The following is a 1076932-nucleotide window of genomic DNA, read 5'->3' on the forward strand; positions in this document are numbered from 1 at the left end:
AGAAAAGCCTAAGTGATTCCAACAGTTAAAGAGAATAGGTCTTAAACAGACCTAACAAAGAGGAAACGTTGCCAGTAAACATACAACAAAAAAGCTCAACAATGGTAGTTGTTAAAATAATGAAAATCGTTAACAGTGAGGTAGTAACATCTTTTAGCTACTAAATTAGCTCCCCAAACCTAAGAAAAATGGTGGGGAGAGGGATTCCAACTGCTCATGAGGAGCCGTGAACCCCGTGAGCAGTGAAGGGTTCTGTCAACCGAAACAATGCTTTTAGAGAGCAATGAGGCAGGCGCCGGCTATCAGGAGCCACAGGAGTATTCACACCTGACCTGGTGAATCCACTCTGAGCATCCATGAGGATATCATAAAACTATGAGAAAAGTCATACACAGCTGCCCTCCATACCCAGAGGTTCCCCATTCAGATTCAACCAACTGTGCATGGAAAAAATTGGGGGTCAAAAAACCAATACAGAATAATACAAATGAAAAAACAATACAGTGTAACAACCATCTACATTGCCTTTACGTTGTATTAGGTATTATAAGTAATGTGGAGATGATTTAAAGTACACTGGAGGATGTGCAGAGGTTATATGCAAATACTACCCCATTTAATATCAGGGACTTGAGCATCCAGGGCTTTGGTATCCGTGGGGGTCCAGGAACCAATCCCCTGCGGATGCTGAGGGATGACCGTCATAATAACTTGCTCTCATTTACTGACACTAACAACATGCCCGACACTGTGCTAAGCACTGGCTGCATGAAGTCTTCACAGTTCCGTGAGACAGGTAATACCAAAGACATGTCGCCATATGGAAAACACTTAGAAAAGAGAAAACAATGTATCTTTTTATATGATTGTGGGGTATGTGATATATGTATATAAAGATATATAAGATATACATCTAAAGATAGGTAAGATGTGTATCTTTTTAATGACCAGATTTGCAGTCAGAAAAAAACTATTAGTTGTATTCATGGAATTGTGGGCAATTTTTCTTCTCTCTTGTCCAGAATTTCTATAATGACATTATTTTTATAATAAAGATATAAATATATATTTTTTAAAAAAATGGGTAGTGAGGGACAGAGAGTAATCTTTCCACAGAATTACTTTTTTTGTTTGTTTGGAGACAGAGTCTCGCTCTGTCACCCAGGCTGGAGTGCAATGGCACGATCTGAGCTCACTGCAACCTCCACCTCCCGGGTCCAAGGGATTATCCTGCCTCAGCCTCTGAAGTAGCTGGGATTACAAGCCCCTGCCATCACGTCTGGCTAATTTTTTTATTTTTAGTAGAGATGGGGGTTTCACCATGTTGGCCAGGCTGGTCTCGAACTCCTGACCTCAGATGATCCACCCACCTCACCCTCCCAAAATGCTGAGATTACAGGAGTGAGCCACCACACCTGGCCCTTTCCCCAGAATTTCAGTCTGAGATTCTCTTTTGTGAAGATCATCTCCTATTCTGGGTACCATAAGCAATGGAGAAGTTAGAGAGGGTTCACTATCAAGTAACAAAGACAATTACAAATAAAAAATATGCTACCATGTATTCGTGCTAAAACTCTGGAATGGGTTATTAAGATCCCTGTACATGTCTCCTCTAATTGAACCTTAATATATGTATACAACATAATTACACACATTAACTCATTCTATCCTCTCAACTACCCTAAAAGGCATAGGGCCTCATCTTCACCCTTTAAGAAGAGGAAACAGTCTCAGAAAAGTGGCTTGCCCGGTTATAGTCAGGCCATGCCCCAAGTGCTCTATGTACACTGTTGAGTTTCATGCTCATTACAGTCCTGCACAGGATGGTTATCCCCACTGCAGGAGTGAGGCCGCGGGGCCCTGAGACCTTAAGCAGAGAGCAGGTTTACAGCATCTAAGCCTTCAAACCTGGCTCAGTGAGACTCGAGGAGCTCACGCTACACAGCCCCTCCAAGTCTGCCTGGAGTCTTTAAGGTACAATCCTCCTCCCCAGGCTACCTCAAAAATCCGTAATAAGCAAACAGAGAACTCTGTGAATGGGATAGACATTCAGCTCTGTTAAAAATAGTCCTCTTTAGAAGTGGTTTTAAAAACACCTGGTAAGAGTCTCCGCAACATAATGAAGGCTTTGGCTTTAAACAGAAAACCTGGGACTGGGGTAAGGAAAGAGTCCACTCAATGAGATGTGAGACCATCCACTGCCGCCTCATTAGAAACTCCTGCTGTGAGCCTGCACTGTGTGATGGACTCTCAAGGAGTTCCTCACATTCTTGTGGAACCATAGCCTCGGCCTGGGAGAGCAGAGGAGAGGGGAGAACAGCATACACGCTGACCGCAGCAGCCTTGGCCCCAAAGGGAATATCATGACCTTGGTATCCAAGGATACAGAAAGTTTTCACAGCTGGGTCAAGGAGCTGAATAACATAAGGACTCAACTCCAAGAGCCTGCTGTTTTCACATGATGGTAAAAAGACTGAGATGTGCTGTTGGGAGTAGACACAAAGAGGAATCCCATGGATCTCTTTACGAAAAAAAAATAAGACTCGAAGAATGTGTGTTCACCATCCAAACTTGCCATGCATGCACTCTGCTGCCCACTCTAGAACATATGCAGGTTATTTGGGTGTGTTTCCTCCTAGAAAATGAGGACAGCCTTTGAGTGCCTCATACTAGGTCGGTAAGACTGCCTTCTCCACCTCCCACCGTGGGCTGCCTCGCCCTGGTGCGCAGCGCCAGCCAGATTACCCCAACTCCACTGGCAACAGCACATGAAAAAGTATAAGCAAGTATGCTGCTGTAGCCAGCCCTGCAGCCTACAGATGACTGAAGAAGTATTAGGTTGGTGCACAAGTAATGGCAGTTTTTGCCATTAGAAGTTTTAGTTAAAGGGTTTTCATTCACTATGTGTACAGAATTCTTTCATTCTCGGTGAAGCCGGCCACTGCTCAAGTACAAACCTGGGCACCAGAGGACCCATGAGCACTGTCTCCTTAGGGTGTTAGCCCTGGGCCTTTACGTTCCTGTTGGTACAAATCAGCCACTGAGGCTCTTCAATTCACTCCCTAAATTCTCCAGTCCCTTTCTATCACCACTGCCTTATTTTTAAACCCTTATCACTTCTTGCCCTAATTGTTGCTATAGCCCTTTTTTATGGAGGTTTTTTTTCAAAGTAACAGCTTTATTGACATACAATTCACATACCATACACTTCACCCTTTTAAAGTGGTTTTTCAGTATATTCACGAATTGAGCAACAATAACCACTAATTGCAGAACACTTTCATCACCCCAAAAAGAAACCTGTACCCATTAGCATACTCCCCATTCTCCCCAACCCCTAACCCCAGGCAACCACTAATCTATTTTCTATCTCTGTGGATTGCCTATTGCGAACGTCTCATAAAAACAGAATCATACAACACTTGGCCTTGTGTTTCCGGCTTCTTTCACTTAACAAAGTGTTCTCAAGGTTCATCCATGCTGGAGCGTGTGTCAGCACTTCATTCTTTTATGGCTCCATATTATTCCATTATACAGATACACACAATGGATATATACAAAAATGAATATATTTTGTTTATCCAATCATTAGTTACTGGACATGTGGGTTATTTCCACATTTCAGGTATTATTAATAATGCTGCTATGAACAGTGATATACAAGGTTTTGAGATTAAATAAATTTGGGAAATGCTGGGTTTATCAAGGTTAAAGAGGTTTCTTTACTACAGATTTCTCAGAATCAAAAACAGACTAACATTCATTCTAATTTTACTAAACTGGATACAAAAGGCAGAGTTTTCCCAATGTATTTGGCCATTACCCCCAACCCCAAATTTCCTTCTCTTCTAAATTATGACACAAGCTCAAATAATCATATGGAATTCTGAGGTCAACACATTCTGCCCTCATTCCTGAAAGAAGTACAACAGAAAGTAATTGTAATCTTGTGAAGACTCACAAGCAAATTCTAATTTAGAATTCTCAAAATACTTTTTTTTTTTTTTTTTTTTTTTTTTTTTTGAGACAGAGTCTTGCTCTGTCGCCCAGACTGGAGTGCAGTGGCGCCATCTCTGCTCACTGCAAGCTCCGCCTCCTGGGTTCACGCCATTCTCCTGCCTCAGCCTCCTGAGTAGCTGGGACTACAGGCACCCACCACCACGCCCGGCTAATTTTTTTTTTTTTTTTTTTTGTATTTTTAGTAGAGACGGGGTTTCACCGTGTTAGCCAGGATGGTCTCCATCTCCTGACCTCGTGATCCGCCCGCCTTGGCCTCCCGGGATTACAGGCGTGAGCCACCATGCCTGGCCCTCAAAATATTTCTTATGAAAAATCAATATAGGGGCCAGGCGCAGTGGCTCACGCCTGTAATCCCAGCACTTTGGGAGGTCAAGGCAGGTGAATCACTTGAGGTCAGGAGTTTAAGACCAGCTTGGCCAACATGGTGAAACCCTGTCTCTACTAAAAATACAAATATTAGCTGGGCATAGTGGTATATGCTTGTAATCCCAGCTGCTCGGGAGGCTGAGGCAGGAGAATCACTTGAACCCAGGAGGTGGAGGCTGCAGTGAGCCAAGATCGCACCACTGCACTCCAGCCTGAGTGACAGAGCAAGACTGTCTCCAAAAAAAAGGAAAAATGTATGTATTTTTATATGGTAGCAGAAGAAATAAGATTGATATTCTCTGAAGTTGATAAAATCCTTTCCTGAATGCAGCAAAATGTTTCATAGGAATCATCTGTCCAGAAGACTTCAGTCTCTCTCTACTCGTATTATAATATTTTTAATTGAAAAAAATCCAATAAACACACCTACAATAACTACTCTACATATAAACTAAAACAACCAATCCACATATCCAATGACAGCTGCAAAAGTGTGACCTGACAACTTCTGGAAAAGGCTCCTAGACATTTTATACTTTGTTAATTTTGAACAACATGACAATCTTTTTAAGTCACCTGCAGCAAAGAATAATCAGTCATTTGTCCCACCTATATTTAAAAATTGAAAACTTTCACATTAATTCTAGTATTGTCATTAAAATATCATATTAAAGGCCAGGCGTGGTGGCTCATGCTTGTAATCCCAACACTTTGGGAGGCCAGGCGGGTGGATCACAAGGTCAGGAGATCGAGACCATCCTGGCCAACATGGTGAAATCCTGTCTCTACTAAAAATACAAAAAAATTGGCCGGGCGTGATGGCAGGCACCTGTAGTCCCAGCTACTTGGGAGGCTGAGGCAGGAGAATGGTGTGAACCTGGGAGGCGGAGTTTGCAGTGAGCAGAGATGGCACAACCGCACTCCAGCCTGGGTGACAGAGCAAGACTCCATCTCAAAAAAAAATATATATATATATATTAAAGCATAAAAAGATTTTTTAGTATTTGTATTTAGATTAACATTGGTATTAATAGACAGCCAAAGTTGCATCCAATTCTAGCCATAAAATCTTGAGAACATAGGGTTGCTTTTCTGTTTCTGTGGTTAAATACTGAAGCTCAAACAATGTGGAAATTAGTGTAAAGAAACATTCCAAAGATTTGTAACTGATTTTTTACAGTGTGATAGGCAATTACTCCTTTCTTTGCTCTATTTTAAACATAATCTGTTAAATTTCTTTATTAAAGTATGATAAACTACAGAGCTGACAGCTTACTGATGTTTCCATTAAATATGTGACATAAGTTGAGACTCCCCACCACAAATAGCCTTTATTTCAGTAACGTACTAAGTCTAATGTTACTGTGGATTGTCACATTTCTTTCTAAAGGGATGTTCTGTTTGCAAAGTCTTGTTAAAATACTTTGCACTCATTAAAATGCTAAAATAGAAATTTGTAATTAATTTCCAACACTTTCTCAAGAAATATTCAGCTATAAGAGTAACCATACACAATGTTTAGAAAGACTATTATCTCATATCAAAATTAACTTTGCTTTGTTGCCACAGTGAAAATGTTAGAAAAGCTCTGTGCTCTATGTAGATACCATATTATAGACACATGACTAGAGCTATTTATGTATTTTTAGGAATACTTGCAAAGTTTCTTGAGCCTGTGATCTTTGTGGCTCTTAAACTGCTGTGATAATATACAGCAAGGTTTACTGATTTACCATTTGTTGAGAAATTGGAAATTCCAGGGCATCTAATAATTTATAGAGATCAGGTATATTAGCCTGCACCTAACGTGGGACGTTTCATTGTTGTTGTTGTTACCTGGATCTGCTCTACCCATGAAATCTCTGGCAGGCCTCCATCCAGCACATTCACATGGTCTACTACTACATTTGCTCTTTAGTTTCATTAGAGACATTCAGTTTCTTGATCCTTTCCATTGCCTCCCAATTTAGCAGCCCCACCCTGGTTTCACTTCCCAAGAATGGAATTCTTCTCCCCCAAATTATCTGACTTCCCTAACATTGTCATCTTTCTGTTGGATAAACAAGACAAAACTGCAATCCTAACTTAATTCAACTATCAGCCTCCTCTGATGCTTTATTTGGGGTGACAGCTGCAAGCAGGGGGAAAAGCCCACATTGACACAGACTGGTGCTGGTGCCACTGTGAATACGTGGACCCCACCTCCAACTGTGCCCTCACCTTACTCTCAGACAGCTCTCTTTCCTATTTCCATCAGTGACTGTGCTAAATCTTCACTTCTCTCCTGTGAGTTTCCTACCTAGAACCTGTGCTTGGCAGAAGAACACGCCTTTTCACCAAAATAACTTAGGAGGATGGAGGCAGTGGCCACGCAGTGCTTTTAATCATCCAGAATTGCCCACTAAAAACAGAGAAACCAGGATGAAAAGTCTAAAGATTCCTGGACAACATCGAAAATAAAGTTAAATAGTAAAGACTCCCTGGAACTCCAAATGCCAAGTGAGTAGGAACACGCCATTAATACCTATGAGACTCTGTGGTACACCTGTGTGAGGAAGAAAGTAGAAAAAAGTAATTGGCATGGAATGGAACTGAGAACCCAACAGAGACTCACGGGAATGCACAGGGGCCACGCTGAGGACAGCAGCAGGCAGTGAGAGGAGCTTTGTGCCCCAGCTCTCGGGGTAGTGCAAGGGTTCCATGGCAAGGATGAGCCTTGTGAATCCTCGAAACTAACCAGCCCAAGCCTTCTTCCAGGACAGAGCCCAGATTAAGGAAAAAGTACCAGGGAGAGAATCTGAATCAAACAACGCAGGGACAAAAGAAACAAAGAAAAAAGAGGTCCAAATAGAAGGAGGTGAGGGGAGCAAAGTGAGATTTCAGAAAGTCAGCAGCCATTTATTTCAACACTTCACAAAAGTAACAGAAGAGAGAGCTCCAGAGCCATGAAATCCAGGCTTCCTTCTAAAAGTTCAAGAAACATAATTCCATGTAAAAATAACAAAATGATTGAGAGGAAATACTATATAAATATAAGAAAAGACTTCAAAAGGAGAAGGCTACCCCATAGGCAATAAAAGCACTGCAGAAAGACATGGCTACAAAAGAAAATGACAACCTAATATCTTCAACACAAGCAAAAGGGCATGTGACAATAATATAGGAAATGAAAGAACAATATAACCCCAAAATTGGAAAAACTCACAAATGAAGTAAAATAACTCAGGGAGAATTAGCAAAAAATTATTTTAGAAATGCAGGCTAAACTAGAAAGGATATAACAGTGAATAAAAAACGAATAATGCCTTAAGACAAACAGAAGGGGAAAAAGAAGGGCAGGAATTTTTTTTAAGTAACAAAGAAATGAAGAAACTTCTGGCTCTGGTTAGGATGGTGTAGGTACATTCTACTGCATCTTTCCCATTGATTACAGCTAAAAATCTTGAACAGGAGACAGAAAACAATTATTAATGGGCTCCGAGAAAATTTTTTTTAAAAAGCCAGTAAACTGGGTAGGAAAAGGAAGTCAAAGAATTACCCACATGGTGGGTTTGCCTTTTACTCCTTATCTCCTAGTTTATTCTCTAGGGCAGCCAGAACCCCAGAAGAAAAACCCTCTCTCATTACACTCTCCAGACCCAGACCCAAGTGAGCCCTAGGAAAGCATTAGCCTCCTCACGGCAACAGTGGCCATGATAGCAGAAGTACCCGTAAGGGTTCTTGTCTCTCTGGCCAAACCACCAGGAAAGGGGTCTCTTAGGAGCCTGAGAGTCGGGGGAAGATCACAGAGAGTAAGGAGATGGAGAAAGAGGTCCTTTCAATTATTGCACAAAATCCTGAGCTGCCCATGTGTAGAACTGACCAGGACCAAGAGGGAAAAGGCTGTGAGATCTGAACTATGATGTAGGCCACCACCAGGTTCTTAGACTTGCCCCTGCGTGGTGCACATGGAGAACTATATTAGTGTCCTAGGACTGTTATAAAAAATCACTGCAGACTTAGTGGCTTTAAGACAACAAATTTATTATCTTATGATCTGGGAGGTCAGAAGTCTAAAACGGGTCTTAGGAGCTAAAACCAAGGTGTTGGCAGACCTGTGTTCTGGAGGCTCTAGGGAAGAATCCACTTCCTTGCCTTTTCTAACTTCCAGAGGCCGCGTGTACTTCATGGCTCCTGGCCCCTTCTTCCATCTTCAGATCACATCACGCCAGCCTCTGCTTTGGCCATCACAGCTCCTTTTCCTGATTCTCCTGTCTCTCTCCCATGAGGATCCTTATGATTACATTGGGCCCACACACTAATCCACAATAATCTCCCATCTTAAGATCCTTTATCACATCTGCAAAGTCCCGTTTACCACATAAGACAACATATTCACAGGTTCTGGGGATTCGGCCATGGGCATCTTTGGGGAGCCATTATTCAGCCTAACACAGAGATTGAATATAAAGGCACTACAGAGCTTTGGAAACTAAACTGACAATGGAAACACAGCCCACAGGAACTAGGCCAGGACTTTTGGTCTGAACCTAGCCGAGTTGACTGTCTGCTAAAACAAAAAAGGTTAGCTTTCTCCCCAAGACTGTAACAAGGCCCAGAACAGCATAAAGAATATTCAAAATGTTCAGGACGCAATCCAAAATGACTTGACATACAAGGAACTAGGAATACATTAAACAACCCTAAGGAGGAAAAGCAATCAAGAAAGCCAACCACAAGACTGCTCAGATGCTGAAATAATTAAAAACTTTAAAAGAAATTCTCAGCTCCAAAATGGCAGCATAGAAGCAAGCTTGTTTCACTTCCCCCACTCCATCCAGAAAACCAAAAACAAATATACAGTGCCAAGACCATCACCAGAAATATCCCAGAACTCATATATGAAAATGAGACAGTTCTCAGGATTGCAGAGAAGTGAAAAAACTCCAAGCAGATGGTAAGAGAATAGGACTTCCACATCCATGACACCCTTTCCCCCATTCTGCCTGGCACCAAGCACATGGAAAACTTCCCCCCAACTCACTGTTTCTACACCAGGAAAAGTGAGATTAAGGTGGACAACCAGCTTCCCCACCATCTTGGGTTCCTGGCAGGAGTCCTGTCCTTATCTTAACCCACAGAAAGCATCACAAGTACCTAAAAGGAGAAATATCCCTGAGGACTGGCAGAGACAAAGTGGGAAGGCAGGACATCCCCAACCCTGGAAACCGCTCTGTAACTCTGCCAAATGAGACACCAAAGCAAATGTCTGTTAAGCAGCACCATGCTGTAGGAGGTTCGTCCCACACGTCCCCTGGGCACGAGTCCTTAGCCAACCTTCCCACATGTCCTGGATATCCCCTTTGGGACCTCCCTCATTTGAAAGGGCAGCTCTCCAATCATTTACTAGGGCTGAGGTAAACCTGGGCTTAAGGTGCCACTAAAAGCCAGAAAGGAGGAAGTGACCTAGCAGCAAAAAAACCTCTGAGCTCAGGAGCAAGATGACTGACTAGAGATACCTGGCATTCATTCTTCCCACAACAAAGGGCAAAAACAACAAATAAACAGCTAAGAATTGACTGGAGTGTCAAAGGGAGAGTGCTGGAGTACAGCAGAGGAGTGTAGACCTACCTATGGTGATCTGAAGTCCAGGAGGACAGGCCAGGCGTGGTAGCCCACACCTGTAATCCCAGCACTTTGGGAGGCTGAGGCGAGTGGATCAGTGGAGGTCAGGACTTTGAGACCAGCCTGGCCAACATAGTAAAACCCTATCTCTATTAAAAGTACAAAAATTAGCTGGACATGATGGCATATGCCTGTAATCCCAGCTACTCAGGAGGCTGAAGCAGGAGAATCACTGGAACCCAGGAGACAGAAGTTGCAAGATCTCTACAAGAGATTGCACCACTGCACTCCAGCCTGGGTGACAGAGCAAGACTCCGTCTCAAAAAAAAAAAAAAAAAAGTTAAGAGGGCAGTGTGGAGGCACCCAGTGTCTGCAGCCCTGTCTCCCCTGCCCAAATCAGATCTGCCTGGAGTCAGGAGGGACTTCCCATCACAGGGAAAAGGTAAGCAGAAGATCCCCATCAACCCCACTACCACTGCTGATGCCTGCAGTCCTTACAAAAAGAGAATCCCACAGTCTCCCAGTTTGGAGAGCTGCCTGGAATTCATCCAGTAGCATTGCCCCAGATTAGGAACACAAAGGGTGCCCTCCATACCCCCACCCCCACCCACTGTGAGCCAAGCTACTGCAGCACTCCACCATCTTGAGACCAGAGCCACCTCTGAAGTGCACCCTCCTCTGCAGGCCAGTAGCCACTGCACCTCTCCAGCACCAGGGCTCCATCTTCATTCCACCACATCCCAGCAGCATAAAGCCCCAGCATCAGCTCTAACACTGGTCCTGCACAATAGGAGACTGACTCCCACCATCCTCACTTCCAGCCAGAGGAACAGTGTGGGAGTCCTTCCCAGGATGAACATGCTCTTGAGCCAGCCAAACTGCTATGTGCCCTACCCCTCAAGCCTCCAAGCAACTGACACATTTCCAGGCCAGCAGAGCAGCTAAACGCCTGCACCCAGGGCCAACATAATAGCCCTGAGGTATCCCACCCCATGCAGACAAGTCCCTGACCTGCTTAATGGCCCTATGCCCACAATCAGAGCATGACAAGCAACTCCACGGACTGCCCCTGGCAGAAATGGCCCCAGGCCAGCTGATCAGCTATGTGCCCATACCGGGGACTGAAAAACAGCTCCATAGGCTGCCCCTGGAGGTTAAGCCCCAAGGCCAGCCAAGTAGCTGTGCACCAATGTCCGTGGCATAAGAAACAGCCCAATGGGTCACCCCCTGCAGACACATCCCCAGGCCAGCTGAACAGCTGTGTGCCTACATCCCAGGCCTAAGAAACAGCCCCATGAGCTGCCCCAGGCAGACATACTCCCAGGTCAGCCTGTGTGTGCTGACCCCAGGTCAGCAGCTGTGCAACAATATCCTACCATATCCTAGACCTGAGAAGCAGCCCTCTGGGCCACCACCCAGAAGACACACTCCAGGCCAACCAAGCAGCTATATGCCCACATGCTAAGCCAGAGAAACAGTCCCATGGGCCACGCTCAGCAGACATGTCTCCAGGCCAACTGAGTAGTCATGCAGCTGTGTCCCAAGCCTGAAAAACAGCCTTGTGGGCCTGCCCCCAGGCCAGCCAAGTGACCAACCACAGGGAGCCTGAACCCAAGCTGGCTGACCCACTATGTGCACACACACACACCCTCAATCTGAGAAACAGGCTGGTGAGCCCATCCCTGGCAAGGCTGGGCCACTATTGCCACAAATTCTCAGCCTAGGCCACTGAGAAATTTGCAAACACCACTAGTGTGGATTGCAGCTGAAGAAACTATATGAGGACTACACTACTGTGTCCACCTAGAACCAAGGCCAATGACCCCCACCAAACTGATACGACCCATTCATATGAATAAATCTTTCCCTATGAAACCTACTCCATAAAATTGGAAGAGGCAACTTGTCTACCAGATCCACAGAAATCAGCATAAGGACACATCAACCATGAAAATGCAAGGAAACATGTAACCTCCAAAGAAAACAATAAGTCTATAGGAACAGATCCCAATTATAAGGAAATATATATATATGAAATGCCAGAAAAAGAATTCAAAATAATCTTAAGGAAACTCAGTGAGATACAAGAAAATAAAGATAGATAACAAAATCAGAAAAACAATTCATTATTTGAATGAGAAGTTTAATAAAGAGGTAGTTAACACAAAGAACCAAACAGAAATCCTAGAGCTGAAGATTTCAGTGAATGAAAAAATACAACTGAGAGCTTTAACAACAAACTAGACCAAGCAGAATTTCTGAACTCGAAGACAGGTCTTTTGAAATAACACAGACAAAATAAATAATAAAGAACAAAAAAGAATGAAGAAGATTTATAGGACACCATTAAGCAAACAAATATTCATATTATGGGCATTTCAGGAGATGAAAAGGAAAAAGTTGAGTAAAATGTATCTAATGAAATAATAGCAGAAAACTTCCCAAGTCTTGGGAGAAAGATGGACATCTAGGCCCAGGAAGCTCAAAGAACCTCAAACAGATTCAACCTAAACAGGTCCTCTCCAAGACACATTATAATAAAATTGACAAAAGTTAAAAAAGAAGAAAAAAATTTTAAAAGAGGCAAGAGAAAACTGTCAAGTCACATATAAGGGTATCTCCATTAGACTAACAACAGATTTCTTAGAAGAAAGCTTACAGGCTTTGCAAACTACTCATCTGACAGGGGATTAATATCTAGAATATACAAGGAACTGGAAACATCTTAACAGGAAAAAAACAAACCATCTGATTTAAAAATGGGCAAATAGCCAGGTACAGTGGCTCACATCTGTAATCTCATCACTTTGGGAGGCCAAGGTGGGAGGACCACTTGAGACCAGGAGTTTGAGACAAGCCTGGGCAACATGGCAAAACCCCATCTCTACAAAAAGTACAAAAAATTAGCCAAACATGGTGGCATGTGCCTATAGTCCCAGCTACCCACAGGGCTGAGGTGGGACAATCACCTGAGGCCAGGAAGTCGAGACTGTGGTGAGCTATGATTGCACCACTGCATTCCAGCCTGGGTGACAGAGTGAGATCCTGTCTCAACCAAAAAACAACAACAACAACAAACGAAAGAGAAGAAAAGAAAGGAAGGGGAAGGGAGGGGCAGAGAGAGGAGAGGTGAGGGGAGGCAGGGAGAGGAGGGGAGAGGAGGAAAGAAAGGAGGAAGGAGGGAAGGAGAAAGGGAGGGAGGGAAGGAGGGAAGGAAGGGAGGAAATGGAGGAAGGGAGGGAGGGAGGCAGGGAATCTGAACAGATGTTTTTCAAAAGAACACATACAAATGGCCAACAAATATATGAAAAAATGCTCAACATCCCTAATCCTCAGGAAAATACAAATCAAAACCACAATGAGGATGTAGAGAAAAGGGAATTCTTATACATCATTGGTGGGAATGCAAACTAGTACAGTCACTATGGAGAATAGTATGGAGGGTCCTCACAAAACTGAAAATGAACTACCATATGATCCAGGAGTCCCACTACTGGGAATTTACCCAAAGGAAAGGAAATCATTATATTGGAAAGACATCTGCACTCCCATATTTGTTGCAGCACTATTCACAATAACCAAGATACAGAATCAGATACAGAAACAACCCAAGTGTCCAACAACAGAGGAACAAATAAAGAAAATGTGGTATATACACCATGGAATACTATTCAGCCATAATAAAGAATGAAATCCTGCCATTTGCAGCAACGTGGATGGAATTTGAGGACATTATGTTAAGTGAAGCCTGGAACAGAAAGTTAAACACCACATATTCTCTTGTATCCGTGGAAGTTAAAGTTTATCTCATGAAAACGAAAAGTAGAATAGCAGATACTAGAGATGGGGAAGGGTAGAGGGAAGGGAGGAATAGGGAGAGATTTGTTAAGGATTCAAAATCACAGCTAAATAGGAGGAATAGGTTCTAGTGTTCTATACCAGTTCAGAATGACTACAGTTAACAATAATATATAGTTTCAAATAGCTAGAAGAATATTGAATGTTCCCAAAAAAAAGATAAATGTTTGATATGATGAATATATTAATTACCCTGATCTGATCACCATATATTGTATGTGTTGAAACATCCCTATGTACCCAATGAATATGTACAATTATTGTCAATTAAAAAAAAACAAAAAATAAAAGTAAAAAGAAAATTCTCTATTCTGAATAACAGAGAAAGATATCTATTTTTTTAAATTGAAAAGAGCCTCAGAGACCTGCAAGACAATACTGTAAGGTCTAACATTCATGTCACTGAAATCACAACAGGAAAGGAGAAAGATATTGGTGCAGACAGAGGATTTAAAGAAATTATTATTGAAAACTTCCCAAACTTGGCAGAATATATTAACTTACAGATATACAAAGATCAGCAAATCCGAAACAGGTTAAACTCAAATAAATCTATGCCTAGATACATCATAACCAAGTGGCTGAGTATCAAGACAGAAAAAAAAAATCTTTAACAGCAGCCAGAGAAAAACAATGCATTATATATAAATCATAATTCAAATGACTGTGAATTTCTCATTAGAAACCATGGAGGCTAGAAGGCCATGAAATAACAATTTAAAGAGCTGAAAGGGCAGAACTGTCAACCCATAATTCTAGATCCAGTGAACATATTCTTCAGAAATAAAGGCAAAATAAAGAAATTCTCAAATGAAGGAAAACTAAGAATTTGTCACTACTAGACCTTCTCCAAAAGAAATGCTAAAGGAAATTCTTTAGGTGGAAGGAAAATAAAACCTGGACTTCAGCAACAAAGGAAGAGCAACACAAACCATAAATATCTGTGTAAATATAATAGATTATGTCTTACCCTTTAAGTTCTTAAAAATATTTGTGGCTATTGGAAGCAAAAATTATAACCTTGTCTAGTAGAGTTTTCAATGTATCTAAATGTAATTCATACGTCAATTATAACATATGGCTGGAAGATTTCCATATATTACTTAAGGTAGAAAAATACTAACTTTAGGTACATTGTGAAAAGTTAGGTATGTATATTGTAAGCCCCAGAGAAACCCCTAAAAGCTGTATGAAGAAATATAGCCAAGAAGCTAATAAAGAAATAAAAGGAAATACTAAAACTTTAAATAATCTGAAAGAATCCAGAAGAATAAGAAACAGAAGAGACAAACAGAAAACCTACAATACAATGGTAGAGTTAAATCCAAACATATAAATAATTACATTAAATGTAAAAATGTAAACCACCTAACAACCATTAGGATGGCTGCTATATGAAACACACACACAAACAAAACCCCAGAAAATAAGTATCAGTGAGATTATGGAGAAATTAGAACCCTGTGCACTGTTGGTGGGAAAGTAAAATGATACAGCTGCTATGGAAAACAGTATGACAATTTCCTTAAGAAAATAAAATGGGAGTGACACTACACACACACACCCAAAAAAACTAAAAATGGAATTACTATATGATCCATACAAATGGAATTCCACTTCTGGGATATACACACAAAAGAAATGAAAGCGGGTACTTCACACTCATGCACACTCATGTTATATTTGTATACTCATGTTCATAGCATTATTTGCAACAGCCAAAAACTGGAAGCAACCCGAGTGTCCATCAAAGGATGAGTGGATAAACAAAATTTGTTATATACAGCTGACCCTTCCACAACATGAGGTTTAAGGGTGCTGACTCATGTGTAGTCAAAAATCTATGTGTAACTTCTGACTCCCCAAAAACTTAACTACTAATAGCCTGCTGTTGACTAACAGCCTTACTGATAACACAAACAGTTGATTAATACATTTTGTGTGTTAACATGTGAATATACTGTATTCTTACAGTAAAGTAAGCTAGAGAAAAGAAAGTACTATTAAGAAAATAATAATGAAGAGAAAATGTATTTACTTTTCATTAGGTGGAAGTATCATCCTTGTCATCTTCATGTTGAGCAGGCTGAGGGAGAGAGGCAGGAGGAAGGGGTTGGTCTTGCTGTCTCAGGGGTGGCAGTGGTGAAAGAAACTCCAAATAAGTGGAACTGCATGATTCAAACCCATGTTGTTCAAGGGTCAACTATACATAAAATGAAATATTATTCAACCTTAAAAAGGAAGGAAATTCTGACATGTGCTACAACATAGATGAAACCTAAGGACGCTATGCTAAATTAAATAAGCCAGACACAAAAGGAAAAATACTACCTGAGTCCACTTATATGAAGGCGGTCAAATGGGGAGTTTTTGTGTAATGAGTACAAAGCTTCAGTTTTGCAAGATGAAAAGTGCTCTGGAGATGGATGCCGCGGATGGCTGCACAACAATGTGAATGTCCTTAATGCCACTGAACTATACATTTAAAAATGGTTAAGAGGGCAAATTTTATGCTATGTGTATTTTACCAAAAACTTTTAAAAATACATTAAATGTAAATTATCTAAACACCAATTAAAAAAACATTGTTAGATTAGATTTTTAAAAAAACAAAGAAGATCAAAGTTTCTTTCTAAAAGCAATCTACTTGAAATATAATAATATAGATAAGTTAAAAAGTAAAATGATGAAGACTGCAAAGAGAATGAAAAGACAAGCCCCAGACTGGGAGAAAGTATCTGCAAAATACATACATGATAAAAAGACTGGTATCCAAAACAAAGAACTCTAAAAACTCAACAAACATCACAATTTAAAAATAGGCAAAAGATCTAACCAGACACCTTACCATCTACAGACAGCAAGTAAGCATATGACAAAATGCTCAACATCATATGTCATTAGGGAATTACAAATTAAAACAACAAAACACCACTTCACACCTATTAGAATGGCCAAAATCCAAACCACACATAGCACTAACTGCTGACAAACTGTCGGACAAACAAGAACACTGTTGGTGGGAATGCAAAATGACACAGCAACTTTGGAAGACAGTTTGGCTCTTCTTATGAAACTAAGCGTACCCTTTCCAAATAATCCAGCAATCATGATGATTTTATATATATATATATCCAATGAGTTGAAAACATGCCCACAAAAAAAAACCTGCACATGAATATGTGTAGCAGCTTTATTCATAATTGACAAAACTTGGAAGCAACCAAGATATGCTTCAACAGGTGAATGGATAACAGACTCTGGCATATCCATACAATGGAATATTACTCAGTGCTAAAAAGAAATGAGCTATCAAGCCACAAAAAGACATGAAGGAGCCTTAAATGCATATTGCTAAGTGAATGAACAAATCTGAAAAGGCTACATACTCTATGATTCTAACTATATAACATCCTAGAAAGACAAAACTATGATGACAGTAAAAATATTAGTGGTTGTCAGAGGCAGGAAGGGAGGAATGAATAAGTGGAACATAAGGGATTTTTAGGGCAGCAAAACTATTCTGAATGATACTGCAATAACGGATACATGGTATTAAACATTTGTCAAAGCCCATAGAATGTAAAACACAAAGTGAGCCCTAATGCAAACTATGGGCCTTAGTTAATAATGATGTATGAATATTTGCTTATCAATTGTAACAAATGCATCACACTAATGCAAGATGTTAATAATAGGGGAAATAGGGCAGGGGGTGGAGTGGGAGACGAGATGTAAGGGAACTTTCAGTATGTTATGTTCAATTTTTCTGTAAATCTAAAACTGCTTTAAAAAAAAGGTCTATTAAGTTTTTTTGAAACTATGCAAAGGAGTATCTATATAATAGTTCCCTTTTGTATAAACAAAGAGGGGAAATAAAATACGCATGTACAACACTTATTTTGGCAAAAGAAACACCAGGTAGATAAACTAATGAGATTGGTACATGGTAGAGGGGTTGGGGCACTGACACTTCTCTGGATCTAACTTGTTGGCATAGTTATGACTTTTGTGACTATGTTAATATTTTACATACTACAAAAAAATCAACAAAGATAGGAGGAACCTTAAAACCTAACATGAACTAAAACCAAAAGAAACTAACTAAATTTTGTTTCAAAAAATAACATAATCAGAGTAAATGGTGTTGGAAAGGGAGATTAAGCCAACTAACTTTTGAAAACAATATTTACACTATATGTCCTCAGCCTAAAGACAAAAAACACTACAATCAAATTTTGAACTCTAGTTAGTAGGGGGTGTTTTTTGTTTGTTTTGGTGATATGGGTTAATTCTTATTTAGCTACTTCATATGTATTTGGGGAATTAAAAAATTCCAAAATATATATGAAGGATAATAAGAGACATAATTCTCCTTGTTGAAGAAGGAAATTGTATTAGTTCATTCTCACACTGCTATAAAGAAATACCTGAGACTGGGTAATTTATAAAGAAAAGAGGCTTAATTGGCTCATGGTTCTGCAAGCATGGCTGGGGAGGCCTCAGGAAACTTACAATCATGGCGGAAGGGGAAGCAGGCATGTCTTACATGGCAGGAGCAGGAGGAAGATAAAGCAAGGGGAGGTGCTACACACTTTTAAACAACCAAATATTGTGAGAACTCACTGTCACAAGAACAATGAGGGGGATGTCTGTTCCCATGATCCAATCACGTCCTATCAGGTCCCTTCTCCAACACTGGGGATTACAATTCAACATGAGATTTGGGTGGGGACACAAATCCAAACCATATCAGAAATTAAATATGCTAAATGAATTTTGTGGGAGGCTATTGTTTTGGACTGAGCTCCTTCCTAAGATCAGACCAAACCAGAATGGAGTCATTCATATTAAGTGCAAGGTAATCACAGTGAACTTTGAAATGAGCCAATTAAAACAAAATGAAACAGGAGATTCACAGCAACTAACCAGAAGGGGACTCGGCTTGTCTGAACTAGCATAAGGAAGTCCCCCTCTGTTTTAACCGTGTAAGGAAGTAACCTGAACTAACTGATGCTAATAATTCCCTTTTGTTCCATTTCTGCTTTCTGCAGCCCTTTTCTGCTTGTAAAGCCAGCCTCCTCTGCGCAACTCATCAGAATATCCATTCTGTTTTATGGAATAAGATGTTGCCCCATCCTAGAATTGCCAATAAAAGCAAATTAAGTATTTGCACTAAATTTGTTGTAATTTTGACTTTTGACACATCTATGGAAAGAAGAAAGTCTAGAGGGGAAAAAAGTAAAATGATGGGAAAAGCTATATCATCCAAATATTTATTGTTTAAAAAAGAATGAAGTAGCTATATTAGTAACAAAGTAGAATCTGAACAAGGACAATTACCAGGGATAAAGAAGAATATTACATGCTAATAAAATGTTCAATTCACCAAGAACTCATAACAATCCAAAATGTGATACAACTAACAATAGAGCTTCAAGATATATGAAGCAAAAACTGATAGAACTGAAAACAGAAACAGACAAATCCACAATTATACTTGGAGATGTCAACACTCCTCTCTCAGTAACTGGTATAAGTAGACAGAAAATCAGCAAGGATATGGAAGACTTGAACAACATGAGCAATCAATGTGATATAACTGCTACTAATAGAACACTCTACTCAATGACAACAGAATACACAGTTTTTTTTCAGGTGCATGTAAAACATTCACCAAGATAGATTGCATTCTGGGTAACAAAACAAACCAGAATAAATTTAAATGAATTAAAATAATACATAGTATATTCTTTGACTATCACATAATTAAATGAGAAATTGTTAACACAAAATCTGAGAAATCCCAAATATTTAAAAATTAAACAATATACATTTAAATTATTCAGGGGTCAAAGAAGAAATCTCAAGGGAAAGTAGAAGATATTCCAAACTGAATGAAAATGAAAATACAACATGTCAGGCTGGGCGCAGTGGCTCACGCCTGTAATCTCAGCACTTTGGGAGGCCAAGGCAGGCGGATCACAAGGTCAGGAGATCGAGACCATCCTGGATAACACGGTGAAACCCCATCTCTACTAAAAATACAAAAAATTAGCCGGGTGTGGTGGCGGGCACCTGTAGTCCTAGCTACTCAGGAGGCTGAGGCAAGAGAATGGTGTGAACCCGGGAGGTGGAGCTTGTAGTGAGCAGAGATCACACCACTGCACTCCAGCCTGGGTGACAGAGCAAGACTCCGTTTCAAAAAAAAAAAAAAGGAAAGAAAAATACAACATGTCAAAATGTATGGAATACAGCTAAAGCAGTGCTTAGAAATTTTCAACATTAAATGTTTATATTAGAAAAGAAAGTTCTCAAACCAATAATCTAATCTTTCAACTTAAGAATCTAAGCACAAAGCAAGCAGAAGTGTAGAAATCAGAAAATGAAAGAAACAATAACAAAAAAATCCATGAAATCAAACACTAGTTTTTTTGAAAAGATAAATAAAAAGAAACTGATCAAGAAAAAACAAAAAGAGAAAAGATACAAATTGCCAATATCAGGAACAAAAGAGGGGATATCACTACAGATGAAACAGAGATTACAAACTTACAAAGATTGCTAGAGTTGTGTCAATAGGACTCAGGGGGCAATTTGAAAAGACTCTGACAGGACAAAAATGGGACCATTTTAGCAGTAATAAGCATCATAATAGCAATGCATTGTAATACGTCAAATATATTTAAATCTATGAATTTGCAATAATACCAAATTAACTCATCACCTTTGGATTGGTAAGGAAATAATTCATTAAATTCATTGAAAACTAGTTACTAAAGGCAAAGAATCTATCATTAATCCTACCTTTCCTATGTGACTTGCACTGTTGGATAGGCAGATAATAGACAAATATTTCTCTTTATAGCATTTTCCACTAATAAATGAATAAGGAATAAGATTACGTTAGAACTCACCATTCTGCAGGCTCTAATGAATTTAGGCATCAAATATCAGTCACTGATGACATCACAATAAGGAGGATAACCAGACTCTATGTGCCTCCTAATGAGAACACACAACCACTTATGAAGTAGTCTTGCAAAAACCAATAATAAATAAAACCAGAGTTAAGTCTCTAGATCAGTGCTGTCCAATAGAAATACAATGCCAGCCACACATATATTTAAATCTTCTAGTAGCTGCATTATCAATAGTAAAAATAACAAGGTGGAAATTATTTTTAATAAATGTAACCCAATATATCCAAAATATTATTTCAATGCAATCAATAAAGAAACTATTAAGGGCAGGATGCAGTGGTTCATGCCTATAATCTTTTTGGGCTCAAGCACTTTGGGATTGAGGCCAGAAGTTCAAGACCAGCTTGGGCAATACAGTAAGACCCCACCTCTGTGAAAAATAAAAAAATTAGCTGGGCATTGGTGGCATGTGCCTTTAATCCTAGCTACTCGGGAGGCTGAGACAGGAAAATCATTTGAGCCCAGAAGTTGGAGGTTACAGTGAGATATGACTGTATAACTACACTCCAGTCTGGGTGACAAAGCAAGACTGTCTCCTAGGGGGAAAAAAAAAAAACTATTAATGAGATATTTCATATTATTTTTTGTAATGAATCTTCAAAATTAGTGTGCATTTTGACACAGCACATCTCAATTTGTACTAGCCACATTTCGAGTGCTCAATAGCTACCATATTGAATGGCACAGCTCTAGATCCAAGTACCAATTTATGAGAAATACAAAAGATAAATGAACATAGCCTCACCATAGGGATTCAATTGGCAAAATCCAGACTGCAGGAAATTCAATAGGTCAAAACCTGGTTTCTTCAACAAATTAATGGCAAAGAAAAAGGAGAGATTGAGGAGGAATTTGTAGATTAAGAGATTTAAATGACAAAGGAGAAAAAAACTTAAATGTGGTATTTAAAAATGCACACAGGTGATAAAACTATAAGAAAAGCAAAAAAGTCATTACCATAAACGTTAGGATGGTGGTTACATTTGGAGGAAAAAGGATTTCAACTGGAGTAGAGCACAGGCAGCACTTTTGGATTGTCTAACAATGTTATTTTCTGTACCTGAGTAGTGGTTACATCTTATAAATTCATGATTAACCTATATATTTGTTTCAAGCAGTTTTCCATGTATGCGTTATATTTTATAATAAAAAGGTGTTAATTCATAAATATTTGATGGAAAAAATTGATGTTATTAGATACTAATTTCCTAAACTTCCCAACAGCCCACTCTACCCCCGAAACTTACCATCTCTATTTATACCCTCAGTTTCTGATCTTCTGGAATAAAATACTCTTATTCAAGACCAACACTTCTTCTAGTCTCTTTTGGAATCTTGACCCATTAATATCACTCCTCTTACCCATCTTCAATCTCCATCTTTCTATCAAGGCAATATAGGACAGTGGTAAATAACTAGGCTCTTTTGTCAGAATCCCAGGGATCAAATCCTGGTTATGCTATTTAATTAGCTGTCTCATCTTCAGCAAGTAAAAATCTCTCTGTGACTAGCTCTCCTCATTAGCAGAAAGGTGATAATAATAGTATCTAATTCATAGGGCCGATATCAAAATTAAAGGAGTTAACAGATGCAAAGCCCTTTAAAGGAGGCCTGGACATTTTCACTAAGGGTTAGACGCTATCATTATTCTCACCACCCCTACCCTCTCCATTCTCTCAGTGTATGAACATGCTCAGTTTTTTCACTTTTATCAAAATCCTTTCCTCAACCCTGTGTCCCTGTCTAGTTATGTTCTCACTCCTTCCCTTTTTCCTCAAAGCAACAAAGATCACCCAATTGCCACATCTCCTGGCAGCATTTTAGTACCTATAATATCTTACTGACCTGCACTGGAGCATTTGATACTGTTGTCCATTTTGAACATAAAATCATCTCCTCAAGTTCTGTGACCCCACTGTTTTGGCTGTCCCACTTTTGAGAAGGTATGATTAGTCTCAATTGTTAGACATCCTCTACCTGCTGCTTAAACTTTGCTGTTTCTCTATCTGCCATTTTCATTTCACTTCAAAAGCTGCCTAAGTGATCTGATTCGTGCTCATGGTTTGAACAATCATTTATAGGTAGCTAACCTTTAAAGTCTCCAGTTCTGAACCCTCTTCAAGCTTTAGATATATTTATCTAAATGTGTGCTGCACCTGGATGCCAAAATGTCCAATACTGTATTCACTACAGATTGGGTCCTCCCTCTCATTCATTCTCAGTTAACATCTGATCACCCAGGCAGAAACCTAAGAGCAATTCCAGGTCCCTTCTTTATCCTCATCCCAACATCCAATCACTGAGTCCTACTGATTCTACCTCTAAATTTCCTAGAAATGATCTCTTTCTCACCATCCCTACTATACCTTCCCCAGTTCCGGCCTATAGCATCTCTCACCTGGAATATAGGAACAATATCTAAAGTCTTTACTGACCTCTAATGCTACTTTCTTCCTTACTTTGCTTTATTCTAAAGTACACTAGAAACACCCATAGTTGCCTAAACTTGTTTGCCTGTTTCTATGCCTTTCTTCTGTTTCCCCTGCCTGGGGTGTTCTTTCCTGATTTTTATTGCATTCTTTCATTTTTTGAGATGCTGTTAAGATAACTTATCCACAGGGGGGAAAAAAGCCTTCCATGCATTACTAGGTTGGGTCAAGTTCCTGTATTAGTCCGTTTTCACATTGGTATAAGATAATTACCTGATACTGGGTAACTTATTTATTTATTTTTGAGACACAGTCTCGCTCGTCACCCAGGCTGGATTGCAGTGGCGCGATCTCAGCTCACTGCAACCTCCACCTCCCAGGTTCAAGTGATTCTCCTGCCTCAGTCTCCCGAGTAGCTGGGACTACAGGCACGTGTCACCACGCCTGGCTAATTTTGTTGTATTTTTTAGTAGAGATGGGGTTTCACCATGTTGGCCAGGCTGGTCTCGAACTCCTGACCTCAAGTGATCTGCCCACCTTGGCCTCCCAAAGTGCTGGGATTACACGTGTGAGCCACCGTACCCAGTCAATACTGGGTAATTTATAAAGAAAAGAGGTTTGACTGACTCACAGTTCTGCAGGCTGTACAGGAAGCATCATGGCTGGGGAGGCCTCATGAAACTTACAATCATGGCAAAGATGCAGGGGAAGCAGGCATGTCTTACATGGCCAGAGAAAGAGGAAGAGAGAGAGAGAAGTGGGAAGTGCTACATGCTTTTAAACAACCAGATCTTGTGGGAATTCATTCACTATCATGAGAACAGCAAGGGGGAAGTCTGCCTCCATGTTCCAATCACCTCCCACCAGGTCCCTCCTCCAACACTGGGGATTACAATTCAACATGAGATGTGGGTGGGGACACGAACCCAAACCATATCAGTTCCTCTCCTCTATCTCCCACAGCACCTCAACTAAACCATTATCATTGTATTTAACCAATTGTATTCTTAATTTTCTTAATATGTCTTTTACTGAACAGTTATTTCCAAGCGCAGACACTGTGTTTTACTTAGCTTTGTAACTTCAGTGTCTATCGTACTTGGCAAATGGTAGGTAGTTACTATATCTCGTTGAAAGGAAGTCATTACTTTCCATTTCATATATTACTGCCAAATTAATATTTCTAAAATTCTATTTTCATGTCATGGTGCTGTTCAAAAACATTGTCACATGATAAAGTACAAATATCTTTACACTTGTCCTCCATAATAAGACCCCAAACTACCTATACAGCATTATCTTCCACCATACTCCCTTGTATTTACCCTTGATTCTAAACTGGTCTACTCAAGTTTTCCAAACTTACTCTTTGACCTCTAACTCTTCAAACCATTACAACTCATAAAAATGTTGGCCCTTTAAATTCAATACTTACTTAGCAACTTACCAGCAATTAATCTATGATGCTATATGATATTAAAAGCATTGTTGTGATGCACGCCTGAATGGAATGGTCACTAATAACTTCCATATCATCAGCACATGAGTGGTAGAAAAAAGGCCTAGATAACTTTTCTTTCAACTTATAAAAGATATCACAAATGCAAGAAAAATATTAATTTTCCATTTTACCCACCTCTTTTTCCTCCACTCTCACCTTCCTTTACCTTCCATGGCTTGAAGCTCATCAAGGAGGAGAAGAAAAGGACTAGCTGGCACAGAATTTCTTTCCCTGAAGCTGTGCTTCATCTGTTAATCAAAATACTAACTTGAAAAGATTCTAGACAACCAGAATTCCAGTAAGAAGGAGAAATTTCAGTAGGAAAATCAGGATGTCTTATGACCCAAGTGGTCCTACACAGACCAATCATTTGTTTCTGGAACAAGAGGTGCTGTCAGGAAAACAGCTGGCATTAAGTCAAGGAAAGGTGAAAGAAAGCCCAACTCCATCACCTCCAAGCACTCTGAAGGTAACTCTTGCTCCTGTAGAGGAGGGGACCATCTGTGCAAAATCTTGCAAAGAACTCTTTAATTCCCTCTGAGTTCTTGTATCTAATATACTGGCCTAATGGAAGGAAAATAAGGGTAGGAGGGCAAAGGTAGGAGAAAACAAAAGGATTACATCTAAGTATTCAAAAATCTCTAAATCATTTGTAAAAATAACACAACACTAAGCATTCCCACTGAGAGGCTTCTATTGTGATAATCAAGCAAACTACAAAGTTTCAGGGTCAGTTCTTAAAACAGAGAATACTATTAAAGTAGCCAATATTTATGCAACTTTGCATTAATTATTTCTCATCTATACAACTCTGTCAGCTGATCTAGCTGAACAGTTCCATAAAGGAACCCCCCAATGTTACCATTTTCAGCATTCTTCTCTTGGGCTGGTTTTATTTCCCAGGGAAGACTCTGCTTTCTCCTAACGGGAGATTTTTGCCTTCTGAAAGCAGCTTTTTAGTCCCCCACTCTTAAATAGGAGCAGATAGCAAGGAATTACCAAATATTTGAGGAAAACTTGTAATGCTAAATGGGAACCAAAACAAACAGGAAAAGCAACTTGGAGGAAAAAGAGACTATGCAAGGAAAAGAAAAACAAAGAAAAAATCATCATGAATACCCTCAGAGAGATGAGCTGATCTTGTACCCATGAAACAAAAACAAAATGCTACTTAAAAAATCAAGAGAACTCCAAATGGCTCTTAAAAACTAAATACCAAAGTAAAAATTAGGAAGGAATAACAGAACATTGTAGAAGGGCCAAGATCTGAATAACAGTAGTTCTAGAAGTGAAAAATTCACTCAAGAAAATTTCTCAGAATAAAAGGACATGATTTTCCACAGTAGAGAGGCCTAAGAAAAGTGTAACATTTAGACACACACCCAGACAGGTCTGTGAAATTCCAGAGCAACAGAGGAAAACTGAAAATTACGAAAGCTTTAGGAGAAGGAAACAAAATCAGGAAAACAAAACAATAAGCAGAAAAGCACCGACTTCTCAGCAGCAATATAGGATATAAATGAGAAAAGTCCAGATATAAGACTCAGTGCAAGAGAAAGGTGAAGGATGTTAGCCCCCCCCCAAAAAAAAATGGCTATGCAAGACCTTGGCGTACACCAATGCAAAATTGGAAAAGGTTAGAATGTTCCACGAGAAATTTTCTCAAGAAAATGAAATGCTAGAATACCTTACATGTTTGGTGATACTAACAAGAGAGTTGGGGCCAGGCACAGCAGCTCATGCCTGTAATCCCAGCACTTTGGGAGGCTGAGGCAGATGGATCATTTGAGGTCAGGAGTTCGAGACCAGCCTGACCAACATGGTGAAACCCCATCTCTACGAAATAAAAATAAATAATGCATGGTGGCGCATGCCTGTAATCCCAGCTACTTGGGAGACTGAGGCAGGAGAAGCGCTCGAACCCGGGAGGTGGAGGTTACAGTGAGCCGACATTACACCACTGCACTCCAGCCTGGGCAATAGAGCAAAAACCCATCTCAAAAAAAAGACAGAGAGAGAGAGTTGGATTTCTGGGGATGAACTGAGGAACAAACTAGTTTTTAAAATTGTTTTTTTGAGACAGGGTCTCACTCTGTCACTCAGGCTGGAGTGCAGGTGCTGCGATCTTGGGTCACTGAAGCCTCAAACTCCCAGGCTCAAGTGATCCTCCCATCTCAGCCTCCTGAGTGGCTGAGACTACGGTGCATGCCACCAAGCCTGGCTAATTTTTTAATTTTTCTGTACAGACAGGGTCTCATTATGTTACTCAGGCTGGTCTTGAACTCTGGGCTCAAGGATCCTTCTGCCTCAGCCTCCCAAAATGCTGGGAATAAAGGCGTGCTGAGTTCAAACTCATGATTATACATAAAAAAACAGGTAAATAAATACAACGAAGACTATTATTAACAAAAAGGTATACAAGAAAGGAAACATCATCATAGTATACTAAATAGTTCCACTGTCAATAATTTTTACATAGACAGAATAATGCAAATACTGAATAATGATCTGACCAAAATTATTAACAACTGGGAGGATGAGAGGACAAGAAGTGTGAAATGTGTGGTGAGGGCAGATATTACTATAATTTAAATGGTGGGAAATCAAAAGAAAATGACTAAAACTGGAAAATAAAAAGTAGCCATCTAAGAATAGTATTTAGAAACATCAAATAATCAGCTACAGGTGTTGAAAACAATTGGCTCCTGGGAGAATTTTTTTTTTTTTTTTTTTTTTTTTTTTTTTTTTTTGAGAAGGAGGGTTCCAGAATCAGGGAACTGCTGGTTTTTATAACAAGCCTTCTAGAACTACTTCATTCTTTAAACTACATACATGTGTTTCTGACTTTAAAATATATAAATTTTAAAGATGTTAATCCCATTTATAGACATTTTTAAACCCACAAAACAATGTTTATAGACACATACAAATGTTTAGAATGACTGAAATTTCTTGAACACTTACTATGTGCCTGGTACTGTTCTAAGTGCTTTACGTATATTCACTGAAATATGTAATCATTGCAGTAACCACCATGGGGTTGGTGCTATCACTGTGGCCCATCTTATGGATAAGTACACTGACCTGCAAAGGGGTGAAATAATTTGTCACATGTTGCATAGCCAAGAAGGTACATAACTAGGATTCAAATTCAGACAGTCTGGCTCCAGTCGCATACTATTACCTTCTCAAATAAAATAATTTAAAACACAGACAGGATATTCGTCAAAATCATCACAGTGGCTGCCACCAGTAAAGAAAGAAAACGAATGGATTGCTCACACAAAGCCTGTTTGGTGGTCTCTTAACACGGACGTGCATGAAATTTGGTGCCGTGACTCGGATCGGGGGACCTCCCTTGGGAGATCAATCCCCTGTCCTCCTGCTCTTTGCTCCGTGAAAAAGATCCACCTATGACCTCGGGTCCTCAGACCCACCAGCCCAAGGAACATCTCACCAATTTTAAATTGGGTAAGCGGCCTCTTTTTACTCTCTTCTCCAACCTCCCTCACTATCCCTCAACCTCTTTCTCCTTTCCATCTTGGTGCCACACTTCAATCTCTCCCTTCTCTTAATTTCAATTCCTTTCATTTTCTGGTAGAGACAAAGGAGACACTTTTTATCCGTGGACCCAAAACTCTGGCGCTGGTCACAGACTAGGGAAGGCAGCCTTCCCTTGGTGTTTAATCATTGCAGGGACGCCTCTCTGATTATTCACCCAGGTTTCAGAGGTGTCAGACCACACAGGGACGCCTGCCTTGGTCCTTCATCCTTAGTGGCAAGTCCTGCTTTTCCGGGGGAGGGGCAAGTACCCCAACCCCTTCTCTCTGTGTCTCTACCCCTTCTCCGCTTTTCTGGGGCAGAGGCAAGAACCCCTCAACCCCTTCTCCTTCAACCTTAGTGGCAAGTCCTGCTTTTCTAGGGGGAAAGAACCCCCAATCCCTTATTTCCACACCCCCTCTTATCTCTGTGCCCCATCCCTTATTTCCGCACCCTGACCTCTTATCTCTATGCCCTGATCCCCTATTTCCACACCCTGACCTCTTATCTCTGTGCCCCAACCCCTTATTTCTGCACCCCAACTCCTTTCCTGCTTTCCTGGAAGGTAAGAACCCCCGAACCTCTTCCCTCCATGTCTCTACTCTCTCTTTTCTCTGGGCTTGCCTCCTTCACTATGGGCAACCTTCCACCCTCCATTCCTCCTTCTTCTCCCTTAGCCTGTGTTCTCATGAACTTAAAACCTCTTCAACTCACACCTGATCCAAAACCTAAATGCCTTATCTTCTTCTGCAATGCCGTTTGACCCCAATATAAACTCAACAGTGGTTCCAAATAGCCAGAAAATGACACTTTCAATTTCTCCATCCTACAAGATCTAAATAATTCTTGTCGTAAAATGGGCAAACGGTCTGAGGTGGCTGACGTCCAGGCATTCTTTTATACATTGTTCCCTCCTTAGTCTGTTCCCAATGCGACTCATCCCAGATCCTCCTTCTTTCCCTCCCACCTGTCCCCTCAGTCTCAACCCCAAGTGTCGCTGAGTCTTTCTAATCTTCCTTTTCTACAGACCCATCTGACCTCTCCCTTCCTCGCCAGGCTGAGCCAGGTCCCAATTCTTCCTCAGCCTCTGCTCCCCCACCCTATAATCTTTTTATTACCTCCCCTCCTCACACCTGGTCCAGCTTACAGTTTCATTCCTCGACTAGCCTTCCCCCACCTGCCCAGCAATTTCCTCCTAAAAACGTAGCTGGAGCTAAAGGCATAGTCAAGGTTAATGCTCCTTTTTCTTTATCTGACCTCTCCCAAAATCAGTTAGTGTTTAGGCTCTTTTTCATCAAATATAAAAACCCAGCCCAGTTCACGGCTTGTTTGGCAGCAACCCTGAGACGCTTTACAGCCCTAGACCCTGAAAGGTCAGAAGGCCGTCTTATTCTCAATATGCATTTTATTACCCAGTCAGCTCCCGACATGAAATAAAGCTCCACAAATTAAATTCCGGCCCTCAAACCCCACAACAGGACTTAATTAACCTCACCTTCAAGGTGTACAATAATAGAGGCAGCCAAGTAGCAATGTATTTCTGAGTTGCAATTCCTTGCCTCCACTGTGAGACAAACCCCAGCCACCTCTCCAGCACACAAGAACTCCAAACGCCTGAACCGCAGCTGCCAGGGTTTCCTCCAGAACCTCTTCCCCCAGGAGCTTGCTACAAGTGCCAGAAATCTTGCCACTGGGCCAAGGAATGCCCACAGCCCGGGATCCCTCCTAAGCCATGTCCCATCTGTGCGGGACCCCACTGAAAATCGGACTGTTCAACTCACCTGGCAGCCACTTCCAGGGCCCCCGGAACTCTGGCCCAAGGCTCTCTGACTCCTTCCCAGATCTTCTCGGCTTAGCAGCTGAAGACTGACACTGCCTGATTGCCTCAGACGCCTACAGGACCATCACAGACGCTCTAGATAACTCTCACCGTAGAGGTGTGTCCTCAGAGCATGCTTTTTGACCACGGTCCTTCCTGGGCCTTACTACCTTTCTCTCTGGGAACCAACACAGAAATCTCTTTCTGTGACTTTCTGGTTCAAAGAAGCTGAAGGAGCTTACAAGCCAGAGGAATAGTCCAGCTGGGCTTCATGGAGAACACATGTAGGTGCTACAGCTGAGCTGCATCTACAAGTCATCCCAGCTCCGGAGGCAGACCCGTGAGTGAAGCTGCCTCTGATTCTGGCCCCCACCCACAGAGGCAACTCCAACTGAGGCTTCACAGAAATCCTCCACCATCCCTGTGCCCTGACTGAATTTCTGACCCACAGATTTCATGGACATAACAAAATGGGTATTTTATACCATTAGAACTGGAGTGGTTTGTTATGCTGCAGTAGTAATTGGATAGTAAGTTTCAATATCTGATAAAACCAGGCCTTAATCATTATTCCTTTTTTTCCCAGAAATTTTCTGACTATTCTTATCTTTTCATATACATTTTTGAAACATACTATAGTCTCTGAAGTCCCTTTTCTACCACCACTATCATCATATATATCTATATACGTAATATAATATATGTAATTTATTAGGGTGGCTTAAAAATTGTTTTCTCATAATAATAATGTTAGATTTTCTGTTCAAAAACAGGGTACATATTTCTATTTATTAAATATTCTAAAATGCCCCCATAAAAATTTAAAATTTTCAATGATAGAAGTCTTATACATTATTTGTTAAAGGCATTCTTAAGTATTTTACTTTTTTAAAAATAGACTTTATTTTTAGAGCAGTTTTAGATTCATAGCATAATTGAGTGGAAGGAACAGAGATTTCCCTTTATCCCTTGCCCTAACACATGCATAGCCTCTCCCATTGTCAACTTCCTTCGTCAGAATGTTACACTGGTTACACACAATGAACCTACATTGACACATCCTTATCACCCAGAGTCTATGATTTATATTAGGGTTCACTCTTGGTGTTGTAGATTCTAAGGGTTTGAACAAATGCATAATGACATGTATAATGGTGGGGCCACATATTTTATTTCATTTTTTAAAATTTAATTCTTAATTTATGTGGGTACATGGGTGTATCTATTTATGGGGTACATGAGATTCTTTGATACATGCATGCAATGTGTAATAATCACATCATGGTAAATGGGGTATCCATCCCCTCAAACATTTATCCTTTGCATTACAAACATTCCGATTACACTTTTTTAGTTATTTAAAAATGTACAATTCAATTACTACTGATTGTAGTCACCCTGTTGTGCTGTCAAATATTAGGTCTTATTCATTCTTTGTAACTAGTTTTTTGTACACTCCCCTACACCCCACTCCCCACTCCCCTTCCCAGCTTCTGGTAATCATCTGTCTACTCTCTATTTCCATGAGTTCAGTTGTTTTACCTTTTTGCTTCCACAAATAAGTGAAAACAAGCAAAGTTTATCTTTCTGTGCCTGGCTTATTTCACATAACATAATGACTTCCAGTTCCATCCATGTTGTTGCAAATGACAGAATCTCATTCTTCTTTATGGCTGAATAGTATTCCACTGTGTATATCTATGACATTTCTTTATCCATTCGTCTGTTGATGGGCACTTAGGTTACTTCCAAGTCTTGGCTATTGTGAATAGTGCTACAATAAAAATGGGAGTGCAAATCTCAAAAAAAAAAAAAAAAAGAAAAGAAAGAAAACGAATGGGATTGGGAATGGGTAGAAAGTAGATTTAAATCTTCTCTGAAATTTTTTCTTTTCAAAAAAGAACTAAAACAAGCATGATGAATTGTTAACATTTAATACTGGGTGGTAGGAACATGCATGTTATATTATTCTCTGTGGTATTCTACTATTTAAAAAATGTTTATTCCTAGAAAAACTTGAGGCCAGGCACGGTGGCTCACGCTTGTAATCCCAGCATTTTGGGAGGCCAAGGCGGGCAGATCACCTGAGGTCAGGAGTTCAAGACCAGCCTGGCCAACATGGTGAAACCCCGTCCCTACAAAAAGTACAAAAATTAGCCAGGGGTGGTGGCACATGCCTCTAATCCCAGCTGCCCAGGAGGCTGAGGCAAGAGAATCACTGGAACCCCAGAAGGCAGAGGCTGCAGTGAGCCAAGATCATGCTACTGCACTCCAGTCTGGGCAACACAGCCAGACTCCATAGCAAGCAAGAAAGCAAGCAAGCAAGAGACAGAGAGAGAAAAAGAAAGAAAGAGAGAGAGAAGAAGGAAGGAAGGAAGGAAGGAAGGAAGGAAGGAAGGAAGGAAGGAAGGAAGGAAGGAAGGAAGAAAAACTTGAATACGGGCAAAGGAATGTATCATTCACCTTAATGATTGATGGGTTAAGAATTCAAGCTCTAAAGCCACACCACAAGATAGGACCCCCCAACCTGATGTTAGCTGTGTAACCTTGGGCAAGTCGCCTAAGCATTCTCTATTTCAGTTTCCCCTTCTATTAAATGGGACCAACGACAGTACCTACCTCCCACCGTTGCTGTGATAATTGAATGGTTAATGTTTGTAATAATACCTGGCACTCAGTTGTCTGCTGCTACTAATACTACTGCTGTATTTATTGTCATCCAAGCGTTTACCACTGTTAGGTAACATGTTGTTTGTTTACTCTTTGCTGACTAGATTGTAAGCTCCAAAAAGCAAGGACCTTGCTGTCCTGTCCTCAGCTGTAACACCCTTGCCAAGGACGGTGCTCTGGCAAATGGCAGTTGCTCAAATAAATTTGTGAAACAGATGTTGACCTGTGATGACAGAGAACTGCCTGTACTTTCCCCTGCAGCTGTCATGCTATTTCACTTCTCAGCCTATGCTTCTGTTGTTCCTTCTGCCTGGAAATCCTTTCCCATTCTGATGCCTCAGCTCAGGCAAGGAACCAGAAAGCCTTCCTTGAGGTTAGGCTACATGCTCCTCTGCTGTATACCTACAGTGCCTAATACAAAATTCAATCTTAACACATGCCATATTAGACTGAAATGATGTTTGTGTATCTGTCTACCCCCACAAGAAGCAGTCAAGCATAGTGATTAAAAGCATCAACTCTGGAGCCAAACTGCCTACATCTGAATCCTGGATGTGTGACCTTAAGCAAATTAATTTATAAGTCAGTTTCCTGGTCTGTAAAATGGGGATAATAATAGCACCTATCTCATAAGGTTCTTGTAAAGATGAAAAGAATTTGCATTTGTGTCTCTATAGCACTCAGAATAGTCTCCAGCACCTAGTAAATGTGATGTAAGTATGTTAAATTACATTATAAAAATCTTCTTGAAGACAGACACAATGTCTTGCTCATCCTTATGCTCCCTCAATGCCTAGCACTCTGTAGGCAATGAATAAATGCTTAAATGTTTACTGAACTGACAGCTATTACACTAGTCCAAACAAAAGGATCAGTGCCCAAACTAAGATAACAGCAATGGAGAAAGGGTGATAGGTATGAGACACGCTTAGGGGGAAAATAAATAAACAGAATGTGCTGCATGATTAGAATGAGATGGGTCATAAAGAAGATAAAGTTCAGGTTGACAGCTAGGTTTCTCACCAAGATAGGGAATATAAGGGAAGCAAGAAGGAAAAAGCAGAGTTCCTGGCAAATTTTTAATAACAAAGTGCTTCATTCACTGCTTAATGAAATTTAAAAGTGCTTTAAGAGCTTTTAAGAGCACCACACTTTTAAAAAATAATGGGAACTCTGATCAACCACGACAGAAACCTGACACACAACATCAGAAAGAATTTAAGCTCCATGAAGACACGGACTTTTTTCTGTTTAGTTTGCTGCTTTATTTCTAGCACCTGCAACAGTGCCTGATACATGGTAGGCACTCACTATGTATTTTATAAATGAATGAAAAAATGATTAAGGTAAATTTGAGCCTTCTATGTCATGCAAATCTAAAGGAATTAAATAAGCATCTACTGAATCCTGCACTGCTTCAAATTCCTATAGGGAATACAGAAGAAATATAATGCTTTTCTATCTCCCCTTCCCTCATGAATAAATTACTAAGTTTTATATATTATATTTGCATAGTAACTTACTATGTAATGCAGTACAAAACATAGCTAATTTCTGAAGATCAGCATATGCCATATATATACATATGTGTAATATATATATTACACACACATATATATAATATGTATATTATATATATAATACTATACAGCCCTGAAATATGGGCAGGGTTTAGATTCTGTAACAATACATCTGATGTAATATGAAAGGTCATACACACACAAAAAAACAAGAACAAATTCTGGTAAAGTGGGGATCGACTCTAGAAAAGCCAGATAGAGATGAAGAGCAAATATAATATCAACTTTCTCTGAAGTCTTTCCTTATTTTCCCCATTCCTAAACATAATTGGTTCCCCTCCCAGAACTCTGAACGTTGTGTCCCTTCTGTTAAAGCACTTATTCCACTGAATCATTACTACTGGTATATATACCAATTCCCCTGGCAGACTCTAAGCTACCTGAGAACAGGAATATGTTATTTGTGTATCCCACATGCCTGGCAAAATGCCAGGCACATAACAAACATACGAATGTGGAGGTAAAAGAGGGAATGCATATTTTTAAACAGTCACTAGAGAACTTTGTAGGTGTCAGGGTACAGGGATAACATGAAATATTTAAAGATTTGCCTCAGATTTTACTGTAGTTTTGAGTCTTATGGAAACTAAAACTAGATAAATAAAACTTAACTTCATCTCCAGAGTCCAAAAAACTTGACTAAGCCTCAAATTATAAGCTCTTTATCTAAACATTCAGACAGTGTTAAAAATGTTTTGCAAGTTTATTATTACCAATCTTTTGATACAAAAGTTGAAATTATAGAATCTGAAAAATCAGGCAAAACAAAGTCTTAACTAAAATCCATCTTTTTTACTGTGATTCAAAAAACAAAAGTAAGGATTTATATTGAGGAAGATCAGTGTACTACAGGAACAAGAAAAGGTGTCTCAAGGCACACAGGAAAAATAGGTATTCTGAAGCCAAGAACATTCTATTCACTTGAAGTAAGCCCTTCAAAACTCTGGTATGAAATCTCTGTCCATATTATGTGGTGATACTGTACAAAGTATGCTGATAACAACCCGATAAAAAGGAAAACATTTTAAACTAATGAACCATATGACCTGATCATATGTTATCAGATAGTCTTCCAGCTAGAAAAAGAAATCTCAGAAGTAATCCATTTGCTTCTATGCAACATATTTTAGACAATCTTCAACTAAAACTAAAACCACACTTTTTCAACATAAAAAGCTTTCAGCTAAAAAATCGTGAGGTGTACTTAAAATCTAAAAGGAACATACAACACGACTTTTTGGGTGCTTAATAAACAGCAATATGCCTCTCTCTAAAAGTCTAAATCAGCTAGAAAAGTAGCACTGCATTTGTAGCCAACAGTGATCATAATTAAGCTAAAGAAAGACATGTTTTTCTTGTCATCTTTATTCAAGTATTTCACAGCAGTTATATTACAAATTACAGTAAATGTTCAAATTCCAGAATTCAAAAATTAAATAATTTATTTCAACTAATGTAAAATGAAGTCAAATGCAAAACATCAATTTAACACAATTCTAAATTAAAACTACAAACCCAAAATAGACCATAGTTGATGAAGTCTACTTAAACTACAAAGTAGACACACATGACTGAAACCAAATGGGACTCCCAAAGTCTAAGTAACCAGATGTACAGAATACAAAAGATGCAGGTACAAGCCCAAATTCAAGCTTACAATGTGATTACAAATAATAATTATAATAACAATGGCATTCAGCTACGGGACCTGACACTGAAGATACCTACTGAATAGCACCATAGCTGAACCAACTTAATCAAAAAAGGGAAGAAATTACCCACTCCCTAAAAATAAAATCCAGTAAACCTACAAACACATTGGCTTATGAGAAAAATCAAGTCATGAAACAACACTTAAAAAAAAAAATCACAGGTGAGATTCAAGCTCAAAAACACAATTAACTCCACAGCCATCAGTTTCAACCCTAGTGCGGTTCCATCATCTTCAAAAAGCTCCCAGGGTCCCCACAGCTGAGCATGAACTATTGCTGAGCTATGCTGTGATACATATTTTACTCATCTGAGAGCAAGGTTTTACATAGGAGCTTACCATTTATAATGCTCACAATAGGAAATAAGAACAGAGGTCAATTTGTACATATTTTTGCCAATGCTATACAGCAAAAATGAAAAACTTACAGAAACGTAAACAAAATTGAGTCCACTTAGATAATTTCACAAGCTGCTTTAAACTATAGAAACACCGGATATCTGTAAAATAAGCAAAACTGGTAAGTGTGTTTTTTTAATTGAGGGAAAGAGGGCCAGAGGAGTTGGTACAATTTCAGCTCATTGTTCTCCCCTTGGCATTAGACTGACTTTCTCTTTAAGACCTAAACTGTTCAAAGTGGTAGTTCCTATACTGAGGTTGCCTCCAATTTCCCCATCTACATTACGGTTAAAAAAACAAACAAACAAAAGCAACTTGATCTTTTGGAAGCATTTTAATGCTGAAAATAAATACATTTCCCTTTTCAAACTCACTGATGGCTAAAATCTTAATTAATTGTACAAATTTAGTAACCTACTAAGAAACGTGTGCGTTTTTTTTTTCCTTTCACAAGTGCTGCTGTTACTTGAAAAGAATGCTTCTGAATTAGAATAACTGGAATAAATATTTAAAAAAAAATAGTGCAGCAAGAACCTGAGACTTGCAAAAAACCCTTTTACCAGAAACTTGCTACAAAAAATCTGCTACATCTTATTTCATCAAATCTTTAAATTCTGTAACAATTTCCATCAAAATACAAAATGCTAATGTATTAGACAATAAAATAGTTTGAATCGGTATGATGGTAATAAATACTAAAGAAAGCATGAAAATCCTCCCAATAATCAAATTAGAGGTTTCAAATAACCTCCCCTTTAAAATGGTTCATCGTTAATCGCACTTGCCCACCTTAAAAATACAGTGTGTCTACAGGGGTAGCATCTTGACTTGTATGACTAACTGGATATTACAGAAATTTCACAGACTAGGTACAAAGAAAACATGTGGCATTTAAAAAAAATTAAGCTAGAATTAGAAGGCGTTAGACGTAAATGTAAATGCAAAGAAGCACTTTGGATTACTGCAGTAGGCTATGGCCAAAGTATGCTTTCTGCACACTACAAAGAGCCAGAGACAAGGAGACAAGTACCTTAGCTTCAGGATGTAAACAGTGGCAAAGTGATTACAGGACTCTGTAAACACCGTTGGTAACTAAAATACAAAAAGCTGAGGTAGCTCAGAATCTCTGCAGTAGTCCAAGACCATTTGCCCTAATTAAAACCCAAACTACATGTGTTGCATATATTGGAAAGACACACCTGCAGCTAACGGCTACAATGAATGAAGATACCAAGCCAACTCGTCGGCAAAATTTTCTTTTTGTTTAAAAATCATCTGATAAAAAAAAGTCACTGCATCCTTTGCCTCGTTGCAACTGCCTAGATTGTGTCTCCAAATTTGTAGAAAGTTTTTGTAAAACTAGTAACCCATAATTAATTTCAGATACACACAATTCACAGAAATCACTCAACAAGATTCAAAATGGTTTCCAATCAAAAAGAAGAGTTGTGAAGGTAAGCTTAGGAGATGGGATTTAAACATTAATACTGTTATTCAAGGACCATACCAGAGCTCGTTTGCAATTAAGCATACAGAAAATGAATTTTATGGAGCTTCTGATTAATTCCTCTCTTTTCTGTCCATTTGGCAAGTCCTGGCTTTAAAACAAAATAACAATTTACTACATATGAAAACCATTTCTCTCTGGGAACTCAAACATGAGTAACTATTAAATTGCCACTGACAGAAGAAAAAATGGCCACTATCTATTTATTTTCTAGTCATCATTGTTAGCAATACCAAAACGTGTGGAGTTTTGTTTTTTGTTTTTTTGTGTGTGTGGACTGTGTATTATTCATTGTTGTTATTACATGTTTCTTAAACCAAAACAGACCTTACAAGAAAACTTACCATTTTAGTATATTATGTGGCTTACTGGGTGTCTTGATTGAGCTTTAAGACAGGCATTTCATACCCAAACACTGGTTGTCTCTCAATGACATAGAGTATCAAAACTTATTTTCAAGGTTGTGACCAAAGAAAGATTTCTAATTTACTTGCTTCAAACAGCCCATCCTTTTAGCCTTATCTTCCTCAAATGAATAAAAAGGCACGTTAAAGGCAGTTCTAAAGAGCCTGACCTAATTTCATCCAGTTTCTTCAGCTTCCCACCAGAACAGACCATAGCCAACTCTAAAACAGGTTTCAGTCCATTACCCAGATGGGGGAAAAATATGATTAAAGGGGTAAAATGGAGGAGAAAAAAAAAAAAAAGTTGCCCACTGTTTAAACAATTCAACACAGTTAGAACTGCGCCCATCCAGTTTCCTCCTGTTTGCTGGTCTGCTCCCTAAGAGAGGAGTCTCCAAAAGAGAGTGCACAAAAAGAGGAGCAGAAGTGAGAGCAGTTTCTGTAGCACCAAAATCTCCAAGCTGTGGGGTTGTATTTTTTATTTGTGGAAAATACAACATGTTTCTGAAGTTCTGTTTGGTTCTTGTAGGCTGGTTGGTTTCAGGTACCTGAGACAATAGCACCAAATTCAACAGAGAGAAAGAATGAGTGAGAGAGCACTTTACACCAAGGCTCTGCACATAATTGGTGCAATTTGAAATTGAATGGCTCAGAAGACTGCTCTGTGAGGAGCAGATTGGAGAGGATAAACCACTCATATCTTGAAAAGTTCATAGGAATGTCTCAAACATATGAACTGTTCTTTCCATCTCCTATAAAAGGAAAAAAAATGCATGTTATCTATTAAGGGAAAGATAAAAGTGTTCCTCATTATGGAAGAATTCACTTTAAATTTTTAGGGAATGAATTTGAGATACAGGTTAAACTTTGAATATTTTCCTGATTATAATACCATAGGTAATTAAGACTATCTCCCCTAGATACTTCCAAGTACCTCTTATTTTATATGTAGGCAAATAAGGATGATGATGATGATGGTCACACTCAACAAATAACTAACTTATTATGCCAGTAATACCAGTATGAGGTATGATATGAGTAATATGAATATAAGGATGATGATAGCAACACTTAATGAGTAAGTTATTATGCCAGATATTTACTAAGAGATTTCTATATATAAAATACATAAATATAAGTAAATATTTGTATTTATATGTATGCATATATATATATAATTTATATATATAGTTTTAACTCCCATAACATTGAAGATTGAACAAAGGTATTACTATCAGGCCCATTTTACAGAGAAAAAAACTGAGGCACAGAGGGGATAAATAATTTGACAGCTAACAGGTGACAATCAGGATTTGAATACAGGCAGCCTCACTCCAGAGACTGAGCCCTTCCTTCCTCATTATATTTCACTAACTCCCAAAGTAAAATGAACGCATTCAGTATAGTGAAACTTATGCCAAAAAGCAGAATGCATTGTGTTCCCACTTCTATTCACTCCAACCAGAGCTGAAAAGACAGGATTAAAAAAGAGCCAGAATGAGTGGCTTCCATCACTACCACCATGAAAGCCACTCACTGCTGATTCTGTTATCAATCCCTTCCCTCCCTAAACTAGGCCTCTAGATTATTAGGATTCCACACTGAGATGTTTCATTGGTGAGTATTTAATGCATTCAAGCTAATAAAACTGCAACCATATGAACAAAGAAGTTCTAGAATTAAAAAAAAAAATGTGAATAACTCTACGCTGCACATTTTATTCAGGTAGGCAAATGTCAAATACATCTAAGACACTTGCACCTTTTCCTTCCCTTTAAACAGCTCCAAAGAAATTCTATTCTACATCTCTGCAAAACTAATAGGCTGTATTAACAGATCATCATCTGATCAACAAATTCTTCCATGTGGTCAACAAAAATCACTCCTGCTAAATGTTTTATCATATATTGCCAAATAAGAAAATTACACATGAAAAATAACTATACCCTTTACATATAAATCTTTAATATACTAAAAATATTCCCAGAGACTTTGTCTTACTCATTTTTTGCATTCCAAACACCCAGCACAGCATCTGGCACTGCAGGTACTCAATAAACATTTAATAGATAGACCACCAGATAAACAAACTAACAGGCAAACCAACAAAGAGAGTTGAATTAAGTCATTTAGCCATTTCGTGGGTAGATGAGTGATTACATTTGCTCAGATGACCTGAGAAGGCAGAAGTGTAGTTTAATGATGGAAATTATATAAACAAAGATATAAGCTCATATTTATACAGGAAGAAGTTCCCTTGGTTCAGAGTTGTCTAGAAAGGGAATGTCTCATCTCTAAAAGTATCTAAGCAAAAGGATAGTCACTCCTTCATATGGCTAATTTATAGGACTAGATTTGACTAAAATAAGATGACTTTTGAGTTATCTTCCAACCATTAATGGCAAATAGGTCTCACTGCCCATGCCAACGCCTTTATATCGGCAGTGGCTACCTAGGAAGCAGTGATAAGGAGTGTGGGGCCATGACCACATCCAACAAGCCCAAGTGACAGGCTCAATTGGCACGTCAGTTATAAGCAAGTAGGGAGAGAATTGTGACATACTATTTCTGCATATTTACCACCCTAGAATCATGGATTTCTGTGTTTTGACAAAAAAAAAGGAACCCCAGATTACTTCTTTCCAGAGACACAATGGTACAGAAAGGCTTTATTCTTCAAACTGTAACTCTTAATGATTCGTCTCAAATCTTCAAAACATTCTTCAGTTACTTGGTAAAAGACATAGATGTAGGCAAAACAACTTTTTTTCTCTTTTCTTTGGAACAAGTAAAGTCAAATGTTCGTTTATTCTACAGATAAACTAAACACTTACCTCTACAAGTTCTGATTTGTCATAATCTTTACGATGACGGTAGATACACTGACTAAGAAGAGAATATAATCTCTCAAGCTGATCAACTGCCAGATTGTTGCTTTTATCCACCAACAAATCAAGCAATTTCTAAGGAAAAACAGAAGAGAATAAAATGTAATTTAATTTCACTGGTCAAACTGAAATTGTATATTCAAATGGCTAGTCAATAAACACCATAAAGCTAGGATGTAAAAGATTTGAGGGCTTAAAATTATTCCCTTAGAATATCTTGGACTATTCCCATATCTTTCAACTCCTTAAAATACACATTACTCTTTTTTACTAGGAGCTCTGAGGCATTTATATTTCAGGGTTAAAGCAGTTTTACTCAACTGCCTACAAATACATTCAAATCTCCGTCCATTCATTTAAAACTGACTGGGAATAGCTAAGCTTACCTTCAATCTCTCACGATCAACTATAAGAGGAGGCACAGGCTCAGATGGCTCTTCTGGAACCAGTTCCAGGCTTGTCGTTTTTGCCTGCTCTAAAATTAATTTACGGTATTTCTTTACTTTAGAAGCACCTATAATTGAGACAAAAAAATACACTGCAGCAAGTAAAAGTTAAGAAAAACCAGTCTTGTGCAGTTATAAATTCTTTTACCTACCACACAAATCCCTTTTGGAATGAGGAAGGGTGTATTCTTAAGTGATTTTTTTTAAAGCAACCCAATGTGGTAGATTTTTTATTGGTACGACTAAGTAACCCAAATTAAAGAAAACTAAGCTACAACTTAAAAAAGCCAAGTCATACTAGAGTATCACCTAATAAGCATATCCACTAAAAGGAAGATAAAAGCAATCTTCACCTCTAAGCACTGACTTAACAAACAGCCTTCACTCTGACAGCTATCATTTTACAACTGGGAGCTTTCAGAACCACAAGAAGGGAAGCAACCTAGAAAAGCAGATACTAACAAAAGTGGGGCCCACCTGTCTACATATTTGCCTCCCAACCTAAAATATTCCCTTCAGCATTGCCTGAAATTTCTTACCTGTTACACTGCCTAAAATTCTATTAGAAATTGATCCAGAGTTTAACATTTTTTTCTTAAAAATATAAACCCATTAAAAGTGTAATACGGCTGGTGTTCTTTCCTACCTTAGAGTAAATTAGTATAATCTAATTACTTTCCTCCTCACATTTTGCTGAGACCAGCCACACTAAACAAACAGAAATTTTATGGTGGCTAAGCATAATTTCACGAACCCAGGCACTCTGAGGGGTACAAAGGGTGGGTAGACCATGGAGCCCTGTGCTCCCCTAAGTAGGACTACTCTAAAGAGGAGGGTGAGTGAGGGGAAGGAACACAAAGACAAACTTGGACTGTTTCAGAATTTCATACAGGATGTGGCCATGTCAGGGACACTAAGGAGAACATATTTATTAAGTGTCTCAATGCAGGGACCCGCCTCCATCCTACATCAGCCCTCTTATTTCTTATTCCCAAGTCTTTAAACTCATCCTTCTTCTCAATGCCTGCTTTATAAAACAAACAGCAAAAGAACCAAAGTATTGCCTTCAAAAACATGTATCATGATATATCAGAGAAATTTTATATTTCAGGCTGCTTTTAATGTGAAAGACTTCATAGTTCAATTACCATATGCTAGGAGCTTAGTTAAAATCATATTGATCCTCATTACTACATCCATGGACTTCTAGAGGCCTGAAAACTCAGATTAGGATACTGTCCTGATAATTCCAAATGAAAGCTTCAGGTCAAACTTTTACACAACAACTATCTTTACAGTGTTTAGATCACCAACTGAACACAATGTTAATTTAAGCCTTTTTCAGCACGCTTATGGAAATCTCATAGAAATCAGCATTAAAATAGACTCCTCTATCCCCACCCATTCGGCCTCATACCAGATTCCTTCTCCACTTTTCCCACGCTGTTATATTCATTACTTAACCCTAGCTTTAACATATTTTTAAAGTTCTGTCTATCTGATAGCCCAGAATGAATACTGCTCTGAAAACTATTTTAGCATTAAATATTGAAGAATAAGATAAATGTTTAACAGGTAGCATTTAAGAACAGTAAATTTCTCTTTATCCATAAAGGAATTCTTAAGACTTTGAATAATATTTTCCTGCTTCCTAACTCTGCTAAAGGACTTAAAATACTGGCAGAAAAAAAAAACAAAAAACAAAAAAAACTTTTCCCACATAGCCCAAATCCCAGGCTGAAGCTGTGTACTCCACTCCACACAATTTAGAGAAAATAATATAATTTCAGGATGGCCTCCTATAAGAGTACCTATGCAGGAAGGAAATGTATATTGAGCAGGGTAGATATCAACTCATCCCAGACCCTGCTATGAGCTAAAGAATAATGATAAACAAAGACAGACTGGAAACCCTTAACTCCCTCTTTCTGCTGCTTCTTAAATGAATCATGTAGCCATAAGAAGTCAGAAGCTGGGAGAGTACTCTGATTCCCTGACAACAAGGTAAACTTGACAATGATCACTCTGCTTCTTTCCTCCACTATTGGACTTACAAAGCAATGAAGGCTTTTAGACTGAACAGCCCTTGGATTCAACTAATAATGACTGCCTGGAATGAATATACCTTAGTATGTGCCAGTTACCATGAGAGGCAATTAAAATACACGGTTTATTTAATCCCTGCAACAACACCATTCTGAAGTTGAATTTCCTAGATGAATAAATAGGCTTGGAGAGTGTAAATAATGAGCTCAAAGTCACATGATTATAATGAACAAGAGTGGTAATTTAATCTAGGTCTATATTACTCTTCCGAATATATCATAATGCTATTATCACCAAGTCTTCTCTGCCCACACCCAGCCCATGCCAATAATTCTTCTTGGAATTCCATCTTCTTAACACCTGTGGATTTACTCAGCTTTCAGTCATAAATCCCTGAGGCTAGGGGTGATAATCAGGCAGGAGGCAGAAGAGTAAGTGGCCAGTAAAGCAATGCACTCGAAATGATACACCCTCTGAAACTTACAGCAAAATTTGGTGCATGCCTCTGTGTGTGTGTGTGCTTTTCTAGAGAACGGGATGAAAACTTTAACAGATTCTCAGAGGGGTATAATTATTCACCAACTATTACTACTGGGAACCAGATAAAATACGCAACGAATTAACTCTGGAGTTTAAACCTTCAGAAGATTTTTCAAGTATTAGCTCTACCTTCTTTATCCAGTTCTGCATCTTTAACCTCCACATCAGGGCCAGGTTCTAACTTCTCATTATTGCTACATTCCAGTGCCTCTAGTTTCTCAAGATCATCTCCATGATTTTCAATCGAAGTTTCTGGTTTTTCTTTTGACTGGTCCTCCAGAAGAATCTTCTGTTCAGAACTACATTTATCTCCACTATCACAGAAAGAAATTACTTCAAGCTTGCCATTCTGACATTCCAGAACTGGTATTCCTTCAAAACTGTCAGTGGAAGCCTCACCATTTAGACAATTTCCTTTAAGGAAAGTCTCTTTCCTGGAGGTCTGCTCTGGGTTTAAGGAACTGCTGCTGTTGACCAGTAGAGATTCATTTGAACTTTCCTCCTCAGTAGATGCAAAGTTCTCTTTTGTGCCTGCTCCATTGTTAAGCCTCTGCCCCTGGTCCATGTCCATGATGTCACAGGATGATTCGTCATTGGTCATAGATAAGTCTCCAGTCTCTTCTCCATTTTCCTCATGGCAGTCAGTGCTTACCTCAAACTCTCCATTCTCTAATAATTTCCTGTCCTCCGTATGGTTCTCATAGTCTGCAAATTTGGTGTCTTCTTCATCTTTTTTTAAATTATTAACTTTCCTTTTCTTAATAATTCCTTTACCCCACTGTGATCTCCGCCTTGATTTTCTCCGAACCCGAACTGTTTTACAAGGAAGGAAAAAAGATATGTAGAACTTGGAATGCAATACCAATTTTACATGTTTATTAAACAGGACCCAAAAGAAAGTAAACCCATGCTGATGTAACACACGAACAAAAACTACTTAGCTCTTGACATTCATGCTGACTAATCCTTGCAACCTACAAATGGAATGGATATGAAGTCAGGGATGAACTCTGCAGAATAAAACATTTTTTAATGTATTTCCTGTATGAGTTTATTCAGCACTAATCTTTTCTACTATCCTAGATCCTACTTTACTACTGTTCCTAAATTTTCAACATCCAAAAGCCACGCATATAATACACACATTTAAAGAATGACCACATTACCAGGCTGAGAAAGTTTGGGCCAAAGCCCTGGATTTCCACCAGGAAGGTGGATGTTTTGCTAGCAAAAGGTAGCTCCTAAATCATAAAAGAAAACAAAGACATGATTCAATATAGCATAACAGAACACTTAAGGGTATCCTCACAAAGAAACCTCTCCTTCCAGAAAAAGGAATCACCCAAAGTTAGGTATGACCATGGATAGATGCCTTACAAAGGCTATTTGGACAATTTGGTGAGCCAACTGTTAATCTCTTCTAGCACAAACAGTTCACCTAGCAGCATCAATTTCTTGCAAAGTTATTTGAGAATATGTAGGAAAACTAAGCCCTCTGCTATCAAGGCAACGACAACAACATAAACAAAACACTGAAAATAAATACTTGGTCCCTTATGTGAAAAGGGAGGCCTACAAAAGTTGTAAGGACTATACTCTTAGATGGTAGAAACTATCATGAGCTTTATGAGTAGGCAGCGAGGGCCTCTAGGTATTAATGGACCCTGGAATTTTTAATTTCTCACATATGTATCAAATTGAGGTAGATGGTTAAGCAAGTCTACCTCATTGTCCCTTAAATAAACAAAAAGTTAACTTTTATTTTATAATTTGGGACACTTGCATAATACAGTTAAGTGTTCTTCAGAACACTTAAATACAAAAATTATTAAAGCAAACCACTTATGCTAGAGCTGAATCACTTCTGGTATCTAACCCCAAATTCTAAATACTAGTTTGTTGAAAGTATCAGAGAATAAAAATATTCATTTTTTCTGTGGTTATGAACGTAATAATTTTAACTTAAAAAAAGACAATATATATGTTTAATACATCAAAGCTGAAAAGCTTCCTGGGCAAAGATATCTTTTAAAGAAAATATAAATATGAAATCACTAACTGTAGCCTGTTTAATCTGTAGTTTAAAAATTGCTTTATAGAGACAGAAAGGAATATGGTCTTTTAATGACAACCCTTGTTTCTTATATTCACACTGCTTAATACGAATTTAGAATCTATCAACAGTGTATAGTGTATTTACATACTTATTTAATCCTTTCATCTTTAATCCCTGCTGCATCTCTCTAAATTCACAAGAAATAGATAAATTTAGTTATAAATATTACTCTTCTTTCTTACCTAAGAATATATCTTCTAAAGGTTTCTGAAATCATCTCCAAAATTCAAGTTATTTAGTCATTTGGCTCAACATGTATTTTTCCTTCAAAACTGTAATCCTGTTAGCACTAACTCTTCATTCTTTTCCCCTATTAATTTCTATTTATATAATTTAAAGTTACAGGGTAATTAGCATGGAGAAGAAAATTTCTGTATTAATCTACTGTTAAAATCTGGTACACAGGCTCAGGTGATGGGCATTTGTAAACATCCCATTAGCTATAAGAAAAACTAATCTAGTCCATATGAAAAATAAAAAGCATCCAGCTTGCTCTGACTCTGAAAGTTAGCGCTATTAGGCTTTTACTACCTGACAAGCCATTCCTGACACCATAACCTCTCTTATTCTCCAACCACGTAACTGAAAGTACAATAGGTTCCCTTTTTCTTTCCTAAGCCATGAAACTAGAACAAAATGAAGCTGAACTCTGCTCAATCAAGAGTCACCTCAACTACCTGACATGTAGTACATAAGCAAAGGCTGGGAGCCCTGCTGAAGCAAGTTACTCCAGGACAGACCCGGCTAATACAGTAAGAGAAAATGTTCTTAATCTTTGGGAAGTAGGACTGGAGGTATTTTTCTCTTCCTTATATAATTATTTCTAATGGTTGGTATAATTTTGGCAAAATAAGAGAAACAGATCATATTAGCTCCACAAGAAGAGATTTTTGTTTTAGTCACTGATGTATCTTCACAGTACCTGGCATGTGGCAAGAGTATATATTAGTATTTGTGGACCTAATGCTTAATATACCATTTCCAGCTAGGCATGGTGGCTCACGCCTGTACTTCCAGCGCTTTGGGGGGCCGAGGCAGGCAGATCACTTGAAGTCAGGAGTTCGAAACCTGCCTGACCAACATGGTAAAATCTCATCTCTACTAAAAATACAAAAAATGAGCCAGGCGTGGTGGTGGGCGCCTGTAGTCCCAGTCGCTTGGGAAGCTCAGGTGGGAGAATTGCTTGAACCCAAGGAGACAGAGGTTGCAGTGAGCCAAGATTGAGCCACTGCACTCCAGCCTGGGCAACAGAGAGAGACTCTGTCTCAAGAAAAAATAAATAAATTAATTAATTAATTTATACACACACACACACACACACACACACACACACACACACACCACTTCCTTCATCGGGGTGCTCTGTGTGAAAAGTCCATTAGAGACACGATCTTTAGAGTCAATTTTTATAGCGTCACTGAGTTTGTTTCCAAAACTAAGGCCTTAGGAAAGCAACTATGCCTTAGGGACATTCAGGTTTCTTATTTAAGTTAATGTAAAACAGAAAAATTATGGGTCGCATATGCCATCTACTGGTAAGAGAAAACAAAACTCATATGTGTAGATTCAAAAAGTTTTAAAAATATTTAAAGGCACTTAAAACTTCTTAAAGTGAATATTCAATGCATTTTCATTCATAAATATTTGTAGCAGATGCATAGAATGTAAGGAATTTCAAAGTTTAAATTAGAGTACTACGTTACACAATCCAACTCATGATCTGAAATACAACTAGGCCAAATAGGCTTAATCAGTTTCAAGGCATCGTTAAGTCCTTTCTCAAACTTTCTCATATACAAATGCCACTTACCAAAAGGGGGCAAGCTTTAAAAAGGTGGGTATAGTTTATTCATTCAAATTCAATGCCACTGGTGAAAGAACATATTATAGCTAGCTTTACTGACAGAGTAGTTCAGGTTGAGTATCCAAACTCCAACACTTTTTGAGCACTGACATGTCGTTCAAAGTAACTGCTCATTGGAGCATTTCAGATACCTGATTTTTGGATTAGGGATGCTGAACCACTAAGTACAATGCAAATATTCCAAAATCCAAAAAAAAAAACAAAATCCAAAACACTTCTGGGTCCCAAGCATTTTGGATAAGGGATACTTAACCTGGATTATCATCTTTATACCAGAAAAACAGCATGTATCTTCCAAGGAAGGCTATCTTTAGTGAAACAGAAGGACTCTATTAGAAAGATGCGGTGTTTATTAACATTTGTCTTTTGGAAATGTTATAGATCAACATGAATGAGCACAAAAAAATCTCCGAATTTTCCCTTTAACTACATCTCACAAAAACTACAAAGAAAAGAAGGCTGTGCCAATTTTTCAAACTGAACACAAAATAGTCTCTCAGAAAAATCAACTTCCTGTTGCCAGATCAGACACACCCACACGCGGGAGTGTCCATTTCCCACCCTAAAGAGAACATCCTGCATAGTGCACAAGGAGTGGAGGATAAGGACAGGGACAGATAAAAATTCTACCGGCTCCACATGGCTATCCAAAAACCAAAGTTTAAAACCGAAAATATTCAAGCCTAGTTCAATTGTCATAGGAAATAATATTGAAAAGGGATAGAAAACAACAAATAAAGTTAAAGAAATATATTTCTGATTCAGCATTTACTCCACAAGCTCTTCTTCACCTCTGAAAAGAGATTAAAAGAGCTATGGGAAAACAGCAGCACTTTGTTTTGTACCCAGTTCCTAACATATCTACATCATTCTCAGTTGTTCTCACTACTGGATAACATGAGCTCAAATACTCACATGCACATTTATTTGCAGAGTTGTGCCACACATCCATTGGATTTCTTTGTTTGTGCCGAAATGCCTCTTCGACTCTAGTTTCTGTCTTCCGAGCTCCAGTACTATGAGGATTTATTTGTTCTGATGTTACTGATAAGCCTGCAAGCGGAAGATAAGCAATACCTCTTTAAATATTCCCAGCTACATAAACCAAAAGGTTTAAAAAAAAACCTCAAATACAAAACTGAGTTTTAAAGTCATTAATTATACTTGGGCAGTTTGCAGTTCTAATGAAAGCAGTGTCTTTTATTTTAAGATGGGTAAGAAACTTAGATATAAAATCATAAAAATAAAACAATCTGGCAGGCCATGTTTACACTTAATCCCCAACGGGGCCCTATTTTTATTCATTTTAATTCACAAAGGAGCACATTTTACATTATTATGACTGTGGAACAATAAGATTATATATTATCCAAAAATAATGACCTCTGCCATCTTAGAATGTACAACAGTCTACTGGGCTACTAAACCCCATTCCCGTGAACTATTTCAAAATGCTATTTGCTTCCTGTCGCACCACACTGCAGTCAGTTTGGTTGTCCTGCATTATATTCCTAAGACTAATCATTCTATCTTAATTTTCTTCACTAGAGATTTATTCCTTCTATGTGATCCTTAAGTTGGTTTTTCTCCAGGTTCTCTCTGTAACCACTTTTCTTCTTACTCTAACTTCCCCAGTGAAGTATCATTGTGTTCAGGTTCGATTACTATTATATAATAATTCTCAAATCTGTATCTTTAGCCCAAACATCTCTGATCCAGATATACAACTTCTGATCCATATAAACAACTCCTTACTTCACATCTCCAATTGAATTTCCTAAAGATAGATCAAATTAAAGATAACTGGTTTATCTTTCCCTACAAAACAAAACAGTTCATTCTTATATATTCCCTATCTAGGTTGGGAGTATTAGTATCTACTAAGCCACTCAACCAGTAATATGGCGGCCAGTTTTTATTCTTCCTTCACTTCACAGTGCTCTCCATCCCTGTGGCTACATCTCACTTATATTAATCTCTTCTAACTCCCTTCCTACTTCATTAATTAAAACCCTGGACTATTACAACAGGTTTTTGTTCCCCAACAGCTTTACTGAGATACAATTTATATAACATAAAAATTACCTGTTTTAAGCGTACAATAAACAGTTTTTAGTAGATGTACAGAACTGTAAAATCACCACAGCAATCCAATTTTAGATAACTGTCCCAGGCAATGACTACTCCACTTTTTGTCTCTATAGACTTGCCTTTTCTAGAAATTTTATATAAAAGAAATCATACAATATGTAGTCTTCTGGGTCTGGCTATTTTTACTTAGCATAATGTTTTGGGGTTTTTTTGTTGAGACAACATCTTGCTCTGTCACCCAGGGAGGACTGCAGTGGCATGAACATGGCTCACTGCAGCCTCAACCTTCTGGGCTCAAGCAATCCTCCCAACTCGGCCTTCCAAATGGCTGGGATCACAAGTGTACACCACCACGCCTAGCTAATATTTTTCACTTTTTTGTAGAGATGGTATCTTGCCATGTTGCCCAGGCTGGTCTCAAACTCCTGGGCTCAAGCAATCCTCCAACCTCTGCCACCCAAAATGCTGGGATTACAGGCGTGAGTCACCGTGTTCAGCCAGCATGTTTTTGAAGTTCATCCATGTTGTACTGTGTAACAGTACTTTGTTCCCTTTTATTACTAAGTAGTACGTGCTTATATGGGTATCCTATGTTTTCTTTACCCATTCACCAGCTAACAGACATCTGGGTTGTTTCCAGTTTGTGGTTATTATAATCAATGCTCCTATGAACATACAAGTGTTTATGTGGACATATATTTTCATTTTTCTTGGGTAGATTCCTAAGAGTAGAATCACTGGGTCATACAATAAATCCATGTTTAATTTTTTAGAAATTGCCAAACCATTTTCAAATGGGCTCCAACAGATTTTAAACTGATCCCTCATCTTCCTACCCTGGCACACTGAAACCATGTTACTTCTTCCCGCCAAGGCAATTCGACCAATTCATTTCACTGCTTAAAATCCTTCAATGATTTCTACTGCCTATGGCTATCAAACTTTAGTGTACATAAAAACTCTTGGCCGGGCGCGGTGGCTCACGCTTGTAATCCCAGCAGTTTGGGAGGCCGAGGCGGGCGGATCACGAGGTCAGGAGATCGAGACCACGGTGAAACCCCGTCTCTACTAAAAATATAAAAAAATCAGCCAGGCGTGGTGGCGGGCGCCTGTAGTCCCAGCTACTCGGAGAGGCTGAGGCAGGAGAATGGCGTGAACCCGGGAGGCGGAGCTTGCAGTGAGCCGAGATCGCGCCACTGCACTCCAGCCTGGGCGGCAGAGCGAGACTCCGCCTCAAAAAAAAAAAAAAAAAAAAAAAAAAAAACTCTTGGATAGTTTGTTCAAATAAAGATTTCTTGGTCTTAATATTCTCAGAGAATCTAATTCATAGGTCTAAGCTGAAGTGGGTAATAGGCAGACATTTTTGAAAACACTGATCTACAAGATAAATTACAAGCTCCTTAGCATGGCATTGATTTATTCAAATATTTACCAAAAACCTGTTTTATACCAGACAGGGTTCTAGGGACTGGAGTAGAGATATAAACAAGACATTCAAAGTGCTGATATCCTAAATAAGGAGGACATGACCAAAAAACAAATAATATAATTTCAAATGCTACCAAAGCCTCTATCAGATTAGGTGGTCAGGGAAGAGCTCTCTAAAAAGGTAGAAGAAAAGTTTCTTCATAATTTTTGTGTTCTGGACCCTGCACCTCTTGAGCCCTATTTCCAGCATTCTGTATTTCTTTAGCAATACCAGTTTAACATACATCAAGCTATTTCACACCTCTGTGCCTTTACATATGCTACTGTTTTCTCTGTGAGCAATACACCTCCTCCTCCTCTGTCACTGCCTCCCTAGTCCATTAGAGAGAACACTTCTATATTCACTCCTTACTCTGATCAAAATGCTGGGTTCCCTACTGGGAGGTCTCATCTCTGTGCTCTGAACATGCTTCAACCAGTGCATACAACACACTGTACTTGATTGGTTTTACATTTCTCTCTCTCCTACTAAAATGTGAGTTCCTCAAGGACAAGATTATAAACTGAATCGACAAACTACAATTGCTAATTCTGTGTTTCTAATAACAAAATTGCATATAAATTTCACTAGGGTGGGAAAAACAGTATACCTAAACATGTTTTTAAAGTACCAGAAAGTAAACTGATGAAAAATAAAACCTTTTCATATCTAATATCTAAATCCATTTAGAAATCAATTCTTAAAAAAGAGATACTCCTACAAAACAAATTTCACTAAGAAACACTTTATTTCTGTAATATGCACTATCACACTAAAACTTTCACAGTAGGTAAAGTTGTAAAATATCTTTGAGAGTTTACATAACGCATTAGTATCAGAAATTAAATAAATACATTAAATACATTACTTTCATAATACCAGCAATCCTAAAGAAACATCGTTCAAGGACTCTTGGCCTGAACAGAGCACACTAGGCTTCAGTACCAAGTTTATTTCTACAACTTACCTCTTTTTATTCTTGCTTCCTTAATTTCCTCACAAAGTTTATTAAATTCTGGATCTAATTCAGCTGCAATGATAGCATGTGCAGTGTCCTTCAGGGTACAAGCCCTGTGCCTAATTATTTTATCTGTTAAAAAAGTTGGTATATATTTATTATAGAAACAAATAAAATAACATTAACAAAGGACATCTTAAAAAGTAAAAGAATACAAACAAAATTATAAAAAGCATTGCTAGGTGAGAAAAAGTTCATTTAAAGTATGGATAAAAAAATAAATACACTGAGCTACTCAGTCGAGTTAGTAATTCTCTGAAAATTATACTTTAAGAACCTTGAAGGACTAAACCTATTACCATTTCTGAAGCAGTCTGGAGAATTACAAGAAACAGATACATGGTTTCAAATTTCTGAAAACAGAAATATGTGATTTTCAGTAAAAATTTAAAAAGTATTTACAGGATATTTACCAAATGCCCAGCCCCAGAGTCGTCAGAGATTAATATTAGGAATTCAAAAAAATCTTAAATTTCTCCTAAGTTGACATTGGTCAAAACTATGCTAAAGAATACAATATATCCTAAAGGTGACTTATTTTTTTAAATGTGACAAAAACAGAGAAATACAGAGACTTTCTAAGCTAAAGGGCACAAGATGGTATATACATTGTAGGTAGATCCAGGAGAAAAGCATAAACATGGTTCCAGGTAAACTATACTTAAAATGATACTAAAAGAGGAGCCTCTGCTTCACACTAATCCAGAAGTTCCCATTCATAAACAATACAATATAAACAGTGCCCCCTAGACCAGTGCAACTCAGAAATATGAAAAGGCAAGTAATATATCAAGGTAACTAATATTCTAACAGTATCAAGAGCAGGAATCCAGAGTTGCAAACAACATTTGCTTTTTCCTCTCTAGTAAAGGCAAACAGTATAGACAAAGTTACAGAGATACTTTATAACTTTCTGATTTGAAAGTTATTATGGCTCATTGTGGTAATCTTACAAAACCAAACATGCACCACTCAAAGGCAACCAATGATATATTTACTTCCAACACATTTTCTCTAAACATTCACTCAACAAATGTTGTCCACTGCACCAGGGAAAGCTGGAGGGCGGCCACCCGCAGCAGTGAACAAAACATACATGGTATCAACTTTCAAGGACTTTTTCAGACCACTACAGGAACAAATAATCTCATACATCCAAATTAACACCTCCTCCCTCCAAAAAAGAAAAAGCTCAAAAGCAAAACACCCTGAATAAAGCTATGAAGAAAACCTACAGGGTACTGGTGTGGGTTCCAATTTAGATTGAGCGAGTCAGGAAGAAGCCTCTCTAAAGAACAGGCATTTAAACTGACACTTGAAGCACAGACTGGAGTAGCTACTGAAAGAGTAAGGAAAAAAAAAAAAAAAAAAAAAAAAAAAAACAAACTAGTGCAGGTTCAGAAAATACCATGTGAGAAAATTCTGCAGTAAAGAGTTTGGAGATTTCAAGAAACTGAAATGTAGCCAGTGTAGTGTTATGAGTTCTAAATTTCTTTTCAAAGACTCAATATGTCAGTATGTTCAATTCTTTGCCTTCTACTTTTAAACTTAACTTCCTCATAAAGCAACCTTTTTCGATTACCTGCTCCACCCTGACTCATTCCTATTACCTGCTCTGTCATAACCATTTTTCCCACCAAACCACTTACCTCGTCATTCTCTTCAAATTAGCCAATCGGAATTAGTTTAGCCTGTGTGATCTAATCCTAGCCAACAGGAGGACAACACAGCAACGGGGGCCACATGCATCAGGGATAATAACCCCTTCCCCTCCCTTGTCCAAGTGGGCGCCCACCATTGCTCCATCTGTAAGGGCGCACCCTTCTATAGAAGACCTTGCCTTGATGAGAATTAAAAAGAAAATTTTATATTTGAGTGCTATTTTTTTTTTTGCAGTACTGAAACTTTATTTATAACAGAACATAATAAGCAAGAGGCAAAGCGGAACTGATCATATTGAAAGGATTTCAGATTGTATCCTAAGAGCAATGAAAATCATTGAAAAGATCTGCCGTGGCTGTTTTCTGATCACTGGATTGAGGGGAGTCAAGAATAACACCAGGGAGCATAGTCACTAGGCTTTTTTTTAGTGAGAGAGGATGATGACTTGAACTGGGGTAATGGTGGTGGTGGTGGTGAAAGACGAGATTACAGATTTGAAATGTGCTCTCAATGACACCATTTGGTGATAAAGTAGATAAGAGGGTAACATAAATATCAAAGATGATTTCCTAGCTTCTTGCATAAAAAATGGGGAGATGGACATACTATTTATAAAGATGCAAAAACAAACAAATTAAAAAAAAAAACCCAGAATAGAGAGGAAAGAAGGAAAAGAAGTTAGAGAGTAATTTTAAAGAGTTTAGCTTCAGACATTTCAGTTTGGAGATGCCTAAAAAATATCCCAATGTAGATACCATGTAGGCACATGAATATGTGTCTCAACAATTCTCTTTATGAACAAAAACCACAATGATTTTGTAATCTGCATTATTAACATATTGTACTTCCCTAAGTTTAAAAATAGATCTATTGAAGCATAATAGATATATAATAAGTTGCTCATACTTAAAGTATACAATTTGATACATTTTTACATCAGTACACATCCATAACATTATCACAACAATAAAGATAATGAATGGGCCAGGGGAGGTGATCATGCCTGTAGTCAAAGCACTTTGGGAGGGAAAGGTAGTAGGATTGCTTAAGCCCAGGAGTTTGAGACCAGCCTGGGCAACATGGCGAGCCACCGTGTCTCCACTCTGACTTATTCCAATTACCTGCTCCACCCTGTACAAAAAGTACAAAAATTATGCAAGCATGGTGGTGCATGCCTGTGGTCCCAGCTACTTGAGAGACTGAAGCAGCAGGATCGCTTGAGCCCAAGGAAGTCGAGGCTGCAGTGAGCCATGTTCACACCACTGCACTCCAGCCTGAGCAACAAAGCAAGATCCTGTCTCAAAAAAAAAAAAAAAAAAAAAAAAAAGACCATAAGCATATCTATCATCACCAAAAGTTTCTTGTGACCATTGATTTTCCTCCCTTCACCCTTCCCCACAGCTGTCTATTCCCAAGCAACAAAGGATCTGCTTTCTCTTGCTATAGATCAGTTTATATTTTCTAGAATTATATATACGAGTGGAATCACAAAGAATATTTTTAACCAGGATTCTTTCACTCAGCATATTTAAGCATAAAAATAATTATTTGTCCCTATTTTTGCATGTTATCTGTACTTCGTTATTTGTTAGTGCTGAATACTAATCCATTATATGGGTATAACAGGATTTGTTTATCCATTCACATGCTGGTGGGCATTAGGGATAATTCTGGGTTTTGGCTATTATAAACAAAGTCACTATAAACATTGATGAATAAACCTTTGTATGGAAATATACATGTTAATTTTCCTTGGGTTAATACTAAGGGGTGGAATGGCTAGGTCAAATGATAGGTACAGTTCTTCAGCAACCACAGGGGATTGGTTCTAGGACCCCAACTCCCCTTGGATATCAAATCCCCAGATGCTTACATCTCTCATATAAAATGAGGTAGTGGCCGAGCACGGGAGCTCACGCCTGTAATCCCAGCACTTTGGGAGGCCAAGGTGGGTGGATCACGAGGTCAGGAGTTCAAGACCAGCCTGGCCAACTTGGTGAAAGCCCATCTCTACTAAAAATACAAAAAAATTAGCTGGGCGTGGAGGCAGGTGCCTGTAATCCCAGCTACTCAGGAGGCTGAGGCAGAGAATTGCTTGAACCCGGGAGGCGGAGGTTGCAGTGAGCCGAGATCACGCCAGTGCACTCCAGCCTGGGTGACAGAGCAAGACAGCATCTCAAAATAAATAAATAAATAAATAAATAAATAAAATGAGGTGGTACAGTCAGCCCTTTGTATCCACAGGTTCTGAAGCACACATATGAAGAGACAACTATAATACATATGTTAAACATTCTAAGAAACTTCTAGACTGTTTTCCAAGTCAGCTGTTCCATTTTACATTCCTACCACAGTGCATCATAGTTCCTGTTACTCTACATCCTTGATTACATTTGATATGGTTTTTTCAGTTTTAGACGATTCTTACAAGTGTTTAATGGTGTCTTCACTGTGTTTTTTTTTTTGTTTTTTTTTTTCTTTTGAGACAGGGTCTCATTCTGTCGCCCAGGCTGGAGTGCAGTGGCATAATCTTGGCTCACTGCATCCTCTGCCTCCGGAGTAGCTGGGATTACAGGTGTGTGCCACCCCACCCAGCTGATTTTTGTATATTTAGTAGAGACAGGGATTCACCATGTTGGCCAGGCTGGTCTCGAACTCCTGACCTCAGGTGATCCACCCACCTTGGCCTCCCAAAGTGCTAGGATTAAAGGCGAAAGCAACTGCACCCGGCCTCATTGTGGTCTTAATTTGCATTTCACTACAGATTAATGAGGTTGGCCGGGCACAGTAGCTCACACCTGTAATCCCAGCACTTTGGAAGGCCTAGGCGGGCGGGTAACTTGAGGTCAGGAGTTTGAGACCAGCCTGGCCAAAATGGTGAAACCTCATCGCTACTAAAAATACAAAAAAAATAGCTGGGCATGGTGGTGTGTGCCTACAGTCTCAGCTACTCGGGAGGCTGAGGCAGGAGAATTGCTTGAACCCAGGAGGCAGAGGTTGCAGTGAACTGAGATCATGCCACTGCACTCCAGCCTGGGTGACAGAGCAACTCTGTCTCCAAAAAATAAATAAATAAACAAATAAGTAAATAAAAAGACTAATGAGGTTGAGTATCTTTTCATGTGTGTATTTGTCTTCCGTATACCTTATTTGGTAAAGTGTCTTCAGCTCTTATGTCCATTATTTAAATTGGGTTATTATTAAATTCTGAGACTTAATATTCTGGCTATAGGTTTTAAGCTCTTATATTTAGGTATGTGATCCATTGTGAGTTAACTTCTGTACACAAAGTCTTTTTTTGCATGCTGATATCCAATTGTTCCAACACTGTCTGTTGAAATTAATTTACTTTCTTCATTGAACTGACCTTATATCTTTGTCAAAAAGCAAATGACCCTCTATGTGTGCATCTATTTCAGGACTCTATGCTATTCCATTGACCTATTTGTCAAACTTCATGCCAATATACACTGTCTAGATTACTGTAACTTTTTAAGTCTTACAATAAGATAGTATTAAGTCTTCCAGCTGTTTTTATTTTTCAAAGTTGTTTTGACTATTCTAGGTCCTTTTCATCTTCATATGAATTTTAGAATCAGCTTGTCAATTTATATCAAATGCCTGCTGGAATTCTGATAGGATGGTGTTGAACCTGTGGTTCGATCTGGGGAGAAATTACATTTTCATAATGTTGAGTCTTCCAATCCATAAGCCATGGCATACATCTCCATTTATTTGGGTCTTCTTTAATTTATCTCACCAATATTTTATAGTTTTCAATGTATAAGTCTTACATGCCTTTTGTCAGATTTATCTATATTTCATGTTATTTTTTGATGTTATTTCAATTTCCTGTTTGTTGCTAGTATATAGAAAAACAAGTGTTTTACATGCTGATCCTGTCTCCTGCAACCCTAACTTCACTTATATGTTCTAAAAGCTTCTTTAAGTATTCCATAGGATTTTCTATGTAGACATCATATGTCTACAAACAACAACAGTTTTACTTCTTTCTTTCTGGAAGTAGGGATGCCTTTATTTCTTTTTCTTACCTTACTGCATTGGCTGAAAGCTCCAGTTTAATGTTGACAGAAGTGGTAAGAGCAGACATCCTGGTCATGTTTCTGATCATAGGGAGAAAGTACTTACTCTTTCATCACCAGTATGATGAGAACTGTAGGCTTTTTGTAGACATCATTTATCATTGAACTGAAAAGCGGGGATGGGGGGAATAATTTTGTTCCAGTAAAAAAATTTGACTTACAAAAACAGGCTGTCAGCTTAATGATAGTCTGCTGACCCCTGGTTTAGAGCATTTACTTTTAATGTGATATATGTGATTATTGATATGGTCACTATTTATTTTCTACTTGGCCTATATGTTTTTTGTTCCCTTTTTCCTCTTTTTCTCACTTCTCTTGGAATTACTGTATACCTTTTTATGATTTCATTTTATCTCCTTGTTGGTTTATTAGCTCTAACTCTATTGCGGCCCCTGTGTGAACTTTAAGGAATATTCCCTCTCTTTCTCTGGCCTCAGATAGTTTTCTCACACATATGCACTAACCAGTACTTAGTTAAACACTAGGATAGGACCTCCTGGAGATAGCCACAGTGTTCTCTCTGTGCAGCTTTCTTCTTTCTGGTAATCTGCCCTGCAAACACAAACCACTGTGGCCTCTTCAGATTCCAGGTCTGGCTCCTCAATTCAGAGGACCTCCAGAATACACCTGGGCTGCTCCTCCTGGGGCTGGTATCTGGAAATTGTCTCCAGGCAACCACACTACTCCTCTTATTTGTTTCTGTCTTTTGGGAATCACTGTCCTGTGTTGCCTGGTGTCCAATGCCTTCCAAACAGTTTTTCTTTAAATATATTTTGTTCTTTTTTTTTTTCCATTGTTTCATGTGAGGGGGTAAACAAATCGAGTCCCTTTTACTCCATCTTGGCCAGAAGAAGAAAAGAAGAAGTCTCCTGGTGTCTTTTAAATACTCTTTGAAAACCAAACTTTAATAGTTGTGCAACAATCCAAAGTAGGATGTGCCTTAATTTTTCAAAAGTATTGTTCTCTTTGGGGAAGCTTTAAGTTGCTTCTAATTTTAGCTACTATAAACAAAAAACTACAATGAACATCAACATCCTTAGAAGTAGCTATACTTTCAAGTTGACAATACAATGTTTGTAGCCTATGCAACACCACAACTTTCCACCACTGGCTTTCTACCTCGGCTTGAAGAGAAACTAAAAAAAAGGTAAGATTAAATCTAAAGGCATGGATCTGGCATATTATCTCTAAAATAACTCAATGATTGGTCTTTCTGCTTTTTATAAAGTGTATCTTCTATCCCAACACTACCCTAAATTAAGCAAGAAAAAAGAATAAATGAAGAAAAAAAATTCCATAAAAATTTCCCACTAGTATGGAAGACAAGGAATATATTCTTTTAAAAAAATCTGCATTTGAGAGGGAACATTGCTTTTTTTAGGGGGATGGGGGTGGGGGGACAAGGTCTCACTCTGTCACCCAAGCTAGAATGCAGTGGCACGATCATGTCTTATAGCAGCGTCAACCTCCTGGCCTCAAACAGTCCTCTTTGCCTCAGTGCCCGGAGCAGCTATTAATGGGACCACAAGCATGCGCCACCATGCCTGCCTAATTTTTGTATTTTTTGTAGAGATGGTGTCTTGCCATGTTGCCCAGGTCTCACACTGGTCTCACATTCCTGGGCTCAAGCGATCTGCCCACCTCGGTCTCCCAAAGTGCTGGGATTACAGGTGTGGGCCACTGCACCTGGCCAGGGCATTGCTTTTTCATGTGCCTATCATTACAATTCTTTTCAATCATTGTTTAGAAGATTGTCTAAGATTATACATAGCATATAATCACAAACTTAAAGAATATTCAGAGTAGAAGGGATGTCTATGATAATCCTAGGTTCTTAATCTTTTTGACCTGGATCCGTATAAGAACAGAATATGGTTGGGCATGATGGCTCACATCTGTAATCTCAACACTTTGGGAGACTGAGGCAGTAGGATTGCTTGAGGCCAGAAGTTTGAGACAAGTCTGGGCAACAGAGGGAGACCCCATCTCTACAAAAAATTAAAAAGTTAGCCAGGCTTGGTGGCTCATGTGGTCCCAGCTATTCAGGAGGCTGAAGTGGGAAGATTACTTGAGCCAGGGAGGTCGATGGCTCAAGTCAGCTATGATGGCTACAGTGAGCCATGATCGCACCACTGCACTCCAGACTAGGCAACAGAGTGAGACCCCCTCTTGGGGGAGGGAAAAAAGAATAGAATAAAAGTTGAAAACTGCACATGAATATAATTTTGTTTGCAGATTCAGAGACTCACTCATCACTTAAAACTCTAGGTTTAAAATTGTGTGGGAATAGAAACTACATATTTATGAGTTTTCACTGTCTCATACTTTAAGATTTTAAGATTGTCGAAATCCATGAAATTTGCAAGTTACATAAGCACAGCAAAAAAAACCCCACGTATTGGCTTTGAAGTCGAGACAGCTCTCAATCCATTCAGTTGTACCATATAATATCTGTGGGTTTGCACACAGGTAATTATATAATCTCTCTGAGCCCCAATCTCCTCATCTATAAAATAAAGATATTACCACTTACATTTGTCTTCAGCAAAAAGTAATGGCTACTCAGGACATACAGATGAGTATCTATAAAATTAATAGAAGCACTACTTTAATGAAAGTAACAGCAATTTCACTGTGTTGATGTTTCTTTTGTAATTAGTAAACTTTCACTTTTAGTTCATTATGAAGAAAAAAAAATCCCAGAAGTACATTACCTGAGATTTTGTTCAATAAAATTATTAAGAGTAACCATATTTTTAAGAAAAGCTAATTTTTATGGTATGATTTTTCATCCCAAATAATTTCATAAGTAAGAAATTTGGCTGGGCATGGTGGTTCACACCTGTAATCTCAACACTTTGGGAGGATGCAGCAAGAGGATCACTTGAAGAGTTTGAGACCAGCATAGTCAACATAGCAAGATCCCATCTCTACAAAAAATTTTAAAATTAGCCAGGCATGGTGGTAAGTCCTGTAGCTGTAGTCCTAGCTACTTGGGGGGCTGAGGTGGGAAGATCACTGGTGCCCAGGAGGTCAAGGCTGCAGTGAGCCAAGATCATGCCACTGCACTCAGGTCCAGGCAACAGCGTGAGACCTTGTCTCCAAAGAAAACAAAAAACAAAAAAACATTTTAACTGTATCTACTGGTTCGGGTCATATTTATATATTATTAGTATTTATGCATATTTCCACAGAATGTTACCATGTCTCCATTTTATAATTTCTACTTAATCTGAGATTCCTTGAGTTAGTATCGAAAAATAGAGGCTAGGCACAGTGGCTCACACCTGTAATCCCAACACTTTGGGAGGCCGAGGCGGGTGGATCACCTGAGGACAGGAGTTCGAGACCAGCCTGACCAACATGGTGAAACCCCGTCTCTACTAAAAATACAAAAATTAGCCGGACATGGTGGCGCATGCCTATAATCCCAGCTACTCAGGAGGCTGAGGCAGGAGAATTGCTTGAACCCAGGAGGCGGGGATTGCAGTGAGCTGAGATCGTGCCATTGTGCTCCAGCCTGGGCAACAAGAGCAAAACCCTGTCTGAAAATAAATAAGTAAATAAAATAAAAATAGAATAATAAATAAAATTTACTCATTGGCCACATTTATTAAGAACATGCTTTACACAAGATGCCTATACAGATCCTGTTCTCAATCGGCTTAGAGTCTAAAATAAGGGATAAGGATAAGTAAACAAATAACTATGGGCAAAAAAGTAATAAATGTCTCAGAAAAGTTACATTATGAGATTCAGAGATGAAGGGGTTACTTACAACTGGAAGGAAATCAGAAAAATCTTTCATGAACTTAGCATTTTAGTATTCCCTGAAGGGTAGATAAATTTTTTTTTTTTTTTTTTTTTTGAGACGTTGTCTTGCTCTGTCGCCAGGCTGGAGTGTAGTGGCGCGATCTTGGCTCACCGCACCTCCGCCTCCCGGCAGCGATTCTCCTGCCTCAGCCTCCCAAGTAGCCGCAAATACAGGCACACACCACCATGCCCAGCTAATTTTTGTATTTTTAGTAGAGATGGGGTTTCAACATGTTGGCCACGATGGTCTCAATCTCTTGCCTTCGTGATCCGCCCGCCTTGGCCTCTCAAGGTGCTGGGATTACAGGCATGAGCCACCGTGCCCAGCTGGGTAGATGAAATTTTAAAACTATATGTGATTTTAAAAGTTATGTGCTATTAAAAAGTACATTTTCTTGTATGTTACTTATACCTCAGTAAAACTGATTTAAAAAGAAAAACATGGAAATACTCCCAGTAGAGGCGATACATTTGACAAAGGTCCTGAAACAGTAAGACTGGGACTTACACTGGGCAAGAACTGGGACCCATATTTCCTAGAAAAGGGGCCCTCCTGGGTTCCTCTCTCTTCTCATTCTACACACTGTCTATGAAATCTCATTCACTCCTCTACAATGATGACGCCCAACCATATCTCGTGCCCACTTCTTTCAACCTCCAGAACCAAATATACAACTAGTAATCCCAGCATTTTGGGAAGCCAAGGCAGGCGGATCACAAGGTCAAGAGATCGAGACCATCCTGGCCAACATGGTGAAACCCCGTCTCTACTAAAAATACAAAAATTAGCTGGGTGTGATAGTACGCGCCTGTAATCCCAGCTACTGGGGAGGCTGAGGCAGGAGAATCACTTGAACCCGAGAGGCGGAGGTTGCAGTGAGCCAAGATCACGCCACTGTACTCCAGCCTGGCAACAGAGCAAGACTCCGTCTCAAAAATAAATAAATAAATACATACATACATAAATACATAAATAAATAAATAAAGTCTGCATTTCGTCTGGGTGTACCAAATATGACTCATACTAACATGTCCCAAATTGGATTTGACATCCTGCCCATAAATCTGTTCTTCTATTGGTTTACCTTCCCAGATTCCTCTAACCAGACCAAAACCTCAGGGATCATTCTAGGTTTCTGTCCACCATATTTAAATGGTTGGTCACTAAGACCTCTATATTTAATCCCTGCAGCCACTGCAATTAAATCTTAACTGACGTTCCAACCTCCATCTTACAACTGCCTTGACCTCTACCCCAAATTTGATACTAAAAGGTCAAGGCTGTGTCTTAACCATCTGTGTATCTCTAGCCTTAAATAGGATTTATACACAGAGAATATTTAATAAACAGATGCTCAATAAATGTTGAGTCAGTGAGTAGAGAAGCAAATTAGTTTCCCACTACTCCTCCACGGAGGCACTCTATTCTCCAGACTTGTTTTTTTCATACCTTTGTTTCCTCAGCCTAGAATCAATGCCCTTCCCAATCTTGCTAATCTCCAGGTAGTGTCTTCTCTTCTGTGCTCCACTAACCTGGTAACATATTTCTAATGAAGACCTTATGACACTGTCTTATAATCATCTGCTGGCACCTTAAAACATTATTCATGATTGCCACCTCTATGGTATCCCTTTATCTTAATAATATTTGTTATTACAATCACCAATAATTTGATAACTGTATTTATCACTCTAAAAATTGATGACTTTCTATATAGTAGGGATTGTGTTTCATATAACTGTTACAGGCTGAAATGCATCTCCTCAAAATTTATATGTGGAAGGCTTAACTCCCAGTACCTTAAAATATGACTGTATTTGGAGACAAGGCCTTTAAAAAGATAATTAAAATGAGGACATATGAGTGGGTTCTAATCAAATCTGACTGAAGTCTTTATAAGGAGAGAAAATTTGGACACACCAAGAAACACCAAGGGTACACAGGCATAGGGAAAAAGCCATGTGAGGACACAGAGAGAAGGAGGCCGCCATCTGCAAGCCAAGAAAAGAGGCCTCAGGGGAAACCAACCTGCTGACACTTTTATTTTGAATTGGTAACCTCTAGGACTGTGAGAAAATTAATTTCTGTTATATTTTGTTATGGTAGCACTAGTAAGCTAATACAATTACATATAGAATAATGCCTGCCACATAGTAGGTATCCAGTAGGCATTATGGATCTATCATAATACTCATATATATATAAAATATTATATCTTGGTCTCAAAAAGCAAGAATTGTCAGAGTCATCTTTGTAGTCTAGGCACCTAGCTCAGTAATTAGCAGATAGTACTCATAAACACTAACAGAAAAATGAGTGAGTTTGGTTGAAACAACTCATGAAATACAACTATGGCAGATAAATTTAGAAATGTATTAAGAGCAAAACACAGAGGGCTCCAAAAGTTTGGGTGAATCTGGGGGCTTTAATCCTATACAATTTGTACAACATAGAAGATTTTGAGACAACTAAAAGATTAGGGCCAAAATTTCAGCAAAACTAGTCAAATGATGGTATGTAGCATATGAATAGGCCTGGGGGATACAGGAGGGGTGCACTGCAAGACCGAGAACGGGGATGAGCCAAATGTAATATATCACGTATCTATACTGTAGTAATTAGGGCCAAATATCTGATACTGGTCACATTTAGAACACAGGTCAATTTCTTCTTGTTCTCATCATTTAATTTCTGTTCCCATCATCCTCAAGGGAGAGAATCTGGGTCAACACTTAGGCAACATGTATATCTTTCAAAATGTTGGCTTTTGTCTTCTATGTATATGTTAGTTTTTTCCCCAGATGGCCAAGTGTTCTGCAAAAGAGAACACTGTAGGCTTCCAAATACTCATGGGAACTTGTAAACGTAATACAACATTCATGTAATTTCCACTTGCTACACAACACACCCTGAGGATGTTTTTCTGGAACATAACAAGTGGTTCTGTTGCTAAGAAAAAAAAAAGAGGTTGCTTGATGAAAGATATGAAAAAAATCTAAACACAGCCAAAATAATGCCTTTGAACTATATCACTTTTTGTATCAGAACAAGTGAAGAAAGCAGAGCCATATTCTTTCATTGTAGAACTGCATTTTGTAGTAAAATATTATTATGCACCAGAAACCATTACTTCTTCCTTAAAATATTAATATCAACATGGTTATAATTAATTACTGAGAAGGGAAAAATACGGATTGATCTTCTCAACTGGCTTTTTCTAAGCACTTAAATTCATTTTCACTACCAGCCCTTAGATTTGTTTCAAAATAGAATTACATTTAAAGTATGGTCCAGGGAATGTAATAAGCACAAAGTATAAAGGGTCATTCTAGAGCAAATATGCAGGTACCCACTAAGAAACCAACTTATAAAAAAATTAAAGCACAATTTAAATAATGATCATAAGAATACAAACACCAATAGCTAACCTTTATGGAACTCTTATCATGTCCCAGCTACTCTGCTAAAGGCTTCAGATATTTAGGATGAACCATATGAAAATGGCAATTTCATAAGGTTCAACCTAATATACTTTCTCATTTAATTCTTACAACCACCCCAATTAAAGAATGTTATTATCATCCCCATTTTACAGATGAGGAAACTAAAATTTAGAAGGCTTAATTTGATCAAAGTTAAAGAGCTAGGAAATAGCAGAAATAGGACTAAAGCCTAGGTCTAAATCCAAAGCCCATATTCTCATTACATATTACACAATAACAGCAGTCTCTGTGTCTTGAAAACCAGGCTGAAGGTATAGGCACACATGCACTCTCACATACTGCTCAAAGCCACTACATATACAGTTGTGCAGTTTGTACCCTCACACAGGACCCCAGCAAGGGAAGGGAGTGAAATGGGGCTGACATCCAGACCATGCTTTACTATCCATCCTGTTACAGGATGGCATCCAACTGAAGAAGGTTCTCTTACTTACCAAAAATTGCTATAGTGGCTAACAGTGGCCCTGATGCTGTTGGTATAATTTTTTTTTTTTTTTTTTTTTTTTGAGACAGAGTCTCACTCTTGTCGCCCAGGCTGGAGTGCAGTGGCGTGATCTCAGCTCACTGCAAGCTCCGCCTCCCGGGTTCATGCTATTCTCCTGCCTCAGCCTCCCGAGTAGCTGTGACTATAGGCGCCCACCACCATGCCCGGCTAATTTTTTGTATTTTTAGTAGAGACAGGGTTTCACCATGTTAGCCAGGATGGTCTCGATCTCCTGACCTCGTGATCCACCCGCCTCGGCCTCCCAAAGTGCTGGGATTACAGGCATGAACCACTGCACTCGGCCCGCTGCTGGTATAATTTTTAAAAATTTTTAGAGAAAATTTTAATAGTACAGATTAAAAGTCTTAAAAGATATATATTCTTTGATCCAGAAATTTCACTTTAAGGAACTTATTCTAAGGAAATTAAGAATCAACATAAAATTTGCATTACAAAGGTATTTATCAGCGTTTATAAAAGAGGAAAAAACTAAAAAATCTAATACGTCCAACAATCGGGTATTAACTGTTATATGAGATCTACATATGATTAAAATAATGTTGGAGAAATATATTAACTAATAAGCTTTTCACAAAATATTATAGGAATGACAAAATTTACAAAAATCCTAGTCATTTTAGTAAAACTAAGATGCATGTATATATTCTACATACAGTATATCCGTGGATGGGGAAGGAAACAGAGAAAAAACACTAAGTGATGGAATTATACGTTTTTAATATTCTTCTTTGTTCTACTGTCATATATTTTTCTATAAGATATATATAAGCTGGGTGCACTGGCTCACATGGGTAATACCAGCACTTTGGGAGGCCGAGGTGGGCAGATCACTTGAACCCAGGAGTTTGAGACCAGCCTGGGCAACATGGCAAGACCTCTTCTCTACAAACAAAAATACAAAAGTTAGCCAGGTGTGGTGGCGTGTGTATTACCCAGCTACCGGGAGGCTAGGGTGGGAGGATCGCTTGAGCCCAGGAGGCAGAGGTTGCAGTGAGATGAGGTCACACCGCTGCACTCCAGCCTGAGCAACAGAACAAAATGCTGTCTCCAAAAAAAAAGTATATACGTGTGCGTGTGTGTGTGTTATATAAAATAAAAAGAGGTAAAGCAAACAAACAACAAAAACTACAAGAGGCAAATAACATAAAGCTGAAAAACTGTTACATACAAAATCCAGCCATGCAAAATTTTATTCTGCCTCCTAACTTGGAAATTACTGGGTTAATGCAAAAGCAATTGCAGTTTTTGCAATTATAGAATCTGTGATTTATTATGGTTGAAATTGAAGCAAAAAATACCTAATTTCATGTGAAATTGAGAAATCTAGGTCATTTTACCATATGGCCTGGATTGAGAACCACTGCCTCAAAATACAGATACAAAACAAAGCACAGGCCAGGCGCGGTGGCTCACACCTATGATCCCACCACTCTGGGAGGCCGAGAGGGGCAGATCACCTGGGGTCAGGACTTTAAGACCAGCCTGGCCAACATGACAAAACCCCATCTCTACTAAAAATGCAAAAATTAGCTGGGTGTAGTGGCACGTGCCTGTAGTCCCAGCTACTCGGGAGGGTGAGGCACGAGAATCACTTGAATCCAGGAGGTGGAGGTTATAGTGAACCACTATCGCACCACTGCACTCCAGCCTGGGTGACACAGTGAGACTCTGTCTCAAACAGAAAACAAAACAAAGCACAAATTATACTCTAAATATCTTTAGATAACAAAAACTTAAACGAATGTTTTAAAAATAAGAAGCACTTTTTTTTTAGTATTACCTATAAAATAAATAGAATTCTCAATAGAGTGAAAAAGCAAAAAGTGGCTCCTGACAGCCAGGAGTTGGCCTGGCACTATCAGCTAGGCCTCAGGGTACTACAATTAAACATAAACAATTTCACAGAACACCAGTATCAGACAAGGCCACCCTGTGCTCATGATGGGTCAAGAGAAAAATTAGACCACTCCGTCTAATCATGTCTAAACACAGACAAAACATGAACATTGTCCTGACCACAATAAATAAATAAATAAATAAATAAATAAATAAATAAATAAATAAATAAATAAAAAAAATAATCAGGCTGGGCACAGTGGCTCAGGCCTGTAATCCCAGCACTTTGGGAGACCGAGGCTGGTAGACCACTTGAGGTTACAAGTTTGAGACCAGCCTGGCCAACATGGTGAAACCCCATTTCTACTAAAAATACAAAAATTAGCTGGATGTGGTGGCAGGTGCCTGAAATCCCAGCTACTCAGGAGGCTGAGCCAGGAGAATCACTTGACCCCAGGAGGCAGTGGTTGCAGTAAGCTGAGATCATGCCACTGTACTCCAACCTGGGCAACAGAGGGAGATTCCATCTCAAAAACATAAAAATAAATAATAATAGCCAATGACCAAACATAATCCTGACTAATATGAATGACTGCTGTTTCTTTTTTTTTTCTTTTCTTTCCTTTTTATTTTGAGAAAGGCTGCTGTTTCTTTTTCTTTTCTTTTCTTTCCTTTTTATTTTGAGAAAGGCTATCGCTCTGTTGCCCAGGCTGGAGTACAGTGGCATGATCACAGCTCACTGCAGCCTGAACCTCCAGGGCTCAAGTGATCCTCCCACCTCAGTCTCTCAAGTAGCTAGGACTACAGGTGCGCAACCACCACACACAGCTAATTTTTGTATTTTTTTGGTAGAGGCAGGGTTTTGCCATGTTACTTAGGCTGGCCTGCTAACTCCTGAGGTCAAGTGATCCATTCACCCCAAAGTGCTGGGATTACAGGTGTGAGCCACCACACCCAGCCAACTGCTGTTTCTTTATCAATCACAGCTTTAGCCTTGCTCCATTTTCTTGCCTTCTAGGTTCTTAAAATTATTCCTACTTTCTAACAGCATCTAATCCACTGCAAAGCCCCACTTCCTTATACTCTAACCAAAATTACTTAACACAAGTCCAAATCCTGTATGGTTCCCTATGACACATATTCTTCCTCAGTATAATAAATCCCCACTTTTTGTTTTACTGCAGATATATTCCTGGCAGTCTTCCCTGGAGAGCGATAACAAAAGTTGGGACTATACACTTGAATACAGGATGGATTAGGAGTAAAATAACACAGTTACATAGAAATCCCAACAATCAAAAGAACAGAAGACATTCTACAAAAAGAACAGATAACATTCCACATAAAAGGATCTTTTGACACATAAACTGATCCTATTATGGATTCCCATGAATTCGAAATTCCAAATCTTTATCAGCACTGCAATTGTTGACTAATGTATTTTCAATTAAATTCTCAAATCACAATGTAAATATAAAAAGTAGAAGGTAAATGAAGAAAGGAACCCCTGAAAATAATACCTACAACTATACAATTCTCTACTTTAAACACATTATTTTTATGTAGGCTATTAGCTTCTTATTAAGAAGTTTTGAAAAACAACAGGTCATGAAAGTTATCTATCTAGAACACAGGCATGACTTAGTATTTAAATGGTAAACTGTCTTCCGATTGATTATCAAGGGGAACCTTGCCCTGTGCATCCTTACCTCCTGGATCCTTATCTGGATTATACTCTAAAGCATTGCTACAGATGAGGTCAATATCTTTCAGGAAATCCTTTGCAGTCAGGTAATTATGTTTATCAATTTTAGTTATTACTGTTGATAAGTCCATTGGTTCCTTGATTACTTCAAGATAATCTGAAACCTAAAACAAATAAGATATTTTAATAAAAATTACTTCTGGTTTTTCATATCATCTCAGTTCATAAAAACACAAAATAAAAACAAAGTTCTTTAAAAATTAAATCTAAATATCAAATAAATAATTTATAAAGATAAAATTGCAGTGCTAATATGCTACCAAAGTTACTATCTGCCATACTTTCCATGAAAACTGCAGTTTCCAAGTCATACCTAAATCAACTCTGAAATGTTTCTGCTGTTAAAATTTGAAACCGTGTCAGCTTTTTTTATTTTTTTAATCCTTTGGGCATATCCGGGAAGATAATGTACCCAATGAGCATCAATAAATATGACTTCAAGAAAAAGAAAAGGACAATAAAAAGCAAAGACTTTTCATACTGTAAGTTATTCTGATAAATCTCTTTAAATTTTCAACAAAAATTTTCTTTTTCAGTTTTCTACAGTGAACTATTTCATGGAAAGTATTTTCCACTCCTTTGGAGTCATCACAAACGTTTAGAGTCAATTATATAAGAAAATTAAGTATAGTTTTCCTAACCAGTATGAGATTTGCTGGATTTGTCCCTAAGTATAAAGAAATCTACAAACAAACAAACATGCTGCTTTCTGTGCTGATTTTCTGTGAGATAACCCTCAACAGGAGATATTAAGTCACAATTTGCCCAATAAATTGAGTATCCCTGACCACAAAAAAGTGTTAGCAACTTATGTATCTACTGCCTTCCCCAATGCAAATCTCAAATCAAGTAAATAGGTTTGCTGTAACAGCAGTCTTAGCAGTAATGTCTAAAATTAGTCCAGGAAAGATTTCTGGGGAGATGGTTAAGTTCTGCTCTATGAAGTTTCAGATGGCATCGATACCATTATTTTTAAATTTACACATTCACACACATGCACGCACATATACGTAATTTTTATGTTTTTTAATATTTAGGATTACTTATAAAAAATATTAAGTAGAAGTTTATGTGTGTTTTATTTTTCACCTTTTGGGAGCTGAAAAACCAGTCAATCTCCCTAAAAGGGAGGTAGCAGAGTTATACTGAAACAAACTACCTCAGAAGATATTAACTGGATTCCTGGTTCTGGTATTTGACATAAATGCCTGTGTACAAGTGGAAACTGTTTTATAAACTAGAAAGCACTATAAAATGTATATTATTAAAGACTATAAATGTTACCATCCTATGCTTAATTTTAAATTTAACATTTATTTTCTAAAATTTTGTTTTCTCTGCAGTCTGCTTTGGAATTTGATAAAGTTTTCAGACACTTTAAATTCATTAGTTAAATAAAAACTTTTGTTTTAGGTTATCTTATTTTCCCCTCTCTATCCTTCCCAGAGACTCCTATGTTCTCAGCTTAAGAGCAGAACGAACCTGAGAAGAAAGACAAAGGAGAAAACAAGAGAAATATAACCCTAAATAAAATATTTATCTGATCAACATTTTCTATTCCCTTATACTACCTTACCATCATTTATAAAACTATTACAGATGGCATTTGAAAATCTGACAAATCTTCTCTGATTAGAAAGAAAGGAGTTTTCCTGAGCAAAAGCAAAATTGGTTTACTCTCAGCATGGGAGGTTCAGTTGGGGGCAAGCCCCTATCCTTTAAGAAGTGTTAAGAGTCCAAATATACCAAATAGGGGAGTGGAAGAAAGGGCACACACACATATCACATTTATTTAAAATAATTTTTTAATCGGCTGATAGTTTTAAGATTATTTAAAAACACTACGGGGGGGAATGTCCCAGAAATATAAACTGATATTTATTAATTTAAAAAGCCAATTAGGCATGTCCTGTTATCCCAGTGGAAAGATATAAAGTAGCTATGATAATGAATGTGGGCTTTGAATTTTAAAAAACTTTCAAGTCTTGGCTATGTCACTTGCCAACAAGTCTGTTTCCTCAAGTGCAAAGTAAGAATAATAATAATGATCCTACAAGGGTGAAAAGAGGATCAAATGGAAAAAAACAGTGTATTGTGGATAAAGGTATAAATAAAATTATAGATAGTCTCTTCATTCCAAAAAGGGGAGAAAGTATTTATTTTCAGACTTGCTGGCGGGGAGGAACGTAATGCTAGCTTATTCTTCCCAGTAACAGATGAGGTAATGGTTTCAAAGGAATCCGCTCAGGTCCAAAAGCACAGATTTCACAATTAGGATACAACATCAAACTCTGAATCACTCATAATTCATTTTTTTTTAAAAAAGAAATGAATAAAAAACTAAAAACACCAAAGCTGTTCAAACATGGAGTCTGAACTATAAGAAAGAGGCCAGTAAAGATTACATTGGGCTCATCCACACACTACATTATCCCAGGATAAAACAAAAACCAAAAATGTAGCTGATAGTATTAGATTCCCAAATGGAAAATTTCTTTTCTCATCATCACAAACCATGCTCCCACAAGCACATAAAATAATACACATATAAAGTGAGAAATTTTCCACTGGGAGCAGAGAAAATCCTTAGAAAGAAAAATAATTTAGTTGCACAGGATATGTTTTAACTTCAAACAGCATCCCAGCCACAGGCATTTCCAAAATATGAAAGACAAAGAAATTTCAGGTTTTTAGCTACCTCTTTTGATGAGGTATACATAACTTGGGAAATGCCAGTATTAACTGGTATTGATTGGTTAATACCAATATACTCTTTGAGAGCAGAATTTATCCTGGAATAAAAATAGTCTAGTATGGACATTTGACTAAGGCAACTTTTAATCCTCTTAAATCGAAGAGTAAGAGACCACAAAGGTTAATAATAATTAAGAGGACAATATAAGTTGGTCGCTAATTTTATCCAAAAGTCACCAGATGTTTGCTGATGACATCAGTAGTTATCACATGGATTAAAATTTTATAGGCTAGGGGTAATATTCATCCATGCCTTTGCTTTTTTTTCCTTCCAAAAAAAGATGTCAATATTTTTTTCTTTTAGCCAGTTCAACTTCACTGTTTGCACACTACTGAAACAAGACCTCTTCAATATCCACCGGTTTGCTGAAGATGTTAAAGCGTTTATCTGTGGCCAGCCTCTTGGTTACATCCCTGAGAAACAACCGCAACTCTCTTAAAGTATTTTCCTCCTGGTCCTCCATTCGACTTTTTTCTGATTCTGATAATTGACGAGGTGGAGAAGGTAGTGCAAGAGGAAGCACTTCCATAGCACAAAGAGCTAGAGAAAACAGAAGAAAATGTTAAGATTCCAACATCATGGGCCAGGACCCTTTTTTGGCATGCTCTCAAAATGTTCTTTAAAGAAGAGAATTACAAATACAGTCATGTGTTGCTTAACAACAGGGATACATTCCAAGAAATGTGCAGTTAGGCAATTTTGTCATTGTGTGAACATCATAAGAGTATACCTGCACAAACCTAGATGGTATAGCCCATGACATACCTAGGCTATACGGTAAAGCTTATTGCTCCTAGGCTACAAACCTGGACAGCATGTGACTATACTGAATACTGTAGGCAACTGTAGCACAGTCGTATTTGTGTATCTAAACATAGAAAAGGTATAGTAAAAATACAGTATTATAATTTTATGAGGCCACCATCATATATGCAGTCCATCGTTGACCAAAACGTCATTATGCAGCGCATGACTCTATGTGTGAAACATGCAAATCCGGCAAGTAAAAATTTGCATAGAAACAAAAAGGGAATAGCTTCACTTTATAAAATAACTCACAACAGGACTCCTTTAAAAAACAAAATAATTTGATTTGGAAATATTATTTATATGTAACTTTGAGAAATACTTAAAATCAACACAAATATCTCCAAATAAAATATTACACACTGATTTTCTTAAGTCAACCTTGTTTAAAAACTGCTTCTTAAAATGGTATTGCCTTATATGCATAAAAAGTATAATGGGCAAGTAATATTTGAACCTTCCTATCCCCAAAAGAATTCTGATTTTAGGCAGGTCTCCTGCCCTCAGTACAACAGAGTAGGGATAGTGAATGGCACCTGCAGGGAGGAAAAAAAAAAGGAACTAAAAAAAGAATTCCACAGTCATGAAGGAGATGGAAAACCAGTCCTATGTGTCATATCTAAAATCCATGGTAGTCACTATCTATCCTAAGAAAAACAAAAAATCTTCTTAAAAGGTAAAGTATTAACTTTCCTAATTATAACGTTCTCTAATTTTAAAAGATTTCCCCTGATATCACACTAAAGCTCAGAATTAAAATTCTAAGAATTTTTCACTGATTTCTAAATAGCTCCTAAGATGAAAAGCGAAAGTCAACAGAAGCAAATGAAAAAGAATTATATCAATCATAAACACAGAAAATTCAGATCTATGAGATTAAATATATCTAGAAGCATGAAAGATTGAAATAAATCATTTTCATAATGAAATATTTAGATTAACAGGAAGCAACAAAATAAACATAAATAAGGTATAATTTACATATTCGATTTCCCAAGGTTTTGGGAGGGAAAAAACCATAACTACAGCAATTTGACAGGTGTTCATTTTTAAAATACCAATAAAATTTGGAAAGGAGCCACTAAAGAACAATAAAATTATTAAAATGTTACATAATATAACCAATGAAAAACAAAGTAAAAAGAATATGGAAAAATAAGGACTTGGCAGGGATGGGAAATGTATTGAGTATCCTACCAGAAGGGCTCTAAGAAACATAAAAGATGGAACGAGGGTAAAGAGGCTTAAAAATTTTTACCAAACAGGTTTGCTACTTCCTAGAAGAGGCTGAAAGATTAAGCAAGTAGATCTTATCCTTTACACATCTTTAAGATTAGGAAAAGAAAATCTCTTTTGAATGACTTAGAATGCAGCCCTTACTAGGGCTTAGAATGCAGCCCTTACTAGGAACTGAAATCTGACAAATTCTTGAGGTACCTCTTAAGCTCAATTCTTGAGTCTAAAATTACTGAGTCCAAACCCCAGAAAAATCTAACACTTAAAACAAAGCCAGGATAGATTTTCAAATGGCTAGAATACAACATTAAATGTAATGGGTCCTAAATAAGTATTTGAAAAGTCAATCAATAAATAAACTAGAAATGGCAAATGTTCTAACCAGCTATTAGCCCATCAAATCTACCATGGCCCAAAAAGTAATGAGTACAACACCTGGTGTTCACAACCTGCCAGTTCAACTCCTGGGTACTTACTGTGACTAAAACAGAGGAGAACTGAAGACTTTTTTCTGACTTTTTGAGCCCCATAATGTGAAATCTACCAGAGGATGTGGTTGAAGTCATAAGAAGAAGTCCTGTTTAGTAAAGCTTTAACAAGGCTATACTTCCCAATCTCAAGTCAGGTGAACGCAATGGACACTTCCACATGTCATCTAAAGATAAACAGAACCTGACAAACTGTCCTCACTTCCAAGAAGAAAGGGCTAAAATAAACTGACTCCAAGAAAGGGTATTTCTTAACTCCATCCCTCCCATTTTCCTAAAGGCTTTACAAACTTTACCAGCATGTTTCCTTCGTGGTGGAGCCATTGATGCCTGATTGAGAATCAATTCTTGAAAAAATTTTCTTCTGTCTTCTTCAATAGGCCTTTGAATATACAAGACCTCTTCATACTGTATTCTAAAGATACATTTAACCTACACATATACACACACACAAAGACATTAAATATATAAAGAATTAAAAGCTTACATATCATACCAAATTGCAATGTCTTCATCTTCCAGTATCATGTTCAATATTCATAGACCATTCACATGGGGTTATAGTTAACCTAGTCCTAGGCTATGCTGTTGAAGGGTTCAACCACATGGGCTAAACAGGAATGGAAGAATGTCCAGTTACCCAAGTCATTAATGAATGACACTATTCTAGTAAGGGTCATCAGATAATAGCAAAAAGAACAGCTGGTTGTAACAGATGGCAACAATCTCAAAGCCTTTTACATTAAGGGGGAAAAGTAATTACTTCGAATCTGTAATAGAGAGCTGGAAGAATGTTAACACTGCCATCTCTAATCCTCATATTCTTTGTACTCCCTATCCATTGACTTCCCTTCCTGTGCTCTTTCCCTACCAAGTCTATTTCACTGTAATCTCTGGAATCCTGGTTCCACTGCAAATAAACTATACCTCTGGTCTAGTTTATGCTCCATGACACACTCCAAAAAAATTAAGCCAATTATTCTCATATCCTTCAGCTCCATCCACTTGGTGATTACTCACCTCTTCTGTTTACCTACTCAGACCCCCCAGGTGTCCACCTTCCAAGATATGCTGTTTAAATGCTCTTTACCGCATCCAAATTTGTCTACCATGGCATTAAACACTGTATTTAATTTTTTTTTTTGAGACGGAGTCTCGCTCTGTTGCCCAGGCTGGAGTGCTGTGGCGCAATCTCGGCTCACTGCAAGCTCCGCCTCCCGGGTTCACGCCATTCTCCTGCCTCAGCCTCTCCGAGTAGCTGGGACTACAGGCGCCCGCCACCACGCCCGGCTAATTTTTTTGTATCTTTAGTAGAGACGGGGTTTCACCGTGGTCTCGATCTCCTGACCTCGTGATCCACCCGCCTCGGCCTCCCAAAGTGCTGGGATTACATGCGTGAGCCACCGCGCCCGGCCCTGTATTTAATTTTTATGGTTTTTCTAGAATGTCTACCTTCTACCTTCCAGACACCAAACTCCCTAAGAAGGGAGACCACTTCTTATTCATCTATTTTCCTATACCTATCCCAATGCCTGGTATTTAGCAATGCCTAATAAGCATGTACTGAAAGAGTTAACCTTGTGATTTTGTTATCCAGCCCAAATCAAATAGGAAACTGCAAATAAAAAAAGGGAGAAGGTCACTAGTATGGAAAGATATACCAACCATGACACTGTGAAAATATGGATTAGAATCGAAGACATCATATTCCTGCCCAAATTTAGCCATACATTTGTGGTAAAATCTGAATAATTCATTCAGTTTGTCATTTCTAACCACTTCCTGGATTAAACCTATGAATTGAACCCTTAAAAATTCCATAAATACGATATCATTCTACCTTTATAACAATGAGGTAAGTATTATTTCCTCATTTTACAGATGAGGAAACTGGGGCTTAGAAAGATTTAAGTAATTGGCTTAACGTAATAAAGTGAATAAAAAAGACTATATAAACTCTCAATGCCTTTTCTAGCTCTGAAATCCTAAGAGAAGAAGAAACAATGAAAGGTAAACATCAGAATTCAAAAACTGGATGGGGAATTGTTTATCTCAACCTAAAGTCAAATCATTTAAAAGTTTATACAATTTCACCTTGTGTCGTTCCAGTGCTTTTGTAGACTACCTTCATGCACAGTTCCCTCCAACCCTTTAATCTATGCCTGGCTGGCCTTTCTTTGAAAGTTCTGGAAGTAAATTTACTACTGAACATGTTTTGTATGCCAAACATCATGCCAGACACTGCAGTTATAAAACTGAAGAAAATGTCTTTGTTCTCTGCTGTCAAAGATCTTAGAGTCTCAGAAGAAAAGCATTATGATACTATGCTGGGAGTACTATAACAGAGGTAGCAAAACACAGAGCAGAGACCTTGCAAGGGGTGAAAAGACACTAGGTAAGATGTACCAGAAATCACTTATATCAATTGGGTCTTGAAAAATAAGTAGAACTTAGTATCCTAGATGTACCATGATTTCGTTCAAGAATGGCAAAACATTTCAACTATTCTGATAATTTTCAATACCATGTTAACACTTTATGAATACAAAAGCATACCAAGAACAGGCCTACAATAATCCATGGATATTCTTACCAGGTTACTACCAACACCTTAGAATCTAACATTTTATAAGTGGGATAAATTATACTTCTCTAAGTTCACTCCTAACCTTATCTTCTGACAGTCCTAGCCTCAAACTTCATGGTGTACCAAAGACAAGTCTTCCCTAATTCCCAGAACAAATCATGCACTGTTTCACATTGGTTCACACTGGTTGTGATACATAGTATTCACTCATTCCTGACCCTTTCTTTAATGCACTACTCAAGCTGATGCTTTCTGTGTGATGCCTTCCCTAACTTTCCCAGACGCACTTAGGCACACCTTCCAATATTTCTGAAAAAACAGTTGAATAATGTTCAGTAAATTTTTACAGCGGTGCAGCCATCACAAGCACATTTTAGAACATTTCCATTACCCCAAAAAGTTTCCTCATGCCTATCTGCAGTCAATCCCCACTCCCAATCCCATGTCCCAGCCTAACAACCACTGATAATGCTTTCTGTCCTCTAGAGAATTGCCTCTTCTAGACATTTCGTATCATACAACTGACAGTCTTTTACGCCTGGCTTCTGTCACTTAATACTTCAGGTTTTTCCAAGTTGTAGTATGTATTAATATTTCATTCCATTTATTGCTGAATAGTATTTCATCACATTTTGTTTAGCCATTCACCAATTAAGGAACATTTGGATTGTTTCCACTTTTTGCTAGTATGAGTACAACAACTAGAAACATTCCCATAAAAATGTCTTTCTGTGAAAGTATGTTTTCATTTCTTTTGTGTAGATAACTAGGAGCAGAATTGCTGAGTCATACCATAAATTTATGTTTAACTTTGGAAAGTGGCTGCACCATTTTACAATCCCACCAGCAGTATATAAGGACTCCAGTTTCTATATCCTTGCCAATACTTGGTAATCTGTATTTTTGATTATAGCTATTAGGTTGGTGCAAAAGCACTTTTTTTTTTTTTTGCAGCTTTTAATGGCAAAAAACGCAATTACTCTTGCCCCAACCTATATTTTAGTGGGTTGCAGTGGTATTTCATTCCTGAATGACTGATAATGAGCATCTTTTCATACACTTATCATCCATTTACATATACTCTAAGGAACCTCATATAAAAGGAATTATACAAAATTTGTCCTATGACTAAGCTAGCATAATGTCTTCAAGCTTCATCCATGTTACAACATGCATCAAAATTTCCTCCTTTTTAAGGCTAAATAATGTTCCATTGTATATGCTACATTTTGTTTATCCTTTCAACTATCAATGGACACTGAGGATGTTTCCACCTTTTGGTTACCGTGAATGATGTTGTGAACATGGGTGTGCAAATACCTGTTCAAGTCCCTGCTTTCAATTCTTTTGAGTAAGTACCTAGAACTTGATCTGCTGGATCATATGGCAATTATATATTTAAGATAATGTCATACTGTTTTCCACAGTGGCTATACAATTTTACATTCCCAGCAGCAATGCAAAAAGGTTCTCATTTTTCCACATCCTCATCAATATTTGTTAATTTCTGTTTTTTTAATAACAGCCATCTTTTTTTTTTTTTGAGATGGAGTCTGCCTCTGTCGCCCAGGCTGGAGTGCAGTGGCACGATCTCGGCTCACTGCAAGCTCCGCCTCCTGGGTTCACAACATTCTCCTGCCTCAGTCTCCTGAGTAGCGCGCCACCACGCCCAGCCTAATCTTTGTATTTTTAGTAGAGACAGCGTTTCACCATGTTGGCCAGGATGGTCTCGATCTCCTGACCTCGTGATCCACCAGCCTCAGCCTCCCAAAGTGCTGGGATTACAGGCATGAGCCATGGACCTGGCCAATCTTTTTATCTAATTAATTAACACATTCCTTAGAATTGTTAGTCCCCAGTTTTGAAGGTAGGGTTCCTGCAACCATTGTAATCAGAAAAATTAATGGTTAAGAACTTAAGATCTAAAAAAAAAAGTACTTAAGATCTCAATAACAAAAGGTGTGAAAAAGAGGTCAGAAATAAACCTAAGAAAGCTTTCATAAATAAAATTTGTTTTGCTCAAAATAGGATATCAACTCATTAAATAAAAATAGAAATAGTTTACATATCTCAAAATAGTAACTATGTTTACCCACGATCCTATTTCACTTAGGGAAAAAAAACTTGTGGACGGGCACGGTGGCTCACGCCTGTAATCCCAACACTTTGGGAGGCCAAGGCGGGCGGATCACAAGGTCAGGAGATCGAGACCATCCTGGCTAACACAGTGAAATCCCTTCTCTACTAAAAATACAAAAAATTAGCCGGGCATGATGGCGGGCGCCTTTAGTCCCAGCTACTCAGGAGGCTTAGGCAGAAGAATGGCGTGAACCCAGGAGGTGGAGCTTGCAGTGAGCCGAGACTGTGCCACTGCACTCCAGCCTGGGCAACAGGGCGAGACTCTGTCTCAAAAAAAAAAAAAAAAAAAACACTTGAGAAGATTTCCTCCCTCTTAAATTTTAAGAATCATGTAATTGTTTTATTACCAAAATATTAATATTAAAATAGTTCCCTTGTATCTTATGATCATTAATCTGAGTTTTCAATGCCCTTACTTGATTTTTCTACTTGAAGTTACTGATTTTCCCCTCCCAGGTCCTACCATAAACCTAGAGACAATGACATGAAACACTTAAGATGACAAAATGCTACATGTAATCTTACTTTCATCAGCATAGCTGAGGAATATTTCTTTAAAATTCATTTCCAATATACTGAATTATATAATCTTAAACCTGCTCATAATAATTTAATAACAAAGCAGATAGTGTGACTGTCTTCAGAAACAGAAGTACAATTCTGGCCAAGGTTTACATTCCTTCCTACAAATATCCCTACTTTATCTGCTTCCTCCCTTTAGAGTCTTTTTTCTGTGCTCAACCTTAAATTAACTCTCTTCTCTAATTCTCCATAAATACCTTGCAATTCCCATATATCTCAAATAAAATTCTCCAAGTATCTTCAGAAAGGGTTTATAAAAGTAAATTTACTTACACTACAATTCTGCATGGTTCTTAAGTGGCCAAAAATTTAAAGAAAAAATATTTTAAAAGAAAAAAAAAAGAATTCTGCAGAAAGCGAGTGAGGCTGGGCAATGGTTACTTAAATCCTATGTGATGATTCAACTGTTAGTTCCTTTTTTCATGCAGGAAACTTTTACACAGTAATTCCAATGTGTTATCACTGTGCTAGGAATGGGAGAAATGATGGCCAGTAACACCTGAAAGTGCTAGTGGTCTAGAGACTAGAGGTTCACAAACGTTTTGGTCTCAGGACCCCAAAAAAGCTTTTATGTATGTGAGCTATATGCATCAATATTTACATATTTTAAATAAACCCATTAGATATTAACATTAACATTAAAAGAATAAAACATATACTCTTTTGAAAAATATATTTTTCCAAAATATAGAAAGAACATAAGGCCGGGCGCGGTGGCTCACGCCTGTAATCCCAGCACTTTGGGAGGCCGAGGCGGGCGGATCACGAGGTCAGGAGATCGAGACCACGGTGAAACCCTGTCTCTACTAAAAATACAAAAAAAAATTAGCCGGGCGAGGTGGGGGGTGCCTGTAGTCCCAGCTACGTAGGAGGCTGAGGCAGGAGAATGGCATGAACCCCGGGGGGCGGAGCCTGCAGTGAGCCGAGATCACGCCACTGCACTCCAGCCTGGGTGACACCGAGACTCTGTCTCAAAAAAAAAAAGAAAGAACATAGAACACATAAAACAAAATTTAGTGAGAGAAGTGGCACTGTTTTATCTTATTTTTTTGAGACAGTGTCTCACTCTGTCACCCAGGCTGGAGTGCAGTGGCACGATCTTGGCTCACTGCATCCACCTCCCAGGCTTAAGCGATCCTCCCACCTCAGCCTCCTGAATAGCTGGGACTACAGGCACGCGCCACTATACGCAGCTAATTTTTGCATTTTTTGTAGAGATGGTGTTTCGCCATGTTGCCTAGGCTGGTCTCGTACTCCTAGGCTCAAGTGATCCGCTTGCCTCAGCCTCTCAAAGTGCTAGGATTACAGGCATGAGCCACCACATCCAGCCAGCACTGTTTTAAATGTTTTCAATTCTCTTTTGTGTCTGGCTTAATGGAAGACCACTGGATTCTCATTTCTGCTTCTGTATTCAATCTGTTACAATATGTTGTTTGACTGAAGTATATGATGAAAACCCAGACTCAGCAGATACGTAGTTGGAAATGAAACTTGATAATCCCCTGAAAAAGTCTTGGGGGTTCCTCAGGGGTCCTTGGACCACACTTTGATAACAGCTGGTCTGGTACAATGATTTCCAAACTTTTTTGATCAAACACCTCATCAGTAAAAAATCTGAAAATATTCCCATTACCATATGCATATTTACTTAAATATACTATTTTGCTAATATACTATTCGGAAATAATATATCATAAACCACATACACACGTAATATACTGTACTATTAAATATGCTGTTTTGCTATACTATTATTAAATATACTATTAGAAAATAGTATATTTAATAGTACAGTATATTTCATGTGTATATGGTTTATAGCATTATTTATTATAAACCATATATACATGAAATATTTAATATGAAAAATAAAAATGAACAGAAATGCTAATGTTTTTCCCAGTATCCCAATGCACAAGTACAAACTTATTGTGGGGACTATTGAACTACAAGAGAGGGATATATACAAAGAGACACAAGAGAATGTCAAAGAAGTTCTAAAAGATGAACTTGTCATTTTGTCCCACTAATAAGACACTAATCATGGAAGGACTAATTATTTTGGGGTTTTCTTCTATTTTAAAAATAGAGTAGGGAAACTTCCTTTCTCCTTCATCTGTGAATAATGAGGTTTATTTTCTGATTATAATGATAGTTATTTATTATGGAAGATATAGAAAATAAAGACAATAAAAAACTAAAATGACTATAACCTTTATATCCACAGATAATTACTATTAACATTTCTGTGTATATCCTTCCAGTTATATCTTTAATACACATTGATTTATTACCTGCATTTTTTAAAAACAATACATTTAAGCACATTTTCATGACATTAAATTTTCTCTTTTTTTTTTTTTGAGACAGGGCCTCACTCTGTTGCCCAGGCTGGAGTACAGTAGTACAATTGTAGTAATAGGCCATTTTTTTCTCTGAGAATTGGTTTTGTACTGCCCACTCTCTACTTCATTTCTTCCATAGATCTGGCAACTTGCTAACCTACATCTACTTGGTCTACAACTCTCTGTGCTACTCATTCATTCACCAAATACTTATCAATATGTGCTAAATATTAGAGATTACTATCTTAGTTTGTGACCTAAAGAAAGCAAGCAGGCTAGGCGCGGTGGCTCATGCCTGTAATCCTAGCACTTTGGGAGGCCGAGGTGGGAGATCACCTGAGGTCATGAGTTCAAGACCAGCCTGGCCAACGTGGTGAAACCCCATCTCTACTAAAATACAAAAATTAGCTGGGCATGATGGCAGGTGTCTGTAATCCCAGCTACTCGGGAGGCTGAGACGGGAGAATCACTTGAACCTTGGAGATGGTGGTTGCAGTGAGCCAAGATCACGCCACTGCACTCCAGCCTGGGTGGCTGAGTGAGACTCCGTCTCAAAAAAAGAAAAAAAGAAAGCAAGCATTCTAATGGTAGACCTGAAATTAAAATGTAAGGCTTAGCTGGACGTGGTGGCTCACACCTATAATCCCAGCATTTTGAGAGGCTGAGGCAGGAGGATCGCTTGAGACCAGGAGTCAAGACCAGCCTGGGCAACATAATGAGACTTCGTCTCTACAAAAATAAGTAAACAAATAAAATAAAATGTTAAGACTTGGGAACAGAGGAGAATTTCCTACAAACTGTTAGTATAAAACATGTTATATAATCAAAAGAGAATTCCCATAATCTTCAGCCCACAAATACAATATCCATGATAGCTTTAAAAACTACTTATAAAGACAAAAGCGAGAGGGAAAGGAGCTGAAATTTGAGAATTCAATGCTGGCAAATTTCTAATATTTTAGATAGTAATTAAGGGTATTGGTAAACAAATATTGAAAAAGTTTATACTAATCAGTAGGCTTTCTGAATCCATTAAAAGTTATGACAACAGTATAACACTGAAAATGTATATGATATAATGTTAGCTTTAAAATACTAAACCAACAGTAAAATTACATATGCATATGGGCAACAGAAGTAGGCAAAATAAAAACTGCTTATCAAGAAGTTAGGCTCATCAAACTTTTATTTAGAAATTTTTCAAACAATATAGAGGGAAATTTTCAGGGAATATTCACTATATATTCCCAACTAGAACCCTTATTTATCCCACATTTTAACTCTTCTCTTTCTTTTTATAAAATTATAATAAAACTGAGAAAGAGGATCTCACTTGTAAGGTGGCTCCTAGGTTATATCCAGGTTCAGTCCATTCCTCTAAATCAACTTCAGCTGCATTCCTACTTTATAATACTAATACCAAACATTTAATAGCCTCATGGTTTCAAAAGAAATGCACGTATACTGTCTCACACCAATGACCCTGTCTGTTATTATCCACATGTTATAGATGAAAATGAAGCAATTATACGTTCAAGTATTTATCTAAGATCAAAAGACTAGTGAGTCAATACCCTGGTTTTTCTAACTCTTGCTACATACAGCATTCTATTAAACTTTATTAGCCTCTATGATAAACATTTTGATTAGTGATCTTCATATACTATCAGATATTGAATAATCAAAAATGAATTACTCATTTAATATATTTTCCTTACAAAAAGCAGTAAAGTATACAAATCTATTTTAGCAAGATAACTAATGAAAGCTGAAACACAAAAGAATTCAGTAAACAAACACTTTAATCATAAAATTATACATAATCAAGATTTATATGATAGCACTTAAAACATGTAAATCTTTTATATAAACATCATTCCTACTTTGTCTCCTGGGGAAAATATTTCTAAGCATTTCTAAAGGAGACTATTTCAAGACCTAGTAAGCTCGGGGTACTAAAACAATTTTTAAAAAATCAATTTCACTCAAGTAAGATGATCTACTATTTTTTTCTGAATCAACTATGATTTTACCTTAGATTTGAACTCAAAGTTAGACTTCAGATTTGAAAAATACGTGTATTAGTAATAACATTCAAGTTAACATGGTGCTATCAATGAAAGAGCTGAAAGGTCAAATCGTATCAAATGACCTCACAGATGATAACGATGAAAAGGATATAACTGATAGTGATATAGCCACAATTTTCTTAGAAAGCTGAGTATCCCTTTTCCAAAATGCTTGAGACCAGATGTGTTTCAGATTTCAAACTTTTTCAGATTTTAAAATATGTGCATATATATAAAATAAGATTATCTTGGGACCCAAGTCTAAACAAAATTCATTTAAGTTTTATAAAAAACCTTATACACATAACCTGAAGGTAATTTTATACAATGTTTTTAATAATTTTGTGCATGAAACAAAGTTTCGACTGCAACCCATCACGTGAGGTGTCAAATTTTCCACTTGTGGCTTCATGTCAGCACTCAAAAAAGTTTCAGGTTTTGAATTTTTGAATTAGAGATGCTGAATCTGTATATATATATATGTCAGGTTCTGTTCTAAGCATAAATTATCTCAATCTTTATAACAACACTGTGGAATACCACTATACCAAAAAAGAAACTAAAACTTAAAATAAATAACTTACCTACATCATACAGCTAACAAGCAGTTACACCCAGGATATAAACCCTGACAGTGTTGATTTTATAATAATTAAAAGGTGTCCAATTTACAGAGTCAACTATTTTAGAACAATATAATAAGGAAAAATAAATATTTAATCAGTTCTTACCTCTTCAGGCAGTTCACTGTACATGGTTTCAGAGGTAGACAATAAAAATATAGGTGAAAATGACGGTATATCTTGTAGCAATGTCAGAAAAGTTGCTCTCACAGTTTCACTGACAGCTTCCCACCAATCCCCAATGTGAGGCATGTAAACAATACTAGGTACTGTTCTTCGAGCTTCACGAAAAATCTAATTAAGGAAAAAAACCAACATTAAACAACTCAAATTGATTATTCTAAAGTCTACCCAGTAATCTCCAAATATATGAAATATGTCAGGCCTATTATAGTCATTAGTTTCAGCCTCAAAATTTAAGTTCAAGATATGATGCACAAGCCTTACACAGCTTCAATCTACCCTTGCCCCACCAAAAGAAAAAAAAGTATGTTTCGCCCTACCAAAAAAAAAAGTATGTTTTGCCCTTTAATTATTCCTATTCAATATATATTAACAGTGGAAGGTATCAAATTGCTCCACTTATCTAGCATGTAAAGATAATAAAGCAAAACACCACTGTAAAATATGCTGCAAATAAAGAGATAAATATACACCTATGGCACTCATGTGATATCAGTAAACTTTACACAAAGAACAACAACATAGCTAACATTTTTGAGCACCTTGACTAAAATCATACACTATATAATCATTTTAACCAAGATGTACCACCCTAGAGCTTAAAATTAATGAAGTACCTGCTGAAACAGTCATTCACCTCCTCCCATTATCTTAGTTCAATATTTTATAAAGTAGTCACAAAATACTCTTATCTTTTTTTTTTTTTTTTTTTTTTTGAGACGGAGTCTCGTCTGTTGCCCAGACTGGAGTGCAGTGGCGCGATCTCAGCTCACTGCAAGATCCGCCTCCTGGGTTCACGCCATTCTCTCACCTCAGCCCCCCAGTAGCTGGGACTACAGGTGCCCGCCACCGGGCCTGGCTAATTTTTTGTATTTGTAGTAGAGACAGGGTTTCACCGTGTTAGCCAGGATGGTCTTGATCTCCTGACCTCGTGATCCACCCGCCTCAGCCTCCCAAAGTGCTGGGATTACAGGCGTGAGCCACCACGCCTGGCAAAATACTCTAACTTATCTAAAGAGCAAATGATAGCAAAGAGCTCTGAGACACTTCCATTGTTAGAAAATACAAAATGAATTTTTCCTCAGGTGTTAAAAAGAGTCTTAACCATAGTTTCAATCACGTTCTGCCAACACGCAGCCACAGGGACCAGGCTGGCTATTAGTAAGCTGCCAAGCTGAATTAATGTCCCTTACTTATTAAGTCCACAGTTTAATATCCCACCAACAAATTCTGACATGTTAATAGGACATTTCTCATTATCTTTAACAAGTTTAGTTATAAAAGTCTTTCTTCCATTTTGAGAATTCTATTCCTAAAATGCTCTACTTATTTTCCCTTATTTTTAACACATTTCAATTAGCCTATTACAAATTACAATTGTATATTCAATTGTAATATACAAGATATAGAAATTATTACAAATAGCCAATTACAAATAGCCAATTACAATTGTACATTCAATTGTAATATACAAGATATAGAAATAAGAATTTAGCCAGGCGTGGTGGCTCACACCTGTAATCCCAGCACTTTGGGAGGCTGAGACAGGCAGATCACTTGAGGTCAGGAGTTCAAGACCAGCCTGTCCAACATGGTGAAATTCCACCTCTACTAAAAATCCAAAAATTAGCCAGGTGTGGTGGCACACGCCTGTAGTCCCAGCTACTCAGGAGGCTGAGGCAGGAGAATCACTTGAACCCGGGAGGCAGAGGTTGCAGTGAGCCAAGATCACACCACTATACTCCAGCCTGGGAGACAGTGAGACTCCATCTCAAAAAAAAAAAAAAAAAAAGAAGAAGAAGAATTTAATATTTAAAATAATTGGGATTATCGGAAACTATCCTAAGAATCAAAAGTATTATTTTTCTTTAATGAGTAAGCTTACCACTTGCATACATTTTTTAAATAGTGTATTTTACACAGCTTTCAACCTTCTGTGTAAAATAAAAGGTACTGCCAATTCAATAATAAACCAGATGAAAGAAGCTCAAATAATAATTGGAAAAAATGTAGATGTTATGATCACTCACATCAAAAGTAATATTTGCTCCTTCCCTTCCTTAATATTTGCATATCCACCAATCCAGAACAGTTGTACAGTACAACTCCTTCAGGACTCTCAATTTTGACCTTTTCTGCAAACACGTACCCTCCTATCCTGGATCTTGGAAATCCAAGGATTATTTTTTTCCAAAGTTCTTGTAGAAATTCATAAGAGAAAAACAAGCATAAATATTGGCAAAAGGAAAGAACCATGCAGAAGCACAAAGGCAACTGAGGCACTTATTTAAAAAAAAAAAATTGCATGCCACCCAAATCAGGCATGGTTATATGAAGACAGTGACCAACTCCTTTTGTCACTTTCCAGTTCCCCACTCTGTGCTGGTAAAATGAGAGAGAGTCAGCAAGGAAAGAAAGGTGATCATATGAAAGACTAACCAGCTATAGGTTACTAAGAAACCTCACAAAGCCAATCACTTAATTCAGCCATGCAAGCTACCACATACATGCCCAGGGTATGAAAGAGACAAGAAAACATGCCTTTAAAAAAATGAAATTTTGCCTTTCATTCTAGTACTTCTAGGTTAGATTTTCCAGGAACATGTGTTGAGAACATCTAGCCATTAACAAGTATCAAAGAGGATGAGCAAAGCAACAGAAGATTAAGTGATAATAATTTGACAGAGTCAGAACTACAGGTGTCTTAACTGAATTTGCAAGGGTGAACTACATAAAATCATCACCAGCTCTAAGAGTTGACGTTTTTTTTTTGTTTCTTTTTTCCTCCAATTGTCTCAAAATTAACATGATATTGAACTCAAATTGAACATGATGCTGTATTGATCCCATTAAAAAATTTAGAAATTTTTGCACATTTCCAAAAAATTTCTTATTTTCATCTCATCTTCTCAAAATTAACAAATTGAACATGATATCCTAGTGATCCAATAAAAAAAAAAATCTGGAAGCTTTTTACTTCCAAAGCCTTTAGGAAAACGTCCTTCTTGATAAAAAAAAAAATTTAAACTATATTTGAAAACCTATGGGGGAAAAAAATCAGGTAAGTCTAAGATGAACATGGAAAAATAAAAAGGCTTCACCTTTCTGATCTATGAGTGTATAATTACATGAATTGAGAATTAACCTAACTACATGAAATACCAACATCTATGAAATATTTTTGTAAGTTTTCTCCTAAGCCTTTAGAGGAAAACCATCCTTAATTTCTAGAAAAACTAAAAAGCACTATTAAAACAAGCTTTAATTCCTTATTCTATGTTATCTCAGAATATTAAAATAACTTTTATATTTTCTTTAGATTTATAACCAGTCTGTTCTAATTCCCATTTTGTAATAAAAATTCAAAAAGAACAGAGTTTGAGAATAGCATTTAAAAATTCTTATAGTATAAGCAACAGGAAAAAAAAGTTTAATCCTATTATGATTTTTTTCTGTAATATAAAAACAGCTCTTCAGCAGTTTGCTGGTAACTTTTAAAGTGTGGAGCAAAATACACTCTGTGAAATCAAATACCAGATAATTCAGAGTAGAAAAATATAGCCTAGTTTCAATGAAGCGGCAACTGGCTTGGGAACAAGTGATGCCATTTGAGAACTAGAAAAATACTCACCTATAGGGTGTCTTGGATTGGTGGATGTGCAAGGTGTAGTAGAAAACAGAAAAACTGTTATAGAAAAAAAAAAAGACAGTAGGCCAAATTACTGAACCAACCGTTTCAAAATACCTCTGACATGACCAGCACTCTTGCACAAGTAAAATGAACAAATACCAGCATATGTGAACTGTTCATTTTGATTCTTTATTACAACATTATACTCCATTTCCTTCTGACCTCCTTCTTGCCACAGACATAAGGACCTTAGATAACTAATTTTTTAAAAACTTTCTTTATTAAAAAAATCACAAACTACTTCCTCTAAATATTAAAGATATTAAAGGCAAAAATCAGGCCATTGAAGTTAGAAGTATCCATCCAAGGAAGCACTCATGATATAAACTGCTATAGTTACAAGAGTTCTAATCATCTCAAAAGCTAAACTTTGAAGTCAGCATTTTAGCCAACAAATTAAAATGTTCCATCCATGAAAATTTAGTGTATTTTTAAACTAAGACTTTATAGTCCCACAACAAGCCATTTCCTTTAGAAAGTGAAAACTAGAAAAATTTTAAACCCAAATGTGAATGAAGCAGAAAGCTCAAAGCCAGTATCACTTTTACCTGCCTAAAGAGGGCAATATAGAAAAGAGGGAAACAACTTTATGTCATCAAGAAACTTCCAGAATTTGTCTCAATCACTTAATAGTATTATAAATATATTAAAATTATAAAGCACGGGTAAAAGAAAAATGTTGGGAGCTAAAACATCTTCAATGTTTATAAAAATTAAAAGGCACCAATAAATAAGTTTAATTATTTGTGCTATGCTATCAGAAATTATTAAAATAAATAATATCTGTGCATTGCTAGTGGCTTTATTCCATTTTTATCCCTTTACTCTATTTTATATTCCCTTTACGTAAGATTTATTGAGAATCTCTTGTGAAAAGAAGGCACTGTCAGGATTCAATAAATAAGGTACAAATTTCTTTACATGCACATAAAATCAGCCTGTTATAAAACACATCTGTACTAGTTTCTGAACTATGGTAGTAACACAAATTAGCATTTTATGAAAATTAAATCACTTAAATTCTTTTTCTAATATTTTCATTCCCTAAGCACTTTAAGAATTTCGTAAATGTGACACACTCCAGGTCAGGATAATTTAACTTGTCAACAACTCAAAAAAAAATTTTTTTTAAAGTGTTGCTATGGAAAAAGTCAGATATCCATGTGAACAAACACAAAAGCATTCAAAGTATACACAGACTGCTACAGAGAAATCCAGAAATCTATAAGCACAAACACAAGAGCAACCAAAGTATACACAAGGTAAGTACATTATTAATACCTTCATGCTATTCAACCAAAAAGAAATTCCTCTGTGAAATTCTAGATAACAATTTCTTTCTGGGGAAAGAAATGCATTTAAATTTTCACCAAGAAAAGACCTTATTCACCTTTTGAAATTATTCCCAACACCACACAGTACATAAACTCCAAAGCTTTTCAGACCATATATAAATGTATTAATTGAATGAAACGTCTCTAATAATTAAAAAGATAAAATATAGCACACTTATCAGTCCCTTTTTTCTAAATCAACAATAGAAATATACAGGAGGCAAAAATTATATTTGAGGATGTCAGAAAAGGAGAATCATAGTTTTGTTTTGTTTTTTAAGAGTGTTAATACCAAGGCCGGGCGCGGTGGCTCACGCTTGTAATCCCAGCACTTTGGGAGGCCGAGGCGGGTGGATCACGAGGTCAGGAGATCGAGACTACGGTGAAACCCCGTCTCTACTAAAAATACAAAAAAATTAGCCGGGCGTGGTGGCGGGCGCCTATAGTCCCAGCTACTCGGAGAGGCTGAGGCAGGAGAATGGCGTGAACCTGGGAGGCGGAGCTTGCAGTGAGCCGAGATCGCGCCACTGCACTCCAGCCTGGGCGACAGAGTGAGACTCCGTCTCAAAAAAAAAAAAAAAAAAAAAAGAGTGTTAATACCAAAGGTCTTTTACTACTGATATTAACATCTCCTGCCTTGTTGTAGGACTCAGTAATTACTTGTGAACTTAAGGGGGCAACCATAAATCTTCCAGGCTATACCAAGGGTTCTCATTCTCCTTCCAAAGCCTTCAGAAGACTGTGAAATGCTCAGTAACATATGTGTGTACACACACACACACACACACACACACGCATTTGTTTCAGTAATAAATGTTGGACTAATGTCTAGTGACCAGCTAAAGTACTATAGCTCGAAGTGAGACCTATTGAAAACCTAGAATAGTAATATCTGAGATGCATTTTTACAAAGTACAGATTCCTGGGACCCATTCCAAATTGAATGAATCACAATCTATGGGTGTGGAGCCAGAAAATCAGAAATTTGTATAAGTACACTCGGGTGATTCTTATGCACACTAAATCTTAAGAAACAATAAGAAAAACACTGCTTTTTAATATAGTTGACACTAACTCTGCCATTTTTCACTCCATTGATAATATTAATCAATAGCTGAATCCACCAGAAGGAGAAAAGAAAGTTGTCATGTATATTCTTGTGCATGTATGTTTTAAAGGATAGACATAAAATCAAACATGATCCCCACAGTATAAACAATATCAAGTATGGGTCTCCCACCTTACCACGCATATACATACAGCCCTTTAAAAGTGATTTAAGATTCCCTTTAAGACTGCCTTTCACGTTCATGTTACACTACTAAATACCAAACTTAATTTATATTAAGTATTTTAGAGGCCGGGGAAAAGAGAAAATATGCAAGAATAACTTACCACAGACTAAACCCTTATATTACACATCGATTTAGAGAGATAACTCTGAGTACAGGAGGACTAGCTCCCAAGAAAGATGAAGCAAAAAGGAAGAAACGAAAAGGAATATAGAACAGAAGAAAAGAGAATCTTTTTCAATCTTTCCAGTGTTTCAGCACCTGACTCATGCCCTCTCTTCCCTAGGACTTTTGTACCCACATATAACCTGGTTTGCCAACCTTTACCAATTATTTAAAAATTCCTCTTATATTATATAACAGCTTCTTTTTGCAGAATTTGTTAGCAAAGATAGTGTTATATTTATGAATGTAAAATAATTTTAAATATGCACTTAAGACACATATAATCACAGATTAGCCAAGACATCTGGTCTCTGGCCAGTGTTCAGATAGAGGGTGGGTGTCTGTTATCATGACTGCATTTCATGGCTCGTCCTGGCGGACTGCCTATCCAGGAGGGGTCACTCTAGAGTAAGTTCGACTTCTAACCCAGAAGCTCTTAGGTATAAACTGAGAAGATGAGATGCCTTAATGTACTAGAGAAAGTGAAATACAACCAAAATGATAGTGAGTTTTCATTGTTTTTCACTACCAAGTGACACCTCTCTCCTTCCTACCAAAACAAAAAAGTAGGTAAAAGCCAAGAAGCGTACAAGAGACCAGAGGATGAAGTTAGAATTCAAAGTTGGCCAAGCAGGATTCAGAATGATGCCATGAAAAAAATCAGAGAAAAAAATCAGAAAAAAAAAAAAAAAACAAAACCCTATAACATCAATATATAGTTCACTACAATGCTTCCTAAGTGTTTCCTTACCTTTACTTCAATAACATTAAACCAGTAATGTTTGTGAATATATATACATATTAGCCATAAGGAACAACTATAAACAAAAATAAAAAAACCTTTCTCACTTTGAAAATATTTCTCTTGGCCGGGCGCAGTGGCTCATGACTAGATTACAACCAGCACTTTGGGAGGCAGAGGCGGGTAGATCACCTGAGGTCAGGAGTTCGAGACCAGCCTGGCCAACATGGTGAAACCCCATATCTACTAAAAATACAAAAATTAGCTGGGCGTGGTGGTGGGCGCCTATAATCCCACCTACTGGGGAGGCTTAGGCAGGAGAATCACTTGAACCTGGGAGGCGGAGGTTGCAATGAGCCGAGATCACGCTATTGTACTCCAGCCTGGACAACAAGAGCAAAACTCTGTCTCAAAAAAAAAGAAAAGAAAATATTTCTCTTTCAAAGCGATTTTTTTCATCTTTAGTTTGCTTGATATAGTCAAATAAAAACTTCAAAAAAGAGAATTTTCCAAACAGTATAGCATAAACTAAAAAGGCAAAGTTCACACATTTCCCAAACTTCCAGATTCCTTCTCCCCAAAAACCATATTAACAGTTTTTGGGGATACTTGCTTTTTTCACTAATGTCACCTGCATTTTTCTGTATCAGCCCATGTAAATCTACCTCATTCGTGTTAATGGCTAGACAGTACTCCTTTGTATGTCAAGATACACCGTAACTAATTTTAGCTGGTCCCACGTGAAGGGATATTCAGTTTGTTTGCCTTTATGTTTCGTGTGGCAATTACACACGACACAGTGAAAAATATCCTTGTTCACTCAGCACTGAATACTTGTAGCTAACGTATCTTTAGGAAAAACTCCTAAACATAGAATTCCTGGGTCAAAAGGTATATGTACTTGAAACGTTATTATCTTTTCTCACACTACACCAATGTGGTACTTGAAATTTTAAAAGATGGTGCCAAATTACACTCCAAAAACATCAAATAAATTTACATTTCCACTAAGTATGAGCATTCCACATCTCCAAATGGCATTATGAAGCTTTTTAAAAAAAAAAAAACAAAAAAAACAAATCTGATACTTTATTTTCACTTAAGTGAAGCTTAGAATCTTTTCACATTTTTACTGGTTGCTTTTTCTTTTCCCCCACAAATAGCATGTTTCCATTTTGCCAATTTTTATATTAGATTGCTATTCTTTCTTCTTACCGATTTTAAGGTATTTGTCCATATTTAGGAAACTTGTTCTCAACATATCTGCTACAAATATACTTTTTCACAGACTATATCTATTAATTTAATCTAAAGAATGCTTTTTGCCATGTGTAATTTAAAATTTTACATAATCAAATTCCTTCATATCTTTACGTTTTCTAGTTTTTGTGCATTGCTTAGAAATTACTTTCACACATAAGATAATAAATATACTGACCTTGTGAATTTTTTCAGTACTTTTATAGTTCCACTGCCCATGTAGAGTTTATTTTGGGCTACAGAAAAAGGTAGGAAATCCTAGTTTTATTTGTTTTGCTTTTTCCCCTACTGGAGGAGCTTGCCAGTTTTCTAAGACCATTTGGTAAATAATCAATTTCTTCCATCTACTGATATGAAATGTCATCGCCATTGTGGTCATCACCATCAAATTATACTTCTACAAAAGTCTAAGCATGAATTGTCTCTTCTGTTCTATTACTTTGTCTACTCTTGCACAGGCACACATTCTTTATTACTGTAACTCTATTACACCCTTACAATTTTGGTAGGGCCCCCTAATGACACTTTTTCCTCTAGAATTCTCCTTGCTACTCATATTTATTTTCTAGAAGAAACAGAACTCTTTTTTTAACTTCTCCCTCTAAGTTTTGAGGAGATTATAATTAGAACTGTACTTAATTTATACATTAATTTAGGAAAAAACCTCACAGCCTTTGAATTTAAAGTCTTACCATTCATTAGCTGTAAGCAGTAGCAGTGGCAGCAATGGTAGTAGTAATAAGCATGATTATAACTAATTTTCGTTGAGGACTATATGTCAAGCCTATTTGATAACCTCATGGTGTCATCTCCATTTCACAGATGAGAAAATTAAGGCTCAGAGTGTTAAGCAACTTGCCCAAGGTCACAACCACAACTGAGATTTTAATCTGCATAATTTGACTTGAGTCTACATTCTGAATTAAAGAAGTTTAGCACAGTAATTACAAACAAGGTGTGCTTCTTCCTCTAAAAGCTCCACATGTTAACACAACCTTATCATTAGTATGAAGTCACCATAAGTATTCTAGCCAGGCATGGCTCTCTCTATGCAGATGGCACTGTGAAGTATTCACTGAGATATGCCCATCCCAAATCCCCAGACTTTCTTGTTCCTATATAGTGGTTCACTCCCAATGCAGAGATTTGCAGCAATGATCAGATCATGGGAGCTGAGAGTAAGAGGTGATGAGAATATTGACATTTAATTGATATCTAAAGCAGAAAAAAGTCTAAGCTTTGCTATTTACTAATATAAAGATAGTGTGTACACACACATGCACACACATACACACACTAGAAGTACATTCACATATGGAGTTGAATGCTCAACAGATTAACTGCCCAATCAAATACATTTGAAATTTATTTATGTAGAACATTCCAAACCTCCTGCCTCAAAAGAGTTGATCAGAAGACTAAAATAACAAACAAAATTCTTGGCTTTTGGTTTACAACATAAGCTCCTGAGATCTCAAGGTAGAGATTTTAGTTTGAGACAACCAAATTTTGAGGTCTACAAGCTTGGTTTGAGACCCAAATGCCAAATCTCTAAAGATACTTCTTTGGGAGGCCAAGGCGGGTGGATCACGAAGTCAGGAGATCGAGGCCATCCTGGCTAACATGGTGAAAACACCGTCTCTACTAAAAATACAAAAAATTAGCTGGGCATGGTGGCACACACCTGTAATCCCAGCTACTTGTGAGGCTGAGGCAGGATAATCGCTTGAACCCAGGAGGCGGAGGTTGCAGTGAGCCAAGATTGTGCCACTGTACTCCACCCTGGGCAACAGAGCATGACTCCACCTCAAAAACAAAAACAAACAAACAAACAAAAATATATATATATATATATTTACTTTAGGGATATGGGAAGAATACATGAGACTAGCCCAGCTCTGGCCTCCTTAATAAAGATGGCTTCTTCCCCCAGCCAAGAAGAAGATTGATGACAGTATGAAAGGTAGAGAGCATTCCTGGTGGGAGACTTCTCTGGCCTTCGGGTTTGAAAACAAATAAGGTTTCTCTTTTGTATATTCAACTGTCCCCCTCAGCAACTTTTAGTTTTCGTCTCATAGTCCTTTCATATTGTTTCTGCTAATTCCTAGGGTAAACTTAGTTGCTATTTCAATTGGGACCTCTTCTTCCATTATATTTCTAACTTATTATAGTATTTATAAGAGAAAACTATCATTTTAAAACATTAACTTTGAAAGTGTCCACCTTATGGAATTTCTTTATTGTCTAACGTCAATTTTTAGTTGACACTGTAAGTTTTGCATATAATTAATCACATCATAGGCAAATACTTACAAATTCTTTTTTTTTTTTTTTTTTTTTTTTTTTGAGACGGAGTCTCCCTCTGTCGCCCAGGCTGGAGTGCAGTGGCGCAATCTTGGCTCACTGCAAGCTCCGCCTCCCGGGTTCACGCCATTCTCCTGCCTCAGCCTCTCCGAGTAGCTGGGACTACAGGCGCCCGCCACCACACCCGGCTAATTTTTTTTTTTTTTGTATTTTTAGTAGAGACGGGGTTTCACCGTGGTCTCGATCTCCTGACCTCGTGATCCGCCCGCCTCGGCCTCCCAAAGTGCTGGGATTACAAGCGTGAGCCACCGCGCCCAGCCGGCAAATACTTACAAATTCAATCTATCCTTTCCAATACTTAGATCTCTCAATGTCTAACTGAATTAATGCTGCATGCTTTAGTAATGTTATATTATTCTTTTGATACGCTACTAGATTTCATTTGTAATAGTTTCTTTATAAACATTGCTTAAATGAGATTGCTCTAGTTTTATTTTGAATTTCCCTGAAAGATGTGATATTGTTGGTTTTGCCAATTTCATAGCTTTCCTCCTATTCCTATGCTTTTGGAACAGTTTGACTAGCATCAAAATGATCTTATCCTTTAAGATTAAAATAATTCACCTGTGAAACCATCTATGTTTAGTGGTTTTAAGATACTTGCTGAATTTCTTCTTCCACAGTGATTGTTTAGATTCTCTCTTCTCTGGGGTCAATTTTGTTGATTTATGTTTTTCTACTAATCATTTGTATTTATTTTAAATGGTACTGAGTAATTCTCTTACTTGCATACAACCTGCAGTAATTTTGTCTCTCTAAAAAGAAAATTATGAGCAAACATATAAATCAACATTATTGGAAAACACACCCAGGATGAGTTAAATGTGTCAAACTGGGAGCAAAATACTGGTACATAGCATTTAATTCAGGGGTTTTGGAAAGAAACCTTTAAACAGGGCTTTAAAACTGATGAAGTGCTGGTAGGGTGTTCATATCCAGAGAACTGTGAGTAAAAGAGAAACTAAATCAATACTACTATGAATTGTTTAAAACATGCATATTTCTTGCTACAATGTAGGAAATGGCTTTCAGTTAGATAATTACAGTATATGTGTTAAGTATTCGGAAAATGTAACTGGGAAAAAAACAACAAAATTGTGTGAAATGTTTTAAGTGTTACTACTGCAGTTATTTAACTCTAAAAGTAGGCTAAATATCAAAGTGGCATTCCTCTCTCTAACTTATTTGAAACATTATTATTCAAACATTTAATGACCACTTACTATCAGCTAGACACCTTGTCAGAGTTACAAAAATGGCTTAGATATGGTCCCTTGGCTCAAAAAATGTATTACCCTCATCCCTGGTTTCAATATGACATAATATATCCATGGTTATATATAACAACCTCAAGAAATATAAACAGCCCCACTAGAACTTTGCTTCACAAACCAGTAAATACAAAATAATTGAAAATCAAATGTCAAATACACAACTATCAACACAAATATCTATAATTTTTGAACTGCTATCACTATTCTAATATGAATATTAAATCCTGATTATCTCAAATTGGATATAATTTCCCTTTCTATGATAAGGCTCTAAGAAAAGACAGAAGTCTGAAACTGCTCTGAGACCACAGCTTTGAACAGAGGGTCAGAAAAAGGCAAAATAAACTCCCTTTCTACAATGCATAATGACACAGGGTATTAAAATTTCAGTAAGGAGGATCATGAGAAAGACAATGAGCTCACTTAAAAAACTGTATGCATCAAAAAGATCCTTTACACTAATACTAGAATGCTAACGAATAATCAACAAAGTTAATATTTATATCGTACTCTGAAAAAATCTTATCTGTAAACACTACACACTAGAAATACTACCAAAATATAAGCAATAAGAAAGTTGGAAGTGCTCTGATGTGGAACAAACCTACCTGTGCACATGATTCCTCAGGTGTTTTGGCACTAACTGAATAAAGTGCTGGGAGATCTAGTCTATGCACAGAGAATCTTTCTAGAGTGTGCAAAAGTGCTGGAGCAAGGTGAGAAGTTTGACCTGAGCCCCGTTCTCCAGATAGCAGTAAGCGTGGCCTGTAAGAGGTTGGCTGATGATATGGTGACCTGTAATACATGTAAGACATGATTATTTCAAAGTCATACATTCTGAAGACAAATATGAAATATCAGGCAAAATTTTTACATTAAAACAATTTAACTCCAAATTAACAGAACTTTCCTATAATATTTTAGTATAATGATTTATTTTTTATTAATTATGGTTTTAAAATGTTGGTATCTCTGACCATATTAATAACCAAGATATAAAAGTATAAAATCCACTTTAAGGGCTGGGCGCAGTGGCTCACGCCTGTAATCCTAGCGCTTTGGGAGGCCGAGGCGGGAGGATCACCTGAGGTCAGGTGTTCAAGACCAGCCTGGCCAACATGGTAAAACCCCGTCTCTACTAAAAATACAAAAATTAGCTGGCTGTGGTGGCGGGCATCTGTAATCCTAGCTACTCAGGAGGCTGAGGCAGGAGAATCGCTTGAATCCGGGAGGCGAAGGTTGCAGTGAGCCGAGATCACACCACTGCACTCCAGCCTGGGCAACAAGAGCAAATCTCCATCTCAAAAAACAAACAAACAAACAAACAAACAAATAAATAAATAAATAAATAAAATCCACTTTAAAATAAAATAACCTTGGTATTCCTGCTATCATACCATATATACTAACTTGAAGATGCATTAAACTCCAGTATCATTTAGTTATTAGTTATCCAAGGTTAAATGTTAGGAATCTCACTTTTTGACAAAGAGGTAGATCTGAAGATTATCCAAATGTAGGACTCAATTAACAGGCAGGGCCTTTAGGAGGTGATTAAGTCATGAGTGGTCAGCCCTCATGAATGGATTAGTTTTATTATCAAACTGCTTGATAATAAAACTAGCTAGTCCCTTCAATCCCTTCTGCCATGTGAGGACATTGTTGGTCCCCTCCAGAGGAAGCAGCTTTCAAGGCATCATCTTAGAGGCAGAAACCAAGCTCGCACCAGACACCAAATCTGCCAGAGCCTTCATCTTAGACTTTCAGCCTCCATAACTGTGAGTAATAAATTTATGTTGTTATGTTCTTACTCATAAGTGGGAGTTGAACAATGAGAACACATGGACACAGGGAAGGGAACATCACACACCGGGGCCTGTCCAGGGGTGGGAGGCCAGGGGAGGGATAGCATTAGGAGAAATACCTAATGCAGATGACGGGTTGATAGGTGCTGCAAACCACCATGGCACATGTATACCTATGTAACAAACCTGCACATTCTGCATATGTATCCCAAAACTTAAAGTATAATAAAAGTAAATAAATAAATGTAGGTTGTTTATAAATTAATCTGTTTAAGGTATTTTGTTATAGCAGCAGGAACAAACTAAAACAATCACAATTTTTAAAATAACAAATATATATATATAAACTTCTTCCAACACAAATTTTATTTCTGTAACAACAAATCTAACTGTTCCTACCCTGACAGATGACATCTAAAGCCCCACATTAGAGAAGGAAAACATATTAAACCAAACTTGACTTGTAATTTCGAGATTCTACAGCACCATTAAAATAACAAATGAAACAAAGTTTACTCTCACTGTGGGTAGTACTAGACATTCTAAGGCAATGCAATAAGAATAAAGCAAATTTAAAATGGAACTAATAGAAAGCAATAAGGGAAAAAATTGATACCTGTAAAGGATATCATTATGTAGTAGCAAATCCAAGAAATCAACCAAAAACTGTCAGAATCTACCAGCAAAGTAACAAGACAGAAGAAACTGAAAAATCAATAGATTTCCTAAACACCATCAATAACAATTGTAAAAAAGGAAAGGAGATCCTATTCACTGCAAAAAAAAAAAAAATTAAAAAGGTAAAACAAACATTATCAAACTATAGTCTTAGCAAGAAAAGAGTGAAACTGAGCCTGAACACAAAGACTAAATACATAAAGACATCAATTCTTCCTAACCTAAAACCTAACTAAAAAATTTACTTTTTTATTTTATACACATAGGATTTTCAAGTTGAAATCCCAAAAGAATTTTTGGGAGGAGGGGAGTTTCAACTTATTCACAACTTTAACTGAAAGAATAATCAAGTAAGAACATCAAGAAAACTTTTTAAAAACATGCTACCAGCCGGGCATGGTGGCTCACGCCTGTAATCCCAGCATTTTGGGAGACTGGGGCTAGCGGATCACGAGGTCAGGAGATGGAGGCCATCCTGGCTAACACGGTGAAACCCCGTCTCTACTAAAAATACAAAAAATTAGCTGGGCGTGGTGGCACATGCCTGTAGTCCCAGCTACTCAGAAGGCAGAGGCAGGAGAATCATTTGAAGGGAGGCAGAGGTTGCAGTGAGCCGAGATTGCACCACTGCAACAGAGCGAGACTCAGTCTCAAAAAAAAAAAAAAATGCTACCAATTTTAATGCATTCAAACATGTTTTAGTAACAAGCACTTCATAGAGATTTCTTGTTCAATTTTCTTAACAATTCTGTGAAACACATAGTTTCATTTTATTAAACAGATAAGAAACCAGGGCTCATGGAGGTTAACTACAAAGTTGTATAACCAAGTGGAAGAGTTCAAATTGTCATTCAAGCCCATTTGACTGCAAAGCCCAGGTTCTGAACCCACTATGTTAAGACGTGTCCTACTTTATACTGAAACATATTATAGAATAACAATTAATAGAATGTAGAATATACCAAAGAAACAGACTTAAACATAAAAGGCAGCCTAGGAAATGATTAATCGTAATCATTATATGAAAGAATTTCATATAAAATGAAATAATTTAGATGCATATAAATTTATAAAAATGAATTATAAAATATTTATAATTCATATAAAATATTATTTTGTTATTTTATTATTTAATATAAAATATGAATTATAATAAATACATAAATTTATAAGAATATAAATTTATAAAATTTATAAGAATTTATATTTTCTTAGATGAAACAATTTCATCTAAGAAAAGAATCATAAAAAATAAATGAGGGCAGCACAGTGGCTCACATCTGTAATCCCAGCACTTGGGAGACTGAGGTGGGGGGATCATTTGAGCCCAGGTGTTCTGAGACAAGCCTGGGCACCATGGCAAAACCCCATCTCTACAAAAAATTAAAAAAAAAAAAAATTAGCCAGGTGTGGTGGTGTGCACCTGCAGTCCCAGCCACCAGGAGGCTGAGGTGGGAGGATCACATGTGTCCAGGCCATGATGGTGCCACTGCACCCCAGCCTGGGTGACAGAATGAGATCTTGTCTCAAAAATAAAATAAAATAAAATAAAAGGAACAGAAATGGATAATAAAATAAACGTTTAAAAACGGAGGATTCAGGTTATTTCGCAGCATAAACAAAATGAATTCTAACACAAAATTTAAATTAAAAGATTCATATATTTTTAATTCATAATAATCTAAAAACCTCTGTAACCCAACAATTATAATCTGAACCAAATAGCAAACAACCAAATGGCATAAAGAATTTGCCATACAGCAGGGCACAGTAGAACATGCCTGTAATCCCAGCTACTTGGGAGGCTGAGCTGGGAGGCTTACTTGAGCTCAGGAGTTCAAGACTAGTCTGGGCAACATAGACATCATATCTCAAAAACAAAATTAATTGAAAAAACATAAAAAGAAAATTTAATAAAAAGAATTTGTCATAAACAGGAATGGTTCTTAATGTATAAAGAGTTTATATGCATAGTTTTGAAAAAAAACCTCCATGGGCAAAGGACGTAAAACAAGACAATTCAAAAAGAAAATAGAAATAGGAAACTTTTTTAAATGTTTGTTTAATTATATAACTGTAGAATGCCTCCTATGCTGAATGCCTTAGCCCTAAGTATCAAACAATACCAGTGTTATCATAGAGCTCATAACTGAGTGGTATTTAGTAAAAAAGTTAATACACAAATTACCATAATTCAATGTGATTAATAAGTGGTACTGTTTAAGTACACAGTGCTATGGAAGATACCAATTAGAGACTTATAGAAGGCATTCCTGGAAAAGTGTTACCAAGGCAGAAACCCAACAGATTGGAGGTACAAGAGATGAATTCCAAGACTGCAAACAGGATGTGCAAAGGACCAAAGGTTAAAAAGAACATGGCTCTTTGGGGTAACTAATAGAGTTCATACAGCCAGTTTTGGTTTTGTTTGTTTTGAAGTACTGGGGACAAGTTGTGGAGGGTACAGTAAAGGTACTAGGGTGGGGAGAGAAAAAGGAATGTAAGTTAGACTACGAAGGGCTACAAAGGGTTTTGTAAGCCATGTTAAAAGTTTGGTATGTGGCCTGGTGCGGTGGCTCACGCCTGTAATCCCAGCACTTTGGGAGGCCAAGGCGGGCAGATCATGAGGTCAAGAGATCGAGACCATCCTGGCCAACGTGGTGAAACCCTGCCTCTACCAAAAATACAAAAAAAATTAGCCGGGCGTGGTGGCAGGCACCTCTAATCCCAGCTACTTGGGAGGCTGAAACAGGAGAATCACTTGAACCCGGGAGGTGGAGGTTGCAGTGAGCTGAGATCGCACCATTGCACTCCAGCCTGGGCAAAAAGAACGAAACTCCACCTCAAAAAAAAAAAAAAAGTTTGGAATGTGTACTGAGACAATGGGGAAGCATTAAGATACTTTAGAGGAACAAGACAATCATATACATGTTTAGGGAAGATAACTATCTCAGCATTGTCAGTATGGGAAAGGGTTTTGAAAGAAGGCAAATGAGAGGAAAGATAATCAGGCATCTGCTATAGTAACCCAGGCATGAGATGTGAATGACAGTTCAACAATAATAGTGTTAGAGAAAGAAGGAATAGCCTGTGATGAGACTTACTTAGTAAGAAAAATCAGAAAGACTTGGTCATTGACTAGACAAAGAAAGAAATAAAAGGACAGAAGTTGAGAATGATGTCAAATTCTAGCTGAGACAACTGAATGAATGATGGCTCATAGGAGTCACAGGAAGAGAAGGGGCGTATGATACAGTCCGGCTATGGACAGAAAGATCCATGGTACAACAAAGGGGAGATGGGCCATTGGTCAGGGTCTGAAGCTCAAGAGCAATCTAGGCTTGAGAACGAAATGGTAGTCATTAACACAGAGATAAAAAAAATGAGAAAATATAAATGAAAATAATGATAGACATCTTTTATCTGTTACAGATTAATAAACCAAAAATTAATTGTAATACCCACTATCAGTGAGAGAATAGGAAAACTGATATCCTCACAACTAGTGGAAGAAAAGCACAACTTTTCTGAAATTATATGTGATAGATCTAAATATACCAAAATGTATGCCCAAAAGTATTCAGTAACTCACTCCACTCCTAGGGACTCCCCAACCTCTTACTATCTTCTACATTTTTCCCCATAGTACTTATCTTCTAACAGTTTATCTATCTAGCAAGCTATTACATTTATTATTTTACTGAATGTCTCCTCCATTTAAATATGTAAGTCCAATGAGGGCCAGGATCTTACCCTATTTTGTTCACTGACCTATCCCAACTACCCAGGACAATGTCGGGAACATAATGGGCACTTTCACAAAACATTTGAATGAGTGAATGAATATATGAAAGAACAAATGAACAAGTCAACTAAACAAAAAGATATTATATTCATCTATCTCGTTTGTAAAGATTTTAAAAGACAGCGCTCAGAATTGACAATGGTATAAGAAAAATACCACTCTCATACATTAGTATGAGAAATGTAAACTAGTACAAGCCTTCTGGAAAGCAATTTAACAATCTGTGTCAACATGTTAAATGTATACACTCTTTGACACAGCAATCGCAGTTCTTAAAATTTACCTTACGCTTTGAATCAGATAGTGGTGTAAAGATGTATACTTAGAAACAAGTCTATTGTTTATAAAAGAAGAAACTTGAAAACTTCAAATTTTACCAATAAGGGTCTATAAATTATGGAAAATCCAAAGTGTAAGATAATATGTAGCTACCTTAAAATAGTGATATTAAACATATGCTGACATGAAATAATATTCCCAACATAGTGGATGAAAAAGTAAGTTATATTAACAATTTATAGGAGGATATAATCCAGATAATGTATGGGTCTATACATTATACATGCATAGAGAGGACATGGAAGTGTGGTCACCAAAACTTTAACAAATATTACCTGCAGGTGCTGGGGCTTTAATTTTTACTTTCTTCTTTATGCTCTTCTTTATTACTTGAATTTTCTACAGTGTATATCATCTTTCTAATCAGAAAAAACAAAGCTATTTTCATTTGAAAAACCTCAGAAAATTCTGTTTCTAATCACCCTTATGGTAATATAAAGTAAGAAAGAAAATTTATTTTCCATCATAAAGCTTCTCTACCAGATTGGTAAACCTTAACTATCTTGACTTCTCCTTTATATTAAATGTAAAAAAGAAAAGGTTTCAACATTGTTTCAGGAGACTATTCCCAGAAATCCACCAGCAATACCCGGGCTAGTGTGACTAAAAACCAGCACCAAAGTTATGCTTTCTTCTGGCCGAGCACCTTTTCTTCTGCATTGATCTGTAATGCTAACGTATCTTGCTCAAACAGAAAACTAAACCAACCAAACAAAAAAGACTGTATGTTGTCTATACTAAAGGCCTTAATTCTAAAGTGTATGCTTCTTGGAGAGTGTGAAATATATGGTTCAACTTACCTAAAGAAGCAATGCAATTCCCTAGCTACTTATTAAGCTCAGAAGTAATTTGGAAAAATATGATCTTAGGAAACAAACAGCATAGAGTCTGGCTCTGCCACCTGCTAGCAACATGATCATGGGCAATTTATTTAACTTCTGTGTGCTTCAGTTTCCTCAACTATAAAATGAAGATACCACAAATGTGATATAATTGTTGAGGGGCCTATATATATTACTGAATATGAAGCACAGATCTTTACATACAAAACGAGTATCTAATTTGTAAAAAGCACGCAGATGCAAACTCCCATCCCTTCATAATGAAAAGGATAGCAAATATCACTACTTCTCCTGTGAAACCTTCCCAGACTTCCAGCAGAATTAGTTCTGCTTTCATAACACTTTCGCCATATTGAAATGTTTGTCACCCCCAACAATGAGACCTTCTCCAAAGTAAGAACTATGTTATATCTTATTCATGCTTATGTTTTCAGCATCTCATACAATGCTTGGCATAGAGTAAACAAAGAAAAACTGGATAAATGGGTAGGTGAATAAAGAAATAAGTGAATAAATATTATTAAAACATCTAAAAAATGCTTATTCTAGAATATAGCTGTCTCATTATTTAATCAAAGTCAAATGAATGAACTAGAAAAGCTTACGTAAAGGAAGCTAAAATTAAACCAATTCTTTCAGAAAAGCTAAAACAAAATAAGCCATACCAACGTCTCACATTAAATCAGTGACAGGAAATGTCCTCAATAAAAAGTCAAACTTAACACTGCACATGATACTTTCTAATATCAAAATCTATTTCTGTATTCCTTTATTGACGACAATTATCTTATAAAATTAAACACGTCTTTTGATAGTTTCTTAGTTTCTGCTACTATATAATACAAATCCAAATAACTATAACTGTCAAACACACATACACACACACACATACATGCACACACACACACACAGAGAGAGAGAGAGAAGGAGGGAGGGAAGAAGAGAGGGAGAGGGAGGGAGGGAGGGAGGGAAGAAGAGAGGGAGAGGGAGGGAGGGAAGAAGAGAGGGAGAGGGAGGGAGGGAAGAAGGGAGAGGGAGGGAGGGAAGAAGAGAGGGAGAGGGAAGGAGGGAGGGAAGAAGAGAGGGAGAGGGAGGGAGGGAGGGAGGGAGGGAGGGAGGGAAGAAGAGAGGGAGAGGGAAGGAGGGAGGGAGGGAAGAAGAGAGGGAGAGGGAGGGAGGGAGGGAGGTAAGGAAAGAGGGAGGGAGGGAGGGGGAGAGAGAGAGAGAGAAAGAGAGAGAGACAGAGAGACACAGACACACAGGCTAGCCAGGTGAAAGGCAAAAAAAAAAAAAATTGGCTTTCCCATAACTATCAATAAAACAAATCTGTAAAATGCTGGAATAGCCTATAAAAAAACTTCCCCAAGAGCATAAAAGAAAGGATCTGGAGAAGAAGAAAAAAACTTACAAAGAGTTTGCTATTGAAGAACATATGAAAAAAAAAGAGAAGATGAAAGTAATTTGGCCTCATTTTAAAAAATGAAAAACAAGAAAGGGTTATCAATGCAAATAATCAAATCAACATTTCACCAAAATCTACATGGGAAAACTTCAAGTTGGAGACTTAAAATTGTTCAAAATATTAAAAGTACACACAATCCAGCCTCTTCTAATAGAAGTGCTATTAGATCTACCTGACTGAAGCTTTATGGTCCTTCAACTATGGGGCTAATTATGTAAATGCAAGTAAAGATGCTGTTAGTATTTGAAAACTATTTGGCCTCTTAATTTAAAATTACATTTGCACTAAAAGTGTTTACCTATTATAGTGCACAGCAAAACTTGCTTTAACACAGATAATAAAAGGGTAAATGCAAATTGAAAAACCATAAAATCCAAATTATGAAAGTATAATGTTTCTAGAAAATCAAAAAGTTATTTAATTACTGAACAATTTCTAAATCAAAATCTCTTTAGCAGACTTAGAGACCCAAACGATCATCTAAAGTTTACTACAAATTAAAGTATTCCAGATCATGGCAAATATTTCATTTCTGCCCATTTTAGTTCAAATAAAAAGCAATAAAGTTGGGACTCATGAGTTGACTTTCTAAGGGTAAGCTTTCCTCTGCCTCCATGGGGGAAAAAATTCACACCATTACTTTAAAAAAAAGTAAACTTGGCCAGGTGCAGTGGCGTACACCTATAAATCCAGCACTTTGGGAGGCCAAAGCGGGCAGAGCACCTGAGGTTCGAGACCAGCCTGGACAACATAGTGAAACCCCATCTCTACTAAAAACACAAAAATTAGCTGGGCATGGTAGCACACACCTGTAATCCCAACTACTCAGGAGGCTGAGGCACAAGAATAGCTTAAACTCAGGAGGCAGAGGTTGCAGTGAGCCAAGATCGTGCCACTGCACTCTACCCTGGGTGACAGAGTGAGACTCTGTCTCCAAAAAAAAAAAAAAGCAAAGTAGCAGGAAAGATTCTTCTACTTGGAGAAAAAAACACCTAAGTAGTTAACCAACAAACTAATTATTACCACATGAAAAAGAATACATAGTAAAAGTTTTCCAGAATTGTGTCCAAACAACAGAAAAACAATATCCTCACAGTTATAACCATAAGTAAAAATATACTATAATTCTAATCATAAAGTATCAAAAATCGCTCTAAATACAAAGAAATTTGATATAAATCACTCACATTGTAAAATGAAGGTAGGGTTTATGTATAGCAGCAGATGATGACTGTTTCTTTGGTGATCCTGAGTGACAACTGGTCTCAAAAATTGATAAAGCATTTTCATCTTCACTATCCTCTAAAATTAAAGTTTCTATATCTGTTTAAAAAAATCACAATGGTTATGAGGCTTACAAAATCATTTAATATTAGTGCCCTACCAAAGCTAAGAAAAATTGGGTTAAAAAATCAAATGACATTAATAAGTTATCTACCAAATAACACAGGCGAATTGAGAAACTGCAGCTTTTAAAATAACTTATAAACAAAATTAATATAGCACTTTCACCTTTACAGACTATTTACTTCAGTGTTACGAGATATAATTTGGAAGAACTCACTGACTGGCTTAAAAAAAAAACAAGTCTGGAAAAGATGTGGCACTCTCATAAAATCCCACCTATGTAACCAAAAATCTCCGAGTTAATTTTGACCAAAACCAGTCCATTTCATATTTGGTTTAATTAGTAGGTTAGCTGAGTCAAGGCCAGTTCTTATAAAAGCAACAAGGAACAAATTGACCCTTATTTTTTAAAGAGGATACACCTTTTCAAAGAAGTCTTAGTGTAGTTAAGATGGAGTCAGAAATTCCGTCAAAGCTGATCTTAAAAATACACTCATTCATACAGCATTATTCTCTCTGTGAGCCTTAGGTTACCACTCTGAAAATAACTGGAACTAAAATCTCTACTGAGAATGCAACACTTAAAGCCTTACCTGGACTACCACCTGAAGTATGAACAGCTGTTGCTATACTTCAAACATGTCTAATGAAAAGTGACAATTCATTCAATAAAAAGCAATGCTACATGTGTACGGGATATGAGGGAGAATTAAGATTAAGAGAAATCATATCCTTTCAAAACAAACAAAAAATATACAGATGCATTCTAAAATGAGATGCTAAATTATGCTGGCAGATGGAGATCTCAAGTGGCTTTTAAAAGCTAAATATTTAATCGAGACCATCCTGGCTAACATGGTGAAACCCCGTCTCTACTAAAAATACAAAAAAATTAGCCAGGCGTGGTGGCAGACGCCTATAGTCCCAGCTACTCTGGAGGCTGAGGCAGGAGAATGGTGTGAACCCAGGAAGCGGAGCTTGCAGTGAGCCAAGATCACGCCACTGCACTCCAGCCTTGGTGACAGAGCCAGACTCCGTCTCAAAAAAAGAAAAAAAAAAAAAGCTAAATATTTAGTACAAGTCATATTTTAATCTGGGAAATAACTGAGTCTCTTTTGAGTGATAATTTCATACACAAGGAAATATTTATCTAAGAAAAATATTAAAGGTCAAGCCAGAATAAATAATATGACTAAATAGCTAAAAACCAATTATTGATAATCAAATAAAATTTGGTTGCTCTTCTCCACTGGTTCATGGCAACTAGTTCTACCAACTGCAACTAAAGCATACTTTATATTTACACACAAAAAAGCTGTAAGAAAACATAGATAATAATGTTATAAAACGGTAATTCACAAATGGAGATAAAAAGCTATGATAATCTCTCCAAAGGAAAAATGAGGTTTTTATGATTTTCTAAAGGTGATGTAAGTTTTTTGGGAAGTTTTGGTACATAATATACATATGAAATACATTTCCAGTTATGAAATTCAGAAATAAAAAATGCACAAATCATGGCATGGTGCTGGTTCACAGATATTCAGTAAAATATGCATTCCCCTCTGTCTGCCAAATTTAAGAAATCAGGTATTCCATGTGGTATCTTATGTGAATCTGTCACTAAACAATTAAAGTTTCTGAAAAATATATTTATGACAGAAGAATTCATTGACCAATATTCATAATTTTTACTATATATATTTTTAATGTTAGTATAATTCTCTGAATAATTTTCTATTTGGTGCAGACTGCATTCCAGACAAGGTGCTAGGAACTGCAGAAATTAAGATAATCAAAAGACATTACTTTCCCTTCAAAGTTTATGAGCTTTATACTCTGATTAGAATGTCAATCTAATTTTTAAATGTTTTTCCTGTAAATGAGTGATGTTTTAAATTTTATATATTTATTTATTTATTTATTTAATTTTTTTTTTTTTTTTAAGAGACAGGGTTTCATCATGTTGGCCAGGCTGGTCTCGAACTCCTGACCTCAGGTGATCCACCCTCCTTGGCCTCCCAAAATGTTGGCATTACACAGGTGTGAGCAACCGCACCCAGCCATGAGTGATGTTTTTAAAGGTAGTTTTCTGTTTTTATCTCAGGTGCAAAGTATAATCTGAAGCTTCATAAAACTCAAGACCCTCTAAAACGAGATTCTTATTTACTCCCTTACCAATACCTTACACTCCTATGAGCACTGCACACTGCAGAGTGCCCTACCAATAACAACAAAATGATTAGTTTAATCCAAAGAAGCATTATAGCAACATAGGTAAGAGCAAGGGCTGTCATCAGGCTCCCAGGGTTGAGGCAGGTCCCAGAACTTATTGAACGATCTTATATTAAATTACCAGGCTAGGCGCGATGACTCACATCTCTAATCCCAGCAATTTGGGAGGTCAAGGCGGGTGGATCACCTGAGGTCAGGGGTTGGAGACCAGCCTGACCAATATGGTGAAACCCCATCTCTACTAAACAAACAAACAAATACAAAAATTAGCTGGGCGTGGTGGCACACACCTGTAATCCCAGCTACTTGGGAGGCTGAGGCAGGAGAACTGCTTGAACCTGGGAGGCAGAGGTTGCAGTGAGCCAAGATCAGGCCACTGCATTCCAACCTAGGTGACAGTGAGACTCTGTCTCAAATTTAAGAGGATTAATAGGCCGGGTGCAGTAGCTCACGCCTGTAATCCCAGCACTTTGGGAGGCCAAGGTGGGCGGATCACCTGAGGTCAGAAGTTGGAAACCAGCCTGGCCAACATGGTGAAACCCTATCTCTACTAAAAATACAAAAAAATTAGCTGGGCGTGGTGGCAGGTGCCTGAAATCCCAGCTACTCAGGAGGCTGAGGCAGGAGAATCGCTATACCTGGGAGGCGGAGGTTGCAGTAAGCCAAGACTGCGCCATTACACTCCAGCCTGGGCAACAAGAGCGAAACTCCATCTCAAAAAAAAAACAAAAAAAACGATTAATAAGTGATGATTTAAGGGCTTTAAAGGTTAACCTATTATTATTATTATTACAGTCAACTTTCTAAAGATAGTAATAGCCCTACATTAAGATGATCAGAATGTCCCAAAAGTGAACATTGATTCATCTTAAAAACATTCACCAGGCAACTACCATATGCCAGGCAATATGCCAGGCCTGGAATATATAGTACTGAATAAACAGATATATTACAAAAGTGACACATAAATAATCTTATGAGGAAACTATATTTATTCCTGTATTTGTTTCATCTGAACAATATAAAAGCGTAGTTTAGAGTACCTTCTTTTTTGTCACTCTGGCTAATTTCAGCATGAGGGAACACTTTTTGCAAGACTGCTAGGATGTTGTTGAAGCTTCTTTCCAGCAGTGGTCTTATGATGGGGGATAGCGCATGCCCTGAAGACATCACAGCACGTTGGGAAGCAGGCACGATATTCTGCATTGCATGGTAAAAATCTTGGGCACTAAGCACTATTGAGGAAACATCCAGCTGCAGTTTATGACTGCTAGCATAGATCTGGGGATAACGCCTCCGCAGTGCAATCAGAGCGGCTTCAGTGCACAGGGCCTTGATATCGGCTCCACAGTAGCCTAATACACAAAAGGAGAAGGATAGCAAAGGTACATTCATTATTCCATGCACCAACTATGTTTTGTAAATATACACATCTTTAGCTAAAGTCATAATCAATACTAAATCAATAACTATGTGCAATTTTACCAGCAAAATGAAAACTAGCCATTTAAAATCACCAAACAAAACTGTTGAATAAAGGGCTGAATACTTACATTAAGATTAAAAATGTTTTGAATATTTTTAATTAACAAAAACATAAGCTAACAATATTAAAACAAAACAAGCTATGTATCTTAAGTATGTCCTTGATATGAGCTTTAAAACAAAAGCCATGTATTATGTGATTAACTGATTACAATATACAACTTTTTTTTTTTTAAGAGACAGGGTCTCAAAAAAATAAATAAGAGACGGGGTCTCACTCTGTTGCCCATCCAGGCTGGAGTGCAGTGGCACAATCCGGCTCACTGCAACCTCTACCTCCCAGCCTCAAGTGGTCCTCCCCCTTCAGCCTTCTGACTAGCTAGGACTACAGGCGTGTGCCACCACACTCATATAATTTTTTTCTTCTCTTTTATTTATTTTTGTAGAGATGAGGTCTCACTATATTGCCTAGGCTGGTCTCAAACTCCTGGGCTCAAGTGATCCACCCGCCTTGGCACCCTGAAGTGCTGGGATTACAGGCATGAGCCACCATATCTGGCCTACAACGTATAACTTTCTTTAGAAAAAAGTTTTAAAAGAATAATAGTTTCATTTCAGCCCTTCATCAATATTCCCAATCATTAGGTTAGTCCTCATGACATTATACTCACTTATAAATGACTTTTTCTAATATTATTAACTTCCAAACACATATAAAATAGTATATAAACAGAAACTTCAAAAACAGAGCTATTCTACTACCAACTCTGAGTGCAACCAACTATTAACATTCAGTTACTCCCATAATTATCATTTAAAATTGTAATTCATCTGATAGTTCCAAATATATTAAAGTAAATAAGAACATTAAAAATATTTCCACTGATTTTCCACATTAACTTTCTTTGTTTAGTTTAAAATGACTGATAATCTAATTCTAAGGGTTATATCAACATGAGGTATTATTTATTACCCATGTTTAATGTATGATACAATCAAACAACAGATCAAGCCCTACTGTTTTTAAGTCATTTCATTCATCTGAGTAACAAATACATACAAAAACACATGCTCTGCTGCATCCTTGTCACGAAAAGGAAGAAAAGCTCAAACTAGCCATATTGTTTTTCCTGTTGGCAATTAAACTTGCATTTGGCCACAATTATCAGTTATGCCAGTAGAGGGAACCATTCCAATAGTTATAGAATATTAGACCCCAACTAAGCTTCAACAAACAATACCAGGTTTATTTTTATTTTATTTTTGGGAGACAGCATATCACTCTGTTGCCCAGGCTGAAGTGCACTGGGTGATCATGGCTCACTGCAGCCTTGACTTCCCGGGCTCAAGAAATCCTTCTGCCTCAGCCTGCTGAGTAGCTGAGACTACAGTGTGTGCCACCACATCAGGCTAATTTTTTTCTTTTTTTTTTTTTTTTTGTAGAGATAGGGGTCTCACTTTGTCCAGGCTGGTCTCGAACTCCTAGCCTCAATCCTCCTGCCTCACCCTCCCAAAGTACTGGTATTATAGGCATGAGCCATCACACCTGGCCTATTTATCTTTTTATACCTCACAATGACCTTATAGAACACTTAAATACTGAATTAAAAATGGTGATTACAAAGAAAAACTTATTCGAAGTTAGGGAAAAACTTAATATGACCTAGAAGAGCTTAATTCAGAAGACTATAAGCAGATTACGCATTAACATTGTTCCATGACAGTGATCTGTCTCACAGATAATTCTTCAGATAACCAAATTTACCACTAGTGTCTCGTTTTATTTTCTATTTCTCAAAGAATAAACCTGGAAAAAAATTATCTTTTCCTTTTGCATATACACCCATTTCATTAATTTAATAATGTATAGAACACTAGCTCAAAGTTATAAACAGTTAACAAAGTAATCTAAGGATATGATTATAGAATGTGAATTATGTCTTCCATTTCAGAGGAAATAAGGAATATACTACCATCTTCAAACAATATAAACAATCACATTTCTATTTCTTCTTTAAAAGGATATACACAGTTAATGAACATACTATATGGTCCTATTTTAAGTGCAAAAGCCTAAGTTTAAAAAAATTAAAACTCAGAAACTATTAAGGCAAAACAAATAATTAGCCGCTAGAAGGCATTGTAGGTAGTAAATGTTACCCATAACATTTAAGTTTGCCATAACATGTTAATTACATATATAACAGCAATGTATTATTTATTCATTTATTCCAGACAAAGAAATGATCAACAGACCCCATTTAATGAAGTAGATTTTCACATTAATTATTATAACCAACAGACTTATAAAGGAGGAAATTTTTTTACATTTGCTTATAAGTAAGAATTACCAGTTTATATCTGTGGTTCTCACCTTGATTATCCATCTGAATAAACACTGAAACTGAAACAAAAAAAAACAGATTCCCAAGCCCCACAATAAACCCAGTGAATCAGAATCTCCGGGGGCTTGAAATCATATGTGCATTTCAAGAAAGCTTTAGACGTGATTCTGATACACACAAAATTGAGAACTACTGATTTAACATACTTCCTTCTAAAACTTTAAAACTGCATCATAACCATGGCTAAATGGGTTATACTTAGGGTAACCACATGTGCTGGTTAGGCCTCCTGTCCTGTCATAATAGCACATCTTTTCACTCTCAAAGGGTCCTTGTTTAGAAAATAAATAATATGATGATTCTAGTAATACTGAAAATATACTACAGCCTTTTAGGAGTTAAAAGTTAATATTAAAGAAATTATAAACATCCCTTTCATAACCATACTACATCTACCATTACAATTCTAATACTCTGTGAACACATTTAGATATCAAATAAAGAGCATTCCTGAATACTGCTATTAAGATAGAAATTGTTCTGAAAGACTGAAAATACAGCTACTAAAGAGGTTAGACTAGAAACAAGGTCATAACAAAATTTTATAAAGTTTTAAGTACAGCATCACACATAATGAAGGCCCACAAGATATACACTTCATTGAGACTCTTTCATTGTTTTAGCCCTCTCATTGAAAATGGAATAGAAAAATATGACTAGAATTGAGTGTTTCATTAATCATAAGTTTCCTACTATTTATGCAAATGTTCCTGATATCAATGTATGTTGAGTTTTTCACTATGCAAAAATCACACCCAATATGCATGCAAAAACCTCTAAGAACTTGGGAATTTCAAGGTAAAAGTTACCAAATCCATAACCTCTAACAAAAGGTCAGCTATCTTCACAGCTGTTCATCAAGACTACATACTCTATTAGGCATAAATTTCAATGAACTGAACCTATTCATGTTAAAACATGTTTGGCATACACAGACTAGTGAGTTTGTAATGGAGTTAAAATTACTATTTCACTCCCGTTTGAAGATCTGAATTTGATTTTTTTTTTTTAATGTGAACCGGTTTCTCAGATGGAATGAATGTCATAACAAAGAACAGAAGTCATTTAATTATAATGGATTTTTATGTCACTGTCCAGGAAGAAAATGGTATATAAGCAGAGTCTGCACACATACTACCACCCCACAGAGGGGAGGAAAAAAAGGTTAAGAGAAATTTATCAGTCCTGTAAGAAATTATACCATGAAAACTTAAGAAACCGCCTAAAAGCTAAAAAAAATCACTTGGAAAAATGAGAAGTATTATCTTTGGAAATGCAAAAGGAAACTAAGATTCTAATATTTGGGGTGAAGAATTAAACTAGAGTATGTAATATTTCAGATGGTAGACAGGATAATAGAAAGTAATTTAGAATACCTATCTCTTAGGGAATTTCCAAAATGATCTGACAACTTGACTTCTGCTTATTTCAGTTAAGGATCATTCTGTGACAAATTCACAGAAAAATCTACAAAGATTTCCCAGTCTGATCTGAACTCTAGTAAAATATCATCATAAATAAAAGGGGTCTATTTTCAAAAAGGGAAAAGACTGGATTTTATACCAAATACCACCCTCTCCCATAAAGCAGCACAAGGCTTTGCAAAGGTCAAGCCAAATTTACATGAAATGTGTTTGGCGCATGCTCTCTTATACCAGGCAAAGCTTAAACTGAAGTAGTGCTGGAGAGATTTACGTTTTCTCCTCACCAGAAGATGTCGAGGTCTTTGTGGTTCAAAAGCTGAGGGATGCTGCTTCGGAGATGGAGGTCCCTGTGGATGAAGAGGATAATTTGGATGTAGCTAACTGAATGGACTAATGTTCTATTTAAGTTTTAATTATTTGATGGTGGATCACAATGATTTTTTAAATTAAGTTGTTCTTTTTGGCTTTGGTAACTTTAAAGTTTTCCCAAGTAAGTTGTTGTTAGTGGACTTATTTGGGGGATTTCTTCATAATGCTTAAAAAGTTCATGAAGATTGGGTTTTTTTTTTTCATTTATATTTTTCAGAGTATGAGAGGAAAACAGACAAAAGAGGGGGAAAGAATGAAGGAGAAATACCTATGTGTATATTCAGCTGCCTAACATTGTATTCCTTTTTATTTCAGACCTAATTAGAGCCAAAACCCTGAATTCCATCTCCTATGTGTGATCATCTGTGCAGATAAACACTCTCACCACGTCCTAGAAGGACAGTAGTGTTCATTCACTCTGTGGGGAGATCCTCCACTCTGTGAAAAATTTAAATTGGAAAGTTTTACATTTGGGGAACTACTACCAAATATCATTAACTATTTTCTTTGAAGACCTCTCCCACCCAACTTCTTTCTAGACCACAGGAATGAAAATAAGCCCGTTGTGTAATCTGCAAAGTAGAAGTAAAAGGCTGCAGTCCTGCTTTGACATGGACCTTTCTCTCTCAAGTTTAAGCTTATTTTTCTTAGTAAAATTTCTAAGAGGGAATGATCTTCAAAAGGAGACCCTGTATTAATATTATGGATACCCAGCACTCAATGAAAGGCATGTTATTATTGAGCTTTGTTAACTAAACACCTAATGGCAGTTAAAATTCTAATTTAGAAGTACTCAAACATTAAGTGAAACAGTTAAAATAACTTTAAAACATAAAGGCAGAGACAATCTATTGCACAATCAAAAACATAACTATGCTCATTCACATTCCAAATAAGGGGAAAGGGAGGTTGAGCAGAACAAACAATGACAATCAAAGAATTCAAACAGTAACACTCACCAACACATTTTTCAGCCAATTCACCTAAAAATGCATCTGACAATTTTGGATTCCAGTCCCTGGTATGGATCTGTAAGATGTGTTTTCTTGCCTAAGATGAAAAGCACAGATATATAAAATCTTGCCCAAGAAGAAAAGTACAGATAAAATATTATCAATCCCTCAAATACATTAGGTGGAACAAATTTTGACAAACAATATCTCATTAAAATTTTTATTTTTAAAAAAATTTAAACACCTTAGCATCTATCTACATCAACTCTGATTCCAACAATAAATCTGGGAGATATGTAGTAGAGATTTTGTCTGTGTTTCACAACCTAAGACTTTTAATGTTGTGAAAGGTGAAGAAAATTGACTAGCAGCATATAACAACTAAGTGACTCATCTGGGACTAGAATTCAAAACCATACTTCACTTTTCCACCATACCACTTTTACTATTTGAAAATATATGAACAAAAAACTTTCATGTTATAAAAGTTAGAGTCATAATTTTAAACAAACTTTACATTTCATAGAATTTGTGGTATTATGATCAACAATGAGCAAAATAACAAGTAACTTAAACTTGAAAAAAGTTTTTAATTTGGAAAGTATTCAAGTTTAAGTAAATATCATGCATGCCAGTTGTGGTGGCTCACACCTGCAATCCCCGCAGTTTGGGATGCTGAGGTAGGAGGATCGCTTATGTCCAGGAGTTCAAGACTAGCCTGGACAACATAGTGACACCCTGTCTCTATAAAAAAATTGTTTTTTAATTAATTGGGCATGGTGGCGCACGCCTGTGGTCTCAGGTACTCAGGACGCTGAGGTGGAAGGATCACTTGAGCCTGAGAGGTCGAGGCCTGCAGTGTGCTGTGATCACACCACTGCACTCCAGCCTGAGTGATAAGAGTGAGATCCTGTCTCAAAGGGAGAAAAAAAAATCAAGCATATTATTACTTTGTCAGTGAGTTAATGCTTTGGCATTTAATACAAGGTATTTCAATAAATATCAATTAAATTCATTGAAAGATCAAAGAGTTATCAACAATTTTACATTGATTTCAGCATTCTCTAGCTTAAATCTGACTGCATAGCACAATCAAAATTTTAACGTCTTGCTTCCAAAACAAACAGAAATTTATTTTTCTAAAATAGTTTTTTTGTTTTTGAGACTGAGTCTTGCTCTATCGCCCAGGCTGGAGTGCAGTGGCGTGATCTTACTCACTGTAACCTCAGCCTCCTAGGTTCAAGTGATTCTCGTGCCTCAGCCTCCTGAGTAGCTGGGATTACAGGTACCCACCGCCACACCTGGCTAATTTTTGTATTTTTAGTAGAGACGGAGTTTCACCATGTTGGCCAGGCTGGTCTTGAACTCCTGACCTCAAGTGATCCGCCCGCCTCAGCCTCCCAAAGTGCTGGGATTACAGGCGTGAGCCACCGCGCCCAGCCTAAAATAGTTTTCTTAAAAAAACACTAACATATAAGAATCTATAATCAGCTGATACTAACCACCACCAACAGTAAGATCAGAATTTTGTTTTCACATCTGTCTTCTTTGGAGAAAATTACAACACTTTTTAAAAATTGAGTATGCTTGTTCCCTCAACACTGCTATCTAAGCTTCTTGAGACATGAAAAAGTAAATTATAACCAAGATGATAACATCTTACTGTCTTGATGAGGAATTTGGGGTCCAGCAACAAAACAGAACAACTTCAAAGTCATCAAGATAAATCTTGCTCAAAAAGTTGACAAAATCTGGAATCAATAGCTACAGTTTCAATTCCAAGTTCTAAGTTAGGCATTCAGCTATGAAAGTTAAAGCAATGATATGACACTTATTTTCTTCCAACTTGAAGTATCTGCTTGAACAGATACTAAAAAAAGAAGGTCCAAAAGAAATATCAACCTAACAGCATATATATTCTGTAAGATGACATTAAGAATCTATACAAACTTCATTAGCAGCACAGGTACTGTGCTAAGGGTGATTAGAAGACCCTTCAAAAATAAAGAACATGTAAAAAAAAAATTATGCTGGAAGATATCCCAAAAAGAGATCCATTCTTATCCTCTCATTTCCCTAAAAAGAGGTTTAAAGTAACGAATTATCTAAGGTTAGCAAGTTATCTTCAGGTCCCTAATAATGCTCTTTCCCTATATAACCCAATCAAAGTCACCTTCCTTTTGTCATACTAAAAACAAGACATGGAATGAAGAAAAAATTATTTAAATGTAGAAATCAAGAACTGTTCATTATGAATTTTACTCTATATGGCATACCGAATAGTAAGTCAAAGGGCTTCCTCTAATACCAAGTACCTTCCTCTACTATTAAACGTCAAAGGCAAATTCAAGCCCCTCATTTTTCAGAATCCACAAGTACACATACAAATATATATTACTTATAACAATCATAAAAATGATGATTAAGGAAAATAAGAAATTAAAAAGCATTATTGCATATAGAAGGTGTGTACTATTTTATGCAAATAGTTAACAAAATTATTAAAATTTGAAACCAAGATTTACTTTTATTAATCTTTTACTTAATCAAATAGCAAGAGTCATGATATTCTATTGGACAAACCACAGGACTGAGACACTGACTGGTATCACTTCAAATTAATGACCCAAATGGGTCCTTATTACTACTCTTAATACTTCCGTAGGCCATTCATTATGCCTTTCTCCTAGCAGACTATTTCACAGCACATCTTCACACTCTGCTGATGACCGTGCCTCCCGATTCACTGAGAAAACTGAAGCAATCAGAAAAAAACTTCCACAGACTCCCCACATCCTAATCACCAAAGATGTCCACCCATCAGCATGTGTGCCAACAATATTCTGTCTTCTCTCTGTTGTCACAGATGAACTAGCCAGCTCCTATCTAAAGTCATTCACGCCACTTTTATGCTAAATCCTATCACTTTTTGCCTATTGAGGACATCTCTCAATTTCACATAAAAATTCCCTTTTCTACTAGATACTTCTTCCATCTTGAAAACAATGAAACACATTATCTTGCCCCTGCTTCCTTCAATATCATATCACCTAAATTATTTGCTTCCCTTTGCAGAAAAACTCTTTTTAAAACATATCTATATTCACTCCCTCCAATTCCTTCCCATTTTCTCTTGAACTAACACACTCCAATTAAGCCTTTGCACCCACTACTAACTGAAACTGTTCTCATCAGATTCACTGACAACCTACATAATGATAAATACAATGACCAATTTTCTGTCCTTAGCTGAATGGACTTAGCAACATGTGACATGGTTAATCACATCCTCCTCATTGATACATTCTCTTCACTTGGCTACCAGAACACTCCACTCTCTTAGTTTTCCTCTTACCTTACTGACTGCTCTGTAAGAGAGAAGACTTGGTAATCTCATCTAGTCTCAGGACCTTAAAAACTATTTAAGGGAAAAAGGTAAACAGCCAGCATAGGCCTTTCCACAGACCCAGGCTTGAGAAGAATGATTTAGATTTCAGTCTCACAAAACTGTTTCCTCGAAATGTTAGAAAGGGAAAGTTAACGTGGAAAACTATGTTCAAGATCCATGCTGTGCAATACAGTAAGCCATGAGCCACACAATGCCATTTTATTTAAATTTTAAATTAACTATGACTAAATAAAATTTAAAATGCAGTTCTTTAGTCACACTAGCCACATTTTAAGTGCTCAACAGCCACATGTGGCTAGTGTCTACCACAATGCAGGCTGCTCAAAGAACAATGCCAAAATAGAACATTTCCATCATCACAGAAAATTCTACTAGACAGTGCTGTTCTAAATCTTGTTTACTGTTAAACCCTTGATTTGTGTGAACTGAACCTGGACTGTGAGGGCTATCATTGGCATATAGACTCTGAGGCCTGCTTAGCTAAGATAGTACAGAAGACAATTGGGAAATCAAGGAAATGGCTTTCCTGTGCTGTCTCTCAGAACTAAGCACATTTCCCCATGTACTGAAGAGTATAAAAGCTGTGCTTGGACTGTTGTTAGATTTCCCAAACAAAAAAGCTGATGCTTCCCCATGCGGAAGTAGACTACCTACTTCAGCCCTATCTGCTACAAATAAACACACCAATATGCACTGATACATTCCTGAAGGCTGCACTTGGGCAATGAAAATAATGCTGTATATGCTGTTTCCTGTCCTGACAAAGCTATATAAACCTGGTGCCAATTTAAAGCCTGTAAATTGAATTGTCAATCCAAATCTGAGTCAACTACTGGTGACTGTGGAGACTGATGTCAAACTGAGGTATGAACTGCTCTACACAGGAAGCCATTGCCTTTGTTTCTCTATGGTCTTCCATATAGTCCAAATCACTAAGACTTTCACATCTAGGTATGTAAACCAGGCATTTCACATAGAGGTCCAAAAACAAAGCTATACATATTGACATACAGTACCTCCTTTGCATGTATCTCTTCCTCTCAAATTTGAGTTTCTAATGAAAAGCCAGTCAGATTATACTAGTCAAACCAAGAATAATATTAAAAGTTTCAAGTTGAATTGGAAAAAAAAAAAACTTTGTATTTCATATAACATTTACATAATGATAAACATTGCCCTGTATTATTAATACATTCTTTTAAAAAAAACTTTATACCATAATGGATAAAGTTTGTTGCTTTTAATTAAATATAGCAATTTCTATGAAAATTTGGGTACTGGGTCCTTATTCATAAACCCACTAATACTCTATAAAAACATTATTTTATGAGAATAAAGTTACTTTGGCTAACTAGGGACACATAAACTGCCATACAGGACAGTTACTACAATCTGGAGAACTAAAGTGCAAGTAAGCATCTACAGTGACCTATCAAGAGCTTTCCTCTTGCTGCCTAAAGAATCATAAACTTTCTTATAATTGTTAATAGAAAAAAACTGTTCCATAATTATAGGTTTTTAAAGTATTAGCTAAGATATCCTTAACCACAAAATCTGAACAATGAAAATTCATAAAATATCACCCTCAGAACATATGCCTTATAGTAGAATTACATATAAATGCTAACATATTGAAAACAAAAACTCTTACCTTTTGATCAGGCAGGTTGAAGAGGAATTCTCTGTCAAAACGACCAGGTCTCCTGAGTGCAGGATCTATAGAGTCAAGTCTGTTTGTAGCACCAATAACAACAATTTCACCCCTATTATCTAATCCATCCATAAGAGCAAGGAGGGTTGATACTATAGAGCTGTAAAATAATTTTCAGGCAAAATTTTAAAAAAAAGAATTGTAAACACCGCTGCTTACAATAATTTTATCAGTCTTTCTTTCTTTTTTTTTTTTTTTTTTTTTTTTTGAGACGGAATGTCACCCTGTTGCCCAGGCTGGAGGGCAGTGGTGCGATCTCGGCTCACTGCAATCTCTGCCTCCCGGGTTGAAGCAATTCTCCTGCCTCAGCCTCCCAAGTAGCTGGGACTACAGGCACATGCCACCACGCCCAGCTAATTTTTGTATTTTTAGTAGAGACGGGGTTTCACTATATTGGTCAGGCTGGTCTCGAACTCCTGACCTCAGGCAATCCACCTGCCTCGGCCTCGCAAAGTGCTGGGATTACAGACGTGAGCCACAGTACCCGGCTTATCAGTCTTTAATGCTAACAAAATAACTGTAGCATGATTATATTTTAATGCAGGATGGAGTGATTTACAAAAATTATTTTCAAAGGCATTCAGAAAATATAGTAGACACCTAAACCTTGGCAATCAAAAAAAAATGGACTTCATCAAAATTAAAAACTTTTCTGTTTCAAAGGATACTATCAGGAAAGTAAAAATATAACCTAAGAATATTTGTAAATCATATATTTGATAATATATATAAAATGAACAATTACAACTGAACAACTAAACAATACAAAGACAAATAATAAAATTTAAAAGTAGGCAAAAGGGCCAGGCGCTTTGGGAGGCCGAGGCGGGCAGATTGCTTGAACCTAGGAGTTTGAGATCAGCCTGGGGAACATAGTGAGACCCCATCTCTAAGAACAAAAAATATTTTTAAAAAATTAGGCAAAAAATTTGTATAGACATTTCTCCAAAGACGATATACAAAACCACATCAATAGTCATTAAGCATAAGGAAATTAAACCAAATGAGATGCCACTTCAAAACCACCAGTATGACTATAATCAGACAGACAGATAATTAACAGCTTTTGATGAGGATGTAGAGAAGTTGGAACACTCATACACTGACTGATTGGTGGGAATGTAAAATGATGTCCCTCTTTGGAAAAAGAGTATTGCAGTACCTCTGTTAAACATAAGAGTTGCCAAATGATCCAGCAATGTCCACAAAAAAACTTTTACACTAATGTTCACAGCAGTACTTTTCATAATAGCCAAAAAATGGAAGAAACCCAAATGTCCATCAACTGATAAATAAATAGAATAAATGTGGTATATCCATACAATGGAATAGTATTCCTCAATAAAAATAAATGAAGTACAAACAGCTACAACAACATGGATGAATCTTGGAATCACTTTGCTAAGGAAGCTAGACACAAAAGGCCACATATTATATGATTTCATTTACACAAGATATCCCAAACAGGCAAATCTATAGAAAAAGAAAGTATATTAGAAGTTGCCTGGAGCTTGGAAGGATGAGGGGAAGGTTGGGAGTGATGGCTAAAGGGTTTAAGGTTTCTGGGGTGATGAAAATGTTCTAAAATTGACTGTAGTGATGGTTACACAACTTTGTAAATATACTGAAAGTCACTGAACTATGCAGTTTAAATAAGTGAACTGAGCTGGGCACGGTGGCTCACGCCTGTAATTCCAGCACTTTGGGAGCCTGAGGCGGGTGGATCGTCTGAGGTCAGGAATTCGAGACCAGCCTGGCCAACATCGTGAAACCCCATCTCTACTAAAAACACAAAATTTAGCTAGGCACGGTGGCAGGCGCCTGTAATCCCAGCTACTTGGGAGGCTGAGGCAGGAGAATCGCTTGAACCCAGGAGGTGGAGGCTGCAGTGAGCTGAAGTCGCACCATTGTACTCCAGACTGGGTGACAAGAGCAAAACTCCGTCTTAAAAAAAAAAAACAAAAATGAGTGAACTGTACAGCTGTTATTATGGGGTCCTTGTCAGGGTCGCTTTTCTGGCTGGAAACCTCTGTGGCTGATAGTGCCTCTGCCTCAGTTTTGCTTAGACCTGCTGGGCTCATTCCACCCACTCGACCTGACTGCGCTCGACCTGACTCACACTACCAGCCTGTATCCCGTGCCTGCCAGGGGCAAGCCAGGCATGGGGCAGCAAGGGGTGTTTGAATGAGCAAGTGTGAGGTCCAGCCACTGCGCACAGTCTGGCATGCCGGCTGCTGCACCATGGCGGGCAGCTCCAGGTGCTGGCACAGGTGCTGGCTCTCTGTGAGGCTGTGGCTGGACCAGGCACACTGCAAGCAGCTTCTACAGCTGCCACTGGGGAACATGGTGGTACCTGGAAGCTTGGAGACTCCAGGAACTGCAGGGCCCCAAAGTCACAGCCCTGGCTCGGGGAGCTCCCAGGCCTGGGCTCCCTGAAGGGATGCAGCTCTTCTCTCCACTTCACCCACAAAATGGTGAGCAAGGGGCATGTTTCAGCCCTGTTTGTATTACAGCTCTTTCACCCCTGCCATCTGACAGGTCCCGAGTTCTTGTCCTGCGTCCAGGAAGAACAAGGTATGCAGACAAGTGGAGGGTGAGCAAGGTGAAGAGGAGCTTTATTGAGTGACAGAATAGCTCAGAGGAGATCCTGGAGTGGGCAGCTCCTCTCTACAGGCAGGTAGTCATGTTGAGTGTTCAGCTCTCAGCAGAGAGGAGGTCCTGGAGTGGGTAGCTCCTCTCTGCAGCTGGTCATCCTGACACCTGCAGCTCTCAGCAGAGAGGTGGCCCTGGAGGGGGTAGCTCCTCTCTGAAGTTGGTCCTCCTGATGTCCACTGAGCTCTGGCTGAGCCGGGGCTTTTATGGGACTCAGAGGGAAGGAAGTACACACCAATTGGTCCATGGGGTGGCCATGGGCAGGCCCAGAAAAGGCACCACAAGTTCCCACTCCAGTCTGTGGGACTGGCAGCCCGGCCAACCTTCAGGCCCTCCCTAGCCTGAAGGCGGGTCTCACCAGGGACCCACCCCCTTCTGCCTAGGAGCCTTGTCTGCCTCCTGCTGCCATTTATGGTGCCCAAGGGGCACCTGCAGGCCAGTGGGGCACCTGCAGGCCAGTGCCAAGCTGCCCTCAGCCACCCGCTCAGCTTCCCTCCCATGCTCATCGGCACCCAAAGTCTGGAGGGGGCTGAGGCAGCAGGGGGTTGGCATGTAGCACTAACCCCAAGAGTGAGCACAACCAGCCAGGCTGCAACAACACCCAGGCTTGGCCCCAACCTTGCTCCAAGATCACAGCGGGTGTGGGAGTGGGGAGAGGCCAGGCAGTGGAAGCAGACACCTCTGAGCCTGCGGAGACAGGGGAGGCCTTCCCAGGCCTCCCAGAGTGCAGGAATGCCAGGCTCCACAGCCATGACTTGGGCAGCTGTAGCTGCACCCAGGAGGGCAGGACCCCTGCCTGCTCCCAGGCCCCCGCAAGAGCAGAGGGAGGCCCGGGTCCACAGCCATAACTTGGGTGGCTGCAGCTGCAGCCGGGGAGCTCCCATCCCACCGACTCAAAAGGGATGGGATTCCCACTTGTCCCCGGCTTTCACCAGCTCTGTGGAATGTGCAGCCCCGGCTACACCTCCCTAATACAGCAGGCATGATGACAGTGGCCACTCCACATGGCCTGCCACTGCCATCACTGTGAACTGTATCTCAATAAAGCTGTTTTTCTTAAGAAGAAAAAATACAATAGTTTGTTTTTAATAGACAGCAATCTAGGCGGGTTTTAATGTCTGGAAATGTATATGACGTTCAGTTTCTTTTATATTAGATTTATATTATCGTTATACCTTTGGACAATTCCTTTAGAATGGCTACCACTTTATGTTGAACTCAAAATTATTTTCTGCATATTTTAGAGTAGTTTTTAAAAAATGACTTAAACATTTCTGAATATAAGTGTTTCATGTCTAATTATAACAGAAACTGTAGTTCTAGTAACAATGTTCTTTCTAGTGTTTTCCAACTGCTCTCATTTCTATTCCTTTACTCTTATTGCTAACACTTGCCTAAAATAACTTCTCCAATATGTTCAACATGTTAAAGAAATCATTCTCCTTCCCAAACACACTGCTCTAGCTGTGTTTCCAAAATCTATAAGCGGAATCAAAATGCTAGATACCCAGTGTATGTGTGAAGGAAGGATGTGTGATTCTTCTTTTCAAAATGAATAACTGAAAATTAGTGACCTAGGTTTCTCATTCAAGATATAAAGGTGGTGGGGAGTATAAGTAGCCTCAAATATAAATTCATATTTAACCTCCAATCTTTCCTTAGTATCTTCCAATTACAGATTGTCATTTCAAGTGTTTGTTGGAATTTATCTGCATTTTTAAGTGTCTTGTAACTGAAAAGTCTTCAGATGATAAAGTCTCAGACAGGGCCAGAAACAGAATTAAAATCTAACTTAAATTATACCAAAAGTTGTCTTTAAAAAAAAAAAAGGCCGGGCGCGGTGGCTCACACTTGTAATCCCAGCACTTTGGGAGGCCGAGGCGGGTGGATCACGAAGTCAGGAGATCGAGACTACGGTGAAACCCCGTCTCTACCAAAAATACAAAAAAAAAAAAAAATTAGCCAGGCGTGGTGGCGGGCGCCTGTAGTCCCAGCTACTCGGAGAGGCTGAGGCAGGAGAATGGCGTGAACCCGGGAGGTGGAGGTTGCAGTGAGCCGAGATCGCACCACTGCACTCCAGCCTGGGCGACAGAGCAAGACTCCGTCTCAAAAAAAAAAAAATCTGAATGGCCAACCCTTGGATCAAAATCCTTTAGCAACTCCTATTAATGTAGGGAAATTAAAAGTCCAAACTATTTGACGCAATATTCAAGGCCTACTTGCTTGTCTCAAATTCTCTCTCTTACGTTATCTTCTAAAAGTGTTGTTTCACCTTTCAAATACACATCTAAAATCCAATGAAATGAATTGTTTTGTATGGTGTGTAGAGGAATCCAGGTTTTTTTCCCACCAAAGAGATATCCAATTTTCCCAGCATTATTTATAGAAAAGGTCATCTTTTCCCAACAGCATCTGCACTGCCTGTTTTACCATAAATTAGGCATCCATATGTGTGTGCATTTATTTATGGCTCTGGGCTCCATTCCATTCATCTATTTGTCTAGTCTTCTGCCAATATCAAATTTTCTTAACCCTAAGAGGCCTTAATAACTAGTAGAGCAAGTGCTCCCACCTTATAGAAGAAAAGATAATTGAAAAATATTTCTTTCCATTTATTTAATCTTTAATGTTTGCCAATCAAGTTTTAATATTTTCTGTATAAATGTAACATGAGACTTCTTAGACTTACTCATAGAAACTTTTTGCTAATGAGATTGCAAACAGTAACTTTTCATTTTTACACAATTACTAGCAACAAAAATACAAAATTTATGTTTATATTGATTGGTCTAACCTTCTTAGCATCTATCTACAGATTACTTTGCAATTCCTACATACATAATTGCATCATCTACAAATGATAAGAGTACTGTTTCTTCCTCTTCAATATGTGTATCTTGTATAGCTTTGTCTTACCAGACTACACTGACTGCAATCTATAGAACAGTATTGGTCAGAAGTGTTCATAGCAAAACAAACATGCTTGTCACATTCCCCATATTATAAGAAAAGATTTCACGTTTGAACATTAAGTCTGTTTGTTGTAAGTTTTTCTGTAGCTACCTTTAAGGAAATACTTTATATTCCTTGTTCTGTAAGATGAAGACTTTATTATGACTAAACATTGAATTTTATTAAACATTTCTTCCACATCTATTGAGGTGATCATCTTGATTTTTCTCTAATATGAAAATGTGATAAATTAACATTAACTGACTTCCCTCATATTAAATAAACCTTGTATATTTGAAATAAAATCAATTTAGTCATATTATCCTTTTTATATCTTCCTGATGTAAAGCTCTACCAATCTGTTTAGGATTTTTATACATGTTCACAAGTGAGACTAGTTTCCAATGAATTTTCTCATACCAAGTTTTATGAAGGTATAATTGACATACAAAACCCTGCACATATTTAAAGTATACATTTTGATAAGTTTTGAAGTATGTATACCCTGTGAAACCATCACCACAACTAAAATAAGTTAACATATCCATTATGTTCTTCCTCATACTCCTTAGACCCTCCTTGGCCTCCTTTACCCAACCCCTAGGGAACCATTCATCTGTATTCTGTCACTACAGATTACTTTGCATTACTTAAAATTTTATATACATGGGATCATACAGTAAGTACTCTTTTTATTCCTAGATTCTTGCATTCAGCATATTCTGAGATTCATCCATGTTACTGGTTTGATAATAGTTTATTCTTTTTAACTGCTAAGTAATATTCCATCATTTTTTATCCATTCACATGTTGTTTATCCATTCACATGTTGATGGCCACCTGGATTGTTTTCAGTTCTGGGGTATTACAAAAAACCTGCTATAAACATTAACATACAAGTCATAAAGATTTTCCCCTACGTTTTTTCTAAAAGTTCTCCTTTCACCTCTTAAGCTTAGGCCTTTATGCTCTTAACCTTTGATGTCTAAAAAAACCAAAACATTACATTTTGCTTTCCTAATACTGCTTATCTGTCTTCTTTTTATCATGACCAAGCATGCCAGAGGCTTGTCAGTTTTTTCAAAGAACCAACTTTATTAGTTTTTTTCAAAGAACCAACTTTTGGCCTTCTTGATTTCTACTATATCTTTGTTTTCAGTTCACATATTGTTGGCTATGATTTTTGTCTTTACAACACAGGTCATTTAGACTTTAGAGCTATAGTTCTTAATTATGAACATAAAATTATTTGCTTTTTGTTATTTTTCTGTTTTGTATATCACCAAACTTTAGAAAATTAGTTAAAATGTGCTTTAAGGCACATTATATGATCAATTTTCATAAATATGGTATATGTTTGAAAAGAGTGTCCATTCTACATTTATCTTAGATAAGTATGCCCATTAGATCAGATTCCTGAAATGTGGTGGCTCAAATTAATCTGTAGACCATTAAATGATTTTTTTGCTGAGCCTGATCTATCAATTACTGAGAGATGTACAGGATCTCTCCCACAATGATCAATTTGACTCTTCTACCTCGTAGTTCTGTCAATTTTTGTTTTACATAGTTTGAACTATGGTTATTAGAGAAGTGTAGATTTTAAATTGTTACTTTTAAGACAGGGTCTCACTCTGTCACCCAGGATGGAGTGCAGTGGCACGATCATGGTTCACTGCAGCCTCGACCACCCAGGCTCAAGCAATCCTCCTACTTCAGCCTCCTGAGTACATAAGGGCTACTGATAGTGATAGGACAGTGATAGGACAGGCATGCACTATCACGCATGGCTATTTTTTTTTTTGTGTGTACGGATGGGTTCTCATTATGTTGCCCAGGCTGGTCTTGAACTCCTGGGCTCAAATGATCCTTCTACCTTTAGCCTCCCAGAGTGCTGGGATTACAGGCATGAGCCACCATGCCCGGCCTAATTGTTATATCTTCTAGTAAACTGAATCTTTTATCATTATAAGATTTCTTTTTTATATGCACAGTAATGCTTTCTGACTTATGGTCTATTTTGTCTAAAATTAATGTAGCAATACCAACTGTTAGTATTTACGTGATATAATTTTACACTATTTAATGGATTTAACTATTGTGGACATTTCATATAAACAGAATCATACAATATGTGGCCTTTTGTGTCTGGCTTATTCCTTATAACATAATGTCTTCAAGATTCATCCATGATGTGGCATGTGTCAGAATTTTTCTTTTCTTTTCTTTTCTTTTCTTTGTGGAGGGATGGGGTCTCACTCTGTTGCCCAGGCTGGAGTACAGTAGTATTATCACAACACACTACTGCCTTGACCTCCTAGGCTCAAGCAATCCTCCCATCTCAGCCTCCTGAGTAGGTGGGACCAGAGACACAGGCCATGACACGCAGCTAATTTTTTTATTATTTGTAGAGACAGCTTCTAGTTATGTTGCCCAGGCTGACCTCAAACTCCTAGGCTCAAGCAATTCTCCCACCTTGGCCTCCCAAACTGCTGGAACTACAAGCATGAGGCCACCACACCCATCCAGAAATTCATTCCTTTTTAAGGCTGAATAATATTTCATTGTAAGGATATATCACATTTCATTTACCTATTCATCAGTTGATGGACATTTGGGTTATTTCTACTTTTGGGCTAGTGTGAATAATGCTGCTATGAATGTTTGTTTTTGTGCTATTTCTTTCCACTATTTTACTTTGAACCTTTTTGTATCCTTACATGTAGATGTCTCACTTATAAACAAAACATCATTATATTTTGTTTTTTGCCAATCTGACAATCTTTGTCTTTTAACAAGAACGTTTACTCCCCTTATATTTCAGGTCATTATTGATATATTTGGGTTTAAATCTATAATCATATTTTGTGCTATTTTCCCCATCGGTTATATGATTTCCCTCACTTCTCTTCTTGATTGCTTTTGGATTGACTTTTAAAAATTATTCTATTTTCCCCCACTAATAGTTTAGGAACTACACATTACATTTCTATTTTACTAATGATTACTCTAGAAATTCAAACCTGCATACTGGATAACCAAGAGTTCTACTTGCAGGTTATAATAAAGACCTAATCAGAGCACCCCTCAAAAAACAACTACAAAGCCTATGCATTATAATACATGAATATATACCTGACATTTCTGGTGAGTAAACAGAGACAGATGGGTTCCGGGGGGAGTTCATGGTCACTCAGAGAATGGAAACACGGTGGGAGTTCATGGTCACTTGGAGAAGAAAAAGTAAGTTTCCTTCTCTCTAGCTTTTAGTCTGGGACTAACTGCAGTGATGGGGAGAGAGAATATTCAACAGGGGTTGGGGGGGGTGCCTTATTAACTTTTCAGCACAAGAGTCTAGAAAAGAGAAGGTAGGAAGTTATCAATATTGAAGAATAAGGGGGGCCACAAAAGGGCAAGAGCTAGTAAGGACACCCCAAACAGTCTACCCAGATCTCTAGCTGGTCCTGAACAACAAAGCAGGGAGCAGACTCAAAGGATCTAGCCAAAGACAAAAGGTCTGAAAGGAGATCAAAGCTCCCAGTTAAGAAACTGAATGCATTTCAAGCCTAATTCAGAAAATTGTATCCTAAGAAAAAGGAAATGTGGCTCACAAAATAAAAATAACAGAATCCAGAGTCTCCAAAAACTAACAATAATAATATCCAGGACACAATCCAAAACTGCCCAACAAATTAAGAACCAATAAAAAGAACACATTCTCAAGAGAAAAGAAAACCAAGTGGCTCCAACATGAGATAAACCAAATGTTGAAGCTAACATAACAGAATTTTAAAGCAACTATTATAACGAAGCTCAATTAAATAAAATACAACATGCTTAAATGCATGAAAATCACACTGGAAAAACAGAAACAATGAAAAACAATCAAATGTAAGTCCTAGGACTAAAAAATACAATTTCTGAAATAAAAAAATGTGTTGGATGAACATAACCAAATGGACATGACAAAACAAAAATAAGTGAAGATTGACTAAAGACAGACAAAAATTATCCAAGGTGAAAACAAGACTGAAAAATGACAAATTTGTAGATACAAAATCAGAATAAACACAAAGAAAGCCACACAGAGGCATGTCATGGCTAAACTGCTGAAAGTAAAAGATACAGAGCAAGATACTGAAAGCAGCAAGAGAAAACCCAAATATTACAAAATGTGGGAACAACAATCTAATTAATGGCTCTCCAATTACAGGCTGTGATGCAGGCAGATGGAATCCTGGCAGAGGCCGGCTAACTCACTAAGTGGAAGAGTCGGAGTTGAGATTCCAGGGAGACCAAGACAACTAGAGTCTACAGGAAAGAGTACCACAGAGGAGACTGCTCCACAGAAAGAAAACTCAGGAAATGTGCACAAAACTCCTCAGCTCTTCAATTAAATACCAATCAGTGCATACATGTGATGAAACTACCCAAGGCTTAGGGAAAAAAACACTCAGAAGAACTAGAAATAAGAGTACTCTACACTCACAGAGAGCCAGGAATAGTGCCAGTTCCCACCTGCCGAACTGGTAAACCTCATGATTCAAAGGTCATTGCCCATGAATACACAAAATGATACTGCATCAGTAGCAGGGAATAATTAGTCCTACACTCAGGGCTACTCAAGATCCATATCACAAATCCTTTTTTTTGTTTTTGTTTTTGTTTTTGTTTTTTTGAGACAGAGTCTCACTCTGTCACCCAGGCTGGAGTGCAGTGGCGTCATCTCAGCTCACCGCAACCCCCACTTCCCAGGTTCAAGTGATTCTCTCGCTTCAGCCTCCCAAGTAGGTGGGATTACAGGCACCCACCACCATGCCCAGTTAATTTTTTGTATTTTTAGTAGAGGCAAGGTTTCACCATGTTGGCCAGGCTGGTCTCAAACTCCTGACCTCAGGTGATACACACGCCTCGGCCTCCCAAAGTGCTGGGATTACTGGTGTGAGCCACTGCGCCCAGCTGACAAATTTTCAAAGCAAGATTCCAAAGAATCAAACTGTTTTCAAGTAGACTAACTGTGTCTCAAAAGGAAAAAAACAAAACAAAACACAACAAAACCAGTTCAAGAATATCTACTTACAGTAATACAGCTAGCACTCAACAAGGTAAAATTTACATCTGGCATCCAATAAATATTGCAAAGCATGCAATGAAACAGGAAAACACAATCCGTAATGAGAAAAATCAATAAAATAAAACTAACCCAGAAATACAATATTAGAATTGGCAGACAAAGACATTAAAGTAGGCATTATAACTATATTCCAGATATTGAAAAATTATATATATATATATATATAGAGATAGATGAAAACAAAAACATGAGGCAAAAACATAATGAATAGGATTAATAGCAGATTAGACATTTCAAAAGAAAAGATTAGTGAACTAAAAGTCACAGCAACAGAAACTAACCAAAATGAAACACAGAAAAGATAATTTGAAGCAAAATTAACAAAGTTTCAGCAAACTATGGGACAACATCAAGAAACTTAACATATGTGTAATTAGAGGCCCAAAAGGAAAGAGGAGACAGGAGGTGGGGAGGACAGAAAAAACAATGAAGAAATAGTGGCCAAAAACTTTACAAGTTTGATGAAAAACACACCCAAGAAGCTCAATCCAAGAATGAGAAAAGGGGAGAAAACTCCACCAAGATATATCATTAAATCGCACAAAACCAGTGAAGAAGGAAAAAAAAATTAAATGTACCCAGAAAAAAGATACATTACATACAAAGAAACAAAAATAGAAATAAAAGCAGAATTCATTACTGAAGCAATACAAATAAGAAGAAGGAAGACCAACATCTTTAAAGTATGGAAAGAAAAAGAAAAAAGTGTCAACTTCAAATTCTATACCCAGAGAAAATACTCTTCAAAAACAAAGGCTAAGTTCTCAAACGTTAAACATAAAACTACCATCCTGCCTAGCAGTTTCACTCCTTATCTCTACCCAAGAGCGATAAAAAATATATGTTCTACACAAACACTTGCATTGAGCGTTCATAGTAGTATTCATAATAGCCCAAACTGGAAACAACCTAAATGTCCGTCCAGTGTGTTGTATAGCCATACAATAAGAATACTGTTCAGCAATAAAAAAGAACAAAATACTAACCCGTATTATATCATGGATGTTCCTCAAAACCATTATACTTAGCAAAAAAAGTCAGACACAAGAAACCACATAGTATATGATTTTAATAATACAAAATGTCTAGAAAAGGCCAGTCTATACAGAGATTAGATTAGTGGTTGGCTGTAGGCAGGAAAAGGAATTTACTGTAATTGGGCATGCTGGATTTTTTTTTTTTTTTTTTTTTTTTTTGAAACAGTGTCTCACTCTCTCACCCAGGCTAGAGCGCAGTGGCACAATCAAAGCACACTGCAGCCTTGACCACCCAGGCTCAGGCAATCCTCCCACCTCAACCTCCCGAGTATCTGAGACCACAGGCGTGCACCACCACACCCAGCTAATTTTTGTAGTTTTTGCAGAGACTGGGTTTCACTATGTTGGCCAGGCTGGTCTCAAATTCCTGGGCTCAAGCGATCTGCCTGCCTCAGCCTCTCAAAATGCTGGAATTACAAGCATGAGTAACTGCACCCCACCTCATGCTGGATCTTATTAGGGGTAGAAAGATGTTCTAAAATTGATTTATATCAATAGTTGTACCACTTTGTTGAGGTATTCTAAAAATTACTAAACTATACACTTGAAATGAGCAAATTTTATGACATATAAATATACCTCAATAAAGCTGTTTTGGCCGGACGCAGGAGGGTGAGGTGGGCAGATCGCTTGAGCCCAGGAGTTTGAGACTAGCCTAGGCAACATGGTGAAACCTTATCACTACTAAAAATTCAAAAAGTGGCTGGGCGCGGTGGCTCATGCCTGTAATCCCAGCACTTTGGGAGGCCGAGGCGGGAGGATCACAAGATCAGGAGTTCAAGACCAGCCTGACCAATATGGTGAAACCCTGTCTCTACTAAAAATGAAAAAATTAGCCAGGTGTGGTGGTACACGCCTGTAGTTCCAGCTACTTGGGAGGCTGAGGCAGGAGAATCGCTTGAACCTGGGAGGCGGAGGTTGCCGTGAGCAGAGATTGCACCACTGCACTCCAGCCTGGGCGACAGAGCAAGACTCCATCTCAAAAAAAAAAAGTTAGGTGGGTACAGTGGCACACACACCTGTGGCCCCAGCTAATTGGGAGGCTAAGGAGGGAGGATCAGTCGAGGCTGCAGTGAGCCATGATCACACCACTGCACTACAGCCTTGGTGAAGGGAATGAGATGCTGTCTCAAAAACAAAGCTGTTTTTGTTTTTGTTTAAAAAAAAAAAAAAAAAAATGTGTTTTCAACCAGGTGCAGTGGCTCATGCCTGTAATCCCAGCACTTTGGGAGACCGACGTGGGCGGATCACGAGGTCAGGAGTTCAAGATCAGCCTGGCCAATATGGTAAAACCCCATCTCTACTAAAAAAAAAAAAAAAAAAAAAAAAAAAAAAAACACACACACAAAAATTAGCCAGGCATGGTGGCACGCACCTGTAGCCCCAGCTACTCGGGAGGCTGAGGCAGGAGAATCACTTGAACCCAGGAGGCGGAGGTTGCAAGTGAGCAGAGATCGCACCACTGCACTCTGACCTGGGCAACAGAGTGAGACTTCATCCCAAAAAAAAAAAAAAAAGTGTTTTCAGATATGGAAAAGCCAAAAGAACTTGTCACTTGCAGGCCCACACTGTAAGAAACGTATGCATAAAGAAACTGATACTAACTGGAAATATGAACATCTACAAAAGGATAGAGAGCACCAGAAATGGTAAGTATAAAAAATATTTAAGATATTTTTATTTACAATTCTTCAAAAGTTTTTAAAGTTTTAAAAATAAAATGTATAAGGCCAGGCACAAGGGCTCACACCTATAATCCCAGCACTTTGGTAGGCCAAGGCAGGCGGATCACTTGCGGTCAGGAGCTCGAGACCGTGTCTCTACTAAAAATACAAAAATTAGCCACGCATAGTGGCGTGCACCTGCAATTCCAGCTACGCAGGAGGCTCAGGCAGGAGAACTGCTTGAACCCAGGAAGCAGAGGTTGCAGTGAGCCGAGACTGCGCCACCGCACTCCAGCCTGGGTGACAGAGTGAGACTCTGTCTCAAAAAATAAAAAATGTATGACAATAGCACAAACCTCAGAAGAAAAATGCAAGTATACTATTTCAAGGTTCCCATATTATACGTGAAATGGCCTATCATCAATTGAAGGCAGATGGTTACAAGTTAAAGACATACATCGTAAGCCCTAAAGTTACTATGAAAATAATAAACAGTAATGGCTAATAATCCAGCAATGGAAACAAATTAGAATCATAAAAATTATTCAACTAATCCAAATGAAGGTGGGACAATAGGAAAAGGGAAACAAGAAACAGATACGCTAATAGAAAAACATCTAGATGATAAATTTAAACCTAACCATATCAATAATCACACTAAAGTATAAGTGTCCATTTTGAAGGAAATGGTATTTTCATTGTCTTGATTGTAGTTACGGCTTCACAAGTATATATGTATGTTAAAACCTTCCAAGTTTTACTCTTTATCAATGTCAATATTGTGTACATATATATAGTATATATTTTATGTCAATTATACCTCAATAAAGCTCTTTTTAAAAGTCAATAGCAAAATTGAGACTCTAAAACTTTCAAAGTTTCAAAGTGTTTTTTAAAAAGGCAAAAAAGAAAGAAAAAGAAAGAAGCAGACACAAATAGAAAATGGAAATGAAATGATTCCCAATTCAAATATATCAATAATTACATTAAACATTGACTAAACAGTCAAATTAAAATTAAGAGACAATGCAATTAAGAAAATAAGACCCCAATTTATATAGTCTATGAACAACACAGGTTGAAAGCAAGTTAATGGCAAAAAATATACCACACAAACAGCATGAAGTCTAGAATAGGTGAATTATTATCTGATAAAAATAGATTTCAAAATTAAGTGTATTATGAGATAAACATGGACATTTCATAATATAAGAAAGCAACATCAACATAAAGACACAATAAATGTGTATGAAACTAATATAAAATTTTAAAATGTGAGACAAAAACTGGCAGAATTAAAGGGACAAAGAATTCATCATAGCTGGACATTTTAACATATTTGTCTCTGCCATCAATAGAATTAGACCTAAACATCTGTAAGAAAACAAAAGAGGCCAGGCACGGTGGCTCACGCCTGTAATCCCAGCACTTTGGGAGGTAGAGGCAGGCAGATCACTTGAAGTCAGGAGTTCAAGACCAGCCTGGCCAACATGGTGAAACCCCATCTCTACAAAAATACAAAAATTAGCTGGGTGTGGTGGTGCAGGCCTGTAATCCCAGCTGCTCAGGAGGCTGAAGCAGGAGAATCACTTGAACCCAGGAGGTGGAGGTTGCAGTGAGCCAGACAGAGCCACTGCACTCCAGCCTGGGCGACAGAGTGAAACTCCGTCTCAAAAAAATAAAACCCCACAAAAGAGTCTGCATAACACTATTAATGCCTTGTCTTATTTTATATTTATAGAACACTATACCATAAATAGCAGAATACAAATTCACAGGATACACTGGGACATAAAGGAGAATGCAATAAATTTAAAAATGACTTCAATACAAAAAAAATTAGCTGGGTGTGGTGGCATGCCTCTGTAGTCCCAGCTACTCAGGACGCTGAGGCAGGAGAATGGCCTGAAACTGGAAGGCGGAGCTCGCAGTGAGCTGAGATTGCACCACTGCACTCCAGCCTGGGCAACAGAGCAAGACTCCGTCTCAAAAAAAAAAAAAAAATTACTTCAAGAGTTATGATCTCTAGATCACAATAAAACTAAATTAGAAGTAAATAACAATAAAATAATCAAGAAAAATAACCACAGCTATTTGTAAATTAAATACACATCTAAATTAAATACATAATGATTGTGTCAAAGAAAAAATGACAAGAGAAATTGGAAATTATTTTGAACTGAATGACAGTGAATACATGTCAAAAACTGTGGGATGTAGCTAAAGCATTGCTTAGAGGGAAATTTACAGGAGTCAATGCCTATATTAGAAAAAAATAAAAGTTTCAATCAATTTCTAAGCTTCCATCTTAATCTGAAAAAGGGAGTTAAATTAAAAACAAACAGAAAAGACTCGGGAGACCTGAAATACATACTGCTATATAAAAGAAGCCAATCTGAAAAAACTACATACCGTTTGATTCCAACTATATGACATTCTGGAAAAGGCAAAATTATGGAGATAGTAAAAAGATCAGTGGTTGCTGGGGAGAGAGGGAGGGCTCTGCAGGGCAGAAGAGAACGGGGGATGAATGAATAGAGGATTTGGGAGAAGTGAAAATATTCTGTATGATACTGTAAGAGCAGATACGTGTCATTACACATTTGTTGAAACCCTAAAACTGCCTGCTATGAATGGAATGTTTCTATTCCCCTAAAATTCATACATTGAAACCTAATCACCAATGTAATGTTGTTAAGAGGTATTAAGAGTTAAGAGCTAAGGTGTTAAGAGTGTTAAGAGGTGGAACCTTTGGGAGGTAATTAGGACACAAGGGCAAAACCCTCATAAAGAGGATTCCTGCCTTCATAAGGAGACCTGAACCGGGCGTGGTGGCTCACACTTGTAATCCCAGCACTTTGGGAGGCTGAGGCGGGCGGATCACAAGGTCAGGAGATCGAGACCACAGTGAAACCCCGTCTCTACTAAAAAATACAAAAAAATTAGCCAGGCGTGGTGGCAGGCGCCTGTAGTCCCAGCTACTCGGGAGGCTGAGGCAAGAGAATGGCATGAACCCGGGAGGCGGAGCTTGCAGTGAGCCGAGATTGCGCCACTGCACTCCAGCCTGGGCGACAGAGCAAGACTCCGTCTCAAAAAAAAAAAAAAAAAAAGACAGAGACCTGAAAAAGCTAGCTGGTCTTTTCTACCATTTAAGGACACAAGAGAAGTCATCAGAACCAGAAAGCAGGTCCTTACCAAACACTAAATCTGCTAGCACCCTGATCTTGGACATCCCAGCCTCCAGAAATATGACAAATAATGTTCTGCTATTTCTAAGCTACCCAGTTTACAGAGATTTTTTGTTTTCAGAGACAGGGCCTCACTCTCTCACTTAGGCTGTAGTGCGGTGGCACGATGGTGGCTCACTGCAGCCTTGACCTCCCCAGGCTCAAGTGATCCTCTCACGTCAGCCTCCCAAGTAGCTAGGACCAGAGGCACACCACACCCAACTAATTTTTGTACTTTTAGTAGAGACAGGGTTTTGCCACATTGCCCAGGCTGGTCTCGAACTGCTGAGCTCAAGAGATCCACTGTCCTTGGCCTCCCAAAGTGCTGGGACTACTGGTGTGAGCCACTGTGCCCAGTCATGAATAGTCTATTTTCAAGACCATTTGTTAGAGCAGTTTTAGGTTAACAGCCAAATTGAGAAGGAAATACAGAGACTTTTCATACGTCCCCCACCTGCCCCTTCATATGTATACCCATGCCCCAACAGAGTGGTGCATTTATTCCAACTGATGAACCTACAATGACACATCACAATCTACAAAGTCCATAGTTTACATTAAGGTTCACACTTGATGATATACATTCTATGGGTTTGGACAAACATATAATGACATGGATCCACTCTTACAGTATAACACAGACTATTTTCACTGCCCTAAAAAATCTTTTATACTCTGCCTACAAATTCCCCTCAGTCTACTAATTTTTAAAAACATAAGAAAAAAGGTAGTATAAAATTGGAAACAAAAATAATAGTGGAAAATCTATGAAAACAGAAGCTGTCTCTTTGTGGGAGAAAGGACCAATAAAATTGATAACCCTCTAGCCAGACTAATCAAGAAAAAAAAAAAAGAAAACACAGGTTATCACCATCAGGAATGAAAAGAATATTACTGCAGACTATTTAGGCATTAAGGAGACAACAGAATAGTAGGAAAAAATGTATGTAAATTTCATGACTTAGGTGAAATGAACAAATTCCTTTAAAGATAAACTACCAAACTACCAAAACTGACCTAAGAATAAATAGAAAACTTGAACAGCCCTGTATCAACTGAAGAAATTTAGCTTGCTATCAAAAACCTTTCCATAAACAAAACTCCAGGCCCAGGTATTTTCATGGTGAATTCTCTCAAACACCTAAGAAATGAATAACATCAAACTTACACTAACACTTTCAGAAAATAGAGAAAGAGGGAATGCCATCTCATCTATTTTTTTTTTACGAGACAGGGTCTCACTATGTTGCCCAGGCTGCTCTTGCACTCCTAGACTCAAGACATCCTGCTGCCTCAGCCTCTCAAAGTGGTGGGATTACAGGCATGCACCATCACACTCAGTGTATACCTCATCTAATACACATCAAAAACTGATTCCAAAACCAGATGCAGATATTTTAAGAGTAATTACAGATCAAAATCTCATTAATACAGATAATAAAATACTTTTTATATTAGCAAGTTGAATCCAATAATTTTTTAGAAAGACAATATATTATGAGCAAGTGGGGTTTATTCTAAGAATGCAAAGTTAGTTTAATATCTAAAATTCAGGCCAGGCGCAGTGGCTCACACTTGTAATCCCAGCACTTTGGGAGGCCGAGGCAGGTGGATCACCTGAGGTCAGGAGTTCAAGACAAGCCTGACCAACATGGTGAAACCCTGTCTCTAGTAAAAACACAAAAATCGGCCGGGCACGGTGGCTCACGCTTGTAATCCCAGCACTTTGGGAGGCCGAGGTGGGCGGATCATGAGGTCAGGAGATCGAGACCACGGTGAAACCCTGTCTCTACTAAAAATACAAAAAAATTAGCCAGGCGTGGTGGCGGGCGCCTGTAGTCCCAGCTACTCAGAGAGGCTGAGGCAGGAGAATGGCGTGAACCCGGGAGGCGGAGCTTGCAGTGAGCCGAGATTGCGCCACTGCACTCCAGCCTGGGTGACAGAGCGAGACTCCATCTCAAAAAAATAAAAAATAAAAAATAAAAAAAATTAAAAAAAATAAAAACACAAAAATCAGCCAAGCATGGTGGCAGGCGCCTGTAATGCCAGGTACTCGGGAGGCTGAGGCAAGAGAATCACTTGAACCCAGGAGGTGGAGGTTGCAGTGAGCCGAGATCATGCCATTGCACTCCAGCATGGGCGACAGAGCGAGACTCCATCTCCAAAACAAACAAACAAACAAAAATCTAAAATTCAATCAAAATAATACTCTACCTTAATAGAATACAGGAGAAAAGCCATATGATCAATTCAAGAGAGACAGAAAAAAAAAATATGTTACAAAGTTCGGTACTCTATCCCAGTAAAATAAACTCTCACAGCAAACTAGGAATATAGTGGAAATCCCTCAGTGTAATAAAGGGCACCTATGAAAAACTTAGTTAAAATCACATTCAACGGTAAAAGTCTCAATGTTTTATAGCCAATGAAGAAACCAGGCAGTGAGATTTCCATTATCACCATTATTATTTAATTGTGAATTCTAGCCAAAGAAATAAGAAAAAGAAATAAAAGACATAGATTGGAAAGGAAGAAGTAAAAGTACCTTTATTTGCAGATAAGGTATATGTATAAAACCGTAAGGAAACCACAAAATAGCTAATAGAACTAACAAATGAATTTAGCAAGGTTGTGGATACAAAGTCTATAAACTCAGCTGTATTTTTATAAACCAGCAGTAAGCAATTAGAAAATAAATTTTCTTTTAAAACTCCATTCACATTAAATGAACAATAAAGTATTTAGGGATGCATTAAACAAAAGATGCCTAAGATCCTTATGCTAAAAACCATAAGACACAGGAAAAGGAAATTAAAGAATACCTAAATAAATGAACAGAATTACCATGTTCATAGACTGAAAGACGAATAAGGTGCAATTCTTCCCAAATAGATCGAAGGATTAAATGCAATCCCAAATAAATCCCAACAGTCTTTTCTAAAGAAACTGACAAGAAGCTTTAGAAATGTATATGGAAAGATAATAGATGACTACAACAATTCTGAAAAAGAACAAATTTGGAGGACTTATACTAAAACGAACTAATACAATGCTGCATTAATCAAGACAGTGGTGTGGTATAAGGATAGACCTGTAGATCAATGGAATCAACTAACAAATCTAGGAATAGACACACATTTATATGGTCAATTTTTGTCAAAGATGTGCCAAGAAATTTAACAAAGTAAACTCTTTTTTTTTTTTTTTTTTTTTTGAGACGGAGTCTCGTTCTGTCACCCAGGCTGGAGTGCAGTGGCGCGATCTCGGCTCACTGCAAGCTCCGCCTCCCGGGTTCACGCCATTCTCCTGCCTCAGCCTCTCCGAGTAGCTGGGACTACAGGCGCCCGCCACCACGCCCGGCTAATTTTTTGTATTTTTAGTAGAGACGGGGTTTCACTGTGGTCTCGATCTCCTGACCTCGCGATCCGCCCGCCTCGGCCTCCCAAAGTGCTGGGATTACAAGCGTGAGCCACCGCACCCGGCCAGTAAACTCTTCAATATATGGTTCTGGAACAAATAAGTATCTGTATAAAAAAATATGCTGGGCATGGTGGCTCATGCCTGTAATACCAGCACTTTGGGAGGCCGAGGCAGGAGAATCACCTGAGGTCAGATGTTCGAGACCAGCTTGGCCAACATGGTGAAACATCATCTCTACTAAAAATACAAAAATTCGCCAGGCGTGGTAGCACACACCTGTAATCCCAGCTACTCAGGAGGCTGAGGCACAAGAATCGCTTGAACCGGGGAGGTGGAGGCAACAGTGAGCTGAGATCGCACGACTGTACTCCTGCCTGGGCAACAGAGTGACACTCTGTCTCAAAGAAAAAAAAAAGAATATCTGCATTAAAAAAAATAAATTTCAGTCCATACCTTAAACTATCTACAAAAATTAACTCAAACCCTCACCTCTTACTGATACACAAACATTAACTTAAAATGAATCATTGACTTAAATATTGAGAGCTAACACTGGCTGGGAATGGTGGCTCATGCCTGTAAGCCCAGCACTTTGGGAGGCCGAGGTGGGTGGATCACTTGAGGTCAGGAGTTCTAGACCAGCCTGGCCAATATGGTGAACCCCATTTCTACCAAAAATACAAAAATTAGCTGGGCATGGTGGCAGGTACCTGTAATCCCAGCTACTTGGGGGGCCGAGGCAGGAGTATTGCTTGAACCTGGGAGGCGGAGGTTGCAGTAAGCCAAGATTGTGCCATCGCACTCCAGCCTGGGGCACAAGAGCGAGACTTTATCTCAAAAAAAAAAAAAAAGCTAACGCTACTAATATTTTCAAAGAAAACATCCAAGAAAATTATTGCCACACTTATTTAGGCAACTTTTCTCAAGCAGAACACAAAAGGCACAGATACATTTTTTAAATCTATATGGTGGCTTTATCAAAATTAAAATCCTTGACTCTTCAAAAGTCCTAACTAAGCAAACAAAGATACAAGCCAGAACACTGGAAAAAAATTTCAAAACAAAGACTGGGCCAGGGGTGTTGTCTCATGCCTGTAATCCCAGCACTTTGGGAGGCCACGGTGGGCAGACCACTTGAGGTCAGGAGTTCGAGACCAGTCTGGCCAACATGGCAAAACCCTGTCTCTACTAACAATATAAAATTAGCCGGGTGTGGTGGCGCACACCTGTAATCCCAGCTACTCGAGAGGCTGAGCCAGGAGAATCACTTCAACACGGGATGTGGAGGTTGCAGTGAGCTGAGATCGCACCACTGCACTCCAACAGGGCAACAGAGCAAGATTCTCTCTCAAAAAAAAAAAAAAAAATACAAGGACTACAACACAACAAGATACACAATCTAATTTCTGATTTTAAAAAGTGGGGCAAAAGATTTTAACAGACATTTCACAAATGAAAATATATAAACGGGCAATAAACACAAAGATGCTCAATATTACTGGATTAATATTAAAGCTTAATATTATTTGTATTACTATTAATGCAAATTAAATCCATTACTGTACACCCACCAGGACAGCTAAAGTTAGACAGTTAACACCACCGATTGTTGGCAAGGATGAGGAACAACTCAAATTATCATACATTATAGGAAAATAAAAATGGTAAAACCACTTTGGAAAACAGTACAGTGTTACCTTAGAAACTTAAACACACATTTACCATAGGCTCCAGAAATTCCTCTCTCAGGGATTTACCCAACAGAAAAGAAAACATGTCCACACAAAAACTTGTAGAGACGCTTTGAGAGGCCAAGATGGAGGGCTCGCTTGAGACTAGGTGTCAGAAACCAATCAGGGAAACATAGCGAGACTCCGTCTCTACAAAAAATATAAAAATTAGCCAGGTGGGGAAGTGCATGCCTGTTGTTCTAGCTACTCAGGAGGCTGAGGCAGTAGGATCACTTGGGCCTAGAAGTTTGAGGTTACAGTGAGCTATGATCACACCATTGCACTCCAGCCTAAGTAAGAGAATGAGACCCAGTCTCTTAAAAATGCTTCGGACTGGCCGGGCATGGTGGCTCATGCCTGTAATTCCAGCACTTTGGGAGCCTGAGGGAGTGGATCACAACGTCAGGAGTTCGTGACCAGCCTGGCCAATAGGGTGAAACCCAGTCTCTACTAAAAATAAAAAAAAATACCCAGGTGTGGTGGCGCATGCCTGTAATCCCAGCTACTTGGGAGGCTGAGGCAGGAAAACTGCTTGAACCCGGGAGGCAAAGGTTGTAGTGAGCCAAGATCCCGCCACTGCACTCCAGCCTGGGCGACAGAGTGAGACTCCGTCTCAAAAAAAAAAAAAAAAAAAAAAAAAAAAAAAAAAAAAAAAAAAAATGCTTCAGACCAGAATTATTTTAAATTTGGGATATTTTTCAGATTTTGGAATATTTGCATTATTATATTTACCAGTGGAGCTTCCTGAATCCCAAAATCCAAAACTGAAAAAGCTTTGATGAGCATTTCCTTCGAGTGCCATATGAAAATTCAAAAAGTTTCAAATGTTGGAACATTTCAGATTTCAGATTTTTGGATTTGGGATGCTCAACCTGTAGTAGCATTATCATAATAGCTAAAAATAGATGCAAAACAAATCTCCCATCAGATGGTAGATTGAAAAATAAATAGCAGTATACACACACACATATACATTAAGGAATACTACTGAGGAGTGAAAAAGAATAAAATATTAGCACACATGACACCGAGGCCAGACACAGTAGCTCACACCTATAATCCCAGCACTTTGGGAGGCTGAGGCGGGCGGATCATTTGAGGTCAGGAGTTCAAGACCAGCCTGGCCAACATGGTGAAACCCCATCTCTACTAAAAATACAAAAATTAGCCGGGCGTGGTGGTGGGTGCCTATAGTTCCAGCTACTCAGTAGGCTGAGGCAGGAGAATCACTTGAGCCCAGGAGGCAGAGGTTGCAGTGAGCAGAGACTGACCCACTGCACTTCAGCCTAGGTGACAAAGGGAGACTCCGTCTCAAAAAAAAAAAAAAAAATACATGATATGGAGAAATTTCAAAGTATTATGCTACTGCCATGCACAGTGGCTCAAGCATGTAATCCCAGCACTTTGGGAGGCGGAGGCAGGCAGATCACTTAAGGCCAGGAGTTCAAGACCAGCCTGGCCAATATGGCGAAACCCCATCTCCACGAAAAATACAAAAATTAGCCAGGCATGGCAGCACATGCCTGTAATCCCAGCTACTTGGGAGGCTGAGGCATAAGAATCACTTGAACCGAGGAGGTGGAGGTTGCAGTGAGCCGCGATTACACCACTGCACTCCAGCCTAGGTGACAGGGTGAGACTCTGTCTCTAAAAAAAAAACCAAAAAATTATGCTAAATTAGGATGAGAAAACTTTTTCTGTAAAAGGTCAGATAGGCTGGACACAGTGGCTCACGCCTGTAATCTCAGCACTTTGGGAGGCTGATTGGGGAGGATGGTTTGAGGCCAGGAGTTGAAAACCAGCCTAGGCAAGAGAGCAAGACCTCATCTCTAAAATAAATTAAAAAAAAAAAATTAAAAGCCCACATAGTAAATGTTTTAAACTTTGCAACGCATTCGGTCTCTCTATCACAGCTGCTCAACTCTACTCTTGAAGCACATAAGAAACCACATGCAATGCTTAAGGAATGAACATGGTTGTATTCCAATATAACTTCATTTACAAAAACACACACAGGCCTGGATTTGGCTCACAGGCTGTGGTGTGCTGACCCCTGTACTAAGAGAAAGAAGTAGTCCTCACAGACACAGATTGTTTTAAATGTCTTTGTAAGCCTCACAGCACTTAGCTAAGGGCTAAGGCTAACTACCAAGTCAATGTGTAAAAAAGAAATCAAAATAATCAGATAAGGAAAAATTACCTGTGGATCTGATCTTGTCTGCTAGAGCGAACTGGAGCTAATCCATCTATTTCATCAAAAAATATTATAGAAGGTCTCATCAAATATGCCTAGTAAAAAGAAAACAAATAATATTTATAGTATCTGTTTTCATTTTTAAAATTCATTATACTTTCTTAATAGGTAATAAAAGCAAATGGTACAACATGCAGCAGGTATGAAGGAGTATACAGCAAAGAGGAAATCTTACCACCCAGTCTCCAACAACCACATCTCCTCCAGTAACCAACTACTGTTTCCAGTTTGTTTATTCTTCGATACATACTTATATACAAACCAAAGTGTATTTTTTTTTTTTTTGAGACGGAGTCTCACTCTGTCGCCCAGGCTGAAGTGCAGTGGCGCGATCTCGGCTCACTACGAGCTCCATCTCCCGGATTCATGCCATTCTCCTGCCTCAGCCTCCTGAGTAGCTGGGACTACAGGCACACACCACCACACCCGGCTAATTTTTGTTGTATTTTTTAGTAGAGACAGGGTTTCACCATGTTAGCCAGGATGGTCTCGATCTCCTGACCTCGTGATCTGCCCACCTCAGCCTCCCAAAGTGCTGGGATTACAGGCGTGAGCCACCACACCTGGCCTCAGAGTGTATTTTTTAAACACGCATGACAGCACACTATACACATTTTTTATTCATTTATTTTAGGTTTTATTTATTTATTTATTTATTTATTTATTGTGACAGAGTCTTGCTCTGTCGCCCAGGCTGGAGTACAGTGGTGCAATCTTGGTTCACTGCAACCTCCGCCTCCCGGGTTCAAGTGATTCTCCTGCCTCAGCCTCCCGAGTAGCCGGGATTACAGGCATGCACCACCATACCTAGCTAATTTTTGTATTTTTAGTAGAGATGGGGTTTCATCATTTTGGCCAGGCTGTTCTCAAACTCCTCACCTCAGGTGATCCACCCACCTTGGCCTCCCAACGTGCTGGGATTACAGGCGTGAGCCACCACACTCAGCCTACATATTCTTTTTATATAACAATGTATGGGCCGGGCGCAGTGGCTCATGCCTGTAATTGCAGCACTTTGGGGGGCCGAGACGGGCGGATCACGAGGTCAGGAGATCGAGACCATCCTGGCTAACACGGTGAAACCCCATCTCTACTAAAAATACAAAAAATTAGCCGGCCTGGTGGCGGGCGCCTGTAGTCCCAGCTACTCGGAAGGCTGAGGCAGAAGAATGGCGTGAACCCAGAAGGCGGAGCTTGCAGTGAGCCGAGATTGCGCCACTGCACTCCAGTCTGGGCAAGAGCGAGACTCCGTCTCAAAAAAAAAAAAAAATGTATGTTGTTAAGTAATTTCCGTATAAGTACATAAAGACCTGTCTCATTCTTTTTTTTTTTTTTTTTTCTTCAGACAGGGTCTTACTCTGTCACTCAGGCTTGAGTGCAGTGGCATGATCACATCACAGCTCACTACAACCTCAAATGCAAACAATCCTCTTGCTTCAGCCTCCAGAGTACCTGAGACTACAGGCAGGGACCAACACGCCCAGCTGATTTTTAAGTATTTGGAGAGATGGGTTCTCGCTATGTTCCCCAGGATGGTCTCAAACTCTTGGGCTCAAATGACCCTTCCACCTCAGCCTGCCAATGTGCTGGGATTACACGTCTGAGATACTGTGTCCAGCCTGCCTCATTCTTTTTCAACAGCTACATGATGTCCCACCATATGGATGTGCCATAGTTAAACCTGTCCCCTTCTTATGGATACTTAGGCTGTTTTCAATATTTTCCTATTAGCAACAATATTGTAACAAATAATAGTAAATAAATAACTATCATTTCATATGAGTATAAACATAATAATATAATAAATCCTAAAAGTAGAACTACTGGCTCAAAAGGCATGTGTCATTTCTAATCTAGTTAGATATTTGCAAACTGCCATCCACTGAAGTACCATTTTACCCTCTAACCAGCAATATTTAAGGGTGCTCACCAGCCATGTATTATCAAACTTATTGACCTTTGCTAATTTTTTAGGATAAAGAATGTTATCTCATTTTATTTTCAATTCTTATTTATAAGTAAAGATGAATACATTATATATCCGTAAAAGTCATTTATATTGCTTTTCCTATGCTGCCCATTACTTCACAAGATCACTAGTCTTTTGCTTAGTGAGTTCTAGAAGCTATTTATTAATTTATTTATTTATTTTTAATTTTTGAGACAGGGTCTCACTCTCTCACCCAGGCTGGAGTGCAGTGACATAATCACAGCTCACCTCAGCCTCCACCCACCAGCTCAATCAATTCTCCCGCCTCAGCCTCCTAAGTAGCTAGGACTACAGGTCCATGCCAACACACTTGGCTAATTTTTGTATTTTTATAGAGGCAGGGTTTCACCATGTTGCCCAGGCTTATTTATTTACTTTAAATGTGAATGCTCTGTCTGTAAAAGGAAATGCAAATATTTTTCTGCAAAGAGTATCATTTATCTTTTGAATTAGTATTGCTATGGTTTGAGTTTGTCCCCTCCAAAACTCATGCTGAAATTTAATTGTCAACCGGGCTTGGTGGCTCATGCCTATAATCCCAGCACTTTGGGAGGTTGGGACAGGAGGATCACTTGAGGTCAGAAGTTCGAGACCAGCCTGGTCAACATGGTGAAACCCCGTCTCTACTAAAAACACAAAAATTAGCCACGCGTGGCAGGGGGCGCCTGTAATCCCAGCTACTCGGGAGGCTGAGGCATGAGAATTGCTTGAACCCAGGAGGCAGAAGTTGCAGTGAGCCGAGATTGTGCCACTGCACTCCAGCCCGGGTGATAGAGCGAGACTCAGTCTAAAGAAAGAAATTTAATTGCCATTGTGACAGATATTGGGAGGTGGGACCTTTAAAAAGTGTGTAGGTCTTGAGGCCTCCACCCTCATAAACGGACTAATGTGGCTGACATCTAAGGAGTAGATTATTGTGAGAGTGGGTTCGCCCCCATCTTGTGCATTCTGTCTCTCTCTTTGCCCTTCTGCTACGTGATGCTGTCTTCTGTCATGTTATGACACAGCAATTAGGCACTGACCAGACGCCTTGATTTTGGACTTCCTCGTCTCCAGAACTATGAGTCAATAAATTTCTGTTCACTCTAAATTACACAGTCTGTGATCTTCTGTTCTAACAGCACAAAACAAAAATAGGTATTTTGTTGCCATGCAGAATCTAAAAATTTCTTTTATGTGCTAGATCTTTCCTTACATAGTTAGACCTCTCTACTCTGAGATTATAAACAAAATTCTCCCATGTTTTCATCTGGTACATTTGCAGTGTCATTTTTCTCACTTAAGTATTAGATCTAGAAAGAATTTGATTTAAGATGAATGAATATTAGATAACAAATGAGAAGTTTTTGTCATATAATTTACTCAAATTTATGTGGCTTATGTTTCAAAATTAAAGGAAACTCTCAGTTCACAGGAAGGTCAGTTTACTAAGGAAGAGATATGAATTTTCCATTTCTCCTGACTGATATGCACTAAACTTTAATGTTTCCTAATAATTTGAAATGAAAGACAATTCAGGCTGGGCATGGGAGCTCACGCCTGTAATCCCAGCACTTTGGGAAGCCAAGGCAGGTGGATCGCCTGAGGTCAGGAGCTCCAGACTAGCCTGGAAACATGGTGAAACCCTGTCTGTACTAAAAATACAAAAATTAACTCGGCGTGGTGGCAGGTGCCTATAATCCCAGCTACTTGGGAGGCTAAGGCAGGAGAATCACTTGAACCCAGGAGGTGGAGGTTGCAGTGAGCCAAGATCACGCCATTGCACTCCAGCCCAGGCGACAAGAGCGAAACTCCGTCTCAAAAAAAAAAAAAAAAACAATTCAACCACAAGATGGGGGTTTTGGGGAAAAAAGGTTTAAAAAACTGGAATTATGGCCCAGTGCAGTGGCTCACACCTGTAATCCCCGTGCTTTGGGAGTGTTGATCATTATTTTTACATACATGAAACAAACAGCTGTTGTTGTTTTTCTTTTCCTTTTTTTTTTTTTTTATAGCTACACCTTCACAGAATTGCAAAAAGGAGGTAGGGCATATTACGTGCCAGTCACTGTGATAAATATTTTGTGTCTTCTCAGTGAAATCTCGTAATAGTCTAGTAAGATAGGTATTCTTTCTACCATTGCACAAAAGAGGCTACTAAAGATTAAATGTTTTGATTTACTTAATGTTATATTCAATGGTAAAGATAGACACAAACATTTTTCTGACACAGAAGGCCACTCTCTTAGCCAATACACTGTAGTGCCTTCATTTTGTTTAGTGCATAGACCATATCCTTAACTTACGAATGCAGAATCTTTCATTTAAAAAAAAAAAATCAGGATTACCAGCAATTTTCTTAAAAAATAAAGCAAACATTTCAACTATTCCTACCCACCAACAAAACTATGAAACAGAAATAAAGTAAATTTAGACAAAAGGAATAGCATGATTTATGCTATGGCTTTAAATAAAACCAAGAGGCATCCCTAGCCCCAGTATGAAATGGCTAAAAAGTATAACTTTAAAATTTTTAAATCATTGTATAATATGCCAGCAATGCCAAGCCAATTCTTCATCTATAAATGTTTATATTTTTATTGTTTAATTATTAATGAATTCTCTTGAAGCATTCAGACTGCATGTTTGACTCGCCATTAGACGCTGGACACCTTCAAGGTAAAAATCTTACCTACTCCTTTTTCTAAATCCATTACCTAGCAGTTTTTGATACTATTAATAATTTTAAAATAGTATTGGGCCAGACACAGAGGCTCATGCGTATAATCCCAACACTTTGGGAGGCCAAGGTGGGAGGATAGCTTAAGGCCAGGACTTCAAGACCAGCCTAGGCAACACCTTGAGACCCTGTCTTTCCAAAAAGTTGAAAATTAGGCAAGTGTGGCAGTGCACACCTGTAGTTCTACCTAGAGAGGCCAAGGCCAGAAGACCACTTGAGCCCAGGAGTTTGAGGTTGCAGTGAACTATAATCACATCACCGCACTCCAGCCTGGGTGACAGAGCGTGACCCTTTCAAAAAAGAAATTGTGAGGTACTTTACCAATTACAAAGGACTTTCATACACACCATCTTAGTAATAGGTGCTCAAAGCTTGAAGTTATTTTTTATTTCATATGAATTTCCTCAGACATCAAATATATGCTGCATTGCCAAATATGAATGGCATCCTTCACTAACTCAAACAATTAAAAGTAAATTTATATTTGGACTGATTTTTAATTTTTTTTTTTTTTTTGAGAGACAGAGTCTCACTCTATTGCCCAGACTGTAGTACAGTGGTGTCATAATCACTCACTGCAGCCTTGAACTCTGGGGCTCATGCAATCCATCTGCCTTGGCCTCTTAAAACATCAAGATTACAGGCGTGAGCCACTGTGCCCAGCTGGAATAATTCTTAAAACGTATAGGAAATAACATCTTTAAAGTTTTTGTTACAAATAAATAGTAGACATAGTCCACGATATTTATTCACTCCGCTCTGCCTTTTAAAAGCATTCACTCATGTCTGAATTCTTCTAGTACCGAATTTACAACTCATGAAAATAACACACTGCTTTGTAAGATTTCTTGCACAGATACTTAAGTTTTTATGCCTGTTGTAGTTCCCCAATTGGATTATAATCTAGTAATATATATGTTATATCCTGTGTTGTCTAAAGCGCCTAAGATGGTATTATATACCTCGCACCCACCTCAATAAATGTTTTATGAGCCATCATAGATATTCAAAAGTACTAGTGAAACTGCCATTAAATACCTCTAAGGCAAACAATCACAGATTACTGACCCTGAATATAACATATTGGATGGAAAATATGCTTCCTCATAAACAGTTTGTATTTGCAGATTAAATGTATTAAACAGTCTAAAGAAAATACTCTCAGCAGGCGGATTGCTTGAGCCCAGGAGTTCGAGACCAGCCTGGCCAATGTGGTGAAATCCCACCTCTATAAAAAATACAAAAATCAGCCGGGCGTGGTGATTTACACCTGTAGTTGAGGCTACTGGGGCAGGGACTGATGCAGGAGAATTGCTAGAGCCCTGGATGCCAAGACTGTAGTGAGACGAGATCACACTATTGCACTCAGTCCAGCCCGGGTAACAGAGAGAGGCCCTGTCTCAAAAAAAACAAAGAAAGAAAAGAACAGAACACAACAGAAAAGACTCTTGAATTAGATGATTTCTCTTACCTGATCAAAAAGAAGCCTAAGTTGCCTTTCAGATTCACCAACCCACTTGCTCAAACAATCTGCTCCTTTTCGCATAAAAAAAGCCACTTTTTTGTCTCCTTGGCTGCATTCATTAGCTAATGCTCTGGCAACCAAGGTTTTACCTGTGCCAGGAGGGCCATAAAACAAACAGCCCCTGGAAGAATAAAAAAATCAAGAAGTGTAAATTATATTATCGTCACTGCTGATAACCAATTTTAAAAAATGTCCCTCCCTTCAATTTTGTACTGAAGTATAATTATTAGACATTGATAAAGCTTTTTCCAGTATATAGACAAAAGTTTTACTTTGCTAAGTCCTTAAATCACCAAGCTTTGGCAGACAAGAAATAAAGTACAGAGTAATTTGGCAAGATATGTAGAAATTTTAAATGTTTCCCAGTGACCCAGAAATTTCACATCTTTAGAATAATGTAGAAATACTCAAAAGAAATGATATAGATTTAAATGACTCTTTAATAAGATTTTCCATATCCTTAACGTGAAAAATAAATTAGAACAAAATCTGAATTAAAAGTGCCTCCTTAAAGAAAACAGACATTTATCAGTTTAAATCTAACAGCCTATATGTGTATCTTCAGAATATTCTTTTTTTTTTTTTTTGAGACGGAATCTCACTGTCACCCAGGCGCAATCTCGGCTCACCACAACCTCCGCTTCCTGGGTTCAAGTGATTCTCATGCCTCAGATTTCCGAGTAGCTGGGATTACAGATGCACGACAACACCCCTAGCTAATTTTTGTATTTTCAGTAGAGACGAGGTTTCACCATGTTGGCCAAGCTGGTCTCGAATTCCTGACCTCAGGTGATCCACCCACCTCAGCATCCCAAAGTACTGGGATTACAGGCTTGAGCCACCGTGCCCAGCCAGAATATTCTATTCTGCCCAATCTTCTTTAACATAATTTCTCAGCCTTTTCCAATAGTTCCCCAGCTATCCACCTCATATTCAGGCACAATCTGTTCCTACAAATAAGTTATCAAGCTCACTCTATTTCAAAAATACTCCATCATCAAGTCAAAGAAACACATCAATAAAACTGTGCTTCCAAGAGTAAATAACATATAGCATCAAACTCAATGCATTGGGAGCCAAATTCAGAAAAACCCATCTGGGCAATCTGGTTGTGTATTTAGGGCCCACAGAAAGAATCTTATCAAGTGCCTGACTTAAATCCTGAGATGTAAACTTCAAGAACATACTTAGTTCCATGGCCTCTGGACCCTAAACAATAACATTTCATTTCTAACTGTCATTGCTAGGACACATCAAATAAATATATATCAAATATTTATATTTATAGTAATTTACTCAAATAACATTTGAGAAAGTAACAGTAATAACAATAATAAACATCTATGACATTGCTTACCTTGGAGGCTGAATTTTAAACTTTTCAAAAATTTCTGGATATAAAAGTGGGAATACTACCATTTCCTTTAGTGCATGAATATGATGGCTCAATCCACCTATGCTATCAAACCGTACCTTGGAAAGAAGGGGAAAAATTTGATATAAAACAATTTTATATGTTTTATAGAATTTTTAAAATTTATAAAAGAGTCTTACGATTCAGAAATAACATGCCTTTAGCAGAAGCTTTTGAACATAACTACAAATAAGTGTAGAAAAATAAGGCCAACAATAAAATCCAAGTTTACATTTCAGTTCAGGCAAATTAAGCTACCATTATTTAATCTAGTAACTCAGAACCAGGATTAATCCCCAACCTAAAACTTTAATAGGTATCTATAGGAGATTTTTATATTATACTAACACATATAATTTTTATATTATGCCAAGTTTTAATGGGCCTGGCACAGTGGCTCACACTTGTAATCCCAGCACTTTGGAAGCCCAAGGTGGGTGGATCACCTGAGCTCAGGAGTTCAAGACCAGCCTGACCAACATGGTGAAACCACATCTCTACTAAAAATACAAAAGTTAGCTGGGCATGGTGGCGCACGCCTGTAATCTCAGCTACTTGGGAGGCTGAGGCAGGAGAATAGCTTGATCCTGGGAGGTGGAGGTTGCAGTAAGCTGAGATCGCACCATTGCACTACAGCCTGGGCAACAAGAGTGAAACTCCACCTCAAAAAAAAAAAAAAAAAAAAAAAAAGTTTAAATGGCTTTAAAAATATATAATTATTTTGTACATGTATTCTCAGAAGGGGGCAATATTGTCCTCACGGGCAAAAATTGGTTCAGGGGTAGGGCAAGAAAAAATCTTAGCTATTTACAATAGTCTGTAGACCTTCCAAGGTCAATGTTACCTGACAAAATCTTATTCTTTAATATTTAATTTCTCTAGTCAGAGAGAAATTTACTTTTTTTTTCTTTATGGGACAATGATGAAAAAATGATTTTAGAAACACTGATCTATCACAAGAAGCAGCAAAGATTGTTCCTCCCACCCATAACAGTTTAAATAGCTAGGAGGCTTTGTAAGAAAAAAAGTGTACAGACAAAAAATGCTTGAAGAAAATTTTGCCCAAAATGTTAACTGTGACTGCCTCTTCCCTGCTTCTTCATTCTGTTATGGTACTTGAAAATGAAAGTATTACTATGATAGAAAAAGTGAAAGTAAACTATTAACAGAAAAATAAAAACAAGTTAAATAACAGAAACATTCTAAGAGAAGCTAAATTTTCTTGTATTTGGTATCAAATTTTAAAGAAATAAGTGGCCTGGCACGCTGGCTCATGCCTGTAATCCTAGCATTTTGGGAGGCCAAGGCGGGCAGATCACTGAGCTTGGGAGTTCGAGACCAGCTTGACCAACATGGAGAAATCCCGTCTCTACTAAAAAAATACAAAATTAGCTGGGCGTGGTGGCGCATGCTTGTAATCCCAGCTACTCGGGAGGCTGAGGCAGGAGAATCGCCTGAACCTGGGAGGCGGAGGTTGCGGTTAGCTGAGATCGCGCCATTGTACTCCAGCCTGGGCAACAAGAGTGAAACTCCGTCTCAAAAACAAAAAAAAGAGAAAAAGAATTTAGTCTACTTTGGCAGAGACATCTAAAATTTACTAGATTCATCTGTAAATGGACAGATGAAAATAAATGAAAGGAAAATAAAAACGAAAAAAATTCTTAAAAGACAAAAAAGAAATTAACTAGATTCAAAAGAGTAAAGTGCTGGTAAGCCAAATAAACAAAGATCATTAGGTAAGGTCTTCTGAGAAGATGCGCTATTAGAAATGGGATTCTGGTCATATGCAATACTCTGATATTTTCTTAGGTCCCCATTAATAAAGTAAGATAAGCATTTTCCTCTATGACTTCAGATTAGAGACAGTTAAAATTTCATCTTCAAGTATATATGCAATTCTATTTGATAACTTATTTTAAATCTCTCTATGGAAATCACTTAAATTACATTGTATAGAGAGATTTTTGGGAACAAAGAAAAAATGTATCAAATAAATTCTTGGTTATGCAGTAACCTTATTCCAAAATATCCCCCAAAATAAGACACTACTAACAATGAGAAAGAATCTACCACGTCCTCCAAGTCTTGTGTCTGTTTTTGTGCTACATATCTTCCCCAGCTGTGATCAATCATCCATTTTCCAAAGTGACCCCACTGCTCTTTATATTGATGACCCGTATCTGAATTTCTAGTCCAGATATTTCTCCTTAATGCCAAACCTAAATAACCAATTACCTACAAGGTGCTTCCACTTGTAGTATACCTCAGATACCTAAACATGTATTAGTTAAATACAACTAATTAAATCATCTTCCTGCCTCAAACATTTATTCCTCTTCCTATGTTCCCTACTCAGAGAATCAAGCCATTTTCCATCGAGACCATCCATTATCTATCTAGTCACCTAAGCTAGAAACCTGGGTAATATTCTCAAGTTGTACCTTTCCCTCGTTCCCCAAAAGCAATTAATTCACCAAATTCTGTCATTTCTGAATTCAATCCTTAATTCTTTCAAACCCATTTGCTTCTTCAAAGTTATCCTAGTTTCTACCATGACCACTACTCCAGATTACTAGACTACAGCAACATCCAGTCTCCCTAATGCTAGCCTTGCTTCCCCCAAATTCATTAACTATATTATAGCCAGAGTGATCTACCCAAAATACAAAATCATGAAACTAGGCAATTTCAACAAGAGCCCATTGTTCACCATGGTTTATGAAGCCTTGCCCCTCATAACCTTCTCAGCCTCATTTCCTACCTGTTACATATTCCAGTAACACTGAAATGAAAATACCTGACTAAGCACCACTTGTGGTTAGGGTTCTTAGGTTTCAAAACATATACATCGAAACATTAACACTGTCATATCCGAATTTTCTAGTTCTACTATGATTACAAGCTGCTTTAGAAACAAGAAAAAAACTTTTAAAAAAAAGAAAACTTCTAGAAAAACATTTACAAAACTTACTGATTTATCAATGTTCATTGGATCAACATCAGCCAAGCTTGCACCCACTTTCACTCGTTCTCGGAGAATACCGCTAGCTAAGTCCTCTGCTCTGAAGTTCATAGGCAAACATCTGAAATTTATAAAAGTGTGAGTAAAGCTGCATTAAAAGTTTCACATTTTTAATGTTAAAATAAGTTTACATTCTTTGATGTGTCTTCATCTTTCTCCTTTTTCTCATAACCCAGAAAATAATATCAAAGGATTTCATACTTTTACTCTACTTTTCTTACATTCTTGTCAATGGCCAAAAATTAAGTTACTCACTAGATAAAGCAAACAAGATCATTAATCTATTTGCCCAAAGAGCCCAATCTATTCCATTTTAGGAAAATATCTTAACATACCTAATCATCCCATGTTATACAACTATAAAATAAAAATAAACCTATATGTACTATATGGGATTAAAATAAAATTAAGCTATTGAGTGATTGATTGATTGAGACAAGGTCTCACTCTGTTGCCCAGGATGGAATGCAGTGGTGCAATCACGGCTCACTACAGCCTCAACCTCCTGGGCTCAAGTGATCCTCCCACCTCAGCCTTCCAAATATAGCTGGAACTACAGGCAGGCAACACTACACCTGGCTGATTTTTTATACAGACAAGGTCTTACTATGTTGCCTAGGCTGGTCTCCAATTCCTAGGCTCAGCCTCCCAAAATGCTGAGATTACAGGCGTAAGCCATCAGCCCAACCTTTATTATAATATTTAAATCTATCCTCAGCTATTACATGAATATGTCTACTCAGTTATACGATTGAAAAAATTGTCTTTCCATTTTTTAAAAAAAAAAAACCAATTAGAGATCACATCTTGAACACTAAGCTTCATCTTTTGTGTAACTACCTTAAGAGAGATCTCTACACTACATTACTTAACACATTATTTAATACACTACATTATTTAATTTCTGTAAATTAATATAGTCGACTTCCTCTTTTAACTTTGGGTAAACACCAGTGACATTAACAGCCTCAAAAAAGTCTAGCATCTATAATGAATGTAACTTCATTGATATTTCTGAATCCTAATTTATAAAAATATATTATCAAAGTAGATTATCAGAATAGTTCGGATTAAATAGGCATTAAACTCTTATTTAAACTTAGATTTTTCTCATTTTCTTTCCATCATTCACATGAGAAATTCTTTTTTAGTACACAATCTAACCAATCCAAACTTGTTTCCAAGACCTGCTAACTGAAAACTTGGTATTTCTACAATAAATAATAATTTGACACTTTATTTACTCCTCCACTGAAAATTCTCTGAGGTTTTAGTGAGCCCAACAGTGATCAGTTAGTTACCCTAGTTAGGCAAAGATCACCAGAGGCACTTGTTCAACCGACAACAAAAACAAAGTAATTTTTTCCAATAAAAATCCAAGGTCTCCTGAGATAATTCTATTAGAAACCATGTCTTAATCTGACTGCTATAATACTGTAATCATTATAAGTACCTAAAATCAACCTCATTAAATGGATTTAGATTAGAAAGGAGGTACACAGGAAAAGACAGACACTGCCATATAGGTTGGCCTGTTTCCCTTAGCTCTCTTTACTTTCCCTCTCCACAAATTATTTTATCGTAAGTACCTTCAGACTAAATAATTTTGGGGAAAGGTTAGATTTTTACTGAAAGAAAAGCTAAGTAGAAACCAAGTCAATGTCTTAATCTAGTCTAAAATATGTGTTGAATATCAACGTTAGCAAAGTGCTAGTATAGATAAGAAAATCACTCAAAAAAAAGCCTTATTTTTCCTTTTTTCTACCATGGAAATAACACTAAAAATTTTACTAACCTATTTCTTGCTCTTGCCATGCTCTTTGATTTCCTTCTTTCAAAGCGTTCCTCATCAGAAGAAGTTGTGTCACTACTATGAATGGCATGCTTCTTTCTCCTATTTAAAGTGAGTAAAATCCTTAAAACCATTATAATAGCAAACAACTTTTTAAAACACACTGTAATATCTACAATTAGCTCAGAGGAAATTCAATCAGCAAATATTTATTAAGATTTTTACCCTCATACAGTTTACATGAAGTATAAAGGTAGCAAGTTCTGCAGAGAAAAAGAAAAAAAAAAAAGGCCTGTAATCCCAGCACTTTGGGCAGTCAAGGTGGGCGGATCATGAGGTCAGGAGTTCGAGAAAAGCCTGGCCAACATGGTGAAACTCCAGCTCTACTAAAAATACAAAAATTAGCCAGGTACAGGGTGGGCACCTGTAATCCCAGCTACTCGGGAGGCTGAGGAGGGAGAATTGCTTGAACCCAGGAGGCGGAGGTTGCAGTGAGCTGAGATTGCGCCACTGCACTCCAGCCTGGGTGACAGAGCAAGACTTCTTCTCAAAAAAAAAAAAAAAATAGGAGAATAGAAAGCCTAAAGTTTTTTAAAACAGAATAATTCAGGAAGGGAGTCAGTAATCAACTTTTTTTTTTTTTTTTTTTTTTTTGAGACAGTGTCTCACTCTGTCACCCAGGCTGGAGTGCAGTGGCAAGGTCAGGGCTCACTACAGCCTCAACCTTCGGGGCTCAAGCGATCCTCCCGCCTCAAACCCCCAAGTAACTGGGACTACAGGCACCCGCCACCACACTGGCTAGTTTTTGTACTTTTTGTAAAGAGGGAGTTTCGCCATGTTGCCCAAGGTGGTCTCAAACTCCTGAGCTCAAGTGATCTACCCACCTTGGCCTCCCAAAGTGCTGGGGTTACAGACATAAGCCACTGCACAGGGCCAGCAACCAATTTAAATTACATCCAAATTTAGTGAATATCTGTCACTGTTTGATAAATAACATTAGAATCTCAGGAAAAAAAAGTTTGTTTTTTTTTTAATTTTATCTTTCCCAAATAGTCACAGTCCAGACGTTTAAAGAACAAAGGAAAAATAATACACTGGTTTACAGAGGACAAGGGCTTTAACTTTCCACTTAAGATATTTCCATCCTGTTTGAACTTCTTATAAAATACATAAAATATTTTGAAGAAAAAAACAGTTTATAACCAGAACTACTATGGAGAGATTAGGTAATCTGCCAGGCTAAAGTCATCACAAAGGAAAAATAATACTTAATGAATGCCAGATTATTAGTGTAACTCATGACATCTCTAAGATACCTAAAAAAATACTATAATAAAACCACCACAAAATTGTGTGCTCACAAAGTGTTCAAACTGAGTTCATCATATCCAAATCAAATGCTTCAACCACTTCTTTTAAACTGTATATTCAGTTAGCAGTTCCACTAACCAGTAGTTTGCAAAAAAAAAAAAAAAAAAACCTCAAAAATCATCCTAAATCCCTTTTTGCCCACCACATAATCACTGCCATTGAGTCCTAGCCACACTCCCTGTAAATATCCCTTATATTGTTTTTTTCTCCACCCCTACCTACGTTTCACTTACCACCTGCCTAGCCATTTAACCACCCTCAGCTCTGCCTTACTAAAAAAAAAAATTTGCCATGATCTTACCTCGGATCTTGTTACCACGTGAACTGCTCTCCACCAATGCAATTTTAAAATTTAATGGCCTACTTTTTGAACATAACCTTCTAACATACCAACTTTCAACTCATCAAGGCCTATTATACCTAAGCACCCAATGACTCAGAGTCAACTCCCTTCGTGGCTTAATTTTCTGTCAAGCCTCACAGGAAAAGCTATTACTTCAGTTTTTAATCTTCCTACCTGACTCTGTCTCCTTTTTCTTCCATTACACTTGCTAAATTCCAACCCTGTATCAATCCAAGTAATAAAAGTAGAATGCTGAACACACTAATGAAAATCCACACAACCATACAAGCTGGAATCATTGTCAGTAATTTACTTCAAGCATAAATAGTCTTCAAAGATGTCCCAAAATCTGTGCATCAGTACTCCATTCCAATGCCCACATGTCCCATTAGCAACCCAGATTTTCTCAACTTCTCCTTAAGATCCTTAACCCACCTCCTACTCCTTCTCTACTGATCGGAATCCTTTCATTACCTTCTGCATCCATTTTTGGTGGGGGAAGAGGGAATTGTTTTGGGGTTTTTTGGGGTTTTTTTTTTCTTTTTTTTTTGAGATGGAATCTCGCACTGTTGCCCAGGCTGGAGTGCAATGGCGCAATCTCGGCTCACTGCAACCACTGTCTCCCGGGTTCACGCGATTCTCCTGCCTCAACTTCCCAAGTAGCTGGGATTACAGGTGCACACCAACATGCCCAGCTAATTTTTGTATTTTTAGTAGAGACAGGGTTTCACTATGTTGGCCAGACTGGTCTCGAACTCCTGACCTCATGATTCGCCCATCTCAGCCTCCCAAACTGCTGGGATTACAGGCGTGAGCCACCGTGCCCAGCCTGTTTCTGTTTTCATTTTTGTTTTTAGATAGAAGGTCTCACTCTGTCAACCCAGGCTGGAGTGAAGTGGCATGATCATAGCTAACAGCAGGAAGCCACAGCTTCCACGGCTTTACACACAGTCTCTTCATCCCCCAGGAATTGCATGCACCTGACGGTCTTCAAGTTCTTGTCGAATTCATAGACAATGGGAATACTAGTCGGCAGGTTCAGCTCCATGACAGCCTCTTCAGAGAGATCCTCCAAATGTTTCACAATGCCCCAGAGGCTGTTGCCATGCACCGCAATCAGTACCCATTTCCCCTCCTTTACCAGGTGAACTATTTCTTCATTCCAAAACGGCAGAGCTCTGGCTTTGAGAGTCCTTCAGATTCTCACAGGAGGGTAGCTGATCCTCTGTGAGGTCTGCATACCTGCGATCGTTACTAATGTTGCTGTAGAAAGGATGGTCAGGCTCCATCGGAGGTGGTGGAACATCACAGGAGAGCCTCCAGATCTTCACCTGGTCCTCACCATGCTTTGCAGCAGTCTGCTTTACTGAGACCAGTCAGACCCCCATAGTGCCGCTCATTGAGGCACCAAGTCCTCACTACACATCTGATCAATGGCATCTAGCACTTTCCAGAGGGTCCAGATTTCTCTCTTCTGCACTGAGGTGAAGCAGATGTCAAACTCATAGCCAGCCATCTCACAGTGCCTGCCTGCCACTCTTCATCTCCTCATGGCCCGCCAGGCTCACGTTGGCATTGTACCAGTCGCTGAAGCAGTTCTCCAGGTTCCAGGTGCTCTCACTGGGCCAGATCAGCACCAGTTTGTAGGTGGCCATGGCAGCGTGCTGGGGAGGCCCTGCATCAATTTTTGATACTTCCCAACTCTTCAGGAAGATAGTTGCAAAAATTATCTATTCTTTGCAATTTTGATATTTATCCTCTCCTCTACTTCTTTCTCCCCATCAGGAAAGTTCCCAAGTTTATTTGTGTATTGGGCCTATAATATACAGAAATGTAATAAATTTGCCAATAACAGCACAGAAGGAAGTTGGTGGGAGAAAAGTACTGGTCTAAGAAAATTACTTCAGATAGTAAATTGAATGCATAAAAAATAAAGAGAACCAAAAATGGTAAATCAATTTAAAAGTTAATATAACAATACCTATAAACATATACAGTCATCCCTTAGTATCTACAGGGGAATGGTTCCAGGACCCTTGTGAATACCAAAATTCAAGTATGCTTAAGTCCCTTACATAAAAATGGTATAGTGTTTGCACACTGCATATGGCCTACACACATCCTCCCATACACTGTTATTGAAAATGTATCAAAGACTTAACGTAAGAGTTACCTCCTGTATACTTTAAATCACCTCTAAATTAATTATTATACAACACATATGCTATATAAATAGTCATCAAGCTGTATTTTTTTGTTGTTGTATTGTTGGGGTTTTTTCCCAAATATTTTTGAGGTGTGGTTGGTTGCATTCACAGACGCAGAACCTGTAGCTAAAGAGGACCAACTGTACTTGCTAATGTTTCTTCTCGTAGCTTCAGTAAAAGCCATTAAATCATATAAAGTAATAATTCCAACGATGTATTGTTAGATCTGTAACATTTTTAGGTGTGATACAAATAACAATAATACAACAAAAAGAGTGGTATACATAATTTCCCAGTAAATAACTGAAAAGCCAAAATCCTAGTTGGGGCTGGGCATGGTGGCTCATGCCTGTAATCCCAGCACTTTGGGAGGCTGAGGCAGGCAGATCACTTGAGGTCAGGAGTTCGAGACCAGCCTGGCCAACACGGTGAAACCCCATATCTACTAAAAATACAAAAATTAGCCAGGCGTGGTGGTGTATGCCTGTAATTCCAGCTACCGGGGAGGCTGAGCCAGGAGAATTGCTTCAACCAAGGAGGTGGAGGTTACAGTGAGCCGAGATCGCGTCACTGCACTCCAGCCTTGGCAACCAGGGAAGGCTCCGTCTCAAAAAAAAAAAAAAAAAAAAAAAAAAAAAGAGCTTAAAAGCCAAAGAGTATACAAAACTATACAAAACGAACTCAAACCATATACAAAAATTAACTAAGTAAATCAAAGACCTAAACATAAGAGCTAAAACTATAAACTATTAGAGGAAACCATAGGAACAAATCTTCATGACCTCTGAGTTGGCAATGGATTCTTACACATAACAGTAAAAGCTTAAGCACAAAATAAAAAACAAGTAACTTGAACTTCATAAAAATTAAAAGCTTGGCTGGGCACAGTAGCTCATGCCCGTAATCCCAGCACTTTGGGATCACTTGAGCCCAGGAGTTCAAGACCAGCCTGGGCAACGTGGCAAAACCCCATCTCTACAAACAATATAAAAATTAGCTGAAAATAGTGGTGTATGCCTGTAGTCCCAGCTACTCGGGAGGCTGAGGTGGGAGGATTGTTGAGTCCAGGAGGCTGAGGCTGCAATGAGCCATGATCATGGCACGCCTGGGTGACAGAGCAAGACCCTGTCTCAAAAATAAAAAATAAACTTTTAAAAGTAGAAACTTTCCTTTGTTTCTACTTTCTCCTACATGTAAAAGAAAGGATAATTAGGGCTGGGTGCGGTGGCTCATGACTGTAATCCCAGCACTTTGGGAGGCCAAGGCGGGCAGATCAGGAGGTCAGGAGATGGAGACCATCCTGGCTAACACAGTGAAATCCCGTCTCTACCAAAAATACAAAAAATTAGCCGGGCGTGGTGGCGAATACCTGTACTCCCAGCTACTCGGAAGGCTGAGGCAGGAGAATGGCATGAACCCAGGAGGCAGAGCTTGCAGTGACCCAAGATTGCCCCACTGCACTCCAGCCTGGGTGACAGAGCGAGATTCCATCTCAAAAAAAAAAAAAAAAGAAAGGATAATTAGGGGGAAAAAGTATCAAAGATTAACTTGAATCGATGCTTCAAATGAAACCATTATGGGTCATTTAGATTCAACTCTGCTAAGAGACCAAAGAGCTGTGTAGCTTTAGGGAATAAAAAATAAACTTTAAAAAGTAGAAACTGGTCGGGCGCCATGACTCACGCCTGTAATCCCAACACTTTGGGAGGCCAAGGCAGGCGGGTCACAGGTCAGGAGTTTGAGACCATCCTGGCCAACATGGTAAAACTCTATCTCTACTAAAAATATGAAAATTAGCTGGGCATGGTGGTGCACACCTGTAATCCCAGCTACTCGGGAGGCTGAGACAGGAGAATTGCTTGAACCCAGCAGAAAAGGTTGCAGTGAGCCGAGACTGCGCCACTGCACTCCAGCCTCCAGCCTGGGCGACAAAGCAAGACTCCGCCTCAAAAAAAAAAAGAGTAAAAACCTTCCTTTGTACCTACATGTAAAAGAAAGAATAATTAGGGGGGAAAATATCAAAGATTAACTCTAATCAGTGCTTCAAATGAAAGCAATATGGGTCACTTAGATTCAACTCTGCTAAGAGACCAAAGAGCTGTGTAGCTTTAGTGAATATAACTGTTAAAACAACATATATTCCAGGCAAACTGAATCAGGAAGATAATTGTAGCATGTAGGATGACAACTGTTAGTCACTAATTAATGAAAGAAAGACACAATCAGTCTCTCATTGACAAATGCAAATGTTTCCTTTCAAAACCAAACCTTACCTAATATGGCTTCTTCTTGCTGGAGACCTATGAATATCAAACAGCGTGTTTTCCCTCTTTTTTTGATGAGCTGGTACTAAAAGGGAAGAAAAGGATAATAGAGAAATAACTAATTGATAAATTAATGTATTAAAGGAATAGAAACGACTTCTGCTCACTTTTTTGTTGTTGTTGTTTTTTGAGACAGAGTCTTGCTCTAACGCCAGGCTGGAATGCAGTGGTGCGATCTCGGCTCACTGCAACCTCCCCCTCCTAAGTTCAAGCAATTCTCCTAAATCAGCCTCCCAAGTAGCTGGTACTACATGGGGGTGCCACCACGCCCAGCTAATTTTGTATTTTTAGTAGAGACAGGGTTTCACCATGTTGGCCAGGATGGTCTCGATCTCCTGACCTCATCATCCACCCACCTCAGCCTCCCAAAGTGCTGGGATTACAGGCATGAGCCACCGCGCCCAGCCCTGTTAATTTTTCTTTTTTTTTTGGATACAGAGTCTCACTCTGTTGCCCAGACTGGAGTGCAGCGGCGCAATCTCGGCTCACTGCAACCTCTGCCTCACAGATTCAAGCGATTCTCCTGCCTCAGCCTCCTGAGTAGCTGGGATTACAGGTGCCAGCCGCCACGCCCAGCTAATTTTTGTATTTTTAGTAGAGAAGGGGTTTCACCACGTGGGCCAGGCTGATCTCGAACTCCTGACCTTGTGAGCCGCCTGCCTAAGCCTCCCAAATTACTGGGATTACAGGTGTGAGCCACTGTGCCCGGCCTCCTGTTAACTTTTTAAACAAAACCTAGTCATGTGTCTTCCAAGTGCCAAATGCTGTCTAGAAGCAAAACAAAAATAAAAATTTTGTGGCAATACTATGAAGTTGCAAATAAACATTCTAAACAGATGTTAACTTAATCTTTGTGACTATGAGATTTCTTAGATACATAATCCATTAAAAAAAATTTTAGCTTGGTGCGGTGGCTCACACCTGTAATCCCAGCACTTTGGGAGGCCGAGGCAGGTGGATCACCTGAGGTCAGGAGTTCAAGACCAGCCTGACCAACATGGAGAAACCCTGTCTCTACTAAAAATACAAAATTAGCCGGGCGTGGTGGTACATGCCTGTAATCCCAGCTACTCGGGAGGCTGAGGCAGAAGAATCGCTTGAACCTAGGAGGTGGAGGTTGCAGTGAGCCAAGATCGTGCCACTGAATTCCAGCCTGGGCAAGAAAAGCGAAACTCCACCTCAAAAAAAAAAAAAAAGAAAGAAAGAAATTTAGCACAATCCATTCAAAGAACAATCCATTAAAATTTTTTTTTATAGGCTGGGCACAGTCCCGGGACTTTGGAAGGCCAAGTCAGAGGACTGCTTTGAGCCCAGGAGTTCCAGACCAGCCTAGGCAACGCGGTAAGAACCCAACTCTAGTTTGAGGCGCTGTGGATCACTTAAGGTCAGGAGTTCAAGACCAGCCTGACCAACATGGTGAAACCCTGTCTCTATTAAAAAACATATATACACAAAAATTAGCCAGGCATGGTGGCATGCGCCTGTAATCCCAGCTACTCAAGAGTCTGAGTCAGGAGAATCACTTGATTCCGGGAGACAGAGGTTGCAGTGAGCTGAGATCATGCCACTGCACTCCAGCCTAGGTGACAGAGCAAGAAGGAAGGGAAGGGGAGGGGAAGGGAGGGGAGGGCAGGGGAGGGAGGGAGGGGAGGGCAGGGGAGGGAGGGGGAGGGAGGGGAGGAAGGGCGGGCCGGGCACTGTGGCTCACAACTTGTAATCCCAGCACTTTGGGAGGCTAAGGCGGGTGGATCATGAGAAGTCAGGAGTTCAAGACCAGGCTGGCCAAGATCGTGAAACCCCATCTGTAATAAAAATACAAAAATTAGCCAGGCACAGTGGCAGGTGCCTGTAATCCCAGCTACTTGGGAGGCTGAGGCAGGAGAATCACTTGAACCAGGGCGGTAGAAGCTGCAGTGAGCTGACAGCACCACTGCACTCCAGCCTGGGCGACTGCACTCTAGCCTGGGCGACAGAATGAGACTATCTCTAAAAAATATAAAAGAAAAAAAGAACCCAACTTTACAAAAAAATTTTTTTAAATTAGCCAAGCATGGTGACATGGACCTTAGCAGGCTGAGGCAGAAGAATGCAGTGAGCCATGTTCGCACCAATGCGCTCCAGCCTGGATGACCCTATCTCCAACAAAGAAAAAAAAAAAAGCAAGAAGTATAAATTGGAGTTCATTAAAATTAGAAATGGGCAGGCATGGTGTCTCACACCTGTAATCCCTGTAATCCTAGCACTTTAGGAGGCCAACACAGGTGGATCACCTAAGGACAAGAGTTCAAGACCAGCCTGGCCAACATGCTGAAACCCCATCTCTACTAAAAATACAAAAATTAGCCAGGTGTGGTAGCGCATGCCTGTAGTCCCAGCTACTTGGGAGGCTGCGGCAGGAGAATCGCTTGAACCCAGGAGGTTGCAGTGAGCCAAGACTGCACCACTGCATTCCACCCTGGGCAACAGAGTGAGACTCTGTCTCAAAAAACAAATAGGCCAGGTGCAGTGGCTCACGCCTGTAATCCCAGTACTTTGGGAGGCCGAGGCGGGCGATCATGAGGTCAGGAGATCGAGACCATCCTGGCTAACACAGAGAAACCCCATCTGTACTAAAAATACAAAAAATTGGGCCGGGCGCGGCAGCTCATGCCTGTAATCCCAGCATTTTGGGAGGCCGAGGCAGGCGGATCATGAGGTCAGGAGATTGAGACCATCCTGGCTAACACGGTGAAACCCTGTCTCTACTAAAAATACAAAAAAATTAGCCGGGCGTGGTGGCGTGTGCCTGTAGTCCCAGCTACTCGGGAGGCTGAGGCAGGAGAATGGTGTGAACCCAGGAGGCAGAGCTTGCAGTGAGCCAAGATTGCGCCACTGCACTCCAGCCTGGGCGACAGAGCAAGACTCCGTCTCAAAAAAAAAAAAAAAAAAAAAAAAATGCAAAAAATTAGCCAGGCGTGGTGGCAGGCGCCTGTAGTCCCAGCTACTCAGGAGGCTGAGGCAGGAGAATGGCATGAACCCGGGAGGCGGAGCTTGCAGTGAGCCGAGATCATGCCACTGCACTCCAGCCTGGGGCAACAGAGCAAGACTCCATCTCAAAATAAATAAATAAATAAAATAAAATAAAATTATAAACTTCTGCTCTTCAAAAGATACTATTGAGAGAATAAAAAAGACAAGCAACAGACTGTCTTGTCTTAAAAATATTTGCAAATGACATATCTGTTAAAGGTCTAATATCCAGAACATATAAAGAATCTCAAAACTCAATAATAAGAAAACAAACAACCCAACTGAAAAAATGGCCAGAGATCTGAACAGATATTTTACTCAAGATTTAACACTGTCAAAAACAAAAACAAATGAAAAGATGCTCCAACACCATTAGGGAAATGTAAACTAAAATTATAATAAATACCTGTTAAAATTAATTAAATAATCTGAGTATACCAAGTGCTGGCAAGAATACAGAGCAAGTACAGCTCTGATACACTCTTAGTAAAAATGGTATAACCACTTTAAAAAAGAGTTTGGTAACTTCTTATATCTCATCATAAAACCCAGCCTTTCTACTCCTTGGTATTTGTTAGAAACACAAAAGCATATGTCCACACAAAGACCTATATGTGAATGTTCATCACAACTTTATTTGTAATAGACAAACACTGGAAAGGATCATAATGTCAAGTAACAAATGAATGGATAAACAAATTGTGATATATCCACACCACAGAATGCTATTCAGCAAAAAAAAAAAGGAATACACAGCTGGGTACAGTGGTTCAAGACATCACAGTGCTTTGGGAGGCCAAGGCAGGAGAATCCCTTCAGGCCAGGAGTTCAAGACCAGCCTGGGCAACACAGCAAGATCCTGTTTCTAAAAAAAAAAATTAATTAGCTAGGCATGCTGGTTGTACACCTGTAGTTCTAGCTACACCAGGAATTGAGGTAGGAGGATAGCTTGAGCTCAGGAGTTTGAGGCTGTAGTGTGTTATATTTGTGCTTCTGCACAGCCATTACACTGCACCATGAACAACACAGTGAGATCCCTTCTCTAAAAGATAAACTTTTAACTTTTTCCTTCTGCCAGCAAAAAAAGAAAAAGAAAAAAAGAAAACAACTAAGTTATTGGCCAAGCTGCAGCCGTATACTATTTTTGTGACCTCGGGTAACTCACTTAACCCCTTGAACCATAAAGATACTTTCCCGGCCGGGCGCGGTGGCTCAAACCTGTAATCCCCGCACTTCGGGAGGCCGAGGCAGGCGGATCACGAGGTCAGGAGATCGAGACCATCCTGGCTAACACGGTGAAACCCCATCTCTACTAAAAATACAAAAAATTAGCCGGGCGTGTTGGCGGGCGCCTGTAGTCCCAGCTACTTGGGAGGCTGAGGCAGGAGAATGGCGTGAACCCGGGAGGCGGAGCTTGCAGTGAGCCGAGATCGCGCCACTGCACTCCAGCCTGGGGGACAGAGAAAGACTGTCTCAAAAAAAAAAAAAAAAAGATACTTTCCCTAGGCCGTGCACAGTGGCTCACACCTGTAATCCCAGCACTTTGGGAGGCCGAGGCGGGCCAATCATCTGAGGCCAGGAGTTCGAGACCAGCCTGGCCAGCATGGTGAAACCCTGTCTCTACTGAAAAAAATACAAAAATTAGCCAGGTGTGGTTGCGGGCACCCGTAATCCCAGCTACTCAGGAGGCTGAGGCAGGAGAATTGCTTGAACCCAGGAGGCAGAGGCTGCAGTGCACTGAGATAACGCCACTGTACTCCAGTCTGGGTGACTGCAGACTCTGTCTCAAAAAAAAAAAAAAAAAAAAAAGAGAGATACGTTCCCTAAAGCACTGCTATAAATTAAATTAAAGTGCTCAGTAAACTATACAGTGTAATGCAAAAGCATGAGCCGTATTATTAAACGCAAGCTTCTATAAATAAAATGTACATGCTGTATGTAAATCAATACTGCTACCACGTACTTTGACTTTCTTTCGGTTGCATGTGTGTGCATAGAAGTATATGTAGTAAAAAAATACAGTATATAAAACCTATAAGAGATTTCCTTCTTTTAAATTTGGCAATATTAATTTTTTTAAAAGCAGTGGGGCAATTCTAGTAGAGATGGAGTTTCACCATGTCAGCCAGGATGGTCTCGATCTCCTGACCTCGTGGTGGTGGGCACCTGTAGTCCCAGCTACTCGGGAGGCTGAAGCAGGAGAATGGCGTAAACCCAGGAGGCACAGCTTTCAGTGAGCCAGGATTGCACCACTACACTCCAGCCTGGGCGACAGAATGAGACTCTGTCTCAAAAAAAAAAAAAAAAAAAAAAAAGCAGTGGGGCAGAATAAGTTACTCAACTACCAGAAAGAAAAAAGTTATTTAGAGTTGCCTACCTATTGGAGGTGCTTGGTATCGATCCACTGTTTTTCTCTGTCTCAAATTATATGGTCTATCATTTTCTTCTCCTTCTGCCTCTTCAACTTCTATATCTCCATCCTCCTCTTGAGATTCTAGTTTCCCACACACAAAAAGAAAAGAAAAAAGCATTATTTTAATTCAAAAGGATTGGTCTACACTAGACATTTAAGTGCCAACATATTATGTTAAGCATACATAATTAAAAATCAACCTAAATGGATGTAAAAGAAAATACTTTCCCTGCCAATGATCAATACAATTATCTGCTAAATAAATTAATATGATCATATTTTATCTCTTGATTTACTTAGGAACTTTGATTCTCTTTGGTCATACAATGCAATAATAGAAAACAGACTTAAAATTTCACCCAACTACAGCAAACCTCAATCAATGCTCAACCACTAAATAAGATTAGTATTCAAATACCACTTGGTAATTCAAAAAAATATGCTTATACGTAATTACTAATGTTACAGCAAGATCAACTTTTGTTGGCAGTGTAATGATTTGTTAGGCCTGTTGACCACAGTTAAGCATGGATTAGTTACATTTTGGTAGCAAAGTGCATGTAGGCATTGAGAGGGAGCATGAAACAGACTTCTAGGGTATTTGGTAATAGTTCATTTCTTGACATGAGTGATCATTTTATAAATTTTTTTTTTTTTGAGACAGAGTTTCTGTCGCCAGGCTGGAGTACAGTGGCGCGATCTGGGCTCACTGCAACCTCTGCCTCCTGGGTTCAAGCAATTCTCCTGCCTCAGTCTCCCAAGTAGCTGGGACTACAGGCACGTACCACCACGCCCGGCTCATTTTTTGTATTTTTAGTAGAGACGGGGTTTCACCATATTGGCCAAGATGGTCTCGAACTCCAGACCCGGTGATCAACCCGCCTTGGCCTCCCAACATGCTGGGATTACAGGCATGAGCCACCATGCCCAGCTATAATTCATTTTTTAAGCTGTATACACTTAAAAAATAAATTATAACATACATAAATCCTAAAAGATTTTTTTTTTTTTTTTTTTGGTGAGATGGAGTTTTGCTCTTGTTGCCCAGGCTGGAGTGCAATGGTGCAATCTCAGCGATCTCGGCAACCTCCGCCTCCCAGGTTCAGGGGATTCGCCTGCCTCAGCCTCCCGAGTAGCTGGGACTACAGGCATGTATCACCATGCTTGGCTAATTTTGTATTTTCAGTAGAGACAGGGTTTCACCACATTGACCAAGCTGGTCTTGAACTCCTGACTTAGGTGATCTGCCCGCCTCGGCCTCCCAAAGTGCTGGGATTACAGGCGTGAGCCAAAATATTATTTTTTAAAAATGATTTGGCTATAGCTACGATATAACATCTAAGTACAGTTAAAATAAGAGTCTAGCTGGACGTGGAGGCACCTGCCTGTAGTCCCAAATATTTAGGAGGCTAAGGCAGGAGGATGGCTTGAGCCCAGAAGTTTGAGTTCAGCCTGGGGCAACATAGCAAGATTCCATCTCTATTTTTTTTATTTTTATTTTTTTGAAACAGAATCTCGCTCTGTCACCCAGGCTGGAGTGCATGACCTTGGCTCACTGAAACCTCTGCCTCTCGGGTTCAAGCAATTCTCGTATCTCAGCCTCCCAAGTAGCTGCAATTTACAGGTGTGCACCACAATGCCCAGCTAATTTTTGTATTGTTGGTAGAGACAGGGTTTCACTATGTTGGCCAGGCTGGTCTCAAACTCCTGATCTCAAGTGATCCACCCGCCTCAGCCTCCAAAAGTGCTGGGATTATAGGGGTGAGCCACCACACCCAGCCTCTATTTAAAAAAAAGGCCGGGCGCAGTGGCTCACGCCTGTAGTCCCAGCACTTTGGGAGGCCGAGGCGGGCGGATCACAAGGTCAGGAGATGGACACCATCCTGGCTAACACAGTGAAACCCCGTCTCTACAAAAAACACAAAAAAAAGTAGCCAGGCATGGTGGCGGGCGCCTGTAGTCCCAGCTACTCGGGAGGCTGAGGCAGGAGAATGGCGTGAACCCGGGAGGCAGAGCTTGCAGTGAGCCGAGACTGCGCCACTGCACTCCAGCCTGGGCAACAGAGCAAGACTCCATCTCAACAACAATAACAAAAAAAGATCTGATGAAAATTGTAAGCATATGAACCCCCAAATGCAATATGTAACTTTTTAACCACAAGAACTGTCAATATAACACAATCATATTAAAGCATAGAAAAAAATATAAAGCTGGCAGTGATACTTAGGGAAGTAGAAGACTAAAACTGCAAAGTGCTGGACATCGTGGCTTACGCCTATAAACCCAGCACTTTGTGAGGCTGAGGCAGGAAGACTATTTGAGCTCAGGAGATCAAGACCAGCCTGGGCAACAAACGTATCGAGACCCCATCTCTATAAAAATTACAAAAGATTTAGCCGAGCATGATGGCATGTGCTTATGGTCCCAGCTACTCAGGAGGCTGAGGTGGGAGGATCGCTTGAGCCTGGGAGGTCAAGGCTGCAGTGAACTGTGATTGTGACAATGTGCTCCAGCCTGGGTGACAGAGTGAGAAACTGTCTCAAAAAAAAAAAAAAAAAAAACCTGCCAAGGACTTTCTATTTTACTCATGACATCGGAAAGCATTATTTGAAAAATTTTTATTGTTAGGTTGTAGAGAAAAATCAACAAACACAGTATTTATCTAAATAATACTATAAAATACTTGTACCTAAATAAGTTATCTAAATATCCAAAACATTACTTTTTGAAAAATGTCTGTACAGTAACACAGTATTACAGGCAAAAATTCTAAATATGGCATATCTACTTTGGAAACTCTACAAAGATGTTCAGTTAATGAAAAGGCAAAAATCGCATTATAAATCTGTCTCACCTATACTGATTTTCTCCAAAGGAAGCAATTTAGAGGTTCTAGCTGTAACAACAATAATATTTGCTCAATAAAGTACCTTCATTAGAGATATCACCTCTTCAAAACTGGCTAATAAAATATTAACTACAGAATTTTTAAAAAACACAGTCTTCTCAATCTAAACTACACAAATAATGGGAACTAGTAAGATTCCCCTATAAAGTACTACTATTCTGCATTTACAATCTTCTGAATCTTCTGAATCTTCTGAAAATCCATTTCAATAAAGATTAATGCCAGGCCGGGTGCGGTGGCTCACACCTGTAATGCTAGCACTTTGGGAGGCCGAAGCGGGCGGATCACCTGAGGTCAGGAGTTCAACACAAGCCTGGCCAACAAGGCAAAACCCCTCTCTACTAAAAATACAAAAATTAGCCAGACATGGTGGTGCACGCCTGTAATACCAAGTACTCGAAAGGCTGAGGCAGGAGAATCGCTTGAACCCGGGAGGTGGAGGTTGCAGTGAGCCGAGATTGCATCACTGTACTCCAGCCTGGGCAACAAGAACAAGACTCTGTCTCAAAAAAAAAAAAAAAAAAAAAAAAGATTAATGCCTCAGAATTAAATCCTATAGGTGTACCGTTCATCAATTTATAATCCATGGGGCCAATGTACTGCTGTCATGTTCCCAACTCCAGCCCTACAAGTTCAGTCTGGGTTCTTCAGTTCAGAACCCACAAAGGCCTCAGAAAAGAACAGTATAGTCCCTTTCCACTGGTATTAGAAGTCTCTCTCTAAACTTTACTCTTTATTCCTCAGACCATACCTAAATTTGTGATCCACATAATCAGAGATTTAGAGGCCACGGATAGCAAAGTAACCATCCAGTTAGAAGGTGCCTAAGTACAAAAAACGCCTCATCTAAGAAGCAAATGAGCCCAAAGCAAATCCCAATCACTGAAGGACTACCAATGGCTACTAATAAAATACATTACATAATGTATAATGTACACTTAAAAGTATTTTTCCAAATGAAGGAAATGAAACTCAGATTCCCAACTGAATTTAAACTATTTCAAATTATACAATATAGACCTCAAAATCCAAAAACCACCTACTCAGCAATATTCTACATATATTACTTGTATATTTTATTTTTCTTCCCTCCCACCTGAACTTTCTCGAATTTCAAAAAGTGCTTTACAAACCTTCTTCTTCACCCTCAGTAGAAACTTCATGATGATTTTGTATCCCATAACTATTTCTTCTTAGTGACTTTCTTCGCCTTTTCACTCTTGAATACATATCCATGTTTTCCTTTTAAAGAAAGAAATCTGTCAAATAGTAACATGACACTTATTCTCCACTACAAAAAAGCAACCCAATGGGACATACCTGCTCAACAAAATTTATTGAGCACCTATTTGCATGCCATAGATTCGTGAAAATGGAGCTTCCTAAATTCAATAAATGTAAGAAATAAAAGGGAAAAAACTTATAATAAATCTATAAAAGTGTAAAACACATAATACCAGCAACATACTTTCTCCCTCAAGCAAATTACAGCCTAGTAGGAGGGAAATAAGGCAATCACAGGTAATTATAAAAGAAAGTAAAATAAGTTAAATGCCATAAAGAGAGGCACAAAGTACTCCAGAATTCAAAGAGAAGACCCTCCTTTTGTTATGGGGTAAAGGGAAGGGAGGCAGTATCTGAAATGAATCTTGAAACAAAGGTAGAACTGCATCAGTCACTAATTAGAAATATTAACGAGAGTAAAAGTTATGGGAACAAGAATGATTTGTTTACACTTAGGCAATGGTGTGTGAGAAAACACAGTTGAAGCCAGATCATCAACATCAAGGTGTTTTTAATTTTCAGTGCACAACAAAAAACCACTAATGGTTCAAATCAGAAGAATAACAGAATCACAGTTGCACTTTAAGGTGACTCATCCAGCAAAAGTGAAGAGGGTCTTCTTGGGAAGGTTGTAGCAAGAGGAGAATGAAGAAAAGAAATAAGCAAGCAATAAAATCCCAAACTAAGTTGGAAATGAAGACGAAGGAACACTGGTGCTAATTCAAAAACATCCAACTGTTGCATTCTCCCTTTAAATTCCTCAATTAAAATAAAAAATATTTACAAAGATTGCTACAGCTAATATACTCACAAATTCTGTATCTGTCCACATTCGAAGTCGTTCTACTTCTCCTGATCGACGATTCCGTCGGATGTTAATGTTGTCCATTTCCTGTAGTACAGCTTCAGCAGTGCTACAATCATATAATAAAATCAGGATTTAAACAATGGTGGCACCATATACATAAAAGAGCTCTTTGTGAAAGTGTAATCAAATCATCTCTGATGTGTAACTATACACAACTTTTTTTTCTTTTTTGTTTTTTTTTAGATAGAGTGTCCCTCTCTCACCCAGGCTGGAGTGCAGTAGCCTGTTCATGGCTCACTGCAGCCTCAACCTCCTGGGCTCAAGTGATCCTCCCACCTCAGCCTCCCAAGTATATGAGACTACAGGCATGCACTATCATGCCCAGCTAACTTTTATATTTTTTTGTGGAGATGGGGTTTCACCATGTTGCCCAGGCTATTCTTGAACTCCTGGGCTCAAGCGATTCATTCATCTCAGCCTCCCAAAGCGCTGCAACTACAGTGGTGTGCCCCACCACATCCCAATTAAATACCTCTTTCATAACCAGCATCCATCATCAGAATACAGTGCCCAATAAGAAAAGCAAAACCAGGACATCTTCTACCTTTATACATTAAAATAAAACTTTTTAAATATAAGGCTTTTGTTAATAAGGTCCCAATAAAAAATCCATAATGCCTCTGTGAATAATTATCAGATATATGACACTGAAAAAATACGAATTCAATCTTTTTATTGAAGATGGTATTAAGAATAACTTGTATAAAGTAATTGTATAAAATTATTTTGTCTTTATTTGTATAAAGATAAGTAATTGTATAAAATAAAACAATTTGTAAAAAGTTTAAAGCCAATATAAGGTTTACTGGAAAGACTCTTTTAGAAATTCAAGTAGAACACTGCCATTCAAGAAATACATGCTAGGCTGGGCGCAGTGGCTCACGCCTGTAATCCCAGCACTTCGGGAGGCAGAGGCAGGTGGATCACGAGGTCAGGAGATAGAGACCATCCTGGCTGACACGGTGAAACCCCATCTCTACTAAAAATACAAAAAATTAGCCAGGCGTGGTGGCGGACGCCTGTAGTACCAGCTACTTGGGAGGCTGAGGCAGGAGAATGGTGTGAACCGAGGAGGCGGAGCTTGCAGTGAGCCGAGATCATGCCACTGCACTCCAGCCTGGGCGACAGAGCGAGACTCCATCTCAAAAAAAAAAAAAGAAAGAAAAAAGAAATACATGCTAACATCTTAGCAATTTTTTTTTTAAGAGATGGGGTGCTGGGCACAGTGGCTCATGCCTGTAATCCCAGCACTTTGGGAGGCCAAGGCAGGCAGATCACAAGGTCAGGAGATCAAGACCATCCTGGCTAACATGGTGAAACCCTGTCTTTACTAAAAATACAAAAAATTAGTCGGGCGTGGTGGCACGCGCCTATAGTCCCAGCTGCTCGGGAGGCTGAGGCAGGAGAATCACTTGAACCCGGGAGGCAGAGCTTGCAGTGAGTCGAGATCGCGTCACTGCACTCCAGCCTGGGCGAGATACTGAGGTCTCACTGTGTTGCCATGACTGCTCTTGAACTCCCAGGCTCAGGATCTTCCCACTTCAGCCTCCTGAGCGGCTATGACTACAGTCTCCAGCCACCACACTTGGCTATCTTAGCAATTTTTACTTTATATTTTAAACAAATACTTACGTAACATTTACTATGCATCTAGATACGGAACAATACTTAAGTTTTAATAATAACTTAAGCCCAAATTTGATGTTATCACTGTAGAATATAATTTCCTCTCTTGCCAAATAGGGACTGTACTGACTACCCTCTCCACGCTGTTGTAAAGATTAAGTAGGATGACATATTATCTGAGAAGAATAAAGTTTTACAGATGCAGACGTTGAACGGATAATCAGCTCACTGACTAGCTAAGAGACTCAATCCCACATACTCAGTCTCAAAACATCTTCAATTCAAAATCTTGAATTGACCCACCACACCCAGCTTCAAGTTAAGTTTTTAAAGAACTGTATTGATTGCTAAGTTGTTGCTTATGTTATTTTTTTAAAATGTAACTGTCTTAAAAAACAAATAATTAAATGAAACTGCTTAACACTTGGCATTCATACCTATTTACTAGTTGATCAAATAACAAACTCTGGTTCACACTTTCAAATCTGTTTTTCCTGGAACGACAACTTTTTCTGACTTCCATGTCACCATTTATACAAGAAAGGTCCCCATCTCCCTTCTTTTCCCCTCGAAGGGGATGGCTTCGAAGGGCTACAAGAAGAAAGATATTTACATTTCAAAGCACAGAATACACAAAGACAGAAAAGAAAAAAATCAAAAAATAACTTTTAAAATACTACAAAAAGTTTAATATAACCTTTTAAATGGCTTTAATATTCAATAATCTAAAATTTCTATAAATTTTACAATCTGTCATAAATAATTTAAATTTCAGGTATGCTGATTTCTCAAAATTTAACAATTACATACTTTTTTTTACTATGACTGAAATTTAGCCATTTCCAACTGTATGCTCAGCACACTATTAAATCACTCTATTTTTCCCCACTTTACTGCTTTCTCTAACATTATAAGAATTTTAATACTAACCAGTTTTATAATAGAATACTCACATAAGCTACTATGTCCGTTTGGTAATGTAGCACCAGGCTGAGAAGTTAACCTAGAACACAATAATATTTAATATGCAAACACATCAACATTTGTTTATATACGCAAGAAATGCAATACTGCTGGAATTAATCTTTAAAATATTATTTTAATCTTTAAAACTTTTTTAAAAGTAAAGATAACTTTTTCTACTGTAAGATTGGTAATATGTCAATTAATAAAATATACTAGCTAGTTAAAAGCCATTTCATTACTTCAAGAAAAGCTTTAATAACAGATTATAAACTAAGTTTACTCTGCCATCAACTCTACAAATCAAAACCCAAAAAAAAGGCTTAAGCTTAATATGCACCATAAAATTAACTGAGACCATGAGTAGCAGGGGTCACAGGCATTAACTATTGGTTTTGGTTGATGAAATAAAATTCAAACAATGATAAATTTATTAACACAATAAACAGTGAGAAAAAAGTGCTTGAATACCAATATCATTTAGTAATTTCTTCAAAGTATTTTATTACACATTTAATCTGACAAATGAAACAGCTGATTTATCAAAAGAGCCATTTTACAATTCTCCCTTTTGGGTGGAAGAAGAGAAATGTAAATCACTGGGAAGTTACTAAAAAGGCCATCAAAACATGAGGACTAGGAAAAAGTCACCGTACTTCTTAGTATAGTCAGAAAGTTCAAAAGTAAAAACTAAATTGCTGCATAATAAAAGAGTTGTCAATGCAAACTAAGATATTTTTGAAATATCCAACAATTATTAGTTTCGAAGATTAAAAAACTAGGGAAAGGACATCCAGAAAATCACAAATATATATGACTGTCTTCTTTTTTTTTCCCCCAAGACAGAGTCTTGCTCTGTCGCCCAGACTGGAGTGCAGTGGCACGATCTCAGCTTACTGCTACCTCCGTCTCCCAGGCTCAAGCGATTCTCCTGCCTCAGCCTCCCAAGTAGCTGGAATTACAGGCACATGCCACCATGCCCGGTAAATTTTTGTATTCTTAGTACAGATGGGGTTTCACCACGTTGGTCAGGCTGGTCTCAAACCCCTGACCTCAGGTGATCTGCCCACCTCGGCCTCCCAAAGTGCTGGGATTACAAGCGTGAGCCACCGCACCCAGGCCCTATGACTGCCTTCTATCTATGTGGTTTGCACAAATTTTTAATTAAAATAATCTAACATTTTTTGTTACTCCAGTACTCTTCATGTTAAATTATAAATATACTGTATATCACAATACCCCTGGCCCAGCAAAGGTCACAGTTAAGATGACTAAAGGGTATAAACAAAAACTCAATCCAGGCGCGATGGCTCACGCCTATAATCCCAGCACTTTGAGAGGCCAAGGCAGGTGGATCACCTGAGGTCAGGAGTTCGAGACCAGCCTGGCCAACATGGTGAAACCCTGTCTCTACCAAAAATACAAAAATTAGCTGGGCGTGGTGGCAGGCACCTGCAATCCCAGCTACTCGGGAGGCTGAGGCAGGAGAATTGCTTGAACCCAGGAGGCAGAAGTTGCAGTGAGTGGAGATCATACCACTGCACTCCAGCCTGGTGACAGAGCAAGGCTCCATCTAAAAAACAAAAAACAGGCCGGGCACGGTGGCTCACGCCTGTAATCCCAGCACTTTGGGAGGCCAAGGCGGGCAGATCACGAGGTTAGGAGATCAAGACTAACCTGGCTAACATGGTGAAACCCCATCTCTACTAAAAATACAAAAAATCAGCCAGGCATGGTGGCAGGAGCCTGTAGTCCCAGCTACTCGGGAGGCTGAGGCACGAGAATCGCGTGAACCTGGCAGATGGAGCTTACAGTGAGCTGAGATCACGCCACTGCACTCCAGCCTGGGCGACAGGGCGAGACTCCGTCTAAAAACAAAAAAATAAATAAATAAATAACAAAAAACAAAACAAAACACCCTCAAACTACTATGCATCTTCAGATTGTCAAAAAACAATTAACAACAAAAATCTAGCCCCCCCCTTTCCTCTACAAAACAACAAAAAAAATACTTTTTCCTAATATACTATCTTGGAGAAAATTTCATTTTTAGCACCACTGTATACAATGCACATGATTCTCCAGGTATATGAGTGTGACTATAAAGTAACTAAATGGATGTAATACAGGTATTCGTACAATGTTGTCATTACACAATGCATTCCTGGAATTCTTGAGAATCACTCTCAAAATCCACTTAAAACCACACAGAAAAACCAACTTTATTACTTCATAAATATACTTTGTCTTTAGACCCAACAAAGCATTAACTCAGCTTGATCAGTTTATTCACAAGTCTTGGCACCAAATGAATTCTGACTATACACAAAGCCAAATGGTTGGAATTTGACATCACTTGAATTGTTCAAAAGAATAAGATGCAGACCCTAAAGTCATTCCACAAAAGAAATCAAAAACTTTTCAGAACAATGGTAACATCATTAGGGAAAAAAGCACAATAAGCTTTTTGTCTACTCTAAAGAAGACAATGCTTACTTGGCTTTTATTACTAATGAAAGATCTGTTTTAAGAAAAAAATTTTTGGCCGGGTGCGGTGGCTCACGCCTGTAATCCCAGCACTTCAGGAGGCCGACGCGGGTGAATCATGAGGTCAGGAGATCCAGATCACGGTGAAACCCCGTCTCTACTAAAAATACAAAAAAAAAAAAAATTAGCTGGGCGCGGTGGCGGGCGCCTGTAGTCCCAGCTACTCAGGATGCTGAGGCAGGAGAATGGCGTGAACCCGGGAGGCGGAGCTTGCAGTGAGCCTAGATTGCGCCACTGCACTCCAGCCTGGGCGACAGAGCGAGACTCTGTCTCAAAAAAAAAAAAAAAGAAATAATTTTTAAAAACTTGTTCTTCAATTGATCCAATTACCTTATAGTCATAGATTATTGTCATCATCTTTATAAAAGGGAGAGAAATTGAAAAAGGAGACACGACATGAAATACATGAGTATATTAAAAGATTTAATATACTGAGGTTTTTTTTTTTTTTTTTTTTGAGATGGAGTCTCGCTCAGCCATCCAGGCTAGAGGGCAGTGGTGCGATATTGGCTCACTGCAACCACCATCTCCCGGGTTCAAGTGATTCTCTCGTCTCAGCCTCCCAAGTAGCTGGGATTACAGGCACCCGCCATTATGCCCAGCTAATTTTTGTATTTTAGTAGAGACAGGGTTTCACCATGTTGGCCAGGCTGATCTTGAACTCCTGACCTCAGGTAATCCGCCCGCCTTGGCCTCCCAAATTGCTAAGATTACAGGCATAAGCCACCGCGCCCAGCCTATACTGAGATTTTGTAAGGGTTAGCCTGCTTAAACGTATGTGCCTAAAAGTTTCTGTATTATATCAATGTTCTCAAAAGTTGGTCACTTAAATTGAGTGGGTATCTATTTTTTGAAAAGAAGGAAGGCGGGTTGGAGATTTTTTCCCTGTATCACTGTTTCCTGAATTTTTATTTATTATTTATTATTTTTTGAGGGGACAGAGCCTCACTCTGTCGCCCAGGGTGGAGTGCAGTGGCTCTATCTTGGCTCACTGCAATCTCCGCCTCCTGGATTCAAGCAATTCTCATGCCTCAGCCTCCCAAGTAGTACAGGCATGCACCACCACACCTGGCTAATTTTTGTGTTTTTAGTGTAAACAGGGTTTCACCATGTTGGCCAGGCTGGTCTCGAACTCCTGAACTCTGACGATACCCCCCAACCCCGACCCCCACCTCAGACTCCCAAAGTGCTGGGATTACAGGCGTGAGCTGCTGCACCTAACCCTGTTTCCTGAATTTTTAAATGGGACCAGTTTCACTTTGCATTAGGTGATTATTACATTAGAATTTTCTACAGCTTTAATTATCTGGGGCACACACTATTGCAATATCAGACTTAAAAATCATACTTATTCTCCCTTTCCCATATAAACTCAAGGCATTTAATGATTTATGAGGGTTATAAACCTCAATTCAAAAAAGCCCAAGTTCTGACATACCTCACTTAACCACTACCACTCCTCAATTCTAATATGCCTCAGCAGTCCACATAGGTGGTTATACTTCTGCCTCACCTCACTACTTCCTCATTACCTAACCACAAAAGAAAACTTTCAAGCATGCTACATTTGAGTATACAATAAATCTTTTTTTTTTTTCTTGAGACGGAGTCTCACTCTGTGGCCCAGGCTGGAGTGCAGTGGCGCGATCTTGGCTCACTGCAAGCTCCGCCTCCTAGGTTCACACCATTCTCCTGCCTCAGCCTCCCAAGTAGCTGGGACTACAGGCGCCCGCCACCACACACCTGGCTAATTTTTTGTATTTTTTAGTAGAGATGGGGTTTCACGGGGTTAGCCAGGATGGTCTCTATCTCCCGACCTCGTGATCCGCTCACCTCGGCCCCCCAAAGTGCTGGGATTACAGGCGTGAGCCACTGCGCCCGGGTTTTTGTTTTTGTTTTTGTTTTTTTTTAAGACAGAGTCTCACTCTGTCATCCAGGCTAGAGTGCAGTGGTACGATCTCAGCTCACTGCAACCTCTGTCTCCCGGGTTCAAGCAATTCTCATGCCTCAGCCTCCCAACTAGCTGGGTACAGGCACGCGCCACTATGCTTGGCTAATTTTTGTATTTTTAGTAGAGATGGGATTTCACCATGTTGGCCAGACTGGTCTCCAACTCCTGGCCTCAAGTGATCCACCACCCTTGGCCTCCCGAAGTGCTGGAATTACAGGTGTGAGCCACCACGCCCAGTCAAGTGTACAGTAAGTCTTATGAAAATTTCAATTTGTCTGTATCTTAGAGTATGCGTATTATTCTAGATATATATCAGGTTAAATGACTAGTAGCTAAATAAATATCTGCTGACCAAAAAAGTCAATAAAATAGCATTCTGTACTCAAAGTATTTGTAAGCTACAACATCTGTCTATATTAGTATGTATATTTGGGAATTTCTATATACAATATAAAAACTATATATTAAAAAATATTTTTGACCAAAAACATCCTATTTTACTAAAAGTATCAATCATTAAAATTCTGTTGGCCGGGCACGGTGGCTCACGCTTGTAATCCCAGCACTTTGGGAGACCGAGGCGGGTGGATCACGAGGTCAGGAGATTGAGGCCACGGTGAAACCTGGTCTCTACTAAAAATACAAAAAAAAAAATTAGCCGGGCATGGTGGCGGGCGCCTGTAGTCCCAGCTACTCGGAGAGGCTGAGGCAGGAGAATGGCGTGAACCCAGGAGGCAGAGCTTGCAGTGAGCCGAGATTGCGCCACTGCACTCTAGCCTGGGCAACAGAGCGAGACTCCGTCTCAAAAAAAAAAAAAAAAAAATTCTGTTGATACACTTGGGCCTTTAAACCCAGGTTTCACCCCAAAAGAAAACTCATAATCTATCTCAAATCACTTATGAAGATTCAGAAGTTCTAGGTCCACTTTTATCTCTATCTTCATCCAATTACCTAACTCTAAAATGGAAATTTATTTTGCCAATTAACAGTAATTTCTTTAACGACCTTAGTGGTCTTTGCAAAGTTCTTTAGAATTCATTATTTTTCATAGCTAATACTAATTCTTATCTGTATTCCATTTTCCTCCATATGAATTATTATTTCTAACAAATTATTTTTTGTGAAAGGACTTCAGTAAGTTTACCTTAGATGCTCATAAGAGTTTAGATTACCAAAATAAAGGAATCAAGATTCTCAGGTTCATGACATAAAAACAAATACGAGCCTTTAAGTAATTCTTAATTTTTTGTATTTATATTATCTCAAAATCTAAAATATTTTTAACTACAAGCTTTCCTTAAAATTAAATTCTATTGAATCTAATAGGTCAAATTGCATTTTATTTTCAGGTCATCTGAAACATCAAAAGATTTTAATTCTAAAAGTTTAACAGTTACTCAGACTCCTAGATGAATAAACTAAAAAAAAAAAAATACTTTGTTTTTTTTTTTTTTTACGAAGACAGGTCTCACTCTGCCGCACGGGGTGGAGTGCAATGGCGTGATCACAGCTCACTGTAGCCTCAAACTGCTGGGCTCATGGCATCCTCCAGCCTTAGCCTTTCAAGTAGATGGCACTACAAGCATGTGCCTGAAGCTAATTTTTTAATATTTCATAGAGATGAGGTCTCACTATGTTGCCCAGGCTGTTCTTGAACTCCTGGGCTCAAGCAATCCTCCCGCCTTGGCCTCCCAAAGTTCTGGGATTACAGGCATGAGCCACCATGCCTGGCCTCAAAAATCTTTTTAAATTGTGTGAGCTACTAAACATTGTCCTTTTGCCAAAACAGAAACAGTAAATGTATTAGTATTCATTATTTAAGTTTTTTACTCAAAATGCATTCAGTATTTTTTTAAAGAAATATCTCACTCTACGGTACCTAAATGATTCCTAAATGGAAGCATATCTTTCACACGCTCTCCCAAAATTTTTGAGGCCTTTTTATATGAAAGACTTCTATACGAAATATCACCCAGGCACAGTGGCTCATGCCTGTAATCCCAGCACATTGGGAGGTCGAGGCAGGTGGATCACCTGAGGTCCAGAGTTCAAGACCAGCCTGACCAACGTGGAGAAACCCTGTCTCTACGAAAAATACAAAATTAGCTGGGAGTGGTGGCGCATGCCTGTAATCCCAAGTACTCGGGAGGCGGAGGCAGGAGAATCACTGGAACCTGGCAGACAGTGGTTGCAGTGAGCCAAGATAGCGCCATTGCACTCCAGCAAAACTCCATCTCAAAAAAAAAAAAAAGAAAAAGAAAGAAAGAAAGAAAAGAAATATCAAGATCAATTTACTAAAGGCCTGCCGGGTGGATAAAATAAGAGAAATCTAGTATATTACTTGCACTTGAATAAACTGTTAAAATCATCTTAAAAGTCCAATTTTAATGCTAAAAGAACATTGTTAGGAATATTTATCTAGAAGATATTTGATTCACTCATTTAATAAATGCAGGATAGAGATTATAACAGGTAGATCAAGTCTAAAAGTGTAATTACATGGCAGTACTAAAGTAACATCATCATAATGATCCAGACCTGTTTCATCTCACAGATGTATGGGTGTGGGAAAGAAAAATAAAAATCAACAGACTATGATTCATGTATTTTTCTACTTAGCCCCATATAATGCAAATTACAAAAACATAAAATAAACTGGCACATCTTATGGAGTATATTTTAGTAAGTACGGAGACCCCTTAGGGACTAATAAATGTACACAGCCTGTCAAAGTCTATATAACCCCAAAGACCTTTTTTCACTAGAGAATAAAAGTATCCAGAGTTTACCTACACATACAAAAATCAAAATATTTTTAAATACTTGAAGAATAAAAACAAAGGACTTCCCTTTTACTTCTGTTCAGTCACACATCATCAGCACTTCTACTTTAAAGAGTTTAAGGCCGGGCGCGGTGGCTCAAGCCTGTAATCCCAGCACTTTGGGAGGCCGAGGCGGGCGGATCACAAGGTCAGGAGATCGAGACCATCCTGGCTAACATGGTGAAACCCCGTCTCTACTAAAAAAATACAAAAAAAAATTAGCCGGGCGTGATGGCAGGCGCCTGTAGTCCCAGCTATGCGGGAGGCTAAGGCAGGAGAATGGCATGAACCCGGGAGGCAGAGCTTGCAGTGAGCCGAGATCGTGCCACTGCACTCCAGCCTGGGCGACAGAGCAAGACTCCGTCTCAAAAAAAAATAAAAAATAAAAAATAAATACTTTAAAGAGTTTAAAGAACCCTTTAGTTCCCAGACCCATGTAAAAAAAAAAAGTTTTTAATTAGAAAAAAATAAAAATAAAGACATATAAAACAGAAGTTAAAGATTCTGATTTCAATGTTTAAATATTTTCTATGTGTGTGCCTAACCTAACTATCATTTGGGAGTAAATTAAACTTAATTTTAGTCAGTTTCGGAGTAAATGTCGGTAATTTACTATGAAACTGACTAAAATTAAGTTTTCCTGATACATACTGAACCAGACACAAAGCAAATTTAAGTTAAAAACAGGATAATAGATGAAAAGATGTCTTTTAAAATTAATTTAAATGTCATTATATCTTAGTATATCGATTCAAGTGAAATAGTCAATAATCTTAAAAAAGGGAGATTTTATTTTCAAATAAAAATAAAAATATAACTCTGACCATAAGTTTTATTTAAATTTTCAGGACTATAAATACATATGCATACTCAAGAGTCATCAAAATCCTTATTGTTTTACTTATGGTAATTTCTGTTACATACCATATATCTTTATAAAACAAATATATTTTAGAGTATATTGGGAGAAAATAAAATTACATACAAAATTATAAAATAAGTTTAATACAATTTACTTAAAAGTATTTACAAGACACTTATTTTATAAGCTAAGAAAATTAGCATTAATATCAACCCTGAATCACATTCAGTAATTTAAGAAAAAACAATCAATGAGTTCTCCTTTCTCACCTGGCCTGTCCAGTTGATAAGTTCCATTCCTCTCGCTGACCAGTACTTCGTGATTTTGATTTGTCTTTGCAAACAGAATCAGGTTGTTTCAAAGTGCGTTTCGCTGGAGGAGATATGTGGCTATCACTTAAACTACCATCAACTTCAACTTTCTGAAAGACAATGTTAAAAATGTATTTATTATTCCTATTAAGATAAATAGAATTGTTAATATTGGGGCCAGGCAGTGGCTCACTCCTGTAATCCCAGCACTTTGGGTGGCCGAGGTGGGCAGATCACTTGAGGTCAGGAGTTCAAGACCAGACTGGCCAACATGGCGAAACCCCACCTCCACCAAAAAAAAAAAAAAATTAACTGGGTGTGGTGGCAGGCGCCTGTAATTCCAGCTACTTGGGAGGCTGAAGCAGGAGAATCGCTTGAACCCAGGAGGCAGAGGCTGCCGTGAGCCGACATCATGCCAGTGCAATCCAGCCTGGATGACAGAGCAAGACTTTGCCTCAAAAAAAAAAAAAAAAAAAAAAAAAAAAAAGAACTGTTAATATTCTTGGATAATCAAGCATTTTGTCAACCAATAAATTTTACTGAATTATACTACAAATATATCAAAATGTATAATCTGTAAATATAAAAACAAGAAAGATTACATTTATAATCAGAAAAATACGTTGTTTCTTGTTTTTATTTTGAAAAATGTTCAAGAAAGGGTGTGTGTTCTTAAATGTTTGGTGTGATATGTATCTTTTTTGTATGACACAATCCCTCACACCCTCCTAAATACTCCAGTATGTACCTCCCAAAACAAGGGCACTTTGCTACATTACCACCATACAACCCCCCAATCAGGAAATGAACATTGGTATAATACAGAGTCAAACCACAGACATATTCAAATTTTACCAAATGTCCCAACAACACCTCTCTTTCAGGTGCAGGATCCTAAACAGAAACACATATTGCATTTAGTTAATGGACCTCCTCAGTCTCCCTCAATCAGTCTTTCCTTCTTTCCCTATCTTTCATGTCTTTGACGGTCAAGAGTACAGGCGAGCCAGGTGCAGTGGCTCATGCATGTAATCCCAACACTTTGGGAGGCCAAGGCGGGGCAGATCACCTGAGGTCAGGGGTTTCAGACAAGCCTGGTGAACCCATTTGTATTAAAAATATTTTTTTTAAAAGCCAGGTGTGGTGGTACACGCCTATAATCCCAGCTACTCGGGAGGCTGAAGCACAAGAATCACTCAAACCCAGGAGGTGGAGGTTGCAGTGAGCAACCACTGCACTCCAGACTCCGTCTCAAAAAAAATTAAAGAGTACAAGCCTTTCATTCTCTAGGACCACCCTCAATCTGGGCCCAGCTGATGTTCCTAATAATCAGATTCAGGCCACATATTCTTAAAAAGAATACACAGAAATGATGCTGTGCGTACTATACCTATCCTTCCCATCCCTAGGGATGTTAACCCTCATCACTTGGTCAACCTGGTGTCTGCCAGGTTTCTTCACTGTAAAGTAACTATGTTTTCCTTTGTATTTGATTTATATATTATGGGGGATTATTTTGATAATTCACCAATATCCTGTTCCTCATCAAATCTCTGCCAACCAGCCTTAGTATTCATTGACTACTCTTGCCATTATCAAATACCACAAAGATGATGATTATCTAATTCCATCGTTCCTTCTACATTTGTAGTTGGCATTTTAACAGAGAGCTTACCCTGTCCCCCCAAATTCATTTATTCATTTATATTTTTATCAGTATCATGGATTCTTATTTTATTCTACAAATTATAATTTCCTACTCTATTTATTTTGTTGCTCAAATTATGTGAGATTTAGCCAGTGTGAGCACCTTCAAGGCAATTCCTGTGTCTTTTGACACATCCTCATCATTTTGAGTACTTCCTTACTTTCTGGCACAACTGAATTCTATAGGCTCATTTTATACTTTCCCTCTCTGGCCCTAGATTAGCATTTCTCCAAGGAGCCTTGGTTCCTCTTAGTCAATGATAGTATTTAGAAACCAAAAGCTGGGCACTACATGTGCACGTGTGCTCACTGTTACTGAGGTTTCACTGCAATTAAGTGCTCTCAGCAGAAAGAGCTAAGGAATATATAAACATATAAACATACACATACATATATACCTAAATCTCTTTTCTTGAGACAGAGTCTCAATCTATGTGATCATGGCTCACTGAGGCCTCTGCCTTCTGGACTCAAGCAATCCTCTAGCCTCAGCCTCCCAAGTAGCTGGGACTACAGGCACCTGCCACCATGCCCAGCTAATTTTTTGTTGTTGTTAAGATGGGACCTCATTATATTGCCCAGACTGGTCTCAAACTCCTGGCCTCAAACTCCTGGTCTCAAACTCCTGCGCCCACCTCAGCCTCTGAAAGTGCTAGGATTATAGGTGTGAGGCACCACACCTCGCCCAGCAACTTTTAAAGGTCTGAACAAAAAATATTTGCCACCTGTTGTCTCTAAGGGAGGCCACTGCATCTATGCAATAAGAATCTTGGTCTCCACAACCCTTTATCTTAACCCAGACACTCCTCTATACTAATTCCAGGTTTTTAGAAAATAACTCTTCCAACAAATTGCCAATTAGAAAATCTTTGAATCCACCTATCAGTTGTAAGCCCTCCATCTTTCCCGTCTTTCCAGAACGAACCGATGTAGACCTCACATGTACTGATTGATGTCATATGTTTTCCTAAAATGTATACAATAAAGCTATAACTCAACCACCTTGGGCACATGTTCTCAGGACCTCTTGAGACTGTGTCTTGGTCCATGGCCACTCACATTTGGCTCAGAATAAATCTCTTTAAATATTTTACAGAGTTTGACTCTTTTTGTCAACAAGTATCTATAATCCTTTTCAATATGCTACCATATAGAAATATCTGTGGCCAGGCACAGTGGCTCACACATGCAATCCCAAAACTTTGGGAGGTCAAGGCAGGACGACTACTTGAGGCCTGGAGTGCCAGACCAGCCTGGGCAATGTAATGAGACCTTATCTCTACAAAAAATTTAAAAATAAAAATTAGTTAAGTCAGGCACAGCTCATGCCTGTAATCCCAGAAATTTGCGAGGCCGAGGCGGGTGGATCACCTGAGGTCAGGAGTTCGAGACCAGCCTGACCAACATGGTGAAACCCCATCTCTACTAAAAATACAAAATTAGCCAGGCATGGTGGCCCATGCCTGTAATCCCAGCTACTTGGGAGGCTAAGGCAGGAGAATTGCTTGAATCCGGGAGGCAGAGGTTTCAGTGAGCTGAGATCATGCCATTGCACTCCAGCCTGGGCAACAAGAGGGAAACTCTGTCTCAAAAGAATAATAATAATTAGTTGGGCATGGTGGTATGCACCAGTGGTCCCAGCTACTCAGCGAGGGTGAGGTGGGAGGATCGCTTGAGCACAGGAGGTCAAGCCTGCAGTGAGCTGTGATCACGCCAAGCCTGGGCGAAAGACCAAGACCCCATCTCAAAAAAAAAAAAAAAAGCCACAAGGCCATACTGGCACTAAAAGGCACAAAAGAAAAAATAATTGAAATTCAAATATGAGAATGTATATAAATAAGATGGTGTATTAGTTTTATAATACACCATCACTTATTAGGTTAAGTTCCCAATAAAAGCTAGCTAGCTACTTCCAAACTATATTCAGTACAGGGTGGAAAATCATTTAAGATATACTTCAATCTTGTAACAATCCTTTGTCAGTCAACATACTATACTCAAATGAGTGTTTTTTTAATTTAGTCCTTTCATTTTTTTTTTTTTTCCTCTGAGATGGAGTCTCACTCTCTCACCCAAGCTGGAGTGCAGTGGCACGATCTCGGCTCACTGCAAGCTCTGCCTCCTGGGTTCAAGCGATTATCCTGCTTCAGCCTCCTGAGTAGCTGGGACTACAGGCACACGCCACCACGCCCAGCTAATTTTTGTATTTTTAGTAGAGACGGGGTTTCACCATGTTGGCCAGGCTGGTCTCGAACTCCTGACCTCGTGATCCGCCCGCCTCAGCCTCCCAAAGTGCTGGGATTACAAGTGTGAGCCACCGCACCCAGTAGTCCTTTCATTTCTAATACAGTTTTCTTACTTTTTTTTTTTTTTTTTTTGAGACAGAGTCTAGCTCTGTCGCCCAGGCTGGATGCAGTGGTCTTGGCTCACTGCAACTTCCACCTCCTGGTTCAAGCAATTCTCCTGCCTCAGCCTCCCAAGTAGCTGGGATTACAGGTACATACCACCACGCCCAGCTAATTTTTATATTTTTAGTAGAGACAGCGTTTCACTGTGTTGGCCAGGCTCGTCTCGAACTCCTGACCTCGTGATCTGCCCGCCTCGACCTCCCAAAGTGCTGGGATTAGAAGCATGAGCCACCGCGCCCGGCCTCTTACTTTTTATTTTATATTTTTATTATTTTATTTTATTTTATTTGAGACAGGGTCTCATTGCCAGGCTGTTCTCAAACTCCTGACCTAAAGAGATCCTCCCGCCTCGGCCCCCCAAAGCGCCGGGATTACAAGCATGAACCACCACGCCTAGCTTTAGTTTTCTTTATACTAGCTCACCCACTCCAACCTGGGATATTTATAGACTCCCAAGGTTAAAGTGTGCATTAAAGGTCATCTGACTGAATTACTAATCCAAGACATTCTTTACTCCAACTCTGGTCTGTGAACCAACAACATGGGCATCATCTATTTGGGAGCTCATTAGAAATGTAGAATCTCAGGCTCCACCCTCAGACCCACTGAATCAGAAACCATTTTTAAAAGATCCCCAGGTGATTCATGTGCACATTAGAGTTTGAAAAGCATTATTATACAACACATTCAAGACGTAGTCACTGGACCACCTGACTGCCACCATCATGAGTTGCATGTGTGCTCCTGGGAAGGGCCTGTCTCAATCGGCTCTGCCCTGTCACTGCAAGATTCCCACTTGGCTGAAGCTGACATCTGATGACATGAAGGAGCAGACTTACAAACTGACCAAGAAGGGTCTGCCTCCCTTACAAATCAGTGTGATCCTGAGGCTCATATGGTGTTGCACAAGTATGTTTTGTAACAGGCAATACAATCTTAAGAATCCTTAAGTCCAAAAGACTTGCGCCTGATCTCCCTGAGGATCTCTACTGTTTAATTAAGCAAGCAGTTGCTATTCGAAAGCATCTTGACAAGAACAGAAAGGATAAGGATGCCAAATTCCATCTGATTCTGATAGACAAATTCACCCACTGGCTCGATATTATTAATATAAGACCAAGCAAATCCTCCCTCCCAATTGGAAATATGAGTCATCCACAGCCTCTGCCCTGGTTGCATAAGTTTGTCTATGTACTCAAGTAATAAAATGATTGTTTATTGACAAAAAAGGAGTCACTGAGGAAGCAACATCATGTGTTTTAAGCTAGACTATATCTGTGATACAGAAACTAGCACCTATAAACTACTATACCAATTTAGATAGCCCAGGCCAGCATTACTCCTTCCAATCAAATTTGGTTTTTTTGTTGTTGTTGTTTGTTTTTGTTTTTTTTTTTTGAGACAGAGTCTCGCTCTGTCGCCCAGGCTGGAGTGCAGTGGCGCGATCTCGACTCACTGCAAGCTCCGCCTCCCGGGTTCACGCCATTCTCCTGCCTCAGCCTCCTGAGTAGCTGGGACTACAGGCGCCCACCACCGCGCCCGGCTAATTTTTTTTTTGTATTTTTAGCAGAGACGGGGTTTCACCATATTAGCCAGGATAGTCTCGATCTCCTGACCTCGTGATCCACCCGCCTCGGCCTCCCAAAGTGCTGGGATTACAGGCGTGAGCCATCACGCCTGGCCTTCTTCCAATCAAATTTGATCACTCACCTTCAAGACCTATCTCAGGACCCATTTTTTTTTTCTTCATGAAATCTCCCTGAAGAATCTAACCTAAATTAAGCTTATCCCCGCTACTAGTTGCAGCCCTACTATACATTTGGGCACTTGATTATTTCAACTTAGCATCATATATTTATCATCTTTAAAGTGCCATGTCCAAGTCTTGAAATTCTAGCAAGATTTTAAGCTCCTGAATTACAAAAACATACCCTATTTTTTAAAATTCCACGATAACAAGGAAAAACAACAAACAAAATTTCTGGAAATTTGTTCACAAATTATTAGTAGAAATTATTAGGGGCAAGAAAGGAGGGCTCATGGTGAATTAAGTTTGGGAAACAATGAGGTCCAAGGCTTTTTGCTGCGAAACTTCTAAGAGTATTATGATAACATGCAAAATAAATCTCTACGGATGGAATAAAGTATATAACATTTCACAAACTTATTTGATCAAGCTCTCTTTTTTCATGGAACATCTGCAGGTACTAGTTTCCCAAACATACTCTGGAAATAAGTACTATGTACCACTGAACTGAAGACAAAAAAAAAAAAAGTAAAATATTTGAATTTTTTAAATAATCCGAGTATATAGTTACTTGAATATCAATTTAAGTGAGTTTTGCACATTTATTTATTGGTCATTTGCATATTCTACTGGCTTTCAATTCCACTCAGAAGTATTTCTCAAACTGTTGTTTACATACTACCTGAATCAAAAATCACCTGCATTACTCATTAAAAATTACAACCTGCTGGACTGGAATCTCTGGAGGTGAAACGTTTTTAACGAGGGCTTCCAAATGGTTCTTAGTACACAAAAGTCTGAGGACCTCTGGCATATAACATACTTCAAGTATAATACAAAGTACATCATCCTAACTGCTACAATGTACTGATATATTTACTTTTTTGTCACGGGAGGGTTTCAATCTTGATTTGGCTCTACGACAGAGACCTCAGAAGAAAGAGGATTACCAAAGACTCCTTCCCTCCAAAGAAATCTGGGGATTTAAATAAAGCAAGCAACCACGATGTAAACAGGTACAAAATAATTACTTCAGAACCATTTAATTAACTTCAAGCTTTGGGAAAGCTTCTACCTACAAACCTGATGCTAACAATTCACCCTTAATAGGATGATCATAACGCTCAATCTTAACTTTTTCATCTTCAAAGCATTTTACTAGCTAATGATAACCTAACCCTTTGAGAGAAGGCGTTACCAGTTTCATGACAAAGATATTTAAAAGATTATGCAATCTACCCACAGCCATTTAGCAATCTGTGTCAGAGTGATTATAATCCATGAGTAGGAAAAGTACCTCAGGCATAAGGGAAATAATTTCAGTTAACTAACGTTTATTGAGGACCTACTATGTACATAAGGCATCAAAGGCAGTGGTAAAAAAGATGAATAAGAACTACCTGAGGCCAAGAACAGTGGCTCACACCTGTAATCCCAACATTTTGGGAGGCGCAGGCGAGAGGATCCTTGCGGCCAGGAGTTTGAAACCAGTCTGAGTAACACAGCAAAACCCGTCTCTTTAAAAAAAAAAAAAAAAAAAAAAAAAAAAACCTATTTGATGTAGACTTTAAAGGATGTTTTCGGCCGGGCATGGTGGCTCACGCCTGTAATCTCAACACTGAGAGGCTGAGGTGGGCGGATTGTTTGAGCTCAGGAGTTCAAGCTCAGCCTGGGCAAAATGGCAAGACCTTGTCTCTACAAAAATATAGAAAAATTAGCCAGGTGTGCTGGTCCACGCCTGCAGTCCCAGCTACTTGGGAGGCTGAAGTGGGAGAATCACCTGAGCCCCAGCAGTTGAGGTTGCAGTGAGCCATAATCGCGTCACTGCACTCCAGTCTGGGCAACAGGGCAAGACTCTGTCTCAAAAATAAATAAATAAATAAATAAATAAATAAATAAATAAATAAATGTTGCTTTCAAGTTTTCTATAGAAGTGGGAACATGTATTCTAACAACTTAATAATGGGACACATAAAATACCAGAACACAATCTAAGGATAACTTCCAGGAGAAGTATAATAATAATAATGTAAAATCCTACAGAAATTAATGAAAAGATATAGTCATCCCCACTTAAGCAACTTTTTTGTTTAATTCTAACCTCTTTGAATAGATAATTTTTTTCAATTTGTAAAAACAATTTTCTTCTTGACTTTTACAGTCCCTTAAACCATACTCATCAGCTACCATAAATAGTGACTATTATTCTGTCATAAATCTTAAAAAGTGAGGCAAAAGAACTTGAGAATAACTAGAAATGAATAGATGTTGCTCTGGTTTTCAAGGAAGGCTTCATGCCCAGATCTAAATTTGTCAGAAATCTCAAAGCTGGATTTTAATCTAAAGACAAAAAGAATGAGGACAAGTATAGCATTTAAAAATGAGAGATGCATGGAAATAAGTGAATTAGCAGATCACGAGATTAAGTCAAAACTTGATGACGGCCTCATTTAGAATTGGGAAAATCAGAAAGCAGAAATTTAGTCCAGAAAACAAAATAACTAGATTAGTGATATCAGTGCTGTATTCAAAATAAATACACTAAGGGCAGGTATAAAAAGTGCTTGTTGTTGTTGGTAGTGGTGATGGTAGTGGTGGTGTGGGGAGCCAGGGAACAGGTGATGACGGGAGAAGTATAATGCTGAATTAGAATTGGAAAGTTAGTTTGGAATTATAGCCAGGAATCTAAGGAGAGGTCTATCAGGCTATGGGAAATACACCTCTGAGATGAAGTGAGTTAAGGAGCAGAGACAGATATGAAACATGGTCATAAAAGAAAATGATCATAGGTAATGTACAGAATATAAAAACAGAAGGGCAGAAGTCAAAACCTTAAAAAAATGCCTAATGAATGAGGATAAGCACAAGAGATGTCGTAAAAATCAGAGACAAATATAGTCTCTCACTAAAACAAGAGGAGTTAAACTGCTCCAAAAAGACTTAACAGAAGAAAGCTGATAAACCTGAGGATGTGTAAGTAAGAGATCATTATAACTTCTGACAGGGCAACGTCTGTGAAATGCAGAGTGGAAAACACTAGGTGAATAATGGAGCAAGTGGTCAGCAAGTACAAGTGATGACTACAGAGCTAGTCTTACAAAAGTGTCAGAATTAAAAAAGAAAGAATAGTTTAGAGTTGGAGGAAAGGATTTTCTTTCTTTTTGTTTTTTTTTAAGAAAAGACAACCTGGCTTCTTACAGAAAAAAGGGAACTGTAAGGGAGAATAAAACAAATTATTTAAAGAGTAAGTAAATGATGAGAGAAAAAGTCTCAAAGAGACAAAGAAAAAACAGAATAGGAACATTTTCCCCCAAGTTAGATCAGAAAATGTATGGGTGCAATCAAATCTTTTCCGATTTCCTTATAGGACAGGCTTTTTGTATACTTTTTTTTTTAACAAGTATTCCTGTTTTCACAAGAAAGCTTAGAAGTGCAGTCAATTTCTTTTTCTTTCATTTATAAAAGGAATGCACGAGGCAGTGGTTACCATGACTGCAAAAAACAAAACTCTGCACTGCTATTTATTTATTTAGGGCCAACACTATTCTACAAAGTCCTGAAATGGCAAGCATATAAAATGTTCTAAATTTTCCTCAAATATTCCAAGAACAAGGGCTTACTAGTTTAGTATTTCTAAGAAATCATCAAGAAAGAATACAGAAAGAGAAAAAAATACATAGAAGTGACCTGTTAGTTCTGGAGATACAGAAAGATTAAAAAACAGTCTATAATAATTTAAAATGCACTTTTCTTCCACATAAAAATTTCTAAAAGGTAGTTTCTAAAAATCTGAAAATATTACATTATTTAAAATAAGAAAGAGACAATGTGGGTACTGAAAAATGCCACATGGTCAGGCATGATAGCTCACATCTATAATCCCAACACTTTGGGAGGCTGAAATAAAAAGATCACTTAAACCCATGAGTTCAAGAACAGCCTGGCCAACGAAGTAGACTCTGAGACTTGTCTCTACAAAAAGTTTAAAAATTAGCCATGCGTAGTGGCACATGCCTGTGGTCCCAGCTACTCAGGAAGCTGAGGTAGGTGGATCGCTTGAGCCAGGGAGGTCCAGGCTGCAGTGAGCCATGATTACACCACTGCACTCCAGCTTGGGTGACAGAGTGAGACCCTGTTTCAAAAAAAGAAAAAGAAAAGAAAAGAAAAATGCCACAGACTTTGAAGTTGTACAGACAGGACCAATCTTACATTGCAGCACTACCACTATAACTCAGAAACTACTATTTACCTCATGAGATTGTTAGAAGAATCAAGGAGGTAGTATAAGTAACAAATTTTATACCTACTGTCTCACAGTAGATACAATCTCAAGTAAGAATACTTGTTTGGCTTTATAGAATTAATGTAACTTCACAAGCTTATTAATTACTTTCAATAATTCATTCCTTTCACAGACAAAATTTATTAAGTGCCTGTTTTTGTGTTAGATACTAAAGATACTTAGCGCTAAGGTAGTCCCTGCCTTTCATGGAAGTTAAAATTTAACACCTTAAATTAGCTGGTAAAGGTATAAGAAAATAGTGCTGATAGTATTGGGGAATGGGGTACAAATTGGTTTAGTCTCAGTGTAAAGCAATTTGAGAAAACCTATGAAAATTTAAAATACGCATTATCGTTTGACCCAGTAATTCCACTTTATCTATAAGAGAAAGGTCGGCTGGGCGCGGTGGCTCACACCTGTAATCCCGATACTTTGGGAAGCAGAGGCGGGCAGATCACTTGAGGTCAGGAGTTCAAGACTAGCCTCGCCAACATGGTGAAACCCTGCCTCTACTAAAAATACAAAAAAAAATTGGCCGGGTTTGGTGGTGGGTGCCTGTAATCCCAGCTACTCAGGAGACTGAGACAGGAGAATCACTTGAACCTGGGAGGCGGAGGTTGCAGTGAGCGGAGATGGCGCCACTGCACTCCAGCCTGGGCAAGAGAGGAAGACTCCGTCTCAAAAAAAAAAAAAAGAAAGGTCATTTTCTGCTACACTATTTATGAAGTGAAAAGTATGGAGAAAACCTGTGTGCTAACCGGTTAAATATGTGGCAGTATAATGATACAAAGAAATATTAGAACTATCAGAAAAGCTCCTGGTCAACAGTGCGAGGAAAAAAAAGAAATATTAACCATCAAGAAAAATGAAATAAGCCAGATGTGGTGGCTCATACCTGTAATCTCGGCATTTTGGGAAACCCAAAGCATGGTGGTACATGCCTGTAGTCCCAGCTACTCAGGAGGCTGAGGTGGGAGATCACTTGAGTCTAGGAGGTGAAGGCTGCAGTGAGCCATGACTGCACCACTGCACTCCAGCCTGGGTGACAAAGTGAGACATTGCCTCCAAATATATATATATACATACATATTATACATACACACATATTGCACATATACCTATGGGTACAACCTATGGGTTGTTTATATATGCATATGTGTGTGTCATATGTGTGTGACACACATATAAACCCATAGTACATGTGCAATGGTCAGAAGGATGTACAACAGCTTTAACAGTGGTTATCCCTCAGAAGAACAAACTGGAGAAATTAGGGGAACAGGGAAAAAGGCCCTTTTCTGTGTATGTACATATTATTTGAAATATTTATTTCATCATAATTTGTGGAAAATAAAACAAAGTAATATTTATTTCATACTTTTTAAGTAAGAATAAAATATTTTTCCAAAGAGCTGAGGTTGAGTCTTGCATAAGTTTGGGGTTTTTTTTTTTTTTTTTTTTTGGTTTTTAAGAGATGAGATATCACCAGGCTGGAGTGCAGTGGTATGATCATAACTCACTACAGCCTCAAACTTCTAGGCTCAAGTGACTCTCTCACCTTAGCTTCCCAAGTAGCTGAGACTACAGGCACACACGACCATACCAGGCTAATTTTTTGTTTTTTTAATAGAGATGAGGTCTCACTTTGCTTCCCAGACTGGTATCAAACTCCTGGCCTCAAGTGATCCTCCGACTTTGGCCTCCCAAAATGCTGGGAATACAGGTGTGAGCCACTGTGTCCACTCTTGCATACTTTTTTTTTTTTTTTTTTTTTAGACAAGAGTTTTGTTCTTGTTGCCCAGGCTGGAGTGCAATGGCGCGATCCCAGCTCACTGCAACCTCCACCTCCTGGGTTCAAGTGATTCTCCTGCCTCAACCTCCCAAGGAGCTGGGATTACAAGCATGCACCACCACGCTCAGCTAATTTTGTATTTTTAGTACAGACGGGGTTTCTCCATGTTGGTCAGGCTGGTCTCAAACTCCCGACCTCAGGTGATCCACCTGCCTAGGCCTCCCAAAGTGCTGAGATTACAGGCGTGAGCCACTGCACCCGGCCTGCATACTCTTTTATCTTCATTGTCTGGTCACTCAATTGCAGCAATTAAAGAAAGGCACTTTCTTTCCAGTTGAATTGCTACGAATTTTTTTAAAAGAGATAGTGTCGGCCGGGTGCAGTGGCTCGCACCTATAATCCCAGCAGTTTGGGAGGCCGAGGCAGGCGGATCACCTGAGGTCAGGAGCTTGAGACCAGCCTGACCAATATGATGAAAGGCTGTCTCTGCTAAAAATACAAAAATTAGCTGGGCGTGGGGGAGCACGCCTGTAGTTCCAGCTACTTGGGAGGCTGAGGTACAATAATCGCTTGAACCTAGGAGGCGGAGGTTGCAGTGAGCCGAGGTCACACCACTGCACTCCAGCCTGGGCAACAGAGCAAGACTCTGTCTCAAAAAAATATATAAGGTAAGAAGAGAGGAAGAACAGTGGAGGAGCATGTTAAAGAGTCTGTAGTAAAAGGTAACATAGGCCGGGCGTGGCAGCTCACACCTGTAATCCCAGCACTTTGGGAGGCCAAGGTGGGCAGATCATCTGAGGTCAGGAGTTCAAGACCAGCCTGACCAACATGGCGAAACCCCATCTCTACTAAAGATACAAAATTAGCCGGTCATAGTGGCGCATGCCTGTAATAGCAGCTACTCGGGAGGCTGAGGCAGGAGAACTGCTTGAACCCAGGAGGCAGAGGTTGCAGTGAGCCCAGATTGTACCACTGCACTCCAGCCTGGGCAAAAAGAGTGAAACTTCGTCTAAAAAAAAAAAAAAAGAGGTAACAATTTTTTTTAAAGAAAAAATGAGAGTTAATTGGCTAGGCACAGTGGCTTACACCTGTAATCCCAGCACTTTGGAAGGCCAAGGTAGGCAGATCACTTGAGCCCAGGAGTTTGAGACCAGCTTGGCATCTGGGTGAAACCCCATCTCTACAAAAAATACAAAAAATTAGCCAGGCGTGACTACGCCTTCCACGTGCACCACTGCCTCTTCCCTTCTCGCTTGGGAACTCTAGTCTCGCCTCGGGTTGCAATGGACTCCAACTGCTCCTGCGCCGCTGGTGTCTCCTGTGCCTGCACTGCCTCCTTGCAAGTGCAAACAGTGCAAATGCACCTCCTGCAAGAAGAGCTGCTGCTCCTGCTGCCCTGTGGGATGTGCCAAGTGTGCCCAGGGCTGCATCTGCAAAGGGGTGTCAGAGAAGTGCAGCTGCTGTGCCTGATGTCGGGACAGCCCTTCTCCCAAGTACAAATAGAGTGACCCGTAAAATTCAGGATTTTTTGTTTTTTGATACAATCTTGACCCATTTGCTACATTCCTTTTTTCTGTGAAATATGTGAACAATAATTAAACACTTAGACTTGAAAAAAAAAAAATTAGCCAGGTGTAGTGGCACATGCTTGTAGTCCCAGCTACCTGGAAGGCTGAGGTGGGAGGATCACCTGAGCCCAGGAGGTCAAGGCTGCTGTGAGCCTTGATCGTGCCTCTTCACTCCAGCCTGGAGGACAGGGTGAGATCTTATTCCAAAAAGAAACGAGAAGAAGAGGAGAAAGAAGAGAGCAGAGGAGGGAGAGGGAGAGAGGGAGAGGGAGAGGGGCGAAGCAAAACTAATAAATACAAGTATAAGTCTGAAGAACAATCACACATACACACACAAAGCAAAACGTATAACTTAAAACCAGCAGAAGGTCCAGGCACAGTGACTCATGCTTGTAATCCCAGCACTTTGGGAGGCCAAGGCAGGTGGATCACCTGAAGTCAGGAGTTCGAGAGCAGCCTGGCCAACATGGTGAAACCTCATCTCTACTAAAAATACAAAAATTAGCCAGGCATGGTGGTGCATGCCTGTAACCCCAGCTACTCGGGAGACTGGGGCAGGAGAATCGCTCGAACCTGGGAGGCGGCGGTTGCAATGAGCCAAGATCACACCATTGCATACTCCAGCCTGGGTGACAGAACAAGACTCCATCTCAAAAAAAAAAAAAAAAAGTAGAAGATGCACAAATTTGACTTAGTGAATAACTATAATCCTACACCCCAACTGCAGAATACATATTCTTTTCCAGTGTTCATGAAACATTTATCAAAATAACCATAAACAATGTGACAAAATAAGTCAGAACAAATTTCAAAAGACTGAAATCATATGCAGTATGTTCTCTGAGCACAATGGAAACAAGCTAGAAGTAATTAACAAAACTATAAACAGAAAATAGGCCGGGTACAGTGACTCATACCTGTGATCCAAGCACTTAGGAAGGCCAAGGTGGGAGGATCGCTTGAGTCTAGGAATTTGAGGCCAGCCTGGGCAACAAAGGGAGATAACAAGACCCTCTCTAACAAAAAAAAATTTTCTAATTACCCAGGCCTGGTGGCACACACCTGTAGTCCTAACTACTTGGGAGGCTGAGACAGAAGGATCACTTGAGTCCAGGAGTTCAAGGCTACAGTGGGCTACGATCATGCCACTGTACTCCAGCCTGGGTGAGAGAGTGAGACCCTATCTCAGAAAAAAACGAAAGGAAAAGAAATGCCCAACTGTTTGGAAAGTAAGCAACATACTTCTAGATAACCAATGGATGAAAGAAGAAAGCAAAAAGGAAATTAAAATCTATTCTAAAATAAAAATTTACTTAAAAAAATACACCAGAATTTGAAAAATAACAAAAATAATTTCAACAACAACAAATATTAGGTAGAATCTTAATATGGGGCCAGGCACAGTGGTTCTCATCTGTAATCCCAGCACTGTGGGAGGCCGAAGTAGATGGATCACCTGAGGTCAAGAGTTTGAGACCAGCCTGGCCAACACAGTGAAACCCCCATCCCTACTAAAAATACAAAAATTAGCCAGGCATGCATGCTGGCCCATGCCTGTAATTTCAGCTACTCGGGAGGCTGAGACAGAAGAATCACTGGAAACCAGGAGACGCAGGTTGCAGTGAGCCGAGATGGAGCCACTGCACTCTAACCTGGGTGACAGAGCAAGAATCTGTCTCAAAAATAAATAAATACATAAAAAATAAAAAGAATCTTAATATGGAACAAGAGATTTTTGAGTATCTGACTAATCAATACGTTCACATTATATCCCATCTCTTAATGTTTTCCATCATACATTTTTATTTTTCTATATCTAACAGAAAATATACATTTTTCCCCAGCACACAATAAACATTTACCAAAACTGACAATATATTAGGCCACAAAGAAAGCATCCAATCCTACAACAGAAATATACAAACTATGTTAAGTGAGAGATGTTCCATGCTGTTAGACACGCTAACAATTTGAAGGTGTCAATTCTCTACAGATTAATCTATGAATTCAATATATTACTAATCAACATTCTAGTTGGGGCCAGGCACGGTGGCTCACTCACGCCTGTAATCCCAGCACTTTGGGAGGCCAAGGCGGGGAGATCACTTGAGGTCAGGAGTTCGAGACCAGCCTGGCCAATATGGTGAAACCCCATCTCTACTAAAAATACAAAAATTAGCTGGGTGTGGGTGCGCATGCCTGTAATCCCAGCTACTTGGGAGGCTGAAGCAGGAGAATCACTTTAACCTGCAAGGTGGAGGCTGCAGTGAGCTGAGATCACGCCACTGCACTCCAGGCTGGGCAACAAAGCGAGACTCTCTCGAGAAAAAAAAAGAAAATTCTAAGGCCGGGCGCGGTGGCTCACGCTTGTAATGCCAGCACTTTGGGAGGCCGAGGCGGGCGGATCACGAGGTCAGGAGATCGAGACCACTGTGAAACCCCGTCTCTACTAAAAATACAAAAAATTAGCCGGGCGTGGTGGCGGGCGCCTGTAGTCCCAGCTACTCAGAGAGGCTGAGGCAGGAGAATGTCGTGAACCCGGGAGGCGGGGCTTGCAGTGAGCCGAGATCGTGCCACTGCACTCCAGCCTGGGCGACAGAGCAAGACTCCGTCTCAAAAAAAAAGAAAATTCTAGTTGGATCTTCTGAGTAACTCTATAATCTCAATTGAAATTAAAATTGAAAAACAACCCCCAAACATCTAAGTCAACCTTGAAAAATAACAAAAAGTAGAAACTTGTCCTTTAAGATATTAAAACATAACTCAAAACCATAGTATGAAAAATAGTATTGGCCTGGTAGAACGGTTCATGCCTGTAATCCCAACACTCTGGGAGGCTGAGGCGAGAGGATTGCTTGAGCCTAGGTGGTCGAGGCTTCAGTGAGCTGTGATCACACCAGGGCACTCAAGCCTGGGTGACAGAGCAGGACCCTGGTCAAAAAAAACCACACCAGTATGGGCCAGGCATGGTGGCTTAAACCTGTAATCTCAACACTTCACGAGGCCAGGGCAGGAGTTCAAGACCACCTGGGCAACACAGCAATAACCCTGTCTCTACAAAAAATTTAAAAAAACAAAAAAAAACTATAGTATTGCCATAAGCAGAAACAGACCAACAGAAAAGAACAGAGAGATCAGAACAACATACATGAGAACTTAATGTATTACAAAGTGGCACCACAAAGGACAGGTTGTCTAGTAGAATGAACAAAATGAATCAAAGACCTAAATAGTAGAACTATATGTGTGTACAAAGTCACAATGTAAACAGTATCCTTTAGTGTGGGACCAAAAAAAGTCAAAAGTCACGAATCTCTAATTACTCTTGAAAAATAGTAATAAAATAGCAACTCCAGTAGAAAATAGTGAAATGGGCAAAAACAAATCTTAACAGGCATTTTAGAGAGGAGGAAAGCAAAAAAAAGTTAGTATGGAAATAAAGAGTTACCCAAACTCATTAGTAGCTAAAGAAAGGCTATTAAAAAGGTAGCTCATGCCAAATACTGGCAGGGAAGTGGAGATACAAGAACTCTCGGCCAGGCGCAGTGGCTCACACCTGTAATCCCAGCACTTTGGGAGGCCGAGGTGGGTGGATCGCGAGGTCAGGAGATCGAGACCATCCTGGCTAACACAGGGAAACCCCGTCTCTACTAAAAATACAAAAAAAAAAAATTAGCCAGGCGAGGTGGCAGGCATCTGTAGTCCCAGCTACTCAGGAGGCTGAGGCAGGAGAATGGAGTGAACCCCGGGGGGCAGAGCCTGCAGTGAGCCGAGATCGCGCCACTGCACTCCAGCCTGGGCGACAGCGAGACTCCGTCTCCCAAAAAAAAAAAGAACTCTCATACACTATACTCCTACGAGTGGAGACTAGAGCAGCACACATAGAGGTAATACTTAAGTACACATATGCTTTTCCACTCTTGGTGTCTATCTCAAAGAAATTCCCACACCAAGTCCATGAGGGACATTGCATCAGGGTATTAACTGCAGCAATATTTGCAGTAGCAGAGAGTAGGAAGCAATTTAGGTACCTATCTCTTGAGGGTGGATAGTTAAAATGCAATAAATTGACCCTACAAAGTACCATGTAGCAGGTGGGAGTAGTGACTGTATGTATACAGAGTTACTACACGGATGAAAATACAATGGTTAAGAGAAAATAATAAAATAAGCTCTATAGCTAAATATCACTTATGAAAACTTAAAAGACATACATATAAACCAACACAGTAACCAAGTATTGTTTCATCTAAGTATTCTATCATCTAAATATATTAAAGAGAGGGTTGAGGGCATTAATAATTCTTTTGGGACAAGCATAAACTGTGCATGTGCCAGGCAGGTCAGTACTATCCTAGGCTAATGGGGACATATAGTCACCCTACCTATTAACTACTATTCTCTGTAACCTAGGAAAACAAAGTCTTGATTAAAAAAAAAAAATCCAACTCACCATTAAAAAAAAAAAAAAAAAAAACAGAGTATTGCTATGTTGTCCAGGCTGGACTCAAACTCCCGGGCTCAAGCCATCCTTCCCTGCTCAGCCTCTTGAGTAGCTGGGATTACAGGTGTAAACAACCACCATGTCTGGCTACCGATTCTTTTTTTTTTTTTTTTCTGAGACGGAGTCTTGCTCTGTCACCAGGCTAGAGTACAGTGGCGTGATCTCAGCTCACTGCAGCCTCTTCCTCCTGGGTTCAAGCGATTCCCCTGCCTCAGCCTCCCAAGTAGCTGGGATTACAGGCACGCATCACCACGCCCAGCTACTTTCTTTGTATTTTAGTAGAGATGGGGTTTCACCATATTGGTCAGGCTGCTCTCGAACTCCTGACCTCATGATCCGCCTGCCTCAGCCTCCCAAAGTGCTGAGATTACAGGCATGAGCCACCGCGCCCAGCCTCAATTCATTATTTCGCTTTTAACTATGCTGACTTCCCACACTTCAGATCATCAGTGAAATATAAACCACAAAAATATGCTAAAAGCCAGGCGCGGTGGCTCACGCCTGTAATCCCACCACTTTGGGAGGCTGAGACGGGCGGATCAAAAGGTCAGGAGATAGAGACCATCTTGGCTAACACGGTGAAACCCTGTCTTTACTAAAAATACAAAAAATTAGCCGGGTGTGGTGGCGGGCACCTGTAGTCCCAGCTACTCGGGAGGCTAAGGCAGGAGAATGGTGTGGACCTGGGAGGCGGAGCTTGCAGTGAGCTGAGATCACACCACTGCACTCCAGCCTGGGCGACAGAGAGAGACTCCGTCTCAAAAAAAAAAAAAAAAAAAAAAGCTAAAACCCTTACATAACTTATTTGGAGGTTATGATTCATCATCATCATGGATACTTATAAACTAATTACATTAATAAGTAAAATTTTAACATAATTTTATACCTTCTGTTACAATCTCAACCTAAGATCTCTTACAGACAAATTCTTCCAAAAGTACATAATGCCCAAACATAAAGAGTTAAAATCCAAAGAGTCAGTATTCCGCACAGTTATAAAATAGGAAATAGTTTTAGGTTAGGCTAAAAGAGTTCACCATTCTTTCATTATCTTTTCAAGGGTCAAATTTATTCCATAACTGATTAATCTTCACCACTTTTAGAGGAAAAAGTTCCCTAACACTAAAAGTTTTAAATAACAAATCAAAGTTTTAATCCAAGAAGCTTAATTTTCCACATTTCTCTGCAATTAGATTCTACCAAAAACAAAACACAATGGTTGACAATTTTTTTAACCAACTTCTAAATTTAAGTCCAAAAATAATGGCTGACAAGTTTTTAAAGTAATTACTAAATTCAAGTCCAAAAATATCAGACCACTCCAATCATCCTCTCTAATACTCCAAACCCTAATCACAAAACCAGATCTTAGTACTGTCACTAACCACATAATACGCAAGAAAGTTGTCTGGCACATAAGAATAATTCCCTCTAACCATAGGTTTCTGCCAAATCTCTAAAATAATATCCTATTTCTTCACTTAATTCTAAATTTGCCACAAAAATGTAGTGTTAGAGACCTTAAAGGCCCAAAAGCAGACAAGAACGGGTATAAACTTCAGATATAATGATTAAACAAAAGTAATTTTAGGGTGCTTTTGGCCCCTCTCTAAAACCCACACGGGAAGTGAGCCTGGAAACAGTAGCCCCTAGGGAGGCTGCTAAATCACCTAAACAAATGTAGATGAAAGGGCACTAGACCTGAGGGAAGGGCTATTTTTTTATGGCATGTATTTTTCTCCTCCACTAGACTTTAAATACATACCATGAACCAGGGACTGTGTTTTATTCTCCACCTGCTTTCACCCCAAACACAATGCTAGATTCTTGGGATTCAGACAAGCATAATGATACAACTCCAGGAGTGCCATTCACATAGACTACAGCGTGAATGGTGCTTCCTGGACTTCTATGATTTTGCAACTCAAAAAGAGCCAAAAATGTTTGCCCACATGGCACTTACATTTTAGTGTAGTAGCTACTTGATATTTACTGAATGAATGAATGAATGAACGAACAAAGGAACAAGCAAGCCTCACCATCAAAAACTAGGCTCTGGATTACCTCCAAATTTCTGTCTGGCAAGACTAGAGAACATACTTTCTGGGTATTTTAAGCACCATTCCTTTCAGGATTCCAATTTGGGTCCTAGAATACAGATATAAACTAACAATGCTAAAGATGTTTAATTTACTAATGCAAATCTTCATATATAAATATGCTATATAATGTCTTTTCAAGAAACATTTTTTCAAATGGAAAACACTTTACTCCCCCTAGAGATAGTTTCCCAGAGCATAAAAGCAAATGTATACACTGTAAATTAATATCACCAAGTAGAGGGAAAGATAGTACAAGTATACCTCTAATAGAGACCACAAGACCCAGACTCTCAGTCTGCTTACAGGGATTTTTTTTTTTTCCCAAAGCCAACTTAAAAATATTGAGAAGGGCCAGGTGCAGTGGTTCATACCTATAATCCCAGCTACTTGGCAGGCTGAGTCAGGAGGACTGCTTGAAGCCAGTAGTTCAAAACCAGCCTGGGAAACATAGTGAGACTCCTGTCTGGAAAAATAAAAATATAGCCAGGTGCAGTGGCTCACGCCTATAATCCCAGCACTTTGGGAGGCCAAGGCGGGGGGATCACCTGAGGTCAGGAGTTCAAGACCAGCCTGACCAACATGGAGAAATCCTGTCTCTACTAAAAATACAAAATTAGCCGGGCATGGTGACACATGCCTGTAATCCCAGCTACTCGGGAGGCTGAGGCAGGAGAATTGCTTGAACGCCAGAGCCAGAGGTTATGGTGAGCCATGGAACTACAGCCTGGGCAACAAGAGCGAAACTCCGTCTCAAAAAAAAAAAGAGAAAAAGAAAGAAAGAGAAAAATATAAGCCAGGAGCAGCAGCTCACTCCTGTAATTCCACACTTTAGGAAGCCAAGGCAGGAGGATTTCTTGAGCCCAGGAGTTTGAGACCAGCTTGGGCAACATAGCAAAACCTTATCTCTACAAAAGAAAAAAAAAAAAAAATAGCCAGGTGTGGTAACACATATCTGTAGTCCCAGTTACTCAGAGACTGTGATGGGAGAATCCACTGAACTCAGGAGGTCAAGGCTGCAGCGAGCTGTGATTGCACTACTGCACTCCAGCCTGAGCAACACAGCAAGATCCTGTCTCAAAAAATACATATATACTACATATATGTCTACTATGTACCCACAAAAAAATTTAAATAAAAAATGAAACAAAAAATATAAATATACACATATATAATAAAATATTAAGGAAAAATATTGCAAAAACGATCTCTGTACAATATGCCTGCTCCTCTCCTTCCACACTGCCTCCTGAAATCAGGCTGCAGGAAATTACTAAAAATTATTGTCCCATATTTCATATCCCTATATGCTACTATTCACACTTTCAGTCCCAATACACTCCTAGACACCACAATTCCAGATAGGCAGGTAAAAGCTGTCTATAAATGGTAGGTATACTTACAGTATACAACAGCTGCAACTTCATTTTTTCAGATTTTGGTGGAACTACTGATTGAACAACATCAAAGAGTAATGATAAGTGAGGTAAAGAACTACAGATGAAACAAGATATACAAGTAGAGAAGACAGAACTAGATTTAAATATTACCTTTAGCCTCCCACAGGCCACTTAACCTCTTAGGCAACTCAGTTTCCTCAGCTATAAAATGGGGGTGTCATCACTTGCCTTATAGAGTTGTTACAAGGATTGAATGAGACAGCATTAAACAACACCTGGCATGTATGAGATGCTAAATAAACCTTGGTTTACTCTTCTCCTTATTAGGGCAAAATGCAACAAGTGAGTATAGCAAAAAAGAAAGATTGTTGGCTAGGCATGGTGGTGCACACGTGTAACCCTAACACTTTGGGAGGCCAAGGTGGGAGGATTGCTTGAGGCCAGTAGTTCAAGACTAGCCTGGGCAACATAAAAAGACCCCATCTCTATTTAAAAAAAAAAAAAAGAGAGAGAGATTGTCAATGTGAAAACAATTTAAAATGAGTCATACTTTCCATTAATTCACTCAAAAAGTATTAACTGGCCAGGCACAGTGGCTGTAATCCCAGCACTCTGGGAGGCCAGGGTGGGTGGATTGCTCAAGCCCAGGAGTTCAAGACCAGCCTGGGCAATGTGGCGAAACCCCATCTCTACAAAAAATACAAAAATTAGCTGACTGTGGTGGCTTGTTCCTGTAGTCCCAGCTATTCGGGAGGTTAAGGTGGGAGGATCACTTGAGCCCAAGAGGCAAAGATTGCAGCAAGCCAAGATCATGCCACTGCACTCCGGCCTGGGAGACAAAGTGAGAGCTTCTCAAAAAAAAAAGTATTAGGGGTCGGGTGCAGTGGCTCACGCCTGTAATCCCAGCACTTTGAGAGGCCAAGGCGGGCAAATCACCTGAGGTCAGGAGTTCCAGACCAGCCTGTTCAACACAGTGAAACCCCATCTCTTCTAAAAATACAAAAATTAGCCAGGTGAGGTGGTGCATGTCTGTAATCCCAGCTGCTCAGGAGGCTGTGGCAGAAGAATCACTTGAACCCAGGAGGCAAAGGTTGCAGTGAGCTGAGGTCGCACCATTGTACTCCAGCCTGGGTAACAAGAGGGAAACTCTGTTTCAAAAAAAAAAAAAAAAAAAGTATTAGGCCAGGCACGATGGCTCACGTCTGTAATCCCAGAACTTTCAGAGGCCGAGGCAGGCAGATCACCTGAGGTCAGGATTTCAAGACCAGCCTGGCTAACATGGCAAAACCTCGTCTCTACTAAAAATACAAAAATTAGCTGGATGTGGTGGCTCACGTCTGTAATCCTGGCTACTCAGGAGGCTAAAGCAGGAGAATCGCTGGAACCCGGGAAGCGGAGGTTGCAGTGAGGCGACATGGAGCCACTGTACTCCAGCCTGGGCAACAGAGAGAGACTCGGCCTCAAAAAAAAAAAAAAAAAGTATTAATTGGGCACTGACTGACACACACTGTTCTAGGCACTCAGGATACAGGTGTCAACATAATAGTCTCTGTCTTTAAAGAACACACAAAAAAAAGAGTTCCACCAAAACATTCGACGAGTAGAGGACCAGAAGTCTTACCACACTAAGTATCCATGCCATTCATTTGGCACCTACTTTGAACCAATTTACCTTGTTAATAACTTCTCATATGCATACCATGTGCACATTTACAGTACTGAGGGTAAAAACTGCGTTTTATTTATCCTCTATTCTCAAAGTCCCATAACCATGATATTCTCAAAATGGGTCAGCTCCTTGAAATGCTATTCATTCATTCATTTAACAGATATTTATTAAGCATTTTCAGCATTGTGTCAGGTGCTGTATTCAGGCCCTGGGAATATGACATTTAGGGGGAAGTAAAATATAATGCCTGCCTTTATGGCACTTATGGCCTACTCTAAGAGTTTAGAGAAGACTTTAGCCAAAGGTATATACCCTACCTCCAGATAAAACTACAAAACTTACTGCTTAAAAAAAAAAAAAATCTAACTTACATTTAAATAAAGTTAACACATACATGATTTCCCCCCAACTCTGTACTTCCATACAACTTTTTATCCAAAAATTCCCAATGTTTTTTACTCAGTAACTCATTGTTCACAGACTCCCCTTCCAGAGAGGAGGCACAAAAGAAGTATAAAATATTCTTATTGCAAGACCAAAAACCTAAGTATAAAGAAATCCACTTGGGCTGGGTGTGGTGGCTCATGCCTGTAACCTCAGCACTTTGGGAGACCGAGGCGGGCGGGTTGCCTGAGGTCAGGAGTTCGAGACCAGCCTGACCAACATGATGAAACCCCATCTTTACCAAAAAATACAAAAATTAACCAGGTGTGGTGGCAGGCGCCTGTAATGCCAGCTACTTGGGAGGCTGAGGCAGGAGAATTGCTTGAACCTGGGAGGCGGAGGTTGCAGTGAGCCGAGATTTTACCACTATACTCCAGCCTGAGCTACAGAGTAAGACTCCATCTCAAAAAAAAAAAAAACAAAAAAAAAACCCAAAGAAATCCACTCGAGTTGATTATGCACTATGCACACAAATGAAACGGATAATGCACACAAACGAAACTTCATTGTGTATGTCCTAAAAGCAATGCCACACATATGATTCAAAGTAATATGGCACTTAAATCCTTGAATAGACAGGATCACTCTACATTCAGGTGCAAACACTGGTTGGGCTTCTCAGTTTTCATAACAGTAGTAATTCTACCACTTGTCCAGCTGGATTTCAGAAGTTATGAGTTTATCTATAATTAGGTATTTAGGAGACATACAATAAAACATCTACCAAAGGATGGTTTAAAAGACTTCTTGCAAGGGAAAATGATTTAAGGAATTAGTATGTATTCATTTCCACAGGCTTTATAAGTTTCATCCATGACCTAAACAACAGAACGTGTGTATATCTGGACTACAGAAATAGCCTGTTAACTGAATTTAAGCTGCATTTTCACTTGGCTACCAGAGACAATCCTATGAACTCCACCACTGCTTTGGTTCGAAATTGTGGCAGGGAACATTGTCACGTTACAATATTACCTATATGGTACTCCATGTGAATCTGATACAGTATAAGGAAAAACTTGCTGTTCTGAGGAACTTATATTTTCCCCTGCTCATCTGGGAGTTATACACATTATGAGATTTCCCTCTCAGACTTCTTTAACCTCTTTAACCCTCAATTTCGACCACTCTGCTTTGTTATGTTGGCAAACGCATGAGTGTTGGAAAAGGAAAAGCACAGGGTGATAAAAGTATACTTAAGAAGGACCTAGGGATTTTTAAAATTAAAATAAAAGTAATACAGCATTTTACTTCTAAAGTTACTCAAAATATTTATTTTGATCTCACAAGATGGGGACTCAGAGTCAATGACTATCTCAAAAAGCCTAAATAGCTAGTGAAAAAGCCAGAAATACCAGCAAACAGACCTAACAAGGAGAGGTAGAAAAAAAGAGTTGAAATAATTTTCAAAGATTGCTGTCCAGTTTTGTGAATACAGTATTAGATTGTTTACTAGGAGTGACACCTAGGTGGAGCAAATAAATGCTAATGACTGAGGGCCAGATTAACTGACCTAAAAGAGGTCAAGCTTTATGAAAGCCTGGAGCAAAAAAAAAGCCACAGTATACAGGAGTAATCACATCTAACTGCATAGCATTAAAAAACAACCTGACATTTTAAAAGTGTGGGCATTGTGGGTAATGATAAGGGAGAAAAAAAAATAAGAAAACTTAAAAGTATGGGCACAAAGGCAATCTACAGATTAAGAGAAAAATCTGCAAACCATATATCTGATAAGCAGTTAATTTCCAAAATACATAGGGTACTCCTACAACTCCAAAGGAAGAAAACATTTTTTAATGGGCAAAGCAGGATTTTAAGGCTGCAGTGAACCACTCCATCCTGGGCATCAGAGTAAGACTCCGTCTCAAAAAAAAAAAGGTCCTAACTAAATAGACACCTCTCAGGTATATAAAAAGGTGCTCAACATTACTAATCATCAGGGAAATGCAAATCAAAACCACAATGAGATATCACCTCACACCTGTCAAAATGGCTCTTGTCAAAAAGACAAGAGACAACAAATATTGGGGAGATGTAGAAAAAAGGGAATCCTGGTACATGTCAGTAGAAATGCAAAATGGTGCAGCCACTATGGAAAACAGTATGAAGGTTCCTCAAAAATTTTAAAATAGAACTACCATATGATCCAGCAATCCCAACTTCTGGGTATTTATCCAAAGGAATTGAAATCAGGATTTCGACGGACATCGGCACTCCCATGTTCGCAGTAGCATTATTAATAGCTAAGATATGAAAACAATCTAAATGTCCAACAAGAGATGAATGTAGAGGCCGGGCGCGGTGGCTCAAGCCTGTAATCCCAGCACTTTGGGAGGCCGAGGCGGGCGGATCACGAGGTCAGGAGATCGAGACCATCCTGGCTAACACGGTGAAACCCCGTCTCTACTAAAAATACAAAAAATTAGCCGGGCGTGTTGGCGGGCGCCTGTAGTCCCAGCTACTCAGGAGGCTGAGGCAGGAGAATGGCGTGAACCCGGGAGGCAGAGCTTGCAGTGAGCCGAGATTGCGCCACTGCACTCCAGCCTGGGGGACAGAGCAAGACTCCATCTCAAAAAAAAAAAAAAAGAGATGAATGTAGAAAACATGGTGCATGTGTGCATGCCCAGTGGAATACTATTAAGCCTAAGAAGGAAATCCTGCTATTTACAACAACACAGATGCACCTAGAGGATATTACACTAAATAATATAAGTCAGTCCCAGAAAGAGAAATACTGAATGAGATCTCAATTATATGTGGAATTTAAACTGGCAAATTCACATAAGCAGAGAGTAGAAGGGTGATTGCCAGGGTCTTGGGGGGAGGCAATCAAGTTTCACTTATGCCAGATAAATAAGTTCTGGAGATCTATATAGCATAGTGCCTACATCTAAGAATACTGTACTGCATACTTAAAATTTTCTAAGAGGGTAGATTTTATATCAAGTGTTCTTACCACAAAAATAATACTAATAATACATTCATAATAAAAGCGACAGGGAAACTTTAGGAATGATGGACATATCTATGGTGTTGATGTGGTGGTGTTTTCACAAATATATACTTATCTCCAAACTCACAGAATTATATACACTAAGTACCACCTTTTACATGTCGAAAAAAAAAAAAAAGGCTTTTCATACTGAAAAAAAGAAAAAGAAAATAATTCCAATAATCTGCAGAATGCATATTTTCCCCCATCCTATGCATATACTACTTGGGAAAAAGACAAAACTATAAGAAAAGCTCATAGCGCTATGACTCTTTAAAGCAAATAAAATGTCTCTGGACACAGTGAATGAAATAATCTAAAAACAGAGGGAAAAGAGGGAAAAACAGGCATCATGTGTAGTTAGTTAAGAACATGACACAAAAGCAGAAAAAGGAGAAACTCCTCAATTACGAACAGGAATATTATGTTACAAACAGGAATATATTTCTTTCTACAAAAATAAGGGTCTGCTAAAGCAACAACATGGGCAACCCCATTTTGCATCAAATGAGACTTTACAGACACTGGCAAATGTCTATTATAGACCCCACAGACATAGAGGGTGTCTTTAAGTACTCCAGAAAGGGTGAACTAGGAGTGCTAAATTCCTACAAAACTGGAGAAGAGCTAACCAGAAATATACAACCTGTTTCATAAATATATAGTCCATAACCTTAATAAATTCAGAATTATAATTTATCCTCTTCTAAAGGTCCAATCGCTATGTAAGAGTAGTTAAGTCTCTAAAAAATCTTTCAGAGAAAGCAATTAGATCACTCCATCATCTCCTAGAGCCATAACATAAATCTTCTTAAGACTGAAAAACAAATATTTCAAAGTAAATCTTTGGTAGCCTGTTATTTATGGTGCTTTAAAACATTTTAAAAGGATCTTTGAAACAAAGTTTCATTAGTACGCTTCTACAAAGAGCTCTCATATCTTTCATTCTTTTAGCAATTTAAAAGCTACCAAATGTTCATTTCCTCATTAGATTATTGATTCCTAGCCTTTTAACATCTCTATAACAGCTGCTTGACAAATTACCTCACCTTATTCCTCAGGGGGTGAGGACAGCATGATATCCATGAATTCAAAAATGGGACCACAAACTGATCAGTGAAGATGAGCTAATTGCTTCAGATGAGTTAGACACTGCTCTAATAGACTAGGCATTCACATAACATGATATAATTAAATGCTTATACCCTAAATATTTTCTTTGTCCTTAAATGTAGAGAAAAGATCTTTTCTTAAATCGAGTTTTATTTTAAAATATGTGATAGCCTCAGTAGGTCAAGAAGCTTGAACATGTTTGGAATAGTTTCTACCGAAAGCCTCGTCTTCAAAGTACTTACTCTCAACAGTTTGCACAACTTTCAGATTTAACCTTATTTCAACCTAAGAGATCTGTAAGCCCCCAAAACAGTCTATTAAATAGGACGTTATAATGCCCAAAATTTTATCAAATAAAAGCCAAAACGATTTTCAAAGATACAATAAAAATATTTCATAGTAGTATGGTAAAATACTCCTGTTGTCTCTGCCCAGATCCATTCTGTTAGTGTCAAAACATTGTAAGACACAAACAGAAAAGCACACACAAACCGCGATCTTGTAGACCCCTAGAACATAAAATATTGCTTCCCCCCAATAAGAACCACAAAATGGTGTGGAATTAAAGGAGCATTTTAAATGAACAGCTTTTTCCAGCTAAATTACTTAGCAAGTCAACCTCTTTTAGACAGAAGCAATACACTCTTCTCTGAATTCAGAAAAAACCTCATAGTAAAACAAACGTGTCAATTCCTTTAAAACAATAAATATCTGTGCTTAGCTTTATACTGTAGGTAATAAAATTTCAGGATCTTTCAATCACTTTTTTAATTCAATCACCAGAGTCTTTAAATGTCATTTTTGCAACTGCTCGACAACAATGGCGTTCATTCACCTTTTGTAATATAGTCCCATAACAAAAATGTAGACACCCAAGAAACCACACAGTTTTGGCATGATAGTGCTGACTATCCGAAACATTCCACTTGTTTCCTTCGACGTGCTCCTTCTGTGACCTGAAAGCTCTGGTTCCTACTAGCGCCTTGGTGAGCTAGCTGGCTGGTTCCCCAGCTATAACATCATGTTTGATCTCTCCTGCCTGGAGAGGCGATAGCGTTGATTTTGTTTTTAAAGTTGGTGTCAGAGCAGCTACAAACTTTTTTCAGCATCCCTGCCTGGCTGCCAACTGGAGCTCTCTGTTCACTTCCTCACCAACTTGAACCACCCCCAAACTGAGAGTAAGCTGGAGTTAGACAGCGGCAGGAACTGACACACTTTCAAGAAGGGTTTGACACCGCAGAAAACTTTCACTTCTCCAACCCTTCCACCCAGGGGCTCTGGCCCTTCGCTCTTGCTTCCCCGCTAGAATTCCCCTCTGGGGCAGGACAAGGACACGGACAGCAGATCGTTCGAATGACCCCGAAAGGGACCCCCAAAGCCCTCTCCCCTAGACTCAAGGGCTCTTCTTTACACAAAAGAGCCAGGCCAGCTTGGAAAGCAAAGGGGCCAGCGTCGCGGCCCTTCTCCTGGGTGCCACCCTCCACCGCGCCCGCAGACCCTGTCTCCAGCCGCCCGAGCGGTCTCCACTGGAGCTTCCTGCCCGCAACCCGGCCAGACAAAGCCCCGGCAGCAGGGCCGGCACTTCCGAGCCTCCGGACTCGGGACGCCGCGCTCTTACCCTGGCCTCATCCAGAGTGACGCCGGCGCCACCGCTTCCCCCGGCCTTGGCGGCGGGGCAGCTGGCGGCGCGGGTCTTGGAGGAGCGGGTCCGAGAGGAGATGAAATGGCTGCTGCCTCCGGTCGCCCCAGGCTCTGCTCCGGCCCCAGGCCCAGGCCCCGGACCAGGAGACTTGGACCCGAGAAGGCGGAGAGAGCTCTTCCGGGTGTTCACCATGGTCCAGCCAGGGGGACGGAGTCCACGCCGCGCCCGGGAGAGCCGAGCAAGGCCGGCCCGCCGGCCAGTCAGTCAGGGCCAGCGGAGCCGAGCCGGGCAATGAGAGACGAGCCGGCCCGGAGCGTGCGGAGCGCAGACGAGCACAAGAGAGAGCCGGGCAGAGGAAGGGAAGTCGGCGTGAGCAGGCGGCGAGCGGGAAGCGGGGGCGGTGCTGCCGACAGGCAGCCCAGACACTCCGCCGGCTTCGCCCTCCTCAGCGGGAGCGGAGCGGAGCCGCCATTTCTACCCCTTTCTCTCCCGTTCTCGCTCTCGAGCTCCGTGCGTCAAGGCTCCAGCGCCGCAGGGCCAACGAGACCGCTTCCAGCCGCAGCCGCGGCGGGGCGCTGCGAGGCCGGCCAGCCCTTCCCGGCTGCTCGCTCCTCTCCCCGCCGCCTCTAGCTGCCCCGCCCCCGGCGCGGCGTCAGCGCTCGGCGGCCGGGGAGCGACGCTCTAGGCTGTCAGCTCGATGGTTTCCAGGTCCCCGCGACCGCAGGGCTGGGGCAACCAGAAAAGCCAGACTAATCAGGACGAGTTCGGGCTTGGAATTGGGCCTGAAGCCCTCGCGCCCAGCCAGGCCTGAATGCCCCAGACCCCACCATCACCCCCGTGGCCTGGATGGAGCAGGAGACGGCCGGCGAAGGCGCGGGGTGGAAGGGGAGCGGCGACGAAGGCGCGAGGAGCTGACTGGGAATCCCCGAGCTACCCGAGACAAGACACTGAACTTGAGTCGCACTTTTCATGCCTGTAAAAATGAGAATGACAGCTGTGATAAAAAAAAAAAAAAAATTCATCTGGGCGATATCTGGAACGTGGTAAGCTTAAGAAGAAAAGGGGGGGGACACCACGCTAGAACCCTGCGTCATTAAACAAAGCGAGGCAGGGTCGTTTTCTATCCCCTTAGCCAGATCTAAGGCGGAGTCAAAGAATGAGTTCCCTCTAAGAGCCGCCTCTATCACCGCCCCCTGCCCCTGGCCAGCTGAAGAATTAAGAATACAAAAAGCTTAACCCACAGATAAAGCATTTGCAATTTAACTTCCAAAGAAAAAAAAATTAAGCCACACAATTCATATGAAAAGCTCTGCTGTAGGCCGGGTGCGGTGGCTCACGCCTATAATCCCGTACTTTGGGAGGCCGGGGTGGGTGGATCACCTGAGGTCAGGAGTTCTAGACCAGCCTGACCAACATGGTGAAACCCTGTCTCCACTAAAAATAGAAAAAATTGACGGGTGTTGTGGCGGGCACCTGTAATCCCAGCTGCTCGGGAAGCTGAGGCATGAGAATCACTTGAACCCAGAAGATGGAGGTTGCAGTGAGCCGAAATCACGCCACTGCACTCCAGCCTGGACGACAGAGCCAGACCCTGTCTCAGAAAAAAAAAAAAGAAAGAAGGAAAGAAAGAAAAGCTCTGCTGTAAAGTAGGAATTAGGTTCATTTCAAAAATTCACAGTACAGGCCGGGCACGGTGGCTTACGCCTGTAATCCCAGCACTTTGGGAGGCCAAGGCGGGCGGATCACTTCAGGTCAGGAGTTCGAGACCATCCTGGCCAACATGGTGAAACCCCATCTCTACTAAAAATACAAAAAATTAGCCAGGTGTCGTGGTGCATGCCTGTAATCCCAGCTACTTGAGAGGCTGAGGCAGGAGAATCGCTTGAACCCGGGAGGCAGAGATTGCAGTGAGCCAAGATCGTGCCACTGCACTCCATCCAGCCTGGGTGACAGAATGAGACTCCATCTCAAAAAAAAAAAAAAAAAATTCACAGTACATTAGACATAGCCTACTGTTTATTGGGAAGGAGTTTATTAAACTAAGAAAAATTGAAGACTCAAGAAAAGTCCTGAAAATAACCAAATGGCATCAAACTTAGAGCATTCTGGCCATCTAAGCTCCCAATCATTCCAAAAAACTGTACGACACTGGGAATGACAATGTTTTTTTGTTTGGCAACCAGTATGGATTCCAGAATAGATAAATCCTTCTGACACAATTTGCATACCACATCCTCTCCTGGACACTTCACCTGCCACTTAGAGCTGGCGTCTTAATGGGTGTGAATTCCTCATAATGGAACCATACCTGGATTTTCCTGGGTCAAGTAGCTATCACATCACTGAGCAGCATAAACAAGTATCAATTCCTGTGGAAAGAGGCTGGTTTGGGCCAGGCACTGTAGCTCACACCTGTATTCTCAGCACTTGGAGGCCAAGGCGGGAGGATGGCTTGAGACCAGGAGTTGGAAACCAGCCTGGGCAACATAGTGAGATCCTCTCCCTACCAAAAAGAAAGAGAGAGAGACAGGGTCTTGCTCTGTCACCCAGGCTGGAGTGCAGTGTCACAACCACAGTTCACTGTAGCCTTGACCTCCCAGGCTCAAGCAATCCCCCTGCCCCAGCCTCCCTGGTAGCTGGAACTACTGGGTGTGGTGCCTGTGGTCCCAGGCACTCCTGAGGCTGAGGCGCCGTCAGTCACTTGAGCCCAGGATGTCCAGGCTGCAGTGAGCCAAGTTCATGCCACTGTACTTTAGCCTGGGTGACAGAGTAACACCCTGTCTCAAAAAATATTTAAAAAAAAAAAAAAAAAAGGGTAGGGTGCAGTGGCTAATGCCTGTAATCTCAGCATTTTGGGAGGCCGAGGTGGGCGGATCACTTGAGGTCAGGAGTTCAAGACCAGCCTGACCAACATGGTGAAACCCCATTTCTACTAAAAATACAAAAAATTAGCCAGGCATGGTGGCAGACACCTGTAATCTCAGCTATTCAGGAGGCTGAGGCAGGAGAATCACTTGAACCGGGGAGGCGGAGGTTGCAGTGAGCTGAGATTGCACCACTGCACTCCAGTCTGGGCAACAATGCAAAATTCCGTCTCAAAAAAAAAAAAAAAAAGGCTAGTGTTCTGCAGAGGTGTGTGGTATGCAAATTATATACAAAGGATTTGTGTGCTTTCCTCATTTGTTTTGTGTGTGTGTGTGTGTGTGTATTTGTTTTTGTAGTCCTAAATTGGGAAGGCCAAGTTACCATAACCTATACCATTTACTATCAACAAATGTTAACTTTATTTATTTATTTATTTGAGATAGAGTCTTGCTCTGTCACTCAGGCTGGAGTACAGTGGTACCATCTGGGCTCACTGCAACCTCCGCCTCCCAGGTTCAAGCGACTCTCCTGCCTCAGCCTCCCAAGTAGCTAGGGCTACAGGCACGTGCCACCACGCCTGGCTAATTTTTTGTAGTTTTAGTAGAGACGAGGTTTCACCGTGTTAGCCAGGATGGTCTTGATCTCCTGACCTCATGATCTGCCTGCCTCGGCCTCCCAAAGTGCTGGGATTACAGGTGTGAGCCACTGCACCTGGAGGTAACAAATGTTAATTTTAAATCCAACTGAGCTTGAGCCCAGGAGTTCAAGACCAGCCTGGGCAACATAGTGAGACCCTGTCTCTAGAAAATATGTAAGTAAATAAATAAATCCAACTGGTATTAGGTACTCTGCTAGGCCAGGAAATATACAGATTTTTAAAAATCAAGAACGTTTAAAAATCCTGAAAGAACACACAGACATAGAGGGAATGAATAAGATAGGGAAGAAACCAGTAAACTACAATACAATGTGATAAGAAGAATGAGGCAGAGACCATTAATTCCAGCAGGGATTTTAGGGAAAACCTCTGAGAGGTAATGACCCCTGAGATATGTGTTGAACCACAAAATTGTAGAAAAAAGAAAGGAAGGCTTGAAAAAGATAAGGCCAAGCAAGGTGGTTCACGCCTATAATCCTAGCACTTTGGGAGGCTGAGGTGGGAGGATGGCTTGAGCTCAGGCATTCAAGACCAGCCTGCGCAACATAGTGAGACCCCATCTCTATAAATTAAAATAAAATTTTAAAAAAGAGAAAAAGGGCTGGTTGCAGTGGCTCATGCCTGTAATCCCAGAATTTTTGGAGGCCAAGGTAGGAGAATCGCTTGAGCTCAGGATTTCAAGACCAGGCTGGGCAACGTAGTGAGACCCCATCTCTATAAATTAAAATAAAATTTTTTTTAAAAAAAGGAGGCCAGGCGTAGTGGCTCACGCCTATAATTCCAGCACTTTGGGAGGTCAAGGTGGGTGGATCACGAGATCAGGAGTTCAAGACCAACCTGGCCAAGATGGTGAAACCCTGTCTCTACTAAAAATACAAAAAAATTAGCTGGGTATGGTGGTGGGCACCGGTAATCTCAGCTACTTGGGAGACTGAGGCAAAGAATTGCCTCAGGTTGCAGTGAGCCTAGATCACGCCACTGCACTCCAGCCTGGGCAACAGAGCGAGATTCCATCTCAAAAAAAAAAAAAAAAGCAGGGGGCTGGGCTCAGTGGTTCTTGCCTGTAACCCCGGCACTTTGGGGGCCAAGGCAGGCAGGTCACTTGAGGCCAAGAGTTCAAGATCAGCCTGGCCAACATGGCGAAACCCCATCTCTACTGAAAATACAAAAATGAGCCTGGTGATGCATACCTATAATGTAATCCCAGATATTTGGAGGCTAAGGCATGAGAATCACTTGAACCTGAAAGGCGGAGGGTGCAGTAAGCCAAGACCTCACCACTGCACTCCAACCTGGGCAACGGAGTGCGACCCTGTCTCAGAAACAAAAATAAGAAAAGAAAAGAGATATGGAAGAGTTGCCTGTTTTCTACAGTACATACTAGAGGAAATAACTAAAGCGTTGGTTAAATATTTTTTGAACTTAAAAAAAAGCCTGCAGTACATGCAAGAGGTGGCAAGATACTAAGGAATGCTCAGATCAAAAGCTAAGTCACAGCAGGAACCCAGAACCAATAAGCAAGGGCTCTGAAGACAGCTTTCATTTCCAATGCATTTGCTCAACCCCAGTGAATTTGACCTATTTTCTCTGCTTGAAGAAATGCAAGGCCGGGCACAGTGGCTCACACCTGTAATCCCAGCACTTTGGGAGGCCAAGGTGGGTGGATCATGAGTTTAGGAATTCAGGACCAGCCTGAGCAACATAGTGAAACCCTGTCTCTACTACAAATACAAAAATTAGCCAGGCGTGATGGCAGGCAACTGTAATCCCAGTTACTCAGGAGGCTGAGGCAGGAGAACCACTTGAACCCGGGAGGCAGAGATTGCAGTGAGCCGAGATCACGCCATTGCACTCCAGCCTGGGTGACAGAGCGAGACTCTGTCTCAAAATCTCAAAAAAAAAAAAAAAAAGGAGGCCAGGTGCAGTGGCTCACACCTGTAATCCCAGAACTTTGGGAGGCTGAGGCAGGCGGATCACGAGGTCAGGAGTTCGAGACCAACCTGGCCAACATGGTGAAACCCCATCTCTCTAAAAATACAAACATTAGCCAGGCATGGTGGTGGGCACCTGTAATCCCAGCTAGTCGAGAGGCTGAGGCAGGAGAATTGCTTGAACTCCAGAGGCAGAGGTTGCGGTGAGCCGAGATCATGCCACTGCACTCTATCCTGGGTGACAGAGCAGGATTTTTCCCCTCTGTCTCAGGGAAAAAAAAAAAGGAAATGCAAAAGACAGTAGTAAGGCCTAAAATCTGCTAAATATATGGAATCTAATGCAAACATCCTACAAAATCCTGCTACAATAAGGATAAAGCTAAGTATGAGTAAATTAGAAATAAACCCACCAACTTTCACTCATCCCCAGGAGACTGCAAGAACTGCCCACCTTTCCCAACACTGACACTAAGAGTGGGGAGCGGGGGGTGGGGGTGGGGGGGGTGGTGGGAGGGTCCCTTGAGAATTCATAACAACACACTGTTCAACAGGTTTACAGCCTGAATTCACCAAGGCTAGGTATGAAGACCCTCAGGACAATGATTTAGGTTAAATAGACTTGAGTCAAAAGTGATCCTAAGCATAAAGCAGAAGCAAACATAAATCATCTCTGACAGAATATACCTTCAACAGAAGGCACAAAAATAAAGTCCCATGAATATGATTCACAGTAAAAACAGAAAATCACAAAAGAATCATGACAACCAGGCACGGTGGCTCACGCCTATAATCCCAGCACTTCGGGAGGCCGAGGCAGGTGGATAGCTGAGGTCAGGAGTTCGAGGCTAGCCTGGCCAACATGCTGAAACCCTGTCTTTACTAAAAATACAAAAATTAGCTGGGTGTGGTGGTGCAAGCCTGTAATCCCAGCTACTCGGGAGGCTGAGGCAGGAGAATCGCTTGAACCCGGGAGGTGGAGGTTGCAGTGAGCCGAGATCGCACCACTGCACTCCAGCCCAAGCAACAAAGCAAGACTCTCTCAAAAAACAAACAAAAAAATGGAGCAAACACCTAAATGTCAGAGATAAAGCTATAAAATATTTAGAAAAAAACAGAAATCTTCATGACATTGGATTTGGCAATAGTTTCTTGGATATGACACCAAAAGTACAGGCAAAACAAGAATAAATTAATTTGACTGAAATTTTAAACTTTGTGTATCAAAGGATACTAACCCCAAAGTGAAAACACAATTCACAGAATCGGAGGAAAGATTTGCAAATCACATATCTGATAAGGGATTACTATCCATAATATGTATTTTTTTAAACCCAAAAACTCCTGTAACTCAACAACAACAACAAAAAAAAACCTATTTGAAAATTCGCAAGGACTTAAACAGGCATTTCTCCAAAGAAAATATACAAATAGCCAATAGGCACATGAAAAGATATTCAACATCACTAGTCATCAGGGAAATGCAAATCAAAACCATAGTGAGATACACTTCATACTCATTAGGGCGGGGTAGGTATAAACACACATACACATACACGCAGAGAGAAAATAACAAGTGTTGGGAGGATGTAGAGAAATTGGAACTCTGGTACATTGCTGGTAGGAATGTAAGATGGTGCTGCTATTTGGAAAACAATATGACTGTTCCTTGAAAAGTTAAACACACAAATACCCTATTCCACTTCTAGGTATATACTCAAAAAAAATTGAAAGGGCCAAGCACGGTGGCCCACACCTGTAATCCCAGCACTTTGGGAAGCCGAGGTGGGTGGATCACCAGAGGTCAGGAGTTCAAGACCAGCCTGGTCAACATGGCAAAAAACCCCATCTCTACTAAAAATACAAAAATTAGCTGGGCATGGTTGGGGGGCACCTTTAATCCCAGCTACTCAGAAAAGCTGAGGTGAAAGAATCCCTTGAACCTGGGAGGGGGAGGCTGCAGTGAGCCAAGATTGCACCACTGCACTCCAGCCTGGGCAACAGAGGGAGGCTGTCTCAAAAGTAAATTAATTAAATAAATAAATATTCTTGCCACAATAAAACAAAAATTTTTTAAAAATTGAAAGTAAGGCCGGGCACGGTGGCTCGCGCCTGTAATCCCAGCACTTTGGGAGGCCGAGGCGGGCGGATCACGAGGTCAGGAGATCGAGACCATCCTGGCTAACATGGTGAAACCCTGTCTCTACTAAAAATACAAAAAATTAGCCAGGCGAGGTGGCGGGTGCCTGTAGTCCCAGCTACACGGGAGGCTGAGGCAGGAGAATGGCGTGAACCCCGGGGGGCGGAGCCTGCAGTGAGCCGAGATCCTGCCACTGCACTCCAGCCTGGGCGACAGCGAGACTCCGTCTCAAAAAAAAAGAAAGTAAGCAGTCAATCAAATACTTGTATACCAAAGTCCATACCAGCATTATTCAAGATAGCAGAAAGGTGGAAGCAACCCAAATGGCCATCAACATATGAATGGATAAACAAAATGTAATATGTAATACATACAATGGAATCTTATTCAACCATAAACGGGAATGATATACTGACACATGCTACAACATGAATTAACTTGAAAATAATTATGCTAAGTGAAATAAGCCGGACACAAAGGAACAAATATTGTAGGAGTCCACGTATATGAGGTATCTAGAATTCATAGAGACAGAAAGTAGAATAGGCTGTGCGTGGTGGCTCAGACCTGTAATCATAGCACTTTGGGAGGCCAAGGTGGGAGGATTGCTTTGAGTCCAGGAGTTTGAGACTAGCCTGGGCAACTTGGTGAAAATCCTATCTCAAAAAAAAAAAAAAAAGAAAGTAGAATAGAGATTACCATGGGCTGCGGAGATGGAGGGAGACTCTGTCTCAAAAAAAAAAAAAAAAAAAACGAAAAAGAAAAACATACAGCTAACATCATACTCAATGGTGAAAGACTGAAAGCCTTTTCTCTAAAATTAGGAACAAGACAAGCCCACTCGTCATTTTTTTGAGGCAGAGTCTTGCTCTGTCACCCAGGCTGGAGTGCAGTGGCGTGATCTCGGCTCACTGCAACCTCTGCCTCCTGGGTTCAAGCAATTCTCCTGCCTCAGCCTCCCAAGTAGCTGGGATTACAGGTGCCTGCCACCATGCCTGGCTAATTTTTGTATTTTTAGTAGAGACAGGGTTTCACCATGTTGCCCAGGCTGGTCTCGAAATCCTGGCCTCAAGTGATTCACCTGCCTAAGCCTCCCAAAGGGCTGGGATTAAAGGCATGAGCCACCATCCCCGGCCTCATCATTTCTTTTCTTTTTTTTTTAAGTCTAGTAACGGAGTCTCGCTATGTTGCCCCAGGTTGGTCTCAAATTCCTGGGCTCAAGCAATTCTCCTGCCTCAGCCTCCCAAAGTGCTGAGATTACAGATGTAAGCCACCACACCCAGCCTCTTCTATTCAACATTGTACTGGAAGTTCTAGCTAGAGCAGTTAGACAATAAAAAGAAATAAAAGGCATCCACATTAGAAAGAAAGAAAACTGAGGCCAAGTGTGGTATCTCATACCTGTAATCCCAGTGCTTTGGGAGGCACAAGCAGGAGGATAGTCTGAGGCCAGGGGTTTGAGACCAGCCTGGGCAACACAGTGAAACTCCATCTCTACAAAAAAAAAAATTTTTTTTAATTGGTTAGGCATGGTAGCACACATCTGTGGTCCTAGCTACTCAGGACACTGTGGTGGAAGGATCACCTGAGCCCAGGAGTTCGATATCAACCCGGGTAATGTAAGGAGACCCTATCTCTAGCAAATGATTAGAGCTAATAAATGAATTCAGCAAAGTTGTTAGATACAAGATCAACACACAAAATCAGTGGTATTTCCAAATACTGGCAATAAAAAATCTAAAAAGGAAATAAATCAACTCCTTTTACAATAGCATCAAAAAGAATAAAATACTTTGAAATGTATTTAACCAAAGAGTATGAGACTTGTACATGGAAAACTATAAAACACTGCTGAAAGAAATGAAAGAAGGTCTAAGTATGGTCATGTATTGCTTAACAATGGGGGCACCTTCTGAGAAATGTGTCGTGTAAGTGATTTCGTCGTTGTGTGAACATCACAGAGTATACTTACACAAACATGGATGGTATAGAGTACTACACATCTAGGCAATATGGCATAGCCTTGCTCCCAGGCTACAAACCTGGACAGCAATGTTACTGTATTGAATACTATAGACAATTGTAACAGTATTTGTGTATCTAAACATAGAAAAGATACAGTAAAAATATGGCCTTATAATCTTATGTGACCACCCTCATATATGCTGTAAGTCATGGACCAAAAGGTTGTTATGTGGCGCACGACTATAAATGGAAAAATATTCATGCTTAAGGATTTGAAGACTATATATATATATATATATATATACACACATACACACGTATATTATATTATATATATTTTTTGAGTCAGAGTCTCCCTTTGTGGCCCAGGCTGGAGTGCAGTGGCGCGATCTCGGCTCACTGCAACCTCTGCCTCCCAAGTTCAAGTGATTCTCCTGCCTCAGCCTCCTGAGTAGCTGGGATTACAGGCACACACCACCATGCCCAGCTAATTTTTTTGTATTTTTAGTAGAGATAGGGTTTCACCATGTTGGTCAGGCTGGTCTCGAACTCCTGACCTTGTGATCCCAACACTTCGGCCTCCCAAAGTGCTGGGATTACAGGTGTGAGTCATTGCACCAGGTAGAAGACTTAATATTGTTAAGATATCAATACTCCAGCTGGGTGTGTTGGCTCACACCTGTAATCCCAGCACTTTGGGAGGCCGAGGCGGGTGGATCATCTAAGGTCAGGAGTTCGAGACCAGCCTGACCAACATGGTGAAACCGTCTCTACTAAAAATACAAAAATTAGCTGGGCTTGGTGGCGCATGCCTGTAATCCCAGCTACTTGGGAGGCTGAGGCAGGAGAATCGCTAGAACCTGGGTGGCGGAGGTTGTGCTGAGCCGAGATCATGCCATTGCACTCCAGCCTGGGCAACAAGAGCGAAACTCCATCTCAAAAAAAAAAAAATTGAAGGTATCAATACTCCTCAAATTGATCTACCAATTCAAAGCAATCCCTGTCAAAATCCCAGTGGCCCCCCTCACTTTTTTTTTTTCTTTAGCAGCAATGGAAAAGCTGAGCTAAAATTCATACAGAATTGCGAGGGACGAAACAATCTTGAAAAAGAAGAGCAAAGTTGGAGGACTCAAACTTCCTGATTTCAAAACCTATTATAAAGCTACAGTAATCAAAATAGTATGGTAATAGCATAAAGATAAGATATATAATCAATGGAATCGAATTGAGGGTACAGAAATAAATTTATACATCCATGGTCAATTGATTTTCGACAAGGGAAGAATCCTCTCTTCATTAAATGGTGCTGGGACCAAAAAATCGGAAGAGCTCTCACAGAAGGGTCAAAGAAAAGTCTCTTTGCCTAACGGGATCAATTTAACTCCTTATTGTGCTTCAGCAGACATGATCTCATGAGCAGTGATATTTGAACTCACCACGGGCTCCCAAAATCGCTGAACAGGAGATGAGGGAGGTGGTGGTGGGGGGAACAGCATGGGTCTGTAGGTGAGGATCAATCTCAATCTGAGTCCCAGCACTAAAGACTTACAAATAAATCCGGATTTAGGCAAACCAAGACTTTATTCGGAAAGGATTATTGCAACAGGGGGGAAAAGGACTATTGCAATAAGGGTGGAGAACTATTGTAATAGGAAGAAGGACTGTTGCAATAGGGAGAATGCTGGACTATAAAATAAAAAGCAAATCTGGATATACTTAAGGAGAGAGTTCAGTGGAAGAGATCCAAGAAAAGGGAAAGAAACTATTGCAACTGAGGGTGGGGATTGGGGGAGTCTACCGCAACCGGGAGAACTCTCCAACCATGAGATCTGCAGCAATCTCCTGGGTCAGGCAGAAAAGGGCTTTCCTTTTACAGAGATGAGTGAACGGGGCTAGAAAGACGCGGGTGTGGGGAAGTGGGGAGAAGAATGGAGGTGGCAGCGATGAGACTACACAGAGACTGTTTCCCTGGGGTCCGTCTGTTTGCAGGCGGTGGATGAGGAGGGCTGCTTGCTGGCTGAGGCTGAGGCTCGGTCACCGTGTAGATAGGCCCAGGGAGTGCTGCTTCACTCAAGTCCTGTCAAGTCAAGGCAGCCGGGATTTGTCCACATCGTGAGTACAGGCAGGTCAACTATTTGTGAGACGAAGAACTGGAATTTAGAGGGTCTGGGCCTGACCTTGTCACAGCTAACGACGGGGGCATCCTTGAGTCCTGACCAAGTCACATGCGGAAGGGCGTTTGCGTGTAGTAAGTCCTTTTACTAAGAACACAAAGGGGCCGGGCGCGGTGGCTCACGCCTGTAATCCCAGCACTTTGGGAGGCCGAGGCGGGCGGATCACCTGAGGTCAGGAGTTCAAGACCAGCCTGGCCAACATGGTGAAACCCCGTCTCTACTAAAAATACAAAAATTAGCCGGGCGTGGTGGCAAGCGCCTGTAATCCCAGCTACTCAAGAGGCTGAGGCAGGAGACTCGCTCGAATCCGGGAGGCGGAGGTTGCGGTGAGCCAAGATCGCGCCATTGCACTCCAGCCTGGGGGACAAGAGCGAGACTTAGTCTCAAAAAAAAAAAAAAAAAAGGTGGGTGGGGGTTTCTTCAACGTCGCTGTCCACAGGGTTCAGGTCAAGTTCAACATTGTCAGAATGCAGGGACGTCTCTCCATGGTTTCTGAGGCTGAGGAGGAACCCAGGTAAGCACACGCTGGGTTCTCTGGTGAGCACACACCGAGCTGCCTGCATCTCCCCTGCCCAAGAAGGCAGCCAGCCGCCCGGCCAGTGGCGGGAAGGGGAGGCGGCCATTAGCGCCGTTCCCGCCGGGACTTGAAGCGCCTGGCCGCCGCAAGCCCCGCCCTCGGCGCGCCCCCGCGTCCGCGCGCGCTCCTCGGGTCTGCGCGGAGCCGGCGTCGGCGCGCGCTAGGGTGCCTGGCGAAGACCGAGAGAAGCTGGCGGGATCTCAGCGGCGCGGCCGCGGAACCTGAGGCGGTCTGGGGCGGCGGCGCTCCGGCTCTGAAGGGCTCCAGCCAAACGGAGCCCGCGGCCAAACGGTGCCTGCGGTGCCTGAGCTGAGTGAGGCCGAGGCCGGGAGGCCGTGCCCGGAGGTGAGCGTCCCGGGGCCGCGCCGCGTTCGGCGGGGTGAGGGCGGGGCGGGGCGGCCGCCTGCGGGTGGGGCTGAGGGGTCGCGGCCTGTGGCCGGGCCGTCGCGGATCGTCGGTGTCTGGGGGAGTCTCGCTCCGGAGGGCCGCGTGTTTGCGACTCAGGAAGGGGCGCCGGCGGCGGAGCCCGGGCCAGGGTCCCGCCCAGCCCAGGTGAGCGGCGACCCCGAGCCCCTGACTGCCTGCGGCTTGACTCCCGAGCTAGCTGAAGGCACAGCTCCTGGTTCTCTCGTAGGGCGTTCCGAAACTTACAGTTATGCGCAGCACAATGTTTCTATTTTCAAAGGCGAACGCTGCACGATCGCAGTCCAGTGATACAAAGTATGCCTATTAGTGACTTCACCCGTCTCCCACCACTCACTTTCTTTGATATTTTGAAGGCCTGGTGTTCGCTGATTTCACATTTCCGTAATTTCTTCTTTGTGACTTTTTTTTCCTTTTCGCTGCCAGTAATAAAAGAGTTTATTACTTGTCAGCAATGGTGAATGTTCGTGTGGCGTCCAGCGTTGGTTCCTATGTACGTAATTTGAGATAAGTAAAGATAGGAAACTGCTGATTTGTTTTGATGCGAATGCAGAAAATAATGTGATAGTATGAAGTCTGGCGGGTTGCAGTTTGTTTTTAGGGGGGAAACTTTAAAAGTTCATGTTGTGTCTTCTGTCTATGCTGAAAGTCGGATTTATTTAAAAGGCAATTCAGTGAATACAGAGTATCTTTGTACAACACTAATGTTAGTGCTAGGCATTGGCGGAGTCCCAAAATGTGTAAAAAATATGTGCAGGAGGGAGTGGTTAAGCACACTAGTGATAGGAGGCTGACTGCAGTCCAGTGTTAATGGAGGCTCACACTTACTGAGCAGTTGTTTTCAGCTGGGCACTGTGGAGGATACTTTACTTGCATTTTAATTTAATAACGTATAATAATTAGCATACACTTGATTGAATTTTTTCATTCAAAAAATTTTAGTACCTACTGTGTACTGAATGCTAAGGATACGATAGTGACAATTACAGACTCTGCCTTTAGACTATACAGTGTCATTGGGCAAAACAGGTATTAAGCAAATAATCAGGGCCCAGAGCGATGGCTGACGCCTGTAATCCCAGCACTTTGAAAGGCTGAGGTGGGCGGATCACCTGAGGTCACGAGTTCTAGAGCAGCCTAGCCAACATGGTGAAACCCCATCTCTCTCTACTAAAAATACAGAAATTAGCTGGGTGTGTTGAGGGGCGCCTGTAATCCCAGCTACTCAGAAAAACTGAGGCAGGAGAATCGCTTGAGCCCGCGAGAGGTGGAGGTTGCAGTGAGCCAAGATGGTGCCACTGCACTCCAGCCTGGGTGACAGAGCGGTACTCCATCTCAAAAAATAAAATAAATAATCACACAAATAAATGTCAATAAGCCAAGACAGAGGCTAAAACAAAGAATGTAAGTTGTTTTTGAGAGAAGGTAACAGGGGGACTTATCCCAGCTGGCAAAGTTTTCCTAAGAAAGTAATCTTTGAGCTCAGATATTAGGGATAAATAGGAATTAGGGGAAGATGACTCCCAAAGGAGAGAAGAAAGGCTCAGGCAAAGGAAATAGATGGCGCGGAGGCTATGGAAGATGGTCATTTCAGGAACTTCAGCAGTTGTTGTGTGGGAAGCAAAAGGGTGCTGTGATAAAGTAGGTTAGGGCCAGAGAGATGATGCAGGGCTTGTTTGTTTGTTTGTTTGTTTTGATACAGAGTCTCGCTCCAATGCTGCACTCCAATGCTGGAGTGCAGTGGCACGATCTCGACTCACTGCAATCTACTCTGGATTCAAGCGATTCTCCTGCCTTAGCCTCCTGAGTAGCTGGGACTATAATGCGTGCCACCATGCCCGGCTAATTTTTGTATTTTTAGTAGAGACGGGGTTTCACCGTGTTGGTCAAACTGGTCTCAAAATCCTGACCTCTGGTGATCCACCCGCCTCGGCCTCCCGGAGTGCTGGGATTACAGACGTGAGCCACCGTGCCTGGCTGATGCAGGGCCTTTTAAGCAATGTTAAGGATTTGGGACCAGCTTTTTTTTTTTTTTTTTGAGACGGAGTCTCGCTCTGTCACCCAGGCTGGAGTGCAGTGGCGCAATCTCGGCTCACTGCAAGCTCCGCCTCCCGGGTTCACGCCTTTCTCCTGCCTGAGGCTCTCCGAGTAGCTGGGACTACAGGCGCCCGCCACCACGCCCGGCTAATTTTGTGTGTGTGTGTGTTTTTACTACAGACGGGGTTTCACCGTGGTCTCGATCTCCTGACCTCTGGTGATCCGCCTGCCTCGGCCTCCCAAAGTGCTGGGATTACAAGCGTGAGCCACCGCTCCCAGCCGGGACCAGCTTTTTCTGTTTCTTTTTCTTTTTTTAACTTTTATAGAAAAATTTTCAAACCACTCAGATGTAGGGAGAGAACAGTACAATGAACTCTCCTGTAATATTACCCAAATGACTTGGACGCTATTTTAACAGTATTAGGAAGTCGTTTAAAGGTTTAACTCCGTCAGAAAAAAAAAAAAGTTTAAAGCAAGGTAAGTCTTACTACAAACAACTTTTTTTTTTTTTTTGTGAGACGGAGTCTCGCACAGGCAGGAGTGCAGTGGTGCAATCTCCGCTCACTGCAACCTCTGCCTCCCGGGTTCAAGCAGTTCTCCTGCCTCAGCCTCCCGGGTAGCTGGGATTACAGGCATGCGCCACCATGCCTGGCTAGTTTTTTGTATTTTTGGTAGAGACAGGGTTTCACTGTGTTGGCCAGGCTGGCCTCGAACTCCAGACCTCGTGATCTGCCCACCTCAGCCTCCCAAAGTGCTGGAATTACAGGCGTGAGCCACCGTGCCTGGCCAACTTTTTATTTCAAAAAGTCATCCTGACTGCTGTGTAGAAACTAGATTGGATGGGGACAAGAATGGAAGTGAGGAGACCACCTAGAGTTGATGGTGGTTGGGACTAGAGTTGTGGCAATGAAGGTGTTGAAAATTTAAGAGTACCTAACTGATCTCTTCTCATGTTAATAATTTTATATTCACACCTATTGGAGGAATCATGGAAGGTTTTCTAAAGGAGATTGTATGTATGTATGTTTTTATTTATTTGAGATGGAGTTTTGTTCTTGCCACCCAGGTTGGAGTGCAGTGACCCAATCTTGGCTCATGGCAACTTCTGCCTCCTGGGTTCAAGCAATTCTCCTGCCTCAGCCTCCCTAGTAGTTGGGATTACAGGTACACACCACCAGGCCTAGCTAATTTTGTATTTTTAGTAGAGAGAGACAGGGTTTCACGATGTTGGTCAGGCTGGTCTCGAACTCCTGACCTCAGGTGATACGCCCGTCTTGGCCTCCCAAAGTGCTGGGATTATAGGCTTAAACCACCATGCCCAGCTAGAGGAGATTGTATTTAAAATGGGCTTTGCACTTCCGTCCAGACCAGAACCCAAGATGGCTGCACTCTTTTTTTTTTTTTTTTTTTTTTTTTTGAGACGGAGTCTCGCTCTGTCGCCCAGGCTGGAGTGCAGTGGCGCAATCTCGGCTCACTGCAAGCTCCACCTCCCGGGTTCACGCCATTCTTCTGCCTCAGCCTTTCTGAGTAGCTGGGACTACAGGCGCCCGCCACCACGCCCGGCTAATTTTTTGTATTTTTAGTAGAGACGGGGTTTCACCGTGGTCTCGATCTCCTGACCTCGTGATCCGCCCGCCTCGGCCTCCCAAAGTGCTGGCATTACAAGCGTGAGCCACCGCGCCCGGCCAACTCTTGCTGAGACATGTTGGAGTGGTCATTGCCTCCGAGCGCGCTTTAGCCCTGAGCTTTGTATCAGAAATGCTGTTTCTTTGGGAACCATGGCCAAAGAAGAGATGGAATGGTTCTGGAATAAGAACACAGGTTCAAACCATCCCTTATCTCACCACGTCGCTATCTACAGTTCGTCTCTTCCCATGGCGATGTCCGTCTGCCAACATGGCACTGCTATTGCTGAGTACAGGGGTCTCTTTTTGGCATGTCAGCCCTGTTACTCCCTGGGAAGTTTGAAACTCATTGGTCCCTATGTCTGGGGCCAGCACTGATGGACACAACTAAGTTTGCACTCGTCTTCCCTCTCATGTATCATACCTGGAATGGGATCCAAAACTTGATGTGGGACCTAGGAAAAGGCCTGAAGATTCTCCAGCTATACCAGTCTGGAGTGTTTGTCCTGGTTCTTACTGGGTTATTTGTAGGGCTGGCAGCCGTGTGAAGAACTGAGGTGACCAGCATCATCTTCCTACACATTATTGTATTCACCCATCTTTCAGTTTGTCAGTCTTATCTCCAGCCTGGGAAAAGTTCTCCTTATTTGTTTGGATCCTTTTGCGCTTTCAGATCCTCTTGGAACAGTACAGTACCTTGTAGACCGTTATAGTGGAAAAGGGTCTAGTTTTCCCCTTATTTCTAAAGATGGGGTGGCTGCAAAAACTCCCCTTTTTTTGCCCACAGCTTGCCTCATCTGGGCCTAGAAGCAGTTATTCTCTCTCCATATTGGGCTTTGATTTGTGCTGAAGGTCAGCTTTTGGCTCCTTCTTCCTGGGATATTGGAAACAATGCCAGCTCTGTGGCTTCTGCTCTGGGGACTGGGGGTGAGGCTTTGGGTGCCACTGCCTGTGAGTTGCTGGCTTAAAGGACAGTTCTGTTCATTGGTGAGAGCCAGGCCATTAACACCTACGCAGTGTTACTGAAAGAAGAGAGGTGGGAGTGGAGCAGAATTAGTCTATCCCAGCTAGAGAGATAAAGAGGACTAGTTAGTTCTTGGAGCAGCTGCTTTGAGGAGAAAATATATAGCTTTTGACCCAAGAGGCAGATCCAGAAAATTATTGAATATATTAAAGTTTTTTTTTCTTGCATTTCTAGAAAAGCCTCTTAATTTTATGCTTTCTCATCCAAGTCATGTGCCATTTTTTTCTGAAACTGAATTAAAATACTTACTAAAGAAAAAAGGGGGGGGTCCTTTGTGACATAACATTTCAGTATGGAGCTCTGGAATGAGAATGTCCTGGAATGAGAATGTCTTGGTCAGCCCTGGAATGACTCAGTAAGTAACCTTGCCAGTCTCTGCTTAAGTGTCACCTTTTCCATAGGGTTTTCTCATTTAAATTACTGTTGTCACTACTACTTTGGTCCTTGGAGTATATAACTATCCCATTAAAAATATATTTTCTTCATTACTATGATTACAGCTAAAATAAGCTGAAACTTTCCAAAAGATTTCATTTTCTATCACTTAGTATGTAGTAAACCAGAATTCACAAAATATACAAATGAACTGTCTTTTAAGTATTTGGTTCTGATGCTATCATAGTTAGTTGCTCTTGGAGGCTTGGGGGCCTAATCACATTCCATAGAAGATCTAAGTAAAAGGAACCCAACATGGAAGTGTGATCCACTGGTTTCTTTTCCCTCGTGTTTAATACCTGGAATGGCCTTATCCTTAAAAAGAAATTTAAGCTTCTATATAAAGATAGCATGTCTGGTTGTATAATACCTTGATACAAATCCATAATCTAAAAAAAAAGTGGCCAGTTTTTTGTTTGTTTTTGCATTTTTTTCTCCTCAAATTCCTTTTGACCATGAAATATATGTTTTAAAAAATAAAACTGTAATGTGCAATTTTTAATTTAATTTTTAATTATGCATTTAATTCTTTTTTTTCCTTCTCTCTCTCTCTCTCTTTTTTTTTTTTTGAGACAGAGTCTCACTCTGTCGCCCAGGCTGAACTGGAGTACAGTGGCATGATCTCAGCTCACTGCAACCTCTGCCTCCCAGGTTCAAGCAATTCTCGTGCCTCAGCCTCCCGAGTAGCTGGGGATTATAAGTGTGTGTTCCCACGTCCGGCTAGTTTTTGTATTTTTAGTAGGCACAGGGTTTTGTCAGGTTGGCCAGCCTGGTCTCAAACTCCTGGCCTCAAGTGATTTGCCCCCCTGGGCCTCCCAAAGTGTGGGGATTACAGGCATGAGCCACTGTGTCCAGCCACATTTAATTCTTTTATTTATTTATTTATTTATTTATTTTAGGCACAGTTTCAATTCGACGTCCAGTCTGGAGTACAGTAGTGCAATCTCAGTTCACTGCAACCTTTGTTTCCGGGTTCAAGCGATTCTCCTGCCTCAGCCTCCTGAGTAGCTGGGACTACAGGCGTGTGCCATCATGCCTGGCTAATTTTTGTTTTTTGTTTGTTTGTTTGTTTGTTTTGTTGTTTTTAGACGTAGTCTCGCTCTGTCACCAGGCTGGAGTGCAGTGGCGCGATCTTGGCTCACTGCAACGTCCGCCTCCCGGGTTCAAGCGATTCCCCTGCCTCAGCCTCCTGAGTAGCTGGGACTACAGGCGTGTGCCACCACACCTGGCTATTTTTTTTTTTGCATTTTAGTAGAGATGGGGTTTCACCATGTTGGCCAGGATGGTCTCCATCTCCTGACCTCGTGATCCACCCACCTCAGCCTCCCGAAGAGCTGGGATTACAGGCATGAGCCACTGTGCCTGGCCAATTTTTGTATTTTTAGTAGAGATGGAGTTTCACCATATTGGCCAGGCTGGTCTTGAACTCCTGACCTCAAGTGATCCACCTGCCTCAGCCTCCCAAAGTGCTGGCATTACAGATGTGAGCCACCACGCCTGGCCCTGTCCTTATCACTCTTTGGGTACCTTTTCTGGGGCAAAACTTTCCATGTTCATCTTTCTCTGCCCCAGTCCTGAAGTTATCCTTTTCTCGAAGGAGTCATTTAAGAAAAACATTCTCCTTACACAGTAGAATATTTAGAAACCAAGACATAGGCACTTGGTGTGCTCATTGCTTCTGGTATGTCATTGCTTCCAGGCCTTCTCAGCAGACCAGTGGTTTGGACTACACCTGTCACTTGGTGTCCCTGGAAGATTGGTTCCAAGACCCCCATAGATACCAAAATCTGCTGATGCTCAAGTCCCTTGCATAAAATAGCATACTATTTGCAGATAACGTATGCACATCCTCCTGTATACTGTAAATCACCTTTAAATTACTTATAATACCTGATACTGTGTAAATAGCTGTTATGTAATTTTAAAATTTGTATTATTTTTTGTTGTATTGTTTTTCTTATTTTTTTTTCCTTGAATATTTTTGATCCATGATTGGTTGAGCCTGCAGATGCATAGGGCTGTTGCCCAGGCTGGAGCACAGTGGCATGATGATGGCCTACTGCAGCCTTGGACTCCTGGGCTCAAGTGATCCTCCCACCTCAGCACCTCAACCTCCTGAGTAGCCGGAACCACAGAGGTGCACCGTAATGCCTGGCTAACTTTTTTTTTCTGAGATGAAGTCTTGTTCTGTTGCCCAGGCTGGAGTGCAGTGGGGTGATTTCAGCACACTGCAACCTCTGCCTCCCAGGTTCAAGTGATTCTCCTGCCTCAACCTCCTGAATAACTGGGACTACAGGTGCATACCACCACACTCGGCTAATTTTTATATTTTTTAGAAGAGACAGGATTTCACCACGTTGGCCAGGCTGGTCTCGAACTCCTGACCTCAAGTGATCCACCCACGGCTGGGCACGGTGGCTCACACCTGTAATCCCAGCACTTTGAGAGGCCGAGGCAGGTGGATCACCTGAGGTCGGGAGTTCGAGACCAGCCTGACCAACATGGAGAAACCCCGACTCTACTAAAAATAAAAAATTAGCCAGGTGTGGTGATGCATGTCCGTAATCCCAGCTACTCGGGAGGTGGAGGTTGTGGTGAGCCGAGATTGTGCCATTGCACTCCAGCCTGGGCAACAAGAGCGAAACTCCATCTCAAAAATAAATAAATAAATAAATACAAGTGATCCACCCACCTCGGCCTCCCAAAGTGCTGGGATTACAGGCATGAGCCACTGCGCCTAGCCATTTTTTGTAGAGACAGTCTCACTATTTTACCCAGGCTGGTCTTGAACTCCTTGGCTTCAGCAATCCTCCTACCCTTTCCTCCCAAAGTGCTGGAATTACAGGTGTGAGCCACATGCCCAGTTCATTTGCTAAGTCAAATGGTATATTACAGTTTTTTCATCATAAGTTTTAAGAAGTCTTTCTTTTGTCAGATTATCAGACTTGAAAATGTATTTTCTATCATTGCTTTATTTTGATGATGAAAATGACAGCTTTGAGTTTGCTCACTTTTTCTTTAGACCCTTTTAAGTAATACTTTAGGACTACATGGTAACTTACATATTAAGCTTTTTACTTACTTTCTTTTTACTTTTACAGTAAGGCAAAAGAGAATGAAAGACATAGATAACCTCAAAAGTATAAAAGAAGAATGGTAAGTTAATTCAAACCGAATTGCTTTGTTAATGCCTTAGTTAATATTGTCCTGTATTTTTATTACATTTCACTGGCAGAGATAGTAGAGTACGTTTTAATTATGTATGACTACTTCATTGTCACCTACTATGTTGAAGTAATTTTTTTTACCAGAGCTGCATTAAACAAATTTTATTGAAGTTACTGAATATTTTTTGTTACTAATTTTAAAAAGTTAAATTATCTGTGTTCATACATTACTTCTGTTATTTGGTAAATTAAATAACTATTTACCTCATTAGCCTCTTGTGATAGATATACTATTTTAGTGTCACAGTGGGAATATGGCTTTGGAGTCAAATAAACCTAGGCTCGAATCCCATCTCTGCCTTGTATTATCTCTCTGGCCTTTGGGCAGCTTAGGTAAATTCTTTGAGCCTCAATATCTCATCTATAAAATGAGGATATAAATACCTACCTATCTGAAAGGTTATATGTATGTATCTCTTTTTCTTTTTTTTTTTCTTTTCTTTTTACAGACAGGGTGTCTGTTGCCCAGGCTAGAGTGCAGTGGTGCAATCATAGCTTATTGGAGCCTTGAATTCCTGGGGACAAGTGATCATCTCACCTTGGCTTCCTGAGTAGCTGGGACTACAGGCTTACACCACTGCCTCCAGTTAATTTTTAAATTTGTAGCAATGAGGTCTCACTATATTGCTCAGAACTCCTGGCTTCAAGTGATCCTCCTGCCACAGCCTCTCAAAATGCTAGGATTATAAGCGTGAGCCACCATGCTTGGCCTATTATTGATTTTTTAACTCAGGTATTTATAGGCTTATATAAATATTTGATGCTAATTATGTAATTGTGAGGTTGTCGGCCGGGCACAGTGGCTCACGCCTGGAATCTCAGCACTTTGGGAGGCCGAGGTAGGCGATCACCTGAGGTCAGGAGTTCGAGACCAGCCTGGACAACATGATGAAATCTCATCTCTATTAAAAATACAAAAATTAGCCAGGTGTGGTGGCAGGCACCAGTAATCCCAGCTACTCGGGAGGCTGAGGCAGGAGAATTGCTTGAACCTTAGAGGCGGAGGTTTCAGTGAGCCAAGACCACACCACTGCACTCCAGCCTGGGTGACAGAGCAAGACTCCTCCGTCTCAAAAAATAAATAAAAATAAATAAATAATTATGAAGTTGTATCAGAGGTCTCCAAGACCACCCCTAGTTTTGATGATTTGCTGGAAGAATTTGTAAGATTTAGCATGTAGTTATACTCATGATTATAATTTATTACAGTGAAGGGTTACAAAGCAAAATCAGCAAAGGGAAAAAGTGCATGGAGAAAACCAGGCACAAGCTTCCAGGGGTCCTCACCCAGTGGAGTCACCCAGGATGTATTTAATTCCCCCAATAACAAGTTGTGACAAATACATGTGAAGTATTATCTACCAGGAAAGCTCACTGGAGATGAGCCTAGAGTTTTTAGTGGGAGCTAGTCACATCCTAAAATTTCAGACTATCATAAGGAAAGCAGGAGTTCAATATAAATCACATTGTTTGTATAAACTGTACATTGAGCCATCCTTATAAATTTAGGGTTATGGGAACCTTCTAGAAATCCAAGTTTGCAGATGCGGCCGGGTGCGGTGGCTCATGCCTGTAATCCCAGCACTTTGGGAGGCCAAGGCGGGTGGATCACGAAGTCAGGAGATCGACACCATCCTGGCTAACACGGTGAAACCCCGTCTCTACTAAAAATACAAAAAAATAATTAACTGGGCATGGTGGTGGGCACCTCTAGTCCCAGCTACTTGGGAGGCTGAGGCAGGAGAATGGCATGAACCCGGAAGGTGGAGCTTGCAGTGAGTCGAGATCGCGCCACTGCTCTCCAGCCTGGGCGACAGAGCGAGACTCTGTCTCAAAAAACAAAACAAAACAGAAATCCAAGTTTGCAGATGCCAGCCCAGGACCAACCTTGTAAGCAAGTCTTTCAAAAGATAGCAATCAGATCTGCTATATTAACTCATTTCTGCACAATAATAGATTGAATGACTGATTTGAAATGGTAAAATTAACTTAGAACAGGCCTGTTTTAAAATGGCTTTATTGAAATATGATTCACGTACCATATAATTCATTCACTTAAAATGTATAGTTCAATAGTTTTTAGTACATTCACAGATTTTTGCAGTCATTAACATAGTCAATTTTCGCGCATTTATATTACCCCAAAGAGAAACCCCATGTCCATTAGCAATCCCACCCATTGTCCTATGCCTTGCCCCTGACAACCATGAAACTGCTTTCTTTTTTTGAGACAGAATCTCACTCTGTTGCCCAGGCTGGAGTGCAGCGGCGTGATCTCGGCTCACTGCAACCTCCGCCTCCCAGGTTCAAGCAATTTTCCTGCCTCAGCCTCCTGAGTAGTTGGGAGTACAGGTGCCCACCACCATGCCTGGCTAATTTTTGTACTTTTAGTAGAGATGGGGTTTCACCATGTTGTCCAGGCTGGTCTTGAACTCCTAACCTCAGGTGATCTGCCCACCTCAGCCTCCCAAAGTGCTAGGATTATAGACATGAGCCACCGCGCCCAGCCAAAAACTGCTTTTCTAAGTGTTTCAGTTGTTCAAAGGTTATAAATGGTGAAGTTCTATGTTTACCATATGTGCTATCTAAACATCCACAGATGCAAATCTTTCACCTATATGAACAACAGCTAATTCATAACCTTATTTATGCAGAACACAGTAGACAATGAGAAAGCGAACAAAAGAGGCTGTTCTGCAGCCCAAATAGTTGTTTCAGAGTCCCTTACCTGAAGCAAAGGAAACAACAGAATGAAAAGACAGCCTATGGAACGGGAAAAAATCTTTGGAAACAATATATTCAATAAGGGATTAGTTACCAAAATATATATCAGATACTGCTACAACTCAGTAGCAAAAAACTAATAATAATAACTATATTAGTCCATTTTCATGCTGCTGATAAAGACGTACGCGAGACTGGGCAGTTTACAAAAGGGAAGGTTTTTTTTTTTTTTTTTTTTTTTTTTTGAGACGGAGTTTTGCTCTTGTTGCCCAGGCTGGAGTCTAGAGTGCAATGATGCAGTCTTGGCTCATGGCAACCTCAGCCTCCTGGGTTCAAGCCATTCTCCTGCCTCAGCCTCCCTAGTAGCTGGAATTACAGGCATGCACAACAACACCTGGCTAGTTTTGTATTTTTTAGTAGAGACAGGGTTTCTCCATGTTGGTCAGGCAGGCTGGTCTCTAACTCCCGACCTCAGGTGATCCACCTGCCTTGGCATCCCAAAGTGCTGGGATTACAGGTGTGAGCCACCGCGTCCGGCAAGGAAGAGGTTTAATTGGACTTACAGTTCCACATGGCTGGGGAAGCCTCACAATCATGGCAGAAGGCAAGGAAGAGCAAGTTACATCTTAACATGGATGGCAGCAGGCAAAGAGAGAGAGTTTGTGCAGGGGAGCTCCTCTTTTTAAAACCATCACATCTCGTGAGACTTATTCATTATCATGAGAACAGCATGGGGAAGACTTGCTCCCATGCTTCAATTACCTCCCACCGGGTCCCTCCCACAACACACGAGAATTCAAGATGAGATTTGAGTGGGGACACAGCCAAACCATATCAATAACCCAATTGAAAAATGGAAGAAAACGCCAGGCTCAGTGGCTCACACCCATAATCCCAGTACTTTGGGAGGCTGAGGCGGGCGGATCACGAGGTCAGGAGTTCGAGACCAGCCTGACCAACATGGTGAAACCCTGTCTCTACTAAAAATACAAAAATTAGCCAGGCGTGGTGGCGCACACCTGTAATCCCAACTACTCGGGAGGCTGAGGCAAGATTGCACCACTGCACTCTGGCCTGAGTGAAAGAATGAGACAGTGTCTCAAAAAAAAAAAAAGAAAAAAGAAAAGTGGAAGAAAATGTCTGAATAGATGTTTCTCCAAATAAGGTATGCAACAGGTATATGTTCAATGTCAATAGTAATCATCAGGGAAATGCAAATCAAAATAAGAGTAATCACCTCACACCTGTCAGGATGGCTGTTATCAAAAAACAAAAGAGCTAGTCCTGGTGAGGGTATGGAGAAAAGAGAACCCTTGAACACTGTTGATGGGGATGTAAAATGGTGCAGCTACTATGGAAAACAGTATGGAGATTCCTCAAAAAATTAAAAATAGAATTGCCACAGAATGGATTGCTGAATAGATCCAGCAATCCCACCTCTGGATATTACCCAAAGGAATTGGAATCAGAATCTTGAAGAGGCTGGGTGCAGTGGCTCACATCTGTAATGCCAACACTTTGGGAAGCCAAGGCAGGAGGATCCCTTGAGGGAAGGAGTTTGAAACCAGCCTGGTTGACATAGTGAGACCTCATCTCTACAAAAGAAAAATTGAAAAACTAGCCAGCCTGGTGACACATACCGGTAGACCCAGCTACTGAGGAGGCTGAGACAGGAGGATTGTTTGAGCCTAGAAGTTCTAGGCTGCAGTGAGCCATGATCATGTCACTGTGCTTCTCCGTTCTGGGTGACAGAGCCAGATCCTGTCTCAAAAAAAAAAAAAAAAAAAAAAACTTGAAAAGAGATGAATGGGTAAAGAATATATAATACATACCCAAAATGGAATATTATCCAATCTTTTTTTTTTTGAGACAGAGTTTTGCTCTTCTTGCCCAGGCTGGAGCACAATGGCACAATCTCGGCTCACCACAACCTCTACCTCCCAGGTTCAAGTGATTCTCCTGCCTCAGCCTCCCGAGTAGCTGGCATTACAGTCGTGTGCCACCACACCTGGCTAATTTTTCTTATTTTTTTATAGAGATGGGGTCTCCCTATGTTGCCCAGGCTGTTCTCAAACTCCTGGGCTCAAGGGATCCTCCCACCTCTGCCTCCTAAAGTGCTGGGATTATAGGCATGAGCCACTGCACCCGGCCTTCTTTCCCATCTGTATACATTTTATTTCCTTTTCTTATCTTACTGGATTAGCTAGGACTTCCAGTACAACACTGATGAGGAATGGTGAGACGCAACATCCTTGTCTTGTTCCTGATCATAGTGGGAAAGCATCTAGTTTCTCATGATTAAATACGATGTTAGATGTAGGCTTTTGCAGACATTGTTTACCAAGTTGAGGAAATTCCCTTTCTATTCCTAGTTGGTGGGGGTTTTATTATGAATGGTTGTTAGATATTGTCTAATGCTTTTTCTGCATATGTTGATATGATTATATTATTTTTCTTCTTCAGGCCGATGATGTGATAGATTACATGAATTGATTTTCAGTGTTAAACCACTGCAGCCTCGCATACCTAGGATAAATCCTACATGGTTGTGGTGTTTACTTTTTTATATACATTGTTGTATTCTATTTGCTAATATTTTGTTGAGTATTTTTGCATATATGTTCATGATAAATTTTCTGTAGCTTTCCTTTCTTGTAATGTCTTTGGTTTTAGTATTAGCATAGTGTTATCCTCATAGAATGAGTTAAAGGTGTTCCCTCTGCTTCTATTTTCTGGAAGAGATTATAGAGAATTGGTATCATTTCTTTCTTAAATGTTTGGTAGAATTCATCAGTGACATCATCCAGACCTGGTGCTTCTGTTTTGGAAGGTTATATATGATTGGTTTAATTCCCTTAGTATGCATAAGCCTATTCATATTATCTGTTCCTTCTCGTGTGTGTTTTGATAAAGTGTGCCTTATAAGAAATTGGTTCATTTCATCTAAGTTATCAATTTTATGGGCATAAAGCAGTTCTTAATGCCTTTGCTACTCTTTTTTCCTGTGCCTATACACTCATCAAAAGTGAAACAAACCCATTACCACCTGTTCAATGGAGCCAGAGTGCCCCATTTTTCTGAACTGTACCTTGTATCTCTTATTGTAGTTATTTTCTTTTTTTTTTTTTTTTTTTTTAAGACAGAGTCTCGCTTTGTCGCCAGGCTGGAGTGCAGTGGCACGATCTTGACTCATTGCAACCTCCGCCTCCCAGGTTCAAGCATTGCTCCTGCCTCAGCTTCCCAAGTAGCTGGGACTACAGGCGCATGCCACCACACCCGGCTAATTTTTGTATTTTTAGTAGAGATGGGGTTTCACCATGTTGGCCAGATGGTCTTGATCTCTTGACCTCGTGATCCGCCCACCTTGGCCTCCCAAAGTGCTGGGATTACAGGTGTGAGCCACCACGCCGGGCCAGTTATTTTTTTTTTCTTTTTTTTTTTTTTTGAGACAGAGTCTCGCTCTGTCGCCAAGGCTGGAGTGCAGTGGCGCGATCTCAGCCCACTGCAAGCTCCGCCTCCCGGGTTCATGCCATTCTCCTGCCTCAGCCTCCCAAGTAGCTGGGGCCACAGGCACCCGCCACCACGCCTGGTTAATTTTTGTATTTTTAGTAGGGACGGGGTTTCACCGTGTTAGCCAGGATAGTCTCGATCTCCTGACTTTGTGATCCACCCACCTTGGCCTCCCAAAGTGCTAGGATTACAGGCGTGAGCCACCGCGCCTGGCCTTTTTTTTTTTTTTTTTTTTAATGTTTTTGTTTTTGTTTTGAGACAGGGTCTTACTCTGTTGCCTAGGCCTGGAGCACATTGACATGATCTCAGCTCACTGCAACCTTGGCCTCCTGGGCTCAGCCTCCCAAGTAGCTGGGGCTACGAGTGTGCACCACCACGCTCAGCTTATTCTTTTCTTTTTTTATAGAGATGGGATTTCGCCATGTTGCCCAGGCTGGTCTCCAATCCGGGGCTCAAGCAATTCTCCCACCTTGGCCTCCCAAAGTGCTGGGATTACAGGCATGAGCCATTGTGCCTGGCTGTATTTTCTATTGTAACTATTTCCTACTATACATCTCCACTCTACTCTACTCTACTCTTACTATACATTTCCACTCCACTCCACTCCACTCTACTCTACTCTGAACCTCTTATAAACATAGACTGTTTCTTTTTCATTTTTTATTTTATTTTATTTATTTTTTTTGAGACGGAGTCTCGCTGTGTCGCCCAGGCTAGAGTGCAGTGGCACAATCTCGGTTCACTGCAAGCTCCGCCTCCCGGGTTCACGCCATTCTCCTGCCTCAGCCTCTCCGAGTAGCTGGGACTACAGGTGCCCACCACCACGCCCGGCTAATTTTTTTTGTATTTTTAGTAGAGACAGGGTTTCACTGTGGTCTCGATCTCCTGACCTCATGATCCGCCCGCCTCGGCCTCCCGAAGTGCTGGGATTACAAGCGTGAGCCACTGCGCCCGGCCATAGACTGTTTCTTACTCATCTTCATATCTCCCTGCCACCGAGCACATAGTAGATACTCAATACATATTTGAGTAATTTGAATTCATATGATGAAGTTTAATAGAATTTACACATTAAATAAATAACATGAAGGAATAAAATTTCAGCTACTCTGGATGCTCAGCTTTATTGGCTTTGTATTTAGTAATTACTAATGGAGCACTAACTACCATCTGAACAGAAGAAACAGTTAAATACCAGAAAGCATAAAATGGTTATAATGATATTACTAATATTTGAGAGTGTACTGTATGCCAGTATGCATACTGGTACTTACTATATACCATGTTCAGGCTTTTTATATATATTTTCATTTAATCTTCACAGCAACCATGTGAAATAAGTGGTGGTATCTGTATTTCACAAATAAGCAAAGCAAATCACATAGAAGTTTCTTACCCATTGTCAGTGTGACTAAACGAAGGCACTTAAATACAAACAGCAACACCCAGACTTTTAGACAATATGCTATACTGCTATGTGACTATGCTGATTAAAGGAAGGGGAAAATCACTAGTGTTATAAGAAACCATCTTAGAGTGTAACTATTTCTGTGTAAGACGTATCGTCATTGCTTTGGAAAAGGCATAATACTTTGTGATAATATGGAGTGTTTTAAGAGTATATACGAGAGGACTACCTAGGGAAGGAAAAAAATGTATACCTAAGTTAAAGCACTGCCCTGAGTATCGGCATTTTAGTAACAATATAGTGATGGCCTTTTTTTTTTTAAGAGATGAGGTCTCACTGTGTTGCCCAGGCTAAAATGCAGTGGTTAGTCACTACATTCTAGTGGGCTCAGTCAGAGCACACTACAGCCTCAAACTCCTGGCCTCAAGTCATGCTCCTCAAGTGACTACAGATGTGCAGCACCACGCCAAGGCTCAGTGATGGCTGTTTTCCACAACAGTCTAGCATAGTGATTAAGAGCAGAGACATTGGTAGCTTGAGTTCAGTTCCTAACACTGCCTCCTAATAGCTTTGTGGTCTCTGGCAAATTTCTTAAGCTTTTTCTTCATCTATTAAATGGGAATAAAAATAATACCTACCTTTTATGGTCATTGTGAGGATTTGAATGAGTTGGCACATGTAAGGTACTTAGAATAGTTCTTTATAAGATGTCATGGTTAGGATCACAGACTTGGGAGACAGAGTAGCAGCATGGTTAGTTAACAGTATCTAACTTTGCTGGGCGCGGTGGCTCACACCTGTAATCCCAGTACTTCGGGAGGCTGAAGCAGGCGGATCACGAGGTCAGGAGATGGAGACAATCCTGGCTAACATGGTGAAACCCCGTCTCTACTAAAAATACAAAAAATTAGCCAGGTGTGGTGGCGGGTGCCTGTAGTTCCAGCTACTCCGGAGGCTGAGGCAGGAGAACGGCGTGAACATGGGAGGCGGAGCTTGCAGTGAGCCGAGATTGTGCCACTGCAGTCTAGCCTGGGGGACAGAGTGAGACTCCGTCTCAGAAAAAAAGAAAAAAACAGTATCTAACATATTTCCTGGCACAGTATAAGAGATATAAAAGTATGATTTATAATACTTTATAAAAGTATTATTTATAGAATTTGAGAAATTGTATTTCTGTACTTTTATAAATTTTCCTGCATGATTTCAAAAGAGAACAACCAGAAATCACCTTTTTCTAGCAAACAGAATCTTAGATAATATTTCTTTTTTTTTCTTTTTTTTTTGAGACGGAGTCTCGCTCTGTCGCCAGGCTGGAGTGCAGTGGCATGATCTTGGCTCACTGCAACCTCCGCCTCCCAGGTTCAAGCGATTCTTCTGCCTCAGCCTCCTGAGTAGCTGGGACTACAGGTACATGCCACCACACCTAGTTAATGTTTACATTTTTAGTAGAGACGAGGTTTCATCATGTTGTCCAGAATGGTCTTGATCTCTTGACCCCGTGATCTGCCTGCCTCAGCCTCCCAAAGTGCTGGGATTACAGGCATGAGCTACCTCACCCAGCCGATATTTCTTATATAAAGAAATAAAAATAGAAAATAAAAACCAGTAAAGTATTAAACTACTATAGGCTGGATACAGTGGCTCACACCTGTAGTCCCAGTACTTTGGGAAACAGACATGAGAGGATTGCTTGAGCCCAGGAGTTTGAGATAAGCCTGGACAGCATAGTGAGACCCTTTTTCTCCAAAACATTTATTTATGTATTTATTTTTTTGGAGACAGAGTCTTACTCTGTTGCCAGGCTGGAGTGCAGTGGCGCGATCTCAGCTCACTGCAACCTCCGCCTCCCAGGTTCAAGCGATTCTCCTGCCTCAGCCTCCTGAGTAGCTGGGAGTACAGGAGCATACCACCATGCCCAGCTAATTTTTGTATTTTTTGTAGAGACAGGGTTGCACCATGTTGGTCAGAATGGTCTCAATCTCTGACTTCATGATCCTCCCGCCTCGGCCTCTCAAAGTGCTGGGATTACAGGCGTGAGCCACTCTGCCCGGCCTCTCCAAAACGTTTTTAAAATTCAGCCAGCTATGGCAATGTATGCCTGTAGAACCAGCTACTTGGGGGAGAATCACTTGAGCCCAGGAGGTTGAGGCAGCAGTGAGCTGTGATCATGCCACTGCACTCCATCCTGGGTGACAGAAGAAACTCTGTCTCAAAAATAAATAAATAAATCACTGTAAATAACGTTTTCAGTGGGAAATATTCTGAAGTGTGCAAAGGAACAAAAATGCAATTGTTACTGATGCATTATCCCCTTTAGTTCAAGAGCGTTTTCTGTTACCAAAAAGATGCATAGTAATCCCTTTTAAAGTCATTTTGAGCCTTTTAAAAATAACACATTTTTGGCCAGGAGCAATGGCTCACACCTGTAATCCCAGCACTTTGGGTGGCCAAGACAGGCACATCACTGGAGCCCAGGAGTTTGAAACCAGCCTGGGCAACACAGTGAAATCCCATCTCTACAAAAAATTATCTGGACATGGTGGTGCGAGCCTGTAGTCCCAGCTACTTGGGGGTCTGAAGTGGGAAGATTGGTTGAGCCCTGGAGGTCGAGACTGTAGTGAGCTGAAATCGCGCCACTCCACTCCAGCCTGCGCAACAGAGAGGGACCTTGTCTCAAAAAAACCTCAAAAAACAAAACAAAAACACCACACATTTTTTACTCCAGACCAGTGGTTTTTAACCTAGAGAGATTTTTGCCCCTAGACGCATTTGGCAATGTGAAGAGATGTTTTTGGTTGTTATAACACTGGGGATTGGGGATGGGGCAGGGATGTGCATCCTACTTGTTGTATCTCATGGGTAAAGGCCAAAGATACTGTTAAACATTCTGCAACAGTGATCCCCAACTTTTTTGGCACCAGGGAGTGGTTTTGTGAAGACAGTTTTTCCACGGACCTGTCGGAGAAGGGGAGATGGTTTTGGGATGATTCAAGCACATTACATTTATTTGCACTTTATTTCTATTATTATTACATTGTAATGTATAATGAAATAATTATACAACTGACCATAATGTAGAATCAGTGGGAATCCTAAGCTTGTTTTCCTGTAACTAGATGGTCCCATTTGGGGGCGATGGGAAACAGCGACAGATCATGAGGCATTAGAGTCTCATAAGGAGCATGCAACCTATATCCCTTGGATGCTCAGTTCACAGGTTCATGCTCCTATGGGAATATAATGCCACCACTGATCTGACAGGAGGCAGAGCTCAAGTGGTAATGTGAGTGATGGGAGCGACAGTAAATACAGATGAAGCTTTGCTTGTTCGCCTGTCACTCACCACCTGCTGTGCGACCTGGTTCCTGACAGGCCATGGGCCTAGGGGTTGGGGATCCCAATCTCCAATGCACAGGACACCTCATACAGCAAAGCATTATTCATTTCTAAATGTTAATAGAGCTAGGTTGAGAAAACCATGCTCTGGACTAAAAAGGGGTTAATGACTTCCCCAAGGTTATATTAACTTAGAAGAGGGCCTGAACTACAGACATGCACGTAGCATCTAAGTCCAATATCCTTAACTAGAACAAAATAAGTAAATTTTTAGAGACCTAATAGTTAATAGTGCCTGTTTTTCTTTATCTCATTTAGGGTTTGTGAAACAGGATCTGATAATCAACCTCTTGGTAATAATCAACAATCAAATTGTGAATATTTTGTTGATAGCCTTTTTGAGGAAGCTCAGAAGGTTAGTTCCAAATGCATGTCTCCCCCTGAACAGAAGAAACAGGTAAATAAATGTCTATTACTTTTCTTTTTCTTCCAGTGTTTCTCAATATATGGACCTGTTAGAGGGTCCCTAAGGTCAAAATTGTTTTGTTTGTTTGAGACAAGGTCTTTCTCTGTCACCCAGACTGGAGTGCAGTGGCTTGATCTTAGCCCACTGCAACCTCAACCTCCTGGGTTCAAGCAGTCCTCCTGCCTCAGCCTTCCCAGGTAGCCTGGACCTCAGCACACACCACCATGCCCAGCTAATTTTTTTATTCTTTTGTAGACACGGGGTCTTGCTTTGTTGCCCAGGCTGGTCTCAAATTCCTGGGCTCAAGTAGTTCTCCTGCCTTGGTTTCCCAAAGTGCTGGGATTATAGGTGTGAGGCCAAAACTGTTTTCGTAATATATATTATTTCTCCTTTTCACTATGTTCACAAGCTAGGCACACCTATAATCCCAGCACTTTAGGAGGCTGAGGCAGGAGGATCACTTGAGCCTAGGAGTTAAAAACCAGTCTGGGCAATAAAGCAAGACCCATCTCTACAAAAGAATAAAAAAATTAACTGGGCATGGTGCCATGTGCCTGTAGTCCCAGCTTCTTGGAAGGCTGAGTTGGGAGGATTGCTTGAACTCAAGAGTTTGAGGCTGCAGTGAGCCATGACTGCACCACTGCACTCCAGCCTGGGTGGCAGAGTGAGACCCTGACTGATAAGGTAAGGTAAGGGTAAGGTAAAAAAATAACTGTGTTCACTTTGCACTGATATTGCAAAAGTAGTGGTGGGTAAAACTGCAACACCTTAGCAGGAATCAAGGCAGTGGCAACAAACTGTGCTAGCAGTTACTGGTTGAACATCCCAAATCCACTGAATCCAAAAATCCAAAATCCAACATGTTTTGAGTGCTGACATGATGCTCAAAGGGATGCTCATTGAGGGCATTTCAGATTTTAAATCTTGAATTTGGAAAGCTCAACCAGCAAATATTTCAGAATCTGAAATTCAAAACCCTCTCGTTGCAAGCATTTCAGATAAGGGATATTCAACCTGTACTTTATTCTTTGCGTATACTTCCAAGGGGAAAAAAAGCTAATTTTAATTAAGAATGTCCTTGATGCAGTAGAATTTATAAATTTTGTTTCTCCGCCGGGCGCGGTGGCTCATGCCTGTAATCCCAGCACTTCAGGGGGCTGAGGCAGGCGGATCACGAGGTCAGGAGTTCAAGATTAGCCTGATCAACATGGTGAAACCCTGTCTCTACTAAAAATACAAAAATTAGCCAGGCGTGGTGGCACATGCCTGTAATCCCAGCTACTCAGGAGGCCGAGGCAGGAGAATGGCGTGAACCTGGGAGGCGGAGGTTGCAGTGAGCTGAGATTGCACCACTGCACTCCAGCCTGGGTGAAAGTGCTAGACTCGGTCACAAAATAAATAAATTAATTAATTTTGTATCTCAAATCTCGAATACACATCTTAATATTCTGTGTGGCAAAATGTGAAGTATACATAAAGTATTTCTACAATATACAGAAGTGTCTCAAGGAAAGGTGCAGTTATTTGAGATCAACAAACTGTCTGCTTTTTCATGGCATATTGTTTCTGCAAGAAATAATGGTTTACATACAGACTATGGATATTCCACCTTGCTCTGTCACCCAGGCTGGAGTGCAATGGCGTGATCTCAGCTCACTGCAAGCTCTGCCTCCCAGGTTCAAGCAATTCTTCTGCCTCAGCCTCCCTAGTAGCTGGGATTACAAGTGCGCACCACCATGCCTGGCTAATTTTTTTGTATTTTTAATAGAGATAGGGTTTCACCATGTTGGTCAGGCTGGTCTCGAACTCCTGACCTTGTGATCTGCCCACCTCAGCCTCCCAAAGTTCTGGGATTACAGGCTTGAGCCACCGCACCTAGCCTGGTAGATATTTTCTTTTTTTCTTCTTTTTTTTTTTTTCTGAAACAGAGTCTTGCTCTGTCACCCAGGCTGGAGTGCAGTGGCACGATCTCTGCTCACTGCAAGCTCTGCCTCCCAGGTTCACGCCATTCTCCTGCCTCAGCCTCCCAAGAAGCTGGGACTAAAGGCGCCCGCCACCACACCTGGCTAATTCTTTGTATTTTTAGTAGAGATAGGGTTTCACAGTGTTAGCCAGGATGGTTTCAATTTCCTGACCTCGTGATCTGCCCGCCTCAGCCTCGGCCTCCCAAAGAGTGCTTGGATTGCAGGCGTGAGCTGCCGTGTCCAGCATTTTTTTTTTTTTTTTGAAATGGAGTCTTGCTCTGTCACCCAGGCTGGAGTGCAGTGGCACAATCGGCTCACTGCAACCTCTGCCTCCTAGATTCAAGCCATTCTCCTGCCTCAGCCTCCCCAGTAGCTGGGATTACAGGCATGCACCACCACGCCTAGCTAATTTTTGTATTTTAGTAGAGACGGGGTTTCACCATGTTGGACAGGCTGGTCTCAAACTTCTGACCTGGTGATCCACCCACCTCAGCCTCCCAAAGTGCTGGGATTACAGGCATGAGCCACTGTGCCCAGCCATGTCTGGTAGATATTTTCTAATAATGAATGAAGTGAGCCTGGCACTTCAAGGAAAACAACTTATAGTAGCTGTTGAAAATAATAAATTTTTTTTTTTTTTTTTTTTTTTTGAGACGGAGTCTCGCTCTGTCGCCCAGGCTGGAGTGCAGTGGCACGATCTCGGCTCACTGCAAGCTCCGCCTCCCGGGTTCACGCCATTCTCCTGCCTCAGCCTCCAGAGTAGTTGGGACTACAGGTGACCACCACCATGCCCTCCTGTTTTTCTTTTTTTGTATTTTTAGTGGAGACGGGGTGTCACCATGTTAGTCAGGATGGTCTTGATCTCCTGACCTCGTGATCCGCCCACCTCAGCCTCCCAAAGTGCTGGGATTACAGACTTGAGCCACAGCGCCCGGCCAAAAAATGATAAATTTTTATTTAACCAACTTTTTTTTTTTTTTTTAAGATGGACTCTCACTCTGTTGCCCAGGCTGGAGTGCAGTGGCGTGATCTCGGCTCACTACAAGCTCTGCCTCCTGGGTTCACACCATTCTCCTGCCTCAGCCTCCTGAGTAGCTGGGACTACAGGCACCCGCCACCACGCCTGGCTAATTTTTTTGTATTTTTAGTAGAGACGGGGTTTCACTGTGTTAGCCAGGATGGTCTCTATCTCTTGACCTCGTGATCTGCCTGCCTCGGCCTCCCAAAGTGCTGGGATTACAGACGCGAGTCACCGCGCCTGGCCTTAACCAACTTTTCAAGTGAAAATAAGACTTTTAGAAAATTGCCACTATAGGCTGGGCTTGGTGGCTTACGCCTGTAATGCCATCACTTTGGGAGGCCAAGGTGGGTGAATCACTTGAGGCCAGGAGTTCAAGACCAGCCTGGCTAACGTGGCGAAACTCTTTCTCTACTAAAAAATACAAAAATTAACTGAGCTTGATGATGCACGCCTGTAATCTCAGCTACTCAGGAGGTTAAGGCATGAGAATCGCTTGAACCAGGGAGGCAGAGGTTTCAGTGAACCAAGATCCTGCCACTGCACTGTAGCCTGGGTAACACAGCAAGACTATCTCAAAAAAAAAAAAGAAAAGAAAAGAAAAAGAAAGCAACCATACCTTGACAGCTTCTCAAAACTTAAGGAATTTCCTAGTGAGATTAGTGTCATTTTGATAAATATAAATTTTTTTATATAATTAAATGTGTCAGCAGTTGGAAGATCTGCATAATCAAGAAAACCAGTATTTTCCAAATGAGCAATATATGATGTTACACAGTGATGCATGAGTAAAAGAGCCAAAGAATCACATATACTAAAAGATTTTAATGTAACAAGTATATGAAAAGATGGTTGGTAAGTTTCAGATTCCACATTCAGATTCTCAACTAACTTTTGAGATACTACTACTACTTATTAAATTTTGAAGAAGTGTCAAAGAAGATTATCCTGGGAAGGCTATTAAAATACTTCTTTTTCTAACTACATAACTGTATGAGGTTTGGTTTTTTAAAAAAAACATTTCAATCAAAATAACATGTCAAAGCAGACTGAGAGCGGTACCAATTATGAGACCCCAGCTGATTTTTTGACGTGAGACATTTTAAAAAGTATTTGTGAAAAATCCTTTCACTCTGATTTGCTTTTTAAATTAAAACTTAATCTATTAGTTGTGAAAGGCTTATGTTGAAAAACAGCAGCCTTATTACTCCTTGACCCTAGCATCTACTTTCTTTTTGTTTGTTTGTTTTTTCAAGATAGCGTTTCACTCCTGTTGCCCAGGCTGGAGTGCAGTGGTGTGATCTCGTCTCCCCGCAGCTTCCGCCTCCTGGGTTCAAGCGATTCTCCTACCTCAGCCTGGGATTACAGGCATGCACCACCACGCCTGGCTAATTTGTATTTTTAGTAGAGACAGGGTTTCTCCATGTTGGTCAGGCTGGTCTTGAACCCCTGACGTCAGGTGATCCACCGGCCTTGGCCTCCCAAAGTGCTGGGATTACAGGCGTGAGCCACCGCATCCAGCCACATCTACTTCCCAGACGCAACAACTTATAACTCTTAGATATTTCTACTGACATGAGCTTTCTGTTTCTGATAATATGCTAATAGTGATAGTTCTTGATTTTTCAGATTTTTGAATTATGTATTCACTTTGTATTATAGATAATAAGGAGTTAGCTCTTTTTCTACCTTCCCCCTCTCCCCAAATCACCTCTTCCCATTCTTCTAACATAGTTATGTCACAATTGGGAATTAAATCAATTGTTATTTATATCTGTAAAAGTGTAAATACTGTACAGCATAAGCGGGAGCTACCGCACCTGGCCCACCAGTTAAAATTTTTCTAAGGGAAGATTGTGGCGAAACCCTCCTTCTTTCAGTGGATTGGTTGTCCAGTAGGGAGCTCTACTGCTCTTGCTCTGGAATCTATGATCCTGAGTATTCTCTTCTCTCCTGATTACTCAATTCTATGCCTTGCCCAACATCGCCTCCCCCTTATATTTTAATGTTTATGAAGCCAGTTGTATTAGTCCATTTTTACACTGCTGATAAAGACATACCCGAGACTGGGAAGAAAGGAAGTTTAATTTGACTTACAGTTCCACATGGCTGGGGCGGTCTCATAATCATGGCACCAGCAGGAGAAAATGAGCAAGAAGCAAAAGTGGAAACTCCTGATAAACCCACCAGATCTCATGAGACTTATTCACTATCACAAGAATTGCATGGGAAACACGGGCCCCCATAATTCAATTACCTCCCCCTTGGTCCCTCCCACAACACACGGGAATTCTGGGAGATACAATTCAACTTGAGATTTTGGTGGGGACACGGCCAAACCATATCAATGATTTTAATTTTTTGTAGAAACTGGGTCTCGCTATGTTTCCAGGGCTGGTCTCCAACTCCTAGGCTCAAGCAGTCCTCCTGTCTTGGCCTCCCGAAGTGCTGGGATTACAGGAGTGAACCACCCCACCCAGCCTGAATAGTGATAGAAGAAATTTTCAAAGGACTTTCAATCCTACTACATTTTATTAACATGATGCATTTTGTTTCCTACTGTTTTGCAGGTAGATGTAAATATAAAATTATGGAAAAACGGATTCACCGTCAACGACGATTTCAGAAGTTATTCCGACGGTGCCAGTCAGCAGTTTTTGAACTCCATCAAAAAGGGGTGAGTAGCCAGGTGTGGTAGCTCTAGCCTGTAATCCCAAAACTTTGGCAGGCTGTGGCGAGAGGATTGCTTGAGCTCAGGAGTTCAAGGCCAGCTGGGGAACATAGCCAGACCTCATCTCTACTTAAAAAAAAAAATTACCAGCCAGCCCAGCTACTCAGGATTGCTTGCACTTGGGAGACTGACGCTACAGTGAGCCATGCTTGCACCACTGCACTTCAGCCTGGGCAACAGCACGAGGCCCTGTCTCCAAAAAAAAAAAAAAGGTAGGGGGGTGGTCAGGGGGTGGGGACGGGCGTGGTGACTCATGCCTGTGATCCCAGCACTTTAGGAGGCTGAGGCAGGCAGATCACCTGAGGTTGGGAGTTCGAGACCAGCCTGACCAACATGGAGAAACCCCGTCTCTACTAAAAATACAAAATTAGCCGAGTGTGGTGGCACATGCCTGTAATCCCACCTACTTGGGAGTCTGAGGCAGGAGAATCGCTTGAACCCAAGAGGCGGATGTTGCGGTGGGCCAAGATTGCACCGTTGCACTCCAGCCTGGACAACAAGAGCAAAACTCCGTCTCAAAACCAAAGCAAAACAAAAAAAAAAAAACGAGGTGGGGTGAGTAATCTTTGCAATCGGAAGATATTTTAGGCTTTTTTTTGGTGAAAGAATCCATTTCAATGTTCACACACTCCCTATACATTCACAGATATACTTTTTCTTTTGTACATTCACATTTTTATAAGATGAATTTTCTTAAGAGAACCACAAGTACAATTTTTTTTTTTTTCTGAGATGGAGTCTTGCTCTTTTGCTCAGGCTGGAATACAGTGACATGATCTCAGCTCACTGCAGCCCCTCCGCCTACTGGGGTCAAGTGATTCTTGTGCCTCAGCCTCCTGAGTAGCTGAGATTACGGGTGCGCACCAGCATGCCCATCTAATTTTTGTATTTTTTTTTTTTTGAGACGGAGTCTCGCTCTGTCCCCCAGGCTGGAGTGCAGTGGTGCGATCTCGGCTCACTGCAAGCTTCGCCTAATGGGTTCATGCCATTCTCCTGCCTCAGCCTCTCCGAGTAGCTGGGACTACAGGCGCCTGCCACCACACCCAGCCAATTTTTTGTATTTTTAGTAGAGATGGGGTTTCACCGTGGTCTCGATCTCCTGACCTCGTGATCCGCCCGCCTCAGCCTCCCAAAGTGCTGGGATTACAAGCGTGAGCCACCATGCCCGGCCTTAATTTTTGTATTTTTTAATAACAGTTTCACCATGTTGGCCAGGCTAGTCTCAAACTCCTGACCTCAAGTGATCTGCCTGCCTCTGCCTCCCAAATTGCTGAGATTACAGGCGTGAGCCACCATGCCTGTCCAACAAATATAATTTTGAAGAAAGTTCAGGAACTTGAATTCTGATCAACCCAAATCTTACTTAAACTAATTTACTTTACTAAGTATTTTCTAATACCTCATTTTCTTTATTATTTAATATTTATGTTTAAATGTTTAAATACCTTTAAAGTCTTTAAAATAGTCATGGTAGAAGTCTCTCTGACCCTACTCTGGCTTGGGAGGCTGCCCGATTCATGAATAAAAATTTTAAAAGAATCTGCCAAGCGTGGTGGCTCACACCTGTAATCCCAGCACTTTAGGAGGCTGAGGCGGGCGGATCACGAGGTCAGGAGATCGAGACCATCCTGGCTAACACAGTGAAACCCTGTCTCTACTAAAAATACAAAAAAATTAGCCAGGTGTGGTGGCGGGCGCCTGTAGTCCCAGCTACTTGGGAGGCTGAGGCAGGAGAATGGCTTGAACCTGGGAGGCGGAGCTTGCAGTGAGCCAAGATCACGCCACTGCACTCCAGCCTGGGCAACAGAGCAAGACTCCGTCTCAAAAAAAAAAAAAAATTTTTTTTTTAAAGAAAAAAATTGTAGCTGGGCATGGGGGCTCACGCCTGTAATCCCAGCACTTTGGGAGGCTGAGGCGGGTGGATCACGAGGTCAGGAGTTCCAAGACCAGCCTGGCCAACATAGTGAAACCCCGTCTCTACTAAAAATACAAAAATTAGCCATGCATGGTGGCGCGTGCCTGTTAGTCCCAGCTACTCAGGAGGCTGAGGCAGGAGAATTGCTTGAACCCAGGAGGCAGAGGCTGTGGTGAGCCAAGATCACAGCACTGCACCCCAGCCTGGGCAACAGAGTCAGATTCCGTCTCAAAAAAGAAAAAATTGCAATGTTTACTATATATTTATGAATCTAAGTATTATATATGCTTGGTCTAGAAAAATTTTTTAAGTATTAAGAACTCGAAAATCAGCCAGGCATGGTGGCTCATGCCTGTAATTCCAGCACTTTGAGTAGCCAAGGTGGGTGGATCACCTGAGGTCAGGAGTTCAAGACCAGCCTGGCCAACATGGCAAAACCCCATCTCTACTAAAAAATACAAAAATTAGCCAGGCATGGTAGCAGGTGCCTGTAATCTCAAGTACTTAGGAGGCTGGGGCAGGGAGAATTGCTTGAACCCAGGAGGCAGAGGTTGCAGTGAGCCGAGATCATGCCACTGCACTCCAGCCTGGGCGACAGAGCGAGACTCTGTCTCAAAAAAAAAAAAAGAACTTAAAAATCACTTATAATTTAACCACTCCAAAGTAACCGCTATTAACATTTTTGTTGAATTTCATTCTATCATTTTCTGTCCATAGATGCATATATACTACGTGTACATTTATTTTTAAAACAATTTTAAATTCATCATTATAAAATATTTGAATATATCTGAGTATTATTTTATCACAACAGTGCCCCATAATTTTTATATATACTTAATTGTTCTTGGCAACATAGAGTTTTTATTTTTATGTTTTTTGAGGCTAGAGTACAGTGGCACGATCATAGCTCATTGCAGCTTCAGCTCCCCGTCTCAAGTGGTCCTCCTACCTCGTCCTCCCAAATAGCTGGAACTATAGGTGTATGTCACCGTGCCCAGCTAATTTTTTTTAATTTTTAGTAAAGATGAGGTCTTGCTGTGTTACCCAGGCTGGTCTCAAACTCCTGATCTCAAGCAATCCTCCTGCCTCGATCTGCCAAATTGCAGGGATTACCAGCGTGAGCCACCACGCCCAGCCAAGTATTTTAAATTTTACCACTATGAAAAATATTTTTGACTATTTTCTTGTATTTATGTAAAAAAAAAAACCCAGCTTTGTTTAGATATAATTAACCTACCATAAAGTTCATCCCTTTGAAGTATATAGTTAAGTATTTTTAATATGTCTACAGAGTTTTACAATCATCAGCATAATCTAATTTCAGAATATCATTATCACTCCCAAAAGCCGAATACATTGCTGAAAGAAAAAAAAATCGGATACTAGAAGTCACTCTCCATTTTCCCCTGCAGCCCTAACATAACCACGAATCCACTTTCTGTCTATCTCTATGGATTTCTGTTACTATGTATTTGCCTGTTTTACTCATTTTCACATTTTGGGCTATTATGAATAATGCTACTATGAACATTTATATACAAGTTTTTGTGTGGTCATATGTTTTCATTTCTCTCAGGTATAAATCTAGGAGTGGAATTGTTAACTCTTTTATTAACTTTATGAAGAATTACCCAAATGTATTCCAAAGTGACTGTACCATTTAACATTCCTACCAACCGTGTATGAGGCTTCCAGTTTTTCCACATCCTAACACATGTTAGCTTCTGTTTTTTTAAATTATAGCCATTTTAGTGGTTGTGAAGGGGTATGTCATTCTGGTTTTGATTTACATTTCTCTAATGACCAGTGATGTTGAGTGTCTTTTCATGTGCTTATTGGCCATTTGTACATCTTCTTTGGAGAAATGCCAGTTCAAATCCTCTGTCCAGTTTTTTAATTTTATTTGTTTTATTTTTTTGAGGCAGAGTCTCGCTCTGTTGGCGAGGCTGGAGTGCAGTGGCATGATCTCGGCTCACTGTAACCTCCTTCTCCCAGGTTCAAGTGATTCTCCTGCCTCAGCCTCCCAAGTAGCTGGAATTACAGGCATGTACCACCACACCCGGCTAATTTTTGTTTTTTAGTAGAGACAGGGTTTTACCATGTTCGCCAGGCTGGTCTTGAACTCCTGACCTCACGTGATCCACCCACCTCGGCCTTTCACAGTGCTGAGATTACAGGCATGAGCCACCATGCTCAGCCTGTTTATATTTTCAGGTGGGTTATTTGCCTTTTTGTTAAGTTATAAGAATTCTTCATTTTTTCTGAATACAAATTCCTTATCAGATACATGATTTGCGAATATTTTCTCTCATTCTTTGAGTGCCTTTTAACTCAAACAGAAAAAATAAAACAATTACCTAGAATTGCTATATGTATACAGTGGTATTTATTCACTAAAATATTTTTTAAACTTTCTTATTGAAGTATGGCTTATATACACAAAAGTACAGGCCAGGTAGGCCAGGTGCAGTGGTTAATGCCTGTAATCTCAGCACTTTCGGAGGCCAAGGCAGGAGGATCCTTTGAGCCCAGGAATTAAACCAGCCCTGGCAACATAGCGAGAACCCGTCTCTACAAAAAAAAAAAAAAAAAAAAAAACCTAAAATAATCACCCGTGGTGGCACACGCCTATAGTCCTGGCTACCTGGGAAGCTAAGATGGGAGAATCGCTTGAGCCCAAGAGGTCGCAGCTGCAGTGAGCCATGTTGGTGCCGCTGGACTCCAGCCTGGGCAACAGAGTGAGCTCCTATCTAAAAAAAAAAAAAAAAAGAAAGAAAAGTGCAGAAATCATAAATAAATACTAAATGACTTTGTATTATTTCTGTTATCAGAATAAATCAACTACTTTATTAGAATTTGTTAAAATTTCTCCTTTGGCCGGGTGTGGTGGCTCACACCTGTAATCCCAACACTTTGGGAGGCTGAGGTGGGCAGATCACTTGAGCCTAGGAGTTCAGGACCAGCCTGGGCAACATGGTGAAACCCCATCTTTACAAAAAATACAAAAGTTAGCTGGGCATAGTGGCCTATAGTCCCAGCTACTCAGGATTCTGAGGCAGGAGGATCGCTTCAGCCCAGGAGGTCAAGGCTGCAGGGAGCCATGATTGCACCACTGTACTCCACCCTGGGCAACAGAATGAGACCATGTCCCAAAAACAAAAAACTCAAATTATTTAGTTAACAGAGATATCCAGTCTTTTGGCTTCCCTGGGCCACATTGGAAGAAGAAGAATGGTCTTGGGGCACACATAAAATACTAAAATACACTAATACTGACGATAGCCGATAAGCTTAAAAAAAATTGCAAAAAAGTCTCATAAATCTCATAATGTTTTAAGAAAGTTTGCCAGGCGTGGTAGCTCACGCCTGTAATCCCAGCACTTTGGGAGGCTGAGGGAGGAAGATTGCTTGAGCCCAGGAGTCCAAGACCAGCCTGGACAAAACCCTGTCTCTACAGAAAATTTAAAAAAATATATGCTTTCACAATAAAAAATAATTAAAACTCATGCTGTTCATGAGCTTATGGTCTTAAAAATTATATTCTTGTGGGTTTTTGGTATTGTTCATATTATTTAACTACTTTGTTTTGAATACATTTAGTTATTTCATTGTATAGAATATTATATATATTATTTCTGTATATTTCTACGTATTCATTTTTTGTATGTACAGAATGTTTTTCAGAGAAATAAAATACACCGGGAGCTTTATCATTTTATTTCTATGTTTTCCAAGGGAATTACCTTCAGAATTACAGGGAATTTTTGATAAGGAAGAGGTGGACGTTAAAGTTGAAGACAAGAAAAATGAAATATGTTTGTCTACGAAGCCTGTGTTCCAGCCCTTTTCAGGACAGGGTCACAGACTAGGAAGGTAAGTATGCTTATTGTCTTGTTTTCCATAGATGAAGGCTTAACTAATATTCTGTCTATCATTATTTTACCCTTGTAGACCATATGAATGGAGCTTATCATTTCTCCCATTGGAAATCAGATTTTTTTTAATGTTAATTTTTATGAGGACACCTAAGTCATAGTTACCTAAGTGTATATTAACAACGCCTGGCCGGGCATAGTGGCTCATGCTTGTAATCCCAGCGCTTTAGGAGGCCAAGGTGGGCGGATCACCTGAGATCGGGAGTTGGAGACCAGCCTGACCAACATGGAGAAACCCCGTCTCTACTAAAAATACAAAAAATTAGCCAGGTGTGGTGGCACGTGTCTGTAATCCCAGCTCCTCGCTGAGGCAGGAGAATCGCTTGAACCTGGGAGGCAGAGGTTGCGGTGAGCTGAGATCGTGCCATTGCTCTCCAGTCTGGGTAACAAGAGTGAAACTCTGTCTCAAAAAAAAAAAAAGAAAGAAAGAAATGAAAAAAAAAAAAAAAAAAAAAAAAAAAAAAAAAAAAAAAAAAAAAAAAAAAAAAAAAAAAAAAAAAAGAAAGAAATGCCAGCAATACAGTAAAAAGTCATGCAGGCTTTTTTGTTTTTTTGTTTTTTTTTTCAAATCAAAAGGGCTTGGCTTATTAAGGACAGGATTCAATAGTTAAGTCCTTTTGTCTCCCTTGCACTCACCACTACAGAGTACATGTACTAGCTTTTGAATATTATTGTTTTCTTTTTTTTTGAGACAGAGCCTCACTCTATTGCCCAGGCTGGAGTGCAGTGGCATGATCTTGGCTCACTGCAACTTCTGCCTCCCTGGTTCAAGCAATCCTCCTGCCTCAGCCCCTCTAGTAGCTGGGATTACAGGCATACACCACCGTGCCCAGCCAATTTTTGTATTTTTAGTAGAGACAGGGTTTCGCCATGTTGGCCAGGCTGGTCTTGAACTCCTGACCTCAGGTGATCCACCCACCTCGACCTCCCAAAGTGCTGGGATTACAGGTGTGAGCCGCCGCACCCAGCCTATTGTTCTGTTTTATGGTTACCACTGCCTGCAACATTTTGTTCTATGATCTATGTATGAATTTTGAGGTAATAAAAATGAAAATCAGTGTCAGTATCAAAGCCTTAAATTAAAGTTTTACAGTTTCCATCCTATCTAACAGAATATGTAGAGAGATTAGATAGATATGGGAGCTGTTTGATTTTTATAAATTCTCATATTTTAAATTATCAAGATTGGTAAGGTGCATATATATTCATCCACACATACAAATATATCTGGATGCATCCTTCAGAATGATCAGGAAGTACTTTAGTTTCTTTTTCATTATAACCTAAGGACTAAGCTCAATAAAGAACTTATAATTTCTTTTAGAAATTTAACCTGGGCAGTAGGTAAAGGTAAAGTCCATAGACCTATGAACCTTCTTTAAAATTATCCATTCTGTAAAGCACTACTCAAATAATACCAGTAATAATATATATAGCTTACAAATTACTTGTATAATTTCATCAGATTCTTAGAACCATCCTATATTGTGGACATAAATAGTATATCTTTCTGCTATTACTGAAGAAACAGATATAACTTACAAAAATCTTCCTTAAAGTTATACTTGCTGTAATATTTTTATAGTAATTATTTAATGATAAAGTTTTATTGAATGGAAAAAACGTCTAACTTTGTTGTCTGGATTTCCTTAGTGCCACACCAAAAATTGTTTCTAAAGCAAAGAATATTGAAGTTGAAAATAAAAATAATTTGTCTGCTGTCCCACTGAACAACTTGGAACCCATTACTAATATACAGATCTGGTTGGCCAATGGGAAAAGGATTGTCCAGAAATTTAACATTTCTCATAGGTGAGTCTTCAATTTCAGTATTTGTTTTTTTTTCACCAAGTTTAAATTTATTTTGTCTTTTCAGTTCAGTCAGCAGTTTATTTTTTAGAGATAGAATCTTTCTTTGTTGCCCAGGCCAGAGTGCAGTGGCACAGTCATAGTTCACTGCAGTCTTGAAGCCCTAGATTCAAGCAATCCTCCCACCTCAGCCTCCTGAGTTGTAGAACTACAGCCACATGCCACCATGCCCAGCTAACTGTTGTGTTTTTTTTAATTTTTATTTATTGCCAGCTAATTTTAAAAATTGTTTCGTAGAAAGGGGGTCTCACTGTGTTGCCCAGACTGGTCTCAAACTCCTGGACTGAATTCATCCTCCTGTCTTAGCCTGCCAAAGTGCTGGGATTACCGGCATGAGCCATCGCATCCTGCCAAGCATTTTATTTATTTATTTATTTTTTGAGTCGGAGTCTCGCTCTGTTGCCCAGGCTGGAGTGTAGTGGCACGATCTCAGCTCACTGCAACCTCTGCCTCCCAGCTTCAAGCGATTCTCCTGCCTCAGCGTCCAGTGTAGCTGGGATTACAGGTTTGCACCACCAAGCCCGGCTAATTTTTGTATTTTTAGTAGAGACGGGGTTTCACCAGGAGTTTGGCCAGGGTGGTCTCAAACTTCTGACCTCAAGTGATCTGCCCGCTTTGGCCTCCCAAAGTGCTAGGATTACAGGAGTGAGCCACCTCGCCCAGCTTGGCCAAGCATTTTAATAAATAGTTCTCTAAACATAATTATGTCTAGACAATTTTTTTTTTTGAGGCAAGGTCTCACTCTGTCACCCAGGCTGGAGTAGAGTGGCGTGAGCTACCGTGCCCAGCTGATAATGGGTATTTTTAAACATTGAATGAGGTAGGCCAGGTGCAATGGCCCATGCCTGTAATCCCAGCACTTTGAGAGGCCAAGGCAGGAGGATCACTTGAGCTCAGGAGTTCAAGATCAGCCTGGGCCATATAGTGAGACCTCGTCTCTACAAAAAAATTTTTTTAAATTAGCTGAACATGTTGGCACACATCCGTAATCCCAGCTACTTGGGAGGAGAATTGCTTGAGCCCAGGACGTAGAGACTGCAGTGAGCCAAATTGCACCATTACACTGCAAGCCTGGGTGACAGACCCTGTCTCAAAAAATAATAATAATAATAACAATAATAGTAATGAAGTTGGCCAGGCGCTGTGGCTTAAGTCTGTAATCCCAGCACTTTGGGAGGCCAAGGCGGGTGGATCACGAGGTCAGGAGATCGAGACCATCCTGCCTAACATGGTGAAACCCCGTCTCTACTAAAAATACAAAAAAAATTAGCCGGGCGTGGTGACGGGCACCTGTAGTCCCAGCTACTCTGGAGGCTAAGGCAGGAGAATGGCATGAACCCGGGAGGTGGAGCTTGCAGTGAGCCCAGATCGCGCCACTGCACTCCAGCCTGGGCGACTGAGCAAGACTCCATCTCAAAAAAAAAAATAATAATAGTAATAATAATGAAGTATTTTCAGTCTGTTTTAGGATTTTCATTCTCATCATTTGATTCATTTTTCTGTTTAACTAGATGCATAATTATAAAAGAATTATTTTTAATGTTTTAAATTAGTCATTAGCATTATATGCATATCCTTCTGTCAATTATAGTGAAAGAATGAAAATACAGAAAAGCATTAAAAGAAATTGAAGTTAATATGAATTCCACCACTCAGAGATAATCAATATTATCAGTTTGATGCATTTTTCTAGTCTTTTATCTCTTCCTAAAAGTTTTTTTTTTTTTTTTTGAGGCGGGGTCTTCTGCCACCCAGGCTGGAGTGCAGTGGCACGATCTCGGCTCATTGCAACCTTCATCCCCCAGGTTCAAGCAATTCTCCTGCCTCAGCCTCCTGAGTAGCTGGGATTACAGGCACGTGCCACCATGCCTGGCTAATTTTTGTACTTTTAGTAGAGATGGGGTTTCGCCATGTTGCCCAGGCTGCTCTCAAACTCCTGACCTCAGGTGATCCACCCACCTCGGCCTCCCAAAATGCTGAGATTACAAGCATGAGCCACCGTGCCCAGCCTTCTTAAAAGGTTTTTTTTGGCTGGGTGTCGTGGCTCATGCTTGTAGTCCCAGCAATTTAGCAGGCTGGGGGCTATTCAGGAAGGAGGCTGAGGTAGGAGAATCACCAGAGCCCAGGACGTTAAGGCTGCAATGAGCCATGATCTCACCACTGTACTCCAGCCTGGATGACAGAGCAAGACCCTGTCTCAAAAGGGAAAAAAAAAAAAAGTTTGTTTTGTTTGAATTAAAAATAGAAACATGCCATATATAGCATATGTAATTTTTCCATTTTAAAAAATTTTTTTCCGGGCGCAGTGGCTCACGCCTGTAATCCCATCACTTTGGGAGGCCGAGGCGGGCAGATCATGTGGTCAGGAGATTGAGACCATCCTGGCTAACACAGTGAAACCCCGTCTCTACTAAAAAAAAAAAATACAAAAAATTAGCTGGGTGAGGTAGCGGGCGCCTGTAGTCCCAGCTACTAGGGAGGCTGAGGCAGGAGAATGGCGTGAACCCCGGGGGGCGGAGCCTGCAGTGAGCCGAGGTCGCGCCACTGCACTCCAGCCTGGTTGACAGCGAGACTCCGTCTCAAAAAAAATAAAAATAAAATAAAATAAATAAATAAAATTTTTTTTCAGGAAATGTGGTACAGATAAATAACAAATATAGGGAGAGAGTTAAAAGAATAAGAATAAAATACATATGTACCACCTACCTCAAAACATAGATTCTTATTAGTATACCTTATGTGTCTTTCTGTGATCATGTCTCTTTTCTTCTGTGGAAGAGATAAATAACCACTGTCCTAAATTTGTGTTGATAATTTGCTGCTTTTATTTATAGCTTTACCTAGTATATACGTATTCCTAAAATAGACTAAATTGTTTTGCTTATTTCCAAATAATTACTCCGAATTTCAAACCGGCAGAAACTTACAGAAAAGGGACCTGGCACGGTGGCTCACGCCTATAATCCCAGTACTTTGGGAGGCCGAGGTGGGCAGATTACGAGGTCAGGAGATCGAGACCATCCTGGCAAGCATGGTGAAACCCCATCTCTACTAAAAATACAAAAAATTAGCCAGGCGTGGTGGCAGGCGCCTGTAGTCCCAGCTACTCTGGAGGCTGAGGCAGGAGAATGGCGTGAACCTGGGAGGTGGAGCTTGCGTTGAGCCGAGATCGCGCCACTGCACTCCAGCCTGGGGGACAGAATGAGACTCCATCTCAAAAAAAAAAAAAAAAAAAAAAACTTACAGAAAATGTTCAAGAACAATATAAAGAACTTTTCTTGGCCAGGTGCAGTGGCTCACGCCTGTAATCCCAGCATTTTAGGAGGCCGAGGCAGGCAGATCACAAGGTCAGGAGTTTGAGACCAGCCTGACCAAAATGGTAAAACCCTGTCTCTACTAAAAATACAAAAATTAGCCGGCCGTGGTGGCGCATGTCTGTAATCTCAGCTACTCAGGAGGCTGAGGCAGGAGAATCGCTTGAACCTGGGAGGCAGAGGTTGTAGTGGGCCGAGATCGTGCCACTGCACTCCAGCCAGGGTGACAGAGTGAGGCTCCATCTCAAAAAAAAAAAAAAAAGAAAAAACTTTTCTCCCTAAGCATTCAAGAGTTAGTGCCAGTCTGATGACCCATCACTTGAAATACTTAGGTATAGATTATTTATAAACAAGGAACTTCTCCCACATAACCACAATACAGCCATTTAAATCAGGAAACTTAACCTTAATACGCTTGTATCGACTAATAGACCCTAATATAAGGTTTTCCATTTTATCTAATACCTTCCTTTATAGCAAAAGGCCATTCAGAATTACAATTGCACTTAGTTGTCATATCTCAGTTTGAAATAGTTCCTTGTCTTCCTTTGATTTTTATAACCTTGACTTTTTAAAATATTACAAGCCAATTTATTTTGTTTGATGCTTCCTCATGATTATATTTAGGTCACTAATTTTGACAGGGGTGTGACAGAACTAATGCTTTGTACCTCTCATTGTATTCCAACAGGTGGCATCATTTACATTTGTCCCATTATGATGGTGTTAAGTTTGACACTCGATTAAAGTGGTGTCTACCAGAGTCCTTTACTGTAAAGTTACTCGTTTTCCCTTTGTAATTAATCTGTATTTTGTGGGAAGGACTTTGAAATAGGATACTTATGTTCCTCACAAGACCTCAGATTGATTGATTGATTGATTTATATCTATACCTACTCACAGTTTGCTATTTTATTCAATAGTTTATGAACTCTTACCATCATTTATTGTGATATGCACATTGTCTCAGGTACAGTTTGTGAGACCTCCTTTAAACTGGTTCCTGTGTTATTTTGAAATGCTCCCATAATTCTTGAACATTTCCTTGTTTTCAGCACAAAATTTTTTTTCAAGTTCATTCTATGCTTTTCCAGGAATCCCTACTTCTTTTTAGTGGACAGTGGTATTGACAATCCAGGATCTGGGTACTAGATATGCTTATTGCGTATCAGGATACCACTGCTTCCAGGCCCTCTGTGTGGAAAGAATTGTTTGTGTGCACATGCACACACACACACCAAAAAGAAAATTGTTTCAAAAATTGAAGAGGGGACACTTCCAGACTCATTCTATGAGGCCAGCATTACCCTGATACCAAAATCAACAAAGACACACACAAAAAACCTATACATACACATACATGTGTGTGTATGTATATATATGCACTTAAGTTTATATCTGTATTTATTCCTTTTTTTTTTTTTTTTTTTTGAGACAGGGTCTCACTCTGTCTTCCAGGTTGGGGTGTAGTGGTATAATTACAGATCACTGCAGCCTCCACCTCCCCAGACTCAGGTGATCCTCCTCAGTTTTTATACTTTTAATAGAGAGGGGGTTTCACCCTGTTGCCCAGGCTGGTCTCAAACTCCTGGACTCAAGCGATCCACCTGCCTCAGCCTCCCAAAGTGCTAGGATTACAGGCATAAGCCACCACACCCGGCCTTATTTCTATATTTTTATATATCAAAAACCATGAGTCCACGTAGATACATCCAATTTCAGTCTGGTAGGGCCAGGTGTGGTGGCTCATAACTGTAATCCCAGCACTTTGGGAGGCCAAGGCAGACAGATCACTTGAGCCTAGCAGTTCAAAACCAGTCTGGGCAACATGGTGAAACTCTATCTCTACAAAAAACACAAAAAATGGCCAGATGTGGTGGTACTCACCTGTGGTCTCAGATACTCGGGAGGCTGAAGTAGGAGGATCACCTGTGCCCTGGGGAGGTCAAGGCTGCAGTAAGCTGTGATGGCACCACTGCACTCCAGCCTGGGCAACAGAACCAGACCTTGTCTGAAAAAAATATATATATAAGGTTTGTTCTAATTTTCTCCTTTCCGTATTTGTAACTGACTTCTACAGTGCAAGGTCTGGGTCCAGTTATAGTTAACACATTTATTTAATCAGTTTTCCTATATGTGACCAATGTCCTTTTTCCACTGCTGCCTCCTACCCCACATGTAAGCCTTCCTCACCCTGCTTGGGCTTTGACTCTCCTTGTTGAATTCCAATATGGATTCTCTCCTCTTCCTACTAGGCTTTCTGACACATCATCATCCCTGGGCACCCCTTCATTGGAATGCCCTCATACACTGCTTGACTTCAGGAATCCATGCCAGTGACCTCCTCCCCTTGGTAGACTGACATTCTGGGCTGCCTCTCAGATGCTCTCCTCACCACTGTCTGGTTCTGACACACTGCAGTCAACTGCTCTTCCATATGAAGGCTTTTTTACTCTGCTTGGGACAACCTGCTCTGTTGTGATTTTTACTGGGCAATAGCTGACTGATACAGCCATGTAAACTTGGACTGTTACCAATAAAGGTAGATTGAATAATTATTTTCATATAATGGAAGACAGTAATCAAAAAATATTTGCAGCTGGGTGTGGTGGCTCAGGCCTGAAATCCCAGCACTTTGGGAGGCCGAAGGGGGCGGATCATTTGAGGTCAGAAGTTCAAGACCAACCTGGCCAACATGGTGAAACCCCGTCTCTACAAAAAATACAAAAATTAGCTGAGTGTGGTGGCCCACTCTTGTAATCCCAGCTACTTGGGAGGCTGAAGCAGGAAAATGGCTTGAACCCAGGAGGTGGAGGTTGCAGTGAGCTGAAATCGCACCACTGCACTCCAGCCTGGGTGATAGAGCGAGACTCCATCTCAAAAAAAAAAAAAGTATTTGCTATGGCTGCACACATCAACATGGATGAGTCCCAAAAACATAATGTAGAGATAAAGCTATAGAACACATACACTATGATTCCATTCATGTCAGGTTTAAAAAAGTAAAACTGCCCTTAAAAGCTACTAAGCCATGACTCTTCTTCTCCTACCCACCAGCTTGGATATTTTCCTCACCCCACTTGGCCTCTGACATCCTACACTAGACAGCTCTTATATGGGCCACCACAACTCCCAGCATTTCTGAAATAGATGCCTCCCATGTTCTGTCCTACTAATGGCTTGGTGGCTTTTGGACTGAATCATTAAAAAATTGCATTTTTCTTCCGTTTTTTCTGCTTATTTTATTAGTTACCAAGAGAGTTGTGCTAAAATCTCCAACTATGATTATGGATTTATCTATTTCCTATTTACTTCTGTCAATGTTTGCTTTATATATTTTAAAGTTATATAATTAAGTCCAGCAGAGATGAAATTGTGTTTTTCTGATTAATTGACTTTGTTGGGGAGAAAAGATTTTCTTCACCCTTTGCCTAGATTCATGGCTGAGACCCCTTTAACAAAAGACAGATTAACAAAAGAAATGCATGTGATTTTATATTTCATTTTATACACACACACACACACACACACACATACACAACATATATATATTTTTTTCTTTCTTTTTTGTTTTGTTTTGTTTTTGAGATGGAGTCTCTCTATGTTGCCTAGGCTGGAGTGCAGTGGTGCGATCTCGGCTCACTGCAACTTCTGCCTCCCAGGTTCAAGCAATTCTCCCTGCCCCAGACTCCTGAGTAACTGGGATCACAGGCACCTACCACCACACCTGGCTAATTTTTTTTTGTATTTTTAGTAGAGAAAGGGTTTGCCATGTTGGCCAGTCTGGTCTCGAACTGCTGACCTCAGGTGGTCCGCTCACCTTGGCCTCCCAAAGTGCTGGGATTACAGGCGTGAGCCACAGTACCTGGCCTTTTTTGGTTTTTGTTTGTTTGTTTTGTTTTTTGTTTTTTTGAGACAGTCTCACTCTGTTGCCTAGGCTGGAGTGCAGTGGCATGATCTTGGCTCATTGAAACCTCTGCCTCCTGGGTTCAAGCGATTCTCGTGCCTCAGCCTCCTAAGTAGCTGGGATTATAGGCACCTGCCACCACGCCTGGCTAATTTTGGGGGTTTTTTGTTTTGTTTTTTTGAGACAGAGTCTTGCTCTGTCGCCAGGCTGGAGTGCAGTGGCACGATCTCAGCTCACTGCAACCTCCGCCCCCCCACCGGTTGAAGCGATTCTCCTGCCTCAGCCTCCCGAGTAGCTGGGACTACAGGTGTGTGCCACCATGCCCAGCTAATTTTTGTATTTTTAGTAGAGATGGGGTTTCACCATGTTGGTCAGGCTGGTCTTGATCTCCTGACCTCATGATCCTCCCGCCTCGGCCTCCCAAAGTGCTGGGATTACAGGCATGAGCCACCACGCCCAGCCTAATTTTGGTATTTTTAGTAGAGACAGGGTTTCGCCATGTTGGCCAGGCTCGTCTTGAACTCCTGGCCTAAGTTTGATGAGGAAGTGGATAGTTTGTGGAGAAGTATGATTGGAGGGCAAAAGGGGTATGATCTAATCGTAATAAATTAAGGGGAACTTAGCTTAGCCTGTTCGTTCGGATTCTTCGTGGCATCTCTGCATCTTCAAGGATGAGGTTGTTCCTTTCCTCTGGGTATACGGACAATACCTCAGGAATGAAGGTTTTATGACCTACTTTAGAGGAAGGACAGATAATTTCTTTTTTGGTCTGCTTTGAGGGGAGAAGGGCAAGGGGAAAATGAGACTGATCTACCTGTTTCTGCTGTTTCCTCAAATGCCAAGGTGCCATATTTTAGGGTAGCATATCTTGAACCCTGTCAACCTTTTTAGCACTGTCACATGTCTCTCTTAATCCTTGGTAATGCTTTTTGGTTAAATCTACTCTGCCTGATATTAATATGGTCATAACAGCTTCCTTCTAATTAGTATTTGCCTGGTATATTTTTCTCCTTACTTTTAATTTCAGCATATCTCTATATAATTATCTGTGTGTGTATTTAAAACTATCTCTTGTAAATAGTTGAGTTTTGTTTTTAAATCTAGGCTAACAGTATTAGTTGTTTCTGGTTTTGTGGGGTTTTTTCCTCCTGCTTTACTCTGCAAGGAGGTTTCTGTTTTGTGGATTTCTTTAGCTACCATCTACCTGGTGCTTTCTATGTGTTTGGCTCTCTTGAAGGCATTTCACTTTTATTTCTGTCAAAACCATTCTAGACAGCTGGAATCACACAACTGATTATCATTATAATAGAAGAAGCACAAGTTTGAAATTATGTCCTGGAATGTTCTTTTGTGACCTAAATTCCTTCCAAATGAAGAGGAGCGCAAACTAAAGATGTAGAAATGGGAATGGGGATTTGTTATTCTGGCCCAAGCTTATTTGTTTATCTTCAGGGAAATAACATTTTAATCTTGACTTGTTTATCTAGATGAATAACAATTAAACATGTAGCTTTTTTTCCCCCTAAATGACTGAAGCATTTAAAAATTTTTGGGCCGGGTGCGGTGGCTCACGCCTGTAATCCCAGCACTTTGGGAGGCCGAGGCAGGTGGATCACGAGGTCAGGAGATCGAGACCATCCTGGCTAACACGGTGAAACCCCGTCTCTACTAAAAATACAAAAAATTAGCCGGGCGAGGTGGCGGGCGCCTGTAGTCCCAGCTACGCGGGAGGCTGAGGCAGGAGAATGGCGTGAACCCCGGGGGGTGGAGCCTGCAGCAGTGAGCCGAGATCATGCCACTGCACTCCAGCCTGGGTGAAACAGCGAGACTCCTTCTCAAAAAAAAAAAAAAAAATTTTTGGCCAACAGCATTTATTTAGTAATGATTAATCAGGCTTTTTCTTTTCTTTTTTTTTTCTTTTTTAAATATATAATATATTTTGTTAGAGAGACAGGGTCTCACCTGCTGGGATTATAAGCTTGAGCCACTGCACCTGGCCAACAATTTTACTCTGTTACTCTCTTCCTTTTTGCTATTTTTGTCTACAAATATGTTACTTCTACGAACATTTTAACAACCCTCAAAATGTTATTACTTGTAAACAATATTCACTTATATATCATTTTATTTTTTCTGTTTTTTACCCAGTTTGATGTGTTTTAGCCTGAACAATTATCCTTAGTATCTCTTAAATTTTTTTAATTTTTTAATTTTTATTTTTTTTTCAAGACAGAGTCTTGCTCTGTCACCTGGGTTGGAGTGCAGCGGCGTGATCTCAGCTCACTGCAACCTCTGCCTCCCTGGTTCAAGCAGTTCTCCTGCCTCAACTTCCCAAGTAGCTGGCATTACAGGCATGCATACCACACCCAGCTAACTTTTGTATTTTTTTGGTAGAGACAGGGTTTCACCATGTTGGCCAGGCTGGTCTCCAACTCCTGACCTTGTGGTCCGCCCACCTCGGCCTCCCAAAGTGCTGGGATTACAGGCGTGAGTCACCGAGCCCTGCCTTTAGTACCTCTTTAATTGCTTATCTACTAATGATGAATTCTCTTAGCTTTGATTTGAACACATCTTCATTTTTAAAGACCATTTTCACTAGGCTAGAACTGTCAGGTTTTTCTAGCACATTAGCTCTTAAGAATGCCCATATGTTGTCTTCTAGCTTCCATTCTCCTACTGAAAAATCAGCTGTCAGCCTTTTTCTTGCTTTTTTGAAAGATATTAAGTCTTTTTTCCTCTCAGTTTAAAATTTTTCTCTTTGTTCTTAGATTTTAATAGTTTGAATATGATGTGCCTAGGTGTTAGTTATCTTTGTATTATATTGCTTAGAATTTGCTGAGTTTCTTGGATCCATAGTTAAGGTTTTTTGTCCGTTTGGGGAGTTTCTTGGCCAGTATTGATGGAAATTTTCTTGTATTTTATTCTCTTTTGTCTTTGGCATTTGTGGCTTTATTTACATGTATGTTAGATGTTTTCAGTGTATCTTATATTCTTTTCTAATTTTTTTCTTCTTTTTCCTTCTGATTCAGTCTGCATATTTTCTATTTGACCTGTCTTCCAGTTCAGTAATCTGTTGTATTGGTCTGGTCTGTTAAATACATGCATTGGAATTCTTACTTTCAAGTCTACTGTCACTTGTAGACTTTTCATTTGAGTCTGTTATTTTTCAGGTGTCTGGTGAAATTCCTCATCTTTTTATTTTATCTGTTGCTTCTTCTGGATTTTAGCATACCTTGTAATTCATCTGGTCATTAGACCTTGTTTATGGAATTGTAGAAGTTTCAGATGACATCATCTTCCTCCAAAGATACCTATGCTTCTATCAGACAGATTCCTAATGGATTATGTTGATTTTATTAAGAGTTAGTTGGATTGACTGTAGACTTTACTGGAGCTAGTTGGTTATCTGTTTTGCTTTTAGAGCATGGACTTGAACCTTAGAGTCTGACCCTTAGAACTGGTGAAAACCTGGGTGTTTACCAAGACTCCACCACATTGGCAGAGCTTAAACTCTATAGTCTGTGTGCCCAGCATTTTGGAGCTGCTGGAATCTCTCCTCAGTTGCTGTTTTCTGTTGGGTTCTTTGCATTCTCATTCTACTAATAGCTGAGGAGTTAGCCAATAACTTGAGAATTTGTTATGATTTTCTGGGCACATTTGTTTGTGGTTCCCTCTGTTCCAGCATTTTGGCTTATAAATCCCAGCTTCTTGTCTCTCCTTGGTGTAGTGAAATGGCTTTTTTGTTGTCCCTAATTCACTGCTACAAATTGGAAAGTGCCCTCAGTGAAAAAACCAGTATGAATGTGGAGCTCACCTTGTGCATTTCCTTCTCACAAGGCTCTCAGATCATTTACATTGGTTGGTCTTCAGTGCTTTCACACAGCTCTTTTATGATAAGACGCTCCTTGACTTACGATGTAATGTCCCAATAAACCCATCCACGTTGAAAATGCATTTACCCAGCACTTTGGGAGGCCGAGGCGGGCAGATCACGAGTTCAGGAGATCGAGACCATCCTGGCTAACATGGTGAAACCCTGGCTCTACTAAAAATACAGAAAAAAAATTAGCCAGGCATGGTAGCGGGTGTCTGTAGTCCCAGCTACTCGGGAGGCTGAGGCAGGAGAATGGCATGAACCCGAGAGGCAGAGCTTGCAGTGAGCCAAGATCACGCCACTGCACTCCAGCCTGGGTGACAGAGCGAGACTCTGTCTCAGAAAAAAAAAAAGAAAATGCATTTAATGCCCTGATGAACCCATTGTAAAGTTGAAAAATAGTTACGTGAAAGCATTTTAAGTCAGAGACCGTCTTTATATTGTCCAGCTTTTATAGCAATATTTTTAGGAGCACTATTTCAATAAAAGCTATTTCATCAATGATCAAAACAAAATCATCTTATTGTCTTTTTATTTTTTTATTTATTTGTTTTTTTGAGATGGAGTCTCGTTCTGTCACCCAAGTTGGACTGCAGTGGTGCAATCTCGGCTCACTGCAACCTGCACCACCTCCCAGGTTCAAGCAATTCTCCTGCCTCAGCCTTCCAAGTAGCTGGGATTACAGGTGTGCGTCACCACGCCTGGCTAATTTTTTTTTTTTTTTTTTTTTTTTTTTTTTTTTTTTTTTGAGTTGGAGTCTCGCTCTGTTGCCGAGGCTGGAGTGCAGTGGCATGATCTCGGCTCACTGCAACCTCTGCCTCCTGGGTTCAAGCGATACTCCTGCCTCAGCCTCCCGAGTAGCTGGGACTACAGGCACATGCCACCATGTTTGGCTAATTTTTTGTATTTTTAGTAGAAACAGGTTCACCATATTGGCCGGGCTGGTCCTGAACTCCTGAACTCAGGTGATCTGTCTGCCTCAGCCTCCTAAAATGCTGGGAGTACAGGCATGAGTCATCATGCCCGGCCCTCTTAATGTCTTTTTACACTCTGCTGAATCTTTAGTTATGCTGCATTTGCATTCCTATTGTTGTTCAATTATGCCTTCTCTTTTTCTGTTTTCTTTTCTTTTTTCTTTTTTTTTTTTTTGAGATAGAGTTTCACTCTTGTTGCCCAGGCTGGAGTGCAGTGGCGCGATCTTGGCTCACTGCAACCTCCACCTTCCAGTTTCAAGAGATTCTCCTGCCTCAGCCTCCCAAGTAGCTGGAACTACAGATGCCTGCCACCACGCCCGGCTAATTTTTGTATTTTTAGTAGAGATAGGGTTTCACCATGTTGGTCAGGCTGGTCTCGAACTCCTGACCTCATGATCTACCCGCTTCAGCCTCTCAAAGTGCTGGGATTACAGGCATGAGCCACTGTGCCCAGACTTTTTTTTTTTTTTTTAATAAGAGATGGGGTCTTGCTATGTTGTCCAGGCTGGATTGGAGGGGATATTCACAGGTGCGAGCCCACTAGGGATCAGCACAGGAGTTTTTACTTGCTCCATTTCTGACCTGGGCTGGTTCACCCCTCCTTAGGGAACCTCTTTCACCTGGAGGTCACCATATTGATTCCAAAGTTAGTGCGGGCACCTCATTGCCATAGCACACTACAGCCCCAGAAATCCTGGGTTCAAGGAATCCTCCCACCTCAGCTTCCCAGGTAGCTGGGACTATACGCATGTGCCAGTGCGCCCAGTGCTATTTTCTTTTTTATTTAGAGATGGGGTCTTGCCATATTGCCTAGATTGATCTGGAATTCCTGGGCTCAAGTGATCCTCCTGCTTTGGCCTCCCAAAGTCCTGGGATTACAAGTGTGAGCCAGCCTATTTTTCTTGATAAATCTTGTCAGATTTGTTCATTTTTATTAGTCTCTTTAAAGACTAACTTTTTGCTTAGTCAGTTCTATTTCTGAAAATATCTTTATACTTTCATTGGATTTATTTTCTTGTTTTGGTAAATTAGATGTTAAGGCTGTGAAAAAATAGCAATTTACATAAGCACATCTGATTTCTTATATCTCTGGATTTAAGAATGTGAACAGTCTAAAGCCTTTATTTATTTTTATTTATTTTTTTTTTTTTGAGACAGAGTCTCGCTCTGTCACCCAGGCTGGAGTGCAGTGGCGCAGTCTCGGCTCACTGCAACCTCTGCCTCCCAGGTTCAAGCGATTCTCCTGCCTCAGCCTCCTGAGTACCTGGGACTACAGGCACTCACCACCACACCCAGCTAATTTTTGTATTTTTAGTAGAGACGGAATTTCACCATGTTGGCCAGGATGGTCTCAATCTCTTGACCTCGTGATTTGCCTGCCTTGGCCTCCCAAAGTGCTGGGATTACAGGCGTGAGCCACCACACCTGGCCTATTTTAATATTTTCTAACTTAATACGTAAATATAGAATATCTCTCAACATTGTTTTTTGTTTCTGTCATTTCCACTTTCTAGTTTTTTGTTGTCATCATCTATATATCACCTTTTTAATTTATTTTTCATTCATCCAATATTTATTGTATCTCTGATAGGTACTTTTCTAGGCACCAAGGATGTATCTATGAACAGAAACAAAAAATACTTGTTTTGTGTAATTTCCAGTCAGGAGAGACAGAAAATAAATAAGCCATATAATATTTGAGAAGACACATTGAAAAATATAAAAGCAGAGAAAAATAATGGGTAAGAATATTGGCTGGGCATGGTGGCTCACACCTGTAATCCCAGCACTTTGGGAGGCTTAGGTGGGTGGATCACCTGAGGTCAGGAGTTCACACAAGCCTGGCCAACATGGCAAAACCCCATCTCTACTAAGAAATACAAAAACTAGCCGGACGTGGTGGCAGGCGCCTATAATCCCAGCTACTAGGGAGGCTGAGGCAGGGAAGTGGAGGTTGCATTGAGCCAAGATCACGCCGCTGCATTCCAGCCCAGGCAACAGAGCTAGACTCCATCTCAAAAAAAAAAAAAAAAAAAAAAAAAAGGAATCTTTTTTTTGAGACAGGGTCTCACCCTTTCATCCAGGTTAGGATACAGTGACATGATCTCAGCTCACTGCAACCTTCGTCTCCCACCTCAGCCTCCCGAGTAGCTGGACCTGTCTTTTAAGTCCACACTCCAATCCTTCCACCTCCAGAAATCTTTCCCCAGTTCTTTTAACCTTTGTTTTCTTGCTTTTTATATTTATGTTCTTTGACATAAGCTTTAACCTTTAGTTATCCAATTTTTGGTACCCAAATGAATACACAGGACTGGGTCTTAGACTTTTTTGGTAGCCCTTACAGGTTTAATAAAGTGGCACGTAGTGAATTTTAGTGAATTGATTGAATGAGAGAATTCTTTCTTAAGTGATAGGCATATTTCATTAATTCTAAGTTGCACGTTTTTTCACATTTTAGCATCTGTGAAATGAGGATGCATTCTATAATCCATGGCTACATGACGATCATGATACAATTGTGACAGCCTCTCTAAAACATAGCCATAATTCTTTTGTCTTACCTAAGATAATTAACAGTGGTAATTCCTTATTGTCATCAAATTTCTGGGAGTCAAACTTTAAAAGATAGCCCAAATAATCAGTTATATCATAAATTCAATTATTCTGTATATTAGCATATCCACAATCTGGGTGTTGCGGCTCATGCCTGTGATCTCAGCACTTTGGGAGGCTGAGGCAGGAGGATCAGTTGAGCCCAGGAGTTATGATGGCACCACTGCACTGCATCCTGGGTGACAAAGCAAGACACTATCTCTAATAATAACATATCCAGATACTTTTATCAGTTGTTATTACTATAAATTAGGTAATTCAAATTTTCATAAAATTATATTAATAGTTTTTGCTGTTTTACAGAGTAAGCCATATCAAAGACTTCATTGAAAAATACCAAGGATCTCAAAGAAGTCCTCCGTTTTCCCTGGCAACAGCTCTTCCTGTCCTCAGGTTGCTAGATGAGACACTCACACTGGAAGAAGCAGATTTACAGAATGCTGTCATCATTCAGAGACTCCAAAAAACTGCATCTTTTAGAGAACTTTCAGAGCACTGATTTTTGATAGACTAAGTGGAAAATTTGCAGAGAAATGATGGTTGTAAGTGGACATGCAAACCAAAATTGGGGACTGGAGAAGTCAGACTCACTAGACTTTTGGTTCGAGTACTATTGAACTCTCCTGATGAGAAGATGTTTAGATAAGTACAAGTTAGGAAAGTAGCATATGACTGGAAACTATATTCAGTGCACTTTCTCCAAAAGACTACCCAGAAAAATAGACTTATTTTCAAATACCAATTATCAAGATATATTAAATAGCTGTATCATTTAGAATCTTAATATGGTATAAATTAGCAAATGTATTTACAATATTCATTCAAACATCATTCCCAGACAGCAGGGATTTATTTAAATATTAGCTGTCTCGGAGTTTTTAAATAGCTAATACGACCGGGTACAGTGGTTCATGCCTGTAATCCCAGCACTTCGGGAGGTGGATACAGGCAGATCATGAGGTCAACAGATTGAGACCATCCTGGCCAACATGGTAAAACTCCATCTCTACTAAAAATACAAAAATTAGCTGGGCATGGTGGTGCGCAACTGTAGTCCCAGCTACCCAGGAGGCTGAGGCAGGAGAATCGCTTGAACCTAGGAGGTGTAGGTTGCAGTGAGCTGAGACTGAGCAACTGCACTCCAGCTTGGCGACAGAGCAAGACCCCCTCTCAAAAATAAAATAAAATAAATATAAATAATTGTGGCCAGGTGCAATGGCTCATGCCTATAATCCCAACACTTTGGGAGGCTGAGATGGGAGGATCACTTGAAGCCAGGAGTTTAAAACCAGAATGGTCAACAGAGTGAGACCCCTGTCTATATATTTTTTTAATTTAAAAAATAAAAGAATAAAATTGTGTAGCTTAGTATTAGTGTCAAGATTAATCTGCCTGGTCACATTTCTACACTTTATAAAAATGTAATAAAAGAAGATTCTCTTTCTAGAAAGCCTATTCCCTTTCCATTTTATTTTCTTTCAAAAATTACGGATTTGTTTTTGGCTAACATTTGGGATTAGCCATTCATTTGCCACGACTCACTTAGAATATAATACCTGTGTGTGTCACATTACTAGTATTTTTTTAAATGCATCGTATAAAGTATGGTTTTCTGTTTCTTTTTTGTTTGTTTGAGACGGAGTTTCGCTCTTGTTGCCCAGGCTGGAGTGCAGTGGCGCAATCTTAGCTCACCACAACCTCCGCCTCCTGGGTTCAAGTGATTTTCCTGCCTCAGCCTCCCAAGTAGCTGGGATTACAGGCATGCACCACCATGCTTGGCTAATTTTGTATTTTTAGTAGACACAGGGTTTCACCATGTTGGTCAGGCTGATCTCGAACTCCTGACCTCAGGGGATCTGCCCGCCTAGGCCTCCCAAAGTGCTGGGATTACAAGTGCGAGCCACCGTGCCCAGCTGGTTTTCTGTTTCATACATCAGAGTCAACTTGTAAATACATTTAAAGATTATTTCATTTGGATATCACGAAGAAAAACAGGCTTTATATTTTAGACTTTTAACTAAATCCAGTTAGACCTCAGTTTTTCACTGTCAAATTAAATCCCCATACCTGAAAATAAGTTTAACATTTTTTTTGCAAATTATCTATTGAATCAGATTTAAAATGAAGCATGCATTGAGTGTGCCAAGGAACTAAGTGGTCCATAGCAGCAGTAATGTTCATAGGGTGCGAGATGCATGCTATGAAACAGCAGTTCTCAAACATTTTTATCTCAAGACCATTTGTTTATGTGAGCTATATATATTATTATATTAAGTTCTTAAAATATTTATTTATGGGCCAGGCATGGTGGCTCACGCTTGTAATCCTAGCACTTTGGGAGGCTGAGGCAGGCAGATCACAAGGTCAGGTGATTGAGACCATCCTGTCCAACATGGTGAAACCCCGTCTCTACTAAAAATACAAAAAAATTAGCTGGGTGTGGTGGCGTGCGCCTGTAGTCCCAGCTACGTGGGAGGCTGAGGCAGGAGAATCGCTCCAACCCAGAGGCAGAGGTTTCAGTGAGCCGAGATTGCGCCACTGCACTCCAGCCTGGTGATGGAGCGAGACTCTGTCTCAAAAAAAAAAAATTATTCATTTAAAAATAATAACTTCTGGCTGGACATGGTGTCTCACGCCTGTAATCCTAGCATTTTGGGAGGCCAAGACAGGTGGATCACTTAAGCCCAGGAGTCTGAGAACAGCCTGGGCAACAAGGCAAAACACCATCTATAAAAATTACAAAAATTAGTCTGGTGCAGTGGCTCACACCTGTAATCCCAGCACTTTGGACACTAAAGCAGGCGGGTCACCTGAGGTCAGGAGTTTGAGACCAGCCCCGTCAATGTGGTGAAACCGTGTCTGTACTAAAAATACAAAAATTAGCCGGGTGTGGTGGCACATGCCTGTAATCTCAGCTACTAGGGAGGCTGAGGGAAGAGAATTGCTTGAACTCAGGAGGCAGAGGTTGCAGTGAGCCGAGATTACGCCACTGCACTCTAGTTTAGGCAACAGAGTAAGACCCTGCCATAAGAATAATAACTTTTTTTTTTTTTTTGAGATAGAGTTTTGCTCTTTCCCCCAGACTGGAGTGCAATGGCGCGATCTCGGCTCACTGCAACTTGCGCCCCCTGGGTTCAAGCGATTCTTTTGCCTCAGCCTCCCAAGTAGCTGGGATTATGGGCGCCCACTACCACGCCTGGCTAATTTTTGTATTTTTAGTAGAGAAAGGGTTTCGCCATGTTGGCCTGGCTGGCCTCTAACTCCTAACCTCAGGTGATCCGCCCACCTTGGCCTCCCAAAGTGCTAGGATTATAGGCATGAGCCACCGTGCCCAGCCAATAAGTTATAAAACATGAAACGATTTAGTAAGAAAAGCAGCCGGTTTTTTGGGGGGAATTACTTTCTGTCATAAAGAAGATAGATGGGTTCTCATGTCTTCTACATTCAGTCTGTTGTGCAGTCACGTATCATGTAGACTCTGGAAAACACCACTGTACACTGGTGAAAGAATGAAAAGAAGCAAATAACGCCTTAGTAAGATTATGAAAAACGTTTTGACCTTCACAGCTCCCTGAATGGGTCTCGGGAATCTCCAGGGATCCCTCAGGCACACTTTGAGAACCAGTCTATGTAAAGTGGTGGTTCACAATGATTCTCGAGCCTTAGTTTCAGAATCATTTGGGGCAGCTTTTCAAAAATGCCATTTGGGCCACCTGCCACAAAGATTCTGATTCATTGTATCTGTGATGGGTCTCAGATCTCTGCATTTTTAATCTCACATGATTCTTAAGTATGTGGTAGAAGTACCTTTCTTCAGGAAATTCTGTCCTAAGCTTTTACCCTGAGAAAATAAAACCTGCATGCTTTCACCATGGACAGTGGGAGACTCCACTGAAAAAGATCTTCTAGGCCACTAAATTTATCCTTGTCACCCAGTTTGCTCTTGAAAAGAGTCTGTTCCCTTTTGTCACTGAACCAATCATGGCATAAATTTGTGCTTTACCTCCTGTAGCACAGCCGAGACAAGGCTGGAACGTTTAATTAAGGTTTTTACTAAGGACTCAGGAATAACAACAGTGAAATATCTATATAACTAGATGACCTGACATAAAATCTATCTTCTGATTGCAGTCTATTGTGAGAATGCTGCTTTTCCTAGCTCCCAGCCTTCCATGGGGCAGAAGGCTGTCTTTTTATTAGGAAGAGAGGGAGGACAAAGGAGAGCCTTTTCCTTTCGTCCGTTACTCTTAGAAATGAGCAGGTACGTAATAGAAAATAAATAATTATTGTTGGTAATGTTTACACAGCAGTGTTACGGAGCCTCTCCGTAGTGAAACAAAAATAATGTTCTTACCAAAAAAAAAAAAAAAAAGAGGCAGTGGTAAAATCAATGAGCTTATCTTTCTGATATAGAAAATAACAGGATGATTGTTAATACATGTTCAGGAATCTAAGAAAATGTTTCTTATAGGCCTATCATGTAGCATTTTTATTTGCATAATTATAGTCAACATATGATTCTCCATATAGGGGTCTCTCATTGAGAGTGTTTCTTGTGTACCTATAGAAAAGCCTCTTTCATAGATTTTCCGGTTTATAATTATTTAACCAGAAGATACACGGGAGGTTCTTTTGTATGTACCTGTAGAATACATCCCAGTAAGGGTCCTATGGAGAAAGACCTGTTGTCAGCAATAACCTTCATTATTCTAACTGTGAAACGTTCATTAATGCGAATAATATTCTCAAAGGTTTTCTACAATGAGAATCATTCAGTAAAGCTTTTTACCTGAAAATGTAAAAGTTGTAAAGTTGTTAGTTAAATGTGTATAATTATCAAAAGAGGTTGACTTTGGAAAACAAACTGAATTTACTAAGGGAAACTTGAAAATAATCATCTTAGATGTGGAATACAATTTGACCTAAGCAATTGTTTCAAAACTGTCTTCAGTTTCTTGAAAATAATTCTTAGGGCTGATATATAGAAATACATATCTAGGCCAGGCACAGTGACTCATGCCTGCAATCCCAGCACTTTGGGAGGCCGAGGCGGATGGATCACAAGGTCAAGAGATTGAGACCATCCTGGTCAACACGGTGAAACCCCGTCTCCACTAAAAATACAAAAATTAGCTGGGCATAGTGGTGTGCACCTGTAGTCCCAGCTACTCAGGAGGCTGAGGCAGGAGAATCACTTGAGCCCCGGAGGCAGAGGTTGCATTGAGCCGAGATTGCGTCACTGCACTCCAGCCTGGGTGACAGAGTGAGACTCTGTCTCAAAAAAAAAAAAAAAAAACATATCTAATGTTACAGATTTTGGTTTATTGGCTAATTACTATGCATTTTTTCAGTTTAAAAAAAATCTTATTTTATATACTTCTCTCAGTATAATTTTTCATGACATTTCAGCATGTTGATAATATGTGTGCATCTATTTCAGTGCCTTAAAGTATTTTGAGAGCAATCTTTTGCTGACAGTTGAAGAACTGTTAAGAATGAAATACTATTCATTAAAACGATCTGTGAAATCATTTACCCTTGTTATAAAATAGTTATATGCAAATACACTTGTCATTTTATTTGGCGAAGTCATTCAGTTTGATAGTCAACAAACATTTATTAGGTGCCTTTGCTTTAACCAACATTACTTTCATTTAATACTCAGAAATGTAAAGATGTGATATTTTTGAATACTAAATGGTGTGTTTAATTTTTCCACTATTCTTTGTGTCATGAGCTGAACTAGCATGAAGACTCTTTAGTAGGGTTTACTCCTTTGTTCTTTTCCTAAGTGCAAACCATTTTATGAAAAAATTGGTCATTGCACTAAATCTTCAAATGGAAATGGCTTCTTCAGTAGACCAATATTTGGCTCTTTGTCATTTGTTTTAATGTATTTTTTGCACAGATAATTTATATTCCTTATAGAAAGCTGTAATATGCAGATATGCTAAAATGATCCTTAAATCACCGATTATTCTGCCTTTTACATATAACCACTGCCGGGTCCTAGTGGTGCATGCCTGTTGTCCCAGCTACTCAGGAGACTGAGGCAGGAGGATCGCTTGAGCTCAGAAGTTCTGGGGTGTAGTGTGCTCTGCCAGTCGGTCAGGTGTCTGCACTAAGTTTGGGATCAATTTGGTGATCTCACTGGAACCAGGGACTACCAGGTTGCCCATTGGAAAAGGAGCAAGAACGAATGCTGATCAGTAGTGGTATTACACCTGTGAATAGTCATTGCATTCCAGCATGAACAACACAGGGAGAACTTGTCTCTTTTAAAAAGGGAAAAAAAAACGGCCAGGCACAGTGGCTCATGCCTGTAATTCCAGCACTTTGTGAGGCCAAGGTGGGCTGATCACAAGATCAGGAATTCCAGACCAGCCTAGCCAACATGGTGAAACCCTGTCTCTACTAAAAATACAAAAATTAGCCAGGCATGGTGGCACACGCCTGTAATTCCTGCTACTTGGGAGGCTGAGGCAGAAGAATCGCTTGAACCCGAGAGGTGGAGGTTGCAGTGAGCTGAGATCATGCCGCTGCGCTCCAGCCTGAGTGACAGAGCAAGACTGTCTCGAAAAAAAGAAAAAGAAAAAAGTAAAAAATAACATTTAGAAATTAAAAACTACTAGTAACATTTTGATGTGCATCCTTTCAGATATTTTTTAGTGTATCAGCTTTTAGTCTTGTTGTAATTAAAAGGCAGCTGCCTTTGTTATTTTAATCCTACTTTATTGAAATCTAATTTGTCTTTTGCATTAAAAATTACATTATGAACTTACCATCACTTTAAATAGAATACTAACTGTTAGAGAGGGAAATGCCTTTTATTATAATTACATTTTTTGCTGTCCAAAAAAGTTATTGCTTAATTTTTTTTTTTTTTTTTTGAGATGGAGTTTCACTATTGTTGCACGATCTCAGCTCACCGCAACCTCCACCTCCCAGGTTCAAGCGATTCTCCTGCCTCAGCCTCCCGAGTAGCTGGGATTACAGGAGTCCACCACCACGCCCGGCTAATTTTGTATTTTTTTAGTAGAGACAGGGTTTCGCCATGTTGGTCAGGCTGGTCTTGAACTCCTGACCTCAGGTGATCCACCCACCTCAGCTTCCCAAAGTGCTGGGATTACAGGTGTGAGCCACTGTGCCCAGTCATTTTTTAATTTTTAAAATTGTTTTTACCTGCTGCCTTTCAAACTTAAAACTGCAGTAGTATAAACAACAAAGTACAAGTGTTGAGAATGCAATATTTCCAAACCTATTAAAAATGCATATCAATAGGATGTACTTGAAAGTAGATTATCTAGCTTAACACAGTGGCTCACGCCTGTAATCCCAACACTTAGGGAGGCAGAGGCAGGAATATAGCTTGAGCCCAAGAGTTCAAGACCAGTCTGAGCAACATAGCAAGATCCTATTCTCCACAAAAAGGAAAAAAAAAAAAAAACACAAATTGTAAAAGTAGATTATCTAAAGAAACTTTGGCTTTAGTTTATGTTTAATTTCAAAGGAATTAAATATTTAGCACATGCATTATCTAATCTATCCTTGTATTTGCAATGAGGGAAACAAAATGTACCCATTTTGTAGATTAAGGAATTAAGACATAAAATGGAATGACTTGCTCTAAACTGGGTAGTGTATCCTTTAGGATTAGATTTAGCTATGACAGAAAATCCAGAATAATAGTTGCTTACAAGGTCAAATTTTATTTCCCATGCAAAAGTCCAGAGGGAAGCAGTTCAGGGCTGGTAGGTCAACCTCATAAAATCATCAGATTCCTGTACTGTTGATCTGCCAATCTCATCACTCTGTAGACTTGGAGTCTCAGGGTAGCTGCACTAGCACCAGCCGACACATTTGTATTTCAGCCAATAGGAAGAAGCAGATTCCTTCCCTTTTAAATTTAAACAGCTGTATTGAGATGTAATTCACATGCTGTGCAATTCACCCATTTAAAATATACAATTCGGGCTAGGCCGATGGCTCACTGTAATCCCAGCACTTTGGGAGGCCGAGGTGGATCACCTGAGGATCAGGAGTTCAAGAGCAGCCTGGCCAACTAATGGTGAAAGCACATCTCTACTACAAATACAAAAATTAGCCAGGCGTGGTGGCGCATGCCTGTAATTCCAGCTACTCGGGAGGGTGAGGCAGGAGGATCACTTGAACCCGGGAGGTGGAGGTTGCAGTGAGCCGAGATCGTGCCCCTGCATTCCAGCCTGGGCAACAAAACAAAACTCTGTCTCAAAAAAATAAATAAAGTATGCAATTCAACGGTTTTTAGTGTATTTATAGGGTTGTGCAACCATCACAATTTAATTTTAGAAAATTTTCATCCATTCTAAAACCTCATACGAATTAGCAGTCACTCCCTAGCCCAGTCCCAGGCAACTACAAATATACATTCTGTCTCTATTTGCCTATTCTAGACATTTGACATAAATGGAATCATACAATTTGTAGTCTTTTGTGACTGGCTTCTTTTACTTAGCATACTGTCATCAAGGTTCATCTGTGTTGTAGCATGCACTGGTCCTTCATTCCTTTTTCTTGCCCAATAGTAGTCCATTATATGGATATACTACATTATATTTATTCATTCATAACCTGATGGACATTGGGTTGTGTCCTCTTTGGCATATATATATATATACACACACACACACACACACACACACACACACACACACGTATATATATATGAATGCTGCTAATGAACATTCATGTTCAAGATTTTATATGAACGTGTTTTCATTTCTGTAGGGTATATACACCTAAGAGTGGAATTGCGGGTCATGTGGTAATTCCACGTTTTACTTTGAGAAGCTGCCAAACTTTTCCAAAGGACCGTCACTAGTTTCCATTCCCACTAGCAGTGTATAGGGGTTCTGATTTCTCCACATCCTCCCCAATACTTGTCTCATTTTAATTACAGCCACCCTGTGGATATGAAATGATGTCTCACTGTAGTTTCTATTTGTATTTCCATGTGCTTACTGTTCATTTGTATATCTTTAGAGAAATATCCAAATTCTTTGCCCATTTTAGAATTGGATTCTCTTCTAATTGTTGAGTTGTGAAAGTTGATTCCAATACAAATCCCTTTTCTCCCATTCCGTGGGTTGTCTTTATACCCACTTGTTGGAATAGTTTACAGCACAAAGGTTTTCATTTTGAAAACTTTTGTAGTTCATCTAGCTTGTGCTTTTGGCGTCCTAAGAAACAATTGTCTGGCCCAATATGATGAAGAGTTGCTCCTGGGTTTTTTGTGTTTGGTTGGATTTGTTTTTGTTTTTGTTTTTGAGATGGAGTCTCCCTCTGTCGCGCAGGCGGGAATGCAGTAGCACGATCTCCGCTCACTGCAATCTCCGCTTCCCGGGTTCAAGCAATTCTCCTGCCTCAGCCTCCCGAGTAGCTGGGACTACAGGCGTGAGCCACCGTGCCTGGCCCTTGCTCCTGTTTTTTCATAAGAGTTTTATATTCTAGGTCTATGATGCATTTTCAGTTAATGTGTGCCCCTGTTACTGGTGGAAGGTATCTGAGTCATGTGGCACCAAAATATGTCAGCAGGAGCGAATCTATATGGGTCTGCAGCAACCTCAGTTCCTGCCTCCTCAGAAGAAAGAATTCCACTGAGGGGCAGAAGGCAGAAGGAGAGACTGAGGCAAGTTTTAGAGCAGGAGTAAAAGTTTATTAAAAAGCTCTACAGCAGATGTAGACGAGGTGGCCGAGTGGTTAAGGCGATGGACTGCTAAAAAGCTCTACAGCAGAAATGAAAGGAAGGAAAGTACACTTGGAGGAGGGCCAAGCGGGTGACCTGAAAGACAAGTGCACAGTTTGACCTTTTGACCTGGGGTCTTATACATTGGCATACTTCTGGGGTCTTGCATCCCTTCTCCCCTGATTCTTCCCTTAGGAGGCCTGTCCGCATGGGCAGTAGCCTGCCAGCACTTGGGAGGGGAGTGTGCACACCGTGATTACTGGAGTTGTACCCATGCTCACTGGAGGCGTTCTTCCCTTACCAGTCCAGTGTCCTTGGAAGGTCACATGTCAGTTAAACTCCGCAATTTGTATAAGTCCTCTTGCCCAGCTCCTGAGATCTTACCGAAATCTCCAGTTTCAGGTTTTCTTTATCTATTGGGAGACTGCCTTTCCGTGGCCCCACTGGATCAATTATCATTTTAGAGGGAGCATAACAACGGCCTGACTGTCGCCTGATGGTTGCCTGACGTTCCTGGTTGGAAGCGTGGCCCTCTCCTCCCCTGTTCGAGTCTGACTAGCTACCTGCTGTCACCCCCTTTCCCTTTTAAGGACTTTTCTGGAATATTGCCTGTGCCACCTGCTTTTATTCGCTGGCCAGAACTTAGTTACTGGCCATCCCCGTGGACTGTACAGGAGACTCGACAATGTGTATTTCAGGCGCTGGGCGTCATGTGTAGCCGGCGGAATCCCTGTTCAGCCATGGTCCAGCCTGAACGAGCGGGCCTCTTGCTTCATTTTGCAGGGGAGCTGCTGCTTGCCCGCGGTCACCCCAGCGGTCTGGCGGAGCCCTTAGCGCGCAGGGCCGCCGTCTGCGGGCGCTCACGCCCCTCGGGGATCCACCCCAAGGAGAACGGTCCTGAGGGCCTGCCGGGCATTTCCCCCGCGGGTTTTGGCTCTTCGCTCTTTCCCTTTGGAGAAGCCAAAGAAACGGTGTCCCTCGCGGTTTCTGCGTTTCCCCCGCGTTGCCAGCGGCCACGCGCGCCGCGCCCCTAGCCCGGAGCCGCCCCTCCCAAGGGCGATAACCCCGAGGGCAACGGCCGCGGGCGGCGCTGCGGTGGCAATGGCGGCGCCCCCTGCACCAGCCGCCGAGGGGTCCTCGCAGCCGGAGCCGCACGCCCCAGAGCCCGGCTCGGGGAGCGCCAAGCGAGGGCGAGAGGTGAGCGGGGCGGCGGGGACCGGGAAGGGGCTGCGTCCCCGGGGAGCTCGAGGGCGTCGCCTCGCAGCCCCTTTTCCAGCTGGGGGCAGCCCGGAGGGGCTCGGCCCAAACCTGCCAGCTCAGGGGCTGCCCTAGCGGGGTTACACGGCTGGGAGCGGGGAGGCTGGGAGGTGCCGGCGCCGGAAAGAGACTAGGACGGGAAGCCTAGCCCTAGCCAAGGAAGTAACTTGGGGATGCGTGGTCTCTGCTGTCCTGATTCCCGGCTTAGGGGTCTTGTCCGTGCCACCACAGGTCCTCCCGGGTTCCCCGAGCTCTGGGCAGGCAGGGCTTTCTGAAGCGCCTGGTGAGGCTGCGTCCTTCCCGACCTCAGGCAGCTGCTGTGGCCTCGGCCTCCCTCCCAGACCCTGGCCTCGCCCAGGCACCAGGCTTCCCTTTGAGGCTGCCTCAGGGAAGGTCCCGGCCGTGGGCTCCGACAAGAAGGGAGGAGGGCAGGTGGGAGCGGCGGGGTCTTCGGGGCCCCTTGTCCCTTGTCCGATGCGGCCGGGCCGTGCTGGCCAGCGGGGCTGTGCTGGACGGAGCAAGGGGCCTGGGGCTTCCTGGGCCTCACTGAATGCGCCTGCTCCCTGCTCGTGCCCAGGGCGTTCTGTGGCCTCCCCTGACCACCTCAGCCCCCAGCCTGGTTCAGGGCGTCCTACGAGGCACCTCGGAGCACAGGATTGCATCCCACAAGAAAGTGAGGTGAGATGAAGGGGGCTCTCCGGGGACTCTCACTTCCCAGGGAAACTTAGAAGTTCAGGGTGAGATTAACAGCAAGAGGGAAACACTCGCATTGCCGGTGAAGTGCCGGCGTGGAATCCTCATACAACTCTCCGAGGGGTGGCAGCCCCAAGTCACTCCAAGGAGACCGAGGTGCCCTGCCCTGGGTCACGCAGCTAGAGATAGCAGGGCTGCGCCCCTCGCCCGGAGCTGCCCCTCCCAAGGGGCTTCTCCTTGTACAGCGAGCTGTACGGGGTTTTTATGATTTTCGGTAAAACTGTCATCCTCAAGACGGCAAGATGAGATCATATCCCTGGCTTCACTTGGAAGTTCTTTCTAAAGTTCTAAAAACTTGTTAGGCCCGTTTTGGGGGATACAAGAGTCCCCATTGGGGGAGAGGGGGACTGTCACGTTGAATTCTGCCCGTTCTTAAAGTTTTCTGGAAGCTGAAATGATGTTCACACAAATGTCAGAAAAGAATCATCCTGCCCCCAGTGTGGTTTTCCCCTGTGGGTAGGAAGAGTGTGCAAAGTGTGATAAACCCTTATCTGGGGAGACCTTTCCCTTCACAAGACCTGCTGGGGTGTCCTGCAAGATGTGGAAATGGGTGAAGCCGTGTTATCTCCACTCCCTCCAGCCCTCAGCAAAGGATGAGAAAAGAGCCCAGCTTCTTCCAAAGAAACAGCACTTTACACAGGGCCTTCATGGCCATTTATTGCTTCAACGGATATATACTGAGCACCTACTGTATACCAAGCTTTGTTCTAGGTACTGGAAACACCATGATAAATAAAAGGTAGAGTTCACACTCTCAGAGGGCTCACATTCCTGTAGGGAGAGGCAGGAACTAAATGAGAATATAGCAGGCGGTAAGTACAACTGAGAGAGGTGAGAGGTTAGGGAATGCCTCTTGGAGGAGGTGACATTTAAGCTGGTGACATCAAACCAGAATGACAAGGAGTCACTTTCCAGGCAGAGCAATGGGAAGGGCAAAGGCCCTGAGGCAGCAACAGACTTGATGATTTTGAGGAATAGGAAGGACCCGGTGTGGCTGAAGAAGAGCTATTTGAGGTGAGGTGGGTAGGGGGCCAACTGGGTGGACTCCTTAGCCATGATCAGGACTTGGAGTTTTATTCTTTTTTTTTTTTTTTTTTTCGAGACGGAGTCATGCTCTGTCCCCCAGGCTGGAGTGCAATGGCGCGATCTCAGCTCACTGCAAGCTCCGCCTCCCGGGTTCACACCATTCTCCTGCCTCAGCCTCCCGAGTAGCTGGGACTACAGGCGCCCGCCAACACGTCCGGCTAATTTTTTGTATTTTTAGTAGAGACGGGGTTTCACCGTGTTAGCCAGGATGGTCTCGATCTCCTGACCTCGTGATCCACCCGCCTCGGCCTCCCAAAGTGCTGGGATTACAGGCTTGAGCCACCCCGCCCGGCCCTTGGAGTTTTATTCAAACTGCAGTGGCATTGACTGAATACCATGGATCTGGAAACAAACAAACAAACAAAACACACACACACACACACACACACACACACACACACACACACACACACAAACCCTGTAATAGCAAGGCATTGGAGAGTTTTAATCAGAGAGGAGATGGGATATGATTATTTATTTATTTATGATTGAGTCTCTGTCACCCAGGCTGGCGTGTAGTGGTGCGATATTGGCTCACTGCAACCTCTGCCTCCCTGGTTCAAGCAATTTTCTTGCCTCAGCCTCTTGAGTAGCTGGGATTACAGGCGGCCACTATGCCTGGCTAATTTTTGTGTTTTTAGTAGAGGTGGGGTTTCGCCATGTTGGGCAGGCTGGTCTTCAACTCCTGGGCTCAAGTGATCCACCTACCTCGGCCTCCCCAAGTGCTGGGTTTATAGGGATGAGCCACTGTGCGATTTATGTTATTACAAGAGCACTGGCTGCTGGGTGGAGTGGATTGTAGGGAGCAAGGGCAGACACAGAGAAGCCACTTAGGAGGCACTCGCTGATAGACAAGAATTGGAAAGAAGAATAAGAGATGACTCCTAAGTTTGTGGCCTGAGCCACTGAGGGGACCAGCGGTGCCATTTGCTAGGAGCTGGATTAGACAATGGGATGGCCATCAGGAGCTGTATGTAGACCATGCTAAACTGAGATGCCTGCCAGGCATCCCTGGAGGGCTGTGGGTTGGCAGGCTATGGGTAAATGAGCTACCGCCTCATTTACTTGTCGAAACAACCTTGTGAAATTGGCAGGGATGTTGCATTTGACAGATGAGGAAAACAGGCTTAGAGAGATGATGTGATTTATTCAAGGTCACATAGAGGGGTAGGTGACAAAGGCAGGCTCAAGCCCAGGTCTCCTGACCTGCAGCTTACACGGCCATGCTGACTCAGTAAATGACGGCGGCTTCAGCAGGAAGCCCAGTGTAAGATGTCGGAAGAACTTCCCCCTGGAGACGTTTAGAGGTCATGGTTTAGGATCTTTTTTCTCTTCTGTCTCACTTCCTCTTAGGATGACATGGGGGCAAAATGGGGCTGAGAGGTTGCTGGAAAAGCCCTGAAGACATCACAGGGACTCAGGATGCTTACTGAAGTCATGGGGGTGTGGGGACCTGTTTTGTGTCCGTTGGGAGAAGGGCTTAGTTCCTGTGTCTCCTCCAGGACAGCAGAGCCGGTCGCCTCTCATTCTGCACGAAGGTGTGCTATGGCATTGGTGGGGTCCCCAACCAGATAGCCTCCAGCGCCACAGCCTTTTACCTGCAGCTCTTCCTGCTTGATATAGCACAGGTAAGTGTGGGCAGCAGCCCGGTCTCTGCTGGCATCTTCCTTGGGGTCTGGTCCTTCCACCCCCACCTCTGCTTCTGCTCCCACCATCCTTGTAGACAGCACTTCTGACACAAGCTCAATAAAAAGCCAGAAGCCAGTGAGGGCAAGGTCCTCAAGGATGTTTACTGCAGCCTGTTTGTAGTGGGAAAATGAGAAACAATGTAGATCCCCGACAATATAGAAGCAGTTGGCTAAGTAAGCTGTATCACAGCCACATAATAGACCAAGCCTGTCCAACCCGTGGCGGGACGGCCTTGAATGCAGCCCCACACAAATTTGTAAACTTTCTTAAAACATTATGAATTTTTTTGTGACTTTTTTTAGCTCATTAGCTATCATTAGTGTTAGTGTACTTTATGTGTTTATATGTGGCCCAAGACGATTTTTTTTTTTTTTTTTTTGAGACAGAGTCTCACTCTGTTGCCCAGGCTGGAGTGCAGTGGTGTGATCTTGGGGCTCACTGCAACCTCTGTCTCCCAGGTTCAAGCGATTCTCATGCCTCAGCCTCCCGAGTAGCTGGGATCACAGGTGCACACCACCACGCTCAGCTAATTTGTTTTATTTTTTATTTATTTATTTATTTTTGAGACGGAGTCTCGCTCTGTCACCCAGGCTGGAGTGCAATGGCACGATCTCGGCTCACTGCAACCTCCGCCTCCCAGGTTTAGCAATTCTCCTGCCTCAGCCTCCAGAGTAGCTGGGATTACAGGTGCGTGCCACCATGCCCGGCTAATTTTTTCTATTTTTAGTAGAGACAGAGTTTCACCATGCTGCCCAGGCTGGTCTTGAACTCCTGACCTCGTGATCCACCCGCCTCAGCCTCCCAAAGTGCTGGGATTACAGGCATGAACCACCGCGCCCGAACTACAGCTAAGTTTTGTATTTTTAGTAGAGACGGGGTTTCGCCATGTTAGCCAGGCCAGTCTCGAACTCCTGACCTCAGGTGACCCATCCACCACAGCTTCCCAAAGTGCTGGGATTACAGGCATGAGCCACCATGCCTGGCCAAGACAATTCTTCCAGTGTGGCCCACAGAAGTAAACAGACTGAAAAGGCCAGGCGTGGTGGCTCACGCTTGTAATCCCAGCACTTTGGGAGGCCGAGGCGGGCGGATCACGAGGTCAGCAGATCGAGACCACGGTGAGACCCCATCTCTACTAAAAATACAAACAAAAATTAGCCGGGCGTGGTGGCGGGCGCCTGCAGTCCCAGCTACTTGGAGAGGCTGAGGCAGGAGAATGGCGGGAACCCGGGAGGCAGAGCTTGCAGTGAGTCGAGACCGCGCCACTGCACTCCAGCCTGGGAGACAGAGCAAGACTCCGTCTCAAAAAAAAAAAAAAAAAAAAAGAAGCAAACAGACTGGACTAACGTCACTATCAAATAGACTGTCATGCAGCCATTCAAAAGAATGATCTATACCAGTTGACTTAGAGTGATTTCCATGATGCTCTGGTGAAAAAGAAAAGTTAGCTTTAGAGAAGAGTATATAAAATGATCCCATTTAAACAAAACAAAGACAGGCTCCATATGTGTGTGCGTGGATGGATATGTATAAATACATGTATCTGTCCATGTTTAAAATGTGAGCATGGAGAAAATTCTAGAAGGATATACACCAACTCGTTAATATTGGCTACAGGAGGGAATGATGGAGAATGTAGGGTAATTAAAACCAAATTTTTAAAATAAGGTATCCAGCCAAGCATGGTGGCTCACAGCTGTAATCCCAGCACTTTGCAAGGCCGAGGAGGGAGGACCACTTGAGGTCAGGAGTTCGAGACCAGCTTGACCAATATGGTGAACCCCATTTCTACTGAATATACAAAAATTAGCCGGGCGTGGTGGCACACGCCTGTAGTTGCAGCTACTCAGGAAGCTGAGGCAGGATAATCGCTTGAACCCAGGAGGTGGAGGTTGCAGTGAGCTGAGATTGTACCACCACATTCCAGCCTGGGCGACAGAGCAAGGCTCCCTCTCAAAAACAAAACAAAAACCAACAACAAAAAAATGAGGCATCCAGCCAGTATGGTGGCTCACACACCCAGCACTTTGGGAGGTAAAGGCGGGAGGACCATTTAAGCTCAGGTGTTCAAGACCAGCCTGGGCAACATGGCAAAACTCCACCTCCACAAAAAAAAAAAAAATTAAAAAATTAAAAAATTATCTGGGTGTAGGGGAACGTGCCTGTGGTCTCAGCTACTTGGGAGGCTGAGGTGGGAGAATCACCTGAGCCCAAGAGGTGGTGGTTGCAGTGAGCCGAGATGGTGCCACTGCACTCCAGCCTGGGCAACAGAGCAAGGCCCTGCCTGTCTCAATTAAAAAATAAAATAAAATAATAAAATGAGGTATCCACGAATGTTTAAGATGATAGTCTGATATGATCCCATTTATATAAACTGATCAATCTCAAGCACACATGAAGAAGCCTATGAAAAGCTGATCATCCAAACGATTCTGGCAGTTGTCCTGGGATGCTGCGATTTCAGATGAGCTTTGCTTAGTATTTTCCTGCATAGTTTGAGTGTTTTTCTAATGAGTGTATTATTTATATAGTCAGAAAAACCAGTGAATCCTTTCCATTGTGAAACACAGTGTCCACCTCTGTCAGCCCAGAGGCACCCTCCTTGCTCTGAGCCAGCCCCAGATGAGGGCCCTGGAGTCCTCTCCACAGTGGCTGACATGAGTAGTAATGGGAGTGTGCAGGACAGCAGCACTCAGCTCCCTCCCCTGGACTCAGCCCTGGGATCAGCGTCCTGTGGAAGGCTGAGGAGCCCTTGACACTGTGGCTCTGCCCCAGCCGGTCCCGGTTCCCAGGACTCCCTCCTGATGGCAAGCAGGCCTGGATGGGCTCTCTGCTGCTGCTGGGCCTCAGCTCTCTATCCCCTCCCCTGTCTGTTTCAGATCCCTGCTGCCCAGGTGTCACTTGTTCTGTTTGGGGGAAAAGTGTCTGGGGCAGCTGCTGACCCTGTGGCTGGGTTCTTCATCAACAGGAGCCAGAGGACAGGGTCTGGACGGCTCATGCCTTGGTGAGCAACCGCTCGGTCCTTAGGATCCAGGCACCTGGTCCTGGCCCTGAGGTCACTGTTTGTCACAGCCCTGTTTCCTAGCAGAAACCCGCTGGGTGGTTAGGAGACAAGACTGGATAATGTTGCAGGTGCACTGGGGACTGACTGTGAGTGATAAGGAGTTCAGAGACATTCTTGGGGACTCTCCCTCCCCAGATGGCCCGGGGCTGGACGAAGCCTCCAAGACTCCCAGGCCTAGCCTGGGGCTCTGAGTGTGGGAAGGCTGGGCTGGAGGCCACGCGAGGCCTCACGGAGGAAGTACAGCTCAGTGTCCCAGTGTCCACACAGGGAAGGGCACCGGCGGCGCCGAGGGTGCAGCCGGAGCTCCCACGAGGAGTGGCCGCCCATTCCCCACTGCCTCCACGACCCATCGGCCACTTCTCCCCTGCTCCTGGCTCCCACCCAGGGAGCCCCAGCCTAGGGATTCTCAAGGGGTAGAGAAGGGGTGGGGTTCCTCCAGGCTGGGCCCTTCGTGTCCCCCTGTCCTGGTCGGGGGGCCGCTCCACCTCAGCTGTGCTTCTGCAGGGTGCTGGGCTGCACCCCCTTCATCGCCCTGGCCTACTTCTTCCTGTGGTTCCTGCCCCCCTTCACCAGCCTGCGAGGCCTCTGGTACACGACCTTCTACTGCCTGTTCCAGGCCCTGGCCACGGTAAGCAGGGCCCCTTCCTGGGCCTGTTCTCTGGCAAAGCCCATTGCTGGCCGTGGCCACTCTGAAATGTGCTGTGGGGGCAGGGCTGCTGCCCTCCCCACCCGCCTGTGCCTGGACCATGCCATTGGCACTTGCTGGCCTTGTGCGGGGCTGGCTGCCCCCTCCTGCCTTTGGGACCCTAGCTCTGACTTCAGGTGGCCAGCTGGGATATGTCACGTTGGCCCGTGGGTGTCGGGATGTGACACCCGGGATGAGGGAGGTTGCCTGCTGTCACCAGGCAAAGCTGGGGGCGGTTGTAAGCTCTGCTGGTGCCCCAGTTCTTCCAGGTGCCCTACACAGCGCTCACCATGCTGCTGACGCCCTGCCCAAGGGAGCGGGACTCGGCCACCGCCTACCGTAAGTGCAGCCATGGGTTTCGGGTTCCGGGGAGGCAACTGCCCCTGGGACCCCACTCCCTCTCAGTCACCTTAAGTGGTGCTCTGTCTCCAGGGATGACTGTGGAGATGGCAGGAACACTGATGGGGGCCACTGTCCATGGGCTCATCGTGTCCGGCGCCCACAGACCCCACAGGTGCGAGGCCACTGCGACCCCGGGGCCAGTCACTGTCTCCCCGAATGCAGTAAGTGCACTGGGTGGCAAGGCCCCCCAACCTGGGGTCCCCTCTGCAGGGTCACCTCCTTCCTCTAGGGCTGGTTCTCCCATCCACACGTCACTTTGCTTTTAGGGGGCTCACTGTGCCCCCTCATTCCTTCCTTCCTGCTCCTCCAGTTGAGCAGATGGCCCCCAAATCTAATGTCCTCTGCTAAACCTGCCTCCTTCTGGGTTCCTTCTAGACATAAAATAGAATAGACACTGGGCCAGCCACCTGGAGCAGAGGAGGCCAGCCCCAGAGGAGGGGCGTGGGTGGGAAAAGCCGCAGGACAGGCTAGGGGAGGGGGCAGCAGAGGGGTCTGGTGTCCTCGCAGAGCCCTGGGTAAAGCCCTTCCTATGACCCATGCCCCCTCCCCCAGCCCTGACCAGGTGAGCCCCCAACCCGCAACGTGAAATGGTGAAATGAGAGGGGGAAGCCCCCTTCCTTCCCTTTCACAGCAGGTCCCTTCAGCATTGAGCAGATACATCTCTATTTTATCCACCACATTTACCTTCTCTTTTTCTATTTCCCCCTCTTTCCTTAAGTAAATGACATTATCATCCTCCAGCACTGTCCTCTTCTTCTCCTCCCCTCTCTCAACCCTCCAACCTATGACCAAATCCTGCCCATTTTTTAGGCCAAAAGTCTTCTGGGATGCATCCAGCCACCCTGCACCCCATTGCCATGCCCTGGCCCGTGCCACCACCTCCCTCCCCACCCCACAACTGCTGCCTCCGCCTCCTACATGGCATCCCTGCCTCCCACCACCTCCCTGTGCGGTCAGGTGCCCTTTGAAAGGAGTTTGAACAATGTTCATCCTCATTGCTTCCTGTTCTGCCCACGATCCCCTCCCCCAAGGTACTGTTTGTGGGGAAGAGGGGCTGGGGCATGGCAGGCTGGGTGGCCGACTGCCCCAGTCCCAGGGAAGGTGGGGCTCTGCCCCTAGGATGCTGCAGCGGAGTGTGCAAGGGGGTCCGAATAGACCATAAAGGGTGTAGGGGCCACCTCCTCCCCCTGTTCTGTTGGGGAGGGGTAGCCATGATTTGTCCCAGCCTGGGGTTCCCCCTCTGGTTTCCTATTTGCAGTTACTTGAATAAAAAAATATATCCTTTTCTGGAAAAAAAAAAAAAAAAAAAAAAGGAGTTTGAGCATGGGTTGCCCTCGCCTTCAGGACTGGGCATGGGCTGCCCTCCGCAGCCTTCATGTAGGCCTTTCCTCTGTGTGCCCTGCACCCTGCTGTGTTGGCCTTTTGTGCTTTCTTTTCTTTTTTTTTTTGAGACGGAATCTTGATCTGTTGCCCAGGCTGGAGTGCAGGGGCACAAACTCAGCTCACTGCAACCTCCGTCTCCTGGATTCAGGCCATTCTCCTGCCTCAGTCTCCTGAGTAGCTGGGATTACAGGCATGCGCCACCATGCCTGGCTAATTTTTGTTATTTTTAGTAGAGATGGGGTTTCGCCATGTTGGCCAGGCTGGTCTCGAACTCCTGACCTCAGGTGATCCGCCCGCCTCAGCCTCCCAAAGTGCTGGGATTACAGGCATGAGCCACCGCGCCTGACCTGTGCTTGTTTTTAAGTTAATATTTCAGATTTACACAAAGGCAGAGAGGCACAGATCTTAGTGTGGTCCCTGGACCAGCAGCATCAGCAACACCTGGGACCTTGTTAGAAAGGTAGATCCTCAGGCCCTACCTCATTCCTCTGATTCACCAATTCTAGGGACCCGGCCCAGCAATCTCTATGTTTACAAGCCCTCCCAGGGATTCCGCCCCCACCAATGTCTCAGCATCAATAGTATGAGAATACCAGTAATATCTGTGGCCCACCACCCATTCAAGAAAACGTTACAGCCAGGTGCGGTGGCTCACGCCTGTAATCCCAGCACTCTGAGAGGCTGAGGCGGGTGGATCACTTGAGGTCAGGAGTTCAAGACCAGCCTGGCCAACATGGTGAAACCCCATCATTACTAAAAATACAAAAATTAGCCGGGCATGGTGGCAGGCACCTGTAATCCCAGCTACTTGGGAGGCTGAGGCAGGAGAATCACTTGAACCCAGGAGGCAGAGGTTGCAGTGAGCAGGGATCACGCCATTGCACTCCAGCCTGGGCAATCACCTTACCTATGTATTCTGCAAAATGAAAATGAAGGGCCTTGGAAAGTCAATCTCCCCTTTCCCAATGCACCTACCGCCCCAGCCAGGGGATTGCAGCCTCCAGCACTGGCACCCTCTAGGTGTCCACTAAGCACCTGGATTGGAATAGGTGAGAGGCCCCCACCCTCCAAATCCACACGTTGCTGCTGGCCAAAGGCCAGAAGGCTGCATCCTAGACTGACTCTCCCTGCACTCACACCTGGGCCCCCATTCAGGCCTCCCTTGCCTCTCTCCAATGCCACATGCTTGGTGGCAATGGCCTAGGGTTGGGGAAGGGAAGGTATCAAGGAGTGGGGAGCAGGAGGCTGAGAACCCATTCCCAGGGGGCAGGGCCTCATGTGAGCAGACACTGGAAGCTCTTGGTGGCTCACAACCCACTGTCCCATCAGATTTCACTTACAAAATTGAAATCCATTATAAAATTATTAAGAATCTCAAGACAGCAACAGCAGAGCATTGAACCCCAGAGGCAGTGCTCTCCAGAGCATGAGGTCCAGGGTGGTTGCACAGGATGAGTGCCCTGCCCCACCCTGCACCCTCCCTCTCCTCCCCTCCCCAGAGGCAGCCTCTGTCCCGAACTGGCTGTGACTCTCATGCATGTCTTTATAGGCATTTTAATACATATGTATTCTTCCCTGAATGACAGGTATCACTGTCCTGCTTCCTATGTATACAGAGGCAGGGTCTTACTCTGCCACCCAGGCTGGAGTGCAATGGTGCAATCACAGCTCACTGCAACCTCGACCTCTCAGACTCAAGCAATTCTGCCGCCTCAGCCTCCCTAGTAGCTGGGACTGCAGGTGCACAACACCACACCTGGCTAATTTTTGTATTTTCTTTGGTAGATATGGGGTTTCGCCATGTTGCCCAGGCTGGTCTTGAACTCCTGGGCTCAAGGGATCCACCTGCCTCAGCTTCCCAAAGAGCTGGAATGACAGGCATGAGCCACCGTGCCCGGCCCTGCTTCCTATATTAATCTTTTATTTCTATTTGTTTTTTTTTTTTGAGATGAGAGTCTCACTCTGTCACTTAGGCTGGAGTGCAGTGGTGTGATCTTGGCTCACTGCAACCTCCATCTCCCCAGTTCAAGTGATTCTCCTGCTTCAGCCTCCTGAGTAGCTAGGATGACAGGTACCCACCACCATACCCAGCTAAATGTTTGTATTTTTAGTAGAGATGGGGTTTCACTATGTTGGCCAGGCTGGTCTGGAACTCCTGACCTCAAATGATCCACCCCCCTTGGCCTCCCAAAGTGCTGGGATGACAGGCATGAGCCACCGCACCCGGCCCTGCCTCCTCCATTAATCTGAGTCACCATGCATCTCACCGTGCTGTAACCACCTGCTCCTGGATCTGTCTTCCTCCCCACACTCTGAGCCCTGTGGATGGACAGGGCTCACTTATTCATCATTGGAGCCTCAGGGCCTGGCATACACAAGGCAGCAGTAGTCAATGTTTGCTTCATAGAATGTGGGAGGGAGCACTCTGGCTCCTGGGGCGTCAGTGTCCTCTTTGCCATGCAGGGAACACAGGGGCAGCAGGGGAGGTGCGTGGAAGGACCAGCCCAGGCCCAGAGAGCATGCTGTCCTGTGGGGTGATTGGGAGGTGGGGGCCCAGCATCCTGGGCTTGGGCTGTGCCTCCCTCTGCTCCCATTGGGAGACAGTACTGCCCTGCCCCTCAGGTGTCACCACCTCCAGGGGTTGAAGACATCACCCACCCCAGTCCTGTCCTGTCCCACAGGCCCGTCTCTACTGCATTGCGGCTGCTGTGGTTGCAGTGACTTACCCCGTGTGCAGCAGTTTACTGTGCCTAGGGGTGAAGGAGCAGCCAGGTATGGGGTGTGGTGAGGAGGGAAGCAGAAGCTGGGGGCAGGGCTCTGCTTGGGGGCGGGTTTTGCAACTCTGCGAAGCCCAGGTGCCACCCTTCTGCGTTGCAGACTCCTCTGCCCCAGCCTCAGGCCCAGGCTTGAGTTTCCTGGCTGGGCTGGGCCTCACTACCCGGCACCCACCCTACCTGAAGCTGGTGATCTCCTTCCTGTTCATCTCTGCTGCTGTTCAGGTACCTCTGGCCAGCTGCCCCCAACAGGCTTGGCGCTGGCCATGCTGACCTTGCATAGGTTACAGGGAGAAACCTGCGGCTCGCACATGGCTCAGAGGGGCTGGTGCTGGGAGGGAGATCCCGGTAGGGCTTGTGGGAATGGAGGGCCAGGGCCTGGGCACTAGGAGGCTGACAGTGTCTGGGCGGTTTCCTCTCACATTACCTGAAGTGTAGTCAAGTCCACCAGATCACAGCTGAGCAGGTGATGAGGGTGGCCTAGGAGTGGTGTTTGTATCTGTGTTGGGGATAACTGTCCTTTGTGGGGGAAGGGACTGTATGATGGTAGCAGCAAGCCAAGGTCCCAATGGAGATGCCAGACTCGAGACCCTGTCCTTGCCCTTCACTTCTGAGCTCCTGCCATGCCCTGCACATACCCACTTCCTGTCCATCTCCTCAGGTGGAGCAGAGCTACCTGGTCCTGTTCTGTACACATGCCTCCCAGCTACACGACCACGTCCAGGGCCTGGTGCTAACTGTCCTGGTGAGGGGACCTGGGGTGATGGAGGCTAGGTCACTTGGGGCCCTGAGTTGGGGACATGTGTGGTCCTTGATGTGACACATATGGCCAGAGTTCTGGTGGTCAACATTTTGGACTTTGCTTTGGTCTTGGTCACCTGCATTCCAGCAGAGGGTAGAATTGGGGCCAGGATTACAACGTTCATAGCCACCGGTTTGAACCGGGGCAAGGCCAAGGTCAGGCATCTTATCTAAAAGCCAAGGCCTTGGGGTCCCGGGCGAAGGCGCTGGCAGCACGGCCCTGGTGTGACGACGCTGTCTGCTCACAGGTCTCAGCTGTGCTGAGCACCCCGCTGTGGGAGTGGGTTCTCCAGCACTTTGGGAAGAAGATGTCAGCCTTCGGGATCTTTGTGAGTGAGGCGGGAATCAAGGATTGGGGGTGGCCGAAGGGGAGAGGCAAGCGAGGTGACCTTGGTGCCTGAGCCTCCTGGGGCCAGCAGGGGTGGATCTGTGTTCCCTTGAGTCTTCAGGGCCTAGCACAGGGCAAGGCATGGGGGTCGTCAGTGGAGTCGTGTGTGAAGGAGCAGGCCCCATGAAGAAGCAGGTGGCAGGACAGCTGGTGTGTGTGTCTCCCCAGGCGATGGTGCCCTTTGCGATCTTGCTGGCTGCTGTGCCCACAGCACCTGTGGCATATGTCGTGGCCTTTGTATCTGGCGTGAGCATTGCTGTGTCCTTGCTGCTACCCTGGTAGGCTGCGTGTGGGGGCCTCACATGTGTCCACAGTGGGTGTCACCTCCTTCATGTCAACCTGCTGTCCCAGGCCCCCTGCGTCCAGCCTGTGCAGGAGATAGAGGCTACCAGCTCCATCCTCAGAGCCCTCCTGAGAGGACACCAGGCAGTAGGAATGGCGGGGGGCCGGCGGGCGGCCGGCGGGGGGTACGAGCACACAGGCCATCTGCTTCTCTGGTGGCCAGTCTGGTCCTGGGCACAGAACTCAGGGATGAATCCACTTTGGCCTCTGTCCCCAGGGAATTCGCAGGCTGCTGGTGGCCAAGGGGCTAGGAGGGCTAACTCAACACCCCCGCCGCAGGTCCATGCTGCCAGACGTGGTGGATGACTTCCAGCTGCAGCACCATCACGGGCCAGGCCTGGAGACCATCTTCTACTCCTCCTACGTCTTCTTCACCAAGCTGTCTGGTGCATGTGCCCTGGGCATCTCCACCCTCAGTCTGGAGTGAGTCCCAGGGTTAGGATACAACAGAGGCACCAAGGACCAGTGGGCAGGAAGAGGGCAAAGCCCCCCACCTACCAAGCTCAGGGCATCCATGAGCCTGGGGCCTAAGCGCTGCTCTTTGGAGAGTGTGGGGAACCACTTCCCCAGGTTTCTCTGTGCATGAGACTGAGAGGTCCTGCTCTCCTATTCTCAGTTCTCTCTAAACTCTCCCAGGTCAGCATGTCCCCTTGACACTCCTCTCCTGATCTGACCAGGAAATGAAGTCCACGTTTCAGGAGGGGGTGGGGTGGGGTGAGGTGTCGAGTCCCTCCACCCAGGGTGCCAGGCTCAGCAGGCTCTGTCCTAATGGCTGGCTGATGTTTCTCCAGGTTCTCGGGGTACAAGGCAGGGGTCTGCAAGCAGGCAGAGGAGGTGGTGGTCACCCTCAAGGTCCTCATCAGTGCCGTGCCCACCTGCATGATCCTTGCTGGGCTCTGCATCCTCATGGTTGGCTCCACTCCAAAGACACCCAGTCAGGACACCTCCAGCCGGCTGAGCCTTCGGAGGTAAGCCCCGCACGCCCCCTGCACCCAGGGAGGCACAGTGTGGGCTGCTGGGGGAATGACTTAACACCAGCCTGCAGATGTCCCTGCTGTGTCACACAGTCCTGCCTCTGGGACACTCTTTCCTTAGCTCAGGGCCACCCTTTTCTCCTAGATTTTCTTCTCCCACCCTGGCCACCCCTTCTCAGTCTTCTTCCTTTGATCACCTGGTAGACAGTGGTATGTGAGGGCTCCCTCCTTGACCTCCTATTGGTTTTGCTCTCCAAAGCCCCTCGGTACCTCTTCTGCTAGCCTGACCCAACTCAGGCACCTCTTGTGCCTGGTGACTGCTAGAGCTGCCCCTCCAGCCTGTGCTTCCCTCAACTTCTGGAGCCGCATATCGCTGGCATGCGGACATTTCCACCTAGTAGCCCACAAGCCTGGCACTCAGTCTCGATGATCCTCAATGGAACTCATCTTGTCCCCCTAACTGGCTCCTCCTTCTGTGTCCCTGTCTTGGTGAATGACACCATCGTTCCCTCTGGGTGGAAGCCTAGGAGTCTTCTGCTCTTCCCTCCCACGGGCAATCCTGAGCAGGTACCTGACCTGGTCCTTCCCCTACCAGAACACCGACCCCACTGACAGGGAGGATCTACTCACTGTCTGACCTTCCGGGGAGGCTATGGGAACCTTGAAGGCTGGGGCTGGCTGTTTTATTCCTTTTTGTATCCCAAGAGCCCAGCACAGAGCCTGAGGCCAAGCAGATACTCAGGAATCACTGCTGCAGCATCACCACGTCTGGTCCAGCAGACGTGCACGAGCACCCAATGTTCACACACGTAAGGTCCACGAGCATGCACACATCATGCAGGCCCACGCGGGACAGGCAGTGGGTGGCCTCGTCATCAGCCACTCCCTACCCAGGGTGACGGCCTTGGGCTCTGCAGCAGAGAGATACCGAGGGCACGCTTCCCGGTCAGGGAAGGCCAGGCGGATGGGGAACTGCTTGATGGCACTTGGAGAAACAGGGTTGTAGCTCATTTACAGGACTTGGGAGGGGAACAGTTGAAGAGGAGTTGCTGGGAAGACAAGGAGCAGCCACCAAACCTTCCGTGGGCTTCTGCAGCAGGACAGAGGGCCCACACCACTTCCATCCTTCTCCTTGGCTTCCTTCCCTTCCCACAGGAGGACCAGCTACAGCCTGGCCTAAAGCTTAGGAGGGCGACTGTGAATGGACACAGGAGCCAGCACCCTCGGGGCCTGACATCACCCTCCCCAGCCCTTCAGCACCCGGCCTGGCAGTTTAGCATGCAGCCTTTTTCCCTGGGATGTGGAGTCTTCAGCAATGTGTCCTGAAGGGACTGGCCTGTGTTCCAGGACCCCACTTGGCATTTCTTGTCTGTTGCCCCTGACTAGCCCAGTAGCACTTGTCTCTAGAAAAAGGAAGCTCCTGCCCAACCTGGCTTGTGGACCCTGGCTTGTGGACCAGTAATATCTGTGGCCCACCACCCATTCAAGAAAACGTTACAGCTGGCTCACTGCAAAGTCCGCCTCCCGGGTTCACACCATTCTCCTGCCTCAGCCTCCCAAGTAGCTGGGACTACAGGTGCCTGCCACCACGCCCGGCTAATTTTTGTATTTTTAGTAGAGACGGGGTTTCACCATGTTAGCCAGAATGGTTTCAATCTCCTGAGCTCGTGATCCGCCCCGCCTCAGCCTCCCAAGGGTGTGAGCCACTGCACCCGGCCTGCCCAGGCTGGTCTTAAACTCCTGGCCTCAGGTGATCCTACTGCCTCAGCCTCCTGAGTAGCTGGGATTACAGACACAAATCCCCGTTCCCAGCTCTAGCATTTCTTAAGGACAAAATTGGTGTATAAGTAACAGGAAATTCACATTATGCTGTACTCATTCTCTAGTATCACAGCCATGTTAGAATAAATTTGGGTTTTCAAAACAAGCGTAACTGAACAGAGTATATATCTGTATGTATATAAATATATAGAAATCCTAAATGGTCCCTGTGACATAAGAAATACACATTTGGTCTCTGCCCCAGGTTCCTGGCACAGAGCTTCTAAAATGCTAGTAACTTACTGAGTGGTAGGGGTGAAGGGAACATCTTTTGTTATACATAATAAGCCCTTTTCAAACAGATCTGAGTTTATGCTAATGATGTGACTCGCAGAGGATGGGGGCTGGTTGCCAGAGAAACCAACCATGTGATTAGAAGGTTGAAACTTTCAGCCTTATCTCCCTACTGGGAGGGGACAGGAGCTGAAGACTGAGTTCATCATCAATGATTTAATCAATCGTGCCCATGTAATGGAGCCTCCACTTCCAAACGAAGGGGTTCAGAGAGCTTCTAGGTTGGTGAACACATCCATGTACCAGGTCTACTCCACTCCACGGGGACAGAAACTCTTGTGTATGGGACCCTTTTAGATTTCATCCTATATACCTCTTCATTTGGCTGTTCATTTTATAATAAACCAATAAATGTTAAGTAAAGTGTTTCTGTGTTCTATGCATTATAGGAAATTATTGAATCTGAGGAGGGTTTTTTTTTTTTTTTTTTTTGAGACGAAGTTTCGCTCCTGTTGCCCAGGCTGGAATGCAATGGCGTGATCTTGGCTCACCGCAACCTCCGCCTCCCAGGTTCAAGCAATTCTCCTGCCTCAGCCTCCCGAGTAGCTGGGACTACAGGCATGCACCACCATGCCCGGCCAATTTTGCATTTTTAGTAGAGACGGGGTTTCTCCATGTTGAGGCTGGTCTCGAACTCCTAACCTCAGGTGATCCGCACACCTCAGCCTCCCAAAGTGCTGGGATTACAGGCGTGAGCCACCATGCCCAGCCCGAGGAGGGTTTTGTGGGAATCCCTTATTTGCAGCCAAGCTGGAGAGAAGTGTGTATTGCCTGGAGACCCACTACTTGCAACTGGTATCAGAAGTGGGGACCAGCCTGTTGGACTGAGCCCATAACCTATTGGGTCTGCACTAACTCTGGGTAGTGTCGGAATTGAATGGAATTGTAGGGTACCCAGTTCATGTCCATAGAGAATTGAAGAATCGGCCGGGCACGGTGGCTCACGCTTGTAATCCCAGCACTTTGGGAGGCCGAGGCGGGTGGATCACGAGGTCAGGAGATCGAGACCACGGTAAAACCCCGTCTCTACTAAAAATACAAAAAAAAATTAGCCGGGCGTGGTGGCGGGCACCTGTAGTCCCAGCTACTCAGAGAGGCTGAGGCAGGAGAATGGCGTGAACCCGGGAGGCAGAGCTTGCAGTGAGCCGAGATTGCGCCACTGCACTCCAGCCTGGGCGACAGAGCAAGACTCTGTCTCAAAAAAAAATGTGAATTAAAAAAAAAAAAAAAAGAGAATTGAAGAATCGCTTGGTGTAGAAAACCCGTACATTTGATGTCAGAAGTGTCCTGTGGTTACAGAAAAAAATAGTTTCTCCTTTTAGTCTATATTAATATTAAAGGACTAAACAAATATTTAAAAATATTCCCACAAAGGGCCAGGTGCGGTGGCTCACGCCTGTAATCCCAGCACTTTGGGAGGCCAAGGCGGGCGGATCACGAGGTCAGGAGATCGAGACCATCCTGGCTAACACGGTGAAGCCCCGTCTCTACTAAAAATACAAAAAATTAGCCAGGCGTGGTGGCAGGCGCCTGTAGTCCCAACTACTCGGGCGGCTGAGGCAGGAGAGTGGCGTGAACCTGGGAGGCAGAGCTTGCAGTGAGCCAAGATTGCGCCACTGTACTCCAGCCTGGGTGAGAGGGCGAGACGCCATCTCAAAAAAAAATAAATAAATAAAAATAATAATAATAATAATAATAATATTCCCACAAAGAAAACACGAGACCAAATGATTTTTCCAAGTTCTAGCAAACTTTCAATCAAGGATCATTCCTACCTCACACAAACTCCTCCACAGAGCAGAAAAAGAAGGCACACTCTGATACTCATGCTATCAGGCCAGAGTAAGCTTCTTACCAAAACCAGCCAAGCACATTAAAGAGGAAAGAGGCCAGGTATGATGGCTCAAGCCTGTAATCCTGGGACATTGGGAGGCCAAGGTGGGAGGATCACTTGAGCCCAGGAGTTCAAGAAAAGCCTGGGCAACAAAGGGAGACCCTATCTCTACAAAAAATTTTTTAAAAATTAGCTGGGTGTGGTGGCACGCACCTGTAGTCCCAGCTACTTGCGGGACTAAGGTGGGAGGACTGCTTGAGGCCAGGAGGTTGAGGCTGCAGTGAGCTGTGATAGTGCCACTCACTGTAGCCTGGGCAACAGAGCAAGCCCCTGTCTCAAAAATAAAAAAATAATTTACAGGCTAATCTTACCCATTAACAGGGAAAGGAAGAATCTTAAACAAAATAATAGCAAAAGTCTAGCAATGTATAAAAAATAAATACACCATGAACATACTGGGTTTATTCCAAGAATGCAAAGTTTAACATTAAAAAACCTATCAGCCGGGCGTGGTGGCTCATGCCTGTAATCCCAGCACCTTGGGAGGCCGCGGCGGGAACATGAGGTCAGGAGTTCAAGACCAGCGTGGCCAAGATGGTGAAACCCCATCTCTACTAAAACTACAAAAATTAGCCAGGCACAGTGGCAGGCGCCTGTAATCCCAGCTACTCAGGAGGCTGAGGCAGGAGAATCGCCTGAACCCGGGTGGCAGAGGTTGCAGTGAGCTGAGATCGCACCATTGCACTCCAGCCTGGGCGACAGAGAGAGACTCTGTCTCAAAAAAAGAACACAAAAAACCTATCAAATGAAATTTACCATGCAGAGCAATGCAGAGCATGAAGTCAGGAGCTCTGCAGAGGGGCCCCTCAATTATCCTGCAGAGGCCGAGCTCAGTGGCTCATGCCTGTAATCCCAGCACTTGGGAGGCTGAGGCAGGCAGATCACTTGAGATCAGGAGTTTGAGACCAGCCTGGCCAATATGGTGAAACCCCATCTCTACTAAAAATACAAAAGTTAGATGGGTGTGGTGGCGGGCACCTGTAATCCGAGCTACTCAGGAGGCTGAGACAGGAGAATGGTTTGAACCCGGGAGGTGGAGGTTGCAGTGGGCCGAGATTGTGCCAATGCACTCCAGCCTGGGTGACAGAGCAAGACTCCGTCTCAAAAAACAACAACAACAAAAAAAACCCCCCACACAAATAAAATTATCCAGCAGAATACTGATTAAAGACATAAATGTGAAGACAAAAGTTCCATAAAAGGGAAGATAGGTAAATGTGTGGCTTCCTTAAAATTAAAATGTTTGTCCAACACACAAGGTATAAAGAAAGAGGAGGCCGGCAGGAGTTCGAGACTACCCTGGCCAACATGATGAAACCCCGTCTCTACTAAAAATACAAACATTAGCCAGGCGAGATGGCGCATGCCTGTAGTCCCAACTACTCAGGAGGCTGAGGCAGGAGAATTTCTTGAACCCGGGAGGTAGAGGTTGCAGTGAGCAGTGATTGTGTCACTGCACTCCAGCCTGTGTGACAGAGCTAGACTAGGTCTCAAAAAAAAAAAAAAAAAAAAAAGAAAGAAAGAAAGGAGGGAAAAGGCCAGGTGCTGTGGCTCAGACCTGTAATCCAAGCACTTTGAAAGGCTGAGGCAGGAGGATGGCTTGAGTCTGGGAGTTCAAGACCAGCCTAAGCAACATAGTGAGACCCTGCCCTCTATTAAAAAAAAAAAAAAAAAAAAGAGAGAGAGAGAGACAAAAGACAAAGATAGGTCCACAAAGTGGACGAAGATAATAGCAACATCTAGATATATAAAGAATCCTAACAACTCAACATGAAAATTAAGCCAATGATATAATCAAGGATTTTGCAAAAGAAAACTTGAACAGCCAATAAACATTGGAAATGATGCTCAAGCTCACTGCTGGTCTGTAAGTAAAACTAAGGGCCCAGGCGCAGTGGCTCAAATCTGTAATCCCAGCACTTTGGGAGGCCGAGGCGGGTGGATCATTTGAGGTCAGGAGTTCCAGACAAGCCTAGCCAATATGGTGAAACCCTGTCTCTACTAAAAATACAGAAATTAGCTAGGTGTAGTGGTGGGTGCCTGTAATCCTAGCTCAGTAGGCTGAGGCAGGAGAATTGCTTGAACCCGGGAAGCAGAGGTTGCAGTGAGCTGAGATCGCGCCATTGCAGTCCAGCCTGGGCAACACAGCGAGACTCTGACTCAAAAAAATAAAATAAAATAAAATAAGGGTCACAGTGAGATAGCATTTAAAACTCCTAGACTGTCCCAAGTTGAGAATGTAGAATAGGAGCTCTGATACGTTGCTGTTGGGAGTGAAAGTGATATAACCATCTTGGAAAATAACTTGTTATTATCTCATCAAGGTGAACTTATACCTTGTGATCCAGCAATTCCATTTCTAGGTAAAAGACCCTAAAGAGGCTTTTCAAACACTTGGATCAGGAGGCATTTACAAGAATATTCAAAGCAATATTGTTTGCAACTTCAAAAATGAATCCGAGGAACAATCCAAATGTCCATGGTAGGAAAATGGATAAATTGTGGCAATTCAAAACAGTGAAAATAACATGCACATAACAAGGATGAATCTTAGTACCAATGCTAATTGAATAAAAAGCAAGTCACCAAAGACTATATATAATATATACCATTTGTATAAAGCTCAAAAACAAGCAAAAATACAAATCATATTGTTTCAGCCAATGTGTATATGTGGTTGTGAAACTCCTTTTATAAAGAAAGAAAACAAATGAAGAACTGATAATTACAACAACCAGGATAGTTACCTCTGAGGCAAAGCTATGGAGACAGGAACAAGGAGGGACAGGAGCTTGAGTGGTTTCTGGTCATGTTCTGGTTCTTCAGTTAGGCCATGGGTGGTTCATTTTATTATTATTTTTATTTTTTATTATTTATTTATTTATTTATTTTTTGAGACGGAGTCTCGCTCTGTCGCCCAGGCTGCAGTGCAGTGGCAGGATCTCGGCTCACTGCAAGCTCCACCTCCCACGTTCACGCCATCCTCCTGCCTCAGCCTCTCCGAGTAGCAGGGACTACAGGCGCCTGCCACCACGCCAGGCTAATTTTTTTTTGTATTTTTAGTAGAGATGGGGTTTCACTGTGGTCTCGATCTCCTGACCTCGTGATCCGCCCGCCTCGACCTCCCAAAGTGCTGGGATTACAAGCGTGAGCCACCGCACCCGGCCTATTTTTAAATTTTATATATATATATGTATATGTGTGTGTGTGTATATATAGATATGTATATGTGTATATATATGTATATGTGTATATATGTATATGTGTATATATATGTGTATATATGTATATGTGTATATATGTATATGTGTGTATATATATGTATATGTGTGTGTGTATATATATATGTGTGTGTGTGTGTATATATATATGTGTGTGTGTATATATATATATATATATTTTTTTTTTTTTTTTTTTCTCGCTCTGTCGCCCAGGCTGGAGTGCAGTGGCGTGACCTCGGCTCACTGCAACCTCCGACTCCCAGGTTCACATGATTCTCCTGCCTCAGCCTCCCAAGTAGCTGAGATTACAGGCGCCTGCCACCACGCCTGGCTAATTTTTTGTATTTTTAGTAGAGACGGGGTTTCACCATGTTAGCCCAGGATGGTCTCGATCTCCTGACCTCATGATCCACCCGCCTCGGCCTCCAAAAGTGCTAGGATTACAGGCATGAGCCACCGCGCCCGGCCTCATTTTATTACTAAGCCTTCCTATAACTTATGTACATATATATGTAATATGTATCCCATAATACCCATTCAGAATTTAGAAAAACTTCAGTGCAAAATGAGATTTGTAAAAATATCTTTATGCAAAATATTTTCAGTAGAACATTAAACAATACTTTGAAGAATTTAGCTCTTCTCTCCCTGCCTCCAAAGCCAGCAAATACGGGACTATTTTCTATTGTTCTAGTGACTGTAATAATAGCAGAGGTCAAGGAAACATCTCTTGTATGGGAGTTGTCATGGAATCAGATTTGTTGTAAAGAACCATTTATATTCTGGACTGTCCACCAGAAGAAGGAATACAGATAACATATGCATATATAACTGCAAGATTATTGCCGGTTCCTCTACAGCAGCAATAATCGCAAAGAAAATACTACCAAAACATCCAAAACAGCCACAATAACCATTAGTGATTTTATTGAAGACTTATTCACAGTATTTTGACCTGAGAAATGGTGATTGTAATATACCCTTTTAGGCGCCCACAGTGATCTTAGTTAACAGTCCTGTAGTCCCCTCTTTAGGCTTCAAGATAATTGTGATTTCATCGCACCCCAGATACTTCCAAGTGGAGCCAGGCCTCAGACTGTTCTCAGTCACCGCTCTCCCACAGCTGATTACAGACATTGCCTCTGCTTCCTACCCCAGCAGCTGTCTAGTGCACTTGAACCACAAAATGGGCCCTCGCTTCTTTCCTAACCCAGCTCCATCTTGGTAAACTGTAACAGACAGACAGGAGTCCCCAAGGGCACAAAATAGTTTCTTTCCAGATGATTTTAAAGGAATGGGGGAAAAGGAAGCATATGTGCTAATGGAGCTTCTATGGCTGAAACAATTTATCTGCAGATGCCTAGCCACTCACTGATCAATTTGTTATGCTGCCGTGACTGAAATCTGTGATTCCATCTGAAGGCAGTGAGACGTGGTGTGTCCATCTGAAGGGGGTCAGGGCTCTTACCTGACTAAGCTGGTACTTTAACCCCTAAGTGAAACAAAATGGCACTTTTTAGAACTACCTCAGATTTGGTTAAATTTCTAACATCCTGAAATACTTTCTCTCACAGATTCTCTGCTGGTCTCTAAGACTTGAAAGGAGAGAAAATAAAAATATCAAATTAAAAGTGACAAGTTAACTAAGGGAGCTGACTACTGGGAGAAAAATAGGGAAGTTGTATGATCCCAAAACTGGATTTAAAAAAAAAAAAGGTATTTCAGGGACACTCATAAGTGGCCACAGCACAAAATCCTGCAGTAGGACTCACCTGGGCTCAACAGTGTGCTAGCAGCATCAGCACAACCTCAAGTGGAGCCCAGAGGGGACAAATTCCCTTGAAATTTCATTTAAAATTTTCCCAGGGCCAGTTTTTAAGAGTACCTGGACCTTTGTCAGCCAGAATTTGTTAAGGAAGCAAGAGGGTTAGGTTTAAATTCTGGGAGGTCCAGGCAACATCAGAGCCACTTCCTGTTCCTGAGAGCAGAAGCCAGTGGGTCTCTGGTCCTCCTTGGAGCTCTGCTAATTCTTGCTGGTTTGAGGTTAATATGCTAGAGCACATGCCCCCCAGCAGACTCCTCATCCTCCTCTTGAAGCCAAGAAAAAGACCTATAACAATGCCAAGGTATCTTTTAAGTGCTCCTAAGACAATTCCAATGCAGCTTTGGACAAGGGACACAAAGCCTCGGAGAAACCATAAAACACAATCCATCTGGCACCATACTATTGTTTTGTTCTGGGAATTCTGCTCTTAGTCAAAACCACACAGTCATGAATACATAAACACCACTTTCGGAGCCATCTAATAAAGACTGAGCTCTGCTACACAGCAGCGAGTCTCAGCCCAGGGGAAACGGGGGGAAACCAGGAGAGCCGACCATGGCAAGTGCTTCGCCTGAGTGCAGTGCAAGTCTCATTGGTGAGTGTCCACAGTGTCAAGCAGGCCTTGTTTGTAATGGTCTCATCTGAAGAGCTACATAGCAAGGACACTGCAGATATCAGGCTATGCCATCTACATGGTTAGAACAGCCAGTGGTATCTAAACTGGGGGCAGCAAGGCCTGTAAAGACTTTAAGAGAAGAAACAGAATCTGGACTGTGAGAAAAAGAGTCTCTGAAGACATCTGACCTGGACAGGTTGCCATCTCTTATGATTATTTCCTGTGTGGCTGTGAAGGTTAACGGGATAAAGCCCTCACTGTCAGCAGAGAGAAGAATCCAGTGGGAATCTGCAAATAAAAATAAATACATAGGCAATTTAGTATATATTATTCTCATGATGAAACATAAGACTACAAATTTTTTTTTTTCTGAGTGAAGGAATACAGTAGTTGATAATATTCAACTCGATCCTTATAAGATTTTACAGAGAATGGGGTATTGGGAAGACTGGGTATTACTTAGGGTCAGGTAGGGGAAAAAGGGGAAAAAACGAAATGATATTTGATGTTCAATGTGGTGGCTACTGTTACAAGAATGAGGCATAAGAAAACAACCATGCTCCACATCTGATGAATCTGGCATGACTCAGTCCCTTGCCACTTAGGAATATCCTTTGAACATCCATGTTTACTCCATATTAGAATGGCAACTCCTCAAAGAAACATTCTGTAGGCTGGGCACGGTGGCTCACGCCTATAATCCCACCACTTTGGGAGGCCGAGGCGGGCAGATCTTGAGGTCAGGAGATCGAGATCATCCTGGCTAACACGGTGAAATCCCATCTCTACTAAAAATACAAAATATTAGCCAGGCATGGTGGCATGTGCCTGTAGTCCCAGCTATTCAGGAGGCTGAGGCAGGAGAATCACTTCAACCCAGGAGGCGGAGGTTGCACTGAGCCGAGATTGTGCCACTGCATTCCAGCCTGGGTGACAGAGTGAGACGCGGTCTCAAAAAAAAAAAAAAAGAAAGAAACATTCTGCAATGCTGCTATGATCTTTACATTTTAGTGCAACAGAAATAAATGAGGCTTTCTGTTACTTCCTTGCAGTTGTTATACACTGCTTTGTAAGTCTTTTCTAATTTTTTCATATGTACATTTAACTTTTCCAGCTAGGCTGTAAGTTCCCTAAGGGCAGGGTGCATATTTTCCATATGTTTTGGCACCTATACTAGGCCTGGGTATATAGTAGGCAATTAATAATATTTGTTAAGGCTGGGTGTGGTGGCTTATGCCAGTAATCATAGCACTTGGGAGGCCAAGGTGGGAGGATCACTTGAGGTCAGGAGTTCAAGACCAGCCTGGGCAACAGAGTGAGATCTCGTTATCTACAAACATTTTTTTTTTAAAACTTGGCCGAGGCTGGGTGCGGTGGCTCACGCCTGTAATCCTAGTACTTTGGGAGGTCGAGGCGGGCAGACTGTCTGAGCTCAGGAGCTCGAGACCAGCCTGGGCAACACAGTGAAACCCCATCTCTACAAAAATACAAAAAATTAGCCAGGCATGGCAGCGTGCGCCTGTAGTCCCAGCTACTCAGGAGGCTGAGACAGGAGAATTGCTTGAACCTGGGAGGCGAAGGTTGCAGTGAGCCGAGACTGTGCCACTATACTCCAGGACTGGGTGGCAGAGCAAGACTCCATCTCCAAAAAACAAACAAACAAAACTTGGCTGGGCATGGTAGTGAACACCTATAGTTCTCGCTAGTTGGGAGTCTGAGATGGGAGGATTGCTTTAGCTCAGGAGTTCGAGGCTGCAGTGAGCTATGATCACACCACGGCACTCTGGCCTGGGCAACAGAGCAAGACCCTGTCTCAATAATAATAATAATAATAATAATAATAATAATAATAATAATAAATTACTTGTTAACTATCCAGTGAATTACTAAATGGTTGGTATCCCTCATTTTCGTTACCGGCGTAGTTAAAATAGATGGTGGGGGAGGCAAGGATGTTAGGTAGGATCAATTTCTGAGCACGACCTACCATGTAGCATTTCAATGAGAGAAAGGCCAAAAGTCTGCTGAACTGTACTGAGCCTTAGTTTACCATCACAGAGAAGCACCGCTCTTTTTTCAACAACAGGACCTAGATAATAAGGTTTCTGCAAATAAAAAATAAAAGTTGTTAAACTGATTGCAGAAGTAATGGAGTTAACATTTCTTAAGAAAGTAATGTGTAAATAGTTTTTTAAAAAATTCTTATCTATTACCACTAATCAACTGGACTTTAGTTTTAAGGAGCTCTTTGCTGCATTATTTAACACAACTAAAAAATGCGAACAAAACAGCCTTAATTTATTTTTCCTTTTGTTCTACTCTTTCCTCAGGGTTCTTCATCACTAGGAACTGGCTCTCCTAGAATACAACTAATAACACTAAAAGGATGATGGACAGCAGCCTGAGAGACACAATCTGACGGTGAGAACACCTGCTTGGCTGTTTCAGATATAGCTAAGACACCTCATGGTTTATTAGGAAAAAAATGCCGAGAGAGTGTCCTAAGTGGTCGAGTAGCAGAGGATTTGCATAAAATAAACAAATTGGTCAAAATTCACATAGCTTAGAAAAAGCACAAATAAAAATAAATGATGTGTAAATTTTTTTTTTTTTTTTTTGAGACGGACAGAGTCCTTCTCTGTTCCCCAGGCTGGAGTGCGGTGGCACGATCTCAGCTCACCGCAACCTCCACCTCCTGGGTTCACGCCATTCTCCTGGCTCAGCCTCCCGAGTAGCTGGGACTACAGGCGCCTGCCAACACACCAGGCTAATTTTTTGTATTTTTAGTAGAGACGGGGTTTCACCATGTTAGCCAGGATGGTCTCGATCTCCTGACCTCGTGATCCACCCGCCTCGGCCTCCCAAAGTGCTGGGATTACAGGCTTGAGCCACCGCGCCCGGCCATGATTTATAAATTTTAAAGTCATTAAAAATTGGCTGGGCACAGTGGCTCACCCCTTAGTACCAAAAGTTTGGGAGGCTAAGATGGACAGATCACTTGAGCTCAGGAGTTCAAGACCAGCCTGGGCAACATGGCAAAACACTATCTTTACAAAAAATAAAAAAGTTAGCCAGGCATGGTGGTGCACACTTGTAGTCCCAGCTACTCGGGAGGCTGAGGTAGGAGAATCACTTGAACTCAGGAGGCAAAGGTTGCAGTGAGCTGAGAAGACGCCACTGTACTCCAGGCTGAGTGAGAGACAGACTCCATCTCCAAATAAATAAATAAATAAATAAAGGACAGTTGTATAAGTTATATGTCTAACTTATTTTGTTGTTAAGTACTTTGGGAGGCCAAAGTGCATGGATTGCTTGAGCTCAGGTGTTGGAGAGCAGCCTGGGCAACATGGCAAGACCCCATCTCATAAAAAGAAAATAAAACTATACATCATTGTGGTAGGATGAACCACTCAAAGAATGTCCACTAATATTTTTAAATGAAGTCACGGGAATAAACTGTAAAAGTCAAAACCAACTAATCATTTACTTCAAGTCTTATGAAATGTAACTTCTGAAATTACAGGGGAAACTATTTCTTGCTTTTGATTATTTTGTAACTTTTACTTTTCTCATTACAAAAGGAATACATGATCAATTTTTTAAAAGTATAATAGGGCCGGGTGTGGTGGCTCACACCTGTAATCCCAGCACTTTGGGAGGCCAAGGCAGGTGGATCACTTGAGGTCAGGAGTTCGAGACCAGCCTGGCCAACATGGTGAAACCCCATCTCTACTATAAATACAAAAATTATCTGGGTGTGGTGGTGCACACCTGTAATCCCAGCTACCTGGGTGGCTGAGGGACGAGAATCGCTTGAACACAGGAGGCGGAGGTTGCAGTGAGCCAAGATCGCGCCACTGCACTCCAGCCTGGGTGACAAAGCGAGGCTCTATCTAAAAATAAATAAATAAAATAAAATAAAATTATAACAGAAATATATAATGCAGACAGTAAAGTCCCCAAAATTCTATCCTCCAGAGATAACTACTGACAACAAATTGGTTGGATTACATAATTATAAACTAAAAAACTGAGGAATTGAAAGGGCAACAAAACTTTTTTTTTTTTTTTTTTTTTTTTTGAGACAGAGTCTTGCTCTGTTTCCCAGGCTGGAGTGCAGTGGCATGATCACAGCTCACTGCAGCCTCAACCTCCTCAGCTTAGGTGATCCTCCTAAGGCTAAGGTCAGCCTCCCAGGTAGCTGGGAATACAGGTGGATGCCATCATGGCTGGCTAATTTTTGTATTTTTCGGTAGAGTCAGGGTTTTGCCATGCTGCCCAGACTGGTCTCAAACTCCTGGACTCAAGCGATCTACCCATCTCGGCCTCCCAAAGTTCTGGGGTTACAGGTTTAAGCCACCGTGTCTGGCCAAACATGGTTGTTTTAACCTTAGTTTTTAAAAATATAAAATTTTACATTTATAAGTATTTTAAAAACAGAAAGATATATTATTGTTTGCAAGTAAAATAGCCTATTTAAAGAAAATTTTAAAAATAATATATTTTTAAAATAAGCAATTAGTTTTTTTTGGATTAGATAAATGTACAGAAAAAATACGGAAATATTTACATCTAACATCTAGTAAAATATTTACCTATATCTGTGATTTTCTCTAAAGGTTGGATTATGGAAAATTTTTACTTTCTGTAATGGTTAAATTTTTTTCCTCAACAAGTATATATTACTTTTGTAATTACGAAAAAAAATACTATGCAGCTGTGGAAAAAAAGATGAAAAAAGAGCTCTGTGTGCTGATATAAAGAGCTCTCTAGAACATACTATTAAATGGACAATGAAAAGGTGTATATATCACCTTCCCTTTTGTGTAACAAAAGGGGAAATAAAAATACATAACTAAAGTCTGCTAGTATCTGCATAAAAAAATAAAAATAAAAATGGTTACCTAAAGGAGGAAAGGAGAACAGGCTGAAGAAACATGGGGTAGGAGTAAGAGTTCTTGGTATACACTTTTTATTAAAATACAGTTTTGCTTTTTAAACCAAATAAATGAATTACCTATTAAAAAAAGAAGAAAAAGAAAATGAATTCTTTAAAAAGTCATAGTAGGAAAGAAATCCAAACCAGTTATCACATTTATAAATAAAACAATTTAAAAAAAAATCAAAACTATGGCTGGGTGCAGTGACTCACGCCTGTAATCCCAGTGCTTTGGGAGGCTGAAGCAGGAGGACTGCTTGAGCCCAGGACTTCCAAAGAAGCCTGGGCAACATAGCAAGACCTTGTCTCTGTAGTTGAAAAAAAAAAAAAGTAAAAAAAAACTTTTTTAATTAAAAAAAAAATTAGGCCGGGCGCAGTGGCTCACACCTGTAATCCCAGCACTTTGGGAGGCCAAGGCAGGCAGATCACGAGGTCAGGAGATTGAGTTTATCCTGGCCAACGTGGTGAAACCCCGCCTCTGCTAAAAATACAAAAATTAGCCAGGTGTGGTGGCACATGCCTGTAATCCCAGCTACTTGGGAGGCTGAGGCAGGAGAATTGCTAGAACCCGGGAGTTGGAGGTTGCAGCGAGCTGAGATCACGCCACTGCACTCCAGCCTGATGACAGAGGGAGACTCCATCTCAAAAATAAATAAATAAATAAATAAAATAAAATGCTCCTCACAGCAAAGCTGTGACTTAAAAAAAAAAAAAATTAAAACTCTATTACTGAAAACTCCATGGAGTTAATGTGGTAAAAATCCTCTTCAAAAAATGTAGGGCTGGGGCCACATGCAGTGGCACACACCTGTAATCCCAGCACTTTGGGAGGCTGAGGCAAGACTATCACTTGAGCCCAGGAGGTCATGATCAGCCTAGGCAACATAGCAAGATCCTGTCTCTGCTTAAAAAGAAAAAAAAAAAATTAGTCAAGTGTGCTGGCATGTGCTTGTAGTCTCAGCTGCTCAGGAGGCTGAAGCAGGAGGATCACTGATCAGATTGGTGACATATGAGGAAAAGGATAGCCTTATACATAGCTGGCGGGCGTGTGATGATGCATTGTTAAGTAAAAATCTTTGACAGGCAATCTGGCAACTCAATTAAAAGTAGAAACACATATACTCTTCAAATTTGCATTTCTACTTCTGGGAACCAATCCAACAGAAATAAAGGTACTAATATGAATGGATACATATAAGAGTACTACTGCAGCATTATTTGGAGTAGCTAAAAACTAAAAACAAAGTGAATGTCAATCAACAAGGGAATGGCTAAATAAAGAGCATACTCTCAGTATGAAGTAGAGTGCACCATATCACCCCATTTTTGTAAAAACAATGACAAATCACTCCCACATACCTATATATATATGTACATAAAGACCTGTGTTAGATCATGTGAGCATGGAGAAAGTCACGAAAGGATCCATATTAAGCTGCCGGTTACAGCGGATTAAAGGGAAGATGGGGCAAGGCCATATTTTATATAGAAGGAAAGTGTCCATGATAAAAACATGTATAATATGATCCTATTTATATAATGTTTGGATATGCATGCATAAAGAAATTCATCAAAACATTTTAAATGAACATAACCTTTTCCTTTTTTTTTTGAGACGGAGTCTTGCTCTGTTGCCCAGGCTGCAGTGCAGTGGCACAGTCTCAGCTCACTGAAAGCTCTGCCTCCCGGGCTCAAGTGATTCTCCTGCCTCAGCTTCCCAAGTAGCTGGGATTACAGGCGCCCATCACCATGCCCAGCTAATTTTTATATTTTTGTTAGAGACACGGTTTCACCACATTGGCCAGGCTGGTCTCGAACTCCTGACCTCGGGTGATCCACTTGCCTCGGCCTCCCAAAGTGCTAGGATTACAGGCGTGAGCCATGGAGCCCGGCAACATAACCATTTTTATAACTGGAGGAGTATCTCTATTATATAAGGAAAAGGTTGTCACAATGAAATAACATGATTAATTTTTTTTCTAAATATAAATTGCCAGAATTAGTGCAGACATTTATTTTTCCATACCATGCACCTGATAAAATCATGATGCAGACTGATATGTGTGCCTATCTGGTTGGCAGGCTAAAAACCAACCAACCTGCAAAGGTGTACCAACTTGCCTGTAACATAACATGCCCAGCTTAGTGAAGTTCAGTTAGAGCACCATCTTCCTCATCAATACGTTTCTTGCAGTACTCACCGGCTGCAGGAGCTTTTACGTATAGTGGTAGTTCCTCAAAGGAGAATTTACCTGGTAAATGATGTGAACATAAGGAAGATCTTGAGACAGTGGATACACTGAAGAGGATTTCTTCTCATTATGCAGTCGGTTTGTAAGTTCAGAAAGACACCGTTGCATTTCAACCAGGTTCCTAGATAAAATTTCCACTTCCTTAGACAGCTGATAAGTTTCCTTTTCACTTTGTAAGTTCTTTCTTTGAGGCAAACAAGGAGGCTCCAGTGTGCTGGTGTGGTCTGGTGTGCTGCTGTGTCTGGGCAGCGATGCTGGCTGGGTAACAGGCTCAGCATCTAGGGCTATGGAGCCATCACAGATACTAGACAGAGGACTCTGGATTTCTTTAGTAAGTGTTCTTCTAGGCCTTCCATTCTGACTACTGGTATTAACTGTCAGCAATAGCCCTTTGCTTTGGTGACAAAAATCTGGGGAAAGACTTTCAATTAACTTTTTTCTATTTGCTTTATTTAACGGAGCACTGAAAGTAGAGTAGGTAGTGTGGCTTTCACTTGATGTTATTGAAGGTTCTTCTTCCAACATTACTTCTCTAACAACCAAGCTAATGGCATACTGAGCAGACTTTGAAGAAGGAAGAAACGTCGTATCAGTGAGTTTTTGTTTTCCTACCAAAATTAGTAATAGTTGGTCTGTCAAGAAACATATCCCTTTTGGTCTTTCAGTGTTCTCTAATCGAATTTGCTGGATGTTTGGGACTGAAGATGGAATGACAGAGTAGATCAAAATTATATTACAAGTGTTGGAAGCCACTGCCACTACGTGTGCTTTAAGATTAAATGCTATCAGATCAGGAACCAGAATGCCTGGAATAGTCACTTTTCTTGTCATGGTAACTGCTTTCTTAAAGGTCACAAGGACCAAATGTGAAGAATCTTGGCCAGTTCCTGTCAAGTAGTCCTTTTTTCTTAGACAAATAAGAGAATTACCATCAGACTTATGTTGATTGAAATGTATGTGAGTTAGATCCAGAGGTTCTAAATAGGAAGAAGAAACTGATACTTCAGAATTTGTTTCAGAATCGGTTGCCTCTTTATCCATAGAGGGTACTTCACCAATAACTGGTAAAGCATACGGAGTCATGTCTTTACTGTTAGGTGGGATATTAAAGGTTTCAGATGCATTTAAGCCACAGATCTTATCCAATGGAAGCTCAGTAGCTATAGCAACCTGTGAGTCCACAGTTGCTGTGATGGAGCAGACATGGCTGTCCACATCAAACACCAGGCAGGAGGAGCACCTGTGAAGAGTCTTCTGAGCACTGTCCCAAATATAAGAATGCAGGCTGCTGCCTACTGCCACCACCAGCCTCAGGCCATCCTGGGTCCAACATGCACAGTGAATGCGGCCCTGGGTGTTGATGTCCGCCTTTACCTGGGAACCGTCAGAGTGAACATTAGGGAAAATGGAGACATCCTGAGCAGTCAACACAGTCAGAATAGCACATTTTGGGTGCCACACACAGCCCTGGGGAAGGATAGGTAGTGATCCTTTAATCTCACAAGTCTGAGACGTCAGCCATTTGCATGACTCCGTAGGGCTGGGACACAGCTGCCACACAGTGACATGCTTCTCATGCTGGACAGCGAGTAGAACAGGTATATCATCTGCAACAGGTGGGGCCCAGGACAACCCACAGACACATTCAAATTGTCCAATGACTTTGGAGTCCCCAAACTTGACCTCTCCACTGTGAAGCTGCAAATCAGTTAGGACAACTTGATTCCCATCGGTCCAGGCAAGGCCATGGATCGGATGCACTGCTTGATGCAACGCATTCAGTCCAGTCCTGAGTAGTTTTCCTTTTCCCAACTCCATCCTTTTGATAAAGGTTACCTGAAATGATTAAGAAGGAAAGTTACACCACGAGAAATCTAGACAAATCTAGAATGTAGGACATTTTATAAGACAACTGGCTTAGCCCCTTCCCAGGTTAATAATGTGGAGAGACAAAAGGACAGGGGGAGTACTGTAAATTAAGAGACTACTGAGCTATCAGGCAAATACAATGTATATACTTTGGATCTTGAAGAAATAAAATCTTCTACCTAATGAAGATTTTTAGAACTGGGGAAATCTGAGTATGGAATGGATATCAGAAAATATTGTAGAGTTATTAATTTTCTTTTCTTTTTTTTTTGAGACGTTGTCTCGCTCTTGTTGCTCAGGCTGAAGTGCAATGGCACAATCTTGGCTCACTGCAACCTCTGACTCCTGGGTTCAAGTGATTCTCCTGCCTCAGCCTCCAGAGTAGCTGGGATTACAGGCGCCCATCACTAAGCCCAGCTATTTTTTTTTTTTTATTTTTAGTAGAGACGGGGTTTCACTATGTTGGCCAGGCTGGTCTCAAACTCCTGACCTCAGGCGATCCACCCGCCTTAGCCTCCCAAAGTGCTGGGATTACAGGCGTGAGCCCCCGCGCCCGGCCAGAGTTATTAATTTTCTTTTTTTTTTTTTTTGAGATGGAGTCTAGCTCTGTCACCCAGGCTGGAGTGCAGTGGCGCAATCTCGGCTCACTGCAAGCTCCGCCTCCCGGGTTCACGCCATTCTCCTGCCTCAGGCTCTCCGAGTAGCTGGGACTACAGGCGCCCACCACCACGCCCAGCTAATTTTTTGTATTTTTAGTAGAGACGGGGTTTCATCGTGGTCTCGATCTCCTGATCTCGTGATCCGCCCGCCTCGGCCTCCCAAAGTGCTGGGATTACCAGCGTGAGCCACCGCGCCCGGCCAGAGTTATTAATTTTCTTAAGTGTGAACATGGTATTGTGGTTATGCAGGACAAGGTCCTTATTATTTAAATATGCATGTTGAAGCACTTGGGTAAAATGTCATGATGCCTACAATGTGCTTTCAAACGGTTTGACAAAAAAAACCCAAATTTTCTATAGACACACAGAAAGAAAACAAATGTAGCAAAACGTTAATAATTGTTGAGTCTAGATTGAGGCTATGTTAGTATTTATGGTACTTTCAACTTTTAAGTTAGAAAATTTTCCAATTAAAAATTTAAGGAAAGTCTCCTCCATCATCTAATTTCTATTCGTCCTTTTACTGCCAAATCAATGAATAACTGATATGCACATCTCTGACTTTATTAGCACTTATTTCAAATCCTTCCAAAGTGGCTTTTATCTCTCTACTGAAATGACACTCAAAAATCACTGTTTCTACTACTTCATCATATTCAACAGCACTTGATAATTTTCAGAACATTTTCACATTCCCTATTGCATTTTATCTTACAACAATCTTTTACAATAATGTAAAGTAGGTTAGGCAAGTATTATCTTCATTTTTTCACCCTGAATGTTTTTTCCCCAGGCATTTGAATCACTAAAGAAGTACATGCTTAGGGCTGGGTGTGGTGGCTCACGCCTATAACCCCAGCACTTTGGGAGGCCAAGACGGGAGGATCACCTGAGGTCGGGAGTTCCATCCCAGCCTGACCAACATGCAGAAACCCCATCTCTACTAAAAATACAAAATTAGCCAGGTGGGGTGGTGCATGCCTATACTCCCAGCTACTTAGAAGGCTGAGGCAGGAGAATCGTTTGAACCGGGGAGGCAGAGGCTGCAGTGAGCTGAGATCGTGCCATTGCACTCCAGCCTGGGCAACAACAGCGAAACTCCACCTCAAAAAAGGAACAAACAAAAAAAACCAGAAAAAACAAGCACATGCTTAGGCTGGGCACAGTGACTCACGCTTGTAATCCCAGCACTTTGGGAGGCTGAGGCGGGTGGATCACCTGAGGTCGGGAGTTTGAGACCAGCCTGGCCAACGTGGTGTAACCCTGTTTCTAATAATAATACAAAAATTAGCCGGGCATGGTGGCACATGCCTGTAATCCCAGCTACTCAGGAGGCTGAGGCAGGAGAATCACTTGAACCCGGGAGGTAGAGGTTACAGTGAGCCAAGATTGCACCATTGCACTTCAGCCTGGGCGACAGGAGCAAAACTCTATCTCCAAAAAAAAAACAAAAACCTGTTCCCTCCTACTCTGTGCCAGCCCCTTTAGCTCCTCCTCCTTTCCAACATTCCGAAGCCTTGATAAAAACATCGTTAACAATTTGGTGTGTAGCCTCTGAAAATGTTAAAGACACAAAGATATATAGGATTTTACATGTTATGGCTTTTCTTTTAAACAGAAAATGGGGTGGCCAGGCATGGTGGCTCATGCCTGTAATCCCAGCACTTTGGGAGGCCCAGGCAGGCAGATCACCTGAGGTCAGGAGTTCGAGACCAGCCTGCCCAACATGGTGAAACCCCATCTCCAGTCAAAATACAAAAATTAGCCGGGCTCGGTGGCAGGTGCCTGTAATCCCAGCTACTCAGGAGGCTGAGGCTGGACAACTGCTTGAACCCGGGAGGGGAGGCGGAGGTTGCAGTGAGCTCACATGGCGCCACTGCACTCCAGCCTGGGCAACAAAAGTGAAACTCTGTCTCAAAAAAATATATATATATATATGTATACACACACACACACACACACACACACAGTCAGTAGAGAGAATAAGGCCATTATTTGGTTAAGCTATAACACCTGAATACTCACTTTGAAATATAAACATAAAAAATACTATTTAATGTAAAATGAAAAACTGCCTCCGGAAAATTGTATTTTGAAATCCTATCAATCAGTGGATACATAAATATACAATAATGGATATAAGAATAAAATGTTGCAATAATAAACACAGACTGAGAAAGACTAATTTTAGTATAAAGGCTGGGTGTGGCGGCTCACGCCTGTAATCCCAGCACTTTGGGAGCCCGAGGAGGGCAGATCACATGAGGTCAGGAGATCAACACCAGCCTGACCAACATGGAGAAACCCCATCTCTACTAAAAATACAAAAAATTGGCCGGGTGCGGTGGCTCACGCCTGTAATCCCAGCACTTTGGGAGGCTGAGGCAGGCAGATCACAAGGTCAGGAGATCGAGACCATCCTGGCTAACACGGTGAAACCCTGTCTCTACTAAAAATACAAAAATTAGCCAGGCGTGGTGGCGGGCGCCTGTAGTCCCAGCTACTCGGAAGGCTGAGGCAGGAGAATGGCGTGAACCCGGGAGGCAGAGGTTGCAGTGAACCCAGATCGCACCACTGTACTCCAGCCTGGGTGGCAGAGCGATACTCCTTCTCAAAAAAAAAAAAAAAAAAAAAAAAAAAATTAGCTGGGCGTGGTGGCGCATGCCTGTAATCCCAGCTACTCAGGAGGCTGAGGCAGGAGAATCGCTTGAACCCAGGAGGTGGAGGTTGCAGTGAACCGAGATCGTGCCATGGCACTCCAGCCTGGGCAACAAGAGTGAAACTCCGTCTCAAAAAAAAAAAAAAATTTAGTACAAAAACAATTACTGGGCCAGAGCCGGGTGCGGTGGCTCACACCTGTAATCCCAGCATTTTGGGAGGCTGAGGCGGGTGGACCACCTGACGTCAGGAGTTCGAGACCAGCCTGACCAACATGGAGAAACCCCGTCTCTACTAAAAATACAAAATTAGCTGGGCGTGGTGGCACACGCCTGTAATCCCAGCTACTCAGGAGGCTGAGGCAGGAGAATCACCTGAACCCGGGAGGCAGAGGTTGCAGTGAGCTGAGATCATGCCATTGCACTCCAGCCTGGGCAAAAAGAGTGAAACTCCATCTCAAAAAAAAAAAAAAAAAAAAAAAAAAAAATTACTGGGCCAGGTGGCTCATGCCTTTAATCCCAGCACTTTGGGAGGCCAGGGCGGGTAAATCTCCTGAGGTCAGGATTTCGAGATCAGCCTGGCTAACATGGCGAAACCTCGTCTCTACTAAAAATACAAAAAAATTAGCCAGGAGTGATGGCACACTCCTGTAATCCCAGCTACTTGGGAGGCTGAGACACGAGAATTGCTTGAACCCAGGAGGCAAATGTTACAGTAAGCCAAGATGGCACCACTGCACTGTAGCCTGGGCAACAGAGTGAGACTCTGTCTCAAAAACAAAACTAAACAAAATGAGTATTGGCCAGGCACAGTAGCTCATGCCTGTAATCCCAACAATTTAGGAGGCCAAGGCATAAGGATCACTTGAGCCCTGGAGTTCGAGACCAGAGACCAGCCTGGACAACACAGCAAGATACTGTCTCTACTTAAAACAAAACAAAACACCCCACAACAATCTACAAACATATATAAAGTGATGTTCAACCTTATTAGTTATCAAATAGTTGTGTAAACTGGCAGTACTCATTTTTTTCACCACTCACTCTCTTCTGAATATACTTAAAATGAATTCCATTCCAATTTCTTCTCCAAAACATCTCTCACCAGGCCACCAGTGCTTCCCTGTCACTGAATCTAAATGACATTTTTCAGCCTTGTTTTACTGAGTGTCAAAGGCAGAACTTGAGAAGTTGTCTTCAGACTCTAAATCCAACGAAATGTATTCTCTACCAACCTGGTGATTTGCTTATCTGTAAATTATTTCGCATATCTGCTTGCTAGCTTTGTCCTTGCTCTTAGGATCTTTCACTTAAAAAAAAAAGAAAGGTCTATTATGCTTTTATATATGTCAGATTAAGTGGTTCTGCAGCGGCTTGCTCAATGGAGAAAAAAGTCCCATCATTACTAATGAAGAAAACTGTGATCTCTATCCCACTGGTCTTATGAAAGATAATAAATGTTTTCCCCCTAATATCTACTTATGTACTTTAAAAAGAATTTTATTGATAAATAATGCATGATACACTTTCACGGGCAGAGAAAATTCCTAATGGGCCAATTACATCCAAGTTGATTTATATATTTTAGGATACCAAATTCAGTCTAATGTCAATGAGGGTGTGTGTGGCCAGGGTAGCACAAGACAAGGATTTGGGAATAAGAGAAAAACAAACATGAGAATAAGTTTACTGAGTTTTTTTTTTTTTTGGGGGGTGGGGGCACGGAGTCTTGCTCCATCACCCAGGCTGGAGTGCAGTGGCATGATCTAGGCTCACTGCAACCTCTGCTTCCTGGGTTCAAGTGATTCTTGTGCCTCAGCCTCCCAAGGAGTTGGGATAGGCACCCACCACCATGCCCAGCTAATTTTTACATTTTTAGTAGAGACGGGGTTTCACCATGTTGGCCAGGCTGGTCTTGAACTCCTGACCTCAAGTGATCCTCCAGCCTTGGCCTCCCAAAGTGCTAGGATTACAGGCGTGAGCCACTGCATGGGCAGTTTACTGAGGTTTTTAGAAGAATGAATTTTAATATTGTCATCTTCAGTAACAAGAAGAAATGTGGCACATTTTTCTCAAAAACGCAGTGATAATTACAAAAATCTGCTCCATTCCTTTCTACTCCTGTGTTAGCCCAGGTTCTGACTTCTCCCTTTTTATTAGGGTAAAACAAGGAGAGGTCCCCTTGATACCAGTCTCTACTTTCCAAATGAGCCTGCATACTATGCGTTGTTGGGTAGAATTATCTTTAAAAAAAAAAAAAAAAAAAAAAGCACAGCTGTGATCATTTTGCTCTTCTGCATAAACAACCGTGATGAATCCCTACATCTACAGTACATATAAAAAAGCCTCAAAATGTCTTAACAAGGCATTTAAAACCTTATATTATCAGATATTGATATATCTTTCTAAGTTTATTCTCTGATCATAAAGGGCATGCTGAGGAATTTGGAATCTTGGGGAAACCAGCATATATTCAAGTAACAATATGCAGAATGGACCTGAGAAGGAAGAAAGTTGACAAGTAATTTGACCCACAAAGTGAAAGTGAAGCAAGTTTGCAACTATTTCAGTAGAGAAAGAAGGCCATATTTAAGAGATGCTTCTAAGGCAGATGGAATAGACAGTGATATCAGATAGGATATAAGTAGTGAGGAGGAAAAAAGAATTAAGGATAACACCGAGATTTTTAGCTTGTGAAACTACTGAACCGTTAACCAGAGCATGTTTCAAAGGCAAGGAAGGCAGGGCAGGCTGGCTGTGGTGCCTCATGCCTGTAATCTCAGCACTTTGGGAGGCTGAGGCAGGTGGATCACCTGAGGTCAGGAGTTCGAGACCAGCCTGGCCAACATGGTGAAATCCTGTCTCTACTAAAAATACAATATTAGCTGGGCGTGGTGGCATGTGCCTGTAGTTCCAGCTACTTGGGAGGCTGCAGCAGGAGAATTGCTTGAACCCGGATGGCGGAGGTTGCAGTGAGCCGAGTTTGCACCACTGCACTCCAGCCTGGGTGACAGAGCAAGACTCCATCTCAAAAAAAAAAAAAAAAAAAAGAAAGAGAGAGAGAGGAAAGAAGGAAGGAAGGGAGAGAGGGAGGGAGGGAAGAAAGGAAAGGGCAGGCACAGTCGCTGATACCTGTAATCCCAGCACTTTGGGAGGCTGAGGTGGGAGGATCACTTGATGCCAGGATTTCAAGACCAGCCTAGGCAACACAGGGAGACCCCAATTCTACAGAAAAATTTTTAAAAATGAGGTGGGTGCTCACTTTGGCAGCACATATACTAAAACTGAAATGATACAGAGCGTAGCATGGCCCCTGCACAGGGAGGACTTGCAAATTTGTGAAGCGTTCCATAAAAAAGGAAAAGAAAAAAATAATAAAAATAAAAATAAAAATTAGCTGGGTGCAGCGTCACACACCTGCAGTCCTAGTTACTATGGAGGCTGAGAGGATTTGAGCTCAGGAATTCAAGGTTACAGTAAGCTATGATCACACCACTGCACTCCAGCCTGGGTGACAGAGTGAGACCCTGTTGAGGAGGCAGGGGCGGGGGCAGTAGGGGAGGAACGTGTGTAGTATGTGACAAATTGAAATTAACATGTGCTTCATGTAAGATGTCTACATGGTACTAATGTACCTTAGGCAGTCAGAGGTAAGGACTTGGAAATCACTGACACAGGGTTAATAATTAAAGTCAAGGCAGTGGAGAACCTCACTGTAAAAGATCAGAGGGCTAGAAGGACCAAGGTTTAAATGATCTTCAGGCATTCCCCGAAGCTACTGATTTTGCCTGAAACTAATTGTATACCTATTGTTTCACAATCTCCAGAGTATAAGTTTTTTGGAAAACATGAAATCAAGAACCCTAGGTGTTTTAGGAGGGAAAAGACCACTGTATTAGTTCAGGTCTCCGGAGAGGCGGTCAGAAAACCAAGAGCCGGTGCTCAGTATATAACCATTTAATTCTGTTTTTCATCTTCTTTAAAGACAACTCATGATGAGAATCAAGGGATTCAGGTGAACCGACATTTCCAGCAGATTTAAACAAAAGTACATCCCTCCCCCAACTTGTTTTCCAAGTTTATTGTATTTCCACTATAAAATGATTTCAAGTTCTTTACACTTATTTGGAAACAAAAATCATACACAAGAAAAAAATTAAGAAGAGTTAACGAAAAAACACTCATCCAAAGAAAATTATGACTACATCCCTCTAGACTCTTCTATGCATAGTTTGGCTGTCAAACTTTTTCAGTTATACTGTGCAACTTTGTATCACGGTTTTCATTTAACATTATATATTAGCATTTCCCTATGTTATTTAAAAGTTTTATAAATTAGTTTTAGAGGCCACTTCACATACACTCAGTGAAATGACATAATGTACTGAACTGCTCCTAGCTGTACCCAACTTTATCCCGCTACCCGCTATAAATAACGCTCGGACCGAGGTCTTAATGCTTAAAGCATTTCCTGACTTTGGATGACTTCCTTGGGACATATTCCCAGGAGTGTTATTCAGGAGTCACGGTCATAATCCCTCGTTTACACCCACCCCTAGCTCGATCCTCATCCCGGGACCCCTCACACGCGGCCCGCCCCATTCTCTTCATCCTCTCTGCACGCCTGAATCTCCTCCTTCCCGCCCCCTACCCACCAAGAGCCGGTCCACTTCCCTCCTGACCCCCTACAGCCTCCCTACACCCGCCAGGCCCGGCAGCAGTAGAGATAAAATACCTTAGGTCTCAGTGCCTCACAAAAACAACGGTCTCCTGGTGGCCACTCAACCTCACGCCGCCGCAGATAAGAACCGCTGAGCAGCCACCGGAAGCACCGGCCCTCAGTCCTCTGATAGGTGGGTGGTGATATCGGGCCTCTGATAGGTGGGTGGTCCTCTGATAGGATAGGCACACTCCGAGATGGCCCCGTCTATTGGCTTTTGAATGTGCACATTAGCAGAGGGTTCGTCCCACTGGCCAATAAGCTCTGGCTTTGCCGCACGGATCGCTGGGAGTTGTAGTCCCCGTGAAACCACCGACCGCAAGGCCGCCACATTTTCCTTCCCTTAAGCACTTGAGCTCTTTCCCCACTTCTCGTCGCTTCTCTTGTCCAAGGAGTCCAGGAGCCCTAGGATCAACACGGCTTTTTAACCTTCTTTAAAATCCGATAAAATCTCTCAGGAAAATGTTCTTATCTGTACAGAAAATACTGTGCATTCAACTGAAGCCGCTTCATGGGCCTGTCCCAGCTACAAATCCCTGTTCTACACCGACCCTAAGCGTGCCTGCTCTGGCCACAGCCTATGGAGTTAGTGCGTCCTTCAGGCTTTAGACTCTACACGCTTAGAAGACTCTGGGCCACATCTCGGAGCAGCCTATGAGGAATTCCAGGTCCTGACCTTCACAGTACAGTTGACCATCATCTTTCTTTAACAACACAGCCAGTCCACCTTCAGGGATGCAGACAACCTCATCTGGGACCTAAGCATCCGGGAGAGTGGGGATGCGGAAATGGAGGAAGAACACCCTTGGGGCTCATTCTGGACCCGTTTGCCAGGCTTTTCTCCCCATGCCTATCTTCCAGTGCCACTTAGGAGAATCATATCTTCACACCAGTTTTTATGTTTTTCTTTTTCTTTTCTTTTCTTTTTTTAAAACTAAAGATGGCATGCCTGTAATCCCAGCACTTTGGGAGGCTGAGGCGGGCGGATAACTGAGGTCGGGAGTTGGAGACCAGCCTGGCCAACATGGTGAAAGCCTGTCTCTACTAAAAATTTAAAAATTAGCCGGACGCTGGTGGCTCACGCCTGTAATCCCAGCTACTTGGGAGGCTGAGGCACGAGAATCGCTAGAACCTGGGAGGCGGAGGTTGCAGTGAGCCGAGATTGTGCTACTGCACTCCATCCTGGCGACAGAGTGAAGATTCTGTCTCAAAAAAAAAAGAGAGAGAGAGAGAGACGGGATCTCGCTATGTTACCCAGGCTGGTCCTGAACTCCTGGGCTCAAGCAATCCTCCTGCCTCGGTCTCCCACAGTGTTGAGATTACAGGTGTGAGCCATTGTTCCAAAAATTGATATGCCCGGCCTCACATCAATTTTTGGAACAATGCAGGTAACAATGAGGGGGAAAAAAGTTTTAAAAGTCCCAATTACCCTTCAAACAAATATTACCTCCTCCAAAAAATATTTTTCTAGATTCCTGAATGTCTTTTTAGGTGGAGGAGGAACTCAAAGTAGAATTCATTTACATATTCATTCATTCATTCCACAGCACTAATCACTCCATGCTGTAACTGTGTGTCCCCGTCCCTCTCAGACTTAGTACCTGGAAGACAGCCAACCTGTCTTCATTCTATTGGTATCCCCAGGGCGCATTTCTTTGCCTTGAAAATTGAGTACTCAATAAATGTGCGTCGAGCAGAACTACACAAGATGGAGAACAGGGGTTTAGGGGTATGGGGGAGAGTCAGCAATTACTGGTGTCCTCCCTCCCTCCCCCAGCTCTGCTCCTACAGATCCAGGACGCCTAGCAAGGGTAGGAACCTCTTCGGTGCTTCCGCAACGCTCTGAACTGCACGGCACTGAGCGCATCTAATTAAAGTGATGGTTTCATTAGATAGCAACACAGCGAGACCCTGTTTCTACAAAAAATAAAAATAAAAAATAAAAAATTAGCTGGGCGTGGTTGCTCGCGCCTCTAGTCCCAGCTACTTGGGAGGCTGAGGAAGAAGGATCGCTTGAGCCTAAGAGTTCGAGGTTGCTGTGAGCTATGATCGCGCCACTGGACTCCAGCCTGGGCGACAGAGCAAGATCCTCTCTCTAAAATAAAAATAAAAGTAAAAATAAAATGATGGTTTAATCGCCGGCCTTTGCCCCTTCTGCCCCCCACCCCCCACAATTCTGTAGGACCGGGTTGACTTCCCAGAGTTTACTACAGATTAGATGCTAAATAAATGTGTCTTGGACGGATGGGCGAATGAATGGATGGATGGAGGATGTGGTTGTGCTTACCACACTCCCCGGTCAGTGGGTTACTGTCGTCAGGCGGGGCCAGGCTTGCTAACAGCCGGGCGGGGTCCCTTCCCCCGGGCCCCGCCCCGGCCGACCCCACCTTTCCGCGCGGCTCCGCCCCGCCGCCCCCTTCCCGGTGGCCCCTCCCCGCGCAGGTCCCGACTCCAGCCGCACCTCCTCTGGCTCTGCAGTGGCGGCGGGGAGGCGAGCCGGAGCTACTGCGGGGCTGGGGCCGGAGCCGAGCCGGGGTCGGGCAGCAGCAGGGACCCCCAGAGGCGGGGCCTGTGGGACCGCTATGGGCGTGGAGATCGAGACCATCTCCCCCGGAGACGGTACCGGGCTCCCTCCGGAGCCGGGGAAGGGGAGGGGTCCCGGGGCGGAGCCCGAAGGGCAGGGGTCTGATTCGGAGGTGGCGTGGAGGGTGCTGAAGGGTCGGGGGGCTGGATGGGGAAGGCAGGCGGAGACCCCGGACGGGATTCTTGGGGGTCTAGGAGACCATCCTCCACCATCCTCTTCCGCGTCACCTAGGGGAATGTAGGCGGCAGCCCGGAGGCGGGGGTCTGCGTCCCGGAGGCGGGGGTCTGCGTCCCGGAGGCGGGGGTCTGCGTCCCGGAGGCGGGGGTCTGCGGCCCGCCACCGCCCCGGGCTTCTCCTGTCGCGGCTGCAGTCGCTCGGTTATCCGCTGCTGCTGATACCCCAGCCTGGGTTTCGGCTTCGCTTTCACTGCCCTGCTCGGCGAGCTCTGGAAAGCAGGACCTGCTCTCGGGTCCCCGCTGCTCGGGGACCTCCTCCTAGCGCGTCCCTCGCCGGGCCTCCCGTCGGTCGCTTCCCTGCGGGCCGGGCTGTGAGCGGCTGTGGGGACAGACCCAGGCTGGGGAAGGGGGAAGCGCTCCCTTGCCCGCTTCCGGATCTCGCTTTATCCTCCCGCCGCATTCAGACTCCCTGGCCACCCTGTCCACTCCCATGGCCTCCACATTGAAGCTTCTAAGCCCAGCCCTGCGACCTACGGCCGGACCTCTCCCTGGACGTCCCAGGGTGCTCCCTAGTCAGCAAGTCCAAAACAGAACTCGCACTTCCCATCTTCTCCCCTAAGTGATCCTCCTTATCCCCCTTCCGTGTCTCACTTTCCCAAGTCCTTGTATTACTGGGTCTGGGTGTGCAAGGAATAGCCATTTCTTTATTTCTTGAAGTTGAATTAATACCAAAGCCCCCATTGTCTGCAGGGTTTGATGGGCAAACTTCATATCAGATATTATTAATATGAACAGCTCCCCTCCCCAGGAAATTGGAGAACTTCTTGGCTCCAGGCCATCTTCCTTGTCCAATCCCAACTACTGCTTCGGATATCCCCTGGAGTACAGGCTCCTTTGCCCACGCAGGAAACATTGGTGCTGGGTCCCAGAAAGCATCTCCCTGAGGCCTTTTCATCCCTCAGCAGCCCCTGAGCTAATCTCCCCATCTTCAGTCTCTCCTCCTTGCTTTCAATCTCGTCCCCAATCTCATATTCACTCCCTTTCTATATCATAGCCTGAAGACTCTTCTTAAAATGCAGTGGCTCACGCCTGTAATCCCAGCACTTTGGGAGGCCTAGGCGGGTGGATCACCTGAGGTCAGGAGTTCGAGACCAGCCTGACCAACATGTTGAAACCCCGTCTCTACTAAAAATACAAAAATTAGCCAGGCATGGTGGTATGCACCTGTAATCCCAGCTACTCAGGAGGCTGGGGCAGGAGAATCACTTGACCCCGGGAGCCAGAGGTTGCAGTGAGCTGAGATTGTGCCATTGCACTCCGGCCTGGGTGACAGAGCGAGACTCCATCTCAAAAGAAAAAGAAAAAGAAAAAAAATGCATGTTTGACCATGCCCCTTGCTCAGGCAGAAGATGTTTTAATGATTCTTCCCTCTCCCCCAGGAGGGGCCTTTTGTGCTGTGGTCTATTCTCATCTTCCACACTAGAGCTTCATCTCTCACCACCTGTCCTAAGCCCACCACCAACTTTTTCTCCAGCTTTCCCAAGCTGCCTGCAAGTTGTCAAACACACCACTCGTTCAGCAAATATTTATTGAACGTGTGTGCTAGGCCCTAAGGTGACAGCATTGAAACAGACAGGGTTTCCACTATTGCTGGACTGAGGGCCTTTGAACATGTTACATGTCGTTCCCTCTTCCCAGATGGTGTTTTTTCACTTCCTCTGGCAAACTCTTACTTGTCTTTCAAGACCTGGCTTCGCCATTCTCTCCTTTATGATGTTTTCCTTGACTTCTGCGGTCAGTTAGCTGCTGCCTCCTCCAGGCTCCCATAGAGTCCTCTAAATATCGGCTCTGTGGTTAGCCTTCCCTCGGCTTTGTTATCCAGCCCCATAGCTTTAAATTCCAGCCAAATTTATACCTCCAGTGCAGACTCTTCATCTGCCTACTTGCAATATAAACTCAGATGTCTAATAGGCATCTCAAGATTGCCACCCGCACAAATCTGTTCCTCCCGTCTTCCCTATCTCAGGAAATAGTTCCACTATTCATCCAGTTGCCCAAAGAGAAAACCCAGGCATCATTCTTGTTGTCTCCTTTGTCCTCATCCTGGACCCCATTTCCAATCTGATTGCATGCCCTGTCAGCTCCGCTTCCAAAATATGTCTCCAATCTATTTCACTCTCTTCTCTGCTGCCACCACCTTAAATCAAGCTATCATTGATTTCTTGTCTGGATTATTGCAACAGACGCCTAACCGTCCATCCTACACACAACAGCCAGAGTGATGTTATAAAATCTTAATTCGGATTATGTCATTCTCTGGCTTAAAACCCTCCAGTGGTTTCCTATTGCACTTAGTATTAAATCCAGCTCTGCAAACCCTGCATGATCCATCTCTTTCCCACCTCTCTCCTCCTTCCCTTCTTTCCAGCACCTAGCCTCCTCGCTCGCTGCAAATGTATTGATTCTGTGCACTTGTTACTCCTTCCCCAAGTGCTATTTCCCAGTATTTTGCTCATCCTTCAAGTCCCAGCTCCAGGGGGCACCTTCTCCAAGAGGCCATCCTGGACCACTCTGTCTGAAATGGCCTGTCCCACTGCATCTCCCTTTAATACATCATTGTGTGTATTTTCTTTAGAGTATTCATTATAATCCATAATCATTTTGTATATTTAAGTATTGTCTCTGTCCATTAGAATATAAACTCCAGGGCGGGTGTGGTGGCTCATGCCTATAATCTCAGCACTTTGGGAGGTTGAGGTGGGAGGATCTCTTGAGCTCAGGAGTTCAAGGCCAGCCTGGACAACATGTCAAGACTCTGTCCCTACAAAATTATTTTAAAAAAATTAGCTGGGCATGGCAGCATGCACTTGCAGTACCAGCTACTCAGAAGGCAGAGGCAGAAAGATTGCTTGAGCCCAGGAGGACAAGGCTGCACAGAGCCGAGATCATGCTATTGCACTCCAGCCTGGGTGACACACTGAGACCCCTACTCTTAAAAAAAAAAAAGTAAACTCTAAAAGAACAGGGATAGAGATCTTGTTTGTAGTGTTCACTGCTGTATCCCTGTGATCAGGCACAGGCTTGGCACACCATAGGTGGTCAGTAAATATTTGTGGTTTTGTTTTGTTTTGTTTGTTTGTTGTGACAGGGTCTTGCTCTGTCACCCAGGGTAGAGTGCAGTAGCATGAACACAGCTCACTGCAGCCTTGACCTCCTGGGCTCAAACAATCCTTCCACTTCAGCCTCTTCAGTAGCTGGGACTATAGGTGTGCAGCACCACACCCAGCTAATTGAAAAGAATTTTTTTTTTTTTTTTTTTTTTTAGAGATGGGGTCTCCCTATGTTACCCAGGGTGATCTAGAACTCCTGAGCTCAAGTGATCCTCCCACCTCAGCCTCCCAAACTGTTGAGATTACAGATGTGAGCCTCCATGCCCAGCCTCAGCAAATATTTGTAAATTATTATGTTTATTCATCCTTGATGGATGGATTATAATCTGCATCGTAGTCTGGTATTTGTGTGTCTGTTTCCCTACCTTCCTCATGAGTTTATACATTGCTCTGCGTGTCTGAAGTCTGGTCCAGGCCTGGCACATAGGAGGCCAACCGTAAATGTCTGTGGAATGGATCATGTGAAGTAAAAGGGGCAATCAAAGAAAGTGGGGGTGGGGTGGTGGGAAAGCCCAGGAGACAGCAGAATTGAGAAAACTAAGGGGGTAAAGTAAATCCAGGCCAGAGAGGTGACGTGATTCATTCTGGCCCAGAGCCAGAACTAGGGCCACAGACATCTCCATGGCATGGAGGGGAATGCAGGCTGGAGCTCTTGGTCAGGATCATACTTAATGTCCCAGGTGTTTTTCCAATACCCTACTCCTTCATCTGCCCTCATGTCTCCCTGCAGGAAGGACATTCCCCAAGAAGGGCCAGACGTGTGTGGTGCACTACACAGGTAAGTCTCACCCCCTCAGCCCCCACACAGTCCTTCCCCTCCCAAGGCAGGGCTGTCCTCTGAGCTTCTCTCCAGAGGTGCCTGTCTCTGGATCAGGCCTAAAGCCCAAGGCAGCAGGGTCTCCCTGTGACCAGCCATCCCCTACTCCTCCCAGCCAGTCTAGTGGGAATGATAAAGGAGGCTTGGAAGGCCAACTCTTTCCCTGTTCTACCAGCAAGGGCCATCCATGGTGCCAGCTTCTAGGTGAGTCAAACACCTTCAGTCCCCTTCCTTCTGTTGCAGGCATGGTGGAGCCCCTGTCCCTGCTGGGTCTCTCTGATATTTGGAAATCCCTCCTAGAGCTCCCAGCAGACTTTCTCTCCATCCTGCAGTATCATTAGAGAAGAAGAGGAGGGGAGAGGACAGACAAGTCACCCAGAGGCTCCGATGCGATTTGAGGGGTGGGGTGATGGCAGTGCTTTTCTCTGGCTACTGAGGGAGCCCAGAGTGGGACTGATCCCAGTTGGATGCTCTTTATCTGCAGGCGAGGTAGAGTGAGTTCTTCAGGACTGCTGGCAGGAAGATCATGAGCAGGTGTTTGTTCCAAGGGAGGTGAACACCCTGCCTTGTGACCTGCTTCCTAAAGTGGCAAACTCGATGACAGCCACTTAGCAGACAGCGAGCCCAGGTTAATTCCTAGGACATACTCGGATGGGGCCATTTTTAGCAGTTCTGTGGGCCAGCGTGAAGCACAAGGTTAATTCTAGGCAGATGGTGTGGATGTTTTCAGTAGTTGTGTTGCTGGTCGCTGACGTCAGTGGGCTGGACCATGTTTTATCTCCTGGTGATGTGGCCTAATTACCATGGGTCCTCTGGGGCCTCTGACCTGTGTAATTGATTTAACAATTTTGCATGTTGTAGACAGACCAGTATTTATCAGGTTACTGAAACCACAACATCCTTTTGCAAAGTCCTTTCACAATATATACATAGGGCAGCAGCTCCTGTCTTGGGAGAGACTGTCTTATCAAACATAGCGGGAGACTATGGGACTTTTGGTAAACTTTTAAGTTAAATATAAATATAATAGAGAACATAATGTAAGATGTCCAGGTCAATGAATTTTTTCAAAGTGATCACACTTATGTAACTACCACCCAGAGAAGCATAGAACATATAAGCATAGAACCAGCATCCCCAAAAGTCCCCCGATACCTTCTCCCAGTCATTTCACCTCCCTAGAGGTAGCTATCATTGTTTTTCTTTTTTTTTTTTTGTCATTGTTGTTGTTGTTTTGAGACAGGGTCTCACTCTGTGACTCAGGCTGACTGCAGTGGTGATCACAGCTCATTGCAGCCTCAACCTCTTGGGCTCAAGTGATCCTCCTGCTTCAGTCTCCTGACTAGCTGGGACCACAGACAAAAGCCACCATGCCTGGCTAATTTTAATTTTTTGCAGAGATGAGGGTCTCACTATGTTGCCCAGCCTGGTCTCGAATGCCTGTAGGCAAGTGATCCTTCCACCTTGGCCTCCTAGTGCTGGGATTACAGTGTGAGCCACTGTGCCTGGCTGGCAACTATTACTCTGACTTTTGTCTCCGTGGATTGGTTTTGCCTATTTTTGAACTTCATCTTAGTGGAACCACAGCGTATGTACTCTTTTGTGTTTGGCTTATTTCACTCACCATTATGTCTGTGAGATATATCCAGAGTGGTTTATTCCTCTGCAGTATTTTAATATATGAGTACGTTGCAATTTATGTATCCTCTCTACCTTTGATGAACATTTGGGTTGTTCATAGTTTTTGTTTATTACAAACAGTGTCACTTTCATCAGTCTTGCAGGCATCTCTTAGTGTACATGTGTACAGACATATGTGCATGTTTCTGTTGGGTATATACCTGGAAGTGGGGTACCTCCTAGGCTCAGCGTTAGCAGTACTGTCCGACAGCTTTCCAAAGTCATTGTGCCAATTTCCACTCCAGGCAGCTGTGTAGGAGACTGCCAGTTACCCTGTGTCTTCCCCAACACTTGGTATTGTCAGGTTTTGGTTTTGTTTTGTTTTTTCTTTTTTTGATACAGAGTCTGTGTTGCCCAGGCTGGAGAGAAATGGCACAATCTTGGCTCACTACAACCTCTGCCTCCTGGGTTCACGCGATTCTCCTGCCTCAGCCTCCCGAGTAGCTGGGATTACAGGCGCCCGCCACCATGCCCGGCCAATTTTTGTGTTTCTAGTAGAGACGGGGTTTCACCATATTGGCCAGGCTGGTCTCAAACTCCTGACCTCAGGTGATCTGCCTGCCTCAGCCTCCCAAAGTGCTGGGATTACAGGAATGAGCCACTACGCGAGACTTTGTTTTGGTTTTGGCCTACTCTGGTGAGCGTTCAGTACTATTTCATTGTGGGTTGTTTTTTTTTTGAGACAAGGTCTCACTCGGTTGCCAAGGCTGGAGTGCAGTGGTGCGATCTCGGCTTACTGCAACCCTGCCTCCTGGGTTCAAGCGATTCTTGTGCCTCAGCCTCCCAAGTAGCTGGGATTACAGGTGCGCACCACCACACCCAGCTAATCTTTGTATTTTTTGTAGAGATGGGATTTCGCCATGTTGGCCAGGATGGTCATTGTGGTTTTGATTTGTGTTTTTGATTTGTGTTTTCCTGATGATGAATGAAGTTGAGCACCTTTTCATGTGCCTACTGGCCATTTGGATATCCTCTTTAGACTGCTCTAATTTTGTCCATTTTAGAAAATTAGATTGTCTTTTTCTTTTTCTTTTTTTGAGACAGAGTTTCACTCTTGTTGCTCAGGCTAGAGTGCAATGGTGCAATCTTTACTCACTGCAACCTGCACTTCCCAGGTTCAAGTGATTCTCCTGCCTCAGCCTCCTAAGTAGCTGGGATTACGGGTGTGTGCCACCAAGCCCGGCTAATTTTGGGGTTTTTAGTAGAGACAGGGTGTCACCATGTTGGCCAGGCTGGTCTCAAACTCCTGACCTCAGGTGATCCACCTGCCTCGGCCTCCCAGAGTACTGGGATTACAGGTGTAAGCCACGGTGCCCGGCCAGTTGTCTTTTTCTTGTTGATTTATAGGAGTTTTGTATATGTTTTGGATATGAGTCTTTTGTTGGTTACATCTATCCCAAACATCTTCTCCCACACTGTGGCTTGCCTTTTTACTCTCTAAATAGTATCTTTTGAACAGAAGTTCTTTTTTTGTAGTTTATTTTTTCTTTTCTTTCTTTCTTAAATTTTTTTTCTTTCTTTTTTATTTTTGAGATAGGATCTCACTCTGTTACCCAGGCTGGAGTTCAGTGGCTCTAGTCTTCAGGGATCATGGCTCACTGTAGCCTTGACCTCCTGGGTTCAAGGACTCCTCCCATGTCAGCCTCCCAAGTAGCTGGGAGTACAGGAACATGCTACCATGCCTGGCTAATTTTTTTTGTGTGTGTGTGACCAAGTTTCGCTATTGTTGCCCAGGCTGGAGTGCAATGGCACGATCTTGGCTCACCACAACCTCTGCCTCCCGGGTTCAAGCAATTCTCCTGCCTCAGCCTCCCGAGTAGCTGGGATTACAGGCATGCGCCACCACGCCTGGACAATTTTGTATTTTTAGTAGATACTGGGTTTCTCCATGTTGGTCAGGCTGGTCTCGAACTCTCTACCTCAGGTGATCCGCTCACCTCGGCCTCCCAAAGTGCTGGGATTACAGGCGTGAGCCATCGGGCCCGGCCATCTGGCTAATTTTTAATTTTTCTTTAGAGAGGAAGATCTCCCTTTGTTGCCCAGGATGGTCTCGAACTCCTGGGCTCAAGTGATCCTCCTACCTTGGCCTCCCAAAGTGCTAGTATTACAGGTGTGAGCCACTGCACCCAGCCTGAACAGAAGTTCATAATTTTGATGAAGTCTGACTTATCAATCTTTTCCTTTATGGTTAGTGCTTTCTGTGTTCAGTTTAAGAAATCTTTGTCTGTCAGGCCGGGTGCGGTGGCTCATGCCTATAATCCCAGCACTTTGGGAGGCCAAGGCAGGTGGATCACCTGAGGTCAGGAGTTCGAGACCAGCCTTGCCAACATCGTGAAACCCTGTCTCTACTAAAAATACAAAAATTAGCCAGGCATGGTGGTGCATGCCTGTAATCCCAGCTACTCGGGAGGCTGAGACAGGAGAATCGCTTGAAAAACCCAGGAGGCGGAGGTTGCAGTGAGCTGAGATTGAGCCGCTGCACTTCAGCCTGGGTGACAGAGATGAGACTCCGTCTCAGAAAAAAAAAAAAGAGAGAGAAATATTTTCCTCTAGGTCATGAAGATATCCTTCTATTTATTATCTTGTAGAAGCTTTATTATTCTGTCTTTCATATTTAGGTTTATGATTCATCTGAATTGATTTTTTTGTATGTGGATTTGGTAGGGGTTAAGGTTCATTTTTTTTCCCATATGAATATACTGTTGATTCAACAATCTTAATGCAAGAAAAAAAAAACCTTTATTTGCTGCATTGCAGTGGTATCTTTGTCCAATCAAATCACCATATAAGTGGGTCTGTTTCTAGACTGCATGGTTTTGGCTGAACTTGTAGTAATAGATAAATGAAGTTATTTATCCAAAGTAGATTAAGTCACATGAAACCTGAAGAAACTAAGGAATGAGAAAGGAAAGTCGGTATATAAATGGAGTGTGTGAATGTGTGCATGTGTGTGTGCATATCTGTGTGCATATTTGTACAAGTATGTATCTGTGTGAATGTATGTAGATCTGTGTATCTAAATATTTTCTTAGCATCTGTTTGGCCACCAGGGCTTTTCTCCTGAGTGTGAGTGCATAAGTGCATGTGAGCATGCACAAATATCTTTGTGTATTTGAATATTTTAGCAACCTTAGCAAATGCATGAGATTGTATTTGATCTTGTTAACATCCATCTGCATGCACCTCTGTGTAGCCAGAAGGGTTTTCTTCTTTGCCTCATTTAGTACCCAGGGCAAAAGCTTAATGAATTCTACTCAGAAAGTAGTTAAATAAGACTGTTTCTCTAATATACATTTTAGTTGTAGGAATTAGGAAGTGGCATCATAGATGCTTCTACACTAAGCTGGCCCTGCTTCCTATGTTAAATATGACACATCTGAGGCCCTGGGAGAGGAAGTGATTTGCCCGGTGTCACACAATGAGTTAGAGCCAGAGTGAAGTCAAAATCTAGTCTCTGGATGTACAAGCAGGGTCTTTTTCTAGTCCCAAATGGCCTTTTGTGGTGGTTCAGGTTCTGCCGGGAGCAGTCGTGGAACTGCATCATTTACAGAAGGTCTGATCTTTGAGTGAGAGTGACAAAAGAATTGAGAATAGCTGTTGGGCCTTGGGCTGCTGGACTGAGATGACATGTGGACATTGGGATGACAAGGCTTCTGAAGCAGAGGCTGGGGGACCCGGAACTGCTGGACCAGCACCTGGGGAGTTCTGGTTTCAAACAGCCCTCTTAGTACAGAGTCTAGAGGCCATCTCTGACCAGCTAGGTCACCTTACACTGTTCCCTGCAGTAGGGGATGATGTAACCTTTGGGTTTTCCCTTTTGGGGGAATCTTAGGAAACCTTAGGAACCTTATGCGAGGACTCAACCTGAGGCTGGAATAGCTGGAAAAACAGAACTTTAGATGGAGGAAGTGGCATAAAAAAGTCGAAAAGTCTGGCTGGGCATGATAGCTCACACCTGTAATCCCAGCACTTTGGGAGGCCAAGGTGAGCGGATCTAGGTCAGGAGTTCAAGACCAGCCTGGCCAACATGGCAAAACCCCGTCTCTACTAAAAATATAAAAAAAATTAGCAGGCATAGTGGCAGGTACCTGTAGTCCCAGCTACTCAGGAAGCTGAGGCAGGAGAATCCCTTGAACCCGGGAGGTGAAGGTTGCAGTGAACCGAGATCACACCACTGCACTCCAGCCTGGACAACAGAGGGAGACTCTGACTCAAAAAAAAAAAAAGTTGAAAAGTGCAGAGGAATTTGAGAAAGGCATGATCTGAATAGGACACAGAGGGAAGGGAAGGAAGGGGAGAACAGAGAGGGTTATAAGCAGGCCAGAGCCGGATTGTGAAGTGCCTGTATGCAAGGTAGGCATTTGGATTCTGCCCTGGGGAGCTATTGAAGTATTTTAAGCAGGGGAGTAATAGAATCAGATTTGTGTTTAAAGAAAAAAAAAAATCAGTCTGGATGCCAAGTGGACAATGAAATGGAGGCGAGTAAAAGAGGATCAAAAAGACCAGTTAGGAGGTTGTTCCTGTGTACAGGTGAGACAAGCTGGTGACTTGGTCGTGGTAATAGAAACAAAGAAAAGGCCAGGCACGGTGGCTCACGCCTGTAATCCCAGCACTTTGGGAGGCTGAGGTGGGTGGATCACCTGCGGTTCAGGAGTTCAAGACCAGCCTGGACAATATGGCAAAACCTTGTTTCTACTAAAAATACAAAAATCAGCCAAGTGTGGTGGCGGGCGCCTGTAATGCCAGCTACCTGGGAGGCTGAGGCAGAAGAATCGATTGAACCCAGGAGATGGAGGTTGCAGTGAGCCGAGATTGCACCACTGCACTCCAGCCTGGGTGACAAAGTGAGATTCCGTCTCAAATAAATAAATAAAAATAGAAATGAAGAAAATAGGTGGATTCCAAAGATATGGAGGACTTAGTGATAGGCAGTATGTGGGGGTGAGGCAGAGGGAAGTGTCCAGATTTCCTGCTTGGGCAACAGGATGGATGGGGAGGATCGGAAGAGGAGCAGGTGTGTGCAGAAAAGGCATTCCATTTTAGACATGTGGAATCTGAATTGGGAGTTTACTCATGACCACAGCTCTATTGTATCTGATTCTTGCTTTGACAGGAATGCTCCAAAATGGGAAGAAATTTGATTCATCCAGAGACAGAAACAAACCTTTCAAGTTCAGAATTGGCAAACAGGAAGTCATCAAAGGTTTTGAAGAGGGCGCAGCCCAGGTAGGATGAGGATTCGCATTAAAGGGGATCTGGGGAGTTGGGGATCTGGGCTCAGCACTCTGCCCTCCACCTCCACCTTTACCCACTAACAGACCTACTGCTTTGACTCTACCACCAGGGCATGGCAACGCCATCTGGTGTCCCCTCCTGGCTTTGTGTCCCCACCCCTCTCCTTGCCAGCATGCCTCTTTTGTGTCCCTGGGGGCTCTCATCCCAAGCACATCCCCCTAGGCTTGCTCAGAACTAGCTGAGAGAGCCAGGCATGGTGGCTCACACCTGTAATCCCAGCACTTTGGGAGGCCGAGTGGGGCGGATCACTTGAGGCCAGGAGTTCAAGACTAGCCTCACCAACATGGTGTAACCACGTCCCTGCTGAAAATACAGGTGTGGTGGTGCACGCCTGTAATCCCAGCTACTTGGGAGGCTGCGACAGTAGAATCACTTGAACCGGGGAGGTGAAGGTTGCAGTGAGCAGAGATTGTGCCACTGTACTCCAGCCCAGGCGACGGAGTGAGACTTTGTCTCAAAAAACAAAACAAAAAAAATAAACTAGCTGAGGTCTACCAGTTGTCTGGGACTGAGGTGGCGGAAGAGCTGGGGTGGAGTAGGCTGAGAAGATTTTTTGTTTTTTTGCTTTTTTGAAAAGAATTTCAGACTTACAAAAATATTACAGAAATAGTACAGAGTTCTTCTATACTCTATCCAGCTTCCCCTTCTTGCATAACCATAGTACAATTATCAAAACCAGGACATTCACACTGATACCAATTACTTATTCAAATTTTTGATTATTCAAAATTCAAAAATAGATTTAAATTTCACCAATTGTCCCACTAATGCTGAGCGGGTTCTCAACAACTGCTGTGATGAGCCCTGGTTAAAGCTGTTCTTCCTTGGTCTGTCTGTGAAGTCCTATGATGCTCCCTTACAATAGGTATTGTTTTTGGTGTTTTTTTTTCAGACAGAGTCTCGCTGTGTCACCGAGGCTGGAGTGCAGTGGCGCAATCTCGGCTCACTGCAAGCTCTGTGTCCCGGGTTCACGCCGTTCTTCCGCCTCAGCCTCCCTAGTAGCTGGGACTACAGGCGCCCGCCACCACGCCCGGCTAATTTTTTTGTATTTTTAGTAGAGACAGGGGTTCACCGTGTTAGCCAAGGTGGTCTCGATCTCCTGACCTCGTGATCTGCCCGCCTCAGCCTCCCAAAGTTGCGTGAGCCACCGCGACTGGCTTGTTTTTTGTTTTTTATTTTTTTTGAAACGTAGTCTCACTCTGTTGCCCAGGCTGGAGTGCAGTGGCACAATCTCGGCTCACTGCAACCTCCGCCTCCCAGGTTCAAGCAGTTCTTCTGCCCCAGCCTCCCGAGTAGCTGGGATTACAGGTGTGCACTATCACCATCACGCCCGGCTAATTTTTTATTTTTAGTACAGGTGGGGTTTCACCATGTTTGCCAGGCTGGTCTCGAACTCCTGACCTCAGGTGATCCACCTGCCTCGGCCCTCCAAAGTGCTGGAATTACAGGCGTGAGCCACCACACCCGGCCTTTTTGTATTTTTTAGTAGAAACAGGGTTTTGCCATATTAGCCAGGCTGGTCTTGAACTTCTGGATTCAAGTGATCCGCCCACCTCAGCCTCCCAAAGTGCTGGGATTACAGGTGTGAGCCACCACAGTTGGCCACAATAGGTCCCCCTTGCCACCTTGCTGGTGACTCTACTCTCTAAACCACTTTAATGAACTGCCCTGTCACCTACTTGAGTATTTACATGTGCTATTCATACACCCTCTTTCCTAAAGAGGCCTATTCTTTGGAAGAGGGTGAACTATGAACAAATGGAAGTGTTTCAGTCATACACAAATTGAATAACCAGTAATGTTTGTCAGATGCATGAATTTGAGACCACTCTGTGAGGGTTACTGCCCCACAGTCGCATCTCTGCTGAGGCAGAATCTGCGTTTGTTACAGCTGTTAGCACAATTTCAATGTATCCCATGTAAAATTCATCTGAGATCTTCAGAGTTAACATTGAGGATGGTTTGGGAAAATGCCATAGTCATCTAACTTTTTTCTTTTAAATCAAGCTGGGTCCTCTTTCTCCTCTCCCCATCTGCCCCCATCCCTGCTAGATGAGCTTGGGGCAGAGGGCGAAGCTGACCTGCACCCCTGATGTGGCATATGGAGCCACAGGCCACCCCGGTGTCATCCCTCCCAATGCCACCCTCATCTTTGACGTGGAGCTGCTCAACTTAGAGTGAAGGCAGGAAGGAACTCAAGGTGGCTGGAGATGGCTGCTGCTCACCCTCCTAGCCTGCTCTGCCACTGGGACGGCTCCTCTTGTTTGGGGCTCTTGATCAGTGTGCTAACCTCACTGCCTCATGGCATCACCCATTCTCTCTGCCCAAGTTGCTCTGTATGTGTTCGTCAGTGTTCATGCGAATCCTTGCTTGAGGAAACTTCGGTTGCAGATTGAAGCATTTCAGGTTGTGCATTTTGTGTGATGCATGTAGTAGCCTTTCCTGATGACAGAACACAGATCTCTTGTTCGCACAATCTACACTGCCTTACCTTCACTTGAGCCACACACACAAGGTGCTCAGACATGAAATGTACATGGCGTACACAGAGGGACTTGAGCCAGTTACCTTTGCTGTCACTTTCTCTCTTATAAATTCTGTTGGCTGCTCACTTAAACAATGTCCTCTTTGGAAAAATGTAAAATAAAGGCTCTGTGCTTGACAAACTCCTGTCCATCGTTATTTTAGGTAGGAAGTGCTCTAAGGACCACACAAGCCAGTTGCCCTTGGGAAAGAGTGGAAAAAAAGGAGGGTTCCAAGTGGCTAGGCAAGTGATAAATATAGTAGCTACAATGTGAGCATTTTACATGCTGGGCCTTGTTCTACATACTTATTTATTTATTTATTTATTTATTTATTTATTTATTTATTTATTGTTTGAGATGGAGTCTCTCTCTGTCACTCAGGCTGGAATGCAGTGGCACCATCTTGGCTCACTGCAACCTCCGCCTCCCGGGTTCAAACGATTCTCATGCTCACCAGCACGCCTGGCTAATTATTGTATTTTTAGTAGAGACAGGGGTTTGTCATATTGGCCAGGCTGGTCTCAAACTCCTGACCTCAATTGATCCACCTGCCTTGGCCTCTCACAGTGATGGGATTACAGGTGTGAGCCACTGTGCCTGGCTGTATACTTTTAAATTATTACCATCGATCCTGTAAGCAACCTGCACAGTAGATATTACCTGCCACTCATCTCAGGCTCAGAATCCTCCTCTGCATAACTGAAGAAATATAGGCTCCAAATCTTGTAGCCTAGCAATCAGATGTGGGATTTGAGCACCTTATGTGCTCTTGCAATCTTTGTTTGGACTGCAGCCAGAGGGATGAGCTCCACTCACCCAGATGGATACAGAACACTTTTTGTGTCTAAACAAATGAAGGTGTGTTAAGGGCTTGAAGTCATACACTAACTCACACTGGGAAGTTCCTTGTGAAAACAATGTGTGATTCTGAGCTTGTTTTCACATACACTGCTTAGTTTCACCTAGATTTGTTCTGACTTACATTGAGGAATTACTTTTGAGAAGAATTTATGATTCTGAACTTGTTTCCACATATAGTGCTTATTTCATCAACATTTATTGTAACTGACCAGAAACACCAGTTAGGTTTTAAAATCAGCCCACTTATTGGTATAGGTTATATATAGGCCATAGGAGCCTGAGGCAATATGCTCAAACATTTTTCTTTCTTTTTCTTTCTTTTTTTGAGGCAGAGTCTCACTCTATTGCCCAGGCTGGAGTGCAGTGGCATGATCTCGGCTCACTGCAAGCTCTGCCTCCTGGGTTCACACCGTTCTCCTGCTTCAGCCTCCCTAGTAGCTGGGACTACAGGCGCCCGCCATCACACCCGGCTAATTTTTTGTATTTTTAGTAGAGACGGGGTTTCACCATGTTAGCCAGGATGGTCTCGATCTCCTGACCTCATGATCCGTCTGCCTCGGCCTTCCAAAATGCTAGGATTACAGGTGTGAGCCATCACGCCCAGCCTCAAACATTTTTCTTTCAGTTGGTATAGGGTGAGAAAAACTCCTGGCCATAGTTGGAGTTATTCTTTTTTTTTTTTTAAATCATTTATTATTTAAAAAAAATAGAGATGGGGGAATCTCACTATGTTGCCCAGGCTGGTCTCAAACTCCTGGCCTCAAGCTATCTTCTCTCCTCAGCCTCCCAAAGTATTGGGATTACGGGTTTAAATCACTGCACTCAGCCAATACGGTTTTCTATCAGTGATGACTTGGAATTGTTTCAAGGTTGAGGACGGAGGGGCTGATAGCAGGTACTGTTAGTGTTCCTCATAGACCCACTGATGCATGTCACATGATGTCATATATATGCTATGAGGCCATGTCATCTTGGCTACATGATCTACCTTTTTTGTCTCCAAGAAATCCTGGCTGTATTCCTTTGCTGAGGGTGGAGGAGCTAATGAAGAAGCAGTGCTTTAGGACGGAGAAAACAAGAGAAAGGAACTGCCTTGCATTTTAGTCACCCAAAGTCCCTGTGCTCACCTCTACTGTGAGACTAGACCAGCCAGAGGGTATTTCCTTCAGAATGTCTTGATTCCTGGCTTTCTTTGATGACCCAAATGCCTACAGTAATTTCTCGGAAGTCAGCCTGCATAAAAGACATATGCATATTTTCTGCTGTGACACCAATAAGATAACAAAAGATGGCATCAAGACTATTTCAGTTGCCCACTATGGGGCATATAAAAGATCTTGGTCTAGAGTATTTACAGCTGAGGTGGGTCAAAGGAGACACCCACTAAAAGAACTCCCCCAAAGTGCAAACACATACTGGCTAGTACCTGGAGAGGACGGGCTAGGCTCTGCAGGTGAACTGGGAAATGAACCGTTTTACTGGAGCTCTTAAAAGGTGATGCAGAAAATTATGATGCAGTATACTAATGAGTTTGCACATTGGCCTGTGAGAGCCACTAAAGTTGTTAAACAGAAGAGCAATAATAAGATCAAGGTCACTCAGTTGTTTTCAAACTTTCAGTCAATGAATTCTCTATTCCTACAAACTTTTTTCTTAGAAACTCAAAAATTTAACCTAGATCAAAGTAAAGCAGCTCTGGCACATGTGTGTGCACATATAAACACAGTTATCTGTTGCACTCTTAAAAGCATTTGAAAAATTGAGCTTTGGATGCCTTGCACAGAGGACTGATCATAATTATATCCTCAGCATCTTGGTACAGTACTGTGTGCAGAGTGGGGGTCAGTGTTTGTCCACTGAGTGCAAGTTCTTGTAACTTAATTGGGACAGGATATGGAATTTCCAAACAATTAGAGGGAAGTTTTAAAAGTCTTAACTTTAGGTCATGAAATTCAGCTAACAGATATATCAATCCAAATGATGGACTGGTCATGATTGCTAATGGAAGGAATTTCTCCTTGTTATTAAAACAACTACACCAGAGGCAAGCTAGCCTGCCACTTAGACAAATCACACTCTAAGTTTTAAAGTCTAATTTCAGTTTTTCTCTTACAACAAAGTCTTTTAGAGAATTCTTTTTACATTACCTAAAGGCACACCATGCATTACAAAAACTAATAATGCATTCATAAAAGCATTCAAAAGAAAATTACAGCTGTGGCTCCTTTCTTATCTGCCCACCCTTAGAAATGACTCTTACACTGCTTTCAAAAAACACTCAGATATAATTAAAAGCAGAATTGATGCTCTTTGTACATTGAAGTGATTCAGTGTATGTACCCTTCAAATTGATTTTAGGTTCCAATCACACATGAAACAATTAGTCCATGTTTTTCCATTTGGTCCATGCCTAAGCAATAAAAAGCAAATTATGGCTATATTCTCCCAAGCTGCCATGATGATGAATGGGGTAATAACCATACTATTTCCATGTCACGGGAACTCATGATAATAAGAATGAGCATTAAGTATTTTATTTATGGCAAAGATATATTATGAGCTAAGGTCCAATATATATACAGATGCTTAATAACTAAAGTCTACATAAATACAATCTTAGACATATAACAACCACACCACTACCCAAGCAGCTTGCTCTCAAATTTCTACCAATGTGACAATTATTATGTACCCGTAATAATTAAAAAAAAATTTAAAGAGGCAAATCTAAGTTTCTAACAATGTATTATCATCTAAATGACCATTTCTATAATAGACCTCTGTTCTAAAGACAAGGGTACCCATATTGACAAAGGTGTTTTGTTAACTATAAAGCAAGCATTATTCAAATGTAAAGGCTTGGTTAATAACTGGTTGTTATCACACCAGCTTTGTATGTTAGCATTTTATTCATTCAACCAACACCATGAGCTTTGGTTTCCTCACCTGCAAAATGCAAATACCTATCTTTACTGAGTTGTTATGAAGATTTCATTATTAATGGACATTCAATAAACAGCAAGTTCCTTCGAGGGCTAAGCACTGCACCGGGCCCTGAAGGCATTAAGAATGTAAAGAAGTCCTGTTCTGAAGAAACTCAGAATCCCTAGGAGCACCTACAATTCTTGGTAAGCTTCAACTGTTTTTTCCTGGTATCAAACAGGAAGGGAAAGTTCAAGAGAAAAGACTGAGGTGTTTCACAAAAAGCTACGTTTATTAACATAATGTATTCTAATATGTATCAAAGTTTCAAGCAGATTATTTTGAACCTCAAATAAGAAATCACAATATTTAGTATTAATTAAAAAGGAAAAAAAGGTGGTAGTTGTCATTCATGGGATTTAGTCCAAAATGAAAATGTAGAAAACATTTATTTTGGTGGATCTGTGTTGATGCCGTATTTCTCCTTGAGAAGCTTCAACTGTTCCTCCTTCTTCTTTGTGTCCATCTTCTGAAATGCCTGGAAATGTGGTAAGCACTAAAATTAAATTACCAATCTACAGCCAAATGAATTTCATCAATAGCATTAGCCAAAAAAGAAAGTCACAGTAGACATATATCATCACAGTACAGTTCTACACTAATTCTCAAATAAGATCACTACACAATGAGTACTTTGCTATACTTACCCTGTTGGCATTATAGTACAAAACCACAAGGTATCTGTTACAAACATTGAATCCCGATAGGTGATCACACGCATTCTTGGCATCAAAGATGTCCTCATAGACCACATAAGCTGTTCCTCTAGTTTCAGGTGTGTTCCCCCTGGAGAGTTAAATCCAACTTAATTAAGATATACATTTACCTGAGCATTGATAGTTGACTTACAGAACTGTCTTTTAAACTGGTAACTGTCTTTTAAAAACAGTAAATTGAAATATGTTTTTAGTTAAGTATTTTGAAATCAACCTGAAACCATTAGAGGAAATAAACACGGGTAGACATACTGGATAAGCTTGTAATTTCTTGAATTAGGTAATTTTGTTCTTTGTTTTTATCTTAAGTAAAATATCTATAGGTCAAGCTGACTGTCACATCAGGAATACTAAGAACACAGCTACTACACAGAGCAGCCTCGCGAGTTGTGGGGACTACAGGTGCTCTTGCCACCCTGACTGGCTCTACATTGTCTTTGTTTTGTTTTGTTTTTGTTTTTGAGATAGAATCTCACTCTGTTGCCTAGGCTGGAGTGCAGTGGCACAATCTCAGCTCATTGCAACCTCTGCCTCTCAAGTTCAAGTGATTCTTGTGCCTCAGCCTCCCAAATAGCTGGGACTGCAAGCATGTGCCACCATGCCCAGCTAATTTTTGTATTTTTAGTAGAAACAGGGTTTCATCATGTTCCCCAGGCTGGTCTCAAACTCCTGACCTCAAGTGATCCGCCTGCCTCAGCCTCCCAAGGTGTTGGAATTACAGGCATGAGCCACCGCACCCAGTCTATATTCATTTTTAATACAACTCAAATGCTAATGCACAATACAGCTGTGTGGCTAGGGAGAAGGGCTAGGCTTCTGCAAAGATGGGAATGGAAGTGTGCTTGTGGATAGGGTTATCTGTGAGCCAGGGCAGAATACTGGAAGGTGGCTGGAAGTGGAAGCTGACCTTACTTATGGATACGAGGTTGCTGTTAGTGTAGGTATTCCTGGCCACTTCCTTCCTTCATCTCACCAACTTCCTCAGGAGAGGTAGAGAAGTTTGAGGAGCAACAGAACGCTAAATTGCAGGCAGCAGATGGCCATGTGACTGTTAGTGGAGACAATGGGTAGAGGTCCCACTCAGTTCAGGCTCTGGGTGACAAGATGGCCCTCTTGCCTCCATCTGGGTTCCAACCACCCAGTGCAACTGTGGAATGAGGTTTAAGACTGTGGGCTGACTCTCCATCTGCCACAGTCCCTACATAGGGTTGAATAAAAGCAGTGGAGCCATGGGAAGAGGAGGTACCTGCCTAGACTTGATCTAGGATAGGACTACAGTCTGGGCCCTGCTCAAGCTTGTGCTTCCTGTAAAATTGAAAAGGAATAGGGTACTGGGGGTGATTGGAGGGTGCCACTGTCAATGAATGCGCTCACTTTGTCAGGTTGTGTGGGCCTGATGAGGGGTTTTAGAATGTTCTTTAGGCTCTGGGAAGTCTTCACAACTTTCAGACTTTTGACTTTTAAAAACTTAACAAGATTTTTAGTTCCTTAAGAGCAAAGGTGATCTTATGCGTACTTCATTTACTCCTTTAGTGCCACGCACAAGGCAGACGCTAATACGCCTTTGAAAAGTGGAGATCTACTTTCTCCTATCAATTCTCTCACACACACTTTGTCCAGGAAGCTCAAAACAAAACAAAACAAAGCAACTCTCTTTCTTCCTCTTATATCTTCTTAGGAACTAGAATAGGGATAGACACTAACCCCACTTTAAAGACTCTCCATCTTAAGTGTCCCAGCCCTAATTATCAACCTCATACCTTGAGAGCCATATTGTAATTTGAACTTTTAAAAGCATGTATCTGTAGCTACCATGTATTGGACACTGAGCTAACATTATTTTCTTATTTTTTTGAGACAGAGTCAAGCAATTCTCGTGCAGGTGTGTGCCACCATGCCCGACTAATTTTTGTATTTTTAGTAGAGATGGGGTTTTGCCATGTTGGCCAGGCAGGTCTCGAACTCCTGGCCTCAAGTGATCCACCTGCCTCAGCCTCTCAAAGTGCTGCAATTTTCTTGACTGGCATTAAAATCTTAGAGTAGGAATAAGAACACCTAAGCATATAACTTAGCCTCTGTGAGCTTCGGCTGCTTCACGTGTCCAGTGCCATCAGGCTCTATCACATGCCCTACCTTCCATATGGGTTTAATAATCAAAAGAGGTAACAAGTATGAAAGAGTTTTAAAAAGCACAAAGTACCAAGTGTCTGCTACATGCCAGGTAGGGTCAAAGCAAATCATCCTGATTTGACTGGGACTGTCCAGGTTTTAGCATTGGAAGTCCAGTGCCCCAGAAAATCTCTCAGTACTGGGCAAACTGGGATGGTTGGTCACCCTAGTGCCAGGTGCCAGGTATACAATAAAGCATGATCATAGTAATGGAACAGAAAAACAGCTGTTCTCAATCTATAATTTAGACCTAAGCTCCTGTACCCTAAACTTCTATTGACCTATTCAACACATACAGACTATGTTCTTTCTGTGACAGGCATTAGAAATACAATAGTGAAAAAGACAAGCATCATCCCTTCCTTCAAGCTTATATTCAGGCAGTAGAAAGACATTAAATAAATATGAAATCATTATAAATCCTTTTTTTTTTTTTTTTTTGAGACGGAGTCTTACTCTGTCGCCCAGGCTGGAGTACAGTGGCGTGATCCTGGCTCACTGTAACCTCCGCCTCCTGGGTTCAAGTGGTTCTCCTGCCTCAGCCTCCTGAGTAGCTGGGATTACAGGCATGCACCACCACACCTGGCTAATTTTTGTATTTTTAGTAGAGACGAGGTTTCACCATGTTGGTCAGGCTGGTCTCGAACTCCTGACCTTGTGATCCGCCCATTTCATCCTTCCAAAGTGCTGGCATTACAGGCGTGAGCCACTGCACCCAGCCCTGAAATAATTATAAATCTTAAGAAATGTTTCGGCTTGGCACGGTGGCTCATGCTTGTAATCCCAGCACTTTGGGAAGCCAAGGTGGGAGGATCACTTGAGGTCAGGAGTTCAAGACCAGCCTGGCCAACGTGGTGAAACCCCATCTCTACTAAAAATACAAAAATTAGCCAGGCATGCTGGTGGGTGCCTGTAATCTCAGCAACTCAGGAGGCTGAGGCTGGAGAACCACCTGAACCTGGGAGGCAGAGTTTGCAGTGAGCCGAGATCGTGCCATTGCACTCCAGCCTGGGCAACAAGAGCGAAACTCCATCTCAAAAAAAGAAATGTGTCGGCCGGGCGCGGTGGCTCACGCCTGTAATCCCAGCACTTTAGGAGGCCGAGGCGGGCGGATCACAAGGTCAGGAGATCGAGACCATCCTGGCTAACACAGTGAAACCCTGTCTCTACTAAAAATACAAAAAATTAGCCGGGCGAGGTGGCAGGCACCTGTAGTCCCAGCTACTCGGGAGGCTGAGGCAGGAGAATGGCGTGAACCCCGGGGAGCAGAGCCTGCAGTGAGCTGAGATCGCGCCACTGCACTCCAGCCTGGGCGACAGCGAGACTCTGTCTCAAAAAAAAAAAAAAAAAAAGAAATGTTTCATAAAAGAAGTAGAAAGCTGTAACAGATAGGGAAACAGGGAGCTACTTCAGCTAGGGTGGTTAGGGAAAACCCCTCTGAAAAGGTGACACTGAAGCTGAGACCTGAAGAATGAGGAGGAGCCAGGCATGAGATGAGCTGGTGAAAACCATTCCAGATACAAGGAAAATAGAAGCACAAAGGTTCTGAGCTGCTCTGCACTCTTCTGAAGATGCCTCTGCTTTATTCCATGTCCTTTCATTTTGGCTTTCTGAAACATTCTCTAACTTCACTGATTTAAGCATCCCTTAATTGAGTACTATCAATAAATTTTATAATGTCCTAATAAACCAATCACAACCACTTTTTATATTATTCTTCTATTTTCGTTTCTTTTGTTGAAACAGGATCTCACTCTGTCGCCCAGACTGGAGTGCAGTGGCGTGATCTCGGCTCACTCACTGCAGCCTCAGCCTCCCAGGTTCAAGTGATTCTCCCACTTGAGCCTCCTGAGTAACTGCATTACAGGCGTGTGCCACCATGCCCAGCTAATTTTTGTATTTTTTTTGGTAGAGATGGGGTTTCACCATGTTGGCCAGGGTGGTCTCGAACTTCTAACCTCTGGTGATCTGCCTGTCTCGGCCTCCCAAAGCGCTGGGATTACAGGTGTGAGCCACCACATCTGGCCTATTCTACTATTTTCTATATTATTCATTTAGTATACATGGGGTGCTTACCATGTATCACACAAGTGCTATCAACACAAAAACAAAAATACATGGTACAAGCCCCGGAGGAACTCACAGCCTGCCCAGGTGACAGATGAGTATAGAGACAACAGCAAAACCATGTGTTAACCTAGGAGAGACACATGGAAATGCTACGGGAGCAGAAGAGTGGCTAATGTACACTGGGAAGGAAAACTGATAAAGTACCTTCACAGACACTGTGTAATTTCACCCAAATTAAAATTCTTTTAAGACAGTAGGTTAGGAAGACTGTATTTCATAGATAATTGAAGCCCAGATAAGGTTAAATATTTTCTCCAGTTTCGTAAGAGTAGGCAAGCCAGTATTTGAACCCAGGCCTTACAACCAATCCATGCTACTTCCACATTAAAAGCTAAAAGGCCACCACCCGGATTATCTCATACATGAAGAGAAAACCAAAAAAGCTAGGCAACTAGTCACACACATGGCTAGTAACAAGGCCTGAAGTAGAATATTGTCTCTTGATCCCCAAGTCAGGGATTAGCCATGTTGGCCAGGCAGGTCTTGAACTCCTGGCCTTGTATACCATTCTATATCTACAGCAGGGTTTCTTAACCTAGAGTTCATGTATCCCCTGAAATATATGCAACATGTGTGTGTTCTTCTGTGGAGGGGGTCTAAAGCTTTTATCAGATGCTCAAAGGACTGAGACCTCCTAAAAAGGACAGCTGGTCTAAAGTGAAAGTGAAAGTGATGATAGGAATCATTTCAGTGGATGAAAACTTGATTGCAGTGGGGTGAAAAGATGGTGGAAGTTGAGAAAATAGAAACAGCAAAGACACTCTGTCTATGAGTTCTCATTTAAATAGGAAGCAGGGAAATTGGATGATAGTTGACTTTTTTTTTTGAGATGGATTCTCACTCTGTCGCCCAGGCTGGAGTGCAGTGGCACAGTCTTGGCACTTTCACTTTCATCCCTATCTGAGTACCAATGATCATGTATTTCCAGCTCTTGGTTTACTCTCTGGAGGGACAGTGTCATTCAAAAGGAGGGTCCTCAAGACCTCATAGTCCTAAAGCCAGGAAGGAGCTCTCAAGTCATACAAGACGGAATTCTGACTAGAAATAAAAGCTTTATATGTAGTCATTACTGTGGTAAAATAATAATTTTTTTAAAATAAAAACTTTAGAAATCCTTTCAGATGGACTCTTAAGTCACTGGCCCTTTCATATGAGTTCGGGTGTCAGAGGCTATGGTACTGTGTAATGGAGAGGTTCAGTTTAGAGTCAGAAGATTTTACCACTAAGCACTGTAAGATAGAAAGGTACTTTACTCTCAGGGCTATAGTTTTGTTGATCCAAATAAAAGCACTTATTATGGTTAATGGTATTCAGTAGATGTCCAGTAAACATCACTTGAAGGTATGAACCCCAATCTTTATATTAAACTAAAACGTGAATGCTTGTAATTAGATGTTTTCCTCTATACTTTAAAATCTTCAACTGAAAGAGCTGTAGTTGAAAATATCATTTTTTTCTGTTACTTTTATACTCTTTTACTTAGTTTATCCAGAAATTCTGGGGTTATTTAAAGAGATAGTGATGATTGTTGAGAAAATTATAGAGCTACTGCATACAAAAAACATAGTGTAACAGCTAGCTTTACAAATAATAGGTATGCAATAAATGTTAGTTCTTTCCCTTCTCAACCGGTTTCCTCAAAGCATTCATTACTATTTCAATGAATGCTTTGAGGAAACTCAAATCCTCTTCTTGGCTCTCATTGAGCTGGATCATTAGGGTCTCAGTAGGTTTTCTCCCCCCTTCAAAAAGATCTCATCTGTCTGATCTCAATCTGCTAGTCTCAAGGCTCTTGGTAAGGGTTGTTGCACTGCACACAGCACAGGGTGGCCTCATCGTCAGCTATAATTCTGAGACTACAGATTATGCTATCATTTTCTTTAAATGACTCAGTAAGACTCACACTCTGATTTGACGAATAGGTCCATATTTCCCAAATATATCATACATTTCTTCAGCTGTGATTTTGTATGGCAAATTTCGTATATACAATATCCGATTTACTTCAGGTGGAAGTCGAATCTAAAATGAGAAATAGGTATTGTTATTATAAGTAGGGGCAGAAGTGCTACCATTTAAAAAAATTCTTAATGATACATAATGATAAAAAGCCAAGAATAAGAGGTATAATTTGATGTTTCTGAAAATGGGAAGATCTTTGAAAAAGCAACAGAGGCTGGGTGCAGTGGCTCGTCCCTATAATCCCAGCACTTTGGGAGGCAAAGTGGGAGGATCACTTGAGCCCAGCAGTTTGAGACCAGCCTGGACAACATAGTGAGACCCCCATCTCTATAAAAATTTAAAAAAATTAGCCAGGCATGGTGGTGGGTACCTGTAGGCCTTCGCAAACCTTACCACCGTCACTCCTGCTAACACCTGAGTTGGGCTGTACCCTCTTCCCTGCCCATCCCAGGAGATGACCCTGATTCTTGTTTCTTGGAGAAAACAGACATGACCAATTGAAATACTTTTCATCTATATCCAACTACTTTCCCTCTATTACTACGCCAACCTTCATCTACTCAAAACCTTCACTTCTGAACTCAACCTATCTTTCTTCCATATCATGTTTCGCACACTCTGCTGGATGGCTCCCACTGGCATAAAAATACACCTATATCACACATCTTTTAAAAAGTCAACTATCTGGCCGGGTGCGGTGGCTTATGCCTGTAATCCCAGCGTTTTGGGAGGCCAAGGCAGGTGGATCACTTGAGGTCAGGAGCTTGAGACCAGCCTGGCCAACATGCAGAAACCCTGTCTCTACTAAAAATACAAAAATTAGCCGGGCATGGTGGTGGGCACCTGTAATCCCAGCTACTCAGGAGGCTGAGGCAGGAGAATTGCTTGAACTCAGGAGACAGAGGTTGCAGTGAGCCAAGACTGTGCCACTGCACTCCAGCCTGGGCGACAGAGTGAGAATCCATCTCAAAAAAAAAAGTCAACTATCATCCAATTTCCCTGCTTCCTATTTAAATGAGAACTCATAGACAGAGTGTCTTTGCTGTTTCTATTTTCTCAACTTCCACCATCTTTTCACCCCACTGCAATCAAGTTTTCATCCACTGAAATGATTCCTATCATCAAGGTCACCAAAAGTCTCCATTTACATAGCCAATGGTCAATTGTCTGTCTTTTCTTTCTTTCTTTCTTTCTTTTTATTTATTTATTTATTTTTTTGAGACGGAGTCTTGCCATGTCGCCCAGGCTGGAATGCAGTGGCACGATCTTGGCTCACTGCAAGCTCTGCCTCCTGGGTTCACGCCATTCTCCTGCCTCAGCCTCCCGAGTAGCTGGGACTACAGGCGCCCGCCACCACGCCCAGCTAATTTTTAATATTTTTAGTAGAGACGGGGTTTCACCGTGTTAGCCAGGATGGTCTCGATCTCCTGACTTCATGATTTGCCCGCCTCGGCCTCCCAAAGTGCTGGGATTACAGGCGTGAGCCACCGCGCCCGGCTGTTTTTTTTTTTTTGAGTCAGGGTCTTGCTCTGTCTCCTGGGCTGAAGTGCTGTGCAGTGGCACAATCGTGGCTCAAGGCAGCCTTGAATTCCTGGGCTCAAGCAATCCTCCCACCTCAGCCTCCCAAAGTGCGGGGATTACAGGCATAAGCCACCTCGCTTGGCCTAACTTCATCTTACACCTCTAAGCGTTTTACAGTTGACTAATCTCTTTTTTGGGTTTTTTTTTTTTTTTTTTTTTAAGTTTCCATAACACTGCACTCTCAAACACTAGAATGTAAGCAGGAGGACTTGTTTTATTCACTGCTGTATTCCCAATACGTAAGACTAGTGTCTGGCACATAGTGGCTGTTCAATAAATATAATTGATGAATTATGTCCCACATGGCAAGCAGAATACATAGTAGGTGCTCAAAAAAATATTGTTTTAATTAATATATTAATGAAGGATCCGAAAAGCACCATGATCTGAGGGGAATCCCAGGCCCTAGTGAACCATTAAGTTAGTTGAGGACTCTTCTGCGCTATCGACTTTAAGTCAAGAGATAATCCTAACGCCAGGTCCTTAGGTGCAGGTCAAGCAAAGAGGCTATAGGGGTAACACTAGCACTGACACAAGGGTACAGACTGAGGAACTCTCAAAAGGGGTGGGGGCAGAAATGTGGCTCAAGGAGCATATCTCTGAGGATGGGGCCAGGATAGTGTCTTCGCTGACAGGATAGGAATTCTGGAGTTCTCCGCTCTGGGGACGGAGGAGGGGCAAGAATGCTCCCGATCCACGCCGCTAAGAAAGTCAAACCCGAAGTTCTCCCACCCTCCGCAGAACACCCGATACTCACGTTCGCCCTCTTGGCCGCTTGCATCGCCATCTTGGCGGGCTGATGAAGTTACCGTAGCAGATACTGAAATTCCTCCGGACACCTCCGGAGCTCGCTCGGCTTCGGGCGTTACACCGCGTTAGATGCAGGACATCAACATCCAGGACCCACCGGAAGCTGTTACAGCGGAATAGCGCCGTCTTACGCTGAGACGCGCTGACGTAGCAGCTCCCTTCGAATAGACTCCGGGGTAAAACCGAGCCTGAGCGAGACTCGAGGCCGGAAGATGGAAAGGCGAGAGACCAAGATACTTCCGGGCTCTGTAGCGTAAAGGGCGGGGCGTAGCCTCCAAAAGGCGAGATGTTCCGGTCGGGGAGGCCCTGAGCAGAGGAACCCGAGTGGAGAGGGCGGGGCCTGAGGAGGGCGGAGAGCTGGGGCGGGGCCCAGGTGAGTAACTGGGGCGCGAAGGAGGCGGGGCTTGAGCAGGGTTATGACAGGTAGGGCGGGACCCAGGTGAGTAGCGGGAGGGGGCGGGGCCTGAGGAGGGTGCTGAGAGCTGGGGCGGGGCCCAAATGAGTATCGGGGAGGGAGCCAGGCCTGAGGAAGGCGGTGAGCTGGGGCGGGACCCAAGTGAGTAGTGGGAGGGGGAAGGGCCTGAGGAGGGTGGTGGCGGCGAGGCGGGGCCCAGATGTGTAGCGGGAGGTGGTGGGGCCTGAGGAGGGCGGTGAGAAGTGGGGTGGGGCCCAGGTGAGTAGCGGGCGAAGGCGGGGCCTGAGGAGGACTGTGAGCTGGGGCGGGACCCAGGTGAGTAGCGGAAGGGACCGGGACCTGAGGAGGGTGGTGGAGGTGCGGCGGGGCCCAGATGTGTCGCGGGAGGTGGTGGGGCCTGAGGAGGGCGGCGAGAGGTGGGGTGGGGCCCAGGCGAGTAGCGGGTGGAGGCGGGGCCCGAGGAGGACTGTGAGCTGGGGCGGGACCCAGGTGAGCAGCGGAAGACACCGGGGCCTGAGGAGGGTGGTGGAGGTGCGGCGGGGCCGAGAAGTGTAGCGGGAGGAGGTTGGGGCTGAGAGTGGTGGAGGTGGGGCGGGACTCAGATGTGTAGCCGGAGGTGGTGGGGCCTGAGGAGGGCGGCGAGAGGTGGGGTGGGGCCCAGGTGAGTAGCGGGCAGGGCCGGGGCCTGCTGTGGTGCCCACTGGTTGCGGGGCGCGCGGGCAGGTGCGGGAGGTGGTGGGCTTGGGCCTCTAGCTGCGCGCAAGGCGGAGTCTGCGGGGTTCTGGCGGCTTGTGTCACGGCTGACGCTGTAACTATACCCAGAATCTCCGTCCCTGGAGGGCCCTCAGGTTGAGCCTCAGCTGATCGGGCCTCTGTAATCCCCCCTGCGACGCCCGTCCGGACTCCCACCTCAACCCCGCCGCAGCGGCCCCAGTCCGCGTGCCACCCTTCCAGTTCACTCTTTATTTCCTTATATCAGCTTTAAACGGCTCTGGAGGAAGCACCGAGTTTCTTGCCTGTCTATTGTGAATCTTCTCCAGGTTTGCTCTGGAAAGGCCTGGGGTGGCCGCGTCCTGTCCTGCCCCATCCTCCTTCACTGGGGCAGTTCCAGGACGATCTTGCCTAGGTTCTTGTTGGCCTCCATGTACTTATGGGCCTCCTGGATTTCGGTCACTGGGTAGATTCTGTCCAGAACCGGCAGCAGACGTTGGGGGCCCTCCGTGGAGAAGTGAGGCAGAATTTGCTCCGTGAAAGCATTCACCAGCATTTGCTTGTACTAAGACAAGGGAAAGGAGATCATCAGCCTGGGGAGAGAGCCTCACCCCGCCCTCCTCATCCTCCTCAGCCTTCTTGCTTTCTCTGAAACCACATATCTGAAAAAGCACACAGGGACACTTAACCCCTCACTTCCTAGCATGTGTGTGAAATACCCTTGAAGGAGTCATGTGCCATCTCAGAATATGTCTGATAGGTATATTGTTTATTTTGAGGTGAAAGCATTGGAGAAATTGTAGTTTCAGAAAAGGCTAGCTGACCTGTATCTTCTTGCATGTAGCAAGTCATAAAGATTCCTCTGGGAGGGGTACCCTCCCCATACTAGGGCAAAAAGCCCTTATCACCAGAGACTGGAAACGGGGCTGCAATGGAACTGAATAAATACACTTAAGGAAGTAACCCTTATCTTCCACTAGTTTTACACCCCCCCACCCCTATATATCTCCTAGTGACTTCCCTAGAAATTTACTATCCCTAGCCAGATTTTGTCTTATTTCTTCTCAAATTTATTGTTCTTTGTCTAAAAATTACAAAAGCATCTTAACTTTGGCCAAATCACTTGAGCCTGGGAGTTTGAGATCAACCTGGGCAACATGGTGAAACCCTGTCTCTACAAAAAATACAAGCCAGGCATGGTGGTATGCCTTTAGTCTTAGCTACACAGGAGGCTGATTGTGCCATTGCACTCCAGCCTGGGTGACAGAGTAAGACCCTGTCTCCATAAAAAAAAAAAAAAAAAAAAAGTACATGCTTTTCTCCTGTCAATCTGCTGGTATCAACTTGGTTTCTAGAGCCAGCCAGAGACCACATAGGAGCTAAAGGGGGGTTACAGGTTATCTCTGGCTCCCTTGTACCTCCAAATGTGTAACTTCTATTCTGTACCAGATAAAGACTGAAGCCTGAAGTAAAATGTTAGTGTCACTGACCACTGACAGCCTAAGAATTGTTTTTAAATAAAGTGTCTTTACCCAGGAGGCAGCCACAGATAGGACTCATATAGGCTTAGTGCAAAAGGGATGCTTAAGCTCTCCTGTCCCTCAGCCAGTGCAAAACCCTATGGTGGAAACATTCCCAAAGCTGGTACCGGCTAGACTGCCAGATGGAATATTTCAGGAGCATATAATCTTTTTTTTTTTTTTTTTGAGATGGGGTTTTGCTATGTTGCCCAGGCTGGGGTACAGTGGCTATGCACAGGTGCAATCATAGTTCACTGCAGCCTTGAAACTCCTGGACTCAAGCAATCCTCCGCCTCAGCCTTCCAAGTAGATGGGACTACAAGCGAGTGCCACTGTGCCTGGCATGGAACCTATAATCTGTTGAAGGCCAAGGCTTACTTATTTTTTACTCACCTAAGAGCCTTTCTTAGCACACTGAGATGAATTCTGCCTTTGAAAACAAAGTCTTGGAACTACCCAAAATACTTCCTAATATGGTCAGTGCTTTGTTCATTCTGTTAGAATGTTCAGATAATGTGTGAAGTATCAGCTACACTTCTTTTCATGATACTGAAGCCTCTACGACCAATCTGAATCAGTTCTCTGAAATCGGGTTCCCTCTTTATCTTCAGAGGGGGAGGTTTCTTCATGGAAACTAACCTCCCTAACCTAAGGTAGAGCTTCCTTTTTCAGGGTAATGTAAATGAACCACACTTTTCTTGGTTAAATCACATGTTTTCTTTTCATTCGTCACTCACCTTATTGTCCCTAGATCTCAGCAAACTGGTGATCAGACTTCCTCGCTTAAAAAGTAGCTTTGAAAACAGGGGCCCATTGATGTCACCTCCTCCCATCAGACCATAGAGAACCCAGCGACCATCAAGAGCCAGGCAGTTGACATTCTTCTCCCAGTAGGATCCGCCTATGCAGTCTAGAATAAGATTAACTCCAGCACCTTCCATAGGAAACAGATTTGTGATGCTAGTCAGATATAGAAAGCTTGGTGCAAAATAAGATACCATAGTATATTCGTGGATTATGGATATAAATAAATACAGATGCAAGTGGTAAATCTATAGGTTGGAATTAGAAACACTGCTTGAAGAACTGTTGTAAATGGAGTTTAGATAGCGGAACTCTATCATAGCATGTGTGAAGTTCACCCTTTATGATGCGTAGCTACAGCAAGAGGGAAATGGGGCACCATGACCTAGAGTCTCCTCTCATGCCAAAATAAGTACAGTCCCACTGACACCCAGGCACGATTGAGAACAGAATACAGGAGGCCCAATCTAGGCTAGTTGTTCACATAGAAGTTAGGAAGTGTCCGCACTGGGTTATTGGAATTATAGGCTTTCTAGCTTTGATTTCATCTCTCCTTTTCTACTCATGAAAAACGGAGGCCAGGCATGGTGGCTCATGCCTGCAATCCCAGTACTTTGGGAGGCTGAGGCAGGCGGATCACCTGAGTTCAGGAGTTCGAGACCAGCCTGGCCAACATAGTGAAACCCCGTCTCTACTAAAAATATAAAAATTAGCTGGGCGTTGTGGCGCGCCTGTGATCTCAGCTACTCAGGAGGCTAAGGCTGGAGAATCGCTTGAACCTGGGAGGCAGAGGTTGCAGTGAGCTGAGATCAAGCCACTGCACTCCATCCTCAGTGACAGAGCGAGACTCCATCTCAAAAAAAAAAAAAAGAAAAAAGGAAAGAAAAATGGAAAGGGATGAGCCAAAAATAGACACGTCTGGCTTTGGAATACAGAGGTGTGCACATCTACTCACTCATTTAGGGTGCTACCACCCAACCCTACCATGGCTGGCTCCAAACTGGTCTCTGCCTCCAAGCCTCCTGTTAACTAAGTGTGGAATGGCTGGTTGGGAAGAAAAGGTGCTGGATAATTCCAGACCAAGTCTGCATGGTCTAAAGTGTGGATGAATCTTATCTCTTGCAAGAATGTACATGGAAACCATCTTAGATCTAAATATGACTGTCTGTCTCCAGTGGTCAAATACCATAGTACTAGAATTTGGCTAGGGCAGCTGTTGTGCACTTAGCAGAGGTAAGACTGATACACAGCACTGGCAACTTTGAGACTGGTGGGGCTTTTATTTAATCATCTCTTAAATTCCTGCTGAACTGTAAAAGCAGTTGTTTACCTTTGGTGAATTTCAGCGTTGCTTCAGAGAAATCCTCTTCTTTGTAATTGAATCCAGCAGCTGCTCCAAGCTTTTCTGCCATTTGAAGCTTCTGCTGGGAGCCAGCTGTGACCAGAGGAATAGCTCCAGCCATCCGGGTGAGTTGGATAGCAGCTGTGCCCACACCACTCAATCCTGCATGGATTAGCACATAGTCTCCAGCCTGAACATTTCCTGTGACAGAAAGTACAGGGTTCTCTTTACTTTGCAATTGCTACACATTCCCCACACAGGCATATTCTATCAAGATCACCTGGTCGTTGCACTAAATGCCAAATCAATCTTTTGCTTTTCCTTTTTTATTTGGTGGGGTGGGTGTGGGCTGGTGGGGGTGGGACGCTGTGACTCAAATACAAACCGTCTTGTTCTTTGGAGAAAGAAAAAGAGCATATTGACAGATCTTTTCTGTCTTATTGCCTCTGGCTAAAATGGAAAACAGCCTTTTGAAACAGGGCTATAAGCAGCCACATCCGTAATCTCTATTTCACCTATAACACCAAAATGCACATCTCTGACCTACACCTGAATAAGTAAGAACAACTACCATTCCCATGGTCACCACCGAAAGCCCGTCCTTCTAGAGTCTGAAACTGGCCTCCAGCTGGTCTTCTTGATCCAGGCAACACACAGCCACCAGGCTCCTCTTCCTAAGATGGCACTTGCATTATGTTACTTCCTCCTCAAAATGTAAAGTGCTTCTCCATTAGCTTTTGCATTGAATCCAGACAGCTTGATATTCAAGGACACCATGATCTGGCCCCAGCCTCATTTTTCACAAATCACAATAGTCATCCTTTACTACTGAGTGCAGTGGCTGGTCTCACCTTGATACTCTTTCTTTTTTTGACAGTCTCGCTCTGTCACCCAGGCTGGAGTGCAGTGGCGCAATCTTGGCTCACTGCAAGCTCTGCCCCTCCCCCGGGTTCATGCCATTCTCCTGCCTCAGCCTCCCGAGTAGCTGGGACTAGAGGCACCCACCACCACGCCCGGCTAATTTTTTGTATTTTTAGTAGAGATGAAGTTTCACCGTGTTAGCCAGGATGGCCTCGATCTCCTGACCTCATGATCCACCCGCCTCAGCCTCCCAAAGTGCTGGGATTACAGGCATGAGCCACCATGCCCAGCCTACTCTTTCTTTTTCTTTGAGACAGAGTCTCACTCTACCGCCCAGGCTGAAGTGCAGTGGCATGATCATGGCTCACTGCAGCCTTGACCTTCCTGGGCTCAGGTGATCCGCCCAACTCAGCCTCCTGAGTAACTGAGACAACAGGCGTGCACCGTCATGCCTGGTTAATTTTTGTATTTTTTGTAGAAACAGGATTTTGCCATGTTGCCTAGGTTGGTCTTGAACTCCAAGGCTCAAGTGATCTGTCTTCCAAAGTGCTACGATTATAGGTGTGAGCCACTTTGCCTGGCTGATACTCTTTTTTTTTGAGACGGAGTCTCGCTCTGTCACCCAGGCTGGAGTGCAGTGGCGCAATCTCGGCTCACTGCAAGCTCCGCCTCCCGGGTTCACGCCATTCTCCTGCCTCAGCCTCTCTGAGTAGCTGGGACTACAGGCGCCTGCCACCACACCCGGCTAATTTTTTGTGTTTTTAGTAGAGACGGGGTTTCACCGTGGTCTCGATCGCCTGACCTCGTGATCCGCCCGCCTCGGCCTCCCAAAGTGCTGGGATTACAAGCGTGAGCCACCGCGCCCGGCCTAGCTGATACTCTTTCTTAGGCCACCTTGGCATGCCTTATGTCCTTCACAAGTTTACCCACCCTTCAAAGCCTTCCAAAAAGCCTTCTGATTACCCTTGTCCACACCATCTTTACCCATCTCCAGCTTCTATTGTCATCTCTGTACCTGCATTAAGTCATAGACCATGTGACTGCCTGTCTCCAGTGGTCAAATATCATAGTACTAGAATTTGGCCAGGGCAGCTGTTGTGCACTTAGCAGAGGTAAGACTGATACGCAGCACTGGCAACTTTGAGACTGGTGGGTCTCAAAGACCCACCAGACCGCATTCATCAGATGAAACTCTATGGTCATCTGATCTTATGCATATGTTGCCTTCTCAGTTACACTGCACTGTCTAAAGGCAAAGACCAAGTCTTAGATTCCCTTATGTGAGTTCTTGACTGGCCTCTGTGGGATTGAGGAGGAATAAATGAGTCAATTGGTCCCTTCTGTTACACTGGGACCCCAGAGAGAAGCTCAGCATGATTTTGAGAAGCTGGGACTGCTGCTGGGCCTCCGGTGTTAACATGTACATAGGCCTCCTATCTAGTGTTATCCAGACCTTCTATCTGCTAACTATGATTCTCAGCCTCAACATTACACCCTTTTAACATGGTTTGAGGACCTGACAGTACAGGTGGTACAGCAAGGCCTGGGAGTGCCCTGGAGGATTGCTGGGATTCAAGGTGGCTGATTTATGAAGGTGTTGAGCCACATTGTGTGGAGTGAGCATGGAGGCCTCCTCACCCACAAGATGTAACAGCTGGAAGGCGGTGAGCCAGGCCTCTGGGATGGCCGCAGCCTGGGGCAGGGTCAGTCCCTCTGGGATAGGCATGAGGAGCCCTTCGGGGACAGTGACATACTGAGCCTGGCCCCCACCAGGAAGCAGAGCCATGGCTGTGTCCCCGATCTTCCAGTGTCCCTGGCAGCCAGGCCCCAGCTCTACCACATGTCCAGATGCCTCAAGTCCCAAAATGTTGCTGGCTCCTGGAGGTGGGTCATACTGGCCTTGTCTCTGCAGAGAAAGAAGTGCACTAAGTGGTGAGCATGATCAGAAATCTGTATGTCACCACCCCTAGCCCCTCTTCCAATATCCCCTCTTTTTTTTTTCAAAAATAAATTTCAGGATAAAGTCAGGTTTTTGTAAGTAAGGAGAAGAAAAAGGAGAGGCCATTAGTTTTATGCAAATAAACTGGAGGTCACATGATCAGTGGATGTTATAACTGGTAGAGTCCTTAGCTATTTACCTCATCTGAACCCCTTGTTTTACAGATGGAGAAACTGAGTCCCAGATGGGAAATAATAGTAGTGGGATTAGGAACCTTGACGATGGTTCCCATGCATCAAGCGCTAGGCTCTGTGCTCACTCACCCCAGTCCTCAGAAGTTGTAAAGCAGAGGGACTTAACCAGGAGTGTGTGGCAGAACCACCTGAGGGGTATTTCAAAGTACAGGTGCCTGGGCCCCCATCACGTTTCTTTTGTGCCCCAGGGGATTCTGATGCACATTTCTGAATGACCCCAACCAATGCAGCTGGCCCAGGTCAGTAAATCAGTAGCAGACAGAAGAAAATTCTTAAGAGTACTGCCCGCTGTCAGCTCTGGGACTCTCAGAATGGAAAGAGTTAAGAGGTCTTTGGAGCCCCAAAGACCTCAGCTTGAATCCCAGCTCTTCTGATTGCTAGTGTCATGGCCTTGGGTGTACTGTTTAACCTCGCTGACCTTAAGTTTCCTTATCTGTAGAATAAAGATGGTGAACAGGGTAGCCTGGGGAGTAAGTGTGCCCACACCCCACAACAATGTTAGTTCCGCCCTCATCTGGAGGCCTGAGTGGCTATGGATTAGCTCGGGGTGGATTCTGCTTTCCAAGTACTCCCTCTTGTTTTGTATGAACAAAGAGGGCGCCCTGGGTTTAGGTCTGGGAAGCCCCAGCGCAGCTGCCTGCTGGGTGTGGAGCGGTGCACGCCTTCACGTCTGGTCAGTGTCCACTGAGTGCTGTTGAGAGGGAGGCTCTGGAGTCCCGCCCGCCCCGGCGCGGCTGAGCCCTGGGTACCTGCATTAAGTCCGCCCGGTTCAGGGCGCTGGCTGCCACCTTCAGGAGGACTTCACCTTCCCCCGGGCTCGGCTTGGCCACCTCCTTCACGTAGAGGTTTTCCGGTCCTCCCGGCTTGTCAAAGTGCACGGCTAACATGTTGTCTGAGGACACAGGGCAGGGCAGGGCAAGGCAGGACAGGGCAGGACAGGGCAGGACAGGGCAGGACAGGGCAGGGCAGGGCAGGGGCCGCTGTATCCTCGCGGAGCAGCCCAGTCTCAGGCTGGCACCGCGGCGCCCCCTGCCGGCCAGCGCCTCGCTGCCCTGGTCTCCCGCGGACCCGGCCTCCGCCCGAGCTCCTGCCTGGGAAGTCCTCGGCCGCCTCCAGACCGATCCCACCCGGAACACAGATGGGAACGGCGGGAAGTGGGATGGCGGTACAGGGCTGGATGCGGCAGAGCAGGACAACGCCGAAGAGGATCAGGCAAATCACACTCCCTCTGAGTTGGAAGCCCCCAGCCCGACCCGGGTCCCCGGCGCCCGTGTGAGTTACTTACTCCTGGCCCGGCTCCCCTCCCATGCACCAGGCGGCGCCGAGCAGTTCTGTCTCCTGCGGGTCCTGGTGGCAAAGCCGGAGCCCCAGAGCCCCAGGACTGCCTCTGCCTCCACCGGAATGGACGGCTGGGCTTGGAGTAGCTGGAGGGGTGGGGCTAAGCAGAACCACCCTCCCTCTCTTTCATTTCCTCCTTCCCCCTTTAAAACGCAAAGTTAGAAGCAAGCAAATCAGATTTTCTTGTCCTTTTAGCCTCTGGAAAAGAGTCTTTCTCTCAGCTTGACAGAAAGTACGATTCTAGCTCTCACTGCAAGGAGAGGAAACTTCCTTCTCTCTAGGGAAGAGACCCAACCTCTTGGCGGGCGGATTGGTCCATTTTCCAGGCATGGCCAGGCTTTTGGCACGTTTATGTAACAGGCTGGCATCCCGCCCATCTTGAGCATGGGTAGGCAAGCTGGGTGCTGCTAAGAGAAGAGAAAGGAACTGTTGGGAGTGGGGGTGGGGAAGAAAGGCAAAACGCAGTCCTGGGATCCTTATCACGCCCCTCCTCCTGATAGTCCTGGGGGAGAGGTTCAGCCCCAGGAGAAGGATGCTGGCGATTTTGACTGGGTAAAAGCTGTATCCGTAAGCAACATGAAGGTTTCTCAACCTCGGCGCTATTGACATTTTGGATTTCGTTGTTGTAGGAGATCGTCCTGTGCATTGCAGGATGTTTAGCAGCATCCCTGGCCTCCTCCCACTACATATCCATAGCACTCCTTGTAAATTCCTGTTTTAGTAAGAACCTCCCATCCTTGATATCTGATCACCCTCAATATGTCATCCTCCACCATCCCCCAAGTGATATCCGACCACCCTGGCCTGTCTTCAGTAAGAATCCTGTTAGGTCAGTTTAGATAGAATCCCCCTTACCCCTGATGCCTCTTACTAATTTTCCAGCCACTGACCCCCCACACTGCTCCTTGGCTATACATTCCCACTTGTCCATGATGCATTCAGAGTTGATCCCAACCTGTCTCCTCCACTGCAAGAACTCATTGCAGTGGTCCCTAAACCTGTAGTGATGGTGCTAAATAAAGTCTTCCTTAATGTGCTTTAACAAGTATCATTGAATAATTACTTCTTTAACACAACAGAGCAAAAGCCTATAGAGATGGAAATAATAAAATGATGGGACTTAAGGAAAAATTCAGGAGACCCTGCTATGAGAATAATAGGAACTTTAGGTCGGGCGTGGTGGCTCATGCCTGTAATCCCAGCACTTTGGGAGGCCGAGGTGGGCGGATCACGAGGTCAGGAGATCGAGACCATCCTGGCTAACACGGTGAAACCCCGTCTCTACTAAAAATACAAAAAATTAGCCGAGCATGGTGGTGGGCGCCTGTAGTCCCAGCTACTCCGGAGGCTGAGGCAGGAGAATGGCGTGAACCCAGGAGGCAGAGCTTGCAGTGAGCCAAGATCGCACCACTGCACTCCAGCCTGGACGACAGAGTGAGACTCCATCTCAAAAAAAAAAAAAAGGGAATTTTAGAAGGAGGAAGAGGAATGGATGAAGAAGATTCAATAGTTAACCAAATAAAAGAGTACAGTTTTCCTAAATTCTACCAGATTATACGGATTGAAAACATTCACTAAAGGATGGATTCATAAGAACAAAAATGCATGCCTATATTTTATAAAATTTCAGGTTCTAACGTGTGGAAAGAATAAGTTACTCACAATTGGTTAAAAAACAAAAATGGCTTCCCTCCCTCCCTCCCTCCTTCCTTCCTTCCCCACCCCCTCTTTCTCTCTCTCTCTTTTTTGTAGTGTAGGGGTCTAATTATGTTGCCCAGGCTGGTCTCAAACTCCTGGGTTCAAGCAATCCTCCTGCCTCAGCCTCACAAAGTGCTAGGATTACAAGTATGAGCCACTGTGCCCACCAAGTTTCTATCTGCAATCTGGAAGCTAGAAGAGAGTAGACTAGCCTCTATTGACTAGAAGAAAAGCACTGTAACTCAATATACCCCATTAATATATAATTCACTTGTTAGGGCAAAAAACATGTCTGAGGATGTATAAGGATTCAGAGACACATCATCCGGATACGCATCTGTCCAAAACTGAGGAAAGGTTTGAACCAAATAATAAATATCCTAGAACAGAGGCAGATGGAAAGGAAATAGTTGTAAATAACAAACTTTGCAAAAATCTACACTAAAGCTGATTGGATTAAGAAAATGGAATGGATTAAGATAGATGGGGAATGTGTAATGTAAGTGCTAAATAAGAACTTTTAAGATGCAAGGAGTTACTTTAAAAAAAAAATCTAATAATACCAACCACTAAATATACTAAAGTATCCCAGCAAAACTAGTAGTTGAAAGTGCCTAAGATTTTATCTTGGTGAGCCCTTGGTTGATGTAATCTTGCAGTGTGTAATAAGAAATACATATTTTTGGTCTTTGTCCTGGGTTCCTGCAATAGCACTCCTAAAACCTTTGTTATTTGCTGAATAGGCATCTCTTTCTTTCTTTTTAATTTTCTTTTGTTTTTAACTAGATATACAGTCTTGCTACGTTGCCCAGGCTGGTCATGAACTCCTGGACTCAAGCAATTCTCCCACCTTAGCCTAAAGTACTGGAATTGTAGGCATGAGCCACTCTGCCTGGCCAATAAGCATCTTTTATTATATTTTGTTCTCGTACAGAGCTCCTAAAACCCTTGGAATTTCGTATGTGATAGAAGTGACTTTTTATATTAATAACAAACCCTTATAAGCACACTGGAGTTTATGCTAATAAAGTGACTTAGGGTGGGGGCCCTAGATAGCTTCAGGATGAGCTGGTCACCAGAAAGACCCTGGGAAGGGGAAGCAGGGACTGGAGATTTCACACTATAAGAACTCTTTTTTGTTGTTGTTGTTGAGACTGAGTCTCACTCTGTTGCCCAGGCTGGAGTGCAGTGGCCTGATCTCAGTTCACTGCAACCTCCACCTCCTAGGTTCAAGTGATTCTCCTGCCTCAGCCTCCCGAGTAGCTGGGACTACAGGTGTGAGCCACCACACCAGGGTAATTTTTTTTTCTTTTTTTTTTTTTTGAGACAGAGTCTCACTCTGTCACCCAGGCTGGAGTCCAATGGCATGATCTCGGCTCACTGCAAGCCTCCCAAGTAGCTGGGACTATAGACGCACGCTGCCACGCCCAGCTAATTTTTTGTATTTTAGTAGAGATGGGGTTTCACCAGCCCAGGGTTTCGCATCAGCCCAGGCTGGTCACAAACTCCCGAGCTGAGGCAATCCACCTGCCTCGGCCTTCCAAAGTGCTGGGATTACAGGTGTGAGCCACTGGGTCCAGCCAATTTTTGTGGTTTTAGTAGAAATGGGATTTCTCCATGTTGGCCAGGCTGGTCTCGAACTCCTTACCTCAGGTTATCCATTTGCCTTGGCCTCCAAAAGTGCTGGGATTAGAGGTGTGAGCCACCGCGCCTGGCCCTAAAACTCTTGAACAAAGGAATGTGGTGAGCTTCGCAGCTGGTGAACACATCCACCATGGGAAGGTGGTGTGGTGTACCCCAGCTCCATGGGTTCGGAAGCTCCTGCACTTGGGATCCTTCTGGACCTCATTCTACATACCTCTTCACCTGGCTGTTCATCCCTTTATTTTATATATCTCTATCTCTATCTCTATCTCTATCTCTATCTCTATCTCTATATCTATATCTATCTTTTTTTGAGGCAGAGTCTGGCTCTGTTGCCTAGGCTGGAATGCAGTGGGGTGATCTCGGCTCACTGCAATCTCTGTCTCCTGGGTTTACATGATTCTCCTGCCTCAGCCTCCCAAGTAGCTGGGATTACAGGCATGCACCACCAAGCCTGGCTAATTTTTGCATTTTTAGTAGAGACAGGGTTTCACCATGTTGTCCAGGCTGGTCTTGAACTTTTGGGCTCAAGTGATCCACCCGCTTCGGCCTCCCAAGGTGTTGCCATTACAGGCGTGAGCCACCGCGCCCGGCCTATAACATTCTTTATAATAAACTAGCAAACCTAAGTGTTTCCTTGAATTTTGTGAACCATTCTAGCAAATTATCAAATCCAAGGAGGGAGTCATGAGAATCCCTGATTTATACAGCCAGTTGGTCAGAAGTGTAGGAGGCTTGGATTTGCAGTTGGCATCTTTAATGGGGGCAACCTTTCGGGACTGAGCCCTTAATCTATGGGATCTGACACTACAGGTGGAGAGTGTTAGAATTGAATTGTGGAACACCCAGCCTGTGTCAGAGAATTGATTGATGTGGGAATAAAACCTGCATATCTAGTGTCAGAAACGAAGTGTTCTGTGTGAGTGTAGAAACAGTGTGGTTTCCCAGATATGGGGAAATAGATTATATTTAGTAGAAATGCATCCAATTATGAAAGTTGGGAAATGGGCTGGGTGCTGTGGCTCATACCTATAATCCCAGCACTTTGGGAGGCTGAGAGGGGTGGATCACTTGAGGTCAGGAGTTCAAGGCCAGCCTGGCCAACATGATGAAACCCCATCTCTACTAAAAATGCAAAAATTAGCTGAGTGTGGTGGTGGGTGCCTGTAGTCCCAGCTTGTTCTTTATAAAAACCAGTAACATGAATGAAATGTATTATGAGTTACAGTTGGGAAACAAGAAATAGCCAAGGTCTGAAAGACTGGGAATGAGAAAGGAGATACAACTACAGATATAGGAGTGATTAAAAGAAGAATAAATTAAATTACGTGAAACTCTACAGCAACAAGTAGTAAAATCTAGAAAACATGGAAGATTTTTTAGCAAAATTATTCCATTCTACCCAATGGGTGGAGTATTTTCGCCTCATTCTGTTGATGTTGGGTTTGGCCCTGTCTCACTTTGGTCAATGATGAGTGAGGAAGGCATGGTCAGTTTCCATCAGTTCCCTTACCTTCCTGCCACCCACAGGTAGCCTCTATTTCAGCTTGTCCCTGAGTGAGAAACACTCAGGGTAGCCCTGAATCCAACCTATTGTCTTGGGACCAGCCTAGCAGAGTCACAACCGAGGAAGAAATAAACATTTGTTGTTGTAAGCTGTTAAGATTTGGGGATAGTTTATTTTTGCAGCAAAGGCTTGTTAATAAAGATAAAAATTTCTTTAAAAAATTAGCAAGGATACAAAATTAGCCAGGTGTGGTGGCGCATCCCTGTAATCCCAGCTACTCAGGAGGCTGAGGCAGGAGAATCGCTCCAGGCAGAGGTTGCGGTGAGCCGAGATTGTGCCATTGCACTCCAGCCTGGGGAACAAGAGCAAAACTCCGTCTAAAAAAAAGAAAAGGCCGGGCGCGGTGGCTCACGCTTGTAATCCCAGCACTTTGGGAGGCCGAGGCGGGTGGATCACGAGGTCAGGAGATCGAGACCACGGTGAAACCCCGTCTCTACTAAAAATACAAAAAAATTAGCTGGGCGTGGTGGCGGGCGCCTGTAGTCCCAGCTACTCGGAGAGGCTGAGGCAGGAGAATGGCGTGAACCCGGGAGGCAGAGCTTGCAGTGAGCCAAGATCGCACCATGCACTCCAGCCTGGGTGTCAGAGCGAGACTCCGTCTCAGAAAAAAAAAAGAAAAAGAAAGAAAGAAAGAAAATGCCCAGCGCAGTGGTTCACGCCTGTAATCCCAGCACTTTGGGAGGCCGAGGTGGCGGATCACGAGGTCAGGAGATGGAGACCATCCTGGCTAACACGGTGAAACCCCATCTCTACTAAAAATACAAAAAATTAGCCGGCAGTGGTAGCTGGGGCCTGTAGTCCCAGCTACTCGGGAGGTTGAAGCAGGACAATGGCATGGACCCAGGAGGCGGGGCTTGCAGTGAGCCGAGATTGCGCCACTGCGCTCCAGCCTGGGCTACAGAGTGAGACTCCGTCTCAAAAACAAACAAACAAATAAACAAAAAATTAGCAAGGACCAGCATGGTGGCTCAACCCTGTAATCCCAGCACTTTGAGAGGCCAAGCGGGGAGCAGAACAGTTGAGGTCAGGAGTTCAAGACCAGCCTGGCCAACATGGTGAAACCCCATCTCTACTAAAAATACAAAAATTAGCCGGGCGTGGTGGTGCACACCTATAGTCCCAGGTACCTGCGAGGCTGAGGCAGGAGGAAGTTGCAGTGAGCTGTGATTGCACCACTGCACTCCAGCCTTGGTGACAGAGAGACTCTCATCTCAAAAAAAAAAAAAAATTAGGAAATGGAGTTCAGCAACTTATATTCCCTATGACTATACAAAATCAATATTGGGAAGTCTATCAATACAACCCCAAAACATCAACAAATTAAAGGAGAAAACACCATATGAGCCAATCAATAGAGGCCAAAAAGGCAATGATTAAACCTGGAAGCCATTCATTATAAAACCTCCAAGCAAAATAAGGATAAAAGGAAAGTATTTATAGTAGACTTTTTTTAAAAGACAAGGTCTCATTCTGTTGCCCATGCTGGAGTGCAGTGTTGTGATCACAGCTCACTGCAGCCTTGATATGGGCTCAATTGAACCTCCCACCTCAGCCTCCCCACTAGCTAGGACTACAGGCTTGAGCCACCACACCCAGATAGTTTTTGTTTGTTTGTTTGTTGTTTGTTTTGTAGATACGAGGTTATGCCATGTTGCCCAGGCTGACATTATTATTTAACATTACTTTGGAAGTTTTAGTCAATACAATAAGATAAAAAACGAGGTAATTGATATAAATACTGGAAAAGTGATAAAACAGTCTCCTTTTGTTGTTGATATGATTGTAGACTTAGAAAACACAAGAGATGCACTGGGTGCCATGGCTCACGCCTATAATCCCAGGCGGGCAGATCACGAGGTCAGGGGATTGAGACCATCCTGGCTAACAGGGTGAAACCCCGTCTCTACTAAAAATACAAAAAAATTAGCTGGGCGTGGTGGCGGGGGCCGGTAGTTCCAGCTACTTGGGAGGCTGAGGCAGGAGAATGGCGTGAACCTGGGAGGCGGAGCTTGCAGTAAGCCGAGATCGCGCCACTGCACTCCAGCCTGGGCGACAGATGAGACTCCGTCTCAAAACAAAAACAAAAACAAAAAACAAACAAACACAAAAAGCCACAAGAGATGCTAATTTTAAAAATGAAGCAAACATTTTTGTTTGAGATAATGAGATAATTTGTAAAGCTGTCCAGATGCAAGCTACATACACCAGAATCAATAGCTTTATTCTACTTCAGCTAAGCAACTAGAAATATTAATAAAAATGGGGAAAATAACCCTTTTACCATAGCAGTACAAGCTGTAAAAGCGTAAGGAATGTGTTTAACAAAGAAGATACAAAAATTATCTAATGAAGACTGTAAAACTATATCAAAGAACAGAAATAAGATCTGAACAAATGAAACAGTACCATGTTTTTAGATGAGAATACAGTACCCAAAATGTCAGTTTTACCAAATTAGTATACAAATTCATTATAAATTTGGTTATAATGCCAACAGTATATTTTTAGATTGGATAAAATTGTGTTAGGGTGTATGTGGAAGAACAAATCCCCCCAAATGGCCAGTAAATATATGAAAAAGAGTAGTAAGATTGGGAGTGTTGGCTCACATCTGTAATCCCTGTTGGCTCACATCTGTAATCCCAGCACTTTGGGAGGCCAAGGTGGGAAGATTACTTGAACTCAGGAGTTCAAGACCAGCCTGGGCAACATAGCAAAACCCCATCCCTACAAAAAATTAGCCAGGCGTGGTGGCATGTGCCTGTAGTTCCAGCTACTTGGGAGGCTGGGAGATGGGAAGATCACATGGGCCTGGCAGGCAGAGTTTGCATTGATCATACCACTGCACTCCAGCCTGGGTGACAGAGTAAGACTCTGTCTCAAAAAAAAAAAAAAAAAAAAAAGTAGGAAAGACCTATATTACCAGATGTCAGAAAATAAATTGGCCAAGCATGGTGGCTCATGCCTGTAATCTCACCACTTTGGGAGGCCAAGGTGTGTGGATTATTTGAGTCAGAAGTTCTAGACCAGCCTGGACAACGTGGTGAAACCCCGTCTCTACTAAAAATACAAAAATTAGCTGGGCAGTGGTGGCACGTGCCTGTAATCCCAGCTATTCGGGAGGCTGGGGCAGGAGACTCGCTTGAGCCTGGGAGGCAGAGGTTGCAGTGAGCCGAGATCGTGCCCTGCACTCCAGCCTGGGTGACAGAGTGAGACTCTGTCTCCAAAAAAAAGAGAAGGAAAGAAAGAAAATAAATCATAGCAATAGTAACAATGACAGTATGAAACTTACTTCTAAGGAGTTTGTCCTGTAGAAATAAAACACACCAATTATACAGATGTATGTACAGAGATGTTTATTGCAGCATTGATCATAGTAACAAAAATTTGGAAACAAAGTAGATCCCATCACTAAAGGAATGGCTGCATAAATTGTGAATTCTATGCATCCACTTGAAAAATGAACTAGAGCTATAGCAGTTGACATCCAGGGATTTCTGTGAAGCGTTTGTTTAATCAGAGTAAAATTGTGGTAAAACAATGACAAAATATCCCTATACACATATACATGATTTTATGCACACACACACACACACACACACACACACACACACACACACCATGTACAGAGGCTACCTGCCTCTGCCATCTTCCTGGCCACCCACCACCATGGCTCAGGGCTCAAGGCATTTCTCCTTACTCCAGGTGGTAGTCTGCACACATTTTTATTCTGAAATAGGCGAAAAGCATGTCCCCAAACTATGTGTCCCCTCTCACTTTTTATTTTTATTTTTATTTTATTTTACTTTAAGTTCTGGGATACATGTGTTGAAGGTGCAGGTTTGTTACATAGGTATACATGTGCCATGGTGGTTTGCTGCACCTATCAGCCTGTCATCTAGGCTTTTAGCCCCACATGCATTAGGTATTTGTCCTAATGCTCTCCCTCCCTTTGCCCCCAGCCCCTCAACAGGCCCCGGTGTGTGATGTTCCCTTCCGTGTGTCCATGTGTTCTCATTGTTCAACTCCCACTTATGAGTGCGCACATGCGCTATTTGGTTTTCTGTTCCTGTGTTAGTTTCCTGAGGATGATAGTTTCCAGCTTCATCCATGTCCCTGCAAAGGACATGAACTCATTCTTTTTTATGGCTGCGTAGTATTCCATGGTGTATATGTATCACATTTTCTTTATCCAGTCTATCATTGATGGACATTTGGGTTGGTTCAGTGTCTTTGCTATTGCAAATAGTGCTGCAATAAACATATGTGTGCATTTTTTTTTTTTTTTTGAGACAGAATCTTGCTGTGTCACCCAGGCTGGAGTGCAGTGGCACAATCTTGGCTCACTGCAACCTCCGCCTTCTGGGTTCAAGCGATTCTCCTGCCTTAGCCTCCCAAGTAGCTTGGACTACAGGTGCCCACCACCAAGCCTGGCTAATTTTTTTTTGTATTTTTAATAGAGACGGGTTTCACCATATTGGCCAGGCTGGTCTTGAACTCCTGACCTTGTGATCTGCCCACCTCAGACTCCCAAAGTGCTGGGATTACAGGTATGAGCCACCGCTCCTGGCTGCATGTGTCTTTATAGTAGAATGATTTATAAACCTTTGGGTATATACCCAGTAATGGGATTGCTGGGTCAAATGGTATTTCTGGTTCTAGATCCCTGAGGAATTGTCGCATACTTTTTTTTTTTTTTTTTAAAGACAGGGTCTTGCTGTGTCACCCAGGCTGGAGTGCAGTGGCACCATCATAGCTTACTGCAGTGTTGACCTCTTGGATTCAAGTGATCCTCCTGCCTCAGCCTCCTGAATAACTAGGCCTTGGCCTCCTGAGTAGTCTCATGTGCCTGGGACTGCAGGCACATGCCACCACACCTGGCTACTTTTTAAAGTTTTGGTAGAGACAAGATCTTTCATGTTGCTCAGGCTGGTCTTCAACTCCTGGGCTTAAGTGATCTTCCTGCCTCTATCTACCAAAGTGCAGGGATTACAGGTGTGAGCCACTGTGCCCAGCTTCCTTTCGCATTTTTAAGTTGATATGTAAAATTATTCACCTGAAATATAAATAGTTCAAAAGATAAGGATTTCTTATTTCTTTAAATACTGACATTTTAAACTCTTACAACAGGCTTTTTCCCCCTCGAAGAGACAGAGTCTTGTTCTGTTGCCCAGGCCGGAGTACAATGGTGTGATCATAACTCACTGTAACCTCAAACTCCTGAGCTCAAGGAATCCTCCCACCTCAGTCTTCCTAGTAGCTAGGATTACAGGTACATGATCCCATGCCTGGCTAATTTTTCTATTTTTCGTAGAGGCAGTCTCACTATGTTGCCTCAGCTGGTCTTGAACTCCTGGCCTCAAGGGATCCTCCTGCCTTGGCCTCTCTAAGTGCTGGGTTTACAGGCATGAGCCACTTAGCCCAGCCTACTTCAGGCTTTTTTTTTTTTTTTTTTTTTTTTAGACGGAGTCTTGCTCTGTCACCCAGGCTGGAGTGCAGTGGCGCAATCTCAGCTCACTGCAAGCTCCGCCTCCCAGGTTCACGCCATTCTCCTGCCTCAGCCTCTCCGAGTAGCTGGGACTACAGGCACCCGCCACCACGCCCGGCTAATTTTACATCAGGCTTTTAAATATATCTATTGGGCCGGGTGCGGTGACTCACGCCTGTAATCCTGGCACTTTAGGAGGCCGAGGTGTGCAGATCACTTGAGTTCAGGAGTTGGAGACCAGCCCGGCCAACATGGTGAAACCCCATCTCTACTAAAAATACCAAAAAAATTAGCCTGGCTTGGTGGCACCCACTTGTAGTCCCAGCTACTCCCGAGGGTGAGGCAGGAGAATCACTTGAACCTGGGAGGCAGAGGTTGCAGTGAGCCAAGATTGCACCACTGCACTCCAGCCTTATATTAGAGCAATTTGATATTTATTAATATAATCATCCACTAAGAAAGACCCAAACTCTTCTTTAACAGTTAAAAGTTTTACAACTGGAACAACTCCGATCTGCAGCTCCCAGCGTGATCGATGCAGAAGACGGGTGATTTCTGCATTTCCGACTGAGGTACCTGATTCACTGGGACTGGTTGGGTGCAGCCTATGGAGGGTGAGCTGAAGCAGGGCAGGGTGTCACCTCACCCTAGAAGTGCAAGGGGTCGGGGGATTTCCCTTTCCTAGCCAAGGGAAGCTGTGACAGACTACCTGGAAAAATGGGACACTCCTGCCCAAATACTGCACTTTTCCCAAGGTCTTAGCAACCGGCAGACAAGGAGATTCTCTCCCATGCCTGGCTCGGTGGGTCCCACACCCACAGAGCCTTGCTCACTGCTAGTGCAGCAGTCTGAGATCAAACTGCGAGGTGGCAGCCTGGCTGGGGGAGGGGCGTCCACCGTTGCTGAGGCTTGAGTAGGTAAACAAAGCAGCTGGGAAGTTCGAACTGGGCAGAGCCCACTGCAGCTCAGTAAGGCCTACTGCCTCTAGACTCCACCTCTGTGGCCAGGGCATAGCTGAACAAAAGGCAGCAGACAACTTTTGCAGACTTACAGGTCCCTGTCTGACAGCTCTGAAGAGAGCACTGGTTCTCCCAGCATGGTGTTTGAGCTCTGAGAACCAACAGACTGCCTCCTCAAGTGGGTCCCTGACGCCCATGTAGCCTAACTAGGAGACACCTCCCAGGAGGGGCTGACAGACACCTCATATAGGCACCTGCCTCTCTGGGACGAAGCTTCCAGAGGAAGGATCAGGCAGTAGTATTTGCTGTTCCACAATATTTGCTGTTCTGCAGCCTCCACTGGTGATACCCAGGAAAACAGGGTCTGGGGTGGACCTCCAGCAAACTCCAACAGACCTGCAGCTGAGGGACCTGACTGTTAGAAGGAAAACTTAAAAACAGAAAGGAATAGCATCAACATCACCAAAAAGTTCATGTACACCAAAACCCCATCTATAGGTCACCAACATCAAAGAACAAAGGTAGATAAAACCACAAAGATGGGGAGAAACCAGAGCAGAAAAGCTGAAAATTCTAAAAATCAGAGTGCCTCTTCTCCTCCAAAGGATTGCAGCTCCTCGCCAGCAAAGAAACAAAACTGGATGGAGAATGACTTTGACGAGTTGACAGAAGTAGGCTTCAGAAGGTTGGTAACAACAAACTTCTCTGAGCTAAAGGAGGATGTTCGAACCCATCGCAAGGAAGTAAAACCCTTGAAAAAAGATTCGACGAATGGCTAACTGGAATAAACAGTGTAGAGAAGACCTTAAATGACCTGATGGAACTGAAAACCATGGCACAAGAATTTCGTGACACATGCACAACCTTCAATAGCCAATTCGATGAAGTGGAAGAAAGGGTGTCAGTGATTGAAGATCAAATTAATGAAATAAAGCAATAAGACAAGGTTAGAGAAAAAAGAGTAAAAAGACACGAACAAAGCCTCCAAGAAAAATGGGTCTATGTGAAAAGACCAAATCTATGTTTGATTGGTGTACCTGAAAGTGATGGTGAAAATGGAACCAACTTGGAAAACACTCTTCAGGATATTATCCAGGAGAACTTCCCCAACCTAGCAAGGCAGGCCAACATTCAAATTCAGAAAATACAGAGAACACCACAAAGATACTCCTTTAGAAGAGCAACCCCAAGACACATAATTGTCAGATTCACCAAGAGTGAAATGAAGGAAAAAGTGTTAAAGGCAGCCAAAGAGAAAGGTTGAGTTATCCACAAAAGGACGCCCATCAGACTAACAGCAGATCTCTCTGCAGAAACCCTACAAAAAGAGAGTGGGGGCCAATATTCAACATTCTTAAAGAAAAGAATTTTCAACCCAGAATTTCATATCCAGCCAAACTAAGCTTCATAAGTGAAGGAAAAATAAAATCCTTTCAGACAAGCAAATGCTGAGAGACTTTGTCACCACCAGGCCTGCCTTACAAGAGCTCCTAAAGGAAGCACTAAACATGGAAAGGAACAACCAGTACCAGCCACTGCAAAAACATGCCAGATTGTAGACCATCAATGCTATGAAGAAACTGCATGAATTAACGGGCAAAATAACCAGTGAACATCATAATGACAGGATCAAATTCACACACAACAATATTAACCTTAAATGTAAATGGGCTAAATGCCCCAATTAAAAGACACAGACTGGCAAATTGGATAAAGAGTCAAGACCCATCAATGTGCTGTATTCAGGAGACCCATCTCATGTGCAAAGACGCACATAGGCTAAAATAAAGGGATGGAGGAAGATATACCAAGCAAATGGAAAGCAAAAAAAAAAAAGCAAGGGTTGCAATCCTAGTCTCTGATAAAACAGACTTTAAACCAACAAAGATCAAAAGAGACAAAGAAGGCCATTACATAATGGTAAAGGGATCAGTTCAACAAGAAGTGCTAACTATCTTAAATATATATGCACCCAATACAGGAGCACCCAGATTCGTAAAGCAAGTCCTTAGAGACCTACAAAGAGACTTAGACTTGCACACAATAATAATGGGAGACTTTAACACCCCACTGTCAATATTAGACAGATCAACGAGACAGAAGGTTAACAAGGATATCCAGGACTTGAACTCAGCTCTGCAACAAGCAGACCTAATAGACATCTACATAACTCTCCACCCCAAATCAACAGAATATACATTCTTCTCAGCATTACATCACACTTATTCTAAAATTCACCACATAATCAGAAGTAAAGCATTCCTCAGCAAATGTAGAAGAACAGAAATCACAACAAACTATCTCTCAGACCACAGTGCAATCAAATTAGAACTCAGGATTAAGAAACTCACTCAAATCCGCACAACTACATGGAAACTGAACAACTTCCTCCTGAATGACTACTGGGTAAATAACGAAATGAAGGCAGAAATAAAGATGTTCTTCAAAACCAATGAGAACAAAGACACAACGTACCAGAATCTCTGGGACACGTTTAAAGCAGTGTGTAGAGGGAAATTTATAGCACTAAATGCCCACAAGAGAAAGCAGGAAAGATCTAAAATTGACACCCTAACATCACAATTAAAAGAACTAAAGAAGCAAGAGCAAACAAATTCAGAAGCTAGCAGAAGGCAAGACATAACTGAGTTCAAAGCAGAGATGAAAGAGATAGAGACACAAAAACGCTTCAAAAAAATCAATGAATCCAGGAGCTGGTTTTTTGAAAAGATCAACAAAATTGATAGACTGCTAGCAAGACTAATTAAGAAGAAAAGATAGAAGAATCAAATAGATGCAATAAAAAATGATAAAGGGGATATCACCACCAATACCACAGAAATACAAACTACCATCAGAGAATACTATAAACACCTCTATGCAAATAAACTAGAAAATCTAGAAGAAATGGATAAATTCCTGGAAACATACACCCTTCCACAACTAAACCAGGAAGAAGTTGAATCTCTGAATAGACCAATAACAGGCTCTGAAATTGAGGCAATAATTAATAGCCTACCAACTAAAAAAAGTCCAGGACCAGATAGATTCATAGCCAAATTCTACCAGAGGTGTATACAAAGAGGAGCTGGTACCATTCCTTCTGAAACTATTCCAATCAATAGAAAAAGAGGGAATCCTCCCTAACTCATTTTATGAGGCCAACATCATCCTGATACCAAAGCCTGGCAGAGACATAACAAAAAAAGAGAATTTTAGACCAATATCCCTGATGAACATCAATGCGAAAATCCTCAATAAAATACTGGCAAACCAAATCCAGCAGCACATCAAAACGCTTATCCACCACGATCAAGTTGGCTTCATCCCTGGGATGCGAGGCTGGTTCAACATACACAAATCAATAAACGTAATTCATCACATAAACAGAACCAATGACAAAAACCATATGATTATCTCAATAGATGCAGAAAAGGCCTTCAACAAAATTCAACAGCACTTCATGCTAAAAACTCTCAATAAACTAGATATTGATGGAGCATATCTCAAAATAATAAGAGCTATTTATGACAAACCCACAGCCAATATCATACTGAATGGGGAAAAACTGGAAGCATTCCCTTTGAAAACTGGCATAAGACAAGGATGCCACTCCCACTCAACATAGTGTTGGAAGTTCTGGCCAGGGCAATCAGGCAAGAGAAGGAAATAAAGGGTATTCAATTAGGAAATGAGGAAGTCAAATTGTCCCTGTTTGCAGATGACATGATTGTATATTTAGAAAACCCCATCATCTCAGCCCAAAATCTCCTTAAGCTGATAAGCAACTTCAGCAAAGTCTCAGGATACAAAATCAATGTGCAAAAGTCACAAGCATTCCTATACACCATTAACAGACAAACAGAGAGCCAAATTATGAGTGAACTCCCATTCACAATTGCTACAAAGAGAATAAAATACCTAGGAATCCAACTTACAAGGGATGTGTAAGTTCTCTTCAAGGAGAACTACAAACCACTGCTTAATGAAATAAAAGAGGACACAAACAAATGGAAGAATATTTCATTCTCATGGATAGGAAGAATCAATATCATGAAAATGGCCACACTGCCCAAAGTATTTATAGATTCAATGCCATCCCCATCAAGCTACCAATTACTTTCTTCACAGAATTGGAAAAAACTACTTTAAAGTTCATATGGAACCAAAAAAGAACCCCCCATTGCCAAGACAATCCTAAGCAAAAAGAACAAAGCTGGAGGCATCAAGCTACCTGACTTCAAACCATACTATAAGGCTACAGTAACCAAAACAGCATGGTACTGGTACCAAAACAGATATATAGACCAATGGAACAGAAAAGAGACCTCAGAAATAACACCACACATCTACAACCATCTGATCTTTGACAAACCTGACAAAAACAAGAAATGGGGAAAGGATTCCCTATTTAATAAATGGTGCTGGGAAAACTGGCTAGCCATATGTAGAAAGCTGAAACTGGATCCCTTCTTTACTCCTTATACAAAAATTAATTCAAGATGGATTAAAGACTTAAATGTTAGACCTAAAACCATAAAAACCCTAGAAGAAAACCTAGGCAATACCACAGGACATAGGCATGGGCAAGGACTTCATGACTAAAACACCAAAAGCAATGGCAACAAAAGCCACAATTGACAAATGGGATCTAATTAAACGAAAGAGCTTCTGCATGGCAAAAGAAACTACCATCAGAGTGAACAAGCAACCTACAGAATGGGAGAAAATTTTTGCAATCTACCCATCTGACAAAGGGCTAATATCCACAATCTACAAATAACTCAAATAAATTTACAAGAAAAAAAAAACCCCATCAAAAAGTGGGCAAAGGATACGAACAGACACTTCCCAAAAGAAGACATCCATGCAGCCAACAGACACATGAAAAAATGCTCATCATCACTGGTCATCAGAGAAATGCAAATCAAAACCACAATGAGATACCATCTCATGCCAGTTAAAATGGCAATCATTAAAAAGTCAGAAAACAACAGATGCTGGAGAGGATGTGGAGAAATAGGAATGCTTTTACACTGTTGGTGGGAGTGTAAATTAGTTCAACCATTGTGGAAGACAGTGTGGCGATTCCTTAAGGATCTAGAACTAGAATTATCATTTGACCCAGTAATCTCATTACTGGGTATATACCCAAAGGATCATAAATCATGCTACTATAAAGACATATGCACATGTATGTTTATTGTGGCACTATTCACAATAGCAAAGACTTGGAACCAACCAAAATGTCCATCAATGATAGACTAGAATAAGAAAATGTGGCACATATACACCATGGAATACTATGCAGCCATAAAAAAGGATGAGTTCATGTCCTTTGCAGGGACATGGATGAAGGTGGAAACCATCATTCTCAGCAAACTATCACAAGGACAGAAAACTAAATAGTGCATGTTTTCACTCATAGGTGGGAATTGTACAATGAGATCACTTGGACACAGGGTGGGGAACATCACACACCAAGGCCTGTCGGGGGGTTGGGGGCTGGTGGAGGGATAGCATTATGAGAAATACCTAATGTAAATGATGAGTTGATGGGTGCAGCAAACCAACATGGCACATGTGTACCTATGTATCAAACCTGCACGTTGTGTACATGCACCCTAGAGCTTAAAGTATAATAATAAAAAAAGTTTTACAACCTTATTTTTCTTCTGCTACTCATATTTTCATTCCACTTTTTTCATTGAATCATATTCTGCTATATTTTATGCTTTACTGATCATTCTTCTCTGCAGGAAAAATATGTATGTATATTGACATTAATTTAAAGAATTATTTTCTGTGACCACAGGGCTACTATAAGTGTTAAATTTCTTTTGGATTTATTATGATGATATTATTAGTCCACAATTGATCAAAACAATATGTATTATTTTAAATAATAATTATTAAACATAAAACGTAATTGGAAATACATTCTTAATGATAGTTGGTAGGGCTGAATTTTTCCCAATAGTTATATATGTGGATGAATATTACTTATTGCTAGAATTGGACTGAGTTCGAAATTAGTTCTCTTCCTAGTTTTTATTATTTTATTTTATTTCATTATTATTTTTTAAGACGGGGTCTCGCACTGTCGCCCAGGATGGAGTGCAGTGGCGTGATCTCAGCTCACTGCAACCTCCGCCTCCCAGATTCACGCCATTCTTCCACCTCAGCCTCTTGAGTAGCTGGGACTACAAGCGCCCGCCACCATGCCCGGCTAATTTTTTGTATTTTTAGTAGAGACGGGGTTTCACCGTGTTAGCCAGGATAGTCTCTATCTCTTGACCTTGTGATCTGCCCACCTTGGCTTCCCAAAGTGCTGGGATTACAAGCGTGAGCTACCGCACCCGGTCCCTATTTTTTATTTTTATAGACAAGCTCTGAGAAATCTAGTTTGCATAAATTAGATGGGAAAGAAATTTCATTATAGGAATGCCCGCCGATTCTTTGAATACCTCTGAATTATATAATAAAAACCATATAATGATCTATCATCAAAAGTTGTTTTCAATGCTCTATTAGCTGACAACTTAATTAGATCTTGCTTCAGTTTTGTTGAAAGTAAAGACTTGGAAGCCACCCAATCTGTTACTCAGTCGTAAGTGTCATTCAAGTTCTCAGTTTCTGGAATTGTACCAACAAAGCTTTCTGAAGACTTATCAAATGCTTATTAATTATATCTGCCATTTTTTCACTTAGAGGCACCTTGTTTAAATTGATATGCTCAGGAAAGATTCAGGAAGTAAAAATGTTAATTTTAATACATTTTTGCTAAATTTTTTGGATCAAATCCTTTTACCCTATCACGTTTTAAATGTATTTTCAGGCCGGGAGTGATGGCTCACGCCTGTAATTCCAGCACTTTGGAAGGCCAAGGCAGGCGGATCAGCTGAAGTCAGGAGTTTAAGACCAGTCTGGCCAACATGGCGAAACCCTGTTTCTATTAGAAATAAAAAAATTAGCCAGGTATGGTGGCAGGTGCCTGTAGTCCCAGCTACTCGGGAGGCTGAGGCAGGAGAATCGCTTGAACCCTGGAGGTTGAGGTTGCAGTGAGCCGAGATCACACCATTGCACTCCACCCTGGGCAACACAGTGAGACTCTGTCTCAAAAAAGAAACCAAAGAACAAAATAAATGTATTTTCATTAACATATTGGAGCTGCAGACTTAACTCATTTATGGAAAACATCTGTGACATTCTTATTGGCAAAGGCAGTCCTCACTGTTAAACTAATCAGCCAAATCAAATTACTTTCTATCAGAAAAAGTTTCTCATTTTTTAATTCAATAATCATATTAATATGTGCCTTGTAACAATCATTTTGCTTCTGAACCTTAAGAAATATAGACGGACAAGGCATGCAGCCTTCCTTTCCTGGATGAATTATGATACGGAAGTGTTCACTGTTTCTCACTGATACTTTTTTTGCTTTACTCTTATGGGACTCTCCTTCACATATGATGCATTTTTGAACAATGGAGGATGAAAGAGGTCATGCAATTTAAAATATTTAGAATTTTCTCTTCCTTTGGCACCTTACAGTTCTTCTGCTCCAAGCCAGGCTCAAAGGCTCTAATGGCTGTGTGAGCATGAGCCCTTTTGTATACTGGGTGAAGGGAGGCTGGGGAGGGAGGCCAGAAAGTAGCTTTGACATCAGTCCTCAACTACAGCAGATCCTTTTCAGGAAAGTAAGTATGGAAGTTGAGAACCTGGGAAAAAGGAACCCCTTAAATCCATTCATGCCTGTGGGCCCCTTCTAATGGCTTTGTGAACCATCAGGACACAAAGTTCTCTCATTTGGAGACCCCTGTTACAAAAGATCTCCTGCTCCCTGGGCACCTCCACATGTGCTGCATAGCTACCACCAAAGGGTCACTTGTGTGGGTCTCTCTGCATAGCTGGACCCAATTGGATGTTTGTAATGAGAATTATAGGAGGCAACTGGAATGCTCTACAGAGGAGGCTCCAGACAGTTGTTGCCTTGAGGAAGTTTATGAAAAAGGCTCCCACTAGGCACCCAGCAATGCAGCGGGTGTGTTTAGAAAAGGCTGGCCGGTCAGGGGGTGAGCTGCCAAGAGGCTTCACCAGGCCTGCAGAACTTCAGAGTATCACTGTAGTCCAGGTCAGACTCCCTGCCTGTCAGTATGTGGAGTGCGGGTCTACAGCTCACAGAACTGAGTTCTCAAATCCAGATGTCAGTGTGCTAATTTGTAAGAAGAAATTATTGGCATGGGGGCTGAACCCCAAAATCTACAGGCAAATCTATGTGGAATGTCAAATGGTAAGCCAGGACTCAGGACAAGATGGGATGATTGAGATGAATTGGGGGTGGGGCCAAGATGGTGGACTAGAGGCGGCTCATGTGTGCTGCTGTTATGGAGAAGAAACAAAAGGATTAGCAAACACTGAGCTGCAGGCCGATCATCTGAAAAACCACTATGGGACCCATCAGGGCAGTAGAGGAACACAGAGTGCAGCAAGGAGTGAAGCCAGGCACCAGCTGTCTGGGCTCAGCATGGAGCCAGGAGAACCTCTCCAACATAGGACAGGGTGAGTGAGTGAGAGCCCTCAGGGGGATTCATCCCACTGGGCCCCATACCCACCCATTATGTTTCTAGACTGAGGCAGAGAGCCACTCAGACGTTTTACGGGGCCAACTGTTGAGTCCAAGGGGACCTCTATAAGCTTTGGGCCCCAGGGCAGACAAGCTAGCGCCATAGCCCCAGTAGAGGCTGCAGTTGCCATGCCTGGGAGCAGTAAGGTTGCTCCACCCACCCATGCTGGGCAGGACTCAACACCAGCCTCTAGCCCAGCAATCTCACTTCAGCCTGAACTTGGCCAGCCACTCCACCTACACCCACCACTGGTAGCCAGGTGGGCAACACCTGCTAGAGCTTCCAGCCCAATGGCCCTGCTTCTGTGTGAACTCAGCTAGAGCGTGCCGCTTTCTGTTGTCCTGGGAAACACCCGAACAGCAGAGTGAGTGACTCTACCTACCCCACCACTGGTAGCCAGGTGGGTAAGAACCACTAGAGCTCCTGGCCCAGCAGCTCTGCTTCTGTGTGGATTCAGCTGGTGGGTGCAGCCTCCTGTTGTCCTAGGAAGAGCACCCAGATGGCAAGGCATATGATCACACCCACCCTTGCCGCTGACAGCCAGGTGGACAATGCCTGCGAGAGCTTCTGGCCCAGCAGTCCTGCTTCTGTGTGAACTCAGCCATCAAGTGCAGCCTTCTGTTGTCCCAGGAAGCACACAGACACCAGAGCAGGCGTTCCCACCAACCCCAGCCACTGGTAGCCAGGCAAACCACACCTGCCAGAGCTTCTGGCCCAGTGGCTCTACTTCTACCTGAATTTGTCAAGGGATGCAGCCTCCTGTTGCACTGGAAACACCCAAACAACAAGGCAGCCAACTGCACCCACCCACCCCCACCTCCTGTAGCCAGATGGGCCACACCCAGCAGTTTCCAATCCAGTGGTCCTGCTTCTGCCTGAACTCTGCAGGCAGGTGCAACCTCGTGTTTCCCCAGGAAGCACACAGACAGCAGATTGGAGCTGACCTGGCAAGGTTACAGCTTGTCTGCCACCTGTGGCCCTTGCCTGAGGGAGCTCCATGGACCGGAACACCCAAAAAAAGAAATGCAAGTAGGGAGACAGTAATTGGAAGGGGCTCCTCCAAGACCTAGGAGTGGACTAGAATTGAAAGCAGTTAACCAAACCCACCTTATACCGTAATCAAACCCCCAAAGGCATCAAAGAAGAAAAAAGCAAAAACAAAAAATTTCATCCAAGGACAGCAACTTCAAAGATTGAAGGAACATCAGCCCACACAAATGAGAAAGAACTGGCACAAAAACTCTGGCAAATCAAAAAGCCAGAGTGTCTTCTTTCCTCCAAATGGCCACACTAGTTCCCCAGCAAGGGTTCTTAACTGGGCTGGAATGACTGAAATAACAGAAATAGAATTCAGAATATGGATAGGAATGAAGATCATCAAGATTCAGGAGAATTCAAAACCCAATCCAAGGAAGCTAACAATCACAATAAAACAATACAGGAGCTGACAGATGAAATAGCCTCTATAAAAAAGAACCCAACTGATCTGATACAGCTGAAAACACACTACAAGAATTGCACATTGTAACTTCAAGTATTAACAGCAGAATAGACCAAGCTGAGTAAAGAATCCCAGAGCTTGAAGACTAGCTCTCTGAAATAACCCATTCAGACAAGAATAAAGAAAAAAGAATAAAAAAGAATGAACAAAACCTCAGAGAAATATGGGATTATGTAATGAGATCAAATCTATGACTCATGGGCATCCCTGAAAGAGACAGGGAGAAAGCAAGCAACTTGGAAAACATATTTTAGGATAATGTTCATGAAAATTTCCTGAACCTTGTTAGAGAGGCCAACATTCAAATCCAGGAAATGCAGAGAATCCCTGAGAGATATTACTCAAGACCATCCCCAAGGCACATAATCATCAGATTCTCCAAAGTTTACATGAAAGAAAAAATGTCAAAGGCAGCTAGAGAGAAAGGGCAGGTTACCTACAAAGGGAACTCCATCAGGCTAACAGCAGATCTTTCAGCAGAAACCCTAAAAGCCAGAAGAGATTGGGGGCCTATATTCAACATTTTTTTTTTTTTTTGAGATAGAGTTTTGCTCTGTTGCCCAGGCTGGAGTGCAGTGGCATGATCTCAGCTCACTGCAACCTCCACCTCCTGGGTTCAAGCAATTCTCCTGTCTCAGCCTCCCAAGTAGCAGGGATTACAGACACCTGCCACCATGACCAGCTAATTTTTGTATTTTTAGTAGAGACAGGGTTTTGCTGTGTTGGCCAGGCTGGTCTCAAACTCCTTACCTCAGGTGATCTGCCTGCCTCAGCCTACCAAAGTGCTGGGATTACAGGTATGAGCCACCTCACCTGGCCTCATTTCATTCTTAAAGAAGAAAATTTCCAACCAAGAATTTCATATCTGGCCAAACTAAGCTTCATATGTGAAGGAGAAATAAGATCATTTTCAGACAAGCAAATGCTGAGGGGATTTTTTTTTTCCACCAGACCTGCCTTATAAGCAGTCCTGAGAGGAGCACCAAATATGGAAGGGAAAGACCATGACTAGCCATTACAAAAATACACTTAAGTAGACAGACAAGTGACACTATAAATCAACCACACAAACAAGTCTGCATAGTAACCAGCAAACAACAAGATGACAGGGTCAAATCTGCACATATCAATACTAACCTTGAATGTAAATGGGCTAAATATCTCAATCAAAAGGCACAGAGTGGCAAGCTGGATAAAAAAGCAAGACCCAATATTATGCTGTCTTCAAGAGACCCATCTCACATGTAATGACATCTGTAGGCTCAAAATAAAAGGATGGAGAAAAATCTACAAAGCAAACAGAAAACAGAAAAAAAGCAGGGGTTGCAATCATAATTTCAGACAAAATGGACTTTAACCTAACAAAGATAAAAAAAGATAAACAGGGCATTATATAATAGTAAAGGGTGCAATTCAACAAGAAGACCTAACTATCCTAAATATATATACACTCAACACAGGAGCACCCAGATCCATAAAGCAAATTCTTAGAGACCTATGAAGAGATTTAGATTCCCACACAATAATAATGGGAGACTTCAACACTCCATTGACAGTATTAGACAGATCATTGAGGCAGAAGATTAACAAAGCTATTCAGGACCTGAACTGAACACTTGACCAAAGTAACCTGATAGACATCTACAGAACGCTCCACCTAAAAACAACAGAATATACATTCTTCTTATCACCACATGGTGTGGGGAAAAGAAAGAGAGATCAGATTGTTACCGTATCTGTGTAGAAAGAAGTAGACATAGGAGACTCCATTTTGTTCTGTACTAAGAGAAATTCTTCTGCCTTGAGATGCTGTTAATCTATAACCTTACCCCCAACCCCGTGCTCTCTGAAACATGTGCTGTGTCAACTCAGGGTTAAATGGATTTTTTTTTTTTTTTTTTTTTTTTTTTTGAGATGGAGTCTTGCTCTGTCCCCCAGGCTGGAGTGCAGTGGCACAATCTCGGCTCACTGCAAGCTCCACCTCCCGGGGTTCACGCCATTCTCCTGCCTCAGCCTCCCGAGTAGCTGGGACTACAGGCGCCCGCCAACACGCCCGGCTAATTTTTTGTATTTTTAGTAGAGACGAGGTTTCACCGTGTTAGCCAGGATGGTCTCGATCTCCTGACCTCGTGATCCGCCCGCCTCGGCCTCCCAAAGTGCTGGGATTACAGGCTTGAGCCACCGCGCCCAGCCTGGTTAAATGGATTAAGGGCTGTGCAAGATGTGCTTTGTTAAACAGATGCTTGAAGGCAGCATGCTCGTTGAGTCATCACCACTCCCTAATCATCACCACTCCCTAATCTCAAGTACCCAGGGACACAAACACTGCGGAAGGCCGCAGGGACCTCTGCCTAGGAAAGCCAGTTATTGTCCAAGGTTTCTCCCCATGTGATAGTCTGAAATATGTCCTCGTGGGAAGGGAAAGACCTGACCGTCTCCCAGCCCGACACCTGTAAAGAGTCTGTGCTGAGGAGGATTAGTATAAGAGGAAGGAATGCCTCTTTGCAGTTGAGACAAGAGGAAGGCATCTGTCTCCTGCCCGTCCCTGGGCAATGGAATGTCTCGGTATAAAACCCGACTATATGTTCCATCTACAGAGATACGGTAAAAACCGCCTTAGGGCTGGAGGTGGGACGTGCGGGCAACAATACTGCTCTGTAAGGCATTGAGATGTTTATGTGTATGCATATCTAAAGCACAGCATTTAATTCTTTACCTTGTCTATGATGCAGAGACCTTTGTTCACGTGTTTATCTGCTGACCTTCTCTCCACTATTATCCCATAACCCTGACACATCCCACTCTCCGAGAAACACCCAAGAATGATCAGTAAATACTAAGGGAACTCAGAGGCAGGCGGGATCCTCCATATGCTGAATGCCGGTCCCCTGGGCCTTTTTTCTTTCTCTATACTTTGTCTCTGTGTCTTTCTTTTCCAAGTCTCTTGTTCCACCTAACGAGAAACACCCACAGGTGTGGAAGGGCAACCCACCCCTTCAACATGGCACATACTCCAAAATCAACCAGACAATCAGACATAAAACAATACTCAGCAAAATAAATAAACCTGAAATCATACCAACCACATTCTCAGACCACAGTGCAATAAAAATAGAAATCAATACTAAGAAAATCATTGAAACCATACAATTACATGGAAATTAAACAACCTGCTCCTAAATGACTTTTGGGTAGATAATGAAATTAAGGCAGAAATAAAAAAATTCTTTGAAACTAATGAGAACAAAGATATGACATACAAGAATCTCTGGGACACAGCTAAGGCAGTGTTAATAGGGCAGTTTATAGCACTAAATGCCCATATCAAACAGACAGATCCCAAATTAACAACCTAATATTACAACTAGAAGACCTAGGGATGCATGAGCAAACCAACCCCAAAGCTATTGGAAGACAAAAAATAACCAAAATCAGAGCTGAACTAAAGGAAATTGAGACACAAAAACCATACAAAAGATCAACAAATCCAGATATCGGTTCTTTGAAAGAAATTAATCAGATAGATAGATCACTAGCTAGACTAATAAAGAAAAAATGAGAGAAGATCCAAATAAATACAATTAGAAATTACAAAGAGGAGGTTACCACTGGCCCCACAGAAATACAAAAAACCTTTAGAGACTACTTTGAATACCTCTATGCACACAAATTAGAAAATCTAGAAGTGGATAAATTCCTGGACACATACAACTTCCTAAGACTGAACCAGGAAGAAACTGAATCCCTGAACAGACCAATAATGAGTTCTGAAATTGAATTAGTAATAAAAAGCCCACCAACCAAAACAAACAAACAAACAAACAAAAAAGGTCCAGGACCAGAGGGATTCACAGCCAAATTCTACCTGATGTATAAAGAAAAGTTGGTACCATTCCAACAGAAACTATTACAAAAAATTGAGGAGGAGGGACTCCTCCCCAACTCATTCTATGAGGCCAGCATCATTCTGATACCAAAACCTGTCAGAGACACAACAACAAAAAAAAAGAAAAAAGAAGAATTCGGGCTGATATTTTTGATGAACATAGATGCACAAATTCTCAACAAAATGCTAGCAAACTGAATCCAACAGCACATGCAAGGTTGGTTCAACATATGCAAATTGGCTGGGCACAGTGGCTCACGCCTGTAATCCCAGCACTTTGGGAGGCCGAGACGGGCAGATCACGAGGCCAAGAGATCAAGATCATCCTGGCTAACATGGTGAAACCCTGTCTCTACTAAAAATACAAAAAATTAGCTGGGCGTGGTGGTGGGCGCCTGTAGTCTCAGCCACTTGGGAGGCTGAGGCAGGAGAATGGCGTGAACCTGGGAGGCAGAGCTTGCAGTGAGCCGAGATTGTGCCACTGCATTCCAACCTGGGCGACAGAGCAAGACTCTGTCTCAAAAAAAAAAAAAAAAGAAAGAAAAAGCTATTTTAAAATTCATATGGAACTGAAAAAGAGCTCGAATAGCTAAGGCAACCCTAAGCAAAGCTGGAGGCATCACCTTACCCAACTTCAAACTATATACTACAGGGCTACAGTAACCAAAACAGCATGGTACTGGTACAAAAACAGACATATAGACCAATGGAACAGTAGAGAGAGCCCAGAAATAATGCCATACACCTATAACCATCTGATCTTCAACAAAGTTGAGAAAAAGAGTAATGGCAAAAAAAAAAAAAAGCAATGGAAAGGACTCCTTATTCAATAAATGGTGCTAGAATAAATGGCTAGCCACATGCAGAAGATTGAAATTTGACCCCTTCCTTACACCATATACAAAATCAACTCAAGATGGATTAAAGACTTATGTGTAAAAACTCAAACTATAAAAACCCTGGAAGATAACCTAGGACATGCCATTCTGGACATAGGACTTGATGAAGATTCCATAATGAAGACACCAAAAGCAATTGCAACAAAACAAAAATTGACAAATGGGATGTAATTAAATTAAAGAGTTTCTGCACAGCAAAAGAAACTATCAACAGAGTAAACAGACAACCTACTGAGAGAAAATATTTGCAAACTATACATCTGACAAAGGTCTAATATCCAGAATCTATAAGGAACTTAAACAAATTTACAAGCAAAAACAGCCCCATCAAAAAGTGGGCAAAGGACACGAACAGACGCTTCTCAAAAGAAGACATATATGCAGCCAAAAAGCATATGAAAAATGCTCAACATCACTAACCATTAAAGAAATGCAAATCAAAACTATGAGATACCATCTCACACCATTCAGAATGGCTATTATTAAAAAGTCAAAAAATAATAGATGTTGGCGAGGTTGTGGAGAAAACAGAATGCTTATACAGTGCTGGTGGGAGTGTAAATTAGTTCAGCCATTGTAGAAATAAGTGTGGCAACTCCTCAGTGAACTTAAAACAGAATTACCATTTGATCCAGCAATCCCATTACTGGGTATATACCCAAAGGAATAAAAATCATTCTACCATAAAGACACATGCATGCATATGTCCACTGCAGCCTATTCACAATAGTAAAGACATGTAATCAACCTAAATGCCTATCAATGGTAGACAGGATAAAGAAAATGTGGTGGCCGGGCGCGGTGGCTCAAGCCTGTAATCCCAGCACTTTGGGAGGCCGAGGCGGGCGGATCACGAGGTCAGGAGATCGAGACCATCCTGGCTAACACAGTGAAACCCCGTCTCTACTAAAAATACAAAAAATTAGCCGGGTGTGTTGGCGGGCGCCTGTAGTCCCAGCTACTCGGGAGGCTGAGGCAGGAGAATGGCGTGAACCCGGGAGGCGGAGCTTGCAGTGAGCCGAGATCGCGCCACTGCACTCCAGCCTGGGGCACAGAGCAAGACTCCGTCTCAAAAAAAAAAAAAAAAAAAAAAAAAAAAAAAGAAAATGTGGTATATATACATCATGGAATACTATGCAGCCATAAAAAGAATGAGATCATGTCCTTTGCAGCAACATGGATAGAGGTAGAGGCATTATCCTTAGCAAACTAACACAGGGACAGAAAACCAAATACCGCCTGTTCTCACTTGTAAGTGGGAGCTAAACAAGGAGAACACGTGGATACTAGGAGGGAAACAACAGACACTGGGGCCTACTTGAGAGTGGAGGGTGGGAGGAGGGAGGGGATCAGAAAAAACACCTATCAGTCACTATGCTTATTGCTCGGGTGTATTTTACAAAGCCCTGTGACATGCAGTTTACCTACGTAACAAACTTGTACATGTACCCCTGAACCTAAAATAGAAGTCAAAAAAGTAAAAAGAGATGAATTGAATGCTTAATAATCTGGCTATCAAGATGTATCAGTCTTGCCATTGAGACCAGATGGGGTGTAGCAAAAATATATTTGGTTTTTGTTCCTTGTTCCTGGCAGAGAGCTCCTAAAACTCTTGGAATTTACTAAGGGATCTGAGCGTCTTTTTTACTCATGCTAATGAGATGACTCATTTCTGGGATGGGAGGTAGGTACTAGACAGCTTCAGGGCAGGGGCTGGTCACCAGAAGAATCAACCCTGTGATTAGAGGGCTGGAACTTTTAGCCTCATCCCCTGACTTCTTGGGAGGAAAAGTGAGTGGGGATTGAGTTCAATCATATAGCCGATGATTCAGTCAATTATGCCTACATAATGGAAGCCCGTATAAAAATCCTGGAACAACAAGGTTTGGAGAGCTTCTGGGCTGGTGAACACATCCATGTGCTGGGAGGCACATGTGTCTGGAGGGGTGTGGAAGTTCTGTGCCCCCGCCCTATACATCCCCATTTGGCTATTCCTGTCTTGCATCCTTTACAAGAAAACTGCAATTGTAAGTGCAGTATAGCCCTTTCATGAGTTCTGTAGTCATTCCAGCAAATTATCGTGAGTCATGGGACTCCTCCCCAAATCTGTAGCCAGGTCAGACAGAAGTGTGGGTAATGCGGGTAGCCTGGGGACCTGGGACTCGTGTTTGGCATCTGTAGTAGGGACAGGCTTGTGGGAACTGAGTTCCTTAACCTGTGGGGTCTGCACTAACTCCAGTTAGCTAGTGTCAAATTGAATCGTAGGACACTTGGTCAAAGAATTATTGTTGGAAACTACCAGGGTACTTAAATTGTTTGCTCAAAGACCCTCCCACTTTGAATGGGCCCAACCAACATTTACTCCAGTGACTCTTATCTGAGCTTCCTGGCTGATCTTTTTTTTTTTTTTTTGAAATAGAGTCTTGCCGTTGTCACCCAGGCTAGAATACAGTGGCATGATCATAGCTCAGTGTAACCTGAAACTCTTGGGTTCAAGCAACCCTTCTGCCTCAGCCTCCTGAGTAGTTGGGACTACAGATGTGTGCCACCATGCCCAGCTATTTTTTCATTTTTTGTAGAGACAAGATCTTGCTATGTTGACCAGGCTGATTTCGAACTCCTGGGCTCAGGCAATCCACCTGCTTTAGCCTCCCAAGTGCTGGGATTACAGGCATGAGCCATCGCACCTGGCCCCACTTCCATTTTTTTTTTTGTGGTTACACATTCCTTCTACACACATATCAATATGTTCACATGTTCAAGTCTTGCAGGCTTGAGAGCCATTCTTTGCATATCTCTCCTCCTCTCCATTCTGTTTTGATGGCACAGCCTAACTTTAGCCTGAAATATTGATAGCTCAGTCTTTGTTTAGCTTGGGCCTTGGCATCCCTGTCCTCTTTTGGAGTTGTGGCTAGAAGTCCTCAAACGTTTCCTGGCTAGTCGTGCAAACCTCACAAGTATCTTTATATTGTACATCTCTGGACTGCAGAGGTGTGACTATCCAACATCACCATGATTTAGCACTAACTGGAATTTAAAGAGTAACCTCCTTCTCCAATCTCTGACTCAGCTAGTTCAAATGTCTGCAGTATTTCCTCTCATTTTCACCCACTGGGACACTAAGACTGTTTCAGACCCAGCCTCAAGCAGAGGGGGCTGATAAATTAGAGCTGAATTACATACAACTCCCATCCGCCAAAAAAACCCCTCAACTGCATGTTACAAGCTATGGTGTAAAATTCCTTCCTTGTAAGAGACAAAACAAAAACTCCAGAGAGCCATAAAGTTGCTCAGATTCTGACCCTGAAATTCCACTTCCAGACCTAAGGAAATAATCAGAGATACAAAGAATTATGTAAAAGTTCTAAACTGTAATATTACTTACGAAGTGAAAAAGTAGAAATAATCTAAATATCTAACAAAGAACAGTATTATGTTTATATGATATGCAGCGATTTAAAATGTTTTTGAAGCAATTTAAAGATATTCAAGTTCTCATAGCATCATGCTAAATGAACATAGTGGAATGTCAACTCTATGCATTAAGGATCTAGGTAAGGTTAAAACGTATATATTACATGCATCAAAAGAGACCTGAAGAAAATCTCAAAACCATCACCAGGAGCTTTCTTTTATCTTTTTTTTTTTTTTTTGAGGTGGAGTTTTGCTCTTGTCACCCAGGGTGGAGTGCCATGGCGTGATCTCAGCTCACTGCAACCTCCGCCTCCCAGGTTCAAGCGATTCTTGTGCCTCAGCCTCCCGAGTAGCTAGGATTACAGGCGCCCACTATGACGCCCAGCTTGTTTTTGTATTTTTTAGTAGAGATGGGGTTTTGCCATGTTGGCCAGGCTGGTCTCAAACTCCTGACCTCAGCTGATCCGCCAGCTTCAGCCTCCCAAAATGCTGGGATTACGGGCATGAGCCACCATGCCGGGCCCAGAAATTTTCACTTAATGTGAAATTATGACTAACTTATTTTCCCAAGTTATAAAAGTGAGTGTGCATTACTTTTGTAATCCTAATTTAATAGTTTTCTAAAAGTACTGTCTACCCCACAGCACTGCTTGATGTCTTTTCAGTCACTCCAAGGAGAGTGGCCTTTTCTATTTTGGCTCTATCCATCTTCCTATTTTCATTGATCACTCTCTCCCACGTACTGCTTTCCAGCCACGTGGAACCTCTCACCATTCTTTCCACACAACAGGCCTTTTCATCACTTTGTGCCTTGGCATTTGGTGCTCCTTCAGCCTGGAATGCTCCTTACTCTCTTCCATACTCACTCTTCTTCCAAATGCACTTCAAATGCTAGTTTCAGGTTCCTGAAGACACAGTTAGTCGCTCCAGGTTCTGTGCTCTGTAGTTGTTTTACACCTGCTCCAGCATTTATCATGTGGTCATGTGACTCATTTACAACTTGCCTTCCCCACTAAATTGTGAGCCTGTCTTGGGGTAGATGTATTGTTTACTGTTGTATCACTACTACCTAGCACAAAGCCGACTATGTGCTAGGTAGTGGTGATACAACAGTAAACAATACATCTGAATACGCTTATTTAGCATTCTTATTACAAAGAATGCTAAATAAGTTAATTTAAAATTTACTGTTATCTCTTTTCAAAAAGAATCAAAGGCCAGATGCAGTGTCTCTCTCTTGTAATCTCAGCACTTTGGGAGGCCGAGGTGGAAGGAGGCTTGAGCCCAGGAGTTCTAGACCAGCCTGTGTAACACAGTGAGACCCCATCTTTACAAAAAATTTAAAAATTAGCTGCACATGGTGGCATGTGCCTATAGTCCTAGCTACTCGGGAGGCTGAAGTGGAAGCATCGCTTGAGCTTAGAGATTGAGGCTGTAGTTAACTGTGATCACACCACTGCGCTCCAGCCTGGGTTATGGAGTGAGACCCTGTTTCAAAACAAAAATAAAAACAAAAAACAGGCCGGGCACAGTGGCTTACACCTGTAATCCCACCACTTTGGGAGGCCGAGGGGGGTGGATCACCTGAGATCAGGAGTTCGAGGCCAGCCTGACCAACATGGCAAAACCCCATCTCTACTAAAAATACAAAAATTAGCCAGGTGTAGTAGTGGGTGCCTGTAATCCCAGCTACTTGGGAGGCTCAGGCAGGAGATTTACTTGAACCCTGGAGGTGGAGGTTGCAGTGAGTGGAGATTGCACCATTGCACTCCAGCCTTGGCAACAAAAGCAAAACTCTGTCTCAAAACAAATAACAACAAAACCCCCAAAAGAATCAAACTACTTGGCCGGGCGCGGTGGCTCACGCTTGTAATCCCAGCACTTTGGGAGGCCGAGGCGGGTGGATCACGAGGTCAGGAGATCGAGACCACGGTGAAACCCCGTCTCTACTAAAAATACAAAAAAAAAAAATTAGCCGGGCGTGGTGGCGGGTGCCTGTAGTCCCAGCTACTCGGAGAGGCTGAGGCAGGAGAATGGCGTGAACCCAGGAGGCGGAGCTTGCAGTGAGCCAAGATCGCGCCACTGCACTCCAGCCTGGGTGACAGAGCGAGACTCCGTCTCAAAAAAAAAAAAAAAAAGAATCAAACTACTGACTAAATAATGGATGAATGGACTAGTGGCAAGGTTGACTACCAAAAAAAAAAAAAATCTGTGGTCCTTGGCATCCAAGCTCAGAAAAGGAATGATGTTGGAAGTAAGCTCTACGAAAGGCTATTATACAGACCTGAAAATGAGATAATTTTGTAAATACCAGCAAAAGATATCCTGCCCTAGATGGCATGTCTTTGGAATTTTGAATTCTGTACCTCGCTGCCTGATCATGTCAGGAACTATAAAGGGCCTAAGATTTGATTTTATTTGATTTACAAAGGCTAGTAAGTTAGGGTTTGCCACAAGGAGGTGCTGAATCTGGGGGACAAAAAGAGCATGAAAGGGCTCCCATGTTCCCCCATCTCCTGAGATGGAATGTGTTCCCTCTCCAGGTGCTAGGGTCTCCATGGCCATGCAGTTGGTGTGTCCCATCCCAGTAGCCATGTCTATACTTTTTCTCCAATCGTGCCCTACTTGCATCCAGACATCTTGTCTGGAAGAGTCAGATGTAAGAGGGACAGGGGCATTTTTGCAAAATTAAAGAGAACCATTATATCCTATCTTGGCCTGTGTAGAACCCTGTAGAGGGATCTAGAGAACAGTGTACTTAACTAAGTAGTCATTATCGTCATGATATAGGACCATGTTAGTCCAATCTAGCTGAACCAGAATTAAATTTGAATTCCCTAGGCTGTCTTTTGGCAAGTAGTCGAAGGTGTTCTCTTGCCAGGGACATCTGAAGGGTATACCAACCAGGCTGGCCTGAGGATGCTGTTAGGGAAAAAAAGATGCATCATGTTTAGCAATAGTCAGTGTAGAATCTTCAATTTTCAAAATAGGTTCTATAGCTCTCCACCCTTATGGTCCAGATTATCACCTAGGAGACCAAGAGGAGATGAACTCTTTCTGGGGAAGGGTGCATTTAGTGACCATACTGCCTTACTAAGGTGTGCAGTGAAAGTTAAGGTTAGAGTCAGAAATCTTTTTGAGTTGATTTTTGAGAAGGCCTTTCTAATGTTCAAAATGATACCAGATACCTGCAAATGGGACTGTGAAATGTCCATTGAATACCTTGACTAGTGGTTTATTGTTGAATGGCCTTTGCAATCCCTTCTCCCAAGTCTCACAGGGGTGATGTGAGCCAGATAGATGTCACACATGCAGGGAGTTGTATTACAGGAGGAGAACACTGAGCTCAGGGACTCCACTGCTTTTATAACAAACAGTAAGCAAGCTTGCTCTTTGTCCTGATGGGAGACATCCCTTCATTTTTCAAGGTTGCTTGCTGCAACCTAGCCCTGAGAAATGTCCTGGATAAAGAGTGGTGAGAGCCTTGCATTCTTGGCATTCTTAGCAAGGTGTGTAGGAGTACAAGAGCCTCACAGAAAGGAGCCTCCCAATAGATATGCTCTGTGAAATGATCAGTGCTCTCTCATTCCATGCCAATGACCAATGCTTATTAAAAAACAGTTGATCAAGTAATTCCAGTGAAAGAAGAGGATCTCTTGAAGAAATAAAAATTGCTCCCTTAATTCATTCTTCTTTTTTAGTGCCTTCTATCTAGTGTTTTTTCAACCATAAAATATTTTTTCTTTAGGCTCTTCAATTTTCTTCTAAAATAATAAAAGTGTCTTTCATGGGCCTCTGATAACTTAACTTCCTTTTTTCTTAGGTAGTCTCCTGAAAGCAAACACAGCATGGTTATTATTTATGAGCTGCAAATTATCACTACAAATGATTCATTCATCCATTTATTATTCCACAAACATTGCCAGGTGACCGCCATGTACTAGGCACTGTACTAGGTACTGGAGATACAAGAGTGACTGGATAGTTGAAACACAGTTTCTGCCCTCATGGAGTTCATTGTCTAGTAGGGGATATAGGCACATACAAACATCAATTCTATTTCATGGTAATAAGTGCCATAGTAGAGGTATCTGAGTTGTCCTGGAGTATGAATTGGGTTCCCATGCAAAAAAAAAAAAAAGGATGAATAATGCATATGCCTGGACAAAGGGGACAGGGTGAGAGAGGGCTCAAGAGAATAAAAGAAACTGCTACCCTCTTCTCCTATATGTATTCTATGACCTAGACTTAAAACTGATTACGGCCGAGTGCGGTGGCTCACATCTGTAATCCCAGCACTTTGGGAGGCCGAGGTGGGCGGATCATGAGGTCAGGAGATCGAGACCATCTTGGCTAACATGGTGAAACCTCATCTCTACTAAAAATACAAAAAATTAGCTGGGCATGGTGGCATGCATCTGTAGTCCCAGCTACTTGGGAGGCTGAGGCAGGAGAATTGCTTGAACCCAGGAGGCAGAGGTTGCAGTGAGCCGACATCCCACCACAGCACTACAGCCTGAGCGACAGAGCGAGACTCCGTCTCAAAAACAAAACAAAACAAAACAAAACCTGATTACAGCACTTGATGTACTTACTTTTTAAAGATGGGGTCTCACTATGTTGCCTACACTGGACTCAAACTCCTGGGCTCAGTTGATCCTCCTGCCTCAGCCTCTTGAGTAGCTGGGGCTACAGGTGCACTCCACCATGCCAGGTAGCACTTCATTTTTTTTAAGACAGAGTCTTGCACAATAAGTCACAATGTGTGCTTAAGATTCTTTTTTTAAACTGAGGACCTGGCCGGGTGCAGTGGCTCATGCCTATAATCCCAGCACTTTGGGAGGCTGAGGTGGGCAGATCACTTGAAGTCAGGAGTTCGAGACCAGCCTGGCTAACATGGTGAAACCCCGTCTCTACTGAAAATACAAAAATTAGCCGGCGTGGTGGCAGACATCTGTAGTCCCAGCTACTCGGGAGGCTGAGGCAGGAGAATCTCTTGAACCTGGAAGGCAGAAGTTGCGGGGAGCCAAGGTCACACCACTGCACTTTAGCCTGGGCAATAGAATGAAACTGTGTCTCAAAAAAAAAAAAAAAAAAAAAAAAAGAAAGAAAGAAGAAGAAACAGAAACACAAAATAAACAAAAAACAACTGAGGACCCAGAATTAAAGATGCTAACATTTTACCAATGTTACAAATGTGACTCTCTAATATATTTATTTTAAAGACAATCCTGTATTTTTTTTTTTTTTTTCTGAGACAGAGTCTCGCTCTGTCACCCAGGCTGGAGTGCAGTGGCACGATCTTGGCTCACCGCAACCTCTGCCTCTCTGTTCAAGTGATTCTCCTGTTTCAGCCTCCCAAGTAGCTGGGATTACAGGCGCCTGCCACCGCACCTGGTCTAATTTATGTATTTTTGGTAGAAATGGGGTTTCACCATGTTTTCCAGGCTGGTCTCAAACTCCTGTCCTCAAATGATCTACCCACATTGGCCTCCCAAAGTGGTGGGATTACAGGTGTGAGCCACTGCACAAACCTGATTAATTTGTGTGACAGAAGTAGCATAGCATCCTTTTCCTAATTACTGTTTAAAGGTTTTCTTTAATTAATAGTCATGCTCCTAGAATCCTTCATAATACAATTTTTAAATGGTCATAATTCTTCTTCTTCTTTTTTTTTTTTCCTGAGACAGAGTCTTGCTGTGACACCCAGGCTGGAGTGCAATGGTGCTATTTTGGATCACTGCAACCTCCACCTCCTGGGTTCAGGTGATTCCCCTGCCTCAGCCTCCTGAGCAGCTGGGATTACAGGTGCCCACCACCACACCTGGCTAATTTTTGTATTTTTAGTAAAGACAGGATTTTGCCAGGTTGGCCAGGCTGGTCCTGAACTCCTGACCTCAAGTGATCCGCCTGCCTCGGCCTCTCAAAGTACTGAGATTACAGGTGTGAGCCACCCCATCCAGCCTGTAATTCTTTACTTCCCAAATTTTCTACAATGATCATGTATAATTTTTTAGATAGAGAAAAATATAATTTTTTTAAAAAGGAGTAAAGGAAACAAAAGTCAGTCATAAGACAACTGGCTCCTGAGTGGATATCAGCCTTGTCCATCCCTCCTGATCATCCAACTATTTCCAAGATAGCTGTCCCTTCCCAGAGCAGTGGGATATTAATGGCGTGATGCCAGCAGTGCACTTCTAACCAGGGCAGATTCTTTGGAGTCTGTGGAGTTTTTTGTGGCCCTAAGCAAGAATACTAACCTTTAGTGCCAGCCACATAATCTACATTACAGTAGTCAGGCAATTTCTCTGGTCTCCTGTGGAGAATTAGCCCTGAGCCCTAGCTGACAGGGTAAGAACCTGGCTTCCTGACAGCCAAATTGCCCATCTTTCTAATCTCATATTCTGGTTATTTTAATTAGATAATTAACCTGGCTCTCTATGTCTCTGTTCTGCTCTCTGCTCCTGCCCTACAATTCTGAAATGGAGCCTCCTTCAAATCCTGACATCTGTTCAGGAAGGGTCCAATAATGCAAAATGCAATAAAATGAGGCATATCTGAAGGGTCCAATAATGCAAAATGCGATAAAATGAGGCATATCTGTACATAGGTATATAGTTTCTGTGATGGTACTTAATTTCTCAATTGGCCCTTTAAGATTCAGCTCTTTGGCACCTTCCCTGACTCTGCTAGGCCCAAGTAATTCATTGATTTATTTATCAAACGTGTACTAATTACCTAGCCAACATCAGATACTGTGTTAGATAATGGAGAAAGAAAATGATTAAGACAAGATTCTTGCCTTCCAGGGATTCACAATCTAGATAAACAAAGAACTGTAATGGGGATAATCATAAAGGTATGCATAAAATACATACTACAGTGGACAGAAGCCTAAGATCTGACTTGGGTCTTTAATGATGATTAGAAATTTGCGGAATAGATGTGAGGGACAGGAGGGAAACTAGAAAATATTTCAGGCAGATAGGACAGCATGTACAGAGGCATGGAAGGCAGAAGCTGTATCTTAACCAGCTCTGCTTCCCTAATTTATCTAGGATAGTGCAGGACACATGGTAAGTACCTCTGAATATTTGTTGAACGAATGAATGAATGAGTGGCTGCTTTTGTTACTAGAGGCTTCTATTTCAAAGGAGTGTTTACACAACTCCAGTAAACTTTTTAAAATTTAAATTTAGATTTTGAAAAATCTAAACACAAACACAATTTACCATTTATTAAGCTCAACTCTCACTGATATAATACTCAAACTAGTTCTCTATGAGATCTTTATTCAACGATGTATAGACACGGAGGGGGAATGCAGTATACACCAACAAAGTGGCTGCCTGACTCACAGTAATTCTTTTTCCTGTAAAATGTCTCTTTATATAGGGTAGACCCCCAACAGCCACATCTCTGCCTTTTTACCCTGCTGTCTCCCCCCTCCCCTATCCTGCCCCACCTACATAGCTGACTGATACAGGGGTAAACCATATGACCTGAAACTTGCCAAATCAGGGTCCTAAGAGAAATTAAGGGGTATTATGGGAGGCTTGGCCATGATATCAGCCAGGAAAGGAAACAGTTTGCTATGAGACAGAACAAAGCTGATTCATTTAGAAGTCAAGACAGAATCCTAGCAGTGTTCCAGTCCCTGAATCTACCTTCCCCATGGCTCAGCTGCACCCTGTCCTTCCAGTGGCTATGTAGATAACCTCAGCATCCTTCCAATAAATTCCTTCTTTCTGCTTAGCTGGTTTGAGCTGGATCTCTGTTACTTGTAGTCGGAAGACCCAACTAACACAGGGAATGAAGACAGGGACTAGGAGGCCAACTTACCCAGGCTCTGTGTGGCTTCCACACAGACACTAGGATACATGCCTTCAGTGTAAGTTGCCACCAGAAGATACAGATGGGTCTTCACGACAACCACACCAGTGTTCTCCTGGATAAAGAATAAAAGAGAATATTCTGCTCTTGGTTCTAATCATAGGACCAGTGGTCATGCTCCAGCTACGTTTTTCACCATTTCCTGATTTCCATATGTTTGGAATATATATGGAATATACATATTCCATATATATTTCCATATATTTATATATCTGTTTTTTGACTGTCCACTCTTTTCCACCAATTTAGTTGCCTTTCCTCAAAAAGTTTCAGACTGTTATAATAATGGTAGATGGATTTTGAAAAAGTTCTGCAATTGATTATCATATACCCCATCCCAATTAGAACAACTGATGTAGGCTGGGTGCGGTGGCTCCTGCCTGTAATCCCAGCAGTTTGGGAGGCCAAGGCAGAAAGATCACCTGAGGTTGGAAGTTTGAGACCAGCCTGGCCAACATGGTGAAACCTCGTCTCTACTAAAAATACAAAAATTAGCCAGGCGTGGTGGCAGGCGCCTGTAATCCCAGCTACTCAGGAAGCTGAGGCAGGAGAATCTCTTGAACCCAGGAGGTGGAGGTTGTAGTGAGCCGAGATCATGCCATTGCACTCCAGCCTGGGCGACAAAAGCGAAACTCATCTCAAAAACAAAAACAAAAACAAAAAACAAAACACAAAAAAACTGATGTAATGGAAAGGTCGCACATTTTGGAACTGGACAGCTCTGGGCTTGAATTCTACTGCCTCCATTTTCTGCTGCATGAGTAAGGGTTATTTAACCTTGTTAAGCCTCAGTGTCCTCATCTGTAAAATGAGATTATTTAGTTTATAATGTGGATGAAGCAGTATGCCTAACCCATAATATAGGGCATCCAATGAATGATTTTCATCTCTTTCATTCCTTATAAGCAACAAAGAGCTGATTTTTTTTTTTTTTTTTTGAGATGGAGTTTCGCTCTTGTTGCCCAAGTCGGAGTGCAATGGCACGATCTCAGCTCACTGCAACCTCTGCCTTCTGGGTTCAAGCAATTCTCCTGCCTCAGCCTCCCAAGTAGCTGGGATTACAAGTGCACACCACCACACCTGGCTAATTTTCTTGTATTTTTAGTAGAAACAGGGTTTCACCATGTTAGCTAGGCTGGTCTCAAACTCCTGACCTCAGGCTATCCACCCACCTCAGCCTCCCAAAGTGCTGGAATTACAGTTGTGAGCCACTGTGCCTGGCCACTGAGAGATGTTTTAAGCGCAGACATGATTATCTTTTTTTTTTTTTTTTTAAAGGAGGATGTAGAGTATGAAGGCCGGACTGTATTGGAAAGAGTTCAGGCAAGGCTCAGTTAATAGATTCTGGAATGAACATTTCTCTTTTTTTTTTTTTTTTTTTTTTGAGACAGAGTCTCGCTCTTTCGCCCAGGCCGAACTGCAGTGGCACTGTCTTGGCTAACTGCAAGCTCCGCCTCCTGGGTTCACGCCATTCTCCTGCCTCAGCCTCCCGAGTAGCTGGGACTACAGGCACCCGCCACCGTGCCCAGCTAATTTTTTGTATTTTTAGTAGAGACGGGGTTTCACCGTGTTAGCCAGGATGGTCTCGATCTCCTGACCTCATGATCCGCCCGACTCGGCCTCCCAAAGTGCTGGGATTACAGGCGTGAGCCACTGCACCCGGCCTTTGAACATTTCTCAAAACGAGGCTCTTGATAGGACTTTCTTTCACATATGTCTTCCTGGCACTAGACTGCTATCTCAAGACAGTGGCTCAAGACATTAATGGATTTAATCTGTTTTACAGAGAGGATCAGGCAGAGCAAGGAAATTTGGAGGCAAATTCTTTTCTTTTACTCAGCTCTCTTCAAATCTTGAGTACTCACATTTTTGGCATAAAGAGAATATTCATCTGCCCGGACACATCTGTAATCTTTTTCCTTGAAATACAGTCCTTCTCTTCGGGCTTGCAAAGGGTTCTTGGCAAATCCATTCACCAGTGTTCGGATATCACTGGGCATTACCTGGAGAGGTTACATGGTTAGAACAGGAGTTAGCCAACTACAGCTGGTGGCCAGTCAAATTTAGCCCACTGCCTGCTTTTTATGGCCTGCAAGCTAAGAATGGTTTTCACGTTTTTAAATGGGTGGGGGAAAAAAATCAAAAGAATAACACTTCGTGACACTTACAAATTATATGAAATTCAAACTTCAGTATCCATAAATATAAAATTTTATTGGAACACAGTCACATTCATTCTTTAATGTATGGCTGTTTTTCCTCCACAATTGCAGAGTTGAGTGGTTGTGACAGAGACTCTATGGCCCTGTGCTATAGTTTGAATCTCATGTTGGAATCTGATCCCCAAGTTTTCGGTGGGGCCTAATGGGAGGTATTTGGATCATGGGGGCAGATCCCTCATGAATAGACTGATGCCCTCCCTGCGAGGTGGGGGAAGCTGTGAGTGAGTTTTCACTGTATTTGTTCCAGGAGAGCTGGCTGTTAGAAAGAGCCTGGCACCTCTCCACTTGCTCTCTCTTGCTTCCTCTCCCCCACTGTGATCTCTGCACATGCTGGCTCCCCTTCACCTCTGCCATAAGTGGAAGCAGCCTGAGGCTTTCACAGAAGACCAGTCTTCCAGGCAGTAGAACTGTGAGCCAAATAAACCTCTTTCCTTTATAAATTACCCATCTTCAGGTATTCCTTTATATCAACAGTAAAAAGACTAAGCCTAGAAACCTAAAATATTTATGTAGCTCTTTACAGAAAAAGTTCATTTAAAAGTCATGTCTGGGCTGGGCTCGGTGGCTCATGCCTGTAATCCCAGCACTTCAGGAGGCTGAGGAAGGTGGATCACCTGAGGTTAGGAGTTTGAGACTAGCCTGACCAACATGGTAAAACACCATCTCTGCTAAAAATACAAAAATTAGCTGGGCCTGGTAGCGCACTCCTGTAATCCCAGCTACTCGGGATGCTGAGGCACAAGAATCGCTTGAGAGGCGGAGGTTGCGGTGAGCTGAGATCGTGCCATTGCATTCTAGCCTAAGCAACAAGAGTGAAATTCCGTCTCAAAAACAAAAAAAAAAAGTCATGTCTGCTCCATTTTTTGGAAGAATAGAAATAGTAAGTAAATCAAGTGTTATGTCCAAACTTGTTTTTTCTTACATTAAAACCTGGTGATGCTACACACAGCCTCTGCTCCTGGATTTTGATGAGGGCTGCACTGTCCACATGCTTGGTTCCCAAGAGGGTGTCTAACAATAAGCTCTGCAAATGGCTCATGTTCCCTCAACTCTGAAAGGGCAAGTGCAGTTGAAGCCATTGACTCTGGCTAGCTTTTGAAAGGCATGTGAATACAAATGTGCGTAAGACACTTCAGACAGTTCTAAGATCAGCAAGTGTACTTTGAAAAGATACAAGGTGAAAACGGTGGTCCATCATTCAGGGCCCACCAATACCCAAAGAGGAAAACAGAATCATAGAAAAATCACAGCTCACACAGAGTAGGTTATGAAGCTGAGTTTGGAAAATCACAGCCTGGTGATTTCCTGGCTATGTCAATGGTTTACATCAGGATTATCTGGGATTTAAAAACAAACATTACACACTGAGAAAAACCCGGTAAAATAAAAAATAAAAACAAACAAAAAACAAAACCCAGCCAGGATGGAGAGCTACCCTGCTAAGTTAAACACGACTAAAAGAGATTATGCGTGGCCATAAACCCACACATTCCCTTCCCGGTGACCTGATCAGCTATGAACGCTGATCAATATCCCAATGGACTAAAAACACCTTGAAGGCACTTAAACCCACATTTCCCGCACAAGTCCCCAAGCCTTCGACCCCCCTCATCAGGACCTCAGGCACAGGCGCCCGTTTCCCGCCACTGCCTTCCAGTGGTTTGGTCCCCGAGCAGGACCGAAAGCGGGGCAGGGGGTGGTGAGCGGTGAATTCCCCGGCACTGAGGACTCGAGGGAGCGGACGCCACCCCTCTCTCTGGTGCTCCGCAAGGGCCCGGCGACCAAGGACCCGCCCGTCAACGGACGCGGTTGCGGGTGGGTGGCGGCGGCACGATTGGCCGGGCCACGTGCCGGTCTCCAAGAAGCAGCGACTCCAGCCCCTTCCGCAAACCAAGACCCGCCAGCTAGAGCCGCTGCCCAATCCCCTTTGGGCCTGAAGCCGTCCTCCGCCGCCCCGGCGCCGCCCGCGCGGACTCTCTGTGGAACCCGCGGCGGAGGGGGCGGAGGGCCCGCGCGGCGCAGCGTTCGGGAGACAGTGGGCGCCAACATTCGCGCGTTCCGCAGAGGTCGGCGGGCTCCCTTCCAGCCGCAGCCAGACGACTCCGGGGCCGTCGGGCCGGACCCGAGTGTGGAGCAGGACGGCCGCGGGCCTGCTGGCCTTGGGAGGGCAGAGAGGTGCCTGTCGCGGCCGGCGACCTCCCCGCCAGGCCAGGCGGTCCCCGCGCACGACGCACCTGCGCAGGAGGCCCCCGGCCCGGGGCTGGCGTGGAGGCCGCAGGCGCCCGGCCTAGCTGGTGGGAGGAAGGGCCGGGAGTGGGCGCGATGGGCGAGAGCGGGTGCGGACGCCGATAACATCTCCGTCGCACCGGGCCTCGGGGAGGACTTCGAGCCGCGCAGAGCTCGAAGACTCGCACAGTATGACCGAAAGCCCCTCCCTGCCTTCTCTAAGCAGCTCAGCCTCTTTCTGTAGCCAGAAAGTTACAGTTCTCCCCATTCGAAGCAACCAAAGTCAGAAAAGTGTTGCAAATGGGACTCCCAGTGGCCAGGCTGAAGCTGCCACACTGGCTGGAATGGGCTACCTTGGAGGGGGACGTGGGAATTCATTCCAAGGGACAGGGGATTCTTTCAAAGAGCATCTCGTCTGCTTATAAAGGAGGCTGGCTCTGAAGCCGTCATCTGGAGTCTGTGGTGAAGGCCTCTTGTTAGGGAAACTGGATGGTTCGTGTTCAAAATCCATTTTGCGTGTGTGCAAGGACACAGGTGGTATTAAACAGATGAGAAAATCAGATGACTGTGAAATTTTCAATACTAAATAAGATGATTTTTAGTTTTTCCAGGGGCACTGTTGTTTGTGACCACAATGAAAAATGTAGACAGTGATGATCTGGTAACTGGCACACTTCCCAAGCTCAAGAGCTCAAAAGAATGGTTGGAGCCCAAGCCCGTTTGTTTTATGGAGGTATATAACAAATAGTGTGGGATTTGGAGATTTTTTTACTTGGATCGTTGCAGTGGGAAGTGGCTTGTGCTAAATATGTTGTTTTTTCTATTGTTTGTTTTTATTTCATTCTGTTTATTATTCCCTTCACTTTACTAACTTTGTATATTCACTTTGCTGTTTTTTTCTAACATCTTAAGGTGGAATCATAGGTCATTGATTATATACCTTTTTAAATGTAACATAGCTATAAGTTTCTCTTGAGGTACTAGCTGCATCACCCAAATTTTGATATGATGTATGTATTTATTTATTTATATTTGAGACAGGGTCTTTCTATATTTCCTCCTGGAATCAAGCCATCCTTCCACTCCCTAGTAGCTGGAACTATAGGCGCACGCCACCATGTCTGCCTAATTTTTGTGTTTTCTGTAGAGATGGAATCTCACCGTGTTGCCTCGACTGGTCTCCAACTCCTGAGCTCAAGCAATCCACCTACCGTGGTGTTCCAAAATGCTGGGATTATAGCTGTGAGCCCTTGCGCCCAGCCGGTTATATTGTTCTTAGATTGCAGTTTCTTTTTTCTGAACAGCTTTATTAAGATATGATTGATATACAGTAAACTGCATATATTTAAAGTGTATGTCTGGCACTGTGGCTCATGCCTGTAATCCCAGCACGCTGGGAGGCTGAGGTGGGAGGATCGCTTGAGCCCAGGAGTTCTATCTAGACCAGGCAGAGCAATATACTGAGATCCTGTCTCCACAAACGAACAAACAATAATAGCCAGGTGTGGTAGCATACACCTATAGTCCCAGCTGCTTGAGAGGCTGAGGCAGGAGGATCGCTTGACCCCAGGAGTTTGAGGCTGCAGTGAGCTATGATTGTGCCACTGCATCCCCGCCTGGGTGACAGAATAAGACCCTGTCTCAAATAAAGTATACAAACTTGGTAAGTTTTGACATGTATACACACAAAAACATCACCACAATCAAGATGGTGAACATATTCTGTACTCCCAAAGCTTCCTTAATATTCTGTTGTAATCCCTCCCTCCCTCACATCCCCCCACCACTGCTTTTCTTTCTTTCTCTCTTTCTCTTTCTTTCATTCTTTCTCTCTCTTTCCTTTTCTTTTTCTTTTCTTTCTTTCACTCTGTCACTCAGCCAGGAAAACACTGGCATGATCTCAGCTCAATGCAACCTCCACCTCCCAGGTTCAAGTGATCCTCCTACCTCAGCCTCCTGGGTAGCTAGGATTACAGGCCTGCGCCACCACACCTGGCTAATATTTTTGGATTTTTAGTAGAGACGGGGTTTCACCACGTTGGCCAGGCTGGTCTCAAACTCCTGACCTCAAGTGATCTGCCCGCCTCAGCCTCCCTAAGTGCTGAGATTATAGGTGTGAGCCACCGCGCCCAGCCTGCTTTGCTTTCTGTCACTCTAGTTTAGTTTACATTTTAAAAATTGTATACAAAAGGAATCTTACAGTGTATATTTCTTTTCCTTCTGTTTGGCTTCTCTCACTCATCATAATTATTTTGCCACTCACCCATGTTGTATGTATCAATACTTCATTCCTTTTTTGGTTGAATGCTATTCCCTTATATGGATATACCCCAATTCGTTCATCCTGTTTATGGACATTTGGGTTGTTTCCAGTTTGGGGCTATTACAAATAAAGCTGTTATGAACATTCATGTGTGTGTCTTTGTATGGACATATGCTTTCATTTCTCTTGGGTAGATATTTACTTGTGGAATGACTGGGTCATATGGTAAATGAATTTTAACTTTATGAAGCTGCCAAACTAATTTCCAAAGTCATTGAATTATATTACATTCCCACTAGTAGTTTGTGAGAGTTCCAGTTGTTTCATAATCTAGCCAACATTTGGAATAGTTTTATTTGTACTTATTTATTGTATGGCCTTTTTAACTCAAGACATTTTAAAAAGATGTATAGTGACATCTTATTGTGTTTTAATTTGCATTTGCTTAATGACTAATTATGAGCATCTTTTCAAGTCTTACTTGCCATTTATCTATCTTCTTTGGCAAAGTGTTTGTTCAAATCTTTTGCCCACTTTAAAATTGGCAATTTTAAGTTGGGTTGTTTGTATTCTTACTGTTGGACTCTTCCTATTGAGATATAATTTACATGCCATAAGATTCACTACTTTTTTTTTTTTGAGACAGTCTTGCTCTGTCGCCCAGACTGGAACGCAGTGGCGCGATCTCAGCTCACTGCAAACTCTGCCTCCTGGGTTCATGCCATTCTCCCGCCTCAGCCTCCCAAGTAGCTGAGACTACAGGCGCCTGCCACCACACCTGGCTAATTTTTGTTTTTGTATTTTTTTAAAGAAAAAGTAGAGAGGGGTTTCACCATGTTAGCCAGGATGGTCTCGATCTCCTGACTTCGTGATCTGCCCGCCTCGGCCTCCCAAAGTGCTGGGATTATAGGCATGAGCCACCGGGTGCCCGGCCAAGGTTCACTAAAGTGTACCATTCAGTGTTTGTTATTTTTTAAAAATTCAGAATTTTTATTTTCACTGTTTTTTAGTATATTCACAAATTCGTGCAACTGTCACCACTATCTAGTTCCAGAACATTTCATCACCCCCAAAAAGAAACCTCACATCTTTTAGCAGTCACTCCCCATTCCCCTCCCTCTCTGGCTGCTGGCAACTCTGATCTACTTCCTGTCTAAACAGATTTGTCTACTCTGGACATTTTATACTAATGGAATCATACAATATGTGGTCCTTAGTGACTGCTTTCACTTAGTATAATGTTTTCAAGGTTTGTCCATGTCATAGCATAAGGAGTACTTTATTCCTTTTGATGACCAAATAATATTCCATTGTCTCAGTATCACATTTTGTTTATCCCTTCGTCAGTGGATGGACATTTGAGTTGTTTCTGTTTTTTTGCTGTTATGAATAATGCTGCTGTGAACATTTGTGTGTAACTTTTTCGGTAACATGATTGCAGTTCTCTTGGGTATGTAACCTAGGAGTGGGTCATATGGTAACTCTATGTTTAACTTTTTGAGGAACTGCTGAACTGTTTCCCACAGCAGTGATACCGTTTTAAATTTTCATAGCAATATATGAAAGTTACAATTTCTCCACTGCTCAGAGTTCATAGAACTTCTTTTATCTGTGGGTTTATAGTTTCTGACAGATCTGGAAAATGTTCAGCCATTCTTTCTTTTTTTTTTTTTTTTCAACTGAGTCTCACTCTATCACCCGGGTTGGAGTGCAGTGGCGTGATCTCAGCTTACTGCAACCTCTGCCTCCCGGGTTCAAGCGATTCTTGTGCCTAAGCCTCCCGAGTAGCTGGGATTACAGATGGGCACCACCATGCCTGGCTAATTTTTGTATTTTTAGAAGAGACGAGGTTTCACCATGTTGGCCAGGCTGGTCTTAAACTCCTGACCACAAGTGATCCGCCTGCCTTGGCCTCCCAAAGTGATGGAATTACGGGCGTGAGCCACCGTGCCTGGCCTATTTCTTAAATTATTTTTTCTATTCCCTCCATCTTTTGGGAAATACAACTATATGTACAATAACCTGCTTGAAGTTGTCCTGTAGCTCACTGATATTCTGGTAATTTTCTTCAGTTTTTCCCCCATGCATTTCATTTTGGAAAGCTTCTGTTGCTATGCTTTTAAGTTCACTAACTTTCTGTAATGTCTAATCTGCTAATAAACCTACCTAGCATATTTTTATCTCAAGTATAATTTGCATCCCTAGAAGTTTTATCTGGATCCTTTTGTTACTGTTTTTTGTTTGTTTGTTGCTGTTGTTGTTGTTGTTGTTGAGACGGGATCTCGCTATGTAGCCCAGGCTGGTCTTGAACTCCTGGCCTCAAGTGATCCTCCTACCTTGGCCTCCCAAAGCACTGGGATTACAGGTGTGAGCCATCATGCCTGGCCCTTAGCTCTTTTTCAAACATTTTCTTCTGTCTCAACATGTCTAGTCTTCCTCTAGCTTCCTTAACTTATGAACTACAGGAATAATAACTTTTAATGTCCTTTTTTAATAATTATAGTGTCTTTGTCATTTTGGGGGCAGTTTTGCTTAATTTTCCTTATTATTATTGGTTAAATTTTCCTATTTCTTTGTATACCTGGTGATTATTGGTTAAATTTTCCTATTTCTTTGTATGCCTGGTGATTTTTGATTGAATGCAAGACTGTGAATTTTAACCATATTGAGTGCTAGATATTTTTTGATTTGCCATAAATACTCTTTTTTTTTTTTAAGTACAAGTGCACAGATTTCCCATAAATATTCTTCATTTTTCCCCTTGGATTCAGTTAAGTTACTTGGACACAGCAGGATTCTTTCAGGTCTTGCCTCCGAGTTTTGCTCGACAGGACCACAGCAGTATCCACTGTAGGGCCAATTTTGTTTCAGTACTGATAGAAAACTTCTCCAAATACTCTATGCACTTCAAACTATGGGATTTTTTTTTTCCTCTGGCTGATGCTAAAGGGAACGAACACTCCTGGGACTGTGTGACCTCTAGGGATTGATTCCCTAATTCTTGCAGGTGTTTCTTTGCCCATTGTTCCTTTGGATGTTTTTCTCACAGGCATATAGTGTTTACGATCAACTGAAGACTCAAGAGGACCTCTGCGGACTTGACCCTTTGCAGATCTCCAGAGCTCCATCTTTCTTGTATCTCTCCTCCCTCTAGTACTCTAACCTATGAACTCCAACTGCTCTGGTCTCTCCAGACTCCCATCCCCACTCCTCAATTCAGGCAGACAGCTGGGCTGTTTGTTTTCTATTTCTCAGGGGCCACTGTTCTTCTTTGCCTGATGTTCGATATTTTGGAAACTGTTGTTTCATCTGTTTTATCTTTTTTTTTTTTTTTTAGTTGTTTCAGGTGGGAGAGTAAGTCTGTTTCCTGCTACTCGGTCTTGTTCAAAAGTGAAAGTTCTCATCCAGACATTATTTTTTCAAACAGTTGTTTTCTGCTCCATTCTTTTACTCCTCACTTATGCAACTCTAATTATCCATTTGTTGAATCGTTTGATATTGTCTCATAGGTCACTATGACTGTGTTCATTATTTTCTAACCTTTCTTCTTTTTTTTCAGATTGGGTAATTTCTAATGGTCTGTCTTCAAGTTCACTGACTATTTTTATGTCATCTCTAATCTGTTGCTAACCCATTGAGGTTTGTTTATTTCTCAAATTTAAGAACTGTATTTTCCACTTGGTTTTTTATCATTTCTGTTCTCTGCTAAGATTTTCTATTCATTAATTATGAGCATATTTTTAAGCATAGCTATCATAACTGTCCTCAAATCCTCGTCTTCTTTTTTTTCAGATTTTCATGTCAATATAATTTTCTTTTTCTTTTTCTTATTTTACTTTAAGTTCTGGGATACAAGTGCAGGATGTGCAGGTTTGTTACATAGGTATACATGTGCCATGGTGGTTTGCTGCACCTATCAACCCATTATCTAGGTTTTAAGCCCTGCATGCATTAGCTATTTGTCCTAATGCTCTCTCTCCCCTCACCCCCAGCCCCCGACTGGCCCTGATGTGTGTTGTTCCCCTCCCTGGGTCCATGTGTTCTCATTGTTCAACTTCCACTTATGAGTGAGAACATGCAGTGTTTGGTTTTCTGGTTCTTGTGTTAGTTTGCTGAGTATGATGGCTTTCAGCTTCATCTATGTCCCTGCAAAGGACATAATCTCATTCCCTTTTATGGCTGCATAGTATTCCATGGTGTATATGTACATTTTCTTTATCCATTCTATCATTGGTGGGCATTTGGGTTGGTTACATATCTTTGCTATTGTAAAGAGTGCTGCAATAAACATACATGTGCAGATGTCTTTATAGTAGAATGATTTATATTCCTTTAGGTACGTACCCAGATATGGGATTGCTGGGTCAAATGCTATTTTTGGTTCTAATATCCTTGAGGAATCGCCACACTGTCTTCCACAATGGTTGAACTAATTTACATTCCCACTAACAGTGTAAAAGTGCTCCTATTTCTCCACAGCCTCACCAGCTTATATTGTTTCTTGACTTTAATAATTGCTATTCTGACTGGCGTGAGATGGTATCTCATTATGGTTTTCATTTGCATTTCTCTAATGATCAGTGATGTTGAGCTTTTTTTCGTGTGTTTGTTGGCCATGTAAATGTCTTCTTTTGAGAAGCATCTGTTCATATCCTTTGCCCACTTTTTGATTTTTTTTTCTTGTAAACTTGTTTGTTTTTTGTAGATTCTGGATATTAGACCTTTGTCAGATGGGTAGATTGCAAAAATTTTCTCCCATTCTGTAGGTTTCCTGTTCATTCCAATGATAGTTTCTTTTGCTGTATAGAAGCTCTTTAGTTTAATTAGATCTCATTTGTCAATTTTGGCTTTTGTTGCAATTGCTTTTGGCATTTTTGTCATGAAGTCTTTGCCCATGCCCTGAATGTTATTGTCTATGTTTTATACTGTTTAAAAAGCACTTGATGGGCTGGGCACGGTGGCTCAGGCCTGTAATCCCAGCACTTTGGGAGGCTGAGGCAGGCAGATCACTTGAGGCCAGGAGTTTGAGACCAGCCAGGCTAACATGGCAAAACCCCGTCTCTACTAAAAATACAAAAATTAGCCAGGCATGTGTTGCACACCTGTAATCCCAGCTACTTGGGAGGCTGAGGCACGAGAATCGCTTGAATCCTGGAAGTGGAGATTGCAGTGAGTCAAGATGGTGCTGCTGCACTCCAGCAGCCTAGGCGACAGAACAAGACCCTGTCTCAAAATAAAAAAAAAGCACTCCATGATATGATTTGGAGGAGACAAACTACATGCATAGAGAACTTTCCAGGGATATGTCTGTCATGCTAAATATAATGATTCCAGATAGCACTAATAGTTTTTAAAGATTTTCTTTTCAAAGTTTAATTCTGTCCTTTCAGGTCTTAGCTAAAGAAGATACTGAGGCAACTATTCAATCAATATTATACAGAGAAAATTACGTAATTAAGGTAAGAATTGGCTACAAAATGCATCTCAGTTAAAAATTGAATGTAGTTTTTCCTTTTTATGTGTAGCATATTCTATAAAAACTATTTAGAAAATATGGAAAAAAGAATTAAAAGAACACTCCCTTGCACCTGGAATTAACCTTAAGGGATCTCTGAGATTGCGTTAATGGACTTCCTCCCTTCCTATACTTTGTGGGAATTCCTTCGCAGAGAGGCACAGAAATTTCCCTCTACTCACTAGTTTCTTTGTCTTAGTGAGTTTCAGCAGTCACTACAAATGAGCTAATCCTTAAGAGCTGTTAGCAGAACACACTGACTGATTATTACTCAGATATACATAGAACAGGGTTTAACTGAGCCAAGATGGGCTTCATGTGACAAGAAGAACATCCATGTGAAGTATACTAAACACCGGGGACACTGGAGTGGGTAGCTTGTTTTTATTTTTAAGAAATTTCTTTAGAGTTGTTTAAAAAGGAAAGGAACTAACATTGGGAATGGCTGAAGTGTGCTATGGCCAGAGGTTAGGGAGGGACTGGACCTAGCAGACCTCTCAGGGTTCTTAATATTTTATTTTTTTCATTTTGAATTTCACGCTCTTGCTGGTAGTCACATGACTTTATTTGCTATATGAAAGGTGGATGAGAAGGTTTGGTGAGAATGAATTAGTTTGTAGCCTAATCAAGCATCTTCTTTGCAGGCTACTTGCCACTTGGATTAAGTTATGCTACACTTGGGGGGGGTGGCCGCTTGTATCCGACTTGGGGGGGGGGGGCGGGGTAGGGATGGACCAGTGAACCCGTCTCTAAAAAAAAAAAATAGCCGGGGTGGGGCGGGGCTGTAGTCCAGCTCGGGAGGCTGAGGCAGGGAATGGCATGACTGGGGCGAGATGCAGTGAGCGAGATTGCGCCACTGCACTCCAGCTGGCGACAGATCAGACTCTGTCTCAAAAAAAAAAAAAAAAAAAAAAAAAAAAAAAAAAAAAAAAAAAAGTTATGCTACACTTTGCCTCTTTACTCTTGCCTTTTTTTTTTTTCTGAAGGTCAGTTGTAGTGAAGAGTTTTTTTTTTGTTTGTCATAGAATGTTTTTCTTCCTCTTTTTCTGCCATCCCTTTTCTTCCTGGATAACTCTTTTTTTTTTTGAGACAGGGTCTCACTCTGTCACCCAGGCTGGAGTGCAGTGGCACAATTACAGCTGTCTGCGGCCTTGGCCTCCTGGGTTCAAGTGATTCTCCTGCCTCAGCCTCCCAATTAGTTGGGATTACAAGTGTGAGCCACGAAGCCTAGCTAAGTTTTAATTTTTTTTTGAAACGGAGTCTTCTTTGCCTAGGCTGGAGTGCAATGGCATGATCTCGGCTCACTGCAACCTCCACCTCCCGGGTTCAAGCAATTCTGCCTCAGCCTCCCAAGTAGCTGGGATTATAGGCACATGCCAGCATGCCCGGCTAACTTTTGTATTTTTAAGAGAGACATGGTTTCACCACATTGGCCGGGCTGGTCTCGCACTCCTTACTTCAAGTGATCTGCCCATTTCGGCCTCCCAAAGTGCTGGGATTACAGCCGTGGGATTGCCACCACGCCCGGCCAGGTTTTAATTTTTTTGTAGAGATGGAGTCCGACTATTTTCCCCAGGCCGGTCTCGAGTTCCTGGGCTCATGCGATCCTCCTGCCTTGGCCTCCTGAAATGCTAGGATTACTGGCGTGAGCCACCACACCTAGCCTAAATCCTCATTCTTAAAGGCCCAGCCCAAATGTCTCCCACTTTGGGAGTCTTGGCTTTGAAAAAAAATTAATCGTTTTTTTCAATGTATGCAATATAAAAGTAAATATACACAATATAAAATTTGCCACTTTAACCATTTTAAGTGTGCCATTCGGTGTCATTAATTACATTCATAATGTTGTGCAACCATCACCACTATTTCCAAAACTTTTTCCTTACTCCAAACTGAAAGTTTGTATTCAATAAACAGTGACTCCTCATTTCTCCCTACCCCAGGCACTCTAATCTACCTTCTGGCTCTATGAATTTTGGCTATTCTGGATAGTTCATATATGTGGAATCCTATACTATTTGTCCATTTGTGTCTGACGTATTTCACTTTGGCATACTGTTTTCAAAGTTCATCCATGTTGTAGCATGTATCAGAACTTCATTCCTTTTTATGGCTGAATAATATTCCATATTACACATATAAATAAACGTGGTTTGTATATACCACATTTTATCTGTTCATCTGTTGATGGATACTTGGATTGTTTCCACCTTTTGGCTATTGTAAATAATGCTGCAATGAATGTTGGTATACAAGTATTTATTTGAGTCCTGGATTTTCATTCATTTGGGTAGGAGTGGAATTGTTGGGTCTTATGGTAGGCCTGTTTAAATTGCTGAGGCCCACCAAACTGGGAATCTTTTAAGAACCTAGGAAATGGTTTTTCTCTCTTCTGTCTTCAGTTATTTTATTTATAGTATGCCATATATATATCCATCATATATAGATATACATCCTGCTATATTCCTCCTCCCACTGTTTGTGATTTTGTTTGTTTCTTAGGGATAGGTTTTCACTGTGTTGCCCAGGCTAGAATGCAGTGTCCCAATCACAGTGTACTGCAGCCTTGAAGTCCAGGGCTCAAGCGATTCTCTAGCTTCAGCCTCCCAGGTAGCTAGAAATATAGGCACGTGCCACCTTGCCTTGCTTTTGATTTGTTCTTTAGTCTTTCTCCCCAGGGAGAGCAGGCATGTTGCCCCAAATACCTGTGTTTTCCTTATTTGCAGCAGAGTGTATGTCACATAGTAAAAGTTAAAGCCAAAGAAATGATTGAATTAATGAATGTCTTTGTGGGTTATTCTTAGGAATAATTTAAACTTACAAAGTTTAAGTTTTGGAAAATTTTAGAACAAGAAAGCTTTAGGATAATATATTTGTCTTTTCTACCACTGTTTACTAGGAACTAGATAAGTATTTACAACATCATGCCTTCTTAAATGCGAGAAGAAAGGAGATGTTATATAAAAGATGGGTTGACTGTGTGGCAGATCCTCTTCAGAAGAAAATTATAGAAAAAGTTTGCTCACATAAGAAGATTAAAAAAAGGAGGCAAGAGGAATTAGATGGCTTTTTAAGACATGTAAATAAAAAGGTACTAAGAGATCATTTGATCCTTTTTTCAGTTGATTTAGACCTAATGTCATCTTTGTTCATTTATAATCATCCAGTCAGTCTGTCCCTGTCCCCCCTCATATGTATCATCTATACCCTGTTATATAATAGCATAAAGTATTCTTAAACCCAGGACATTTGGAAAGGAGAGAAAAGGAAGATTAAATTGTCTACATTATAACCATTTTTCTGTGTTTTCCCCATGTAGTTATTATTATTATTATTTGAGATGGAGTTTCGCTCTTGTCACCCAGACTGGAGTGCAATGGCACAATCTTGGCTCACTGCAAACCTCCACCTCACGGTTTCAAGCAATTCTCCTGCCTCAGCCTCCCAAGTAGCTGGAATTACAGGCATGTGCCACCACACTGGCTGATTTTGTATTTTTAGTAGAGACGGGGTTTCTCCATGTTGGTCAGGCTGGTCTCGAACTCCCAACTTCAGGGAATCTGCCTGCCTCGGCCTCCCAAAGTGCTGGGATTACAGGTGTGAGCCACTGCGCCCAGCCCTCCCCATGTAATTATTAATTTTAATTATCAAGTTAAAAAATTTGGGTGCGTGGCTCACACCTGTAATCCCAGCACTTTGGGAGGCCAAAGCAGGTGGATCACCTGAGGTTGGGAGTTCGAGACCAGCCTGGTGATACCCCGTCTCTCCTAAAAATACAAAATTAGCCAGGCATGGTGGTGGGCGCCTGTAATCCCAGCTACTTGGGAGGCTGAGGCAGGAAAATCGCTTGAACCTGCGAGGTGGAGATTGTAGTGAGCCGAGATCACACCACTGTACTCCAGCCTGGGTGATGGAGCAAGACTGTGTCTCAAAAAAAAAAAAAATTAAAATTACAAAATAAATAAATAAATAATTTGGACTCTGGTTTCAGGACATATTTTTCTTTTGTTCTGGAACTTGATTATTTGCAAAGCTCTAAAATATAGCTGTTCTTCTAGCATTTTTTAAAAATCTGAGATATTTGACTAGTAAGCATTTAAAAACAAATTCCCAAATCTTTTAGTGTTCCAGCATTCTTTATTAAAATCTTACAAATTTTAAGTAGATTCCTTCCTTCACTATACCTTATTGCTTGAATAAATTAAATTTAAAATGTAGCCTTCTCTTTCTTTTGCATTTGTCACTGATGCTGCTTTCAAGCATAAGAATGATACTATGTGTTTGACTCTCAAGTCCTGATATACTCAAAATTAACTGTGCACCTCTTGTTCTTGTATATGGTTTTATTTCCTTGCTATAGGGAAATGCATTTATCGAACATTATGATCCAAAAGAGTATGATCCCTTTTATATGAGCAAGAAGGACCCCAATTTTCTGAAGGTAGGGTAGATTTCTTTGTTTTAACTTTGGTATTATGTGTTTGGTTGTTTTGAGCAGCCCTAATACATGAGCAGTCCTTAAGCGATTCCCTAAAAGTGCAGTAACATTTTAAGCATAGTTTCCCGTCGCCCGATCTTAGAAAGGAACAAAAAGCCAAAGGCCAAAGTAAATTAAATCTCTGTAAAAGTGGAAAATACTGGATAATGATTAGGTAATAGGTAACGTTTAAAAATTCCACAGACTTTTAAATTTGTTACAAAAGTAACACATTTTCATGATAGATAAATGAGAAAATTGATTTTCAAATTAAGAAAATAAAAAAACCAAAATTCTATTACCCAGAATTAACTCATTATAATGTTAACTCATTAACATTTTTCTGTATATCTATCTAGATTTCTTTCTCTATGTGTGTAGATATTCACATTTTTATTTTATAAGAACGGAGTTACATTTGGTTTTATAATGGGCTTCCCCTCCCTCAATAGTTTATTATTTGCTTCTTTGTCAAAATATAAATATATAATTTTCTTCATTGCATGATATTCTGTTACTAATAGCAGAATTAACCTTGCACTGAAGGATTAACCAAGTCTTAGGGTTTTTTTCACATTTATTTCACCTTCGCTGCTACTGTGTGAGGTAAGTCACAGATGAGACAAGTGAGGTTCAGGTCACTTGTCAAAGTCACCCACCTGTAAATAGCAAAGCACAGACGTGGTGTTTTGTTTTGTTTCATTTTTTTCAGACAGAGTCTCAGTCTGTAACCCAGGCTGGAGTGCAGTGGCGTGATCTCTGCTCACTGCAACCTCTGCCTCCCGGGTTCAAGAGATTCTCCCACCTCAGCCTCCTGAGTAGCTGTGATTACAGGCGTGTGCCATCACGCTCGGCTAATTTTTGTATTTTTAGTAGAGATGGGTGCCAGACTGGTCTCAAACTCCTGACCTCAAGCGATTTGTCCTCCTTGGCCTCCCAAAGTGCTGGGATTACAGGCTTGAGCCACTGTGCCTGGCCTTATCTTGTATAAAATGTTGTTTTGAAATATGTACACATTGTGGAATGACTAAACCAATTAACATACATTGCCTCACAAACACCAGTCTTTTCTAAGTGAGAACACTTAAAATCTTTTCTCTCTGCAATTTTCAAGAATATGATACCTTGTTATTAATTATAGCCATCATATTGTACAATAGATCTCTAGAAAAATTTTATGGCAGCCTGGCACAGTGGCTCATGCCTGTAATCCCAGAACTTTGGGAGGCCAAGGTGGGTGGATCACCTGAGGTCAGGAGTTCAAGACCAGCCTGACCAACATGGTGAAATCCTGTCTCTACTAAAAATACAAAAATTAGCCAGGTGTGGTGGCATGCACCTGTAGTCCCAGCTACTCAGGAGGCTGAGGCAGGAGAATCACGTGAACCCGGGAGGTGAAGGCTTCAGTAAGCCAAGATTGAGTGCCACTGCACTCCAGCCTGGGCAACAGTGAGTGAGACTCTGTCTAAAAAAAAAAAAGAAAAATTTTATGGCTGAAAAAATATAATTGCATTGCATTCAAGTGAATTTAGTGACACAAATTATTTGTTAATAAGGTTTCTTGCACATATAAAATAGATACCTTTTTTTTTTTTTGACGGAGTCTCACTCTGTTGCCCAGGCTGCAGTGTAATGGTGCGATCTCGGCTCCTGCAACCTGCCCCTCCCGGGTTCAAGCGATTCTCCTGCCTCAGCCTCCTGGGTAACTGGGATTACAAGCGCACGCCACCAGGCCTGGCTAATTTTTGTTTTGTTTTGTTTTGTTTTGTTTTGTTTTGTTTTGAGACAGAGTCTTGCTCTGTCGCCCAGGTTGGAGTGCAGTGGCGTGATCTCGGCTCACTGCAACCTCCGCCTCCCAGGTTCATGCCATTCTCCTGCCTCAAGCCTCCTGAGTAGCTGGGACTACAGGCGCCCACCACCATGCCCAGCTAATTTTTTTGTATTTTTAGTAGAGACGGGGTTTCACCGTGTTAGCCAGGATGGTCTCGATCTCCTGACCTTGTGATCCGCCCGCCTCAGCCTCCCAAAGTACTGGGATTACAGGCTTGAGACACCACGCCTGGCCTAATTTTTGTATTTTTAGTAGAGACGGGGTTTCACCATGTTGGTCAGGCTGGTCTTGAACTCCTAACCTCGTGATCTGCCCGCCTCGGCCTCCCAAAGTGCTGGGATTACAGGTGTGAGCCGCCATGCCCAACCTAGATACCATTTTTTAAAATGGTATTTAGGGGATAATTTTTACTCTTTTTAGAGAGGTTTTATTAGAACTGGTATTGGCCCTCACGTGTCCAAATCAGTGAGAAGTCCAATATTAATTGTTTTTGGAGGTATCCAACCTTGAGTTGTACCGTCATGCTGTGGGCTTCTGTCATCCTACAAAATGGTCCCGCAGCCTCCCAGTTCTTGGTGGGGCACATCACTGATCCCAGGCCCAGGTTGTACTATGGTTGTTATTCCTTGTGGTCACATGCTGTGGCTCAGGTGCTGGCCCCATTTGTAGACCCAGCATTGGTAATCCGTGTCTTCAGATCCAGGTCCTTGCCCATGTCTGGCAGAGACTCCACCTGAGAGCGTCTCAGGTAGGCTCTGCAGGCTGGGCTCCTAGCGTCCTGCTCTGTACTCTTTATGGACCTGGCACCTCCCAGACCCTGCTCCTGAGCTGCTGCAGAGTCTGTAAGCTTGTCCTTATTCTCAATTCTGGGTTATCAAGTGGAGATATCCAACATTATCTCCTTTCCCCCTTTCAATTTCTCCAGTACAGAAAAGGTTCATCTTGCCTCATCTTTCAACAGTAGGGCTTGAGATGGCCCAGAGCACCTGGCTTCAGACCAACCCAAATGACCCTGTCTGTCTTCCTTTCCTGGGAGTGGGACAGATCTGACTTTAGGAACATAGAGGCTTGATTCCTTCTCTTCAGATGGATCTTCAGCATTTCTTTGCATGTGTTTTGTGCAGCTCTACTTAAAAATTATTACCTTTACTAAGTCTTCCTCCTTCAATACACATCTTTTAGATGTTCTTTGTGATGAAATGGGAGTATGCGTACAGCACTTCTGCTGCATACTGAAATATGGATGATTGCTTGAATTGTGAGCTGAACTGGCTGCTTTTTTTTATTTCTTCCATGAAACACCATTTTTACTTGAAAGAATGACTTACAAACTATGGTTAATAAGTCTTGGGTATTTGGCAGATATTTTCTGGAAAATGAATGAAGTCAGCTTGTCACTTTGAGAAAAACTACCGACAGTATTTGTTGCCAATAATAAAAGGTGAGCTTTCAAGCAAAATATTTGGAATTTTGGAAAACTCATATTCACCATCAGAAGTGTGACAGTATCCCAATACTCAAAAGACCTTACTCATGAAATTGGTACTGATATTAATGAATGTGATTCTTTGATATTCAGTAATGAAATGTACAAACATTTGGAAGATCTTGCATAACTCCATGAACCAATTTTCCCCCAAATGTTACAAAATTACGCATGGGAAAAAAATTCATTCGAAGTGCAAGATAGACTAATGGACTTAGTAGAAGAGTATGAAAAATTCATGGATATGGTTTCAGATTCCACATCATAACTAACCTTTAAGAAACTACCTCTTACTGAGTTTGGGTATAGTATCAAAAACAAATATCCACAATGCTCTAAAAAGGCTGTTAAAATACTCCTACCTTTTTCTTTTCTTTTTTTTTTTTTTTTTGTTTTTGAGACAGAGTCTCGCTCTGTCACCCAGGCTGGAGTGCAGTGGCTCGATCTCAGCTCACTGCAAGCTCCACCTCCCAGGTTCATGCCATTCTCCTGCCTCAGCCTCCCGAGTAGCTGGGACTACAGGCGCCCGCCACCAGGCCCGGCTAATTTTTTTCTTGTTTGTTTTTTCAGTAGAGATGGGGTTTCACCGTGTTAGCCAGGATGGTTTTGATCTCCTGACCTCGTAATCTGCCCGCCTTGGCCTCCCAAAGTGCTGGGATTACAGGCATGAACCACCATGCCCAGCCACTCCTACCTTTTTCGGCTACATATCTCTATATGGATTTTCTTCATATACAACAACTAAAACAACAAATCTCAACAGATTGCTTGCAGAAGCAAATATGAGAATCCACCCGTCTTCTATTAAGCAAGACATAAAGAAGTTTACAAAAATGTAAAACAATGTTACTCTTCTCATTTTTTGTTTCAGGAAATAGAGTTATTTTTCATAGAAAGATATGTTAAACATAATAGGTGTATTATTATTATTTTAAAATTAAGCAATTTAAAATTTTCTGTTTTAATTTCTAATATATTAAATATCAATAGATCTAAGCCATATACACAAAAGTTATTTGGATATAACAACAACAATGTTTTGAAATAAAATAGTTTCAGCTGGGTGTGGTGGCTCACACCTGTAATCCCAGCTACTCGGGAGGCTGAGGCAGGAGAATCGCTTGAACCCAGGAGGCGGAGGTTGCAGTAAGCTGAGATTGTGCCACTGCACTCTAGGCCGCAGTCTCCAAAAAAAAAAAAAAAAAGTTTCAGAACCACTGGGTTACAGTACCTCCATTTATGATGTACAAGTGCTTGTCAGTAGAGATAGGTGTCTCCGGACTTATAATTGTCGATAAAACTTTAGATTGTTCTTTGTTTCTATCTTCAATTTAAAATTTAAAATTTAAAATTTGGTCTGGGCACGGTGGCTCATGCCTGTAATCCTACCACTTTAGAGGCTGAGGTGGGAGGATGGCTTGAACTCAGCATTCAAGACCAGCCTGGGCAACATAGGGAGACTTGTCTCTACAAAAAAAATTAAAAACTAGCTGGACATGGCGCACATCTGTGGTCCCAGCCACTTGGGAGGTGGAGGTGGGAGGATGGCCTGAGCCTAGGAGGTTGAAGCTGCAGTGAGCCACTGCACTCCAGCCTGGATGAGACGACAGAGCGAGACCCTGTCGGAGAGCTTCAAGATGACTGGCTTGAGGCATCTGACATTCACCTCCTCCACAGAAGAACCAAAATAGCGAGTAGAAAATTGTACTTGGAACACGTCATCTAAGAGGAACACTGGAATTCCACAGAGAAGTGACAAGGAAACATCTAAGGTGAGGAAGGAGAGGGAGGTGAGGCAGCCTGCTCGGCCCTGAGACTAACACGGGGGCTGCCCGGAGATGGAGAGGGCTGAGGTGTGAGCAGCTGGCAGCAACCTTGCTGACCTCAGCACGGGGGCCACAGCTCACTTTCTTGTGCCCAGAGGACAGGTCCCACCTGCAGCATCACCTAGGCTGAAACATACACTCCCTAACTGCCTGCCTATGCCTGCTGCCACTGAAAGCAACCCCACCCTCCACAGCAGCAGGGCCACAGCACAGCCACCAGCACCCCCACCCGAGTACTCTGCAGGGGGCTGGGGGATCGCCCTGCCCCATCCACCACCATTGGTGAGAGCCCACAAGCTTGCTGCTACCACCACAGCTGGCACCCTCCGGCACGCGCCAACTGGGGGTCTGGAGACTGGCCCACCCAGCCTGTTGCAGCCACTGCCAACACCCGTGTGGACCACTCTGGAGACAAAGGGTTGTCTCGTCACTGCTACTGCCATTGCCCACGACATGACCACTGCCCAGGGGTTCAAGAACCTGCCCATCCACCTGGCCAACCACGGCCACTGCATGCACCCAAGCAAGCCACCTGGAGACCCAAGAACTGGCCCACCTGAACCCGTAACACCGGTGCCACTGTATACTGCTCTGAGGACCAAGGACAGGCACCCTTAGCCTGCCACTGCTTCCACTGAGGCTGGGGACTGGCCTTCCTAGTGTCCCCATCCGCCTCAAAGCCTCACCACAGCTTCCAACAACTGTACCCTAAGCCACTGAGGAAAACAGACACCACTGACGCTCTTTGCAGCTGAAGAAATACGGAGACTATACTGCTGCACGCACCCAGGATCAAAGCCAAAGTGTCCTACCCATCCAACACCATAGACACATCTCCAGGAAAAAGTCCTCCCCTAAGGAAGCAAATCCAAAAAACAGGAAGAAGCCTCCATTACTCCAGATGCACAGATGTCAATGTAAGGACACAAGAAATGTGAAAAAGCAAGTCTCTGACACCTCCAAAGGAACACAATAACTCTGCAGCAGCAGAGTCCAATGTCATTTAAAATTTGATCTGCTCTTCGTATATGAATAGGTCACATACAAATACCTGAAAATGATAGTACCTTTTTTTGTTCCTCTTTTTTTTTTGAGACGGAGTCTCACTCTGTCGCCCAGGCTGGAGTGCGTGCAGTGGCGCAATCTCGGCTCACTGCAAGCTCCACCTCCCGGGTTCATGCCATTCTCCTGCCTTGGCCTCCCAAGTAGCTGGGACTATAGGTGCCCACCACCACGCCTGGCTAAATTTTTTGTATTTTTAGTAAAGACGGGGTTTCACCGTGTTAGCCAGGATGGTCTCGATCTCCTGACTTTGTGATCCGCCCGCCTCGGCCTCCCAAAGTGCTGGGATTACAGGTGTGAGCCACCGCGCCCTGCGTTTTTGTTCCTTTTTATAGCGAGTTAATATTTTCTTAATATTTTATGAGTAGCACTCTTCATAACTTCTGTAAAAGCAAAATTATACTGGGCAGTCTGATCACCGTTTAATAGTCATGATGTGTATTGTAACTACCCCTGAAAAACTAGCCTGATGAGCATGAGAAAGATACATGGGTGACCTTTTAAGCTTGTGGTAGAATTTCACAGACTAGGCCTAAATGGTGAATGTTGCTGTTCATGAATCCTGTTTTCATATGTAGAACTGTCATTTTGATATTGATAATATTGGCCATTAACATAGATTCAGTGCTTCCATATCTTGGCTCACAAATGGTCTATATTTTGAATAACTTGGTTAAGTTTTGAGTAATGTTAGTTATGTTGTTGATTATCAATGTTAGGGATTAAGATGAATATATGGATATATTTTTTCTTTTGTGCATGGGAAAGGAATTTTTTAAATTTGGGAACATATGATAACAATAAAATAATTTTTGAAGATTGAACTCACACTTTGAAACAAGAGCTAACTTTGTCTCTTTGACTGGAGGGCCTTAAGAGAGGTATTGATATACCCCCATCTCTTTGTAATATATTAAATAAATATAATGGTAAGCCTGCTATTTGTAAATACCATATTATTTACCCTTCTGCATAAGAGCCATCCATATGTGGATGCTTAGAATAGACTGAAAATGTTTACTACTCGGACTTACAACTCAGTGCTTAAACAAGTGCCTCTCTTGTAGGTTACCATCCCACCATTTCGTGACCCTTTGAAAAAAGCACAATATGACAAGGATAATGAAAAAAGAACTCTTCTTCAGTGTGAGACTGGTACTTAGTTCCTAATTGTTATGTGATTTCATAGCCCAAGAGCAATGGCAGATGCATTTAAGGATGTTAATTTAGATTTTTATTCTTCCTACAGGCAAAATATATTCAATAAAGGAATTCAAAGAAGTTGAGAAAGCTCAGCTGCATTACAAATTCCCACAAATTTCTAATTCAAGGCACTTTATGACTCCAAACGAGTGGCTGAAACTGCCTACAAGATACATAGAAAGTGAATTTTGTAAAAGGAGAAGGTAATGGTTAATATACTAGAAATTATAGAACCTTTTGGACTTTGAAAATTCTTGAGACTGATATAAAATTTTTCATAGTTATGATTTTTTTTAATTATCGTTTTTCTTTTTTTTGAGACAGTCTCACTCTGAAAATTTCATTTTTCAGTGAAAAATCTATACTTCTTATCTTTGTTTTTCTGTATGTGATGTTTCTTTTTTCTTGGGTACTTTCAAGATTTTTCTCTTTCTCTTTCATTTTCGTTAGCTAGATTGTGATCTGTTTATATTTGTTTTTTTCTTTCTAAATGTTCTCTGAGGTTCTCGTATGTGTGGTTTTATGTCTTTTATTATTTTAGAGAAATTCTAGACCATTATCACTTCAAATATGTCTTATTTCCTATTCTCTCTGCTTTTTTTCTTCCTTCTGAGACTCCAATTATATGTATATTAGATCACTTGATGTCTCACAGTGCCATAGCTCTTACTCTGTTCTGTTTTTCCACTCTTTTTTTCCTTATTTGTTTTTAAGTTGGATGATTTCTGACTTGTTTTTAAGTTCACTGTCCTTCCTTAGCTGTGTCCTGTCTACTGAAGAGCTCATCAAAGGAACCCTTCATCTTTGATATCATGATTTTCAAATTTCTAGCATTACCATTTGCATTTTTAGATAGTTTTTATTCTGAAATTCTTCATCTGTTCATGCATGTTGTCCACCTTTTCCACTAGATTCTTTACCATATTAATTATTTAAAACTCCCTATCTGGTAGTTCCAACATTAGGGTCATTTATGAATCTAGTTCTCTTGATTGCTTTATCTCTTGCCAATGGCTTGTTTTGCCTTGCTTTTTTTGGCATGTCTTGTAAGTTTTTATTGAGTGCCAGATATTTGATGTAAAAGAATGGTGTATGTGGAGTATTTATGTCTAGAAATGGATATGCCTCTTCTGTCAAGCATTAGTGTGGAGGATTAGCCTTATCTAGTTGGAGTTGAGTTGGGTTTGGGTATCGTTATTGCTATTGTTACCTTTAGTGCATCACAGGCTGGAATACCTCCAGTGGTTAGGCTGCTTTTCCTTGTGCTTAGAGTGGGGGTGGGGTGCCAGAGGGATTTTCTCAAGTGTTTCTGCTCCTTCCTCAGTTTTCAGCTATCCATGCAAGCTGGCATCATAGAAGTAGAGGGGTGCTCTCTCCATGCTCTTCCCTCTCCCATGGGAGTATACTGCTGTTGCATGTTGCTTATTGCAAGGCTCCTAGTGGAGGCAGAGGAATATCCTGTGTTTTTCTCATGGAGCTTCAGTTTTAGACAAGCCCTATGTGCTTAGGCCTCAGGAGCAGGACTTTCCTGAGGTTCCTTTTTCTTATGCTTGTGGCAGCCAAACTTGACCTTGTATCTGTGGTTGTTCTTGGATGGCAGTTTCCTGTCTGTCTTCCAATGACAGCAGATTTCTGCTTACTATAGGAATAGGAGTCTTGATACCTTTTTTTTAATTTTTAAATTTAATTTTTGTAGGTACATAGTAGGTGTATATATATGAGGTACATGAGATGTTTTGATACAGGCATGCAATTCATAATAATCACATAATGTAAAATGAGGTATCCATTCCCTCAATGATTTATTCTTCATGTTACAAAGAATCCAGTTATACGTTTTGGTTATTTTAAAATGTACGTTAAAGTGTTATTGACTATAGTCCCCTTGTTATGCTATCATATACGAGATCTTATTCATTCTTTCTATTTTTTTTTGTCCCCATTAACCCCATCCCTACTTACCCTTTACCCTCCCAATACACTTCCCAGCCTCTGGTAACCATCCTTCTGCTCTCCATCTCCATAAGTTCAATTGTTTTGATTTTTAGATCCCACAAATAAGTGATAACATATGATGTTCGTCTTTCTATGCATGGTTTATTTCACTTAGCACAATAATCTCCAGTTCCATCCATATTGTTGCTAATAACAGGATCTCATTCTTTTATGGCTGAATATTACTCCATTGTGCATTTCTTTATCCATTCATCTGTTGATGGACACTGAGGTTGCTTCCAAATCTTGGCTAATGTGAACAGTGCTGCAACAAACATGGGGGTGCAGATATCTCTTCAATAGACCGATTTCCTTTTTTTTGAGTATGTATGCAACAGCGGGATTGCTGGATCATGTGGTAGGTCTATTTTTAGTTTTTTGAGGCTCCTCTAAACTGTTCTCCATAGTAGTTGTATCCATTTACATTCCCACCAACAGTGTGCAAGCATTCCCTTTTCTCTACATCCTTGCCAGCATTTGTTATTGCCTGACTTTTGGATATAAGCCATTTTAACTGGGACGAGATGATATCTCATTGTAGTTTTTTTTTTTTTCTTTTTTTGAGACAGAGTCTTGCTTTATCGCCCAGGTCAGAGTGCAGTGGCCTCCACCTCCCAGGTTCAAGCAATTCTCCTGTCTCAGCCTCCCGAGTAGCTGTGACTACAGGCACATGCCACCACACCCAGCTGATTTTTGTATTTTTAGTAGAGAAGGGGTTCCACCATATTGGTCAGGCTGGTCTCGAACTGCTGACCTCAGGCGATCCACCCACTTCAGCCTCCCAAAGTGCTGGGATTACAGGTGTGAGCCACTGCGCCCGGCTTGTTGTTTGATTTGTAATAAGGCCTTTCTTCTCTCAAAAATCTAATGCCATAGTATTGGTTTCTGTGTGCATTGGGAGTGTGAGCCACTGTGCCTGGCCTGCTTTCTTTCTTTTTATTTTTTGTAAATCTGTTGTTGGTTTTTTGATTTGCAGTTACCATGAGGCTTGTAAATGCTATCTTGTAACCCATTATTTTTAACTGATGACAACTTAAGACTGATTGCATATACAAACACACAAAAAGAAAACTAGTGAAAACTTTACACTTTGTCTCCCTGCTTTTTAACTTCTTGTTCCTCTTTGTGTTTTATTATACTATCTATTTTTTGAAAAGTTGTAATTATTTTTGATTGGTTCATCATTTAGTCTTTCTATTTAAGATAAGAGTAGTTTGCACACCACCATTGCAGTGTTGTATTATTCTGTGCTTTTCTGTGTGCTTACTATCACCAGTGAGTTTTGTATCTTGAGATGATTTCTTCTTGCTCATTAACATCCCTTTCTTTCAGATTAAAGAACTCCCTTTAGCATTTCATATAGGATAGGTTTGGTGTTGATGAAATCCCTCAGCTTTTTTTGTCTGGAAAGGTCTTTATTTCTCCTTCATGGTTGAAGGATATTTTTTTTTTCTGGATAATACTATTCTAGGGTAAAAGTTTTTTTCTGTCAGCACTTTATTTCTTTATTTTATTTTATTATTATTTTTTGAGACAGAGTCTCACCGTCACCCAGGCTGGAGTGCAGTGGCATAATCTCAGCTCACTGCAACCTCTGCCTCCCAGGTTCCAGTGATTCTTGTGCCTTAGCCTCCCAAGTAGCTGGGATTACAGCTGTGCACCACCATACCCAGCTAATTTTTGTATTTTTAATAGCGATGGGGTTTCTCCACATTGGCCAGGCTGGTCTTGAACTCCTGACCTCAAGTGATCCACCTGCTTCAGCCTCCCAAAATCCTCAGATTACAGGCATGAGCCACCATGTCTGGCCATGTCAGCACTTTAGATATGTCATGCCACTCTCTCCTGGCCTGTAGGGTTTCCACTGCAAAGTCTACCACCAGACATAGTGGAGCCCCATTGTATGTTGTTTCTTTCCTCTTGATGCTTTTAGGATCCTTTCTTTATTCTTGATCTTTAGGAGTTTGATTATTAAATGTCTAGAGGTAGTCTTCTTTGGGTTAAATCTACTTGGTGTTCTACCACGTTCTTCTACTTGAATGTTGATGTCTTTCTCCAGACTTGGAAAGTTCTCTGTTATTATCCCTTTGAATAAACTTTCTACTTCTATCTCTATCTCCCCGTAAGGCCAATAACTCTTAGATTTGCACTTTTGAGGCTATTTCCTGATCTTACAGATGTGCTTCATTGTTTTTTATTTTTTCTTTTGTCTCCTCTGAATATCTATTTTCAAATAGCCTGTCTTCAAGCTCACTAATACTTTTTTTCTGTTTGATCAATTCTGCTATTAGAAGACTCTGATGTATTCTTCAGCATGTCAGTTGCATTTTTCAACTATAGAATTTCTGCTTGATTTTTTTTTTTTTTTTTTTTTTTTTTTTTTGAGACAGGGTCTTGCTCTGTCACCTAGGGTGCAGTGGCGCGATCTTGGCTCACTGCAACCTCTGCCTCTTGGGTTAAGGTGATTCTCATGCCTCAGCCTCCTGAGTAGCTGGGACTACAGGCACCCACCACTACGCCCGGCTAATTTTTTGTATTTTTAGTAGAGATGGGGTTTCACCATGTTGGCGAGGTTGGTCTCAAACTCCTGATGTCAGGTGATTCACCTGCCTCGGGCTCCCAAAGTTCTGGGATTACACGCATGAGCCACTGTACCCGGCCTCATTATGAGATTTTTTGGTGATTTTTTTTTTTTTTTTAGCTCATTAGCCATCATTAATGTTAGCGTATTTTATGTGTTTCTGTGTGGCCCAAGACAATTTTTTTTTTTTTTTTTTTGAGTTGGAGTCTTGCTATGTCCCCCAGGCTGGAGTGCAGTGGTGCAATCTCGGCTCACTGCAACCTCTGCCTCCTGGGTTCAAGCGATTCTCCTGCCGCAGTTCCCTGACTTAGCTGGTATTACAGGCACGCATCATCATATCTGGCTAATTTTTGTATTTTTATTTTTATTTATTTATTTATTTTGAGACAGAGTCTCGCTCTATCAGCCAGGTTAGAGTGCAGTGGCATGATCTCAGCTCACTGCAACCTCCCTCTCCCGGACTCAAGCAGTTCTCCTGCCTCAGCCTCCCAAGTAGCTACGTGTGTGCCACTGTGCCTGGCTAATTTTTATATTTTTAGTAGAGACAGGGTTTCACCATGTTGGCCAGGCTGGTCTCAATCTCCTGACCTCAGGTAATCTGCCTGCCTCAGCCTCCCAAAGTGCTAGGATTATAGGCGTGAGCCACCACGCCCAGCCAATTCTTTGTAATTATTTCAATTTCTTTGTTAAATTTATCTGATAGAATTCTGAATTCCTTCTCTGTGCTATCATGAATTTCTTTGAGTTTCTTCAGAATAGCTATTTTGAATTCTCTGTTTGAAAGGTCATATATCTCTGTTTCTCCAGGATTGGTCCTTAGTGCCTTGCTCAGTTCATTTGGTATGCCTATATTTTCCCGGATGGTGTTGATGCTTATAGATATTCGTCAGTGTCTGAGCACTGAAGAGTTAGGTAATGTAGTCTTTACATTCTGGGTTTGTCCTTCTTGGGAAGGCTTTCCAGGTGTTTGAAGGGATTTGGGCCCCAAGCCCAATAATACTGTGGTTTTTGCAGACTCATAGAGGTATATTGCCTTGGTGGACTTTGATAAGATCCAGAAGAGTTATGTGGTTACTAGGCAGAGACCCCCCACCTTCTCCCAAACAAACAGTCTCTCTCTCTGTGCTGAGCCACCTGGAGCTGGGGGTGTCATGATGCAAGCACCCCTGTGGCCACCATTACTGGTGCCGCACTGGGTCAGACCTGAAGACAGTACAACACCAGGTCTTGCGCAAGGCCCTTCCCTTCAGGGTGTGAGTTCCGCCAGGTCCCAGGCATGTCCAGAGATGCTGTCTGCGAGCCAGGGCTTGAAGTAAAAAAACCTTAGCAGTTTACCTGATGGTCTTTTCTACTGCAGCTAAGCTGGCATTCACACCACAATACAAAATCCTTCCCACTCTTCCCTCCCCTTTCCACAGGCAGAGAATCCTCTCCCTGTGGTCACCACCACCACTGGTCTATGGGGATTCTGCCAGGTCACCACCGATGTTTACTTAAAGCCCAAGAGCTCTTCCTTCAGCTTGTGGTGAATGCTGCCAGGCCTGGGACTCACCCTTCAGGGCAATGGACTCCCATTTGGTCGAGGGCAGGTCCAGAAATGCCGTCCAGGAGCCCAGGCCCAGACTCAGGGACCCAAAATGCCTGCTTGTTGCTCTATCCTACTATGACTGAGCTGGGACCTAAGGTGCAAAACAAAGTTCCCTTTCCTCTTTCCGCTGTTTTTCTCAAACAGAAGGCGTCTTTCACTGTAGCCACCACAGCTGGGAATGTTCTGGGTTACTGCTGAAGCCAGCATATCTCAGAGTCCAGAGCCCCCGGTGTACTCCCTGGGTATCGCTGCTGGTGGTTTTCAGGGCCCAAGGGCTCCTTAGTCAGCAGGTGATGAATCCTGCCAAGGTTGGATCCTTCCCTTCAAGGCAGCAGATTCCCTTTTGGCCCAGGATGTGTCTAGAAATGTCCCAAAGCTAGGGCCTGGAATGGGGACCGCAGGACCCTGTCTGCTATTCTATGCTACTGTGGCTGAGCTGGTATCCAAAATGCAGGACAACGTCCTCTTTACTCTTCACTCTCCTCCCTTTAAGCAGAAGGAAGGTGTCACCTTTGGAGTTGCTGCAAGCTGCACTGCCTGGGGTTGGGGGAGGGATGCAGTAAGCACTCCCTTAGCCATGCCAGCTGGTGTCTCCCTAGGTCACGTGCCACCCTAGTTTTCTGGCTCAGAGCTCAGCCCAACATGAGGAATTGCCTAGGAATTACAGTCCGTGTTCTTAGACTGCCTTTCAAGTTTACTTAGGAGCCCAGGGTACTTCAGCCCACAATGGTGAAGCTTGTAGAGAAACTCAAGTTCCAATCACTGAGATGGGCACTTTCCCTCTGGCTAAGGCTGGTCCAAATGTTCGCTTGCTGCACGGGTGCTGGCTGAGCCCAGCATGGCTTTATTCTCTGTTGTGACAGGGCAGAACCGAATTCAACGTAAGTCCCCTACTCACTGGGCTCACCCTCCCCAAATGCACAAACTCTCTGTACCACACGGCTGTGACTGGGGAATAGGAGAGGGGTGGCATCAGTGATTCAAGACTGTCCCTCCTGCTCTCCTCAATGCCTCTTTTAGTGATATGAAGTTAAAACGAGGTACTGTGATTGCACACCTGATTTTTGGTTTTTGTGATGGTGCCTTTCTGTGTGCAGATAGATGTTCAAATTTGCTGTTCCAGTGTGGGGAATAAAGGGTGTAGGCTTCTATTCTGCCATCTTGCTCTGCCTCCAGCAGCTTTTCATGTGTTTCTTTGCCATATACTATTTTCACATGTTTTTTTGCCATCTGTATATCTTCTTTGGTGAGGTGTCTGTTGTTCAGATCATTTGATCATTTTTAAAATGGGTTGTTTGTTTTCTTATTGTTGAGTGTTAAGAATTCTTCGTATATTTTGAATGTAAGTCCCTTATCAGGTATATATTTTGCAAATAATTTCTCTCAGTCTATGGCTTATCTTTTCATTCTCTTAACAGTGTCTTTTGCAGAGCACATATTTTAAATTTTAATAAAGTCCAGCTAATCATCAATTTTTTTCTTTTTTTGTCTGAGCATGAGAGCATGAGAGGAAAAAGAGAGGAAGCCACCCTTTCCTCTCATGTTCTACCAAAGGCGAAGTGGGTGTTGTGTCCTGCTTCTCGTGGGAGGGACTTGTCTTTGGAATTCAGTTTACTTCTTTGCCTTGAGATCTGATGGGCTCAATAAAAGTTATGTTTTTGTAGATTATCTGGCCTTTTTTTGCCCTTGGGGTGAGAGCACCATTATTTCTAGAGCACCATTATTTCTATTTTAGGATGCTTTCTACATCCTAAATGGCAGCAGAACTAAAATCATTTCATTTGTTATTTTTAAAGAGTGGCCACAAATGGCATTTTGAATGTTACATAAGACAGAAATAAACCTTAAAACAGAATTTTGAAACAATGGCTGTTAGTTCTTTTTCTTTGTCTACTTTGAGCATCATAATCCTAGCTCTAGTAATTAAATAGGTTCCATCCAAACCAGGAGTCTATTTGTAGTAGGTTTAACTCTGATCATATATTAAGATGATGATATTTAGAATATTGATTTTATAGTGAGCAATTAATGGGCATACCGTGATAATAGGTTTAACTCTGATCATGTATTAAGATGATATTTAGAATATTGATTTTATAGTGAGCAAATCACATTAATGGGCATACAGTGAGTTCCAGTCACACTGTTTGTTTCCACCCTTACTAAGGTGCTGGTGGTGATTAATGTGATAAAGAAAATGTCCTTTTTAGATGATTGTCAGATTATCTTCTGTGACCTCATACTTCTCTAGCCTTATGGGGGCTGGCATGTTTGTGGGTGACTGGCTTCTTATATGAGCCCTTTTACTGAATCTTAGTCTTTACACTCTAAGCAAGTGTGTGCCAGAAGTCACTGAAGACCATGCTTATATATATATATATATTTTTTTTTTTTTTTTGAGATGCGTTTTCACTCTTGTTGTTCAGGTTGGATTGCAGTGGCCCGATATTGGCTTACTGCAACCTCTGCCTCCCGGGTTCAAGCAATTCTCCTGCCTCAGCCTCCCGAGTAGCTGGGATTACAGGCATCCATCTGCCACCATGCCCGGCTAATTTTTTGTATTTTTGGTAGAGACAGGGTTTCACCATGTTGGCCAGGCTGGTCTCGAACTCCTGACCTCAGGTGATCCGCCTGCCTTAGCCTCCCAAAGTGCTGGAATTACAGGCATGAGCCACTGCACTCGGCCACCATGCTCGTATTTTTATTTCTTATAGAGGAATTTCCTATATATCCTATAGAGGAACAGCTTCTCTCCAATATATTTTTCAAATTTTGAAGATAATTGTGGTGTCGCTTTTCAGTCTCCAGCCTGAACACTTGGGGTCTACATCCCATACTCTTATGCAGAAGGTGCTGATGGGGCCAGGAGTCTGAGAGTGGGAAGAAGCTCAAGTGCTTAACCACTAAGACAGTTCTGGAATGTCTTTAGAAGACTGTAGTAAGATGAGTGTGCCTTCTGTGTTCCAGTCACAAATGTTCAATTGTCTATTTTCCACACATAAGTCAAATTCAACCTATCCAAAAGTGAGCAAGTCATGCTTGTCATCTTATGCATCTAACTTGCTTTTTTGTGTTCCTGGTTATAGGAAATATCAGGGTTCTTTTTTATTGCTCATTATCCCTTTACTTAATCCAGCACTGGGCTCTGTCATATCCATTCCTAAATCTCCTTCTAATTTGCCCCTTCTGGCCAGGCGTGGTGGCTCACACCTGTAATCCCAGCACTTTGGGAGGCTGAAGCAGGTGGATCACCTGAGGTCGGGACTTTGAGACCAACCTGGCCAACATGGTGAAATCCCATCTCTACTAAAAAAATCAGCCAGACATGGTGGCACAAACCAGTGATCCCAGCTACTCAGGAGGCTGAGGCAGGAGAATCGCTTGAACCCTGGAGGCAGAGGTTGCAGTGAGCCGAGATCGTGCCATTGCACTCCAGCCTGGGCAACAAGAGCAAAACTCCATCTCAAAAATGATAAAAATAATAATAATTTGCCCCTTCCTAAACATTCCCATAAACCAAATTCTCATTCTCATGTCCAATCTATAATAACATTTATTATTTATTGAGCTCCGATGTACCAGACACTGTTATACATTTCTTTTTTTTCCCCCAGCTTTTTGTTTCATTTATCTTTTGTATTTTGTTTGTTTGTTTCAATTTCATTTAGTTCTGCTCTGATCTCGTTATTTCTCTTCTGCTGGGTTTGGGTTTGGATGGTTCTTGTTTCTCAGGTTCTGTAAGGTGTGGCCTTAGATTGTTTGTTTGTGCTCTTTCAGTCTTTGTGATGTAGGCTTTCCTTTTAGCACAACTTTTGCTGTATCCCAGAGGTTATGATAGGTTGTGCCACTATTATCCTTCAGTTCAAATACTTTTTAAATTTCCATCTTGATTTCATTGTTGACCCGATGATTACTCAGGAGCAGGTTATTTAATTTCCATGTATTTGCATGGTTTTGAGGGTTCCTTTTGGAGTTGATTTACAATTTTATTCCACTGTGGTCTGAGAGAGTACTTGATATAATTTTGATTTTCTTAAATTTACTGACACTTGTTTTGTGGCTTATTATATGGTCTATCTTGGAGAACATTTTATGTGCTGATGAATAGAATGAGTTATACACTTCTTAACATGTGCTAATTTTGTTTCATCTTCATAGAAATTTTATTTGGTAGGTGCTGTTACACAGATGACTTAAGGACCTTGTCAATTTTATAGCAGTATTTTTCAGCTTTGGCTTTATATCAGAATATCATGGAAAGTTAAAAAAAAAAAAATTCCGGCCGGGCGTGGTGGCTCACGTCCGTAACCCCAGCACTTTGGGACGCTGAGGCGGGTAGATCACCTGAGGTCAGGAGTTCGAGACCAGCCTAGCAAACATGATGAAACCCGGTCTCTACTAAAAATACAAAAAATAGTCAGACGTGGTAGTGCATGCCTGTAATCCCAGCTACTCAGGAGTCTGGGGCAGGGGAATTGCTTGAACCTGGGAGGTGGAAGTTGCAGTGAGCCGAGATCACACCACTGCACTCCAGCCTGGGCAACAGAGTGAGACTCTGTCTCAAAAAAAAAAAAAAAAAAATTAATATCCAAGCCATACCCTAGACAAATGAAGTCAGAATCTCTGAGGGTGGGACCTAGACATCAGTCTTTTTTTGAGATCCTCAGATGATTCCAACACATACCAGGTTGAAAACCACTTATTTATAGCCATAAGGCAGTAGATTCAGAAACTGAACTAAGGTCTCTGACTCCACAGCCTACATTCTAAAACACAGTGCCACACTTTCCCTTATGTTACGTGGTGCTACCAGAGTGAAATGTGGCATGTCATGTTACTGCCCAACTTAATCTCTTTAGTGATTCCTGTGTCCCTCAGTTAAAATGTGATCTTTTTGGAATGACATAAAAGATTGGGCTGATTTTTCCCTCCCTTCTACTCTGTACTCCAGCAATACCAGGTCTTCCACAACTACCTGAATCAATGGTATTCTTCACACATGCTAGGCTTTCTCTCTGAACCTCCTTTTTTTTTTTTTTTTTGGAAAACATTGTTTCCAAGACTCTATTAAAATGCCACTTTAAAACTTCCTCTCTGCAGTCATTCCAAACCACCTCCTTACACTAGGCCGTACAGATTAGTCTCTCTTTTGTCCCACAATGTACTTTTTCATCGATCACACAGTTTGCACCTGTTTACTTGTCTGTGTAATGAATGAATGGATGACCAGTCACTGATTAAGTCTGTGAATCTAGGTTGTAGCCATTTTGCAAAGAACCTTCAATACTAGCTAAAGAGTTGGGAGTTTATCATGTAGGGAATGAGGAGTCAGTGAGGATAGCTGAGGAGGGGGTGAGATGCTGGAGATGGTGCTTTTAGAAACTTTAATCTGACATGTGAGGTATATGACAGTTTGGATATAGGATAGGACTGGAGGTTGGAGATCACTGAAGAGTTTTTTTAAAAAATAGGAATCCACATTTTTGGTAATAAGAGCCTCAGTCACGATGGTGGCAAGAGGAGTGAAACAGAGATCGATATGATGACACAAGGGAATTCTAGATTTTGGTGACTACATTTGGAGGGCCAGGGGGAACTAAGAGTCAGAGAGGAGCTTGAAGTTTTGAGAATTGTTATTGTATGTATTAGTTTCCTGGGCTTGCCATAACAAAACACTGCAAACTGAGCAGGTTGAAATGACAGGAATCTATTCTCCACAGTACTGGAGGCTGGAAGACTAACATCCAGGTACTGGCAGGGCCACTCTCTCTGAAGGCTCCTTGTCTCTTTCCTGGCTACTGATGGTCGCAGCAATCCTTGGTGTTCCTCAGTTTATAGCCCTATCTCTGCAGTCTCTGTCTCCATCTTCACATGGTCTTCTCTCTGTGTCTGTGTCCAAATTCCCCTCTTCTGATAAGGACACCTATCAGTGGGTTAGGGTCCAACACCCTAATCCAATATTGCCTCATTTTAACCTGATAACATCTGCAAAGACCTTATTTCCAAATAAGGTCAAATTCACAGATGCCAGGGATTAGGATTTGAAGATTTTTTGGGGGTGCACGCAATTCATCCTATAACATTACATTAATTAATTGCATCAAAGAATCATGTATTGAGTTGTAATTGCCTTTAAAACATTCACAATCTAATAGAGAAGACAGATATTTAAGCAGATCATTCTATTACAATGTGATATGCACATATTATTATGGACACACAAAGAAGGGTCATTTAACTTAGCCTAATAGAAAGCAGACAAAGGTAGAACTTGGATGAAAATAGAAAAGGAGGAACAACAGTTTCTTGGGATTTGAATCACTCAATGCTTTGTTTTATAATTTTATTAATTTAATAAATGACCTCTAGTTTGGGTACATCCAAGAGGAAACATCCCATCTGAAGTTACCAATAGGAGTTCGGTACAGTTCTATAGCAGATATAGGTATTGGAGACAGCTACAAAGAGGAAGGAATCCATATGCATCCCGTCCCTCTTTCCATTTTATACCAAATTTCTGGGATCATTTTCCTTTTTTCTGAAGTTTGGCCTTTACAATTCAATGTTTGTTTACCTTTGAAAATAATTTGCCAAGCACACGATTCTAGATTGACAATTATTTCTCTTAATGTTTTAAAGACATAATTCTCTTGTTATTTGGCTTCTATTGTTGTTTTTGAGAAGTCTGCAGTCACTCTGATTTTCTGTCCTTTTTCTGTGGCTGCTGCTAAGATCATCTCTTTGTCTTTAGGTTCCTGCATTCTCACTGCTGGTATCTGGATATGGGTTTCTTTTCTTTTCTTTTCTTTTTTTTTTTTTTTTGAGACAGGGTCTCATTTTGTCACCCAGACTGGTGTGCAGTGGCGCAACCTCGGCTCACTGCAGCCTTGATCTCCTGGGCTCAAGTGATTCCCCATTCCTTGGCTCCCCAAGTAAACGGGACTACAGGCATGCACCACTACACCCAGCTAATTTTTGTATTTTTAGTAGAGATAATGTTTCACCATGTTGACCAGGCTGGTCTCGAACTCCTGGACTCAAGTGGTTTACCCACCTCAGACTCCCAGATTGCTGGGATTACAAGCGTGAGCCACCGCACCCAGCTGGATTTCTTTTTATTTAACCTACTGGTATATGTTGTGCTTCCTGGATCTCTATATTCATGTTTATCATCAGTTCAGAAAAATATACAGCAATTATCATTTTAAATATTGCTTTTTTTCATTCTTTGCATTCTGCTTCTGGGCTCAGATTAGATATATATATTAGGCCTTCTTATTATCTTAATATCTTTTAATATGTCCTTTATATTTTCCATTTTCCTAGGCGATTTCTTTGTATATATTTTCCAGTTTGCTGATTCTTTCTTCACTGTGTTGGATATTAAGATTTTAATTTCTTAAATTTCCATTTTTCCCCCCAATATGCTTGTTCATTCCCGATAGGCTCTTATTGGTTTTTTATCTTGGTGATTGGTTCCTTTTCTTCTTGAAGCATTTCATACATTGCTATACTACATTCTATGTTTTCTCTGTGCCAGCAAAATGTATGTTCTACGCAGGGCCAATATCACCCTTCCAATCAACCCTTGCGTGGGTGCAAAATTGAAGGACTCTAAGGTACCTGTCTGCCACCCCATGGCAAAGGACTGGGAAGTGGAATGTTTGGATTCTCTCTAGGGAAAAGCATTTTATATAATGCTTATAAATGACACAATTTCTGTGACTTCTTCTTACTTTGGAGTTTAAGCTCTTAGTAGATAGGTAGTACTTTAAACTTTGCTTAGCTGATCCTTGGTTCTCAGTGAATAGTAAATCAATCTCCATCATGGTTTCAGAAACTCTAAAACAACTGATTTCATCCAAGAATGTATACCAGTTTGGAGTAATGATGTTTTTGTCTCTATATTTCGCAGTCAGTGTATAATAATACTTCCTATATAAATGTAAGCTAGTATTGTTTTCAAAACATTCTCATACCGCCAAGTGTTGAGGCTCATGCCTATCATCTCAGCACTTTAGGAGGCCGAGGCAGGAGGATCACTTGAGACCAGGAGTTTGAGACCAGCCTGGGCAACATATTGAGACCCCATCTCTACAAAAAATAAAAATAAATCCCTTGGCATGGTGGTGCATGCCTGTAGTCCTAGCTGCTTCGGAGGGTGGCTAAAGTGGGAGGGATCCCTTGAGTCCAGGAGGTTGAGGCTGCAGTGAGCTGTGATCGCACCCCTGCACTGCAGCCTGAGCAACAGAGATCCTGTCTCAAAAAACAACAATAAAAAAGAACAAAAAAACCTTCTCACACTTGTTATCTTGTTAAAGGTTAAAGGTGAAAGTGAATTTTAACGACTGTAGTTTTGATTTGAAACCCTTGGCAAGAGCTCCTTATCTTTTGGAATCCCAGGAAGAAGAAAAATCAGTTATTTACAAGTAAGTCTGTTCTTCCATAGCTTTGTTCTTCTTTTGCTAAGGTGCTAGGCTGTGCTGCCATCCCCTGCCATCCTTTCATGTTGCTGAGACGGTGCTGAGGCACACACAAGGCTCCATTGTGGCAGGACACCGGGCATCTCCTACCACTGTGTCTGGTGAGGTGGCAACACTTCCCAGGCTTTTCTGGTCTTAAAGAACAAGTAGGTTGGGTGCGGTGGCTCATGCCTGTAATCCCAGCACTTTGGAAGGCCAAGGTGGGTGGATCACCTGAGGTCAGGAGTTTGAGACCTGCCTGGCCAACATGGTGAAACCCTGTCGCTACTAAAAATACAAAAATTAGCCAGGCATGGTGGTGGGCAACTATAATCCCAGCTATCTGGAAGGCTGAGGCAGGAGAATTTTTTGAACCTGGGAGGCAGAAGTTGCAGTGAGCCAAGGTTGTGCCACTGCACTCCAGCTTGGGTGACAGAACAAGACTCGATGTCTGAAAAACAAACAAACAAAAACAACAACAACAACAAAACAAGTAGCTAATACAGAAATAACAAACACAGAAATGGAAAAAAAAATGTTAACAACTTGTACTAAAGCTAAAAGTTTAGGAGATTTAAAATTGAATTGGAGTAGTATAAATGGAGTTTGGGACTGGTTTGGGTGGGTAGTAGCTGTTACAATGTTGTACCCAGAGTGAAAGATGTTGTTATAAACAGAGAATGGTACATACTATCAAATACTATGTATATAATGTGGGGAATCATCTCAGCTAACTAGTTTTAGAATTAAGAGATTTCTCTACATAATTACGTAACTTGTAACTATCTGGTTAAAAGTCGTGCTGCCCCTCAGATATTGCTGGAGGGAATGTAAAATGGTGCAGCAACTTTGGAAGACAGCTTGTCAGTTTCTCAAGATGTTAAACATTAAATTATTATGTGACCCAGCAATTCCACTCCTAGGTTTCTACTCAGGAGTAATGAAAACATATCCACATAGAGGCTAGGATACGGATGTTCATAGCAGCATTATTCACAACAGCCAAAAAACTGGAAGCAACCCAACTGTCTATCAGCTGATGAATGGATAAACAAGATGTGGTATATCCATACAATGGAATATTACTTGGCAATTAAAAGGAAAAAAATACTGATACATGCTGCAACATAGACAAACTTCAAAACCATTGTACTCAGTGAAGGAAGCCATAACAAAAAGCTACATATAGTATGTTTTTTTATACAAAACGTTCAGAAAAGGCAAATCTGTAAAGAAAGAAGGTAGATAGTAGTTGCTTAGGGCTGGGGATGGGAGTGGAGAGTGACGTAATGAGCATGGAGCCTTGGGGTTGATGAAAATGTTCTAAAATAAGATTGTCATGGGGGTTGCACAACTCTGTAAATATACTAAAAACCATTGACTTGTACACTTAAAATGGGTGAATTTTACGTCATAAATTATACCTTATTAAAATTGTTGATAATAATAATAAACGAACCTAGCAAGGTGCAAGAAAAGTGAGCTTATATGACTTTCTAGGAGATCGGCTTACAATTCTCTGTTCCTAAAAAGTGCCCGAAGTAAGCTGCAGTAGTTTCCTTTTCCTGAACAGGCTCAGAATTTGTTGAATAAATACAACAGAAGCTGGAGGGCTTTTAGAGATGCTGTAGCAGAAGCTGGAGGGCTTTTAGAGATGCTGGTATGACCAGCAGAGAGAACGACTAATTGTCTCCTGAGGACCTTAGTGTTGTACAGTAGAAACAGATGACAGCTGGGGAGGGCGTTGGCCAACATGAGCTTATTGTCCTTGAGGTGTGGTTTAACCATTTGCTGGGTTGTTTCTTGAATAGGAGCCACAACTGAGGGGAAAAAGGAAGTGTCCAAACTAAGCCCTATTCCCTTGGTAGTTGAAGGCCTTAAAAGATAGAATGATTGATTGAAAAGATAGAATTGAGAATCACTCTTGCATATTAGGGTCCAAAGGAGTAAGTTCCTCTGCAATCCCTAATTGCCAGAGTCTCAAATAGACCTGTTTGGGTAAGATTTTAGGATAATCAGCATCTTAATTCAATTTAATTTTGATAAATGATATAAAAGGAGAGATTTTGTTCTCAAATACATCTAGCAGAGCGAGACCCACATGTGAAGGAGGATATTGCATTGCTGGAGTAGTGGGTTCCTATATTTTAGACTAGAGGCTTAAGTCTAGGCTCACTCTAGAAGAAAGGGGAAGACTGGATTCTCTTCCATGAATAAGGGAAGCATCCCAATTCTGGCAGCAGGGGTGGAGAAGGCATATTTGTCCTTGGCAGAGTTAGACCTTCTCGGGGAGGGCAAACTGGACAACTCTGTGAGGGATCATTCACTCCAAAGGACCCAAAGCTGTTTGATTAAGCAGCACAGAGATTACAGATGAAACTATGACCAGAGCAAGGCAATACTATTTATTTGGGTTTATTTTCACACAAAAAAGGTAAATACGTTTAGTTTCATAAAAATGCACAAATTCACATAGAACTCAACTTCAAATTTAAATAAAAATATTAAGTGCTACAGTTGAGTTGAGAGTTAAGAGAATCCCTTCCTCTCTGGTTCCTTCCTGCAGAAACAAAGGGTCATCCTTTCTAGAAAGAGAATCGCTGTGTTATCAGGAGGGAAAGAATCCAAGTGCCAAAGAGGCCACCTCTGAAGGGTATTTTTCTTCCTTGAGCCTCAGCCAGGAACGGGAGGAAGACCAGGTTGGGTAAGAGCTGGGACTGTCCCATTTCATCATACATAAGGTGGCAATCGCTGATACCAAAATCTGAGCAGCTGGGAACTTTCTTTGTATGGCAGGCTTCCAGGAAGAGAGGAGGCAGTGGAGAATAGGTTAGAAGCAGCTGAGGGGCAGGTGCCCTTTATTCAGAGGGAATGGAGAGGGCTGCCCTGGCCCCCTGGTGGAGCCACACGATGAGGGTGCCCCCGGTGGGTGGGCCACGCCGTCCAGGATTTCCCCACCCCCTCTCTCGTTCCGCCATCTGCACCCTGCCTCTACCATTTACCACTTAGCATAGCCAAGCCAGGCCCCACATTTTGTTAACCTTAAGGCAGTCAAGATAGGTAGAAACTTTTCAAAAGAACCAATACTAAATTCAAGTAGTAAAATTTAGGAAGTGAAAGCCCCCATATTGAGAGATTGCCAGCAGCAGAGAGGAGCACCCACGCTTCCTCACTCGGCACCCTATGACTCCTGGATTGCATTAGGGCTGAGCGAGGGCTTGTTCTCTGTGGACCCTGGAGTAGGCCCTGTGACTGGTGGAAAGGATCCTGGGAGAAAACTCAGGAATAAGAAGGAAGAAAGTGAGACTTCAGACTGAAATTACTAGAAATGCTAGAAAGGAGGAAAATGAAACTGAGGAACCAGAAGAATGCCCAGACTAGTTAATTAAGACCTAGAGTAACCAGGAGATCCAGAGTTTCCTAAAAGAATGGGAATTTCTTGCATTTGAAGAGTTGAGAAGAAGAATAATGAATTATTTAGAGGCATTGCCCAGTGTCTCAAGCAGCGGGGCATAAAGAAGAGGTGGCACCGATGTCTCCAGCTGACAAGTTTGCAAGGCTCATACTGGACTCCTCATGACGCCAACTCAAGGCCAAGGAGCAACCCTGGCCCTATCCTTACAGAGAGGCCCTACACAGTATTCTGGGATACAGATAAAAGGACAATGCCTTTTCAGGTCCTCTCTGTGCAAATATGATCGTCCCTCCAACTCCCAGTACCAGCCCGTCTGCTCTGAGGCTCTGCTGTCAGTCCCCTACGTGATCTCCAAGGATCCTCAGGTCCCAGATGGGAGCCCTCCACGGTCAGCTCCATGCCTGTCGTCTGCTGTTGTCCCTGCAGCCCCCAGCCCCTAGCAGCAGCTGTCAACCTCTTCTGACCCTGATCTGGATTCTGAACTTAAAGACATTTAGAACCTGGGTTCTTGATTCTGTCTGAATGACCATGGAAAAGCACAATTTTATACCCTGGTGCATGACTCCTTCCTCTCCCAGCATGTGCAATAAATGAAGAAAAAAGCCCCAACATTTAAAATGGAAAGTTTATAGCAATATTAGGTGTTGGGCCATGTGCAGTGGCTCATGCCTGTAATCCCAGCACTTTGGGAGGCCGAGGTGGGCAGAGCACCTGAAGTTGGGAGTTCCAGACCAGCCTGACCAACATGGAGAAACCCCGTCTCTACTAAAAACACAAAGTTAGCCAGGCGTGGTGGTGATGGGGTCCTGTAATCCCAGCTATCAGGAGGCTGAGGCAGGAGAATCGCTTGAACCCGGGAGGCGGAGGTTGCGGTGAGCTGAGATCACGCCATTGCACTCTAGTTTGGACAACAAGAGCGGAACTCCGTCTCAAAAAAAATATAGATATAGATATAGATAGATAGATAGATATAGGTGTTTACAGAGCATAGATTTCTCATCCTAAGGTAATGATGGTTAAAGTTGGTGGCCATTTGACTGAGCTAGCCCAGCCTACCATTTCTGAGTCTAGGTGGAACTTCTCCCTCCAGTTCTCTTGTCCAGAGTCAGCCTCTTAGGAGTGTATTCGAGAAGTCATGGCCTTCCTCCCCACTCTCAGTTAGAAATCAGCATGTGAATGGGCTGTCTTCTGAGTATCCTTCAATCTTGCCATCTTCCTTTCTGACTGTCTCTCCATTTCCCCACTCCTACCTCTAAAGGACAGGGGTGCTACTTTTTTTACTCATTTATGAAAATTTACTAACCTTTTCTTTTGTGTGTTTAGCTCCTTTTACTGCCATGTTTTGGTATCTTCCCATGTGCTTGCTTGCTTCCTCAAAATTTTAACAAGCACCAACTCTGAGCCAGGCAGTGTTTTAGGAGCTGGAGACACAGTGGGAAACAAAACAGAGATGGCTCTGATTTCCTGGAGCTTACATTTTGATGGGGAAATAGACAATAGTCAACCAAATAAACACATAACATCACGTGAGTTAGTAATAAGGAAAACAAAGCAGGTAGAGGGGGTGGGGTGGGAGGGTGGGGGATGAATGAAGAGGACTGTTTTAGGTGGAGAAGTCAGAAGAGGCTTCTCTTCTGAGATGACGTTTGTGTAGCAGTCTGAGGAACCCAGGGAGTGAGGCGTGGAGAGATCTGGGGAAAGAGTGTTGCGCAGATGGATGGGCCCAGGCAAAAGCCTGAGATGGGAGTGAGGCTGGTGTGTTCAGGAAACAGCTGGAAAAAGTGGGGAGGCTGAAGATAGTGAGTGCTGAGAGAGGGCAGGAGGTGAAGCTGGAGCAGAGGCAGGAGCCAGGCAGGTTGGGGTTATAGGCCGGGACAGGGAGTTAGAATAAAATTCAAAGTGTGAGGGGAAGCCGTGCGGAGGTTTGGAGTAGGGGGGAAATCATATCTAATCAGCATTGCACAAAGAAGAACATGGCTGCTGCATAAACAACTGCTGATGCTGGAGCGAGGCGGGGCCGTCAGGCAGTGAGGGTTCCAGGCCAGGTGAGAGCGAGGGCTCCAGGCTCCAGCGTGGGTGGAGAGGAGCTGGCAGAGCTCGTTTGTCAGCGTGGAAGTGGGTGAAAGCGAGAAATCAGTGCGGAGGGTCCTGGGTGGATTGTGGTCCTAGTCACTGACCTAGGGAGGTCTAGGGGGAAAGCAGGTTTGCAGGGAGAGAAGTGCAGAAGTGAGGAATAATCGTGTTTGGGGCTGATTTCATTGCAATCATTATAATACCGAAGGAGGATTTGTAGGGTGTGATTTTAGAGCAACTGAACTCTTCCCCTCACTGTCCATTTAAACCTGTTCTGTTGGGGTTGGTTCTTCCCTGCCCTGGGCATTCTCAGATAATAAACAGCCTCTGGTTATGAAGACAGTCTGTTCAGTAACTAACATGGTCAGTCTTATATAACATAATGACCAACGCTTCAATCTTCATTTAAGGTCTCTCTCCCCCCGTTTGGGGCTGCTGAAGCTGGAGCTACAAGAAAGAAGAGGGAGGTAGATGTCTTCTCTCTTTCCCTTGTTACTCTCCTATTCCTTAACCCTGTTTCTTGCCACTGTGATTTCTGATATCTTCAGAGTCCACAGTCGGAGGGAGGAAAGAGAAGCAATGGGTGGGCAGGAAAGTTCTTACCTATTAGTTTTATGATGATCTATTTTAGGGTAAGGCATTCTCTGGGCTTGGCAGGGGTTTGAAGCTAGTGGTTTTTCTCATGGGGCACTTCCAAGTGATCTTCAGAGAAAATTCCTATTGCTTGGAATTTCTCACCGGATTTCTTTTCCAGCTGTTTGCTTAGGACTGTCTCTGGCTCTAAGCATCTGATGGAACTGCCACTACTTCATTCTTCACTTAGGAACATAGCCTCTATCACCTAAAGAGATACTGAGACTAAAATTAGATCCATTTCAGTATCTTTGTAGATGCCCATCCCAGGAGGAGATATACAGTAGGCAGGTGGAGGTACAGGTCTGCAGTTCAGGGGAGACTGGGGGTGGAGACAGGTTTTTGAGAGTCATCCTCATATAGATGCTATGTGAAATCATGCAATCACCTGGGGGTGAGTGTCAAAGAGAAGGCCGAGGGCTAGTCCTGCAGAACGCCAAGATTTAGAGGTTGGGGCAAGGAGGCAGAGCTGGTGAAGGAACATGCATGGAGCGAGAGGCTGGTATGGAAGGAAGCAAAGCAGAAGTATGTGCTGCTGCAGAGGCCCAGTAGAGAAAGGGTTTCAGAAAAGAGGGCACGCCCAGCCATGTGGCAATGCTGCTGAGAGGGAGGTAAAATGAGGACTGGGGGGATATAGGCGTAACTGCTGATTTTCATCAGAGAGGAGCAGTTGAAATGAAAGCTGATTAGAGTGGGTTCAGGAGAGAATTGGGGTGAGGATGTGGAGAGAGAATAAGCAATGCTTTTGTGGGGTTTCGCTATAAAGTGGCTGGAGAAGGTGAGGCAAGGGATGTTTTTATCAGCGATATTGATATTATAACATGTATGTTTCCTGATGGGAATGCTCCCATAGAGAGGGAGATTTGATGATACTGGAGAGAGAGGGGGCATAATAGAAGGGCAGAGTCCTTCCACAGGTGAGGAGGCAGCACCCTGGACTCAGGTGGACAGGACACTCTATCCATTGTATGAAGAGGGAAGGCCGAGTACATGGATGTAGGTCAAACTAGCTCAGTGGATTTTGCAAAGGAAGATTGTTTCCTTCTGTTTACTCATTTTCTCAATGAAGCGAGATCATCAGCTGATAGTGAGGCACAGAATAGAGATTTAGAGGTTTGAAGAGAAAAGGGAAGAAAGGAACCTAGTATTTTCTAAATCACAACAATCCAAGTGGAAATTAGTACTCCAAACATGTTGACATCTGAAAGCTGAGACCACAGGGGTTCCCTCAAATCATGTCACACATCAGTGACCCGCCCCATCTATTTAACCATGTCCCTGAGTCTCTCAGTGCTTCTGACTCCAGACAGCGCAAGGAAATGCTGAGGCAGGAGGCCTAGGTAGAGACCCTGCCTGAGAGATGAGTCACTTGGCTCTGGCAGGACAGGCTTCAGGGGGATCAGCTCAGCTTAGCTGGGGAATGCTTTCTGCTCTTGTAAGCCCCTCATCCCCATACCACACTCAACTCTTCCCTTTTGTCACCTTCAAAAGGTTTCAGCAACCAAGGAGCACACACCCTGATCCTTGATTGGTGAAAGGATACACAAAATCAGGCTGCTTCAGAGGAAGTCATCTGCTCGCAGGAATCAGGGTGAAGGCCAAGGAAGGCACTCAAGAATTGTCCTGTCTCTAAAAAAAAGCATCTGCAACAAACTTCCTTTAATTTTTGAGTTCAGTGTCTGTGATAATTAAGAAATGGCAATACCATGTATTTTCCCCCGAAGTTAAGAAATACTGCTGAACGAACCAATAAAAATAATTACAGCTCCCTCACTAAGTGTCCATCTTTGTATATTTGGTTTGTTCCTCAATTAAGGTATGCTCCCTTTGGTCATGCACCCTTCATGGCCACATCCACATATCCTCCCCAGGTTTTTCCAACATTCTTTAGAAAATTTAAAAATTCATTTGGGGTTGGCCAGGTGAGGTGGGTCATGCCTGTAATCCCAGCACTTTGGGGAGGCTGAGGCATGTTGCCCAGGCTGATCTTGAACTCCTGGGCTCAAGTGATCCATCCACTTCAGCCTCCATCCGAACACCTGACTTGAGGTCAGGAGTTCGAAACCAACCTGGCCAACATGGCAAAACCCTGTCTGCACTAAAAATACAAAAATTAGCCAGGTGTGATGGCACGTACCTGTAATCCCAGCTACTTGGGAGGCTGAGGCATGAGAATTGCTTGAACCCTGGAGGTGGAGGCTGTAGTGAGCCGAGATTGCACCACTGCACTCCAGCCTGGGTGACAGGGCAAGATTCCATCTCAAAAAAAAAAAAAAAAATCATTTAGGGTATAATTACTCACTTGCTGATTCTAAACATTGCCCTCTGGCTCATGTTGAGTTTGAATCTTGGTCACAGGAAGACACAGTAGGACACAGAGCATAGAAGAGTGGAATTCTGTTTTCCTTAGGCAAAGGGACACCATGGTAACCTTTTTAAAAGACTTGGGGGAGTCTGACTTCTTCAGTTCTGTCTGTTCCCCACAATCATATAATTCCAAGATCCCCCCCCTTTCCTAGTCAATGCCCTAGATTTCATATAAAAGACTGGCAGCAATGTTAATTCAACTGGAGTTGCAATTCAGCAACCTACAGGATCAATTTACGAACTTGAGGGCCACAGACGGAATAACATTTATTAAAAATAGTGGCCCTATATTTTAATGCCCTGCACATTCTGGCATCTGAGCTTTATATTGTCTTGCTTTAAATTATCCATTTTTCTCTCATTCCATATTCCTCATCCTCTTTAAATTATTCTACCATGACAGTTATCTAGTCTCCCAATGTCTCACCCCCAATCAACATATGTTTCTAAGTGAAACTAGATTTTCTTTTTTTTTTTTTTTTTTGAAACAGGGTCTCATTCTGTTGCCCAGGCTGGAGTGCAGTGGCATGATCATGGCTCACTGTAGCCTGGACCTCCCAGGCTCAAGCAATTCTCCGCCTTTCAGCCTCCCAAGTAGCTAGGACTGCAGGTGCACGCCATCATGCCTGGCTAATTTTTTGTAGAGATGAGATCTCACCATGTTGCCCAGGCTGATCTTGAACTCCTGGACTCAAGCGATCCACCCACCTCAGCCTCCCAAAGTGCTGGGATTACAAGTGTGAGCCACTGCACCTGGCTGAAAACTAGATTTTTTAAACTTTATACTATGAACAATTTCAGAGAAGTATAGAAAAAATAATAATTGTATAATGAATCCTTATGTATCTGACATCCAGCTTCAATACTGATTACCTCATGGCCAGTCTTGCTTTGTGTATATACATACCTACTTCTCAACCCTAACTGGATGACTTTGAAGCAAATCCCAGATATCGTATCACAAATATAGTTGCTCATTCCACATGGTGAAGAGAAGACGCCTTTCCTTTCCCTGCCCTTTGACATGAATACCAATTCCAAATATCTCACATTTCCTCTGAAGCCTTGTACTATTTCTGTATTATTTGAGATCATTTGTATTGCAAGTAACAAGCTAACCAGAGCTAACATAAGCACAAATGGAATCCATTGGTCCCTGGTGGTCTAGTGGTTGGGATTAAAAAAAAAAAAATTCGTTGGAAGAGTGCCAAAGCATCTGACAGAACCCTGAGAAAAAACTGAATTCCACAGGAATGGCAGGAACCTTGATAGCACTGGCCCCTGAGCAGCAGGCATCTCAGACTCTTCTAGGCTGTTGTCATGAACGTGACTCACACACCTTTCCAAGTCTCTGGTTTGGTTAGAAGTCTATAATCCTAGAAGAAAGCCAGGAGAATTTGATCCTAGACTTGGGTCAGGTGTGCACTCCTTGACCAATTAGCCACAGAGAAGAACAGGGAGGTGCTGCCATCGAGTTCACCTCTGGCCAGGTGAAGTGGCTCACGCCTGTAATCCCAGCACTTTGGGAGGCCGAGGTGGGTGGATCACCTGAGGTTAAACGGAGTTTGAGACCAGCCTGACCAAAATGGCAAAAGCCCATCTCTACTAAAAATACAAAAATTAGCTGGGCATGGTTGGGGGGCACCTGTAATCCCAGCTACTCAGAAAAGCTGAGGCAGGAGAATTGCTTGAAACCCAGGAGTGGGAGGCTGCAGTAAGCCAAGATTGCGCCATTGCACTCCAGCCTGGGCAATAGAGCAAGAGACTCCGTCTCAAAAAAAAAAAAAAAAAAAAAACAAAACTCTACGTCTGTGAGTGGAGTCAGGGATTTGCCAGAGATGGGACCATGCAGGCATCTCTAATCCACCATGTGGAGCAAGGAGGCCAGGAATCACTGAAGAAAGCTGAGCCTGAAAAGGTAGGCAGGAATCTTACAGGTCATGCTAAAGGGTTTGGAATTTATGGGGAGACCATGAAGGATTTTATAATACTCTAGTTTTTGGCATTTTTTCCCTTTTGTATTACCTCATCAGTCAAAACAGACTTCTAGAAATCACATCAGCATTAAAGGGATATTGTTACTTCACCTTGACTTTATATAGAAGGAGAAAAGTTTTGGTAAATCAGTTCTGTTCCATGAATCAGTCATTAATGCCTTCTCCATAGCCTTTCCTCCATTCAAGTAAGTTTAGAAGTTTCCAAAGTTTTCTTTATAAAAGGCAGCCTAAATCTATATCACTTCTAAAATAAAAACCTAGGTGCAAGTTTGTTCTTATGGTTAAGCTTAACATGTACACTTCACAAACACTGAGACTTTTGTTTTCTGAGACAAGGTCTTGTTCTCTCTCCCAGCTGGAGTGGAGTGATACAAGCATGGCTCACTTCAGCCTCAACCTCCCGGACTCAAGCAATCCTCCTGCCTCAGCTTCCTGAGTAGCTGGGACTACAGGTGCCTGCCACCATGCCCAGCTAATTTTTAAACGTTTTGTAGAGATGAGGTCCCATTGTGTTGCCCAGGCTGGTCTTGAACAGCTGGCCTCAAGCGATCCTCCTACCTTGGCCTCCCAAAGTGCTGGGATTACATGCATAAGCCACTATGACTGGCCTAGACTTTTTGATTTAAAGAGACTTTTTGGATAGAAATGCTTTTCTCTGTTGCAGTTATAAATGACTAAAAATACTAGCTATGCCAAAATAGCAACCAGAGGCCAACTGCAAAGCTTCAAAAGGCTTGATGCTCTCCTGGTAGACAAGTCTTCAGTCTCTTAAATGTTTTTTTTCGTATGTTGACATTGAAATTTCATTTTGTGTAGATGTCGAGATTATGTCTCATTCATTTATTCATCATTCACTTAGTAAGTATTTAAGTGCCTGTTTTTCCCAGGTGCTCTGCTGGGTTCTGGGGATATAAGGATGAGCCAACATAGGCCCTCTGCCCTACAGTTAGTGGGAGAAACAGTAACAAAAGATTTTAATACTATGAGATTAACTAACTTAGTTGTGGTATGTAGAAAGAGACACAGAGCCTGCAGCAAGAGCCTAGGTGAAGACTCAGTGAAGCACTACCTATTGAAAGGAGAATCTTTCAAATCCTTAACAGTTATTTTCACCATATAAAAAAGGCAACATTGCCAGGGAACATTAAGTAAAGAGACAAATGCTCAGGTAAGCTTTTAAATCATATGAGATTGAAATAAGTTGATTCAGTAAATCAGGGAAACTTTTATTTTCAAATGAAGTAAGGAAGAAGCTAGGTAGAAATTAAAAATCCTATTTTGTATCACCTTTTGCTTATACTTAATGTAGTTTAAGCCATCAGTGTATTATACTTTTCTGCGTATGTCTACTCAACAGGAATTTTCTGTTTGCCTGCTATTTGGGTCAGTCATAGATGGTCCTATGTTATGAGAAAGATGTAAAGATGAGATAGATTCAGCTCCTTTTCTCGAGAAGATTATACCATATAAGGAAGTAATTTGCTGGATGGTCTCTCAGTTAGCCTGACTAGAATCTCTAAATCATGGTCTACACAGCAGTAATGAGGAACTTTGGCCCCTCAAGTGTCAATGAAGGCCAACTGGGGCACCTGGATTCCTATCTCCACCTGGCAGTAATGAGGTGGTAACCTCATTAACCCTGTTAGATTGGTGTTGGAGAAAGCCAGCTAAAACAAAGTTTAAGATCCAGAGTCTCATAATATAAACTCAAAATGTTCAGACTTCAATAAAAAATAATCATACCAAGAGCCAGGAAGATCTTTAATTGAATGAATAGAGACCAACACTGAGATGACAAAGATGTTAGAATAAGCCCACAAAGACTTTTAAAGTTGCTGTGAGAAAAATGCTTCAATGAGCAAATATGGATACACTTGAAGCAAATGAAAAAATAAAAATGCTGAGCAAACAGGAGATATAAAGAAGAACCAGATGAAAATTGTAGAACTGAAAATTACAATAGCCAAAATAAAAAGCTCAGGAGATAAGCTCAACAGTAGAATAGAGAAGATGGAGGAAAGAATCAGTGAGCTGGAAGATAGAACAATAAAAATTACCCAATCTTAAAAAATGAGAAAATAGACTGGGGGTTGAGGGAAGAACAGAGGCTTAAGTGGCTGTGGGGGCTATAATAATATTCATGTCATCAGAATCCCATAAGGACGAGAGAAACAGGCAGGACTAAAAAACATACTTGAAGAAACATTGGCTGAAAACAGAGTAATCCTTGTAGTGGTGTCCTCATACACCTGATACAAGATAATATCCTGTATCTTGACTGTAGCTATGTCAAATCTTGGTTGTGATAATGTACCATACCTTAACTATTAACAATAATTCTAGAACTCATTAAATATGTAGTCAGAGTTTTCGTATTTTCCTGATTGGCCCAAATGTTTTAAAGTCGGTTTCTTCACATCAGAATCCAAACCAGGTCCACCTGTGGCACCTTCACCCTTCAGTGGGAGTAAGAAGCCGGACGCGTCACTTAAAACCATTCCTCTCACGTTGTCGCCCTTAATCTTACAGGTACATGGCAAATTCTCTTTCGTATTAATGTACATGCCTCGATAAAAGTCCAGAAGGGCGGCGGGGGCCTCGGCGGTTGAAGGCCCGCGTGCCCGCCGGGGCCGCGAGGGGAGGGCGCCCCCGGGACAGCCGTGGAGGGAGGGCGAGGGCCAGGCACTGCCTTCATCACCGCGTTTCCGTTTGCTGTGAAATCAAATGGCGCCCTTCCCTTTCCTGGGACGTCGGTGTCGCCGTCCAGCTGGCGTCGGGGCAGCACCCCGGGACCTGGTGTGGCGCATGCGCCCCGACGCGCGGGTCCGCGGGCTCCTTTCTCCGTCGCCGCTCCAGGACGCGGCCGCGGGGGAGCCCCACCGGGACAGAGCGGCGGGGCCTGCGACTTCCCCTGGAGCTGGCCTGAGGTGGGGCTCGGGGAGGCCTACGGGCCTGGGGGTCGCGGAGCCCAAGGAGGGCTGTGGCAGGGCCAGGGCGGCGCGCCCCGGGGGAAGGGCCCGCTGTGGCCCGAGGACGACACGGGAGCGGGTAGCCGGGCCTGTTGAAGCGCCCAGGGCGCCGAGGATCCCGGTTTGTTGGGTGACTCGGCTCAGCTTTTAGAAAGGGGCCGAGCGGGATTCGAACACTCCCTGAGCCCACAGGCCTGGCTCTCAACGGTAGCCGTCTCCCTCAGCCTCAGTTTACCTTTTCTTCCCTCAGGGATTCTCCTGTCCATGGCTGCCACCAAAACTTCGAGTTATGATGAACATTTCAGGCCAGAAAAGTTAAGAGAATGGCCGGAGCCCGAGTCCGTTTCTTTAATGGAGGTGAGATAACGTGGCGTTTTGAGACGTCATTTTGGCGGTGGGACCCCTGGAGTTTGGGACCTGTTTATCTTAACCTCGATTCTGTTCTCAGGATTGGGACAGTGCCTTTTTTAAAGCAGGCGTTGAAGGGGAATGTTCCGGGCTCAGATTTGGCCGAGAGTGTGGCCAAGAGTGTTTGCAGTCGCCAGCCTGGGGGCTGGTGCACCGACCGGGGTGGGTGGGCGGGTGAAGGCAGCAACCCCAGCTCCCCTGCAGGAGAAGCCAGGTCTGGGCTTGCCAGTCAATTCCGCATACTTCAGGGTCTGGTAATGATTTTCTCATAAAATTTAATTATTTTGTGTCATCCTATGATTTGCCTCGCTGTGAAAAACTCTTGGAAATTTCCTTTATTTTTCCCCTTTTGCCCTAGTGGCGGTTGGAGTAGTGAGATGCTTAATTTTTCTATGTGTGTGCACAGAAAGCTGTGGATTTCGAAAGTGCTGCTGCAAATCATGACCTTTTCCTTATATTTCCTGGCAAAATCATAAAGAAGAGCCATCAAAGACAAAAACTGTTTAATTTTTTTTTTTTTTTTTTTTTTGAGACGGAGTCTCGCTCTGTCGCCCAGGCTGGAGGGCAGTGGCGCAATCTCGGCTCACTGCAAGCTCCGCCTCCCAGGTTCACGCCATTCTCTTGCCTCAGCCTCTCCGAGTAGCTGGGACTACAGGCGCCCGCCACCACGCCCGGCTAATTTTTTCTATTTTTAGTAGAGACGGGGTTTCACCGTGGTCTCGATCTCCTGACCTCGTGATTCGCCCGCCTTGGCCTCCCAAAGTGCTGGGATTACAAGCGTGAGCCACCGCGCCCGGCCTGTTTAATTTCTTTAAAGAAAAAAAGATTATTTCAGAATCTGACTCAAGAATGTACACAACATTTGTGAACAATCTTACTAGGATGTTCTTTAAAAGCTGACTTCCCAAGATGCGTGTCAATATGTTTCTCCTTCTCCAAATAAATAGATTGATTCTAAATTTATATTGTAGTGTCAGGATACATGTTTAATTGTTTTACATACTTTTTCAGTTGCCATATTCATTTTAAAATTAAAAAAAATATTTTAGAGACAGGTTCTTGCTCTGTAGCCCAGGCTGGGGTGCAGTGGCCCAATCATAGCTCTCTGTAATCTCAAACTCCTGGGCTCAAGTAATTCTCCTGCCTGGGCCTTCAAAGCACTAGGATTACAGGCGTGAGCCACCCTGCCTGGCCTGTCTTCTTAAAATAAGTCTGAGAAGGCTTTAAAGCAAGATCCTGTTCCTATTACAAAGAGAACTTTATTTTAGAGAAGACCTGGGTAGCTGTTTGAACATCATTTTAGATCTCATGAGAAGCTATTAAATATGTGGGTAAAAAGAACAACTTTCCTTTTTGAGATTTGTCTTATTCACAGATTTGGTATTTGAGTTTGGGGTTTTGTTGTGATGCATTCACTGTGGCAGAATAGAAGAATCAGAAATTGAGTAACAGTTCTAAGAACCTATATCATTTTTCATCAGCAATAATTTTTAATGTTAACAGTTATTCTCTTCCAGATACTGGATTTTCATTGCCTTTTCATTTGTTCACACTTAGTCCTATAAGAATAAAAGCTAGAGATTAGTTCATAGTGATCCAGCTGAAAAAGCCCTAAAGTGGGGATTAAAATGCATCAGCTTTACGCAAACTCATAATGGAAATAGCAAGTCCCTACATGTGGACGATGTTGTTTGGAGGCCATGAGCTCCCACTAATTAGCTCTGAGATTCTGGACTAGTTGAACTAAAGGGAACTTTCTGTGGTTTTTGACTTATGAAGAGATCTGGCAGAAGGCGGGAAACTTCAAGGGCCCTTTAAGACACACCTACTAGCTGGGTGGGGTGGCTCATGCCTATAATCTCAGCACTTTGGGAGGCCAAGGTGAGTGGATCACTTGAGGTCAGGAGTTCGAGAGCAGCCTGGCCAACATGGTGAAACTCTGTCTCTACTAAAAACACAAAAATTAGCCAGGTGTGGTGTCATGTGCCTGTAATCCCAGCTACTTGGGAGGCTGAGGCAGGAGAATCACTTGAACCCGGAGGGCGGAGGTTACAGTGAGTCAAGATTGTACTACTGCCCTCCAGCCTGGGTGACAGCCAGACTTTGTCTCAAAAAGCAAGCAAACAAAAAACACCTACTGAATGCCTGAAAAGAGGATTCATTTTATAGAGGATTCCTTTAGTAAACTTTTTAGTGCTTTAAAACATAATTTAATAATATGCTATCAGGGATTTGTTTTTAAATAGTCTGGGTTGGGGGGAGCTCAAAAATAAGTAGGGATTTATTAGATGAAATAAGGTTGACTTGGAATTAATCACTCGAGCCTGGTTGACGAGTTCATAGACAATGGGTTTAGAAATTTTCCATATTTTTATGTTACCAAATAAGCCTCAAGATTTACACTAAAACTACTGGGTAAAGTACACGGAGTTTTGTCATTGTAGTTTGTTTCTTCAGGATTCACATCCTAATACTCAATTCTGAAATTTTAGGTATTAGCTAGAGAAGACATTGATGAAGCAGTACGTGCAATATTATTTAGAGAAAATTCTGTTGTGAAGGTAAGAGTTGGCTCCACACTGCATTCTAAGTATGTTCTAGGGGAGCAAGAGTGTGCAGAATAACATGGCCAAAAGTTTATGTCACCATGATCCAAGATACTCATTTTGCAGGGGGAATGAGGATCCTTTAATTTACTTGTTAGCACTACATGGATCTGAGGTCATGCCCCCTTCTTGCAGGATCACTAAAATGTCCCTAATCCACTTGGATCTGTCCTGAAGGGATCTGAGAAATTGTTCTAATTGCTCCTTCTCTTCATCCTGGTACCGAATAGAAATTCTTTCCTACTCACACTTGCCTCTTTCTCATATGTTCCCACATAGCAGTAAAACCACTAGAAACAAAATAAGCTTTTAAGGGTTATGACCAATCAGTAACTGATAGTCACTATGCTTAAGGGGCATTTAATTTCAATGAGAGAGATGGAGTTATAATAATACTTTGGGAGGCTGAAGCAAGAGTATTGCTTGAAACCAGGAGTTTGAGAGTTTGGGACCAGCCTGGGCAACATAGTGAGGCCTTGTCACTACAAAACAGTTAAAAAATTAGCCAGACATAGTGGCACGCACCTGTAGTCCCAGCTACTCAGGAGGCTGAGGCAGGAGGATTGCTTGAGCTCAGGAGGTTGGGGCTGTAGTGAATTGTGATCATGCCACTATACTCCAGCCTGGGCGACAGAGTGAGACGCTGTCTTTTAAACAAAAAAGAATAAAACTTTGACATTTGAATTGTGATTTACAATGTATAAAGAAAGTGCACATAAATTCCCATTTAAGCATTCAAAGAGGTAGATGGGATTACCTCTCTTTCACAGGCCAGAGAGAGGTGTCGAAGTCTAGTGCACTTTCTGCTCTACCAATTTTGTCCCAGACTTTCCTGATGGTGAAGGCTAGACACAGAATGGGTGACCAGGGAATGCTTGGAAATCCTGAAAAAGAAACGAGTTTCGTGAGTCAGGAATAGCTTAATCTGATTCATGAGTTACATGTGGTTTAATCTGAAGGCACAGTTGTGGTTTAGAAGTTTATATGAGTTCTTCTGCTCTGTGTTCCCAGCTTCTCTTAACTGCACTTTATTCTGTGCTTCAGTTATCTTATACTGGGACTTTGCAACCTGAATGTGGCTGAGAGCTTAGTAGTGAGAACAAATGTTTTTTTCCCCCTTACTCAAATGACAGTAAATGAAACATTTCTTTATAATTTATTTTCCTTGTTTGTATCACTTCACTAGAGATTGGATACGTATTTTCAGCATCTGGATACTTTTAATGAAAGAAGAAAAGAGATGTTACATAAAAAATGGGTTGAAAATGTTGCACAGCCTCTTCAGCAGAGAATTATGGAAAAAGTAATTTCATATAAAGGGCTTAAAATGAAACAAGAGAATGTTGAATATTATTTACAGCACAGACATAAAATGGTACTGATGTTTTATTTTTCAAATAAAATATAATTTGAAGAGTTGGTCTAACAATTTCACTGGTTATACAAATAGTTTCCAGCTTATTTTTGTATTTAAGATGAGTTCATTGAATTGTAATACACATATTGCATTCTTAAGCCTGAGGTTGGAGGGGATAGGAGTGTTGATTTGGAACTAGATTTATCAGGAATGATTTTATGTAGACGTTAATGGAGTTACTGTGGCTTAAACCATAAGGGCATTTACTTCACAAGAAATTAAGAGGTAGGTGGTCTCGTGGTGGGTTCTGACAGCATAACAATGTCAGGTTTTTTTCCTATTCTATTCTGCTATCCTTAGTATTTTCAGTTTATCCTCATCATTCTCACATTTGCCCGATGGTTGCTTATAGCTCCAGACATTAGGTCTTCATTCAGGGCAGGAGGAAGGGGTAAGGAATGGTGCCAGGGGCCTCTTCTCTTACCCTACTCCTTTGCAGGAAGCAAAAAGAGCCCCCAGAGGCCCCTAGCCAACTTTCCCTTAGGTCTCATTGGCCAGGACTGGGTCATAAAGCAAGTCTTAGCCATAAGCAGGGCCTGGAAAGCCACTGTGGCTTTCTCACCTCTCTAGTAGGAAGTGGGCAAAGGAGAATGGTATTGCATGGCTGACTTAGCCAACCAGTAGGTATTAGGACTAACAGTTTCTATACTCTGTTCTACAGTTTGGCTTTACAAAAATTTGGTTTCTTAATTTAGAGATATTTTGATTTTGAGGTCAGGACTCTCAATTTAGGTCTCTCTATTTGCAGTACCAAATACAAATCTGTTAGCTTTAGGTGTGCACTACTGGATCTTTCTTACCCCCACATATCTAGTAGATATCTAGAGTAGTAGCTGGGTGCAGTGAGTCACCCTGTATCCCAGTACTTTGGGAGGCTGAGGTGGGTGGATTGCTTGAGTCCAGGAGTTCAAGACCAGCCTGGGCAACATGGCAAAAACCTGTCTGTACAAAAAAAAAAAAAGCCGGGTGTGGTTCTGTGTACTTGTAGTCCCAGCTACTTGGGAGGTTGAGGTGGGAGGATCACTTGAGCCTGGGAGGCGGAGGTTGCAGTGAGCCATGTCACTGCACTCCATCCTGGGTGACAGAGTGAGACCCTAGAGTAGGTTAGCTGAAATATTAGAACATTTAAGTATATTTACTGAGCACAATTTCTGAATATTTACCTTAAATACTTTTTCCTACACACTTTTTTTTTTTTTTTTTTATACTTTAGGTTTCAGGGTACATGTGCACAATGTGCAGGTTTGTTACATATGTATCCATGTGCCATGTTGTTTTGCTGCACCCATTAACTCGTCATTTAGCATTAGGTATATCTCCTAATGCTGTCCCTCCCCCCTCCCCCCAACCCACAACAGTCCCCGGAGTGTGATGTTCCCCTTCTTGTGTCCATGAGTTCTCATAGTTCAATTCCCACCTATGAGTGAGAACATGCAGTGTTTGGTTTTTTGTCATTGTGATAGTTTACTGAGAATGATGTTTTCCAGTTTCATCCATGTCCCTACAAAGGCCATGAACTCATCATTTTTTATGGCTGCATAGAATTCCATGGTGTATATGTGCCACATTTTCTTAATCCAGTCTATCGTTGTTGGACATTTGGGTTGGTTCCAACTCTTTGCTATTGTGAATAGTGCCGCAGTAAACATACGTGTGCATGTGTCTTTATAGCAGCATGATTTATAGTCTTGGGTATGTACCCAGTAATGGGATGGCTGGGTCAAATGGTACTTCTAGTTCTAGATCCCTGAGGAATCGCCACACTGACTTCCACAATGGTTGAACTAGTTTACAGTCCCACCAACAGTGTAAAAGTGTTCCTATTTCTCCACATCCTCTCCAGCATCTGTTGTTTCCTAACTTTTTAATGATGGCCATTCTAACTGGTGTGAGATGGTATCTCACTGTGGTTTTGATTTGCATTTCTCTGATGGCCAGTGATGATGAGCATTTTTTCATGTGTTTTTGGCTGCATAAATGTCTTCTTTTGAGAAGTGTCTGTTCATGTCCTTTGCCCACTTTTTGATGGGGTTGTTTGTTTTTTTCTTGTAAATTTGTTTGAGTTCATTGTAGATTCTGGATATTAGCCCTTTGTCAGATGAGTAGGTTGCAGAAATTTTCTCCCATTCTGTAGGTTGCCTGTTCACTCTGATGGTAGTTTCTTTTGCTGTGCAGAAGCTCTTTAGTTTCATTAGATCCCATTTGTCAATTTTGGCTTTTGTTGCCATTGCTTTTGGTGTTTTAGACATGAAGTCCTTGCCCATGCCTATGTCCTGAATGGTATTGCCTAGGTTTTCTTGTAGGATTTTAATGGTTTTAGGTCTAACATTTAAGTCTTTAATCCATCTTGAATTAATTTTTGTATAAGGTGTAAGGAAGGGATCCAGTTTCAGCTTTCTACATATGGCTAGCTAGTTTTCCCAGCACCATTTATTAAATAGGGAATCCTTTCCCTATTTCTTGTTTTTGTCAGGTTTGTCAAAGATCAGATAGCTGTAGATATGTGGCATCATTTCTGAGGGCTCTGTTCTGTTCCATTGATCTATGTCTTTGTTGTGGTACCAGTACCATGCTGTTTTGGTTACTGTAGCCTTGTAGTATAGTTTGAAGTCAGGTAGCATGATACCTCCAGCTTTGTTCTTTTGGCTTAGGATTGACTTGGCGATTCAGGCTCTTTTTTGGTTCCATATGAACTTTAAAGTAGTTTTTTCCAATTCTGTGAAGAAAGTCATTGGTAGCTTGATGGGGATGGCATTGAATCTATAAATTACCTTGGGCAGTATGGCCATTTTCACGATATTGATTCTTCCAACCCATGGGCATGGAATGTTCTTCCATTTGTTTGTATCCTCTTTTATTTCATTGAGCAGTGGTTTGTAGTTCTCCTTGAAGAGGTCCTTCACATCCCTTGTAAGTTGGATTCCTAGGTATTTTATTCTGTTTGAAGCAATTGTGAATGGGAGTTCACTCATGATTTGGCTCTCTGTCTGTGATTGGTGTATAAGAATGCTTGTGATTTTTGTACATTGATTTTGTATCCTGAGACTTTGCTGAAGTTGCTAATCAGCTTAAGGAGATTTTGGGCTGAGACAATGGGGTTTTCTAGATATACAATCATGTCATCTGCAAACAGGGACAATTTGACTTCCTCTTTTCCTAATTGTTGAATACCCTTTATTTCCTTCTCCTGCCTGATTGCTCTGGCCAGAACTTCCAGCACTATGTTGAATAGGAGTGGTGAGAGAGGGCATCCCTGTCTTGTGCCAGTTTTCAAAGGGAATGCTTCCAGTTTTTGCCCATTCAGTATGATATTGGCTGTGGGTTTGTCATAGATAGCTCTTATTATTTTGAGATACGTCCCATCAATACCTAATTTATTGAGAATTTTTAGCATGAAGGGTTGTTGAATTTTGTCCAAGGCCTTTTCTGCATCTATTGAGATAATCATGTGGTTTTTGTCTTTGGTTCTGTTTATATGCTGGATTACATTTATTGATTTGTGTATGTTGAACCTGCCTTGCATCCTAGGGATGAAGCCAACTTGATCATGGTGTATAAGCTTTTTGATGTGCTGCTGGATTCGGTTTGCCAGTATTTTATTGAGGATTTTTGCATCAATGTTCATCAAGGATATTGGTCTGAAATTCTCTTTTTTGGTTATGTCTCTGCCAGGCTTTGGTATCAGGACGATGCTGGCTTCATAAAATGTGTTAGGGAGGATTCCCTCTTTTTCTATCAATTGGAATAGTTTCAGAAGGAATGGTACCAGTTCCTCCTTGTACCTCTGGTAGAATTCGGCTGTGAATCCATCAGGTCCTGGACTCTTTTTGGTTGGTAAGCTATTGATTATTGCCACAAATTCAGAGATTCAACTTCTTCCTGGTTTAGTCTTGGGAGGGTGTATTTGTCGAGGAATTTATCCATTTCTTCTAGATTTTCTAGTTTATTTGCATAGAGGTGTTTGTAGTATTCTCTGATGGTAGATTGTATTTCTGCGGGATCGGTGGTGATATCCCCTTTTTCATTTTTTATTGCATCTGTTTGATTCTTCTCTCTTTTCTTCTTTATTAGTCTTGCTAGTGGTCTATCAATTTTGTTGATCTTTTCAAAAAACCAGCTCCCGGATTCATTAATTTTTTGAAGGGTTTTTTGTGTCTCTATTTCCTTCAGTTCTGCTCTGATTTTAGTTATTTCTAGCCTTCTGCTAGCTTTTGAATGTGTTTGCTCTTGCTTTTCTAGTTCTTTTAATTGTGATGTTAGGGTATCAATTTTGGATCTTTCCTGCTTTCTCTTGTGGGCATTTAGTGCTATAAATTTCCCTCTACACACTGCTTTGAATGTGTCCCAGAGATTCTGGTATGTTGTGTCTTTGTTCTCGTTGGTTTCAAAGAACATCTTTATTTCTGCCTTCATTTCATTATGTACCCAATAGTCATTCAGGAGCAGGTTGTTCAGTTTCCATGTAGTTGAGCGGTTTTGAGTGAGTTTCTTAATCCTGAGTTCTAGTTTGATTGCACTGTGGTCTGAGAGACAGTTTGTTACAATTTCTGTTCTTTTACCTTTGCTGAGGAGTGCTTTACTTCCAACTATGTGGTCAATTTTGGAATAGGTGTGGTGTGGTGCTGAAAAAAATGTATATTCTGTTGATTTGGGGTAGAGAGTTCTGTAGATGTCTATTAGGTCCGCTTGGTGCAGAGCTGAGTTCAATTCCTGGATATCCTTGTTAACTTTCTGTCTCGTTGATCTGTCTAATGCTGACAGTGGGGTGTTAAAATCTCCCATTATTATTGTGTGGGAGTGTAAGTCCCTTTGTAGGTCACTCAGGACTTGCTTTATGAATCTGGGTGCTCCTGTGTTGGGTGCATATATATTTAGGATAGTTAGCTCTTCTTGTTGAATCGATCCCTTTACCATTATGTAATGGCCTTCTTTGTCTCTTTTGATCTTTGTTGGTTTAAAGTCTATTTTATCAGAGACTAGGATTGCAACCCCTGCCTTTTTTTGTTTTCCATTTGCTTGGTAGATCTTCCTCCATCCCTTTATTTTGAGTCTGTGTGTGTGTCTCTTCATGTGAGATGGGTTTCCTGAATACAGCACACTGATGGGTCTTGACTCCTTATCCAATTTGCCAGTCTTTGTCTTTTAATTGGAGCATTTAGCCCATTTACATTTAAAATTAATATTGTTATGTGTGAATTTGATCCTGTCATTATGATGTTAGCTGGTTATTTTGCTCATTAGTTGATGCAGTTTCTTCGTAGCCTCGATGGTCTTTACAATTTGGCATGTTTTTGCAGTGGCTGGTACCTGTTTTTCCTTTCCATGTTTAGTGCTTCCTTCAGGAGCTCTTTTAGGGCAGGCCTGGTGGTGACAAAATCACTCAGCGTTTGCTTGTCTGTAAGGTATTTTATTTCTCCTTCACTTATGAAGCTTAGTTTGGCTGGATATGAAATTCTGGGTTGAAAATTCTTTTCTTTAAGAATGTTGAATATTGGCCCCCACTCTCTTCTGGCTTGTAGAGTTTCTGCCAAGAGATCAGCTGTTAGTCTGATGGGCTTCCCTTTGTGGGTAACCCAACCTTTCTCTCTGGCTGCCCTTAACATTTTTTCCTTCATTTCAACTTTGGTGAATCTGAAAATTATGTGTCTTGGAGTTGCTCTTCTCGAGGAGTATCTTTGTGGCATTCTCTGTATTTCCTGAATCTGAATGTTGGCCTGCCTTGTTAGATTGGGGAAGTTCTCCTGGATAATATCCTGCAGAGTGTTTTCCAACTTGGTTCCATTCTCCCTGTCACTTTCAGGTACACCAATCAGACGTAGGTTTGGTCTTTTCACATAGTCCCAAATTTCTTGGAGGCTTTGTTCGTTTCTTTTTATTCTTTTTTCTCTAAACTTCCCTCTCGCTTCATTTCATTCATTTCGTCTTCCATCAGCGATACCCTTTCTTCCAGTTGATTGCATCTGCTACCGAGGCTTCTGCAATCTTCGCGTAGTTCTCGATACTTGGCTTTCAGCTCCATTGGCTCCTTTAACCCCTTCTCTCCATTGGTTATTCTAGTTATCCATTCGTCTAATCTTTTTTCAAAGTTTTTAACTTCTTTGCTATTGTTTTGAATTTCCTCCCGTAGCTTGGAGTAGTTTGATCATCTGAAGCCTTCTTCTCTCAACTCGTCAAAGTCATCCTCCGTCCAGCTTTGTTCCGTTGCTGGTGAGGAACTGCGTTCCTTTGGAGGAGGAGAGGTGCTCTGCTTTTTAGAGTTTCCAGTTTTTCTGCTCTGTTTTTTCCCCATCTTTGTGGTTTTATCTACTTTTGGTCTTTGATGATGGTGATGTACAGATGGGTTTTTGCTGTGGATGTCCTTTCTGTTTGTTAGTTTTCCTTCTACCAGACAGGACCCTCAGCTGCAGGTCTGTTGGAGTTTACTAGAGGTCCACTCCAGACCCTGTTTGGCTGGGTGTCAGCAGTGGTGGCTGCAGAGCAGTGGATTTTCCTGAGACCACAAATTCAGCTGTCTGATAGTTCCTCTGGAAGTTTTGTCTCAGAGGAGTACCCGGCCGAGTGAGGTGTCAGTCTGTCCCTACTGGGGGGTGCCTCCCAGTTAGGCTGCTTGGGGGTGAGGGACCCACTTTAGGAGGCAGTCTGTCCATTCTCAGATCTCCAGCTGCGTGCTGGGAGAACCACTACTCTCTTCAAAGCTGTCAGTCAGACAGGGACATTTAAGTCTGCAGAGGTTCCTGCTGAGTTTTTGTTTGTCTGTGCCCTGCCCCCAGAGGTGGAGCCTACAGAGGCAGGCAGGCCTCCATGAGCTGTGGTGGGCTCCACCCAGTTCGAGCTTCCTGGCTGCTTTGTTTACCTAAGCATGCCTGGGCAATGGCGGGTGCCCCTCCCCCAGCCTCGCTGCCACCTTGCAGTTTGAGCTCAGATTGCCGGCTAGCAATCAGCGAGACTCCGTGGGCATAGCACCCTCTGAGCCAGGTACGGGACACGATCTCCTAGTGTGCTGTTTTCCAGGCCCGTTGGAAAAGCGCAGTATTAGGGTGGGACTGACCCAATTTTCCAGGTGCCGTCTGTTACCCCTTTCTTTGACTAGGAAAGGGAACTCCCTGACCCCTTGCGCTTCCCGAGTGAGGCAGTGCCTCGCCCTGCTTCGGCTTGTGCACAGTGCGCTTCACCGACTGTCCTGCACCCACTGTTTGGCACTCCCTAGTGACATGAAACCAGTACCTCAAACAGAAATGCAGAAATCACCCATCTTCTGTGTCGCTCAGGCTGGGAGCTGTAGACCGGAGCTGTTCCTATTCGGCCATCTTGGCTCCACCTCTCCTACACACTCTTAAGGGGCAGAGCTCAAGATTGAATCCAGATGTCCAAAGTGCAAAATCTTGTATTTGTGTCCAGAAATGTGATTTCATGGGTATAGGGAGGAAGATCTTAGAAATGGCATGTGTTGAAGTCCAAGTAATTTTAAATGTCAGTAAAGTCATTGTGAATCAACCATATGAGCTGGGTTCCAAGAAAACATACAGCTCTCAGGGAAGAGAGGCTGTACTTAGAGTGGGAAGCATTAGAGTCTTGGTCTGTCCTGTCCTTAACCTGTCATTCCTGATGTCACATTGTTGAAGGGACACTCATCAGTTGCAAAACCTTTAGAAAAGAGTTGAGTCTTAACACTACTTTATAGGAAGAAAACTGGAAAGAGGTGGGGTATTTGGCCCAAGGAAAAGATGACACGAGGGGGAATGAACCTTTTAAGTATTTTAAAGGCAGACATGAGCCAATGAATTAGATGTGTAGAACTAGTGTCTGTACCCGCAAGTTACAAGGCAGATTTAAACTCAACCTGAGGACAGAGTTTCTTGAGGTTAAAATTACCAAAAAAAGTACCTGCCTCATGGAGCAGAAAGTTCTGAAAGGCCCATGGATGACTTCAGACTAAAGCTAGATGATTACTTCTCCCAGAAGGTGGTGGAGTCTCCTTGCAGTCTAAACTACTTCAGCAGTTTCTTCCAACCCTTTGAAGCTATGCTTTTATATAAAAATGAAATGCAGTATTTGGCTTTTATAATATGAATTTTGCAAAACAGTTTGTATCTAGTGATTTTTCCCTTAAGTATATTTTATATCTGAAGGAAATCATATGTGAAGACCATTATAATCCTGAAGTATACAATCCCTTTTTAAATTTTTTTAAATTTTTCTTTGAGACAGAGTTTCCCTCTTGTTGCCCAGGCTGGAGTACAATGGTGTGATCTTGGCTCACTGCAACTTCTGCCTCTGGGGTTCAAGCAGTTCTCCTGCCTCAGCCTGCCAAGTAGCTGGGATTACAGGCATGGGCCACCACGCCTGGCTAATTGTTTGTATTTTTAGTAGAGACGGGGTTTCGCCATGTTGGTCAGGCTTGTCTTGAGCTCCTGACCTCAGGTGATTTACCTGCCTTGGCTTCCCAAAGTGCTGGGATCACAGGTGTGAGCCACTGTGCCTGGCCTACGATCATTTTATATGAAGAAAAAGAAACCAAATTATGGAAAGGTAGAGCAGGTTTCTTTGGTTTTTTATTCTTAGGAGCTCTGGAGTGGGGAAAAACCTGGTCATTTTAGAAGTCTTGTAGTTATTCTCTATTCATTAAAAAAAAATCTACAAAAGCATTTCCTTTGAGTTTTAGAATAGGAACTCAAAGTAATTTAGACTCCTGTGGAATTTACACTGTGCACAAGGCATGGATACGCGTGATCATTTGTTCATTCATTTACTCACATTCAGCAGACTTGAAGCACAAGAAGGAGAGAGAGAGGTGTGGACAGCTTGTGCAGTGGAGTGTGGCAAGTGTCACAGAAGTCAGCACAGGGATTATGGGACGTGGGAGGGAACACTCCTTTCTACTGGAGATACAGGAAGGATGTCAGCACAGGCTGCCCGGGAGAGCTAATACTTGAGGTTGTAATGAGTCTTCAGATTTTTAAACTGCCAATACAGGAGTTAAAGTGGAGAAATGTAGGTTTCAGTTTTTCGCTCCCATGCAGCAGAAGTAGCCACCTGATATGACTATTAATTTTTTTAAAAATATGTATGGCTCTGAAGATGGAAGTGGTTTCTTTTGCTTCTCCCAGAAAACCAAGCCAGGTCAGTCATATGAAGATGAATAGATTCTTCTGGTTCTGGGTAGAATGTCGTCATCTGGGGTGCTGGAGGCAGTACATGTTATGCTGTCTGGTTTATTCAGTAATTGTTTACCTAGCACTTCAGTCCAGCACTGGGATGAGTGCTGTGGGGGAAATGGAGGGGAAAAATAGTCCCTCTGTCTAAGGCTTATCAGGAGCGGGAAGAAAAAATACTTCTGTATGTCCCTACCCTTTGACACAAACTCATTGCTCTGGTCACCTGACCCTCTGTTCTCACAGGCCCTTACAGATCAGTTGTCAGCTTCCCCAGGAGGCATGCGTCCTCCCAGTTTAGGTTAGGAGCACTGCCCCTGCTCCTACAGGATCCTGAGCCGGCCCCTCTCAGGACTGCATTGTCACTGTGGGTGACTAGGCTGTCCCAGACCAGGAGATCCTTGAAGACAGGATCTAACCTGGATGTGGCACACAATGGCCACACAAATATTTACTGGCTGATGCAATGACACAGAGCGCTTAACGGAAGTGCGTCTCTTCTATCTGGGCGGCCCTCCGTCCCTCCCTTCCCTCCCTCCCTCAGTTCAGCCATTTAAGGCTCTGTGCGACATCCTCATCTGAGGTGTAGATTAGCACATTCTGGGGCCTTTCTTCTCAGCTGCTTTGGTATACAGTAAGGGCATACTTGAATGCTTAGGTCAGATTTTATTTATTTAAATTTCAACTTTTAGATTCGGGGGTACACATACAGGTTTGTTACATGGGTATATTGGGGTGCGAGGTTGGGGTGCTGAGGTTGGGGTGCGATTGAATCTGTCACCCTGGTAGTAAGCAGAGTCCCGAATAGGTCGTTTTTCAACCCTCGCCCCCTCCTGCCCTTCCCACTCTTGTGGTCCTCAGAGTCTGTTGTTCCCATCTTTATGTGGGACACATTTTAAAAGCTTAATACAGACTGCACTCTGGTACTCAAAGAGTCTCATTTCTCTTGTAGGTTACAGTCCCACCATTTGTTGATCCTCTGTTTCAAAGACAGCAAGAGGTGGATGAAGAGAAGAGAACTGGTCTTCAATGTGAGACAGGTGCTTTGTGATCTCTGGGCCTCTTTTTTGAGACTGCTAATTGTCCAGTGATTTCTCACTCCTTGAAGAGCAACTGGAGTTCTTGAAGAGTGCTGATTTCGATTTTTATCTTCCTGTAGGAAAACGACATTCCATAAAGGAACTTAAAGAAATAGAGAAGGCCAGGCTGCATGCCAGCTCGCCCTACTTCACTTTCACTTCACACCGTGTGATTCCAAAAGAGTGGCATAAAGCCTCTGCAAGAGCCAGGAGTAAAACTTACAAACACAGGTACAGAGGAGCAGAACAAACAAATATTTGTTTAACTTGCAACTTACTTTATTTCCTACTGAAGCTCTTGTAACTAGTCACACTTTTGTCTTTTAGTAGTTTATAGTTTTATTATTACTATCATCACCTTTGTATTATGAAATACATGTAGAGGATAGAATAAAACATAAACAGCTTACCGAGTCCCCGAGTCAGTCCTGTGGAATCACCAGCCATTTCAAGAAAGGGAACCTGCCCCCTCCTGAGACAGTCTCCTCCCTGCCCCAGAGCTCCCTTCACTTTATAAGTGTTCACCTCCTTGCTGTCCCTGTGGTGTTATCAACTAACTTTGTATCCTTAAACAATATAGTTTATCTTGCGTATTTTTGAATTTCATACAAACAGAACCTGAAAGCATTTATTCTTTTATGACTGACTCTTTAAAAAACATCTTTATTAAGATGTAGTTTACAGGCCGGGCACGGTGGCTCACACCTGTAATCCCAGCACTTTGGGAGGTCGAGGGGGGCGGACCACCTGAGGTCAGGAGTTTGAGACTAGCCTGGCCAGCATGGTGAAACCCCATCTCTACTAAAAATACAAAAATTAGCTGGGCATCATGGCAGATGCCTATAATCCCAGCTACTCTGGAGACTGAGGCAGGAGAATCGCTTGAACTCGGGAGGCAGAAGTTGCCGTGAGTTGAGATCACGCCACTGCACTCCAGCCTGGGCAACAGAGTGAGACACTGTCAAAGAAAAAAAAAAGATACAGCTTACATACCATGAAAGTAATCTGTTGGGGGTTTGTACATGTACAGTTCATTGTGTGACTGCTTTTGCTCACCATTATGTTTTTCAGATTCCTTTCTGTTGTTGCATATAGCTCCAGTGTGCTAACTTCTGTTTTCTGATTGTATTCCATTGTATTTGACTATGCCATCATTTAAGCAATCCACTGTTGTGGACATTTGGGTTGTTTCCACATTTTGGCTATTATGAACAATCCAGTTTGGTGTTTTGGTTCCCACAATCCACATTTATTATTTATTTATTTATTTATTTTTGAGTTGGAGTCTTGCTCTGTCATCCAGGCTGGAATGCAGTGGCACAATCTCTTAATTTTGATATAATCAAATCTATTTTTCTTTTCCTTTATAACTAGTGCTTTTTATACATTATTTTAAAATGTCTTTTCCAAAAGCTGTATAGCCTTTTTTTTTTTTTTTTGAGATGGAGTCTCACTCTATTGCCAGGCTGGAGTACAGTGGCACGATCTCGGCTCACTACAACCTCTGCCTCCTGGGTTCAAGTGATTCTCCTTCCTCAGCCTCCTGAGTAGCTGGGACTACAGGCGTGCGCCACCACACCCAGCTGACTTTTGTATCTTTAGTAGAGATGGCGTTTCACCATGTTGGCCAGGATGGTCTTGATCTCTTGACCTCATGATCCGCCCACCTTGGCCTCCCAAAGTGCTGGGATTACAGGTGTGAGCCACCGTGCCTGGCCTGCTTTTATAGTTTTGCTTTTCAAATTTAGGCTTATCATCCAGTTAGAATTGCTTTTTGTATATATTTTATGTGGGGCCCAATCGAATTTTTTCCCTTTGATGATGCCCATTTTCCTCAGTACCATTTATTGAAAATATCATTTCCCTGCTGTTCTGCAGTGTGGACTTTCATACAAATTCAGTGCTGTTATGTATACTTAATTTCCAGGTTCTCCATCCTAGCCTATTTGTTTACTATAGCTTTCTTTTTTTTTTTTTTTTTTTTTTTTTTTTTTTTTTGAGACGGAGTCTCGCTTTGTCGCCCAGGCTGGAGTGCAGTGGCGCAATCTCGGCTCACTGCAAGCTCCGCCTCCCTGGTTCACGCCATTCTCCTGCCTCAGCCTCTCCGAGTAGCTGGGACTACAGGCGCCCACCACCACACCCAGCTAATTTTTTGTATTTTTAGTAGAGACAGGGTTTCACCGTGGTCTCGATCTCCTGACCTCGTGATCCGCCCGCCTCGGCCTCCCAAAGTGCTGGGATTACAAGTGTGAGCCACTGCGCCCGGCCTACTATAGCTTTTTAATAAGTTTTGATACCTGATAGAACAAATACACCAATCTATTTTATAATTAGCGCAAGTTTCATGTAGACATACACACATACAAACAAATCCCCAAACAAACAAAAAGTAATGGCAAAAACCACAATTACTTTTGCACCAACCTAATACTTGGGATTTTGATTGGGATTGCACTGAATCTGTAGATCAATTTGGGGAGCATTGACATCTTTACAATTTTGAGTTCTCTAATCCATGAACATGGTATATATCTCTCCATTAGTGTGGGTCTTATTTTATGTAAAGGAGTGGCTCTTAAATTGATTAAGAAGCTGGCAATGTTTGGAGACATTTCTGGTTGTCAGGGGCATGGGTTCTACAGACATCTACTGGACATAGAGCAGGGATGTGGCCAAATATCCTACAACAAAGAATTACTCAGCCCCAAATGTCAGTAAGTACTGTGGATAAGAAACCATGTCTAAAGGTCTTGTAGATCTTTGTTTAGATTTATTCCTACTTATTATTATATATAATTTCATTTTCTAGGTAATTGTAATATATAGAAATAAAAATGATTTCATATATTGAATTTGTATTTGGCAACCTTGCTAAACTTTATTATGAATTCTGACATTTCATCTATAGAGTCTTTTGGATTTTCTATGTACACAATATTCTTTTTATTTTTTTGAGATGGAGTCTTGCTCTGTCACCCAGGCTGGAGTGCAGTGGCATCATCTTGGCTCACTACAACCTCTGCCTCAACCTCCTGAGTAGTTGGGATTATAGATGTGCACCACCACACCTGGCTAATTTTTGTATTTTTAGTAGAGATGAGGTTTCACCATGTTGGCCAGGCTGGTCTCGAACTCCTGACCTCAGGTGATCCACCTGCCTTGGCCTCCCAAAGTACTGGGATTACAGGTGTGAGCCACTGTGCCCAGCCCACAATATTATCTTCTAATGAAGAGAATTTTATTTGTTTTCCATTCCTTATACCTTTGATTTCTTTTCCTTACCTTACAGTACCAGTTAAGATCTCTGGCACAAAGTTGAAGTGGTGAAAATTGGCTTCCTTGTGTTATTCTTAAACTCAAAGGGAAAGCTTTTGGTGTTTTTTGCGTTTTACATTATTTTAAAATTTCCATTAGTAAGTTAAGGAAGTTCATTTTCTTAGTTTGCTATCAGTTTTTTTTAGATAATAGATTTTGATGTATATTAATTTTTATGCATTTATTGATATTTATTTTTTTCTCCTTTGTTAATGTGGACATTTTTATTTTATTTTATTTTATTTTTTGAGACGTAGTCTTGCTCTGTTGCCCAGGCTGGAGTGCAATGGCACGATCTCGGCTCACTGCACCCTCTGCCTCTCAGGTTCAAGTGATTCTCCTGCCTCAGCCTCCTGAGTGGCTGGGATTATAGGCGCACGCCACCACACCTGGCTAATTTTTATATTTTTAGTAGAGAAGGGGTTTCACGTTGGTCAGGCTGGTCTCAAACTCCTGACCTCAAGTGATCCACTCACCTTGGCTTCCCAGAGTACTGGGGACTTACAGACGTGAGCCTGTGTGCCCCGCCTGTGGAAAATTACACTGACTCGTTTTTAAAATATTTTATTACAAACATTTTCAAATGCACTGAATGTAGAGAGTGCAACACATTCCTATGTACCTATCACCCAGGTTCAGCAGCCATCGACATTTTGCCTTTCTCTCTCTCTCTCTCTCACTTTACCCTACTTTCCCTTTTGTGCTCACACTTTTGTGGGAAAATTCTAGGTCTCATGTCATGTCATTTATACCGTACCATGTACCTCATGACAAATAACACAGAAATATTGTTTACAGTTTTCATAAATGTGCATCTTCTCATGAAAAATCTGTTTGCTTTAAGACATCTTTATTTCCCTCCTTTTTTCAACTTAATCAACTTTATTTTTCATAACAAATTTTATGTTCACAGCAGACTTGAGTGGAAAGTACCTAGAGAGTTCTTGTACACCTACTGTCCCCCAACAAACACAACCTCCCCCACTGTTGACATCCTGCACCACAGTGGCACAAACTACATTGACATTATCACCCAAAGTTCGTAGTTTACATTAGGGTTCACTCTTGGTGTTGTACATTCTATGTGTTTTGACAAATGTACAATGACATGTATCCGTCATTCTGTTCCAGTGTCACACAGAATAGTTTCACTGTCCTAAAAATCATCTCTGCCCATTCATCTCTCCTCTCCACTAACCCTTAGCAACCAGTGATTTTTTTTTTTTTAACTGTATCCGTTGTTTTGCCTTTTACAGAATGTCATATGGTTGGAATCATACAACATTTAGCCTTTTCAGACTTCACCTTCATTCTTAAAGGATGTTTTCAGGATTAAGAATGTTAGGTTGGCAGTTATTTTCTTTCAACATATATCTTGTTGTCTTTTACTCTTTCAATTGAGAAGTCACTTGCTAGTCTTACTGTTGTTCCTTTGAAGGTAATCTGTCTTTTCCCTGGATGCTTTTATGATTTTCTCATTGTCTTTGATTTTTTGTAGTTTTACGTGATGTTTCTAGATGTGGATTTCTTTTGATTTATCCTACTTGGAATTCATGGGTCTTCTTGAATCTGTAGGTTAATGTCTTTAGTTAGTTCTAGAAAGTTTTCAGTTATTTTCTCTTTGTTACCTCTGCCATATTCTCCTCTCCTCTCTTTTGGGTACTCTAGTTAAACATATTTTAGATTTTCTCACTGATCCCCTCTCTGTCTCATCATTTTTGTATATTTTCTATCCTTTTTGTTTTTCCATGTTTGGTTCCAGATATTTTATTATCTCTTTTGTTGTGTCTGTTTGTTGTTAAACCCATCCTTTGAATTACTATTTTCAGTTATTTTACAGATCTAGAATTTCTATTTGATTTTTTTAATTTTTATTTTTAGAGCTGGCATACATGTGAAGATTGTGCAGGTTTGTTACACAGGTAAATGTTCGCCTAGGTGATCAACCCATCATCTAAGTATTAAGCCCAGCATGCATTAGCTATTTTTCCTAATGCTGTCCCTTCCCCCTCCGCACCCCTCCTTGATTCTTTTTCAAATAGGTTTTGGGGAATGCTGTCTGTACTCGGGGCCTGGAGAGTTTCTGTCCTCCATTGAGAAACCAAGTGCATTGCTTGACTTGCCTCTTAGTGGGAGGGTGATGTTGAGAACAAGGTTAAATACTCTCCTGCCAGGACATCAACCAGACCCAAAGAGAAAAAATCCACCAGAGATGCTAGAAGCACAGAGAAATCAGTCTCTACCTTGGTACTTAATATTGGTGACCTGGTACTTGAAATGCTCCCACAGAGGAAGGTAAGAGTTGGAGATTGTCAACTCATTCCTGAAGGCTCTCCCCTCTCTGGAATTCTTTTTAAAGCTGTCCAGTGATTTTAAAATTCTTAATTTTGGTAGTAAATTTTCTGCTTTTTCTTCTCTATTTATTTCAGCAGGACTTTTAGCCTGTGTAGACTTCTATACAAACATGGAACTCTGTTATACTCTCTCAATATTTCATTTTCATTCCCCATCCTGAGTTTTGTTGGAATAAACAGAGCTACTTTGTTTATGCTTCCCCTAGTGATTTGGAAGTTTTATGTATTATTTCTGGTTTTATGGTTCCTTTATCATTTTAACAAACATTTTTATTTAAACACCAGTAAGTACACAATCCCCCCACCCCCACAACAAGACAAAGGCTTCTTGTCTCTCCTCTGGCTCCTCTGCTGGTATTCTTCCTTCAGGCTGGTCTCCTCCAATCCATTTTCTGCCCAGCAGCCAGAGTGGTCTTTTTAAAGTGATCAGCACTCCTCCACTGGAAACCCTTCAGTGCCATTCCCCTTACGACAAAGCCCAGGCCCTCAACATGGCACATGAGGCACCATCTGGGCCCTACCACCCTTTCCGGCCTCATCCCAGAAGTCCCATCGACTTAAAGAAAAGGAAGATTGATTAACTACGAAAACCTCTGGGTCAAGTCAGCACATTCATAACTCCCTGACCTGTCAGGCTGTTGCCTGCCTTTGCTCCCTCTGTCTGTCACTGGCCATTCCAGTGCAGGCAAGAGGGCAGTTATCACAGGGATACAGAACTCTCCAGCCCCTTACTGGCCCTTTCCTCCATCAGCAAGCCCCTTGAGAGCAGGGACTGTGTCTTACTATCTTGGTGGTCCCAGCACTTAGCTGGAGCATAGTAGATCATGAATAAGTGGTTGTTGAATTAATTAATGGAGGAAGAAAAGATAAGGCTTATTTCCCTCGATAGGGCTAGGCTTCCTGGGGCAGAAATGGTGGCAGCCCTGGTGAAATTCCTCCGGGAGGACACACCCAGAGGATGCCTCGTGTGGCTATTTGATGAAGTAAGAAAAGGACTTGAGAGCACGTGGCGAGGTGAGGCAGAGACAGTTTGATGACAAAAGCCAGAATCCTCAAAGGAAAGGCAGGAGAGGGGCTCGATATGTTAGCACTGGTATGTCACGGAAGCCAAGCCAGGAAGGGAGCCAGGCTGCTCGGGGGACCGACCGGGAGGCTGGAGCCAGGCGCTTAGGGGACTGACCGGGAGGCGGGTCCCTGCCTCTGTGGGGCTATGTGGCACTCACCATCACTTCTCTTCGTGAACCTGCTCTGTTTCTCTTTCATTGCACATGGGCTTTCCGTGCTTTCCTGTGAGCGCTGCCAAGTGGAGGCGCCGTCCTGCCTGACTTTCTGTTTTGAGCGCTCAGAGGCTGCCTGGAAGCCCCTTTGTCCCAACTACAGCCATAGGGATTGAAGCTCTGGACCTGGTGCCTCAGCCATGGCTGGGGAAGGGTCCCCAAGTCACCACCTCCCTAGGAATTGGGCCAGCAGAGGTATGGACAGGGCAGGCAGATTGAGGGGCAGCCACCAGTGGTGGCCAGTCAGTCGTTCCTTCTCAAAAGTGATGATTGAGTTCATTACATTAATCTTCAGAAACTATTTGATGGTACAATTCCATCTGTGCTGAATCGAGACAATTTTTTCTGCTTTTCTTCACAGTCCTGAAAAGTTCATCTGTGCAGACAAGAAACAGAAAATAAAAGAGAAAAAGACGACCGACCTAAGTCAGGCTGCATTTGAAAGGCAGTTCCTTTCCTCAAAGCTCAGCCGGAAGAACAAGGTGGGTGAAAGGAAGGGTCTGGTGAGCAGAGGCATGGGGCAGGGCTGGCATGCAGAGCTTTGCAGCCCCCGTGAGCAGCACATACTGGTCCCAGAATAAGCCACCGCCACAGCCCTCCCTGTCAGACAGGCACCCAAGGGCGGAGGAGGCATGGCCCAAGAAGAAAGGAGTGAAGAGGAGGGAGAAATGGCGGGTGGCCTCAGACTCAGCACTGCATCTCTGACAGGGCCCCTCGGGCAGGGAAGCCTTGCATGAAGAAACTCAGACAAGTGGTAAATGTGGGACCTGGACCCCACTTTCCAGAGACAGATCCTGTCCTTCCGAGGTGAGGGCCAACCTGGCCACAGGGGCTTTTCCCCCTGAGATTTCTTCAGCGCCTTTGCCTGGGCCTTTGCCCTTCTGCCACTTTCCTGCCATTTTCCACTTACTCCATCCAAACTGCACCAAAAATGGTGTTCTCCTTAGTCCACACACAACAGGTGGGAAGTTTTTGAAATGAAATTTATACCAAAAAATTAGGGCAAGATGAGATTTTTTGATATTTAAAAGGTATTTTTATATGTAGGAATTTTCTGAGTACAGATTTCTTATCTGGAGCTCATGGTTCATTTGACACAGTTTTCAGCTCCTGGTCTATTTCCCCTTTCATTCTCTCTGCCACGCCTTGTACCCACGCCTTGTACCCTGAGGCACAGGACCCTCCCAGGGAAGGCCTAGGGGGCTTGGTGGGCCACCGCTCAGCTCAGGACCTGACAGCATCACTCCCGCCCCTCACCACCACACACACAGGATGGGGGACTGCTGCTGCTTTCCAGCCTGTGAGCCTGGATAGGTATTTTGCGACCCAGCTCCTGCTCAGTCCCATCGCTGTCCCCGGTCTCTCCAGGGAGTAAGGGATTCTCCGTCTGCAGTAAGTTACCTGTGACTCTTCAGCAGTTTCCTCTGAGCATAATTATATCTGAGAGCACAGGGAGCTCCTCATTCTGTATATTTTTCAAATGTTCAAGATGTACAACGTGATGATTTGCTATAGGTATTCATTGTGAAATGTTTGCCACAGTCAAGCTTGTTGACATACCTACCAGCTCACATTTACTGTTTTCGTGTGTGTAGTGAGAATACACACAATCTACTATCTGAGCAAATTGCAAGTATATGTTATTAGTAACTGTAGCATCTGTGTTGTCCATTAGGCCTCTAGAACCTACTGTTACTCGTGGAGAGTCTTCACTATGAGTTGTCCAGGTCCTTGGCATTTTGAACAAAGAATTGACCAAAATGCACAGAGTAGCAGGGGAATGAAACGCGGGAGCGAAGCAGCGAAAGCAGGGATTTATTCAAGACAGAAAGCTCTGCAGGGTGGGAGCGGGCCCAGCAAGGGCTCAAGGGTGTTAAGTTCCCTGTTTGAGGTTCTTATCTGCTACCCCTTATCTGGATGAAGGATTTGGTTCCTGGCTAATTAAAGGCTGAGGTGAATTGGCGCTCTATGCAGATGAAGGGATGGACCCTGTGCTGGCTGCGGCTAATCCAGGGCACTCTCCCTTTCCATCTGAGACGTTGTAGGGAGAGTAGCCTTTGATCTTTTGCTGCTTGGCTTGGGGAGATGGGGTTTTCCTTTTGGTTCTGCTTTCAGAAGTGTGTATTAATTGGCCTCAGGTTCCCTGCCCCCAGACCCAGGTGTTTTCCTTTTGATCCAGCTTTGGGAAGGCAGCTCGAATTGGCCTTGGATTTCCTGCACCCAGACCTTGCTGTTTTCTCAGACCTTGCTGTTGTCCCTGTCTCCAGACCCTGTTCTCCTGCCTCAATAGTTACCACGGAAAGTTTGTACCCTTTGACCAACACCTGTCACCTCACTGCCCCCATGCCCTGACTCTGGTAACTACCCTTCTACTCTCGATGGGTTCGACGTCTTTAGATACCACATATTGTTACAGGAAAGGGGTCCTGATCCAGACCTCAAGAGAGGTTTGTTGGATCTCAAGCAAGAAGGAATTCAAGGCCAGTCCGCAGTGCAAAGTGAAAGCAACTTTATTGAGAAAATAAAGGAATGAAAGAACGACTACTCCATAGAGCAACCCCGAGGGCTGCTGGTTGCCCATTTTGTGGTTATTTCTTGATGATATGCTAAATAAGGGGTGGATTATTCTTGCCTCCCCTTTTAGACCATATAGGGTAACTTTCTGACCTTGCCATGGCATCTATAAACTGTCATGGCACTGGTGGGAGTGTAGCAGTGAGGACGACAAGAGGTCACTGTCGTCACCATCTTGGTTTTGGTGGGTTTTGGCTGGCTCTTTTTTATTAGCCTGTTTTATCAGCAAGGTCTTTATGACCTGTATTTTGTGCTGACCTCCTATCTCATCCTTCACCGTCTGGGAATGCAGCCCAGTAGGCTTCAGCCTTATTTTACCCAGCTCCTATTTAAGATGGAGTTGCCCTGGTTCACACACCTCTGACAATATGAGATCGGGCAGTATTTGTCTTTCTGTGCCTGGCTTCTTTCACTTAGCATAACATCCTCCATGTTCACCTATGTTGTTGCAAATGACAGGACTTCCTTCTCTTCTCAGGTGGGTTAATGGTCCATGGTATGCTTACCATATGCATTTTCTTTACCAGTTCATGTCAGCAGACACTGAGGTTGTTCCCATTTCTTGGCTATTGTGAATAATGCTGCAATGAACACGGGAGTGTAGATACCCTTTCAAGTTAGTGATTTTATTTCCTTTGAATATATGTATATACATCTGGAAGTGGGATTGCTGAATTGTATGGTCATTCTATTTTTAGTTTTTTTTGGAAACCTCCATGCTGTTTTCCGTAATGGCTGTAGTAATCTACATTCCACCAACAGTGTACAAGGGTCCTGTTATATATAAAGTTTCAGTGCCACAAAAGAAATACCACTTGAATATAAGATTTTCTTTTTAATTCTCAGCAAGGCAAGGTACTTCTAGTTATTATTGTTGACCAGCTAAAATTGGTAATGGCTATCTAAATTTACTGTCCCCATTGTACTCTTTGAGATGGAGTCTCACTCTGTCACCCAGGCTGGAGTGCAGTGGCTGATCTCGGCTCACTGCAAGTTCCGTCTCCCAGGTTCACACCATTCTCCTGCCTCAGCCTCCCAAGTAGCTGGGATTACAGGTGCCTGCCACCATGCCTGGCTAATTTTTTTTATTTTTAGTAGAGAGGGGGTTTCACCGTGTTAGCCAGGATGATCTCAATCTCCTGACCTCATGATCCGCCTGCCTTGGCCTCCCAAAGTGCTGGGATTACAGGTGTGAGCCATCGCGCCCGGCCCCAAGGCAAGGTACTTCTAAATAGAAGGGTGCGCCCTTAGAGATGGAGCAATGGTGGGTGCACACTTGGACAAGGGAAGAGAAAGGTTCTTATCCCTGACGCATGTGGCCCCTGCTGCTGTGTCATTCCCCTATTGGCTAGGGTTAGACCGCACAGGCTAAACTAATTCCAATTGGTGAATTTAAAGAGAGTGATGGGTTGAGTGCTTTGGCGGGAGTCAGGGCAGAGCAGGTAGCAGGTAATTGGAATGAGTTAGGGTGGAGCAGGTGATCAGAATGAGTCAGGGTGGAGCAGGTAATGGAAAAAGGTTGCTTTACGAGGAAGTTTAAAAGTAGAAGCCAAAGAATTGAACATACTGACATATCCTTTGAAAATAAATGTAGAACTTTTGCTGGGCGCGGTGGCTCACGCTTGTAATCCCAGCACTTTGGGAGGCGGAGGCGGGCGGATCACGAGGTCAGGAGATCGAGACCACGGTGAAACCCCGTCTCTACTAAAAAAAATTAAAAATATTAGCCGGGCGTGGTGGTGGGCACCTGTAGTCCCAGCTACTTGGAGAGGCTGAGGCAGGAGAATGGCATGAACCCGGGAGGCGGAGCTTGCAGTGAGCCGAGATTGCGCCACTGTACTCCAGCCTGGGTGACAGAGCGAGACTCCGTCTCAAAAACAAAAAAAAAAAAAAAGAAAATAAATGTAGAACTTTTATCTAACAGTCCCACACAAGGGAACACTTCTTATCTTTCGACTTTTTCATAATAGCCAACCTAACAGGTGTGAGGTGACATCTCATTGTGGTTTTGATTTGCATTTCCTTGATGATTAGTGACGTTGAGCACCTTTTTATATACCTGTTGACCATTTGTACATTTTTTGGGGGGCGGGAAGGAGGCTTTGGAAAAATCTCTGTTGAGGCTCTGTCCCCATTTTTAAATTGGGTTACTCACTTTTTTGCTATTGATGTGAATGAGTTCCTTATATATTTTGGATATTAACCCTTTATTTGATACATGGTTTGGAAATATTTTCTCCTTTTCTGTGGGTTGCCTTTTTGTTTTGTTTGCTGTGCAGAAGCTTTTTAGTTTGATATAGTCCCACTTGTTTATATCAGATCTTAATGTGACTGTGGTCAGTTCTACCCTTAATGATTGGGTGGGCTATACTAGTAGACCCAAGTGGACTGAGGTTTAAATGCAGTAGCAGTTAAGTTTTGCTTGTGTCCTGGCACTGTCCCAGTGGGTCAGCAGGCTGTCCCTCACCGTGCGGTCTTTCGGGTCCTGTCTCATGGGCCTGTGTCATCTTCAGCACCTGGCTTCCGAGGTTGCCCTAGGAACTCATTCCTGTCAACCTGTAAAGGGAAGAGATCGTGGATGAGTTCTTCCTGGGAGTCAGGTGTATGTGGGCCAGGCTGGAGGTGGCATGTCATTTCCTCTGATGTTCCCTGGGCTAGGACCCAGTTCCATGTCTGTCCCTAACTGTAGGGTGAAGGGGCATGGAGAAAAGTATTCCGTGGCTGGTCTGCCCACAATGGCAGGAGAGCATTTTGTGGACAGCTGGTCATCTCTGCTGTACATACCACAAAAAGATTAGTTATTTGTGGAGTTCAAAGATACAGACAGCCTTGTCTGAGAGTTGGCAGGAACCAGACAGAGTGAGAGAGAGAGAGGTAAAGCAAGAGGGCCGGCTGGAAACCTGCCTGAAACAGCAGGTCTCAGCTCCAGCAGGAGGGCTGAGTGTGGGGCAGAATCAGCGGGGGTCCTCCCTGCACCTGTAAGCCCCGCATCACTGCACCACACTTAGCCCTTCTCTTCTGTCACTAGGTTTTAGGAAGCAGACAGCAGAGACCCCGCTCCTGGGCTGCTGGGGACAGCCAACAGCACAGGGGTCCCCAGCCTGTGGGAAGAAGAGTGATGACAGCTGAGGTCCTGGGGCAGCACCTGGCCTCCCTGCAGAAGGTGGCCAGGCAGGGACACCCTTGGTACTGAAGCTTTGTGGACTTGACTTGGCAGTGTCTGTACAACAGTTAAAATACTCCAAATATACTTTCTTTCTCCAGAAGTGGAAATAAATTGCAAGAAATACCCAAATCACAGGAGTTCTTATTTATTGAGCTCCTGTTGTGAACCAGGAACCCTGTGAGATACTTTGTTCACTGAAAAGTTTTCGCAGTAAGATACTATTATCCTCTCCCAACACACAACGCTCTGAGGCTTGGTGAGCTGCTCAGAGGTGGCAGTCCCCTAGCTCAGAGGTGGCAGTGTTCTCTCATGCCAGTCCCTCAGGTGCCACACAGCACGTTTATCTCCTCCTCACATGCACTCAGACTTGGTCATCAAATTACTCACAATTTGGGTTGCCTTTTAAGAGAGCGGAGTGCCCCTCGCCGGCCTTGGCACCTGCTCCTGAAGAGCACTGGAGGGACCTGCTGAGGGGGTTTCTCAGCACAGGGGAGATGTCTGGGCACATGAGGCACATATGCCAGGTCCTGCTGGGGTGGAGGTACATAGACTCAGGCGGTACAGATTCGGGGTATGGAGTCTCGGGTTATGGAGACTCAGGGGGGTATGGAGACTCGGGGTGTGGAGACTCGGGGTGTGGAGACTCGGGGTGTGGAGTCTTGAGGTGTGGAGACTCGGGGTGTGGAGACTCGGGGGGTATGGAGATTCGGGGTGTGGAGACTCGGGGTGTGGAGACTCGGGGTGTGGAGTCTTGAGGTGTGGAGACTCGGGGTGTGGAGACTCGGGGGGTATGGAGACTCGGGGTGTGGAGACTCGGGGTGTGGAGTCTCGGGGTGTGGAGTCTCGGGGTGTGGAGACTCAGGGGGTATGGAGACTCGGGGTGTGGAGACTCAGGGGGTATGGAGTCTCGGGGTATGGAGACTCAGGGGGTATGGAAACTCACTCGGGGTATGGAGACTCAGGGGGTATGGAAACTCACTCGGGGTATGGAGACTCGGGGTGTGGAGTCTCGGGGTGTGGGGTCTCGGGGTACGGAGATTCGGGGTACGGAGACTCAGGCACACCCCACATCCTCCCAAAAGTCAGGCTTACATTTGATTTCTCAAGGGGCAGGTGTGCGCTCCTAGGCGTAAGGGGACAGCTGGAGTGGCCGGGTGTGCCAATGCTCCGTGTGGTCCGTGGTTTCATAGAGGTTGTCTGACTCTGGTCCTGAGGCTCCTCTGCTCTAAATCTGACCAAAAAGTCCTGTCGTATCTAGCAGTGGAGAAATGGCACTCGCCACAGTGAGGATTACAGTCCCCGCAGCCCTGGGAACACAGGACGGTTCTGTAGCTCTCGTTCCCAGTAAGCCTAGAGCTGGTTTTGAGTCATCAGGGCAGCCTTGCTGCTGACATCAGCCAGGCTGGCCTTGTGACCAACAAGCCCCAACCTTAGAGACAGCCAGCAGTTCACTCTGCTCCGTGAGACTGGGTCTGACTAGCCAGACTTTCCCACAAGCAAGCAATATGTTCAGTTGTTTTGGTTTCATATATCCAGTGACATCTCTTTACCTTTTTTATGTCTATATTTTAACCAATCAGTGCCCAAGATCTATACCTGAGTGAGTGATGGATTTTTATATCTGAATGTGCCGGTTCTGTTTCCCAGTCCTTTGGCCAGCCATTATGTTTAAACAGAAGCGGGGGCTAGGGTGGAGGCCCAAGCCCTTGGGACATTTGAATCCTTCCTGGTTTCTCTAGCTGCCTGAAGACCTGCTCCCTTAGAAATCAGGGCCCTAGCAATCCAAATGATTCCTTCAAAAGGACTCATCTGGCCCGGCACAGTGGCTCATGCCTGTAATCCCAGCACTTCGGGAGGCTCAGGCAGGCGGATCACTTGAGGTCAGGAGTTTGAGACCAGCCTGGCCAACATGGTGAAACCCCATCTCTACTAAAAACACAAAAATTAGCTGGGTATGGTGGTGGGTGCCTGTAGTCCCAGCTACTCAGGAGGCTGAGGCAGAAGAATTGCTTGAACCCAGGAGGCGGAGGTTGCAGTGAGCCGAGATCAAACCACTGCACTCCAGCCTAGGCGACAGAGTGAGACTGTCTCAAAAAAAAAAAAAAAAAAAAGAAAAAAAACAGATCTTTTCCCAGTTTTTACTCATTAATCAGAGGGTTTAGTGTGTAAGACCTTTGTGCATTTCTTTGCTGTAAGTTACCCTGAGGTTATCACTCGATGAGGCAAGCTGAAGGAGGGTCAGTAGCCCCCACAGAGATCATCCATTTCACCCATTAAAGAAACCCAGCCCCAGAAACACGAGGTAGATTCACCGAAGTCACAGAGCAAATTAGTGGCAGAGTCAAGATGAGGCCCTGGGTCTCCTGACCTCATCCTCAGTCTGTCCTTGGTTTTTCCCACGTACCAGGAAGGAAACTTGGTTTCATTATAGGCAACTTGTGAAGGTACCTTTTAAGAGCCTTTCATCTGGCTGAAAAAATTAAAAAGAAAAAAAGAAGCTTTCATATAGAAAGTAAATCAGTCAGACTTTGACAGAAGTTCCATCCATAAACGTATGTCTTTATTCTCTTTCTGTACATATGGGCAATGATAAAGCTTAAAGATGCATGTCCTAAGAAATATGCAAAAAACAATGAATTTACATAAATAATTTATACTTCAGAAAATTAAAGTTGAAAAATATTTTCCACATTATTAGAGTTCACAGTATTTAAATCAAGCTTTCCCACTTATACTCCAGACTATATTGTCTTAGCAGAGAGTGATAAAATCTAATCAGGAATAAAATGATCAAGTTTCTGTTTTTATTCAGTGCACGAGTAGACGCTATTTCAGTATCAGGCCGCGCAAGCGTCGAGGCTGCAGCCTCTCATCCTGACCCTTCCCCTCCTGAGTGGCTGTGACCCAGCAGAGGTCACTGGCGTGGAATGGTTACAGCGTCACCAAACCACTCCACGGTGGACACATTCAACCGAGCGGTAACATCTGGTGGTCTGATGCCTCATTTCCACGTAATACTTTTTATAGCCCTGAAAATGGAAACCTTGGCATCTAAACAGAGCTGAACATGTTAACACTAGGACAAGGCACTGTACTATGGGGTTTGGTTTCTTTATGGGAAAGGTGTTTGCATAGATTGCTAACTATTTAGTGTGCAGGAAAACAGAGCCCCCAGCATGCGTGGCTTTGTGAGGGGTGAAGCTGCATGGTGCTCCCTCAGCCCCAAGAGAGCGCAGTCTCTCATTCTCCAGCCCCAGCCTTGTGGGCTGTCCCGCTGGTGCTGTCCTACAGGAGAGTTTTTTGCTCAAAAAGCTGCAGGTCAAAGCGGACCCAGACCTCCCCGGTGGGGACCTCGTGCAGCAGCAGTCGGCGGGTCACAGGGCCTTTGCTTTCCTGTTCTGTTTGTATTTTTGCCACTGGAATTTCAGTACGACCCAGGAAATCTGGTGAATAAACACAGGAGAGTCAGAAGTCTTTCTTCTTTATAAAATCATTAAAGAGCTACATCTGGAAGAAATAGGATTCATAAAACCTTCAAATCTGAAACAAGGAACTTCTTTTGGCTCATGGCTGTTGAATATCATGAGTGGGCGTGTGGGGAATGATGGCAGGTTTGTGTGTGAGAAGCTGCCACATGGAATTCAAATCTCCATTCTAAGAATGCTCCAGGAGTGGTGTTCACATCGTGTGTGTAGGTGTGTAGGGAGTGATGGGTCAAAGACCTGAAACACATCTCAGGCCACCTCCCCCCCTGAGGAAGGCCACCCATGTGCTGCCAAAGCGAGATGACACAGGCCTGTGTCACCTCCCCGAAGTGGCATGGGGTCTGCACACAGCTGAGGCCCCTGGATCTGGACTCCAGGATCTAGGAAACTGGGAAAGCCTTTAGATCCCCTGGCTGAGCGACACTTACCATCTGGTGAAAACTGGTCTCTGTCAAACAGGGTGAGACACAGCACATCTTGGTAGAGATCCTTAATAAAGAACTGGCAGTTAAAATTCCACTTGGGATTGAGTGTGTCCTGGATGGTCCTGGTGGTGTAGCTCTGGGAGCCCATGCCGATTTCACAGTATGGGTTGCTCTTTCCTGAACAGAAACAAACCACAGACACATGTGGTGCATGCAGGTAAAACGAAGTGACTGACAGTACCCTCCCTGAGCAGAAGCAGGATCCCAGATAATGGGTCACTGGAGACCATGGCAGCAGGAGCCACTGCCTGGGGCACCATATCCCTGTGGTCTAGTAACAGGGTCTCCAAGTTCCCAGTGCTGACAGCAGCATTAACCGGGGAGTGGCCAAGAGCTCCACCGCCAGGACCGCTCCCCACGGAACAAGCCTGGGCGAGTGTCACTGCAACCTGCTGCATGCTTCCTCGGCGCAGACACACTCGGGAAGGCGGGCACTGGCACTTACTGGGAAAACAGTGATAAGAATATTGGTCCAATATGCGCATTTTAGTGGCACTGGACACACCGTTAGAAAGCATTCCTTTATTCAATGTTCAGAAGAGTCATCAGTGGCTGGGCGCAGTGGCACTTTGTCAGTGACAAAGTACTGTAATCCCAGCACTTTGGGAGGCCAAGGCGGGCGGATCACTTGAGGTCAGGAGTTCGAGACCAGCCTGGCCAACATGGTGAAACCCCGTCTCTACTAAAAATACAAAAATTTGCCAGGCACAGTGGTGCACACCTGTAATCCCAGCTACTCAGGAGGCTAAGCCTTGAGAATCACTTGTACCCCAGAGGCAGAGGTTTCAGTGAGCCAAGGTCGTGCCACTGCACTCCAGCCTAGGTTACAGACTGAGATTGTCTCAAAAAGGCATCAGCAGAAACTGGGGCAGGCAGTTATCATGTCTGTTGAATGAATCAAAGCAGTATTTACCATTTGGTTTGCAGGCTTTTAATTCAGTAGCTTCAATGACATGCACCATCAGGCGCCCGATGCCTGAAGTCTTTTGGGAGCGGGCTACAAAAGAGGAAGACAAGTCCCATTAATCTCTTCTCCAAGGATGCAGACAGCGTGGCGATGATGCTAAGCTGCAGACCCTGTCTTTCAAACCAACCATAACACTACCAGCTCCCTGTCCCCATCTGCCACTGCCCTGGGCCCAACAGCCCAGCATCTGGCTGCCCTGTGCCTTTCCCCAGGCTGTGTCGCCTGCTAGCAAGGCCCTGCTTGCTATTTCTGCCCTGCCTGCTTTCTCTGCCCGTCAGCATCCTACTCACCCTTCAAGATGCAGATGCACATCTACCTCCCAGATCCCTTCCCTCCTCTGCATCCAGTATCCCTCGCTTATGAGCAGCCCACAGCCTGCTGGGTCTGAAATCGTGTGTAATGTCTGTCTGTTCTGCCAGACAGGAGCCAGGGTAGAGCATGGACTGTTTTGATCATCCTTAGATTAACCCCTCAATTGCCTAGCAAACAGTAATATTAATAAAATAACACATGGTATTTGCGCAGCACTTAATAGCAGCTAACATTTACTGGATACTTACTTTGTGTTAGGCATATGCTAGACTTATGTAAATTATATTATTTAAACTGCATAATTACCTGATAATGTAGCTCCCCATTTTACTGATGAGAAACACTGAGGCTTAGAAAGGACTGGAGTGTGATCCACTCAGAGCTGCTAAATGGCAGGATCAACATTTAAACATCAGATACCAAAGTCCAGGCCCAGTTAAGCCTAGCACAGAGCCTGGCACAAAGTAATTGACAAATGTGGGAGGGACTGAACACATGGATGATGCACAGCAACATATGCAGATGCCGATGGGAAGCAAAACAGGCAGAAAAACCGGATTGACATCTTTGGCCAATTAAGAGATCATATGTGTTATGAAATGATCAATCATTGATTTTTCAACAGCAAGCTTTTAAAGTACCATTAAAATAACATTAAATTAGCAAAAGCTGTTTTAAACATACCTTTTAGGAGTATATAACAAAATAGGGGAAACCTGAATAAAAAAACACATAAAGAGCTGCAACTATAGCAGCCAGGAAGCTGGCGGGAGGCCCGGGCAGGAGGGCAGGCTGCGTGGGGGGCCCAGCAGGGAGGAAGGTGGAGATGCAGGGGGGCCGGCGGGGAGGAAGGTGGAGATGCAGCTGGCTCAGAGTACAGGCCCCCTGTGGGGTGGAGGCCACAGACTAGCCTGGCACAGCTGGAGATGCAGCAGGGAGGTTGGGGCCTGGCATTCATGTGGAGGCTGGAGAAGAATGCAGGAGTTCTGGTCTGAAGGCCACAGTGGGGCAGGGTGGGGTGGGGGGGGGTGCTTTACAAAGACCATTGCAGCTCCACTGAGCAGGTGAGTGATCTGTGCCACGAACAGAGAGGACATCACCAATGCAACAAATCTGGAGCCCCGCCGGCATAAGTCATATGCTGGCCCTGATGCGGGAGGGAGTTGCCTTGAGGGAGCTTATGGCCATTAAGTGAGAAAAGCAGGGACTGAGAGGGCGCAAGCAGAGGCAACAGAGGATGAGAGCCCAGAGGATGATCGCAGCCTCAGGACAGTGGGGGCTCCAGGTAGAAGTCACACTGGTTAGGGCAAGAGGGTGTCATGGAGGAGGCTGTGTTTGACGTGGGCCTTGAAGGATGGGAAGAATTTAAGGTGGGGGCAGAGCACTTGAGCTGGAGTGGGAGCTCACATGGGAAGGCCAGGCAGGGCAACAATGGGCTGCTCAACTAGGCAGCTGGATGGGCCAGGCACAGGAAAGAGCTGGGGATGGGGATGGGTGGCAGGTAATAGTGGGGATGGGCCCTGAGTGTGGGCTAAGAAATGTGTCCTTAATTTCGGAGGCAAGAGGGAAGCTACTTCAGCAGGAAGAGGTATAAGAGCAGCTCTGGAAAAAAGAATACTCCAGAAATGAAGAGGATGGGTGGCAGAGAGGAAAGAGAGCCTTGTGCTGCAGCCTGGGTGGGAGATCAGGGGGCCTGTGACACGGGGACAGGAAAGGGCAATGGGAAAGTGGCGAGGGAGGAGGACTGCGGTGCAGCTGACCAGGTGTGAGGTGCCAGGGAGGGGCCTGGGTGGCCAGGGACCACACTACTGTCCAAAGAGGGTCCCAGGAGGAGCTGCTGCTGGAAGGAGGCTGGTGGTCCCTTGGGAAAAGCCGACGTGTGATGCGGCAGCAGTGGGGCAGGTGGTTCTCTGGAGGGCGCTGTTCAGAGGTGCGGGCTTGGGGGAGTGTGGCCAGCCTGACCCTGAAGCTGGGGGTCGGTGGTGTCCCCGAGGGAGAAAGCTACAGAGGCGGGGGAGAGGCCTGGGCAAGGGTAGAAGAAGAGCTGGGAAGGCGGCCATGGGGTCCAGAGGGAAGGCAGAGCCTCAGTGACTGCCATCAGTGCAGGGAGCTGGGGCAGGGAAAGTGAGCTGAGCCACTAACTAGGCCACTGGTGTCACTGGTGGGGACAGGGCGTGGACTGAAGTCTGGTGAGGTGAGAAGGGGGAGGAGGCAGGGGCAGAAGGATGGGGAGAGGGCAGACTTAGGGTCTAGGCCCCTTGGCTGCAAAGGGAGAGGGTGGATGGCAGGCCCTAGAGGAGGGTGAGGAGGAGCAGCGGCTGCTCAGGAGCTGAAGGGAGACAGACCACAGGTGTGGCATGTAATGGCGCAACACGGCCCAAGCAGAGGTGAGGTGAGTCATGGAGAGAAAGGAGTGGAGAAGGTGCAGTGGAGTGGGGGGATAGAGGTGCTGCAGAGAGGGAGGTCCCGGAGCTGGCACTGCCAGCCCGTGTCCGTGTGGGCAGGGGCCCCAGGGAGGTTTGCAGTGGCAGCTTCAAGAGGGGAGGGCTCTCGGGTCTGATCCCACAGCAGGTCTGTTCTTTCAGACCCGTCCCCATTTCATCAGCCTGACTGCAGGAGCAGTGGCCGGCATCCCTAGGGCCCCTGGGGGCTGCGTCCCACCCCCCGGGCACCCCGATACCTTGGTAAGCTCTCTCGCGCTTCTTCTTCTCGGTGTCGATGTACTGCTCAGACGCCGCCTTGATCTTCTGCACCCAGGCGGTCCTGCGGGAGAAGCAGGGGCAGCCGTTGGCCGCATCCCACCCTCACAGGTCAGTGTGGAGCCCCAGAGCTCTGCATATGTTCTTCAGTCTTTTGCTAACCTCAACTTTCACAAGTTTCCTATCAAAGACCTGATATTAGTCAACCGAAAGATGCTTATGCTAATGGAGTATCCAGCTGAGAGCTGGTAGTGACCCTTCTTGACTGACCACAAAATGCCAGGCACTCGCAAGGCGCTGGGACCTGGAGACAGACGATGCATTGGCCCCACGGATGACACCTGGCACGAGGGGTTCTAGCGCACACAGAGGAGCAGCAGCACCCCCTGGGTTGGCACCGCGGAGGCACTGTTGGAGCTGCAGCCTGAAGGAAGCTGGGAACAGCGGGGATGGCACCCACACAAGGGCGCCTGGGGGGCGAAAGTCTGCAGGTGGAGGGACGAGGGCTGAGGCCTGCGGCCCAAGGAGGCCTCGGAAACCAGCAAAGCACAGTGGGCTGTCACCTGCAGGGACTGTAGCAGGGCCTGAAGTGCTGATCTGCCATTTGGGAAGGCTGCTGAGTGGTGTGGGGAGGGACTAGAAGCCGGGAAGCATGTTAGGAGGCAGCTGCAGTGACCAAGGCCTACCATGGGACTAGAGCAGAGGGGACGTGTTAAGAGAGGTTCAGGATACAGAATTAATGGGGCTTGAGCACGGCTGGAGATGGGTTTATGGCAGAGGGAGACGTCCAGGCCTTCTCCCAGAGTTCAAGGCAGGCCACACATGGTCAGGACTGACCTCTCATTAATGTTGTCTGTTCGGAGGGTGTAGACCCGATCAATGTGGGAAATGTGGAAGACAGGCTCATCGCTGGAAGGGTCTGTGGGCAGTTTCACCAAGACTTCATTCAGGAAAATGGGCTGAAAGAATTAGGGCCAAAACACAGGCTGTGAGATGGGCTAGAACACTCCACCCGCCTATGTCCAGAGAGAGTTCTGTTTGTTCTGAAGAGCCTTGTTGAGAAGGAGAAAGGGGTCTAGTGTCTAAGGTCTTCTACACAGAACAAATGAAACCTCCATTTGTAAGAACAATGAAGCCTCCATTTCTGGAAAAGTCATTATCGAGGTGGGTCAGATGTTGGGACTGGGTGGGGACAGGAGCTCCGAGCGCCCACAATGGCTGGTGCAAAAGGCTCTCTCTGCTAGCAACGCTGGTGCTGTGCTGGGGCTCGGCTTACAGAGACCCAATGCTGAATGCACACAGCAGTGAGCCCAGGTGTCACGCTAGCCAGGAGGAAGCCAGAATCTCAGCTGGAGTCTGGCTGACGGCCTGTGGCAGGTGGGGAGAGCCCAGCCGCATGGGGCCCTTCCCGTGGGAAGCAGCAAAGGAAGCATGAGCGATCTGGAACCAGGTGAGGAGGGTCCCATAAGGCCAGCTCAGGGTCTGCCAGGAAGGCCTTAAGATAGAGGCAACATCTCATTAGGCCCCCGATGCTAACGCCAGACGCGCGATACTCACTGTTTTATACATTTTGAATTGAGCGTTGGACTTCGAGCTGAAAACTTTCTCAGAGCCAGAGGAAACCGCAAACTGCTTGACCATGTAGGTAAGAAGCAGGAAGTCATTGAAGAGGAATCCGTGCAGTTCCTTGTTGCTCTTGGTCTTGTATAATTTCCCACTGTGCAAGAGCTTCCGGGGCCCCAGGCAGTTGGTGAGAGAGTTGAAAATAAGTTGCTTAAAGAGAAAGAAAATTTCACTTTTTAAATCCCGGCACAAACCATCCAGTGCCCCTGCGAGGCCAGTGCCCTGGGCCTGAGGATACTGTAGTGGAGTTTTCTAGGTGGGAATGTGGCTAGAATCATTCACTTTGCATGAAAGATCCTTAAATACATTACTCTTCAGAGTCCAAACTGGCCCAGTGAAAATCATTACTTCTAGCCACAGAACACTGATTCTACCAGCTGAATTCAAAGAACTCAAAACAAAAAATCCCAGTGTTCCCTCCTTAGGAGAAAGGAAGATGACAATCCAAGAAGGAATGCCCTTCATGCCTGCAATCCCAGCACTGTGGGAGACAGAGGCGGGAGGATCACTTGACACCAGGAGTTCAAGACCAGCCTGGCCAACGTGGTGAAACCCCAGCTTTACTAAAAATATGAAAATTAGCTGGGCATCGTAGCAGATGCCTGTAGTCCCAGCTACTCAGGAGATGGAGGCCGGAGAATCGCTCCAACCCGGGAGGCAGAGCTTGCAGTGAGCCGAGATGATCTCGCCACTGCACTCCAGCCTGGGCAACAGAGTGAGACTCCGGCTCAAAAAGAAAAAAAAAGAAATGCCTTTGCAGGGGCAGGGTGGTGAGTCCACGCAGGCTGCCTAAGGTGCAGACTGTCCACGCAAGGGAAGGCTTGGAGCTGGTTCCCCACCCAGAGCCTCCCTGGAGGCGCACGGCTTAACCACACAGGCCTGACCTCCGCGAGGCCTTCGCACTGCACATGCGCCTGGATCCACTCCAGGCGGTCCGAGTTTTCCTTCTCCCGAACTCCCTCATTCACTTGAGAGCACAGCTCCTCTGCCCGCTCGAGGGCCAGCTTTAGGGAGGAATGGTCCGCGTGGCTCTCCGGGGTGTTCTCCAGAATCTGGAAAAGAGTGGGCAGCGTCACGTGAGGGAGCTGCATCTCTCACCGGCCCACCTGGACCTTTGCAGGACCACTCCTCCAACCCCATGTTATGGACTGCTTCCATGCCCCGGAAATGCGGCAGTGAACAAGACGACACTTTCCGCCCTTGAGAAACTCATACTCCCACAAGTTCTTGGGGACATAGGGACAGGTAATGCTGCTGCGACAAGGTGACAGTGCTAAATGGATCAAATGCTCTGAACTGTGTGGGTCTCTGGTTGGTCTCCGACTGGCTCCTGGTAATAGGCGGGAGCCTCCCTACTCCTCCCGAAATTTAAGCCATGTAAGGGCGAGCCCTCCTGTATAAACTGGCTGCAGCTGTGGTAAGTGTGAACTTGCTGAATAGCAATGGTTCATAACAATTTTGGGGTCACTGATCCTTTTGAAAAAAATCTGATGAAAGTCATGACTCCCCTGCCACAGGAAAAATACAATAAAATCACATTGTCAGCATGTGGAAGAAATGCATTCTGTTCATTCTGAAGCGATTTCAAACGATGCATGCTGCAACTGTGAACGCACAGAGGCCAGAATACAAACGTGTGTGGTCCCTCCAGAAATTATGGGCCATCACCAGACGCCCCGTCTGGACTCTCTCACTCTAGTCGGATGAGTGCACGGTCCTTCGTTTACAATTCTAAAATGCAGAAAAGCCTGAGAGCCTAAAGTTTTTATTCAGTACCCATTTGGTGGCAAAATCTGACCTAAACAGAAGAGATATATTTACTTATTCTACTTACAGTGATTGTTCTTATGTTTCACTGTAGGAATATTAGTGTGTCTGGTTATAAGTGCTACCCTAAGGCTCAGTTGAGGAGTCATATATGGTATTTGAGCTACATTCTGAACTCTGAAACACATCTGGCCCCAAGTATTTCAATGAAGGGGCTGTGAACCTGCATTATGGTTCAGTTTAGTACAGGCATCTATCACATGAGGTCTATGTTGCGGTCACACAGCTGACAGACCAAAAGTCAAGGAATCATCAATAGAAGTAACAGGCTCATCATATTCCTGCTGCTTTTCTTTGTAAGTTACTGTAATCAATGGTTAATTGCGGGATAATCTTTTGTGAAGTCTGCCTTTTCCTCAGAAGGCTTATGGGCTCAAGAGGGCCCTTCTGCTTATCAAAAAGAAAGCTGGAAGGAATTTTAGAAGGAATGTCGAAGCCAAGTACAGCGAGGGACACAAATGAACTCTATTTAGGACGTGCCGAGTGGAGCCTCCTGGGACATCTAGGAAAGGTGTTCGGGGTGGATGGAGGCAGATCTCAGAGGAAAGACTGGAGTCTAAGGTTACTCTGGTCTTTCTCTGGGTTCAAGATGGGCTCCACAACTGGAGACCTAGAGGGGCCTTTCCCTGCCTGGACAAGTACACTTATGACTTTGAGATGCTGGGGAGTTTCTTGAAAGGTGGATGACAGGTTACCCAAGTGACACTGGATTCCTCTCTAATCTGCCCACTTCAAGGATTCAGCGTGTTTCTGTGCGCACACACACACAGGCATCTGGTCCCCGGGACAGTGGGATCGCTTGTGCGGCGTCACACTATGTGCAGGGTGGGGTGGCATGCTCAGGGCTCCCTGAGGATCTGGCCTCTGCGGACCTCAGCGCGTCCTGCTCCTAACTCAGACCCCAGCGCCCGGCCTGCACACTCACACTTCTGATGAGCAGTGGGTAGCGTGTGATCCTCTGCATGGGTTTCAGCAGGAAGCTGGAGAGGGGCATTCCTTTACACCGCGGGTCAGATGCCAGCTTCTGCAAAACAACGGCGAGGCTCGTGAGGAAATCACAGCTCTGATCACAGGAAGCACTGGTCTTGGATCGCCTTTTATATTTCACATTTCTTTTATTTATGTTTCTCCTTGTCTTACTGTTTTAGAATTTTTTTTAGGTGCGTGTTTTTTATTTTAAAATTTGTATAAATTCACAACATACAAGTGTAATTTTGCTACACTGATATGTCGCACTGTAGTAAAGTGAGGGCCTTCAACTTTCTTTTAAATAACTCAGGATCTAAAATGATACCTATTAGGTTCACAGTAGGAATATCTCAGCTCATGTGCCAAGCCCAGCAGATGCTCCTCAGCTCTTTCTCATGAATGTGCGAGCCTGTGCTGGGACTGTCCCCCGCCCTCTCTTCTCGGGGCTGATTCACACTTGACCCTCAAGACTCGGGTCCGGCTTCCCCTTGTCCAGGCTCTCCCCTGGGACACCTTCCCTCCTTTCCATGACCCTCCCTGGCCACCTTTAGCATACACCACATGTGTACCAGGTGATACAGGGAGAGGCATCGTGTTTCAATGTCTCTATTCCACACCCGACTGTGAATGCCAGGCCCAGGGCCCACATCCTACTTGCCTCTACCCCTAGCACCGGTACACTGCCTGAAGAGAGCAGCTGCTGCTCTAGAATGGCAGCTTTTAATGACTGAAAAGTACACTCACTGTAATCCACCATTTCCCCACTACTGGATATTTAAATTGCCCCCCTTTTGTTTTGGCCATATCTATATATGTTGCTGTCACAAGCATCTTCGTGCTTATTTCCATATTTTCTGAGTCTTTTTAAAAAGTAACATTTTAGAACACAGCTTATTGCTAGATTTTGCTTTTTAAGGTAACCTATAGCAGGCCTTTCATGAGGCAGTATTTTTATTTATTTTGACTTGTTACAATTGTGATGACTTTGAAATCCTATTTACATCATTATTTTAAAACATGCACATATACTAATACTAACAATTCTCAGTTTATCTCATTATTCTTTTTTTTTTTTTTTTGAGACAGAGTCTCGCTCTGTCACCCAGGCTGGAGTGCAGTGGCGCAATCTCGGCTCACTGCAAGCTCTGCCTCCCAGGTTCACGCCATTCTCCTGCCTCAGCCTCTCAAGTAGCTGGGACTACAGGCGCCCGCCACCACGTCCGGCTAATTTTTTTGTATTTTTTAGTAGAGACAGGGTTTCACCATGGTCTCGATCTCCTGACCTCGTGATCTGCCCGCCTTGGCCTCCCAAAGTGCTGGGATTACAAGCGTGAGCCACCGTGCCCGGCCAGTTTATCTCATTATTCTGATGAATGTTTAATTCTATGATCTTGGTTTCCATGTTTCTTCCAGTTCATTTCGAGGCAACTCCCCACCTCCTACCCTTATCACAAATCGAAGGGCGCTGTCCTCAGTACCTTATATTGAATCATTTTTGCATCCCTGAGATCATCGTAAGGAAAAATACGATAATCATTTATTGAATGCTAATAGTAATGTGTTGGTCTCTGAGTTAAAGTCCTTTAAAAGTATTGCATGATAATCTCCTTTTATAGATGAGGGGACTGAAGGCACCCCCATGTTAAATAACTTGCCTCTGGTCACACAATGAGACAGTGACCGGGCCGAGATTCTGAAGCCTGTCTTGTTCTAAGCATAGTATGCTATAGCCTCCTGAGATAATCCTATTTGGTTATGATAGGCTCTTCTTTTCATGTAATGCTTAATTTTATGAACTGTTACTTTAATCAAGAGTTTAACAGCTGTATTTGTAAATGATAGTGGGTTTAACTTAAACAGGTCTTGGAATCATAGCTACTTTTGCTTTATAGAATGAATTACGTGACCTTTCTACTTTTTCCTATGATCTGTAACAGTTTGTATAATATAGAATAATCTATTCCTTTAGAGTTGGAAAGAATTCACTGTTAAATCCATCAAGTGAACCCAGCTCCTTTTTGGGGTAAGTTTCTCAATTTTCTCCTTGGTGTATAATATTGTAATAGTAAGATTTTCTATTTTTAAAAGATTTTCTATTCTTATTGAGCCAGTTTTCAAGTTTTAATAGAAAATTACAAATTTTGTTCATGTTTTCACATTTGTTAGCATGTCTTTTGGAATTACATGCGCTTTAATTTAAGAGATCTCCTTACATCCATTCTGACTGTTACTTGTGTTTTTTCCTCTTTTTCTATTAATCAGTTATATTTTATCACTTCTCTTCAGTATACCAGTTCCTAGATATAATAATATAATTTGTGCTTTTTATCTTTATTACTTCCTCCATTTTCCTTTTCTAATTTCTATTCTCTACCTAAACATCTTTATATTTTATTCTTACTTTCTATTCTTTTCTGATAATGAAAATATTTAAATTATGTACTCTCCCTTAAGTACTGATATGGCTGTTTAATAGATCCCAATATGCAGTATTTCATGAACAAAAAAACCCAACAGGAAATATGAAAAGGAAGTAAGAAAACAGATTTTACTTTCAATTTCCTCACCATTTTAACAGGTATAATAATAGTTTCTACTACTGAACAACATCAATGCAAAATGACTTCTCAAAATATGACTTTCTATTATAATAACCTGTACGAAGGATGTTGTTGACTCATTACATTATACACAGTGTTCTCTCTCTGAGTACAGCTCTAGCTTTACTTCTCATGTTTAACTTGTGACATGGCATCACGGAAGCGATCCTTTCTTCTTCTGCTCATCAGTTTCTGGAAGCTTTGATGACATCTGTGCACACTTCCGGTATATTTACAGGATCACAGATATGCATTTTATATATTATCCTAATTCCTGGTATCACCTTTCTTTCCTACTCTCATTTCCTTTTGTCCCAGTTTATTCATCTAGTTATTTTAAATTTTATCTTGTTGCATTTTATACGTTTGAGTAAGCTATTTTAGGGCCGGGCACGGTGGCTTACACCTGTAATCCCAGCACTTTGGGAGGCCAAGGTGGGCAGATCCCCTGAGGTCAGGAGTTCGAAATCAACCTGGCCAACATGGTGAAACCCCATCTCTACTAAAAATACAAAAACTAGCCAGGCGTGGTGGCACATGCCTGTAATCCCAGCTACTTTGGAGGCTGAGGTAGGAGAATCTCTTGAACTTGGGAGGCAGAGGTTGCAGTGAGCCAAGATCATACCACTGCATTCCAGCATGGGCAACAGAGCGAGATTCTGTTTCAAAAAAAAAAAAAAAAAGAGTAAGCTATTTTATACTCTTTCTGGAATAAGGCAGGTATTAAATGAAGGCAATTTACAAAATTAAGAAAGTGACATTCTGGTTGTTTCTTGGGAGTATAAAGTAGCTGATAAGTAAGTATGCTTAAAAAAAAAAACACTCTGCTATCAGATGGGGAAAAAATGATGGTCCCAGTGCCAGGAAAAAATCAAGTCTACATAAAGGCAACACAAAACAATCGGAAAATTCTCTGCCGTATTGGTGTTTCCTTTGGAAACTGATGGGGATGCCCTTCTCCATTGCTGGGATTCCCTGTTGGGCTATTGTGTGCTGTTGCCTCCAGCCTCAGAAGGAGCCTGACCTGCAAGGCCCAGAATGGAATTACCTTTAAAAATTCCTTGAAATCTGTGTCTTCATCTGTCTTCTGCTGTAACAGAGCTGCTCCATTAAGCTGGCAGCTGCAGAACCTGATGTAAGCCTGCATGTGGGACAGCTCAGCTGCCAGGATGTCCCCAATCATCTGCACCGGCATCTTCTCGCCCCCGGTCTTCTTCCGCACCCGCAAAGCCCTGCCAAGAACACACTCTCATTTTGTGTTTCTAAGTGAATGACTTAGGTAATTGAAGGATGAATCCCATGGCAGACCAATGACAATGATAACCAGTGAGTTACCTAAAAACCTCTGGCACTGGGAAGGAAAACTCAAGAGGAAGAGGAGATAGCTTGGGCCAAAAGCTCTGCTGGTCAAGCCAACTGGGGTGTGATGTTAGCAAAGAAAAAAAAAAGTAAATAAAGTCCCTACAGTTGGGTGGGCTGGGCACGGTGGCTCATGCCTCTAATCCCAGCATTTTGGGAGGCCAAGGCAAGAGGATTGCTTGAGCCCAGGAGTTCGAGACCAGCTTGGGCAACATAGTGAGACCCTGTCTCTACAAAAAATGAAAAATTAGCTGGGCATGGTGGTGCACGCCTGTAGTTCCAGCTACTCCGGAGGCTGAGGTGGGAAGATCGCTTGAATCCAGGAGTTCAAGTTGGGTGCAATGAGCTACGATCACACCACTGCACTGCAGCTTGGGTGACAGAGTGAGACCTTGCCTGTAAAAATAATAAAAATAAAAATAAATTTAAAAAATATACACTTGGGTGGCTGGGCGTGGTAGCTCACGCCTGTAATCCCAGCACTTTGAGAGGCCGAGGCGGGTGGATCACGAGGTCAGGAGATTGAGACCATCCTGGCTGACATGGTGAAACCCCATCTCTACTAAAAATACAAAAAATTAGCCGAGTGTGGTGGTGGGTGCCTGTGGTCCCAGCTACTCGGGAGGCTGAGGCAGGAGAATGACGTGAACCCAGGAGGCGGAGGTTGCAGTGAGCTGAAATTGTACCACTGCACTCCAGCCTGGGCGACAGAGCGAGACTCCGTCTCAAAAAAAAAAAACAAAAAAAAAAACACTTGGGTGTTTCAAGGCCTTTAGAATTGTTTTGGTTTCACCTTAGCTTCTTGGCAAAGTTTCTTTTGAAAGATTCTAACTTGTTCTCGGTTGAACCAAGAAGGAAATTTTCAGTCTGTAAGAGAAAAAAGGGAGCAGGAGCCACAGGGGCCAGGTGTGGAGGCAGAGAGGCACTATCTCCGAGGGAAGCTGGGACTGCTCATCCTCCCTTGGGGGGCCTATCCTCACAGCCACGAAGGATGGAAAATCACCCCAACAATAGAACTTCACATGGGGATAGAGACTTAGGAGGCCACCAAACTAGGCAGTTTGATCTGCGCCATGAGCTGCAGCTCTCCTCTGACTCTTCTGCCCTGCCAGGGTCAAGGGCATCTTATTATCTAGGCATCATAGATTGATATGTTGTTTAATGATTTAATTTTTTCTTTATCAAAATATTTTGTTATATTTCTTTACTTTCTTCAATACTTATGTATTTTACAGTCACAGGATATTTCATAAAATGATAATAAAATAACAAGCCTGAGGACGCAGAAAGCAGTTGAAGTTCCTTTGCTAAGAATCCCTTGCAGAGGGTTTTGTGTGAGTCCTGGTCTGGGGGCTTTGGGGTCAGCGGCAATGACAGGTGATGCTCAGGACTCACTTTAGCAGCTTTGTGTTGGACATGATGAGCTCTTTCCAGTTAACAAAAATCAGGGCCATCTCCCCTTCAGTGAGAAAGCCTGACTCTGCCATGCGTTTCTGAAAAACCTAAAGTCAAAACAGAGAAAAACTAGTTAGCTTAAGTATGGATACACAGCCTACGTGTGGTCTAAATCAAACAATGTCTTCATAAACTGAAACTAATCAGATCAAATAATGTCTTCATAAACTGAAGCTAATCATCCAAATAAGCATACTTATGACACATCTTATACTGCATAATGTTCTTTGTTTTTGCTAGTGCAGCTCTTATCAAGGCTAGTTCTAAGGACTGAATCTAGTAATCTGGTTAAGAGGAGATTTTCAGATTTCTCTCTTAGGGATGTTATGAAGGTTAAATAAAGCCATGGGCATGAACACGTAGGCACTGTACAAGCTTGCAGGATTGAGGAAGCAGGCCATTTTAGGTGGAGCATCGCAGAGTTCTAGACAACAATTTGTGAGACATTCAACGGGAGAACCAGAGTAACAACTTATGCCACCCCTAAGATAACTCGAAGCAGATGTGGGTTTCAGAAGTTGGCTGCTGAGGAACAAATAGTAATACTCTACATCTGTATTACATAGCACGTAAGGATTTACAAAGCACTGATATGTACAAATATGCAGATGCTTGTGTGTGTGTACATGCATGCGTGTGTGTTTGCAGGGTTCTCAATTAGCTTCACGGGTGATGGAGGTGAAGCTGAGTCAGGTATTATTATTCCCAAATGACCTATGAAGAAATAAAGGCTTAGAGGGAGACTTGCTCAAGATCACAAAGACAGAATATGAAAGACCTAGGACTACAATTCAACTCTTTTTGATTCTAAATCTAAGTTTCAACTGCATAACTGAGATTCCTAGGGAATGACTTTAAACACCTTAAGGAAATAGAGAAGTTATCTGAGACACTCTTCTCATATGTCATCTTTCCAAAATGCCCATGACATGCTGCTATTAGAATCACTCAAAGCTCTCCACTGTCTGTGTGATAAGACATAGACTCCTCCTGGAGGTTCCAGGGCCTATGAGACCTGCCCCCTGTTGACCTCACCAGCCTGGCCCTCAGCTACTTCACACTCCAGTCACCCTGGATGGCCTGTAGGCCCCTGACTCCCTCCATACATGCCGTCCCACTTCTGTTTCCTCCTCCTGGAGTAGCAAACTTGTCCTTGTCCAAAACATAACTGGGAAAGTTCTTCCTGGCTGGAGTGGTCACTATCCCCAGGTTTCAGCCTTACTGGCCCCACTGTACCTCTCTCCATCCAACAGGACTCTAAATTCCTGGAGGACAAGAACTTTCTTTCATCTCTGCTCTCTGGCATAGCCCTTTGCACATCGTGGTTTGTAATTCATGTTTACTGAGTTGAGTTGAACATGGATTCACAGAATTCAAGTAAAAGTGCTGGGCACTCTCTAAAGAGAGTTTTACAGTTCCAAATCAGACTGAAGACACTAGGCCACTCCTGTGAGAGCAGCCCTGGAAAGACGGCCGGCCTGCTCGGAGGCTGCTATGGAGGGACAGGGAAGCGTCTGGCTGTCCATCTGTTTGTTTATTCGCTGATTCATTCATGCCCCTCTAGCCATCCATGTAGCTGCTTTGTGCCGGGCTTGGTGAGGTAGGCAGATGGGAATAAGATGGTCAGGCCTCTGGGAACCTTCATGAGGATGGTCATAAGAAGGCCTCACCTGTGAACGGTGCTTTTCACCCTGAATCCTGGATCGAGACCTGATGCTTCACTCCTCAGAGTATGGGGCAAGCAGCTGGTGCCTGCTCACCTCTGTCCTAGTGTTAGGGAGACCTCCATACCTACTTACAGTGCCTTAGGATTGGAATCTGACCAGCAGCAGGGCTGATCCTTGTAGGGGGTTAATCAAAATGATGGGCTTTTCTTCTAGGCCATCTGTCCTGGCGCGAGAGGTGCAGACATAAACACACCCAATTCACTGACTACTTATGGAAAGGCCGAACAAGGGCCAGGCTAAGTTTTGGGAACACAGGATGAAGGCTGCACAGTCCCTGTTCTCAGTGAGCCCACAGATGTGCAGAGAAGATAGGTATCACCAACCGAGAAGTGCCATATAGTTTGCATGGGAGGGGAACAAGTATTCCACGTCTGGATATCCCAGGCATTAGGCCTGCGTTTAAGGTGGAGAGTGAATCCAGGGCAGGGCTTGCTGGGGAACAGACGCAGAAGGACGCAGCCTCTGCTCCATTCTGCTATGAAAGGCATGGCCAGGTATACGTTGCACCTGTTGGGTGTGTGGGGGTGGGGGACGCCTGTTCTTTTCAGGTGGTTTGTTAATGTAACTGGTCTTCTCACCTGAGGGTCTGTACACTGGGAACTGAAAGGCATGGAAACGAAGGTATAGTAGAAATAGAAAGTCTTCTTTTGTTCACTGAAGCACAGATCATTTTAAAGTGCTACTTGAATAAGGATAGCTGTCATCAGCGTAGAGGTCACTGGTATAAACAAACAGTAGCTATACGATATTTGGGAACTATTTTATAATATGCTCCCATTGGGTTTTCCAAACTGATACAACCATGAGGTGAACATTTTCACTGTTTCACAGTTCCTCCAGAGATACCAGTTTATGAAAATGTCAGATGTTAAAACAGATATTAGGCAAATATCCGAGGAAGCTACAGTCTGCCATAGACCCTTCCCATCCACTCTATCCCCATCCTTCCTTGATGGGGCTCCTGCCACATCCAATGAAGCCATGCGAATGCCCTCTTGTTCTCCCGCTTCACTCTAAGCGACCTCATCTGGGGGAAAGAGCTCATCAGAAACTTTCAATCTCAAGCATTATCCAGCAGGCAGAGACAGCATTTGGAGGGTGTGAGAACTTCCGTCACTTTTTGTGAATTCACACATCAAAAGTGATGCCTTGCTTTGACTCTGCGTGGAAGCAGCCCTGAGTCTGATGCCCACCATCTCTCATGAGAGACAGCAGATACCCCGAGAGCTAGCCAGCAGCAGCCTCCTCACCTCGATGACGAGCTGAAGGTCAGCCATGTACCGCTCTTCGGTCTGAATCAGCTCATGAATATAGCCCTGTCTTTTCCTCTCAATTGGCTGCATTGTGTCCAGGGTTTGCAGATCAGCACACCCTGTGGAAAAAACAGGGTAGTTTAAAATATTACTTTAGTTAACTTTGTAGAAAATAGACATTTGTCAGCAGACGTGGTGGGTTTACAAATGCTGCTTTGAAAGAACTAGGCAGCCTTAAAAAGAGCGCTGCTAACTTCTGCAGAGCAGCATGCGTACACGGAGAGCTGGCATTAATGAGCCGGCACTCACAGCTCCAAAGCGGCAAATCGGCAATGTCTGTAATGTTTCAACGTGCTAATTTCTTTTCAGAACTGTGCAGAGCGTGTGAAGAATCTCACCACCTCAAGACATTTTTCGAAGTTACTGAAATGATTAAATGAATCAGATGCTTCAGACCACTCCAAACTGCAGGTCATGAGCCATTAGTGGGTCATTATATCATTTGTTTTTTAAAATGCTGGTCAGGCCCAGGATTAAAAAATAAATAAATAGAAATCACCATGCATATGGCTTTGGTAAATATTGTGAAATGTTTAGTTATGTATGTATTCGAAATGTAAAATATATTTCTCACTGTGAGCTACTGTTAAAAAAATGTTTGAGAAACTTGTCTCTAGATTTCTCAAAGGAAAGTTCCAAGGTTATAAAACCTGAAATGCCCAGAGCCCAGCAATTCCCAGAAGACCACCGCCTCATCTCACCAGAACAAATAACTCCTGGTACACTGCAGATATCCAACCACAAATGACAGGAAAGTCACAAGCAGCCTCGCATCAGGGTGAGAGGTACTGCATTCACTTTGGATCAATTTACAGGCACATCAGAGCTGAACTAGATGTCAAACTATGAAGTGACATAATTCCAGAGTCACTTAAGTGGCTGAGGGCTTGCCTCTACACAGTGACGTGGCAAAATACCTCAGGAAACCCTTCTTAGAAAAAAACCAAAAGCGGCTGGGCACAGTGGCTCACGCCTGTAATCCCAGCACTTTGGGAGGCCGAGGCGGGCGGATCACGAGGTCAGGAGATCGAGACCATCCTGGCTAACACTGTGAAACCCCATCTCTACTTAAATTACAAAAAATTAGCCAGGCACGGTGGCGGGCGCCTGTAGTCACAGCTACTTGAGAGGCCAAGGCAGGAGAATGGCGTGAACCCAGGAGGCAGGGGCTGTAGTGAGCTGAGATCCTGCCACTGTACTCCAGCCTAGGCAAAAGAGCAAGACTCTGTCCCCCCTCCAAAAAAAAAGAAAAGAAAAAAAGAAAGAAAGAAAAGAAAAAAGAAAAAGCAGTGGAAGTTGTCAGAATCAAAATGGAGTCACTTGTGTTAAAAATCCTGACAAAAGGCCAGGGAAGGCCATGAAGAGAGAGTTCTCATCCACAAATGCCTGGTAACTAGAACTATCACAAAAGACTGCAAAACCACAAACTTCCATAAAGGCCATGGTGACCTTACACAAAAAAATAGTCCTGCAAGGTTATCTGCCCAGCAACTGCCTATCCAACCTCGGACTGGTGCCACCCTTGTTATTGATTCTCACGGCCAAGGATAATTATATATATATAAAAATCATGTGATCCCCTTCATTTTTCCTTTAAAAACTTTTGTCCTCCTTTACCTCTCTGAATATGCACCTGTTGGCATGCATATTCCCATTGCAATAACTATTCTTTTTCTTTTTTTGGAGACAGAGTCTCGCTCTGTCACCCAGGCTGGAGTGCAGTGGCGCAATCTCGGCTCACTGCAACCTCTGCCTTCTGGGTGCAAGTGATTCTCCTGCCTCAGCTTCCTGAGTGGCTGGGATTACGGGCGCACACCACCATGCCCAGCTAATTTTTGTATTTTTAGTAGAGATGGGGTTTCACCATATTGGCCAGGCTGGTCATGAACTCCTGATCTCAGGTGAGCCGCCCACCTTGGCCTCCCAAAGTGCTGGGATTACAGGCATGAGCCCCACGCCCGGTGCAATAACTATTCTTAAATAAATATCACTTTCTTCTAGAGAGACTCCCTCTCTGTTATTTAGGTTGACAGCATGTAGGTACCCAGCAAGCTACAACATGAGGCAGCAAGTGGCTTGTGTCAGAAAACTGGGAAAGAGACGAATGAAGTAGGGAAGACCTTCTGTAGCTAAGGCAACCAGGAAGGGCAGCAGAGTGAAGGCGCACCCTGCATCTGCCAGGACACCGTCCATCCAGCGGGGCGTGTTGCTCTTTCCAATTTCCTTTGCATTTGTATATATTTTGTATAGATCTGGGCTTACAGACAGTTCTAAGGAAGACAGCTTTTCTATATTCTACAGATGTTGCCAACAGCTTTAAAGAAATTACTCCCACAGAGAACAACAAAAAAAGAATAAGGCAGGTTATGTTTGGTGTTTCTAAAAAGAAATCATAGACTGGATGTGGTGCCTGTAATCCTAGCACTGTGGGAGGCTGAGGCGGAAGGATCACTTGTGCCTAGGAGTTGAAGACTAGCCTGGGCAAAAAAGTGAGACTCTCATCTCTACCAAATTAAAAAAAAAAAAAAAAGCCAGGCGTGGTGGCATGTGCCTGTAGTCCCAGCTACGTGGGAGGCTAAGGCTGGGAGGACTGCTTGAGTCTGGCAGTTCAAGTTTGCAGTGAGCTGTGACTGCACCACTGTACTCCAGGCTAGACAACAGAGTGAGACCGTGTGTAAAAAAAAAAAAAAAAGGAAAAGAAAAGAACAGGGAGAAGGAAGGAAAAAGTGAATAAAAGTGAATGTAAGGGGGAAGGGAAGGGGAGGGGAGTGAGGGAAGATGGAAGGAAGGAAAGAAGGAAGGGAAGGGAGGAAGGGAAAGAAAAGGAAAGAAAGAAGAAAAAGAAAGAAAGAAAAGAAAAAAAGAAAAAGAAATAAATCATGATGCCACTGTCATGTTCAAAATTGTTAAGCTTTTAGGGGGATAGTATTTTATTATCTTCTGCCAGGGGGAACTGCAGAGGGTAACTGAGTGTTAAAAAAAATCACTGAGGCTAATCCAAGTGTCTGCTTGATGAGGCTGTTGTGGAGCAAGGAGGAGAGGCTTGGTGACCAGACACCTGGTGAAATGGCACTGATCCTGATATGATCCAGTGGTGCTACTTGGTGTGGCCAGGTGATTGATGGAGGGAACTCAGACCAGTTTCCAAGGTTGCCCCACCTCCCACACCAGTGTCTTACAAACTTCATGTTCTGCTTTCAAGACTTTTGCCACATCCACATTCCATCTCTATTATTATTAATATTTTTCTCTAAACATACTTGTGAAGTTAAATGTGCTCATTATGTTTCTTCTAATAATCATTAAAGCAAATATATAGTCATTTAAATAAAACAGGTCCATTTTGTGTACCAGTGCGTTGAGTACCACGAGGATACAACTATCACACTTTGGGAAACAGTGATTTACATTAAAAACCACAAGTATTGGCCACTCTATCTGGAATAATATCTTGGACTAATAGGAAGAACATCAGATATTTGTTTCTAAAACTAGACTATACATTGCATTAGCTTCAGCAGGATAATGTGGGGACACCCCTGGCATGCCATGCCTAGCTGACCCTTTTGCATTTCATCACGACGGCTCTTCAACTTTTTTTTTTTTTTGAGATGGAGTCTCACTGTGTGGCCCAGGCTGGAATGCAGTGGTGCAATCTCGGCTCACTACAACCTCTGCCTCCCGGGTTCAAGCGATTCTCCTGCCTCAGTCTCCGAGTAGCTGGAACTACAGGTGACCACCACACCCAGCTAATTTTTGTATTTTTAGTAGAGACGGGGTTTCGCCATGTTGGCCAGGCTGGTCTGGAACTACTGGCCTCAAGTGCTCTGCCCATCTTGGCCTCTCAAAGTGCTGGGATTACAGGCGTGAGCCACCACGCCTGACCTGCTCTTAAATTTTTACCCTCTGTTTAAGTTTCCAACCCGACTACTACCCTCACTTCCAGATGTTCTTACCTCTGATGTCAGGGAAAAAATAAAGACATGAGGCCCCTCTTCCTCCCCTTCTGTCTGTCCACTTGTCCCTGTGTGTCTTTCCTGAGTCAGGGAAGGAGGGGTCCTGTTTCTTTCTAAAGCCACTGTCTGTAATCAGCCTCACCTCCAGGGTCCCTCCCTTTCCTTCACGCTTCTATGTTCACTCTTCGCCATTTCCTTCTTAGCCTCTAAACATTGCTAAGTGTCCCTCCTATCCCACTGTTTGAAACCAACCAACAAGCACACTTCCTCCAACCCTGCCCCCTCCTCAGCACCACTTTCTTTGGTCTCATTGGCAAATGTCACTAGAGGGGTTTACAACCATGGCCAACTCTCGCCAGCTCTCCTTGTCACATCTCCACTTGGGATTCTGGTTTCTGTCCCACTGCCCCTGACACTGCTCTCAGGAAGGTAACGATGACCTTGGCATTGCCAAGTTCAGTGACCTCTTCTGAGCTTGCATCCTCCCCTGCTGGCCCACAGCACGGGCGCCTTGGATGAGAGGCTTTTTTGGAGACTTGAATCTGCCTCTCTCAGCCCTTGAGCCTCTCCTCTTCTTGGTGTTTCCTTCTGTCTTCTGCCTCTGCCTGCTGCCCGGCTCTCTGCTCCCCCAAGTCCAGCAAATGCCAAAATAGGCTCCTGACACTCCCGTCCTGTACGGTCAGATGAATCCAGACAATGCCGCAGGCTGTGTATCTCGCCCACAGGGCCCCAGTGCACACTAGCCTATTAGGCAGTGAGAAAGTCTGTGCTACAGAAAAATTTGATGAGCTCAGAGTTCCCAACACGTATTTGACCACAGAATCCTCTTTTTTTGAGAGGAGGGAGGGTAACATCTTTTTTGTCCTGAGAAAAGTCCTGATGAACTGAGGAATTCGGGTTTTATGGATAGGATACACCCCTTTGCCACCCTCTATACCTGCATTGTCAATAGAGTAGCCCTTAGCAACCTGTGACCACTGCACACATGCAGTGTGGCTGCTCCAAATAAAGATGTGCTGTCAGTGCCAAATACACACTCAATTCGGAAGGTCTGTTCCAGAAAAACAGAAATGGGAAATGTTGCATTCATAATATATTGATTACATATTGAAAAGATATTTTGGATAAATTGGATGAAGTAAAAATATGAACATTAATTTCATCTGTTCTTTTGACTTTTTTAAGGTGGCCACTGGAAAATTTTCAGTTACACATGGGGCTGCATTTGTGACTCACACTTGATTTCTGTTGAACAGCTCAAGCCAGCCACCACATATTTTGTGTTCCTTCCCTCACAAACGTTCAACAGCTTTCATTATTTGCGAATGAAGTCCTAATTTGGTGGCAGAGGCTCCAGAGTCTCCAGAAGCCAGCCTCACCCCACCTTTCCAGCCTCAGCTTTGACTACGCTGCCCGCTTTTCCTCCCCCAGCCTCATAGGCTGCACACACTTTCCACGGCTCTGCCATTTTTGCTCCTGTTGTATCCTCTGTCCCCACCTCGTTCTCCACAAAGAACCATCCTTCTTTGGGGAAACCTTTCCTGTCCCTCTGACACTCACCCTCAGACTTGCCTCTCCTTTGTGTTTCCATGGTACTGGTTTGTATCTGTATTTTAACAGTACACGTCATCATTACACATCGTCTAACTGGTGCTGTTGTTAATCTGTGTAGTTAGTGTGTCAGTGGCTCTCACTGCAGATCAGGGACTGTGTCTAACACATTTTTGTAATAGCAAGCTAAGCACAGCGTGTTGGCTACCCGCAGTCAGGGAATATTTGTTAAGGGGTAGAATATTGTGTTGGTCCTAGGCCTGTTTGTGCCCAGGTCCATTTCTCACCTTTTCCCTGTTATGCTCTAGGCTGCAAAAAAGCCAACCCTGCAGGCTGTTTTTTCTAAGCTTCTATTCTATTTGGCCTCTGCCTGGGTTTGGCCAATGAGAGGAAACTCTGGCAGGAGACTGAATATTACAGGGTGGAGTAGGAAAAATGTCCTCTCTCCAGAAGAGTGACATGATTAAAAAGTTTTTTGTCTGTTAAGTAATGAATGGAAATGCTGGGCTTGCATCTTACACAAACTTGGAGTTCAAGAATTCAGATGAATTAACACAAAAATTGGTCAGGTATGGTGGCTCACACCTGTAATCCAAGCACTTTGGGAGGCCGAGGTGGGCAGATCACTTGAGGTCAGGAGTTCTATTAGCAGTAAATGTGTTCAGACTTTGTCTGAAAATGTATTTATTTCTCTCTCATCCGTGAATTAGATTTCTAGCTGGACAGTTATTTTTTCTCTGTGTTGTGTGTTATGTGCAGCCAGTCTAATTGCTGTTCATGTGTTTATTCTGGTTTTTCTTGGTGCTCACTTGAGGTCTGAGCACAAAGGAATCAATATTACTGTAGAAAAATGTTTACTGAACAGATTTAACATTATTTTCAGATATTTCACTTTAAAGAAAAAGAACTTCCTAATCTCCCCAGGTAGCCTCCTGTGTTATTTTACTGGACCTATCGCTAACGTTTAGTAGAGATGAAACCCCATCTCTACTAAAAATACAAAAATTAGCCAGGGGTGGTGGCATCCGCCTGTAGTCCCAGCTACTTGGGAGGCTGAGGCAGGAGAATCACTTGAACGTGGGAGGCAGAGGCTGCAGTGAGCCGAGATCGTGTCACTAAACTCCAGCCTGGGCGATACAACAAGACTCCATCTCAAAATAAGAAAAAGAAAAACAAAAAAGAAAACAAAAATTGGTCACTAGCTGGTGATACCCTTAGGGTGACTGGCCAAAGGAATGGTGCAACTGGCCTGGAGGGTCACACTCACAACTCTGGCTCCACGAGATTCCACAGAAAAACCAAGTCTCATTAAAGATGAGCTCAAAGTAAAAAAAAAAAAATTACAAAAAACGGGAAAAATCCACCATAAATTAAAACATGAGGATTAGAACACCAAGAACATATGATAGTAGAACAAAAATACACATGGAGATGTAAAATATATGTGTTTAACATTAACTCAAGACACATAATGAAGGGCTTGACGCCATAGGTAGTTTATTTAAACAAAGAATAAGCCGAGTTGAAAAAGAATGAAAATGGCAAATATTGTCATGGAAATGATAAATTAATAGATTAAACAGCAGATTAAACACATCCTAGGAATTAGTAAACCCAAAAACAGATCGGAAGAATTATTTAGAATGCAGCCCAGAAAGAAACAGAGATGGAAGGCTGGGCATGGTGGCTCACACCTGTAATCTGAGCACTTTGTGAGGCCGAGGCGGATGGATCACCTGAGGTCAGGAACTCAAGACCAGCCTGGCCAACAGGGTGAACCGTCTCTATTAAAAATACAAAAAATTAGCCAGGCATGGTGGCGGGTGCCTGTAATCCCAGCTACTCAGGAGGCTGAGGCAGGAGAATTGCTTGGACCTGGGAGGCAGAGGTTGTTGTGAGCCAAGATCGTGCCATTGCACTCCAGCCTGGGCAATAGAGTGAGACTCTCTCTTAAAAAAAAAAAAAAAAAAAGGTGGAAAACATAAAATGGAGGTTTCAGAGACACAGAGGACAGAATGACAAGGCCCAACATACATCTGACAGGTAGTCCAGGAGAAGGGAATAGAAAGAATTGAGAGAGGTAATATTGAGATTATAATGGCTGAGACTTTTCTAGAATTGAAGAATGATACAATGCCTCAAATTCAGAACAATGGCTTCTGATTAGGACAAAAATAAAAACCAATCCATACCAGAACACCAAGGAGGGAAGAAAAAACATGATTAAACAGTCAGAAAGAAAAACCAGAATAACCACATGAACAGCAATTAGACTGGCTGCACATAACACACAACACAGAGAAAAAAATAACTGTCCAGCTAGAAATCTAACTCACAGATGAGAGAGAAATAAACACATTTTCAGACAAAGTCTGAGCACATTTACCACTAATAGACATGACTGGAAAAACTATTAAAAGATGTATTTCAGGAAGAAGGAAATTACATAAGAAGGAAAAAGAAAAGAGATATGAGAAATGGTGAGCCAAAATACTAGCAAATGTGTAACAAATCAAAATAATCACTGAGTGTATAAAACAACAATAATAATGACTAAGTTGGCAGGTGTAAATACAAGGTGAAGTTAAAACACAAAAATTTAATAACATGAAAGACAGAAGAGAATCATTAGAGATAAATCATCCTCCTTGCATTGATCAGGAGAAGGAAGAGATACTGATCAAAGGCAAACAGGTATGTTAAAAATGGAAAGGTAACCACTCAAAGAACAGACATAGAATACATAATTTCCCAACCAGTAGAGGGCAATAAAACAAAGAAACTTGATCAGTGCAACAGAAGTCCCTATGTCAGCAGAACAAAAAGAGGCAAAGAAAATGCCTGGTAAATAGAAAATACATAATAAAACAGATACAAATAAAAGTATTAAATTGTTTTAATCAATGTAAATGGCTTAAATCTGTCAGTGAAAAGAGAGGCTCTGGATTAAAAATCAGGTCATAGAAATGTTGGAAATAGTGGGCTAGAAAAAGCTATCCAAATAAAAATTCTAAAAGCAACTGGGGAGGTTTTATTACAACAGACAAATTAGGCTTTAAGGACCCGTATGAGATGGTAGAAACATTCACCAGGAACAAGAATAATTCTGATCTTATTTGCAACTAACAGGAAAGTCTCAAAGTGTAAAATGAAAAACTGAGACCCATACCCCACCTCCCTCTAAAAAAAAGAAAAAGAAAAAACTGACATATCTATAATCGTAGTAGAGTTTAATATAGTTTTCTCAATGAAAATTAATGAGAAAATGAAAGATTTGAACACTATTAACAAGGTTAACATATGAACACACATACAAGAGACTATACATTCTTTTTCCATAGAACCAGGCCGGGCGTGCTGGCTCACACCTGTAATCCCAGCACTTTGGGAGGTCGAGGTGGGCAGATCACTTGAGGTCAGGAGATCGAGACCAGCCTGGCCAACATGGTGAAACCCCATCTCTACTAAAAATGCAAAAATTAGCTGGGTGTGGTGATGGGCACCTGTAATCCCAGCTACTCAGGAGGCTGAGGTGCGAGAATCGCTTGAACCCAGGAGGCAGAGGTTGTAGCGAGCCAAGATTGTGCCACTGCACTCTAGCCTGGGTGACAGAGTAAGACACTGTCTCAACAACACAAAGAACCCATAGAACCAATTTCAACAAACGCCAAGGAATCAATATTACTGTAGAAAAATGTTTACTGAATGTAGCTGGAAAATTACACATTTAACATTATTTTCAGATATTTCACTTTAAAGAAAAAGAACTTCCTAATCTTCCCAGGTAGCCTCCTGTGTTATTTTACTTGACCTATCGCTAATGTCTGTGATTGCTGATGACTCCCTCCTCGTGAGATCCTTTTTCACTCGTCTTCCAGGTCACCACCTCTCCTCTCCTCATATCCTCCCACCTCACTGGTCTACCCTTCCACAGCTCCTTTGCTCGTTCCTCAACACTCCAGACTTCTAATGTTGCAGTGCCCTAAGGTTCAGTCCTTGGAACTTTCCTCAACATACTCAGAGCCTTGGTGACCTAGTTCATTCTCATGGCTTATTTATGTACTGATAGGCTCCCAAAATTTATACTCCAGCCTGAACATCTTCTCTGAACTTCTTCACTTGTTCTGCTGCATACTCAGTATCCCCATTCAGATGTCTAAAAGGCACATCAAAGTAACATCAAAAGCCAACCCCTAATCATCTCCCAACCTGCTCCTCTATGATTTTCCACCTCATCCGATGGCAATATCATCTCTCCAGCTGCTCAGGCCACCTGATACTTCTCACGCTTCACATTCAATCCACCTGTGGGCTCCCTCTTCACGATACATCCAGACCACTTCTCACACGTCCTCCATGGCCGTCCTGATCCAAGTTCTCATCATCTTGTGCTTGGATTACTGAACTAGCTTTCCAATGGATCTCCTGGTTTCTGACCCCTTCCCCCTCTTTAATATGGCAAGGCAGAGCAGTACTGTTAAAACACACCAGATCATGTCACTCCTTTAATTAAAACCCTTGGCTGGGTGCGGTGGCTCACGCCTGTAATCCAAGCACTTTGGGAGGCCGAGGTGGGTGGATCACCTGAGGTCAAGAGTTGGACACCAGCCTGGCCAACATGGTGGAACCCCGTCTCTACTAAAAATATAAAAATTAGCTGGGCATGGTGGTGGGCACCTGTAATCCCAGCTACTTGCGAGGCTGAGGCTGGAGAATCGCTTGAACCCAGGAGGCAGAAGTTGCAGTGACCGGAGAGCATGCCATTGCACTCCAGCCTGGGCAACAAGAGTGAAACTCCACCTCAAAAAAAAAAGAAATAAAAATAAAAATAATAAAAATAATGAAAACCCTCCAATGGGTTCTTCTCACTCCAAACAAAAGCCAAAGTTCTTATAAATAGCCCACAAGAACCTAAACAACCTCCCTCATTTCCTAGGTCACATCCAGACCCTCGCTTCCTCCTTCTCTCCTGCTCTTCCCTCTGTTCCCACCACACAGGCCTCCACACTATTCCCCAGGCAACACAGGATGCTCCTGCTGCAGGGATTTTGCAGGCGCTACCCCCTCTGCCCAGAATGATCTTCCAGATATCCACATGGCTCCTTCCAGATATCCCCACACCCCTCCAGTCTCTGCCCCCTGTCACTATCTCAGAGAGGCTTTATCTGAGTATTTTATTCAAAATAAAATCCCTCTGGATCCACCTCCCTTGCAGAACTCCCATTCCCCTTCCCTGCTTTATTTTTCTAAGATGCTACACACTTCACATACTCATTTTGTTCGTTTTCTATTTTAGCCTACTCAAACACCAGCTCCAAGACGGCAGAAATTTTTGTTTGTTTTATAATTTGCCACATCCCCAGTGTCTGACACACAGGAGGGCTTCAATAAGCATTTATGGAATGTGATGTGAAGATAAACTCTGAGCTTCAGGAGACAGTACAGCAGTATTGACCACAGGCAGTCAGAGAAATTGATGAAAACTTCCTGGTAGGTCCTTTCTGGTAGACAGGAAGAGTGGGCAAAGAAGAAAGATGAGAGATCATGGCTACTATCAGGTTGATGTTCCCAGAGGAATAATTAGTAGTGGGCTGGGCCACAAGACCCACCCCCACACTGTGGGAGGATGTGGAGACTGAGCGACAAGTTATGAATCATAGGTATGTTGCACCATAGTTGGGAACCACTATTCCAAGTTACAGCGCAAGCAAGAATAAGAAGCAAACAAGAGATGCCTAAGAAAGGAGAGGGGAAAGATCTGGGCAGATTCCAGGAGGTAAAGGACAAAAGACAATCTGTGATGATGAACACAGAGAGTGCTTGTTCAGATTATGTCACAAGTCCCAGAAAAGTCCTTGCCCATTTGGAGGAGAGCAGTGCCAGTGAACAATGCTATTCTCTGTGTGCCCAATTATGCAGCCAGAGTATCACATAATGGTTTCCAGTTATACTGTAGTTAAGCTCAGTGAAAAGATGAGATTTTAACAGTAAATCTAGATGAATAAACTGCATTTTCTGAAGGCTGCCTTTTTATTGAGGTTTTATCAGGACACTAGAAAATTACAAGATATTTTATTTTGTAAAATAATAGCTTTTCATCCACTTGACAAATATTTATTGAGTACCGGGTAGCATGCTTCCACCACAAAGCCAAAGATATTTGTTTTTACTTTTGGAAATTTAAATAATTACTGGACAAATTTCTAAATTCATGTCTTTTTGAGGCCTGTCAAGTTCTACTCCATTAGGAGCTATGTTGCTCATGTAAGCACAAAAAGGAAAGAAGTTGAAATCATACTCTAATGTTGCAGACCATCAGAAAGCAAACTATTGGCCGGGCGCGGTGGCTCACGCTTGTAATCCCAGCACTTTGGGAGGCCGAGGCGGGCGGATCATGAGGTCAGGAGATCGAGACCACGGTGAAACCCCGTCTCTACTAAAAATACAAAAAAAAAATTAGCCGGGCGTGGTGGCGGGCGCCTGTAGTCCCAGCTACTCGGAGAGGCTGAGGCAGGAGAATGGCGTGAACCCGGGAGGCAGAGCTTGCAGTGAGCTGAGATTGCGCCACTGCACTCCAGCTGGGCGACAGAGCAAGACTCCGTCTCAAAAAAAAAAAAAAAAAAAAAAAAAAAGAAAGCAAACTATTTGGCTATCAGAAAATAGTCATATTCTAGAATTTCCAAAAGCAACTATATTGACAAGTACAACCAGATAAAGACAAATTTTATTGGTTTTATTTTTACTTTTGAATCTACTGTAAAAGGTCGTAAGCCTAAGACAGCAATGACCTCCTAATGATAGACAAAAGGGCAGACCTGGCCTCACAGAGCAGTTAGTTCAGGCTAAAATCTGCATTACCTTCTAACCTGCCAGACTTATACCATGACTCAATTGAAGGAGTTAATGTGAGATGCAGGATATAGAATATTATAAAGAGATATCATGAAATAGTAGTTTCATCATGTTAGAACTTTCAATTCTAACAATAAAAATAACTGTACCAGTATGTGTATGATGATTTGCAACCCCTGATCAATCCTCCAAATAATTGACAACAACTCTGACCCCTGCTCTGTAAGTAAATAGAGAATCTGAAGCTTAGTGGTGAAGAGACTTACCAGAGAAATTAGAGCTACTACACATCTAAATCTAGGTAACTTGATTCAAATCTTATACTTTCTAATGGCAGGCCATTTAAAATGGTGCTTACATTGCAATCACTGGAGATTCCATGTATAAACCTACCAGGTCCTATGCTTGGTGAACTGAATTCTAAAGGCAATAAAGGTTTAGGATAAATATTCTAAATGCCAATTAGCCCAAAGCAATGAAAAAGCAAACAAGGCCCTTACTCTCTTTTTTATGTCTAAGTGACATAATTGTTCCCTTACACACGCTTCTACTCTGTCACACACACAATTAGGACCTTGTATCTAATAGCCAGTTCCAAATAGACTGTTCCATGCACTGTAGCACTTTGTATCCAGTACACCGATTACTATAGTTCTGTCCTTGGGCAGTAGGGGTTTCATATGCACATATATATTTTTTCTTAGTATTACTGAACAGCTTATTACACCATTAATCTCCCCCAATGGTATGTTCATATGACTCATGTTTTCCACTTGTTTATGACTACATACATAATTGAAGACTTTGCCCCAAATCGCTGAGTTTAGGACACACAAATTCTACAGCACTGTCTGACTCTGACTTCAGGTGGCTAATGGATGACCACCGGTGACACAGGGATCCCAGTGGCAGGTTCTTTGGTACCTGGGAATGTAACTTGACCAGCTTGGATTCATTTAAAGCAGTTAATTTTCTTTACCCTCCATCTTGCAATTAACTGATGACTGTTCTGCTTTTGTGGTTGGGAATAAGAGCAGCTCCCAGTTAATGGAAAGCAGCATGTGGGGGTGGCTAGGAGAACGAGTTCTGGAGTCAGATCTGGACTTGAGTTCCAACTCTACTATTTACTCAAACAACCCAATGATTAGTTCATGACTTGGTACACAGCAAATATTTACTAAATGTTATAGCTGTTATTTCTAGTATCTATTATGTGTCAGACATTAAACTTGTGCTTTACAAACCCCTTAAGCTTCATGTGCAATGTGGGTATTATTATTCTCACTTATACAGACCAGGCTAAGGCCCGGAGGGGTGAGCTGGCTAAGATAGGAATCAAAGCAATCCTCCCACTATACTTCCCACTATACTCATTTATCGTTCTCTTTGAAAGAGTAAGTGATTTTTGCCTTTTGACGAGCATTAAAACGTCTCTCTGAAGAATGTCCTTCATAATTTGTTGTTCTTTAAAACAAAGTTAAAAAAGTGATTCTAAAACTGATTCTAAAAGTTTATACGGAGAGGCAAAAGACCCAGAACAGCCAACACAAAATTAAAGGAGAAGAATAAAACTGAAGAACTGACACTACCTGACCTCAAGACTTACTAGAAAGCTGCAGTAATCAAGCCAGTGTGGTACTGGCAAAAGAATACACAAATAGATCAATGAAACAGAATAGAGCCCAGAAACAGACCCATATAAATAGAGTCAACTGACCTTTGACAAAGGAGCAAAGGCAATACTATGGGGCAAAGATACTCTTTTCAACAAACGATGCTGGAACAACTGGCCATCCAAATGCCAAAAACAAAAAAAACAAAAAAAAACTACCTTTAAAATGAAATATAGACACAGGTCTGTACTCTTCACAAAAAATAACTCAAAATGCATCACAAACCTAAATTTGAAACACAAAACTATAAAGCTCCCAGAAAATAATGTAAGAGAAAATCTAGATAACCTTAGGCTTAGTGATGACTCTTTAGATATACCAAGACACAACCCATGAAAGAAAGAGTTGATAAGCGGGACTTCATTAAATGTAAAAACTTTCATTCTGCAAAAGATGTGGTCAAGAGAATGAGAAGACAAGGCACAGACTGAAAAAAAACTTGCAAAAGACATATCTGATAAAGAACTATTATTCAAAATATGGAAAGAACTCTTAAAACTCAACAATAAGAAAACAAATAAAAAAATGGGCCAAAGACCTTAACAGATGCCTCATGAAAAAAGATATGCAGATGGCAAATAAACATATAAAAAGATGCTTTACATCATATGTCATTGGGAAAATGTAAATTAAAACAAAAATGAGATACCACTACACACCTGTTAGAATGGCCAGAATCCATAACACTGACACCACCAAATGCTGGCAAGGATGTGGAACAACAGGAACTTTCATTCATTGCCGGTGGGAATGCAAAATGGTACAGCCACTTTGGAAGACAGTTTGCCATTTACAAAACTAAACATACTCTAAAACCATATGATCCAGCAGCAATCACACACCTTGGTATTGATTCAAAGGAAATGAAAACTTATGTCCACACAAAAGCCTTTACACAGATATTTATAACAGCTTCATTCAGAATTGCCAAAACTTGGAAGGAATCACAGTATCTTTCAGTGAGTGGATAAACTGTGGTACACCCAGACAATGGAATATTGTTTAGCACTAAAACGAAAAGATCAAGCCATGAAAAGATATGGAGGAAACGTACATGCCTATTACTAAGTGAAACAAGCCAATCTGAAAAGGCTATGTACTGAATGATTCCAATCATATGATATTCTGGGAAGGGCAAAACTATGGAGACAGTAAAGAGATCAGTGGTTGCCAGGGGATGGAGGGAGGGAGAGCTGAACAGGTAGAGCACAGAGGATTTTTAGGGTAGTGAAAATACTCTGTATGATACTGTGATGGTAGCTATATGTCATTACCCATTTGTACAATCCCACAGAATGCACAGCACCAAGACTGAACCCTAATGTAAACTACAGACTTTGATAATGACATGATGTAGGTGCATCAGTTGTAACAAATGTACTGCTCTGGTGGGGGGTGTTGTTAATGGGGGAGGCTATGCCTGTTTCGGGGCAAGGGACATATGGGATATCTCTGTGCCTTCCTCTCAATTTTGCTGTGAACCTAAAACTACTCTAAAAAATAAAGTCTTTTAAAAAAGTGATTATGAAGACAAATAATTTTAAAACAGGCAAAGGATCTGAACAGACATATCTCCAAAGAAGGTATACAAATGGCCAACAAGCACATGAAAAGATGCCCAATATCATTAGTCATCAGGGAAATGCAAATCAAAACCACAGTGAGATGTCACTTTATGTCCACTGGATGGCTATAATAAAAGTCAGATAATAACAAGTGCTGGTGAGGATGTGGAGTAACAGAAAGCCCTGTACACTGCTTGTGGAAATAGAAAATGGTGCAGCCAGTGAGGCAGGTCCTCAACAAATTAAACATAGATTTACCATTTGACCTGGGAATTCTACTCCTATATATCCAAAAGAAACATGGACATATGTTCACACAAAAACTTGTACACAAATGTTCACAGCAGTATTATTCACACTAGCCAAATGGATGAAACAACCCAAATGTCCATTAACTAATGAATGGATAAACAAAACGTGGCATATCCACACAATGGGATATTAATTTCGCCATAAAAAGGAATGATGTACATACAGCTACATGCTACTACATGGATGAACCTTGAAAACATTATGCTAAGTGAAATAAGCCGATCACAAAATGCTACACATTTTATGATTCCATACATACGAAATGTTCAGAATAGACAAACATGGAAACAAAAGATTAGTGCCTGCTTAGGGCTGGAGGCTGGAGGGGGCTTAGGGAAATGGGGGTGATAGCTAAATTGTACAGAGATTCATTTTGAGGTGATAAAAATGTTTTATATGTGCCACATTTTCTTAAGAAATGTGGCACATATACACCATGGAATACTATGCAGCCATAAAAAATGATGAGTTCATGTCCTTTGTAGGGACATGGATGAAACTGGAAAACATCATTCTCAGTAAACTATCGCAAGGACAAAAAACCAAACACCGCATGTTCTCACTCATAGGTGGGAATTGAACAATGAGAACTCATGGACACAGGAAGGGGAACATCACACTCCGGGGACTGTTGTGGGGTTGGGGGAGGGGGGAGGGATAGCATTAGGAGATATACCTAATGCTAAATGACGAGTTAATGGGTGTAGGAAATCAACATGGCACATGGATACCTATGTAACAAACCTGCACATTGTGCACATGTACCCTAAAACCTAAAGTATAATAATAAAAAGAAAAAAATGTTTTATAAGTGACTGTGGAAATGGTTGGACAACTTTGTTAATATACTAAAAACCACCAACTGCATGGCAAGTGAATTATATCTCAATGAAGCTGTTAGCAAAAAAAGTGATTACATTCAACTTTATCCTTCTGGATACTATTGTCATAGTCTTGTCCTTGTTTATTATGTTCATGCTTTGACTCCTTGATTCTTCTCTGTGTGTCCTTTTTACATAGAGAAAAGCCTGTACAATCTCTGATTTTTACTGGTTTTTTTTTCCTTTTTTTTTGGACATAGGGTCTCATTCTGTCACTCAGGCTGGAGTGCAGTGGTGTGATCTCAGCTCACTGCAGCCTCGATCTCCCAGGCTCAATTGAACTGCCTGCCTCAGCCTCCTGAGTAGCTAGGACTACAGGCGTGCAGCAGCACCACTCCCAGCTATCTATCTATCTATCTATCTATCTATCTATCTATCTATCTAGCAATCTATCTATCTATCTATATTTTTTAATTTTTTTTTGTAGAGACAGGTTTCACCATGTTGCTCAGGCTGGCCTCAAACTCCTAGGCTCAGGTAATCACTCACCTTGGCCTCTCAAAAGTGCTGGGATTACAGGCATGAGCCACCATCCTGTTTTCATTTCACTGGTATGAGTAACGGTTGTACTGCCAAAGTTCATTATTAGGGGATGGTGGCGATATCAGCACATTAGTGTAGAGGCTAACAGCGTGGACTTGGGAGCCAGACCATGGACAACCTCTATACCACCTACTAGCTGTGGAACCTTGGTCAAATTATCTAATCTGTTTTAATTTCTGTATCTCAAAAAAAGAAAACAATGAAGAGGTAATACATTCAAGGACCTTAGAAAGTATCTAGACTAAGAAGTCCTCAAAAAAGAGCACTTTTCCTCTTTTCTTTTTACTGGTGTGAGAGACGGTTGCAGCGCCAGAATTTCATTATTTTTTAAAAATCGTGAAAATAGCACAATAATCTCTTTCTCATACAACCTGTTTCCCATCTTTATGAGCTCCTTTCACTATCCAACCCTTAACTGCTGATATTCTAGGAGGTCTGATCTTCTTCCCAAGTAATCTCATCTACTTTCACTGGTTCAACAACTACCAATATGTATGTCATTCCACCAGGTGGTGTACATCTGATGTTGTCTATCTTGATTTTATCTGACCACCTGCTCGACAATTCTATGTTGACATCCCATAGGTGCTCCAAATTCCTCTTCTTCCCCCAACTCTAATTCTTCACTGCAGTTGGTGGCACCATTATCCCATCCTGTCCCTCAAGACACAAATCTGGAAATAACTGACTTTTCCACCTACACTCATATTCCATCTATCTCCAGTTCCTGCCAATTTTCCCTCAGAACTCCATTTCATCATTTTTTGCTCCACCTTGGGTGCACATCAGAATCATATGGGAGGCTTTGAAAGATCAGGCTGAACTTCAATCTATTTAAATTAGGACCCCGGCAAGTTTCCCAAGTGATTCCAACATACAGCTGAGCTAGAGAATTTCTGACTTAGCCCCTGGCCTGCCTCTGAAGCCTCAACTTTCATAGTTCCTGGCGCTGTATTTCCATTCTAACAATACTGAAATGCTTATAATTACACTTCCCCACCATGCCATTTCTTGTCTTTATCATACACTCCACCATCCTACCCACCGAATCTGGCTTATTGCTACTTATCTTATGGACCTGGCAGTTGCTTACTCCAGCAAGTCTCTTGTTCACCAATCTATGGCTGAATTTGGTATTCCTTCTCCATAGTCCTTAAGTGCCTGGTAAGTATCTATACTGTGCTGAATATGCTGTTTTATAATTATCTGCATATGGGCCTAATCCCCTCAAAGAACTATGTACCACCTAAGACGATGGCCACTTGACACTCAGTTTTGTATCCCCAGCACCTGCTTAGCCTTATGTAAACACTTAATACATGTTAGTTGAATAACTTTCCGGAGATGAGGAAAGGCTTTTTGGAAAGAGGTTGTTTCTGCTAGACGTTGACGGATGGACTGGATTTAGATCCATATCTTTCTTTCCACCCAAGGGCTTATACAACCACCAACATGATTAACTTTAACACTGCTTAACTTTGATATCTCCAAGCATTCACTGCTATTTCTTTTACATAAACTCTTATTTTGTACTAAAAGTCTTACTCTACATTTGCAATGAGTATTAATTTGTAAGTTCCATCCAATCTTTTTAGAAAAAAGTTGCAGTAAAACTTATAAAAACACAATGGTCTATTACCCTAGATTACGTTTTCCTTACTTTTGTGAGCAACAACATATTAAAATCAAACTTTATTTCACTTTTGAGATACATATGATTATCTCCAATCAAATTATCTTCATCTTGACCACTTAAACATTTCTTTTGCCCCCTATGATATAAAACAATTTGCTGGCCTGTTCTCATGAGACTACGTTAAGGAAAAAGACATTCCAAAGACATTTAATCATGACTAAATAAAAACAATTAAAAGTTTTAAAGAATGTTTCAAAAGAAATACACAATACAACTAATATAGTTTGTGTTCTTTTAATAAACACACTTGCATAGTTATATTACAATTTTGTAAAAATAAAAACAGATTATCTCATGCCAAGCGTGCCCAGCATTTGCACAATCTCAATATCTTTAATACTATAATTTTCAAGACACACAAAATAAAATTTTAAGGCAAAAACAGCACTTTGCAACAATTTAATAATTTATTACATTACAGTAGCATCACAGCAGCATTCCATAATGCCACTTTAGGCAAAAGTCTTTCAGTATTTCCATTATAGATTCTGTTTACAAGAACTCATAAATTGGTAAAAGTCATTCTAAGAAAACTTAGCAAATAAAGCTTTGGACTGGAATTGGCCTTTCTTTCTCTACTTTTCCTTCCTCCAGTTTCTTTCTTTTAAACTACAGTATTTATATTTTGAAATGTTTTATTTCAAAACATTTAAATATCAGTTACATTTTTAATAGTTATATTATTTTAAAATGACTTTAAGATAAAGTTTTAGAGAAACTATATTATGGATAGGGCTGATTTACATTCTCAAATTTTCTAAAAATCAGCTTTGTTTTTAGAACTGATTTTTTTCATTTCTGGAAAACTTAAAAGGTTTAATCAAATAATTTAAAAGTGATTATCATATATTGCAATCTTTAAACAGGTATTTTGATTCTTTACCTCCTACAGAAATCCAAATTTATTCAGTTGAACTCACATTTTAAAATTCTATGTTTCTGATGAACTCTAACCTTCTAACGTTGCCATCTAAGCAAATTGAAAGCTGCCTTATACTGAATGAGGAAGAGAACAAATACTTGGCTGAATGAGGTATTGCAAAAGACTGCATGCACTTTTAAGAAAGACTTAAGTTATTATGTCATATGCTTTCCATTCTTTTTAGCTTTTTCTTAAATATATGACAAAATACCTACACAAAGAGTGGTATTTCAGTTAATATAGTAAATTTATTTTCCAGACTGACATTCAGCTTAAATATGCCAGTATATGATTTAATCCATAGGTACCTGATGAACATATTATTTTCAGATTGGTTACAGATGCTAAACGCTGTCTGAAGGTCATTCCTAGTAATTTATATTTATCAGTGTAAAAGTGAAGTGATTTGAACTATAAAAATACCTTTGAAATAATTAATCAATGTATTAGATAAACTCAGTTTCAGAATTATAAAGAAAAAATGTTAGACCAAATAATGTGGCTAATTAACAGTGGTATGATTTCTACCCCAAGGGTTTAAAAATGGATTTAAGGTAACTGTCTTTGAACTCAAAAGAATGCAAAAGCAGCAAGTTCAGAAAATAAAAGGCAAGAACAGGTAATTAATACAATTTGGGAGAGTCAGTTGAATTCACAAGGACCCAGTCTTTGCACTCTTTCAGTGAATATAGGCAAATCTGTTATTCCATCTGTAAAATGAAATTATTGCTTTCCTATTAATGTCATATTTATAAAAGTATCATGAGGATGCCAAATGCTAAAAATAGAGGTGGTCTAGTAACTAGAAATTGCCACCCTAGGGAGCACACATACTTATCTCCCTACATCCTAATAATGTGATATATTTTGGAACACAGACATTAAAACTTTATGAAGTTTTAACTGTTGATTCTTTCCCAAGCATCATAAAGTTATGATTTAGGCAATGTATGACTGAAATAATTCATTCATAATGTATAGGCACATTAACATAAATATTGCACAAAACATGCCTCTAACTGAAACTGAGAGGTATAAAAACATATTTCACTCTTTGTAAATAACTTTGTGAGGAAATATGACTCTGTGATTGTATATACACTTTTCCTGATACTTTGACATTCACAAACAGTAGATTGCACTGCAGTCTGTAAACATTTTAAGTTGCATAAACTTCTCCTTGATTTTCAAATATAGTATAATACTGTCTACTAAAACTCCTTTTTGTATCAACTAAGCACTCTCACATATATGAGTTTATAATAATGTTTGTTATTATTTTTTAAAGTGTTTTCCATTCCAGGAAAAGAAGTAAATTCTTATGTCAAAGTAGCCAATATGGTTGAAGAACAGGTATTAGTCAGAGAAGTCTGGATGGTAAAATCAATCTTCGAGCCTCAAAGAAGCTCCATGAACACAGAGGAATGCCAGGTGTTACACAGCTTTCTTTCACTCTAATTCATTCTTGACTAGAGCCTGCATGTCTGTTTCGGGGACATTTAAACTCTTAAAGGATTTCTTATGATATTTACTAAATACATTAAGAAGAATGTCAACCAGTGCCCTTTTGTATACTGGGACATGTAGTCACCTGATTAAAACAGGTAACAATGAACTCTGACTTTAAAATGGATTAGAGATATAAATGCTCTAAGCTAGGAAAGGTTTTTCACATCTCACAGTCAAAGATGGGAGCCTTTCATTCCTCAAAAATAATCCCTTTTTAGGTCATCAAAAAAGAATACAAATGCTGCAGCACATGATGCAGTATCTTCATTAGCCCAGAGCACATAAAGATCCTAAGGGAACTACTATAGGACAGTGCTCATTCTTGGGACTGGAACAAATGAAACACTGCACATACCTGCCAGAGCAGGCCACTTTCCTCTTCTCTGAGATTTAAAAAGCTCCCCCAAAATGTTATTATTCCCATCCCAAATACACAGAAAACAGGGCATGGCTGTTTCCAGTTCTTGGCCTTTAAACAAATCTAAATGTCAGTACTCATAGTGGCATATTACAAAGTAATAAACAGTGCGCACTTGAGGGCAAACCACATACTGAGCTAATTAAGAGCTCACTGTGATTAGGATTAGATCAAACATAATAGCAGAACATAAGCAAATTTTATCTGAATTCTGTAAATGAATACACATGTTGCAATAACATTAAAAAAGCATGGCAGCCTATTCCAAACCAGTAAGAACAGTTTGTGCAAATAGTGGGTCTTTGTGTGTTTGAACTCCCACCACATAAGGGCAAACTCAATATGCATGCTAATGACCTACAATTATCAAATTAAAAAAGAAGAAAAATGCTAAAGATGCCAGAGTGAACAGCAGGGAAAGCCACACAAAGACCCACTATCCTTTAACTTTTTACAAATAAATTTAAACTGTAAGTTAGAAACACAAAAAAATAATCACAAGTGGCTCTAACATTCAAACGAAGTAAACGAATTGTGTAGGAGATATTTGATCAGGGCTGCCTGCCCTGCCTCCACGCTAGAGTGAAACTTGGATAGTGGGTCTCTGGGGTGCTTTCACAACTGGAAGACAACATTGGGTCCTAAAAAAAGAAAATGAGGAATAAAATGAACATAATGCAAATTAGGTGGGTGAGATAAAATTTGACTAGTAACAACATGCGACATCAACCAAACAAATTTGAACTGTTAAAATTCTCTATCTTAAAAAAAGTTCTAATTATGTAACAAAATGAAAAATAATACTTGTAAGGGCCAAAGAAACACAAATGGTAATCTATAATTTAACTAGCTTTCATTGACTATTACAAGAACTACAAACAGATGATTCATCTATAAAAAGCTGGGTAGGTACAACAAGGATCTCATATCTATTCCTGACTTTACGGATTAAGCATTTTCTGAACCATATCCTATTAAAATTATAGGTTATATAAACAATGTGAGTGAACTTCATAGCTACCAACACAATTAACATTACTCTTCATCTTCTTTGAAAAAGCAATTATGATTCTTCAATTTCTGATAAATAATTACTTCAAGTAAACAAAATCGGTACTCCTCACTTTCCTAGATAATTTAAACAGTTGTTTTATAGAAACAATAAACCATCTCAGAGGAATCTCTTTGGAAATCATCCTTAGAATTACAGAATTGACAGCCCTTTTATTCCAGGATGGATGACAAGCCTTTAGCCATTCATTTAGGCAAAACAATAAAGTATTCAGTTTTTAGATCTGATTAAACTAAAAAAACCCCACATACACTTGCCAGAAACAAGGTAATAGGTAAGTTACCGGTAATAACTTTATAACAAAGAGAAATTTGAAACTACTCTTATTTTATAAAATAACCTCTTGAACATTTTGTTTTCCCAGCTGTCAGTATGTAAAATGACCAAGAAAATAATGAGTTCCTCCTTGCATCCCCAATATTTGCCCTTCCAGCAAACCATTAGTACTTATCCTTCATGTACCAGCTCAAATATCTTCTGTTATATCTTTCACAACATGCCTTCTTTCTCCACAAAGATTTAGGGGGTCTTTTTCCAAAACATATGTGTATAAATATTCATTACAGCAATTGTTATATTTATCTGAATGTTGTTCCCTACTAACCTCTAAAGCTACTTCAGAGAATGGATTGTCTTTTCTTGTTTGTATTCCCAGTACTCCTAGTCAGTACAGAGTAGACACTCAAGTAATACCAAATGATGAATTTCTTAAATGAACAGTGGGAAGAATGTTAACATAAAATCCAAAACCCCTCAAAAAAGTAAAACCTGAAGCACATAGGAGTTATAAAATCATTGCGTAGGTCAATAATGACCAAAAGACAATTATTGTTTTTCTTCTTATTTTAATCTTTCAATATTTCCTTGTTTGTTTTGAGACAGGGTCTCACTCTGTTACCCAGGCTGGAGCACAGTGGCATGACCATGGCTCACTACAGCCTCCCACCTCAGCCTCCCAGGCTGCTGGGACTATAGGGATGTGCCACCACACTCAGCTAATTTTAAAAATTTTTTCTGTAGAGATGAGGTCTCCCTATACTGACGATCAAACAATCTTCCTACCTCGGCCTCCCAAAGTGTTGGGATTATAGGTGTGCGCCACTGTGCCCAGCCCTGCTATTTCCATGTTTTATTTCAGGGAGGGCTTGCATTACAATTGGTTGTCTTCTAGACGTGCACTGTCTGATACAGGAGCCACAGGCCATGAATGGCTATTTAGCTTAAAATTAAAGTTTAATTAAATTGAGTTTCTCATCATATTAGCCACACTCCGAATAATCAAAAGTGACTAGTGACCACTGTATTGGAGAGTCGAGATATAGACTATTTTCTGTACTGCATAAAATTCTACTGGATAGTGCTGTTTAGATTGGGTATCTCTCTCATCTATAGGCAGACTAAGGCTCTGACAGTTCTACCCATACTAAAATAGTAGATGAAGCATTCTCTGGGCAAAAGTAATTTCCATGACAAATGTGTCCTTGAATAATAACCAACGGATGACATCAATCTATTTTCTGTATCATTAGTGTATTACACATTTACTGACAACCAGAAACTATGCTGCTTCTTTTTGGAATAAAAAATTGTCACTCAACTCTCTGGGAAAGTTACTTTCCTAGGAGATTGTTACTGCCTTGAAGTAGATTTCTCTGGAGTAATATTTAAATTATCTGCAGAGGGGAAACTGAAAGGGCCGTCATAAAATAGGCGGGGGAAAGGTATAAGACCTGGGGCCATGGTCCTGTCCTTCCTTTCAAACAGCTTTTATCTGTTCTTTATATTCCCTATTCTGTGAGACTTAATTGGAAAAAGTGTTTCAAACCACAACAACATATTTGGAAAACCATCACTTTAGATCATAGATGCTATAAAAGCCAAATGTACTGACACACTGGCATGCCTTCAGGGATCACTAGCCAAAGATCTTCCAAACCCAGTAGGTCTGAAAAGTACTTTCCATTCTCAACACCAAGAAAGATGCCACAGCTAATTAGATAAACTGGTTTCTAATTAATCATTGTGAACTGCCAAACCATCAGCAGAGCTTAAAAATGATCATTTATTAGGCAACCCAAGTTACAATTTTCTTTATCACTTCTGAAACCCTGCAATATTATTGGGAATATTCATATCACAAAAAACTGGATTCCTCCCATCTCCAAGTTGGGAAACTTAGTTGCTTTATGTAAAGGGAAGGTTTCTCCCAGGGTCAGAACTATCTTTATAAGCTCTAAAGTGAAAATAATGCCCAAAATTATGGATACGGTATAAATTCATAATCCTTATACTGAATCATAAGTGTATCTGAGTTTTGTTTGGGTTACCATTTATATATTCTCAGCAACTGAACTTAAATGAAAGGCTAAGTATTTTAAATTTCATAAGACATATATCATGAGATATTTTAAAAATAAAACTAAAAATCAAAAGAGTGGGAAAAAGTGATAATCATTTCATAAAGGTAAAAAGTTATTTCCAAGTACTATTTATTCCCTAATTTATTACTAATGCTATATTTACTGTCAACCAAAAGAATGGCTAGGTAAATACAGAGAGATAATTTTATATAATACCAAACTTTACACTTCGAGATCTGGACCCTTGTTCTGAAAATAATGAAATAGACCTCGATTGATACATCCCTTGTGGAAAAAGGCGACTATCTAAAGAATCACCTGACAAGAATTTTGCAACAGTCATAAATATTTACTTTTTAATTTTTTTCCAACATGAATGATATGTAAACAGCGAGAAATAAATGAGAAGGTTAGAAAGGTAATGGCTTCTGTACACTAAAAGACTAATTTTGAATAAGTGAATAGGGTAATTGTTAGCTACTTTTTTTTTTTTTTCTCTTGAGACAGGGTTTCACCTTGTTGCCCAGGCTGGAGTGCAGTGTGTGTGATCATGACTTACTGCAGCCTTAACCTCCCGGGTTCAAGAGATCCTCCCACCTCAGCCTCCCAAGTAGCTGACACTACAAGCACGTGCCACCACACCCAGCCAATTTTGGTATTTTTTGTCGAGATGGGGTTTCGCCATGTTGCCCAGGCTAGTCTCCAACTCCTGGGCTTAAGAGATCTTGCGCGCCTAGGCCTCCCAAAGTGCTGGGATTATGGGTGTGGGCCATTGCGCCCAGCCACTAGCTACTTTTTATTAAACCAAAAAAGAACATGGGACACTGAAAAAGAGGATGATAGTAAAAAGAAGCTGCAGTATAGATGGCAGTCATACCAAAGAACTCGTAGGAAAAATTAGATACTCTTTCAGATTAAGTCTAATGCGAAGGTCTGGAGCTAGCAAGTATTTAAAATAAAGCTATATAACTTCTGACCTTGTAAAAAGTTTCCTTTTGTTTCTTCTCACTTTAAACACTAATCTACATTTGCTGTGAGTGCTGAGTTTAAGATCTAATCCAGAAAAGGAATAAATGCAGTGCTGTATATTAAAGTTTTATACTAGGTGAGAGATAAATAATATTACTCACATTGTTGACTTGGATCTGAGTCTGTCGTCATCTTAACGTAGTTTGAAGGAAAGAGACCAGTCACCCCGTTGATCTCTCCTTGCCACCAATCAGGATCATCTTTGTTCATAACATTAATGAGTTGTCCCTTGGAGAAACTGAGCTCATCTTCATTATTCGCTGCATAGTCATACATAGCAATCACCTGACATACTATCACAAGAATAACAAAATAACACATTAAACAAATTAATTATTCCTGCAAGGGTCAATCATTTGAAATCTCCCTAGGATTTAAATTATTTTAATATTAAATATTAAAATTAGGCTAAAATTTCCCTTGAACTGCTCTTTCTCACCCTCCTTCCCCTATTCCTGGTCTTACAAAAACAAGAATTTCCCAACTGCAGTTAACAATCCAAGTGAAGTACTTCACTTTAAGTATGATGGTGTAACAATTTCACATTGAAAGATTTCAAAGAGTTGAAGTGGTTCAAGTATCAGTGAAAAAGCTGGCTGTTCCTACACTGAACTTTTCAGAAAGGAAATTCTCAGTGGCATGTTACTTTTAAGCAGACATAAGGAAAGAACACATTTTTAATGTTTTCCAAAGAGTGAGCTAATCTAAGAAGTTGCTGAGTTTTAACAAACTCCTCTAAAATGAAATACAAATTAACCCGTTTCCATACCAGGATGAAAGGCAGGTGTGGCTCTTTCACTACTTGGACCCAAAAGTTTAACATGACTGGCAGGAAACCATCCTTTCTGTCGCTTTTTTCCTCTGGCCTATAAAATTAGCAAAAGAAATACACAATTGAAAGATGAGATTAAAAACAATCATTGAGACATAATTTAAAAATTAGAAAAACCATAAATGTGTAGTAAATAATTTAATTTTGCCTAAAGAGAAGTCTGGTCTTTGCCCTCAGCTCCTGGGAAGTAATCTCTAAATCCTTGGACTATCCTGACTGGTCAGAGTGTCTTAGTTTACCTGTGGGTGCTGGGTCATGCCAAATCTAACAATGCGATATATGGTGGGTGCTTTGGGTCATGCAGTATCAGCTCTATCTTGGTAGGGGATGGAGACTGAGTTCAGCCAAACGGGCAATCAACTATATCTATGTGAGGAACCCCAGGCAAAACTCTGTACACCAAGGCTTTGCTGACTGGCAATACTGTGTGTATTGTCACACATCATTGCCAGGAGGAGTTAATACTGTTCATGACTCCACCAGTAGAGGACAACTGAAAGCTCTGTTTTTGGAACTCTACTGCACTCTGCCCCATGTGTCTCTTCCCTTGGCTGACTTTAATCTGTATCCTTTCATTCCAATAAACTGCAACATGAGTGTAATAGCTGTAGTGAGTTCCGTAAAGTCCTTCTAGTGACTTACAGAACTTGAGAGTAGTCTTGAAGACCCCCAAACTTGGAATTGGTTTCAAATATGAGCATGATCTTGGGGGCCTCAAACTCAGCATTAGCCTTTCAAGTCAACATTAAACAACCAGAAGACACACTAAAACATGCAACTCAAACTGCTGCTGAAAACAGCATCTGAAGAAGTCTATGTGGAGGTCTTTCAGGCTCAGAGTTCTCTGAATATTTCACAAAAATATTTATATTCTAAAAAGACATTTCTAGAGTTCTCCTAACCCCCTTAAAATGGTGCAGCTGACTACAAATACTTCTTGGAGCTTTGTTAATCATTAATCAGGAGGTCATAAGTAAAATTTATAGAGTCATGTTTCCCACTTAGTTCGGTCCATCTTCAAAGTAAATCAGAAGGTGGAATTTCAGGGGGTTATTCAAGAAGGTATTAAATTTGAACCCCCATTTTTCTTTCGAATCCTAAGACTCCTGATTTGCAAGAATGAAGCTATGTTTATCCTCCATATTACAATTATATATCACTCATATAAAAATATAGCTATTATATCTCTTGTCATCTTTTAATCCCTAAAATGCTTTTTAGTTTTAACTAGTAAGGAAATATTAGAAGTGAGAGAAGAACTCTTTTCCTGTATCAAAACATATGCAATAACCATCTATTAACGTTTTAGGGAAAAAAAAACAGGTTCATCTATGTCTGTATTGTTTTTAATTGCACTGCTGTTTCAAAAACCTAAGACTACTAGCGGACAGCCCAATTAGTAGTATTTTCTCAGCACACCGTCTAGATTATGTCTTTCTCCTAGAGGCTATACTGCAAGCCTGGGACTATCCCAGGGAAAGATGATGCTGTGCTTTTCTTTAAGAACATGATCTGTGAATTATAAAGGAATGCATTATTGGAAAACAATTATGTCTTGGGAGAAAGTGATTCCTTAAATTGTTACTTATAACATCAACTAAACTGTGCTAAAAATGTACACACAAGAGACTAAAGGAAATATAATGCAGTAAAATATTGATATTGATTACCTCTAAGTGGAATGATTATGGGTGATCTAAAAATTTTTATTAATTTTATCTTTTTTACGGAGCATGCAGTATTTTTATAATAAAATTTACAGATGCTATTTAAAGAATATTACCTGTAACTCTCCTTGCCACCACCCACTTGTATTTTTCTTTAGAATTAATATTAACTGTCCTGGTGCAAGGCTAAGTTGTTCAGAACCAGAAGCAACATATGCTGAAGTTACCTGAGCAATCTCTGAAAAGAAGACAAACAAGAAACTATGAATTCAAGATTGCGACAGAGCAAACACTTTAGTAATTTTTTAAGATCACTACTATACGTACCAGGTTTTTTATTTGATGCTCCAGACTTGCTAGCACTCCCAAAACTCTACAAGGAAAAGATACCGTGTTGTTTTATTATTTCCAACAATCCAGATGTAAAAGTACAAAGGTTAATGGGAATTAGAGATTTCAAATTCCCAGGATTCTTTTCTCTTTACATGAAGATGACAATGACAATGAACTTCATGCAGTATTAACAAATAAGTGAAAAATCCAACACTTATGAGGAGATCTGGTCTGCCAAGGTAATACATTATATACAAGTGGCTGATGTCGTCAACCACTGACTCAACAGGAAGAGCTTGTTTTCTGAAACTTAAATATTAAACATGACCCTCCAGGCCAAATGCACTCCATTCATCAATGGCATTATCACCAATGCCCAATATGCACAACATATGTGTCCTGGATATGTCAAGGTATATGTTATTTTGCTCCTGCTTTCTCTAAGGGATCCTGATTTATCTATGGATCTTGATGAATAGGAGACAATGTTTTATTTTTATTTATTTTACCATGCTCCCCCCAAACTGACTGAATCTGACCTAAGAACAAAAAATCCCTATCCTGTGTAGCAACTATTACTTCTGTTTCACTTTAAAGGATAAACTGGCCTAACCACATTTCCTCTTTATAGGAATTTGAACAACAAAAGGGATGGGATTAAAAAGAATTTTGTTCTGTTAGTGAACATAGCTGCAGTACAAGTATTAAGCAGAGTGGATGGTAGTTAAAAGCTAACATTTTCTGAGTAGTGTGTAACAGACACCGCTCTAAGAGGTTCCATATATCCTCCTATTTAATTTTCACAACAACACTATTAAGTAATTATGATTATCCCCATTTTACAGAGAAGGAAACTGAGGCACAGAAAGGTACAGTAACTTGTCCAAGGTCACCGAGCCTCTAAGTGGTAAGCTAAGAGTCAACCCAGGTAGTCTGATTCTACTACACCAATGGCTCTCAGCATGTGGTTTGTAGAACCTGGAAATAGTCCTTGAGCCTCTTTCAGGGGTCTGTGGGATAAAAACTATTTTCATAAAAATACTAAGACATTATTTGTCTTCTTCATTGTGTTGACATTTACAATGGTGGGTAAAATCATTGGTGCTTTAGTGTGAATCATGGCAGTGGCACCGAATGACACTGAAGTATAGTAGTGTTCTTCACTGCCATGCACTCACAGTAAAACAAAGCCAGTTTCACTTAACAATGTCTTTAATGAAGCAGCAAAAATTTTATTAAATCTTAATCTTCCAGTCCATACCTTTTAAAAATTCTGTGTGACTAAACAGAAGCGTGCCTAAAACATTTGTGCTGCATACTAAAGTATGATGGTTGTCTTAAGGAAAGCATTTGTGTGACTAAATTGTGCACTCAACTAGGTTTTTCATGGAACAACATTTTTACTTCAAAGAACCAATAGAAAAACTATTTAGACTTGGGATTTAGTGAACATTTTCTTAAAAATGAAGTAAGCCTGTCCCTTCAAGGAAAACAGCTGACAGGATTTTTTGCCAATGATAAAATTCAAGATTTCCAGGGAAAATTAAAATTTTAGAAAATGTGTACCTACCACTATGAGTCTGACAGTTTCCTAGTATTTAAAAACTTTTCTGATGAGTGGTGGTATTAACACATGATTTTTTGGATACTGTATAGTGAAATGTGTCCACACAGGGAATATCTGCATAACTCAGTGATTCAATATTTTCCAAATAAACAACAAATAACGTTATCACATCATGCACGGGTAAAAGATCCATTTAACATGCAAAACAGACTAGTGAATTTTAATGTAACAGTAAGAACTGTTCACTGATAAGGCTTCATATTCCATGTTGCAACTAACCTATAATGATTCAGCATTTGTCAAGTTGTGGTGTGGTGGAATAAAAAAGAACATCGGTAGACATCTGCAAATGTTATTAAAATACTTCTTCATTTTCTCTCATGTATGTGTGAGGATGAATTTTTTTATACTTCAACCAAAAAAAAAAAAAATGTCACCGACTGAATACAGAAACAGACATGAGAAAGTAGCTGACTTAATTAAGCCAGACTAAAGAGATTTGCAAAAATATAAAACAGCCTGTAATCCCAGAACTTTGGGAGGCCAAGGCATGTAGATCACTGGAGGTCAGGAGTTCAAGACCAGCCTGGCCAATATGGTGAAACCCCGTCTCTACTGAAAATACAAAAATTAGCTAGGTGTGGTGGCTCATGCCTGTAATTCCAGCACTTTGGGAGGCTGAGGCAGGCGGATGACTTGAGGTTGGGAGTTAGTTCAAGACCAGCCTGACCAACATGGTGAAACCCCGCCTTCACTAAAAATACAAAAATTAGCCAGGCATGGTAGCGTAATCCCAGCTACTCTAGGGGCTAAGGCACGAGAATTGCTTGATCCTGGGAGGCGGAGGTTGTAGTGAGCCGAGATCCAGCTTGGGCGACAGAGCTAGATTCCATCTCAAAAAAAAAAAAAAAAAAAAAAAAAAAAATATATATATATATATATATATATATATACACACACACACACACACACACACATATATGTATGTATATGTATATATATGTGTGTGTGTCTTGCTAAACTTTGTTTTTATGGTAAATACGGCTGTTTTTCATAAAAGTACGTTATTTATGTTACCATGTAATGGATTTAATTATTGTTATTTAAAAATGAATAAATATATAATTTCACTTTTTAAATTTCTGATATGGTAAATATCATTAGCTATACTGCACATACTTTAAAAAAGCCTATGGGGGTCCTCGATAATTTTTAAGACTGTAAAGTTCATGAAACCAAAAAGATAGAGAACTTCTGCACTATACCATACTGATGGTGGATGAAATGAGGCAGGAGCTCATGTAGGCTGAGTCACATTAATGTTAGAGTCTTAAAGTGAAAATTGGCGAACTACTTTAAGGTGGTCCTTTTTGTGTTTCTCTGAATCCAGATCTACTTCCTAGCAGTTATCATGAAGCCCAACCCTACCCTACAGCTCTTGTTCTTAGAATTTCATGAAATCTTGCCCCCTTTATCTCTCTAACTGGAACCATATAATAAACCCTATTTTACTGGAGCTACTGTGAACAGTTTCTTTGTAACCAAAGCAACCTGATCAAAACCATAAACATGATCTCTAAGTATAAATCTTGATTAACAAGAATGGGTTGATTTTATTTTTAATACCAAAATAATTTAAGTATAAACCTGATTAACCAGAATGGGTTGATTTTATTTTAATACCAAAATACCTCCTGATCCTTTGGTTTGACATAGTTTGATGGAAAAATTCCACTTCTATCTCCAATACTTCCTGTCCACCACTCTCCATCTTTCTGGGTCACCAATATTTCTTCACCTTCTGTGAAAGTCAAATCTCCAGGTTCCACACTTGAATATGGATAAAGTGCAATATATTCTGTAGGGAACAAAGCAAAAAGAAGCAGATTCTGGTTTTAAGATTACAGAAGTGAAAAAGAAATTAGGTTATTCTCCAAGACATTGTATAAGTTTGTTGTAAAAGACCTTGTGCCTTCAGGAAACCTAATATAAAAAGATCTAAAGGTAGAAAAAGGAACGAAGCAATTATTTAATAATTCCTTAGAAAAAAGTTAATTGACTTAACATAAAACTTTAGAGTTTCTTTTACTACCAATTGTTTTATTATTTTTTATCACAAACAAGTACCCAAAACTACAAACAGATATTAGTATCTCTATAAATAAAGACACTGAGGCTTAGTGAGATTAAGTCACTCAGTTATTTAGGTAATGGAGTCAAGATAGGAAAATATATTTTTTAACTTTTTTATACAAGAAATAGTTTAATCTGCTATATTATTTTCTCTTTAATTCTTTTAAGTACACAGTTATGGAAACACTCAATATCCAGAAAACAGCAGCACTAGAAGCCAAGCTCCATCCTCATGACCCAGCTCCTAGCAGTGCTTGACTTGGAGTAGATGCTCGATAAATATTTGTTAACAAGTGACCTCGAGGGAAATATCTAAATTTTTATATTGCCTTTGATTTTTGTTTCTGTGATTGTCACTGCTTAGAAGAAAGAGTTGGTGACTTGGTTTTCTAAGTCTTTTTCTTTCTTCCTAGTTTTATTTATATTTGCCAACATGGAATTTGATCTTAATATCATAAACTGGAGATGATCAGAAACACCTTCTACAACCTATTTACTATTCACATTCCCAGTATTACTCAATTAATTTAACAAAATTCAAAGTGATTACAAGGTTTAGGTACGCTGCAATAAAAGTTGGGTCCTTTCCAACATGCTCCTCACTACTTTCCTTAGGCTCACCTCAGAGCACTCATTCCACAGTACACCTATGATTCAGCTTCACTGGTGACATGAGGTTCCCCCGTTCCTTGGCTCATGCCATTCCCTCTGTCTAGAAAGTGCATTCTCATCCTTTGTCACTCTGCTAGATCCTACTCATTGTTTAGGATGATGCAACACTGCCATCTTTGTGGATTCGTATGTCCTACTCTAAACTGGTTTTGTTCACTCATTAAAGAATTTATCATAATTGTATGCTCCATTCTATTGTGAGCACTTTGGAAACTTTTATTCATCCTTTTATTTTCCAGGCTCTAGCATAGAATCTTCAACGTAACAGATACTGAATAAATTGTTTAATTTAACATTAAACTGATATTTTTAGCAAAACATAAAATGTACCTCAACTATTCAACTAACTTTATAATGGACTTATACATTTCATTTATAAATTTATGTAACTATTAAATAAAAATATCATCTGAAATTAGGGTAATCTTTCATTTTTTCAACACATTAACAAAATCAAAATAATTTACTAATCAAACAACCCAAAGGGATATAGAAAAAAATTCTTTGCAATATTTATGATAAAGTATACCTTGGTCCTCCTTAATGGTTCATATGGTACATTGTAATTAAAATGTATACGCAACTAAATGTATTGAAATTTCCTTACCTCCTAAACATCTATAATCAATAATTGTAACACTTTTTATTTCTGATGTTATTCATCAAACCAGTCTATGCTGAATTTTCATAGAACTGCCTTTCTAAAGTGCCAAGTATTTTCACCCATATTTTTTCTATATTCTCAATATTCATGTGAAATAGATAGGGGCAGGTTTTCCTAATCTCACTTTAATACTGAAGATACAGAAATGGGGAGAATAGCAACTATGTGAAGTCAGGTAGTTAGTCAAGAGCTGAATTGATTATCATCTAATTTACAAATTGCCAAAAGCTTACCTTCTCCAACTGAATAGGCTGCCGAGGTAGGTTTCTTATTTACAGCTGCATACAAAGCTTCTGGTCTACCAAATATATAAACAAAATAAAAATAAAACAAACAAATACAAGCAAAAATAAGAAAGGTGCTTTGATGCACAGCAGGTTTTAGTAGTGCATTGTTTAGGGCTTTCTCAAATTAATCTAAATATAGTCTTAGTACACAGAACTGGGAAGACTTATACACAAAATCCTGCAGGATTAATAACAGCCTAATTATAAACTTCTACATTTTTAAATATATTTTTAAAATTTCAATATGATTTATAAATAGTTTTTCAAATGTGAGATATTTTGCCTTTCTAAAGAAACTTAAAAGACACCCACAAATTGTTAAGTGGTAAGCACATATAGGGCTTAGTTTGGTGTAGGAAAAAATAAGGGCAATATATACATTTTATTATTTGTTTAGAATGCACTACATTAAAAAAATAAAAATAATAAAACTTTGTTTTTATCTCAGAACAGCTGTAACATTAATTTCCATTTTAACCCAGGAATGTTTTCAAAAATCTGGAAGACTGTCCTGTTTAACTAGACACCTGTGGGATGCACCAGGGCTCCCCAGGACCTGTGAGTAAATTACACAGTGAGGCAGTTTTTAAATAAACAGAAGGGGAACCTTATTACACCTACTGGTCACAACTGAATGGACTGTCTTGTTTAATGCTAAATTCTCCATTACTGCAGGTTTTCAAGTTATATGCTTTATCTGTTAGAAAACACTGGTAACTGAATGCAAAGTTAGAAGAAATGCCCTCTAAAACACTGAAACAATCTGTTTTTGCTTAAGTTTTCTTCTCTGTAAATGTTATGTACATAAAATAAGACAATTTCTATAAAGGAATTGTCTATAAAGGGCCTAGCACAGTGCATGCATACAAATGCCGGCTATATATGGTTGTTGTTACTGTTACTACATTCTTCTAAATCCAAAATTCGGCCACGTGTGGTGGCTCACACCTGTAATCCCAGCACTTTGGGAGACTGAGGCGGGCAGATCAATTGAGGTCAGGAGTTTGAGACCAGCCTGGCCAACATGGCAAAACCTTGTCTCTACTAAAATACAAAAATTAGCCCAGTGTGGTGGTGCATTCCTGTAATCCCAGTTACTTGGGAGGTTGAGGCAGGAGAATCGCTTGAACCCAGGAGGTAGAAGTTGCAGTGAGCTGAGATTGTGCCACTGCATTCCAGCCTGGGCTACAGAGTGAGACTCTGTCTTGAAAAATAAATAAAAAGGGCTGGGCATGGTGGCTCATGCCTGTAATCCTAGCACTTTGGGAGGCCAAGGCAGGCAGATCACCTGAGGTCAGGAGTTTGAGACCAGCCTGGCCAACATAGTGAAACCCTGTCTCTACTAAAAATACAAAAATTAGTCCAGGCGCAGTGGCTCACGCCTGTAATCCCAGCACTTTGAGAGGCCAAGGTGGACGGATCACCTGAGGTCGGGAGTTCGAGATCAGACTGACCAACATGGAGAAACCCTGTCTCTACTAAAAATACAAAAAAAAATTAGCTGGGCGTGGTTGCGCATGCCAGTAATCCCAGCTACTCAGGAGGCTGAGGCAGCAGAATTGCCTGAACCCAGGAGGTGGAGGTTGTGGTGAACCGAGATCAGGCCATTGCACTCCAGCCTGGGCAACGAGAGCGAAATTCCATCTCAAAAAAAAAAAAAAAAAAAATTAGCCAGGCGTGGTGGTGGATGCCTGTAATCCCAGCTACTTGGGAGGCTGAGGCAGGAGAATTGCTTAAACCCAGGAAGTGGAGGTTGCAATGAGCCATGATTGTGCCACTGCACTCCAGCCTGGCCGAAAGAGGGAGACTCTATCTCAAAATCAATCAATCAATCCAAAATTCCATGTCAGGCTGAAAAGCAAATTTTTAGAAACAGCACTACCTTCCAGAAACATAGAAACTCAGCAGTGAAAGGGTCTTTAAAGATTATTTGGCTTAATCTTTTCATTCAGTCAATTAGAAAACTGAAGATTAAGTAGGTTATTCCTTACAGCCTGGCAAAAATAGCAGAGCCAAAACTCAAGCCTCTTGATTGTGAAAGACCAGCATCTTTTCATCAAATCAGACTGCTTTTCTACCAACTTCCATATAAAACACAAGAGACAGTTACCCATAGCTATATTATAGTACTTATTTCTTTGTACTATTATATTTGACAACCTGACTCCCTACAGAGTAGGAAATAAAGGTCAGAGACCTAACTTATCTAGTTTTCAGCTTTTTTCATTTGAAAATTCATTCAATTGTTCATTCATTCACGCCTCTCCTCATTCACTCAGCTAATATGATTGAGCAGCTACTATGCATTAGGATTAGAACAGGCATGAAGAAACCGAAAAATGAACAAATAAAAAAAAAGACATGCATCCCAACCTCATGGAGCTTATGATCTAATAAGGGACATTGGTTTCAAAAAAAAATCAGTAACTATAATGCAGAGTGCTATAAGCAATAAGAGAAGTTATATTCAAGGAATCTTGGAGACTCAGAAATGGGAATGCCCCCATCTGGCAAAGAGGAGGCCCTCAGTAAAGAGTTACTTAAATATTGACAATTTATAGTAAACGAGGGAGAAATGCTTGAAAGAAAATGAAAAGTAACTTTTCTAACTGATTTATGGTACAAAGAAGTGGCCAGGTGAGGTGGCTCACACCTGTAATTCCAGCACTTTGGGAGGTGGAGGCAGGAAGATCGCTTGAGCCCAGGAGTTTGAGAATAGCCTGGGGTAACACAGCAAAACCCCACCTCTACAAATAATTTAAAAATAAGCCAGGTGTGGTAGCATGCACCTGTGGTCCCAGCTACCCAGGAAGCTGAGGTGGGAGGATCGCTTAAGGCTGGGTGGTCGAGGCTGCAGTGAACCATGATCCACCACTGCACTCTAACCTAGGCAACAGAGTGAGACCCTGTCTCAAAAACAAAAAAAGCAACAGATCTACAATTTTGAGTAGCTTGAAAATTTTATGAAATCTGAAATAAGTAGAATGATATTCTAAACTGAAACAAATACCTGAAGTATACTTTTTTCATCCTAAGAATTACCTTTCTTTTTTCATTTTTTTTTGATACGGGCTATCACTCTGTCACCCAGGCTAGAGTGCAATGGTGTCATCTTGGCTCACTGCAACCTCTGCCTCCTGGGTTCAAGAGATTCTCCTGCCTTAGCCTCCCAAGTAGCTGGGACTACAGGCATGCACCACCAGGCCCGGCTAATTTTTGTATTTTTTGTAGAGACAGGGTTTCACCACTTCACCCAGGCTGGTCTCAAACCCATGGGCTCAAGTGATCCGCCTGCCTTGGCTTCCCAAAATGCTGGGATTACAGGTGTGAGCCACCACGGCTGGCCAGAATTACCTTTCTGATATTCAAACTCAAGTATAAAATTGTTATTTCATTATACACTCAATCAGACCATGGCTGACTCATTAGTGAAAATATCAACATCCACATCTCATGAAAACACATAAAGATGCTTACTCTTCCCGTTTTACTTCACTCCCAGGAATGATCTTGACATAAGATTTGGGAAACCATCCTCTTCCTCCATGCACCTCCCCAAACCACCAATTTTCTTGCTGCTCCAAGACAGTAATAATGTCATGTTTTGAGAAGTTCAAGTGGTTATCTTTCTTTGCAGTCCAGGAACAAAGGGCCTGTGCTTTTAGGTTTTCTACCACTTGTCCCTATGAATACAAAACCACCAAAAATTTTTAAAAGGCAATGGTAACCATGATTTCTGTTTCTGTGTATATAATATACTTACTGTTCAAACAGCAGACCAGTTTGGTGTTGTGGTGACTTAAGATAACCTTAGTCTACTAACTGACTTTAAATTATACATGACAGACAACTATGTGACTAGCCTTCTGTTAAGACAGACTGAAAACCCACCATTCAAAGAAACCTCATCACATCACTGGTAGAGAAGGTAAATAATGTGTACTCAAGAAATGTATTCATACATCCATGAAATATAGATCATGGAACAAATGAAAAAGGAGTGTTACTGTAAATCTTTTTTCTCTTCCAGCTTGCAATGCAATTCCGTTTACTCCACTAGGGAAGGAAATTGGCATGCTTAGCTCTTGTTTCTCTGCTTTTCTCTTAACTTCCTCCTATTCTATTCATTCTTCCTTTCCCTGCTCTCTCAAAGGAAGGAGTGTTTTGTTCCTTTAATAAGGCTAAACTCTTCACTTATTCTCCAAGTCTTCTATTATACCCTTTCATTTTCTAAAAATATTTTATAACATTAAGTCCTCTTCAATCTACTTCTCTACTTGCTTCTACTTCTGAATTCCTTAAATAATAGTCTTAAACTTTTTCCAATTTCACTCCTTGATCACTTCTAATTTAGGTTCAGCACTCATCACACTACTGAACCTCTTCCAGATAAGGTTATTAATAATAACATCAAAGCCAAAAGCTTCTTCCAAACCGTTATTCCTCTTGATCTCTAAACAGCTAACATCAAGCCTTGTAGTTCCTGAAGCTGACTCTCTGGTGATTGATGGCTCCTCTTTTGTCCAACCCTTTTCCCTTACTGTTCCACAGGACTTCCCTAAATACTCTTAATTATGTCTATGACTTCTCAAACCTATATTTTCAGTGTAATTTTATCTCCTGATCTCCAGACTTGTATATCAAACTGCCTACTGGGTGTTTCTACCAAGCTGTCCCTAATACACATAGCTTAAACTTGGCACAGCTGAAACGTAATCATTTTTAGAACCTACCAAACCCATTCCTCCTGCACTGTCTACCAAAGACAAGGATACTACTATCCTTTTGGTCGCTCAAGCTAAAGACTGAAGAACTATCTTTAACTCCTATTTCTTCCTCACTCTCCACATTCAATGGATTCTCTACTTAATATCAATTCCTAATAATCTTCTAAATCTATCTCCTCTTTCTTATATCTTAATTACCATAGAACTTGTTCAAACCATCATCTCTTGTTATTTAGCTATTATAATATCCTTCCTTAACTGGTTGTTTTCTCTGCTAATCCAGCCACTATGTTAGTGCCAGAATTATCTTTTGAAAACATACACAATAACTCCACTCTTAAAAATCTTCAGGGACTTTCCACTGCCAAGTTGCCTAGCATGTATTAAATGCTCCCCAAATAAACCTCAACCTCTCTCTCCAACTTTGCTCAACGCTTTCTCCATGAATCCTGTACTCTAGCCATATTATTAACAATTCTTGTTTCCTACAAATATCTTGTGTTAACATGCCTCGGTGACTTTCCCCAAACTGTTCTTTCATGGGAATAACTTTCCTTCTTTGTTTGGTGAAATCTTATCTTTGAAGACCCTACTCAAATACCTTGCCCTTTGTGAAGGCTGCTCCAATTCTCACCAATTGAGTAAGATGCTCTCTTCTCTATATACCCCCTACAGACCTTGTAGATATCTTTAATACAGCATTTCTCATGCTTTACAGTTATTTATATGTCTGTCATGTTCATTAGATTATGATCTACTGAATGGTGAGTTTCTGGTTTTTAAAAAATTTTTTAGAGACAGGGGCTCCCTCTATTGCCCAGGCTGGAGTACAGTGGTATGATCATAATTAATTGTGCCTCAAACTCCTGGTCTCAAGTAATCCTCCCACCTCAACCTCCCAAGTAGCTAGTACTACAGGCACATGCCACTATGCCCGGCTAATTTTTTAATTTTTGGTAGAGATGGGATCTTGCTATATTGCCCAGGTTGATCTCGAACTTCTGGCCTCAAGCAATCCTCTATCTTGGACTCCCAAAGAGCTGGGATTATAGGCACTGAGTCACTGTGCCTGGTGTCAATGTCAGGTATTTTTTGACTTATTTTTTCCTTAAATTTCTAGCACATAATAAAATGCCTGGAACCTATGGCCATGGCATTTTTTGAGTGAAGGTGAAATCTGGAGGACTTTGGACTTTATTCTGATGAAGTCTGCAATTTTAAAACATAATGTTAATGTAACCCTATTGCAATAGTTATATCTAAATCAGAGGCTAAATATATGTTAAAAAGTTCTAACGTTCCCAAATAACTTTAAGAAAAAAAAAAAAACCCTCAAGCCCAAGTCTCTTATCTTCTTATTATAATAACTACAAATCAAGAACAATATATCATGAGATTTGTAAAACTAACACTTTGAGCTTAGAAACCTTAGCTGCTAGCAACTTGATATTATGGAAAAGAATTGTTGAGAAACCTAGGCCGGGCGCAGTGGCTCACGCCTGTAATCCCAGCACTTTGGGAGGCCAAGGCAGGTGGAGCACCTGAGGTCAGGAGTTCACGACCAGCCTGGCTAACGTGGTGAAACCCCATCTCTACTAAAAATACAAAAATTAGTTGGGCATGGTGGCAGGCACCTGTAATCCCATCTACTCGGGAGGCTGAGGCAGGAGAATCGCTTCAACCGGGGAGCCGGAGGTTGCAGTGAGCCGAGATTGCGCCATTGCACTCCAGCCTGGGCAACAGGGTGAGGCTCCGTCCCCAAAAAAAAAAAAAACATTGTTGAGAAACCTCTAAGTAATAGTCATTTCTTCAACTTCACATCATATGTGAATAAGAAAGAAACTGAATGCTACAAACTCTGGTTAAATGAGTGAATGGTCCCTTGTACATAATTTTCATTCTATTTTATATGAATCAGGAGCAAATTCAAAGAATAAAGCCCACAAAAATAACAGACAACATACCTGTCCATGAATAGGTGACACAGATCCAGGGGACACAGTTCGAGTGAAGGCTGATTTTTTCTGCCATGATGTATTTACAGTTAGGTTTGAAAAAGATACATTTTGATAATCAGTCACTGATGCTGGTTGATTTGAAGTAAGTGGTCTGCAAATATAACACTTTGATATAAGTATACTTGTTTAGAACTTAATGAAGTACTACCAATTTATCAACTTATATATTATATACACTGTGCTTACACACAATTTGTGGGAAAAGAAATAATTATTAACAAACTACTGACCCATGTTTTCACTTACTAAATTTCAGTATTAAATCTCAAACAAAAAGTACTCTTGAAGAGTACAACCTGGATTACACTATGATGAAGTAGTAGGCTGACACCACTATATATTAGGTACTTACACATTTGCAGAACTATATAAACTTTACTGTTAGCTAAAAACTTACTCAGAGGAAGTTGAGGTAGCAGATAAAGAAACTGTAGGAGGAAGTAAGGCCTTCTTTGGAGATACAGCTTTTTCATTTTCACTTGATGGCATTTTTTCTACATAATTGCATGGAAACCAGCCAAAATTTCCTTGAAAACCACCATAAAGCCAACCAGGTTCTCCTATGGTTTTTTCATCAACCTATGGAAATAAAAAGAAGGATTAACAGTGCTTAGAAATTCACACATTTACAATGGAAAGAGACGAAAACTATTGTATAGTATTCTCATTTTCAGAATTAAGCCCATCTAACTAAATAGCTAAGGCATTTTCTACAAATTAACAGCTACTATTTCCAGTGATTGGAAAGTTGTCTTTTTAAATTTTAATTTTATCCAAGTTACATGAAAATATTTTATAAAGACAAATAGCATTATATATGGCTAATGAGGGAAAACAATCCTCCCCTATCTCATGGCTCCTTATGCCCTGATTTTCACTCCTGACCTGCCATTCTTCCTCGTTTCTTCTATATCACCATTTATATCTCTGAATAACATATTTATACTGCTTTTTCTTGAATTTTTTCAATTTTAGACATTATTGGCTTTTGGCTATGGGAAATGAAGATTGACCTCTCTTTCATTGCAGCCTCTTACTCTACCAGTACTGTTATATCTTAATCTTTATTTAAATTTATTTAATGTTTATAATATTATGATTATGTTTAAATATTTCACATCTGAGTCATGCAGCATGCTGCTGATTAAATTTCCTTTTTTGTAAACTTTTTATTTTCCTATAATCATTACTTTTTTTGTTTTTGGCTTAGTTTTTTCTGTTCCTGTTACATAGTTTTTTTTGAACTCTCTAACAGAACAGTAAGATCTTCTCTGAATACTATTTTCCAACTGGTAAACATGTCAGGTGATTTATCAATTTCATTTCTTCTCCCAGACATTTTCATCCTACAGTGTGACAACCTCCATCCTCACAGTGTTTCTCCCTCTGCTTCTTGGTCCTTGTTCCATAAACACTGAGGACAGCCTCAAGTTTCATCACTGGCTTTCTTTCCTCATTCTATACCCTTCCTGAATAGGCCCACTTACTCCTATAGTTTGATCAGTCCTCTGTGCAATAATGAATCCAAAAGCTATGATCTCAGTGCTGACTTCTTCCCGAAGCGACATGCCTATACTTTCAACTACTTGCAAGATATCTTCGAGTGGATGTCCCATGGGAACTTCCAAGTCAAGTTTAAAACTGAACTTTTCTCCTCCATCCCCTCCTTCTCCTAAATTCCTCTATTATTCACACCACCAAAAATTTAGTCATTCTAAATGAAAAATCTTTGGCTCTTACCTCTTTTACACTTCCACATCCAAACTACTGAATTTGTCATTAAAGACTCTTCTAATTTGTCAACCCACCCTCACTGCCCTACTTCAGGCTTTTTTTCATTTCACACTTAAGATTATTATGATTTTTACTCATCCTTCAAGATTCTAACTTCCCCCAACCCAAGCCAGAGTTATCCCATATATAACTGTCATAATTAGCATTATATACATTATATATACATAATGACAATTATGTAGCTAATACATAGTATATGTACTTACTACAGATAAATTATTTATATGTAAATAATGACTTATTTACATATCTCTCTTCCATTTGTCCGTGAGCTTTATTGACCCCCAATGTCTAGCATAGTAGAAATTACTTAACTCACTGAATAAAGGAATATGGTAGCTGTGTCTCTGTTCTCCAATCCATTTTCCATCCCTTTCTAAAACACAGACTTGACAGTGTTATATATCTATTAAAATCATGTTGAATCCATTCATATTTTTAAAAACTGCTTTCTGAGATATCATTAATATAAATTTCATGTTTAGGGTGTTAAATTTGATGTTTTGACATATGTATATACCTGTGAAAAATCACCACAATCAAGATAGCAAACATTTCCATCACCCCCAAAAGTTTCCTCTTGTTCCACCATAAGTCCTCCAGCTTGCCCCTCCCCATGACCTTCCCTGCCATCTCTATGAAAACACTGGCCTGTTTTCTGTCCTATATATTAGTTTACATTTTCTAAAATTGTATATAAATAAAATCATACTATATGTATCCTTTTTGTCTGCCTTTTTCCACTCAAGGCATCCATACAGTAAGAACAGTTTGTTCTTTTTCTATTGCTAAGTAGTATTATATCATATGAATATACCACAATTTGTTTATCCTTTCAAATGTTGGTAGACATTTAAGTTTTTTCTAGTTTTTGGCTATTACAAATAAAGCTGCTATGAACATTTGTCTTCATATGGACTTATGTTTTCAATTCTCTTGTGTAAATACCTAAGAGTGGAATGGCTGAGTCACATGGTAGGTACATGTTTTAACTGTTTTGTTTTTAACAATGGCTGATGGACATATAATTCATATTCCATATAATCCTTCCATTTACAGTACACAATTAAATGGATTTTAGAATATTCAAAGAGTTACAGAATCATTACCACAATAAATTACAGAACTGTTTTCCTCAAAAAGAAACACTAGGCTGGGCGCGGTGGCTCACGCCTGTAATCTCAGCACTTTGGAAGGCCAAGGGGGGGCGGATCACCTGAGGTTGGGAGTTTGAGACCAGACTGACCAACATGGAAAAACCCTGTCTCTACTAAAAATACAAAATTAGCCAGGCATGGTGGTGCATGCCTGTGGTCCCAGCTATTCGGGAGGCGGAGAGGCAGGAGAATCGCTTGAACCAGGAAGGAGGATGTTGCAGTGAGCCGAGATCACGCCATTGCACTCCAGCCTGGGCAACAAGAGCGAAACTCTGTCTCAAAAAAAAAAAAAAAAAGAAACACTATTTATTAGATTCTTTGCCATATCTAAGAAACTAAAAAACTTTGAGTAACCCAAAGTTGTTAAGATTTTCTCTGTTTTCTTCTAGAAATTCTACAGTTATAGATTCACATTTTATATCACATTTTGTCTATTTTGAGTTAATCTGTGTATATGTTGCAAGCAACAAATTGAAATTCATTTTTTTGCATATGAATATCCACTGTTCCAATACCATTTGCTGAAAAGACTGTTCTTTTTCCACTGAGTTGCTTTTGCACCTCTGTCAAAAATCTGTTGTTTATACACACACACACACACACACACACACACACACGTAGCATGAATCTATTTACCTACTCTGTTCCATTGATCTATTTTCCTATCTAGATGCTAATATCACAACTGTTTTGACTACTGTAACTTTTATAATAAGCCTTAAATTCAGGTACTAAAAGATTTCCAACTTTGTTCCTTTTCGAAGTTGTTTTGCTTTTGAATCATCTCGTCATTTGTTACCAAAAAAAACAAACAAACAAAAAAAAACAAAGCCTGCTGAGATTTTTGTTGTTGTTGTTGTAGAGACGAGGTCTTGCTTTGCTGCCCAGGTTGATCTCGAACTCCTGGTCTCACGCAATCCTCCCATTTTGGTCTCCCAAAGTGTTGGGGTTACAGGTGTGGATCACAGCACCTGGCTGACTGTTAAAGTTTTGATTTAAATTGCTTTGAGTCTGTGTAAGAATTTGAGAAGAACTGACTTCTTATCTTTTTCTAAAAAATTTGTTTACACAGGACTTAAGAGAAGAATTGACTTCTTATCAATATTGAATCTTCCAATCCATGAACACTATATATCTCTCCATTTATTTCGGACTTCAATTTTTCTCAATAAAACTTTGTAATTTTCAATAAACAGGTCTTGCAAATCTTGTATCAGTTTTATCTGTATTTCATATTTTTATGCAATTGTAAATGGTATTTTAAATTTCAATTTCTGAATAGTCATCGTTTCTATACAGAACTACAACTGATTTTGTTATATTGATCTTGTATTCTGCAACCTTGCTAAACTCGTTTTAATAGTTCTAGTAGCTTAATAGATTCTATGGGACTTTTTACATAGATTATCATGTCTTCGGCAAATCAATACAGTCTGTCTTCTCCTTTTCCAATCTTGATGCCTTTTACTCTATGGTAAGCCACTTTAGACCCATTAGGATTTTTCTCCTAGCAGATGTTGCCTCTCTAGTTTAAAGCTCTTAAAAGTTCAAACTTCTTAGTGTAGAATTCGAATACTCTGAAATTAGTTTGTCAGGTTTCAACTTACCTTTCTAGCTTCATCTCTTACCATTTGTTTGATATTCTAGGCAACTGGTTTTATGACATTCTTTAAAAACACTTGGTACATGCAAGCCTCAATGTTTTTATTTAAGGTATTCTCTTCTGCCCAGAATATTACATGGTTTAGAAGAAATACTACAGACTTGAGAGTTAAAAGAACCACATTTCGGTCTTAGCCATGCTACCTGGTTATCCCTCGTTAAGATAATGAATGCTATCTAGTGTGCTTTGTCATCTACAAATTTGGGGGGAAATACCTGTGCTGCCCTCCTCTAGGGTATCTTTCAGAATTAAATTGGGTATATTTATGAAGACGCTTTGGAACCTGTATAGCACTAAGCAAATATAAGGCATAATCCTTTAAGGCCTTCCTCCATCCTATCCTTGGGAAAAATGTTCCCTAATTCTATTTGGTTGTTTTTCCTTCATTCTCTGGGTTCCCACAGTACTTACTCATATAAACTAGTATTGAAATTTATCATGTTATATTTTGTATAGTAATATACATTTCTGTTTTTTCCTAGACTGTGGTCTCCTTATTTTTTGTATGTCACCAGAGGCACATGGTTACAAACTCAACAAATGTTAACTTGAATGGATTATTCTAAATTTGATTAACAACAGACTTAAACCTTAATTAATAATAAATGGATTATTAGGGCAACTTCATTTATGTTTATGGTAAACAATTCTCATTTTAATGTTATATGTCTGGCTATTATTACATCATGAATGAAATATTTAGAAAATTCCTAAACCAGAGCTGCTATGGTTAAACTGTATGACATCACGGTAATGTAACTCCCATAAAATGGTGCTCTAAAACAGTTAGAATGAAAGGAAACACTTATGAAATATTATCTTGTAAATCTAGTTTAAGACTAGTTTAAAATAGCCAAGGCTGCCAGGCATGGTGGTTCATGCCTGTAATCACAGCACTTTGGGAAGCCAAGGTAAGAGGGTTGCTTGAGGCCAGGAGTTTGAGACAAGCCTAGGCAACATAGTGAGACTCCATCTCTACAAAAAACAAACAAACAAACAAACAAAAAATTAGCCAGGTGTGGTGGTGTGTGCCTGTAGTCTCCACTACTCAAGAGGCTGAGGTAGGAGGATGGCGTGATCTCGGGTGGTCGAGGCTGTAGTGAGCCGTGATCGCGCCACTGCACTCCAGCCTGGGTAACAGATTGAGACCCAGTTTCAAAAATAAATAAATAAATAAAGTAAAATAGCTAAGCCAGAGCAATATAAATGCAGAGAAGCATACAATAAACCCTGAGGAATTATACAAACCAAAGTATTTCAATGCTGCAAAATGCTCAGCATTGTACCTGATTTAAATGTATGGTCTTGGACATGGATGAAGCTGAAAACCATCATTCCCAGCAAACTAACACAGAAACAGAAAACCAAACACCGCATGTTCTCACTCACAAGTGGGAGCTGAACAAAGAGAACACATGGACACAGGGAGGGGAACATCACAAAGCGGGACCTGTCGGGGGTGGGGGGCTAGGGGAGGAATAGCATTAGGAGAAATACCTAACGTAGATGACAGGCTGATGGGTGCAGCAAATCCCCATGGCACATGTATACCTATGTAACAAACCTGCACGTTCTGCATATGTGTAAGTATAAAAAAAAAGTATGGTCTTAAGGAAAGGAATCACTGTAAGCTATGAGTATTGGCTATATATAGGTACACATACGTACATACATACATACATACACACACACACATTTACCACATTTACTTACATGCCCTTCCTACTTTCCTTTCTACCTCCCTTCACTGACTGACTTGGCTGGCTGGCTGACTTTTGAGACAGGGTCTTACTCTGTCACCCAGGCTGGAGTGCAGTGGTGCAATGACAGCTCACTGTAGCCTTGACCTTCTGGGCTCAAGTGATTCTGCCACCTCAGTCTCCAGAGCAGGTGGGACTACAGGTGCACACCATCAAGCCCCGCTAATTTTTTTTTTTAACTTTTTGTAGAAACAGGGTCTTCCTGTGTTTCCCAGGCTGGTCTCTAACTCCAGTACCTAAGTGATACTTCTGCCTCGGCCTCTCAAAGTGCTGGAATTACAGGTGTGCACCTGCACCTGACCAAAAGCTTTTAAAAGTATTAATTTCTCTAACACTTTTTCCTAGTGTTTTCAACCTAATCAAGAAGAAAAATCTCATTCATTTATTCTGTAGTTAGGCCAAGTTGTTTTAGTAAGAGGTCAATTTTAATCTCTTTCACATCTGTCATTTATAGTTGTAATTAATTTTTAGTTATCAATTTACATACTGAGTTAAACTGAACATTTTACATAAATTCTCACAGGCCTAGCAAAAGTACTTACTACTTCTTCTTAACTACTTATTAATTAATGCTAGCAAAATAGCATTAACAGATTAGAAGGCTAGAAAAACATTTCAGCTTGTCATCGAAAACGTGGCCAAGACTCAGTAGAATTTCTAATCCTTTTCACTTTCAATGAAACCTCCGGTAACACCCCCATCCATTAAGTTAATCAGACCTTGCCTCCTATCTTACCAGGAACTTGGAAGCCCTCGGACCTGACTTCATCTTCTACTTCAGCAAAATTTACTTATAATCCCTCCCACCCTTTCTTCGTGCCCTCTAATCACAAAGGAAAAGGTATTCAATCCTTCTACCACTCTCTTCCAGGGCTCCAGATTCCAGCCTTCTAGCCTTTTCAAGAATCTTCCTCATCTCCATCTATTAGTCAGAACAGGGAGGTTTGACAAGGAACATGAAGTGCCTTCCTGATATTGTGTGTTCTACACACTGATCTGAGGGGGGCTTCACAGATATACAGATGTGTACACATTCTTTGAGCTGTATACTTATGGTTGTACACTTTGCTATATATAAATTATACTTTAATAATAAAAAACAATCTTTATCAGTTATTTATACTCTTTCCATTATCATTAACCTGTTTCCTCTCTGCAGATCCTTTCTACCATTATTTAAACTTGCTCAAGCTTCAGCCAACTTTAAAAAATAAAAAAACTTCCCTCAACCCACATTTCTCATTATTTACTACCTTCTCTCCTTCTCCCTTTCAAAGCCAAGCTCATTCAAAGAGTTTTATATATTCACTGTCTCCTCTTCCTCTCTTCCAATTTATTACAACTCACTGAAATCTGGCTTCTCACCCTACTAGTCCACTGAACTGATACTGCTGTCCTCCAGGTTAACAACACCTGTGCTATTGCTAATCTAATAATTTTTTTAGTCCTTGTTTTATTTCACTTGCAGATCACTCTTCTCAAAGTTCCCTAACATTAAACTCTCCTGTTGTTTTTTTTTTTTCCTACTTTTAGTCACTCCTTTTCAGGCTCCACTTCCTCTAATAATTCCTTCAGTGTCCCTGTTTCTCAGGAACTACATCCTCAATCCTCTTCTCTCTCACGTTACTACTCCCCTGGATGAGCTCCACTACTCTCATGTCTTCCATGACCGTCACATCACACTGGCGACACCCAGATTTACATCCTCAGCCCAGACCGCTGTCTGACATCTCTCTAGGTACCTCTGGAGATCCAACTACTACTGCCTGGACATCTGAAACTCATACAAAACTGAACTCATAATTCTACTTACATATCCCCCCTCTGATTTTTCCTCTTAGGAAATGACACCATCATTAACCAATTTAACCAATTTGTTCAAATCAGGCAACTCATGACTGACAGTAGTAACTCGTGACTAATTCTTTATGTTAATGATTCAGCAGAGTACACAAGCACCCAAGACACACAGCTAACTTTATGTTCCTGCTGTCACTGCCACCAGAATGGCTCTCTGACCATGGGAGAGGTCTGTGCTAAAGCTGGTAGCAGTCTACAACCTTTTCCTTACCTTCCTTCCTCTACTGCTTTAGGTTATCATGCTTTTTCATTAGACTACAAGCTTGTTAAGAGCAGAGATAACGTCTTATTCACTAAATCCCTAGTCTAACACATCAGCCCTCAAAAAATATTTGTTGAAATAAATAAAAAATATAACCAAAAATATAAGTAAACTCTTGACCAAACACACCCAGAGACAGGTTGTATCTCTTCATCCAGACATTATCTCACCATCACCAGCAAGGAGAGGAGGAATGGTAGGGACAGCAGACAGTGGACTTGGGCTGGTTGTAGAACAAACCTCTTCCCCTGCTCGGGCACAGCTCCAGTACTACTAATAGTGGCAATGGCAAGAGCAGGAATGTGTGTTTAGGGTTTATCTTGGGTGTTAGAGTTTTGGTAAATTTTTTTCCCTAGTATCATTAAACATTTGCCACCTAACTGATAAATCACACTAACTGGTGACAGTGCACGGGGAGCAGGGGAAACAGGCACTGGCTAGATACTCTGGTTAATATTACTTTAACAAGAAGAAAACAGAAGCAGAGACTAAAATCCAAGTTTGTGTGCTTCTAAAGCCTGTACTCTTTCCATTATGTCCTACTGGCTCTATCGAACACTATTCCTGGGATCTTCTCTTATTCATCTATTTTATATGGACTGTGATAATACAATAAAGACTTTTGTTCCAAGGAACAAACTGCCTGTATCCAGTTAGGGCTGTGGAATCTAACTCCTTCAATTCTTTTAACAGTTGCTGTATGGCATAGTAGAAACAATGCTGGATTTGGAAATAAAAAAACACATACCTGCATCCCATTCTGGCACTGCAATGCTGACAGTTACAACTTGTGTGAGTTTAAGCTTCTTTGGCTAGAACTTCGTTAGTAATAATAACTGTCCTATGCAGCTCTGAAGTATGTTGTAAAGTCCAAATGAGGTAATGTTTAAGAAATATTTTACAAAGGTAAATATATGAAATTAATGGTCAACATTACTACAGAAACTAATATATTACAATGTATTTAGGTTATTCATGATAAAAAAAAAAGACTTCATTTCCTACCTGAATTATATCCCCAGAATTAAAACTCATCTCATCATGGTTCCTTGCTTCAAAGGGGTATAATGCTCTATAATTCACCAAAACACTAGCTGTCTCACCTAAAGAGAAGACAATTGTCATTATTTGCAACTTACATGTATACATATCTTTGCTATGACTCAATAAAGAGCTCTAAAACCTAAAAGAAAAAATTGAGCACCAAATAGTACAATGAAAATCCACTTGACACAGACTTGTTAGGATTTCAGTATCTTGACTAGTCATCTAACAAAAAAGCAAACAAGGATGCTCATCTTAAGTAAGGTAGGAGGCAGCAAAACAAAGAGATGACTTGCAGGATGAAGCACATACATGGGTAGAAAGGAAAGCGCAGGAGTGGGGGCCAGGCTGAGCTGTACAAAGTGGAAGGAGACCAAGCAAAGAGAGGCTTAGTTTGATCTGTGGAGGTCTGAATATAACAGGGAAGAAAAGGACAAAAAGGGGGGTCTCAAAAGAGAAGATTAGCAAGTTAACAGGGATGGCTGAAGAAAAATCTATAGATCTATCAGAATGGTTCTAAAAGGAAAATAATGGAAGAGTACACAAATATACTGAATTTGCAGCACTATTCACAATAGCAAAGACTTGGAACCAACCCAAATGTCCAACAACGATAGAATGGATTAAGAAGATGTGGCACATATACACCATGGAATACTATGCAGCCATAAAAAATGATGAGTTCATGTCCTTTGTAGGGACATGGATGAAACTGGAAATCATCATTCTCAGTAAACTATCGCAAGGACAAACACCGCATGTTCTCACTCATAGGTGGGAATTGAACAGTGAGAACACATGGACACAGGAAGGGGAACATCACACTCCGGGGACTGTTGTGGGGTTGGGGGAGGAAGGACGGATAGCATTAGGAGATACATCTAATGCTAAATGACGAGTTAATGGGTGCAGCACACCAACATGGCACATGGATACATATGTAACAAACCTGCACATTGTGCACATGTACCCTAAAACTTAAAGTACAATAAAAAATATATATATGATAAATTAAAAAAAACAAAATTGTTTACTTTGTTCATCTTTAGAATAAATGCTTTAACTTATAAAATTTCAACACACTGTATCATTAATAATGATTCAAACGGTTTATGTATCTAAAAGAGATACAATACTACTAAAAGTATTGTAGAAATTGAGGTGTATCAAAATTTTACTGTTGTTTCATTAAAATAAATAGCTTAGTTATAGTGGAGTAAAATTTTAAAATATTTAAAACTATTTTACTTCAATTATGAAAACCATGTCAGAGTCTTTTCACAATCAGTAGTACCTATCTTCTTTTCTCCTGCTGTGCTAAGATTTCTACTGCTGTGTTAAGATTTCAGCCTGTTTTAATAAGCCTACATGCTTTTTATCCAAGTTTAATTTATAAAAAGGTTTTTTCTGACTCTACAATTAGTATCTTTCTAATTTTCTTCCCTTTTTTTGTCTCTTATCAGGTCATTTTTCTCTTGTTGCTTTTGTTCTACTGTCTCAAAGTATCCTTATCCTTACGTTTTTTCTCTTCGGCTTTCAAAGTATCCTTATCCTTACGTTGTTTCTCCTCAGTTTTCCGTCCCTCTTCTTGAATTTTTTCTTGTGTTTTTTCTTCCTGAAGTCGCTTTTGTTTTTCTTCTTCCTCCTTTCTAAGATTTTCTTTCCATAAGTTTTCTTTTCCTTGCTTTGCTTTCCTTTACATAAAAGAAAAAGAGTTTGTATAATGTCCTAGAAATTTTTTACACTAAATAAAAACATACTATAAGATCTGGTTCCTGTCAAGATGAAGAACTAGTAATGAAGTATTAGTACAGGGGTGGGGAGAAACTGCTGAGATCAGAGGTGAAAGGAAAACAAATCAATCAATCAATCAAGAAAAGCTTTGGAAGCTTTGGATTGATTAGTGGATGCACTGGGGTGTATGACTGACAATTTCCCACACCAAAAAATTCCCTCCTGCTAACCAACCTCCAAACTCAAGAAAAAAAGAAAAAGGTTGAAATGGAACCATTTGGCAAATAAATCTAAAAATTATATCTAAGTTTCCTTCCTTTCTCTCCAGATACTTGATAAGAACTGTCTTCCAGCTGTTATTCCCACTGTACTATCTAATCTTTGTTTCAGGGGTTTAGTCGTTGTTGCTGTGGAAATAGGAAACGCTTCTAGAAAAATAACCTACTTTTTTTTTTTTTTTTTTTTTAAAGAGAGAGGGTCTTACTCTATGGCCCAGGCTAGAGCACAGTGGTTCAATCACAGGTCACTGCAGCCTAGATCTCCTGGGCTCAAGTGATCCTCCTGCCTCAGCCTCCAAAGTAGCTAGCACCACAGGCACGTCACTATACCTAGCCAACTTTTTAATTTTTTTTTTGTAGAGACAAGGTCTTGCTATGTTGCCCAGTCTGGTCTGGAACTCCTGGCCTCAAGTAATCTTCCCTCCTTGGCCTCCAAAGTGCTGAGATTACAGGCATGAGCCACTGCGCCCAGTCTACTTTTTATATTATTACTTCAAAAAGTCTTTTTTGTTTGCTTAGATAATACAGCATTTCTCCTCTCTAGGTCCACGTGCTTTGGTAAACATTTCAATGAAATCTAACACAGCTACAGTTTGATTTCCAGCCAGTCAAGGTGATCTGTGATCAATTATTTTAGTATTAGAACTCATGCATCTTATAGTTCTCCTTTGCATGTATTTTCACAACCTTACTCAGAGGTAGAGCTGCCACCACTAAATTTAGCACCTTCTCCAAGCCTCAGCACTATCAGGGCAGTGAAGATTATAGCTGGATACATTCCTGAGATTTGTCAGCATATATACCCTTCCTAAGTGGGAACCTTGGCATAATTCCACATCTCTATTCCTTAATTCCTGAAGGAATCTGGAAATCCTGGATAATTCAAAATATTGTAGGCCCTTAGTCATCAATGCTTTCTCCTTATCTCCCAACTGTTTCAGACTTCATACTGCTGGTTCACTAGCCCATTTACTAGATTCCTTCCAACACTTTCCAAACCTCCTTCATCCTCTATCATGTCACAGAACGCTTCCTCCGGCAACTTTCATAACTGACTTCTGGTTCTCCTGTGAGGAAAATGCTTCTCTTGCAGTCCTCACTCAGTGTCAACTAATATCCCCTTTCTTAGTTCCTCTGTAACTTTCCAGGACACTTTTCCAAGCCTAGTAATTAATACTCAGTTAGTTTTCATTTGAATTTTTACAGCATTATAAATATCACTATCAGAGTACTTAGCACATATTTAACACAAAAAAACCAGAGGGCTCATTAAATTAAAATTTTCTATATATTTTTTAAGCTCTTCATTCTTTCCATCAACTCCTCCTGCCGGGTTATCATGGCCACATAAATATGAGACTAGGACAACCTGGATAAGGCTCCTTGCTTAATTTAAGGAAAGGATGTCAGGCCCCTCTACTCCAGGCTTACTGAGGGGTGGTACTTGGCTGAGCTCACCCTGCAGGAAACCATGCCAGAATTCTGGTAAATGTTATGTAAGAGTTACTGGTTGAGAAATCAGTCCAGTGCCACAGGATGCCTCAGAAGCTGGGCAAAGGGCAAAGAGGCCACATCTAACATGTGAAAACCTATTACCAATACCTTGGGGAAAAGAAGGGAATATACCTGGGCAAATGGCTAATCAAACCAAGATGTGGTACTAAGACCCAGCTTCAGACTGAGTAGGTCCTATATGCACTTCTGCTCTCTTTGATTTCTCTTCTCTACTACCTAAGATAATGTGCAAGGATGATGAATGAAATTAAACGCATATAACTAGTATAATCTTTTGGCCTGAAAGGAATTGTGAACACGATGAAGAAAGATTAAGGTAACTGCATATGTCAATAGAAAGTTCTGACATAAGGATTAGCTGTGGAACCACTGCACAGCTCCCTTATGTAATTAAGTGGCACAAGTTAAGCAGTAAATAAGAGCTATAAGAGCTACTTCGTTTGAACTTTACTTTCTCTACTTCTATCTTATTCTATTATCTCGTTAGGAGGTCACAAAAACAGGGGTCTAGATCACCAGGCGCAGTGGCTCACGCCTATAATCCCGGCACTTCAGAAGGCCAAGGCGGGCAGATTGCTTGAGCCCAGGAGTTTGAGACCGGCCTGGGCAACACAGAGAGGCCTCATTCCTATTAAAATTCAAAAAAAATTAGCAGGGAGTGGTGGTGCATGCCTATATTCCTAGCTACTCAGTGGGAGCTTAGGCGGGAGGATTGCTTGAGCCCAGGAGGTCGAGGCTGCAGTGATCCCTGATCATGCCACTGCAATCCGGCCTGGGTGACAGAGCAAGGACCCTGTCTCAAAATAAATAAATGGGGGTCTAGGAGTAAACAATATTACAGTTATTTGTTTAACTGTCTGAATCTCCTATTAGAATTATGAGGAATAATCCAAAGTCTACCAGCATCACAGCCAACAACAGCCACTCAAAAAAATGTGTTGGAGGTGGCTACTTTGAAACCATTAAGAATAGAGGCCTGCTAAACGGTAATGTGTCTTTCTTGCCTCCCTAGTAACTATTAGCTTTTTCATAGAAATTACTCATCTACTCTTTACCAAGGCAAAAAAATACTGGTTCATCCATATTTGTTAACTAATTATACTACTTTCTGATACTAGAGAACTTGGAAGAAAGAGGAATGTATTAGAAAAAGAATCTTAATGGCAGAAAAATACCATGCAAAGTTTCTAAATGAATAATTCTAGGCTTCGGATACCACAAATGTCTTACTTCTCCTTACTATAAATGGAGGCAATTAATATATCTCAGTGATAAAAAGAAAAATGCATCAATGTGGCATTCTACATTCAGTATTACTATATACAATTAAGTATTCTGCTTTTATGATCTTTCAGGAAACTAATACAGGTTTGACTCCAAAGTCTGTTATTTTTCACTAGTAGAAAATAAAATCAGTTACTGCAAACTTGATCCCTAAAAGGATTGAACTTATGAGATCTAGAATCTGATTAGGATAATCCTTTTATTTTCCTTAAATTTTCATAAACTAAAGACATGAGCAACAAAATTACAATTCTAATGGCAATATAGCACAATAAATATATCAGCTATATTACCTTGCAGCCTCATCTTCTAGTTTCTTTTTCTGTATTAGTTCTAATCTTTTTCTTTCTATTTCCTTCAACTTGTCACGTTTGATCTTATAAAGTTGTTCAAGGGCTAACTGCTGTGTGTTGTAGGTTTCTCTCAGTTCCTAAGGAGAAAAAGAAAATAAGTCAATATGTGAATGATTTAAATATGCTTGTCATATGTATTAATGTGGCATTTGCATTAAAAGATAAAACTCCTACAGCAAGTTGAACTAAATTTAAAAGATTTAAAGTTTTAAAAAATATTTAGATAATAAAAAAAACCTTAAGTATTTAAACCATATAGCTCCTGAGATAAACACATTAAAATAATCTACTTTTCTATCAATTCATTTCTATGGAACACAGAATCGTTAACAAGCCAATGCTTTGATTTGGTACATCATTTTCAATTTAAAAAAGCAATCCATTAAAAATATAGGGGAATAATTTGCTTGTTATAACATCTGAAGAGAAATTTTGTTCAGTCATGCTTTTGACATATGTAGTTTAACCAAGTTATTTTTATCCAATATGATCTTGAACTAAACACAGAATTATTAAATAATTTAGTTCAAAACTAAAAATGGAAAAAGATGTCTGCCTAAAATCATGACTACCATGAGCCAAAATAATGAAAAGTATTCCAAACAGAAGTTGAAATGAACAACTGCTTATTGAACATCTAGTTGTATGCTAAGTGCTATAAAGCATTCCAAGGGGATCCAATACAAGGCTGACTTCCAAGTCTACAGACTTTGCCTTTAAAGAGTTCACAATTTCAGTGTAAAGGCAAGTGTCAACATGCAGGGCAGAGGTAAATTCCTTAGCAGGAACTTGTGATTATCTGTTCAGCATTTTTTTTTCCTCTTCTTCAACAGCACCCTGCCTTCCTCTGGGAAACTGATCTTTCCACCTTCCTCCCAACATCTTATGTGGTTTTAAAAGGTCTGCCAAACTCAGAGCTCCTCCCATTCCCACCAGGCACAATTGTTTATTCCTGACCTAAACAATCACAGCACCTTACTTCCCTGCTCAGAAACGATTGGTCCAAAGGACATAAGCATAATCCAAGCTGGCCCAGAATATTTTCCTGGGATTCACATATGTTGAAGTGGGGAGAACGAAACCTTTCTTCAGCTATTAAACTGGGATAAAGTAAACCTGGAGCTGCCTCACAACCAAATAAGACCTGGGGATAGGAATAAAATCAACTCAGAAAAAAGGGAAATAAAGATTAGAGACTGAGGTGGAGAGAAAGGGTACTATAGAAGCTGAATGTTCAATATCATGGCTCGGAGACCTAGGAACTGCCCCTGTCCAGCAGCCCTTCCATGGATTCAGTTAGTGGTCCTAGGATGCTTCTAATAATCACTCATTAGCTTAACTATTTTGAACTAGATTTCTTTCATTTGGAATCTACAGAATCCTGAACAAGAGAGTAGAAAAAGAAGGCTGGAGGAAAGAAGTGGGGGCAGGGGGACTTAAGAGTAATCAAAAGAAACTTCATGGCAAAGGTGAGAGCTGGACAATATTTGGGTAGAATGTTTCGGTAAAAAATGTTTTTTGGCATCAACCTATACATAATAACACAACTCCAAACTCCATTTCTTTTCAGAGATAACTATTTTATAAGTGAACCTTTTACTTGATTGAAATAGTAGATTTGATCTAAGTACAGCATGCTGTCCAGAGACTATGTCCAACATGTCTGAGCAAAACATTTACAGCTTAAGCCAATAATAATGCATACTGCTTTTTTTTTTGTTTTGGTTGTTTTTTTTTTTTTTTTTTTTGAGACGGAGTCTCGCTCTGTCGCCCAGGCTGGAGTGCAGTGGCGCAATCTCGGCTCACTGCAAGCTCCGCCTCCCGGGTTCACGCCATTCTCCTGCCTCAGCCTCTCCGAGTAGCTGGGACTACAGGCGCCCGCCACCACGCCCAGCTAATTTTTTGTATTTTTAGTAGAGACGGGGTTTCACCGTGGTCTTGATCTCCTGACCTTGTGATCCGCCCGCCTCGGCCTCCCAAAGTGCTGGGATTACAAGCGTGAGCCACCGCGCCCGGCCTGCATACTGCTTTTATAGCGAATTTTCCACAGCTCTCAGCTTCTAGGGTTTTATTTGTTGTACCTTTCTCTAAATTCTATTGAAAAGCAGAAGAATATAGTGGTTACAATACATAGAGAAGCAAGGTGGTTTAGTCATGAGGAGCATGAGTCTGGAATAAGACTAATAAGGCTTGACTCAGGCTCTGTATACTAGCTGTATAACCTTAGGAAAGTTATAGTTTCCTCATCAGTAAAATGAGGTTAATTATAGTGCAAGGGTGTCCAATCTTTTAGCTTCCCTGGGCCACATGGAAAGAGGAAAAACTGTCTTGTGCCACATGTAAAATACACTAATGATAGCTGATAAGCTAAAAATAAATACATAAATAAATAAAATTGCAAAAAAAATCTCATAATGTTTTAAGAAAGTTTACAAATTTGTGTAGGGCTGCATTCAAAGCCGTCCTGGGCCGCATGTGGCCTGTGGACCACGGGTTGGGGAAGCTTGTTATGATACATGCCTCACAGAGTTGTTGTGAGGATAAAATGAGTTAATACATATAAAGTGCTTATTATAGTGCAGAGCACATAGGTTCTCAATAAATATTAGCTATTATTATTGGATGAAGTCAAAAATGAGGAGAGTACTAAGTTTAAAAGGAGAGTAAAAGGGAGCCAAATTAATGTCTGATCTCAACAAGGCTGCAGGCTTAGCCCTCCAACTTGTCCTTTAAAATACAGCTCTAAGTATTCCCTTACTAACCCTATTCCCTCCAGTGTCAGAGTTAATGAGCTTCCTTGTGCCACTCTGTATATTCCTCTATCACAGTGTCTTCCAACTATATGATTGCCTCCTCCATTGAAGTGAGTTTCTTGACAACAAGACTGTCTTTCATCAAGCTGTCTACGGCCAACAGAGTCTAGTACAATATGGATATTTAATAAATATTTATTGGACAAATGAAAAATGCATAAACTATAGTCTATGCAAATTAGTAAGATTTGAAGAGCACCACAAAGCTTGCCAAGTATTTCCTCTATTTGACTATGGTAATGTAAAAATTCCTATCCTTAGACCTATTCCTCTGGGTTAGGTCACTACTTCCAGGAGGTCCTTGTTACACATAATAGTTAAGCAAGAAAAAAATAAACCAATCAGAATTCATTAAGAGTTGTTCTCAATCTTTTTTTTTTTTTTTGAGACGGAGTCTTGCTCTGTTGCCCAGGCTGGTGTGCAGTGGCGCGATCTCAGCTCACTGCAACCTCCACCTCCCGGGTTCAAGCAATTCTCCTGCCTCAGCCTCCCGAGTAGCTGGGATTACAGGCTCATGCCACCACGCCCGGCTAATTTTTGCATTTTTAGTAGAGATGGGGTTTTACCATGTTGGCCAGGCTGGTCGTGAATTGCTGAGCTCAGGCAATCCACCTGCCTCGGCCTTCCAAAGGGCTGGGATTACAGGCGTGAGCCACTGCGCCCAGCCAAGTTGTTCTCAATCTTAATAGAATGACAGATTATCTCTTTTACGTTAAGGAACTTCTATTACTAGTTTGCTAATAAGTTTTACTTTTAAAATCATGAATGGATACTAAGTTTCATCAAAAACCTTTCCTGTATCTAAGAGATGAGCATAATCTTTTTCTCCTTTAGTCTGTTTATATAGTAAATTACATTAAACTTTTCTGTACGTTAAATCATCTTTGTATGGTTGAGGTAAATCCAACTTGGTCAAGGCGGGTTATGCCACCTGGAGGGGTATTACTAATGTAGGTTACTCCAGATCCTTGGAAGCATAGGGTTAAGACCTAACTCCTTGAAGGAAACCACGATTCTACCATTAACAGATTCTACTTTCCCTCTACGGACAAGCATTTCCCCAATCATTATCTCAAGTCAACACTGGTTGACTTTCCAAAATATTAAAGATATTTTGGAGATTCTGACCACCCCTTTCTTAAGAAGAGTGGGGGAAAATAATTTTGTTTTTTCACAAATAACAAAAATATTTGCATATTTGTATATAAGAGTTTTACAAAGCATTTCCATCTATATGCGATCTCATTTAATCATAAGACTTTGCAAAGAAGACAGGCAGATAATGTCAGCATGTTTTGTAAAGGAAGAAAGCAAAATTTGGAGGGTAAATGACAGATCATTACACAACTGGCAAGTGGCATGGATAAGACTAGAGTTCACTTTTTTAGATTCCTAGGCCAGTACAGTTTTCATTGCACTTCACTGCTAAAGATGTGTGAATTTTCTTTTTTAACTTCTTTTTTTATTTTTATTTTTATTTTTTTTGAGACAGAGTCTCGCTCGGTTGCCCAGGCTGGAGTGCAGTGGCACAATCTCACCTCACTGCAACCTCTGCCTCCCAGGTTCAAGTGATTCACCTGCCTCAGCCTCCCAAGTAGCTGGGACTATAGGCGCCTGCCACCATGCCCGGCTAATTTTTTGTATTTTTAGTAGAGATGAGGTTTCACTATGCTGGCCAGGCTGGTCTCGAACTCCTGATCTCATGATCCACCCGCCTCAGCCTCCCAAAGTGCTGGGATTACAGGCATAAGCCACAGCACCTGGCCAGATGTGTGAATTTTCTTAATGGTATAATGGCCTGTCAAATGTCTCACTTTTGAATCCACTGGCTTTTTTATTTGTCTTAGTATAACTTGACCAAAAGAGTAAAAATTATTGATTCTGTACATGCATATTGCAGGTTCCAGTAAAACATAACATTCTAAGATAAATAATTTAAAGTATTTTACTTCTGTTGTCACTACAAGTAGCCTAAAGGAGTGATTAACCCAGGTGCTCTACTATCACAAAGGATCACAGCATTAGAACTAAGTGCCTGTCCTCCTCCAGCACTATCAGGACCAGTTCCATCTCATCTACTGATAAGACATAGCCTTTCTTCTCATTCCTTATCACCTGAATTCTTATCTCTACAGTGCTGTTTATCCCTTAATCTGACCCAATCCCCTACTCATTCTCTCCTCAAACCTCTCCACTCTCCTGGAACTTCCTCTATGTGATCAGGAAACTATCATATAGCTACCAATCTTCTCTGAACGAAAATTCTCTTACCTCTTCACTTTCTTGGCTGATCCCTCGGGATACTACTTTTCCGCTAGTCCTCTCTCAGTTTATTATCATACACTCCACTTACATCAGGGTCAGAGGATAACTACGGTATTTTCTTTGTTCTTCATTGCCACTTTCAGATGGTTATTTCCCCCTCACTCTTACCAACTCCATGCTTTTCTGGGGCTCCTACCATCCAGTAATACCATTCTCTCCTTCCTTTTTATTGTCATCTATTAGTCACCTGGTCATTCGCTCACCTCACTACTCTCTAAGTCTTTGACATCCACATAAATGATGCAATCCAAACCTCAACTCTCAGGCTGATCTCTTCATCAATGACCTTTTTAACTCTACTTAATCCATCATTCCCATTACTACACCCTGAGTCTTACTATAATCAGAAACAGAACTACCATTGATCAAATATCCCATTCTTCAAACGTAAGTTCTTACCCTTCGAACTTTTCTTATACCTGGTACATCTATATCAGTAGGTTTGTTTGTTTTTTCTGAGACAGAGTTTTGCTCTTGTTGCCCTGGTTGGAGTGCAGTGGCATGATCTTGCCTCACTGCAACCTCCACCTCCCAGATTCAAGCAATTCTCTTGCCTCAGCCTCCCGAGTAGCTGGGATTAAAGGCGTGCGCCACCACACCCAGCTAATTTTTTGTATTTTTAGTAGAGACGGGGTTTCATCATGTTGGCCAGGCTGGTCTGGAACTACTGACCTTAGGTGATCAACCCGCCTCAGCCTCTCAAAGTGCACGGATTATAGGCGTGAGCCACCATGCCCAGCCATCAATAGGTTTTCAACCTCACTGAGACCATTCTGTTGACTCCCATCATTCTCTTTCTTTATTAACACCCCTTCCTCTCTTCACATCCTTCATGTCTAGTTCATGTTTCAGAGCTCATCTTGATCATAATGCTTTTGTCAAGATCTGTAACTCTTTTGTCCCTCTCTCTTTGTGCATGTCTATTAAAATCTCAAACCTGTATGAACCATGAACCTATTTCATCAGCTTTCTCTGTGCTTATACCTAAACAGCTGAACATCGTGAGGAAAAATCACACAATTAGGCATACTTTTTTCAATTTAAATACATCACCTCCAACTTCAATAAGACATTCAACATTGCTCAGCACACTTAGGTTTTCCTCTACTAAGCTTGCATATCTGCACTGAGATGTCTATTTCATGCCTATTTCTCTCCTGAAACTTCCTAATCTTCCATCCATTCTCCTCACTACCAGCTATAAACCTTGCCTCATTAGGCCATCAGACTGCAGCTCTCTCATCTTTCCATCTCAAAAAATCAATAGAACTTCCTACATCTCCACCCCTCTTCTTCTGGCCTAGGCTGAGTTATATCATGTCCTCCTCTACCCAGGAAGATTCTTTCTAATGGTCCAACTTACCTCTGATTTTAAGTCTTGAAGCTGTCGATAGGGGAGTGGGCCAGGGAAGTACTGGGTAGAGAAAGGCGGGTCCCTGGCTAGGGCTTCACCCTCAGGCCTATGCCCATGAACCTAGGTGAGGACAGGCACTCCTGCCTTCGCACCCAAATGTTGCATCTTCCAAGACCACCCTGGCCTGCCACGCCACCATCCTGTGCCTATAAAAACCCGAGATCCTAAAAAGGCAGAGACATAAGTGGCCGGACGTCGTGAGGAACACATCGGCAGAAGATGACACAAGCAGCTGGTCATCAAGAGCACGCCGGTGGAAGAGCATGTCAACAGGCACCAGCAGGCCAGCAGGCCATTGAACAGAGGAACAACGCAGAGTTTGGCCAGAGCAGTGAGAAGTCAGGTTGCGGCCCGACTCCAGGGTAAAACCATCTCCCTTCTGGCTCCCCCATCTACTGAGAGCTACTTCTACTCAATAAAACCTTGCATTCATTCTCCAAGCCCACGTGTGATCCAATTCTTCCAGTACACGAAGGCAAGAAACCCTGGGATACAGAAATCCCTCTGTTCTGTCCTTGTGATAAGGAAACGGGTCTAACTGAGCTGGGTAACACAAACCGCCTATAGACGGCAAACTAAAAGAGCACTCTGTAACACACCCCACTGGGGCTTCAGCTGTACACATTCACCCCTAGACACTGCTGTGGGGTCAGAGCCCCACAGCCTGCCCATCTGTATGCTCCCCTAGAGGTTTGAGCAGGGGGGCACTGAAGAAGTGAGCCACACCCCCATCACTTGCTCTTGGAGGGGGACAAGGGAACATTTCCCGTTTCACTGTCAACTTCCTACTCTCTACCAACAAATTTAACTGCATTCATATCCATCTTCTCTCCGTATGTTACACTGAAAGTATTCTTTTTATCTAATCCTTTAATCTGTGCTCTCCATTCCATCTTAATCTGCTTCTTCAGGGACTTTGCTCCATCAATCTTTCTCTCTTTCCCCCTGCCTCCTCCTTTCTTTTCTCTTTACTATTTCCTTCAAGTCTTTCTTAAACCAAAATAAATAAATAAATAAACTTCCTTCGACCCCCATGCTTTTTTCTTTTCATTCTAAGAGTTGTTGCTACTCACTTAACCCTTCCTCAACTCTTACTCATTCCTGATCCACTGCAATCCAGCTTCTGCTTATCACTCAAGTGAAATGGCACTTTTAGCAAGGTCTTCAAAAGTTTCCTTTTTGACAAATTCAATGGATATTTTTCTTTTTCTTTTTCTTTTTTTTTTGAGACGCAGTTTTGCTCTTGTTGACCAAGCTGGAGTGCAATGGTGCAACCTCCGCTCACTGCAACCTCCGCCTCCCGGGTTCAAGCGATTCTCCCGTCTCAGCTTCCTGAGTAGCTGAGATTACAGGCATCCGCCACTATGCCCGGATAATTTTTTGTATTTTTAGTAGAGACGGGGTTTCACCATGTTGGCCACACTGGTCTCGAACTCCTGACCTCAGGTGATCCACCCGCCTTGGCCTCCCAAAGTGCTGGGATTACAGGCGTGAGCCACCGCGCCTGGCCAATATTTTTTAGTATTATGTTAACTAATAACTCTGTATCATTTTCTAGTAACTACAGAAGACCTCTTTTCTTGCTTTCTGTGACAACACAGTCTCCTGACTGCTCTGACAGTATAGATTTCCTATCTATCTCTTTAGTTTCCTAAATTGCTCTGATGAAAGTATCAATAAGCAGTGTAAGTCTGGAAGGCAGGAAGCAGAAGGAACAAAGTAAAACAAGGGACAAGAATAACTGCTGGCCTGTGGAGAATCAAATGCTAACTGAAAGAATCAGACTCTGTGAGGGAGAACAGTCCACAAATCATCATTAAACTTCACTTTACAGATGAAGAAACTTAGTTTAGTTTCTATGCAATCCGTAGCAAAAGTTCTAAAAACCATATAATCTGGCCATTCATGCCATAACCATAAAGGCTAAAATATGGGTCCCCTGCTGCTACCATCTTTCCAATTTGCCCTACTTTGCTCAGGTAACAAATGAACTCTACTTATCATGTTTCTGTCTTCACTGTGGAATATATATGCATATAGGCACCTGCCCTATTGCCATCCATTTTAGTACTGAGTAAAATGTGTAGTCAAAATCTACTGGAGTCAGCCAGCAGTAAACATAAAGCACACTTCTTTAAGCTCTATTAAAATATTTTTAATACTCTACGTTATACATGGCAAAGAGAAATAGTTATTTATATAATTTAAACATTTTTATCTGATGTGCAAGCATGTCTAAATATGAGCCTGGTAACTAGACCTGACTAAAGTTGCCCCTGCATTATTGGTTCTTTAAAATTGTCCTTAAAACAGTATTAGGAAGCAGCTTGGTGCATATATGACATAAACTTGCCCTAGATTTCATAAAGTATTAAGTTTTATTTTAAACACTGATTTTCGGTGATATGGGTAATCTCACATTTTCCTTTGAATTGAGTTAGTAATCATCTTTATCAGCTAACCCACTCACAGGGATGTTGTAAAGGAACCAGGTTATATTTCTAAGTGTCCTGGGCTTCTTTTGAGAAAGGTTACTGTGACAGGCAACCTTACTGACTTCTGGCATTAGACTCAAACAGGCAGTCAGATAGCAGAAGGATATTCAAGCAAGCAGGAAGAAAAAGGCTTATATTGTATATGTTATTTCAAACAAAGATACTCAGATAAAGGCAAAGAATAGTCTAGTTTTAAAAAAATAAAACAGTAAAGTAACTCAAAGAAAAGAAGCTAGATATTAGAAAATAACCTTAAGTAAGAGGAAGAGGTTGTTGAGACAGCTTAGCAGAGACAAAAGGCACTGAAGAACAGAGTCATCCATATTCCCACACTGTAAGATAAGGCAGATAAAAAGCCAATTAAACTATGTACAGATTTTTTTTTTTTTTTTTTTGAGATGGAGTCTCACTCTGTCGCCAGGCTGGAGTGCAGTGGCGCGATCTCAGCTCACTGCAACCTCCACCTCCTGGGTTCAAGCGATTCTCCTGCCTCAGCCTCCCGAGTAGCTGGGACTACAAGTGCATGCCACCACGCCCAGCTAATTTTTGTATTTTTAGTAGAGATGGGGTTTCACCACGTTGGCCAGGCTGGTCTCGATCTCTTGACCTCGTGATCTGCCCACCTCGGCCTCCCAAAGTGCTGGGATTACAGGCATGAGCCACCATGCCCAGTTATGTAGATTTTTTGAAGAAATAATATAGGGAAGATAAGTTGGCTGGCTTGTCTAACCAGCAATGACAAATGATTTGGTTTTCTATAAAATTTTTTTCTACTGAATATATGCTTGTGTAAAGTGTATTATTAACATTGTTCACCTCAAATTCCCTTTCCTTACCTGAAGCCACCATGTCGTCCTTTCTTTAGCATGCTGTTTACTCTATATTTGGTGTTAATGTTATTCTAAATAAGTCAGCATGATAAAAGCCATATGAAGAGAGAGATTTCTTATACAAAAGCTTTAGAAAAGCTTTATTTCTTACAGAGAATACCTTATGCTCTGGAAACTTTATATTGTTAGCAAAGGAATAACTGAGACTATTCCCAAATTTACATTCTATGCCATGAGTCTGGTTTTTAGTTTCTTTCATAGGTATGGCTTCAGTGTACAATGAATACTGTGGTGAATGATATGCAGACAGTCTATATTTTGGACATCTGCTCTGCCACTGCGGCAAACAATGAATCATTAACTTGCTTTTCATGCAAAGTTTATAGTGCCAGATTCTGTTCTAGATTTCACTGATTATTGCATTATTTAACAAAGGTTAATTAAATTACACTTACCAAGGAAAAAAATAAAAACTGTGTTAAAAGAGCCTCTGCGACCTAAACTATTTCAAATTTTCCATATTTCCCATTTTTGAAAATTGCCTAGGATAACATTGGCTGAGACCAGTTCTGTAATACTGACAAAGGCAATTGTTCTGGAAATGTATAGATGCCAAGACAAACAGCACATAGTCATCAAAAACTGGAAACTGATAAAGTATATGTTTAGTTATATGACACTATGTCATATAACTAGAACATTAAAAACAATCTTGGAATTCTTGTATGGTTGAAATTATAAAATAAATTATGAAAATGTAATACATATAATAGCTTTAGCTATTTATTCTATTAAATCAAAATAATGAAGGTAAGAAGGCAGTTACCTAAAAATAAATAGTATCAAAAATAAATACCTTTAGTTGATTGTTAAAAGAATCCATTTCTGATAGCTTAGATGCAGTTTCTTTTTCAAGAGCATCTAACTGTTCTTTAAGTCTTTGGCATAATTCTTCCTTTTCTAATGATTTTTTATGAAGTAAACTGACCCCTGAATCTGAAAAACAAACATCAGACAGTTTACATTTTGCAGAAGTTCGTATGTCATTACCAGCATGCCATTTACTGTTTGGTCACATTGATGTAACTAGACCAATACGAAGGATGTATACACATAATGTAGACCAGTACAAGAGAAAACACTCAGTTGTTATTTCCACTTCCCAGATTATATGCTGGAAAGAGCATCAGAGGAAATGGTTATAAGCCTTGGTTCTGCATTCAAAAGGACTAGGACCTGAAGTGAAATTCTACTTTAGGAAAGATGCTTCACCAATCGAATCCTCAGGCTTTTCATCTATACAATGAGCATAATGCTACATTAAATGAGGTGATGGATATAAAGCCATTGTATACTCTGGTCCACAGTTAATACTCAATTAATATAAATTATAGTTACAGTAGCTTTCCATTTATTCTTAGTGCTCCCAAGAACAGGGAAATATTCACAGCAAAGATTCAATAAGTATTACTAACTGGATTATTTAGTAACATTATTTTAGGAGGTAAGAACAGAAGGTTTCATTTTATATTATCTTTTTTTACATATTCATGCAGTGATGAAGAAACCAGATGGAAACATATAATGCGGAATACATTACAATAAATTAAAATAGCAATATTATCTGTTTAAATGTCTATTTTTAACTATCATATTTTTAAAGTATAGAAGTACAAAATTTAAATGAAATGAAACATACAGAGTAAAAAATTAAAAGGCCTCAATTTCAACTGCAAGTTCATCCCCCTTTTAGGCATTTACATTTAGATGTGTAGATACTCAACTTTTATTTCCATGGGTTTTAATCGAATCATATTGTCTGCATTGCTGCGCAACTTGTTTTGAATTAGTAAGGTATCTTATCAATCAGGACAAACAGATCTCGTTCATTCTTTTAAATTGCTCCATAGTAGTCTACATTATGGCTACTGCATAATTTATATTACTACCTTTCTGACTGGTATGGATAGATGTTGGTCTGTACCCACTAATCAACATCTACCCATTTCCCCCTCCCTCTAACCCCTGATAACCACTCTTCTATTCTCAGTTTCTGTATAGGAGTTCAACTTTTTTTAGATTTTATATCAAAGTGAGGTCACGCAGTATTTGTCTTTCTGTAACTGACTTACTGCATTTAGCATAAGGGAGTGCAAATATCTCTTTGAGACAGTAATTTTGTTTCCTTTGAATATATATTCAGAAGCGAGATTGCTGGATCATACAAGAGTTCTAGCTTATTTTTTTAGAAAACTTCATACTATTTTCCATAACAGCTATACCAATTTACATTCCAACAGTGTACATGGATTCCCTTGTCCCCACATGCTCACTACCACTCGTTATCTCCGATCTTTTTGATAACAGCCATCCTACCAGGTGTGAGATGATATTATATTTCAATGTGGTTTAGATTTGCATTTCCCTGATGATTAATAATGTTGAGTACCTTTTTAAATACCTCTTTATCATTTTTAGGTCTTCTTTGGAGAAATGTCCACTCAGGTCTTTTGCCCATTTTGAAATTGGGTTGTTTTTTGGTATTGAGCTATATATATTCCTTGTATTTTGGATATAAACCACTTATGAGATACATAGCTCACAAGTATTTTCTCCCATTCCATAGACTGCCTTTTCATCTTGTTGATTGTTTCCCTTACTGTGCAGAAGCTTTTTAATTTGATGAAGTCCCACTTGTTTATTTTTGTTTCCTGAACTTTTGGTATAATACCCAAAAAATCATTGCCAAGGCCAATGTCAAAGAGCTTTTGCCAATGTTTTCTTCTAGGAGTTTTACGGTTTCTTGTCTTATGTTTAATCCATTTTGAGCTGATTTTTGAGTCTGGTATAAGGGTCCAATTTCATTCTTTTGCAGGTGGATATCCAGTTTTCCCAATACTATTTATCGAAGAGGCCATCCTTTTCCCATTGTGTCTTCTTGATACCCTTGTCAAAAATTAGTTGACCATATATACTTGGGTTTATTTTTGGACTATTCTATTTCATAAGTCTGTATGTCTTGTAATTGACAAAAAATTATACATATATTGTATGCACGTTGTTTTGAAATATGTATACATTGTAAAATGGCTAAGTTGGGCTGATTAACATATGCATAATTAAGCTAATTAAAATAATGCATATGTTAATTAGCTGGGCTCTATTCTTTTCTGTAAATCTATGTCTTTCGTAATCAACAAATAAAAACTTGTATATATAGTATGCATGTTGTTTTGAAATATGTATACATTGTAAAATGGCTAAATTGAGTTAATTAACATGTGCATTACCTCACATACTTACCACTTTTGTGGTGAGAACACTTAAAATCTATTCTCTTAGCAACTTTCAAGAATACAATGCACTGTTATTAACTACAGTAACCAGGTTGTACAATAGATTTCTTGAACTTACTCCTCCTATCTAACTGAAACGTTGATTTCCTTTGAGCAAACTCTCAGTGATCCCATTTTCTCCCACCAGCCCTGGTAGCCACCATTCTGTTCTCTACTTTTATGGCTATATACACTCTACAAATAAATGAAATCATACTGTACTTGTCTTTCTGTGCCTGGCTTACTTCACTTAATGTAACATCTTGCAAGTTCATCCATGTTGTCCCTATGTCTGTTTTTATGCCAGTACCACACTGTTCTGATTACTATAGCTTCATAATATTTGCAAACAGGCAGTGTGATGCTTCCAACTTTGTTTTCCTTTCTCAAGATTGCTTTGGCTATTTGAAGTCTTCTGTGATTCCATATACATTTTAAAATTGCTTTTTCTATTCCTTTGAAAATGCTATTTGAATTTTAATAGAGATTGTGTTGAATCTGTATATTGCTTTGGGTAGTACAGATAATTTTTAAAATATTAATTCTTCCAATACGTGAACATGAAGTATCTTTCCATTTATTTACGTCTTTTTCAATTTCTCCCATCAACTATAGTTTTCAGTTACAGATCTTTCCCCTCCTTGGTCAAATTTATTCCTAAGTATTTAATTATTTTTGATGCTGTCATGAGTAATATTGTTTACTTGATCTCTTTTTTGAATAGTTATTTGTGTAAAAAATGCAACTGATTTTTGTATGCTGATTTTGTGTCCTACAACTTTACTCAATTCATGTATTAGTTCTAAGTTTTATTGAAGTCTTTAGGGTTTTCAACATATAGGATCATGTCATCCGCAGACAGGGATAATTTTACTACTACTTTTACAATTTGAATGTATTTTATTCCTTTTTCTTGTCTAAGTAGTCTTGCTAGTACTTCCAGCATTATGTTGAACAGAAGTGGTGAAAGTTCGTATCCCTACCTCATACCAGATCTTAGATCAAGCTCATCCAACCTGTAGGCCATGGGCCGCATGCGGCCCAGGATGGCTTTCAATGTGGCCCAACACAAATTCATAAACCTTCTTAAAACATTATGAGATTTTTTTAGCACTCATCAGCTATCATCGGTGTTAGTGGATTTTATGTGTGGCCCAAGACAACTCTTCTTCCAATGTGACCCAGGTAAGCCATAAGATTAGACACCCCTATCTTAGATGAAAAGTCTTCAGTTTCCCCCCATTATGATAGCTGTGAGCTTTTCATAAATGGCCTTTATTATGTTGAAGAAAATTCCTTCTATATCTGTTTTTTTTTAGTGTTTTTATCATGAAAGGATGTTAAACTCTGTCAAATACTCGTTCTGTTATTTATGGAGATGATCACGTGGCTTGTAGATTTTTGTCTTTCATTCTGTTAATGCACACGTTAAATTTTGACAGAAATTGCCAAACTACTATTCCAAAAAAGCTGTTATCAACTTATGACACCAACAATACCTGTTTCTGCAAACCCTCATCTATACTGGATATTATCGATCTTTTTTTCATTTTTGCTAACTGGCAAAAAAGAAACCTGATTGTTATTTTAATTTGTATTTTCTTGATAACCAGTGAAGTCAAAGAAACATCTTTTATGTTTCTGGCCACAGTCTTGAATTGTTAGGTCTTATCCTTTGCCTGTATTTTTCTATTGGGCGGTCTTAATTTTTGATTTGTAGAAGCTCTAAATTATTGTATTACATGTACTTCAAATTTTTTAGTGTTTATGCTGTCTTTCATTATGATGTTTTCATTTTTAATCATCAAATCTGTATTTTTCTTCATGACTATTGTTTAAAGAGACTTTCCTCATGCCAAGATTATAACATATTTTCCTGTTTTATAATAGTTTTTGTTTTTATGTTTAGCCTCCTAATTTATCTAGAATTTATTTCTGTACATAGAGAGCGGTAAAGAGCTCCCCTGCAACTCTTTCAGATAATCCACTGTCCCTCAAATCACTTACTGAAAGCCCATCCTTTCCCCAATAATGTTAAGTGCCAACTTTATCTTATCCTAGGTTACCATACATGCATGGGCTTTTTTCTAGACTCTATTCAATTCCATTGTTCTACTTTTCCATTTCTGACCAATAACACACTATTTTAGGCACTCTAACTTTCATATCTTATGTTTTGATATCTGATAGGGTTAGTCTCCTCCCCCCTACCGAAGTTTTTCTTTTTCAAGTTTTGCCTAACCTTGAACAATTTATTTTCTAGATGAATTTGTCAGTTATCTTGCCAAGTTTCATTTAAAGAAACCCAAAAAGAACTGAATATATGAATTAGGAAAGAACTGACATAGTATTGATATATAGTATAGTATAGCATAATATTAAGCTAGTTCATTTAGGAACACAAAATGTCTCTAATTATTCAGGAATCTTTATTTTTTTATTTTGTTTTGAGACAGAGTCTCACTCTATTGCCCAGGCTGGAGTGCAGTGGCACCATCTCGGCCCACTGCAACCTCTGCCTCCTACGTTCAAGCGATTCTCATGCTTCAGCCTTCCAAGTAGCTGAGACCACAGATGCGTGCCACCACCCCTGCTGATTTTTGTATTTTTAGCAGTGATAGGGTTTCACCGCATTGGCCAGGCTGGTCTCGAACTCCTGGCTTCAACTGATCTGCCCACCTCAGCACCCTAAAGTGCTGGGATTACAGGCATGAGCCACAGTGTCCAGCCTATTCAGGAATCTTTCACATCTATTAGCAAAGTGTTATAGCTGCATATTTCTTCTTCTTCCTTTTTTTTTTTTTTTTTTTTTGAGATGGAGTCTCGCTCTGTCACCAGGCTGGAGGGCAGTGGCGCGATCTCGGCTCACTGCAGCCTCTGCCTCCCAGGTTCAAGTGATTCTCCTGCCTCAGCCTCCTGAGTAGCTGGGACTACAGGCATGCGCCACCATGCTCAGCTAATTTTTGTATTTTTAGTAGAGACGGTGTATCACCGTGTTGGCCAGGATGATCTCGATCTCTTGACCTCGTGATCTGCCTGCCTTGGCCTCCCAAAGTGCTAGGATTGCAGGCGTGAGCCACTGCACCCGGCCCATATTTTTTCTTTATTCGTAACAATGTGTATCACTAATAATGCATGTTTTAATACCAAATTTGATGATATATATGAGCACTATGTTGGGTAACTGGAAAATAAGACAAAGAAACAACATGGTAGTACAGCAGGCTTTACAGTCAGACATGAATTTGAGTACTATGATTGTACCATCCTGGGTAACTACTTAATCTCTCTGAACTTCAGTCTTCCTGAGCTGCACCATGGGAATAATAACTATACCACAGGGTTATTGTAAAGATTAAAGGAAAGAATGCATCAAAACTGACTCACACAGTGCTTGGCACATGGCTGGTAATCTTAAATGGCAATTGTTATAGAGAGAGGAATCTAAGGAATACAAGGTACTTTTCAAAGCCCAAACAAAAGCTTCCTATTTTGAATTGGACTATGGCTAAATAAATAAATAGGTAACAGCTGCACTGGATTACATTCCACAGAGAAAGAACAGCCCCATCACGTCCTCAGTAAGACATATTCTACATTTTACTCACAATTCAAATAGGAACAATGACAACAACGATGACAATAATAAAGATATATTTCTGCCACTGTGCAGATCAGGTGGGTTGGCTCGCCCTGCCTCTGGAATGCCTGTGTAGGGGTGAGGCGGGGGCTAATATACTTTGAACAGAAAAGAACCAAGTATAAGGAACACTGTCTGAGCAGGGACATGGACAGACCACATCAGTGGAAGGCAGGAGACACAATAAAAATAGTTCACAAGAGTGAATTTTATTTCTGATATTTCTTCCATGTGAAGGGCCCTGCACTAGCCCAACAATCCCAGCTTCTTTCCTTCCTTTCATTAACTAGTGAGCTCAAGATAAAGACCTAGGAATGTACAGCCTAGACTTCTCCTAGCCCTCGCTCTCTAGAGACTTAACTGCCCACAGGAAACCTGCGATCTACTTTGTTCATGCATCCAGTGTTTTATAGGTGCAACTATACCACCCACAGATAAACCATGCTGCCTAGAATCAGCTTCATCAATAATGAGGCAGTGATTCGGTTTCTCATTTGTCTTGCTCCTTTGCCTTATTTCTTAATTTGTTCAGAACTTGCACAAAGAAGAGATTACTATTTATTGGACTGCGTAAACAGCCAAAAGTATAATAAAGAGACCTACAATGAAATAACTGACATGATAGAGACTCAATGAGTGACATTTAGGATACTTTAGTCAGTTGTAACACAACATCTGCAGGTTTACTTTTCTTTAAATAAACCTTGTTTCTGCTACGCTTTTATTGGTATGGTATCCAATACAGGGAATTTTTTTCAGTTTTCTCATTGGGACCTGAGCAAAAACAAAAACAGTTACAATCCCATAAATTATCCTGGAGGCCGGGCACGGTGGCTCAAGCCTGTAATCCCAGCACTTTGGGAGGCCGAGGCAGGCGGATCATGAGGTCAGGCGATTGAGACCACGGTGAAATCCCGTCTCTACTAAAAATACAAAAAATTAGCCAGGCACGGTGGCGGGCACCTGTAGTCCCAGCTACTCAGGAGGCTGAGGCAGGAGAATGGCGTGAACCCGGGAGGTGGAGCTTGCAGTGAGCAGAGATTGCGCCACTGCACTCCAGCCTGGGCGACAGAGTGAGACTCTGTCTCAAAAAAAAAAAAAAAAAAAAAATATCCTGGAATGTTTTGTTCCACAGGTGTCAGAGGGCCAAGATGGTAAAATTCTTTGTATGAAGCACAGAGTTAGATAATATAGAGGGTCTGCGCAGGGCATACCATCCTGCTTAAGCCTATGACTGCTGCATGTTAACACCCTAGAATCCCAGGTGCGGCCCCAACCGTAAAGCCTCCTCCTGAACAGTTCTTTAAAATCAGTGCAGGACTTTTCAAAATGCACATGTAGTCTTGTGTTACAGCCAAATTTATATCTTATAGTCTAACACTTTATTTGATATTTCAATTATATACATAAAAATATCATCAAGATATGAAGTCATACCACAATCATTACTATTTTATTTTTATCTACTTTTTATCACTAAAAATGCTCTAACATCTAGGATATTTTTCACATTATTTTGAAACTTTAAACTTATAGGCAAAAAGTGTTATTTATAACAGAATACTTTTTTTAATTTTAAAAAAGTAACAATGTGACTGATACAGTCATTCAGAAAAGGATAAAAGTAATCAAACCTTAAGAGACTTACCAGGTGTGTTACTGAACTGCATGTTTTTAATTCTTTCATTTAATAATTGCTTCTCAGGTACCAGATAGACAAGCTTATTCTGATATTCCTTATAAAAAGAAAAAATAATACCTGATTACAATGTTATAATATTGTCCAAGAGTTTTTTTTTGAAAACTTTAAAACAGGATTTACTCATCTTCGAAACTTATTTTAGAAATAATACATAGTTGTAAACTGCTTACAACTTATGAATCAACTAGAATGGAATTATGCCAAGAAATATTTAAGCCAAAATCAATTTTGAGTGACTGGCTGAAATTAAAACGCAGTGAAGAAAGCCTTTGTAAATGGGGTGTGTCTAGAAGCCTACAATTCTCAGCTTACTGATGAGTGACAGCAGACCTGTGCTAGATGGTATGTGTAAGCATGCCATGACACTTCAGGATGAATATGTGTCTATCAAAGAGGGACTAAACACTGGGTGCGGTGGCTCACGCCTGTAATCTCAGCACTTTGGGAGGCCAAGGCAGGTGGATCACTTGAGGTCAGGAGTTCAAGACCAGCCTGGTCAACATGGTGAAACCCTGTCTCCACTAAAAATACAAAAATTAGCCAGGCGTGGTGGTGGGTGCCTGTAATCCCAGCTACTCAGAAGGCTGAGGCAGAAGAATTGCTTGAGCCTGGGAGGCAAGAAGTTGCAGTGAGCTGAGATCATGCCACTGCACTCCAGCCTGGGTGACAGAGGGAGGAAAAAAAAAAAAGAGGGACTAAAGACTAGGAAAGCAGGTTTAAATCAGACAGAAAATATTTTTGGCTTTTGTTTATCTCTCCTGTAACAAAGCAAAAAGACTGACTGATTAATTGCCAGTCCATGCAGTAAGAGAAATTGGGTAAGAGAACTCCAGAGATGCAGAATGCTTCCACGGCCCCATTCTGCAAATAGTAATTACTGAACCAGACCCTGCTGCACAAGTAAAGAAGAGAATTACCAGGACCCCAAGGGACATATTCAAGTTCTCATCATAATTTTAAAAAGAATAACTTTAAGTCAAAATTTCCTAAAATTAGTAGCAATAACCTTATTTTAATGTATGTTATGGTCTGAATGTTGGTATGTCCCCAACATTCATATGTTGGAACCTAACTCTCAATGCAGTACTATTAAGAAGTAGGGCTTTAGGAGGCTCCACACTCACGAATGAAATGACTGTCCTTATAAAGGAAGTTGAAGGGACTGCCTTACCCTTTCTGCATGTGAAGACGCAGCAAGAAGGCACTAGTTTTAAAGGAGACAGCAAGCCCTCATCAGACATTGAATCTGCTAACACCTTGATCTTGGACTTCTCAGTCTCTAGAACTATGAGTAAATAAATTTCTGTTGTTTATAAATTACCTAGTCTAAGGTCTTTTGTTATAGCAAAAGTAATGAATTAAGAATGCATAAACATTGTTAAAGAGTTAAAACTCAAAGTGATAAATGTCCACTTATGTATATATATTTGGCAAAACTTAACCAGATGTCTAGCAGAGTTTTAGTAGGTCTATGGACTTCCTGATATTGTATACAGGATTATGTGTATTTAGATCACAAGCCTATCAAAGACTCAAAGGTTACTGACCCCCAAAACAAAACTCTATTAGAAAAACTGTTTTTGTTTTTTTTTTTGAGACGGAGTCTCGCTCTGTCGCCCAGGCTGGAGTGCAGTGGTGCAATCTTGGCTCACTGCAAGCTCCGCCTCCTGGGTTCACGCCATTCTCCTGCCTCAGCCACTCCGAGTAGCTGGGACTACAGGCTGTTTTGTTTTGAGATGGAATCTCGCTCTATCGCCCATGCTGGAGTACAGTGGTGTGATCTTGGTTCACTGCAACCTCTGCCTCCTGGATTCAAGCGATTCTCCTGCCTCAGTCTCCCGAGTAGCTAGGATTACAGGCATGTGCCACCACACCCAGCTAATTTTTTTGTATTTTTAGTAGAGACAGGGTTTCGCCCTGTTGACCAGGCTGGTCTCGAACTCCTGACCTCAGGGGATCCACCCGCCTCGGCCTCCCAAAGTGCTAGGATTACAGCCGTGAGCCACCGCGCCCAGCCCAGAAGAACTATTAATTGTACATGTTTAAGAACAATTTAGCAGTGAAGGACTTACCTGAAGTTCCTGTTGAAGTTGCTTGATTTCCATAATTTCCAAGTCACACTGCTTATCCAGAACTTCCAGCTCGGTCTTTTGAGTTTGCTTTTTGAGTCGGACATCCTGAAGTCTGCCTGAGATCTGCTGATGTTTGCCATTCTATAGGAAGATCATATAAATATATAGTAACATAAAATGCTAATAGAAAATGTTTCTACAAGGAGAATAATATTTTTAGTTAAATTTTAAAATCTCAGTTACCATTCATATTCATCCTGAAATAAATGCCTAAAACCAAGTGGAATGTGTTTCAGAGTTGTGTCTGCTAACCCAAGTTATTAGTGGGAAACACATCATTCTGAGTGCAAGAGCCCATGTGTTAGTATGGGAAAGCAGAAACAGAACACATTGAATTTTTTTCTGAATTCCACATTAATTAGACAATATTAATTAACAATATTAATATCAGAGACACTCTCAAAGAATGATGAAGAGGAATAAATGTTTGCATGTGATGCTCAGCATTACCTTCTCTGAACTTCTATTTCTACCCTAAATATTGCCATCTAATTTCCTCTAATTAAATAGTGCCCAGGAGGAACATTTTGGCAACAGTTCTGTTCTATACTAATATTCTTCTCCTTTTTTTCTCTTCTTCTGTGAAGAAATCAAACCAAACAGCAGAGATCCTCAATGGGACCTAAGAAGAAGGGTGACGTGGGGGATTATGGGCTGAACTGTGTCCCCCAAAATTTATACGTTAAAGTCCCAAGCCCCAGTACCTCAGAATGTGACAATATTTGGAGACAGGGACTTTAAAGAGGTGATTAAGGTTAAACAAAGTCATATAGGTGGACCCTAATCCAATCTAACTGGTGTCCTTATTAGAGGTGGAAATCTGAACACAAAAGGCACCAGAGAGAAACACTTTCATAGAAAAGACCATATAAGGACACAATGAAAGATGGCCACCTGCAAGCCACCAAAAGAGGCCTTGCAAGAAACTAAGCCTATGGATACCTTGGTCTTAGATCTTAGGAGCTGTGAAAAAATTAATTTCTGTTGTTTAAGCCACCTAGCCTATCGTATTTTGTTACAACAGCCCTACCAAACTAATACAGTGGAGTGAGGGGAAATGACATCCCAGGTTAAAAATCACTGATGATGAAAAGTTTTACTGAAGACTATGTTTCATATTTGAAATACATACACTGAAAGGAACATGTGTATCGCTGCTGGAGCTCACATTCTTATCCTCAACATGGGATACGTATAGGCTCTGGACCTTTCCAGACTCTGCACATTCACCTGTGTTACTGTGCTTCGTGTGATGCACCAGTTCTTGAGGGAAAAACAATCAATCTTAAGGTCTCTTCCCATTATATATAGTCAAGATGATATATATATATATATATATATATAAAAATAGTGCAAAAGAGTTAAAAGTTTTTTACAACTGTTTTGTAGTACTCTGGCATGATTAATACTTGTGGTATGTATGTCTATCCATTTGAAGGCATAAAATAATATATTTCTGACTAAAGATATTGTGATGATTTAAAAAATAATTTTTTATGTAATTCAAGTCATCAACCAAATAAAATGTTAGACTATGATCACACAAGATCTAAATCTGGCTCTACTACATGACTAGGTATGCATTTTTGCAAAACCCTACTACATGATCAGGGTAGGCTCATGGGATTCTAGGGTTGTGGCAGAATAGTGCCAGATCTTTTATATCTTCTCACCACACATTTCAAACAAAGTCTTTTAACAACTTGACCCTCTAACGTCTGATTGGTAAAAACTGCTTAGTGGCCAGTATTAGCTAAGAACTACAATCCTGCAGAACTGGAACTGTAAGAGATCATTTAGGTCAGCAGTTTCAAATCAGTTGTCTTTTTAATAGTAGAATCTTTTTTTTCTGGAGCAAATCTTGAGTGAAACCCCAAGAAACATAAAGCACATAAATGTCAAGCTTCTCTGTTGTGAAGTGTGGGAAGAGTTGGGGAGAGATCACTGTTCTGCTGCCTGAGCTTCCCCTCTCCTGCCTCTGCTTAGTCCTCCTCAGACCATCTTACAGAGACCAATCTGAAAACTGAAAATCACTCAACTAACACAACTCTTCATTTCATACAAGGGAAAAGAGAGGCACAGAGAAGGGAAATGTCTTGCCCAGGAGTACATGGTTCATCAGTATCTGAACTGATGCTACAACATAATTCTCAGCATTGTGAGTCATTATCCTTTTCTCAGTAAACCATATTGTACAGTCTGTTTATATGAAAATGTGACTATTTAATGACATTAAGACATAAAACTAATTCACGAGAGATTTTAAAACACAATTATATTTTTCTTTTTTTTTTTTTTTGAGATGGCGCCTCACTCTGTTACCTAGGCTGGAGTGCAGTGGCGCGATCTTGGCTCACTGCAACCTCCACCTCCTGGGTTCAAGTGATTCTCCTGCCTCAGCCTCCCGAGTAGCTAGGATTACAGGCACCCGCCACCACCCACCACGGCCAGCTAATTTTTGTTCGTTTGTTTGAGATAGAGTCTCGCTCTGTTGCCCAGGCTTGAGTGCAGTGGCACAATCTCGGCTCACTGCAACCTTCGCCTCCCAGGATCAAGCAATTCTTCTGCCTCAGTGTCCCAAGTAGCTGGGACTACAGGTGCACACCACCACTCCGGGCTAATTTTTGTATTTTTAGTAGAGATGGGATTTCACTATATTGGCCAGGCTGGTCTCGAACTCCTGACCTTGTGATCCACCTGCCTCAGCCTCCCAATGCATTGGGATTACAGTGAGCCACCATGCCCAGCCCACAGCCGGCATTTTTTTTTTTTTTTTTTGGTAGAGATGGGGTTTCAGCATGTTGGCCAGGCTGGTTTTGAACTCCTGAACCCAGCTGATCCACCTGCCTTGGCCTCCCAAAGTGCTAGGATTACAGGTGTGCGCCACCATGCCCGGCCCACAATTACATTTTTCAACAGGTAGCTCTATCATCATTCAGATAGATTTCACTTAAACTTCAGCCATACCAGTGCTTCCAACTCAAGATGAAGACTCTTCTTTTTAGAGTTTAACCTGACAATTTCTTCCTGTTCTCTATTCTTTTGATTGAGAAGCTCCTGTCGCCGAATTCTCTCCCATTCTAAGCGACGTTGTCGTTCAAGTTCCTGTTTTGCTGCCTGAAAAAAAAGGAATTAAACTTAATTTTTAAATTAAAAATTTTGCATGATTCAAAAACTGGGAAGACAATAAAAGTTAGGCAGAGTTTAGCACTTAGTGCCTACAGTGCCTAAGGGTAGCTAGGCAAATCTAGTTTTATTAATGGGCCTAAAGACTTCCAAAAAAGTAGCTTCATCTATCATATTTTCTGATTTCTTCATGAGATCTTTTTTTTTTCCCCCAGACAGCATCTCGCTCTGTCACCCAGGCTAGAGTGCAGTGGCACCACCTTGGCTCATGGCAACCCCTACCACCTGGGCTCAAGTGATTCTCCTGCCTCAGCCCCCTAAGTAGCTGGGATTACAGGCACATGCCACCACGCCTAATTTTTGTACTTTTTGTAGAGACAGGGATTCACCATGTTGCCCAGGTTGGAAGACCATCCTTTTGTTACAGTCATTTTTCTCTTAATAAGTTACAGAATGACTTCATAAATATAAATGTTAACAGGAATAATTTCCCCTCTATGCTGGTATCTGGGAGACAAAATTCTATTTATATTATTTCAGTGTGCAATAACTTTCTGTGCTCCACCCCAGCCCTTTAAAACACAGCCAGTTCTCCTAAGGACCCTTCTTTCCCAGCAACACTATCCCAAAGGCCTGTGCAAGCCCATCCTCTTGATTCCTCTCTAGAGAGACTTTCAATGCCCAACTCTCATCTTTCTGTCTCTCCAATTCCTTGGACTCTTAATCTGGATCTTAAACTTGCTTTCGTCTAATGACTTGCTCAGCTGGCTAACTAACCTTAGCTCCTCACTCAACTTAGCTCTGCAGTCAATCCTCCTTTGATTGAGATATCACCTGCAGAGGATGCTTTCTCTACCACTTACCAGTTCTGAAAACTCCTTATAAGCAAGAAGCCTCTTTCCCTCCTCAAGGGAAGGAAGGATCAGATTTGTATAGGATAAGAATGAAATGATGCAGAGCAAAAGGCAAAACAAAGGTTCAAAAAATAAGCATTTTTTAATCAAATGAAATACAGTCACTTATTAAATGTAATGATTTTCTTAAGAAATAAAAAACTTAAAAATAACCTCTCGTCTTTCTATCTCTTTTCTCCTTTCTTCCTCTCGTTGTCTCTCCAATTCCCGTTGCTTCTCCAAGCGTTTTTCTAATTCAAGTTGTTTCTTCCATTCTTGTTCTTGTAATTCTCTCTGTTTTCGTTCCCACTCTTCCTTTTCTTTCTGGGCTTTACGTTCTGCCTCCCTCTGTTGCTGCTCCATCAAGGCTTGGCGTCGCTTCTCCAGCTCCATGTTCCCCCGCTCATAGTTGGCTTTCCGTTTGTCCTCAAAAGTAACTGAACAAGGTATGCCTATCAGCATCCACACACATGAACAGCCTACAGAACCTGTAATCTAGTTTCTATATACTTATGCCTTGTGATCATTTGAGTGCTATCAGTATTTGAATACTTCTCCTAAGGATAATTTTAACTCAAATCTAAGTGTAAAAATATCTACTTTCTTCAAGGATATTCAATTTTAGAAAAACAAATTTTTAAGTTTGAATCCATTCAAGAGAGAAATAATTTTTATAAACTTGCCAATAAAAATACTTTTTTGGTTGGGTGTGGTGGCTCACGCCTGTAATCCCAACACTTTGGGAGGCTGAGGTGAGCAGATCACCTGAGGTCAGGAGTTCAAGACCAGCCTGGCCAACATGGTGAAACCCCATCTCTACTAAAAATACCAAAAATTAGCCAGGCATAGTGGCAGGCACCTGTAATCCCAGCTACTCAGAGGCTGAGACAGGAGAATTGCTTGAACCCAGGAGGCAGAAGTTGCAGTGAGCCGGGATTGTGCCGTTGCACTCCAGCCTGGGCAACGAGGGAAAAAAAAAAAACAACTTTTTTTTTCTTCTTCAAGGACAATCAAAGCTGTGTGGTTATACATTATTTTTTATGTCATTAACATCCTAATATATTAAAACAGCTACAAATGTATTCTTTCAACCAATATTTAAATTTTAAAGGTAAAGATTTCATTACAAAGTTTGCTCTAGTAACTCAGCCTAAAGTAGGAGAAATACTTTAACTCTGATGTCCATAATCCTGTCAAATACATCTAATTGTCTCTTCTTCCTTCATACTCTTCTCATTTTGACCATCTTAATCAATACCAAAATACATCCCATCTATCAAATAGTTTTTTCTCATATAGCACATAAAATATTAAAAATATAAAAATTCTAAATATTCCGTTACATTTAAAGGTAGAATTTAAAAGAACTCAGTATAAATATACAACTTTGACACTCAGTGATACCTGGTAATTTCTTCTGAGGCTCCTCTTCTTGCATCTTCTGATATGAAGGTAGAGTTCCATTAATGGAATCAATTTGCTTTCCTCCTCTAAAAAAATCAAACAACAAAGTTAGCATCATGTAGTCTGGACATTTTCAGACTAGATTACACAGACTACCAGTGATTACAGCAATTTGATATTGGGGATACAGTATTAAAGATATTTAAAACAGTTTGGTATGTCATCACAAAATACAGTAGTATATGGATATTCAAGACAGAGAAATCTGGATTCAAATCACGGTTCAGCTAATTTTTGTTCTTGGGCAAGTTTTTCTTTATCTCTTTAGTCATTAGCTTCCTTATGTATAACATGATGAAAACACATTCACTTCTTTTTTTTTTTTTTTTGAGGCAGGGTCTCGCTCTGCTGCCCAGGCTAGAGTGCTGTGGCATAATCACAACTTACTGTAGCCTTGAACTCCTATGCTCTAGTGTTCCTCCTGCCCCAGCTTCCAGAGTACCTAGGACTACAGGCACACACCACCACATCTGGCTAATTATTTTTATTTTTGTAGATACGGGGTCTTACTATGTTGTCCATGCTGGTCCTGAACTCCTGGCCTCACGTGATCCTCCCATCTCGGCTCCCAGTGTTATGATTATAGGCGTAATCTGCCATGTCTGGCTCACACCTACTTCTAATATGTACCCTTTTCCAGTATAACTCGTTGAATACTAAAATCAATGGCAGTGCAAATATTTAACTCTCTTCTAAATCACATCTGCCAAGTTATCAAAACCATAGTTCTCCACCTCCAGGCACACTCACCTGAAAGATGGAGGAACAAGCTCAGGAGGTAAAGTCAGTGGTAATGGCTGTCCAGCTTTGGCCATGTCAGTAAGGTGCATTGCAAGAATAAACTCTTCTGCTTTTAGCTGTCCATCACCATCAATGTCAGCCAGAGTCCTAAAGAAAATGTTAAAATTCACAACTTAATAAAGTCTATTTGGAGTAAAATATTGCCTTAAAAGTTCAATTTTTTATTTTATTTTATTTATTTATTTATTTATTTATTTATTTATTTATTTGAGATGGAGTCTAGCTCTGTCGCTCAAGCTGGAGTGCAGTGGCACGATCTCAGCTCACTGCAAGCTCCGCCTCCTGGGTTCATGCCATTTTCCTGCCTCAGTCTCCCGAGTAGCTGGGACTACAGGCGCCCGCCACCACGCCCGGCTAATTTTTTGTATTTTTAGTAGAGACGGGGTTTCACCATGTTAGCCAGGATGGTCTCGATCTCCTGATCTCGTGATCCGCCCGCCTCAGCCTCCCAAAGTGCTGGGATTACAGGCATGAGCCGCCTGTGCCCGGCCAATTTTTTATTTTTAAAAGAAGGATAATGATGGTAAAACTGCTGGGTACGCTTATTTTAGTGAAATGTAAATACGTACATTTACGTAACTCACTATTGAATGTAAGTATGTAAGTATGTACATTCAATAGTGAGTTAATTTTTACCCCTGATTTTCAAGACATAAAAGAGAAGGAAGAAACTTTGAAACAGAAAGAGAACTAACTACCCCTTCTGAGAAAGTGGCTTGTCTTACTCCATGGTTAATTCACCTACCAAATCACATTTACCTATATTAAAAATGAGATATTCTCTGATTCTCCATAGAAGGGATTAAAGAAAACAAGTTTTTCTTGTAAAATATAGTCATGAACTGCATAATGACCTATCGGTCAACAATGGACTGCATTTATAATGGTGGTCCCATAAGATTATAATGGAGCTGAAAAATTCCTACCACCTAAGGACACTGTAGCTGTCATAATGCAATGCATTACCTATGTGTCTGTGGTGATGCTAGTGTGAACAAACATACTGCACTGCCAGCTGTAGAAAAGTACAGCATATACAATTATGTACAGTACATAACACTCAATAACAATAAACATCTGTTAATATGTTACTGGATTATGTATTTACTATACTTTATTTTTATTGTTATTTTAGAGTGTACTCCTTCTACTTACAGAAAAAAAAAATTAACTATAAGACAGCCTCAGGCAGGTCAGGAGAAATTCCAGAAGGCATTGTTATCATAGGAGACAATGGCTCCATGCGTGTTATTGCCCCTGAACACCTTCCAGTGAGACAAGATGTGGAGGTAGAAGATAGTGATACTGATGATCTTGACCCTCTACAGGCCTAAGCTAATGGGTGTCTTTGTGTCTCAGTTTTTACCAAAAGTTTAAAAAGTAAAAATAAATTTTAAAAACAAAAAAAGAGCTTAAAGAATAGGATATCTTTCTGTACAATGTGTTTGTGTTTTAAGCTGTTATTACAAGAGTAAAAAGTTTTAAAAAATTTAAATGTTTATAAAGTTAAAAAGTTATAGTATGCCAAGATTAATCTATTGTTGAAGAAAATATTTTTTGTAAATCTGGTGTAGCTTAAGGGTACAACAACATTCTGCACAATTACATTTGCCTCCAAGCTTAATACTAACTTTCAAATGGCTGCTTTTATAGAGCATCTCTGAGTCACAAACTTTTACAGAAACAGTATCTTTCTTGTAATAGGGGAGGGATAGTTTAATTAATTAATGTATAGTTAAATTAATCAAATGTAATTAAGGGACAAACTTACCAAATAGTAGCTAGCTGAGTTTGAGAAAGATTTGACTGAAGAAGGGCATTTCTAGCTTGAAAACCTGATTAAGTAGGGAAAATCATAAAGGAATTCTTTAGCATCTTTAAAGTTATGCATAACAAATTAGCTGTATCTGTAAAATAACAATGCTACTAGGGTATCCTGGGAACTTTTAACATCAAAATGTTTTTACCACGTGCTAGGTGCTAAGCATTCAGTAGTAATCAAACCCAGTCACTGCCCCAAGGAATTTTAAATCTAGAATTAGCGGTATCAAGTGCTCTCCCCTGTCTTTTCAGCAAGATAATAATACATACAAGTGGCTAACATGAAAGAACAAGACATCAGGCACACAGAGTATTAGAGGCCAAAACTGTGGGCCCTCTTGTACTCCCAGCAGGTGCAGCACTTCCCACTCCTAGGTGACTGAGCTGTAAGTAGCAGAAGAGTCAGGCGCTACTCTGGGTTCAGCCTGAGTCAAGGCCTGTCCAAAACAACTCTTACACAAGAGATTACATCTGCCAACACTGCCTCAGCAACAGCTCCAACTACAACAAAAGCCAGCCAAATGCAGCTAGATTTATTGTCCCACTAGGGTTTCAACATAGGACTTGATAATCAAAGCAACCATGTATTACAACATGCAGCTAAATGTTTATATTATATAACTTTTAAAACATTTTCATTCTATTTTTTTAATCTGGACATTTAACAAAAATCACATAAAAACACTGGAAATTAAACTCACAGCCTCGCCCTATTAATTACTCCTCAGATTTCACTTAGGAAATTTGATTTGAGGAGGTCTTTGTGTTAAAAAGAAGATTCTTCTAAATAAGAGAGATGGAAGGCTATTTCAAACCTGAAAAAAAGTTCAAAACTACTATTTCAGCTTTTGGACCAAAAAAAGATCTTTTTGGACTGAAAGAAGATCCCTTAGCATCAGGCAATAGAGCAAACAGAAGAGAGGAGGAGGAGGAATGTAAATGGTTAAAAATCATACTCGTGGAGGGCTTTATATGTGTGAGGCAAAGTCTGAGTAATACAAAGGGCCATAGAGAGCCAGCAGAGTATCTTACTTACTAAGTAAAACTCATTTGAACATGTACACTTTTAGTCAGCCAAGCCTCTGGATATCCTATATCCTCTGCTTAGAATGCCAGACCCTCCATTCTTTACTTTGTAGTCTATCCTCTAAAATCTGGCTCTAATCTCTTTTCTTCTGTGAAACATTCTCTCTTATATCCTTGGAGTTAGTCACTTTCTCATCTATATTAATCACAGCACTTTTAAACAAGTAACCAAACACCTTGATTACATAAGCTCTTCATTATATGGGCTCTTCAAAGGTATGAACCATGTCTTGCTTCTCTCTGTATACCTAAGAGGAGAGTGCCCAGAAAGTATGTGATTCAGGAAACAGTTATATCAATGACTTAATCTAAATAAATTTTTAAAAACTATGTTTAGTGGGAGAAGAGAAGGAAAAAGGGGAAAAACAGACTAGTGGACAGGCATGGTGGCTCACGTCTGTAATCCCAGAACTTTGGGAGGCCAAGGCGGGTGGATCACCTGAGGTCGGGAGTTCGAGACCAGCCTGGCCAACATGGCAAAACCCCATCTCTACTAAAAAAAATTAGCTGGGCGTGGTGGCGTGTGCCTGTAGGAGGCAGGAGAATCACTGGAACCCAGGAGGCAGAGGCTGCAGTGAGCCAAGATCACACCACTGCACTCCAGCCTGGGCGACAGAGCAAGACTCTGTCTCAAAAAAAAAAAAAAAAAAAAAAACAAACAAAAAAAAACAAAAAACAGATCACCAACTCCTATACTTATTGAACAAAACAAACATATAAGTCCAGGTTAGCCTCATCCTCATGTTCTTGGGGCTCACGCTCAGCTAAAGGACACCAGCAGCAACTACTCTTTTTATAGAAAGCCTTGTCTTTACCTACAGATATATAGCTTTACCCTTGTAGGTCTCAGAATAATAACGACATTCTCTAAAAAAACACCATAATACACAACCTTCGTACAATGTGACATATACTAATGAAGTTACATTAGGGATCATTTCCCCATGGTTGGCTCCCCATTCACTGCCCTTCATATTCCAATGCAAAATCACCTCTGTTTATACTGTTATATTTACAGTACTTATACAAAGTGTACTACTCTTAAGTGTGCTGCCTAATAATTTTTTTTTTTTTTTTGAGACGTAGTCTAGCTCTGTCACCCAGACTGGAGTGCAGTGGCATGATCTCAGCTCACTGCAACCTCTGCCTCCCAGGCACAAATAATTCTCTTGCCTCAGACTCCAGAGAAGCTAGGATTACAGGCATCCACCACCACGCCTGGCTAATTTTTATATTTTTAGTAGCGATGGGGTTTCACCATGTTGACCAGGCTGGTCTCAAACTCCTGACCTCAAGTGATCCGCCCACCTCAGTCTCCCAAAATGTTGGAATTACAGGTGTGAGCCACTGCACTCGCCCTGCCTAATGAATTTTTACACAGGTATGCACATACACACCCGTATCAAGATGCAGAATGTTTCCAGCAACTCAGAAGGTTTGCACATGGCCCCTTCGCCACACAGTAACCACATTATTCTGATTTCTATCACCATTAATTAGGATTCCTGTTCTTCAGCCTCATATAAATGGGTTAAATGGTACGGTCCTTTTGGGCTGCTTTCATTCAATACAATACCTGTGAAAGTCATTCATGCTGTTGCATGTATCAGCAGTTCATTTGGTTTTATCACTTTAAAGTATTCTGTTACGTAAATATACTGTCATTTATCTATTCTCCTGTCGATGAACATTTAGGTTGTGAACATTTTTGTACATGTCTTTTTCATCAACTGTTGTTCAGTTGAAAACAAATAACTTCTTATTAGAGAGATGGGGTCTCACTATGTTGCCCAGGCTGGACTCTTGGGCTCAAGCAATCCCCCTGCCACATCCTCCCAAGTAGCTGGGACTATAGGCACATGCCACTATGCCTAGCAAAGAGAAACTTTTTTTTTTTTTTTGAGACAGAGTCTCATTCTGTTGCCAGGCTGGAGTGCAGTGGCATGATCTCAGCTCACTGCAACCTCCGCCTCCTGGGTTCAAGCAATTATCCTGCCTCAGCCTCCAGAGTAGCTGGGACTACAGGTGTGGACCACCATGCCCAGCTGATTTTTGCATTTTTAGTAGAGATGGGGTTTCACCATGTTGGCCAGGATGGTCTCGATCTCTTGACCTCATGATCTGCCTGCCCCGGCCTCCCAAAGTGCTGGGATTACAGGCGTGAGCCACCGCACCCGGCCAAAATTAACTTTTTAAATGCAAAATGTAGGGCACAAAGAAGTTAATTTTTTCAAAGAATAGGAATTATGACTTTAATCTCCAGTATGGTTCAATACCATATTTCACAGAATCTAAAATTCCGCTGGCTATAAGACATACTATTATTTTATGAATAAGAAAGAAAGCACTGCTAATAAAACTATGACACAGTGCTAAGGCATCACTAATTGTAGCACACATCCTAATTTTAGAGACATTAAAATGTAAAAAAAAAAAAGTGTGTCAAAAAAAGCATACCTTGTTTCATGCAATTTGATAACATTACAGAAAATCTGTTATGTAACATGAAATACATGTAAAAATACAAAGTATATATGTAAGCTAAGAAGTATAATAGGTCACCCATGAACCTACCACCCATCTTAAGAACTAGATTACTACTAAATGCCTTGAATCTATCTGTGTTCCTTGACTTATCTCCATGCTTCCACAAGAGGTAACCACTACCCTGAATTTTGTATGCATAATTCCCTTGCTTTAAAAAAGTTATCACATAGGTATGTACCTTTAAATAAAATACTGTATATTTTTGCTTGTCCAATCAATTCCAAAAGTCTTACTGCCTGTTCCCCTGCCTCTCTGTGTAACTACAGACCCTAGACTCCTATTTCATAGACTACTTTTCATTCTCCAAATAGGCCATGTATTTTTGCTCTTAATTTCTTCTTTGTCACCATCAAATGCCTCCACGTTCAATCTCTGTCGAAATCCTAACTTTTTCATGGAGCTTAAATGCTCCCTTCCTATAAGATACCTCATCTGAACTCTTCAGCTTTAATATATCCCATTCTATGTTCCTTAGCACTTAAAGCTCTATTATTTTTAAACACTTATTTTACTCGGTCCTAAATCATAATTTCTTGCTGAATGAAGAGGGAGTGGGAAAGTTAGAAGGTGGGAACTCCACTTGTAAAGTTAGAAGGTGGGAACTCCTCTGTTTATGTCTCCTTTGCTGTTCTCAATTAGTACAGTTCGGATGACGTTCTGGCCTGGACTCAAATGTTTTACAGTGAACTAAGGCCAAGTTTTACAGTCACATTTGGGTTAGAGCATTAAAGGGTGGGCAATGCTCACTTGAGGTTATATAAACAGAGAAAAAGCCCAATGCAGAGGAGGATTCTCAGGAAAAGTGAGCTGAGGCTAAGTTCCACACACTCTCTCTTGTGACCTGTGGCTCTCCATTCACTGCAAAGCTTAGAGGATGAAGTTTGATCTTAAGAGACAGGTCTTTTGCCAAAAAGTTGGGGGTATATCTGGTGCCTGACTTGACAGTAAGAACTTTGAAGAAAGCAATCAAGTTGAATCCATCTTTAAATCCTTATACAACGTCAGGTATTTGTATTTATCAAATGTCTGCTAAATTTTTTGGATGTTAAAATGTCAGATGAGCTACACAATACAAATTCAAATCAGAGTTCTTCAATGAAAGTCCACATAAAAGACCCTTTTTCATGCTCTTCAGCACTGTACGCTGCTTACCTGAGAGATATCCACTCATGCTTTTGTCAAGACTATTAAATTTTTGCCGATATTTTAATCTTGTAGGCTGAGGAACTGCCCACTCTGAGGTCCCAGTCTTGGGTGAGTTCCCTGAGAGTGAAGCAGTCGAGGAAGTTGAGCTATAAAAAAATTTATTTAAAATTTTTATGTTACTAAATAAAATACATTTAATTAAATTTTATAAGACCAAGGCATTAAGAATCTTATATACCAGGGGTCCTGAACCCCCGGGCCACAGACCTGTTAGGAACCGGGCTGGACAGCAGGGCTTGGTGAGTGGCAGGTGAGTGAACACTACTACCTGAGCTCCAGCTCCTGTCTAGTGAGTAGTGGCATTAGATTCTCATAGGAGTGTGAACCCTATTGTGAATGGCGCATGTGAGGGACCTAGGTTGGATGCTCCCTTTGAGAATCTAATGCCTGATGATCTGAGATGTAACCATTTCATCCTAAAACCATTGCTTCAAGTCTGTGAAAAAACTGTCTTCTATGAAACCAGTCCCTGGTACCAAAAAGGTTGAGGACCACTGTTATATACTATAATGGTGACTGCCTTTTCTCTTTTTTTTGAGGACAGACAGAGTCTCGCTCTGTCGCCAGCCTGGAGTGCAGTGGCACGATCCTGGATCACTGCAACCTCCACCTCCCGGGTTCAAACAATTCTCCTGCCTCAGCCTCCCGAGTAGCTGGGACTACAGTCGCATGCCACCACGCCTGGCTAATTTTTTTGTGTGCATTTTTAGTAGAGACAGGGTTTCACCATGTTGCCAAGGCTGGTCTCAAACTCCTGAGCTCAGGCAATCCGCCCACCTCAGCCTCCCAAAGTGCTGGGATTATAGGCGTGAGCCACTGTGCCTGGCCAATGGTGACTGCTTTTGCATTTTACATTTTTTTAAATTTTAAGCAATTATCACTATTCTTAGTAAAGACCATAAGAAGTATAAAATTCCATGAGACTACCGCATATAAAGAACCTGCTCTGTGCCAGACCTTATATTGTACTAAGGCCTTTACAAATATTTCTAATCCTCCCAACAAACTTAAAAAATATCACAGTCCCCATCTTTTAGATGGGTAAACTATGGCTCAGTGATGTTAAGAAAAAACAAGGCCACAGAATCACTGAGTGTTCAAGCTGGGATATGAATGTTGTTCTTCTGGGTCAAATCTAACACTCTCCGTACACTACCCTGAAGAGTATAATAGTGATTTATATGAAGGGTGATTAATGTAATGAATACTGATGCATTTGTGCTTTGTAAAATTTAAAAGATATCCAATTAGTAGAATCTGCTCAAGAAAGAAATTAACAATGTACAATTAGTATGAGACATCTTGGGAAATAAACACATTGTTTAAAGGAAAAGTACACAGCTTTAGGCAAAAAAAAAAAAAAATTAAAAAATAGAATATTTTTAGTTTACATGAAGTTATTTTTTCAAAAGTAAAATGCCACAGACAATAATTCTAAAAATAAAAAATTTATTTTATGTGAGTTGTAAGTAGTAAATTTACCTTAAGTATTTGTACTTGGTCATTATAAAGTAAAACTTAGGTAAGCTCAAAGCTTTAAAAAAGTCATTTGTTAAATAAAGACTTCTTACTGAAAGCATAAAAAGTTGTCACAGTTAGGTATTCATACCTACTAGATCCTAAATCAATCAGAGACTGCGCTTTCTGTATACTAGCACCTCCAAATCCTCCCATCATCAGAGTGTAAGACGACCCATGAGGCAATGCTAAAAAAGAAAAAGAAGGAAACGTATGAAAGAAATTTGTATCTGTTCAAACATAAATAGTTTCTTTCTTTACATGAAATAATGACTCATTGGAAACAAAGTACTCACTTGAAGAAGAATAAGGAATGGGTAAAGGCTGAATGAGACTGGCGGTTCCATTTGGTAATGATGATGTGCTAACAGAAGGCACTAGGGGAGTGGGCATCATTAAGGGAGGAAGGTTGGTCCCTGAAGTTGCAGAGGACAATGATGTTATAGGTGCAGCTGGAGGCAATGGCTGAGGAATGGACAGATTGGGCATGCTTCCCATTCCTAAAGTCAAAAGAAAACACTTTTTCCAGTGCTAGAAAATCAATTCTAAAACACATGCAAAAAACAAGTTTACAGTACAGTGGGCAGACTCTATGTTTACCGAAACACACAGATAAATTATCCTTAAAAAACTCACTGCTTTGACCCAGCAGTGAGGGAGGTAAACTGATGCTCTTAATACTAATATTCTGATCTGTATGAACTAAGAAAATACCTAGCAAAGAGTTAAATATTCTCCTCTCTTATCATGAATAAAACTAAGCAGCCTTTTCCAATTGAATATGAGTCTCCTCAAGGAAAGAATATATTACCAGATAAAATGAGGTTTTTGTGAAAGGATAATACAGTGCTACTAAGTTACTTGACTAATACACACACACACACACACACACACACACACACACACACACACACACTTCTTCTCTCTCTCACATACTCCCCCCAAACAAAAAGGTTCTAAGTAGTAGATACTTTATGAGGTCCATTTATGAATATGCATTATTTGCAAGAAAGTGTGTCACATATTTTACTTTTCTTGTAAGTAACATTCCTATGAATTCAAGGACTAGTCCTTATAAGGAACAAAGTGATGACTTTTATTCATTTATTAACTGCAGAATACTAATATATAAATATGGTCACACAATGATTTGGTATTTATCTTTAGAATTCACTAAAATAGTGAAATAATTTTGTGGAGTCTGTTGTTTGTTTGAGATGGGGTCTCACTATGTTGCCCCAACTAGAATGAAGTGGCTATTCACAGGTGTGATCATAGCACAGTACAACCTCAAACTCCTGGACTCAAGAAATCCTACCCACAGCCTCCCAAGCAGCCAGAACTACAGGCACACACCCCTATAACCAGCTCTAGAATTCCATATTCTAAGATCTGTAGTGAAGGAACATGTTTCAGATACATAGACATACCTAATTGAATGTTCCATTCAAAATGAGTGCTTCTCACATATAATTATAAGAAATTGCCTGATCAAAATTAACAGAAAACATACCAACTGGTTATCGCTGATGAATACGTGAACTTATTAGCCCAAAGTCTGCAACTTTTGGCCCTAAACTTAGATAGCTAATTAACCTTTAAAAAAATTCAACTTACATAAAATTTTAAATTATCTCCCAAATCGAACCATTTCAAGTGAGTTTAAAACTGCTCAAATTTTTTTCTATATTACTCACATATATATAGAGAGAGAGGAAACTAAGAATAGTATTTGGGATTGGCTATACCTAGGGAGACCATATAATTTACCACGCAACTAGGAGTTGTAAAAGGAGACACTAACTGGACCAGATGCCAGGACAAAAGGCATAAATCAGAACTGTCCCTAGAAAACCAGAACACATGGATCCCCTACCTGTGACAGTGAATTTAATATTTATTATCTCTACCATGAAAATTAACTTGGAATCTGGGGATTGTCATTTTGTGCTAACAAATCCTTTTCTAATACTCAAATATGCCTAGGGATAAAGTTTAAGTAGCAAATACAGGTATTTAAATTAATACATACTTACCAAAACGAGCAGAAATTAATGGAGAAAACATAGGGGGTTGCTTCATAATAGGAGGGAGAACCACAGGCAACTGTTGGCCTTGAAGCTTCAGTTTGATGAGTTTCATAGCTATGGAGAACTCTTGCTGATCCATCTTCCCATCCTTGTTTAGGTCTGATAAAGCCCTAAAAGGAGCATGAGGTAGATAGATTCGTATGTGGTGTGGTGGTGGGAAAACTAACGTTATTTTGGGGGTTGACAAAGTAAAAATGATGATATGGCATTCACGTGTACACCATCACTAAACTTAAAATATCTAATATGTAAAATATATAATAAAAAAAAGATAAAACCTACACTTTAAGAAATACTGACCAGAGATAATAACTAATAAAACACTGCCTGTCTATACAGAATCTAGAGACCTTTGGGCTGAATTCCACCAGTTTAGGTAGAAAAAAATTCAAGATTATAATACTTCTAAATTTAATTTATTCATCTGTCCAAATATTTATTGAATACTTGCTATGTGCCTCGTACTCTGCCAGGCATGAGAATATTCCAAGTGGAAAGATGGGGTAGGGGTTGTTACTTATTGTAAACGTTTTTAAAAAAACAGGTATTATAGAGAATAGTTCCTTTAAAGAAGGAGCACGGGGGCCGGGTGCAGTGGCTCACGCCTGTAATCCCAGCAATTTGGGAGGCCGACGTGGGCAGATCACGAGGTCAGGAGATCGAGACCATCCTGGCTAACATGGTGAAACCCCGTCTCTACTAAAAATACAAAAAAAATTAGCCGGGCGAGGTGGCGGGCGCCTGTAGTCCCAGCTACTCGGGAGGCTGAGGCAGGAGAATGGCGTGAACCCGGGAGGCGGAGCTTGCAGTGAGTCGAGATTGCGCCACTGCATTCCAGGCTGGGTGACAGAGCAAGACTCTGTCTCAAAAAAAAAAAAAGAAAGAGCAGGGGAAGCGAGGACTAATTTGGGGCTTAGAGATTATGAAATAAATGAAACTACAAAATAACAAACAGGATTTTGATATTCTGCCAAATTATAAGGAAATTTTTCTCAATGATAATGTATATATCTTTCCTTAGAAAATTCTAATGAAATTAGAAATTTGTCCTAGAAAACTAAACCCAAATTATTTTCAATCATTTGCTCAATAAAATTTATTTTCCAAAAAACTGAAGAAATACTTTTTTTTTTTTTTTTTAAAGAGACAGAGTCTCATTCTGTCATCCAGGCTAGGGTGCAGTGACACAATTGTAGTTTACTGCAGCACTGAATTCCTGGGCTCAAGCAATCCTTCCATCTTGGCCTCCCTGAGTAGCTGGGGCTAGAGGTGTGGGCCACCACGCACAGCTAATTTTTTTTTTAATTTTCTGTAGAGACAGGGTTCTCATGATGTTGCCCAGGCTGGCCTCAAGCAATCCTCCTACCTCAGACTCCCAAAGTGCTGGCAGAAATATTCTTAATAACCAATAGAATGCAACTAAAAACAATTTTATGTTAAGAGTATATTACAAAAAAAACAAAATACTATCAGAAAATTGGGTTCATCTACAAAAGAAAACACTTTACCATATTTCAGCTAGAACAGGGGCCGGCAGACCTGATTGTAGGAAAAAATTACGTGCTTGATCACCTGGAAGTAATAAAAACAAAACCCAAGCAGCACATTAGTAAATGAAATTATTCCAATGCTTCTGAATAATAATGGGTATGTTAATGATTTATTATAATTTTAATACCAATCATTAAAGATTAAGTGAAACAGAAACACAAATAAAAATTATTTACATAACTTTAATAAGACAGACATTTTAAAACAAAAGTCACATCTGCACTTCTATTGTATATTAATCAGTGATGAAAGGTTATTCATCTCAGTTTTTCCACAATTGGAGTCTTCCTTAAAAATACTTCCACTTAGTAAAATTTTTATTTAAAAACACTATTCCCTAAAAGAGTTTCAATATAAAAAGTACCAGGTGTTAGGAGAGACAGTCCTCCATGAGTTTCTTCACACTCCTGTGTCTTGCTTTGTATACCAATAATATAAGACCCTAATTGCTCTCTGCCTGGGTCACTTCTCAGAATTGGGTTTGTAATGAGCAATCTTCAGGAATCTGGTAATGCCTCCCACTGAGACAAGGGACAAACTTGCTTTACTGTTTGCTACAAAAGGGTGGGTTCCCCAAATTCAGTGTTCCTCTCCTGTAACACAATCACAGCCTATGTACTATTCTTCTGGGCTCTCTGCATTGTCTCTGTGGGACTTAGGAGACACTAAAGGAAACAGAAAGATAGATGCCAATGCTCATTTTGCTAGTTATGCTGTTAGTCATAAGGTTCTTTGTCTCTGACTCAGGAATCTTGGGTCTGCCACCCGTAATAGGCAAAGTTATTAACTTGTAAGCAGGGAAATCAAATCCTGATACCAGGTAAGGTAATTACTATCATAGCAGTACAAATAACATAGTTAAGTAGATGGATTCCAAAGTCAGTCCAAATGGTTTCAAAGCCCAGATTAACACTAACCATCTTTGTAACCTTAGGCAGTTACACAACGTCTCTTAGTCTCAGTTTCACTATTTGTAACTATAGACAACAATAGTGCCTACTTTATAGGGTTGTTGTAAAGGTTAAATAAAATAATGCACTTAGCATAGCATCTGGTATATAGTAAAAATTCAATAAATATCATTGTTCTCATAGTTACTATTATTGTATGTAAAGCACTAAGCTACTTTGGCACAGAAAAAAGTTTAATTAATAGAAAAAAATTTCAAAGGCACACCTAAATTAATCCCATTTTGGCTCTGGTGGTCTTTCTGCAAAACAAGGGCTAGCATCAACAATCAGTGCTTGGTATAGCCTCAAAGACAGAGGGCTAGCATTAGGAAAACAGATTCCAGAAAAAAAAAGTCTAGATTTTCCATGAAATGAATCTAAGAAATAAACTGAAAACTTTCTAGATATAATGTTAAAATGTGAAACTAGACAATTACACAGAAATTCTTGACTATCATTTACGACTCAGGAAAAATCTTCCATATCCCAAATTTAAAACAACAAATTAAGACAGTTCCAGGAAAAATAAGAAAGTTAGCATTTCTTTAATTTCTAGAATTCTGATTGATATGAATTTTATCGTTTATTAACACAAATTTGATGGCAGTCAAATTAAAACTAATTCTTAGATATCACATAAGGACCATAATTCACAAATAAAACTAATTATAAACACAAACCTGTTATGTAACCTCCTGAAGGTTTGAGGTTATCAAACTGCCTGTCATGCTTAGTACGTTCTTCAGAGGTAATAGCCCACATGTTTGGCCCTCCTGAAACATAAGTGGAAGAAGCTATAGCGTATACATGAGAATGCTTAAAATACAATTCTAAAATGTAAATAGAAATCCCAAGTGTTCATTTTATGACAGTATTTAATATTTGAGTGACACAAAGAGTAGAGCTCTATCATAACCATACATAGCACAGCCCTAAGGCTTTTCACTCATTCGCTCAATTAACGTCTATTGAACAAGTGCTATATAACACTCACTGGAAATGGGCATCAAGCTAAATACTGGCAACAAAAAGATGAAGAAAATATTCCCATCCTCAAGGAATTCATGCTCTAGAAAACAACAGTACTTACAGTATTCACCTGTGAAAAATCCTAAGCCGAAATATATACTGACATAGTTTAGACCTGTGTCCCCACCAGAACCTCATCTCAAATTGTAATCCCCACGTGTCAGAGAAGGGGCCTGATGGGAGATGACTGGATCATAGGAGTGGATTTCTCCCTCGTTGTTTTTGTGATAGAGAGTGAGTTCCTCACAATAGCTGATGGTTTTAAAGTGTGGCACTTCCCCCCTTGCTGCTTCTCTCTCTCCTGCTGCCACGTTAAGATGTGCTTTGCGTCCCCTTTGCCTTACACCTTAAGTTTCCTGAGGCCTCTCCAGCCATGTGGAACTGTGAGTCAATTAAACCCTTTTTTTCAATAAATTACTCAGTCTCAGGTAGTTCTTTATAGCAGTGTGAAAACAGACTAATACAGATACCAAAATAGCTGTGCCCAAAATAGCTGTGCCAATTCTGAGTTAGAAGCACCAAGGATGAGATAACAGGAAAGGTAACACTGAGGCAGAGCCTTGAAGCTTGGTTTGAATTTTGCCACGTGAAGAGGAGGGATAAGAACATTTCACACCATAAGGGCACAGCATGAGAAGTCAAGGCATGTGCAAGGTGCTGTTAAGTGCACTGAGCAGACTAATAACTAGAGTTATTAATAATAAACAGGTAGGGTGGAATTAACTGTAAAAAGGTCTTAAATACCATCCTCAAGAGCCTGACCCCATACCCTGGAAGTTATAGAGAGCCATCTAGTAGTTTTTAAATAAGCTTTTAATTTGGAATAATTTAAGATTCACAGAAAATTCACAAAGATAGTACATGGCTCCTATATACCCTTCACCCAATTTCTACTATGTTAACAACTGACACAACCATAGTACATTTGTCAAAATAAAGACATTAACAGTCTGGTATATAACTACTGGCTAAATTAATACCTCCACCTGCAGTGGTAGCTGGTAAACTCCAACAGAATTAAACTGGGTAGTGAAGACAGCACAAGGCACTGTGACTGATGATTCTGCCCATCGGAGCCTCTAGCAAAAGGAAGTAGCCTTCACCTAGAGATAATCCTTGGGATCAGAAGGCTTGACCCATGAAGGCCTAGTGATTCTCTGGCCTGACAGTCCCATTTTCAGGAGGGTCAACTTGAATTCCACAACAAGGTGGGAATAATCTGAAAAGCCTTGCTTGTCAAATAGAAATGGTATATCAAAGAAGATATAGACACTGGCCCCAACAGTATTTTGGCTTAACATTAAAAAGTGGCAGCAGCTGGGCGTGGTGGCTCACGCTTGTAATCCCAGCACTTTGGGAGGCCGAGGCAGGCAGATCACCTGAGGTCAGGAGTTCGAGACCAACCTGGTCAACATGGCGAAACCTCATCTCTACTAAAAATACAAAACAAATTAGCTGGGTGTGATGGTGGGTGCCTGTAGTCCCAGCTACTCGGGAGGCTGAGGCAAGAGGATCACTTGAACCCGGGAGGTGGAGGTTGCAGTGAGCTGAGATCATGCCATAGCACTCCAGCCTGCACCGACAAGAGCAAGACACTATCTCAAAAAAAAAAAAAAAAAAAAAAAAAAAAAAACAGTGGCAACTATCCCTCTGAGGGAAACCTTTATGCACATTCCACTGCTTATAGTAAAGCTACTGGATCAATGAAGCCTCAGAACAGAGAAGCTGCAATTTGCTGGTGTTCACTGGGCTGCAGTGGCTATTCAGCCTCAGAGGCAGCTATGCTGAACTGAAAGGAGACATGGGCAGAACCTGGATTCTTGGGCTGCTGCCAATGACCCAGCTGTTTGGTTTGCCACTTGGAAAATTACAGATGGACAAATTAAAGACACCCTCCTGGGGCTACAAATTGAAAACAAATCTCAACTGCTAATTGAACTGTGTCACCTAAGTAGACACTTACAGTATGGGCCCAGCCTCTGATTTAGACTGAAATCAAGTATGACTAATACAGAGGATACCACTGCATGCCAAACTGTGACTTGGGGATGGTGGGGGAGGTCTCATTGCAGGTGGCATTGTTCCCTTTGACTCCTGGCAGACTGACTATATTGGACCTTTGTTCCCTCTCTCAGGCTATCAGTGGTGCCTCAAACTATTGACCGTATTTTTTTGTTTTTCACATAGACTTTTTAGAGCAGTTTTAGGTTCACAGCAAGATTGAGCAGAAGGTACAAACATTTCTCCTATACCTTCCACCCCACTTATGCATAGTCCCTCCCATTAAAACATTCTCCTGTTGACACTTTTTTAGGTTACCAATCAGCCCATGATGCCCATACTGTTATGGCCCTTGAAACTAATCTGTGTCATGTTTCTTTTTTTTTAAATTTAGAGACAGGGTCTCACTCTGTTGCCCAGGCTGGAGTACAGTGACCCTTGGCTCACTGCAGCCTTGACATCCCAGGCTCAAGTGATTCTCCCACCTCAGCCGCCTGAGTAGCTGGGACTACAGGCACGTGCGACCACAGCTGGCTAATTTTTGTATTTTTTGTAGAGATGGGGTCTCACTATGCTGCCAAGGCTGGTTTCGAACTCCTGGGCTCAAGTGATCCTCCTGCCTTGACCTCCCATAATCTGTGTCATGTTTTTGGTTTTCTGGACCATATGCATTCTGACATGGATGCACTTTTATCATAAAAGCCATTCAACAATGCACTGACAGCCTGATTCTACTTCCATCACCTCCTCCTGGTCCACCTACTTTAAAGTAAGATAGTGTGGTCACTGACTGTAGCTGTCCCCAGAAAGGATTCATTGCTTATTAGCTGCTTCCTCCCTAATGATCAGGGCTAAGGGGTGGGGCATCACAGGAGATATACAGACCTATTGTGAAAATTCAGGATTCTACTCTGACCACTCCTGGACATGATGCATCGTTCTAGCCCCTAACAGCAACTGCAGGCAGGCTTGGTTCATAAACCCTCCAGCTGGGCCACTGAGGTAAAAGGGGATCTAGAGCAGGAATTCCCAACCCACAGGCCACGGACGGGTACTGGTCTGTGGCCTGTTAGGAAACTGGCCGCACAGAAGGAGGTGAGCGGTGGGCAAGCGAGCATTACCACCTGAGCGGCACCTCCTGTCAGATCAGCCGGCAGCATTAGATTCTCATAGGAGCACAAACCCTATTGTGAACTGTGCGTGTGAGGGATCTGGGTTGCATGCTCCTTATGAGAATCTAATGCCTGACGATCTGTGGTGGAGCAGTTTCATCCAAAAACCACCCCCCTCCCACCACCCTACCCCAAATCTGTGGAAAAGTTGTCTGCCATGAAACTGGTCCCTGGTGCCAAAAAGGTTGGGGACCAGTGATCTAGAGGATTCAAAGTTAATTCTGGTTAGGGTTTATGAAAATGTCCCTCTTATATCTAACTCTTCTGGATCACTAGGAAATGGTAAAGTTATGGCTCTGAAATGAGAAATCCAGGTTTAATGGCAGTAGAGCAACAAGAAGGCACCTGAGGAAGAAACGCTTAGACCCCAGGAGGTATGGTATTAAGAGAGGAATTAATGATATTTTCTCTTGTAGAACTGCCCCTGTAGCCTTCTTCTCCAAGAAAAATGCCTTGGTATGGCTCTCCTTTAATTGTTGGAAGCACCTTATGAGTCTGCCATCCCCCATCAGGAGCCTTATCAAGAGTCTATCAGGAACATCAGGAATGACCCCAGCAAATGCATCTCCCGTCCATATCACTTCCAGAGGTCGTCCCCCACCCCCAATCTCAGTAATGGATGAATTCCACCCAGCTGGTGGTTAGGACAAACAAAACAAGTGGACTAATTCGAGCAATCCCTCCAAAAACAAGGACTAGACTCAACTACTCAAACTCCACTGGAAACCCTCAGACTTGCCAGTCATCCAGGAGGCTATGTTAGAGGCACTGTCAACCTGTGTCCCTCTTCTGATGTAGGTCCCACGGCAGTGGGGGTTGCAGGGGGAATAACTGTAACCATTTTCTTTCCAAGCATAACCCATGCGCACCCTTGATCGTCTACTTCTTCTGTGGAAACCATGCATTAACTTGCCTCCCTCCAAAAACACAGTAATGTACATGGAGAGATCTTCAAGTGTTTAAAGAAACACTTCCTCAGTCCTGGAAGGCATTCAGGTCAGCCTCGACTCACTGGCTAGGGTTGTTAAGAGATTTATCCTAGATTTTCTTTTTTGCAGGCCAAGATAACATGTGTGCAATTATGAATACAACCTGCTGTACCCAGATTACTGATTCAGGCCAGGTAGAAAAGCTAAAATAAAATTTAAGGAGAGGCCGGACATGGTGGTGCACACCTAATCCCAGTATTTTGGGAGGCTGAGGCAGGAGGATCCCTTGAGCTCAGGAGTTTGAGACCAGCCTGGGCAACATAGTGAGACCCCATCTCTACAAAAAACTTTAAAAAATTAGCCAGGGGTGGTGGCTCACACCTGTAATCCCAGCTACTTGGGAGGCTGAGGTAGAAGGATTGCTTGAGCCCAGGAGATTGAGGCTGCAGTGAGCAGTGATCACACCACTGTCTGGGTGACAGAACAAGACCCTGTCTCAACAAAAAACAAACAACAACAACAAAAAAAAAACAAAAAAAAATTGTTTTTTAAGGAGAAAGCCACCTGGCTTTCTAAGGGAGACACTGATGATTTATAGGATTTGTTTAGCTGGGACCCTGCAGAGCACAGCTGAGAACATTGCAATCTAAGAACAACCTGCTGCTTGGAGTCCTGTTGATTAGTCTTAATCAAATGCTGCATAAAATAAATCAGACTTAGTCCCAGCCTCTGTTTTGTCAGATTAATCGGAGTGGCCAACTTAGTGGTATGTATACTCATGAGAAAATTTGCTACAAGTCAAGACAATGGAGAAACAAGGGAGAGGAACTCTTCGGAGACACTTCTCCATGAGTTTCTCATGTTTCTGTACGTCTTCTAAAGCAAAGGATTGATAGCTTTTGTTCCAGACTCTTTGAGGATGTCTGCATTGCAAATACAGGGGTTTCTTCCTGAGCTTGGGATTAGCTTTTTGTTGTCCACTCTTCCCATGTGGTTATACCAGCTCTCTGAGGTTTTTGTAAAGCTCTGCACATTCAACATGACTAATCACCATCTATACTTCTGACTACCTTTACAATGTGTTCCATTTCTGCCAATAAGGAACCAAATATGTTTAGGTATATAAACTCATACATAATTCCTGCTTGTATTGTATAAAAATCTGCCTTACAAAGACAATTTTCCAGGAATGTATATCATTGAAAAGTAGGTGCTCACTATAATTTTTAACACTAATATGGATTTAACAAATTATTCTTAGTCCTAAATGACTGGATTAAAAAATCTATAAATATCCTCTCTTAAAGAGAAGTTTTAAGATTATAGTTAAAAATAAAGAAACAGATGTACTGAAGAACTAAGGACCTAAAATAGCTAAACCTACACACTTTCTAAATAAAGAAATACCACATATGTAGTAAAAATCCTACTTGGTTTATCAGTTTATCAGAAAATAAATAAATAAACCTGTCAGGATTCCTGTCACTAGGAAGGCAAGTAGTGTAGCCACAGAACTGATTTTCTATTATATGACTTCAGAAAAATTATGATGCTGATTTTAAAAACAACAAAAATGACAACAACAAAGGATGACAAAGATTGAAGCAGCTCACCTTTATTGAACCCTGACTATTGTCAGGGACTTTATATGCAGTAACTCACTGAGCCCCCAGCATTAACCTATAAATTAAAGTACTATTATTATTCTCATTTTATAGATAAGGAAACCAAAGACCCATGGTGATAAAGTAACTTGCTCAAGGTCATACAGTAAGTGACAGAGCTGAGATTAGAACCTGGGTAGCCTGACTCCAGAGCCTACATGCTGAACTCTGCACTATACTATGTACCAACATATATGGGTAAGAGGCTCATGTTCCTTCTAATTCAGATGCCACCTCTATAAACTAGGAATATTATATAACTCCACAGGCCTGTTGTAAAGATTAGATGTAAATATACCTCCATTATAGCTAACACTTAATGAAACTCACCGTGTGTCAGGTACTTTTCTAAGGGCTTTACATGTATTGCTTCAAGTAAGTCTCATAAGAATCCCATGAGGTGGCCGGGCGCAGTGGCTCACACTTGTAATCCCAGCACTTTGGGAGGCCGAGGCGGGCAGATCACGAGGTCAGGAGATCGAGACCACGGTGAAACCCCGTCTCTACTAAAAATACAAAAAAATTAGCCGGGCGTGGGGGCGGGCGCCTATAGTCCCAGCTACTCCGGAGGCTGAGGCAGGAGAATGGCGTGAACCCGGGAGGCGGAGCTTGCAGTGAGCCGAGATTGCGCCACTGCACTCCAGCCTGGGCGACAGAGCGAGACTCCGTCTCAAAAAAAAAAAAAAAAAAAAAAGAATCCCATGAGGTAACTATCACTGTTTATCAGAGAAGGAAACAGTGGTACAGAGATATTAAATAATTTGCCCAAGGTAATAAAATTGGTAAGTGTTGAAGGCAAGACTAGAGTCTACTCAGGCTTAATTAAACTATCTGTCTTGTTGGTAATTAAAAAGAAATACACTCACAAATATATTGTCCATTGATTTCCAACAAGATGTGGAGATAATTCAAGGTGGAAAACAGTCCTTTCATCAAATGGTGCTGAAAGAACTGGATATCCATATGAAAAAACAACAAAGAACCTCAACCTTCCAGCATATACATGAATTAACTCTCAATGAATCACAGAACTAGATATAAGATAAAACTTCTTGAAGAAAATATGGAAGAAAATGTTTGTGATTTTGGATTATGCGATGACTTTTTGGAACACAAAAGGCAAAAATCATTAAAATATTTTGACAAACTGGACTTTATAAAAATCTAAAATTTCCACTCTCTTAAAGGACACTCTTAAGAAAAGGAAAAGACAAACTACAGGCTGAGAGAAAACATCTGCAAAACATATTCAATAAATATAGGTCAGCATATATACAGGACTATTCAACTCAAAAATTAGAAAATAATCCCCCCCCCACAAAAAAAGGAACAAAAGATTTGAACAGACACATCAAAGATACACAGATGGCAAATAAGCATGTGACAAGATGCTCAATATCACTATCATCAGGGAAATGTAAATTAAAACCACAAAAAGGTATCACTACATGTCTATTAGCATGTCTGAAAATTAAAAAACAAAAACAAAAACACGGAGTGCTGATAAAGATGCCAAACAACCGCAACTCATATATGCTGGTGGGAAAGCAAATGTGACAGTCACTTTGGAAAACAGTTTGGCAATTTCTTATGAAGTTAAATATATATTTCCACATGACCCAACAATAGACTCTTGAGTATTAACAAAAGACTCTTGGGTAAATACCCAAGAGAAATGAAGACCTATTTCCACATAAAAACCTGTTCTCTGATGGTTATAGCAGATTTAGTCATAATCACTAAAACCTGGAAATAATCCAAATGTTCTGCACCTGAACGGCTGAACAGATAAATTGTGGTACACATTTATACAATGGACTACTACTCAGCAGTAAACAGGAGAAATGCATGCAACATTATGACTGAATCACAAAGATATTTTGCTAAGTGACAGAAGCCAGACACCAAAGGCTACATATTGTGTATTCCATTTATATGACATTCTGGAAAATGCAGAACTGTAAGGACAGAAATCTGATCAGTGGTTGCCAATAATACGTGGCTAAAGGTGGAGGTATAAGGGTACAGAGAACTTTTTAGGTGATGCAAATGTTTTATATCCTAATTTATATGACTATACATAGTTTCAGAAACTCACCAAACTGTGTACTTTAAAAGGGTGAATTATACCCCCAATAAACCCAACTTTAAAATAAACTAAAACAAAAATATAAAGCATTTAATACATGCCTGCCATATTAAGAGTGCTCAATAAATTAGTTTCCTTATTCAACCCAATCCCAGGAACAATATAATTAAAAAGAAGTCAGAGCATTCAAATCTTTCTCAGGGAATAGCCTGAAACTAACGCTCTTTAGTTAGAAACCTTAAGACTATTTTAAGTCTGAAGAGTTTGGTTAGGAAGGCTTAAAAGCTGCTCAGCCGGACGCGGTGGCTCACGCCTGTAATCCCAGCACTTTAGGAGGCTGAGGCGGGCAGATCACGAGGTCAGGAGATCGAGATCATCCTGGCTAACATGGTGAAACACCGTCTCTACTAAAAATACAAAAAATTAGCTGGGCGTAGTGGCAGGCGCCTGTAGTCCCAGCTACTCGGGAGGCTGAGGTAGGAGAATGGCGTGAACCCGGGAGGTGGAGCTTGCAGTGAGCAGAGATCACGCCACTGCACTCCAGCCTGGAGACAGGGCGAGACTCCGTCTCAAAAAAATAAAATAAAATTAAATTAAATTAAATTAAAAAAAAAAGCTGCTCTAACATACATGGGTATATATATCCCCAGGCAGTGATGGACTCTACTGCTATCCTAAGACAAAAGAGAGTTCTGCTGCATCAAGATTGATGCACCAATGCTCATCACAGTATAATGCTTTCTTATATATATTACTATCTCCTCACATTTCCTGGGCTACGTGTTTTCACAGGGGCTAAACTCAAGCCATCTGTTTATGTTTACTACTTAGTTCCTCATGTCTCCAAGCAGTAATCTTGACACCTTCACATTCATTCATTCAGTAAACATTTATGGGGCACAAAGATGAATAAAATGAACCACTTGGCTAGGCACAGCCCAGCACTTCAGAAGGCTGAGGCAGGAGGATCACTTGAGCCCAGGAGTTGAGACCAGCCTGGCCAACATAGTGAGATCCCCATCTCTAAAAAAAAATTCTTTTAGGTAGCTGGTCATGGTGGCACATGTCTGTAGTCCCAGTTACTCTGGAAGCTGAGGCAGAAGGAATTGCTTGAGCCTGGAGGTTGAGATTGCAGTGAGCAATGTTCATGCCACGGTACTCCAGGCTGTGTTGACAGAGCAAGACCCGGTCTCAAAAAAAAAAAAAAAAAAAAAAATGAACACCTTAAAGGAACTCACACACTCCAATATTTTAAAGAGACTCCACCAGCCAAGAAAATCACACACAACAATCATGGTTACATATTATCATGATTAATGTAACCAAGAGAATAAAAATGTTCTAAGGCATTTTAACAAGGAATAATTTTTAAGTAGTGTTCAAATAACCTTTTAAAAAATTAATCATATTAAAACATAAAGTATTAATGCACCAAGAATTTTCTAGGAACAAAAAGATAACACTGGTCAGGTGTGATGGCTCATGCCTGTAATCCAAGCACTTTGGGGGGCTAAGGTGGGAGGACTTCTTGAGCCCAAGAGTTCAAGACCAGCTTGGGCAAGATAGTGAGACCCCCATCTCTACAAAAAAATCTAAAAATTAGCTGGGTGTGGTGGCTCACACCTGTGGTCCCAGCTACTCAGGAAGCAGAGGCAGGAGGATTGCTTGAATCTAGCAAGTCGAGGCTGCAGTGAGCTGTGTTCATACCACTACACTCCAATCTGGGCAACACAGTGGAGACCCTGTCTCAAAAAACAAAACACTGAAATAAGAAAACTGGGCAATACATGTAATTCAAAGCCAATTTTAAAATAGCTAATTCAATCCTGGCTTTCTTATTTAAATATATCAACTAATAGAAGCCTTTGAAGAGGCAAAAATTTGTTACTTTGAACTTCAAGTAAAAATCTCCCAATCTTAGTTTATATTTATCTGTAAGCCTTACCCAAGAGGCAGAAAAATCTAAGTTTGGGGGTTGATGTCTAATATTTCCCTAAAAAGCTAACAAACTTTTACAATATGTAATAATCATGTTAGAAATACATTAAAATTCTATCCGCTTCCCCTAACTCATCACTGATATTGAAAATACGAGATTTTCATAAACATTTCTGTTGCTTATTCTCATCTCACCTGCTGGCTCTTTTAAACAAGTTCTTATAGTCAGAGAAGAAAAAAAATTTCACATTTACAGAACATCTACTGTAGGCTAGATCTCATTCAGTAAGTAGTCTCATCTCGGTTTTTACACACACACATATATACATACACACCCACACATATACATTCACAGACAGGCATACTTACAGACAAGTCCCAACAGCAATGGGTATCAAAACAATTTAACAATCTGTCAGGATTACTAGAGGGGCAAAGTTTTGTACTATACATGAATGCTGCTCTCAGTAACATCTTACACCCTGAATTGAACTTAAATTAGATATGTCTAAGTTATCATCAATCTTCTAAGTAGGAAGGTACCACAGTCTACATATGCAATTAATTCTTCAGAAGTTTAAAAAAAATTACTATCTGTATGCCTATATAGCACTTCTAAATGCATTTTCCAACATTTTAGATGATTATTCACATAATCATTCTTTTGTTATTGAATATTCCATTTGTTCTCAATGTTATATTTTATATATAATGCAATGAACTGCAAAGTAGATATATAAATGTTTATGGAATGGAAGAAGCAGAATAAAGAAGGACCGGGACTGTACTGCTTTACGTTCATTTTGCTTATAAACCTGATTAACATGTTGGCTGAAGTTTACAATTCAACTGTTTAATGCAAATTCCTTTGTATGGGGCATAAAAATCCTCAAACTTGAGTAGAGCATGTTACTACTATAATTACTGCTCTAATTTTAAACTTACATGTATCACTCATTATGGAAAAATTATTTATTAAAAATTGTCTGTGGTATCAATGTTTATAATCCCACATCATTTTCCCAATAGGAGCAATACTCACATTAATCCTTAATAGGTTCTGAAAAGGTAAAACATGAAACAACAAAATCTTTACTTCAAGGCTATCCTTAAATGACACAGGACCTTACCAGGCATTAGAATTTGATTCTACTTTTTATACAAATAATTCACTTCTCCAAGATTTTCCTAAATCCTGAGGCATAAAACTTCAGATACACAACATGTATTTTCGTTATTAACAATGTAATGATTTGGTCCTATGTCTGAAAACAAGTTTAAAAAACAACTAATTAACACTAGATGGTAATATCAAAACAGAATTGCTTTGTGAAGATGGTGGAATGGTTATTCTTCCCTCCTTTTTTTAAAAGCTCTTTAATATTACTGTTTTCAATTTAAATAATAAAGAATTATTGAGTTTATTCTCTATTTCCTGATATTTATCTACAATTAGCTAATACAATTTAACATAAAATTAAGAACTCAGTATCTAGATTTATTTAGCGATTTAAAAATATAACGCATGTTTTTCAATTAATTATAAATGACAAACACAGTAACTTAATACCTATTAAGGGTAGTTAATTAGTATTTGGGAAAAGAATTAAAGCTACAATCAGAACAAAACTTTAAAAACTTTTCATTATTGAAATTACCTAAGCATTTTCTTTTTTTTTTTTTTTTTTTTTTTTAAACGGAGTCTCACTCTTTCCCAGGCTGGACTGTAGTGACGCTATCTAGGCTCACTGCAACCGCCACCTCCCGGGTGGTTCAAGTGATTCCCCTGCCTCAACCTCCCAAGCAGCTGGGATTACAGGTGCCCATGGCCACACTCGGCTAGTTTTTGTATTTTTAGTAGAGACTGGGTTTCACCATGTTGACCAGGCTGGTCTCGAACTCCTGACCTCAAGTGATCTCCCTCCTCAGCCTCACAGAGTAATTACAGGCATGAGCCACCACACCCGGCGAGCACTTTCTTTTAAAATGTTTCATATTAAACAATTATGTATGCAGGCATACGTAATCTTATCTAAAAGGAAAACGTAATCTTACATAAATATTACTAAATTAATCTTTATTGGCTTCATTGGTTTACAATCATGTTATCAAAACACCTTTAATATTCACCTTATAGCACTCTGCTTTTTGTCATCCAGTTTTATGCATCAAACACAATATACCTTTTGGTTATTCCTAACTGCTCAATGGCAAACACACGTTCCAGAATATAGTCATGGGATTTACGACATAATATTCTTACAGAAGACATATGCAGTGTTCCAAAATATTTTCCAAGAATACTTCAAGTTTTGTATTTATAAACTTAAGGAAAATTATCTACATGAATATTTTAAACCTCTACCAAAAAAAAAAAAATCCATAACCTCATCTTGCCACAAGCACAAAGCTGCTTACCATTCATAGCTGTGGGAAACTGAGCCATCATGGTCCTGAGTTTTCCTTGCTAGCTCTCAGCCATCTGCAACATAAAAATATTGTGCCGTTGATAATACAACAAGGGCAGATCACAGCTTAGTGCATCCGCTAAGCAGTAGGAATGTCTGTCCCCTTCAGCTCACACTTCCAACAGAAAACAATGCAGAGCTTCTGCTGCTGCTGAACAGGCAGAATTTACATTTGAGGAAGGTTAAGAGACTTTGTTGGGTAATCGTGCTGCCTTAATACAGAAAAACAGTCACATATTTAACAGCAGATACTGAATAAAGAAACCCTTGGCATGAACCAACATTCTTGTAAAATTAATTTGGAAGAGAACGAAATAAATCAACTGTATAAATTAAGTATATAAGAATAACATGGAAATCCATACTTTTTTTTTCTTTTTTTTGGAAACAGTCTCACTGTCACCCAGGCTAGAGTGCAGTGGTGCAATCTCAGCTCACTGCAACCCCTGCCTCCTGCGTTCAAGCAATTCTCATACCTTGGCCACCTGAGTAGCTGGGACTACAGGAATGCTCCACCATGCCTGGCTCATTTTTGTGTTTTTAGTAGGGATAGGGTTTTGCCATGTTGACCAGAATGGTCTCAAACTCCTGGCCTCAAATGACCCGCCCACGTCAGCCTCCCAAAGTGCTGAGATTACAGGTATGAGCCACTGCACCCAGCCCATAGTATCATTTTTTAAAAACTCCCAAACAGAAAAATACTCAAAATAAATGTAGCGCAGCTGTTTAAGTGAGCTCAAGGGGTTTATAAAACAGTCAAAAGGTAATTATTAAAACACACACATAATTATTAAAATACATATATAACATAACTAAATGTGCTGGGCAAGCACTCTAAGAGAAGGAACTTTGGAAATTCACAGCTCTGGGTTCAAACCCAGCTCTGCTATTCTCCCAGTTGTGACCATGGAAAATTTATTTAACCTTTTTTTGAGATTTAGATTACTCATCTATAAAAAATACTTTGCAGAAGTATTTTTTAAAGTGTTAAACATAATCCAGTAAACCGCCTGCCACATAGGGTGTTCAACAAATGGCTATTTTGCAAACATCCAGAAAAGGAGAGTGCAGTATCATTTTGAACCCTGAATTCATTATTCAGCTGTCAATAAATTCAAAATTTGTTCCATGAATCTTTTTGTGGGTCTGTTTTTTTGTTTTGTTTTGTTTTTTTTCTTGAGATGGAGTCACACTCTGTCGCCCAGGCTGGAGTGCAGTGGCGCAATCTCGGCTCACTGCAACCTCACCTCCCGGGTTCAAGCAATTCTCCAGCCTCGGCCTCCTGAGTAGCTGGGCCTACAGGCGCACATCACCATGCCCGGCTAATTTTTGTTTGTTTGTTTGTTTGTTTTAGTAGAGACGAGGTTTTACCATGTTGGCCAGGCTACTCTTGAACTCCTGAGCTCAAGTGATTTGCTTCCCTCAGCCACCCAAAGCGCTGGGACTATATGTCACTGCGTACAGCCTGTTCCACGAATTTTGAGAGTAGGACCAGTTAGGAAGTGAAGGCCTAGCAAATTTACAGCAATGCACTTAGTAATTAAAACCACGGATCATAATATTGCAGGAAAACACTACTATATTAAAAGATCATGCCGTATCTCATCTATTTACCCAAATCATTTAAATATTAATATTTTTAGAAGCCTAAGAAAAATATCTGCACAGCCATTTTAAACAAAGAAGGCATTAAGTAGTATATACATCGTGGTCAACGTTTCTCACCATTTTATAGCTAGCTTAAAAAATGAACACAGAAGGAAGTCCCATAAATCAAGTTATGACTGCAACTTCCTCAAATACAGAAATACTCCAAACAAATATAACATTTTTACTTCTTCAACTTCAAATCATAAGTAATGCTAACCCAAAATAAGCTACATGGCTGAAAACAAACTATCTACTTAACAGATATGCAGTAGCAAGGGCCCTTATTTATTAGTTTTCTGTGGCTGAGACCATTTTAAAACGTGGGAGAAAACCCACTATTGCAAATAATGCATTTTCTAACTCTGCATAATAGCATGTGAATTACTAAAGATGGCTCTAACAACAGAAAACCAATGAGGAATGGGATCCCATGGACACAAGGCCTTAATCAGTTGGGATCTAGGTCTAAAATTTACAAATCATCTGCCTAGAACCATTTGTTGGTCATCACGTATTATGTGAATACAAAAGAATGCCAAATAGAGAGCAGTGTGAAGAAGAAGAGGCGAGAACGACCCCTGGACTGACCAAAGCCTGCACGGCACTGCATCCTGTGCCAAGTGCTTACCTCCCACCACCGTCGCCACCACCATGCCCAAGAGAAAGGGTGAAGGGGATGCTAAAGGAGATAAAGCCAAGGTGAAGAACGAACCACAGAGAAGATCCATGAGGTTGTCTGCTAAACCTGCTCCTCCAACGCCAGAGCCCAACCCTGAAAAGGCCCCTGCAAAGAAGGGAGAGAAGGTACCCAAAGGGAAAAAGGGAAAAGCTGATGCTGGCAAGGAGGGGAATAACCTTGCAGAAAACGGAGATGCCAAAACAGACGGGGCACAGAAAGCTGAAAATGCTGGAGATGCCAAGTGAAGTGTGTGCATTTTTTATAACTGTGTACTTCTGGTGACTGTAGTTTGAAATCTATTTTTTATCAAGTTTTATAAAAATGCAGAATTTTGTTTTACTTTTTTTTTTTTTTTTTTTGAGTTGAATTCTCGCTCTATCGCCCAGGCTGGAATGCAGTGGCGTGATCTTGGCTCACTGCAACCTCCACCTCACGGGTTCAAGCGACTCTCCTGCCTCAGTCTCCAGAGCAGCTGGGATTATAGGCAGGCACCACCACACCTGGCTAATTTTTGTATTTTTAGCAGAGATGGCATTTCACCATGTTGGTCAGGCTTGTCTCAAACTCCTGACCTCAGGTGATCCACCTGCCTCAGCCTCCCAAAGTGCTGAGATTACAGGCATGAGCCACTGCGCCCGGCCACTTTTTCTTTTTTTTTTAGGCACAGTTTCGCTATTGTTGCCCAAGCTGGAGTGCAATGGCGCGATCTCGGCTCACTGCAACCTCCGCCTCCCAGGTTCAAGCAATTCTCCTGCCTCAGCTTCCCAAGTAGCTGGGATTACAGGCGCGCATCATCATGCCCAGCTAATTTTTTGTATTTTTAGTAGAAATGGGGTTTCACTATGTTAGCCAGGCTGGTCTTGAACTCCTGACCTCCGGTGATCCACCTGCCTCAGCCTGCCAAAGTGCTGGGATTACAGGAGTGAGCCACTGCGCCCAGCCTTTTTTTTTTTTTAAGCTATGTTGTTAGCACACAGAACACTTCATTGTTGTTTTTGGGGGAAGGGCCATATGTCACTAATAGAATGTCTCCGAAGCTGGACTAATGTGGGGAAAACACCTTTCCCTTCCAGTTTTGAGAGAGTTCCTCTTGGCTCCCAGGAGGAGGGATTCCCGGACTTTAACACACATGGCCACCTTGGCACAAAAGCCTTGTGGTATGGAAAACAAATTTGTTTTTATGTCCTCTTCTCTCTTTCCATCTTTCAGTAGAGACTTAACTCCCTTAAACCCAGGTATCTGTTGGGACCTGACCCCCAATCATTAGTTACCAGTGTGTCAGGCAATCTGGACTTTCCAGTGATGCCATTGAGATGGCACCTGTCAAAAGAGCAGTGGTTCTTCAGATAAATTCTGCCATTTTCATTTCACTTCCTGAAAGTCAGGGTCGGCTGGGAAAAGTTGTTAAACAATATGCTAAATATGAAATGTCAACCCTCACTCTAAACTTTCCCTGTACACAGCATCAGATGAAGACTTCACTGGGTTTTAGAGTAAAGCTTTCTGATTTTCTGATTTTTGGTCTACTGAAGAAGGGAGTTTGAAAGTTGTTGTGGCCGGGCGCAGTGGCTCACACCTGTAATCCCAGCACTTTGGGAGGCCAAGGTAGGCAGATCACCTGAAGTCAGGAGTTCGAGACCAGCCTGACCAACATGGTGAAACCCCATCGTTACTAAAAATACAAAATTAGCCAGGCGTGGTGGCAGATGCCTGTAATCCCAGCTACTCGGGTGGCTAAGGCAGGAGAATCGCTTGAACCCAGGAGGTGGAGGTTGTAGTGAGCCAAGATCAGGCCATTGCACTCCAGCCTGAGCAACAAGAACAAAACTCTGTCTCAAAAAAAGAAAAAAAAGAAAATTGTTGTATACTGTTAATGATTGTCTGCCCATGTCCTGCCTGAAATACCATGACTGTTTATGGAAAGTATCTTTAATAAAGCTGGATACAGTTTGGCTTGGAAAAAAAAAAAAAGAATGCCACATAGTAGATGCTCAATAATCACAGGCATAATTCTGAAACAAAACCTGAGAATAAACCAAATATTAATAATATTACTGGCAATAAGGGCAAATCCCTTGAGTAAAGCTGAAGGTACTAGTATTACAGAATCTTTATCATCTGGTATGTGGAATTTAGCCACCCATGCACATAGGTACCATATTATATGTAACATTTATGTTGTATGTAACATCTGATTAACTGTGGTAACATCTAAATATGGGAGTATATTTTGTTGGAACCAGTAAGCTTTTAAAACATATCATTTCATATCTATTACATTTCTATTCTCTCTGCCCCACTGTGGAATAATTACCTAATGCTTAACAATTCTACTAGTCTATTTGCAGAGCAGTACTCAAAGAATAATTATAATTGAAATTTTCAAAATGCAAGATACCAAAAACTTTGTTTTACATTTTTCAAAAAGCAATTAATAAATTAACATTTACTGTTTACCATTAATTCAGTACACTTCTGTTGATCACAGTAGATATACTGTGTCATGCTGAATATTCATTGAGAATCCAATATGTTTCAGGTTCTGCAGAAGGAGCTTCAGACACTGACAAGCTTGTAGACTTATCTACCAGGTGCCAGATACTGCTAGGAACCTTTGATAATATGGATACTCCCCTCACAATATCCCCACAAGGCAGATGATACTGTACTCATTTCACAGAAGAAACTGAAGAGGTTAAATTACTTGCCCAAATTCAGTATGTCACGAAGCCAGAATGCAATCCCAAGCCTGACTAATTCTTAAGCCCATGAACTTCCCACGGGCTTTATCTGCCTCTTCCTCTCTTAAATGGAGATAATGCGTCACAGGTTCCTGCAAACAGCAGAACTTACTGTTAGCACATTTGTCCAGAAGAAAAACAAGCCAGAGATGACTCCCAACACACTGGACAGCATCAATCACATACATAAATTAGGGAGTGCTAATTGTTTCTTATCTCTTGGTATAACTCTCTGAAAGGAAGAAAAGGGTAACCAGCATCTCCCCATGTACATGACTGGTGCCTGTTTCAGGCAAGTGCAATTGAAGTCAGCATCCAACAAACACCCCTTTCTACTCTTCACAGGGGATGACATGTAGTGACAGGCAATTTTGGCAAATTTGCAGTCATATTTTGAATACTGTTAGTTATGTATGGTTTTTAGAATGTTGATATGATGTTCCTGCTCATTAAAAATTAATGCAGAACTGGCATTGTTACCTTTGTAGAAACCAAGAAAATATATTGGGTAAATAGTAGGCATAAGTCGAAGAACACTGCTTCAATTTAATATAATTCAGTTGCAATTTGGAGTAATTGCCAAACGTACTTTAGACAATGTAGAAAATATACTCACACTAAGACAGAAAAAAGTAGAAATGCTAGAACAAAAGCAGGAAATCCTGCTTTTACAAAGGGTCAGTAAGACTCAGAAAAAGTCACAGCCATTGTAAGTGAAAAGTTGCTTAATTAAGGTTTAGGGGTTTTTTTGTTTTGTTTTGTTTTTTGAGACAGTCTCATTCTGTCACTCAGACTGGAGTGCACTGGCACAATCTCGGCTCACTGCAACCTCCACTTCCTGGGTTCAAGTGATTCTCCTGCCTCAGCCTCTTAAGTAGCTGGGACTACAAGCGCATGACACCATGCCCGGCTAATTTTTTTTTTTTTTTTTTTTTTTTTTTTTTTTGAGATGGAGTCTCCCTCTGTCACCCAGGCTGAAGTGCAATGGTGTGATCTCGGCTCACTGCAACCTCCGCCTCCCAGGTTCAAGCGATTTTCCTGCCTCAGCCTCCCAAGTAGCTGGGATTACAGGTGCCCGCCACCGTGCCCAGCTAATTTTTGTATTATTAGTAGAGAGGAGGTTTCGCCATGTTGGCCAGGCTGGTTTTGAACTCCTGACCTCAGGTGATCCGCCCGCCTCGGCTTCCCAAAGTGTTGCGATTACAGGCGTGAGCCACTGTGCCCAGCCTAATTTTTGTATTTTTAATAGAGATGGGGTTTCGCCATCTTGGCCAAACCCCAAACCCCTTGGCCCAGTCAAGGTTAAAGTTTTTGTTTGTTAAGAAGCACAGTTAACAGAAAGAATTACAATTACTTTCCACGCCAATAGCGCTCACACAAACATGGTGAACATTCCTAAAACCCACAGGACTTTCTGTAAGAAGTGTGGCAAGCACCAACCCTGCGAAGTGACACAGTACAAGAAGGGCAAGGATTCTCTGTATGCCCAGGGAAAGCGGTGTTATACAGGAAGCAGAGTGGCTATGGTGGGCAAACTAAGCTGATTTTCCAGAAAAAGGCTAAAACTACAAAGAAGATTGTGCTAAGGCTTGAGTGCGTTGAGCCCAACTGCAGATCTAAGAGAATGCTGGCTATTAAAAGATGCAAGTATTTTGAACTGGGAGGAGGTAAGAGCAGAAAGGGCCAAGTGATCCATTTCTAAGTGTCATCTTTTCTTTTATTATGAAGACAATAAAATCTTGAGTTTATGTTAAAAAAATAATAATTACAATTATCATTTAGTCCAAAACCCTCAATTTTCAAGATGGGAAAACTAAGAAACTTGTAAAGATCACAAGTTAGTAGGAAAGGTCCCAGAAACTACATCTCTGATGTACATGTCCAGTGCTCTGATTTTTTAAGACAAAGTATCACCCTGCCATGCAGGCTGGAATGCAGAGGCAAAATCTCAGCTCACTGCAACCTCTGCCATCTGGGCTCGAGCAATCCGCCCACCTCAGCCTCCTGAGGAGCTAGGACTACAGGCGTGTACCACCATGCTCGGCTAATTTTTAAATTTTTTTGTAGAGATGCGGCCTCACTATATTTCCCAGGCTGGTCTCCAACTCCTGGGCTCAAGTGAACCTCCCACCTTGGCCTCCCAAAGTGCTGGGATTACAAGCGAAAGCCACTGCACCCAGCCTTCCAGTGCTGTCGGTTTGTTTGTTTGTTTTTGAGACAGAGTCTCACTCTATCCCCCAGGCTGGAGTGCAGTGCGTCATCTTGGCTCACTGCAACCTCCGCCTCCCGGGTTCAAGTGATTCTCATGCCTCAGCCTCCCAAGTAGCTGGGATTACAGGTGGCTGCGACCACGCCCAGCTAATTTTTGTTATTTTTAATAGGGACGGGGTTTCGCCATGTTGGCCAGGCTGGTCTCGAACTCCTGACCTCAGGTGATCCACCTGCCTCGGCCTCCCAAAGTGCTGGGATTACAGGCGTGAGCAACCACGCCCAGCCCAGTGCTCTGTTTTTAAAAGTTTCCCAACTTGCCCACTCATATCACCTGGGATATTTACTAATTGTACAGTATGAACAGAATCTAAATAAATGTTCTTGCCTTGAGACCCTTCCACACAGCTACTAGTTTTTTCTTAAAGCACTCATTAATGCCCCTTTCCCACTTAGAAAATCTTCCACTGATTACAAGTTAGTCCAAACTTCTTAGTATGAAATACGGCCCTCTTTAGTATCTCACTGTATCACATTCTCCAAGTACTTTCCATTTCCATATGTCCTAAGTATACCAACCTTTTTTGAAACAGTTAACTTTGTTCTCTCCTCTACTCCTTCATAAAGAGGTGCTCCCTTTGTCATGGTCATCACACTTTCTTCTCCTTCTTTGATTCCCAATTCAAATGTCATCTTGTCTTTGAAAGACTTCTATCCTCCCAGGTAGTTAGTCACTATCTCCTATGTGTGTCCATACACTTGTTTACACCACAATAACCTCATTTATCACACTATTTTAATTTCATGATTGCCTGTTTCACATGTCCTGGGGAGAGACCATTTTTATTTACCTCCATATGCCTGGTTTCTAAACCAGATCTTCCAAAGAAAACACTCGATAAATATTTGCTGAACAAATGAATTGGGTAAATAATACGGTTGAGATACCAAAAAAGATGTGAATAAAGCAAGCAGGGAGAGGCAATGATGAACTGAATATACAGAAAGGAAACCAGCAGGAAGCAGAACAGGCTCCAACCTACTTCCATTAAACCCTGCAGAAATCAGAGTTGTGCAACATGGCTCTCCTGTAACTTGGCTTTTCTTTCTTTTGAGCATACTTTTAAATAAAGGTTTATTTCCCATTGAATTCTGAAGGTTTTTTATTGAGAGTGAGGAAGAAGGCTCAGGTTTTTTAATTACTTCATGATTCAATATTTTGAATCATTTTGTTAATTTGACGAATGGTCTGACATTCAAAAGCACAATCATCAGTCATCATGTTCCTGCAGGTGTGTGTGTGTGTCTATATGTATATATGTGTGTGTATCTCTCTCTCTCTCTCTCTCTCTCTCTATATATATATATATATATATATATATACATTTTTTTTTTTTTCAGACAGAGTCTCGCTCTATCACCCAGGCTGGAGTGCAGTTGCATGATCTTGGCTCACTGCAACCTCAGCCTCCTGGGTTCAAGTGATTCTCCTGCCTCAGCCTCCCAAGTAGCTGGGATTACAGGCGCGTACCACCATGCCTGGCTAATTTTTTGTATTTTTAGTAGAGACGAGGTTTCAACATGTTGGCCAGGCTGGTCTTGAACTCCTGACCTCGTGATCTGCCCACCTCAGCCTCCCAAAGTGCTGGGATTACAGGCGCGAGCCACCACGCCTGGCCTTTTTTTTTTTTAGAGACATGGTCTTGCTACATTACCCAGGCTAGACTCAAACTCCTGATCTCAAGAGATCCCCCTGCTGCCTCAGCCTCTCGAATAGCTAGGACTACAAGTGTGCACTATGCCCAGCTTCGTGCAGGTATATTTTATAAAACTTTCTCTAGTGTCTCTGCCACTCCCAGCATGTGCTAGGTACACACAGCCAACTTCCAAACTATACTTGCTGATCAGCTGAGAAAAACGTTCCTGTTTCATTTAGTTCCCAAGGAAATCAAGGTCAGTTCTGTATGAATGTAAACCAAAAATAAAATAAAATTCTAAGGCCCCCCAAACCTTCTTAATGGACTTCCTTCTCATCCAGGGCACTGTTAAAATTTAACCTGAGGCTGGTTCAGGCAGTGATGGGAAGTGGGGTTCAGACATACTCATTAAACCTCACTGGCCTTAACATCAACACAGACTTAGTCTGATAAGAAGCATTTACAATCTATCCTCTCAGAAGCCTGCCACCCAGAGGCTTTATCTGCATAATAAAACTTTAGTCTTTATAACATTCTTATCATCATAACCCAGTCTTTTCCTTTCTATTGATCCCAGGTCTTTAGATAAACTCAGCCAATTGTCAACCAGAAAATTTTTAAATCTACCTGTAAACTGGAATCCCACCCTCCCCTTCGAGTTGTCCCACCTTTCTGGATGGAACCAATGTATTTCTTAAATGTATTTGATTGAAGTCTCTTGTCTCCCTAAAATGTATAAAACCAAGCTGCGCCCCGACCACCTTGGGCACATGTTCTCAGGACCTCCTGAAGGCTGTGTCACGGGCCATGGTCACTCATATTTGGCTCAGAATAAATCTCTTCAAATATTTTAGAGAGTTTGGTTCTTTTCATCAACATGAGAAGAGCTGGAGCAAAATTACCTGCTACTTTATAGTTTCTGCAGTAAGATGAAATTTACAGAATACATATATTCCCCACCTATGCATTCATTCATTCTTTCATTCTACCATTCATTTATTCATCAAACATGAATGGTCATTACAATAAAGGGATTTGGCCAGGTGCACTGGCTCACACCTGTAATCCCAACAACTCAAGAGACTAAGGCAGGAGGATTGATGAGGCCAGGAGTTCAAGACCAGCCCAGGCAACACAGCAAGACCCCATCTCTACAAAAATAATAATAAATAATAAAGGGATTTGGGGAATGCCAAGAGAACCCAGAGAACAAAACGAACACTACTTGAGAGGTAAATCAAAGTAAGGTACATGTAATCAAGGAGGTAATATTTGTGTAAGAATTATCTAACATGAGGTCGGTGGCAAACTGAGTGAACTCCAAGTGTCCTCGGAGTGAATGACATTGTATAGTGTGCGGATAGGCTCTGTTATAAAGAAAGGAAGTTTCTGAACCTGAGAGAAGGACTAATTAAAAGAAGGAAAGCATAAGAGCCAGTGTAAGACTAAAACCACTCCTATTCCTGTTCAAAAACTGTGCGATTTGAGAGTGATGTAATTTCAAAGAAGTCACTTCATCTTAAGAGGTACAAGAGGCCAGGTGTGGTAGCTCACACCTGTAATCCCAGCACTTTAGGAGGCCAAGGCAGGCAGATCATTTGAGTCCTGGGCTATACAAGGAAACCCCATCTCTACAAAAAATACAAAAATTATACAAAATATGAAAATTAGCCGGGTGTGGCAGTGCGTGCCTGTAGTCCCAGCTACTCAGGAAGGTGAGGTGGGAGGGTCACTCGAACTTGGAAGGCGAAGGTTGCAGTGACCTGAGATTGCGCCACTGCACTCCAGCCTGAGTAACAGAGTGAGACGCTGTCTCAAAAAAAAAAAAAAAAAAAAAAAAAGAGTTAAACCTTTAGAAACCCAGTAGTCTTCAAATCACGCCCCTTGGAGTTCTAAAAGTTTCAAGGAGGTACAACAGAGGTGGGGTAGGGAGGAAAGGGGGAAGGTTGGAAGGGATACCAACTTCAGTGAGAGTAGCTCTGTTTTTGTGTTTTATATATTGAAGCTTCTCCGTAAGATTTCGTCTGATTTTTTTTTAAAGATAAATGACAACATACTCTTCATTTCAAAAACAACCAAATAGGTCAGGTGTGGTTCATGGCTCATGTCTGCAATCCCAGCATTTTGGGGGGCCACAGTGGGAGGATCACTTGAGCCCAGGAACTCAAGACTAGCCTGGGCAACACGGAGACTCTTTCTCTACAAAAAATTAAAAACTTAGTTGGGCATGGTGGCACACACCTGTTGTTCTAGCTACTCAGGAGGTAGCTACTCGGGAGGTGAAAGGATCATTTGAGCCCAGGAGTTCAAGGTTACAACGAGCTATGATTATGCCACTGCACTCCAGCTTGGGTAACAAAGTTAGACAGTGTCTCTAAAATAAAATAATGTAAAAAAAAAAAAAAATAGAAGCCAACAAGATTAAGTAATCAAGATCACACAATTTAAGAAAAATAGTAAGGCATGCTATTGATTTTGGACATTGCTGTGCAAGTCATGGAGAGCCAGTATTTAAAACACAGTATAAAGTTGAATGTACTTGGCAGGGCGCGGTGGCTCACCCCTGTAATCCCAGCACTTTGGGAGGCCGAGGTGGCGGATTACCTGAGGTCAGGAGTTTGAGACCACCCTGGCCAAGATGGTGTAACCCCACCTCTACTAAAAATACAAAAATTAGCTGGGTATGGCGGCGCATGCTTATAGTCCCAGCTACTTGGGAGGCTGAGGCAGGAGAATCGCTTGAACCCAGGAGGTGGAGGTTGCAGTGAGCTGAGATGACGCCACTGCACTCCAGCCTGGGTGACAGAACAAAACTCCATCTCAAAAAAAAAAAAAGTTGAAGGTACTTGTTTACCCAGCACCAAGATGAAGAAAGTCAAAATCATCGCAGTCCCCCAAAGCCCCCTCATGCTGCCTTCCAGCCTCTTCCCACCAGGCAAACATGATCCCAACTTCTAATACCACAGATTCGCTCTGTCTGTTAAGGTACTTCATATGAATGGAATTATGTAGCCCGTTGTGTCTCTTTTGTTCAGCATTTGGTCTATAAGTTGTGTCATTATAGACCCTGTGTTCTCAAAAAAGAGAAAAAACACACACACACACACATAGTATATATTCTGGTTAGAGACCCACATTTGGTAGTTATCAGAGATTGGGAATACTTGCAATGTCAGTGAATTACAGTATCCAGGGAAAGTACAAATAAAAAAATATGTAGGAAGACTGGTCTTTTAAGAGGAGAGGAAGACAACTCTGACAAGCAGTATAGGAACAAACTGGATTTTGAGTCTTGAGACAAACACACCAATTATGAAGTGACTGGCATAGTCCAGGCAGTGAGAACTTGAACTTAAGCAATGGAGAAGAGGTATTTCAAAGGCAGAATAGACAGAATTTTCTGATCAGCTAAATGTGGAAGATGAAAGAGGAGCATCACAGATGGGTTTCTATCTTGGGTGACTGCAGAGCAGTAATATTAACCAAGACAGAAGCTCTAAGAAAGTAGGAATCTAGATATTAGATTTGGGGGATGAACAACAAAATGTTCAGTTTTGAGCATACCTAATCCGATCCACCTACAAAGACATCTAGATGGAAGTGTCCAAGAGATAGTGAACACTTTATGTAGAAACCCAGATTTCATAGTCATTAGGGATTGGGAGGAGTTGTAATCATGTGGGTGAATGACACTATCCAGGGAAATCATGTATAAGAAAAAAGAGACAAGAATAGTCAGAAACAGAGGTTCAGAAACAGGAGAAATCGGGATACAGCGTTAAGAGTTTCAAGAAGAAAATGGTATTGTCACAGAAGTTAAGACTCAGCTATTAGTGTTGGCAATCTGGAATGAGTGTAGTTCTATTACAGTGATGGCTGTAAAAGCCAAATTGAAGTAGATTAGGCAATAAATGTTTAAAATAAGGGGAAGAGCCTGGGCGTGGTGGCTCACACCTATAATCCGAGCACTCTGGGAGGCCAAGGCAGGCAGATCGCATGAAGTCAGGAGACCAGTCTCGTAGTCAACATGGTGAAACCCTGTCTCTATTAAAAATACCAAAATGCACCGGGCATGGTGGTGAATGCCTGTGAGGCGGGAGAATAGCTTGAACCTGGGAGGTGGAGGTTGCAGGGGGCCAAGATCACACCACTGCCCTTCAGCCTGGGCGACAGAGCAAGATTTCCTCTCAAAAAATACATAGGAAAAAAGGTAAGATTTAAGAAAGGGAGGCAGAGTTATTACAAGGCTTTAGTTTTTAGGTGACAGAACAAAACTATTTTTAGACAAAAAAAAAAAAAGAAATAAAGATTTAATTTACAAAAAGGAGATGGAAGAGAAGTTACCTAATGGAAGTTAGTGCCAGAAAAAGTAGTAGTAGACAGCTCTAGAACACGAAAATAGAACCTGGGACAGATATTTCTGTCTCTGAGAACGAAGTTCAAGAAGGGCAATAAGAATGAACAAAGGCATACATAAGTTTAGAAGAAGAAGAAAGAGCAGTTGAGAAGGTACAGATTTTCTTCTACCATTTTTCTTTTCTTTTACAGATATATAATCTTTTTGAGACAGTCGATGTTGTCCAGGCTGGAGTGCACTGGCATAATCACAGTGCACTGCAGACTCGACCTCCCAGGCTCACGTGATTCTCCCACCTCAGCTTTTCAAGTGGCTGGGACCACAGGAGTGCGCTGCCAAGCCCAGCTAACTTTTAAAATTTCTTACAGAGGTGCAGTCTCCCTATGTTGCCCAGGCTGGTCTCCAACTCCGAAGCTCAAGTGATCCTCCCGCCTCAGCTTCCCAATGCAAGCTTTCTTTGTCTCTCTTCTTTAGACTCAGACAACACTCCAAAAGGCAGGGCTAAAGATGGACTCCTTGATCTCATAGGCCCTCAAGTGTCTAAGCACAAATTTCTCACCTCTTCAAGCCAAAAAAGAGAAAGATACATGCAAATCAGTTCTCATGACTCAACCAGATATGTGCATTTCAGCTTGCATTCAAATTAGCTTAGGCCCTACACATCAAAACATTTGTTAAAATGAATGAATGTGAAGGAAAACATTCTAGGCAGAGGTTACTCTGCAAAAGCAGAGTAACTAGTGTGGTCTGGAAAAATAGATTACTTATTCACATGAAATAGTGAAGGGCTGGCCTGGCACAGTTGCTCATGCCTGTAATCCTAGCACTTGGGAGGCTGAGGCGGGTGGATCACCTTGAGCTCAGGAGGTCAAGATCAGCCTGGGCAGCATGGCGAAACCCCTCTCTACCAAAAATACAAAAAATTAGCCAGGCAAGGTGGTATGTGCCTGTGGTCCCAACTACTCAGGAGGCTGAGGAGGGAGGACTGCTTGAGTCTGTAAGGTGGTGGTTGCAGTGAGTCAAGATCGTGCCACTGTACTCCAGCCTGAGTAACAGAGTGAGACCCCATCTAAAAAAAAAAAAAAAAAAAAAAATAGTGAAAGGCTAACAACAATGCAAGGAACCATAACAATAGATACAAAAATAAGTACTATGTTAACGCCTAGCTGATATAAATGTCAATTACCACGAGATCCTTAAAACAACCTAAAAAATTAAACGTTAAAAAATATATATATAATAGAAAGTGAAAGTCCCATTACCAAGAAAACAATCATTAGCAGTTTTGAATAGATTGTTCCAGATATTTCCTATTTATATACTAGCAAATACCACTTTTACAAAAATGAAGTCATACTTCATTGTTCTGCTTTTTTCATGTTACCAATTTTTCACAGTGAATAAGTAATCTTCTATTTTTCCAGACCATACTAGTTACTCTGCTTTTCCTCCTACTGTAACCTCTGCCTAGAATGTTTCCCTTCACGTTTGTTCATTTTAACAAATGTTACAATTAATGCTACAATAAACATTCTTCATACATGTGTGTAAATACAGGTCTGTGGACAGATATGTGTTTCCAAAGATAAATTCTAGAAGTGGAAGTAGCAGGTTAGAGAGTATGAACATTCTGATTTTAATAGATAATACCAAACAGCCTAAATTGGACTTTACCTGTAAAGTCTCTTAATACATGCTGATAGCATAATACCAGTAAGATGGGGTTTAGAGACACAACCCTCTAACTCTGACTTAATTCAAAAGACATTTTAGAGTACCTATACCAGTAATATACTGCATTTCCTCTAAGCAATTTTCCACAAACATTATTTCCCTTAACTAAGCTTTCCTCTCCAAACAAATGTGATTTGTTAGCACATGCTCCACAAAAATCTCAAAGTTTTTTGCTTAACAAACCATACTACTTTGAACATCCTCATATATACACTGAGTATTTAGGTAGGCCAATACTTCTAGAAACAGAATTAATGGGTATCAAGTTGCTTTCCAAAATTTATTAATAGTACCATTTTATATTCCCACTGGTATGTAAACATACTTGTTTCTGTATAATCATGCCAATATTTGGTATGAACAATTATTTTATATATTGCCAATCTGAAAGGCCTGTCTCATACCAGGTCTTATACCAGAAAATTGTCCTATATTTTATTCTAGTACTTCTATGATTTAAGGGTTTTATGTATATATTTGATCTACGTGGATTTTATTTTGGAGTGAAGAAATAGATATGAGTCCAAATTGTTTGCGCTACCCTTCTACCACCACCACTTGCAATGTCTAGCAGTGTCTACCATTCTTATCTCTATGACCTCTAAGACTGTATCCCAGCCCATAAAGATGGAAAGGCAGAAGGCTAAGTAGAGTATAGCACAGAAAGGAGAGTGGGGGATTAACTGCAGAGAGGAAAAACTTGACAAACATTACTTCAGCCAGGTGGTCAAGGTCAACATCAACAGTCATAAAGCATGCAGACAGTATGTGCTCTTGATAAGATGAAAGTATCATTTTTGCCTTTGTCATCTTCCTCCTAAAAATTCATTAACTTAGTCCAAGCATGACAAATCATCAAATTCCAATATACCTACAATATATTTATATATCTCCTACAATATCTGTCCAGTAACCTCTCCAAATTATCAAAGTCATCAAAAACAAGGAAAGTCTAAGGAACTGTCACAACCAAGAGGAGCCTAAGGAGTCATGACAGCTAAATGTAATATGGTGACCTGGAACAGAACAAGGACATGAAATAAAAACTACAGAAACTGAAATAATGCATAGACTTCAGTTAATAATAATACAATCAATATTGGTTCATTATTCCTAACAAATGTACCATACTGATATAAGATATTAATAATAGTGGAAACTGTGTGGGGTACATGAAGGGATATATGGGAACTCTGTTCTATTTGCTCCATTTTTCTATAAAATTTAAAACTGTTTAAAAAATAATTAAGCCTATCAATTTTATAAAAAGCAAATACCTCAGAAGTAGAAGAGTATAAGTAAACATGTGCCTCTAATTTTGACCACATTCATTAAAAACAAAATACCCACTTGATCCACACGGAAATTTATCTTTTGTTTTTTTTGAGATGGAGTCTCGCTCTGTTGCCTAGGCTGGAGTGCAGTGGCACGATCTTGGCTCACTGCAACCTCCACCTCCCAGTTTCAAGTGATTCTCCTACCTCAGCCTCCCGAGTAGCTGCTACTACAGGCACCCGCCACCACACTCGGCTAATTTTTTTTGTATTAGTAGAGACAGGGTTTCACCATATTGGCCAGGCTGGTCTTGAACTCCTGACCTTGTGATCTGCCCACCTCAGCCTCCCAAAGTGCTAGGATTACAGGCGTGAGCCATCGCAACCAGCAGAAATTCATCTTCAGAAAAAAATCTAAAGAACGAAAATAGATTGCAAGGATGCATAGTACAGTTTTACCAATATTAGAAAACATACAAATAAGCTAATGTATCCAAAAATAGAGAAAGAAGAGAAAAATTAAAGTTATATTCACTCAGAAGATTATTTACGTATTACAAATGACAATTTCAAGGCTATAGGAGATAGGATATGTTTATTATATAACGTAATTTTTTTTAAAAAAATACAAGTTGTAGGCCAGGCACTGTGGCTCACGCCTGTAATCCCAGCCCTTTGGGAGGCTGAAGCAGGTGGATCACCTGAGGTTGGGAGTTCGAGACCAGCCTGACCAACATGGAGAAAACCCATCCCTACTAAAATACAAAATTAGCCGGGCGTGGTGGCACATGCCCGTAATCCCGGCTACTGGGTAGGCTGAGGCAGGAAAATCACTTGAACCAGGAGGCGCAGGTTGCTGTGAGCTGAGATTGCGCCATTGCACTCCACCCTGGGCAATAAGAGCGAAACGCCATCTCAAAAAAACAGAAAAAAATTGTAGAATATGAATGCAAATTTGGGTTTTTTTTTAATCTTACATGAACCACATATACCAAAATGTTAAGCAATTAAAAACAGACAAGGCTAAACACGGTGGCTAATGTTTGTAATCCTAGCACTTTTGGGAGGCCAACGCGGGAGAATCGTTTGAGGCTGGGAGTTCAAGACCAGCCTAGGAACATAGTGAGACCCCATCTCTACCAATAATTTTAAAATTAGCTGGGTGTGATGAGTGGTGTGCATCTATAGTCCTAGCTACTCAGGAGACTGAGGTGGGAGGATCACTTGAACCCAAGAGTTCGAGATTACAGTGAGCTATGAACATGAGACTGAACTCCAGTTGGACAACAGTGAGACCCTATATCTATAAAAATAAATAAAAATTAAAAGTGAAAAACAAATACTAAGATCTTAGTAAAGATCTTACTCTTCAGTAAAGAGAAGGCTATGGTAAACTTACAACTAGTTTTTCAAATACTATGTTTTTTTTTTTTTTTTTGAGACAGAGTCTCACTCTATTGCCCAAGCTGGAGTGCAGTGGTGTGATATCAGCTCACTGCAACCTCCACCTTCTGGGTTCAAGCGATTCTCCTGCCTCAGCCTCCCAAGTAGCTAGGATTACAGGTGCCTGCCACCACGCCCAACTAATCTTTTGTACTTTTTGTAGAGACATTTTAGTAGACACAAGGTTTCACCATGTTGGCCAGGCTGGTCTCGAACTCCTGACCTCAAGTGATCCGCCCGCCTCAGCCTCCCAAAGTGCTAGGATTACAGGCATGAGCCACAGCGCCCGGCAGCCCTTGTCTACTTTTCAGTCTATTATAAATGATAATAAATAACAAGTCTCTTTTACTAAAAGCATTTAACTGAAATTACCATTTCATCTCAAATCCAGTCATGCTACATCCAGTGCTAAAAACTACAGAGGAAAAGTACACTACAACAAACACACCCTATTGCAGGGGCAGACAGAGCCTGGTATCTAAGCTGATGCCACATCCCATAAGGTCCTGTATGTGAATAACTTTTATCTGTGATTGGTAGTTTCAGATCTCAACCAAAAGGCTAACAGATTAAAAGAGTAAAGAAATTCAAAGTAGCAGCTAATGGGCAGAAAAGCATTCGTCCATTTTCCTATGCTATCAAGCCAATTTGAAGTTTTTTTTAAAAAATTACCAATATACTTCAATTACTACAAATAAAGCATACTATCACTGCGAAAAAAATAGCACTTTTGAATATAATATCAAAAGAATCATCCAAGAAAGCAAACATAAAATAATAATAAATGTGGGCCAGTTGCAGTGGCTCACCCCTGTAATCCCAGCACTGTTGGAGGCCAACGCAGGACGACAGCTTGAGCTCAGGAGTTTGAGATCAGTCTGAGCAACATAGTGAGATTCTGTCTCTACAACATCATCATCATCATCATGATCATCATCATCATCAATATGCAATGAGGATTTTTTTAAAGCAAACTCCAAAATCTAACAGGGAAAAAAACTACCAGGAAAAAATAAAATAGAGATATTGTAACATGGAATTTGTTACACTAAAACCAATAGCATAGCCAGAAAACATCCTTCACTCACACCACCACCTAACCAAAGCAAGGTCTCACTTCCCCCAAATATTTCAAACCACAAATTTACAAATTCTTTTCATCAACCTAAATTCTTTAATTTGGGTGGTCATAGACTTTTTTATTTTAATCTGATAAAACCTATGGTTGTTCTCTCTGGAAAAACACAAATGTACAAAATCTGGCACATAATTCCGAAGGTTTCACACCTCCAAAGCCAACTGTAGACTTTCAGACAATTCATGTATTCCATAGCCTAAATGTTTAATGATAACATACACAAACCCTCATTCTTAAAAAAAGATAATGAAGTGGGAAAGACCCTTCCAATTATGTAATCCATTCATTCCCAAACTATTTTTTTACAGGAATAAAAGAATGGCTACTCCATAGGCAGAGCAGCAGCCTCATTCCCAAACTATTCTAACCATCACCCACCTAAGTAGGACAAGAGATCCAAACTACCTACCTCCTCCTCCCATTTTCTAGTACGAAAATAACTCCCTAATGAAGAATTGTAGCAATGTAACAAGTACACAAGAGCAAACCGGTCCACAAAAATTTAAATGTAACATTAATTCTACCATTGTATTAATCCAAAAATAACAGCAACTGGAACCACAGCCAATCTGAGACAACACCACTGATGTAGTGAAAATAGTATCTTCTGAGTGTGGGCATGCATAGTACTAATTTTCTAGTGCTGCCAAAGCATGGTATAGCTGACAGATTTCTTAGAATAAAACTAAACTAGAGCCCTCGGTAAGTTCCAGAAACCGGCTAATTTTAGTTGTGAATACTAAATTTCAGTAATCCTTAGTAACTCAGATTATTGGTAGGTAGCCTATTCTAATACATAAATATCAGAGGTTATGGGAATGGAATAACAATAGCCCCTGAGAACTGAGGAGACAACTTGTATTTCTGGTTCATTATCCATTAGGAAAAGCTTCTGATCTAGTGAGTGTCTTGGACCATACTGAGGAAGCATTAATCTAAGCCAATAATTTTCAACAATTTTTCCACCGTGATTCTGAGTAACGGCTCACCAATAGTATAAAATTAACCTCCTAAACTGGAACCCACATACATTGCTGGTGGGAATATAAAATAGATCAACTGTTTTGGAAAACAATTCAGAATTTCCTCAAAATGTTAAACATAGGTTACCATGTAAGTCAGCAATTCCAACCCTAAGTATGAACCCAAGATAAATAAAAACCTGTCCCAAAACCTGTACACAAATGTTCACAGCAGCATTATTCACAATAGCCAAAAAGTGGAAGCAACTGAGTGGAAGCAAATGTCCATCAACTACAGGTGGATGAACGAATAAACAATAAACAAAACGTGGTATATCCATATAATCCATAAAATATTGTTTGGCCATAAAAAGGAATGAAGTACTGATTCATGCTATAACATTGATGAATCTTGAAAACACTATGGTAAATAAAAGAAGTGAGTCACAAAAGACCATATATTGTATAATTCCATTTATATGATAGGCAATTTCATAGACACAGAAAGTAGACTAGTGGCTACCTACAGCTAGGGGTGTTGAGGGAGATGGAAAGTGACTGCCATTGGGTATAGGAGGTTCTTTTAAGAACGATGAAAATGTTCTAAAATTAGATAGTGATACTGGTTGCACAAGTCTGTGAATATACTAAAAAACACTGAACTATAAACTTTAAAAGGGTGAATTTTATAATATATATCTCAATAAAGCTGTTTTTTAAAAAATCTATTCACGTGACATACAAGGTGTTTTAGGCTCCATCTTCCACCTACCTTTCCACGTATTTCAACCTCCCCACCTCCACCTCCATTTGATCTTATTCCCATGCCTCCTCTCTTTGCACCTGTGGAACTACCTACCTTCTGAGTGACACTTCCACTAATGATAGCTTCCTTTGCCACAGTCCCATTTTGTCTCGTATTATCTCATTAAACTACATACCATCTAGTATTGTTACTTTTGTTTTCATGCCTGCCCCACTTCTATTAGACTGTGAGCTCCTGAATGGCTCTTTAACTTCATATACCTAGTGCTCAGCAGTCAGTCACATGGTAGGCACTAAAATATTCTTTAATAAGCACAGGTTAGCATTCTTTCAATTGCACAGAAGACAAACCCAGCAACTTGAGTTTGAATCCCAGTGCAAGTACCTCCTAGCTTTGTGGACTTCCACATGACATAGCTTCAATTTCCTAACCAAATAATGTGGATACAGTAGACCCCCTTATCTGCAGTTTCACTTTCTGAAGTTTCAGTTACCTGTGGTCAACCATGGTCTCAAAATACAAAATGGATAATTCCAGAAATAAACAATTCATAAATTTTTAATTGTGCACCATCCTGAGTAGCGTGGTAAAATCTTGCATTGCCCGCCTCTGTCCCAACCAGAATGAAAACCATCCCTTTGTCCAGGGTGTATCCACTGTGTCTATGCTGCCTGCCCATTAGTCACTTAGTAGCTGTCTCAGTTATCAGATCGACTGTCATGGTACCACAGTGCTTGTGTTCAAGTAACCCTTATTTTACTTAATAATGACCCCAAAGTGCAAGAGTAGTGAGGCTGGCAATTCGGATATGCCAAGGAGAAGCCACTTCCTTTAAGTGAAAAGGTGAAAGTTCTCAACTTAATATGGAAAGGAAAAAATTGTATGCTGAGGTTGCTAAGATCTACAGTAAGAACAAGTCTTATATCTGTGAAATTGTTAACAGTATATTGTTATAATCGTTCAATTTTATTATTATTAATCTCTTACTGTGCCTAATTTATAAATTAAACTTTATCATAGGTATGTATATATAGGAAAAAACATAGTGTATATAGGTTTCTGTACCATCCATGGTTTCAGGCATCCACTAGGTGTTTTGGAATGTATTCCTTGCAGATAAGCAAGTACTACTATAATTGTACCTAAATGCCAGGTTATTTTAAGGCTTAGATATCATGTCTGGAAAACATCTGGCACATAGAAGGTGTCCATAAATGATGATTATTACAACAATTATTTCAATATTATTTTAATTATAATCACTAATCAACTTGTTTTACTGAAACAAATTAGAGTTGTACCAATTATTAATAAAAGGACAAAAAGCCTTCAAAAAAATCAACCAATAAGCCAGGAGACATAAAAGAACAGGAATAGTAAACTAATACTGAAGTGGTTAGTACTCAAATTCTATTGAAGATTTAAATCAAAACAATTTTTGAAGAATAGTCAACAACTCTGAACAAGACAATTCATCCACACAAAGGGGGATAAAAATACCTAAGAATAGCTTGTGACTCAGCCTGCATTCCTATAAGGGGTACAAGGGGGGCTGATAATATTTAGCCTATTGTCATCTGTCTCATATCAGAACTAATTATTACGGCAAAACTATTTACTTGACATGAATAAAAAGTACAGAGGGAAAGAAATTCAGACAGATACTTCACTTTCAAGTAAAACATCACCTCTTTGAAACAAAGACCACTTTTAAGTTTTAAAGCCATACAAGAAAACAAAAGAAAGAATAACCAGATTCTATATCATCTATATAACAAATATTTAAAACTTCCTTGAAAACAAACTTAAAAGGTAAACAAATGGGGAAAAATCACAACACATGATAAGCAGTTAATATTTTTAATGTACATAGGGCTATTAAAATAGATAACGAAAACACTAAGACCTCAAATAATCTACGAAAGAAAAAATAGAATAAAAGTAGTTAATAAATGTTAACATCACTAATAATTAAGCAAACGAGGCTACTGACAGTGGCTCATGCCTGTAATCCCAGCACTTTGGGAGGTGGAGTGGGGGCGAATCGTCTGAACTCAGGAGTTCGAGGCCAGCCTGGGAAACATGGTGTAAACCTGCCTCAATAAAAACTACAAAAAAACTCCCACTCAGCGGGAGGCTGAGGTGGGAGGATGGCTTGAGCCCAGGAGAAGGAAGTTGCAGTGAGCTGAGATGGCAGTGAGCTGAGATCCCACCACTGCACTCCAGCCTGGGCAACAGAGCCACTCTGTCTCAAAGACAAAACAAAACAAAACACTGGCCAATACCCAGGTCTAGCAAAGGTGAATTAAACTGGGTGCTTGCAGGTATAGCCCATGGGAGTATATATTGGTATTAACTCTTCGGAAGGCACTCTGAAAACATATATCAAGAGTCCCACCAACATTCGTATCCTATAAAGCAATAATTTCACTTCTGGGAATCTGTGGGAAATGTGGGAAATGCTTTAATTACAAAGATATGGCAGCATTAGTAATTATTGAAAAAAACTAAAAATGAATGTCCAAAAATAAAGGAACATACTAAGCCAAGTATCATGCTTCCACTTAAAATCAAATTCATATGATACGTGAATTAAATCTCAATAAAGCTATTTTGTGATCAAGTTCACATAACATGGAAACTGCTTATGTTCTTACAATTTAAAACTTACATTTTGATATAAATGTGCGTATTTATTATGAAAATAAAAACAGCAGCCATCAATCATCAACATTTACTAAGTGCCAAGTCCTACACTACGAGTCGTTACATGTTATGATGGTTACCTCATTATCACTGATACCATCACCAGGCCCATCCTGGAAGGGTCTCAGGCCCAGGGCCATCACCAACTGTGTGGCTGGCCCAAGATAAACCACACTTTAAAGAAGGCCTCACTAAACATTTTCATAGGCCCCTTGAGAATGTTAAAAACAAATTTGGAAATTGAGCCCAGTGGGATTATGGCTCTGTTCTACCCTACTTTCCAGCATTCTTATATAGATTATTCCGATGGTAAGATTAAAAATTAAGGGCAAAAAGGCTAATTTCCTTTCCAGTCACAGGGTAAAACAAAGACCAAAATAAGAACTATGTTAGGTTAGTTTGAAATTTCTCACTGAACCAAGTTAAAATAACAGGTAACATTAGGCACTTACACTAAGCAGAAGTCACTGTGCTAAGCACTTTATATTACATATAACAATACTAGGAACCATCTAATATTTCCCCATTTCACACATAAGGAAACAGAAGCTGAAGAGAATTAAAGTAACTTGCCCAAGATTATACAGTTATTTGGTGTCAGAGCTGGGAGCAGGAGATCTAACTTCAGAGGCTGTACTCATTCTCTATGGTTATGATGAAAATAAATGAAATTTTTATTAAAATCACATATACTTTATGTAAAATGAATATGCATTCATGAAGAAAATGATCTAAAAAATATGAAATAGTTAGTTAAATAAAACAAGTGTTTACCGTCTGGTAATAGTCCCCTAATCCACTAAATGTCTACCATAATCCACTGCTGAATAGCTCCACAAGTAAATCAATTAATGTCCTGATGTATCTATGAAATTATATTTTAAATGAACCTCTTGAAACAATACTGTACATTCTGTAAATGAAATATGCTGCCCTCTTGTAGCTGTGAAAATACATATTTCTTGATCTATTAACTGTCCAATTCTGCTCAGTTTCCTCCCTTCCTCTCCCACTTCCTCTTTGCTCTCATATCCTTTAAGACCAGTTCAGTTCCTCCTCCTCAAGAATACCTATATTCACACTTTACCTAAGAGAACTCTAACATTAGTTTCTGCACTCTACAGCTGTAGGATGTTACAAAATCCAAAAAATGAACTCAAATAAAAAATACAGTATTTCTGATGTACCTTCAACTTTAGATCTATCCACTTACAGAATTAATTATAAACATTCTTATTTTTCTACTTCACACTTGGAATCCTGTCTTCAAAATCAGCACACAGTAACCAAAACAGCATAGCACTGGTACCAAAACAGACATATAGGCCAATGGAGCAGAACAGAGACCTCAGAAATAACACCACACATCTACAACCATCTGATCTTCAACAAACAAGACAAAAACAAGCAATGGGGAAAGGATCTCCTATTCAGTAAACAGTGCTGGGAAAACTGGCTAGCCATATGCAGAAAACTGAAACTGGACCCCTCCCTTACACCTTATACAAAAATTAACTTGAGATGAATTAAAGACTTAAATATAAAACCCAAAACCATAAAACCCTAGAAGAAAACCTAGGCAATACCATTTAGGACATAGGCATCGGCAAAGACTTCATGACAAAAATGCCAAAAGCAATTGCAACAAAAGCCAAAATTGACAAATAGGATCTAATTAAACTAAAGAGCTTGTGCACAGCAAAAGAAACTATCATCAGGCTGGGTGCCGTGGCTCATGCCTATAATCCCAGCACTATAGGAGGCCGAGGTGGGAGGATCACCTGAGGTCAGGAATTCCAGACCAGCCTGGCCTGCATGGTGAAACCCTGTCTCTATTAAAAAAAAAAAAAAAATACAAAAAGGCCAGGCACGGTGGCTCACGTCTGTAATCTCAGCACTTTGGGAGGCCGAGGCAGGTAGATCACCTGAGGTCAGGAATTTGAGACCAGCCTGGACATGGCAAAACCCTATCTCTACTAAAAATACAAAAATTAGCCGGGCATGGTGGCAGGTGCCTGTAATCCCAGCTATTCGGGAGGCTGAGGCAGGAGAATCACTTGAACCTGGGAAGCTGAGGTTGCAGTGAGCCGAGATCGCACCATTGCACTCCAGCCTGGGGGACAAGAGCGAGACTCCATCTCAAAAAAAGAAAAAAAAAAAAACAGCTGGGTGTGGTGGCACATGCCTATAATCCCAGCTACTTGGGAGGCTGAGGCAAGAGAATCGCTTGAACCTGGTAGGCAGAGATTGTGGTAAGCCAAGATCGCACCACGACACTCCAGCCTGGGAGACAGAGCAAGACTCTACCTCAAAAAGAAACTACATCAGAGTGAACAGGCAACCCACAGAATGGGAGAAAATTTTTGCAATCTACCCATCTGACAAAGGTCTAATATTCATAATTTACAAGGAACTTAAACATATCTACAAGAAAAAAAACAACCCCACCAAAAAGTGGGCAAAGGATATGAATAGACACTTCTCAAAAGAAGACATTTTTGAGGCCAACAAAATTGAAAAAAGGCTCAACATCACTGATCATCAGAGAAATGCAAATCAAAACCACAATGATGGCCGAGTGCAGTGGCTCAGGCCTGTAATCCCAGCACTTTGGGAGGCCGAGGCAGGTGGCTCATCTGAGGTTAGGAGTTCGAGACCAGCCTGGCCAACATAGCAAAACCCTGTCTCTACTAAAAAGACAAAAATTGGCAGGGCATGGTGGCAAGCGCCTGTAATCCCAGCTACTTAGGAGGCTGAGGCAGAAGAATCGCTTGAACCCAGGAGGTGGAGGTTGCAGTGAGTTGGGATCGTGCCATTGCACTCCAGACTGGGCAACAAGAGTGAGACTCCGTCTCAAAAAAAAAAAAAAAAAAAAAAAACAATGAGATACCATTTCATGCCAGTCAGAATGGTGATTATTAAAAAGTCAGGAAACAATAGATGCTGGCAAGTCTGTGGCGAAATGGAACGCTTTTACACTGTTGCTGGGAATGTAAATTGGTTCAACCATAGTGGAAGATAGTATGGTGATTCCTCAAGGATCTAGAACCAGAAATACCATTTGACCCAGCAATCTCACTAATGGGTATATACCCAAAGGAATACAAATCATTCTACTATAAAGACACATGCACACGTATGTTTACTGCAGCACTATTTACAATAGCAAAGACACCAAACCAACCCAAATGCCCATCAATGATAGACTGGATAAAGAAAATGTGATACACATACACCATGGAATACTATGCAGCCATAAAAAGGAATGAGATCATGTCCTTTGCAGGGACATGGATGAAAATGGAAGCCATCATCCTCAGCAAATTAACACAGGAAGAGAAAACCAAACACCCCATGTTCTCACTCATAAGTGGGAGTTGAACATTGAGAACCCATGGACACAAAGAGGGGAACAACACACACCAGGACCTGTTGTGGGGGGGGGGGGGAATAAGGGAAGGGGACTTAGAAGACAGGTCAATAGGTGCAACAAACCACCATGGCACATGTATACCTATGTAACAAACCTGTACGTTCTGCACATATATCCTGTTGTTTTTGTTTTTTTTTAGAATAAAAAAAACAGCACACAAGAAAGTCTGCCTTTCTTCAAAAATAGTTTTTCCACAAATTTTTTCCATAAATAAATAAGGTACTAAAAAAACTTGAATCCAAAAAAAAGAAAAAGAAAAAGAAAATGCACTGTTAGATGGTAATAAATATATCACATTTTTGGTAATGTAATTCGTTTATTCTGAATCATTTCTGGAACTTGTTAATATAAATGTTTTACAAGTAAATACAATATGTAAAAATACTACTTAATGGACTAATACGTACTTTCACTCATTCACTCAACAAATATTTTTTACTGAACGCCCATATAACTTTTTTTTTTCCTTTTTTTGTTTGAGACGGAGTCTCACTCTGTCGCCTAGGCTGGAGTGCAATGGTGCGATCTCGGTTCACTGCAACCTCCGCCTCCCGGGTTCAAGGATTCTCCTGCCTCAGCCTCCTGAGTGCCTGGGACTACAGGCGCACACCACCATGCCGGGCTAATTTTTTGTATTTTTTAGTAGAGACAGGATTTCACCTTATTGGCCGGTCTCAAACTCCTGACCTCGTGATCCGCCCTCCTCGGCCTCCCAAAGTGCTGGGATTACAGGCATGAGCCATGGCACCCGGCACATAGATAACTCTTTTTTAAATGTATGAACCAAGATGACAACACCAGATAAGGCACAGGTGCTGAAGTTAAAAGGATCTTGGTTTGAAACCTGGCTATTGTACTTACTAGCTCAGAGACCTAAAGTAGTCAAACTTCAGGTTAACATTTCACTTATCTTTGTGATGGGAGGATAATAATTACTCCTAGGGCCTTAGTGAGCTTTAAATGATTATGTAAAATACTTAGCACAGCTGAGTCTAACATGCAGTTACGTGCTCGATAAATGACAACCATGGTAAACATATTTTATACTGAAGAAAGTATAGTTGAAGGAGACAGCCAATATGTGATCCTTTTGTCTTACTAAAGATGGAAATTTGTGAAACTCTACATTAAAACTAAAAATCCTAAGGTTACATAAGAAATTTTCTACTTTTTAAAAAAGATATACTAACTACATAAGGTTAAATGATTTTTTTAAATAAGAAAGAAAAAAATAAAAGCTTCTTGAAAGCTGCTGAGTTTGGGTGATGGGTACATGCTATTTTTGTGAAAATACAAATTTTTTAACACTATTAATCCAATCCCCAGAACATGCCTAACACACCTCCTCATATTCAGGAGAGATCAAGATTCTAGCCTTGAGATGTACTGAACAATGGTAACTCCCTGCTTAATAATTCTGTACAGGTCAAGTTTTCTCGGACGAGTTTACCTTTCATTATAAAGGTGGGCACTGGGAATAGTTATCAATGCATGGAAGGGTGAAAAAATGCAAGATTTTCAACTGCTTATTAATATTACATCAAAATAGCAGCAATGCACATTTTTTCCACGTTTTCAAAAACATAAAATACATCCACTTTATTTACTTTTGAAATTACAAGAGAGTCACAGGCACGGCCAAAAAAAGCTAAAGGTAAACACATCAGAATTGTCAGTATCTTTAAATTTGGAAGGACGTCATTATTAATTCGTGTAAATGTTTTATGCGATGTTTCTAGGTAGCTTTCAGGTTTTATCACTGATTAACAATATAACAAACCAGCACAGGGAGAGAGGCAATTTTTCGAAACGCTCAAGAAGCTTTAACCTACAAGAGCTTATGCTACCTAAACTGAGCTGACTAACAACATAAAATTTCAAGTCACACCTTGCCTATTTCTGAGTAAGCAAGCAAACACTAGTGAAACAAACTAGAAGCATGGAGCAAAGCAAGTCATTTCTGTGTTAACCTTAATTCCTACCATAAAGGGGTTGGCTCCATCAAAAAATATTCCTATTTCAGTATTAACACAAGTTTCAAATAAAGCACACTTGCCATTGGTAATTCTGGAGCGACAAAGCGCATAATTAATAAATCCAAATGGAGAATCTTTCTACAGAATGCAAAGCCATCTGCAGTTTCAGCCTCGGTTTACCCAGTCACTATGCATATGCAGACGTCTTTAAAAATAAATAAATAAATAAATAAACTTTATCTGGCCGGAGAGATTACATCTCTCGCTGCTTCCTGTATATCCTGGAAGTCAATAACGCTGAAGGTAAATTTAACATTTCCAACTCCGGAGGAACGCGAGCGGTGGACGCCAAGCATCCGCCCACTGTCCTCTCGTGACTCGGGCTACTTTGACGCATCGGGATGCGGCTCACCTGACATTCCGCACCAACCCTTGCCAGGAAGGAAAACCAACTCCGCCAAAATAAAATGGGTCCCGGAGGAGGCGTGCGGGTGCCCTCAGAGCTCTCTTCTGCTCACACCCCGAAAGCGAGGGGACCACACCACCCCCGACCCTCGCCGGCGTCCGCCACCTGCCAGAGGAGGCCGCGGCCAGGGACCCGGGCTCGGCCGCAAGGAAGGGGCAGCCCAGCCCAGGCCCCCTCGGCGTTTGTCCCGGCCCGGCAGCAGAGGAAGGAACTCGGGGCCGGAGGTTTCCGCCCCGCACGGCCGAGCCAGCCAGGGGCCTAGCTCGGGGGCCGCCCGTGCTCCCGAGGACCCGTCCCCGTCGTGCGGAGCGCGCAGCCGCCTCAGCCCGACCCGCGGAGCCTCCGGGCAGCGGGCGCGGCGCCCGCACCTGCCCCGCGCCTTGCGGCAGCCCCGCTAGCGGCTTCACCCACCTGGCGCCTTCGCCGCGCCTCCCGCACGTCACAGCGCGACTCAGCGCTCCTCAGCACCGGCAGCCTGGGCGCGGGCAGGTGCGGGGAGACCCTGCTCTGCCGCCGTCGCCGCCGCTGCAGCCGGCTTGGTCGTCAGGCCGCCACCCGCGAACCTGTTGCGTAGCCTGTCACGGCCGCTCAGGGCTCCGCGGGCGCCGCCTCAGCCCCACAACAACATGGCGGCCGCGGCCTCCGCAGGAAGCCGGGGGGCGGGGAGGTAGGCGCCGGCCCGGGCAGCTGACTGCCCGCCCGCTGCCGGGCACCTACTCCCCACCCTCCGGAGCCCGAAACTGCCCGGGCGTGGCTCCTCGCCCCCGGAGTTCCGGGGCACTGAACCCTGAAAGTCTGCTCCGAATCGGTCGGGCCCGAAGCGCTCCTCTCTGCCCTCGGGGAGGCCCCGAAGCCCCAGACCTGGCAGTCCTTCCTGGAGCTGCGGAGACCCACCTGGCTCCTCCTCCCCGAGGTGACATGCTGAGCTTGGGTGGTGCTTTTCCTGCCGCGGCAGACCCCGGGGTTTTGGAAAGTCCCAAGCAGTGCCTGCCACATCCCTGTTGCATCCCCCATGGGGCTCTCCCTGGAACCTTCTCACTCGCCAAAGTTTTCTCCACTGATCTGGGGGAACGAATTCTCTGGAATTGGGGGGTGGAAGGTGGGAAGGAGGTTGATCCCACCGTTGCCCATGGGTCTGTTACAGGCCTCTTGAACCCTTCTCAGGGACCTGGAGGACTTAACCATACCCTCGGTCATCCATTCACCATTCCTCGCCCTCCTCCATAACACGCGGAGCGCCCACGAGGAGCACCCTCTACGCTAGTCACACTCCGCCGAGCAGTAGGAAGACTCTGTCCCTATAGAGCATGGCACGACGAAGCTAAACTTTCCTCCCCACCCCTCGCCAACAGACAGGCGAAGCTCAAACTCAGAATTTGTCTCTTTTCTCCCCTTCCGGTTCCTGGTCTAACAAAAGACCAGACTTCAACTCAAGTCGCCACCGTATCCCAAAGGCTTGCCCTTGACAAGAAGCTCCTTCAAGGGGAAAGGCTTTCTTTTGATTGGGGTGAGGGAGGAGTTAGTGTTTCCTAATGAACGTAACCAAATGTCGGCCTGGCACAGTGGCTCACGCTTGTAATCCCGGCACTTTGGGAGACCGAGGCAGGTGGATCATCTGAGGTCAGGAGTTCGAGACCAGCTTGGCCAACATGCAGAAACGCCGTCTCTACTAAAAATACAAAAATTAGCTGGGCGTGGTGGCGGGCGCCTGTAATCCCAGCTACTCGGAAGGCTGAGGCATGAGAATCACTTGAACCTGGGAGGCGGAGGTTGCAGTGAGCAGAGATTGCACTGCTGCACTCCAGCCTGGGTGACAAGAACGAAACTCTGTCTCAAAAAAAAAAAAAAAAAAAAGTAAGACTCAAGATTTTTGGATATAAGACCCAAGATTTCTTTTTTTTTTTTTCCCTAAGACAGAGCCTTACTCCGTTGCCCAGGCTGGAGTGCAGTGGCGCGATCTGTGAGATCTGTGCTCACTGCAACCTCCGCCTCCCAGGTTCAAGCAGTTCTCCTGCCTCAGCCTTCCAAGTACCTGGGATTACAGGCACTCGGCACCATGCCCGGCTAATTTTTGTATTTTTAGTAGACACTGGTTTCACCATGTTGGCCAGGCTGGTCTCAAACTCCTGACCTCAGGTGATCCGCCCACCTCGTCCTCCCAAAGTGCTGGGATTGGAGTGAGCCACCATGCCCGGCCAAGACCCAAGATTTCTTCTGGCTTTTAGAAGTAGGGTGAGGGCTGGTCCAGGGTCCAAAACTCATATCCCTTGATTTGATCTGTGTAGATCAAATAACTCCATGGCATCCTTTCATTCCTTATCTGTTGAGGCAGGTGAAGGTGAGATGGCTCCAAACCCAGGCCTATCTGAACTGGCCAGCCAGCTCAGGAGGAATTTACCAAACATCGATGATGATAAACAGGCTTTTCCCGCTCTCACACTCAGTGTTTTTCCTAATTCTTCGGTTAGAACCTGACCAAGACCTGACAGACAGGTCCTGAGCTTCAGTGACACAGAGAAGCCTGACTCTTATATCAGTCTAGGAGGCCCCTCACTTGCTGGGGACCAGCCAATCTGTCCTTATCTGCAAACAAACCACACAGGCCAAGGATAGCAATCTTGAGCACATGGCCTCATTCCCATTGCACCCTTCACCAGTTAACTGATGTGCCCTTTTGGAGCCCATATTTGAGAGTCAAAGCCCCAGAATCTTTCACAACATAGTGCTCCAGAGGGTTGGTCTGAGAGGTAAAACCTATTTTTTATTCCTGTTAGGCACATAGCTAGCCTTCATTTTTCTCCCATCCTTTGACCAATGTCATTTGTGTTTTGGGGTTCTAGACCTGGTGCAATTCACCCTGAGTCCCGTTTCCTTCTAAAGGAGGTGCCAAATCCTCGGCAGGACAAAAATGGAATTTGTAGAAAGAGATGCTTATAAAGGAATGAAAAAAAATTAAAGCCCCCCTAAAATAAACCAAAAAGCTAACAACCTCTGCTGGAAATCAGGGTCCTGAATGCATGCCTACAGTACCCCAAGTACCAAAACAACTGTGTCCCAGAGTTCCCTTCAGAACTTTGAGGCCAGTTTGTCCATCCTGTCCTACTCTATCACAGCCCAAAATACAAGCACCTCCAGTTATCTATCTTCTCTCTCACACATACCTCCCACCCTGTATGATTCAGGGATAAATTTGGGCAATATTAAGCATTTGGTGACTGGATATAAGAAATGAGAAGAAGGAGTAAAGGGTTCTTGGGTTTTTGGGTAATGGTAGTTCTATTCAACAAGATAAAGAATGGAATACAGGAGGGGAAGCACAGACCTTGGAAGTGGCTGAAGAAACATTTTCATTGCTCCTCGACTGCTTCCAGATCCTAGTTTTCCACTCACACGCAAAAGCCCCTTCTCCTATGAGGCTTATAACACTAGCTACACCCATCCTCTATCCTCATCTTTATCATTTACCATCTTCCAGGGCACTCAATATATTCATTAAGAATTTCTGCACATGGAGCAGCCAGTAATCTCCGCCCAGGACCTTCATCATCTTTAGTGTCTTTCAGTGTTCATGATTCATTTAGATGATGCAGCCGCCATCCCAGTTCCTTGACTTCCTCTTCTTATAGGGTGGCCTTGGAAGTGTATCTGTACATTTCCTCCTTAGTATTCTCCAAATCCCACCACCTTTTCTTTACTTCTGGCACGAGCTGGAAATCAAATACCTGGAGGAGCTAAGTCCTACCATGTTACATTTCTTTTCCTCTGGTTCTGCCACAGTCTAGGCAAGATTCTTAGACTTGTTTCTGGTGACCTAGCTTTTACCCTGGGAGGATTTAGTCTCTGTTTTCTTTTCCATGTATTATTGATCCTTCTCCTCAACCATATGTATCTTATGTTCTATCAATCCCCATTTCTACCATGTTTACCCCCAAAACAAACCCACAGTGTAAGAAGAGTATACAATAGGTAGAAGCAACAGTTCTAGACTCCAGGCATCCCATAAGATAAATACCATTATCATATAGAGTAGGAAGACTGTGAGAACCTGGAGCTCATATTTCATGTTATAGTTTTACCTTCAAAACAATGCTATAACTTTGGGGTTTTTTTGTTTGTTTTTGTTTTGTTTTTTAAGACGGAGTTTCACTCTTGTTGCCTAGGCTGGAGTGCAATGGCGCGATCTCGGCTCTCTGCAACCTCCGCCTCCCAGGTTCAAGCGATTCTCCTGCCTCATCCTTTTGAGTAGCTGGGATTACAGGCTCCCACCACCAAGCTCAGCTAATTTTTTGTATTTTTAGTAGAGACAAGGTCTCACTATATTGGCCAGGCTGGACTCCTGACCTCAGGTGATCCGCCCACCTCAGCTTCCCAAAGTGCTGGGATTACAGGCGTGAGCCAAATTTTAAATAAATAATTTATAAAGAAATTAATAGGATACAGGCAACAAAAATAGTCTTGATTTATCCAGATATTTATTATTTTGGACACTCTTCATTCTTTCCTGAGGATCCGAGTTTCCATATGATAATATTTCCCATCTGCCAAACAAACTAACCCTGAAAATGGATGGCACTGGAGGAGCAGACGAAGGGGGAGGAAAGGGATTGAGCAGATGGCGTCATTCCCCATTTTTCAACCCCCCAACCCCAAGCTCCCAGCCCTGCAGATACTCTGCCCTGAGACTTGAAGCCTGGGGCACAGGCCTGGGTGGAGCCAATGCAGGCGCAGATCTTGGCGTTCATAGCAAATATTCAGATGAGAATTTTGAAGACAGAAGTGGAGAAGAGTTCCATGTGAACAGCAGTAAGTATGAGTTATATATTTTTTAATTAATAATTTTTAAAAGACCCTACCATGTTCTGGCCACTAGAAACAAGAACTTCGCAAGGAATGAGCACTGGTGAGGAGCAGTGGAGACTCAATTCACAGGAATGGTCAATGGGACAAATTTGGTCCTTGGATCTTTTCTTAGCTTCTTGACCTTACAGATCCCCTTCTGGAGTCCGGGGCAGAAGTAAAGCAGAGAAGTGGAAATAGGAGTGACTTCAGGGAAAGAGGAGAGAAGGGAAATTCCCAGCCCTGGCATGGAAGGAAGGAGTGTTCTCATTATTGGGCCACTAATGTTGTGCATAACTTGAGACTCTGGCTTGAGGCCTGATGGTACCGGAAAGGCAGTACCAGGCAAACTGAAGGGGGAAGTTAGCCCAGACTTGGGCCGAGGCCAGCACTGCAGGGTGGAGTCAAAGGCCAGACTGGGCGAGGCCCTAAAGTCCCTAGACAGGACGTGTTCATTCATTACCAAAGCACCAGGGGCTTCCAGTCTGGCAGGTGTAGCTCAGCGAAAGGGAATCCAATCTGTGTTCAAGAGTCAGAAATGCTTCCTGTCTGGCAGATATGCCCAGCTGTCTGCTTATTTCATTGTTGCTGTCTGCAGCACAAACCTGGAGTGATACCAGTTCCCTTCTTATAATAACGTAACTAATATTAATGTAGCATTTTGCACTTGGCAGAGTACTTTTGTTATTTCATTTAATCCTTATAACAATCCTGGGAATTAGGGTAAAGTGCTGTTTGTGATTGTCTCACTTTGGTTGGTATGAAGAAAGAGAAGTAAAATCAGGCTTTTGCCTTGTGTTTGGAGAATTTTCCTATGCCTAGTTGTGATATTCTTTTCCTCATTTAAATAGAGAAACATAGGCCATGCTCTTCTGGGTTTAGATAGCAACAGTTTTTTAATTTAAAATATACAATGGATCAGATCATTTTGTACTGCTTGGCCCAGTGTGGCCAGGCTTTTTTTTTTTTCCTAGTATTGACATTTTCTTCTCCCAGATAATGTCTTGAGCCAATGAAATGTCCCACTGTGGCCTCCCAAAGTGCAGGGGTTACAGACGTGAGCCACCATGCCCAGACCTTAAGCCAATGAAATTTAAGAAAGATAACTGCTTAACTGCCCCTACCCCGGCCCTAGGGAGATGGAAATGGAATAGCAGCCCTTGGTCTAATGCCAGGGGACAGAACAATCTACAAGGGTAAACCACAGGCAAATGCAAGGCCACATTTTGATTGTTTAAATGACACGCTTGACACTTGCCCTGTCTTAACTTCTCTCATGAAAACAAGATGAACATCTAAAACCTAGAGCTACGAAATCACTGCCCAAAGTGGGGCCCTGCATCCTCAAGCTGGTTAACATCCTCAACTGCCCTAGGGAGGAATGGCCAGATCAGGAGAGTTTTCTGCCTTGGGGCTCAGATAGAGATTAGGATTTGGGTGCTTGGTGCCATTTGCCATTTCTGTTTTTGCTTTTTGTGTTGCGTGTATAGAGTGGATATGTTTTTTTCCTTTTCTTGTGCCTATGGTTTAAGGATGTTTAATTTAGTAGAACCATGAAGGAGAGCAAGAAAGAACAAAAAGTACACTCCTTGCAAATTAACCTCAGAAGCCATTCCTCAACAGGATAGTTTTGGCTTTTAATTATTTGTTTATTTTTATATTTATTTATTTATTTATTTATTTTTTGAGACAGAGTCTCACTCTGTTGCCCAGGCTGGAGTGCAGTGGCTCAATCTCAGCTCACTGCAACCTCCACCTCCTGGATTCAAGCAATTCTTCCAGCCTCAGCCTTCCAAGTAGCTGGGACTACAGGCGCCTGCCACCATGCCCGGCTAATTTTTATATTTTTTTAGTGGAGACGAGGTTTTGCCATGTTGGCCAGGCTGGTCTTGGACTCCTGACTTCAGGTGACCCGCCCCCCTCAGCCTCCCAAAATGCTGGGACTACAGGCGTGAGCCACCGCGCCCAGCCTTATTTATTTATATATATATTTTGAGACAGAGTCTCTCTCTGTCACCCAGGCTGGAGTGCAATGGTGCGATCTTGGCTCACTGCAACCTCTGCCTCCCAGGTTCAAGCGATTCTCCTGCCTCAGCCTCCCTAGTAGCTGGGACTACAGGCTGCGCCACAACGCCCAGCTAATTTTTGCATTTTTAGTAGAGATGGAGTTTCACCATGTTGGCCAAGATGGTCTCGATCTCTTGACGTCGTGATCCACCCGCCTCGGCCTCCCAAAGTGCTGGGATTACAGGCATGAGCCACCACGCCCAGCCTCCCTGGGGTCTCTTTTAAAGGGCACCCATCCTATTTGTGGTTAGGTGATCTAGTCACCTCTCAAAGCCCTCACCTCCTAATACTATCACCTAGAGGGTTAGGATTTCAACATGTGAATTTTGGGGGGGACACAACATTGACACCATAGAAGATGGAGAATGTGAACAGTTCACAGAGGAAAATAATTAATTTTATCAATAAAAAAGCCTAGCACTTTTGGGAGGCCGAGGTGGGCGAATCACAAGGTCAGAAGTTCAAGACCAGTCTAATATGGTGAAACACCATCTTTACTAAAAATACAAAAATTAGCCGAGCGTGGCAGCGGGCGCTTGTAGTCCTAACTACTTGGGAGGCTGAGGCAGGAGAATCGCTGGAACCTGGGAGGCAGAGGTTGCAGTGAGCCAAGATCATGCTACTGATTCCAGCCTGGGCAACAGAGCGAGACTCCATCTCAAAAAAAAAAAAAAAAAGTAATTTTGGCCGGCGCAGTGGTTCATGCCTGTAACCTCAGCACTTCGGGAGGCCGAGGCAGGCAGATCATGAGGTCAGGAGATTGAGATCATCCTGGCTAATACGGTGAAAACCCATCTCTACTAAAAATACAGAAAATTAGCAGAGCGTGGTGGCACACCCCTGTAGTCCCAGCTACTCGGGAGGCTGAGGCAGGAGAATCACTTGAACCTGGGTGGTGGAGGTTGCAATGAGCCAAGATTGTGCTGAGGCGGGCTGATCACGAGGTCAGGAGTTTGAGACCAGCCAATAAGGTGAAACCCTGTCTCTACTAAAAAATACAAAAAATTAACCAGTCGTGGTGGCACACACCTGTAGTCTCAGCTACTCAGGAGGCTGAGGCAAGAGAGTCATTGAACTCTGGAGGCAGAGGTTGCAGTGAGCTGAGATTGCACCACTGCACTCCAGCCTGGGTGACAGAGTGAGACTCTGTCTCAAAAAAAAAAAAAAAAAAGGAGACCCCAGGGAGCTACCTGCCCCTTCCACCATGTGAAGACACAGCTAAAAGGCATCATCTGTGAAACAGAAAGTAGGCCAGCACCAGACACTGAATTTACTCGTGCCATGGTCTTGGATTTCCCAGGCTCCAGAACTGTGAGAAATAAGTTTCTGTTGTTTATAAGCTATGCAGTTTATGGCGTTCTATTATGTCAGCCTGAACAGATTAAGACACTATTTATGTTTTATGGTATTCTTATTTTATCAATTCATATAAATTTTTTATATAAAATGTTCAAAAGATGGTTGTTTTTAAATCATTTAGTTATTGTCTCATCACACAAATCGTTTTATTCTCTGCTTACCAGAAAACATGGGTTGAGTCTTATTTATCTTTTGTTATTCATTTGCTCATCAAAAATATTTATTGTGTGCCTTTCATATGCCTAAGACTATGCTAAGCAAAGAGGATATAGGAGTAAACAAGATAGTAACATGGTGCCTGGCTCCATTAAATGTTCACTAAATGTCACTGGATGCTGAAAAAAATAAATATTATGAGATAAGATAATGCCATCTACATTTCAGCAAGATTAATTCTCTGGAGTCTTTCAGGAGATTTTTAAGATTCTCCTACCAGATGAGAATAGTCAGGTGGTTCTTTTCCAAGTTCTGTCTAGTTTCTTCTTTTTCTAAGATATAAGCAATAATAGCATTTTTTTGTAAAAGCTATCTATTACTACTTTGTATGACCTGTTTAAACAAAAGCTGGTGGTGGTATCCTGGGAGAGGCCCAGTTTATTTTCGTTGTGTAATAGAATAGTTCTAGGCAATAGAACTCTTCAAACATAATAAAAATCTCTATTTTTATGATTTTCAGTTCAATGTTTTCTAAGGCTTTTGATACATTCAAAATAAAGTTATTCTGGGCAAAGACAGTGATCAAAGCCTTGCAAAGAACAGCTCCTTCAGTGAAATCTACTGAACAAAGCTTCCTTAAGCCAAAGGCTCACTGTGGTGAGATTTTTTTTCATGTGTTTCAAAAAGGAGTAAGCCTCACTTCCCATTTCAATAATTTCAGCAGGTGCTTTTTTTATGCCTTTGTATAGGGAAACATAAAACTCTTAATTTCATACGTAAGTGACCAGGTATTTGTATCAGTTAAGATGTTTGGTTGCAAATAACAGGGATCAACTCAAAGGGCTTAAGCAAAAAAAGAATTAATTACATACAAGGTAAGAGAAGTGTGCCAGTGTCACTAAGGACAGGAGTGGGGCCAGGCAAAATGGAATTAGGGACTGAACACTGTCCAGGGACCCTCTCTGTCTCATCTCTGCACTTGTGCTTCGTCTTCTCAATAGAGAGAGGGTGGGATGTATAGTGGAGCACAGATTATTTTTTTTTTTTTTGAGACGCCATCTCATTCTGTCTCCCAGCCTCAAGTACAGTAGTGAGATCATGGCTCACAGCAGTCTCAACCTCCCACACTCAAGTGATCCTCCCCCAACCTAGCCTCCCAAGTAGCTGGGACTGCAGGTGAGTGCCACCATGCCTGGCTAATTTTTTTTTTCTACATGTTGCCCAGGCTGGTCTAAAACTCCTACACTCTAGTAACCCTCCTGCCAGCCTCCCAAAGTGCTGGGATTACAGGCATGAGCCATCACGCCTGGCAGATCACTTTTTTTTTTTTTTTTGAGATGGAGTCTCACTGTGTTGCCCAGGCTGGAGTGCAGTGGTGCGATCTCGGCTTACTGCAACCTCCACCTCCTGGGTTCAAGCGATTCTTCTGCCTCAGCCTCCCAAGTAGCTGGGACTACAGGTACGTGCCACCACACCCAGCTAAGATGGATTGATATATTTTAGTTCCTTTAGATGCTTAGGAGGAATCTAGGTGATAGCAAAGGGCTTTCTTTTGCTATTGGATTTTGTCATTTGGAACAACAGGAGAGCGTAACTGAAATTGTATTACAACTCTAGCATTGTCTTCTTAAGTTCAATGTTCTTTCCTGGAACAGCAGCAATGTCATTGTTAGAAGATTAAAAATACAAAATTCTACCCTCAAATCAACAAATTCTCATTAGAATTATAGTAACTTCTTAGGGATTTACAGAAAGAACTGGCCAGGTGCACTAGCTCGCGCCTGTAATCCCAGCACTTCGGGAGGCGGAGGCGGGTGGATTACCTGATGTTGGGAGTTCAAGACCAGCCTGGCCAATATGGTGAAACTCCATTTCTACTAAAAATACAAAAATTAGCCAGGCATGGTGGCCGCTGCCTGTAATCCCAGCTACCTGGGAGGCTGAGGCAGGAGAATCACTTGAACCCGGGAGGCGGAGGTTGCAGTGAGCCGAGATCGCGGCACTGCACTCCAGCCTGGGTGACAGAGGGAGACTCCGTCTCAAAAAAAAAAAAACGAAAGAAAGAAAAAAAGGACCTTGAACTTTGTGCCTTTTGAGTTAGCCTTGCTTTTAATTTGATGTAGCGTGTAGTCTAAATGGATTCAGTTTTGTCATTTATAGGGTAAGCCTTGGGGCAGGGACCAGGTTTTGACATGTACTTATCAGCTTATACTACACTCTCAATATTTAGAAAATAATAATTAATGGTTTGGTATTGAGTGTTTGGCACAAAATCCTGACTCTATGTATAATTAACTTTAAGAGCTATTTTGGTGTCTGATAAACGCTTTTCATAGCTTCTTAAATGAGTCAGGAATGTATCCCACAGCTGAGACATGTTGAAATTTAGAATACACAAATATAAATTGCCTAATGAACATGAACATCTTGTGATTCTAATTTAAAAACTGTAAAAGGCTGGGCACAGTGGCTCACACCTGTAATCCCAGCACTTTGGGAGGCCAAGGCAGGTGGATCACTTGAGCACAGGAATTCAAGACCAGCCTGGACAACCTGGTGAAACCCCATCGCTACAAAAAACAAAAAAATTAGCTGGACATGATGGCATGTGCCTGTAGTCCCAGCCACCTGGAAGGCTGAGGTAGGAGGATGGTTTGAGCTCAGGAGGTGAAGGTTGCAGTGAGCAGTGATCACACCACTGCACTCCAGCCTAACGGACAGAGCCAGACCCTGTCTCAAAAACAAGCAAGTTGTAAAAATACTGGAATTGGTATCATCAAGATTGGATTCAGTGTTTAGAAGCCCTAAATGCTGAAACATCCATGTATGAAATTAAATAAAAAGAAAAACATGAAATAACTTAGCCAGGTGTGGTGATGTGTGCCTGTAGTCCCAGCTACTTGGGAGGCTGAGGCAGGAGAAATTCAAGGTTGCAGTGCGTCATGATCATGCCACTGAACTCCAGCCTGGGCAACAGAGCAAGATGTTGTCTCAAAACCCAAAAACAAAAACAAAAAAATTGCTTGATAACTATTTCAACACTTTTTTTTTTTGAGACAGAGTCTCACTCTGTCACCAGGCTGGAATGCAGTGGTGCAGTCTGGGCTCACTGCAACCTCTGCCTCCCGGGTTCAAGTGATTCTCCTGCCTCAGCCTCCCGAGTAGCTGGGACTACAGGCACATGCCACTACGCCCAGCTAATTTTTGTATTTTTAATAGAGACAGGGTTTCACCATGTTGGCCAGGATCGCCTCGATCTCTTGACCTTGTGATCCACCCGCCTCGGCCTCCCAAAGTTCTGGGATTACAGATGTGAGCCACTGCGCCCAGCTCAACACTTTTTTTTTTTTTTTTTTTGAGACGGATTCTAGCTCTGTCGCCCAGGCTGGAGTGCAGTGGTGTATGTCAGCTCACTGCAAGCTCCACCTCTCGGGTTCAAGCCATTCTCCTGCCTCAGCCTACGAAGTAGCTGGGACTACAGGCGCCCGCCACCACACCTGGCTAATTTTTTGCAATTTTAGTACAGACGGGATTTCACTGTGTTAGCCAGGATGGTCTCAATCTCCTGACCTTGTGATCCATCAGCCTCGGCCTCCCAAAGTGCTGGGATTACAGACGTGAGCCACAGCGCTCGGCCCTCAACACATTTTTAATAAAAATGTGGAATTATTTCTAAATAACTGTGTGTGTGTATATGCAAATGTGCAGACAGGTATGCTCTAGGCCTGCCCTTGCTTGCCCAGGCCCAGGAGAATGTGCTTACTTTCCTTTTCGGGTGCACCTTTTGCAACACTCCTTTTTGGGTGTTCATCAGAACCCAGATGTGGAGTAGACTGTGTGGACTTGGGTTCCTATCATGGAAACTCTAGATGGGTAAGGTGGCAACCGAGAAAGCTACAGCCAAGGGTCAACTACTTTGTGACCATCTCAAGGGAGAGAGCTGTGCCAGGTATCTTCCAATTTATGTGATAGGAGCTTAGTTTTATACTTGTGATGAGAATTTTGCCCAAGCTTGATCCTGACTGAGAAGCAAGTAAGCAGTTCCTGAAGGCCTTATGTGGTTGTTCTCAACTTCTTCACCAAACTCCCACCAGATTTTATTATCCCACCCCCTATTCCTGACTTGGATTTTTTTTCCCCTAATTTTAAAAAACTGCATTTAATATATAAGTTTGTTGCACTGGACATGGTGGCTCATGCCTTGTAATCCCAGCACTTTGGGAGGCCAACGTGAGTAGATCACTTGAGCTCAGGAGTTCAAGACCAGCCTAGGCAACATGGTGAAATTTCGTCTCTACAAACAATACAAAAATTAGCCTGGCATGATGGCACATTCCTGCAGTCCCAGCTACTCCGAAGGCTGAGGGAGGAGGATGGCTTCAGCCTGGGAGGCAGAGGTTGCAGAGAGCTGAGATCTAACCACAGCGTTCAAGCCCGGGTGACAGAGTGAGACCCTGTCTCAAAAAAAAAAAAATCCCTTTTAGGATGGGAAATTAAGAAAATAAGATCATGATCAGTGTTAAACTACCCAAATAAAAAATTGCAGAGAAAAATAGACAAAAATTACTTTAAAGAAACAGAATGGTCGGGGGCAGTGGCTCACCCCTGTAATCCCAACACTTTGGGAGGCTGAGGCGGGTGGATCACCTGAGGTCAGGAGTTAGAAACCAGCCTGGCCAACATGATGAAAACCCGTCTCTACTAAAAATACAAAAATTAGCCGGGCACGGTGGTGGGCGCCTGTAATCCCAGCTACTTGGGAGGCTGAGGCAGGAGAATCGGTTGAACCCGGGAGGCGGAGGTTGCAGTGAGCCGTGATCATGCCATTGCACTCCAGCCTGGGAGACAGAGCAAGACTCCGTCTCAAAAAAAAAAAAAAAGAAAAAAAAAAAAAAAGAAATGTAATGGCTCCAGATCAGAGCAAACTGTGACTGTATGTATTAAGAGTGCAATCTGAAGGAAGCAGGTTTGTTAGCCTGGACAGTTGTTATAAAAGGAGAATCTCTAAGATTCTCCCAGCACTTTGGGAGACCTAAGTGGGAGGATCCCTTGAGGCCAGGAGTTCTAGACCAGCCATGGGCAATGCAGTGAGACACCATCTCTATGAAAATAAATAAATAAATAAATAAATAAATAAATAAATAGCTGAGCATGGTGGCATGCACCTATAGTCCCAGCTACTTGGGAGGCTGAGGTGGGAGGATCACTTGAGCCCAGGAGTTTGAGTTCAAGGTTACAGGGAGCTGTGATTCTACTGCTGCACTCCAGCCTGGGCAACAGAGTGAGACCTTGTCTTTACAAAATCAAAAAATAATAAATTTTGGCAGTGCATATTTGTGATATGGTGAAATATATATTCTGGTCTTTGTCTCAGTTTCCTGACATGCTGCTCCTAAAACCCTTGGAATCTCTGGAGTGATAGGAGTGTCTTTTGTATGCTAATGAGATGACTGGTGGCTGACAGCCCTTAGGTAGGTAGTTTCAGGATGGGCCCTGGTCACCTAAAAGACCAAGGCATGATTAGAGGAATAGGACTTTTGGCCCCATCCCCTAGCATTGGAGGACATGAGTGGGGCTGAAGACTGAGCTGATCACCAATGGCCAATGATTTAATCAATTAAGCCTATGTAATGAAGCCTCCATAAAAACCTAAAGAGACTGAGCTTGGCGAGCTTCCAGATAGCTGCACAGGTAGAAGTTCCTGGAGAGTGGCATGTCCAGAAAGAGCATGGAAGCTCTGTGCCCCCTTTGCCCTTTGCATCTCTTCCATCTGGCTGCCATCTGCATCCTTTGTATTATCCATTATAATAAATGGGTAAACATAAGTAGTTTCCCTGAGCTCTGTGAGCTGCTGTAGCAAATTATTAGAACCTGAAAAGAGTTCGTGACAACTCCATTATAGCCAGTTGTTCAGAAGTGCCAGAGGCTTGAACTTGTGACTGGCATGTGAGTGGGAGGAAGTCCTACGAGACTGAGCCCTCAACCTGTGGGATCTGATTTGGCCTCCAGGTAAACAGTGTAAGAATTGAATTGGATTAGAAAACACACAGCTGGTGTCTGCAGGGGAACCAGCTGCAGAATTAATTGCTTCATGTGCATGGGAAAACTCCCTACACATCTAGGGTCACAGAAGTATTCTGTGTCATTACAGTAGGAAAAAAAATGAGTTTATTTATTTATTTATTTTTATGTATTTATTTGAGACGGAGTCTCGCTCTGTCGCCCAGGCTGGAGTGCAGTGGCGTGATCTCAGCTCACTGCAACCTCTGCCTCCCGAGTTCAAGCGATTCTTCTGCCTCAGCCTCCCGAGTAGCTGGGACTACAGGCACCCGCCACCACACCCGGGTACTTTTGTGTGTGTGTGTATGTATTTTTTTTTAGTAGAGAAGGGATTTCACCATATTGGGCAGGCTGGTTTCGAACTCCTGACCTTGTGTTCCACTTCAGCCTCCCAAAGTGCTGGGATTACAAGCATGAGCTACCGCACCTGGCCAATTTTTTTCTATATCCTCTTTTTTGAGATGATGTCTCACTGTGTTGCCCAGGCTGGAGTGCAGTGGCACGATCTCGGCTCACTGCAGCCTCCGCCTCCCGGGTTCAAGAAATTCTCTGCCTCAGCCTCTTGAGTAGCTGGGATTACAGGCGCCCACTACCACTCTCCGCTAATTTTTGTCTTTTTTAGTAGAGACAGGGTTTCGCCAAGTTGACCAGGCTGGTCTCAAACTCCTGACATCAGGTGATTCGCCTGCCTCAGCCTCCCAAAGTGCTGGGATTACAGGCATGAGCCACTGCACCTAGCCTGATTTTTTTCTACATCCTTATACCATCCAGCCACTTTCCTGGGAAGAGAAAATCTCAAACTGTGGTATTTATGGTTCCACTGGCAAGACTATGTTTATTGAAGGGATACTACCTGTTTATTTTAGCTGGGTTCCATTAAGCTTTTAAGTGACTACCTGCCACTGGTATGATTCCAGGGTGAGCAAGCCACATCCTAATTATAAGTTGGTTCCCTGTGTAGGTCACCTCACAGGGAAAGCGTATGCTGGTCATGCTAAGAGTACTACTCTGGCTACTCAGGAGGCTGAGGCTGGAGAATGGCGTGAACCTGGGAGGCAGAGCTTGCAGTGAGCCAACATCGCGCCACTGCACTCCAGCCTGGGCGACAGAGCGAGACTCCGTCTCACGGAAAAAAAAAAAAAAAAAAGAAAAAAGTACTACTCTGGCCTGTGTAACTGTGATAATTCTCGGTACCAATTAACACACTGTCCCTGTTTGTTCACCAGGCTCTATGAGTTTGGTTAACATGAGAGATTATCTCAAGTGGGCTGACAAAATGGGGTTTTGAAGCCAGCAAGGCGAAGAGCCAAGGAACATCAGCAAGGAATGTGACCTTTAGACTCTTGGAGGGCAGGGTGTGTGCAATTTATCTCTCCCCAGCTTGCTGCACATGGCCTGTCCCCAGTAGAAACTCAGTGTTTATTTATCTGAACTAAACATCTTTAATAGTAAAGCCCATTTTATAAGTGCAATCTTATTTTATAACTAATCAAAGCATATGCTCACCAGAGTTTTTTTTAACCTAAAAAAATTTACTCAGGTAGGTTGGGCACAGTGGCTCATATCTGTAATTCCAGCACTTTGGGAGGCTGAGGAGGGCGGATCACTTGAGCCCAGGAGTTCAAGACCAGCCTAGCCAACATGGGTAAACCCTGTCTCTACTAAAAATACAAAAATTAGCCAGGCATGGTGGCACATGCCTGTAGTCCCAGCTACTTAGGAGGTTGAGGCATGAGAATCGCTCGAACCTGGGAGGTGGTGGTTGCAATAAGCCGAGATCACACCACTGCACTCCAGCCTGGCTGATGGAGTGAGACTCTGTCTAAAAAAAAAAAGAAAAAAAAATTTACTCAGGTAATATATATTTTTAAGAAAAATTATAAAATGGTTATAAGTAAAAAGAAAAAATAACCATACATATTTTTATTACTTAGAGAAAACCATTGTTAACCTTTTGGTATGGCTGGGCATGTGCCTCACACCTGTAATCCCAGCACTTTGGGAGTATGAGGCAGGCAGATCACAAGGTCAGGAGATAGAGACCATCCCTGGCCAACATGGTGAAAACCTGTCTCTACTAAAAATACAAAAATTAGCCGGGTGTGGTGGCGGGTGCCTGTAATCCCAGCTGCTCGGGAGGCTGAGGCAGGAGAATCGCTTGAACCCAGGAGGCAGAGATTGCAGTGAGCTGAGATCATGCCACTGTACTCCAGCCTGGCAACAGAGCAAGACTCCATCTCAAAAAAAACAACAACAAAAAACATTTTGGTATGTACCCTTTCAGATATTTTTGTATGTGTGCAAATGCATATATATTTAAATTTACATATATTCTTACACAAACAGAATCTTACCTTAATGCAGTTTTGTAGCTTGCCTTTTTTTTACTTACATATACAGTGAAAATTTTTCTATGTCAATACAAATAAATAATCTATGAATTTTTTTTTTTTTTGAAACAGAGTCTCACTCCATCACCCAAGCTGGAGTGCAGTGGCTTGATCTCAGCTCACTGCAACCTCTGCCTCCCCGGTTCAAGCGATTCTTGTGCCTTAGTCTCCCGAGAAGCTGGGATTACAGGCGCCCGCCACCACACCAAGCTAATTTTTTTGTACTTTTAGTAGAGACAGGGTTTCGCCATGTTGGCCGGGTTGATCTTCGACTCCTGAGCTCAAGTGATCTGCCCACCTCAGCCTCCCAACATACTGGGATTATAGGTTATATAATCTGGTTATATAATCTGGGATTATAGGTTATATAATCTGGTTAATTATAGGTTATATAATCAGCCTCCCAACATACTAGGATTATAGGTTATAGCCACTGCACCCAGCCTATGAAATAATTTTTAATGACTGCATAGTATTCCTCAATATGTATGTACCATAACTTAAACATTCTTCTCTTATTAACCATTAAGTTGTATCCATTTTTTGTTATTATACACAACACTTTAAATAACACATTTATTACTTTTGCAGAATAAATTCCTGTACAAGATCTTGCTAGGTCAAAGATTATTCATGTTTTATGTATTTTGATATATAGCCAAATTGTGTTCTAGAGGGCCCATTTTTCCACTCTAGACTGTCTGCAGCTTAATATCACCTGACATTGGCCAGGTGCAGTGGCTCATACCTATAATCCCAGCTTTTTGGTAGGCTGAGGTGGGCGGATCACTTGAGGTCAGGAGTTCAAGACCAGCCAGGCCAACATGGCGAGACCCCGTCTCTACTAAAAATACAAAAAAAAAAAAAAAATTAGCCAGGCATGGCGATGTGCACCTGTAATCCCAGCTACTTGGGAGGCTGAGTCAGAGAATTGCTTGAACCCAGGAGGCAGAGGTTGCAGTGAGCCAAGATCGAGCCACTGCACTCCAGCCTGAGTAACAGAGCAAGACTCTGTCTCAAAACAAACAAACAAACAAACAAACAAACAAACAAACCCCAGTATCACTTGACATCCCTGGAGCTTAGGGCCACTACAACCCACAGGATCCTCAGCAACTAATTGGAACTCCAGATTCAGCTTTGTAGTCAGCCTCCCTTTGCTCCTCCAGTCCCAGCCTCATCCCTCCAAACCTGAGCTACAGCATCTCCCTCCCTCCTCTTTTCCTTCCTTCCTTTCTTCCTTCTCTCATTCCTTCCAGGTCTTGCAGTTCCTTTGGGGAAGCTATGAATGCCACTGGAGTAGAAGTGCCCAGTTTAAGTTCAGTTTAAGATTAACAACAAATATTGCATGGGACAATAGTATAAATAATTGTTAGTATAAAAATTATCTGAATTGAAGTTTAGTTGGGTGTTCTATATTTTTATATGCCAAATCTGGCAACTCTGTCTGTGGATTCTTTTTTTTTTTTTTTTTTGAGACAGAGTTTCCCTTTTGGTGCCCAGGCTGGAGTGCAATGGCGCAATCTCAGCTCACTACAACCTCCGCCTCCTGGGTTCAAGCAATTCTCCTGCCTCAGCCTCCCAAGTAGCTGGGATTACAAGTGCCGGCCAGCACGCCTGGCTATATTTTTTTTTTTGGTAGAGTCGGGGTTTCACCAGGTTGGTTAGGCTGGTCTCGAACTCCTGACCTCAGGTGATCCACTCGCCTCAGCCTCCCAAAGTGCTGGGATTACAGGCGTGAGCCACTGTGCCCAGCCTATCTGTGTATTCTTTTTTTAAGACAGTTTCACTCTTTGTCGCTGGAGTGTCGCCCGTCCCTATCTGTATATTCTTTAATTGGATACCATCTGCCCTAAGTCTAGCAAGATTCCTCAAAATGTCTAATATTTGCATACCTCTCTTCTCTATCTTCAGTGCTGATGAAAAGTTTTCCTTGCTTTTCATCTTTAGTCTTTTCATTTTTTTGAATTGGGAGGGAGAGGAATCAACCATGTCTTAAGCTGCTATCTTTTTCTAGAAGTATAAAAATCATTATTTTATTTATTTATTTATTTATTTTTATTTTTATTTTTGAGACAGAGTTTCGCTCTTGTTGCCCAGGCTGGAGTGCAATGGCACAATCTTGGCTCACCACAACCTCTGCCTCCCGGGTTCAAGCGATTCTCCTGCCTCAGCCTCCTGAGTGGCTGGGATTACAGGCATGTGCCACCATGCCCAGCTAATTTTGTATTTTTGGTAGAGACAGGGTTTCTCCATGTTGGTCAGGCTGGTCTCGAACTCCTGACCTCAGGTAATCTGCCCACCTTGGCCTCCCAAAGTGCTGGGATTACAGGCGTGAGCCATCACGCCAGGCCTAAAAATCATTATTTTTAAAAAGATGACGTTGAGGATTATGAGATTGTTCATGACATATTATTTGGAAGCAATAGGTTACAAAGCATGTGTTATGATGCATTTCAGTTTAAAGTATATTACTTTAAAATGATAGGAATAATTTTAGTAAGCTTGTATAGTCAGATCCCAATTAAACTCCTGATTCTGCCTTTCTATCAGTTTTATGTTGGACAATTTGGCCTTTCTAAACCTTTTTCTCATCTTTAAAGGGGGCATACAATCTCTTTTGTAAGTTTATTTCAAGTGAAGAGCTATCAGGCACAGTGCCTGGCACATCCCAGGCCTTCTCTACTTGTACACTGAGTAGGAAAGCACAAGGCAGTCTTAATGCTTGGATTGCTTTGTAGTTTATTCAATTTTTGCTTTTTGGTGACACATTCTAGGGAGTCTTAGATTAAATTTAGAAATATTATTATCCAGGCTTGGTGGCTCACACCTGTAATCCCAGCACTTTAGGAGGCCGAGGCGGGTCGGCCACCTGAGGTCAGGGGTTCGAGACCTGTCTGGCCAACATGGTGAAACCCTATCTCTACTAAAAATACAAAAATTATCAGGGCGTGGTGGCACATGCCTGTAATCCCAGCTACTCAGGAGGCTGAGACAGAAGAATTGCTTGAACTTTGGAGGTGGAAGTTGCAGTGAGCCAAGATCACGCCACTGCACTCCATCCTGGGCAACAGAGCAAGACTGACTCAAAAAAAAAAAATGCAGGCGTATTATTTAATCTATTTTCTAGGTCTAGAAAAGCAAAGGCGCTTTAATATTTAGATACCTACTTTCTAAATCATTATGTGTATGTGTGTGTGTACACTTGGGTGTGTTTGTGTGCCTGTGTTTACTGTTTCAGTCAAATGCTGTATCATCAAAGTTAGTTAGTTGTGTGTGTGAAAGAGAAACTTCGGATCCTAGGTGGACAACCCACTAGATCTTTGAGAAAATATATATAAATGGAGAATAAGAACATTAGTTACTATTTTGCAGGCTGGAAATGTGGCCCCATTCCCTCTCTAATCTTCTACTAAGCCAGGCAGGACTTCAAGATCAAGGCCTAGGTAAAAAGTAGGCCTCCCAGGTACTTTACCCTCAGGGTCACACTTTGATTTTACCCTAGGAAGGGTAAATAAAAAGAAAGGGAAACCAAGAGAAAAAGAGCCCTTTATAAACCCTGACCAAGAGTTTCTCCTCGGCTGAAATTTAGTGAGGCTCCTCTGACGGTCGTCTGCACTAGGCCTTGGCCCCTGTACTTGTTGGGCCTGCATAGCCCAGTTTCAGTGAGAATCCTGCCCAGTCAGTGTAGTGATACCCTCACACCCTTGATAGCTGGGTTCTTCATCCTCCACCCAGTGTCTAAGTCCTTGGGTTGCCTTTAGCAACAATCCTATTAAGTTTGTTTAGCAAGAATCCTCCTATCTCCTGTTAGTAATTTGCTGTCCATTGACCCCCTCACTCTGCTCCTTGGCTAAAAATTCCCACTTGTCCTTGTTGGATAGGGGGTTGAGCCCAACCTCTCTCCCCCCACTGCCAGACTCCACTGTAGCAGTTCCCCAGAATAAAGTCTTACTGTTCTTTAGCACAGGTCAGAATAATTTTTTCTTTTTTTTTGAGACAGAGTGTTGTTTTGTTGCCCAGGCTGGAGTGCAGTGGTGCAGTCTCACCTCACTGCAACCTCTGCTTCCTGGATTCAAGTGGTTCTCCTGCCTCAGCCTCCTGAGTAGCTGGGATTACAGGCACATGCAACCACACCTGGCTAATTTTTGTATTTTTAGTAGAGACAGGGTTTCCCCATGTTGGCCAGGCTGGTCTCGAACTCCTGACCTCAGGTGATCCACCCGCCTCAGCCTCCTAAAGTGTTGGAATTACAGATGTGAGCCACCACACCTGGCCTGAATAATTTTTTCTTTAACAACCCTGACAAATCCACCCCAGGCTATCTCAGGGCTACCTCAGAGAACCATCTTTTTTTTTTTTTTTTTTTTGAGATGGAGTCTCACTCTGTCGCCCAGGCTGTAGTGCAGTGGCGCAGTCTCAGCTCACTGCAACCTCCGCCTCCTGGGTTCAAGTGATTCTTCTGCCTCAGCCTCTCGAATAGCTGGGATTACAGCCGCACGCCACCACGCCCGGCTAATTTTTGTATTTTTGTAGAGACAGGATTTCACCATGGTGGCCAGGCTGGTCTTGAATGAAAGGGATGCCGGCAAACTCAAAACACACCGAGTAGGGCCGAGAAATCTTTATTGGAGAGGTTGAAGTCAGGTCGCGCAGGGGAGAGAGAGAGCGAGAGCTGTTGGGTGGAGTAATTTATAGCCCCCAGGGCTATATGGGCACTGATGATTGGATGGGGGGCGGGCCTGAAGGGAGGAGTAGGAGGTGCCTTCTTTTATTGGGTCTCATTTGGCGGGCCGACTTAGTGCTGGGTGAAGAAGAACCCGGAACCAGCGCCATCTTTTGGCGCCTTGCGTCACCTAACATTGAACTCCAGACCCCAGGTGATCCACCCGCCTCGGCCTCCCAAAGTGCTGGAATTATAGGCATGAGCCACTGCGCCCGGCCAGAGAACCACTCTTTAAAATCCAAAGATTTATTTAATCTTATTTTTGTATTTATGTATTTAAAGACAGGGTCTCTTTCTGTCGCCCAGGCTGGAGTGCAGTGGTGCGATCTGGGCTCACTGCAACCTCTACCTTCTGGGTTCAAGTCATCCTCCTGCCTCAGCCTCCTGAGTAGCTGGGATTACAGGAACCCACCGCCGCGCCTGGCTAATTTTTGTATTTTTAGTAGAGATGGGGGTTTCACCATGTTGGCCAGGCTGGTCTCGAACTCCTGACCTCAAGTGATCCGCCCTCCTCGGCCTCCCAAGGTGCTGGCATTTCAGGCGTGAGCCACTGCGTCCGGCCAAAATCCAAAGATTTAAATAGGAACCAGCAGGAAAGGACAGTCCGTGGGTGAGCAAATGCTTCCAATCTCTTAGCTCCTTACATTCTTGCTAAACTTCACCCTTAGCAATAATTAAGCCTCAAAGTCTCCTGGACGTGTATATTTTTTTCCGCACAGCAAAGGCGTTAGTGTGAGGAAATCCTTGTGCTCCCCCTAGAGGTTAGAGGGTGCATCCAGCACGTCCTGGCAAAGTGTGTGTGGATGGCACGGGGTGGGTGGGGTGGGGGGATGGTTGTTGCTGTTGTTTTACTATTAAAGTCAGGAAATCAAGGGTTTTACATTCTCTTTCCAGGGAGCTTTGCAGAGCACCAGAAATGTCTTGTCTGCACTTTCATGCAGTTTATTTTTCAGTCTTTGCTTGTTCTCCACCTGGGACTCATGAAATAGGTAGTTCTGCCCCTTTACAAGTGTTCCTTTGATGTAATACCCAGGGAGCCAGAGAACTAGGTCAGGACATTCTATCAAGTACAATCCAAGTATTTTTCCAAGTGGACCACCTGCATAAAAATATCCCGAAGAGTTTGTTTGAAATGAAGAATTTGGGTCCCACCCCACAACCTTCTGAATTGGCATTTCTGGAGGTGAGGCAATTCTTACGCACATTAAGGTTTAAGAACCACTGCTATACCCTACTTGAGAAGGAATTTCTCCCTTCTGTATCTCATTTAAAATTATGCTGTAGGATGCTGTAATCAAACCCATCAGACAGGGTTACAGATCTAATGAGCCCAATAGAAAGATAACATAACATGCTAGTCTTTCACTCTGAAAACAGAACCCAGCGGGCGAATCACAAGGTCACGAGTTCGAGACCAGCCTGGCCAACATTGCAAAACCCTGTCCCTACTAAAAAATACAAAAAATTATCTGGGCATGGTGGCGGGCGCCTGTAATCCCAGCTACTTGGGAGGCTAAGGCAAGAGAATCACTCGAACCCGGGAAGCAGAGGTTGCAGTGAGCTGAGATCGCACCACTGCATTCCAGCCTGGGTGGCAGAGCGAGACTGTCTCACACAAAAACAAAAACAACAAAAAACTCTTCCCAATTCAATCCCATGAATCTAAATCCTCAAATATGTAGAAAATGCTTGTCTCTTTTTTTTTCTTTTTAAAAAAATTCCTCCCGTTTCTAAACTGTTTGTATTGCTGTGGGTACTTAGTAGGTATATATTGGGTTACATGAGAATTTTTTTTTTTTTTTTTTTTTTTTTTTTTTTTAAGACAGAGCCTCACTCTGTTGCCCAGGCTGGAGTGCAGTGGCGTGATCTTGGCTCACTGCAACCTCGCCTCCCAAGTAGCTGGGACTACAGGCAGCGCCACCACGCCTGGCTAATTTTTGTATTTTTAGGAGAGACAGGGCTTTGCCATGTTGGCCAGGCTGGCCTCAAGTGATCCACCTGCCTCGGCCTCCCAGGTGCTGGGATTACAGGCGTGAGCCACTGTGCCAGGCCTAAAAATCATTATTTTAAAAAGATGACTGTGCCCAGACTACATGAGATGTTTTGATATAGGCATGCAATGCATAATAATCACATCAGGGTAAATTAAGTATTCATTACCTCAAGCCTTTATCCTTTGTGTTACAAACAATCCAATTACACTCTTTTAGTTTTTTAGATTTTATTTTATTTTTTGAGACGGAGTCTTACTGTGTTACCCGGGCTGGAGTGCAGTGGCACATTCCTCAGCTGCTTGCAACCTCTGCCTCCTGGGTTCAAGTGATTCTCATGCCTCAGTCTCCCGAGTAGCTGGGATCGCAGGCATGATCCACCACACCTGGCTAACTTTTCTATTTTTAGTAGAGACGGGGTTTTATCATGTTGGCAAGGCTGGTCTCAAACTCCTGACCTCAAGCCATCCGCCCACCTTCCAAAGTGCTGGGATTACAGGCATGAGTCATCATGCCCAGCCTCTTTTAGTTATTTTTAAATGTACAATTAAATTATTTTGCGGCTGGGTGCAGGGGCTCATACCTGTAATCCTAGCAGTTTGGGAGGCCAAGGCAGAAGGATCTCTTGAGTCCAGGAGCTCGAGACCAGCCTGGGCAACATAGCAAGACCTCGTCTCTACAAAAAAATAAACACAATTAGCTGGATGTGGTGGTGTGTGCCTGTAGTCCCAGCTACTTGGGAAGCTAAGGTGGGAGGATCACTTGAGCCCAGGAGGTCGAGGCTGCAGTGAGCTATGATCACACACCACTCCACTCCAGCCTGGGTGACAGAGTGAGAAATAATTTTTTTTTTTTTTTTTTTTTACTATAGTCATCCTGTTGTGCCAGCAAATTCTAGCTCATTTATTCTTTCTAAACATTTTTTTTTTTTTTTGAGATGGAGTTTCACTCTTGTTGCCCAGGCTGGAGTGCAAATGGCATGATCTCGGCTCACTGCAATCTCCGCCTCCCAGGTTCGAGCAATTCTCCTGCCTCAGCCTCCCAAGTAGCTGGGATTACAGGCACCTACCATCACACCAGCTAATTTTTTTTTTTTTTTTTTTTTTTTTGGTATTTTTAGTAGAGACGGGGTTTCACCGTGTTGGCCAGGCTGGTCTTGAACTCCTGACCTCAGGTGATCTACCTGCCTCGTCCTCCCATTGCTAGGATTACAGGCATAAGCCACTGCGCCCTACCCTTTCTAAACATTTTTTTTTTTTTTTTTGAGACGGAGTCTCGCTCTGTCACCCAGGCTGGAGTGCAGTGGCGCAATCTCGGCTCACTGCAAGCTCCGCCTCCCGGGTTCACGCCATTCTCCTGCCTCAGCCTCTCCGAGTAGCCGGGACTACAGGTGCCCGCCACCACGCCCGGCTAATTTTTTGTATTTTTAGTAGAGACGGGGTTTCACCGTGGTCTCGATCTCCTGACCTCGTGATCCGCCCACCTCGGCCTCCCAAAGTGCTGGGATTACAAGCGTGAGCCACCACACCCGGCCTCTAAACATTTTTGTACCCCTTAACCATCCTCACTTTCCCTCTGCCCCCCAAACCCCCAGCCTCTGGTAACCATCCTTCTACTCTCTATGTCCATGAGTTCAATTGTGTTGATTTTTAGATCCCACAATTGGTCCCTGATGCCTTATTTAGTTCATTTGGGGAGGTCACATTTTCCTGGATGGTCTTGATGTTTATGGGTGTTCATTTGTGTCTGGCATCGAAGAGTTAGGTATTTATTGTAGTTTTCACAGTCTGGGCTTGTTTGTACCTGTCCTTCTTGGAAAGGCTTTCTAGGTACTTGGAAAGACTTGGGTGTTGTAATCTAAACTGCATTAGGGGACACCCCAAACCCAGTAATGCTGTGGCTCTTGCAGACTCGTAGAGGTACCACCTTGATGTTCTTGGATGAGATCTGGAAGAATTCTCTGGATTACCAGCACAGACACTTCTCTTCCCTTACCTTCTCCCAAAGAGACAGAGTCTCTGTCTCTCTCTGTCTCTGTTCTGAGCCACCTGGAGCTAAGGATGGGGTGACACAAGCACCCCTGTGGCTACCACCACTGGGACTACGCTGGGTCGGACCTGAAGCTAGCACAGAACTGGGTCTCACCTAAGACCCATTGTAACTACGACTTGGCCACCGCCTATGTTCACTCAAGGCCCTTGAGTTCTACACTCAGCAGGTGGCAAGTCCAGCCAGGCCTGTGTCCTTCCCTTCAGGACGGCAAGTTCCCCCAGGCCCTGGACAGGTCCAGAGGTGTCATCCAAGAGCCAGGACCTGGAATAAAAATCCTTAGAAGCCTACCTGATGTTCTATTGTACTGCAGCTGAGCTGGCTCTCAAACCATGAGATGCCGTCTTTCCACCTCTTTCCTCCCCTTTCCACAGGCGGAGAAGCCTCACCCAGTGGCCACTACTACCACAGGCTCATGGGGAGTACTGCCAGGCTATTAAGGCCCAAGGGCTCTTAAGCTCACTGTACTGGCTATAAGTTTTATTTAACACTGTTGTTCACGGAAGACATTTGCTGTTTTCGGATCAGCCCAAACTGGGCCTTAGAATGTGTCATAGGGCCGAGCGGAGTGGCTCATGCCTGTAACCCCAGCACTTTGAGGCGCTGAGGTGGGTGGATTGCTTGAGTCCAGGAGTTCAAGACCAGCCTGGGCAACATGGTAAAACTCCATCTCTACAAAAAATACAAAAATTAAATACAAAGTTTAGCCAGGCATGGTGGCATGTGCCTGTGGTCCCAGCTACTTGGCTGGCTGAGGGGGGAGAATCACCTAAGCCCAGGAGGTCAAGGCTGCAACCTGGGCCACAGTCTTGAACTCCTGGCCTCAAGTGCCCGCCTCGGCCTCCGAAAGTGCTGGAATTACAGGAGTGAGCCACCGCGCCTGGCCTGATCTCTTTTTTTCTATCTCTCTATTATTTCTTTCTAAATCCCTCTAAACTCTGTTCAATACTATTTCTATTTCTATTCCTGTGTAAGTCTCCTGGTGATGAATTATCTTCACTTTTGTTCATACCAAAGTGTCTTAATTTGCCTTCATTCTTTTCCCCAATGTTTTTATCATGGTAAACTACACAAACATAAAATTTACTATCTTAAATGTTTTAAAGTGTGCAGTTCAGTAGGGTTTTTTTGTTTTGTTTTCTTGAGACGGCCTCTCACTCTATTGCCCAGGCTGGAGTGCAGGGGCATGATCTTGGCTCACTGCAACCTTCCCCTCCCAGGTTTAAACGATTCTCTTGTCTCAGCCTCCTGAGTAGCTGGGATTACAGGTGCCCACCACCATACCCAGCTAACTTTTGTATTTTTAGTAGTATTAAGTACATTCCAATTATTGGGCAACCATTGTAATCACCCAATGGGTGCTTCCTGCCTGCTGCACAGGCAAAATCAATCCACTGAGACCATGGCATTGCAGTAAAGAAAGCATGTAATTGATGCAAGGCTAGCTATGCCATGAGCGAGACAGAGTTATTAGTCAAATCAATCTTCCAGAAGTCTCAGAGGCTAGGGTTTTTCAAGGAGTTTGGTGAGCAGGGGGCTAGGGAAGGGGGCATTCTGATTGGTTGGGGATGCAATCATAGGGTGTGGAAAATAGTCCTGTCCTGGTGTGATGAGTCAGGTTCTCGGGGAGGACCACTAGAGGTGTCGCTGGTCTGGGTGGGGCCATCCAGTAGTCAGAAATGCAAAAGCCTGGCCATGCAGGGCGGCTCACACCTGTAATTCCAGCACTTTGGGAGGCTGAGGCAGGAGGATCACTTGAGGTCAGGAGTTCAAGACCAACCTGGCCAACCTGGTGAAACCCCATCTCTACTAAAAATACAAAAATTAGCTGGGCGTGGTGGTGCATGCCTGTAATCCCAGCTACTCAGGAGGGTAAGACATAAGAATTGCTTGAACTCAGGAGGTAGAGGTTACGATGAGCTGAGATCACGCCACTGCACTCCAGCCAGAGTGCAACTCTGTCTCAAAAGAAAGAAAAAAGAAATGCAGAAACCTGAAAAGATATCTCAAAAGGCCAATCTTAGGATCACAATAGTGATGATATTTACAGGAATAATTGAGGAAGTTATACATCTTGGGACCTCCGGAGTAATGGCTGGTAATCATTTAACTATGCACATATCTTAGCAGAATTCAGGACCCTCTTATCCTCCTAACTTGGTGGCCTTTCATTAGTTTTACAAGGGAGGTTTAGTTTTGGGGGAAGGGCTACTACCATTTAAGCTATAAACTAAATTTCTCCCAAACTTAGCTTGGCCTACACCCAGGAATATGCAAAGATAGCCAGCCTATGAGGCTAAAAGCAAGATGGAGTCAGCCATGTCAGATTTCTCTTACTGTCATAATTTTGCAAAGGCAGTTTCACCATCACCACCATCCATCACCAGAACTCTTTTCATGTTGCAAAAACTCTATATCCACTAAACAATAACTCTCATTTCTCCTCCCACCAGCTCCTGGCAACCATGATTCTACTTTCTAAGAATTTGACTGTGATAAGTACCTCATACAAATGGAAGCATACAGTATTTGTCTTTCTGTGACTGGCTTAATTAGCATAATGTCTTCAAGTTTTATCTGTGTTGTAGCATGTGTCAGAACTTTCTTCTTTTTTAAAGCTGAATAGTACTCCATTTTATGTATACATAACATTTTGCTTATCCATTTATCCATTTATCTGCAACTTGAGTTTCTTCCACCTTAGAGCTATTGTGAATAATGCTGGCATGAACATGGGTGTACAAATACCTCTTTAAGACCCTACTTTTTTTTTTTTGAGATGGAGTCTCGCTCTGTTGCGAGACTATATTTATATAGTATGTATGTATGTATGTATGTATGTATGTATGTATTTATTTATTTATATAGTTTTAAAAATGAGATGGAGTTTAGCCATGTTGTTCAGGCTGGTCTTGAACAGGCTGGAGTGCAATGGCGTGATCTCGGCTCACCACAACCTCTGCCTCCCGGGTTCAAGCGATTCTCCTGCCTCAGCCTCTCGAGTAGCTGGGACTACAGGCGCGTGCCACCATGCCTGGCTAATTTTTGTATTTTTAGTAAAGATGGGGTTTCACTCTGTTGGCCAGGCTGGTCTCGAACACCTGACCTCGTGATCCACTTGCCTCGGCCTCCCAAAATGCTGCGATTACAGGCGTGAGCCACCATGCCTGGTCAAGACCCTATTTTCAATTCTTTTGAGAATATACCCAAAAGTGAAATTGATGAATCATATGCAAATTACATTTTTAATTTTTTTTTTTTTTTGAGATGGAGTCTTGCTCTATTGCCAAGGCTGGAGTACAGTGGCATGATCTTGGCTCACTGCAACCTCCACCTCCCGGATTCAAGCAATTCTTGTGCCTCAGCCTCCCGAGTAGCTGGGACTATAGGCATGTGCCATCATGCCCAGCTAATTTTTGTATTTTTGGTAGAGATGGGGTTTTGCCATGTTGGCCAGGCTGGACTTGAACTCCTGGCCTCAAGTGATCGGCCGACCTCGGCCTCCCAAAGTGTTGGCATTACAGGCATGAGCCACCATGCCCAGCCCCATTTTTAATTTTTGAGGAACCACTGTAACTGTTTTCTGCAGCAGCTTCACCATTTCACATTCCCACCAACAGTGCATAAGGATTCCAATTTTTCCACATGCTCGACAATACTTGCTATTTTCTGGAGTTTATTTATTTATATAGTTTTAAAAATGAGATGGAGTTTAGCCATGTTGTTCAGGCTGGTCTCGAACTCTTGAGCTCAAGGGATCTGCCTGCTGCAGCCTCCCAAAATGCTAGGATTACTGGTGTGAGCCACTGTGTCCAATCCTGGAGTTTTTGTTTTGTTTAGAGTAGCCATCCTAATGGTGTGAAGTGGTATCTCACTGTAGTTTTGATTTGCAATCCCCTAATGATTAGTGATGTTCCCCTCCTTTTCTTTTCATTTTGCCTTCTTTTTTTTTTTTGAGACAGAGCCTTGCTGTGTCACCCAGGCTGGAGTGCAGTGGCACTATCTTGGCTCACTGAAACCTCTGTCTCTCGGGTTCAAGTGATTCTCCTGCCTCAGCCTCCCAAGTAGCTGGGATTATAGGCGCCTGCCACCACGCCCAGCTAATTTTTATATTTTTAGTAGAGACGGAGTTTCACCATGTTGGCCAGGCTGGTCTCAAACTCCTGACCTCAGGTGATCCACCTACCTCGGCCTCCTAAAGTGCTGGGTTACAGGCGTGAGCTACCGCACCCGGCTGCCTTCATTCTTAAAGGATGTTTTGCTGGCTATAGAATTCTGGATTGATTGACTTTTTTCTGTTCCTATACTTGAAGATATTGTTTCACTGTCTTCTGATATCTGTTATTTATAAGAAGAAACAGCATTCATCTGTATCATCATTCCCTGCATATAGTGAGTTGTTTTCTCTGGCTTTCAAGATTTTCTCTTTCTCTTTGGTTTTCAGCATTTTTTTTTTTTTTTTTTTTGAGACGGAGTCTCGCTCTGTCGCCTAGGCTGGGGTGCAGTGGCACAATTCGGCTCACTGCAGGCTCCGCCTCCCGGGTTCACGCCATTCTCCTGCCTCAGCCTCTCCGAGTAGCTGGGACTACAGGTGCCCGCCACCACACCTGGCTAATTTTTTGTATTTTTAGTAGAGACAGGGTTTCATCGTGGTCTCGATCTCCTGACCTCGTGATCCGCCCGCCTCGGCCTCCCAAAGTGCTGGGATTACAAGCGTGAGCCACTGCACCTGGCCAGTTTTCAGCATTTTGACTATACTGTGTGCAGATATGGTTTTCGTCATTTTTTTTTTTTTTGGTGGGGAGAGGGTTGCTTAGCTTCTTATATCTATAAATTTATCTTTCAACCTATTTGAAAATTTCAACCTCTTTTTCTTCAAAATAATTTTTCTGTCCCATATTCTCTTCCTTGCTTCTGAGACTCCAGTTACACATATTTTAGCTCTTTTGCTATTTCCCCTCAGTTTCCTGAGAGTCTATTCATTCCCGCCCTCTCCCATCCATTTTCTCTCTGTTACTTAGATTGAGTAATTTTTATTGATTTCTCATCAAGTTTTCTGACTTTTTTCTCCTGCGTTCTTCAATCTGCTTCTAAACCTGTCCAGTAAAACTTTAAATTTCAGATATTAAACTTTTCAATTCTATAATTTACATTTGGTTATTATAGTTTTTATTTCTCTGCTTGTATTTTCTTTCTTTCATTAATTATGAGCAATATTTTCCTTTATATATGTACTCTGTTTGGCACAATTTAATAGCTGCTTTAAAGTATTTGTTATAATTCAACATTTCAGGCATGTCAGTGTCAGCCTCTTGAGTATTGGGGTCACATTTCATTTTTATGTCTAGTAATTTCAGATTGTACCTTGGATATTGTAAAAGATACATTGTAGCAGTTTTGGATTCTGTCATATTTCTCCAAAATGGTTTGTTTGTTTGTTGTTTTAAGTAGGCAATACATATAACCCTTTCTTCTTTTGTTTAAATGTCAATTTTAGTTTTGCCAGTTGGGTGCAGTGGCTCATGCCTGTAATCCCAGCACTTTGGTAGGTGGAGGCAGGAAAATCACTTGGGCCCAGGAGTTTGAGACCAGCCTGGGCAACGTAGACAGACATCATCTCTACAAAAAATAAGAAATTCACTGGATATGGTGGCATGCACCTGTGATCCCAGCTACTTGGGAGGCTGAGGGAGGAGGACCCCTTGAGCCTAGGAGGTCAAAGCTGCAGTGAGCCATGATCATGCCATTGCCCTCCAGCCTGGGCGAGACCCTGTCTGTAAAAAATAATAATAATAATTTTTGTCAAAGTGAGATACATACATAATTTTAAAAAGTCTAACACAATGACAAAGCTTGTAATGACAATAGTAGAACACTATACCACCGTTTCCACCCTGAAACCTGCCCCTCAGGAAGAAAAACTCAATTCTTTCAGCTGTTTCTTCTGTTTACTTCTACATTTCTAAAAATATTTCTAAAAATATATATAGATATACACACATAATTTTCATATGTACATGTATATATGTATATTCGTATATACACACACACTTTTTTTTTTGAGACAGGATCAGTCTCTGTCGCACAGGCTGGAGGGGAGTGTCATGATCATAGTTCACTGTGGCCTTGAACTCCTGGGTTCAAGTGATCTTCCCACCTCAGCCTCCTGAGTAGCTGGGACTGCAATTGTGCACCACTATGCCTGGCTAATTTTTAATTTTTCTTTTGTAAAGACAGGGTCTCACTATGTTAAACAGGCTGGTTTCTAACTCCTGGGCTCAGGTGATCCTCCTGCCTCGGCCTTCCAAAGTGTTGGGATTACAGGCATGAACCACCATGCTTGACCTCTCATATTTTTATTTATATGTTATCTATTGACGTTCTATTATGGAATCACAAAATTTAGCACGCTTAAAAACTCCTTCCCTCCCTTCATACTCCCAATATATTTGTGGTACATTTTTGTTTATATCAGTATTTATACTGTTTATATTATCTCACTATATAACACTTGCTCAATGTTAAGCCAAGTAATATAATACTGATAAATTTTTATTCATATTAGAATTAATAATTGCCCTGCGGGTTGTTTTAGCAGTTTTCTATGTAATAATTACTAGTTCAACCTTAAACTTAGCAAAATAATGGTGATACCCCTCTGCATATTGATAATTCCTATTGCCTTCAGCTGTGCCTGATACTCCTATGTTTAGATGCTGTTTCTTAACACACAGTCAGTCTTCTGCTGGAGTGGGAAAGAAGGTCCATCTGTCTTTGAAAAAGGAGTTCTGGCCGGGCCTGGTGGTTCGTGCCTGTAATCCCAGCACTTTGGGAGGCCGCGGCTGGTGGATTACTTGAGGTCAGGAGTTCGAGACCAGCCTGGCCAACATGGCGAAACTCTGTCCCTACAAAAAATATAAAAAATTAGCCAGGTGTTGTGGTGCACACCTGTAGTCCCAGCTACACAGGAGGCTGAGGCAGGAGAATTGCTTGAACCTGGGAGGCAGAGGTTGCAGTGAGCTGAGATCATACCACTGTACTCTAGCCTGGGCAGGCAACAAAGTAAGACTCTGTCTCAAAAAAGAAAAAGGAAAAGAAAAGAAAAATGGAGTTCTAGGGGTCTGAGTGAGCCATGTAAGGTTTTTCAATGAATCTTTCTCTTTTCATCTGTAACATGAATTTCTGCCTTTAGAGATACCTGGTGCCTCCAAATTCTGAGCATGTCCAAGATTCTCTGGCGATATCAGCTTTCTTCTCATTAGCATACTCTTTTGGTTTTAAGCTTTCATAATTTGAGTAACACTGGTAATTTCTATCTTCCAGAAATCTGCTGATATTGCTTGTCTGCGCCTGTGTTCATTCTGTGTTTTGTCCCTCCACATCCATTAGCCATATTTTTCTGCCCCACTCCATATCCTGAGAAGATAACACCTATGGACTTGGACTCCCTTGATTTTTGGCATCCAGTTCGATTCAGCTAACTGGAGTGACTGGAAGAAGACTGCAGAGTGGGAGGGGATAGAATAATAGATGTAAGTGCATTTATTCCCATTGCTGTGCCCCCTCTTTATGTGCATCTTCCCTGGAGGCTTCTGTGTTGGTAGTGGCAGAAAACTTCTACCTAACTCCATGGCTCCCCTAGGGTGACTTTCTCCTATGCCTAGAGTTCTTAACAGGTTCCAGTAATTATTCTTTCCACTTGCCCCTTGAGGCCTAGGGATGGTGACAGCTTCCCAGTGTTGCTAGTGCCTGGGTACTTTAGCATCTCTTTTTGGTTCTCTTAATCCTGCCCACACCTCTGTAAATAGTTTCCTCATTAAATTTTCTTCATTTCTCCTTTGAGCGTGCCAATCTGTTTCCTGCCAGAACTCTAACTGCTGTGTTGCTGTTCACGTTCCCCCTTTACTATGTTTATTCATTTCAAAAATTTTATTCTCATTTTAGCAGAGTTTCTGGAGCCAACAGAAGTAAGTGTCATATGCTCAATCTGACGTGTTTAATTATTGAATATCCTTTTCTCCACTATCCCTATGCATAAGTATTTGACTCTACTTTCTTTTTCGTTCTTCCTTTCTTTTTCTTTTTTCTTTTCTTTTTTTTTTTTTTTTGAGACAGAATCTGGTTCTGTGCTCAGGCTGGAGTGCAGGGGCATGATCCCAGCTCACTACAACCTCTGCCTCCTGGGATCAAGCCATCATCCCACTTCAGCCTCCCAAGTAGCTGGGAGGGACTATAGGTGCATGCCACCACTCCCGGCTAATTTTTGTACTTTTTTTTTTTTTTTTTTTGGTAGAGACAGGTTTTCACCGTTGTTGCCCAGGCTTCTCTTGAACTCCTGAGCTCAGGCAATCCTCCTGCCTTGGCCTCCCAAAGTGCTGGGATTACAGGCATGTTTTATCTGAGTTCCTTCCTCAGGAAAGAACCTTCAGGCCTCTCAAAAAAAGGGTCAAAGAACTAAAACTCACTAGATCACCACATCCTGACAATGAGATGCTGGACCCCTCATTCATCATAATTGCTTCCGTGTCCCTCCCTAGTTGCGGATTTCTTGCACATTGTTACATTTCTTCCCTCCTATATAAACCCCTAGTTTTAGTCGGTCAGGGAGATGGATTTGAGATTGAGCTGCTGTGTCCTCGGCTGCAGCACCAGGTTAAAGCCTTCTTCCTTGGCAGTACTCGGCATCTCAGTGATTGGCTTTCTGTGCCACGAGCAGCAGGACCTAGACTGCACCCCTGGTGTTTCGGCAACATAAGCAGTATCTCACCAATGTTCTGTGACTTTCTTCTTTTGGTTGCCTTGAAGTTTCTGATCTTGCTCTTCTTTCTTCAGAGGCCAGTTGAAGGCCGCACCCCTGTCTGCTGTTGGCTGTCACTGATTTGTCTAAAGGCTGTGGGTACTTGGGGCCAAATTGTTGATGTTTGTGCTGGTGATGCTACTTCTTTTTTCTTTTCTTTCTTTTTTTATTTTTTTGGAGACGGAGTCTCACTCTTTGCCCAGACTGGAGTGCAGTGGCACCATCTCGGCTCACTGCGACCTCCACCTCACAGGTTCAAGCAATTCTCCTGCCTCAGCCTCTTAAGTAGCTGAAACTATAGAAGCGCATCACCATGCCTGGCTAATTTTTTTGTATTTTTAATAGAGACGGGATTTCGCCAAGTTGGCCAGGCTGGTCTTGAATGCCTGTCCTCAAGGAATACTCCTGCCTTGACCTCCCAAAGTGCTGGGATTACAGGTGTGAGCCACTGTGCCCTGCCAGATGGATGCTATTTCTTGTCACTGCTGAAGCTGCTGGCTCCAACGCTGTTGACATTTCACACCCTCACTGCACCCACACGGGTGTGTTCTTCTACACTGGAAGAAATTTTTCTCAATTCACAGGATCAGAAAATTACATTTTCTCCTACGCTTCTGCTTTTTTATGAATACTGTGGACATGCAACCAACTTTGCTTCTTTCTTTGAGCTGACTGCTAGAAAGCTCGTAGCTAAATTTGCATTGTATTTCCAGAGGGTAGAGAGGGTCTTACAGTTTGTATGTATGTTTGGATAGTGTGTGTGTGTGTGTGTGTGTGTGTGTGTGTGTGTGTGTGTGTCTGTGTGTTTAACTGAGACAAGGTCTTACTCTGTCACCCAGGCTGGAGTGCAGTGGCGTGATCAGGGTCACTGCAGCCTCAACCTGTCAGGCTCACGTGATCCTCCTGCCTCAGCCCCCAAAGTAGCTGGGACTACAGGAATGCACCACCACACCCAGCTAATTAAACAAAAATTATTTTGGTAGAGATGGGGTCTCACTATGTTGTCCAGGCCGGTCTCAAACTCTTCGGCTCAAGTGATCCTCCTGCCTCAGCCTCCCAAAGTGCTGGGATGACAGGTGTGAGCCATTGTGCCTGGCCTTGTATATGTTTTAAGTGAATTTTAGACTTCCTTTGTTTGTTTTACCCTTATGTTTTCACTTGTATTTTATTCATTCAATTGATACTGTATTTATTTTGATAGGGTGACTCAAATTCTTTTAATTTGGAACAAGGGAGGAGCAATGTATTATAAATAATTGAATAAATAAATAATTTAAAAGCTGCCTTTTATTAAAATCCCTCTATCTTAGAACTCAGGACTGAATTCATGGTAGCAATTTTGATTACCATAGCTTTTTTTTTTTTTTTTTGAGACAGAGTCTTTGCTCTGTCGCCCAGGCTGGAGTGCAGTGGCACAATCTCGGCTCACTGCAAGCTCCACCTCCCAGGTTCATGCCATTCTCCTGCCTCAGCCTCCCAAGTAGCTGGGACTACAGGCACCTGCCACCATGCCCTGCTAATTTTTTGTATTTTTTAGTAGAGACGAGGTTTCCCCATGTTAGCCAGGATGATCTCAATCTCCTGACCTTGTGATCCGCCCACCTTGGCCTCCCAAAGTGCTGGGATTACAGGCATGAGCCACCACGCCCAGCCTGATTACTATAGCTTTATACTGAGTCTTAAACATGGATAATATGATTCCTTCAACTTTATTCTTCTGTTTTAAAATTGTTGGCCGGGCGCGGTGGCTCACGCCTGTAATCCCAGCACTTTGGGAGGCCGAGGCAGGTGGATCACTTGAGATCAGGAGTTCGAGACCAGCCTGGCCAACGTGACAAAACCCCGTCTCTACTAAAAATACAAAAAGTAGCCAGGCGTGGTGGTGGGTGCTTGTAATCCCAGCTACTCAGGAGGTTGAGGCAGGAGAATCGCTCGAACCCAGGAGGCAGAGGTTGCAGTGAGCCGAGATTGCGCTACTGCACGCTACTGCACTCCAGCCTGGGCAACAAGAGTGAAACTGTCTCAAAAAAATGTTTTAGCTATTTTGTTGCTTTGCCTTTTCTATAAATTTTAGAATCAGCTTGTCTATATTCATAAACACTACTGCAAGGATTTTTAATAACACTTTTATTGAACTGTACAACTGAAGTCGTAGTTATTTGCATTGTGATAATTCTTTTTTTTTTTTTTTTTGAGACGGGGTCTCACTCTGTCGCCCAGGCTGGAGTGCAGTGGTGCAATCTCGGCTCACTGCAAGCTCCGCCTCCCGGGTTCACACCATTCTCCTGCCTCAGCCTCCTGAGTAGCTGGGACTACAGGCGCCCGCCACCACGCCCGGCTTATTTTTTGTATTTTTAGTAGAGATGGGGTTTCACCGTGGTCTCGATCTCCTGACCTCGTGATCCGCCCACCTCGGCCTCCCAAAGTGCTGGGATTACAAGCGTGAGCCACCGCGCCCGGCCTGCATTGTGATAATTCTATCTTTTATTTGTGTTACTCATTTGTCTAGCTTTAGTAACAATCTTTATCCTGTCTGGCAGGAAAGCAGGTACATGGAGAATACTCCACTTGACAAATTGCTTTCCGATCGTATTCCTCTGTTTTCACCCACAATATTTGGCTTTGTCAGAAGCTTTTCTTCTCTAGCCTTGTTTCTGTCCCACTGTGAACACAGAGCCTTGCATGTGATTCCACATTACTCCCTAGAGTAATGTAGCTCGGTATCAAGGGAGATTTGAAATGGAAAAAAGCAGGAAGCTCTATGGGTTGTCTGGGTAATTTTTAATATCCTGTTTAAAACTTACCTCTTCTGTGTATTTAGAAATGATAACCTAAAAACTTTAGGGAACTCCATACAAATTACTTTTGGTTGGGTGGTGGACTTATATTTGAAGATCATCTTACTGTGGCATATTTTGTTTTAAGAGAATGTGATAGGTTGATATGTAAGTAGTTATGAAAATGAAAACCCAGTAGATAAAAGGGCAAAGACTAGAACAAGGACTTTACAGAAGAGAAAACCCAATGAGACAATAAATACAGGGAAAAATATTCAGCCTCATTAACCTCATGGAAATGATACATCGAGATACAATTTTACACTCACCAGGCTGGCAAAAATAAAATCTAATAATATTGAGTGTTGACAATGTGGAGCAATGCAAATTATAATTATATGCTGGTGGGTGACACAATAACTTTGAAAAATAATTTGGCATTGGCTAGTAAAGTTGAAGAGGTATGTGTCATATAACCGGATGGTCCTACTTATAGGTATGAGTCCTAAAGAAACCCTCAAACATGTACATCAGGGGACATGGACCAATCCAATCAAAGCTGTACAATTTATGATAGCATCACATTAGAAGCAGCACAAATGCCCATCAGCAATGGAATGGATAGATTGCAGCATATCCGTAGAATAGAATACTATACAACAGTGAAAATAAAGCAGTTACGACAACATGGATGAATCTCAGGAATATAATTTTGAATTTTTTGAATGAAAAAAATGCAAGTCACACAATGCATGGAATATAATTTCATTAAATTAAAACCCAAAAGCATGCATCTAAAAGATGTAAGTATACAAACTTGTTAAACCTCTAAGAATTGCAATATTTAGGATAGGATTTCTTTCTTTCTTTCTTTCTTTTTTTTTTCTCCTGAGACAGGGTCTAGTTCTGTCACCCGGGCTGGAGTGGAGTGGCAGGATCTCAGCTCACTACAACCTCCACCTCCCAGGCTCAAGTGATCTTCCCACCTCTCAGCTTCCTGAGTAGCTGGGACTACAGGTGTGCACCACCATGCCTAGCTAATTTTTGTATTTTTTGTAGAGACAGGTTTTCTTCATGTTGTCCAGGCTGGCCTTGAATTCCTGAGCTCAGACGATCCGCATGCCTTGGCATCCCAAAGTGTTAGGATTATAGGCGTGAGCCATCGCGCCTGGCCTTGGGTTTATTTCTAATAAACAAAGGAAATGGGAACAGAGAAGGCCACACAGATGATGATGATAGTCCTTCTTTTCTTTTTTTTTTAGTCATATGAATGTCAGATTATAACCTTATTTTCTTAATTGAGTGATAGACACACAGGTATCTATGCTTTTTTAATGTCATTTTCTGGAGCATATATTATATATATTTATATATAATATATTATTAAAATATTATATATATTTATGTATATATAATATTTATCTTCTTAATAATAAAATTACTTTTAAGTGAAAAGAAAGGTCACCAAAATGTTACTACACGTCTTTAAAGCTACAAAGTTAGTTATCACGTTTATTTCTGACTACTCAAAAAATTGCCCTTGCAGTTTAGGCAAAATGCTACCCCAGATACCACAGCCAACGAAAGTGAGCTGCAAGGGATTTAGGTCATTAGTTTTGGCCATGTATTTTCATCATGTGCTTTCACTTTTAAATAAAATAATGTCTTTATTATTTAAAACATTTGCTTAAGATATTGAAGCAGATAATATTTTTAAATAGTGGCTCTTAGCTCCTGGCTGTACATTAGAATCGCTCAGAGACTTAAATAACATAAAATGTTGATGTCCAACCCCCATCTCAGATTAAATGAGTCAAAATCTCTGTTGATGGGACCTGGGCTTTGGATTTTTCTTGAAAAATTCCCCAGATTATTCTTACTTAAAGGCATAATTGGAAAGTACCATTTTAAAGCAACTTTCTAAGCCAGCATTTCTAAATGTGGTTTACTGTCTACACCACATTGTTGGTGCAAAATTCTTAAGTGGATAGGAAATAAATTTGGTAGGTTTCTAGCATTTTGAAAATACAAGTAATTGGGAATAGAAAATATCAGAGGGGGCCTGGCACCGTGGCTCACACCTGTAATCCCAGCATGTTGTGAGGCCACGGTGGGCAGATCTCAAGGTCAAGAGATCGAGACAATCCTGGCCAACATGGTGAAACCCCATCTCTACTAAAAATACAAAAATTAGTTGGGCGTGGTGGCACATGCCTGTAGTCCCAGCTACTCGGGAGGCTGAGGCAGGAGAATTGCTTGAACCAAGGAGGTGGAGGCTGCAGTGAGCCGAGATTGTGCCACTGCACTCCAGCCTAGCGACAAAGCGAGACTCCATCTTAAAACAAAAAAAAAAAAAAGAGAAAAGGAAGTATCAGATTGTATCATATTTACATTTCTGGAGTGTGTGTGTGGGAGGGGTTATGTTTAATGAGTGGTCATATAAAATACAGGATTTCATACCGTGAGCCACAGTATGTTTGAAAAACAGTTCTAAACAAACCTAAGGTGCTATTAGGTATTCTTTTAAAACATTTTTAATTGACAAGTAAAAATTGTGTACATATTATATATATATATAAAATGTACACCATGATGTTTTGATATATGTACACATTGTGGAATAGCTAAGTCAAGTTAGGTATTTTTCCCTACTGCAAAGTTGATCAAGCAGTAATACTGATACAGGAGTTAAGAAGAAATTACTTAGGCAGATAGTGAGGGCACAGAACTCCTCGGTAAGGTTTTCCTTTTAATGAAAAGCAGCCCCAAATAATTTTCCTTTCTAACAAACAGCAGCCTGTAAAATTGAGCTGCACATGTAGATGCTGGCAGTTATGCCAAGCATGTTAAAAATGGCAGCTCCATCTTCCCTTCTCTGACAGCCACATGCACAGGAAGAAGCAGACAAGATGGCGCTGGCCAAGGGGAAAGTTCATTTGCATAGTATGATTAGGGTGGGTCTGCCAGCCTTCTCCTTGCCCTATGTAAACATCATACCTGATCAAACCAATCTGTGAGTGCTATGTAAATCAGACACCGCCTCCTCAAGCCTGACTATAAAATCTGGCACATCCACTGCCAGCCTTTTCCTCTCCAAAGTCCCCTCTCTCTCACTAGAGGAGCTGTTTTCCTTTCTCTTTCTTTCTTTTGCCTTTTAAAGCTCCACTCCTAAATTCCTCATGTGCGTTTGTGTCCTAACTTTTCTTGGTGTGAGATGATGAACCCTGGGTATTTATCCCAGACATGTAGCTGCTTCAATATCATATGATGGTTGCAATGCCTGTGTCTGAATCCTGGCTTTTTCACTCACCAGCTGTATGACTTCAGGCAAATTACCTAACCTCTTTGTGTCTATTCCCTCATCATAAAAATCTCTTATAGTGCTTGCAGAGGAGTTCAGCAAACTGCACAGTCAGAGGGCACAGTCCTTCAAAGACTGCTCTTCCAACACCAGCTGCAAGTTTGAAGGGCCCCAAGGCCACCCTCAGTACAGTCCAACGGGCTACAAATTCAGAGGTGTCCATGACCACCCTCAGGTTTGGTAATTCTCTAGAAAGACTCACAGAACTCAGAGAGCGATTATACTTACTGTCACATTTATTACAGGTAAAGGATACAAATTAGAACCAGCCAGAGGAAGAGAATGCATATGTCGATCTGGCAAGGCTCCAAATGCAGAGCCGCTGTCATCCTCAGGCTGTGTTCCCCTCCCATCAACGAAGGGGACAATACTGAGAAGGAAACTCACCCAGCTTTTATGTCCAGAATTTTTATTAGGGCTTTGTAACATAGGCACAATTAATTGAATTATTGTCCACGTGGTTGAACCCAACTCCCAGTCTCCCTCCCCTCCCTGGAAGTCAGGGTGAAGTGACGTGGCCCAAATCCCGTCTTTTTTTTTTTTTTTTTAAACTTTTAACTAAAAAGTAAAGTTTAATGTCGAAAATGCAAACTTGGGGAAGACAGAAAAGATCACACACAAGGCTGTCACTTCACACTTCGAAGGTTGCACAGCGGCCGGGCAGAGGTGCTCCTCACTTCCCAGACGGTGGGCAGCCAGGCAGAGGCGCTCCTCACTTCCCAGACGGGGCGGCTAGGCAGAGGCGCTCCTCACTTCCTAGACGGGAAAGCCCCAGTCTTCTAATCACTTGGTCTTCTGTCATGGCCAGCCCCACTTTGAATCATCTTGTTAACATAAACTCTTGTAACGGCCTTGTTACTGATAACTATCAATAACAGAAACATTCCCATACCTGGAAAAAAATCTCAAGAGTTGGCCAGGTGCAGTGGCTCATGCCTGTAATCCCAGCACTTTGGGAGGCTGAGGCAGGCAGATCACTTGAGTCCGGGAGTTTGAGACTAGCCCGGGTAACACAGTGAAACCCTGTCTGTACAAAAAAATACCAACATTAGCTGAGTGTGGTGGCATGAGATGTAGTCCCAGCTACTCGGGAGGGTGAAGTGGGAGGATCGTTTGAACCTGGCAGGTGGAGGTTGCAGTGAGCTGAGATCACACCATTGCATTCCAACCTGGGCAACGAGTGAGACCCTGTCTCAAAAACAAAACAAAACAAAAAATCTCAAGGGTCTAGACATGACGCCCCTGAACTAAGACAAAAGCCAGACCTCACTTTGGAGGTCAAATTCCTTACTAAACAGTGGTTGTGAGGATTAAATGAGCACATGCATATGGGAAACTCTTAGAATATTGCCCGCTATGTGGTAAGTGCTCCTAGATGCTTTTACTGTTGTTTTTAATCTTTGCCCCTTCTATTTTCAGTCCTTGACTTCTCAAAGAGCCTTGTTGCTGTTTTAATTTTCACTTTCATCTAGCCAACAGCCTTCGCTTTCCTCGTTTCTCTCTCTCATCGAGCATAAGGGAGAAATTACTTGGCTGAAAGTGGGAAGGAAAGGGTAGGAGGAAAGCTAGAGGCTTTTTACCTCCCCCTACACACCCTTGTTGCTTCCATTCTCAGCTGTCATCTCCCTTCCCTTCTTCACTTCTCTCACTTCATTCTTAACCACCCCTCCCCTCTCTCCTACCTTTTCTTTTTTTTTTTTTAATTAAAAAAAAAACTTTCAGGTTCAAGGGTCCATGTGCAGTTTTGTTATATAGGTAAATTGTATGTAACGGGGGTTTGGTGTATAAACTTTGTCACCCAGGTAATAACCATACAACGGATAGGTAGTTTTTCAGTCCTTATCCTCCTCCCACCCTCCACCCTCTGGTAGGCCACAGTGTCTGTTGTTCCCTTCTATGTGTCCGCGTGTACTCAATGTTTTGCTCCCATTTCTGAGTGAGAACATGTGGTGTTTGGTTTTCTGTTCTTGCATTAGTTTGCTTATGGCCTCCACTGCAGCTTCATCCATGTTGCTGCAAAGGACATGATCTGATTTTTTTGTTTGTTTTGAGACAGAGTCTTGCTCTTTCGCCCAGGCTGGAGTGTAGTGGCACAATCTCGGCTCACTGCAACCTCCGCCTCCTGGGTTCAAGAAACTCTCCCGCCTCAGCCTCCCGAGTAGCTGGGACTGTAGGTGCTACCACGCCCGGCTACTTTTTGTATTTTTAATAGAGATGGGGTTTTGCCATGTTGTCTGGGGTGGTCTCAAACTCCTGACCTCAAGTGATCCGCCTGCCTTGGCCTCTTAAACTGCGGGATTATAGGTGCGAGCCACCGTGCCTGGCCAGCTCTTCCTATTCTTGATGATCTCCACAACTCCCACATCATTTATGTTACCCAGTTAGACCCTGTAGGATATAATTTTGCAACCACAAGGTTAGAGATTATTACCACTTATCCCTCAATCTCTTACCAATCAACAGAACACAGGAAACATTACTAACAAATTTACCAAAATTCTCTCTCTTACTAAAACTCACACACTCTAAGTTATATGTTTAGAGCAAAGCTTTAATGATGTAAGCACACGTTAATTTGTAAATAAACTGAGCTCACACCCTGCCCTTGTACCAAAGGAACAGTGCTTCCATTCTTTAACTTATGTTGCCTACAAAATAAACATCCTTGGATAGAAATATTGTGTGACGGGGCTGGGTGTGGTGGCCCATGCCTGTGAGAGGTGACAATGTGCTAGCAGCCCTTGCTCACTCTCAGCACCTCCTTGGCCTCGGTGTCCACTCTGGCTGCGCTTGAGAAGCCCTTCAACCTGCCACTGCACTGTGGGAGCCCTTCTCTGGGCTGGCGGACGCCAGAGCGGGCTCTCTCTGCTTGTGGGGAGGTGTAGAGGGAGAGGCACGGGCAGGAACTGGGGCTGCGTGCGTGCTCGCGGGCCAGCGTGAGTTCCTGGTGGGCACGGGCTCAGAAGGCTCCGCACTCCGAGCCACCAGCCAGACCGCCAGCGCTGGGCAGTGAGGGGCTTAGCACCCGAGCCAGCAGCTGCGGAGAGTGTGCCAGGTCCCCCAGCACTGCCAGCCTGCCCGCGCTGCACCTGAATTCTGGCTGGGCCTCAGCCGCCTCCCCGCGGGGCAGGGCTCAGGACCTGCAGCCCGCCCGCCTCCCCCCATCCCCCACAGGCCTCCCCCCAACCCGCCAGGCCTTCCCCCCTACCCCAGGCCTCCCTCTACCCCCCCACTCGGCCTCCCTCCACCCCTCTCCCCAGGCCTCTCTCCACCCCCGCTCCCAGGCCTCCCTCCCCCCCAGGCCTCCCTCTACCACCCCCCAGACCTCCCTCCACCACCCCCCAGGCCTCCCTCCACCACCCCTGCCTCCCTTGCTCCCCCTACACCAGCCTGAGCCTCCCCGATGGGCACCAGCCACTACTCCGCAGACTCTGGTCCCATCCACCGTCCAGGGGCTGAGAAGTGTGGGCACATGGCAGGACTGGCAGGCAGCTCCACCTGTGGCTCTGATGTGAGATCCACTAGGTGAAGCCAGCTAGGCTCCTGAGTGAGGTGGGGTCTTGGAGAACTTTTATGTCTAGCTAGAGGATTGTAAATGCACCAATCAGCACTCTGCGTCTAGGTCAGGGATTGTAAACGGACCAATCAGTACCCTGTCAAAATGGACCAATCGGTTCTGTGTAAAATGGGCCAATCAGCAGGATGTGGGTGGGGCCAAATAAGGGAATAAACGCAGGCTGCCTGAGCCAGCAACAAGCATGGCAGTTGGGATACGTTACACGCTGTGGAGGCTTTGTTCCTTTGCTCTTGGCAATAAATTTTGCTGCTGCTAACTCGCTGGATCCGTGGTGCCTTAAAGAGCTGTAACACTCACCGCAAAGGTCTGCAGCTTCACTCCTGAAGCTAGCGAGACCACGAACCCACCAGAAGGAAAAAACTCCAGACACGTCCGAATATCAGAAGGAGCAAATTCCAGACACACCACCTTTAGGAACTGTAACACTCACCGCGAGCGTCTGCGGATTCATTCTTGAAGTCAGTGAGACCAAGAACCCACCAATTCCGGACACACCTGGAATTCTTTGGAAGACTGAAGTGGGAGGATCATTTGAGGCCAGGAGTTAGAGAAATTCTATGTGATATAAAGCAGGTGCGTAAAATTTGCCCACGTCTCCAACTCACTTATAAAATGTTTTTTTCAAGAGACTGGAACTTCTAGTGCATAAATACAGTTTGGGTTTAAAAACCCAGAATCCTGAAAAAAATGGCTCTACTTAAAGAATGACTGTTTTTGGTAGTTAAACAGTAATTTAAAGGGCTCTTCAGTGGCCATAGAAATCATTCAATCCAATTCCTTCCTTTTAAATGTAAGGAAGCTGTTGAAGAAGAAAAGTCCCATGCTGTGTTTTACGTTTTGAAGCTATCAGAACCTCTCAAAAAATTAACTGCTGTAGCGGGGAGAGAGCAGAGGGTCTGCTTCTTCAAATATTGGCGATCACACAATGGTTTTATATTGTTTTGGAAATAACTTTTAGTTGAAAAACTTCGAGGAGTTCATCGTAAGTTCAATTACAGCTGGAGGGATATAATTTATTGTAATTTATTAGTCGTTGAATATCCATGTGCTCCCCAGACTCCCCAGCTCCCTTGCAGTTAGGAGGGCCTATGCGACTCATTTTGACAAATGAGCCGTGAGTGGAAATGACATCTGTCACTTCTGGGACAAAGCACAAAGAGAAGAGCACTTTTTCGTTCTTGATGCCTCTCTCTTTTCTTGCTGCAGTGACAGCCGAGGCCAAGTGTGGAGATGGCATAACCAGAAGAGAGAACGAACTGGCCTGGATGTGACTCGTACTTGGAAGGGAGCTGTCTGGAAGGGCCACAGTATCTGCAGCCAACTTTGTGTGAGTGAAAAATAAATAGGTTAAACCAATAGAATTGGGGGATTGTTGGCCGGGCGCGGTGGCTCACGCTTGTAATCCCAGCACTTTGGGAGGCCGAGGCGGGCGGATCACGAGGTCAGGAGATCGAGACCACGGTGAAACCCTGTCTCTACTAAAAATACAAAAAATTAGCCGGGCGTGGTGGCGGGCGCCTGTAGTCCCAGCTACTCGGAGAGGCTGAGGCAGGAGAATGGCGTGAACCCGGGAGGCGGAGCTTGCAGTGAGCCGAGATCGCGCCACTGCACTCCAGCCTGGGTGAGAGCGTGAGACTCCGTCTCAAAAAAAAAAAAAAAAAAAGAATTGGGGGATTGTTACTGTAACATAACGTAGTCTATTCCTGGTTAATGCATTAACAATGCCCTCTCTTACAGTAGCCACGTTTTAAACTTCCCCCACTTATCTAAAACATAGCTTATAATATCTAACATTCATACTAATTTAAAAGTTTAATATTCACACAGGGAAGACATCTCGTTTAAAAATGTTGATGGCAAGGGAATTGTTTATTTATTTATTTATTTATTTAGAGACAGAGTCTCACTCTGTTGCCCAGGCTGGACTCAAACTCCTGGGTTCAAGCGATTCTCCTGCTTCAGCCTCCCGAATAGCTGGTACTATAGGTGCATGTCACCATGCCCAGCAGAATCATTATTTTTTCTTTTCTTTTTTTGAGACAGAGTCTTGCTCTGTCACCCAGGCTGGAGTGCAGTGGCGCCGCCTCAGCTCACTGCAATCTCCACCTTCCGGGTTCAAGCGATTTTCCTGCCTCAGCCTCCCGAGTAGCTGGGACTACAGGTGCATGACATCACACCTGGCTAATTGTCGTTTGTTTGTGAGCTAGAGGCTCGCTCTGTCGCCCAGGCTGGAGTGCAGTGGTGCAATCTCAGCTCACTGCAACCTCCGCCTCCTGGGTTCAAGCAATTCTCTGCTTCAGGCTCCTGAGTAGCTGGGATTACAGGCACCTGCCACCATGCCCAGCTAATTTTTTGTATTTTTACTAGAGACAGGGTTTCACCATCTTGGCCAGGCTGGTCTTGAACTGACCTTGTGATCCACCCCCCTCGGCCTCCCAAAGTGCTGGGATTGCAGATATGAGCCACCACACCGGGCCTAATTTTTGTATTTTTAGCAGAGATGGGGTTTCACCATGTTGGCCAGGCTGGTCTCGAACTCCTGGCCTCAAGTCATTCGCCCGCCTCAGCCTCCGAAAGTGCTGGGATTACAGGTGTGAGCCACCGTGCCCGGCCTATTTTTTCATCTTGAGTAAGAAGAGAGCTCAAAGAAAAATATGTCACCTATGATTGATACAAGACATAGTCAAATTTATTCTTAAGATCCTGACTCCATCTGACCAAAATTATTTCTGTTTAATTTATTAGGTTATACTTTTTTTTTTTTTTTTTTGAGTTGGGGTTTTGCACTTGTTGCTGAGGCTGGAGTGCAATGGCACAATCTCGGCTCACTGCAACCTCTACCTCCTGGGTTCAAGCGATTCTCCTGCTGAGTTCAAGCAGTTCTCCTGCCTCAGCCTCCCGAGTAGCTGGGATTATAGGCATGTGCCACCACATCCAGCTAATTTTGTATTTTTAGTAGAGACAAGATTTCTCCATGTTGGTCAGGCTAGTCTCGAACTCCAGACCCCAGGTGATCCACCCACCTTGGCCTCCCAAAGTGCTGGGATTACAGGCATGAGCCACCACGCCCAACCTTATACTTACACTTTTATTATCTTTATCAGCACAGACTAAGACATTTTGGAGGACAGCACAGTTCTTTCAGGATTAAGTGATTTATGTTTTTTCCCTTTAATATTTTCCTTTAATCCATTAATTTCCTTAGAGAGAAGGGGGATCCTGGTGTGGTGATTCACAGCTGTAATCGCAGCATTTTGGGAGGCCGAGACAGGAGGATCACTTGAGCCCAGGAGTTTGAGACCAGCTTGGGCAACATAATGAGACCCCATCTCTACAGAAAATTTTAAAATGAGGCAAGAGGGTGGCTGGAGCCCCAGAGACTGAGGCTGCAATGGACAATGATTGTGCCACTGCATACCTACTTGAGTGAGAAAGCAAGACCCTGCCTCAGAAAAGAAAAAAAGAGAGAATTGGGGTGGGTGGGCGGTTAATTGTAATTTGTTTTCACAAAACTGAGAGTCAAAATTTAGGGAGTTGGTGCTAAACCATGTAACAAATTAACGAAGAAGGCAACGCTGAAACCCAGCTGTCATTGTTTCCTTTGTGTCTGCTTCCTCTAAAAGTTACAGAATAGGCCAGATGTGGTGGCTCACTCCTGTCATCCAACACTTTGGGAGGCCGACAGGGGCAGAATACTTGGGCCCAGGAGTTGGAGACCAGCCTAGGCAAAATGGCAAAACCCCATCTCTACAAAAAGATGCAAAAATTAGCCAATTAGTGGTGTGCACCTGTGGTCTCAGCTACTCAGGAAGCTGAAGTGGGAGGATCACTTGAGCCTGGGAGGCGGAGGTTGCAGTGAGCAGAGATTGTGGCCCTGCACTCCAGCCTGGGCAACAGAGCAAGACCCTGTCTCAAAAAAAAAAAAAAAAAAAAAAAGCTACAGAATAGTAAGGAGGAGGAGAAGAAAAAGTTGAGGTCAGACTTCCATTTCTGGGAATGTGGTCAGCCATTTAGAGAAATGCTCCATGGAAGACAACTATAAGGCTGGACAAAATATAAAACCATTTTCCTAAAAACAGCAGGCACAATAGTAAGGAATTCCTAGGTTAAGATCTGGAGAAGAAAGAAATCCATAGATGAACAGGGTACGGGTGTCACCTTTGTCCTGAGGATATTCGGTGACCCAGATCAAGTAGCTGAGAGACTTAACAGTGCCTTTGCGGTTAGGAGAGCAAAAGTTGAAGTCTGGGGCCCATCCAGGAGGGGTAACCTGCACCTTCAGTTGGCACTAAAAAGACAGACACGGGAAATCAGAATGAATTTGAAAATAAACTAACTGTTCGATGTAGCGCGGTCTGTCTTTGAATCATCTGGGTAGCTCAGAAAATTTCAAGCCTAGAAACTGAATTAAGGTAATCTTGGATGATTAGTTTCCCCTGAATTCCTGGTAGAAGCAATACAAATTCTTTTTGTAGAAAGAGAATATCATAGTAGGCCTGAAATTATTATTGTTATTATTTTTTGAGATAGAGTCTCGCTCTGACACCCAGGCTGGAGCATAATGGCGTGATCTCAGCTCACTGCAACCTCTGCCTCCTGGGTTCAAGCGATTCTCATGCCTCAGCCTCCCAAGAAGCTGGGATTACAGGTGCCTGCCAACATGCCCAGCTAGTTTTTGTATTTTTAGTAGAGACAGGATTTCACCATGTTGGCCAGGCTGGTCTCAAACTCCTGACCTCAAATGATCCGCCTGCCTCAGCCTCCCAAAGTGCTAGGATTACAGGTGTGAGCCACCGTGCCCAGCCTGAAATTATTTTTATAAATAATTAAAAATGTTACAGTCAGGACACAGGAAAAAATAAGGAAGCATACGAAATGATAAAACACCATGAACAAGAAAAAGAAAATACAAGAGACTACAGAAACAGACCCTCACGGATACCAGATACAGATTGTGAAGCAGCTGTGCTTATCAAGTTTAAGTAAATCAAAATGAAACTTGTCTATCTTAGCAGAGAACTGTAAATTATTTTTTTAAAAAATAGAAATTCAGATTTCTGTTTGTTTTTTGAGATAGTCTTGCCCTGTCACCCAGCCTGGAGAGCAGTAGCCTAATCTCAGCTAACTGCAACCTTCACCTCCTGGGTTCAAGCAATTCTCCTGACTCAGCCTCCAGAGTAGCTGAGACTACAGGCATGAACCATCATGCCCGGCTAATTTTTGTATTTTTAGTAGACATGGGTTTTCACCATGTTGGTCAGGTTGGTCTCAAACGCCTGACCTCAAGTGATCTGCCTGCCTTGTGAGTGGATGCTGGGATTACAGGTGTGAGCCACCACACCTGGCCCCCAAGTGGAAATTCTAATAGTGAAAAATAGAGGAACCTAAATTATGAAATCAGTGGATGGATTTCGGAACACATTGGCTACAGTTAAGAAAGAATTTCTGTACATGAGGACAGATCAGAAGAAACCATTTACAATGAAGACAGAAACAAATCAACCAAGAAAAGAGACAGAATAGAATGAAAATATCTAACCTGTTCAACCGAAGTCTTGGAAGAAGTATAAGAGAATGAGACAGAACAACACTTAATGAGATAATAGGTGAGAATTTTTTAACTCTACGCATGAACACGGAAATTTCAGAAACCCAATGAATTACAAAAAGAACATTCAGAAAGAAAGCCACACATAGACACGTCATAGGGAAACAAAGAAACTAAAGACAGAGAAAATAGTAAGAGCAGCCATAGGCAAAAAGACAGTTTAACTTCAAAGAAGCCATAGTTAGGCTGGGCACAGTGGCTCACGCCTGTAATCCCAGAACTTTGGGAGGCCAAGGCGGGTGAATCACTTGAGGCCAGGAGTTTGAGACCAGCCTGGCCAATACAGTGAAACCCCGTCTGTATCAAAAGTACAAAAATTAGCCAGGTGTGGTGGCACACGCCTGTGGTCCCAGCTACTTGGGTGGCTGAGGCATGAGAATTGCTTGAACCTGAGAGGCAGAGGTTACAGTGAGCCAAGATAGAGCCACTACACTTCAGCCTGGTGATAGAGTGAGCCTCTGTCTCAAAAAAAAAGTTATAGTTTGACTGACCACTGTCTCAGTAGCAATTATGGAAGCCAAAAGATTAAGGAGTGATACCTTGAATGTGCTAAAGTAAATAGCTGCCAACCTAGAATTATGTACCCAGTGAAAATATCACTGAAACACCATGTAAAAACAGCTTCAACTCAGTAATTAAATCTTTTCCATTCTGAGACCTGCTGCAGGTACAAATCTGTGTGCACTGCTTTTTTTTCTCACTCTCCTCCTCTTTGACCTACACGCTAAGTGCTCTGTGTTAGTAACTCTGCAGGGAGCCGGGATAGAAGCAAGAGCAGGAGTGGTAGGAAGGCAAGAAGAGGGGTGGAAGAAAGTTCTTACTTGGCTCACATTTTTGTAAGATGGCTTCACATTCTCTAGGAGTAGTGAATGTTTAAAACAAGCTCTCGGCCAGGCTCAAGGGCTCATGCCTGTAATCCCAGCACTTTTGGAGGCCAAGGCAGGCGGATCACCTGAGGTCAGGAGTTCAAGACCAGCCTGACCAACATGGAGAAACCCCATCTCTACTAAACATACAAAATGAGTCAGGCATGGTGGCACATGCCTATAATTCCAGCTACCTGGGAGGCTGAAGCAAGAGAATCACTTGAATCCGAGGGAACAGAGGTTGTGAGTGGAGATTGCGCCATTGCACTCCAGCCTGGGCAACAAGAGCAAAACTCCATCTCAAAAACAAAACAAAACAAAAAAGCTCCGTTGTGGTCATTCCTACATGATTCAAAATTCTTCAAGAATATCTATTGGGTTGTTGCATTTAAAAGATTAATTTGTAAGAGTTCTGACTGGACATGGTGGCTCACGCCTGTAATCCCAGTGCTTTGGAAGGCTGAGGTGGACAGGTCACTTGAGGTCAGGGAAGGAGAACAGCCTGGCCAACATGATGAAACCCCACCTCCACTAAAAAATACAAAAATTAGCCAGGTGTGGTGGCATATGCCTGTGATTCCAGCTACTTGGGCAGCTGAGGTGGGAGAATCGCTTGAACCCAGGAGGTGGAGGTTAGTAAGCTGAGACCACACCACTGCACTCCAGCCTGGGCGATAGAGTGAGACCCTGTCTCAAAAATAAATAAATAAATAAAAATAATTAAAATTAATTTATAAGAGTTCTTTATGTAGTTTAACGTTATTTCTCAAAAATATTTGATATAAATATAATTTTCCATTCCGTGGCTTACCTTTCTACCTTCTTCATGGTGTTTTGTGATGGATAGAAGTTATTAATTTAATTAATTAATTTTTTTTTTTGAGACGGAGTCTTGCTCTGTCACCCAGGCTGGAGTGCAGTGGCGCAATCTTGGCTCACTGCAACCTCCGCCTCCCGGGTTCAAACAATTTTCCTACCTCAGCCTCCCAAGTAGCTGGGATTACAGGCAAGTGCCACCATGCCTGGCTAATTTTATTTTGTATTTTTAGTAGAGACGGGGTTTCACCGTGTTAGCCAGGATGGTGTCCATCTCCTAACCTCGTGATCTGCCCGCCTAGGCCTCCCAAAGGACTGGGATTACAGGCGTGAGCCACCGGGCCAAGCCAAAGTTATTAATTTTAATGTGGCTTAATTTATCATTCTTTTCCTTTATAGTTAGTGATTTTTTTTTTTCACTGAGAAGGAAGTTCCTCTGGTCAGTCTTTAATAACACGAGTCTTTTTTCCTCATTAGTTTAAAAATCCAAATTTAACCGTATAATATTGAACAGATCTTGGCAGCCTAACCAATAGCCGTGACCGACTTTTTCCCTGTTAACAAAGCAGAATTGATGAAAGGGATTAGGAGAAATGTATATCCTAAAAACAGAGTGTTTGGCCAAAGGCACCCCACACTTGATGCACCGAATCAGAATTCTTGGATTGGAACTTAGATGTGTGTAATTTTTTCTTTTTTTCTTTTTTTTTTTTTTTATTATACTTTAGGGTTTTAGGGTACATGTGCACAATGTGCAGGTTTGTTACATATGTATCCATGTGCCATGTTGATTTCCTGCACCCATTAACTCGTCATTTAGCATTAGGTATATCTCCTAATGCTGTCCCTCCCCCCTCCCCCCACCCCACAACAGTCCCCGGAGTGTGATGTTCCCCTTCCTGTGTCCATGAGTTCTCATTGTTCAATTCCCGCCTATGAGAGAGAACATGCGGTGTTTGGTTTTTTGTCCTTGCGATAGTTTACTGAGAATGATGTTTTCCAGTTTCATCCATGTCCCTACAAAGGACACGAACTCATCATTTTTTATGGCTGCATATTATTCCATGGTGTATATGTGCCACATTTTCTTAATCCAGTCTATCGTTGTTGGACATTTGGGTTGGTTCCAACTCTTTGCTATTGTGAATAGTGCCGCAATAAACATACGTGTGCATGTGTCTTTATAGCAGCATGATTTATAGTCCTTTGGGTATATACCCAGTAATGGGATGGCTGGGTCAAATGGTATTTCTAGTTCGAGATCCCTGAGGAATCGCCACACTGACTTCCACAATGGTTGAACTAGTTTACGGTCCCACCAACAGTGTAAAAAGATGTGTGTAATTTTTGTTTTGTTTTGTTTTGTTTTGTTTTGTTTTGTTTGTTTCTGAGATAGAGTCTTGCTCTGTTGCCCAGGCTGGAGTGCAGTGGCTCCATCTCTGCCCACTACATCCTCCACCTCCCGGGTTCAGGAGATTCTCCTGCCTCAGCCTCCTGAGTAGCTGGGATTACAGGCGCACACCACCATGCCTGGCTAAATTTTTTTGTTTTTAGTAGAGACGGGGTTTCAGCATGTTGGTCAGGCTGGTCTTAAACTCCTGACCTCGTGATCCTCCCACCTCGGCCTCCCAAAGTGTTGGGGTTACAGGCCACTGTGCCTGGCCAATTTTTGTATTTTTAATAGTGATGGGGTTTTACCATGTTGGTCAGGCTGTTCTCGAACTCCTGACCTCAGGTGATCCTCCCACCTCAGCCTCCCAAAGTGCTAGGATTACAGGCATGAGCCACTATGCCCGGCCAGATGTGTGTAATTTTTAAATGTTCCCCAGATGATTCAGTTACACCTTTTATTTTAATTTAATTTAAAGACAGGGTCTCACTCTGTAGCCCAGGCTAGAGTGCAGTGGTGTGATCATGGCTCACATGCCGCCTCGACCTCATGGGCTCAAGCGATCCTCCCACCTCAGCCTCCCAAGAAGCTGGGACCACAGGTTGTGCACCACCAGGCCCAGCTACTTAAAGAAAAAACAAACTTGTAAAGATGGAGTCTCACTGTGTTGCCTAGGCTAGTCTCAAACTCTTGGGCTCCAGGGATCTTCCTACTTCAGCCCCCCAAAGTGCTGGGATTACAGGCATAAACCACTGCATCCAGCTTCGGTTATATCTTGATAAAGACTAAGAAAAACAATCAAAACAAAACAAAAACTCAAGTGTCTGGAATGTCACGGAAGGAAGGAGAGAGTTTCAAGCAGAAGTTGGAAAATAGGCTTAGATGTAGCTGAGAGTTCAAGGAGGATAAAGATGATGAAAAATGTGTTGAGTCGGCTTGAATCTTCAAAGTCATTGGTAAAGTAAGAATGCTTTTAGTAGAAAGGTGGGGTATAGAATTTGGGTTACATGATATTAAAGATGGGGAGTAGGCAATTAGAACTGCAGTCCTGAACTTTTTTTTTTTTTTTTTAATTGAGATGGAGTCTTGCTGTGTCGCCCAGGCTGGAGTGCAGTGGCGCTATCTCGGCTCGGGCTCACTGCAAGCTCTGCCTCCTGGGTTCATGCCATTCTCCTGCCTCAGCCTCCTGAGTAGCTGGGACTACAGGTGTCCGCCACCACGCCCAGCTTTTAGTAGAGATGGAGTTTCACCGTGTTAGCCAGGATGGTCTCAATCTTCTGACCTCGTGATCCGTCCGCCTTGGCCTCCCAAAGTGCTGGGATTACGGGCGCGCCCGGCCGGTCCCGAACCTTTTTGGCACCCGAGTCCAGTTTGTGGAAGACAGTTTTTCCACGGAATGGGGGTGGGAGGGTGGGGGTAGTTTCCGGATGAAACTGTTCCACCTCAGATCCTCAGGCGTTAGATTCTCATAAGGAGCGCAACCTAGATCCCTTGCTTGTGCAGATCACAATAAGGGTTTGTGCTCCTATGAGAATCTAATGCCACCACTGATCTGACAGGAGGCAGAGATGGCAAATCCATCTTCAAGGATGGATTTTTGAAAGTTGGTACTTTGTTTTAGGCTTTGTCAGGCATAAAATAGCCTCCAAAGTTAGTATGTGGTATTTCGTATGGCAACCAGAGATCAGAAATTTGAGGAGGAGCTACATCATGTAGGAATGACTTTGGTTGAAAGCAACAGAATATCCAGCTAAAAGTGGCTCAACCCATATGATCCATAATATGCCACTTACCGGTCGATGGCCTGGGGGTTAGGGACGCTTGAGTTAGAAGGCAAAAAAATGTGTATATATCAAATATTTAAGGAGAGTAGATGGCATTAAAAATAGTTTCGCAGGCTGGGCGCAGTGGCTCACACCTGTAATCTCAGCACTTTGGGAGCCCGAGGCAGGCAGATCACTTGAGGTCAGGAGTTCAAGACTAGCCTGGCCAATATGGTGAAACTCTGTCTCTACTAAACAAACAAACAAACAAAAATTAGCTGGGCATGGTGGCGCACGCCTGTAATCCCAGCCACTCAGGAAGCTGAGACAGGAGAATCGCTGGAGCCTAGGAGGCAGAGGTTGCAGTGAGCCAAGATCGCGCCATAGCACTCCAGCCTGGGTGACAGAGCGGGACTCAGTCCCTCTCCCCCCAAAGAAAACAAAAGAAAACAGCAAAAAACCTAAAAAACAGATTTGCAGAATTAAGCACAAAAGATGTTTGTTTTCCAGTTTGAAGAATTGAGATACAAGAACATGCAATCCTTGAACTTCAGAGTTGAGGGGAGGCTTAAAGATGACCTGGTTGGATTTTATGTGATATTTAAGCTTCCTTCACAAAGTCCTGTCGGGCTGTTCATGCCTAGATGCCTCTCACGGTGAGGCCTCCCTCTGCCCTCAGGAGCAGCCTGTTGTGTCTTTGCATGGATTCCAGCGAAAGCTCTTCCTTATCATGAGCTCAACACTTTCCTCCTCAAATTTCACAGATTGTCATAGTTGAAGCAGGAGGACAGGTGTCAGCTGTGTAAGGATGTTATCTTACTAATACATTTATTTAACGGCTTTTTGAAGGAAATGATTAAAGGAATCTGGCTTGATATTTTTGTTTAAAAAAAAAACAAACCACCAGCTCAAATTTAAATGAATAGGATAGTTTAAGAAATAGTTGTTCTTTAAGGATGGATTTTTGAAAGTTGGTCCTTTATTTTAGCCTTTGCAAGGCAAATATATAACCTCCAAAATTAGTATGTGATATTTTTATATACTGAAACTCTGTCACCCAGGCTGGAGTGCAGTGGCACAATCTCGGCTCACAGCAACCTCCATCTCCCGGGTTCAAGCGATTCTCTTGCCTCAGCTATTTTTGTATTTTTCGTAGAGACGGGGTTTCACCATGTTAGCCAGGCTGGTCTCGAACTCCTGACCTCAAGTGATCCGCCTGCTTCGGCCTCCCAAAGTGCTGGGATTACAGCGTGAGCCAGCGCGCCCAGCCAATATGTGGTATTTAGTATGGCAACCACAGATCAGAAATTTGAGAAGGAGCTATATCATGTAGGAATGACTTTGGTTGAAATCAACAGAATATCCAATTCAAAGTGGCTCAACCCATGTGACCCATAATATGCCACTTAGCAAAACGTCTGGAATCCCTGGAGTAGATGTGCTAGGCACAAATTTGAGGTTTCCATGGCTTTCCTCTTCTGACCACAAGATGGAGCAGCTGCTTTAAACATTATATCCTCAGAGGGCCACGTTTAAGAAGGCAGGAAGAAGGCAGGAAGGAGCAAAAGGGCTTTAAGTCCCCCTAAGCAAGAATTTAAACTGGGGCCCCCAAGAGACTTCTTCGGTCAGAATTTAATTACATGTCCATCGCTAGACTGACAAAAGAAAAGTTAGAGAACTACGATTTGCTTAGAACCTAAAGCTGGGCACATGGTTGCCTGGTCAAAATAGGGCTTTTATTTATGTACTTGATTTTTTTAGGCGAGAAAGAAGTGAAGTATAGCCTTCAAGTAGGCTAATAGTGCCTGCCAGAGACACTCAGGAGAGATTATGTGCTATATCCACCAGACCCTTTGTCTAAGGGCAGGACGTCGCTTCTTCAGAAACTGTTTTTCTTCTTGTGGTAATTATTATTATTATTATTTTTTTTTTTTTTTGAGACGGAGTCTCGCTCTGTCGCCCAGGCTGAAGTGCAGTGGTGCGATCTCGGCTCACTGCAAGCTCCGCCTCCCGGGTTCACGCCATTCTCCTGCCTCAGCCTCTCCGAGTAGCTGGGACTACAGGCGCCCGCCACCACACCCGGCTAATTTTTTGTATTTTTAGTAGAGACAGGGTTTCACCGTGGTCTCGATCTGCTGACCTCGTGATCCGCCCGCCTCGGCCTCACAAAGTGCTGGGATCACAAGCGTGAGCCACTGCGCCTGGCCTCTTGTGGTAATTATTAATTCTCTGCAGTGACTTAGAAGAATTCTTGTACTAAATGTCTTGCCATTAAAAGTTTGATGAGTATAGAAACTGACAGTAGAACTATTTTTAAAAGTAATTCTGCTTCTAACCCAAACTTCTTACTCTAGCTATTATTTTACCACGACGTGAGTTGTACGAATCACCTCCAATTTACATATTATGGAAGAGCCTTACATGGAAAAGAAGAAATCATTTTCAAATTAGACATTCCATCTAGAACTGTCAGTAGCTGATTCCCACCACTGTCTTTTATTTCTTCATGCTTTTAGATGAGAGTAATCATATCTGCAGTAATTCCCAGGATAAAGTTTTCTTTTTACAGCTAATTTTATGAGTTTTTTTTTAATTTCAAAGAATAAAGCAATTATTCTTTCTTTTTGAAACTGCATATCGTCCAGAAACATTAATTATTCTCTCTTTTTGAAATTGCATATCAAGTTTAGAAATACTGACTTCTTTAATTTGAAATATTAATGTCAAGTGATAGGTATAAACATCTATATTCTACCCTCTTTCTTTCAGTGTACTTCTTGTTCTTGGCAGCTCCTCATTCCTACTGGATATCTGTTGCACGCCAATTATCTTAGGCTACAGCTGTTTACTGACAGCTGTTCTCTCTACTGCCCACCAGGCATCCACCCTTTTGTGGAAATCCCTGCCTCTGCCTCCCAACTTTGGCTGCTTTGGCCAGGGCTTCATTCTTAGCTCAGGCACAGAGCTTCTGATCTAAATCAATCCAAAGCTTGCATTTCCAGAAAAAGTTTCATTTCTTCTCATTGGCTATGAATGAGGCTTCCATTCATCAGTCATTTTTCCGGGGACTTCTGAGGGAAAGGTTCTTTCTCTGTCCTGCTAGATTTTTACCTGAGGGAATGTGAGGCCCAAAGTTGCTGCAGCCATCTTGACATCTTGAGTGGGAGCCAGTCTGAGAACAGAGGTGTAAGAGAGAGAGAGAGCGAGACAGAGAGAAGCAGACCCTCGTGATACATTTCAGCCTTTAAGCCAAGATAGCAGCAAGCCCTGTTTCCAAACTTTTCAGTTACGTAATCAAGTAAATTTCCTGTTTTGTTTAAGCATCTCTCTTTCCCTCCCACTTTCTGTCATGGAATGATGCAGCAAGAAGGGCCTTGCAAGATGCTGACACCTTGATATTGGACTTCCTAGCCTTCAGAACTGTGAAGAATAAATTTCTTTTCTTTATAAGTTGCCTAGTCGCTGGTATTCCCTTATAGCAGCACAAAATGGACTAAGACGGGCAGGATAGATTGACCTGGCTGTGTGACTGCAATCTCTGGGCTTGGCTGAGGGCCATTTGTGCCTGGAATTGGAGGACACTGTGAAGACATTGTCCATTTCAGAAAGGCTTTGTTCCTAAGCCAGTGCCTCTAGCCTTCTCCACAGTGACCTTTGCCACACTCCACCCCAGGTGTCCACATTCTTGTCAAAGGGTGAGAAATCTTTTGTGACTGGCCATGATGATGCCATTGTAACACAGGTGGCCAACGAGTTTATACATCTGTTTATCCCTTAAAACAGGTTGTTTATTTTCATGCACAATTGAAACTGTAAGTCAAACTCTGCTTCTTTATGGTGGTAAATGGCACGTTGATTTATGCTAAAGAAAGATTATTATCATAAGTGAGCACCTCTGTCTTGTATCACAGTGGTACTACATCAGGGAAACCTGGTGGTCTGTTTTATTTATTTATTTACTTATTTAAGAGACAGGATCTCATTCTGTCACCCAGGCTGGAGTCAGTAGCACAATTGTAGCTCATTGCTCTAACTCCTATGCTCAAACAATCCTCCTGCCTCAATCTCTCAAGTAGCTGGGACTGCAGGTGTATACCATACAGTCAGTTAATTTTTTTTGTTTTTGTTTTTGAGACAGAGTCTCTCGTTCTGTCGCCCAGGCTGGAGTACAGTGACACAATCTTGGCTCACTGCAACCTCCGCCTCCTGGGTTCAAGTGATTCTCCTGTCTCAGCCTCCCGAGTTGCTGGGATTACAGGCATACACCACCACGTCCAGCTAAGTTTTTTGTATTTTTAGTAGAGATGGGGTTTCACCATGTTGGTTAGGCTGGTCTCGAACTCCTGACCTCAAATGATCGCCCGCCTAAGCCTCCCAAAGTGTTGGGATTATAGGCATGAGCCACTGGGCCTAGCCTAATTTTTTTTTTTTTTTTAAATTTTGTAGAGGCAGGGTCTTCCTGTGTTGCCCAGGCTGGTCTTGAACTCTTGGCCTCAAGTAATCCTCCCACTTTGGCCTCCAAAGCACCAGGATTACAGATGGGAGCCACCATGCCTGGCCGTGTTTTATTTTTAATAGGAAATTTGTTCTCATGGCTGAAAGCTCAAAGGGTACAAATAAATGTCTGTGAAAACTTTCCTTCCTGCTCCTGTTTTCAAGGTGCCCAATTCTCTTCCCCAGAGCTAATCCATTTCATGCTTTTGATATAGCCTCCCAGAGTGACTTTATGCATATTTAAGCAAACAATGTATTACATTCCCCCTTTGCCTCAACACTGGTATGTGGGTCTTCTGAGCCTTGCTCTTTTCACTGAAGATATCTTGGATGTACTTGCATGTAGTACATAAAGAGCTTCTTCATTCTTCTTGGTAGCGTCTAAGTATCCCGCAATTTCATAATAGCATGATTTCATTAATGTCTGTTGATGGACATTTCAGTTGCTTTGTATCTTTGGCTCTTAAAAACAATACTACAATAAACAATCTTGTACATATGTCAATCTGCACTTGGGTAAATATATTTTTGCAGTAAATGTCTAGACGTAAAGTTTTTGGGCCAAGGGTGTATGTGTTTGTATATCCTCCCCAACACACACCTTTTTAGTTTAGTTTTTTTTTGTTTGTTTGTTTGTTTTAAGACAGAGTCTTGCTTTGTTGCCGAGGCTGGAATGCAACGGCCCGGTCTCGGCTCATTGCAACCTCCATCTACCGGGCTGAAGCGATTCCCCTCCCTCAGCCTCCCAAGTAGCTGGGATTACAGGCGTGCACCATCATGCCCTGCTAATTTTGTATTTTTAGTAGAGATGGGGTTTCACCATGTTGGCCAGGCTGGTCTTGAACTCCTGACCTCAAATGATCCGCCTGCCTTGGCCTCCCAAAGTGCTGAAATTATGCCAGGCTTAGGTTTTATTATACTCGAAAAAATAATGCCTACCATGGGAAGAAAATCCAAATAGAGTAAAAGTGTATATATATAGGCCGGGGTGGTGACTCACGCCTGTAATCCCAGCACTTTGGGAGGCCGAGGCGGGCGGATCACCTGAGGTCGGGATTTCAAGACCAGCCTGACCAACATGGAGAAACCCTGTCTCTACTAAAAGTACAAAATAAGCTGGGGTGGTGGTGCATGCCTGTAATCCCAGCTACTTGGGAGGCTGAGGCAGGAGAATTGCTTGAACCTGGGAGGCAGAGATTGCGGCGAGCCGAGATTGCACCATTGCATTCCAGCCTGGGCAGCAAGAGTGAAACTCCGCCTCAAAAAAAAAAAAATATATATATATATACACACACACACACAGTAAAAAGTAAGTCCTCTTACTCTTTGGTTTCCAGGCTCCTTCCCTGGAGGTAACCACTGTTTGTGTACTTCTAGAGATATGCATATACAAACATATATATATATGAATAAGTATATGTCATCATTTGCTTTTGCTTAAAAGGTATATACTACACATACTATTCTGCACCTTGAGTTGTTAATTAATATGTCTGGAGTTCATTGCATACCAGTAAGTATAGATCAACTTCATCCTCTTGTTATCTCTTTTTTTTTTTTTTTTTAAGACAGAGTCTCGTTCTGTTGCCAGACTGCAGTGCAGTGGCTCTATCTCAGCTCACTACAACCTCCGCCTCCTGGGTTCAAGCGATTCTCCTGCCTCAGCCTCCCAAGTAGTTGGGACTACAGGCATGCACCACCATGCCTGGCTGTTTTTTGTATTTTTAGTAGAGATGGGGTTTCACTATGTTGGCCAGGCTGCTCTCAAACTCCTGACCTTGTGATCCTCCTGCCTCAGCCTCCCAAAGTGCTGGGATTACAGGCGTAAGCCACCTCGCCCAGCCATCCTCTCCTTATCTTTAAAGTCAATATGGAATTTATTTTGAAGAGACTATTAGTTTTTTCATTAAAAAATTAATATATAGTTTACACAAAATAAAATGTATCATTTTTTACTGTACAATTCTGTAAGCTTTGACAAACATATATATTCAATTTGTAATTGTTTTTTTTTAGAGATAGAGTCTCCCTCTGTCACCCAGGCTGGAGCACAGTGGCGCGATCTTGGCTCACTGCAACCTCCGCCTCCTGGATTCAAGTGATTCTCCTGCCTTAGCCTCCCGAGTAGCTGGGATTACAGGCATGCGCCACCATGCCTAGCTAATTTTTGTATTTTTAGTAGAGACGAGGTTTCACCATGTTGACCAGGGTGGTCTGGAACCGCTGACCTCAAGTGATCCACCTGCCTTGGCCTCCCAAAGTTCTAGGATTACAGGCGTGAGCCACCAAGCCCAGCCTGTATATATTCTATTGTAATTTTGATGGACATTGCAAATTGCTCTCTTGAGAATTTGTATCAGTTCACACTCCCACCAGCAATGCATGAGTACCTGCTTTTCTGCAGTCTTGCCGATTTAGATGTGTCATAAAACTTTTTGATCTTACCAATCTGCAGGTAAAAGTGGAATTGCATCATTTACAATTTCATTTCTCTTAGGATAAAGCTGAGCATCTTTTCATTTGTATAAAATCTGTTTATGGCCAGGAGTGATGGCTCACGCCTTTAATCCCAGCACTTTGGGAGGCCAAGGCAGGCGGATCACCTGAGGTCAGGAGTTCAAGACTAACCTAGCCAATTTGGTGAAACCCTGTCTCTACTAAAAATACAAAAAATTAGCCGGGCACAGTGGCAGATGCCTGTAATCCCAGCTACTCGGGAGACTGAGGCAGGAGAATTGCTTGAACCCAGGAGGCGGAGGTTGCAATGAGCCGAGATCATGCTATTGCACTCCAGCCTGGGCAACAAGAGTGAAAATCCATATAAAAAAAAAAAAAAAAAAAAAAGGCCAGGCGTGGTGGCTCACGCCTGTAATCCCAGCACTTTGGGAGGCCAAGGTGGGTGGATCACAAGGTCAGGAGTGGAGTCTGGCCAACATGGTGAAACCCCGTCTGTACTAAAAATACACACACACAAATTAGCCGGTCATGGTGGTGCAGGCCTGTAATCCCAGCTACTCGGGAGGCTGAGGCAGGAGGATTGCTTGAAACCAGAAAGCAGAGGTTGCAGTGAGCCAAGATCATGCCACTGCACTCCAGCCTGGATGACAGAGTGAGACTCGTTTCGGAAAAAAGAAAAAAAAAATCAGCTTATATTTGCTTTTCTGGAAACTCTCCATACTTTTTTTTTTTGACCTATTTTTCTATTGTGGATTGGTCTTCATTTGTAAGGACTCTCAATAGATTGGGAAATTTGCCCTTGTCTGTGATATGAATTGCAAAAATTTGGGAAACTTGATGTTCATACAAACATCCAAGAATTGTATTCCCTCCACAACTAATACATAAACATTTCAACCATTGGGAGAACACTGCACATGCAAAGTTTCACTTCAAAACTAACTGAGATTTGGCTTAGAAGGTTGTCATGCCTTGCAAAAAAAAAAAAAAAAAAAAAAAAAAAGCAAGTGTACACTATTGTTCTGAAACAAAGGAATGAATCTGTGCATCAATAATATAGTTTTTGGATAACGTTTGAGGATTACAAGTTAATGTTATTATTACAAGTTTATTATAGGTAATATAACCAATTGAGTCTCTCTGATTAAAATGTCCAAATATCCCCTGGTTCATTGCAGGCACATGGAAAGTTGAAAAGTCATCTCTATGTGCTTCCTTCCTGCCATAACTTTCCAAGATTATTACATCACATTAAGATAAAGATCACAGTTTGGGTGATCTATCTTCAAAATGCACACATGATATTCAACAGTGATATCTACATCTCAGAATGTAAAGGAGAAGAGTTGGGACTTAAGAAAATAAAACATCATGGCCAGGCGTGGTGGCTCACACCTGTAATCCCAGCACTTTGGGAGGCCAAGGTGGGAGGATCATCTGAGGTCAGGAGTTAGAGACCAGCCTGGGCAACATGGTGAAATCCTGTCTCTACTAAAAGTACAAAAATCGCCTGTAATCCCAGCTACTTGGGAGGCTGAGGCAGAAGAATTGCTTGAATCCAGGAGGTGGAGGTTGCAGTGAGCCAAGATTGCATCACGGCACTCCAGCCTGGTGGCAGAGCGAGACTCCATCTCAAAAAAAAAAAAAGAAGAAAAACAATATTTTTTCTGTGCATGACATGGAGAAGTAAAAAAATACGTTATTTGGGTTGGGGGTGGTGGCTCAAACCTGTAATCCCAGCACTTTGGGAGGCCAAGGTGGGCGGATCGCCTGAGGTCGGGAATTCGAGATCAGCCTGACCAACATGGAGAAGCCCTGTCTCTATTAAAAATACAAAATTAGCCGGGCGTGGTGGCACATGCCTGTAATCCTAGCTACTCGGGAGGCTGAGGCAGGAGAATCGCTTGAACTCAGGAGACGAAGGTTGCAGTGAGCCGAGATCACACCATTTCAGTCCAACCTGGGCAATAAGAGTGAAACTCCATCTCAACATACATATATATACACATATATATGCACATATATATATACACACACACATATATGCACACACATATATATATATACACACACACATATATATACACACACACACACACACACACACATATATATGTTATTTGGCCTCCAATACAGCAGAAGACAGCTAGTGAACCAAAAACGGGGTGTAGAAAATTTTAGTTGGTTTACTTGGATAAATAAAGTTACATACAGAATACCTATGAGAGGTGCTAGGGATGGGGGTGGAAATAGAGAAGAGTGACTCAGTCCTCCTTATATATGGAATAATGGATGTAAGGATATAATTAAGTCATCCTTTATGAGCTTGAACCAGGTGAGTAGTGATCACTGGCTTTGATCTTAATTAGCCTATTCTTGATATTAAACATTTGCTATACTCTCTCATTATATATGACTTTCTTCAAGCATGGATAATTGATGGCAGTCGTACATATTTAGAGCCTTTTTATTCCTTCTCTTGATGTCTACACACACCTTGATCAGTCTCTACGTGTAATGTCTATTAATAGATGGTCCCAATCATTAATAAGCAATAATTAGAATGAAAAATCATGAAAAAATTCACACACTAAATTCGGGTCTTTGAATTTACTCTGGCTTACCTGATTTTTTTGTGTGTAACTGGCCCATTGAACAGGCAGGACTTGTGTTTTGTGGCCATAGAAGCAACTTTATTTTTATCTCCTACTTTCCCTTTAAAGCTGTTCAGTGCAGGAAGCCCTTGCCTTCCCTTCTGGATGAAAACTCAAGTATTTTCATCACATCTCCGGTCACTCCTGGGTAATAAAAATCCTTACAATCCCTTTAGTTTACATTCACAGGCAGAACCTAGTGATTAACCTTCTCCCTTCCTTCAGCTGGGGCCTGTTGCAGGTGAGAGGCTGTGATCCAGGAAAGGTGGGAGGGGTCAACGGCTGCTCTTTTTTTCACTGTCACCCTGCCTTCCCCAGACTCCCTCCCAGCTAGATCCTGTCTCTTAGGAACTTTTACCAGGAGCTAGGACAGAAAGAACATCATAGGAAGGAGAGGAGAAGTGGGACAAGAAAGTACTTACCGAGCTGGTCCACTCTCTGGGCTAAAGGGACACACACAGGTACAGACTCCTGATTTATAACAAGATTCCAATGAAATTTAGTGGGAAAAGATGTTATTTTCTTTCTTTCTTTTTTTTTTTTTTTAATTTAAGAGATTGGGCTCGGCCGGGCACAGTGGCCGGGCGCAGTGGCTCACGCCTGTAATCCCAGCACTTTGGGAGGCCGAGGTGGGCAGATCATGAGGTCAGGAGATAGAGACCATCCTGGCTGACACGGTGAAACCTCATCTCTACTAAAAAATACAAAAAATTAGCCAGGCATGGTGGCAGGCACGTGTAGTCCCAGCTACTTGGGAGGCTGAGGCAGGAGAATGGCGTGAACCCAGGCGGTGGAGCTTGCAGTGAGCTGAGATTGCACCACTGCACTCCAGCCTGGGCCACAGAGTGAGCCTCCGTCAAAAAAAAAAAAAGAGACTGGGCTCACACCTGTAATCCCAGCACTTTGGGAGGCCAAAGCAGGCAGATCACCTGAGGTCAGGAGTTCAAGACCAGCCTGGCCAACATGGTGAAACCCCCGTCTCTACTAAAAATACAAAAATTAGCTGGGTGTGCTGGCATGTGCCTATACTGCCAGCTACTTGGGAGGCTGAGACATGAGAATCGCTTTAACCGAGGAGGCAGGGGTTGCAGTGAACTGAGATCATGCCGCTGCACTCCAGCCTAGGTGACAAAACAAGACTGTGTCTCACAAAAAAAAAAAAAAAAAAAAAAGATAAATTTAAGAAATGGGTTTTTACTATGTTGCCCAAGCTGGCTCTAAAGTCCCGGGCTCACATCCTCCTACATCAGCCTCTGAAGCAGCTGGGGCACACACAATACCATGCCTGGCTTAGGTGTTATTTTCAATAATGGTGCTAGGTTAACTGGCTACCCATATAGAAAAGAAAATGGACCTTGACTCCTACATCCCTCCATACATCAACATTAATTTGAAATGGATCATAAAAGTAAATGTGAAAGTGGGAGAATATTTTCATGACTTTGAGGTAAGCAACAACTTCTTAAACAGGGAGCACAAATTACCAAATATAAAATAGAATCTTGATAAGTTGGACCTGATTAAAATTAAAAACTTCTTTCCATTAAAAGACATCATTTGAGTGAAAGGCAAGACACAGACGGGAATAAAATATTTGTATTTACATATCTGACGAAAGGCTCCTATCCAGAATATATAAAGAACTCCATATCAGTAAGCAAGACAAACCAATAAAAACTGGCTTAAGACTTGAACTGGTACCTCACAACAAATAAACACATGAAAAGGTTCAAAGCGTCAGGGAAATGTAAGTGGAAAAAACCAATGGGGTGCTGTTCCCAGAATGGCTAAAACTAAAAGGAAAACCAAGTGGAGGCAAAGACATGGAGCATGTGTTCCTGATTTAAATTGGTATAGCCAGGTTGGAAAACTTAATGGTGCCAAAGTGAAATATACATATATTCTATGACCTAAAAATTCCACTCCTTTGTATATTCCTGATGAAAATGAATGCTTATATTCACTAAAAGACATGCACAAGGATGTTCATTGCAGCTTTATTCATAACACAAACGGAAACAACTCAAAAATTCATGCATAAATATATTGTGGCATAGTCATATAATGGAATACCACACAATATTGAAAAAGAATGAACTACTGCTATCCACAACTATGTAAATGACTGTCACAGGCATAAGGTAAAGTGAAAAAACCTAGACATAGAAGAACATCTACTATATGTTTTCATTTATAGGACATTCAACAATAGGCAAAACTAATTTATGGTAGATGATAGAGATCAAAACAGCAATTACTTTTGACTGGGAAGGGGCAGGAAGGAGTCTTCTTGAATGTGGAGAATGTTCCATATCTGTAGCAGAGTGGTAGTTACATGGGTATGGTTACTTGAAAAAAAAATCCATCAGGCTGTACATCTAAGACTTTATGTAATTCTACCTCAAAGAAAACATTAGTGCCAGCTCATTTTTCATCTTCAGTTGCTTTGTCATTTTTTTCCTTGAACTCTTGTATCTCTGCTTTGAGTGCTTGTTATATAGAGTTATTTTTACTTTAGTTCCTAGAGTTTATGGAGATTTATGGTAGTCTCACAGTTTTACTTTTCTCAATTTCAGTTACCAGGGTCCAAAAATAGGTGCAGTACAGAGAGAGAAATCATATTCACATAACTTTTATTATATTACATTATTTAATTTGTCCTATTTTATTAGTAGTTATTGTCATTAATCTCTTACTGTGCCTAATTTTTTATGATGATAATTATTTTTTGAGACGGGGTCTTATTCTGTCACCTAAGCTGGAGTGCAGAGGCTCGATCATGGCTTATTGCAGCCTCAATCTCCTGGGCTTAAGTGATTCTCCCACCTCAGCCTCCCAAGCAGCTTGGACTACACGCATGCACCACAATGCCAACTAATATTATTTTTTATAGAGACAAAGTTTTGCTATGTTGCCCAGGCTGGTCTGGAACTCCTGAGCTTAAGTGATCCTCCTGCCTCAACCTCCCAAAGTGCTGGGATTACAGGTGTGAGCCACTGAGCCCAGCCTTACTGTGCCTAATTTAGAAATTAAACTTTATCAAATAGACATGCACATATAGGGGGCCAGGCACGGTGGCTCACACCTGTAATCCCAGCACTTTGGGAGGCCGGGGAGAGTGAATCACTTGAGCCCAGGTGTTTAAGACCAGCCTGGCCAACATGGTGAAACCCCCTCTCTACTAAAAGTACAAATATTAGCTGGGCATGGTGGTGCATGCCTGTAGTCCCAGCTACTCAGGAGGCTGAGGCAGGAGAATGGCTTGAACCCAGGAGATGGAGGTTACAGTGAGCAGAGTTCATGCCACTGCACTCCAGCCTGGGCAACAAAGCGAGACTCTGTCTCAAAAAAAAAAAAAAAATAAGCACATATAGGAAAAAAAACATAGTATATAGGGTTTGGTACTGAATGTGGTTTTGGGCATCCACTGGGGGTCTTGGAACGTATCCTCTGTGGATAAGGGCAGGGGACTACTGTGTTTGGTCATGATTTTCACCAGTTTTGAGGCAAGATGTTTCTGTGTTCTTTACCTGCCAATTGTTTCCTTATTGATTTCCTCCTTTCTCCTTCTTGTATTTTCCTAAAGATTTGTGTGCTGTTTCTCTTTTAGTTACTTCTCACCTTTGAATGAGGGCACTTTTCCTGCAGGGTTGACACACACTATTTCCAATGGACAACATCCAAATTGTCTTCTCTCCAGGGGGCGCCATTGACGTGGAATACAACATGAATAGTGTCTCCTAGAGCCCCTGCCGCCTAGACAGCCTCTTTGCTGTGGGAAGGCACCAGAGCAGAGTGGCAAACCCCTACCTGAGCCCCCATGATCCCAGCAGGGATTCATATGTGTGCTTGTGTGAGCTGGTCTACCCTTTGCTCCTCTACAGAGAGAAAGGCTAGCATCTGCAGGGCTGCTTATGACTGATAGCTATCCCTCCATGCTGTGTCACTGTGCCAAGATTCTTTCCTCACCCTGCTGCCCCTGCCCCTTCATGGTCTCAAATGGGGTCTAAGGGAGCCTCAATAACTGGCCAGCACAAAAGCTTTTTCTAAGCCAGATATTTTCGTTTTGCATCCCAGAGTATCCACTTGTGTTGGACAGTTTGAGTCCTGCCAGCTCTGCCTGCAATATGCAATCTCTAGCTATTGGTTTGGATCTCCTTCTTACCTTAATTGGATTATCACCATAGAAGACAGCCTTCCTTCACATTAAAGTTCCAGGTAAAAGCAGCTTAGTCATTTCATCAAGATAAAGTTTCTTATTCTTCTTGTTGCTTTCAGGTGATTTAAAATATTTTGTTCTTACACACAATGCTGCAACTGTACATAACTCAACTTCTATATATGCAAGTGTATCTGCAGAACAAATGCCTATAATTGGAATACTGGTCAAAAGGGTAAGTGCCTTTATAATTTAAATAAATACTACCAACATGCCCTTCTAGAAGTTTTACCAATTTATATTCCCATTGGTAACCATGCTCATTTCCCCAGACCCTTGCCTCAGATAACAGAGATATAAATGCACTTAACAGTATAAAGGAAAACCCTAATACTGATACTATAATTAATTACATTGGGTCAGATTCTTGGTTTCAACAATAAAGTTTATATTAAATAGCTTAGGCAGAAAGGGATTTATTAAGTAGCTCATATAAGCATTGAAAGGGCTGGAAGAACAGGCTCTCGGCTAAGCTTCCAGTAACAACTCTCAGAACCATAGTGTGGAACTGGCCTGGTGAGATGGCTGCTGCCATGGCCATATCCAGGGCGATATTCCCTCTAAGCCGCAAGCTGCTCCTCCAACTGCAGAAACGCGTCCTCCTGCTGCACAGAACACTCTTCACTCAGAGAGCTGCGTGGCTCCCTCCCTGGGCCAATTCCCAGTAGGTATTCCTGCCCGAGTCTCAGCCCAGGCCCCACAGTTGGCTAGTCTCTTCTGCCTGAAGTCGATTCAGTTGGGTTTCTCAGACATTGCTGAGTCCAGCTGTGTGGGAGGCTCTGTGCCATACAGCTGGCCTGACCATTGCCCATGGGAAGCCAGCTCAAGGGGGGAAGCCTGAAGGCTTTGAGCACTTATCCCAAAGGTGAGGATGTAGCTCATCAAGGCACCTGGTATAAACAGCCTGATCTTCATGATTTTACTCTCAACGGGTCTTCCGAACCTCCCTCCTGTTTAAATGCCCCAAAGCCACCCACCTGTGAGGCAGTGACATGTGCCAGGGTGTATGCCAAATGCCAGACACACAAAGATGAAACGGAAAGAGGAAAAAAAATCTTACTACCTCTCACCAGAGTAGGTGAAATGAAGCACATTGCCAAAGGTCAGATATTGGTTTAGAGCCAGAGAAAAAATAAGATGGAAAAAGCAAGTGAAATTTCTCCTATCTGGCTGGGAGAGTTGAGTGTGTATGGCAGGGAAACCCCGGATCGTGGAGGGAAATGTGATTGGAATCTGTGATCAGAGAGCAGGGTGCTGGGAGGCCCTGGGGGCTGTAGGAAATGAGTTCTGGGATATTGAGTTGAGCTCTTCAATACGGTACCCACTACCTATGTGCAGCTATTGGGCACTTGAAATGTAGCTGGTGCCGTATGTTGAAATGACAATATTTTAAATATATTAAGTCAAATAAAACACATTAATAAAATGCATTATTAACATTGATTTTATCTATTCTTTTTATACCTTTTTAATGTGATATTAGGGAATTAAAAATTATATATATGGCTTGCATTCTATTTCTGTTGGACAGTGCTGGGCTAGACAATCAAGAGAAAAATCAATGGAATGGAAGCCTTTGCATCTCTTCTTTTGCTCTCTCTGGCCCTTTCCTGCCTTCTCTCTCTCTCTCTCTCTCTTTTTTTGAGATGGAGTTTCACTCTGTTCCCCAGGCTAGAGTGCAGTGGCACAACCTTGGCTCACTGCAACCTCTGCCTCCTGGCTTCAAGCAATTATGCCTCAACCTCCCAGGTAGCTGGGATTACAGGTGTCTGCCACCACACCCAGCTAATTTTTGCATTTTCAGTAGAGACGGTTTCACCATGTTGGCCAGCCTGGTCTTGAACTCCTGACCTCAAATGATCTGCCTGTCTTGGCCTCCCAAAGTGTTGGGATTACAGGCGTGAGTCACTGCGCCTGGCCAAAGTTCACGGATTTAAACGTTAATCTCATTCAAAAAACACCTGCACATAAAACATACAGAATAATGTTTGACAAAGTATCTGAGCACCGTGGCCCACCCAAGCTGGCACATAAAATTAACCACCATGTGGGGATATAAGACAACAGGGAGTGGGGGAACTAGGGCTAACTAGAGACTTCATGCCCCTCCCAGGACACGGAAAAACCAATGTCAAAACCCCACGCATTGGAGCTAATACAAAAACAGAAGCAAAAAAACACTAATGCAGACTAAATTTGGTCCCAAGTCCCTAGAGCCTTAATAATGAATGGCCTTGGGCTTAGAGACTCAGTGTTTAAATACGTCAGTGTTTTCAACCTTCACCTAACACTCAGGCTACCTGCCTGCCCCATGATCATTCCTGGCTTTAATGCTTTTCTACTTTTGAAACAGCTAAGTGTTTTTTTTTCTCCAGGAACTAGGAGAATCATTTTCTGAGAAGGTAGAGTGGGCTCCACCTAATTGTGTTTGGAGTTGACTGTCAAGTCCAGATTCCAACACAGAATCAAAAGATGCTGAGAATATCTTGTGTTGAGCATCCCCTGACTTGTAACTTGCCTTTAGGAGTTAATTTGATTCGAGGGCTAGTATCCATAATATTTGTAAGCACTTGTTATTTAATTGATTCAAATATTGTTTTGTCATGTGGGACAGCCTCTTGATGCTAAGCAAGTCAAAAGCTGCCCCAGTCCATTGTTGATGTCATTCCTTTTCTTCTTTTTTGTTTTTTTTTTGAGATGGAGTCTCGCTCTGTTGCCCAGGCTGGAGTGCAGTGGCGTGATCTTGGCTCACTGTAACCTCTGCCTCCCAGGTTCAAGCAATTCTTCTGCCTCAGCCTCCCAAATAGCTAGGATTACAGGCGCCTGCCACCATGTCTGGTTAATTTTATGTATTTTTAGTAGAGACAGGGTTCCACTCTGTTGGCCAGGCTGGTTTCGAACTCCTGACCTCATGATCCGCCCGCCTTGGCCTCCCAAAGTGCTGGAATTACAGGTGTAATCATACAGACTCCCCAGCGGGTTCATCCTTTTCCCAAATCTGCACACCACGTTAATGCACTCTGTGGAGAGATTATTTTTAGTCATCAAATTCCTTAACATGTTGGAGATGAATTTTCTGCTACAGATTTTTTTTTTTTTTGCATTTAAAAAAATCAAATCACAGCATGGCTTTCATCTGGGAACCACATGTCTAGGAAAGTAATTATTTCAAATCCAAGGACACAACCAACTGTAGCTAAAATGGATTCAGTTTTTGGTTCTGTCATACCTGCTCAGAAAGCACTGTGCTCTCACCAAACTCACTGTGCTACATACACATTGAGCAGTGTCCACCAGCCTCAAAAATGTCTTCCTAAATGACTGATATTGGGGACCAGAAGTTTGAGGGAGTTTGCAGTCTCTGGAAATGGAGAACAGGAACCAGGTAAAGCTGTCAATTTTGCAGGATTCTGAAGTGATGGGATGCAGATGCAAGAAAACGGAACTACAGGAGAATTTTACAAAATCTGCTATCTGTATTGATGTTGACTGTGCTATGAAAGGAAATTAGATGGTAAGTTCCTTCATGGAAAGGAAGTAACTTATCCTTAGCACATACTTGCTTAGAACATGTGATTTCATGATGAAAGGAAATAAAACCTTGACCTCACAAAGAAAAAAAACCTAGTGTCTCCTGTAGCTGCATTTCAATCAATCATCATGGAATGAGGGCAGAGAAGGATAATTATACTCCTTAAAGAGTAATTCAACTAAACTTTGCGTCTGTGTTTATGAACATCATGTAGGTAAGTGTCAGCTTCTTCAGAAAGGCATTTTCCCAGTGGAAAAAGCTGTAGACTGAAGGGGAAGACTTGGATCTTGATTCTGAGATGTGTACATGTTTGACCTTGAATATGCCACCAAATGTCCCCAAGACTCAGTGTATTCTGTAGAAATCATTTGTGAAAATATAATGGGCACATGGACTAGTGCATTCATTCAGGACAGCAATCCAACCTTCCCCAGAGAAGCTGAGTGACAGGAGCCTTTTTGGCCCTGCAACCCCCAAGAGAAGCTCACCTCAGGCCCAAAAGTTCACCTTTATGAGGATGTTCATTGCATGTAATCCCAGCACTCTGGGAGGCTGAGGCAGTTGAACCACTTGAGGCCAGGAGTTCGAGACCAGCCTGGCTAACATGATGAAACCCCGTCTCTACAAAAATTAGCTGGGCGTCATGGCGCACACCTGTAGTCCCAGCTACTCAGGAGGCTGAGGCAGGAGAATCACTTGAACCTGGGAGGCAGAGATTGTAGCGAGCCGAGATTGTACCCACTGCACTCCAGCCTAGGCGACAGAGCAAGACTCCATCTCCAAAAAAAAGAAAAAAAAAGTGCGCCTCAAGCTAGTATCCATCTCTAGGGAAATGAATAACTAAAATATGAAGGGTCCTTATCACAAAACACTCTGTAGTAATTAGAAGTGATGAATTAGAGATATACAGAGCAACATGGATGAACTATAATTCATAGTACGGCGTGAATAAATGAGAGATAGAACAATATGTTGGCTGGTTAAAATCACACATGGAACATAACCCACGTATCGATCAAAGATAAATAACTCTCTCTGAGGACGTACTCCAAACATACTAGAGAGGATGCCTACGGAAGTGAAGACTGAGGAAATGGCAACAGAAAATACGAGAGGGGCACCTTGTCCAGAACCAATGACAAGAATGTGGCAAACAAACACCTCCAGCCTAACGAGAAGCACAGCAAAAACTGTCCTTCCTCACCCCCTCAGAGTAGGAATTGCTTCACCCCTTCTGCTCGCTATCACGGGGTTTCTTGTTTTTAAACTGTTCTCTAGGAGTCTCTACTCTGTTAAGTGATACCGTCGATAAAACTTAGAGCTCATGTACAGTTTGCAAATATTCTTTTGTTCTTTGGATTTTCTTAGTCAAATTAAGTATTAGATGTGGATATAAAGTAATGAGTTTTTAAGCTTCATCCAAATGAATGTTATTTCTTCCAAAGCAGTCATAGTTTCCAGCAGTTCTGCCAAAGCTTGAAACATTTTTGGAACTTTGTGTGTGTGTGTGTGTGTGTGTGTGTGTGTGCATGTTCACATTGTGTGTGCATGTGTGTGTGTGTACAGTGTGCTTAAAGACCAGTCAAACTTTATATTATTTTCTTTTTTTTGAGACAGAGTCTCTGTCGCCCAGGCTGGAGTGCAGTGGTGCCATCTCGGCTCACTGCAAGCTCCGCCTCCCGGGTTCACGCCATTCTCCTGTGTCAGCCTCCCAAGTAGCTGGGACTACAGGCACCCACCACCATGCCTGGCTAATTTTTTGTATTTTCAGTAGAGACGGGGTTTCACTGTGTTAGCCAGGATGGTCTCGATCTCCTGACCTCGTGGTCCGCCCGCCTCGGCCTCCCAAAGTGCTGAGATTACAGGCGTGAGCCACCGCGCCCAGCCTCAAACTTTGTATTATTTTCAAATCTAGTCTTACATTACCTGATCACTGCCCACCTAGCCAATCTCATCTCATCCTGTTCTCCCCATTTTGCCCACAGTATTCCAGGCACTCCTGGCTTCTTTTAGTTTCTCCCATGCGCACAATGCATTCTTGCTGGGGGTAGCTGTTGCATTTGTCTGAGAAGCTCATCTTTCTGGTCTTCCTCCTCAAGGTGGGCTCCTTTCTGTTGCACAGGTCTTAGTTAAATGTCACATCCTTAGAGAAGCTTTCTCTGGCCACCCAAACCAAAGAACCGTCTAAGGACTTGCTATCTCACTATCCTGCTTTTAATTTTTCCGCTGTCACCACTCTCAGATATTTGCTTGTTTAATGACTGTATCCCCAATTTAAATAAAAGTCACATATTCTCATGGGGCTCAGTGGCTCACGCCTATAATCCCAGCACTTTGAGAGGCTGAGGCATGTGGATGACTTGAGACGAGGAGTTGGAGACCAGCCTGCCAACATGGTGAGACCCTGTCTCCACTAAAAGAACTACAAAATTAGCTGGGCATGGTGGCGCCTGTAATCCCAGCTACTCAAGAGGCTGAGGCAGGAGAATCGCTTGAGGTTGCAGTGAGCCGAGATCTTGCGATTGCACTCCAACCTAGGCAACAGAATGAAACTCCGCCTCTTAAAAAAAAAACAAAACACATATTCTCATGGCCAAGAAAGGTGCCTGCCACATAATAGGTGCTATGAGAATGTTTGTTGAACACACTGGAGTATGAGGAACTCAGATCTCTGCCCCTGAGGTCCAAAAAATAAGCAACTTAAGTATAAGAGGTTATTGTAGATTTTCTCCTTTGTTAATTGCCTTATTCTTTTATTACATCACTTCATTGCTAACTTTGCATCACATATCCCTATTTATTTATTTATTTATTTATTTATTTATTTATTTATTTTTTGAGACAGAGTCTCACTCTGTCGCCCAGGCTGGAGTATAATGGCACGATCTCGGCTCACTGCAACCTCCTCCTCCTGGGTTCAAGGGATTCTCCTCCCTCAGCCTCCCGAGAAGATAGGACTACAGGCGCATGCTACCATGCCCAGCTAATTTTTTGTATTTTTAGTAGAGACAGGCTTTCACCGTGTTAGCCAGGATGGTCTCAATCTCCTGACCTCGTGATCTGCCCACCTCAGCCTCCCAAAGTGCTGGGATTACAGGTGTGAGCCACCGTGCCTGGCCTACGTATCCCTATTTATAAATGTATCTGTTTTTCCTACTAAGCTGTGGGCCTCTGGAAAGAACTATGTTATAAATTTTTCATATTCCCTAGAGGATTTAGCATAAAACTTTGATATTCTGAATGCTAGATATATATTGTTATGAGATTGAATGGCATCTGATTGGTATGAATAAGTGTGTTTGTGTAAGTATGTGTGTGTGCATTACAGGTATAGTGAGAGACAGACAAGCAGAGAGAACACATTTGTATGGGCCTGTGTGGGTACATTTTGTGCCAGTGATTTTTATACTGATTTTGAGGGTCTGCTTACATTTAGAAAGTACAAATTTGGACAGAGATCAAGCTTCTGGGCCATGTTGTCATAACAACCTAAGTTCTGCAGGACCTAAAATAACTCAGACAAAACGTGATAAGGTCATGGACTTAAGATGGTCTATACCCAATGTACATGATACTCTGCTCTTTCTCACATGAAGAACAGTGACATAAAGGAGTTAAAGGGGGACAAGGCCACAAAAACCATGGTTACCCCGATATTTAACTGGAGTAGGCTGAACTCCTTGAGGACTGACCCCGTGTCCTGCTGATTTTTCTCTGCAGTGACTAACACAATGCATCATAATGCATAGGGAACACTTAACGAAAGCTTGCTAAGTGATGGACTAAATGAAAAACTGAAGAAATGAAAAGTAATGAGATTGATTCTTTTATATGACTCATGAATTGGCTCAGAAGCCATTGGCTCCGAAGAAACTCAGTTGAAGAGTTCCAAAAACGCAGCATCGTTGACCTAAGTGTGTGGTCTCTATAGAATACATATTCCGCTATAGAATGTGGCATTGCTATCCATCAAGTCGCCATCTTTCAGACTCTCAGGCTAGAAACTTTAGAAGCTGACATGAGTCATCCACCGTTCTTCCCTTCCACATCTAAGCAGTCATTAATTCCTGCCAGGTTTACCTCAGGAATAGCCTCAGCCCACAGTGCCTCATTGTCTAATATCTAGACAATAGACGCCAGTCTCTCCTATTTGCAATCAATCCTTCCCCAACTCCCCAAAGTTATTCCCCTGTAACCAGTATATTAAACGAGATGGATTTGGGATGGCTCAAACAGAAAGCACTTGTCCTGTCTTATAACTGTGCTGTGGTTTGAATGTGTCCCCCGAAATTCACATGTTGGAAATTTAATCCCCAATGCAATGGTGTTGAGAGGTGGGATCTTTAAGCCGTGATTAGGTCATGAGGGCTCTGTTTGCACTGATGGATTAAGGTCATTATTGAGGGAGTGGGTTCCTGATAAAGGGATTATTTCAGCCCTCTCCCCTCCCCTCATTGCCTCCTTCTCCCCTCTCCTCTCTCCCTCCTTCCCCCCTCTCCTCTCTCCCTCCTTCCCTCTCTCCTTCCCTCTTTTCCTCTCTTTCATGTGCATGCATGGGTCCATGCTGTCCTGCCCTTCCACCTTTTGCCATGGGATGATGCAGCAAGAAGGTCCCTGCTAGGCTGGATGTGTTGGTTCACACCTGTAATCCCAGCACTTTGGGAGGATGAGGTGGGAGGATCTCTTAGCCCAAGAGTTTGAGAGCAGCTTGGGCAACAATAGTGAGACCTCATCTCTACAAAAAATAAAAAAATTAGCTGAGTATGGTGGCATGTGCTTGTAGTCTGAGCTACTCTGGAGGCTGAAGTGGAAGAATTGCTTCAGCCCCGGAGTTCAAGGCCACAGAGAGCCATTATTGCACTACCGCACTCCATCCTGGGCAACAGAGCAAGACCCCGTCTCAAAAAAAAAAAAAAAAAAAAAACAAAACAAAACCAAAAGCAAGAGGCTGGGTGTGGTGGCTCACACCTGTAATCCCAGCACTTTGGGAGGCTGAGTTGGGTGGATCACAAGGTCAGGAGTTCAAGATCAGCCTGACCAATATGGTGAAACCCCATCTCTACTAAAAATACAAAAATTAGCCGGATGTGGTAGCAGGGGCCTGTAATTCCAGCTACTCGACTGAGCCTGGAGAATTGCAGATTGTGCCACTGCACTCCAGCCTGGGTGACAGAGTGAGACTGTCTCAAAAAAAGAAAGAAAGAAGAAGGTTATTTGATCAATGTGGGCTCCTTGGACTTAGTGGCCTCCAGAACTGTAAGAAATAAATCTCTGCTCTTTATTAATTACTGTTTCAGGTATTCTGTTATAGTAGCACAAAATGGATTGAGAAAGACTGTCCCTCCTCTCTCAAATCTTTCTTCCCTACCCATCCATGGTTTTCTCTTTTTTCTTTTGAGACAGGGTCTCGCTCTGTCATGCAGGCTGGAGTGCAGTGGTGCAATCACAGCTCACTGTAGCCTTGACCTCCTGGGCTCTGCTGAGCCTCTCACCTCAACCTCCCTGGGACCACAGGCATGCACCATCACACCCAGCTAATTTTTGTAGTTTTCTGTAAAGACAAGGTCTCCTCATTTTACCCAGGCTGGTCTCCAACTCTGCGGCCCAAGTGATCTGCCCACCTCGGCCTCCCAAAGTGCTGGGATTACAGGTGTGAGACATGGCACCCAGCCCCTGCCCATGATTTTCTGTTTATCATCAGGTATTGAAAAGTTCAGCCCAATCTAATATCAAAATTTTAATTTCTTATCCAAATTAAAGTTCTCCCTGTCACTAGTGTGAGCAAACTTAGGCTTGTAAGCATATAGGGAAGAAGGGGGTTCCAGTCATCGTCTTCTCTTTGTTTCGCCTCCTCTTGCATTAGCTGGGCCCAGGAGAGAGGGGATTAAAGAAACAGAGGCCTTCAGTGGCTCTTGAGTTGTAATCACGGCACCCTCGGTAAGTAGCAGATCTAACGGGTATTTCTCTAGTGAGGTGTTTTTGAGAATTTGTTTAGAGACCCTTCCTCCTTTGGCCCTCCTACTAAGCATTCCCTTGGCTTGGACAGTGCCCATTTTAGCTAGGCTCTTCCATTCTCCCCTTTATGACTTGAATTCCAGTTGACCATCCCACATAGTGTTTCTGATGTTGGAATCATCCAGAAGGACCCCTTAGGGTCTGTAAGATGACTCAAGTCCAGCTTTCTTCCTCATGTCCACCTGGCACAAACTTCCCCACTGTTTCTGCAAGTGTGGCTTGTTCCTTCTGGGTCCCCTGGCTTTGCTCTACTGCCACCCACCAGCCTTCCACTGAAGAACTTTTTCCACTGATAGCAGAACGCAGCCTCTCTGTCCCTTCTCTTAGGAAGCCTGGAGATGGGTGAAGGTCTAACCATGGCAGAACTGGCATAAGGCCACTCTCTTTGCAAGTCCTGCCTAGACAGTCTTGTACCTCACTTAGGATGTGGAGGGGGGACTGAAACCTATTGTTCTCAGTTTTGGAGCCTCAGCCAAAACTCTGAGAAAGGAAAAGCTCTATTTTAACATGCTGTTACATTCCTTTAAAAACATCACATATTGTTTTGTTTTGTTTTAATTAACTGTTCCAAGTTTTGTTTTGTTTTGTTTTTTTCTTTTCTTTTTTCTTTTTTTTGAGATGGAGTTTCACTCTTATTGCCCAGGCTGCAATGCAATGGTGCAATATTGGCTCACTACAACCTCCACCTTCCGGGTTCAAGTGATTCTCCTGCCTCAGCCCCCTGAGTAGCTGGGATTACAGGCACGCGCCAACAGGACGTGCGTCTAGCAAATTTTTGTATTTTTAGTAGAGACGGGGTTTCGCCACATTGGCCAGGCTGGTCTCGAACTCCTGACCTCAGGTGATCCACCCACCTCGGCTTCCCAAAGTGCTAGGATTGCAGGCATGAGCCACTGTGCCCAGCCCTAACTGTTCCAAGTTTACAATGTTTGATTTTTGAAGTCCAGACTCAGAACAGACATCTAAGTGGATCACTGGACCCCCAGCATTTTGCAAATGAGGAAGCGAAACCCAAGGAAGTTCACTGACTTACGGAAGATCACACAGCTGGTAATGACTGAAACAGAACTTGGTCCTAGATCGTCGGCTTCTAGATCTTATGTTCTTCTTACCACATTGTCCTGCCTGAAATGCCTCTCCTTTAAAGGTACCAGAGACACTTGCTCCTGATAAAGCTACTTGTATGTAAGGGTCAACTGAAAATAATACAAACGTTTAATGATTTTCAAAAAGCCTAGAGCTGGGTGCAGTGGTGTACGTCTGTAGTCCCAGCTACTCAGGAAGCTGAGCACAGCCCAGGAGTTTGAATCCAGCCTGGGCAACATAGCACAACCCCATCTCTGTTTTTGTTATTTATTTATTAATTTTTTAATTTAAAAAAGCCTATGAACTAGATGCTGTGATTATGGTGATTATGGATGATTTTAATTTTTGGTTTATCTATGTTTTCTAAGCTTTCTATGAAGATTATATATTTCTCTTATTGTAAGGAAACAAAACATATAAAATTACTCTTTTTCTTGTAGGTCTCTGTTTTAGAAAGTAATTCCATATAAATGAAAACAAAACTGCATCTATCCAGCTCTTGGAAAGTCTGTTTGAGTAGAATAATAAGACCTGACGTAGGGTCCTGGCTCTTGTTAACTGTGTAACCTTGAGTTAGTCCCTTGACCTTTGGGATTCATTTTATTAAGTGTAGTATGGGGAGCCTGGATGGTATAAAATCTAAGCTGTTTTCTAATTCTGAAAATAAAAAATTTTTCTTAGAAGGCTTGTAAGGAGCAATTATGAAAACTTACATGAAAAGTCTCCAAATATAAAGCTTCATGTACATTTTATGGCAATAAAGGACCATGATTTCTCATCATTCTCTACCATGAGCCTTCCAGTCAAGTGAGATCAGCTGTGTCATTTTACCCAAGTAAAGCACTTCTGACTTTGAAGACCCTGGAAGTCTTCACTGATGCTCAAGTCCTACCTCCTTGGTGAAGTCTCTTTGACTATTCCAGCCCTCATCGGCCCACCTTCCAGTCCCTACATACTTTGAGCCTACACTACACCGTTTAGGTAATCATTTGATGCTCTTCTGTGTTGTACACTGTGATTTCTTGTGTATTCAACTTTTATTTAAGAGACAGAGTCTTGCTTTGTCACCCAGGCTGGAGTGCAGTGGCATGATCCTAGCTTCCTGTAGCCTCGAACTCCTGGGCTCAAGCAATCCTCCTGCCTCAGCTTCCCGAGTAGCTGGGACTACAGATGCATGTCACCATGACAGGATCTTGCTATGTTGCCCAGACTGGTCTCAAACTCCTGAGCTCAAGCAGTCCTCCTAAAGTGTTGGGATTACAGGCGTGAGCCACTGTGCCCAGCCCATATTTGTTTTTTTTCTCCAAGCCATTGCCTGCAGGCAGCAGCCATGCTCACTGTCTCTGTTTTTCCCCTATCCTTGCTCAACCTAGGCTGAGCCCTCCCAGGGCCCTCTGTGTATGTTTGTTAGTGAGAAGTGTCTGTTAGAAGAAAGGGTCTGGAAGGTTCAAGTAGAGACTCAAGATCTGTGGGGTTCCCAGCTGTCCCTGGAGCAAGGTACCCTTGACAACCAGTCTATGGTCTAGGAGAGAGCGAAGTTGATTCCTTTTCTTCCAGCTTCCTTTGGGTCTTTCCCCAACCTGGCCTTGGGCAAGGCTGACTCTGGGTTGCTTTTCTGTTGCTGTTACTCCCTGGAATTGGACCCATAGTTTGAGCCTCCTCTGGAAAAGGGATCACAAGTCTCTCCTTACACTGCTGGCTCCAGGTCACCTCCTGTAGGCCAGGCCTGGGGGGTGGAGTCAGCCAGAGCACTAAACTATCTGGGGTATGCTCTGGGCCTCTTGGCTGAGAAGGCCAAAACACTCACCATCAGCTCTGCTATTTTCTTTCTCCCCAGGACCTGGGGAGAAAAGAGGAAGAGCCACTTCTCTTATCACTCTCTGGCTGGTCTCATCCATTCCTCTTCCATCCTTCATGCCTCCTTCTCTCTCTATGTCACGGTCCCCATTTTCTTCTCCCTGACCACTGTCCCTCTGACAGTCTTTCCGACTTCCAGAGTTCATTTTCAGGCCTCTCTTCTTCATCTCCTCTCCTTTCCCACCTAGACCGAGCTCTTGTCAGCCCACCTTTCTGTTTCTGGCTGTTTCCACTGTTGTTCCCTGTCCACAGACCAAATGGGGCAGGGAGGTTATGCCACCCTTGTGGGCCCGGCAGGGAGCTGGGTGATTTTTAAGCGTTTTTCTCATTTTAAGGGCTAGGTGACAGAATGGTTGCCTGAGGCCCCACCTCAGAAGCTGGCCTAGGGTCCTGACAGGAGTTGTCTCACACTCCATCCCACAGAACTGGGGCGAGGTGGTGGCAGTGCTGGCATCAGACCACAATGTTAGGGGAGTAGCTGAAGCCCTCCGAAGTAGGCCACGCCTGCGCCATTGCACAGTTCGGAGATCTCCCATCAGCCATCCCGAGCGCACTGCCTCAAGTCGCACATCCAAAGTGAAATGTGGGTGTTTTAATCACTGAAGAGAATCCTTAATGCTGCTCCTTCAGCACATAGCTGTCTCTCCTGTGCCAGGAACCGCAGGGAGCCTATTGCTTTCCATCCTGAACTGGATCCAGAAGCATTAGGTGAGGCTCAGTACAATTTTCAGTTGTTATCATGGGAGGCCCTTAGAGACGCTTCTCAATTCTAGCAATTAGCCACACAGGGGTCAACCAAGTGTTCTCAGCTCTAATTAACAGCTGTGTTGAATCTGGGACACATAGAATTCCTTTGGGGATGCGCTCTTCAAACAGAAACAAAGCCAGAATAGCAAGCTCTTTCCTCCTTATCAGAGGCTATGAAGTATGAAAATGACTGCTGAGGGGGTTCTTAATGAAAATACCGGGAAGCTGAGTGGCCTCTGGGCTGCATGTATGAATTTAAAGGCAAAAAGACAATCTCAGCTCGACTGTGAAGTTATCTACTGGGGCTCAGGAGGCTCCGGGGAGCGCTGGGGGAATTAGGTGCCTCTTAGCTCCACTCCCAGAGCCCGGTACACCCAGCAGGCTACACGATAATCATCACCACACAAATCAAAGGCTTGATCTCTGGCTTCAAAAGGAAAAGGAACAGGAACAGGATACTCTGTGTTGGGACTCCTGCTCTGAGCGGGAACTATGCTGATGCCTGTTCAAGTTGTTCCCTGGGTATTTTGGCTTCTTGCCCTGCCTGACAGCTGCAGGAGTTCTGTAAGAAATCTGAGGGAGAATTTCCTTTGCAACCATGACTGAGGACCCAGGATCAAGAGCTTTGCAGACAGAAAAGACATTACCCTTCGAATATCCCAAGCCATCTATTAGGGTCAGCAAGCAGCCGGCAAAAAGCGGGGCAGCTGGCGGTCCAGCCCTGGGTGGAGAAAGTGGATTCCATCGGGAAACAGCCAGCTGAAGTTTTCTTTACTAACTGAGAGCAAATGCACCGAGGCATTTAAAAATAAGCATATGTTCATACTGGAATATTTCAAATGAACAGAAACGACACCTAAGGCCCAGATCAATAAATATTAACTTTGTGACACATTTACTTCACAACTTTTTCTAAACAATTGGGTATACATTAAAACCTACCCCTTCTTCCCCTGACCCCACTCCCCACTCCCCACTCCCATCCTGAGGTTAGTAGGTATTTTTCTATGTAAACCACAACCAGGAGTTTATATTCTTCTTCTTCTTTTTTTTTTTTTTTTTTGAGACAGAGTCTTGCTGTGTTGCCAGGCTGGAGTGCCGTGGTATAATGTTGGCTCACTGCAACCTCCGCCTCTTGGTTTCAAATGATTCTCCTGCCTCAGCCTCCCAAGTAGTTGGGACCACAGGTGCACACCACCATGGCCAGCTAATTTTTGTATTTTCAGTAGAGACGAGGTTTTACCATGTTGGCCAGGATGGTCTCGATCTCCTGACCTCGTGATCTACCTGCCTTGGCCTCCCAAAGTGCTAGGATTACAGGCGTGAGCCACCGCGCACAGCCTGTGTTCTTACTGCATACTGATGCATCTATAAACAAAGATATCCTTCTCTCTGTTTTTGAAATGTAAGTGGTATCATTTTGTACTTCTCTTTTTGCAAAGTGTTTTTATTTCCCTCACCATGTTTCAGAATCAGCCACATTAATATATGTAAATATTTGAAAATTTATTTATTTTTTGGGACAGAGTCACGCTCTGTTACCCAGGCTGGAGTACAGTGGTGCGATCTCAGCTCACTGCAACCTCCACCTCCTGGGTTCGAGCAATTCTCCTGCCTCAGCCTCCCAAGTAGCTTGGACTACAGGCTCATGCCACCATGCCTGGCTAATTTTTGTATTTTTATTAGAGACAAGGTTTTGCCATGTTGGCCAGGCTGGTCTCGAACTCCTCACCTCAGGCGATCCTCCCACCTTGGCCACCCAACATGCTGGTATTACAGGGGTGAGCCACCACACCCAGCCAATACATGTAAATCGAACACATTTTTAACTTTAAAAATATATTTTATTATGTTATTATATCAAAAGGTATTCATCCATACTCTTACTGAAAGACATTAAGTAATTTAATTTGGGGGGTAATCACAAACATTGTTGCAATGAATAGTCTTGTATGTGTCTCTTGGGGGATGGGGAAGTTTTTGGGGTTTTTTCGAGACAGAGTCTTGCTCTGTCACTCAGGCTGGAGTGCAGTGGCACAATCTCGACTCACTGCAACCTCTGCCTCCTGGGTTCAAGCGATTCTCCTGCCTCAGCCTCCCGAGTATCTGGAATTACAGGCGTGCACCACCAAGCCCAGCTAATTTTTGTATATTTAGTAGAGACGGGGTTTCACCGTGTTACTCAGGCTGGTCTCGAACTTCTGACCTCATGATCTGCCCACCTCGGCCTCCCAAAGTGCTGGGATTATAGGCATGAGCCACCGAGCCCAGCTGGAGATATTTTTCTTGGGGCAATTGTTCTCAAAGTTTTGCTTTTGCGATCGTTTTATACTGTTAAAATTATTAAGGTCCCCAAGTAGCTTTTTTTGACATGGATTATATCCATTGATATTTATAGTGTTCAAAATTAAAACTGAGAAATGTGAAAATATTTATTAATTCATTTAAAAATCATAAGCCCATCATATTTTAACACAAATAACATGCTTTTTAATGAAAAAAAAACAAAACAAAACTATGTTTTACCAAACCAAGAAAATTAATGAGAAGAGGGGCATTGTTTTATATTTTTGTAAATCTCTTTCATGTGTGGCTTAATAGAAGTCAGCTGCAAGTCTCATATCTGCCTCTGCCTTCAATGTGTTTGCAACATGTTGTCTGGTTAAAGTATATGAAGAAATGCAGGCCTTACACAGATATGCAGTTGTGAAAGAGAATAGTAATCTAATAGCCTCAGTAATTTGGGATATTCTTTATCGAAAAAACTAAATCAAAAGTTAGCAAATAATAGTTTCTTAAAGATTAGTTGCGCCGGGCGCGGTGGCTCACGCTTGTAATCCCAGCACTTTGGGAGGCCGAGGCAGGCGGATCACGAGGTCAGGAGATCGAGACCACGGTGAAACCCCGTCTCTACTAAAAATACAAAAAAAAAATTAGCCGGGCGTGGTGGCGGGCGCCTGTAGTCCCCGCTACTCGGAGAGGCTGAGGCAGGAGAATGGCGTGAACCCGGGAGGTGGAGCTTGCAGTGAGCTGAGATTGCGCCACTGCACTCCAGCCTGGTTGACAGAGCAAGACTCTGTCTCAAAAAAAAAAAAAAAAAAAAAGATTAGTTGCAAAGTGGAATCTGAAATCATATCAATGTATTTCTCATACTCTATTATGTTAAAACCTATTGATATTTTGTGGTCATTTCAAAAATATTGGTTTGCTGAATTATGCATGTCTTATGAATGTTGACAGATTTCATTCTACAGTATCAAAAACCCACATTTATTTATAGCACCACTGATTTAACCATAAAAGTTTTTAAAAATTGGGAAACCATCAAGTTCATGGTGGTGGACATAAGTTTTCCAAAAATCTAATTTTTGCTTGAAAGCTCAAAATGTATCGTTAGCAACAGATGCAGTCAGTCGCTTTCTTTGAAGTGACAGGCTCATTTTGTTCTTTTTTTTTTTTTTTTTTTTGAGAAAAAATGCCTGCCAAATTCTCAAGTCTGGATAACTACAGTTTGTCAGTCTTTCTTTCAAGTAAAAATGGTGTTCTGTGAAAAAGTGGCTAGTTCAGCTCATAGCCCAAAACAATACACAAGTGGTTTTCCTTGCGAGAAGTACCATCATTCCTTGGTGTGGAAAAGTGCTTTCTGTGTCTTTGCCATTTAATTACACAGAATATTAATATTAAAAAGACATGGGCCAGGCATAGTGGCTCACGCCTGTAATCCCAGCATTTTGGGAGGCCAAGACAGGCAGATCACTTTAGGTTAGGAGTTTGAGACCAGCCTGGTCAGCATGGTGAAACCCCATCTCTACTAAAAATTAGCTGGGCGTGGTCACTTGTGCCTGTAGTCCCAGCTACTCAGGAGGCTGAGGCAGGAGAATCGCTTGAACCCAGGAGGCAGAAGTTGGAGTGAGCCGAGATTGTGCCCCCGTACTCCAGCCTGGGCAACAGAGGGAGACTCTGTCTCAAAAAAAAAAAAAGAAATTTACTCGAGGCCAGGCGCAGTGGCTCACGCCTGTAATCCCAACACTTTGGGAGGCTGAGCTGGGAGGATCACTTGAGGCCAGGAGTTTGAGACCAGCCTGGTCAACATAGCAAGACCCCATCTCTATTCAATTTATTTATAATAAACTGTAAATAATAAATACAATAAGTGATAATAATTTATTATTATTAATAATAAATAAAAGAAATTTAAAAATAATAAAAACATCTACTTGAGAGTTGAGCTGTCACATGCTTTGCCAGTGATTTTTACTGCTTCATCTGAGTTGTTGGAGGCTCAGTATGGGCACATTTGAGAGTTAAAGGCTCCAGGGGGGTTCAGTCTTGGTGGCCCCCACACTTTTGTGGGTTTTACTTCCAGGAGCCCTCCACAGTCTCATGGTCAACACTGGAGATGAATCCCCTGTCCTTCTGGCAGGTAGAGGGGAAAAGTAACCACTTCGAAATATTCTCAGAACAATTTTATTCTCCTTAACAAGGCCAGCCCTCAAGAGAAACTGTTTTACCAGGACCTAACTGACTGGGGTTTTACCAGAGATTGACTAACCTGAGGGAAGGGAAATACTCAATTCTGGCTCCCTCTAGCCTTTCTGTGTCACCTAAGGGGGGAATAAAAAGAGAACAAAGCTGAGAAGAACATGTGAAGGTCAGGACTCGGGCACAGACTCACTAAAAGCCTGAGAGACCTAATCATAGGTCTATGGAACCCATCCCTTCTTCCAACACCTTACCAGCGCAGCAATAGGGCTCCTGTATGATAACGGGGGAATACAGCTGAAAGAATGGCTTGCCTTAGACACACTTAAGAAGTCTCTAGGGAAACGTAAAGCCAACAGGGGAGAGAGAAACAAAGACACCAGAGGAAATGTTAGCCTCTGACACCTACAGCTGCAGCAAACAGAAAATAAAGCCTGACTCCCAAGCAGATAAACATAAAACCTCACATGAAAGGCCTGTCCACCTCAGTTCCTTTTAATCAATATCACGTCTGGTTTACGACAAAAAATTACAAGGCCTGCTAAGATGCAAAAACACAGTTTGAAGAGACAGAGGAAGCATCAAAACCAGAATTCAGATATGGCAGAGATGTTAGACTTATCAGACAGGGAATTTTGAAATAATTATGATTAATGTGCTATGATAGTTTTATTTCTGTGGTTCTAATTCTGACCCATTTTGTTTGATTCTTGTGCTGGATCGCCAGTACAAAGTTAAATGGAAGTCGGGATAGCAGTCATTTTTGTCTTTTTTTTCCCTGAATTTAAAAATGTTTCCAGAATTTCACTTTTTCCTCCTTTTCTTTCTTTTCTTTTCTTTTTTTTTTTTAGATTGGGTCACAGTCTGTCATGCAGGCTGGAGTGCGGTGGAGCAGACACAGCTCACCACAGCCTTGACTAGCTGGGCTCAAGTAATTCTCCACCAATTTTTTTTTCTTTTTTTTTTTTTTGAGACAGAGTCTCACTCTGTCGCCCAGGCTGGAGTGCAGTGACATGATCTTGGCTCACTGCAACCTCCACACCCTGGGTTCAAGGAGTTCTCCTGCCTCAGCCTCCTGAGTACCTGGGATTATAGGCGTGCATCACCACACTCAGCTAATTTTTTGTATTTTAAGTAGAGACAGGGTTTCACTATGTTGTCCAGGCTAGTCCCAAACTCCCGACCTTAGGTGATCCGCCCATTTCAGCCTCCCAAAGTGCTGGGATTACAGGCGTGAGCCACCGGGTCTGGCCTCTCGGCCACATTTTAAAAATTATTTTGTAGAGATGAGGTCTTGTTATGTTGCCCAGGCTGGTCTCAAACTCCTGGACTCAAGCCATCCTCCTGCCTCGGCCTCCCAAAGTGGCATGAGCCACTGTGCCTGGCCCATCGTTTCACTGTTGAATACAACGTTTGCCAAAGGTTTTGGTAGATACCCCTTTCCGGGTTAGGAAAGTCTTCTATTTCTAGTTAGCTAATTCTAGTTAGAGTTGTGGTTTTTTAAGTTATGAATAGAAGTAGAATTTTACTGACTGATTTTCCTGTATCCTCTGAGATAATGACATGGTTTTCCTTAATTTATTTATGAGTTGAACTGAAATAACAGATTTTTTTCATATGCATTTCATTATTGCATTTGTGTGATAAACCCAAATTGCTCATGATTGAAAAAAATAACCACATTCCTGGATTTGAATTGCTATTATTTTGTTTAGGGTTTTTAAAATTTATATTCATAATCAAAATTGACATAAATTTTCCTTTCTTGTGCAGTCATTGGCTTTGATATCGAGGATATACTAGCCTCATAAAATGAACTTTCCATCTTTGAGCTTGTTTTTCTGGAAATAAATTTTCCTATAAAATCATATGAACCTTATGTTTTCTTTGTGAGAAATTTAACAATTACTCCATTTCTTTTATGATTATAGGTATATAGGTATAGAAATAGTTTCTGTTTCTGATTAAATGTTATAATTTATATTTATCTAAAAAATACATGTCATTTGTCTTCAAATTTATTGGCACTAATTTGGTCAAAGTATTTTTATTGTAATCATAGTTATATCTTTATTTCATTTCCAATATTGTTTATCTGTACCTTCTTTTTTGGTTGTTTTTGTTTTGTTTTGTTGTTTGTTTGTTCATTTTTTGAGATGGAGTCTCTGCCACCCAGGCTGGAATGCAGTAGCACAATCTCGGCTCACCACAACCTTCACTTCCCAGGTTCAAGCAATTCTCCCGCCTCAGCATCCCAAGTAGCTGGGATTACAGGCACCCACCACCACGCTCGGCTTATTTTTGTATTTCATAGAAACAGAGTTTCACCATGTTGGCCAGGCTGGTCTTGAACTCCAGACCTCAGGTGATCTGCCCGCCTCGGCCTCCCAAAGTGCTGGGATGACAGGCGTAAACCACCGCACCCGTCTCATTTTTCTTTCAAAATATATACATAAGACGCAGTAAATTTTCCTTATGTGTTCCTTGTCCTATGAGATTAATATGCGATATTTTCAGTTATTTGTTTTAATGCAGTTTATATTTGTTATTATTTTTCTTTGGAACTGAATTATTAAAACATACTTTTGTTATTTATTTCTGACTTTATCCCATTGTGCTCAGAAAACATGATCTCTATAGAAATTATTTAGTGTTTGTTAAGACTTCCTTTATGTTGTGTTACATAGTCAATATTTGTAAATTTTTTTTTTTTTTTTTTTTTTGAGACAGAGTCTCGCTGTTGCCCAGGCTGGAGTGCAGTGGTATGATCTCAGCTCACTGCAGGCTCCGCCCCCCCGGGGTTCACGCCATTCTCCTGCCTCAGCCTCCCGAGTAGCTGGGACTACAGGTGCCCGCCACCCCGCCCGGCTAATTTTTTTTTTTTGTATTTTTTTTTTTTTAGTAGAGACAGGGTTTCACTGTGTTAGCCAGGATGGTCTCGATCTCCTGACCTCGTGATGCACCCGCCTCGGCCTCCCAAAGTGCTGGGATTACAGGCGTGAGCCATCACGCCTGGCCGTAAATGTTTTCTATGTGATCTTGTAAATGATCTTGAAAAATTACATATTCTCCAATTGTTGGGTGTAAGGTTCTATGTGTGTCCATTGAATTGAATTTGTTAAGTCAGTTATACAAAATAGTCTATATCTTTAACTAAACTTATCTATTTGATATTACTTCCTGTGTGAAGAATGTTAAAAATCTTCCAGGATAATTATGGCTTCTCAATTTTTCTGTAGACATTTGTCAAGTTGTTCTCGATACATTTTGAGGCTATGCTGTTAAGTTTGTATCTTCCTCATGACTTAATCAACCATTAATTTATTGAGCATCTATTATGTCCCAGACATTGAATTAAACAGCATTCAACAAAACATAATTATTATTTTTAGGCTGGGCCTGGTTGCTCACTCCTGTAATCCCAGCACTTTGTGAGGGGAAGGTGGGAGGATCACTTGAGCCTGGAAGGTCCAGGCTGCAGTGAGCTGTGACTGTGCCACTGTGCTGGAGCCTGGATGACAGAGAGTCCCTGTCTCAACAACAAAAAGGAAAAAAAAAAAAAGAATTATTCTCTGGTTTTTTTTGTTTTTTTTTTGAGATTGAGTCTTGCTCTGTCGCCCAGGCTGGAGTGCAGTGGCATGATGTTGGCTCACTGCAACCTCCGCCCCCTGGGTTCAAGCGGTTCTCCTGCCTCAGCCTCCTGAGTATTTGGGACTACAGGGCGCACCGCCACGCCCACAAATTTTTATATTTTTAGTAGAGACTGGGTTTCACCATGTTGGCCAGGATGGTCTTGATCTCTTGACCTCGTGATCCGCCTGCCTCATCCTCCCAAAGTGCTGGGATTACAGGTGTGAGCCACCACACCCGGCCTGTTTTTCTTTTTTAAAAAATTTTTTGACACCAGGTTTTGTTCTTGTTACCCAGGCTGGAGTGCAGTGGCATGATCACACCTCAGTGCAGCCTCAAACTCTTGGGCTCAAGTGATCCTCCTGCCTTGACCTCCTGAGTAGCTGGGACCACAGGCATGTGCCGCCATGTCTGGCTAATTTTTAAATTATTTGTAGAGACGGGGTCTTCCTATGTTGCCCAGGCTGGTCTCAAACTCCTGGGCTCAAGTGATTCTCCTGCCTCGGCCTCCCAAAGTGCTGGGATTACAGTCGTGAGCCACTGAGCCCAACCAAAAGAGTTATTCTTTTTATTATTATTATGTAATAATACTCTTTCCACTAATAATATTTTTTCTTTAATGTTTACTCTGTATAATAATATTGGTGTATCTGATTTTTAAGAGATATATATTTTCCTCATTTTTTCCATCACTTTTTTCTCATAGATAAATGGTAGGGCATTATTGTTTTTAAAATTCAATCTGAGAATTGTAGATTTTTTTTTTTTCAGGACAGTGTCTCAGGTTGGGCACGGTGGCTCATGCCTGTAATCCCACCACTTTGGGAGGCTGAGGCAGGCGAATCATGAGATCAGGAGTTCGAGACCCGCCTGGCCAATATGGTGGAACCCTGTCTCTACTAAAAATACAAAAAAATTATCTGGATGTGGTAGTACGCGCCTGTAGTCCCAGCTACTCAGGAGGCTGAGCAGGAGAATTTCTTGAACCTGGGACGCAGAAGTTGCAGTGAGCCGAGATTGTGCCACTGACTTCAGCCTGGGCAACAGAGCGAGACTCTGCCTCAAAAAAAAAACAAAAACAAAAAAAAACAGTGTCTCGCTCTGTCACCCAGGTTGGAGTGCAGTGGTGCAATCATAGCTCACTGCAACCTTGACCTCCTGGGCTCCAGTGATCTTCCCATCTCAGCCTCCTGAGTAGTTAGGACCACAGGCATATGCCACCACACCTGGCTAATTTTTTTTTTTTTGTAAAGACAGGTCTCACTATGTTACCCAGGCTGGCCTCGAATCCTAACCTCAAACAGTCCTACTACTTTAGCCTCCCAATGTGCTGCAATTACAGGCGTGAGCCACCCTGCCCAGCCTGTATACTTTTAATTGACAGAAATAATCTCTTTTCTTTTACTTTGATCACTGATATACTTGGTATTACTTTTAGCAAGTTATTTTGTATTTTCTGTTTGCCAGATTCATTGTTTGCTTCTCTTTTTCTCTTTTCCTGTCATCTATTATTTTGATTCTTTTAAGTCCTCTTTTCTTCTTTGTTGGCTCAGAAGTTACATATTCTATATCTATATTTTTAGAAGCTTTTTTGCTATTGTTAATATTTAACATGTACATTTGCCATAACAATGCTTAAAGTTACTCAAGAGTTCTATCCTCTTGATAGACCAGCCCGTTGGCCAGGCTGGTCTCGAACTCCTGACCTCAAGTGATCCTCCTCCCTCAGCCTCTCAAAGTGCTAGGGTTACAGGCATGAGCCACCACATCCTTATATTCTTTAAATTTGATCTCCCCTATTTCCCATGTGACAGCTTATTCTTGATTGGTATTTTACTTACCAATCAATAATTTCTGTTGTTTCTATAATTTCAATTATTTCTAACCCCAAATTGTTTTTCAATATTATTACTATAGTTCTTACAATATTTGTATAGATTTAATTTACACGTTTACCGACTTATCTCTTAACCTTTTTTTTGCATCTCGCGTCATCATTTTTGTTTCAATTTCTTTCTTCAGGTACTCCAGGAAGAAACAATTTTCATAGATTTTCATAGATCTCCAGTAATACCCTGTGAATAATAAACTTTTTTATTTCTCTGAAAATATTCTCATTTTTGCCTTATTTTAAAGGATACTTTAGTTATGAATATGATTTTAGCTTAAATAGTTATATATTCTCTTAGTTCTTTGAAGATATTAATCAAGTCTTTTTTTTTTTTTTTTTTTTTTTGAGATAGAGTCTGGCTCTGTAGCCCAGGCTGGAGTGCAGTGGCGCGATCTCAGCTCACTGCAACCTCTGCCTCCCGGGTTCACACCATTCTCCTGCCTCAGCCTCCTGAGTAGCTGGGACTACAGGCGCCTGCCACCAAGCCTGGATAATATTTTGTATTTTTAGTAGAGACGGGGTTTCACCGTATTAACCAGGATGGTCTCGATCTCCTGACCTTGTGATCCACCTGCCTCGGTCTCCCAAAGTGCTGGGATTACAGGGATGAGCCACTGCACCCGGCCTAATCAAGTCTTTAAGATGCTGTTGCTGCTGATGAGAAATCTGCTGTCAGTCTAATAGTTATTATTTTGTAGTCATATGTCTTGTCTCTGGTTGCTTTTGAGACTTTATCTCTGATATTCTATAGTTTTTCATTCGTGTGTGTGTTTTTCAGCTTGTTCCTTCAATGTAAAGACTTAGATCTTTTTTATAAGTATGAAAACATTTGATTTATTATTTCTCTAAACATTGCCTAGCCGTTTGTCTTCTCCTTCAGGAACTCCTATTAGAAGTATATAGTATTTTCTAATTATGTCCTCTGTGTCTCTTAACTTTTCTCATACATTTACCATTCCCTTTAATCCCTTTGTAGTGCATTCTCTGTGATTTATTCAAATCTGTTTTTCAGTTAAGAAATCTCTCTTCAGCTTTGTCTAACCTGCTGCTTAACTTGTTTAAGCTTTTCATTTCAGTGATAGTTGTTTTTATTTCTTAAAGTTATATCTGTATTTTAAAAATCTGCCTAGGTTTTTTTCCTTACTTATCTTTAATCATTTATTTAATTCATACTTCACCAATTTTTTTTTTTTTTTTTTTTTTTTTTTTTTTTTTTTTTTTTTTTTTTGAGACGGAGTCTCGCTCTGTCCCCCAGGCTGGAGTGCAGTGGTGTGATCTCAGCTCACTGCAACCTCTGCCTCCCAGGTTTAAGTGATTCTCCTTCCTCAGCCTCCTGAGTAGCTGGGACTACAGGTGCCCGCCACCACACCTGGCTAATTTTTTGTATTTTTAGTAGAGGCGGTATATCACCGTATTAGCCAGGATTGTCTTGATCTTCTGACCTCATGATCCACCCGCCTTGGCTTCCCAAAGTGCTGGGATTATAGGCATGTTTATGTGTGTATGCGTGTGTGTGCAGTTTTAAGAAATTTTATTGCATATGAGCTGAGATGGCGCCACTGCACTCCAGCCTGGGCAACAGAGTGAGACTCTGTCTCTAAATAAATAAATCTTTGGAGTTTTTAAAATTTTTTTTGAGACAGGGTCTCCCTCTGTCACCCAGGATGGAATGCTGTGGCGTGATCATGGTTCACTGTACCCTCGACCTCCCCAGTTCAAGCAATCCTCCTGCCTTAGCTTCCTGAGTCACCACACCTGGCTAATTATTTTGTGCTTTTTGTAGAGAGAGAGTTTCACCATGTTGCCCTGGCTAGTCTCGAACTCCTGGGCTCAAGACCCACCTCTACCTCCCAAAGGTGAGCCACCAAGCCCGACCACATGTATATTTTTGTGTAACCATCACCACAATCAAGATAAGGAACTGTTCTATCACCACAAGGCTGCCACATGTTGCCTCTTTAGAACCACCAGCACTTGCCTCATGCTTCTGCCTTATCCCCAACCCTTGGCAACCACTAATCTGTTCTCTACTTCTACGATTTTGTTATTTCAAGAATGTTATATGAGTGGAATAATACAGCATATAACCTATGGAGATTGGCTTTTTTCAGTCAGTATAATTCCCTAGAGATCCATTCAAGTTCTATGTATTGATAGTTTACTCTATTTATTTATTTAGAGACGGAGTCTCACTATGTCACCCAGGCTGTAGTGCAGTGGCACCATCTCAGCTCACTGCAACCTCTACCTCCTGGGTTCAAGTGATTCTCCCATCTCAGCCTCCCAAGTAGCTGGGACTACAGGTGCGCACCAACATGGCCAGCTAATTTTTGTATTTTTAGTAGAGACAGGGTTTCACCACTTTGGCCAGGCTGATCTTGAACTCCTGACCTCAGGTGATCCACCCACCTTAGCCTCCCAAAGTGCTGGGATTACAGGCGTGAGCCAGCGCACCCAGCCCTGTATTTATTTTCAAATGAAATATATGGTCATATCTTTTGCCCATTTTAAAATTGGATTTTTATTTTATTTCATTTTATTTTTTTACTGTTTTGAGAGTTCCCACATGTTCTAGATACAAGTCCTTTGTCGGATATGTGGTTTGCAAATATTTTCTCCCAGTCTGTGCCTTATCTTTTATTCATCCTCACAGAAGTTACAGAGTAGAAGTTTTAAAATTTGATGTCAACTCCTTAATAACTGTAACCTAAATACATATTTAGTGTAGTAAGTAGTCTCCTTCTGATTTGCTGTGATAGCTAGTTCTTAGGATACGACTTCTTCCCATTGTTGTACATATGAGCTCTCCCTCGTACTGGTTCATTGATTCATCTCTTTTATATTTTGTGAACTTTTGAAGAAGGTGTTCTTTTTCCTTCATCTTAGTGCCCTGAACTGTGAGTGTCACTCTGCTTTGATGTTTTACATTTTCTCTTGCTAGAGCTTAAGAAATTTTATGGATCTTGGACCAGTTTGGGGATTTCTGTAGCTTCAAGGCACAAAAAATATCCACTTTTCCAGTTTACTACAGCATAATTGGATTTACTGCACTAATTTGGATCACTCTTTGTTTTTGGGATTTGTGGTTTCCTTTTTTTTTTTCTTTTTTCCTTTCTTTCTCTCAATCTTGACATGTAATTAAATTTTTGTATTATTTTATAAAGCATTTTAGTATATTTGTAGTGAGAATTAGTTCACATTAGCTTAATATTCCATGCTGTAAAAACCAAAACAATCCATGTAAGTGTTTTAATCTTGAAGAAAATTATATATAATTTGAGTACAGAGGGTGAAAACTTAAGAATTAAAAAAAAAATAAGATAACAGTGAAGTTAAAATGAAATATTTGACAGGGAAGCCCTTAATATTTCTCTATCCATTCAGGTATAGATTTGGACGGAAAACACCAGATTTTCTTTGATCTTTCTGATTGTTTTTTTTCTCTGATCTCATTTCTACCGCCCTTCCCTTTAATAGATTTTTTTTCCTTTGATTTCCCAGGGTATGCTCAGTGTAAAGTGTTCTGGCCTTCTCCTGAGCTTTGTTTTCTGAATTTTCCTCCTCACACCCTCTCGTCCCCAATCCTGAGTTATAATTTTGGAGCTCTTCTTCTAACTTGACAACTAGTTTCTGATTACCCAGCCACTTCCCATGCTTATCATCTGGCCAGGATAAACCAGGCTTATCTCAACAATTCTAGTGCTAATTTTATATCTTTAATCCACAAATTGCTTGCTGTTCTTAGTACCCAGCATTTTCATGCCAAAAAGTTTGCATAAAGTTAGTCTCTTTATGGGGGGAATTTTGATAAATAGAAGGAATGTGCGCAATTCTCTATTGCCATCATTAAAGTGGAAGTGGAAAGGCCTTGTGTTGTGAAATAAAACCATTTCTTCATTCTCATATTTAGTTTTTTTTCAAGTCCACACACATTTCTACTTCTCTATTTTGTGTAAACAATGGTGCTTCCTTTTTTTCCTTTAAGAGAGAAAATCCCTGTCACCCAGGCAGCCTCACCTTGAACTACTGGGCTCAAGCAATCCTCCTGCCTCATCTTCCCTAGTAACTGGGACTACAGGACAGCACACCATGCCTGGCTATTTTTTTTATTTTTAATTTTTAGAGATTGGGGTCTCACCGTATTGCCCAGGCTGGTGCTTCTGATTGAAGTCCTCCAAAGGGCTTTTATTGCATTTAGATTGAAGTTTAAATTTCTCACAGTGGCCTACAAGGACCTACATGATCTGGCCCTTGCCTAGTCTTCATACTCAACTCTGTATCTTCCTTTCAATGGGTAGATTCAGGTATTCTTTATTTCTAGACATTTTTATTAGATAATTATAATTTTAAATATTAGTTCTGTTTTAGTGTTTTGTTTTCAGTCTTTACAAACTCCAATTTTCCATATGTTGGATCTTCTCTGCTGATCTCTGATATATACTACTCTGAATCAATTTTAAATAAATGGTTATCACTTCAACTCAAGCATGTACTAAGTGCCAAGTATGCTAGAATATACCCTAGTCAGTGATTTTTTAAAAGGGATCACACATGGTTCACTTTGCTGTCTATGGGCTGATAATTATATAGAGGCAGTGTATATGGAGAAAACAGCTTGAGGCTGGGCATGGTGCCTCATGCCTGTAATCCCAGCACTTTGGGAGGCCAAGGTGAGCAGATTGTTTGAGCCCATGAGTTCAAGACCAGCTTACGCAACATAACAAAGCCCTGTCTCTACAAAAAATACCAAAAAAGAAAATTAGCTGGGTGTGGTGGCATGCCTGTAGTCCCAGCTACTTGGGAGGCTGAGGCAGGAGGATCACTTGGGAGGCTGAGGCAGGAGGATCACTTAAGCCTATGAGGTCAAGGGTGTAATGAACCAAGATTGTGCCACTGCAGTCAAGTTTGGGTGGCAGAATGAGATCTCATCTCAAAAAAAAAAAAAAAAAGAGAGAGAAAATAGCTTGATAAAAAGTGAAGGTGTCAGTAATAGATGAATAACTACTAAAACAGGATAAAGGCATTAGATGATATAGAATCGAACTGTGTAGCCAAAAACAGTAAGAAGGCTACTTATAAAATTCAGGTTTAATGGGCTCTATGGAAGAAATCTTATCTTTTCCATTCATTTATTAATGCTCACATTGATTTTTATTTTAACACTTACTGACATTATATTTAGACTTCATTTTTTTTTTTTTTTTTTTTTTTTTTTTTTTTTTTTTTTTTTTTTTGAGACGGAGTCTCGCTCTCTCACCCAGACTGGAGTGCAGTGGCGCGATCTCAGCTCGCTGCAAGCTCCGCCTCCCGGGTTCACGCCATTCTCCTGCCTCAGCCTCTCAAGTAGCTGGGACTACAGGCGCCTGCCACCACGCCCGGCTAATTTTTTTTTGTATTTTTAGTAGAGACGGGGTTTCACCGTGGTCTCGATCTCCTGACCTCGTGATCCGCCCGCCTCGGCCTCCCAAAGTGCTGGGATTACAAGCGTGAGCCACCGCGCCTGGCCAAGACTTCATATTTTCTTATCTTTATGCTACTTTGTGTGCTTTGAACGTTTATGTGCACCCCCCCAACCCAGAATTCATATTTTGAAACTAATACCCAATGTGAGGGTATTTAGAGGTGGGGCCTTTGAGAGGTGATTAGGTCATGAGGGCAGAATGCACATGAGTGGAATTAACGCCCTTATGAAAAAGGCTCCAGAGAGATCCCCACCCCTTCTGCCATGTGAGGTTACAATGAGAAGATGGCCTTTCTATGAGAAAGTGGGTTCTCATCAGATGTAAAATCTGCTAGCACCTTGATCCTGGACTTCCAGCCTCCAGAATTGTGAGCAGTAAATTTCTGTTATTTATAAGCCACTCAGCGTATAGTATTTTGTTATAGCTTCTTGAACAGGCTAAGACATTACTGTATACATGTTCCCCTGGCAGATATTTGATGCTTTTTCTGTGTTCCTTCAGAATTTTGTACCGACTTCTGTTATAGCACTACCTACCTGGGCTGTAAGACAATTTAGCTCAGTGGCCCAGAGTTGTGACTCTAAAGTCAGACAGATGTGACATAGATTCTCAGCTCTGCCACTTACTAGCTTTGTGACCTCAATCAAATTACCTGACCTATAAGCTTCATTTTCTTGATCTGTCAGATGAGGGTAAGAATAGATTGTCATAAATGCTAAATCAGACAATGCACGTAAAGTACTTAGTACAGTATCTGAAACATAGTAAACATCAATTCATCTTTTTTTTTAAGAGATGGAGTTTCGTCATGTTGCGCAGGCTGGTCTCCAACTCCCAGGCTCAAGAAATCCACCCACCTCAGCCTCCCAAACTGCTAGATTTACAAGCATGAGCCACCATACCCAGCCAATTCATCTTTATAGGTACTTGTCTGCCTTACTGTACTACAGTCTCCATGAAGATGTGGACCATGGTATGTTCTTTTTTTGTACTCAAGCACCTGACATGTAGTAAGTCCTAGTAAGTGTCTGTTGGGTGAATTTGCAGCTCTGTATAATAGTCCTTTTTCTTAACAAAAGGTCATAGGCCATGTTGGTTCACTAGGAGACTTTTAAACAGAGAACAGAGAGCCTAGCATGTGCTTATCTGGTAAGGTGTGCTTCAGGGTAAATAGTTATTGATACTTGTAACTCTTTTTAACCTATGATCTGGAAAACTCCATTAGTCTGTCTTTCCCCAAAGTTCTTGTGTCCATTAATTTTTCTGTCCACAAAGTTTTCTACCATCCCCATTGCCTGTGGTTTTCTGGGATGACTAATTATTTTCTTTTAAGTTCACCTCTAAATCTTTATTCCAGAGCATCCTGTATGCAGCTAAAGTTATTAATATTTTGCATTTGGCACCCCTGAGGAATATCAGCATTCAGTTTTGGACCACATTCTCCTCTTTTCTCTAGTTGCTCCAATGTTGCATTTCCCATGAAGTTTATTAAGAATTTAAGGAGGGAGGAAAACAACCCAGCTGTCTTTCCCTTTGACTGATGGCACTAATTTAAATTTTCCCTTTAAAAGTAATGTGTGCTGATATGGTTTGGCTGTGCCCCTCTCCGCCCCACATCTCATCTTGAATTCCCACGTGTTGTGGGAGGAACCTGGTGGGAGGTAATTGCATCATGGAGGCAAGTCTTTTCCCTGCTGTTCTCAGGATAGTGAATAAGTCTCACGAGATCTGATGGTTTTAAAAATGGGAGTTTCCCTGTACAAACTCTCTATTTGCCTGCTGCCATCCATGTAAGACGTTGACTTACTCCTCCTTGCCTTCTGCCATAATTGTGAGGCTTCCTCAGCCATGTAGAACTGTAAGTCCATTAAACCTCTTTCCTGTATAAATTACCCAGTCTTGGGTATGTCTTTATTAGCATCTTGAAAACAGACTAATACATGTGAATATATTGGTTTAGATATAGGTATTATTACGGCTATACTGGAGACATATATGTAGTTTTTTATATGGATGAAAAAGTCTAGAAAAATACATCTCAACAAGTTAACAGTGGTCATCATTGGGTGGTGATGTTATCAGTGTTTAGTTTTTCTTTCTACTTCTCAAAATAAGGCCTTGATGGGTTGGTTTCTTTTCTGCTTTCACTTTAGCTGTAATAATTCTCCGAGACTATTAACTGTTTTCAAAGTCTATTTTCCCGTTCGTTTAGGTAATAGGACCCTTAATTTTTAGCTGAATACAAGATGACCAGAATAAAGACTACATTTTCCAGCCTCCCTTGAAACTAGCAAGAGCCATGTGTCCACCTTCTAGTTAATAGGATGCAATTAGAAATGTCATGTGCAATTTGGGGAAAGTGTCCTTGAATGGAAGATGCACTCTTCTTCCTTTCTTTTCTTCTTGCTGACGACGAGGCAGATTTAATGACTAGAAGTTGAGCAACCCTTTTGGACCAGAAGAATAAAAGTCATACCCTAGGGATGGCAAACTGAAAAGCTGGAAGAGGCCTGGGTCCATGACAATTCTGCAGACCTTGCCAAACTGGCCTTAGACTTCTCATCTCTAGATGTTTTACATGAGAGCAACATATATGTTTAAGGAATGATTAATTTGGGTTTTATGTTATAGACAAATCAAATCCTAACTGATGTGAAATTAGTGTATAATTCATATTTTCCTTTGCTTCAGTAGTGAAGAACTTGTATTATATGCTCTTCCCCAGACACGCTTAACATAATTTCTGTAAGTGAACTGTCAAGCTTTAATTCTTACGCAGTTTTAAGATTGGTGAATCTTGTAAATCTCTAGTTCGATGAAAACATTAGCATATGTTTACCAGAACGCACATAAAAAAATGTTCATGGCACAATCCATTTGTAATAGCAACAATTTATTAAACCACTGATAAACATGGTTAAATAAATCGTGGTACATTCCTGCTATTGAGTGTTACACAATGGTGAAAATGAATAGAGTATGATCACAACATTATTGATCAACCTTAGCAATATAGTATTGAGCTAAAAGAACAAGTCCTAGAAGACAACATATCATACATTCAAAACAAATAAAACTAGTATACTGTTTAGGCCTACGCAAATGTGTAACGAAATTTAAAGAAGAGCAATGTATGATAAAAACAAAATTTAAAAGAATAGTTACTACTGAGAAGAATGTTGGGGGCTGGTATGGGATGGAACAGATAGGTCGATGTATGTCATGGAGAGTTTTTGGCTTTTGGGTTGAGAGGTGGGGTTATGAGTGGTTTCTTGTATTATTATAACACATACAATGTAAATAAACGAAATGAGGTTTATGTAAAAACCAAAGGGCCAGTCATAGCCCTTGATTCATGACACACTATTAACATGAATCAGAGCTGTGATTAATCCAGTTTTGTGCTTCTGAAGTTCATAAAACAATCATACCACTTAGGAAGCTGCCTATTATGCAGGCCTGGTTTTATTTCTATAAACCAGGCAAAAAGGATGGATGTGTTTCTATTTGTGTACCCAACTGTTTCCCTAACCAGGTTTTTAAAAATAAACTTTTAATTTTAGAATACTTTTAGATTTACAGAAAAGTTGCAAAGATAGGACAGAGTTCCTGTAACACCCCCCACCACCACCACTTCCCCCACTGTTAACACCTTGCATTACTGTAGTACATTTGTTCCCACTAATGAACCAATGTTGATACATTATCATTACCCCTAGCCAGATTTCAGGCTTCCTAAGAGCACAGTCCATGCATTTTAGCATTCCCCATTTTGCATCTAGGCAGTATTCTGCATGTGTTGAATTGTTGAGGAAATAAACTTTTTAAACGACCAAATTTTCTGCAACAAGAAGCTCCATATTTTATAATCATTTATAATTCGCTTTAAGCAACTTTAGCTGCTTTGAGATAGAACCCGGAGCTAAGTTGGGTTTAATGTTCTTAAAAGTCATTGTTTCTGAATTATTTACCAGCATTCTCATTAGAATGAGCATGGGAAGCCAAATGCTGAACTGGGTATTTTTTCTTTCCTCCCTAAGTTTATTTTCTAAATCAGGTCACGGAAAATGGATGCTATTTCTTTAAATAATATAACCAAGCTGATCCCTGGATTACAATTAGGTTACGTAACTTGCTTATGAGCTGCTTTTCATTAAAACTTGCAGTGGGCAATGGGGCTTTACGTTTCAGAGCAAAGCCGGGGAGAACAATCCTGCTGAAAGCCAGAACACATGCGGTGTCAGTGGCAGAGACTGCAAGAATTTCGGCACGAGATTGAGTTCAATGCAGGCGACTCCTTTTCTGTTTAAATCCTTAAAACATCCTTTGTCCTACCAAACTTGCTAGTTCCAAATACGTCTAAAACATACATGCTGAGGGCCCACCCCGTGAGGGAAAATCGCATGGCCGGTCACCAGAAGGCTGAGGAATGAGGAGCCCTCCAGGGAGAACATTATCAAGTTTCTGCAGAACCATAGCTCAGTTTTATTTCCTGCAGAACATACATTACTAGGAAACATTTTAAAGATGTGGACTAGGGAGGTAACAAAAACCCTGGTTCCAGCCTATAACAATATATTTGTAAATAAGCATTTCATAGGTACAAAAAACAAAGTTTAAGGTGTCAGATCAGGTAGAAAACAAGAAGCATGGTGTCAAAACCCAAAGAAAAGAAGTCTGGAGAGAGTCAGGATGAGGGTTCATCAAAAAATACAAACATCTGTTCTGAAAAATGGAGAGAAAGTCAGCTTTCCCTAGAAAGGAAGTTGTTCGTTGCTGTTATACAGGATACTCACCACAGGATGAGAGACTTTTTTTTTTTGAGACAGAGTCTTGCTCTTGTCGCCCAGGCTGGAGTGGTGCATTGCACAATCTTGGCCCACTGCAACCTCTGCCTCCTGGGTTCAAGCCATTCTCCTGCCTCAGCCTCCTGAGTAGCTGGGATTACAGGCGTGCGCCACCACACCTGGCTAATTTTTGTATTTTTAGTAGAGATGGGGTTTCACCATGTTGACTAGGCTGATCTTGAACTCCTGACCTTGTGATCCACCCTCCTCGGCCTCCCCAAGTGCTGGGATTACAGGCGTGAGCCACGTTACCTAGCCTTTTTTTTTTTTTGAGACAGAGTCTTGCTCTTGTCGCCCAACCTGGAGTGCAGTGGCGCGATCTCAGCTCATTGCAACCTCTGCCTCCTGGTTCAAGTGACTCTCATGCCTCAGCCTCCCGAGTAGCTGGGATTATAGGCGCACACCACCCTATCTGGCTAATTTTTGTATTTTTAGTAGAGATGTGGGTTTCACCATGTTGGCCAGGCTGGTCTTGAACCCCTGAACTCAAGTGATCCGTCTGCCTCAGCATCCCAAAGTGCTGGGATTACAGGTGTGAGCCACTGTGCCTGGCCAGGATGAGAGCATTTTTGATACTCATATTAAGACTGCCTCCTAGAAGATTATAACTGCTGGAAATAAAAGTTTTGCAATTAGAAGAAGTAATCAGTGAATGAGACAAAACACTCTTTTTTTTTTTTTTTTTTTTTTGAGATGGAGTCTTGCTCTGTTGCCCAGGCTGGAGAGCAGTGGTGTGATCTCGGCTCACTGCAAGCTCTGCCTCCTGGCTTCATGCTATTCTCCTGCCTCAGCCTCCCGAGTAGCTGGGACTACAGGCACCCACCACCATACCTGGCTAATTTTTTGTATTTTTAGCAGAGATGAGGTTTCACCATGTTAGCCAGGATGGTCTCGATCTCCTGACCTTGTGATCCGCCCGAATCGGACTCCCAAAATGCTGGGATTACAGGCTTGAGCTACTGAACCCAGCCGACAAAACACTCTTGACAATAAATAAATGGGGGAGAGTTCTGCTGGAGATTGAGGCAGAACAGGACCATGGGAAGAAAGGACAGTTTAATGCCAAAATTCTACCAAATACAAAATTCTTTTTTGAAACGGAATGATTGCATAGCGATAAAAATAGCAATCAGGAACAATTAAATGAACTTGGAGCCCTTCATGTACTTGAAGAAACACCTGTAATTTACTATATGGGAACAGCCAAAAGGATAATTATTTAAGCAGCTAAATTAAGGCTTGTTTCTTAACTTTTGATAAATGTGATCTCTTACAAATTCTCAAAGTAGAGAAGGATATTTTATTATACTGCTTTCTAAAATATTGGTTAAAGATAACTTTTTTGTTTTAACTTATAGTTAATTTAAAAAAAAATTATGGCTAACTTTTAACTTTCAACTACCAATACTTCTTATTTATAGTTGACTTTTGTAAGTTTTTAAACTGAAAAATAAACTTTTAACTATCAATATGACCAATGTAAATGCGAACTATATGCCTGGATGCAAAGCAGTTCATTAATTCTAATGGTATTGCACATTAATCTTGGCTTCAACACAGTCCAAAACTTGCCTAAGCCCCGTTGGTTGCTGGGGAGTTTTTGATTCTTGTGTATGTGTCTAATTTACTAATGAACCTTGGTGTCATTTAGGGCTGAACCAAGAGCATCTGAACGGGTCTGGCTGATCCCAGGCAGCTGGGGAAGGACACCCCAGTGTACTGAGCAGAGCTGGAAGAACACCAGCGCTGGGATGAGTCAGACGCTCTCAGAGTGTGTAGTGAGTCAGAATCAGTGCCCCCACCCCCCCCAGCTGTAGCAAAAAATCAAAAAATAAAAAGGAAAAGAAAAAAGGAAGGTATTAAAGGACACACCACAAACCCCCTCCCCGTGACCCTTCGTACCCTGAGTGTTGTGGACCTTGCCTATTCCAAGGAAGCACAGACCAGAGGCCATAATGTAAGCGATGGCCAGAGGTGAAACCAGCACATCCAACCTCAACCCTTACTCTAACATGATGGACAGCAAGAAAGGGGACAGGTGGGCCAGCACCTGTCACTGGGGTGTCATCACCAGCGATACATCTTGGGAAATCTGCAAGTGATCTTGGGAGCTGGGAATGCAGCAGAATATGTGAGCTCTGGTGTCTTAGAGACTTTGGTTTAAATGTAAATCCTTACTTTGTCATTAAGTGGGTGTTATTGGGACAAGTCTCTTAAACTCTGAGACATACATCCCTAATCTGAAGGTAATAATGTCCTTTCTCAATAGGTGGTTGGTTTGGTGGGGGTGGGGGGTACAGATTGCTAAACAGGACTTCATGCTTTCACTTAGCTCAACACTGGGCCTGACATGCAAGAGGTACTCCATAAATACTTGCTGAATAAATGTCTAAGTGATGCCACCACTAGATCACCCAGCTGAGGCTGTGCTTGACACCTGGTTGACATGTTTTCCAGGACACGGTCTCTTAAGACCCTGTTGCCTATCCCCTGGAGATCAGGAGCAGAGTCTGTTTCCTAATCTGGGAATTTTCTGTGTCCTATAGAGAAAGCTTATGCAGAAAAGTTACACATGGAAGTATCTCAAGTATTCAAAAGCACTGTTCAATAATCTACAGATGTGCACAGTGTTCATGAAAATGACTCTCCTAGCCAGTACGCCACTGGTGATGATTAATATCTTGGTGATGAGAAACCAGAGGCTTTTCAGGCTTATTTCAGTATTTGTGCTCATTTTTGGGGAAATATCATCCAGCATTCTTTTGACCAAATTTTACTGAAGGCTTCTCTTTTGCAAGGTTTTGTTTTAGGTCCACCCAACAGAAAGAATTACAAGATAAGGCTCAGAAGCCCTATCTAAAGCCTGCAATCTTATAGAGGTAAATGACTGCACGGATGCCTGTAGTCCAGGGGCAAGCTGTGGAACAAGAAGCCTGAAGACAGAGTTGTGAGACTGTCTCATTAATTTTTGTAATTCTCACTGGGTCTATTGTTTTGTCACACAAAAAGTAATGATCATAATCATGATAATGATGATGAGGAGGACGATGATGATAATAATGTAATTGCAAACATCCCGAGTGCTTCCTATATGCCAAACACTGTACTAAGAGCTCCATGCATTTACATGTTGCTTCATTTAAGTTTTACAACTCTGTCAGATAGCTTCTGTTTTAAACTTGATTACAGATAAGAGAATTAAGGCAAAACTTTTCTCTGGAAGATGCAGAAGACATTCATTTGCTTGTTCATCTGAGTTTCAGCATCATATAAAAATTTGGGAAACAAAAATGGAATAAAAAATGTCTTATGTTTCTAGATGGTGCTAGAAAGTAGACGTTGAGGGAAAAGAAGAAGAAAACTAACATTATTTGAATATTATGATGTGCCAAGCACCTTTACACATATGATTTTGTTTAATCTTAATTTTGCAGATGAAAAAAATGGAAGATTAGAGAGTTAACATAAGTTGAGCCCCCACATGCCTGACTCTAAAGTCCGCATTCTTTTCATTCTATCATGGAATTCTGGCTCTGTCACTTACTACCCATCTCTGACTTTTTTTTTTTTTTTTTTTTTTTGAGACAGAGTCTCGCTCTGTGGCCCAGGCTGGAGTGCAGTGGTGAGATCTCGGCTCACTGCAACCTCTGCCTCCTGGGTTCAAGAGATTCTCCTGCTTCAGCCTCCCAAGTGGCTGGGATTACAGGCATGTGCCACCACGCCCAGCTAATTTTTGGATTAGTAGAGACGGGGGTCTCACCATGTTGGCCAAGCTGGTCTTGAACTCCTGACCTCAAGTGATCTGCCCACCTCAGCCTCCCAAAGTGGTGGGATTACAGGTGTGAGCCACCATGCCCGGCCCCATCTCTGACATTTTTAAAACTTTGGGGTTGTAACAGTAAAATGGAGATTAAAAGCCCAACCACCTACCCCCGAGGATGTTTTGATAAATCATGCGAAGTAATAGAGGTGTTTGACAAAAATGAAACAGGCATGGATATTGAGAGCAAATAATCCAAATTTGAATGAAGGAGATATGAGCATAACTATGATACAAAACGTTAGGCATCATTATACTTGTTTGAGCAAAATGCCTGCAGCACAGAAAAGAGTTATTGCTGTTGCCTGGGTGAGCCACGGAAGAGCCCATAGAGAAAGTGACATTTGAGCTAAGCTCAAGTGAGGAGAGTTTCATTAGGTTAAAAAAAGAAAAACAAATAGGGAAGTTGAGGAAGGGCATTGTAAGGAGAGGCCACAGTGGAGGCAAAGGAATGGAGGTGTGAGAGCTTGTGATATGTCCAGGGCACAGTGAGTTGTAGAGAATGCCAGAGGACCATATGCCATGGGATTGGTAGACGACGAGCCTGGAATGACTGGACCAGATTTAGAAGGGCCTTGAATGCCACCCTAAGGCCTTTGCACTTAATTCTGTAGGCAACTGGGAGCCACCAAGGGTGATTACCCAAAGAATCCATAAGGACAAAGAGTCTGAACAGGGCCTTTTGCCATTCTGTTCTTGTGATGATCACAAAGTCCCATGTTCAGAACATCACAGTCTGTTGCCATGGAAATAGTAATGGGCCTCACTATGGGAATAAATTATCCTCATCATTATACCTTTCTTCCAAGGAACTCAAAGTGTTTGTTGTATGTGTTTTCTTTTCTTTCTTTCTTTTTTTTAAATAGAAGCACCAGATGGTGGTTAAGGGAAAGAAGAAAGCCTAAAGACTGTTGAATTAAAGGAGATTTCAAAGGAATGGAAGGAAAAACACAAGTTGAATTTTGAAAGGTTTAATCAAAACAGATGGCAGAATATCTCAGCCTGAGGGAAGGGGAAAACTGTCTCAGAAGCCATCTGATTTAGGAGCTTCTTCGCCCTGGCTTCCTGGGTCCCTGTCTGCTCCCGCCTGCAGGCTGACTGTTCAAACTGGTTAATGAGGAAGGAAGGGTGTGTGTGTGCACACGAATGCATGTGTGTACCAGATAATAGATATGTCAGACACAAGAATTTACATTGTCAAAATGCCCTTTTAATTAAAGTTCTATAAATACTGGTTTATTATGCATGGAATCTTTATTTTCAGATTGATTTTTTTTTAATAATCAACAAAGTTTTATTATCTTCACAAAATTCTATCTGCTGTTTCCACTCTGGGGGTAGAAGAAGGAAACTATTGTTTGTGCTTACCTAATTTGCACACGCTTTCCTGTATCACCTTTTTATTTTTATTTATTTATTTTGAGACAGGGTCTCGCTCTGCTGGAGTGCAGTGGTGCCAACATAGCTGACTGCAGCCTCGAACTCCTGGGCTCAAGCGACCCTCCCACCTCAGCCTTCTGAGTAGCTGGAACTACAGGCATGTGCCACCATGCCCAGATAATTTTTTTTTTTTTTTGAGACAGAGTCTCACTCTGTTGCCCAGGCTGGAGTGCAATGGTGCAATCTCGGCTCACTGCAACCTCTACCTCACAGGTTCAAGCAATTCTCCTGCCTCAGCCTCCCAAGTAGCTGGGACTACAGGGCGTGCACCACCATCTCCAGCTAATTTTTTTGTATTTTTAGTAGAGACAGGGTTTCGCCATGTTGGCTAGGCTGGTCTCAAACTCCTGAACTCAGATGATTAACCCGCCTCGGCCTCCCAAGGTGCTGGGATTACAGGTGTGAGCCACAGCGCCCGGCCTAATTTTTTGTATATTTTGTAGAGACGGGTTTTTGCCATGTTGCCTAGGTTGTTTTTGAACTCCTGGACTCAAGCGATCCACCCACCTCAGCCTCCCAAAATGCTGGGATTACAGGTGTGAGTCACTGTGATTGGCTCAAGTATCATCCCGTTTTAATTCATCACTCAGGATAGAATAATCCTATCATTATTCCTTGTCACAGAGGTAGGCCCACAGAAATTGCAAATATTGCCCACGTTATTTCTAAGTGGCAGATAAGTAGGAGAGTCCTGATCTGAACTGTGGTCAGCTCAGGCTCCTTCCAAAACTCTGAGACTTCTGGACCTGGCACGCCAAACTGAGAGAATCTGAGCAAGTTACTCATTCTGCCTGAGCCTCAGTTTCCTCTATAGGATGGAAAAGCAATGCCTTCTCCAGCATTCTTCCTTTAGGGGTGTGGGCATGGAATGGAACTTGAGTCTGAAGAATGGTAGACAGTTCTGATATCCTGTGCACCTCATTTGAGACCTCTGTGCCCCTGTCTTGCCAGACTGCCCAGGTTATTTTGAGTGGGCAACTCAAGTTCTAAGGATTGAAATAGTTTTTTTTTTTTTAATTATAAAATGCAAAAGGCAGGAAGAAGTTAGGGCATTGGGGTGCCGGAGAGGTTACATTTATATAACAAGTATTTAATGAGTGTCTACTAAGTGCCTTCACTGTGTTAGTTGGTGGGGATACTAAAATAAGCAAAATGCACAGGGCCCAGCTACCCTAGAGGGCTTAGAAAAAGAGCAAGCGTGCAAGGATTTCTACCTGGAAGCTGCATTTGAAATGAGGTTTTAGCCATTATCCTCCACGAAAGACAGCTTCCTAAACTGATATCTTATTCCGTCTTCAAGGAGGGAAGGAAAAGCATGTTTTTCTTAACCTGCTCTAACAATCTTAGGCATCCATCCCCACTCCCTGTTCTCCCCAATACAGATCATCCTTATCACATACAATGCTTTTCAGCCTCCTGAATATTTTTGGTTTAGATATGAGCCTCAAATTAGATGGATCAGAGTAAAAATGCTTGAGGATGAATTCTTTATCATTCTACTGTTTATGGACAGCCCTACTGCATAGAAATGCGCTGCTGGCTGATAACCCAACTGTCTGGCTGCAGATTGTGGTTTTACTGTGAGTAGGAAGGGGAAGAGAGCAGGGCGAGGCAGCTGCTGCAAAAGAGGAGCAGAGTGAGTACACAGAACCCCAGCCCCCAGGGTTCCCGGCTCATCTGCAGCCTGATCTCAAATCCTTCCAACCTGCCACAGCTCAAAAGGGGAACACTTTTCCATAAAAAGCCATGCCTTTCAGTTTGTATGTTTCTCTAACACACGCTGTCTTTAAAGTGCTTGGTTTTCTCTGCTCACCAACTTTGATTCACCTTACACAGCTCTGCGCACGACTACATTTTACTAAAGCTTAAGTGAATTTCTTACCCAATGTCGTTGGGTTTTGGGGTTGGTGGGAACATAAAAGAACCTTTTCTGAAGAGGAGGACTGAGGTTGGAACCAGTGATGCACGTCCCAAACAGGCTACAAAATGCCAAGAAGTCTTTAGAGAACAGAGAAAAACCAAAACCAAACAGGGCTTAGAAAACCTGGAAAGGGCTGGGCGTGGTGGCCCACGCCTGCAATCCCAGGACTTTGGGAAGCCAAGGTGGGCAGATGGCTTGAGCTCAGGAGTTCAAGACCAGCCTGCGCAACATGGCGAAACCTTGTCTCTACTAAAAATACAAAAATTTAGCTGCGTGTGGTGGTGTGTGCCTGTGGTCCCAGCTCAGGAGGCTGAGGCAGCGGTATCACCTTGAGCCCTGGAGGTTGAGGCTGCTGTGAGCCATGATAGCCATGACAGAGTGCTCCTCCACACTCCAGCTTGAGTGACAGAGCGAGACCTCATCTCTAAAAAAAATTTAAAAAAAAGAAAAGAAAAGAAAACCTGGAAAGACAATGATAAGAAGCAGCAGTTGGGAGCAGAGAAGAGAAAGTGATCAGGAGAAATGCAGAAGAGACAGAGACCATTATGAGGTTCTCCTGGATTTTTACGGCCATCCCAGGTTCATTCTAGGGCAAGAATAGATGGACTTCAGTAGAACTGGCCATGGCCATGGAAAGGATTTTGGATTTTATTTTAGGGTTCATTGAATTGGATGTTGGGAGTCAAGGAGAAGGAGGACTCAAGGACGTCAAGTTGAGCAACTGATGGTGCCATTTATGGAGAGGAAGGCCAGGGTCAAGAGAATCTAAAAAATGTCATTTTGCCATTGTAAATTTGAGTTGTGTTTGGATGCAGGAGTCTGAAACTCAGAGGAGAGGTTTGAACTGGAGAAACGAATTTGGGAGTTGCCAACACATAGATTCTTACCGCCATAGGAATGGAGGTAATCATCCAGGAAGACAGTCCTTCTCATAACCTGCGTTTTAAAAGGGAGAAAATTGAAGCTGGGAGAGGTCCAAAAGCTTGTTAAATAGACCCATTTTGCCACCAGTGAATGATGGAACCAAGATTCAAACCAAGGGCCACAGTGTGTATAGAGTAGCTACTATTATTGCTGCTGTTGTTCTTGTTGTCATGGCTATTATTTCTTGCTGAGGTTAAGGGCTTGGTTCCATTACATTTATGTAAAACCAGCTTAGCTCCCTAAACAGCCCCATAAAATTCCTCTGTGATGATACTCCAGTGCCCTGGGAAATCCTAAGGCTCTGCCTCCCACCTGTCATTTGAAATTGCTTGTCCTGTCCTGGGAGCTCCAGTTCCTGTTCCACTGCCCAGCACCTGGTTATTTCTGCTGTGTTTCCCAGATCCTTTGGCCTGACACTTCAGTGGGACTCTCTGTGTGGCATGCATCCAGCTTTGCCCACGGGTGCTATCTTTCCCTTGGCTCCATCAATTACAGCCCATGAGCCAGTTGTGCCTCATCTCTGAGGCCACTCCTGGCTCTCAGATCCCTAAAGCAAGTGTGGTTCCCTGTGTACTTGCCTGTCCAGGAGGAAAGTTCAGGCAGTATCTTGGCTCTGTCCTTCAATCTATTCTTTCCGTTAAAGGCATCCTGGATATTCTTCTTAGGCCTACCTTATTTTTCCAGACTTGAGCTAATCTAATAAGATTTTCCTTCCATCGTCTTGCCTCTTCTGAGCCTTTTCTTGCTTTTCTCTTCCATTCTTCCCTTATAGTCTTTAATGCTTTTTAAGAAAAACCTAGTTTACCTCCTTCTTCTTGTTTTAAGGTGTTCTTGTTTTGTTTTGTTTTTTTTTTTTGAAGACCTTTCACCACTTCGTTCCTAGGTATTGCTTTCTCCCACACCATGCCTGATTATTCCTAGCTTCAACATTAAAAAAAAAAAAAAAAGTTTAATCTTCATTGTTACTTTTTTTTTTTTCGAGACAGAGTCTCACCCTGTTGCCCAGGCCTCAGTGCAGTGGTACTATCTCGGCTCACTGCAGCCTCCACCTCCACCTCAAGCAATTCTCCTGCCTCAGCCTCCCCAGTTGCTGGGACCACAGGTATGCACCACCTTGCCTGGCTAATTTTTGTAGTTTTAGTAGAGATGGGGTTTCACCATTTTGGCCAGGCTGGTCTCAAACTCCTGGCCTCACATGATCTGGCCGCCTTGGCCTCCCAAAGTGCTAGGATTACAGGTGTGAGCCGCCACACCTGGCTACCATTACCATTGAACATTGGCCGATTCTACCTTGCTGTGGGGTATCTTATCAAAATTCATGAGTATTGTTTGGGAGAGGGCTAGGAATTTAATCCTCCACTTTTCCTCCATTGCTAAGAGACCTTCAGGTAGAATGCATCTATTGGTTGTTGATGGTCAACACTCATTTGAATTGTTCAGTAGCCATGCTGACCAGCTATTTAATATTTCTAAGATTCTCTCCCTTCAAATATCAACATTTCTACAATAGAGGCATACAGAGAATGACCAGATTTTATTTATTTATTTATTTATTTTTTGAGATGGAGTCTTGCTCCATCGCCCAGGCTGGAGTGCAGTGGCGCGATCTCGGCTCACTGCAAGCTCCGCCTCCCAGGTTCATGCCATTCTCCAGCCTCAGCCTCCAAGTAGCTGGGACTACAGGCACCCGCCACCATGCTCAGCTAATTTTTTGTATTTTTAGTAGAGACAGGGTTTCACCATGTTAGCCAGGATGGTCTTGATCTCCTGACCTCATGATCCATCTGCCTCAGCCTCCCAAAGTGCTGGGATTACAGGCGTGAGCCACCGCAACTGGCTGAGAATGACAACCTTTTAACTTGAATAATGAGCCTGAGAATTCACAGAACCTAAATATCATTTTGTAAGATTCTTGGGGGCCCACTGACCCCTACATTCTTTCTGGAAATAATATGAAGAAATAAGGTCAGCAAAAACTCAAAACAGAAGGTTTATAGGGCTTCCTTGCCGAGAACTGATGCTGCTATTATCATTCAAAAGGCAAGGGTTCCCTGTGCCTTCATCCAGTAATTCTCAACCAGGGGCATTCTTAACACTTAGGGGAAATATAAGAATTCCCAGGTGCAGGGGAGGGCATAGTTTGAAAAATATTGATTGAACATGTTTTTTCAAAGTATTTTATATATATTATATAGATATATTTTTGTTTTTTTAAACTCCATCTTAACAAATATATATATGTGTATATATATGTATTTTTTTTTTTTTAAGACAGAGTCTTGCTCTGTCGCCCAGGCTGGAGTGTAGTGGTGCGATCTCAGCTCACTGCAACCTCCGCCTCCCCGGTTCAAGCAATTCTCCTGCCTCAGCCTCCTGAGTAGCTGGGATTACAGACATCCACCACCACGTCCAGCTAACTTTTGTATTTTCAATAGAGATGGAGTTTCACCATATTGGCCAGGCTGGCCTCGAACTCCTGACCTTAAGTGATCCACCTGCCTCGGCCTCCCAAAGGGCTGGGATCACAGGCGTGAGCCACTGCGTTCAGACTAGAATATATCTTTTAATATTTGAAAAATAAATGAGGCATTTTGTTTTCATCATGTGAATTAAAGAAAGTAAAACTGAGTCTGGGCAACAAAGTGAGACTCTGTGCAAAAAATTAGAAACAAAAAAGCTAGTCAGGGCAGGGTGCAGTGGCTCATGCCTGTGATCCCAGCACTTTGGGAAGCCAAGGCAGGTGGATCACTTAAGGTCAGGAGTTCGAGACCAGCCTGGCCAACATGGTGAAACCCCGTCTCTAATAAAAATACAAAAATTAGCTGGGCATGGTGGCACACACCTGTAATCCCTGCTACGCAGGAGGCTGAGGCAGAAGAATCGCTTGAACCCAGGAAGCCAAGGTTGCAGTGAGCCGAGATTGTGCCACTGCACTCCAGCCTGGATGACAGAGTGAGACTCCCTCTCAAAAAAAAAAAAAAAGTTAGTCAGGCATGCTGTCGTGTACCTACAGTCCCAGCTACTGGGGAGGCTGAGATGAGAGGATCACCTGAGCCTGGGAGGTCGAGGCTGCAATGAGCTATGAGCAAGCCACTGCAATCCAGCCTGAGTGACAGAGCAAGACTCTGTCTCAAAAAAGAAAAAAAGTAAAACTGGACATATACAGAAAATAAAATAATCTCAATAGAGAGGCCAGGGAGAGGGAAATGTTTTTCTAACTTTTTTGTTGTGAACCACAGTAAGAAATACATCTTACATCTTAACTCAGTACACATTGTGTCTGTGTTTGTGTGTGTGCATGTGTGTGTGTAATTAAAACAACCAAAACATCTTTTTTTAAAAAACAGTATATACTATTCTTTTAAAAAAATGCTGGTCATGACCATCCAAATTGATTTCATGACCTACAGTTTGAAAAACATTGCCCTGAGGTGATAGGTGATAGTGTCAGAATCTTGGGAGGGGGTAAGATTTTTAAGTTTATCAAAAAAGAAGCATTTTTAAAACAGTTGACCACGTCCTTAAGAGTGCAGACTTACTTTTCTTTTTATTTTCTTTAGGGCCTCTGCTATATTTCTTTCTTTTATTCCTACTTACATGGACAATGAGTGAGATTGCAAAGCCAGGTTACTACAGCATGTGGAGATCTTAGATAATATACTACATGAAGTTGGTAAATCACAGGTACATGGTTCCATTGTTTAAACTTAATCTAACAACCTATTAACAGCTTGTTTAATAAATAGTTTATCATGTGGTTTTTAGTTCTATCAGGTCAATTTTACCCCCCATTCTAAATGCAGGTCCAGTTCTTAGCTCATCTGGCTCACAGGGAAGCAAAGTCCTATTTTCCCTACATACTTGAGACTTCATCCTCCCGTACAGGATCGGTCACATTCCACTCAGTCTCTTGAAATCCCAAGCAGTGATATTCTCTTGTCACCTCCACCCATCCATGCATCAACATACCTTGCAACTGGCTTCTCTTGCTGGCCTTCTACTTAAACTGCTTTTAAAGTAAAGTCTTTTCTAAGAGTGACTTTCTAGTCTTTTCTCCTAGATCCTGATCTCACAGCTCCTATATTCTGCTTCTTTCTACAGATCCATTTCCTGTCTATTGGCAGCTTCCTCTGCATTATCATTGTTTCTTGTCTCTTGAATTTTGGTTGGCAACTTGCAATCCTTTTGATTTCAGCCACCACTGCTTTGTTTTTTCCTTAGGCCTAAGCCCTGACAGAGGGAAAGCGACTTGCTTAGCTCCCCTTTTTGCACCAGATGGCCCCAGGTTGGGGGCCCCCTCTTTCTTCAGTCATTCATTTTTTGGTTACTTTTGGAGGGAGATGTGGTGTGGCATCTCCAGGGGACTTACTCAAGAAGAGGTAGTTGGGAGAGAAGGTAGAAAATGGGTTATCTCTAGCTGAACTTCAGGTTCAACGTCATCTTTATTTTGATCTACAGAGTCCTAGTAGATGACAATACAGGTCTATACACAAGTGATAAATTGTGCAATCAACCAATTCATCCATTTCACAAATGGGAGTGATTGTTTGCTTTATGAAGTGAACTCTTACTTTATATGAGGAACCATCATGGGATTCCTTCAAACAGCAAATTCTCTTTTCATATATACAAAATGATTTATTTTACAAAGGGTGATTACCTGTGGCTTTCTCTCAGGAAAAGGAAGTGAGGTTTCTTCCATCACAATCATAAGCCTTACAGTTTTGATACAATACTTAGTCCAGTTCATTGATTTCCATTCTTAAGTATATAAAAATCTTTTTTTCCCCTGGTTTATTTATAGTTACATCCCATGGACAAATGTCCTTTACTCAGCATCTCCTTTCACTTTCTTACTTTTATCTTGGCTTCCTTTTCCTTTTTTCTGTTTACTCCTACACCATTCCCCCCTCCCATTTTAGTCAAATTTGCTTTTGCTATTTTTGTGCACTTCATAGGTGGACATCCAAGGACATTGATGAATGAAGCTCCAGTCAAGGGTCTGTAGTGTTAAGGCAGCCACATCCAGGCTCTCATAGCACAGAAATACCAGTAACGCTATTGCTCAGGTGTGCTGCGTATGCTTATTCTACTATGCAAGTGATTATACGCCTCAGTTCCACAGTTGACCTTATATCCCAAATCAGCTCAATAAATTAGAAGACTTGGCCTCTTTTTTTTTAACTTTTATTTTAGGTTCAGGGGACATGTGCAGGTTTGTTATATAGGTAAACTTGTGTTATGGGGGTTTGTTGTATAGATTATTTTGTCACCCAGGTACTAAGCCTAGTACCCAATAGTTATTTCTTCTGATCCTCTCTCTTCCCACCCTTCACCCTCAACTAGGCACAAGTGTCTGTTGTTTCCCTCTTTATGTCCATGTGTTCTCATCATTTAGCTCCCACTTCTAAGTAAGAACATGTGCTATTTGGTTTCCTGTTCCTGCGTTAGTTTGCTAAGGATAATGGCTTCCAGCTCCATCCATGTTCCCACAAAGGACATGATCTTGTTCTTTTTTATGGCTGCATAGTATTCCATGGGATGTTTATACACTGTTAGTGGGAGTGTAGCTCAACTGTTGTGGAAAGCAGTGTGGCAGTTCCTCAAAGAGCTAAAAACAGAACTACCATTCAACCCAGCAATCCCATTACTGGGTATATACCCAAAGGAATACAAATTATTCTACCATAAAGACACATGCATATGTATGTTCATTACAGCACTATTCACAATAGCAAAGACATGGAATCAACCTAAATGCCCGTCAATGACAGATTAGACTTGGCCTCTTATGGAAACATATTTTGTTGTTGTTGTTGTTGTTGTATATAATGGCCCTGACTCATTAACTCCTTAAGTCATTCCCCACGTTAGCTAGTTTTCTGTAATCTTCACTTTGATGTTAAGCCAACATCTTAGCATATTTAAAATTGAATTTCCCATACTCTTAGTCACATTATATTCCCTTTCCAGCTTCCTTACTGATAATGATGATGATGAACATTACTGCCTTTCACTTGTCCAGCACATTGCAGCTTTCCTGCACATCATCTTATCTGTGCCTTACACTTTACAAATGTGTAAGCACGTTTGTAAATGCAGAGACACTTTACAAATGTAAAAGCAGAGACACTTCACAAATGAGAAGAGTGGGCTAAGAGGGGTTAAGTCACTTGTTCAAAGTGGTAGGGACAGGTCTTCTCACTCTCGGTCCTACGCTTTAAGCTCAGAGGCAATACCCTGCTCCTCAAGCTAATAACCTTATGGTTCTTTCTGTTCCTTTTTCTCTTGCATGTCCCGTGTCTAACTCACCAAAAACTTATCCTAATTTTTTCTTCTACAATGTCTCATACTTGCCATTATCAAAGCAGTTAAACAACTGCCTTCTTGGTCCAGGCCCTCATCTGCTCATTTGTGAGTCACTGCAAGCATCTTCTGTTTTCCACATTTCTGTTCTTTTCTGCTCTAATTCATCCAAAAGACATTTGTTAGAATATTATTTATTTTGCATATTTTCTCTCTTTCACATCTTCTTCCCTTTTTATTGGAATGAAGGGTCCACATAGCAGTGGTTGGGACAGCTAGTAATTACCTTAGTAATTCCCACGCCCCACTTGAATAGTAAATATCTGTGGATAATTGGAAAAATAATGTATAAAGATGCTGCTCTCATGGTATCACTCCCTTGTGGCCCACATCAGCTTTCTATTTCCTGTTCTGGAAAATGCAATCCCTGCAGGTCCTATATCCAAGACTGTCTATTAACTGAATTTGCAGACCCTGCCCTAAGTACCAAGGTAATGTTTAGTGTTTATGCCATCTGTCCCAAATTCAAGGGTGCTTGTAGCCAGGGGGCTCCCTTCAGGGGAATAAATGATGTATAGCTATAAATTTTGGGGATGCCAGAAGTAGCCCAAATAATATGAAAAGAAGCAACATGTACTGTGTACCTTTTTGATGCCACCAACAACTCTGGTATTTTACCTACTTTATCTAATTGAATGCCAACATCAAGCCTGCAAAGCAGAAAAGCACAGGGGTGGGTGCAGGGAATCCCAGCTAGGCCGACAATCCTAGGTTCAGTCCAGAGTTCTGACAGATCTATAAATGTCTGGAAGTCTGGTGGGAGGGGATCTATTTGCTTGAAGAATCAAGGAAGTCCAGAGAAAGAGCTCATTCTAAGGACAATGGGGCAAATTTGGGTGAAAGTGGGAGGGATGTCATGAATATTGTAAGCTGCTTGTCGCTAACATTATATGCTGTCTCTGCTCCGGGGATTTCTGCCTTAGTCTAGTGAGATTGAATAAAAGAACAGAAGCAAACAAACAAAGCCACTGCAATTGAAAGCTATTAAGGCAAGATAGTATGACCTGGTGCACCCTTGCTGGGCAGCGTACGTGGCAGAGCCATGGGGCTCTGGAAGGAACTGAGAGCACGTAGTGATCTCAGAGCATGAAGGCATTGGGAACCTGCAGCCTCAGCCCAAGCCTTGACCATCTGGCCACTCCAGGGTGCCAGAGACAGAAAACAGGGAAATGCAGACTCTATTGGCTGCTTGGAGAAATATAGCGCTTTAAGAATACATTTAAGGGGGCGGTGGTAGCTGTATAGCACTTGGGAGGCGAGGCAGGGATCACGAGTCAGGATCGAAACAGTGAAACCGTCTATAAAAATAAAAAATAGCAGCTTTGGGGCCTGAGTATATCGAGAGCTGAAAAGAATGGAACCGAGCGAGCTACAGTGAGAGATGGCCACTGACTCCAGCTGGCGAAGAAGACTCAAAAAAAAAAAAAAAAAAAAAAAAAAAAAAAAAAAAAAAAAAAAATACATTTTAAAAAAGAAGAAGAGGCCAGGTGTGGTGGCTCACGCCTGTAATCCCAGCACTTTGGGAGGCCAAGGCTGGTAGATCATGAGATCAGGAGATTGAGACCATCCTGGCTAACACGGTGAAACCCCGTCTCTACTAAAAATACAAAAAAAATTGGCCGGGTGTGGTGGCGGGTGCCCGTAGTCCCAGCTACTCGGGAGGCTGAGGCAGGAGAATGGCGTGAACCCGGGAGGCGGAGCTTGCAGTGAGCCCAGATCGCACCACTGCACTCCAGCCTGGGCGACAAAGCGAGACTCCTTCTCAAAAAAAAAAATAATAATAATAATAAAATTAAAAAAGAAAAGAATATATATGAGAGAACCACTGTCTCCATGTTACATGCCCCTTCCTCACTCCCAGAGTAATTTGGGAGGAAATCAGAGACCTATTTCACAAATATTAGTGAGGAAGCAGGACCAGGGAAATGATAACTATTAAAAATATATATTTTTTAAATAATATATAGAGACAGGCTCTTGTTATGTTGCCCAGCCTGGTCTTGAACTTCTGGACTCAAGCAATCCTCCTGCCTCAGCCTCCCAAGTAGCTGGGACTACAGATGCAGGCCACCACACCCAGCTAATTTTTAAATTTTCTGTGGCTATGGGGGTCTCACTATGATGCCCAGGCAGGTCTTGAACTCCTGGGCTCAAGCAATCCTTCTGCCTCAGTCTGCCAAAGTTCTGGGATTACAGGCATGAACCACTGAGCCCAGCCACTATTATTATTTTTGTCGGCATAAGTTTAGCTACTACCTATTCTCACATCTCGCGAGTATGGCCTGGGAAGCAGATCACAAATATATTTTCATGTCCATTATACATGACAAATTGAGGCTTGAGAAATTTAAGTAACTTGTCTAAATTAATAAAATTACGAAGTGGCAGAGCTCGGGTTAGGATTCCGGTCTTTTTGGTTTCAAAGCCCATGTTCTTCCCACTATATTATTTATTCAACAAACATTTATCGAATGCCCACCATGAGTCACTCACAAGAGGCGATAAAGAACAAAAAAGCCCCTGCCCACATGAACCTTACATCCAGTGGCAGAGACAGCTGTTCACCAAAATTTGTAGTCTCCTCTTCTTCCTGCACTCATAGCTAGACTACATTTCCCAGCTTCCCTTGCAGTTAGGTCTCTAGCCAGTCGAACATGAGTGGAAATGAGTGGCACTTCCAGGCCTGGCCCATAAGAACCTCCCTCCCATGTTTCTGTATACTGAGAGGACTAGTGCAACCTGGGAAGTCAAGTGTGGAAAATGGCAGAGCTGCCTCCCTGATGAGGAACAGGTGACTTGGCCTGTTATATCATCAATAACTCAATTTATATTGTGGTTGAGACATCATAAATTTAGGAGTTTTTTTTTTTTTTTGAAACGGAGTTTTGCTCTTGTTGCACAGGCTGGAGTGCGATGGCGTGATCTCGGCTCACCGCAACCTCTGCCTCCCAGGTTCAAGTGATTCTCCTGCCTCAGCCTTCCTAGTAGCTGGGTTTACAGGCACGTGCCACCATGCCCAGCTAATTTTGTATTTTTAGTAGAGATGGGGTTTCTCCACGTTGGTCAGACTGGTCTCAAACTCCAGACCTCAGGTGATCTGCCCGCCTTGCCCTCCCAAAGTGCTGGGATTACAGGCATGAGCCACTGTGCCTGGCCAGCTAATAGCATTAGCTACATCTTAATTAAAACATACTCCTAAAATAGATCAGTATACCAAAAAGACACATGTGCTTGTATGTATATTGCCACATTTCACACATAGTAAAGGCATGGGATCAACCTAGGGGCCCATCAGTGGTGGGTTGGATAAAAAAAAAAGTGGTAGAGATACATGATGGAATACTATGCAGCCATAAAGAAGAATGAGATCATGTCCTTTGCAGCAGCATAGATGGAGCTGGTGGCCATAATCCTAAGCAAATTAATGCAAGAACAGAAAACCAAATACTGCATGTTCTCACTTACAAGTGGGAGCTAAACATTGAGCTCCCACAGACATAAACATGGGAGCAATAGACACTGCAGGCTACTAAAGGGGGAGGGGAGGCAGTGTGGCATGAGTTGAAAAACTACCCACTGGGTACTATGCTCCTATCTTGGTTCCATATACCCACGTAACAAACCTGTACGTGTACCCCCTCGTATCTAAAATGAAAGCTGAAATAAAAAAAATACTCCTACATGAATACCTGCCTAGAGTGATTTTCATTTTACCAGAAGAATTATAGATAAAGTTTCTTCCTTTTCAAACTAAACTACTCCCTTGAAAATCTAGTGGTGTTGGATGTCAAACAATCATCTGCTGGCCCAAAGGGGCTCCTGCCGGCTGCATGGGCACCACGAAGGACTCGTGTGAGAAAGCCCGCCTTGATCCGGCATGGCCTGTGTGACTGAGGGGGTAATTCCATCTATGTCTGGTTTTGTCTTAACCATCTCACTTTGCAAAAACACTTGATGTCACACTCTGCAACTCGGCCTCTAATCGATTATAATAAAGGTGACATTTAACCTCTCTCTGCCACTCTTTTGTATTATATTTCCATTTGTTCAGAACTCAGGTTGGGAAAATGGTTGTTACTTACTGGGCCCCCACAGAGGCCTCAAAAAGTTATAATTTTTGGATAAATCAGTAGTCAAGGATTGTATTATAATTGTGTAAATAATTGTCACTGTTGAACCAAGTGGTATATTGTGATTATGTCTTGTTTCTAGTTTGATTTTTTTCTTGAAGTTAATGAATGCCATGTTTTTTGTTCTTAATTTATTTTTAGTTTTGTATGAACCTATACTATTTTTCCAACTACTATAATTTCTCTGTCAAAAATTTTTCAAGCGGTACACTAAGAGCACTAAGCCTAAAGGAAAAGCCATGCCGGGCACGGTGGCTCACACCTGTAATCACAGAACATTGGGAGGCTTAGGTGGGGGGATTGTTTGAGCCCAGCCTGGGCAATGTAGTGAGTAGTGAGATCCCCATCTCTACAAAAAAATTCTAAAATTAGCTGGATGTGGTGGTGCATGACTATAGTCCCAGCTACTTGGAAGGCTGAAGCAGGAGGATTGCTTGAGCCAAGACGTTCAAGGCTGCAGGGAGCTATGATTATGTCACTGTATTATGTCACTGTACTCCAGCCTGGGCAACAGAGCAAGGCCGCGCCAAAAAAAAGAAGAAAAGAAAAGCCAACAAAATGAAAAAACATTAATTTTAAGAACTTAAGATCATCAAATGATAAGATTAAGAGAGTAAAAAGGAAAACCACATAATGGGAGAAGACATATGTAATATATATATCCCAAGAAGGATTTTTGTCCAGAATATATAAAGAACCCCTACAGATCAGTAAGAAAAAGAGACAATACAATCAGAAGGTGGGCAAAAGATTTTGACAGGCACCTCAAAAAAGAGCATTTCAAATGTCCCTTAAACATATGAAAAGATAATCCACTTCATGAGTCATCTGAGGAATCTAAATTAACATCACAATAAGATATTGCACACCTACCAGACTGGTTAAAATTAATAATTGTCAAGGATGTGGAACAACTGGAATTTGTATGCACTGCTATTAAAAACGTAAATCTGGGCCGGGCTCGGTGGCTCATGCCTGGTAATCCCAGCACTTTAGGAGGCTGAGGCAGACGGATCACAAGGTCAGGAGTTCGAGACCAGCCTGGCTAATATGGTGAAACCCTGTCTCTACTAAAAATACAAAAATTAGCTGGGCGTGGTGGCAGACGCCTGTAGTCTCAGCTACTCAGGAGGCTGAGGCAGGAGAATCACTTGAACCCAGGAGGCTGAGATCGTGCCACTGCACTCCAGCACTTTGGGAGGCTGAGGCGGGTGGATCAGTTGAGGTCAAGAGTTCAAGACCAGCCTGGCCAACATGGCGAAACCCTGTCTCTACTAAAAATACAAAAAAAAAAAAAGAAAAAGAAAAAGAAAAATTAGCTGGGTGTGGTAGCTCACACCTGTAGTCCCAGCTACTCAGGCAGTTGAGGCAGGAGAATCGCTTGAACCCAGGAGACAGAGGTTGCAGTGAGCCGAGATCGTACCACTGCACTCTAACCTGGGCGACAGAGATTGACTCTGTCTCAAAAATAATAATAATAAAATAAAAATAAATAAATAAATAAAAACACAAACCCCTACAACCACTTTGAATAACTGTTAGTACTACCTATTAATGCTGAACTTGTATAACACATACTCTTTGAACTAGCAATTCCACTCCTTGATGTATACCCAGGCTTGATATATATCTAGCAGAAATGAGTGGATATATTCACAAAAAAACATGTGTCAGAATGTTCATAGCAGCACTATTAGTAACAGTCAAAAACAGGAAAGAATGTTCATCAACAGTGGAATGGATAAACAGCACTGTACTCATAAAATAAAATGCCACACAGCAAAGAGAAAAAACAAATTACTTGTAGCATCATGGGTGAATCTCATAAAACATAATGTTGAATGAAAGAAACCAGGCACAAAGGAGCACAAAATATACAATTCAACTTATATAAAGCCCCAAACCAGGCAAAACTTACTGATGGAGATAGAAGTTAGTTTAGCAGTTACCTTTGTTGGGGGAAGTGGGGGCATCAGGGGATGTTCTAGGTTGCTGGTTAGATTTTATTTCTCAATCTGGGTTCTGATTACACATATTGTTCACTTTGTGACAATTCTTTGAGCTGCGCACTTATGATCTGTGTATTTTTCTATATGTATTCTAAATTCTATACTATTTTAAGCTGTAATCAGAAAAATTGAAATCACCAGATCATGCAGACATATTGAAAAAATATTGAAAACTTCTAGGAAATGAGACCCATGTAGATAAGCTCCAAGTCCACAAATTCATCTTTATCTGTAGGATTTGGTCTCTGGAATGATAAATGTCAATTCTAATGTGTAGACTTCTCAGAGGTAGAAAGGCCCTTATGCAGCATCTTGTCTAATCACCTGTTCATCCTCCTTTGAGGGTAAATATTTAAATGGAAATGTCCAGAATGCATATCAATTATTTTTTGTCTTCCTAGAATTCCTTCCTTGGAGGCTGCCCCTGGACATCCAATACGTGGTTTTGACAGGTTTGTCAACCACAAAACCGTGTTGTCTACTCCCAACATAGAGGTTGATGTTTGATCTTTGTTCGGCCAATAACACTTTTTTCCCCCAGGAATTTAAGTTTCCTGTTGGTTGCTGAAACCAGTTGAAACACTGACACAGAAGGTGATGAAGCTACATTATCTGACAGCAGTGCCATAGAAAGACAGTTACAAGTCCCTGCTGCTACGATCCTTGAAGCTTCTTTGGGTCTGGCCTCTTGAGGCCAAATTATCCAACAAATCTTTTTATTCTCTGACCTGTCCTATATCCTTTTAATAAATTAATTTTTGCATCATAGCAAGGATCTATTTCTATTGCTTTCAAGCAAATAATTAATCCAGCATCAGACCGTCAACCTGGAAAGTTTGGAAACCCAGTGCTATTAGTTCATCCAAGAATTATTAGGTTGCAAAGAAGTGACACATATTGGCCAAACTCATAGAAATTTGATGTATAAACCACAATATTTATGGATTACTTTATTCTAGACAATATTCTTGGTGTTAGAACAAAAGCAATCACTTTGCAGAGGCCATTCATTTCACATTTAACATTAACTAATATTAACTAAGAACTGCCTGTTAGGTATTATGGTGAGCAAAAAAAAGCCAAACTTGGTGTTTTCAAATTGATTTTTATAACTTTAAAAATCATGTCAGCTGGGCACGGTGGCTCACGCCTGTAATCCCAGCACTTTGGGAAGCCGTGGCGGGTGGATCACTAGTTCAGGAGATAAAGACCACCCTGGCTAACACGGGCACAAAATTTGCCAGTCTTGGGACGCGCCTGTAGTCCCAGCTACTCAGGAGGCTGAGGCAGGAGAATCACTTGAACCCAGGAGGCAAAGGTTGCAGTGAGCCGAGATGGCACCACTGCACTCCAGCCTGGGCGACAGACTGAGACTCTGTCACAAAAAAGAAAAAAAAAAAAAAGGCTTGGGCCAGGCAAGATGGCTCACGCCTGTAATCCCAGCACTTTGGGAGGCTGAGGCAGGCAGGTCATCTGAGGTCAGGAGTTTGAGACCAGCCTGGCTAACATAGTGAAACCCTGTTTCTACTAAAAATACAAAAAATTAGCCAGGCGTGGTGGCGCAGGCCTGTAATCCCAGCTACTCGGGAGGCTGAGGCAGGATAATTGCTTGAACCCAGGAGGCGGAGGTTGCAGTGAGCTGAGATCAAGCCATTGCACTCCAGCCTGGGCAACAGGAGCGAAACTTCGTCTCAAAAAAAAAAAAAAAAAATCATGTCTGGATACGTTATCCTTTCTAACTCTGCTCCTACAGTGCTACTTAACTCATTTTTCTAAAATACCATTCTGTTGGCTTCTGGTCTACAACCTTCACAGTGATGACCCCGTGCCATCTATATATTGCCCAAAATGCTTTCATTCTCTTAATGGCACCCTCCCTGTACCCAGACAAGGCTTTTAGAAAGCTCTTGTACTGCATTCTGGGGCCTTAGGGAGTTGCTACAGGTGCTGCTTCCTACTTCTCTTTCAAAGCCTGCTCTGCCCCAGCCTCTAAGTCAGCCTGCTTACCTCATAACTAGTTCTGCCTCTCTGATTAGTTTATCTTGATTCTAGCCACGCCCCAGTTCACTGTCTCTTGATCTCCCTCCACCCTACACTTTGCAATCCCATGTGTCAATCTTTCGTTACTTCTTTTCCTGCCTCAGCTCCCAGATCCAGCCTGGAATAGCACAGGAGTTACAACATGGACCGTGTCTTGAGAACCCTCCAAATGCTGGGTGCAGTGGCTCACACCTATAATCCCAGCACTTTGGGAGGCCAAGGTGGGCGTATCACCTGAGGTCAGGAGTTCGAGACCAGCCTGACCAATATGATGAAACCGCGTCTCTACTAAAAATACAAAAATTAGCCGGACATGGTGGCATGCGCCTGTAATCCCATCTACCTGGAAGGCTGAGACAGGAGACTTGCTTGAACCCAGGAAGCGGAGGTTGCAGTGAGCTGAGATCGCACCATTACACTCCAGCCTGGGCAACAAGAGCAAAACTCCATCTCAAAACAAAAACCAAACAAACAAAAAAACAAAAAGCAAAACCCTCCAAAATGCAGTGCACTTTCTTTACACAAACGTACTTCTCTACCTGGAACAAGTATCTACTCTCTCGTTAACAGAAAATAAAGCATTTCCAACCCTCTGCTTTTGTTTACATTGTTCTCTCTTCTAGGAGTGCCCCCTACTTCTTCCCTTCTTTTCTGAATCGTAGCCATCTTTTAAGACCTGCTCCTGAAGCACCCCACAAATCCTCTCACAGATCCCTCAGTGCTCAAGGGATTATAATCTTATCTCCTAGTATAATTATCAGTCTGCAACTTCTTGAAGATAAGTTTTCTACCATCAGTCCTTAATGTCATAAAATTTTCTTTGAATATTTTCTGTGATTAAGTCTTGTCAGGAACCTGGCCTGTTAGATACATGATGAGAGTGGGTGGCAGATACTGGGGATAGTTGCAGGATAGTGAAGGTAATCAGCATACGGATTAAGGAAGGGCAGGTCTTATACAGGTGCTGCCAGTTCACGAACTAGATTAGTCAAGGATGACAGATATCAAGGCAAGTGGCCTGTATGAGGGGTTGCTGAAGTTTGGAGGACAAAGGTGAAGGAATAGTGAGTAAGGCCTTGCTCTACTGGACAGAGAAGCATCAGGCTAAGAATTTGTGGGGAAGAGGTTGCTTCTGTAGCATGCGACATTGCTTTGCACACTCTCTCTTCCACTCAGCAAAAGAGCCTTTTAAAAACTTAGCACGTTGGTGTCTGAGCATCAATATAAGCAATAGCCATGTGCAGTGCTGATAGTTAATATGGACAGGTGCAGCCACACTGGTGGCTTAGGGTTGGTCTGTTGGTCAGCTTCTAAGTCATACCCATTGTTAAAAATTTTTAATATCCCCCTTGTATATACGTATAATGTCTCTATTTGTTTTGTTAAATTTCTATCAAAGGCACCAGCTACTCTGCTATTCACATCAAGATTTACATGATAAATTTCATTTGGCATTGAAAACTCAGGATGATGAATAACTTTATGCTGTAGTGTATAGTTCCAATTAACATCAGCACTGAAGTCCCCAGAACTGTCAGTTTCTCTATGGCAGTGACTACTGAAAATTTGTCTGGGTTTCTTGGATATCATCCAATATATTGGCCAAAGAAGGCATCTGTTTGGTATGTCAATCTCCTTCTTGCCTCTTTTTTTCCCCCTTCTTTAATTTGGACTTAAACTTTTGCTGAGTACATAAGTAAACCACTGGAAGGTTCCCTTATCATTTGTTCATTCATTTATTTTTCCAACAGATATTACAGAGTTCCTACTATGTGCCAAGTACTGGATGACACGTGGTAAGCAAAACCTGATGTGGTCCTTGTCCTCATGGAGTTCAGTGTCAAGTAGATAGTTAATGGCAGAACAGAATAAGCCAAGAAGTCATGTCACCACTTGTGGCTTTAATCTCATCCTCTAAACCTTGTTTGGTCAATTTTTTTCCTTTCTTTCAACTTCAATCTTTTCCTTTCCTTTCCTTTTTTTTTTTTGAGACAGAGTCTCATTCTGTCGTCCAGGCTGAAGTGCAGTGGCAGGATCTTGGCTCACCATAGCCTCCACCTTCCAGGTTCAAGTGATTCTCCTGCCTCAGCCTCCTGAGTAGCTGGGATTACAGGCACCCACCACCGTGCCTGGTTAATCTTTGTACTTTTAGTAGAGATGAAGTTTCACCATGTTGGCCAGACTGGTCGTGAACTCTTGACCTCTGACCTTAGATGATCCACTCACTTCAGCCTCCCAAAGTGCTGGGATTACAAGTGTGAGCCACCGTGCCTGGCCTCTCAACTTCAATCTTTTCTAATAAATGATCTTCTCCCTCTGCCCACCAGCATGTTTATGTCTCCCTTTTCCTGAAATGATAATCTTCTTTACTTTTTTTTCTAACTTTTATTTTAGGTTCAGGGTACATGTCCAGGTTTGGGGTTTTTAAAAATTATTTTATTTTATTTTATTTTATTTATTTTAAGACGGAGTCTCGCTCTGTCGTCCAGGCTGGAGTGCAGTGGCGCGATCTCAGCTCACTGCAAGCTCCGCCTCCTGGGCTCACGCCATTCTCCTGCCTCAGCCTCCCGAGTAGCTGGGACTACAGGCGCCTGCCACCACACCTGGCTAATTTTTCTGTATTTTTAGTAGAGACAGGGTTTCACTGTGTTAGCCAGAATGGTCTCGATCTCCTGACCTCGTGATCCACCTGCCTCAGTCTCCCAAAGTGCTGGGATTGCAGGCATGAGCCGCTGCGCCCGGCCCCAGGTTTGCTTTATAGGTAAACTTGTGTCATGGGGGTTTGTTGTACAGATTATTTTGTTATCTAGGTACCAAGCCTAGCAACCAATAGTTCTTTTTTCTCATCCTCTCTCTCCTCACACCCTCGGCCCCAGTGTGTGTTGTTCTCCTCTTTGTGTCCACATATTCTCATCACTTAGCTCCCGCCTCTAAGTGAGAATGTGTGGCATTTGGTCTCTCGTTCCTGCATTACTGTGCTATGGATAATGGCCCCCAGCTCCATCCATGTTCCTGCAAAGGACATGATCTCATTCCTTTTTCATGGCTGCATAGTATTCCATAGTGTATCCATATCACATTTTCTTCATCCACTCTGCCATTAATGGGCATTTAGGTTGATTCCGTGTCCTTGCTATTGTGAATAGTGCTGCAGTGAACATATATGTCCATGTGTCTTTATGGTAGAAGGATTTATATTCCTTTGGATATACACCCAGTAATGGGATTGCTGGGTTGAATGGTAGTTCTATTTTTATCTCTTTGAGGAATCACCACACTGCTTTCCACAATGGTTGCACTAATTTACACTCCCACCAACAGTGTATAAGCATTCCCCTTTCTCTGCAACCTGTCCAGCATCTGTTGTTTTTGACTTTTTAATAATGGCTGTTCTAACTAGTGGGAGACGGTATCTCATTGTGGTTCTGATTTGCATTTCTGTAATAAGAATCCTCTTTTCTTCATTTAAATTTCTTTTTTTTTTTTTTTTTTTTTTGAGAAGGAATCTTGCTCTGTCGCCCAGGCTAGAGTGCAATGGCACAATCTCGGCTCACTGCAACCTCCGCCTCCTGGGTCCAAGCGATTCTCCTGCCTCAGCCTCCCAAGTAGCTGGGATTACGGGAGTCTGCCACCACACCTGGCTAATTTTTGTATTTTTAGTAGAGATGGGGTTTCACCATGTTGGTCAGGCTGGTCTTGAACTCCTGGCCTCAGGTGACCCACCCATCTCGGCCTCCCAAAGTGTTGGGATTACAGGCGTGAGCCACGGCGCCCAGCCCATTTAAGTTATTGATTACCATCCTCTCTCCCCATCAACAGGCTTCACAAGGGAGTCGGCCTTGACCCCTCACTGCCCACTTAACTTCTTGACCACTAGTAATCCTGCTCCTACTCCTACATCTCCAGGTGGCCAGGTGATTTTAGTGCTCTGTGCATTACCTGCATTTGGTTAACTGAGGGTTCTTCTTCATTTCTATGCTAACAGGGAGCAGCAGGCAAGCAAAACCCTTTAAGTCTGTGAAACTCTCTCTCTGAAAACCTTTCCCTAGACTCACTCAAGCAAAAACGCCTCCTGTAGGAAGCAAGTAAGCATTTGACCTTGGATAAGTCACTTAATTTCTCTGGACCTCAATTGTTTGACCTGTAGCATGAGTACATTGTACGAAGAATTCTTTCCTGCCTTAGGAGTTTGTGGATGTAGGAAACTCAATCCAATTAGATGAGGAAAGCACCAAGACAGTGTCGCCAGTGTCTCCTGACCCTAGGAACAATAGGAATGCAAGGAGATGGCAGTCTCTGATGGCTCGGGGAGAAAAAGTAGTTAGGGAAATGGGAAGCAAGCAGAGGTTAGGAAGTGTGGAAGAGAGGAGGGGTGAAATGAACTCTTTCTTAGAATCATAGCTATACACATGCTTTGAATGAGAAGCTAGGTGCAGGTTCTTGTGGACCCAGGATCTGCTGGCTCCATGAATGGAAGTACATAAGTCTCCCCTCCCTAAATGAAGATATGTAGTACAACCACTGACTATGGTGATTAGTTGAATACATTAAACTTCCGAATTAGAAGATGAATGTCTGGAGGGCAGGGAGCCTCTTTTCGGTCTTTACAGTTTTCATTTTTTTTTTTTCTTTTTTCTTTTTTTTGAGACGGAGTCTCGCTCTGTCACCCAGGTTGGAGTGCAGTGGTGCGATCTCGGCTCACCGCAAGCTCCGCCTCCCGGGTTCACGCCATTCTCCTGCCTCAGCCTCTCCGAGTAGCTGGGACTACAGGCGCCCGCCACCACACCTGGCTAATTTTTTGTATTTTTAGTAGAGACGGGGTTTCACTGTGGTCTCGATCTCCTGACTTTGTGATCCGCCTGCCTCGGCCTCCCAAAGTGCTGGGATTACAAGCGTGAGCCACAGTGCCCGGCCAGGTCTTTACAGTTTTCAAGCCCACTGTAGGAAGTAGGCACTCAGTTTGTTAAATTGAACTGAAGAATATTCTTAGATTTTATGCAGCTTGGTACTGAAGAGAAATTCTGGGCATGAATCAGAGTGATTAATAAATTTGAATTATTTTAGCATTAATGTTTGTACTTTATATGTTCTACTTACATAAAAACCATCCTCATTTATTTACTTGTTTATTTATGTATCTTTTTTCCTGCATTGTTAACTTTTGAGGACAGAAATTTTCCACTGCACCCCCAACACTTAGAATAATGCTTGGCCCATAGTGGGCTTTTAATAAATGTTTATTGAATGATTGCCTGAGTGAATCTCTGATTCCTGTATTTGAAAGCTTGTGGCTTGCCAGCTTGCCTCTGGGATTGAAGAAGTAGAGCTGGGAATTTCCCCTTTCTGATTTCTCATGCCTTCCCTCTGCCTAAGTGGCAGAATTTGGATAGCCCCCGGAAGGTGAGACGGAAAGAGAAATGTGCCCCCTCATCTCCTACCAAGCTGAGAGAGTGGCCCTTTCTCACCACCTAGCCACCCAGGAGGTTCAACTACTACCTGCTTGAACCTGGTGCTGTCTGCAGCTTAGTGGTGTCATGGGAGTGTGGAGGTTTGGCCAGGGGATGGCCAGCCCTCCATGAGTTGTCTAAGGGCTCCCCAGAAAGGACCCCTTCAGAAAGGCTTGCCTGGGGACTCTTCAGAGGGCACTAGTGGGCACCCCCATGAGCTCTCACCCATGTATCAGCTGCCTTGCTAGATCCTGTTTCTCAGTACCAGCAGTGGGGAGGGTCATCTTCATGAGAAAGTTCACAGTCATCATTGGTCAGCAGAGATAGGGAGGAATGAATTGGTGTGTCAAAAGCTGTTTAGCTGCATCAGCACATGAAGTGCACAAGTGTGGGTTCTTTTGAAAGCCAAATCTAATAAAAAATAAGGCTGTTGGCATTATGCTGGACGCAGAGGCCCCACCCTCGGGGAGCTCAAAAGCTGGTGGAATCCACTATCTAATGAAGGTGGAAAGAACATCATCTTAGCAACTATTTCCGTTGTTCTCAGACAGGCTGGCTGAGCAAGAAAAAGGATAACGTTTCTCTTCAGTGGCCTCTGCCTTCCTTTCTGTGATACTTACTTCCTCCAATGTCCTTACCTTCCCCAAATGGGAAGAAAACCATCAGCTTGATTGAATCCATGAGAGGCATAAGGCACAAGTAATTTGCTCCTCCTTTTACAAGTATTTGAATTCTTGATAGTGATAGCTGATAGTGATATGAACAATAAGGTCCAGGCTGAGGTGGTATCAGATGGAGATGAGGAACTTGTTGAGAACTGGAGCAAAGGTGACTCCTGTTATGTTTTAGCAAAGAGAGTGGCAGCATTTTGCCCTTGCCCCAGAGATGTGTGGAACTTTGACTTGAGAGAGATGATTTACAGTATTTGGTGGAAGAAATTTCTGAGCAGCAAAGCATTCAAGAGGTGACTTGGGTGCTGTTAAAGGCCTTCTGTTTTAAAAGGGAAACAGAACATAAAAATTCAGAAAATTTGCAGCTTGACTGTATGATAGAAAAGAAAAACCCATTTTCTGGGGAGAAATTCAAGCTGGCTGCAGAAATTTGCATAAGTAGCAAGGAACCTAATGTTAATCTCCAAGACCATGTGGAAAATGTCTCCAGGGCATGTCAGAGACCTTCATGGCAGCCCTTCCCATCACAGGCCTGGAGGCCCAGGAGGAAAATGTGGTTTTGTGGGCTGGGCCCAGAGTGCCTGTGCTGTGTGCAGCCTAGGGACTTGGTGCCTTGTGTCCTAGCCGCTCCAGTCGTGGCTGAAAGGGAAAAATGTACGGCTTGGGCTGTGGCTTCAGAGGGTAGAAGCCCCAAGACTTGGCAGCTTCCAAGTGGTGTTGAGCCTGTGGGTGCACAGAAGTCAAAAATTGAGGTTTGGGAACTTCTGCCTAGATTTCAGATGTATGGAAATGCCTGGATGCCCAGGCAGAAGTTTGGTGCAGGGGCAGGGCCCTCATTGGGAACCTCTGCTAGGGCAGGGTGGAAGGGAAATGTGGGGTCAGAGCCCGCATATAGAGTCCCTACTGGGCCACTGCCTAGTGGAGCTGTGAGAAGAGGACTGCTGTCCTCCAGACCCCAGAATGGTAGATCCACCGACAGCTTGCACCATGCGCCTGGAAAAGCTGCAGACACTCAATGCCAGCCCATGAAAGCATACAGGAGGGAGGCTGTACCTGGTAAAGCCACAGGGGCGGAGCTGCCCAAGACCATGGGAACATACCTCTTGCATGACCTGGATGTAAGACCTGCAATCAAAGGAGATAATTTTGGAGCTTTAAAATTTGACTGCCCTGTTGGATTTCAGACTTCCATGTGCCCTGTAACTCTTTTGTTTTGGCCAATTTCTCCCATTTGGAATGGGTGTATTTACCCAATACCTGTACCCCCATTGTACCTAGGAAGTAACTAGCTTGCTTTTGATTTTACAGGCTCATAGACGGAAGGGACTTGTCTCAGATAAGACTTTGGACCGTGGACTTTTGGGTTAGTGCTGAAATGAGTTAAGACTTTGGGGGACTGTTGGGAAGGCATGATTGGTTTTGAAATGTGAGGACATGAGATTTGGAGAGGCCGGGGGCAGGATGATATGGTTTGACTCTGTCCCCACCCAAATCTCAACTTGAACTGTATCTCCCAGAATTCCCATGTGTTGTGGGAGGCACCCAAGGGGAGGTAATTGAATCATGGGGGCTGGTCTTTCCCATGCTATTCTTGTGATAGCAAATAAGTCTCATGAGACCTGATGGGTTTATCAGGGGTTTCCGCTTTTGCTTCCTACTCATTCTGTCTTGCTGCCGCCATGTAAGAAGTGCCTTTCATCTTCCGCCATGATTGTTGGACCTTTGCCATGTAAGAAATGCCTTTCGTCTTCCGCCATAATCGTTGAACCTTCCCCAGCCACGTGGAACTGTAAGTCCAATTAAACCTCTTTCTTTTGTAAATTCCCTTGTCTTGAGTATGCCTTTATTAGCAGAGTGAAAACGGACTAATACAATCAACTTTTCAATTTCATGTATGGGTAAGGAAAACAAAATACCAAAATGTTAACAGTAGTGGTTTTTGAGTTGTGAGCTACAGGTAATTTCTATTTTCATTTATTAACTTCTCTGTATGTTCTGAATTTTCTACAATAACCATAATTAAGGATGAATGATTTGTTTAAAGGATTACCCTGAGATAGCAAATTATAAACCCAAAGGAATGAATCTTTGTTGTTGAAATTGTAGGCACTATGGTAATCTTGGGGGTGGGGATATGTCTGGCATCTCTCAAAGCACACAACACAGGCCACTGCCAATCCAATCCTCCTACATGTACAACTGGCTTTGGTATCCAGACTTCAAAACTGAGATGCAGCTGCTACAGCAAGTCTGATTGAAGCCTACATATGTTAGGGAGGCATGCCTGTGTTTTACCCCATTAATGCTCAGAAAATAGATTATCTTTTAATCTCAGGAGGGTGCAAGGAAAGTGTTCATTGCAGTGTGCTTTTAATAGTGAAAGATTTAAAATAACCAAAATGTCAATCATAAAGAATATAATCTCAAAAATTTAGATCTAAAAAACAAAGAAATTGTATGGTACCTTCATCTTCTTAGTTAAGATTAATGTGCATGAATAATGTACACCTTAGGAGAAACAAGGCAGTTGTTGAAACTAAAAGATGTGAAGTGGTCATTCAGGAAAGGAAGACTAATACTTGCACATGTTCACACCTACCTTGCTATTGGGTCCAAGACCCAATAGGTATGAACATGTTCAAATATCATTCTTGGAACTGAATATAACACTGGAGAATTCACCACCAAGCATGAAGCAAGATAATATTGCTAAGTAGTTAGTTCCGAAAAGTGAATTAACTAACATAGAATCTAAGAATATTCTAAAAAATAACTGCTGCATAATGTATGGAAATAAAGTTATAGTAACTAATCAACAAGATCTGCTGAAGAGATCAGAGATCCTATTTTTTGATAATGGAACACTGACTAATGTTTTTTATTTGACTTTTAAAAATCAGGCCGGGTGCGGTGGCTCATGCCTGTAATCCCGGTATTTTGGGAGGCTAAGGTGGGTGGATCACTTGAGGTCAGGAGTTCGAGACCAGCCTGGCCAACATGGTGAAACTCCGTCTCTACTAAAAATACAAAAATTAGCTGGTCGTGGTGGCAGGCGCCTGTAATCCCAGTAATCCCAGCTACTAGGGAGACTGAAGCAGGAGAATAACTTGAACCTGGGAAGCGGAGGTTGCAGTGAGCCAAGGTCGTGCCGCTGTACTCTAGCCTCGGTGACAGAGTGAGACTCAGTCTCAAAAACAAACAAACAAACAAACAAACAAAAAAACCCCAGCTTCCTGGGCAATAAGTTTTATCACCCAAATAACTGTTTAGGGGGGTACTAGAACTGAAAGAAACTCTAAGAAACTTAATCCCAGACCAGTTTCACATGGAGGCAAAAACCATTCAATTTGCTTAACTGTAGCTAACTTCACAAATATCATTTTTTAATTGTTAAAAAGAAATTTATAAGATGCTCCAAATGGAACTCTATGAATATGTAATACGTACTTCTACTTAATAACACATGCTGGAAGATAGTAACCTTTAGCAGAGCCAAGATACAGTTTAAATACAGCAGAATTTTGATAGACTCAAAGTAAAGCTTAGCTGTGTGTAAAGGGGTCAATGTCCAGCCTGGACTGGTCAATGTCCAGCCTGGACTGCAAAGTAGACTGAGAATCCTGTTGTTCGGAAACAATAAAGTTAAGATAGATATACAATGCTATGTCCAGAAATCCCCCATCCAAAGCACTGCACCTGGGTGGTAAATTGGGGCTGCTTCATTTTTACTGATATAATTGCAAACACCAAAGTTTGTGATGTCTATGATTTTAAAGAACAATGTTTCTGAGTGAGTAGGAAAGCTGTAGTCACTTGAAGAAGGGGGTTATTATGATACTTTACAGCTGCAGCACGTCCTTAGGAGACATTGCATCCTGTTAACTTTGCAGCTGGCTTTATCTGTGCCTATTTTTCTAGCCTGATGAACAGTTGAGCAGACTTTTTACCTTCTCAGTGTGAGCTAATATTTATTTTCGCATGGGCAATCCTAAATGTCAAATACTGTATTGAGTGCTTTACATACATTATTTCATTTAATCTTAGCAACAATCCTTTGAGGCAAGTGCTAGCATCCTGTTTTACAGATGGGAACATTGAGTCTTGGAGATGTTGAAGTGGTTTGGCCCAGGTTTCACACAACTAGTAAGTGACAAACCCATTTCAAACCTGGGTCTCCCTAAGTCTAAACCTAGTCTTCTTAACGTCTATCCTTTAAGCAGATGTAGAAATTAAAGATTATTCAAAGTGAAATGGGTAAAATCCAGAGCTGGTTATGGTCAAGTGGCAGGCTCATGCACTATAGCTAGGACCACAGATTCAAACAATTCTCTGGAGGCCAGTTTGGTAAATAATGTAGTAAAAAAATTAACATGCACCCTTTGAGCCAACAATTAATCTTCTAGAAATTTAAGAAAATAATTTCTAAACTGCACAGAGGCGTGTATTAGAATTATAGCATGATTTACAAAAATAAACATACAAACAAAAATAGAGACAATGTAAACATTTTTAGTAAGGAATTAAATAGCTAAACAGATATACAATGCAAGAGTATTCAACTATTAGGATGAAAATACATTGCCCAGTAAAAGGCACCAGATTACTGATGAGCATTTATCATGTGATTTTATTTTATTTATTTTTGAGATGGAGTCTCACTCTGTTGCCCAGGCTGGAGTGCAGTGGGGCCATCTCGGCTCACTGCAACCTCCACCTCCTGGGTTCAAGTGATTCTCCTGCCTTAGCCTCCCGAGTAGTTGGGATTACAGGCACCCACCACCACACCGAGTAGAGACGGGGTTTCACAATGTTGGTCAGGCTGGTCTTGAACTCCTGACCTCAGGTGATTCGCCTGTCTCAGCCTCCCAAAGTGCTGGGATTACAGGCGTGATTTTATTTTTATGTAAAATTGACTACATATAGTGTATTTATATGTGCAAATATATATAGAGAAAGGTGTGGAAACATGTTTACCATGTTTCTCTCCGGCTTGAAAAAGTTTATTTTTAAACTTTTTGTACTGTTCTTTATTGATTGAATATTTTGTGAGTCTGTATCACTATTACAAAACAAAAAACTATTTGAAAAAAAAGAATGTCAAAGTTAAATCAATTCTTGCCTCAGTAACTGGAGTAATTTCATGCACACTAGCCATATATTTTTATAGAACTGGAAATCTATTATGCTTCGGAGAAAATCCAACAGGTATGTTCTAGATTTTGCCTGGAGAACTAGGCTGTTTCTAGTCCACCAAAGGATTATTATTAATTTATGGAAACAATAGGGTTTGGACTAAAACCAGTTCTATCTGGGTTATAAGAGTTAAATGTTGTCTTACATTTTCATTTATAAATATCTTCAAAGCATTTTCATTTAATTGGAGTTAGTCTTCCTTGTTGATTGGCACTGTATTTTGGAAGTAAAGAAATTTTAAACAGCTAAAGTAAATGGATTTTAGAGAGGCTACTTGTACAGTCACAAAGTAAATCTAATGAATCTTTTGGCCCTGTATTTAGGGTTGCTCAGGTGGATTAGTAAAATGGGCCTGTTTAGTAAAAGTAGATGGAGTCTGAGAGAAGTTGAGTATGACCAGAGAAAAGATTACCAATTGGAGACATAAAAGGGTGTTATAACTGCTTTGACAAGTGATTATGACTTGTAGAGGAAGGAAAAAAGTCAAAGGGTTATTATTTAAGAAACATTACCAGGCGCGGTGGCTCACGACTGTAATCCCAGCACTTTGGGAGGCCGAGGCGGGTGGATAACCTGAGGTCAGGAGTTCAAGACCAGCCTGGCCAACACAGCGAAACCCCGTCTCTACTAAAAATACAAAAAATTAGCCGGGCATAGTGGCGGGTGCCTGTAATCCCAGCTACTCGGGAGGCTGAGGCAGGAGAATCACTTGAACCCAGGAGGCAGAGGCTGCAGTGAGCCGAGATCGCACCACTGCACTCCAACCTGGGCGACAAGAGTGAGAGACTGTTTCAACATCAACAAAAAAGAAACTACCATTCTAGAAAAGAACCCTCTCTTTAGCATACATGGATGGCTATGGCAATATAAATTAACACCTAAATAACTTGTCATTCAACAAAATCTTAGCACTGTGTGTCTTGAGGATATTTTAAAGTTAATTACGACCCTGGGCTGCAGAGTGGGAGATTGAAAGAAGGAAATGCAGGAGTTGTTAACAGTTGAAGCTGTGGAAATAAACAGTCAACCGAAGCCAGAGGAAAGGAAGGAAAAAAATAAAACCTTGAGGATACCAACATTTTTTATGGCCCTGTAAAAAAGGAGCAGCCCAAGAAAAGTGCAAACGAAGGGAAGTTCAGAAATCAGGTACAGAGACTGATATTGAAGACAGGGGAGGAGAGTTTCAAAAAGGAGGAGTTAGCAGTATCACGTGCTGTAGAAAGGCCACACGACAGTAGGACTGAAGTGGCCACTAGATTTGGCCTTCAGCACCTTACTAGAGTCTAGTGGAGACAGGAGTACCTTGCACAAGTGGCTCATTTGTTGGCACCAGAGGCCAGAACAAGGCACTTTCACACAGTCTGCAGTGGACTAGATTGGGAAGTAGGCCCTACATTAGGGGACGAAACTGGTGAGTGCCCAGGTATTTTCAGCTATTACTGGGGATAGGGACTCTGCGGATGGCTAGAGGTACTGCTAAGCCAGAGCTCAGGAGATGCACCTAGGGCCCCAGTAGTAGGACTCCGATAAGAATCAGGGGAATGAATATATAAATGAATGAATATATGAATGCATGTGGGGGTGTGGTCTAGCGATTGCTTTATGAGCGTGACCAGGACAGGAAGAGGATGGTGAAAGCATACAGTAGTACCTGCCTGTGGAAGAAGCTGCCCGTTGACTCAGAGAGGTGCCAGGGAGATTGGTGTTTTCAAGGCTGTCAGGTTCCCCAGTTGGGAGAAGGGTGGGAAGGGCTTAAGGATTTACAGAGATTGATTTAGGGGAGAACACACAGGAAGCGAAACAGCAGGAAACGCCGGGAGACAGCAGCAGCAGGACAGGATTGAGGAAGGGTAAGAGCGCGAAATGGGGTAAGAATGCAAGAAAGGAATGGACAGATGTATGCTTTACAAGGCATTTCCACGGCGAGTGACTCATTCATCCTTAGGACAACCCAGGGAGAGAGATAGGTATGTATTGCATTGCCAGCCTTTGGAATGCGGGATGCGGTCCAGATAAGGCCATCGCAGCTCAGACAGGCTGTTCAGCCGCTGTTCGATTCCTGTGGTGACAAGGAACACTCTACTTTTGGAACTAGCACTTCTACTAGAGAAGTAAAAAAAAAAAAAAAAAAAAAAAAGTGGGGAGATAAGAAGAAAGGTGTGGGCACCTTGAGGGGAAAGATCTGTGAATGACAGACATTTTAGATAATTCATGGAATTGCAGAGCCAGAACGTGTCAGGCAGATCTTTTCATCTGTAAAACGAAGGGGGCAGACGATCTTCCTTTTCTCTTGTCTAATAGCCTGTGAAATCATCTAGGCAACCACCTCCCAATTTTACAGAATAAAAAACGAGGCCCGCGGGATATGTCTAGCCCAAAGTAACAGAACGCCCGAGTGGAGGGACAGGCCCGGAGCCGACTCCGCCCCGTCCGCAGGGCCGCTCGCCGCTCCGACACCTTCCCAGAAAGATAAAGAACAGCGGGAGGCGGCATGCCCGGCGGCCTAGCTGCGAGCGCCCTGGGGTTCGAGGCCGCTTCCCGGCAGCAGTGGGAGGAACGCCCCGAGGGGAGGGCAGGAGAGGGGCGGGGAGGAGTTGAGACGGGCGGGGAAGAGTTCGGGCCTCCTTTCCCACACTTCGTCAGGACGCGGGCTGGGGCGGGCCTGCAGCCGGCAGAGGGCGCGGGGCGGTTCCTCGCTCGGCGGGCCCGGCAGGCCCGGCGGGCTGGGGGCGCGCTGTCCCGGGCGCACTGTCGGAGCTCGCGGACACCGGGTCGCGGCGGCCCGGGCGGCCGGAGCCGGGAGGGGAAGTGCGGCGGGCGGGCAGGCAGGCGGCCGGGAACGGGCGGGGCGGGGCGGGGCGGGGCGCGAAGGGGGCGGTGCCGCGAGCGGGGGGCGGTGGCGGCGGCGGCGGCCGAGGAGGAGAACATGGCGGCCGCGGAGAGCGGCTGAAATGCCTGTTCTTCAGGACGGGCGAGCGGGAGTCTGACGCGATTTGCTGAGCTCTGTCCCCCGACGGCTGCCCCGCGGCCTTGAGGGCCTCCGCCGCCTGTTCGCTGCTGCTCCCTCGAGCGGAGCCTGCGTCAGGTTCCTTCTGCATCCCCCTGCGGGGGGACCCCTGCTCCGGAGGAGGGGGCCGGAGAGCCGCGGCGGCGGCGGCGGGCGCCTGGGCCCAGGGGGCCGGGCGCCGGGCCCGGGGAGCGGCGGAGGCCGCGGCGCCGCCACCGCTACGGTCGCGGACGAGTGCGGCGCCGGTGAGCGCGGCCCAGAGGCGGCGGCGGCAGGTGAGTGGCGGGCGGCGGGTGCGGAACCTCCCGGTGGGTGCAGCTGTCACGAGCCGCGCGGCCGCGGAGGCCCTAGGGGGCGGGGAGCAGCTGGCGCCCCTCCGCCCCCTGCTCTCCTTTCTCCCGCTCCATCCCCCTCCCACTTCCCCGAGTTCCCCTCGCGGCCCGGCGCGGCTGGAGGGGGCGGAGGTCGCAGCTGTCACGGGCACCAGCTGGGGGCTGCTCCCCGCCGAGGGAAATCGCTGCAGCAGCGACTTCTCTCCGCCTCTTTTCCAGTTGCCCTAGTTAGCGCGGAGAGGGCGAGCATCCGCGGAGGGGGCGCGAGCTGCGCGGCCGCCTGCCCGGCGTGGGGAGCGGGCGCCCTGGGCCGCCGCCGAGAGGGGGAGCCGGAAGTCGGCGCGGGCGCCCCTCGGCCCCGACGACGCTGTGACCTTGGCCAGCCCGCTCACCTCTCGGAGTCTCGCCTGCCCGGACCGCGAAATGGGGGCGACCGCGGCGTCCCCCTCCGTCGGCGCAGCCCTCGACGGCGCCTGGGTTTGACCCCGGCGCGCTTGCTCGCCCCTTCTCCCGAGAAGGGGTTTCGGAGGTAGACATGGGATGGATACTGGACATGTGCCTGTCGCGGCCCGGGTTTGGTCCCCTTCCTGGGATTCAGCCGAAAGGGCCGAGGAAGGGAAGCAAACATGTTGACGAGGCGATTGGGAGGTGGGGTTGGTTAGTGGCCAGTGACAGAATTCGGGCCGCTCTCTAGTCCCTTGAAAAAGACCTGAAGAAATTGGACACCAGGGTCTCCAGTCCTTACTACCCAGCTGTGGTGGCTGCTTTTTTATTTTATTTAAAAGCAGTTACCCCCATGGGTAGACACTGCCCAGTCTGACGACGTTAGAGGGAGACGGAGGGGTTGACAATACAGCCTGTGTGTGTGTGTGTGTGTGTGTGTGTGTGTGTGTGTGATAAGGACAGGCCACGGTGTTGTGGCCAGAGAGTTTCGTGGGGAGGAAAACTTTAAGCTGGAGGATCTGTTAGCCTCTCATGCTTGGCCCTCCTCGTTTCTTGTAGAGGTGTTGAACAGGCAGGTGTCCTTGTGGAGAAGGTGACATTTTTTTTTCGGAGACAGTGAATTTTTAATGTCGAGTGTGATGTTGGTGAGTGAAGGGTTCTTGAGTGAATTGCAGCCCCAGCACCCTCTGTGGATGCCAAGAGGAATCTCTGTGGCGATGATTTGTGAGGGCTGGTGCTTACATTTCAGTGATTAAGAAATCAAGTGTCTGCTTAAAACATTACTGCCGTGAAGCGTAGATTATATGGTACAGTTGAGGGATGGATCTCAAGGGTTAAATTTGTTTGAGGTTTGTCTCCTCTTCTGGAATTGGTTGGAGGCTAGTCTAAAAACAAACAAACAAACAAACAACAACAATAACAACGAAAGTTGGCCAGAGGGGCCTCAGCTTGTTTCACAGAAGCTATGATGTAGGAAGGGGGTCGGATTTCTTCATGTTGAGAATAATGTGAAAAGAAAGTATTTGCTTTGGTCTCTTGGCTCTTCAACTAGAAATAGTTTTGGGTTAAAGGTAGCAGTGGGGTTTGATTCAGCTTAACAAATAGGCATTCCTTGAACTATTTGCCATAAATTAGATAAAATTGAATTGTTTCTGTTTTATCTCCTGTACTTTGTGGAAAGGTCTAATTTGGTTTTGTGAACGAATGGCCGAAATGTTTTCTATTTCTTCTTCAGACTCCATGCTTTGGGAACAGTGGGTCACAGAGAGGGTCTCAGTTGGGAATATATGGTTTAGAGAGAAAATAGAGGACTGCTGCTTACAAGAACAGGTGTTTAGTTTGATTTTTGTAGATATTTTCTATTGGTTATTTAACAACATTGAAGTTTGCTTTATAAGGTGCAAAACGTGAATTTTACATAGCTTATACTTGATCTCTTCCTTATTTCTCTCAGAAAACCTGTAGGATTGTGCCCATTAAATTGCTTTTTGTGTGGTTTAAACCAAGGGAGTATTTTAGATCTGCAGTGGTTTTATTGGAAAAAAAAAAAGTGCTTGATGGAGCTAATGGTGATTGTTTCACTTAAACTAGGATTATATAGACAATGCTTTTTCCTCCCTCTTTCTGCGAACGTTTGTTTTTGTTTCTCCCTCAATTCCAGGGTTTCATTTCTAGAAATCTGGGCTGGAAACAGAAGCAGCAGTTTGTATAATCCCAAGAACTTGCTTATGCCAGGAAGCTGTAAGGGTAGCATGAAGTGGGTGTGATGTAAAGACACTGCTACTACTTAAGACATTTAACTGTTGAGGGAGTCTAAGGTCAAACTTTAATTTTTGTTGAATTTCCTGTTTTCTACTTATGTGTTAATCTTTTGGTGGGCAGAAGATTGGGTTGCTATGGTGCTAACTGGTGTATATTGTGAAAGTGCTGGCGACATTTCATGCTTTTACTCTATAGGGAAGGGTGGTAAACAAGCCTAAATAATTTAAAGATGTTCTCAGAATGGAATGTTCTGTGCATGTCCTCTTGATCCTGCTAATCCAGTGAGCGGTCTTCACAGGACTAAATGTTGAGTAAGTGATGAGGGTGGTATAGAGGTGCTGAAAGGTGGAGTGGTGGAGAGAGGGTATTGGGCATTTCTTGAAATTCTTTTCCCTGTATCTGTATAGGGAATCTGTATAACAGACTGTGATTTATAATTGTTTTTCAAGGACGTTTTAGTTCTCCCTGCTTGGTTGTCATCAATTTCATATACCTTCTCTTAGATACTACCTCTGTTCCGTACTTTAGTTTGTCTTTTTTGCTGCGTCTCCCAAGGACTCCACATTGTTCGAATGTTATGTTGCATATCTTATGGAGTTGGTTGGCCTTAAGCCATGTGGCTTAACATAGTTTTCATTTTAGGGCAGGTGTGGGAGGTCAATACAAGCGCACAACACGGAGTAGAATCTAAGTCATGGGGCATAGGAGATCCCCGGGACGCTCATGATTGTTTTGGCATTGATTTTTGCCTTTTAAATATGATTATAACAGAAATTCTCAGAGGACCATCAGCTGCTTTCCTGGCAGAGGTCCAAAAATGTTTTGGAGGGTTCCGTTTTGCATTACTTGCAAATATTGGATGCTATGGTGGGTGTGGGCTTGGGTGAAGTCCATGTGTTTCAGGAGGTGGATGTCAGAACGCTGTATCTGATCTGGGCTGCAGAACCGTATAAATTTCTCCCTATCTTAGATTAACTTTCCTACCCATTTGGGAAGACTAGACTGTAGGAAAGGACTTTTTAAAATTGCTTCTTTCCCAGACTAGCAGTAGTTTAGCCGCTGGTGATTGGCAACTAAGGATAGGCCTCGTGTTCTATTCTTAACATTGAAGATGAGGCCTAGTCATTTAAAACCTTCCCTTTTCTCTTCTTTGTATTTTAGTTAGACCTGTGCCTTTCAACATTTGGTGTCAGAGGTCATAAAATGGCCTAGTGGCAACTAGGTACTAATCTTGGTTGCTTCATTTCATAAGGAGATGAAGGTTTTTTTTTTTTTTTTTTTTAATAGCTTAGTTCTGGAAAATGGTTTGTGGGCATATAGTATTTGGATTAATGTATAGAAATGATTATTATATATTTCTGCAGGCTACATGGCAGAATAAGGGGAATTATTATAAAACACTGATACCAACATATAAGTCCAATTCCATAAGTTTAAGTAAAGTGAGTTGTATCCATGCTTCTTCCCCCATAACCCCATCTGCAACACAGAATTTTCGAGGCTCCTTGGAGTGATAGGCTTTTAGAAAAGCTTAGTATGGTTATCATATTTAAAAGATAAGTAGCTTATGCCAAAATAGAAGCTCTAGTCACTCGAGGAGTTCATAGAAGACTCACCCTCATCTTAGATATATTTTGTTCTTACCACTCCCCGAGAGTATGTTTTAGTGTGTGGAGGGCAGGGATGTTTTGTTTTACTGAGTAGCCCTGACCTGACCATTAGGCACAGACAGGCCAGACTCATAAAAATAGATGCAAGCACGGAAGCAAAATGCACCCATTATCAGGACCAGAATTCTAATTGCACTGGATTATCCAGTTTTTCCAGAGTGATGCTTCATTTTTGCCCTTTCAGCTTATAGTTGTGGGGCAATTTTAAAGCATCTTTTAGAGAAGGAACTCTGACCAGACACACAGAGGTGTCCTAGCTCTTCCAGATACTTAGGTTGATGTAGCCTTGAGCTATTTAACCACACTAAACTTCAGTTTTTATATTTAAAATTGAAGTAATGTACTTGTCCTCATATTGTAATCTTTAAAATAAATTATTAAATGTGTTTAGCATACATTGGCACATAGACATTAATGACTAACAAACGGGTATTTCATTAGCGAATTCATCACCAAATTTTCGCATTCCTTTCTTTGTAATTTCTCAAATTTTTTCCTTTATTTCTGGTTCTGCAATCTGGTCCTCCTGTCATTTGCACATGGAGTAATGGGAGTCACATTGACTCTGTGGGCCTGAGTTTCTTTATCATTAAATGAGCATGTTGGTCTAATTTCACATTTCTTCTTGTTTTAAAATTCTATGATTTGTAGGTTTATAGCTGTTTGCTTGCATGCATTTACCTCTCTAATTTATCCTACACATAAAGCTGAAGAAATTCCGTTCTGAAAAATTTTTTTTATGTTACTGTTTTCAGAGGAGACTTTCTGTGGGCAAATTTATCGAATGTAAATCATTTAAACTGATTCTTTCATTTCCCATTCCAGAAAATTTGCTGTAGATGGCATATGCAGAAATGCTTTGCAAACTGTAAAGTGCTACGCAATGAAGAAAGTATTGCTATAATCATAGATATCTTGCGTCTTTGCTTTTACATGTTCCATTTTCATTTAAATTGGATTTCCTTTATGTTCTCGTGACCTTCAAAAACAGCATCAAAGCTGGTATGTTTTCAAGAAAGCTTGATTTTTATCACTCCCTTAGCATTAGTTACTCTGTTCTATATAATAAACTTCTCTTTCTCTCTCCTTCTTTTGAGAGAGATTCTCTTTTTAGTGTGTGTTGATTGGTTTTCCTAAACAGATTGGAAAATGCTTGAGATGCCAGGAACTACAACATTTAAAGAAGCTTAAATGATCATTTAGGATAGCCTTCTTAATATTACAGCTGAGCAGACTAAGTCCATGCAGATGTAGTTGGGAATAGGGTTTCTTTATGAGAGTTACTTTTTGTATTGAAAGTTACAATATTACAAAGATATTTTAAATTATAAGAATTCTTGTAAGGTTTTGAGTAATGTGTAAGCTAGCAGGAAAGGAGCATTTTTATTTTTTGACCAAAAGATGACTCTCAAATATTGTAAAAAGGTATTAATTAGGAATTAATTAAGACCGTTCTCTCAAAAACTACAAAAGTACCTGTAGAAAAACATCTGCTTTTCTTGTAAGGCCCTCATTCATAGTCAGCAAATATTTATTGAGTGTTGTCCCTGAGCCAGGTACTGTGCTAGCTCTACGTATTACATTTTATAAATGAGGAAACAAGGCTCAGGGAAGTTAAGTGGCTGGCGTAAGATTGCACAGCTTATAGGTGTTAGGGATGGCATTTGAGTTCAAGCCTACTGCGCGGAAATCATATTCATACCTTTCAATTGGCTTCTCTTCAAGCATGTTCGTCACACTTGGCCACATTATACTTTTTTTTTTTCTTTCTGGACTTTCTTTCTCTTGAATACATGTGTTGTGGAGACTCCTGCAGTCTTGTTCCTTTCTGATGACCCGGGAGCCATATATACCAGTTACTTGATGAAAATGTCACTTTAAGATTCTCGTGGGCTGGGTGTGGTGGCTCACGTCTGTAATCCCAGCACTTTCAGAGACTGAGGCGGGCAGATCATGAGGTAAGGAGTTTGAGACCTGGCCAATATGGTGACACCCCATCTCTACTAAAAATACAAAAAATAGCCGGGTGTGGTGGCGCAAGCCTGTAATCCCAGCTACTCAGGAGGCTGAGGCAGAAGAATTGCTTGAACCAGGGAGGCGGAGGTTGCAGTGAGCCAAGATCGCGCCATTGCACTCCAGCCTGGGTGACAGAGCGAGACTCCATCTCAAAAAAAAAAAAAAAAAGAAAAAGAAAAAGATTCTTGTGCTGTTTCTGGTCTCACCTTTGTACTTCAGTAATGTTGATTCTTTGGTGCTTCTATCCAGGTAAGCTTATCTTTGGTTGGTTTTGGATTCTTAGCCATAAAATTCTGCCTCTCAAGTTTTGTTGGTATTTAAATAGCTAAAGCTTAGCATGGTTTTGTTTTGTTTTTATTTTTTTGGAACAGATTGCTTGGTCATTCTCTGTGTTTCCACTTGTAATTTGAATGGTTGATTTTATCTTAAAATTTCAGTTTGCCTATATGATTAAAACATTTACACACTTCTATTATCGAGCATAGATTTGATTATTTAACAGAAGATATTCTATTGTGAATGTGTGTATGTATATAAACATATCACATCATATTTGACCAGAGAGTTGAAGGATGAAATGTCCTTGAGTTTTGAAAACATCTGTATGTGTGATATTGACTTGACTTTGGTGAATTTGTTTGGAAGAAACAAAAAGTTATTTGTTCTGCAACGTCTAATATCTCCCTCTCCATTCTAAATGGTACAGGTAGTCTGTAATTGAATTTCTAAGTAGCTACTCAATCATTCATTCAAGACGTAGTTATATGAGTACATACTTTGTTCAAGGTACTGTGCTGTAAAAAGATAGCGGTTATTGGGAAATTAACCGATAAGATATATATCCTGTTCTTAAGCAGATTATGACCTGAGGGAGGTGATAAGACAAACAGACAAATACCTATAATAGTAATTGAATGTGATGAGTGCTATGAGAGAGGTCCTGAAACAGTACTTTGAACATTCAGGGAGAGGGAATGATTATTGTATTTTCATTTGAGAAAAATCAGGGCAAGTTTTATGGAGGACTTGGTGGTAGACAAAAGCATTGAGGGCAGGGGATGATTTCTTTAAGAATAGGGACAAGGAAAACAGTATATTCAGGAAGATTAAATAGCAAAGATGAAAAGACAGAGTAATGCAGGGGAAAGTGCAAGGAGTGTGGCATCAGCTGAAGTGGGAGAGGGAAGCATATCGTCTAGGTGTAGTAACAAAACATGGGTGGATTTTAATGGAGGGAGGTGGTGGGGAGCAGTATGTAGTAAGTATGTAGATATGGATGAAAATGAGAAATGTCAATTTTCCAAATTTACGTGGATCTTTTCTTGGCAGGTTTTATACCCCAAATTTTATATTTTTGGTTTTTGAAATGATTCCATATGTAAGGCTTACCCACATTGGGAACTTATTCACTCATTTTTATGTATATTTAAATACAGATTGTATTTTTTTTTTTGAATAGAAGTTGGTACAAAATCTTTTTCACTGCCTTATACTTTTTTCAAATTAACTTTTTTATTTTTTACTTTTGATGATGAATTATGTCTTAACCTACATGTGATGTGAGATAAGCATATTGCATACTTGCCCAAGAGTTAGCCAGTTGATCCAACATGATTTATTAACGTATTCATTTTAATAATTCCCTACTATTTTGAAGTCTATATTTTGATGTTTCTATACTCCCTTTTTTCTGATTCTGCATTCTTTATTCCAAAAATAGATACATCTATTAAATATGTGGCAGTTCCTTACTGTTCTATATATTGTTACTGATAAGGCAAATCCTGCCATCAACTTTAAAAAAATATTTTAACCTCCCAGTGATTCTTAGATGTTGATTTGAGTTTATTAAATATATAGATGAATTTTGGACCAACCAGGATTGCAATATTCTGACATTCCTCCAGCATCGTTCTCTGGCCCTTTGTTTATCAGGTCTAATTTCATGCCCTCTAAATGTGCTTTATATTGTTCTTAGTGTACTTCTTTTCCATTTTATCTTCTATTTCATACCATTGACTTTTTTTTTAAGCAGCAAATATTCTTTTAAACTGTGTATTATCACTTGGCATTTTTAAAGATGATGCAGTGGACTTGTTTGTTCAGTGTAAAAATGTCTCTTTGTAAAAATATAAGTGTATCTGACTGTATAAATGAGATTGGTCATACAAGTTGGAAGCCCCTGGCTCTCATTTATAGTTCATGATTTATTTTACTGATTTATTTATGCCTTGCCATGTTCCAAAAAGGATTTAAGGCAGGATGTGTCATGAGGAGTCTTGGACCTTGTTCCAGCCCTGTCTATTATTTGACTGATGCCCCTAGCCAATGTTACTCGTTACATGGAGGGAACAGTGTTGAAGACAACTAGTGTCACTGAATGTGCTGTGGTGTGTCTTTTGCCAAACTGGTAGTAATTCAGAGATGATACAATGTAATTGGGGTGCCTTTAAAGATAAGTCCTTTAAACCTTGATAGCATACAACAGAAATTGGCTGGAAGTATCCCTTCAAGTATCCCTGCTGGGTAGGCTGATAAAGAGCCTTAACTCTCGGGACCCCAGGCACTTTTAGCCCGGTAGTTTCTTTTTTTCTTTCTTTTTTTTTGAGACGGAGTGTCACTCTTGTCGCCCAGGCTGGAGTGCAATGGCGCGATCTCGGCTCACTGCAACCTCCACCTCCCAGGTTCAAGTGATTCTCCTGCCTCAGACTCCCTAGTAGCTGGGATTACAGGCATGTGCCACCATGCCTGGCTAATTTTGTATTTTTAGTAGAGACAGGGTTTCTCCATGTTGGTCAGGCTGGTCTTGAACTCCCAACCTCAGGTGATCCGCCTGCCTTGGCCTCCCAAAGTGCTGGGATTACAGGCATGAGCCACTGCACTTGGCCAGTAGTTTCTTAACATTAAATTATCCGCGAAATGGAAGAAATACTAGAGGTCTGTGAGGATGTTTCTTCTCTTTCAGTCTGTTGTGGTGGTTTGTAGTTTACAGGGGCTTGGGTAACTGGATTTTTAGATTTATTATTTTAAATAGTAGACTGAACACTATTTTGTATTGCAGTAGAGATCACTTATGCAGATCTTTTTTATACTATTTCATAGAGATTAACTGGTCACCTTGAGGCAGAGGAGTTAAGAATGATCTAACTTAAAGATGATTGCTCAGTATTTTTTCACAAAAAGACAAATATCCCAAGTTTGTTGGTACCTTCTGTGAAACGTGGCTATAAGTGGTATGTTACCTAGCAAATAAACACACTTAATCTGCCCCTTTGAGATAATAGGGTAAGTTCTTAACAGTGATTCAAAAAGTAACTACCTTTCAGAACAATAACAAAAAATTTAATGCTGCAGAGAAAGGATATTGAAAATAGATATTTAGAATTATTTCTATGGTGGAATTTAATTGTTGAAAATTATGTGTGTTAACTTTAAGAGCTTTTTTATATGTATACTTGAACTTGGAAACAGAATTTTCTAACCTGTATAAAAATCTTGTAAAAGAGGTGTTTAGTGGTTTTGAGCTCATCCGCTGAAAACACAAAAAGGCAATACCATCTGATTAGTTTACAAGAACAACTGATTGCCATCAGAAGGTATGGAAATGCACTAGCTGAATTTTAGCAAAAACCTTTGCATAAATGGTGAATGGGATTGGAAATTGAATATCATGTTTTATTCAGTGCACCCAGTAATGGAGTTCTTTTGGTTTTATTCATCTTTGTGAGGTAACATTTTTCAGCTATGATAACCGTTAAAACCAAATAAAATAGTTATATCTCATAAAAATGAACCGAATATAGAACTAGACCTTCAAGTTGTTATATTACAAAGTATGCAAGCAAGATATAAAAATAACAAACCATGTTCATTTACATTGCTGTCACCAAAAGTAGTGAGTGGTATTAATATAATAACAATATTAGGAAAAGCACAAAGTTTTTGTGTCATCAATAAGAAAAGTAAATGTTTAAAAATGTGTTTACTTGCTATAATATTCTTTTTAATTTCCATTTTTGTGTATGCCATATCTACATAATTTATTGATTTGGTGTGCAATATATACAAATTATAAATAAGTATAATGGCTTCCTATTCATAAACTTTTAAACCATGAGATACGTGATAAAAATGGCTATCATGATTCTATACCAAAAGTTCTTAACCTGGGGTTCATAGAATAAGAGCCCCTAGATAGGCTTTAGGGGATCTGTAAGCACTTTGAAATTGTATGTAAAATTTTGTGAGTCTATATATTTATCTGGGGAGAGGGTCTAGAGCTTTCACCAAATTCCTGAAAGGGTCCATGACCTCCCCCAGTGGTTTAGGATCTCTGTTTTTGAGGACTGGGACCTCAGTAACTCCATTCATCCAGTTGTACCCTCTTGCCAAATTTGATGAATATATCTGATGTCATTACTCAAGCCCACGGTATGACTAGATGTGCAGTCTGTTTTTCCACTTCGCAACAGATGTGATTGCAGTGCCTTTGGCTTTTACAGGTGTTTGAGTTCTGTTTATTGCACAACTACCTGGCCCTCCATCCCTTGGCTACTTTTATATATGGTATTTTCCAGCTATATCCCCCTAACCCCCAATTAAAAAGAGTGGACCTATTGTATGGGTGTAGAGACAGGAATATATATAAAGAGCCCAGTTTCAATTCACTTCGCTTCAAGTATCCCTGCTGGATAGGCTGGGATTCGCAGTTGTTGTGCTTTTGACCTATCTTTAGCATCTGAATTTCAGCTTTCTAGAATCCTTAGGGTCTGATTTGACATATGCTAAAAACACTTTGCAAGTTCTGTAGGCTCTTTTCTCCTCACTGACATCATTCTAATTCAGGCTTAATTATTCTTTTTTTTTCTTTTGGGGCATAATTATTGGTCAAACAATTAATTAATTGGTCAAGCAAAGTGGTCCCACTCCCCAGTGAGTTCCTTCTTCATATGTGCCACATTTTGATTCGGAATGATTATCCTAATTTTTACTTTAATGGTACTATTTTGCTCAAAAACCTTCAGTGGTTCCTCATTACTGTCAAGATAAAGTTGTTCCTTAGGCTGATATTTAAAGCTTTCCAGTGTTTGGCACCAGCTTTCTTTTCTGGGTTCATTTCCCACTAGTCTGCCCCAATAAATTGTGTTTTTAAATAAAATTGTCAGTTTTTTGTCCTCTAACCATCTCTTGAGCTTTTCTCTTTTTACCTCTTTATATGTTATTTTCCAAGGAATGTTCTCCCTTAATCTAGTCTATGCCTCTTGAAATTCTACCTATCCTTTACAGCCCAACTCAGATTTCACCTTGCTTATTAAGTGTTCAGACCATAAAATTTAAAAGTAATCAATTCCTTCTGTGAACTCTCAGTATTTATTTTCCTTGTTATTCGCTTGATACTTTATATGTACAACCTTGTATCTTATGAAATTTTTTGTTTTTGTGTGTCCTGTCTCCTATATTAGGGTATGAGAATGGCAAATGGGGATTATGTCTTATATTTTGTCCTCTGCAGTGTCTTACACATGTAGATATTACAATATTTGCCAAGTCATATTGATTAAATCATAATGCTACTTATGAATGTACTTAGAGAAATAGACCTTCTGTGGGTGTGAATGTTTGCGTGTGTGCACACATGTGCGTGTTCCTGGAATACTCACAGGTAAACTAGGGATTTTCTTGACTAGTTTCAGGGAATTAAATTGGAAATCTGGTATTGCTTGGAGAACATGTTGTTCTACAACATAAGAAGTTGGCTGTAAAGGGATATCTCAAAAGTCTGTAGTAGCTTGGTGAATAATTGTTCTCCAGTGTAGAGCTCTACCTGTCCTGGGTGACAGAAAAACTTGTGTTCTTTCCTTTGTCTTCTTAACAGTGATGGGAACACAAATTCCTCATGTATTGAGGATTACTACATTTCTGTTTTAATTTTTCAACACAGTCTTCACAATAAAATACAAATTTTAATTGGATACCTGTTGTTTGATAATATGGGGCACCATAAAGTAGTTATATTTTAGGATTCTTGCCTTTCAAGGAGATTATAACCCTTATAAGGGAGTCTCATTTGCTATAAATCATACATGAATTTAAAAATAATATACAACAATACAAAATATGTCACATGAGAGAATATGGCTTAGTTTTTAACTGAGATATATGGAAACTTATCTAGCACTTAACTATTTCTTCACTCACTTGAAATTTTTTATCATGTATACTTGTCTCTGTTTTTTTTTTTTTTTTTTAAGACAGAGTCTTGCTCTGTTGTCCAGGCTGGATGTTGTGGCGTGATCTTGGCTCACTGCAACCTCTGCCTCCTGGGTTCAAGCGATTCTCCTGTCTCAGCCTCCCAAGTAGCTGGGATTTCAGATGTATACTACCACACCCAGCTAATTTTTGTGTTTTTAGTAGAGACGGGGTTTCACCATGTTGGCCAGGCTGGTCTTGAACTCCTGACCTCAGGTAATCCGCCTGCCTCAGCCTCCCAAAGTGCTGGGATTACAGGCGTGAGCCACCGCGCCTGGCTACTTGTCTCTGTTTTTACGTGTATCCTTCACTTCCAGATTGTAAATTATAGTAGATGGAGACTATTTATTGTACTTGTTTGTACCACAGTGCTTTCATAATGCTCTACCCACAGTATACATACATAAGTTTGTTACCGATGATACTAGGAGCCTAGTACGATCTGGGTAGGCTTTCTAGAGGAAGTGGATTTGAATTCAATTTGTGGGCTTTGGAATGTTGCTTGTGGGACTACATGGAACAATGTAGTCCCATGGAACATGAAAAAAGCGTTTTTAGTTAATAAAATAGGTTTGGTGTACCATCTAGAACATGAAGCCTCCTTGGTTACTGTGGCTTTGGCCCTCAGGTGTCCCACATCAATTTTTCTTATAGACTATTGGCTAAAAGTAGTCATAGGGTACTACTTAAGTGGCTAGGAAGTGTGGGTAAGAACATGAATATTTGGTGAGGAGTAAATGATTTTGCCTTACTATAACAGAATTGATTTTCTTTAGTGTTGAATACCAAGATTGGTAGACCCTGCTTGGAGTTATTGAAGAAAAGAAGAATTGCTTTTATTTGTCAACCTAAATGGAATTTTTATTATTAAATTTATTTGTGAAAAGAACTTACAAGCACTGAATGGTAGCCTTTGGGACGATTAAAGGAGAAATTTTACTAGTGTGTCTGTTTTAGGGGTAAGTATTATGAATTGTTTTAGTTTGCTACCATCTTTAGGGTGGATATTTGAAACAGAAAGTGAATATTTGGCTTCAGTATACCTGATCCAGGACTTTCCTACATATATGGTTTAACTGGTAAGATTACAGGTAAGAAAAGTGAGAGAGGGAGTAAAGGGCTTAGATACTTTTGGAGACTTTTGTTGTCTGAGGAGTTCACAAAATTTCTCTAGTATCCTTGGAGGTCATTTTCCCCCTGTTATCAACATATTGCTAATTAATTAAAACCTGTTTTCTCTGTTTTTTGTTTGCCTTTCTAATGCTTGGTTTGTTAAGGACTATTGGGTGGTGGTTAAAATAGTTGGCCAACTATTGGTGTTGGCCAAGTGTGCAGAACTACTAGGAAGCTTAGATCCTTACTTGTCCATGAGGCTTGTTTTTTCCCTGTTTTATTCCTAAAGTCATCAATCCTGAACTTTTTAAACCTTAGACTTTCTGGCTGTATTCCAATATTTTTTTTTCTTTTTTTTTTGGAGATGGAGTTTTGGCCTTGTTGCTGAGGCTGGAGTGCAATGGGGCAATCTCGGCTCACTGCAACCTCCGCCTCCTGGGTTCAAGGGATTCTCCTGCCTTAGCCTCCTGAGTAGCTGGGATTACAGGCATGCGCCACCATACCTGTTTCATTTTGTATTTTTAGTAGAGATGGGGTTTCTCCATGTTGGTCAGGCTGGTCTTGAACTCTCAACCTCAGGTGATCCACCTGCCTCGGTCTCCCGAAGTGCTGGGATTACAGGCCACTGTGCTCGGCTATTTTTTCCTTTTTAAAATTAAATAATGAACCATATAAAATACATGATGACATTTTAATAACAAATTCAAAGAAATGGAAGTATATAGAGTTAAAAAGTGAAAGTCTCTGTCTTGAAGACTTTTTTTTATGGTAGCTGTTAATTTAGGCTGTCTAGTAAACACCCCTCCCCCCATTCTTTTTAATTTTTTTAGGTCATAGCATCCTTGCCTTTGGCCCAAGGGATGGGCATGTGACTCAGGCTTGGTCTGTCATAACACTTCATTCTCTTGGACACAGTGACTGCTGCCGGATGGCCATGTGACGACCTGAGCATGTTGAGTCCCTCCTTGAGATTGAAAAACATATTGGATGAAGGACAGGTTCATCCCATTGGAGTTTCTAAGTCTAGTTAACGTAGAGAGTGCCTTGAAGGAAGCCCATCTGCCATAGGAAAGAATGAGGCCAACATACAGAGTAAAGCAGAGCTGATGGAGACAGACAGACAGACTCACTCACACACACCCTCACTCTCACATGCTTGGATGCGTGAGCATTGGGAGCCATTGGAGCCTTTGGATCTAGTTGCACTCTGTGTTAGATCCACCCAATATTTCCCAGTTAAATGAACTCATCAGTTGCCCAGTTTGCTTGTGCTAGTTTGCATTGTGTTCTTGTCTTTTGTAACTGAAAGAGTCCTTGCTAATCCAGACCCCTGTTGGCATCATCATCATCATCATTAGAATCTATGTAGTAAATTTTTTTCCAGGTCTTGGTACCAGGAAAAGCTGTGTTTCCTTTGACCAGCTGGTTCGCTTGTATTAACGTCATCATCATGACTTTTGAAACTGATAGTTATTTCTCTCTTTGGCTAATGATTTAGTTAGCTGGGGGTACATGTCTCAGTTGGATGCTCTATGACTGCTTTATTCAGGTGGTTTTATGGCTGAGCTGAATGCTGGGAAACTCTTGCTTTGAGGACTTTTGGGGTCAAAATCATTGTGATGACATTGAAGGCTACAGAACTTTGGGACTCGATTGTCCATTGGTGCAGATTCAGAATCATTTTCAGAGGAAAATTTTGGCTCGTTGCTTTCTTGGCTCACCTCCGTGGAGAGGTGGGTTGGCAGCCTACTTAGACATCTTTAGTGGTTAGGTTCCTTAATTATCATAAGAGAATATTCACCTGAGTGCATTTGATTGACTATGAAATATATATAGTACCTATAATTGGCAGTATGGCATAGCTTCACTCTAGCTAAAGTATGTATCCACATACTCTGCTGCCTGATTTTTATTTAAAAAACCTAGAAACAGCATTTTTTGAGAATTGCTTAAATAAAACACATTCAATCCATTGCTTTAGAAAGAATCAGTTTTTACTTGGACCAGGCCAGAATACCAGAGAGTATGTTGATTGCATTGTTTTAGACTGGGATGGAATTGCTTTTACAGAATTGTTCTTTGGTGTAATGCAATAAACATTTATTGAGAGCTATTAAAACAAACAGCTTTATGAAATTTAGCACTTCTCTTGTAGAATTCTTGTGAGGGTATTATCTCCTTTATCTCAGTGTCCTTATTGATGTTGTTACTACTATTACAGTACTACTGTTACTATTAGCAGCTCATCTGGAGGACTAAGACTGAACATAAAATGAGCTAATATATGATGGGCAAATACTGTCTTTAGCTGGAAGCAAATGCTTATGTCCAAAGGGAGACAGCTTTATGGATGAGGGGCTGTGTTAGGAGTATGGGCTCTGGAGCCAGATTTCCTAAGCTTGAATTCTCGCTTTCTCTGCTACTGCCTAGTTGTTGTGTTACTTAACCTCTTGGTGCCTCAGCCTTTTCATCTGTTAAATAGGGATGATAGTACCTGTCTCCACAAGGTGGTTGTGAGAATTTTGTGAGTTTACACATACAAAATGCTTAGGTCATACCTGGTCCAGAACATATACAGTGAAGGTGAGCTGCTGTTTTTTTGTTTTTTTTAATGTTTAAAATAAATAGTACATACTTATGGGGTGCCTATGATATTTTGATACATGCACACAATGTATAATTACCAAATCAGGGTATTTAGGATATCCATTACCTCAAACATTTATCATTTCTTTGTGTTGGAAACATTTCAGATCTATTGTTTTTTATCATCTTCATCATCATCATTAGAATCTATGGTAGTAATTTTTTCTCCACGTCTTGGTACCAGGAAAAGCTATGTTTCCTTTGACCAGCTGGTTCACTTGTATTACGTAGTCATCATGCCTGTTGTAACTGATAGTTATTTCTCTCTTTGGAAGGGAACTCAGAGTCAAATGTGTGTTCCTTCTCTTATAACTGTATAGGACCTTGTGGCATATGGTTTGTGTGGTAAACTTACCTCTGACTTTATCTTATTTTCCTCTCTCATTTTCTCTATGCCCAATTTCTTCTTTCTTTTGAATTCTAATACACCCTGTGAATGGCCTCAAATCCTTTTTGGAGTAATATGGAAGCAAACAAGTAATTTCATTATAGCATGTGCTCATATTGAAATTTCAGATTAATTTTCATTTAATTTACCTTAAGCTAGCTACTTCCTCATGACAAGGAGGAGCTATAATTTTTATTAAGATATCTCAAATCATATCATAGTTGGGTTACTTCTGGGAAGGTTCCATTTGACAGCTAATCCTATTGATGGTGTTAGCTTTCTTTTAAGCTTTAATTACAAAGAAAATTGTGAAAATTTCATTTCATAATTATGACTTTCATTCTCATTTTTTTCTTTGACTTTTGCTCCAGCCATCTCTTGTGGATTTGGGAAGGAAAAAGGGGGCTTATTTAAAAAACTTGTGAACCTGTAGTCTTAAGAATAGTCTTCAGAATAAGACTTTTATATTAGGTTATAGCATAGGCAGAGTAAAGTCTATATGTATTGTTACTGCCTTTCTTTTACAAACCAGAACATTCATTAATTTATTTGCAATGACAAAAAAAATGGAATGTCCCAAAGTCTAGAATATTCCTGAATATTCTGGTTATGTCATTAGCATGATCACTTCCCCAAGCAGATGTACATGGGGCTGATTGCCTTTTTTGGGGGGAGAATTTAAAAAAATTTTAATGAATGAAATGTCTCAAGTCTTATTTAAAATCTGTAGATTCCCTCTTCCCCCATCCCCTTTTTTTTGTTTGTAATTTATCTTTTGAAGAACCTGTGTGGTTGTCCTGTAGAATTTCCTACAGTCTGGATTGCAGTTTGGTTAAACATGTTGCTCTGCCCTCTCTATATCCTGTAAATTGATTGTTTGATGTAGAAGCTTGATTAAGGTGTTATTTTTTTGGTGGGGGGAGGACAAGACAACTTTATAGATGGTATTGTGAGACACACAAAATCTCTGGTTATCTTTTGTGATGTTAGCAGTTGTTGGTATCACCATTGGCTTTTGTTTCTTAAAATCTTAAAGTGATCACCATGTTGTCTAGAAGAAAATGGAGAGGCATTGTCTGGAAATGATAGAGTCTGCTTTGTACAAATAGGACTCCTGGTGTGACCATTTGAGAATGAAGCAATACTGTGTGGAATCAAGAAGATCTAGGTTTCAGTCTTGGCTCGTCTGTGTAGGAGCTGTTTGATCTTACATAATCAACAAAATCAGCAACAATGACAGCAGCAGCTACATTCACTTAGTGCTTGTTTTGTACCAGATTATGTGCTAAGTGCTTTATATACATTGTGTAATCTAATCTTTATAACAATCTTGTAAGCCAGACATTATCATATTTATTTTTGCAGTTCAGAAATCTTAAAGTGTCCAAGGCCACATTGCTAAGAAATAGCGTATCAGGGAATTCAAGCCCTGCTTGACTCCAGTCTTGTGCTCATAATCACTTTGTTCTTCTATATCTGTAAAAGTGGGTATACAAATAGCTGCCTTATCTACTTTGGAGGGTTAATTAGATGCTTGTGAAAATGCCTTGAAAAATAAGATAGATATTAAAGTGAGAAGTGTGCTGGGATGACCATTCATGAGGAAAGGTAGATGGTGGAGGCTTTGCCTGTAACTAAGTGACAGTGAAAAGTTTGGATGGAAAGAACCCTGTGGTCATTTTCTGACTTTCATTTCTATTACCATTGCTGTTGAAATGTGGAAGTGTTTTCTTCTCCTGTTAAAATTGAGAGTGATAGAGATTTTACAGGTGGTAAATGTTGCATGTCAGAGGTTGCTTGAGAGTCCCTGGGTGAACAATGATGTCTTGGTTTTACTCCATTTGCCATATATGTAGGCTTAGTACAGATGGGTTTAACTGAGAAAGAGTATAGTCACAGTTCAAATTCTTTTTTCTAAAAGGACAAATATTTATTAAAAGTAGGAGAAATTATAATTGAATGTATAATATTTTATCTCTTTAGCTGGGTAGTGGGTATGTAATGTATATTAAAATTATTTTCAATACCTCTTTATATGTCTGAACTATTTTATAATGAATAAAACTATTAAAGTACTTACCACTAATATTTGCATGTGTGACAGACTAAGAAAGAAATAGGAGTGAGGTTAGTACCTTTAGGTCTGCCTGCCTGGGGCAGAGTGTAGGAATGTGCACTTTTTTTGAGACGGAGTTTCACTCTTGTTGCCCAGGCTGGAGTGCAATGGCGTGATCTTGGCTCACTGCAACCTACGCCTCCCGGGTTCAAGTGATTCTCCTGCCTCAGCCTCCTCAGTAGCTGGGATTACAGGCGTCCGCCACTACACCCAGTTAAGTTTTTGTATTTTTGGTAGAGACGGGGTTTCACCGTGTTGGCCAGGCTGATCTCAAACTCCTGACTTTAAGTGATCCGCCTCAGCCTCCCAAAGTGCTGGGATTACAGGTGTGAGCCATCACACCCGGCTGCACTTTTTTTTTTTCTTTTTAAAGGAGACAGGGTCTTGCTCTGTTACCTAGATGGGAGTGAAGTGGCATGATCATAGCTGACTGCAGCCTCAAACTCCTGGGCTCAAATGACCCATCTTGGCCTCCCAAGTAACTGGGACTACAGGCATGCACTACCTGGCCTAGCTAATTTTTAAATTTTTTAAGGTGGATTCTCCCTGTGTTGTCCAGGCTGGTTTTGAACTCCTGGCTTCAAGTGATCCTCCTGTCTCAGCCTCTTCGTAATCCCAGACTGTTGGGATTACAGGCATGAGCCACTGTCTCTGGCAGTGCACTGTATTTTTGGTAAACTTTGGTAATGCATTTATCAGAAAGCCCTAGGGCTTGATCTGGACGCATTTTCTTGGTACTTTGCTTCTTGCAGTTCTTTTTGTACTCTGGGGACTTTATTGCCATATTCTCTTTACTGTGGTGAAATATCTAGTATTTCATTCTGGTATTCCCAAGAAAGTTTTCCCATTTTATTGAGATATAAATCATATTCCATAAGTCACCCTGTTAAAGTGTACAATTTGGCAGCTTTTAGTATATTCGCAAAGTTGTACAACCATCACCATTGTGTAATATCAAACTGTTTTGTTTCCTCAAAAAGAAATTCCATGCCTGTTAGCAGTGTCTCCCCATTCCTCCCTTCCTCAGCCACAGGTAACCACTAATCTATTTGCTGTCTCTATGGATTTGCCTATTTTGTACATTTCATATAAGTGAAATCATACAATATTTCACCTTTTGTCTGACTTCTTTCACTTAGTGTAATGTTTTTGAGGTTCATCCATGTTGCAGCGTGTATCAGTACTTGATTCCTTTTTATGGCCAAATAATGTCCCACTGTAATCCATTTTGACTACTATGAATAATGCTTCTCTGAACTTTCATGTACAAGTTTTTGCATGGACATATGTTTTCATTTGTCTTGAGTATATGAATTGTGGGGTCATATGATAATTGTGTTTAACATCGTGAGAACCACAAAACTGTTTTCCAAAGTGGCTGCACCATTTTACATTCCCACCAGCAGCGTATGAGGGTTCTGATTTCTCCACATTCTCCAGTGAAGTGGCATCTCACTATAATTTTGATTTGCATTTCCCTAATGACTATGTTGAATAGTTTTGCATATGCTTTTTGGCCATTTGTACATTTTCCTTGAAGAAATGTCTCTTCAGATCTTTTGCTTATTTTAAAATTGTGTTGCCTTTTTGTTACTGAATTGTAAGAATTCTTTATATATTCTGGATGCAAGTCCTTTATCAGATAAATGATTTACAAATATATTCTCCCACCCTGTAGTTTGTCTTTTTACTTTCTTGGTGGTTATTCTTTGAGGGACAAACATTTCTAATTTTGATAAGTCCAATTTATTGATTTTGTTCCTTCTTATGCTTTTGGTGTCATATCAAAGAAACCATTGTCTAATCCAAGGTCACAAAAATTTATGTCTTTTTTTTCTAAGAGTTTTAGTGCTTACATTTAGGTATTTGATATATTTTTAGTTAATTTTTCTATATGGTATGAGTTAGATCCCAATTTTTTTTACAGTGGGAACAAAAGCTCATTATCTTCCAAATACATACATCAGTAGCACTTTCAGTTTCCACCTTGCTTGATAATGTTTTAATCACTATATGATTCTGCCACGTCATGTGTTTCACCCTTGACTCCCTGCTAAGTATTTGCTGTACCAAAACTATACTAACTTTTGCACTTATTGTAGAATGTGGAAGTTAGGAGGATGTTTATTGATTATGCAGTTGAATCTCTATTGTAGTAGAGCCCTCTGCATCTGTGACAGAACAGCTTTCAACTGTTTGAACAGTTTTAGAGGTTAGTTCACTGAAGTGTGTTGTACTATAATACAATAGTTAGATTAAGAAGTCTTAACCTATTCAAACATCATTTTATAAATAAAAAAAGTTTCAAAGGGAACAGGGGTTTAGGAGCTCAATAGTTTTAATGAGTTATTTTGCTTTTAGCAGTTTAAATTAAAGAGAGTTGGTGATTAGATCAAAACCCACAGTGGTTTTTTTTGTTTTTTTTTTTTGAGACGGAGTCTCGCTCTGTTGCCCAGGCTGCAGTGCAGTGGCGCAATCTCGGCTCACTGCAAGCTCCGCCTCCCGGGTTCATGCCATTCTCCTGCCTCAGCCTCTCCGAGTAGCTGGGACTACAGGCGCCCGCCACTACGCCCGGCTAATTTTTTTGTATTTTTAGTAGAGACGGGGTTTCACCGTGGTCTCCATCTCCTGACCTCGTGATCCGCCCGCCTCGGCCTCCCAAAGTGCTGGGATTACAAGCGTGAGCCACCGCGCCCGGCCCACAGTGTTTTATAATTAAATGAGAACATTATATCCACCAGTGCAGTAGGAGAAATGCTTGTATTCCTAAAGCAATTCAGTTCAGTTTTTAAAAGCTCTAATGGCTAGAAAGTTTATTCTTTTGTTCAGTTGGAATGTTGCCCTTGGTAATGACTACCCATTTTATCAAGGTCCTCTTAAAACTCAGAGTCTAAAATTAAACTTCACTTATGTGCAGAGTGGTACAGAGTGTAATTGACTGATAGTTTTTTTGTTTTTCCTTTTCATATAACCCAGAATTAAGCTGTTAATGGAAGCCATGCTATCTTTGGGGCTCATCTTGAGTTTGTTATCAGTGAAACCCCTCTCTAACAAGAGTTTCTAAGTGCATCTCCTGTTCCTTTGAAACACTACAGTTGTGAAATGTGCTTTGCACCTATAGATCTGTACTCATCTCTGACTGCTTGGCTGCGTAACCTTAGCCAAAACACCCAGTTTCTTTGATCTCAACTCACTTTTCTGTTAAATGGAGTTAATTCCCCCATTTTTGCAGTATTGGATGATTAAATGAAATGATGTGTGTGTGTGGGTGCATATGGCTGTAGCACACACAGATGAAAGTAAGGCTTGTGAAAACAGCCTTCTGTCACAAGTACTTCTTTGCTGGCTTTACTTAGTCAGATATTAGCTATTTGTTAGCATCCGTCCAGTTCAGATGTCTTGATATGCTGAATTGATAGGAAATATTTCAAACATGCAGAAAAGAATAAATAGTGGAAAAATCATTCTGTGCACCTTCTACCCAACTTAGATCTTAACATTTTGCCTTATTTCAGATTTTTTAAAAAAGAAGTAAAACATTATGGAGTTGAACCTTCTGTGTACCCTCTTTCTTTTACCCCTTCCACATTCCCCAGAGGAAACATTGTTCTGAATATATTTGTTATCTATATATAATGTAATTGTTTTGCATGTTTTAAACCTCAGATACATACTATACTGCAATATGCTCTTGCAGTACCCTTTTTTTTCTCATCCTTTTTTTCCTGCAATTTCTATTTCATGGCTACATCACAATTTACTTACTCATGCTCCTCTGGGTGGTTATTAGGTAATTTCCATGTTTTATTATTAGACAATGCTGTAGTCAACATTCCTGAACATATTGGTTGTGAACATATGTGCATTTCTATAGAGAGCTTGTAAGGAAAGTGTGTGTGTGTGTGTGTGTGTGCGCGCGCGTGCGCGCGCATGTGCACACGTGTACATGTGTGCTCGCATATAGGATTGGAATCTCTGGTTGAAAAGTGTATGCATCGTCAACTTTGGAGAATAATTTGACATTATTTAATAAAGTATACCAATTTAAACATTACCGTCAGAATGTGGGAGGTTTACATTCCTCACACATTTCTAGTGTTCCATTTCTTAGCATTATCTAAAATGGGATTCATAAGGTTCTAGATGATTAGCAGCTATTAGGTTCAGCAATTTCTCCAGCCAGCTCTAGGAGGACTTGGTATGTGTAGAAAACATTTATTCTATCAAATGAACAAGCTTCTGATACTGTGTGGCTCAGGATCTATGACTAACTTATTCTGCTATAAAGCCACCCAGAATTCATTTGAATTCATTTTCAATTTACTTGAAAAATAGCAAATTTTTAGGCCAGGCACAGTGGCTCATGCCTGTAATCTCAGCACTTTGGGAGGCCAAGGCAGGCAGATCACGAGGTCAGGAGGTCGAGACCATCCTGGCTAACACTGTGAAACCCTGTCTCTACTAAAAATACAAAAAATTAGCTGGGCGTGGTGGCACACACCTGTAGTCCCAACTACTCGGGAGGCTGAGGTGGGAGAATCTTGAACCCGGGAGGTGGGGGTCGCAGTGAGCCGAGATCACGCCACTGCACTCCAGCCTGGGCAACAGAGACTCCGTCTCAAAAAAAAAGAAAAAACAAAAAGAAAAATAGCAAATTTTTAAATCTCTGAGTCACGTAAGCATTGGTAATAGTCTTCATTACCTATATATTACTTGATTAAGCTCTATGTGAGCAAGTAAAGTGAGTATCTGGCAATTGTGACTTAAAATAAATATTATTAAGAGATTAATAAAATAAGCATAGGATAATCTGTAATAAAATGTAAATATAGGACCAGGTGTGGTAGCTCACAACCGTAATCTTAGCACTTCGGGAGACTGAGGCAGGTGGACCACTTGAGCCCAGGGGTTTGAGACCAGCCTGGGCAACATGGGGAAACTCCATCTCTACAAAAATACAAAAATTAACCGGTTGTGTTGGCGGTGTGCCTCTGAGGTGGGAGGATCGCTTAAGCTCGGGAAGTCAAGACTGCAATGAGTGGTGATTGTGCCACTGTGCTCCAGCCTGGGTGACAGGGCAGAGTGTCTCAAAAAAAATAAGAAAAGAAAAAAAAGTAAACGTATAAATAGATAAATTTATATGGCTTAAGATTTTGACATTGAAGACATCTAGGATAATTTAATGTGAAGTAAATATTAAGTGTAGTATAATGAATGTTAGGTGAATATGCAGAATTAATAAAGTTACATTAATTATCCATAGCTTAAAGACAGAGATGGTACAGATTCATTGGATTAAGAAGCAGGTGTGTGAGCCAGAAGAGTGCTTATCAATTTGTGACCTTTGCTTGGACTCCAGGCATTGGAATAAGTTATCAAAGTTGTTTAATCTAATTTAGCATTGAGAAAGAACTTATCTAAAAGAGATTATTTTTGTTTTCAAAAATTTTGTATTAAAAACATGTTTTGTATGACGTTCCTAAATTACTAAAGGTGCATTTAGGAACAACTTATTTTAGGGACATTTATTTTGGCACCCTTTTATTTATTTTCATTTTTATTATTTTTTTGAGACGGGGTCTGGCTCTGTTACCCAGGCTGGAGTGCAGTGGCGCGATCATGGCTCACTGCAACCTCCGCCTACCAGGCTCAAGCAGTCCTTCCATCTCAGCCTCCCAAGTAGCTGGGACTACAGGTTCACACTACTATGCCCAGATAATATTTTAAAACTTTGTTTTAGAGATGGGTTCTCACTATGTTGCCCAGGCTGGTCTCAAACTCTTGGGCTCAAACAGTCCTCCTGCCATGGGCTCCTAGAGTTCTGGGTATTACAGATGTGAGTCACTGTGCCCGGCCTTTGGCAACCTTTTAATAATTTATCTCTACTTTTGGTATTTTGAGTGATTAAGAGTGATTCATGTTATATTACTTGGAGGAAGGCTGTCTTGTTTTCTTGCTTGCTTGTTTGCAGTATTGAATGATTGGTCCAAAGTTATGAAAAGAATATTGGAACATTATGGAAACTAGGGGGAAATGTTAAAAAGTAGGAAGGAGAAAAAACCCGTAGAGCAAGTAAAGTAAGCAATAACTACCTATACGTAGTACTATCCCTAAACAAAAGCTATTAATTTGGTGGGCTTCTGAAAGTTAGTCTAGATTTATAACTTTATTCAGTTTTTTTCCTAAAGCTAGCCTATAATTTATAGAACCAGGAGATAAAAACAAAACACACAAAAAACAGAAGCCCTCAGTGAAGCTCCTTCAAGAAAGAAGTTATTCTTTTAGTTCTACTTCTGCTCTTTGTCAGTGCCTCAGAAGCTCTTACTAAGGAAGAGCCTTAGCTCAGCCAGCAGGCAGTCACTCTGGCGGCTTGACTCCTGTGTGCTAGCTGCTTGGTAGGCTGAATAGACTGAGCCTTGCTCTGCATGTTATAAAGGCACAAGTGACATGGACCCTGACCTATGAAATAAATTTTTTCTCTTTATGAATATAAATAGGTTTTGCCTTTTTTTTTTTGAGACGAAGTCTCGCTCTGTCACCCAGGCTGGAGTGCAGTGGCACAATCTCGGCTCACTGCAAGCTCCGTCTCCCAGGTTCACGCCATTCTCCATCCTCAGCCTCCCGAGTAGCTGGGACTACAGGCGCCCACCACCACACCCGGCTAATTTTTTGTTTTTTTTAGTAGAGACAGGGTTTCACCATGTTAGCCAGGATGGTCTCGATCTCCTGACCGCGTGATCCACCAGCCTCGGCCTCCCAAAGTGCTGGGATTACAGGCATGAGCCACTGTGCCCGGCCCGCCTTTTTTTTTTTAATTGAGGGGAGGAGCAAAGACAAAAGTTCATTACGTTGTAAATGCACGTGAATTATATGTCACCACTGTTAACTGAGCCAAGCTAATGGCCACACTAATGAAATGTCAGTGAATATATTAATATAGATTAAGAATTTTTTAAACTTGTTTTAATCCCCCTTCAATTCTCAGTCTGTTACCTGACCCTTTTCTCTCCTCTCCCACGTGTTAGTATCATCTTTCTCACTTTCTCTCTTATACCTCTGTTATACCCATTGCTGTGAAGTTGCCTCTCTGGCCTTCATTCCAATGTACTTTCCTATTTCTATCCAGCTTTTTTTTTTTTTTTAATTTTAAAAATATATCTTTATATACCAGTGTTTTTTCCTGTGCTCCCCCTTCAACCATATATATATGTGCGTGTGTATACACACACACACACACACACACACACCCCATTTTGTTTAGACTACCCAGTATTTTACTGTATCTTGAATTTGAATGCTTTAAGGCTAGTGCATAATCTCTTCAGTTAGGTCTAGGCCCCATGTTTTCCTATTGGCTTAAACTTGCCCCATTTACACATTTATGTATTTATTTATGTATTTATTTATTTATTTATTTATTTATTTATTTATTTTTACTTTGGTTCTTGTAGAGAATTGAATTTGTATTTTTTATACTATATTTTTGGCTGTGAGTGTCCTCCTTTTTTTCCTTCAGTTTCTCTCTTCTTCCGTTCTGTGTGGAATCTCTTCTGCTTGTCACTGCTCTTCTGTTTGCACACTACCACCCTTTTCCAAGACCCAGTGTGTACCAACTTTCTCCTCTGAGCAAGTGCATTTCATTTGTACCTGGAGTACACATTGCATTTTCTCACAGCCAGGCCCTTCTTGGATTTCCCTTATCTGGAGCTGAGGTTTCTCTCTCAGGGTTTATGTCTGCGAGAGCCTTTTCACACTGACAGGGCGTTGTTGCCACTGTGAGATTTCCTTTCACAGAAACTAGAAGGCTAATTTACTTAGCAAGCGTGCCTTTGACATGTAGGTATTTATTTATCTGGCTCAAACAATTAGAACTAGAATATTGGAAACAAAGTTGTTCTTAGGAAGATTTTACTCAAAGCCACCAGAACACACATGTGAATTGGTTATCATTGAGCTTAGTTGTTGCTAGCTTTTTCATTTTAAAATAGTTTTATCTTTGTATTAGGGCACAGGATGGTAGAGATAGTATGGCTGGGTGTTTCTAGTGAAAATTATGATAATTTGCTAGGATTTACAACTAGGAAGAGAATTATTTAGAATTTTAGTTAGTGAAATGATAATATAGTAATAGCATCAGAATTTTGGAATGCTTGCCTCATGATTTCACTGTGCTCTTTTAATTTTTACATAGTTCCTTCTGGTAGTTGTCTACAAGTGTATGTATTTTGTGTAGATATTCTTACCATGTGTTTTTGTTCTTATGTTCTGTTTCTCATTTAACATAACTAGTAATAACCATTTATTGAGTGAACATATATTTTAAAAGTCCTAACAAAATTTTAGCAAATCAAATCCAATAATATATAAAAAGTATAATACATTATGATTGGGGTTACCTTGAGAGTTCAAGATTGGTTTAACATTCAAAAATTAATGAATGTATTTTACCATGTTAACAGACTAAAAAGGAAAAAAATATGAACATCTCAGTAAATGCAGAAAAAGCATTTGATAAAAATTCAGCAAATTAGAAATAGAGATAAGAATTCTCAGCAAATTAGGAAAAAGAGGGCTTCCTTAACCTGATAAATGGAGCATATTTGTGAAAAACCTACAGTTTAACATTATACTTAATGGCGAAAGACTAAATGCATTCCCTCCATAATCAGGGACAAGGGAAGTATATCTCTTCTTACCACTTTTCTTCCATATGATACTGGAGGTTCTAATCTGTATGATGAAGTTAAAAAAAAGAAATAAAAGGCATCCAGATTGGCAAGGAAGAAGTAACTTTTTATTTGCGGATGACGTTGATTATCTACAGATAGATTCTACAAAAAAGCTACTAGAAGTAATATGTGAGTTGAACAAGGTTGTAGGATAGAAGATCAATATGTAGACATGAATTGTATTTTTGTATATTGGCAATGAACATTTGGAACTTGAAATAAAAATTAATGCCATGTATAAAAACATCAAGCACTATGAAATACTTAGAGATAAATCATAAAAAAGATGCTTAAGACTTGTACACTGAAAATTATAAAGTGTTCCCGAGAGAAATTAAAATGACCTAAGCAAATGGAGAGAGATACTGTGTTTATGCAACAGAAGACTAAATACTAAGATGTCACCTTCCCCCAAGTGTTCTGTGTGTACTGTGCAATTCCAGTCAAAATCCTAGCAGGAATTTTTTGTTACTAATTGACAAGCTGATTCTAAAATTCATATAGAAATACAGAGGACCTAGAGCAGCCAAAACAACTTTGAAAAAGAAGAAAAAAGTTGTAAGACTTACACTACTTATCTTCAAGTCTTATTATAAAACTATAGTAATCACAATAGGGTGGTATGGGTTTCAAGACGGACAAGTAGATTGATGGAACAGAATAAAAAGTCTGGACTAGATTCATTCACATATGTGATAAACAAAATGTATATGTATACAATGAAATATAATTCAATCATAAAAAAGGAATGAAGTACTGATACATGCTACAACATGGATGAACCTTTAAAACATTAGGCTAATTGAAAAAAGCCAGTCACAAAAGATCACTATAGAGTGGTCTCTATAAAAACAGAAAATAGGTTAGTTGGTTGCTTAGGGTTAGGCTGGAAGGACTGGGGGACAGGGTTTCTTTTTGAGATGATGAATATGTTCTAAAATTGACTATGGTGATGGTTACGTATATCTTTGAATATACCAAAAATCATTGAATTGTACAATTTTTTATATGGTATATTACTTATCTCACTGTAACTATTAAAAAGAAAACACGATTGGGCATGGTAGCTCACATCTGTAATCCCACCACTTTGGGATGCTGAGGCTGGAGGATCGTTTGAGGCCAGGATTTTGAGAACAGCCTGGGCAACAAAGGCCCTGTCTCTACAAAAAAAAAAAAAAAAATTAATTAGCTGGGTTAGGTGGTGCATGCCTAATTACTAGTAGGCATATAGTCTCGGGAGGCTGAGATGGGAGGATCGTTTGTGTCCAGAAGTTGGAGGCTGCAGTGAGCTAAGATGCCCCCAAAACAGAAAATCTAGTAGCAGTATTTTTTGAAAAGTATGAAAGAACAAGCCGTGTGTTGAGAAAAAAATATTTGTAATTCATTTATAAAGGATTTAATTCCAGAATATATAGAGTAATCAAAGCTCAATATTAAGGAAACATAAAACCTAATTCAAAAATGAGCAAAGTATCTGTACAGAGAGTTTACTAACAGATACACAGATGACAGACGGACACATCAAAATATAATAAACATCATTAATCATTACAGAAGTGTGGATAAAATCCATAATGAGAGATCACTAACGCCTTTTAAAATGGCTAACATTAAAAGGACTGACTGTACTAAGTGTTGGCAACTGGAACACTCACACACAGCTGGTGGGAATGTAAAACCACACACTACTTTGGAAAATAGCTTGACAATTTGTTTTTAAAGTTAAACATATACTTAACATGCGACCCAGCCATTCTACTCTTAGGCAATTTACTTAAGATAAATGAAAGCATATGTCCATATACATTTTGAACATGAGTTTTTATTATAGCAGTGTTATTTTTAATACTGCCAAATTAGAAACAATCCAAACGTCCTTAAAAGGTAAATGGATAGATGTGGTATATCCATTAAATGGAATAGTACTCATCAATAAAAATGAAATAACCATATGCCCAACAACTTGAATGAATATCAAAATAATTATTTTGAGTTAAAGCTGTCAACCAAAAAAGAGTGCATTCTGTATGATTCCATTTGTTAAAATCTGGGAACATGCATCTTAATCAGTAGTGAAAGAGTGCAGTTCAGTGCTTGTCTGCGAATTGTGTTGAGCACAGGGAAGTGTGAGAATGAGGGATCATAGGATACACAAGGAAACTTATGAGAGTGATGGATATTGCATTATCTGGATTGTGGTGATGGTTTTATTGGTGTATACATGTGTCAAAATTTATAAAACTGTGTATTTTAAACACATGCAGCTGATTATGTGTTCATTATGCCTCAAAGCTGTTATAAGTAAAACAAAATAAAATGAAAAAGTCTTGTGAATGGAAAAAAGGTCAAAGTCTGTGTAATGTCCTACAGAGCTCTATATGATCTGGCCTTTGTTATCTTCCTGACCTTCTCTCCTGTTGTTCTTTTTCCTTGCTCATTCTTTAGCCAAACTAGCAACTTTGCTGTTCCTTGACTATTCCAGGCCGCTTCCTGCCTTAGGAGAATTTGCTTTAGCTTTTTTTTATTTCCTCCCTGCTTTTGATGTTCTTTTCCCCAGATACTTGCTTCATAACCCTCTCAACTCCTTCAAATCTTTGCTCAAATCTTACCTTGAGTATCAAGGAAGTCTGCCTGTTTATTTTTTCTCTCCAGCTTTATTAGAGTATAATTGATGAATAAAAATGTTACATGCTTATGGTATACAACATGGTATTTTGATATATATATGTGTTGTGAAATGATTAAATTAAGCTGATCAGCGTATCCATCACCTCACATATGTTTTTGTGGTGAGAATTGTCTTAGCAGTTTTACAGTGCATTATTATTAGCTATAGTTACCATGCTGTAAAATAGAGCTCCAGAATTTATTCATGTTGTCAAAGTGAAACTTTATAACCTTTGCCTAACATCTCCCCATTCCCACCCCTTCCTGTCTTCAGCCTCTGGTAACCATCATTCTATTCTCTGCTTCTATGAGTTCAACTTTTTAAGATTCTAAGTATTTAGTGAGATCATGTAATATTTGTCCTTCTGTGTCTGCTTTATTTCACTTAGCATAAAGTCCTCCAAGTTCATCCATTGTTGTCACAATTTACAGAATTTTCTTCTTTTTAAAGGCCAAATACTATTTCATACACATACCACAGTTTCTTTATCTATTAGTCCATCTTTGGATACTTAGGTTGTTTTTATATTTTGGCTGTTATGAATAATGCTGTAGTCAACATGAGAGTTGGAGATCTCCTTAACATACTGACTTCATTTCCTCTGGATGTATACCCAGAAGTAGGATTGCTGGATCATTTGATAACTCTGTTTTTAATTTTTTGAGGAACCTCCCTACTATTTTTCATAATGGCTGTACCAATTTACATTCTCACCAACAGTGTATAAGGTTTCCCTTTGCTCCACATCCTTGCCAAAACTTATCTTTTTTCTTTTTGGTAATTGCCATTCTGTCAGCTGTGGGACATCCTGTCTAGTATCCTCATCCCCTTCACTCCAATCCCCTTCCTTCCCTATTCTCCCCGCCCCCCATACATAGTACCTTCTAACATAACATGTAATTATATATTTTATTGTTTGCCTCTCCCCAATGGAATGTAAGTTCTACGAGGGCTGAACAGAATAGTACCTGGCTTATAGTAGCCTCTCATTACATCTTTGTGGAATGGATGAACTCACAGCTTTTGCAGCATGGACTGACTCATTTTCTCTTAATCACTCACCTTCTGTAACATTCATTATTGAGTTTTCATAATGACTTAATTTTTGTAGTGATGATCCAGTAACACTACACCACTTCATTTAGTTGTGGTCTAATTTATTAAACAATTTCTTGTCATTTAGTTTATTCCTGAAGAATAGAGTCATTCATTCAGCAAGCATTTAGAAGTCTACAGTGCTCAAGCTTTGTGTGCCAGCCTCATAAAAATGAAGAAAATATGGACTTTGCCCTCAAGGAACTCTCCAACTATAGTGGAAGTAGATATATCAACAATTATTATAATGGTATCTGATAAGGGCACATGTTAGAAGGCATTTTGAAGGTACAAAGAGCGTACACCAGAGTGTACACCAGATGGATGCCCAACTGTGAGAGCTGGAGGTTAGGTCCTGATTTAGCAATGGTATAGAAATGGGAGGAGGAAGAACAACTGAGTAAGAGAATGCAGTAATCAAAATGTATGTCAAGGGATGATTTGGGACAGATACTAAAATAGGTTGGAAGGTGGCTAAAGATTGTCAAAGATGGAAAAGAAGTAAAAATTTAATGATTAGCTATATATTAATGTTTTCTAGTAATTCATAATCTAATACAACATTATTATTAGAGGAAGATTCTTGCTTTTAAGGATTTGAAAGAGGTAATACATTTAGATTGCATTTGTCTTAAAGTTTGTAGTACTCATACTCTTAGGAGAAGGGAGGATTGAGTATGGAGAATTATCTTAAACTACAATCAGTGGAAATTATAAGCTAATAATTGTAGAAGTGAGCACTTTTTGAGTGCTTATATCAGGCATTACTCTAAATATTTTACTTGTTAATTGAAAATAATATGATGTAATTTCACCCTCCTTTATATGTATGGTCAAGTCAGTTATCTGTAGGTAGATTATTTGCATTTGGGGTTATCCATTCATTTCAGAAAACATCTTCATGGACTGTGTCCTTCTGTCCTCCCTTAATGTCTTTCTCTCAGTTGTTTTTACTGCCCCTGATCAGCTTTTTAGAACAAATAATCATACCTATTTTTAAAAACTGCTAAATAATTGTTATTATTAGAGTCTCCCTTCTCCCCATACATCATGGGTACCATTGTTAGAAACTGGGCTTTTGGCCGGGTGCGGTGGCTCACGCCTGTAAATCCCAGCACTTTGGGAGGCCGAGGTGAGTGGATCACGAGGTCAGGAGATCGAGACCATCCTGGCTAACATGGTGAAACCCCATCTCTACTAAAAATACAAAAAAATTGCCAGGCGTGGTGGCGGGTGCCTGCTCGGGAGGCTGAGACAGGAGAATGGCATGAACCCGGGAGACGGAGCTTGCAGTGAGCCAAGATCGCACCACTGCACTCCAGCCTGGGAGACAGAGTGAGACTCTGTCTCAAAAAAAAAAAAAAAAAAAAAAAGCTGGGCTTTTTGGCCAGGCACGGTGGCTCACGCCTGTAATCCCAGCACTTTCGGAGGCCAAGGTGGGTGGATCATGAGGTCAAGAGATCGAGACCATCCTGACCACCATAGTCAAACCCCATCTCTACTAAAAATACAAAAATTAGCTGGGCGTGGTGGCGTGTGCCTGTAGTCCCAGCTACTTGGGAGGCTGAGGCAGGAGAATTGCTTGAACCCAGGAGGTAGAGGGTACAATGAGCCGAGATCGTGCCACGGCACTCCAGCCTGGCAACAGAGCGAGACTGTCTCAAAAAAAAAAAAAAAAAAAAAAAAGAAAGAAACTGGGCTTTTTAAAGGATTCGAAGACCCAAAATTAGAGGAAGGAGAAAAGTTGTGAAGAAATCCACTTATGGGAGCTGATTTCAGACAGAGCTTGAACTTTATGACAAATGATGGACTTTGCACAAAAATGTCTTCATCCCCATTGTCTGATGATTTTTAAATTTTAGTTTATGTTGCCTGAAATTGTTGATTAAGCATTAATTTGAGTAGGCAAAAACCTGTTTTTCAGATACTTCTGGTTAGGCTAAGAGGTTATAATCATTTTTATAAATTGTTCAAATCAGATTGCCTTTCAACTTCTTTTTATTTTACTTACTTTTTATTTTACTTTATTTTTTGGACAGGGTCGCACTCTGTCGCCCAGGCTGGTGGAGTGCAGTGGCGCAATCATGGCTCACTGAAGCCTCAACCTCCTGGACTCAACCCTCCCACCTCAGTCTCCTGAGTAGCTGGAACTACAGATGTATGCCACCATGCCTGGCTGCTTTTTAAATTATTTTGCAGAGATGGGATCCTACTCTGTTGTCCACAGTGGTCTTGAACTCCTAGGCTTAAGCGATCCCCCTGCCTTGGCCTCCCAAAATGCTAAGATTATGTGAGCCACTGTGCCTGGCCTCCCCTACTTCGTATATGTATATATATATTTTTTAAGACGGAGTTTCACTATCGTTGCCCAGGCTGGAGTGCAATGGTGTGATCTCAGCTCACTGCAACCTCTGCCTCCCAGGTTCAAGTAATCCTCCTGCCTCAGCCTCCTGAGTGGCTGGGATTACACGTGCCTACCACAATGCCCAGCTAATTTTTTGGTAATTTTGATAGAGACGGGGTTTCACCATATTGGCTAGGCTGGTCTTGAACTCCCAACCTCAGGTGATCCACCTGCCTCGGCCTCCCAAAGTGCTGGGATTACAGGCGTGAGCCACTGCGCCCAGCCTACTTCATATTTTTTGAACTTACAGAGTGGAAACTGTAATTAGAAGGGAGAAATGTAATTTTGGATATCAGAGAACTATGGTAAGTAAATTGGGCAGCCAGTGTAGGGCTAGTGCAGGGTACTGTGGTGTGGGGAGCCTTAGAGAATCTGAGGGTAGTGAAATTAGGGGAGAGGAGCTTGTACACAAAAGTGCAATATTGCAAAACACAAATTGTTTCATTAAAAAATTACTAGGGATGGTACTTTAGGCAGTGGCCATTTTAGGGGAAGTAAAGGCATTTTTTCTTCAATTCTGTCATCTAATGACCTCCCACTCACTTGCTCCGAACTCATTCATTCTTCAGTGGAGTCTCATTTTCCAAATTTGGAGGACTAGTGGTGGAGTTAAAGATTAGGTTGAATTTGGAAAAGATAAAAGTGAATCAAATTTATGGAAAGATGCATATAAAATGATAATGACGAGTGTACAGATAAAATCAAAGATAGAGAACAAGGGTGGCATATTAAGTATAAGGATTAGGAAAGCAGAATCGGAGATTTGTAAGGAAACTGGTTATTTATTTGATCTCACTTCTACTTGATTATCTTTGGTAATGTGGAAATCGCTACTTCAGGTTATAGTCTTTATTATGTTAGAAAGTTCTTTTTTTTTTTTTTTTTGAGACAGTCTTGCTCTGTCACCCAGGCTGGAGTGCAGTGGCGCCATCTTGGCTCACTGAGGCCTCCGCCTCCTGGGTTCATGCAATTCTCCTGCCTCGGCCTTCCGGGTAGCTGGGATTATAGGCATGCATCACCATGCCCAGCTAATCTTTTTGTATTTTTAGTAGAGATGGGGTTTTGCCATGTTGGCCAGCTAGTCTCAAACTCCTGGCCTCAAGTGATCTGCCCGCCACAGCCTCCCAAAGTGCTGGGATTACAGGCATGAACCCCCGAGCCCGACCTTATGTTAGAAATTTCTAATAATCATCCTTAGGTCTGCTTCCTATGTTCTCTTCTTATTGCTCCTAGTTCTACTGTCTGAAATTGCATAGGACAAGTCTGTGTCCATTTTGGTGTATCAGGCTTAAGATACTTGATGACTGCTTTGATGTCTGTATTTGAAGATCGCTCTTCTATTTTCCTATATGCTTCTCTTTTCCAGGCTAAATTTTCCTGGCCTAATTGTTTCTTGGATATCATTGTTTTCAGACTCTTTTGGAAATCCTTGTGGATATTCTCTAATTTGTAACTCCTTTAAATTATGATCTCAAAACCTCATGTAATAGGTAAGATGTGATTCTGGTGGTTCAGATTAGAATGGGTCTGTTTAATCAGTGTGATTACAGTAATCCAAGTTTGCAGTTTTTTTTTTAATGACTGTATTCCACATTTTGTTTTCATTAACTTCTTTGATCATGTAAACCTATAGATTAATAAATTTCTCCCCCTCACTGTTCCTCTTTCCCCTCTACCTCTTTTTTTCGTAATTGGCTTTCATTCTAGAATAGAAAAGAGAATGGTGTAGTAACATGAGCCATGGATTTAGAGGCAGAAATATTTGGGTTCCTCCATTTTTTAGTATAGTGTCCTTGGACTATTGTCTCGACCTTTTTTAAAAAAAAAAACAGGCCATCATTTTTACTAAGATTGTGGTGAGATTTCCATGAAATAATCTAGGGGAAAGACTTCATACTGTTCTTCATTCTTGTGCTTTACTTATCCTCAATTTTGAAAAAGTTTTTAAAAATAAATTTTATTGGCTTGGTGCAGTGGCTCATTGCACTGCAGCCTTTGTGACAAGAGCGAGACCCTTTCTCAAAAAAAAAAAATAAATAAATAAATTCTGTTGTATATATTTAAGGTGTACAACATGATGTTATGAGATACATGTAATGTTGGCCCTCTGTATCTGTGGGTTTTGCATCCATGGATTCAACCAACCACAGATCAAAAATATTTGGAAAAAAATTTAATACAAGATGTAATACAAATTAAAAAAATACAGTATAACAACTATTTACATAGTGTTTACATTTATTAGGTATAAGTGGTCTTGAGATTATTTAAAGTATATAGGACAATATGCATAGGTTATATGCAAACCATTTTACATAAGGAAGTTGAGCTTTCTCATAATTTGGTATCCTGGGGTGGGGTCTGGGAACTAATCCCCCACAGATATGAGGAATGACTGTATAGTAAAATAGTTACTATAGTAAGACAAATCAACATATCCATCATCTCACTGTTAACCACTGTTTCCCCATGGCAAGAGCAGCTATCATCTATCTAATCTTTGAGCAAAAATCCTGAGTAAAATATACTATTATTATATCCTGATGTTGTACATTAGATCTTTAGACTTTTATATCCTACATATCTGCTGCTTTGTATCTTTTGATCAACATCCTCCAATTTCCTACCCCAACCCTTGCCTCTGATGACTACTGTTTTATTCTCTATCTCTGTACATTTGACTTTTAAAATATTCCATATGTGAGGTCATATAATCTTATTTTTGTGTCTGGCTTATTTTACTTAGCATAATGTCCTCCAGGTTCATCCATGTTGTGGCAAATGGCAGGATCTGCTTCTTTTTTAAGGCTTACATAATATTCCATTGTGTATATATATGTACACCACAGTTTTTTATTCATTTGTTCATGATTAATGGACGACTAGTTTGTTTCTATATCTTAACTATTGTGAATAATGCTGCAATGAATTTGAGAGTGCAGGTATCTTTACAAGGTGGTAATTTAATCTCCTTTGTGTATATAACCAGAAGCAGAATTGCCTGAGTCATGTGGTAATTCCATTTTTAATTTCTTTAGGAACCTCCATAACATTTTCCATAATGGCTGCACTAATCTACATTTCCTACCAACAGTGTACAAAGGTTCCCTTTTCTCCATTCCCTTGCCAACACTTGTTATCTCTTTCCTTTTTAATAACAGCTATCCTAATGGGTTTAAGGTGATATCTCATAGTGTTTTGATTTGCATTTCCCTTGTGATTAGTGATATAGAACACCTTTTTATATACCTGTTGCCCATTTTTATGTCGTCTTTGGAGAAATGTCTGTTGAGGTCCTTTGCCCATTTTTTAATTGAGTTGTATGTTTTCTTGCTATTGAGTTGTATGAGTTCTTTATAAATTTTGGATATTAACGCCTTATCAGATAGCATGGTTTGCAAATATTTCTTCCCAATCCATAAGTTGCCTTTTCATTGTGTTGGCTGTTTTCTTTGCTGTGCAGGAGCTTTTTAGTTTGATATATTTATTTTTGCTTTTATAGCCTGAGCTTTTGGTGTGTTGTGTTAAGAAATCATTGCCAAGGCCACTGTCAAGAAACTTGCCCCTGTGTTTTCTTCTAGGAGCTTTATTGTTTCAGGTCTTACATTTGAATTAATTTCTGTGTATGGCGTCAAATAAGGGTCCAATTTCTTTTTTTTTTTTTTTTTTTTTTTCTGAGACAAGGTCTTGCTTTGTTGCCCAGGCTGGAGTGCAGTGGTTTGATCTCGGCTCACTGCAGCCACAATCTTCTGGGCTCAAGTGATCCTCTCACCCTAGCCTCCCAAGTAGCTGGGACCACAGGTGCATTCCACCACACCTGGTTAATTTTTGTATTTTTTTTTGTAGAGGTGGGGTTTCACCATGTTGCCTAGGCTGGTCTCAAACTCCTGAGCTCAACCGACCCACCCATATTAGCCTCCCAAAGTGCTGGGATTACAGGCATGAGCCACTGCCCCTGGCTAATTTCATTCTTTTGAGTGTGGAAATCCTAAAAAAAGTTTAAAAATATTTAATAGATGCAAAAGAATGTATAAAACTATTAACATATAAAGAATACAGCAAGTACTAATGTACTTATCACCTTAATTTATGTTTAGCTTATTTTTAACCCAGTGTTAGACCCTTTGGCTGACTTACCATTTTGAATTTTCATTTATTGTCTGGCTTACTCAGGTTTGTGTTATCAACAGATATGATGAAGAGTTTTTTTTTTTTTTTTTTGAGACAGAGTCTCGCACTCTCGCCCAGGCTGGAGTGCAGTGGTGCCATCTTGGCTCACTGCAAGCTCCACCTCCCAGGTTCATGCCATTCTCCTGCCTCAGCCTCCCGAGTAGCTGGGACTACAGGCGCCCGCCACCACGCCCAGGCTAATTTTTTGTATTTTTAGTAGAGACGGGGTTTCACCGTGTTAGCCAGGATGGTCTCGATCTCCTGACCTCGTGATCTGCCCGCCTAGGCCTCCCAAAGTGTTGGGATTACAGGCGTGAGCCACCGCGCTGGCCTGATGAAGAGTTTTTGAATTGTTAGAACAAATCATTGAAAAAATATTTAACAGGGTAACCTGGGACTGAGCACTGAGGAAGACCACAGTTCTGTTCATTGGTTGATACTGTGTCATTAAGCAACATTTCCTAGGGCAGAGTTATTTATTTCTCTAGAAATAGGACCTCTCACTGTTGCCCAGACTAGAGTATAGTGACACAATCCTAGCTCACTCTAGCCTTGAATTCTTGGGCATAAGTGATCCTCCCACCCTGGCCTCCTGAGTAGCTAGGACTACAGGTGTGTGCCACCATACTTGGCTAATTATTTATTGATCGATTGATTTTGTTGATATAAGGTCTTGCTGTGTTGCCCAGGCTGGTCTTGAACTGCTGACCTCAAGCATTTCTGCCATCTTGGCCACTTAAAGTGCTGGGCTACAGGTAAAAGCCATAGCTCCTGGTCTGGGGCAGAGTTTTCATAGTCAGTTTAACCTTTACCTGAAAGTACCTTTAACCATTTAACTTTTTAACACTTTCCTCCATAAGAATATTTGAGAGATAGAAGTCAAATATGTATTCTCTTTAGTAGTGGCCTAATTTATCTACCTATTTTTTCCTTGATGGTTATGCTATAAAAACTCATGTTTACTAATTTTATAAGAAAGCAGCCATATTTAGCATAATGATATAACCTAACTCTTAGATATTTTAGCTAGTGATAAAATATACACATTCTTTACTTTTAGCATATTTCAGATTTTAAAAAAGTGGTTTTCAATTTTTTTAAATTTCAGTCCAACATACCATGAACTACTAAATTCTCTACTACTTCTTAGAAATAGCATTTTGTTAAATAGATTCAGATTAAAGATTGCAAAGTGCATCCAAAGATTTCCGGGTTTAGAGCTGACAGTGGCTTATTTTTCTGGCATCACATTTGTAAGTCTTTTAGCTGTTGGTGAGCAGAATATCTGAAAGAGTGTTGGACAAAAGATATTCAATGCAGTTTTGATTGAAGCAAAAAATGATCACTGTTTACTGTTAAGAGCTAGAGAAGAATCACTGGTTTAATAGTTAAATTTGCCTTCCCATTTATTTATGTTGGAATGTTTTAGTGAGAATCTTTCTTGTGACTAATACTATGAAACTTTTAGCTAATCACAGATATTTTATTTTGAGAAATAAAGACAAATCTGATGAGTGGAAAAACCTGTTTCTTACACACTTTTGCAATAATATGGTTCTGGGTTTGTGTTTCACATTTTTGGCTTTTGATCATCTTGTCTTTCAGGTAACTTTTGTATTCTTTTTTCTGCTGAGGACAATTACTCTTAATTTACCTGTTGTTTCCACATAGCTACTTCCCATCAGTTCATCATCTATATGCAAATTAAACATAATAAATAATACGCAGTGGCATTCTAGCCAGTCTGCCTCATGCCCACTTCATTTGCATTTTCCTTTTATTTTGTTCAGTACTTTAAAATGGCAAAGCCCAGAGTTCACATAACACTTAGACTTAGGTGTATAAGACCTTTGCAAATCTCTTCAGTGCTGATAGAGAAGAGAAAGTCTGAGAAATGTCTTGAAGGGGAAGAGTGAGGAGAGGAAAATATATTTATGAATATTTAGAATTGAAGATACCTTTTAAAGGGGGTTGATTACTATGTGGCCAAAGTCTTGTGGAGATTTCTTATATATCAGACTTCTTTATAGCCTCATATCAGCAGTATTATAGCCTCACAATAAAAAATGCTCTTAACAGCATTCTGAGTGTTAAAGTGCAAGATTACCTAGAGTGGCTGTGGTGGACTGGCTTAGTTGAAAACTATAGTGAATGAGGTACCACCTCACACCCATTAGGATAGCTATTATTAAAAATGCAAGAGATAGTAAGTGTTGGTAAGGGTGTGGAGAAAAGGGAACCTTTGTACACTGTTGGTAGGAATGTAGATTAGTGCAGCCATTAAGGAAAACAGTATGAGGTTCCTAAAGAAATTAAAAATAGAATTACCACATGACCCAGCAATCCCCCTTATGGTTATATATGCAAAGGAGATGAAATCACCACCTTGTAAAGATATTTGCACTCCCACACAATTCACAATTGGAGAGATATGAAACCAGCCAAATTGCCCATCAGCCAATGAGTGGATAAAGAAAATGTGGCATGTATACACCATGGAATACTACTCAGCCATAAAAAGAAAAAAATAATGTCTTTTGCAGTAACTTGGGTGGAGCTGGAGGCCATTTTCTTTTTTTTATTATTTAAGTTCTAGGGTACTTGTGCACATGCGTACATGTGCAGGTTTGTTACATAGGTATATATGTGCCATGTTGGTCTGCTGCACCCATCAACTCATCATTTACATTAGGTATTTCTCCTAATGCTATCCCTCCACCAGCCTCCCGCCCCCTGATAGGCCCTGGTGTGTGATGTTCCCTGCCCTGTGTCCAAGTGTTCTCATTGTTCAGTTCCCACCTACGAGTGAGAACATTCGGTGTTTGGTTTTCTGCCCTTGTGATAGTTTGCTGAGAATGATGGTTTCCACCTTCATCCATGTCCCTGCAAAGGCCATGAACTCATCCTTTTTTATGACTGCGTAGTATTCCATGGTGTATATGTGCCATATTTTCTTAATCCAGTCTATCATTGATGGACATTTGGGTTGGTTCCAAGTCTGCTATTGTGAATAATGCCACAATAAACATGCGTGTGCATGTGTCTTTATAGTGGCATGATTTATAATCCTTTGGGTGTGTACCCAGTAATGGGATCTGATTGCTGGGTCAAATGGTATTTCTAGTTCTAGATCCTTGAGGAATCGCCACACTGTTTTATACAATGCTTGAACTGATTTACACTCCCACTAACAGGGTAAACGTGTTCCTATTTCTCCACATCCTCTCCAGCATCTGTCGTTTCTTGACTTTTTAATGATCGCCATCTAACTGGCATGAGATGGTATCTCATTGTGGTTTTGATTTGCATTTCTCTGATGACCAGTGATGATGAGCATTTTTTCATGTGTCTGTTGGCTGCATAAATGTCTTCTTTTGAGAAGTGTCTGTTCATATCCTTTGCCCATTTTTTGATGGAGTTGTTTTTTTCTTGTAAATTTGTTTAAGTTCTTTGTAGATTCTGGATAGTAGCCCTTTGTCAGATGGGTAGATTGCAAAAATTTTCTCCCATTCTGTAGGTTGCCTGTTTACTCTGATGGTAGTTTCTTTTGCCATGCAGAAGCTCTTTAGTTTAATTAGATCCCGTTTGTCAATTTTGGCTTTTGTTGCCCTGGTGTTTTAGACATGAAGTTCTTGCCCATGCCTATGTCCTGAGTGGTATTGCCTAGGTTTTCTTCTAGGGTTTTTATGGTTTTAGGTCTAACATTTAAATCTTTAATCCATCGTGAATTAAGTTTTGTATAAGGTATAAGGAAGGGATCCAGTTTCAGCTTTCTACATATGGCTAGCCAGCTTTCCCAGCACCATTTATTAAATAGGGAATCCTTTCCCCATTTCTTGTTTTTGTCAGGTTTGTCAAAGATCAGATGGTTATAGATGTGTGGTGTTATTTCTGAGGCCTCTGTTCTGTTCCATTGGTCTGTATATCTGTTTTGGTACCATTACCATGCTGTTTTGGTTACTGTAGCCTTGTAGTATAGTTGAAGTCAGGTAGCGTGATGCCTCCAGCTTTGTTCTTTTTGCTTAGGATTGTCTTGGCAATGTGGGCTCTCTTTTGGTTCCATATGAACTTTAAAGTGATTTTTTCCAATTCTGTGAAGAAAGTCATTGGTGGCTTGATGGGGATGGCATTGAATCCATAAATTACCTTGGGCAGTATGGCCATTTTCACGATATTGATTCTTCCTATCCATGAGCATGGAATGTTCTCCCATTTGTTTGTGTCCTCTTTTATTTTGTTGAGCAGTGGTTTGTAGTTCTCCTTGAAGAGGTCCTTCACATCCTTTGTAAGTTGGATTCCTAGGTATTTTATTCTGTTTGAAGCAATTGTGAATGGGAGTTCACTCATGATTTGGCTCTCTGTTTGTCTGGTATTGGTGTATAGGAATGCTTGTGATTTTTGCACATTGATTTTGTATCCTGAGACTGCTGAAGTTGCCTATCAGCTTAAGGAGATTTTGGGCTGAGTCAATGGGGTTTTCTAAATATCCAGTCATGTCATCTGCAAATAGAGACAATTTGACTTCCTCATTTCCTAATTGAATACCCTTTATTTCTTTCTCTTGTCTGATTGCCCTGACCAGAACTTCCAACACTTTGTTGAATAGGAGTGGTGAGAGAGGGCATCCTTGACTTGTGCCAGTTTTCAAAGGGAATGCTTCCAGTTTTTCCCCATTCAGTATGATATTAGCTGTGGGTTTCTCATAAATAGCTCTTATTATTTTGAGATACGTTCCATCAATACCTAGTTTATTGAGAGTTTTTAGCATGAAGGGCTGTTGAATTTTGTCGAAGGACTTTTCTGCATCTATTGAGATAATGTGGTTTTTTTATTATTATTATTATACTTTAGGTTTTAGGGTACATGTGCACAATGTGCAGGTTTGTTACATATGTATCCATGTGGTTTTTATCATTGGTTCTGTTTATGTGATGGATTATGTTTATTGGTTTGTGTATGTTGAACCAGCCTTGCATCCCAGGGATGAAGCCAATTTGATTGTGGTGGATAAGCTTTTTGATGTGCTGCTGGATTCGGTTTGCCAGTATTTTATTGAGGATTTTCGCATCGTTGTTCATCAGGGGTATTGGTCTAAAATTCTCTTTTTTGTTGTGTCTCTGCCAGGCTTTGGTATCAGGATGATGCTGGCCTCATAAAATGAGTTAGGGAGGATTCCCTCTTTTTCTATTGATTGGAATAGTTTCAGAAGGAATGGTACCAGCTCCTCTTTGTACCTCTGGTAGAATTCGGCTGTGAATCCGTCTGGTCCTGGACTTTTTTTGGTTGGTAGGCTATTAATTATTGCCTCAATTTCAGAGCCTGTTATTGGTCTATTCAGAGATTCAACTTCTTCCTGGTTTAGTCTTGGGAAGGTGTATGTGTCCAGGAATTTATCCATTTCTTGTAGATTTTCTAGTCTATTTGCGTAGAGGTGTTTATAGTATTCTCTGATGGTAGTTTGTATTTTTGTGGAATCGGTGGTGATAATCCCCTCTATCATTTTTTATTGCGTCTATTTGTTTCTTCTCTCTTTTCTTCTTTATTAGTCTTGCTAGAGGTCTATCAATTTTGTTGATCTTTTCAAAAAACCAGCTCCTGGATTCATTAATTTTTTTTTAAGGGTTTTTTGTGTCTCTATCTCCTTCAGTTCTGCTCTGATCTTAGTTATTTCTTGTCTTCTGCTAGCTTTTGAATGTGTTTGCTCTTGCTTCTCTAGTTCTTTTAATTGTAATGTTAGGGTGTCAATTTTAGATCTTTCCTGCTTTCTCTTGTAGGCATTTAGTGCTACAAATTTCCCTCTACACACTGCTTTAAATGTGTCCCAGAGATTCTGGTAGTTGTGTCTTTGTTCTTATTGGTTTCGAAGAACATCTTTATTTCTGCCTTCATTTCGTTATGTACCCAGTAGTCATTCAGGAGCAGTTTGTTCAGTTTCCATGTAGTTGTGCAGTTTTGAATGAGTTTCTTAATCCTGAGTTCTAATTTGATTGCACTGTGGTCTGAGAGACAGTTTGTTGTGATTTCTGTTCTTTTACAGTTGCTGAGGAGTGCTTTACTTCCAAATATGTGGTCAATTTTAGAATAAGTGTGATGTGGTGCTGAGAAGAATGTATATTCTATTGATTTGGGGTGGAGAGTTCTGTAGATGTCTATTAGGTCTGCTTGATGCAAAGCTGAGTTCAAGACCTGGATATCCTTGTTAACCTTCTGTCTCATTGATCTGTCTAATATTGACAGTGGGGTGTTAAAGTCTCCCATTATTATTATGTGGGAGTCTAAGTCTCTTTGTAGGTCTCTGAGGACTTGCTTTGTGAATCTGGGTGCTCCTGTATTGGGTGCGTATATATTTAGGATAGTTAGCTTTTCTTGTTGAATTGATCCCTTTACCATTATGTAATGGCCTTCTTTGTCTCTTTTGATCTTTGTTGGTTTAAAGTCTTGTTTTATCAGAGACTAGGATTGCAACCCCTGCTTTTTTTTTTTTTTTGTTTTCCGTTTGCTTGGTATATCTTCCTCCATCCCTTTATTTTGAGCCTATGTGTGTCTCTGTACGTGAGATGAGTCTCCTGAATGTAGCACACTGATGGGTCCTGACTCTTTATCCAATTTGCCAGTCTGTGTCTTTTAATTGGGGCATTTAGCCTATTTACATTTAAGGTTAATATTGTTATGTGTGAATTTGATCCTGTCATTATGATGTTAGCTGGTTATTTTGCCCGTTAATTCCTGCAGTTTCTTCATAGCATTGTGGTCTTTACAATTTGGCATGTTTTTGCAGTGGCTGGTACTGGTTGTTCCTTTCCATGTTTAGTGCTTCCTTCAGGAGCTCTTGTAAGGCAGGCCTGGTGGTGACAGAATCTCTCAGCATTTGCTCGTCTGTAAAGAATTTTATTTTTCCTTCACTTATGAAGCTTAGTTTGGTTGGATGTGAAATTCTGGGTTGAAAATTCTTTTCTTTAAGAATGTCGAATATTAGCCCCCGTGCTCTACTGGCTTGTAAGGTTTCGGCCGAGAGATCCGCTGTTAGTCTGATGGGCTTCCTTTTGTGGGTAACCCGACCTTTCTCTCTGGCTGACCTTAACATTTTTTTCCTTCATTTCAACCTTGGTGAATCTGACAGCTATGTGTCTTGGGGTTGCTCTTCCCGAGGAGTATCTTTGTGGTGTTCTCTGTACTTATTTGAATGTTGGCCTGCCTTGCTAGGTTGGGGAAGTTCTCCTGGGTAATATTCTAAAGAGTGCTTTCCAACTTGGTTCCATTGTCCGCATCACTTTCAGGTACACCAGTCAAACATAGATTTGGTGTTTTTCACATAGTCCCATATTTCTTGGAGGCTCTGTTTGTTTATTTTTACTCTTTTTTCTCTAACCTTGTCTTCTCGCTTTATTTCATTAATTTGATCTTCAACCACTGATATCCTTTTTTCCACTTGATTGAATTGGCTATTGAAGCTTCTGCATGCCTCACGAAGTTCTCGTGCTGTGGTTTTCAGCTCCATCAGGTAATTTAAGGTCTTCTCTACACTGTTTATTCTAGTTAGCCATTCGCCTAACCTTTTTTCAAGGTTTTTAGCTTCCTTGCAATGGGTTAGAACATGCTCCTTTAGCTCGGAGAAGTTTGTTATTACTGACTTTCTGAAGCCTACTTCTGTCAGCTCGTCAAAGTCATTCTCCATCCAGCTTTGTTCTGTTCCTGGCAAGGACCTGCAATCCTTTGGAGGAGAAGAGTAGCTCTGGTTTTTAGAAACCAGCTTTTCTGCTCTGGTATCTCCCCATCCTTGTGGCTTTATCTACCTTTGGTCTTTAATGTTGATGACCTACAGATGGGGTTTTGGTGTGGATGTCCTTTTTGTTGATGTTGATGCTATTCCTTTCTGTTTGTTAGTTTTCCTTCTAACAGTCAGGTCCCTCAGCTGCAGGTCTGTTGGAGTTTGCTGGAGGTCCACTCCAGACCCTATTTGCGTGGGTATCACCAGTGGAGGCCACAGTACAGCAAATACTGCAGAACATCAAATATTGCTGCCTGATCCTTGCTGGAGGCCATTTTCTAAGTGAAGTAACTGAAGCATGGAAAACCAAATACCACATGTTCTCACTTACAAGTAGGAGCTAAGCTATGGGTACACAGAGGCATACAGAGAGATATAATAGACTGTGGAGACTCAGAAAGGGGAGAGTGGGAGAGGGGGCAAAGGGTAAAAAAAACTGCATACTGGGTATAACGTATGCCACTTTGGTGATGAGTGCACTGAAACCTCAGACTTCACTACTATACAATTCATCCATATAACCCAAAACCACCTGGAAGCTACTGGAAGCTACCCCAAAAGCTACTGGAAAAAAAAGATAATCTGGACTCCCATGTTCATTGTAGGATTAGTCACAATAGTCAAGATACAGGAACAACCTAGGTGTCCACTTATGGACAAATGAATAAGGAAACTGTGATACACACACACACACACACAGACACACAAACACGAAAATTATATAAGCCTTAAAAAAGAAGATCCTGCCATTTGCCACAGTGGATGGACCTGGAAGACATTATGCTAAGTGAAGTAAGTCAGACATAGAAAAATATTGTATGATCTCACTTACATGTGGGAGATTATATATATATATGTGTGTGTGTATATACATAATATATTTATATGTATAATAAAATAACAATAAAATACACAGAGATAGAGAATGAAATTGGTTACCACAGGTAGGATGTTGGGGAGAAAGGTGAGGAAATGGGGTTATGTAGGTCAAAGGATACAAAATAGCTGATGTATAGTATGAACAAGTTTAGATATCTGATGTACAACGCAAAGACCAAAGTTAATAAAGTTGTATTATGTTAGGGGTTTTTGTTAAATAAGTAGATTTTAGATGCTTTTGTCACAAAATGTATGTGAGGTAATAAGTTATTATCTGCTTCACTGTAGCAATCATGTTTCTATCTATATATATCTCATAATGTTATGCTGTAAATCTCAAATATATACAATAAAACTTGTTAAAAAAAGAAAGCTAACATAGTGGAAATTCTGTTTTGATTGCAATTCTGTATCTGCTAACTTTTTGTGTCTAAGAAGGGGACAATCCATAGCAAAAACAAACTGACAAATACTTTTCCTTCCTAGTAATCCCACACATAGGGAAGTTAAGAAATTTATCTTGCTTCAGTGTTAAGAAATGACTTTTTATTTTATTTTTCTTAAGAGATAGCTTTTTAAATGTTTGTTTTTAGTGTATCTGATGAAATTACAGACTGTATCTATTAAAATAGCAAGTGTTATATATGTGTATGTTATTTGGTCACTTGGTATAAAAGCAGATTTATGGCCTGAAATCAATGCTTTTTACCTTTCCATCCCTGGTTTGAGCACTAGTAGCTGCCTCAAAGAACAGTCATATTCAAAAGCAAGTCTTGGCAGAATGCTCATAGACTAAAATTGAGGCGATATTGCACGTTAGGAGAACTTTTATTTTTGAGCAATTTTTAACTATTAAGATGGTATTATCCTTGCCAAAACCTTGAAAGACTTGAAAAGCAATAGAGTAAGTCAGTGAAACTGAATGAGCTTTTGTAACGGGAATCAGAAGATCTGGATTCAAATCCATATTCTGCCAGAAGCTCTTGAGTTTGAGCAGGTCAGTTACTTGTTGGGGATGTAATTCTTTAATCTGTAACTTGAGAGCTTAAATGTGATGTTCTCTTAAAATCTTTTCCAGCTTAAAAAGTCTTTGACTGCATAGACTTCCTCACCACCTCTAAATATCTGTATATACTTTTATTCTATTTTTTCTTGAAGGAAAAGTTAAGTGACTTTCCAAGACCAGTTCATATGAGCTTAAAACTGCCCCTTCCCAGTTGCTCTGATTTCGTTGATGTTTATGCAGCATTTATTTGTCATGTACGAGACTTCAGATTCTTTTAGGTTCTGGGGAGAGAAAGATGAAGAAAACAGACTCTGTCCTCAAGGAGATTACAGTCTCGTAGGGGAAGAAAAAAAATGTAATATAGTGTAGTTAAAAAGGGATGTAACATGACAACGTGGTGATACAAAGAGGAAGTGAATCTTCTTTTGACTAGTCAAGTAAGAGTTTACAGAGGACGGGACCTCTAAGCAGAGCGTTAAAATTCAAAGACCTGTCCCCCTAATAAAATTTTGTATGTTCTTAACATGTAAAAGTTAGGAAGTACAGATAAGCAAAAAAATCAAGAAAACAACCACTATTAATAACTTGATATGCATTCCTTCTTACCAATTTGAAGGTGGGTTTTTTTTTTTTTCCCCTATTTAAGAGATGGGGGTCTCACAAAATTGACCAAGCTGGTCTTGAACTCCTGGCCTCAAGTGATTCTCCCATTTTGGCCTCCCAAAGTGCTGGGATTACAGGCATGGGCCACCATGCCTGGCCTCTGAAAGTGGGTTTTATATGATGCCTAGAATACTATAATAAAAAGAGTCAGGGTTGGAGAAGGAAGCATTAGAGACAAAAGGAATGATGAATGCAAAGATATGAAGGCCTGAAAAGCATGTTGTGTATGGCCTCCCATAATTACTGAATACTTAGGTGTGGCTGGTTCATGAGGGATATTGCGTGGGGAATGAGCGGGTGTAGGAAGTCATCAGTGAGATCATAGAAGGCTTTGCATATATTAAGGCATTTAGAGTCTGTCTATAGGAAATCAGAAGCCATGAAGAGTTTTAAGCTGGGCAAGGGACAGATTCATGATGTGATTTGCATTTCAGAATACTTATTCTGGCCAGTTTCACAAAGGCAGACTGAACCTTCACTACCTTTTTGCATTCCTTCACCAAACCTATAGAAGTAATAGAAAAATTTGAATGTGGCCATGTATAGACACAAGAAGAGGAACTCTCCATAAATCAAAAACTGTGAAGAATTTCTGAAAATAAATAGGAGGTCCTGTGGGTAACACTCATATCATAAGTAAGAGGCTAGGAAGGGCCCCAGAATAATCAATAGGGTAATTCATTAGTATTACTGCAACATGAGCAACCAAGCAGCTTCAACATCTGTGTATTCTGACACCAACTTGGGCAAAGTAAAGGATCTGTTTCCATGTGAGAACTGCATGTAGGAGCCCTGAGTCTATGAGAGTAGGAAGCAGTTGGGGGTAACCGGCTATATTCATGCCTAGAAGACGAAGGACTGAGAACCCTGTCTGTGACGTGTTCTGCTTCTCCTCCTCTCCCACTGAAAGCAATATGAGATAAGTACTGCTCCTGAGTGAGCTGTACCAAAAGCCTACAGAGTGTAACAGAATCCCAAGTACAAAGATAAGAATCTCTAAATGTTTCGGGAAAGCCAACAGTATAAAAAAGAATCAACAAAAAAGAACTTAGGATCAAATAAAAAGTTACTAGAACAGAGTTCTAAAATGTGTACCTAATACTTTCAGACAGATAGGGAATTTATTATATCCTTAACAAAAACAAGTGGCTATAAAACGAGTAGGCATTTATTTAAAAGAGTCAATTAGAGATCTGGGGAATGAAAAATATAGTTGTTGAAATGGAACAGTCTTTTTGGTGCCAAGATGGATGGATTAGAACTGTGCATGATTGGTAGCTGGGAGAAGTGGCTTTTTTTTTTTTTTGAGACGGAGTTTCGCTTTTGTCACCCAGGCTGGAGTGCAGTGGCGCGATCTTGGCTCACTGCAACCTCCGCCTCCTGGGTTCAAGTGATTCTCCTGCCTCAGCCTCCCCTGTAGCTGGGATTACAGGCGCCTGCCACCACACCTGGCTAATTTTTGTATTTTTAGTAGAGACAAGGTTTCACCATGTTGGCCAGGCTGGTCTCAAGCTCCTTACCTCAAGTGATCTGCCTGCCTCAGCCGCCCAAAGTGCTGGGATTACAGGTGTGAGCCACCGCACCTGGCCAGAACTGGCTCTTTTTGATGATCCAGTGATACAATGAACTTAGATAGCAGCATAAGGAGACAAAAGAGATGTTAAATATGTAGAATTAAGAAGACATATATGTGTGGGAATGAGACAGAAGGGGGATTCTAGACTATTCTTAGATTTCTTGATTGGTTGAGTGGAGAGATGATATTGCCAGAAACAATGGTAGCAAATGCAATAGTAAAAGCATTTTGGGGATGAGAATGAAAGATACTACTATCTCACTTGGGCATGCTGAGATTGAGATGCTTGTGAGACAACCACACGAAAAAGTGTCATAGTCTGTTAGGCTAGGGGATATATGGATTTGGAACTTTAATGTCTGGGGTTGAGGACAATTTGGAAGTCATGTATAAGTGATAATGGTAGTTGATAATGGCAGTTCATGGGTGAAGTTGCTCAGGAAGAATGAATATACTGTGAGACAAAATGACCACTACTGTTTGAGAGCTACGTTGAAGAAGGGGAGCCTGCAGGCAAGGGAGAGAAGAATGGTTGAAAGAATGAGAGGTGAACCGAGAGTCATGTCATGGAAACCAGAGAAGTAATGGAGTGGTCAACAATGCCAGATTACCAAAGGTTAAGTAAGGACTGAGTAGTGATTTGATAACTAAGAGATGACCAAAACAGGAACAGCTGAACTACCTTCCTCCAGATCTGTTATGTGAGAGAAAAATAAAACTCTCTTTTATACAAACTACTGGTATTTGTCATGTGCAATGGAACCTAATCCTAACTGACACACAGAGCCAGTCCATTGGCTGGATTAAGGCTACTATGGAGGCTAGAAGAGGTTGTGGCCCCAGTTGGTTTTTGATTTCCAAGGTTGACAAAAAGGGGAAATTATCTGAAAAAGATTTTAACACTGATCTAAATAATCCTTGAGAGAGCCTTTCTCAGCTTCAAATTTTGGAAGAACAGGGCCATCCTTCTTGTAGTGTGAGCCAACAGAAAATTCATAGGAATAAGACTCAGAAGTTCTAAAGAAGATATAATTTGAGTTTTCATAGCAGATGGCTGCCTGTGAAATAGTTATGACACTGCATCAGACGTTAAAAATTTAAATTCATAGACTCAGTGCAGTGAGATTTAAGAGGGATTATGAACAAGAAGGCACTCTGAGAACAGAAAAAAGATTTTGGAAAACAAAATCATTAATATTGAACTAAAATTAATAATAATGAAAAGTAGGTTGGATACTCCAGGAAATAATACTAGCGAGTTAAAAGACTAGTTCAATTGATGTTCCAGAGTTATGGGAAGATAGACATGGAGATCATGACCAAGAAGCTAGTAGAGTAGATAGATGAAAGAAATTTGGTATATATAAATTGGGTGTTCTAAAAGAACAGAGATGATGCATAAGTAGTCAAGACAGAAAGTGTTGAAAATGCAGCTAAATTGAATAAATAAGATTAGTGAATGTGCTAGTCACATTTCTGATGTTCAAGGATAAGAGGGAAAATTCTACAAATATTCAAAGCGGAGAACCAAATGATTTTCAAAGGGAAGACAATCAGGTTGGAATCCAGTCTTCTATTTAATGAAAAATGCTGGATCAGAGAATTTAAGATCTTTGGATTAATAGACTATATGATTCTAGTAGAAAATTTGGATGACTGGCATAAATTATAAAATTTTTTTGGCTAAACAAGGATATAAAATATAACACAATAATTTTTGCTTTAGGTTAAATAATACTGCCACTGTTTTTGATTGTACTGAGGACTAGTGAAAACTTTATCACCAAATAGCATTGGTTCTGGGCTTGGAGTTCGGGAACTACTGTTGTAGGTGATGTTGGTCTCTCTACAAGTTTGTAAGAGGAGAAGAAGATGTGACCTCAGTTTTATACCTTGCTACACTGTCATTGATATACAAAGGCAAAAGAGAGATTTCCAGACAGACAAGGTTTCAGAAATTATGCTAACTTTGTACTTTTTCTGAAGAATATATCCAAGAGAATACTCTTTAGAATAATATAATTAGTAAACTTGATTTAACAGATTAATATTAAACTTTGTACCTTACAAGGGGATTTTATTTTGATTACTTGTAAAATAGTCACTAAATGTAAGCCACAGAAACAACAAAAATGGAAACTCAAAAGTATTTAAGCATTGTGCTGGGCAGAGAGCTAGTCTCTGAGGATACAATGACAAACAGGGTTGTCTTATTCTGTTTTGTATTGCTATAACAATATACCTGAGACTGGTAATTTATAAAGAAAAGTTTACTGGGCTCATGATTCTGCAGGCTGGGAAGTTCAGGAGCTTAGTGCTCCATCTAGGGGCTTATGGTGAGAACGAGGTGCTGGGTCAAAACAGTGGAGAAGTAGAAAAGGGAGTGGGCATGTACAAAGATCACATCGTGAGAGTGGAAGCAGGAGAATTCTAGGAAGCCAAACTTCCTTTTATAACAACCTGCTTTTATAACAATCTACCCTTGCAGTAACTAATCCAGTCCTGAGAAAACTTACTCCCACAGGAGAGAATTAAATCTATTTGTGAGGGATCTGCCCCCATAACCCAAACACCTTCCATCAGGCCCTGCCTCCCAACACTGCCACCTAGGGGATCAAATTTTAAGATGAGTTTTGGAGGGGACAAATCAAATCGTAGCAGAGATAATGTGATTTTTTGTCCAGATTGAGTTTCTAGTCTAGCAAGGGATACAAAATAACCAGATACTACAATGTAGTGTGATGGATGCTACAGTGGATGGACCACATAATTGAATGTGAGCATAGAACAGGAGCACTTAACCTAGATGAACAGGGGAGGCAGAGATGGCTTTCTAAAGAAGGAACATCTGAATTGAGACAAGAAGACAGGAGAGAGAAATTGAGAAGATTTCAGATTAGTTGATTGCAGAGGGCACAAACTGAGAGAAAGATGACAGGAGAGAGGTCACTAGGTATTATATCGCACAGCCCTGAAAGCAATGTTAGGGCAGTTGGGCTTTATCCTGAGAGGAATGGGAATCTATTGAAATATTTTAATAATGAAAAGTGATATGATCTGGTTTGTTTTTTAGAAAAATTACTCAGATTGTAGTGTGAATGGATTAGAGCCAGGTAAAATTAAAGGTAGGGAGATCAATTAAGAAGTTGTCTTGTGTATTCATTTGTTCTAACAATAAATTTTTCTAGGTTGGAGGTAATGTTAGATTGGCTACAGTAGGAGGATCTTAAGGATGGAGATGTATTTCAGAAAGATTTAGGCTTTGGTGGTTGGATATTGGGGAGAGTAGAGAGAAAAGGACCAACCTAGTCTTAAATTTCTGGCCTATGCAGATAGGTAGATGATGACGATGGTGTCATTCAGTAGATAAACCCTGGAGGAGAAGATTAGGGAAGAATGATTGAGTTCAGTTTGAGGGGCCTATGAGACACCTAACTTGAGATCCAACTGGTAGTTGGATAAGTGGGTTTGAAGTTTAGGAGGGAGATTTGGGTTGGAGATACTGATTTGGAAAGTATCAGCATTTGGAAAGTAAAGTTGTGGATATGAAAGATAACCCAAGTAAAATGTGCCGAGATAGAAGAGGTGATCCAGGTCAAGGATCTTAGGAACATGTGCTTCTAAAATGAGGATTCTGGCTGGGTGTGGTGGCTCATGCCTGTCACCCCAGCACTTTGGAAGGCCAAGGTGGTGGATTGCTTGAGTTCAGGAGTTTGAGACCAGCCTGGGCAACATAGCAAAACCTCATTTCTACAAAAAATACAAAAAAATTAGCTGGGCATGGCAGTATGCACCTGTAGTCCCAGCTACTTGGGCAGCTGAGGTGGGAGGAACACCTGAGCTCAGGAAGTTGAGGCCACAGTGAGCCATGAATGTGCCACTGCACTCCTGCCTGGGTGACAGAATGAGACCCTGTCTCAAAAAAAATAAAAGAGGATTCTGTTAATAAGACTTTCAAAAGAAAAAAGTAGGACAGAAATTCAGTAGAGTGTGAGCTAACAATTCAAAAAACATTGCACATGTATATTGGGATTTAAAAAATAAGTAAATGAATGGTGAATCATGGGAACTAGTTTTCTCATTTTTAGAGAGTGAGGTAACCACAGGCAGGAAGAAGGCTAGAATGAACTCTACTGAATTAGAGTTTGAAACATAAGCATTGAACACACATTTACCTTAATATTGATACAGATTCAGAAATAAATATAGATATGTATGTATACATAGCCTAGTATACATACATTTATTTACTAGCTCTGGCTGCTGAGAGGGCCTAGGAGCAGTGACAACCCAGTAGCATGAGCACACCCAGCATCAGATCTTGGTTTCTAATACCACTCTCCAATAGAAAGAACTAAGGCTCCTTGGAAAAAGGCTGATTCTAGGGCTGGGGCAGGGAATTTGCAAGATGAGCCTGGAACATTGTAGAGTGCCAAAAATAAGAAAATATGCAAAATGCAAAAGGACAGGGGGTTGGCAAAGGGATACAGGAATTAACTAAAAGAGCACCCAATGACTGAAGCTGGAACAATTTAAGCAATAAAATAAATAATATTGTATTATTGGATTATGACCCAAAGCATAAAATAAATATCCCTAAGTCCGCACTGATTAAAATAAATGGTTAAATAAGTAACTGTCCCCACTTATTTATTTATCTTTTACAGAAGAATTCCAAATAATTTGTGCAGACACTTCCCTCAAGGAAGTGGAACTTAACCCCCCACCTTCTACCACCCCCTTGAGTATGGGCTGCACTTGGTGACTGAGAGGGAATGGTTATTTGTATAGATTCTGTTTGAGATCAGATAAGTCAAGGACCAAGGTATTTACATAGGATATAGCATTAAAGAATGTTGGTGATCTCAGAGGGAACAGTTTGTGGGGAGAGGTAGATACTCGTGCTCTTTATGTATATGGCTCTAAATTTAACCAGCCTTATAGAATATTTATTCTGTGTTTTTATTAGATTTATTTATTTTTTTTTTGAGTCGGAGTCTCGCTCTCTTGCCCAGGCTGGAGTGCAGTGGCACGATCTCCGCTCACGGCAACCTCCACCTCCCAGGTTCAAGCAATCCTCCTGCCTCAGCCTTCCGAGTAGGTGGGATTACAAGTGCGTGCCACTGCACTCATCTAATTTTTGTATTTTAGTAGAGATGGGGTTTCACCATGTTGGCCAGGCTGGTCTTGAACTCCTGACCTCAATGATCCACCTGCTTGGGCCTCCCAAAGTGCTGGGATTACGCATGAGCCACCACATCCGGCCTGTTTTTATTAGATTTAATCACAAACTGACAGCTATTTAGTGTCTATCAAAAGTTCACTGAAGCTATGATTGTACTGCTGTACTCTGGCCTGGGCTACAGAGCAAGATCCCATCTCTTAAAAAAAAAAAAAGCTCACTTAATGCAAAAAATCCACATCAGATATGAGACAGACTAATGAATATCTTAATTATGCATTCATGTAATTTCTTGTATTAAGTCTTCAGAGAGCGAAACTATCAAGACCACATCATCTTAGTCTCCTCTGACATGAAAATGCCTGTCCTGAGTTCTGATTTAATGATATGTTATTTGTCTGTATAGAATCAATCTGTAAGAAACATCATTTGAATGATGTGCATTTTCTAAAATTTTCTAAAATTATATTTGAAACTGTAGTCCTAGGTTCATTGTTCTTTGTACAAGTGCATCTAATTAAGATAGAAAAATTACGTTTTCTTTTTCTTCTTACTGAAAAATGAAAACTTATAACCTGGAAAACATGGACCCAAATTTGACACTTGGTGTTTGTAATTTGCTGATATCACGAGCTTGATAGTATCTGTTTCAATTGTCTATAGCAGTGATTTATAATTTTTACAATTCTGGGGATCAGGAGTTTGAGCAGGGCTCAGATAGGGGGTTCTTCTGCTCTGTGTGGCATCGGTTGGGATCACTTACTCAGCTGGTAACTGGTGTGGGCTGGATAGTCCCAGGCTTTCTTCACATGTCTGACACTTTTGTATGCCTCAACATGGCGTCTCCTCAGCATTGTGGTGTCAGAGTAGTTGGATTTCTTACCTGGCTTCTGACTTCCAAGAAGAGGGAGTAAGGGGAGGCTACCAGTCTTCTGGGTTCTTGCAGTTTCAGAACGTCACTTTGACCACATTCTTCCTGCTGGTCAGAGCAAGTCACAAGGCCAGCCAGGATTCGAGGGACTGGGAAATAAAGCCTCATCTCTTGATAAGTGGAATGACATGTGCACATTGGGAAGGAAATAATCAATGGCGGCCATGTTTGGACGATTAGTATGTGGCCATACCATCTATTACAGTATCTAATCTTTTAATTTATTTACAAGATTTTATGATTAATCCTCTTTATCTTGTATTTTAACTTGTAATAATTTAAGGTTATAAATCTCAAATTAAAATTATTAACCTTAATTTAATAGAAGAGATTTTGGGATAATGGGAGGCCTGGATAAACCTCTTTTTTGTGTCATTCACTGTATATTTGTCTTGTCATTCACTATAAATTTAATAAGTATCTTGGATTATTTAGTTGAAAATCTTCCAAAACATCTTTGCTTAGTAATTGCAGCTATGAGAATTTACTCTTTCATCTTAGTTTTCCCTGAACTGGAGGGCATACTGACATGTGTCCATATTTTTTTAAACCCTGATAAACTATGTAGAGCACAGTTTAGCAAAGACTATCATAATTTAAAATGCAGATACTGTTTGACTCAGTAATTCTGCTTCGTGAGTACAGAGATATAGCATTGTCTGTATGGCAAAATATTACAAATGCATAATCAGTGAGGGGCTGATTAAATTGTGATGTATTCATATATCATGAGATTGTTAAAAAAAAAAAGGATGAGGGGGCCAGGCGCAGTGGCTCACGCCTGTAATCCCAGCACTTTAGGAGGCCGAGGCAGGCGGATCATGAGCTCAGGAGATCAAGACCATGCTGACTAACATGGTGAAACCCCGTCTCTACTAAAAATACAAAAAAATTAGCCAGGCATGGTGGCAGGCGCCTCTAGTCTCAGCTACTCGGGAGGCTGAGGCAGGAGAATGGCGTGAACCTGGGAGGCGGAGCTTGCAGTGAGCCAAGATCGTGCCACTGCACTCCAGCCTGGGCGACAGAGTGAGACTCTGTCTCAAAAAAAACAAAAGGATGAGGGAATTCTATAAGGAATGCTATGAAATGAGTGCTAAGATACATTATGTTAAAAAAGATATGAAACTGTATAGTATTGTATTACTCTGTTTTCTTTTTTTTTTTTTTTTTTTTTTTTTTTTTTGAGATGGAGTCTTGCTCTGTCGTCCAGGCTGGAGTGCAGTGGCGCAATCTCGGCTCACTGCAAGCTCCGCCTCCCGGGTTCACGCCATTCTCCTGCCTCAGCCTCTCCGAGTAGCTGGGACTACAGGCACCCGCCACCACACCCGGCTAATTTTTTTGTATTTTTAGTAGAGACGGGGTTTCACCGTGGTCTTGATCTCCTGACCTCGTGATCCACCCGCCTCGGCCTCCTGAAGTGCTGGGATTACAAGTGTGAGCCACCGTGCCTGGCCTACTCTGTTTTCTTACTGCTGATAAAGACATACCTGAGACTGGGCAATTTACTAAAGAGAGAGGTTTAATGGACTTACAGTTCCACATGGCTGGGGAAGCCTCACAATCATGGTGGAAGGGGAGGAGGAGCAAGTCACGTCTTACATGGATGGCAGTAGGCAAAGAAAGAGGGCATGTGCAGGAAAACTCCCCCTTATGAAACCATCAGATGTTGTGAGATTTATTCACTACCACGAGAACAGCATGGGAAAAGACCTGCCCCTATGATTCAATTACCTCCCACCAGGTCTTTCCCACAACATGTCGGAATTCAAGATGAGATTTGGGTGGGGACATGGTCAAATCATATCATTCCATCCCTGGCCCCTTCCAAACCTCGCATCCTCACATTTCAAAACCAATCATGCCTTCCCAACAGTCCCCGAAGTCTTAGTTCATTTCAGCATTAACTCAAAAGTCCACAGTCTAAAGTCTCATCCAAGACAAAGGCAAGTCCCTTCCACCTATGAGCCTGTAAAATCAAAAGCAAGTTAGATACTTGGGGGTACAGGCATTGGGTAAATACAGCCATTCCAAATGGAAGAAATTGGCCAAAACAAAGGGGCTACAGGTCCCAAGCAAGTCCAAAACCCAGCAGGGCAGTCAAATCTTAAAGCTCCAAAATGATCTCCTTTGAATCCATGTCTCACATCCAGGACAAGCTGATGCAAGGGGTGGGTTCCCAAGGTTGTGGGCAGCTCTGCCCCTGTGGCTTTGCAGGATACAGCCTTCCTCATGGCTGCTTTCATGGGCTGGCGTTGAGTGCCTGTGACTTTTCCAGATGCACGGTGCAAGCTGTTGGTGGATCTACCATTCTGCGGTCTGGAGGACAGTGGCCCTCTTCTCACAGCATCACTAGGTGGTGTCCCAGTAGGGACTCTATGTGGGAGCTCCGACCCCACATTTCCCTTCTGCACTGCCCTAGCAGAGGTTCTCTATGAGAGCCCTGCCCCTGCAACAAACTTCTGTCTGGGCATCCAGGTGTTTCCATACATCTTCTGAAATCTAGGCGAAGGTTCCCAAACCCCAGTTCTTGACTTCTGTGCACTCACAGGCTCAACACCATGTGTAAGCTGCTAAGGCTTGGGGCTTGCACCCTCTGAAACAACAGCCTGAGTTGTACCTTGGCCCCTTTTAGTCACAGCTGGAGCAGCTGGCACACAGGGCACTAAGTCCCTAGATTGCATATAGCAGAGGGACCCTGGCATAAAACCATTTTTTCCTCCTAAACCTCTGGGCTTGTGATGGGAGGGGCTGCCACAAAGGTCTCTGACATGCTCTGGAGACATTTTCCCCATGTCTTGGTGATTAACATTCGGCTCTTCGTTACTTATGCAGATTTCCGCAGCTAGTTTGAATTCTCCTCAGAAAATAGGATTTTCTTTTCTATCACATTGTCAGGCTGCAATTTTTCCATACTTTTATGCTCTATTTCCCTTTTTTTTTTTTTTTTTTTTTTAAGACGGAGTCTCACTCTGTCACCCAGGCTGGAGTGCAGTGGCGCGATCTCGGCTCACTGCAAGCTCCGCCTCCTGGGTTCATGCTATTCTCTTGCCTCAGCCTGCTGAGTAGCTGGGACTACAGGTTCCCACCACTGTGCCCGGCTAATTTTGTTTTTGTATTTTTAGTAGAGATGGGGTTTCACTGTGTTAACCAGGATGGTCTCAATCTCCTGACCTTGTGATCTTCCCACCTTGGCCTCCCAGAGTGCTGGGATTACAGGCGTGAGCCACTGCGCCCAGCCTCTATTTCCCTTTTAAAATTGAGTGCCTTTTACAGCACCCAAGTCACCTCTTGAATGTTTTGTTGCTTAGAAATTTCGTCCACCAGATACCCTAAATCATCTCTCTGAAGTTCAAATTTCCACAAATCTCCAGGGCAGGGGCAAAATGCCACCAATCTTTTTGCTAAAACAAGTTTTAGCAAATAACTTCCTCTTCTCCATTTGAGACCACCTCAGCCTGGATTTCATTGTCCATATCATTATCAGCATTTTGGTCAAAGCCATACAACAAGTCTCTACAAAGTTTGAAACTTTCCCACATTTTCCTATCTTCTTCTGAGCGCTTCAGACCATTCCAGCCTCTGCCTGTTATCCAGTTCCAAAGTTGCTTCCATATTTTTGGTTATCTTTTCAGCAGCACCCCCCACTCCCAGAACCAACTTACCATGTTAGTCTATTTTCATGCTGCTGATAAAGACATACCCAAGACAGGGCAATTTACAAAAGAAAGAGGTTTAATGGACTTATATTTCCATGTGGCTGGGGAGGCCTCACAATTATGGCAGAAGGGGAGGAGGAGTGAGTCACATCTTACATGGATGGCAGCAGGTTGAGAGAGAGCTAGTGCAGGGAAACCCCCCCTTGTGAAACCATCAGATCTCGAGAGATTTATTCACTACCATGAGAACAGCATGGGAAAAGACCTGCCCCCATGATTCAGTTACCTCCCTTCAGATCCTTTTAACAACACATGGGAATTCAAGATGAGATTTGGGTGGGGACACAGCCAAACCATATCAGATATGCCACTGTTGTTTTTGTTTGCTTTTATATGCATAGAATATCTATGGGAAGGGAGCTGGATGATTGGAGGGAAATTCCTGTTCGCCATCACTTGTTTTGTACAGTTTCCTTTTTGTACCAAGTATTTGTATTACTTAACTTTAAAAATGCTCTGATAGGCTGGGTGCAGTGGTTCATGCCTGAAATCCCAGCACTTTGGGAGGCAGGTGGATCACTTGAGGTCAGGAGTTTGAGACCAGCCTGGTCACCATGGTGAAACCCCATCTTTACTGAAAATACAAAAATTAGCTGGGCATGTAATCCCAGCTACTTGGGAGGCTGAGAAAGGAGAATCACTTGAACCTGGGAGGCGGAGGTTGCAATGAGCTGAGATTGTGCCACTGCACTCCAGCCTGGGTGACAGAGGAAGACTTTGTCTCAAAAAAAAAAAAAAGAAAAAGAAAAAAAGAAGCTCTGATAGTTTTCATTTGTGGTTGTCTTTTTGTGTAAGGCAGAACACTGGATGCTCTATCCAGGCAGGATTGGTTCTGTTTCAGACAGCATAAAGACCAGTAGGAAAGGTTAAACATATGTACCATGTCTCTAGACTGCTTGTTAAGAGTTGTCATTTTTGCTTTGTCCAAATATTCTACCCATTATTTTTATTGAATTTTTTTTATTATGGTGTTGAAGAGTTCTTTGTGTTCTGAAAACAAGTCCTTCATCAGATATTTGTTTTGCAAATATTTTCTCCAAATTTGTGGCTCGTCTTTACATTTTTATAACACTATCTTTTGAACAGCAAAAGTTTAAAATTTTAATAAAGTGTTACTATTTTTTTCTTTTATCGTTTGTGTTTTTAAGCATCATATATAAAAACTTTATGTCAGTGAGAGGTTGGCAAACTAACAACCTCATTCAGCCCACTACTTGTTTTTGTAAATAAAATGTTATTTGAATATAGCTGTGAACATTTGTTTATGTATTGTCTATGGCTGCTTTCATGCTACAATGGCAGAGTTGCGTAGTTTCAGCAGAGACTGGCCCTCTGCAGGATAAATTTACCAACCCCTGGGCTAACCTACAATCCCAAAGATTTTCTTCTATGTTTTCCTAAGTTGTATAGTTTTGAATTTTTTCTATTTAGGTCTATTACCTTTTGTATAAGACATGAGGTGTGGGTTGAGGGTTTTTTGTTTGTTTGTTTTTTTGGCATATGGGCTGCCAATTGTTCCTGCACCATTTGTTGCAAGACAATTCTCTTTCTATTGAGTTACCCTGGTACTTTTGTTTGAAATCAGTTGACCATAATATGTAGATTTATTTCTGGACTATCCCTTCTATTCCATTGTCTTTGTGTTTATCCTTATGGCAGAATCACAATGTCTTAATTGCTGTAGCTTTATAGAAAGTCTTGAAACCAGTGAATCTAAGTCTTCCAACTTTGTTCTTCTTTCTATTCTAGTTTCTTTGCATTTTCATAACATTTTAGAATCAGCTTGTCAGTTTTTTTAAAAAGCCTGTTGGGATTTTAATTGGATTTACATTAATTTTGGGGAAAATTGACATCTTAACAATATTGATTGATCTGATATTTGAAAATAATGTATCACCAATTATTGAGGTCTTTGATTTCTCACTGTGCTTTATATATTTTTTATATATATATTATATATATATATATTTTTTTTTGAGATGGAGTCTCACTCTGTTGCCCAGGCTGGAGTGCAGTGGCACGATCTCAGCTCACTGCAACCTCTGCCACCTAGGTTCAAGTAATTCGCCTGCCTCAGCTCCCGAGTAGCTGGGACTACAGGCACGTGCCACCACACCCAACTAATTTTTTGTATTTTTAGTAGAGACGGGGTTTCACTGTGTTATCCAGGATGGTCTTGATCTCCTGACCTCGTCATCTGCCTGCCTTGGTCTCCCAAAGTGCTGGGATTAAAGGCGTGAGCCACCACTTCTGCTCTGTGCTTTGTATTTTTGAGCACACAAATCTTGCATTTATTTTATTATATTCTATTTCTTTTTAATGTTTATACAATTGCTACTATTTTGTGAATTTATTTCTAATTATTCATTACTACCACTAGAAGTACAATGTAATTTTGTGTGTTGACCTTGTCTTCTGCAATTTTGCTCAATTCATTTAGTAGTTTTAGTAGTAGAAATTTATTAGATAAATTCAGTAGATTAATCCTTTGGGATTTTCTATATAGACAATCTTGTCGTTTGTGGAAAAAACCAGTTTTGTTTCCCCTTTTAAAATCCATCTTCTGGCTTTTATTCCTTCTTGCATCACTGTACTGACAGTGTAGTACAATATAGTACATTGTTGAATAGGAGTGGTGAGAGCAGACATTCGTGTCTTGTTCATCATCTTAGGAGACAACGTTTAATCTTTTGTGATTATGTATAATGTTAGCTATAGATTTGTTATAGATACTTAGGTTGAGGATGTTCTCTTCTGTTTCTAGTTTTCTGAGAGTTTTGAATCATGAATGATGTGGAAGTTTTTCAAACACCTTTTTTTTTTTTTTTTTTTTTTTTTTTAGGCAGGGTCTCACTCTGTCACCCAGGCTGGAGTGCAGTGGGCGATCTTGGCTTACTGCAGCCTCCTTCTCCCAAGTTCAAGTGATTCTCCTGCCTCAGCCTCCTGAGTAGCTGGGATTACAGATGTACGCCACCACGCCCAGCTAATTTTTGTATTTTTAGTAGAGATGGGGTGTTGGCCAGGCTGGTCCCAAACTCCTGACCTCAAGTGATCTGCCCACTCGGCCTCCCAAAGTGCAGGGATTACAGGCATGAGCCACTGTGCCCAGCCCAAATGCCTTTTTTTTTTCCATTAATTAAGATGATCATTGATTTTTCAATCTGTTCATGTGGTGGATTACATTGATGGATTTTCTTTCATATGTTGAACCAACATTGCGTTCTTGGGATAAATGGTATTTGGCTATGATACATATTTCTTTCAATATATTGGCTAGATTCATTTGGTTAAGATATTTTCCATCTGTGTTCATGAAAGTATGATGGTCTGTAGTTTTCTTGTAGTTTGTTTTGGTCTGATTTTTGTATTAGGGTCAATACTATATTCTCATAAAATGAATTGAGAAATGTTTTCTTCTTGTTTCTGGAAGAGTTTTTGTAATATTGGTATGATTTCTTCATTAAATGTTTAGCGGAATTCACCAAGGGAGCCTTTGTCATGGAACTGTTTTCATGAGAAGGTTTTAAATTATAGTTAAGGAATTGGTACATTTTATCTAAGTTGTGGAGTTTATTGCCATAAAATTATTCAGAATATTCCCTAATTATCCCTTTACTAGCTATAAAATCTCTAGTGATATCTCGTTTTCATTACCAATGTAGGTAATTTGTGGCTCCTCTCTTTTTTTTGATCACTCTGGTCAGAAATTTATTTAGTTTCACTGAACTTTTCAAAGAATTAGATTTGTGTTTCATAGATATCTCTATGTTTTGTTTTCAATTTTTTTTTCTTCAAATTGCTTTGTATTTAATTTACTCCTCTTCTTTTTCTGCCTCCTTAAGGTGGAGGCTTAAATTATTGATTCAAGACCTTACTTGTTTTGTAATGTAATCATTTCATGCTGTAAGTTTCTAAAAACTACTTTAGTAGTATCCCTGTTTTTTTTGTTTTTGTTTTTTGTTTTTTAAGAAGCAGAGGTTTAATAGGCAAGAGAAAGAGAAAGGAAAACAGCTCTCTCTCTAATGAGAGAGAGGGGACTTCGGAGAGGAAAAGAGGACAGGAGATACGGCAGTCGTGGATAGGAAAGGAGGAAATTATGATAGAAAAGTTGGAGATCCTGTTGCTAACACCCCTTTGGGCAGTTAGATGCTGAGGTCAGTCCAGAAACCTTTGGATAATACCAGGTGGTAGCCCCAGCCAGAAATCCTCAGTTGCTCCAGAACCTCTTCCAGCCTCACACGACGGCTAAATCCTCCGTGAAAGGAAGCTGGTTCAAACATGGCCAACATGGCCAGCAACCTGTGGGTGCTGGGGGATTCTCGATGTTCTCCCTAGTAAGTCACGCATCCGAGTCTATAAGAATGGCAACCACGCTAACTGTGTTTTTAATTGGCTGATTTGATTTGGCTCTAAAATGGAGGCTGAGAGCCCCAAAATGAAAGGACAGGGTTGGAGTCCGCTTCTCTACTTACCGTGTTGATGAATGTTGTACCTTGGTAGCCCAGATGAGGTTCCCAATATGAAGTGGCTACATTGTCTGGGGTAAATACCTGGAGTTCGTCATCTCACACCAGGAAAGTTTAGGACACAGACACCCACGAGGAGTTTAGGAGCGGAGGTTTAATAGGCAAGAGAAAGAGAAAGAAAAAGAAAGGAAAACAGCTCTCTCTCTAGTGAGAGACAGGGGACTTCCGAGAGGAAAAGGCCCTCCCCACAAACGTTGATACTTTCTCTTTTAATTTTCTCTCAATTAAAAATATTTTCTAATTGTCCTCACTTTTTTGTTTGACCCATGGAGTATTTTAGAAACATGTTGTTTAATTTCCAACTCTTTGGTATTCTTAATCTATCTTTGAGTTATTAATTTTAATTTAATTCCATTTTGGCCAGAAAAAATACATTATTTAATTTTAAGTATTTTAAATATCTTAAAGTTTGTTTTGTGGGCCAGAATACGGTCGTGTTGGTGAATATTCCCTGTGCTCCTGAAAAGAACATAGTTTTTGCTCTTGTGTAGAGTGTTCTGTAAATGTCCAATTTGATCAAGTTAGTTGGTAATGTTTTCAGGTCTTCTGTATCTTAGTTATTTTCTGTCTTCTTCTTCTATTGATTAATAACTGGAGTATTCATATCTATAACTATAATTGTGGATTTGCCTATTTCTCCTTACAGTCCTATCAGTTTTTGTTTCATTTAATTTGAAGTTGTATTGTTAGATAGTAACACATTTAGGATTGCTATGTCTTCTTAATGAATTGATTCTTTGTAATTATATAGTGTTCCACTTATTACTGGAAATATTTCTTGTTCTGAGGTCTGTTTTGTCAGTTATTATTATATCAGTTCTGTCTTTTCTTTCTATTCTATCCTTTTTACTTAACTTTTCGTATTTAAAGTGGGTATCTTGTAGCTAGGATATAGTTGGATCTTATTTTAAACATTTGATCTCATAATTTATTCTTTTAATTAGGATGCTTAGATTATTTCTACTTAATTATTGATGTTTGAATTTAAACATACCATCTTGCTAGTTTTCTGTATTTTGGGCCTTTTTTGTTTATTTTTTCCTCTTTTCTTTATTTTATTTTCAGTTCCAGGATGCATGTGCCAGATGTGCAGGTTTGTTACACAGGTAAATATGTTCCACGGTGGTTTGCTGCACCTATCAACCCATCACCTAGGTGTTAAGCCCAACATGCATCCTGAATCCTGCCGTATGCTGTCTGCTTCTTAATTCAGTCCCTGTTCCTTAGTCTGAGCACTTAGGTTCCACTTGTGGTTGCATGCTTGGTTTATCTGGGCATGCTCAGGTTATGTGACATTCAACCTGGGGGTCCATGGCAACTGAAAAACAACTCACAACTTTGTTACATAAAAGTTGAATCAGACTGGGGTAGTGCAGTTAGAAAAATAATTTTCTACCTCTAGTATTTTTTTTTTTTTTTAGCTTTCATATTTTACTTTTTAAAGTTTCCATCTCTCTGCTAAAAGGACAAGAGAGACTAAGATGATCCTCTTTTGCTGCTGCCTCTGTCAGGTTGTTTGTGTTGGAGGCTGAATCAGTGTAATCAAGAGTTGAGCTGATTTTGGGTTTTGTCACCATCATTATCCTCTCAGTGCACCACAAGCTTCATATTTCTCCAGCAGTTGGCTGCTGGTCCCTTGTGTTTAGAGAATGGCATGTCGCTCTACACGATTTTTCTCTGTGTTCCTGTACCATCCTCATCTTCCAACAGTCTTTGCACATCTGTGCAATAGAAGTATCAATATTTCTCCTTATGTTGTTGCCCCTCTCCTAGTGATAGCCTATTGTTTGTTATTCAGTGCCATGCTTGTGGTGCAGAGCAGGCTTCTCTTTTGTTCTGGTTCAGACTCAATTGTATTCAGGCCATTTGTCCTGGGCATCAATTGGGCTGTCTCAGCCTCAGCATTCCTGCTTTCTCTTTCTTGTGGCCTGCCCTTTCTTCCATGTATTTGTGGTAGGTCATAGACAGGAATATCCTTCTTTTCCCCTAGTGGTAATAGAAGTTTCTTCGGTATTGGTGCAGGATTCGTTGCCTAACTCTTTTTACTGCTCTGTACTTCACCACCGTGGCAGAGGTTCTTTTGCCTCTACCCCTCTCCTAGCAACATTATATCTTTCCCTGTCACATAACTGAGAGTGTTTGTCTGTTCCCCAGAGGCAGAGGCATTTTGCTTCCATTGTGCCCTGAAGCAATGGATTTTTGCCAGGACCTTTGGTTAGAGGATTTTCTGTTCTTCTCCTGGTGGCTTGAGGCTTTTTTTCTATGTTAGAGAACAGTTGGGGAATCAGGCTTCAGCCTTGTCCTAGACACCTCCTGCACACTTCCCCTGATGATGAGGGCTCTCTCTGGTTTCCTGTCCTACTATTATACTAATCTTTCTTGTGAGCACCTGGTCAAGGCACGTGGAAAATCTTGCAACTGAGAGAACTTTCCTTATGTCTGGGGTCCCCAGCTATTGTAAACTGACATAATAGGTTACACTTCGTCTTTAAGAATTTGTTAAAATTTTAGCTGATTTTTTCTTATACTTTTGTATAATGGCCACTTCTTTTTCTGTGACCTGCTAAAGGTCAGACAGTTTGTGTGTAGTCTTTCCTTGGAGGAGTTATCCCTCCAAGGAGAGGAATAAAATGTACTTGGAATTTTATTAAATTTACTTGGTTGCCTTGTGACCTCCACTCTTTGTTAGACCAAGAGAAGTTTTGATTCTATAGATATGATTTTTTTTTTCTCATTAAGGTGGAAATGACATTCTTTGGTGGCTTTCTGCATTCTAAGCAGAAATGGAACTACTTAGAGTTCTTGACAATTTAAAAATTCTGTTTATGCTGATCCTCCTTTAATGTTTTCCCTTTTGCCTCATCTGCCTCTTGATCACTTCATCTTTTAGGATTGAACCCAGGCTATTTCCTCCATGAAGCCTTTCCTGATTCCAGTAAGTGGAATGGAACATTCTTGACTGTGTCTCTTGTAGAACGTGTTTTACTTTTTGCAGGCCCATTGAAACCCTCAGTGAGATTGGGCAGCTTTAAGATTTTGCAAGTTTATGAGCATAATGGTTGTTGAGTTTTTAGATAGGATCATAGAGTAAACTTGAGATAAAAGATAAAATGACGTACAATGAAGCTCATATTTATTAATAGAATACAAATTTGTGAAATCACACTACAGAGGTTTCTGTGCTGTTTGGTTTGTGTAGTTGTTGCTTTTGAACTAACTTATTGTCAGAAATAAGACTTAAATTCATAAAATCTAATATTTGGAAAGTAGGGGATTCGTTACACAAGCTAGTATATGTTTACACAATGGAATATTGTAGAGCTGTAAAAGCAATAAAGAGACATTTCCTAACTTGGATATCCAGGACATACTGCTGAATAAAAAGTAAGATGCAAAACTGAACATTTTTTGTAAGAAGGCAGGAGGAATAAGACTGTATTTATAGGTAAATGTCTTTGCGTAAAGCATTGCTGGAAGAATATACAAGAAACTAATAAAAGTGGTAACCTACAGTAAGCAAGGGCAAAGTGACCTGCATGTGGATGATGTGGGAATGAGACTTCTTAGATACAGGTTTCCTTTTATGTCGTTTTGATTTTTAAATCATGAATATAGTATGTATTAAAAAAATGAAAATCAATAGACATAACTATGTAGACATTGAAAGATGGGAAGATCTGAAAAATTCTTCAGAGCCGATAAAAAATGTTAGTCTATGAAACAAAAATTGGATGTGAGATGCTTTTATTTTACATAAGCCAGCTTTCACCAATGAGAGAGTGAATACAAAGTTTGGAAAACTGTGAAGGACAAGGTTTATGAATCTGGCTCCAGATAGAGAAATATGTAAAAAGGTAGCTTTCTAGCACAATTAGGAAGGTTTTGGTTTTAGATGCAGTAGTAGTATGGATGTTCACTCAAAGTAGAAAGGAGCACTTTGTATAGGTAAAAACTGTAACAGAAATACACAGTACTTGGAGTGGGCAAGGCAGCCATTTCTTACTCATGAAATCACCAGGAATACCCTTGGAATCTGATAAGATGTGTTTATTGTCAGAAAAAAAATAGATGAAAATACCAAGAATATTCTTATCACAAATTAAAACCTACAAAGAAACAATAATTACTTAAATAGATTATAGCTCAGAGACCAACCTTATAGGCAAACAAATGAAATATAAAAGAAGAAACTTTGTAAACCAAGGAATGATGAGAATTCCTTAATGTTGCTAGGAAAAACTGGTTGGTAATTTGAAATGCAGGTCAGTTTAGAGCTAAATCTCACTCTATACATTATATGAAATGAAGTATTGAGAAGATTAGTCCATAGAAAAATGAAAATCAGAGCATTATCTACTATTATTAAAGGGGGAGAAATTTCAAAGCAGAGAAATAATAAAAGATGAAAAAGGCAATGATGGGCAAATCCATCCACCTGAAAATAAAAACTTCTGTATTAAGGGCCAGTGATAAGACTGAGAACATGTTAAAAGTAAGCAAGAGAAATAGTACAGGTTGAGCAACCCAAATTTGAAAATCTGAAATGCTTCACATTACAAAACTTTTTGAATGCTGACATGAGCTCAAAGGAGCATTTTGAATTTCAGATTTTTGTATTTCAGATTCTCAACTAGTAAGTGTAATGCAAATATCCCCAAATCCAAAAAAATCTGCAGTCTGAAACACTTCTGGTCTCAAGCATTTTGGATAAGGGATACTCAACCTGTATTTTCATAATATAAACAATTTACACAAATGGGTGAGGAAAACATGAAGAAACCTCGATTCCATTCCACCCCTAGTAGGGCTGGAAGAGGTAGAGTGGCAAAAGTTTGGGAAAAAAGGCAGTGTCAATTATGGGAGAAGGACTTGATTAATGGTGCATTAAGGGTTGCTGCACAGCATTCAGGGTCTAGCTGAATTTTGAGACCATAATTTTATAGCAGGATCAATTCACATGGTTGTGTGATTTTTCTCTAGCAGGCGGTTGGATTAGGAGTTTGAGGGTGGTGAAGCTGAAGCAAGAAGTAGCATACTATGTGGATTTCTAGTTGGGGAGATAACCAAGATTTTGAAACTGGAGATAACAAGCGACTAGAATGGAGAAAGAGCAGGTAAAGTGCCTCCAAGGGAATGAGTCTGGACTCAGGTTAGAAAAAATAGAGTGAGATATTGAATGACAAATTGAAGAAGAGGGTCATACAGCCAGATGGGACATCACAGGGAAGGAAGGAAATTGCTTATGAGGGTCTGGAGGTGACACTCTGGAGAATTTTGTCTCTACTGCCTTATCCTTCGCTCTAAAGCATTATTTTCGAGAGCCAGATTTAGCCCAGTGATTGAAAGAGTTGGTCAGTGATGGTCAGTGATGAGAGTTGACCAGTGAGTGGTCAGAGTTGGTCATCATTCTCAGTGATGAGAATGTAGAGATGATTTGTTTTACTTACATAAGAGGGACTTCCAGATGTCCTTGTGGAAAAGGTTAGAAGCAAGGGCAGCAGTGGGAGACCAAATGGAGTAGAGGAGAAAGCATAACTGGGAGCATGTAAATAGGACAGAGGGTAGTTGGCCAGAATGGTTTGTGTTTTGAATAAAGCCCGAGAGTGATAGGGGTAGGAGTCACAGGTAGAAGTCACTAGCCCCACATTTCTGACCCACGGTATAATGACCGTCTCTGGAGCCTGATCCACTGCCTGTCTTTGTGATTAGAGAGAGAATGTTAGTAAAAAGCTTAACCCTGGGTGGTAAAGCCTAAATTAGTTTGGCCTTAAATAGCAAAAGCCAGTAAATCTCTTTTTTTTTTTTTTTTGAGACAGATCTCACTCTTTTGCCCAGATTGGAGTACAGTGGCATGATCCTGACTCACTGTAGCCTCAACCCCTTGGGCTCAAGCCATTCTCCTACCTCAGCCTCCCGAGTAGCTGGGACTACAGGTGCATGCCACCAAGTCCAGCTAATTTTTGTATTTTTCGTAGAAACAGAGTTTTGTCATGTTGCCCAGGCTGGTCTTGAACTCCTGAGCTCAAGCAATCTGCCCACCTTGGCCTCCCAAAGTGCTGGGATTACAAGCATGGTCTACTGTACCGTTAATTTAGTAAAATCTAATTTGTAATATCCCACTTCCAGTGGCCTAGGACGGAATAATAGCCATGATATCAGGTGCTTCTTTATTACAGAGTTCTTCTGCTAGGAACCCTGTTTCCTTTTACTGTTCCACTTCACCTGAAACTGGATAGTCAGGCTACTGCTGCTGGCGTGACTTCAGCAACTCCCCTTGAATACCAAGGCAAGCACCAATTGATTTCATACCTCCTTTGGGGATCTGAGCTTTTAAAAAAGCCAGCAACTACCTTTTGTCAACTTGATATATTTATCTATTATACCTTTAATCTTTAAATTAATTTTTAAAAACTTGTTAGTAGTGACAAGAATGAGAATTGACATTTCTTGAATAACTAAAGCATCTGTGTAAGAATCTTTGTATGCTTACAAACAGTGGTGTGTCACAGTACCTAAAATCTGCAACGTTTTCAATGGCCCAATTGTGTCTTCTCTCTCCTGCTTTAGATCTATCCATACTAATGGAAATGTAACTGGAACTGACTCTGATGATAAAATCAAGGACCATCAAGCAAGATCATGCAGTAGGCAACTTTGCTTCCAAAAGAAGTTACCAACATTTAGAATTTCTACTTATTCTAAGGTATTTGAGACACAATTTTACTTCAGTTTTGACTCCTTAGTAGTCATTTTGTAGTGTTGATTTCTAGATATAGGTTTGGTGAGTTTGAAAGTACTTATATGTTAGAATGCTTAGCTCTTAGAGAAGAGTTCACTTCCCTCCTTTCCCACTATACTCCCAAAGAAACCAACTGAGAAAAGATCCAGATTTTTTTTTTCAAAAGCCTACAGTACTCAGTATTCCAATGTGGTCTCACAACCAAGTACTAACCAGGCCCGACTGTGCTTAGAAAGCTTTTGAGATCAGGCATGTTCAGGGTGGTATGGCTGTAGACAAGATTTTAAAGGGATATATTTATTAAAATTAGGAAAGCATGTCAATTATAAGAAATACATTAAGTGTAGATTAAATCTCAGTAACTATATTAGAAGAACTGGAATAAATAAATGTCAATTTAATAATTACTTTATTTACATTATGACCCCTGAGAAAAGTAATTGAATGCAGCACTCTGAGTCCACCTGCATGATGTCAGAGACCTTATTGATCATCCTTTAGATGGTTTGAAACCTTTCTCGCCTTTCCTCCTAAATTTATTGTTAAGGATTTTCTATTCACCAGTATGTGTCACTGTTACTCCCCATAAGCTGTCCCTGTAGGACCTTTGGGATCTAATGAATTACTTGGGCCAGAAAACCAAGATATTTAACTAAAGAATCAGGTGACACTTCCGAAACATGGGGTGGATCCCCACTTGGAAGACTACATAAGACAAATAAAACAAAAAAAGAAATATAATGTCAACAGAAAGCAAAAACAAAAATAGTTCTATGTTTTCACATTAAATTCCAAACAGGTAGAGTGAGTTAGGTGTTTATTTAAAAACAAAACATTTTTTATTTTAATTATATTTTTTCAAATAGGCAGAAAGTATGGAAAGTATTTTAGGGGACAGGTTAGAGTTTGTTGATTTCTCTGAATATGTTACAGAGTTTTGTAAATTAATATTTTGCTAGAATATAGAGAAAGTAAAACCTGAGAAAAATGTAAATATGTATCACTTACTACTAGGATTCTTAACTTTGTTCTGTTTTAGAAGAAGACTATGTAAAGCATAAATTCCAAAATAATAAGAATTCATGATATTGGAAATCCTAATGTCATGGGATCCTTGGGTGTCCTTTCACTAGCCAGAAACCTCTGTGGCTGGTGGCGCCTTTGCCTGAGTTTTGCTTGGGCCGAGTGGGCCCACTCAGCCTGGCAGGCTGTGTGCAGCTCACACTACTGGCCTTGATCTCATGCCTGCCAAGGGCAAGTGGAGCAGCAAGGGGTGTGTGTGAGCAAGCGAGTGTGGGGTCTGGCTACTATGCACAGCCAGGCACGCTGGCTGTGGCAGGGCAGGCAGCTGCAGGCACCAGCATGGGCGCTCGCTCCCTGCAAGCTGTGACTGGACCAGGTGTATCACAAGCAGCTTCCCTGTCTGGCACCAGGGAATGCAGTGGTCCTCAGAAGCTTGGAGATGCGTGGAACTGCAGAGCTCCAAAGAGGGTGTCACCACTCTGGCTTGAGGAACTCCTAGGTCTGGGCTTCCTGAAGGCTGCAGCTCTTCTCTCCTCTTTTCACCCGCAACATGGCAAGCAAGGAGCGTGTTTCAGTCCTGTTTGTGTTACGACTCTTTCAACCCTGCCATTTGATATGTCCCGAGTTCTTGTCCCACACCCAGGAAGAATAAGGTACACGGATAAATGGAGGGTGAGCAAAGGGAACAGAAGCTTTATTGAGTGATAGAACAGCTCAGAGGAGACTTGCAATGGGTAGCTCCTTTCTGCAGCCAGGGTGTCCCGATGAGTGCTCAGCTTTCAGCAGAGAGGAGACCATGGAGTTGGAGTGGGTAGCTCCTCTCTGCAGCTGGTCATCCCATCCTCTCCTCAGCTTTCAGCAGAGAGGAGACCCTGGACAGTGGGTAGCTCTTCTCCACAACTGGTAGTTCCGTTGTGTGCTCAGCATTCAGCAGAGAGGAGACCCTGGAGTGGGTAGCTCCTCTCCACAGCTGGTCATCCTATCCTCTCCTCGAATTTGGCTGAATCCAGGGTTTTTATGGGCTTCCCAGGGGTTGAAGTGCATGCTGATTGGTTCATGAGTGGGCCCAGAAAAAGCACTATAAGTTCCCATTCCAGTCCATGGGACTGGCAGCCTGGCCCCAGGCTTCAAGCCTTCTCTGGTTTGAAGGTGAGGCTTCACCAGGGACCTGCCCCTTTCTGTCCAGAAGCCTATCTGCCTCCTACCATTGTTCATGGTGCCCAGGCTGTTCCTGATGAGGGGCACCTGCAGGCCAGTATGGAGCCTCTCCTTGGCCTCTCTTCCATGCTCGTCGGCACCCACGCAGCTGGGTTGCAACAGTGCCCGGCCTTGGCCTCAACTTTGCTCCGAGATTGGAGCAGGTGCTGGGAGCAGGAAGAGACCAGGCAGTGGGAGTAGGCACTTCTGAGCCTGCAGGGGCATGTGGGGCCTTCTTGGGCCCCTAAGAGTGCAGAGAAGTCTGGGTCCACAGTGGTGGCTGGGCAGTTGCAGCTGCACCCAGGAGGGCGGGCCTTCTGCCTGCTCCCAGCCCCTTCTGGCTCAGTGGAGCACACAGCCCTTCCTACACTTAACCCCACTGCAGCTGCTCTAGATGGGCTGCTGCTGCCATCACTAAGACTGCCTCAGCTACCATAAATGGATTACCTCCTGGAAGGGGTTAGTGTAATTGAGCAGTTTTTGCTAAAGAAAAATTATCTCAAATCAAGTAGCAGATGAAAAAGAGGTTACTTTGATGATAAGTTTTAAAACATCCCTGGCAATTAGTAGATGTATTGTACTTTTCTTTGTTTTCTTGATGTCATTTGAACTCAAATCGTAGTGATGATTAAATATATAGTTTGTCTTAGTACCAGAGCCATTTTACTTGTTTTTTTAGGTATATCTTTTCTTCTTACTTTCACTTAGGAACATTAGTGGAATGCCCAAGCTTTGTAAAGAATGATTCTAGATATGGGGAAGAATATAAATTATTCTGTAACTTCATTATAAAGGAAGTTGAAGATGTCTTTTATTCAGAATGCTTACTCTTGGGCTAGGAAGACTAGATACACCCATCTGAAGCCATTTATGTGCAGTCATAGAATGCGCACATCAAGTCACAATCTAGAATCCCTTTCTAAATAATATACTTAAGTTCTATATTCAGACCTTAACAAAAGTAAAGATTAGGGAATAGGAAGTTCTCATCAATTGAATTTGCTAATTGGTTGTGCGAAAGTGCCACATAGCCTAAATTAGGTTGCTTAAATTTTTAAATTAGGAATTTCTTGTTTATCAGTTTCTTTTTTTAAGACAGTCCCATTTTGTTGCCCAGGCTAGAGTGTGCGGTGGCATGATCTTGGCTCACTGCAACCTCCGCCTCCTGGGTTCAAGCAATTCTCCTCCTCGCCAGTAGCTGGGATTACAGGTGTGCGTGACCACACCTGGCTAATTTTTGTATTTTTAGCAGAGACGGAGTTTCACCATATTGGCCAGGCTGGCTTGAATTCCTGACCTCAAGTGATCTGCCCGCCTCGGCCTCCCAAAGTGCTGGGATTACAGGCATGAGCCACTGCACCTGGCCATTTATCAATTTCTCGTATCTCCTCACCGGTTTTCAGATGTTCACAGAGTGATATCCCGTATTCATATTTGTCATTTTCCATTTTGAAAATGAACAAAAGTGAAAAATCTCACAAATTTGTGCTTGGAAGAGTTGTACATTTGAACTTCAGATTTAAAGAATATGAGATTTTGTTGTTTTGGGGGATAAGAGCAAAATCAATACTTGAGACGGGAAGTTAAGGCCCTGGAACATTTGCAAAGTTATATGTCCTGGATTACAGTTTACATTAAATTAAAATGGTACCTTTTAAAAATGTTTTGTCTGGACTCAGTAAAACATTTGAAAGCAAATTTTGGCCAGTTATATTAAGGGAATGGATATTCCCTGCTACAGTTTTTTTTCTGTGCTATGATGGAAAGAGCAGAAGCTTTACTTTCGTGCTACCTTGGGAGAATTGAATTAATATTTCTTAGTTTCCTTTTCTGTAAGAATTAATTTTTAGAGGTGATAAAGAATGAAATGTGTGTGAAATAATGAAAAATAATGCTTTTTAGTGTGAAATTAATGGATGTTGTTGCTAAGACAGGTCCACATTACTGTATCATTCAGAGGTATCCTTTTCATAGCAAAAAGCAGGTCTACTCACTACTATTGAGAAGCTTGTAAAACCAGTTTCAAAGTTAATAGCAAATATTATGCTTGCAGAGAAAGTAAAATGAGCTTTTGGCACAAATCCTTTATCAAAGACATACCATCTGGAAAAGCAATTACTGTCCTGTGCCCATGCCAGTATTTTGTTTTTCAGCTGGATGAAAGCACTGATGTGCAGAGGATATACTAGTGCTTGATACAGATGTGTTACTGTTTATCACTGAAAAATCACTATAGCAGAAGAGTTTTATGTTTTGTTGTTGGTCGGTTGTTTTTTTAAGCCATTATAGCCTAGAAAAGCTGCATTGTTTCCTTCTGATCAAAGCACCAACAACTATAGCTGCAGGAAATGGTCTACTTGCTTTTTAAGTAAAAGAAGTTGCAGCAGGATATTGATTCATATCCCACTTTTTTCAGAGAGGAGAATTGGCATTTAGTAATGTGACTTTTTGTCATGATTTAGTGTTGAAGAAAATAGTAAAACTTGTGGATGTAAGCAGTTTTTGCCACTAAAGCCACCTCTTTTCAGAGTTTTATGACAAAATAGTAGCAACAGTATTTTGCTTTTTCACAGTGATATGCTAGCTGTATAGGAGGAAAGGGCTTACATGTTTGTTAATTTTTTAGTAAAATGAGATAAAGATATACTTGCTACTGATATTGTCATTTCTATGATTTCAAGGGACATAACTTACCTAGTACCTGTGGTATTTCAAATAGTCTGAACTTACAACTTTATATTCATGATATCATGAATTTCAATGTTAAGGATGAAATATGAGGATTTTGTGAAAGTCTGAATTATGGTGCAAAATAATTCAACCTCTGAGAGTTTGACCATATCCTCAAACTTGATGGTTTTATTTATTAATTTTTTTTTTTTTACTGAATTTGGGCTAGGCATGGTAGCTCAGGCCTGTAATCCTAGCATTTTGGGAGGCCTAGGTGGGTGGATCACAAGGTCAGGAGTTCAAGACCAACCTGGCCAATATGGTGAAACCATGTCTCTACTAAAAATACAAAAATTAGCCAGGTGCAGTGGCAGGCGCCTGTAATCCCAGCTACTCGGGGGGCTGAGGCAGGAGAATTGCTTGAACCCGGGGGGCGGAGGTTGCAGTGAGCCAAGATTGTGCCATTGCACTCCAGCCTGGGCAACAGAGTGAGACTCCGTCTGAAAAAAAAAAAAAAGAAAAAAAAGAATTTGTATTATACATGTCTAAAAACCACATCCAAATTTTGAAATAGAACATGGAGAAATACTTTCCAGAGTCAAAATGCAAACAGAAAGTAGATTAGGAATCCTTTTTTCAATTTCTCAAGTTGAAGCACTTAATTTCCAGCTTTAAGTGGTATATACTTTTTTTTTTTTTTTAGCATTCAAGGGAATGCTGAAATTAAAAATCAGTGAGAAGTCTTGCTGTATAATTTCTGGGTCCACGTTCAATCATAATATCCAGGCTGTATAATGCCACTGATTTATGATTTATAATTAGAGATTTTTATTTACTAAAAATAAAGAACAAGAAAGAAACCAGCTGAATATGAAAATTGGTTTATGGTTCAATCTGATTCCATATGTGGGTGTTTGAACATCTTGCAGCGAAGTTATCAAACACTGATAGGGTGGCGACAAGACAACTCAGGTGCTTAACTGAATGGGCTCTGGTTGGCCAAAGAAGATGAGACAATCTGAGCGTCAGTAAGCATTAACTGCAATATAATGAATCATATCAAATATATTTAAATCCACAAGTTCATAATGATACTTTAAAAACTCATTAGTTTTCTTCAGAGTATGCTAAGGAGCCAAGTGTGCTTTAGAGCAACCAAATAGTTGCTGAGAGGAAGTTTCTTTTCTCAGAATAAAACATCACCATTTTCTAATGAATTCCTGGACCTAAGCAAAGATCATGAATGGCTGCTAACTGCACAGGAAGAAACGGACATTAGCTTCCTCTTAATGAAAGTTCACAGTGCTGCCCATGAAGTATTCTTGCCAAAAAAGTTGAACCCGAATCTCATCAAGTCTCTAGCTCTACCAGTTTACAGGAAACACAGAAGACAGAGAAACACATTAAGTGACACCATGTGAATGCAGTTAGCAAAATATAGGTTATGGGGAGCTCTTCAGAGACATATGACTTGTTTTTCAACAAGCAACTTGTAGGGAGAAAAAAGAGAAATGGAGGAGGAAACCGTAGATTAACAGCAGTGCCTGGACTTTATTTGAGTCTAAATTTTAATAAACATTTATGAAATAGGGAAATTTTAACACTGACAAGATATTTGATATTAAAGAATTATTGTTAATTTTTAGGTGAGATAATACTATGTAGTTATGTATTTTTTAAAAGCCCTTACCTTTTAGTGATACATAATGAAATATTGATGTAACGAAAGATATGCCTGGGCTCCTGCGTCCTTACTATCTGGAGTACAGGGGAGGTTGTGGGTGAGGATTAAGTAAGATTGGCCGTTAGTTGATCATGCAACTAGACACTTGTGATTTGGGGGACAGTGTGTGAGGGGATGGGAGTAATTCTTGATAATATTCCCTAAACTTTTTTGAAAAATTCCATAGGAAAAAGGTCCAAAAATGCAGTTGACTTATGTATATTTAGCAACCTGCTCAATTATATTTCTAATAATTTATTGAGTCTGTTGAGTGTACTATATAGAAAATCCTATTGCCTACAAAGGACAGTTTTACTGTATAGTGCTTACTGTTTACCAGGCTCTATTCTCAGCACTTTATACATATTTACTCATTAGATCCTCACAAGAATGCCTATGAAGTAGACATTAACTTGCAAAGGTTACCCAGGTGCTATGTTTTAGATCTGGGATTTGTATCCAGGCATTCTAGCCCTAGAGTCTGTGCATCTCTAGTTTTTGTATCTCTCTTTATAACTTTTTATATTTAATCCCTCTACTCCAGTCTTTCTTTTGTTTCTCTTAGTGCGCTGGCCAAGGAGTTCAGCTTTTAAGGACCAGTTTTTGTGTATAATTTTGATTTTGGAAGTTGTCTTAATACATAGGGAATCCAGAGTCCAGCTGACTTTGCTCCTTTACAAATACAAGGTACTTACTAAGAGGCTAGAATTAGCTTACTGTGTATCCAGAAACCAAAGGATCAAGTGTATTATAACTGTGTTTAGTATTTTTTATTATATTTCTCTCCTGATCTGTAAGCAGTTCATTCATGGCTCATTTTACTTTTAATTACTTGATTTTATTGGTATTACTTGCTGAATTTCTTTGTGATACTTAGATAAAATTACTCCTTCCTCCCCTTAACTCCTACACGTGTTATGTAGTTACCCCCTGCTTGACTTTACGTAGATTACATGAGATAATCTTAAGCAAAGCACTTAGTACACAGTTTAGCACATAATATGTATCTAGTAAATACGCTTTTTGGTTTAAGAGACAGCCACTTCATACTTTTGTTCAAAAATTGTTCTTTATTCTTTAGGTAACTTTTGAAATGGGGAGGGAAGAATATGGCTTAGTCACTTTAAGAAGTCCTAGGCCTGGGACAGGTGGGTAAAACTTGATAATGTGTTAGGGTAGTTTAATGAGTAATCTCTGTGTTCTCTTCAAGGAACTTTTTAATGATAGGCTCTGAGTTTGAGAAAGATTACTGACTTGAGTTGGTTTCCAAAAGAATACTTGTTTATTGGGAGTGAAGTGGGAACAATTTAGGGAAAACGTGACCTGTCCCAACTTCTTGAATTTTGGTTCCTCTTTAGCCAATTGCAAAGGATGTTATGACATAGTAAAATACTACAATTCATGAAAGGAGGCACATAGCCTCTAGTAAGAAAGAAAACTTTTGATTTCATTCATATGAGAGAAGGGTCACAATTACAGGTAACTTTCTCGTGAAGATTATGGAAGGTGACTCTGAAGACCTGGGATAGCTAGTTAAAAGTTTTGGTATTTTTCTGTACTCCATCACCTCCCTCTCTCCACCCGAACTGCACCTGTTATTTTATATAGGCATATACTGAAGCAACCTTTTAACATAATCTTTAATTGTATTTTTGAAAATGATGTTAAAGTATTTGGAAACTGAAGACTGTGGCCACACAAAGTATCTTTTATTTTCCAAAGGCCAGTTATTATTATTGAGCGGCATAGCTATTGAAATTGCATCACCAGTTACTTGACTGTGTTAAAGAAAGGGATTTGCTTTTGGGGGCCCGTAGGTTATTGATAAGAGATAAAACATATTTTTTTGAAGAACAAATGTGTATGACAGAAACCCACTCTCATATCTAATCATGAAATGAAATGCTTTCCAGTGAAATCTGGATGCTCTGGAAGCCAAAAGGTGATATATAAGAGGAAGCATAATTGAGAGGTACTCAGTTTAACTTTTGTTATCAGTTACTTGGTGAAGGCATTGAAATGTTTATTGCTTTGAAGATGATCTTAAATGAGGAGGCATAGTTAATGTGGTCTGTATAGAATGTGAGATGAAGTGAATTTAAGGGAAAAGAAAGCAGATATGAGAAAAACAAAAATATAAGAAAATAGCTAATATTTAATGATTGCTGTGTATCAAGCGCTGTGATAGATGCTTTATACATATTTTCAGATACTGTCCCAATAACCATTTAGGTGTAAGTTACTAAATATCTATTAAAGTTTTTGAGAATTTTTGACATTTGTTGAAATTAGAAATTCCTTACATTATTAAGAAACACTCTTTGGTTGACCTTTGCAAGCCCAGCAAACCCAGAGTTAGATAAAGGTACAAAATCGAGAATCTCTGTCCCTAATCTTCATATCATATGGATGCATTTAATGCTAGTAAAAATTGTAAGCCTGAATAAATGTAGTGTAAAACCTGTGTTGATGATTTGGGGTTTATTTAGTTATTTATGAAGCTTTTATCTAAATTTGGGATTAAGTTGATTTTTCCAGTTTTCCAGTCAGTGCAACATTTTAAAAAATCAATTTTAGATTAAACCACAAAGGAAAATCTCAGTAAATTCCAGAAAAGCTGAAACTACATATGTCCATTCTCTGACTGCAACAGAAATTTAAAATGTACAACTTTAACCATTTGGACAAACCAAACAAAAAAATTGCTTAAATAAATACTGGGTCAAACAGGAGTACAGTAAGTGGTCATTTAGCACCTGAAATGAGATTCAGGCTAGGACTCATACTGTGCTTAGAATTAGATTAATAGTCTTTGTTAATGAATGAAATAAATGTACTAAGCACTAAACCTTAGAATTTAGTAAAACAAACGGACTCAACAAAATAAATGCCTAGGAGAAAGGGAAGATATTAATAAGATAATAGCAGAAATAGGTGAATTAAAAAACAGAAACCACAGAAATGAAAAATCTAAAAGCTACTTCTTAGGGTTGAAAAACAAAATAGAAAAGTATCTGACAAATCTTACCAAGGAAAAGATGGAAAACCAAAATTAAGTTTATAAAGCAGATATAAGAATAGAAAAGATGTTTAAAAAATAGTAAGTGAATACTATTTATTAACTCTAAGCTGATTTATTTGAAATGAATTATGGAACACCCAAGCTGATTTAAGTAAGTTGGTCTGGAGCTACATCCAGCTATCTCTAGAACCAATTTTTGCCAGTTAAGTCTTTTTAGTTTTCAAGGAACATATAATTCCTATGGTGAGAACTATTTTAGAGATTATAAAAAAGATGGAAATATGCCCAATTAATATTATAAAATCAGTATGACTCTTAATGGTTCAGCGGAGTAAAACTCTTTTGGGGGAGGTTACTGCTTTTTTTTTAGTTTCTATTGTAAGCACAGATTTTTTCTTGAAATTAAAACAATTGAGAAAAGAAAAAACCAGAAACTCAAAACTTAAAAGATATCGTTTATATTTATTAACATATTTACCATTGCTGGCACTCTCCTTTGTGTAGATCAAAATTTGGACCTGATAATCTTTTTCTTCTGCCTAAAAATCATTTCTTTTAAGTGCATAATCTGCTGCTAATGGATTTTTCTCAGCTGTTGTCTGAAAACATTTCCACCTTCATTTTGAAATATATTTTAATAGGGTATAGAATTTGAGGTTGACAGGTTTCCCCCCCTTCCAATCTTGTTCCATTGTTTTCTTATTTGTATAATTTCTGATGAGAAGTTTGCTGTCATGCATACCTTTGTTTTTCTATACACAATTTTTTTTCCTCTTGTGGCAGTCTTTAACATTTCTTTCCCCCCTAATCACTGGTTTTCAACAATTTGATTATGATAATTGTTGGTCTGGTTTTCTTTGTTTATCCTGCCTGGATTTTGTTGAGCCTCTTATGAATCTGTAAGTTTCTGGTTTTGATAGCATTTGAAAAAATTATGCTCATTATTTCTTCAAATATGTTTTTTATCTTTTTTTTCCTCTATTTTTCGGACCTCAGTTACATCGATCTTAGCTTGTTTGTATGTTGCTGCAAATCAGTGGTATTCACTTCAATTATTTTTGTATTTTTCTCCTTTGTGCTTCATTTTGGAAATCTTCTATTGCTATATCTTTAAGTTAACTAACTGTTAAATCTGCTGTCAATCCTATGCAGTGTATTTTTCATTTCAGATTTTGTATTTTTAATTTCTAGAAGCTCCAATTGGACCTAAAAAAAGTCTTGCATTTCTGTGTTCAACACTTCCATATCTTTTTCTGCTTTCTTGAATGTATTGAGAATATGTATAACTCTTTTGGCATCTCTGTTTGCTAAGTTCTCTGTCAGTTCTGGGTCTGTTTTTATTGATATTCTCCTGGTTATAGGTTATATTTACACGTCTGGTAAATTTTGATTGTCAGACATTGTAAATTTCATGTTACTGGATGCTAGGTTTTATGATAAAGAGGCCATTTTTTTTCTTTTTTCTTTTTCTTTTTTTTTTTTTTTGAGATGGAGTCTTGCTTCGTCACCCAGGCTGGCATGCAGTGGTGCAATCTTGGTTCACTGCAACCTCCGCCTCCCAGGTTCACGCCATTCTCCTGCCTCAGCCTGCTGAGTAGCTGAGACTACAGGCGCCCACCACCATGCCTGGCTAATTTTTTGTATTTTTAGTAGAGACGGGGTTTCACGGTGTTAGCCAGGATGGTCTCGATCTCCTGACCTCGTGATCCACCCACCTGGGCCTCCTAAAGTGCTGGGGTTACAGATGTGAGCCACCGCACCTGGCCAAAGAGGCCATTCTTTTAAGTAATGTTGGTCTAAGTTTTTGGCATGCAGTTAAATTTTTTTTGATGCCCTTTAAGACTTGTTTTGTTTTAAGGAAGCTTTGTTAGGGTGAGTCAGGAGCAGTGAGTAGACTTTCCTCCTAGAGCTAATTTAGAAGTTGATACTCTTCTGAGGACTTTACATGATATTTCATGGATTAGGAGGTCTTTTCACTCTACCCTATTGGAATACAAACTATTCATAGCCTTGTATGAGAGTTTCAGAAATTATTTGGCCTGTGTTTTTTTTGTGTGTGTGTGTGTTTTTTTTTTTTTGGTTTGCTAGTCCTTTCTCCAACCTCAGGTGGTTTCCTTCCGGACAGGACATATCAGCACTCTCCCAGCAGCTTGTGGGAACTCCTTTGCATGTCTCCAAGGCACTGTCTCTGTATGTAGTTTCTTTCTGTTAGGCTAGTCCACAAATTCTGGCTGCCTTGGCCCCACTAAGTGTCAATCTTTGTGACCTCAACTCTTTGAGACTGTGAGGTTCTGTTTGAGCCCCATCTCCCATCTGTACACTACATCCTGTAAATTGCTTCAAGGGTGTGAGGTCAGGCAACTGTAGGACTCACATCATTTTTTCATCTTTTCTCAGGGATCCCACTCCTGCTCTGACTGTTATCTAATATCTAAAAGCCATCGTTTCATCTGTTTTATCCAGTTTTCTGGTAGTATAAACTGGGAGAACAAATCTAATCTCTGTTACTCCATCATGGCTGTTTGTGGAAATTCTTGAGTAACTTCTTCTCCTCCTTTTTCTGTGGATTAAGATGTGGGCCTAAGTTAAAGAAGTTAAGAAACAAGTTGGTTTGATTTCAGTGTTTCAGGTATTTGGCTTGCCAGTAACTGAGGCAGAAGAGTCCCTAGTTGTCTGTAGTCCAAACTCTTTGATGATGATAAACAGATGATTTCACCTCATGCATTCCCCTCTCACTTTCACTGTCGGGAACCTACTGCAGTAGTAGGGTGGTTGATCAAGAATTATGGTATTCTGAGTCTTGGTCAATTGCCACATAGTTTAAATAAGTTCTTAGTACTTTTAACTGAATTAACACCCATACTTACTTGCTTTTTCTCAGCTATTTCTGTTTGCTGGTATTTACTTTTAATTTTATGAGTTTTTTGTTTGTTTCTGTTAGTTGCTAGTTTATCTAACTGGTTGTCATTTTTCAGCTGGATTATATTTTCTTTATATATTTTGTATTTTTCTGCATCACAGTAATGTTTAGGCTCTTGAAAGTGTTTGACCTTCATGCATTATATCTTTAGTTTTGTTATCTGTTTTTCTAATCTTGCTTTTCTCAACTCAAATGAATGAGTGAATAAATTAGTAATCGAATAAATGTAGACACATATACTCACACACAAAGTGCATTTTCTCAATTCAAACACTATTAATTGTGACATATGCCACAGATTTAATGTATTTTCATGAAAAAAGAAACATTAAGTTTATTTTTTAAATCCTTAAAGGTTTACTGACAGAAGTATACATTTATCCATATAACTTCTACCTCATCTTTTTGGGAATCATAAGATTGAGTGTAATCGTCTTCCAGATTCTGACATGCTGCTTTTCCTTACCTGTGCTTGCTTTCTTGGTCTCTTTACACATTATGATTGCCAGTATAATTTTGAGTCATATGGAAATGTGTAGAATTTAACTGCTTTTCTTTTTGGTTGAACTCATGGTTTCAGTTTTTTTATAGATAAGCCGTGAATTAAATAACTTCCTTTTTGAGTCAGCTGGAAACTTTTGACAGATTGATATCCAGTACTTGGGTGATAGTACTTTGTAAAATGCAAATTAGTCACACCAGTGTCTTCCAGCTCTGATAATTCTATCATCTGTTTTGAGAGATTGTGCAGTTTTTACTGCTTTTAATTGCCCTTGCTTGGCTTGCAACAGACAACTTTTGCATCACAATAGCTTTTTATTTCAGTGCTTTGACACGGCTCAGTCTTTCTGAAAACATTTTCAAGCAAATTATGCTTTCAAATTTAAGTTAAAATTCAACTGCATCTGAGTTTACCTATGCAGTTAACTCAGCTGTGGTCATAGTTGGATTGACAGATAGATACCTTCTATGGGAATGTATTTTCCATAGGTTTACACATGGATAGGCAGTGACATACCTCACAACTTATTCTTTTGCTTGGCTACTGGCAAATTTTTTTGGATTTTAATTCTGATAATTCTAGTTTCAGAAACCTGAAAATATTATTTTAAGAAAAACAAGTATCTTTAGTATTGAGAAAATCTAGTTTAGTAATTTAGTATACAATGAGCAAGCATAAAATCTGTCAGTGGTAGAATTGTTTAATAAGTTTTGGGATGATCAGATGGCAGTTAGGAAAGTTCATGTAGAGCCTTTTCATATGCAAATGTTATGGTTGACCTTTTTAAATTGGAAAAACTAGTGAAACTGTGCAAAGAGTAGTAATCTTCTAAAGTAAGAAGACTGTAAAGAAGTGATTATAAAAACTAAGCACATCTGTATGAAGAAAACCAACACAATTAAAACTAAAAAGAAAAATAACAAAGTGGAAAACAAATATGACCTTACATGATTACTGTATTATGAAAATATTTACAACACTAAGATCCCGGTAACTACATTAATAAAGGACATGCCCATTAGCTCATAAGGAAAAGAGTTCAACATCATTGGTAATTAAAAACAATAGTGAATAACTTTTTTTATACTTATTGAGTAACCATAATAAAGAAGTCCATAGGGAATCAAGTACTCATGCATTGCTTTTGGAATTGGAACAACTCATTTGAGAGGCAGTATGGTAATATATATCTTAAAAACCGTAAACATATCTAAGGGCACGGATTAATGATCTTACTCTTGGGAATTGACCCTAAGTAAATAAAGAATAAAAAAAGCTGTATTAGAGCTGCATTCACAATACTATTACTTATCATAGTAAAAGCTGAAGACAACCTAATTGGTCAACAGGGAAAGTTTTGATATATTATGCTAAATTAATACCTGAATAGTTCATATCCATTACATGTAAGTGTAAGCACTGTGACAACAGGGACTGTATCTTTTTTTGTTCTCTGCTGTAAAACCAGTGCTTAGAAAAGTTTGGCATGTGGTAGGTACTGAAAAATTATTATTAGTATTTTTTTTAAATGAACAACAGAATATGTTGAGTTAAAAAAGAATTTAAAACATGCACATACAGAACCTGTTCTCAGATACCTTAATGAGTAAGGGAGATGGGAAACAAGTAGGTTGATGAAGAGTTTTTAGAGGAATTTGAACTGGGGTTTGCAAGTTTAGTAGAATATGGATTCTCTTGGGACCCAGGAGGTGGGAGTGCTACTCCAGGAAGAGGGATTTATCTGAGGAAAGACCTGACAGTAGAAATTGACTGGAGAATAAGGCTGGAGGTTAGGCATATATAAGGACAGAATTCTGAGTGGACATGTAGCTAATGAGGTGGGACTTTATTCTTCTGTATAAGAAGTCATTGATGCTTTTTCAACAGAGTTTGATATTGAAAGAGCTATATAATTCAAGGAGTTAATCCGCCTTTGCCATATAAGACAGGTTCACTCAGTTAAACCAGAGGTCCCCAAACCCTGATGAGAGATTGTTGGAGTTCATGGTTACCAAGGTAGCTAGAGCTTGAGTGGCTAAGACAGTCACAGAGAAGTGAGCCTAGAAGTCTGAACCATGTTTCCCTTAAGAGTTGTCACAGCTTAGTAAGCAACACAAACCAATAAGCAGGAAAGTTGAGCAGAAAGTGGCTGCTAACAAACTAAGCTCAGCAGAGTTTTCAGCAGTTTCATGGTGCTAGAGATAGAGGCGTCCTGGTAAACACCATAGGTTGAACAACTGCATCCTAGCAGTAAGAGTAAACCAGAAGTAGACTAGGTCTTAATAAGATTGAAAACAAGCTTCAAGTTAGCTTGATCTCTGATTTGATTAGCTCCCGCTGCCAACCAGAAAGTAAAGAAACTCTTCAATTGAAGATACATTTCACATCCTTTATAGTTTTTAATGATACAGTGTTTGACGTTGAGTCCCCAGATTCCAGACATGCCAAGAACCAGGAACAAGAGAAAAAACAGATGGAAAAATAGACACAGATGATCAGCTGTGGGTGTCAGTAAAAAATGTTGTGCCACTTCTTTCATTTCTCCTTTGTTTCTGATGAGATGTCTGCTGTCATTTGAATTATTTTCTCTTATAGGTAAATTATCGTTTCTCTCTTACTGTTTTTGTTACCTTTTCTGTGTCTTTAGCTTTCAGAAGTTTAACTATGATATGCTTTGATGTGGATTGCTTTGGGTTTATCCTGTTTATGCTTCACTCAGCTTCTTGAATCTGTAAATTTGTGTGTTTTGCCAAACATGGAAAGTTGTCTGGTTTTTTTCTTAGAGCACTTTTTCAGCCGTGCCCACTTTCTTCTCTCCTTGTTGGACTCCATGGCAGAAGATATATCTTTTGTTATAGTCACACAGGTCTTCAGGCTCTAATTATTTGTTTACAGGCTACTCTTTCTCTGTTGTTTAGACTGGATAGTATCTATTGTTCTATATTCTGGTTCAGTAATTCTTTGGTCTGTCCCTTCCATTCTACTGTTGCATCCATCCATTACATCTTTTGTTTCACCTATTTTTCAGTTCTGAAATTTCCATTTGGTTCTTCTTTATATCTTTTCTTTCTTTGCAGTATGTTCTTTATATCTTGCTTTGTTTTTGAGACTCTCAATTACTTTGTTGTTTCAAGTATGTCTGTAATGGCTCCTTGAGTCATTTTTATGACAGCTGCTTAAAAATGTTTTTCAGATAATTTTAACACCTCCATCATCTTGGTATTGGCATCTGTGGATTGCCTTTTTTCATTCTGTTTGAGATATTCCTGGATCTTGGTATGATGAGTGATTTTTATTTGATACCTGGACATTTTTAGTATTACATGCTGACACTCTGGGTCTTATTTAAATGTTCTGATTTAGTTGGCTTCCTCTGGCCCTGCCCCCGCATGCAAAGGAGGGAAGCCTCATCACTTTCCTGTGGGGATGCAAGTCCAGGTTCTCTACTTTGCCTCTCTTGACACTCAATTTAGGGAGATATTCTTTGTTACTGCTGGTCATGGATGGGAGCTCTGGCCCCCACTGATTTCTCCCTGGCTGGGAGGGGCAGGAATATGTCATTATGGTTCCCCAAATATCCTCCACAGGGTGATAGTCTCTTTACTGTATGATGGTGAAAGGCCTGACTCTCTAGTAGGCTTCTCCAAAAACAGCCTGTGGCAGAAAGAGAGAAGGGTACCTTGTTATTACTAGGTGAAGGTCCAAGCTCTCCATGTGGTCTTCACTGACACTGTGGAAAAGGAGGTCTCATTATCATGTGGCAGGGACTGGCTCCCTACTGGCCTTCTCTAACATCACCGTTGTAGGGAGAATTGAGTGCCTTATTACAGCTGGAGGAGAGCAGACACCTAGGCTCCCTACTTCACCTTTACTGGTGGGGGTGGGAGCTACAGGCACAGAGCTGTTTTTTACTTTTGTTTTTGTGTTTTTGGTGATGTTTGGCTAGGTATAATGGCCTCTGTCTGGATTGTCTATTTCCTTATTCTTTGCCTAGAGAGAACAATATTTTGTTTTGTTTGGCTGGTTGGTTTTGAGGGGAGTCTTGGCCTATGGGTTTTTTTGGGCTGCCAGCTTCTTCAGCTCCAAGGTCATGATATATAACAGAAACAGAAAACTACAGGCCAATATTCCTGATAAACACAGATGCAAAAATCCTCAACGAAATACTAGGAAACTGAATCCAACAGCACATCAAAAAGATTACACACCATGCCTAAGTGGGATTTATCCTAGAAATGGTTCAACATATGCAAATCAATAAAAGTGATTCATCATATCAACAGAATGAAGTACAAAACCATATGATCACCCAATAGATGTAGAAAAAATCATTTGATAAAATTTAACATCCCTTCATGCTAAATCTCTCAACAAATTAGACATAGAAGGAATATATCTCAATACAGTTAAAGGCCATATATGACAGACCCACAGCTAACATTATACTGAATGGGGAAATGTTGAAAGTTTTTCCTTTAAGGAAAGGAATAAGACAAGGATGCCCACTTTCATCACTCTTATTCAACATAGTACTGGAAGTCTTAGCCAGAGCAAATAGGCAAGAGAAAGAAATAGAGGGCGTATACATTGGAAAAGAGGAAGTCAAATTGTCTGCAGATGACATAATCTTATATATAGAAAAACCTAGAAACTCCACTTTTTTGTAATCAGTTTTAAAATTGATAAACGAATTCAATAAAGTTGTAGGATACAAAATCAACATACAAAAATCAGTAGCATTTCTATACATGAGTAATGAACTAGCCTGGAAAAGAAAGCAATTCTATTTACAGTAACTACAAAACACCCCACCTAGGAATAAATTTAACCAAGGAGGTGAAATATCTCCATGATAAAAACTGCAAAACACTGATGAAATAAATTGAAGAGGACATACAAAAAATGGGAACATATTTCATGTTCATGGATTAACAAAGAGCTAATATTGTCAAAATGACCATACTACCCAAAGCAATGTACAGATTCAACACAAGCCCTATCAAAATACCAATGACATTCTTCACAAAAATCGAAAAAAAGATCCTAAAATTTGTATGAAACCACAGATGACCCTAAATAGGCAAAGAATTCCTGAGGGGTGGGAGAGGACCTTGGAGGCATCACATTATCTGACTTCAAAATATACTGCAAAGCAGTAGTAACCCAAACAGCATGCACTGGCATAAAAACAGACACATAGACCAATGGAGCAGAAGAGAACCCAGAAATAAATCTGCATATTTATAGCCAACTGATTTTTAACAGAGGCACCAAGAACATACATTCGGGAAAAGACAAGCCTCTTCAATAAATGGGGCTGGGAAAACTGGATATCCATATGCAGAAGAATGAAATGAGACCCTCATCTCTCATCGTATATAAAAATCAGCTCCAAATGGTTTAAGACTTAAATGTAAAATCTGAAATGCTTCAGGACATTTATCTGGGCAAAGATTTCATAGTTAAGACTTCAAATGCACAGGTGCAACAAAAACAACAGTAGACAAATGGTATTATATCAAGCTAAAAAACCTCACAGCAGAGAAAGCAATCAACAGAGTAAAGAGACAACCTGAAGAATGGGAAAAAAATATTTGCAAACTATTCTTCTGATAAGAGATTAATATCAAAAATAAGTAAGAAACTCAACAGCAAAAAGCCAATAATTCAGTTAAGAAATAGGCTAATGATCTGACTAGACATTTCTCAAAAGGAATATGCAAAAGGCCAACAAATATATGGAAAAAATATTAAACTTCAGTAATCATCAGGGAAATGAAAATCAAAACCATGATGAGGATTATTTCACCTCAGAATGGCTATTATCAAAAAGACAAAAAATAAATGCTGGCAAGGATGTGGAGGAAAGGGTGCTCATACGCTATTTGTAGCAATGTAAATTAGAACCACCATTATGCAAAACAATGTGGATACTCCTCAAAACTAAAAATAGAACTGCCATGTGTTTCAGCAATCCCACTACTAGGTATTTACCCAAAGTGAAGGATAACAGTATGTCGAAGAGATATCTATATTCCCATGTTTATTGCAGCATATCACAGTAACCAAGATGTGGAATCAACCTAAATATCTATCAACAGATGAATGGATAAAGAAAATATGATATATATACAGAATGAAATACTATTCAGCCATAAAAAAGAATGAAATCCTGTCATTTGGAGCAACGTGGATGAGCCTGGAGGACAGTATATTAAGTTAAATAAGTCAGACACAGAAAGACAAATATAGCACATTTTCACTCATATTGTGGGAGCTAAAAAAAAGTTGAGCACGTATAAGTGGAGAGTATAATTGTGGTTACTAAAGGCAGGAAGGGTAATCGGGAGGCAGGTGTTGGGAGAGGTTGGATAACAGATACAAAATTATAGGTTAGATAGGAATAAGTTCTGGTGTTCTGTAGCAATGTAGGGTGACTATCATTAACAAGAATTTAGTGTGTATCTTTAAATAGCTAGAAGAGAGGATTTTGAATGTTCTTAACACAAAGAAATGATGAATGTTTAAGGTGATTGATATGCCATTACCCTGATTTGATTATTACACATTCTGTATATGTATTGAAATATCACTGTACCCCATAAATATAGTTACTAAATGTCAATTTTTTAAAAAGCTATTATTTTTCAAATGATAAAAAAGAAGTATTTTGTAGAATGTTAATTTTCTGTATTCCATTTTATTAAAATATATACAATTTTGTTTTTGTTTGCTTCAAGAGAAATGTCCCAGTATAGTTTATATATTAATTATGCATATATTAATGAATTCAGAATAGTACTTTAAATATATTAAATTTATTTACTGCTCCCCCCACCCATTTTCCAAAGTAGACTGCATTAATTTCATGTTATTGATCCAAGTAGATCCAATTGATTGACTTCACTGTTTTCCTAATTTCAGGTTCCAGTTACAGCTATATCAGAGAATGAATTAATCTCCTCAGAAATCACTAAATACTACTCTGAGGGGCTTAGAAATTAACAGGGTAAGTTGAATATCATCTTAAATACTATCTGGATTTTTATAATGAATTCCTAATTTGGGCCTATAGTGTGTCAGGCAACAGTTGGACACTGGGAAGAAAATTCTTTCTTTTATTTTCCATGCCTGTAGTGGTTTTCAGTTTTCTTTTGGATCAGGGCCCCTTTGAGAGTCTGCTTAAAGCTGTGTAGATCTTTTCACAAACGTTCACACATGTTCAGTCAGAGTTTGAAGATCTTCGAAAATTTTCTGAAGTTCACAGACCCTTGGGCAACCCTGTGCTTTGCAGTTTTTCAGACATTTTTACAGACTTTGTTTCTACTTAAATATTACAACTCTGTGAATTAGTGGCTGGTATTGATATTTTACATTGAAGAAACCGGTGCTCAAAATGGTATGTGACTTTTCTTGTAATGCAGCTGTCAAATGTGAGGCTAGAATTGAAGACTTTCCCAAATTTTAATAATACTGCCGGCTTTTTTTAAGGTTCTTTCTTCTTAATATGTCAAATTGCTCCTTAGTAAGATTGTGTCAACCTTTCCTCACTGTCAGCAAGTGAGCATGCCTGCTTCACCACATTATCCCATTGGGTGTTCCCCCACCCTAGTGTTTGCTAAATTGGCATGTAGATAAGTACATTTCATTTTAATTTGTTTCTTTGTTGTATTTAGAGTTCTCTATCCACTTATCCATTGGAGTCTTACCAATTTTTATAGCATTATATATGAATTTTGAATATATTAAGAATATTTGTCATGTTTTGTGCAAATATATTTACCCTTTCTATTTGCCTTTTTACTTTGTGATTTTTTTATGTATAGAAGTTTTGACATGTTTAAGTATTCAGATCTACTTTTTCCTCTATATTTTTTCTCTTTTTTTAGTGTAGAAATTTCCAAATGCTTGATACATCTCAGTGAATGCAGACACATTCACAGATTTTTTTTTAACATAATGGCAATCTAAAAGATTAAAAAAGGAATGCCACTTAAGTTACAGTTTTTTGACTTCTTTTTGTCATATGTTTATTGGCTATTGGTCTTTCATCTTCTTTAAATATTTTTAAGTATTTAATCTTTCATAATTTTTATAAATGATATGTAGAAATCTAGATTATTAGTTCTGATAGCATTTAGTAAATGTTTCATTTTTACCAAGATTTCAAAGTATAGTTTACCCAATGTAAGATTTTCATATACACGTGTATTTCTCTGTCTCTATTAATGTTCCTTTGATCCAATTATCTGTCACAGCATAATTATGATGTATTTTTAGTGTTATTGTAGCTTTAAAGTCCTCCTTTATTAGTTTTTCAAAACTGTTTTATTCTTTGATATTTTTCCAAATTTACTTGAGAATATATTCATCAAATTTTTAATTACGATTGCATTGAGTTAAAGATTCATTTGGGGCCAGCGGCGGTGGCTCATGCCTGTAGTCCCATCACTTTGGGAGGCTGAGGCAGGTGGACCACCTGAGCTCAGGAGTTGGAGACCAGCCTGGGCAACATGGAAAAAACCCGCCTCTACTAAAAATACAAAAAATTAGCTGGGCGTGGTGGCGGGCGCCTGTAGTCCCGGCTACTCAGGAGGCTGAGGCAGGAGAATGGCATGAACCCGGGAGGCGGAGCTTGCAATGAGCTGAGATCGTGCCACTGCACTCCAGCCTGGGCGAAAGAGCGAGACTCCGTCTCAAAAAAAAAAAAAAAAAAAAATTAGCTGGGCCGGTGGTGTGTGCCTGTGGTCCCAGCTACTTGGGTGGCTGAGGTGTGAGAATTGCTTGAGCCTTTTTGTTTGTTTGTTTGTTTAAGACAAAAATCTTCCTCTCTTGCTCAGGCCGAGTGCAGTGGCATGATCTGGGCTCACTGCAGCATCTACCCGTCAGGCTCAAGGGATTCTCCCAGCTCAGCCTTCCTAGCAGCTGGGACCGCAGGTGCACAGTGGCACAATCTCAGCTCACTGCCACTTCTGCCACCATAGCTCAAGTGATCCTTCCACCTCAGCCCGAGAGTATGCCCAGCTAATTTTTTGTTTTTGTTTTTGTATAGACGGGGTTTCACCACATTGCCAAGGCTGGTCTCACACTCTAGGCTCAAGCAGTCTGCCTGCCTTGGCCTCCCAAAGTGTTAGGATTACAGGCGTGAGCCACCATGCCTGGCCAGCTTGCTATACTTCTTTATGTTTTTTCTACACATATGCAACTTGGAATTAGATCTCTGTCCTCTCAGAGACTTTCCTTATGCTGTCTGGCTCCCAGCAGCCTCTTTTCCTAGTTTTCCTAGTCCTTTCACTAGTAGTAGGGGTTTCTTTCTCTTAAGAGTCTTAGTGTCCCCCTCCCCCACTGTTATGCCCCAGAGAAATACATAGTGAAGATTCTTCCCGTATTCTTCTTACTACCCTGGCCCCTTTCCCGTTTTTTAGGATAGAAGGACAGGTTTCTCTTAGGCTTTCAGATGTGCTGCCTCAGTACTGCAGCTTCATAACTTAGACTGGCTTTGAGGCAGAGTCAGCAGAGAAGAAAAAAAAAAAAAAAAGGAAAGAAAGTGAGAACTCCCCTCGTACTGCTCCAAACCACACACTGTAGCCCACAGATGCTTGTTTTATACCCACTAGAAAGAGGGGGTTTCTCCTGGAGTTTTGCCATGTGTGTCTGCTGCCTAATTCTGGGACTCTGCCCACCCTCAGGTCAAAGTGGTAGATAAAGGAAGGATTTAAAAAAAATAGTAAACTCACCGTCGTATTGGCTATTCTTCATATTTTGACTTTCTTCTCCAATGCACCTGACATTGTTATTTTTCAGTTTTCAAGAAGTTGCTTTTAGTATTCTGCCCAGAGTTTTTAGTTGTAATCAGTGAGGGAGATAGGCTGTAAAGGGCTTATTCCATCTTGACATTCACTGAAAGTCACATTATTTCATTTTGAAAATAATTTTTGTTTTTATTTTCCCAAAATTCCTCTTGTTCCTTGATTATTATAAGAACAGATTTTTGTTGTTGTTGTTCTGTGGATATATTGGCCTCTTGAATCTCTCTCAAGATACCAGTAAAGTTAGGAACATTTTATTTATTTTTGTTGCCTTACTGTATTTTCTTTGGGTCATTGTGTCTCTACTTCTTCACTTTATTGCCTCTCTTGGTTTTTATTAAGTGGCCAGTGATGGTTAGCTTTCTTCTTTACAGTATTTTCAAGTAAAGGTCACAATCAGTGGTTGTCTTACTTGAATGTGCATACCCATTGCTTGGCGGCCCAGGTAAAATGTAGATTCCTGGTCCCATGGACAAAAATCTGATTCAGTAAGTCTAGAGTAGGGCACATAAACACCTTAAATTATTTTGATGCTGATAGTTGAATGATAGCCCTTGAAATCTTGGAAACTGGTGTAATTCTGTACGGCTCATTATTCCCCTTTACAAAATATTGTCTAACCCACTGAGCATCATGGCTGACCATGGGACTCTGCAGTCGGCTTCCCGCTTGCTGTGGTGAGTGAGAGGTGGGCTTTCCCTCCCCTCCCCTCCTCTCTTTGGAGACAGGATCTCATTCTGTCACCCAGACTGGAGCACAGTAGTGCGATCATAGCTCACTGCATCCTTGACCACCCAAGATCTAGGACACTTTCCACCTCAGCCTCCCGAGTAGCTGGGACTACAGGTGCTCGCCACCATACCCATTAATTTTTCTGTTTTTGTAGAGGTGGAGTCTCTGTATGTTGCCTAGGCTGGTGTGGAACTCCCAGCCTCAAGCAATCCTCCCACTTCGGTCTCATTGGGATTACAGCTACCATTCCTGAACTCATTTTTCTTATCATGCACTTGCAGAGACAAGGCTAATAGCGGGGCCCTGTCCCTCGGTTTCTGCTGTAGGAAAGGAATTTTTCTGCAGGGGGAGAGTTCTGATTAGTTCTGAGTTGCCTTCCTTTTTCCCCCCTCTCTCCAATGAGATTGTCTTTAGCCTGCTATTATCTCCATTTCGAAGTTCACACTATAAGCCCTCAGACAAAGACTTTAGACTCATGATAAATGCTGTGGCTGACACTTATCATTAGAGTTGTACTGGCTGTCATTGGTGTTTTTTCACTCAGTTGTTTTGTGGCCTGCCCATACCCCCAGGCCCTTCTGACCTTAGGTCTTTAGCAGGAAAAGAGGTAGATGAATGGGCTCACTCTGCCATCTTCAATTGAACGTCCACTGTTAAGGTGATACTGGATTCTAATGTGCAAGGTATTTCTGTTGAATTCTCAGATATAATAATCACCATGAAATCTGTAGTAGGATCACACCTTATTCATACTCAGGTGTGCAAAGAAAATATAGCTTCTTTATTTTTCTTATCTCTTCCTTTTGATGAACCCTGGTCACTGGATGGCTGGAAGAAGAGTACCAGACTTAACTGCCATCTGGTAAACTGGGTCTTATCCAATAATTTAAATTGTTCTGTTTGGATATTTCAGCTTCTGTATATTACTTATTCAAATATTATCGCTTTCCTCAGACCTGCCCACAACAGAATCTAGACTTACGGGTTGGCTTGTGTGACCTTGTAGTGGTGGAAGCACACCAAGACTATCAGTCTATCTGCTATCTTCTCTGGTTTCTTACTAGTCTCTCCCTGGAATTGTGGCCACCGAGGTACTACCAGAACTGTCGTTTGAGGTACTACCAGAACTGTCTGAGACCTGTTCTTTTTGCTCCTAGGATGCATTGGCCATCTTTCCTCGTGTCACAGATAGCCTGAAGTCTGGCTTGGCCCCCTGAGCCAGGTTTCTCTCTTCCAGGCCTCTTGCTATGGAATTACTTTGTCCCTCTGGCAAAGTCGTCAATCTGTATCTTAAGTTACCTTTCCCATACTACTTTAGAGCACACAAAAATTTCCTAAGGTACATTTCCTAAATGTACCTTCCATGGCACATGAGAAATAAGGGAGATGCCAGAGCTGATCTCACATTCCTCCTCAATCTTCCTGTGTTTCTGTGCATATATTTTGGTGTGGCTATCTCCAGCTTCTGTTGAGTAGGCATAGGGAGAGGAAAAAGGTTGGTGGTGTGTGTGTGTGTGTGAGAGAGAGAAAGTGTGTGTGTGTTTGTGTGCACACGCACCATGTGGCAGGGAAGTTCTTGGAAGGCAGTTGTTTTGTACAGTCTTAGTGGGAAGTGAAGCTGACTGTTCTAGCTCCCAGATTTCCTTACTCTGTCACACATTCTTTTCTTCTGCAGCCTCTGCCTGAAAGATGATGGGAGTATTGGTCACTTGCATCTTCTGTCTGTGTCTCACCTTTTAATCCCACAATCCTTCGTCCAGAATCAGGAGTTTGGGGCTATAATTTATACTTTTTCTAATTTATATCATCTTTCTACCCTATTGACAGGCCTCATGTTCTGTCATGAGCAGAAGGGATATCTGCTCTGTACTGTGGAAGAAACTATAATCCTACTCTTTCAATCTTGGCCAGAAAATATTAGTGTCTAACAGATTCCTTCTTTGGGAAAACCAGACTTTCAAAAACTTTTATCTTACTGTAAAATTCTTTCTTTAATTCATAAGGTAAATATTAACTATTTCTTTCTCTTTTTATTTTTAAACTCTACCAAAGATATGGATGCTACTCCTAGAATAGGAGGGAAGTCAGTGGAAGGAAAAGCAAATGAGAAAAGCATGTCGGTATCTTTTCATAATCATGAGAGCATATCTACTCTCAGTACTCCCGTTTCTCAAGACTTCCTTGGCTTTTCTTACATTTACTTTTTTAATTGTAGTAGAGATTCTTATAAGATTATGTTTCTAAAACATATTGTAGTTATTTGATTTGTATTAAGCTTATAACTTTGATATTTTTAATTATAGTTTTCTCAAATAGGAAAATAGTGTGTCTATTTTTTCAAATCTTCTTAAAATATTTATAAATAAGGTTTTATAAAATTTTGAAATGTGGATTTAATATATATGTCTCACATTCTTTTTAGGAATTTTTTTTTCTTTTTAGTTTTCAAGAGAGTAAAATCCAGGTTGCAACTCAATTTCTTCTGCCTTGTAGCTCTTCCCTGCGTGGACCCATGACACTTTGTGTATTTGTCTTTTGTAGAATTCCTCATATTTGTGTTTACCAAACTGTAGTCAGCTCAATGCAGGGAATCAGACATTGCTTGTCTTTATTTGCCCTAGTGCCCAACAAATTCCTGCTCATGATAGGCATGGGGAAACCAGCAATTCCTGTGCTCCTTTCCTGATTTATTTTCTCCATAGGACTTACCATGTTCTAACATACTGTATTGTTTATTTGTTTTATTTATTGTTTGTCTCTTCTCACTGAGTTATAAATACCATGCAGGCAGAGATTTTGAACTATTTTGCTTACTACTGTATTCCTAACACCTAGTGGAGCACCTGTCATGAAGGTGACCTGTATTTGTTGAATGATTAATAAATTATTGAAATTTAGATAATTGCCTAAATTATATCATACCTATAAAATACTGTAAGTATAAACTTCTGGTATAAAAAATAGTAATGTAATTGGAAAAGTACATTAAAAGCTGGGAAGACCTTAATATATAATCTACTATCCCATTTTGTGAAATGAGCAAGAGATGAAATAATTTAAGCACAAAGCCCAAGCTAATTGTGGAAATGGACCAAGAATTTAGAACTCTTAAGTAAAACATAATAATAATGTCAGCTGGACATGTGGTAAGCAGTATATATGATTGTAGTTAAGAAAATGTACAGGTTCTGCAATCAGACATTTCTAGGAAAGTTTCTTGATCTCTCTGTGCCTTAGTTTCCTCCCCTGCCAACTAGGAAAAAAATTGTATCTTTCTTATAGATTGTTCTAAGACATCTATGAAATAAAGTGTAGTAACTCTTAGCACACTGCCTGGCATTTAGTGAAGGCTCAAAAAGTTAGCTTCCATTATTACTATTTGGAATATCTGCCATCTGTAGCTTGTGGATGTGACAGTTCTTTAGTTTTTGGTGGGGCTTTTAAAAAATAGTTTCTAAAGGCCAGGCTATCTTTTAATCTTTCCTTCAATCCCTCTAATATGCCAAACTCCCCAGTTCTCTGAATTGATGCATCTACTCTTCTCTTGGCCTAGAGAACACTCTTCTCTGACATGCTTTGCTTCTTTAACACCTACTTATCTTTCAGGTCTCTTCCTATTTCTTTCATTTTTGTTTTAAGAATTTATAAATACATACAAAAGTAGAGAGTATGATGAATCCATCACCATTTCTATGTATCCATTACCCACCATCAATAGCTGTGAGGAGTCGATCTCTTCAAAAATGAAAGTTTTCTTGAAATCACAGTACATACCTTTTATTTTTTTCTTCCTAGCACATTAACACAATTTGCAATTATGTATTTAATGTCTCTTTTCTCCATTAGTTTATAAGCTCCATAAAAGCTTGAGTTTTGTCTGTTTTCTTTATTGTGGTATATCCAGTGTCTCATACAGTGCCAGAAACATGATAGGTTCTCAAATGTGAAAGGAATGAATTATTTAATAACTGAAAACGTTGCTAAGGGGTTTGAAAAGACGAGCATTTGATGAAAACTTTTTGAAAAAGATTGGTAAGAATGACTTAGGCAGCTTTATATTAAAACGATAGGTACCGTTTTAGGCTCAGATTCATACACTTATTAAGCAACCTTGCGCTCTTAATTTTTTTCCAAGTAAGCTTCTGTGTAAAGCAAACTCAGTGACCTTGTGAAGAGAATATTATTTGAGTTTATAAGATATTGTCCATAGTAAATAACTAAATTAGCTTTGGGGGATCACTCTTGGGTAAGGTAAAATGATCCCTTGAGGTGCTGGGCCTTCTGGGCTGAGAGATCAAGCACCCTGATGGCTCATAGAGAAGTTATCATCTTGAAGCTTTTGCCCAGCCATCAGCTTACTCCTTGTTGCTATAGCTTCTCATTTGATGAAATTTAAGAAAACTGTTTTTCTCTTCAAATTACCATCCCCTCCTAATTTTTTTTTTGGATACTCTTTTGAACCAGTAACCATGGTTTCTTGTAGAGGCTCCTTGGGAGCTTTAACAACATCAGTCAGTTTCACAGCTGGAAGCAGAGTGATCTAGATAAAAGCAGAATAAAAAAGCTTACTGAGGTTTTTTTCCCCCCTGTTATAATAATTCTTTCATTAGGGAGCACTTTGCATAAAGTGAAATGTTCTCTGTTCCCACTGAAGTAGACATTTTAATTTAAATTAACAGGAAGGTAGCACCTGGTTCCTTTTTAGAGTCTAGAAAAGGGAGGTAATACTACCATTCACCTGTCCTTCACCTGAACCTACCTTGTCTCTGTCCCCTTCTTTTTTTGTTTCTATTTTCTTACCATCTTTCTGGGCCAATGGTGAGTGATAGTAATACTGACATTTGGGGTTCAAGATGGATGAAGTCGTGAAGTTGTAGCTTTGAATTAATGAGGGAAAAAGGAGTTAAGTAGCAATAAAAATTTGATACAGTGGTACCAGGAGTTTATTTGCCAGGATCAAGAAGAGTCAAGGACTGGCTCTTGTCAGAGGGCCAGAGTAAGTAATTTGTTAGAAGTCAACGTTGGCAGCAAGCACTGTCTTGACAGATGGCACTATTGAGAAGGGAAAGGAAACCTATATTTATTAAACTCTCTACAGAAAAGCTTGTCAACCCTCATTGAGATAGACTGGATCAGTCTACCTTGGACTGGATATGAGAATGGTTATATTGTGGGGAAAGCACACTCTTAGGTTATACTGCTTGTGGATATTAGTATAGCAGTGGCATAAAAGGAGGGTGATGGGAATTTGGATGAGAGTAGTGGGTCTTCCGGGCCTTTCTTTATCGAAAGTCTAAACCCTGCCTGTGAAAGGAAACTCCAAATGTAAACATTGAATGTTTATTTTCTTTTACACATTTCTTTGCCCTTCCTACATGTATACCTATGTCCATACTCTCACATGGATTTACTGTAATTCTGTTATTCATATACTTACATAAATGTGGACTTACACAAGCATCTTAATTGGAAATGACCTTGGAGATCACATTTAACATCTTTATTTTACAGGTGGCAAAAACTAAGTCCCTTACAAGTTATATGCCTGGTGTCACAAAAGCAGGTTAGTGGCAAGTTTTGGGAGTAAAACCCTGGTTCTCTGAATTCCTGTTGTCATGCGTACAGGTATTCACATATGAAGTCTGCCCTATAAGGCCTCACCCAATATGTATCTTCAGCTTTAAGTAGCCTTTCTTAGAAAACTAAAACAGCTGAAGAGGAGAGAAGCATTAAATCTAGATTCTTCTAACTTAACTGTGCTACCGATTATCTTTGCAATTTTTAGGAAGTGTACCATTCTTTGATAAACAGAAATAAGAATCTAGAAGCTAAATTAGAATTATAAAGATTACTGTGGACTAAGATCCTGATATTTGCCTCATTTCCTGATCCCTTTCACAGTGTAATTTATGTGAAGGAAATGTACAATTATTCAAGTAAACACAGTACTAGATTCATAATTCCTAAGTATAATAACTTATAAGTGGAACGTTGAAGAATCCAGAATTCATGTTGCTGTAAATATGTTACATAAGCTTGTTTAAATGTTTTCCTTTTGTGAATTCAATAAATGGTAATTTGTAATTTATAATAAAACATGCTTAATTTATGATTTCATAACTTACTGAAAAAAACTTTAAGAAAATTAGGTATTGTTCAACTGAAAAGACAAAAGGAATATACTAGAAATTATAGCCAATTTATTTTCATGTTCCTGATGGGGGTATTGCTGTCACAATTGGGGCAGAGTCATTATTTTTCTCAAATTCAGGATTAGAAAGGTCTCTTTGCCTTTATTGCATCAGAACATAATCACAGAATTTCTTCTTGCTGGTTCCCTGGGGATACTCTTTAGACAATAGAAATCCTAGGAGAAATTTGCACAAAAGATGTACGTCAGAAGCTAAACTACAAGAGCAGATATTAGCATCCTTTTGGTTTGTCGTGCACATGGTTTATAAAAACCTTAACATCGGTATTACTTGCCTATTTTTAATTAACCTCTAAAGAATTGTGTAATTGTTACTTCTTTCCTTCTCTATGATAAGTCAGTCCTCTCAGCTTTCTTTCCTGATACATTTGAAAGCATTTTAAATTTTATCCTTAGAAATACGAATACTGAACAAATTAATGTTGTAGTTCAACATACTTAACCAACCTTGATTATAAATTAGGATGTGACGAGACTGTTTTCACTTTTAAAATATATGATTGATGTTTAATCTTTCAGAAATTTAAGCCATTATAGTAATGCAATTGCTTATACTTAGTTTTGTGTTTTTATTAAAGTCTTATCTTTAAATGGATTGTCTCATTGAAGAAAATTAAATGGGCCAAATGTTTGTTTAACTTTGGGATTCTAAATAAATATTTTTCTTATAGTTGTTTTATTAGAATTGGGATTGATATTTATGTAATAATAATGGTTTGATTGTCACTTATCTGGAACGCTGATTTACCAGCACAGTTCAATTATCTAAGCTAATATTTTTCAGTTCTTCAAAACCATGTTTCTATTTGATAGTTGTAAAATCACCTCTTCATCTTTGCTATTGTCTGAAATTTAAAATAAATATAACTTGTTTTTTAAAAATCAAAAGAATTAGGTAGAAAGTACTGCTTTGTTTTCAAACTTATTAGCACACCTCCAATGTATTGAATTCTACTTAAATTTACAAAACAGAAGTTTCTTACATGAGTTTCACGGACCACTTCAGAGGCTCATTAAATCTCCTGATATTATATATAAAGTTTTATCCATGTGGGAATTCTTTTGAGATGAAATATCTGTAACTTTATTGGAGTCTTGATGCTTTCCATCACCTAAACAATGTTAAAAGCCATTTTTATAGGACCTCTGAAGTATCATACTTTCCAAAAGAATATTTAAGGTAAATTTGCTTTGCTTTCTAGAATCACTTAATTATAGAATCTTGGTGTAGCCAGCCTCCATTTTTACAGATGCCACAAGTTGTGATTTACCTACTGATAATTGTAGTTTAATCTTTGTCAAATTAGCAGGGGACACAATGAGGTTTTTTGGTGTCCTAATTGTTTTTTAGGGCCTTTTTAGCCTTCCAGCCTCTGCACAGAGGTTATTGAGCTCTCAACTAGGCAAGCAGGTATTAGTATTTGAATACAAAGCTTTTTGGGCACAATAGAGATCTCTGATAATTTGCCTCAATTATTTCATGAAGTGTTAATGTGATACTGTGTCATCTCTTTGCTGTATATGGTGTATGTTCTTACACTGTATATGGAAGCCCCTGTAGTTGCAGAGGAAAATCTGTCTTTGACAGCATCTGTGTTGAGGTAGACTTTCCGGAGTAAGATCATGAGATTTCAGACTATAAGAATCTCAGACCTGTGAGCATTTCATTTATTCATTTAACAAAGATTTATTGTGTGTCTGCTCATGGAGATGTAGGTTTTACTGGTTTTGGGATACCAAAAGAGCCCCATTGTGTCCCCTGCTAATTTGACAAGGATTAAACTACAGTATCATTGGGTAGATCACAACTTGTGGCATCTGTAAAAATGGAGGCTGGCTACACCAAGATTCTATGATTAAGTGATTCTAGAAAGCAAAGCAAATTTATCTTATAGAATACTTGCAGAAAATTATAAGACTGTGTTCATTTAATAATATCGGTTTAGTTAATATTGGGAAATGTTTTTCTGATTACTTAACCTAAAGAATAAAATGCCACACAGTAATACTGACAGCAGTTGTTATAAAATAGTCCTTAGCATAGTAGTCTCACAGAGTTATGAAATTCTCAAACTACTGGGAATTAAAGAAATCTCCTAATTTAAATATAGGACCAAAGCCAAAAAAAATCTTTGTTTTATTTACCATTTTGTACTGTTTGATTAAGATTTGACTGTCAGGCTTAAGTTAGTGATTTTTTAAATGTTTTAATTTAGAGGTTATGTTTCACATTGTAAACCTAGATCCTGAGTTTTTATATTTAGTAATATAAGATGGCATACTTACAAGTGCAAAGGCTACAGCAAATTAATTGAGAGTATTCTTAAATAAACTTAAATTTTAATCATTTTTGTGTATACTTAAGATGATTTCAAAATAAAGATTTTATGATTTAATGTGCCATTACAGTTCAAAGAATTAAAGACTTACACCATTCTACAATATTCATTTTAACCAGTATGCTTGAGGTTTATGAACTGTGAGGTTTTGTGTGTCTTTCCAATCCCTGTTAATCCATTTGACTTTTCAAACTGGAACAAGATTCTTCAATATTCTAAGTCCTATTTTAAGATTCCTTAGCCAGTTCTGCTCATGTAAAGAAATCATCCAAAAGGAATATTAACAATGTAATATTTATATTGCGTTTGTTTTTACACACTGTGCTTTTGTGGTTTTACTTTATATGCTTAGGGTATATAATTGGTTTCCAAGGGTCAATATGTGATGAACAGTGTTTTACCTATGAGAAGTGGGGTTCAGTTGGTATAGGAACCTCAATTATACATCCTTTGTTCCCATGAATAGTATCCTGAGCTCATAACCTATAACCTTATGATGTTTACATGTTATTTTAATTATCTCTTATCTCAACTAAATCTCCCTCAAATCCTTGAGAACAGAGACATCAGTTAAATCAACTTTGAATCCTCAGAATGTAGCACACAGCAGACATGCAAATTTTTTTAAATGAATGAATCAATTGTGAGACATGAGGGCTTATCTTGGATCCTCTATAGTCACTGAACAAGATTTTAAACTGGAGAATACTGTATTGGCCAATGGTTATCTGGAAAACCATAATCAATAGGAGTATTGTTTGTGTTTGTGGCAGGGGCTGGGGCTGGGGAAGATTTTCAGGAAATGGCTCAGTAATTGTAGGTGCTGGAGAGTCTGAAATCTGTAGAGTGGGCTGGCAGGCTGGAGACCCAGGGAAGAGTTGATGTTACAACTTGATTCTGAAGGCAGTCCTGAGGCAGAATTCCTTTTTCCTTGGGCAACCTCAGTCTTTTTCTCTTGAAAGCCTTCAACTGATTAGATAAGGCCTACTCATATTATGAAAGATAATCTGCTTTACTCACAGTTTACTGATTTAAATGTGAATCTCTGTTTTTTTTTTTTATTATTATACTTTAAGTTCTAGGGTACATGTGCACAACGTGCAGATTTGTTACATACGTATACATGAGCCATGTTGGTGTGCTGCACCCATTAACTCGTCATTTACATTGGGTATATCTCCTAATGCTTTCCCTCTCCCTTCCCTCCTCCCCACAACAGGCCCTGGTGTGTGATGTTCCCCTTCCTGTGTCCAAGTGTTCTCATTGTTCATTTCCCACCTACGAGTGAGAACATGCAGTGTTTGTTTTTTTGTTCTTGCGATAGTTTGCTGAGAATGATGGTTTCCAGCTTCATCCATGTTCCTACAAAGGACATGAACTCATCCTTTTTTATGTCTGCATAGTATTCCATGGTGAATCTCATCTAAAGAATACCTTGTCCCAGACAGCTAAGCTGGTGTTTGACCAGATATCTGGGTACATTGACTTAGTTAAATTGACACATAAAATTAACCAATTAAGTGATTAACTTCAGTGGGAAAATTCAGCATTCTTGTAAATGAAATTAGCTATAAAAAATTGAAATTATTATAAGGAATAGTAACAAGTTATAAAAGAAACATTCGTTGCTGTGGCCAGGAATATATTGCTATGTTGGAATCTTTAAGGGCAGAACGGAAAAAAAATGAAAGCATATGAACAATTATTACATAACATAAATCAGGAAATTTTAAAGGAGAAATGATCAGAATGGGGTGAACTTAGGAAAGTATTCTTAAAGGATGTGAATTTTGATAAAAATCTGAAGAAAGTATGCATGCTGTGCATATACGGAGTTGGCAGAGAAACCTGAAAAGTAGAGTACCACAGACCTTATGAGAGGCTTGGGGAAGGAAGGACAGGGAGAAATTGGCGAAGAGCCTTGCATATACATTTTAAATTTGTTTAGCTGGAGAATTAAAAAAACAAAAACAAAACACTTCTTCTAGGAGTTAATTAGGAAGGAATAGATTAAATGAAAACATTTCTTTTACATTTTTCTTTTTTTTAATTTTAAGAAATTATTTCAGATTCAAGGGGCACATGTGCTGTTTTGTTACATGGGTATATTGCATAACTCTGGGGTTTGGGCTTCTATTGAACTCATCGTTCAAATAATCAAGATAGTACCCAATTGGTAATTAAAAAAAAAAATTTCTTAAAGATCTGGTTTTACATATACGATGGACTAGAGTGGTTGCTAAGCCCAAGCATAGGAGATGAGGACCTGGACAAAGATTTATAAATAGAAATAAAATCCAAATAGAGAATTGAGACTTCTCAGAGATTGCTGAGAGAATTGACAGAACTTTGTGATTTAATGTTGGAGACAACACAAGAGAGGATATACTAATTTTGCCTAAATTGTCAATCTAGTATTGTAAGAATGATGTTGTTAATTTTGACAGTGATGTGGAAATTTACCAAGATGGGCAAGTGGAATATAAGGAATGATGTACCCATGTGACTCAGATATTCTGTGGAGCGAAAGTGGTTTTATCATTGTATTCCAATATACTGGACATTCTAAGACACAAAATATGTTATCTTCCTATTAAGGGATGTTATTCTACTAGGTGAAACTGGCATACTTTTATTATAAACTTCATAGTATAACATATAATATTTGAAGATATCAGATATATCACATAAATGGTAAATCATCTCTCTCAGTGTAATCAGTGTTTACTGTGACAAAGCAACAAAAACTCTAGCAGTTTAAAGTGGGAAGGTATTTATAAGTATTTTCTGGGAAGGATTTATGAGTGTCTCAGATTGAGGCCCTTATAGATAGGGCCTCCATAAAGCTTTTAAAAGCTTTATTTACACAGTGGGGCAAATAGGGAAGCAGAAAGCCCCACAAGTTGGAGGCTTAGCTATGGCTTAAATATACTACATGTTTTTTTCCCTAAACTATTAATTTGGAATATCTTATAACTTATATACAGCCCTTTTACTATTTTATTATGTATGATTGATCTTTTTTTTTTTTTTGAGACTGAGTCTCACTCTTTTGTCCAGGCTGGAGTGCAATGGCATACGTGACCTTGGCTCACTGCAAACTTCCGCCTCCTGGTTCAAGCGATTCTCGTGCCTCAGCCTCCCGAGTAGCTGGGATTACAGCTGCCCGCCACCACACTTAGCTAATTTTTGCATTTTTAGTAGAGATGGGATTTCACCATGTTGGCCAGGTTGGTCTCAAACTCCTGACCTCAGGTGATCCACCCGCCTCCGCCTCCCAAACTGCTGGGATTACAGGCTTGAGCCCAGCTGATTAATCATTTTTATATGCCTCAGCCTTAGTCCTATTATATAAATCAGAGCCCTGTAGCTTCAGTTTTATAAAATCCTTTTATTGCATATTCCCCATTCCCTTCTTTAGTCTATTAGTCTCAGAAGTTCATCAAAGTATTGGGCATTTCTTGGGAACAGCATTGAGATTATATTTTTTTGTTGTTGTTGTTGTTTTTGAGGCAGGGTCTGGCTCTATTGCCCAGGCTGGAGCGCAGTGGTGGTGCAATGTTGGCTCACTGCAACCTCTGCCTCCCTGGCCCAAGCCATCCTACTGCCTCAGTCTCTTGAGTAGCTGAGACTACAGGCATGTGCCACCACGCCCTGCTAATTTTTTGTATTTTTTGTAGAGACGGGGTCTTGCCATGTTGTCCAGGCTGGTCTCAAACTCCTGAGCTCAAGTGATCCACACACCTTGGCCTCCCAAAGTGCTGGGATTACAGGCTTGAGCCACTGCACCTGTCTGCATTGAAATTATTATGTTTTTTATTTCCCATTTGTTGTTATTTTGTTGTTACTTATACTGTGTATGCCTTTGCTTTCATTACTTTATTTGCCCATAGTCCTGACAATGGCATTAATTGGGATATTCCTTGGGCCAGAGATATATATTCTTATTATAGTTACTGTGCTTGAGCCTACATCCTCTTGCTTGCTTTCCAGATAGGAGTTTCTTTCAGTGATAGTATTTATTCCTGTGCTTGTTTCTCAAGCCCTATTCTAATTTCCATCCTCCAAACCTTATTGCCTCTTACTATTATTACTCTCATAGTAAATATCTTCTTTGGATTGCATTCATAGCAATTTATATGACACGCATAGAATGTGAATTACTGAAATAAAACTATTCTGTTTACCTCACAATATTCTGTACCTCAGTTTTCGTTAAGTCAAACTGATTTTCTCTGCCAGTAGTTTGTGTTTTCAATGTTTCAGTACATGTTATTATCTTACAGTATGGAAATATTATCTAGTAGTATAAAGATTTGTCACTTATAAAATTACTAGAAAAATAGAATGTTTAAAATATGCATACAATTTACATGGGAAGCTTTACACAGTTCTGTAGTTTTAGTTTTTTTTTTAAATGCTGTTCATTTATAAGAGTTAATGGTCAGTGAAACTACATTTTTAATAATACCAGGAGAAGAGGATTTAATAGATCTTTAATATCTTCTGTGTTTTTTTTTTGTTTGTTTGTTTTCGATAGAACCTCACTCTGTCACCCAGGCTAGAGTACAGTGGTACAATCAGAGCTCACTTTAACCTCCAACTCCTGGGCTCAAGCGATCTTCCCACTTCAGCTTTCCAAATAGCTGGCACTACAAATATGTACCACCATGCCCAGCTAAGTTTTAAAAAAAATTTTTAGAGGTGGCATCTCACTATGTTGACCAGGCTGGTCTCGAACTCCTGACTACAAGCTGTCCTTTCACTTCTGCCTCCTCAAGTGCTGGGATTACAGCCATGAGCCACTGCATCTGGTCAGATCCATAACATCTTAATGCCACGTCTTTTTCTGACAGTTTTATTGATTGGGATTACTCTAGAGATCATTCTTTGGAAAACGGCTCCTCCTTCCTCCTTTTTTTTGTTTTTTTTCCTTTCTTTCTTCTGTTTTTGAGACGGAGTCTCGCTCTGTCGCTCAGGCTAGAGTACAGTGGTGCGATCTCGGCTCACTGAAACTTCCGCCTCCCAAGTTCAAGCAATTCTCCTGCCTCAGCCTTCTGAGTGGCTGGGATTACAGGCACACACCACCACACCCGGCTAATTTTTTTTTGTATTTTAGTAGAGACAGGGTTTCACTGTGTTGCCCAGGCTGGTCGTAAACTCTTGAGCTCAGGCAGTCCACCTCCCTTGGCCTCCCAAAGTGCTGGGATAACAGGCGTGAGCCACCGTGCCCGGCCCCTTCCTACTTTCTTTACCGGAAGTCAGAATACAAGAATTCCTTCCTTATCAGGTAGTTTAATCTTTGTTAGAATTATTATGCCTTCACCGTTTAATATTTTCTTGTTACTTCTTCTGTCGTTTCAAAAAATACTCATTATAATTAAAATTTAGGAAGAACACTGGAACTTAATGTAGCTGTCAGAGATATTAACTACAATTTGCTGACAAGTCATGTGATTGGGGAAGAATAGCAACAAGTAATTGGATTGTTAAGTAGTAAAGTTTAGCAAGTTTAAAGTAAAGGCAGGGTCTCAGTTTGTCTCCCAGGCTGGAGTGTAGTGGCGTAATCTTAGGTCACTGCAGCCTCAACCTCCCAGGCCCAAGCAGTTCTCCCACCTCAGCCTCCCCAGTAGCTGGGACTACAGGGGTGTGCCACCACACCTGGCTAATTTTTTAATTTTTTGCAGATATGGGGTCTCACCATGTTGCCCAGGCTGGTGTCAAACTCCTAAGCTGAAGCAATCTGCCTACCTCAGCCTGCCTAAGTGCTGGGATTACAGGCATGTGCCACTGCGCCTGGCAACAGTAAGGTTTTAAAAAATAAACTCTAAATTCTTTTCCAAATTTACATAGTAACTAGCACTTTCTTGAATATTTCTTTAGGTAATCAAGACAATAAATATATTTTGGCTAATAAGTAAGGTTAAATTAAAAATTTAAGTTATTTTTAAATAAAATACTTAAATATTATTTAACTGAAACATTTTAAATAAAATATTCTCCAATTTCTGTAATCATTTTATAAAAATTTGTTATCCTCCATATAAAAGTAGATATAAAAACATCGTTTAGTATGTTAATGTGAACTAAGCAGTGTCATGTACATCAGCCTCAGAAATGGAATTTTACCAATACTGTGGAAACTCCCTGTGTAAGCCTGTCTCAACTTATTCCTCTTCCTGCACTGTTCCCCAGTGTGTGAACACTATGCTGAATTTTGACTGTTATGCTCTTGATTTTAAAAAAGGTTTTACTGCGTATGTATCTATTCCTAAATTATCTATTGATCCACTTATTTTATCTTAAAAAAGATAAGACGTACCTGCAAGATATTGTGGGTTCAGTTCCAGACTACCACAATAAAGCAAATATTGCAATAAAGTGAATCACACAAATTATTTGCTTTTCCAGTGCTTATAAAAGTTACATTTATTCTATACCGTAGTCTATCAAGTGTGCAATAGCATTATGTCTAAAAAATAATGTACATACCTTAATTAAAACATACTTTATTGCAGAAAATTGCTAACGATTATGTGAACCTTCAGTGAGTCGTCATCTTTTTGCTGGTAGAGGGTCTTACCTCAGTGTTGATGGTTGCTGACTCATCAGGGTGGTGGTTGCTGAAGATTGGAATGCTTGTGGCAATTTCTTAAAATAAGACGATGAAGTTTGCTGCATCGATTGACTCTTCCTTTCACAAAAGATTTCTCTGTAACATGTGATGCTATTTGATAGCATTTTTTACCCACAGTATATCTTCTTTCAAAATTGGAGTTAATCTTCTCAAACTCAGCCACTGCTTTACCACGTTTATGTAATATTCTAAATCCTTTGTTGTCATTTCACCAATGTTCACACAGTATCTTCACCAGAAGTAGATAACATCTTTAAAAACCACTTTCTTTGCTTATTCATAAGAAGCATCTCCTTATCCATTAATGTTTTATCATGAGATTGCAGCAATTTAGTCACCTTTCAGGCTCCATTTCGAATTCTGGTTCTCTTGCTGTTTTTACCATATCCGCGGTTACTTCCTCTACTGAAGTCTTTAACCCATAAAAGTCATCCATGATGGTTGGAACCAATCTATTGCAGGCCCCTGTTAATGCTGATATTTGATCTCCCATGAATCACGAATGTTCTTAATGGCATCCAGTCTGATGAAGCCTTTCTAGAAGGTTTTTAGTTACTTTGCCCAGATCCATCAGAGGAATTACTATTTATGGCAGTTATAGCCTTATATAATATATTTCTTAAATAATAAGATTTGATAGTTAAAATTACTCCTTGATCCATGGGCTGCAGAGTGGATGTTATGCTAGCAGGCAGGAAAACACATTAATCTCCTTGTACATCTCCATCAGAGTTCTTGGGTGGCCAGGTGCATTGTGAATGAGCAGTAATATTTTGAAAGGAATCTTTTTTTCTGAGCAGTAGGTCTCAACAGTGGGCTTAAAATATTCATTAAACTATGCTATAAACAGATGTGCTGTCATCTAGGATTTGTTGTTATAGCACACAGGCCGAGTAAATTAAACGTAATTTTGTTGTTGTTGTTGTTGTTGTTTTTGAGACAGAGTCTTGCTCTGTCACCCAGGCTGGGGTGCAGTGGCATGATCTCGGCTCACTGCAAGCTCCGCCTCCTGGGTTCACGCCATTCTCTTGCCTCAGCCTCCCTAGTAGCTGGGATTACAGGCGCCTGCCACCACGCCTGGCTAATTTTTTGTATTTTTAGTGGAGACAGGGTTTCACCGTGTTAGCCAGGATGGTCTCGATCTCCTGACCTCATGATCCACCCGCCTCGGCTTCCCAAAGTGCTGGGATTACAGGCATGAGCCACTGAGCCCGGCCTTAAACGTAATTCTTAATGGCCATAGGATTTTTAGAATAGTCACTGTGCACTGTCGTTACCTTCAAGTCACCAGCTGCATTAGCCCCGAATAAAAGTTAAGTTAGCCTGTCCTCTGAAACTTTGAAGCCAGGCATTGATGTCTCCTCTCTAACTATGAAAGTCCTGAATGGCATCTTCTTCCAATAGAAGGCTGTTTCATCCACATTGAAATCTGCTGTTTAGTGTGGCCACTTTCATCATAGTTAGATCTTCTGGATAACTTGCTGCAGTATCTCCATCAGCACTTGCTGCTTCACCTTGCCCTTTTATGTTATGGAGAGAGCTTCTTTAACCATCATGAACCAATCTCTGTTAGCTTCAAACTTATGCAGCTTCTTCATCTGTCTGTCTTCATAGAATTGAAGATAGTTGGGGGTCTTGCTCTGGATTAGTTTTTGGCATAAGGGAGTGCTGTGGCTGGTTTGATCTATCCAGACCACTAAAACTTTACCCATATGAGCAACAAGGCTGTTTTGCTATCTTATCATTTGAGTGTTCACTGCAGTAGCACTTTAAATTTCCTTCAAGAACTTTTCCTTTGCATTCACAACTTGGCTGACTGGTGTAAGAGGCCTAGTTCCAGCCTGTCTTGGTTTTTGACATGCCTTTTTCTCTAAGCTTAATCATTTCTAGCTTTAGATTTAAAGTGAGAGACATGTGACTCTTTCTTTCACTTGAACAGTTAAAGGCTATTGTAGGGTTATTAACTGACCTACCTCTTAAGTTTTTTAAAATTTTTAAGATTTATTTATGTTGCTCTGTAGGACATTTATATTCCTGGCTTTATACTATTCAGTTGCAGGTATGTGACAATTTGTTAGATTGTTGATTGATACATTGTTTTTTTCTACTATGAACAATTGAGCTATGAGTATTCTTATACTTATTTTGTGGTATGCATGTACAAAAGTATCTCTTCCTAGAAGTAGAATTGCTGAGTTATGGGGTTTGTACATGTTCAATTTCAGATAATGCCAAATTATTTTCCATTTTGGTTTGTGGCTAGATATACACTGAAAATTTCCTCTTCTTCTTGGGCACAGAGTTAGGTTGAATTTTCCACCTCTCTTGCATCAGGAATGGCCATGTAAATGAATTCGAGTCAGTAGAATGTGAGTAGAAGTAATCTATGCCACTTTTAGGCCTGGCCCACAAAAATCTGCCATGCATCATCATTCAGTTTCTCTTCTCCCATCTTTTGGCCAAGTTTCGTTTCTTTCATACCAATTCCTGTACCTTTTCCTACCTGTTACTGTGCTGTCTAGACTTGTACAGCATTGGATAGAAGTGGGGATTAATGAGTGTTATTTCTAATTTTAAAGAGCATGCTTCATATATTTCACAAATATCTACAGTACATTCTGTGCTCTCTAGATTACCTTTATGAAGCAAAGAGGTTCTCTTTAAGATTTTTTTAAAAAAAATTTATCAGGACTGCTGAATTTAATCTGATGTTTTACCAGTAATGATTGAGATGAACATTTGGGATTTCTCTTTTGTTTCCTTCATCTTGTGAATGATATTTATACCTTCATAATTTTTATTTTTTTATTATTATTATTATTATTATTATTTTGGTGACAGAGTCTCACTCCGTTGCCAAGGCTGGAGTGCAGTGGTGCAGTCTTGGCTCACTGCAACCTCCACCTCTTGGATTCGAGAGATTCTCCTGTCTCAGCCTCCCAAGTAGCTGGGATTACAGGCGCCTGCCACCATGCCCAGCTAATTTTTGTATATTTAGTAGGGACAGTGTTTCACCATGTTGGCCAGGCTGGTCTCGAACTCCTGACCTCAGGTCATCCACCCTCCTCAGCCTCCTAAAATGTTGGGATTACAGGCATGAGCCACCACGCCTGGCCTTATACCTTCGTAATGTTAAACTGCACTTATATTTCTAGCATAAACTCAGCTTGGTCATGAGATATATTAATCTTTTGTTCCTCACTTTCTTCAGTTTGAAGTATTTTTTGCTGTCTCCATTTTTTCAGTCTTAGTTTGGATAGTGAGAAATACCATGTTATATGAGTATTTCAGATACTCCCAAACTTTCCAGTTCATGGTGTCCTCAAGTCAAAGAAATACCTAACAGCTACATTTATTTAGTTTCAAACAAGTTAGTATTTATGTCCTTATAACTTATTAGTTATTTGAAAAAATCATATGCATAAATTCAGTATTTTTATTTTAATTGTAAATAACCACAGTCCCTTGCTAATGGGATATGTGTGCACCTCAGAGCAACACATAACTTCTCAAACCTTGGAATCAGATAAGGCATTGCCATTGCCACCCTCACTTCTTGTTCCATGTTGATTTTCACTCGGGGATGCTCTTTTTCACAGCAACTACCATAAACTCAGATTTATAAAGATAACACGTCATTGAAAGGAAAGTGGTACTGTTTAATTTTGAAATTATTTGGTGTCAGACAGATGTTGTATAGCATAATTTGGGAAACCCTGAATTTTGGAGAGTGAATAGTTAGAATGTGAACAGTGAGGGGTACTGTTTTTTTTTTTTAGTCTATTTGATACTTGTATTTTATTAAGTAAGATAAATTGGAATAACAGGATATCAGCTATATCTTTAATAAAATTTGCTATAGTCATTTTCTATGTTGAGTTTTGAATTATGAGGGATACTTGTGTTTTATGTATGGTTTTGCATCTGTGATCAAGAGTGAGATTGGCTGGGCACGCAGTGCGTCACGCCTGTAATCCCAGCACTTTGGGAGGCCAAGGCGGGCAGATCATGAGGTCAGGAGATCAAGACCATCCTGGCTAACACGGTGAAACCCCATCTCTACTAAAAACACAAAAAAATTAGCCGGGCGTAGTGGCGGGTGCCTGTAGTCCCAGATACTCGGGAGGCTAAGGCAGGAGAATGGCGTGAACCCGGGAGGCGGAGCTTGCAGTGAGCCGAGATCGTGCCACTGCACTCCAGCCTGGGCGACAGGGCGAGACTCTGTCTTAAAAAAAAAAAAAAAGTGAGATTGACCTACTTATTTTCGTTTCTTACACTATTTGGTTTTGGTGTTAAGGTTATACTGGCTTCATAAAATGAGTTGGGGGATGAATATTTTCTCTTTCTTGAAGAATTTACATAAGACTGAAATTGTTCTTTGAGTTTGGTAAAACTCAACTTTCTTTGTGAGATTTTAAAAAATTATTATGGTTGAATTCGTTTTTCTTTTTGCGTACCTGTATTTTCTTATTTACTGTAATACCATACAATACACCATTAAGGCTGGACAATCTTATACCAAGAACACAAAACAAAGCCTGTTTGGAGTTGATGCTAAGTAGGTTTATCGCTTAGTCACCGAATCTTGTACTTTTAAGCAAAACTAACTCATAGTTTTAGAGAAGATTTTAAACTACTGATTTAGTTTCCTTCATGACTATAGGATTATTTAGTCTTTTCATGTCTTTTTGTGTCATGTTTCAAAAAACAACTTTTTTAGCAGTAATTTTAGATTTACAGAAGAGTTGCAAGAATAGTATATTGAATTCCCATATACGCCTCACCCAGTTCCCCTATTATTGTTATTGTTATTATTATTATTATTTTGAGACAGTCTTGCTCTGTCTCCCAGGCTGGAGTGCAGTGGCGCGATCTCTGCTCACTGCAACCTCCGCCTCCTGGGTTCAAGCAGTTCTCCTGCCTCTGCCTCCTAAGTAGCTGGGACTACAAGCACGTGCTAATTTTTGGTATTTTTAGTAGAGACGGGGTTTCACCGTGTTAGCCAGCATGGCCTCTATCTCTTGACCTTGTGATCTGTCCACCTCGTCCTCCCAAAGTACTGGGATTATAGGCGTGAGCCACCACGCCTGGCCAGTTCTCCCATTATTAACATTTGCATTACCGTGGTACATTTGTCAAAACTAAGAGACTGACACTGGCTCACTGAACTTGAGACCTTATTTAGATTTCAACAGGTTTTTTTGTTTTGTTTTGTTTTGTTTCTTGTTGTTGTTGTTGTTTTCATTTATATCCTATATCCTCTTTCTGTCCAGGGTTCCCAGAGTATCACATTGTATTTAATTGTCATGTCTTCCCAGTCTCCTCTGGTCTATGACACTTTCTGGTTTTCCTTATTTTTGTGACCTTGACAGTCTTGAGGAGTACTGGCCAGATATTCTGTCTGTTGGGGTTTGTCTGATGTTTTTCTTGTGAGGTTGTGGGAAGACTACCATAGAGAGGAAAGGCCTTTCTCATCATATCATTTTAGGGGGCACATAATATCCATGATATCACTGATGGTGTCTAATTAACCTCCATCACTTGGTAAAATAGTGATTGCCGTGTTACTCACTGTAAAGTCATTATTTTTTCTTTTCCCTACTTAATTGTTGTTTGAAAGCAAGTTACTAAATCACCTTCAAGGGGTGAGGACATGGGAATTAAGTTTCACCTCCCAGAGGGAGGAGTAGCTACATAAATTATTTAGAATTCTTCTGTAAGAAAGATTTGTTTCTTGTTCTCCATTTAAAATATTTATTTAACCATATGTTTATATCACTGTGTCCTAGGTTAGTTTTAGTGGGTTATGTATCTTTTTAATTGAATTTACTGGTTACATTTGTTTTCAAATCTATTAGTTAAATGTTTTCAGCAAAAACATTGATCTTTGCTTTCTCAGTTGTTAAGTTCTCCCTTTCATTTATAATTACCTTGTATTATTTTCTTTCTTGATCTCATTGGCAGGATTTTTAAAAGTCATTTCAAAGAACCAGGCTGGGTGTGGTGGAGCAGGGCCCTCCCAGCAACTCTGGAGGCTGAGACTGGGAGGATTGCTGGAGCCCAGGAATTAAAAGGCTGCAGTGTGCTATCATTATGCTTGTGAATAGCCACTGCACCTCCAGCCTGGGTAACATAGCAAGACCTCATCTCTTAAAAAATAAAAAAGGACCAACTTTTGGTTTAATTATTCTCTTTATTGTGCATTTGATTTCTGTTTCATCAGTTTGTGCTTTTATATTTGTGCCTTATTTTTTCTTGGTGAGGAAGTTCTTTCTGGTAACTTCTTAGACATTTAGCTCAATTTTCAGTCATTCTTTTCTAATGAAAGCATTGATGGGAATACATTCTCTGAGTATTGCTTTTACTACATTTTATGATTTTGAAATGTAGTGTTTTCATTAATTTTTCATTCTTGGTTTTAAAAATATTTATAATTTTTTCCTTGAGTCATATGTTATTTAGTGATACAGTTAAGTTTTGAAATGTATGACAATTTTATGTCTTTTTCTTATTGACTTTGATTTCATTGCATTGCGATCAGGGAATGTAGTCTTTCTGGTAGTAATTGTTCCATTTTCTCTACCATGTCTTTGAACCTCTCTTTCATATTTTTCATTTCTTTGTGACTGTAGGCTGCATTCTTTTTTTTTTTTTTTTTTTTTGAGACAGAGTCTCACTCTGTCGCTCAGGCTGGAGTGCAGTGGCGCGATCTCCGCTCACTGCAACCTCCACCTCCCAGTTCAAGCGATTCTCCTGCCTGAGCCTCCTGAATAGCTAGGACTACAGGCACGTGCCACCACGCCCAGCTAATTTTTTGTATTTTTTTAAGTAGAGACAGGGTTTTACCATATTAGCCAGGATGGTCTTGATCTTCTGACCTCGTAATCCGCCCACCTTGGCTTCCCAAAGAGCTGGGATTATAGGTGTGAGCCACAGCGCCTAGCCTGTAGGCTGCATTCTGAATAGTTTTGTCATTTCTGTGTAACAATTCACTGACTCTGTTTATTTACTTCTTCCATTATGATTTTACTTGTGATGTTTTTCAATTCTGGTAGTTCTGTTTGGTTATTTTTCAGATTTGCCCATTCATTTTTTATATTCTCTCGAGTTTACTAGTATTTTTATTTGTTCCATCTTTTTCTCTTAATATATTAAACATATTTAATATTCTATATTTGATAATTCTAATATCTGAAATTTTACAACAAATTTTGTTTTTTGTTTTCTCTGGCTCTAATAGTGCCTTGTTTACTTGTATTTATTGTGATTTTTTTTTTTTTTTTGAATCATGAACTTCTTGTTTTTTTTTTTTTGTTTTTTTTTTTGAGACGGAGTCTTGCTCTGTCGCCCAGGCTGGAGTGCAGTGGCGCAGTCTCGGCTCACTGCAAGCTCTGCCTCCCGGGTTCACGCCATTCTCCTGCCTCAGCCTCTCCGAGTAGCTGGGACTACAGGCGCCCGCCACCACGCCCGGCTAATTTTTTGTATTTTTAGTAGAGACGGGGTTTCACCGTGGTCTCGATCTCCTGACCTCGTGATCCGCCCGCCCTGGCCTCCCAAAGTGCTGGGATTACAAGCGTGAGCCACCGCGCCCGGCCGAACTTCTTGTTTTTTAATTGGAACCCTGTGTAACTGTGGTAACTCTTTAGACTTGGGTTCACAGTGCATTCCTCCAGGGAAGATTTTTTATTTCCTTCTACTATGTGCTTGGAGTTAGGGGTCTATGAACATAGGTTTTAACTTGAAATTCTCCCCTTTAAAAAATTTTTTTAACTTTCATTTTAGATTCAGGGGGTACATGTGCAGGTTTGTTACATGGATATATTGTGTGATGCTGAGGTTTGGGGTGTGAATGACCCTGTCACCCAGGTAGTGAGCATAGTACCCAACAGTTAATTTTTTAACTCTTGCTCCCATCTCTCCCTCCCTGCTCTGTTAGTCCCAGTGTCTGTTGTTGCCATCTTTATGTCTGTGAGTGCCCAGTGTTTAGTTCCCACTCATAAATGAGAACATACAGTATTTGGTTTTCTGTTCCCGTGTTAATTTGCTTAGAATAATGGCCTCCAGTTACATCCATGTTGTCACAAGTGGCATGATTTTATTTTCTTTTACAGCTGCATAATATTTCATGGTATACGTGTACCACATTTAATTTGTCTGATCTACTGTTGGGCATCTAGGTTGACTTTATGTTTTTGCTATTGTAAAGAGTGCTGCAGTGAACATAAGAGTGCATGTGTCTTTTTGGCATAACAATTTATATTCTTTTGGATATGTACCTAGTATTGGGTTTTCTGGGCCAAATGGTAGTTCTGTTTTAAGTTATTTGAGAAACCTCCATACTGCTTTCCATAGTGGGTGAAGTATTACATTCCCACTAACAATGTATAAGCATTCCCTTTTTTGTTTTATGAAGTTGGTGCTCCAGTGGGTTTATATTTAGGATAGTTAAGTCTTTTTGTGGAATTGAACCCTTTATTGTAATGTAATGTCCTTCTTTGTTCTTTTTTTACTGTTATTTTAAAGTCTCTTTTATATGATGTAAGAATTACAACCCCTGCTCCTTTTTATTTTTCATATACATGATAGATCTTTCTCCAACCTTTACTTTGAGCCCGTGGGTATTGTTATATGCGGGATGGATCTCTTGAAGGCAACAGATAGATGGGTCTTTTTTTTTTAATCCAATTCATCTCTGTGCCTTTTAAGTGGGGCATTTAAACCATTTACATTCACAGTTAATATTGATATGTGAGGTTTTGATCCTATTGTGAAGTTGTTAGCTAGTCACTTTGTAGTTTCTATTGTGTGGTTACTTTATAGGGTCTGTGAGCTGTGTGCTTAATTGTGTTTTTGTGGTAGAAGGTTATTTTTATTTCATTTCCATGTTTAGAATTCCCTTAAGGATCTCTTTTAAGGCTGGTCTAGTGGTAACAAATTCTCTAGCACTTGCTTGTCTGGAAAAGATTTTATTTCTTCTTTGCTTATGAAGCTTAGTTTGGCAGGATATTAAATTCTTGGTTGGAATTACTTTAAGAATGCTGAAAATAGGCCCCCAATCTTACACAGTTTCTGCTGAGAAGTCCACTGCTAGCCTGATGGGATTTCCTCTGACCTTTTTCTCTGACTGCCTTTAAGACTTTTTCGTTAGCGTTGACCTTGAATCATTTTGTGATTATTTGTCTTAGTGATGTTTGTTTTGTGTAGTATCTCACAGGTGTTCTCTGAATTTCTTGTATCTGGATGTCTACCTCTCTTGCAAGATTAGGGAAATTTTCTTGAATTATTCCCTCAAGTATGTTTTCCAGGTTGTTTGCTTTTTCTCCATCTCAGGAATGCCAACAATTAGTAGATTTGGTTGCTTCACATAATCCCGTATTTCTTAAAGACTTTGTTCTTTTTTTTGAATTCTTTTTTCTTTATTTTTGTCCGACTAGATCAGTTCAAAAGAGCAGTCTTCAAGCTCTGAAATTCTTTCTTCTGCTTGGTCCAGTCTATTGATAAAGCTTTCCCTGATATTTTGAAATTCCTTAAGTGAGTTTTCAATTCCAGAAGTTCTGATTGACTTCTTTTTAAGGTATTTATCACTTCCTTCATTTCTTAGAATGATTTAGAAGTTTCTTTGTGCTGATTTTCAACCTTTTTTTGGATCCCAATGAGCTTCCTTGTAATTCATGCTTTGAATTCTTTATCTGTCATATCTGAGTTTCCATTTTGGTTAGGGACCATTGCTGGAGAGCTAGTGTGATTATTGAGTGGTGTCACTACATTCAGATTTTTTCGTTTGGCCAGAATTCTTGCACTGGTTCCTTCTCATGTGGAGACACTGGCACTTTTGATTTTCGTAATTATTTTCATGCAGGTAGGATTTTTTCCATTTTTTGTTCCTGTCCCTCTAATGTTTTTTTTTTTCTTTCGCTTTCCATTCCCCAACTCCCTAGGGGATATGATTGTAGAGAATGCTGGGTAGCATCTTTTGGTTTTGCTTCTATAGCCTTATGTACTTCTTTGGGCAGATTTTATATTGGGTTGTAGGGTTCAACCTACAAGCCAGTAGATGGCGCTTATGGGTAAGATCACTTAGCCAGCTGTAGCCAGTGTGACTAGGTATACACTTGATACTTGTTTACAGGGAGAAGCTCTCTGTTGCCTCAGGCGTTGGGCTGATATGTGGAGTGCACAGTGGTCTGAGCTGCTTGCTCAGCCCCAGGGGAGTGGGAAGCAAGATGAGTGGGGGCAGGCCACCTACAGTCCCCTGATGGCAGGCACAATCACTAACACTGAGGGAGAAGCTGGTGGGCAGCCACCAAGCACCCAGAGGTGGTCCCAGGCATGGAGCTGGGAAACCTCCTTGGCCCCAAGTTCTCTGCACAGGCAGGGGTGGAGGCCTGAACTCTTAATCCCGGAGAGTGGGTGCTCCAGGTACCTGGAGATCTGCCTGGGTGCTGAGTGCAGAGGGCCCTGCTATACCACAGTCTCTACACAGGAAGGATGGGGTGTCTCAGGCTAGCAATCCAGGCAAATGGGTTCTCTGACTGCCTGAAGCTATGCCCGGGAATGGGGCAGAGAGTGCCCTGCTTTACCATGGTCTTGGCATGGGGAGAGTGGGCTGGCTCAGCCTGCTGATCCAGGTGAATGGGTGCTCCAGTTCCCTGGAGATCTGCCTGGGTGTGAAGCAGAGAAGGTCCTGCTGCACCTCGACTTTTGATTTTTAGGACTATCCACATAGCATAGGTGATTCAGGCACCAAATCCTTATGATGTCTTTGCTAAGGCAAAGAGGTTTTATTTGATGTTTGCCTTTGAAGGTGTTTTTAGTGTTTGAATTTACCCTTTTCCTGGTGTTATTGTTCTTCTTGGGCCCTGTCTTTGTCTGATAGTGTCTTACCTGACTTTCAGAGGTCTAAACTTTTTTCTCAATCCTTTCCAACCCTAGGTTACTAGGATTCATATATGCCCCAGGAGTATCTGGAAGCTTCATTACTTGCTTTTCTGCCTATTGTCTTGATACATTTTCATTCTTTTTTTTTTTTTTTTTTTTTTTTTTTTTTTTTGATATGGGGTCTCATTCTGTTATCCAGGCTGGAGTGCAGTGGTGTGATCACAGCTCAACCACCTGGGGTCAGGGGATCCTCCTACCTCAACCTCCTGTGTAGCTGGGACTATAGGTATACACCACCACACCTGGCTACTTTTTTTGTTTTTGTTTTGTTTTGTTTGGAGAGACAGGGTTTTGTCATGTTGTTCAGGCTACTCTTGAACTCCTGGGCTCAAGTGATCTGCCTGCCTCGGCCTCCCAAAGTGCTGGGATTACAGGTATGAGCCATTGCACCTAGCCCATTTTCATTCTTTATATCCGACGTTTAAAATAGAAATGTTTTAAGATCTCTAGCCCAGCATATTCTCATATCCTAGGGAGTGGGAATCCTCTTGGAAATTTTTCAAAAGAATAGTTTCTAAAGCCCAACCCACACCTACATGTCAGAATCTCTAGGGTGCAGGGCCTGTGGGTATGTTTAAAAACCTCCTAGATAATTGTGATGCACTACAAGTTTGAGAACCACTGACATAGAAAAAGTTATTTCTTCATGTAAACTTAGATAATTAAATAATAACACCTAGTGTTTATTGAAGATAAGGTAACATATTGTAAGCATGCACTAATTCTAGCTGTTAGTATTAATACTGTTATATGCTAGGTTCCATTCTAAGTCCTTCACATATCTTGTCATTTATTATTCACAAGAATCCTATAGCTACCACTTGTGTTCTCATTTTAGAGATTAGCAAATCAAAGCACAGAGAAATTGAATTATTCAAGTTTATATAGCTAGTGGGTAGCAGAATTGTTATTTGAATCCAAGTAGTCATTCTGATTCCAGAGCATGTAATCTTAACCCATCATCTTTACAGTCTTCCAGGTAATTCACGGAGTTAATTTTATTGATTCCCAAAGGGTTTGTAACATTACAGAATGTAGCAAGAAAAATATATTTGGATAAATTTATGTTGATTTCTTGTAGATATTGAGGAAACAGAATAACACAGTAGAAATGGTCTCAGTTTACAGTCAGATAGACCTAGGCGTGAGTCTCTACTCAACTGCTTGTTACTATGTAGCTATGAGAAAGTAAGTTATCACAGAGCTCTTATTCTTTTGTTGGTAAAGGAGGATAATTATTTTTACTTCATGGGGTTTTTGAAGAAATAACATAAAATAGAACCTGTAATATATTACTTGGCACACAGTAGATGGTTAGTATCAGAACTTAAGGAATCCTCTAAGAAGTTATGTTGGCATCTCTGCAGGAGACTGTAGTAAGCCTTAGTCTAGGAGGTTGTTGATGGAATACCTGATGGGTACTGGTTGATGGTGCTGTTGGGGGCCAATGCTGACTGTCAATGTTGAGAATCTACCAAGTGCCAAGCATCGTCCTGGCTCTGGAGATAAAACAGTGAGTGAGACATAGTCTCACTGCTTTCAAGAAGCTTGCAGTTCACTGATCTATATAATCAGATAGATATATACACAATTACTTTTTTTGTTAGATGCTAGGACACATAGGAGGGTTACCCAGCCAAACTATTGCAGATGAGGAATGGCTTTCTAGAGGGAAGAGGATGATAATGTGACGGATTAGAGTAGTAAGTCCAGATAGGAGGAAAAGTAAAGGCTGACTGAAATTTGTCATTACTACAAAGGTGTTCCATTCATCCAACATTTATGAAAAGATCAGGGATCTTAGGAAACTTTTATAAGGTCAGTGTTAGAATATTAAGAGCCTACTTTTAGGTTTAGTTTTTACTAAAGCAGACAATTTTTCAAAGTAAAATAAAAATGTCACTATTTATATGTAATACTGAATTTTCTATCAAATAGCACTTTTTGGAGTCTACATGCTTGTTATTTGGTAGTATTGTCATATTAGGTTATACATCAGAGGAAGAGAGAAATGAAACAAAGGAACAGTAACCTTCAGAGGATGGAAATGATGATTTGTATGTGGGGTGAATTTCATCATGAGCTGTGTCTGTTATTTGCACATTTCCCTTTTCCTATCATCCTTTTTCACAGATGATGAAAAATAATTTGTTACATAGTTACCATAGTACATAGTTTTAATTTGATACTGTTTGTTGCTCTTGTATGGATTTGATGGTTGAGATTTCTTTCCATCTTTCTCCAATGTTCCCAATAAAATAGCATATTAAAAATGCAAGAGAAATACCATTTCTTTTGGCAAAACTGGGAAAAGTGAAAGGGAATGAATAAAGAATTTCTTGGAAGGGGAGGAATGTGAGTCTAGGGGAAGGAAGATGATGTTGTAATGGATAAAATTATATCGGGAGCCGGGCGCGGTGGCTCACGCCTGTAATCCCAGCACTTTGGGAGGCCGAGGCGGGCGGATCACGAGGTCAGGAGATCGAGACCATCCTGGCTAACACAGTGAAGTGGCAGGCGCCTGTAGTCCCAGCTACTCGGGAGGCTGAGGCAGGAGAATGGCGTGAACCCCGGGGGGCGGAGCCTGCAGTGAGCCGAGATCACGCCACTGCACTCCAGCCTGGGCGACAGTGAGACTCTGTCTCAAAAAAAAAAAAAAAAAAAAAAAAAAAAAAAAAAAAAAGATATCGGGGATTATAGGAAAATGAATGAAGTTGGTCTTTAAAAATACCCCCAAAACAGAGGCAGTAGTTCTGCATGTTTTGGTAACCTGATGAGTGTGCCTTGATATAAGAGTACACTTTTGATCTCCTACTTGCATATCTGTATGACACCCACCTATAAGTACTGTAGTTTTTTATATGTACTGTAGTCCTGCTCAGGACATGAGCAGTCCCTGACTAGAACTGGGGAAAGTGGAGCAGTTGGTGTGGGTATTTGGAAACATTGGAAAACAGTTGTTAGGGGACTTAAGCTCTTAATCCCTGAGGATTTAGCAGAGGCTAGAAAGAGGAAGGGAGAAATGAAATCAAGTCTGTAAAAAATTGATTCTGAAAGTGATACTTTGGAAAGTTTATAAAATGAGGTTGAAATTGTGAACATAGACATGTTTACTGTGATGACAAATCTTAGTATACTAAGAGTAGCCAAAACCTTGGATGGAGAGATACAGTTTTAGAACCACTCCTCAAAAAGAGACTTTATAATACTGTCCTACAGACTTACCATCAAATACTTGTTTGCATCTTTATGGTATGAAGTTGGGGAGGATGGTAGAAATGTTGAACATAAAAGCATGTTGCTCCAATGACTGTGGTGGTGTTGGGGTATGTTTAATTTCAGGGCCCTCTGAGAGAAGAGTATTCATGCCTAATTGGGGCTTAAATTTTAGCAGACCCTTCGTTATCTTTGGGCACTTTTTTCCAAGAGTTTGTTGTGGTTGTTTCGGCAGATACAAAAATCCTTCTTGAAACTGAACGTTATGATCTCTCCACCTCAACTTCTGCTGGTTTTCCTTTTACCTCTATCCATTTTCTCTCTTTTTTACTTGTTCTTCCAGCTGTAACAGTGTCCCTCTTTAAATATTGCAGTGCTTCCATAGTAATCCATTCTCTTCTCTTTCTGCATACATTCTGTTGGTCATCTCATACACTCCACTATCATCAATGTGTTAGCGATTCCAGAATCCTTTATATTCCACTTCTTTGAAAGTCATCTGAACATATCTTCTTGGGTGTCCTGTTGCCACCTCATGATTAATGTGTACGTAACTGAGTTCATCAGCCTCTCCCTCAGACATCTGTTATCTCCCATAAACTCAGGCTTGGCTAAACGGCATTAATGAGTCCCTCATGCCAGGAACCTTGGTGTTCATAGGAGCTTATTCAGAGAATATAAACAAAGTTTTAGCCAGAAGATGCCTCATCACAGTACCTGTATTGTATTTAATACCAAAAAACAAAAAATTGGAGCCAATCTGAAGTTACAATCACTGCATTTCTTAAAAACTGTGATATACACACATACGCACACACGCAGAAGTATTTTACAGACAGTAAAATCTCTGTGGAATATTTAATGACATGAGAAGGAACATATGTAAACTTAGTAAAAAAAAAGATGCTCTTAAGCAATATATTCACTATGATTCCATAATTATTAAAATAAAACTATATATATAGATATTTATAGAAAGAATGCATATGCAGATATTCACTTTAGTACAGCTATGGGTGATTTTAATTTTATTTTTATTTACCTGTATTTTCCAAAGTTGTGTAGTAAAAATGAATTACTTTTATAATTCACACATGCAATTTGGCCTCCCTTTTTCACTCCCAGCACTTGTTGAATTAGTTTAATAATGTCTTCTTCACTCCAACTATTGCTGCTTAGTTCAACCGCTCATTATATCTGGATGAGACACAGCACCCTCTTGACTTTGCTGCTTAGCTGCCGAGCTCCCTTCCTGAAAATCCTGACTGATGCAGTTCTTCACTTGCTTCACTGTTCCATTTAAGTGGCTATATATTAAATCTCAAAAACCATCAAGAACAGAGGAAATTGTGAATGTTATTCCTTGTAACTAGTTTACTATCTGGTCTGAAGACCTTCAGCCAATGGAATCCAGCCAACTCAAGATTTAATTTAATATATTCACCTAACCTTAACCAAGTCACTTTTAACCAGAGCATGGATAGTTATGCAGATTTGGGGCGAGGAGAGGTGAAGGAAGGAAGGGAGGGAGAGAAAATATGATTTGAACTCAGGCCTTTACAAATCTATGCTCATTCCTTCTGTTCTACCTCTACAAACTGCCATACTTTGCCCTTGCTGGGTGTATGTCCCCCCTCCTGTATTCAATAAACAGTTCATTGGTTTTTTTTGAGCATTTAGCCAGTAAGAACAAATAGGCAAATAATGAAAATCCATCCATTTTAGTGCCAGTTATTCTATCAGCAGATCCTATTAGAAGTATTTATTGAAGCATGTCATGCTAATAGTCCCAAAGTGTAATTATACTTGCAGATTTTTCTTGCTTTCAGAGAGTTTGTAATATGTTCCAGATGGTTAAATAGGAAAGAGTAGACAATTTATACTGTCTTTTCACTGATGATTAAAAATTTGATGTTACTTCCTACTTATGTTACCATCATTGCTTTGTTGGATTTTTACGTGAGAGGAATTTAAACAAAATGCGTGATTTTTAAAATTCTTCTGCTATAGTCAACAATTAACAGGACCTTTCATAGATTCTTTCACCTTGTTAGTTGTTTAATTGCTTCTATTTAGGCATTATTAAAATGATATAATTTTGTCTTAAGTAGTAATTCTTTTATGAATGTAGCCTTTATTCTTGGAAAGTATTCACTTGGGTTTGTTTTAGACTTAAAATTAAATGGTGAACCTTCTTGTGAAAGCTTACATTAAACTGAAAAAGAATAATTTTCCAAACTGTTGAAGATTCTTTGACCTTTTCCCACAAAGTATTAATAATATGGCCTTAGATTCAATATTAGTGAATCTACTACCAATAGTAGGAGTGATTATTTTTCATTGATTCATTCATACTCTCTCGACTACCCTTATCTGACTAACCAACTACTTCTTTTGAAAGGCAGCTTACCAAACATTGGGAATATAGCCTGTGAACTCAGTTTAGAACAGTTAATGGATCAAAGGGGTCCAGACCCAGAGCCCTTGGCTTCATTATGACCTTGACTTAACAATAAACTGACTAGTTGGTTAACTTGGAGAAATATGTTGTTTTTCAGTAAAAGATAGAATACTCATGGTGTAATTATTTGGTCGGGGCAGGGGGACAGATTGGTTTTGATCCTTAGACTACCATTCTCTGTCCTTGAAGTTCTCTTCCAGACTTCTTACAAACAAGAAAACAAGCAAAACATTTTAAAAATAATTATAGTTATATAATTACAAAGATAATTATAAAATTATATTTTTGGTGATAAATAATAGAGATTATTCCTAAAGGGTTTTTTGGGGGTATAAAGGGAGTAGTTTGGTCCAGCAAGATTTACTTCCTATAAATCGCTTTTAAGTATCTTTGTTCTTTCTCAGCTTTTCTTGTTCTTCTTTAACCTGCCACATCCTACCTTTTCCTGACCTTCTCTCCCCAAAACAACCTACCCTCTCAGCCTTTTCAGACTCCTCAGTCCTTCCTCATATTTACTGTACAGAATTCTTTCCAGTTTTTCCGGGTAAAATTCTTACCCTTTCTACAAAATTTAAATTCCTCCTCAGCAAGTTCAAAGCCCAAACTAAGACTAAGAAAAGCAAGCCTTTGGGAAGACTCAGTTCATCTTGCAATAATAAACTGGCAATAATTTCAGATTTCTATTTTCATGACTATTGCCAAATTTTGTATAATTTGGTTTGTTTAGCTTTTACAGCGAACCTCATGTTCAAATTGTTATTAACTATTCAATATTGGCTGGGTGTGGTGGCTCACGCCTGTAATCCCAACACTTTGGGAGGCCGAGGTGGACGGTCACCTGAGGTCAGGAGTTTGAGACCAGCCTGACCAACATGGAGAAACCCCGTCTCTACTAAAAATACAAAAATTAGCCAGGCGTGATGGTGCATGCCTGTAATCCCAGCTACTCGGGAAGGCTGAGGCAGGAGAATTGCTTGAACCTGGGAGGCGGAGGTTTTGGTGAGCTGAGATCACGCCATTGTACTCCAGCTTGAGGAACAAGAGCGAAACTGGTCTCAAAAACAAAACAAAACTAAACTATTCAATATTATGAGTCTTTCTGGGAATATGCAAAACAATATAGACAAATTTAATTCTTATTTTTGTTGTATGTTTTTAAAGTGTTTTGTATGTTTGCTTGCTCACATATATAAAAATTTGATTTTATACAAATGTGTTAAGATGGGATTAATTTTTTAAAGAATGATTCACAGGATTTCATTGAATGGAACATTGTAGCTTTATATATAAAGAATGTAATTTGATTTATAAAAATTTAGGATATGCAGGACCTTTCTACACTACTTAAGTAAGAATTGCATGTATGTGATGAAATTTAAGCTAATTAGGGAAAATATCTTTCTGGGTTAGTGGTAAGAGATAATAACAGGATATTTGAAAAGAAATGCTACTTTGAATTCATGATACCATGTTTCTTCTTGTTAACTAAGCTAGACATTTTTCCTTATTCCTTCTTTGGAGCATCCCAGCCCTCTTATCTACCCTGCTTTCGTCATGGGAAGAGTTGTTACTGTGATTCTCATAATCTTGAGTGGTATGTGGGGAGTGGGGAGGAGTTCCCTTATTCACCTGGCCCCTTTCCTGGAATATGGCATGTGAAATGCCTTGTCTTGTTGAAACATTTAGAAAATTACAATAACGGCACTTCAGTCCTCGTCTTTCCTGAGGCTTCCTTTGTCCCCTTAATATGTATCTGGTATATTTAAAATCTCTTTTTTTTTTTTTTTTTTTGAGATGGAGTTTCACTCTTGTTGCCCAGGCTGGAGTGCAATGGCACGATCTCAGCTCACCGCAACCTCCGCCTCCCAGGTTCAAGCGATTCTCCTGCCTCAGCCTCCCTAGTAGCTGGGATTCTAGGCATATGCCACCATGCCTGGCTAATTTTATATTTTTATTAGAGACGGGGTTTCTCCATGTTGGTCAGGCTGGTCTTGAACTCCTGACCTCAGGTGATCCGCCCGCCTCGGCCTCCCTTAGTGCTGGGATTACAGGAGTGAGCCACCACGCCCGGCCTAAGATCTCTTTTTTTTTGTTTTGTTTTCCCTTTGAATACTTGAACCATGGCACTTCAGTGTTTAATTGAACATTGTTATTGTCTAGAAATTCAGATTTCATTTTATGTGTATGTGTGTGTTCAGGCAGCTTTTTTTTTTTTTTTTTTTGAGACGGAGTTTTGCTCCGTCTCAAGGCTGGAGTACAATGGTGCGATCTCAGCTCACTGCAACCTCCACCTCCTGGGTTCAAATGATTCTTCTGCCTCAGCCTCCTGAGTAGCTGGGATTACAGGCGCCTGCCACCACGCCCGGCTAATTTTTTGTATTTTTAGTAGAGACAGGGTTTCAGCATGTTGGCCAGGCTGGTCTCGAACTCCAGACCTCAGGTGATCCATCCGCTTCGGCCTCCCAAAGTGCTGGGATTACAGGCATGAGCCGCCACGCCCAGCCGTTCAGGCAGCTTTCTAAGCAGAGCTCATGAATTTGAATACCCTGTAGGTCTAATTTGTACCTAATCTCTGTCTTTCTGTATCCTAGGAAGCTTTGTTAGGAATTGGTACATGCCTTTGTCTCATTTCCTCAAACCTAATGTTTGACCTTATACTGTTAGCTGACTGTCAGGTTCTGTTCACAGAGTGACACCTCTAGTCCTCGTGTGTTTTGACATGTTAACTGTGTGAGAGGAAAATGCTCAGACACTCCTGAGAAATCAGGCTGCATCCACTTACATATCCAGCGAAATAGATGATGAATATAGGAGAAGGAGAACCATACAGCAGTTTGGTTTAATGCACACTGACCTCCGATATAGCCAGTTAGTATACAGGAATTCGACCTAAATAAGAACTGTTGTTTTTTTTCCCTTCTGAGGAGAAGCATTTGTAGCCACAATGGTAAAAAATATTTTATCCTCATATACCACTGTTTCTCAACAACAGCACTGTTGACTTTGGGGTCAGATAATTCTTTGTTGTGGGGACTGTACTTATGCGTTGTAAGATGTTCAGCAGCATCTGATATCTACCTAGTAGACATCTGTAGCACTCTCCACCCTGAGTTGTGATAACCAAAAATACCTCCAAACATTACCCGTGTTTCCTGGGAGGTAATACAGCCCCAGTTAATAACTGCTGCCCTATACTTATGATTATATCTTTGTACTTTTGATTATATGGTGAAGACAAATTCTTAGAAGATAGATTGTCCATTGTAATTATTTTGGTAACTCCAGAAGGATATACCAATTTCTGTTCCAAAAACAATGTAAGACATTGTATATTTCCCTAGACCCTTACCAGTGCTGGATTTTGTCAGTTTTTTTAGTCTTTTGCCATTTTGATAGATGAGTAATTACATTGCCATAATTTTAATTCAAACAGTTATTAATAAGATTGGATATATTTGAATTTTTATTGTCCATTTGCAGATCATCTTTTGTGCATTGCTTGCTTTTGTTCTTGGCTCATTTTTCTGGGGATATTAATTTGGTCATTTGTGGTTTCTCTTAGTAGGTTGAATTTATTGAGGTGTTACATATAAGATACTCAGTAGATTTTTAAGTTGAATGTAGAAGAACATTGGCACTTCTCTAAGGAAAGAGAGTATGTATGTGTTGCATGTGTTTGTGCATGACCATGTGTACACATGTAGATATGTTCATGTGTATATATATTCATGGGCTCAGAAGAGCAGAGGGCTAAAGACTGAGCTGTGTGTCCACATTTACCAGGCATTACAAGGATATTGAGAAGAAGCGGAGGACAGCCAGTATACTTTTCTTGGAATATGTCTGAAAGGTCAAAGAGAAAAGTGACTCTAATTTGATAGGAAGTTCACCTCAAATCTCTCTAGCCAAATTCTGTAAGGTCAAACAAGTGATGAATATTCAAAGGACTAAAATAAGTTAGAGGTAGAAACTCAGAAAAGTGATATAGTAAGGGTATGAGAATGGGAGGCTTAAATTTCATAGCATTGTCTAAGTAATGTGGTATTTGGGAGCGCTAAGTATAGATTGGTGAGAGAGCCCAGTTTATATGGATTACCTGTGGAATTTTTTTAGTTTCTCATTTTTATCAGGGAATTTATCTTCTTCACTGTTCTTGGATATCATCTCATTTTCTTTTTCTGGGCTCCAGATCTCTGTCTTTGTCTTTGAAAGGGTCTTTGCCCTCTTCCTTCAGAGCACATAAAAAGATAATAAGAAATATATATCTAGGGCAAAAGTTCTCATCATATGGTCTGCACACCCCTCGGAGGGTCTGTATTAGGCTGCTTGGGCTGCCATAGCAAAATACCACAGACTGGGTGGTTTAAACAACAGAAATTGATTTTCTCACAGTTCTGGAAACTGAAAGACCAAGATCAAGATACCATTCAGGGTTGGTTTCTGGTGGGGCCTCTCTGTATTTGGCCGCCATCTTCCTATGTCCTCACATTACCTTTCCTCTGTGCCTGTGCACTCCTGGTGTCTTTTCCTCCTCTTATAAGGACACCAGTCTTATTGGACTGGGGCTCCACCCTTAGGACTTCATTTAACCTTAGTTACCTCCTTACTAGCCCTATCTCCAAGTACAGTCAGTCACACTGGGGGTTAGGACTTCAACATATGAACTTGAGAGGGGGACACAATTCAGTCTATAACAGAGCCCCTAAGACCTTTTCATGGAGTCTACAACATCAAAATTGTTTTATTAATAATATTAAGGTGTTGTGTTCCTTTTCTGTTGTGTAGACATTTTCACCAATAGTACAAAAGTAATGGAGGGTAAAATTGGTGCCTTCTCATAAACCGAGGCTATAGTACCCAATTGTATTCTTGGTTATTTTCTTTGTTATTCCATAATTGCAGTAAAGAAAAAAATGGGTTATTAAAGGGCTATTCTCAGTTTTAACTTATAATACAATAAATATTGGTAACTCATATTAATTAAACCTCTTTGGGTCCTGGATAATTTTTAAAACTATAAAGGGATCCTTAAACCAAAAAAATTTAAGAACTGATGATCTATGGGAAAGAAGGGGCTATTAATCAAGTAAATTTTTCTATTTTCTGTTCTTGATTCATAAGGCAAATAGTTCTGTCATAATCAGAGAAAATAAGCTTTTATTTTTAGAAAGTTGACAGATTACATTTCTGTATTTATCTTTAATAAGAACAAAAAGTTTTCAATGTATGCATATTCAATTTTCAATAGATTCTCTGCCCCTGTTCTCCCTGCCTACCAACCCTGCTTCCCCCACCAGCTTTGGTCCTTGCTTCTGGTGAGAAGAGGCAAGGTAGTTTTCTTAACTCTGGTCCATTTACTTGTTCAAATGCTACTGAGTGTTTTGTTGATGAATGGCGGATTCAATTCCTTTCTTAGGGAAGTTGCTGCTAAATGATGAAATAATATATACATATGCAAGATATTACTCTACATATCAATATAGAATATTTTGAACAGAATATTTTCCAGGAAGTAAAAATAACATTTCTTATAAGTGGATTTTGAGCTGACTCTTGGGGTGGATGCATGAATTGACAGAGAGGAGAGGAGGAGGAGAAAGAGTATGTGTAGAGAAGGGTTTGACAAACTTTTACTGTAAAGGACCAGATAGTAAATGCTGTAGGCATTGCCAACCATACAGGAGCTACTGGACTCAGCTGGTGTAGTGTGAAAGCAGCCATAGACAGTAAGTCATAAACAAATGAGTGTGAACGTATTCCAGTAAAACTTTGTTTATGGACAGTGAAATTGAGTTTTATATTATTTTCTTGTCTCACAGTAAGAAACAAATGAATGTGACTATTCCAACAATATTCCAAAAAATTCCAACAGTGGGACTTTTTTATGGACATTGAAATTGAATTTCATGTAATTTTGTTGTGTCATGAAATATTATACTTCTTGTGTTTTTTTTCCAACCATTTAAATATGTAAAAACTGGCCAAATGTGGTGGTATACCCCTGTAATCCCTGCCACTCAGGAGGCTGAGGCACGAGAATTGCTTGAACCCAGGAGGTGGGAGTAGCAGTGAGCCAAGATCGCACCACTGTGCTCCAGCCTGGGTGGCAGAGTGAGACTCTGTCTCAAAAAAAAAAAAGGTTGAAGGAAAGGTGAGAATGTGTTCATGGCTACACGAACTAGGGATTTAAAAATTTTGTTGATCTTTTCAAGGAACTAACTTTTGCTTTGTTAATTTTTTCTACTGTTTTATTTCTTTCACTGATTTCTGCATTTATATAATCTTCTTTCTTTTACTTGCTTTGGGTTTACTTTGCTCTTTTCTTCCTAGCTTCTTAAGATATAACTTTGAAATCTATTTCCCCCAAAGGAGACATTTAAAGCTATAAAATCTTCTCCCTCCTCTCTAAACACTGCCTTCTCTGTGCTCTCCAGATGTTTGTGTGTATTCTTATTTGCACTTTTCATTACATTCCATTTGAAATAATTCAATGTTTTCTTTTTTTTTTTTTTTCCTCCATGGATTATTTAGAAGTGTGTTGGTTTTAAATATTTGAAGTTTTGGAGTTTTTCTAAATGTCTTACTGTTACTGGTTTTTAATTTATTTCAGTTGTGTTCAAACAGCACACTCTGAGAAGTTTAATCCTTTTAAATTTATTTTGACTTATCAGCATATCAGTCTTGGTGAGATTACATGTACTCAAAAACAATGTATTCTATAGTTGTTGGGTATAGTGTTCTAAAAATGTCACTGAGGTCGAGGTGGCTGATCAGATCTACCCTGTCTTTATTGATTTTTGTTTTAGAGGGGTCTGGTTCTTCTATCAAATGCTGAGAGAGGGGCATTAAAATCTTAAACTACAGCAGTGTGTATGTTTTTCTCTATTTAATTTAGTCACTTTCCTCATGTATATTTAAGCTCTGTCATTGCCGGCTGTGATAATGGGAGACCTTGAATGCAAGGTAGCAAGAGTGTGAATTCTTTATGGAAAGGCACTGTTGAGTGGGTGACTAGGGGTGTGACATTGTGACATGGGATGTGGGGAGTTGTTCAGCAGGTATACTGCATAGGCAGACCAGGGATAGGAGTTAGACGTGCTGCTAAAGTGCTTCAGACTTGGATTGCTAACAGTATGGAGTATAATGATGATTTCAAAATAATGAACGTGATGCTGTTCTGATAAACACTGGAGACAAAGAATTAGTAGGAGATTTCAATGGATTGAATATAGGAAAAGCAAGGAGAGCTTACTGAAACAGTTCTAAGAACTGAGAGAGCTGGGAAAGTGGTAGTATGGTTGCTGGTGATAGCAGTGTGTAGTAGTGACTTTAAGTGATAGAGACGAGGATTTTCTTTTTGACCTAATAAATTTTGGATGTTACCTGGATATCTAAATATGGCATCATTTTGTTAATAGTGAGAAGTTCAAGGTTGGTAAAGGAGGATAAGAGTTTCTACTGGGTTTTCATTGCATGCATACTATGAAATCATTGATTTCTGAATAATTGTAGGATTAAGATTTTATATGTGGTCTTAGCTCAGATATTCCCCTAATATATGAACTCTTCTTAATCACTATTCTAAAGTATCTCTCCTCGTCACTCTCTACTTCATTATTCTGTCTTCTTTTCCTTCTACTAGAATGTAAGCTAAAGGAGAGTGGGGCCTTCAACTCTGTTGTTCACTGCTGTATCCCCAGCACTTGGTACAATGCCTATCATATATTAGGCTTTTAAATATTTGAGAATTGAATGATTGCCTGTTAGAAAGAGAAAATATGTATACTGAGGTATACTGAGTAAAAGAAATAAAAAGCAAATGTTTTATAATTTGATTTTAAAATTCCTTGCTAATGTTTAATACCTGTTTTTGTTTTTTTTTTTAAGTAAAGGCTAGGTCTCTGTTTGTCATTCCTCACCCTCTACCCCCACTACTGTGCATGTCACCATATGGAAAGTGATGGTTACATGTGATATAAATTAGCACACTTTGTTATATAATTAAACTTTGCATCCCCAAAAATGGAATTACTTATTAAAATCTCTAAGTACAGATGCTGGTCACTACTCTACTTTAAAAGGTAATATGTAATTTAGAAATATGATAAAAATAAATCTAAATACTTGGAAACAAATAGTTTTACTGTTAACTTTAGTAGCTGTTCTTTGCTATCCTTAAGGGGTACAAAGAACTGGTAAGACTGTCGTTGTCAGTTAACAGTATGGTAGAGTAGATAGAACCTGCACATAAAAAAATTAGTAATGCAAACAGTTATTTGATAAAATGTATGCCAGTTTTAACTATCACCTAAAGAGATTTAATATTTACTTTTTCTTGGGCCTTAGTAGAATGCCATCTTCTAACATATAAAACCTATATTGGAAATTAAAATCCTATCTGAGTATCCTGCCATAATGTTTTGGAGATTTAGAACAATTTGGTTTTGATGGTCCTCAAAACCTTTTTGATTAAGTAGAGTTTTTCTTTAGGAAAGAACTAAACACTTGCAGTTTAGGTGTTAGGTTTAATTTTTAGGTTTTTGAGTGTGGATTTTCTCTGACATCTTGTTTTCTCTTGCCTTGTGGCAAATACAGAGAGAAATTGTATTGCAGAATGATGATACAAAAATGCTCTTCCTCCAAGTAGTAGAGGCTAATCTAGCAGTTTTACTAATTGTGTTTTAGTTTTTCTTCCTCCCTCTGTTCTCACCTTCAAATCTGTGCCTAATTCCTTATATTAATAATCTGAGAGGCCGGTCACGGTGGCTCATGCCTGTAATCCCAGCACTTTGGGAGGCCAAGGCGGGTGGAGGACCTGAGGTCAGGAGTTTGAGACCAGCTGGGCCAACATGTTGAAACCCCGTCTCTACTAAAAATACAAAAATTAGCTGGGTGTGGTAGCGGGCGCCTATAACCCCAGCTACTTGGGAAGCTGAGGCAGGAGAATTGCTTGAACCTGGGAGGCAGAGGTTGCCGTGAGCCGAGATTGTGCCATTGCACTCCAGCCTGGGTGACAAAAGCGAAACTCCATCTCAGAAAAAAAAAAAAAAAATCTGGTATGTACCCCACCCCATGCCATTATTCTGAAGCTCATGGGTTTGTATAGAAAAATTTGTAATGTTCTTTGACCAGCTTAATGATCAGAGCTTATTCTCTTTGAGCTTTTAACTATATTAGGATTGTTGAATTAGAGCAGGTTCATTAATTGCATACATTAATCTTTTTTAATGTTGTGTATCTACTCTGCTCCAGACTAAAAATACCTACATGGAGCTTACAGTTGAGTGAGAGAGATACACAATAAACACATAATCACACAACAAATATGTAAATAAAAATAGTGGAAAAAATGCTGTGAAGAAAACGTAGAAAATGCTATGAAAGTACAGTGGAGGCTGATTTAGATTACTGGGTTAAGAGAAGTAGAATTTTAGCTGAAGTTTGAACAATGAATAGGAATTGGATAGATGAAGAAGGTATGAGGGATTATTCACAGCAGATAATATATTGTAGGGAAGGCCTTAGAGTAAGGAAGAAAGATTGGGGAATAGGAGAAACTTTTAGGAAAGACCAGTGTGGTTAAAGCATAGTATGCTTTGGGCAGAGTGGCTATGCTGTGAGTTTTGGATTTTATCATAAGTGAGATAAAGCCCTGTGGAAGGGATGTGTAAGCAGGAATAGAATAGTGGATTTGTGTGTGTGTGCAGGGGAATAGATGTGGGGCTTGGTGATTGAATATATAAAGTGTGATAGTGTAAAAATTTAAAGGGTGGTGATATCTAGGTTTTCGGTAGCAGCAGTTGAATGGGTATGAAGGTACCTTTTTGAGGATGGGAAAAAGTAAAGGAGAATGGAGGAATTTAGTTTGGAACTTAATAAATAGGCAAATGCATGCAGGCACTTAGAATAGAGCATTAAAAAAAGTAGCAACACTCTTCTGAGAATAGTTTGTCTTCAAAATGGATGTTTATACTGCACCCAGAATTAGTAATATTGAAATCTACTAGTCTATTTCAGTGCCTATCTCTTTAACATAAATATAATGGTGCATGTAAGAGTCATGAATATTTTAGATTTAGTAGTTGATATACAGACTTGTAAACACAGTTTATAAAAGTTTATAATCTGCCTTTTTTCAAAAGGAGCAGGAAGTAAAAATTAAGATATAACAAAATACTCTGGGTTGACTTCTTACTGTACTGTTTGGATTTTTTTTTTTACACTTTATCATTAAACTTAGAATGTAAACATTAATATCTTCCTAGAAACAATGAGATTTAAAAACAAAAAAAGGTACCTAAAATCTCCTGAATATATGTTACCGAAACAGGAGGATATAATGAATAATTAAAGGAATGTGTGACACCCAAGTCAGGGAAAAACTAAGGGAAAACATGATGCCGCCATCATTAGAAAGGTGGCTGCCAAGTAGAAGACAAATTAAATTAAATTTAGTTGGCTGTAGTCTGGTTATTAATCAAACACTTTCATGTTGTTTATCATGTGCCAGACACTGTTTTAAGTAATATATATATTATTTAAAAATATTAAATTTAAATATTAAATTATTTAAAATATATATATATTTTTTTTTTTTTTTGAGATGGAGTCTTGCTGTGTCGCCCAGGCTGGAGTCCAGTGGCGCAATCTCGGCTCACTGCGAGCTCTGCCTCCTGGGTTCACACCATTCTCCTGCCTCAGCCTCCCGAGTAGCTGGGACTACAGGCGTCTGCCACCACACCCGGCTAATTTTTTTTGTATTTTTAGTAGAGACGGGGTTTCACTGTGTTACCCAGGATGGTCTTGATCTCCTGACCTCGTGATCTGCCCGCCTCGGCCTCCCAAAGTGCTGGGATTACAGGCGTGAGCCACCGCACCTGGCTGTAACTTAAAAATATTAATGTTTACTCTCTGAACAATTCTTGACTAGGTACAAGTGTTATCCCACTTTTTGTAGATGAGGAAATGGAGGCATGGCAAGATTAAGGTCAAAAAGCTGTAAATGGAGTTGGACTCCAGAATCTATACTTTTAATCTTAATGCTATACTGTCTTGGTTATAAGAAGGGAATGTGGTTACCTGTAGGCAGATGTGGATAACTGAAGCTGTTAATTTATTTCACTGGTGTGAAGTTTTATTGTATCAATATACCAGATTCTATTATTGATGGGCATTTGAGTTGTTCCTATTTTTGCTCTTATAAACATTGTTAGCATGGACATTCTTCATATGTCTTGTTGCACATATCCAAGAGACTTTCTCTGAGGTGGTGGTTCTCTTTATTACTGGTCCACTGGTGGAATTCTTGCCACTTACTAACGGTGCTCAGATATATTACTTGGAATTCTTGCTCTGGCCACAGAGCAACAGTTTTCATATCTTTCCAACATAATGCAGTTATGTCTTCTAACAGCACTCATGAATTCTTAGATTTTTAAAGTCACCTAAAAAATTATGTGAAGAAATGAGTACTTTTCTGGAGAGAGACTGCAAGTTTTTCATAAAAGCGTTTTGTAATCATAAAAACAATGAAATCACTTTTTTTTAAAGTGAAATATAAAAAAATAAGTAAATATTGCTATTCTATTACAAAAAGCAAACAACTTTATTGTAAAGTCTATGGGAAAGTCAAATGAACTTTATACATGTATTGAATATTTTACAGCATTTTCAATGTTTACAATGTTTTTAACATTAATATGGATGGTTTGATTTCAAATTTTATTTAAATCTTTTTCATTTTCAGTTTGGAAAGCATGACTTGTGTCATCATTAATAAGAAAGTTGGTAATATTCTTTCTTCATTCTTTTATTAAAATCTTGCATTTTTTCACCCAAAATTTGATCTCTTAAAACCTTCTTTTTCAGGCCCCTTCTTTTTAAATTTTATTTGGGGTAAAATTAACAAGTACACATAAGTTACTATGGAATTATAACTCCATGCTACCAAAATAATTTATAAGTGCCATTAGTGTTAATGGTTTATTTATAATGACTCACTACTGGATGGCAGTATACCTAACCTAAACTATGAGTCCCAGAACACTGGGAATTTTGACTAACTTTATTCTTTTCTCTCTCCATCAAAAAGTATATCCTAAAGAAGATAAGTTAAAGCCACGTTATAATAATCTTGAATCTTCTCTAATTTTAAGTAAATAATATGTAAATCATTGGTATTTTAATTGTCTTTGATAACAAACTTTCATCACACCTCACAGTTAGTATACCGGGGTGAGAGAATTTACTGTCCTGTAGGTATGTAAATACTGTACTCTAGTTGGTAAGTGTGTTTTTTTACTTCCTTACAAGAGAGAACATTAAGCGATACTTAGATAAAATGGACTTAAGAACAGTGATAAAAAAGAGAACATTAAACCACAATTTCTTTTGACAGGCATATCATAATAAGGCAATATTTGGTAATGGAAGATGGATTTTTTTTCCTGCCTTATAAAAGTCACAATCAATGGTGTCAGCTTGTGTGTACAGAGGGACATTATCTTGGTCGAAAGCTGGTTCTTTTTCACAAACCTTTCCAATGAACTGTTGCATAGGCCTTGCTGCCTATTGTTAACTCTGTTTCTGTCATATAATTCTTTATGTTACTGAGTAATTTCTGTTGCTTACTGCTTCTCAAGAATGTCAGGATAGTGGAATTTTTAATTCACAAAAGTGATAATATATACATGAAGTAAAAATTTTTGAATAATTACAAAATAACAGGAAGATTGAAATAAATAAAATGTTAGAAATAATATATAGTATTTGGTTCCAGGTAAAAGTGGTAGATTGAGCACTTTCTTAGTATTGTTCCATCTCAAAACAACAGTTTAGTTAAACAACAACAAAAATAGGATAAATAAGGATTTTTAAAAAGTCATAAATCCAGGGAGACTAGGAGAAGGGGAGAGAATATGACAAAATTTTTGAAGGGGTAGAACAGCTAGAATAGTAGTAGCAATCTCACTACACTTGAGAAAGCCAGTTTTAAGGGAAGAAAGCTGATAACCAGTTGGACTGTTACTGGTGAATCTTCAAAAGGCTCGGATAGTAGTAGTATGTAACTCTGGAAGTTAAGAAGGGAAGCGAACTAAAATGAGGAAGATGGTTTAAAAGCTATTTAAAAAGCCATTTGATGCCTTGATATCCTTCTTCACTCTTTGTCACTGTGCATACGCACTTCTCCCATCCTGACAGGTGGGAGACTTGAGGTCCATCTTATAGGTTAAAACAGAGGGTCTCTTGGCTAGTGGACACCAGTCACATTGAAGGTGGAGAGGAATTAAGTGAGTACTGACATTTCCAATGCTCAGAACCCCTGGGCCCCTTCTCCATTATTGACTCCCAAATTGAAAACTAGGCCCTTTAGCATCCAGACAGGAAACAGGAGGAATCTTTTTGGGAATCTCACCAACTCAAGGAGAAAAACCTAAAGACAAAAAGAACTATACATAAATACTGTACTGCACTTGGTAAGTTTGTTTCTTATAGGGGTATAGGTTAACAATGTAAAACTACTTTACCTGTATACAGGTGTTTGAAAAATAAGCTAAGCATTAGAAAAGGGGAGCCAGGTTTCTCACATAAATATTTATGCCCTCAGAAAGAGCCCTGGACGGATTGCCTTGTAGTAGGGAAGGTCATAATTGATAAGTCCCATGTATATAACTAGAGCTTTCAATCAACTTTGTGTACCCAAACAACTAAATACCATTGGGCATCTGAGGAAAGCTTCTAATATGAATAACAGAAACCAAAATAAGCAAATAGAAAAAAACTGGAGAAAATAGACTATGCCGCCTAGAAAACTTTATGTATATGTATGCATGTACATACATATATACATATACACACGTACACATACAGCCATACATAGATAAATATACATACACACACACGTATATAGAAATACCCAGATATGTGCATGCAGAAAGACTGAATGCTGCACCCATAAAGCAAGAATGGGATATTTTAAAAGAACATTCAGAGAACAAAAAAGAATTTTTACCAATTAAGAACATATAGTAGAAAAGAAAAACTCAAAGAAATATTGGGCAATAAGTTGAGGAAAATTTTCTAGAAAGTAGAGCAAAAGGGCAAAGAAATAATAAACAGAAGATAAAATACATGTACTAGTCCAGGAGGGCCAGCTTTGTATTATTAAACATTCTAAAAAAGGGAAAACAGAATAAATGAAAAGAAAGAAAAAATGAATAGTATAATTCAAGAAAATTTCTCATAATTGAAGGCAAAGTACTTATTGAGTCCCTAGCGTAATGGATGAAAAGAGACCAATACTCATTTAAAGAATAGGAAATATAGGCCGGGCGCGGTGGCTCACGCTTGTAATCCCAGCACTTTGGGAGGCCAAGGTGGGCAGATCACAAGGTCAGGAGATCGAGACCATGGTGAAACCCCGTCTCTACTAAAAACACAAAAAATAAGCCGGACGTGGTGGCGGGCACCTGTAGTCCCAGCTACTCGGAGAGGCTGAGGCAGGAGAATGGTGTGAACCCTGGAGGCAGAGCTTGCAGTGAGCCGAGATTGCGCCACTGCACTCCAGCCTGGGTGACAGAGTGAGACTCCGTCTCAAAAAAAAAAAAAAAAAAAAAGGAAATATAAAAAGCAAACTTAGATGCCTAGGCTCCATAATATTCAGGGAAATACAAATTGAAATGAGATACTATTTTTCATCCATTTGGTAGGGTAAAAAATTAATTATATCAATAGCATTGGGAAGGATATGGGAAAAATGGCTGTCTCAGACTACACACTCTGGGGGAAGTCTGAAACCATTATTTTGGTAAACAGTTTGCCAGATGGCAAGTGGAGTTGGACGTATGCAAATATTACAATCTAGAAATTCTACTTCTGGATATTGCCATTAGAAATTCTTGTACTTGTGCATATGAAGATCTGGACAAGATGCTGTGTATAAGAACATTCATTGAGCCATTATTTGTAATAATGAGAATGTATGGACAACCTAAATACAAAAATGGCTAAGATGTGGTATATTCACATACACATATGAACAGAACACATGCACACTTCAACATGGATAGAACTTCAAAAGATAATGTATGAAGTCAGCAAAATGCAGAATATGTATGGCGTATATACATTTTAAACGTATATTTCAAAACATAAAACATTATATTGTTTATGGATATGTGTATGTCTAAAAATGATAAAAAAATTCACCAGAAGGTATGTACCAAATTCATAATAATGGTTACCTCTATCAACGGGAGGGGGAAGGAACAGGGTGGGCTGTGAGTATGGGGACTTTAGCTTTATCAGTGATGCTTCATTTCTTTAAAAATAAAATAAATATATCATAATGTTTACTATTGTTAATTCTGAGTGATAGATCATAGGTATTTAGTTGTTGTGTTTTTCTTTATATCTTTGAATTCTGGCCCTTTGCCTAACTCCAAAATAACAAAGCAAGAGTGTTTTCTAGATTTCCTTTTTACTCCTTCTATGTGTTAGGTACATTATAGGTACTCTTCTGTCACCTTGCTTTCTCATCTGATTCTTAAATGGAAATTGAGGTACTGCATTAACCAGTACATATGCCAGAATCCAGCATCAGAAGCAGATAATGAAGACAGAAGGGCCTTTACCCATGAGAGACAACTTAAAACTAGGAATTGGAAGCTTCAGGCATGTCCAATAGCTGCAGGGGTTTATTAAGGGTTTGCTCCATCCATCTCAGGTCTCCTACCCTGGATTCCTAGGGGAGGAACCTCCCCGGAGACAAGACCACGCTCTTTCACCCAGGCTGGAGTGCAGTGGCACAATTATAGCTCGCAGCAGCCTTCAACTCCTGGGCCCAAGCGATCCTCCCATTTCAGCCCCGCAGCTGAGTAGCTGGGACTACAGGCACACACCACCTTGCCCGGCTTATTTTTAAATTGTTTTGTGGAGACCGGGCCTCACTTTGCTGCCCAGGCTATTCTCAAACTCCTGGCCTCAAGTGATCTTCCTGCCTGGGCCTCCCAAAGTGTTGGGATTACAGGTGTAAGGCACCCTATACCTGCCCTAGAAAACACTTTCAAAATATTGAACTCTGGCTTGCACAGATGATCATGTAGTAACCGTGTAATAATTACTAAATAATATTTAGAAGAATAAGCTTACTGATTCCATAATAACAAACATCAGATGATCTGCATCATTCTTCCCCCCATTCCTTCATATTTCTCCTGTCTTTTTTGGTCTCTGTGTGTCACCTATCTCTTGGTTTTTATATTTTTCACTTCTCACCATCTGCATATCTTTTTTGAATATGGATTCATCATGTACTTTTCTGCCTTCATGCAGTCCCTAAGTAAGTGTGCTCAGCCTCCCATCAGCATGGTTTCCCTGTTCCCTTGCTTGACTGGCCATGAGTTCGTCAGCATGAGCAAGCTGTTCTGGGGATCCTGAATCGTTAGTAGGAATCCATCTGGCTTCAGTTACTGCTTGGTTTTGAAAAAGTTCTCATAAAAAAAAAATAAAAAATAAAAAAAAGTACTCATGAAAACTCTCAGGTTTTATAAAAGACGGTGGCATTATTTGGCAAACATAGTAAAGTACACAAATGATTTTCGGGAGTGCCTTTTCTTGGAAGTCAAATAATAAGACAGAAGAACCTAGGTTTGTGGATGACTATCTTTGCCATAGATAATGACTACTTATCAATTACAAAGTAATAATCAAAAGGAATCTCATCCCCTACAAAACGTTTTAGGGCACTAAGTTTATTACAAATGCAGGTAAACTAGACATATACGGTGAGAACAATGGGCTAATCTAACTATAAATCCCTTTCTTTAATAGTTTAACTATAAGCCAATATGAAGAGCTGGAAGTTTAAGTTTCTTTGAGTTTTTGAAGTGTGAGTTTAAGTCAAGGAAAGAAAAAAAATTGAAAATATAAAAAGCATTTAATTTGGAGGGGCAGTAAGAGGTCAGGATCCGGTTGATAGGAACAATTCAATTTGCTGACATTAAACATTCCACCTTAATATGGAATTTACCATTGGGGAAATCATCATGATTTAGAGAAAATACAGTTTTATATAAAAAGCAAAAACCCAAAACAGACATTAAAAAACATTACAAATGTATTGTTAAAAATCGGTTTGTGTTTATTGATAGTAAAATTATCAGATATGCATAAAGTAAACCATTCATTTTCTTTTCGAATATATGAATTAATCTGGGAGTAGACTAACATCTTCACACTATTCAGTCTTTAAACCCATGAACATGTTAAATCACTGTTTTTTAGATCTCTTTTTGTGTCTTTCAGCAAAGGTTTAAGTCTTGCCGTAGGTTTTATTAATTCCAAAGTATTTTGTTTTTGATGCTATTATAAATAAAAGATAAAATTGTTTTTAAATGTTATTTTCCAATTGTTTGCTACATTTGTATAGAAACAATTGATATTTGTATATTCACCTGTGAATTCATCTTACTAAATTCACTTATTGTATTCACCTTTGTATAGTATATTCACCTTGCCAAATTCACTTAATTCTAATAATTGGTTCTCAGATTCCTTAAAATTATTGACAAAAAATTCATTTTTAAATAAATAAAGACAATTTTAGTTATTTCTTCCCTAACTTTTATTTCTTTTTCTGGCCTTTTTGCCCTAAGTAGGAACTCCACTATATTCAATACAATGATGAATAGAAGTGGGGAGAGGGAACATTCTTGACTTGAATGCAGTATTATGAGAACTTGCAATATTTTATCATCATATAAAATACTAGCTGTAGGTTTTTCATTTATCCCCCTTATCAGATTGATGGAATAACTTTTAATTTTTAGCTTACTGAGAGTTTTATCATGAATGGGTGCTGATTTTTCTGAGCATCCATTGAGTTTTTTTTAAGATTCTGTTAATATGGTAAATTATATGGATTTAAATTTTTTATGTTAATTTTTAAATTGACGAATAATAATTGTACATACTTACGGGATACATAGTGATGTCTGATACATATAATGTATGGTGATCAGCTCAGGATAATTATTAATAGCGTATCCCTCATCTCACACATTTATCATTCCTTTATGTTGCAAGCATTCATTACCTTCCTTCTAGCTGTTTGAAACTATACAATATATTGGCGTTGTTTTGTTTTGTTTTTTGAGATGGAGTTTTGCTCTTGTTGCCCAGGCTGGAGTGCAATGGCGTGATTTCAGCTCGCCGCAATCTCCGCCTTCTAGGTTCAAGCCATTCTCCTGCCTCAGCCTCCCGAGTAGCTGGAATTAAAGACATGTGCCACCATGTCTGGCTAATTTTGTATTTTTTAGTAAAGACAGGGTTTTTCCATGTTGGTCAGGCTGGTCTTGAACTCCTGACCTCAAGTGATCTGCCCACCTCGGCCTCCCAAAGTCCTGGGATTACAGGTGTGAGCCACTGCACCCAGCCGAACTATGCAATATATTGTTTACTGTAGTTATCCAACAGTGGTATAGAACACTAGGACTTACTCCTCCTATCTAGTTATAATTTTGTATCCTTCAACAAATCTCTCTCTATCCCTATCCCTCTTCCCCCTACCCTTCCCAGCCTCTAGTATCTTATGTTCTACTTTTATTTCTATGAGATCAACCTTTTTTTTTTATCTTTCACATAGGAGTGAGAACATGTGATGTTTAATTTTCTGTTCCTGGCTTATTTCCCTTAATGTCTTCCAGTTCCAATCACGTTGCCATGAATAGCAGGATTTCATTCTTTTTTATGGCTGAATAGTACTCTGTTGTATATCTATGCCACATTTTCTTTATCCATTCATCTGTTGTTGGACACCCAGGTTGATTCCATATCTTAGCTATTGTAAATAGTGTTGCAGTCAACATGGTAGTGCAGATGTCTCTTCAGTATACTGATTTCCTTTTATTTGGCTAAATGCCAAATACAAGTAGTGGGATTGCTGGATTATATGGTAGTTCTATTCGTAGTTTCTTTTCTTTTGAGGAACCTCCATACTGTTCTCCGTAGTGGTTATACTGGTTTACATTCCCACCAACAGTGTTTAAGAGTTATCTTTTCTCCACATCCTCATCAGCATTTGTTATTTTTTGTCTTTTTGATAATAGCTATCATCCTAACTGGGGTGAGATGATTACCTCATTGTGGTTTTGATTTGTATCTCCCTGATGATTAATGATGTTGAGCATGTTTCCATATATTTGTATGACTTCTTTTGGCCATTTGTCTTTTGAGAAATGCCTGTTCAGATTATTTGCTCATTTTTAAAATCAGATTGTTGTTGCTGTTGCTGTTGAGATGTTTGAGTTCCTTGTATATTCTGGATATTAATCTACTGTCAGAAGATTGGTTTCTGAATTTTAAATCAGCCTTACATTCCTTGGATATACCACTCGATAATAGTCTATTCTTAAATATGTCTGGATTCAGTTTGATTTTTTTTGTAAATCTGTACTCATGAGGCTGATTTTCTTTTCTGTTAATATCTTTCCAGGTTTTAGTATTAGGGTTCTGCTTGCCCAATAAAACACATTGGGAAATATCCCTCTCCTATTTTCCTGAAAGTGTGTAAGATTGCTATTATTACTTCCTTGAATATTGGATACAACTTACCTGTGATGCCATTTGGACCTGGAGTTTTGTTTTGTTTTTAATTACAAATTTATTTAATACATACAGTCTGTTTCTTTCTGTGGTTATTTTAATAAATAAAAAATTTAATTTTTTGAGATTTTTCATGTTATCTCAGTTACTGAATTGATTTGTATAATGTTCAGAACACTATATTTGTATGATCTGTGGTGACATCCCTAATATTTCTAGTATTAGTAATTTGTGTTTTTAACTTTTCTTGATCAATCTTGCTAAAGTTTTGTCAATTTTTTACCTTTTCAAAAAAACAACTTTTAGTTTTTTTCAGTTGTCCATATTTATTCCATTGATTAGAATATTAAATGTATTATTTTTAGTTTATACCTATGATTTTAAACTTTTTTAAAAATATGAGCAGCGTATAGGCTGAGCGTGGTGGCTCATGCCTATAATCCCAGCACTTTGGGAGGCCGAGGCAGGCAGATCACGAGGTCAGGAGTTCAAGACCAGCCTGACCAACATAATGAAACCCCATCTCTACTAAAAATACAAAAAATTAGCCGGGCATGGTGGTGGGCATCTGTAATCTCAGCTACTTGGGAGGCTGAGGCAGGAGAATCTCTTGAACCTCGGAGGCAGAGGTTGCAGTAAGCGAGATCGTGCTGTTGCACTCCAGCCCAGGTGACAGTGCGAGACTCTGTCTCAAAAAAAAAAAAAGTATATGTGTATATATATATATGCAGAGTGTAAATGCAACTTCAGAGTCATTCAACAGATTTTGATGTCATATGTTTACTTTATTGCAGTTTCACTTATTTTCTAATTTCCATTGCATTTTCTTCTTTCAATGTAGGTCATTAACAGGTATGTTGTCAAATTTCTACCTATTTAAGACTTTTCTGGATATGTTAATGGTTTCTAATTTAATTCCATAGTAGTGAGAGAACATACCCTTTAAGATTTCAATCTTTAGAAATGTGTTATATAAAAAATGGCTCACCGTTTGTTTCATGTTGAGTAGTATTTTCATGTGCACTTGAAAATAAATGTACATTTGCCAGTTGTTGGATGTACTGTTCTGTGAATGTTCATTTAGGACAAGCTAGTCATCACTGTTCTTCAAATCTTCTATTTCCTTACTGGTTTTTAAAAATCTAGTTGTTTGAGAGAGGAATGTTAAAATCTTCAATGATACATACAGATTTTTCTGTTTCTCTTTTAAGTTCTGTTTATGCTTCATTTATTTTGAAGCTTTGTTATTATTTGCATAACTTATGATTCTGTCCAGTCATGGTGGCTCACATCTATAATCCTAGCACTTTGGGAGGCCACAGTAGGAGGATCACTTAAGCCTGGGAGCTCAAGACCAGACTGGGCAAGACCCCATCTCTAAAACAATTAAAAATTTCTTTAAAATTATGATTCTGTCTTCCTGATGCATTGGCTCTTTTAGGAAACTTCCCTTTTTATGTTTAGTTACATTCCTATTCCTGAAGTCTACTTTCGCTGATATTTATATTGCTTTCTTATGTTTGCTGTTTGTGTAATATATCTTTCCATTTTTTAAACTTTCAACCTATTTGTATCTTTATATTTAAACTATATCTCTCATTGACAGCATATAGTGTGGGTTTGCTTTTTCTCTAGTTTCCTTCTTTTAATTGTAATGTTTAGTTATTTTATATTTAATTAATATGGTTGGGTTTAAGATACCATTTGTTCCTTGTTCTTCTTTTCCTACTTTCTTGCCTTCTTTTGGGTTAACCAAATATTTTTTAGTAGAGTGCTGACAATTCCTGTTAACTTTTTAGCTATACTTTCTTATATTTTCAAATTCCTTTATAACCTTTTGAACACTACTCTTTTATAATTTTTAAGTGGCTGCTCTAGGAATTAAAATATATATCCTTAATTTATAAATTTATTTACAGTTAACATTGTAATACTTTATGTAAAATTTAAGAGCCTTGCAACAGTATAATTGCATTTATACCTTCCCATCCTTTGTGCTATTATTGTAATATAATTAACATTTAATATATTACAAACTCCACAATATTTTATATATTTTAATATATTTTTATTTAATCACTTTTAAAGAAAGAATGCATACATCTTTTAAAGAATAAAAAGAATAAATACATCTTTTAAAGAATAAAAAATACATAGTCCTTTTTATTTACCCTCATATTTATGATTTCTGATGCTTTTGCTTCTGTTTTGTAGATCCGACTTTATCTTAGCATCATCTCCCTTTAGCCTGAAAAAGTTCCTTTAGTATTTCTTATATATTAATCTTATAACAGATTATGTTTGGTTATGTGAAAGTGTTTTTTAATTTTGCCTTCAGTTTTTTGAAGGGATATTTTTGCTGGATATAGAATTGTGGGTTGATAGGGCTCCCCACCCCCCTTCAGCATTTTAATGGAAGAAATTATTCCATTATCTTCTTGCCTTTGTTGTTACCAATGAGAAACCAGTTACCATTTATATCTTTGTTTTCTTGTATGTGATGTGCTGCCTTGCCCAAGCTAGTTTCAAAATTTTGTCTTAATTTTTTTTTAGCGGTTTGACTGGACTTTGCCAGAGTTTCTCTATATTTGTTCTGAGTGGGATTTATTGAGACTCTGGATCTCACTGTTTATTTTTCACCAAATATTGGAAATTTTCTATCATTATTTTCCCATAATACTATTTCTGCCCCAGTGTCTTTCGCCTCTCATCGATTACATGCTTGGTATTGCCAACAGATTACAGAAGGCGTGTGTGTGTGTGTTTTCCCCAGATTATAGAAGGGGTGTGTGTGGTTGTGTGTGGTTGTGTGGTTTCTTTTCTCTTTCTTCTTCAGACTGGGTATTATTTTCATTTCAAGGTCACTGACTTGTTTTTCTGTTGTCACAAATCTGTTGTTAAGTCTGGCCGGCGAATCTTAAAATTTGCTATTGAACGATCTAGCTCTTGAATTTCCATTTATTTCTTTCTCAGTTTCCATTTGCTGCCAGTATTTCTCATGTGTTTACCCATTTTATATATAGATATAAATATATATATATTTTAAAATCTTTAAACATATTTATAATAGCTACTTTCACATCTTTGTTAGGTATTTCCAACACCTAAATCATCTTGTGGTGTGTTACAGTTGACCACCTTTTCTCCTGATCTGGAGTTACGGAGTTACATTTTCTACCTTCTTTGCATGTTTAATAATTTTTTATTGTGTACTGGATGTTGTGGATGACATTGTGGATTGTTATCTCTTTTTGAAGAGTATCGATTTATCTTTTAGTAGACAGCTAAATTACTGGCTGGTAAACATACACTTAACTATACAACTCAGCAATTACAGTCCTGGGCATTGAAATGAAAACGAATGTTTTTACAAAAGCCTGTACACAAAGTATTCATAGCAGCTTTTATTTGTAATAGCCAAAAACTAAACACAACTCAAATGCACTTTAAAGGACAAATGGTGAAAAAAACTGTGGCACCACTGTACCATGGAGCAATAAAAAGGAATGAACTATTGATACATGCACCAAACTGGATGGATCTCAAGGGCATTATGCTGAGTGAAAAAAGCCAACTTGAAAAGATTCCATGTTATATGATTCAATTTATGTAGTGTTCTCAAAGTGACAAAAATTGTAGAAATAGGGAACAGATTGCAGTTGTCAAGAGTTAAAGAAAGGGGAAGGTGGATGTGATTATAAACAGCATGAAACAATTCAGCTGTGGTGATGGAGCAGTGAATCTCAATTGTGGTGTAGTTATATGTATCTGTACATGTGCTAAAATGTCACAGAATTGTAAAAAAGACATAGAGAAAATGAGTGCATGCAAAAACTGGCAAAATTCAAGTAAGGTCTGTAATCTTGTCTACTCAGTTTCCAGCTTTCTTTTAGCTCTGATCCACATTCTTTAATGCCTCAAGCCAATGAGACTGTGGTTTCCTCCTTTAAACCTAGCCTCTCTGCACTTAAGTGGGAGTACCGGGAAGAGTTCCCTTCCAGGGGAGTCTCATAAGTGTGTATCTCACCCAATATAATTCCTTTCTTTCAATGATCAGAACCCCTACAATTTCTGTCTGCTTTGGTCACTTTCCAATTTCTTCAAACAGTTGTTTTTTATATTTTGTTCAGAGTTTATAACTGTTATCTGTAGGCAAATTAGTTAGATATAAGGTAGTTCTTCATTACTAGAACCAGAGCTCAACTAACATCTTTTTGAAGTATTACAAATATAAAATGTTTATAAACTTTTTCAATTAGAAATTTGAAGATAAAATATTATAGGAGTATTACATAAGTAAAGAATTATGTGATAACTGAAAATATGAAAAAATCAGAATTTATAAGTAGGAAGAAGGATAAATATACAAATGCAGCCAGAAACAACTTTTAAAAGACATATAAATGAGTCCTTCAGAAGTTTACGGGTAGATGCAATTATGTATTACCTAAGCAGCATTCTCAAATAGGAGTATATACTTAATCACCAGAAAGGACTTAAGCTGTAAAATGAGATCTTTATTCATTGTCTTTTGGAAATATTTTTCCATTTCACTCTAAAAGTTGCATTTTTTTTCTTTTCTCGCATATCTGACCTTTATTATTCATTGGAGAATAAAATGGCAATCTAACATCCCTTCTGCTTTTATTTTTGTCTTTTTATTCTAGTTGTTTATATAACTGGCCTTAAATGAGGTGAGAGTGAAGAGACTAGAGCCATCTCTGGAAAACATCATTATCCCATTCCCCGGGAAGCTACCCTCTGGAACACAAGATTTGACCATATCTGTTTTGAGGATCACTATGAACAAAGAAGTCTCCCAGGTAGGAATTGTAGTTCTATTTTTAAAGAGCTTTGTCTCTGCAAAAGTATGGAAGGAACATGATTACCTGTTGACTGTTATCTTTTATGGAAATATGTGTTTGATCTGGGATGCTTCAAGGTTAGTTTAAAACAGTTGCTCACATTCCTAAGTGAAAATGATAGGAAAGTCCTAGGATACACTTTATGAGCTATTTTAGTGTATGTCGAAATCACTTATGATGAGACCCTCAAAGTCCTTACTGAATTGAAAATGGCAGCAGAAAAACTGTAGTAAACCATCTCCAGATTTGCTTCGTATATTTCTAACATATATCCAGTTAATTTTATACATATATGCATAAAATTACTTAATATATACCTATATAATTATAGGTATACCTGTATTATAGGTAATTATAGGTATACCCATATAATATATACCTATGTAATTTATGTGTATATAGTGTCCATATGGGCATTTTTACATTGTTGCTGTTTTAGAGTTTGTGAGGTAGCTGAATAGAACCAGTATATCCATGAACATACTAATGGAAGCAGTAGAAAAATAAACATGTACCAAGCCAAGACAGTAGATAAAAGAGTTGAAGAGTGATCAGAAACTGATAAATCAGTAAGGGAAAACTTGCAGGAGAAAATTTGTTAATTAATAGACTTTTAATTGAATTATACATAGATAAAAATAAAAAAATTATAAGCATACAACTTTTTATTTATTATGTACTGAACATATTTGTGTAAACATTGCCTGGGTTAAGAAGTAGAACAATACCACCACCCCAGAAATCCTCTTCATCCATGTGTCCCAGCTGCACGCCCATTCACTTTTAAAGGAGGAGACAGTTGTCACCATGGAGAGTGATACCTGTCAACCTAGAGTGTGGAGTTTTATAGATCATTGACGTTAAAGGCAGTAAAATTTAGCTGGCCAACAATGCCTGTGTTTGGAATTAACAATGAGCTTGGAAGTTGGAGGCAAAACTGTCAGTTGGCAGAGAGCTTTAATGCAAGGACTGGAGGTACAAAATTATTTAAGAAGATATTCATCTGATCTTACTATCTCTGCCTCTTTAAAATTTCGTCAGTTTTGGCCAGGTGCTGTGGCTCACGCTTGTAATCCCAGCACTTTGGGATGCTGAGACGGGCGGATTACAAGGTCAGGAGATTGAGACCATCCTGGCTAACATGGTGAAACCCCGTTTCTACTAAAAATACAAAAAAAAAAAAAAAAAAAAAGCCAGATGTGGTGGTGGTCACCTGTAGTCCTAGCTACTTGGGAGGCTGAGGCAGGAGAATGGCGTGAACCTGGGAGGCGGAGCTTGCAGTGAGCAGAGATCGAGCCACTGCACTCCAGCCTGGGTGACAGAGCGAGACTCCTCTCAAAAAAAAAAAAAATTTCACCAGTTTCTAGAGCAAACACAACTCTTGGTTTCTGGCTTTTATTAACTGATGATACATCTGTATTTACACATTGAGTGCCCCATATCTGAAATGCTTGGGACTAGAAGTGTTCCATATTTTGGATTTTAAAATATTTGCAGTATACTTACCAGCTGAGCATCCAAAATCTGAAATTCTACATGTTCCTGTGAGCATTTCCTTTGAGTATCATCAGATTGTGGAGCATATCGGATTTTGGACTTGGGATGCTATATTAATTTATGTTTTATATTGTTTCCAATCAGGAATGTTGGTTCTCCCTAAGGAGCAATAAATGAATTAAGTATTCTGATTAAAAAAGAAAGTTTTGCTGAGTAGGATGTATTATAATAAAGAGAAATTTTAATTAAGTAGGAGAGCCATCTCTTTAAGAGTTTTCAGGAAAGTAATGTTAGTACCTCGACTTTATGAAAGAGAAAGGGGGAGAAAATTGATAGAATAATGCAGTGACTGAACATTAGCTTGGCGTCTGTCTCTCCTCATTGTTCAATGAGTGACTCTAAGAAAGTCATTTTCCTCATTATAATGACATTTTTCATCTTTTCTATTTCTTCTTAACATTAAAACAATTTCAAATGTACCAAATAGTTACAAAATTGCTAGACTGAACACCTGCATGCCCATTGTCCAGTTTCACCAATTATAAACATTTTATGGAATTTGCTTTATCTCTCTCTGTATTTACTTTTCCTTTTCCCCTTCCCCCTCTACCATTACGATGATAATGATGAACCGTTTGAGAAAAAGTGGTAGACAATCATGATCCTTCACTCTAAAATATTTCCTACTTAACCACAATATAATAATTCAGGAAACAACATTTTTTATTGCTGTTATCTAATATATAGTTCACATTAAAATTTTACCATTTGTCTGATTCACAATCATAGATTGCATAGTTGTCACATTTGTTTGGTTTCCTTTAACCTAGAATCGTTTATTAGCTTTTCTTTGTTTTTCATAATAGGGCTTTCCATGATAATGACATTGGAGAAGAGTACAGGTCAGCTATTTTGTACAGTGGTCCTCATTTCAGGATTGTCTGTTTCCCCCTATTTCCTTCCTAAAAAGACTGTGATATGGGATGGAGATTCATGGATTTTTCTTTTTCTTTTTTTACTGAGAAGGTTATCTTAAATAACAAAGCCTACAAAGAGTTTTCAGGATAAAGTCTGTTGGAACAAAGGAAATCTAGAAACTAGAATCACTAAGATAATTTAGGTGTTATTGAAAGGAATTATACACATACACACACATAGATATATATAGATATAATTTTAGAATCCAAGATTTATTAACTTTGGAACAAAAATTAGGGTTTGCAAAAGCAGAACTTTTGATTTTGATGGAACAGTGCGTTTTATTTTAAAGTCCTTGACATCTTACAATAAATAATTGGTTTTATATTATAACATACCATAGAAGGTAAGTCACGATTAGCTATATGAATAACTTTATTTTCATGTGATGTTTGGACTAAGGATAGAAAAGATTCTTTGTTTATATGTTTGAGTACCTTGTATACTACCTAGTTTTTAGATGTGGTATATTTTAATGCCACCTTTTCTGTAAGCCTCTTACTGGATATATTAGGGAAATGTTTTGATGTGGAGGCCAAAGCAAAAGATTGGGGCTATATTGATGGCTTTTCTATTTATTAGTTATGTGACTGTAGGTTAGTGATATAACTTAAAGCATATGCAAATTCTGGAACCAGATTACCTAAGACCAATTTCTTCCTCTGCCACTTAAGTTGTTGGGCAGATTAAGTAACTTGTCCATGCCTCAGTTTTCTTGTCACTAACATGGATTATAATATTACCTACCTGATGTCTTATGAGTGAATGAGTTAGTAAGGTTTATGAGGGAATTAATTAACACAGGTTAGGTGCTTAGAACAGTGATTGGTACATGGTAAATCTTATATAAGTGTTAGTATTCATTATCATCATCATCAGAGCATAGTTTATTAGTATGATAAAACTGTCAAAATGGAAATAATAATGTATATTTCATAGGGCAGTTGTGAGGAATAAGTGAATTAATGCATATAAAACATATAGTACATGCTCAATATATATATAATATTGTCACATCCTTTAGATGCATATTAATGGACTTACATTTTAACATAAACTTTTTATCATTTTGTTTCTCTCAAATTATTTGTTACTATTGACTTTATAATGTGAAAGTGGCAACTGGAAGGGTAAGCATGCTTATACCACTGAAGTGACCTATAGTCGAAATATTTGAGAAGTACTTTACTGGGTGACAATTGCAGGGGTCCTTATTCTAAAAATTTAAAAGTCTGCATCTCCAGTTTAAAATGTGTGAGCATTCTTTTTATTGTTATTATTGTTTGTTATCATAATTATTATTCTATTGAGAACCCCGGAAAATGGAATTTGAGTTTCACTTGTTCCAAGTTAGTCTTTAGCTGGTCATTGCAGCAGAAGGAATATAGCTAGCCACATTTAGTGTTAGCATTAAGAGGATATTGATGCTATTTAACCAGCCATTTACATGAAATGCTTGGGGTTTTTTTTTTCATTTTTCAATGGATATCAATAAAATATTGCCAAATATAAATGAATCAAGTAAGATGACTTAGGTTTTAAGCTGGACTTTACAAAATGCATATCTTTTCTATAAATGTGGTCAATGAAGATTGGCTCATATTGTGATTTTTTTTTTTTTTTGAGACGGAGTCTCACTCTGTCGCCCAGGCTGGAGTGCAGTGACACAATCTCAGCTCACTGCATCCTCCGCCTCCCAGGTTCAAGCAATTCTCTTCCTCAGCCTCCCAAGTAGCTGGGATTACAGGCATCCACCACCACACCTGGCTAATTTTGTATTTTTAGTAGAGATGGAGTTTCACCATGTTGGCCAGGCTGATCTCAAACTCCTGACCTCATGATCCACCCACCTCAGCCTCCTGAAGCTCTGGGATTACAGGCATGAGCAACTGCACCCGGCCCTCATATTGTGATTTTATCTGTGCCCTTTCCCTTTCAGGCTAGGAGGGTGACCCTGAAGTTAACCAGAGGTGTGCCTGACTTAATCATTTTATAACACCCTCAAAATACAATTCCATTGTTTAGGTAAATTATTTTGACCCATTTGGCTGTATGACTTTGGTACTTCTTCTACCATATACCATTAAAGAACAGATTTTAGTGTATTTATTTTTCTTTTATTGGTGTAGATATATATATTTAGCTATATTGTATTCTGAAATGGATTTCTAAAATCGTTGATCAAAATTGAATAGCTTCTGATCTGGGGCTGAATTCTTTATTTTAGATATTGGAGTAATTTTTTGTATAAATGTGGTTATTTGGTTTTGGATAATCATTTGTGGATTATCTGTATCTAATGCATATCTTCATTCTCTTTTGGTTCTGGCTTCTAGCTGTTTTTCTGCCCACTATTATCTGAATCTCTAAAAGAGGTTGGTAAAAAGAGACAAATATTAAAAATTTTTTAAATTTTTATTTATTTATTTATTTTTTAAAAAGAGACATAGTCTGTCTATGTAGCCAAGACCATACTTGAATTCCTAGCTCAAACAATTCTCCCACCTCAGCCTCCTGAGGAGTTGGGACTATAGACACATGTTACTGCACCCAGAAACACTGAAATTTTTGTCACTCAGTTTTGTCTGTGCAAATGACAAAGCAAAATGATCATCATTTTCTTTTTTAAGGCTGCTTCTGCTAAACTCATAAAACTCTTGTACACCTGCAAGTAAATATTAAATACTTATATTCTTGTTTATATCAGCTGAATATAGCTATAGTTAGGAAGACTGATTTTTCCTCAAGAAATACCAACACAAATTAAAGTGGATTTTGGAAGACATGTGCATACCTGCGTAACTCTATGTCACTCTAAGATAACTGGATTCATAGTTTCATAAGGAAATGTTGAGTTATTTTGCTAATTTGTTCTAATAAGATAGTTGCCACAAATATGTGTTACAATGCTATTTTTCCTCAGTCATGAATATACTAGGAATATTTTCATAAGGCAAATGTTTATTCTTCATCTTAAAATTAAATTTTAAATGAAGCCAATATGAGGAAAATATTAGGTTTTAAAACTAATTTGGTTTTCCTTTTTCTATGTATTTGTTAATAGAAAACAAAATAAACTTTTCTTTTTTCAAACTTATTATTTGTATTTAGAAAAAATTAATGCAAAGAAAAAAAGCATTGTCGCTTAGTCGGTGGAATAAGCTTTTAGTGGTAAACACAGACGTATTAAATATATTGTTTCAAATATTAAGATACATTTAGAGGACAAGTTACCAAATCCTTGATAATGTCTTTATTATTAGCATAATAAATTTAAGAGACTGCACAGGATTCTCTTTTACAAAAAGCACTTTAAGAAAAATCTAGTATTTTATAGAATCAATGAAATAAGATTAAATGGTGTTTTGATTTTTAAGAATTCATTGATTGTTTTGAATCCATTTATTTGATTTTGCTTTTTATTCTTGGCCATAATGGTTAAGACATTGGCAGGTGATTTATGGTAGAAGCTTAGGGGAGCAGGGTCTCTTCTCTGGCCAAGGATAACTACCATCTCAATTTGGGCCCCTGGCATTGTGGATTTTGAGAGAATTTTTGTTTCCAGGGATTTCAGGAAATCCCTACCCATTCATTAGCTTCAAAATATCTAGTATTCAACAAAAATTAGGAGGCATGCAAAGAAACAAAAATATTTGGCCCATATACAGGAAAAATAACAATCAGTAGTATCTGTCCCTAAGGGGGCCAGACATTGGACCTATTAAAGAAGAAAAAGATAAGTTGGACTTCATTAAAATTAAAAACTTTTGTTCATTAAAGAATACTATAAAGAAAATGAAAAGAGAAACCACAGAATTGGAGAAAATAATCTGTAAGTCGTATATCTGATAGGGGTCTAATACCCCGAATGTAAAGCACTCTTATGACTCAATAAAAAAACAAGTTAAACCCAACCCAAAATCCTACGACTCAATAGCAAGAAAACATATAACCCAGATAAAGATCAGGCAAAGGACCTGAAAAGATATTTCTTCAAGGACGACATAAAAATGGCCAACAGGTATATGAAAGGTGCTCAACATCATAAAATGATCAAGGAAATGTAAGTAAAAGCCGCTTTATCACCTAACATCTATCAGCTATTAGCATAGCTGTTACAAGTTGAGTATCCCTTATCAAAAATGTTTGGGGGACCAGGATTGTTTGATATTTTGGATTTTTATGGATTTTAGAATATTTGCATTATACTTACCAGTTGAGCATCAAAAATCTGAAATGCAGAATGCTCCAATGAGCATTTCCTTTGAGTGTTATGTTGGCATTCAAAAATTTTTGGATTTTGAAGCATTTTAGGTTTGGGATTTTTAGATTTGGGATGCTCAACCTGTATCAAAAAGACAAAAGATAACAAGTGTTGGCAAAGGTGTTGAGAAAAGGGAACCCATGTACACTTTTGGTGGGAACTTAGAATGAAGCAGCCATTATGAAAAACAGTATAGATACTCCTAAGGAAAGTAACATATGACCCAGAATTAACATATGACCCAGCAATACCTTTTCTGGGTATATACCCAAAAGAGATGAAATCAGCTCATAAAGCTGTCTGCACTCCCATGTTCATTGCAGCACTATTCACAATAGCTGAGACATGGAAACAACCTAGGGGTTGCTCAGTGGACAAATAGATAAAGAAGTTGAAATACACACACACACACACACACACACACACACGCACACACACACAATGGAATATTATTCAGCCATTAAAAAGGAGGAGATCCTGCCATTTGCCACAACATAGGTGAGCCTGGAGGACATTTTGCTAAGTGAAATAAGTCAGACACAGAAGAATATTACATAATCTCATTTACATGAGGCATCTTTAAAAACAAAGGCAAATATACAGAGATAGAGAATAAAACGTTGCCGTAGTGGGAAAAAATGGGTAACTATGGGAGATGATGGATGTGTTCATTTGTTCATTTACAATAATATATAATAACCATTATAATATATATAATAACCATTTCACTACATATCCTCATCTCATGACATCATGTTGTAAATCTTAAATATACACAGTAAAATTTAGTTTTTAAAAAATGGGCAAAGGAGCTGAATAGACACATCTCCAAATAAGACATACAAATGGCCAATGAGTGCAAGAAAGGATGCTTGGTGTCTAGTGATTAGGGAAATAGAAATCAAAACCATATGAGATACCATTTCACACCCTCAAGGATGGCTGTAATTTTTTTAAAGACAGGAAATAACTCTATTTGGCGAGGTTGTGGAAAGCTGGAACCCCTGTACATTACTCGTGGGAATTTTAAATGGTGTAGTTACTGTGGAAAACTGGCTTTGACAATTCCTCAAAAAGTTAAAGAGTTACTGTATAACCCAACAGTTCCACTCCTAGTTAAATACTCAAGAGAATTAAAAACATGGCCACATAAAAACTTGTACATAAATGTTCACAGCAACATTACTGATAATATTCAAAAAGTGAAAACTACCTAAATATCCATCCACTGGTGAATGGATAAACAAAATGTGGCATCTCCAAACAATGGAATATTATTCAATTATTAGAAAGGCAGTGAAAATCCTAAAGTCCCTATCCTTCCCTAACACATGAGAAAGATTTTGGTTGTCATTGAAATGAAAAGCTAAAATGAAAACTTGTTTCAAAGACCCTTACGTGTCTTAGGACTCCAGTTTGAGAAACATTTTTTATGGAAATTACCTAGTTCAGATCTTTATTTATCATGTTTTTCCTGTGTGATGCCCTTCATAGAACTATTAACTTGGGGATATTTAGCTCTCAGAGTATCCTTCTCACTATATATAAATGCTTCTTTGTGCTAACTGCCTGCTAAGCATTTTAAAATATATTATTAGAAATGTTTATTAGCTAATTGGCAGGGACTTTTTAAAATTATGCAGTTCTCAGCTAAATCCAAGAAATGAATGACAGATTTCTTATGCAGAAATTTAAATTCAACAGAATTATAAGGCACTGTTCTATTTCTTTAGCCTTCACCTGTTTGGTTTAGTCTGGTACATTTGAACAGAGATAGATGTGGTTTCTAGTTCCTAAAACTACTCTCTAGAGATTGCATAAGATTGGGTATAATTTAGCAACTCTTTTTAAATCAACAGGGTACTTTTACTTAGAAACCTTACCTCTTTTTAAACAGCGATATGCAAATTGGTTTCCTGAAACCAGCATTTATTTTCTTAATGATGCTTATTTAAGTACCCTAACTGCCAAATACAAAGCCATTCCACATAAATACAACTGTAATAGTTTTTCCTCATCAGAAGTTTTACATTGCCCTGTTTATTGTGTTTTGTAAACAGGAAGCAGTTAATACCAGAATCATACTATCAGCAAATTGTGGGTGACTGTCTCATAGCTCTTCAGCTCTTGGCTTTTCAGTAGGCCAGCCTGTCTGGCTGCTGTTGAGTTGTTTGTTGTTTGCTCTCCCTAGCCCCAGAATCTCAGATATAGCAGTTGTGAATCTCCAGCTAGTAGTCTAAGGGTAGTACATATGGGAATCTTGCTTTAGATCCAGAGGTACTTATTACTCAAAATTATTCAATCTGTGAGATTGTATTATTCAGATCATGTAACTGCAGCATGGCTTGGGTCTGTAGTACTGTGAAATATCACAGGTTTTTTTTTACAAAATAGTAGATCTTTACTTTTTCAAAATTAGAATATTCCTAATTTCTAGACCAAGGAGGCAGTTTACTGTTTTTTTCCCATTGAAAATAAGACAATAAGGATTTCAAGAAAGTTCATGTTTCTCAATTATAAGAAATAATTTCAAAGATTTTAAAAATATTTCAGAAAATATTTAACCAAACTTAAATATCTTTGTTTTAGAAATCTTAAATGTTGTATTAGTAAGATAGGTTAATTGTTTTTAATTCATCACCTATTTATTTAGTTTCTCTATCCTTTAGGTATTATGTTAGATATTGGATATACAATAAAAAGATCTAATAAATGGCTTTGAGTTCACAATCCCAAAAGGCAGACAAAATAATTGTAACTTATAGCACATTATAATAAAAAACATAGGCCCAGGATTATTTTGAGAACAAGTAGAATTTCAGATGGATAAATTCTTAGATGGACATAACCTAATTTCATTGGAGGCCGAAAAGATGAGCAGCTAAGGAAACAAAAAATGGCACCTGAACGTGAAGTAAGCGTTAGCTAACTCTTTTCTTTTGAATTGGGCAAATTCTAAAGTCATGTCTTTCAACTTCCTTGTTCAGCATTTTCTTCTCTCTTTTGTTTCTACTTTTGTAGAAAAGTTTAGAATTGATGCTTCATTATTACAAGTTTATTGCATTATTTCATTTTTGTACTACTAAATTTTAAAATACATTTTATTTATATGAAATTAAATGACTTCTTTACGTCTGTGATCTTTGGTTAATCTTATTTATGCTTCTGTGAATCTCTACAGGAAAACAAGGTGTATATTTTGTTCCAGTAATACAATGAACTGATTATTTTTATTTTGTGTTTGAGTTTTAGAATGGTTGGTAACAAAACCATGTTGGTCTTTTGACTTTGTTTTGTGATGGCTGTTGCAAGTCTGGTATATTTGCCTTGCAAATTTGTTCACATTAAATTGTAAATTTTGCAAAGGCTAACTAGGCTTCTTTATTTTCCTTATTGTGTGTTCCTTCCTCTTCAGTCACCCCCATAGAAGGTTTAATAAATTGTTTTTTACGACATTAATCTGTAATGCAGTTCATCTCATTTATCATTAACAGAAATCTGAAATTTAAAAGTGTATCATTTTTTATACATGTTTAATTTGAGGTGACAGTGGGTTATCCAAATGAAAACATCCAGTTAACAAGTGGACATTCAGATACCAAATTACTAAGATGAGAAAGATTGTGGACATTCAGATACCAGATTACTAAGATGAGAAAGATTGTACTTCTTCTTCATAGAGGAAGTCTTAGAATAAAAGTCAAATCCTGTCATCCTTCTGTTGTTAATCCTCCAGTGACTGCCTCAGTCACTGGGACTTAGTCCTTACAATGACTTTTAAGACCTTACATGGTATACCCTCCCTCCTATTATCTCTCTGACCTCATCACTTACTCCCCCATCCCCCAGTTCTAGCCATGCTCACCTCTTTCATGTTTCTCAAAAAGCAGTTATGCTCCTGCTTTAAGGTCCTTCTACCTCCCCTTGCCAAAAGCACCCTTCCCCATTTATCATTCTCTTGGCTCTCTCCCTTACCCCCTTCTTACCTTTGTTCATATCTCTCACTTTTTCAGTGAATCCTTTCCTAATTAGCAAGTAACGTAATTCCACTTCCACTTCCACATACCTAAGCCTCTGTTTTTGCTTTATTTTTCTCCAGAGCTCTTATCATCTTTTAATATACTATATAATTTACTTTTTAATTTTATGTGTTGTTGTCTCCATCACAATAGAATGAAACTCAATGAGGACAGTTATTTTGTAAATTTTATTCACTGCTGTTATCTCTAGTGCCTAGAACAGAGGTTGGCATATGGTAAGAGCTCAGTAAATATTTGTGGCTAATTTAAATTGGTCTGCTCCCACACTGAGATCAGTTTAAAGTTTTTTTGGCTAATACCTTTTTGTCTAATATTTACCTTTGCTGAGAGCGTGAGATATTACCAAGGATTTTATTTTTAAATTCTTTTCTTGAAGTTGAAACTAAAGTTAACATATATAATCTATATGCTTGTATATACAGATGATATATATAACATAATTTTATTTATATGTAGATCATATAGTAATATGTAATACATAATACATGGCATATATAATCTATGAACACTTGATTCGACTGTCATTTAGTAACTCATTCACCAGATCCTATAATAGACTCACACAATAGGTGAGAGCAGATGCAAACTTTATATATTATGTTTAGGAGATTGGATGTTGTCCTATGGGCATTGAGGATTTAGTGAAGGGTTTTAAGTAAGAGATTGACATGATTAGAGACATACACTTGGTAGCCTACTCTGGTGGGTCTGCAGAGGATAAACTTAAGGAGGACAAGACCGGAAACAGGGAGAAGCTATGTGGGAAGCTATTTTAGTAGTCCAGCAAAAGAGTTAAATGAGAACCTGAATTGAGATCTTGGTAAAGGAGAATATGAAGAAAGGATGGATTTTGGAAATATTTAAGAAGTAAAGGCCGGGCGTGGTGGCTCACGCCTGTAATCCCAGCACTTTGGGAGGCTGAGGTGGGCGGATCACTAGGTCAGGAGATCGAGACCATCCTGGCTAACATGGTGAAACCCCGTCTCTACTAAAAATACAAAAAATTAGCCAGGCGTGGTGGCGGGCGCCTGTAGTCCCAGCTACTCAGGAGGCTGAGGCAGGAGAATGGCGTGAACCCGGGAGGCGGAGCTTGCAGTGAGCTGAGATCGTGCCATTGCACTCCAGCCTGGACAGAGCGAGACTCCATCTCAAAAAAAAAAAAAAAAAAAAAGAAGAAGTAAAAACTGACAAACCTTGGTGTTTGCTTGCATGCAGGATATGAGAGAAGAGGCTAGAATGATTGCAGTGTACCAACTGAGACAAGAAATACATGAGAGGGAAATAGGTTTATAGAGAGACTTTGCCCAAGGACAGGCAGGTAATGTTTAATCCAGGACTTAAACAAGGTTTTTCTGGCCCCAAAGCCCATGCTGGTTTTTTGTTTTGTTTTGTTTTGGTTTTGCTTTTATTATTATTTTTAATTGTTGCATAGTAATTGAACATATTTATAGGGTACAGTGTGATACTTTGATACATGTGTACAATGTGTGTGATCAAATCAGAGTAATTAGCATGTCCATCACGTCAGTCATTTTTCATTTCTTCGTGTTGAGAACATTCCAAATCTACTGTTTTTGCTATTTGAAAATAAATTGTTGTTAATTATAGTTACCTACGATGCTATGGAACACTAGAACTAATTCCTCATATTTAGCTGTACTTTTGGATCTGTTAAACAACCTCTGGCTATCCTCTCCTCCTCACATCCTTCCCAGCCTCTAGTAACCACTATTCTACTGCCTACTTCTATGAGATTAACTTCTTTAGTTTACACGTGAGTGAGAATATGCAGTATTTGTCCTGTGGCTGACTTATTTCACCTAGCATAATGCCCTCCAAGTTTGTCCATGTTGCCATGAGTAACAAGATTTCATTCTTTTTTGTGGCTGTCTGGTATTTCATTGTGTATATATACCACATTTTCTTTATCCATATATCTGTTGATGGACACTTAGGTTGATTTCATATGTTGGCTTATTGTGAATACTGCCACATAAATATTGGAGTGCACATATCTCTTCACCATACTGATTTCATTTCCTTTGGACATATGCATATTTGTAGGATTGCTGTATCAGATATATAGTAGATTTATTTTTAGTTTTTTGGAGAACCTCCATGCTCTTTTCCAAATGGCTATGCTAATTTACATTCCCACTAAAAATGTATAAGAGTTCCCTTTTCTCTTCATTTCTTCCCAGCACGGAAGCCCATCCTTTTAACTACCATGTTGCAGTAGGCAAATCTAGTTGACTCCTTGTCAGGGAAATGAGACCTTGAAAATGACATTTAAGCAGGGATGCTTTTGCTGCTGTTTATAGGACAGATTAGAAGTGAGAATGACTAGAATTGAGAAGCAAGGTTAAAGGATCTTGTATTAATCTACAATTAGGTATTTGGTTCCAAATGAGGATTATAACTGTATCTGGGAATGAAGAAGGAGGAGACAATCTTGTTAAGGAAAAATTAGGAGGATCTGAATGCCAGTTAGAAATGAGTAAAAGAGAAAGAAGAATAAAAAATTGTAAAATTATGATCCTAAGAGTTGGAAATTTTCATAAATAGCACTTCCAATATGGAGAAATTGAAAATGTGCCTTTTTGGTTGCATGAAATAGTAAGTTCATGATTAAAATTTTAGGGATTATTTGTACACCAAAAAAATATGACAGTCATTGATCTTCAGAAAAGGGCTAGAAGCAGAGTCAGTTTTAAGACTAGAGAAAAGGGTTTACTCAGACATACCAATTAAGGCCATGTGAGAGATTCTCAGCATTCTTTATAGTAAAGTTTTTCAGTATGGCTGCTAACATACAGTGCTGTCGTTTAATAATTTAGAATTTAAGGAAAAGCTAAAGGTTCTCCCATTTAACAAGAATTTTCCTTCCTTTTCTAAGGGTAGATGGAGTAAAAGAGAATGGTGAAGTGTGTTGTTTGGCACTAATAAAATCCAAAAGGTAGTGATGATTGTAAGACCAAGGATAGGATTCTGAGTTTCATTAGAGATTATATGGAGAATAATGGTTGATGAGGGACAGATCAGCAGGGATCTTTAAGTGCAGTCGATAACTGGTGCAACATGTGAGAGACCTGGCTGGCGTGCTAGGGGGAATGACTTTGTGTTCTCTGGGATCTATACCAAGATCCTAACATAGACTAAACATTTGATCTTTGTTGCCTGACTACATAAACAAAAGGTTAGGAGTATAGAACTCAACGTGTAAAGTACAATTCAAAATCTAAATCTAGTTTATCGCTTTAACTTAATTATATATGTATTATTTATCTTCCTATCAATATAAAATCCCAAACCTTATGAGTGAAAGTTATTTTAAATTCTTTTGAAAAGCAGGTTCTAAATAATAAATGCAAAGAATAATTTCCCTGACTCCAGTTCAACATTCGGCTTTTACATTTACACATGAAAATGATTATTTTCTCTTTGGAAAAAAAAATCTCAGTATCTATTTAATTATTCTAACCACGTTTTCATCCTAATTGGTTGTAACAGTTTCACAAAGGATTATTAATTTTATTTTACAGATGTAGAAAAGAAAGTATAGAAACACTATCTGATGACCTCTGTACTTTTATATAGATCCTGATGTTTTTATGATGGCTGTAATTATCTATTCATTGATATAGCACAATTTTTAGAAATTTTCTAACAGAGGGGAGCTTCCCTACCTTTATTTGGTTGGAAAGGTCATAAGGGTAGATTTCTTACTGTTGTCCTTCCTGTTTAGGTGTGAAGTTTTTCAACATGAGTGGCCTCGGGGACAGTTCATCCGACCCTGCTAACCCAGACTCACATAAGAGGAAAGGATCGCCATGTGACACACTGGCATCAAGGTAGGAACACTCCTCTTAGTCTATTTTTGGCAGAGCTGCTTTATTACTTTCACTGCCACTTCAGAGCTTTTGTTTAATCTACTCCAAGTTCATTGGCTTTCTTTGAGTCTTTCATACTCACCATGTTGTCTTCCTTCCCCCAGGGTCTTTGCACATGCTTCTCCCTCAATCCAGCTTGCTTCCTCTTGATTTCCTTTAGTTAACACCTACTCATCCTTCAGATGCCAGCTTAGTCATTACATCCTTAAAGAGAGCCTTCTCTTCCTTCCATAACTGTTAGATCAAGTTCCTCCATTCATGTATCTGTCTCAGATGTTTTTATAGCCATGATCCATAATTGCAGATTTTTATTAGTGTGATGATTTCATGAATTTCTGGCTTCCCCGCTAGACTCTAAGCTGCCACTTGGTAAAGGACCTTTTCTGTTCTTGCTCATCGTTGTATCCTTAGTTCCTAAAACAGTGTGTGGCTTATATATAGTAAGAACACAGTAAAGATTTATCAAATGAATATATAAATCTATTATACACCTTTAATTGCTATCTTAGAACATTGTGGCATTAATGGAGCTAAGAAATATCAGGATTTAAAAAAATAATTGAGTAGTTAAATATTTGGTTTGTTATAAGGAATATGACCACCTTGAACAGGCTAAAAGAAACCTGATGCTAAGGAGACCCTCACAAATGCCAGATAGAGAAGAAACCTCAAATGCCAAATAGATTTAAATATGCATAGTTATATTCAGTCCTGTTAACTTTTGATTAGTATCGTATTACATGAATATACCACATTTGAAAAATATGTTTTTCTGCAGATACATTCCCTAGTTGCTCATTTAATATTAGATTAAAAGAGCAGCTAGCTTCCTACCTGAGAGCAGCTTCCTAGAATGAGTGGAGATTTTATTCCACTCATCTTCTAGGATTTAGAGGAAAGTTTTTCAAATTCCACACTATTGACATTTTGTGTCAGATAATTTTTTGTTGTGGGGGAGCTGTCCTGTATTTTGTAGGATGTTTAGCAGTATCCCTGCTTCTACACACCAAATGTCAGTAGCATCTTAGTTGTGACAACCAAAAATGTCTCCAAACATTGCCAAATGTCCCCTGGGGCCAGGGGAAACAAAATCACCTCTAGTTGACAATCACTGATCTAGAGAGTAAAGCTACAGAAGACTCTTCTGTCCTTGGATTACATGCTGCTTTCTCATGGGAGGAAAAAAGGGAGGATTTTAACAGGAGAATGCCAGGGCTCCAGGCTTGAGAAGGAAAAGTGACTATTTATCTTACTCAGTTCAGAGAGCTGTCATAGAGAGGCAATAACCTGAGTACTCATAATCACAAGTAAGTATCCAGATGCTGGGAGGAATGTTGAGATCAAGATACAATCTAGAAGTGTGTTGTCAAAAATTAATGCTCTTGTTTTATCTGTGTATAAAGTCAGTCCTTAAAGGGAAAGTTAAGAATAAATAACTATCTTTTACATTCAATTTTTTGTTTGGGGAAATTTTTTAAATATATAAAAGAATATAGGCTAAGAAACTATATCCAACAGAATGTAATTGATAATATTTTATCATATTATTTTGTTAATATTTTATCATATTTGCATAATCCTGTTTAAAAGTAATACAATATTAACAATTGATTTGTCTGCAGTATTTTAATCTATTTTTAATAATTATGTGTATATTTTATATATATACACACACAGGTATCTATGAGCAATATAGAATATTACATTTACATAATTTATATAATACTGTATATACTTTCTATACTATACTTTTTCAACATGGGTTTTGAGGTTTAAATATGCGTAGATATATTCAGTCCTATTAACTTTTGATTGGTATTGCATTACATGAATATACCATGTTTGAAAAATATATTTTTCTACAAATACATTCCCTAGAGATAAACAGCCTGTTATAAATTTTCAATGTTACAGCCAGCCCTGCAGCAAATATCCTCACACATATCTCCTATTTTATACATAAGAGTTTCTTTGGCTGGGCACAGTGGTTCACTCCTGTAATCCCAGCACTTTGGAAGGCCGAGGCAGGTGGATCACCTGAGGTCAGGAGCTTGAGACCAGCCTGGCCAACATGGTGAAAACCCATCTCTATTAAAAAAAAAAAAAAAAAAAGCCAGGTGTGGTGGCGGGCACCTGTAATCCCAGTTATTCAGAAGGCTGAGGCAGGAGAATCACTTGAACCCGGGAGGTGGAGGTTGCAGTGAGCCAAGATAGTGCCACTGCACTCCAGCTTGGGCAACAAGAGCAAAACTCCGTCTCAAAAAAAAAAAAAAAAAAAAAAAGAGTTTCTTTAATATCTAGGTAAATTTTTATGTTCACTAGGTAAGTACCACATTTGCAAATAACAGGCATTGAGAATTCCTCTTTTCCCACATTCTTACTATCACTGTTCTCTTCTCATTTTAACACTTTGCCGATCTAATAGGTGTGGGGTTATAGTTTAAAGGGCATTTCCATGATGATTAGATAAACTGATCATCTTTTTTTGGTCTTTTACTCATTTATATTTTCCTCCTTTGTGAATTTCTTGGTTGTATCTTTTGCCCATTTTCCTGCTGGGTTGTTTGTTCTTTTCTTTTTTATTTCTAAGACTTATTTTAAATTTTCTGGTTATTAACCTTTTCTTGTTTATAACTGATGCAAGTATCTTCTCCCAACCTGTTGGTTAACATTATTTATGATGCCTCTTGACATACAGAGCCATAGGTTTTCCTGTGTCAAGCTTTTTAGGGTCTTGTTTAATAATTTTTCTTCTACTCTAAGGTTTTAAATGTATTTTTATATGTTTTCTTCTAATACATGTTTAGGGTTTTAATTAATCTGAAATTCATTTTTGTGCATGGTAATATAGGGACCTAATTGTATTTATTGTTTTTCTCAGTTATCAGTAATGACACTACCCTTGACCGTTTTTATTCCATTACCTTTATTATAAATCAAGTTCCTGTATATACAGGGATCTGGTTCTGAGCTTTCTTATGATAATTGCCTTGATATGTGGTGGAACAAGTCATTCTTCTTGGTTATTCTTCAAATCCATCCATTGCGCTGAATCTTCTTATGTGTTTTAATGGTTTATCTGTAGATGGTCTGATGTTTTTGTGTATATAACATCATTACAAATATAAAAGTTTCATATCTTTTTTTCTCTTCTTTAGATATCTTAAAGATAATTATCTTCACATTTGCTTTAAAAATATTTGAAAGTACCATCTCCTTGAGGTTTATAACTGAAATACGGGCTTCAGCTTTAACAAAACGATGTATTTGATATGGTAAACTAAAAATTTATAATTTTGAAACTGAGTTTATGTGTGAATGCCACCTTGTAATGTTTCTGTCTCCCCAAACAGAAGTGAATTTATTAATCATAAAGAGCATCTGTTAGACATCAGGGTATTGCCAGCATTGTGTGCAGATCCTTGGATAGGAGAGTTTCTCAGCAACCGTTTGGTGGGGTGAGATATCTCATATCTTCCTCCTGTTACCTCTTCTCCGTTCATTCATTTTTCTAGGAGAATGAGGATTAAAATGTTAATCTCAAAATTATAGGTAGCTGTGTTTATGCTTGTTGAACATTGCCAATTCAACTCAAGTACTTATTAAGTGCCTACTCTTCAGCCAGCACCATTTGCATGATGTTTTAAGGATACAGGTGAAATATGAGACATGTTTCTGTCTTTAGGGAGCTTACAAATCTGGTCATGGCACTCATTCTGCTTCTTAAACTTCTGGGCTCCCCATGTCCCTGAAAATAAATAATCATAATCAAAATGATGATAATAGATAACATTTAATGAGCTGAAAGTATATACCAGGAACTCTGCCAAGCATTTTACATGTATTCTCTTTTTTAATACAAAACCCTGGGAAGTAATGTCATTATCCTAGTTTTACAGATAAGGAAATCTAAGCTTAGAAAAGTTAACTTTCTACTAAGTGACTTGCCCAGGGTTGCATGGCTAGTAAATGACAGGAAGTTTGGGCCTGTGCGTTTTTTTTTTTTGTTTTTTTTTTTCTGTTAACAGACAGGATCTCATTCTATTGCCCAGGCTGGAGTGGAGCAGCACAGTCATAACTCACTGCAGCCTCCAACTCTTGGACTCAAGCAATCCTCCCCCCTCAGCCTCCCGAGTAGCTGGGACTACAGGTGCACACCATCACGACTGGCTAACTTTTTTTTCTTTTTTTTTAGACACAGGGTCTTGTTGTGTTACCCAGGCTGGTCTTGAACTGCTAGCCTCAAGCAATCCTCCTGCCTCTGTCTCCCAAAGTTCTGGGATTACAGATGTGAGCTGCTGTACCCAGCTGAACCTGTGCTTTTAAGCAGTATACCATGCTTTTTATCATGGCATGCAAGATCCCTGTGATCTGATCTGGACCACATCTCTTGCCCTTTTGTTTCTTATCTATAGTTTAGCTATACTGAACTGCTTATAGATTCTTTAACTTGATATCTTCACTCTTACTTTATACCTTTGAAAAAGCTGTTTTTTTTCTTTCAGGAAGCCAGCCTCTCCCTACCACTAAGTTCATGCATCTTGTTCTCTCGGTCTAGATGTACTTCTTTAGTATTCTAGTTTGCTGCATAGTATTGTAATGGCCTGTTTTCTTCATTTTCCGACTAATTGGGAGCTACATCTAATTTATTCTTGGATCCTCTAGACACAGTACATGGTTATCTGGCATATAATAAGTATAGGAGTATTTGTTGAGTTAGCTAGTTTGTTGAAGGAAAAAAGGTACGCACATGAGAAATTAACTCAGAATAGCATTAGCTAGAAGGTCTGCAATATGAATGGTAATAAAAGGGATTCGTAAAGAGAGAAATATAGTTGACCCGGAGTAATAAAGGAAGACTTATTTTCCATTAAGGTAGAATTTTTTTGCCATCTCCAGTTTTGACTTTGAACATATCTGCTCTCATTTTGTCTGCTTGCTTATTGATTACTTCATTTCATGGTGATTTTTCCTAGTCTCAATCTCAAGTCATTTTATAGACACCTTGCCAGTTCATTACTTTTAGCTTCTTGCTTTCTCTATCCCCTCTCTGTCTGCGTGTCCTGCCTGTTCTATCACTTTTTTCTTTTCCTCTATACTGTCTTCAAGTTCTTTGGTTTTACACAAAACTTACCATCAAAAACATGTTTGAGAGTTCCACCAAGAGAGTCCAGTTTACTCATGTTGAAATTTAGATCCATGGATTTAAATAGATCATAACTTTAGACTGAATCTACTACATATATCTTATATCAATTAGTTTCTCTAAGGTAAAAGTAGATGTCTTCAAACACTGTCAGGTTGCAGAGCTGAGGTTCTCTAAAACCTTGTATGTATCAAAATGTATGTTACTCATTTTATTCATGCCTTGGTATGTAATTTGTCAAAATATCTTGCTGCATTTTCTTGTTGTGGGAGTTATAAGATACAATTTTAATAACTACAATTGGGAAAATTCCTCAATAATGAAAGACTTAAAAGACAGAAATATGATGGTTACAGTTTTAAAATTTGGTTTTGTTTTGGCATTTGTAATATTTTGTTTTGCGTAGATAAATACATTTGATTAGTTGATTCTTTTCAACTTACTATATTGTTTTGTGCCATTGTTTTTATAGTCTTTAATATTATTAAGAAAAGTAAATGGGGCTGGGCTTGATAGCTCACGCTTGTAATCCCAACACTTTGGGAGGCTGAGACAGGCGGATCACGAGGTCGAGAGATCGAGACCATCCTGGCCAACACGGTGAAACCCCGTCTCTACTAAAATACAAAAATTAGCCAGGTGTGGTGGCGTGCGCCTGTAGTCCCAGCTACTCGGGAAGCTGAGGCAGAAGAATCGCTTGAACCTAGGAGGCAGAGGTTGCAGTGAGCCGAGATCGCGCCACTGCCCTGCAGCCTGGCGTCACAGCGAGATTCCATCTCAAAAAAAAAAAAAAAAAGAAAAGTAAAGTAAATGGTATCTTAATCATTGCCAATTATGAGCTCTATATCAACTGATCTTCCCGTCTTCTCTCCTCTTTTTTCTATTGCTTTTATATATAGCCAAATGATTTTGATTGCTGCTTATGAAACAAAGAGCTACTTGTGACCAGTTCTTCCTATTATATTAGTTTGATGATAACAAAATTTCACAGTCATACTTAACTGTCTTTATATGTGTTACAAAACAAGTTGCCTGATGACTGGGCTAAATAAACCAGGGCTAAAGATTGGAAGGCAAAAATGAATCATAGTCATGCAGTACATTTGGTATATTTTTTTAAAAAGGTGCTACCTGTATGCACTGTTATTCCTTGTTCTCATTATTTTGCTTTAAGATAAATTGTTTGATTTTGTTTATTGCATTTATAGGAACTTACAAATCGTTTTTTTTCTGTCTTTTTAGGACACAGCTGTATACAGAATACATTGTTCACTGTACCTTCATCTCTAATTATTATTATCCTTCTTATTTTGCTTTTGAATGGATACTTTTTTGATGAGGATCAACTAATGGTTTAATCATAAGAATTAAGAGTTTATCAGCGTTATCGGATTTCTAATTATAACTTGTGAATTCTAGTATCGTCTTCCCTGCTTAATTTGTAACAGTTATTTGAAAATTCAGATTTTTCTATTTCAAGGAGTTATTCATAATATAAAGCAGTTCCAAATGTAACTGGTATATTTATTACTTGTTTGCTTTTAATATCTAGTAATCGTTAGTTGAAAATATTCAAGGTGTATATATGATTGGGGAAATATATCTGTTATAGCAGTCAATTTACTTTATATATTTTAGCCAGAATTGTTTTCTAAACTTTGGTATTTTGTAGTGTCCGCTTTTTAGATGTGAATTTATATCACTTTCTAAATCTGGTTTTATATTTTCAATAAAAATAAAGATCTCACTAAATGTGTAAGCATAGATAGTTGATCAGAGAAGGAAATATGGTGATACAAATGTACACTAACTGGATTTTCTTTGTGCAACAGCACTGAAAAGAGGCGCAGGGAGCAAGAAAATAAATATTTAGAAGAACTAGCTGAGTTACTGTCTGCCAACATTAGTGACATTGACAGCTTGAGTGTAAAACCAGACAAATGCAAGATTTTGAAGAAAACAGTCGATCAGATACAGCTAATGAAGAGAATGGAACAAGGTAAAAAAAAAAAAAAAGAAAAAAAACCCATGGCTGTGTGCTTTGTTATTAAGACATTTATAATATGTGATTTTACTTTATTATTATTATTATGTTTTTTTGTTTTTTGAGACGGAGTCTTGCTCTGTCGCCCAGGCTGGAGTGCAGTGGCGCTATCTCGGCTTACTACAAGCTCCGCCTCCCGGGTTCACGCCATTCTCCTGCCTCAGCCTCCCGAGTAGCTGGGACTACAGGTGCCCGCCACCATGCCCAGCTAATTTTTTATATTTTTAGTAGAGATGGGGTTTCTCCATGTTAGCCAGGATGGTCTCGATCCCCTGACCTTGTGATCCACCCAACTGGACCTCCCAAAGTGCTGGGATTACAGGCGTGAGCCACCGCGCCTGGCCTTTTTTTTTTTTTGTTTTTTGAGACGGAGTCCCGCTCTGTCGCCCAGGCTGGAGTGCAGTGGTGCAATCTCGGCTCACTGCAAGCTCCACCTCCTGGGTTCACACCATTCTCCTGCCTCAGCCTCCTGAGTAGCTGGGAGTATGGGCACCTGCCACTATACCTGGCTGATTTTTTTGTATTTTTTTAGTAGAGATGGGGTTTCACCGTGTTAGCCAGGATGGTCTCGATCTCCTGACCTCGTGATCTGCCTGCCTCATCCTCCCAAAGTGCTGGGATTACAGGCGTGAGCCACCACGCCCAGCCTACTTTTTTATTATTAAGAAATTATATTGAACATTATAATTTTATAAAGAAATGTCTTTGTTAAGATGCTGTTTATTTTAGAAAGTGAACCTGAGAATCTTCTTGTTATAGCAAAGTGTCTTATTAAGTTAACTCAGAAACTGGTTGCTTTAGCAGATTATGGGACTCAGTATCATAGGGGATTGAGTCAGAAGACACAAGTTGTGGAGTTGGACCTGAGGCCCTGGCATAGAGTTCTTTAGGACAGTAACTCCATGAAGGGAAAAATCTCTCCACTTATATGAGGAAGTTTGTTTCTACCTGGGCTCTTCTCTGAAAAAACCCTGATTTTTTTTTTTTTTTTTTTTTTTTTTGAGATGGAGCCTCACTCTGTCTCAGGCTGGAGTGCAGTGGTGCGATCTCTGCTCACTGCAAGCTCCACCTCCCGGGTTCAAGCAATTCTCCTGCCTCAGCCTGCCGAGTAGGTGGGATTACAAGTGTGCGCTATTATGCCCAGCTAATTTTTGTATTTTTAGCAGAGATGGGGTTTCACCATGTTGGCCAGGCTGGTGTATTTTTAAGGTTCATATTTTTACTACCTATATTTACTGGGAACCCCATACCATCAAACTCCTTGGTTGCCTACCAGAAATAAAGGCAAAGCACTTTGAAGAAATAATCCCACAAGTGGGCCCCATGGGAGTGCCACAGAAAAAGTGCTTCTGAGGGTGATTTTACACTGCAGTTACTTAACATATGAGGAAATAATCTAGAGTAACAGCACAAATAGCAGACAGAAGGACTAACCCCAAAGAACTTCAGATTATTAGCATTAAAGTTTTATAATTTTAAGATTTTAGAAGCTGGAAAACAGATAGTCCAGTGACAACTGATTTAGCAAACAGGAGAAACCATACTGTAAAGCTGCAGAGAGGAGCTCTCTGCCCCTTCCTTGCTTGGTCTCAAAACACTAACAGCCTGGCTCCTGCTCCCTAAATTGGGGGTGTGGCAGGATTCCTCTGGGTAAACTGAGCAGTCGGAAGATGAAGTCATGTGGGGATGATCCTCAAATGAAAAAATTCATTCCTTATCTTGCCCCCACTCCTCACCTAACTGCAGTCAACTATTTAATGTGAACAAAAAGCCAGGTATTAGAGGAAAGCCTATAATATAAAAGAGAGCAAACCAAGCAAACAAACAGAAAAAAGGGAACTCAGAGGAAGCAGAAACAATGCAAGGAGCTGAAGAAAACTTAAAAAGATACCAGTCCCTAGGAGACATGAGGGAAAGTATTTCATCAAAAAATGAGAAAAAGTCCTATAAAATGAAATACTGAAAAGAAGAAATAGCTTTTGGAACCTAAAAACAGGATAGCAGGAACAAAATTTACCTCTTTACCTTGTTTCTACTCTTTGCCTCCTCACACTCTCTGCCCTGACCAGTTGCAGGCACACTCTGCTGCCGCTATTTACACTTACTGTTCCCTCTGTCTGGAATGCTCTGTCTCTAGATATCCACATGCTTTATTCACCTCTTTCATGTCTTTGCTCAAATATGTCTTCTGAGTAAAGTTGTTCCTAACTAACCTATTTGAAATATTTTTAAAACCAGAAAACAAAATCTATGCATCTTTTTGTACCTTCCTTATTTTCCCCACAATACATTTTACATCTGACATATGACATATTTTATATATTATTTGCCTGCCCCCACTAGAGTTCCACGTGGGCAAGGGTTTTTGTTTGTTCACGACTATGTCCTCAGTACCTGAAACAGCACTTGGCTACATAGTAGGCTTTCAATGCATATTTGTTGAATGACTGGATGAAGGGATGAGATTTGAAGAAATCTCTTAGATAATAAGCAATGGAAAATGAGAGAAAAAATAAGAAACTTATAGGATTAGTTCGGGAAATCTAACATATGATTAATCCCAGAAAAAGAGAATAGAATAAATAGAAGGGAAGAAATGATAAGAGAAATAATGCAAAAATAAAGTTCTCAGAACTAGAAGAATATTAGTTTCTGGATTGAAAGCCCTCATGTAGTGCCCAGCACAGTTGTTGTAAAAGAAAGATAAAGTAACTTATACCAATGCACAATTTAGTGACATTTCAGAACACCAGGGAGAAAAATGAGAGAAGAAAAAACAGGTCTCACACATACTAGATTGCTTTCAGAATAGGTTCAGATTTCTAAATAAACAACATTGAAAACTAGAATTCTGGACCCAGAATTCTGTGTTCATCCAGTTGCAGTTATGAGTGCCAAATAGATATGCTCAGACATTCAAAGTCTCAAAGGTATTACCTCCAGTTATACCTGTTTCAGAAATCTCTATCCGATCCAAGATAGTAAAGCTAGAAAGAAGGGCATAGGATCTTAACCCAGGGAAGCCATGGAATCTTAAAGAAAGGTAAAAGGAGACCCAGGATTACAGTTGTGCAGCAACCTAGAAAATAGCCAGTCCTAGTTGGAGCAGGTGGATAGAGGACTCTAGGGAACATTTCCATAGGGAAAAAAAAAAGGAACGCATAAGAGTATCTGCTAACTGAGTGAATTGAGATGAATTTTTCAGCTCTGGAGGGGAGTTTAGGGTTGAATTAAACTATACATAAGATCTGAAACACTAAATATAAGAAAAGAAATGTAAGTTATAACACACACATTGGCTCCCTTATAAAGTATATTTATATGACCCTAGTGACATATATATTAAATATTGGTTACTCAAAAAATTGTGTTTTTTTTTGTTTTTTTTTTTTGAGACGGAGTCTCGCTCTGTCACCCAGGCTGGAGTGCAGTGGCGGGATCTCGGCTCACTGCAAGCTCCGCCTCCCGGGTTCACGCCTTTCTCCTGCCTCAGCCTCTCCGAGTAGCTGGGACTACAGGCGCCCGCCACCACGCCCGGCTAATTTTTTGTATTTTTAGTAGAGACGGGGTTTCACCGTGGTCTCGATCTCCTGACCTCGTGATCCGCCCGCCTCGGCCTCCCAAAGTGCTGGGATTACAAGCGTGAGCCACCGCGCCCGGCCCAAAAAATTGTTAAAACTATACTGAAAGTAAGAGAGGAGGGGTAATTTGTGTAGCAGGTTGGTGTAAATAAATTATTTACCTTTCATGATAGCATGTCAGTAGATTATGTCTAACATGGACAAAATCAGGTTATAGCAAATTAGCATGTTACTAAGAAGTATGAAGCATATTAGGATATAGGCTAAGTTAGTATAACAACACACCCAAAATACAATGGTTTTAAAAAGATGGTCTAGGAAGGTGTGACGTATTGACTCCTTCCATCTTTTTTGCTCTGCCATTCCTAGGGTATTGGCATTATCCATGTGGTTAGACATGGCCCCCTTGTCCATGTCCCAGCTAACAAGAAGGAGAAAGAAAAAAACAAGAAGGCATGCTTCTTTTCCATTACAGATAAGACCCAGAAATTGCATGTCACTTCTGTTCACGTTCCATTAGGCCAGAAACTAGTCACATAGCCATTCCTACCTTAGGTTTTCCCTAAAATGTTAGATGTTTTGCACTTCACACAAAATTATTTAATCTACTTGAACTTGATAGTTTATGTTTTTTAGAACTTGCTTACAAACAAAATCCTTTCTTACCCTCATGTAATAAAACACATGAAATAATGAAGGAATTGTATCTTAAAATGAGAAACTCCTGTACCATAATAATAAAAAGATAATATAATTTAAAAATAAGCAAAGACCCTGAATAGACATTTCTCCAAAGAAAATGTACAAATGGCCAACAAGCATATGAAAAAGATGCCCAATATCATTAGACATTAGGGAAATGCAAACTAGAATCACAGTCACATACCATTTCACACTCACTAAGATGGCTATAATCAAAAAGATAAGGCTGGGTGCTGTGGCTCACGCCTGTAATCCCAGCACTTTGGAAGGCCAAGGTGAGAAGATCACTTGAGCCCAGGAGTTTGAGACCAGCCTGGGCAACATAGCGAGACCCTCTCTCTACAAAAAAATAAAAAATTACCCAGGCACAGTGGTGCATCCTTGTAGTCCCAACTATTTGGGAGGCCGAGGTGGGAGGATTGCTCGAGCCCAGGAGTTTGAGGTTGCAATGAGCTATGATTGTGCCGCTGCACTCCATCCTGGGCAGCAGAGCGAGGAGTGTCTTAGGAAAAAAACAAAAAAAGATAATAACAAGTGCAGGTGAGAAATTGAAAGCCTCACATACTTCTGATGGGAATGGAAAATGATGGAGCCACGTTGGAAAACAGTCCAGCAGTCTCTCAACTGGAGGAGAGTTTAGGGTTGAACATAGAGCTAGCTATCATATGACCCAATAATTCCACTTCTAGGTGTATCCCCAAGAGAAATGAAAACATGTCCATACAAAAAATTTCTACATGAAAATGTTCACAACAACATTATCACAAATAGCTAAAAGGTAGAAACTACCCATACGTCCGTCAGCTGATGAATAGATATATAAAAGGACATATACCACTATGAAGGACTATTAGGCAATAAAAAGGAATAAAGTACTGATAAATAATTCAACATGGTTGAACCCTGAAAACATGCTAAGCCAAAGAAGAAGACCAGTCACATATGACCACATGTTGTATGATTCCATTTATAGGAAATGTCCAAAAAAGGCAAATTCATTGAGACAAAAAATAAATTGGTAGATGCCTCAGACTTAGGGGTATTGGAAAAATTGGAGTGACTGGTAATGGGAATGGAGTTTTTTGGGAGGTGATGAGAATATTCTAAAATTGGTTGTGATGGTAGTTGCACAACTCTGTGAATATACTAAAAATCATTGAATTGTATGCCTCAAATGAGTTAATTGTATGTTGTGTAAATTATAGCTCAAGAAAGCCATTATTATAAATAGTATGTGAGATGACATTTTACACCATAGGTTTGCAAAAATTAAAAACTATGATACTGTTTTTCAGCGAGGATGCAGAAGAGCAAAACCAATGTTACAACCTCTTTGGAGAGCAGTTTGTCAATACCTAGTGATATAAGTTACACAGACCTTATGATCCTGCAATTTCACTTCTAGTATTTATCCTGAAGAAGCTGTGACACTTGTACAAAAGAGGAAATACCAAAAATAGTTTATTATAGCACTGTAGTTATCAAAAGACCTACCAGTAGGGGAATAGAAATCCACTGTGGATTATTTATATAATATAATACTCTTAACAGCAGTTAAAATGAATGAATCAAACCTACATGTATCAGTGTGGTTAAATCTCAAACATAATATTGAGTGGAAAAAGTAAGTTGAAAAAGTTTGTACAATTGTCCCTTGGTATGAGTGGGGGATTGGTTCCATGACCTCCCACTGATACTAAAATCTGTGTATGCTCAAGTCCCTGATATAAAATGGTGTAGTAGCCAGGGGCAGTGGTACATGTCTGTAATCCCAGCTACCTGGAAGGCTGAGGCTAGAGGATTGCTTGAACTTAGGAGTTTAGGGCTAGCCTGGGCAACATAGCAAGATCCCTGTCTCTTAAAATAAAACAAAACAAGCAAAATTTAAAAATAAGATAAAATGTCATAGTATTTGCATATAATTGATCCTCTCATGTACTTTTTTTTTTTTTTTTTTTTAAAGACAGGGTCCCACTCTGTCACCCAGGCAGGAGTGCAGTTGTGGGATTTCGGCTCACTGCAACCTCTGCCTCCCAGGTCCAAGCAATTATTGTACCTCAGCCTCCTGAGTAGCTGAGATTACAGACATGTGCCACCACACCTGGCTAATTTTTGTATTTTTATTAGAGATAGGATTTCACCATGTTGGCCAGGCTGGTCTCCAACTCCTGACCTCAGATGATCTGCCCGCCTTGGCTTCCCAAAGTGCTGGGATTACAGATGTGAGCCACCTTGCCTGGCCCATGTACTTTTAAATAATCTCTAGATTACCTATTAAAATACTTACTACAATGTAAAGGCTATGTAAATAGTTGTACTGTATTGTTTAGGGAATAATGATGAAAAAAATCTATATGTATTCAGCACAGACACAATTCATTTTCAAATATTTTTGATCCGTGGTCAGTAGAATCCATGGATGTGGAGGACTAATGGTATATATAACTATACATTTATGTAAACCTTAAAACATGAAACAATAACATTGTTTATATATATATGTTTATATATATAACAATAATATATTGTTTATGAAATCATACATATGTAGTAAAAGTATAAAAAAATGCTTAGAATGATTATGGCAACCTCAGAATAATGGTTACTTCTGAAAAAAGGGACAGAGGAGGGAGGGCAGGGCTTTCTCTGTATTTGCAACATGTATTTATTTAAAAAGGAAAGATCTGAGGCAAATGACGTTAACATCTGTGAAAACCGGATGGTGGCTATATTAATATGTGCTGTATAATTTTCTGTATTTTTTGGAATACTTGAAATCCTTCTTCTTGTTTTTGAGACATGGTCTCATCCTGACACCCAGGCTGGAGTGCAGTGGCACAGTTATAGCCCACTGCTGCCTCAAACTGTTGGGCTCAAGCAATCCTCCTTCCTCACCCTCCTGAGTAGCTAGGATTACAAGCATGCACCACCACACCTAGCTAATTTTTAAAATTTTTTGTAAAGATAAGGGTCTGGCTATGTTGCCCAGGCTGTTCTCAAATTCCTGGCCTCAAGCAATCCTCCCACCTCTGCCTCCCAAAGTGCTGAGATTACAGGCTTGGGGCACTGCACCCAACCCTGAAATACTTCCTGTTTTAAAGTGAAAATATGAATTTCTATGCTCAATAATACCATATTTGGCTTTTGGTTAACTAGTCTGACAGATCAGAAACTTTTATTATTTAAATATGATTCTGCTTTAAGATGATGGGGTATGCAACATCACCTCACAAAAGAACTCCCAATTACTTAGCAGTTACAGTTTTATCAATTAGAGCATCATGGCATGAATGTGAAATGTTAGTGAGTTCATGCAGGCTCTCAAAAGGAAATATCATATTTTCATTCTTTCTTCAATGGCACTTGATCAAATCAGAAAAAGAAAGAGAAAACTTGAGGAAATAATTTTTCTTTTACAACTTACCCATTTCTCAAAACTTTTGGTATGGAGTTTTTAAAAAGGCATTATATTTATAGCATTATTTTCATTGTTGAAACACTGGATGTAGTATTCAAATCTTCATGCTACCATGTATTAGTTATATGTTTTCGGGCACATTACTTAACCTTTGTGATGTTCCATTTTATAATCCATAAAATGAGTATAATTAAGATTAGTATGAAAGTTCCTAGATACTGACTAAATGTTATTTGAATTTGAAATTTGGTGGATCTATGTCTTCATAAACTTGACTTTATGGAAATAAGCTCTTTTCAGATATGTGATTTTTTTAAGTTTCTTTATTATAGAGAAATCAACAACTGATGACGACGTACAGAAATCAGACATCTCATCAAGTAGTCAAGGAGTGATAGAAAAGGAATCCTTGGGACCTCTTCTTTTGGAGGTAGGTGTCTTCATTAACTCAGAAAGTGATTAAAATCTTTGTTGTGGCCAATTTGGTTTTTTCTTTTTTAAATGCCTTATATCCAGTTAATAAATTATAAAACAAAGTAAAGAACTTTTTATAATTATTTTATTATGAGAACTATTTGACAGTTGTTACTGTTTCAGAATCAAAAGTGAGTAATGAACATAAGAAATTTTCATGTAGGCATTCTAAGCAGTGAGATGGAAAACTTGAAGCTTATTATATGGCTTTGCCTTTTATTTCTGTGGTGGTTAGGCCTAGTTGGAAAAATAAAATATTAATGTTAGATTTACTTAGCTAGCTAGTGTTATCTATATGTATACCATAGAATTTTACTTTTGAATGAAGGATCCCACGGTTTATTGCAGTACATGATTTTCTGCAGTTTTCTGAATAAAAATGTTTAAATTGTTTATATAAACATTCTAAGAGAATTACTATTTAAACTGTCAAACTTTGTAATGTGAAGAACTTTTAAATTTGAATGGCTTTGCAATTACTGTGTAATTTTTACCCCTGCATTTTCTATCTAATCTTTACTCCCTGCATTCTCAATAAAGATGTCTTGTTTCCAAGCATCTTCATTACTTTAAATGCTTTCTCTCCTACATGAATGTTTAAAGATATGTGTGTGTGTGTGTGTGTGTGTGTGTGTGTATACATATACACACTCATCCCTCACAATGTACACTTTCTATCTCTAGGTCTAATTATATATATTTATGGCCCTTAGGTAGCCCCTTTTTTTTTTTGAGACGGAGTCTTGCTTTGTGGCTCAGGCTGGAATGCAGTGGTGCAGTCTCGGCTCACTGCAAGCTTTGCCTCCCGGGTTCATGACATCCTCCTCCCTCAGCCTCCTGAGTAGCTGGGACTACAGGTGCCCGCCACCACGCCCGGCTAATTTTTTTGTATTTTTAGTAGAGATGGTGTTTCACCGTGTTAGCCAGGATGATCTCGATCTCCTGACCTCGTGATCTGCCCACCTCGGCCTCCCAAAGTGCTGGGATTACAGGCGTGCGCCTGGCCTATTTCTCTTTTTAAAAATATAAAATAAAGGTAGCACGGGTAAAGAATAAAGGTACTGGAAGAAATTTTTGCACATCTAATGAGAGGGTAATATTAGAATGTATTTATTCAACAAAGATTTGTTGAATACCTACAGTGTGTTAGACACTGGATATCTACGTCATGGAATTATTTTAAAAATTAAGTGACACAATTTCTTAGCAGAGTGCTTTATACATAGTTAGTACTCATTAAGTCCAGTATGGGCATTTTTTTAAAGCTCATTTCCTCCCTTTGCTGTCTAAAATTCCTCTGCCTGCTCGTGAGAGTTCTGCATTATCTGTCTCTAACCCTCCTGTTTCCATTGATCCATAAGAAAACTCTGCTTCAGTCAGGGAGGTCTCACTATATCTTGCACATGCATTCTAGCTTCCTTAACTTGCTTTGTACCATTCCCTACATTTCTTTGTGGCTTTTGACACTTGCTGACCACTCATTCCCACTACCTTACATATTCCATGGCCCCTTTCACAGTGTTCTTTCTCTACCCCTCTGGTTACTCCTCAGCCTTTTTCTCAGATTTCTTTCCTTAATTGCCTCTTAAATGTTAGTATCCCCCAGGAGTCTAGCCTTGGCTCTTTCCCTTTTTTTTATTCTGTGCACATTTCCTGGGAAGGTTTGTCTATGTCTTTGTCTATATAACATATACACATATATGTGAATTACATATATGAAATCAATTGCATTTCTCTGATTTCAAGCAATAGAAATCAACTCTGACTAAGCAAATATGAATTTATTGGAATGCTATTTGGATATCATAGAACGATGCTTGGAAATGGGATGAAATCAAAATATCTTAAGGAGGCTAGAAAGCAAAAGCTTTGTTAACGGTCTCTTAGAAAGAACCATCTGGGCAGTGCCCTGCTGCTAGAATGAGTGTACTCCTGCTATGTTTAGCTTTTTGTAATTATTCTCCAGATTCACATTTAAGGAGGAAGTCTCCCAATGGCCTGATTAAGAATCCCATAAGGCTTTGTGTAGTGGGGAAGAAAATTTCCCAGAGGAAATAGAGTATTCTTTACTAGGGGAAAAGATTATTGTAGTTAAAAACAAATAAACAGGCCGGGCGCGGTGCATCATGCCTGTAATCCCAGCACTTTGGGAAGCCAAGGGGGGCGGATCACTTGAGGTCAGGAGTTCAAGAGCAGCCTGGCCAATATGGCAAAATCCTTCTCTACTAAAAATATAAAAATTAGCCAGGCGTGGTGGTGAGCGCCTGTAATCCCAGCTACTCAGGAGGCTGAGGCAGGAGAATCACGTGAACCTGAGAGGCAGAGGTTGCAGTGAGCTGAGATTGCACCATTGCACTCCAGCCTGGGCAACAGAGTGAGACTCCATCTCAAATAAATTAATAAATAAGTTAAAAATAAACAAGAGACCCAAATGATTACTATATGTACCTGTGAATCACAAAGGTCTATCCTTAGCCCAGATCTCTCTTCCAAGCTTCTGTTTCAATACATCCTGCTGCCTTTTAAAGATTTCCAATTTTCCCAGAGTGGCCTCACTTTGGAGGTTGGAGGTATTTTGGGGTTTCTCAGCAGACTTCTGTGGCAGTGGGGTCACCTCAAGTTTTGGAACAGCAATGAAAAATGACCAGTGCTATGATAACATCCAGTTTACTCATGTGACCTGGGATAGTTCCTTTTGTACTATCCATCCCCTATTTGTTGCCATAATCACAGACATGACTTGGGGAGGAGAGTTGCTTATGCTCCCTTTTCATAAGCATTCTGGAAAGAAATCAAAACTTGTGTGTGGTGCTCACTTTGGCAGCACGTATACTAAAATAGGAACAATACAGAGAAGATTATCATGGCCTCTGCACAAGGATGGCACACAAATTTGTGAAGTATTTCATATTTTTCAGCTGAACCCAACTTATACCACAGGCAAAACCAAGGGCATCAAAGAATATAAAAGCAAAAACCTCCATCGAAAGGACAGTACCTTTGAACATTAAAGCAGCATCAGATGCGAAAGAACCAGTGTAAGAACTCTGGAAACGCAAAAAGCCAGAGTGTTTTCTTAACCTCCAAACAACTGCACTAACTCCCCAGCCATGATTTGTAACCAGGCTGAAATGACTCAAATGACAGACTAAGAATTCAGAATCCGGATGGCAGCAAAGATCATTGAGATTCAGGAGAAAGTTGAAACCCAATCCAAGGGATCTTAGGAATCCAGTAAAATGATATTAGAGATTAAAGATAAAATAGCTATTTTAAGAAAGAACCAAACTGATCTGATAAAACTGAAAAACTCACTACAAGAAAAATTTCATAATTGGAAATATTAATGACAGAATCGACCAAGCTGAGGAAAGAATCTCAGAGCTCGAAGACCAGTTCTTCAGTCAGCTCAGAAATAAAGAAAAAAGAATAAAAAAGAATGAACAAAACCTCTGAGAAATATGTGATTATGTAAAGAGACTAAACCTACAGCTAGTATCCCTGACAAAGAGGGAGAGTATATTAGTCAATTTTCACACTGCTATAAAGAATACCTGATTTTGGGCCAGGCGTGGTGGCTCACACCTGTAATCCCAGCACTTTGGGAGGCCACAGTGGGCGGATCGCTTGAGGTCAGGAGTTCGAGACCAGCCTGGCCAACATGGTGAAACCCCATCTCTACTAGAAATACAAAAATTAGCCTGGCATGGTGGCACATGCCTGTAATCCCAGCTACTCAGGAGGCTGACACAGGAGAATCTCTTGAACCCGGGAGGCAGAGGTTCCATTGAGTCAAGATCATGCCACTGCACTCCAGCCTGGGTGACAGAGCAAGACCCTGTCTCAGAAAAACAAAACAAAACAAAAAAAAAAACACCTGAGACTTGGTAATTTATAAAGGAAAGAGGGATGTTGTTTTTGTTTGGTTGGTTGGTTTTGTTTTTTGAGAGAGTCTTGCTCTGTTGCCCAGGCTGGAATGCAGTGACACAATCTCGGATTACCGTAACCTCCACCTCTTGGGTTTAAGCAATTCTTGTGCCTCAGCCTCCCAAGTACCTGGGACTACAGGCATGTACCACCATGCCTGGCTAATTTTTGTATTTTTAGTAGAAATGGGGTTTCGCCATGTTGGCCAGTCTGGTCTCGAACTCCTGGCCTCACATGATCCACCCTGGTTGGCCTCCCAAAGTGCTAGGATTACAGGCATGAGCTACTGTGCCTGGCTAGAAAGAGGTTTAATTGACTTATAGTTCCACATGGCTAGGGAAGCCTCAGGAAATTTACAATTACAGCAGAAGGCAAAGGAGAAGCAAGTATGTTCTTCACCAGGTGGCAGGAGAGAGAAAGAGTGAGAGAACGAGGATGTGCCACACTTTTTTTATTCTTCAACTTTTAAGTTCCGGGGTACATGTGCAGGTTTGTTCCATAGCTAAATGTGTGCCATGGTAGTTTGCTGCATAGATCAACCCATCACCTAGGTATTAAGCCCAACATCCATTAGCTATTCTTCTTCATACTCCCCCTCCTGCCACCCCTGCCCCCACAGGCCTCAGTGTGTGTTGTTACCTCCGCCATGTGTCCATGTGTTCTCATTGTTCAGCTCCCACTTGTAAGTGAGAACATGCAGCATTTGGTTTGATGTTCCTGCATTAATTTGCTGAGAATAACAGCTTCCAACTCCATCCATGTCCCTGCAAAGGACCGTGATCTCATTCCTTTTTATGGCTACATAGTATTCCATGGTGTATATGTACCACATTTTCTTTATCCAGTCTATCATTGATGGGCATTTAGGTTGAATCCAGGCTTTTGCTATTGTGAATAGTGCTGTGATGAACATACATGTGCATGTATCTTTATAACAGAGTGATTTATGTCTCTTTGGATATATACTCAGTAATGGGATTGCTGGGTCATGTGGTATTTCTGCCTCTCAATCTTTGAGGAATGACCACACTGCCTTCCACGATGGTTAAATTAATTTACACTCCCACCAACGATGTAAAAGCATTCCTTTTTCTCTGCAACCCTGCCAGCATCTATTGTTTTTTGACTTTTTAATAATCACCATTCTGACTGGCGTGAAATGGTATCTCATTGTGGTTTTGATCTGCATCTCTCTAATGATCAGTGATGTTGAGCTTTTCATATGTTTGTTGGCTGCATGAATGTTTTCTTTTGAGAAGTGTCTGTTCATGCCATTTGCCTGCTTTTTAATGGGGTTGTTTGGTTTTTTCTTGTAAATTTGTTTTAAGTTCCTTGTAGACTGGATATTAGACCTTTGTCAGATGGATAGATTGCAAAAATTTTATCCCATTCTTTAGGTTGTTCACTCTGATGATAGTTTCTTTTGCTGTGCAGAAGCTCTTGAGTTTAATTAGATCCTATTTGTTAATTTTTGCTTTTGTTGCAGTTGCTTTTGGCATTTTCATCATGAAATCTCTGCTTGTGCCTATGTACTGAGTGGTATTGCCTAGATATTCTTCTAGGGTTTTTATAGTTTTGGGTGATGTCTTTTATTCCCAGAACTTTGTCCAATCACAGTCACTTCGGTAGTCTCATTTAAAGCCAGGGCCCTGTGAGAAGCCTTGGCTAATGTGAACCCTTCTGTGTGACACAAGGTGGTCTTCTTCAAAGGATGACATCCTGGGCAGAGTTTGGAAAAGTTCTCAGATTGATTACTGGATGCATAGGCATTTGTTGTCTTCTCTGTATGCAGTACAACATAAAACCAACTGTCAGGACTTGGAGGAATAGGAAGATTCCTTTCCAGGAGCACACTTTGAAGTTAATTAGATAAACAACATATGAGGGAAACTTGTAGAACAAGAACAAGTAATAACAGATTATATTAACCAGATATACTTTTAGAAAATAGAGATGCTTCTATATTCATACGAATAGTCTCAAAAATTATTCCCTGAAATGTTACTAGTCTCTTGAGGGTGGAATTCTGGCAGATCTTCCACTGTCAACCTCATTTTTATATTTTAATTTCTATAAGTATATATTTATAATAAAAAGCAAGTTAAATTGTATTTACACTGATGCAAAGAACATTTTTAAAGAAGTTTCAGGTCTATTTTTGAAAAATAAATCTGTTTTTAAATTCTATTTTTATATAAACTTCAAGGTAAGTAAATGTACATTGATCACCTATTATGAGACTAATAGCTAATTTGAGGGGTTTTATAAACCCAATTTAGATATGAGGGTACTTTCCTGTGCTCATCTAAACCCAAAATATTTTAACAAAGAGTTTATCTAGTGTTGAGACTTTTAAAGATTATTAATCACATCCCTGTCTCCTTTGCATTATGGACTAAGTAAGTCACAGCAATCGGGTAGAATAAAAATAGCTTTATTCCTTTTTGTTCTTGCTAAAGAAAATATTAGCAATATTTTAAATGAGAACAATGCGTTGTGCTTCAATCTTGTTTTAAATCTTGGTTATATTCTTTGTGATGGAGTGATAATGGAGATGTATTACTAAATTTATTTTAATATTTGGTTTAAATAATCTTGTCCATTCATCTGTTGGCAGACATTTAGCTTGATCCTCATATCTTGGCTATTGTGAATAATGCTGCAGTGAACATGGGAGTGCAGACATCTCTTTGACATACTGATTTCATTTCCTTTGGATATATACCCAGTACTGGGATTACTGGATCATATGGTAGTTCTATTTTTAATTTTTTGAGGAGCCTCTCTACTACTTCCCATAATATATGTTCTCTTTTCTTCACATCCTCACCTACGCTTAACAGATATGAAGTGATATCTCATCATGGTTTTAATTTGCATCAACCTAAGTGTCCAAAAATGGATGAATGGATTGAGAAAATGCTGTGTATACACAGAGTGGAATACTATTCAGCCTTTAAAAAGGAAATCCTGTCATCTGCGACAACATGTATGAACCTAGAAGACATTATGTTAATTAAAAGCCAGACACAGAAAGACAGATACCACATGATCTCACTTATATGTGGGATCTAAAAAAGTCAAACTCATAGGAGAGAGTAGAATTAGAATGGTGGTTACCAGGGGTTGCGTGAAGGGTTGGGGGGATTGGAGGGATGTTGGTCAAAAGATAAAAACCTTTCAATTAGATGGGAAGAATAAGTTCAAGAGATCTATTGTACATTATGGTGACTGTAGTTAATAACAATTATTTTATACCTCAAAATTGCAAAGAGAGAGCTTTTAAGTGTTTTCACCACAAAAAAATGATAAGTATATGAGGTAGTGCTTATGTTCATTAGCTTGATTTGGCCATTCTACAATGTATACGTGTTTGAAAACATGTATACCGTAAATATATATTAGTTTTTCTCAATTAAAAAATAATCACCTTAGCTGAAAAATGCACCTCTCAAAAATAAGGTAGAGGCAAATGGAAAAGTATATCATTGGATGTGTTTACTAAATTATGATACGCATTTTTAAATCCTACCCACAAACTATGCAGAGGTTTTTATTGACATTCCAGTTTCCTTGATTTAAAAAAAAAAAAATGATTCTTCCAAACATCAGAAGATGTTGCATTTTTACATTAAAAAAAAAAAAAATAGGGCTGGTCATGGAGGCCTATGCCTGTAATCCCAGCATTTTGGGAGGCCAAGGCGGGTGGATTACCTGAGGTCAGGAGTTTAAGACCAACCTGGCCAACATGGGGAAACCCCATCTCTACTAAAAATACAGAAATCAGTGGGGCATGGTGGCACATGCCTGTAATCCCAGCTACATGGGAGGTTGAAGCAGGAGTATCGCTTGAATCCAGGAAGCAGAGGTTGCAGTGGGCCAAGATTTCGTGCCACTGCACTCTCTCAAAAAAAAAAAAGAAAAAAGAAAAAGAAAAGAAGGGCCAAAGCCCACTGAGAATCTAATTGGAAGATTTTTCAACAGAAAATGCTCTAAGATTTTAAACTGATGAGATAAGATAAATTATACAAGCTATTCAGGTCATTTTCAGTTCACGTCATTTTCAGTGTCAGGACATTTTCAGTATCACGTCATTTTCAGGAACAAAATTGTAACAGTGGTAACACTTCCAAACATCCATTTTCACATGCTGTCTCTATAGCATTAGTGTCTTTTTAAAAAGCAGTTTGCTTTTTATTCATTGTTAAAATTTCATCTTAATCCTGAAGGAAAAAAATATGTGTACTTTTTGGAGAGTATCTTCTAGACAGCAAACTTGGTACCCTGGCCCTTTTTTTTTTTTTTTTTTTTTTTTTTTTTCCCTCTTTGAGACGGAGTCTTGCTCTGTCGCCCAGGCTGGAGTGCAGTGGCATGATCTCAGCTCACTGCAAGCTCCGCCTCCCGGGTTCAAGCCATTCTCCGCCTCAGCCTCCCGAGTAGCTGGGACTACAGGCATCCGCCACCACACTTGGCTAATTTTTTGTATTTTTAGTAGAGACGGGGTTTCACCATGTTGTCCAGGATGGTCTCGATCTCTTGACCTCATGATCCATCCGCCTCAGCCTCCCAAAGTGCTGGGATTACAGGCGTGAGCCACTGCACCCGGTTCCCTGACCTTTTTTAAAAGGAAAAATGAGTAACCCGTCAACATTGTTAGATAGGTCTTTTAATTTCCCCGTAGATAACCAGCAGACCCTGTATGATCCAAAGGATTTTTATGGTCATTTTACATTTTGTTACAAAATTCTGTAAATGTTCTATTTTTTCAGGATCTTGATTTTATTGCTTATATACATTCTGCAGCAAGTAAGCTGGAATATGTTGCAATAAATGAAAAGACTACAAATAAGTAAGGTGCCACAGTCAACCTCTGCATTCTGGCTCTTCCTCAGGATACCAGGGTTTGTGTGAAATGTGACTGTCTGCACTGAGTCAGGCACCAGAGTGTTAATATGCTTAAGCTTAATTTCTTTATTATGTTTTAGATTACAATATACATAGAGGTTCTAACTTTTCCCGTGCTCCCTTGTGGATATTATATGCCCCGTAGGATGCATATGTCTCCTTTTGGAGACCCCTGGCTCCATCTCAGTGCATAGGAAGCCCCTGTGATTTGGCTCCTGTCCACCTCTGCTGACTCACCTTGTACCATATACTCCAGGAGCTCCAAACTGCCTGTTCATTTTCTTTTTGTGGTATGCTCTCTCCACTTCCTGGAATGTTCTTCCTTCAATCCTCTTCCTCCCCTACTATGCCTTTTATATGTTAGGTAGAGGTCTGTACCTTTCTTTGACCCCCACCCTGATCCCAAATTAGGCATCCTTCTGTGTGCTTATAGACTATTTTGTGTATGTCTCTGATCTGCATTTTATCACTGATATTTTATTATGTTTATGTCTCTCTCTCCTACAGTATCACAATTTCCTTGAGGACAGAGACCAGGTCTTGACATATATTTCTGATCTCTTTTTTAATAGAAAAAAAGTATAGTTTAATTTTTCTTCTATCTTTCAACTTCCAAACCGTTTTTTTCTTTTGGTTTTGCAGGCTTTGGATGGATTTTTCTTTGTTGTGAACTGTGAAGGGAGAATTGTATTTGTGTCAGAGAATGTAACCAGCTACTTAGGTTACAATCAGGAGGAATTAATGAATACCAGCGTCTACAGCATACTGCACGTGGGGGATCATGCAGAATTTGTGAAGAATCTGCTACCAAAATCACTAGGTAAACAGAAATGTGTTTTTAAAAAGAATACTAGCTTTCTGTATCTTCTCCTTATATAATATGTATAATCTATAATATGTGATTATTATATTTATAATACATAGTATTATATATGTTATAATATGTATTTAAAATATTTTTTCAATGTGGTTTCCGTCTCAGATATAAATATGAAGGGGAGTTTCATCAAATAGCTGATGGAGAGCATTCCTTTCAGCTTCTTTATACTGTGTGAATTGTTTTCAATTTTGATTATGTTCAAGAAAGAGACAAATGTGTATCCTTTCCATTACCCTGCTCACAGAATAAAGAATAGAAATGAGAAAGAGAGGGAGTGAGAAGGAGGGAAGAAGGAAAGAATACATGTCATATATCTACTAAAATTAATGTTTTTAGACTTAAAGTGCTTTAACTGAGGAGTTCCAAGTATGGTTGGATGGACTATTCACTGCTGAGGAGCCTAGCTGAGAGGATGGATGGAGTCTAATTTCTAGTGTCTGTTCTATTCACTGAACTCTGTGCTGTGGGGCAGGGCTGGTACCTTAGGAGTTAGGGGACTTTTTCTAATTCTTGTAAAGGCATGGATGGACTAACAGCAAGCCTTTGTTTACTTCTTGAATTTTCAGGCTCCTCTAAAGTTTTTCAGTGCTCAAGTTCCAGTTACTCCTGGTGATTGCATTGCTGCCTTTACATCTGAGTGGGTGTGTTTTTCAATAGTCAGTGTACATTTTGTAGATAAATAAGAAAGTTTTCATATTACATTTCAGATTCCATTCCATTTTAGATTGTTACTTTTTTTCCCCACAGTCTATTTGTTCAGTGAGCTCTGAAATAAAAGCAATTTAAAATGCAGATAAATTTACCACACATCAGTTTTTCAGACAGATACTGTGTGATAAAGTATCTGAGTTGGAGAGTTAAGACTCTACCATACCGTGGAGTATGGGAACTGAGGCATGTGGTCAGGGAAGTCAGACAATGTAAGATTCCGCTGATGTCACTGCAGGTAATACTTAAATCCTTGGCCATGGACTCTAGATTCTTTTGTTCTGCTGTTCACAGATTTTGAGGACTACTGGTGTATGGATTTAACTGAGCTATTGCATTTTATTTTGTATAAAAAAAACTAATTTAATTTTAGTCTCATGTTGGGTAACAAGATATTTGTTGGGTTTAGCAGCCTTCCTGGTTGGAAAGAGGCCTACAGTCACAGAAAACAAGGATGAGCTGTTTTCTGACTCCTGAAGAAGGGGCTTATTGTTTGTGGAAGGGCCACATTACCTGTTCTGCCTGGTGCTCAGGATGCTGTAGATCTGTGACTATTCAGGTTCCCCCAAATCACTGCCAGTAGGTAAATTTGGAGGGAGTGTCATTTACTAGCTTATGTGCTTGCTCGTGGTGCTGCTCCCGGCTGCTTACAAGACAGTGATCCTCAGCTGGCCTGACAATTCATTGTTGCCTCTCTGAGCAGCCTTTCACAATAGGAAGGAATATGAAGTTTTTGCTGCAGAGGTATCTTTCTCTCATTCCCCCAATAATGGAAGAACAGAAACATTGAAAAAATAATACTACTTTCTTATGCAATAGTGTAGAGAAGGAAAGATAGGGCAAGCTCAGTAATAACAGAATAGATCACCTAATCTTACAATGTTGGTTGATCATCCATTAGAAACCAATGAGATGGTCCCACCAGAAGAATAAAGGCCAACTACACTAACTTAGAAAAGCCAATAGCTTCTTTCAAGGTATTTCCAAAAAGCATTTAGGAGAAAATAAATTATAGTACCTACATTTAAACCTTTATTATTAGAATAATCGAAGTATTAGAAAATTAAGGAAAGAGACCAAGTAGAATCATTTTATGTGTAATTCATTATCAACCACTGGGGAAAAAAAATCAAATCAAGATTCGGAACCTATCAAGAAAGAAATTTGAAGAAAAATTAGGGATCATTATTTATATATGTATTCACGTTATATACATATATCACATATACATTATTCAAAGCACTGGCTTCTTATATTTGATTTGTTATTTCCAAGGAGAAATTTTGAAGAAAAAAGTTAAAGTCAAACTTTTAAAATTGCTTTTGAATTTACAGATTTAGAAGATTTCAGTGTCTAAAATCTGTACTTTTTAAGCATAACATTTTATTTATAAGAAACAAAATCTGAATGCTGGGAAGCTGGTATGGTGAGAAATTTTGTCCAAAAGAACAAGTATACATGGATATACTTATACTTGCACAGATGGTTATAAAAAGATTATATTGTGAAAGGCTAAGATTACAAAGAATGAGATGTTAGTGAACATAGACTTATTTGTGAAATTCTAATAAATTGGAACTTGAAGTTTGAAAAAAAATTTTAAAAAGCAAGTCTTTTTATAAATTCATACCATTTGTATCTCAAATGATGGAGACACAATAGTGCTTAAGAGCATAGCCTTTCTGGTATAAAACAGAAATGGGCTGTGCATTCTGACTCTGCTACTTAATTAGCAGTGTGACCTTGGACAAGACACTTGAACCCTCTAGGCCTCATCATTGGTAGGAAGGTTAAAGGGTAAGTGTTGCTTAGCATATTTCCTGGCCAGTATTAAATTCTTTTGTTTTAGCTGTTATTATTATTCCTGTGACTGGCTTTATCTAAATGTTTTGGAGCTTTTAATTTCTGAATGATAGGTCTACAATTATTATTAACAGCTGCTAGCTGGTTTTGATTATGCTTTTAGCTTAGAAGGCGATGTGAAGGAAGGACAATCTTGTCCTTTCATAGTGTGCTCTTAGAAGCACATAGAAATTATTCTGTAGAAATTGAGGCAAATTTTTTTATAGATCACATTCAGTAGAATAGTTCCGTTTTTCTTATTTATTTATTTATTTATTTTTATTTTTATTTTTTTTTTGACACAGAGTTTCACTCTTGTCACCCAGGCTGGCGTGCAATGGCATGATCTCAGCTCACTGCAACCTCCGCCTCCTGGGTTCAAGCAATTTTTCTGCCTCAGCCTCCCGAGTAGCTGGGATTACATGCGCCCACCACCACGCCCAGCTAATCTTTGTATTTTTAGTAGAGATGGGGTTTCACCATGTTGGCCAGGCTGGTCTCAATCTCCTGATCTCAGGTGATCTGCCTGCGTCAGCCTCTCAAAGTGCTGGGATTACAGGAGTCAGCCACCATGCTTGTCCCTGTTCTTCTTTTTTAAATTGTAGCTAAACTGCTACTTCTTCCTATACAGGGGGCTTTTGTTAGTAATTTTTTAATACTTTGGGTTTGTTTTACTAGGTTTTTTAAACATTATCAGTGGCATTTATCCTTTTAAAGAGGAATCATATGGTGAGTTAAGAAAGGACTTGCATGAAGATTAGGCATGCTGCTTTCTAGCTAGATAGTGTAAACTACCCCCTCCCACACACAAAATACTGAATTTTGTCAGAAGCTTCATACCTCTAGTATAGATCTATCCTCTTATTTCCATTCCACAGAGTATTCAGGACCTTACGTGTGTGATGCTGCTGTCTTTTTGCATAAATATGTAGCTCAGTGCCTACTGTTTAAAAGAAGATTTAGCTTCAAAAGAGTTTTGTCATGGTAAACTATTAATATTTCAGTTAACTTAAAAAAATCGAATTAATCTTGTGAAATCAGTATCTAGAAAGATCACCTAAAATATTTAGCAGCTTATAATTGAGGGGCCTATAAGTTTGGAATTGAACTTGCTGTTAATTATTGTTGTTTTTTTAAGAAGATAATGATAGTTGACGTGTAAATTATTACCAGAATGACTTTAGTTTCTTTAGTTGTGGTGATTATTTTTCAACTTTTTTTTTTCACATCTCAAAAAGTGTTTTGTACAACTTAGATATACTGACCACCATAACAGGTCATGAAATTAAACTTCAAGGAAGCGCCTTTCTCCTCTTCATCACTGTATGCTCTTCTCTTGGCTCCTTATGCCTACCTTAATTCCTAACCATTCCTCCACCTCTTTTCCTTTTCTCTACCTTCTTTCCTTTTATCTGAACTGAGTGTGATTAGATATTTAGCTCTTCTTCTAGTAACATTCCGCAAGTAGCTTTCTTTGTAGACACCTTCAGAAAGCTGAAACCCTGTCCCTGATAACCGAATAGATCAGGGTAAACATTATCTAAGCCAAGCTATAAACAAAAATATAAAGCCTTTTTTTTTAACTTTTATTTTAGATTCAGTGGTACATGTGCAAGGTTTGTTATACAGGTAAACTCATGTCATGGGGTTTGTTGTACAGATTATTTTGTCACCCAGTGTATTAGTCCATTTTCACACTGTGATAAAGAACTTCCCTGAGACTGGGGTAATTTATAAAGGAAAGAGGTTTAATTGACTCACAGTTCCACATGGCTGGGGAGGCCTCAGAAAACTTAAAATCATGGGAGAAGAGGAAGCAATCGCCTTCTTCACAAGGAGGCAGGAGAGAGAGAGCAAAGGAGGAACTTCCAGACGCTTATAAAACCATCAGATCTCTTGAGAACTCACCATCACGAGAACAGCATGGGGGGAACTGCCCCCATGATCCATTCACCTCTCTCCCTCAACACATATGGATTACAGGTCCCTCCCTCGACATGTGGGGATTACAATTTGAGATGAGATTCGGATGGCAATGCAGAGCCAAACCATATCAACCAAGGTACTAAGCCTAGCACCCAATAGTTATTTTTTCTGATCATCTTACTCCTGCCAGCCTTCACCCTCAATTAGGCCCCAGTATCTGTTCTTCCCCTCTTTGTGTCTATGAGTTCTCATCATTTAGCTCACACTAATAAGTGAGAACATGCAGTGTTTGGTTTTCTGTTCCTGCGTTAGTTTGCTAAGGATAATGGCCTCCAGTTCCATCCATGTTCCTGCAGAGGACATGGTCTCATTCTTTTTTATGGCTTTATAGTATTCCATGGTGTATATGTACTACATTTTCTTTACCCAGTCTGCCATTGATGGCCATTAAGGTTTACTCCATGTCTTTGCTATTGTGAATACTGTGGCAGTGAAAATACACTTGCATCTGTCTTTATGGTGGAATGATTTATATTCCTTTGGGTATATATCCAGTAATGAAATATTTGGGTTAAATGGTAGTTCTCTTTAGCTCTTTGAGGAATTACCACACTGCTTTCCACAATGGTCGAACTAATTTACACTCCCACCAACAGTGTATAAGCATTCGCATTTCTCCACAGCCTTGCCAGCATCTGTTATTTTTTGATGTTTTAATGATAGCCATTCTGACTGGTGTGAGATGGTAACCACACATCATTGTGGTTTTGATGTGCATTTCTCTAATAAGCAGTGATGTTGAGCTTTTTTTCACATGCTTGTTGGCCATATGTGTGTCTTCTTTTGAAAAGTGTCTGTTGATGTCCTTTGCCCACTTTTTAATGGGGTTGTTTTTTCCTTGTAAATTTGTTTAAGTTCATTATGAATACTGGATATTAGACCTTTGTCAGATGCATGGTTTGCAAATATTTTCTCCGATTCTGTAGGTTGCCTGTTTACTTTCTTGACAGTTTCTTTTGCTGTGCAGATGATCTTATATTTAATTAGATCCCATTTGTCAATTTTTGCTTTTGTTTTAATCACTTTTGGCATCTTCATCATGAAATCTTTGCCCGTTCCTATGTCCAGAATGATATTGCCTAAGTTGTCTTCCAAAGTTTTTTATTGTTTTGGGTTTTACATTTAAGTCTTTAATCCATCTTGAGTTGATTTTTGTATATGGTGTAAGAAAGAGGTCCAGTTTTAATTTTCTGCATACGGCTATCCAGTTATCCCAGCACCATTTATTGGCTAGGGAGTCCTTTCCTCATTGCTTGTTTTTGTCAGCGTTGTCAAAGATCAGATGGCTGTAGGTGTGCGGCTCTATTTCTAGGCTCGGTATTCTGTTCCAGTGGTCTATGCATCTATTTTTGTACCATGCTGTTTTGGTTACTGTACCCCTGTAATATAGTTTGAAGTTAGATAATGTGATGCCCCCAGCTTTGTTCTTTTTGCTTAGGATTGCCTTGGCTATTTGGGCTCTTTTTTGGTTTCATATGAATTTTGAAGTAGTTTTTTCTAGTTCTATGAAAAATGTCATTGGTAGTTTGATAGGAATAGCATTGAATGTGTAAATTGCTTTGGGCAGTATGGCCATTTTAATGATATTTATTCCTCCTATTCATGAGCATGGGATGTTTTTCCATGTGTTTGTGTCATTTCTGATTTCTCTGAGTAGTGTTAACAAATCCTTTTTTTTTTTTTTTTGAGATGGAGTCTCACTCTGTCACCCAGGCTGGAGTGCAGTGGTGCGATCTCGGCTCACTACAAGCTCTGCCTCCCAGGTTCACACCATTCTCCTGCCTCAGGCTCCCAAGTAGCTGGGACTACAGGTGCCCACCACCACACCTGGCTAATTTTTTGTATTTTTAGTAGAGACAGGGTTTCACTGTGTTAGCCAGGATGGTCTCGATCTCTGACCTCGTGATCCGTCCACCTTGGCCTCCCAAAGTGCTGGGATTACAGGCATGAGCCACCGCGCCCAGCACAAATCCATTTTTTATCATAGGGTCTATTTACTTTAGTTGGAGAGTTTTCCTAATAATTAGACAACTTAATCCATTTATTCAGTACATGAGAAGAGAGCTCTAAAAATGAATGGATATGCTAATTTTTACATTCATTTTTCTTTTTTTCCTCCCTTTCCTTCCACTCTTTAGCCTATATGTGCCCCAAAAGTGGAAGGGAGGACCTTGGACAGAAATCCTATATAACTAAACCAGACACGCATATAAAAATGTTATTCATAGCTCTTCATTTTCCACATTGTTCCCCCAACAGAATAGAAATTTCATTCCCTTTTGAAAATAGTAATATATGTTTGTTGTAACTGGGGACTTGAAATGATTCTTTCTATTAAAATCACTACTGATATTTGAATCAAGTATCAAGGTATCTTATGTATTTTATTATGAAATTTTAAAGTATAAATGACTTTAGAGATAAGGTAGTAGATTCTTTTATTTTAAAAAATGAGACAATAATTAACCCAAACCTTAGAACTTGCTAATAGCAGAACCCAAGACTTCTTAGTCCAGTATAGGTTTGTTTCCATGATTTCCTCTAACAATAAAGGACGAGATGGAAAAAAGGAAGGAGGGTCATTGGAGAGTTTAAGGTAGTCAAATGTTTGGGAACAGTAAAAAAGCAGCCTTGGCCAGACGTGGTGGCTCACACCTGTAATCCCAGCATTTTGGGAGGCCGAGATGGGTTGATCATGAGGTCAGGAATACGAGACCAGCCTGGCCAACACGGTGAAACCCTGTCTCTACTAAAAATAAAAAATTAGCCCGGCGTGGTGGCGCACGCCTGTAATCCCAGCTACTCAGGAGACTGAGGCAGGAGAATCACTTTAATCCAGGAGGCGCAGGTTGTGGTGAGCCGAGATCACACCATTGCACTCCAGCCTGGGTGACAAAGTGAGACTCTGTCTCAAAAAAAAAAGGCAGCCTTAAAAACCCTCTGATCATCTCATGACCACGTGATTTAAACATGACACTGTGACTGGGAGATTATGACCTACGACACAGTGGTTTTTACTTGAAATAGATACCTTTTCTACAACTGAATTCATTTTTCCTATACTGGATCAGGTAACATTTCCTTTTCAGCAATCTTTTTTTATATAATAATATTGATTATCCACTGTATCCAAGGTATTGTAGCATATGAACTGTGCTAGTTAAGTAAAATAAAGCAAAAGGAAAAAATGGTTATGAGAAATTGAGATTGCTCTATATTCTTAATATTTTTTTGAGTCACAGGCTCTGAGAAAATTGAAATCTTCTCCCCCAGAAAGGTGCACATCCACACGAAAGCCAAACTTAAGAATCTGTGATTGCCAAGTTAAAACCCCACTTATCAATGTACCTGTGGTTTTGAATCATTTTTTCATTGTCAAAGTGTAACTGGATACCAACTGAAAAACTCATTAATTAACTGCTGTAAAATCTGAGCAAAATGGCTAGTAAGTTTTAATTTTTAATTTTTGCCTTTGATTATAGTATTTGAGGGGAAGATCATATGTATTTTCTTGGAAATGTTACAGTTTTCTAATTGGTAGACATTTAGATTTGCTAGGGAGATAAGTATTCTGTTGCCTCAGGATAATGTTAGATCTGAAGAGGTCAGTCTGTCTTTTAATCTGAGTATCTAATTAAGCAGATGGCTTAAAGTACATCTTTTGTATCTTCAGAGTTTGTGCTTTTTCACCATATTCACAAGCACATAATCAATTTTTCTTCCTCAGTAAATGGAGTTCCTTGGCCTCAAGAGGCAACACGACGAAATAGCCATACCTTTAACTGCAGGATGCTAATTCACCCTCCAGATGAGCCAGGGACCGAGAACCAAGAAGCTTGCCAGCGTTATGAAGTAATGCAGTGTTTCACTGTGTCACAGCCAAAATCAATTCAAGAGGATGGAGAAGGTAAAGCCAAACGGTCTTTTTAAAGTGTTTATTTCTTCTGTGACTTTAAGGAAAGGAGAAGAAATTAATTATAAACTGCGTTTTTCAGATAGTATTTTTGGTTACTATAGTATGTATCATAGTGGCTATTCCATTTGCTATATATTCTTAATACTTAAAAAACAATAATTACTAACATCTAGAATCATTCCTTTAATATGCCCCCCAGATTCTCAGTTTTAAGCTGGCATTCCCACTAAAATGTCAAATAATTCAAACCAACTTGCTGTCTAGAAATAAGAGATGTAACTAACTGCTGCCAGTTGGAAATGTACCAGATGCAGCAGACTGTTGAACAGCTCTGATTTTTAGAAAGTTTCAAGTTTAGAGTGTAGGGAACATTGGAGAATAGAGTTGGCATTTTTCAGGCTATACAAGGTAATTTACAAGGGGAAAACTTATGAACAGATGGAAACATGCTGAAGCTCTAATATGAACATGGTATCAACATGGAATTAGTTAAATATGTGACAGTGGGTGAATTTTCCATGTAAACTTAGACTGGGCTAAGTTTAGAAAATCACAAATTGGGAACTGGAGTAAGGACAAGGGAAGGTAGTAGACAAGAAGTCAGTCAGATGCAAAAAAGCCATGTACGTAGCAGGTCTCACCAGGAAACGGAGGTAACAATCAACTGGAGACTTTTTACAAAATACACATGCCAAGTTTTATTTGATTAAAGTTCATTTTTAGCTGTGTGATATTGTGTTTAACATCCTCAAAACAAAATTTGGGAATGGGACTTTGAAAAACTTGTATATCCTAAAAACATGAAGTCATCTGTCAAGAGCAAAATAGTGCTTCAGAGTCAAAGGTTGTTTTTCTCATGTAACTATCTACACTGTGGTTATAAGAATAATCTTTGTAGCCATTAAGTACTGGTGAATATAAGAAATTGACTACAAAACTGTATTTTAAGAAACACTGTGCCACTTATATCTAACCAAAACTACTACTTGTAGTTGTTATCATCCAGTACATGAGATGCATCTCTCTCCTCTAGTATATGTAAGAGCATTCTATAGGAAGGAATGGTTTATGCCAACTAACTCTCTACCTGGAGCTGTCAGTTTTTGGTTGCCAGCAATTTTATTTCTAATATACTATTAGATAAGAATGATTTCAATATTATGTCAGGTCCTGTAACATGTTTTTGTTTTTTGTTTTTTGTTCTGTTCTGTTTTTTTTGAGACAGAGTCTCGCTCTGTCCCCCAGGCTGGAGTGCAGTGCCGTGATCTCGGCTCACTGCAAGCTCCGCCTCCCGGGTTCACGCCATTCTCCTGCCTCAGCCTCCCGAGTAGCGGGGACTACAGGCATCCGCCACCATGGCCGGCTAATTTTTTGTATTTTTTAGTAGAGACGGGGTTTCACCGTGTTAGCCAGGATGGTCTCGATCGCCTGACCTTGTGATCTGCCCACCTCGGCCTCCCAAAGTGCTGGGATTACAGGGGTGAGCCACTGCGTCTGGCCAACATGTATTGTTTTTATGAAAACCGTTAATGGCAAGTGATAGATGTAAACCATTTTCTACTCTCTATCCTTCAATTTCCCCTTCTTGTTTTGGGCAGATTTCCAGTCATGTCTGATTTGTATTGCACGGCGATTACCTCGGCCTCCAGCTATTACGGGTGTAGAATCCTTTATGACCAAGCAAGATACTACAGGTACTAATTGTAAAGTTCAGAATGTTCCATAGGTATTAATAATGTGACTCTGCCCTTAAAACTAATTATATCCAGAATGTCTTTCTGTTCTATGAGATTTAGGCTTTGCTCCCTAGTCTTATACAGAAACATTTTAAATGGTGCTCTTGAGATTATACAATTTAGATACTATAATCATTATCATGGTCAGGGTGCTGGAGAGAACACTTTTTATAACTTTATATACCTATATTTGTTTGATTATAAATTATTCTTTATAATCATGGAATAAAATGTTTAAAGAAATTTAGAAGATATAGATATGTAAATATGTAGATATACATACATTTATTTAAAATAGATATGAATATGGTAGTTTTACTATTATGCTTAAACGTATCTGGCTATTTTTTTTTAATTCTTTTTCTTTAAATTTATTTAGCACATACTGATTGAGTCCCTAGAAGTGCCTGTCACTAGGTGATTCCTCAAGATGTATATGGTTGAGCAAAAATGATTCAGTGACAAATTGTGTTATTCTTGATGATGGAAAAGTTATGAGATGGTATAAGGGAGGATATATGAAATTAGTTGGTCAGCAAAGCCCTGTCTGAGGAGCTGATACTGAGCCCCAAAGGATGAAGTGGTGCCCACTATTTAAAGTATGGGTCCTGGAAGGGGGGCAGCAAGAAAGGGTCTTGATGCAGAACGAGTACTCCTAATTGAGGAACCAGAGCTGCAGAAGTCTAAAGATAAGCAAGACAGAGAGGTAAGTTAGAAGTACTAGAAGGAGGGCAGGAGAGCCTCAAACTGAGTAACAGACTGCCTATAAATAAGGTATTCTTCTTAAAGGCCTACTTCAGATTTTATTTTCAGCAAGAACAAATTGTTACTGTTCTATAAAGTTGATGAAGTATTTTTCTTATATTATTTGATTTTATCTTTACACTAACATATTGTGTGTTCATGCTTTTACAACAACCAGAGTTACATATATATCACTTACCTCTCTAATTTTAAAATAGAGATAAATATTAGAGGTATATTTTCTAGCAGACTAAGATTTTAAAAATAATTTCTTCTGAATTTTATGCTTTGTGAAAGTTTAGTTTTAGTGTACATTTTGACTTTTACCACCTTTTTTTTTTTTTTTTTGAGACGGAGTCTGGCTCTGTCGCCCAGGCTGGAGTGCAGTGGCGCAATCTCGGCTCACTGCAAGCTCCGCCTCCCGGGTTCAGGCCATTCTCCTGCCTCAGCCTCTCCGAGTAGCTGGGACTACAGGCGCCCATCACCACGCCCGGCTAATTTTTTTTTGCATTTTTAGTAGAGACGGGGTTTCACCGTGGTCTCGATCTCCTGACCTCGTGATCCGCCCGCCTCGGCCTCCCAAAGTGCTGGGATTACAAGCGTGAGCCACCGCACCCGGCCAACTTTTACCACCTTTTTATAAGATCCTATTTCATTATGTATTAATTTTTTAGTGCCAGTAATCTAATATTCTAATATTGTATGCTTTGTGCTTGTGTTTTTAGAGATAAACTTCCAACTGCTCTTACTAAAGAACTAGTATGGATAAATTAGCACAGATAATAAAAAATAGTAAAGAGAATGTCTCTGAGCGTGGAGAGATGGCATCTAAGGATAGTAATTATCAATTATCATACCTTTCTTCGTTCTGTTTTTGAGTCTACCATGTATTATGTTCCTTTCCAGTCTCTACCATGAACAACACTGGAAAAATTTAATAAACTTACTATGGATATGTAGGTTTGTGCAAAAACAAAAATTTCTTATTTAAATTTTTTTAAATTTTTTTTTAAATTATTGAAAATTAAAAGTGTTTTGCATGAAGGAAAAATAGAGTCCATTGAAAAGGAAAATTGGTCTTTTCTGTCAGTAGCCAGTTAACATAAAAAGAAACCAAATAAGGGCTTTGTGAGATAGCAGAATGAAAACATGTTGAAAAGGGTTATTGTCAGGTCACAGAAAAAATGTCAGAGATGAGGGAGGCCTAAAAGTTATGAGGCTAATGTAGGAACAATATGTTTCAGGTTTTCCTCATATTGCATTTCTATAAATTGAATTCTAAATTGGATTGCTTTAAGGACTGTATTTTCCCATAGGAACAGTGTTATCCCTGGTAGTTTTGTTTCTAAGAACCCAGGTGTTAAAATTTTAGGTATACCTGGTAATATGTATAAATATATAAAAATAACCATAATCATGTAAAATAAAAAATTAGCCTCTGGGCCATAAAATAACTATATATATAGAGAGAGAGGGAACCTCAAATATCACAGAATCCAACCTAGATTTACAAATGAGGGGATGGTGATTTGATCAAAACCATACAGGCCTTTGCCGAGAATGGACACCTTTAGGCCCTAATGTGGAGCTCTTTCTTGTATTACATTACTTTTCACTAAAGCACTATTAAAAGGGCATCACTATACGGTACACATTTATTGTACAAAGATACCAAGGAAGTACAAAATATGCTTAAAATGTAAAACTAACATATAAATCGTAGAATTGACTTACTAAAAAGAATAAGTATAATAAATGTTAAACATTTAATTTCTTAAGTTTTTGTAGTACTTTTTAACTCTTCAGGGGATGATCCATATCTCTTAAAAAAAAGAAAAAAGTATTTTACTAGGAAATGTTGAACAGTGGGGTTTTTTATTGTTGTTTGGTTGGTTGGTTATACTTTCCTGTAGTAGGCAGAGGTATTCTAAATCAAGCTGTTCATGATTCTTCGCTAAGATAGTCATTGCATTACCCATCTGGTACCATTGCTGATAACTTAATCACTTTCTCTCCTGCCAGTCCCCAAACTCTAAACTCTCATGCTCTCTCGTGGGGCCAGCACTGACATGAACACACACACATGCACATGCCTCCCTTAGTCACTGCCTGTGAGGAGCATTATTGTATAGGAAGATTATGTAGCAGTGGAATCCCTGCTATAACCAACTTTTTATCTCTGACATAAGAAACAAGGGTTGAACAATTAAAATTCTTAAAAATCTAAAATCTTTTATAGTTTCAGTTACAGTGTTCACCAGGCTTTTCCCAAACTGTTCTTAAATGACAAAATTCCCTTATTTGAGTTTCAGTTTATTTTCTTTCTACTATTTACATTTATGCCAAGACTTAGGTGATAACCTGATCAAGTAGGACTGGATACATCAGATTCAAGACCCTAAGTTGAAAAGGTCTAATGAATATTTTATTTCTAAGCAAACAAAATGAAATATATAAAGAGGGGATTAGTTCAATGAGGAGGCACAAACTGGATGATAGATTTGAGTTGATTGTATGAAGAAGGGGAAGATGGGGAAAATATTTAATCAGGCATTCGTAGAAGAGGAAACATTAGTGGTGAACTCTAATAATTGGGAAATAAAAATTTAGACCACAGTGAGATAGCATTTTTCACCTACTAATTTGAAAACATAAAGAAGCCTGACAACACAAGTGATGAAAGGGTGTTAGATTAGCACTAACTCTTACACATTGCTGGTGGAAGCATATAGTGGTACAAGTTCCAGGAAGACAAGTTCCAGGAAGAAGTTTAAAATTAATATGAAGTTGAACATTCACATAACCTACAATCTAACAATTCTGTTCCTACATATATACACTAGAGAAGTTCTCACATGCATGTACCATGCAGCACGTGAAAGATGTTCATAGCAATGCTGATTGTAATGGCAAAAAACTGATAACAGTCTAGATGGCCATTCACAGGAGAATTTAAAGATGTGGGTGGTGACAAGGGGGGAGTGCACATGAGATGGAGCAATATTGGTAACGTCAAGTTCTGAACTTGAGTGGTGGGTTTGCAGGTTTTTATCTCATTAATTCTTAATTTATATATACTATATATATCTTGTATTATTTTGTGTGACTGTAAGATTCTGTAAAACGTAATAAAACAGGTCTTAATATTCACAAACTGGATTAATTGGCCCTCTGTTAACTGAGGAATAACTTACCTGAATTCTCTCATAGTCTTTTGGAAATTTGTTTAAATATGATAACAATGGCGAATCACCACTAAATTTTATAAAGCATATGTTCCATGTGCATACTGCCTAGCAAATCTTAATGTTCTCACTTATCGTTTTTCTGATTTAACTTTTGTTGCCTTCAGTCTTTGTTTAGTCTTAAATACAGTATTGCCTACAGCCCAACAAAGGTTAGAAAGGAAAAGCCTTGCTTCTTTTCTCATATTCTCTTCACTTAGTAGTTAGAAATTAGTTTAAACCAAAAAATATACTTCATCTTTGCCTCTCCTTTCCAATCAGTCATCAGTATACAGAGAGCAGAATCCAAAGACCAAGCCAGAAGAGTTTGAACTGCATTAGTCTCAGTAGTGTCAGGTCATTATGGTATGACTTTAATCCTAGACCAGAATTGAATTTTAGAATATGACATACTAGGACGTAACACATTCCAAGATGAAAACCATTTCTTATGTCAATAACATATTTCATAACTATATGTAATAAAAATTAATAGTGCTTTTTAATGCTTTTGTTTATTGAGTATTTGGAAAGAAAATATTTCTTAGATGCAGTTGTTAGTTTTGAAATACAGATGATTTATATAAAGAGGCTGTTATAAATATAAACTTTCGTTCCTTGTACAGGTAAAATCATCTCTATTGATACTAGTTCCCTGAGAGCTGCTGGCAGAACTGGCTGGGAAGATTTAGTGAGGAAGTGCATTTATGCTTTTTTCCAACCTCAGGGCAGAGAACCATCTTATGCCAGACAGCTGTTCCAAGAAGGTAAAATTTTCTCTCTCAATTATTTTCATTAACCTTTATCTTTACTGATATTTGAATAGTTTGTATAGAACTTATGGCTTGATAAGTATTTTCTCCAAATTATAGTTTTTGCAATAATCAGTTTTAGGAAAGGAAGAAATGGGTAAGCAAAGTAATTCGTGAGTGGATCCTGAAATTTTGGTTACACATTCTGAAGAATAGGATGTTGTGTGATGGTCACTCATTCATTCATTCATTCATTCATTCAGCAGGCATGTATCAAGTTCCCAACATACATAGAACACTATATAAGGAGCCAGGGATACAGTGATGATAAAGAAGGTTTTGCCCCTAAAGAGCTTATAATACAGTAGGAAAATATATGACAACCCTAAAGATCAATTTGATATGGGGTATGATAGAACCATAACCAAACAAGAAAAAAATTAATTCTAACTTGAAGAATCAAGGATGACTTCAGAAAAGAAGTAATATTTTTTTGGCTCTTGAAGATCATTCTCAGCAGAACAAGCATGTCAAAGGCCTTCTAGATAATACAGAGATCAGTATCATGCATGTTTACTTCATGACTGTTGCAGAACCTGTATCTCCTGACTCAGGTTGAAATTTCAAGTCAAAAAATATATGTTATGAAATTATTAATTTTTGCATAGCTGCTGGGTCTTAGTAAGTATCATGGAAGTATAAGATATGTATATTCCCTGCCCTTAAGAAACTTAACAGTACTACAGGAGCGGTAGGAAAAGTTATTTGAGAATTAAGGCCAGAAAGTTTACAGAAGTTCAGAATTAAATGGCTTTGATGTACTTTAAAAATATTGTCATTTAATTATGGTAGCCTAACATTCTTTTTCCAATGAAATTTATTCTCTAATCTCTAGATAGTTTCTTTTGTAAGAATCTCATTGTATGGCTTTTCCTGAAAAACAATTTAAAAATATTTTTCATTATTTCATCATTCTTAATTTTAACATTTTTCCTATAACATTAGATTTCCTAAGTTTACGGATGATTTTCCATTCATTACATTTTGGGTCAACTGCTTCCTAGTGATGTATGGAGGAAATAGTTTGATTTTTTTTCTTTATCCAGGAAGCATCTATATAAATATCACAATCCAGGTATTTCTGGAACAGCTTCATACAGACTAGTGGTTATCTAGTGGGCTCCTTACTAGACTTATACCACCCCCTAAGATTGTATTTCACTGGGTAGAGCTAAGAATCTGTATTTTTTACAAGTTTCCCAGGCAATCCTGAAGGGCAGCCAGGTTTGGAAACCATTACAATAAGTAACTAATGCCATCCACTGGATGTGAACTTTGGGATTTCCTCTGGCAACGGTGACGCTTGACTTTTGCATAGGTTTGGGACTCAGAGCACTGTTTCCACTCATTGCCTGAAGTTCTCGAGTTTATGGTACTTTGATTTTTGCCTTAGGTTGGGCCTTCCAAGGCTTTACTTAAAAGACTTAATTTATTTGCCTATAACTTCTGTACACTTTTAGCAAGGCAAAGCAGATCTCGCTTGTCTCATTATCCAAATGGCTAGGCTCCCCATAGATGTGACTAGGCCACAGTTGAAGTTTTCTAAACCTTCAACAGAATTCCCCATACAATAAATTGATTAAAGTATAAATAAGTAACTAGTTTGTCATTAATATATAAAGTGAAATAATTTAGAGTAAAATATAAAGAAATGTAAGTATAATCCAATACCTCTTCCCCATTAGTCATTTTTTAATGTTCCCTCATTCTACTTTTTTTAGGAAAAAAAAAATCGTCAATAGAAATAACTGTATTTTTCTTAGAATCAAGTTGTCCAAAGTTCACATGACTGAATCCAGTGTTTTGGAGATTCTAAACAACCTGACAAACAGGTTTTGTGGATTGAGCACAGCCTTTTCTGATATTTTTCTATTCAGCAGTATCTAGCCAGATATGAGAAATGTGGTCAATGAAACACTTTCACGAGAATCACCTGTTAAAGATAGTGACCTACTGAATTAAAATATCAAATGAAGGCCTGCCCAGATATCTTAACAAACCTTAAAGATAATGCTTAAGTTGGCCGGGTGCAGTGGCTCACGCCTGTAATCCCAACACTTTGGGAGGCTGAGGCAGGTGGATCACCTGAGGTCGGGAGTTCAAGACCAGCCTGATCAACTTGGAGAAACTCCATCTCTACTAAAAATACAAAATTAGCCGCGTGTGGTGGCGCATTCCTGTAATCCCAGCTACTCGGAAGGCTGAGGCAGGAGAATCGCTTGAACCCGGGAAGCGGAGGTTGTGGTGAGCTGAGGTCGCACCATTGCACTCCAGCCTGGGCAACAAGAGCGAAACTCCATCTCAAATAATAATAATAATAATAATAATAATAATGCTTAAGTTTGACAACCATTGGTCCATCAAGATTGGAGAGAGGTGTTATTTGCATTTGCAGTTTTCTTGCTGCCTTTTCACTTAGGGACAGTATAAAAAGAGTGAAACAAATTATGTACTATCTTCCTGATTTTGTGTAGAACTTTACAGTGAATGATATTTAGGCAGGGAAAGTTTGTCCTCCATTTGTTTTCTTTCTTCCTGCGCATTAACTTAACTCTTTGATGGCAGCAACTAGTCTAAAATCCTAATATGCATTAAAATTTCTAGTTTTAGTTTAGTTTTTTAGCTGCTTTTGACAGAGTCAACTCATGAACTGCTGTCAAAGGGAGTTTACTATTATGTTTTCCAGAATCAAGTTTGAAAACACATTTCAGTCAAAGAAATTTGGGAACTACCTAGCATGAATTAGATTAAAGCCATGGTTTTACATTGAGATTGGAGGGAAATGGATATCAGGATCACTTGAGGAACTTTTTAAACTAGGAGAAGATCCATGCAAGTGTGTATAGTTTGGAAAAAGTTCCCAGGTTCTGTTCAATTCAAAACTATTACTTTAAAGAAATATCTAGGTCGTGGTGCTTCCCAAGGTCCCTGATAAGATAGATTCATCTGGGACAGTTGTTAAACTAGATTTCTGGACCCCACCCCGGACTACTGAATCAGAGTCTATAGTCTAAGATGTTTACTTACAGAGAAGTTTGTAAACTATGAACCTAGATTCCACAAACTTAATAACTATAACTAGGAAATGATATTTTATGGGTAATCCCACTTTAGGTGATTTGTAAGATATATTTAAGGTATTTAAGTTTCTGAGAAGTTCTACAATAAAAATACCTTTTAAATTTTGTTATTGAGACTTTTTTTTCACAGAATACTTTTTCCTGGAGCACATCTATCAGCAGTTAGATAGTAGTCATGGGAAATGTCAGGCTATACAACCTAGAAACTAGTTGTATGAAAGTTCTGTTTATATATATATAATGATGTAATGGATCGTCTTTTCTTGTCTTTGAAATATCCATGACATATTGTTACATTAAAAAGTAGGTGGCTAGGCACAGTAGCTCATGCCTGTAATCCCAGCCCTTGGGAGGCTGAGACAGGAGGATTGCTTGAGTCCAGAAGTTCAAGACCAGCCTGGGCAACATGGTGAAACCTCATCTCTACAAAAAATAAAAATACAAAAATTAGCTAGGCGTGGCACACAGCTATGGTCCCAGCTAGTCGGGAGACTGAGATGGGAGAATTGCTTGAGCCCAGGAAGTGAAGACTTCAGTTAGCCTTGATCATGGTACTGCAGTCAAGCCTGGGTGACAGAGTGAGACACTGTCTCAAAAAAAAAAAAAAAAAAAGCAGACCAAGAGAGCAAAGCATATATAATATGATCTCACTTTTCGATATCTTTCTATTTATCCAATTCTAGAAAATTAACAAAATTTTAACTGGTTATCTCTGCATGATGGAATTACAAATGACTTATTCTTTGTTCATCTCTCTATTAACTTTATATTAAAATAAAGCCATTTTCATCTTTTATAAAATATAGTTAAGGCTAGGCATGGCGGCTCACGCCAGTAATCCCAGTATTTTGAGAGGCTGAGGTGTGAGGATCACTTGAGCACAGGAATTCGAGATCAGCCTGGCCAACATGGCGAAACCCCGTCCTATTAAAAATACAAAAATTAGCCAGGCATGGTGGTGTGAGCCTGTAATCCCAGCTACTCGGGAGTCTGAGGCAGCAGAATCCCTTGAACCCAGGAGGTGGAGGTTGCAGTGAGGCGAGATCACGCCACTGCACTCCAGCCTGGGTGACAGAGGGAGACCCTGTCTCAAAAAAGAAAAAAGTATATCATGAGTCAAAGCTGGAAGGGGTTTATGGTATTAAGTTTGAAAGCATTGCTATAAAACATAAAGTACCCATATCAATGATTAATTAGAATGTTCTTTGAGACTTGTGTAATGTGGTTAAGTCCATGGTCCATGTAACAACTGAAAATCTTTTTATGTCAAACTTTGTTAAAGATATTTTAAATGTGAGTTTACTGTCCTCTTAGTGATTTTGATATTATAAATAGAGTTTACTCATTGGTGATTGAGAATTTTAGAACATCTAGGGGTAATTATTTTTTCTGTACCTAATAACAATTTTTTAATTCTTTCTCTTTTTCTGCATATATTTAGGTGACTACCACAAAGAAAAATAAACCTCTACCAGCATTGACCCATAGTATCCTGCCACACATTTTTTTACCTGCCTATTTTGTTAATATCAGTAAGGCATGCTTGTTTGAGGTTATCTCAGCACCAAATTGGGAGGGATCAAAAACCCAAAAAGCTTTGCTTCTACAGCTGCTGTAACCAGGGAAAATTTAATGTTTCTTTTGCTTTGTAGCTCTGTTGAGGCCTATTCTAGGGATAAAAATAAATTTAAAAAAATAAATAAAAGCAGCTGTCATGTTAAAGGTTCTTTGGAAGGATTCTGAGGTGTCAATAATAGTCCTTCAATAATATCTTTCCCCACTAAGTGTTCTAAGAAGTTTAGAAATGGACACAGGAATCAGAGATCAAAATACTAGCTATAAAGATGACAAAATTAGGTCAGAAAACTAGGCCAGGACCTATAAACAAAATGGGATTCCAAAACTAAACCTTGAAACCCACTTAAATGGAAAATTTGATGTGTAGAGCAAATGTTTATTGAACCAACTCTGTGAAGAGCTGTGGCTACCTTACTCATCTGTTAATTCAAAGTATTAGTGATTGTTATTCAGAGTTGAAGCTGTTGCCATAAATGGTGTCTAGGGATTGACTATGTGTGTGACTCAGAACATAAGTACTTTGGAAGCTGTGTATCTGTTGGGTTTTTTTCCCTCTGATGTTTATTGAGGAAATCTTCATTCAATACCTGATATGTACTCCATGCTAGGCTCCATGCTAGATGTTATCTTACAATGTTATTGGCTCAGTTTTAGTAATGAGTTGACTGAGATGAGTGAATGTTAATTTGCATTAAGTCTTAAACTTGTAAATGACAGTGAGAGGTCAAGGCTGAATCTGACTCCTAGGCTGTTACTCTTTTCATTGATTTATGCTGCCTTCCTTTGACCTCTTCATCTGAGCAATTAAGCACCAGAATTTTAGTTAACTGGAGAGTCTGAGTTCTAATTAATTGAAGTTTTACCATATTAAATATTGCCTTTTTCTCATTTCCAAGAATGGCTGAATGAATTATTAAATGCCTAATCTTAGTCCATACATTCTCATCCAAAACAAATAATCTAATTTCAAAACATAAAGTGTGGTAATTGTCTTGTATTAAATTAATAGGCTTCCCTAAATTCAGGAATTTTTCCTAGTTTAGATACATTATATTTAGTAACTATGCCAGTGATTTAGCTGAAATTGCCAGATGTGTAAAGAATGTGGTTGGTTAAATATAAGTCTTTCAATTAAATTTATATTCTGGTTTTGGTACTTAGGCAGATATATTATGGTATAGATTTACATTAAACTATACCGTTTTCAGTTGGTACTGTATATACGGGACAATAAAATAGAGCATGTCTTGTTTATTTTAAGTAACATGTAACTTCCAAAATTATTTATTAATTGGTAATTTTAAGCCTCTTTCTCATGGCCTTTAAAATGTAATCAAAGCCCCTTCTGAAATGTCTTTGAAAAATTGGACTAACATTTTATCACAGGCTAAATTATAATAGTCATTTGTGGTAGTACTCAATCTTTCTTAAAATAGAATTATGTGGTATTAGTAAAACATCAGTGATATTTTATTACGTAATAGTCTGGCATGGCCTTTACGTATTTAATAAATACTTACATGGTTAGAATTTTTTCTGCTGTTAGTAAAGCTTTAAGACAAAAGTAAATTATGCTGCTTATAAAGTGACTTGGCTGCCTTAACTTAGTTTTTGTTGCTTATACTAATAACCATTGGCTTTATCTTAATTTGCTTACTAAACTTTAAAAATTCAAACATTAAAAATAGTACACAGATTTTACACATATTTATAAATAACTTGTCAAATGGGACCTTAGTGATTCACATTCCTGAGTGAAAAATTAAATTTGAATATTAGTTAAGGAACTCTGTAAGCTGATCAAAACTTAGAGAGTAAATTTTATGTTGTGTAAGTCATATCTTAGTAGAGCTGTTATTAAAAAAAAATAACCAGCAAAAGAGAAAACAAACTTGTTAAAGATAATACTGAGAGTGAGAGGGGAGAAAAATATTTCCTGGTATTTTTAATGGAGACTTAATAAATTTGAAGAGCTGCCCCCAGTATAGAGAAAGATTAAGGTTGGGCCGGGCGCGGTGGCTTACACCTGTAATCACAGCACTTTGGGATGCCAAGGTGGATGGATCATTTGAGGTCAGGAGTTCAAGACCAGCCTGACCAACATGGTGAAATCCTGCCTCTACTAAAAATACAAAAATTAGCCATGGTGGTGGGTGCCTGTAGTCCTAACTACTTGGAAGGCTGAGGCAGGAGAACTGCTTGAACCCCGGAGGCGGAGGTTGCAGTGAGCCGAGATTGTGCCACTGCACTCCAGCCTGGGCGACAGAGCAAGACTCTGTCTCAAAAGAAAAAAAAATAAAAAGACTGAAGTTGATGTTTCCCAGATTTGGGGTTTCCTCATAATTATAACTTCTCTGAGGAGGCACCCATTCAACTATGACTCAATTAAAACCTGTCATCAAGTGGTGTATTTCAACTGGAATCATCTTCCCCCTCAGATATCTGCTTTGTCTGAAGTATTCTTTATTCTGAGTCTAAGCAGGCAACAGTTGGGAGGGCATTTAAAATGAGGTTCTAAGTAGAAATAAAACCTGGTGATTTAAAGCCAGCAAATAAGTATCAGAATTTTAACTAGGTTTCTCTTTTGTTTGAAACAGTGATGACTCGTGGCACTGCCTCCAGCCCCTCCTATAGATTCATATTGAATGATGGGACAATGCTTAGCGCCCACACCAAATGTAAACTTTGCTACCCTCAAAGTCCAGACATGCAACCTTTCATCATGGGAATTCATATCATCGACAGGTACTACTTATTTGGAGAGTTTCATATGAAATAAGCCAGTTCACATATCTCTTATTAGAGAAATTTTTTATACTCTTGATGGCTAGAAAGCAGAAATTCTAAATTAGGCGTAAAACTAGTGTGATGAGTATATATAATCAGTATATCCATATTGAGTTTTATAGTTTTATCATGTAATAGCTTTGTTGTTCATAAAGGGCGGTAGGAAAGCTGAGGATGAAAATATGCGTTTTAGAGGGTAAAACCAAAAAGATGGCTAAAAATTTACAACATTCCATACGTGAATCTTATAAGAGATTTCAGAGTTTGTAAACATCGTTATTTTTATTTTTATTTTTGAAAGTGCTCTATTTTCATTAGGGCATACTTGGTGGCTCCTGAGTTCAAGTTGACAATTTCTCACAGAAATTACAAATCATTAAACTATCAACTTGATTTTTGAGTGCCATTGCCTCTAATTTGTTCCCCTCTCTAAGTATGTTTTACTCTGATATATGGTAAATTCATGAAACTATTATCCTATGAATTATTAGAAATCCTACATTTACAATGGTTAAAATGTGGCATTAAAAACAAAGACATTTCCCCTCACTTCATCTTTTTCTCATCTAATGTATTTGCTTATTGGAACATGGTAATGCCAGTCACAAATCTGTTGTCATAATTATGAATTTGAGTAAAGGACTCACTGAAAACCTGAATTCAGTATTCTGGTTTTTTTCTACTTTTAGTTTAAATTATGCTTGTGAGTGGAATTAGCACAGTTCTTTTTTTCATATTGTGATTTCTCTTTCAAAACATCTGCTATGTCTGCATATCACTCTTTTTAATTTTTACATCAGTGACACAGTATTTTCCTTACCCAGTCTTCCTCTTTGGAGTTGAAATACTTAAAAGCTGTAACAGGAGTCATAAATAAGTGCTTTATAAACAGAGGTGTGAGAAGTTTATTTTTCAACCAAAAAAATTATTATAATGTTAATTGTGTATATTAAGTTTAGAAATTGTTTAAAAGAACATATATTGGATTTTTTCCAAAACCAAGAAAAATTTATTTTACGTATAACTGAGACCATTATCAAATGTAAGTCGATAAGCATTATTTCTTATTAAGTGATGCTAATATTTTACAGTAGTTTTTTCTTAATTTAAGAAACTTTTTTCTTAATTTAAGATGGTACAGAAGCTCTTTACTTGATAGCTTGCAATATTAATGAGATCAATGGTCTTGTTTTAGAATATGTACCATAAAAATATTTTAATAGAAACAAATGAAGATATTTGAATAATAATGTCTTTTTCCCCCTAGGGAGCACAGTGGGCTTTCTCCTCAAGATGACACTAATTCTGGAATGTCAATTCCCCGAGTAAACCCCTCGGTCAATCCTAGTATCTCTCCAGCTCATGGTGTGGCTCGTTCATCCACATTGCCACCATCCAACAGCAACATGGTATCCACCAGAATAAACCGCCAGCAGAGCTCAGACCTTCATAACAGCAGTCATAGTAATTCTAGCAACAGCCAAGGAAGTTTTGGATGCTCACCTGGAAGTCAGATTGTAGCCAGTGTTGCCTTAAACCAAGGACAGGCCAGTTCACAGAGCAGTAATCCCTCTTTAAACCTCAATAATTCTCCTATGGAAGGTACAGGAATATCCCTAGCACAGTTCATGTCTCCAAGGAGACAGGTTACTTCTGGATTGGCAACAAGGCCCAGGATGCCAAACAATTCCTTTCCTCCTAATATTTCGACATTAAGCTCTCCCGTTGGCATGACAAGTAGTGCCTGTAATAATAATAACCGATCTTATTCAAACATCCCAGTAACATCTTTACAGGGTATGAATGAAGGACCCAATAACTCCGTTGGCTTCTCTGCCAGTTCTCCAGTCCTCAGGCAGATGAGCTCACAGAATTCACCTAGCAGATTAAATATACAACCAGCAAAAGCTGAGTCCAAAGATAACAAAGAGATTGCCTCAATTTTAAATGAAATGATTCAATCTGACAACAGCTCTAGTGATGGCAAACCTCTGGATTCAGGGCTTCTGCATAACAATGACAGACTTTCAGATGGAGACAGTAAATACTCTCAAACCAGTCACAAATTAGTGCAGCTTTTGACAACAACTGCTGAACAGCAGTTACGGCACGCTGATATAGACACAAGCTGCAAAGATGTCCTGTCTTGCACAGGCACTTCCAGCTCTGCCTCTGCTAACTCTTCAGGAGGTTCTTGTCCCTCCTCTCATAGCTCATTGACAGAGCGGCATAAAATTCTACACCGGCTCTTACAGGAGGGTAGCCCCTCAGATATCACCACTTTGTCTGTCGAGCCTGATAAAAAGGACAGTGCATCTACTTCTGTGTCAGTGACTGGACAGGTACAAGGAAACTCCAGTATAAAACTAGAACTGGATGCTTCAAAGAAAAAAGAATCAAAAGACCATCAGCTCCTACGCTATCTTTTAGATAAAGATGAGAAAGATTTAAGATCAACTCCAAACCTGAGCCTAGATGATGTAAAGGTGAAAGTAGAAAAGAAAGAACAGATGGATCCTTGTAATACAAACCCAACCCCAATGACCAAACCCACTCCTGAGGAAATAAAACTGGAGGCCCAGAGCCAGGTGGGTAACTGCTTGCTTCACAGAATGGTCATTCCTAGTAATTTTTTTTTCATTTATTCTGTTCCGTCTATAGACCAGATATGAATTCATACCATGTTTTATCCTATCCATTGGGCATATATTAAGAGGTTAGTATCAGTAACTGATCACAGGATGCCCTCAGAAGTTTTTTTTTAGAACTTCAGAAGGCTACAGTTTTAATGCAGAATTATAAAAAAGGAGATTTTTCTTTCTGTATAAAATCGGAGTTCACATCTTTAGATATTTTTAAAAATACCTTCCCTGCTCCTTCCTCCCATCCCTACCTATTGAATCTAACTCTCTAGGAATAAAACCTAGGAACCAAACCTAAGTCTGGGAACCTCTGATGTAAATGAAGTGGGAGAGAAATGTAAGGAGGTGGACAAGGTTACTTAGTCTGGCTTGTTTTTTATTTCCTTTGAAGCATTTCCTAAGGCTGTTTTCCTTCTCATCTGATTCTGACAACCCTCAACCATCAGAGAATAGGGACTTGAATATTCTGGGTAACAGAATATTGCTCTTACATAACATGACCTGAAACAGACGTAAATAAAGACAAACCTTTCCATAAGTTGTTATGGATTAGAAATTTATGTTTAGGATGGGATGAAAGTGGTGTAAAAGTAAACAGGTATCTTCATTTATTGTATAATTGCTTATGGACTCTGAAGGAATAGAGTTTTAAAAAAAAATATATGGCCCTTCCTAGGAGCTTTCACCTTATTTACAGACAGAATATAGACATTCATTAATCAGCAGACAATGTATGTACAAAGCAGTTTATCCACAAGACTCCATTCTAAAGCATGAGTCACACTTAGTATGCATAGGTCCTTCGGTTTCTTGAATCAGCTTAGTTTTCTGCTCTCATCTCACAAGAATCACTCTCTTCCCTCAGGAATACTGCATTCTAGGCAGATGGAAGTCCTTGTCATTCCTAGAATAAGCCATGTCTCTTCTAAACATATTCTGCCTTGCTCTTCTTTCTGTGCCCACTGAACTTCTACTCATCCTTCACAAACCAATTCAGATAACGTCTGCATAAAGCCTTCCCCAAGTATCCCTAGTTAGACATTTCCTGCTTCTGTCCTCTTGTAGTGCTTCATATCATCTCTGTTTACTATTTGTAGTAACACTATTTTGACTGGTTCTGTACATGTGTGTTCTTTGAGGATAAGGCTGTCTCATGTTTCTTGGTACAATGAAACTAATTTTTAAGCAGAAAACAGCATTAAATAATAAGTGTATTTAAAAGGAAAAGATTTATAAGATAATGTCATTGTGTTCAGTTCTGGTGCATCTGTTTTGTGCACATGTGCATGTATTTCTGTTGAGCTGATTCCTAGGAGCAGAACTACAGGATCATAAGATATGCATAAGTCCTTTTTCAGTAGATAATGCCAGTTTTCCTAGTGTATCAGCATTTTTTCTAGTTGCTCCAAGTACTTGTTAATACATGATATTATCAATATTTTAGATTTTTTAGCTATTCTGAGGTGTGTGTTCTAATTTGCATTTCCCTGATAAATATTCATTGGTCATTTGGATATCTTCTTTTGTAAATTGCCTAGTCTAGTCTCTTGACCATTTTTTAATGTGTTTTTATTTTGCTTATTGACTTTTAAGAGTTCTTTATGTATGAGTCCTTTATTGGACATGTATTTGCAGACATATTTTCAATGCTAAGGCTTACCTTTTCTTTTTCTTACTGGCACTTTTTGATGACGTGAAGTTCTTCACTTTAATATAGTTCAATTTGTCAATCTTTTCCTTTATGGTTAATGCTTTTTGCACATGTGTAACAAAAGACATGTTCACAAATGTTTTTAACAGCTTTATTCATATCAGCCAAAAACTGGAAGCAACCCAAAAATCCATCACAATAGAATGGATAATTATGTTGTGACATATTCATACAGTGGGACACTATTCAGTGATAAAAACGAATGAACTACTGCTAAATGTGACAGTGCCCAAACCTCAGAAATGTAATTAAATACGTATATGTAATTCGATTTATATACTCTAGAAACAAAAATTTTAGTTGAACTAGATAATGAAACCCAAAAGGTAATCATAGTATAGCAATATTGTGAAATAAAGGCCAGTTTTCTTCTCTACGTAACCTAAGACAGATGTAGGAACTCCCTATTTATTCTTTTTTATTTTATTTTATTTTATTTTATTTTTTTTGAGACAGAGTCACGCTCTGTAGCCCAGGCTGGAGTGCAGTGGCATGTTCTCGGCTCACTGCAACCTCCGCCTCCCAGGTTCAAGCGATCCTCCTGCCTCAGCCCCACTAGTAGCTGGAATTACAGGCATGCGCCATGATGCCTGGCTAATTTTTGTATTTTTAGTAGAGACGGGGTTGCCATGTTGGCCAGGCTGGTCTCAAACTCCTGACCTCGGGTGATCCACCCACCTCAGCCTCCCAAAGTGCTGGGATTACAGGTGTGAGCCACGGTGCCCAGCCTCCCTATCTATTCTAAAAGATATGTTTCTTATACTATTAAGTCCTTAATTGGAAGTAACCTTTTTGATATCTTTAAAGCTGATACATAATTTATGAAAAGGTTTTCCAAACTTTTTTAAATTATAAAAAAGTTGAATCAATATAAGTTTAAGTCATTTTATGAAATTTTGAAAAATATGACAGGAAAAAGTCACCCATAATGCCATCATCATAACACAGTACTACTGACACTTTTTTCCAGTCCAATCTTTTTTTATACATAGATTTTTATACCAAGATATAGTAGCCAAATATTATATGTATATTATTTATATCCTGCAGTATATGTATACTATATCAGAAGCATCCAAATATTTTCCCCATGGAATAGTTAGCTCATGTAATTTCCAAGTAGCCCCAATCATTCTAATTATTTCTTTCTTTATTCTCTCAAAGTCACACTGAATTCATAGAGTTTAAAGAAGCAGCATTTTTTTCTATGTTGTTTCAGGTGAAAGTGTAAAATATATTTCCTCTAACTTTGGTTTCCATTCTTAGTTTACAGCTGACCTTGACCAGTTTGATCAGTTACTGCCCACGCTGGAGAAGGCAGCACAGTTGCCAGGCTTATGTGAGACAGACAGGATGGATGGTGCGGTCACCAGTGTAACCATCAAATCGGAGATCCTGCCAGCTTCACTTCAGTCCGCCACTGCCAGACCCACTTCCAGGCTAAATAGTATGTTTTGGGGACAACATCTCATTTTAAACGTTTAGTGATAATGTGGATTAGCATTTTGTCTCTCACCAGTATTACACAGATCCTTTGCTTAAGAGTGAAATATCTTTTTATTAATGCCACTATAAATAACAAAACAGTTATATTTAGGCATGTGAACGTCATTCATCATGTGTATTTTAAATTATAACCTCTACCCTTTTGTAATTAATGTTAAGGTGAGCAGTTGATGTTAAGGAGAACAATTTTGTCATCTCACCCAAAACGCCCCATAACAAGACTTTCAGAAATACAATATTGGGTCAGATTGTTTCCAAATATCTTCCTTGAAAACTATTCCTGTGAGTTGCAGAAATAAAAGATTCTGTACTAAAATACACTGGGCAAATGCTACATGTTCCATACGTTTCGTATTGATGTTTCAATGCCTATTAGCAGTTTTGAGAAGCCTTGTATTAAAGAAAGTAGTTTAGATTTCTTTTACCCAACATTTCCCAAACTTTCCTGATTATGGAATTTCTTTTCTCAAGTAATACGTGTTATACCACAGAATGAGTTTTCCATGAATTTGCTTAGGAGACAACTGTGTTAAATTGTTATCGTTCTAACCCAAGTTAGCATTTTCCTAGTTGAGAGACACTTTGATAGTTTAATACATTAAATTTATGAAAATAAGGCTGTCAGATTTTTTTACCCATCTCATTTTGATGTTGAAAAAACCAGTGGTAAGAATTCCATTGTATGACCTTGAAACTAAAGGAAACTAATCAGCTCACTTTCAAAATTAGTCTGGATTTCCGACCTTAGTCTATCCCTTTTCTGATGGTATCAGATGTGGGACTTCAGTTATTTCAATCCAACCGGAAATTTTAACTGTCATGACCCGATTACTGACAGTTTGCCAAGATTTCAGACAGCTGCAAAGAATAATCTTGAATCCATCTATGACATTTTTGGAGGCAGTATTTTAGCTGACCAGAGTGTTAGAGGAAAAGTCAGAAGCCTAGATTCAAATCTCATATTCTCCAGTCATTAACAGTCTTACCTCAAGGAAGTGCATTTTTTGAACCTTATTCTCTTTATCTGCAATATAAGAATTAGATTAAATGATTTTGAAAGTTTCTTCTAATGGAAGCAGTGAGGCTCTGGACTGGAATGTCAGTCACAATTGAGGAAACAGTAAGATGCAAGGCTGAAAAGAGATTAAATGAAAGTCTGCATATTGATTGGTTTGGGGGTCTTTATCTTCTTCCCCATCCAATATGGGAGACTGGAAGAATTTTCTCAGGGGACATTGAATGGGCAGAAAGATGTCTGGATGTGAGTATATAAGTACAAAAGCCATTCTGCTATCTCGTCATCCAACAATGAAGGCTACCAGAAGAGACAAGACTGGCACTCAGCCCTCCCAGTCTATGTTTTAGTACACTGACTGAACAGACACAGTCAAGAATCATCAGTACTTGGAGGAAACTCTGCAACTTGAAAGGGAGAAAAAGAAATAAACAAAAAGTATGCAATGGAAATATATAATGAATGCATAAACCAAAAAAGAGAAAAACTACTAGAAATTTTAGAAAGATAAAAATGTATTACTCCTGAAAATATGGAAAGGGAAAAAAAGGGACAAAGAACAGAAAAAACTCTTGGAAATTAGGTATCCTCCTTTTTTTTTTTTTAAATGAGAGAAATGTAAGATGATACAGCTGAGAAAAGCTTCCAGAAAGAACAAAAAGATGCTCCCAGAAAGACAAATGGGAAATAGGGAAGAAAAAGTTAAGGAAATTACAAGGTCCACCTCAGAGGGCCAATAATGATTAAGAATTACACAAACAGGCCACGTGCGGTGGCTCACGCCTGTAATCGTGCACTTTGGGAGGCTGAGGCAAGCGGATCACCTGAGGTCAGGAGTTCAAGACCAGCCTGACCAACATGGTGAAACCCTGTCTCTACTAAAAATACACAAAAATTAGCTGGGCGTGGTGGCAGGCACCTGTAATCCCAGCTACTCGGGAGGCTGAGGCAGGAGAATCACCTGAACCCAGGAGGCAGAGGTTGCAGTCAGCTGAGATCGTGCCATTGCACTCCAGCCTGCACGACGAGAGCAAAACTCCATCTCAAAAATAATTAATTAATTAATTAATTTAAAAAATTAAATTTAATTTAAAAAAATAAAAGAATTACACAAACAAGGGGGGGAAACATCAAAAAATATAAGAGAATTTTCTGCAACTAACTAAAGGACTTGATTCCCCAGATGATAGTGTTTCAACAAGTACCCAACACAAATGGAAAAAAAAAGTACTTGTACCAAAGCTTGTCATCGCATCATTCTGGAACATGAGAGATAAAGAAAAGATTCTAAAACCTTTCAGAGAGAAGTTGTTAATTCCATACAGTGAATCAGGAATTTTCAAAGGTAATGTTTGGAACTAGAAGACATTTATGATTTGAGAAAGAGGACTTCTACTTTCAACTATGACAGCAATAATTGGCACTGGTCTAGTCCTCCCACTGTAAATAATGGGAAAAAGAGCAAATGCATTAAACAATTCTTGTAAGCCAGTAGATAATAGGCAGTGTGAGACTGTGATCTCTCTGAGAAGGAAGCAAATCAGGTGAGCTCTACAATCATCTCAGCTTTTTTCTTGGAGACGTTTACCAAACCAAGTACAGGTAGGAGGAACCCAAAATAAGCACGGATATTTTACTAAACTCAGAAAATAGCGATAGGAGTTCAGTGACACTGGGGCAGTTAGAACTTGCTGAACAAAGTACCCAAGAAGAGAAGGATATGTAGAAAATAGCAACAAAAATCTGAATCAGGGTTCTTTTAAATCCTTGGCTGAATACCACACTGTGCATGTGTTCAACGATACTCCATCAGGTGGGGCAAAGAACAGTTTGTGAAGGAAGAACAACTATCAGGAAGGAGTGAGCTGAACAACTACCAGAACTTACACAAGATTGGAAGATAATCAACTCCTGACCAATCAGAGTCAGTAGACCTTCTTGAACATCTGGACATTTAGTGGAAAATGGCCTCACTTTAAGAGTGGATTTACCCTAGACCTGCTTTGACATCTTAAAAGCAAACCTCAAAAGGATCAAGCTTATGTACAAGTAAATTAACTGTCTGAAAGAACACTATTCAATAGTTTTTAAAGAAGACACCAAAATTCAGACATTCAACAGCATTATATTCATAATTTCCAACATATAATAAAAAAATTAAGACACACGATGTAGCAAGAAACTGTGACCCATACCCAAACAAAGTCAGTTAATAGATCCAGAAATGACAGAGATGTTAGAATTAATAGAAAAAGACTCGAAAATAGCTATTCTAAATACATTGAAGAACTTAAAGGAAAACATGAACATAATGAGGGAAGAGATGTAAACTACAAAAAAAAAAGAGCCAAATAGAGCTGGTAGAGCTGAAAAATACAGTATTTAAAATGAAAAATTTGTTGGAGGAGCCTACCAGCAGATTAAACACTGCAGGAAAAAAAAGAGCAATGACGTAGTATTAGAAACTACTCAATCAAATTAGAGGAGAAAAAGAATACCACAAAAGTATCAAGGACCTCAGTCACCTGTGGAACAATACAAAGCAGTCTAGTATACACATAATATATAAATAATACATAATTATGGAAGAAGGGGGAGCAGGTAAAATTTTTGAAAAACGAAACAGCCAAAATATTCACAAATTTGTGGAAATTTGTAAACCTACAAATCCAAGAGTTTAATTAATCCCAAGCAAAATAAACACAAAGAAAACTACTATAAGCCATGTCATAATCAAATTGCTGAAACAAAAATCTTAAAACCGATCAAAGAAAAATGACACATTATGTCAGATAACAAGAAAAAAACTTTCTATACTTAGTATCATTCAAAATGATACAGAGATGAAAAAAGATAGAAAATGATATAAGACGAACAAAGATAAGAAAACAACTAACTTTCTGTATCCAGTATCATTCAGAAATGCAGGTGAAATAAAGATGTTTTCAAACAAACCACACTGAGAAAATTTGTCACCAGCAGATTATACTATTGTTCAAGCTAAAATAAAATGAATCCAGATGGAAACTCTAACCTACAGAAAATAATAAGAGAGCCAGATAAGTAAAGGTATGAATAAATGGAAAATTCTTTTTTCTCATTTGTTAGTTTCTTTAAATGAAAAATGACTGTTTAAAGCAAAAATAATAACAGTGAATTATATATGTAATATGTAGAAGAAAAATGTATGACAGTAATGGTACCACAGATGGGATAGAATAAATGAGACAATACTCTTTTCTATGAAATAGTATAATATTTGAGGCTAGAGGCTAAAGTTAAAAATGCATTTTGTTAACAGAAAAATATTCTATAAGTGTCCTGTATGTAGAAAATCCTAAAGAAGTGAGAGGAAAAGCTACTTGAACTAAATGAACTTAGCAAAGTCACAATATGTGTACTCAGTATTTTAAAAAATGGAAATTGTATTTCTGTATATCGGTTACATACAATTGGATAATGATATAGAAAAAGCAGTTTACAAAATACATAAAATATTAAGACATAAATTTTAGATGAAATAACATGTGCATTACTCTACACTGAAAACTACTTTGCTGAGAGAAATTAGAGGGGGCCAAATAAATGGAGAGGGATACCATTTTCATGGATTGTAAGACACAATTTTGTCAAGATATCAATTATTCCAAAATCGAGCCATGTAAATTTAATGTAATCCCAATAACAATCCCAGCAGGCAGCCAGGCGCAGTGGCTCACGCCTGTAATCCCAGCACTTTGGGAGGCCGAGGCAGGCAGATCACGAGGTCAGGAGATCGAGACCATCCTGGGTAATATGGTGAAACCCCGTCTCTACTAAAAAAAATACAAAAAATTAGCTGGGCGTGGTGGCAGGTGCCTGTAGTCCCAACTACTCAGGAGGCTGAGGCAGGAGAATGGTGTGAACCCAGGAGGCGGAGATTGCAGTGAGCCGAGATCGCACCACTGCACTCCAGCCTGGGTGACAGAGCGAGACTCTGTCTCAAAAAAAAAAATCCCAGCAGGCATTTTAGTAAAATTTGACAAGCTTTTTCTAAAGTGTATATGAGAATGCAAAGGTCCTGAAATAACAAAAACCACTTAAAAAAAAAAAAAGAAAACTTGGGAGTATTTATACTACTTGATTTTAATACCTCTATAAAGCACCAGTCATCAAGATGGTGTGGTTTTGGAATAAAAATAGACATAGATCAATGCAAAATAATGGAGAGTCCAGAAACAGACCCACATTTATATGGCGAATTGACATCCAACAAAGACACCAAGGTAATTAAACAAAGAATAGTCATTTCAATACATGGTGATATAACAACTGAACATCCATGTAGAAAAAAATGAACCTCAACCCCTCTCCTCATCCCATACACAAAAAAATGAACTTATTTTGAGTCGATCATAGGCTTAAATATAAAAGTTAAAACTATAAAGCTTTTCAACAAAAAAATATGTCATTGAGATAGACACATTTTTGATACGACACAAAAAGTGCTAATCATGAAAGAAAAAATTGATACATTAGACTTCGTTAAATGTTAAATCTGCTCTTTAAAGACCACCTCTTGAAAGAAAATGAATCAATAATCAATAACCTTTCAAAACAGAAATCACTAGGCTAAATCCAGATGGGTTCACTTGTAATTCTACCAAACATTTAAGGAAGAAATTATATTCTCTATAATCTCTTCCAAAAAATGGAAGCAAAGAAAATATTTCCTAACTCATATTGTAAAACACATATCTGATATAAAGGAGTGATACCCAAAATAAACAAAGAACTCTTAAAATGAAACAATAAGAAAACAAGCAACTCAATTTAAAAATGGGCAAAAGATCTGAACAGACACCTCACCAAAGAAGATATACAGATGGTAAATAAGCATATGAAATGATGCCCAACTCGTATGGCATTAGAAAATTACAAATTAAAACCACAATATGCTGGCGAGGATGTAGAGCAACAGGAACTCTCGTTGCTGGTGAGAATACAAAATCGTACAGCCACTTTGGAAGACATTTTGGCAGTTTCTTACAAAACTAAACATACTCTTACCATATGATCCAGCAGTCACACTCCTTGATATTTACCCAAATGAGCTGAAAACTTATGTTCACACAAAAACCTGCACATGAATGTTTATGGCAGCTTTATCCATAATTGCCAAAACTTGGAAGCAATCAAGCCATGGAAAGACATTGCTGAGAAGAAGCCAATCTGAAAAGGCTACACATCCTGTATAATTCCAACCGTATTCTGGAAAAGGCAAAGCTGTGGAGACAGTCAAAAGATCAGGAGTTGCCAGGGGTTTGTTGTCAGTGGTTGCCAAAGGCAAGGATGAATAAGGAGAACACAGGGGATTTTATGTGATAAGTATCATACCTAAAAATCCCCTGTGTTCATATCATGTATATATAAATAAATGTACATAGACACATACACTTATATATATAAAAATCATGTGTATGCAATGACATGTATCTATCCTGTCATTCTATATTGGTCAAAATATCAAAATCCACAGAATGTACAGCACAAAGAGTGAACTCTAATGTAAACTGTGGACTTTAGTTAATACCAATGTGTCAATATTGGCTTATCAGTTCTAACAAATGTATCGCACTAATGCTATAGTAGGAAAAACTGTCCAATCTAAACACTGGGCAAAGGATTTTAAAAGACATTTCACAAAGGAAGATATGAGAATGGCAAATCAGCATGTGAAAAGATGGTTAATATCTTTTTTTTTTTTTTTTTTGAGTCTTTCTGTTGCCCAGGCTGGAGCACAATGGCATGATCGCTGCTCACTGCAACCTCTGCCTCTCAAGTTCAAGCAATTCTCATGCCTCAGCCTTCCAAGTAGCTAGGATTACAGGTGTGCGCCACCATGCCTGGATAATTTTTTTGTATTTTCAGTAGAGATGGGGTTTCTCCATTTTGGCCAGGCTGGTCTAGAACTTCTGGCCTCAAGTGATCCACCCACCTTGGCTTCCCAAAGTGCCGGAATTACAGGTGTGACCCACTGCTCCCGGCCAAAATACTTAACATCTTTAATCATCAAGGAAATGCAAATTAAAACTACAGTGCAATACCACTGCATACCCATTAGAATGCCCAAAATTTTAAAAACTGACAATACCAAGTGATGGCAAGGGTGTGGAACAATTTGAACTTTTACATTGCTAATGGCATGTAAAATGGTGTAGCAAATGTGGAACGTTGTTCAGCAATTTCTCATAAAGTTAATCATACATTTACCATGTAACCCAACAATTCAACTTTTAGGTATTTAACCAAGAGAAATGAAAGTCCACGTCCATAAAGATACTTGACTACAAATATCCATACAGCTTTATTCAAAATAGCCCCAAACTGGGTGGGTGCAGTGGCTCATGCCTGTAATCCCAACATTTTGGGAGGCTGAGGCAGGCAGATCACTTGAGGTCAGGAGTTCAAGACCAGTCTGGCCAACATGGTGAAACTCCATCTCTACTAAAAAAAATACAAAAATAGGCTAACATGGTGAAACCCCATCTCTACTAAAAATACAAAAAAAAATTAGCCGGGCGGCTTCTCGGGAGGCTGAGGCAGGAGAATGGCCTGAACCCGGGAGACAGAGCTGGCAGTAAGCCAAGATTGCGCCACTGCACTCCAGCCTAGGCGACAGAGTGAGAGTCTGTCTCAAAAAAAAAAAAAAAAAAAATAGCCGGGTGTGGTGGTAGGTGCCTGTAATCACAGCTTCTAGGGAGGCTGAGGCACAAAAATCACTTGAACCTGGGAGGTGGAGGTTGCAATGAGCCGAGATCGTACCACTGCATTCCAGCCTGGACTACAAAGTGAGACTCTGTCCCAAAAAAAAATACCCCCAAACCGGAACAGACTAAATGTCTGTCAACAAGTGTATTCATAAAATGAAACACTGCTCAGCAATGAAAAGGAAGGAACTATAATACTATTACATAGGATGAATTATTCTTGGAAACATGCTAAGTGATAAAAGCCATATATATTCAGATTTTTTTTAAGCTCTCAAACAGGCAAAACTAATCTGTAGTAATAGAAGTCTGATCATTGTTTGCCTGAGTTAGGAAGATTGATAGCCAAGGAACATGAAGGAAATTTTAGACATTATAGAAATATTCTGTTTTCTTGATTTGAGTGGAAAGTCCTGGGTTTATACCTTTCTCAAAATTTGTTGAACTGTACAAAATTTGTTGAACTTAAAATGGGTACATTTTATTGTATGTAAATTATACATCAATAAAGTTTAGTTTAGAAATATCTGAGAGTAGAATGATTTCCAGCCAATAACTAGGTATCACATTTCTGGTAGTTGTAAAGATAGAATAAAGCATTTTCAGATATAAAAGTCCTCAGATTTTATCTGCTTGGTATATTCATTCACCTTTTCTAGCAAAGGTCCTGGAGGATGTACTTAAATAGGGGAAAACCAAAAGAGACAGAGGAAGCAAAGGATCTGAAAGGAAGCCCAGGAATGACAGCTGATCCACAAGATTAGGGAACAACCAGTGCATATTGAACTGGGAGCTTGGCGAATCCTCTAGAAAGGAGGCCTCCAGAGAAGAAATGAATTGATCTCCTTGAGTTTATAGAAAATATTATTGATAGATTTATGTCAGAATGTTGAAACATCTGATAAATTCTAGAACCACTGACAAATGAAAACATAAGAAAATTATTAACTCCAGAAAAAAGAAAGTATGGCACAAGAGAGGAGGTTCGAACAAAGTGCACAGTTTGACTTAGCATTGAGCAATATTTGCATAATCATAATCAAAATATTAACAGGATTTTATAAAAAACTATGATCTCTGTTAGGGAGTTGGGAACCAGGATGGTAGTAAGAGAGGTACATATGGAAGAGCTAAGACCTCATCTATAATGAGGGGAAGTCAGTAAATCTAAAATGGAGACATCAAGAAATAGCAGTATATGTATATTTAGAAATAAATAGGCAATGCCAAAGAAAACAGTTTTCAGAGTTGCAAATGGTTGCCTCTGTTGAGAAGGAGGTAACTAAGTGACTGGAAGGGGTGAGGCAAGAAACTGCTTTATTTATTATGGGCCTCTTGGTTCTGACTTATAAAATTATGTATGTGTGTTAACTTGATAAAAACTAGAGTTAATAGAAATAGTATGTGCTAGCTTTGCAAGTTGTGAAAGTGGGGTGTTTTCTGTCATAGTCTGTATTGAGGCAAATAGCTTTTTTCTCCCTTGAGGCTTCCCCTCCAGAGTACAGCTCCATAAGTGAAAGTATGTAAATAGGCCAGAATCTGTTTTACCTTGTGCTAATATGTTTGCAAAGGCCAAGAGCATAGAGGGGAAGATACCAAGGTAGATATTGGGGAGGTCAATAGATGCGACAACCAGTCGACAATGTGTAGATATAGACAGGAAAGAAAAAAGAATTCAGAAGCCTTAAGGCTAAGGAAACAAGTTGGGTGTGAAAAAAGAAAAAAGAAGGATTGCAGAAGGAAAAAGAAAAAAGACGGGAACAAAAATATGATAGTGTATAAAGAGAAGAAGAAAAGAATCACTTCTAATTCTCTGCCCCGCTCTTACCTCTAAATTGTCCATCACTACTGTTTACTAGAACCGAGTCTTATTATTGATTGGCCCACATCTTAAGCTTGTGCCCGCCCAGGAAAATCAAGCACCTTTCCTTATTTTAGTCTTCAATCTTGGCTGAACTGTGTCAAGTACAAATATCTTGCATAGGATAGTTTAATTATCATCCTCCTTCACCACCTGAGATACACAGTTAGAAGTAATGGCTCTATCCCCCATGACACTTATCTTTTTCTCTTATACTTTTCCTTGCCATTTTGCACTGTATTCTGAGAGAAGCTCTGAGAGAGCTCAACTTTCCAGATCAAAACTAAATCTTCAGCTATGTCCATTCTGCCCTTCAGTCCATCTATTTAGACCGTTTCATCATAGCTATAACTTTAAGATTTCCGAACATTCTTTTTCTTAGGAATCTGTTACTTTTTACGGATGCAATAGACTTTTCAATCTGTATGATGATATTTATTGTATTGTGGGGTTCACTCATTTTCTGTACTAACCCTTTTTTCTTCAACATTACTTTCTTCATTAAAGTTGCTTTCTTCCTCCTGTTGACTTTTCTTGTATGTTTGGTAAATTTTGACTGTCTCTCCATTTGTATTGAAAAAGATCTAGAATTTCAAAATATTGGTAGCTAGTGTATTTCTTTAGCTAAAGTGAGAAGCCCTTTTCCCCTGGCAGTGAATGTAGATCCTGATTATAGAAGCCCAACTTCTCAGTTGTTGTGAGGAATAGGCCTTGGAGGTGGGGAAACCCCTTGTGGCAGCCCTAGCACCCCCTTTGGGAGATTCCCCGGGCAGAACTCCCATTTTGAGTCGTATGCTCACAATTGTAATCCCATGGACAGGTGCCAGAGTCAGCTGCACTCAGAGCAGTGGCCTGGCAGCAGCTGTTCAGCCATCCATAATTATCCAGCAATTGCCCATGGCCTGTTCCTTTATTTGCTCAAATGACCACTGAGCATGGAGTTGTTCTGGTGTTCTGGGAAAATTCCCCTCTTTGGAAAATCTCTTTCTCCTGTTGCAAGTGTTTTAGTTTAGTTGAAGTTTCACAATCCGTTTGTTTCCATTTGTGTTTTGTCTTTCAGAAATTCTTCGTTGTTTTAGTCTGCTGCCATGAAAATTTCTTCTGCCTTTCCTTCAGCTGCAGATTTGTGTTCCCCTTTTTTCTTTCTTATTTCAGTGGTGTTTTTGAAGAGAAAATAAAATATAAGTGATAAATCTGCCACACTGAACCACAAGTCTCCTTGGATTCGTTTACAAATGAGAAAACAAAGGTCCAGAGAAAAGGGAGATACATAAACACACACAGACAAAAACTTCCCCAAAGTGATATTTGTAGAATAACCAGGATTTAAATCTCAATCCACCTGGTTTCAAAACATGTTTGTATGCACACACACACACCCAAGCAGTGTGGCCAAGTGATTTAAATAATTTTGTTAGAAATGTTCTACCAGAGCACATCCAGGTAAATACTGCTTTTTCAATGGAGATAGCTTTTATGAGGGTATTGTTGATCAGAATGTGTACAGCATGCCTCTTTGTCAGTACCTTCAAAACCTTTGCTGTGTCCTTTTGACTATCTTCAAATCCCTATTCTTTGAGGGTAGATTTCACTTTTGAAAATTTCCAGTCATGTGGAACCAAATACGTTGATCTAAAAAGAATAATGCTGTTTTTTTTTAAATCAAAAACTAAAAATAAGTGTACCTATGAGGAAACTTATTTTCTTGAAGGACATGTGGACTGGCTGAGATAGTTCCTGAAGAATTCCAAAAATATTTAAGCATTGACATCACTAGAATAAGTGAATGACCGTGTGAGGCAGTTGTTTTTGTGTTCTGTGAACATATACATTCTGGGATAATTTTTTTTAATCTTATTAATTCACAGTACATCAAAATATTGTATAACTATAAAAATCATTATTTTCATATGCAACATTTTCAGTACTTAAAAAGATCCATTTTTCAGCCTGGGCAACATGGTGAAACCCCTTCTCTGCAAAAAATACAAAAATCAGCCAGGCATGGTGGTATGCGCCTGTGGTCCCAGCTACTTGGGGAGCTGAGACAGGAGGATCACTTGAACCCAAGGAGGTGGAGGTTGCAGTGAGCCGAGATCATGCCACTACACTCCAGCCTGGGTGACAGTGAGACCCTGTCTCCAAAAAAAAAAAAAAAAAAAAAAGTCCTTTGAGGTTACATTTCATGGTTTTTGTTTCTTTATTTATTTTTAGTGATTAAGATATTCACAGCTCAACATTCAAAAAAGTTTTTAAAATATATAGCAAAAAATCTCTTTCCTAGCAGTATTGTTTTTTCTGTACCTTCAAAAATTACGTACATAGACTTCCCTTTTTAAAATACAAATAGTGTCATACTATACACATTAGCTGTTCCGTATCTTAGCCACTTTTTCACTTAATGTTCTATGGATGTCATTCTGTGTCAGTGCATAAAGAGCATCTTTATTCTTTTTTTATAGCTGTACAACTTCTTACAGTTGTACCAGAATTTACTTAACCAGTAGCCTGATAGGCATCTTTTGCTATTACAAAGCTGTAATGAATAATCTTATGTAGAGATAATTTACCACATGTGACAATATATCTGAGATACAAGTTCTGAATAGAATTGCTGGGTCAAAAGATAGATATTGCCAAATAGTCCTTTCCAGCAATTGTTTCAGCTTGCACCCTAACTGATAATGTTTCCATTTCTGCATATCCTTGCCAATACATTGAATTATGTACTCTCTCATTTTTGCCCATCTGATGGTTTTATTTTTTTAGGTATCTCAATGTCATTTTAATCTATATTTCTTTTATTGTGAATTAGATCATATTTTAATGATTTTATAATACTCATTTATGTTCATATTCTCTATTTACCTATTGTTTCATTGGGTTTTTATCCTATTGATTTATAGAATTTTTTATATGTTAGAAAAATGAGTTCTTTGTCTACGTCATGTTTTGAAAAAAAACACTGTAACTGCTGTGCAGTTACTGCCAAATGTAACACAAAACTAAACCAGAAACTTCCTTAACAACAGCTGAAGAAAATTAACTGTGAATATCAGAATCAGTAGATACTAAATCAACTGTTAGAAGAATAGAATGTGCAAAAGCCACCCTCATGGTTAAGAAAATGCTTTCTACTTGGTGTACAGAAATTTTTTTTCTATAGCCTAATCTTGGAAGTGACAGAAATTTTTTAATTATTTCTTAATATAAGGGGGTTTTTTTGGTTTGTTTTTTGTTTTGTTTTGTTTGCTGGGTTCAGTGTCCCTTTTAGCTATATTTTAAATGGAGGAAGTATGATGTTGAGCCCTTTGCAAAGATGATAACGAATGTTAATAGCTTGATCAGGGGATCCCTAGGGCTTGTTTTCTGCCCCTACTTCAGCTGCCTGTTTCCAGCAGAAATGACTGTATTGTCTTGTATTACATGTATACTTACTCATGTTTGTGTCACAGAAATGACCAAAAATACTTCATTTATTCTCTGGACAAAGAGAGAGAGCCTGTGTATTTCCTAGAAGAAATGCGTGAAGCAAACCTTCACATTTTTTACAGAAGGCAGTTTCTAACGGAAGTCGCAAAAGGTTGAAATGACTTTCAGAATAAAAACCAACTTCTTTTAAGCATACGGTCTATCCAAACAAAACTTTTTTTTTACTTAAAATTTTATTAGTATGGGGATTTTTTTGTTTATTTTTGTTTGCTTAGTCACCAAACTCAGCATATGAATCTTATTTTGAAAATATTTTATCCAACTTATTTTCTTAACATTTTTTTCAAGACTAGTAAAATTAGATACTGTGTCCTATTATTGAGTCAAATAAACTATCTTGTAAAACTTAGTATTGCTAGTAGACAGTGGACAGCCATGTAAATTTTCTTAGACTTTTAAGTTAATTAATTTTGGTTATAATAATAAAGATTAGATTTCTTGAAATAAGATTGAGGAATTAACATGTAGGCAGAGCCAATGGGACAGTTTTAGATAATCTTTGACCAACTTGCTGATTTAAATAATGACAGAAAGTAAGTGATTATTTCCCATTTTTTTTTGTTTTAGTTTGTTGTGTTTTTCAGAATCCTACAGAATTTGATTTCTCTATCATTTGTCATGATAGAGATGAGGTTAATCAAAAGCTGTAATTATATACATTTAAAAGTAAATGTGTTTATATAACTTTTATTTCTCACTTACACTAAATATTGAATATATTTCACTTTAAAGTGAGCCTTGCATATACTATGTAGTTAATAATGTTCAGTAACTAGCATTAAGTACATTTTGGGAGGCATCCTTAAATCTACTTATTCTTCATTCATGCAAATGAGAAATTCTACCTCACTAAGCTTTCCCTTAAAACTCCAAGGCTGTTTTAGTTTTTAAAAAAAGATTCTATTTGGGCTACTATAACAAAATACCACTGACTAGGTGGCTTAAACAACAGAAATTTATTTTCTCACAATTCTGGAAGCCTAAAGTAGTTTTCGTTTCTTCTGAGGCTTCTTTCCTTGGCTTGGAGATGGCCCTCTTCTCTCTGGGTCAGGTTATCCCTCTGTATTATTTTTCTCCTAAACTCCTTCTTGGAAAGACGCTAGTCATATTGGATTAGGGCCCACTGTAAAGACCCATTTTGTCTTAGTTACCTTTTTAAAGGCCCTGTCTCCAAATGTAGTCACATTCTGAGATACCAGGGGTTAGGACTTCAGCATATTAATTTGGAGGGGGGTACAATTCAGCCCATAACAATGATTAATTAATATATAAATTAATATATATTCATTTTAGAAATTACAAATAACCATCATAGAAAGAAAAGTAGCCTTTAATCTCACTATCTAAGGTGGACCTAAAGTGTGTGTGTGTCACCCCAGAATTTTTTTATATTAATATATATGAAATAGTTTATAAAAACAGAGTCATCCTGAAAATAATGTTTTGGAATATGTTTTCTTTTTTCATTTAACAGCACATTGTTAATATCTATGCCATAATTCATTAATCAGTCCCTAAGTTTCTGGAATTTAGGTTATTTATAAATTTTTTTCTAGTATAAATAGTACAGAGATGATCAAAAAGCTTTCCAAAAAAGCATTACAGAAAAACTTTCTAAAATGCATATACTATTTTCTTCAATTACAAAACATAATTCAACTTCTTTTTTCATTTTGGCCATCATTATAAGTCTTAGTTCTTATACTGTTATTGTACAGCTATATTCTAAGATTAGCAACTGTAGAGCTGTGTTCATTTGCTACATGGCCTCAGATTCTAGTTTCTGTTCCTGCCCCTGATAGAATGTATTTTATCTTTTGCTCACCACTCTTATTTCGTGGTGATGACACTGTGTTACTTACAGCATATTCTAATATGTGACTGAAAAGCAGATAACCAAAATTGTTAAATTTATCTTTAAAATAAATAATTTCTGACAAAGTCCTGAGTGATTCTGGACAACATTAACCTACGTACAAACTTTAATATCAGATTTTCCTTGATTCAGAAATCTTTTTTCACTTTCTCATTTACTTTTTTATTATGTGGTCACACTAGATAGTTTAAATTGCTGAATAAGTGACCTTTGTATCATTGAAGTAATATTTTAAAGGAGAAATCTCACTCTCCAATATATTATTTTGGAAAATACTATCATTTTATCTTCCACTGAGATAATGACTTCTTACCTTTTCTTCTTCAATCAGGATTGCCTGAGCTGGAATTGGAAGCAATTGATAACCAGTTTGGACAACCAGGAACAGGCGATCAGATTCCATGGACAAATAATACAGTGACAGCTATAAATCAGAGTAAATCAGAAGAGTAAGTAATACATTTTGTATTTTATAAGGTATAGATACCAACTTCTAAACAGAGAACTATTTTTTCCAAACTAGATTTCAGTCTACAATGGTATTTTGTGAGATATTAATAGATGTAAATACTTACTAAAAAAAAAAAAAAGTGGGCCGGGTGCAGTGGCTCTGGCCTGTAATCCCAACACTTTGGGAGGCGGAGGCAGGTGGATCACCTGAGGTCAGGAGTTTGACATCAGCCTGGCCAACATGGTGAAACCCCGTCTCTACTAAAAATACAAAACATTTGCCAGGCGTGGTGGTGCACAGCTGTAATCCCAGCTACTCAGGAGGCTGAGGCAGGAGATTTGCTTGAACCCGGGAGGTGGAGGTTGCAGTGAGCCAATATTGTGCCATTGCACTCCAGCCTAGGCAACAAGAGTGAAACTCCGTTTCAAAAAAAAAAAAAGGGTCGGGGGGGGCAAAGGAAAGACACTGAATTAAACAGATTTATTGACTGCATGACCACAAGGCTAGTATATGTTGTAATCACCAAGAGATTGATATAACATGTAGCTATTGTTTTATATTTCATGTATTACTTTAATTGATTACCATAATGTATCTGGGACCTATGGATGAGTTGGCCTAGTACAATAATTATATTGCTCTTGAACTTTTAGTTATATTATTATTTTGTCCAGCATTTCTCTTCGTTTGGTGCAAGAAGTTATAAGAAACGAAAGTACTTTTTACCTCTACTCAGTGTCACATCTTGATTAGAATTGAATTTCTTACTCCCCACAGGCAGCCATATTCCATAACACAGACTGCGTCTCATACCTGCCAACCACAGGAAGACTAGATAGTGTTGATTGTGGTTTAGCACCTTAACTATGAACTGTATTCCCATTTACCTTCCCAAAGGGAGAGTGCTTATAATTGTATTATTAGTGTTATTAGGATTAGTATTATTTTGTATATATTTCTGTTTTATGTATCAGTTGGTATCTATTTGGATCAGACTATATATTTCCTGCCTGTAATCAGTGAATAATTTGTTGCTTAACACCTAGCATATTTCATTTTTCCAGTTTGGTTTCTTTTGTAAATGGTAATCATGACATGTTAACAATCAAGATGATTTGATCATCTTTAAAAGTTAATATTATATGTACTGTTTTGATTGTGGTTCAGTTATTAACAATGGCATTCATAAAAGGTAAATAGAATAAGTAGAATAAATCTGAATATAGGCTAAATGATTTTTTCTCAGTTTTTGGCTGATTTTGTTTTTACTTTTATTAAAAGTTATTTCCCCTTTCTTAACTGTTTTGTTAATTTTCCAGGCTGTTTCTGGAACATAAAAAATATGGGAACAAAGTTCAATGACTGACAAAAGAATGAAAAATATATTCAAGCTACATACCAAATACTCATTTAATTTCTGCACATTAAACGTAGAACATTGCATGGCATTAGAATTGCCAAACATCTCAACAGTGAATTTTCTAAGACCAAATTTGCACCTATATATGTATATAAAGATTGAATAAATTATTTGCTATGTCAGTCTGAAACTTTCTTGTTTTTTAATCCTGCAGCCAGTGTATTAGCTCACAATTAGATGAGCTTCTCTGTCCACCCACAACAGTAGAAGGGAGAAATGATGAGAAGGCTCTTCTTGAACAGCTGGTATCCTTCCTTAGTGGCAAAGATGAAACTGAGCTAGCTGAACTAGACAGAGCTCTGGGAATTGACAAACTTGTTCAGGTATTTATTAAAGTCAACATTATTTAACTGATGGAGCCCTAAGAAGCTTGAAAATTATTTTAAGCAAGATTTTAAAGTATTGTACCCACTATGCTTTAGCTGTTTTATAATTTACCCCTTGTGAAACTTATCAAAATATATAATACAGTTTTTTTTTAAAGAAAAAGTATTACAGTAATTAGAATTAGAAATAAGTCTTAGCTTTTCACTATGGAACAGAAACTTACAAGCTCCAGCCAGAATAGAATCCAGATTTATAGCATCACTTCTCATTTTAGAGTTTAATTTATCCTTCATTCACGCTTGTCTTCTGCCAGTATATTCCATGGTATTGCAACTTCCAGGTTAGCCTTTTTTACACGATAGGGTGATAAAATCACTTTAGTGCATCTTGACCAGCATTTTTAAATGGAGTAAAATAGTGTAGAATACAAAGTATGAGAATGCATAGCCCATAAAAAGAAGTCATGTTTTATGAAACTCCTTTCAGCTGCATATACACACACACACACGCACACATGCGCACGTGCACAATTAGGTCACAATTTATATTTCTTACAGTGGGTAATAGTGAAAACATTTGGAAACCATAATGCTACAGCTTTCTGTTACATGAACTGTGGATTTTTTTTTTCAAATAAAAGCATGAATTTTATATCTGAGATAGAAAAATGCCTGCTTGATCCCTCCTTTAAGAATCTACTTCCTATAGTAAGCTATTAAATGTAAAGTTTATTGATTCTTAGGCTTTGCAATGAAGTTTTTTTCCAAATCTTTTAGTTTTATTTCATTGATTTGGAGCCTTTATTTTAACTATATTGCCATCTCTTTACTGACATTTTAAATATCTCAGCTAATCTGTTACTCCATTTCAAAAGCAGCTTTTATAAATGTTTTCTTTTGGTAGTAAACTTCTGGAGAGCATGAATTTAGAATGTATATATGATGATGCTTTCTAGAAATACAGAAGCATGTCACTTATTGGCAGAAATTTATTTGTAAAATATTCTGGCTTCTTTTCTAACAGGGGGGTGGATTAGATGTATTATCAGAGAGATTTCCACCACAACAAGCAACGCCACCTTTGATGATGGAAGAAAGACCCAACCTTTATTCTCAGCCTTACTCTTCTCCTTCTCCTACTGCCAATCTCCCTAGCCCTTTCCAAGGCATGGTCAGGCAAAAACCTTCACTGGGGACGATGCCTGTTCAAGTAACACCTCCTCGAGGTGCTTTTTCACCTGGCATGGGCATGCAGCCCAGGCAAACTCTAAACAGACCTCCGGCTGCACCTAACCAGCTTCGACTTCAACTACAACAGCGATTACAGGGACAACAGCAGGTAAGTGCTCTTGTTTAGCAGTTGATACTTTTTTTTTTTTTTTTTTTGAGACGAAGTCTTGCTCTGTCGCCAGGCTAGTGTGCAGTAGTGCGATCTCAGCCCACTGCAACCTCCGCCTCCCAGGTTCAAGCAGTTCTCCTGCCTCAGACTCCTGAGTAGCTGGGATTACAGGTGCGTGCCACTACTCCCAGGTAATTTTTATATTTTTAGTAGAGACAGGGTTTCACCATGTTGGCCAGGATGGTCTCGATCTCTTGACCTTGTGATTTGCCCGCTTTGGCCTCCCAAAGTGCTGGGATTACAGGCATGAGCCACCGCACCCTGCCAGCAGTTGATACTTTTTAAAGGTATATACCAAATCTCTCTGCAAGGCAGCCCTGTTACTACAATAAAAGTGTCAAGTCCACTCCCAGAACCTTCTTGAAAGACTTGAAGAGCCATCCTTCATCTCCTAGGAAAGGGATAAGGGACGTTTCATTCAATTAAAGACAATAGGCTCCTAATAAAGCACTTTGAGACCTACAACTTAAAGGACAATTTAATTTTTATTTTTTGAGATACAAACTATTTAAGGGGAACATCATACAATTATTAAATTAAGAGGAACAGCTTAATTTACAAAGTAAAGCATCAAGAGATACTGTTTATGATTATTGGAATAGAAAATAAAGTTTATTTATATTGTTTGAGGTTGGAGAGATTCATGCCTAGTGATGTTATTATATTAGGAGAATGAAGGAGAATGGGGGCCTGGGAGTTGTGAGTGAGTTAAATCTTCTCTCTTGTGACAAGAAATGAGTAGGCGTAGTGGTATAAATATTTAAAATTGTATAAGCAACAGATACAGAGATAATCATTAAGGACCACAAGAGCAAACGGTTAAAAATGTCTGCTGTGGGCCGGGCACGGTGGCTCACGCCTCTAATCCCAGCACTTTGGGAGACCAAGGCAGGTGGATCACTTGAGGTTAGGAGTTCGAGACCAGCCTGGCCAAATGATGAAACCCCATTTCTACTAAAAGTACAAAAAAGAAATAATAATAACTGGGCATGGTGGCACGTGCCTATAATCCCAGCTACTCTGGAGGTTGAGGCAGGAGAATTGCTTGAACCCGGTAGGTGGAGGTTGCAGCAAGCCGAGATCATGCCATTACACTCCAGCCTGGGCGACAGAGCAAGACTCTGTCTCAAAAAAAAAAAAAAGTCTGCTGTGGGAAGGGGGACCTGAGCTGTAGATTGTTGCTGCTTGTTATGAATCTTGTAGTTTCTAAAACCATATTTGTATATTGCTTTGAATTTTTATAAAAGTATTTAAAGAGGTTCCCTGGAGACTTACTAATTCAGGAAGGAAGAGAAAGGAGGAGATAAATTATACTGGAAAGGCAGTATGATGTAATGGTTTTAAGAGTTCTAGTTTCAAGTCCCAGTTCCAAACTTAAGTGGGTTGCCTTAATCAAATGATTTACCTTTTAAAGCCTCTAATTCCTCATCTATAAAAAGAATCTAATAAAGAATTCCTTTCCCTCACTGGTGGTTGTATGGAATAAATGAGACAAAATATGTAAAGCTTGTAGCATAATGCCTGGCATATTGTAGCAGTTGATAAATACTAGCTATTACTATAAAGTTGCATTCAATAAACATAATATGTAATATAAAATGTGCTTCCATTCTGTTTAAAAAAAGCAAGATGAAAGAGGAGAAAAAGAGAACTAAGAAAGGGAAATTTTTTAAAAGATAGAATAACAATAAAAGGAATAATTTTTTAAATGCTAGGGTGGAATAAAGGATTCAAAGAAGAATTAAAAGAAGAGAGAGGAAAAGAGAAAGAGAAGGAATCATAAATGTTCTGAGATACTAATTGAAAATAAACTACTTCTTGCAGCTTTGCATTCATCTTTAGATAGAGGGCACCAGAATAAGAAATGCTTAATAGTTTCTCCGTGTTTAATTTTTCACAGAACATATTTAAGGGGACTATACTAGGTACTATAAGGAATACAAGGAATAAAAGAAACAAGCAACTGCTTGGCTTTTTGACTACAAGGCCTGAAAACCATTTTGACTACATACCTGAAAAGTTAAGTGACGCTGCAAGCAGTATGTGATTAAGGGCTAAACCAAAAAAGTAAAGGAAAGTGTAGGTGTGCTAGTTTCTCATTTTACAATGTAAAGTTCTGTAATTACTGCCTAATATTAAAGGGTCAATGAGTAAGGCCAGACCAATGGTCTAGGTCAGGTTCATGAATGAATGGAATGATGATTCATGCTTGGTTCAGAAAAAAAAGTTGTTTTGGCTTCCATTTGCTCCTAAAACAGCTGATAAGCAGAGAAGCCCTGCAAAGGTATGAGAATAAGATGCAAATAGGTGAAAGTTGCTGCTCTTTGCTTCCCTTAAATCTCATGGATGCCTATCCAGAGATGGCATGGTAGCCTAACAGAGTAAAGTATCCACCAAGTTGAAGAAACACAGAATTTGGAGCTCACTATGTTATAAGCTCCACATGTCTATACGCAAAAACAACTTCTACTGCAAACTAAAGACAGTAACTCTGCTACCTAACGAGCCACATATCTGGGCCTGTTCTTTCTGTTTTAAGCCATAAGTTCTTACTGTTTCAGCAGTAGTTCACTCAGCTTCACTTGCACTGCAAGTACTAGGAGTTTTACATGTGTCCACTTAAGGGCTTTCTGTGAGCAGGTCTGGCCAAGGTTCTCAGTCAGTGTCTTAGTTAAGATGCTTTCAGCCACAAGGAAAGAAAAAAAGATCAACTCAGCATAGTAAAACAATAAAGAAAATATTTTGACCCAATTGGCAATCCAAAATGAAAGCAGACCAAGGTGTGGTTACTTCAGAGATTCAGGGATGTTATCAAGGACCCAAGTTCTTTCTCTTTTTGCTCTGCAATCCTTGGCATGCCATGATTACAAATATCATAGGCAAACAAAACTATAACTAGCAGAAGAAAAGGGACTGTTTGTTTCCTATGTACCTCTTTCCAAAAGCCAGGAAACTTTTTCCAGAAGGTCTTCCCACCCTATCCCCCACCAAAAAAAGAAAAAAAGGAACCAAAAACAAAAGTAAAAAGTAGGAAAAAATACTTCACATGTCTGACTAGTCAGAACTGAGTCACATGTACACCCTTAACCAATGGTTCGCAAAGACTGACTGAGAGTACTCCTGGATTACCCCTGGAGTTGTGTGATTTGGGATGGTCAGCTGAACAAAATCTGTTCTGTCTTCAAGAAAGAAGGGGAGAGTAAATGGCTGTGGGTTGGCAATAACAGTGCCTGATTAAATCAAGAAATTGCGGTTTAAATGTATTGTTTAAAGTTATATAGTTAAATTCACAGTTGGGATAAAATAGTGAACTGAGGTAGTATTAATATATCTCCCCTTTCTCCTGCCTTAAATGCTGCTAAATGAGAGGTTGTATTTTTTGTGTCTGTGACTAAGTTCATGTCAGTGTAGACAAAAAAAAAAATACCATTAGCGTACTAAAAATTAAGTTATTTTGAAATATAAATAAAGCAAACATGAGAAAGAAACAAAATTATATGCAAATAATACAACTATTTATATAGAAAATCCGAAAGAATCTGGCCAGCGCAGTGGCTCACGCCTGTAATCCTAGCACTTTGGGAGGCCAAGGCGGGTGGGTTGCCTGAGCTCAGGAGTTCGAGATCACCCTGCACAACATGGTGAAACCTCGTCTCTACTAAAAATACAAAAGTTAGCCGGGCATGGTGGTGCATGCCTATAATCCCAGTTACTGGGGAGGCTGAGGCAGGAGAATCGCTTGAAACTGGGAGGTGGAGGTTGCCGTGAGCCAAGATTGTGCCACTGCACTCCAGCCTGGGTGACAGAGCAAGACTCCCATCTCAAAAAAAAAAAAAAAAAAAAAAAAAACAAAATCCAAAAGAATCTATAGGGAACTTAGAACAAATAGAGTAGTTCAGCAAGGATTTTAGATAAAAGAACAAGAAACGAAAATTAATGGCAATTCTTTTTGCTAGAAAATTAATTAAAAATACATTCAGGCCAGGCACGGTGGCTCACGCCTGTAACCCCAGCACTTTGGGAGGCCGAGGTGGGCGGATCACCTGAGGTCAAGAGTTCGAGACCAGCCTGGCCAACATGGTGAAGCCCCGTCTCTACTAAAAATACAAAAATTAGCCGGGTGTGGTGGCGTGTTCCCAGCTACTCAGGAGGCTGAGACAGAATCGCTTGAACCCAGGAGGTGGAGGTTGCAGTGAGTCAAGATTGTGCCGTTGCACTCCAGCCTTGGTGACAAGAGCGAAACTCCATCTCAAAAAAAAAAAAAGAAGAAAAAAGAAATTCACACTGTTCAAAACTTAGAAGATTGGAAGTCATAATTGAAAGGCAAAAAGAATATCCAAATAAAAAATACTCATGAAAGAAATTATATCTTCTAATTGGTTGTTGCTTGTAAAAAGATGACAGTTGTTCCAAATTTAATCAGTAAATTCAGTGGAATTCCAACAAAATCTCAACATGGAATTTGACAAATAGATGCTAAATTTGTTTTAGAAGCATCAATACAATCTTGAAGTATGAATAAAATGAGGCTATACTTGCTCTACCGATATCAAGATTTAAAACAAAGCTTTAAAAATTAAAACAGGCCGGATCTGATGGCTTACCTCTATAATCCCCTCATTTTGAGAGGCTTCGGCAGGAAGATTACTTGAGGTTAGGAGTTTGAGACTAGCCTGGGCAACATAGCAAGACTCTGTCTCTACCAAAAACAAAAAAACAAAAAGCCAGGTGTGATGATGTGCACCTGTAGTCCCAACTACTCAGGAGGCTAAGTTGGGAGGATTGTTTGAGCCAGAATTCAAGGCTGCAGTGAGCTATGATTGTGCTACTCACTCCAGCCTGAGTGGTGGAGCAAGACCTTGTCTCTAAAAAAAAAATTAAAACAGTGTGGAACTAGCATGAGGATAAATAGTTCTACCATAATAGAGTTCTACATAATAGAGGGTTCTGCATAATAGCTCTACATAATAGAAAGCCCAGAAACACACCCAGACATATTGAAAGACTTAATAAGAGACAGAGGTGACAATGGGGAAAGAATGGCATGCATCATAAATGCTGGTACATTTGGCTGTTCATGAGGAGGAAAAAATTAAATTTGATCCTCATCTTATTCAAGACACAAAAATAAACTCTTAAGTGTTTTAATGACCTAAATGTGAATATGAAAATATCTCTGTAGCCTCTTTAAAATGACATAAAGGAAAAAGTAAATGTTTACATTAAAATTTACAACCTAGAAGACAAAAGACACCATAAGCAAGGTTAAAAGGCAAGACAAAGACTCAAAGAAGATGTTTCCAACCCCATATGACTGGCAAAGGACTAGTATCCAGAATACACCCAGTTTGTAATCTGCTACTCATAATATATTTACCTCATTGGATTGATACACATCTGTTCACGTATTGGTCATATCCTCTCCTTCCCTCTTCCCAAATACAGGAGACTGTAAGCATCTCATAGCAAGAATTTAGCACCATGCCTAGTGATTTGAGAAAAGAAAACGGGTGTACTCAGATATACATTATAGTTTGCTTCTTTTTAGTGAATTTTAAGATCAGTTTAAAAACAGATGTTGAAAATATATATATATATATATAAATAGATATCATTTATTGGCCATGAGTATATCTCACTGGCTGGTATATACTTTTTACTCCTTGTGTAAAGGAGTAAAAAGATTGTAACATTTTAAATTCAATTATACAGTTATGAATAAATCCCTAGTTGGGAGGAGAGAGATGAAAAACATCCTAGGAAACTAGTGTATCTGTATTGGTTGAGACTTTTTAAAAAAACAACAAAAAGGAAGGAAGGAGCTGATGATTAAAAAGCAATACAAAGTTACCAGCCTTTAGGTGTAATACCCGTTTACTCCTCAAATAAGCAAAGACCCAAGAAATATATCCATAATATCAGTAAAGGACTTCTAAAATTCTATTTTGGGAAAAAGAACAACAGCAAAGATGGGTAGACCTGCTGCTTTTAGAAAATGGTATCATAGGCTGGGCACGGTGGCACACGCCTGTAATCCCAGCACTTTGGGAGGCCAAGGCAGGTGGATCACCTGAGGTCGGGAGTTTGAGACCAGCCTGACTAACATGGAGAAACCCTGTCTCTACTAAAAATATAAAATTAGCCAGGCATGGTGGCACATGCCTGTAATCCCAGCTACTTGGGAGGCTGAGGCAAGAGAATCGCTTGAACCCAGGAGGCGGAGGTTGCAGTGAGCCGAGATCTCACCATTGCACTCCAGCCTGGGCAGCAAGAGCGAAACTCCATCTCAAAAAAAAAAAAAGAAAGAAAGAAAAAGAAAATGGTATCATTAGCTGACAAAAGATACGATTTTTCTACTCCAGTTTTGTTTTCTTCTTCCCCAGCAAGGATCATGATCTTCGTAACTATCAAGAGGAGAATAATATAAAGAGAAAGTGACAGTGAGATACATAAACAAATATGGTATACTTAGCAATCTTAAAACAAGTCAAGTCCAGATATGTATGTGTTAGGGTACTGAACAAATGTATGTATCTGACATTATAAGAACCACTATTGATAATCTTTTATAAATTATGGAGAATAGAAGTGATCAGAAAACAGAATTAGGATTAAAGGACAGAAAAAAGAGAAACATTTTACCTTCAGGTTTCTGGCAATGAAAAATGCCTGATAGGACAATAAGCTTCTTCAAAGAATACTTTTGTCTTTGCAAGAATTTGTGCAGTAGCTAGCTCAGGGTTTCTCAACCTTGGCACTTTAACATTTGGGGCTGGATAATTCTTTATATGGGGGAGATGTGTGCATTAAGGATGTTTAGCAGTATTCTTGGCCTCTGCTCACTAGACGTCAGCAGTACCTCCTTCCTTAGTTTTGACAGCGAAAATGTCTTCAGATATTGCCAGATGTGCCTTCTTTGGCAGAATCACCCCTAGTTGAGAATCTCTAGGCTAGATAATCATCTTTTAGGTTTCCTATAGAAGGATTTCTTGGTAAAGCACTGGGAAGAAAATCCATTCCGGCAGACAAAGTGACAGACAGCCTGAACTGTGTGTGTTTATACTTAGGAATGGGTTTGCCGTCTTCTACTGGCCACAAGCCCCACATTTCCTTTTCTTCCTCAACAAGCCTTTTAACCTTTTAAGTGTTTGTGTCTAAGGACTAACAACTAATCTCCCACTCCCCACCTCTCTGAAAGTTAAGATTTCCAAGGAGCTGAGGAATGTAGTGATCCTTTTGGGAAGGCTATGTTGGAAGAAGTGGAACTTGACCTACTTGTTGAAAAACAAAGCATTTTAATAATTGGAGAGAAGAGGCAGGTCAAAGTAGGACAGATGTACACAGCACTAAGGTTGCACACACAGATAGTCAAGGGGAGGAAAAAATGAACAGGGATTAATTCAAGGGCAGAAATAGACCAGGTTTCCTATAACAGAAAGTACTTGTAGATTTATGCTATTTAGAATAATTCCTTCTACTTCTAAAAAAGAGCCTATTACTACTTGTCAGGCATCTTTCCTCCATCCCTACCCATTTCATTTGTACATTATCTCACAATTCAAAGAATATATAAAGCTATATGTTTGGAATGTATTTTTACCTGTCCTCATTGCCTCCTCTCCTGTTTTTTTACTTGCTGTTGCCTCTGCCTCAGGTTAACTCTGCCCTCCTCCTTGTCACCTTGCATTCTCATCCTTCAAGACTCTGCTGAGCTCACTCATGCTTCTTGGTCCCTGTCTTCATCCCTAGACTGAATGAGCTGCTCCCTCTGTGCTGCCATAGATGTGTCTGTCTATGCAGACAAAGCACCTGTGCATTTTACTGTTGTGCGTTGGCTTCTGCCATTCAATAGGGAACTCCTAGAAGGACAGGAATTTGCTCACCTTTGTAACCTCCAAACTTTATGCAGTGTCTTGAATGTACTGAGTTTTTAAGTAAATCTTTATAAAATTAACTTGGTTTATCTAAATTTATGTTCCTGGTCTTTCAAGTTTAAGAAGTATATCAGTTTTGGTATTTAAAGAGTCTTTTTCACTTTTAAAACTATAAAGTTGGTATCTTTCTTTTTGAAGTAACTCAGAACTCCAAAAAGAAGTTTTAACTTATTCTACAGTGCCTTAGAGTTGTCATTTTAACATTTATATTATAATGAGCTTTTCCCCAAAATTGGTTTGTTTTCTGATCTAATGGGAGTCAGAAAATGACTGAAGCTAGAATTAAGAGTTGAGCTATTTGATGACAAGAGATTTAATCACTGTTCATAGCTCTTTGGATTCTTATAAAACTTTCGTAGGCTTTCTAGTTTATGTATAATATATTGAAATATATTAATGTATGATATATAAATATATATAATTTGTGTTTTACAAAGTATAAACATAAAATAGTATTAATATTATTGTTACTGTTATCTTCATGAATAGTTTATTCATGTCAAATTATTGAAGAAGAAATGTTTTAAGCTATAGATTGTTTACAAGAAAATCTCATTTCCAAGAATACTTCTTTTGTTACCAGATACTGTTAAGGCATGCATGGCATGCCTATGACCTGGAACCCTAATCCTGGTCTAGACTGATCTTCCAAACCAGTATTCATAGAAAATTGTTCTGGGAGATGGATATTAATGGTTAGATGTCAGAAAAAAAGGTTCATGATAAATAAATTGCGTAGTATATCCCTTCTTGGAGATCCACAATGTGCTTTTGGCCAATTAAAGGCTTATAAAATTTCTGCAGTAAATAAATCTGTTTTACCTTGTGTAACCCATCATTTCCAGTACTTAATACAGCACAGCATGCTGTTTTCCTAGCACATCTATTAATATCCTGCAGAACAATGTTCTTTAGCATTGTTCTTTAGCATACCAATTTGGGAAATGCGGGTCTAAAGTAATTACTTTTTCTAGTTAAATAAATAATCCATTTTTTCAGACCATTTGTTTCTTATGTAATACTGTCTAGCTAATGAAATCATATTGGATTTTCCCCAAATACGTATCCACCAGACATAGTACCTCCAAGTGAGAATACCATCCAGCTTGCTCAACTTTCCCTTCATCTTCCAGACCTTTGTAAAAATGTGCCCTTATTGTATACCTGCTTTTACATTTATAGTATTTTAAGACCTAGGGCTGGTACTACTTCTCCATTGCAGCACTTACCTAAAATAACTATTAACATGGTTTTTTTTGTTGTTTTTGTTTGTTTGTTTGTTTTTGAGACAGAGTCTCGCTCTGTCGCCCAGGCTGGAGTGCAGTGTGTTTCTATCCTACTTTTAAATACTTTGCCATAGTGTTTTGGAGACAATAAGTGTTTTATAAATGTCGGGAACTACCAGCCTTTTGGAAAATAAACATAGGAAATAATCTTACCAAACCTGCAACACTAAAACTTTTTAGTAATCAATAGAAAGTTTGTGTTACTTTATAAGGCCGGTGTTATGCTTGTGTGTAGAAATATGATATCTTATTGCTTCAATTTTTCTCTAGTTGATACACCAAAATCGGCAAGCTATCTTAAACCAGTTTGCAGCAACTGCTCCTGTTGGCATCAATATGAGATCAGGCATGCAACAGCAAATTACACCTCAGGTAATGTGAGAAAACCAGACGTCATTAGTACTTCTTTAACCCACATAGTGTTTCTTGAAGTGTTGACTTGAGTGTCTTTGAAATGGTCTGTGAGCTGATCTTTTAATGATGTTTGTAGTGTAGTTTTCTTCTAGAAGGAATTAATAATCTACTTTTGATACCTCTTACTGATATTTGATCTAAAGCAAATGGTGCCTTGTTTTGTTTTATTGTTATTATTGTCATTGTTATTGGATACCAGATGACTAAGTAGAAAAAACTCTTATTGCTGTAGCAAATAGCACCAGTAACAGGAAGCCTCTGATACGAAACTGTGTGAACAGTACCCGAAACCTGATCAAAACCCAGTCACATTGCTAAGCTGTCTTAACTATCTTGTGTACTATGTTCAATTTGAACATCAGCATTTTCTAGCTTGTATTTATTTTTTAAATCCCCCCCTTTTTTTTTTATAAACCCAGAGCCATTAGAACTTTAAACATAAAAATAACTAGGTGGACTTCTAAATGTTACCTAGTAACTCACTCCCTACTTTACCACATACATACTTAAAAATTTTTTGTTTCAACTACTTACTTTTATTTCATAACAAAGTTGATGTAAAAATCTGGGAGATAAGGAATTTTAGAGAGGATTTAAACTATACTCTTTTCCTCTCCACAATATGGAACTAGATGGATTAGGAGCAAATACACAAAGCCAGCACCTGTATTATTAAAGAGATAAATACAGCCATGCATCACTTAAAGACAGGGATATGTTCTGAAAAATGTGTTACTAGGCAACTTCATAATTGTGCAAAGGTCATAGAGTGTATTTACACAAACCTGCATGGTATATATAGCCTACTTATACATCCTGGCTATGTGTATAGCCCATTGCTCCTAGGCTACAAACCTGTACAGCATGTTACTGTACTGAATACTGTAGGCAATTGTTATGGTATTTGTATATCAAAACATACCTAAACATGGAAGAGGTACAGTAAAATACTGTAGTACTATAATCTTATGGGACCACCGAATTTGGTCCATCGTGTGCAACTGAAATGTCTTATTACTAAAATGTCTTATTGCTGAAATGTCTTTATGCATCACATGACTGTATTGACTGAAGCTGTTGGTAAGCAGCAGGTATTGACATCTTCATGGATCCAGATTTCAGTTTCTCTGTCTCTTACAAATTATAAATCTTAGTGCTAGCTAATTCAGGAGTAATTAGGTTGTAAGGAAACAAGACCCCACTTTTGGATTCACATAAAGATAATTCCTATCAGAAAGTCTTATTTCATAGTTTCTTCTAGATTAGACTATATGTAGTTGGCAAGAGCTGTATGCTTTAACCAGATTCTCAATCTGAATTGACATTTTCTGAAGAAGGCTTTATGGATATGCCATGTTATATTGAAATAATGATTTTAACCTAATTTGACCACTTCTTTCCTCATCCATAATATTGTAACTGAAACCACTTACACTAATGCCTGGAATAATCTGAAACTCCAATAATAATACAAAATAGCTGTTTCCATTTATTTCTTTTTACTATTTTATTTCTACTTATTTTCTTTTTAAGTGATAATTTCTTAGGCATTGGATCCTAGATTTCAGAATCTTCCTTTTTTAATGGTATTTGTAGGTTTTTTCTAATTGTAAAGGTAGTGCGTGTTCATCGTAGATAATTTGGTAAATATAGAAAAGTATAATGAAGAAAATTAAAATCACCTGTAATCACATTTTATTCATTTAAATAAAGTGGGATAATGTTCTCAGTGAGAAAAGTGGAAAACGAAGTTTCTCTTTACCAGAAACACAGTAAATTTTTTGGAATTGAAAAAGTCTTCTAATGATCTAATGAAGGATAGGACAGAAGTCATCAAGCACATTTTCTTTCACCTCCTTATGGTCTTCATGTTTCTCTTAACAATGTTCATGGCCAATATTATAATACTAATCAGTATATACTTTCTTTGAATTTTTCAGTTCTGTGTGACTTTTAATTGAGAATTTGCGTTCTCATTTATAATGGTCAGATATTGTTTAGCATTTCTTGACTACTTTTAATCTGTAAAATGTACCTAATTCATTTTTTCTCCTGTGATTGTTACTTAAGAGGTTTTTGTTCCTTTTCGGTTTTTGTTTCCCTTGTACAGTGATAATTGCTATGTACTTTATCGCCCCAAGCAAGTAGGCTTTAATCCAATAAACTTTCCAGGATAGTGATTATAATAATTTTAGTAAGTGAGTTTTTTCCTGCTTTTCAGCCACCCCTGAATGCTCAAATGTTGGCACAACGTCAGCGGGAACTGTACAGTCAACAGCACCGACAGAGGCAGCTAATACAGCAGCAAAGAGCCATGCTTATGAGGCAACAAAGCTTTGGGAACAACCTCCCTCCCTCATCTGGACTGCCAGTTCAAATGGGGAACCCCCGTCTTCCTCAGGGTGCTCCACAGCAATTCCCCTATCCACCAAACTATGGTACAAATCCAGGAACCCCACCTGCTTCTACCAGCCCGTTTTCACAACTAACAGCAAATCCTGAAGCATCTTTGGCCAACCGCAACAGCATGGTGAGCAGAGGCATGACAGGAAACATGGGAGGACAGTTTGGCACTGGAATCAATCCTCAGATGCAGCAGAATGTCTTCCAGTATCCAGGAGCAGGTAGGAGGGTCACAACTTTATGTTGTTCTAAGTAATCCATACAGGCTTAGGTCTCTCTCCATCTTTATGTCTGTGCTCAGACATTAAAACAGTGTGTGGAAGAGGAAAGACACTGACATGGGAGTCTGGAGACCCAGGATTCAGACTCAGCTTTTGACACTAAATGGTTGACTGGTTTGAGGCTTATCTCCCTTTTGTAGCTGAGAGGATTGAATTAGAGGATCTGTAAGGACCTTTTGAGCATTTTGTATGCAAAGTACATTCCCTTTTTTTTTTTCTTTTTTGTTAGATGCAGTCTCGCTCTGTCGTCCAGGCTGGGAGTGCAATGGTGCAATCTCAGCTCACTGCACCCTCCACCTCCCGGGCTCAAGCGATTCTCCTGCCTCAGCCTCCCAAGTAGCTAGGATTACAGGCATGTGCCACTGTGCCCAGCTAATTTTTGTATTTTTAGTAGAGACAGGGTTTCACCATGTTGCTCAGACTGGTCTTGAACTCCTGACCTCAGGTGAGCCACCATACCCAGCCTATTCTCTTATTTTTTAATTTCTCTCATTGATCTCTATGAGACTTCAATGAAAGTCTTCCCCACACAATGGATTTTAGTACATTAATTCAAAATTCGCATGTAGTTTTTTCATTGTGTGGGATATTTTGTTTTTGCCAGTTTGCATAAGAATAATTTATCTCCACAGAGTATCTCAGACTACTCATTTGGTGTCATCACTCTCAGCTGCTGCTGTTGCAGCTTCCTCTCCAATGTCAGTCAACTTTCTGGCTTCCAAAAGCTTTTTTCTTTTTTAGTCTTTCTTTGGCACTGTCTTCCATTCTCTTTGTCCTGGGTGATAATATCTTTTCTTATTTCTTTTCTGTCACTTTGAGATTCTAATAGGTAGTGGCAGTGATGAACATCTGATTAGTCTACTCTGTTTAATCAAACTTTTATGCAAAATTAATTGTCAATTCCTGAAAAATAATTGAAATAAATCCCTTAATTATATAAATGAAAGAAAAGAGGTAAATTTTAAGGCTGCTTAAAAGTGAATTTCAATGAGAAGGCTGCTGTTTGACTTGAATAAAATGTCGAAGTTATACAGAGATTTTTGACATGGCAGTATGCTTATCAGTTTTGAGAGCCAAATCAATTTAGAGTTTCCATTCTGATGGTAGCAAATACTAAAATCCTTTGACTATCAAATTAAGTATCTAAAGACTTGTGCCAGAGAGCACCAGAACTCTCAAAGAGATTTTAATCAAAATTATGCCACATCAGTTTCTTTGTCCTCAAGACAATGAAGTCATCTTTGGCTGGTTTATATCACTGACACTATCTGTGTGGGCAAGAAGAGGATTATAAATCCATATTTTGCCTGAACAAGAGTATGGCCTTCAAAAGAGTTTTGTTTCCATGTGTCTTACAATTTCTGTATGCAAAGAATTTGACAAAGCTTTTTCACTTTAGCCTGTGGAAGTACTTCCTCCAACATTAGAAGACTTGTGTAGTTATCTGCATCCCCGTTCCTCCTCCAAAATGACAACCTGACTAAAACAGCAAATGGGTTTTTAGCAGCATTCATGACATTATTGCAGAGCCCTAAATCAAAAGATTTATCTCATGCATTAGGGGAAGAAACTAACTAGAAGTAAGCCAAACATTAATAAATTCCTCATGAAATTATTCTAAGGATTTTTTTCTATTAAAAAAATAGAAATAGTATTTCTGTCCATTTTCAGGCATGCCCTTTTAAGTTTCCTCTGGAAAGTCAAGAAAGGAGAACTTTATATCCTGCTTTCATTCCTTGACAAAGCCACCTGGAAAGGCGGTCCTTCAGTGCCCCGGTTCTCATGAAATTGACAAGTTTCTTTCACAGTTCTGGGTCTAGTCTTTGATCTGAGTTGTGTCAGCATAAAACAAAGTGAGCTGAAATAATGGAGTGGGTGGAGCTTCCTCTTTCCCCGTACCATAATGGGAAAGATGTGTTGCCACCTATCATGAGTATCTGGTGCCTGGGTTTTTCTTCCAGACCAACTTCTGATTGACAAAAATATTTTCACAAAATAAGAATTTGCTTTTTATAAAGTCAGCATTCATACTACAAAGAAAACCCAAAAGCTGAGTGCAGTGAAGAGAACAGTGGTTTCATCCAGTTGCAAACTGAAATGAAATGGCATGGCTGTCAGTTCTTCCATGGACTGCTTCAAAGTAATACTGGAAAAATGTTTAACTTTTCTGGAAAGAGTAAGAACATTTAAAGATGCAATGTTTTTAATTTCTGTCACCACTTTTAATTATAAACTTGCTCCAAATTGATCGGCAGTCTGGTAGAGGACCAGGTTTTGTGTTGGCACAAAATCAAATTCTGGAAAAGTTCCAGCCTTTTCAAAACAAAAACAGTTTATTGTGGCTTAAGGAAATCCAGATAGAAAGGCTCTTTGGCCTTTGTTGGTTTTATGCTTCTATTCCTAAGAAATCGGCCACACAAAAGTACCAAAATATATGTGTTCCAACATGTTTCCAGGTTTGACAAATTAAGGTCCATAATCCAGCCCACTTGTTTTGGTAAATAAAGTTTTACTGGAACACAGCCATACTTACTACTTTATGTATTACCTATGGCTGGTTTCACATAGAAGAGTAGAGTAGTTAAAGAAACTTTGTGGCTTTCAAAACTGAAAACATGTATTATCTGGCCCTTTGCAGAAGAAGCTTGCTGATTTCTGTGTTAAGTGATGACAGTAAAACCAACGGATAACTGCATTAGCTTTGCTTTATATCCTTTGCTTTAGCCTCTTTCTGCTTAATGTAGGCCCAAAGTAAATGAACATGTAAGTCATAGTAATGGCAGAGTAAGTTTTCTTGTATTTCTGAAAACAAGAAACTTTTCTAGACTACCATGCTATGATGATGAGTGTAAAAGAACAGAATCAGACATTTAGAAATTGTTTTCTTTTTTATTTTTGTTTCTTTTTTTTTCTTTGAGACAGAGTCTTGCTCTGTCACCCAGGCTGGAGCGCAGTGGCATTATCTCGGCTCACTGCAACCTCCACCTCCCGGGTTCATGCCATTCTCCTGCCTCAGCCTCCCAAGTAGCTGGGACTACAGGCGCCCACCACCACACCTGGCTAATTTTTTTGTATTTTTAGTAGAGACGGAGTTTCACCATGTCAGCCAGGAGATGGTCTCAATCTCCTGACCTCGTGATCTGCCCACCTCGGCCTCCCAAAGTGCTGGGATTACAGGCATGAGCCACCGTGCCTGGCCAGAAATTGTTTTCTATTAAGGCAGTATTCAAAGTAAATATGAGAAATTGGTTTCTTTAGTGTATCTGCCCACTTCATGAGTTCCTTTAAGCCCATTTAGAGACCTCTTTTCTGTGAACTACAATAAAATCCTCTTCCACCTATTCCTCCTCAGTGATCTCATCTCCTTTTGGGGTTTCAGGGACCTTTACATGCTAGTGACTTTACTCTCTATCTCTAAACAATATCTCTCAGCTCATATGTACAGCTGCCTACTGGATATACATACTTGCATTTTCCACCAACACCCCAAACTTAACTTGTACAAACCTAGACTCATCAACTCCATGTTCCCTTTTATAGTTCTGTGTTCCAGCTACAGTAAACTTTCTGAGTTCTGAGAAACAGCACAGACTTTGTTCTCTTTTACTTCCAGGGGCTTTCAACATTCTCTATACTCTATCTAAAGTATTCTTCCTTTACTTCTCATTCCTATTCTTCCCTCCTCTCAGATATATCTCCTCTGCAGAGTCTTCCTGGACACTCCCAATCATAAAGTACTCGCCACCCTGTCTTAAACCACTTGTTAACCTAGCTGCCTTTCTTTTTAAATAGCAAGTTCCTTACGTGAGCAGAGTGTGACCTTTTTAACCATTGTTTCTCCAGTGCTTAGCACAGTGATCTCACAGTAAATAGATGCTCAATGAATCTTTGAAGAAATAAATGAATGAAAGTATGAATTCTAATTCTAGTTGCCACTGTCACATGTCTGCAATGCTAGTTATGGTTGGTCTAGCAGGGAGACTTAACATAGTCTAGCCCAGCTGGGCATGTGGCTCACGCCTGTAATACCAGCACTTCGGGAGGCCAAGTCAGGCGGATCGCCTGAGGTCAGGAGTTTGAGACCAGCCTGGCCGACATGGCGAAACTCCATCTCTACTAAAAATATAAAAATCAGCTGCGTGTGGTGGTGGGCGCCTGTAGTCCAGCTACTCGGGAGGCTGAGGCAGGAGAATTGCTTGAACCCAGGAGGCGGAGGTTGCGGTGAGCCAAGATCATGCTGTTGCACTCCAGTCTGGGTAATAGAGAAGCCTCTGTCTAAAAAAACAAAAACAAACATAGTCTAGGCAAAGATAGAACTATAAAATTTTTCTTCTGGAAGAACTAGATTATCTGATTGATGCAAGTTATCCAAGGTCCAGTGTAGTAGCAGAACTGGGACCAGAACTCTAAGTATTCCTCTAATTCATTACCCACAGACTAGTTCTTTCTACTAAAACTGGGTCATTTCACAGAGGATTTTTAGAGAAATGAAACCACTCTATGATACTGTAATAGTGGGTACATATCATTATACATTTGTCCAAATCCATAGAATGTACAATACCAAGAGTGAACCCTAGTGTAACCTATAGACTCTGGGGTAGTTAATAATGAGGACAGCTATACATGTGAGTGAGTGGAGGAGGGGTATGTAGCTTCATTTACATAATCTTTACCAAAAATAAACCCTATCTAGTGAAAAGAAAAACTGTAAAGTCTAAAGTTAGGAAATCTCAGTACCATCCACTCAGTTTTGCTTTGAACCTAAAACTTCCCTAAAAAATTGTCTTTTTTAAAATAATAAAATTAAAATACCAACGCTAAAAAAAACAGCAACAACAACAACAAAACAAACCACAAAGAAGTCATCTTATAAGGGAAACTGTTCATTCCAGTATGGACAGTTAGAATGTGAGATGAGGCCAGAAAGAAATATTAAAAAGCTTGCTCTTGTACTTGGAGTCTCTTATTTATTGTTTACTGTTGACCCCACAAAGTAATATCCAGAATATGATAAGCATCTTTTCCCACTCACATACATATTTTTCTTTTTCTTTTTCTCTTTTTTTTTTTTTTTCATCTTTTGAGACAGGGTCTTGCTCTCTTGCCCAGGAGTGGCGTGATCATGGCTCACTGCAGTGTCCAACTCCTGGTCTCAAGTGATCCTCCAGCCTCAGCCTCCTGAGTAGCTAGAACTACAGGCATGTACCACTGTGCCCGGCTAACTATTCTATTTTTTATAGAAACAGGTCTCACTACGTTGCCCAGGCTGGTCTCAAACTCCTGGCCTTAAGCCATCCTCCCATCTTAGCCTCCCAAAGCACTGGGGTTACAGGCATGAGCCACCACACCAAGGCCATATTTTTTTCTAAAAGAAATTAATTTCATCATAAATGAGGTTAAAAACACATTAATACAAGAGTTTTTCTTTTAAGGATCACAACCAAAATAGTTTAAAATGGAAAGTTAATGCAAAGACATTGGAAGTGAAGATGGTGGCAAAACAAAAACAAAAAACCCACCCTCTAGAGTCATAAATGAAAAAAAAATGGATGGTGGGCACAGTGGCTCATGCCTGTAATCCCAGCACTTTGGGAGGCCAAAGCAAGTGGATCACCTGAGATCAGGAGTTCGAGACCAGCCTGACCAACATGGAGAAACCCTGTCTCTACTAAAAATACAAAATTAGTTGGGCATGGTGGTGCATGCCTGTAATCCCAGCTACTCAGGATGCTGAGGCAGGAGAATTGCTTGAACCCAGGATGCAGAGGTTGTGGTGAGCCGAGATCACACCATTGCACTCCAGCCTGGGCAACAAGAACAAAACTCCATCTCAAAAAAAAATAAAGAAAAAAAAATGGAGACCCATATATTCTAAATCAAAATTACTTACCTTACATAGAGAGGAAGCGGCAAGGAGAAGATATGTAGCTTCATTTATATAATCTTTACCAAAAATAAATAAATCCTATCTAGTGAAAGAAAAAACTGTAAAGTCTAAAGTTAGGTCAGCTTCCACAGAAAATTTAAAATAGTTTTAAAATTGTAGCCTATAAGGCCGGGCATGGTGGCTCATGCCTGTAATCCCAGCACTTTGGGAGTTCGAGGCAGGCGAATCACAAGGTCAGGAGATCAAGACCAGCCTGACCAATATGATGAAACCCCATTTCTACTAAAAATACAAAAATTAGTTGGGCGTGGTGGCATGCGCCTATAATCCCAGCTACTCAGGAGGCTGAGACAGGAGAATTGCTTGAACCCAAATGCTTGAAGCAGAGGTTGCAGTGAGCAGAGATCACGCCATTGTACTCCAGCCTGGGCAACAAGAGCAAAACTCGGTCTCAAAAAAAAAAAAAAAAATGTAACCTATAATAAAAAACGAGTAAATTAACTACATCTCTGGCAAATATAATGATTTTCTCTTTTTATTTAACCAAATAAATCAAGTAAAAAGAGAAAAAAATCATTATATTAAAAATAACCAAAAAAAAATTACATTAATAGTGACAGAACACAGTAGATATTACACAGGCATATATGCATGTGTTCACAAAGTGACATCAAGGACATCGAAACATGTTTGTGATGTAATGTTGAGGGAAAGAAGCAGGTCACAGAATCTTACAGGATTTCATAAAGATGTAAAGGAATTATACTAAATTATGAGCAATCATACTATGGCATCCTTTTTTCTGCACCTTTATTTCTTTCTCTGCCTTAAAAGTGTTTAACTGTGAGATGTATTTTGTCAGGAAAAAAAAAAGAGAAAGAACAGAGTGCTAGCATTAAACATTTTTTAAAAAACATTTTTACTCTTTTAAATTCTTATGGATATCTACTTTTGGCCAGAAGAGTAACAGGGACCAGATTTACTTTCCCATCTGAAACAAATAAACAAAAAACAGACAAAGTACATTCAACAGTAGTTCTTGAGATTATCCAGACTGTGCTGCGGGGAGGGAGAATCCAACAGGAGCCAGGCCATTTCCCTGAGCTGAGGAGGTGGAGCTGGCAGTCTGGGAAAGCCAAGACACCTAGAGGTAACAGGGCACAATACCAGAGAGGACAGCACTACACAGAGAATTGTAGGATATGCCGAGGGTCCCTTTCGAGGCTTCAGCTGAGAGCTGCTGTGCACACGCAGGCACGCGTGTATGTGTGTACAAATCAAGGCCAGAGAAAACCACCTGAAAAGATAAGAGGAAACAATCTTCAAAGTTCATACGGGGCCAGTTCCTCTTCATACCAGCCAGAGTAGAAAACCTCATAATTCAGGGGGTATCAAGTAGAATACTCAGAGATGGTTTGCCTCGGTAGTGGGGCAAAATAAGCCCTAAACTCTGCTCTTGTCTCATTAGGCACAAGACCTAAAAGAATTAACCTGTTTCCATGTAACCTAACCACAGCCCAGACAAAGGTCAAAAATATTTAAAAGAATAGAAAAAAAAATCCAACACCTAACAAGGTAAAATTCACAAGGTCTGGAATCTGATTTTTAAAACTACCAGGTATGCAAAGAAGTAGGAAAATACGACCTGTAATGAGGAGAAAAATCAGCCAATCAAAAATTCAGAAATTACACAGATGATAGAATTAGTAGACAGAGACATTAAAGCAATTATAAATTATAAATTCTGTATGTTCAAGAAGCAAGGGGGAGCTTGAATATGTTAAGTAGAGCCATGGAAGATATAAATAAAACCTGAGTCAAACTTCTAGAGATTAAAACTACAGTGTCTGAGATTTAAAAAAAAAAAAAAAAAAAAAAACCCTAGATGAGATAAACAGCAGATTAGAAATTACAGAAGAAAAAAATCGTGAACTTAAAGATATAACAATGGAAACTACCCAAAATGAAATCAGAGAAAAAAGACTGAAAAAAACCTGGTAATTTACTCAAAATTGATCTTATAATTCAATGCAGAATTTCAGCATGCTTTTTGGAGAAATTAACAAACTTATCCTAAAATGTATATGGAAATGCAAAGGACCTAGAGTAGCCAAAACAATTTTTAAAAAGAAGAAGAAAGTTGGATATCTGCCTAATTTCAAAAATTACCATAAAGTCGCAACAATCAAGACAATGTGGTGCTGGTACAACATAGAGATCACTGGAACAGAATAAAAAGTTCAGAAGTAAACCCTTACTTTTATGGTCAGTTGAGTTTTGACAGGTCAGATGGCTGCTAATAAGCATCATCCTAAATAAAAACGAGTAGCCTACTGATAAGTGCTCCAAAATGGCTGAACCTCAAAAACATTATGCTAAGTGAATGCAAGCCAGACACAGAAGACCATGTATGGCTGCATTTATGTGAAATTCCCCCAAAAAAGCAAATCTTGTAGAGACAGAAAGTAGATCAGAGGTTACCTGGGACTAGGGATGGGAGCAAGGATTGACTACAAACAGGTACAAGGGAATTTGGGGAATGATTAGATGTCTAAACTGGATTGTGGTAATGGCGGCACAACTCTATAAATTTACTAAAAATCATTGCATTATGCAGTTACAGTGTGTCAGTTTCATGTTGTTTAGATTATGTCTGAATAAAGTTTAAAAGGGGGAAGGAGGAGGGGAAGAGTGGCTAACAAAACTTTCTCATTATTTTTTATTTTCATACGTGGCTTTTTCTTTTTCTTTTCTTTTTTTTTTTTTTTTTTTTTTGAGATGGAGTCTCGCTCTGTCGCCCAGGCTGGAGTGCAGTGGCGCAATCTCGTCTCACTGCAACCTCTGCCTCCCAGGTTCAAGCCATTTTCATGCCTCAGCCTTCCAAGTAGCTAACAAGCGTTTTTGTATTTTTAGTAGAGATGGGGTTTCTCATGTTGGCCAGGCTAGTCTCAAACTCCTGACTTCAGGTGATCCACCCACCTCAGCCTCCCAAAGTGCTGGGATTACAGGCGTGAGCCACGGCACCCGGCCACACGTGGCTTTTTCTTAACTTTTTTTTCCCTTTTCAAGTTTAATTTACGGCCGGGCGCGGTGGCTCACACCTGTAATCCCAGCATTTTGGGAGGCCGAGGCGGGTGGATCACCTGAGGTCAGGAGTTCGAGACCAGCCTGGCCAACATGGTGAAACCCCGTCTCCTCTAAAAATACAAAAAGTAGCCAGGCGCAGTGGCAGGCACCTGTAATCCCAGCTACCTGAGAGGCTGAGGCAGGAGAATTGCTTGAACCCAGAAGGTAGAGGTTGCAGTGGGCCAAGATCTCACCACTGCACTCCAGCCTGGGTGACAGAGCAAGACTCCATCTCGGGAAAAAAAAAAAAAAAAAAGTTTAATTTACTATACAGGTAATTCATCATGTATGTTCATACGTATTTTTACGCTTAAAAATTCACATAAGCAAAAAAGAACAGAAACAGATCATATACAGTCCTGCTGCACAAATCAACATCTTAGTGAATGGAAAGCATTATTCCGATCTTACATTTATTTATCTATTGGTTTATGCTGAGATTTCTTGCCCTAGTTTAAGATACTAAATTTTTTCCATGCTCTGTTGAATGCGATATTTGTAAATATATTGCCTGACACAAGACAAGGCAAATAAGAAAGTTATTTGTAAATATCTTGTGACAGATCCTTTTGGGTTTTTTCATTTATGGGTTAATAAATTTATAGTATATCAACATAAATTAATTTGTGTCAATTTACAGGAATGGTTCCCCAAGGTGAGGCCAACTTTGCTCCATCTCTAAGCCCTGGGAGCTCCATGGTGCCGATGCCAATCCCTCCTCCTCAGAGTTCTCTGCTCCAGCAAACTCCACCTGCCTCCGGGTATCAGTCACCAGACATGAAGGCCTGGCAGCAAGGAGCGATAGGAAACAACAAGTAAGGGGGCAGTTTTTATATATGAGCATTATTGATACTGTGATAAATCCCTGATACTGATAAATGCTACAATGGTTGAAACTCAGGAACATTATGCAAAGTGAAAGAAGGCTGGACACAAAAGGCCACATATGGCTACATTTATATGACATTTCCCCATTCCCCCGTTTATGTGTGGAGACAGAAAGCAGCACATAAGAACAGCCATGCTTTCATGGGCTGATTGTTTTCACAGGCTAAGTAGAAGATTATTGGCTACTTCCATTTGCATAATGGAAGAACTAAATTTTATATTATCAGCAAAGAAAAATGATTTTTAAATCTTATAAGTATCAAGTCACTTCTAAGGCAAATTTGTGTGCTGACAGTACAGAAAAGTGATCTAGTGTCCCTAACCTTTCCATCCTAACCTGAGCACACCTGCAGAATATGATGAGCTCACATCAGTAACAGAGCTTCCCTGGGACAGACGTAGAAATGGGTACTTTTTAAAACGTTTTTCTTTATAAGAACACTTTAAAATCTTGTAAATCTAAAACCAAGAATGGCAAATGTCAGAATTCAATAGAGCTGAGTAGTGGGCACACAAGTTTCACTTTCTCTATGTATTTAAAGACTTTATAACAATAACAAAAGTTTTTAAGGCTTACCCCTTTTTGAATCTCTAGATTTTTATGACCTTGACTTACCCATCTTGCTTAGAATTATCTCACTAAAGCCCTTTTTTTTTTTCCAAATCCTGGCTGCTGAACTTTTCACACATCACTTTGAGTTTTATAAGGATTTTAATTTGGTTGTGTCTTAGTTCTAATGACAGGGAAGCTGTCTGATCTGACAACATAATAAGTAAGGCAGTTAAAGTTGAAAACACAAGGCTATATTCTTCTAAAGTTCATTGAAAGGTGAGAGAAAATTTTCATATTAGAGAACTGTGTAGGTCTCAATGAGGACCATGTATAAATTAGGTAGAAATGGAACCATATCTGTAATACAAGAGGAATTTAGTCTCCTAATGTATTCTAATCCCAACTTCCTAAACTCACTCTGAATTTTGTGGCCCATCATTATAATTACTACCTTACAGGTACTCTGACTCCCTTGCCTAGCTCTCCCTCTGTTGCACTTATGCCTGGCAAAATTCTCCCTAATGAAATCCAACTAAACTCTTACTTCATACCTCCACCTAAGTATTGAAATATGGCTTGGAAAAAAAAAACGGTCATGCTGACGTGTCTCAATAACCTATTTCTCTGCTCCCCTTTACAGTTAAATTCCTTAAAAGATTATACTCTGTCCACTCCCCCTACTCCTACTCCTTGTTGAACTAATCAGGCTTTCATTCCCGTCATTCCACAAAAAGTGTCCCTGTCAAGATAGTTAAATGTCCTCTTCAGTGCCAAAAGCAATGCTCATCAGTAGCATTTGACATATTTGAGCATTTATTCTTTCTTGAAGCTCTTCATTTGGTTTCTAGAACAACTCTCTCTCTTGAGAAAAGTGACTCTCCTCCTATCATTTAGTCTCCTTGAGGATCTTTCTCATCTCCATGACCTCCATTTGAGGGCCCCAGAGTTGATTCTAGGACCTCTTCCCCATACCCACTCCCTCCTTTGGTTGCATCACCCATCTTACTATTGTCAATGCCTATTTCTATGCTTGATTCCCAAATTTAAACCTCCAGTGCAGATGGCTTTCCTGAACATCATACTGTATATTCAGCTGCCCAACCAATATCTCCACTTATAAGTCTAATAGGCATCGCAAACTTAACATGATGAAAACTAAAATGATATTTTCACCAGACCTGCTCCCCTGGGTTACTTTTTCCCATTTCAGTAAATGACAACTCCATTTTCCACTTGTCCAGAAGAAAAGTCTTTCTCTTTCACACATCCCACATCCAACACATCAGCAAATCATGTCAGCTTCTTAGCACCTCTCTCTTCTTACCTATTGCACTTGTGCACCTTAATGCAAGCCACAGTCACCTTTTCCCTGGGCCATTCCAGTAGCTGCCTCTCCTGCTTCCACCCTTGCTGCACCATCATTTAATCTCCACATGGTAGCCAGAGCCATGCTTTTAAAACAAGAGGCAGAGTATGTCCGTCCTTTACACACAACTCATCCAGTAGCTCCCCATCTTACTCAAAATACAGAATAGGGCCCGTAAAACCCCACATCATCTTGTTCCTGGATACCTCTCTGATCCCATCTGTTATTCTCACCGCTCACTCTGCCACAATGGCTTCCTTTTATCCTTCTGCTCCTCATATGTGCTAAGTACACTGCAAACTCAGGATGTTTGCATTTTTTAATCTCTCTGCTGGAATGTTCTTCCCTCAGTGGCCATGTGGCTTGTCTCTCGCACTTCAAGTCTTTCCTTAAATGTCACTTTATTAGACACAGACGTTAAATGTCACCTTATTACACTTCCCTGACCATCATTTCTGAAATAATAGCATTTTCTACCCTTGGCGCCTCCTTTCCATTCTTTACTTTTTTTGTAGTGATTAACACTTGACATATTGTGTGATAGTCTATTTATTTGTGATTTTTCTTCTCCGTCTAGAATATGAGCATCATAAGAGCAAGGACTTTATTTTGTATTCTGTTTCTCCATACTCTGGAACAGGGAGGCCCTTCATATACATCTATTGAACATATGAGTGCAAATACTCCCTAAGTCAACATCTTGGATTCAGATTCAAATATGGACATATGTTTTTGTTGTATTTTAGTAGTTTTTGCAAACTTTGACTTTCCAAATCATTTGGGAAAGAAAACAGTTACTACCAACTCTTTAAACACTCACACTTGCTCATTTGGTTCATGTGCAAAAGCTTATTAGTCATCATAAGCATTGCGTATTAGCGTATATCACCTGGAGACAGTGACCACTCACTCTCTCTGTCACACGTGAACACAAGATACCATGAGGAACCCTGAAAAACAACCCCTGCTGCCAAATAATGAAGAGTCTAGTTGGTGAGGGGGCAGGTCAGAGAGAATTAAAACATGAAATGGTCAGAGAACCATTAAGTAGAATGATGTAATAGAGTTCAGAGGTAGTGTAATGTGATTCTTTTTCATTATCTCTCTGGTGGCAAGAGAAAGAAATGGTTAAACAAACCTGTGTGTCCTGGAACTGGGTAGTGCTTCTGTGTAAGGCTGGTTGATGGGAGAATCCCATTGCTTATTAGCATTTTAAAGAATAAGAAGTCTTGTTGTTTAACCTTTTGTTTCTCAGACTTATTTGACCAGGGACTCCCCTGCTTGTTAATACCTGTAATATCTGTGGAACCCACTCTGGGCCAGAGTATTCATCCTTCTCTTTTTCCCATCATTTAGTGACTACCAAATACCTAGTGCTACCCTGCGAAAACTTTGATAGCTGCTACAAAGCAGGCAGGAAAGCAGAGTGAGGAAGAGGGCCTGTGAATGTTGGACTTTAGGTGCCAGTGAACCCAGACGTCTTTCTAGGACCTGGGACAGTGATTGCAGCTGCAGAAGAGCTTGGTCTTCTTCCCTTAATGGAAGATGCTAAAATGGAACTATTGGCAGGAGCAGTTTGAAAGAACTTAAACTAATATACAGTCCCAAATATTAATTTGAAAGGAAATTAAGCTCTAAATTTTTTTCAGTAAGTATGACATCATTGCAGTCCTTGAAGTTTCCACATGCATTAACTTACATAGCCTTGCTCCTCCGCAGTGGTGACTTATGTATCAATTGACAAATGAGTACTGTCTTAGGCAGAAATGTTCTCATTAGAAAATAGGCATAGAGGCTGGGTGCGGTGGCTGATGCCTGTAATCCCAGCACTTTGGGAGGCCAAGGCAGGTTGATCACCTGAGGTCAGGAGGTTGAGACCAGCCTGACCAATATGGCAAAATCCCATCTCTACTAAAAAAAAAAAAAAAAAAAAAAAAAATACAAAATTAGCTGGGCGTGATGGCACGTGCCTGTAATCCTAGCCACTCGGGAGGCTGAGGCAGGAGAATCACTTGAACCCGGGAGGCAGAGGTTACAGTGAGCTGAGCTTGCACCATTGCACTCCAGCCTGGGCAACAAGAGTAAAACTCCGTCTCTAAAAACAAAAGAAAATAGACATAGATTAGTAGGCTTTTTTCTCACCTTTAGTATGCTTATGGGGAACACTGTCCCATAAGCATACACACTGTACAGACATTAGTGGTCCACAGGTGTATTATTGACTATTTCCTAGGCATATAATTTTCTGTGGGCATTTGTGTTTTATAATTACTTGGGGGAAATTCTGTACTTTTCTTCAGACATGATAAATAGGCTGTTTCTTGGCCTGTCAATTCAGTATGATTACCTTAGTCTACGGGAAACTGTAAATGTCAGTATATCCTTCTTAACACTAAGAGCTAGCAAGGAATAGGTAAACTATTGATGGGGAAAATTATTTTTAAAATCAAATTCTGTAGAATTAACATTCAAATAGTGGAATTTTACCAGCAGTTTATTGTTAACAATTAATATATAGTCATAAAATATTTGGTGTTTATAGAACTTAGGAAAGACAATTAATATCATTATCCTTTAGATGTGTATATCTGTATCAATGAAAATTTTTAGGGTTCAAATACAAAGTGTCAAGTTGAATTCCCATGGAGTTTATTGCTTACTATTCTACTTCCTAATAGAGACTGATTTTACGTTTGAGATCTTTGGCATAACAACGGTCTAGAACTTAGCCATGAAGAAGGAAGTCAGTAAAACAGGCTCTCTGAAAAACATAATTGCTTATGTATTTTGCTTCCTAGAAAAGACATGAAGCTATGTTGAGGCCTGATAAGACCTTGGAAGTCTTTAAAAGGATTAAATTTGCCACCGAAAAACATTTGGTTGTATACATCTGGTTTCCTCTTAATTTGTAGCATATTGAAAGCGACCAGAAGATAAAACCTTGAGAAGTGACAACAAGCTATAGGCTATTGAATAAAGCATCTCAAATTTTAGTGTGCATGAATAAAGATGGACCTTTCTATACCCATCCCTGGAAAATGTGATTCACCAGGGCTTGAGTAAAACCTGGGAGTCTCAATTGCCAATGAGTCCCAGGGTATTCTCTTGTAGATGGTCTCTGCACTACACTTCAAAAAATTTATGCCACTTCACTGGCACAGATACAGTAAAACCATTTAATAGAAAACAATCTGAACTGCACCATTTGACAGCACCTAATAATAACCCATGCCGTAATTCATTTATTCATCAGGTATTTACTGAGTGCCTGCTATATGTCACATATTAATAGAGACAAGAAATAAGTGGAACAAGATACCATCATTCCCCTGAAGTATTAAGTCTAAGAGGCTATACAAGCAAACACAATATAAGGATGCTGTCTTTGAATCATTCATTCCTGTGTTAATTCATTCAGTGAACATTTATTGAAGAGATATAGATAGATAGATAGATAGATAGATAGATAGATAGATAGATAGATATGCGCCAGACACTTTGCTCAAATAGGACAGTCTCTGTTTAGATAGGTAAATGTCAGTTACCTAGAAGATTTACTTACATGGAAAACTTCCTTTCTTAATTATTTAGATGATTGTAGCCTAGCATCTCTGATATTGTACTAGATAATTGTTATTTAAAATGAGCTCTTTTCAGTTATTTAATCCCTTATGTAGACTTCAGAATGTATCTGAATTATGTTAATTTTTATATATTTTAAGAAGATACAGTCATACATGCAATTTAAGGATGTAACGTATTTTATTTGGAAACAGAATCTAGTCACATTATCCCCTTGTTAATGATCAGTGGATGTAATCTGGATTGTTTTTGAGTTTACAGTGTGTTCAGTCAAGCTGTCCAGAACCAGCCCACGCCTGCACAGCCAGGAGTATACAACAACATGAGCATCACCGTTTCCATGGCAGGTGGAAATACGAATGTTCAGAACATGAACCCAATGATGGCCCAGATGCAGATGAGCTCTTTGCAGATGCCAGGAATGAACACTGTGTGCCCTGAGCAGGTAAGTGGCACACTCGCCACACACATGACACACTACATCACAGTTAATTATTCTGAGGAAAATCAGGTATGTTGACAGTTACTCATCAGAAATAGCCACACTTCTTTATTCTTTCCCACTAACTTTTAATAATTACTGGCTCTTAAGATATACAGTGAAAAATTTTGACAGACTTTTTGTTTGTTTGTTTTTTGAGATGGAGTCTCACTTTGTCACCCAAGCTGGAGTACAGTGGTGCAGTTACAGCTCACTGCAGCCTTGACTGCCCAGGCTCAAGGGATCCTCCCACCTCAGACTCCTAAGTAGCTGGGACTGCAGGCACATGTCACCCTGCCTAGCTAATTTTTTTACTATTTGCAGAAACGTGGTCTCACTATGTTGCCCAGGCTGGTCTTGAACTCCTGGGCTCAAGCAATCCTCCTATCCCAACCTCCCAAAGTGCTGGGATTACAGGTGTGAGCCGCTACTCCTGGCTTTGACAGACTTTATAAATAAGATTTTAGTTTCATGAGATTTTAGTGTTTTAGATTTATAAAACAGTATATGGCTGAGTGTGGTGGCTTATGCCTATAATCCCAGCACTTTGGGAGGCCAAGGCAGATGGATCACAAGGTCAGGAGTTCGAGACCAGCCTGGCCAACATGGTGAAACCCTGTCTCTACTAAAAAAAAAAAAATAGAAAAATTAGCTGTGCATGGTGGCATGCACCTGTAATCCCAGCTACTCGGGAGGCTGAGGCATGAGAATTGCTTGAACCCAGGAGTCGGAGGTTGCAGTGAGCTGGTAATTGCGCCACTGCACTCCAGCCTGGGCAACAAAGCAAGACTCCGTCTCAAAAAAACAAGCAAACAAAAAAACAGTACATGTAATATATTGTCTTGGAATATTCCGTTATATTTTGAACACATTTTCTTCATTTCTACCTTTTAATTCAATAAGCATTTATTCAGTACTTACTGTGTACAAAGATAGCCTTGTGGGACATGCATATGTACAAGTTGGGAAAGACACAACATGAACAAAGAATCATTTTAATCATAGGACAAAACTAGTGTGTAAGAGATGGGCCATACGTGTTTCTGTCAGATGAGGAGTGTATGCACAGTTGACTACTGAGGGCTTAAAAGAAAAAAGGCCTGGTCAAAAAAGGCATTATGAAAAAGTTGCCTAAACAGAATAGAAAAAGAACATTCAAGATTGGTTATCACAGCATGACCTAGGCGGGATAGGGGTTGAAAGCCTAATTAATGTTAAGGGGATATTTATATTTTATTTAGAGAAGAAGTAATGTGGTAAGCTTTTTTGATATGTTGCATGCCATCTAAGTGTGTGGAATTTATCCTGGAGCCTCTTACAGATTTTTAGAAGAGAATGAATAAATTCAAAACGATATTTAAGATTATTGCAATAACTCTCTATAGTTGCTATTCTCATTATTCGTATCAGCAACAACAAAGTACGCTATAGTAACTAGGCTATTACCATGCAGCCATCATTTATAGCAAATCATAAAAATATATAAACACTGATTACCTTTTTTATCTTCAAATGATACTATATCACCTCATGTATAGAGGTGTATATTATATCACCTCATGTATAGAGGTGTATATTATATCACCTCATGAATAGAGGTGTATATTATATCACCTCTATATCACATGAGGTGATATATGTATGTATAGAGGTATAATATAATGTATAGAGGTGTATATAATGTATAGAAACTCATTACAGTTTATTTCTATTTTGTCCCTCCTGTGCTACTGTTGTCATACATATTATATTTATATATGTTCTATTCCCTGCAATTTATTTTTTCTTTAGTCAATTATAAATTATAAATTTATAAATTCTACTTATAAATTTATAAATTAATTATAAACTATAATTGACTAAAGAAAATTTAAATAAAAGCTTTTTTATATTTACCCACATAGTCACCACTTTCAATTTTCTGCATTCTTTTTGTAGTTCTAAATTTCCATTTGGTATTATTTTCCTTATGCCTGAGGGTCTTGCTTTAACTTTTTTTTTTTTGTTCGTTTGTTTTGAGATGGAGTCTCGCCCTTTAGCCCAGGCTGGAGTGCAGTGGTGCAATCTCAGCTCACTGCAACCTCCACCTCCCAGCTTCAACCGATTCTCCTGCCTCAGCCTCCCAAGTAGCTGGGACTGCAGGCATCTGCCACCATGCCCAGCTAATTTTTTTCGTGTGTGTGTATTTTTAGTAGAGACGGGGTTTCACCGTGTTAGCCAGGATGGTCTCAATCTCCTGACATCATGTTCTGCCCGCCTCAGCCTCCCAAAGTGTTGGGATTACAGGCGTGAGCCACTGCGCCCAGCCTTGCTTTAACATTTTTATAGTGCAGGCCTGCGGCTAATGAGCTTTTCTATGTCTGAAAAAGTCTTTCACCTTCATCTTTGAATGTTCTTTCCCCTAAACTCTAGCTTGGCAGTTTCAGCTTTCAGTATTTTAAAGATGTTGCTCCACTACAGTGTTGCTGATGAGACATCTGCTGTCATTTTATCTTTGTTCTTCCATATATGATTGATGTTTTTCCCGTCTGGCTGATTTTAAGATTTTTCTCTCCACCACTGGTTCTAAGTAATTTGATTGTTATATGCTTCAGTGTATTTTCTTCATATTTCTTATTCTTAGGGTTCACTGAGCTTCTTGATTCATGACCATATAATTTTCATTAAATTTTGGAAAAAATTTTTTGTTGTCGTTTGTTGGTTTTTTGTGTTTTTTTTGAGACAGAGTCTCACTCTGTCGCCCAGGCTGGAGTGCAATGGCGCAGTCTCCACTCACTGCAACCTCCACCTCCTGGGTTCAAGCAATTCTCCTGCCTCAGCCTTCTGAGTAGCTGGGACTACAGGGGTGCACCACCACACCCAGCTAATTTTTATGTTTTTAGTAGAGACGGGATTTTGCCATGTTGGCCAGACTGGTCTCAAACCCCTGACCTCAGGTGATCCACCCACCTTGGCCTTCCAAAGTGCTGGGATTATAGGTGTGAGCCACCACACCCGGCCAAATTTTGGAAAATATTGATCATTATTTCTTCAAATAATTTTTGTCGCCATCCTCACTTCTCTCCTTCAGGGACTTCACTTGCATGTATAATAGGACACTTGAAATTGTCTCACATTCACTGATTCTCTAGGTTTGGGGGGCTTTGGGGCAGTGGGATGAGGTTCAGTTATTTTTTCTTTGATTTTAGAACATTTATATTACTGTAGCCTTAGGTTCACTAATTTTTTATTTTGCAATATCTAATCTGTTTATCCAGTATATTTTTCATCTCAGACATAGCAGTTTTCATATCTAGCAGTCATATTTGGATCCTTTTTCTATCTTCCATATCTCCAACATATTTTTCATATCTGTTCGGTCTTTCCTCTTGTTTCTTAAATGGAATATGGTTATTATAATAATTGTCCTGATATTTCTCACCTATCAGTTCTATTATCAGCATCATTTTTGAATTGATTTCAGTTGAATTCCCTTTTCATCATGCATCATATTTTTCTGCCTCTTTGCGTGCCTGGTAATTTTTTATTGGACGCCAGACATGAATTTTACCTTGTTTATATTCCTACAGATATTCTTGAGCTTTGTTCTAGGAAATGGTTAGGTTACTTGGAAAGTTTCATCCTTGCTTTTTTGTTTACTGCAACCAAAGCAGTATTTTTTCCTAGGGCTAATTTTAACCTTACCACCAAGGTAAAACCATTCTAATATGCTACATGATACTACATGAATTATGATGTTTTCCATTCTGGGGGGTGAAATCAGGGCCCTGTGGGGAATTCAGGTGATTGTTTCCCCTGCATCTATAAGCTGATTAGTTCTGAGCTACAGACTTGAGGGCCACTGCAGATCTATTCCAGAACTCTCTCTGATATTCTGCTCTGAGGATTCTAGCTGCATCTCCTTAACTCAGGGAGCCTGCCAGGCGCTGCCTGGGTTGCTTTTCTCCGTGATACAGCCAGAAATACACTCCAGGCAGTAGGCTGGGCGGTTGCCACAGGAGGGACTGCTGAACTGTTAGGGATCACCGTCCTTCATTGCCTTTGTCTAATGTCTTCAGTGCCTTTGTTTCACATATTTTGTCTGTTTTTTTTTAGCTGATTGAGGCAGGAGGATAAGTCTGATCCCTGTTACTAAATCTTGACCAAAGTGTGAGTCTATCACTAATTGACATATGTATGTGTGAATTAACTTTTTATTAAAGTATCATATATAAGAATATAGAGAAAAGTGTACAACTCAGTGGATTTTCACAAAGTGAACACACCTGAGTACCACTCAGATCAAGAAACAGAATGTCATCAGTATCCCAGAGGTTCTCCTTGTGTCCTTACACACTCACCACCCCACAGGGGAACGACTACCCTGACTTGTGACAACACAGTTAATTGCTAAGCTTTTCATTTTTGCTGTGCTGCTATTACTTTTCTGTCAGTGAGATTGTTTTTCATTGAAGAATTTGGTTTTCAGCTTAAACAACTAGCTTGTAATTTGATCTTGTATTTATCTTTAATAGATAAATGATCCTGCACTGAGACACACAGGCCTCTACTGCAACCAGCTCTCATCCACTGACCTTCTCAAAACAGAAGCAGATGGAACCCAGGTCAGTAAGGAAATTCTAAGCCCAGAGCTGTCAAGTGTACTCTAGATACACAGAGGTCATCGTGTAGCATCATTAAGAGCCTGACCTTGGGAGTCAGACCTGGGTGTGAGTCCTGGCTGTGCCCTTCTTAGCTGTGTCATCCTGGGCATGTTATGGAGCTTTCCTGAGCTGCTGTATAACCACAGAACTAACATGACACCTGCTTATAGGATTGTTGAGAGGATTCAATGAGATCAGTTCAGATGGTTTAACTCAGTGCTTAGATAGGATAAAGTGATCACAAATGGTGGCCACTAATTGTTATTTTGTAAATAAGCACAGTGCTAAAAACTCATCTGTAATCAAAATACCTCAGAAGATCTCAGTAAATTCAGACATAACAGAGTGCCTGCTGTATACTTCACCTCCTAAGAAGTATGTTTCAAAACAGCACAAACAGCAAGGGTGACCACTTTCCTATATTAACCTAATTTAGAAATTTTGGAGGAAGGGCTTAATTCACTTTCGTAACTTTGGTTGAACTTTAGTCTTTTTTTTTTTTTTTTTTTTTTTTTTTTTTTGAGATGGAGTTTCGCTCGTTTGCCCAGGCTGGAGTGAAGTGGCATGATATTGGCTCACTGCAACCTCCGCCCCCTGGGTTCAAGCAATTCTCCTGCCTCAGCCTCCCGAGTAGCTGGGATTATAGGTGCCTGCCACCATGCCCAGCTAATTTTTTGTATTTTCAGTAGAGACAGGTTTTTGCCATTTTGACCAGGCTGGTCTCAAACTCCTGACCTAAGGTGATCCACCCACCTCAGCCTCCCAAAGTGCTAGGATTACAAGCATGAGCCACAACGCCAGGCCAGACTTTAGTCTCTTAATAAACATTTTTAACACAGGGATTATGCCACAGATGGCAGTAGGAAGACACATAAGATATGTTCCATCAGCATCTGGTGAACTGTGGGGAGAAGTGAGGAAAGGAAACTTCATTTGTGAAATGCTTGTGGTTTGCCAGACACTGTGCTATGCACTGTATGCATTATCTCATTTAAGCCTCACTGTAACCCTATGAACAAGGTAGTATTCTTTTTCTTCACAGATGAAGAAACTGAACATGAAGAGGTTTAACTACATGTACCATTCACAGTGCTAGAAAGAGGAAGAGCTGAGGTTCAAACCCAGGTCTTTCTACCGCCAGAGTCCACAGTGTTTCTGCCATACCAGTTAGGGACTGCTGAAAGATAAAACACATCAATATATGCACATAAACCGTCACATAACCAAAGAAGGCAAATTATTAAATTTATGTTACAAGTAATGAACCATAAGTGTTCAAAGAAAGGAGAATTTGCTGAGATGGTCAGAAGAGCATTTTTGCAAGAGATAGAGCGGAGCTGAGCCTTGAAGGACAGTTACCAAGGCAAAGGGAAGGAAAAGGGTATGGTAGTTGTTGGAGGCTGGTGCAGAGGTAAATTTAGAAGTAGAAGGAACTGGAAGGCCACAGAAACAGGGAAATAGTAATATCTTAGCATAGTCCTTGGAAACCAAATCAACTGCAGGTAAAGGGTTTATAGTAAGTATTCATAGGAATTAAAATTGGTAAAGTGGCTTGGGGCAGATTTCCAGAAGCCTTGAATGCTAAACTAAGGGATTTGGATTCAACCGTATGGACAGAAGAGTCATCCCTGAAAGGGAACATCGATAGAAGTGCTAGTTTAGACTTCATCTTGGGAAGAAGGTGAAGGAAGATGTATTGGCCAGTTGAGAAGGACAAAGATTAGAAGACTGGGTTCACAGTCTAAGCATTAGGAAATAGGACCTGAGTCCTCTCAAGGTAAAGAGAAGGCATTTTGGCTCACACCTATAATCCCAGCACTTTGGAAGGCTGAGGCAGGCAAATCATTTGAGGTCAGGAGTTTGAGAACAGCCTGGCCAACATGGAGAAACCCTGCCTAAAAATACAAAAATTCGCCCGGCATGGTGGCGGGCACATGCAGTCCCAGCTATTCAGGAAGTTGAGGCAGGAGAATCGCTTGAACCCAGGAGGTGGAGGTTGCGGTGAGCCGAGATCACATCACTGCACTCCATCCTGGGCAACAGAGAGAGACTTCGACTCAAAGAAAGAAAAAAAAGAGAGAGAGAAGGCATTTTAAGATTGGGGATACGGGCATGGTGGCTCACGCCTGTAATCTCTGCACTTCGGGAGGCTGAGGCAGGCAGATCACGAGTTCAGGAGATCAAGACCATCCTGGCTAACACAGTGAAACCCCGTCTCTACTAAAAATACAAAAAAAAATTAGCCAGTTGTGGTGGCGGATGCCTGTAGTCCCAGCTACTTGGGAGGCTGAGGCAGGAGAATGGTGTGAACCTGGAAGGCAGAGCTGGCAGTGAGCCGAGATCGTGACACTGCATTCCAACCTGGGTGACAGAGCAAGACTCCATCTCAAAAAAATAAAAATAAGATCGAGGAAATGAAGAGTCTTCATTCACCAGATGTTTTTGAAAGTCTCAAACCCACAGAGACATTACTGGGCAGTTTGACAAAGTAGTTACACCCAAACAACCATGTTTTAAAGTTCCAGAGCCCTGCCCTGAAACAGTATTTGAACTGAAGCAAAAATTATGCCAGAAAATCTTCAGAGGTTGGGACTCAGCTCTCACACCAGTCTTCTCACCTGGAAGATCTGAAGCTTCTTTTGTGTCACACTTTGCCTATCTGAGAAGTTGTGACAATATAAGAAGTCCTTTGTGGACTGGTCTAAGACACCCCCTTTTAAGTAATAGTTTAAAATGGCTGAAATGGTTTATAAGTTTGTTTAGTCTTTTCAGTTTTCTCTAATTTCAATAGTACACTTTTTTTTTTTTTTTTTTTTGAGACGGAGTCTCACTTTGTTGTTGCCCAGGCTGGAATGCAGTGGCGCGATCTCGGCTCACTGCAACCACTGCCTCCTAGGTTCAAGTGATTCTGCAGCCTCAGCCTCCCAAGTAGCTAGAATTACAGGTGTGTGCTGCCACACCCAGCTAATTTTTTTATTTTTTGTAGAGATGGGTCTCACTATGTTGCCCAGGCTGGTCTAAAACTTCTAGCATCAAGTTATCCTCCTGCCTCAGCCTCCCAAAGTGCTAGAATTAGAGGCATGAGCCTCCGTGCCCACCCTACACTATCTTTTAAAAAGTTTTATTTTAAAAGAAGCAGAACTTTCTAGTTTATTTTATCATGCCTTTGTCAAGAACTTTTTAAGAATTTGGGGACAAAAACACCTTATGCTCTGCCCCAATATTTCATATGTAGAAACATAAACATCAAATTTTATATGTTGACTTTTTTTTAAATCAGTGCCTAAAAAAGAACTATATTTTGTGGTCATGTGAAGTTTCAGTGGTAGAATTTTCTTTCTGTTGTGGCCAATCATGAATCTTGCTCCAATGTTTTTGTATTTACCAGACAGCAGCTAGGGAGTGAGTTAGACAGAAATATAAAGACAGATGTACAGAAAGGGAGAAGAAAATGATGAGGAGAAGAGGACTGGGGGAGTAGTGGGACTACCTGTACTGGGGAACTGGGATGGGTTGGGGAGGAGGCAAGACAGGAGAGAACAGGAAGAGAACCCAGAGAACAGAGGAGCGGGAAGAGGGATGGCAGGGGGATCGTTGACCTAGGAAGAGAGGAAGGCCTGGCGAAGCTCTAGAGGGCAAGAGTCAGAAAGATACGTTACAGACCACAAAGGTGGGGCAAGGGCACAGAGGCAGCTGGAGAGCAGAGTGGGCACATTGGTGTGTTATAGACACAAGACAAAGAGCTCAGAGGAGGCAGTAACAAATGGGAGCACATAGGAGCTAGAAGCCACATTTGGGAAACTAGGGAAAGGGGAAGAGAAGGAGAGAAAAGCAGTGCAAATCTAACTAGAGATTTGATTCCTTAGGCACTAGGAAAGCTCAGCTTGGGGGCTGTCTGCCTCATCTGAGAGGGAGGAAAGTGGAGATATAAATGGATTAAGAGGATGGGAGACCAGGGGACAGACTGATGTCCAAATTTGATGCATACCACATTTGACATTTGGCTAATGAAGGTTGATGGAAAACAACTTTTATTCGATTAGGATAGAAAAGTTTTCAAAAAAGCTGAGTGTAATTGGCATGAATTAATGATAAATGACCAAAAAAAATACACCAGTAATCCAAAATACTTTATGACCTATCAAACAGGAGACACAAGTTTGTCAAAAAGTTTGAGACACTTAGATGCACTTAGGTGCCTTAGAAGGCATCTCCATTCCTGGTCTGGAACATTCACAAGTGTGGTATTGGCCTTAATCAGTTCTACGAACAACTTTTTAATAAGGCTGGTTGGTAAAGACTAACTTCTGGCTTTGTTTTCCCAATAGAATATGCTAGAACTGTGCAACTTTAGACATTTTTAAGGAATAAGTGTATTACTGAAAGTAGTGAAGGGAAAATTCACACTGTTCTCAAGGCTAATAGACGTACTGTTAATTTTAGCTCATGTGTTTAAATGGATTGTCTATCAGGGGAAAAAAGCCAAATATAAAATTGTTCTAATGATAATTTGCTGTAATCCTAAAGCCAATATGTGAAAGAGCTGTGTAATAATATATTTAAATACTAAAAAATCTTTTGGACATTAACCTTAGATGCTGATGTCCTATTATTGAGTTGTGGTTTTGTTTTGCTAATACTGGTTGAAAGCCCTTAATTTTTCAGTGACATCATAAAGATTTTTTATCCTACTGAAATCATCCATAGAATGGTTTTAAACCAGTTTTCTAAATATCATGTATTTTTTAAAACGTACCACTGGATACCCAGACTCTGAAACTGGGCTTCTCCCAATCTTGGCAACATTAGCAATGATACTTACTTTCAGTATTGATGGCAACCCTTTAGGAGGCGTGACCATTCCAATTTTGATTTTATTTTTAAAGTGTGAACTTTCCAGAACCCTGAGCAAAATGAGTGCAGCGATTTTCTTTTTGTAGGACAAGAAGACAGAAGAGTTCTTCTCTGTGGTGACTACAGACTAGAGGAATGCTCTAGTGAGTTTCCACTTCAAGTAGTACCCACTCATAAGCCGGGGGGGCAGACCCTTCTGTCTAAACACATCTTTTATTTGTGTTCCAGCAGGTGCAACAGGTTCAGGTGTTTGCTGACGTCCAGTGTACAGTGAATCTGGTAGGCGGGGACCCTTACCTGAACCAGCCTGGTCCACTGGGAACTCAAAAGCCCACGTCAGGACCACAGACCCCCCAGGCCCAGCAGAAGAGCCTCCTTCAGCAGCTACTGACTGAATAACCACTTTTAAAGGAATGTGAAATTTAAATAATAGACATACAGAGATATACAAATATATTATATATTTTTCTGAGATTTTTGATATCTCAATCTGCAGCCATTCTTCAGGTCGTAGCATTTGGAGCAAAAAAAAAAAAAAAAAAAAAAAAAAAAAAAAAAAGAAAGAGTTCGCTTTTGTCAGGAGATTGAAAGATGTTTTTGTTTCTTTCTTTGTAAAGGCCTTGGATATTGAAAAAATACCAAGGCAGAACAGTTGGACAATCTATTTCTTGAGCCAAATTTAATTATTCTTATTTTTGTAATCAGTCATTGGCTTCTTATCTGGATGAAGGCTTCTGGAGGAGAACCAAAACGACAAGTTCCAAGAAGAAGATGAAGCTCTGCCTCCGCCGCTCAGTCCCAACCCTGCCCAGGAAGAAGGGCCCGTGGGGCTTTGCCTGTGCCCGTCCACCAAAGGCTGTCACGTGTCTCGAAATCAGCAGCCCACCCCATCCCAATCCCAGGCAGCTGTGTGTACAATCAGCTTCTCTAGCAACTCTGTATCTGTTGGCTTCAAGAGAATATTTTGCCTCCACATATGTACCCCTTCTCCTTTTTTTAAAGATGGATTTAAACCAAGATGCCTCCAGGAAAGAGGACGAAATGAGTATATTCACAGAGGAATCCAAAAAATACAGTTTGGGGGAAAATGCAATAATTTTTGATGAGATGGGTGAAGGACAAGAAGTGAGTTCTGTCAATTATTGTAGATACAATTTTCTGATTAAATCTGGAAAAATAAAAGGCAGCCTGTTTTTTCTGCTTTTATTGTATTAACAGCTGAGGTAGCTAAAGTTATTTAAAATAAAATTTTATGATCCAAGTAGCTTATTTTTCCCTTTAAATCTCATTGTAAATATATTTGATTTCTTGTAGAAATTGATTTCCTTCTGTTTAATTTTATGCTTTTATTATACTCTTGATTTTTCTAAATTTCTGTGTGAAATATAACATTGATTGAATTGCAGTTACATCTGGTTAGTAATAGTTCATTATTTTAATAACTGTGATGCCATGTATGGATTTACTTTGGGGTTCAAATCAAAATGTCACTGCCAGAAAGAGCTGTTCCAGCTGATCTAGAGCATGCTGCCCTAGAGTGTCCCTGGGATCATCTGAACAGAAGTGCACAGGCTACTTGTACAGAGAAAAAATTAATACTCAAAGGAAATCTTCATTTTTTAGATTGACTTTGGGAATTTGAATTTTCATCAGTGCAAATATAAATTTCTCTATCCTGCTCTGAGGCTAATTGGTACCATATTTTCCCTTTGTGTCTTGTCACTCTGCCACATCCCATCTCATCCTGGCCTCTGAGTCAAGAACCCAGTGAACTGACTTTCTAGTTCTAGAAGTTCCGCTGCAAGGCCAGGAAAGCTTGAGAAAAGGTATTGCGGAAGAAGCAAAGGTAGACCCCCATCACTCACCTTTGTCTGCATCCCTGGGCCTGTGAATGATGACAGCACCTGACATTCTGCACCAGCTACCTCTGCCTCCATGGCAGAGAAAAGGCCATAAGAACAGTGGAAGAGGAGCATGGACTCAGACTTCAAGGAAGAAGCCATTTCCCCAGGTCCGTCCTTCTGCATCTCGCCACCCCTAGTTACAAATAACTCCATTGAACAGCATCTATTCAGAAACTATACCGAATAAAAAGATTGGTGGAAGGGCTCATGTGGTTAGCAACTATAAAACAGAAATAGGACACTCAGTTACAAACATTATCTCCTTTAGTTTTTCAGAAAATGCATCCCTGATTTCATTCATTTCCAGCTTGAAAGCCAGCCATATTACTCTAGTCCCTACCAAACTGCTCTAGAAGGTCATTTCCATTTTGTTTGTGATACTTAGATGCACAGACTTCAGGAAGTTCACCTTTAACTTCAGCATTCCAGATGAAGTTTCCTGACTCAGTGCTTTTGCATAAGGAACTAGAAAAAAAAAGTGGTAAGGAAAATTGGAGATGCTAACATCCTCCCCCATCCCAACTGCACCTTAAAATATGCATGTCACCTTCAAGGTTTTATAATTGCACTGTTTGTTTTATGTATGTACAGATTAAAATTATTGCTACATTTGAGGAAAATAAAATTGCTTGCTTCTATGTAATTCCTGTCATTCCACAGGAAATTCACTTTTCCAGCTACTGAATAGAATTTGTTTAACAACCTCATGGGTTGCCTCTTCATTTACAGGGAAGAAATGAAATGTACATTCTGCAGAAATTGCCAAAGCCCAAATTAACTAACGAGCATTATAAAAGGATAATAAAGCATCCCTGAAGCCAAAGATCCTCAAAGTCATCCTGATTTGAGCCAGACCATTGAAATTTGAGAAGGTCAAACTGAAGTCATGATAGCAGGCCTTGAGGGATTCTAACTATGACATTGTCTAATGATTAAAGACTTCTAGGCCTGCTGTTTCTTGACTCAGAAGATCTGGTCCAGGCAGTACTTCATGGCCATAGATGCCATGTCTCTCTCAATTACAGTTTTTTTTTAAATATCTCAACATTTATCAATAATAGGTGTTGAGTCTTACTTGAGGAGCCTCCTTCAATGTGAGAATGCATTTTATAGAAATTAGGCCCTGTTGTTTGTTTTTAAAGTATCCTAAATCCACCAACTTGACTGAGTAGGGCCAGGGTGTAAGAGTTACAGAGGAAAGAAACACGAAATGCAGCTCAACAGTTAAAGACAGATTTATTTTAGAGAAAATAAACCTGAGAGGGGCTTCTGGCTGATTTCCATCAGGAGTGCTTTCTCTTACAGAGTAAGAGTATATGTTGGTTTTAGGGTGAGGGACTTATCACAAGCTTGGAATGTTTCTGTGTGAGGGAGAAGTTTTATGGCAGGGTCAGAATGTCTGGGCGGAGGGGAGGTTATCTTGGGGCTGACATCTTTCTGGCCAGAGGGGGTTATCTTGGGGTTAGCATGTCTTTGGTTGGGGAGGAGTTTGGAGTGTTTCTGGTTGGAGATGTTATTTGTGGTTTATGGTTGTGCTGACCTTAGCCATTAGGCTGATGTCCTTTGGATTTAGGCAGTTTTTGATTAAGGTGAATTTTAGAGTGAGGGGCTTGTCCAAGATGGTGATGCTCCTGCTCTGTCATAGGGTAAATGTGATTCCAGAGGGCTCAAGGAGGGTGTACTTCCCACACACATTCCTAGACCTAAATGTACAGAGATTTGGTAACTGTTTTCTGAAGTCATATTTATGGGGGACAAAACCTTTTTTTTTCCATAGTTGGGATAAGGTAAAAATGAAACTTCCCTTAGATGAGGCTGAACATTGATTTAAAGTTATCCTGAGGTGTTGGGGTGAGGAAAACAAATAAAAGCAATTGAGGACAAAGTGTGATTGTTATAAGGAAGTTTCACCTTTGTGATTTCACCTAAGGTAGGTTCCATTCCTAAAGAAGACCTCAGAAATGGTCTCCTAGGCCCTGACAAAGAAAAAGCAAGGACAGTTGTCTGCTTACAAAGGCAGTTGTACTGATTTCCTGGTTGACACTAACTGCTCTTCCCAGAAGGGCACCTCCACTTGAATAAAATGAGTAATTCAGAGCAAGCTTGAGCCTTGACCATTCCTGTGCCCCTGAAGATCTTGATGATTTAATTAAGCCCATAAATTCGTTTTATTGGAGAAAACTGCCAAAGGAAGCGTGCCTCTGTCCAGAACCCTTTCTGCCAGCACTAAATTAGTTTTCTTTCTATATTTTCATTGCTCCCAGAATTCTTAACAAGATGGAAGGAACACAAAGTTCTGGCTTCATTCACTCAACACATTGTATTGTCTTTATCTGAGGAACTAGGGATATGAAAGGATCCCGACAGGCATGCGCCCTGCCCTAGTGGAGCTTATATTCACATCAGGGGACTTAGATCAAGATAACCACAACTGGATTAATTCCAACTGTGGAATTCACACAGGAGAATTCCAAGTAGGAATTTGTAAGCAGGGCCTCGTCTGGAGGCAAAGGCAGGTTCCCTTGAGGAAGCAATGGCATTGAAAGTGAGGTTTGCAGGTGATGAGGAAGTAGCTCAGTGGAGAGCCAGTGAACAGAGTTGTGAGAGGCAGCACGTGGGGAGGCCTGGAGACAGGGAGGAGCCCCAGAGAGCTGCTTGTTTTAAGTTGTTAACTAGCGCTCTCCTGAGCTGGCATCTACATTAGAGTTATGTCAGCCCATGGCTCCAGGAGGAACAGCACTAGGCATTGGGATCCTCACTTGGAAATTTTTTCAGCTCATACCTAAAGTCTCTTCCACAACTAGCCCTGTCCTGCCAGAAGTACAGGCTTCTGTATCTTCTACACAGTAGTCTGTAGCTGGTGACAGTATTAAAAGTATTCGGAGAGAATAAATTTGTAACAATTTCTAAAATACTTTTCTGCACATTATCTCATTTAATCCTCTGCTGTCCTTGTAGAGAGTTGTTAGAAAACAAGCTCTGGGCTGGGTGCAGTGGCTCACGCCTGTAATCCCAGTACTTTGGGAAGCTGAGGTGGGTGGATCACCTGAGGTCAGGAGTTCAGGACCAGCCTGACCAACATGATGAAACCCTGTCTCTACTAAAAACACAAAACGTCAGCTGGGCGTGGTAGCGTGCACCTGAGTAGATAGCTATTCAGGAGGCTGAAGCAGGAGAATTGCTTGAACCCGGGAGGTGGAGGTTGCAGTGAGCCAAGATCACGCCATTGCACTCCAGCCTAGGCAACAAGAACGAAACTCCATCTCAAAAAAAAAAAAGGCCAGGTGCAGTGGCTCTAGCCTGTAATCCCAGCACTTTGGGAGGCCGAGGCAGGCAGATCATGAGGTCAAGAGATGGAGACCATCATGGCCAACATGGTGAAACCCAGTCTCTGCTAAAAATACAAAAATTAGCTGGGCGTGGTGGCGCACGCCTGTAATCCAAGCTACTCGGGAGGCTGAGGCAGGAGAATCGTTTGAATCCGGGAGGCGGAGGTTGCAGTGAGCCAAGATTGCACCACTGAACATCAGCCTGGCAACAGAGCGAGACTCTGTCTCAAAAAAAAAAAAAGAGAAAACAAGCTCTGAAGGGTTATGACACAAACACTACCATTTATCAGTGGAAATTGGGAGTCGAAATCAAGTCTAATTCCAAATTCTGGATTCACTATCCTGGACAATATGATTTAGGATGGATTCTAAATCCATCCTGATAGACTTTAATCCATCCATCCTGTAGACTTTACTCTCTTTTTGACCTTAGGCAGTGCTTTCATATGTGAGATAACTAAAACAGCTTTGAAAAGAGAGGCGAGAACTCTGGTGTTGAGAAGAGAGGACCCGGCCCCTTCTCTGGAGGCGGTCAGAGCTTGCCCTTTGGAGGCCTCAACTAAATGGGGGTTATCTTTGCCATATGGTCAGCAGGGTGTCCCACTACCATTTGGGAGAAGCATTTCGTGCCTGCATATCTAAACAAGGAATGAAGAAGGAGCTCTATGAAACTACTTAGCTTAAAAGAATTTTGGAAAATGTGAGTTCCTTGTGGGGCAGGTATAAGAATGACTGACAGAGGATCCTTTTTGTGAGGCAGAGGAATTTTAGGACCCTACAGTTCACCCTAGGATAGTAGGTTTCTTGGATCAGACCTTGGAAGAACTCGCCTTTCCCTGGCTCTTGATCCTACTACAGACAAAGAATCGTTCTCATATGCCGTGGAGTTTGGCCCTGGTCTAATTATTTATGTTTGTCTCTGAACTGGTAGTTTGTACAACTAGCAGAAGCAAGCAGTGCCCACAGGTGTCCATAACAAACGAGACATTGGCTTGAGAAAAGAAGAATTACATTGAAAGGAATAACTTCCGTTCCATCAGATTTTCCTCCCATTCCAGTGCCAAGGAGCCCTCGCGTAAAGCAAAACCCCGAGACTACGGTATGGTATTTACTCCTTTTTTTCTTTTTAGAGTCAGGATTTCTTCCAGGCTGGAGTACAATGGCATGATAATGGTTCACCGTGGCCTCAAACTCCTGGGCCCAAACCAACTTCCTGCCTCAGCCTCCCAAGTAGCTGGGACTATAAGTGCGTCACTCAGCTAATTTTTTTTGGGGGGGGGGGTAGAGGCAGGGTCTCGCTATATTGCCCAGGCTGGTCTTGAACTCCTGGCCTCAAGTGATCTTCCTGCCTTGACCTCCCAAGTGCTGGATTACAGATGTGAGTCACCGAGCCCAGCCTTTATTCCATTTTTGATGAGCTGTTGCTGTATGTAGCACCTTCACATATTTGATCTGCAAAATCCTATAAAGCAATTACAGTAGGCCGTTTTACAGATGGTGAAACTGGAGCTCAGATTTATAGTCAGGTGACTAACAAGTGCTTGGCCCAAGAGTCAATCCTTGGGCTTTGGAATGAAACCTGCCAGTGGTTCCACTGCACAATACAAGTACTAGAGATAAAAGCACCTGGCTGGGTGCAGTGGCTCACGCCTATAATCTCAACACTTTGGGAGGCCAAGGTGGGCGGATCACCTGAGGTCAGGAGTTCGAGACCAGCCTGGCCAACATGGCGAAACCCCATCTACTAAAAATACAAAAATTGAGCCGCACATGGTGGCATATGCATGTTAATCCCAGCTATTCAGGTGACTGGGGCAGGAGAATTGCTTGAACCCAGGAGGCAGAGGTTGCAGTGAGCTGAGATCACACCATTGCACTCCAGCCTGGGCAACAGAGCAAGACTCCGTCTCAAAAAAAAAAAAAAAGAAAAAACCATTAGACGATGACGATGATGACATAATGACTGTGGGAATTCTGATGAGTTACAAATTATCCTCTGGAACTCAAATTCCTTACAAGCTCATAGGGGTTTCCATTTTGAAAACAAAACTAGGTCAGGCACAGTGGTTCACACCTGTAATCCTAGGATTTTGGGAGGCCAAGGTGGGGGGATTGCTTGAGGTCAGGAGTTTGAGACCAACCTGGCCAACAGAGCTCTAATTTTGAGTTTGTCAAAGTATACGTGTTTTAAATGTATATGAGGATAATGTTTCTCAGGCAGGGCCCTGTACTCTCGCTGAACAACTCTTTTCCCTTGAACTCAGTACCATTTACTTACAAGTGTATACATCTTAAGTCCACTCTTCAACATCTCTCTCATAATCCAGTTTTAAATTTTCAACTGGTGAGCATTACCACATGGATCCCACCCTCCCACCTCCAGCACCTCAAACTTAAGTCCCAAACCAAATAACTTACTCCCCACAAATATGTTCTTGTGTCCCCATCCTAATTTATTGCATCCTCATCCTGCTAGTGGTCATTTTCAACAACTTTTTCCCACTCATTTCACTAAATTGCAAGAAGTCCCACTTTGTAGTGCCTCTTAGCCATCTCCTCCTTTCTAGCCCTATTACTCACTGACCAAATTCCGGACTTAAGTATCTTTTTTCAGACAATTACAGTAATCACCTTCATGTCTTTTACACTCATCCTTCACACAATCATCAGAGAAATCTTTCTAAACACAGCCTTCAGAATCTTAGTGACTGCTTCTTGCCTAGAGTTGATCTGAAATCAAGTGACCTTTTGAGCTTCATTGCCATCTACACTCTCTCTAAACAAAAAGGTCCTGCCACAAAAATGATCCAGTCTTTATTCTTGAATTTACCATGTTCTCACTTTCATTGCCATCCCCAGTCTCTTCCCTCAGCCTGTATGCTCTTCCCTTCTACTCATCCTTCAAGACTTCAGTTTGAAGACAGTCTCGCTCTGTGGCCCAGGTTGGAGTGCAGTGGCGCGATCTCGGCTCACTGCAAACTCCGCCTCCCGGGTTCATGCCATTCTTCCCGAGTAGCTGGGACTACAGGCACCCGCCACCACGCCCTGCTAATTTTTTGTATTTTTAGTAGAGACGGGGTTTCACTGTGTTAGCCAGGATGGTCTCGATCTCCTGACCTCGTGATCCGCCCACCTCTGCCTCCCAAAGTGCTGGGATTACAGACGTGAGCCACCACGCTCAGCCCAGGTAGCCCTTTTCTATTGGCACAGCTGGCAGCATTCACCTTCACCCATGCAAGCTTCTAGCTTGCTTATCTATGACTGCAGTTTGGTTTTTCAGGCTGCTCTTTGTTAGAAAAAAAATGATTGGGGGGCTGCTTTTTGTTAAAAGGGAAAATCTGTCAAGGACTCTGTTGCCCTCACTATCTGCCTAAATAATTTCTTTCTAGCTCCTGTATCAACTATTTTCTTTTTTCATGAAAGGTGAGCGAATACAAGTCCTTTTCACTAGAAGTTTCGAAATTCTCACACTCTAGGAGCCTCTACATCGTTGGAGAATTTACAGAACATTAGCAGTTATCTACAATACCTCATCAAGCTCTCAGCTTTATAGATGATATATGCTTGGGTTAAACCCTTTACACTTCTCCGAAATTACCCTCTCACTGAAAATCAGCTGATTGAGTTGACTACCATCTTAACTGAGAAAGGAGGAAAAGCAGATCGGTGAGATGATCACTTCCAGTCTTCCCTACAAAAATGAATATATAGTATAAACCAAAAAGCGTCTGAGACAGATCTCAACTGATTTAGAGGCTTATTTTGCCACAGTTGAGGTTGAGCATGGGAAAAAGAAATAAAAGTTACAATAGGGCCGGGCGTGGTGGCTCACGCCTATAATCCCAGCACTTTGGGAGGCTGAGGTGGGCGGATCACGAGGTCAGGAGATCGAGACCATCCTGGCTAAGACGGTGAAACCCCGTCTCTACTAAAAATACAAAAAAATAATTAGCCGGGCGAGGTGGCGGGCGCCTGTAGTCCCAGCTACGCAGGAGGCTGAGGCAGGAGAATGGCGTGAACCCTGGGGGGCGGAGCCTGCAGTGAGCCGAGATCGGGCCACTGCACTCCAGCCTGGGTGAAAGAGCGAGACTCCTTCTCAAAAAAAAAAAAAAAGTTACAATAGGATCTGTGGCCTGTACTTTTTTCAAAGATGGTTTTGAGGACTTCAGTATTTAAAGGGCAAAGAGTGGACAGAAGGGGTAGGAGGAAAGAGAAAGGGGGAGGTTAGGTGGTAAGGCAAATCGTTACATTCTTGTGAGGCTTTGATTAGCACTCACTGAATTCACATTTTACGTTTGAAAAGACAGGAGTAGGGGAAAGTCAATTATGCATTTTTCCTGCAGTCAATAAATCTTTATTTTTTTCTTTTCTTTTCTTTTTTTTTGGAGACAAGATCTCGCTCTGTCACCCAGGCTAGAGTGCAGTGGCATGATCTCAGCTCACTGCAACCTCCACCTCCTGAGTTCGAGCAATTCTTGGGCCTCAGCCTCTTGAGTAGCTGGGATTATAGGCATGTGCCATCACACCTGGCTAATTTTTTTGTATTTTTAGTAGAGACGAGGTTTTGCTATGTTGGCCAGGCTTGTCTCAAACTTCTGGCCTCAAGTGATCTGCTTGCGTTGGTCTACCAAAGTGCTGGGATTACAGGCATGAGCCACTGTGCCCAGCCATTCCTTTTACACATAAGGTAAAGTCAGCATGTGAAATCACAGCTATCTGTTTAAGAATAAAAGGAAGGAAGTTTTTGTGTGCTTCAGTTCCGAAGTTTAACTTTCCCTTTGGCACAGTGAGTTTGGGGATCCCAAAATTTTTCTTTTCTTTTCGTATGTCCTATTCACTCTTTTACCTACAATAAAATGCTGCTGAGAAGCAATTCATGTTGAAATTAAACAAGAATAAGATGACTCCTTGTGAAATTTCTGTCAGTTTGGCCTTTAAAACCAATGCCTCTAAAAGCTGAGTGGCTTAACTCAGAAAGTGAACAGAAGGGACACATCAACAAACAGGCTGACCTTCCTCTAACAGGAACAAAGGTCTTGCCTGGGGTTTCCTTCCTTATTCCTGAAGAAGCAGTCCAGCCCTGCTCAGTTCTGCTTCTTTTTCAAGTCCAAAGTAATTTATCACATACCTGCCTATACTTAACTTTAGGCTACATATTTCCTGATCATTTTCCTTTTTGACTTGCAAACTTCTATTTTTTAAAAAGCATAAATTGGCCCGGTACGGTGGCTCATGCCTGTAATCCCAGCACTTTGAGAGGCTGAGGCAGGTGGATCGCCTGAGCTCAGGAGTTCGAGACCACCCAGGGCAACATGGTGAAACCCTGTTTCTACTAAAAATACAAAAAAATTAACCGGGTGTGTGGTGGTGCACACCTGTAGTCCCAGCTACTTGGGAGGCTGAGGCAGGAGAATCACTTGACCCCCAGAGGCAAAGGTTGCAGTGAGCTGAGGTCACACCACTGCACTCCAGCTTGGGCCACAGAGTGAGACAGTGAGACTCCATCTTAAAAAAAATTTTTTTTAAAAAGCATAAATTTTAAAAATTAGTTTTCCATTTTAACATTCTTCTAATGTTAGCAATTCTACTTTAAATAATAATTACTTAGCAAGCTAGACCTTAAAGTTCAAGCAAAACCAACTGGGGAAAAAGCTCCCTATAGAGCACACCCTATTTAAAGACTCGCGCAACTCTGAGCTTAGGCTTTAAATTTTCATCCTACCTTCAGTTGAAAGCTTCTAAAAAGCCTTTTATTAAGGAAATTTTTAAGTGTCTGTGAAAGTAGAAAGAATAGTATAATGACCCAGTTCTAGGTTTTTAATCAGTCTTTTAGTATGTGATTTTTATAACCCCAAGTAAAGAGATGACTTCAGTCACTTCATTACTAGCTCAAAAGTAAGTTGTGGCTAGTCATCCTGGGAATCTTTAGACCTAAGGATTTGTCTTTAAAATTGCACATTAGTGGCCGGGCGCGGTGCTCATGCCTGTAAACCCAGCACTTTGGGAGGCCAAGGTGGGCGGATCACAAGGTCAGGAGTTCGAGACCAGCCTGGGCAACATGGTGAAACCCCGTCTCTACTAAAAATACAAAAATTAGCCAGGCGTGGTGGTGGGCGCCTGTAGTCCCAGCTACTTGGGAGGCTGAGGCAGGAGAATCACTTCAACCTGGGAGGCAGAGGTTGCAGTGAGCTGAGATCATGCCACTGCACTCTAGCCTGGGCAACAGAGTGAGACTCTGTCTCAAAAAAAAATGCATATTAGCTACTTTAAATAATGATTATATCACAAGTAATTTAACAGTAGTGACAAAATATATATATTTTCAACCAACAGATATTAACTGAATACCTACTATTTACCAGGTACTATTTCAGGCACTGGGGCTACCTCAATGAAGAAAATAAAAATCCCTGCCCTCATGGAGCTTGCATTCTAATGAAAGTTGGCTGACAAACCAATAAGCAAAATATATGGTGTGTCAGATGACAAGGGCTGTGGAGAAAAATTAAGTAGGGAAGGAGGGATAGGAAGTAGTGGAGTGGAGTGGTCACAGTTTAAAACAGGAAAGTCAGAACATGCCTTCAGAGAAGGTAACATCTGAGTGACAACCAGAAGGAGGTGAGATAGTGAGCCATGGCAATATGGAGAAAGACCTTCCTAAGCAGAGGTGCCAAGGCCTTGAGGCTGGAGCAGAGTGACTGAGGAGAACTGTAGGAGTTAGGTCAAGGAGGCAATGAGGGACAGGAGGGTGTGGGGCCTTGTAGACCAATCAATTCTTTGGCTTTTACTGAGATGGCAAGGTGCTACCGGATTTTAAATAGGAAAAGTGGCGTGCTCTTGCCTGGGTTTTAGCAGGGCTACTCTGGGCTTTGTGTGAAGAGTTGTTATGGAGAAGGCAGATGCAGAAGCTAGGAAACTTGTTAGGAGGCTATGGCAGTCATCCAGGCAAGAGATGATGATTTGGACCAGGAGGGTAGCAGTCGAAATCGGGAGAAGTGGTCAGATTCTGGATCTATTTTAAAGGTAGAGACAACCATATTTGGTGACATACCAGATGTGGGGTGTGTGTGAGAAGAATCAATAATGACTCTCAGCCGGGCACGGTGGCTCACACCTGTAATCCCAGCACTTTGGGACGTCAAGGCGGGTGGATCGTTTGAGGTCAGGAGTTCAAGACCAGCCTGGCCAACATGGTGAAACCCTGTCTCTACCAAAAATACAAAAAATTAGCCGGGTCTTGTGGCGGGCGCCTGTAATCCCAGCTACTCAGGAGGCTGAGGCAGGAGAATTGCTTGACCTGGGAAGCAGAGGTTGCAGTGAGCAGAGATCATGCCATTGCACTCCAGCCTGGGCAACAGAGCAAGACTCCGTCTCAAAATAATAATGACTCTTGGGTTTTTGCCCTGGGCAACTGGAAGGATGGAGTTGCCATTAACAGAGATGGGGAAGAGAAGAAGCAGGCTTAGTTCATTTTCTGTCATGATAAGTTTAAGATTCCTATTAGACATCCAAGTGATCTCAAATCAGCAGTCAGATATATATGGGCCTGAAATGTAGGGAGCTGATTGGAGTTGAAGATATAAATTTGGAAGACATCAGTATGTACTTAATTTTAAGGTCATAGTTTTTGTTTTTTGTTTTTTTGTTTTGTTTTGTTTTTTGAGATGGAGTTTAGCTCTTGTTGCCCAGGCTGGAGTGCAATGGCGCGATCTTGGCTTACCTCAACCTCCACCTCCCGGGTTCAAGCAATTCTCCTGCCTCAGCCTCCTGAGTAGCTGGGATTACAGGCATATGCCACCATGCCTGGCTAATTTTATATTTTTAGTAGAGATGGGGTTTCTCCATGTTGGCCAGGCTGGTCTCGAACTCCCGACTTCAGGTGATCCACCTGCCTCAGCCTCCCGAAGTGCTGGTATTACAGGCGTGAACCACCGGGCCTAGCCAAGGTCATGGTTTTTAAAGACTAAAAGATGACTGAAAACCAAGTCTCTTAACTATCTCTCTCACATTAAATAATCATGCCTAGTAGAGTTTATCACAGGAACAAAGATGGTTCAATATTTAAAGTCTAGGAGTACAATTCACCACAGTAACAACAGAGAACAACCATATGATGATGTCAGTAAATGCAGAAAAGTTATTTAAGACATCCATTTATGAATTGAAAAAATTTTTAGCTAACCAGTGGCAGAAGATAAACCCCTTAATCTAATAGAGCAGTTGTCAAAACTTTCAACAAATAACACACCTAACAGTGAAGGTCTCAGAGCATTCTCACTAAACTCAATCGCAAGTCAAAGACACCTGCTAAACTGCTATTATTGCACTAGAAGTCCTGGCCAATGCAATAAGATGAGAAAAAGAAATAAGTATGAAGATTGCATTAAAAGAGACTAAATTGTGGTGATTGTTATATAGTGCTTTTATAGGGTATAGTTTAAATTGGTCTTCACAATCCTGCTAAAACTTATTCACAGGTGAGGAAATGAAGCTAAATTTCTTAGCCATTATGTTTCAGAGTTGAGTCTTAACATTAAGTCTTCTGGGATTGTCACCTGCCTCGCTCTTTCCATTTGTATCACAAAGAAGTAACAGCATATTTCCTATGGTTCAATTTCTGTTCCTGCAGCCACATCATCACAGTCTTGTGTCTTGAATATTTCAGTCTCCTGACTGATGTCTCAGCCTTCCTTCCCATTCCCAGGAAGTAACATCTTGCCTCTGTTGCCAGATTAATCTTCCACTTTTATCACGAGCACTTCTTATTCGTTACCTCCAGTGTTGGGGCAGAGGTAGAATGTTTCATCCCCAACCAGTGTTTTCTTCCTTTCTAATTGACATAATGCTCCTAATGCTCCTATTCTATTGTTCTACCTTACTCTTCCTCCTCATGGAGGTTAAAAGAATAACCTAGTTGGTGGGTGATTGCCTTTGGTCCACGTCTCTCAATTGAGTGGAACCAATCTATCAAAGTTGGATAGAATGTGGGGAATTTGTTCTTATTATCCTTACTTCACATGACCAGTAGGAAGCATCAACTTTGGTGAAGTATCTGCTCTGTATACTCACACTTTTCCTTAAGATAGGCAACTAGCAATCCTATTTAGGCCATCACATAAAGCTATATCTTCTAACCAATTGATAATAAAAGTGATATTTTGTTTATCTGCTTTTTGTCTCATTTCTCAAGAACCTAGGATCAGAACTTGGGTGCCACTTATTTGACCCTTAAAAATCCCCTCAGTTGGCCGGGTGCAGTGGCTCATGCCTGTAATCCCAGCACTTTGGGAGGCTGAGGTGGGCGGATCATGACCCATGATCAAGACCATTCTGGCCAACATGGTGAAACCCCGTCTCTACTAAATATACAAAAATTAGCCAGGCATGGCAGTGCGCACCTGTAGTCCCAGCTACTTGGGAGGCTGAGGCAGAATTGCTTGAACCTGGGAGGCAGAGGCTGCATTGAGCCAAGATTGTGCCACTGCACTCCAGCCTGGGCAACAGAGGGAGACTCTGTCTCAAAAAAAAAAAAAAAAAAAAAAATCCCCTCAGCTAAATCCAGCCTTAGGCCAGCAGTCAAAACCCACCATATCTGGATGTTAAAGAAGGACAAAGCCTGGTGCTGTGTTAAGCTTGACCTCAGAGGACAGCTAAAACCTGTCAGGCAGTCATAGTTGAGGGCAGTGGTTCTCAGCCATCCATCCACACTAACACCTTCCTGTCGGTTACGAAGGCTCACTACTGCCAAGATTCTCAACCAGGAAGCACACCCTTAGGACAGCATCTCAGAACCTGTGGGAAAGTTGTGTTGATTAGACAATAAAACAGGCAATTCTTAACCTGCCCCTGGAGGGGAACCCTCTGGGCTCTGCCAGCGCCATGAGAAGCGGTGACCTAGGCTTTGACCCTTAGCTTTATAAGTTCAGAAACTCAACTTTGTCAGCTCATCCAGTGATAATTGGGCTCTAGGGTGTTGAGTCACAAAACTTACAGTCACAGGAGGCTGATTTATAATCCAGAATGTCAATTAACCAATTAAAAATGGAAGATACAGCTTTTCAGCACTTGAACTACTCGTGAACCCCTTTTCAAACTACCCTCCAGTATCTAGATGGCTGGAAAACCAAATTGTTAACCAACTACAAGAGATTAGAAAAACTGCTGAGTGCAGTGGCTCACGCCTGTGATCCCAGCATTTTGGGAGGCCAAGGTGGGCGGATCACTTGAGGTCAGGAGTATGAGACCAGCCTGGCCAACATGGCAAAACCCCGTCTCTACTAAAAATACAAAAATTACCCGGGCATGATTGTGCATGCCTGTAATCCCAGCTACTCGGGAGGCTGAGGCAGGAGAATCAATTGGACCCAGGAGGCGGCGGTTGCAGTGAGCCGAGATTGTGCCACTGCACTCCAGCCTGGGTGACAGAATGAGACTCTATCTAACAAAAAAAAAAAGAAAAACTGAACTGACAAAAGACCTGGTTTTCAGTCCCAGTCCTACCATTGTCTTTGGTCTTGGCAAGTCAAAGCCTTTCTGAATCTGTAAACTCTGAGACTAGATGGCCTGCATCACAACAATTGTCAGGATTGATTCATATGGGAGCACTTTGTTAATTATACAATGTTTTTCACATAAAAGAAACCTACCGGCCAGGCGCGGTGGCTCGTGCCTGTAATCCCAGCACTTTGGGAGACTGAGGCGGGTGGATCACCTGAGGTCAGAAGTCCAAGACCACCTGGCCAACATGGTGATGTCAGGCCTCTGAGCCCAAGCCCGCACGTGTACATCCAGATGGCCTGAAGCAACTGAATTACCACAAAAGAAGTGAAAATAGCCAGTTCTACCTTAACTGATGACATTCCACCGTTGTGATTTGTTTCTGCCCCACCCTAACTGATCAATTGACCTTGTGACATTCCTTCTCCTGGACAATGAGTCTCAGAAGCTCCCCACCGGGCACCTTGTGACCCTTGCCCCTGCCCACAAGAGAAAAACCCCCTTTTAACTGTAATTTGCCACTACCTACCCAATCCTATAAAACTGTCCCACCTCTGTCTCCCTTTGCAGACTCCTTTTTCGGACTCCGTCTGCCTGCACCCAGGTGATTGAAAAGCTTTATTGCTCACACAAAGCCTGTTTGGTGGTCTTTTCACACGGATGTGCGTGACAGATAAAACCCCCTCTCTACTACAAATACAAAAAATTAGCTGGGCATGGTGGCGGGCACCTGTAATCCCAGCTACTCTGGAGGCTGAGGCAGGAGAATTACTTGAACCCAGGAGGCACAGGTGGCAGTGAGCCAGGATTGCTCCACTGCATTCCAGCCTGGGCAACAAGAGCAAAACTCTTGTCTCAAAAAAAAAGAAAAAGAAAGAAAGAAAGAAAGAGAAATCTATCAAAGCATAGGAGATTCTTTTCAAGGATATAGCGTCTATTCTAGGGCTTGCAGCACAATATTTGCCCTGTTGGAGAAATCATAATTTTCTGTAACCTTAGTATGCATGGCCAATACAGTGCACTTGGTGCCAGATTTCTGCTATTTGACTCCTTCCTGTGAGCACTTAATACCCTCTCATAATGTGTTGATTCTAAACCACACACATTTATTGTTCCCCTTGTAGGTTGGCTGTCTCCAGGACCCAGGCTGTTTCTAGGTAGCACTAGAGCCTCCACTTCAGTGGGTCTGAGGTGGGGCCCAATAATTTGCATTTCTAACAAGTACCCAAGTGGTACTGATCTAGGGACCAGACCACCGCTTTGAGAGCCACTGATCTAGTTCAAATGATCATGGTCTTAAACTGATACCAATAAGAAAATCTATTGCTTTCCTGCTGCTGTCTTGCTCTCACTCAGCCTCAGTGCATGAGTTCCTGTTCTTCCCCGACTTGGGCAGACATTTATGCTATTTGTGCTCAGATCTCTGCTTTATGGATTTGCCTCAATCTGCTGTCTCCCAGCTGTGTGTCATTTCTGTCTAGCTTCTTTTCCCCCCAGACAAAGTCTCACTCTGTCGCCCAAGCTGGAGTGCAGTGGCACGATGTTGGCTCACTGCAACCTCCACCTCCCGGGTTCAAGCGATTCTACTGCCTCAGCCTCCCGAGCAACTGGGACTGCAGGCATGTGCCACTATGCCTGGCTAATTTTTTTTTTTTTTTTTTTTTGGAGACAGAGTTTCACTTTTGTTGCCCAGGCTGAGTGCAATCTCTGAGAGCAATCTCTGGCTCACCGCAATCTCCGCTTCCTGGGTTCAAGCAATTCTCCTGCCTCAGCCTCCCGAGCAGCTGGGATTATAGGCCACCACACCCAGCTAATTTTGTATTTTTAGTAGAGATGGGGTTTCTCCATGTTGTTCAGGGTGGTCTCGAACTCCCAACCTCAGATGATCCACCCGTCTCGGCCTCCCAACATGCTGGGATTACAGGCGTGAGCCACCGCGCCTGGCAATTTTCTTGTATTTTTAGTAGAGACAGGGTATCACTATGTTGGCCAGGCTGGTCTCGAACTCCTGACCTTGTGATCCGCCCACCTTGGCCTCCTAAAGTGCTGGGATTACAGGTGTGAGCCACCACACCTGGCCTGTCTAGCTTTATACTATGTCTTACTGAAGAATTCAGAACTTAATTTTTTTTAAGATGCAGTGTCATTTAGAAACATTTTCCTAATTGGCTTGAATGGAAATGGTAGTTGATGATTCCTGGATGGCATCACTCCCTAACAGAAAGGGGTAGACAATGGCCTACTTGGAGAACTCTTGGAGGGCAGCTCTGACAGCTGTGCCATCTGCATCTTCCCAAGTTTAGGTTCTTGCACGAAGTCCCAGGCACTGCTCTAAGGGGTTTGTACATCCAAACACATTTAAATCCTTGCTTTACGGATAAGCGAACTGGGTCTCAGGGAAATGGAGTGACTGCCCAAGTCCAGAGAACTTGAAAGTATGAGACCCAGATTTGGACTCAAGCAGTTTGACACCAAAGCCTAGGCTCCTATTCACTATTATGCTACCTAATATAGTGCTCAATAAGTTTATTCAGTATTATGAAAGACCGTATGCCTCCTTTTCTAAACTTTTAAATTCAGGGGTACCTACGCAGGATGTGCAGGTTTGTTTTATAGGTAAACTTGCATCATGGGGGTTTGTGGTACAGATTTGATCACCCAGGTATTAAGCCTAGAACCCATTGGTTATTTTCCTGATCCACTCCCTCCTTCCACCCTCCAATCAGTCCCCGTGTGTGTTGTTCCCCTCTGTGTGTTCATGTGTTCTCATCATTTAGCTCCCACTTTTAAGTGAGAACATGTGGTATTTGGTTTTCTGTTACTGCTTTAGTTTGCTAAGGATAATGCATATGCCTCCTACTTAATAGAAAAAAAGTCAGCAGTATGGTCAGCTTCAACTTTCTCCTACAATCTATTAAACCTACGTACATCTATATCTTCACCATCTGCCTTTCCACCAGTCTCAGAAAGGAAGTTTCCCCTCTCTCAGTTCAAGACCAGTTCTTCCCGGTGCCTTTGACCCCATCTCTTCCTATTTTCTCTGGACTTCATCAGTTATTCTATTTGGGAACTTTAATCTCTTAATCTCTCCTCTCCTTACTTTCTCCTCCTCACCCTCTTTCTCCTCCTCACCCATCAACCTGCTCAAGATCTAAGAATATCCCCACTAGGGGACCCAGCATTGATCTTTCCAGCCCCTCTTCAGTCAGCCTCTCTCTCCTCCCTTTCAAGCTTCTGGAAAGGACACACTTCTCACCTCTTACCTCCCTCCCCTCCCATTCTTTTTTTTTTTTTTTTTCGAGATGGAGTTTTGCTCTTGTCGCCCAGGCTGGCGTGCAGTGGCACGATCTCTACTCACTGCAATCCCTGCCTCCCGGGTTCAAGCAATTCTTCTGCCTCAGCATCCCGAGTAGCTGGGATTACAGACGCCTGCCACCACACCCTGCTAATTTTTGTATTTTTAGTAGAGACAGGGGTTTCACCATGTTGGCCAGGATGGTCTCGAACTCCTGACCTCGTGATCCGCCTGCCTTGGCCTCCCAAAGTGCTGGGATTACAGGCGTGAGCCACCGCGCCTGGCTTCCCATTCTTGTCTCAACATGTTACAATCTGATTTCTACCCTCACTATGCTATTTAAACTTCACTGAGTTCACCAGTACATTCCCAATTGCTAAACGTTTCCACGTTTTATTTACTGAAATTCTATGCTGCACTTGATTGTTCTCTACCCCTGCAACTCCTCATTCACTTGGCTTTCTGGGGTTGGCTCTGCCCTCAGCACTCTACCAATTCTCCCTGTGAGACCCATCCCCTCTCCTTGATTCAG

At 40.8% G+C, this 1076932-nt stretch overlaps 12 protein-coding genes, 3 non-coding genes and 5 pseudogenes across 53 annotated transcripts; 12 read left to right on the plus strand and 8 right to left on the minus strand.

Annotated features, from left to right (window-relative positions):
• Positions 1-35717: 35717 nt before the first annotated feature.
• ATAD2B (ATPase family AAA domain containing 2B) lies at positions 35718-216517 on the minus strand. Of its 2 annotated transcripts, none has more exons than XM_012497764.2 (28): positions 215949-216517; positions 186561-186712; positions 178100-178149; positions 177584-177737; positions 175464-175566; positions 174502-174610; positions 170425-170541; positions 164988-165063; positions 158797-158895; positions 156951-157062; positions 153923-154038; positions 152512-152686; positions 146278-146366; positions 122202-122361; positions 117148-117238; positions 111549-111860; positions 108111-108246; positions 98601-98787; positions 85796-85981; positions 75639-75774; positions 73170-73351; positions 70001-70160; positions 52818-52940; positions 49207-49344; positions 44441-45124; positions 41666-41793; positions 41226-41354; positions 35718-39143 (listed from the first exon to the last, which is right to left on the minus strand). In XM_012497764.2, exons 1-28 carry the CDS (start codon positions 216162-216164, stop codon positions 39102-39104), a joined length of 4362 nt encoding a protein of 1453 aa, XP_012353218.1. In that variant the 5' UTR covers positions 216165-216517; the 3' UTR covers positions 35718-39101. The 2 variants fall into 2 exon arrangements, with proteins under 2 accessions (XP_012353218.1, XP_003270617.1); XM_003270569.2 differs by having other exon boundaries at positions 73155-73351.
• Positions 161418-162249, minus strand: LOC105737879 (annotated as a pseudogene).
• LOC115831461 lies at positions 191443-191898 on the plus strand (annotated as a pseudogene).
• Positions 199822-200077, plus strand: LOC101175766 (annotated as a pseudogene).
• An 11877-nt stretch (positions 216518-228394) lies between the features above and the next one.
• UBXN2A (UBX domain protein 2A) lies at positions 228395-282174 on the plus strand. Of its 2 annotated transcripts, none has more exons than XM_003270570.4 (7): positions 228395-228624; positions 236925-236979; positions 248347-248485; positions 254047-254153; positions 259861-259998; positions 261714-261872; positions 276915-282174. In XM_003270570.4, the coding sequence occupies exons 2-7, from the start codon at positions 236939-236941 to the stop codon at positions 277108-277110; spliced, it is 780 nt and encodes a 259-aa protein (XP_003270618.1). In that variant the 5' UTR covers positions 228395-228624; positions 236925-236938; the 3' UTR covers positions 277111-282174. The 2 variants fall into 2 exon arrangements, with proteins under 2 accessions (XP_003270618.1, XP_030655409.1); XM_030799549.1 differs by lacking the exon at positions 228395-228624 and adding an exon at positions 228686-228831 and having other exon boundaries at positions 276915-277811.
• On the plus strand, positions 232429-232912 carry LOC105737892 (annotated as a pseudogene).
• Positions 282175-287436: 5262 nt separating the features above from the next.
• On the plus strand, positions 287437-303113 carry MFSD2B (major facilitator superfamily domain containing 2B). Its single transcript, XM_004091352.3, has 14 exons — positions 287437-287532; positions 290934-291059; positions 294000-294124; positions 294689-294812; positions 295130-295208; positions 295302-295432; positions 299336-299426; positions 299532-299653; positions 300090-300173; positions 300478-300558; positions 300786-300895; positions 301239-301382; positions 301751-301927; positions 303089-303113. Exons 1-14 carry the CDS (start codon positions 287437-287439, stop codon positions 303111-303113), a joined length of 1515 nt encoding a protein of 504 aa, XP_004091400.2.
• On the minus strand, positions 290580-328822 carry WDCP (WD repeat and coiled coil containing). 3 transcript variants are annotated; one of them, XM_030800228.1, is made up of 5 exons: positions 328716-328822; positions 318796-320631; positions 313592-313709; positions 311793-311892; positions 290580-291230 (listed from the first exon to the last, which is right to left on the minus strand). In XM_030800228.1, exons 2-5 carry the CDS (start codon positions 320611-320613, stop codon positions 291221-291223), a joined length of 2046 nt encoding a protein of 681 aa, XP_030656088.1. In that variant the 5' UTR covers positions 320614-320631; positions 328716-328822; the 3' UTR covers positions 290580-291220. The 3 variants fall into 3 exon arrangements, with proteins under 3 accessions (XP_030656088.1, XP_003270621.1, XP_003270620.1); XM_003270572.3 differs by lacking the exon at positions 290580-291230 and having other exon boundaries at positions 310071-311892; XM_003270573.3 differs by lacking the exons at positions 290580-291230; positions 313592-313709 and having other exon boundaries at positions 310067-311892.
• On the plus strand, positions 327235-327338 carry LOC115831594. The gene has a single exon (XR_004027121.1). It is a non-coding gene; the product is annotated as a U6 spliceosomal RNA (small nuclear RNA).
• Positions 328823-331132: 2310 nt separating the features above from the next.
• FKBP1B (FKBP prolyl isomerase 1B) lies at positions 331133-345088 on the plus strand. Of its 2 annotated transcripts, none has more exons than XM_004091350.2 (4): positions 331133-331319; positions 335361-335408; positions 342241-342353; positions 344430-345088. In XM_004091350.2, the coding sequence occupies exons 1-4, from the start codon at positions 331283-331285 to the stop codon at positions 344472-344474; spliced, it is 243 nt and encodes an 80-aa protein (XP_004091398.1). In that variant the 5' UTR covers positions 331133-331282; the 3' UTR covers positions 344475-345088. The 2 variants fall into 2 exon arrangements, with proteins under 2 accessions (XP_004091398.1, XP_003270622.1); XM_003270574.2 differs by having other exon boundaries at positions 344475-345088.
• Positions 345089-349001: 3913 nt separating this feature from the next.
• SF3B6 (splicing factor 3b subunit 6) lies at positions 349002-358367 on the minus strand. The gene is made up of 4 exons (XM_003270577.3): positions 358106-358367; positions 355709-355827; positions 349438-349576; positions 349002-349268 (listed from the first exon to the last, which is right to left on the minus strand). The coding sequence occupies exons 1-4, from the start codon at positions 358133-358135 to the stop codon at positions 349179-349181; spliced, it is 378 nt and encodes a 125-aa protein (XP_003270625.1). The 5' UTR covers positions 358136-358367; the 3' UTR covers positions 349002-349178.
• Positions 358368-359521: 1154 nt separating this feature from the next.
• Positions 359522-367773, minus strand: TP53I3 (tumor protein p53 inducible protein 3). Of its 3 annotated transcripts, XM_012497717.1 has the most exons (6): positions 367290-367773; positions 366754-366896; positions 365450-365717; positions 362939-363151; positions 361542-361738; positions 359522-359849 (listed from the first exon to the last, which is right to left on the minus strand). In XM_012497717.1, the coding sequence occupies exons 2-6, from the start codon at positions 366889-366891 to the stop codon at positions 359667-359669; spliced, it is 999 nt and encodes a 332-aa protein (XP_012353171.1). In that variant the 5' UTR covers positions 366892-366896; positions 367290-367773; the 3' UTR covers positions 359522-359666. The 3 variants fall into 3 exon arrangements, with proteins under 3 accessions (XP_012353171.1, XP_003270624.2, XP_030656116.1); XM_003270576.4 differs by having other exon boundaries at positions 366754-367611; XM_030800256.1 differs by lacking the exons at positions 361542-361738; positions 367290-367773 and having other exon boundaries at positions 359722-359849; positions 366754-367038.
• Positions 362996-451549, plus strand: FAM228B (family with sequence similarity 228 member B). Of its 15 annotated transcripts, none has more exons than XM_030800253.1 (11): positions 409102-409315; positions 409969-410099; positions 417020-417088; positions 420044-420235; positions 421505-421585; positions 428894-428981; positions 429076-429232; positions 443515-443622; positions 446222-446359; positions 449554-449610; positions 451268-451549. In XM_030800253.1, exons 2-11 carry the CDS (start codon positions 410001-410003, stop codon positions 451302-451304), a joined length of 1026 nt encoding a protein of 341 aa, XP_030656113.1. In that variant the 5' UTR covers positions 409102-409315; positions 409969-410000; the 3' UTR covers positions 451305-451549. The 15 variants fall into 15 exon arrangements, 14 of the variants coding, with proteins under 14 accessions (XP_030656112.1, XP_030656113.1, XP_030656101.1 ...); XM_030800241.1 differs by having other exon boundaries at positions 409159-409206; XM_030800251.1 differs by lacking the exon at positions 409102-409315 and adding an exon at positions 415189-415268 and having other exon boundaries at positions 410012-410099.
• PFN4 (profilin family member 4) lies at positions 400331-409119 on the minus strand. The gene is made up of 5 exons (XM_012497718.1): positions 408759-409119; positions 408063-408191; positions 406784-406921; positions 404868-404973; positions 400331-400856 (listed from the first exon to the last, which is right to left on the minus strand). The coding sequence occupies exons 2-5, from the start codon at positions 408177-408179 to the stop codon at positions 400723-400725; spliced, it is 495 nt and encodes a 164-aa protein (XP_012353172.1). The 5' UTR covers positions 408180-408191; positions 408759-409119; the 3' UTR covers positions 400331-400722.
• A 5033-nt stretch (positions 451550-456582) lies between the features above and the next one.
• On the plus strand, positions 456583-506265 carry FAM228A (family with sequence similarity 228 member A). 4 transcript variants are annotated; one of them, XM_030800238.1, is made up of 10 exons: positions 456583-456669; positions 457360-457466; positions 460010-460078; positions 461310-461498; positions 471645-471732; positions 471852-472002; positions 476968-477008; positions 477129-477381; positions 479079-479199; positions 505588-506265. In XM_030800238.1, the coding sequence occupies exons 2-10, from the start codon at positions 457374-457376 to the stop codon at positions 505648-505650; spliced, it is 1068 nt and encodes a 355-aa protein (XP_030656098.1). In that variant the 5' UTR covers positions 456583-456669; positions 457360-457373; the 3' UTR covers positions 505651-506265. The 4 variants fall into 4 exon arrangements, with proteins under 4 accessions (XP_030656098.1, XP_030656099.1, XP_030656100.1 ...); XM_030800239.1 differs by lacking the exons at positions 461310-461498; positions 476968-477008; positions 477129-477381; positions 505588-506265 and adding an exon at positions 484320-484589; XM_030800240.1 differs by lacking the exons at positions 461310-461498; positions 476968-477008; positions 477129-477381; positions 505588-506265 and having other exon boundaries at positions 479079-479318.
• ITSN2 (intersectin 2) lies at positions 486996-644124 on the minus strand. 9 transcript variants are annotated; one of them, XM_030800230.1, is made up of 40 exons: positions 643892-644124; positions 614201-614264; positions 601641-601733; positions 599968-600031; positions 598406-598569; positions 596666-596869; positions 596461-596557; positions 594798-594937; positions 589963-590026; positions 588141-588278; positions 587331-587416; positions 586101-586363; positions 584875-585024; positions 581848-581988; positions 579722-579809; positions 571955-572094; positions 570520-570600; positions 561162-561298; positions 557576-557751; positions 556019-556116; positions 546915-547096; positions 546464-546608; positions 543250-543455; positions 539719-539783; positions 537708-537874; positions 534444-534489; positions 534233-534354; positions 532387-532483; positions 531719-531910; positions 505216-505337; positions 502179-502285; positions 500473-500656; positions 496781-496879; positions 494913-495080; positions 493963-494178; positions 493243-493364; positions 492387-492469; positions 489341-489424; positions 488371-488544; positions 486996-487900 (listed from the first exon to the last, which is right to left on the minus strand). In XM_030800230.1, exons 2-40 carry the CDS (start codon positions 614229-614231, stop codon positions 487743-487745), a joined length of 5094 nt encoding a protein of 1697 aa, XP_030656090.1. In that variant the 5' UTR covers positions 614232-614264; positions 643892-644124; the 3' UTR covers positions 486996-487742. The 9 variants fall into 9 exon arrangements, 8 of the variants coding, with proteins under 8 accessions (XP_030656090.1, XP_030656091.1, XP_030656094.1 ...); XM_030800231.1 differs by having other exon boundaries at positions 557615-557751; positions 643892-644121; XR_004027042.1 differs by lacking the exon at positions 493243-493364 and having other exon boundaries at positions 643892-644121.
• Positions 559419-559546, minus strand: LOC115831643. The gene has a single exon (XR_004027166.1).
• LOC100586066 lies at positions 616472-616909 on the plus strand (annotated as a pseudogene).
• Positions 644125-782282: 138158 nt separating the features above from the next.
• On the plus strand, positions 782283-1059986 carry NCOA1 (nuclear receptor coactivator 1). Of its 7 annotated transcripts, none has more exons than XM_030800370.1 (24): positions 782960-783271; positions 853029-853164; positions 873182-873266; positions 932870-933025; positions 947592-947697; positions 954715-954881; positions 962960-963057; positions 972576-972753; positions 981077-981256; positions 982864-982959; positions 987596-987736; positions 995037-995184; positions 996494-997814; positions 1000846-1001026; positions 1016410-1016527; positions 1018104-1018272; positions 1019300-1019614; positions 1029165-1029266; positions 1031530-1031932; positions 1041649-1041823; positions 1047659-1047842; positions 1052393-1052482; positions 1057462-1057518; positions 1057604-1059986. In XM_030800370.1, exons 5-23 carry the CDS (start codon positions 947609-947611, stop codon positions 1057504-1057506), a joined length of 4200 nt encoding a protein of 1399 aa, XP_030656230.1. In that variant the 5' UTR covers positions 782960-783271; positions 853029-853164; positions 873182-873266; positions 932870-933025; positions 947592-947608; the 3' UTR covers positions 1057507-1057518; positions 1057604-1059986. The 7 variants fall into 7 exon arrangements, with proteins under 7 accessions (XP_030656229.1, XP_030656226.1, XP_030656230.1 ...); XM_030800371.1 differs by having other exon boundaries at positions 1057607-1059986; XM_030800365.1 differs by lacking the exon at positions 1057462-1057518 and adding an exon at positions 972441-972470 and having other exon boundaries at positions 783133-783271.
• Positions 965910-966016, plus strand: LOC115831678. Its single transcript, XR_004027185.1, has one exon. It is a non-coding gene; the product is annotated as a U6 spliceosomal RNA (small nuclear RNA).
• Positions 1059987-1076932: the final 16946 nt, after the last annotated feature.

The sequence above is a fragment of the Nomascus leucogenys genome, chromosome 19 (genome assembly GCF_006542625.1).
Source record: "Nomascus leucogenys isolate Asia chromosome 19, Asia_NLE_v1, whole genome shotgun sequence".
Classification (NCBI taxonomy): Eukaryota; Metazoa; Chordata; class Mammalia; order Primates; family Hylobatidae; genus Nomascus; species Nomascus leucogenys.

Coding starts and splice junctions, on each gene's coding strand:
- MFSD2B (XM_004091352.3), top strand. CDS start 287,437: ATGGCGGCGCCCCCTGCACCAGCCGCCGAGGGGTCCTCGCAGCCGGAG. Junction 291,060..293,999: donor TCCTGCTTGATATAGCACAG/GTAAGTGTGGGC, acceptor TGTCTGTTTCAG/ATCCCTGCTGCCCAGGTGTC. Junction 299,654..300,089: donor TCATCTCTGCTGCTGTTCAG/GTACCTCTGGCC, acceptor CCATCTCCTCAG/GTGGAGCAGAGCTACCTGGT.
- SF3B6 (XM_003270577.3), bottom strand. CDS start 358,135: ATGGCGATGCAAGCGGCCAAGAGGGCGAAC. Junction 355,828..358,105: donor AAGCGGCCAAGAGGGCGAAC/GTGAGTATCGGG, acceptor TTCTCATTTTAG/ATTCGACTTCCACCTGAAGT. Junction 349,577..355,708: donor CCTATTCGTCAAATCAGAGT/GTGAGTCTTACT, acceptor TTAACTCTCCAG/GGGGAACACACCTGAAACTA.
- FAM228A (XM_030800238.1), top strand. CDS start 457,374: ATGGCTGCCACCAAAACTTCGAGTTATGATGAACATTTCAGGCCAGAA. Junction 457,467..460,009: donor AGTCCGTTTCTTTAATGGAG/GTGAGATAACGT, acceptor CTGAAATTTTAG/GTATTAGCTAGAGAAGACAT. Junction 479,200..505,587: donor AGCTCAGCCGGAAGAACAAG/GTGGGTGAAAGG, acceptor ATTTCTTTTCAG/AACTGTGCAGAGCGTGTGAA.
- PFN4 (XM_012497718.1), bottom strand. CDS start 408,179: ATGAGCCATTTGCAGAGCTTATTGTTAGACACCCTCTTGGGAACCAAG. Junction 406,922..408,062: donor TAGCATCACCAGGTTTTAAT/GTAAGAAAAAAC, acceptor TAACCTCTCCAG/GTAATGCCCAGTGATATCCG. Junction 400,857..404,867: donor GGAAGCCACACAGAGCCTGG/GTAAGTTGGCCT, acceptor GTTTGCTTTCAG/GAGACTACCTAAGAAAAAAG.
- TP53I3 (XM_012497717.1), bottom strand. CDS start 366,891: ATGTTAGCCGTGCACTTTGACAAGCCGGGAGGACCGGAAAACCTCTAC. Junction 365,718..366,753: donor ACCGGGCGGACTTAATGCAG/GTACCCAGGGCT, acceptor CTTTCTCTGCAG/AGACAAGGCCAGTATGACCC. Junction 361,739..362,938: donor AACGCTGAAATTCACCAAAG/GTAAACAACTGC, acceptor TTCCTATGGAAG/GTGCTGGAGTTAATCTTATT.
- NCOA1 (XM_030800365.1), top strand. CDS start 947,609: ATGAGTGGCCTCGGGGACAGTTCATCCGACCCTGCTAACCCAGACTCA. Junction 1,018,273..1,019,299: donor GAATTGACAAACTTGTTCAG/GTATTTATTAAA, acceptor CTTTTCTAACAG/GGGGGTGGATTAGATGTATT. Junction 1,029,267..1,031,529: donor AACAGCAAATTACACCTCAG/GTAATGTGAGAA, acceptor CCTGCTTTTCAG/CCACCCCTGAATGCTCAAAT.
- ITSN2 (XM_030800230.1), bottom strand. CDS start 614,231: ATGATGGCTCAGTTTCCCACAGCTATGAATG. Junction 505,338..531,718: donor CTCAGATCCAAGTCAACAAT/GTGAGTAATATT, acceptor TTTTTTCCACAG/GGTGTGCTGATCTGCAAACC. Junction 495,081..496,780: donor ACCCACTGCTCATCAGAAGT/GTGAGTGTGCAG, acceptor ACTCTTTTCCAG/ATTCTGGAGAACACCCCGGA.
- WDCP (XM_003270572.3), bottom strand. CDS start 320,613: ATGGAGTTGGGAAAAGGAAAACTACTCAGGACTGGACTGAATGCGTTG. Junction 313,710..318,795: donor ATGTTCACATCATTTACCAG/GTAAATTCTCCT, acceptor TTTTATTTGCAG/AAACCTTATTATCTAGGTCC. Junction 311,893..313,591: donor TCTCATTGAAATGCTACATG/GTAGGTCGTGCT, acceptor TTTTATTTGCAG/ATTCCCACTGGATTCTTCTC.
- FAM228B (XM_030800253.1), top strand. CDS start 410,001: ATGAAAAATGTAGACAGTGATGATCTGGTAACTGGCACACTTCCCAAG. Junction 429,233..443,514: donor GAATTTTGTAAAAGGAGAAG/GTAATGGTTAAT, acceptor ATCTTGTTAAAG/GTTAAAGGTGAAAGTGAATT. Junction 446,360..449,553: donor CGGGAGGAAGACCAGGTTGG/GTAAGAGCTGGG, acceptor TCTTCATTTAAG/GTCTCTCTCCCCCCGTTTGG.
- UBXN2A (XM_003270570.4), top strand. CDS start 236,939: ATGAAAGACATAGATAACCTCAAAAGTATAAAAGAAGAATG. Junction 236,980..248,346: donor AAAAGTATAAAAGAAGAATG/GTAAGTTAATTC, acceptor TATCTCATTTAG/GGTTTGTGAAACAGGATCTG. Junction 254,154..259,860: donor TTGAACTCCATCAAAAAGGG/GTGAGTAGCCAG, acceptor ATGTTTTCCAAG/GGAATTACCTTCAGAATTAC.
- ATAD2B (XM_003270569.2), bottom strand. CDS start 216,164: ATGGTGAACACCCGGAAGAGCTCTCTCCGCCTTCTCGGGTCCAAGTCT. Junction 122,362..146,277: donor AGACAAGATCAGATCCACAG/GTAATTTTTCCT, acceptor ATTATTTTACAG/CTCTATAGTATCAACCCTCC. Junction 117,239..122,201: donor TCAACCTGCCTGATCAAAAG/GTAAGAGTTTTT, acceptor TTTTCATCTTAG/GCAAGAAAACACATCTTACA.
- FKBP1B (XM_003270574.2), top strand. CDS start 331,283: ATGGGCGTGGAGATCGAGACCATCTCCCCCGGAGACG. Junction 331,320..335,360: donor GACCATCTCCCCCGGAGACG/GTACCGGGCTCC, acceptor GTCTCCCTGCAG/GAAGGACATTCCCCAAGAAG. Junction 342,354..344,474: donor TTGAAGAGGGCGCAGCCCAG/GTAGGATGAGGA, acceptor CATCCCTGCTAG/ATGAGCTTGGGGCAGAGGGC.